Below are 1,153,433 nucleotides of genomic sequence, written 5' to 3' on the forward strand. Positions count from 1 at the left end.
ACTGTACAGCACACATACAAACATGGGAATGTATTAAACTAATTCTAAACGTAATATTTTGTACTGTAAAGACACCCTTCTAGTACAAAACCTGTGGTACACATCACACACATACACCCTTGCATCATGGTGCAAGGGTATGTACATGTGTGGGTGGTGGCAGGGGGCAAGGTGGCCAAAAGTGCACCAGCGCTGGGGAAGAAAGAAACCATTCTATATTTTAGAAAAATATGGGGCTGTTCTGATTTTTCTTCCATTGTCACAACACAGTGCAGCAGTGAGATCAGCTGGAAGTGAGCTTCTAGGTTCTCAAAGGTATATTGTCAATCGTGGTAGCCCGTGCATACATCTATTTGTCGCTTCTGAATATTGGAACAGAGTTTATTTAATATTATTAGTCTTTTTTTCTGGAAATCGCGTTTATCAAACTTTGGAATAAACCTTTTAGGAGGAAACTCATCGTTGACTTTCCAAAAAACAATAAAGTCTTGGGGACTTATTTACAAGCCTCTTGTGCCGCAGGTACGTTACTTTTTTCCCATACTAAAAGGGGCATCCTGCGGCGCAAGAGACTTGTAAATAAGCCCCCTGGAGTCAAAGGAAGGTGAACAATTGCGTAGTGAATGAGTTGGTGGAGAATTTCACAGCAGATACTTAAAAATTCTAGAAGTGTGAGCATTTTAATTTACCAAAAATGTAACATAGTTTTTTTTTGTTCATAGATCTGATGCCTTAGGCATATTGGTCATGGCCAAGATGAATGTTCTGACTGCTCTCTAGACCTTAGTTAGTTTAAATCTTCCATGTTCAAATTCTGAGGAAGCTTGTTTATAGGTTTACTCTCAGACACAAATGGAAGAAATATTTTAATGGTGGGAGATTTTATTGCAGCGCTCGATCAACACCTTGATTGCAGTGGCGATGAAAAATAATTTAGTATGAAAGAAAGAAATGATGCCTAGCATGCTAGTAAAATTCTTGGACCCATCTGACTTTTGGAGATTGTGTCACCTTTCCAACAGGCATTATACTTTTTACTCAGCAATCTACTCATACTCTCAAACTGACAAGATTTTTACAATTTCCCAATATTACCAAACTTTTCCTCAGTGCGTATTGATTCTATCAGACAATACTGAAAAACAATGTATTTTTTAAATAAACTCAATACATGAGAAATTCCACTTTTTATAATATAAGACATTGTTGTCTTTAAAGAAAAGGTAAGAGGTGAAAGTAAATATTTTCTGAAAACAACCTTGAATAGTTTTAATACATTAGATGAAATTGGGGGGTGGATTAAAAGTTTAAAAAATGATGTATAAAACCTTTTTATCACTGAGGGAACTCGGTTAAAAAATAACTTTGACAAGCTTAACATTTTGAGTAAGCATTTGAAGTGGGAAATCTCTGCGATGATTCAGTGTTACTCACCTGAGATCAGGTGATTTGTTATTGCAGTTAAATATGAAATTGTACTTGGAAAACAAACATATCTCGTTACTTATAAAACACAAATATTCGGAAGGTGGAATCTGATATCATAAGCTCCTAACACACAGACTCAAGCAACTAGACAAAAGCATCATAATTTATGCAATAATAGATAAAAAAAGACTAAAGTAACCCTGACATTAAACACATTAATGGTATATTCAGAAATGCCTTTTAGTTCTTGCTTGCTAGCAAATAGGTCCCTCTGGATAAGATCGGAGAATTCTTAGACATCATTTAAAACCCAACATCCATATGTCTACCTCAGAATAGGCAGTTAGCCATGTTATTGGATAAATAAAACCTGCACTATCTCCTGGACTTAATGGCTTACGTGCAGGTTTTATCATTATTTTTCAGAAGAGGTAATACCAATTCTGACAGAGGAATTTAACTCAGCTGTATTGAATTTAACTTTCCCCGGCCAATGAAAGAGTCTCAATTTATTCTCCTGAACAATCTTGTTAAAGAACCGGTGGCCTGTGATCACCATAACATATTACCTTACGTACCAGTCTTCTAGCTAAGATCTTGGCTGAAGGATTGGAGTCAATAACTAGTACCAAAATCAATCTGGTTTTACTAGGAAAGAAGCTGAGCCTACAACATCAGACACTATCTCAATTTTTTTCTTACTATCACCACCATGTAGGATTATTAAAAATAGACGCTGGAAAGGCTTTCAACAATGTTCACCTAAGTTATCTAAATAATGTCCTTCATCGAGGCCAATTGGATAATACTTTTTATTCATGTTCAGGAGTTCATGCAAATTCGAATGGTCTGCTTTTTCATGTACCAGATAGTGGCAAAAGTACTACATAACTCTGTCTTTTATAATTCGATGTAGCATTGAACCCTATGACCATAGCAATTAGAGAGAATCATAACAGAAAGGGGGGGGGGGTGATTAGATAGGTTAAAATACTTATGCGTAGAAAAACAATTTTTATGACTGTCAGAATTCCCTTAATTGTTTTGCATGCACTTATGGAAGTAGTCATAAAATGTAGTGCATTGTTAGGTTATTTGATTATTTTGACCAATCCAGTTTAATGCCTTTTTTCTAAAGAGGTAAATAAGTTAAATTACAGCCAGCTCCTGATATGTTGTGAGTCTGAAAAGAACAAATACTGAGGTTTAATATTGATTAAAATCAAAGGTAACTTCAGATAATTTAACAGAAAAAAATTACAGTCCCAACGTGTTCTAGATAAAGCTGGATTGCATAAAATAGCCTTAGTCTTTGGATGAGAATCTGTTGACCAGAATATTATACATATCACATGTGCTGGCCTCCTTAAATTTGCCTTGTAGCAAATTAGGGCCAGATTTATCGAGGCGTTACACTGGTGTAGTGTCACAAAATGTAGTGCAAATGTAATGCAAAGTTGATTCATGTCTTGAGTTGGGATTTACTTTCCAGGCGGTGTGACGTTTTGCGGAAAGGTTTCTTTTCTGAAAGCATTTCTAACTTTGCATGAGTGTTCTTTGTTTTTTGTAGAATAACTTCATTCTGTATCTTTTACAGATTGAAATTTTACAAAAGGATCAAGGATCATTTTTCTGAAGTATAGATCTAACTGACCTGAGGGGGCAGTTTGTTAGTAAGATCTTTTCACTGATTTTATTTCTGCATTGCTATATTATTGTTAATTATTCTATGTTTGTTTTCATTGTGCACATTGTCTTTGTTTTATTTCCAATTTATGATAGTACTCATCTAATTTATTTCACTTGTTAGTGTGCACCTTTTAATAATCATAGGAATCTATTTAAGTTATTGCAGAATTTCCTGGCTTATTCTCTCCAGTGTTTGTGTTAGTGTTTGCATTTTGTTTAGAAAAAGAAGACGAATATATACTGAAACACATATTTTAAAGATGACTCAAAATCAAGTTGAATGGGTATTATTGTACAGTGGGATACCAATGGGCAAGGTAAATAACTTCACAGTTAATATTTCTTGAATACACTTACTTTATTCACTTTGTATGCTTTCTTAAATACACTTACTTTATAGGGTGTATCTTTAATTTTTGAAGGGCCTCTTCATTGAGGCGTTGTTTATCATTCTTTTCTACAACAAGCCTGCCCACTTAGAGCCTCCATTGTGCTTCAAGACACATTGGGTTGAATGCACTGGCCAAAAGTAATGGGATGTGTAGACTATTTTACATGACAATAGCACCATAGCTTTTGTTTTTATAAAGTGATTTACTCTACAATTTTATCACTCTTATGTACTGCAAAAGCAAACATTACCTTTACTCTATTTCCTGGAATTGTTGGCACAGGAATGTCCCCTGTATTGCTCTGTGTAGTGTGCACCGCTTTCCTACATTCGCAATGGCATGCTTCTGTAACTTTCCACTTCAGTGCACAACTGAATGATATGTGTCCTCTATGGCCTGTGGCAATAGACTGAGACCCAAATTTGGACTATGTGGTGCAGAGTTGTCCTTGTTTGTTGGGAGTGACTATTGTCCTCTTGCCTGGTACAGAAATACTGACGATGGTGGCAACAATTAATTATGAACCTAGGAGAGGCCTTTTTGTTGCTACCTGCACAGGCAAAGTGGCATACTGGTCCTTTGCTCCATCCACGTAAAGCATGAATGGCACATCCATGTTTGCCCTGTGACTGTGGTGCAGTGAAGTTGAAACCTATTTCTTTTTTTTTTTAAAGAAACTATCCTCACATTGATCAATTATTAAAATAGTCTGCTGAATCTGAACCCGAGCTATTCTGTGATCATTCTTGGATTTCTTTCTTTAATAGCATTTAAGCTCTCAAAATCCTAATAGAGCCGACTAAAGAAGTGGCAAGCACAGTAAATCCATCAGATGCTGAATGATAGCCAAAGGGCAATTATGGCCTCCCAATATAAACCGTTTAAATGCTATGTGATAGAGAAAAGGAAACAAGAGGAACTGTTGAGGCAAAAGGTAAAGATACACTAATAAGCCTTCTGTACTTTAATAATCCTGGAATTCATGGTTCCTCAATATTTAAAGTATTTAGGCAATGTGGGATCAAAATGACCACTACTCCATCTAGCTTGGAGCTTGAGGATACTACAACAATGTATGATGACCCTGATATGCCCAACAGTAAAGTTGAAAAGATGTTGTTTGCTTACAACTTATCTCACCACAGTGTAAGCCTCTGCTCGGCAACTCTGCTTCATTGTGGGGAGTCTCTGCTGCCAGTATTTTGGCAGTGTCTTCCTTCATGGTAGGACAATATGTGACATTGTTCAAGTAGATGTTTAGAAGGGCAAGCCCCATCTATAAATAAATGAAAAAAACACAGTTGTAAAGTGGGAACTTTTCACCCCTGAGGGTATCCAGGTGCTGGGGAGCCATCGGGGAGAATAAATGAGCTACTGTAATTTGTAACTTGTAACTCGCATCTCCTCATGTAAAGCGCTCTGATACCTCCGGGTCGAGCCAGCGCTATATAAAACTCTTCAAATAAATAAATACTGCCCAGAGTCACACAATGCTGAGCTGCCGCCGGCGATCGAACCCTGAGCCCCTGAGAGTCAGAGGCTCTGGCCGCTGCGCCATTCTTCTCCCTTCTATCCCATCTCTCTTTCTATAAATATGCTTCCCTTTCTGAAACGTGACGTAATCTCTGATGTCTCGACACATGGCAAAGGTTTATTCTGAATAAAGAAAAAGTTGTAGGAGTGGATTGAGAACTTTCAGATGTGGAGCATCCATCGAAAGAGGGCAAAGTCCTGTCCACCCCATTTAGAATGCGTTGAGGTCTCTGCACACTAAATAGGAAGGAAGGGACATCTGCCAAAAATTGACAGATACCCTATCTTTCCTATTCAGAGCGGAGCATTTCAGTTGATGACCCACAATCTTCCAAACTCTAAATCAAGTCCCTAGTCTCTAGCAATCAATCAATCAAAAATAAAGTTTATTTAGACCATAGATCTCTAAACTACGTAAAACATTAATTTTTTTAATTCTACAAATTATTACAAAATCATCTCATTCCGTCATAAAATACTATTATTCGTAGCGTCCATCATAATTTGTTAAAAACATGTCCATACGAGGATTATAAACACAATATCAAATTTGTAATCCAAATATACTATTCTCTAAAGTGCAGCACTTATCCATGCTAGGTGCACTTGAGGATCGCCTAATTGAACTTTAACAAATGTATTCTCGTGACTATGTCAACACATATTTAAATTCTCTTCTGTATCTTCTTGGCATCTTTGTACACCAGTGGAAACAGCAAACAAATAAATGGTGAAAAGAAACACACTTGCAGCCAGTTCCTGTATAGCACAGATATGTGGCAGGGCCATACTGGTCATTTATTGGACATTTCCTGCTGGGGGCTGGAGCCTTTGGAGTCTGATTTTTGAAGCTCAGTGGCCACCGACTGAGTCATTCTCTCCAGCTGCCCATGGTTTATGGCAGAAGGCACACAGGGAGCATAAGGAAAGAGGGAGAAAGAAAGAGAGAGGATTTTGTAGTTTACCTTTAATAAAAGCGCCGGGACACTCTTTTTGAGTAGCCGTGCGCTCTATAAATACCACTATAACATAACATAACATAACATAGAGTTGGCGGGAGCAGGTCTTCACTCAATGTTTTTGCCAGGGCTTCTTTTGGTTCTCAGTCTAGCCCTACTACACTTTCAGGGATGGGAAGACTCTGGGTGTGTCATAAAGCACTTTCAGTTTTCTTTTGACATAACAGGAAAGACACCAGTTACCAATTAAAGAGAAGAAAAATAAGGCTTTTCATGAAGAAGCCACAGCAGTCTCAAGTGTGCTCTGAACTTTTTGAATTAAGACTCAGAGGGAAACTTATTCTTAGATTGTGTTGTGTTATTTGTTGCCTTCTTCTTACACAAAGTAGGAAGTACAGTAGACATCGGACGAAGAGAGACTATTTTGACAAAACCCAATGGCAATGGATGGGTGAATCATCTACAGTATCAAGTGGATGCCTGAATATGGTGCAAAACCATGACATTGTCAAGAACGTCTAGGCGTTCCTAGTCTCTTGGCTCAGAATCATGAAGGGGCATATCGTCAAGGACCGGCGATAATTTTCGCTAAGCGCACTTAGTGCTAGGATAATTATCGCCGGGTAACTTGGAATTTTATCGCCGAGATAGCGTGCTATTATGAACGTATATCTCAAAAGCAATAAAATTCCCAGTGCTAACTGCCAAATGTGAGTTTATCGCTGGAAATGCAGTGATAATTTACCAAAGTTTGGCGATAGCTTGATGATAGGGCAAGACATACTTAGCCATGATATCCACCTTACATAGGATATCATAGCTAAGTCAGTCTTGAAGCAGGTGTAAGGAAAGTAGCGATAACAGAGGTTATCGCTACTTGTCGCTCTGCAGGTTAGCGTGCCCATTGATAATTGGAGAAATGTTGCTTAGCGACATTTCTCCAGTTATGTCAGGGCAGGAACACCCACTTTGCATCTCATTAGAGATGCAAAGATGGGCGTTCAGTAAACAGGCGATAATGCAAGTATTCACGCGATAGCGTGACCTTGCAGATAAGGCGATAAAATTATCGCCACTTTTCGTCCGAAAACGGACGCAAAAGCGGCGATAATTTTATATCGCCTCCTTGATGATATGCCCCTTAGTTTTTTTTCCTGATGGACTACTGACTTAATTTTATGCGTAACCTTCAGGAATGACTGCTAGTTGGCACACATTTTTCAGCATATGTTGCCCTTGAGGAGGTGGAAATGTCAGTATACAGTTACAGGACAGATCAGGTCCATCAGAAATAGGGGTGGACACCACCGCACATATTTTTGGGGGTATAACTTTTTTTCTGTGAATTGCATAAAATTAGGCTTTCATGTTTTCAGTTTCTCTTTGTTCAAATTCTGTTGGGTTTATGTTTTAAAAAAATGTTAAAATCGGTGAATATCAGTGTTTACTCTTTTCTGCTCTGTAAAGAAAACCACAAGACTGGTGTTTTTCTAGTGCTTATGGATAATTTACTTGTATTTCCTTCCTCTCCTCATTCATTCCTATTCTCAAATCTACCTTCCTTCTATTCTGCCCTTGACTATCTTCTTTCTAGCCCTTCTTTGGCTACGGTCTTTCAAGTACTGTTTTGTTATTTCTCTCACCTTTTCCACTCATCTGTGTTTGTTCCTAACGTTTTACAGAGAACAGGGCCATCCGCACTTTTTACATTTCCGTGTCACTTATGCATATATAAAATCAATAAAATCAAAATATATATTCATTCCTATTAACTTTGGGCCCCTTTTTTTACTGGACACCATTTTGTGGATTTTGTTTTTTACTTCAAGGGTCTTTATAAGTGAATTGATTGACTAATCACAGCTGGTGCTGTATATTTTGAATACATATGGCTTCTGTTAGAAAATGAAATCATAGGAACACTTGCATTTTCCTGTCTGTATCTACCAGGTTTTTTGGATTTCAGGGATCCGGCTGGATTACTATCAATCATTTTGACAAGGAGGCAGTGTAAATTACTGCTGAACTTGTTGATATAGGGTCTGCAACATGAACATCACTCAGGCTCTGAGCAGGCCCATGCACTTGTTTCTACTGAAGCACACACACCAGGAAACAGAGTAGTGGCTCCCTATTTATGTTTCTATGGTACATTGTGAACAGCTCATACTTTTTCTAAATTAATGTATGTGATGTAGGTAACGAGTTTCAACAAAACCATCTTGGCCTGCGCATGGTCGCTGAATATGTTCATGATATGGCTTCTGATTTTTTTTGTAATGGTATGTGGCTCCTATAGGGGTGCTTTTCAGACCATCAGTAGGTAAAACTAAGAATAGGAAGCATTACGTCTCTTAGGGCTGTCTACTGGTTTAGACCCTCTAACCCAATAACAGAATAACTCAGTTCAGTGAGCTATATATGAGGAGTAGAGCTCTTGTTTACTGCAGACTTGCATCATGCCCCGTTTCACGGGGAAAAGATGTTCATTCTGGTAAATGATTCAGTCCTTCTGTGAGAAATTGGGGTGTTGGTTCACTGGGGTGTGAGCCCTGGTCAAGAAGCAACCACAATTCTTGTCAGGGTGAGGCTCACGCCAACACCAAATTAGCCTGTGCTCAACCCTCTGGTAGTTTGGCACAGAGCAATCAGTCTTAACTTAGGGGCAAATAGTAAAGTATATATGCAAAAGAAAATGCAAAAAAAAAGTATTGATGGACAGAATGCAGAACAATGTCATACATTCACCCCAGTACAGAGATCTGGGCCTAAATCCATAGTTTTTTTGCTCACCATGCCATTCCAGTTTGGACCCAGCCATATGCAAATCAGTCTTGACCCTGCGCCTAATGGGAACAGTCCAGCCCGAACTGCCAGGCCACAGGTCCTCCCTGGACTGGAAACAAGCATCCTAGGACCGGTTTCGGGGTTTCACCCCTCTTCAGCCAGGATAGCTTGATTCCAGTGGCATGGTGAGCACGGGACCCACGTCTGAGCATACCCGTCCCACTCGGGGTGACAAATGCAAAAAAACTATTGATGGACAGAATGCAGAACAATGTCATACATTCACCCCAGTACTGGGGGTGAATGTTTTGATTTGTTCTGCATTCCGTCCATCAATTGTGTGTCTTTTGTAAAGTATATATGCACCACACAGTAATAAAGTGAACACCACACAAAATGGATCCCACATCAAGTCAGAAAAATAGAGTACATTTTAATAAATAATTAAGGCCAAAGGGACAAAAATCTAATCAGTAGAATCTCTGAGATATGCAATGTTAAAGGTTTTAGCAAAAATAGTGCCAAAAGTTCTAATCACACTGGGCTGGGACAATGTCACAACTTCAGACCGAACACGGAGGAGTGTGGGCCAGCTACTGGGACCCAGTTATGTCCACTATACAAAGTACCTTAAATCTTGGTTTGCAGAGCATTGTGAGGATCCACATTAAATATGCGTTGTGTAGCCGAGGGGATGCATCGGTTCTGAGGCGTGGCGAGGCGAGGTCCTGCATCGTCACCGAAGATCCGGTCAACGGAGCTTGCATAGCAATGTTCAGCTTAGAGGATACTCCGCGGAGTCAAAGTTATGTGTTGGTTCCAAAGAGCTGTGAGGCTGCAATGCAGAGTGCATCACTGTCAATTAGACTGCCGTCCATGAGGAATATGAGGTCCTGTGTTGAGGATGCGTTGTGCAGTGGCAGTTCCAAAGGTGTTGCAGGTCTTTGTGAAAGGTCCAATCCATGCAGCAGCAAAGATCCGTTGGTTTTGCTCAGGGTTGTGCTGCGCAGCTGTGAAAATGCATCAGTTCCGCTGGATCCACAAAGGCTAGCAAGCACCTTAGGCCCACTTCCAAGTGTTCAGGACTGGGAGGGCACTACTTGGCAGGGTAGGACCACGGACCACAGGGTGGACCACAAGTGCAATGTTTTTGGAAGCTTGTGTCCCTGAGTCTTCAGATCAAGAGGCCAGCCACCTAGCCCTCTGAGTCACCCTGGGTTTTGAGTTCAAGAGATGCAGGTCCAGTCCATCTCATCCAGGCAAGAGGGCACCAGGTCATCACAGCAGGTCAGCAGTTAGTTCAGAGAAACAGTCCAGCAGAGTACAAGTCCTTTCCGTAGCGCAGCAGTCCGTCTTCCTGGCAGAGTATTCAGAAGTTCCAGAAGTGTACTGAAGAGTTGGTGTCTGAGGTCCAATATTTATAGGTCAAACAACAAAAGAGTGAATCCTGGATCCAAAAAATGGATTTAGCATAAAAGAAGGGGTGTTGTGCTCACTGTGTTTTAAAAGAACCCTCACTCACCAACCTGGTTGGTGACATGCTTCATCATTGGGTTCCCACCAGAGAGGCCGAGTGCCCCTCTGGTGTGCTGCGATGCCTGAATTACAGCGGAGCTGGATTTTTTGAGAAGACAGTGCAATAGTAGTGACATGTGTGAAGTGAGGTTAAAAAGGTGTCACAATTTTATCCAGAGAAGATTTTAATGGTGGAAAACTGGACACAGTTAAAAAGAGTGCGGGATGCGTAAAGACTGGTTATAATAGGCCAGTTGCATCCTAAATTTAGGTGAAAGGGGTCAACATGTTTCTGCTTCAAAAGGTTATTCACAAAGCATTCATCAGGACCTAGAGGGACTAACACGGCGGTATACGCACTCTAAGGCGCACCCTAACCTGTGTAGTCTAGGACCGCTTAAACTCACGGTTCTCGAATGGCAATCAAGATTTTTGAAAGCTTTATTCTCTGTTGAGACAAAGAAAAGGGACTGTCGAACATAATAATTCACAACACGTATGATGGTCAGAAGAGCATGCTCAAATTGTTGGTATGTACTTAACACTTCGCATGCAAACCATGAAAAGTGCTCTCAATTGAACAGTGGTACAATTATGCTTGGGTATAGTGATTTGCTGTTTCACTGCGTGAAGTTGTGCCAAAATTCAGCCACAAACACAACAGTAATACATCCTTACAACAATGAAATGAAGAGGTAACTATTGTGTTGGACAGAGGAACTCAAACGTAGTCTCTATCGGTTCGAGGTATTTTACAACATTTTTTGATTCAGAAGAGCCATCGACAAGAACTCAGAGATTGGGCTGAGTGGAGGAGGCGGAGGCAGACGTAGTGCAAGCAAAAAGGAAAACACAGGTCCATTCATACTTCAAATAAAGTGTGTTGATTTAAAAGGAGAAAGATGGAAAGCTTACGTGCAGCACAAGTGCAACTCACAACATGAGGTCTGGTGGGGGACGGAACTTGTAGTCACACACTAGGTACAGGGAAAAAAAGGAGAAATAAACAAGGCATTCTGCTTCAACAAAGTTACTGCTTCTGCAGTGGGAGTAATCGGTAAGAAGCAACTTACTTCGTCAAAGTCCACCGCCCGCCCGGAACCTGTCTGCACCCTCCAGAGACTCGTAGGATAGTAAGCTTCCGAAACGGAAGGAATAATAAAGGGACTGTACTGAGATGGCAATGGGAGGAGATACGTGCAGGCGCGATGACGTATGAGGCGCCGCGCCGCTCTAAAGGCTGAAAAACTAGAACGCTACAAAACCAAACAGCGTATGGGTCCAGGGGACGTGATGACGCAGTGAGGTCTCGACCCATATGTGATGTTGAAGTGAAAGTCAAAGGGGACGTTGGTATATTACTATTTGACTCGTAATAGCAATCTAAAAGATAAACATTATTCTGTAAACATGTGGATCACTGGCCCACACATAAACTAAAACGCTGTAGTATCCAGACTACGTAGTGTCGGAGAGAGCTAAAGTATTCCCGTCTCAGCCCGTGTGCATAGTATTTGAATATCGTTCTGAGCGGGCTGTGATATCATACTGATGGGTTATATGGGCATTAATGTGACACGAAATTGTATTTACCAATATGCACATTAAATGCAAAAAAAAAATTGAAAAAAAGTTAGACCGTGTATAATTCACATTATAGAAATTAAGGATTGAAGTTCAATTGTGCTCAAAGAAATGAGAAGTATTGGAAAAAAAGAGACGTGATTTGTTAAATTCACGTTTGGTATAACTCGTATCATATGTCATCTAACAGGCCGGAGAATGTGTAAAAAAAAGGAGGGGGCTGAAAACAGAAAATATAGTAAAATTACAAGCCCCGCATTCGCGGGACGGGCACTGGACTAAATGGAATTAGGTGGAATATGTCTAACGTCTAAGTATAGAACCCCATGGGATGTTGTCATTAAAACCCTGTATGTTAGTGGAAAGATGATAAATCCATCTTTGTTCTTTTTCAAACAGAACGCTTGCCGTCCTGTTCCCTGGAGTGATTTGTTTGATCACTGTCCAGTGAAGGTCATTAACCGTGTGATTCTTTTGGACGAAATGTTCAGTCAGTTTAGTTATATTCTTTCTGCAACGAATGTTGCTCCGATTTGATTTTACGGGTTGTCATTCCGATATATCTTGTGCCACAGGGGCAAGTTAGGAGGTAAACTAAATTGGACGAATTGCAGTTGGTGTGTGCACGTTGCGTCCAAATTTTACCAGGTTCCAGCTCTAGGGTCTTTGAGGAAATATGAATTTTATGGTCAATTGTGTCCCCTATCTAGACCCCATCGGCTCCATGTACATGCTACAAGTACATGTATGTTCCCTCCACTTCAAGCTATGAAGACGCAAATACAATTGTGTCCAACGTTAATATGTACTCTTTCATATCTGCCATGAATGGGCCAGATATTCCGTTCCTAAGTATGCCTTGCCACCGTCTTTATATGGTATACTTTTCACGTTTTCCAGCTCTGGCAAGGTAGGCCCTGAATTCTGCCATCGAGCCTTTTCCTGCCTCTGCCTCTGAATGCTCCAGCCTGGACCTGCATCTGTATCCATGAACTTTGTCTTACTTCCTGCGCGGCTAACGGTGCTTAGCCCGGCCTGTTGCCTGCCAAAACTGTATTCAGCCTTCGAGTTATCTGTTCCGCTCCTCAAGAAATGCATTCCTGTCTAAGTAGCTTAGGTAAACATCCCTCTAGCTGCAGAGCAAAGGGCCCGGCCTTACTGTCTCCGTGCAAGTAATTCATGACTCTCGTTACCATGGTAGGCCCATGCCCCCTCGCATCTCATATAGACACTTAGACGCCTGTACATGCACTAGCAGTCAGTATAGAATAGGATCTGTCCGAGAAGACCTTTCCTTCTAGATAATATAGTTCTTTAAACACAGGATATTAGATATGATTTAGGACTAGGTTGTCCTGACACCCCAGACTTCTGTCTCCACATGTAGGGCAAAATGTCAAGTTCCCTTCACCCTTTAGTTACACGTCAATCACACGTCATGCGACTGCGCGCGCATCTCTGCCATGTATTTTCGCTGACTTTGCAGGATTCTCTTATGGATCCACCCATTTGTGTCATCATCATAATGACGTTTTTAGTATACGCCTCTATGCACGCCTACTGCAATACCTCTCTATTACGTATGTGTATTCTTATCAGCTGTTACGCCTCCTGCATCTGTCTTTACTGTAATGCACTTCAATATAAATATGACAACTTGTCAATAATGTATTGCTGATCCCTTCCTGAACCTTCGTGGTGACGGAACTCGATTGCCTGGTTCGAACCATCATCATTCCTTTGTAAGGAATAAATACCCTATTATACCCTCGAATACCACGGATTCTGCCTCTTATTTTTGCTGAGTTATTCGTATTGTATTTTACCGCATAAATTAAGTCTAGGTAATTAAAATTTACCACATCTTAGAGGCTGAGGTTAGATGACACACACTGCAAGACCCACAGGGAAAATGCCCTGTTACTTTCGGAAGGCCCCATGCGAAGAGGACAGAGGGAGCATTGTCAATCATTGTAGGCCTGGGTCTTGTATGTACTAGGGCATCCTTGATGCTCCTGGCTTTTTTAAAAGAAAATAACGGTTTCACCCATTTCAAGCTGTTACTTTCCAAAATCCGCCAGTGCTTACGGATAGACTTCGTTACTGCGTTTGATGCAGTATTATACGTGGTGACACATGTAAGTGGAATCTCCTCTGTAGTTTTTGGTATTTCTTCGAGTAGAACTTCCCTCTGCTGGTTCCTCGCACTTTTGCAACTTTTTTTGAGAATCTTCTCAGGGTAGCCTCGTTTTTGAAGTTTCTCAGTTAGACCAGCTGCTTGTGAACGGAAATCTTCCAAATTGCTACTGTTACGTCTTAGGCGAAGGTACTGTCCAAAAGGGAGATTCTCTCTCAGAGGTCTTGGATGGAAACTGGAGAAAGCCAAGAGGTCGTTTTTTGCGGTCTAGGAAGATCATCTCATTTCTGTCAAAGGAATAGGTGAACTTAAGGTGGGGATCACAGTTGTTAATCCATTCAAATAAATCCAGGAGTTGAACTTCGGGTCCTTGCCAGATTACTAGGACGTCATCTATATACCTTTTCCAAAAGGATATATAGGACTCAAAAAGGTTGCTGGTAGTCACAATGTGTCTTTTTTCAAAATCATAGACATAGAGGCCCGCCACACTGGGAGCAAAGGTACTCCCCATTGAAGTACCTGTGGTTTGTAAAAAGAGACTTCCTTTGTACTCAAAAACGTTTCTCTTGAGGGCCAGAGCAGCACATTCAACAATGAATTGTCTTGGTGTCTGACAATCCCAAGGAATGGCTTCCAAAGACTCACTGATTACCCTAATGGTGTCGTCCTGGGGTATGCTTGTATACAAGCTCTCGATGTCTAGGGAGACAAGGATGGTGAGGTCCTGGTCCACCCTGATATCTTGGAGAAGTGTCAGAAGGCTCATAGTATCTTTCAAATAGGTGGAACTTGCCTGAATCAGAGCTTTCAGGAAAAAATCACAATATTTAGAAAGTGTTTCCAAAAGGGAACCTATACCAGAAACAATTGGGCGGCCTGGCGGGGGGGTTCTGTTCTTAGGGGTTTTGGGCAAAGTATAGAAGTAGGGGATGATGCCCTCAACCTTAGTCAGGAAATCTGCTTCATGTCTACTTATATGCCCATTAGCTTCAGCTTCCTCAACCAGAGTGATAATAGTTGATCACAGATCTAGGCTGGGGTCAGCTGGTAAAGGAGTGTAGTTTTTCCGGTTCTTACCGATTACTCCCACGGCAGAAGCAGTAACTTTGTTGAAGCAGAATGCCTTGTTTATTTCTCCTTTTTTTCCCGGTATCTAGTGTGTGACTACAAGTCCCGTCCCCCACCAGACCTCATGTTGTGAGTTGCACTTGTGCTGCACGTAAGCTTTCCATCTTTCTCCTTTTAAATCAACACACTTTATTTGAAGTATGAATGACCCTGTGTTTTCCTTTTTGCTTGCACTACGTCTGCCTCCGCCTCCTCCACTCAGCCCAATCTCTGAGTTCTTGTCAATGGCTCTTCTGAATCAAAACATTTTGTAAAATACCTCGAACCGATAGAGACTACGTTTGAGTTCCTCTGTCCAACACAATAGTTACCTCTTCATTTCATTCTTGTAAGGATGTATTACTGTTGTGTTTGTGGCTGAATTTTGCAAATCACTATACCCAAGCATAATTGTACCACTGTTCATTTGAGAGCACTTTTCATGGTTTGCATGCGAAGTGTTAAGTACACACCAACAATTGGAGCATGCTCTTCTGACCATCATACGTGTTATGAATTATTATGTTCGACTGTCTCTTTTCTTTGTCTCAACAGAGAATAAAGCTTTCAAAAATCTTGATTGCCATTCGAGAACCGTGAGTTTAAGCGGTCCTAGACTACACAGGTTAGGGTGCGCCTTAGCGTGCGTATACCGCCGTGTTAGTCCCTCTAGGTCCTGATGAATGCTTTGTGAATAACCTTTTGAAGCAGAAACATGTTGACCCCTTTCACCTAAATTTAGGATGCAACTGGCCTATTATAACCCATCTTTACGCATCCCGCACTCTTTTTAACTGTGTCCAGTTTTCCACCATTAAAATCTTTTCTGGATAAAATTGTGACACCTTTTTAACCTCACTTCACACATTGTCACTACTATTGCACAGTCTTCTCAAAAAATCCAGCTCCGCTGTAATTCAGGCATCGCAGCACACCAGAGGGGCACTCGGCCTCTCTGGTGGGAACCCAATGATGAAGCATGTCACCAACCAGGTTGGTGAGTGAGGGTTCTTTTAAAACACAGTGAGCACAACACCCCTTCTTTTATACTAAATCCATTTTTTGGATCCAGGATTCACTCTTTTGTTGTTTAACCTATATAATCCAGGGGGATTAAGAGTGGCTCCCATAGCTTCCCTCCCTCTCTTGTTGTTGATTTATATGTCTAATATTTATTCCCAGTTGTTCCTTTTGACGTGGCGAGAGGCTTCTAAAGGCATGACTTTGAAGTTTACAGGGTCCCTGACTGACTGACCCTGGGTCCAGACTAGCTACAGGGTGCATGCAGCCCTTTGTGTTGAGACAGGACACAGCCTATTCAAGTGTAAATAGAGCTAGGATTTGCTCTCCCCTTCATTCCTGCCAGTGATGACTCATCCAATCACACCTAAGCTCCCTATTGTGTGTGGCCATCTAGGAGGAATAAACGAAGCCCAACTGTCAACTACACCAAGTGATGTGACCTAGAGATGGCCTGCAGGCACCAAATGGCCAAGGCAAGAAAATGGCGACTTTCTAAAAGTGCCATTTTCAGACTTGTAATTTAAAATCCGACTTTACCATAAGTTAGGATCTTTCACTACAATTCCAGAGACACCAAACATGAATTGGGCACCTGTTCCCATTTGGAAATTACACTTCCAAATGCAATCATCTATAATCCCCCAAACTGTACAGCTGACTTTAGCACTCAACTCCTCGAACAAATCCTTCCATTCTGCCTTAATCATAAAAGTATTATAGTCATTGGAGACTTCAATGTTCATTTTGATCTAGCTGATAATTTCCTAACTAAACAACTTGCCACAGATATGGAAATCCTTCAACTATCACAGGTAATAGCTTGCCCCACACACAGAGCGGGGCACATGTTAGATCTCATATTTACAAATATATTGAAGACCAACATCACGAATATAACTCCTTTGACATGGACGGACCACCATAGGATAGATTTTACTTTAAACCTACCTTTAAAAACTAACAGATCACTAGCCCAGTCGGCTAACTCCACTAAATGTTGGAGCAAATTCTCCTTGGAAAAGTTCAAAGAAGATTTTTCCTTTTTTCCTAGTCCTGAAATGACATGCGAAGAAGAAATTTGCCTCCTACAAGAAAACTTAGAGATAGCACTTGCCCACTGTTCACGGACTCGCGTAACCAATCGAGTAAAATCAAAAACCTCTGAGAAATGGTATGGCCCAGACCTAAAAATTGAAAAAAGAAAATGCACCTCTCTGGAGCACAAATGGAGAACTAGTAGAAACATCGAAGATAGAACATCTTACAAACATCAGTTGAAAATATACCATACTGCCATACGCAAAGCAAAGAAAGACTACCTTTCTCAAAAAATTTTAGAGAATAAAAATTCGTCTAAGGAGCTTTTTAAAATTGTAAAAGATCTTTGTAATCCTCCTAGCCTTATATCCAACTTGACACCATCACAAGAGAACTGCACAAAAATCAGTGACTTTTTTTGTAATAAAATTGACAAAATATATGCCTCTTTCACAAACAACGCCCTGGCCTCTGTGGAGTATCGGACTGACCCGACTTTGCAAACCAGTTGCTCTACCTTTGGCCCATTTTCAGAAGACGAGGTCACTAAAGCCATGTCAGAAATTAAATCTGGCTCACCATGGGATGTGTGCCCACACTTTATTTTTTCTCAACTGACTCCCGCAATTGGCCCCGCAGTTACAAAAGTTCTTAACAAGTCTCTGGAGCAAGCTGTTTTTCCAGAAGTTTGGAAAAAATCAGCAGTAATTCCATTACTAAAAAAGGCGGGTGCGGATATAAATGACCCAACCAACTACCGCCCCATCTCACAGCTCCCCTTTCTATCGAAGGTTTTAGAAAGACTGGTAACAAAACAACTGTCAAGTTATTTAGAAACCAATAAACTCCTCGACACCTCCCAAACAGGTTTCAGATCTAATAACAGCACAGAAACAACGCTACTGGCTGTAATGGACGACATTCGTATGCAGGTTGATAAAGGCAAAACGGTTGCCCTGATACTTCTCGATTTATCAGCGGCATTCGATACCGTGTCCCATAAACTGCTAATTCACATACTTGCCGCAAAAGGTATTCAAGGTAAAGCCCTAAACTGGCTGGAGTCTTTTCTATCAAACAGATCCCAGTCTATCTGTTTAGGCAACTTTACCTCCACCCCCCGTAAGATTAAATACGGAGTCCCCCAAGGAGCCACATTGAGCCCAACATTGTTCAATGTATATGTCTCCTCTTTGGCGTCGATTGGCAAGAAATGGGGCATTAATATCTGCTCCTACGCTGATGATACTCAGCTGATGGTTACCCTAAATGGAGATAACGATGCCAAAAGCAGATTACACAACTGCCTGTCAGAGCTATCCAACTGGATGCAGGGCCACTATTTAAAATTGAACGCTGACAAATCAGAAATTCTACTCTTTGGTGGGGCCAAACAGCTCTGGGATAACACCTGGTGGCCAACTACTTTAGGTTCTCCACCAATCCCTACAGCATCTGCTAGAAATCTAGGAATTCAGATGGACACCACCTTATCAATGAAAAGCCATGTCTCCCTAATATGTGGCAAAGGATTTGCCATACTAAAAAGGTTGAAAAGAGTCTTCCCCTGGATCCCACTTGAATGTAGACAGATCCTAGTCCAGTCGCTACTAGTGAGCAGGCTGGATTATGGCAACTCACTATTTGTAGGTATGTCGGACTACTTATTTAAAAGACTACAGCTGGTCCAGAATGCCGCAGCAAAAGCTGTCTGCAATAAGAAAAAGTACGATTCAGCCACAAGTTGTCTGAGAGCCTTACACTGGCTGCCCATGAGACAAAGAGCCACGTTCAAAATGCTATGTATTGCCTATAAATCAATTCACAATACTGGCCCCTACATTTTACGAAATAGAATTAAGTTCTATGCCCCAGCGCGGAACTTACGTTCACAATCCTCAGCCAAAGCAGCCACCACTCGGATTAAGTTATCCAGAATGGGCGGAAGTGCTTTCTCTCACATTGCTGCGAAATGTTGGAATGAATTACCCATCAACCTCAGACTCGCGGATTCCTACCCCTCCTTCAAGAAAAAACTAAAAACCGCACTATTCCCCACATCAGATTAATCTATTGGCTTTCTGTCTACTGCCTGGGTTTCACTGTTATTCTTTCCAGCGCCGTGATATCCTTGCAGGATGAATGTTGCGCTCTAGAAATACCCTTAACAATAACAATAACAATAAGGTAATTCCATTGTTATCCTGTGGGAGAGGTAGGCATGCAATACTGAAAAACTGATTTATGAGTTATTGATTACCAGGCACATAAAACTTACTTTTTAAATATGTTACACCCTGCCTTCTAAGCTGTCCAGGGCCTTCCCTAGGAGTAATGTATATGTATTAAAAAGGAAGGTTTGGGCTGTGCAAAGGGTTTACTTTGCCAGGCCGAGATGGCAGTTTAAAGCTGCAAAGGCTCCAATGGCAGGCCTGGTACAAGTTTAAAATGCTACTTGAGTGAGTGGCATAATCAGCGCTGCACGCCCTTTAGTTGCATTTCATTTGAAGGCCAAGGGCACAGGACACAGGTAGTGCCACTTAATCAGGTAGTGACACTTTGCTAGGGACTTACAAGTAAATTAAATATGCTGATGGGGTATAGCCCAATCTAACATTTGTTTTTGATTTTAGTGTGTAGTGCCAGATGTGCAAGTGGGCAGTGTCAGTGAAGTAAGAGGGAGGCTCCTGCACTTATGCCTTTACAAATCAAGCAATGCCCAGGCCCTACAACTCTTCAGGGCTGGTACTCATGCTGTAACAGTTATTTATGAATTTTAAAGCAAATATTTAGGCCTCACCTACAGGCACATTTTCACAAATTGTTGTGGAAGAGCTAGGGCCGAATTTAATTATCTTTCATGCAACACAGTTCAGCAAGGTAACTTGCTGCACTGCCTTGTGTGAAAGAGAGAGAGCAGAAATGCACCATATCTACTAAGATATGGTGCACTCCTACTCTCTCATAGCACTGGCAAACTTCAAGCAGCTTAGGGCCAGTGTAGGCACACTTAGGCAATGGTGCTAACGTTTCTGCATTACAAGCAGGTATACCTTCCTGCACGCAAACAATCCATAGAGGCATTTTACTCTTTCTGTGTCCTGCAAAATGCACCAGATATAGAAGGAGGAATTCTTTTTTCTTCCTCGTTACACCATCCTATGGGAGTCGTAGCATTTTACCGAAATCCTAGGTTTACAAACCTGTATGAATCAATTACTTGGAAGCCATGAGTGGGTGCACGGGAAACGCCCATGCTCCATCCATGGAAGACCTACCAGAATGAAATGTAACGCAATGCAGTGCAAGGACCACTGTTGCATTACATTATTTCACAAAGCCATGCAAGGTGGCGCAAATCACTCACTGCGTAGCTTTGGAAATATGTCCCTGCATTTTTTATCATGGCTGTGCCACAAAAGTCGTACATCCATGATGCAAAATGTTAGTAAATATGGCCTACATTGTCTACAATATCAATACTTGGGTGAGCTTTGGGTCAGCCCATTGTTTTGTATTTGTTGGATTTATTGTCCATCTCAATTGCTTGCTTCTTATTTGATGGTCTGCCTTCCTCTCCTTGTGATTGTTGCTTCCCTGGAGCATATCTTATTTACCATCCTTTTGAGTGGATGACTTGTATCCTTCCAGAACTCACATTAGGGAACTACTTTTTAGCTACCATGAGTTTGTTTTAGGCTAATCAGCAAATATGGTTCAGTCATATAGACCTCCAAAGACCTGTAGCAAGCAAAAACTGAACCATCTTATCAAATAGAGCCAGGAAATCATGTGGACCTTAAGCCCTGAGCCTCTCACTACATACTTGAATCTGGTGTGTCTAGGGCAACAATCAATCTAGTCTGGCAAGACTACAGGATTGTTAGTTATTAGTTATTACTAGACCCTTGTTTTTCCTTGAAGGAACAGACAGACGCATATATTCGCACACACACGGTCGCCAGTAGGTAGTTATAGTTTGGACCATGTTTCCATAGGAAAAGGGTTTTTTGTTTTGTCAATAACTTTGGCTTCGCTTTACGAATCTTCACAACATTTTCAAAACTTTTGCTTTTGTTGGATCAGCTGCTGTTTTAAAAACTTCGGGGTTATCAATCAAGTTTTCCTATGCATTTTCCCATAGGAATTTTGAACAGCCCAAACCACTGAATGGAATTACATCAAATTTAGGAGAAAGCTAGATGTTGGTCCAGAAACTGTGCTTTTTGTGATTTGGTGTACATCTGGTTAGTAGTTTTCGAGATATTTAAGGTTAAAACATATATAGATATCCGGGACACAGATTCGTGCAGTGGATTTGTGGATCCTACTGAGATTTGACCGGCTGCCAAGACTTCAACCAAGAAGTGTTGGCAGCCATCTTGAAACTTGACTTGAAGCCAAGTCCCACAAAAAATATTTTTTTAAAAGAAAAGGGAGCATGGTAGTAATACCCTGACCCCCCAGATATGGTGGGTGGGCTCCAAGGGGATCCCACCGGGTATTAAAAGCATTTTCTGAATTCAATTTTGCCACAGATTTGCAGATGGATCTACGAATCCACAGCAAAATTGAACAAAAAGTGACACAGACTCCTGCATGTCATTTTCAGTGAGCCCAGGGTGGGCCAAATTCAAGGGGCATGTAAAAAATGAAGGAGGGGGCCCCCCTCCTTGGGTTTATAAAACCCCAGAGTTCACAACCTCCCCGGGGTATTACTGATAAATTATATGGGGCACATGGCCTCCCCCCAGCCCCGGGGACCGCCACCTCCCCAGCGTTAATGTGAAAGAAATTGGGTGGCCTCATGGACCACTCTGTCACCCAAGAAGCAACACCTCCCGGGGCCAAATTATTATTTTTTTAAATGTGAAGGGTACTGCGAGGCCCTCCTTCTAGGCCGTTCTCGGCCATAGGGTCCACCATCTCCCAAAGCCGGTCTCAGAAGAAGAAAGGAGAGGGGCTCAAGTCTCCCCTCCTGGAGCCGTACATGGCCCAGGGAAGAGCCAACCCCCCAGGGCCAGCTGCTGCTATGTCTTGGGGTACCCACACCCAGGACATAGCTGTTTGCTATGGCTTGGCGGGAGCTTTACTGCTCCCACAAAGCCATAGCAAACTGCGCTCCGCTTTGAGCAAGCTAGAACATTTTGCATGTTCAGCAGCTCCCTCTCTGTCATAGCAATGATGGCTCCTGCAGTAGGCGGGTCGTGGGCGGGGACCGCAGGGTCCTTCAGGTTCCCCCACAGTCCTCATCAGTGACAAGTGTGTGCCTTGGGGGGGACCTGGGCACCCACAAGTGAGGCCGGGCACCAAGGCATGGCGTCCCCGGGGCCGAAATAGGCCAGGGAGGGGGACCGCATAGCCCCCATCCCCTCAATTGTTTTCTAAAAAAAATAAAAAGGCCCAAGCTTGGGGAATGGGGTTCCCAGGGCCTAAATCGGCCCTGGAGGGGCCCTCTCTCTTTAATGTATGAAGAAATAAGAAGAAAAAAAGGCCGGGCTCTGGGGGATGGAGTGCACAGGGCCAACATTTGCCCAGGGAGGGGGGCACTGGGTTCTTCTCCCCTAATACATTTTTATAAATTTGGGATGGCAAGTCACTGGAGGCCCGCTCCTTTAATGACCACTCTGAAAACACACCAGCTGGTGCACTACTAATTGGGGGATGAAGTTCCCTTGGATGCTGAGGGTCTCTGGGGCCCAACAAGCACTCCTGTTACCTCCAGCAAGTCTCACAGAGTGTAATTGCTGAGAGGACTTCGGAGGCCACACACCCTTTCTCCACCAATCTGCAAATGCGCATCCTGGTGCACTCCTGGTTGGGAGATGAAGTCCCCTTGGCTCTAGAGTGTCCTTGGGGGCCAACAAGCCCTCCTGGTACCTCCAGTAAGTAACACAGAGAGTAATTTCTGAGAGGCCTTTGGAGGCCACGCCTACTTGTTTCACCACTTTGTAAATGCACCTCCTGGCACACTGATAGTTGTGTGACAAAGTCCTCTTGGATGCTGAGGATTCATTGGGACCCAGAAGCCCTCCTGTTACCTCCAGTAAGTCCGACACAGCAGGATTCCTGAGAGCTGGTTGGAGGCCTGCCCTTTTTCTCCACCATTCTGCAAACGCGACTAATAGTTAAAAAAACATTAATATTCACTTAAAAACCAAAGGCTACAAAGGCCATTATAGTTAGGAAATAGAATTTTTTTTAAAAACCTAGAAATTCACAGAAAAAAACAAAGGTTACAGGGACGTTATAGTTAAGCTCAGATTTCACTTGTCCAAAACCTGAGAAATTCAGCAGTTATAGTTACCTGAGGTAAGTATAACTTATGCCCCAGCAATGCACTGCTTATGACCTCACATATTACATCACACATGACATGGTCAGTGACATCACTCATGACATAACTAATGCCATCTCAAATGACATCACTGTTGATATCCCTAATGACATCATCTACAAAACCACTCACACACCCATACTACCTGTTGTATACCCACTAACACAACCACACAACTACTCACAACCCCATTCACAGACCTATACCAGTATTCACACACCTACTCATTTCTCCATCGAGCCACTCACAGACCCACTCTCTCACTTGTACAACCTCTCACACAACCATTTGCTCACTCATATAGTTACTCATGCAACCAGTCACTCAACCAACCACTGACACAGCCACACACTGAGCCATACAGCTACTCACACTCTCACTTATTTACCTATGCAGTCACTCACACACTCACTCACACAGCCCCTCAACACAGCCACTCACTCGCCCATACAAGCACTCACACACTTCCTCACACATCCACACAATCACTTACACACCCATTCACACATCCATACAGGCACTTACACATCTCCTTACTCACCCATACAGCCATTCACACAGACACTCACTCACCAATACAGCCACTCACACATCAACTCACTTAACCAAACACCCACTCAAAGAGCCACTCACTCACTCATAAAGCCATTCAGACACCCACTCACCCATACAGTCACTACACACCCAGTTACCCACCCATAGAGCCATATACACTGCCACTCACTAATCCATACAGCCACTCACACAGCATCTCACTTACCCACACAGCATCTCACACACCCATACACACAAGGACCCATACAGTCACACAGCCACTCCCATATTATATGTGAGATGTAACATTACTCAGTAGAAGTGCACCTAGTATACTAATTTACTTTTTGTAGTAGGGTAGTATATATGTTTAAATGTTTAACACTCATAAACTCTTTAAAACACTTACACTCACTTGATGATGTCATCATTGATGTCATTTAAGATGTCATCAGTGATGCCATCAGTGATATCACTGACCATGTCATGAGTGATGTAATATGTGAGGTCATAAGCAGTGCATTGCGGGGGCGTGAGTTACAGCTTAGGCAACTATAACTGCTGGACACTCGTTTTATACGAGTAAAATCTGAGCCTAACTACAATGTCCCAGTAAAGTTTTTTTTTCTGTGAATATCTATAATATATATATAAAACCTACTGGCAGTCGCCAGTAGGCTATTATAGTTAGAACGGAGTTTCTATCAAAAAGGTCCTTTTCAGTGGCCTATATCTTTCGCGCTAGTTGATGAATCTCTATGAAAGTTTCTCAAAATATTTGCCCAATACTTCAGACAGTGTCTGGAAAGTTTTGGGTGGTTCACCAAGAGGGGGCTGTTAATTCATATAGGACCTTTGAACAAGCCTACAGCCTGAACCATTGGACGGAATTACACCAAATTTGGCCGGAGGCTAGATGTTGGTACGCAGATCATGCTGAGCTGATAGTGCGGGACCCCACTGGGGGGTTAAAAAAAATTGGAGTCAATTTTGCCACAAATTCACAGGTGGATCCATGGCAAAATGTAAAAAAGAAGCGTGAACTTCTGCGCTTCTTTTCCAGGAAGTCCTTGCGTGGGCCAAATCCCAGGAGCATGAGGGGATTATAAATAAATAGGAGGAGGCACATGGGGCCCTCCTCCAAGGTTTTTGTACAAGCCCTTCGGACCGAAATCTCCCCAAGGGCCAGTCTTTTCAATTATGTGGGCGGTGCCAACCCAGCACCCCCGGTGCCCCAAGGGCAATTAATAAAGTTAATGCGTGGGAGGCCCATAAAGCCTCCACCACAGCCCCGGGGACCACCACCTCACTGGGGCTTTGTAACATTCAATGCGGGGAAGCCACACAGGCACCCCCCGCAGCCCTGGGCAACACCACCTCTCCAGGGCTTTGTAACCGTCAATGCATGGGCCATGAGCACCCTCTTGCAGCCCCAGGGACTGCCACCTCCCTAGACACTTTAAAATATGGATGGAGGTGGGACGATTGGCCTCCCCACGCCCCATGGACCACCACCTCCCCGGTGCAAAATCCAATAATGGCCTTGGGGACCGCCACTCCCCAGGGCTGCATCCTGCTCACCCCTGGGACACTGCTGTTTGATTTGACTTGGTGGGAGCCTTGCTGACTTGGTGGGAGCTTTGATAGCTCCTGCCAAGTCAGAGCAAACACTCTGCTGTCAGCAAGTGGGAACTGTAAACCGTTCCCCAGTATGTTCTATTAACCACCTGCCTCTAGTCCACGCTGTTACCTGCAATAGGCTTTTTAAATTGTGTTCTCAGTTTTTTGTGTGAATTTAGAAAAATAAACCATGCCATTTATGAAGATTGAAAATCTTTTTGAAGATGACATCTATCAGCTTTGTCAAAGCTTATTAATGGCTTATTAATGATGAGACTAAATTGATCCAGATGTTAGACGTGCTAAGTTTGCCTTTCTCTGGTGCACACATTTTCAAAAAGTTGAAATTAAGTCCTATGAGCTTCGCGTCTGTTTGCTCAGCTAGCACCACAAAATGATCTGACATGCCTTTGATGAATAAAATACCTGGTGGAGGGGCTTTGCTAGCATTGTTTATGCAAAAATACCACACATAAAAAAGCTGAGCACTGCACATAACCACACTCAGAAATTGTAGGCCACTTCTGTAGTGCTATCACAGTGTGTGCTCTCTTGGACTGGAAGCTAAACCAGCCATTTGGCCCTCATTTAACTTACTGGACCTGGCAAATATCAGGCACAATAAATAGTTTAAACAAAAGTGTTCCTCAAAATCCAATCAACAAATTCAGCAGCTTCCACTGTTATTCAAACACTTTGTCAGTAAGTAATATACAGCTAGACTGAGCAGCATGAAACAGAATGAAGGGAGGCATCACAAATCTCACACATCTAGACAGCAACATTAATTGTATCCTCTGATACGAATATGCATCATAACAACATTATATTTTTCTCCACAGGCATCTTGACAACATTTTTATATTCTCCAATAAGCATTTCAACAGCGTTAGTCATCTGTGGTGCATGCTTGTGTAGGAGGCAGACATGTTTGCAGGAAGAGCTCTGTCACCTAGAGGGTAAAAAGATGTATATACATTTCAGTTAGAGTTAATGAAATATCTAAAATAGTTTTATATTTCAATGTAACTTGAACCTTAAGCTAATCATCCACCAAACAGTAGTAGTGTTTCACGAACTGCATTGATCAATTAGAATATTCACATTTCAATACATACAAACCTATTAACGTTTGTGGCTAATTTTACTTTTAGTGCAAATCCTAGAGGTGGCTGCTCGGGATGCGAAGTGGTGAGGTGGGGGGGAGGGGCGTTTGGGAGGAGAGAAATACAAAAATAACCACAAACAGAAAAAAATCATAAAACTTTACTTACTGGTCACCGAGTTGCTCCTCTCACCATCCTCGACTCTAGGGCCGCTGGTGCACACTGTGCAGGCTCGCAGATTCCAATCCTGACGCTGCTCTCATGCTGAGTATGGTATTCCCAGCATAGTATTCCCAGCATGACAGAAGCGCTGGGATTGGTCTGAGCGACCTCTTTTTGACACTCAGACAGTGTTTGGGAACCTGTGGATTTTCTCCCCCCGGCTGTACAACACAGCCGGGTGGAGAAATGCTAAGTGTGCATCACCCCACCTCTTTACTATTGTCATGCATTGCATGCCCACCCAGCCCTATGGCCTCGCTGGCAGTCTGCAGATAAGAAGAAAAATAAAATGCTAAAAACATTGGTTTACTATCATTTTATTTTTCATCTGTTTTAATCTGCAGCCACCTAGTGGGGCGACGCTCCTCTGCCGCCATAACAGGGCTGGGAAGATTGGAGGAGACATCAATGTAGCGAGAGCAGATGGGTTACAGAATTTTGTCATGGAGCCATCTAGATTAGAGATTGGACACAAGTTACAAAGGAGGAGCAGTGGGGGTAAGAAATGAGGATTAATCTTAGACACCCATTGCTGAAGGACAACAACAGCATGCAGGTGAGCCCAAAACAATACTTCTAACTCTGGAGTCTCCCTTTGTTAAAGTATATGAAACATTAAAAAAAATATTTTACTCGAAAATAAATATAAAATAATGTTTATGTTACATATTAATGTAAATTCATTCCTGCTCTAAAGCTCTATCTCTGTAACCTAAAAACAGCTAACCTCAGCCAGTCCATCAATGTATGTCATCAACCATTTGTCTGAAAACACATAGCCCCCACTAATAATCACACCTAACTGGTATTAATTTTACTCTACCACAAAGAAACCCTGAGTTATAATAAGTGTGATATAAATGCAATTGCAATTACAATTGGCGTCCTACATCCTACAAGGATGTGTCTCTTTAAAGAATGATCTTTCAGAGCACTTATATTTGTTTCTAATTTATGTGAAAATTGAAGGTTTAAAATGCACTATTTCACTTACTTTTGTCAACAATTTAGGCCCATTATTGTATTTCAAAGATCATTTCAGCACCCTGATATAAGTGGCTTCTAAAACAGACACTTCTGTTTTGGTGTTATATTAATCATGCAGTTATAATGGTGTTTCAGCTATACCAATTATTGTTATGTCATCAGGGTTAAGGTCATGCAAGCACTTCCTGGGAATATTCAGTTTCAAAGGTCATATGATGTCACTTCCTTTGATGTCAGTAAGGCGAAGTGGTGTATGATGTCACTTCTGCTACCCCTGGCATTTTGGTGAATCAACATCCATGACACACACAGTACCAATGTGTCCCACTATGACAGCTCCCTTCATAAGGTCATCGGTGAAAAGCAGTATGAAAATAATGGATCAAAAGGTGGACTGAAAGCCCATGCTTAGACTGAGTTTCCAGCTTGTGTTTGGAACCTCTGGACAGTCAGTGTGAAAACACCCCAAGGAATCTGCGGCAGTCTGAAAAGATTTTTTTGTTTTTTGGCTGTGGAGGGTAGAAGTTCCTCACAACGAGTTTTTGGCACAAAGCCATGCCCTTCTATGACTCTGCTCCTTTCTCTCACAGAGTAGAAAATGTTTAGAAGTTGACATGTCTGTTGCTCCGGCCGGTACAAAAATTGGTAACATTGACAAAAGCCATGTTTTTTTTCCTCTTATCAGTACATAATTTAGGCAGTAAATACAGGACAAAAGGAGTTTAAAAAAAATGTATACTACAGCTGGCTTAATAATCCCTGACTGATAATTAAAGTGCACAAAGACAGAAAAGGCACGTTAAAAATGAGTATATGTGATTGTTTATAAAGTTATATTTAAGTACAATGTCGGGTCTTTGCAGAACCATAAAATGTGAACATATGCCCTGTATTCTTCTATGAGAAAGGTGGTAACCTTAGAAGCAAGTAAGGCAACAGAGGGTACTGCATGTCGCCAGAGTGGACGCCGGCAAGTAGAAGCGTTAGAGTCACTCCTGTGACTTCCAGTTCAGTATACTGGGCAGCACACCAGTGGGCAATGGGGAGATGAGACAGGGAGCATGCTTTCAGTATCACAAAGACGTCCCTTTTCCGCAGTCTGCAAGCAGGGAAGCACACACTCATAGCAATTGGTTGAAGCACACAATCTCATTTAATCTCCTCATTTTACAGACCAGTGTGACACCTGAGACCCCTAAAAGATTTTCCCTTTCCTTTTAATACATTTATATCCAAAAGCAGGCTGGGAAGAACAGAAATCAACAAAAATATACCTCCATATAAGTAATTAAATAGTATATTTATGGCCTAAGGGGGTGTCTCTTCTCTACCCACCACTGTGAAAAAGGTTCAACCACCTCCCTCATCCCTAAGAATTTTTTTTTTTAAGCATTTTTTAAGCAGCCGGGTCAAAGGAGACTGCACCACCAGAATCAGTCACTAGCAGTCTGCAATATTGTCCACCTCAAACGATCTGCTGCTTGTAGATTGTAAATAAATACTGAACAATTACTTGGATGAGAGGCAATATGATAACACAAGTAGTCAAAATAAACAATAGTGTTACGACATAAAACATTTCACGTAAAAGTATTTTGTTTCATCCTTTTCTTTATTTTCCTTGTCCCACTTCATAAAAACAGCCAGCCAACGCGTTTCGCCCCAACATGGGCTTCTTCAGGGCTGTAGTGGCATACAATATAAAACCAATTTTTAGAACAAACTTAGAAGGACAAGGAACACAAAATCTCATTCTCATCAAATGGCTATGCATTTGTAGTAGGGTGAGAGGAAAAAATTACTAAAAAACCCAAGATGTGTCAAAGCCAATAATTGTGTGACAGACCGCAATTCAAGAACAAAAGTGATATTAACAAAGACCATTTGTCTGAAATCTCACACCCGTGAGAGTACAGATACCTAAAAAGTGGAAGATAAAGATTAAAAAGAAGAAAAACGTGATAAAAACCAGGTAAAAGAAAAAGTGTGATGAAAAGTTAAATAACTTGGTAAAAAAGACATGTATGGAAGAAAAAGAAAAGAAAAAGATTTATATTTTGAAATAAGTGCCTCTAGGGTGCCCACAAATGTCTTCCTTCTCAAAAGGGCTGAATATTCTGTATGCAAGGAATCAAAACACAAACCTGATCTATATTGAGTGCCTCCTCAATATCTGTGTATTCAAGAACTGCTTCTCATGAAAATAAAAGAAAGACAACAAAGCCTGAATCGCGTGATTCAGGCACCTTAAAGAAATTTTTAAGATTGATGGTTTCACTGAATGGAAAGGAGAATAAAGAAAAATCAAACACTTTAAAAGTTTTTTTTAAATCACACTATTTTATGTATTGAATTCACTAAAAGTATCTGCAGTAAAACTATTATTTTTGTTTTGAAAATATGTGTATGCTCATTATTTTCCAAAGAATTAAGTAACAGTTAAAGGTCAATGGCAAAATATTTGTTAAATAATTCCCATCTAATGCATCCCTTTTCTTTGTCAATCACTAATTCAATGTAACCACTAAATAAATATAATGATAAACTTAAAGACCACAAATAGCAAGGACCCATGAAGCAAAATGTTGCAGTCCTGGGGAAAAATGCTGCAGCTGTCTTGAAGCCAGAAGGATGATGCAGTTCAAACAAGACATGACAAATTAACAAGAGGGGATGTGGCCCAGTAGACAGTAAACTGCTGTATGGGCCCAAGAAGTGTGGCTATGTTCCATTGAGCTGTCTAGAACAACGTTTCTTAACCTGGGGTTCATCGACTCCAGGGTTCCACGACACCTACCCACAGGATCCGTGACTGTTTAGAATATTAAATAATTTTAGCAAATTAATGAAGTATTTATAAATCTAAAAAAACACATATACAATTGAAAATTTGAAAAAGTTCCATAAATGTGAAGGAATTTGAAAATGAACGGTTAACAATTACAATGGTATCTTTAGTTTGATTCGTGAGAGTAGCACAAGCACAGCAAACAGAGTCTAGTATGGCCGATTGGTGGCCTCAATTGAACTACCGATTAGCTGCTAACAAAAACAGCACATTCATAAAGAGCAAAAGATATGCTAGAGTCTAAATTAATGCAGCATCTTTTAGAAATAAAACCACATTTTGAAAAACCTCCAAAGTCCATTAAAATATCCACTTTTGTATCTTTTTTGTGTTGGTATATAAAAGAAATGAAATATTTCATTATTGTGTATTTGTTTGATGCATACTTGTTTCTGATTTTTTATGTATTGTTGTGAGGTTCCAAGCATAGACACTGCTTCGACAGTGGTAATGATTCACTCGGGTTACCAAAAGTTAAACGGTTAAGAATCACTGGTCTAGAGCACTGGATGCATCCTTTGACCATAACTCTAGCTCAGTCCACTGGTGTTGGCAGTGTGCAGTTGGGCAGAAAATCAACGCGGAACAGACACAGCAAAAAAGCCTTGCGTTTGAACAGAATGCACAGGGCAGGTTCTTTGGAATGCTGCAGTTTAGTGTGCAGCTTTTCATCAGTGGCCGCAAGACAACACGAGGGGGCATTGACGAGCACTAGCATACCTGCCAACTTAAAAAACAATCTCACCGTGTGAGGAGAGAGTGTGCCGAGAAGTACCTACGAAGCACTTTCAAACCCCCCCAGCCCTCTCCTCCCATATAAAAAGGCTTGCTGAGGCTGGTGCCAATGTGCTGGGGTGTTTTCACACCCATTAATGGACGTCGCCAGTTCAAAGTCTTCCTGCAGAATTCTATCGTTGGTCAGGTGAACAAATAATTAACAGTCTCAATGCTGCTTTTCAGGAAGCAGACAGCAAAACCTCCCTAGGGTATATATATAATAAAGCGATACTTGCAGTTCTACATAAACCAGGAAAAGACCCATTGATTTGTAGCAGCTATCGTCCTATATCCCTTCTTAAATGTGATGTTAAAATCCTAGTCAGTATTCTCGCATCTCACCTTCGTAAAGTCTTGCCCTCTTTAATTCATCATACTCAAGTGGGATTCATACCTGGACATTCTTCTAGAAATCATTTGCGTACTTTGGCGCATACACTCCACTCCGCTAAATCCCTTCCGAATGATGCATTGGCGCTCTCACTTGATGCCGAAAAGGCATTTGACAGAGTGGAATGGTCTTATCTTTTTCACATTTTGGAGAAATTTGGTCTGGGATTCCAGTTTATAGAAAAAGTGAAATTGTTATACCAACACCCTCCTTTCCAATTTCTAGAGGAACACGTCAAGGCTGTCCCCTCTCCCTTCTTGCTTTAGAACCTTTAGGACTATGGTCCAAACTGCCTCTTATGAAAGAGTTATCTACAGTTTGCATGATCAGACACAATTATTTAATCAAATCTGGGCCCCCTTTTACAATTGAATGCTGACTCTGTGATAGACACCTCCACTCACTCCATACTGGATTCCACTGTATCATTACTCGTTCTCTCTTCTTATTTTTCTCTTGCTTCTGTTTTTCTTCTCTTTTTCCCTTTTCTCACCTTTACTACTATAGCTTTGCATACTAACACTGAGAACATGTATTAAACCTGCCCTTATCTCATTTCCTCCACTTTCTCTTACCTTTGGTTGATCTTCCTATATAATTTTCAATACTATACGTTCTTTCTTTTATATTTTATTCCATTGACATTTCTCCTTTATTATTTTTCACTTTACTTCTACTCACATTTTCTGTTGTTCTCCCACATAATCAATTGCAATTATATGCCTCACCTTGTATCACGTTCTTTATCTTTTGGCTTTAAATTTACTCTTTATTTTACCATTTGTCACTAGAGTTTTTCTATCAAATTACTTGTTGTTTTATTCACAACTGGGTTCCTTTATCCTTCTTGCATCCTATTATTGTATTCTAGTAAGTTAAGGTCTTCATTCTTCTGAATTCATATATTTCATTATTTATGCATTAATTCCAATGTAATTTATGTTACCATATTGCACATTTCTGTATTTTATTGTATTACATTTAATAAATGCTAATAAACAATTTTCACTCAAAGTCTTGCAAAACAAGCTGGAAAAACACTATTTACTGTGGTTTTTAGCCTGTTTTCCCTGTCACTGTGTGATATCGGCTCCTCACCAGAAGACCGTGTGATGGGGGCCCATATCGTGTGTCACAAGAGGGCACCGTGTGAATTGGCAGGTATGCAATAGCATTGGTCTTTGTTTTCAAGGTTCCAACAGTAACATACAGAGAAGAAGCACTAGTGTGTACTTGAGTACGATTGCTTTTCTATTTTTTTTAACGACCTGGCAAGGACTGTACTTCCATGTTACTCCATTATGGGTCACTAATTCATAAGGAAACCATAACAGGTGTATGTGTGTTCAGATGTTATTCTCCGCTATGCCCCATATACACAGCACCAGCTGCACCATATATACTATGCTACTGAAAAGGATAATAAAGGGATAGTGGAATGATCTACCCTTTCACTACCAACAGAGTATTAAGTTAAGATCAGAGCTGCTCACTGTGAAAGAGTCAGATTCTGCTGGTTTCATAAATATTTGGGGGCATGTTTAGGAGAGGCTTGCATCGAGTTTACACCACGCAACGTGGTACATGCGTGACACAAACCTCTAAGTCATATTTTTGGAGCTACACAAAGCCAACTTGCGTGGCTCTGAGTGGCTTCAACAATCTGGAGTAATGCAACACAGCGCAAATCCCTGTGTTGATTTACTCTGCCCAGGGAAGGCGTTCCATTGGCATTGGATGGGTGTTCCCATGCAACTCCCATGGATTTTGAAGTATCCCCAGATTTACAACAACTTGTAAACCTGAGAATGCCCCACAATCTTTCACCTCCCCAGGTGAGGCGTAAGGAGGAGAAATATCTATTCCTCCTAGTTTCTTCCTATTTCTATGTGTGCTTCATTCTGCAGGGCACATAGAAAGAGGAATATGCCTCCCAGGAGTGTTTTTGTGCAGGAAGGTGCCCCCTCCTATACAAAAACAATCCTGCATGCAAAACAAGCACCCTCGCACCATGGTGCAAGGGTGCCTGAGTTGGTGCTAAGCTGTCAGAAGGGCACCAGCACAAGGGAAAGGAAAGGAATGTGGCAGAGTGCCTAAATACAGGGCATTCCTGCTCTTTCCCTGTCATGCAGATCAGTGCAGCAAGGTGACTTACTGCGCTGTACTGCGTCACAATCTCATAAATAAGCCCCTGGATGTATTACTCTATATAATCATGATGAAACAAATTGGTGCATCATTTATTATTTATATGGAAAAGATCTTCATATTTGGTGGGTAGTTCATACATCACAATGCAAATTTCTGACAGAATAATTTAAGTGGCACTCTCAGTGTGGTTGTAGTAAAAGGGCCTTCCTTTTTAGAAATACTTTCTGCACACCTACAGAAACATTTGGCGGGTTATTCACAGAGTCACTATGTAATACATAATGCAGCACTTTTTTACGTACTCCTATGCACATTTATGAATTGACCCCAAAATATCTAAAATGGGAATATTCAAGGAATGTTCATATACAATGAATTCAAATAGAAAGTAATGAGCTTTTTGGCACTTTTACTAATAGGCAGTTAGCTGTTTCAGGCTGATTCACAAAGGCATGTATGAGTATGTGAAAGAATACAGCTGAGGTACCACTTCTCTTAAAAGCTTATGCGAACCTAGTGCAATACGCCATAAAGACAGATGTCTGGAACTTCTTTGTGCCTAAATAATCTTCTTAAATATGATCATCACAGCAAAATCCTCTTACTCTCAACAAGAGCAAAGCTAAACAAGCATTTGCAATGCAATAGGTCTCGCATTGTTTGGGGGGCCTTGTAATGGAAATGTTTTTTACTTATTTGTTTTGGAGTGGAGTGGAGTGGAGTGGAGTGGAGGTATGTGATGGCAATTGTATGCTTTGCAATACATTTTAAAGTTAGTGTGTTGAAGTTTGGATGTGGTGTATGGGGCATGTCATCCGATATGTGGGCCAGTGCAGCAATTAGACGTTCAAAACTGAGGTTGATAAATAAGTTATATTATTGTGTGTGAATAGTGCAATGTATTTATCAGAAGGAGGCCGATAATGAATGGAACTGTAATCTATACAAATGAGGTAATGTAGAAAAACATGAGCAGAAGAATGCAGCCTGACAAGATCGTGGGCTTAAGGGTCCCTGCAGAGAAACAAATGGTAATGGATTATTGGAGAAGGTAAACAAAGAAGATGCAATGTGAATTCCAGCACTGATTGGGTGCATACAGGAGGGTTCTGTATTATGGGATGCAACAAACCTGTGGAGTAAAGGATAGGGAGTAAGACAGAAAGAGATGTAGTTGCACGTGCTTGCCATTTTCTGTGCGGTTGGTGGATGACCGCAATCAAATAAAGGAACAATAAAATGTTGAAGACAAATGGGCTATATTTAATGAGGTCCAGTATACAAGCCCTGAAATAGTTAAACGGAAAGGGTATACAGTTCCTATATTTGTAAAGGAGAGTGTAGAGCACACTCTCCTTGGAATTAGACTAAGTGGGGGGTAATATTCAGTAAGCCTGAAGGGTATAGGACTGCGGTTGGTGGATGAGGCAACCCAGTGTTTTTGTACAATGCTGGTTGACTGAGAGTCCTAATGTTGGCTAAATACATACATGTTTTACTATTAATTCAATAATACAGAGTTTCAGCTTAGATCACTGGAACAGAGCAAAACACATCACATCAGAAGATGAGATACAAAACTGTGTTGTACTTACAATTTCCAGAATCATTAATATTCCAGCGGCAGACTTGACAAACCTAACATGGAGGGAGATACATTTCCAGGAGGGGGCTGTAGAGCTGGACCCACCCGGTGTGCTGATTTTGGAGGGGAAATCAGCCCTGATGTAAGGATTGCTGTATTTGGGGTTTCAAACAAGGCTGAAGTACCAAAGTGACCACAATGGGTGAAGCAAAGCCCCCTGTTTGTTTCCGAATGTTCGCTCTGACGTCACCCTGTTCAACTTTGAACTATGACACTCTTGTGTGCTATGCTCTCTCCCTGCTGCCTTCAAGAAAGCTGACATGAGCAGCCTAGCAGTCTCTTTTAAGCAGCACATCTGAGAACAACACTACTTTAACAGCGGAAGCGACCCCAGAGCAGCCAGCCGTGCATGCGCATGCCCTTCTTCAGAACCACCTTCCAGGTGCTGGTTTTGGTCACACGTTCCTCCCTCTCAAGCGTCTTCGTGGATCAGCCTGGCCGGGCTTGGTTGGGCCCAGCCTAAGTACACATTGGCAGAGAATGCAGGAACACATACTTCCTGCTGAAATGGCTGAGTGGTGTGTGGTGAATTTTGAAACAGGGGTGGAATGCTAAAGAATCATGAAGAGGAAACAAATAAGGCCCGACGCTCATTGCAATGGTTAAGGGCGCAACCTTATGAACTCATGTGAGTGAGGTGTGTCTGGTAACACATCAACTCGACTCAAAAATCTCCCCCTCTCTAGTTATAAAAGCCACAATAAGGCCAGCGCTGCATGTTTGGAGTGTGTCGTCACAGCGCCTGGAGTACTGGTGGTCTCAGGGCAGATGCAGTGGTGCATGTGGTTTTCAAAAAATATAGTTTAGTTTGTGATTTTGTTCGCATATTGCAATTGAGCCTCTCTCTGCTTACCTGCCATGCCATGCACCTGTGTAGTAACCATGGGATGGTTTAAGAACAATGTTGGCTTGTGTGCTTGGATTACCACAAACCTTCTTTTTTCGTGAGGATGTGAGCGCGTGGCCGCCTCTCGGAGTCAGCTGTCGGTGGCTGCACTTGTGTGATGGGGAGGGGCTGACCACTACTAAACCGTGAAATAACAAGGATCGGCACAGGTTATCCGCTGCCTCCTCTGAAGATCTGGCTGCAGGGGTATAAAGGGATTATGGGGGTATGGCCGTCCCAGAGCTCTCATTACTTTAGAAGCCCTAAAGAAGCAGGGTGTCTCAACCCTGATGCCGACGATGCGGAGGAGAAGAGGAAAAGCATTACATTCGGTCAAGCTATTTAGGTGGACAGTATACATGAGACTTTGATACCCAGGAACCGGGTTCGAGTCTTCGCGTGTCTTTCCTGTGTGTACTAAAAATATTGATCAGAACAAATCAAATTAAAACAACAATGGCGTGATTTAAATAAACAATGCGTGCATATTTGAATAAATGAAATACATAAAAAATCGAAATGGTCATTAAATTAAAAGGGAGGATGATTACGAAGAAACGACCAACAGGAAGAAGTAGTCCCACAGCGTAATGAAACTGCAATTGGCCGGAGCTCCCGAAGGAAAAACGGAAGTGAGGTGTGAGGAGCAACAACCAATAAGGAGCCACCAAAGAAGACCGACAAAGGAAAGAACCAATGGTAAGCCGCAGGCGGAATTTTCCTCCGTAGGGTAATTACACCAGGTCTTGCAGACAACGCATGAGCGCTGATGCTTCACCTAAAAATGGATGTTCGTATTTACTAGAGAAGTGGCAGAGCGTGGCGTTAGCCTCCTTGGCTTAACGCCATGCTCCACCACTTCTGAAACGAAGGGCTGCACTATATTTACAACAATATGGTGCAGCCCTGCGTTTCCCCCTGCGGTGGCACTAAATTTAGCAGACTAGCACCGACGCAGGCACCCTTGCACCATAGTGCAAGGGTGTCTGCGTTGAGGGGAAGATTGTTTATGTGCAGGAAGGTGTCCCTTCTTGCACATAAACAATCTTTAAATGGCATTTTGAAACTTCTATGTGTGCTGCTTAATGCAGCGCACATAGAAGTTTCAAAACGTCATTTTTTTATTGATTGTTTATGTGCAGGAAGGGACACCTTCCTGCACATAAACAATCAAATGCCTTTTGCTGTTTGTATGTGTGCTGCACAACGCAGCACATTTGGAAACAGCAAAAACGAGGAGAAATTAAAAATTTCTCCTCGTTGCAACTGTTTAAGACCAGGTTCTCCCTTGTCTTAATCTTGCCACTGCCCCATATTTACACTGCCCTTGTAAATATGGGGCAGCGTCAAAGTCAATGGGTGTTGCAGTGGAACGGCCACCGTAACACCCATTACCCACCCCTTTCACGAAATATCATGAAAGGGAGCCTTATTTACAAGGCAGCGTTAAGCCACGTTAAGTAGCTTAAGACTGCCTTCTAAATAAGGCAAAGCACATATCGCCACAGGAACATCACTGAAAGTGACGTTCCTGTGGCGATAGGGGTTTGTAAAAATGCCCCGGAGTTTCATAAATTAATATTGAATATGATCCCGGGGGGTTCTCAATAAATGAAAATACCTGGATGTAAAACTCCTCCAAAACACATCTAGAAATGTTAACCTTGAGAGACTCTTAGCGTTACAGACCTCTTGCAGTCACTAAAAGGATGAAATGTTAGGTTTTTGAAAGTCAGTTCAATAGTACACTAACTAGGATAGAATCATTCCTCACTTTTTGGCCGGCTTCTTCAAATTATGGCCTGAATCTTCAATGGCCCATATTCTTAGCACTGAGAGCCATTGTTGTAAGTTGCTTGGAAACAAGAAACTTTCTTTTATCTCACTACCTTTATCAGCCATAGGTATGTGCTATGGGAGTAAAGAAGGGATGGGTATTCAGTTATATTTTATTTGTTTACTCAGAAAGAGTCATTTTACGGGAATTGGTGTTTACTGTGAGCTATCACACTGTACACTTAATATTGCTTGCCCGTCATGCACTTGATGCTTGTCTCCCTGTACTATCAATAAAATACTTCAACCGAGGTGAGTTGAGTCTAGTGGAAATGCAGTGAAACAATATGCCTTTGCTAGTAGTAACCACACACAATTTAACTACCTCAGCAAAGATCCTAGGAATGTGGTGAGCAAGATAAGGAACTGACCAAACAGGAAAATCACCAGCTGCAGAAACCTGAAGAAAATAAACAATACAAAAGAGGTGTGTTTTTGCTGGATATCAGTAAATCTAGTGGAGTGCACGTGCAGGCTAAGTGCTACGTGTTCCCTGTCCATGAATTTATGGCATGCTTCTAGCATACCTTTAATTTATGGGCCGCGTTACAAGCGCCCTGTTAATCCATATGGGGCCGTTAATGAGCATTTTCATGCTGGGATTTCCTTACACATACTCATGCAGAGGTTCTTAGGGCCTGATTCACAAAGGTAAACTTACACTTTTGTGTAACTTTACACTTGATTTCATAACTTTTTCTACTTTTTGGTATTCACAAACTGGGGACCTAATTCACAAAGGTACACTTACACTTTTGTTTAAGTTTATGATTCTTTGCACTTCACAAAGGAATTTTATGACTAGTATCTTTTACAAATAACACTTGTACTTTGTGAATCCTAAAAGTATTAAAGTTACTACAGCAAAAAAGGTTACACTTAGTGTAGTAACTTTATTACTTTGGTATTCACAAACTACAAGTGTAATTTTACTACTATTAAACAAAAGGAGGTCAAGGAAAAGAGGGATTGCTTCACCGAAGGCACTTCATCTGGTGAGGGGTTTCCCGGGGAAAGAGAGGCAGTTAGGGACTCTTGCCTCACCACCCTACCACAGGGTGAATTTGCTATACATGACCTACTCAAAGATTGGAGTGCAACTAACAATGGCATATAGTTGAGGTCACGTCAGAAATAAAGGCCCGGGTCCTTAGTACTAAGGAGGTCTAACTAGTAACTCAGTGTGCTCAAGTGCATGTAAGGGGATTCCCTCTTAAGGACAGTTCCCCTCACACACCAGAGGTGTCATTCTTCATCATAGGGGTACCTCCTCGCATAAGAGACCTAGTCCACACGTGGGCTACAACCCTCTCGCTGCGAGGGAGGAGCTCAGGAATGTTTTTGTAGGAGGAGGACAGGTGTACTAAAACCCTATGTGAGCCTGGTGTGTAAAAGATGGTGCAGTGCTGTGATGTGAATGATTAAAACTGGCTACGGGGTTAGCTATGATGCAACTTTCATTCAGCTACCCGGTGTCAGGATCAAAAACAGAATTTAGCTCGTAATGCAGGTGCCATAATTCAAGGCCTCTGTGTTATTACAAGACCAACATGTTTCAGCCAATGACCTAGAATAGTGTCACGGCTTTCTTCAGGGTCAGTAATGTAGCTACTGCAATAATTAGGTGAGTGGTATGTGAAAAAACATGTGACAAACAAATTATATGATACTCAACCAGGGACATTTGGCTGTTCTGTATGTTCAACGCACAACCTATGAAGGAGATAAAGAACAACATATTACATTTGTGAAGGATGTAGCGCAAGTACAAAATTAGATCCTCCCATTAATTAATACATTGAGACACATTCCCATACTAGAGCAATGTGTAATACACTATTATGCGTGACTCACCGCTCTGGGTTTGTGAAGTTCACCACATCTGTCCCAGCTTCTTAGCCATTTGGTACGTACGCCACAACCTGTTAGAGAAGGTTCATAGCATTTTAAAACAGAAAAACGCAAGGGGGTCATGAGGAAAAATAGAACGCTTTGAACCAATGTTATTTTGGGGACTAAAAGACGTCCGCAGATTTAGAGTGTACTTGTCCGCTTAGTCAATGGCTGGGTAACTTATTAAGGGTTTGAGCCTAGATGAGCGTGCATGACAGGGGCCGCAAAGCGGGGCTGCAGCGCGACATCTCGAGGCGGCGGTGTGGCCTTTATGAGGATCCTTGCACGAGGAGGCGGAACTACCAAACACAACTCCTGTGAAGTGTATTGGAGAGGTGGTGGCTGCTAAGGGTATGAGTCCTGAAGTCAGTAGCTGAAGAGTAAAAAGGCTCAGGGTGTAGATGGAGATGTCAGAACCGACCTCATGCTGGGGGTCCAACCCGGGGAAGGCATCTCCCGGTTGCAGGGTGGTGACAACATGCCAGCTAAGTAAGGTGAGCAGTCGAGCGAAGGCCCTTGCCAGAACGAGGAGGAGACCAGAATAACCAATGGTGGCCCCCAAACCCCTGGAGCTTTCCCAGTTTCCCCTTCTTCGGACAAGGGCAACCAGGCCCATTGATGAATTTCCAACAAAATCCACCAACAGGTTATGGTTAACCCTTTTTTAGGGCAAGGCCGCGGCCGATCAAGAGGTCGCAGACGGCCCCAACAACAGGTACACTGGAGCTCCCCGGTCAACCAACGGAGCACGAGGAGCATGACGAAGACCCGGCAACAGGCGGGCCCGAGCAGGGAACCAGTTTGATAGTCAATATGAGTAAATGAGAATTGACGCCTGAGGAAACTGCAGTATTGAATCGGGGTCTAGGATTCGTACCTACCAACATCGGTGAACCATTCAAAATTCAACAAGAAGTTGGAGACGCTGTTATGGGTTGTGGTTGGGGGGGTAGGAGGGTATTTGGGTGAGAGAATGACTATTTGTGACACGTTGGTTGTTCTGTTTTGGTTGAAAATGCAAATAAAAATATTTTATAAAAAAAAAAAAATTCAACAAGAAGTACAGCAATTCTCTAGAAGTGGTATGGCAATTATTGATCCGCATATGACTCGAGATACTGGAAAGTCTGAATTTGTGTTCCTTTGGGAAGAGGTTAATGCCTGTGTTACTTATTATACTTTCTCCACTCCAGTCCCCCATGTTCTTCTTATATGCTTTTTGGTGCAAGAGCCAAGGTTCTCCGTTCTGTTTGTTAGTTTTATGCTTTTGCAGTAACCGGTACTTTGTCATATGGTTCATTGTGCCTAATAAATTCTTTTAACAAAAATATATATCAACATATAATTTTAAATTCCAAAAGTTTAACTTCAAAAAGAAGAAATGGGGCACTTGAGTACCCCATTTTAATGGCTTTATTGTGAAATGTGGGTAGCCCCTACCAAGGTGTTTCGACCTACATGCTGAATATTAACAAATTCTTTCTTGATTTCATAGTACCTCAGTGTCACTTCTCTGAAAATAGCACAGTAGTAAAGGTCATACTACTGTAAACTGAAACTTCATACGTGGTGAAGATGGTGGATGGGGAAGTGGAAACCACACTCATGCAAGAGAGGGGCTTCAATGGTTTTGCTAATTGCACGCAGTTCGAACCATTCTAGGAAGAACAGTATTCCAAATACAAACATCAGAGAAAGCTAAATTATTATCGAAAAGATTATTTTAGTCTTGGTGGGTCAGAAGGACCAAACAGGGCCATGCGGAGTGGAGCGTGGAGCCGTAAAAGGCTGCTCCTCATCAGGATGTAGGCCATGCTAACACTCCCAGGTCACAATGATTAGAGTCCTGTAAAGGCTCATGAGACTAAAGATGAGGTGTCTGGTAACAGCTGTTGTTTCAACTATCTCTCACTTTCCTATGAGTACACACCTGATCTTGCTTCTTCCTTTTTATTGTTTTACTCAACACCTGTAAATCTCTGTCCTTCCTCTTCATTCCCCTCATTGACCCAAATGGTACTTTCCTCCAGTACTGCTTTCTTTTGTAAATTATAGTGAATACCCTCCTGAGGTCCTGTTTCGCAACTTAGCATTCTCCTGAAGTGGTGGAGTTCCATCATCTTTGGTTCTCTAGCGAGTTTCCGGATTAACTGGAGCTAGTTACTGTGAGACTCCTAAAAAGGGATTTTTTTGACTGGTCGTTTTTGCAGTTACAATCTGCACCCCCAGGTTACTGGTGCAGGCCTGCAGTCCTGTTTACATTGTCATTGTAGTGGATAGCACAGTAGGTGCTACAGTCCACTTGTGACATTTATCTTCCAGGACGTGGGTACACATTGGTAGCATCTTTGAGGACTTGGGTACACCTTGGTAGCACATACTAGAGACTTATAGGTAAGTTAAATGTGCTCATCAGTTGTATATCAGTTTATTCATGTCAAAAGGAGGCGCAAAAGCATGTTACCCCTGGTTAACAGGGTTAAAGTGCATAGCGTTCTATAGGCAGCAAAAATAGGGTTCAGCAAAAGGTAAAAGCACTGGGGAAACCCTGCAGAAAGGGCAACATTTCCAACAGCTTGAAAATTATTGTAAAGAGTTACAGACCTGTACCATATAAAGAAATATGTCAATGGAATGCAGCCAAATAAAAATGTGTTTTGCAAAAATCTCAGGGTCTCCTGTCCAGACCACCTGCTTCTTCTACCTAGCCCATCCACAAGCCTGCAGAGCTGGGCAAAAGCAGACGCCTATGGCAGATGCACTGATTTCCATTGAAATAGAATATATTTTAATTGAAACAGAATTGCATCATGAATAACATAATTTTCTTATTAAATTATATACTGCGTTTGTCTTTCTCTCGTAAAATGTCTACAGCACTGATTCCATCTACATGTCTGATACTTGTGTAAAGTCACTTAACATCTAATGTTACAACCCAGAAATTGTCTCTATTTCTTGAACTTTAGTAAACATAAATCCCCACTATCCTTAAAACAGGATGGTAAAGAAAAAACAAAAGTAAACAAGAAATGAAGATATGTCTTGATATAGTCTCAAGTAAACTATCTCATGGAAAGACAAATAACCTACCAGTTGATATGAATGATCCTTATGCATTTTAAGTATTAGGCACAAAGCTGGTTCTAGGGATGATCACATTTAAAGAACCAAAATTACATAATGGCTCTGAATGTAAGCATTGTATTGCTCTTTAGAGGTAACTTCATACCACTGGGTTTCACCTACATGTCTAATTGCTTCTTGGAATGCGATTGACAGAATGTTTTATTTACTAAAAGTAATTATTTATGTGGGTTTCAGTTTGCATAACTAAGTCTTCAATTGGCATAACTCGGCCTTAAGAAATGTTTTTATTGTTCACATTTAAAAAGCCTGTAGTGTTGTTTTCCATTAACAGAAAAATAGGAGAAATATAGTCTATTCATAGGTGTTGTGTGGGAAAAAAATGTAATTTCTTTTGTAGGTGAAAGCTGTGTCCTCACTTTACTTGCTCTTAAAACAATTCAAGGACTTTTGCTCTCACTGTGGATGATTCTGAAGGGCCCAATGTATTGAATAAGTGCAAGGATGTAGTGTCATTCTCTTTGTTTTTAGAATAAGGGTTCACATTTATTATGCATTTTAAAGGCATCTCCAGCAGTTAATGTTTCATGAGTTTAGTAAAATAGGTTTGTTGTTGTCATCATTACCTCATTTCACACCATGGCACAAGTGTGTCTTTCACTTTCGGAATACTTTTCGGGATGGGTGCCAGACTCTTATTTGTTTCATTCTGAGCAGTGTCAATGTCAGAGTCTCATCTGACCTCATACTTAAAGCTTTTTGCCTATTTTCTAAAGTCACTCCAAGGCAGATCACCACCTTGAAGGGGTCAGGAGCTTGCATGTCTCTGAACTGGAGACCTATACTTGCAAGAGTCAAGGGTCACCCAAGGTGAACAGCTCAAAGAGTAGAGACCACACAAAGTGCCATCCACTGGTCCCCCAGGTTGGGGGGTTGGCCACAAGGTTAACAACCTTGTCCCACAAAGAGCATTTGTTATGGAAACGGTAGCAAGACCCACTAATTATTCTGGGCAAGAGGGGCTTCTATAATCTCTGCTTGAAACACGCATGATTGACAGTAGCCAAAGCCACAAGGAAACTACTGATAGGATGGCAGAAGTTCTGAGTGCCAAGTGCAAGACCAGAATCCTATTCTGGAACAAACGGTCTATGTATGAGACAGTAAGGTTGGCTCAGCTGACATCTGAGATGAGGCGCTACAACCTACACTTTGTAGGGGTCAGCAAATGTAGGCGGACTGGATCTGGCAGAATGAAAACCAGCATGTGAGAGACTGTACTGTTTTCGGACAGGGACGAGGACCAACATTCACGAAGGAGTAGCCTTCATCCTGAGCAAGTGGACAGAGAAAAGGCTAATTGAGTGGAAGTCAGTCAACAGCAGACTGATGACTGCCAGGTTAATAGCCAGACACATTAGTCCAACCATTATCTAGTGCTATTCTCCAACAAATGAAACAGACGAATCAGTGAAGGACATTCTACCAACAGATGGAAGCTGAGCATGAAGCTGTGCTGAACCACGACCTGAAGATTGTGATGCAAGGCTTAAATGCAAAAGTGGAAAAGAACACATGAAGCATGACAGAGCCATAGGAAAGGAAGGTTGTGAAACAATGAAGGACAAACGAGAAAGACATGGAATTATTCACCTCAAATGATCTGGCCATAGGAGGGTCTCTCTTCCCTCTCCATGATATTCACAAAATAACTTGGAGCTGACCCAATGACATAGACAGAAACCAGATTCATCACCTGATGATAAGCAGCACCTGAAGACGTTCACTGCAAGATGTCAGAATGAAGAGGGGAGCGTACACTGGCATTGCTCACCATCTAGGGACCGTTTTTGTGAAACTGAGGCTCAGAAAACAGAACTCAAAACATCAGGACGACAGCCATTCGATGTGGCCTTAAAACCGAATAACAGAAAGCTACAGTTCGGTCTGTCGGGTAAGAACATACATTTTGGCTTGTAGCAATTATGCTTATGTGGTTAATGTTATATTTTGTTTTATAGTCCTCCATGCCCTGTCCATACAATTCGAACTAAATCATGGGATTAGGGTTGCCCTTGAGTTGTGTCTAGCAGCCTGCAAAATATTAAAGTTCCTCCTCAGGGCATACTGATTACTACAGCAGCCCTACCCCCACAAGAATCAATATAATTAAATCTGATTTAACGGCTCTAACCCCCAGATTCATTTTGAGATTTTATACATGTTGGAGTCTTCCTGAATCCTTCAGAGTACCGGTCAGTCTCCGGCATCCTTTAAGGCAGCTATAGCATAATTGTCCCCATGAATGGCCTGTCTTCCCTTATCACCTTGTCCAGAAGAAGACCCGCCGTGACGCTTTCTTAAATAACGCTTACGCCAGGGCCGAAACGTTGACGTTCGTTTGTGGCTTAGTTCCATTAGGTCTTCTGGTTCTAAATTAGCAAGCAATTGTGCAATCTACCAGAGACACTTGATTCCTTGCTATACTGACCATTTTAATTCGCTCTTGTATAATTTGTACAAATATGATATGTTTGTCTCACCCATGTATAAATGATACTTATTTCACACATGTCACGAGCACTTTTTTCACTATATTTAATGTCACTCCAATCTTTAATTGAATTGTTGACAGCCTCATTGAAAAATGCATAAAAATACTACTCCTCAGAAAAAAACGTAAATACTTTCGACGCAGTGTAAAATTGTCTGTCTCTTGTGTTCCAGCTTAACCACTTAAGCATTATTGCTACATGTCAAAATGTATGTTTTATGTTTAAGCTCATGAACTTTGAAGAAATTGTTCTTACCCGACAGAACCAACTGTAGCTTTCTGTATAGATACCAAGGTTCTGAGGGACACAGGTTCACTCCATTGTTACTATGAATTAAAACCGAATTAGTCTTTCAAATCAAAAACAGCTTCCAACTCCTGGCAGACTTGGAAGATCTGAGCCACCTGCAGATTAAGCTAACAAGAAATGGAAATAGGTTTTTTCGAAACATGTGAAGAGCAGAGTGTCACATGCCTGGGAACAAAAACAAAGAAAAAGAAAGAATTGATAAGGTAAGTCGCATGGCACGGTATTGAAGACACTCATGGAGGCCATATCTGAGAGGCTGCAGGAGAAATAGAAGCAACAGTACATAGAATCAAACAGAGCAATCAAAAGAATGACAAGAGCAGACAAGAGGGTGTACATGGATAACTTTGCTAGCCAAGCAGAGGAGACAGCCAGTAGAGGAGCAAGGGGGAAGGTCTTCAAGATCAGAAAGATAGTCAGTGGTAAATCTAATGCAACATACAACACACCTATCATGGACAAGCAACACAGACCACTCACAACAAAGAAAGAGCAGAAAGCAAAGTGGACATTCAAAAAGCAAAGACAGACTTCGATCTGAACACCGTCCCTATCACATAAAGAAGAAATTGTCACTACCATCTGATCTCTCAAGAATAGAAAAGCTCCTGGCCAAAAAAATCCTATATGTAGAATTGTTCAAGGCAGGCCCTGAAACAACAGCCAAGATCCTCTAACCACTATTTACATTGATTAGGGAGAGAACGAAAGTACCAGATGACTGGAACTAAGGGATTATTGTCAAGTTGCCAAAGAAGGGAGCATTAGCCAACAGTAACAACTGGTGTGGAATCACCCTTCTATCAATCCTGAGTAAAATCCTGGCAAAAATCATTATACAGTGCATTTCTGATGCACTGGACAAGCAGTTAGGAAAAGAACAGGCTGGTTTCTGTAAGTGCAGAGGGTGTGTTGACCAGATCCTTACTCTATGAAACATCGTACACCAGTTCACAGAGTGGCAGAGACATCTATACAGCAAATTCATCAATTTCGGGACAACGTTTGACAGTGTCCACTGTGACAGTCTCAGGCGTATACTGACACCCTATGGCACACTTCAGCAGATAGTTCTTGTCATCAAGTGCTTCTATGATTGCTTTACCTGCAAAGTGGAAGATAGAGAGTATAGCTTCAAAACCAAGACTGATGCGAGACAGGGACGCATGATGTCAGCATTGCTCTTCAACTCAGTATCAGCTGGGTGATGTCATGCACAACTGTAGAACATGCCAGTGGTATAAGATAATACTAATTCATTACACTGGAGGGCCTTGACTATGAGGATGACCTCGCCTTGCTCTCTTAGACACTAGCATATGGAACAAAAGATGTCTTCCCTTAATATATAGGCACAGTAGGTGGACCAAGAAGATCAACATGAGCAAATCATGTCATGGCACCCAACATCCCAAAACCTTTACCAATCATGGTGAATGGAGGGGACCTAGCCATGACTGAAGAGTTCACCTACCTAGACAGGGCTATTATGCAGGATGGAGAGGCAGGCAGTGACATCAAGAGCAGACTGCACAAGGCCAGGAATGTGTTCATGTTGCTAAGCAATGTGTGGAGGTCATCTCAGTACAGCACCAACCTGAGGCTTTACCACGGCTGTGTTTGGTCTGCACTCTTGTATAGATCACAATGCTGGCAGATGAGAAAACATGACATCACCATACTCCCACACCTGTAACCTGAGCAAAATCTTGCACATTTTCTGCCCATGACCATTTCCAACCAGAAACTGCTTTCCAGATACAAGCAGAAGAGCCTAAACGCCATCCTTATGAGAAAGAGTTGGAGATGGATAGGACACACCATCAGAAGAGAACAAGACACTATCACAAGAATAGCTTTGCACATGACCCTATAGGGTAAATGGAAGAGAGGCAGGGCAAAGAACACCTGGAGTGGACTGTGGAAACAGAAATAAAGACCCTGAGTTGCAGCTGGGGCCCAGTACAGAAACTCGCCTAAGACACAGAGAAGTGTAGCTCCTTCATTGCAGCCCTACATGCCAGTTGGCTTAACAGGCAGTAAGTGATCCAGAGGCAGACTTTATGATAATCTGACATTTGACCTCAAACTCAGTCTTTTCTCTTGATTTATGAACTATACTGATGGTGAAATTTTGTCTGACTGACTAACTAAAGTTGGTTAAAATGGATTTGCTTAACAAATGGTAACCTGGATGATCTATTAAATCCATTTCATTAAGGCTTTTCCTTTGCCTATTCATGGTGATTTATAATAGATGTAAACATTCATTATTAGCATCTCGAAAGATCTGTTCTAAATAAGGTTTGGAAATGACACTTCAGTGGTGCAGCTCTTTTAATCCAATAAACATTTAATTAAAATGTGTCCCATCACAGGCAAGTATTCACAGCAAGTATTTAGTGTGTCCAGTTAGCTTGTGAACGTAGCAGTTTTCCCCTCCAAATGTCTCCTTTGCTCTGTGCTAAGACCGGTATGTTAAGCAGTGCACCCCCAACGACCGTTTTGTGTTAACAAGTAGGTGAAACAGCCCCCCCTTCCCCACTGAGACAGCAGTAATCTGCTGTAAGCTGTTAAAACTGTGTTTAATAGGGACTGAGCACTTCGTTTTTTGGCCAGGAAAAGGAGTAAAGCATTATACAAATAGTGTTGTTAGAGGACAAGTTTGTTAGGGCCTTCCCAAAGTGTGGATTGACCCTGTCTGTCTCCAAGGAGATCTGACTAGAGCAGCTCCCCAGTCCCAGTCCCACCCCCACCCCCAGGCCAGCAGACCTAGGACTGCAATTGGTTTTCCCCAGCTCCAAGCAAATCTGAGCCCTCCTCTCACACCTGCACAGTACCCTTAAGGCTTTGCTGGGTGCACCCCAAATCATTCTCCTCCATCATGTGAGTTGCAGCCTACCTGTGCACAGATTGCAGTGAGCAGAGGCCAGGAAGTGGTGAGGAGGCAGGCTAGTGCTGTCTCTTTCCTAAAAAAGTTTTAAAAAACGATTTTCCCTACCTGTGATTGCATCATTTTTTTTCTTTTTAAATTTCTTTACCTGTCTTTGCCTGTGGTTGTTACAGTTTAAAATTGTAGTTTTAACCTGCCAATGATTGCATAATTTATCCCTTGTTTTTGTGTTTAAACTTGTGGTTTTTCCTGCCCGTGACTGCTTCCATTTAACCTGTTGAATTGTGGGATTTGCAGTCCTAACTCTGTAGTTTTTCCCTCTCATTCCCCCTGACTATCAGTTTTTCCCTCCAAATGTCTCCTTTGCTCTGTGCTAAGACCTGTATGTAAAGCAGTGCACCCCCAGCGACCATTTTGTGTTAACAAGTCAGTGAAACAGCCCCCTCCTCCCCCCTGAGACAGCAGTAATCTGCTGTAAACTGTTTAAACTGTGTTTAATAGGGGCTGTGCACTTCGTTTTTTGGCCAGGAGAGGGAGAAAAGCTTTATACAAATAGTGTTGTTATAGAACAAGTTTGTTAGGGCCTTACCTGCAGAAGCCCAAAGTGTGGATTGAGCCTGTATGTCTCCTAGGAGATTTCTGAATAGAGGAGCAGCTTCCAACTCCCTGGCCAGCAAACCGTGTCTGAGCTACCTCATATACTGCCTCATGCATCAACCCAAAATCCAGTCGGTAAAATACCGATTCGGTAATAGCTCCCGGTATTAAGTAAAAAATACCCAATCCCAATGCATCAACCCAAAAGCAGAAATCGCTATTTAAGGAATCCTTAAATAGCGATTCTTTAAATAGGGATTCCTTAAATACCGATTCCTTAAATAGCGATTGCATTTAAGGAATCCCAAAGTGAGATTCCTTAAATGCAATGCATCAAAGTTAAAAAATTAGCGATTTCGCTAATAGGGGGAGCAAATTACCATGAAGATGAACTGCATGGTAATTTGCAAAAACTTTGAAAAATGCACTTTTGTGCATTTTTCAAAGTTTCATGTTGCGCACACACATGCCCTTAGAGCATGTGTGTGTGCAACATATGTGCACATATCATTTTCAGGGGTGCAACAGGGTGTCCTATTGACACCCTGGCACCCTTGAAAGTGCTCCCGCTATTAGCGATTCGGTAATACCGAATCGCTAATACAGACTGGCTTTACATTCATTCCTATGGGCCTCCAAGCCCATAGGAATGAATGGGTAGGTATTCCTTATTACCGATTCGGTATTACCGATTCGGTAATAAGGAATATTAAGGAATCGCTATTTGAATAGCGATTCCTACATGCATAGCATTTTGCTATTCCTTATTAGCGATTCCTTATTTTTCGCTAATAAGGAATCGCAAATGGCATTGTTGATGCATAGGCCCCATAGTCTGCTATTGTTTGGTACATGTGTACACTAATTGGTGGTTGTATCTGATGTTTCTATTGGATAAGGGTTAGTGTCCTCATTGGTTGAGTATTTGAGGGTTCTGATTGGTTTCTGGGTCTGTGATTCAATTAATGTAGGGTTGGGACCAGTGCTAGGGTTAGGATTTCTATTGGAAGTAGTGACTAGGGCTTCCTGTGTTATTGGTTGTTGGGACTAGGGTGGGACTGGGGCTAGGGTTAGGCCTTTAATTTGAAGTTGCGATTTGGGCTTCTGGTGTTATTGGTTGCTGGACTAGATGTGGGACTAAGAGTAGGGTTAGGCTTTCTATTGGAAGTAGGGACTAGGGCTTCCTGTGCCATTGGTTGCTTGGACTTGGGTTGGGACTACTGGTAGGGCTAGGGCCTCTATTGGACGTAGAGTTCATGGTTTTTTAAACTGATTGGGTGCTTGGACTCGGGCTAAGATTGGCTGTAAGGTCCTGGTCTCCTATTGGTTCTAGATTTTAGGGATAGTGTTGTGATTGGATAGTGTTAGGGCTAGGGTCCCCATTGGCTGAAGGGGTCACCTGACTACTAGGGCTATAAACGGCCAAGGCTTAGGGCGTCTCAGCCCGGGCGTCGAGGACAAGGGTGAGTGCCTGTTTGAGCTTGTTAAGGGTGGAGAGGACAAGGGTGAGTGCCCGTTTGAGCCTGTTAAGGGTGGAGAGGACAAGGGTGAGTGCCTGTTTGAGCCTGTTAAGGGTGGAGAGGACAAGGGTGAGTGCCTGTTTAAGCCTGTTCGAGACTGTTCGGGACCTAGGCCAGAAATGCTGCCCATTTTCCCATTCATAAATACCCACCCTATGTATGTGTCCCTCTGTATATAAGCATTTATTTTCACTATAGATATGTACCTATCTTTGTGTATTGCTTTGTATAAACATGTAAAATAATTATGTTATAAAAACAAAACAAAAAATCTTTGGTCTTCATGTACTTGCTTCCATTGTGCATCTATGTACCTCCATGTACTTGGATCTGTGTGTCTGTTACTTTTCTCCTGAAAAAGCATGTCCAATGCACTACCCTATTTCTCATCCTGTACCTCTATCAATATCTTTAATCTGCATATACTTACCTCCTTTATGCATCTATATACTTTCAATGTACTTATTGATCTATATATTTATCACTTTCTTCTAATTTAGCATTTCCAATGCACTACCCTATTTCTCAGCCTATACTTCTCTCAAAATATCTTGTAGCCCAACTTTCTGACTCATCTCAAACTTCTTTCTACTACTCTTTCCAAAGCATTCCTTTTCAATCAAAATAACAGACTAACATGTTCACTTCTCTAATTCCATATTCCACTATACTAATTCACCACTAATCCTTTATGGGTTCCAGAGAAGCGTGCTACTCGCCAACAAAGCATTTCAACACCTCATCAGGGTTAAAAACGCTATATAAATGCAAACCTTTTTCCCATTTTACCCTTCCCCAACCCTTCCACCACTCAAGCTACTTCATATTTCACTACACTAATTCTCAACACTAATCCTTTATGGGTTCTGGAGCTGCCCGCTACTCACCAGAAAAGCGCTTCAACACCTCATCAGGGGTAACAGGCGCTATATGAATGCAAGCCTTTCTTTACCTTCTATCCCTCCGCTATCCTTCTCACTCCAAATAACTGACTAATATCCACCACTCAAATTACTTTCATATTTCACCATACTAATTCACCACTAATCCTCCATGGGTTTCCAGAGTAGCGTGCTACTCACCAAAAAAAGGCGCTTCAACACCCCATCAGGGGTAAGAAGCGCTATATAAAAACAAACCTTTTTTTCCTCTTCTATCCTTCTGCTATCCTTCCGAATCCAAACAACTGACTAACATATCCACCACTTAAAATCTACTTGCATGTTTCACTATACTAATTCAACACTAATCCTCTATGGGTCCCGGAGTAGCGTGCTACTCGCCGAAAAGCGCTTCGACGCCTCGTCAGGGATAGTAAGCGCTATACAAATGCAATTACAATACAATACAAAACTACCTTTTTGCTGTGTGTAATGATTCTTAATTTTGAATAAGCCATCATGGTTTTGTCTTCACATATTATCCTCTGTAGTTTTTCTTTATTTGCTCTTGAGCCCCAGTTCTTTGAGCCCAATCCTGCATATCGGCTCCTTCAACCTACTTGTGAAAAGTGCTGACACATTTCATGTGGTAAAATTAACCATGTTACCTCAAATTCAAGAGGGTTTAATAATTGTCGTGGAGTCTTCCTTAAATTCCTTAAAGCTGTCTGCTCTGTCCATGAGACATTTTTATAGGACTTGAGCTTTTTGTTTTCCTTTTGAATTTCTCCTGTACCAATGTTGGGTGAAATGTAACCAAAGTAGCAGATTGAATTATGTGTAAAGATTTGGACTATGGTTTTAGCCACTATTACCACCCTCTGGACAAGGAAGGATCCAGCTACTTTGAATCTGTTCAATTCTCCACCACCTTCAAATTCTCTCAATGTCTGTAATGTTTCAATAGCTGCAATGGTTTTTTGGTTTCCTATTGCAAAATTTGAAGTAAGCATAGTTTACTATTTTCTGACATCCTAAGCCTTTTTCATGATTGCTAAGATACAAAGCCTGCCACGGTAATTAGAAAATCATCTATAAAGTATCTTTCTGCTGTACATCTTTAGATGATTTTGCCTCTCTCTCTTCAGCCATATCTATGTTGTAATTTGTGCCAGAGGCAGAGCCAGAAAACACATTGTCTCAGCTAGTTTGCTTCTGCTTTCAAATATTATTTTTTTCACTTAAGTCAAATAGTATAGTCTATTTTGACTCTGAGACATTTACATTCTTTTTTAATATTGAGCTTCTCCTCAAAATTTTCCAATGTATTATCCCTAGATTTTTTTTAATTCCAAATCGGTGTTTGATCAGTGTGTAGCACTAATTTAGTCAATAGTCCATTAATTTCTCACAATATTACAAAATAGTTTTATCATGAATCTTTAATTTAGATTTTAGAGCATTCCCTTTGAACATCCAGCCAAATTTGCTGCCCATTCCTCTGGCATTTGTAGATTAGGATTCTCTTAGGAAGCAATGTTATAGATCCTTAATAATCTTGGGACATGCCCCACTTATATATATTTTTGCATAGATGTTGCAACCCACCGTTCATTCAGTTCCTGCTGTTGTCATTTTGCCAATCATTGCAGTTTATTTAATAACATTTAACTAAGTAGACAGTTAGAGTAAATTATTCTGTGACTAAAAGCCCCGCAACTACTGTCTCCTACCTTTTCAACAGTCTGCGTGCTACCATTAATTAGTCATTTATATCAGAAATAGGCACCCTTGGTTAATTTGGCAAGAAAATGCCAAAAGAAACACCCTGCCTTTGCTACTGAGCAGGTCTGGTGCTAGGCATGGGCAGTGGGGGCAGCTGCCTATGGCCCTGCTCCTGCTCACAACCTCAGGGACCCAAATCACAGCACAGTCTTTTGTTACGAGTCCCAGGGAGTAGCTGTGAGGCAGTGCTGTTAGGCCCAAGGGGGGGGGGGGCAATTGGTTAAAAGGGCTTCAGAAATTGAATCAATGCATCTGCATGTTAACAGCGATTATATGGGTACTTGAAGTGCCCATAGGTGTAAAGTGATCTTGCCCCTGCACACAGTGTCATGTTAAGGAGTTTGGGGGCCCCAGGCAAGGTGTTTTTTTAGGGGCCCCTGTATGGACCAAATTTGAATTGTATTACCCATTTTCTGCTCATTCAAGCCGCATGATGCCAAACCATACTGAATTTTATGGTAAACTTTAACAAGATCACTAAATACCAGTTGAAATATGTCTCACATAGGGCCAGAAAAATCCTTAAAATGCACAGTGTAGAGAAAGAGGTACATGTAGACAGGGAGGGAGAGTGGTTTAGAGGAAGAAATAGACTAGCCAGAGATTTATTAGAGAGAAACTTCACTTTCCCAGGAGAGCCCTTGGAATGTGGGGTCCCTGGACAATTGGCAAAGCCTTACAATTTATGTGGAAATAAGAAAGACTACACAAGAAATTATAAAAGGCTAGAATGAATAAACATATATGTATAAACCCATTCCCAACTGATAGGTGCAAGTGAGCCATATGACACAGATGGTGATATCGCAGTCAGTGATATCACAACCAAAAAAGTAATTGCAGCTGAAACACTGGGATTAGCATTCATGCCATTAAGGCACTCATGTCCAAATGGTATATCCGCCGGCCTTGACTAAGGACTCCGGCACTCAATTTTCTGCATTGTTTCCAAGTCCAGATTCCTATTTTGTTTTCTACATTTAGGCACCTCAAGATCAGCTTATAAAGAAGCCCTACCTAGAAAGAGGGCATTTGATCAGTCAGTCAATTTTTTTTATCCATATCAAAGGAAGGGAATATGGGGAAAAATAAAAAGTATGCAACAAGCTGGGAAGATATGAAGATCAGGGCTTGATTAAAATGGACAAACAGAATATCACCATTAGCAATATGCATAAGGTCCGCAAGGCAATAACTGAAATCACAGGCTGGGCTGTATATTGAATATGTTCCTCAATGAGAGAAAACGAAGGAAGGCATAATTGTAGGTTGTGGTTAAAGGATCTTAATGCAAACCTAAAGTAGGAATCTGGCACGAAAAAACTCAAACCCATAAAATTATATGGGACGCTACACTTTCCACTAAATTCACTGTTCATGAAAAAGTTGACATGAAATTGACATTCTTTTCATATTTACAACTTGCCCTTTTTAGTCATCCCATTAAAAATTCGGCAAAAAAGATGATGACATTTTAAAGGAAAAGATGCATTATTTCCCTTTATCCCTGGCCTCTATGTAGAAATCTGTTATGTTGTTATGTTATGCTGATTTGTAGAGCCCACAATCACCAAGGAGGGTATCCTGATGCTGAACAGGTATGACCTAGCCAAGCTTTGCCGCCTAGTTGGACAGCTCGGAAAGTCAACCCTTCAGATTCGAGCAGAATGCAAGAAGTGAGGAGGCACTTATGTGCAATAGCAGGTTGTTCCATGCTTTAGGAGAGATGTAAGATAAGGACCAGATCTTGGTTCCTGGATGCTTGGAATGTGTGCAAGTATGAGTACAGATGAGTAGAGTTTCTGGCAGGATTGTGAAAGCAAATGCAATTTGGTTTTTTTTGTTTTGTAATACTTTATTGAAAAATTAAAGGCAAGCATATACATATAAGTACTGCACAACGTAATGGACTCACAGGAGTCAATTGACAATAAAGGTATAAGTGTGCTATTAAAGAGGAAAACTACATAAAATAGAAGGAAGGGAAGAAAAAGAAGGAGTCGTATAGAGGACGAAGAGTAAAGGGCAGAAGAAAAGGATACTGTGCATAGTATGTATAGTAACCCACACCCTTCATTGTTCATAGTCATGGGACGAATTAGACAGAGTGGATCATGGATGAGAGGAACAGAGTTGGACCGACAGAATATTGGATATGTAAGGGGGGATGGCCATTGAAGATGCTGGATGGTCTTGGATGAGTAAGGTTGCCGCCTCCTTAACCGGAAAAAGAAAGAACCAAAGGAAGGGGGAAATGGGGTAGGGGGAGAAAAGGAGGGATTGGGAGGGGGGAGGGTGGAAGGGGTCAAAGGGAGGTGAGGGGGAGGTAAGAGGGGGAGGGGAAAAGGAGGGAAAAGGCGCGTGCGCAATGAGAAAAAGAGAGGGCAATAAGGGATAGGGGAGAAAGAAAGGGAGAGGAAGAGAAGGAGATGGAAGAGGAGGGGTAAGAAGGAGGAAGGGGAAAATAGGGGGGGAGGCGGGGCAGAAAATATCCAGGAGTCTTGAAGGACTTGTTGGAACACTTCCTCCTGGTCTTGCAGTCAATATATTACACGTTCATGGGATGCTGTCTGGATCATTGCTACCATCCAATCCTCCTGCAATGGGGAGCTGGGCGATCTCCAGTGTCTTAAGATACAAATTTTGTCTGTAGAGAGCACAGTGTGCAAAAGGCGACGTTGTGGGCGTGTAATGTAAGGTGAATTCCCAAGATCATGCAGTAAGATGATGGGAGGGGTAAGGAGAGTCGAAGGGTAATTGTTTCACTCAGGATATCCCCATTGTGGGCGCAGAAACACTCAATAGAAGGACAGTCGCAAAGTATATGGGGAAGGTCACAGTTAATTCCTGAACATCTCCGGCACTTAGAGTGTGGCAGTAATCCTGCTCGTTGCAGTTTCAAAGGTGTCCAGTACCAGTCATGTAAAGTTTTGAAAAGACAGAATTTCAAACGCGCTTCCCAAGTACCCTTGTTCAGGGCTTCCAATATGTTCGGCCAGTCATCTTCTTCAATGGTAATGTGTAGGCGCAACTGCCATTTCTCGCTGACAACTTTAAGGAGTGGTTGTGAGTATAAGTGGTTAGTTAATGCACCAAACAGTCCCGACATCACTCCCTTGTGCCGTCCCCAAATATGGAGATAGTCCAATACCAGCGAGGGTTCTAACACCCAGGGATGAGGACCCAGGCATCACCTCAAGCAGTGCTGCAATTGCAAGTGTTGCAAAGCTTGATGCTCTCGTTACCCCAAAGTAGAGCTTTATAGTGCAAACGATGGGCAACTCCTAGAAGACGGTGTGCTCGATGCAATGCTTAATATGTAGCTTGTTTCACTACGTGCAGAGGGGATATTCATGGGTTACGGGTTACGTATAGATATTCAAGGCCGTCATCACGGGTAAGTAGTGAGTGTTCTGTTGTGACTCATTGTGTAGGGTCAGTTGTGCCTGGGAGGAGATAGGCTAATTGCGAGAGGTGCAGAGATAAAGAATAATGCTCCAGAGATGGTAAACCCAAACCAACATGGGAGGGGCGAGCCATTAGTTTGGCAGCAGCTAGACGAGGAAGCATGGATCCCCAGACAAAGGTCTGTATACGGGCATCTATGTGACATAGTGTGGACAGAGGTACTACAATCGGAAGCATTCCAAGAGCATAAGTGAAGCAAGGTAAAGTGACCATCCTTACAGCCTGTACTCTTCCCCACATAGAAAAACCCAGAAGAGACCATTTGGCAAAATCAGTTTCCATTTATGCTATGAGGTGTGACAGATTGTCCGAGACCATTCCTTCCAGGCCTCGATTAATTAAAATTCCCAGATATTTTAGTTGCGATGATTTCCAGCAAAAGGGGTAGCTATCAACTGATTCTTTTGTGGTGCCCAATGAGAGCGGAAGAGCCTCACTTTTGTCCCAGTTTACCTTATAACCGTAAAGGGCAGCAAACCCATCAATAATCTCAAGCTAGGCTGGCAAAGAATGAGGGAGATCCTTTAGAGTAAGGATGATGTCATCAGCATATGGGTAAAGCTTGGATACACCTCCTGTTTTAGGTATACCCTGAATCTTGGGTGAGTGGCGGTTAAGGGAAGCAAGGGGTTCCATCACCAGTAGGAATAGACGGGAGGAGAGGGGGCAGCCATGATGGGTGACCATACGGATTGGAAAAGAGTCTGAAATAAATCCTCCACAATTGACCTGGGCTACAGGATTGTCATATAGCAGGCGGGCCTTGGAGATAAACTGATCGCCTAGGCCAAAGAATTTCATGGTGACAAAGAGGTAACCCCAGGCAATGAGGTCAAATGCAATCCGTATTCCACTCGTGAGATAACTAACGACTGGACTGCTGACTGGAGGTCCTCGGGAGGCAGGAAGGGTTTGATTTTCATAAGAGTGTTGAGCTGATGATTGGCACTCTTAATGGTGGCACTGATGTGGCCTTGCATGTTTAGAAATTTGTCTAGAGTGACACCTAAAGAGCAAGCGGAGTCCACCATATGCGGGGTGCAGTTGAGTGCGGAGATTTGTTTGATCCAGTTTTGCATGGGGGCCTCATGGTTATGGGGGGTAATCAGGAGAAATTCTGTTTTGAGGGAGTTAAGTAACAAATGGTTATGTGTTAGCCATTGTTGAGTTTTTTGAAGCGCTCCATTAAGAGTTTTCATGTCATCTGGAGAAGAGATCTTCAGATACAGTTGAGGGTCATCCACGTACATGTGGTACTGAATGTTTGAATCATTCAGAATGGCAGTTAGAGGCTCCATGAATAGATTGAAGAGCGTGGGCGAGAGTGCAGATCCTTGAGGTACCCCAATAGAGACCGAGGTGCTGGCAGCCAAAGATTGGTTGAATTTGATTCTTTGTGTTCGGTTATGCAGGAAAGAGGAGAATCGATGTAGGACAGGACCAGATAGCCCCATCCTATATTGAAGAAGGTTGATCAAGTTATCATGCTTCATAGTGTCAAAAGCAGAGGACAAGTCCAAAAGAATTAGAAGACAGGGCGTATCTTGGTCAAGAACTCTCAAGGTGTCATCAACAATGTGAGTTAGAGCTGTTTCTGTGCTATGACCTGCGCTAAAGCCGGATTGGTGTGGATCTAGGAGCTGACATTTCTCGATATGGTTGCAGAGCTGAGTGTGAACGCATTTCTCGAGCAATTGCGCTAAAAACATGATGTTGGTGATTGGCCGGAAGTTATTGGGATGTGTTAGGTCTGCATTGGGCTTCTTGGGGATGGGGGTGACTTCTCCCATTTTAAGACAGTCGGGCATCCTCTCCTGAAAGAGAGATTGTTGGATGATCCTGGACCAGAGAGGCAGAATTGCCACGCTGAGTTCTTTGAGCAACTTGGCGGGGAGTGGATCCTTGAAATGGTTGGATGGTTTAAGAGAGGTCAGGGAATGGGACAGCTCGTCCAAATCCGGAAGCCGGAAGGTGTTCCAGCAGGCATTGTTTTTGGGTGTGTACTCTGTGGGGTAAAGCGGGGCACACACTATCATGGGTAGAGTAAAACCCAAAGAGTTCATAGACAACAGGTTAGCGGCGGCACGTTGCAGCTCACGCTCAATACTTCTAGACTTTTCAGAAAAGTGCGCTGAGAAGTCCTCCCCACTGGGTCCAGTGGATTTGATTGCAGGAATTTGATTAGCTTTTTATTGGATGATAACAGACAATTTCTTGGGCCTGTTTTTAGCGCTGCCAAGCTGAACTCTGAAATGATCTGCTTTAGCAAAGCGAATTAGTTTGTTATAAGCGCTTCTCATCTTCCTTAACTGTTTGAGACTAGAGATAGAGGGGGCATTTCTCCAACGTCTCTCAGAGAGCCTCTGTTTGCGATGTTCATCATTAAGGGCATCATTGAACCAAGGTTTGGATTGTTTGCAAGGAATCCTTTTGAGTTGCTTCGGAGCTGCAGAGTCAAGAATATTTTACCCTGATAACCCCTTACATTCACAGCTTTTATATCTCTATCCTACTTCCTTCCCTTGCTCTCCCCCATAATCTAACACCTCTCTTTGCTTCCATCAGCTATTCCTTAAAAAGAAAATAACAACAACTTTCGATTTCCAGCGCACACATGACAGCGAACATTTCCCCTTCCTCTCATCCACTGCGCATTATCTCATGGAATGTCAATGGTCTCACACATTACATTAAACATAAGAAAGTACTGTCTTATCTGCAAACAAAAAGAGCTGATATTGCGCTTTAACAAGAGATACACTTGGATGCTTTGGAATCATCCAAGCTACGACGAAAATGGATGGGAAAAGTCATTCACTGCAGATTGATGAAACAATCTCCCACCAAGGAGAGTCAGCCAAGGAAATGCGGAGTGGCTATCCTCTTATACAAATCCTTACCCGTCACAACCGTCAAGACATGGGTTGATCCAGACGGCAGATATGTCTTTGCTAAATTAAAAATAGGGGATAGGACCCCGTGTGTTGGCTCTGTATATGCTCCAAAGGGAGCTTAATGCTCTTATCTTCTCAGCCTGAATCGCTTATTAGTGGAAATTGGGGCACCCTATTATGTCATTGGTTGGGACTGAAATCTTACCCACGATGCAGTTTTAGATAGGACATGCCCCTTGGACAGGTGTAACCAGTGAAACAGAGCCTTATTGGGAGACATAACATCGGACCACAGACTGGTGGATCATTGGCACCTTTGTCACCCCACAGACCAGGAGTATCCCTTACTCTCCTCTGCTCATGGCACTCAGTCTAGGATAGACTTTTTTCTTATATCCAACTCAGCAGTGGCAATTACTAGTGAATCCCAAATACAATTCCTGAGCAGCAAGTGTTATTAGTTCCTTGAAAGTGTGGGTGAGGTGTTTGAATTGTGCTTGTTTGTGTCTGGGAAGCAAGTGGAGCTCTCCTAGGTGCGGTGTGATGTCAGTGCGACATGGGAGGTTGAGAATTATTCTGGCTGCTGATTGGTCTGCTGTCTTCTCTAGATCACAGCACAGAGAGTGTTCCTGTGGTCCAGCTTGCTTGTGGCCAGGGTGTGTTGATGGTTTTCTGGGTGCTGATTGGGAGCCATTTGAAAATCTTCCTCAGCATCTTCAGAGTATGGAAGCATGAGGTGATGATGGCATTAACTTGGGCGGTCATATCAAGTTTGCTATTATGATGATCCCGAGGTTCTTGGCGTGAGTGTTTGTCCTAACTCTATTGACCACCAGGTGGAGTCCCACAGTTAAGTGGTATTACCGAAAATCACAGTTTCAGTCTTGTCAGTGTTCAGCTTTTTTGATCATTATCCAGTGGGCGGCTTCAGTTATGCAGACATAGAACTTGATCTGGGTACATGGCATCTTGTCCATGATGGAGAAAATGAGTTGAGTGTTGTCAGTGTAGGAGAGCAAATTAATGTCATGAGAGTGGGTGATGCTGGGTAGAGGGATCATGTATGTGTTGAAGAGTGTCTGGCCCAGAGAGGATTCTTGTAGAGCACTGCAGATGAGGTTGTGGGCATTCAAGGTGTATGATGCCAGGCTAACTTGTTGCAGGGATTTTGTTCGGAAACAGAACTATGCCTTGGACAACAGGATGTCAGAATGTAGGGACTGAGTCACCATACCACATCAGTTCCTATGGGCCCAAATCTGACTCGCTCATAGTGCCTTACCTGCCCTCCTAACCTTCCCAAAGTGACAGATAAATTGGCACCCCAGAACACAATGCTATACTCCCCAGGGGAATCAGACCGTCACCTTTCATTTTCTCACTCGTGTATGTCCAAAATAAACACAAGATTGACACTAGGAAAGTTTACAATATTTATTGAAGCTATCGAGCTCCATCATGAATCAATTGTGCTGCAATTAGAAAACATATGCAACTTAGCAGAGTAATCAGCATTACGAGTAAACTGTATGCAATGAAAAGCCCTATCAATGTAAATGATATATCTGCCTAAGTCTATCCTCAGTATGTGAGCACAGTGATATATCAGAGATCTCTGGGATTATACCTGGCCTTCCATACCTGATATTTGTGGTTAGGTGGTCTGCATCTCAGGTTGCGCAAAGTTTGCGCAACACTCCCGGGACTTTTCTCCTCTGCAAGAATCCTCCTACCTGTTTTCAAAAGGCAAGTCTCTGTATATATGATAAGAGGTGCCTCACTTGAAAACAGCAGCTGTTCATCTGTGTTGTGTCTAAATGCCAACATATGTTGCTAACAGAAGACTGAATCCCAGAAAGGAGAACTGAATAATAAAAACATGTGCAGCGAATTTCTAAAATAATATTGTGGCACAATAATTCTGTGTAACATATGCAAAGAAAAGCAGCCTACAACGTGCAGTTAGACTAAAATAAGGGAGAACTAAGTGGGCCCTAAAAAGAACTCCACACATCCCTGTTTGGTTGGGTAAGTAACTTAGCGACTGACTGGATTATAAAAACGTAAAGCAAAAGCTAAGCAAATACTTTGCCCTGCTAACATGCATGTTATACAAATAAATTATAACGATAATAATGAAAAAAGCTTTACATGTCTATTTCTAAATGTGGCTAAATTAAGGTGTGTTGGAGATATCCATGATGCCTTCCATGAGTTCGATGGAAAGCGAATCCAGGATGAATTCCATCTCTGCAGACTATGACTCCACAATTGCCCAGTTTACATTATCAAGGAACCAGACATGATTCTCCTTATCAGCCAATGCTGAGGGAGCATGTGGCAACCTGTATCCGTGTTATTAGAGCCAAAGTTCAATGTGTCATGTGCCGAAGCACTCATCTTCCCTGAAGGAAGAAACTCGTACCTCGTATTGTGCAGTAGCTGCAAGCCAATGGGACAACTCCGAAAATAGATTGTTAGAGGACTCATTAACAGGTTCATGTCCACAGAAACTGGCAATTGCAGAGCCTGGCAAATATCTAGTGCCCATTTGAAGGGGCACCATTGGCAATGAAAAATAGGTTGGACGCAGGTAAACCAGACAGGTCAGATGTCAATGACCAGTTAGGGTCCAGTTCATGGAGCAATAAGATACTTAAGAACGTTGGCATGCACTTACGGCACAGCTGGACCTGTGGCTGTTCCAGAGGGCTTTGAAACGGAGCATCCATTGTGCAGAAATAAAAATAGAACCAAAATGCCGCAAATGAGGAATAATACCAATGGTATACCCCCGAACACACTGGAAAAAAGGGAATGGATAAAAAGCGGTATTACTTCAAAGAATTTTTGGAAGCAACTGACTAAGCCAGAACTGATAACTTTAAAAAAGTGAGCACAGCCAGCATTATTAGATGCATTAAAAATGCAATGAACTAATTCACCGAAATGAAATGGAAGATTGGTGTTTAACAAGGATCACAACTTCACTTGATAGATTTGTAACTTGCAATTCAAAAGTTTCCCGAGCAGATGTTAGCGCTACAGATTTTTTAAACAAAAGTGCTTTGAGTCTGTTTAGCTTGTTAAAGTCTACCCTCTAAGTTGGAATGGAAGGCCACAATGAGCTATCAAATCCGCTTTTAGTAGAAGGGAAGAGCAGTTGTTACAGTAAGTCACTAGTTGGGCAACCAATAAAAATATATGGGATCCCAGCTTTAATTCCACAACAATCCTGATCACTTAACACTAAATAGTTTCAGTTTCAAAGAACTTGAATAAGGGGGACAGTTGAAGGAGCTGGTATTCCTTTTACATGCGCCATGAATGGTAACTTGTTTATAAACAAATGAATGTCCGACAGAAGGGTCGCATTCCTTACCAGTAACAAAGACATTCTTTTTGTTACGTTCACAATGATATGAAAACGGGAGTGACCATAACTCATGAATGAAGCTGCCTCCTAGGGACTCATATCTACAGACAGGGAACTGTTTCATGCAAGATGGAAATGTTGAAATTGGCAACGATATTACACCAAGTATTAAGCAGACAGCAGAAGTTGTTTCTGCAATTGTGAATGGGAGCTGTTCTAACTTCTCAGGATGTAACATAGTGCAAGTGGCATCTTTCTTAGCTAAAAGTCATTGTTTATGTGTCGGATTGAAAGGCGTGAATAGCTGGCTAGAATTAAGGTAACGCCATGGGACGCTAACTTTCTTCAGTGTTTGAAGTATCCAGCTAAACTGACTTTGTCTGTGGTGCAATGTAGACATGTCACTTTGCATAATATCAGTTACAGATGATACAATGTTATTCAAATTATAAATGCGAGAAGACAACGTATTAACCACAGCAAACACTTTCTCTAAATGATCATGATCAATTCGTCTTAAATATGCAGTAGCTTCCATTTGTGACTATTTCCCAATTTCATTTTATGTGGCATACCATATCCTATATAACTTTATTTTCGATCACAGAGATCTTTAAAAGAGTGCACAGCAAAAGAAAAGTTAAAAACAGAATTTTAAAAAAGCATTAAAAAAAACACATAAATGCTATAAAATAGTTTAAAAAGTAGAAATGGTAGAATGGGGTCATTGATACAATACATTTAGCACGCTTAATCCATAGTGCATTCATAACTTTTTTACAATGCATGAACTTAGGATCCAACAAGAAATCAGATAGGTCCCTATCCTCCGATAGGAGAGAAAGATATTGTTTTACTGCAGACATTGTGTTATGATCCAACCACTGTTGACACAATTTCCCCACCGAATAGGTAGTGACAATACCTGAATACTGAGGTTGAGAGTAATAGGGGTTGACTGTGCTTGACTTAAACCCCAGTGTGGAATTAAAAAAACAAGCATAAAAACCATTTGTGTCTATACAATAACCACCCATGAGGACCTCAAAGTGTGACATTAAATGTACTATTCTGCAACATACTATTGAGTTGTTCCTCAGAGTAATTTGTTATATGTTGCTGATTATCAAATCAGACAATTGACCTCACTAGGGCTTAGCTGCAGAGGCTCTGTAAGGAGAGGGGACTAAATGCAGGAATGATGGCCACAAAGCTGGACCACCAGATACATTTCCATGCCTCTGAGGAGGTCAGGAGGATGCAGGCCACCCCAGAGGAGCAAGAGGATGGCAACTGTGAGGAGTTGAGACTAGATTTGGAGGAGGAGGACCTAGCTTTTGGTCTTGAGCCGCAGCTATCTGTGGAGTAGGACAACTTGTCTACAGGTGAGGAGTTCCTTGCTGGCACAAGGAGCACTGTGTCCTCCCACAGCCTGTCCCCTGGAGAATTGTCAGACAGGAGCCTGAAAGGGAATGTCAGGTTGCAGTTGGCCAAACTGAAATGGAGGCGAAACTGGCTCCGGAGGAAAAGAAGCCAGCCCTAGCGGAAAAGAGGCTAGCCATGGATGAGGGGAGGCTGGTTCACAAGAGAAGCCTGAGACAGCCGGACATCAGAACCAAACAAATGGAGTCAGTAACAATGGTGCCAGCAATACTCCAGTGGCAACTGGAGATGAGAGGGTCCACATTCCAAAGGATCTGGGGCCTAACTTTGCTGTGGGGGTCGACATAGATAAATAGTTTAAGGCCTTTGAGGTTGCCCTAGATATGCGCATGGTCTCTAAGGAGGAATGGGGACCTGTCTCTGGAGGCACATTTCCAATGAAGGTTGGGATGCTCTGTTAGCCTCAGGGAAAGTGGACAGGATGTGGTATTTGTGAGAAAGTGCCCTCTTTCTGCATGGTTGTCGCAACTTTTTGCTGAATTGCTGATGTACTTTGACTGAGTGTGCCCTGGGCTTCTGCTAATCAGGTACCAGGGCCTATGTTCTTTCCCTAAAACTGTATTGAAACCTAAACCCAATTGGCATCTCTGGCCACAGGTCAGTCCCTGGTAAATGGTACCACAGGTACCCAGGGAACTGTGACCAGAGAAGGCCACTAAGGGCTGCAGCACTTATTGTGCCACCCTTAGAGGTCCTACACCACTACACTCACACACTGCCTTTGCAGGCTGCGTGGTTTAATGCAGAACAAAGTGAAGAGTCGACATGGCATACATCTCTGTGTGCCATGCCTACAACCAGCTGCCCTAGCATAGGTCAGTTACCCCTCTTGCTGGGTGCACTATACCAGTTGTGAGGGTACAGGTGCATGAGCCCAGTACCCTTACAGTGTCTAAGTTCATTCTTAGACATTGAAAGTGCAGTGCTGCCATTAAGAGTATATGGTGCTGTGAGTTTGTCATTATGAACTCCACAGCACGATAATGGCTACACTGAAAACTGAGAATTTTGGTAACAAACTTCTCAGCACATTAAACCCACACTGATGCCAGTGTGGGATTTAATGGAAAATGCACACAGAGGGCATCTTAGAGATGCCCCCTGAAAAGTAACCTACCACTAGTGTCCAGGCCGAGTGGTTGCTTTCAGCTGCCACAACCAGACATGTTTCTGGACCCCTGGGTCGAGAGCCTGCTGCTCTCTGGTGCCTGAAACAATGCACATCCTGGGACGAGGTGCCAAGCCTCCTCCCCCAGGATGGGCAGGGTTCACGAAGGGGAAGCTTCAAAGGCTTGCCGCCTTTGTGAGCTTCCCCAGGCCACTTGCTGCTTTCAGCAACTGGTCCCCACTGGTTCTGACCCCCACTTTGGGCGGGAGAACCGGCGGGAAAAACCAGTGAGGAAGAGAGGTGTGCCCACTTCTGCCAACTTCACCCCTCAGGTGTGGGAGGCGAGGTGAAGCACAACTTTCAGTCCACGCCATCTTGAAGATGGGGGGGGGACTCAGCCAACCAGGGACAGGCACATGCCCCACTCCCCCCAGAGGGTGGCATTATAGGGGATGTACCCACCCCTGGGAAGGGACCCAATGGTCCCTGCATTTTACCTACCTGTAACGCCCCAAATCTAGTATTTAGGGGCACCCCTGAACCTTGCTTCCTCAGACAAGAACCTGCAAGAAGAAGAAGAAGAAGTAGGACCGAACAGCCGTGCAGCAGCTAACAAGAGGAAGACGCCCACTGACTTGGCCCCAGCCCTACCGGCCTGTCTCCCCCTCGAACCTGCTCCTGCAAAATCTCAGTGTGCCCTGCAGCCAGCAACCTCAAAAACCCCAGAGGACCCGCCTGCCTTTAAGCACAAAGACTTTGTCTCCCGTGAACACCGGGTTTGTTCCCCTGCAACATCTGGCTCCGGCCAGACACCATGAATCCGCCCCATTCTGCACCCGCCATCCATGGCCCGAGCTCCAGTGGGCAAACACCATAAGGAGTTCACCCTGGCGATCCTGGCCCAAAATCCGGTGACCCCTGACCTGCCTCAAGCCTCCAGCCGATGCCTTCAGCCTAAATCCAGAAGGCCCCCCTATCCGCGACCAGGAGCTGGTAAGAAGATCTGACCCCAAAAGGCACCCCTGCACCCGACACCCCACAGCCTTGTGTGCCCAAACCAACGGTGCCTAACCAACCTCGAACTTCCCAACTTACCTCTCGAAGTGGTGGTTGCACCCAGAAGACCTTCGTCCCCAAGCCTGCAGTGCCTTTGCAAACTAGAGATTCCCCTTTGAAACAAACAGGGCGCCCGACGTCGAAACAGCACCCTGCACCCGGCCGCCCTAGTGCCGCTGAGGGTGCACCTTTGGTGCTACTTTGTTTCCCGATTTGCCCTGAGCTAAAGTCCAGGAGCTTTGCTCCCACAACCCAGTGGCCTGCTTGCCAGCAGCCACCAACTGGAGGCCCCCAATCCCCTATTGGATAACATTGGGCCTCAGCACTCTGCACCCGGCTGCCCTAGTGCCGCTCAGGGTGTAACGAGAGTGCATCCATGACCCTGGGGGAGACCTTGTTCTAACCCCAGAAGCTGAACTCCAGAGACCGATTACTTACCTGGTGTAAGACCTGGGATCTCCAGGCCCTAAGGGGGTAACGTGACACGAGCGGCTGGGCACCCAAAGGCCTGTGTGTTAAGCGACCATACAACACACGCATCCTCTGAAGCAGTAAACGCACACAATAATGGATGCCACACAATAAGGTGAATGCAAATTAATCAGGTTTTATCTAATCAAAGGAGCACACACGGTGATCTTGGAGGGCAATGTATCTTAGCTTATACACATTCACATTTGCATTACAGTTTCTCATTACCTGTACACTTTAACATGTGCATTACAGAATCTCAGTACTGTTACCTCAGCAATCCCTGCAGTATGAACTTCCCTAGTGCTGCGGGCCGGGGCCTGCACACGTGGCGCTACTGGTGTCTACAAAGAAACAAAGGCACATGAGCATAATTTGCGGTCGTATAATGCCTGCCTAGCACCCTGAGCATAAGCGTTGTGGGTACAGTAAGCGCCTTGCACTTGGGACCTTCACTGGCGAAAGGAGCGCTTGTGGATGCAACACATGGGGTCAGTGCTCCTTAGACTTAGAACGCATTGAGGACTGGTGAATACACAGGAATGATTAGCGCTACTGAGACATAGAACGCATTGAGCACTGTTGAATACAATTGAACGATCAGCGCTACTCTAACATAGAACGCATTGAGCACTGGTAAATACACTTGGACGATCAGCGCTACTCTAACATAGAACGCATTGAGCACTGGTAAATACAATTGAACGATCAGCGCTACTCCCACATAGAACGCATTGAGCACTGTTAAATACAATGGAATGATCAGCGCTACTGGGACATAGAACGCATTGAGCACTGTTGAATACAATTGAACGATCAGCGCTACTCCAACATAGAACGCAGTGAGCACTGTTAAATACAATGGAATGATCAGCGCTACTGGGACATAGAGCGCATTGAGCACTGTTGAGTCCTGCGAACGGCAGTCCCCAGGAGAGGGTAATCCCACGGAGGGGAGACTCACAATTACGGCGGGAAATCCCACGGAGGGGGGAAAGTCACAGTTTCTGCATGCGATGTCGTTCCCACTTGGCAGGGGGCGCACCGGACCTTCCCACGACTCCCGGGGAGCAGGGGGGGGGGGAGTCTCAGGCCGCCACACGGCCGCGCTACCTCCCAGCCCCCGGGGGGTTACCTTGGTCTCGTCGCTCGGTTCCGCTCCGGGTCCTCCTTCCGATGCGCGCAACGGCGCGGGACACTCCCGGACACTCGCTCTTCCTTCTGACGCTGCGACGGCAGCGGCGGGGCCCCGGGCTTCTCTGCAGGCTCCGACTTGACACTGACACTTCCCTGAGGCCTTCGGGCCGCGGCGGTGATCGCGTTGCGGGTCCTGGCACCCGGGGGGGTCACAAATTAAGCGGGAGCTCGGCCAGCTCCGCGCTCGACAGCAGATCCGCACAGGGGGTCACAGGTCAGGTCTGGCAGCGCAGGAAACACAGCGCCAGCACCTGGTCGATCCCCAGCAGTCAGGCAATCAGTCGTTTCATGAAGTTACAATATTCAGCTTGGCATGAAGTTTCAGGATGTCACTTCTGCAGTTTCAGTATTCAGTCTTTGTGGCGCAGATGATACTGGCGCCCTTGGGGTTCTGTTCCTTGGGGGGTAGGGGATGAGTTGGCGACTAGGTCCTTCCTAGTCAGGCTGGGCAGAGGTTCCCTGGGTCCTCCTACTGCTGGGCAAGATCAGTGGGTTTCACAGGATCCCTCACTCACTTAAGAGGCAGCACCTAAGCCCTGTCACTCTCAGAGGCATAAGTCCCTGGCTAGGCCCTACCGCCTACACTCCTGCGTGGATTCTCCAGCTCTGCTTCACCCCACTGGCCAACTAACTAAAAAAAGTTCCCTCCCTCACTTATGTATCCCTAGGTCAGGTGACCTCTAGCCAAGGCGGCAAAAGTAAAAACCACACCTCCCTTCTAGAAGGTTCCAGCACATTCCAGGAGCTTCCCCATTCTACCTATGGGACAAAAAAGGCGGGCTGGTGTTGCAACATTGTTGTGGGGTTCCAGCCAGCTCCTGGCAGCTAGGGTGCTACTATGAAAGACCACTCTGCAGTAGCAGGGGTCTGTGGCAGCCATCTTGGGAGAAGGGAGCACCTGCACCTTAACACTGGTTGGCAATGAAAAGGCGCCCGGAGACCTAAGTCCAACATCAAAAATGAGGGTGGAAAAAATGAGGCACGATCAAAAATAGATGGGGAGACTACCCTAAGGCTGACAGGTCCAACACCTGGTAACCATTAACTTAATTTCTCTCCATAGGAATCCATTGACTGTTTTTCTCTGAAAAATGTTCTAAGAGTGGAGTTGATTTGTGTGGAAACCTCAAAAATAACAATTGTGCAAAACTGATTTTACTTACCTTTTCTCTAGGAAATGTCCCAGTGTGATATCCAGGCATATCACACTGAGTAGAAAAAGTAATCTCAAAAGTAACATAAAAGTAACTTACCTGTAATTTACATTGCAAAGTCGATACAAAGTATATGTACAGCATTTCACAGTATTGCATTACCAGTTATTCAAACTGTAACCATTTCAAAGTACATTTACAATTGCATTTCATGTATATTTACTGCAAAGTATTTATCAACTTACCTGTGCCAGGCTTGATTGGTTCTAGAAAATAAAATAACTAAAAGAATATTTTTAGATTAAAACAATTAGTCTGAAGTTCAGTCTTTGAGTGTGTGAATTCATTTGCTGACTGGGTGTGTACAACAAATGCTTAATACTGTTCTCTGATACTGCCTTACTGCTCAACCACACTACTACAAATAGAGAGTAAGATTCAAGCTAACTTTACCTCTTCCTACCTTTGGGGTTCCACTGGACTCTGTTCACATTATACCTCACTTTGGTATAGTATATACAGAGCCAGCTTCCTACAGTATTCCCTCATGAAGGACACTCTCACCAGGTGGTATGGGCTTAGCTCAGAGAAGTAAAGGCAGTAGTTGCCCCAACAGTCTTGGGTGGATTTTGTGGATCACTTTTGCAAGGCACTGGATGGTTAAGTGAAGGGCAGCGATGCACGTGATGACAAGGGGCTGTAAAATTAGTTTGCAAAGGAGCACTTGGTCCGTAACCGTCTTCCAGAGGTGCACCAAAACTTAGTTGATGGTAGGCTCTCAGAACCCAGGGAGCTTGCTAAGGAGGCAGAAAACTGTCTCAGCACAAGGGTCCACAAGAAGGTTCTAGAATTGACCACAAGAAGGATGGTTCATGCTCCCCCATTAGAGTGACAAGGAGGTCAAGAGAGACACAGACAAGTCCCAGAGTAAAGTGGGGGGAAAGGGTTCCCATGCCTCTTCTGAAAAACAATGGAAATGTTCTGGTGGGCGGTGGCCCCGGGCACCCCATTTCCAACCCCGCTGCTTTGAGTGTTTCCAGTTAGGACACAAGCAAGAAATACTTTGTATATCTTAAGAAACCACCCAGTGGTGAGATTTCTACACGGGTGGTCAATGTTGCCTTAGTGTAAGTAGTCCCTAGGGGCAGGTGGTAGAACAAGCCCTAATCTACCTTAGTTCCGAGGTAGACTCGGAGGGTTAGCTGGTAATCCCTGAGAGTGGAAGTCGTCACTTCCCCAGGTCAAAGTGAATGCGATCCCTTTCACTGCCCTGAGGAACATCGGGCCAGCAAGACCATGGTAGTGGAAAGACTTGTTTCCCCATAGCAGTACAATGGACGGGCAATGTGGAAAACTCAGGCCTAGGGGCCAGACTTTTTCCACCCCACTGTTCTGGTATCTCTGGAGTTTTATGCCCCCAACCAACAACCCAATTTCCCACACTAAGAGAAAAATATATATAATTTGAACATCATAAATGCCAACCTACAATTCCACATACAATTTAAAAAAATCAAATAGCATTTCTAAATATCATGGTCAATATTTTGAGACTGGTAATACACAGAAGTCTGTATAAGAAACCAACATACAAAAAAAGTGGACTACATTATCATAGTTTCCATCCAGAACGCTTAAAAAACCTTCCCTGCTCTCAGTTCATGAGAATAAAAAGAATTACATCAAGCAGAAGTGCATTTGTAAATATGCAGGAAGAATACAAAGAAACATTCCAAATTCATGGTTATCCAGCAAAGGCCATTTGTGTTTCCGATGCAGTTGATCGATTAAAAGCAAAAAGCCAGCACGTCAAATATGAAAGATAAAACAATGTTCACATTTGTATCTAGATTTTCCATTAAGAGCATCAAATTTAAGCAAATCATGGACAAATGTTGGGAACATTTACAAACAGAAAAGAATTGGGGATCTGTTCAAAGACAGACAATTACTTGCTTATCAACATTCTCACAATGTAATTGAAATCCTAACTTACAAAAAAAAGAAGAATTCGGGAATGAAGTATAAAGGAATTAAAGAATGTGAAAACTGTATGCATTATATATATTTTCGGGTAACGTTATAGAGCATCCACACCAAGTCCAGCCAATCACACTGGCAGGCTGTGACACGAAAAACAGCATCTACACTCTCAAATGTCCCCGTGGTTTGCTATGCATAGGTAAAACAGAATGATAAATCACATAAGATAAAAGCAACATTCTTAACAAATCTAAGACTTCCAGCATGGCATCTCATTGGCTCGAATTCCACAATAATATTTCTCAGTTAAGATCTCTGTTTCTTGCAGTGGTATTCATAAAACCAGGAATGAAAAACAAAAGGTCACTGTTGCAAAGAGAAATATATTGGATACAATTATTAAATACATTCCACCTGTTGGGGATGAATGATGGACTTGAAATGGCATGGTTTTTATAAATATTAACACATGTGAGCTGATGTTGATTTGTTATTTTTTTTTTAGAGGATCATTGTACACTATTCGATATTCTTGTGAATTTATGATGCACACTTATGATACATTTGATGAAGATTAGCTTAGGATTTTGTGATATCTCAAACTAAGCATTATTACAGAGAAAATGTGACTACTTCAACTTTTAGCACTTTATGACTGTTGTTCGTTAGTCTCAACTCTCAGCACTTGATGCAACCCATTCTTTACACCTGGTGGCTGTATGGTGCAGGATGAATCTGATTTAACTGTGTAAGTGATCATTAGGATTAAGTAGGATGATTTGGATGCTATTTTACCAGGTCCTATTCTCATTCACACACTTCTTCAATGACACTTTTGTGGCAAAGTATCAACACTAGACAAGGCTGATAGGTCAGAATCGCAATAATGCATACTATAAGCAGAGTTATAAGATGGCAACCGTTTGTGTAATTCCTTTTACGAGACCAGCGATACTGATGGTGGGGGTCATAGACATGGTTTAAATCACAGCTGGGACAGGGTGGTCCCTTTGAAGATTACATGCACCATACCACCCAGGGTTTAATACTATCTACCACGTCAGCAAACTGGAAAGTATCAGCAGTGGCATAACTGGGGGAGGCTGTTTTTGTGGGCGGAGGAGGTAGGCGAGTTGTGTCTGTCAACTACCACCATCCCCTCGCTCCCCCGAGAACAAGTTGTCTGTCGGCCACCAGCCCCCTTTCCCCCAGCCCCCTTCCCCCCCAACAAGTCACCCGTCAGCCAACCCTTCTCCACTCTTACTGGCACCGGGTGGCAGTAGGTCTACCTACACCACCCTCAATGGGTGAAGGGGTCGGACGCAGTACTGCAAGTTTATTTTCACAGTGGGTGATTTTCTAGAGATTATAAGACGTACAGGGCACTCTGTTATTGAACACCTTGCATGTGTAAAACAATGCATTTCATCATTTGGAGCACACCACAAAAAAAACTCTGCACCATTTCATGGTGACTTTCTAGTGGGTACAGACATGCATTATACTAATACACATATATGAGTGTATCAAATGGAGGGTCAACCTCATTGAGAGACATACCCACTATGGGATCCAACCGAGCACAGGTGAATGTTTGAGATCAATCTTTGGGTAAAGATCTAGAAGCTGAAGAGCGACTAGGTTGTATGTACATATAGTATGAGAATAGTTATTACAGTATTCGTTGTCCATGTGTTTCTAGGGAAGTGTGGTTTTTCTGATTAGTTCAGCTAACTATTTTAAAGGATGAACTTATGTTATTGAATTAGGATTTAGGGCCTCATGTAGGTAGCATACCAGTTACCACTTCTTAAATACCGAACGTTACCGAATAGGTATTTAAGAAGTGGTAACTCGTATGTAGGTAATGAGTCGGTAATTTTTACCGATTCGTTACAATTCGGTAATTACCGAATCGGTATTTACCGATTCGGTAATGAGGCATACCTTCCCATTGAGGGGAAGGTATGCCTCATTACCGAATCGGTAAATACCGATTCGGTAATGGTGGAGAACATGCAAGGGTGGCAGGGTGTCACATTGACACCCTGTTGCACCCCTGATTCGGCCATGTGTGCACATGTGGCACACATACATGCCCTAAGGGCATGTATGTCTGCCACATTGCACACTGCTAAGCGCTGAAAAATGCTTATACACATCCATTAATTATTTACCACCAACTATTAGTTGGTGGTAAATACCGACTCCTAAACACACCCACACACTCCCCCTACATCTCATTTTTGGATTCGGAATTTACCGAATCGGTAAAATTACCAAATCGGAAAAATTTCCGATTCGGTAACATTACCGATTCGGTAATTTTCCCGATTCGGTAATTTTACCGATTCGGTAAATTCCGAATCCAGAAATTGTCCCCCTACATACCAATAGCCAAAATACCGGTCGGTAACGGTATAATTACCGAAAATCGGCCGTTACCGACCGGTATTTGGCGACCTACATGAGGCCCTTAATGTTTTGTTCCAGTTATTCCCCCAGACAAAGTGCAAATGCGGCTGAAATGCACTGGGGCACGCTGCAATGAAAAGATTGTAAGGAATATTTCTAATAAGAATGCTGAAGTTTGGTTGTTTACTTCCACAATTTCGATGAATAATTGATCAATATGATGAATAATTTGATGATTTATGTTAAATTCAACAAATGTCCTGGAGTGATGAATAAGAAGGGGATTGTGAAAAATACAAAGAGTTAAAATGGAGAAATAACGTTTGGTTACAATTGTATTTATTTTTCTTAAAGCTTGGATAAGCTACAAAATGGTGTGCAGTGGGACTTCACCAAGCATGGGTTGAAGCTAATTAGAGTACTTGAACAGTGTGTCATAAGAAGAACTCTACCTACTGCTGCTCATCCATATTTGATATTTCTTTATTTAAACTTTGATTATTTTCTGAGTGTGTATCAGGAACTTTTCAGAGCACAGAGGTCCATTTTAAGACATTTCCAGAGAAAATCTATCTTGGCTTTAGATCTTAACTCAATGGGGGTTCTAGGGAAAGTTTGAGCCAATTCCGCGAATTGCTTAAATTTGGGTGTTTTGAGATATAGATTTTTGCTCCTTAAGCCTCTTAGATCTCCTGACATGGTTAGCAAGTTTGCCATATAAGGACATAAATTTAAGGGGATGTATGGCCTTGCCAACCCAGCCATTGAGCTCGCGATCAGATGGACGTAACTCTACGCACCCGGCTGCATGTGTGATTGACACTCAGCCCGCTTCTGAACCGAGGCGTACTCTCTCCTATATCCAAGGACGCCCGCCTTCGAACCGAGGCTTATCTTTCCTCATCCAAGGACGCCCGTAAAAGCCGCGCTCGGCCTTTACCCTAGGACCGCTTATCACAGCATTTCCAGCTCCTTAGGGAGCCCCCTTCAATTGCCGCCAATTTCTCGTAGCTCACACTGAGCCCCCACGCCTCTCAGCTCCAAGGCAGCGTATTACTTCAGGCTTGCATTTTTCCCGTCCTGATGATGATCCTAGCATATAGTCATGGATTGAAACGTCGTCGACTTGGTTAAACAGTATGCACGTTAAACCAATGTGTTAAAAGAAGTGCAATAACTGTTTACTTAAAAGCTTGCCCATATCATCTGTATTGGCCATAAACTACTTTTTGTTTTGCCTGAAATGTGTTTGTCCAACTGTAATTGTTTTGTGTTTTTGTACGATACAGGACTGTGTCCCACTCTATCTCTGTGCGTTTGATCGTTACAAATTGTTTTGATTCATTAAATCAGGTGTCCGGCTGGACATCGCTAATATAGTACTGATTCTAGTCTATATTTATCTTCCCTGAATTGTTTATTGGAAGGACCGTTTGTTCTCCGTAACTAATTGATACCCAGGGTCATTCCTACCTTGCGGGTTCCCTTGTTTGAATTAAATATATTGTAAGAGATGCAGCAGCCCTTTCCCTCTCTATAGAGCCAGACCAGTTCCCTACAGTTGTCCGAGATTGAGGTATGCCAGAGAGAAAGTCACTGCCAAAATAGATTTTAGAGATGACCGGCACATTAGCAGCTGTTTTCAAGTGTGCAGTAGATAGAAAGTTTTATTTTATTGATGCGAGAAATAAGAGACAGTGTAGGATCTATAGAGAAACCCAATGATCTAATACTGAGAGCAAAGGAGCAAAACCCAACTGAATTGGTTAATCAGTGTAGAGACAACTTTGCTTCTGTTTCTGTAAGATACGAGAAAGTATTCTGTTTCAGAATCAGAAGATCTGTCAGTAACAATGTGTTTGTAATCTAGATTTGGTGTTTTCAAACGGCGTGAATATCATGGGAGGATGATGCTTTGATGTATAATTGACTGCAATCCACTGTGGATGAAACAACCTCTATCTGAACACGAAACTCACAGGATCCAGTTGTACATTGAATAGGGTGGAGGCCAAAATGCAGCCATGGGGTACACCACAGAAGACTGGTGTGTCATCTGAGATGTGTTCACCAGTTTTGACCAGCTGATGACGATTGGCCAAAAAGTAAGTGAACCAACTGAAGACCTTGCCCCAGAACCCACGTGGTTCACCTAGGGTTTGTATTGGCCTACTTTGGTCATTTGTACCAAACAACAATGAAAGATGAATTGGCACAACTAGACAAGAGTTTATTTTATGTATCATAAGCCTACTCCACTGCACAAAAGTCTACATTACAATAATGTTGAAAACAGTCAGTATGACCACATTGATGCTTGGGTGTTGGGACTGTATGGTTTCATCTTATACATAGTTGATACAATGCTTGACAAATCAAAAATGCATGTTTGAAATACCTCTAAAACTGTATTTGAGATTCAGAAGTAGACATAAGTTGGAGACTCGTGACAGGGCCAAAAGCATCTTATTTTGCCCTTCGATGCACAACTCATCCTCCCATGTTGATTAGGTCCTGTTAGTAGCTAAGGCAAGGAGTTTAATCAAAAGTTGCTCCAGAGGATGCTCTCTGACTATTCACTAATAAATTTGGTGTTGGACATATCTATTCATGTGGAATGAAAATTCAATGAAAATTTAAGAAGAGTATGCAGTTAGATTTTTTTTAGAGCTGCAGTTGAAAACGCAATTCAGGGGACACCTTCAAGATAATCGGTGTAGGAAGGAGGAATATTATGTGGTGATACTGGTTAGTCTTCACCATGTAATAATATCACAAACTCCAAAGATGGTCCTTGGATTCACAATATTAAACCCTTAGCTCAGTCCTGGTAATGTGCCAAAGAGCAGTCAGGCTCTACTAGAGGAGCATGTGTTAAGCATTTCAGAGTACCAACATGGACGATAACTAATTTACACCACCCAAAAGAAATCTAACAAAATTTTAAAAATAACTTGTATTTTTATCTTAATTCGGACACCAAAATGAACTTAATCAGATACATATCAGAAGACTTATGGATCTTTGAAGCTATATAGAATCAGTGCAAAATAATACAGAGAAAACTTTATCATTGGGGTCAATGGGAAAAAAAACACTAGTGGCAATCGGCCACTTGCAGGTCGAGTTGTGTGGAGCCCTTGCAGGGCAAAGGTGATGAAGGTCCCAGCACCAAGCCATGACAGTCAGTTCAATTTTACGTGGCCTGTGAAGCCTGGGTTCAGAGTTGTTCTGGCTGCCTCTGGTGCTGAACATGATCCGTGGGAGAGCTGCATTTACTGCTGAAGCAGTGCTGCGGAAAGATGCCAAAAAACAACAATGAGGACACTGCTGATGTTGAATGAATGTTGTGGATGGAATTCCCTCTAGTCGGTTGCTGGACTGGTGACCAACAAACCTTGGCTGCGGTAACTGCAGTAAATGTATACTTTGACGTCTGGTGGTCCCAATGAATGGGGTAGCTGCCTGTAACATTGTGGAAGGCAGGACTACAGTTCCCACAATGGACTGGACCATCTGGATTTGGGCGATCCTTGAGAGGGCCTGATGGCAAGCGATTCTTTAAGTGCGGAGCCTTACTTTACCTAGAGTTTGCAGGGGACTAGTACCACTAGTACTGAGGAGTCTGAGGTTGTTTCTGGCTCTTTCAGGAGTCCCTCGATTTTGGGGAACCAACCGTTACCCTAGGATGAGTCTTGATAAACCAGTTCCAAGAGTTTTGCCACAGGTGCAGAGTTTTCCTCATTTGATTCGAGCAAATTCCTGTTGTCGTCTTTATGGGTCCCTTCTTTGCCCTCTTTGATGCAAGTTGGATCAGAACTGAGATTCTGGTGTCAGGGGTGTCCCTTAAATCCTTGATGTAGGGAAGTTAGGGTGTGGGAGCAAGTAGTCAATGGGCTGCTATTCCCTACACCTAATTCGCTTCTGAAGTGACCACATCCGGTGGACGTAAGTCACTTTTCTACCCAGAAACCACTATTTCTACCACTTTTAAAAATGGCTAAATTCTTCTTCAGCTTAAGAGACCACATAGCCCACCCTAGAGGTGTGGCTACCATTCTGGGGGTGTACGCCTCCCGACTATCTAATTTTGCCACCTACCCAAGTGTGAATGTGCCTGGGGGCAGGGGATGGCTTTCCTTCCATGGGAGGCAGCCTGGATGCATATCAGAAGCGATGTAGCCTTTGAAGCTCACGGCCTTGATGTGCCACTTCACTGGCCAGCTGGGAGGAGGAGGTGTGACCTACTTCCTGCCTAGACCTTTGTTCCTGACTCCTGGGAGTGTTCACACTGCCTGGCAGGAGGTCAGAATCCTGTCTTGGCGACAACAAGCGGGGGCTGTCAGCCAGAGCACAGGGAAGGCTGGGTCAACCAGGTGGGCAACCAACATGCCACCTGGGTGCATGCCACGTAGCTCCTGGCACGGGATTCGAGGCAGGGGTGAGAAAGCATGTTGTATGATACCGCACATGACATTTAGGTGGTACCATAATGTAACTGCCAACCTCGGGTTTGCTCAGGTCCTAGCCCATGTCATCCTATAGACCACCTATCACTTATAGTGTACTTTAATCGTAAATACCACTATAGGGATATATATGCTTGCAATTACATGCCCACACCTTTAGAGTCAGGCACCATGCCCCCTGGGCTCAGGAGGCCTTCCTTAGGAGTGACTGACATATACTGAAAGCAGTGCATTGTCTTTGCCACACCTGGTGAGGGGAGAGGATGTGGCCTTAAGGCCAGAACTGCTGACTTTGGAGCTGGGGAACCAGTTTTGAGCCTCGGCATCAGCTCAGCATCCTGTGATTCTGGGCAAATCACTTAATCTCCTCATGCCTGCCCAAAAAATTGTGTTGTTGTGTAACATAACTGGTGGTCATGTAAAGTGCTCCACTACCTTTGGGTCGAGTTTGCACTATATATAATGTGCAAAAAAAAAAGTCAAAATGGAGCAGCTTACACTGTTCCTGCAGTCAGCAATGGCAGGTCTGCTGTCAGTAGTATATTTGGTTTACTCAGGGTAGCACAAATAGTGCTGCAAGTCAGCTGACTTGTAGGTGAAGTTCACGAACAGGCCACCACAAGCTAGGGAATATAGCGGGATGGGGAGGCCGAAGAGATCGATATCCAGACTGGTGAACAGAGACAGGAGAGAACACTATACTTAATAAGTTTGAGCACGGCACGTGCCTTAAAGATCCAACACGTATTAATGAAGAATTAATTGCATTCTATTTTGATTTGTAGACCAGCAGTCATGTCTCAGACCAACCTGATATAAAGATTTACCAGTAACATAGACCTTACTACCCTGGACCTCTAGAGAAGGAGCGGTTTTGTATGTGCCGTCTTTGGTGCTGAGAAAGATGCAAAAATGGGGCAAGGTCTTTTGACAAGGCTGACTCACAGCTACCTTTATTGTGAAAGCATGGCTGTTCTAGCTTTAAAACTGATGTAGGTAAGTAACAGAAAGGCATCACTTCAAATACCTAAACCCTTCAAGGCGTGAGAATGGCATAACAGTCCCTTGAAACCAAGTATACCATGCAGCCACCAAGCACACATGGTTCCCACAGATTAATTTCAGCATAGATAGTTTTTTGTGAAAAGTATGTCCATATGCAATAAAGAAATGATCAGGCGGTATCTCATGTTTCAATATTTTTATTTGCATTCTGTCATTTTTGATAGCAACATTAAAGAGTAAAAGATAGAATACGAAATGAAACAAATGACAACGCATACACAGGCATGAAATAAATGGAAAGTCAGTGGCTTCTGCAGAGGGAAAAAAAAATGAAGCATGCAACAAAAGGGAAACTACACAGAGAGAGTTTGTCAAAACATAAATACTTCTTTATTTGATTCATTGTACAAAAGTGGCCAACTAGACCATCAATTTGCATCTTTAGTTTCTGGAAAGCCTCTATTGAGGTGGATACTGGGTAGGTACCATCGCCACTACCCAGGGAAGGGACCTCTCCCAGAAGTGATCCAATGGAGGCGGTTGTGTTATGGACTCATCATAGTGAGGGGATGGAGCAGGTCTATGCTTTTGATTTCCCTTCTTAGGGTTCTTGAGCAATTGAAACTGGGAAGTTAGGTGCCCTAAGCATTCTTCTCTTTCCCACATGGGAACTAGTTATTTTCTTTTTGAGTTAATACTGTCTGGAATTTGAAATCTGTGAAAGTATTGGGAAACTCAGGGCCTTTCTTCATTGGCTCATATTACCCAAATAGTCAGTTTCAGACAGACTTGTGGTTTTGCTGGCCCATCAGTTATTTACTAAAACCAATCTTTTGAGGACATTAGTCTCTTGATAATATCCAAAATGGCTTTGGAGACTTCTGCATCCTGGCCAGACAGAAACAAAGAGAATAGATCACGTGTTTCCTTTTATTCCAGCTTTCAAACTTTTCCCAGAAACTTGGCTTTCAGGAGGCTCCTCTTATGGGCCATAGGAACATGGTTTCAATTTGTCAGTTGCTGGACTGGCATCTGTTAGATGTGCTCTTATGTCTTTTTGTCTTACCTCGTAAATAGGAAACATGTCGAATCTCACTAGGGAGGACCCTCTTTCATCTTTGTTTCCTGTTGTGGTCAGGTAGCTTCATCGTGTTGGGAGTGTCTTCCAAGGCAGATATTTTGCCAGTGTTACTTTCCTTATTCTCTCAGTGATTCTGAGACTCTCATATTATTGATCCAGATACCATTGTAGCCAGGTCCTGAGGAAATGTTCTTCTCAAGGAAAATGGAGGTGATCAGCCAACTACTTTGGCTCCTTGCTAGTCCGATTTTCTGTGAGGAGAGTGCTTGGAAGAAAGCATTTCTGGCCCACATCTATCAATAAGTCAACCCCAGGCCTGGGTCTTCATTTTAAACCATCCCTGCTATATACCAGATCTCAATATTAATACCAAATGCATGATAACACGCATTATCGAATATAGACGTTCTTTGGTCTTAAAAGAATGAGAGACTGATCATTCTCCTCACTACTACACTAGTGAGGCCCTTTCAATGAACCAGAAAGTTCAGTTAAGATGTTGTCCTGATGACGTGACATATTCTGGGGTGTAGTTGACCATTTTGGGCTTTAGGGATGTAGCTGTAAATGTTGTTGAACTTGACATCAGCACCCCACAGTCCTTCATAAATCAGCTATTCGTTTCTTAGCGAAGGAATGATGTCATTACATTTAATTAAACTGTTCACATGCATTTGGATTTCACTTAATTGCACTTTCTTTTGTTTCTTTCAGCTCAAAAGTAATCTACTTTTCTCTACTATATGTACTTTTCCGCATGGTTGAAGGTTTAACTGCTCAGGCGTCGACCTCCTGAGCATGTTTTTGCCAGTTATATTCAGACAGAAGAGGTCGCGTTCGGATGCCCTTGCGGTTAATTTTATAGTGTTGAAGTGCATTCCTGGAGCTGTATTACACAAGTGCCCCAGGGGCGCTATGTGCGTTCATGCCCACTTTGTGTGCCCTCGGCGCACTTTGCTACAACAGAAAGAGTCAGAGACGCTTGAACGGACCTTTCTGTAATACAGATAGCGCTGGCACACATTTAGTGCCACTGCTATTTCATGAGAGCGTTCCCTCATGTACATGGGGGTTGGTTGAATGCAAATGAGGAAATCTCTTTACTTCTGTGCGCATTCCATATTATAGACATGGGTGCAAAGGCAAAGAAGCAGTCAGGAGGCGCACTGACAGTGTGTCACAAAAATGGGGGTTCATTGTCATTGCACCCCTTGATGGCAACCCTCTGGAGGGGGGCCAAGGGGAACCCATGGACCCCCCCAGACATTCCATTGCTGGCAGGTGCAGTCACGACATATTTCACTTAAATGCACTGCCCCCAGGGCAGCACAAGTTTGCTGGTGCCCTGAGGGCAGCGTATTCAACATAGTAGGGCGCACTTTCCCTGTTTGCCACGGCGCACCTATTTGAAGGTGCCCCATGGTGCGAAGAGGAAAAAATGTGCCCTGCCTCAGGTTGGGATAAAAAGAAGGTTTTGAGTGAATCCCTCTGTGTGTTCTCACTTCATGCCTCACATTTGCTACATTTCCGGTTCCGGACCAGAGCAGAGTACAGAGCGCACAGCACACCGGACGGCGGACAGTTGACGGCGCGAGCAGGGAGTGATGGAGAGCGGGGGAAGCGAAGTTGATCCCGGCTCCCGGCGGGTCCCGGCGGCCCCCTGTGGCCCTCTGCAGCTCTCAGTGGCTTTCCAGCTTCCTGTCCCGGTATCCAGCTGATACCGCAGTTTTCCAGTTAACCAACCTTTCCAGCCTTCCAGCTCTCCGGTCACCTGGTCATCCGGCCTCACGCAACGTCAGCGGTAACCCTCTTTCTCCCTTCTATTGGGTGGATCAAGGCTCCCCTTACTCGGCTGTGCAGGCAGCTGTAGCCCAGTTTAAACTGCAATTATTTAGTTCGAAAAAAACTCTTGCAGTCCCCCTTGTTGACGAGAGAGGGGTGGAGGACATCCCATTGCTTCAACGGGTTAAACGCACAACGTATCACATTGCATTGCCCCACTTACACTGTTGGAAATGGTTGGACCGGGGTAGTCCACAGAGCAGAGAGTGTGACTGCCCTAGTGGCGGTCACTCAGTGTTGAGCCCAGTTGACCGCGAAAGCGACCCTTCTAGGTTGGTGTGGCTAGCGGTCAGCTCGAGTGCCCTGCTCCTGCCTCTAAATCATTTTGAACAGTGCAGGCTTGGCGTGCAGAAGCAAAGGAAATACAAGACAATAGAAAGAGCAACAAAAAAAACAATTAAAAAAAGGGTGCACCTAAGCCACCCATCATGACATGAGATCCGGGAGAATAAGGTACGAAGCACAGCCGAAGAAAAAGTTTGCCTAACCAGCAAAAAGAATAGCAAAAGTGCTCCAATCTCACACGCAGAAGCATCACAATTAGATTCAAACTCAGAACTACCACCAACAGCATTACCAACGGAAAATTAAAACTTTGGAACCTCGCTTACCTGCTGGGGGAATCTCCTGCTGCCCCGCCATTTCAGCGTTGCTGTCGCTGTCCCTGGGCCTCCTCTTGCTGTGTGTCTCCCCCGCCACTGCACCTTGCGGCCGAGAGCGGGGGGAGACTACAGCCCCCAGGCTCCCCTGCGGCCGCTGACGCCGCCAACGCGCCCGGAGGCGCTTAAAAGATCGCGGCTCCCTCCGCGTCGCGGGACGCGCGCGGGCGGCGCCGGGCTAGGCCCGGGCAAAGGGCGGGCCATCTGTGGCCGTCCGAGGCTGGACAAGGCTGGGCTGGGCCCCCCCCCCGGAAATCGTGACTGTTGCCATCAGGTAGCCCATATAACTAGTTCCCCCTAGCTGTTCTAGGTTACTGCTAGGGGTTTTGTTTGTTTTTATTTTTGGGCTGGTCTTGTTGTAGCGATGTCAACTCGCTCAGGCAAAAGCCTGAGGAAAGGCGGGGGGGAGGGGAGGGGGATGGAGGGGGTATTGTTGGCACTATGGACAAGTTTATTACCCGTGTGGCCAATGTTATCGACAAAGAAATCGCCATGGCTGAGAGGCGGCTATCTCGAGGTCCCCCTGGCCATAGACGATCATCGTTGGGCCCGACAGCTTTGGTCCCCTCCCCAGAGCGAACACTGAACCCATCTGCCCCCGCCCCTTCCCCCCTGGACCACCCTCGTGTGGCCGCCCTAAGAGCTAGTATAGATGGGTTGGAAATTTTGACAGCCACGGCGCTCCATGCTGAAAACAATCTGGCCCCTGATCTAATGGCAAACAAGACAACTATCTCCTCGTTGCCTTTGGCTAATCCTCTTACTTACTCGATGTTGCCCCCACCTTCGGCCCTTGTGGTGCAGGCAGAAATACACTCAGTCCCAATTAAAAGGAAAAGAGTGCCTACCCCACGGAAAGGCAGACTGGTCAAAGACCATAAGAGACCTAGGTGGGTTGGCGTCAGGACGGGTGGCTTACGTAAGGCAGTAGGGCGGGATTCCAGCCCGCTACAGGGAGAGAAGGGGGAGGGTACATCTGGAGGGCCAGTGGCTAGTGTCTGTGAAGAACAGTCTGGTGGCCTTGCAGCGTCCTCGCCCCCAGAGTCTCTCCTAATTGAAAACATGGGGAAAATGATGAAATCCTTACTCCTTCCGGTGTTAGACAAAATCAGGGGGTTATCAGAGCGGGTGGATAAAATGGAGCAGGCAACCCTAGACAATTTTTTCTCCCTAAAATCATTTATTAAATTGCATTTAAGAATTAGGGAGGATGGGCTGGGGGGGGTAACTGACAGCAGGGAGACCCCCATAGTCCAACAAGGCATAGCTACTACAGCAGGCATTAAGCCAGCTGTATCTGAGGTGACTGATGGTAATTCACATCCTACCGTTATGGCTGTAGGGATAGCGAGGAAACCTGGGCTATCAGCACTAAAGCCTGTAGAGAAATCAAAGCCCCCCAAGGCCGCTATTAAAACCTTAGGTAAAGGGTCGGCATGCGCCACAGCTCCTGGCACCCCTGACAAAGTAAACCCTATCATCTCAGCCGCCATTCCAGTAGCCCCTTGTACATCTGAGACTTTAACACCCAAATCAGCCAATCCTGTAAAGACCTATGCACAGCAGACAGGTGAGGGTCTCAAGGGTGGGAGGGTCTACAATGTTAATCTCCCCCCTGACTGTCAGCCCTATGTAGCTGTGCTGACTGGGGTGCCTGTGCTTAGCCCGGGTAAGCGTGAGACATTTGCTGAACTGTACAACAAGACCCTATTTTGGCTTAAAGAAAATAGACCCTTGCACAAATTTTGGGAGGGACGGATCATCCATGTAAGGAGAGTTGGCTGGATTGGTACTAAGCAAAAAACCATAAGTGGGGATTGCATTATAGTAAATTTTGAGGATCCAAGGGTTGCTAGTTTTGTATGCAGTGGACCTGTGAGGGAGCATAGTCCAACAGGCAGTGGGGGACCAATTGGCATCCACGACCTTAGTTATTTTAATCCCCCTAATTTGTCAGCGAGGCAAGCTGGAACCCCTATGTGGGAGGATTGGGATGGCAGACAGATTTGTGGAAGCCTTTCCCAATTTAATCTGGTAATACCCCTTGTCAGCCGCATGGTCGTTTTTGGCAAGGCTATTGACATGCAATCTGTCCAATACAGGAGATGCATAACGTGGAACCCGGGGAGAGATTAGCTAGTAGTCTAATATTTGGAGAGGAGTTGGTGGGGTTACCTACTAGTACCCTTTTTCCACCAACTATTCCTAGGGGGCATTCACCGGTGGCTTCTTCCGAAGCACTCGCGCCATCACTGCTCAGCAGGGAGTCAGTTGAGGGGGATATTTTAATCCTGGATGCTGTGGCGTTGCCTATTATTGAGATGGCTACTGCCACTGCTAATGCCCCCCCTGTAAGTGAATCAGCAATGGGGCAGGGAGGGGCTGGCAGTGTGTCCCTGAAGGTAGCTAGTTGGAACATAGCGGGCCTTGCACGGAACATATGCATACCGGACTGGAATGTATTTATAGAACCGTTTGGGATCTGCTTGTTCCAGGAAACCTGGTGCTTGGAACCTCTACATAAGATGGGTTATACCACCTACTTTGTTCCTGCCATTCGACCAAGTGGAGGGAAGGGGCGCCCCCCGGGAGGGCTACTAATTTGGGTAAGCATCTTGAAATGATGAGAAGTCTTTGTTGATTAAATGTAGATTTATTCTTAGATGCAGAGAGCCATTCCTTATGCCACCAGGATCTAGATCACAACTGTCAGCTCAGAACATTCAATACAGAATCCTTCCAACACTCTGAATGTTCTACATGTGACCTAATAACATGACATCACCACACTTCCCCCCTTAAATAAAACAACTTTTTCTTTACATAATAAAAAAACCAATTATTGGCAATTATACAAAATCTTGTAAATTACGAGGTCTAGAACAAACTCTAGTGCTTCTCCTAACACCATCCCCTCTTGAAGCATTTTGATTGCATTTGCTAATACCAGAATAAAAGGATGGATCCTTCGCTATGCGAGAAGTGCTCCACCAATTACCATTTGATAATTTTACAGCATTTTTACGTACATCAACAATTTGTTGTGGCTCAAGAAATTTAGTAAATCCTTTTCTTACAGAAACTGGATTCTTGACTCTGACCCAATCTCCGATTGATAATCTATGAAATTCTTTTTTACTTGAAGATTGACAAAATTTTGATGAAGCTTCACATGAAGTCTTCCATGCAGACTCCCATAAACATTTCATATCACAACCCTGATGATAAGACTTGACCATCCAGAAAGGATACACTTGGCTAGATGCTTTTCTGCCTCGCATAAGTTCAAACGGTGAAAAATTTGTAGTAACGTGAGGTGATGTACGATACGACCAAACAAGATCTTTAACAGCTTGAAAAACACAACACTTAGATCTAAAGGCTGCCTGTACACACTCTACCACAACTCTATTTAATCTTTCTGTCTTGCCATTACTCTGTGGATGATATAAAGGAGTTCTAGTATGTTTTATGCCACAAGAATTTAAAAACGTGGTCATTTCATGTGATACAAACTGCACTCCATTGTCCGTAAGAATTTCTTCCGGACAGCCTTCTCTAGCAAAAATGTTATTCAAACAATTAATAACACTTTTTGAGTTTGGTGCAGAGATAGGTTCAACCTCAACACATCTAGATAGATGATCAATAATGACTAAGAAATACCTTGAAGAAGAAGGAAGAACATGAAATGGACCAAGAAAATCCATTCCAATTTTTTGCCACACTCTACCAGGAGGAACAACAGGAGACTCAACAGTACCTTCGAGTACTAACGCTTTATCACTGGTGTTGCATCGTGAACAATTTTTAACCAATGTATCTATTTGAACATCCATCCTGGGCCACCAGAAATCACCCCTGACCTTCCTTTTAGTAATAGTTGACCCAAGATGACCAGAGTGCGCAGCTAAAACAATTTTTTCACGATAAATACTAGGAGGTATGAGTTTGTCACCCCTAAGTATCTTACCACCTTCTACTGAAAGTTCACTACTGACTTTCCAAAACATTTGCAGTTCAGGCGACAAACACTTCTCTTTCGGCCATCCTTTTTCTATCAAAGATGCCACTTCTTTTAAAATCGGATCTTTATCAATCTGTACAATCCAATCTTTTTCAGCGAAAGATAAATTCTCTTGACCAATAAGAGCTACAAAACACTCCTCAACTTCATTTTCCCAATCTTGATCATCCGGCTCTGAAATGGGAAGTCTGGATAGTCAGCTCTACAATTTTTCCCTCCAGGAATGTATTCCACACTGAAAGTGTATTCAATGAGTTTTGTCGACAGTCGTGCTATGCGTGCAGTGGTACGTTTGACATTTTTACCAGAGAGAATGTCCACAAGGGGTTTATGATCAGTTTTTAAAATAAAAGATCTACCCCAAACATACTGTTTAAATTTTTCCACACTCCACACACAGGCCAAAAGCTCTTTTTCAATCACAGAGTACTTCCGTTCAACCGGACGAAGAGTCCTGGAAGCAAAACCAACTGTATATTCCTTCCCACAGGTATACTGTGAGAGAACCGCACCTAAACCATAATCAGAAGCATCAACAGTGATAACAGTTTGATTCCCTTCTTTAAATGCTTGCAAAGCAGGTGCTTTAACAATATGATCTTTGATAGCTTGAAAACCTTTTTGACATTCTTCAGACCATACATAATTTGCACCTTTCTTAAGTAATGCCCTAAAACACTCAGTAGTCTTCGCAAAATCTTTCATAAACTTGGAATAAAATTCACAGAGACCTAAAAATGACATTAGTTGTTCCTTGTTTTGGGGAGATGGAGCCTCAACTATACTTTTAATAAGGCCTGGTCTGGGTCTAATTCCTTGCTCAGAAATGACATGTCCTAAATACTCAATTTCTCTTACTTTAAAAACACATTTACTCTTTTGCAAAGTGACGCCTCTATTTAACAAAACATTGAACACTCTATCAATCACAACATCATGTTCAATCTCATTTTGCGAAAAAATAAGAATGTCATCTTGAAAAACCACTACATTGGGGTCATCACTAAACATTTCTGTCATTAATCTCTGAAATATTGCTGCAGCTTAGGCAAGACCAAAAGGAAGACGACAAAATTGAAATACCCCATCAGGAGTAACAAACGCTGTCAGATGTCGAGACTGAGGATGTAGTTCAACCTGATGGCAAGCAGCTTTGAGATCAAGTTTGGTAAACCATGACGAATTTCCTACCCTAGCGATAAGATCTTCAATACGCGGAAGAGGAAAACCATCAACCCAAATTGCTTCGTTGAGACTCCTCAAGTCAGTCAGTCAGTCAAAATTACTTTATTCGGCTCAAATCAAGAACCATAAAAGTGCAAAACATCACAATATATACAATAAATAACATTTAAAATAAGCATTTACACATGATTTTAAAACACTACTTAAAATAAGACTAGGTCGGGTTTAATCAAAGTTCACAATTAATTTTAAACAACACTATGTCCACTTGATTTTTTTCCTTAATCTCATCGCAATAGCCAAAAAATTTGCTATATTAAAAATCTCCCAAGTAGTACCTAGCAGCTGGAGATACAAAAGAGCAGGTTTGACTTGTCTGAATCCTTTGTTCTTAATAAGAGGGATGATGAACTTTTTGCGGAGAGGGGACAAATGTTTACAAAAGAAAATAAAGTGGGCAGTATCCTTGAGGGAGAATCTGTCGCAAGAACAGATCTCCAGGTCCCTGTCCTTCATCCAACCAACAGAATCAGTGAGCAAAAGATGGTATTTGTTCAGTCTAAACCTTGTCAATAAAAAGCGATGATTCATGTTATTCACTATGGTCAAGTAAGGTTCAATGCTGCCTGTAGTTATTAATAGCTGATGGGCCTTTACTGTGGGTTTTGTTAGCTCCTTTTCTTCTCTGGCTAAAGTAATTCTAAGCTTGTGTGTGTCTTTTACCCATTTAAAGTCTCCCTTTGATAAATTGTTGGGATTATCAAATATGTCTGGGCGACCTATTTCGTCACTTAGGTTCTTAACATAGCGCAGCCAAGGAATAGCCTTTCCGAACTCGAGCGATAAGCAATCTATTATAATTTCACGATTTAGCTCGAGTTCCGGATTTTGCCAGATTGATAACCATTTTAAAAGGGGGGCTAATGCTATCCGGTCAGTTAAATAACCAACCCCACATTCTTGATGTACAATGTAACCAGAGGTTGCCTGGGGAAGTGATAGAATGGTTTTTAGGAACTTGTCCTCTACCACCTGAAGTTCCTTCACATTTTTAAATCCCCACAGGTCCGCACCGTACATAGCTATAGAGATACATTTAGCTGCATAAATGTTCAATATAGCTTGCATGGGTTTCACCCCCAGTTTGCGAGCAAAGTCCAACACACCTATGATTGATCTGGCAAAGGCATTTCGTTTTGCAGCTAGTTGAGGGACCCAGGATGACTTATCATCAAAAATAACCCCCAAATATGGGAAACTGGTAATTCTAGATAGGACATGGCCCTCACAAAGCATAGTCTTGATTTTCTTGGGTTTACAACCTATAGTCATAACATGAGATTTGGCGAAATTCACGCTTAAGTCAAGTCTTTTCATAAAATCAGCAAATGTGTCTAAAAGACTTTGAAGCCCTACTGCTGTACGCGCTAACAGTGCAGCATCGTCTGCATATAATAATGCTGGAATTTGGTACTTCCCTGCCCTAGGAATATCCTTACAAGACTCAGTTAAGGCAGTGGCTAGGTCGTTGATATAAAGTGTAAAAAGCAGGGGGGCTAAAATACAGCCCTGCCTAACACCATTAGAGATTCCGATCTTGCCAGTGCAGTTGCCCAATCGGTCGAATCTAACTGTAGCAGAGAGATCTCTATGAAGATCTGCTAAAAAATAGACGAGGTTTTCGTCTACTCCCTGCTTGAGAAGAAGTTCCCACAGTTTCGACCGGTTCACTTGGTCAAAGGCCGAGGATAAGTCCATAAAGGCCAGGTATAACGTCCCTTTCTTAGCTATAGTGTATTTACCTATTAAAAGGTAAAGATTCAAGCTTTGGTCTATAGTGCCACGGCCCTTACGAAACCCATATTGTAGGCACGAAAGGGTGTTGGTATCCTCCAACCATTCTGTTAATTTACCCAAAACTACTCGCCCCAGGACTTTTACTGCGGAATCAATGAGTGAGATAGGGCGGTAACAACTAGGGTCCCCTCTATTACCCTTTTTAAAAATAGGAATGATCACGGACTCGGACCAGGTGTCCGGAATGCCTGCGACACAGACCCTGTTAAAAATATTCGTTAAAACTGTGGACCAAGTCTCAATGTCTGATTTAAAAAGGTCCGATGGGACGCCATCGGGTCCTGGAGCCTTATTGCTCGTCATCTTGCCGATGGCCTCAGCCACCTCGCCCTTGGTTACGAATAAAGTATATTGTTTCACAGTGGGAAGAGGAGGATTTGATACACCATTCATACCCACTTCGTAGACTGACTTGAAGTGAGAGTACCACTGGTGTACCCCGATACCGCAATCTAATTGATTATTACAGGGATCACGAAAGAAGGGTTTATTGACGACAGACCAGAACTTTGCACTATTGCGAAGGACGTCAACCGAAGAAAGTTCTTCCCACGCGTCCTCCCGGATCTCCTTTTTCCTGGTTGCCAAGGTTTTAATATATTCTTTCCTGAGTTGGGCTATGTTACACCGATTCAAAGGGTTGCTGCTCAAGGCCGCCCTCAGCTTTCTGTTGGCCAATGAACAGTTTTTGTCAAACCAACCTAACTCTGCCTTGTCCATTGTTTTAACTGGACACCGAAGATCTGCTGAGATCTGGGAGCAGATTGCGGAATACGCCCCTAGTACTTCCACATTCCCTGCTTCTGAGTCAAGGCACATGGTCAACTCAGGGCCAACCTTCTTTTTCAAATTGGCAAAAAAATCATCAGGAATAACTTTGTTCCATCTGATCCTGCGATCCTGATCTGTGGGGCGAATATGAGATTTGTCCGTTCTATCAGGGGCCGTAACAGGTTGTGAAAAGAGATCAGACAAAATGAGGACCACAGGATTATGATCGCTGAAATATGTCCAGGCTGCTGAATATTCCATAGTCCTGTTCCTCAATACTGAACTGGTGAAAATATAATCAATCACAGAGTATTTGCCGTTCCCTTTGAATGTTGGGATATTCTCATCCACCATGGCAGGGAGTAGCAAGCAATGATCAGCAAGGATTATTTCCAAAAGAGCACCCTGAGGTGAGTGCTCAAAATGGGCCTCCCGTGATTCTATTGGGCCTAAGGGATCCGTCAGAGGACATTTCTCTGGGCATCTGTGAATGTTAAAATCGCCCATGATAATGATGGGACAAATAATCTCAGTTGCCTCCTTAAATTTAACCAAAAAACAATTTAATGCGGTGAGATGATCAACCGTGGTGTCTCTATGATAAGAGTTATAAAAATTTACAATTAAGAAATTACTGCCCCCGTTGAGGGAAATTTGAACTGCCAAACAATTACATGAGCCAGTGTCAAGTTGAGTCAGCGAGCCAGAAATGCTAGCTGAAATCAAGGTTACCAACCCCCCCTTAGCCCTCCCCATATTAGACGGTACAGCAGACGCAAAGAAGCTTTTATATCCATCTATACACAAAGTGTTGTCCGTATCCCAAATCTCTTGGAGACAGATTACTTCGCCTGAGCAGATAAGATCTCTCCAGGCTGGGTCATCTGTCTTATTTCTCAGCCCAGCTATGTTCCAGGTAACCAATTTAGTTAAAGGACCCATGGGTCCATGGCTAGGGCCATTGACTATCAAAGGCACTATATCTGGGACTGCAGGCTGAGTTTCAGGCGCTATAGTTAGTTCTTGCAGCCCCAGTCACTCATTGTCATCCAAGGTGGATAGGGCAGAGTATCTATTAGAGATAGGAACAGCATAATCAAGGGGGGCACAACTCTTTGGGAAGTTATTGGTCGTCCTTATGTCAAAAGCTGGGGGATAGAAAAAACCCAAAGGGAGGACATTAACATAATCATGATGAATAGTAGCAGAACCTGCCTGCCTCAAAATGTCCTCAACCAACCTGGGGGATCTAAAACTTATGACAATGCAGTCACCATCTAAACACTTGTTAATCTTACCCACCCAAGGAACTCGTCTTATCATCAAAAAATTACTATGTAAGTGTTGCCCCAAAACAGTTTTATTCGATAAGTAGTGGAGGGCTTTATTTTTTAATGAAGACCAGTGTTCCCTATTCCCATCCACAAGCTTTGGGACATTGGCTAAAATAATAGAGTAGGGGCAGGCCTCTGGAGGTAAGTGTAATATCGAATCCCTCCCTAGGGGCCGATCCGAAGAAGAGATCCTCCCTCTTGGGTTCTGCTTGTGTGTTTCCCTACCATGAGCAATTTCTGCAGCAATTGGAGGTCGGGATAAGATAGTAGAACCTATAACCGGGGTAGTGCAGGGAAGTGTTGGTTGTTGATGTATTGTAATCATAGAATCCAACATATTATCAACTCTAGCTGTACACATAATTAGAGAATCAACTGCCGCGGAGCTTGGCTCAACGTTTAAAACCTTAGTTTGAAGGTGTAACTCGATTTTAGTGATACGATCCTCTATTCGTTTCAATGTAGCCATTAGCGGTACAGTTAGTAACTTAAGACGGGCATCGATAATTGTCGCTATTTCTAGCCCTATACTTTTATTACCAATGTCGGGGCCCTGAGTTGTACAGTTATTAATTTCCCCACAGGTTGACTCACCAGCTAATTGGGAAACACTAAGATTAACCTGAGCCAACCCCTGAGCGAAGTTGCTCTTTCTGGGGATTTTTGCCTGTTTCCGTGCTCCCATGGAGTTATTTGCCTTTCTTTTACCTGCCATGATTTTGCCCCCGTTTGAAGGCTGATTAGAAATGCCTCTTGATTGTCTTGTTCTAACAGCCACAGGAGAGGGGGCAGGACTCAGATTGGGTACCAAGGCAGGTGTAACTATAGAAGTCTCCACGGTTCCTGACCCATTTTGGTACATGCAAGAGTTGGCAACAACGGGGGGTCCATCAACAGCAGTGGTCATGGGAGGAGTACGAGACGCAGCTAACCTAGGTGGTTCAAGTGATAATCTACGTTCCACTGACGCAATTTCTTTAACAATTGCAGATTCAGCATGTTTCAGGTAGCTGTCAAGAGTCCCCAAACCCACGGTCCTTTTGCATGTTTTAGAGTTCATTTTCTACTATGATGGTGTACAAATTACGAGCCGTGGGAAACACCACCAGCCCCCTGAAAACACCACTTCAATAATAACGAAAATACTAGCACAGCATTACCCACTTCGTGCAGTCCGTTCTCAAATAAAAGCTGGTGTCCCAAAGTCACGCGCCGTAGAGAAGGGTCCCAGCCCAGCCTCCCTCGGCCTCTGAGGGCCTAAGAGGGCCCGCCCTTGTCCCGGGCTTCTCCCGGCGCCCGCCCGCGCGCGTCCCGCGACGCGGGGGAAGCAGCGATCTTTTATGCGCCTCCGGGCGCTTCGATGTCGTCAGGGAGCGCCGGGGCACCTGGGAGTTGCAGTTTTCCCCGCTCCGGTCAGCGCGACGAAGCGGCAGCCCACAGCCAGCGAGGGAGCACCAACAGAGCACCAACAACGCCAGCGGCGCAACAGGGAGGGCAAGGACGGCACCCCCGCCGAGGAGCAGGAGCAGGACAGTCCGGTAGGGTTTTCAATTTCGCGCTTTTCCCCCGTTTAGTAAATGCCCGGTGTATTAGTTTCTTCGAAGCAGGGTAGACAAGTAGTATTGCACTATGCAGCTCCCACGTAGTCTACCATTTTGGAAGAGGTGTGCCACTGTCAATTTTTGCAGAGTTGCCCTAAACTTAAAGATTTTAGTTTATTTTGAAGAGTTTCGATTTGTTTTGTTTAAAAGAAGACACTGGTGATTGCAGAAAAATGAACTGCAGCCACAGAGTTGTAGTCTTCTTCACTCCTGCCGCTCTTAGCAGTTTTCCCTCTGAGATCGGCTCCAGGCTGTCTCTTTTAACGATGGACCTCGCTGTGTCCGCTACTCTGTCAGGGGCCGGTCAATCTAAAATGTTCTCCCAATATGGCCGCCGTTCTGGGTGTTCGCTACAGTCCAGCCTTCATGTGTGTGCAGCGGGGGCCGTTGGGGAAGCTTGATTTAGCCTCACAGAAATTCATTCACCATCGCGGGGTCCCATTTTTTGCCAGCCTCGGCTACTTCGGCAGCGGGCACTCTCAACTCTGCACCTCCGCCTCTGCAGGCCGGGCTTCACTGGAAGTGCCTCAGCCGGGTTGCAACACACACCTGGCCAATCTTGTCTTCTCCTGATCCGGGGTCTTCCCTGCCCCCACGGGGCCCGGTACCCAGTCCCGATTGATCACCACCGGTAAGGCTTTCAGTGCGTGCTCTTCCGAGGCTGTGAGGGTCGGATAGGGCTACGGATGTTGGATTGAGGGCAAGTCAACACACATCCTCAGTTCTCCAGATCTCTTTTTAGCCAAAACTATGGGAGAAAGCCAAAGTGTGGACTCAACCTTCTCTATTATACCTTGCTCGCATAAAGTTTGCAAATGCTTTGAAAGATCACTCCTAATACTTAAAGGTACATTGCGAAGTTTATGTTTGATTGGTGAGGTACCATCTTTGACTTTGATAAAATGTTGGAAATCTGTAATTTTGCCTAAACGATCCTCAAAAACCTTTGCATACTTTTCCCCCCAGGAGGTATTTAATTGAGAGTCAACAGTCAAACTAACACTTTTAAGAGGTCTGTGGTGACTTTGATTGTCAATGAAAACTGGATTTGGTAGACCAGGTTTGATGGTAAGACCAAACTCTGCTTGATGTACAAGGCCAAGAACATTGATGCCCCGTTTGGCTACATAAACTTTCCCATTGATAGTTACATGAAAAACACTAATACTTGCCCAAAAATAACCAAGAAGGTCAATTTTACTACCCTCAAAGGCTACCGTGAGTATATCAGGAGGTAGTAGATTGTTATTGATCCAATGCACTGTGTATTTGTCTTGTGACACTATGGTGATACGAGCACCAGTGTCAACAAGAAGTTGAATATGACTGCCGTCAATGACAACATCAACCTCTGGATCAGGAATATTTTGTGTAACACAGTTGTTTGCACTAGTTTTAACAACCACAAGAAATTCTTGATTAGTGACTTCGTCACAGAGTTGACTATCAAAATCATTACTTACATCTTCAGAATCGTTAATTACACATCTCACATTGCCTCTCCTACCCCCCATGCAAACATTCGCAAAATGTCCTAGTTTCCCACATTTAGTACACTGACGATTGAGTGCGGGACAATTCTTGAAAGACGATACATGCATGGATGACCCACATCTGTAACAACTCATGTTATGGTTATATTGTCTGTTAGGTGTGAATGTTCTTCCTGCTCTGTTTGGTGTAAAACCTCTTCCACCTCTAAAAGAAATAGGTCTTCTTTGAGCATTCCATGAAGTAGGACCAGAAATTGAAGGTTTTGAGTTGACTGCTCCAGAAATAGTGGTATTTGATAGGGCCGACTCAAGTTGTTTTGTGTCGTCCATGGACCTTTCAATGCTTTTAGCGATATCTACTGCTTCATCAAGAGTGGGATCTTTACACGTGAGTAATTTTTGTTGTACTTTTTTACAATAGCATCTAGCAACAAGTTGATCCCTTATCAACTGCGAAGTGAAATTGTCAAACTCACATTTTGCAGCAAGAACTTTCAGCGCTGTAATAAAAGTGTTCAAGCTTTCGTTGGGTTTTTGTGCTCTAGTGAAAAAGTTGTATCTATGAACCACTATGTTTTTTGTTTTTGCAAAATACTTATCCAATTACATGACTGCTGCATCAAACTCATCAGGATCTTCTCCTTCAGGTGCCTCCAAGCCAGGTAGATGATCAAAAACATTCTGACCTTCAACACCCAAATGATAGTACATTAAATTTTTCTTTCTCTCCGGTCTGTATCTTTGACCATCAATAGCACCAAGATAAGCTTTAAAAGACCTAATCCATAGGTTCCATTCGAGTGGAGGCTCACCTGGTTCCTGTAAAAATGGAGCAGGAGGAGTAACACTTTGCATGTTACAAGGTGTGATAAGCCAATGCAAAAGAAAGTAATTAATACAAATTAATTTTAAAAAAATGAATGTGCAGAACGAAGAAATGACAACAAAAAACAATTCTATAGATGATAATGTGATGTATTAATATACATTACCACCAGATGGCAGTACCCTCTTTGTAGTATTTGAATACTAATTAATTACAATCCTATATTAACAAACTGGACATATACATCTGCACATAAAACTTATGTTTTTAACAAAATCAATGAAAGCTGTGCGCGTCAGCGCGATGCAAAATAAATTCTCCTCTTTTTTTTTAAAATGAAATCACAACGTGTTTGCTGTGCGCATCAGCGCAATATGAAGATTGTAGTCCAGTTTTCCAGCTCTGAAAATATGCGGAGTTGTATTTAATATGCGCATCAGCGCAATACTGGGTTTGTGATCCACTTTGATGCACTCGTACAAACACAACAAAGAACTGGCTCAGCTGTTATGCAAAGTGCGTACGATGAAATTGACGCGCCTTCGCTGTGCGCATCAGCGTGAAGCTTCCTCATTGACGACAATCATGCTGCGTTCCACCCCACTGCTGCGTCAAGGCGTTCCTACGGAAGAACTTCAAGAGTGCAGAGTTCGGGGGAAGGAGAATGACGTTCCGAAGGAAAAGACTGGTGAGTCGCGCGAAATCTTTCAAATGAAGCTCGAGCAAGGCAAAGCGCGACACTCAATTGTAAATATGCTTGTTTGAAGACACTTTTTCCTGTAATCAAATTATCCTTTGAACTCTCTCCCATATATTGCGCGCTTCAGATAAAGTTCCAACTCGGCGTAAAGTTAATTAAAAAAAAGGGAACGGCTCTCTGTTTGAGCTCGGGCTCTTTATTTCAGTTTCTAAGCTAAATTGTCCAATATTTAAAACATGCCGAGTAAACGAGATGATGGAGAGAGAAAAAAAAAACTTACTCACTGCAGAAGATTGAAGTCAAAGATCGAGTTCGGTACGTCAGGATAGGCTATACCTGAACACCAGGAAATCTGAGTTGGCATCTTGTAGTACAATAATGGCTTGTGATCCGAAATCCCATCCTCTGTCGCCAATGAAATGATGAGAAGTCTTTGTTGATTAAATGTAGATTTATTCTTAGATGCAGAGAGCCGTCCCTTATGCCACCAGGATCTAGATCACAACTGTCAGCTCAGAACATTCAATACAGAATTCTTCCAACACTCTGAATGTTCTACATGTGACCTAATAACATGACATCACCACACATCTCCCTGCGGTACTCCGCTAAAAGCATAGCTACTAAGTCCCCTGACCTTCAGAGGCTAACAGTGAGAGGGCTATGTGGAGGAAGAGTGCTTGAAATCTTTAATATTTATGTCAGAGGCACACGGGGCGGCTCGTCCACCCTGTCCTCAACTGGCATCGATGAGGAACTCAGAAACTGCAGCGCTGATTCCCTCGTCATGCTAGCGGGCGACTTCAACTGCACATTTGAACCCCTTACTGCGGACGATGTGCTAGGCACCAGAGACGATGATGCAAGGAGAGGTATTCCACCGCTACAGATTACGCCAATTAGAAGATGGCCCCAAAGTGCCATTGACCTTAATGCCCTTTGTTTGGAGCATGGCCTTAGAGCAGCTAATGGCAGATCGAATTCAGATCAATTGGGGGCCCATACGTTCAACAGAGTAGGGCATTCCTCGCGGATTGACTACATTCTGCTGAACTATCGTTTGTGGGCTTACCTGATAGATATGGTGGTCTTGCCGCCCATCGACAGTGACCACAATCTTTTGTCTCGGTCTCTGTCTCTGTCCCCTCTGTGGATGGAATGCTCCCTACCCCCAATCCCCCACGTGTGGAGAACAACACATGAAGTGTGTCCCTCCAACGATGGTAGGCGCCTGAAATGGAAGAACATTGCTGGCAATGAGGGAAAGATTTTGGAGGTAAAATCCATAATGGCTAATATTATCCCCCGATTAGATTCCCCCCTAATTAGTATCTAATTTATTGGCGCCACTTGTAGTATGAAATGTATGTTTATTTTTCTACGTATTGGCCCCTTTTATTCTTTTATTGTTCATTAGTCTATGTACTGCTTTTTAAGATATTCTTATATCGAAATAAAGCTGATTGATTGATTGATTGATAAAAAGAAGCCCAGGCAAAACGCAAAAAAATGGCCCACATGCAAGGAGCGCAGTCTTTCAAAAAACATTGCATGGTTAATATCAGGAATCTATTTTTGGGAGAAATGTGGGGTAAATTAAGCATTTTAAAGCTTGTAGGGTCAGGACTGGAAATTCTGGAGATGTAAACACTGAATACTCATAGCAGTTTGAGCACTTGTACAGCGTAGTGAGATGCCCACTCCCAATCAACTGTGCCTTTGACCCATATTATCATATAAATCACAAATTGAACACCAAGTCAAGGGCAAAAGGGGCTAGGTCAGGATCTCTGGGAAAAGAACCTACAATGACAAAATGAAGCAACTTTGAAATTCCTCCTCTTGATGGTGCAATACAGATGGGTTCCAGAGAATAAATGCTCCAATTTTCAGTGGCAGATCTGCGTTGTTTCTGCCTCATTTTCAGGTCTCACCTGACACATTGCATGCACTGTCGCTTGCAAGGCATTTTGTTAACACAGGCTTAGAGCCTCCCCATCGCTTACCTTTCATTGGCTTCATCGTCATTCTGATTTCCTTGCTTCTCTTTGGTCAGCACTTACCAGTTTTCTTTACTATTTGTTTGTTTATCCCTACCCTAAAGCATGACCAAGTACTTGCGTCCATTCACTGCTTGTGTTTTTGGAGCACTTTTTACTTTTTTGTTGAAGCACTTCATAAGAGTGCATGTCTTTGAAGGCAATCTCTGTTCTGTCCTTCTCTCCACCCTTCCTTAACTGTGTGCCTTTGACCGTCTTGCTGTTGTTGTGCCACCACCCACTGTCCATGTTGTTGCTTGCCACTACCTGCTGGCCATGTTGTTGCCCGCTCCCTTTCACCCTCCATGTTGCTGCTTGCCTTCAGTTGTTCCCTATGCTGTTGCTTGTGCCTCTCTTCCTCCAGATTGTATCTTGCCCCTCCACCCGGTGTCATTCCTCCTGGCCTCCTTCCATTGTCCATGTTCCCTCTTACTCACCCGGCGTAACAAAAAAAAGTGCTGGCTGCATTATAGAGATTTTTTTTTAAAACATTCATCAATCCCTTCCTCCATCCCTCCTGCTGTTGTTGCTTTTCCCATCCCCATGGTCACTGCTTTCCCCCACCCACACCCACCTACTGTTACACAAAAGGCCTGTGACGGAAACACTACTGGCTGCGTCATAGTGATTTTTTTCAATTTTTAGCCATGCAACACAGAGCAGCGTTGTTGTGCAATGTCACTAAAAGATTTTCAAAGCCAATAACTCGCGTAGCTGAGATCTATTAGCTTTGCCAATGCTTGATTTTAATACTAACAGTAGTGTATAATAGCCTTTTATTCACTACTAAGACTTTACAACACCCAAAGAACCCATTTTAGCAACCTTAGACTAAAGAAAATTAAGAAAAAAATACTACGGTTCTATTCCTATGCCTTGCAGTTGCATGTTGCGACTTGATGCTAATTCATAGCTCTCTGTGCTACAGTGGAAGGGTTGTAAGCCATGAACTTCAAGTAACAAAAGGATCTCTGTGACAAAACCAGTAACCCACTGACCAATTAATATAAAATACAAATCTGCGATCAGCACGTTACAATGTTGTGTTTTGCAGCAAGCACATAAACCTTCTGTGCTAACAGATGATGAGTCAAAACTGGGATTAGATAAAGCACAGATCTTTTCGGCAAGTACTTTTGTTACTGTTTGAAAAAGGGGACATGTGCAAGTAGGTTATTGAAACTGGGGCTGGCTGGGTCAAGGTTAAACTGTCCCAATAGCAACAACACCTCACCTGGCCTCCCAGCGAGGCCTCTGAGTCTTTGCACACTCGCCCCATTGCCTGAATGGGATGGCCTGGTAGAGAGGTCAGCTGAAAAGCACTGCTTCTGCACTGGGCTAGCCCCTTAGGGCTGAAGTGAAAATGGCCCATACCATAGAGCAAAACATGGCCTCTCAGCAAGGCCTCCGCGGTCCGTGCAGGTAACAGCGGTGGGCCGTCGGGCCGTGTAAGGGGGGATCCCGAGGGACAATGCAGAGGGAAAATTAATTCTTTATTTAATTTTCCCTCTGCATTGTCCCTCGGAATCCCCCCTTACACGGCACCACCGCTGTTACCTGCACGGACCGCGGCTGCCTCTGACTACTACCTGCACGCCCCCGCCTACCATGGGATGAATGCGAAGCCCAGCAAGGGAGGGAGCATGGGAAAATACAAATTTTAGGCTGCCTGGCAGCCCTGGGTGAAATGGCCCAATGGCCACAACCCCTGACCTGGCCTCCGAGTGTGGCCTCTCAGCCTCTTCACACTCCCTTCTCCCCTGCCCACCATGGCCTCAGTGTGTTTGCCTGGCAGAGGAGTTCAGCAAAGACACAGATTTTGTGCTGAGCTGTCACACTTGCTAGCCCCCCATCCCGCAGGGGCCGAGTTGTGAATGGCCTAAACAACATCAGAGCAACTCCTGCTCCACCCCGCGACCCCCCCCCCATATCATGTCTCAGAGTGACCGAATGACTGGAAGGAATGTGGGAAAGCACATGACCTCACACTCGTCGCAACCCCCCGCCTCGAAGCGCAGCACTTTATGCGGCAGCGCGCCTACCCATTCCGTAGTAGCCTAGTCAGCAAGACAGTGGGGGCTGTAGGATATTGTGGGTGGTTGCCCTCCATGAAACCGGCCACAGGTTGCACTTAGGCACCAACCCACCGGCCGGCGGCTGACTGCCCGCTTTGCCAATCCAAGGGCCCCTGATGCGCATTTTTAAGCACTCCATTAATGTACGCCAGGATACCCTCCTGGGTGAACTATACACATACACATAACACACCATGTTGATGTATTATTAAAACACAGCGCAATTAGTTTGACGTTCCCAAAATTGGTTTAATTCAAATCTGCACATTTATCTCTGTCAAAGTTAACTACAGCGTCTTAGATTATTTCTGAAAACAGTACATGCGTAGGGTGCAGCTGTTCCCCTTTCTAGCTTTCTTTTGGTAAGACCCGTTCTATTTTTTTTCGCAGTTTAAGAAATCAGCTGGTATCTTGTAAAATCAATTGAAAAAAATTTGCAACCTTAACTCACAATTTGATTGGTGCAGATGCAATCCTCCCTTGTTCACCCTGTCCCCCATATCCGGTGTACCACCACTGTAACGCTGCAACAGTGCATGAGGTCCTGCTGGGTAATCTCATTGCCAGTGAAGAAATCACTCCAAAAGAGATGGAAGGAGTAGGTGTATTCCTGATAAGATAAGTAGCAAAGTAGATGACCGACAGTGGACAGTGTAACTTCTACAGGTCTCTCTTTTCATAAGAAAATATTCTTCTTTTGAACTGAGCCATGAACAGTTCTCCCCTTCGTTTCTAAATCAAAAGGACAAGAGTTCCCATTTGACTAAAAAATATGTCATTTGCAGCTTGGGTATGAGTTCCACAGAGGGCCTGAATGTTGCTATGGCTTTTCAAGAGTATCCCATACATATATTTGGGGGAGAGGGTAAAGGTAGAATGGTCTCAAATCTGCCTAGGCTGGTCCAGAGGAAGAAGTAGTCTATAAAGCTGGCAGCAACTTGTTATGGCATTCTTAGGATGCTGGGTAAAGTCTTACCTCTACTTCCAGTCATGGCGAGGAGACTTATGATCCAGGCTCTGATTCTCTCTCGCTGGGATTACAGAAACTCACTTTACCTAGGTGCCCCTAAGTCAACCACAAGAAATTGCAGGTGGGACAGAACTGTGCAGCTCGGATGCTGCTCAGCGTTCCCAAAAAGCAGTCCGTCAAACCGCACTAAATTCCTTACACTGGCTACCATTTACTGAGAGAATACAGTTTAAATCCCTGTGTTCAGCTTGCTGGAGCAAGGACTCGTATAAAAGAGACTTGGTTGGATGTAATCCTCTCAAAATAACTTATAATACCGTAATAAATTATGTTTGTAAGTACTAACATGCACTACAGTTCATACATTTAAGTTTAGGGGAAGCTTGCCTATGTGTCGCACTAACAAGTAACCCGAGTGTGACTTAAAATGGCTGCTAATGGAGGATTCTGTACTGCACATGCGTCAACTACATCTATGTAGTAATGACAAGCCCTTGCTTGGAGGGAATTTCTTGCAGCTGAGCAAAAGTAATCAAAATGGCCGCTTGAAACTCACATGTAAAGCACTTGCTTCGTCTTGAACTAAAACATGAAAATTCACTTAAATGCTAATGCGAAAGATTTTTATAAGTAAATGGGATTAGAGTAGAGATAGGTGGTATACAGTGAAATCATTTTATTTTGAATTTACTATGTCTCTTTCTGACCTCTCTACTAGTTCGTATTTGGGCCTCTGAGGGTGACCAATGTCCATACACCACGTGATTATCGCGCAAGCCCAATCGTAACCCGCCAGGAACCATGATGATACACTTGAATCTCAGCCAAGGCCACGTTCGCACCATGTCCTGGGAAAGTAATGGACATCCTGAAGGATGAATAAGAAAACTGTTAAATGTATTCTTTTTATTGATAAAGATGTGTAATGCGGGTGGGAAATAAAGCTTGGGAAAATAAATTAAGGGGCGGGAACACTGAACAATAGACTAAAGAGAAATTATTCAAACTTAGCATGGTGCGATGATCATCCCCCTTGCTTGTCCATTCAGAATTAAGAGTTTCATAAATTTCAATCATATAGGGGTGGTGTTTACCGTTAGAGGAGCATAATTGGGGTAGTTAGTTAGTGAAGCTCGTGTTGCTGAGATGCTGAGAGACCGGGATGCTGTCTGAGAGCTGAGCAAATATTGAAGAAGAATTGAATAGCCGACTTATGAGCCTAAACCTAATAAATCAGAAGGAGATCGCGGAAGAATCGAGGAGGGAAATAAGGTAAAGACTTAGAAGAAGATTGCGGAAGAATCGAGGAGGAAGATAGTGTCAGAGAGGGGTGCGACGCAGGCGTCAGATCTAGAAGAATTCATCTATCCTGTCTCTGAATCCTGTCCTGAACCTTTGTCACCTGAGCTGTCCCAGGGGACCCATCCAGCTCCTTGGCCAAGGGGTTGGTTGTCACACCATCCTAGGTAACTATAACTCTATGTGGTATGTCATTGTACTCTCTCTTTATTTTTCCTCTCCCGGTACTGTCATCATAATAACATTTCTTGGATGAATTATTTGACATTATTTTGATAGATTAATTTCTTCCTCTAGAGAAACGGTGTATGAATTGTATTGGTTTTTGGCTCGCATGAATGTAACTAGATAAACTTTTAAAATTCTCCTGAGTCTGTGGTTATTTAAAGATATTTTATTCTATGTCATTTCGCCTACAATAGTTAACTAAAAGGTCCATTAACCAGAGGAAACTACATTCGGACAGAAAAGGTTTGGTAAGAAATGATAGGGTAAATTCATCTTACAGGTATTATCACAATAAATTGACCCCAGCTGTACTTTACTAGCTTATGTGAATGTGTGTTTATGGGCCCAGGTGAGTATGTGGATTGTGAGTATCTCTAGCTGGTAATCCGCTGGATCAAGCTCACAAGACACTTTGGGGGAAAGGGCCCCCGATCAATAATTCTCTCATCTCCTTCTATCGTCCCGGTAACAATCTGCGCTCCGCCAATCTATTCTTGGCCTCAGTTCCTAGAATTAAAAATGAAAGATGTGGAGGCCACTCCTTTTCCTATAATGCCGCTAGGTTATGGAACAACCTCCCTCTTCATCTTCGTTCAGTGACTCAACATCTTCCCTTCCGAAAGCTTCTTAAACCCTAGCTGTTCCAAAATCTGCACCATAAGCCACCATTTTGCTGTCTGTGTGATACTGCTAGCGCTGGGAAGCCTTCGGGTAGCCATGAGCTCTAAAAATGTTTGTAACAATATTAATAATATATTTATGACTGTAGGTGGAATGGATATTTAATTTATGCCAGATCATCAATGGCTGATTGTTATTTTCCCGGGTAGTGACATTTCAATTGGCTGCAGTTGCCCTTCATTCACTATAATATTTAGACAGGATGCAATACACCACAATAGAAAAATTTAATATAAACCCTAGCTGATCCTTTCATTGAAACTGTGAGGACAGGACCTGGGTAATTTAATTAATTTGGTTTTGTGCTGCCAAAACCCATAAACATTTTGACAACAAATCATTATATGTGCCAAGATCTGCACAGAAGGGAATCCATCCTGACATCTCCAGACCTTATGCGCTTACTTGATACTGCAGTGCTGACACAAGAGGAGATACAAGGAACATTGCAAAGAACATTTTATTCATACTTGTCCAAAGAAGAATCAGTATCATTGTTATAACTGCCCATTGGGGTTTGCACTTCATTGGCACCATTGTCAAGTCACAGGTCAACAAGAGCAATACCCGAGACTTCGGTACTGCTATCATCGAACAACAATGCCCACTGAATGCAAATGTCTGGCTAGTTGCGACATGAGAGAGATCAACAGCACTTCCCTTGCCAGAAGGAAATCTCACTGGCTCCCAAGAGAGTTCAGAGTTAATGTTGAGGTCTTAAGCCTCATTTACAAGTGTCTTTATGCGAGCACACCGGAGTATCTTAGGGACATATGCAGTGGTGGGGCGGGGTGGGGAAATGGGTGGTGGTTAGTTGTGGACTATTGTGCCACAAATAAAATAATAAAAATCCACTTACCTTCAACGTACAACCCCTCCTGCTTACTGCACGTCCTCCTCCTGCTCCAGTCTGGTGTTATGCCGGGATCCCAGCCAACTCCCTTAACAATCCTGGCGCTGCTCTCATGCTGTTAACTAGCATGAGAGAAGTGCCAGGATTGGAGGGAGCAGCCTTTTTCAGAGCTCCAAATGGCACTGGAGGCCTGTGTTTGGTCTAACCCAGCTATCTTAAGACAGCTGTGTTAGAGAGGTTTTAAAGTGCGCATGTCTGTCTGGCTGTTGCAAGTTGGCCAGCCAAAGGGACATGCGCACTTTGAACTGAAGTGCCCAGGCAGCCCATCCTCCTCCCTGCTGATGCCCCTCAGCAAGCCTCGCCCTCTCCTGACATTCGGTTCAGGATGGGTGGATGAAAAATAAAATAGCAATACATTTACTTTATTACCATTTTGTTTTTCATCTCTGGGGCTTTTGGGGGCACTTTAGTTGGCGAGGCGACGCTCCTCCGCTCTAACGCAGGGGCTGCCCCTCGACATACGGGCAGGTGTGCTAAGTGATTTATCAGTTGCAAATCCTGGGATTAGCTAAATTATTTTTTTATGTGTACAAAAACTGTTCACTTCAAATTGCAATTCAGAATGATATGTTTAAATGGTTTACAACCTTGATCTGTTACTGCCTCCCACGTTGGTGTGGTAACTGATTCTCAAATGGAAAGAATTTCCCTTTGAACCCCTTTCCCTCTGAGAATCGGGTGGCAGCTTTATGGGGGAGTAAGCAGGATTCGGGAGACAGGACATTCTTATTTAAAAAAAAAAAAAGCAGCCCCGATTCCTTTAAGGAAAAAATAAAAGTTGTCAGTTTTGGAATACAATCACATGAATGGTTGTCTGCTGTCCTTTGAAGGCCACCATCCTTGTGACTGCAACAAGATTAAAGGGGGGGGGGGTTGTATATTGTGACCGACCTAATGAATATTTTAATGTGTAATTTTGTGAATAAACCTATTAGTGGATATGTGGATTTGCAATATAAAATACTAGTCGCAAAAAGTCGGTAAGCAATTTGCAACCTCTTTTTATAAACAATTTGTTAGTACATTTGGCTCAGAGTTGCTAGGTATGTCTTTGGGAGGAGTGCTCATCTTTGAAATGCACTAGCAAATATGCTCTGAGCAGAGGCATACTTTTCTCAATTTAAAGGTGAACCAAAATGTGTTTTAAATCTGCAAGCTGTCTTGTGCAGACTAGCACCATGAGTCATGGTTGGCTCTTAACTGTCCTATGAAAATTCTATAACGAACTATGAGAACTGATTATGTCATATGATTTCTTATAATGGCACTGAAGATACTTTGTGTGGGTTTGAGACCAACAATTGAGAACTAGATATTTGGTTGGGGTTTCATTATAATGTATCTGAGATGATGGGCAATAAAGCTTCGGGTAGTGCGGACAGCACGCTGATCATGAACTGATTTGGGGTGTAGGACTTGAGCTTGCTGTACGTATAGACAGCTTGATATTATCTGTACTATAGCTACCTTGCATGGGGATGCTTCTCAGTGATAGTCGGACGCGTCCTATGTACTGCAATTATGTACTGTTCCCATATTTTTGTTATTGTATATTTCTTAAATGTTAAAGTTGGAGAAAAGGACAGTATTAAGGCTAGAATAACTGGAATGAGGTGACTATATTTACGTATACAAGTATGTATGTATGTATGCATGTGGTGTTTGTATAAAGTGGATCTAGCCAAAAGGGAGTGAAGCACTGTACAGGGTCAGATGCAAGTCAATATGTGATTGGCAGGGTAGCGGGAGAGTGCTTGTGGACTGTTACTGTATCTTTTAAAGAGGTCTTTTTTCAGTCCATTCCTAAATTGGAGCAGTTGAAATGGGCACAGGATTTCATTTAGAATGATGATTTTTTAATTGAAATGAATAGAGAAACAAGATTTCATTAAAGACATGGAGGATAACATTAAGCATACTATCTTTTAATTCCACTCGTTTAAAGAACATCCAACAATAATCAATCTAGAGTTAGAGCACGACAGTCTTCTCAGAATACTTTTCCTCCATAAATGCAGCAAAAAACACACTTTTCCAACGAAACTTCCTTATCCATTATCTACCGACTTCTCATCTTCTTAATTTTTCTCTATTAAGTTTCTACAAAGAACATCAAATATGTCCCTAGTGCAAACTCTATTGACTAGCTAATCCTACTCCAACATTTATACACCTCATATTTAAGAAACAGATCCAAATAATACCTTGAATACATACATTTACTTAAATATCTTTAAAAGATGTTTTAACACTCCAAATACAACTTATACTCCTGATTAACTTTCTTCTTTTTTTTACCTTATTATCTTTTATTCCAGGGTTGTGGAAGGCGGGATAATGTTAGCCTCTGTGTCTTTAATGAAATCTTGATTCTCTATATATTTCCTTTGGAGAATCGCCAATTCATTTCAAGATCGGAGGGCACCATTATGCATGTTAAAAACCCTCCAGCACCACATTTGATACACGCTTTATTTTTCTAAAATAATGTCTTGCAAATGTTCCTGTATTCGACCAATCAGCCGCCTTAAGAATCTCTTCCAAGCGCTGCCCACCAGACATATACAACTTACTTGCCATTGAACATCTCAGTAAATGTGGTTTACATTTTTCCACATCAATACTTGATTGCCTCATAATGTCTTTTACCCATCTAGCAATTGTAGTCATACTCACCGCCTTTTGTGGCTTAACATATGAAATCAATAATTGATCTTCTCCATGCCTCCTATGTTCCATCATTCTTCCCTCATACTCATGCAAACCGTCTACCACACATTTAGTTCTCTCTGGAAATCTCAGGTAAAAAAACGATTCTGACATGGTCTTAGCTCTCTTCCATATTTCAAAATGCACTCCCTCCGGACCATAAATTATACTACCTACCTCCAACGTTTTTACATCTGAAGTGAAGCTAACTTTCCTGAAAGTTGTTTTAAACTCAAAAGTCTAATCATAGGTCATTCCTGAAATAATGTTAAAACCATGCTCCCGTCCCACAAAACATTATATTGTGTCCTGGCAGTCTCCTCAGCCTCATACTTTTCACAACCCTACATACCTGCAAATTCCTACTAATTGACCTACCATCCTCTTGAGTATGTCCTGCTGAAATTGCTGATCTGTAGCAATTCATAGTCCTGTAATTCAAACCTTTTTCATACTGTTTCACTAAACAATTTGTCACTTCCACGGCATGAGCTTCTACGGGATCCAAACTCCTCTCCAAGCACCAACAATCCCATATTCTTCAAATACCTTTATATCATCTTCTGGTCCCTGGAGAACAAGACTCCTCCAATAGCTCTGCAGCCCTGCTCAAAAGTCCCTGCAGACAACCAGATCTCCTGACATCCTCCAAACAAGAATGTTCAACACTCCATCTTGAACCAACGGATGCTCCTCTCTGTTTCTCAAAAGGCCATCTCCTAACTGGTATCACAAATGTTACTACACATGCCAACTCCATCAAAGTCAGAAACCAAACCTGCGACACCAAAATATGTGTCACCAAAACTATCTGACATCTCTCCTCTCTTACCTTCAACAGCACACTCTGAAACATTGCGAAAGGAGGAAACGCATAAGCTCTCTTCCTTTTCCTTATCTGTTGAAATGCATCCACTGCACTCGCCTCTACGTCTGGCATCCAACTGTGATAAGTCAACCTGCTCGCAAACAGATCCACCTTCAACGGTCCTCAAATCTGGTTTATTTTGCAAAAACAACTGCAATTCAATTGCAAATCTATGTAATCCCTCAAATGTCTTGAATTCCAATCTGCTGACATATTCATTTCTCCAGGTAAATACTCCACTCTCACTGAAACCTTTTGCTCTAGACAAATATTCCAGAAATCCTTTGCTAACTCTGGCAACCCCTGGGACCTGCTCCTTCCTGATCTGTTGATATACACAACTGCTGACACATTGTCCATCTTCATCAACACTGTCTGTCCCTTCAAAACTTATTTTAAACTTTTCAACGCAAAAAGCCCTGCCATCAACTCCAGGTAATTTATAAATGCATATGTCTTATTCTCTCCTCCTGTGTCCAAACTCCTCCTGAGCTCCCAACCAAGGTCCCTATCCTCTCTGGCTTGCATCTGTTTCTAACACAAAACCCAGGGCACAGCCAAAAATGGCCCTGCCATACAAGTCTTGCATATTGTTCAACCATCATATTAACTCCTTCTTTGCCTCTGAACTGAAGGTTGTCCTGTCTCCATACCAAAGCATTTTCCTTAAATCATCTCTCTTCAACCTCTGTAAAGCACGATAATGTAGAGGTCCTGGAAAAATTGCTTGGATCGCTGAAGCTAACAATCCTATTACCCGTGGCAGATCTCTTATTGATAAAAACTCCTTCTTTAACACCTGCAAAATCTCCATCATTATCATCTTATCTTCCTTTCTGGGAGCTGTAAAATCACGTCTTTGGTATCCATTAACAAACCTAAAAGCTCCAACCTCTCTGTTGGCTCCAAAATGAATTTCTCTCTGTTTACAATAAATCCTAACCCTTCCAACATGCACATCATCTGCACAAAATCTGTCTTCAGTTTGTTCATGTCATGGGACATAATCAAGATGTCATCCAAATACACAATCATTCATATTCCTCTCTCCTGCAAATATGCCATATGTATTCTCGTGATTTTTATAAAACACCATGGCGTTAATGAGGGCCAAAATGGAAGACAATGAAATTGGTACAATAATCTTCTCCAATGGAACTGTAGACACTTCTGACTATCCCCTCTCATGGGAATTGTAAAGTACGCATCATTTGGATCCAGTTTCACCAACCAATCGCCTACTAACAGATCTCTCATGCAATGGATTTCCTCCATTTTGAAATGCCTGTATACCAATGATTTACTCAACTCCCTGAGAGTGATCACTGGTCTCCATCTCTTGTCCTTTTTCCTGACCAAAACAATGTACTTACAAAGCACTTTGCTGTTTCCTCCATGCAAACCACTGCACCTTTCTATAATACAGACGATCAAAAAGTTCACTATCTTCCTTAATTCTTCGTTCAATGCCAACTCTCTTGGCACTTTCCTCTGATGCAGCAACTCCAGGAATTCCATTCCATAACCTTCAACTGTCTCCAATACCCAGGGGTCTTGTGTTAAATTCTCCCACTCTTTTAAAAACTCTCTCAATCGACCCCCTACTCTTTCTTGGGGAGAGCCAAAAGTAATCCCCGTACTTGTCTTGATTTCTGGTTGAACTTTGTCCTCATGTGCAAGAAAATCTTCCCCTTCCAGATCCTCCTGCTCTCCCACGATTAGGGTAGAAGCCAGTTGAGGCTTGAAATCCTCTGATTCTATATTGATTATAGAATTGGGACCTTTGCATGACTCGGCCAGCAGTGGTTCCCCTTCTATTGAGCCTTTCAAAAATACCGTTTCCAAACACCTTCGGGTTTTTTCTGAGCTTTATACAGGGCTATAAATGTAGCCACATATTTACCTATGCTCTTGCCCAGCCCTTCAACAAATAACAGACCCCTAGCATCTTTGCTAGGTTCTGTTTGTGCCATGTCCCCCAACTTGGGACTAATTTTCATAAGAATCACCTTCCTTCTCTCTGTCAGCAATCCTGCATTCACATTGCCCAACAGTACTACTGCTTTCTGGCTCTGACCCCTGAGCAACTCCACATCAACTGGAACATTATTAGCATGTGCCTCTTCAGCCATATCCATAATCCTGGCAACTGGCCCCATAAGATCTAATACTTTATCCTGACAGATCTTCAACGACCTTTCAAGACCCTTCCTTGCGCCGCTGCCCAATCTGACAAAAACGTGTTAACTCAGGGTCCAAATTAGGAGTACTCCACACCTTCTCCTCTATGACTAGCCTTGAGCACTCTGCCCTCAACACGTCTCACCTCCTTATCCAAAGGCTTGTGAATCCACACCTTAATACTAACATGCTTCATGGGCCACCAGTCATCGCTTCTTGGGTGTCTTATATTGAAGGGAGAAAACATCTCCTCTCCCAAAGGATCCCTAAGCACCTCCGTAAATGCCACATTCTCTAAATTATCAAATTCATTATCAAACCCCTCATCTTGTTGCAAGTCCAAAATATACTCATCCCACTCTTTACCATCCTCAGGTATAAAACTCCTATCATCTTTTCTGTTTCCATCACCTTGCATGCCACGAAGGACACCTTTTCTTTGTGTGTCGCTGTGGCCAGCAATTCTTTGTGTGCCACAAAGGAACCCTCTCTTTCTGATGGAATTCAGACCATTCTTCCCTTTTTTAGACAAATAAATGTCTTCCACATCCTTAGTTTTTTTCAACCCTTTTCCTCCAATTCCTACCAAATTCTCGACAGGGAAAAAAAATCCTCACCAGACTCCCAATCTTTCCTTCTTTTATTCCCTAGTATATTTGCCATGGGTTCCTGAACTTTACTTTTTATTTCCTGTTGAATTATTTTTTTCACCAACTCTTCATCTATCAAAGATCCATCTGCACCAACACGGTCTCCTTTGTTCTGACTCCATATATTTTTTTTCTAACAATTTTTTATACCTATTTACTCTGTTACAATATCCAATATTTCTCCACAAATTGCCTTTTCCTAAAAATGTTTTCCCCTATTGATCTACAATATAACTAATTATTAACTGCCTAACTAGTCTTTAGGGCAATAGAAAATACCGTATGTAAACTTAAGGGCGTAAATGCCAATATCATTTGGATGGGCGATTTTAACATACACCCATGCGATCACAAAACACTCCCTGTTTGCGGACTGGAGGATGTGGAGGGTAATTCTATGTATTATTTATCACATAATGAGTATGGCAACTCCTTAAATAGGCTATTAGCCTCCCTAAATATGGAAGTACTTTGTGACATAGATCTTGTCCCAAAAAACTCAAGAGGCACTTTTTACAGAAATGGGCAGGAGTCAACGATTGATTATATACTTTTAACGACCCCCCTCAGGTCAAGAGTTTCCAGGGTAGGTTTTACAAGTTTTAGCGATCACTCTATTTTATATATGGAGATGAAAGTGTCCACATGGGATATACATGACTGTAAGCAAGTTGGTACTCCTATAGTGGCAAGGAAAAATGGCATACAATTAAAATGGGCAAACATTGACAGTCTAAAGATGAGCTCAGATGTTATAACAAATACAGTAGATAATATATTACTGTGTTTAGACCCAGATGCTGCTGCAGGGGAAATGGTGCTGGCTTTCTGTGACATTTTATTAAAGGTAAAAATGGCCCTTACCTGCACAAAAAAGTAGACGAGGAATGGAAAGGATAGGGGGGTGGTTTGACGCAATGAAGTCCCTGACCCTAGCACTGAAAACTAGGTCTAGAATCCCAGATGAGATAAAAACACTACGGGCCAGATACAAAATGGCACGGAAAAACAGAGAAAGGCCATTAAGGAGGACCTATGGGAAGATCTTGACAAGGCGGCCAGCACAGGAAATAGCAAGGATTTTTGGAAGCTTGTGAATGCACCTCATTTCAAAAGCAATAGTGACCCCACAACAGACATAAATGTGGATGAGGAATAATGGGTCTCTCATTTCGAAAACATCTTTGCTTCAAAACATAATCCTCCAATCCCTTCTATGATAGCTGAGCAAAAGTCTTTTGCCCCTCTTGTATTCTCACACAATGAAGTCAAGGAAGGACTTGAATCTTGTAGTAAGGGAAGGGCTCCAGGACCAGACGGAGTTCCCATTGATTTTTTTCAAGGAAATCAAGACCTATGGGTACTACTTTTGACAAACATAATGAATAGCATAGTTCTGGCGGGCCCCCCCTTCATGGTCGACAGGTGTGATTGTACCAATCCATACAACAAAGGGAATAGGGATAATCCAAAGAACTATAGACCGATTTCCCTATTGGATACAACATCTAAACTGATGGGCCCCCTACTCCTCTCTAGGTTAGAGGGGTGGGCTAAGAAACAGGACATCTTGATTCAGGCCCAGTACGGATTTCAGCAGGGAAAAAGTACTGTGGATCAGTGCTTAATTTAGCACTGACCATAGAAAAATATACTAGAATGAACGGTGAAAGGATTTACATGGCTTTCATGGACCTGACGGCCGCATTCGACTGTGTGGTCCATGTTAAGCTATGGAACATAATGGAGGAGATAGGGGTCGATCAACCCATTCTAGACTTCATTAGACAATCTTATTTAAATGCTGAGGCAACAGTCCGTTATACTAAGGACGGAGACTGTACACGCCCTTTTAAAATTGCTAGGGGAGTAAGGCAGGGCTGCGTCCTCGCCCCATTCCTCTTTTCCCTATATACCAATGGAGTCGAGAAAGCGCTCACCACGGCTTCCCAAGACGTCCTGTGTTTTGACTCTCAATCTTTACCAATACTGGCTAACACGGATGAAACGGTGTTAATAGCTAGAACGGGACTAGGCTTACAACGTTTAATAAACGCATATGTCTCCTTCATGGATTCACTCCAGTTGAGGGTGAATCAAACCAAGTCCTTTGTAATAATAGCGGGGGCAAAAAAGAGACAAAACACCGTACCTGCAAGCGGAGGGCCAAAGAATTGAGGTGGTGGATTCCATCCCTTACCTGGGGGTCCTGTTTGACAAAGATCTTTCATGGACAAAGTTGATAAAAGGAAGGAAGCTGGTTATGGACAGAGGTATTGCTGCTTTCAAATCCTTTGCCCAGAAACTAGGTGCTAAACCCTTTTTACCAATGAAAAACATCTATCAGGCCAAGGTAAAGGCAGCAGCGACCTATGGGGCGAGTGTGTGGGGTATGGCATCATCCACAGTACTCCAGTCCACTGAAAACATTTTCCTCAAATCCTTAATATGACTTCCTCCCTCAATCTCAAACTACATCTTACACTTGGAATTGGCCTTATCACACATTTCTGATTCTACTTTGGCACTCAATCTGGCGGAGAGAGACAGTGACACTCACCCAAACGATAGTGAAGAGTTGCTTGGGCATGGACAAGTGGAAGATGTCTAGATGGCTTAGTTGTGTGGAATGCCCTTTAAAGGAAACCGGCCTCCCCGAATTGTTTTATAACCCACTGGCCTGCCAAAAGGTCTCCAAACAAAAGGTCGCAAACATGTCTTTATTGTGGTCTGAGTTCAAGCGAAAGGAACACCATAAAGAAAAACAATCAGTCTGTTTATACCATCAAAATCCCACACTATCAGAGGAGGGGTTTTTATATTTAGTAAATGTCTCCTGGCCACAACACAGATTTATATTGTTGAGGTTCCGCTTGAACATGAGCCCCCTGATGTTAGGGTACCCGGAAAAAACATTTAATCACTCAGACTTAAGTACATGTCCTTGTGACAATCATTCACCACAGACAGAGGTGCACTTAGTCCTTTTTTGCAGGCTCCACAAAAAAGAAAGGAACGATTACCTCACCCCAATTTTAAAACAAAGGAATTTTAAATAGTGTAGGGTGGCACTATATTTCTTGAAATCATTATCTGATCCGTTGATTTGCTATTTGGTAGCGACTTTCCTATGGGCTTGCATGAGAAAGAGGAAGGGTGATGTGCCAAGCACCGTGAGTTGATTTTACGTCAATCCAATTGTATAGTATTCCCATTGATGAAATAATTTTAACTTAGAACTTATAATGAATTAGAGGGGGGAATATGTTTTTACCTGCTTTTTGAAGAAATTGTGTTTTTCTTTCATGTCAACCGAAAGTATAGTACTCCCAGCTGATGAAATAAGCTTATTGCACTGTGCTTTTCCATCTTAGAACTTACAATGAATTTGAGGGGGGGAAATGTTAGTGCTTCTTTTAAGAAATTGTGTTTTTAACCTGTGCTTTTATGATCAAATGTATTTGATGGAATAAAGATTTGGAATGAATGAACTGCCTAACTAAAAAATAAACTCAACCAATAAACACTTTTTGCCAATCCATTCCATTTATCTCAAATACAGCTCTCTCTGGGTGAAACAACCGATCGGATAAATCTCTTCATTCATTTTTTTTTTTTTAACTTGTGCCAACATTCTGAGATACGCACTTGGTATCCTGATTTACTTCCATGTATTTTTGCCCAATTCAAGATGATGCTTAAATCTCGCAAGATCCTCTCACATGTCTAGCCCTTCTTCTATTTCGCTTTTTCAAGACCATAAGCAAATGCGTCTCTAGAGTGCAAGAAGCTCGAGCGTGGACGCTGCATCCACCACACCAGAAAGACCTGCACACATCCCTCGCGCAATAAAAACGCTTCCACTCTATAAAACCTAGACCTACAGTCCTCCACTTCAAATGCTCGGCCGTGCTAACACCTTCCTCATTTTTGTGTCTACACAGCGTTCTGGTTGTCTGAAAAAAAATACACCAAACCTTCAAACAACCCAGTTTCTAAATAATGTGCTTCTGAAAATTAGAAGTGTTATGAAATTTACCCAAAGTACTCAACCTGTACACATCTTAATTTACTACATGCTTAATTTCATGTAAAACACAAAATATTTCTATTTGAATAAATAACATCTGCAAACAATAAAGGTACTGGCATGTACTGGTAGAGTAGCATTTAAAAGGGGAAGAGTGTGCTGAGATGGGGATACTTATGGACTGTAATGCTCTAACTAGATTGTTTATTGTTAGATGTTCTTTAAAGGAGTGGCATTAAAAGATAATATGCCTAATGGCAGCCTCCGGTCTTGAAATGAATTCCTGGATGCATAGATGAAGTCAGCCTGTTGCTTTGGTTTCTTTTATTTTGTTGCACCTTTTTGTCTTTGGTTTGATGGTGTCTCAGACACAGGTGTGCTGAGTGGGACCAGAAACAGTGAGTGTGCTACCCAAATATGCAGTGGGCATTGCTTGTAATGTCTTTGTAGGTGATGCAACTGATATTGAAGATGGTGATGGCCTAAAGTGGAAGCCAATGGAGTTGGAACAGGATAGAGGTGAGAAAAAGGCTAAAATGTACCATTTGTCCGACCATGTAATTAATATTTGTGAGACCAGATTGAATCTAGCCTAAGCTTAGCAGACTGCTTCATGCTACTGACAATATTAAACTCATTAACACACCCTAATAAACAGTGTGCATAGCCAGTTGCTACCTTGAAGGTCTAGCATGAATTTCACCTTCATCCACTTCCCTTAGCCCCTTGGCCCAACTTAGGACAACCCAGGTTTAGTCCATTTAAATCAATGATGTGAACTGAGACTACAGCTCCCACAATACTTAGGCCTTGATTCAGGGTTTGCCAGAATTCAGCTGCTTTTATAGAACTATTCTGAGGTATGTTATTTATCAGTTATGATAAATGCACCTATTTCAAGTTTCTGAGGAATAAAATGTATTTTGGTGCTTAATGCACCAAAATCAACTTAGTACAGTAAAGGCTGTCTTCCTGTTGGCCTGTTAAGTTCCGTCAGGTTTGACCTGCTGAAATTTTACAAAGGGTGATGTATTCAACACACCCAGCAATTACCAGATGCAGTAAATACCACCCAACTCATAATTCCAGGCCCTGAGCAAACAGGGATTTACGGAGGGGTCAGAAAGAACCGACCAAGTCATAATCCGGACCTTAGAGTGTCAAATGAAAGCCCAGGACTAATTAGTCCCTCACAATTTTTATGGTCTGTCTTGACAGCGCAGCTGTCGCCAGACAGTTATGTGAGAATCTCAAAAAGAGGGGCTTTTTCTCCACCCACAGGTTGGGACCCAGAAGTACATGTTTTAGTGAGGCAGAAGTTGTGTACGTCCACAAAAAGAATTTGCCCTCCACACAGCTGTGGTCATTTGTTTTTAATGTATCCAGCAGACTGAGCTTGAACTTTCAGGGGTACACATATGACATTGTAATGGTGTTAACGTGTCTTAGCAAACTAGTTTATGGTGTTTTCTGTTTCACCAGTACAAACAGGAGGCGAACAGTCATTAACCCACATGGATTTGTGCCTGGCTTGACAGTGCACATGTCACCTAACCTTGCAACCTGCACCAATATTATTCTACAATTCTTTGCATCGCACAAATACACATCCAACCCAGTGCTATTTTCTTGCGATTTAAACCTTGCAAAAGGGTCTCTGGTGGGTCCCAGATTATGGAATGTATCCTGCAGGCGAGATTAACATGTATGGCACATTCTTTTGACTTTCTAGGGTTAAGTTAATGAGTGCAAGTCCAGAAAGGGATCTGAACCCTTTCCCTGAGAATAAATAAAACATTACGGATTTAAAAACGCATTAACCAACACCCCGGCAGGCACACTGCTTAGACCAACCTGAACACTATTGTCACTTCTTGATTAGCTGGAAGAGCCATGCATTCTCAAGGTTTCTCTTTCTTTTTCTTGTGAAAGAGGCCTGAGCATAGACACAAGATGCGGGCCACACAAATTTAACCTTGAGTCACACAAATGTAACCTTCAGTCTTTTGAACGGGAATGCTACATTCATACTGGCAGCAATTCTGATGAGCTGCCGTGCGCTGCATTTTTGTTCTTGAGGCCTACCGCGTCTCTTTCATTTGCCAATATTGCCATCCAGTGGTGTACGAGAGATATGCAGTTAGGAAACAAAATTTAGCTCGTGTGCTACAGTACCATAGAGCTTTCTGTGCAGGCGGGGAACATTTAAAGACATTGTAAGATCCAACGAGTTTTTTTAGCATAATAAATGCTCCACTCCAGATGAGAGATTCAGAGCCCTACTCTTTAAACAACAACTCCTCGTTTTTTAAGTGAGAAGTGTCCAGAATCTGCTGAAGAGTGCACCCTGAACAATTTACTCCAGCTCACCACCCTGGTACACCTCCCGCTTTGCATTTAGCCAGTGTGGCTCATTTTCCTTTGTACCCTGCTCATTTTCTTTTATACCCTGCCCATTTTATCTTTGTACCCTGCCCACCCTTTCTTTAAGCCCTTGAAGATTTATTTTCCAGCCGCAACTCCCCCGCGTCCCCTGTCCGCCATGCACCGTCTGTCCCCACCTCTCCCACGCCCTTCTTTGTAGTGGTTCCCACAAGCAAAGCATCCTCTACTAATTTCCACTGTTTTACACCATAACCTACTCCTCAAAATGGCTTTCATAAAGCGCATAGCTACCCATAGGCATTCCAGCGCTAACTAAAGCGACACAAGCTGAAACTGGAGTCTCTAAAATACTAAAGATGACGGTTTTTAATCATTTGTGAAAGGCCAGTTCATTTTTGGTTGTTCGCAGTGACAAGGAGGGGGGAGGGGTTCAGTCAGAGTTTAGGAGTGCAGTAGTAAAACAGAGTGCAAAGAATAGGGGGGGGGGGGGCACTGTCCAACAGTGCCCTATAGACTATGCATAGAGCCTTGAATTTGATCTTCTGTTCAACTGGAAGCCAATGAAGGCACAGCAGAGCTTGTCACGTGGAGTTATGCCTGGAGATGTTCAGCAGAAGGCAGGCAGTCGAGTTCTGTAGCACCTGCAGTATTTTGGTAACCATGTCTGGGGCTGTCAGCAGAGAATTTTCATAGTCCAGACGGGAGAGAACGAGTGCCTGGACTACCAATCTTCTGGAGAGCAACAGGAGGAGGTGCAGGAGTTGTTGAAGCATTCAGAGAATGCCGAAGCAGCTGGCTGAGAGCTTGGTGACCTGTGTTTCCATTGCCAGAGATTTATCGAGCCAAACTCCTAGACTTTTAATGGTTGTCTTGGGGGTAGGAAGGGGCCCAAGGATTCAGGCCATCCCAGGCGGAGGTGCGGGTTAAGGTTGTTTCCTAATTCCATCAGATCGGTTTTATCCCCACTGAACTTGAGGCAGATTTATTCATCCAACTGGCAAATCTATCCAAAGAGGGGTCAAGAGAGGAAGTCTGGAGATTCTGCTTGGAAGATAGAGAGATGACCAGTTGGGTGTCATCAGCGTATGAGACTATGGAGATACCAAATGGCAATACAATGTCAGTCAGCTGGCACGTGTATAAATAAAATAGCGTAGGGCTAAGCGATGAGCCCTGCAGTACTCCACAGCTCAAGGGGAAGGTGTCAGAAGAGCAAGGTCCCACAAATATCTGAAAGGTCCTATCTCGGATGAATGAACGGAGCCATTTAAAGGCCAATCCTGAGTCTCTGACTTTGGAAGCCCTTTCAATCAAAATATCCTAATTTAGAGTGTTGAAAGCAGCACTTAAATCAAGAAGGATGATTGCAGTGGAGTCCCCTTGGTCCATCAGCATCCTACATCTTTCGACCACAACCAAAAGGACGGTTTCTGTACTGTGGCAGGGTCAAAAGCCTGTTTGAGTCATTGAAAGCCTATTGTTCCATCCCAAAAATTCTGAAAGGGTCTGGTTCACGGGTTTGCAATATTTTGCGCAGACAAGGGAGCAGAGAAATAGGTCTGTAGTTTCCAAGACTGGTGATTATCTAAGGATGTTTTTTTCAGTATGGCGTTTACCATAGCATATTTCCAGGCCGGTGGAACAATTCCTTTAATTAGTGAAGGGTTAAGAACTTCCATCAGACTCGGAGAGATAGCTTCAGCTACTTTAGTGAGAATGCGAGGAGAAGTGGATTTGAGTGGTGAGCCCGATTCAATTTGAGGGAAAAGATTTGTAATGTGATCTAAAGTGAGGATCAGGGAGGCTGTTAAGCTAGTCATGGCTGCCTCCTGTAAGCTTTCATTGGAGGGAGGATAGTCTCTTTAACAGGTTCTTGAAAAGATATATATCAGCAATTGTTTTAGAGAAGTATCTGGCCAGGTCATTGCATCTGGAGACAGAGGGCTCCGGCATGGGGCCACTAGAAAAGGGCTCTATTAAGGCCTTCAAAGCCTGAAATATTTCCCTTGGAGATTTCGATTCTTCATTGATTTGAGCATCAAAATAAGCAATTTGCGCACTTTTAATTTCAGCATGACATTTCTGTATTAAGATACGGTAATTAGATTTGTTAGTTTCCCTGACATCTCGCCTCCATCTCCTCTCTGTCCTATCACAATCTTGTTTAAGTGCTCTTAGTTGTGGTTGTACCAGGGAACCGATTTTGTTTAAGCGCAAGAGTTCTGGAGAGTCGTGGGGATGCAGATGTCGAGTAATTGGGTAATCCAATGGGCTACCTTGGAATTCGCCACTGAGGGGTGAGGGCCCAGGTAGGGGCTTGTAGTGATAAGAAGCTGTTTCCAGCTATGGATGTCTAATTTAGCCCATTTACGTTCTCTCCTGGTATAGAGAGTGGGGGCTGAGAAGGGCTATGGTTTTTGAGGATCATGGCAATCAACAAATTATCCGACCAAATATACAAATTCACACAGTAACATTACACAAATCAGAATCATGAGTTCAGAAAGTTCTTTAAAACTACATTATAATTGGGAGACATACATTTAGAATGATCATTTTGATATTTATTTTCCCAGGGCCTTCACTCGAAAGCCCTACAATGGTTCAATTCCTTTCTATGCAATAGAACACAGAGAATCCAAACGGTCCCCTTTTCCTCCAACTCAAAAAATATGAATTATGGGGTCCCACAGGGAGCCTCTCTGAGCCCCACCCTCTTTAATGCCTTTGTCTCCTCTCTAGCCACGATTTGCAGGAAATGGGGCTTCAACATCTGCTCCTTCGCTGATGATACTCGGCTGCTAATCACCTTCGAAGGAAGGCATGAGGGCACTAGGAACAACTTAACCAACTGTCTGTCAGAAAGAGCAACTTAGATGACAGAACACCGTCTGAAACTGACTGCTGAGAAATCCGAAATTCTATTTTTTGGAGGAGCCCACCTAATCTCGGATGATACCTGGTGGCCTCGGACACTAGGGATAGCCCCGGAACCGAAACGGGTCGTAAAAACCCTGGGCATCCTTATTTACAATGGACTAACCATGCAGGACCAAATCCGAGCGCTGGGCAGAAAAACCTTTGCCAAGCTAAATCTTTTAAGAAGACTTTTTTCATGGATCCCTTGAATTGTAGAAAGATTATCACTCAGTCTCTAATCTCCAGTAAACTGGATTATGGGAACGCGCTCTATGTGGGCATGCCAGACTACTTCTTCTTCCGACTGCAGGTGATTCAGAACACAGCTGCCAAGCTCGCTTGCAATAAAAACAAGTACAGCTTGGCATCAGAATGTCTGAGAGAACTCCACTCGCTGCCTGTGCGCCAAAGAGCCAAGTTCAAACTCGTGCTATGCACACAGAGCACTACACAAGCTTGGCCCTCGAATTTTGCAGGATAAAATTGAATTTTACACTCCCACATGACAACTGAGGTCTTGCAATCACGCTCTCGCCAAAATCAAACGTATCAAGAAAACCAGAGTAGGAGGCCGCTCCTTCTCTATTCTGGTGGCCGTTCATTGAAATGAACTCCCCTTAGACCTTCCCCTCATGGACGATTATATGGCATTTAGAAAGAAGCTGAAAATTACATTGTTCCCTAGGCTGTAATCGATGACACTTGCAGCTTTTGCCTTACTCCCCTACTCTTAGTTATCCGGGTTGTTAATCACTTTCATACCAGGATATAGCTTTCCAGCGCCATGATATCCCTCGGGATGACTGTTGTGCTCAACAAATACAAATATGTTTCGCTGTGTACAAACATAGACCTAGTTTTTTGGTTTTCAGTTGGGAGACTTTATCTAAACTGTATAATCCACTCCACTCTATATAGTATAGCCCTTATTACACCCCATCCAAATCATTATTTAAGCAAAAGTCAGACTATGCTATCAAAGCTGAAGTAACTCTTACTTTTTAGGTGTGTTTCACCATACAATTACTTTTTTCTTCCAAAATAGGATTATGTCCTTAAAAAAGAGCCTTCTGATTGGCGGTGGGCAACACAGTGCATTTTGTTTCCCAGAAATCCCTTCTACATAATAAAAATAGAATCTTCCTTATTTATCGAGATATAATTGGGTGTAAATTGAGCAAGAACCATGTCTTGAACTCTTCTGGATGGGGTGATGAGGAAGGGATTTCATCACCGTGCAAGAATTGCAACGGCAATAAATTTACAAAGATTTATTTTGCACATCTTTCTCCCAAAGTGCCCTGTGGTTTTAATAAGTTCATCTTTCTCGCTTTTGTTTTTTTTGCCAGACCATTATATTGCACATCCCTATGGTGCTAATTAGATGTTCATGATATTTAGCCCTAGCATGCCTCAATCAACGCTTTTACTTCAATCTTGGCAAGATTGCTGAAATGACCAAAAATGTCTCAGAGGAGAGGGTTTCTCACAATACCACCTTGCTCACTAGAGCATTGAAAAACAGATAGTGCTACTTACATAGGATTTTCCGGCACCGCTACCCACCCCAGCTGCATCCTTCAGTAGAGGGACCCCTTTACCATGCAAGCTAATAACACCTTTCGAAGTGCGAAGGATTCTTACCCTCACATTGGCCAACAGCAACATGGTGAAGGCAACCATCAATACCATCACCAGGTCATAACAATGTCAACTACCAGAATCAGCAGCAGCACAAATTCCACAATGCCCTCCATGGATGTCACTGAGAGCAGTCTGATCACACGGCAGCAACATCAACACACTCATTAGCTATGCTCCACTTCCGACAACCAACCACAAAGGTTCATGATCTTTTCAACGTGTCCTTGTTAAGTGTCAGAAGCAAGTCCTAAACAGATCCAGTCTCTTGGTTTTAACTGCCGTGTCTTAAGCTTGATGGCAAAGCGTGCATTTAGAAGGAAACACAACAACCTGTTAGAAATGAGGTGGGAAGTGGTTGGTCCCTGCTAAGAGATTTAGGTTGTGCAGGATGGGCCTGCAGAGGAAAGTTTCTTACACGGGTCCAGGCAAGTGCTTCATCGTTGTCAGAGTATTGGCTGCTGGGGGTCTATCGTTCACTTTTTTTGGGGTATTGTCCTGCCTGAACTGTGTGCGTTCTTCTTTGCGTTTGCTGTTAGTTTCATAGCAGTTTAAGAAGACAGCAAGCTTCATAAAGACTTCAAGTTAGCACCCAACAACCAGCTGATAGCGGTTGCGGGCGTTATTGATACTGGTAATCTATCTATTTTTTTAAGGATTTGATCCCAGGAAGGAATGTCAAGTGAGTAGCAAAGGCCATTGATTGGAGTACCTTTGACGGACAGAACTCGTTGTCTATGGGTGGTGTAAGGACGAATATCATAGACTTTTTCATCCTCTTCTAAGCAGGAGTACAGATAGCTTTAGCTGCCTGGCAAACCTACTGCTGGCAGTGCTTTAATATATGCGCAGAGTGAGTTTTGAAATCACTTTCTCACCTCATGTAAGTGGCGGTTTAGTGTATTTTCCGACCTTTATTGCAGCAATGGGGGACTATTTTACATCTTCAAAGTACACTCAATCATCACACATTCAATTCTTTATCTCATGCTTGCACACTAAACCCAAATCAGTTTTTTTTTTTTTTTTTACTTCTGCGGCTTTAGGCATGTTTTTATTATTTTTTTCATCGCTCAAAGTATGGGACTGACCATAAGATGTCCACCTAATTTGTTTACATGAGAATGGCTTAACACCAAGATTTCCACCAAAACTTTTGCAAGAGTGAAAGCAAAAGCTGAAATCTCGCAATACTTCAGGACAGCCATCTTGGGGCCAGGCTGCCTTGATCTCACAATCCCAAAATGTTGCTACTCCACAGTTTCCAACTCTCTCTCACGTGGTATAAGAGGATTTCCAAGTTTTCGTATAAATTGCTTTCTTCACTACCCAGGAGAAATACTATACAATTTATTTATTTTATTTGCGTGATTATACCGCGCTGGAATCGCCTCCAAAGGAGTATCTCCGCACCCTTTAGCACCATCAATAAACAAACAAATACTAGCCGTGTACATTTATAACATTAAGATGGTATCTTAATCTTGAAAAAGAAAGGTTTTTAATTGTTTCCTAAAAGGAAGATGTTCTCTATACAATCTGATAGCTATGGGGAGGCTGTTCCACAACATGGGACCTGCCACAGATAAAGCTCTGGACCCCTGTCTTGCTTTCCTAGCTCTGGGGACACATAGCAAAGCCCGATCACCAGATCTAAGGGAGCGTGTGGGAACATATGGAATGAACTTGTTGGCCAGGTTGGCTGGGCCTCTCCCAGTCAGGCATTTGTGTATGATACAACATATTTTAAACTTCACCCTCTGTTTCACTGGTAACCAGTGCAGTTTAACCAGCAGAGGTTTGGAGGGTGTTCGAGGGGGTGCATTTAGTACAAGGCGGGCAGCAGTGTTCTGTACCACCTGCAATCTTGAGATGACTCCTTCGTTTGCCCATAGTAACAGGCCGTCACAATAATCTAGTCTGCTCAACACTAACGCTTGCACCAAGGTCTTTCTTGTGGTGTCTGGAAGTAAAGGAAACACTTTACGAAGCAGCCCAATGATGTGAAAGCATGAGCCCACCACTTGATTACCATGTTGTTTTAAGGAACGCTCCTGGTCCAGCCTAATACCCAAGTACTTCACTACCAGTTTAGGCTCAGGGACTGGCCCAAGATCTTGGGGCCACCAGTCCGGGGTCCACAGGAGTTTAGCCTCGCCAAATAGCATCACATCAATTAACATGAAGTGCACGGTCTTATCTTAGCCGTGTTTGCCCCACTATTATTGCAATGTTGTCACTGGCGCGATGGTGTTCACATAACCGGTCATCTACGCAGGACTTTACAAATGGTCATTAACTAGAAATACGTATTTGTATAATTCACTTTACCTGTACACGAAACCAATCATTCAACAAAAGGTGAGGCGTGATTAAATGCTCTGGTGCTCAGCTTGAGTTTCTACATCCTTACCATCTCCAACGACCAATCACAGCCCCAGATCCAACAGCATTCTCGCTTTGTTCCTTGAATCACAGTGGGCACATGATGGACGCCCACATCTGGACCTAAGCCCGTATTTGGGAATCTGGTGCACTCAATGGCCACTGGGCACGCCCTCCTCCCTGATCCCTCACTGTTCCTGATGCTGCCATCTGTTCAATCTCTTACAGTCAGTAACGTATTCCAGTCAGATAATAAGTTCGCATTGAGATCACTTCACTGACTACCGGTGGAACAGAAAATCAAGTTCAAGGTTCCCTGCATGCATACAGGAAGAGCCCTGGGTACATGCAGAGTCTGTGCAACACAAAAACATGATGGCTGGAATGCTGAACATTGTCAAACATTCACCCCTAGTCACAGTTCTGTGGTTAATCCATCTTTATTTTGCTTGCCACGCCATGCCAGTTTGAGACCCAGCCATATGCGAATCAGTTTTGACCCTGCTCCCCATGGGTACAGTTCAGCCCGAACTGCCAGGCCCTTCCTAAGCCGGAAAACAAGCATCCTGCTGTGGTGTGGTGAGCAAAAAAACTATGGATTTAACCCAGATCTGTGACTAGGGGTGAATGTTTGACAATGTCCTGCATTGTGTCCATCATCCTTTTGTGTTGCTACATGCAGATTCTGGCCACTCGCTACATCCTACCAGGGATCTGTGGTCAGTGACAGATCACCAAATCGGCGGCAGAGCCATCAACAGTGCAAAAGGAAAGTCCAATCGGACTATGAGGAACGAATGCAGGATCCTAACCTTCTCAAACAGCTGCAATATGTTACTGGGAATTGGTGAAAGCAAACGACACGAATAAGGTGATTCTGGAGCACACATGCAATGGATACTTGTCCACGCCAGAGCAAAGAAGCTCACGGAAAGTATCTTGGAGTCTTCTTTACACAAATGTAAAATCTGCTGCACTAAAGAGAAATCACTTCTACACTCTGACCAGGATCTGCTAGAGGCCGAAGAAGCTGTTGCAAATAGTCCAGAAGAATGTTCCAAGATGTCGGAGATGTGGGGAAGACAGTGCCAATTACATCTATATGCTCATAAGCTGCCAGAATTATTGAAGGCATAAAGTGATGCAATATCCCAAATCCTAAAGATACGCTTTTATCTAGTTCTCTACAGCAGCAGTCGCCAACTAGATAAGCTCATACCAGCTAATTTGAGACATCTAGTGTTCTACTTAATGCTCATCACCAGAAGAGACATTTGTATAAAGTCAATCAATCAATCAGTCATTTGTAAAACGCACTACATACCCGCAAGGGTCTCAAGGCGCTACTGATCGAACAGCCAGGTCTTGAGCATCCTCCTGAAGGTCAGCAGGTCTTGGGTCTGTCGTAGGCTCAGTGGGGTAAAGTGATTAACATGTAATTCTCCTACGGTCAATAAATGGTTGACTTTGGTTGGTAAAATCTATAAGTTGGACAGAGAAAGCAGCCCAAATAAGAAAGTAAAGGAGTTGTGCATTGGATATTGGAAGTGGAGGGGAAAATGTCCAAAGATTAATCTGTACAGGCTGGCACAGCCCTGGCGTGCTTTTGAATGTGGAACGAAAAGCGCCAATTGCAATTTTAGGAACCAGGTCATATTGCTTTCCCTTCCAGTTTTCCATCTCGGGAAGGGAGAGCCCTGCATGATAACAGCTGCAATCAATACATTTACTATGGGCAAATTAAGAAGTGAGGTCCACAACTGAGCACGTGACAATTTTAGCAAAAATAAAGACTGCAAAAAAAACCCCAATAATAAATAAATTAGAAACAGCTGCCGTTTGAGCCGAAACTACTTAGAGACATGGACATTTTATCATGCAAAATATCTAAATTAAGGACAGCTAGGTTAGGTATCTTCCATTAGTTTTCTATTCAATTCACAAAAAAGTCAATAAAGTAATTAGAGTAATGTCTAGGGTGCTTCCAATTAAATGTGCACAATTTCGCCTGGGATAACCTTGCGTACACTGCTATACGCTTTTGTATACCTTGTTAAAAAACCAATAAACTATTTGGGGAAAAAAAATACACACTTTCTCAACAATGTCCATAATTTCCATACATATGCTTCAAAACCCCGCAAAATAGGGTTTGCCATACATTTTGCATTGAAGCTAAGCTTGTTCCATTAGACAAATTAATACACTACCTTCTTTCAAAGTATTTGCTAAAAAAAAACCTGAATAAGCTCTGAGAGTGCTTTGAAATTTGCTTTGAAATTTGCGCACATGCCCTCTTTTATGGAAGTTCACTCTTTTCAATATGTTAAAATAGAACTGGGCTGAAAGGTTAGAATATCTGAGCCTGCTCACACAAATAAGACAGGCCAGGACTTCCAGGAAAGCTTACAAAAGCCATTCTGAATGACAAAATATATTTCTTTTAAGGAGAAGGCTGGCGCCTTTGCGCAATTCCAAGAAAGCGGATTCACGGTACTTCAGGAAAGGCTAATTTTCTGAAATAGCATAAGCAGACACTGATGAGCAGCGTGATACATAAAAAAAATAATATATATATATCTTTTGAGACGAAAATCAGAAAATATATTGGCTGTCCTACATCCAATATTGGGTTATTGCTATGTCCTGTGATCAGATCAATGTGTGCTTCCTATGTTTATCTACAACTGCTTTACAACTGAAGAAACTGTTGGCCTGGTCTTAAACCTAAACAGCTCATCACTGCCAAAATACCACCACCTGCTCTTTAAGATCAAGAAGTACGGGCCAGACTTGTTCCTTCCCTTCATCAGCAGATTTCATTAATATCTGGTCACATATCGCATGGGCTTCCAGTGCATGGAGGATGTGTCTACCCAAAAGGTCCATTACACCATCAACTTTGAATTCATGATCAATGCACAATAAATGTCCCACTCCTTGGACCAGGGTGGATGTCTTCAATTGAAAGCCTTCATTGAGAAGGTCAGGATTCTGTAACTGCTCATTTGGCGGAGAAGAGCAACAAACTTAATGAAGTGCAAGATAAAATGCTTAAGTGCACGCTGGCCTTTATTTCCCTGCTGTTTTTTTTACCTCCATCAACAGGCTTTCTGAATTAATTGGATATTCATTAGAGCTGTGGCTGGTTTCATTTACAGCTCATAGACACTTAAGGGTCTGCCTAGGTGACAATTTATCAACATTCACGATTTATTATCACGTTGATTGCAAATATATAATAAAAGAGGATTGCAAGTACTCTGTATCACTCCTAAAGGAGGTTCACATCAAAGCTGTATGCATCCCTAAGGCATTTAATAACTTTAAAAAAAAAAAAAAATCAATAAACAGTTTAAATAAAATTTAAACAAGCATTGGCATAGCCAATAGGTCTCGCCTTTGGGACCTTATAAGTGTTTAGCCATGCAACAGTTGCATAACTAAACACTTAAAAGGTCCCAAAAGCGAGACCTATTGGCTATGCCAATGCTTGTTTTAACTGCTGCAATCTATTGAAGCCTCACGGAGAACATCAAAGCGGTCGTGCGGCCGTGAAAGTGAAAGTAATTGCAGTAAAGCGCGACGCGCGCGCCCGCGCACATGCACTGTAGCTCTAGGCTGGCCTGGTAGCACTTTTTGGAGCCCTCACAAAATGTCTTGCCAGACAAGCGCATGCGCTGGGTCAGGCGAGACCTAAAAACGATTCAGTAGACATGTCTAGTGTTAAGGCAGACCATGGTGATGGTCCCTTCAAAGGGAAACCTTTTTGGGATGGTGTGCGGTTGACACGATTACAGAGCTTGCTTCAGCTGCAGTGTTATTTGAACTGGGTTGAGCCATGAATCTGTGACTTGAATCAATTGAGCGTCCAATATATTCTGTTAGAGATGCATGAAGAGAGAAGCGACAAGGAATCAGAAGGATGCAGGTGGACATGGTTCCTAGCTGGGACGGACTTGTAGATTGTGGAGGTGGAACACTTTGGAAAGATGTGGCGTAGACTTATTCTTTGGTATTTACTTTTGAATGGGAAGGGCTCCGCCTCAATGATGGGTCTAGAAGCGCTCCCAGAAATGCGGAGTAGACAGAAGACTAACCAATTGGCTTGTTTCCTTCTGTGATCTGCCACCAGTGCTAGACAGTTTGTGAACACTTTGGGGCAAATCTGAGGTCGAAGGGGCAGAATCTGAACTGATAGTGTTGACCAGCTCGCCATATGAAGCTATGAAAGGAAAGGGTTACTCGTCTGTAACAATAGTTATGAGCTTAAAAACTTTTCTGTATTTGACATATGTGCATTACTCGCCATCTAATGGTTAGGAATAGTCCCTAGACTCTCGACCCCCCACCCCCCCTTCTCATTTTGGGAAGTGCTACCTCCCTAGTGTGCTGGAGGCAAGCCTAAATTGCCAACTTTAGTTTTTTTCTTTCTAGTTTTGGAGACCTCTTCTCTTTCTTCTGGGCTAATTGTATGTAAGGTAGACTATTTTAACTCCTTTTTGTCTAGCCATACCACTTGGTCAGGGAGGTGGGTGTGTCGCATGAGTGTCAAGAAAATTCTTCAAGCTTCAAAACTATTGTTGCAGGTGAAGTAGGCTTTTTTCTTTTGCAGCTTGAATCTTTTGTGCATTTGCTCGCTACGCATGGATTATGTGGCAGAATTGGATCTCTGCAACAGGCTGGGTTATAGTGTTTGTGTGGTTGCAAAAAGGTGCCTCAAGACTTTCTGTCCCACTGGGGCCTTCCCTTCTTATCTGCATAAGTGTTCATGCAGTAGTGTTTTGTGAAGGTGTGGATTAAGGACTATCTAGCAACCATGCAGGTCATTTATGGAGACCTTTCCAATAAAGGCTAGTGTGGCCACCTTTTTGTGTGTAGTGTGGGCCTTTTATTGCTCTGTAATCCACTCATCCCTGTTAAGGTGCAGCATTTGTCACTAGTCAGTCGATCTTTATTCGATGATTAAAAAACATCATAAAAGCACATATATACAAACAGTTAAAAATACAATTAAATAACTACCAAGATCCTGACTGTTACTCCATATATAATAAAAGGAAAGCTAGATAAAACATTTCAATTGAGATGATCACGATCAAAATATCTCTGTAGTTGCCCTTAATCGCACCGCAACTCTAATAAAGTTCATAATACTACATAGTGTCAGAGGGTCAGCAGCTTTTTGCAAAAAAATTAGTGCATCTTTGGCATGTGCTAATTTGGCACGCTTTAAAATTTCTACCAGAAATCTGCGCCTGGGCATTGAATAGAAAGGACACAGAAGTACAAAATGAAGGGTGTCCTGCGGAGACCTATTGTCGCAGCCGCAGGCACCCTTCTGCTCAATCGGAAATATAAAACCTGGTGGATCAGCCAGTAATTAAGGTAAAAGATTGAGCCTAAAACGGGACAGTAAAAATCTATCCTGGGCGTTGTGCATGAGATAGAGATACGGCTCCATTCCCTCCAAGTTTTTTACCAAACTATAGCCTCTCATGGTACTTTTAATCCCTTCAGCCTCTGCTCTGCGTGTAATTCTCTGGGCCAAAAATGATCTCTTAATCAACAACTTATCTTGTACTACAATCGTTGTTGGCTTTAAGAATAGATCCTTACGGCCAAGGTTTTCTAAGCTGATCGATACATATTTCAGCCATGGTATACTCATGCTTTTATCCCTTCCCATGCAATCACTAATAATTTGTCTTCCTAAAGTCGCCTCAGGATTTAACCAAATTTTCAGCCATGCCAGAATGGGTCTAAGTTTAACCAAGTCTTCTAAATATGGCCTCCCTAGTTCGCTATGGGCTATTACGGCTGGGGTACTCTGTGGAATCTTCAGAATTGAGCGTAAAATTTTACTTTCCTCCCGCTGTAATTGCTGGATGTTTACAAAGCCCCACACTTCTGCCCCATAGGTGGCCATAGAGCAGCAAATGGAGCCATAAAGATTCATTATTTGTTCAGGGGACCAACGACCCACTCTCCGGCCATAGCCTGCGATAGCACCCTTGGAGGATACCAATTTACAACAACGTTCCTCCACCAAGGGCTTAAATTGTAAAGAGCCATCAAATAGTAGACCCAGGTACGAGAAAGACTGTACCTTTTCTAGTGTATGGCTTCCTATTTTATAAGAGAAGTTGGTACAGGGTTTATTGCCAGCTAGCATCACGTATGATTTGCCCAGGTTATCTGACAGGTCTAAGGTATCCATAAACTCTACAAATCCATCTATTAGGAGCTGTAAACTCTTGGGGGTACGTGCAAGTAGGACCGCGTCATCCGCGTATAAAAGTACCGGGGTAGGACGCGATCCTACGCTTGGGCAATCAGTTTTTAAATTGATCAAGAACTTCTCCAGATTATTAATATAGAGTGAGAATAAAAATGGGGCCAAGATACAACCTTGCCTCACCTCACTGGTACATGGAAAAGATTCAGTCAGCCCCCCCTCCATATTATAACGTACCATTGCAGAGGTGTCCCTATGCAATTCCCTCAGAATATTAATCCAGCCCAAATCTATCCCCAAATGTATCATCATAGCCCAGAGTTTGTCCCTGTTCACATGATCGAAAGCGGCTGCCAAGTCCATGAACCCCAGATAGATAACTTCATTGCTGGCTTTAGTGTATTTCGCTACCAGCATGTACAGGTTCAGGCATTGGTCACTTGTAGATCTTCCTATTCTGAAGCCGTACTGGGTGTCCGAGATGATATTATTCTCCTCAGTCCACTCAGTAAGGCGATTCAGAATTACCCGACCCAAGATCTTGGCTGACACATCGATCAATGAAATTGGTCGGTAACATTGTGGGTTGTCCCTATTCCCCTTTTTAAAAATCGGGACAATTATGGCCGTGGACCAAGTTCGAGGAAGGCCAAACCTACAGGCAGCATTTATCACTCTAGTGAGTATTGGGGCCCATAGCTCGACATTACTCAGGAACAGGTCCGGTGGTGTCCCGTCAGGGCCGGGGGCCTTGTTTTTTGTCAGACCCTCGATTCCCACAGTGATTTCTTTTAGAGTAAAATCTATTTCCTGCCCCTGCTTTCCTATCCCCCCCCCTCCTCTGGAACAAGTACTGTTTTATAATTATATAGACCCTTAAAGTGTGTGAGCCACTGATCCGGGAGAATGTTTGTCCCAATCTCTGGTACATTACTGTCCTGGAAACAAGGTTTGTTAATGCAGCATTTATGGATTGTTGGTACTGTCCATCTTGCAATGGCACCCTTATTTATCAGTCTACTCTATTTTCCAGTTCATACAATAAAATTTAAAAAACTGCTCTTTTGCAGGTAAATACATTACTGCTCTTTTTTTTTAATTTCATTTTTTTATACATCTAGTGTGCATAGTGTCCTTTCTATCTGCATTTTGACACGTTGAAAAGAGACTGGTAATCGTATCGAATGATGTACACAAAATTGTGATACTACAGGGAAATAAAGCATGGGTTACTCCTCGTTGCTACCCTCTACATGGGTATCTGTAGATATGGCTTGTTAGAAATAGGGGTCTCTAGTTGGTAGAGGTATGCACCCGGTACAAGCAGGGACCACCATTCTAGTGAGGGAAAGGTAGATACAGACTAACAGATAATGTATACTCAATCTCTGGTAGCTTGGCACAGAGCAGTCAGGCTTATGTAAAGAGGCAATGTGTAAAGAATTTGTGCAACACCGTAACACAATGAAAAGACCACAAAGACTCCACACAGGTTTAGAAAAATCGACAAGAATGTAATCAACAAATAAAGACCACAACAACAAAAATCTAATAAGTAGTAGTCAAGTTATGAATTTTTAAAGAATAAAAGAATTCTAGAACTTAAAAGCAATCAGTGCCATTGGAGGTTATCTGGGCATGCGTGACCGGGGCAAAGTCAATAGTTTGGGCCGACTGCGATGGAGTGCAGGCCAGCTATAGAACCCACACAGGCCCCGGTGAACAAAGTACCTTATCCTGGTCACAACAGAGAGATGGGGGGCACAGTCTGGCAATGGGTCAATGTCATTCACGCAGTGGTGGAGATGCATCGGTTCCGTAGCCGAGATGAGTCGGTTTCGAGTACGATGCGCCAGCTTCCTCCACGCAGTCAAAGCATGCGTCGATCTCTGTAGAATGCTGCGGTGGCAATTCGCAGTTCCGGCTGATGTGTTTCTGCAGGCAAAGCGGCGGTTCCAATGCAATGCGCCGGGTTCTGCTCCTGCCACAGGGACTGTGTGTCGATTTCTACTCATGCAGTCAGCAGATGCATCGGTTCTGAAGCAAGTATCTAGGTCCACTTCCAGTGCACCAGGCACAAGAGCATGGGTACAGACTTTGATTTCCCCAAGACTCAACATCAGGAGATAAGCCAACAAATCAATCATTGAGGGGTTTATAAGGCGCTGTGGAGGGGTGCAGCTCCGGGTCAGCCGAAGAGCCGGTTCTTGATTCTCTTCCTGAAGGTGTCAGAGTGTGGGAGCATCTGATGTTGACTAGGAGCTCGTTCCCGGTCTTTGCTGCGACGTAGAAGGCTCTTCCGCCTGCTCTGGTTCTGCGTATGCGTGGGGTCTCTGCCAGGGTGAGGTCGGTGGAGCGGAGGTTCCTCTTTGGTACGTGGAAGGAGACTCTTTCATTGAGGTATTTGGGTCCGATGTTGCGGAGGGATTTGTAAGTGTGGGTGAGTAGCTTGAAGGTTACACTCTTGTCGATGGGGAGCCAGTGGAGTTCTCGAAGGTGCGAGGTCATGTGCTCGTGTCGTGGGGTTCCGAGGATGAGTCTGGCTGCGGTGTTCTGGATGGTTTGGAGCTTGTGTAGCAGGGTTTTGTTGATTCCGGCGTAGAGGGTGTTACCGTAGTCCAGTCTGCTTGTTACGAGTGCGTGGGTAACAGTCTTTCTGTATTCGTGGGGAATCCACTTGAAGGTCTTTCGGAGGATGCGGAGGGAGTTGAAGCAGGTTGAGGCAACAGCGTTGATCTGGCGGGTCATGGTGAGGGAGGAGTCTAAGATAATGCAGAGGTTCCGGGCGTGGTCCGTCGGCGTGGGTGGGTTTCCGAGAGCAGGGGGTCACCAGGAGCTGTCCCATGCCGTGGGGGAGGGTCCAAGGACGAGGACCTCGGTCTTCTCGGAGTTCAGCTTTAGGCAGCTGTCGCTCATCCAGGCTGCAACGTCTTTTATTCCTTCTTGGAAGCTGAGTCTGGTATCTTCGGGGTTCTTCGTAAGAGAGAGGATGAGCTGAGTGTCATCAGCATAAGATACTATGCTGCGCCCATGCTGTCTGACGAGGGCGGCGAGGGGGGCCATATAGATGTTGAAAAGCGTGGGGCTGAGCGAGGATCCTTGGGGTACTCCACAGTTGATCTCCATAGGTTCGGAGAGGAAGGGAGGGAGGGAGTCTGATCCTTTGAGTTCTGCCGGAGAGAAAGGAGCGGATCCAGTCGAGGGCGGTTCCTCGTATTCCGGCGTCGTGGAGTCTGGCTGCGAGACTATCAAAGGCTGCGGAGAAATCTAGTAGGATGAGGGCCGCCAAGTGGCCCTGGTCGAGTAGCATGCGGATGTCATCGGTGGCGGCAAAGAGGGCGGTCTCGGTGCTGTGGTTGCTGTGAAATCCGGACTTGGATTAGTCAAGGATGCTCTCTTAGGTGAAGGTGGTCAGCTGGGTGTTGATCGATCTCTCTGTGACTTTGGCTGGGAAGGAGAACAAACCCTTGGAGAACACTCTGGGGCCCAATGCTCTCCCTCAGCAGGGTCAGAGAGCACCAAGGCTGCACAGCAGAAAAGCAAGCCTTCCAGTTCAGCAGTCCAGCAGTGTCAGTCCTTGATGCAGCACAGCAATTCCTCTGACAGAGTCCAGTTGTAGGGCCAGAAGTGTCCGATTTGGTGGGGTTAGAGCCCCAGTACTTCTACCCAATTGCGCCTTTGAAGTGGGGGTGACTTCAAAGAAGGGTCTTTAAACTGCACAGAAGTCCTTTCTTCCCAGCCCTCGCTCCAGACTATCAGTAGGGGGTAATCAACTCTTTGTGTGGAGACAGGGCACTGCCTATTTAAGTGTAAATGTCAGCCCCTCCCTCCTTTCTGCCCAGGAGTGGCCATTAGAATGCAGACGAGTACTTAGACACACCTAACCTTTCTGTGTTAGTGTCAATCTAGAGGTAATGCACAAAGTGTATCTGTCACCCACTCCAGACGTGTATTAGAGAGAGGTTGCAGGCACACAGCTGTAATATCAGAGAAATGTCCACTTTCTATAAGTGTCATTTCTAAAATAGTAATGTTAAAACCAACTTTACCAGTAAACAGGATTTATCATTAGCGTTCTAAAGATATAAACCATGACACAGCTACTCCTTTCTAATCATGAATAACAGCTTACAAAATATTAAGGAATTTCCAATGTTAACCTATGAGAGGGGCAGGCCTCACAGCAGTGGAAAACTAATTGAGGTTTTTCACTACCAGGACATGGAAAACTTAAAAGTAAATGCCCTACTTTTTACTTACAAAGCACCCTGTCCTTTGGGCTACCTAGCGCCTACCCTAGGAATGATGCATGTGTAATAAAAGGGGAGTTAAAGGCTTGGCAAAGGGTTTAAAATGTCAAGTTGAAGTGGCAGTAAAACTGCACACACAGGCTGTGCAGTGGCAGGCCTGAGTCATGTTTAAAGGGCTACTTGTGTGGGTGGCACAGTCAGTGCTGTAGACCCACTAGTAGCATTTTTATTTACAGGCCCTGGGTGCATGGCATACCACTTTACAAGGGACTTACAAGTAAATTAAATTAAATGCGTCACTTATGTATACACCAAAGTTACAAATTTTAAGGGAGAACACATGCACTTTAGCACATGTCAGCATTAGTAAAGTGCTCAGAGTCCTAAGGCCAATATAAAGAATCAGCAAAAAGAGGAGGTAAGCTGGCAAACAGCTTGGGGGAAGACCACCCTAAGGCTGACGGTTCTAATAACGCTCTTTCAATTTCAGAGCTTGAAACTTGCTCACTCTGCCAAAGGCTGTAATCAGAACAAGTAAGGCTGTCTCCATTGTCAGGACCTGAAGTCCTGTTCTGTGCAGTAGATCAAATGGAGACGTCATGGGTTGCGCTAGCACTAGGTTTAGGTTCCACATAGATGAGCCTTGTTGGTGCAGTTCTATTCACTCCCTCCAAGAATCTTCTGGTCACAAGCATGGAATACATGAATGACAGAGTGTTAGCCCACTTTCCCATTGTGGAAATTATGATGGGAGTATATTGTTGCATGATTTCTTATATAGCTAAGGTCCTGATTAGATGGAATATATGTATTTCCTCCACCTTAGTGTGATTGCTTTGGTGAAGGTGGTGCTTTAAATGGAATGCTGGGGTCATGATAATACCTTTTTAGATCTTGCGCCAAGCGTTGCAGTGCGCAGAACTGCTCGCGCAGCGAGAGCTCTTGTAGGGGGGTTTAAAAACTGCCCTAGGAATCGCACACGCACGAGCGTGTGTTTTTCCTTTTGGGCCACGCTATTGGCCTTTGAGTGCGTCTTTTTCACAAAGACAGCACGCAACTGGCCAAAGGCAGGCGCATTGCTCCGCCCATGGCCTATTGGTGTCTGTTACGCGCAGTAGCAGCATAGGTTTCCAATTATCATGCCCAGACATCGGCGCGATAATTGGAAACATATGCTGCTGCTTGGAAACATATGCTGCTGCTCGCAACCGCGCGCGCGCACACACACCAGCAGCTCCCACATCTCGCGCGCACCATTCACTGGCTTGTTGAACAAGTTTTGGGATCTCTCCCTGTTGAAAATTGTGTAGCTTCAAGTCCTTGCAAAAGGACGTTAGCCGGTCATGTTCCTTGTTTAAACGCGGTTTGCATCCTATAAAGTGCTTTCAGAAAATGAGGAAACCGCGCGCACGGCGAACTGTAGTCTGCAAACAACCAAGAATGCTTCCGTTGCAGCCATGAGCCGGACCTTGCCCCTCAACCTTATAATTATCTACTGTGCAGGGGCAGGCAAGGAGCCGTTTGTGCAGGTAGGCCTGGCACATATTTGCGTTGCTTGATGAGTTTCCTGTAGCAAATCTAAAGCTTACTTTTAAGGCGTGTTTCAGCCAGGGCACCGTTGCATTTGTACGGGCAGTATTCGACAGCACGTGGCAGCGCATAGTGTCATTTGGTTGAAACTCATCAGTCACATTTGCAGATACTAAATAGGAGGCGGTTGTGAGCACTGTTTTATTAACATCAGTAAATGTTAGTTCTTTCTGAAATGCCCACTGTTGTAAGATGGTTTCTAAATGTAATGCCTAAAGTTGGTGGCTGAGGCTGCTTTTGTCCGGTCGGTGCGGTCAGGCGTCTCACTTTTTACACTACTTTAAGAAGCACATATGTTTTTATTTCAAGCGCTGGACGTTTTAATGCAGTGTCTCGCGGCAAGCGGCATCCGTCAGGGTCCCACTGAGTATGGACTGGCAAAGGGTGTTCTAGGAGTTTATCATAAGGATGTCAAACATTCACTCTTCAGCGCCAGATCTAGAATGGCGCACGTTTTCCCCCTCAGCTGCATCATTGAAATGGATCACGGAATAGGCTATGAACAGGGCCACTGGAATTATGCGGCACAGGAAGGCCAAATGAGGCGGCAAGGTTGACTAAATTATGCAGCATGCCTGTCAGAAATCATGCTGTAGAAGCAATAGGCCTCGCATATGCAAGCTTGAGCTCTTGGCATGGTCAATGACAATGCCTTATGTTTACGTTTTAAATAACAAAACATAAATAAAAGGTATTATTTCCAATGCCACTAGATCAAGCTTTAGTAAATGCGAGACCTGTCATAGATAACGAGTGGCATCAAGCTGGGTAATCTGCCATGTCCTCGCCGCAGTGGGACGGTCCACGCTGGAGTCAGAATGGTTACAAAAATGAGCTCTCATCCTTGGCTCGTCACCCATCCATGCCGAACAAAACTGCTCGGTTGTGTAACGCTGCTTGGGCATAAAAACTCCTGTTCTGCAGCTCTCAGATGTACGGACTTGAAATTCAATATTCCATGTTTACATTGAGAGTGGATGCGGGACGGATTAAAAAGCTTGGAGCCATATGGAGGAATGTATGGCTTTGAAGTCTTGTGGTGTTTGAGCTGTTCCACAACACGATAATTGGGAGTGACACTGGCCCTGACCACTTCCATATTGCAGAACCTCGCCGTTTTCTGCCTCTTTACTATTATTTGTTTATGTGTCTATACCTTGTCGCTCTCGGTTTATTGTTTGTGTCTTGTATCTGCCGGTACTCTTTCTTTAGTTTGTTGCTCACTGACTGCATTGTCTCCCTTTAGATTGGTTACGTCCTCAAATCTCTGTTAGTCAAGCTCCCTTGGCTTTCTCTCTGTTTGTCTACGTGTTTAAGTTTCGTGTGTAATCATATGAACTTAGTAACAAATCCTTTACAAACTTGGCATACATTTCACCTCTGCCTTTGGCAGGAGGCCCAGAAACGTCTTCAGCATTTGCAGTGTAAACGACCAGAGCATGCACAAACCTTTACCGAAGCCCCATTTCCCTTCTCAAAGGTGGTCCAGATATCAATACCCACACAAATGCCCTTTAATTTTTCCCCCCTCTTCCATATGCTTATTTTGATCTTTTTAGCATACAATAGCACCTTACTATCTTATATACCCATACACAACTTTTTACACCTTTTTTCTTTTTTTTAATTGTTCCCCATGTATTTTTTAGCTCTACTATATCTTAAATAGGCTGCCCCAAGGCCCCCCTATCACACTACAAACACTCCCGTTTTACCAGGGGGCTGGCAATAACCTTATACTGTACACATTATTACACAACAGTTTTTGCTTGCGCAACATTGCTTACTAACTTTTTGCCTTTTATGCGCCTTTATACACATCAAATGTTATAAACCGCTATCTTTCCAACTAAATTACCAGCTTTTTGCATGCAGTACAAAGTTTCCCTATTATTTCTGCTTACAGAAAAGAAAACAAGTTACTTACCTGTAACTTTGGTTCCCCAGTATTGGTAACTTTCATAGATTCTCATGCTTTGTATCATTCCTCGTCGTCGGAATGGGAGCCTCGGTAAATAAAAAAATATATCCTAACCATAGAAACAAAAGAGAAAATAGGCCTAGGCCTCATCTCATTTTGTAGTATATCACCCTCTGTGTAAAAGAGCCCAAACTTTTGCCAGGACCAATCAGCACAGCCTCACCCCTTGGAACCTTCCTGAGAGAGCTCAGAACCTCAGATTTTCGTAGCCGTTGTGCAAACAGCCACTACCTCAGTAAACCGGCAGAGCTTTCCCAGGGGAGGTGGGTGGGCGCATGAGAATCTATGAAAGTTACCAATACTGGGGAACCAAAGTTACAGGTAAGTAACTTGTTTTCTTACCCCAGTATTGGAACTTTCATAGATTCTCATGCTTTGTATCAGAATAGCTAGCAGTAAATCACAAAAGCACATTTTGGTAGACACCTGGCCCTACATAACCATCTCAGTCTACAGTTACAACTAGTACATGGTAACCAAGAGAAAACAACAGTACTGAACCAAATGTGCTTACCAGGATGGAGGGATTGTAGGGAAAGCTCACCTCTCAATGAAAAAGATTCCTGAGGACTGCTTGACCAACAGCAGCGTCATCTCTTCCCACCGACTCCAGGCAGTAGTGTTTCGTGAAGGTGTGTACACTGCTCCACGTTGCTGCCCTGCAAATGTCCTGGATAGCAACTCCAGCAAAAAGAGCCACTGAAGATGCCATCGCTCGTGTAGAATGAGCACGGGCCTTTCTGTCCAAAGGTTTGCCCGCAGCCTGATGACAATTGAATTGCACTGGAGATCCAGCGGAAATGCCACTCTTAGCGAGAGGCAACCCCTTCCGAGGTGCACTGTAGGCAATAAATAGCTGTGTAGACTTCCTGAAAGAGCGTGTGCGCTCAAGATAGAATTTCAGACATCTCTGGACATCCAAAGAATGCAATGTTCATTCCGCCTGGGTCGAAGGACGTGGAAAAAAAGAATTCAAAATCAAGGGTTCATTCAGATGAAAATCCGAAGGCACCTTCGGGATGAATTTCGGGTTGGTTCTCAATATTAGCACATCCTTTTTGAACTGCAGAAAAGGCTCCACTATGGACAGAGCCTGGAGTTCACTAACCCTCCTAGCCGATGTCAACGCTAAGAGGAGGGCTAGCTTCCAAGAGAGGAACTTCAAGTCCGCCCTGTGAATCGGCTCAAAGAGAGCTTTCATGAGCTGAGCCAGTACTAGGTTGAGCTGCCAGATCGGTGGAGGTGCTCTGACCGGAGGATACATCCGAAACAACCCTTTAAGGAACTGTTTAACAATCCTTGCGGACCATAGAGATGGCCCCGATGTCTTGCGTCGAAAACGGGATATGGCAGCCAGATGTACCTTGACAGAAGAGTGCGCCAAACCTGATTTTACCAGTGACAGGATGTAAGGCAAAACTTGATGTGGCAGGGATTTATAAGGATGGAGTTTATTCCTCTGGCACCACAGACAAAATCTCTTCCATTTTGCCCTGTATGTCTTATTAGTGCTTGGCGCCCGCACCTGAGACAAAACTTCCCTGCACTCCTTGGAGAGATTCAGATGACGGAATTCTCTGTATTCAGGAGCCACGCTGTCAAGTGTAGTGACTTCGGGTCCGGATGGAGCACCTGTCCCTGATCCCGCGACAACAGAGATGGAATCAGCGGCAAGCGAATTGGGTGATCCTGGGAGAGAAGCAGGAGTTCCGTGAACCAGAACTGCCGGGCCCACGCTGTAGCAATGAGAATCATCTTGCACGGTTCCGCCCTGACCTTCCTGAGAACTCGAGGAATGGGAGGAAAAGCGTAGCAAAATGCGCTGAACCAAGCAATCGAAAGGGCATTCCCCAGCGATCCTCGATGGGGAACCTTGCTTGCGTAAAACCGACATTTGGCGTTCTCCAGGGACGCAAAGAGGTCTATGGTCGGAGTACCTCATCTCTCGAACACTCCCTCCAGCGTGGCTTGGTCTAATTCCCACTCGTGAGTCACTTCCGTCTGACGACTCAGCGCATCCGCCGTGATGTTGAGGCACCATGCTAGGTGCTCGGCTTGCAGGGTGATCTTGTGAGAAATCGCAAAATCCCAAATCGTCTGAGCTTCCTTGGACAGAGTCCGCGATCTTGTTCCCCCTTGCTTGTTGATATAGTGCATGGCCGTCGTGTTGTCTGTCCGGACCAGCACTGCACGATTCTGAAGTCTGAGAAGGAACGCCAGCAAGGCTAAGCGAATAGCCATCAGCTCCAAGAGGTTGATGTGGTGTAGGCTCTGCGCTGGACACCAGTGACCGCTGATTTGAAGCTCCTGGAATACCGCTCCCCAGCCCTCTAAGGAGGCATCTGTGGTCACCACCATAGGAGAAGGAGGGTTCCGGAATGTTAATCCTACTGCGATGTTCTCCTTTACCAGCCACCACTCGCAGGCCTTGCGCATAGCTGGTGTTACCCACACCTTGTCGTTGAACGACCCTTCTGCCTGGCGCCATTGTTTGTCTAACTCCTCCTGCAGAGGACGCATATGAAGCCTGCAATGCGGTATTAATGGTATGCAGGATGATATTGATCCGAGCAAGGACTTGTACCTGCGAACCGATACCTTTTTCCTCTGCAGCACTTGACGAGCGGAGGTGATCAGCTTGCGTTGACGCTCCTCCGACGGACGAGCGGTGCATAATGTCGTATCCAGAATAGCTCCAAGGAACCTTTGGGACCTGGAAGGTACCAGCACCGACTTGGATCTGTTGAGCTGAAGACCCAAGTGGGCGAACAATTGAATGCAAGTTGACACGGCTTGAGAAGTTGCCTTGAGCGATGGAGCCTTGACGAGCCAGTCGTCCAAGTATGGGAACACTTCTAAGGATTGCTTTCTGAGAAAAGCCGCGACTGGTGCCAACATCTTCGTGAATATTCGAGGTGCAGACCGAAGGCCAAACGGAAGCACCTTGAACTGGAAATGGCTCTTGCCTACTGTGAAGCGTAGATATTGCCTGTGAGCTGGGTGGATTGGAACGTGGAAGTACGCATCCTCTAAATCCAGGGACGCCCAAAAATCGCCCGGATTCAGTAGACGGAGAATATCCTGGAGAGTGACCATCCTGAAGGAGAGCTTGATGAGATAGGTGTTGAGCTCCCTTAGGTCTAATATAGGACGCCACGTATCTTCCGTCTTCCGAACCAGGAAGAACCTGGAATAGAAACCCTTGCCCCTCTGCGAAAGAGGTACTGGTTCTATCGCCCCCCTTGATGAATAGTTGGTGGGCTTCGAGATGTAACAGTCGGAGATGTTTTGAGGGACGGGCGTCCGGAGCTCTCGTTGGAGGAAGATCTTGGAATTCCCAACGTATGGCCACTCTGAACAATATTCAAAACCCACCGGTCCGATGTTATAAGGACCCAGCTGTCCAGACAATAGGAGATCCTGTCCCCAACCGGTGTCCTTGGTAGGGGAGGAACAGTAGTCAGAGCCAGGAGGCCGCTATTGCCTCTTGGCATTGTCTCGTCCCTGACGATTCTGACGTCCTCTCTGGGACTGACGAGAGAAAGACGCCGATTGACTTTGGCGTTGGTTTGAGTACTGATTCTTATATGACTGTCCTGACTGTGTCGAATACTGACGTTGGTTTCCTCTATAAGTAGAGAACCCACGTCCCCGTGCACCTCTGAATGGAACCTTGCGATAATTTAAGGATCCTAAGGACTTTGCTGTGTCCGTGTCCTTTTTTATGCTTTGCAGGGCCTCATCGACATGCTTACCAAAAAGCATTTCTCCGTCAAAGGGAAGGTCCAGGATCTTATTTTGGACCTCCTGACGGAACCAGGTTGCTTTTAACCAGCCTTGACGGCGCAAGACCGCTGACCCTGCCAAAGCCCTGAAAGCAGTAGAGGCTATGTCCAAAGCACAGTCAATAACTTCAGAAGAACATCTCTCTCCTTCCATGAGAATCTGCCTGGCCTCCTCCTGACTCGAATCTGGCAGTAGGTCCATAAACGGCTCCATGTCACACCACATCTGGCGGTCGTACCTGCCTAGAATGGCTAATGAATTAGCCGCTCGAACCAACACACTGGCCATGGTGGAAAATCTCTTTCCTACATTGTCCAGCCGCCTGCCATCCTTATCCGGAGGCGTAGTTAAAGGTGTTGACGGATTCTTGGACTTGCTTTGTGCGGCCTGAGATATTACAGAGTCAGGCTTTGGTTGTCCTAGAAGACATGCAGGACTGCCCTCAGGGGCCTTGTATTTCTTCTCCAGCCGGGGAAGAACCGGGATGACCGTAGCTGGGTTCTGCATAATCTTAATTCCCTCATCCCAGACATGTTCAATGATGGGAATTGATCTGACCGACTTTTTATACTGCGCCTTAAAGTCATACAGAAAACAGTCCGACTGTTCCACCGTAAGAGGCAGACCAAGCCTCTTGGATGCACGCTCCATAAGATTATGGAACCCCCCAATATCTGCCGGAGGAGACACGTTCGTCTCCCGGCCTGCAGCATCTAGATCTTGCATTCCAGTGTCATCAGGATCCACATCCGGGTCCCCTGGATCGGTTAGCGGGTCCACGTGCCCCTCATCATCCTCATCCGTATCCACATATTGTATATCTTCATTGGCCGGTTCCTGATATGAAGTCTGAGGAACCACTACTGGTACCACCATTGGTGAGGTACAGGGTACGTCTTTAGGAAGAGGTGGCAAGTCCACTGCCGTCCCTCGCGGAACCACCGATGTAGATGGGTGCACTGGAGGAACGTCCGGGCGCGATGGAAAACGAGCTCTGTAGTCCTGCAACATCATCTGCAAGTCCGTAACCAGAGCAACTGGTAAAGCTATCATATCCTGCCTCAAAGTGCGAGGATGTACCTCCTGTTGACCATATTGTTGCTCCTCCTGCCCCTCTTGGCCATAATACTCCTCAGTGTCAGTCTCTTGCTGCTTTACATGCAGATCTGAAGGACTGTAGGCATCCCCATACTGCTCACCCTCATTCTCGTCCTCCGACTCATCTAGAAGCATAGATGGTGGTAAAGGCGTAACCCGCCTAGGTGAAGTCATGTCCGGTGTAATTTTCAGCCTTTGTATTGAAACTCCTGAATTTTTCAGTCGTCGTCGACGGAATCCCAAGCGTCGACGAAATCGACGACGTAATCGGCACGGTTGACTTCGTCGACGGAGTGTGAACCGTCGTCGACAAGGAGGTAGTCGACGATGCCTGAATCGTCGTCGACAGTAGGATCGTCGACGGAGCCTTCTTCTTCGTCGACGGCAAGCTTGTCGACTGAGCTTTCTTCATAGTCGACGGGACAACTATCGATGGTCTCGTCGACGAACTCGTCGTCATCAGCATCGACGACGACGACGCAGTCGTTATCGTCGTCGTGGTCTTAGTCGTCGACACCGCCGTCGAAGACGAGAATGAAGCCGTCGTAGACGATGAAGCAGACATCGTCGACGGTCCCGTCGACGATACCAAGGAGACAGTCTTCACTATGGAAATCGTCGTCGACGTACCTGCTTTAGTCAGCGTCGACGGACGCTGTTTCTTCACCGGAACCATCTGTGGAGTTCCTGCAGAGTGTTTCTTCGCAGGCTTTTCCTTTTGGGACGGAGGAGAAGATATGTAAACCTCCTTTTTGTCCCTAGAGGCTGTGTCCACACCAGCAGCCTGTCCCTGCCTCTCCTTTTCACTTCCGTGAGGAGATTTCATGGGACCAGCCTCCTCAGACCTTTCAGAGATCCCATGAGGGGCTTTGACAGGGGGTTCTGCAGAGATGGAGGGAGATGACCTACCCCTCTTCTTTGATCTCCTGGAGGAGGTGCCAGAAATCGAATCCTCCTCATCTGAAGAGAGAACCTCCTTACTGGTCTTCAGCTTTTGCAGCCATGTCAGCAAACGACCTTCTCTGTCCCGCAAAGTCTTGGTAGAGAAGGTCCGACAAATCTTGCAGTCTGTGGCCTTGTGTTCCGGGTATAAGCAGTAAATACAGTTCTCATGCTTATCCTCAAAGAAAAGTCTCTTCTTTCCACAAGAAGCACAGGATCTGAATAAGGCTTTCTTTTCCTTTTCTGACATAATGTCACTATAGATGGTAGAATGTAGATTTCTAACAGAAAATTTGTGAAAAACTGAGCAGAGCTCAGTGGAGACTCCCTAGCACAACGTGCGGTAGAATAATCAGAGGTTCTGAGCTCTCTCAGGAAGGTTCCAAGGGGTGAGGCTGTGCTGATTGGTCCTGGCAAAAGTTTGGGCTCTTTTACACAAAGAGGGTGATATACTACAAAATGAGATGAGGCCTAGGCCTATTTTCTCTTTTGTTTCTATGGTTAGGATATATTTTTTATTTACCGAGGCTCCCATTCCGACGACGGGGAATGATACAAAGCATGAGAATCTATGAAAGTTCCAATACTGGGGTAATTCCTTATTATACTCTTTTTTTTATTTGCACTGCTCAAAGCCTAAACAGGCAACTAAACAAGCAGTTCCAAGTAAAGTCACCTTGCAAAACAAAACACATTATAAATAAATGGGTACCACAAATGTAGTACCCCCAACCTATATTTCTCATACGTTCATTCCTACAAAATATTACTATATTTTATCATAATACAAGCACACACAATCCCACTCTATAAACTATACTCAACACCACTCCACGCTAAACTACTCAACTCCACTACACTCTATAATAATTTCCTCTACTCTATACTACACCACTTCACTGTACCACACTACACTCTATAGGTCTACATTAACAAAATTCGAGCTAGTAATGTTGCATTAATATTTGCTACGCCAAAAACTCAAACTTTTACTAATGCGAGACCTATTGCATTGCAAATGCTCGTTTTTTAAAAAAAATTCTGACTTAGATGTGTTTCCAGCAGGAGATGCGTCTTTGCTTGTTACTCCTCCAGTAGAACCCCATATGCCCCATCTCTGTGAGAACCGTATCCTGTTATCTTACCATTTTGGGGCACTGCCAAAAGTAGATGTAGCAAAGTGCCTGTTGCTCCACATACCCTCCAAAGTCAACTGACTTTGATTTATTCCACACTTCTATTCGAACGGGGGCACATGCCAATGCTTCAAAAGCTTTCAGCGCATTTTCCGCATCATAGTATCTTGGGCTGAAATACAAACCCTGTTGTATAGTCTCTCCCATTCCTTTTGTGTGAAATGGAAATGTTATGCTTTCTAGATGGTTTCTGAAATATCTCCTTGAAATAGAAAGTCAGTCCTTCTGTTAAGGCTGCTCTTTTATTTCTTCACTCAAATCGGAGTTTTTTTGTGACCTTTTTCGGAAGTTGAAGAAGAGGGAGCACTATCAGACTGGTCAATAGAAGAGGCAATATTCTTGAGAAGTTGCCTCCCTACGGGCAAAAAGCTGCTGTACTTCCCCCTTCTTCAATGGTATTTGCAGTAAACACATTATATTTCTTCCAGTTCTAAGGTTTTTAGTGCAACCTGTACAAAAAAAAAAAAAACTTGCATGGACTGATACCCGGAGTAACCCAGAGTAATTTCCAGTGGCTAATTTTAAACCAAGGACTCCATCTTTGAATTGTTGTGCCGTCTACCTGCAAGCAGACTAGGCAGTCTTTTTGTGGGCGATTTCAATACATCTTCTCGAGGGCAAGGGTACTACTTGGCATGAAATGATTAGCGAATGTATCTAAAAACATGACTCCATGCACCAAAATCCCAGAAACAAACTTTTTTAGTAAAAATAAGTGCTTCAGGATGTGGTCGATGACTGCCAATGAAATGTTCAGGATAACAACTTTAGAAAAGAGTTTAAGAGGAGAGATCGGCAAGGACTTCCTGACCCACAAAGAGAGCGAGACATTTAAGCTAAGGTGGCCTCTATGGAAAGCGGGGTCCCCGGCACACTCCCATCATTGGCTGAAATGTGGGCGGTTCTCATTGATGTAAATCAGATATTAGCTAAACAAGATTATGTGCATGAAAGCATTTTAATACGGTTTACTGGTGTACATATAAAATTACAGAGAACTCTCATCCTTATGACAGGGATTGATTCAAACAACTTAATCTATTAAAGATCCAGTGTTATGGAAACACGTTGTTCCCCGGGTCAAAAGAATTAAATAATACTAGCAGTGGAATGCATTTTGGACCATGAAGTAGCAGATATACAGTAAAAACATTTTTTAAAGTAATATCTTTTGTACAGTAAGTCATAAAGTAAACAAAATGTTGAGAATGTTAAAAATGTGGCAGCATGAAAAGCCAATGCCTTTAGAAGAGAAAAACTAGAATTAATTAAAACCTCATTTTGTAAATGTTTAATAAATGACTCGTGACCAACTTAATGGAGCAGTAGTTGAATATATTTAGGATTTCAATGTCGAAGTAAATACAGACAAATGGAAGCTGTACAGTTTGACTTTGGTTCAAACTAGATGTCAGAATAATAGAAATTCATTTAATTGACCATAAAATCATTTCAGTCTTATATTCCAAATCTCACAATCATGGCGCACTTGATTGATTATCTTCAGTTAGACATTTCATTCTGTAAACATGTCTGCTCCTTCACCACCAGTAGCATCTTGGGAGATATGCAGATCTTCTATCATCTCAGCAAGACTAATTCGAGGTGCACCCTCTTCATCAGTGTCACTTTCAACAAGGATGTCTGTCTCTAAGAAAGGCAATGGAAAAGGAGAATAGTTTGTCAGTTTCTGAGGTCAGATAGATCAAGGCCTATTTCTGTGAAGACGTAGACTTTGATCACTAGGATTACAAGGTTTCATGGTGACCTAGAATGTACGTACAGCTTAGGGAGTCCATTTTGTTTTTACCCAGTAAATGTATACAATGTTGTTAGATTAACACAGGTTTTGCCATGTGTAAATCTGCTACACACAAAGAATTTGCTGTACAGACTTTGTATAACAAGACAAGGAAATAATGTTTCCCTTCAATATCAAACTAAACAAATCTAAAACGAATTTAAAACTTTGAGATTAAATTATCTTGGGCTGGTGACCTTTCACAGGTTAAGAATGTTGGATGTTTGTGGACATCAATTCACCCACTGTGTCTGTCCTTGTCCAACATGGCCACAATTCTATTTTTCTAAGGCACTGGGCTGTCTTATTACCTTCGAGGCTTGGCTCAACTCGGACTCGCATTTGGTAACTGTTAATCTATTACAGCTGAAATATTTAAATTAGTTTGAGAGTCACAGAAAGGGGAGAGAGGTAGATGGGAAAGTAAAAGACAGAACTCTAGAAATTAAAACCCTGGTTGACTACTAGAGACTGTCAAATAGTGTACTAATCAGCGTACAGCATTGCCAACTAATACGTAATGTGCTAATGGCATTAAGACACTAAAAGGATGTAAATAATTAGGGCTATATGCAGTTCAGGTTTATGATGGAAATACAAAAATAACAGTCTTGATAGAATCAAGTGAGGGTACACAGCTCCAATTCCACCAGATAATGTTTAGTGCCATTTTCTAGGGTAACCTTCTGAATCAATGATGCATTTTTAAGTTGGATTGTTTTAGTATGAACGGGTGAGATGAACTGAAAGTACTCAACAGAATTACATAAAATGACCCTTGCCTCCTAAGTGCATGCTTGGAAGTCTGGAAAGAGGCACCATTATGAATACGGACAGCATCATTTTGGTGAGTTGGCAAAGCATTTCTCACAAAGACTCGTTTCATAATGAGGATCACATGTGTGTTGTTGAGAAAATGGAGAACTAGACATTGCGCAAAAAAAAAAAAAAAATTCTAAACTAAAACTCTAAAACCAGTCACATTAGCCATGCGTTCCGTTATCATTTACTGTGGGCAAAACAAAGGGAGCAAAAAAACAGCACAAATAAACATATGTAGATGTGAAGTCAATCAATGTGCAACAGGGCTAAAATTAAAAGCATAGCCCAAAGACAAAGTACTGTCTGACACAAGTCCAATGTTAAACAAAGCAGACCAGAAGTGAACCATGAAGAGGATTAATCAAGACGAGTTCCTCGCCAAGTTCCCCTCAAAGTTATGTACAAATGTAAGTATATTTATTATATCCCTAATAAACAGCATTTAACACCAAAAAATAGAAACTTCATATATAGGAAAAACGTATCAAAGGCAGAAATAGTTAGACACCTACTTTTGTAAATGTTGATATTTTTTCTTATGGTTTCATCTTCTTCAAGATCGTCAAGAAAATCCTGATATTGCCTGTAAATGTAAAAGATGTACACAGAGTCCAAAATTAAGAGCTAGTTCACAGTAAACAAAACACGGCAATTATATCACAGAAATAAAATGGAAGCAAATGATCAATATACCGTGCATTACAGAGCTTTACGTGTGAATTCCTGCCATGTAATAAAGCAATGCTTTCACCTGTACACCTGAAAACAGTGCAGGAAGGGCATACCTCAGAGCACTAGCACCAGATAAAAGACAAAAACAGAAGTGAGAGAAGCATAAAGACTCTGAATGAAGATGAAAGCTGAAGTGAAGTGCTGCTTTAACAAGAGTAAGAAGATAAGACGTGTTGCGGTTGCATTTATTGTTCTCATGGTACAATAGCAAACAATTCAAAAGCTATGGTGGGTAAAAGTGCACGAAAGCTTCTGTGGTAAAGTGATGTAAGAACAAAGCATTCCCATGATCATTCAGTTCTTGCCCAGAAGTGAATGCTTAAAAAGAAGCAATTCCTGAAACACTGCAAGCATTACACTGTTGGCCTGGATTCTGGAGTGAATGCCCTTTGCGGAGGACTAGCAGTGTGGAGGGTAATGGTTGGGTCTGGATTTTTATGGTTTTTTTTTTTTAAAATCAACAAGGGGGTTTTAAAGAAGTTTTTAAAGAGGTTACCAGCACAGTGGAGCTTTGGTTTTTACCCCTGAATGTAAACAAATATAATAATACGGCAAATGTTTGGTCAACATTAATACTAATGAAAGATTAACTGTAGATCTCCTGTATTCAGTTCCTTGGTTATTTCCCCCTTATCTTCTAACCAATACCCCACAAACTCATTTTCCGCACAGCGGATGGCTTGGCAGACTGATGGGGGTGATTTATCAGAATGGGAGTGGGTAACGCCCTTATGTCCCCTACAACAAGCATCAATACATGCACAATTCTATTCAAATACCTCAACAGATGTACTATACATGAGCACAGCTCCACAGAATGAGTGGGATTCTTCAGAACTGTCTGAGGTGTCATGACGCGCAGAATACTTTTCTCCTTAGCTACTAGGGGAGTTCCATTACCCAGTTTTTCTGGAAAGAATTCCTTGACAGTTTAACAGGGGTAGCTAGTTAGCGGTGCCATTTACTATCTCCTGCAGGGGAACAGCTGGAACAACGTGGGCAGAGCAACGCGTGCCGGAACACCGCAAGCGTAACCACGCTTGCCTGAACAAAGCATCTCCCTTAACCATGCATATGCGTGGTTAAAGCAGATAGCGCTATAGTGTTCAGGATGGGCAGGGAAGAGTCAGAACAGGAAGCTCCGGAGGCAGACAGGTAAGTGGGGCCGGGGCCGGGTTTTGGGGGGGGGGGGGGGGGTCAGTGTGGGGGGAGTGTTTATGTCTCAGGGTGGGGGGAAATCGGAGTCATTTTTTGAACTGGGGCAGGGTTTTAGGCCTCGGGGCAGTGGAAGGGGTTGGTGTTGTTAGGAAAAGTGAGGTTTTTGTTAGGGCTGGGGGAGGGGTAGTTTTAAGGACTGGATTTGTGGGGGAAGCTTTTAAGGGTGGGTGGCGGTTTTAGGGCTCAAGACGGGGTTTTAGGCCTCAGGGCAGTAGAAGGGGCTGGGGTACTTTTAGGGACTGTTCATGGGGGCGGGGTAGTATATGATAGCGGCTTTAGGCCTCAGGGCAGGGGAAGGGGTAGTTTCATGGACAGGTTTCGGGCCTCCAGGCGGGGGGGTGCAGAGTTGGTGGGTTCGAATTTTAGGGCTTAGGTCGGGGGAGTCGAAGTAGTGGTGCCCTTAGCCATGCATACCACCTTACCATTTATGCCTTCACAACGAAAAGGTGCGCAAAAGGCTTGAGTGGTAAAAGAATGCGCGGTTAAGACGCAGTCATGGTTCGGGCTGCGTGGTAGAGGCATGCATGGTTTAAGCCATGCGTGCCTCTGTCATACAACTCTTCCTGCATATCGCTACAATAGATTTTACAGAAACGGTCCCTTCTGCTTGATGCTCTGGATTATTTTTTTCTTTTTTTTTTAACAGACTGAATTTACTTACCTTTTTAACTATTACCACTGTTATTCAGCCACCAACTGCATGTGCTCTGACCCGACACATGGGGAAACCTCGGGTAACCCCAACTGGTATAGTTCCATTTTAATGTAGATCACCATGATATGCCTCACAAATCACAGCCATGACATAAAAGTTAAACACCACAAGGGTCACAATGTACATGCACACCACCCACAAGACACATTTTAAGAGCATGTCTACAGGTCTACGTATGTCACAGGGATGGCGGCAATCTCAAAACCTACAGCAGCAAGTCACAATAAATTGGTTTGGGGATGTAGAAAACGAATATGCTACTTACCAGTATGCATCTGTTCTTGGCATGTAGGGCTGCTGACATTCATATCTGTGCATAGATCGCCGCCTAGTGTTGGGTCCGGATGATTGCACATTGTTGTCCTGGAAGAGTCTTCGAAGTATCACGAGATAGGTGGCTCCTCCCCTGGACTACAGTGCGCATGGGCATCCTCTCCATCCTCAGATTGTTTTTCGCCATTGTGGCAGTGATGGAGTAGATACAGTAAGTGATGACCATGCTATACAGAAAGTCTGAGTGCTGCAGCCGCTACAGGCGCCGGGGAGGAGGGTGGGCGATATGAATGTCAGCAGCCCTACATGCCAAGAACAGATGCATACTGGTAAGTAGCATATTCGGTTCGAGGCATGTGGGCTGCTGAATTCATATCTGTGCATAGATTATATAGCAGTCCCTCTATTAGCGGCGGCTGCCTGTGTCAGCTGCAGCAGTCTGAAAAAGGGTCTTGAGAACAGCCTGTCCTACAGCTGCCTGCTGTTTTGAATGTACATCTACACAGTAGTGTTTAGTAAATGTATGTATAGTGGACCATGTGGCTGCTCTACATATTTCCTCTAAAGGAATGTTACCTAGGAAAGCCATGGACGCCCCTAACTTTCGTGTTGAGTGGGCTCTGGGGGGAATCGTTAATGTGCGTTTAGCTTTTTCATAGCAAATTTGAATACATTTAACGATCCATCTGGCTATCCCTGCTTTGGAAATGGCGTTGCCCTTGTGTTGTGGAGAAAAGGCAACGAACAGTTGTTTTGTTTTCCTAAAATCCTTTGTTCTGTCTATATAGCCCATGAGGGCCCTCTTTACATCTAGTGTATGGAGCATTCTCTCTGCGACATTTTCTGGATTTGGAAAGAAAACAGGCAGTTCAATAGTCTGATTCATGTGGAACTGCGATATCACTTTAGGTATGAATGTGGGGTTGGTACGTAGTACAACTCTGTTTGCGTGAACCTGTATGAATGGCTCTTGAATGGTTAGTGCCTGGAGTTCACTAACTCTTCTCAACTAAGTGATTGCCACTAAGAAAGCTACTTTCCAGGTGAGGAATTGAATCTCACATGAATGTAGAGGTTCAAAAGGTGGACCCATCAATCTGGTGAGGACCACATTCAGGTTCCACACCGGTGCCGGTGGGTGTGTCGGAGGAATCACTCTTTTGAGTCCCTCTAAGAAGGCTTTGATGGCAGGCACTCCGAATAAAGAGAGGTGCTGCCTGTTCTGAAGATAGGCTGCTATTGCGGTTAGGTGTATACGGATGGAGCTGTATGCCAGATTGCATCGGTATAAGTGTAACAGGTAACAGATGATGTTCTGAATGGATGCATCCAGTGGATTAATGTCATTGTTTTTACAGTAAATTACAAACCTTTTCCATTTAGCCGCATAGCAAGCTCTGGACGTGGGTCTCCTGGCCTCCTTGATGATATTCATACATTCTGGAGGCAGGTTCAGGTAGCCGAACTCTAAGACTTCAGGAGCCAGGTTCAGCTGTTGCGGATCTGGGTGCTGAATTTCGCCATGGTTCTGTGTTAAAAGTTTGGGCGTTAGCCGCAGTCTTTGATGCGGTACCACGGAAAGTTCTAGAAACGTGGTGTACCATGGCTGGCGTGCCCACGTTGGAGCAACCAGGATGAGTGTAATCGAGTGTTGCCTTAGTTTGCGTGCCACTAGCGGTATTAATGGCACTGGGGGAAAAGCGTACGCAAATCTGCCTGACCAGTTCATCCATATCGCAGTGCCCTGCGACTGTGGATGGGGGAACCTGGCGGCAAAGCTTTGGCATTTTGCGTTCTCCCTTGTGGCGAATAGGTCTATCTCTGGATGACCCCACTGCTGGAAGTATGGTTGGAGTACTGACGGATGTAGCTCCCACTCGTGCATTTGGTGGCTGTGTCTGCTGAGCAGATCCGCCATCTGGTTGTCCTTGCCCGGGAGGTGTTCCGCCATGAGGAATATGTTCCTCTGAATGGCCCACTTCCACATGCTCTGAGCCAGATGAGACAACTGTGGAGAGTGTGTTCCTCCCTGCTTCTGTATGTAGTACATGGCAGTCATGTTGTCCGTCCGGATCAACACGACTTTGTTGCACAAGTGTACTTTGAATGCCTTCATTGCCAGGAAGATTGCCATCAGTTCCAGAAGGTTGATGTGCATCTTCTTTTGCTGTGTTGTCCATAGTCCCTGCACTGTGTAATTGAGTACATGAGCTCCCCATCCCTGGAGAGACGCGTCCGCTGTCAGTATTATTTGTGGAACAGGCTCTTGGAACGGTCGGCCCTTGCAAAGGTTTTGTGGATTCCACCAATGCAGAGAGTTGTATGCCCGACCGCTCACCAACACTAGGTCTTTTAACTGTCCTTGAGTCTGATTCCATTGACGTGCCAAGCACTCCTGAAGCGGGCGCATATGTAGTCTCGTGTTCGGGACTATGAAGATGCAGGAGGCCATCATGCCTATCAACTGCATGAACACTTGCGCTGGAAGGGAGTGTTGAGGTCTGAGCTTCTTTATCAGCAGTTGCATGCTGTTGATCCTCACCAAGTTTGGCTGAGCTTTGGCTGCCAGGGTGTTTATGGTCGCGCCCAGGTACTGCCGTACGTGGGCGGGTTGAAGATGTGACTTTGGATAATTTAGTGAGAATCCCAGAAGGTGAATGGTGTGGGATATGTGGCTGGCACACTGCTGGGCTGACTTTGCCTGAACAAGCCAGTCGTCCAGGTAAGGGAAGACGTGAATGTGCTGTCTTCTTAAGTGTGCAGCCACTGTCGCTAGGCATTTGGTAAAGACTCTGGGCGCCGTCGTTACTCCGAAAGAGAGTACTTTGAACTGATAATGCTGATCCTGAAGAGTGAACCTGAGATATTTCTTGTGTGATGGGTGTATGGGTATGTGGAAATACGCATCCTTCAAATCCAGTGTTGCTAGGAAGTCTCCCTGACTGAGGAGCGGTAGAACCTGCTGGAGGGTGAGCATATGAAAATGCTCTGACAGAATGTATTGGTTGAGAGGTCTTAGGTCCAGTATAGGTCTCAGAGACCCGTCCTTTTTTGGGATCAAGAAGTACAGAGAGTACACCCCTGACCCTCGTTGTTCTACAGGCACGAGCTCTATGGCTCCTTTCTGCAGCATACTTAGTACTTCCTGCCGCAATAATGTCAAGTGCTCTGCGGACATAGGACTGTGTCTTGGTGGTATGTTGGGTGGATTGGATGTTAATTCCAGACAATAACCGTACTGGACAATTTCTCTGACCCACCTGTCTGTGGTGATGGATCTCCAGACTGGCAAGAACTGTTGGAGTCTGCCTCCGACCGGTGTTATGTGGTCGGGGGGCAGTGACAAGACGTCACTGTTTGTTATTGGCGGAGGACCTGGTGTTGTTGTGTCCTCGTCCTCTGCCTTTGGTGCTGGATCCACGATATTCACCCCTATTGTTTTTATTATAGGTACTCTGGGTACCTCCTTTATTGTACTGCTGCTGGGACCCCTGACCTCTAGCTGCTCCTCTATTCCCGGGGCGACGAAAGGAGCCACTCCGAAACTGCTGCGACTGTAGAGCCCCCATAGATTTCACAGTTTCAGTGTCCTTTTTAATCTTTTCTAGGGTAGTGTCAACCTCGGGGCCAAATAAAAAGTCTGGGTTAACTGGTTGATTTAAGATATTGTTTTGAATTTCAGGTTTGAAACCTGATATTCTCAACCATGCGTGCCTCCGCAACATCACACTAGTGTTGATTGCCCTTGCTGCAGTGTCCGCTGCATCTAGTGCGCATTTGATGGACGCATTTGTAATGAGTTGTCCCTCTCTGATGAGGAGCTCCGCTCCATCTTTGTATTTATCTGGTAGGTGTTCTAGCAGTGTTTCTAGGGTATCGTAGTGTGACCTGTCGTATCTGGCCAGGAGTGCTTGAGTGTTGGCAATGCGCCAGATGTTTGCTGCTTGTGCTGCTATCCGTTTCCCTGATGTTTCTAACACTTTGGACTCCTTGTCCGGAGGAGGAGCATCCCCGGTAGTTTGTGAGTTAGCTCTCTTGCGAGCATTCGAAACTACCATGGAGTCCAACAGCAATTGACCCTTAATGTACATGGGGTCTCCTGGGGCAGGTTTGTATTTTTTCTCAATTCTCGGGTTCAATACCCGTGCTCTGGTTGTCTCCTTAAAGATGTCCTTAGCATGTTTAATAACCCCTTTTAACATTGGTAGAGTCTTGACCGTTCTTTCTGAGGTGGAGAACGTGTCCACCAAGAAATCCTCCTCCACAGAGTCAGAATGAAGTTCCACTCCGTGATTGGCAGCCGCTCTTTCAATGAGTGCGTTAAAAGCAGCAGTATCTTCAGTGGGAGATGGTTTTACATTATTAAGATGAGTGTCAGGAGCATCTTGTGGGTCTCCTGGGTCATTAGGGTCTCCCCATACCCGATCCTGGTCTTGCCGTTGGTCATCAGGGTCAGTATCCACAGGATAAGTGGTATCCTCAGTATAGCCCTCTCCTGCATCCGCCTCCGAGTGTGTGGGAGAAAGGGATGGTGGGTCCTGATCATATGTGTGGTAATGTTCTACCAGCACTGGTGTCGAACCTGAAGCCAGTTTCCTTTTGAGTGGAATTTTGTATGAGTCCAAAGGCTTTTCTGTTATAATTCTCCGCTTGCGGAACAACAGTCTACCAGTGTCGACGTCGATAAACTGGTCCTGTGAGTCTTCGACATCAGTTCTTTCTGTGGACACTGTTCTTGGTTGTGCGATACTTTTCTGAAGTTCGAACATCTTAGGTGCCCCCGGTGGTGGCAATCCAAACTTGCTCAGTGCCGGCGCCGAGTGAGTCTTGGCGGCCTTGTTCGGTTCGGGACCCGTTTTCGGTTCGAGAGTGACCCGGTCCCTGATGCGATTCAGGGACTCAGACACCTGTTGTAACGTGAATGCAGACGGTGCTTTTGATCCGACAGGCTCTTTGGAAGCAGGCCTCGACGCGGTCTCCGGTGTCTTGCCAGTCTTCGGGGCTTCGGTCCGAAGTTTGGGATCGACGCCTTGCCGATCCGGAATTTTGGCAGTATCAGCACTCCTCGGTGTTGATGTAGTCGGATCGACCGCCTTGACCTTGGCCGGTGGTGCTCCAACCTTCGGTGCCATAGGCCTCTGCGTCTTCTCGGGACCGAGGGCCTTCTTCTGTTTCTCGGTGCCGAGGTCCTGTTTTGGTTGCTCGGTACCGAAGTCCTTCTTCGTGTGTTCGGCTCCGATGACCTTCTTTTGTGCCGACGGATTGGAAGGTTGACGCCTTCGATCCGACCTGAACCAGTTGCACTTTCGGTTTCGATTTGACCGGTGCAGGTTTTGGTTTCGATTTCACGGAATCGACTCCAGTCTTTTTTGATAATTCTGGCTCTTTTGAAATGTTCGAAGCCGGGCCTTTAGGCGGGGCTGTAGAACGATACGACCGATCTTGGGTAAGGCCCGCAGGCGATCCCTCGACCTGAGCCTTATCAAGACTATCTGTCACGGCCTCCGCATCGACGGGTTGGCCTAGCTCCTCGCCTGAGCTATCTTCCTCGGCCCCAAGTGCCTCATCGTCGTCTCCTACCACGTCGACGACGTCTTCGTCCTCGAGGATCTCCTCATCATCGTCGTCGTATTGGGATTCCTGCTCCGAAGCAGGGCCCGAGTCTACCTCTTCGACGCTCTCGACTTCTTCATCCCCGGTGCCGAATATGTTAACCGGGGTAGGCGCCGATTGTTTGGCCTCCAATCTAGCCGCTCGTCTATTCCGAAGGGTCTTCTTTGACCGGAACCGGGCGCAGGCCATACACCTGGTCTCATCATGATCCGGTGATAAACATTTGTTGCACACCGGATGGACATCGATGTGTGGATATTTAGCGCGATATAGAGGACATCTCTTGAAGGGAGTCCTCGATTCCATCTTCGAACGTCGATCGCTGGTCGGACCGAAACTCGGTCCGAGAAGGGTGAATAAGTTTGAGTAACAAGTCTAAGAAGGTATCGATACCGAACGCAAACATTACCGTCGATACCTAAAGGCTGTCTGCCTTGAATAAAGTTTTCCTAACTTGAGCTAAGATAAGCACATCCGAACCCAATGGCGGAAAAAAACAATCTGAGGATGGAGAGGATGCCCATGCGCACTGTAGTCCAGGGGAGGAGCCACCTATCTCGTGATACTTCGAAGACTCTTCCAGGACAACAATGTGCAATCATCCGGACCCAACACTAGGCGGCGATCTATGCACAGATATGAATTCAGCAGCCCACATGCCTCGAACGCCTACTTCTAAGACCATCTAAGTCACCTTTAATAAAGCCTTCGAGCCCACACGCGCGGAGTGCAGAATTTGTACAACTCCTATGTAGACACTACGATATTGGAATGTGCCTTTAATGAACATAGCAACAATAGAATTTCACCCATATAGTAAGCTGTAGGTTTTCATTATTGAAAAGGACCTCCTTTGGTTTAAAAGGACTAGCAATTATGAAGCAGAGGAGTTGGTCTCCACCTGGGAACCGCTAGCCAGTGACCCTCTCCCCTAAAACCCCTAGACACCCCTCCCTGGAAAATCTGAAGACTCGAAGCATTCCAGCCTATGTGAGGGCACAAGCAGTGTACTCTGCTGCTGGAAGCTGGATTTCATTGTTGAGCCAACAGTGACCTCCAGTGGCTTCGTGTGTTAATGTGTACAGACTCATATTTAAACTGTGCAGTTCCAATGGGATTTTGGCCAGAAAAAAAAAAATTCCTATCTCTGTTCTATTAATACTAGTTAAATAATGTGTGTGTGCTCTTAATACCACTTTTTCTTTTAACCAAACTGCTTAGGCTAATTTACTGTGCGTTTTTTTTCTTCTTTTATAATGTTTTGGTGCTAAAACTAACAAATCCCTTGTAGAATGGCTTTGTGCCATTCTACAAGGGATTACATTAAGGCCCTCCTTTTTAGGTCTCGCCTGACCCAGCGCATGCGCTGGTCTGGCGAGACATTTTGTGAGGGCTCCAAAAAGTGCTACCAGGCCAGCCTAGTGCTACAGTGCATGTGCGCGGGCGCGCGCGCTTGATCGGGATTACTTTCACTTTCGCGGCCGCTTTGATGGTCTCCGTGAGGCTTCAATAGATTGCAGCAGTTAAAACAAGCATTGGCATAGCCAATAGGTCTCGCTTTTGGGACCTTATAAGTGTTTAGTTATGCAACTGATGCATGGCTAAACACTTATAAGGTCCCAAAGGCGAGACCAAATGGCTATGCTAATGCTTGTTTTTCTTCAGTTATATACAGCAGGAGCTTGACCCGAAGGTATCAGGTATCGAAGCGCTTTACATGAGCACCAGTTGCGTTACACAAAGACACATTCATTTTTACTAGGCACGGGAGGATTACGCGATTTGCCCAGAAACACAGGATGTTGAGCGTCAGTGCCGAGACTCGAACCCGGTTTCCGAGATTTGGGATCGACCGCTCTAGCCGTTAGACCACATCCTCTCCCAATCGCACTGTTTTTCATAGCTTGACGAGTAGTCCTTGAAACCCAGTATCTAGGTTCTCATTCTTGCTTGAATATAAATAGGTCTCAGGGTGCGCACAATCTTTTGTATGCTTTTAGGGTCCTAAAAGCTTATATCGTCAAACATCGTTCGGACTCCAAGCTATTCCACAAATCAATAGTTAGACGTAGAGCAACCACTGCACCTTTCATCGTCCGTGTCCATTCCCTCTTTGTCTTTATCCATCTCTTTAAGTTTCCAGTTTCTGCGACGCTGTCGTTTGTTGCGGTCATAGCACTTCTTGATCAACACCTTTGGAATAAAACAAACATGAGAGGGACTTTAACCACTGCAGCGGTGCCATTTAAAAAAAAAAATACATGTTTGGTGTTTTTTCATGATGGCAAATCATAAGTGTTTGCTTTGTTATTTTAAACGATGTACATGAATCGCAAATAGAAAATAAAATGCACTTCTATCATCTGGTTTATAAAATAAAGCATCAGACTGAAAGCACATTTAGAAAATAGACTTTATACTGCTATTTGAGCAGCTTCCATCACCTTGATATTCCAAGTCACAGAGCAAAAAATTCTATCACATACACCTTGAGAAACCCTTGAAAAAGGTCGATATAGAAGAAAAAAAAATACGAAGTTCCCCAGTTAGATAATTTGCTAGATAAAGATGCTGGAGAAACTCGAATAAATCATTATTTAACATTCTGATCCAAATTCAGGAAAAAAAATAAAAAGAGCTACGTGGTCACAAAAAAGCACAGTGGTTTCCAAGCACTTAAGTAGACAGCAAATCATTACTGGCGAGCTAACAATGCAGCATCTTATAAACATTAATATCAGCAAAAATGAACACCATATCACATCCTTTTTTGGTTGAATGCAAAACAGTGTTATACAGATAAAATTATTAATACTGATATCTCAGAAAAGGAATGTTTCTGCAAGAGCTTACCAATCGTTCAACCGCTATTGATAACCTGGTTGAACCATCTCGGGCTATTTTTGATCAATTGTTTTGGTCTATGAAAACCAATCACAAAAATCCACCAACATCAAAGCAAAATTACCCTTGAACATTGAAGTTACCCAGTGCTTAATTTGTAAAACAATGAATGCCAGGGCACAAGACATTTCCTAGGATGCTGCTGCTGTTCATGCCACTTTAGGTCCATGTTAGCGCTGCCAAATACAAGCAGAAATGACACCTACTTGCCATTACAGTGCTATAAAGGTTACAATTTGGGCTGTACTAGCTGACCCATTTATATAAGAATGGCCTGGTTTTATTTTTAATCCTATATTTAATAGTTTCAATACTTTGCTCATGTGTTTTTTTTCTCTGCTAAAACAGACCAACAGCGTCACCAAGTGGTGGACCACCATAAATATGTGCCAGTTTTCATAAAATAAGTGCCGGTGCAGAGCACCGGAAAACACTGGCACTAATTATGCACTTAAGTTACCAAAAATGCAACAACTTAGGCCTATAAACGGTCTCTGAAAGTATTTAGTTTTAACACCTTATCCTTCTTCCCCACACCCACTACTGATCACATCCTTTTCCGATTAAAAACTGTTTAAGACTTAAGGTGATACAACTACACTACACTTCACAGGTAAGTTCTAGGAAGAGAACGTCAGTTCCGCACTGATCGGCGTAAAGAAACAAGCATTTGGAAAGGCAAGAGATCGCACTTTTTGGACCAATTCACTTTGCAAATGATTTTTGATGATGCTGTGCATCAGGAAAAAGAAATGCCTGGTCATTCCCTCAGCGTGTGCATACGTGATGCACATATGTATTTCCAAACATTCTCAAGCCACGGACTGTCACGCACCATTGGATAAGTCAACTAAAAAAAATGATAGATAGAAATAGATAGACAGAGATCCACCGATCGATATCAACCGATCGATCGATCTAGATAGATAGAGAGATGGATAGCGAGATAGATAGAGAGATAGAGAGATAGATAGCGAGATAGCGAGATAGATAGATAGATAGCGAGATAGATAGAGAGATAGATAGAGAGATAGATAGAGAGATAGATAGATAGAGATAGATAGAGATAGATAGAGATAGATAGAGATAGATAGAGAGATAGATAGAGATAGAGAGATAGAGAGATAGGTAGAGAGAGATAGAGATAGATAGAGAGAGATAGCAAGAGATAGATAGCGAGATAGATAGAGAGATAGAGAGATAGATAGAGAGAGATAGATAGAGAGATAGATAGCGAGATAGAGAGATAGATAGAGAGATAGATAGCGAGATAGAGAGATAGATAGCGAGATAGATAGCGAGATAGAGAGATAGATAGCGAGATAGATAGCGAGATAGAGAGATAGATAGCGAGATAGCGAGAGATAGAGAGAGATAGAGAGAGAGATAGGTAGAGAGAGATAGAGATAGATAGAGAGAGATAGATAGAGAGAGATAGATAGCGAGAGATAGATAGCGAGAGATAGATAGAGAGAGAGAGATAGATAGAGAGAGATAGATAGAGAGAGATAGATAGAGAGATAGGTAGAGAGAGATAGAGAGAGATAGAGAGATAGATAGCGAGATAGAGAGATAGATAGCGAGATAGATAGCGAGATAGCGAGATAGATAGCGAGATAGCGAGATAGATAGCGAGATAGAGAGATAGATAGAGAGATAGATAGAGAGATAGAGAGAGATAGATAGCGAGAGATAGAGAGCGAGATAGATAGAGAGATAGAGAGAGAGATAGAGAGAGATAGATAGAGAGATAGGTAGAGAGAGATAGAGAGAGATAGAGAGATAGATAGCGAGATAGAGAGATAGATAGCGAGATAGATAGCGAGATAGCGAGATAGATAGCGAGATAGCGAGATAGATAGCGAGATAGATAGCGAGATAGATAGCGAGATAGATAGCGAGATAGATAGCGAGATAGATAGCGAGATAGATAGCGAGATAGATAGCGAGATAGATAGCGAGATAGATAGCGAGATAGATAGCGAGATAGATAGCGAGATAGAGAGATAGAAAGCGAGATAGATAGAGAGAGATAGAGAGAGAGATAGAGAGAGATAGAGAGAGAGATAGAGAGATAGGTAGAGAGAGATAGAGATAGATAGAGAGATAGATAGCGAGATAGATAGAGAGATAGAGAGATAGATAGAGAGAGATAGATAGAGAGATAGGTAGAGAGAGATAGAGATAGAGAGATAGATAGCGAGATAGAGAGATAGATAGCGAGATAGAGAGATAGATAGCGAGATAGATAGCGAGATAGAGAGATAGATAGCGAGAGATAGAGAGAGATAGAGATAGAGATAGATAGCGAGATAGAGAGATAGGTAGAGAGAGATAGAGATAGATAGCGAGAGATAGATAGCGAGAGATAGATAGCGAGATAGATAGAGAGATAGAGAGATAGATAGAGATAGATAGAGAGATAGGTAGAGAGAGATAGAGATAGATAGAGAGATAGATAGCGAGATAGCGAGATAGATAGCGAGATAGCGAGATAGATAGCGAGATAGAGAGATAGAAAGCGAGATAGAAAGCGAGATAGAGAGATAGATAGCGAGAGATAGATAGAGAGAGATAGATAGAGAGAGAGAGATAGATAGAGAGAGAGAGATAGAGAGAGATAGAGAGATAGATAGCGAGATAGAGAGATAGATAGCGAGATAGATAGCGAGATAGCGAGATAGATAGCGAGATAGCGAGATAGATAGCGAGATAGAGAGATAGATAGAGAGATAGAGAGAGATAGATAGCGAGAGATAGAGAGCGAGATAGATAGAGAGAGATAGATAGAGAGATAGGTAGAGAGAGATAGAGAGAGATAGAGAGATAGATAGCGAGATAGAGAGATAGATAGCGAGATAGATAGCGAGATAGCGAGATAGATAGCGAGATAGCGAGATAGATAGCGAGATAGATAGCGAGATAGATAGCGAGATAGATAGCGAGATAGATAGCGAGGTAGAGAGATAGAAAGCGAGATAGATAGAGAGAGATAGAGAGAGAGATAGAGAGAGATAGAGAGAGAGATAGAGAGAGAGATAGAGAGATAGGTAGAGAGAGATAGAGATAGATAGAGAGATAGATAGCGAGATAGAGAGATAGATAGCGAGATAGAGAGATAGATAGCGAGATAGATAGCGAGATAGAGAGATAGATAGCGAGAGATAGAGAGAGATAGAGATAGAGATAGATAGCGAGATAGAGAGATAGGTAGAGAGAGATAGAGATAGATAGCGAGAGATAGATAGCGAGATAGATAGAGAGATAGAGAGATAGATAGAGATAGATAGAGAGATAGGTAGAGAGAGATAGAGATAGATAGAGAGATAGATAGCGAGATAGCGAGATAGATAGCGAGATAGCGAGATAGATAGCGAGATAGATAGCGAGATAGAGAGATAGAAAGCGAGATAGAAAGCGAGATAGAGAGAGATAGAGAGAGAGATAGAGAGAGAGATAGAGAGATAGGTAGAGAGAGATAGAGATAGATAGAGAGAGATAGATAGCGAGAGATAGATAGCGAGATAGATAGAGAGATAGAGAGATAGATAGAGAGAGATAGATAGAGAGATAGGTAGAGAGAGATAGAGAGAGATAGGTAGAGAGATAGATAGCGAGATAGAGAGATAGATAGCGAGATAGATAGCGAGATAGCGAGATAGATAGCGAGATAGAGAGAGAGAGAGAGAGATAGAGAGATAGAGAGAGAGATAGAGAGAGAGATAGAGAGAGATAGAGAGAGATAGAGAGAGATAGAGAGATAGAGAGAGATAGATAGATAGAGATAGATAGAGAGATAGAGAGATAGATAGAGAGATAGATAGAGAGATAGATAGAGAGATAGATAGACAGACAGACAGACAGACAGACAGAAAAAGGAATCGCAGCATACTCTGTAGTACTTTCCAACATGGTTTATTAAAAAAACCACCATAAAACTGACAGATGCGTTTCGGTCTCACGGGCCTTTGTCAGTGTCTTTGTTGTCATCCCTTTCCGGCAGCATGGGTATAATAGCCTCAAAGGACTATTATATCTTATTATAGCCTCTACATATGCCAATGGCGCGTCCATTTTAACAAAGTAATTCTCGTCTTGTTTAGTACTTTACACATTCAATAATTCTTACTTCCTATTTTGGTACTTCTAAATGCTTTATCCAGGTTCCTTTGATTAGGCCGGACTGCTCTGTGCCACAGCTACCCAGGACTGAGCTAAGGGTTTTCTTAAATAAACTTAACTGGACCCGACGACAGAGATTGTGACATTATTATATGGTGAGGTCACCCGACCAAATCTCATAATAATCTTAGAGCAAATAATACATTTGTTTGGATACAAATGTAAGTAGGGTGCATTTATGTCACTTAATTGCTAGGAAAGCTTCTAAATATTAACAAATAAAACATGGTAAATAACAAGCGGAGAAAGACAAAAATGATTTAAGAGATTCACAAGCAAGTGGCTGGCAGGGTTAAAAAAAAAAAATAAGGAAAATATAAACATGTTAAGAAACAGTTCCAACGAACACTTAAAGAAGGGGTAAATCATTTGGGTTCTATTTAACCTGTGAGTTGTAAAATACTTACCACATCAGGGACATGTTGAGGGTTCATCTTGTTCACAAACTCGTCATTCAGATTGCAATTGGCCAAATCAAACCTAATGAGAGTTATAGAAATTATGACAACTTCCTCCAATGAAAAAATAAATAAGGTTTCACTTTGCATTCAGTCATATCAAATTAGAGACACTATAAGCAGCTTATGGTAATTTATAAAGTTTGAGGACGTCTTTAACTGTGGAAACTGTCATAAATTGATTTTGCAATAGCCCTAAGCCATATCTTCACTGCAAAGTCTGAATATACACATGTTCTCTGCCTTATCTAAGTACTACTATTTGCAAACATTGACAATAATTGCCAACGAAAAAGATTCCCCAGAAAATACTACCGCAGACATCTCATAGCTGTGTGAAGGCGTCATAACCTGGAGCTCATGAGGGGATGTGTGTACTATGGAAAACGCCTGGCTCGGAAGGCCTTCCAGCCGAGTTTAATGCAGCATGGGACTCTGGTCCCACAGCTGGGAAAACTATATGCGGACTCCTTGCGAATCGGTACACTCCCTTGAGTCCACCAAAGATGCAGTTGTTATCTCCCTCACTAAAATAAAGACACAGGGAGCCCGAGTAACTGAGTTCCGAGACCTCTCAATGCTGGATTTGGACTTCAAAATCCTCTTTAGGGTGCTGGCTCTCCGGCTGCCCACCACACATTTCTGGCATGGATTCATGGGGCCCAGAGCAGCTTCACCCCGGCTCGTAACACCTCTCTGAATCTTAGGAGGTTGTATCATGTAATGTTTCACCCTGAGACTCGAGCTTGCAGGGGATGCCGTGCTAATGTTTGTAGACCTCGAAAAAGCGTTTGACACAGTGTGATGGGACTTCTTGTTCGAGGCAATGCTGCAGATGGGCCTAGAGGAGAGATAGGTCCAATGGGTTAAACTGTCCTACACAGCTCTCAACGGCTCGGGTTAAGACCGGTGCCACATTCTCCCCACAATATAAGGTATCTAGAGGCACAAGGCAGGGGTGTTCGCGGTCGCCCCCTCTATTTGCCCTGGCTATTGAGTCTCTTGAAGGGCTCTTTAGACAGGAGGGCAGGTAATCCAGTATAGAAGTTGAAGGAACATCTCATTGCACTCTATGCAGAGGATATCCTCCTCTATCTAAGGGGCGGAACATCGGGCATTGCAAAGGCATTCGAAATTCCACAGGATTTCGAGGAAGTGTCGGACTACTGGGGCAATGAGGCCAAGATGCATATATTCCAGTTGCCCTTGTGCGAATGCGCGCGGAGTCTCCCTCTGGACTTGGCATGGTCACCCACCTCCTTTTGATACTTGGGGATCCAGATTTTCTATTCGCTGGGAGGACCCAAGACAGGGTAAATTGGGGCAGGCTCTCCAATCCTTAATGTCCTGGGTTCCTTTTTGGCATGCTCTCAAATTAGATCTCAGTGCCTAAGATGGTCATGCTCCAAAACCTACTCTATATTTTTTGCTAACCTACCGGTAGAGGTAATCCAGTCTCATGGTTTAAACAACTAGACACTGATGTGGGACTTGCATAGAGGTAGTCATCGGATGTCACTGGCCACCCCAAAAAAGGGAGGTTGAGTGCTCTGGATTTTGAATTTTATTTGTTGGCTTATCAACCTAAATGATTCACATTATGGCTCAACGGAGCTAATCAAGAAGAGCTGTGGCGACAGGACAGTCTGAGCACCTGGGAACCTTACTTGCAAAACTCCTTTGCTTGGCGGGGACAATCCCACCTGGGGGTACTCCTGTCCGTGGCTCTGAAATGCTGGTGCAGATGTGTCTTGAGAACTGGTGGGAGGGGGGTATGGGGTGGGGGTTTCTTTATGCACCTGCGCTCCCATTAGGGGGATTTTCCCCATGATGAACGCCTTTCCTTTTTCACAGCCATTCAACTATCGGCCTGGGCAGATGCCGGGCTGGTGATAGTTGGGGGACTGTTGTCTGCTGGGTCCGTTACGATCATTGACAGACTTGATCGCTCAGTATGACTTGCCGCTGGGCCAATTTATTATGCATGAGGCACTGACTCGGGCATTTCGGGTCGAAACCACGACTCATGCAGTCCTGCAATTATTGGTCTCATTGGGCGACACCAAACACCTAGTCACCTGGTTCTACTGATTCCTCGCAGCAATGGTCCGTAGCCCTTTATCCACTCTACGGGATAGATGGTAAAAGACCATACAAAGCGATATTATGGACCCTGAATGATAAATATATTGACTATTCCCAAAACAATTGTAGGAACAAAAGGTTAAAATATACCCAAATTAATTATTTTCACATGACCTATATGACACAGCATAAAATCCAGGTGCTTTATGGGGGTGAATCTCACCCTTGTCCAAAATACAGAGAAGTTTGGTATTGTTCCAGTTTGCATCCATTTGGACGCTTAAGCGCTCCCTTCCCCGTTCATTGGAGACCTGTATTTTAGGGTTATTCCAGAGGGCTAAAACACAAAACGTGGGCATGCTTTTGTAGATCTGGCCCTGGCGTTAGCCAAACGGCCCATAGCCATGGCCTGAAAATCAATGACTGGCCCTGTGGTGGAGATTTGGAGCTCTGATATGACCCAGTGAGCAAGAGAAGAGGGCACTGGTTAGAGAGGGGACTAGGGCTGTGAAGAGGTGCCCTATAGATGACTTATGGACCGAAGGGTTAGTGGCTTGGGAGCATCTAGACTGACTTTGGGGGGGGGACCGGGGAGGAACTCAAAGGCTACTAATGGTTCACTCGAGGGAGGGGTGGTGGATACAGTGGGAGACTTGGCAGGAGAGATAAATGAACCCTAGACCGGGGAGGATAGGGGGGTGTCTTGGTCGCTATTACCCCCAACACACCATCCTAGTGCTACAGTAGTTTGAGAGCGGATCCCTCCAGCTTTTTGTGGGGGACTGGAGATGAGAATTTGGCTGATGTGACCACCTATTGCTGTGCCGGAGAAGGGCAGCGGGGGGGGGTACGCTCCCAATTCACCCCCCATCCGCCCACTTAAAGACCTGTATTTTCCATTTGTATGTGTTGCTGACTAGCAGCGTTGGCACAGTTGGGTGACCCAGTTGTGCTTGTTAGGCTTGTTTATTTGCATCTCCGAATCTTTGTTTGTTATAATATTGGCCCCCCTCTATGATCTACGCATCTCCTTACATTGCACTACCCACTGAAATCCCCTTCATAAAAGCAATGGGATACCCCCTATAAGCAACATTCAAATAGACTTATTGTTACATTAGACATGACTGTCTATGATTGATTATCCTTGGGGGTATTTCTTTACAGTGAGTTGAACAGTCTGACGACTCCTGGAAGATGTAATCTCTATCTCTTTAAGCACCTGTGGTTGTCTTTTCTAGATACCAATTAACAAATGTTTAATTAAAATAAAAACATAAAAATAAATAAAAGAACTATATATTACCCTAGAGAACTCAAGATTGACACTGTCAATATGGAAGAGGCTCGCTAGTTATTCACACTTGGTCAATGGTCAGAAAACGACAAATTTGAGCTCCGTAAACTCAGATTTAGGAATATATAGAGTGTATCTTGTTGACAATAACTAATATTTTTCCAACCTTAAGTTCACTCAGATCACATAGGAGGTCCTACTATCTTCAAGGTAAAGACGTATACGTCCCAAACCCTAAGCGGATCACTAGCATTAAACAATAGATATGTCATGCGCAACACGTTGAAGCACTCTTAAATAATAACACTATAATAGTATGGCAAACAATGTATTCAAGAAGGTTTCAAATTGAAAGATGCTCTGATGTGGGTAGTCACAAGGTTTGCGCTTAATAAAACCACTGATAATGAATCTGCATATGTCAGCAATCAGAACCTCTAGAATAATTGTACATCTTTTCACATATAGTCCCTTTTTTAGATGACGACAGGGTAAGAGTTATTCAGCCACACTGAAAAAGCACATCACACACTGAAATAGCATCCTAGAACTAGTAATACAAACCCTAAGGCTAGGTCTCCAGGATTTAGAAGGTGTCCCAGATGAGTGCGGCAGTGATACTGCTGACTTGTATTCATCTCAGAGGTTTTTTGCACCCAAACCTCAGCCAGCGTGTGCTAAATAAAAAAAATGTAAAGAAAAGCAAACTGTCAATAACATTTTTAGTATAACAAAAAAGTAGCTGTGGACAGCTAAAATGCCAACGATTTCAAAGTATTCCCTTTGACAGAATGTAAAAATAAGGTATGCCCTCTGTTTTTCCTTTATGTGAACAGAGCATTCAAAGCATATCGTCTCTGCACAACTGTTATATAGACCGCTCGCAGTTCAACTGGCCAGTGTTCATCATGTGTGAAACCCTATAGATGAGGGAAGATAGAGCTACATTTACCGCCTACTAGCAACAGGGCAGCAGTAAAAAAACAGGCACAGTAAAACGAAAATTGTAACTTGGCTGCAAAATCCAAACTTAAACCCAGTTACTAATTGTTAAGAATGCAAAATCCATAAAAGCAAGAATAGTTGTAAGTCATATTCACTTATCCACTTTTCACAGTTAATAAGTTCACAACTGTAGGAAGCTGGCTCTTTATATAGTGGACCAAAAAGAGGTATACTTTGGTAAAGAGTCTAGGCAAACCCCAGTTGGTCTACAGAGGCACAAATAACCCAAATGTTCTTTTTGTGGTAGCGTGGGCGAGCAGTTAGGCATATCAGCGGGTAGTGCCAAGCACTTATTGCACACACACAAAAGCAGTAAGTGAGCACATACTCAATGAAGAACTCCAAAACCAATTTATAAAAATAATACTTATTTTTATATGAATTTAGATACCCAGAGCATTGGGTTCAGGTAGGTGCTTTTCGAGATCTGAATTTACACAGGTTTCAAAAGTTGTCAGCTCAATTTCTGGAGTCATAATATTTTATGGGGGAAAACATGTACTGCATTCGGGCACTTGTCAGCGAATTAGAGGGTTGTTCTCCTGGACTTAAGGTGAGTAGGGGGAAAGGTCCAAGTCAACACCAACAAGTCACCTCAGTGGCTCTGGGGCGGCCGGGTGCAGGGGTGTGTTTCGGTGTTGGGTGCCCCTTTCACTTCAATGAGAAACGTTCCGGCTGAAAAGAGGCTGCAAGCTCGGACTGGGGGGCAAGTCCGGGGGGCACTGGGGGGGCTCAGTCTTCGAGATGCTTGGGCATGTAGGGACACTGTTGGTCCACTTCTCAGACTGCGGGGCTGGGGTGCACCTGGCCTGACAGTTCGGCTAGACTGCTCCCATGAGGAACAGGGTCAAGACTGATTTGCATATGGCTGAGTCTAACCTGGGGTGGCGAAGTGAGCTAAAGAACTATGATGGATTCAACCCAGATCTGTGATTGGGGGTGAGTGTCTGAGAAGTTTCGGCGCTCCATCTATCATCTCCTTGTGTTTGCCTGGTTAATTTACCCGCCTGTCCTAGTGCCAGATGGGCCATATATCAAAGGTGGAAGAGGCCTTTGAAGATCTGCTGATTTACTAGCCTTCCTGGAGGAGGCGGTGTAAACACCTCCCACTAGAGCAGACATGGTTTCTGACCTCAGAGTATTGCTCTCACCTCCTAGGGGGTCAGAAACTAGTCTGTGGTGGCAGGCTGGAAAGGGCCAGTCAGCCAGCATACTAGAGGGCCAATTGGGTTCAGGGAGTACCTCTAAGGTTAATAATACCAAACATAACAGGTTTCAGCGAAGCCATTAAGTAGCTGGGAAACTCGTTCTGACCAGACCCTAATACATACCTTAAGATAGCTTTCTTGTTCAGTTGTAATATATATTAATGGAACTAAACATTACAGGGTCATATCTGCTCATGCAGATATGCCCTCGCATGCAATATAATGCACCCTGCCTTAGGGGTGTAATGCTTGCTGTATGCGTGACTTACAAATATTACGGGCAGTGTTAGGGGACAAGGCACACAAGTGTGTGCCATGTCATATTTTCACTTTTTAGGGAACCTTGTCACATAGCCTGCAGTGGGAGTCTGTAGGAGTTTGGTGCTGGTCCCTTAGAGTGGCACAAGATATGCTGCAGCTCTTAGGGACCCTTTTTAGTATATATGTCCTAGGTACCATTTACTAGGTACCTAAAGAGGTGATAAAGGCCTGACAATTAGGGGATGAATTGACCAACTCTTGTTTTGGGGAAGGAACACTGGCATTGGGGACCTGGTTAGCAGGAACCCAATGTGCTTCAGTCAAAGTTGCATCAAATACCAGGCAAAAAGTGGGGGACTACTGCAACAAAACTAACCCTGGGCGTAGTTCGCGAAGTAGCACTTCGCGAAGTTACGCAAAGTGCAGTTCGCACTACGCGAGCTACGCGTAGCACTTCTCGAACTGCGTAGTACCATGTTCGCACTGTGCCAGATGTCGTTTTCAATGATTGCACACTGCGGACAAGCAACCGGCACTGTGCAATCATTGAAAATGGCATCTTGCACAGTGCGAGCTGTAGTTTTCTGCTGCTCGAGTAGATTTTTACTCGAGCGGCAGTTTTCTCAACGTGAACTAGAAGCTTCTCATCGCGAGCGGTCGCGAGCATACTCGACCACTCGCAATGAGAAACCTGACCTCCTCGCGTTGGGAATCTCGCCGGGAGGTTTATTTTCCATGCTCGCGATCGCCAACTAGATGTTGCTGATCGCGAACAAGGAAAAAGTCTCGCCAGGATGTCGTTTTGCTTGCTCGCGGTCGCCAACTTGACGTTGAGGACCGCGAGCAAGCAAAAAATGACCGCAACACGACGCTATGCGTGTTCGCACTGTGCTACGTGCAGTTCGCGTAGTGCGAAGTAGCGCGAACTTCGCAAACTACGCAAGCGTAGTGTAGTGCTTTGCCCAGGCTTAAACAAAACCCAGTTTCTTTCACAGCCCCCTACATGCTAATGTGAATGGAGTCTAGTCTAGATCTAGTGGTTACTATGTTTAGTATATTTCTATGGCTTGCACTGAATTAATTTTAGTGATTAAATAAAAGAAATGTGTTGATTAAGAAGACGGAAAGAGAGGTCTATGGTTCATGTTGTTTACTTCAATATGTTCCCTCGTAATTAAACGAGATTAAAATAAAGCATCAGTATTGGTATTGTTGTTATTTGGTTCAATGGAGGCTTGGCCTTACTGATCTGAGCCCAAACCCAGTCTTGGAATTGGTTTATTTAGCAGAGACCTATCTGTGAGGTTTTGTTAGTGCTGTAACTAGTCCACAGAGGTGGTCAAGTAGGAAGGTGATTTTTTCCCCTGATTTATATAAAAGAGAGGAGAATTTTTTGAGGTTTGAGTTGAGAAAGTTGATAAAGACGTTTTTACAGTGTGACAGAGAGAATGACAGAGAGAGATACTTTTGCATACAGTGAGGAACATATAAAAAAATTACTAGATGCCCCGCCTCTTTTTGCTTCGGCCTCTAAGTGCTTCGGCAAAAAATCAAAATGAGTCTGATAAACTTCTGAGACTAAAGAAAAAACAAATAAGAACAGTTTTACATGGACATTTCTTGATCCAACATTTGAAGGCAGGTACTATCCCGGGAGGTCTGCAAATCAAAAATATTCCAGTAGTTTTTACAGAGGATTCGCTATACAAGAAAGGGTATAGCTTCATTGAGACAAAATGTAGCAGAGACCTAATGGTCCTGACAGTGGAAACTGCACAACGAATTTCCAAACAACAACTTGAGGAAATAGAGATTCTTGAATCAGAGATCAAAGCAAATCAGATGATCACAGATTCTAAGGCACTATTAGAAAAAGTCAAGAAAGAAATATCTGAATTTAAAGACTACACTGTAAATCAAAAAGGCAACAAATTTGAAAAAGACAAAAGAAACTTTGCATTAGAAAAAGTGTATCCATACTTACAGTCGGATTTTTATTTAAGAGTGGATTCACACAGATACCTTCCAGAATTCCAAGGAAGAGCTTCAAACAATTTTATAACATTCTCGGAAACATCATCCTTCACAAGTGGGAGTGAGGGAGAAACAAAGGGCGTAGAAATCCTAATAGAAGAAGAAATTTTCAACAACAACAAACCCCTTTTTTAGAGAGGTCAACGAAAAACACGGGGAAGGATAAGATTCAACGATCAACCTTGGGAGATGTCCACCCGCCGACAGAATTACAAAAACTAGAGGTATCATCGATATACAATCTATCAAAGAAAACCTTAACTAAAGATGAACAAAGCCTATTAAAAAAAAGGTTTAACATTTGTTCCTTCAAAAAACACAGGATTTTGTGAGACTAAAAACAGAAGCCATAGAATTCTGTCGGAAAATTAGGCTAAAAACCTTTTTTGCAGAAAACCCATATACGGAGACGATGGAAAACAACGGTTTAAAGAAAAAAATAGTCGTTCTGCCCACCGGCTAATAAAATTCCAAAAGAAGTGGTAATTTTTTAGAAGACCATCTTGTCAGCAATTACAGACATGGAAAAGAAAAAAAGATGGGTTAAATACAATACATCTAGATCTCAAATGGAAGCTCTATCAAATCTTCAAAAGGACAATTCAATTATAATCAAGCAGGCTGATAAAGGCGGCTTTATTGTTGTATGGGATACATCTGAGTACACATCGGAAGTGATGAGACAGCTAGGAGATAACGAATGCGGTAGAAAGATCAATAAGGATCCAACATGTGATTTGCAAAACCAACTTTTTACAATTTTGGAAAAAGGGTATCAACAAGGATTTCTGGGTAAAAAAAAAGAATGAGTACTTGCGAAATAAGAATCCCAGAATTCCTTTATTTTATGTCCTTCCAAAAGTACACAAAAGTGAAACTTCACCACCTGGTAGACCCATTGTATCAGGCTGTGAATCATTAATGGAGCCAATCTCCAAATTTGTGGATAATTTTTTTAAACCATTCATGCCTGAAGTTTCATCTTTCTTGCGAGATACAACTGATTTAATCAACAAACTAGTCCCAGTAGAATTCGAAAAGGAAATACATTATCTAGTGACATTAGATGTGGTATCTTTATATACACAGATACCCCAGGATGAAGGCATGGCAGTAATTCTTTCTTTTTTGGAAAGTAGAGCAACACCAACAAGGGTTCCAAAAGAGTTCATTATGGAGGTAGCAAGCTTTGCGCTAAAGAAAAACCACTTTAATTTCAATGGTGATTTTTACTACCAAGTGAAAGGAGTAGCAATGGGGTGTCCCTTCGCCCCAGAGCTAGCAGTTTTGTTCATGGCAAAATATGAGGAGAAGTTAGTCTATAACGACAATCCATTCTTCCAATTCATCGGAAATTGGACTCGTTATATAGACGATATATTCATGGTACGGACAGGCAATGAAGAAAATCTCTGTAAGTTCCATGAATGGCTGAATAACAGAACAGAAGACATAAAATTCAGTATGAACCATTCAAGAACAAAGATGGCTTTTTTAGACGTGGAGGTATATCCAGCTGAAGAGGGTTTGGTGACCACATTATTCAAAAAAGCAACTTTCCAAAATAAAGTATTACATTTTTCAAGTAATCACCCTAGGAATTTAAAAGAGAACCTGCCCAATGGGCAATTCCTTAGAGTGAGACGAAATTGCTTCTACGAAGATGAATACATGCTCCACGCAACGAAACTGCTAGAAAATTTAAAACTAAGAGGCTACCCAAAAAAACTGTTAAAGAAGGCCATGAAAAGGGCATGGTGGACCCCTCGAGAAGTTTACCTTGAAAAAAAGAAAAAACCAGCACTGGAAAGAATAGTTTGTGTCTCAACATTCTGTCCAAATTCTAACGTTTTAAAGAAAGTGATCAATCAGAATTGGCATCTGGTAAAAAATCTAGACCATTCTTTAAACACCAATCCGCTTTTAAAAAAGATCGCAGCATTGCTAATCAAATAGTACGAGCAGCGATGCCACCAACAAAACAGATTTCTGTAAGGGATTATGTAGGCCTCCCGCCAGTATCTGGCCATCATAAATGTGGAACTTGCATCTGTTGTGCTTCCACAGAAGAAGGTGTGTTTACACACAATTCAATTCATTGGAAACACGAGTCGTTCACTAACAGTAAAAGCAAAAACGTGATTTACGGGATACGGTGCCCATGTAATTTGCTTTACATAGGCAAAACGAACCAAGAGGTCAGAATAAGAATTTCTCAACACAAATCTAGAATCAACAAAAACGTCCAAACTGCACCATTAGTCAATCATTGGAAATTGAACAACCATACTGCAAAAGATTTGAAATGGACGGTAATTTCCAAAGTGGAACAATGTTTGAGAGGTGGCAATCTAGAGATAAAACTATCAAGGAGGGAAGCAATGCTGATAGTGAAATTCAATACAGCGATAAATGGGCTAAATGAATTATCAGAAATCTATAAACTGGGATAAGTTGACCTTTCAACTCAATACAGTAAGTGTTCTCGCAAGGATCGCGATTTGTAGTTCATCTGTTAAACTTGTCACAATATCTGGATAGAAGAAGTGGTGATGCCACTCTGGTCTTTTTTCAAATAAACTATGTATTTAACCCCTTCGATGCTGCGCAGATTCCGCCGCTGTGCTGACGGAATCTTGCGCGGGCGTGGTCATGACGGAATGGTTCCGTCATGAGCACAGCTCAACCGTGGGTCATGACGGAACCATTCCGTCATGAGCACCGAAGGGGTTAATAAAGCTTCATTTGTTTTGCTGGTGATAGCTCGCCATTAACACTTATATAAGATACATCCCAAAAGCGCTGATTCGACCCACTTTTTAATTATTTATAGAGGATTCCTGCTTTTTTCCGTCAAAAGAAATGAATGGACTTGTGTTGGTTATTTCATTTAGACGAACAAAATGAAAGAAACTACAATTTTCCCACAAACTACATTTCCCATGAACATGCGAGACTAGGAAACCGAAATTACCGATACTACAGCCTGCGGTAACGAGACCGCCAAATGAGAGTAAGTGGACTGCGGCGCGTGCAAGACCCGTTACACATGGAGACCAGGTACGACGGTATACAAGCAAAATGAGAGAAAAATAAAGCGTTAATCTCTTATCTTTTTAAATCAGCCCAAGCTCAACTTCATTTCATTGTTACAGCTGGTGAAACAAAATATTAACGTTTCCTCAAAAAACGCCTTCTCAAAAAAAACGATGCAGGACGAGCAGAGACCACACCCATGATGTCCCAAGTGAGTTATCTGTCTCTTTTCATGCATTTTAATTTAAAGGTGGAAATCAGTTTGTGAATGGGGCAATAATAACAAGTCGCTTTTGGTGTTTTAGGAATTGGAACACTGGAGATATCATTTAACCAAAAAAGAAAAAGACATACAACTTACAATGTAAGCGAGATGTGAGTGTGTCGCTTAAATGTCTGTTGGTGACTCGACTATGAATTGGTATAGACTTTGGCCCATTTTTGATTGTTGTCTCCCGTTATAGATTTGTTCTTTTCAATCTTCTAGATCGGCTGATCTAGTTCATGACTGAGGTAAGCCAAATTCGAGATTAGTGGCGTAGTATGCAAAAAGAGTCTGCTGGACATTCAGTTTCACTGAAAGAGTTCTTTTTCTGTTTCTAGCTTACAGGTCCTGCTGAGAACCCCGGGATTGGAGGGGGGTTTGAAACACGTAGACCTATTCTTTTTGAGCCATAAGAATTGTGAACTAACTGAATTGTTAGATCTAGTGGTTACTATGTTTAGTATATTTCTATGGCTTGCATTGAATTAATTTTAGTGATTGCAAAAAAAAATGTCATTCATATGTGAGAGGATTTGTGATTGAGCTTTTTGGATGATGTGGTGAATTAATCGGAATAGTGAATGAGAATGTATGGAGATGTATGAGGAGGGTGATATGGGTGTGAAAAGAGTGGCAGATCATGCTATTAAAGTAGGAGGTAGTAGTAGTGTTGTGTACAGGTTCTTTTCTAAAAATTAAAAAATATTGGTGATGGACTATGTGAAATAAATAAAAGAAATGTGTTGATTAAGTAGACTGAAAGAGAGGTCTATGGTTCATGTTGTTTACTTCAATATGTTCCCTCGTAGTTAAACGAGATTTTAAAAAAGCATCAGTATTGGTATTGTTGTTGTTATTTGATGAATAAAAAGCAAGCAAAGGAGAGTGAAGATCAAACAAACCCACGACTAAGTGTGCACGACACACATTGAGTGCATCACGGAGTCCGAGAGAGAGCACAGGACACTCTCCTTTAATCTCAGCAGCATGTTAAGCCACAGACCACGCTGTACACGCAGAGTAAACTTTCCAGTCAATAAGTGACACACCCCAATAACCAATGTGTCATATGGGGAGCCTGTGCCTGTGGAGCAGCCAGTCATTCGCGGCACCTGCATGCAGCGAAGATGCCAGTGTCAAACAGTGCAACAGCTGTCAGAAAGGGGGTTGTGGGACAAAGCTTCTTCATCTAGCCCACGAACCAATAAGCCTTGAATCCAGGAGCACCTAGGTTTGTCTCCGCTCACCACAGTTTCCACAGAGCCAGAGGTTACTCCTATGGGGGAAAACAAGACGAAGTCCAATCATTTCACGATGTGTCCTTTCTGTGACATGGTCATTTCATGGAAAGGTGTCTTTAGTGGCCAAAGTTTAAGATTGGAGAGATCTGGAAACAGCAATTATTCTCAGATTTGTACAGGGGCTGCTGTCAGGCTGAGAAAGTAAATACACTCATGACCCCACTCATATGGATACCTTCATTCTTCGGTACTCCCTCCCCTACTTACTCTCCAACTCAGAAGATTTGAAAACAAATGAGTTTCTCCTGTACCCTCATATATGGTCTGCCACGTCTGTTTGGATGGTTAATTGCGCAGAGACCAACACCTGTCACTTCTAGGGACTACGGTGACATTCAATTAGTTAATTATCAACCTTGGAAACATGATGGTCCGATTTGACTGGAGATTCGAACCCCGTCCACAGATAGCAGCAGATACCGATTAACCAAATAAGCCAGTTTCCAGCTCAAAACACGCGTTGGGTTGTTGCTTTCATCCACTCCACACAAAAAAATATAAACAAATACACGTACGTTTCACCCCTCTGGTTTTAAATTTTTCCCATCATAATGCCAAACTTTCAGAATCTAGGATTTTCCAGCAAGGAATAGCTGTCGAGAATCACGCAGGCCTGCGCATATTTTGTGTTTAATCACCCACTGTATATTATGCTTGATGCAGCGTTTTAAAAAAAATACAGAAAACATAAAAATTATAATAATGGTATATATTAGCACGGGGTATTTTAGTTCCAGTCTTTGCAATGACGTCACGCCCATTCCCTTTTGCAAAGGGACACCTGGGCCCAGCATGACCCATCTGAAAGTGTAAAAGCCGCCGCGTCGCAGTCCATTCGCTACTTCGACCGCATTTGACTAAGTATGTATATTTTCTAAAAGTCGGAGAAGGTAACTCCGCCGGTACGGTCGCCTTTGTCTTGACCGAACTGTAGCGCTAATTGAATATGCTACTTACCAGTATGCATCTGTTCTGGGCATGTAGGGCTGCTGACATTCATATCTGTGCATAGATCGCCGCCTAGTGTTGGGTCCGGATGTTTGCACGTTGTTGTCCTGGAAGAGTCTTCGAAGTATCCTGAGATAGGTGACTCCTCCCCTGGACCACAGTGCGCATGGGCATCCTCTCCATCCTTAGATTGTTTTTCGCCATTGTGGCAGTGATGGAGTAGATGCAGTAAGAGATGACCATGCTATACAGTAATTCTGAGAGCTGCAGCTGCTACAGGCGCCGGGGAGGAGGGTGGGCGATATGAATGTCAGCAGCCCTACATGCCAAGAACAGATGCATACTGGTAAGTAGCATATTCAGTTCGAGGCATGTGGGCTGCTGAATTCATATCTGTGCATAGAATACATAGCAGTACCTCCTATTAGCGGCGGCTACCCGTGCCAGCTGCAGCAGTCTGAAAAAGAGTTTTGAGAACAGCCTGTCCTACAGCCGCCTGCTGTTTTGAGTGTACATCTACACAGTAGTGTTTGGTAAATGTATGTACAGTGGACCATGTGGCTGCTCTACATATTTCCTATAAAGGAATGTTCCCCAGGAAAGCCATGGACGCCCCTAACTTTCGTGTGGAGTGGGCTCGTGGGGGAATCGTTAATGTGCGTTTAGCTTTGTGATAGCAAATTTGAATACATTTAACGATCCATCTGGCTATTCCCGCTTTGGAAATGGCGTTGCCCTTGTGTTGTGGAGAAAAGGCAACAAAAAGTTGTTTTGTCTTTCTAAAGTCCTTAGTTCTGTCTATATAGTACATAAGGGCCCTCTTTACATCTAGTGTATGGAGCATTCTCTCAGCGACATTTTGTGGATTTTGAAAGAAAACGGGCAGTTCAATAGTTTAATTCATGTGGAACTGCGATATTACTTTAGGCATGAATTTTGGGTTGGTACGTAGTACGACCCTGTTTGCGTGAACCTGTATGAATGGCTCTTGAATGGTCAGTGCCTGGAGTTCACTAACTCTTCTTAACGAAAGTAATTGCTACTAGGAAAGCTACTTTCCAGGTGAGGATTTGAATCTCACATGAATGGAGAGGTTCGAAGGGTGGACCCATCAGTCTGGTGAGGACCAAATTGAGGTTCCACACCGGTGCTGGTGGGTGTCTTGGGGGAATTACTCGTTTGAGTCCCTCCAAGAAGGCTTTGATGGCAGGCACTCTGAATAAAGAGAGGTGCTGCCTGTTTTGGAGATAGGCTGCTATTGCGGTTAAATGGATACGTATTGAGGTGTATGCCAGATTGCATCGGTATAGGTGTAAGAGGTAACAGATGATGTTTTGAATGGATGCGTCTAGCGGGTTAATGTGATTGCTGGTACAATAAATGACAAACCTCTTCCATTTAGCCGCATAGCAAGCTCTAGTAGTGGGTCTCCTGGCCTCCTTGATGATATTCATACAGTCAGGTGGCAGGTTTAGGTAGCCAAACTCTAAGACTTCAGGAGCCAGATTGCCAGGTTCAGCTGTCGCGGATCTGGGTGCTGAATTTCGCCATGGTTCTGCGTTAAAAGTGCGAGTTTGATCCGCAGCCTCTGATGCGGCACCACGGAAAGTTCTAGAAAGGTGGTATACCATGGTTGGCGCGCCCATGTGGGAGCAACTAGGATGAGTGTCAGAGTGTGTTGTCGCAGTTTGCGTGCCACCAGCGGTATCAATGGCGCTGGGGGAAAAGCGTACGCAAATCTGCCGGACCAGTTCATCCATATCGCATTGCCCTGTGACTGAGGATGTGGGAACCTGGCGGCAAAGCTTTGGCATTTTGCGTTTTCGTTTGTGGCGAATAGGTCTATCTCTGGATGACCCCACCGTCGGAAGTACGGTTGGAGTACTGATGGATGTAGCTCCCACTCGTGCATCTGGTGGCTGTGTCTGCTGAGCAGATCCGCCATCTGGTTGTCCTTGCCGGGGAGGTGTTCTGCCATGAGGAATATGTTCCATGAGGAATATGTTCCTCTGAATGGCCCACTTCCACATGCTCTGAGCCAGATGAGACAACTGTGGAGAGTGTGTTCCTCCCGACTTCTGTATGTAGTACATGGCAGTCATGTTGTCCGTCCGGATCAACACGACTTTGTTGCACAAGTGTACTTTGAATGCCTTCATGGCTAGGAAGATTGCCATCAGTTCCAGAACGTTGATGTGCATCTTCTTTTGTTGTGTCGTCCATAGTCCCTGCACTGTGAAAGTGAGTACATGAGCTCCCCAACCCTGGAGAGAGGCGTCCACTGTCAGTATTATTTGTGGAACAGGCTCCTGGAACGGTCGGCCCTTGCAAAGGTTTTGCGGATTCCACCAATGCAGAGAGTTGTATGCCCGACCGCTCACCAACACTAGGTCTTTTAATTGCCCGTGAGCCTGGTTCCATTGACGTGCTAAGCACTCCTGAAGCGGGCGCATATGTAGTCTTGCGTGCGGGACTATGAAGATGCAGGAGGCCATCATGCCTATCAACTGCATGAACACTCGCGCAGGAAGGGAGTGTTGAGGTTTGAACTTTGAGATCAGCAGTTGCATGCTGTTGATCCTCACTAAATTTGGTTGAGCTGTGGCTGCCAGAGTGTTTATGGTCGCGCCCAGGTACTGGCGTACGTGTGCGGGTTGGAGATGTGATTTTGGGTAAGTTAGTAAGAATCCCAGACTGTGAAGAAGGTGAATGGTGAGGGACATGTGGCTGGCACATTGCTGGGCTGACTTTGCCTGAACAAGCCAGTCGTCCAGATATGGGTAGACGTGAATTTGTTGTCTCCGCAGATGTGCAGCCACCGTAGCGAGGCACTTGGTGAAAACCCTGGGTGCTGTTGTTACCCCGAAGGGGAGAACCTTGAATTGATAGTGCTGTTCCTGAATGGTGAACCTGAGATATTTCCTGTGTGATGGGTGTATGGGTATGTGGAAATACGCATCTTTGAGGTCTAGTGTTGCAAGGAAGTCTCCCTGGCTGAGCAGCGGGAGAACCTGCTGTAGGGTGAGCATATGGAAATGCTCCGAGAGAATGTAGTGGTTGAGGGGTCTCAGGTCTAGTATAGGTCTGAGTGACCCGTCCTTCTTTGGTATTAAGAAGTACAGAGAGTACACCCCTGTCCCCTGCTGGTTGACGGGCACGACCTCTATTGCACCTTTTTGCAGCATACTTAGCACTTCCTGCTGCAATAATGCTAAGTGCTCTACGGACATAGGACGGTGCTTTGGCGGTATGTTGGGTGGAGTGGAGGTTAATTCGAGACAGTAACCGTGTTGGATAATGTCCCTGACCCACCTGTCTGTGGTGATGGCTTTCCACGTGGACAGGAACCGCTGGAGTCTCCCCCCCCCCCCCCGACAGGTGTTATGTGGTCGGGGGGCAGGGAGAGGGCGTCACTGTTTGTTTTTGGGGGAGGACCTAGTGTTGCCGTAACCACGTCCTCTGCCCTTGGTGCTGGAGCCACGATATCCACCTCTGTTGGTTTTATCGTAGGAACTCTGTGTGCCCCCTTTAGTGTATTGCTGCTGTGACCCCTGGCCTCTAGTTGCTCCTCTATTCCCGGGGCGACGAAAGGAGCCACTACGAAATTGCTGCGTCTGCAGAGCCCCCATTGATTTCGCAGTGTCAGTGTCTTTTTTAATTTTTGAGGGTAGTGTCAACCTCAGGGCCGAATAAGTAGTCGGGGTTGACTGGCTGATTTAGGATGTTGTTTTGAATCTCTGGCTTGAATCCTGAGATTCTCAACCATGTGTGTCGTCGTAACATGACGCTGGTGTTGATTGCCCTTGCTGCTGTGTCGGCGGCATCGAGGGCGCACTTGATGGATGCATTGGTGAGGAGTTGTCCCTCTCTGATGAGGAGCTCCGCTGCCTCTTTGTATTCATCTGGCAAATGCTGGAGTAGTGATTCTAGCGTGTCGTAGTGTGAACGATCATAACGGGCCAGGAGTGCCTGTGTGTTGGCAATGCGCCAGATGTTTGCGGCCTGCGCTGCAATTCTTTTGCCCGATGTCTCCAGCACTTTGGACTCCTTGTCTGGGGGAGGAGCATCACCTGATGTCTGCGAATGGGCTCGTTTGCGAGCGTTAGCAACCACCATGGAGTCCAGAGGTAACTGACCCCTAATGTACATAGGGTCTCCGGGTGCAGGCTTGTATTTTTTTTCAATCCTGGGGTTTAGCACCCGTGCCCTAGTTGTTTCTTTGAAAATGTCCCTTGCAGGTTTGAGAACACCTTTTAACATGGGCAGAGTTTTGACAGTTCTTTCTGAAGAGGCGAAAGTGTCCACTAAGAAGTCTTTTTCAACAGTGTCAGAATGGAGTTCTACTCCATGATTTGCGGCAGCCCGTTCTATGAGGGCATTGAAGGCAGCAGTGTCCTCTGTGGGAGACGTCTTGGCGCTGTAGAGCTGCGTGTCCTGGGTATCTGGCGCGGTACCCTGGTCTGTAGGGTCATCCCATGCCTGATCTGGGTCCTGCAGATGCTCATCAGGATCGACATCCCCAGGGTAGGTGGTATCATCTCCCATGTAGTCCTCTACTGCGTCCGTCTCCAAAGGCGTAGGAGAAAAGGACTGAGGATCCTGATAGGAGGTTTGTAAGCGTTCATACAGAACTGGTTCCGACCCCGCTGGCAATTTGTGCTAGAGAGGTATTCTGTAGGAGTCCAGTCCTGTCTCTGGTGTGATTTTCCGCTTGCGGAGCATCAGTTTACCAGTTTCGGCGTCGATGAATTGTGGCTGTGGAGGCTCAGAGTCTGTGTGTCCAGTAGATGGGGACTGTGTCTGGCGGACACGTGTTCGGATCTCGAACATCTTCGGCGCCGTGGGCGGCGGCAAGCCAAAAGTGATGCTGGTTGGCGCCACGGGTGCTTTTGGGGCCTTGTGTGTGTCGGGGCCCGACGTAGATCGGAGGGCTGCCCGTTCCCTAATGCGTTGCAACGAGGCCGCGACTTGTTGCACCGAGAACGCAGAAGGCTCTTTGGAGCCGGTCGGCACCGTGGAGGTAGGCGCCGACTGCTTTGTAGCCATGGGGTCATCGATCCGAAGATAGGTATCGACGGTCGATGGAGTCGACGACTTGGCGTGTGCCTCTGTCTTCGATGTGGACGCAGATGGAGCGGCCATTTTGACTTTGGTGGTCGGGGCCGACGGCTTCGGAGCCGGAGGCCGAGGCGCTTTGGGGGGGACAGAGGGCCTTTTTCTTCGGGTCGGTGCCGATATCCGCTGCAGTGAGTTCGGAGCCGAAATCCCGTTTACTTTGTTCGGGGCAGACGGCCTTTGCTGGCGTCGGAGTGGAGGGCTTCGAGCCGATTGCAGTTAGTTTCACTTTCGGTGGAACTGGTGCGACGATTGGTTTCGGTTTCGTTGAAGGGAATCCAGTCGTCTTTGTTAATAATGGCTCGAGCGGGATGTTCGAGGCCGGGCCCGAAGAACTTTGAGAGTGATCTCGGGTAAGGCCAGGAGGCGATCCCTCGACCTGAGCCTTAGAATGACGCACTTTAACGGCCTCCGTATCGACGGGTGGGCCGGGCTCCTCGCTGGAGCTATCTTCTTCGGCCCCAAAGGCCTCATCGTAGTCTCCTACCTCGTCGATGACTTCTTCCCTTTGAAAAAGCACTTCATCGTCGTCTTCCGATCGGGAATCGTGTTCGGAAGCGGGGCTGGAGTTAACTTCTTCCACGCTCTCTGCGTCCTCGTCCTCGGTGCTGAAGATGTTGGCCGGGGCAGGCGCCGATTGCTGCGCTTCTAATCTCGCCGCCCGTCGATTCCGGAGGGTCTTCTTCGATTGGAATCGGGCACAGGCCATACATTTCGACTCATCGTGATCCGGTGAGAGACATTTGTTGCATACCGGGTGGACGTCGATGTGAGGGTATTTTGCGTGGCATAAAGGACACCGTTTGAATGGAGTCCTCGATTCCATCGTCGATGTAAGTTCGATGTTCGGTCCAAACGGATCCGAAAGGCTGGAAGAAGGGTCTAAACTAGTAAAGAAAGTAGTCGATACCGAACGGGAACAGTACCGACGAAAACTAAAGGCCTTTTGGCCTTAAACCGAATTTTCCTAACTTGAGCTAAGATAAGAACATCCGAACCCAATGGCGGAAAAAAACAATCTAGGGATGGAGAGGATGCCCATGCGCACTGTGGTCCAGGGGAGGAGTCACCTATCTCGTGATACTTCGAAGACTCTTCCAGGACAACAACGTGCAAACATCCGGACCCAACACTAGGCGGCGATCTATGCACAGATATGAATTCAGCAGCCCACATGCCTCGAACAAGGTTTTTTTTCTTTCCTAAAGGCTTTTTCGCAGCTGGTATACGTCGTGCGTTGGTCACAGGAGTTCGTAAATACAAGGCTCTAGGGGCCCAGGCAGGCGATTTGTACGTTATGGATAAATGTTAATACACATTGTATATTGTAAATAAACAAGCATATATTAAATAGTGTATAGCCAAAAGACACTCTCCCTTAATTGAGGGCAGGTAAGTAAACCCTCTCAAGGGGGCCAATTCTGGCTGTTATTCCTCGAAAACTTTGATAACAAAACGCTCGCCACTTTAACGTCTTGTTACCACTCGACTTTAAAAATTTCCCCGCACAACCTTCCTTTTGCATTCAGAGGTTGAAGACGGGTGCGCCAATGGGGGAGGGTACACACCCTCGAGGCTGCCCCTGGGGAAAGGGAGTGTAATGAAGGCTATGGACTGGTTTTAGCCCAGGGAGGGACATTACAGGCGGGGCAGGTGGGGCGAAGTAAAGCAATCTAGAAGGTTGTTCTTAACGGAACTGAGAACTGAGAGCTGCAAGGGGTCGTGTGCGACTCGTACAGTAACGTGGGCATGGAATGCCAACCTTCGCAGTGCCAGGCTCATTCTTTCCTGGTGGCGCTGCGCCTACTTTCAAAAGAGAGTTTAGGAACGGGGCTGAAGAAAGTACCTTAGCAGCAGCATGCACAAGAGATGTGCACACAATGCAACTTACGCTTCAGTGCAAGACCCTTGCAGGCAGGAGACGCACCAGGGCACCTTCCATGGCCGTGAAACTAGATTCAGGAGACACGGATGTTATTCATACCGAGTAACCTCCTGCGGGGTGGTAACCTTCCTCTTGCACCACGGCATTTAAGTGCGGGTGAGGGCACTTGTGCAAAGCACATGGGGGCCATTTGCGTTAATCTTTGGTGCAACACCTTGGTGCACGCCAAGGGGCCTCCTGTAGGGAGCCAGCCTTTTTACGGGAGAGAAGCCTCTTGCACCAGGACACCTCAGTGCGAGTGAGGTCACTCATTCAAGGCACCTCGGTGCACGCAGAGGGCTCTCCTGCAGGGAGCTAGCCTTCCTACCGACGATGAGCCTTTTGGGATGAGGACCCTCCAGGGAGCACCTTGTTGCCCCCCCTTTTGCGGTGCTAATCCCCGCGCCAGGGAGCTCTCTTGCAGGAATAAATGCCTGTGCATACAGGCTGCGCCCCCTTGCCTCCTGCATTCCTCCATTTTTCGTCTCCTGTTGGCCACTTTGTGCAATTTGTGCAGTTCTAAGACGAGAAGCCTCACAAGGAGGCACACTCCTACCTCCCAGAAGCCTCACTTGCGGCACCTTCCCTCCAGTCATGTTCTAGGCTCATTGAAGGCACCTTCCTAGGGGCAAGAAGACCGATTCTAGGCACGCTGAAGGAGCCGGGGGTGGTATATCTATTGAAGGCACACTGAAGGTACCTTCCCGGGCAAGAAGGCCTATTACTCTAGGCACATTCATGGTACCTTCCCGGCGGCGAGAAGACCTATTGGAGGCGCATCACCGCTGGCGACGAGGCACATTCACGGTACCTTCCTGGCGGCTAGAAGTCGTACAATTCACATCAATCAAGCTACATTACATCCCATAGGAGACGCATGTTAAAAACAAGGCAGCGCTTGATCGCCTTGCAATTCTCATCCAGACCCACATCTACCTTGAACCAAAGCACATCAGGAAAATCGCAACAATTAAAACCAGTGGTGCGCATGCACCACAGAGGAGCAGGGGCAAGGGAGCTTGTCTGTGCCGCGCTGATGCATGTGCTAGACACCGGCGGGAATGGGCGGAGCAAAGGTGGGACATGCGCCCACCTTTGCCCAATTGCGTGCTGCATTTAAAAAAAAAAAAAAAAAACACGTGAAAGCCAATGGCAGACGGGGACAGCAAAACCACAAGCACGAGTGTGTGGTCAGCTTTCAGAACCCCGTACAAGAGGTCTCGCGCTGCGTGAGCAGTGCTATGCACTGCAACGCTAGGCGCGAGACCTTAAAACTATTGCCACATCTTGACGGTGGGACTGGAACAAGATCTCAGAAGCATCCTTGTCTTCCGAACTCCTACACCACCAGCCACGACAACAACCACCACCAACTTCAATGCCTGGATCACTGCCTACAAAGTTACAGTGGCTCCTCTCCAAGACATCAAAGACATGAGAACCAGACCGCAAGTACGTTTGTACACAAAAGAGTTCAGCCTCACCAAACGCCTCTGCAAGCAACTTGAACAGTGATGGACACTAATTCAGAGCAACACCAAGAAGAGCACTTACATATCCGCACTCAGACACCATCATCAGTGAATTTGAGTAAACAATCACTTCGCGCTCACTGAGGACATCAAAAGCAGCACTGAGCACCACGGAAATCTTTTGCCATAGTTAAAGATTTCACCTCTACGGCAGCGAGATCAACCAGGGCACCCCCCCCCCCCCCACTCAAACACTGCACCAAGCCTAGAACAACCTGTAGATCAGAGCCTCCTCCTCAGTTCTTGACTTATGCAAGACAATTAAGACCTGGCACTTCACCTAGCCACGACCCTGGTTCGGCAGATACAGCTTCAAAACCAAGATACCCTGCCGGATGAGTTGTGCGCTATACAAATGAACATACTATAACCTGCAAGACTGGGTGCTATCCAGCAATGGAGGAGCTTTAACTTCTTAAAGCGTATCCCAACAAAATGGAGACCCTGCTCTTGGGTAGAAACAAACAGGAACTACTGCTTGTGACCTTCTACTATAGGTAACCTACCTATCCTTGTAGCCAAGTTATAACCTTTGGCGATGTTCTTGGCTGATAACCAGGATTCTGACCACCATACTGCCTTAATACGAAACATATGATTTGGCCTACTAAAGGTTCTTACAAAAATGATACCTTTCCTGTCGGGATTATGTCTAGGCTCGACAACTGCAATGCTTTACTTTGGGCTTTCCACTGGCTCAATTTCTGATCCTCCTAAGTTCCCTGAACTACACTGTTAACCTGGTATATAAATTAGAGATACACGTCTGGGGTGCGGCTGCAATAACATTCTCCAGTGTCTGCCTGTAGCTCAAAGGATCACGTTTAAAACACTGACTCTCAAAAGATTTTTTCTTTGGATGCAGTCTGCCATCTTAAGAACTAGTGTCCTCGAAGATCATTTGATCCTCAAGTCAACTCTTCTTGCAGATTTCCTGAATAACCCAATTATACAGTGAAGGGGCGAGGTGAAGACAGTCCCTCTGCTATCAAGCTTCCAAGATGTTGAACAACCATCCAATTTCTCAGAGGCAAATTCCAAACAACCTTACCTTTAGAAAATCAGTCAAAATCATTCTGTTTAAATAATGGAGTCGCTGATCGCCTCGCCTGACTTTGTTCTTGCGCTCCATGCAGAAAGACGTTTCTTTGAAGGTTTTAGCACAAAGAAGCCACTTGGGTGGTGTATGCTATGCTTCATAAGTAAATCCATAAATCAAAAATGTCTGAATAAAAATGTGGAATTACTTAGGGATCTTCTGTTATATTTCCCAACTGCATATGGGTTTTCTCCTCATTTGTAATCAATACAGTAGGTTTGATTTTCCATTTCCAAACCTTGGGAGCCCTTCTCTTTCAAATGAATTGGTGATCTAGCATCGACATACCCCCATGCAAAAAAAGAATTACCTCAGCAGCTGGGATGGCTGTGTCCAGTTACTGCTAATGACATGTCCATCTCCAGTGGCTCCCTTTACTTTTCTACTTACATTTGTACATTTTTTCTGGTGTCTTGCCCATTGTTATAGACCTCAAAGTTTTGTTTGAGGATTAGGTTTAAGAAATTTCAACAATTAGTGTATTCGGATTGTTGCCCCTTTTACTCTGACTCCTGCCATTCCCATCCTCTGCAGGTTCTGAAGGAAAAGTCTTGGGAGAAAAAAGGTACGAAGAGGGGATATGTACAATATGCTAGAGCGCAGTGCTGAGAATGGTTCATGTAATCATACATACAGCACCCCATCTTAAGCATGAAATCGGTCATGCGGAAATCTTGCCATGTGCTGGTTTAGGGGATTCTAATTAGTTTAACAGACTGATATATTGAGACGGTTAACCGATGTCAAACTCCCTTTTATTTGTCTCCCTCCCCACACAACAAGATGATACTTACTTCGTCTTGGTGCAGAGCATAAACTCCAAGGGTAAAATGAGAATGATCAACGTGTCTTCCAAGGTTAGCTAAAATAACTGATTCTTTGGAAGTCCTAATCACCTGTATCACCATTAATGCCAATCAAAGAGATTATGCACCACAGATCTCTTGGTAACCAGCCTAAATCTTGGCAGGAGCTCGAGAATTCTTACAAATGTTTCACAAACCAACGCAGTGTGTGTCTGTTGTCAGGCATCTCCTATGGTTTTCCACAGACTGGCCGGCAGCAAGCTGCTATGGTCTGCTAATGTGTACAACTTAGGAGCAGCATGCTCGTGCCAGTTGCTTCTAGCCCTCTAGAGGTCCTCAAGACACATTGTAATGCCCATCTGGAATGAATTGGCCTCCACCACTCCTTCCCCCTCCAACCCAGAGTTCACATTAAAGAACACTGGAGGTGAAAACAATAGTCTAAAGATGACAACTAAGTAGAAGATTATATATGAAAAGAAATGTTTACACCCATTTCCTGACTTCAATATGGTATGATGGTGAGAAAGGGGGTTTCAACGAAGCATTGGGAAGGCCATGTTGTGCTGAGAATGGTGGCTTTAGACTGCAAACTGTCAAAGGAAGAGATGGATGCAGATTTGATGTTCTCAGGCAAGCAAACACCAACGAGACAGATGAGGACGAGAAAGAGGCCCATCTTTGTTCAAAACAGTTCTATGGGCTTGGGGATGTTATGTATAGTTTACAGGAGGTCAAGGTACACTTTAACGTTTGCAGCCTGGTGTTCTCTAGATGCCAGACTGCAAAGTGTATTGGCTACTCTTCCCACTATGTGGTTTTAGATTACTGTGGCTTTTTTTTTATACTTATCTTTATTTTGGAGTTCCAAAGGTAGACAATGCGTGGGGTGGTGCCACTGAGACTGGAGAATTAGGTGTGTGCCTCGATTACTGAATACAGCAGAAGAGTTCACTGCTCATACTGTTGTAAAATAATCAACTTATTAATACAAGGTTATGCTACTGACACGAAGAACACCCACTTACTTTGTTTGACTTCATTCCTGCCCCTGCAACTTGCTTTCTATCACGGACAATGTCGATATCCATTATAATAAACTCCTCCATCTGTTTTGGGTGGAACAAACTATTGAAAGGATGACGCCAATATGTGTTTCCATCAACTTCACAAACTGCAATATAACGTACTGCTTTAGAAAAAAATACACTTCTCCCACAATGTAAACTGCATTCAACATTTTTGTAACAGAGTAGAAATTTACATTACAAAATCAGGAATTTTGTATGTGACATTTTGTTATCACTGCAGAGATTATTGGCATTCCTGTACTGAAATAATCAGATCTACCAATAAAATTAAAAATTAAAAAAAGGCGGAAAATTAAGTGCTGCAGTTGTCTATGTATTTCGCCCACATCAAAAAGCATTTTTGGTTTTAAACATTTCCATAATAAGTGTCATGTTTTAAAGCAAATTAGCATACTGTAGGAAATTGGCTTTTTCATCCAAGAGGGTTTTAACGCTTCTCAAGCAGCAATCACAATCCCAGTCAGGGTGAACCACAAAAATTCACAAAATTAACCTGTGCTTAACCCTCTGGCAGCTTTGCAAAAAAACACTCAGGGTAAACTTAGAGGCAACGTGAAAGGTATTTATCCAGTACTCAAAAAGGAATAAAGTGAAAAATCACACCCTAATTAGCAAAAATAGAAAAATTTCAAAAAATTAAATGACAAAACGACTTAAATTCCATCCGTAGAACTGGAGTTATGAATGTTTACTGAAGACTAGCAGCAAAAAGACAGCGGACATCGTTATGGTCAACGGTGATGGAGAGAGGTCCACGTACATGAAGTGGATTGGGCTGGTCTCAGCTTACCTTAAGACTTAGAAGAAATTTCAAAGAAAACTGTCTAAGATGGTAAAGTTCAGCAGGGAAAGGCAGCCAGGGGTGTCCAACGAGGAAGCGTCATCAGGAGCCACTGTACAAAGTCAAGGTGAAGATTTCTACTTTCAGGCTGTCACTTTTTTAAAGTCGAAAATCTTCAGCCAGGCGAAGCTGCAGGCAGTAGCAGACTAAGGATCCATGAGCTAAGATACTAAGGATGTGACAAATGGCATGCACCTTGGGCAATTTGGCGAGCAGGTAGTTCCCGATCTTCTGTCGGTTTGCAGTTTTGGTCTTTGGCTGGTTGGGCACCTTTAACACCACTTCTAAAGGTTCAGGGTGTCATGGATACCAATTGGAGGGCAGGACTCACTTCAGGCACTGTCCAGGTGAAGGTTCATGGTTGTCGCAGCTTTGAGTGTCTGTGTGGCTAAGAACAGGAGGCCAGCCAATTGGCTTTTGGAGTCACTCTGGTATCCCTGGAATCAAGAAGCAAGGAAGTCCTCGGAGGGTAGAAGGTAGGCTTCAAGCAGCAGGGCAGTCCATTGGAAGCAACAGGCAGTCCTCTGAGGTACAAGCAGGCCTCAAGTAGCAGGGACGTCCTCTGAAGTACAAGGCAGCCATACTGGGGTCCTGCAAAGGTCCAAATGTGAACTGAACTGTTAGTCTGAGGGTCCAATATTTATACTTGGTGCCAGCCTATGAAGTGGGAGAAACTTCTAGACCCAAATCCCACTCCCCTCCCGCCCAATCTGGTTCAGCAAATTACCTTTCACCTCTGCCCAGGCACCATAAGTCTAGGGTGAAAATAGGCTGTCAAGTTCTTTGTAAGTGTGCTGGAGGCGCCCCTTTGAAATGTAAGTGGGGCAGGGAACAGCTCCGTCGCTCTTTTCCTGGCAGGATGGTCCATCCTGCCAACACCAGTCCCACTGTCTGGGAGGAACACACAAATGCCAACTAATCACAGTCATGTGACCCAGGCTGCAGGCATCAAATGGTTAGGAGAAGAAAATGCCAACTTTCTAAAAGAGGTGTTTTCAGACCTGTGATTTAAAATCAACCTTTATCATTAAAGAGAATTCTAAAATTACAAGCATAACATTTCTACTGGTTCCTAATCAAATTAGGACTTATTAAATGTAATAAGGTAACCCAATGTTATCCTAGGTAGACCTTACAGTGGTGCAAAATAAACTGAGGAGGAAATTTAAAACTCAAAAGCACATGTCCAATTTTTTTAAATACCCTGCCCTATGGGCTGTTTTTAGGGCCTAGCTTAGTGGTCATTTTTTTATTATGTAAACAGATTTTATTGAATTTTCAGTAATAATTAAAGTACGCATCAAACCTCATGGGTATCTTTAGGACAGCATGAATGCTTACTTACTGATCAGTACATTCAGTCATCATTAAGGGCCTACCATAGGGGTGATATATGTATTAAAAAGATAATTTTAGGTGTTTCAAAAGATTATTTTGCCAGGTCGAATAGCCAGTTTAAACTGCACACAGGTTGCAGTGGCAGGCCTGAGACATGGTTTAAAGGCTACTTAAGTGGGTTGCACAATCAGTGATGCAGGTCCAATAATAGCATTTAATTTATAGGCCCTTGGTACACACAGTACCACTTTACTAGGGACTTACAAGTAAATTAAATATGAAAATTGGCTTACATCCAATTGCTACATGTTTAGAGGAGAGAGCACAACCACGTTATTTGTGGTAAAGTGCGCAGAGTCCTACGGCCACCAAAAATTAATTTCAGCAAACAGGAGGAGAGAAGGCAAAAAGATTGGGGAAGACAGCAACACAGGCGGTCAGGGCGAACACATACAATAGGATGAAGGGCACTTCCATTTCTCTGTGAGTGGGGTGTTGGACACACAAGTTCAATCTATGGCAAGGCAATATTTTTCTTTATTTATTAACTTAAGCAATATTTGAAAACAAGGCACCCTTTCTACATAAAGATGAAAAGGGCATGAGTTGCCAATAGTGAATCTGCTATTTGCTCATTAATTCTACACTGCCATACTACATGGGAGACTCTTCAACAACAGCATAGCATAGCGGTAAGGCATTTCCACAGGTTACAGGCAAATATTTTATCAACCATAATTACACTTAAAAGGCCTTAATGACCCACCAAGTGCAATTCAATCCAATGGTTTAAATCCGGTTAGGATTTCAATCCTCTAAACATATTTAAAAGGAGTACAAGTGGGTTGGGTAACACTCATTATTTAGTCATCGAAGCACAATTCAGTATGTGGGGAGTCTATAAAAAAAACATGTGTTAAGGCACCAGGCTCTAAAAATAGACTTTTCACACTATGCCAAGGCGTTGTCTCCCTGGCCGCTACATAGGTGTTTTGCAGCTACAAGGAGATCAGGGAGTACCTTTCTGGGTGCTATTTGGATACAATTCTTAAACCACGCAGGATCTCGGACAAAACAAGCCATTAAACTGCAGTTTTATATCTTTAATCAAAAGCGAATGTAAGATTTTCACCAAACGCTTAGATGCTAGACTCAAGGCAGTTTTCAAAGATGCTCCATCCAGTCTAAATAGGTTGAGCCAATCTTTCCTGGGTAGAGTTATGGTGGCACAGTTTGCATACAGAAATTATAAACCGGATTAAACCCATGCACCAGGGGCCAAGAGCGCCAAGATAAGGCACTTATTAGTCTTATTCTCTGCTGACCGAAAATCATTTAAACAAATACACGTGGAACCACATCAAGTGAAAATGCCACAATCTTCTGATAGCCTGGACCACCGTATTCAAGGAAGTACACCAAAATCTGTGAGAGGCCAAGATTCTGATTTTATATCAGTTTTGTTGTACATGCAAACTGAAACAAACAATGCATGTAAAATTGAGAGTCATGCATAACTGCCTTAATCACTATATGAAGTGGCTTCCTCAAATGCAAGATGGAAAGCAAGTATTTCTCACAGACAAGGAGCAACAGGCCACTAAGTGACAGGAATCAAAAATGCAGATACAAGAGGTTCCATTGGGGAAAGCAACTCTCTCAGAATTTCAATTAGCAGTGGTCTACTTCATCAGCTCCGAAAAGCAAATAAATGGTCACAGTGAAGGGTGAAAATAAGGATCTGAAATCTAACAACTTCACATGTGGCCTTAAAACATTACCACTAAGCACCTGTTACGGAAAACTCGCTCTCAAATTCCTTCAAGTAAAAAATTGTAAAGATACAGCATCAACAGTGATAGTGGATACTGAAGCATGTCGTTTGAGAAAACACTACATGAATTTTTGTAAAAAGCTTGCAAGGTTATTTTCTAACCTAAGATAATTAGGTAGCGCCAAGCTCAGTGTTCTACTCCGAAATTTTGATAACTTCCATTTTGGCAGGTGGACTTTTCAGTATGAGAGACACACATAAATCTGACTGGTCGCTGAAGATTTAAGGTTTATCTAGTATTCTAGGGCTTTTTCATTTTCTCAGTGTTGAATTGGATATTTCAGGCTCATGCGAGCCAACCGATTCCTCATGGCAGACACATGGGCAGTGACTGACCTAACTAAGTGCGGCAGCACCTACACAATTTGGTGTAGATTTTTTTGTCTAGCATGGTGATGTTTTGGCGCTGGCCAGGCACAAGCCATTTGGTCTTAACAATTCTGTGACAGGGAAAAAGGCAGTCAGGCATTAGGTTTGCTTCTTTGGAATTACTTAGACCAACAAGCATCTTCTCTTCCAGACCAACAGTCACTGCTTAAGTCAAACTTTTGGATCCAAAGTTTCTACCAGCCTCTAGATTCACCATACATGTTAGTACATCATCTTTCTGCAGCACAGACAGAGCCTAATGGCAAAGTAAACAAGCCTTAAAACACTAGAATTGGCGGATTGGGGGGGGGGGGGGCGCAAAATCGCAGAATGCAGCACCGAAAATCTAGTCAAGACAAAACGTTCCAACCAATAATGAAAATGATATTTAAAGCTTTGGCAGAAATTCAAGAAAACCCTCACTTAACTATACAGAACATGCATGCCAAAGTGGTACCTAGGTGCAAGGCATCAAGGTGTTCTCTCAATGTTATCTAAAAGCATTATAAACATTTCCCTTAATTATTTTGAAAGGCTAATAAATTTGATTTTGGTTTGACAAGTGTTCTAGTGCTATGGGGCCCTTGAACCAGAGAATTTGAAGCATGTTGCTCTAGACAAGATCCTACGCTGAGGAAAACTTCAAAGGATAAAACCAAAAGTATTTTATGTGCAAAGGTTGAAAACATATAATAGTTGTGGTCAATACGTTAAGAAGCACAAACATATGGGAATGACAGACTTTACCTTGCAACGTGTTGGGGTCAATGAGGTGGATGGTGCTTGTCACACGAGCACATATGCAAATCTGACCCATATTGCCAAGACTCTGAGCCAATCTTGGAGAAAGACAAACTAAATTGTCCTGTGGAAATAAGGAAACAAAGCTCGTAAAATAAAGTCTGTGTACAAGTGGTACTTCTTCCATAATCTATAGCAATCCTTTTTATGATTTAGCGTACAACCTTGGGAACCAAATCTTAATTCCTTTGCATTTAATACTCTCAAAAAGTACCTGTAAGAAATTGGGCTATTGGTTCAGGGGGGTTGGAAGTCCTACACAAACAAAAACCACAATCCTCGTCAGAGTGAACCACAAAAAGTCACAAAATTTACCCGTTCTTGCCCTTCTGGTATCTTGGCATAAAAGCAGTAAGGCTTAACTTGAAAGCAATGTGTAAAGTGTTTAAACAACACCCAAATAAAGAAAAAACAAAAGAAAAGAAAATCCCAACCAATTTAGAAAACTAGAGTTAATGTTAGTAAATTATACCAGAATGACATAAACCCAATCAGTAGAACTAGAAATATTAATTTCTTAAGCTTTAGGTAAATATAGCTTCTAAAAGCACAAAGCACAATTTGCAATTATCTGGTCATGCAAGAACGGAGGAAAGTCACAAGTTCAGGTCTACAGCAATGGAGCGAGAGCTGTATACAGGGACCAGGTTTGTTCTACCTAAAAAGTTACTTTAATAAAGACAAGCACGAATAGTTCTGTTCATGGTGGAGGAGGCTGTGAAGAGCAGGGAGAGGGTCATTGCTGTAACACAAAGAGCAGGACTAACATTGGTTTTGATCCTCGCTGTAGTGCGAAGATCTCTCCAGCGTCACAGTCAATGCTGGAGCCTCGTGTTGACGGTCACTACAGGTTGTTGCTGTAGCCCAAAGTGCAGATTTTGTATTGCCAGTAGTCACTGTACTGTGAAGGGTGGGGTTCACTGGATCCATTGCGTGATGCAGTCTCAGCATGAATAGGTCAGTTCGCAGTCGCAAGTGCCGAATACATCAGGTTTTTACTATTCTTCTCGGGAAGAATGCCAGTTAAGGGTCCAGGACCTGGGGAGGCTCCTACTGGAGGAATCGGGAAATCACTCCAGCAAAGAGCAGCAGAGGCCAGGTAGGTCCAGTTGCAGGTCCAGTGAAGCAGGTAATCACAGAGTCATTCAGGTTAGCCTAGGATGAAAGGAGCAGGTCCAATCTTCCTTTTCAGAGAGCAAGGTAGTCTTCAAGCAGCGTAACAGTCCTCTGGGGGGCAAGGCAGTGCTTCTGTAATGTCAGTAGGTCCAGGGGTTTGACTCTGATGTCCAATATTTATACAAGGTGCCAGCCTTTGATGTGTGGGGATTCGTATACTAACGCCACATCTGGTTCTGAAAGTTCTTCCCTTCCCCTGTCAAGGCTCCAAGGAGTCCAGGACTCCATCATTTTGCTTAATAAGTTATTAAATATTTTGGTACTGCTAGATTTACACATTTTCTTCTTAAGTTACACCCATTTGGTCTGTTCATAGCTACAGCGGGTTGAGCTAAGGACTTCATTACTTAAAACCTTTGACTAGACCTAACAGATTAGGGACTTAATTACGTATGGTGGACTACCATCTACCCCAATTAATAATTCACTTTTGTACAGTAGTGAACTGAGCACCATAACTGTGATAAGCTAAAGTGAGATGCCATTCTCTGGGCCAGGGGAAAGCCTTTAGGCAATTCGCCCGATTCAACATGGATGCCACAAGTTTGCAACAAAGGTGAATGGCACAGATGACCAGCAGAGACTGAGAGGTAGTGGCCAGGATAGATATGACAGTGAAGGAGATGATAAATTTGGTACTATCCTTTACGCCGTCACTGCAACCAGAGATGCATGAGAGAATAAAATCCACACATTGGTGGTTGAAATGAGTCTACTTCGAGATTATCACCAGATAATGCCAAAATGTTTCTCGAAAACGGAGAACATCTTGGCAGATCTCGAACCAGCTACTGACGACCTCAAAGTACACATGAAAGATTGAAGAAAATTTCGTACTTTCAACAGAGGATTGTGGACTCAGAGGAGCGAGCACGTCATAATAATACAACTGTGAGCCTGCCAGAACACAATGAGATTAAAAGCATGGGCAAATATCTAGAAAAGTGGCTCAGGCAAGTGGTTGACCTATGGGAGAAGGTCAGTTTCCCCAGATCCATGGTGGGCAGATTCTTCCACTTCAGGGACAGTAATTATATTTTGCAGCAGGCGCGAGAGAAGGGCAATATCAGCATTGGAAATAATACGATAATGATTTTCCAGGACTTCTGTTGCTGTGCAATAGCAGAGAGGCTCCTTTACTGAAGTGAAATATAAGTACCACGGAAAGGTGGTTCAACAGACCCTTATACTAGATTATCTTCTGACCAGCAAGAAGTTTGAGACTGGACTGAGGGGAAACTGAATGGAGGTGGTTCAGATGACAGGGATGTAGAATTCAAGGTACCATTCTGTCAGATTAATTTGAAATACTCATGGGGGAAAACAAAAAAAACAAAAAAATTACACCTTGCTTTTAGTAGTCTCCATCCAAGAGCTTGACTCAGGAAGTACACACCATGTGGCCCTGCGGAGCAATCTGTGGCCACAGAAGTGGGAGGGGAAGCCATGGGACTGCGACAAGGAGAGGTCATGGGAGCCTTACCTCTAACAAGAATCGCTTAAGTAAAGCAGGCATCTCCGGAAACCAAACATGGGCTGTCTGAAGAGGGAAATAAAGGCATTTTTGCTCAGAAAATATCTTCCACCCACTCTTCGGAATGGGCTACAGTGACATAAGTAGCCAGATATGTCCGAAAAAGGATTTACAAACCACTGGAGAAGAAAGTCAGCGGGCATCCAAAGGCAGAATGTCCTTAGTAATCCTTGGACAAAAAAAGTGATTTGCACCCAAAAATGTGAGGTGAAAATGGAAGCTTTTCTGAGAAAATTATAGATCCACATAAAGGCATTACCTGCTCCTGCAATCATTCTCATGATACATTTGACATAGTTGGGACATCATTGAAGATTCTGGAAATGGCAGAGGATGCAAGGCCTTGAGATAGCCCAACCGCCAATGTTTTGTCTGACAGAGCCCACGGGGTATTTTGTTTTCCCTGGAACAGCAACTGTGTAATGTCTACCGAGAGGAGGCAGTCCCTGCTGATCTATGTGGACACCAAGTTGGAAGGCTGGGCCTCAGAGGAGGAGGATCCAGTAGCTTGCACTTTGGGAAACCTTTTGTTCTTTAGTTAGGGAAGTTTTTAGCTACATTAACCTACCCCAAAAAGACTTGATTATTCTTGATGGGCAAATTGGTGGGCACTTAGTCTGGCAGTGCATGCTTCCAGGACTCCCAGAAGGCTCGGGGCTGCAAACGCAATAACCAGTGGCCATATTCACACCATTTTGGCGGCTTCTTTCTTACCAGGAGAGTGCCAGAGGTCTGAGGATTGAGGAACTATAAGACACAAGGCTCTCAAGTTGAGCATCAGCCTTTCGCCTCTAAAACTACGGGTTTGATTAAGCCGGTTCCTTTCCAAGTGGGAGGAACTTACCAGGGATGCATCTATTCTTCAGAAGGTGCATTGTTTCTGCAGGTTATGGTATGCAGATTTGTAGAGTGCACTATCACCTGGGAGGGTATCTTAAAGCTGAGCAGGCAGCATAGAATTCTGTAAGATAGAAGAGGAGACCTCAACCCCTTTGCCTTTCCATAGAAAAGCAAAACATGAATGACTAGTATATTATATGTTTGAAACACAAGGGAGCCATTGTAAAAACACACCACCCCAGGGTATCATTTCCTCAGCTTCCTGGTGATTCAACCAACTACTGAAGCCAATGCAGAATTCCTAAGGTCTAGAGGAGTGATACAAATCTATCTCCATGACATCTTAATTATGAAACAGGATCCTACATGGCTGAGGAACCGCTACTAGATATCAAGAGGTCTGCTACAGAGATTGGGGTTCATCATCATTATGGAGAAATCTGTGGTCCAAGCAACCTGGACCATAAACATTTTAGTTATTGGAGTGGATTCTGTATACCCAATGTTAAGACTGTCAATGCATCTACTCGTACATTATCTTAATCTGTAGAGAGGCCCAGCTGGAGGCGATATGGCAAGTGGAGCATATGGGGGCCTCCAACCACAGCCCGCCCCTGGACTTGGTGATCAGGGTCTGATGACAGCAGGTTGTGATGGGCCCCCACTGTGGGGATATTGTCAAGAAGGAAGGTGATCATACCAGGAACAAGACTTCCATATAAATTGCCATATGCTTCACATCTGTGTCTTTAATTCACATTATTTAAGAATGTGTAGAGACAGAAAAGCACCACCAGCCACTAAAAAGTAAATGGATTTTATATTAAACTAAGAAGTTAAGACAGGAAGATTGGAAACAAGTGATGAATACAGGTTTACAAATACTTGATTCATCCATACAATTAAATTAAATGGGATTCAGAAAAATTACTGGTCTCCGGTAACGAACTAGAAGCTTGGTCTACATGTTAACACATTGTAGGACTGCTTCACAGCTTATGCTACATGGTCAGATACACATGAAAGAATAAGTCTCATTTTACCAGGTATGTCTTCATTCTCATCCCTCCCATACAAACTCCCGGATCCTGATCAGGTTTCGGACTGAAAGAATACTTTTGAGGTACTGGAAATCCAACCATATGCCTACCACATCAGAATGCATAGGAGATGTGTAAATTGATTAACTATATACATCAGTATTGTCAGGTCATCAGGTTTGATATAAACTGGACTTGGGATACACATGCAACAAGTTATATGCCCAATAATATTTAGTCTATATAACGAGCTTGAAAACATTTATTGCATCTGCAAGAATAAATCTGCAGTCGTCCTAATAGTTTTCCATAAAATAACCGCATGTAGTGATCCAATGCTTTCCCACGGCAAACATATGAATCATGGTTACATCCCACGGATGAAGGAATGGTATCAGGCATTTTTCTTTGTAGTGAGTAATGGATCTGACAAAAGAATGCTGCTTTGTTAGCCAATGCACAAAACATTTCTGGATAATTCCACATTCGGAGTAATGTCCAAATCAATAGCAAACCAAGGCAAAAGGGAACAATGTATGTATAGTACACAGTTGCATTGTCGAATACATGCACTGAACAGCTTTCTTTTAGAAGGATTACCTTGCATATTGGAACAATTTCCAGGGAGAAAGTGCTTTTGTAATTGAAGGTATTGCTATGAATGTCATGAGAAATTAACCGTTGTGAGGTCTTGTACCTAGGAAAAACAAAATAATTACAACACAATTTTATAAAAGAAAAACATTATTTCCACTTATATTGGGTCAATCGGTTGCTAAGCCCTCTACTTTTTAACAAGGAGGCTCTTAGCAATTAGTTGTTGCAGGAAAGTGCCACTTTTTGACATGGTCACAACCATTTTTAAGTTGAGCATGGCCAGCGCATGCTCTGCTCTACGAGCCAAGCTGTATTGGAGTATGGAATAGAAGCCTTGCCCACATTTGTCATTGTACGGTAAATGCTGGCTTCTGATTGGTTAATAGGCTGGTTAGTCCCTCCTTAGTACCGCCTTGTCTTCATTCGTAACCTCCCATGAGGACTGGCCCTTTTACTTCGTTTGTTACACAGTGAGTCTTTTTTAGTCTGTAAGCACTATTTTCTTTAATGCATTTCTCCTACTGCAGGCATGACATACTTTCCTGTAACTTTCAGCGCGCCATGCAAACTTTCACTTTCTAAGCAGGCCGCGACAATAGTGGCCACCTTTGCTATTTGAGGCACCCTTTCACTTTTTTCACTCACAGGATGCCAATTCGGCAATGGCGGCCTCCATTATACCATTAAGGTTCCCCAATATCATCATTTATTTCCTGAAACTCAATGGGGCACTGTAGAGGTGGAAATATAAATGGAATGAGATTTGAGGGTGATACAAAGTGTTGAAATAAAAGTAATATTTGCAGATGGAGACGAGGTTTCGTGAATTAATCACGTGGCTTTCTTGAGTTAACTGCGGACACGAGAAGTACAGGAGTCATTAAGGCGCCAGGTGATGCTCTGTATCCGCATTGAACACATTTTCATTATTTCGCTCATAAGACTTAAACATGTGTTCATAAAAAACACCCAAACTCCCTGAAAGAAATCACTGGTAGAGGGAAGTGATGGAGACAATTTTCAGGGGGAAAAAATGCTAGGATTCACTGCATGTGGTTAAGATCTTTATCCATAACGCTCTGCAGTGCAGTAATGTCACAGATCACTGGTGACATCCCAAATCGCATTATTGACGACCTCACTATGAATTCATAAGTCTTTATCTGCTCGTGTGATAGGACGTACAGAAGTTGTGTTAGCATTTATCCATTGCGGTCACGGATCACTTCACCCTCAGCGAGTACCCCAGGAGGGCCCAAGGACCGGAACAGGATCTCAAACCTGCATCACTTCCTTCAATTCAGGCTGAAAGGCAGAGTTGGCATTTTAACTCCATTCCATACAGCGATGACAGCTTCTAGGCTCATGGCATCTCGTTACGGCAGAGCTCGGGAGATTTAATGACTGCGCCCACCCATACTGTGGTTTGTAGTCTCCATGTCATGATGTACCTGATGTGTGTCGTCAATGGTGAGGTCATATGTGATCTCAGCGGTTATGTCAATGTAATCTGGGGAGTGTGAGATGTGCACTGAGGCAGAGTTACGATTGTAAATTAACCATACCCGACACTGAAAAAAGTATCCCGGTCTTGAATAGAAGTGTGTTTTTATGAAGTATATATGGGCTGCGACGTGTAATCTACAACTTATCATTGAGTGTAGGGCGGAGCCACGACTCACCAGAAGCAAAGTCTTGACTGGGGATCCACTCACCACCCCCCACCCCCCCAACGATAGTAATAAACAGTTTATTAAACTCTGCACATCTGCATGTATGACGCACAGTTCTTTCACTCGCAGTAGTTATAAACATGCGCCTAGAGGCAGAGGCAACTTGCTATTTCAGGTCTGGTGGTAAGCTGCGCAGGTCACGGAGGAGTTTATTTGATAATACTGTGCTAATAATTTGTGCTTTGCACTGTAGTAATATGTGTCTGAATCTCTGTGCATTGCAAGGCTAGCCTCATACTCAGGTTGTATTAGGACCGAAGTGCACTTGCAAATATGCTTAACTATAGATCTATGTTAGTATGGATTTAAATGTATGTATATAAAGTGTGAGTTTATATAAGCAGGGGCACAACCAACTACCCTTCTTACTTTGGGCTAAAACTGGAGGCAATTACATCATGTAAGAGCAGCATGACCTGGGGACATAAACCCTCTACATCAGCAAAAATGCAATATTTGCTACATGGCTGCCTGCAGTACTCATCCTCCAGCACTGAGAAGCCCCCACACTTACAGGAGGCACTTGAAAAAAACAGTGAAACTGCCCGAGGACAATACACTCCCCGCGCAATTAATACAAAATAAACCCCCCGGGATGAAACACAAATGACAACTGGACAGTTATGTTACATTTTAATCTCTTATTACCTCAGGGAGGGACCTCGAGTCATATACATCTGTGATGCACGGAAGAGATCGTGACATGGCACATGGACACATATCTCTCATACCTTGCACATATTACTGCGGCTCAGACAAGGACACTGAAAAGCACATTTGGAAACTATAACTGATCCGGCCAGAGTTGTTGATTTGGGAAAAAGGGGGTGGTGATGGACAGAGTTTCTGAATGATGCAGAATACTCTTACCAAGTCAAGAGATCATGGTTTAAATCCATCACCATTTTTTAGCTCACTGCACCATCCCAGCTCAGAACCTGGCTACATGCAAATTAGTCTGTACCTGTCCCAGTGCATGATGGGAACAGGGCAAACCAAACTACCAAGCCAATTCTTATACTGGGAAGGAAACAAGCTTCCCAGAATTCCTGATCTGCGAGACAGACAACCATAAAGGACCGTGATGCACAATCCCAGCCGACCAAACCACTCTGCACCGGAGCACCCTAGCCGGGGTTCCCGACAAATGACTGTGCTTCCCTGCCCCCAAGGCCCTCACAAACCGAGCCCAGTGTTTGGAGCTACAGGACTTGTCCCCGCTCTGCAGTCTGTTTCTAGGTGTGTCAACCTCTCTTTCATGTAGCATACAAAGTTACCAACTTGACCAGCAGCTCTGAACCAGGACCCTCTAGGGCAGGTAAAGACAGACTGCTGGTGGTTCTTTGAACCTTGACCCCCCTACCACCATAAATCCTGAAGGAAACCCCGGAAACCTATTGCAATTAACTGTATATAGTATATCCCTTTCCCCACCTTATGAGAGCATTGCAGTGTAAAGCCGCATTCAAGTGAACATTTTACTTACCAGTAAAAATCAATCTTGATAAGTAATTACTTGATTCCAAAGTTCTTGGTGTTAAAATGTATGTAGATAAGCGTGTTCTTTTTCTACATTGGTCTTGGATTTATTCTCGAGTGTGTGTCTTATTCATTGCCTCTTGGAGTACAACAAATGCTTAGTACTACACCCTCTGATGAGCCTAAATTGCTCGCCCACACTATCACAAATGAGAGAATTTGGGGTTGCTACTTGTGCCTTTGTAAACAAATAGGTTGCCTGGACTCTCTGCACAGTGTACCTAGTTTAGGTACACTATCTAGAGAGTCAGCTTCCTACAGTTGTGATGACATTTAGAGATTATATCCTATTTGAAGTGTCAAAAAATAAAACAGCAGATCACTATCAAAATAAGGTTAGGTGTGCCAAGCGCTATAGCTGAATAGTAGGAAGAAGGCCATTGTAACATTTCGGGAGTAAATTAAAGAGACTTATGGCTGCCATGACAAATACTTAACAAAATCCAAAAATTCAATCCAAAAGAGATGGTACAAACACAAACCTGCAAGGAACTGTGCATTGAAGAAACTCCACCATCTTCTGAGCATGTTGTTTTGAAGCATAGTAAAAATCAAGGCCCTCTGAAAATAATCAAAAACATTGTTAAAACAAAAATAATATTACATTTAAAAAAAAGCACATTGTGTTTTTTAATTTTGATAACACATTCATCATAAAGATATCAACCTTTCGCAAAATAATTGGGATATACATGTAGATGTACCAAGATAAGTATATCAACACTGTTCGGATGAAGCATATGTTGTACGTCATGCAGTTTTTAAATGTGTAGACCCTATGAACAAAGGCTTTCAGCCAAAACCAAAGCACCAGAACTTAAATTCGAGGGCCCAGTGGTTTTCCTCTGTAAAGTGAATTAAAATGAAATATGCAAAGCAGTAAGCGGCGATTGCTCCAATTAGATTGGCTGTATCAGAAAACATGATGTCTGTCCAAAGCACTGTGGAAATACTGGTTTGAACTGCAGTTTAATGACACTCCTGATCTGAAAAGCATGTTGCATTGAGCCATATTTTTTTACTGTCAAATATGCAGATTATGATAACCGGTCTAATAAACTACAAGTTTAGGGCGGGGAACCATGATAATGGGGGCATTCTAGGCTACAGTCTGCAGAGTACATTCTTTGCAGAGGAGTCATAAATGCTAAAACCTCAGGTTTATTGCAGGTATTCAGTCATAAGAATGCAACTTACAGAATTATGAACTTCTTGGTCACCGTATATTGCAGACTTCTAGTATTGCGTTTCTTAGCTTGAATCTCTAACTCACAATGGTGAGCAATGTTTGTGATGCCTGTCTAGCTGTGACACTGCGGTACACTACAATGGTTACTTTTTAGTGGTGCCCATACAACCCAGAATCTCTTTGGCATGCTACATTGAGCTCTTTGTAGTTTCTATCTTACCTTGAAATTCTATGTAAAGTATGATTATCCCATTTATTTGTGTAGATCTTAATCTGTTTTGCACACTAGGAAGAGCACTTTCAGCGGAGCATTTCCTACCCTGAATCTTTGGCAGGGTTTGATGAGTTTTTGAAGTGGAGCACTTCTCATTCTCAATCTCTTTAGTACACTAAGATGAGCACTTTTACTGGGGCACTTCTTACCTCAACTCTTGCCAAACTATAATGGCTGCTTGAGAGTTGTATTTCTAGCCTTGCACACCTTTAGCTTTCTGATACACGTTAGAACATCGTAGTCACTTTGACATTAACGCTTACAACAGTGCCCTCCTTACCATGAATTTCTTTAATCCGCAGAGTATTCTGATGAAGTCTATGCTTCAAAATTATCTGCTCTAGGTAATAGAAGGTCTTCTTATGTGGAACCTAAAATAGAAATCAAAACAGGTTTTTTTTTTACAAGATGAACTAAAATGGAATATGATGGCAACACCCTTTTCACCTCCACAACAATCTCAAATGTTCACACGAGTTTAAACGAAAGTGCTCTCTGGGGCGACATGCAATACATTCATATAGCCTCAAAACCAGAGAAATGTTGTATCTTTTCAAAATGAACATGAACACCCCTTTAAAGCAGTACTACTAAACACAGTCTCAGTCCTGCATGGCTCCAAGTACTGATATATATACCTTGCTTTCCCCAAAAATTTGGTCTCATCCCACAAGAGAATAAAATCTAATTGATTTAGAGAACTCCTCACATCTGCTGACTTCCACCATAGCAGATCTGGACACAGCAAGGAACGGAGAAAAGAGACAAGCACATTATTGAATGTGGAATTCTAGTCAGAAGCAAATACATGCACAAAATTATAAGGCACAAAAGTACTCTAACCAAAATGTAACCTTCTGTAATAACGAGCAAAGAAAAAATAAGATTAAATGAAAACAAAAACCATAGGCCGTTATTTTGTTTGTATAACAAGGCTGAATTTAACTGACTGACTTCTCTGTCAAGATTCACAGGTTGGTGAAAAAAGTAGCTTGAGATCCTGTAAAAGAATCTTTGCAAGACAGTTTTTCCTCCAAAGGTTTATGAGACGTCTCCTACTACGAGTGTTTTATGGGGAAAGAACTGTCCCAGCAAAAAAAAAAAATAATAATTTTAGCATAAATTCAAACCTGCTTTTATTTATTTTTCAAACCTTTCTGATGCTCACAGGAACTTCAAAGTTTCAAAAAACAAGGTTACCAAGTTGCAGAGGAAAAGCCTTTGCCATTTCGCACAGATAGTGAGAAAATATGCACGTCATACTAAGAAATACGATCATAAATAATGAACACCAGTTGAATAGTTCATTCACTCCAAGAAAAAGTACAGTTAAAGTATACAAATTAAGATTGGACTTGGCTATCCGAAGGTCTAAAATTTGAATGAGCTGGGGATCCTCTCAATTGAAATCAATTATGAGTAAGGTTTGAACTCACAAATCAAAGCAGTATAATTCGACATATATACAATTTACAATACACAAATAAACTGATTGGCTCTCTTTGTTGTTTCTTCTGGCTTGAAGGTAGTTACAAAACAACAAATTGTGTGACCAACCAAATAATGAGCAAAATGGCGGTTGGCCAACTCTAAGTGTACAGATGGATGAGATATACTGTGCTTAAGATTACTGAACCAGAGAAAACCTTTTTCTAACAAAACTTACCTTCTGCCTGATTTGCACAACAGCTTTCCAGAAATCCTTTGCTTCCACTCTGTGGCAGTCATCACACATCTGAGACTGAACCACATACTCCACCACGAAGACTTGCTGCAGGATTGCTCCATTAAGGACCTGAAAAACATTATTTCGCTTCCGGTCAGGATTTGCTTCCATTAGCAATTAACTATTTTGTAAACAAACAAACTTTCTAATTATAGCATACATGCCAACGTTAAGAGCATGAATAAATTCATGGATCTCAAAGAACATTAACACGGGACTGCCTCAAGTCTAATAACATTTGCAGTACTGCTGTGAATTTTACGACAATAAGACATCAAATGGAGAATAGGACAACCTCTAATGTACATAACAATTTATAAAACTTTAGTGAAAACCTCTTAATATTACCACAACTTACACAAAGGCTTTAAATATTTCACTCATCTCCAATTTCTGTATTGTAGAAACTCCTGTTAATCGGTCTCAGTCATCCACAATCCTGCTCTATATGACCAATAAGACCCTTCTGAAGTATACTGTAAATAATGATTCATAAGAAGGGGCCTCAAGTGGAAACATACGTAAAAGCTATAGTGATTAAGTCATGTCACTTTACTTACCTCTTTTTGAATAGTTAATTTGACTTTGAGTCTCTTGGAGTGAGGTTCAGTCCAAACAAAGCCTGCATCTATGAGCCGCACCTTCAAGCGGAATAAATAGAAATGGAAAATAAGGTAAAGGACCATGCCTAGTTCTGGATAGTAAAATGCATTATTTATCATTACAAACAAAAAGTGAACAATAAATACGCGCATGAAAGCTAGTGGTAAGAGTCCAGGAATACAGACTGTAGCACTGTCTTGACGAATGTGGCGGGTTTGACTCCATAACAAATTTAAATATAAGACAAAAAGTGAAACATACCCTTTCTGCAAACAGTCTTATCCAGGCATTTACAGTCAAGACAGGTACCTGCCCTCTCACTCACTGTCTTTCTTAAAACAAATTATGACAAAATCCATACACAGACGCAGACGTTTGTAACCACAAAAATATCAACTAAGTGGTGATATTCCACCTAAGGGGATTTATAATGGTTTACAAATAAATAAAAAGGTGTGGGCCATATAAAATTTGTGTACGCAAACTTGACAAGGCTTGCACTTTGTGAAGTTTTGCAATTGGTCAAAAACTTAGCTTGAGACATGCCGTAAAATAATATTTGCAAGTCGGTTTTCCTTCCAAATGTTTAAGAGAATTCTCTTGTTTCGAGTGTTTTATGGGGGGGGGGCGGGGGGGGGGGGGACACAGGTTTTACTTTTGAATTTTAAACACCACGTCTCGGGATGCTGAGGTTTTCACATGGAATTATTTCAAACATAAGCAGTTGAATAAAGGAAATGTGTCTAACAACACAATATATTTATGGAGGGGCAGCATTCGTGAACATATATTCAGTGTCATCAAATAGACCCTACCACCGCTCAACACCTCAGTTCTGAGCAATGCCTCAATTCCTGCAGCCTTCAAAGAAGTACAACTAAGATACTCAAGTACTTAATATTTCCCAGAATGGAAACACTGTGCAGTTTCAAGCCATGCCACCACACTTGTGTAAACTACAGCAAGAGCATCACATTGATAAGGAGATGATGGAGAAAATTGTAAGTCACCAGCAAATGAAGTAATCAGAGGTACATAATTGAACAGAAAAACTGTTAGGGGTGGAGAGGTAGAATTAATGCCTAATTTGTAACTGTGGTTCATCAAACATTTCGCCAAAAAGAAGATAATCCCACCTCTAGCTCTTTCATACAGAAAGAAATTTGCCTCTGCATTCCAGATCCAATTCTGCCAGAGTCTTCCCCAAATATCTGGCAGCTACTCCTCATGGGATGCAGGGATTGTGGACAGACACAGAGACGGACACAGACTAGGTGGGGGCGCAATGGAGTGGAGGATAGAGGGAGCAACAACATAAAAATTAAGCTGTATGAGAGCAGGGGAAGCATCAGCACATGAGGAACAGCAACTTGGAGGGTGGGGGTGAAGCACACAAATACAGTAACACAGAGGTCGATTTGAAAAGTAAACGGGAGTGAGAGTAAGATAAGCACACAAGAAAAAGAGCGAGTAGCACACGAGAGAGAGAGACAGCCAACAAAAATGATAGTAAAGATGCCATGCTCCAGGAGAGAGACAAACGAAGAGGAAGTCAAGTCAATGCAAGAAATAGAAGCTTTTGAACATAAATAAGGCTCCTTGTGTTCAGTTTTTTACAGATAAATACAGACAGAAAACCATTCATTTTCTTGTCTGTATTTATTTTTAAATGTGGGTAAAAATGGAATTGCGATGCTTTTTGAAGAATTCTAAATACAATGTGCCATGACTGCCAGGCCAATACCTGTGTGGATTGATAGGTAAGGGGGGGGTTAAAAAAAGAAAGGAATTTTAGTAAAGAGGCTTAAAAAGCAGTAGCTATGCACAAGGCTGATACTGAACTGTGCATATTTTCATATCAATGCACTGATTTATCTTCTGCAGGTGTTCATATCACTGAAACCAGGCAGGCATTTAAGCACGACTGCAAATTTATTGGTTAAATAGATGTGGAAATATACCAGTTACAGCTTTACTTTTTTCCCCAAACCCATAATAAATATGGATAAATACAGATGGAAATAACAAAAAAAAACACACCATAAAACCGGGAGCCTTAAACATAAAGCAGGCTTAAAGAGGAACTAGAGCAAGTCACCAATGATTGGTATGATCTGGTTTTTCAGTCCTCTGCTAAATCTGTGGAAGTGTGGAGAGTTCCCTTCAAATGTTCTTTTGTTGAGACAGATGACTTTTATTCAAAATAGGAGTGGGTGTTGTTTCAGTGCTACGTCATGACCCAAAGTTGGACTAGTAGTTAGACAGGGCATGATTCTTGCAGAGGTGATCAACCAGCTGAACGGAAACAGCCTTTCCATGTATCTTTCACTGAAACGGCAAAGTGTTAAGGATGAGTAACTGGTCAGGTTGGTGGAATCTAGGGTTGCTTTCATCAGAAGTAGGGGGATCTGTCCAGTTTTTAGGTCTCGCGCCTAGCGTTGCATTGCGCAGCACTGCTCGCGCAGCGAGAGACCTCTTGTAGGGGGTTGAAAACAGACCTTGGAATCGCACATCCTCGTGCGTGTGCTTTTCCGTTTGGGCCACGCTATTGGCCTTTGCGTGCATCTTTTTATAAAAGACAACATGCAATTGGCCAAAGGCGGGCGCATTGCTCCGCCCATGGCCTATTGGTGTCTGTTACGCGCACCGCTGCCATGTGGTTTCAATTATCGCGCCCAAACACGGGCACGAGAAGTGAAACCACATGTCTCGCTGTGGCGCGCGCACCATTCGCGGGCTTGTTACGTTGGTCTTCCCTCTTCTGTGTCAATATCACCTTTGTTTCGTGCATTTACATGTTTCCGCTACCTCCTTACATATATAAAGTGCAGGATGTTTTTGTCTGATGTACAATTGTATGGTGTGGCTTCATCAGGGGTGGCGGATGGAAAAACTGCCCGATGCCGATCACTCATGTTACTGCACCTCCTGCACATACAGCATGCTGCGAAATGGCATCTCCTTCCCTTTTTTCCTGTATGGTGCAGGCGGTGGGTGTAGTACCGCTTACAACGGATCTCCCTTTAGCACCATCTTTAGTCTGCATATTTTCACATTTCTTTTCACCACTTTTATTTATCTAACAAATATATGAATCATAAATAAAAAAGGGTTTTGATTGTCTGATTTTTTAACGCCGTATCTGATGTTAACTTTAACAAACACCAAGTTCAGTTTGACAGTAGGTGCCATAAAGCTGCGGAGTCCAATGTCCGCTTTGGGTCTTGGCCCCCGTACACAGGTTGGGGCGTGGTGGCAGCTGCCCAGGTACTCGGCTGTCACATTGCGCTGTCAGTAGCAGACTTTCACGGTGTCGCCAGGAGATGACATTGTGTCTATACTGCTGCTGGTGCCAGTGGGCAGTCACACCCAAGTGTTCTGCCGAAAGTCACTACTGGCCTGGTCCCCTATGTGTGGCGTACAGTTCTCTCCGGGCAGCTAACTTCTTGCCCAGCAGTCCTGGAAACGGAAATATTTAGTTTAGGAACCCACTGTGGCGTGTGGCAAGAGGTGCAGGAGTAGGTCGTATGTCACCATGCCAGGTATGTAATACCCAACCGAAAACACACTTTAAAAAGGCCCTTTGCCGCCAGATCCAAGCACACCTCAGTGCAGCAGCCCTGCTTCAAATGTAATTAACAACGCTAACGCTATTGAGACGGTCCGATGCACTTGTAAAGGCAGTAGCAGTACCTGAAGTTACCGAAGGAGCTCTTACTCTGGGGCTGAAGGGACATTTACGGTCGGGCTCCAAGTCATTACAGGCGTCGTTTCTGGTACGAGTACTGTTCAGTTTCAAACTATTGTTTTATAAAAAAAAAAAAGATAAATCGATTTTTAAACAAACACCAGGTGTTTAACAGCACACCTACAAACATATCTTCATTAGAGTGGATACACATGTGTACTAGTATTTAAATGCACTTCTACAGCGTCGCCTCTTCTGGGTGGTCTGAAAAAAATTGCGCAACGCCAATCACTCATGTTACTGCACTTAAAACACGCTGCGAAAAGGCGGGGGGGCAGTTAAAAATGTTTTGCAGTGAAGGACTATTACTGGGGACAAGAAGGCTAATGCAAAGAAGATAGCGTGGGCATGATGCATGTTTCTATGCCTTATTCTGCGAGCCTACATTGCACGACCTATTTGATAATTAACCTACCCTTTCACTTGTGTTAGAAAAAAACATTATTTATAGTTATTTCAGATTATAGGCAATTAAATATTAAATGCCTGCTACGTTTAAAACGATGCTATGGATTCGCGCAGTTTTAGTCCTACTTCCGTTACACTTTTACTACTGACTAACTTCCTGTTTGATTCAGTACTTTACAACACTCTTGGAGCTCAAAATAAAGTTCGTTATAATTTTCTGTCGAAAAACCATACCAGGAGGCGCATTATTTGTTTTCATCATCCCTTGAAATACTTTTAGTTTCAAAAAGATCAACATTACAGAGTTATATTATCCATTCATGCCGGCATATTACAAGCATTTGCAATGCAATAGGTCTCGCATTACTGAAAGTTTGAGCTATTGACGTTGCTTTATTACTTGCAAAACGAATAGCTCAAACTTTCAGTAATGCGAGACCTATTGCATTGCAAATGCTTGTTACTTGAATCAGAAAGATACTTGAAATGACACTTACTATCCTGAGGAGGAGTTCAGATGCTTCTCCTAAAAGTAACTGGTCTGTGATTGAACAGGACTTGAAGGTTATTCACTTGTGAAATGTGCATGGTGGGATGGAAGCATGATGAAGGTTTTTTTATTGGTGCGAATATGAAGCCTGATACTATTGATCTACTCTGTCAAGAAGCAGTTCACCTATTTATCCTACAAATGTTGTACTAGCGTAACAGGAAGAGGTTTGATATAGTGTTCTACATCAAACGTCATTGTGATTTTACTGGATGCTCCCAACATAGTTGCTTTTTTGTGGGTTACTTCATCTGTGTCTCAGCAGATGGAGCTCAGAGTCTTAAATTTTGTTGATTAATCTTCTGACTCGATCAGGACCAGAAAATCTAAATGGATTGCTCCAGAAAAAACAAACAGCCTTGGAAATCTGAATGCCAATTCTGGGATCTGCTCATTTGGCATTTTTTTGCTTAAGAGAATATATATATTTTTTTTTGTTAAAGCGCCAACCTTGGAGTATAGCAATGGCAACATCTCCATTTAGAACCAGAATTGTGTTCTTCCCAAAGCTGGTCTGTGTGTTCAATGCAATATTCAGTTCCACCTGTTGGATGCATCGTCCCCCGGGATAATCCTTTATTCTCAGATCAACAGGACAGTGTCAGTTTCTGGAAAGAGGGTGGAATTTTGTTTCTTGACACAATTCGTTATGGTTGGTTTTTTCTTTCCACAGCATCCAAACCGACTTGTTTTGTATCCTCAGCTGCAATACCAGCAAATGAACTACACAGTATGGCCTACTGGAAAGCAAAACCCTTGATGGCATCCACTGCCCTGAAGTATGCATCAGATATGATGGTTGCCATTGTATCCTCTTCCTGGAAGAGCACACCTTTCACAAACTTTTTCCCGACACACTGCCAGCCTAGAAAGTCTACACCTTATCAAGTCATATGCCACATGTCCTGGAGCAATCACAAAGATGTGAATGCCAGGATTCTTCTGTGGAGCCTGGCATTCAAAATTAGAAAAATGCATGAGACCACAACACAGAACATCAATGGCACTCTTCTGTACATACAAACACAAACTTCTTGAGAATTAAATATTACCATATTTTCCCTGAAAGAAATGCTTTCCCATGTATCTGGAATACTGCTCTATTTGAGGGGAATCAGGAAAGGTTTCCTCCTATTTATGGGCCACCCTAAACACTACAGAAAAATGAACATGATCAATGGATTTGTTTTTGTAAGTGCCTTGACCTGATCAGCCAGTTAGCCAGGTTTGGAGAGATAATCCCTGAATCCGAAGAAGAGAACTTGTCAGATATTTGGAGAATGTGAATGATGATTTTTTAGCACTGGAGGCACTTGTGGTGGCGTGCCAGGTCATCAAACTGAGCCGTGTTTCCATTCTGGAGAATATCAAGCACTCAAGTATCTGAGCTGTACTTCTTCGAAAGCTGCAGGAATTGAGGCAATGCTCTGAACAGAGGTGTTTGGAAGGTGGGAGGGTCTCTTCAAAGACACTAAATATATGCTTGGGAATGCTGCCTCCCCATAAATATATTGTGCGTTTAGACATATTTCCTACTATTGAAAAGGGCAAACAACTGTTTTGGGAAAATACTGTTTATATGAGCTCATCAAGGATAGAAACTGGATAGAGGACTATCCCTTTCTGAACCCAGAGATTTCAATTCAATCTTCATAAGTATGCCTTCAAGTGCTTGAGCTCCAAAAAGGTTACAGTCCAACAAAAGATGGTCTATAAACTTCTCTCACGCTTCAGGATGAGGAAGATGAAGGTACAAAAAAACTAAGAAACTCAGTGGAGTTCTGCACTGGAAGCATGATCTGGGAAATGTCCGTTTAACGTGTTCCAACATGGATTCTTTGGTGCACCATCTAGGGCTGGAAGTGAAGTGGGTTTTGACAGCACAAGCCCTTCTGAACGGGCCATCTGCCAGTTGGACCTGGCAATCAGCAAGGGAGCTGTAGGCCAAACTAGCAGCTATAGCGCTGGAGGAGAAGAAACTTGCACTGGAAGAAAACAGTTGGGCTTTTGAGGTCCGAAGAAGATGGTGGCAGCAATGGTTAAAATAATTTATGTTCATGCAATGTCCAGTACACATTTTGATTGCATCAATTTAACACTTACAGGACTATGGTCTGGTACATAGTTAGTAAAGTCGCAGGAAACCTACTGACACCAGTTTATTCCTTTTCAGGTAAATTGCAATGCCTTGCTGGTTAATGGCCCTATGCTTACAGTAAGGTTAAAGGTTATGTTTGACAGACTAGTCCTACTATACTATACCAAATAAGATATCCTCGGTCAGCAAAGAACAATCTATAGGTTAATTTATGTCATATGTTTTAGACGGAAGACACAGGAAGCAAACTTGCCCGAAAGGACCCAGTTTGCTCTTTTCATTTAGATCTGTGTGACAAATTCAAGGAGAAACTGGTCAAGGTAGCATGACCTGCCACAGTGCAAAAACTGATGGATATTAATATACAGAGTACAGATTGGAGAACACAGAAAGAGGGTCTCTTGTGCTCTTTCCTACATCAGGGACAGTTGAACAAGGAAGCACAGGAGGATCACCTTTAGTCAATACCTGGTTCTCTGCTCATTACAAATTTGAAAAGACAGGTTTTCAAGTCTCGCCCTCTTTGCACAAACAAGGACATTAGACAACTTACTTCTGATTAGCATCATCATCTGTCAGTTATTCCATTAGCACTTACCTGGACTTGTGACCAAACAATCAAGGCAATAGATAACGCTGACTACTGGGCTAACAGTTTCCTCTTTGGCGAAATCATCGAATAAGTACAATAAGATACAAATGGCAAGTCTTGTGCAAGGGCCTGTAGAAAGTATTCCTTTTAAGGCGATATATATCTCTGTACATCTATATCTTTTTATATATTTTCTCATCTTACCCCACTCATCTTTTTACCTGCCAATATTTACCCGTGACATTTCGCCCCATGCAAAATATAGATTAGAACTCCAGCTCCAATACCAGACTTTATCCTTACCAATTATATCTGCATACAACCCAATTACGTGACTAAATAACTGAAAACCTGGAGGGTTCCTCTAGTTTCTTTTGATTTTTTGGTGAAATGTGCTACCGTTCTGTTTAGCATAGAAAAAAAATAAAAACTGTCCCGGCGGTTCATTGGGAAGTGAGCATCATAAAGGAGCCTGCTTTCAGGCACACACACCCACGGCTGGTACGTAAATGTTTACCTTTAGAGAGAGAAAACAAAACTAGGAACTCTGGCCCCTCCCACTCAATGGCAGATGATGCACAAGCTGTGATTCTACAATAGAATTATGCTGAAAAACAGTTGTGACTGACGCATCCAAAGGTCAGGTGTGTGTCAATTTGGAACATTAATAACCTTTCTTTGTTGGCATATTTCTATTAATCCAACAAAGCTGCTGCTCTTGTGTTGTATGGCAAATGATCCAAAGAGATTAAAACATCCTCTGAAACAAATACAAACCTTTGACAATGATGCTTTCAATTTTTTCAGACATAATGTCAGAAGTTCCCTGGATTCTAAGGCACACTGTACCCACGTTCCTGGTGGCTGCAAATATCTGTGAGAAAGAAGAGCAAAGACTAAGTGTACTTACACCAACACAGAACAATCTCTACAAAAGGACATTCATATATGCCCCGGCGCTCCAAAAATAAACCTGTATAGCAAACACACTCTTACATAGCTGACACGCCTGCACACTAGTGGCATCTGCACACTATAAAAGACCACCTTAACATAACAAAGGAATATCAGACGTCAGCATACCAGTTGCTGGCATCTACACCTCCACAAACCAAATATGCAATTTGAGCTTCAGTGCTTTAACACCATTCAAGAAATCGTAACAAAGACTGTTCAATATTACAACAAAAGGAACAGTTGTATGGTCCAAAATTGCATGCATATTAAAAGTAACAGTAAATGAGTGGAGGTAATTCAAGAGAATATACCACCATGAAAACATTTTGAGCACAGAGGGACAAAAAAAGAAGAAAAAAAAAAAAAAGATTAAATTGATGTACACATTAAAAATTAAACAAAACATCAGTTTTAGTATCATCTTACTGATACTATGAGCTTACCAGGTATGACTGGATTATTAATGTTGAAAATGCAATAATGCAAGAGATACCCTTTCTTCAACGAATCTGGTAACCTGCTGCAAATTGGTAGGTGGACTGAAGGCTAATGCTGATAGCATTTACATTGATGCAGACATTAAGGTGATCAGAGAGCTACTTCATTCAACAGTCACGTTTAAAAGAATATCTATGGATAAGGCGAGATGAAGGAAGCTGCCTCTCTATATGATATACCACTAAATGGTTATATTGTGCAAAGAGTCCAGAGATTCCCCCAGCAGTGTACAGGGCTCAATGTAAATCTATTCTCTATTTGTGGTAGTGTGGTCGAGCAGCCTTAGGCCTAACACAGAGGAGTGCAAGACATTTGTTATGCATACATGGACTCATAAATGACACATGAATCAAACAGGAGATCCACACCAATTTTAGAAAAATAAGCTTCTTTCAAGATTAATTTACGTAAAAAGGCAAGTATGTTTTTCATAGGAAATACTTTTCACTTTTAAAAAGAGGAAATTTAGTGCAGTTTTCAGTTCAGCAATGTTTACCTATGGGAGGAAAGTGGTTTTGCAGTAAAGTATCCAACTTACAGCCTTGGTTTTCAGGATGAAAAATCTACACCAGGCAAGGTTCAGGTACGTAGCAAATCTGCACCTCCAGCGGCACAGGGGCAGTTGGGTGCAGGGTTCAATTTCAGAATCTGCCGCCAATGTTATCCAATGGAGAAAGGGGTGTAATCGAAGAGATGCTGCACACAGGTGAGTAACATGGTTTGGTAACCCAGTCTCTGGGGGATTATGGCAAGCACAGGAGGGGCCATAAAGCAGAACCAAACTTACACCCTCAGCTGTACAGGATTGGCCAGGTGCAGAATGCCAACACAGTGTCAGGCACCCCAATGCAAACCAATAGGGGACATCGGTTTTGAAGAAAGGCTGCAGGCTCAGGTGAGGAGGCTAGATGAAGAAAACCCACAGCTGTCGAGGTAAATAGAGATACTAGGGGATATAGGGACAACGTTGGTCATGCTCCCCAGGGCCAAGGGGCTTAAGGTGCAGGAGTGTCCTTAAGCGTCTGAGAAGTCTTACCAGGCAGGTCGCGGTCATCGGGAGTCTTCGAGCTGAGGCTGCAGACATCAAGGTGGAGTCCGGCATGGGTCAGCCCAGGGTAGACTCTTGCTCAGAAGCACTGGGAAACCTTCACAGGACTGGTGGGACGCATGAACTCGGGTCGTTGGGTGCAGAGGTGGGTCCAGCGGTGATTTTGCAGTTCTTCAGGGAAGAGGTCTTTGTTCTTTAAAGTTGGTTTCTACTGGACAGGTCCACGGTTCACGTGAGATCTTGGTCTTTGTCTTAGACAGGCAGTCGTGCGCGGTATGCACACTGAAGGCAAGCGATACTCAGTTTATGCTTACATAAAGCGCCAGAAGGCGCAGATCGCGTTATTACAGGAGACTCACCTAACCGCGGGGGAAGTGGCGAAGCTGCAAAAGCGCTGGCGTGGTGTCCTGTGTGCTACCACATACTCAGTCTACGCGCGGGGGACTCTTATTTGGATCCGCCCAGGGATTCCATTCCAGGAGCAGTCTAGAACGATTGACCCAGATGGGCGTTACGCCCTTTTGCAGGTGCTTCTAGATGGCCAGCCGGTGGTCTTGGGCAGCATATATGCGCCTAATGTAGACCAGAGTAAATTTTGGGACGCGCTTTCCTTACCACTTAGCTCTTATACTCAAGCGTCTTGGATCTTGGGAGGGTATTAGAATTGTGTGCAAAACACGTCACTGGACAGGTCTTACCCGCCGCATCCCCGGTAGTAGTGGAAGCCGAAAGCTTTGCAGCGTGGCCACTCCACTTGTCATTGACGGATGCCCGGCGCTCAAAATATCCAACCGAACGGCTCTACTCATTTCATTCCATACCACACGATCTCAAAGTCTGGCTTGACAGCTTCCTGTGACCCCCCCCCATCCTCCCCACCATCTTAAGAGGCTGATTATCTGGGAAGGGTCTTGACCGATCAGGACGCCCATGCTATTAATCTTGCATGGTGCCCTCCCTGACCACCAGTGCCTACTTGGCGATTACCCAGGGACTGCCTATAGGACCCGATCTTCCGTCAGGCACAGGCAGAGCACATACAGCACTATTTCCGAAAAGAACACGCGCACAGCCACCACCTGAGCCATGGAATGGAACTCATTTAAAGTGGTCATTAGGGGCACCTGCATTTAACACATCACGGGGCGTGCCATGTCCTGGAGCGCCACATACACGAAACAGAGCTTGCGTTGGCCACACTAACACGCGCAGCTGACACCAATGTCCAAGTGGCGAAAGCTAAAACCGCATATGCTGAAGCATTAGCTGATCTCCGCCGCTATAATTTTAGGGCATTATGCAGCACGGGTACACAGAGCAGGTGATCGAGCGGGCGCTTTGCTGGCGTGGTTAGTGAAGCCGGACACGACACTCCAACCGATCACAATGATCCGCACTTAGGGGGATACCCTAATACATGCGCATGCTTCTATCCTAAATGCATTACGGTGGCATTACACACATTTATATGCAGCCCCACCCCCAGTGGACGAGGAGCGCCTCGCTCACTTCCTGACCAAATCCCCTTTGTCCCGCATTGCGCGCAGTGACAGAGCAGATCTAGACGAGCCCATAGCAGCAGCTGAGATTTAACAGGCGCTCCAAGTGTTAGCTACCTGTAAGGCTCCGGGGCTAGACAGTCTCCCGTTGGAATTTTACCGGACATTTGCAACACAGCTAGTCCCACAATTGGTAGCACAGTTTCAGGCGGTGGTAGATGTAGGCCAGATGCCACAATCCATGTGTGAATCGGTTATAGTCTCCCTCCTCAAGCCGGAGAGAGACCTGCAACAAATGGGCTCCTATCGGCCCATCACCCTCCTACCGGCTGACTACTACCACACAACCCCCCCCACTCAACCACCACACAACCCCCCCACCCACCCCCCCAAATCACCACCCTTCTCCTCCTTGCCTACACAAAACTAATTTACTCTACACCGACCTCTAGAGTGAGGTTTGGGCCCCTTATATCGCCGTGATTTACTGTACTCAGGGGCACACGCCAGGGCTGCCCGCTCTCTCCATTGCTCTTCGCCATGGTGATGAAGCCGCTGGCAGTCCACCTTCGCAGGGAGAGAGGACGCTGGGGTGTCCCCATCGCGGACACCGCTCATGCGGTTTCGCTAGATGCTGATGATGTGCTCATGTATATCCGCAATGTAGAGTCAAATCTCACCCCCCATCATTCACCTACTACTAGAATTTGAAGCAGTGGCGGTCTTAAAGTGAATTGGTCTAAATCAACGGTGTATTCTCTCGTGGACACTCTCCCTCCTCATTCGTTACGATTAGGTGGCATCAATGTTTCATGGAGCCCTCAAGCAGTACAGTACTTGGGTATTCGGTTATACCACACACCGCCAGACCTTTATGAAGGGAACTATCGCAGGGTAATGGCTGGTATCAGGGCTTCCGTCCATTTTTGGAAAGATCTTCCCCTTGCCGTCATTGGAAAAATCGCAGTGGCCAAAATGATATTGGATCCGCGCCTGCTCTACTATTTCACTAACCTTTCTGTGGTCCCTCCGCACGCCTTCTTCCGTGAACTGGAAGCCCTCCTTGGCACGCTGATCTGGGGCTCGGGCCGTAGAATTGCCCTTGCTAAGCTCCAGTTGCCCCTGAGTCAGGGGGCTGGGCACCCCCTCCTTTGAGGCCCATTTTCTGGGCGAAACAGTCTCAACCACTGGGCCCACTCCAACCCCAACCATACTTCGTATGATGCTACCTGGGGCAGAGCCATTACGTGACCGGTCCCTCCAGATGACGGTGGTACGAGCCTGTCTGACACAAATACATCAACTGAATCGCGAGGCGCCCATGTACTCTCCCGTCCTGCCGCTGGTGGGGTTCCCTTGAGGCCGAACACATTACACTGCGCGAATGCTTCACGATAGGACAGCGCACAAAGTTACGGAGGTAGGCAGTCTCTATTCAAATGGAGAACTGCAGACATTTGCGGAATTGGCAGCAGACTTGGAGATTCCCAGGGGACAAATTCTATTGCATCGGCAATTGCTAGCAGACTGTTGTATTATGTGGCACACAATAGACACAGAGCCCCCCATACACCCAGTGATACACACGTTGCTACAGATGGGCCCGGGCGTCACCTGGTCACTTGGATCTACAAAGCGGTGCAGGTTCTGAAACTAATCACCCTCACACCCCTTCAGGAAAAATGAGAAGCTGAATTCCAGAGGCCCCCACAGGGAATTGGACCGGGCATTAGAATTCCCCAAAAAAATGTCCCGTAACTATCGTTTTAAAAGCATACAACTTCACATACTACATCGCACCTATTTGACACCCGAGAAGCTCTAACAGTAATACCTGGATACGGCCTTTACGTGCCCCAGATGCCCCATGTCCGCTGCATCTTTTCTTCACATGTTCTGGGACTGCCCAGCACTCTGCGCTTATTGAACCAGAGTCCATTCCACCCTTCTCACAGTCACGGGACTCACTGATATTCACACATGGGAGGCCTGCGCACTAGGCATACACAAGCGCCGCAAGTCGATGAAAGTAGAGAAGCGATTCGCGTCTTTGGCGCTGTTAGCTAAACTCTGCATAACAATGCACTGGAGGGTGCCGGGGGGACCCCCGATAGCAGCTTGGAGGGGGCAGTCAACAAATGGGGTGCTGCAAAGGAGGAGGTGCTACGTTCTGAAGAGCTTAAAGGTACCCGCAAGCATCCCATATCTATGGCATGGGCTATCATATTACACTCCTTTAAACCGGAGGCGGCGGAGGAGACCCCCGTCCCAGAGAGCTGGTTCTCCCACGGTACATGCACATACCGTTGTATCTACAGCAGTCCCCCTGTAGAATAGGCACTTAATGGGCCGGGGACAGTGGCATGGGCATACGATTCATATACCACTCCCGATCTGGAGGTCCTTGCTCCCTTTCACAGCACCACGCACCCAGCAGCTAAACCCGAAGTGTTCACCCGCTGGCCCGGATTATACGATACCATTCTGGACACAGTGTACCCCTGTTCTACTCCCCAGTTTGAAGAGTTCTGATCGTTATCTGCAAGTATAACAACAATTCACCCACGGGGCTGGCGTTGAGAATTCACGTTCAGTCTTCAGTACAGACCACAGACCATCTCTCATGGACACATGCTTTATTCCCATGTACCTCTTCACTTCAGCGGGGCTACTTACCGGACTGACAGATGAGATATGCACTATGACATGGCTATAACGGACACCATGATCTGTAAACAGCATGATGTTTATTACCTATGATATCTGATACATATGTACTGTATTATACAATGAAATGCAAATAAAAACGATTTTTCAACAAAAAAAAAATCATTGGATGTGGGACTTCTGAAACCCTACAACTGTGTCCCTAACCAGACACCAGGCACAGTACATGGGAACACCACTAGCTATACTACCAGATTATCAAGGGAGAAAATAAACCTTACTGCGGAATGAGTGATGGGTTTTTGGAATACATCATTTTTTGAGGTAACACCTTTTATTTTTGCCTTGAATACAAACTCAGCTACTGGCTACTGTGGTGCACAGGGCAGTTCTGGGACCACAATTTCCACATCAGGAACCCCAGCAGACCCTCTCCCTCCGCCCACCACCACCCTCCATGTGTTAGAAGAAAGCTCTTGCAAAAGAATGCTACCCAGACTGTTTTAAGCGATCCCGTGTTAAACCAAGTCAAATTTAATAGGATAACACTAGCCATGGGAATTTAAAAAATTTTAAAGAAAACTTGTGCTGCGTTAACTACAATAACGTTTAGGCTTATTTTCTTCCCCAGAAGGTGCTGACACAATTTGATCTTCTTTGCCTGTATAAAGAAATTATCTATGTACCTGGTAATCATTAAAAGACTTTTATTTCTAGACATTGGTGTAATGGACTGTTATTGGCGGTGCCATCGTGTATCTGAGGTTCTACCTTCGAGTAAATCTTGACCACTAATCCTCTAAATCGTAAAGAGAATCAAGTGTCTAAAAGGACTGACCGGGTCATCAAATTTGGAGTGCATTAGCACTGTGGACCTGGGCACCTCTGTAAACATTATGCATAGAGAATATAGCACTATACCCAGTGACTGCCACAAGCCCCAACAAAAAAGCACACATAAAACCCTTTATCGCATTTTATACTCACATATATTTATCAGTTGTGAATGTGCAATATAGCTGAGAAAAACCAAATGAAGACAAATAGAATTGAAAACTGAGAAACATTTTACCTTTCACACTGCTTGCAGAAATGAACAGAGACCTGTTTTGGTATGCCTTCACTGATATCGACTTGGGTTCTTAAACAGTCCACGCACATGTTCGCTGGATTTGGTGGAATTGGGATACCACACTGACAGCAAAGACTAGAAGAAACAAAGAGTCAAAATGAAGCCAGTTTTGTGAATAAATAACCTTTTAATGCTATTCGTGACCTCAGGTTCCATGAAGTAGTTCTCATGCACAACTCTACAACTGGGTACAAGTGCCTCAATTCACTTTAAATCTAGTACATAAATCAGTGCAAATACTGTACAGTGGTTAATCTTATGACCATCTGACTTCCTGACGTATATTTGGTAAAAGCTTTTACACTGGTTGAGTGGTATAAGAGCTGTTAAATGTGGTAAAGAACTTCACAAGTACATTAAACATTATAATTACATAATCTTTTTCAGGAAGATGGACGCTTGGGGTGACATAAGGATTATAACCTGATCATCTCCAGTTGCCAAAGGCCCAGCAGGCCATTCGTCTGCCGCAAGAGGTATTTTTATGAAGCATTTAATCTAACTTAAAGAAATCAGTTGTCCAGTATTGGGCATAGACCAAATATAGGAAAGAATAGGCTACACTGTGTTATTGAGTGTCTTATACAAATGAGAGATAAACGTTGTAAGAATGGAAAGCCAACTACAACTCTTAAAGTTGTTTAAGTGACCAGTTTAGTTTACTTATTAATCTGTATACTTATCGTTTTAATCATCAGGCACAATTACACTTGCAATTAGAGGTAATATGTACCTGCTAATACACTATTGGGTGCACTTCAGACATGTTTACAATTGCTAAAATGACATGGCGTCTGCAAGAACCTGTGGCTTCTGGACAAAGAAGAGGAAGCCCTGTTTGAAGCACACGTTGAAATGCATTCTTTCAAGTATTCCAGCACACAATCTGGAGCATTAAGCTCATTGAAGAAGTTATATGCCCTGGAGAGTAGCAACAGAATTCGACTAATATAGGCCAAATTTAATTTCAATATTTAACAGCAAAGCAGTTGACATACATGTTTCCTTGGCTGCTAGTGGGAGGTCCGGTCATGTACTCCATCTTGACTCCAATGGCCTGAAGAATAAAAGCAACAACAAAAAAATATATATATAGAAAGACTGAGGCTACATATTTCAATTTACTTCACAGGTTTATCTGACACGTATGTGGATTTTAACATAATGCCTCAAAGTCACTTCAGTTTTTAGTCTGCAAAATAGCTTGGCTAGCTTAATACTCCCTGCTGCTCTCTGTTCTTCATATACGTCATTCCAACAGGGTAAAACTGTTAACTTATCCGACCATCATTCTACCGGTAATACCAAACTGTGTTCTGTATGAGAATAAGAACTCCTTTGAATTAGAGAGCTGTAAAACTACTAAGTGCTATATAAAAAAAAGTTATCCTTATAACAATTTTTTTTTTAAATGATACAAAAACTGATGCAACTCTGGACCAAAGTACCAAAACTCAAGGAAAATAAAAAGGTGTTCAGTGTATTAATTTTGCATGTTGGTAAACATTTACAAATACTTCAGCTGAAATTCATCTCACAACTCTGCATAGAAACGACATGCATATTTTAAATGAATTTTGAATGTTGAAGTTATTTACTTATAATATAAATATTATTTTGAAGTTTCCAGACAGATCTAATTACAGGAGAAAACACCTATAATACCACAGAATCTTCTTTCCACAAACAACCTGACCGCAGTGCTTAACCCTTTCGATGCGCATGACGGAGCGGTTCCGTCATGCGCATCGGTTGCGCTGTGCGGATGACGGAACCGCTCCGTCACGGCCCCGCCCGCGCAACGAACCTTCAGCACGGCGCGGTAATCCGCGCCGCGCTGAAGGGGTTAATTTGAGCGGGTTGTTTATAGTGCTCGGCACCGGCACTTAATTGCCAGCACCAGAGCATATGACATTCTGCCACATGGTAGCGCTGTCTGACTAATTTCGGTATGAGCACAACAACAACTGTTTATTAATTCAATTTACAATTACAATGGCTTATACCTGCCTCCCAAGCCCTTCTTATAGCGTTGGGGCCTAGAATAGTAGGAATTGTCACGCTTGTAAGAGCGTGATGTTTAGTTGTTGTGTTGGCACTGTCATTGGCAACATTGGTAGTGGCAACAGATGTGTGCAAGCTGTAGTGTCCTCCTGTAAAGGGCCCTGGCACAAATGTTTTTACAAATTAAGCACTGTCTGCACAGCCGTATCCTTCCTGTGATGAGTGCTGACCCACAGCCTCTACCCTATCTAATAACTTATTAATAGCTTGTCCCAGTCTTCCAATCTTTTGGGCAAACTTTAATCAATAACACCATTGATGGATTTTTGTCATATTCAATGAGAAGCAATTCAAACAAACATTTCCTACTGCCCAAATTATGGTCAAGAGACGAGGAGTTAAGGGGAGGCGCCAAACGATCAACAGAAACGTGGGGATCCACCCTCCTTGCCAAATACTAAGTCCAATCAACAGCCAGTAAGCAATGACAGCTGAGAACAACTGAAACAGGCCTAGGAGGATGAGGGATAATATAGCCACATCCTTACTGTCAATAATCTGGGAGAATGCGGTGGTGGGAGGGTTTGTCTGGGCAGGTGGACCATGGAAGTGAAGTACCAGTAAAGGGGAGTTGGGGTAATTGAGGCCTGCCACTCTTCTCCTTCCTGGAGTGAGTTCCTTCACTCTTGACCCAATCAATAGCGAGGAACCAAGAGTGGGTGGTGTAAAACAGAGCTTCCAATGGCTCAAGAGGTCTGGAGGTGGAGCAGTGGGAGCCTTTTGTAGTACTGTCAATATTTAGTGTTTTAAAATTAAACAAATTCATCTGAAAAAAATTTAAATAAAGGGGTTCTTTCCAAAATGGAGCAACACACTCTCTCACAGAAGAGCATTAAATATTATTGATTGCTAATCCAAGGAAATACCCATAACCGCACAAAAACATTTATGTAGTGTGCGCTGCAGGCAACTACACGCTGTCCTTCAGATTTTTATACAAGCGTCCCCACTAGAGTTTTCAGTTTGCCAGTCATTATGAATAAGGATAATGGCAATATAGTAAAATTGAGTATACAAAGTCGCTACTCTATTTTAACAGCAATATTTTTTTTTAATTAACCACCGTAGAAGGTAAACCAAAAACACGGAAACATGAGCTGCTTCATGGTGTAGCGGATGTGCGCATGTCATTATTTCTTCACACGGAATACAATTAAATTATGTAACACTGCATGTAGTCACTATGGTAAATCGTAAAAAAATACATTAACACCACGTTAAATAGGCACACATTTAAAAAGAAAGAAAACATTTTCCAGTAGCACACTATCTTTCACTGACTGGACCATATGCAGGCCTCAAAAATATAAAGATGTTAGGGAAAAACCTATGGAAGAATGAGTGGGTGTATAAGTGTGTGAATGGATGATTTAGTAGGTGCGTGACTGACTCTATAAGTGAGTCATTAAACGTATCTTACTGCAGACTAGTGACTAAACTGTGCGAATGTCTGGATCTGTCTGTCTGTTGGTGTATAAGCGGCTGCATGGTTTTGTGAATAGCTATATGTGTGTCTATATGGATTATTGATTGGTTGTCTGAGTATCTGTACGGGTGCCTGAGTGTTTGTGTGGGTAGGGTGTGTATGACTGTGCATAGATGTGCGAGTGGGTGATTCTATGGGTGCATGGTTTTAAGAGTGCATCTGTGAAGGACTGCATGGGTGGGTGAGTGTGTGTATGGTTGTGTTAGTGATTGAATGTATATCTCAGTGGTACATGTATCAGTAACTACATATGTGAAACGCAGTGTATATGCGTGTAAGAGTATATAACTAACTATATGTGAGTGTGTGTGATTGCGGGAGTGGCTGTATGGATGAGTGTGTGCTTGTATAAGAGCGTCAGAATTTGTTAGTATTTTTATGAGTAAGTGAACTGGAGTGTGTTTAACTGTATAGGTGAGTAAATTGGACTGTGTTTAATTATTTGAACGACTGACTAGGTGTGTCAGTACCTCAATGGACGATTGGCGGTGTGTGAGTGTCTATATAGGTGTATAAATGCATATGATAGTCTTGTACGGAGTGACTGTAAGTATGAGTGACTGTACAGGTGAGTGAGTGGAGCTGTATGTAGACCTAAGAGTTAATGAGTGGGTATGTAGTTATTGGTATTGGAGTATCTATGGTTTTCAAAATGGCCGTCTGAAATTTTGAGTCGGTGTATCAAAGGTTATATTAGGGTGTGAGAAGATGCACTAATTTATCACATGGTTGACGTCAGTGATGTCATCAGTGACGTCTCTGACCATGTCATGAGTGATGTAATATGTGACGTCTTCAGCAGTGCATTGCGGGGGCGCGATTTATAGTTAGTTCAGCTAACTAGAACAGGGGAATTTCTAGGGTTTTGTACGAGGGAAGTGTCCAGCTAACTAGAACGCCCCTGAAACCTATGGTTTTTTCAGTGAATTTCTAAGGTTTTTTAAATGCCAATTCCTAACTATAACACCCCTGAAACCTTTGGTTTTTTCAGTGAATTTCAAAGGTTTTTTAAATGCCAATTCCTAACTATAACGTGCATGAAACCTATGGTTTTTTCAGTGAATTTCGAAGGTTTTTTAAATGCTAATTCCTATCTATAACTTATCTCTAAAGATATCATGTTTAATGATTTTGATTGGATTTCTATATTTTTCAAATTCAGTGTGTCAATTTAATTAATTATGTTTTTTTAAATACTTTATCACCATTTTTTTAACTTATTTTTTCAATTAATTCTTTCAAAAAGTAAAAAATATTATTTGAATTTAATGGGTTTTTCAAACTTTTTTTATATTTTTCAAAATATTTTTTTAACTATATGTTCAAATCTTTATTTTATATATTTATTTTCCATGTTTTTGGATCCGCGCACCCAACGCGAGAGAATCCGTGCACCCAGCGCGTTAGGATGCGCGCATTTTGGCGTTTTAAAAAAAGAAAGGGGGCCCCAGGGGTTCCTTCTGGGACCCCCTAAGCACCTCTAGAGGGTCACAGTATTTCCACTCTGCCCCCTTTATATGTTTTACACACTTACTCCCCTTGCTTCTTCAGCCTCGATTCTAACGAGGCAGAAAATGGCTGCCAACAGTTCCTGGTTTTGAACGTAGATAGACACTCGACAGCCAATTAGCATTCAGCGCGCGATCGGGAGGGTGCGCGCTCGGTTCGGGGAGGGTGCGCGGATCCTCCCCGGCCATAGATATATATGTACTGTTAACTTTTATTTTCTCAGGAACTACTGAACAGATTCACACCATTTATGCAAAAGGCACGAGTCTGAACTGAGGACTACCTCTTTGCCAAATTTGGTGTCATTCCGTTCAGCGGTTTGGGCTGTAGCTGCGACAACAGATCCTATGGGAAATTGCATGGGGAAAACGCGTTTTGGGACCCTCCTTTTTTCTCGGCCCCGCTTGACGAATCACCACGAAACTTTCAGGGTAGGAGCGGAGCAGAGCTGGAGCTGGCCAAAAGTTTGGAAAATTTTGCGAAGATTCGTCAACCGGCGCCAAAGTTATTCCCAATAGAATGTTGCGGATTTCCTATGGAAAATAGGTCCTAACTATAACTATCCACTGGCGACCGCCAGTAGATAATATATATATATATACACACACACTGAAAAAAATAGGTTTCAGGCATGTTGTAGTTAGAAATTGGCATTTAAAAAACGTTAGAAATTCACTGAAAAAACCATAGGTTTTAGGGAAAGTTATAGTTAGTTGGACATTTCACTCGTACAAAACCATAGAAATTCCCCCGTTATAGTTAGTTCAGCTAACTATAACTCGCGTCCCCGCAATGCACTGCTGATGATGTCACATATTACATCACTCATGACATGGTCAGTGACATCACTGATGACATCACCGCACCCTCCCATTACCACTGCGCAGAGGCGCCCTGTGGCACGTTTTAAGTTGGGGGATTAAGTCCCCGTGAATCCTGAGAGTCCCTGGGTCCAACTAGTCCACCACGTACCTCCAGTAAGCACCACAGAGCTGCGTTGCAGAGAGGTGGTCCAAGGCCATGCCCCATTTTACACCTCTTTGCAATGCAACTCTGTGGCACTTACTACACGTACCTGGTGGGTTAGTTGGCCCCCAGGAACCCTCAGGATTCAAGGGGAATAAATTCTCCAACTTACAACTCACCAGGGGGCGCGTTTGCACAGTGGTGAAGGAAGGGGTCGGGACCCGAGGTGACGTGTGCAAGCACGCCTTGTGGCGCTTTTTAAGTTGGGGAATTAATTCCTCTTCAATCCTGAGGGTCCCTGGGGGCCAACTAGCCCACCAGGTACCTCCCGTATGCACCAGGGAGCTGCGTCGCAGAGGTGTTCAGAGGCCACGCCCTTTTTTACACCTCTCTACAACGCAGCTCTGGGCCATTAGTTTTGAAAATTTCGCGAAGATTCGGCAACCGGCGGCAAAGTTATTGGGAATAGAATGTTACAATTTTCCTATGGATAATAGGTCCTAACTATAACTACCTACTGGCGACTGCCAGTAGGATATACATTTCATTCATTGGCTGGAGAGAAAACAAAACAGGTTACAAGGACGTTATATTAAGCCTCACATTTCACTCGTACAAAACCAGTGAAATTCTGCAGTTACAGTTACCTGAGCCAACTGTAACTTGCGCCCCCTGCGATGTACTGCTTATGACCTCATATTTTACATCACTTTGGGAAATCCTAGAATTTGTTTTGTAGGTTTATGTAATATAGTACAATTAGAATGGGATTTCTTATGTGTTATGTATGCTTAAAAAAAGCATACAAATGTACATATTGTAAGACATGTATACATTTTTTTAAAGAAAGAAATATTGTTTGTATTAAAGTTTTTCGAATAAGTTTTGAATTTATATACAGAAAAAAATGATTGATGATTTCTGTGTTTAACAGCCCTTAAGAAGTGCTAGTGAGCGTCAAACACGTGTTAGCTGTAGTGCTTAGCCGTACTGCTGTATTCACTGACTCATCGAAAGAATACAAATAAAGAAAGACACAAGGAATCAGTACAAGATTTTTTATCATTGTTGATAAATTTCTCAGTAAAGTTATTCATGTATTATAATAACTATACTGGTGAGGACCAGTAACTGAGATTGTAGCACCGGGCAATATTCCTATTAATCAGATGTGTGTGTATATTGTATACACATACATACAAACACATACTTACACATACTTTTTTTGTACTGTATATATAATTATGCACTGATATATACTGTTATGCCTTTTTTAAATTTGGAAAGGGCATATGATTTTAATGGCCATGGCTGTAACATTTATGTTTTGTATTAATGGCCATTAGTTATTGCACATTTTGTAGTGTTTCTTCTATGTCCACACAATTTCTATTGCACTTTCACTTTAAAAAGCGAGAAAAGTTGCCGATGAGTTGTCATGTGATCAAGGGCGGGATCGCCCGAAACGCGTAATGGCGGATTTGGCAGAATAAAATAATGCACAAGATATTTGGGTCCACACTCCTTTGTTCTTGAGGAGGAGAAAGTTGAAGACGAGTTGGGGCAATTGGTGCCGGATTGACTTCCTCCGGCTCGTGGACCCCCTTCCCGGATGTGGCTCCGTGTGCGGCACGTCTAGTCCTAGAGTATCCGTCTACAGGCACCGCGGGCTTGTGGTGTTCGTTGGCGGGGACCCCTGGGGCACTCAGTTGAAGTTTTCCGAGAACGGAAGAAACGGAGCCCCCTGCTAGCCGAAATTGAAGGGTGTACGACACGGAAGACGACAATAGACTGGGGAGGTTTGCCCTGTAACCGGTGGAGCTCGGAGGAGGATACATCGGTAGAAGGAGTAAACACGGCAGGACAGCGTCGAAATCTGAATAAGGTACGACACCAAAAACAGTAGCGGCAATTCACAGGTGGGAAGGTGTGCAAAGCGGTAGAAGCATCTCTGGGTATTTACCGACAGAGAATCGCCTACTGCAATATAGTATTGGCTTGGCCAAATATGTCCGCAGACATACTTAAGGAACGCAAACTAGCGGCCGAGGGGATGTTTGCAGATTCCCCGGAGGATACACAAGGGACCAGTAAGGTGACGAGTGATGAACCCAGTAAGAAGGGTAAAGGGCTCAGGGACAGTTTTCGTGTGCTTGAAACATTGAAACGCCAGTAGCAAGCAAAATGGTGGGAGGCAAGGTCTCTTCAGAAATACCTGGACATGGGGAGGCCTCCGTATTATGATTACCCCTAGCTATGAGACTCCGAACCCACTCATGATGGCAGAGTGGGACGAGTGCAATTTAGAATCATCGCGACGACTTGTGCAAATATTGGTCAAATATGCTGATATAGATACAAGTGCGCTTCAAGAAAAAATAGAGCTTTTAGAAAAATAAATTGAGCCACAAGGGGATCCACAGTTCAAACAAAAAAATGGTGGAGGAGATTACTGTCCATCTTAATAAGGAGGAGGAAAAAATTAAAAATCGGAAAACGTATACGTTTATGCGGGACCGTGATGACAACGTGAACGGGCAGATCTTTACGTTCGCAAAAAGATATGACTCAATGTGAGTGGCCACTGCAAACAAACGTATGGACAATGTGAATGATAATGGGGGAAGCCGGAAACCGATTGAATCCCCCACAGCCTCAGACTGGAGTTCCACAGAGGAAAGCGGCTCGGAATCAGATAATTTGGGAGTAAGATCAGTGGCCAGCAACATCAAATTAACTTTGGGGGAAGAGTTGGAAATTTTAAAACGCAGACGAAGGGAGACATTAAGGCTGCGCAACAAAGTGCTCATCAGAACAGGGCAACTCGGAGAAGAAGGGGGCGCCGGCAGGCAAGGAGAAGGTGCCAGGAAGCGCGGGCGATGCAGGCCCCGCAAACAGAGGTTGATATGCGGGATATGAGGAACACTGATTCTAATGCCAGTTCCTTGGAAAGCAATACAATTATCAATCTAGCGGGTATTGATCTCACCACTGCGGAAAAGCAACTCCTTTCACTTGGACTGTCGTATTTTCCAGAGTCTAACTTCAATTATACTCAGACTAGGGCGGATATATACAGGTTCATACGGAAATTGAAATTTAAAAAGTTCCATTACCAACGTGGCAAGCAGAGTGGACCGGATGGGGCGGAAACAACTTTGCAGGCCCCTGGGCTGTCAGGGCTGGTGGGCTCCGATTATGAGGAGTTCTAGGACTTACAGAGTCTAGAAAGAGGAGAAGCATTATCAGCTGATGCCTCTACCAACCCACATGAGGGAAATGAAACAGTAGGCCAAAGTTTGCAGCAGTCTCAAATACATGGGACTAATGTTAAGCCACGGACTCCTTTCAAAATGAAATCCAAATTTGTACCTATCATGGCCAGAGATTCCATAGATGTTTTTAATGAACAAGTGGTTGAATAAATAGAGAGACTGAACATCACCATCGGTAATGCCAAAAGGAAATTTACCAATCATGAGAGAAAATATCGTCAACTTGTAAATAAGCTTAAGGATAACCATCAAATTATAAAACGTAATTCCGACAAAGGGGGGAATTTAGTATTATGGCCCTTAAAGGACTATTTGGAGGAAGCGCACAGCCAATTGAACAATATTGAATGTTATAGAAAGGTTTCTTCTATGAAATTTAAGGACATACAGGAGCTATTGTTTTCCCAATTATTAGCTTGGAAAAGCATGGGCCTGCTTAGTTGGGAGGAGTTTAAATACCTTAAGAAGGAGCATGCTACTATCCCGGTATTTTATACCTAAAGTACATAAAAATATTAACAAACCACCGGGCCGGCCTATTATAGCAGCATGTGATGGCCTTTTGGAGAACCTTTCTGGTTACATTGATTTCTTCTTGCAGGACTTTGTTAAAAGTCTCAAATCATTTGTACAGGATACATTTGAATTTTTCTCAGAAAGTCACAACATCACATGGGTGCCCACATTTCTGCTGATAGCGCTCGATGTGTCAGGCTTATACACATGTATTAAGAACAAGGACGGTATGAGGGCAGTTGAATATTTTTTTATGAATAGCCCAATTGTATTTTCAACACACTACTATGCTGCTTAAGATATTATTCTGCTTGGAAAACAACTTTTTTGTTTGATGGCAAAATGTATCAGCAGACTCGGCGTTGCTATGGGGGCCAGCTTCTCCCCAAGCTATGCCTGTTTGTTCATGGGATGGTGGGAGGAGCTGGTCCTCATGCAACAACATGAGCAGATTTTTAATAAGAGTGTGGTAACGTGGATACACTATATTGATGATTTATTTATAGTGTGGGATGGGGGATGTGGAAAGTGCAACTGCTTTTATAGAGTTATTAAACAACAATACAGTCAACCTACATTTTACTTCAGCCATTAGCAAGGATATGGTCACATTCTTGGATGTGAGTGTCCAGGTTATTAACAACAGGTTATTCACTAACCTTTTTAGAAAACCTACAGCAGGGAACACACTCCTGCATGCCTCCAGCGCGCATCCGCCCCATCTTATTAAGAGCATTCCCTATGGGGAGATGCTGCGCATCAGACAGATATGCAGTGAGGAGGCCGACTGTAACCTTAAGCAGGGGGAAAGTCAGAACAGGTTTCTAGCCAGGGGGTACGGCCAGATGTTATTGATTCAGCAATTACCAAATCTAAATCTTTGACAAGACAGGACTTATTAAAGTATAAGGAAAAACATGCCAGCAATGTTACAGGAGATGAACCCACAAGGTTGATTCTAGGTTTTTCGCGATAGGAAAAACAGATAAGGGTGATTGTGAAGGAAAATTGGCCCATTGTAAAGGACGACCCAGTGATTGGAAGGCTGCTACCGCACAATCCAGCAGTAACCTTTAAAAAGACCAACAGTATGGGTATGGAACTTGTTAGAAGCAACCTTGAAGTACGAGGGAAGGGTTCATGGCTCATGGCACGGAAAGGGTTTTATAAATGCTCGATATGTAAGGCCTGTATATATGAGGTTAACACTACAACATACACAACTGCATTTAGTTCCAGAACTTGTAATATAGGCCAACATCTCACATGCAAGACAAAATTTGCGGTTTATGTGTTAACATGCAGTTGCAATATGAAGTACATAGGCAGTACGAAATTGCCAGTGCAGAAAAGGATCCTTCAGCACATCAGGGCAATTCTCAACATTGATGAGAGTTATCCGGTTGAAAGGCATTTCAAGATTAGCCATAATAGTGACCCAAAACACCTTAAATACTATGCTATAGAGGCCATAATACCCCAAAGAGATGGGGACAGGGAATCAAAATTGAGGAGGTTGGAAACAACTTATATCCTGTAATTTGACTCCAAGTACCCCAAGGGGATCAATGCTAGGGAGGGCTTGTATACGTTTTTATGAGGATGTAGGTTGATGGAAAAATGATAAGAACCATATGGAAATAAGTAGGCATGAGGATTTGACAATGAGAGAAATATATACCCGCTAATTTGACGAATATTGATTGGTGCCACCTAACAAGAATTTTTTATTGCAGATTTTAGGGTAATTTATATATTTATGATATTTAAGGTTGGATTTTGAAAAAATCATTTTAGTAAAGTGTATTTTTATACTTCCATTTATATATTGTGATTTTCTGAGGGATCTACCTAATGTATTTATCAATAATATGAATTGCTGTCCTTAAAATATTTGCACTTTAAAGATTGATGTGGTTTGCACAAATATTATCCGTTTAGATTGGATGTTGTTTTTGCAGCAAGCATTGTCTAAAACTGAAACTTGAATTGTTTAGCTGAAAAATGTGGGCCCTTTGGGGAAAATTCAACATCAGAGAGGTCACTTTCCTGGTACCAGGAACTATAGAGTGTTTTTTTTTTGATTTTTTAAGGGATTCACGTTGAATGTTATTATTTTATTAATATTTTCAATGCACTATATATAGTTTCACTGGTTGGACATAGTGAAGAACTGGAAATAGCTTATGCATTTATGCTATAATTGTACTGTATATATTATTATGCACTGATATATACTGTTAAGCCTTTTTTAAATTTGGAAAGGGCATATGATTTTAATGGCCATGGCTGTAACATTTATGTTTTGTATTAATGGCCATTAGTTATTGCAAATTTTGTAGTGTTTCTTCTATGTCCACACAATTGCTATTGCACTTGCACAAAGCGAGCAAAGTTGCTGATGAGTTGTCAGGTGATCAAGGGCGGGATCGCCCGAAACGCGTAATGGCGGATTTGGCAGAATAAAATAATGCACAAGATATTTGGGTCCACGCTTGTTTGTTCTTGAGGAGGAGAAAGTTGAAGACCAGCTGGGGTAATTGGTGCCGGATTGATTTCCTCCGGCTCGTGAACCCCCTTCCCGGATGTACACACACATAAAAAAAAATTCTCCACGTTTGTCCAAAAAAGAAAGCGCACTCCACAGCAGATAACTCGACGAGTTTATTAATTGCAGGAGCAAAACTGGCCATTCGTGTTCAGAAATAATTAACGGGTTTCGGGCCTCCTGGCCCTTGTTCACAGGCTTACATGACAAACAGAGCACCAACGTATCCCGGCCTTTTTCTTCCCTCCGGTGGGGCCTCACAGGCGAGTTAACTTGTCTCCGTGCATTATGGGACTTGTAATGCCTCAATACAAAATATTACCCTCTAGTGGGTGTGCTCCGCTTTTATCAATTTCGTAATCATTTTTCTTTGAAACCGCTATTTAAATGTTGTGAGTTAAAAAAAGAAATTGCCATCCTACAGCCTTTCATTTCACATTCCCTATATCCCAGTATAATTGTCAGACAGTTCACTTCACAAAATCCTCTAACTTTGCAGCAAAAGAAAAGTTCACACCAATCTACAAGATAAAATTTGCAACCATCTGTAAGAAGACAAACTGACATTTGAACCGCCTCTGAACACAGAGCAAACATAACAAGACTTCAAGGCATCTTTACTGCTTAATCACTTTCTGAATGAACAGAACACCTGCTTGTGCCTGCTCAAGCTCTCTCGTCAGAACAGTCCAGTAGACCTAGAAAATAGCTCGCCCTGAGTAAAATTTGAATAACCATTACGAGTCGTAGAGGCCTGATATGGGAACGAAATAATATGGGAATGAAAAAATAGTATAAACATTGGTAGTGCTAGGACTTATTTAGTATAGTATCAGGGAAGCACTGGTTAATAGTGCAGACCAGCCCTACTAGACTAGCAAGAAGGGGAATCACCTCTGTTCCCCTTAGGCCAGAAAGCCCGTCATGGGCAGAGATGCGGTCTAGCGTATAGCTTGGCGATAATGGATAACCTAGGTTCAATTGTAAATAAAGCTTGTGTTCGTAGTCTTATTTATGTATGGGCACAATAGGGAGCAGTATGCTTATTTCGATTCAATCCCTACTGACAGCAGTCTGTTAAACACTACATTTCACAGAACTCCATAACTGCCATTGGCAAAGCTAGTGGGTCTGACTTTAGCATTTTGGTGTGATGGAGGATTTTTTTTTATGCCTGCAATAACATTGTTACTGTAACAAAATTGTTGTTGCATATTATTTTAATAAAACGATACAAATGCTTCATAACAGGTAGGAGCACTTAGAACAGGTTAGAGAACATTTTTAGTTTTAATGCTCATCAAGAAAAAAACATGATTTTTAGTATTGAAAAGAAAAACGTAATATTGGCTCTGCATTGCAGTAACCTGAAGACCGTTTAAACACACAAAGATGAAAAAATCCGACTGAAGGAATAAAAAATGTTTGGGTAAAGAAATTGCACACAAACCCTGTGCGCTCGTGATTGGCTCGGTGTACGCTCCCAACGAGGGGCAGAATAAGTTCCTTCATCACGCACTCACTGAAGCGACGGCTAACTCGGAGCGGCGCCTGTTACTTGGGGGTGCCCTGAATCTAGTGTTTGACAACGTTGTTGACGGCTCGTGCCAGCGCAATAGTCAGGTGGGGGCCCTCTCTCGGTCCGGTTTGACGCATATTCGTGACCTGGGCTTGGTGGATCTGTGGCGACACTTCCACCCTTCGAGCCGCACATACACTTTTTATTCAGGGGCTCATAAGACCTAAGCAAGACTCGATTATTTTTTGTGCTCCACCCCTCTGCAGACAATAGCTACAGAGGTGGAGATTCTCCCTGCGGCTTTATCGGATCATTTGCCGGTCATGGCTTCCTTCTCGCTCCCCCACACGCACTTATCACTGCGGCACTGGCGTCTTCGGGACTCCTTGCTCCACCTCGCCTCCACGGTGGATCAGATTAAGGTAGCCATCGCGAACTACTTAGTCACTAATGCTAACGCGGACACCTCGCTCGCGACTCAATGGACTGCCCTCTAAGCGGTCCTCCGCTGAGAATTCATAGCAATTTCCACTGTGGATAACAGGGAGCGTAGCCGGAAATGGGCCAAACTCACACAAAGGGTGGCGGAGTTGGAGCAGATGCACCAACGCACCGGTGCCGCTCGGGCTTGGCGCCAGCTCTGTACGGAACGGAAACAGCTGGCGGCGCTGGCCCTTCGCCATTCTTACTATACCGGGGGTGACAGGTGTGGCCGGGTTCTGGCGCACAAACTCAGAGGTGAGGCAGCGGCAAGGGGTGCAGGCCATCCGTCAGCCGGGAGGTGGGCTCACCTCAGATGATAGCGCTATCGCAGAGACCTTCCGCGAGTTTTATGCTACGCTGTATTCGGGAGACTCCCTCGATATGTCGCATAGCCTTAATTATTTAGAAGCGGCCCAGATACCTGCTCTGACTGTGGACCAGGCCGCTCACCTGGACAGAGATATTGGCCTGGAGGAGGTGGTCGCGGCCATCTCCCGTCTCCGCCTCGGCAAATCGCCTGGCCCAGACGGCAACTCTGCTGCCTTTTATAAAGCCTTTTGCTACCAGGTAGCCCCTTTGCTGCGTGATCTTTTTAACACATTTGCACAGGCGGGGGCGATGTCGGAAGAAATGCTGGAGGCCCCGGTGATTGTTCTACCGAAGCGCGGTAAGGACTTTACAAGTTGCGGCGCGTATAGACCGACTTCTTTGTTAAACATTGATATTAAATTATACACTAGCATCTTGGCGACACGTCTTGCCCCATACATGGCTCAACTGGTGGAGCCAGACCAAGCCGGCTTTATCTCGCAGCGGCAAACCAGCGATAACACGAAGAGGGTACTCCATCTTATTGAAAAAGCATCTTGCACGCAGGGGGGAGTATATGCTAATGGCGATTGACGCTGAAAAAGCCTTTGGCAGGGTTCATTGGCCCTACTTAGAGCAAGTCCTGCACCGGTTAGGCTTTGGGGACAAGTTGCGCACCCTGATATTGAATTGCTACCACATGCCCCGGGCAACGGTCCCGGTAAATGGACAGACGTCCTCCCGTTTCCCCATCGAGAGGGGCACCCGACAGGGATGCCCCCTCTCGCCTATCCTTTTTGCGCTCTACATGGAGCCTTTGGCGCGGAGAATTAGACAACACCCTCTTATAGCAGGGATCAAATTTGGGGGAGATATACGCAAGATCAGCTTGTATGCGGACGACATTCTGCTTTCCCTCACTGACCCAGTCCAGTCGCTGCGGGCCCTTTTCATTGAGCTCCATAACTTCGCCCTAGCCTCGGGCTTTAAGATTAATGTGGATAAATCAACAGCCTTAAACATCTCACTGTCCACGCCCACATTAGCCCGAATACAGGAAGAGCACCCGCTCCAATGGTCCGACACTACGGTCCCTTACCTGGGGGTGCAGTTGGGCCCAACGATCCCAGCCACCATCACGGCCAATTACGACATGCTTCGCGCTCATGTCCGCAGGGAACTAGGCAAATGGAAACACTACCCTCTCTCTTGGCTCGGCAGAATCGCGGCTGTCAAGATGACCATACTCCCCCCAAATTCTTTATATTTTCCAAACTCTTCCGTTGCGCCCTCCCGCAGGTTGGATTCAACAAACCCAGTCCGACCTCGCACATTTTATATGGCAGGGGCGCAAACCTCGGTTTAAGCAGGAGATTGCGGTTCTTCCCCCGGAACAGGGAGGGGTGGGCATACCATCCTTGCAGCTCTACTTTTATGCGGCACAGCTCCGCTATCTAGTCGAGTGGAGCCGCTTAGAATCCGAAAAGCATTGGCTTTTTCAGGACCAGGCGGTTGCGGCAAAGCCTCTACAGGGTATCCCCTTTCTCCGGAAGCGGCATAGGCCGGCCAACCTTTACGCCTCTTAGATCACGAGCACTATTTTAGAGGCCTGGGACCGCACGGCCACCTCACATGGGCTAACCACATTTCCCTCCCCCATGACCCCGTTGTTTCACAATCCGGATTTCACCCCTGGATTGGATCCTAGGGCATTTTCAAGCTGGTGACTTACCTCTTGCCAGTCCTTGTTTGATCTAGAGGGCATACTATCCTTCCCACAAGTCAAGACACACCATGGCGTTCCGGGGTCTGATCGGCTACAATATTTACAACTCGGACACTGGGCACTTCAGCCACAAATTAAAGCCGGGGCTCAGCGCTTCTTAACCCCATATGAGATGTGGCTGTTTACGCAGTCTTCCGATAAAAAACTCATCTCGGATCTATATAAACACTTGCTTGTAGCTACTACCCTCACCTATAACGCCGGGCAGGCAAGATGGGAGCTGGGGAGGACTCTTTCTCACAAAGAATGGGACAGCATATACTATAGAGCTCGACACTCGGAGTATCATGCCGGATTAACAGAGACGCTGACCAAGGTCGCCACCTACTGGTATCATACACTGGAACGACTCCACCGCTTTGACTCTCGCGTTAGTGATTGGTGCTGGAGGGGCTGCGGGGAGGTGGGCACTCTGGAGCATATTTTGTGGAGTTGTGATCGCATCCAGTCCTACTGGGCAACAATTTTGGATGAAGTAGATGCTCACTTCGATACGCAGCTTCCTCGCTTTCCAGCCTATGTGCTCCTTGGCCTACCCAACCCGCTAACATATCCCCTGAAATCCCGGAGAGGCCGCCTCTTTGCCATTGCCCTAGGGGCAGCCACTCAGAATATAGTAGCACATTGGCGCTCCCCACAGGCTCCTCCGCACTCGGGCTCGTTACAGCGACAGTGGAGGATTTTGGGCATGGAGAAACTGTCCCTCACTCTTGCGGGCAAGGGGGGGAGGAATTCCCGGAGCTCTGGCGGCCCTTCCTGTCTCTGCTTACAACGGAGTTCCGGGAGTTAACATGCCCCCGGTACCTCAGGCTTCTCCGCCTCGCGGATACTGAACTCCCTGCGAAACGCAAGCCTCGAAGGCCACGCTGAATTGTGGGTATCAGGGACCTTCCTGTTTTTCCTTTCTTTATTTTATTCATAGGCTGTGGACAAGAGGGGAGGTGGGGGGGAGGGGGGGTTAGTGGGGAGTTTTGATTTTGGGGTTTTGCGTTGGCTGTTGAGGGCCCTTGTTGTTGACCCGCTCCTCGCATCTTACTTAGTAATACTACTATAGCCAACACTAAGTGTTTGCACTGCGCTGTCTTTCAGGAGTATGAGGTCCTGTTTGTTTTTTGTCTCTTTCAAAAATCAATAAAACAGATTTAAACCATAATTAATTATCAATATGGGCACGATGAATGCAAGAGTATGCACAGCAGCTATCTTGGAAGTATTTTTTCTTAAGGTCTTAATATCCATTCCTAAATGGTTGCCACGTACGTATGCGCAGACTGCCATCTTGGAATGGCTTTTTATAGAAAAATTATTTTAAGATGGCCTCTGAGCTTCTGTGAGCTGACATGAAGGCAGCGACCAGTGAATTAAAGTTAAGCCAATAGATTTTACCAGTGACTTTGCCAATGCTTCATACTGGAGATGCATGGCTTTATTTTACATATACTGTTTTACACCACATCTGCACCAAAAGATGTACAAATACTTATTTCAATGGCAGATCATAGTTTACAAACTCATAAGAGTGTCAGTACTTGGCAAACATATGTGCATCCAAATATTCTGGTATTAGAAATCAGATAACATAAGCCTGTTTTCTTTGGAAAAAGATGAACTGTGTTCAGGATTCTTCTCCTCTCCACAGCCTTTTCAGTAGGGAGAACCTATTTGCTACCTCTAAGCGCAGATGGAAGCTTCATGCGCCCCGGTAGATTTCTTTTATTTGCTGTAATCATGCATGCAGCATGTTTAGATAAGTGATATTACTGGGAGGGCTGGTGGGTGTGAAGTTAGAAGGAATGAGTCATTAGCACGGTTTCCACTCTTCTGAAATATCTACAGGCTACTAAGGGTCAGGTATCTTTTTGTAACATTAGCAGTCATGACTAAAGTTCACAATCCCATATGCTTTTTAGCATATGTGGCAGTGGGAAGGTAGAGAATAGGAGGGCAGTCTTAACAGTGTCAAACAATATCCTTCTAGGTCAACATTTACTTCTAGGCTAAAATCTCCATTTCCTTCGGTAGCCCACCTTGCTTCACTCCCCTTTTCTCTTTCTTTGAAGGACGTGCATTATAATTTAGTGTGATACCATACACACAAACCGGATTTCGGGCAGGGATGGGCACCCTTTTTAACATCTCTGCAGTTACCCTCCTATCCAATCAAGCCTTTGCAAAATCTAGGCCCTTATATGCATGCTTCATCGATCTCAAAGCGGCCTTCGATACATTTTCGAGAGCTAAGTTACGGGGAGAAATGCAAGGCTGGGGGCACCAACCAAACTCCTGGAGGCCATAATTAATCTCTACTCTCACACGTGGGTCCAAATTAAACAAGCATTTGCAATGCAATAGGTCTCGCATTATAAAAGTGTGAGCAGTTGGCATTGCTAATAATAATGCAACACTAGCTATTGGCATTTTAAATGATAATGGCATTTATTTATGTGTTTGTTTTATAAAATAGATAAAAAAGGCATTGTCATGAACAATGCAAATAGCTTAAACTTTTGTAAATGCGAGACCTATTGCATTTACGCAAGCTTGAGCTATTACCATTGCAAATAACAATGCCTTTTATTTTTGTTTTAAAAACTTAAATAAAGGGCATTGTCATTTACAATACCAATAGCTTAAACTTAAGTAACTGCGAGCCCTGCAGGCCTTTGAGAGGCATCAACCAGCCTGCCCAACAATCTGCTAGTTCCCCCACAGGGCCTGCACGCACCACTGACTGGCACCGCGTGAGCGCGCGCGTGATTGGTTCACATAGTTATTTTTCATGGGACATCGGACCAGAAAAAAGAAAGAAGCTGTGTTGGAGTGATATATTAAAGCTAAAGCAAAATTACAGTCTGTAAACTTTACAGAGTAAAGTATCGCTAAGTGGCGTGTTTTCAGAAGATTCATAGGTAGGATTTTACAGGATTACTTCAAATGGGATTAGAATAGAACAGTGATGTATATTAGGGAAGAAATCGCCATATTCCTGTACTTCTACCCATATCAGTGCATACTTTAGACAGTAAATGTAAGCAGAAACACTAAAACAAGCTCTGCAGCTGCCCGATGACCCCTGACTGAGAAAGTACACAAAAACAAAAAAGCATTTGCAATGCATTAGGTCTCGCATTTACGCGAGTTTGAGCTATTGACATTGCAAAATGTAGATAGCACTCTGAGAGCAATTGGCGTTGTCAATGTCTTTAGCCATGTTTTATTGAGTAGAGTGGATGTATGTGGGGTGGAGATGAAATATGTGCAGTGTAAATATGTGGCATGGTGTGGAGTGGAATTATATGGAGCGTAATTATATTGCATGATGTGGATTTACGTGGAGTGGCATTGTTTGGTGTGGAGTGGCATGTAGTGAAGTTGAATTATGTGGCATGATGTTGAGTTATATTGTGTGGGTTGCAATTATGTGGTGTGAAATGATGTGGGTTGGAGTGGTATTGTTTGTTTTGGAATTGTGTGGCATTGAGTGGAGTTCTGTGAGGTGGATTTATGTGGTATGGTGTGCAATAGAATTATGTGGATATTAATTATGCAGTATTAAGTTTCGTGGGCTTATGTCTAGTGGTATTGAGTGTCGTAAAGTGCCATGTATTGAGTGGAATTATGTAGTATGTTGTAGAATTATGTGGCATGATGTGGATTCTGATGTGTGGGTTGGATGTATGTGGTATCTAGTTGAATTATGTGTTGTGGAGTAGAATTTTGTGTCGTGGAATGGAATTGTGTGGAGTTGAATTGTGTTGTGTGGAATTGTGTGGCACTGAGTGAAATTATGTTGAGCGAAATCATGTGGCATGGTGTGAAGTGTATTTATGTGGAGTGTTGCTATGTGGCATGGAGTAGATTATGTGGAGTGTAATTGTGTGGTATGGAATAGAGTGTTATTATTCTGTGTGGTATGGAATTGTGTTGCATTGAATTGTGTGGCGTGGCATTGTGTGGTATGGTGTGGAATTATGTGGAGTGTAAATACAGGGCATGCTGAAGTTGAATTTTGTTGAGTGTAATGTGTTTTGGAGCTGAGTGTATATATATGGAGTGTAATTATGTGGTGTGAAGTGTAAGTATGTAGGTTGAAGTGGAACTATGTGGAGTGGAATTATCTGGAGTTGAATTGTGTTGCGTGGAGTGTAATGGAATTATTTTGCATGGAGTGGTGTTATGTGAAGTGTAATTATGTGGCATGGAGCAGAGTGGAAATGTGTGGAGTTGAATTTGATGGATTGTATTTATGTGGCATTTCGAATGATGTGGAGTTGAATTGTGTTGATTTGTGTTGTGTGAAATTATGCGATGGTCAATAGTTGAATTTTGTGGTGTGCATTTGTGTGTTGTGCCCTAGAGATAGTGCTCTGGCAGTTGGGGAGGGAAAGAAAGGATAACATGAGGTCGAGGAGGAGGGATGGGGAAGGGGTGGGGGCAGAGAAAAATAGGGGGCCTCAGAAGAGGAATGACACCAATAAGCTCTCTGCCACAGAGCAGAAGGGAGAGAGTAGAGACGCTGGCATGGGCATGCAAGAAAAAACAATGGGGAGCTTATGTTTGACGGCAGGGAAGATCAGCCAACGAGGGCGTTAGAGGAGGACGTGGAAAGTGAGAAAGGCATGGAAGGGGGTGTCCCCCGGTGTCACTAGCGGCAGGGGGTTGGTTGGAGAGGGCCCCACAAGCAATGAGGGACAGGTGGAATGAAGACGGGTGGATGGTCCTACAGGCACCCAAAGACCACCCAGTGCAGCGGGGGGAGGGGCGAAGGGATGAGAAGAACAGAGCGCGGGCCCACATGGAAGGCCCAGCGTTTAGGCCGATAGCAGCAGCACTAGAGTGGAGTTTGGGGGAGGGTGAAAGGGAGGGGAGGTTTGCGGAATGGGAAAGGATAATTAGTAGTGTGAGGCCCCTGGCAGGAGGAGGGAGGGGCGGGACGGCGGAGCAGTTCACGGCAGGGAGGCAGGGGCATCCGGGCAAGGGGAGGTGGGAGCAGGGTGCATTACCCAGGGGAGGTTGTGTTTGGGTGCTGGAGCAGGACGAAGGGGGGCATTCCCATTTAAAGAAACTTGCAGAGAGATTGCTACCTACAGGGGGCAGAATCCAAAGTTGCCAGATCTGAAAAGCAAGAACTAGCTAGACATCTGAGACCCTAAACCATTTACGTAAGATCTCACACTGTATATACGAACATTAACAGGCGACTCGAATGGCACCCCACTCCCACACTTAGGGCCCGGCGCTGGTCTTTAGTTCCATAAACCAGTGCATTTTGAGACCTGTAGTACGATCATCACATGTGAACCGCTAGAATAAAAGATACACGCCTGACAACAATGTGTCAAAGTAAATGTATGTATTTATGAATTGCATTTAGCCTGGACATTGTCCCAAGGCTTTAAAGCACTTTACTGAAGTCCCAAAAAGTTGTGCCTGTACAAGGAGGCTTACGGTAGCTTTACCTCGCAATAAAGCACTGCCAGAGGAAATCTGCCGATTGTGGTGCTCAATGTGGCTGGGTCTTAAAAAATTTATCGACATAGATCTATCTCCTTGCGCGTAAAATACATATCAGGGTCGCTCTCAAAAGCATCTGACCGCACGGCACCGGCAGCCCGGCATGTGTAAGCTTCTCCACAGCCCTTGTTTACAGCAACAACGAACAAGGATGACGGTTCTGCAAAATGGCGAACTCGCGGATCATTGATACTAGGTTGCGCCAAAAACGCAAGACAGCGTAAAATGCTCATTTTACGGTATTTTTCTTTGCTGTTACGTGCACAGTTTATTCCGTGTTTTGTTTAGGAGAAAGCAGGCTGCATGATTTTTGCTGCGTCACTGGATGTCTTCTTTATACAAAATGGCCGATAGAATTCACTTGTAACGCAGTCGCCAAGTGATCCTATTGTAGGGCCTGTGGGTGCTTCGGAAGAGACAGCGGGTCATCTTTCATGGCCAACTCAGCCAGGCCTGAACACCCATTAGTTTAGAAGGAGGATCTTCCTAAACACCTTGCACGTTTCCTGCCAAGATTTTGCTGATGGCTATCAACTTGTTCTAAAGAAAACGCCGAAGATTGCCAATGGATGTGCACCAATTTGTCATCTGATATGTACTTAAACCGTGCCTGAATTTCTGTCACAGGACACGTTACATCTAATGTGGTAGATACAAGAGGAACTGCAGGGTACCGGAAACCGCTGATATTGTAAAAATGCCGATATAGTGAATGCTAAGAAATAACGACCTGTTCACACAAGAGTTTTTCAAGGAACACGAACAGTCTTAACAGAGACCCTAAGGACACCAGCAATTCAGAGTGCGCTTTGGAACACCGTAATTAAAAGAGTTGGACGAAAATATGACATCTAATCAGAGCACTAAGGATTGTTCAAACGTTACAAGACAACCAAAATGCATGAAACTAGAGCGATGGCCGGGGATGGGGTCACGATGTGCTTTACGACGCGTGGATTCTGCTGCGAATGTGAAAGTGATCGCGAACACGATAAAACATCAAAGCGGCCGAGCGGCAGCGGAAGTGAAAGACAACGAGTGCTTTCAGGCTGCCAAATGGTGCGCGCGCCCGGCACACATGCACAGTAGTTGGCGGCCTGAAAGCACTCGTTTGCACTTCCAAAAGTGCTTACTATAAGTCTCGCCAGAGCAGCGCTAAAGCGCTGTCTCAGGCGAGACCTAAAAAGGAGATGGGCGCAGTTTAACCAACAAGATCCCTACACTCAATGAGCTAAACACGGTTGTGTGTTAGCGCCCTGCCTATTTAACATCTACATTTCAGATCTTGATAAGCACTTTCGGTCAATTCAAGCCGATCCACCAAAATTGGGCAAAACACCGACACCGTATCTCCAATATGTGGACAAAATTGTTTTGCTAGCACAAACTCCTGTAGGCCTGCAGAGACTGATAACGGAATTCGGAGCTTACACCTCCCTGGCACAATTAACTATCAATCATCAAAAAACAAAGGTGAAGCGTTTCTTCATACACAATAAACCAACGAAAAAAATTTACATTTTCTTGGAAATTACACAAGCAACCGCTAAACCAGGTAGTTTAGTACAAATACCTAGGTTTTCAAATAGACTGCATACTCAACTTTAAGATACATCTGGACCAAGGATGCACGAAAGCAAAATAATTGCTGTTTGCATTTAAGATTTAAAAAAAAAAAAAAAAAAAACCTGTTCTACAGGTCACTTGCTAAAAGTGATTGCAGCAAAGTTCCTTCCCTCGATTTCATATGGCTCAGAAATCCTGAATATTAAAGATGCCACAGTTCTAAATACAGCACAAACCACATTGTTCAAGAGATTGTTTTTAATTCCATAACATATCTCCCAGGCACAAATCCACCTTGAATACGGACTAAAAAAACAAATCCCGGCCAGATAAGGTGTATTTGTAAAGTATTACTGGAGGATGAGGGAAGCAGAAGACAATACCTTGGCTGACCACTGTTGGGTGGAGATTGAAAATCAAGCAAAGCTAGTCAACTCAATCACGACAGTCTTGAAGGAATCCCTTTCGGCATTACAGCTAGAGGAGGCCTGGTTTACCCTTACAACATACCCCGGATTTAAATTGGTTGTGAATAATGCCATCAAGCAGATATTGTTATTGACGGATAAAACTACCTTCTCAAAAAAATACCACTTATGGCCAGTGATACATACCTACCATACTCTGAAACCACGACCGTACCTGTCAGAACACTTTTCTCACGAGAAAAGGCACTATCTGACGCTACTGCGAATGGGATCTTTTCCCTCGAAGGACCTGACCCCGAAATGGAAACACACATGGCCATCCAAGGAATGCCGCCTTTGCAGACAAGGGGACAAGTCTTTATTACACCTATTATGCATTTTCCACTCACTATTAGAAACTCGAAAAACTGTCCTTCGGGAGCCCTTTAGGAAGGAACAAATAAGAACATGTAGATCCATAGTCATCAAGTGTCTAGGAGGGCCATTGATTCCCCTGTCTTGCAGAGTCATCAAATCTTGGAAAATTGCGGCAAAAGAATTGGACAAAAAAAGTAATCCAATCTAAGTAGCCCAAAAATAATCTGTAAATATACCATCCCCAACCGCATTGATATAACAGTTAATACCTTTACTAAATCAGTTGCCTCCTGTCAGTGGCTATGACCTTGTGGTCTTTTTAACAATATAGCCTTATAGCCCGCCGTAGCGGGCTATACCGGCTATTAAAGGCCCGCTGCAGCGTTAAAGGACCGAGCCGAAGGCGAGGGACTTTAACAAAAGCAGCGGGACTTTATTAGCGGTATAGCCCAGCTACGAAGGGCTATAAGGCTATTAGAACATTCTGCCACTAGAGGGCAGAATGTTCTTACAAATTAAACAAAGGCTTCTCGAAGCTCGAGGGGATTTAAATCCCCTCGAACTTCTAGAGGCTTATGTAAAACATTGGAATGTTGCTCTGCGGGCCTTTACCGGCCCGTAGAAGCACGGAGCACTCAATTGTCTACAATGGAGTGCTCCACATTCCAATGTTCTAATATGTTTTTTAAATGTATTCTTAAAGTATCATGTGCCATGGTGGTTCTCCCACCCTTTTATGATTTTTAACAAAATCAAATAAAAGTATATTTGACTTGACTTAGTGTGGGATGTTAGACCAGGCCTCTAATATAGTATTGTTGTGGCAAATCCAAAACATCTTATCACCATGATCGTCTCTTGATAATTTTTGGGTATGACTAGTGATGACATTACATTAGTACAAATCCAAAAGTTGGACTGCTTTGGCAATAATAAAATATATATAAAAACACTTTCACGACCTTTGTTTATTTTAGAATAAAACGACACAAGGCAAAAAGGAACGAGTCATCCAACTATCTGATTTATAGTCTACACCCAAATACTATGCAATGTGATAGATCGGACAAACGAAGGTGCAGAATGTCTGTGTATACGACTGGAACAGAAACTAGGCACATAACTAGACTACATTTAATCGATCTCTAGTCCTCCATGAAAGAAATTACCAAACACAGGGCAAAAGTATGTTTTGCTGGACATCCAAGTAGCACAGGGTCTTTATATTAACTTGTTGCTTGAGAATTTTTATAAAGGTTTTTTTCAGCACCAAAGGAATGCAAAAGGTTGTGACCGGTCTGAAGATTTTAGATGAGGAAAGCAGGGTTCCTCATGAATTAAATCATAACAAGATCGATAGGAGTTAGCAGTGAAAAAAGAGAGTATCAGGGTCTGCGTTAAAAGTCAGCAAAAAGTGATCGCAATTTTGGCAAACGAGGGAACTCTGGTATGAAGAGAAATAAACTAATCTGTCAAAAATGACCCAACGTTGTCATGTGGAGATACTGGCAGCGTAACTGACGCCACATTGTTTCTGAACTGAAGCACTGGACCAAAAGTACACTATCATTTCGTTAAAATTAACACTAAGGAAAAAAAACTGCGCTCAACAGTAAACAGGTCTCCTGTGTTGAAACACAAAATCGCAAAAGGTAAAAAAAAAACATCGAAAATCTACTGTACAACTAGAAAACGAGTATATTCAGCGACTTACTATAATTCGTACTCTGACTTAATAGGAAAAACGCTAGCATTATCAAATGTTGACATAAACAAGGTTCTTGCCTGAGCAAAGAATATTAACAACGTACCACGGGTGCCGTAAGAACGATGACCACCTGTTTATGACACGGCCAGCCAGTCACTTCTACTCCATGTGCACAGGTCTTCCTCCGTGGCTAATCTTCGAAAGGATGTCATTTTCAACTTAGAACTTCCGGATCACTTAACAGCCTATCACAAGGTAGAACACATGCTAAGAGTCAGCTGGGAGTGAGCAGTAAGTTCGCTGGTCTACGATTGGAGAATCGGTTTAAGCCCAGCCAATCTAGTGAGCCTTGAAGATTTTCGAAGTTCTTGATTGGCTGAGGTCGTTAAAATAGGTTCTTGTCCTTCTCTGCCCATTTTGAGTCGGTTCAGGACACAGAGAGGTCGTTGTGAACGCGGTATTACGGAGACTTGCCGACATGTTGTCCAGGGCGGCTCTCTGTTCGGGTGAGTGAGGGGGATACCTTAGGTCTTGTGAATGTTTAGCGTGAGCTGGCCTCACGATCGGTTAAAGCAGCGTTCAAATAAGTAGTTCGAAGGGCCCTAGTGGGTAGCACTTAAAGGAGTATAGTAATGACAGTTTAGCGTTGTGCGGTCCGGGGAAGGCAGGTGTGAGGGAAACGCCTGGGATAAAGTTCAGAGCTCAAAATAGAGACGGTTTAATGTGTCTGTAAGAACAGAACGTTTTGGAATTCCTTAACTGTAGTAGGCCACATGTGGTTCAGTGCTCAGAGTATTCCGAGGCGTACAGTTCGGCAGAGAAGTATTGCAAGACTTTAATCAGCAGGCTAATGACATGGGCGTCCGCAGAAATTTTTCCAGGGGGGGCTAACCTGGCAAATGAAGGGGCGTGGCTAATGTTAATCAATAGGGGCGGGGCTAAAATTGCAGACAATCAGGATCGGGTAATGCTCAGGCCAAGCTGAGAAAAAAAGTAGTGAATTCTGCATTTGAAACTGGGCAAAAATTAGAGCACACATGAACCCTAAAATTACCCCCTGGCCTCTTAAAACTCATACATTCCCTGATCCCTAAAATTGTCCCCCTGGCTCCCAAAACCCATACCCGCCTTGAACCCTAAAATGTCCCCCCCCTTGCACCCCAAAAGCCATACCCACCCTGAACCCTAAAATTACCCCCCCCCCCGGCACTCCAAAACCCATACCTGCCCTGAATCCTAAAATGTCCCCCCCTTGCATCCCAAAACCCATACCCCCACTGAACCCTAAAATTACACCCCTGGTACCCCAATACCCACACTGCACCCTAAAATTACCCCCTGGCACACCAACACCCATACCCGCCTGGAACCCTAAAATTACCCCCTGCCACCCCAAAACCCATACCCACCCGGAACCCTAAAATGACCCCCTGGCACCCCAATCCCACCCTGAACCCTAAAATTACTCCCTGGCACCCTAAAACACACACCCAACCTAAATCCTTAAGTTACCACCTGGCACCCCAAAAGCTGAACACTACGAGCTTACACTACATTTGCATATTCGGAGGGGACTGTCCTCCTTGACGTTTCCATGCATGTAAGTCTAGAACACCGTTCACTTAGAGTAACCTAGAGATGCAGTCAGTAGGTAATTCTGATGCTGTAGAATGCATTAAAGTTACTGGAACCTACTTAAAAACTGCTGCCTGCTCTTCTGATACTATTCAGTGGAGTCGGGCTGATCAGCAGCACTGTCGTCCTGGCATCCAGCCCCTCCAGAAGGTCTCACTGTGTAGATAGATGTAGGTCAAATGTCTCCTGGTTTCTCCTTGCCTGGGCCTCCTCTACTTCTTCGTTGGTGCCCTTGGATGCAAAAAGAGACAGATCCATGGCCCTGTTTATCATTTATCTGGTGAGCAGCGCCGTGGATGTGTATTCCATACAAGTGCACAGACAGCATGGGGAAAGGGATGGCAGTGCAGGTGACGCTTTTCCTTTGTAAAGTAATTCCTGCTGGCGTCATAGCCCAGGGTTTGCTGTCTGTGCACTTGTATGGAATACACATCTATACAAGTGCACAGACAGCAAACCCTGGGCTATGACACCAGCAGAAATTCCTATACAAAAGAAAAGCGTCACCTGCACTGGCCATCCCTTTCCCCCTGCTGTGCACATCTTCCCACTCCCACCCCATGCTCACATTCACAACACATCAAGTGCTTAGGTGAAATCCCTGCCTTCAGGCAAGAATATCACCTCGGGGGCACCAGTCTAAAAGAAATCAAAGGGTGGGGGCAGGGAGGGTCGCTGAAACCGTTCAGAGGTGGGCTGGCTCGGGCTGGTTCTGGGCCTCTCAGAAGGGGTCATACAAATCACATTCTCGGATGCTTAGCATTCAACCATGGCTAGTTCTTTGCACCTGGTGGTGGCTCAGATCAAAGTAGGCGCTTTACAAGCGTAATATGCTACATGGAAATAATACAGAAACACAACATCTGGGAAATGCTTAACGCTCTAAGGGAATGAAATATTAAGTAAAACGTCAAACACCAACAGGAACTAAATCGCTTACATGGATTGCCTTTTTACATTCATTATTTAGAAATCGATCAGTGTTTATGTCAGAATAAAGGGCATGGCGTTAGAGCCCGATAAGGACCCGTTGCAACGTCCTCTGCGACCCGGGGGACCCGGCCAATCTAAAGCCCTGGCTGAGGGGTCACTTCAATGTGAGATGAAGATTGGCGACAAAAGGGCCCCCACATGCAGAAGATTTCTTGAGAAATCCCTGTTCTGGAATGGGACTGAGCAGGACGTTTGTGGCGGGGAAGGAGGCTCATGGTTCCCGCTTGTAGCGTGTCTTGTCCCTGCTAGTGGAGGTGCGTGCTTCAGTCAAGCTTCTGGGCTTCAGTCCTGTCCAGATCTGCGCATCCCAGCGTTTCACACTGTAAGTACCATGGATGCGTTGGTGAATGCTTTGCAGACACGTTTGGGTGAACTCTGTACTTTTGGTGACGTCATGTGTGAACGCTGCGCCCGAAGTGAACTCACCAGTTAATGTAGGCTGACCAACTGACGTGGCTGCAAATTCAGGATGGTAAGTGTAAAAATTCAGGATAAAGGGTCAAAATTCTGGACGAAAATTCAGGACAAAAGGTACGTTTTACAGAAACATCAGAGGAAGTTGCGCGATAGTATAAAAGTAAGTAAATAGACAACCACTTAAATACAAGTCAAAATAAGTTTATATCAAGTTGAGGCAATCGTGCACTTCACGTTTTTTTGGTATGCGCACAGCTTTGAGCAACTGTGCAGGTCTTTTTGAGGTATTTCATATGATAATAATCTATTTATATGGTTACTGCACTGGGTTAGCCAGTCTGATGTTTTGTTTACAACTCATGGTCTTGAGCAGACATGTATGGTGCGAGAAGTGCTGAGGAAGATCTGCTCGGATAGACTTTGTTACCAGCATCTCTTACCTGAGTGCCATTGTGAGATGTAAAGCGGCAAGCATAGGTGATTTAAAGGGAGGATTGCTGGGATGAACCCACTGTAGGGAACGCATTATGGGTGTTTCAGCAAGTGGAACTTAAAATATGGAATCTGACTTTGCTTATGGGGGCTTCGCAGAGAGTTGCACTAGCTGACGGAAGTCACAAAGGTGCTTTTCCCTGCAGCTTTCTTAAAGAAGGCACTGTCAATACACTATCACATAGTTTATTTTTGACACCTTGCCTATTGTTACAAACACAATATACATCTCAAGCACAGCTTATGGCACTATGAGGCTCTCCCTAAAACCTTTCACCTAAAACAAAGCATGCACACATTTACAATTACTAGTGTAACATTCAAGTAGTAGTTGGGTGTCACTCAAAATGTCGTATGGATCCCACACATAAGTACACAGCAAATACAGAATAGTAATACATAGGCAAGGGAATAGCCAGAAAATTGAAATACCTCCCACTTTGAACTAAAGCTCTTATGGCACCAAGAAAGCAAAGTAAGTCATCATAACCCTCCCCAGAAGGGGTATATTGTCCAGGGATCTAGTCATTCATCCTTCCATCAAACCCCTGACAGCTACCATTTCAAATGTACTTTCTGTTATCTATTAGTGTTTTCATCTACCATTCAGTCTTTCACCATTCATTCTGTTCTTCCAACTGTGTTCCCATCCATATCCAAACCTTTTCAACCATTTGCAAACCTATCCAACGTCTATTTGTCCATCCATCATTTCACTCATCCATTTACCCTTTCACCCAATCCATCCTTTCACTCATCCATCCACTCTTCCACCAATCCATCCATTCACTCACTAATCCATCCAACCATTTACCCTTTCACCTAAGCCATCTTTTCACTCATCCATCCACTCGTCCACCCATCCATCCACTCCTCCATCCAACCACTTGCCCTTTCACCACTCCAGCCACCATTTCACTTATCCAACCATCCACCCTTTCACCCAATCAATCCTTTCACTCATCCATCACCCATCCACCCTTTCACCCGATCCATCCTCTCACTCATCCACCCACTCATCCATCCAGCCATTTACCTTTTCACCCAAGCCACCCTTTCACTCATTCATCCAGTCTTTCACCCATCCATCCAGTCATCCATCCATCCATCCATTCATTCACCCTTTCACTTATTAATTCATCAATCCATCCATCATTTCTCTCATCCATCCACCCATTCACTCGCCCATCATCCACCCTTTCACTCATCAATCCATCCTTTTACTGATCTATCTTTCATAGTTGGTGGTGTGAAGGGTGGGAAACCCCGTCGACAGCGCACACATGCACACTACTGTTCTTTCACATCCCCTACTGCTCACCTTTCCAATCCCAATCCAGGTGAAGAGAGCACAGAACATGAGGCGCTGCACAATACAGTGAAGACCGCTCGTGTTGCGTCTCATAAAATCAAGGGCTTCAGCTGTATTGAACGTGCCACAATCACCCTCTGGGCCCATAGCACTCCCGGTACCTTGGAGATGAGATTGGCAGTGTTTCTCAGGGACTCTGGTGCTCGACTGCGGTATTGTAATGCAGCCTTCCGAGGTTGCAGGACGGCAGTGGAGATAGCGCTGCTCCTCCTTCATGGCCCGAGTTTCGGCGCTCAAACACCAGTATTGTGAGTGCAGGAGTGCGAGCTTTCAAGCCTCGTCACGATCGGCTGGATCGGCCACACACTTAGACATAGAGCAGGTTGTTAGCAAGGCAGCTTCGTTTACGAGCGGCCTTGCAAGGGGGGGTTCTTTAGTGGCTGATGGCAATTTTGCATACAGAGGGATGGTGCCTCCAAGTGTCACTCAACTCTAGGACTGTTTAATGCTGTGGCTCCCCTGACTGGGGGGCGCACTGAAGGATACACACACTGCCATTCCGTTTAAAGGGGGGGGACACTGTCTGCTAACTTGAAATCAGGTTCTCCCAAGCAAAGCGCTCCACACACTGTGAAAAATAACAACTAGTTGAAGACGCATTCGCGCCCCCCTGGGAATGCAGCCATGGACTCCCAGGGGGGCGCGCCCCACTGTTTGAATACCTCTGTTTTAAGCTAAGGGCTATAGAGGTTCCAGGGTGGGAAGTATGCCTTAGCAGCCCAAACTGGCCATTGTCATTCTGTATGTGATAATGAGCCACAGACAGAATGACAATGGGCAGGAGGGGCTGCGAGGAGGAGTGCGAGGCGCCGCGTCAGGGAGTTGAGGCCTCTGGCAGAGAACAGCTCTGCTCCCTGCAGGGCCCTGTCACATAATGTAATTAATGTAGCTGCTTACTTCCTTCTCTCTGCACTGACATTAGATAGTATCTTCAGCTCCCACTGCTCTCTGCAGAGAAGAGACATCCCCTCTGGCTTGTCCAGCACCTACACACACCCGAATCCACTTCCTGTGCACCAATAGTAACTTGCACTCATTGTTACCTGCAGTTCGTTTTCTCCCAGTGTCGCCTGCAATACGTCCACACCCAGCAGCACCTGCACTGGATCTATACTAGGTGGCCCAGGTCCTGGAAGTGGGGAAAATGGGCCTGGTGGAACTGTGAAGGCTTTGAGAGAGGTGTGACTCTGAGGTCAAAGAAATGAATAATGTGGTGCTGTATATGTCCACTAATTCAGAGACTGGGAGACAGAATGACCTGCTTTGAGAATGGGAGATGCACACTGTTAGCAAAATATTCCCCATCCCTGCAGGAACTAACACCAAGTCCATTCCGTTGGCAAACGTGTGCTATAAAGATATAAAGTAGCATAATATACCACTCTCTAACTGTCTTTGAAGTCTGTAATTGCTTACTCTGCTAGTCCTGTATCAACTTTGTAATTTTCCTTTCTGACTTAATAGAAGATGTCACACTTTTGTTTTAACTAAGTGAGATCAACTGTTATTTTGCCCAAATGTTCTTGTTGGAGTTCATGGGGTGACGATTTTATCAACAAAGAACCACTCAACATAAATCATGTTCCTTACGCCTAGTGTCGATTTTGAAAATATGAACTTGCAAATTGAAACAGTCTACCGATGACATCCAGTTCTGAATGTTGTTTCTTCTGTTGCAGCTTCTGCCTTAAAACTCTCTGGGCCCCTCAGTGTCGGGTAAGTGCAAACCTTTATTTTTCTTACACTGCTGACTACATTGCCAGATGCACACTTCGTAATTTTTCTTTGAACCTAGGTGTTTGACTTTGGCAGTACAAAAGCTTATTATCTCCTATTTTGAAACTAGTCAATGAAACTGTAAGCCTGTTAGTATAATGTAATCATGCTACCACTCATTATGGGTGACCGCCATGTTACATGCCTTCTGGCAAGATTACAGTTTTTCCTGTATTTACTGTAAGGTACCTCACATAGGCATGATTAATCTATGTAAAAAAAATATTTTGTTCGACAGACCAGTGTGACTTTAAGTTGTTAATGTAAAAAATGCTCTGCCACAGCCTTCAGTGACTACTTTTTGACATTTTTGAAGTATTTTCGAGAAGTTATTCTTTAGTAATGTTGCATCTTAGCTGATCTCTAGCGAGTTTAGGAACCAGATGTATTAAGAACAAGACATGAGTTGAACCACAAATTTTTACAGTCAAACTTCTTCTCACTTCCTTGTCCTTCCTTACCCTTTTATTTGAACAGAACTTATGAACTATTAAAACAAGCATTGGCATAGCCAATAGGTCTCGCTTTTGGGACCTTATAAGTGTTTAGTTATCCAGCACAATATCCTTGGTGCAACAACATAAACTGTTGCATGGCTAAACACTTGTAAGGTCCCAAAGGCGAGACCTATTGGCTATGCCAATGCTTGTTTTAAAGTGCAAGATGGGCTACTGATTCACGACACTCATCTTGCAATCTGCACTATTTCGTTTGAAATTGCGACAGACAAGCACAGGTCCCATACTTTAAAAAAAATGCATATTTGAAAAAGCAGATATACTCCTTTCTTCACATTTTACGGAGCAAGGGAACAGGGTGTGACATCGCGCCTATGACCTTATAAAATATTCAAATCAACCTAGCGTTTGACATAATTTGAGAACTGGCGTCGAGGGAATAGTGCGGCGTTATGCAAAATTGTAGTTCCATTAAACAAAAAAAACACCTGATAATGCCTACATGAACAAGCTCTTGGAGCTAATTGCCCACAACCATGGTAATAAAAAACACACGCTTTTAATGGTGGTAAGAGGAAAGTATAGAACAGATGCAGCCTTTAATAGCAATATTGCGGCAAGGAAAAGCATACTATGTGTTGCCAGAAACTTATGACGTTACTCTATACAGCCACCAGTGAAATCGTGGCCTTTGAGGGATGGACCTTGGTAGACGAAGCATGCAGAGCGACCCTAGCGGCATGCCTTAATGTTTTCCATGTTCTCACTGCAGACATTACAATAACCCCCATGAGACCTCGAACCACCAGCTCACAGGAGACGACTGCGCGAGGAAGCGGAATCCAAAGCCTGGCGGAACCCTCCCCAAGGGCTGTGACCGCTGCCAGAGCGACAGGTTGAGGGGTGCGGGTGCAGGCAGCTTCAACTCCTGCTACAGAAAACGAACGGCTGTTCGTGATTAATTAATGATGCATGTCCATCATTAATGGGCGGAAGCCGCCGTCGGTAGGAGGGTGGGATCGGATGAAGGCTTTTTGGGGCCTGCAGCCAATTAACAGTTCGGAATTCTGTGGTGCGCTAGGATTGGTTACGGAAAGAAATAGAAAAAAAATCTATTTCTCTTTTAGTTATAATCGCGGCACCCGCACTTCACTTTTAATGTTAAAAGTAAAGCGCGATGCTGCGATTATAGCAAAAGTAAAGAAATAGATGGGGTTTTTTTTCTAGTTCTTCACTTTCTGCTATAATCGCGGCACCCCTGCTTTACTTTTAATGTGCAACGGCCTGTACCTCACTTCGCTGATGTCAGGATAAACAATCGCGCAAAAAGAAAAAGGGAAAAAAAGACGAGAGTAGTGCACGCGCGCAACGGCAAAATCAGGCTGGCGATGTGCGCGCACCATAACGAGAGAGGAAAGCCGTATGGCACCTCTGCTCGTCATTGTGCACGTAACCGCACGCTCGAGGCCAGCCAGCTTTTGGTAGGACTTTTAAAAGCCCGTTTACAAAATGTCTCGCCACAGCGCATGCGCTGGCTCAGGCGAGACCTAAAAAGTAGAAGCAACCATCTGAGTTATAGTCCACACCGGTTGACACAAACATGCAATCAATACTGAAAAATGTTTGTCGATTTTTATCTTCACAATAATAGAAATCCATACAACTAACAAATTATTATTTGCAATCTATGTAGAGTTTTGCATGCCTCAAGACCGCTTCACATTGGCCAGCAACGTTTGGCTCCGTTGCCACCACTTCCGGAGAAAGGAGGCAAAGTCCGCCATGGACTGATTCCAGAAGAATTTTTTCAGTTCCTGTATCCCAAAACAGGAGTTACAGGTTTGTTGGCCCTTCATTTCTTTTTTTATTATGTTCATATAGCAAAGCTAGGTCATTTAAAAAATACAATGCACAATTGTACACATTGAATGTTTGCAGTGAGAGAAAGAAAAGCTTCTGCTTAAAGAATAGCAAATCTGCATTTGCCCTGTCTTGTGCCTTATGAAAATTTACTTGTAAAAAGGGAAATAGATGTGTTATATAACAGCATGTTTAAGTGGGTTGTACTTTAAGATCTTCACTTTTCTCAGGATAAATGTGGTGGGTATTTAATCTATGGATTTGGATTCAACCTTTTAGTGTGTATTGTGTATTTTGTTCTTATGAAATTGGTTGGGCAATGCGCCTATCAGCCTATATTGCTCTCAGCAAGTGTTGCCAAATATAGGGGATTTACTGACCATCTACCCTTAAGTTATCTGAAATGTAGTCCTCCCATGGAAACATGCATGTCAGCTTGCCAAACATTTACTTGAACATTGTAGCACTAGGCATGTCACTTGGTGCAAATTATGAATGTGACACTTTTCTAAAATATACAATAGTTATTCATAAGACAATCAACATACATGTGGAACAGACTTTTAGATTGTATTGCCCACCCCCAATAACCACATGTTACTGAACCACTGTGTGCTATGTTCCTCTATGCTTCACACATACTGAAAGGCATGCAAGAAACAGAATTATTGTTTTCAGTTCAACTTAGCAACACTACAACATGAAGCATGAAAACTGGTCACGTCAATAGAAAGGATACGAGGAGGGAGGTGAGGATTATGGTTCTCTTTCTTTACTGGCATATAAACGGCAGCCAATCATATATTTAATAAAGAACATTAACAAACTACAAATCCCATAAAACAATATTACCACACCACCCCTAAATATGTCCACCAATCATAGTAACCTTACACCATCAAAACTGAGAGATGCCATCCTTCTGCCCCTTTGCTGTTAAACAAGAGTCCAGACGTTCAACAGTTCCGATCATTAAGCTCCAGTCATTCACTGTTGCCATCTGAACGATGATGGCTAGCCTCCAAAATATCCAAGTCTGCTGGGCCTCCTTTCACTCCTGTTTCTGCTCAGTACCTGAAAAGGCAATAAGAGGAATAAATACTCTCCAGTAATAACCAGGGACGGAAAACAATCAATGCATTATACATGATTGTCAGGAAGGCATAAATCCAATCCATGGACATTAAAGCAGATAGAAAGTTAAAATTAGAGACCTATAACTGAAGACTTATAAGTCCTATCTGGGTAGGATAATCCTTGCCTCAGTGTCCTTAATAAAATCTAAAATTTTTGTCTTGAAAGCTAGAAATGTTTTTATTCTATGTCCGAACCGGAGACTTTGATAAGCTTATTCGAAGCTTGTCTGCCACTGTTCTAGCCACATGCACAAGAACCTTATAGGATTGTTTAAATGTAGAATCGGAGAACCAATCTGCAGCTTTTAAGATATCTTCTAATCTGGAACCCAACATGTAGGAGACTGGCTTAGTATATGGTGCACACTTATGTAAGTGTAGCACTCTGCGCTAATCCAGACATCCCTTATGGTGATTTTTAGTGGTCTTAGACAACCATAGAAAGCTCTCTAAGTGGTAGCTGTGGAGAGCAGCCTCCAGGCTTAGTCCAGGAGTGTAAAGCAGCTTGTTTACCAGTACTTAATCTTATAGTGTAGGTTAAGTGAAAAAGCACCACACAGTGTAGTTATGAAAATATGTATGTATTATAACCACTCACTAACACTACCCGGAGATATATCCACAAACACACAATACTTGGCTAATAGAACACGTAAGTAGCACAAATACACAGTGGCCTCCAGGGGGAGACCAAACCATATACTAAAATAGTGGAATGCGAACCACAACCTAAGTCGAGACTGGGCCCAGAAGACGTAGAGGAGTCGGGGAGCCAAGGAACCACCCAAGGTGAGTATCAAGAAACTCCACGGAGGCCGTGTGCAGAGTGGGAACACGACCGCGTGCTCAATACAAGTCAATGAGTAAGTCCTGGTTGCAGTTTTAAAGAAAGAGGACCCTTCGCAACAGACTCTGAAGACACCCTGTGGAAGATGGAAGGTTGGAGATTCACCCCACCCATTGATACCCCCAGGAACCAGGATCCCTATCCCAGAGAACCCGGGTGCAAAGTGACGCCGGAAACCACCGTAGACCACAATGGAGGACCTCAGAAAAGATGCCGCTGGCGAAGAAGATGGAAGAGTCTGGAAAGGATGCGGGACAGGCGAAGATCTTGGCTGCAGGAGATGCTTGAGGCTGGATCTTCTTAGAGCACGAAGATCTCTGGTGAAGTCAACAAGTCGACGCAGTGCACAGGGGTACTTCTCCAGCTGTTCCGACGAAGGATACTGGCTTCAAACTTGCTAATAAGACAGTGCAGGCCTTGAGGGAGTTGCAGAACCACCACCTGTGTTGTTGAACCTTTCGGAATCCGCAGGAGCTCGGGGACAGCAGACCGGTCAGCTTTGTTGCAGTGCCTGCAGATGCAGGGGAGAGACTCCTTCACTCCAAGGTAGTTTCCTTCAGGTGTCTTGGATATCCTCAGGCCTGATGAAGAACCTGTATGGAGCATGGACACAGATGTTGCAGAAGACCAGCAGGACGACAAGATAAGGAGCAGCAGGAATCTTCCCCGGTGCAGTCTCTGTTCCCAAAGCGAAGTCCAGACTGTCGCAGTTGAAGTGGTATGTGATCTGAATCTTGTCCCACGACGAATTTAGGGACCCAACCACAGGTAAACCCTTAAGTACTCTAAGGAAATGGTTGGGACGATTTAGGGTTCCCTCCCAGAGGAGGGACTGGACAGTGGGGAGGTTACTCTCATGTCCTTTGTCCAGCTTTGCACCAGAGCGGGAGGTAACCGCTCCCTGAACTGGTTTGGACTGGAGTATGCAAGGAGGGCACCAAACGTACCCTTCATAGCAGTCTAGTGGCGCTGGCAAGCACCCCCACCCTGTCCCAATACACGAAGTCCTGTCTAGGAGGTGCAGGGGTGTGGAATTTAATAAAATATCTACTTGTCCATGGGGCAGGTTGCTTCATAAATCTACTTGTCCTGTAACAAAACCCACTTGTCCCTTTTGGTTCCATTTAATGCGGTGACCAATTATGGAAGCAATCTCATTATATAAGAGCTCTGATTATAGCCTCTCTGATTATGCCAGGGCTCATACCACAGTAGTGTGAATACTTGCAATCCCCTTATGTTGCCATGTTTGCAATCCCCTTATGTTGCCATGTTTCCGCAGATCTACATACTGGGGCTGAAGGTAGTGGTAAGCAATAGTTCCAGGGTTAGAATGCCCTTTTGAGTCGGAGCAAACCTACTAACTTGCATGTTTTAAGGGTTTTCAACAACTCTTCTCTAATCTTTTCCCACACTGAGAAAAGTTGGAAATTTAATCCCGATAATGGCAGACGTAAACCTTCTTCCAGTGTTGGTAAAAAAGTAGTTGTAGGGAAAGTGAACTTGCAAACACTCAGATTTTCGCATGGGCAAATCTACACCTGCATATTTGCTCATGCTACAATGCAGTTCACAAATATTTTCTAGGAGTACTATTTCTTGCCCTACGTCTGTAAATTCTTGGGAATTCACAAAAGCCGTATAGCCACACTTAATGCAAGGACACATACCATGGCTGCAATTTTGAGACTTTCTTTAATAATTGGGCCCCTAATTTAGTCTGGTGTTGACCGTGACCTTTTGTGTTTATTAAAATTCTGTTTCTCTCTCTCTGTATCAGCTGGCTTCACTGTGACAGCATTCTGCTCTTTCACAAGGAGCATATCCGCACACAAAGTAGTTTTGTTCAGTGTTAGTAACTACTGTGGCAGTGTATGCTTTTTAAGACCAAAAAACAATTTTTATTTTGCCAATGTTTGTTATAATGATGAGTGCCCATCAGCACCCACGCCAATAAGCTTTTACAAAAACCATGCCAAAACAAGTCACACATTGACCATACGACAAAGCTGACCACCAATTTCAGACCTACTGGCTTTGCCAATGCTTCTTAATTTTTGTTTCCCATAAATGGTGACACTGATTTTTCATTTAGAATGTTTTTGGTAAATAGTAGCATGATCCAACACATTTTACTAAATGATGCTGCAAAGAAATGGTTCCTGAAATTTTACCGTAGTTTAGCGAATTGTTTTTTTTCCTGCTTTCATTTTTTTAATGAACATTTTATTTTGAAAGTAAAAAATCATTCATCTTGCTTTCAAGCTTCTGCAAATATTTGCATCAAATCGGAGAGCATTCTGGGAGCTTTATACATAGCCTCATATTGCTAAACTGTACGCATTTTTATACTGAAACCACTGTCAGTAGTGCAGTCAGAGCTTAAAACATTTACTTAAAGGCGCTCACCCTAATAATAAAGGCTTTCTATTATTGAACCATAAATACAAGTTTAACATATGGACAAAAATATTACCTTAACTGCAGACAGTGCCCTTCCCTGATCCAGAATGTGGTACTGCAAACTGGCAGCCAGAGGGTTTGTGCTGCAGGGGGTTGGGCCTTCTTGTCCCAAGGACAAAATACACATGAAAACTTGTTGCCCTTGACCCCAAACAATATGTCCTCGGTGTCGGGCTATAGGAATTCCACATCCCTGGAGGTGGTCACACCTCCCTGTGACAGGAAACCTATTGTCCTGCTTTCCCCTGATCAAGCTAGGCTCAGCAGCAGGAGGGAAGAAACATGTCTGTGGTCAGCAGCAGCCATAGTTTGCTGTCTGGGTCCAGAAGACTGGTACTGGAAGCACTGAGGGCCTCCCGGAGGAGTTTTACAGTGCTGGGAATCATACCTCCAACACAGTTTACGGTTTTGGGTATGATTCCAAAATGTTTGATACCAAACACGACAGGGTTCGTTACAGCCAGTTTACAGTTAGCCATCGGGTAATGACTTCTGGCCACTCTATATATTGTAATGGGTGATGCACTTACAACTCGGGAGAATGGACTGCGTGGATTGTAGGGGAGTCCTGCTCTTTCAGGGGCACCCTCACACTTAAAACGAGCACCCTACCGTCTGGATTGAAAGGCCTGCCTTAGGGGTGACTTATAGGTTTAAGTGCAGTGACCTCCGACATAAGGAGACTTATTTCTGTTGTAAGTAATGCTAGCACCAGCTTACACAGGCTGCAATTTGAGTGGTCTCCCGTGGGTGGCATAGTAAACCATGTGGGACCCCTGGTGTACTTATGCCCTGGGTACCTTAGTACTATATATTAGGAACTCATCGGGGTACACCAGTAGCCAATTTGGAGTGTACCCAAGTACTCACCATGTCCAATTTAGGGAGAAAGCGCAGAGACTGGGGTCCTGGTTAGCAGGATCCCAGTCTGACTAGTCAAACACCTAATGGCACCAACAAAAAGTGGGGGTGACCATGAAAGCAGGTCCTACTTTCCTACAGCCATGTTTTAGCAGAATAGACTCAAAAGGCCAAAAGACCAATCGGGGGGGGGGGGGGGGGGGGGGATGAAAAATCCCATTTAGCGCTGACAGACAAAAATGTTGCCGATCAGGAGGAATAGTTATGAATTGGTCTAAGTACAGAGGTGCAGTGAAGACTGAATTATTATATGGTACTGTAAAACACAAGTTCTATCCTCACCACTGATCACCAATGTTAGAAATGGATTGGCTAGGGTGAGTTTATCCTGCCAAGCCCGCCAGGCTTGGTCATTGCCCTCCTTGTGGTCTTTAACATACGGAGGTCTACGTTGGCGTGTCCACCGTTCTGCCATGGAGGTCCGGCCAGGGACCTTTGGATCTTAATGTATTTCTCACCTCTTCATCAAAGCTTTTGCACAGGCGAAATTGCACATATTCTGGCTCTACTGGGACAGAGGGCCAATCCGAAGATCTTTGTGGAACAATTTCTTCTCGGTCAAAAGCCAAAGGATTAGGAGCCAACGAGGGGAGGCAATCGCCAGAGGGAGGATGCCACATGTTCTATTACGTTTTACAGCTCTTTGGCTTGACTTGATCAGTGCAGGAAAAGATGGATTGAGAACTGGTATAGCAATCTGTTTGAGGGGTCATTTGCTGTGAGGGACCTCGTACACTGTGGTCTCCCAGTACATTTTGAGAGCTTGGCGAGGGTCACGTCATGAGGTCGCTCATTCAACGTGGATTTTACTTTTTTAACTGGGCACCATCTGACTGAGAGGTTGCAGATGTCAAGGGTAGATTTCTTTTTTCGCTTGGCATACTTCTCAAGGTGGTCTGTTTATAGGTTTTAATGAAATCCCCAGGAGCATTATTGACTGATTGTTGCACCAACTGTTCTAGGGCCTCACCCAGTCCATCCTCAAAATAATACCCAGATTCATAAGGCCCTTTAATAGTCGGGGTCAAAAAGGTCAGTGTCTGTCATGGTGACACCGTATGAAAAGTTTTCCAAAATTCTTGCATTTTAAAGGTACCAAGTCTCATTAGAAGGGACAGATAAGGTAGGAGCGACCCAGGGACCACCACAAGTATGGCTCAAGCCAGCTCCTCAGGCAAGCCTGTATATCAATTATTGAAGCTTTGAAAGACCCTGTTAGACAGTGCTTGGGAATGGAGCATAAACTGATATTCCACTGTTCAGGGCTTTGTAAATATGGCAATCTGTCTAGGAAGAGCAGATCACTCGGCCCTTGTCATTGCATCCCAGAGAGATGTCTCTCTCCCCTCTCTCCCCTCTCACCCTCCCTTATGCCTACTCCCCTACTGTGGTCAACCAAGTGCGTTCAGAGAATCGACGGCTACATGGAGATCAAAAGTGGACTACACATGTGTTGTCCAGTTGGGCTACACGTGCACCTCACTCCCAAAAGAACTGATGGGTTTGTCAATGAAACTTAGATTTTGAGAAAAGGATGCAATCCCGCTCAAAAATGGGTTTGAATGCACACACAGGTGGTAGGGGATGAGCACAGTCTGCGTGACCCGAGCGGGATACAGATTAGTAAACTCAAAAAAAATAATGCTCCTAAGATTAATGCGCACAATCCTTAAATTAGTGTTGGTAGCAAAACCATCAAATACCGACAGATTAAATACAACAAAAGTGAGAGGCCCTTAACTTGACTGCTGAGGCAGAAAGATGGGGTCTCAGTTTTGATGGTTCAAGGTTACCCTGATTGGTGGACCTATTGAGGGGGTGTGCTCATATGGTTTCATGGGATTTGAAGTTTGTTACAGTTCTTTATTAAATATTTGATTGGCTGCTGTTTATATGCCAGTACAGAAATAGAAGCATAATCTGCACCTCCTTTCCCGACATAGAATTACTTTCTCTCAGTTAAGTTTTCTTCAAAATAAAAACATCCTAATGCTTTGCTGTAGACCAGAAATGTCAACCAGGGCTTGAGTTAGTAAGATTCAACAGTTCTTTTTCACAAATCAGGATTTTGAATGTATATTAACACTCTGCTTTCAACCTTTAGCAGTGTAAAGATAATTATGACTCCTTGAGATTCTTTTCGACTGATTTAAATTCGTATAATAGTACTCACATGTTCACATTTGTAGCACTTTCTCTTGCACATCTGCCTTCTGAAATTGCACAGCGTAAATACTCCCAGAATGTTTGGATTTCACTGTAATGGGTGTTGGATGTGTGACAGTTTTTGCATCTGAAAGAACTTAAAAATGTAAAGTGGCAGCACAGAAGCAACAACACTATTTTTGGGGCCTCAGGAATTGTGATTTTGCGGCTCCAGCGATTTTCCGCTTATAGATTTGGCATATCTGCCACATAATCCATCCTCTGCATAATCTGCAGATTTTACCCAAAAAATATTTTGTTTCGATCTCAAATGCTTTAAAAATTACAAAATATGCAACAAATGTGTTGCTGCACGGTGGAAACCCCTTTCCAAAACTGGACTGGTCACCTTTTATGTTGCTTAATGATATATTTGGGTGTTAAACTGGTACTATAAAGTGCAAAAACTGCCCAGAGAGCGTTACCAAGTTTAAAAATGAAGTAATACTATTACAAAATGTGCCGCATTATGCCACATCATTTTTGTTTTTTCTTCCTGCATAATTTACTCAACCCTTTCGCATGATTTGGCCTTCTCCTGCGAAATAATTCCAGTGGCCCTGACTGTAGTTGCCTAATTGATTCTGTAGAGATGTTCATCGCTAACACTACACAAGCAGAATCAGTCGAGATGCTGAGTCCTGTGGAAAAGCTTAGCATATGCCCTCTGGAATTCTAGAACCATGCCGGCTTACTGGCTCTTCTCCTGTTATCTCTCATCTCACTCCAACTGCTGTCATCCACGAACTGCTCCAAACTGCCTGAACTCCTCCAACTGCCCTGTCTTCTGTTTCCATCTCCTTTCCTAATGGAACGTGGATTTTCTTTGCCACACTTGGCAGTGTTGGTTCAAAGCTCAACTGCACAATATCCCTGCATTCATTTAGAAACCTACTTGCGACCTTGAGGAGTTGTTTCCCATCGTCCTTCTATGTCCGTCATTACCACAGTAGTTAGGACTTTCAAGACCCCATAAGTTGGTAGTCCAAGATCTCTGCTACATGCCCGAAATCCCGAGTCTCCATGTAGAGCAACTACTTTCTTGCATTTCATTTTCTGGTGCAGCGAGGACTTGTGCCTTACCATTCTCCACCATGGTAAGGAATATTGCACTTGACCAGCTCAACTACAGCTTCTGCGTGTAGAGATTGATACAATTTGCACAGTATGGACACCCGCCCCGAGGCCCCTCTCTACACCTGGTGTACTTTATAATTACAGAACATGTGCTACAACGCACAAATTGTAATGCTTTATATTTGATAATGTTATACTGCTCATTTGTGTAGTTTTTCTCTACAAAATAAATACTACATACCTTGGCTATAATGCACCCTTCCTAAATGAGCACGCATTGCTGAGTATTTGAGTTTAGATGAAAACAAACGACCTTTGTGCTTATAAAGAGAAACGGGTTAGTTGTATTTCTCCTGTACTCCTAAACTACTTCAAAACTAACAAAGTTAAACCATTGCACATTTCTACTTGGCATAAGTCAAATGTCCTTCTCGGTAGCATAGTCTCTGAGACGGTTTTCTTGTGGGCTGAGCCAAGGAATCCCTGGACACTGCTGTCTAATCAAAGGACCTCTAGGCTGGAATTCGTTCTCTCTCCCTTTGCCTTTGTTTTGTTTTTTGTCCTCCTTTACCATATTTTGATGAATGCTGACTTATGTCTTATCTTTTGCTGAGAACAGTTTCTCACTTTTTGCTAAGCTGTCTAGACTGTCTTCTTCCTTCAGTAATTATGTTGGCTGTTTTCAGCAAATGTTCATCCTGTGGTTGGAAAATGTCCAGAAGGGGGCGGTTCCTCCTCTAAGGCGGAGGAGCTTCGCCCCACTGCCTTGAAAAAGGAAAAAATAAAATGACGATAACATAATGTTATTGTCGTTTTATCTTGTTGCGGCAGCTTTAAGTTACAGGGCAGGGCTTCAGAGCAGGGGAGGAGCGGTATATCCCTTAAGTGTGCAGTGACTGTTTGGTTTGCCCTCTTGGGCCGTCCAAAACAGTTATGCGCACTGCCCCTGTTCTCCATGCAGGCTCCATTACAGCCTGCGTGGAGAACATGCCCACCCCTCCAGTCCCTAGATAAGGGCCGTGTCACGGCTCTCAGACCAATCACAACGCTGCATTGCAGCGTTGTGATTGGTCCGAAGAGCCTGGCTCTGCTTCCGTCCAAGACGGAGGAGAGCAGGAGTGGAGTCATGAGACCTAGTGTGTATTTTAAAAAAAAATTATATTATGATATCCCCTCCCTACTCCCCGCCATCCACGAGCCGTGCCGGCCACCACTGGTCGCAATGTGTGCGTTGTGCTTTTGTCGGAATATTTCCTGCTGAAGGACAGAGTGGAGGTCTGCCCTGGAGTGCTACAGTGGGAAATCGGAAGCACCATGCAAACCTTCTATCTTGTACGTTACAGAATCTCCACCCTGGAGCCTCTACTTCACTACTGTAGCATGAGCAAAGCTACCTCCTCAGAAGTACAGGTCACTCCTTAAAACCCTTTTATTAGGTTGCTAGGGAAATGTTTAACTGGTATCTTATACCAGGGCACCTGTTGATGCATTGATTCGAGTACTTTGCAATTGTTCTCAATAACTCAATTTTACTAGCCTGCAGTAAAACATTTGTAATGAAAGTCATCGTGTTTTTAGTGAAGTAAAGTTTCACATGTTCCTTTTTAGGTATGTGGCTGTTTGGGTGCATTAATACAGAACAGAACTACAAATCACCCTTTCAACTTGGCAACTTGAAGGATTTATTATTTCTTAGAAAGACGGAGTTTTCTAAAAGAGTATCTAGTTAACTGAGTCCTACAGTAGAAGGTAGAACAGACATGAACCCTTCATTATTCTACACTGATTTAAGTTGGAGATAAAATATTAGCTTTAGGAAGTTTCTTATTTTGTGGTGCTGCTCATCGGTAGCCAAATGTGCAACACATTTTTAAAGTGATCTTCCTTAATAAATTAGTGGAATGTTTTACAATTTGCATGTTTCTTCCAGTTGAAGATGTAAAATCAATATTTAGGATGGAATTGATTCCTTTGGTTGCCATAGCCCCATTTCATTAAGATGTGACCATATATTCATAAACGTCTTTTTTTTATTTTTTATTTATTGTTTTGGTGCGCAAAAATATAAAAATGAAAAGATTTTAGGTTCATTTAAACATGTTTACATTCTTATGTCAATAGGTCCCTATATGCTGGGCTCTGGGCTTTTGCTATACCTGCTTTCTAAAGAAATCTATGTAATTAACCATGAAACCATTGCTGCTGCATCAATCGGTATTGCCATCATTTATGGAATTAAGAAATTTGGACCCAGCGTAGCAACTTTTGCTGATAAATTGAACGAGGTAAGATCAGTGTGCCTGAAAATTAATCAATATCACTTGCGCAAACCTTGCAGAGTTTTTCTGCTTATGCTAACATGACTGCAATGCAGGCTGTACACGTGTGCTGCACTAACATTTTTCATAATCCATATTTTACAATTTTAGGTAAAGCCAGCAAGTCTGGTTGTGGCAAGCTGGTGCGACGGTGTTTAATTTTTTTATTATTGAAAGCCACAAAAATAAGAAGACAGGAAAACTACTTGTTGCAGTCTTAAAATGGTGGCCTTATGCTGACAATAAAACATGTAAATAAAAAACCAAAAACGCAAATCATCTTAAAAGGAAACTTAATACAGCAATGAAACCATTTTTAACTAAAATGCATGTCACGACTTAGTTTTTGCAGCATGAAATATCTTCTAGATTCACAAGCTTTACACAATTCTGCCTTTTAAGGGTTGGATCCGGAAGTGTTTCTGTTGTAAGATGTTTCTTAGTGAGTGAGCATCAACACGGGCAGAGTGTTACCTTAACCCCACAGTGCCTATGTGCGTGCCCAGCAGCTTAAGTTGGCAAGGAGGTCTCATCGAGAAAGATCCTAATCATTTTGTCAGAGTTGTGCATACCTCGCGAAAAAAACTTGATAGCGCTCAAGAGAAGTAATTGAGACTGACACTAGAGAGTTTTTTTGGGGGGGGGGGGGGATCCCCCATGCCATTTTAGAGTATGCAAACGCTTAGAAATTTTTTAGCTTGAACTGCCTCAGGAAGTTTGCCCTAAAGGAGCAGCATACAGACAGACTGCATGTTCTGCTTTCCAAGAGTAAGGGGGAGGATCGTTTTCTGTACTTTTTTTTTTTTTTTTTTTTTTTTTTTTTTTTTCTTCTTCTTAATGCGCATTGGGGCACTACAAACATGGCTTGGCTGTCAAAGCTAGAGAAGCAAAAACGGGGGTGCCCCATAGATGGGTTTCTTTGACATAGAGGATGGCTGAGGAAGCTGAGACACAGACCTCAAGGATATTTCAGATGAGTTTGGGTAACACCATGACAAGACCCTACACCGCCACATGCTGGAAAGGCCTTCTAGGTGTCGCAGGCAAGACCTCCAGGTCAACACCTAATACACCACACCACTAGTCTTTGAGTGAAACTGTAGAGTCACAGAAGATCAAGCCCTTAATGCAGGAGAATCTTGTAATCAGGCGTGCGCAGGATAATTTCCTTCCTAATGGGTGAGGGGGAAAAGCACCAACAAGAATCTGTCGATGGGAGTAGCCTTGACTTCTGAGGAAGAAAGTGCAAAGGGGAAGGAGGGAAAGCCACTAAGGAAAGACCCAGGGCAACCGTAAAACCTCCAACATTGGTGAAGAAGCTAACTGCTTCGGAGTGGAAATGGAGGTAGAGAAAGAAGGAAACGTTTAGCCCAGTGTACTGAAGAAAGCAATTCTTTCCCATGCTACCGAATATTCTCCAACAGGGTAAAAAAGTGTTCTTAAAACCAGCAACTTTTAAAGCAGTGACCTTTTTTTTTTAATAGAAATAAATTTAGATCATGCACTCAGAACCCTAAATATATCCAGGGACTTGTTGAGGTAGACTTACAGATAGTAACCAATGTGAGGAAGAGGGTCATGTCACCAGCATCTACAGGGACTTTTCTAGACAGGGAAAGAAAAAAGTTGAAGGCAGGAGAATGTAAAGACCAGCTGCCACACAGTGGTGTGTAGCATTATTTTATGCCCTGCTAAATAGACCTGCACAACAGTACTGGGAGGATGTATATCCCAGAGGAATACCAGAAGAGAACTAAAAGTCCGGTTGAAGAAGGCAAAAACATTATTAACTCCTACTTTAAGTCTGCCTTGGACCCTGCTGACACAGCGTTAAGGCTGCTCGCAACCGGCACATTTCCGAGGAGGCATGTGTGGTGTTTATCTCTGGATTCATGCCAGAGATCCAGTCAACTATCATTGGCATGCCCCTCACGGGAAACAACTTTTTGGCCCATGGATGAATCTGACTATGGAGGCAATGAAGTAACATGAGACCGTAGTGGGAGCCGTATAAGTGTTTACTTCAAAAGGGGAATCCCTCCATCTGTACTGTGGAAAAAGGTTCACAACATGCTGGCACAAAGACAGAGAAAAGACCATCCGGTTTCTCAGTCTACAGAGTGGCAGCAATCAAAGACCCGTTTGGGGCGGTAACTCCTGAGGATCTGTCTCTAGTTAATCACAGTGACCTGCACACAGTGCCTATTGGGCACAAAACACCGGTGGGCGAGTTGGGGTGGGATGAAGGACTTCTTAAACAACTAGTAGTCCATTACCACAGATAAGTGCGTTCTAAACATTATAAGACACGGCTATTGCAGAGACTTTGAACAAAAACCTCCAAAGCCCCCAATGTACCAGGGGTACAAAAAGTAACAATTAGAAATCTTACAAGTAGAAGTACAAGAACTGCTGCAGAAAGATGCTATATGGTTCTGCACTAGAAAATAAACCCAGGTGTGTACTCTGTTTTCTTTATAGACCCTAAGCAAGACTTAACTGTATGGCCTAGTCTGTACCTAAGATTTGTAACATTTATAAAAATACAGCGGTTCAAACTGATAACCTTGCAAGATGTTTCTCAGCATAAATTATTTTCTTGAGTCACGTGCATTATTTCCGCCATCTAGTATTTAAGTCAATCGTTCTAGGTTGTTTTTTTTTTTATTGTGGGTGTCAGCGAGCACCATTTAGTGGTACGTCCATCCTCTGTGACGTCAGATGGTGCCCCTGAAGTTCCTGTATGTAGTTGCATCTTCAGATTCTTTTGTCGGCTGTTAGGTCTGGTAGCACGACGGAGCAGCTCTGAAGACATTTTGAGAAAATCAAAAAAGTAAGGAAATAAACAAAATCGGCAAAGGCTGCGAGAGGAGCAACAAACACAGAAGGGGATTCGATGGGAGACCATGCTGCTCTTCCCACTTGGATGGAAAAAAGAAGGGATAGGCAGGTAAGGGTCATGGAAAACACCCTTTTTAAGTTGGGGCCCAACTGCCACCAGAAGTTTGCACAGAGACCTCCACGGAAGTCGGGAACCTTTGTCTCCTGAAAAACTAATCAATCAATCGGGAGAATTGTAAGCGCGCTACTCACCCGTGAGGGTCTCAAGGCGCTGGGGAGGGACTTGGGGGACTCATTTGTACAGAAGACTCTCATGGTACGTCGACAAAGGCTAGAGCACTAAACAATGGCCAGCACTAAGAAGAGGTAGGTATCGCTCAAGGACCTCGACTTATCCAGTGACGAGGAGAACGTCAAGGAGGTAGACACAGCTCGTGGAGCGGAGTCTGACATAAAGATCTACGCTGCCGACGCATGCGTCGGAAAAGGAGGTGAGAGACACAGAAAAGAAATCCATGGTTAACTGAAGTGACGAAGTGAGCTAAAGAATGATGATGGTTTCAACCCAGATCTGTAACTGAGAGTGAGTGTCTGAAAAGTTTCAGCGCTCCTTCCATCATCTCCTTGTGTTTGCTTTTTTGGAGGCACGGCAGGAGAACAACTTATAAACACCTCCGACAGACTCACAGTAGTGGGAATCCTCAATGCATCCCACATTTGAATTGTATGCATCCTTGAATTTGTTGAGTCCTCAACAATTTGGCAGCATTTGAGAAGAGTGATTGCATATCTGCACTTTCATAAGTGCAGCAGGTGTAGTGCAAATGAGCTATCTATCACCTGTGTATAAAGACAGCATCAGGAATTAAGAAAAAAAAAAACTCAAGTGGCAACTTCGGGATAAATCTGTACAGTTGGGTGATATAGCTTATTTAGTTTGTCAAAGAGCCTTTGACTCTGAGCTTTGGATGAAAAGGAAAATTCATAAAAAGCATGTCTTGCATTCCATAGCCATGGTCCATAGACTGTATGATTCTTATGCCCTTTTGTGATGGAGACCTCAGGGGACCTTGAGGTCTGCTTGGGTTTGAGCAGGGAGCAGAAAATTATGTACTGTTGCATTTTGTAAAGTGGTCAGGAAAATGCAAATAAACAGGGGTATCAAAGAGTGGACTGCAAAAAGAAGAGAGAAAACCAGAAGAGTAACTTGCTCCATCTAGGCTCCCAGGTTTTGGACCAACATCCCCAACATCAGAACTGTTCCAATTCTGCTACAGCACAGAAAGGATCTGAAAATCTACCCCTTCAGTAAATCTAGTCTTTGCTACCCTTGAACATCATGTTTTTTTTTTTTTTTTTAAACAATAGATTTTATTCGTCAACAAGCACATAAAATGCAGGCTCCTGATGTCCCAGAGGTACCTGCCAAAGCATTGCAATCATGATATTATTGACCTTTTACATTAATAGAATACTTAAAGATGCACTACATTTGAAAAACAAATCCCCCAACCCTCACCCCCCCCCCCCCCCCCCCCCCCCCCCACCACCCAACCGCACTATACCATGACCAATAAACAGCAACCTGTAGGAGCATAAGCTAGACAGTTCCGACCCCGGGCCCAGAGTAAGCCCTCCCGCCCCATGGGAACTAAAGGGAACTCTCCTCCGGGAGTGGCTCCAGGAGGATACCCCTGTAGTCTGCCCAACGCTTCCATATCTTGTAATGTTTACGGGGACACCCCCTGGCGGCGAATATGGGGAGCTCCAATCCCATGCTAAAGTCCAGACCCCTCTTCCACACGTCCAGAGACTGAGCCACCGGAGCCTTCCATGCTCGGGCGATATCCCTCTTGGCCAGCGTAAGGCCCAACAGTAGCAAGTGTCTCTTATATATGTTTCCACCAATATCGTCCATGACGTGCAGAAGTGTCAACTTAGGGTCTGCGGGGAGATCCCAACCCAGCACTCCGGATAGACAGGACAACACCCCTCTCCAAAAACGAGACAATGACACACAGCCATACCGTGTGATAGAAGGAGCCCTCCTCCCGCCCACATCGGAGGCACTCCGGGGACGTGATCAGGCCAGCCTCCTACGGGTAAAATAAGCCCTGTGCAAGTATTTAAATTGAATGAGGCGTAGTCGAATAGCTATTGCTACCCCCCGGGGCGAGGCTAGCGCCTCCATCCAGTCCGACTCGTCGAGGGGGCCCAACATCACCCTCTCACTTCCCCTTTAGATACTGGAGCGAGGGGGAACTGTGAATGACGAGTGTTCTATATATCTTGGAAATTTTCCGCTCTAGGAGGTCCCCCATGAAGAGCTTCGCTTCCACTGGGCTAAACTTGGCTATGGAATCTAAGCCCGCTAGGCTAGGGGATAGTGCATGACGGAATTGAAGTTACCTGTAGAACTCTGTCCGGGGCATGCTGATTTTTTGTTGTAGATCCTGGAAGGACTTCAGGGCACAGTCCCGTACCACATCACCTATTGTGGAGATGCCTATCCGATCCCACCCCTCAAACCCGGACAGGGCCGCCATCTGTGGTAATCGCCCATTGTGCCACAAGGGGGTTTCCCCGCGTGAGCACGTTCCACCACCCAGTTCGTGTCAGCGCCTGGCGCCAAATCTGAAAGACTACCTGCGTTGCCGAGGGCAAGCGTGACCGGGGCGGAGTATAACAGGGTGTGTATCGTGTATGGAACCAGGAGTCGCCACTCCACCGCGTCGGCCGGATCCCCCTGTCCCCATACCACCACTCATTCAGAACTAGCAGGTGGGAGGCCTGATAGTAGGAAAGCATATCCGACGTAGCCAGTCCCCCTTCATACGTTGAAAGGAAACACGTCCGCAGGGCCACCCGAGCCGCCCCACCCTCATACAGGAACTGACCCAAGGTCGAGTTCACCCGACGGAACCAGCCTTGTGGAATCGTATACGGATGATGCAGCAGCTGGCATAGAAGACGGGGAAGGGCCACCATCTGAAAAATTGCAGACCGACCGAATATAGTGAGCGGCATACGGGCCCACAATTTGATGTCTTGGCAAATGCGCTCCCAGACAGGCACCACATTACGCTCCCACTAAACCGCTGGGGTAGTTGATAAGAACACCCCTAGATACTTGAGTCCCCCCGCCGCCATCCACACCGTGGAGGCCCACTCCCGCAACTGAGTCGGACCCCCCAATACCTACAGGGTAGACTTCCGGGGATTCATGAAGAGACCCGAAGTCTCACCGAAGATCTGCATGATACGAAGTATCCGGGGCCCCATGCGGTCAAGGTCCGTCAGAAAAAAAAAGGACATCATCCGCATAAAGAGCAATGCGATCGACCAGTCCATTCTCCCACTCAAAACCGGAAATTTGTGCGTCTATCCGCACCCAGGCCGCCAAGGGCTCCATAGCCAGAGCAAACAGATATGGGGACAGGGGGCACCCCTGGCGTGTTCCACGTCGTACAGGGAAAGTCGTTGAAGTCGCCCCCGCTACCCTGACTGAGGCCGTAAGCTCCGTATATAGAAGCCGCACGTAGGATATGAACCGCGGACCAAAGTTCAAGCGTTGCAGCAGCAGGAACAGATATCGCCAGCTGAGGGAGTCGAATTCCCGATCCATATCCGCCAGCAACAGGTCTGCTGGAACCCCCAACCGCTGTACCTCAGTAATCGCAACATGGGCCCGCCGAATATTATGCTGCGTAGCGCGGGATGGCATAAACCCCGCCTGATCCGGGTGAACCAACGAGGTAATGTATGGTAAGAGACTGTTGGCCAGGGCTTTCGCCAGGATTTTTGCCTCCACGTTGAGGAGGGAGATCGGACGATACGAGGCGTGCTCCTCCGGGGGTCTGCCTGGTTTGTGGAACACCACAATTTCAGCGTGCCTCCAGTCCAGAGGTAACAATCCAGTCTCGAGCCTCCTCCACCACCGCCATGTAATGTGGACTCAATTGGAGGAAGTGCTGCTTGAAAAACTCACTCTAGAACCCATTTGGGCCCGGGGCTTTTCCCGGGTTGAGGCCACCCAACGCCTCCCCAAATTCCTCCACTGTAAGCGGGAGATCCAATTTAGTCCTAGCCGCCTCCGATAAGGCCGTGATAGGGTGATCACGTAGGAACCGCTCTTCTTCCGTTTCCGTGAGACATTCACGGGGACTATATAGGCCTGCATAGTATGTAGCAAAGCTATTAGCGAGCGCACCTGGGTCTGCAAGAGGCGTGCCCTCCGGGTCTACTATCCACGGGAGATCCTGGGTATGATGCACAGCCTGTGTAGCATTGCGCCTGATTTATCCCCCCCCATTGGTATACCTGACACCTGGTGGCCAGCCAAGCCTGGCGTGCCTCGTCCAGCAAGAAAGAGCCATACGTCTGCTGTGCGTAGAGTAGCCGCCGGCGGGACACCTCCTCCCCGTCCTCCCGGCCCCTATGCTCCAATTCCGCGACCTCCGCTTGAACCAGTGCCGCTCGCGGCGGGCCGCCGCGCAGTATGAAATATCCACCCCGTAGGCTTCAGCGCCTCCCACAACATATCTGCCCCGGACACGGAACCCACATTCAGTATAAAGTATTGATCTAATGCCTTAGTCATGTGAGCCCTATAGTCGTTTTGTTGCAGGTGCCACACCGAGAGCCGCCAACGAAACGGCCGCCCCGCGCCCCCCATCCGTAGGACCGCCGACACTGGGGAATGATCCGAGAGCCCTCGCGGAAAAATCTCCGCTTCCTCCAGACGGGACTCCGCGGCCCCCGAAAGGAAAATTTAGTCGAGGAGGGAGAAGGAACCATGTACCGCCGACAGGTATGTATATTCACGAGCAGTGCTATGGCAGCGCCACCAGGCATCCACCCATACTAGGCCCCCGACCAGCGCATTGAGTTTCGTCGGCCCACCCTCCCCTAGCCCTCGACCCCCCCCCCCCCCCCCCGACTGTCGGTCTCTGGGGAGATCCATCACGTCGTTCCAGTCTCCCCCCTATAATCCCCAGAGCCTCTGGGATGTCCGCCCAGCGCGCCATGAGTTGTTCAGCAAATGTCCAGGTACGCTACCAAAAACTACCTGTTCCGCCCCTACCTGCCCCAGAGCAAAGATGTATCTCCCATGTGTCTGCCCAAGTCCGGTGATGCGTATAGGGGACCCGCTTATGTACCAATATGCCTACACCCCTGAACAAACCCCGAATGAAATACTTGTGTGTAGCCATAGCGCTGGAGGCATAGGACTTTCGTCCCCAACAGGTGCGTCTACTGTAGGAGCAGTACATCCACCGCGGCCCTCTTCGCATATTGCAGGATAGCCCCTCTCGATTTTGTCTAGGGCACCCCGGACATTCCAACTCAACACTTTAATGGTGGCTACTCGCTCACTAGTCCCCCGGGAATCTGCCGCCATGGGAGGAATGACAATGGTATGATAGCAACAAAGAGACCCCGGCGTCTGTCTCTGCCCATGCCCAACTCTGTACAAAAGTGCGGTCAACACCCAACCCAAAACCCCCACTACCCAACACACCCCTCAACCCCGCCTCCCCCACCCCATACCTCACCAACGCTTAAGTACCTGTCGCGGTGAGAAGCATCCCAAGGCCCCAACCGTAAGCCGCTGGAGTCCCCAACCAATGGATCCCCAACTTGCCCCCCACAACTAAAACACAGAAACCCCACCCGCAACCTGCTACGGTGGTATCTGCCCTTCACATCATTCTCCAGGGCTGAGGCCACCCCGCGCACCAGGAAAGTGAAGCAGCCTGCGGCCAGCCCACGAGGCAAGGGCAAACAGAACTCGAGCCCATGGAGCTCCCGAACCCTCAGGGACCAGACGGCGGATGACCAGTCTCCGAGTCAGCCCTACGCCGGGCCCCCCCGGGCTTATTGCGACTGCGGGATCTGGAACGCCATTGTCTTTGCATTGGTTCCTGCCGCCTCATTCTGGGACGAGTCAGATTCCCTATCCGGGGGTGTATGAGGACGCAGCTTTACTGTCTCATCCGTCCATTTGAATACATCCTCCGGCGAGTCAAAGAACAATGTACGAGACTCGTAGACAACCATCAGGCGAGCAGGATAGAGAAGAGCGTAGGATAGATGAAGCTCTCGCAGCCGAGCCTTAGCCGCCAGGAAAGACTGACGCTGCTGTTGGACCAGGCACGTGTAATCCTGGAAGATAAGGATACAAGAGTTTTCAAAGTGAAGGGGCTCCTTCTCTCTGGCCTGGCGGAGAATAACGTCCCTGTCGTGGTTGTTAAGGATTCTGGCAATGACTGGCCGCGGGCGGGCCCCCACCGGCGGCTTCTGGATGAGTGCGCGGTGCGCCCGCTCCACAACGAAGCAGCGGGACAGCAAGTCAGGCGGGAGCCAGCCCTCCAGCCACTGGGAAAGAAAGCGCTCCATGCTACTCCCCTCGCAGCCTTCCGGAAAACCCACAAAGCGCAAGTTGTTTCGGCGGGCCCGCCCTTCTGCGTCCTCGACCCTGCCCGCCAGACCTCGCTGGGTCGACTCCAAGGCCGCCACCTGCTTCCTCAGCGTCGCTACCTCATCTTCCACTTCCGACACCCTGGTTTCAGTCTCTGTGATGCGGGCAACCGCGTTGCGTAGATCCTGGCGCAGCAACATCACATCCGAGCCAACTGCCCCAACCTTGGTGTCCAACATATCCCGGGACTGCGTAATAGCTGCTAGGAGGGCAGCGTTGTCCGGTGGCGCCGCCGAGGAGCCCCCCGCGGCCCTTGTTTCGCCGCGTCGCCGCCATGTTTGTCCTTGGTCATTGTCGCAGACCCCACTCCTAGGCCACGGCCGCTCAAGACCCAGCAGACCCGAGGGCAGGTCGCCTACGATGCCGCCTCCGGGATGTTGCCCCTGCGAAGAGTCTTAGGCGCCAAATGTCTGGTGAGAGCCGTAGGGATCAGGGTCCTGACCACCCCGCCCCAGGCACCCAGTCGCAGTCGCCTGGTCCACGGGTCCCCGGCCTATTCCAGGCTAGGCCCGATCACCGCCAGAAGGTTCTGGCCGCCACCTCTCAAATAAGGCCCCGGGGAAGGGCGCGACGTCCGCACCCACCCAGCCGGCCAACCGAGGCAGGTCCCTCTGTCTCGGGGGTCCAGGAAGCTGCAGCCCGCCCTGACCGGGCCGGATTACTGTCCGTCCGACCATGCCGCCCCCAACAGGTCTCCTCACCCCCCTGCGGCCCGACTCGGCCGCCGAACCCCCGAATCTCTGGTGCAATGGGGGGTGCGGGGGGGAGCGCGGTGCCCGGAAGGCCGGGGGGGCCACACTGGTGCAAGGCCCACTGCCCGGCCTGAACACTCACCGCACCTCTCCACCACTCGCACTACTCCAGGCCAGGACACCCCAGGAATCCTCCGCAGGTCCCCTCCAGGCCAGGCTGAGTCGTCTCCACCCAGGGCTCTGGCCACCGCTGGGCTCGATGTGGGTCTTCACTGCGGCTCAGCGCGCGAAGGCCAGGCCCCACCTCTCCACATACTGGAGACCGCGGCTCACAGCGCCACGCTAGGCCTGAGGGCGCCGCTCGGGTGTCTGGCGGCTCGCATGGGACTCCAGCCCTCAAGTCTCTCTGGCTTCCGCCGCTGTCCACTGCACCCCACCGCCGTCGCGCAGGGCACCCCAGCCCCGGGCAATCAGGAGAATTGCAGGATATCTGTCACGGGAGGGCGGGAGCCTACTCGGAGCCCGTCCACCATCTTGGCTCACCAAGCCACGCCCCCCCTCGAACATTGTTTGACTGTAAACAATCCAGAATCTTTACTCAGGACTCCCACTCTTAACTCAAAACTCCATTGCACTGTAGCTAGCTTTGCGCTTTATGTATACCTATGCATACCCATGCAAAACTCGAGAAGAATAAAGATACATTTCTAACTGAAAGGTATTTATCTTCATTTTATGCATGAAGCAAGTGGCATGGGCCATTGGTCTCTCAATTCAGATATGGCTTTAACACCCCTCTCCCCTTTATTTTAAGGCATTATTACCTTATCAACTTAACCAATCCTTCGATTTTGGCATTTTACACACAGCTGGTCCTCGATTGGAGACACTGTTTCTCTATCTGCATCCCGGTGGAACCACCACTTCTACCACCAGCTGCAGAAAACATGTTGCATGGTTACCAAAGGCGAGACCGATTGCATTGGAAAATTTTTTTTTTTTTTTTTTTTTTTTTTGTTTTTTTAGGTCTCTGCTGTAGACGGTGAACACGCTGTCTTGAAGAGAAATGCTGTATCTACTTTGAGCTACAGCCCGCCCATAAGCTTTTCATTTGCTGGCTCTGTCATCGCTCCATTCTTCGTTCTCCCTATTTGTCCATGGCATGCATGCGTCGTGCCTCTTCCAGATTTAGCCCTTCCCAAGAGCAGCAACCAACTGCTACTAAACCTTTTCAGCTGCAATTTTAAGGCATTTTTTCTGCACTACTTTTTTATTTCTTTAAGTGCGCTTTTCACGAGCACCCATTACGGCTGAGCTTGGGACCGCCCGCCTCACTAGGGTTGCACCATATTGTGCAGAAAAGTTAAAATCTTGTTACGGTTACCCTTATTGTAGCTTGCTACATGGTTATCTGTAACAAAGTTTGGCCACAAGTAGTCCGTAAAGTGCTTTTCGTTTTCGTGCTCCCTCCTGTCACGCGTTCGGACTGCTGAATGTCTGGAGGGAATGCGAGACGAGCCTCTTGGATTCACCCTTTCCAGCCTCAGAAGAAGCGGGGGGTTCAATGACCCCCCTAAAGGGTTTCTGTGCCCACCCCATACACTCCACTGTTCTGCTAACTTATACGTGTGGGTTTTTACTGCTTTTATTGACTTACTCGTGTAGGTGTGACACTGATGGCACATGCAACAATCAGAATTTGCACATGTCTTCAATGGTGTGTTTCAAAGCCCTGAAAGCACAAATGCGAATTGTGTGAAATGTGCCTCGAAACATGGAGATTCCAATTACATTGCAAATACAAGCAAAACGGCTCTACCAATTGAACGCTCATCTCTAATATATGCCGTGAGTGACCCAGCCTCCTGTACTGTTTAATAGTAACAAAAACTGCCATTTTAAACCGATCACAGCACCTGGAGGTACTATATAGTAAAGCGCGAGGAACTATATAATTGGTTAATGTTTTAGATTCACACCAACATCAAGAGTCGTGTTCCTTTTTCAACCTTTTGCTCTTTATACTAGTGAGTGATGACAACCACGCAAACACTAGAATCGTTCTTTATTTTCCCAACTAAAATCCAACTTGTTTTAAAGCTAATACCAAACAGTTGTGTCCGAATAATTGCCAACCTTTGCCTTTACTTTTCTAGGTCTCGGAGCCATTTAACACCATAGGATAGTGCTTCATGTTTAATTTTTGAGAAGCAAAATCTATACACTGTGTGAAGTAAAGTCTCCCATTACGCCATAAATCAGGCTGACCCAAGAAGTCCTTATAGAAACGAGTATTTGCAATGCAATCGGTCTCGCGTTTGCGGTAGTTGGAGCTATTGGGGTTGTAGGTAACAATGTCTTTTACCCATGTGTTTAGGTTTGGAGTGGAATAATGTGGGTTGAATTGGAATTGTGTGGGGTGGAATTGTGTGGTGTGTATTGTATTTGTGTAGTGGGATTGTGTGGCATGGTGAATAGATGGGGGTTAGAGCTGCACAAAATAGAAAGGAAGATAGATAGGTAGTTTGTGCATAAAGTGGTGAGTGAACTCCAGACAGGGGAGCAGAAAGAGTACGTGAGAAAGAAGGGGACAGCAGACCACAGACTCATAAGGGGGCTGCGTCTGTGTATGCAGAATACACCCCAAGAAGAGGAGGAGAGCGTAGGTTTGAGATGGAAATCTTAAAAAGGTACAGGAAATAAACTGTGCTCGAAGATAGGAAGAGAACAAATATATGAGAGGCGGGAAGAATGCGTCGGAGCGGGAGGGACAATTGGGAGGAGCCTGGGGGAGGCAAGAGGTGGACCATTGCACACCATTAGGATGTACAGTAAGGTAGAATGTGAGAGAAGGCAGTATAGTGAGAAGACTGGGAGGGACAATAGGGTGCAGTTGAAGGGGCAGTGCAATTGCGAGATGAGGGGGTAGTGGGAGTGTGAGACAGATGAAAAGGGCAGTGGGTGTGTGGGGGAGAGATGACGGGGTTAATGGAAGCGCAAAGTAGAAATGGGTTGTATTGAAACTGTTTGTTGTGAATTGTGGTGTGGAGTTGTGTAGTGGAAATGTGCGTCATGGTTTTGTGGAATTATGTGGATAGTAATTAAATGGTATTAACTGTAGTGGAATTACGTCGAGTGAGATTGTGTGTTATGGCGTGAATTATGTGGAATGGTATCTGGTGTTGAATTGTTGCGTGATACCAAATAGCACCACAGTTAACGTACTATGACATTAGTGATCCTCAAATCACCAAGGTTATAATATGGAGATTTATGGGAAGAAAGTCATGGACTTCTAAGTTTTGATAGTTAAACGTGTGGCAATGTTTCATCTTCAGAACAGTCGATTTGTTTTAAAAGTAACAATCGAAATTATAAGCAACAATATCTGCTACTGCAGATAAATAGTAAACTTGTAGGATGCCTTGCTGATGCCAGTATGTTAAAAACTTGGCCAAAGTACAGCAGTTTGACAGTGCTCGACACAACCTTTTGAAACGTTTTTCTTAATTTTCGCGTATGAAAGCACTTCCAGATATAGAAGTTCAGTCTACCAGTTGTACAAAAATAATACTTTAAATAAGTACTTCTCAGTGTAGTGCTATAATGTGCCTACTGGAGTCAAAGCTTTTCTGTTAAAGAAATACACTTTGGTTAGTATGATTATTTCGTTAATTACTCTTCCATGGCACACTATAGATTGAAAAGAGCGCCTTTAGGTTCTGTCTAGGCACTGTATATGGTAAAATCTGGTTAATTTATTGAACATAAACAAAAATTAAAGTAAGGGTGCTTATACTACAAAGAATAAGACAAATTAATCCTGCATTTGCTTGCACATTTCAGAAAGAAGCTGCAAAAATAATCAAGTAACATGCATAATGTCACTCCTGTCATTAATCAATATAGGTTTGTTTTGATTGCATCACCGACTGGTGCAGTTAGTGAACGCATGGGTGCTCAGACACTTGAATGGATGTCATTTATTGGGCTAGCAAACCGGCACTTTCAAAGCAAAAAGACAAACCGTCCCAGATCAGAATGGAAGACACAACAGAAATACAGAGCAGACAGACTGCACTTACTTGCAGGCCAGGCATATGCTTATTAATGTAGTCACACCGGGTGTCTGTGCAGACCTGCAGTTCACACCACGTGCAGCATAAGTGGTGCAGGCATATAGTCACAAAAAAGAAACGGTCTTCTTGGACTCTCGCTGAGAAAGCAGACCATTTAGACACACACAAAATTCATTAGGTAGGCAGATAGACCTAGTCATCTGTCAGTCGATCCTCCCAACCGATTATCCACCTATATACTCCTATTTATCCTTCCATTCACTTACATCTACCGATACATAAGCATCTATCCGCACGTTCCCATGTGTTGATCATGCACCCTCAAACAAGCATTCTTCATCTATCCACACTTTCTTCCATCCAGCTATGCATCCTACTGGTTGTTTGCACTCGCAGCTGTACACCCAGACAATCATGCTTTTTTATAGCCACAGTCATAAGTCGATCCATGAATCCAGTCAACCAACATCTCCCACTGTATCTGTGTTCTCTGACTGCATGTCTGTTTGCGCGTTGTCTTTCTATGTGCATCTGGGTATTGTCTGTGTGCATATGAATTACTGTATTTTTTTTTCCTTGTGATCCAAAAATATCACGTCTTATAGCATTGACAAAAGCACACATGCCCATTAAACAAGCCAGATCTATTGGCTTTGCCAATACTTGTTAATAAGAGATAAGCAAACCGTGTGTGACGTTGGATAATCAGAATTAGTATGTCATTGGCTATGTATTAAATTCGTATTATTAAAATGTTCTGTGTTCGCACACAAATGTGTACAGTTTTAAGTTTATGAATGTATTTAACCTACCAGTGACAGTGCTAGGATTTATGCTTATCCCTGTTGAGATCGTAAAATGGCCTCATTTGGAAGTTATTCTTAAACATATTTCTTTTCTTTTTGATCCATTTAGGAGAAAGTTGCTAAAGCCCAAGAGGTGAAAGATTGTGCAATTGAGGCCCTCGAACAGGCAATTGCAGATGAGAACAAAGAACAGTGGCGTGTTGAGGGGCGCCATTTCCTTTTTGATGCGAAGAGAGTAAGTTTAATCCTTCTGTTGAGAAAAGGAAGGTTCTCAATCAATGTTGTTGTAAAGTGCTGTAACTGGCTAATAGCTCTGTTCTAAGTACTTGATCTTGAAAGCATGCTGGATTCCCTTGCCCTCTAATATCCACAGCCATGTAACTGCTGCAAACAATCACATCTGCAAATATAACAATCTTAAGCTGAGGTTGAGCACCATAGGTATGGGAGAAAGTCGTACATGTATATTTGAATTCTAGTTTCTTCTATATGTTTTGTTTAAGGTTTGCGCATGACAAGTGACCGTTTGCAATTGTGTATAGAATTAAACAGAAAGCAATTGGCTATATAGTGCCCTGGCACGTGGTGCATGTAGAAAGACATTCCGTCCTACCACTGAATTTATACATTTGCCCTACTCAACTCTTAGACATTTAATTCTGTATATTTATCCATTCACCCAAATGCTCTACTGCTGAATTTACATATTTCATCCTCCGTTTTTGCAGTAGGCAGGGCCAGATTTGATCTGACTTTTTGTCTCTGCGGACTATCCATATGACTGTAGGTGTTTTCCGTTTGTATTCCAATGACACATTTTCTTTATTGTGTAGAACAACGTTGTCATGCTACTCGAATCAAATTATCGGGAAAGACTACTCACAGTTTACAATGAGGTGAAGAAACGCTTAGACTATCAAGTCAACATGCAGCACGTTAAGTTCCGCCGGGAGCAAGACCACATGGTGAAATGGGTAGAGAAGAATGTTATTCAGAGTATCACTGCACAACAGGTATTGTACATTTGATGTCTCTGAAATTTATTGTATGAATTCAGCAATGCAATTAAATCCCCATGCCCTTTTTTCAGAGAAAATGCTGGTCAGAGAATTAAAATGCTAACTGATGTATTGCTATCATAGCAAACTTTTATTAACACAGGTACTTTAATGTTATTGTTTTGGTGCATATAGAACATCACATGCTCTTAACAGTGTTTTCTTGTGTAAACATTGTTGAAATGTTGTTTGACAATGTTTATTGAGCTTATATAGCTGTGACTGTTGGAGCACTCCTCAAAGCTTCATATCGAACTTTCCTCTTTCATGACTTAAAATCCTATGTTCAAGGCATGTGAGCTGTAGATCACATGCTTTGCATACTCATGCCATCTAGTGTTGGGTCCGGATGTTTGCAAGTTGTTTTTCTTCATAGAAGTCTTTCCAGTCACAAGTTAAGGCGGCGACTCCTTTCGGTGGTAGTGCGCATGGGCATCGACTCCATTGTTTGTTTTTTTCCGCCATCTGGTTCGGAAGTGTATTGCTGCTCTCCGTTTTGGAATCGGTCCTCCGGTTCCCCTCGGTGCGCAATCCACTCTACATTCGACGGTATTGTTTTACATCAAATTCCCTTTTGTTCGCGGTTCGACTCAACATCAACAAATCTCCAATTTTGATTGCGGTTTTCGCGGGTGGCCTGCCGCAGGGACAAGGGGATGCGAGTATGGAAGACCCTCTTCTCCTAACCCCTCCCTCCCCCCCCTCCTCCCCCCCCCCCCCCTCCCTCACCCTAGAAAATCTAAGGCTTTGGCCCAAAACCCACTTCAGCGCCGAAACCTCTGGGATTTAAACATAAAATGGGCTCTGAGCCAAACCCTTCGACACCGAAACCTAAGAACGGCACCCAAAGGACATTGCAGATCGGCACCAGAAATGAAACCGCTGCCAGTACTGCGGTCGGATCCAAGCATGAACAGTGTGCCACCCAAATCTGATCCGAAAAAGAAAACTCTATATTAATCCGGATACTGGACATATCCACGCTAAACCGCCATCCAAACACAAGCTTCCGGATGACAACCGCTCTAAGATTCCATTGATGAAGAATCATGTGGGGCCTAGTCCTTTCCACACCCTACCTTCTCCTCATCCACCCTCTCCGCCACAATTTGATCCCTTGCACATTACACCTATGCAGTCTCCTCTACCTGAACTTGATCATGACACTGATGATGATACACACTCGCCAATAGATCCTTGGACGGATTACACCATTGATCCTCCACAGGATACAGACCCAGACCTTTACCCTGCCGGATCATTTCCACCCGATGACAATCTATCATATCAGGAGCTCATTGCTAGAGCTCCACATTACCATGGGGTAGAGCTCCATAAAGAGTCCTTAGAGGATGATTTTCTCTTTGAAACTCTAGCAACACATAAATCCAGTCAGACACTGCCTATGCTTAAAGGTATGTTACGGCACACAGACGACATCTTTAAAGACCCTGTACTTGCTAGGATCCTCACTCCTAGAGTCGATAAGAAATATAAACCTACCCCTACAGACCCTATTTTTATTAAGGGTCAGTTAGCACTGGACTCTTTAGTGGTATCCAATGCTAGAAAGCAAGCTAATTCTCAAGCATCTGGGGTTGCTCCTTCCACAGATAATCAAAACTAATCGATGCTTCTGGCAAACGTGTAGCTGCGCAAGCAACTAATCATTGGTGTATTGCTAACACCCAAGGTCTCCTTGCAAGATATGATGGAGCCCAGATGAGCATAAGGCCACAGCACAAGACTTAGTGCAGGAAGGTAAACTGATTTCCAACACCTCCCATTTAGATGCGTTCTAGATGCGGCCGATACTGCAGCTAGAGGGATAAATACTAGCATCGTACTCCGCAGACATGCCTGGCTACGTGTCTCGGGGTTTAAACCTGAAGTACAGCAATCCATTCTAAACATACCCTTCAACAAAAAACATATTTTTGGCCCGAAGGCTGATCAACCGCTCGAAAAAATTAAAGATACAGATGTAGCGAAATCCATGGGAGCGCTTCAGTCTCCATCTAACAGGGATTCCTTTCAGTGCTCTTTTTACAGGGAAGGGTCCAAATCCACAGGGACAGACCAAAGCACTGTCTTACAAAAACACTTCTCGATCATCCTTTACAAGAGGATTTTTCAGGGGGGAGTTACAGGGGAAACAGTCCAAGGCGCAGCCCGCAATTCCCATACTGCAAACAAGCAGTGACTTCCCCACATATACCTCCGACTATTCCACACCTGTCAGAGGAAAACTTCAAGACGTTCTCCCCATTTGGGAATCAATAAGAACCGACAAATGGGTGATTGGAATTATCCAACATGGTTATTGCTTGGACCTACATGGTTATTGCTTGGAGCTTACCAACAACCCTTCAAACATTCCACCTCGATATCACAAATTGTCAACAGACCACCAGCACTTGCTTCAACAGGAAGTGCAATCTCTATTACTCACAGGAGCTATAGAACCAGTTCCACTTCAGTGCCAAGGGTCAGGGGTTTATTCCCTTTACTTTCTGATTCCCAAAAAGGACGGTTCTTTAAGACCTATTCTTGATCTCAGAGTTAAACAAATACATACGGTCAGAGCACTTTCACATGGTGACTCTGCAACAGGTACTTCCTCTTTTACAGCAAGGCGACTTTTTCTACTCTGGATCTAAAAGACGCTTGCTTAAACATTCCAATTCAAGAGTGTTCACCAAATGTCTCGCAGTAGTAGCCGCTCATCTCAGAAGACAATGTATCCATGTCTTTCCTTACCTAGACGACTGGCTTATCAAAGCGTGCACCTATTTCAACTGTATACTACACACTCGGGCAACAGTACACCTACTTCATCAGGGTTCACAATCCATGCACAGAAATCATATCTGTGCCCTGCATAGGTGCAATCTTATGTAGGAGCTACCCTCAACACTCTCAAAGCTCTAGCCTCTCCCAATGTAGCCAAAAGTCACAATATTCAGGCCGCAATACTACAATTTCAATCCAATCGAACATTACCAGCCAGAGGTTTTAAGCAACTGCTGAGAATGATGGCAGCCTGCATTGCAATCGTGTGTCATGCAACCTCTACAGGAATGTCTAGCGCGTCAGTGGAATCAATTGCAGGGTCAATTAACCTATCGAGTGTTGGTAGTTTGAGTTTGAGGGCAGCCCTTCATAGACCAGATTCCACAGACTCCTCTTTAACAGGTTGGGGTGCTCATCTCCAACATCACACAGTACAAGGGCTGTGGGCAGACAATCAAAGTCTCCACATCAACTACCTGGAACTAGCAGCGTTTCTAGCACTCAAAGCTTTCCACACTCACCTTCTACGCAAGACTGTCTTCGTCCGCACAGGCAACATGACAGCGATGCATTTTATTATTTGCAGAAACAAGGAGGGACACCCACTTCAGCTGTCGCGCCTAGCACAAAACATTTGGAATTGGGCAATTCATCACAACATTTATCTCCTAGCAGAATATCTTCCAGGGGTGGACAATCAAATTGCCGATCTGCTCAGCAGACACAGGCAACAAGTTCACGAGTGGGAACTTCATCCCGAAGTTCTTCTTCCCTACTTTCAACAATGGGGTTTTCCATGGATAGATCTGTTTGCTACAGTCCACAACGCAAAATGCCCTAACTTTGCACCCAGATTCCCACACCGTCTATCCAAAGGCAATGCTCTATGGATGAATTGGTCAGGAATATTTGCATACACTTTTCCACCTCTCACACTAATTCCATTACTGGTTTGGAAGCTCAAACAAACATCCCTCACATTGATATTATTAGCCCCCACATGGGCTCGTCAACCTTGGTACACCACCCTGTTAGAACTGTCATTGGTGCCATATCAAAAGCTACATCTCCCACCCAGTCTTCTCACTCTGAGCCATTTACCACCAGACTGTATGAATATTCTTAAAGAGGCTAGAAAGCCTATTACTAGATCATGTCATGCAGCAACATGGAAACGGTTTGTTATCTATTGTTATAACAGCATATAATCCACTTGATGCCTCTGTACAAAACCTCATGCGTTACCTGTTGCATTTACAGCAGTCTGGATTGGCTTACACATCCATTCAGTTACACCTAGCAGCAGTAGCTGCATACCTGCAAAATAGACAACACTTATCTCTATTCAGAGTACCTGTGATCAAAGCTTTCATGGAAGGATTAAAAAGGGTGATACCACCAAGGGTTCCCCCTGCACCAGAAGGGAACCTAAACATAGTCCTTACAAGGCTAATGGGTCCATCTTTTGAACCAATGCACAAATGTCAGTTACGATTCCTCTCATGGAAGGTTGCTTTCCTTATAGCAATAACCTCACTAAGGAGAGTTGGTGAACTTCAGGCATGAACTATACAAGAGCCTTTCTTTCAGCTTCACAAAGATAGGTTGGTTCTTCAAACCAATCCTAACTTTCTTCCTAAGGTAGTTTCTGCCTTTCATATCAATCAGTTGAGTTGCCCCTGTTCTTTCCTCATCCTGATTCTGTAGCAGAGAGCTCTACACACACTTGATGTTAGACAAGCTATACTAGATTATGTAGAAAGAACCAAAGAATTTCGAAAAACACTTTGTTGCTTTTTCTCCACCACACAAAGGCAATCCCATAACCAAGTCAGGTATTGCAAGATGGATTGTAAAATGTATACAAATGTGTTCTGCTAAAGCAAAAAGAACTCTAATAATACCCCCTAAAGCACATTCCACTCGCTGAGTAGGGGCTACTATGGATTTCTTAGGTTATATTCCCCCTACCGACATCTGTAAGGCAGCAACATGGTCTACGCTGCACACATTCACCAAACACTATTGTGTAGATGTGTTTCCGAGACAACAAGCAAATTTAGGCCAGGCAGTACCCAAAACACTGTATCAAACAGCTACAACCACTACAGATTAGCCACCGCTTTGGGAGTATACTGCTATATAGTCTATGCAAAGCATGTGGTCTACAGCTCACATGCCTCGAATGGATAATGTTACTTATCCAGTAAGAATCTGTTCTTGGCATGTAGAGCTGTAGATTCACGTGCCCACCCGCCTCCCCGTGCTCCTGTAGTTGTTGTAGTTCTTTATTTACATTTATACGCATGGACATCTCTTTTCTACACTTACTAACTCCATTCTCGCCCTCTGCGGAAAAACAATCTGACAATGGAGTAGATTCCCATGAGCACTATCACTGAAAGGAGTCGCCGCCTCGTGACTGGAAAGACTTCTTTGAAGAAAAACTTGCAAACATCCGGAGCCAACACTAGATGGCAGGATTATGCAAAGCATGTGAATCTACAGGTTCGAGGCATGTGGGCTGCTGAATTCATCTGTGCATAGATCGCCGCCTAGTGTTGGGTCTGGATGATTGCACATTGTTGTCCTGGAAGAGTCTTCGAAGTATCACGAGATGGGTGGCTCCTCCCCTGGACTACAGTGCGCATGGGCATCCTCTCCATCCTCAGATTTGTTTTTTTCCGCCATTGTGTTCGGATGTGCTTATCTTAGCTCAAGTTAGGAAAACTTTATTTAAGGCCAAAAGCCTTTAGGTATTGTCGGTATTGTTTGCGTTCGGTATCGACAAACTATTATCCTTGTTCTTGGATTTATTCACACTTCTCGGACCTAGTTTCGGTCCGAACATCGATCGAGGATGGAATCGAGGACTCCCTTCAAGAGATGTCTTTTATGTCATGTGAAATATCCACACATCGATGTCCATCCGGTGTGTAACAAATGTTTATCACCGGATCATGATTAGTCAAGGTGTATGGCCTGCGCCCGGTTCCGGTCAAAGAAGACACTTCGGAATCGACGGGCGGCTAGATTGGAGGCCAAACAATCGGCGCCTAACCCGGTAAACCTTTTCAGCACCGAGGATGAAGAAGTCGAGAGCGTTTAAGAGATGGACTCGAGCCATGCTTCGGAGCATGAATCCCAATCTGACGACGATGATGAGGTGATCTTCGAGGACTAAGACGTCGCCGAGGAGGTAGGAGACGACGATGAGGCCCTTGGGGCCGAGGAAGATAGCTCGGACGAGGAGCTAGGCCAATCCGTCGATGCGTAGGCCGAAGGAGACAGTCTTGATAAGGTTCAGGTCGAGGGATCGCCTGCGGGCCTTACCCAAGATCAGTCGGATCGTTCTACAGCCCCGCCTGAAGGCCCGGCTTCGAACATTTCAAAAGAGCCAACAATATCAAAAAAGACTGGATTCGATTCAGTGAAATCGAAACCAAAACCAGCACCGGTCAAACCGAAAGTGCAACTGGTTCAGGTCGGATCGAAGGCATCGAAGCCCTCCAATCCGTCGACACAGAAAAAGGACATCGGAGCCGACCAAAGAAAGAAGGACTTCGGTACCGAGAAACCAAAAAAGGGCTTTGGCACCGAGACACATAAGAAGGCCCTCGGTCCCGAGAAGATGCAACGGCCTATGGCACCGAAGGTTGGGGCACCAACCACCAAGGTCACGGTGGTTGATCCGACTACGTCAACACCGAAGAGTGCGGCGACTGCCAAAATATCGGATCAACAGGGCGTCTATCCCAAACTTCGGATCGAAAACCCGAAGGCTGGGAAGAAACCGGAGACCGCGTCGAGGCCTGTCTCCAAAGAGCCTATCGGTTCCAAAGCACCGTCTGCATTCACGTTGCAACAGGTGTCGGAGTCCCTAAAGCGCATCAGGGAACGGGCAACCCTCGAACCAAAAACGGGTCCCGGACCACACAAGGTCGCCAAAGCTCACTCTGCGCCGGCACCGATCAAGTTTGGATTGCCGCCACCAGGGGCACCGAAGATGTTCGAACTTAGGAGGAGTGTCGAACAACCACGAACAGTGTCCACGGAAAGAACCGATGTCGAGGACTCGCAGGACCAGTTTATCGACGCCGACACTGGTAGGCTGTTGTTCCGCAAGCGGAGAATTGTTCCAGAGAAGGCTTTGGACTCGTACAAGATTCCACTAAAAAGGAAACTGGCATCCGGTTGGACGCCAGTGCTTGTTGAAACATTCCAAACCCATCATCAGGAACCACCATCCTTTTCTCCTACACACTCGGAGGCGGATGCAGGAGACGGCTATATTGGGGATGATACCACTTATCCTGTGGATAATGACCCTGATGACCAACAGCAAGACCAAGATCAAGCATGGGGAGACCCTACTGACTAAGGTGACCCACAAGATGCTCCTGACGCTCATCTTTATAATGTCAAACCATCTCCCACTGAAGATACTGCTGCTTTTAGCGCCCTCATTGAAAGGGCAGCTGCCAATCACGGAGTGGAACTCCATTCTGACTCTGTGGAGGAGGATTTCTTAGTGGACACGTTCTCCACATCAGAAAGAACGGTCAAGACTCTACCAATGTTAAAAGGGGTTCTTAAACATGCTAAGGACATCTTTAAGCAAACGACCAGGGCACAGGTATTGAACCCGAGAATAGAGAAGAAATACAAACCAGCACCCGGAGACCCAATGTACATTAAGGGTCAATTGCCGTTGGACTCCATGGTAGTTTCTAATGCTCGCAAGAGCGCTAACTCGCAGACTACAGGTTATGCTCCTCCTCCAGACAAGGAGTCCAAAGTCCTAGAAACATCAGGCAAAAGGGTAGCAGCACAAGCAGCAAACATCTGGCGCATTGCCAACACTCAGGCACTCCTGGCCCGATACGACAGGTCACACTACGATATACCAGATGAATACAAAGATGGAGCGGAGCTCCTCATCAGAGAGGGACAACTCATTACAAATGCGTCCATCAAATGCGCACTAGATGCAGCTGACACTGCAGCAAGGGCCATCAACACTAGTGTGATGTTGAGGAGGCACGCATGGCTGAGAATATCAGGCTTCAAACCTGAGATTCAAAATAATATCTTGAATCAACCCAGACTTTTTATTTGGCCCCGAGGTTGACACTACACTGGAAAAGATTAAAAAGGACACTGAAACTGCAAAATCTATGGGGGCATTACAGTCGCAGCAGTTTCGGAGTGGCTCCTTTCGTCGCCCCGGGAATAGAGGAGCAGCTAGAGGTCAGGGGTCCCAGCAGCAGTACAGTAAAGGAGGTACCCAGAGTACCTATAATAAAAACAATAGGAATGGATATCGTGGATCCAGCACCAAAGGCAGAGGACGAGGACACAACACCAGGTCCTCCGCCAATAACAAACAGTGAAGTCTTGTCGCTGCCCCCCGCCCACATAACACCGGTCGGGGGGAGACTCCAACAGTTCCTGCCAGTCTGGAGATCCATCACCACAGACAGGTGGGTCAGAGAAATTGTCCAGTACGGTTATTGTCTGGAATTATCATCCAATCCACCCAACATACCACCAAGACACCGTCCTATGTCCGCAGAGCACTTGACATTATTGCGGCAAGAAGTACTAAGTATGCTGCAAAAAGGAGCCATAGAGCTCGTGCCTATGGAACAGCGGGGGTCAGGGGTGTACTCTCTGTACTTCTTAATCCCATACTAGACCTCCGCCCTCTCAACCAATACATTCTGTCAGAGCATTTTCATATGCTCACCCTCCAGCAGGTTCTGCCGTTACTCAGTCAGGGAGACTTCCTAGCAACACTAGATTTAAAGGATGCGTATTTCCACATACCCATACACCCATCACACAAAAAATATCTCCGTTTCACTCTTCAGGATCAGCATTGTCAGTTCAAAGTACTCCCTTTCGGAGTAACAACAGCGCCCAGAGTCTTTACCAAGTGCCTAGCGACAGTGGCTGCACACTTAAGCACATTCACGTCTTCCCTTACCTGGACGACAGGCCTGTTCAGGCAAAGTCAGCCCAGCAGTGTGCCAGCCACATATCCCACACCATTCACCTTCTTCACAGTCTGGGATTCTCACTGAATTATCCAAAGTCACATCTCCAACCCGCCCACGTACGGCAGTACCTGGGCGCGACTATAGACACTCTGGCTGCCAAAGCTCAGCCAAATTTAGCGAGAATCAACAGCATGCAACTGCTGATAAGAAAGTTCAGACCACAACACTCCCTTCCAGCGCGAGTGTTCATGCAGTTGATAGGCATGATGGCCTCCTGCATCGTCATAGTCCCGCACGCGAGACTACATATGCGCCCGCTTCAGGAGTGCTTGGCACGTCAATGGAATCAGACTAAAGGACAGTTGAAAGACCTAGTGTTGGTGAGCGGTCGGGCATACAACTCTCTGCATTGGTGGAATCCACACAACCTTTGCAAGGGCCGACCGTTCCAAGAGCCTGTTCCACAAATAATACTGACGGCGGACGCGTCTCTCCAGGGATGGGGAGCTCATGTACTCAATTACACAGTGCAGGGACTATGGACGACACAGCAACAGAAGATGCACATCAACCTTCTGGAACTGAGAGGAGCCTAGCGCGCACCCAAGATGGCCGCGTAGGTGCGAGGCTCCCGAGGACCTCCGCGACCTCCTGCATAAATCCTGCCCGAATCCTGTCCTAGATGAGGGGACTGTGTTTGTGAACCAGAGTTGAGGTGACGCCCGTTTTCCGTTTTCAATTCGGACCTCGGACACCGGCGGGAGCACCGATTAAGGTTTGCGGCCTTCTCCACGCCGGCCCCCCGTACTGGAGTTGTGGGGCGATCCGGCGACAAAGTGAATAACAGCGGCGGGCAAGGCTGGGCGACTCGCGCACCCCGCACTTTCACTTTCGCTTTTGCGCCCTCCTTGCTGCCAGGCGAGGTAGGGTCGCGAAGCGGTGTGCGGTGGTGTGGCCTCGTTGGGGTGCCCTGCCGGCCCGCCGGCTGCGGTCCGTCCTGCGGAGCGGTGGTCGCCCCCCCCCGGAGCCCTTGAACGGGATTGTCTACCCCCTTTTTGAGGAGATTGGCTCGATTTGGGACCGCGACCATGGCCACAAAACAAGATGGCGACCGGGCTAAGGTGAAGTCGACCCGTCGTGGCGCGGCCCATCAATCCAACAATATGGACCGCTACACCCTCCAGAAGGGATCTCCAGAGGCGCTGCGTAGATCCCCCTACGGGCCCGACTGACGCTCCTGCTCTGCCCACGGACCTGACCCTCAGACGTCATGGGCGCCATCGCCGAGATGAAGGCCTCGGTGGACCAGCGCTTTGACACTCTGGCGCAGAAGATCGACTCGGTCCTCGTGGACGTGGGCTTCGTGAGAGCCGATCTCTCAAAAACAAATGACCGGGTCGATTCTTTGGCCCACTCTACCTCGGGCCTCACGTCCGACGTGGCGGCCCTCCAACAGGAGGTGCGCAGGCTCGGCCAGGCGAGCGCCCTGATGCATCGTCGACTGGAGGATTCCGAGGGTCGGGCCCGGAGGAATAACGTCCGCATTATCGGGGTGCCGGAGGGACGCGAGGCAGAGGCAGCGGATCTGTTTGTGGAGGACTTGGTCCTCACCCATCTCCAGCCTCGGGGGCTGAGTAAATTCTTTGCAGTGGAACGTGCCCACAGGGTCCCCGGGGGTAGGCCTAAGACCGGAGCCTCTCCGAGGCCTCTCATCGCCCGGATTTTCAACTTTCGGGACAGGGACGCTATCCTGCAGACCTCCAGGCTACAAGGGCCGGTCAGACTTGACAATATGGATATCAATTTCTATCCTGACTTTACTCCGGCGGTCCAAAAGCAGCGACTGAGTTTTCTCGGTGTCAAACGTCGCCTACGGGACCTGAATCTCAAATATGCGATGCTTTTTCCGGCTAAGCTGAGGGTGGAGGTGGATGGCCGCACGCACTTTTTTGATCGTCCCGAGGCGGCCGGGGACTGGCTGGACACTCTGCCCGGAGATCGGGGCCGGGGGGGTGGGGGGGGGCGGTTGGTGGGGAGGGCCCGCCGGATCAGGACTGAGGGACTAATGGTAGGCCTTGCTCCGGACTGTGTTATTGTCACCATTGACTGTTAGGGTAAGTTCCCCTCCTGCGGAGGTCGTGTGGGGTCTCTTGGGGGATCTCCCTCCTCCTCTGGGGGACTAGTTAGTTTTCTTTCCATGGGGCGACAGGCACACTGCACTTTGGGGGGGCTGTTCGGGCTCATGCAGGGGTGCAGGGTGGGGGGAGTTCTGTTGGGATGGGTGGGTTGGGGTGGGGTGTGGTTCGTTTCTACCGCAAGGCAAACCCTTTATTGTATTGATTTTTTTGAGATGCTCTCGGGGGGACAAATGATGGCTTCTGTATGTGATGGGGGGTAGGGACCTGACGTTGTTGTCCTGGAACGTCAACGGACTGGGTGATAGGATTAAGCGGGGTGTGGTCCTGCAATATCTGAAACGGATTTCGCCTGATGTGGTCTTTTTGCAGGAGACACACCTCATTGGTAACTCCTATTGTGCCATGAACCGACGTGGTTATCGTTTGGTGGCCCACTCGGGCTTCACATCAGGCTCACGAGGGTTGGGCATTATGGTCAAGACCTCGCTCCTGCTAGAAATAGACGAGGTGCGCCATGATGAGAGGGGACGCTACACTGTCTTGGTGGGGAGAATGGAGGGCAAGGTAGTCGTCTTTGTCTCAGTGTACGTCCCACCGGGGTTACAGTCCACCACCTTTGCGGACCTGGGACGCCTCCTGCTTGACCTTCCGGGGGGGCTTCTGGTGGTTGGGGGGGACTTCAATGCGGTGGCTTCTGGGACTCTGGATCGCTATCCCCCTAGGGACCTCCCCCGGGCACAAGCGTGGCTGTCTGGCCTTTTGGACACGCTGGGATTGGTGGACTGTTGGCGTCTGAAGCATCCCACTCAGCTGCAGTACACCTTCCATTCGGGGGCCCATGGTAGCCTTTCGCGGCTTGATTATGTCCTTGTCCCTGCGGCCTATGCCGGGAGAGTGGGGGAGGTGCGCCATCTGGCGCGGGGTATCTCAGATCATTCCCCACTCCTGTTGCACTTTGATGTCTTCCCGAGGGGGGAGGGCAGGGTAGCTCCAATCAATGCCTGGTACCTGCGCGACCCCACTATTCGTGCTGACTTGATTAAATCCTTGCAACGGTATTTTGAGGAGAATGTGGGGTCTGTCCCGTCTGCCATTTCCCTGTGGGAGGCTTTCAAGACTGTGCTTAGAGGGGAGGCCCTCTCCTTTATTTCCCATGCCCGGAGGCGCGCACAGGAGGAGGTGACCCGGGTGGAGGCCGAAGTCACTGAACTGGAGGGTGATCTGGGGAGTGGGGTGACTGACGCTGCGCTGCACGTTCTACACCTTAAGCAGGCGGCCTATAGGTCCCTCGTCACGGAGGCGGCCAGGGGCCTCAGCAGGGAGCAACAGGGGCGATTGTATGATGTGGGTGATAAGGCTGGTAAGTTGATTGCGTGGTTGGATAGGAAGGAGAGAGCTAATCGTGTGGTCCCGCTGATTGAAAGAATGGATGGTGTACGTGTCACTGAGCCGGAAGGCATTGTCTCTTGCTTCGCGGATTATTTCCGCGAGGTATATTCCCCGGTTTCTCCCTGCCCGGAGGAGGATTCCCATGCCCTGCTGCGTGACATCGCGCTGCCCTCCCTCTCAATGGAGGACAGGGAATTGATGGATGCCGCCCCCACCTCGGACGAAATTGCCCTCGCCATCCGCTCGGTCGCTTCTGACAAGTCCATGGGCCCGAACGGCATTCCCATCGAGTTGTATAAATTGCGACCGGACGTACTAGCACCCCACCTCCGCGCTATGTTCCTTGCGGCTCACTCGCGGGGCTCCCTCCCGCCGGACCAGCGTCTGGCTACCATCGTGGTTATCCACAAGGCGGGCAGACCGCGAGACCGGGTTACATCCTACCGGCCTATCTCGCTTTTGAACGCGGAGCCTAAAATCCTCGCCAAGGTGCTCGCTAACCGGCTGGTCGGCGTGGTGGGCGATTTGGTCCACCAAGACCAGTCCGGCTTCATTCCCCATCGCAATACGGCCCTTAATCTGCAGCGCTTGCACGGGGTGCTCGCGCGTGTTCCGTTCGTGCGGGAGCCGGCCATCTTGGCGTCCCTGGACGCCACCATGGCGTTCGACACGCTCGAGTGGCCCTACATCTGGGCGATGTTGGCGAAATTTGGATTTGGCCCGGGATTCATCAGTTGGGTCAAATTGTTGTACTCGGACCCATTGGCACAGGTGGTGGTGAATGGTCGAGTCTCGGCTCCATTCGTGCTGGGACGGGGCACGCGACAGGGTTGTCCCCTGTCGCCGCTCCTTTTTGCATTGGCCCTGGAACCCCTGGCGGAGTGGCTGCGGTGGCACCCTTCCATCCGAGGTCTCCGTTGGACCCCCGAGTATGAGGACCGCGTGTCCCTCTACGCTGACGATATCCTTTTGTACTTAGCCTCCCCGCGCAAATCACTGATTGTCCTGGTCGATGTTCTGCGCTCCTTTGGCCGTAATTCAGGCCTTGTCATTAACTGGGCTAAATCCTGTGTCTATGTGCTTTCCGGGGAGGCTCCTGTCCTCCCTCAGGGCTGTCCGATCCAGATTGCCTCGCAGGGATTGCGATACCTGGGGGTCTATATTACGCTGGACCCGGTGGCCCGCTACGAGCGAAACTTGCTTCCCCCCCTCCAGCGCTTGAAGGAGGACGTCGCGCGCTGGCGGCGCTTGCCGCTTTCGCCACTCGGCCGGGCGGCATTGTTCAAGATGATGTCATTGCCGCGCTTTTTGTATGCTCTCCAGAACACTATGGACTTGGTCCCGGCGCGCTATTTCCGTGAGGTGGAAAGCTTACAGCGCCGTCTGTTTTGGGACGGGAGGCCGCGTATAGCCCTGGCAAAATTGACGCTCCCGTGGTACGACGGAGGGATTGCCCTCCCGGATATTAAGCGGTATTACTGGGCCTCCCAGTTAGCTGCAATTAATCACGGCTTCTATGGGCCCGCCCTAAACCCGGCATTTGAAATGGACAAAATGCTCCTACCCGGTGGCGACTACAATCGAGCGCTCTACACTAGCGTGCCCGATTCCCGCTTGACGGGACCCACGCGTGTCATGGTGCGAGTATGGCACGCGGCTAATGCAGCTATGGGATGGAAGGACCGCTTGACCCGGGCGTCACCGTTGTATGCGTCGGAGAGGCTTGGCTCTTTGTGGACCTCGAAGGGCTTCGAGAGGTGGGACATGATAGGCATCAGTACAGTGGGAGATCTCTGGACGAGGGGAGGATTCAAGACATTCGAGACGCTGCAGGCGGAGTTTCAGCTGCAGGGCAGTGAATACTTTCGCTACCTGCAGGTCCGTCACGCACTGGGTTCCGTCTTCCCAGACGTGGCCTCCATCCCGGAGTCCTCCCCCCCTGGAGGATAGAGTGCTAGATGGCCACGTTCCGGACAGCACGATCTCCCTCATTTATAAGAAATTGATAAATGACCGCTCGGGCTTACTGACTGGCCTCCGCGAGGCTTGGGTTGCCGATGGGCTGGAGTTGGACGACGAGGACTGGATTTCCGCGGTGGCCTCTCCGAAGGAGGTGGCCATCCCGGCTCGCCTTCGCTTCGTCCAGCTTAAGATACTCCACCGGGTGTATATGACGGGGCCAAGGCTTCAGTGTATGGGCTATGCCGAGGATGGATTGTGTAAGCGTGGGTGTGGTGCTTTGGCGACTTTTTTACACATTCTGTGGGAATGTCCGAAGGTGGAGCGATTCTGGCGTGGTGTGCATGAGGTCCTGCGAGCGGTTACACATGTCGCGCTGTTGCCTGAAGCGAGGAGATGCCTGCTGAATGTGTGGGAACCGACTGATTACTCGGTTCCGCAGACGCGATGGGTGACTCTGGGATATATGATAGCTAAACGTGACATTGCTCAGCTGTGGGGATCTAAGAGACCCCAGGCGGTGTCGGCTTGGAAAGAACATATGGATTGGTGCATGTTCCGAGAAAAGGTGGTATATGTGGCGCGGGGTAAGCCTGGGGCATGGGTGAAGATATGGGGCCCCTGGAACGCTTACCGCGGGGGTATTTGCGAGCCGCCGTTGTTGCCTCCCGCTTCACCAGCTCCATCCCCATAGTTGACCCCCTCCCTCAGCCCTGGGCACATTGTTCTCCCAGTCCCGGATCAGTTTCCCTCCCCCTCTCTGGATTTCTTTGGACGGTTGGGGTTCCCCACTTGAGGAGCACGTGTCGTCATTTTCGATAGTGGGTTGCCTTGCGGGTGTGGTTTTATGTTGTTGTGTTGTATAAAACGAAACCGTATTGTGGGTTCAGAGTTATGTGGCCCACGTTGTTGATACCTCCTGCTTTATCGTCTATGCAAAGCCAAGTGCCTTATTGTATGTATGTCATTTGCTTTTGTCAATTTAGCGGCCGGCCGGAAGGTTGTAGGCCCATACTTGTATATATTTGAGATTGCAATAAACGGTTTCAAAAAAAAAAAAAAAAAAAAAAACCCTTCTGGAACTGATGGCTATCTTCCTGGCAATGAAGGCATTCAAAGTACATTTGTGCAACAAAGTCGTGTTGATCCGGACAGACAACATGACTGCCATGTACTACATACAGAAGCAGGGAGGAACACATTCTCCACAGTTGTCTCATCTGGCTCAGAGCATGTGGAAGTGGGCCATTCAGAGGAACATGTTCCTCATGGCGGAACACCTCCCGGGCAAGGACAACCAGATGGTGGATCTGCTCAGCAGACACAGCCACCAAATGCACGAGTGGGAGCTACATCCATCAGTACTCCAACCGTACTTCCAGCAGTGGGGTCATCCAGAGATAGACCTATTCGCCACAAGGGAAAACGCAAAATGCCAAAGCTTTGCCGCCAGGTTTCCGCATCCACAGTCGCAGGGCAATGCGATATGGATGAACTGGTCAGGCATATTTGTGTACGCTTTTCCCCCAGCGCCATTAATACCGCTAGTGGCACGCAAACTAAGGCAACACTCAATGACACTCATCCTGGTTGCTCCAATGTGGGCACGCCAGCCATGGTACACCACGTTACTAGAACTGTCCGTGGTGCCGCCCCAAAGACTGCGGCTAAAACACACAAACTTTTAACACAGAACCATGGCGAAATTCAACACCCAGATCCGCAACCTCTGAACCTGGCGATCTGGCTCCTGAAGTCTTAGAGTTTGGCTACCTGAACCTGCCTCCAGAATGTATGAATATCATCAAGGAGGCCAGGAGACCCACGACTAGAGCTTGCTATGCGGCTAAATGGAAAAGATTTGTCATTTACTGTAAAAACAATGACATTAATCCGCTGGATGCATCCATTCAGAACATCATCTGTTACCTGTTACACTCATACTGATGCAATCTGGCATACAACTCCATCCGTATACATCTAACCGCAATAGCGGCCTATCTTCAGAACAGGCAGCACCTCTTTATTCAAAGTGCCTGCCATCAAAGCCTTCTTAGAGGGATTCAAAAGAGTGATTCCTCCAACTCGCCCACCGGCACCGGTCTGGAACCTGAATGTGGTCCTCACCAGATTGATGGGTCCACCTTTTGAACCTCTACATTCATGTGCGATTCAATTCCTCACCTGGAAAGTAGCCTTCTTAGTGGCAATCACTTAATTGAGAAGAGTTAGTGAACTCCAGGCACTAACCATTCAAGAGCCATTCATACAGGTTCACGCAAACAGAGTTGTACTACGTACTAACCCCACTTTCATGCCTAAAGTGATATCGCAGTTCCACATGAATCAAACTATTGAACTGCCTGTTTTCTTTCCAAATCCAGAAAATGTCGCGGAGAGAATGCTCCATACACTAGATGTAAAGAGGGCCCTCATGTACTATATAGATAGAACAAAGGATTTTAGGAAAACAAAACAACTGTTCGTTGCCTTTTCTCCACAACACAAGGGCAACGCCATTTCCAAAGCAGGGATAGCCAGATGGATCGTTAAATGTATTCAAATTTGCTATGAAAAAGCTAAACGCACATTAACGATTCCTCCCAGAGCCCACTCAACACGCAAGTTAGGGGCGTCCATGGCTTTCCTAGGGAATATTCCTTTAGAGGAAATATGTAGAGCAGCCACATGGTCCACTATACATACATTTACAAAACACTACTGTGTAGATGTACATTCCAAACAGCAGGCAGCTGTAGGACAGGCTGTTCTCAAGACCCTTTTTCAGACTGCTGCAGCTGGCACGGGCAGCCGCCGCTAATGGAGGGACTGCTATATAATCTATGCACAGATATGAATTCAGCAGCCCACATGCCTCGAACTGAATATGCTACTTACCAGTATGCATCTGTTCTTGGCATGTAGGGCTGCTGACATTCATATCGCCCACCCTCCTCCCCGGCGCCTGTAGCGGCTGCAGCACTCAGAATTACTGTATAGCATGTTAATCACTTTCGGTATCTACTCCATCACTGCCACAATGGCGAAAAACAATCTGAGGATGGAGAGGATGCCCATGCGCACTGTAGTCCAGGGGAGGAGCCACCTATCTAGTGATACTTTGCACATTGTTGTCCTGGAAGAGTCTTCAATCATCCGGACCCAACACTAGGCGACGATCTATGCACAGATATGAATGTCAGCAGCCCTACATGCCATGAACAGATGAACACTGGTAAGTAGCATATTCACTCTACGTGCCAAGTACAGATGCTTACTGGGTAAGTAACATTATCCTTTTGGTATTCTTCTATGATGGCAACAAATTGAGATCACCGATTACTCATTTTCTATCTTTGTCAAAAAGTGTGGCATCCTGGTCGAAAAGTAATGTTTTTGCACAATTTGTCAATACCAGTTGGAATCAAACTGGAATCTTGATAGAATAAAAAAGCAGTTCAGATTTTTTTTTTTCTCTACGGAAGTTAACTGTCCACCCCAGAGATATCTAATCATTCTTTGTACACCTTGATGCCGTCCTTGAATTCCAATGACTTGCTACCTCACTTCTTATTCTTAAGCTGTCTCAACTGTCCACAAACCTGTTAGCCCAATCTCTTTCTGATCTATCTCTGAAGAACACTCCTGTGTCCTCACCCTTTGCACCCACGTCCATTAATGTACTCACTCCTTCATTCTCCACTCCTCTTTATGTGGATAATGCCAAAACCTTCTCTTTTCCTATGTCCAACCCTTGACACCTAAAGCCACAGATATCAGACTGCTTTGCAGCCTTCAGCCACTAGATTGCGTTATGCTTACACTCCTTAATGCTGAACTCGTCCTAAACATGAACAACTAACTGTCCTACTGCCTCTGCCCCTGCCTCTGTTCCAAACAGTAGCCATTCTACTCCTGACACTGCCTATAAAAGCTGTGTTCCCTATGTGTATAGAATATTTGAAAACGTGCACACTACTTGGCTTAGAGTACTAAACATTGTCTGAATTTGCCCAAGCTTTCCCTTCCACACAGCAAAAGCTTTTATCTCTGCACTAGTCTGCAACCCCCAGCCCCACTCATTATCCCTACTTATGCAGAAGTTAGGCTCATGTGACCCATAACAACCTTTCCAAGCAGACATTTATTGGATTGTCACCACCAGGCTTCTTTTTGGCCACCAGCTAAAGAACTTTGTAAAAGTTGTTGATCCTAATATAGCCAAACATTTCATTAATAAACTACCACTGGTTCCTTAATAAACTGTCTCCTGAAATCCTACTTTGTTACATCTGTGCTCAGCTAGATCTCCTAGTGATACATTGTCCTTCTCAGTTTATTGGCAACCCTCCACTGTTCCTTCTGACCTGTGTTCAACCGTAATCATTCACCATTTTTCTCCACTTGTGTTTGTGGTTTGTTTTTCTAAAACCTTCAAACCAACAATGGAAGGACTAGTTAAGAAGTCAAACCAGCCTATTTGTCAGCTTAGCATTCCAACCTATGTCAGAAAGCATTTCCACAACATCAATTCAGGTAAACTTCCTGCTGTACATTTTTTTTCTCAAATGTTTTTTTATTCAAGAATTTCAAAAGCCAATAAGCGGCCAGACACACCCCTGTAAATCCTATTGTCCATGTACAGCTTTCACAAATAGTAAAGCATATTTGACCTTAAGCGCTACCAACTATCCCCTCCAGTTCTCCCCTCGACTCATTCAAATTTACTTAAACTTGACCATGTCATTACAACTGGAGTAGATTCAAAGCCATACCAGAGAGCACACAAGTGTCTTGAATAAATACATTATTGCTATTATAAGTAGCAGCAGGGATTTAGTGGTGGCACAGTAGATTTTGTAAGAATACTCGCATAAACAGACCCTAGACTCGAAGTCTAGTCGAACAAGATGTTTAAATCCACTCATATCAATCAATCCACTCATAAGTAGCTTTTTACTGGTTTTTAAGTTGTAAACTTTTGTCTGTTTCCAAATTGTAAATTAGTCTTTCAATGACCAGAGTATTCTACAGATAAACCAGTGGGTTGGGTTTGATTTTCCTCTCCATGAAGTGCTCTGAACAATTTAGACACCTAAAGGCAGTGCCAGGTTAGAATTCAATCAGCCCTTAATAGGAAGTCCATCTATGTGGCCCCCAATCCCTACAGTAAAACCTATGGGTTCTTTTGGATGGGGCAGCGAACTATGGCCTTTAACGATGTTGAGAACTTTTGAGAACCTCCACAAAATTTGCATGGTGCTCTAAATAAACCATCCTTCTCAAGCTAAACAGCTTGCCTACGGATACATTAATTGAAGTTTATCTGTGGTGTAATACCAGTCACACAGTGCCTTGGAATGTGCCGCCTTTGTCGTAGAACTAATTGTATGCCTAGAATTTCATTCCTAAGACAGCCCCACTGTGAACTTCAATCAACCTCTCATTGCATTTTTTTATGTATTTGTGCCCATAGATCATTAGTTGCAGGTGATAAGGGTAACACTGGAGCCTGGATTTGTTTTAATCTTCTCAAATCTCATTTTACAATGGCTTAATGCACCAGTGGATACATGACCCAGAGTTTAACATGTTCTGCGCAGAACCTCACTGACCCGTCAACTACAAAGTTCTATTTATGCTGGGCACATTTTTTTATCACCATCTTCTTAAACAGATCAGAACTGCCCCATACAACCTCCACCCTCCTGGGTACAAGGGTTCCAGGGTCATTGATGCTATGATGCCGGATTGATTTTATCCGGTGCAAATATATGATCTTGGCAGTAAGTTCCCACTGGATATCATTGGGATGCCCAAAGGCAACTCACAAATAGCTGCCGTGTCCGTACACCAAGTTTATCAGGCTTATTTCTAGATACTAAAACTGTTGTGACCAGCAAGAAGATTTTAACCTTGAAAATTAAATCAGTAGTTAAAAATGAACTTAATTCTTTGTATGGTTTTCTTAGGCATAAAGGACCATATTCCCAATTCCTAACCATTCTAATTTTACTTGGAGAGATTCAGTTAAATGTGGATGTGGAGGACAGGAGTTTTAGCATCACTGTTAAATATGCAGTACAGGACACATACAGGTAGACCGACATTAATGTATGTACTGCTGTGCAATAAACGATTGTGTATCTCAAAAGTCCATCCCCGGTCAAAGGTGGTTGGATGTACTGGGATATGAAATGCTGAATGATTATCCATGTGTACATTTACAATGTGCTGTGTTTTTTTCCATAATAGGAGAAAGAAAGTATTGCAAAGTGTATCTCGGACTTGAAGACGTTATCCAAGACTGCACAAGCCAGTTTGTAAATGCAAGATTTTACTACTTCATGTCACAGAGCATCTGGACTAGAGCTGTTCGAATACCGTGCCCTGTAATCTAAATAAAGTTGTTTCTTAACTATATCTGGGTGTGGTTATGATTGTAGCTGGAAAAGAAATTACAAAGTGTTCTTTTGTATTGGAGTATTTTGTGTTTTAGAAATATGATGGTCCAGTCATTGAATGCCAGTGAAAGTAAATCTAGGGGACAAACACAGGATTATGGGATTCTAGTACGGTGCTTTTTCACTTTCTAGTCTGTGTGATGGTTTAAGAGAAAAAAGTGTGAAAAAAGAACACCGCATTTTGGCTAGTTTGAGTCAAATTACAGACGAGAAGTTGCAGTGAAATGACATAACTACCTGAAGTTAAATCGAACATAACGCCTTAGTTGGATTCAAGGTAACCGTGCAACAACTCGTTTTAAGTAGCTCCAAGAAACGATCTCTAGTGTTGGATAACGCACACTTGAAGATAACCCTAGTCTCCCAAGTTGCGCCATATAAATAGTGAAAAGAAAAATAACCTACCCCAAGAAGAACAAACCTTTGGACCCTCCTATACTTCAGGGAAGAGAACTTGACTTGGAGGATGGTTATGATACTGATGGAAGACATTGCTGTGCTCTAAACCAGTTCTGGTCAGTTCCTCTATCCCCACTTTGTTGGGTGCCAGTCTGACTAGAGAGAACAAGGGAAGGTGTTGAGATTAATCTGCTAGTTTCAAGGTAGGCATATTTTGAAGCTCAGGAAGGGGGTTGGACACAGCCCCCCGCCCCCACCGGCAATCCCATCAAGGAAGGAGTACCAATCCCCCCCACCCACCCCCCCACAGAGCCTTTTGTCCAATGTCTGAGAGTAGTACACATCTCACCACAGGGAAGCCACCTGGCATTGGCATGAAAGCTCTTTGGTTTTAGGTAAGGAAATGACAACTTCCTAAATGTGTAATTTCCAAAATAGTAATATAAAATCAGACTTGACCATTGGGTTGAGTTTTAACTTACTATTAAATCGAGTCCCTGAACCACTTTTCTAGCTACTCCCAAACTAAATTTAGCACTTGGGTGAGCCATCCTTGCCAGAGATGAAAAAAATACAACTTTGTAGGGTTTTCACTGCCAGGACATGTAAAAACATATACATATTGTTCTTTTTAAATACCATGCACCCTGCCTTATGGGTATTATTTGTGTAAAAAAAAAAAAAAAAAAAAAAAGGTTTAGGCCTGGCAAAAGTTTTATTTTGCCAGTTCAATACGGCAGTTTAAAACTACGCACCAGACTGCAGTGGCAGGCTTGGCGACCTGTTTTACAATGCTACGTTGGTGTGTGGCATGAGTGCTACAGTCCACTGCTGGCATTTAATTTACATGCTTTTCAAACGACTCTTCCTATCCATTACCGGCGTGTCCGCGCTGATCGTGGCGAAGCCCAGCACTTGTATGTGTGCCATTCTTATTAGATAATTCAGCGTTTCAACTGTTATCGAGGGCAAACATTGATAATGTTGCAGAATCATTTTAACTCCTGTCTCTTCATCTCTTCCTCTGCCTGGCTCACCAGGTTTTCCTTCTGCACCAGTCTTGAACTCAGTCTGTTTACTTGATTTCTCCATCCCAGATAGCTTACTTTTCATCGGAATCAAGCGAGTTTCCACTGCTGCCACCGCCTCTTCTACAGCATCAATCTTTTATAGTATTTTGTTTAGGATTGCCATCACATTGCTTTGACGGGCCTTCTCTGGCTCCAATTTCCTGCCTTTCACCTTTCTCTTGCCTCAGTCTGATTTAGGGCACAAAGAAGTAATTGTTCACTCTTTTCTGAGTTTATTTGCCATTTTTGGATATCCATAGTATGCTTTGGTTGTCACAGTCTGAAAGTTGTTCTCTCCTCGGGCTACTTAGCTTCTGTCATGCTCTCTGGGGATGCTTCCCACAGTGAGGCTTTCATCTGACCGAGTATATAGTGAGGGTCGTGATTCTGCCTGCATACTCCAGGAGCCACTGGGATCAAGCCACTTTTTGTGGCTTAAAGCCAGCTTGTAAATACGGCCCTTTACACGCATCACTTAGCGTAAAAGCAGCTTGCAATGGATGTTGCTGTGGGCGTTCCACCAAAACACCCATTGGGTTTTGACGCTGCCCCAGATTTACAAGGATGTGTAAATGTCAGACTGCGCCAAAAACTAACGCCATGCAAGAGCACGCTTTAGAATGGTGAAAAGAGGAGAAATGCTTTTATTTCTCCCGTTTCTGCTTTTTCTATGTGTGCTGCATTGTGCAGCACGCACAGAATTAACAAAATACCATGAATTATTGTTTATGTGCAGGAAGGTGTACCATTAAATAATGACAATTTGTTACTACTATGTGTGCTGCATTCTGTAGCACACATAGAAGCAACAAATTGCCATTATGGATTGTTTATGTGCAGGAAGGGACACCTTCCTGCACATAATCATTCTCTGCAGCACAGGCACCCTTGCACTCTGGTGCACAGGTGACTGCGTTGGCTCTAGGCAGCTACTTTTAGCGCTAGGGCAGAAACAAGGGTGCACTGTATTATTGTAAATGCGGCGCATCCCTGCATTTTGGAAATGGAGCGCGGCCCTTTCAAATTTGGCGCAGCTCCGTGCGCCAAAATTTCATTGTAAAAATGCCCCCAAGTGTGTCCCTTTTTATTTTAGCCCCTGAGCCGTAATTATTTCAATGTTCACCGGCTCACCTCAATGCTCCTTAATGTAAACTCCTTTTCAGTGGGGTCCTGACTGCCTTGAAGCCAAAACACTGAACTTAAAATGGGAGCATCAATCACCAACTACCCCCCCACCCCCTGCCCCCAAATCTTGCTTTTGATATGTCTTTAGATGAAGCAAATGAAATGGGAATGTCGTACTTCTTATTTGACAACGTTCCATTTAATAATATCCACCATGTTCATTCAATCACAAGGCAAAGGCTCGCTGTTTCACGTCAATCTAGCAGGGGAGAAGTTACTGCAGAAAGCATCCCTAATCAAGTAACTGAAGCTCTTCTGGCTGGTGGGATTCGGATTTTGTAGGTTTATGCACAAATCGGGGAGGGTCAAAGTAGTGGTTCTGTCTTCGATCATGCACTAATGAGAAATGAAGCACTGGGTAACACCGCAGACGTGCTCTGACCAGCTGCACCTCTATGGATGACATGCAGAGAGGCCAAAACGTTGTCTATGCCTCTGTTTTCACCTGTTCATATTGCAGAGAAATGTTAAAATGCAAAGCTTGATGCTCCACACATGGCTGTTCTGTGGGTTGTTTCAAAATGTTAGTAGCACTGATAGAGCCAATAACATAAGGTGATGCAGTCACTGTCCATCTGTGCACGCTGTGCTGTGGAGGCTGATGCAAAATGTGAAAAACTAAAGCAAGCAGCGCTGCAGGGGGATGACCCACAGTCCCTGTATATATACTTTATGCATTGTGTTAGACTTGGGGGTCTCTAGTTGGCACAGGCAAGCACTTGTGACAAATAGGGACCCTCTCCTCTAGTCAGGGTAAGGGGGTACACTCCTAAAATAACCCCTGCTCACCCCCTTGGTAGCTTGGCACGAGCAGATAGGCTTATCTTAGAGGCAGTGTGTAAAGCATTTGTGAACACATACGGTAACCAAGTGACAACACTACAAATGGACACCACAAAGGCTTTATATAAAAAATAAGTATTCTTTATATAGATTTACCACAAGACCATTAAACGACAAACACACAATACTGTTACTTTAGATGGTAGGATTTTGCTTAGTTCTCTTAAGTTCTTAAATGCGACACTTTAAGTCGATGTACCTTTTAGATGCGACACGCAGGGGAACGAAAGTGTTGCAACGATGTTGATGCGATTAAGTTTTTGGTGCAAAGAAATAAAGACTTGAAGATCTTCTAGATGCGATACGCTTCTCCGATGTTGCGAGAAGACTCATCTCTGCTTCAGCGGCGTCACCCTTTACGCGATGCGACGACAGCGGCCTTGGCAGCGACACTCTTCGATGTTTGCGAGACGCTTCCGCTCGATGCGATGTTGCATCAGCGACACCCCTTTACGCGATGCGACAACAGCAGCTCCGACGGCGGCACGCTTCTCCGTGGATGCGAGGCGCTTTTCTTGATGCGGTGCAATGCGACAACTACGATGGCTGCGATGGCGACACGCTGCTTCCTCGATGCGAGACTCTTCTCTAGATGTGGTGCAATGCATCAGCAACGATGGCTGCGATGACGACACGCTTCGGCGTTGCGACACACTTCCTGGATGATGCGAGACGCTTCCGCTCGATGCGATGCTGCAGCGGCGACATTTTACGAGATGCAACGACAACAGCTCTGACGGCGGCACGCTTCTCCTTCTTGAGTCGCGCTTCCAGCTCCTTGCTTCACGCAGTCCCTCAGAAGGCCCAACAACAGCAGCAGGCACTTCCAAAGAACTCTGGGGAGCTGGGGGGTGAAGTCTGTTGTTCCTGAGACTTCAGCAGGAAGCAAGCTCTTTTCCAAGCCCTTGGAGATCCTTCACAAGTTGAGCAAAAGTACACACAAAGTTCCTTTCTCCTCTCTTTGGCAGTAAGGCAACCACTGCAGGCCAATCCCCCAGGTTCAGGGATAGTTTCCTCCTCAGCTTCTTCTGGTTCCTCCCTCAGCAGAGGTTCTTCTTGTTTTCCCAAAGTGATCTAAATTCTTGGGATCAGGGTCCCAATATTTATACCCAGAAATCCTTTGAGGGCAGAGGGGCCTTTGCACAGTCCAAACCAGTTCTGGAACACTCTGTTTACATGACTCCTTCTTTCCTTTCACAGTGCAGGGCAGAAACATCAGACGCCCCACAGGAGGTGGAGCCAGCATTGTGGAGGGAAAGCACAGCCCTGGAGCACTTTGTTGACATGATTCCTTCTCTCCTTTCACAGTGCAGGGCAGAGACATCAGACGCACCACAGGGGGTGGAGCCAGCACTGTGGGGGGCAGGCACTATCCTATTCAGGTCCCAGGTGCAACTCCTCCCACCCATCTACATGGAGATGTCTCTATTCAGCCCTGTGCTGACTCACCCTCTCGCTGGGAATTTCCCAGCCCCTGTCACTCAAACTCCAGACAGGGAATACACAGCCTAGCAGAGACAGGTTTGAATGGTTAGACTAGAAAATACCTACTTTCTAAAAGTGGCATTTTTAAACACAGAATGTTAAAACCAACTTCACTAAAATATGTATTTTATCATCCTGAGTTCAGGCATACTAAATTCGAATTTCTACCGTGTTCCCTGAGACAGTTAGGATTATAAGATGTAAAAATCAAACTGCCCATTCTTGCCTATGGAGAACGGGTAGCTTGCAATAGTGAATACGAAAATGGCTGTAATTCACTATTAGAACATGCCACACACACCCGGGCATGTTCTACCTTATACTTACAATGCACTCTGCCCTTGGGCCTACCATAGGGGTGTCTGATATGAAGGGAAGGTTTAGGGACTGGCAAGTGGGTACACTTGCCCAGTCAGCATGACCATACCAGACTGCACGAAGGCTCTGCAATGGCAGGCCTTAGACACATTTTTACAGGCTGCTTCTGTGGGTGGCACAACCAGTGCTGCAAGCCCACAGCAGTATTTGGATTTACAAGCCCTGGGCACTCCTGGTGCACTATATTAGGGTCTGACAAGTAAACCAAACCAACCAATCATGGAATCACAAATCCTACATTAATTTACAATAGGGAGAGCATATGCACTTTAGCACTGATCAGCAGTGGTAAAGTGCCCAGAGTCATAAAACAGCCAACAACAGGTCAGAAAAAATATAGGAGGAAGGCAAAAAGTTCAGGGATGACCCTGCAAAAAGGGCCAAGTCCAACACATTGTTTATGCATTTGTTAATTACACCAGTGGGGAGATAGCCATCTGTCTCCAGCCCAGACCTCAGAAGAAAGGACAGAGGAGCCGTTTCCTTGATGCCTCCAAATTCCACCTTGGTCTTCTCTTAACAAATAACTCTTAGATTTGCTGGCTCTTATCACTCAAAGCTGACAGAAACCAGCCAAATACATTGTGTACAACTCTAAATAAGATGCAAATTTAAATGCTACAGTCTAGTTTATCCCAAACTGTGGCGAGATCAAGCAGCACAAAAGCTGTTGTCTTTTCCATTGGCACAATCCTAGATTGAAATCATTAAAACACATTTGACATGTTTTTAAGTAACTCCTTTCTCATATAATCTGGAGTAGATTCGCTGTGGCCTGCTGGAATATGAGAGTTCACACCAGAGGTGGTATCGTACACAAGGCACATTTTCTTGTTTTGTTTGCAGTTTAATATATCGCAAACTTGGCCCAAAGGTATTGAAGTGTTTTACATGAGCATCAGTTAAATTACAAAAAGAAGCATTTATTTTTAGGTCTCGCGTAAACAGTAGGGGTGGGCAGAATTTGCGTAGTCGCGCTACGCAAAGCTCCGCGAAATGGTACAAATTCTCCGTGAGCACACAACTTCAGCGAACACGCGGAATTGCTTGTTCTGCCAATGCTTTTTTCCTGTTCGCGAACACGGTTTGCGTGCTTGGGGAGAAATATCTCCCGAACACGGATTGCGGAATTTGGCAATTCAGAGTTCTCCGCGGAACGCAAAATTACCCAAATTCCGCGAACGAAACGGGATTTACCACCCAGGCCTAGTCAAAAGCGCATGCGCTGTTTCTTCGAGACATTTTGTTTGCTGTTAGTTGGCTTGGAACCCTCCCATTGTCAGTGCTTCCTTGTTCCCCCTCCCATTGCCATTCCCCCACCCTTGTTTATTTAGCTTTCACCAATGTTTGCAGCTGGCTCTCATCCACATCCTTAATGAGTTTTTTTTTTTATTTAAACCATTTTAATTTGCCTGAATTTGTGTTTAAGGCTTGACTGGGGGGACCTTGCATGTAAGTTTTTGTTTATTCTGATCTCAATACCACATTATCACACAAGGGGAACTGCTTGCTTGTAGTAAACACGGTCACATTCCATTTTATTGGACATAAGAAAATGTACTTCCATCGCTCTCTTCACTTGGAATGCTACTGGGAAATTTCTCATTCAACTTTTTTTACAGGACTTTTATGGGTTCCCCAGCTTCAAAGGCCGCTGATCTGCATATAACAAGACCCCACATTGCTATGTGTTTTGTTATGTGTAGAACTGTGGCCTTCGAATCTGGGGAACACCATTCGAGTCCCAGCAGTGCCACAACTTCTTGTGATTGTGGTGCAAATTAGCTAATGTTGACATGTAAAAAAACTGAATAATCCAGCCCCCGCCCCTTAACATTGCTAGTGAAAGCAGTATTGGAAGCACATTTTCTTTTCTCAAATGAAAGGGACTTTGCCTGTGAGGACATGTTTATTTACCTTTATTCTACTTCAGACAATGCAGCCTTTCATTTGGGAAGTTAGACCGCTTTAAGCAATATTTGCGACTACATCTCTACTACAACTTTATTTGCCTAGAACAATGCTGCATTTTAGGTCGGGCCTAGCGTAGCGCGCATGCGATGCTCTGGTGAGACTCGTAGTAAGGTGGCTTCAAAAAGCTCACCACACGCTCGTGCGTGTGGCCTATTGCTTGCGGTTACCATCTGTTTTGGATTATCGTGCCCAGACGGTGCGCGATGATGCAAAACAGATGGCCTGGTGCTCAATCGCGGGACGCTGCATTCCTTTTTTTTTTTTTTTTTCGTTTTTTTAGCTTTCAGCGCGAGGCGCGTGCGCAAAGATTGAAAAAAAAAAACTTGCTGAAGTACACACGCATTTCGAAATTCAAAGTGTACCTCGTGTATAAATGATTTTAGTCCTAAAATTGCAGTTAGGAGGTCGAGTATAAAGGGGTGGGATACCTCCACTTCTGGGTCACCTCTGTGGCACGCACCCCTCCCCTGCTAAATAGTACATTCCAGTAGTTGCACCGGGGCACTCTGCCATCCTGCTGTTCAGTAAAGACTTGGGAACCCTTTTATGGTGCTTGGTTCATCGTAGCCGCGACATTTCACATTGGACTGATGAGGCGGCCGAGGCCCGGGTATCGGGGCTGGAGCCCGTGAGTCTCATTATCTGTAGTAATACAGGCGAGCCTTCGTGGCATTCACAATGACAGGAACCCATACGGAGTGAGGACTTTCAGAGCGCAGGCTGCAGATACCGAGATGGGTTCCTTCCTCGCCTCAAGGCAGGGTTAACCCAATCGTTTTTAGGACAAACAGGGGGCCTTCGGACCTCCCGGGCCATCATCTGCACTGGACTGCGCGCCTTCGGACAGCCTCATTATATTTAGCATGTTTACTTCAAAGTCTGCAGGAAGAGAAAGCAGCTTTGCTGCAGTCTTCCCAACAAGCCCTAGGAGCTCAAGGAAAAATTGTAACCCATTTCACATCATTTCCGTAGCTAATGTTTCAGCACTGAGGCTTAACGACCCCGCACACAGGGAAGTTAGCTTTTTATTGTAACAAATGGAGTGCGCGTAGAGGAGGGCTATCCCTGTTTAGATGAGTGTCCAGAAAACAACTCCGTTAGCATTTTTTTTTGTAAACTTTCTTCTTCTCCTTTCTACTCTACCGCTCCCTCTCGGACCTCCACGCGCTCTCTGCATCCCTCCACTCCTCACCCGTCTCAAAGTGGTATTTATTTTTTGCAGTTTTATATAGCACGAACTTGGCCCAGAGGTATTGGAGCGATTTAGATGAGCAGAGCAGCAGTTACATCACAACATATTTGTTTGACACGGGCACATTAAGTGATTTGCCCCGAAACACAGGATGTTGAACCGAAGCCCGAGACTCAAGCCCGTTTTCACAGCTACCAAGTCTGCAGCGCTGGCCGTTAGACCACATACTCTCCCCTTAAGGGGCGGGGGCCGGGCTTGATAAGAGTATGCATGAACCCTTCACCAGAGGCATGGTACTTACATGACCGCGTGGTGCGCCTGGTACATGTCAAGTGCTATTGTGTGCTTGACCAATCACAAAATGACCTTTTTGGGCAAAGAAAACTTCATGTAGCTGGCAACAAGATACTTTTAAACAGTTGACATTGCCCCGTGTCCTGCACCGTAATAAATAAAACACTTTACAGGGTACACTTAAAAGTAAGCTTCTTCCTATCGCGACCTTGGAGTTATGGCACAGTTGTTCCATTGTAATTTATTTATTTTGTGTATTTTATATAGCGCGCAGCTACCCCAACGGGGTGTCCCGGCGCTTCTGAGTGAAAGCAGAGTGATAGTCCTGGGGGGGGGTTAACAAAAGAGAAAAGTTTTTAGTGCCTTACGGAAGGGTAATTCTTCCTGGATCATCCTAATTGCGATCGGGAGTTCGTTCCAGAGAGTTGTGGCACAGACCTGGAAGGTTTTACCTCCAGAACGTGCTTTCCTGAATCTTGGTATGGAAAGCAGATGTTGGAACAGAGGTTCCCAGAGTTACAGTAAGGACGGATACTAACAGAGAGGTAGGCCGATCCCCTACCCCTAGTTGCTCGATGGGCTAAGGTCATGGCTTTGAATGCAGCTCTTTGATGGATTGGTAGCCAATGTAATGCTCTGCGATGAGGCGAAATATGGGTGCGTAGGGAAACCCCGCAGACCAGCCGAACAGCCGCATTCTGGACTGTCTGGAGCCGATGTAGGAGGCCCGCGGGCAACCCTAAATACAGGCTGTTCGCATAGTCCAGGTGAGATGTAATCAATGCCTGGACTATAGTTTTCCTGGTGTCACTAGGGAGATAGGTGATGAATTTCCTAATCATCCTGATCTTGGAAAAACAAGCGGCTGAAACGGTCTGTATTTGGTTGCTAAAAGAAAGATTTGAGTCCCACTTGACCCCTAGATTTTTTTACAGAGCCCGTAGGGACAGGGGGAAGGCTAAGTTCCTGTGGCCACCAGAGAGTTGCATCAAGAGGGGAGGGTTGATGGAAAAAGAGAACCTCCGTTTTCGCCGCATTCATGCAGAGGCAGTTATGGTCCATCCATTTTGAAATGTCCCGCAGACAATCCTTCAGAGGATCAAAAGTAGTCTGCGTGGCACTCTCATAGGAGAAAAGCAGCTGAATATCATCTGCATAGGAAGTAGCTATGATGCCCGACCTAGCAATGAGTTCAGCCAGAGGAGAAAAATAGACATTGAACAATAGTGGGCTCAAAGCCGAGCCTTGAGGGACACCCCATTTCAGGGTACGGCTAACAGAGGTAAAAGGGTGAGTATAGACTGCCTGGGTGCGATTAGACAAAGAGGTCAGCCACTCCAGGGCCTTTCCCTGAATGCCCTTCGACCGAAGACGGTCAATCAGGATGGGGTGAGAGACTGTGTCGAATGCTGCCGACAAGTCGAGCAGCACCAGCACCGCTCTGGAACCCCCATCCAGTTTCCACCGCACAGTCGTCCATTTCTATAAGGGCAGACTCAGTGCTATGGCACTTTCTAAAACCATGTTGGGATTCATGAAGTAGGCCGTGGGATTCAAGAAAACCTGCCAGTTGTTGCTGAGCTAGCTTTTCAAGGACCTTGGCAGGGGCTGGGAGCAGAGAAATGGGTCGATAGTTCACCGGCTCATTAGGATCTGTATTAGCTTTCTTTAAAATCGGGACCAGTTGGGCAGGTTTCCAAGACTCCGGGAAAATTCTGGTTTTGAGCGAGTCATTCCAGATGTAGTTGAGGAAGGGATTAAGAAAAGAGGCCAATAATTTATATTGCTTGGCTGGCCAAGGGTCAGTGGTGAGCCGGAGTGGCATCTAGACAGTTCCATCAGTGAGTGTTCCAGTGAGATTGCCTCAAAGTCTGAAAAGGTGGAAGAAGACTTGATGCGGTCAGGTAAAGGCGTATCACTCCCTAGATCATTATTCTTGGGGAAGGTGTCATAGATCTTCGCGATCTTGTCTTCAAAGAAGTCAGAGAGGCGGGAGCAAAGGGCCTGAGAGACTGGAAGACACTAAGAGCCAAGGGATCTGTGAAAGTCTTCACTGTTAAAAATTTCCCTGGCCGAGCCATGCGCTGTATTAATTTTCTCCTCCAGGTAACGTTTTTTATGCTCAATTATTTTCCTACGGTATTCTTTGAGGGCCAGTTTATATTTAAGTTTTGTGTCGATAGAATAGGATGACCGGCGCTCCAACAGCTTACAAGAAGATTTATATTTCCGAAGCTCGTCGGAGTACCATGGGGCGGAGGGAGCTGCTCGAAAGGTTTTAATCGGTCGCATAGGAGCGAGCGAGTCAATAGCAGAGGTGACCCAGCAGTTGAGGTTAGTCAGGCGTGAATCTAAATCAGGGGCGTCTTTGGGAGTGCTATTTACAAGATGTAGGGCTACACTGTCAGGGGAGATGTTACTCCAATTACGTCCTACCGCCTTAGGGGGAATTCTAGGTCTCACATGCTGGCAAAGATGAATAGCAAAAGGGATAAAGTGGTCCGACCAAATCACCGGATAGGGATCCTCAATCAGGATGTTTGAGAAATTCGAGCAAACAAGATCAAGAGTATGACCAGCTTTGTGCGTAGGTTGAGAAACCAATTGGCTTAATCCAGCATCTTTTAAAGTAGAAAGAAAGTTAAGGCAAAGCTGGTCAGAAGAGTCCTCTGTGTGTAAATTTAGGTCTCCTAGTAAAGTAAAATTGGCATAGCGTAGGCTAGCCTGAAGGACATAGTCCAAAAATTTAGCCAAGTAGGAAGCCTTAGATTTAGGAGGGCGATAGACCAGTAGCTCTGTCAGTGTGGTGTGTTCAGCTAATTTAATACAAAAGGGAAGGGCTTTGTTGGAAGGCGGACCCCAAGGAGTCGGTGAGACCACCAAGGGGGGGCCCTCTCACTGCACGAAGTAGCCGAGCTCTGCCGAGAAGTCTCCTGAGAGATCCTTCTCCTATCACGTACTAGCACAGTAACACCACCACACAGGACTCAAGGAGGTTGTCTGGTGACAAGCAATTCTTTATCAGCAATAAAAAGGTTACGAGGTCAATATTTACACGAAGGGATCGAGGGATCCACCAAAAGTCTCAGTGTCTCTTTGGAAGGGTAGGGGTAGCGGGACAGTCTTTGGCAGGAGTGCGGTACGAGGGTACCTGGGGCCAAGTTCTTATCCTCAAGCTGGAGGACCTCCGGATCTCGGATGGGTCGAGCCGCGACGGCGTCAGCAGGGCTCTGGCATACAGTTCGTGGAGAGCCGCGATTCAATCAGCAGGGCTCTCAAGATGGTTTCTGCTCAGCTCGAGCCGCGACGTCGTCAGCAGGGCTCCGAGGAAGGTTTCAGCGAGGTTGGGCCGCGACAGCGTCAGCAGGGCTCCGATGTTCCAGGTGGTTCAGAAAGGGTTCACAAGAAAGAGCCGCGACGCAGTCAGCAGGGCTCGTGATGGTTCCGACAAGAGTTCTTCTCCGTAGGGTCAGCCGCGATTCAATCAGCAGGGCTCTCGACTCCGGGATACAACTGCCGAGCTGTGGTGGGGTCGCCCCAGATATAGGTCTGGAGCCCTTTGATGTCCGGACCTATGCGCCCGAGGGGGCGGAGTGGCCGGGTGGAGGTGGCCAGACGCCCAGCAGGAGAGGCGCCAGGCCCATGGGAGTTGCAGGGCGATCCCACCTCGAGAGGGGAGGACAGTTGGGGGTCCCATCGATACTGTCCTCCGCCGGGGGCGATGAATGGTTCCTGCGGCACCCCCTGGCTAGTTCGTGGTGCCTCTATGTCGGGGCTTCGCTGGGGTCGAGGCCGGGTTGAGCGGGGTCGCGCCGGCTGGTGCACGGTGTGACGTGGATGCCAACAAGATGGCGGAGCCACGAGGAGTATGCGACCACGTGCAGCTCCGGGTGAAGGGCCTTGGTGCAGTTCAGACGGGTGGCCCGTGACGGCCGGGGCGGGGAACGGGCACAATCCAGGGGGTTAAGGACCACGCCACGAGGCCGGGTCCAACAGGCGTCCCCCCCAGCCGAAGGCATGGAGAGTCACCCATCTCCTTGGGGATTCTCCTCGTCAAGGCGGAAGAAGCGGGACAGGCCGTCGGCGTTGGCGTGGTCATTGCCGGGCCGGTGTTCGACGTCAAAGTCCATCCCTTGTAGCGAGATGGACCATCGCAGCAGCTTGGGGTTCTCGCCCCGCATTCGCATTAACCATTGCAAGGGCCGGTGGTCGGTCTGGACCCGGAAGTGGGCGCCAAAGAGGTAGGGCCGGAGCTTCTTGAGGGCCCACACCACAGCGAAGGCCTCGCGCTCAATAGTGCTCCAGCGTTGCTCTCGGGGCAGTAGTCGTCGGCTGATGAAGGCCACTGGTCGGTCGAGCCCCTTTTCGTCGGCTTGGGATAGGACGGCCCCGATCCCATACTCTGAGGCGTCCGTCTGTACCACGAACTCCTTCTGGTAGTCCGGGGCCTGCAGTACACATGGCTGTTTTTAGGGTGTCGAAGGCTGTTTGGCAGCGGGGTGTCCAGTGTACCTTCTTGGGCTGCTTTTTGGACGTTAACTCTGTGAGGTGGCCAACAATGCTCCCATAGTCCCGGATAAACCGCCGGTAGTATCCGGTGAGGCCCGGACAGCGGTCTGGGTAGTGGGGGGTTCCCAGGTCTGGATGGCATCTATCTTCGCTTGGAGGGGGGCCACCTGCCCGCTCCCCACTTGATGGCCCAGGTAGGTCACGGATCCGTGGCCGATTTGACATTTGCTGGCCTTGATTGTGAGCCCGGCCTGCTGGAGGGCGGCCAGGACGGCCTTCAGGTGGAGGAGGTGCTCGGCCCAGTGGTTGCTGTACACGGCAATGTCATCTAAGTAGGCCGCGCTGAAGGCCTCAAGCCCGGCCAAAACCTTGTTCACCAGTCTTTGGAAGGTGGCCGGGGCGTTCTTCATTCCGAAGGGCATCACCCGAAAGTGGTAATGCCCATCCGGAGTCGAAAAGGCGGATCTTTCTTGGGCGCCGGGGGTGAGCTGGATTTGCCAGTACCCGGCGGTGACGTCCAGCGTGCTCAAGTAGCGAGCGGCCCCTAGGCGGTCGATGAGTTCGTCGGCCCGGGGTATCGGGTGTGCGTCTGTCTTGGTTACTGCATTCAGGGCTCGGTAGTCCACGCAGAATCGCAACTCCGGGGGGTGACCGGGAGCTGCGGCCTTGGGCACCAGGACGACAGGGCTGGCCCACGGGCTGTCGGAAGGCTCGATGACCCCCAGGGCCAGCATCTTCGCTACTTCGGCCTGGATGCAGGCCCGCACTCGGTCAGGCACCCGGTAGGCTCTGTGTCGTATGGGGGGGGCTCTCCCCGGTGTCGACGTCGTGGACGCACCAGTGGGTCACCCCCGGGGTGAGAGAGAAGAGGGCTGCGTAGTCCCGCAGTAATTGCTGGTAGTCGTTGCGCTGTTCCGGGGTCAGGGACGAGGCGAGTTGGACCCCTTCGATCGATCCATCGTGAATGTCGGATTGCAAGAGGTCGGGCAAGGGCTCGGAGTCGTCCTCGCCCCCCTCGTCGGTCGCCAGCAGCAGGCTCAGTTCGGTCCGGGCGAAGTGGGGTTTTAGCCTGTTAGCATGTAGGACCCGGAGGGGGTTCCGGGGGGACTCCAGATCGACCAGGTAGGTGACGGGACTTTTCTTCTCCACCACCTTGAAGGGCCCGGTCCACTTGTCCTGGAGGGCGCCGGGTTCGACCGGGGCCATGACCCATACTTTCTGACCTGGCTCGAATTCTACAGTAGGGGTGTTGCGATCGTACCACCGCTTCATGTCCTCCTGGCTGGCCTCGAGGTTGGCTTCGGCCATGGCTCGGAACTTGCGGGTCTGGGTTCGGAGGGTCAGGAGGTATCGGTAGACGTCAGGAGGGGCGCCTCGGGGCTTCATCTCCCAGCCCTCCTTGACCAGGCTGAGCGGTCCGCGGACCGGGTGTCCATACAATAGTGCAAACGGGCTGAACCCCAGGGACTTCTGCGGGACCTCCCGATAGGCAAACAGGAGGCAGGGCAGCAGGACATCCCATTTCCGCCTGAGGGGTTCTTCCAGGCCCTGGATCATCCCTTTTAATGTTCGGTTGAACCGCTCAACCAGTCCGTTCCCCTGAGGGTGATAGGGGGTCGTGAACTTGTACGTGACCCCGCACTGTTGCCACAGGGACCGCATGTACCTGGAGATAAAGTTCGTGCCGCGGTCGCTCACCACTTCGCTGGGGAATCCCACTCGGGAGAAGATCCCCATCAAGGCCCGGCCTACCACAGGGGCCGTTATAGTTCTTAGCGGGACCGCCTCCGGGTACCTGGTGGCGTGGTCCACGAGGACCAGGATGAAGCGGTGGCCCAGGGCGGTTTGGGGGTCCAGGGGTCCCACAATATCGATTCCGACCCGTTCGAACGGGGTGCTGATGGCGGGAAAGGGCTGGAGGGGGGCCTTGACCCGACCCCCCTGTCTTTCCGCTGGCTTGGCAGGTCTGGCAGGACCGGCAGTGGTTGTCCACATCTCTCCGCATCCGGGGCCAGTAGAAGTGGGTCACCAGACGACTGTACGTTTTGTCTTGCCCCAAGTGTCCGGCGAGGGGCACATCATGGGTCAGGTTGAGAAGGAACTCCCGGAAGCGGAGGGGGACCACCAACACGCGGCTGGCCCCGAGTTTTGCTACTTTCTGTTCACTGTACAACAGGCCCTCGGCCCAGTAGATCCAGTGGGTGCCGGTCTGGTCACCGTTGGCTTGCGCGGTCGCCTGTTGTCGGACCCCTTCGAGAGAGGGACAGGACTGTTGCTCTTGCTGGAACTGCTCTCGGGTGGGGCCCCCTTCGTGTTGCCATTGCGTCAGCTCTGGTAGAGCGCTCGGAGAAGCCATCTCTTCGGGGGAGGATTCGCTGGGCCCAGGGTCGGTGTCCGCCTCCTCCTCGCTGCTGGTGGGAGGGGGTGTGAGCCCCTCGGGTTGGGCGGTCCCGGAGGTCGAGGATGAGCGGGGGGCCTGGACGGTCATGGACCGGGTGATGGCGCAGGCCCAATCAGCCAGTCCCAACATTCGGAGGTGCTCTCGTCGCTCTACTTGAGCCCAGGGGGAACTTTCCAAGTCGTTCCCCAGGAGGCAGTCGACCGGGGCGTCGGCGCGCACTGTCACCTTCAGCAGGCCCGTCACCCCTCCCCACTCGAAGGGGACCAGGGCCATCTGGCATAGGCTTTCACTGTTGTCGGCCGTCCGTACGGGGCACAGCACATTCGGTAGAATCTGTTCAGGGGTCACCAGGTGGCAGCGGACAGCGGTGATACTGGCGCCTGTGTCGCGAAGGGCTTCGGTCCGTTGTCCGTTGACCGTGACCTGCTGCCGGTACTTCTGGGTGTTGGTTGGGATGGGGGTGCAGGGTACCATCTCTCGGCTACCCAGGCAGACCAGGGACATGGCTGCCGGCTCCCACTCAGTGTTCTCTCGGTCGAGGGCCTCCTCTTCCTCTTCTCCTCCCCCCAAGGCGGCGGCTGTCAGCTGCCGGGGCGGGGGCCCGCCGGCCCCGTTTCTTCGGTTCAGAGGGCAGGCCGGATCGCTGGCAAAGCGTCCGGTTTGTTGGCAGCCATAGCAGGTCACTGGTGGCCGTGGTCCGGGATCGGGCCGGGCCCACCCTTCGAGCTAGGCTCGGGGAGAGATGTGGCTGCGGTGGCCCTCGAGGGGGGCTCCTGGGGGCCCCGGCGGGAGGGTCTCTGTTCCTGTTCGGCCCTCCCCCCCCACCGCGGTGGCGTGGGGGTCCGTTGGGGTTCCTCTGGTACTCCCCCATTGAGCTCCGGGGGACCCGGGAGTTGACCCATCGATCGGCCTCGACGGCAAGTTTTCGCGGGTCGGTCATTTTGCTGTCGAGGAGGTGCTGTCTCAGTTCCACGAAGCAATTGTTGGAAAGATGTTCCCACACGATGAGGTCGACCAGCTGCCCGTAGGTGGTTACTTTGCTTCCTTTGATCCACCCTTCTCGGGCCCGACTGAAAAAGTCCACATATTCCACCCATGTGGTACCCGGGATTTTCTTGCAGTCTCTGAACCGCTGGCGGTACATTTCCGCTGTTAGCCCGTAGCGGGTGAGCAGGGCCTCCTTCATGTGATGTGATCGTAGGAGGTCATCACCTCCTCCGGTAGCTGGAGCAGCGTGTCCCGCCCTTCACTCAGGAATCGCCCCCACAGGCCTGCGCCCCAGTCTTTTCGGGGCACCCGATGGGAGGTCATGGCCACCTCGTAGGCCTTAAACCATTGTTGGATGTCGTCATTCTTGTAATACTCCTTGACGACCTCTTTCGGGATATGTACCTTGGCCTCGGAAGGCGGTAGAGTGTCTCTAGTACTGGGGGTGTCGGTCCCTCCGTTCTTGGCCTTGATCTCGAGCTCCTTGAGACTGCGCTCGTGCTCAAGAGTTAGTTTCTTTTCCTCCAACTCCCGGTGTCGTCTCTTCTCTTCTATCTCTTCTTGAAGGCGTAGCTGCTCGAGGGCCAGTTTCTTTTCTGCCAGCTGGAGTTCGCCGTCCAGCCGCAGTCGGGCGAGCTCTAGCTCGTGGCTCCGGACCTTTTCCCGCTCTCGTATTTCTTCTTCGGAGAGGCCGGTTTCTAGGCTCTTTCTTCCTCCGGTTGCCGGAGTCAGTGCGGTTGCTGTGGTCTCCGTCAGGGGCAAGGGCCCTTCTTCCTGGGAGGGGCCTGCCCCGGCCTCCAACCATGCCCTCAGAGCTTTCTGCATCTCTTCTTTGGTACCTAGGCTGGTGGTTGCAATGCCTTTGTCTTTGCAGAACTGTTTTAATTCTTTGTGCGTGTATTCTTCCAGCCGTTCGGGCTGGAACTCCATTGTCGCGTTGTTTTCCTGGCTGCTCATGATGCTATTCGTTTGGATGGGTAGCTAGTGGGTACTGGCTGGTACGTACTGCGTTCGGCTCGGATCCCACCGCTGCCACCAAATGTTGGAAGGCGGACCCCGAGGAGTCGGTGAGACCACCAAGGGGGGGCCCTCTCACTGCACGAAGTAGCCGAGCGCTGCCGAGAAGTCTCCTGAGAGATCCTTCTCCTATCACGTACTAGCACAGTAACACCACCACACAGGACTCAAGGAGGTTGTCTGGTGACAAGCAATTCTTTATCAGCAATAAAAAGGTTACGAGGTCAATATTTACACGAAGGGATCGAGGGATCCACCAAAAGTCTGTGTCTCTTTGGAAGGGTAGGGGTAGCGGGACAGTCTTTGGCAGGAGTGCGGTACGAGGGTACCTGGGGCCCAGTTCTTATCCTCAAGCTGGAGGACCTCCGGATCTCGGATGGGTCGAGCCGTGACGGCGTCAGCAGGGCTCTGGCATACAGTTCGTGGAGAGCCGCGATTCAATCAGCAGGGCTCTCAAGATGGTTTCTGCTCAGCTCGAGCCGCGACGTCGTCAGCAGGGCTCCGAGGAAGGTTTCAGCGAGGTTGGGCCGCGACAGCGTCAGCAGGGCTCCGATGTTCCAGGTGGTTCAGAAAGGGTTCACAAGAAGGAGCCGCGACGCAGTCAGCAGGGCTCGTGATGGTTCCGACAAGAGTTCTTCTCCGTAGGATCAGCCGCGATTCAATCAGCAGGGCTCTCGACTCCGGGATACAACTGCCGAGCTGTGGTGGGGTCGCCCCAGATATAGGTCTGGAGCCCTTTGATGTCCGGACCTATGCGCCCGAGGGGGCGGAGTGGCCGGGTGGAGGTGGCCAGACGCCCAGCAGGAGAGGCGCCAGGCCCATGGGAGTTGCAGGGCGATCACACCTCGAGAGGGGAGGACAGTTGGGGGTCCCATCGATACTGTCCTCCGCCGGGGGCGATGAATGGTTCCTGCGGCACCCCCTGGCTAGTTCGTGGTGCCTCTATGTCGGGGCTTCGCTGGGGTCGAGGCCGGGTTGAGCGGGGTCGCGCCGGCTGGTGCACGGTGTGACGTGGATGCCAACAAGATGGCGGAGCCACGAGGAGTATGCGACCACGTGCAGCTCCGGGTGAAGGGCCTTGGTGCAGTTCAGACGGGTGGCCCGTGACGGCTGGGGCGGGGAACGGGCACAATCCAGGGGGTTAAGGACCACGCCACGAGGCCGGGTCCAACAGGCTTCAATCAGTTCAATTTGTGTGTAAGGGAAGGAAGAGATCTCCATTGGGATCTATAAATAATAGCTACCCCACCTCCCCGATTGCGACCCGCTCTATTGGCGCATAGGATATTATATTCCGGGGGAATGGCCAGGCATAAAGACTGATTAGATTCATCCTCCAGCCATGTTTCCGTAAGAAAAAGTAAATCCCAGTTATTGTCCATCAGAGACTGGGCGATATCCAGAGAATGTTTAGGCAGGGAGCGACAATTGATTAGGCCAGCCTTCATAGAGAAATTGCTGGTGTCTTTAGGGGCCTGAGACGGCGGCTGATCAAAGGGGCACAGGACCAATGTGTCATTCAGCGTATTGCAAGGTATGCCCAACTCTGGATATAGGGCTAAGTCCCTTTGAAGAGAAACAGTGAGAGCACAGCATTTGTGTTGTATCGAAAAAAGAGACTCCTTACTATATGATTTGAAGCAAGATGTTGGGGTTTCCACAGAGTACCTGGCAATGAAATAGTATCTCAGGTACTGGGACACCAATTTTAAACCGTATTATGCACACATATTATTCTGAAACAAGCTACTGCCTCTTACTCCGGAGGGGCGGCCCCTGCAACAGTGAGTGCCTAGAAACCAGCACAGCGCTTACTTCAGGTAGTGATTCATGGGCATGATAGTCACCCACATAAACAAGCATTGGCATAGCCAATAGGTCTTGCCATTGAGACCGTATAAGTATTTAGTTATGCAGCACAATATCCTTGGTGCAACAACATCAACTGTTGCATGGCTAAACACTTATACGGTCCCAAAGGTGAGACCTATTGGCTATGCCAATGCTTCTTGATTCTTTTGTTAGACAGCTTTAAGCAATAGCTGTGACTGCAAATACACAGGATGTGTGCAAGGTACACGCAAAAATGTTTCTCTTCACTTCTTTTATCTTATGGGTGTCCAAAATGCAACCAAGAAGCAAGATTTTCATTCAGCTTTAAAAATACCATAATTCTTCCTTGGACAACGCTTCATTTCTTTTGTTAAGTTAGACCGCTTTAACCCCTTGTGTGCCCCGCCCTTTCCCCGCCCGGTGCCGGGCGTTGAATTAGCGGGCGGGGTTCATGACGAGATAGTCTCGTCATGGGCACAGCGCAACCGCGGCCCATGACGAGACCATCTCATCATGGGCACTCAAGGGGTTAAATAATACTTGCGACTGCACCTCAACCCCAAACTAGGTTTTATTCCCCTGGAACAATGCAGCCTATCCATTCTTTTGTTAGCTTTATACAATAGTTGACTTATTTTAGCTTACGGGTGTCCAAAAAGCAACCAAGAGAGCAACATTTACATTTGGCTTTAAATTTACCATTATTCCACCTTGGACAAGGCTGCCTTTCATTTGTTAAGTTAGGCAGCTTTAAACAATATTTGCAACTGCACCTCAACTACAAAGTAACTTTTATTCCTGTCGAACAATGCTGTCTTTCAATTGTTTTTTTATGTTGAAACAATATTTGTGGCTGCAAAAACATAGGATGTGTGCAAGGTACACGGGAAAATGTTACCCTTCGTCACGGGCAGGAAATTGGCGGGGGGGTTTAAGAACCCAGGGGCAAGGCCGAACCCCCTCTTTGTCCTCTCTCCTCGTGGTCGGCGACATCGAGGCGTCGCGACGTTACCCACCCATCCCTAAGCTTAGAGTTTGGTTAGACGGGGTCCGGGACAAGAGACATGTCAGGGACTCCGGTTGGCGGTGGCTGCTTGGCCCCAGAACAGGGCACGCAGCCTATTGTGGGCTCCGGGCTGGCGGGAGAGGGGGCTGACCTGCTGGTGGCCCTGGACTCTCTGGTCCTACCCAGGAAGCTGGTGCTAGTTATCAGCAGTGATGAAAATACCTGCGGCTCTGTTGGCCGGTGTGCGGTCAGCACTAAAGAGAGCAGGGTATCTTGGTTGGGGCCTGCTGGCACAACCTGCGGCAAACGCCCCGTGGAGAGTCAAATGTAAATATAAATGTGGAGATGAAAATATATAACCCGATATCTTATTGGCGTGCTGTGGTGTACCGAATAAAGCAATAATAAAGTGTTGAAGAGATTAACATTGAGTGGAAAAAGTTAAACTGGTGGTAGCTTGTCAAAATTAATAAAGACTACGCTGAGAAGACCAAATACAGTCTGACGTGTTTTAAATGGGGATATTCCACATGACAAGGGTGGGGGAAGGACGAAGGTGAGGTGAATTGCACATTGTCTGCCAACTATTAGGTCTTGATTCCACTTTGGCCAATGCTGCCTTTCATTTAAGTTAGAGAGATTCAAACAATATTTGCGACTGCACCTCACCCACAACCTAAGGTTTTTTAATGAACTTTACTGAGCCAATAAACGAGCTTCAAGGACACACTTTTGCTGCACGTCTAAAAACAAATAGCATTCATTCTTAGCTCAAGCACACATTTATCACATTTAGGGAGCTGCTTGCCTATATCATATATATTCTCTCCTGCATTCTGTTTCCTTTAAGATAGGAACACATGCTTCCCACCTTTCTTCACTTGCAATGTTACTGGGGAAATTTCATTCATCTTTTTTACATGTGTATGTTAATTAATTTGCACCATTTCCAGTCATTTAAATTATTTCATAAACTGTCCTTTCAACCAAACATGAGTATTTACTATCACACTTGCCATTATCCACCTTACTTATTACCACTCCCATCCCATTCTCTATATTAAGCACTGACAACCGCCCATAAAAAGTGCAGTGTTCACTATATCATAATACTTTTTTAAGGCCGCCATTGTTTGTGTTGCTGCTTCCCTTCCATTTCACATTTTAATTCAAAGCTCATGCCATTCCCTCATGCATTAATAAATCACAAAAGAATGGTGGCTGTTTCATACCTATTTAGATAAGTTTATACATACTGTATAACAGTGCTACACAACACAGCTAAAACAAATTAAACCAATAGTTCTCACAGGCAAGACCTATTGGCTTTGTCAATGCTTATTTAGTTGTGCACGGGGAGATTAAGTGTTTTGTCCAGAATCACATGATCTAGTTGAGTCGACGCCGGGGCTCAGAGTGACTACTTTGCTGTGTCTGCTCTTAGTGCCTTTGTTTTTGTAAAATAATATGTATTAGTGCACATTTGTGCACAGGGCCTGCGTGGCATTTGAAGGTAGGGGAGCGAGAATGTGACTGCCCCGAGTGGTCTAAAAGAGGAAGCCGGAATTTGCAAACTTCTGAGTAGATTAGTAGACAAGACCTGTTGTGTTTTGCATAAAAGGGTAGGGAAGGTGTTTTGCAAATGTAGTTCCCATCTGTTATCATGTTAGCTAGGCTGATTTGATGTAGAAGTGCAACGTGAGCAATTTGTGGTTTGGTTGGTGCGTGTTTGACCGGGGTCCCTGGTTAGACACACCCGTGACATTTACATCCTAAACTAAGCGGTTATCAGAAAGTCTTTTGTCCCCAGTGGTTAGACAAACCATTTTTAGATTTACAGGTTCTCTACGGTTTCATTACTGTATTGTGCTGTTACATCACACTCCCCTAAGTATCAAAGGTTACAAACTTTGGTCACCGTACGTGCGATTTTGCAGTCTGTTCATCTTTGACTGCCATGTTTACTTGACCACACAATTTCCGTAAAAATCGTGCCGTGTGGAAGAAAAAGGGAAGTGGTCATGCCATGACCTTTGAAAAAGGCCAGCATTGGTCTGGGAAGGGGGCGGACGCTAACAGTTTGCAACCGTCCTTTCTCGAGCTCGGAGGAGACGCATGCCTGGAGGAAACTCGCATCGACCTCACGCCCTCGCCCTCTACTCTCTGTGTGTGCCCCCTTTCCACCCGACCGTCGCCGATTAATGAAAACGGGCACAAGATAAACAGCCCCCTCCAGAGAGAGGACATTCTAGCAGGGTCCACCACACATGCTAGTAGGACACAACAAGGTCAACACGTGCTCGAGGCGCAGATCTTGAGGCGTGGGTGCAGAGGTTTGTGCTTTACATTGATTTGCAGAGGAGGCCGCTGCTATGGGTGGGGTTTGCTTTTTGGTAAGGGTGGTGTCGTGTTTGCAGTGGCAGTTGGGGATGCTCGAGAGGAATATTAATACTACTGCTACTACTAATAACATTTCCATAACAATACAACGTTTTGTGTTTTTCTTTTGGTTATCGTTAGCAATGCTATAACGGTTGTCACTACTTTGGCCTTAGTCCCTTTCTTCGAAAGATGCATGACTGAGGTAGAGCCCTAGACCACAGCCGCTGTTCCTATTGAATCTCAGATTGCTCTAAATTGTTGCGGTGCGGGATGGCCGTTCTGGTGGTTCCAAAGAGGTCCCAGCCTCACTCCAAACTGAACATGCATTGCTTGGGATCTGGTGAGCTCGGCTGCACTCCATACATTGAAGATATCTGCAATGCATCTGTTGTGCAATTGGGCAATGCCAAGGACCTGGTTACCTCTCAGGGAACATTGAAGAAAAGATCCAAGGGAGGCTGCTTTTAGATGATCTTTAAGCCTTGATAAATGACACACATTTACTTCCATTTTATAAGACCGGGTTTGGTACGCTAGTGCAACAAGGAATATTTTAACGGTATTCCGTCCAACCTTTCATTCTGTCCACATCATTGGTGCATGCTGCAACCTGCTTCATAGATTCCAGTACTGCTAGTGCTGTTAGGGCTCCGCTCTGGACAAAACTCCACAAATGGAGCATAGAGAGCGCGTTGCTGAAAGCCATCCAGACTCTCTTGATGCAACTTGGGTGCGGAGGAGAAGTGAAACCGAGGTCTGGATTTTTGATAAGAAGCAAACCTCAGGTTAGCTGAAGATGAGGCACTGGGAGTTTAGAGAGTGTAATAACTTTAAGCATATGTTTAAATGATCTTGGGTCTCTAAGAAATACTATTTGCTAAACTAAAAACAGTGCCTTCTAGATTTTTGTTCTTGGTTGGCTATTTGTGAAACTCTGTATCCCAGCTGCTTTACTCATTGTAATGATAATCCAATTGAAGTATTTGTCAATACTAGTATCTGAGTTGGAAGACATTACAGTCGAGTGGAATAAATGGTCAAACCATGACAAAATATTTATGAATGTGTTGCACCTTCCAGCGGCACATAGCCAACTTCAATTGCTATTCGGTCCTCTTGCCAGCTTCCCCGGTGACAGTTCTCCTGTCCAGCTCGCCCACAGTCCTCTACCGCCTGTCTACCTGCTGTCCTCTGTTTGTGCCTCCTCTGCTCTATTCTTGCTCTGTTTTGCCTTTTCTGCTTGTTTTTCTGCCCTCTGTTTCACCCTTTTCTGCCCTCTGTTTAGCCTTTTCTGATAGTTTGTCTGCCCTCTTTTTGCCTTTTTTGCTCGTTATTCTACCCTCTGTTTTGCCCTCTTCTGTTTTGCCTTTTCTGTCCTCTTTTTTTTGCCTTTTCTGCCCTCTGTATAGCCTTTTTTCTGCTCGCTTATTCTCTCTTCCAGCTGTTTCCTCAAGACCTGGCTTTTCAACGGAGACCTCACACCCCAGCACCCAGATACCCACAGGGAAGACCGGACTGTGTTTTACAAATGCTGATTGATTTGAATTAGAGTTCCGTAGCATATGTTTCTGGCTTCCTATGTCTGATTATGCAATCCGATGAGAAATGCTGCCAACAACTCGTTACAACCACTAAAGGGGCATTATAGGAATTACTAATGGTCAGTGGTAGCTCTAAAAATGCATGGTTCAGCAACTTAGAACGTGACAAAAGTTACTGGAGGTAAGTGGTGCTTGGAACAGCACATATACTTCGACTGCTCTGTTTTCAGTGTTTGTTTTTTGTGGATTTGATTTGTGTTTTCTCAGTGTTTTCCAAAATTTTGGAATCCAGTGCTTATCAGTGTTTATAATGTTGTCTAGTCCACCAAATGGACAAAAATGTGTATTTCCAGTGTTGAAAAAATATGTTTCTTGCAGTGGTTGTTATAAAGCACGAAAATAATGTTAAGGATAGGCAATGCAGGGTGTGTTGTGTCTTGCCATTTGCAGTCTGTCAAATGAGCTTATGTTAGACTGACGAATAGAAAGTCTGTGCACTTAACTCTCATGCACATCTCATTACCCTCTCTCACATCTCATTACCCCTCACACTCACTCTGTTAGGGATCTCTGGTTAACAGGGCTAACGGATAAAAAAATGTGAGAGTGCTATACTCAAATATTTTAAGACACAAATTCATGGACACAGGGGTCATTCACCGAAGTCTTACTGAATATTATGACATTATATGGTTGGTCAACCGTGCAAACAGCATAGTGTCTTGTGAATCCTTTAAAATGTTGAATTAGACTAGTTTAATTTGTAGGTCTGCATAATAAGGAACTTGAAATAAATGTCATGCTTTAAAAGCATGATCACAACTGTTCTCTCACACTCTATTTCTGACTATATTAAGATGGTGCTGCTGTTGTGTGTACCTTCATAGCTCCCAAGAGTCCCCATGGCAAATGTCTCATTACAGAGTAATCAACTTCCATCCTAAAGCGGTAATAGGATCATCCAGGAATAATCCACAATCATCCTTAAATTGTCTGGAGCCCATCCTGGAGTAATTCACACTCATCCCAAAGTTGTCAATTAGTATTCGTGGAGTTGTAAAAGGTCATCACTCCCTGCCAGTGGAAGTCATCAGAACACCATCCTAGAGTAGTTTTTGTGATTACAGTAAGAGTCATCCCATTTAAATATTTCCCCCTATAGGCATACTGCAGGATGGTTTGGGATGATGTCCCCAGATAATTGCAGGAATAGCCTGGCTGAAGGCATCGAATGACTTCAGAATGGCTCTAGGGTGATCTTCCTTTTTGACCAGGGGTGGCATGGTTGAGGGAAAAAACGATAATGAACTGCAACGTTTGTGGCTTATCAAAGAAAGCAGGAACACATAAAACATTTACTGCGACTCATGCTCTATGGAGTTCATCAGGCGAACTTGGGCTGTCTTTGCGGGGTGCAACAAATGTGGTAGTTTGACTCTCCACCTACCTTTAAAGGAGTCCAGATAAATGCATTCAAGTGCTTTCAGCTAGCTGCGCTGTTTCTCCCGGAAGTTGGTCGTGGTCGGTTGCCTCTGTGCATGGGACACTAGGCAGGCGGTTGTGGAGCCCGGCAGCTACACACAGAGAGTGACTGGGATGCAAGCTGGCAGCATAGAAGAAGCAGGCACATGGCCACTCTGACATCGATTGTGGCATGATCAGTGGCCTCTGCCTGACTCTCTCACACACAGCACCTTTCAGGGACATCGACTGATGTTCTCGGCAAACTAAAGGGTCTGCACTGAAGTCCGGCCACACGGTGACCCACCAGGCCCTACGCAGGAGGCAGCGGAAAACTTGCAACGCTCCCTTGGCAATTAAGTGTGTGGGGGGGTCACGGCCTGAAGCCGAGCAGTTTTTCAGAACTCCCCGCAAAGAGGACGCTATTCACGAGCCCCCACCCCTCCTATGAACTTTATACTAAGCCCACTCTGTAATAAAGTGCCTCTCGCACAGCATCAAAGCACCGTGCAAGCCTTTCACGCCAGTGCCATAAAACTTCTGGGACTGTCCCATTAACAGCACTACAAGCCGCCGTAAACAAAAACAAGGGCATGCTGTGGGAAATAACTGGGGAAGGGCAGTGCACGGCCCACCATAGTTAAATATGAACAGTGGAGGGGGGGGCTGCGGGGGAAGGTGGCTCACAGGGGTTGGGGGGGGGGGGAGGTTGCTCACGGGATGCTGCAAGGGAAAGGGTGAGAGCAGCGGACTCAGCAAAGCGAGTTTCCCACGGTGCCTGCCCGTAGGTGGGAGAGTTTTCAGAATACTTGTTCATTCAGTTCTCTCTCTACAGGGAGCAATGGCCTTGTATAATGATAATTGTGATTCCACGCGAAGGAGGCATCATCTCTCATTCTGATATCACAATGTAAGCACATTTGCGTGAATAGCCCATACAGGTATAAAAATAGTCACCATTTTACATTGTTTTTATACTGTTTAAGTTTTACTAGATACCCCAGAATGCCTCGTTATTGGCAGGACGGTTTGGTTGTATATAAGAAGTAACAGAGAAAGGTCTTGCGTATTGTGACAAAGACCATTTTGAGGTCGAAAAGCGGCAGTGCGAGGAGGCTTTAAAATAAACATTGGAGTTTGGAAAGGTTTACGGAGTGCAGCGGAATTTATTGGTGTTTCAAGTAATTAAAACATCACCAAGCCTGCACCACTGCGGAGTGCACCAATATTGCGGGACCGCATTAGTAGGGGCTGTTTTGACATAGCGCCCGAGTCTGTGTTTCACTTTACATACCTCTGCTGTGAAAAGCAGGAACGGAGCTTCAGTGTAACAAGTGTGGATTCATTGAGAGCCCGTTTCACAATCCCCTGCAGCTGATAACATCACCACTCGCCACATCCTCCCAGTTTTGAGATTTATGCAACAGGTGGCGGCGTTGTGAAAGAAATATGGAGAATTCGCTCACTTTCTAACAAGTTAGTTTTCAATATGATTATTGTAGAAAGCAGGTAGAACAAGAGAAACAAAAAGTATCAAAGAACATAACTAATTACATGTTTTACAAAGTATTTGAAATGAAGAAACAAATTAGAACCTAAAACAACAGGAGAAGCCCTAGAAAACTGCACAGCAAGTTCTATGCAAGCAATGAGAGCCGGTGTAAGGGTTTACGGTGTCAACCAATGCACCCCACGATGCGTAGACAGAGAGACATGGTTATAAGGTGGGAGACACATGAAACGGGCAGTTATATCATCAAATGTGCGATACAACAAAAACGATAGAACTTGAGGGAAAATGCTGACCTCAACAAACGCAGTTCATAAAAGTTGGAAGGTGAAAAACAACGCAGCTTGCATACCGTTTTCCCTCTGGGCATTTCAAACTAAACATGCATTTTCACTACAATACCCTGGTGTTGTGGCCGATGGCTTTAGCTAAATGGATTAACAACTTTTCTTTGTTTAAACAAGGAAGTTCTTCGTTTCGTTTTGGAAGTGTCGAGGGGCGATCAGCAGGACCGTGCTGTGCCACATACAACAAGTTAACTAGATGTGCACTTGATGGCCCAATGAACAAGTATTTTGAAATTTATTTTTATTCATTCAATACTCGGTCTCCAGCCCAAGAAGGCCAAAAGACATAGCCTTTGGCTCTGCCCGGTGAGCCTTTGTATGCATAGTCATGCCAATAAAGTATTATTGTATTTTATTTGAATGCACTGTATGTTCCTATGTAAGCTGCAAAAAGGGCCAATATCACAGACTGTTACTTGGTTTCACCATGGAGCCAGGACAAAAGTGGTGAACCATAGGCTGCTGACTCCACTTCGATATATAGTTAAAACCTGTGGTATTGTACTTTGAGGATTCTACAGGGACCTCTACCATTGTCACATAGGTTATTAGTAGGTGTTCCAGTAGAGACAGATTCAAGGGTGTATGCCACAGAGACTTCTTGGATATCACTGTGGAGTTATTTGTTTTGTACTCTTTATGGAAAGCCACACCCTGCTAATTTTTTCAATGCCCCCACTTGGCTGAAGTATGAGTCAGCTTTTCGCTTGACTGTGTGGGAATGGCTGTTCCACAGAAGCATTTTTCCTCCTGTGTTTTTTGGAAGCCTTTGAGAGTGGTCATCTTACTCCATCCCGCTCCTGCGAGTGTAGTTATGGGTGAAGGGGCATGGTGAAAACAGCTGAATATCCGTTTACCCCAGTGCCTTTGAGCTGTTCTCAGACCTTGATCACAAAGGGAGGCATGGAGCTTCTAAATAGTATCAGGATATTAGGATCTCATTCTAGCCTTGGTCTTCACTTGGATGGTGAGTGAGTGTCAGAAATGTCCCGTGCATGGCTCTGGAGAACATGCACCCGTGGTCTGTGTTAGACTGCTAGAAAAGTCATGTTGTATCACTGCAGTTTCCTGATCTTCACCTTAGTGATAATCATGTATCTTCAGTGATGGCCTCCAGTGCAATGGTGTTAGACCTCAGGAGCATGGCTATGAATTCAGCAAGGCCAAAAAAAGTGCACCCCATTAGAGAAGGACTACTCTCCTCTCCTCTCCCAGAGCTAAGAGGGGCTGTCAGTGAGGGCTGCAAATGATTATCGGAGGGATAGGCCCTTTTTACCGATTACCTTTACAGAACAGATGCATAATGGTCTCTCCTAGTGAAAGATCTGCCCCGCCTTCTTCAAATGACCTGAGTACTTGGCTTCATCTGCGTGGGACATGGATGGACAGTGCATGTTTAGGCTGCATTAAATGATAAAGGATGTATGAAATCTGTGTGTGGTACTTGTCTGTGTGAGGAATCCATCTTGGGACTCCTATATGTGGATCACTCTGTAGATGGGAGACCGAAGGTGAGCCTGCTTAGGCTCTGACAAGGCATTTGAAAGCAATAGTGATGTTCAGGGAGCATGCCAGGCACCTGATCAGAAGCAAGGAAAGGGGACAGGAAGAATTGGGAATGTCAATGTATGAGTGATATATGTAAGCGAAAGGTGGCACATCTTTTTGTTAACCAGGTTAAGTGACCACCTAAGGAAGAAGTGCTCAGCGGCGCTCAATCAGAACTTATTTGAAAAGCTGGAGATTGTGGCAAAGTCACTATCCATATGGGTAGAGAAGGGCTTAGTGGCAAAAAATAAATAGGAAAAGTGTATCACTGGACTGGTTGTGGAGAATAACTCCTAACAGAGTTGCTCTAAATGATCGGGATAGAACCAGACTGCAGAGTAGCTCCAAACCACAGGGCTGAAACCACAACAGTTCTAAGGGCTCTCAGTGAAGAGGGACCACCAAGAAAGTGGTTTAATGAGTGAGTCCCTCTTCACCACCTTGCTTTTCTCCCTCAGAGTTGTCGAGTACAGCCAGTGTCAGGAAAGGCGCTATCAGAAGGACAGTGTTTGAGGTACACTATTGTGTGTTGAGCGCTCAACTTTGAGGGAGTGTGCCAGTGAGGAAAAAGGTGAGCTCAACCTGGTTGGAGATTAGACTCAGACGTCCTTAGACACTGTCATCCCAGTGTTGGAAGTTGAGTGCTTGAAGTGTACACAAATGGCTGTAAGGTTCCCAACATAAGAAATAATGCCACCTTCAGAACCTTGGTGAAATAACCCTACATAGAGCCCAATAAAAGCATCCATGCCATTAGTTTGTGACCATTGCTGGAAAGAACCTACTACCTCCTTGCCAGAAGATTCATTACAGGACTGCCATAATGGAAGTCAGGGTTTGAGAATAGCCAGGAGTGTGGTGTGATTTGGGGAACGACATGACCTAACCCGGTTTGGTACCTCAGCCCAAATCATACATACTGCACATGAAGGGCAATATTACTTGACCGAGTACAAACTTTCTGGTATTCTACTAGTGCGGTGGAGTTTCAGTGCCCAGTGGGTTCCACTTCAGATAGAGTGGAGTTGATCACCTGGAGGGAAAATAAATACAGAAGTCTTGGTCGCCTCCAGAACTGAGGATTTCTATTTGCTGCTACCTGGGAAGGAGTCTGCCAGGCATATCAAATATCCTGCACACTTAGGGGCCTAAAAGACTGGCAGAGGATCAATCTTCAGAAGGAGTGACTGGGAGAAAGGCACTGGTTGGACCTTTCCCTGAGTACTCTACAGGGGGCAGAGTTGCCTGGCTTGGACAGGGAGGGGTCCTGGCTGGTGGTGCAACTCCCAGTGCTTTCCTTAGTGGGCCATGCAGAACTACCGGTAAGGTCAGTGACTATGGGCCCAGGGCAGTTTAAGCTCTGTCAAGCTCATTTAACAGAGATCAGAGCACGAGAAGGTCAAACTAGGATTCAACAGCAGAGTCTGGAAAGGCGCTGGCCAGCCTTGGCATCCATGACTCCTGCAACTGGAGGAGTGGAACACAAACACCCACAAACAGACCAGTTTCAGAGTCAAGTTTGCAGCCAGAACAGCAGAAACTGCTGGCTGCTATACCCATCCCAGGAGAAGATTGGCAAGTGCAAGCAGGTGGCCATTCTCTTGTGAAAATCATGAAGGGTGCACAGGAAAAGGTGTCCTCTGGAGCCGTAGAAGATGCTGAGGGCTCAGTCCATCCTAGTGTGCAGGAGTGTCTTGTATCCAGATGGCAGGGTCCAGCACCAGGGAAGAAGAAGCTTGCCTCAACACCTCTGAAAGATCTGTGGTGGCAGTCAAGTGTCCCATCTCATAGAGAGTCTCCCTCAGAGGGATTATGTGTGTAGCGTGGTAGGTGATCTGGAGTTAGTTGCCCAGGATTACACCCCAGAGAGTGCATGCCTTTTCTGCAGAGTCATACTGGAGAGTAATTTGATGATCTCTCTCCCCCTGAACAATGAATTAGAAAGTGATTGTGAACAATAGGAATTTCTTTTATGAGGGGTTGCTCCTCATCATTGAAGGACTGTGAGGGGCTCAATCAAGGTCAAGAATGACAGCAGGTCCATTGGAATTTTTTCTTTGTTTCCTGGAAAGGACTAGCTGGGAACACTTTTCAGAAGGGGGGGATGGACTGTGTTTCTTCACTGCCTGACCCTTATTTTCACAAGAGTGACCGGGTCAGTTCTGAGGAGCTGAGTGATTGGCTGATTATGGATTGCCCCCTTGGGGTGAGCATATGAACGTGACCTATGGACCACAAATCTCCAGATGCTAGTGGAGGATCATTGCACTGGTTCTGGAGTGTGGGTTATATTGGCTCAAGGGTCCGAATCCAAAGGTTAGGGATTCAGTTCCCTGGCTGTACACTGTCCTAGGGAAGGGCCTCTTTTGACCTGGTTAGCCCCCACGTTTTACTTGATGCGATTCCGTGCACTGGGTCCCTGTTAACCAGGTTCCCAGTGCCAGATGTCTTTCCCTAAACTGTATTATGATTGTCACAGCTTCAGCCACCCTTGTAAGTCCCTAGTAAATGATACCACTGGTACCTATGTCATGGATACTGAAGAGGGTCCACTGGAGCTGCAGCATGAATTTTGCCACTCCAGCAACCACTTACCAAGATCATTCGAACTGTCGCTGTGTGTCTTGGTGCAGAAAAAAACGGAAGTGTCGACATGGCACACAGCTCTGTGTGCCAAGCCCTCCCAAACTGCATGAGATATAGGTGTCCCCCCTACTGCAGGCCTTACAGCCCTAAGGCAGGGTGCACTATATCCCATGTGTGGACATATCTGCATGTGTGCCTGCCTGACGCCTGTTTCCAGCACTCTGAGGGAGAAGCCTGTGCACTGCTTGGGAGACTACAACTCCCATTAGCCCCTGCGACTGCCATCGCGCATAAAAGCGCGCCACAGTCTCGCAGTGTTTGTACCCACCTGACGCCTGTTTCCAGCACTCTGGGGGAGAAGGCTGTGCACCGCTTGGAAGACTACAACTCCCATTAGCCCCTGCTACTGCCATCGTGCATTAAAAGCGCGCCACGGTCCCGTGGTGTTTGTACCTGCCTGACGCCTGTTTCCAGCACTAAGGGGGAGAAGCCTGTGCACCGCTGGGGAGACTACAACTCACATTAACCCCTGCTACTGCCATCGCGCATAAAAGCGTGCCACTGTTTCGTGACGTGGGGCGCGCGGGGATGCTCCCAGGCCATGCCTGGGCAAAGCCCGGGCCAATGGCGGGCCCATCCACGCACGTCATCGCTCGAAAGCGGCTGGGCTGGGCCCCCTCCAAGCTGTGTTTCTTTGGGAGAGTTCACGACGCGGCCCAGCAAAGAACGTCTTTACTTACAATGGGTAAGCGTAAGGTGACAAGCCAACAAACGTGGGGGGAAATAGTCAATACCCTTGACTCCTTCCTGAGAAAGGCTGCACATGTTCTATCACAGAGCACCGCCTCTCATTGGAGGAAGGCAGGAAAGGTGCGACCTTGTTAGAAGCTGGCTCTGAGGTTCAGCCTGCAATGAATGGGAGGGAGGGTCCCAGCGTAACTTTAAATTCCCCCTCAAACTTTGTTGGAATCTGGGTCTCATGTATCTGCAGACTCAATAATAGAGCTGGCGGTTAAGAGGAAAAGAGAAGCTAAAGTCTCTGAAGGTCCTGAGAACGAATAAAACTACTCTAGAGACAAAAACATTGGACCTGTCACCGTCGCTGCCTGATAATGACTCTCTGGCGGTGAAAAACAAGGACTTATGTACTAGATAACAAAACATGGTCTCCTTGCTGCTTCAGCCGGTGAGCCAGAGATTGGTGAGGATTGAAGAAAGATTAGAAAGCCTCATCAATGGTGGGACAACACGTAAAAGGAATTTAAGCATTCCTGACATCCAGCTTCATGGAGAGTCCCACAGGTCCAAAGGTATTCTACAAGGGAGGGGTTTGGACCAGACTTATCTAATTTACACGATCCACAGCTGCTACCAGACTGCACTATCCTAACCCCGGGCCCCTTCTTGTCCCTAGAATCTTCCTAAACAAGCATTGGCATAGCCAATAGGTCTCGCTTTTGGGACCTTCTAAGTATTTAGTTATGCAGCACAATATCCTTGGTGCAACCACATCAACTGTTGTGTGGCTAAACACTTATAAGGTCCCAAAGGCGAGACCTATTGGCTATGCCAATGCCTGGTGTGGTTGTGTGTGTGTGTGTGGTTGTGTATGTGTGTGGTTGTGGGTGCGGTTGTGTGTATGGTTGTGTGTGGTTGTGTGTGTGGTTGGTTGTGTGTGTGGTTATGTGTGGGTGTGTGTGGGTAGTTGTGTGTGTGTGTAGTTGTGTGTGTGGGTAGTTGTGTGTGTGGTTGTGTGTGTGGTTTTATGTGTAGTTGTGTGTGTGTGTGATGGTGGGTGTGGATGTGGGTAGGTGTGTGGATGTGTGGTTGTGAGGATACGTGGTTGTGTGTTTAGTTGTGTGTGTGGTTGCGTGTGGTTGTGTGTGTGTGTGGTTGTGTGTGTGGCTGCTGGTGTGTGTGGTTGTGTGTGTGGTTGTGTGTGGGTGTGTGGTTCTGTGTGTTTATGGTTGTGTGTGTGGTTGTGAGTGGGATTGTGTGTGGGATTGTGTGTGTGTAGTTGTGTGTGTGGTTGTGGCAGTGTGTGTGTGGTTGTGGTTGTGTGGTTGTTTGTGTGGTTGTGTGTGTGAGGCAGACGTTTGAAAGCCACCCTTGGCAGTGAACCGGCAGAGAGCGATAGATGTAATGTTTGCTTTCCTCTCACTATGCCCAGCCTGTGCCCTGTCACATGAGAAAGGCTCCTGTGAGCGACCTCCATCGAGAGAAGCGCTCTCGCCTCAATCCGCGGAACGATATTACCAGAAGTAAAAGCACGAAAACAGGAACAGGCCTGGGACCCAGCGCGCGCTTCCAGGAAAGTCTAAAAGAAGCAAACAATCCAAGCAGACGCATTGGATCTGTCAAAATCTCCGATAGCCCAAGGCAAGAAGCAGAACAGGAAACAAAGAGATAGGATGAAAATGAGAGGGCGCTGTGGGAATATTTCTTTCCTAACCGCCTTCCAACATACACTTATTTCATCATAAGAGCGAGGGTGTCGGGCACGTCAAGAGTGTATTTATTGTCCAGGTAGCAAAGGCATAAGGTCCACAAAGGCAAAAGGGGCTACATGCCATTTTATACATCTTAGACAGGCAACAGCATATTACATGCTGTGCCTCTTAAAGCAAAAGCCCAAGCTTGTAAAATATAAACTACAAGTCCCAGAATGCAAAGTGCTTTTCACTAAATAGTCATGGCTGGATGAAAGCGGTACACATGACAAGCAGCCACTTGAGCAACTGTGCATCTACATCAAGTACCCACGTTAAGTCCCCCAATCTTAATATGAGAGTTGCCAAAAACCTAACCCATTGTGGCAATCTCGACAATGGAACATGTACATGCCACCAGAAAAGAATGAGACATTTTAACTGCAGGTAATACAAAAAACGACCCCCGGGATACCATGTTCCACGTAAATCTTCATTTAACACCTGAATTAATTTTGGGAGTTGTAGTGACTAACCACCCCTACGAGTACGAATTGAGCTATATAATTTAGATTCTCCACAACAAATAAGTACGCGAAAACCGCGTCACCACGAGAGTAGCGAGCAGCAACTGTGTGGGAAGAGAGTGCGGTGTATTGTATTAGCTTAGCATTTAGGTAGCGCTTTCTGCCCTTGATGAGACGCAAGAGCGCTCTGCCGACATACAGCGTGAAGGCGAAAAGCCATAAGGTGAAAGGGAGCTGGAACAGGTGAATACTCGAATGAGAGAACAGCTCTAAAACTTCGAAAGGCTCGTTGAAATAAACTGTAGGCCACCCCTACCCAAAATGAACCGGAAGGGACTATTAAAAGGGACATATGTTTGAAATCAAGCACAATCGAGTGGTCTCGTCAGTGAAAAGCCAGCGTCTGTATAACTGTCTAAACAAACAAGGAAGACAAAAGTAGCGTGTGTCTTCCCGTGGGCTCGAGCTCCCCGTGCGCTGCTGTACGTCACTCTCGCGCCCAGATTGAAGTATCACTTTAATCTTGCTAAATGCGGGCTTTGAAGTGGCAAGGGGCGGGGGAGCGCATTCCAGGCGGGGGAGCGGACCCTTTGAAGTAGGTGCACGCGCCAGTGGGCTGAAGCGCTTCCCAAAAGTGGATTGCATGGCGGCACGATGCACGTGATTGTGCGCGTGCTCGCCATGCAATCCACTTTTGGGAGCACTTTTAGGAGCCCCTTACTAGAGTCTCGCATAGCGATTGCTACGCAATAGCTAGGCGAGACCTAAAAACCGTCTCAGGGGATAATATAAAGGAGTCATGGAGTGCACTCACATGTTAATGCGGGTGGAAATGTAAATAGCGGGGACAGGAAAGGGAAGCGGTTTCAAGCATAGACCCGGGAGCTGCAGGGCAAAGCAGAAAACAGTTGCAAACATTAGATCCCCCTTCCCCCCCCCAACTGCCTTACCTTTTTGTTTTGGTGCTGGTAAATGTCCCGGAGCTGAGAGAAGGACAAAGGGAGCTGACCGAACAGCTTATGGCTGAAGTTCTTTATCGGTTCTCTACCCATGCAAGATGTTATGTAACTAGGGGCAATAGCTTGGATAGGCATATTATTATGGCAAGGAGGGTGGGTTGGGTGGGCCACTCTGCAAATGAGGTAACAGGGGATTGTGTAGTTGTTAATTTTAATAACCACTATGTGGCAAGGAATTTGCGAAGGGCACTTTCAAAAGTCTCTCTAACCAGTACCCAGATCAATGTCCCCACTGGATTATTTTTACAGACCATTTTTAGCTCCATCTTCTGAATCTGTGAGTAGTCTTACAGGGTTGGCTTGTTTTACTCCTTTTGCCAGTCAAGGCCCTGGTTTATCTCTTAGTACAGGAAAGAGGGCAGAGAATTGCTTAGCCCCTTTGACTGACTTAGAATCTTGCGATTGACTTAGAATTGCTTTGCCCCTTTGACTGACTTAGAATCTTGCGATTGACTACCCCCTGGTCCACTAACCTATAATTTAGCTGATGATAATGAAGTAAAAAACCAAAGAGGAGTAATGTATCTATAGGGGAATGTAATCTAGGGATAAAAATAGCAACCTGGATTGTGGTGGGCCTTGGCTTAAAGCTGGGTAATGCTGAGTGTATGTCCATTTGGCAGGAACTGGAAATATTATGTTTTCAGGAGACATGGGCAATAGACCATATATTTGTAGGTGGGCATTGATCGTACCAAATGGAAGCAATCCCATCCCCGTTGGGTAGAGCTAATGGTGGTCTATTGACCTTAATATCGAATACATTTGCCATTAAACTTAAAAAGGCTGAATACCCATCGCCCTATTTCCATTTCTTGCTATTTGATGGAGAAAGTGATCGGGACTTGCTCCTGTGAAACTTTTATAATCATAACTTTGGTGGGAATATGTAATCAGTGATATCTGCACTCGAAAAAGAGATTAATAAAACCAGTGGAGCAGTGCCAAACAAATGCATTAATATTTGCTGGGTAGGTGATTTTAATGTCCAGCTATGTAAACACGCGACGGACACGGTTTGTGGTGTAGTGGATAGTGGACCTGGAGGGTGACACAATTTACCATTTTACACATCATGAATATGGTAACACTTTAAATCGGATATTATCCATCAGGAGCCTGGAAGTACTGAATAGGGTAGATCCAGACACAGGAACATTTCTAAAAACTTCTCCGTAGTGAATATGAGTCACAATCGATTTTATAATAGCTTCTGACTCCCTCCGTGGAATTATTTCCGATACAGACACTAAATTGTCCAACTTTAGAAACCATGGAAACCTCTTCTTTATGATGTTCGGGCGGATGTTAGTTCCTTGCCAGCAGTAAAGGTACGGAATCCAAATAGAAAGAATGGTTACCAATTAAAATAAATTAATTAATATCGACAAGGTGAGAGCAGATCCACAAATTTGATCTAGCATGCTGGATTCAGTTTTTTTTATTATTCCACGGTAAAAAAAAAACAAAAATACATACAATGTGTTCATAAATTCATATGATCACAAAATACCCCCCAAATACACATTCCAATCTTGCGTTTCCTTGCACCTTTTGCGGAATACAAACTCATTTCTATATTAAATAAATTATACATTTTGGCACGCCATCGTGCAAAAGGAGGGGGTTCAGATTGAAGCCAATCAGCAGCAATACACAGTCGAGCCACAACCATTGCAATGAAAATTAAATAGCGGTCCTGATGTATGCCTGGATTCAGTGCCTCAGATGTTCTTGGAATTACTCGGGTAAATCAAACTTGCCCTGACTCGGACTAAACCTCTTAGTGAGGCTCCAGTAAAACAGTGGTTTGATGAGGCTGTGCCATATCCTCCAAAGATTTGCACAGGGCTCTCAAAGGGCACCCTAGAGATCCAGGTCCTGATTAAGACACTACACAAGGCATATAAGTCAGCCTGGAAAAATAGCGAAAGTGAATTGAGGGAAGCTGCCTGGGAAAATCTGGCACAGGCAGCGTCCACTAAGAACAGTGGGGATTTCTGGAAGGTGATAGACACACCTTTTTTTAAAAAAAACAACACAGAGATTACACTAGATACTCATGTTAGTGAGGATGCCTGTGTGGCCCATATTGAGCAGATTTGTGGGACTACAGATCTATCACTGAATGACCCAAATAGTGCAGCCCCTGTACAAATGGAGTACTTGCTATTACATTTGGAAAAAGTTAGTAATGGCCTGAGTAAATGGAGAAGGGAGTCCCTATTGATTTTTTTTCCTAGAGCACCAAGATCTGTGAGCACCACTTATAACCAATGTATTTAACGCCATATCCAAGACTGGTCCTTTGCCCTCTTGGAAAACCAGTATAATTGTCCCAATTTATAAAAAGGGAGACAAAGCAAAACCTCATAATTATAGACCCATCTCCCTCTTAGATAGCACCGCTAATTTTATGGGCTGTATTCTGTTGATTGGGCTGGAAGAATGGCTGAGGGAGAAAAAAACAAGAGAGTCAAATAAAAGTGCACTACCTGTCGATTTTCAAGAAAAAGCAATTAAGTCGTCAAATATAATTTTCCCGCTATACCATGTGCTCAAGCCAAGAGAAAAAGAATAATAGTTTATTCAAAACATTTTATTTTGGCTTTGTTATTATCATCGTAAAATATATACAACAAAATTGCAAATGAAAGTGCAGATTCCCTTGGACCACCTTACATACCATTCATTCATGCATACAACCACTCACATATCCCATTCTGACTGTAAAAAATGTATAAACAATCAAACATAGTGTCCGAAATTGATATCAATTCCCTATACAAAAACAATATAGCAAAGATTTTTGAAATATATCAGTATATGTTCTTTTGTGAATCACATACATTTCAAATTCAGGATCCACCATTGGTGTATGTTAACATCAAAGGTGACAAGAGGACTAGAATCAATGGATGAATAGAGGAATAATCAAGATAATTTGGACATATGATACTTGATTAAAACAATAAGATGCATGGGGACCAAGGGTAATTGTTTCCCAGAGACACGCCGACGCGCGTTTCGGTGTAACCTCCCACTGAGGGCGGGGTATCACCTTCTTCGGGGCGTAACTGTGGAATCAAAGCAGGAGTCCATGGGGGGGGGGGGTCTATAAAATAGTGAAAAGATACAGATTAACAGGATTTAATGTAATCCAAATAATTGTTTTTTAACAATAGTTTCTCATTTGAATTACAATTTAATAAATATTGACATGGCACATGGTCTACCTAGTGAGGGAGAAATGATATCAAAAACAATGATGTCAATACAGATGACTAAGCACACATGAATTAATAAAGAAATTACAAAGAGATTATAAAATGAATAAAAAGTAGAATGAAATCCTCCACCAGAGCGTGAGAATAATGAAAATAACAAAGTTGATTAAAATTAACAAAGACACTCTAAAGAAAAGAGTTGGCTGCAAGTCAAGTATCATAAGAGTCAGTAACTCTTCATCTGAAGATCTGGTGAAGCAATGACTGTGGTTACTTGCCTGGCAAACTATAGAAGGATGAACAAGGCAAATGAATCTACTGGGGAAATGGAAACTATATAAAACGTTCAATGAAGAAATCTACAAAAGAATAGAAGAAGAAAAATCCATATATCAGCCTAAACATGAATACTGTCTAATAAAGTATAGACTAGGAGCAGGGACTAGCCTAGTAATTACTTGCCTGTATAATGATGATAATATGCAGAGTATTAGAAGCCAGCAGTAATCAAAAAGACACTAATTAATTAATCCACCAGATGGCGGCCTCAACCTAGGAAGGAAAACGAATACATGGATCGAACTCGAGTGTGGAAAAAACCTAAACAAGTGAGGTTTAATACATGCATGGTTAATGAAATAGACAAAGACTGTTATTTAAAAATCTGTTTTACATAAAACATGAAGGCACTGTTGAGAAAAAATATATACATCAGCGATGTTTGCCAAACTTAACATGACTTATGATCCTAAGGCTGGCTGGACCATGAATCATAACTTAAAATGCAAAACCTGGCCGTTATATGGGCGTAAAGATATGCAAATAAAGCAGCGCTTAAATGAGTGATGGAAGACGAATAAAAAACATAACAATCTACCTGGCAGGGAGCGGCCTTCCCGATAAATGGTCGACGTGATGCATACATGCCAACACTCCCGATTCAGGCGTGAGACTACCGATTTGAAGGCTAGTCTCCCGCCTCCCGATTCCTGCAAGCAAAAACCCGATTCCTCGGGGGTTTCAGCTGACAGGGCTTGGTAATGTGTAACGTGCTAATTCTTCCAGCAATAGTCACAATGGCGATGCAGGGGCTCTAGAAGGGGTGAAAAACCAACAAAGCCCCATTAACAACCGAATGGTCTTTTAAACACCTGTGAAGTACTGAGGGGGGGGGGGGGGGGGGGGGGCGGCTGTGTGGGTGCCCGGAAGCTGTTTCAGCCCGGGCTGACGGGGGAGGGAGGGGGGGGGGGTGTATGCACTGACCGCAACCTGCCAGGCCAGTGCACAACTCTTGCATCCCCCTCTTTCTCTGCCTGCCATTAACCCGATTGAAGGCCCCATTCTCCCGATTTTTTTTTTTTTTTTTTTAAATATCCCACTTTGCTCTTCTGAAATGTTGGCATGTATGGTGATGCAAGAACGTAACAGAAAGGAGTTGACCTGGCTGGCGTCTGTTGTTACGCGAAGGTCTAAAATGATATAGTATGAAGGGACTAACCAAAGAGTATAAACAATCTGAAGAGCTAAGTCAAGTGCTTCTAAAAGAGACAGAGAACTACATTAGAATATACGTTCTATAGACAAAGGACCAATAAGGAAAGCAAAGGTCTGTTTAGTAAACTCACCGCGAAGTCCGGATAGTAAATATCAGTGCATGGGTCGGCGGCCAGTGATAATCCGCGGACGCCCGCAATAAATTAATGGATGAAAAACGCGGGAAAAGCCGATGGTTTAAATGTAGTTTGCTGAGGGGTCCCCGGTAATTGGACGAATCAGCATGGGGTTCAGAGGCGGAAGCTCGGCTCTGCCCAGTAAACAGAAACACTTAAAGGTCTAGTGTTTCACTAATGGTCACAACGTAAAAATGGCCATAGTGACCGTAATACAATAAACCCCAAGGATGTGGGACAAACAAAAATATACCTAAAGATTTTTAAAGAAACAATCGTGGGGGGGGGTTTAAACAGGGCCATAGGTTTGAAATGCTGGATCCTAACCTATGGTCGAATTTAACAAAAATTCCTGGAGTACCAGGTGGTGTCAGTGAAAAGAATGAGAGAGGGGAAGACAAGACCGGATGATAGGCAAAAATAAATACAAGCCAAACAATACTTCCACTGGTATTTTACAGAGGGTGAATAAAGAGTCTAAGAATGTCTGCTCTCTGGAACAGAGGTTATAACATCATGAATGATCCATGCGAAATGGCAGAATTTACATTATGAGGATGCAAAAAGTGCGTAATTGACGCACAAGATTGGCGCACTGCTGTGAATGGGACCTTTTCCCTTTCCAATCCATTACGTTCATTCATGTTTCGTCCAAAACTTGACCATTTAATCACCGTTTTAATCTGTTTCTTGCTTGTAAATATCACAGAGACAACGAAGTTCCATTTAAATGTTTATTGAACATTTTCAAATGCAGCTGCTTTCCATTCCAGGCTTCCTACAGCGGCACGTGTAATTTAATAAACACCAATTTCAGCCCTGTATCTGTAACCCTATGCATTTCGAGCCGTAGGCTCTTCGTCAGGGGTTTCTGCAAAATACAACACAATCAGCTATAACCACTGCATCAAACGAATCTATAATTTAAACATAAATAAAAGAGAAAAGCAAAGAAAAACCCTTTACGCTCACAATCCCCTGGTGATATCCTAATGAAAACGTAAACTATTCAAATCACGCTCACCCCTACTACAGTCAACCACCAGTTGCCAGCCCACGATTATCCCTCACTCCATCCCAAGTAAAATGAACACTTCCCTGATCATTCCCGCTTTTTACCTGTAAAGCACAAGCCTCTCAACCAGTGTTCTCCTCTCTGAACTCTCGCAAAGACTGCTCTCGCAATCACCCTCCCACTCGAACCGACATAAAGAATAATACTTCCGTTCAGGTGCCATCCATCAGCCTAAACTCTCCAACCACGTGATTCAATACCTGCACCCCTCATACTACAACACCCATAATGCACTCACTTAACCAAAAGGAAAAATCATCCTAACACTTTAACCCTCTAGATCACACACCACATTCAAAACCCACTCAACCCCCAATCGAAAACATAAGATTAACTCACAACCTCCCTCACCCTTCACCATGACCAACGAGACTTATATCCCAAACAGACACAAAAAAATCGGCGCAAACCACACTGCTCACTCAACACAATTGCAAACCTCTCTCATCTATCCCACAAATATTTCCCCACAACATAACTGAAAAAACCTGCCTGCTCACCCACATAAATATCCCACTAGTGAACTACGAATAATCACATCAACAAATGACTAATGAAACAAAATACATTGTAAAACAATTAAAATGCGGCAATCATATGTTGTACAAGATGTAACGTCTTTATATGATCAAGGCGCTCTCTGATGTGAGTTTTTCCGGTGTCTCCGCTACCGAATCCTTAGTCTTTAGAATCAACCATTAAACTCTGGGGTGCACTCTTCGTTGGGACGGATATATTGTAAACATGGATTACGCGAAAGGGAAGGAGTGCACTCTAATTTAAGGTACTTTTGTTGTTTAGAATTTACATTATGGCATTTTCCCATTGAAGGGATTCATTGAGGCCGTTTTCCTTTGAGTCCACGAAAAAGATCCAAAACACCTCGCGTTTTTTTCGGATGTTATTGCTATCTGACCCCTTTTGTGTACGGATTTTTTCCAATACGGACCAACGAAGTTCGTTTTCAGTGTGGTTGGCCTCCTTCCAGTGTGTTACCAATGGGGCAGTAAGGTTGCCACGTCTGATGTTAGATTTATGTTCCCCTATGCGGATCCTGCCTTCTCTAGCAGTTTCACCAACGTAGGGGATATTGCATGGGCAAATGATCACATAGACACAGTTGGAGGTTCTACAATTTGTCATCTCGTGAAGATCAATTGTTCGATTGTTAATCTGAAGATTTTCACTCACTATAGCGTTGGGGCATGCATGGCATGTCCCACATTTATAATGCCCACGTATCGGGAGGTTCCCAGTGATTGATCTTTGGACCAAACTGGTTTGTTTTGCTAGGCTGGCCCTAACCAATAGGTTGCTCATATTTTTGTTTCTTCTGAAAGCAAACAGAGGTTTAGGGATCCTGGGTGTTTGGTTATCAAGATTTAGTAAGTGCCACTGTGAGTTCACTATTTGGCGAATTTCATGGTCAATGGAACTGTGTTTAGTGACACAAACCAGTTGTTCAGTTTGTTTTCTTTCTTTGGGTGTGAAAAGGGTGTTACGATTATAGAAACAGGCTCTTTTCAGGGCATGTCTGACAAGTATATTAGGATAACCTCTCTGAATAAATTTTTGTTTCATTATTTCAGAGTGAAATAGGTAATCCATAATAGATGTACAATTTCTACGAAGTCGTAAAAATTGACTAAAGGGGATGCTGTCCTTTTGACTGGTGGGATGAAAACTGTCGAAGTGTAAAAGGGTATTCCTGGATGTGGGTTTCGTAAAAAGAGAGACTTTTAACTGGACATCTTGGTGTTCCACAATAACATCCAGAAATTCAAGTTGGAGAACACTTTTTTTGAGTTGTAAATCTTAAGTTAGAGTCTGCTAAGTTGATCCACGAGATAAATTCATTGAGCGTATCTTGATCACCCCTCCAAACGAAGAAGATATCGACAATAAAACGAGACCAATGAAAGATGTTTTCGTAAAATGGGGCCAGTTCATTGTAGATGTTGCATTCTTCAAAGTTTCCAATGTACAAACAAGCAACACTGGGTGCCCAGGCGGCACCCATGCTGACTCCCTGTACTTGATGATAAAAATTGCCATCAAATTCAAAGAAATTCTCCTCCAGTACGATTTCTAGACAGTGGATCAAGAACGTGTTGTTATGTAATGATGTCTCATTCTCAATTATGTCCTTCACCACTCTAAGGGCCTCTCTTTGTGGTATGTTCGAATGGAGGGATTCAATATCCATGGTGACCAAGATCTCTTGGTTTTGGTTGAATTGAAGTCCTTCAACTTTGGATATGAAATGTTCTGTATCTTTCACATATGACTTCAGTGTGGTAACCAGGGGTTGTAAAAACCTGTCAAGATATTTTGAGAGGGGTTCGGTAGCTGATCCGATCGTTGAAACGATAGGTCTCATGGGAGGATCATTTTGATTTTTGTGTGTTTTGGGTACCCCGTAAATGATGGGAAACCGGGTGTACATAGGTTTAAGGTATTCCGCCTCCTTATGGCAAATTTCTCCCCTCTCAATTGCTGTCTCCACTATATGGTGGATTCTGTGTTTAAGTCTGGGTTCTGGATTGGTAATGATCTTAGTATAATGTTCTGAAGACCCTAAGAGTACTTCCATCCTATTTTTGTAGTCACTGGTATTGAAAATAACAATACCTCCCCCTTTATCGTATGGTTTTACTGTAAGATCTTTATTGTCTTTGAGGATTGTCAAAGCTGTTTTTTCTTCCCTGAGGGAGAAAAAACATCTTGATCCCAGCCCAGTATGGCTTTCAAAGTGGCAAAGGAACGATAGACTAGTGTTTGAACCTGAACCTGAGCCTGACCATCGCTAAATATACCTTAGCCAAGAGAGGTCAGAACTTTATGGCTTTTATGGATTTAACTGCCGCATTTAACTGTTTGAGCCATTCTAAACTGTGGAACATAATGGAAGGTATGGGTATCGAAGCACCATTAATTAATTTTATTCGCCAGATGTATTCTCAAACTACGGCACATGTCCATTATGGTAAGAATGGGGAATGAACACGAACCTTCCAGATTATGAGGGGCGTTAGACAAGGCTACGTCCTTGCCCCCTTTTTATTTTCGATCTACACAAATGGAGTGGAACATGCTCTTGCAGGCTCCACATTGGACGTTCCCTCTTTTAATGCCCTTACACGTCCGATTCTGCAATATGTGGACGATGCAGTCCTAATAGCTAGGACTGGGGTGGCACTACAACGCCTTATAGAGGCTTATGTGAGCTTTATTAGATCACTGAATCTGAGGGTAAACAAGTCCAAATCCTTTGTTTTAGTAACAGGGCTAGTGCCCAATAAAATAATTCCATCCTTCTACTTTGGAAGCCAAAAATTGGATGTGGTGGATACCTTTTCTTATCTAGAGGTATTGTTTGACAAAAAACAATCTTGTTCAAATATGGTGGAAAGCAGGGCCCTAACAATGGAGTGAAGCATGGCAGCAATTTTTAGCTTTATTAAAAAATTGGGCTCAAAACCAATTGTCCCCATGAAAAAAGGTTTATAGTGTTAAAACCATCTCTGCAGCGATGTATGGGGCAGGTGTTTGGGGCACAGCCCCAATACATTCCCTCCAAAATTTAGGGTTGTGGCCCTCCTCGGTTCTTTTTCTAATTATGTTTGCCATTTAGAATTTGGCTTACCTTATGTGATTGACACCATAAGACTTGCCCCTATTTTGTTATGGCACTCAATCTGGAGAAGGAACACGTTCAACCTAACACAGACTATAATAAAAGACTGCGTGATATTGGATAATGTACACAAAATCATTTGGTTTCAGTATGTAAGGACCACGCTGACGTCGATAGGCTTAGCTGATTTATTTACGAACTGGAGCTCCTGCTCAAAAATTCTGAAAAAGAGATTAAAAGCCTTATTTCTAGGCTAGGCAGACTATGAACAAAAGGAAAAAACTAAGCAAAATACTTTGTAATGTTATGTCAATTGACCTCGCCCTTCATGGAGGGAGAGTATTCGTACTTAGAAAACGTAACAAACTCCCAGCATAGATTCATTCTGTTGAGGCTTCGGATTAATTTTATTCCTCTGATGCTGGGTTTTCCTGTGAAGAGTTATAGTTTTAAAGAACTGACACCCTGTCCATGTGATAATATCTCTGAGCAATCTGACCTTCATTTATTTTTCTTCTGTGGCCTCTATAAGGAACAAAGATCAAGATATATCTTACCTCTTTTAGGACGTTATACCTTTAATCAATTCCGCCCTGCCTTGTAATTTTATTTTAAAACGTAATGATTCATTTGTTTGTTTTTCTGTAGCTCTATTTCTTTGGGCTTGTGCGAGAAGGCGGAAACTGTGTTTAACAGTGATCCCTCAGAAACCCAAAGAGTTTATCTGACCTACATCATTTTATTATTCAGAACTTTGTGGAGATAATAAAAGGGATTCTTGTGGGGGTAATTGCCAAAATGTGACTGTTTTTTATAAGGTACCTTGTCCCAATTTTAGAGATTTTTTCAAGTGTTTATGTATTGTTAATTTATATACTGTACTGCACTTGTATGATCTATGTTTTTTACTTGGATCGAATAAAGTTATTTGATTTATTGATTGACCCTAATATATCTGAGCCATCCTTGGTTATTGTAAGTGCATAGGCAAGCCATAAAAAGTGCAGGGGCTGGATACTTGTCATTACGAGTTTCCTAGCTCCATGATGACTTCACTGTACCCTAAAATGTTTAGTACCAAACATCTTGTCTTAATAAATCCTCACTGATGCCAGTGAGAGATATACTAATAAATGCACACAGGAGACCCTTTAGAAGGGTACCCTGAGGACCTGCCAAGCACTGGTGTGGTTTCTGACTAATCATAGTCAGTCTGCCACCACCAGACACGTTTCTGACCTCATGGGGTGACAGCCTGCACTCTCAGAGGCCAGAAACATAGCTTGCTCTGGGTGGAGGTGCTTCACATCTCTTTCAGGCTGGAATGACCTTCAAGAGCGGGAAGCTTCAAAACATTGCCATCTTTGAAGTTCAGCCCAGATTTCCCCAGATCGTGGGGGATGCCTACCCCTGTGTCCTGCTCCACATTTGGCTGGAGGAAAGGTGGGTAAATTAGTTAGATGAGGAGGAGGGTCCACTCTGAACCAGCAACTCCCCTACTGTGGGGCAGGTGATGGAAACCCCTATCCTGAAAATCCACCATCTTGGGATGGTGGAGAAACAACCTATAAGCGGCAAGGGTATTCCCACAGGTGTAGTCACCCTAAGGATAGGTAGCTCATTGGCTACTGCCTCTGTCCCTTGTAACATCCCTAAATTCAATATTTAGGTGGCATCCCTAGAACTGGAGCTTAGATTCAATGGACAAGAAGACCAGGACAAAGAAGACTCGATGCCCGAGAACTAAAGCCCTGCTGCAGAAGAAAATTGGTGCCAAACCCTGCCTGCTGCCTCTAGGACTTCCACATTTGTGCTGTGTTGTCCTGAACCTGCGCAGACTCCAAGAACCCCAGAGCTCCTATAGCCTTCACAAAATTGCCAAGAACCTCAATTGGAGTGAAGGTATCACTCCCCTGCATAACGCAGGAACCAATCCTACTGAGTCCAGTTTGTTGCTGTGCTGCTCCCTGATGACTTCGACGCAGCACCCACACCACAAGAGGTACAACAACTCCGGAGGGTCAGATCTGTCTCCCCCACCAGGTTGGAAACACCAGGGCCTACTGGAGCTGCACCATATCAATACCCGGAGTACCGACCCCCAACAGCAAACAGCGAGACAAGGAGTCTTGATGCACGATGTCCACCTGAACTATCTGCACTGTATCCGGCACCAGTAACGATGAACCAGCTGCGCTCCCATGGTCCTGCAATGCTTGCAACCTCCTCCCTCCAGTAGGACCCCTCGGACTTACCTCTAAATCCTCCTGTGCAGTGTCTCTCCAGGTGGCCCCCTTCGTCGTAGCGCACCAGCTAGCAACACCTTCAGCACCCTGCTCCCGGCCAAATCCATGACACTCTCAAAATTCTCCTGCTGGAACTTTTGACCTGGTCCTGCTATCAACCTAAAAAGTGAAGGTGAACTTCGTGAAAGCATTGCCTGATTTTATATGCATTTTTGTGCTTTTCTCCATTGACTTCAATGGTATGTAAAAGCGCACAAAAGTGATATATTTTCTGAACTCTTACAAATTGTAACTTCTAAAGTACTTACTGTTGAACAAACTTCTTGGTCTTATAATATACATACAAATCGATACTATTTTTGTAAATTGGTCCCAAATTTATTCTCGAGTGTGTACCTCATTTATTTCCTCTGTGAGTACAACAAATGCTTAGCACTACCCTCTGATAAGCATAACTGCTCGCCCACACTACCACAAAAGAGCATTAGTATTATCTACTTCAGCCTCTGTTTACCATTAAGGGTTCCACTGGACTCTGCACAGTGTACTTTGCTTTAGTACACTATATAGAGAGACCGCTTCCTACACCTAGTATACAAGCCTAGGCAGCTGGAGTTTAGAGTGCCCATCCACAATGCCTATGCTCTAGAGTGTTTGCCCTGTGGGGCAATCTGCAGAATGTGGAAGTGGTCGATTTTCCTGCTGTGACTAGACTCCTACTGTGAGGAATGAGATAGCAGCGTCATATAGACAGGCACATGGCCCCTTTATCAATCTGACAATCGTACTTCTTCAATATAGAGGCAATAGCCTCCCATATCAGTGAGGGGGGGGGAAATATTGGGATGCTAGATCTTGGCCCAAATTTGCGCTTTTTGTGATTTGGTGTAAATCTCTTCAGTTGTTTTAGAAAAATTAAGGTTCTAATATTTTTATATTTAACACAGTGAAGGAGCTGACAGATCTAAAGATACAATTTTATTGGATGTCATAACAACAACAAAGGTGTGGCAGCAGTCATTTTAGGACTTGGATACTCAGTCTCCTTTCCTGTAAAAATGTTTTTTTTAAAAACATATAGTGGACAGAATTGGGATTGGGAACCACTAGGCCTGGTGCACTTCTAATTACCTCCCAAATTATCTCACTCATGACATGTTCTATGACATCATTGATAACATCCCTGCAGCATCTAAAATTGCATCATTGATGACAGCAATGTACATTGCGGGGGTGCGAGTTATTGTTACTTTAGAAAATGGCCGCCGAGTAGGAGCCTCCCACAGGAGCTCCCGGTTTTTGGGATTACCTTCGGGTAGATATCCCTGCATAAACCGTGCCACCGGCCCGCCAACTGCCTACACCTGGTTCGTGCCGCACATCTCTACGGAAGCACACCTAGTTACGATGCAATGGACATTAATCTGACCTAAGGGCTTGTCTTCCACGACGACCCAGGTCCGCAGCGACATTGCTTGGACTGTCCGGACACCAGCACTGCTAGCAGTCTGCCCATCACTGCGCTCCTAGGGCTCCATGAATCGGCTCCATCGGTGTCGGAGCGCTATAGGGACTGGACGCTTGCTCCTGGGAGGCGGATGTGCCCAGTAATAGATGCCGACAATCGCCAGCAGTTATCGGACTACAGGGATCACCAGCAGCGCAGAACTTCAGAGGTGGCAGCCGACAGGCACTGGAGCTGACACTCGCCCCGGGCAATGTTGTGATCGTGGAACTGCGATCATTGTGCTCAATCCCCTTTGGTGTGCCAGCCGCGGATCCCCGAACACCATCCACAGAGAAGGAGCATTGCGCACGCTGCAATCTGGACCTGGAGGCCCGCTGCGCATCACCCCGAACCTGCATTGAGTTCTGGCTAGTGACTGGAGCAACCGGGGGCGGGTCGCACGCTCCGCCCATCCACTGCAGAGGCCCGATTGGGGAGCTTGGATAGCACGCGTGAGTTGAGCACCTCCGGTGGTTGCAAGGGTCGGGCAGATCTCAGTAATATCTTATATTCCGCTTCCCGGGCCCAACATATGAGGCAATGAGAATCAGCAAAGATCTTTGAAGACAGGCGCCTGACCCTAAAATGGCGCCCGGTGGAGACGCTACCTAAAGTAAATAATAAAATCGAAGGCAGCAACACCCGACCTTTGCCTAAATTGAGGAATAAACAGGGAAACAAGACTACACCTAGTCTTGGAAAAGCGAAGGAAAGCGAAAATGGACTACATACAGCAAAGACAGGTCTGGGAGGATGATACTTATGGGAAAGGAAATGAACAGTGAAATAGGACTACACAATAGGAGGCCCACTCAAAGGAAAGCGAAAGTGGACTACACACAGCAGAGACAGGTCTAGGATGAAGTTACTTAATGAACAGTGAAAATGGACTACACACAGGGAGGTCAACTCAACGGAAAGCGAAAGTAGATTACACACAGCAGAGACAGGTCTAGGACGAAGATTTTAACATAAAGGAAAAAAATAAAAAAAAGGATCACTCTGCAGAGATAGTGTGAGGGAGTATACAGAGTGACCATATCGTTCTTATTCATATTGAAGGGCTGACACCCCTATCTACTCATTCAACATACACAAGGATGGGTTCAGCAATGTAGGATATCAAATAAATCGGTAGATCAAAGCCTAACTAATCTGAAAGTTAAAACTACCCACATCGGACAGGGAAGGTAGGAAATGAAGAGAAAAAAAAATGATGGATGAAGACCTTGAACCTTCAGGCCACAATGCCTTCACTATTCTCTACCCACCCAACCTCTCAAAAAATGCTACAAAGACGTTCAAGCACAGGCTAATGATAAAGCACCCTGAGACTCTCATTTTAGACCCATACTTCTGCATTAACAAAGGCATAATATCCAACGACCTTATCTTCCACACAAAAACGTGCCCAATGGAGAAATATTTTCTACGCACTGCTCCGAATCTCCAAAGCGAAAAAAACCCTGCATGCCCTCAAGCGGTCGGTAACCGCTTCAGACCTATGCCCTGCGAATGCCACCAGTACTTTCTACAACAATGGTAATATTCTTATACACGCCTCCAACGCTAATCTAGATACCATAGACAGGATCTTCCCTACTCTCAAGAAAGCAATAAACAGTAAGAATAGCACACTCACCGCATCCCCTCATCCTCAGGATCATGATGCCACCCTAACTCCTCCTCACAATATCGCATCAAACTCTTCCGAACTGATAAATGCTGACACCCGCATCGTGCCCATTCCCCCAGACACATCAGATCCAAATACACATGGGCCACTTGGCCCAGATGAGACAGGGTTGCACTTAGCCACCAACTTCAGCAGTGCAGCAACCCCCAGTAATCCCTACCCCCCGAGGCCTATTGGTCGCTGACACACCTGGATCCTTCAGCCCAGAAGAGAATGGGTTAGGTTTAGCTACTGTTCTCTTCATGACCGGCGAACCACCATTATCCCTGACTTACGAGTGTGATGGCACCAAACGGGATACCACCCACACCAACCTCTTCTCTACCCTTTCATCCAAAGCAGACTGCAAAGATCCCCCTCACTCACTGTCCTCCTCGACATCTGAGAGGACCATAACACCCGCTACACTCATCCCACCCATCCGATCACAGCGCACAATGACCATTCCCCAACCACATGTGGCAGCCCCTATCCAGCTGCCTCGCTTATATACCACACCACTCCCTGACGGGGACCCCACAACAAACCTTCCAGTTTAGCTTCTCACATCAACCATGCAAAAAGACCTTACAGGTAGATCTCCCGACATAACCGATCATACACGCACACCTAATAAAAGTATCCACAAGCAACTGGAGAACGTGATCATGCAAACAGACCATACCGGCGGATCGCCTTCCATAACCGATCATACACCCACACTTACTAGCTACTTTCCCAACTCCTCAACTCAAGGAGCTAGCAACAGGTCTATCCCATCTCAAGGGCGAAATGCATATACTATCGACTATCACTAAAGAACTTCTAAACATACACAGAGCCACCAATGACAAGGTGAACCAAATCAGTCTCCAAACGAGAAATTACATCCCCACGAATTCACACCCCGAGATCACTATTCAGAATAACCAAATCAGCGATCAACCTAGGGGACACATACCCAAGTTCTTACGCCCCGAAAACACCAATCTGGGGAATTTACCCTCTCCATCTTGGCCTAGGAGGGCAAGTGATGAACTATCTGACAGAGACATAGACGACCTCCTCACTTCTTATGACCGGGCAAATGATAACATTAAGTCGCAATGTGGCACTATCCAATCCTTTGTAAAACAATCCCCTCAGAGAACCATCAGATCAGTAAATAGAGATAACCTCACAAATATCAACATAGAGCAGATTAGCCTAACCCACTCTATTAACAAGATGAAGTGTGGGCTCATTAATTGCAGATCCGCTAGCAAACATGCTCCTGACATATTCAACCTCATTCTAGAGAATGATTTAGATATTATTGTCCTAACCAAAACATGGCTAAATAGTTCCTCCTCTCCAATCCTTGACCTACTGGTTCCTCCTACCCACGACCTAATCCGCCTTGACAGAAACAGGAAACTCGGGAGAGGGGTAGCCTGCATTTATTGTAACTCAATCTCAGTCAAGCAAACAGACTCCATCGGACTATCCTCCTGCGTTTATCTCTGTATTGATATCTCTGACGCTAAGCGCACCGCCAGCAATCTTCACATATTCTACCACCCCCCGGGTGATAACTTGACTTTTATCGATGAACTAATGGAGGTCATTGCATCCAACGTCAACTCACAAGTACCTCAAATTTTCTTGGGTGACTTTAATCTCCACTGGAACAATGCAAATGATCATGGAGTAGGTTGTCTTAAAGAGTTTTTGTCAGAACAGGAGCTATCTCAATTCTGCGACAGCCCTACTCACAATAAGGGAGAGACACTGGACCTCATTATTGCAAAAACTAACATTGTCCTACTAGAATCCATCACCCCATGTGACTGGACTGATCATCACTGCATCCTCTTCTCCATCAATATCGAAGTAACTCAAAAAAGGGGCCAACCCTCAAAAACAAAACAATGGAAAAGGAACTTACGAAATATCAACCCCATCACCTTGGTAAACCGATGCAACTCCGCACCTGACCCACATGACAGACATGACTGATGTACATGACCTCACAACCTTTTACAATTCCACTTTGCTTGAAATCCTGGACTCTACAGCGCCCCTCCAAGAAAAAAACATCTCCTCCAAAATGTCCAAACCTTGGTTCAATGAGACCCTGAACTCGGAGCGACGCCAGCTTAGAGTTGCGGCGCAACTATGGAAATCAGCACCCACCACTGATAACCTTGATCACCTTAGAAGATTAAGGAACTCATATAACAGGAAGATTCATAAGGCAAAGGCAGGTTTTTTCAGAACCCAGCTGAACCAAGCAAGCAACCGTCCAAAAAAAACTCTTTGAAATCGTCAAACAACAAGCATGCAACACGACTAACCCTAGGGAACTAAACGACCTGGCTACACCTACCTGTGATGTGCTGGCCAATTTCTTCGGCGAAAAGACTAAGGCTATTGAGCTCGACATCCAATCCAAGAAGGCTCTCCCAAAATTTATGGACCAAGATACTAATTGTGGCGCAAGACTCAAAGTCCATTTTAATATTCCAGGGGAACTCTAAAAAAATAATGCCTCATGGCACACCTTCTTGCCAATCTCGCAACAAATAATCGATAACACTCTTCAAGCAATCTACCCCTCCAATCACTTCTCTGACCCCCTGCCTCCTGCCCTATTCAAAATGCTAAAAACAACTATTCTACCGCTATGGGCTGAAATTGTAAACACCTCTCTAAGACAAGGCGCCATTCCGGACTGTCTTAAAATAGGGCAGGTCACACCTATACCAAAGAAAGATGACATCTCCCTGTCTGATCTCAACAACTACCGCCCTATATCCAACATCTCCACTTTGGCGAAACTGTTGGAGAAATGTGTACAAATTTAATTATGCAACCATATTGAGAAGTACAATCACCAATCTGGCTTCCGTCAAGGTCACAGCACTGAATCTGCACTCACTCACATTATGGACGATATACTAAAAATGCTTGACCGCAACGAGTCATGCCTAATGATACTTCTTGACTTATCCCCCGCCTTCGATACGGTCAAGCATGACAACCTTTTGTCCCTACTGGAACGAAGGATGGGCCTCACGGGCACAGTGTTGCAATGGTTCTCCTCCTTCCTAAATAACAGAACACAAAGAATCGAGATGAAGAACTCACTCTCGCAACCCTCCGGTGTCACCCTGGGTGTCCCTCAGGGATCAGCCTTATCTCCCATTCTTTTCAACCTACTAATGGAACCTTTGGCGACCGCGCACTGAAATCAGCGAACATTCTGTATCACCTGTATGAGGACGACACCCAGCTGTATTTGAAAATCTCCCTCAATGCTATTCTATTGAACATGTAAAGTTGGCTCACTAACAACCACCTCATGCTGAATACCTAAAAAAAAAAGGGAATTAGTTCTCATCTCTCCACCGAATCACACACCTAAGATAGACCTTTGGTTAAAACACCTAACCTCCTTTGACTGTGTTCCCCTCATCATTGACTCAGCAAAATCCCTAGGAATCACGATAGACAAACACCTGAATATGCAGTCGCACATTTCTAATGCCACCAAGGGAGCTAATCGCAAGTTGATTATACTAAGGAAACTCAAACCCTTCCTCCCTCAGGCTGACCTAAAAATGGCAGTGCAAGCCCTAGTGCTACCAAGACTAGACTATGGAAGCACCACTCTTTGCAGTCTCCCCAAATACAAGCTGCCTCCGCTGAGGGCATCACTTAATGCTGCGGCTAGACTGGTATCAGGAACAAAAAGAAACAGCCACATCTCTCCGACCCTGAAAACCCTGAACTGGCTGCCTTACGAGGCTAGAATACACCTAAAGGTTGCCTGCATGACCCATAAATCTCTACATAACAATACACCCAGTTACTTAGCTCTAAAGCTAGAAAGGTCGGGAGGTTCCAGACAACTTCGTAGTGCGAGTACTTTACTTCTGAAACCACAATCCTTCCATAAGAAGAGAACTGGTTGCAGAGCTTTCTCAGGGATTGCACCAAAGATTTGGAACTCCTTACCTCCGGCGGTGCGTGGAATCTCTTCCTTTACCGCATTCAAAAAAGAAGTAAAAATACTACTAATGAACAAATTCACCTCCTAAGTCTAATTCTAGGCTGACACCGAGTCACCTATAAGAGCCGCATATCATTGCCTTCCTCCGGTGGAATGAATGAGATTTTTATATGTATGATTATTATCACCGCCACTTAATGCTCAATAACTGTATTTAGCATAAAGCTTAGTTGGCCTCGGATCTACTATATTATCCATATTCTTCATACCCATGGTGCATCGAAGGAGTATGTTATATGTATGTTTATTCGCACATCCACCTAATGCCCAATACCCATTTATTGTACAATATCCTGCTGATTACGGGTCACCTATGTTTGTTATCTATATATTATATTTCTGTATTGTACGTATTGACAGATTTCAATTACTTGTATACTACATCATCCACTTATGTTTTAAACTATATACTGTAAAGCGCTCTGATACCCTCGTGGGTCACGTTCACGCTATATAAAACTTTATAATTAAATAAAAATAAAATAAATAAGTATAACTGGTGAATTTCAGTGGATTTGTTAGTTTCGAATGGTGTTTCAACTGACTTATTCACCTAACTATAATGTCCTTGTAACCGTTGTTTTTGCAGGTAAAAATAAATCTATCTATATATATATTCACTGAAAAAACCATAGGTTTGAGGGGTGTTATAGTTAGCTGGACTTTTCACTTGTACAAAACCATTGAAATTCCCCCGTTATAGTTAGTTCAGCTAACTATAACTCGCGCGCCTGCAATGCACTGCTGATGACGTCACATATTACATCACTCATGACATGGTCAGTGACATCACTCATGACATCACTGATGACATCTCAAATGACATCACTGATGACATCATCCAGTGAATGTGTGTTTTTCTGAAAATTAAATATGTTTTATACATGTATATCTCAAGGTCGATGGAAGAATAAATGGGTATATAAGTGTCTAAATGGATGATTTGTTTTTGAAAAATTGATTGTGTAACTGACTGATTAAGTGTATCATAGTGAATACATGGCTTAGTGAGTAATGTTTAAGTATGTAAATATCTGTATCAGTCTCTCACTTTGTGTATAAGTGGCTGCATGGGTTGGTGAGTAGCTACATGGGTGTCTATATAGGTTATTAGTTGGTTTTTTGAGTATCAGTCTGAGTGTCTGCATGGTTCGGTGGGGGGTATTACGTAGTGCATAGGTGCATGAATGCGTGACTCACTGTTTGTATGTGTTGAAGACAGCATGTGTGCAGGACTGTATGGGTGGATGAGTGTGTGTAAGGGTGTGTTAGTGAGTGAATGACTGTCTCAATAGTGTCTTTATGAGTAACTACATATGTTTTAAACTAGTATATGTGACTATTGGTGTATATAAGTGAGTATATGTGAGAGTGAGAGATTGAAAGAGTTCCTGTATGAATAAGTATGTGTTTCTATAAGTGATTGTTTAAAAGACTAAGTATGTGTAAGTTTCCGTAGAAGTAAGTGTGGTGGTGTGTGTATAACTGTATATGCAAGTAAATGTATGTTTGATTCTTTATTAGCATGAGTGATCATGTGTGTGAGTAACTCTATGGATGAGTGGCATTGTGTAACAGGATGTATAGGTGTATGAGTACATATGATGAGTGAGTACATGTATGAGTGACTGTATAGGACTGTTGGTGAATGAGTGGATGTGTATGTGGATCTTAGAATTGCTGAAGAGGTTGTTGTAACTGGTATTGGTATGTCCATTGTTTTGAAAATTTTAGTCTCTATTTTTGAATGTGTGTATCAAAGGTTATATTAGGGTGAGAGGAGGTCTGCCACTCTATCACAAGGATGATGTCATCAGTGATGTCATCAGTGATGTCATTTGAGATGTCATCAGTGATGTCATGAGTGATGTCACTGACCATGTCATGAGTGATGGAATATGTGATGTCATCAGCAGTGCATTGCGGGCGCGCGAGTTATAGTTAGCTGAACTAACTATAACGGGGGAATTTCAATGGTTTTGTACAAGTGAAAAGTCCAGCTAACTATAACACCCCTGAAACCTATGGTTCTTTCAGTGAATTTCTGAGGTTTTTTAAATGCTAATTCCTAACTATAACGTGCCTGAAACCTATGTTTTTTTCTGTGAATTTCAAAGGTTTTTTAAATGCTAATTTCTAACTATGCCTACAGAGATAGGACATGTGAAGAAAGAAGAAAAAATGCACAGAAAGAAAAAAAAGAAGTGCAGAAAGAAGCAACAGAAGTCCTCAAAGGCGAAGAAAAGTGCAGGAAGAAGGATAACGTGCAGAAAGAACAAAAAGAAGAGCAGAAAGAAGCCTTGTTGCAAAATCATCCTGTACCCTCAACTTTTTCAGACGGATACTGGTGGTAACTGAGTCTGACTAACCAGTCCTAGAGCCAGTGCTATTTTAAAAGACACTTAGAATACAGTGAAAACACCTACATACACTAGGGAACATTATGCGTTGGGGTCCCCCTGTGATTAGCATGATCTCCTCTGTAAGCCCCTAGTATATAATAGGGCAGGGGGATTAAAACTACCTCTTAAAACAGGCCACAGGGCGTTTTTGCACACGTTAACTCAGGCCCCGTCCCCTCCCTTCACCACTGTGTAAACACGCCCTGTGTCCGTTTTTAGTTGGGAGATTAAGTTCATTTGAATCCTGATGGTCCCTAGGGTCCAACTAGCCCACTAGGTACCTCCAGTAAGTCCCACAGAGCTGCGTTGCAGAGAGGTGTAAAAAGTGCCACGGCCTGGACCACCTCTCTGCAATGCAGCTCAGTGGTGCTTACTGGAAGCACTTGGTGGGCTAGTTAGCCCCCAGGGGCCCTCAGTATTGAAGGGAAATTATATCCCCAATTTAAAACGTGCCATAGTGCGTGTTTGCACACGTCACCTCAGGCCCCGTCCCCTCCCTTCACCACTGTGTAAACGCGCCCTGTGGCTGTTCTAAGTTGAGAGATTAAGTCCCCTTGAATCCTAAGGGTCCCTAGGGTCAAACTAGACCACTAGGTACCTCCAGTAAGCGCCACAGAGCTGCGTTGCAGAGATGTGTAAAAAGGGGCTTGGCCTCAGAACACCTGTCTGCAGCGCAGCTCCCTGGCGCATACTGGAGATGCCTGTTGGGCTAGTTGGCCCTCAGGGACCCTCAGTATTGAAGAGGAATTAATTCCCCAACTTACAACTCTCCAGGGAGCGCGTTTGCAGAGTGCTGCAAGGAGGGGGCGTGGCCTCCGGCGCGATGCCAGTCTTTTATTTATTTTAATTTTTTAAGAAGGTGGGCTGTGTGGTTCCCCTTCTTGTTCTAATTTATTGGCCCTGATGACCCCACCCCCCAGGGCCTGTCTCCTAATTATATTTTTTTGACCCCAATCCCCAGGGCCGGCCACTGTTTTTTATTATTTTAAAAAAATATATATTTATAGACACACCTAGGACATGCTGGACAAACCATACGTACCTATCACCATGACGATTTGCGTGATATTTATTAAAAGGCGACTATGCATACAATGAATCCACGTGGAATGTATTTACACCACTAGTGAAGCTCTGACATGTCTGATGCCCTACCGTGCCTAATCCCGGTAGACACCCTTGTCGTTTATTTATACAAACATGGGTAGCTATTGACGGGCACATTTAATACACATGCACACCAAGCCATTCAAAGGGGATTCGACAAAAATTCGACCAAAACTATGCAAGAAACCCCCCTCACGGTTAATAAAACACACATCCACTGCCGGATGTGTAATACTTTTTATTTTACTCTCGGGAAAGGGGACGAACATCACTTGAGAGTCACAGCGCGCTCCTGGCAGAGCCAAATGCTGTGTTACACCCACCATTGCCTTCTGAGTGCCACACACCTCTGTGTTGTATTCCACTAGCTAGTGCATATGCTATGACACTCTCTAGCCCATGTGCACTGTAACACCAACCCGTGAATATGTCATGCCACACTTGTCTTCGCACGGGTTATATTGCCCCATCTAACGTGCCTTCCTCGATGCCTATGTTATAACGCACAGTGCTATGCCATACATATTATAATCTGGGATCCATATCTTTGTCACAGTGCATATGCAACGTTACACTCCCCAGCACATATTTTATATTACAACTTTAGAGACTAGTTAGGTTACACAACACTGCCCTGTGCATATTACACTCCAAGGCGCATATCGCATAGCACGCGCTAGTGCCTGTGCTATCTCGCGCTCTCCAATGAATCTGTCATTGCGCACAATGTATTGCATTTTATATTTCACGCCCGGTTCATCTTATATCACACTTTTTGGTGCATAGTTTATACCATACACTATATCTAGTTTTCATTTTCAATCGTGCTCTCAGGACTATGTTCTATATAACACTGTGTTCACCTACCCTTTTCACGGGCATTACATTTTGCGATAGGGGGTGGAGGGTCAGGGGGTGTTTCTGACAAGTGAGCCCGGAGTCACAGTCACAAACGTCCTCTTCTTCCTGAATAAAAGTGAGATTATGCTGCATACTTGTTCATATTTTAAGTAGTTCGCACAGACACACGTTTTAAAAACAATAAAGTTCCTAATACCCGCCTTCTCTGAACAGTTAGCTTGCTGCCCCATCCCCCTCCTCCCTATCCTCTGTTGTGTGAATCCATGGACTAGCCTCCTCCCTCCTGCCATGCATGGTCTGATGTGCTGCCACTGCCCTCAATTTAGTATGATGTACCAGTCCACTCCTCCTGCCCTCCATTACCCAATTCTATGCCCCATCATTGACCTCCTGCTTAAACTCTGTGCTTAGCTTGCTGCCCCTATTCTCCTTCCCCCTGCCCTCCGATGTCTTTGTGCATGTCCCTGCTCCATCCTTTTTGCCCACCATGTTCCATGGACCTGCCACTCCTATCTACTCTGAGTGTTCTGTTGAGCTGCCACTCCCCTCCCACCTGCCTAGCATTGTCAGATGACTGTAACCTGTCCCTGCCACCTCCACCCTGCCTGTCCACATGCCATGCCCCTATCCTCTTCCTCCTGTCCTACATGGTCCATTGTACTGCCACACCCTTCTGCCCTCCCTGGTCTGTTGTGCTGCAACTGCTCCTCCTGCCTGACCCGTGCGGTCTGTTGTGAGGCCCCTTCCCCTGAACTTTCTTGTCTGTGCACAGGTCCTGACCCTCCCTTCTATCCTCCATCGTCCTTTGTGCATGCCCCTGCACCCTCCTTCTTGCCCATCATAGCCATTGTGCAGCCACTAACCCTCCCACTTGCCATGCATGGTCTTCTGTGCTGCCATGGCCCCTCCCACCTTCCCTGTGTGGTCAGTTAGCTGCCCCTGACCCCCTCCCACCTTCCCTCCATGGTCTGTGTGTATGCCATCACAGTCTCACTGTGGCTCTTCATGGTGTGTCTTGCTTCTAGTGCCCATCCTGCCTGACCTCCATGGCTATCTTGCTGCTCCTGCCCTGCCCCCTTGCCCCCAGCCCTCTGTTTACATGTGCAGACCCCTACTCCCTCCCTCCTGGCTTGTCTGTTCCATTGTAATGCCCCTGATCCGTCCCCCCTGCCCTTTATGGTCTGTTATGCTGCAGCTTTCTCTCCTGTTTGTCCATTATGGTCAGCTAGCTACCATTGCCTCTTGCCCCTCTGGTTTCTGTTGTCCATGTGCATGGTCCTGTCTCCTCCCTCTTGCTTTCTATGGATTGTTGTGCTGCACTCCCGTCCCGCATGCCCTGTGTGGTGTATTGTGCTGCTGCAAACCCTGATGCCTGCCCTGCAGGGTCAGTTTGGTGCACCTCTCCATGTCCCTCCTGTCCTCTGTTATCCAAGTCCATGTCCCTACCCCATTTCCTTCCATGATCCAATGTTCCATACTTGCGAACATTTTGAACTCGGTACTCCTACCCTGAAAGTCTCGGGGGGATTCGTCAAGCGGGGGCTGAGATAAAAGGGGGGTCCCAAAACGCGTTTTTCCCATGCATTTTTCCATAGGACCTTTAGACAGGGCTACAGCCCGAACGGCTGAACAGTCCTCAGGTCAAGGAAGTGCCTTTTGTAGGTTTGGTGTAAATCTGTTCAGTAGATTCTGAGAAAATAGCCTTTAAATCAATATATATATCTGAGCCAGCTTACGGTACGCTTACCGTAAGCTTACCGTACGCGTACGGTGGCGTGCGCGAGCGCGATCCTGATTGGCTGTTAGATCTTAGTAAACATTCGAATCGGCCGAAACCAGGAAGCGGCGGCCGCCATTTTCTCTCTCGCACTCTGAGGGGGGGCTGTAAACAAAGGCAAAAAACATATAAAGGGGCTGTTTAGACAGCGCCCATGCACATAGCCATGTTAGTTGAGTCCTCAAAGATCCCCCAAGGCCAAAAACGGTAAATTTTTATTTTTTGAAAATTTCGCCGATTACGCTTACTGTACGCGTACGGTGCGCTTACGCTAAAAATTTTAATTAAAAAAAAAAACACTCTCTGTGCATGGCATATTATTGTCATCACTTACAAATTAAATTTAACAGATTACCTATCACAAGGAAGCGCATAATATGTCCTCCATGTGCGCACGGTGTGTAACGTGGGCACGCGGTGCGCGTAGCGCACTGCGTGCCCACCTTGCGTGTACGGCGTGTACGGCACTAACTGCGTAAATTGGGCGCACCGTGCGCGCACGGAACGAACTGCGTTAAGTGGGCGTGCACGCCACGAATGGCATAAAGTAACTTAGCATTTAAAAAACCGTACAAATTCACTGAAAAAACCATAGGTTTCACACACGTTATAGTTAGGAATTAGCATTTAAAAAACCTTGCTAATTCAATGAAAAAACGATAGGTTTCACACATGTTATAGTTAGCTGGAAATTTTACTGATAAAAAACCAATGAAATTCCCCCGTTATAGTTACTGTAGGCAACTATAACTCACGCGACCGTAATCCTCTGGTGATGACATATGTGTCTTTATGAAAAAAAAAAATTTGTAAAATATGTATAGCTAAAATTTAATGGAAGAAGACATGGGCAAATAAGTGTCTAAATACAGTATTAGCATCAGCAGAGGATTGCGGTCGCGTGAGTTATAGTTGCCTACAGTAACTATAACGGGGGAATTTCATTGGTTTTTTATCAGTAAAATTTCCAGCTAACTATAACATGTGTGAAACCTATGGTTTTTTCATTGAATATATATACATATACATATATATATATATATATATATATATATATATATATATATATATATATATATATATATAGTACAGAGTGGAGGTAGCTACTCTGTAGCTGTAGTTATAGTTAAGATTTCCAGGTATATGAATCCCTCTGATTTTTGCTTGCTAATAACTTGCCCCCTGTTTGACGAATATCCATAAAAATGTAGCTTTTTCTACATTGGCTGATGAAGTCTTGTGGTGATTCGTCAAGGGCACACAAAGAAAAAAGGGGGGCCCAAACGTGTTTTTCTCCCAATACATTTTCTATAGACTTTTGTATTGGACGTTGCGGCAAAAGGCCTGAACAGACTTCCATGAAATTTGTCAGGATTATAGATTATGGTGTGAACTTGGTAGCCATACTACATTAACTATAACTCCCACTTTCTCCATGTACTGCTTATACCCTTTCATATTAGATCACTTAGACCATCTGAAAGTATAGCATTCATAACAACACTTATGACATCCCAAATAACATTATTTGTCACAGCACAGTGTATCGTAGAATGCTGAGTTGTAATTAATGTAGTGTGGTTTCTGAGTTCACTACACTCTATATGGAGGTGCGCAAATTATAAAAATTTTATGTTGGTACAGACATTATCAATTTTAGGTATAAGTTTAGAATTTCTAATGTTTCGGTGCTTTAAGTTTGGTTGTATAGAAAGAATGAATAAAGTTGTCCTCATTATAACAAAGGTTTAGGCTTTATTTTTTCAGTGATGTGTGTGTGTGTATTCACGGAAACAACATTAATGATTCATGGGATAGAAAATGTTTTTGAACGATTCTTGTCATAAAATATTAATATGTTTTAAAATCTCATATTTATTGAAAAAGTACAGTTAACGTTAAGTTGTGTATATAGATCAAAACAAAGACAATTGGAGAACTATGGTTACCTATGCCAACCACTGCTTGTGCCCTTACTCTGCAGTGCTCATGACTTAACAACTGTCTTCACTGATGTCATTGTAAATGACCACTGCTGACATCACCAATGACATACTCAGTTTATGCACGTCAAGAAGGCAGAACAAATTATGTAAATCCACACTTTAGAAATCATTGAAAGATAACATAACACTGTACATCCAATATGGGAGAGAGGTGTTGACACCTGAGCCGACTCAACATTTTCAGTGCATGGAAAACGAGGACTGAGTCAAAATAGATTTTCTGTGACCCGGGTACAGGGCGTGGTTGACTCCAGGGGATGGATATCTTTGCCATCATCTATCGACTCATAATATACGGTGAAAAGTGTACGATCTTAGAGTAACATTATAGGCCACACATACAAATGTGTGCCCAATGTGTAGGGACGTAGTGAAAAGGATCAGGAGGTATTTTAAAACACACATATATTACACAACATTTAGAGACTCATTTAAAGACCTTTAGCCATATGCTGTTATAGGCAGTGTCTAGTGCCTGGTCCGATAAATCTGGCGTGTATGTTTTACCTGTCAAAGTATGGACAATGTTTTATGTCAGAGGTTACATAAACATACAGTTTCACTGGTGACCACTAGGCCTGGGCTAAATTTCCGTTCCGCTCGCGGAAATTGCGATAATTTGACATTTTCGCATTCCGCGGAGAGCGCGAAAATGTCAAAATTTCCACATTCCGCAGCTTAGCGATAATTTGTTTCTTGCTCGCGCTGTAAAATAATACATTCTCGCGCGCGCGCGATCGCCTTACCTGAATCCCTGCGTTCGCCGACAAGTTTTCCCGATCCGGTCGTGTTGTCCACGAGATGTTGGATTGTTGGTAGCCATTTGCGCTGTCTTGCGACAGTTCGTGCCCGCAGTAATGTCATTGGTCGCGCGATCACGTCTTTCTTCTCGCGATCATGCACCGCGAGAAGAGTGAAAACAAGATGGCCGCGCCCGTGAGCAACCGCATGGGTAAGTTGGCGGGCCGCGACCACGCAGAAGATACCGCGAACGGGCGGGAAAAAAACTTCCGCATCTTCGCGATATTTCCGCGTGTTTGCGGAGATTTTTAAAATTTTCGCGATAATTTGCGAAAGTCACTTTCGCAAATTCCGCCCACCCCAAGTGACCACAAGCTGAGTGTTGTGTCCACTGGCAGTTACTCTGTCCTCTAAGCAGTAAGCAAAATAGAATTACAGCTCTGGCTTTACCTTATCCTAATTGGTATCCAGAGTATGGAAATCAGTGCAAGACATTCTCAGAGGGTATTGTGTAAGCTAGGATGGGTGTGGGCAAAAGTGAAGGGAAGGCAGACCCTGAAAGTACTAAACTGTTGTGCACATACCAACATAATTTGCTTATACGGTGGTCTAGTGGGTGCAATGTATTAAACTTCCTGGTATCCTGATATCATTGAAAAATGTCTGCAACAATTTTGTCATTCATGTAGTTATACATCATGCCATCAGTAACATCAACAATTATGTCATTTGAGATGCCGCCAATGTCATCAGTGTTGTAATTTAGGTGTTAAATGTGATATCATGAGTTGTGAGTGGTGGGGGCATGATTTATGCTTTGTATAGCTAAACATACCTGGACAGTTTCAGGGCTTTTTTGGCTTGGATTCATAACCATAGCTCTACGTTAACTATGCCTTATGAACTTCTGAAGAATTTTTAATCAGGAGAAGAAACCATAACTTAATATTAACAGAGTTGAGTTCTGCTGTGCACAATAAGGATGGGTGGAAGGGCTTGCACCCTATCACCATGCAAAGGCCCTGCACACATTCCCCTCAGCTATGGCTACAGTCTATTGCTAACAATGAAGTCCGGCCCTCAACCCGCTGGGCGTACATCCCCGCTGCACACGGCCTTTGGCTCTGCGAAGAGGGTCTTAGCTAAATTTCCCTGCCCAAGGCTCATCCTTGTATCCAAACTCTCATGCTGTCACCCCTCAATGTGGATACCACACAACACTTACTATTTATTGTTTTTGGAGACAATTTATAGGTCTGCAGCACTGAAGTATGGTTGTCAAACCAAACTATCTGCCCTAGAGTTTGCAGCTCTTGTGCTTGTACTTGGGATCTCAAATGCTGTTCTGTAGCCGTAAACCACCCCAGTGCAAAAAAAAAATAATAGTTTTTTAAAGTGAAAGCACTAGTTTTCACTTTAAGTGTCACCCACACTGGTGCGATTGTAAGGAGTTCCTCCCACTAACTTTGTTCGTGCTCTTTTTTATAATGGGTCGCAGGCACAGCCGCAGCCCGTGCAGCTAAGAGCGGCGGGGTGGTGGGCGGTGGTTTTGACAGACAACGAGGGAAAATCAATTATTTATTTAATTTTCACTCCTCTCTTTCCTGCATGGGCGGACGGCTGCACAGGCATCCAGCATCACTTGTGTGATTGTGTCCAAAACAGTTTTTTTCCTGCAGAATTTTTGGATCTGAGACACTGGGGTCATGAATTCATAGTGGACAAAGGGACAAAATGCTCTCTCAGCCAGTGGGATCCATGAACTGTCGAGGATCTCTGACTGCGAATAACGCACAGATTTGTGATTCAGATATACAATTATCTATTAAAAGTCCACCTGATATATTATTGTAATGCAACTATTCCCAAAAGTCATACACATATTTACATCAAAACAAGAATAGACACACTAGGTTTGGTGTAATTCTATTCAGTGTTTTTTTTTTACTGCAGTGTAGAGCAAATTTCCCTACATGAGTTTAAATAAGGAAACACAACTTTTTGACGCCCTTTACCTTTTCCTTTTATGGAAATAGATGCACAAATCCTTACATGTGGAGACTTCACCACATATACTACTCACGTGGATGTCATTTGGGGGTTGCAGCTGTGACCTCTGGCTTGCTCCTTGCGACCCCTGGCACTGCCCATGCGACCCCTGGCCTCAGAGGTCACAAAGGCAGTGTCAGGAACAGCAGGTAAACGCTCCCATGAGCCATGTTTACTTTCTGTTATTCTAGCAGAAATGGGTGGGATGTTTTAATTCACTTGCTTGTTTCCCACTTCAAATGTTTTTATTTTGCAAATAGATGACATTCTGAAGCACATGCAATGTACACTCAAATGAGTTAAAAAGTTGCTTTCCTGCAGGCTTAGTAAAAAGGCCCCCTTTGATTTCAATGGTGCCAACAGCAGTTGTTAAACTTTAGATGTGCCTTTTCAGGACCTCTCCTCCCAGGAGAAAAAAGAGGAAAAAAGAACAAATCACTGGGGGTGACCTGGCAGGTTAGGCTTGTATCACATTTGCTTATGGTCAGCCCTTTGGTTGACTACCTGTATACTGCTGCGTGATACATACTTGGGCCCAGATTTACAGAGAATTCATGCAACGCAGCACAGAAACTTTCTCTGTTGCATTCTGTAAACAGAAAAAAGCAAAACAGCGCCATATTTACCAAGATGTTCTGCTCTCTCCCTGCGCTGATCTCTTTTGGCTACCATGCACCCATGTTGTCACCTTTGCACCATTGTGCAAGGGTGTCTGCTTTGTGTGAAGCATAGATTTTGTGCTGTAAGGGGTCCCATCCAGAACAAAAACTATGGTTTACGGTGGTTCTCACTTTATATGTGTATTGTAGAATGCAGCACACATTCAATCAGTCAAAGTGCTAGGTCTCCGCTGTCGGTGACAAGATCACAGATTCAAGGTCCAGAAAGGTGAGCCGGATAGGGGAGGACGGTGGGGGAAATGCACGAGGTCTGGTTGATGACCACTCCACGTGCTGTCGTATTTGTACCCTCTGTGTGGCATGGCCATCGTCCATCACTGCTCCTCTTTCCTGAAAACCTGAAGCTGATGTCTCCCCCTTGGAGAACGGGCTCGTTGATTTGCTGGGGCTTGAATTAATTCAATCCTTTAGACCCCCCTTGGGATCGCTGGTGGATGATTTCCGCTCCCCCTCCCACCGCCTCTGAAGAGCGACTGCTGTTTAACTCGGGGGACGTTGCAGGTCGTGCTCGAGTGTCTCACTCTCTCCAGCCTCAGCCACACCATAAATGAGCAGTGCGGCGAAATCACCCCTGAGGGGTCAGCCGACATGAAGAAGTGAAGGCCGAGGGGTGGGGGCGTTGGATTGCAGATTGGAACTGGACAGTGGCATCACGGAGCATTACGTAGTTGGAGTTGTCGGTTATTATTGTTCAAAACGGGTGCCATGTTGGAGTCAGGCAACCTGCTCCAGTGGGGTTTCTTTCTGTGGGACATGCAGGGTTAGAGGTGCCATGTTTTGTTGGCTAATGTCACCACCTCCTTGCCACTTTTCGTCTGGGACAGTGATGCTGCTCCCCGTGGCGCGCCCAAGCCCCCGTCACTCACCTAGGCGAAGGTTGAGGCGTTCACCGTATCCCGCCGAACGGCCGCCATCTTAAGGTCAGCCTGCATCAAATAATATCCCTCGTAACTTCATTCCAGGATGTTGGCATTTCGTCGCGGCAGCAAAAGGTCGATTGCCACACGGTCCGGAGTAGTTTCCCGGGGGCCTGCTCCCGATGTCACGGCCCCCGCTCAGCTACCATCAAGCGCGAGTCCGATCAATACCAAGTGCCATCTTGAGGCGCGATCGCTTGGATAGAATAAAGCCGAAATAACGGCAATGCAGCAGCCAGGTGGAACGGCGATCACGGCGGCAGAAGCTCCCAGTCTTCCGATGTTGGGAATTATCCCTTTCAGCTGGTTTTGTGGGGATTGAAGCACTGCGCTAGTTTGTTGAGCGCGAGGCTTCCCCTGAGCTTAAGCTCCGAGCAGCCAACATGCCTGGAGCAGTGTGACATCATAATGTTAGGAGTAAAAGGAAGCCAGAGCAAATCAGATTTAATTTTCTGAGAGAGCATTAACGAAGAGACAGTAGAGATTCTATGTTCATTACAAATAAGATTCCACCATGTTAAAATACAAATTTTGGAATTATCTTTCCAACAAGTTAAAATAACTTTAAAAGCAAGAGCAATGAAAAGGTCAAACAATTTTAGCTTAGAGGAGTTGTTAGAAAATTCATCAAAAAATGGAACCAAGGAAGACATTTGAAATTGATAGTGGAATACAGCATTGAAATATCTTAGAAGTTACAGACCAAATGGAGTGCCAAAATTTGAAAACATTAGGGCAGTGATACATTAAATGCAATAGTGTGCCATCAGAGGAAAGACAAGACCAGCAAAGGGGAGAGGAAGAGGGATTAATTTTATGAATAAAAACGGGTGTACGAACTACTCTATTGTATAGAAATAATAAGGATTGAGTAATATTAGCAGCTTTAGAGGTGGTAAAGATTTTGTGCCATAACTTATCCAATCTTTGTTATGTTATGTTAAAATAGATTTATAGAGCGCACAGCTACTCAGTAGAGTATCCCGGCGCTAAGACAGAAAAAAACAGATGCAAGGGGGGGAAGAGAGAAAAAGAAACCCAAAGAAGAAGAGACGGTTATATTGTTTGTTGGAACAACCAGGTTTTCAGTTGTTTCCTGAAGGCAAGCAAGTTAGTGATTTGTCTAAGTGGAAGAGGCAGCTTATTCCAAAGTCCAGCCACTTGGGCTTGAAAAGAGCGACCGCCTTTGCGGGCCCTGAGATACTTAGGGGTGACCATAAGATGTTGATGAGCAGATCTAAGAGATCTGCCAGGTCTCTTCTGCAGATGTACTTTGCTCCCATACCATGCAGAGCCTTGAAAGCCAGGGCCAGAGCTTTGAAGCGAATTCTGCTGTGGACAGGTAACCAGTGCAGATTCTTAAGATGGTGGGAGGTCTGATCTCTGGGCCCAAGACTCAGAACAGCCATGGCTGCCGCGTTCTGCACCACCTGCTGTCTGCTGAGTAAGAAATCAGTGAGGCCCAGATAAAGGACGTTGGCATAATCTGGAGATGATAAGGGCCTGAATGACTGTTTTTCTATGCGAGGTCTGTAGTAAAAATAGAAACCTCCGGAGCATCTTTAGGAGACCGAAACAAGTCCCAGCTGCCGACTGAACCTGACATACCATAGAGAGGGCGTCATCCATTTTTACTCCCAGGTTCTTTACAGTCCTGACTGCAGCCTGTGGAAGAGACATGTCTTGAGGCCACCATTGTTTCCAAGCATCCAACGGGGGGAGCCGAAGAAAATGATTTCTGACTTGTCTGTGTTACATTTCAGATGGTTATGTTTGAACCAGGCAAAAGTTTCTTTCAGGCACTTGTTGATCTTCTCCCCGTTGAACTCCTCTCCCTTCCTACAGGTGAACAGCAGTTGAGTGTCATCGGCATACAATATTATTGTGACCTCGTTCTCTACATCCAGGGTAGCCAGGGGGGCCATGTACAGATTGAAAAGTACCGGGCTCAGGATAGAGCCCTGTGGCACACCCACATTCAAAGGGGGCATATCGGCCGAGAAAGGAGGTGATCACTTCAACACCGTGCCCTCCAACCCACACTCCCTCAGCCTCTGCAGGAGGTGGCCGTGGGGCACGGTGTCAAAAGCCACAGAGAGGTCTAAGAGGACCAGGACCGCTTTGCCGCCTATGTCCAAGGTCTCTTTGATGGATTCAGATACCTCCAGCAGTGCCGTCTCTGTACTAAGATTCTGCCTGAAGCCAGACTGACTGGAATGAAACAGGTTGTTAGCCTCTGCAAAACTGCTGATCACGGTGTGAACTTATTTCTCAACTGTTTTTGCAAACAAAGGCAAAAGACAAATGGGTCTATAGTTAGTTAAGACCATCAGCCGTAGGTTTTTTAATAAAGGAATTATTTTCGCACTCTTCCAGCATACTGGGACCAGGCCGTTTCGGAGGGACGTGTTCAAAACACAGTTTACAATAAGATTGAATCGAGAGAGTGAGTGATAGGTTTTGTTCCCATGCCAGTTCAACAGGGGATTTTTGTCTTTCAAGTATAGTGGTAACAAGCATTTTATAGATAATTGAAGCTTTGGGGAAGGATTCAGAGGAAATATTGTATAAAGGGGTCAGAGGGATGAATGGAGTAGAATCATCAGGGAAATGTTTGGATATTAGGAAGAATTGAAGTTCCTGATTCTGAGTATTGGGATACATATGATGAGGGCAGGTTATAAAGTTCTTGTAATGTAGTAAAGGGTATGACAGAGTTGTGTGATATCAGTTGGTGAACATAAAAAATATCCTTTTCTTTCCAGTGTTTAAAGTAGAAAGATTTGTAGCGAAACGTAATGAATTTGTTGTACCAGATGGAGGAGGCTAGGAAGACCTGATAACAATTATAGCCAATAGCCATCAGTAAATAAGGAATGTAATAAGTCTTGACAATATTTTAAAATGGGATATTTAGAAATGAAAGTACAGTTGGACATAAAGCAGATATCATTAAAAGAGAATTCATTTAGCAAGAAGCGTTCAAAAGTAACCCAGCGAGGTATCGGCGAATCCTCGTCTTGGCGATTTAGAGAGTAAAATTGTCTGATCAAAAAGGCAGTGTGATATAATTTAAAATTAGGGAATCGTACCCCTCCTTCATTTTTTGGTTTAAGTAATCTAGATAAAGCAATATGTGCAAGTTTATTACACCATAACAATTTAGTGCATAGAGAATTAATTTGGTTAAAATAATAAGTTGGGATGTGAAAAGGTAGCATAGAAAGCAAGAAAAGAATAAGAGGAACAATCATCATTTTGATAGTATCCAATCTGCCCCACCAAGATAGAAAAAAAGGAGACCATGAAGTAAGATTTTGAATTTTAATTTTTAAGGTACTAAAATTATGGGAGAGAGTATGAGAGATGGTAGGTGAAACCCAAATACCCATATAAAGTTTGAATTAGAGATCATATGCTAGTAACATAAGGAATTTAAAGGCAAAACTTCCGTTTTAGAGAAGTTTAACTTGTATCCAGAAATTATTGAATTTGGACACAAACATATTTGAATATAGATCAATCTCCTGCAGGAAGGGGGGTATAGAGGTAAATCAAAATATCATCTGCATAGGAAGATAATTTGATTTCATGGGAATTGTATTGAAAACCTGCTATAAGGGGATTGTGACAAATGCGTTCAAGAAAAGGTTTCAGGCATAAAAGAAATAAAAGAGGGGAGAGGGGACAACCTTGTCTAGTACCTCTGTGCAAACTAAAATACGGGGATAAAATACCATTGACAGAAATACAGGCATGAGGTTCTGAGTATAATAATTTAATGACTGAAATAAATTTGGGTCCAAATCCGAACCAATTGACAGATTTGAACATAAAATGCCAATTTATATGGTCAAATGCTTTTTCAGCATCTAGGGACAATGCAGCAAGAGGGTCTGGATATTTCTTCCCTAGTGTAAGAATATTAGAGAACATTCTAGCATTATCCGAAGTTAGCCTACCTTTAATAAAGCCAGATTGATCAGGTTTAATTAGCAAAGTTATAACGTCAACAAGTCGAGAGGCAAGAATTTTTGCAAAAATTTTACAGTCATAATTAACCAATAAAATTGGCCGATAATTTTGACATAAAGTATGATCTTTATCAGGTTTAGGGATAAGTACAATGAGAACATCCAGAAAGGAACCTTCAGATTTAGAGTTTGAAATGAATGAGGAGAAAAGTTCAAGTAAGTGAGGGTCAAATGTAGAAGAGAGAGAGGAGATAAGCTCTATAGAAAAATAATCAGGGCCAGGAGCCTGAGCTCTTTTTAGGGATTTAATGGCAAGCAAGATCTCTTGCAGCGAGATATCCTTTTCAAGAAGATTCATAACTTCTGGTATAGAGGGAGGAGGCGGGAGATCAGCAAAAAATGATAGGATATCATTTTTCCGCAAGGATGTGTATTATCTGTATATAATGAATTGTAATTGGACTGGAAAGCATTTACAATGTCTGAATCAGAGTGCAATAAATTATTAGTAAGGCTATTACGAAGAGGATCAATGGATTTCTTTTCCTTTACACTTTTAAGTAATTAGCTAACATTCTACCCGCCTTGTTTTGGCCCCCATGATACTTGGACTTTATTTTAAGTGAAATATTACATGCATCGTTAGTAGCTAGTTTGTTTAAATCTGATTTTGCCTTAATAAGGTCCTGAAGGTGAGTAGGGCAGTTGGATGTAAAGTAGGCATGTTCAAGCGTTTTGATATGTTGGAGACTAGATAAGTATTGGGAGTTTAGTGATTTATTTCTTCCTGGCAGTGTAGGCAATAGTAAAGGCACGGAAGGAGGCTTTAAAAGCATCCCAAGTATTATGGACAGAACTGTCATCAGATTTATTGAACTTAAAAAATTCATTAATAAAGGAGCAGGCCTCAGGGATAAAGTTTTGGTCAGATAATAGGGAATTATTAATAAATCTCCATCGAGCACGTTTGGAAGTAGTGAAGGACAAATCAAGTGAGGCAGAGACAGGAGCATGGTCAGAGATACAAATAGAGCCAATCTCAGAAAATTGGATCGAGGGGAGTAAGGATTTTGAAACCAAAATGTAATCAATGTGTGACATGGTGTGATGTACATTGGAGAACAATGTAAACTCATATTTATCAGGATTACTTGTCTTCCATACATCATAGAGTGGACGAGAGGCAATAGCAGATTGAAATGCCTTATGGGATTTATCAGGTTTAAATTTGATTTCCTCTCGGAGAAAGAGTCTAGCCAATTCTTAAAATCTCCAGCGACGATGATGTTAGGATTAGTAATAGAGGACAACTTTAGCTTAATCATTTGCCAAAAATCCGGATCAGATTTGACCCGTCCATATATGTTAAAGAAAGTGACTTGTTTGTTATATACCTTGGCATTAAGTATTACCCATTGTCCACTTGTATCACACTCAGTAGATAAAACTTGAAGCTTTAAGGATTTATGACATAGAATGGCAGCACCTCCCTTGCGATTAAGAGCAGGGGAAAAACAACTTTTCCCACCCATTAACGTTTAAGTTTGAGAGATTCAATGTCAGTACAATGAGTTTCTTGTAAAAAAGCAACTTGACATTTAAGTTTCGAGAAATGAGACAGTACCTTTTGACGTTTAACAGGATGACCTAGGCCACGAACATTCCACGATACGATATTGAACATGGTGTAGACTAAAGACAAGGGTACAGGAACATTGAAGGCACACTGTAAAAACATACATGAAAATGTTAAGCCCTCATTTGTGAGAAATGAAGTAATGTAGAAGGGTTACGAAAAACATAGAAAGGGAAAAAAGGAAATAAAAAGGGAAAAACAGGAATAGGAAGGGTAGGAAATAGCAAGGAAGAATGAGAAGAAAATAAGGGAGATAAGAAAAAGAAGAGACAGATCAAGAACCATAAGCCAGATCTGAGAGAAAAAAAGAGTGAGAAGAGAAACAGGCATGTAAGCATCCGAAAACAAGAAGCAACATCAGAGAGAAATAGAAGGTAATATATTAAGAACATTTTGAACCACGTAATCAAAAATTAGAGAACATAACTAAAGAACCAAATTAGAAACCTAAAAAGTAGTAATCGCATTGAAATAACATGAGAACAGTGTATATTAGACATTAGTGTCCATAGATGACCTGGTGATAGATTGCAGGAATAATTTTAAGTTGGTCGGATCTTCAAAAGAGCGGGAAACACCCTTGTGAGTATCTTTGCAGAGGCAGGGATGTAGTATACCATAGTGAATATTCAAAGATCTCATTTGAGGACGTAGTGCCAAAAATTCCTTACGTTGCACATTGGTCGCATTAGAAAGATCTTGGGAAATAAAGATGTTATGACCAGACCAGACAAGACTGCGTTTCTCTCTAGCACATGTCAGTACTCGCATTAGTTCTAGGAAGAGTAATATGATACCATGCGGTCTGGTAGAATGAGGTTGAAGGCAACCAAGCCAATGTGCTCTTTGAATGTTTAAAGGTGCAGAAGACTGAAGATTCAAGAGTTCAGGTAAAAATTTCTTCAGGAAGGAAAGGAGGTCAGGGCACTCAATATTGTCTGGCAGACCATAAATATGTAAATTGTTCCTTCTGTTGCGATTTTCAAGGTCCTCGGTGTGAAGCTTAAGCTTTTGGATTTCTTGTTCCAATATAGGAATCTTGGTTGTCAAGTCCTGAATGTGGCCCACACTTTGTTCCATTTCGGTGATTTTACCTTCCATGCTGATCCATCTATCTTCAATCAACTGCAGTTTCTCGTTGGTACCCCTCATGAAGGGTTAAAGTGCACGTAGTTCGTCCAGAATTGTATCCAGGACCGGATTTGAGGATGACTGAATCGGAGAAGGCGAGTCATTCTTGACTCTTTTAGGTTTGGTGCCAGAGGAGGAAGCCTTAGAGAGGCTAAGTGATTCAGTAGTCATTTTAAAAATGCATGTCTGACGTTGAAGAGGCTTTTTAGTAGGAGAAATTCTGCCCATCAAAGAGGGTGTAATGAAGGAATCGTAAGAAAACAGCACACTGCAAATGTATATACGCTAATACCTTAAAAACATACACAAATGAAATTGGAGGTGTAAATAATCACATTACAATTCATGTTACTGAGAAATATGAAGAGCATGTAGGAGTAAATGCAGTCACTAATAAACTAGTTCTGAAGTAATTTGTGCAGTAAGCACCAAAAGGACGCAAATTCCATTGACAGGTGCTTAATACAATAAACTAGAGCATTGTAATGTGGCATTAATGTGAGAGCCGTAGGATGAAGGAGAGTTGCAGACCTGAAGAGAGCCAAAAAGCCAAAGTCACATGTGGACTCTGTGGAGGAAATACAGCTCGAGCGTTGGAATGCAAAAAATGGCGGCTGCTTGGTACTTCAAAGAGCCCAGCCTGCGCATTTTCAAGATAAAATCCCAGTCCTGACAGTCGCAAACAAAAAGTGAACCAAAACAGAAATGGAATCTTACTTTCTGTAACAAATAGACCCAGGAATAATCGTGCTGTTGAAGAAAAGTCAGAGGTTTGTTGGAAATGCCACTTGTTAAATGATTGTAGAACCGCAGTACTTTATAATTTCATAAGAGAGCAGACAAAGACCGTTTTTAGGATCTTTCACATTTGCACAGAAGTTCATTGTCTTTGATTTCAAAGTATAACACGACTCGTTTTCCCTGCCCTGCGCTTTTGTGAAACTGCATTTTATCATGAAATAAAACCTCCATGCAGTCTGTAATTAGGTTTGTAAACGGTGCGAGATGCCCAGCATATGCACTACAAAAAGAGAAAAATATCAGATAGAGGAAAAGCAGCGCGAGCGCCGGAATGCATAAAATGGCGGCCGCTCCGTACCTCAGGGAGAGTTGCGCATTGTGTTGAAATGTGATAAAAAGCGGGTGTAATTTCAGCTGTGAGGGCTCACTTTTTCCATACCAGTGTTAAACGTAATGGAAGTTCACAAAATTGATTTTACCAATGAGAGAACTGGGGTTCTTCAGGAACTGGCATGTCTCAAGGTGATCTGATATGGCAAGACGTATGTCTGTAAAGAGTTGACAGAGGCGAAGGAGTTGATTACATGGAGGTCAAGGAAATCTCAATTCAAGGGAGAAACCTGCTTGCGTGTTAGCCAGATTCAAGTGACCACCAAGGCTAATGAGACTCTTGGGATTGCTGACTGTGCTTCCAAATCTTAGGGAATTAGTCTTGGGAATAACTGAGTGTATGGTCAGCTGGGGGCTCCTTGAACATTATACATTGTGTTATGTACTGAAGCATGGGTGGGGAAAATGAGATGTAGGAAAGGCGAAAGCTGAAAGAGGCAGAGTAGTTCTTTATCTTATTAGTAAGTGGTGGTTAATTTCACTCCGTAGGGGTTTCCTTCCTCACTCTTCATTATGATATTGATGTTGTTGTTTCTGATGGGGGGGTTGGTTTAATTATTTCTTAAGGTACTCTACTGATTGGGTGTTTTTCTTTCTTGCTTCAGTGATGGGGGGTCTCCTCTCCGGTCGGTGAGAAGTGGGGTATGCCCATGATTTCATGAATGCTAGGGGTGAGGTGATTTCCCCTGGGGTGGGTCCTCTCAGGGTGGGCCCAGAGTGGCGTATTGGGGAGTGAGAAGTCAGGCGGGGGTGGATGTAAATTGAATATGAATAAAACACAAATCATTGTTAACTATCCTACCACATGACTCTTTGGTGACTTCTTCAGAAATTTAAATTGGCATGCAATATACAAGATGTCTTTGAGCTTAACTATGAGGCTGTGCTCTCTAAATGCTTTGCATTATTGAAGCTTTGGCATCAGCTGCCCAGTTCCATCATTGGGAGATGTAACATCATTACCTTGATGTGCTCCTGAAGTTTCTTTACTTGTTCGTGCCATCCCACTTCGAGTTGCTAATTCTTTCTTTAAGCGGCTCCGCTGATGGTAGCTTCTTGTGGGGATAACAGAAAGCGCGACAATCCATTAAATGGTTGAAAGCATCACAGGAAAAGTGCAGATTGGCCCTAGTGGATTTCCAACAGTATTTTTGGGCTGCCTTTGGTGAACATATTCGCTGCTTGGTTTCAGTGTGATGGGAAATGCTTTACATTTATGAAATAAACATAGGGACAGAAACAAGGACCTGCTTTTCCAGAGTCAGACCCAATTATTTTGATTTAAGATGGTGCAAGAGATACCTGGTGGATTTGGATGGATTGGGGCAAAAAATCTAATTTTGGGCAAATTCATCCTTAACCAAAAGTTCATAAAAATAGTCTCATTAGGAGCTGCTCCCTGTGGGCTGAAGCAATGCCTGCTCTCCCTGTAGCTCTCAGCAATACTATGGTGGGTGCCCTGGGTTTGCACCAAGGCACCCACCTTTATGTTTGAGGGCTATGAGGTATGGGGATCCACAGTGCCAAAATCAGCCTGTGGAGGGGGGCCCGCATGCCCCCTCCTCCAAACAAAATGTCACCGGGCCCAGGGGGATTGGGTCCACGGGGCTGAAATTGGCCCGAGGAGGGAGGGTAGTCACATGCCCCCTTCCCCTAGAAAATGCCACCGGGCCCTGGGTGTGGGGTCCCCAGGGCCAAAATTGGCCCGGGGAGGGGGGGTGTGCCCTGCTCCCCCAAAAATCTATGCTAGGCCTCGGGGGGATGGAGTCCCTGGGCCAAAAATCGTCTCGGGAAGGGAGGCCGTGGCCCTGTCCCCCTAATATTGATGCTGGGCCAAGGAGTTCTTGGGGCTGAAGTTGGCCCGGGGGAGGGGGGAAACGTGTCCCGCACTCCATGACAGTTGCCCAGGCCTCTGGGGATGGGGTCCCCGGGACTGAAATTGGTCCTGGGCCACATGCTCCCCTCTCCAATAAAAATGATGCTCGGATGGAGTTTGTTCCCAAGATTGCTCTCCTGTACCACCAGATTTCACACATTTAATTGGCACAGGGCAATATCTCTATCCTGAGTAATCTTAGTCATCCCATGCAATATACAAGGTTATGTGTCCTATTTCAAACCAGCAATTCCTGGATCCTCTGGGAGGGCCAAGGATGGCTTGTTAACTCTTATATCAACTACCTTTCCTGGACGAATTAATAAAGTGGTATAAAGCGACAACAATTTCCAATTTTTATGGATGGAATATTGGACAAAGGAGCTCTTAATTATTAATTATTACAATAATTGCTTTAATACAAATAATTGTGTAGTTAGCAATACTTTGAGAGAGTTAGAGAGCTCTTTATTAGGATCCGGGGTCTACCCTTCCATTATATGGATGGATGATTTTAACATACACTGTTGTAATCGAGGCAACACAGCGGCTTGTGGTTTAAGTGATACAGTGATCCAATGATGCATTTTTCACACAACCCTTATGGGAGGTACTTAATGAGCTAAATATCAATTGCACTTTACCTTTGTTTCAACTGTTGAGCGTCGTGTTCTTAAAGCAATGTTCACTGGCAGAGATTGCTATAGTAATATTGATTTTATGCTCTTTAGTGATGACTTGTTGAAACTCATTACAGGGTATGATGTTGAGGCTAATGTGTTCAGTGATCGTAATACATTTGAAGTGTTTCTCTTCATCTGTACTCGCCCCATGAATTACTGCAAGGTAGTCATTCCCTCAGCTGTCACTAAGAATAAAGGTGTCCTACAGAAATGGGCCAAACTAGACATAGTTCAGCTGTTTATTAACCTTGTGAAGAATAACAGAGATGCATTGTTGTTATGTTTTGATATTAATGGGGCACCTTCTGACATCGTAATATGTTTTGAGACACTCTGTACTTCAGTTAAGGAGCTACTGACTATTTAGGCCAGGAATTTCCCGCAGAAACCATTCAGGTGGTTCGATTCCAATTGCTTAAAGTACAAAGTAAAGTACAAACAGCCTTATTACAGGCAACAAAAATGGTCCCTTAAGACACTATTCTTGTTAGGTCATGCCTAGAAGAGCGGCGGGGCGTGGTTTCGACAGACCACGAGGGAAAATTAATTATTTATTTCATGTTCCCACCTCTCTTTCCTGCACGGGCTGCGGCTGTACAGGCATCCAGCACCACTTGTGTGATGGTGTCCAAAACTGTATTTTTCATGTAATCAGAATTTTTAGGTCTTGCCTAGCGTTGCAGCGCATTCCCTGCTCGCTCGGCGAGACCTATAGTGAGAGAGGAGATTTCAGAAGGGTACTTGAAGCCCTGCCCATCATTTTCATTGGGTCGCGTCAGCGTTTATGCTAAACACTGGCTTCCCATTGAAAATGATGCTTTTTTGGCCACTGCCCTTTCACCCTTTCGTCCGGCCCATCCGTACTGGCTCATCTGCTTCAACTGTAGTGAAGTACTTTCTTATCTTTAGGGGGGGGCATCTGTTTCTAATTAGCATGGCCTTAGTGCAGCCATGCTAATTAGAAACAGATACCCCCCCCCCAAAGATAAGAAAGTCTGCAGGCACTACCCTGCACACTGAGGTCTCCTCACTTTAGCGTCCCCCCCTCCCTTGGAGCACACGTCCGCTCAGGGAGCCTCTCCTCGAATTTAGCCCCTAACCCCCCGCCTCGGAGCACATGTAACTTGTTTTTCCGAGGGAACTGAGTGAGTTGAAAAGCCACCCACCCCCGCCCGCTCCCTTCTTAAACCACCCCTGCCCTATGCTATCGTTCTTGATGTTTGCCATATTTTTGAGGCGTTGACTTTGAAAGATCGTATTAATCTTCTGCTTTTCTATATATAGACCTTTAAGGACATACCCTGGATTTTAATTATAATTCAGATTGCTTGTAATGGTGAAGTGTAGTGCACATTAGGACAGGAAAGGGGGCGGGCACGTGTGTGTCAGTTTCTGCTTCGGCTCTCCAAGACAAGCGCTCTTGTACAGCGCTGAAGTGCTTTGTTTGCTTTAATACAATGTAGCAGCATTATCCACCCACCCCTTGTGCCCTGGTGGCATTGAATGCACTGTGCAGCACGCGCCTGCACCAGGAACTATAAATACTGTACTGGGGCCATGATTCAGGCTCCTCAGAAGAAGTGAGGCCTGCCCCTCCCCCTCCCTGTGCACCCCACCAGCACCCCTACTCTCAAACATTACTGCCCTCCTTCCTTCATCTCCCAACACCCACCGTTCAAACCTTTCTCTCTCGATTCCTCCATCTATCTCCCTCTCTCTCGCTCTCCTGCTCCCTTCTCTCTCTCTCCCCCATCACCACGATTCCATAGTTCCTCCTTTCTCTTGCTCTCTCCCATTATCTCTGCAGCCCTTCTCCCACCGCCCTTCTCTTTCTCTCTCTCCCTGTCTCTCTCTTTGACTCTATAGCGCCCCTCTCTGCATCTGTCCCACTCCCTCCCCCCTCTCGCTCTCATACCTACCTCCCTGTTTCTCTCACCTCAATAGTCTACTCTCTCGCTCCTCAATGTCTCTCTCTCCATTTATCGCTCTCTCTGCTGTCTTCCACTCTTTCTCCCTGTCCCCTGTATCCTACCACTTTTCTCTGACTCTCTTCCTTCTCATGCTCTACCTCTCTCGCTCCTCAAGCTCGCTCCCTCCTTCACATGCTAGCCATTCTCATGCCTCGTGCGCTCTCCCCGTTTCCTCTCTCCACTCCCCTTTCCTGTCTCTCGCCTAGCTCCCCTTTCCTTTCTGTGCTCTTGCTCCCCCTTTTTTCTCTCCCCTCCTCTCTCCTTTGCTTCTCTCTTGATCTCTCTCCCTCTGCACCTTTCCCTTCTCTCTTAACCCATTTTCTCCTTTCTCCTCTCACTCTCTCATCCATTCGCTCTCTCTCTTTTCCACTCCTGTCTTTGTCCCCCTGTCTTTCCTTCCCACTCCCTTTTCTCCTCTCCGCCCGTTCCTTTTCTTTATTCTTCCGACATATCTCCGGATACTCAGCTGCTGCCGCGTTTCCATGGCAACAGAAGTCCCTGTTTGGGTACCACAATATGATGCACAGTGGACATGCTCGGGTACGGTGTAATTGAGAATGTGGGAGAAGGGCTGGCATGTGGCGGGGCGTCTCTTTTACACACCCGTCCGTTCTTTCCTTCATGGGCGATCTGAAAAGCCTGATGCTTGGGCGCACACGAAGCCTTCCCTGCACCCCGCCCCCAGCACCGTGTTCGCACATTTTGCATCCTAAATTACATCATGCCTTACGCTATTGGCACCGGACAGTGGCAGTACTACCGAGATGGGGTGCTACCTTTTAATGGTACAGTACCAGCAATACAAAACCAAAAGGGATAATGGACGGAGTGTTGAACAATGCAAGCACTCACCCCCAGTCAACTGATATGGGTTTAATCCATCATCATTCTTTAGCTCACTCCGCCACCCCAGTTCAGACATGGCTATATGCAAATCAGTCTGACCCTGTGCCTCATGGGAACAGTCCAGCCCGAACTGCAAAGCCATGTCTTCCCTGGACCGGAAACAAGCATTCTGGGACCGGTTTCTGGCTAATCAGCCGTCATCAGCCAGGTTAGCTTGAATCCAGTGGCAAAGTGAGCAAGGGACCCACGTCTGGGCATACCCTACCAACTTAGGGCGAACAAAGCAAAACCAAAGGGGATGATGGACGGAGTGTTGAACAATGCAAGCACTCACCCCCAGTCAACTGATCTGGGTTTAATCCATCATCATTCTTTAGCTCACTCCGCCACCCCAGTTCAGACATGGCCATATGCAAATCAGTCTGACCCTGTGCCTCATGGGAACAGTCCAGCCCGAACTGCCAAGCCATGTCTTCCCTGGACCGGAAACAAGCATCCTGGGACCGGTTTCTGGCTAATCAGCCGTCATCAGCCAGGCTAGCTGGAATCCAGTGGCAAAGTGAGCAAGGGACCCACGTCTGGGCATACAGTACCAGCAATGCCCAGCAGGGGTGGCAACCTATTTAAATGGAGCCGTACTATTAATTCTACAGCATCAGCCCCCCTCCCCCAGAAGACAAATATGTGCCTTAATGAGTCAACACCGGCACTCCACAGGAGTTTTGTTGTAATCGTGATGCGACAGTGCAAGCAGTGCTCAGCAGTGGAAATGACCAGTGTTGGCAGTGCCCAGGAGGGCAGATATATGTTTAATGAAATAGGAATAGCCTACCCAGCTGAGGTGGTACACAGATCATGGGTACAGTGCCACTGCTATCCTGCAGTGCAGATATACGTTTACTAAGACAGGGCTAGTACTGCCGGGCAGTGGAGATGCATGTTTGATGATACAGCGATAGAACTGCCCAGCAAGGATGCTACACTTGAACCGGGTCACTGCAAGTGCCATCCGGCAGTGGAGATAGACATTAATGAGCAGGGCTGCTAGACGTGGAATGGGACAATGCACCACTACCAAGCATCAGTTACACGACTCTCCGCATGTCACAACCCTGTCAATTCTCATTTGTTAGCCGCTGTCAGCATCTTCATTGACCTTACTTTTTGTGTGCAGTTTGACCATGATCCAGCCCAATGTTATTCACCTTTCTCCCTCCACCTCCTTTAGTCATGTAGCAAGAGGGCCATGGGCCCTAATTCAAGGGGTAAATACCTCCTTCACCCTGGGTTGGGTAGTAATGATTGGGGCTTAATGGGCTTCTTACACCCTTTCACCCTGCTGCACCAACGATACTCCATCCCTACCATTGGTGTCTCTATTTATTAGTGTGTCTGTCTCACGGGGTGCGTGTATTTCTCAGCGTGTGCATGCATGTGTGCCCGTTTGTAGTGCAGTTTGTATGTATGTCTGTCTGCGGGGGTCAACAGGGGTAACAGACATTATCATTTACAACGCCATAACTTGATTAATGCTTCACAAAGTGGAAAAAAAAATAAAAAATTCAATGCCAATAGTTCAAAACAATGTCATTGCGAGACCTATTGTCTCTGAGACACTGGGGTCATAAATTCATTGTGGACAAAGGGAGAAAATGCTCTCTCAGCCAGTGGGATTTGGTTATTTAAAAAAATTTGATCCATGAACTGTCTAGGATCTCTCATTGCGAATAATGCACAGATTTGTGATCCACATATACAATTATTATCCATTCAAAGTCCACCCGATATATTTGTGTATTGCAACTATTCCCTAATAGACAAACATATTTACATCAAAACAAGAATAGACACACTAGGTTTGGTGTAATTCTATTCAGTGTGTTTTTTACTGCAGTGTAGAGCAAATTTCCTTACATGAGTTTAAATAAGGAAGCACAACTTTTTGACGTCCTTTACCTTTTCCTTTTATGGAAATAGATGCTTAAATCCTTATTTGTGGAGACTTTGCCACATATACTACTGATGTACCATAAAAATAAACTAAAGGACTATACCTACTAATAGTCCCAATACCATTACCAAATAATCAGTCAGTTGGCAGTGAAGAAGGTCAATCGTTTATTAAACAAAACACTCTATAGAGGAGCCTCTCCAAACCTCACCCATCAGGTGCGCCGAGAAGACTGTGGGCTCGTATTCAAACATGAGGTTATATACTTTTCGGTTCAACACATACAATCACTGTAAATGGAAAAACACCAGTTGGCCCTCGAGCTCCAGGAAAGGACCATATATGGCACACATCAGACCAGTACAAAGGCTTGACTATCTGTTACTGATGAGGTCAGGAGGGCTGACTCCCTTTCATCTTGGTGCCTGGGAGTGTAGACACAGCGCCTCCAGGAATGCGCTTATCACCCCCAAAGCCAGATGCGACCTTGAGTCTTAGAACAGAGGAGTGAACAGCCTACCTTCAGCTGCTACCAGTAACTCAGATGAGCTGGTGCCTGACAACTGCACGTGATCAACGCGTGATCACGGCCTGTGCTCGAGCAAATGAAAAGAAGATGGCGTCTGTATGGTTCTCGGCCTACTCTTTTAGCAATAGATATACAAGGAGGAAATAAACAAGTTTCCTCCAAGCAAAATATATCAAACAGGTAGTGTATGTATAGATGCATCATGCTAACATAATATAGGTCCGATACTCCTTATATACGGGAAATCTACCTTTTTATCCCTCAGAGCGGCCCTTTTAGCATGATGTAGCTACCTAAAACAGTTCAATCTTCAAATATTACCTCATCAATCTGCATTAGGTCTTTGAGCTCCTGCTGAACTAGCTGAGCTTTTACCGCTATTGGGGATGGACCAGACACAGAGGAAGTGAGTTTTTTCGCACAATAAGAGCAACATGCAGGTCCACATTGTACATAAACACAACACATGAATATGATACCGGCTATACATGCCAGCACCATCAATATTTTCCATCCCCAAGTAGACAGCAAACCCCAGAACCACCCAGAGAGAGACCACGTACCAGTCTCTACATGTAACTCGGAAGCTAAACGATGTAGCTTCTGTATAGCCAAATGAACGGAGGGGGCGGAGTCAGGAATATAAACACAGCAAGAGCTGCCGATAACACGGCATGCTCCTCCTCGATCAGCCAAGATAACGTCCAAAACCATACGGTTTTGAAGCGAAATGAGTCTGGTCGCCTGTAGCTCTACTGTTATATTGGTCAGTATTCCTGCAGTAGTCTTAATTACCCCTTCAACTACTCTAGACAAACGTCGTACTTCTTGGCTAGTAATCACAGGCCCCCAAAAGGGTAACACCCCCTTCATAATGTTGGTGAAATACTGCAGTGGAGTATCGGTCTGATTTATATCAGTGGTATCTATCATTCTTTTATTTCTCCCAATAAGCACGCTACGTTTATCTAGTCGGTGATCCTTGTGATAAGTAGAAGGGGCAATATAGACTGGAGGGTACAGGAAGGACAGGTAACAACGTCCAGTCCAACCTCGTGGAAGCCAAGTATAGGCACTTCCTCCGCAGACAAAATATACATTAGGAGGGGTTAATAACGCAGGGCTGCTAAAAGTACACAATCGATAAGTGTAATTACATCGTCTTTCTCCTACTGATATGTGCCCTGCCCCTTGAACACAAAACGTAGAGGTATTGTTTAATACAGGCACTGGCATAGCCCTATCTTCAGTAACATTACGGTTCTGAAAGTGTCGAAAATATTGAGTGAAATTGAATTCAACAAAGTCCAAAATTTCATTTTTCAACCAAGTGGTATTTTCGTTCGTTATATACATATTCATACAGGCATTCGGATCTAAGGTTCCCTCTCCATTATTCCCATCGGGGTTGAATCCTTGATGAACCTCAATATATGCTAAAATCATTTCATAATCTTTCTCTGAAAACCTTTGAGCGTCCACAGTGTTATGCATATACATGATAGAAAGCAATTTAAACCAAGCCTCACAACTTCCCAGATGAGACAAAGGCAGGGATATAAATAAGTTGTGCTTGTGCATAACAGATGGTAAAAGACCACAAACCCAACAACTCGTAGTATTGGTGGTACTGTGTGCTTGATGAAGCATTTCAATGAATGCGTTTTTCACATAGGTCTGACGATGCCTTTCCTTATGAGGGGCTAAAGTATGAAACACATGTTCCGGAAGTGGGGTAGATGTTCCTAAAACAGTATGCATAGGGTGGCGAAATTCTAAATATATGAATACTCCCAGTAATATAATTAGCAATATTGCTATAGTAGCTATAAATGCAATTTTAACACGATTGGTCCAACTAGAAAAAACAGGCATATATGTAGGAAAATAGCGTGGTACAAAAGGACGTTCCTCTTCAGGAACAAAAGGAGCAAAGGGATACATGCTAACTAAAAGTCTGACAATAAACTAGGGCAACGCAGTCCAACCTGCCAGAGGGTGCTTCTTTCCTGTGTCCATTTAGAGCCTCACAGGCAGGCTCCTATCGTTCATCACAGATAATACCAAAACAAAGTTCTCACATTGGAGTTATGTTCTCACACAACCCGTGAAGAAAACACAAACTGGCTCCCTTTGAACATGAAATTCAGTCTTTCTTTCTGAACAGAGCGAACAAATGTTCAAGGCTCTCAGCGCGTTCAGTCCAGTGTCTCGCTCAGTACACCAGAAGCGTATCTAACAGACATTCATAGCACAGGTCTGTACCCTATCACTCAAGTCTCTCCCTATCTCCTACCATGTTCACCTGGTGTACCGTGCTGTTTTCTGGGCCGCAGGTTGTATCGAGTATGGCCGGGCACTTCTTGATCAGAGAACAAAACAGAGGATGACGAATCCGGTGAAACAGGGGTACTGCGAGCCTCTGGGTTAGCTGTAGGAACAACAGAATCTGGGGCGATCAATTGTGCTGATGACAGAGCCCCTTCCGAGCCTGGTGCACCTTCTCCTTGCCCTTCTCCAATTACCTGGGCGTCAGAAAAAGGGATGAATCGAGGAACTCACTCACCTTCCCGAGTCAGAACCCCGTCTTGGATTCGCTGATCATGTGGAAGTGGGAGGGGTAGTTTTTTCAAATGTGACACATGAATACAGTGTCGCTTGCCGTTCACCTTTACCGCCGTCCGCGTGGCCAACAAGACTTGAAATGATTCAGATCAACGAGGATCCAAACTGGATTTCCGCTGATAGTTATGGACCAGAACCCACTGGCCTGGTTCCAGGCGATGTCCAGGACCCTTCGGCAGGGGCTGCAAAACTGCTGAGACCTGTTGATGAATGGAACGAAGATCTTTAGTCAAAGCATACAAATAGTCTGTCAGCATAGGATACGCTATATCACGAAATGGTCTGGGTCTCGGGATGCCCCAAACATTAGCAGGGCACCCAAAAATGACCTCATACGGAGATAAACCAGAACGAGAATGTGGGGTAACTCGTATTGACATTAATGCCAGCGGCAGAGCATCCGGCCACCTTAATCCAGTACTTTCTTGAATTTTGGCTAATTTGAGCTTTAATATCCCGTTATACTTCTCGACCAGCCCAGCGGACTGGGGGTGTCGAGCCAATATGGAATTTCTGTTTCAGCCACCCACCTAGCAGAGCTAGTCACAAACATTGAGGTTAATTTGGATTTCGCAGTTTCCTTAGCCACTTGATCGGCAAAGGCATTACCCTCCCCCACTGCATCAACCACTGCCTTGTGTGCACTACATTTGACTACAGCCACTATTTCTGGCAACGGCAATTCTGTCAGTAATTTCAAAATCAAGGGGCCATGCTGTATTCGCTGACCATGAGAGGTAACAAAACCTCTTTCTGCCCAAAGTCGGCCAAAACTATGAGCCACGCCGAAGGCGTACTGGCTGTCGGTGTAAATATTTACTCTCAGTCCTTCACTTAACTCACAGGCCCGAAACAATGCCACTAATTCAGCCGCCTGTGCTGACTGATAGGGTACTCGAGAAGCCTCAAGTATAGTGTGAAGAGTAGTTATCGCATATGCAGCAGTTGTCGTGCCATCTGGTAACTTGAAACAAGAGCCATCGATATACAACTCCCCTTGAGGGTCAGATAGAGGAGTGTCAGTCGGGTCTACTCGTCCCTTCGTTTCTTCCTCAGTCCGAAATATACAATCATGAACATCATTGTTCTTTTCATTCGAAGGGAGGGGTAGTAACGTAGCAGGGTTCAGAGTAGCACATCGTTTAATCGTAATGTGTGGAGCAAACAAAGTCAATTCGTATCCGGTAAGACGCACACTTGTAAGGTGCTGGGTCTTTGTTTTGTTCACTAATGTATCCACAGCGTGCGGTACCATCACTGTGTGGTCAGTGTTCAGAACAAGCCCTTCCGACTGTCGATTAGCCACCGCGACCGCAGCAGTGGCTCTTAAACAGCTAGGGAGTGCTCTGGTGACGTTATCCAACACCGCCGGGAAATAGGCACAAGGTCTTTGCTTACCACCAAATCCTTGTGTTAACACAGAAAGCGAGCAACCTTCCACCTCGTGTCCGTAAAGCACAAAAGATTTCCGGTAGTCAGGAGTACCAAGAACAGGTGCAGAACAAAGCGCAGATTTCAAAGAGTCAAAAGCATCTTGACAAGCATCAGTCCACGGTAAAGGTTCATGCACATCTTTAGTGGTTAAGTACAGAAGAGGTTTAGTAAGAAGGGAAAAATAAGGGATCCATTGGCGACAGTAAGAAGTTATGCCGAGACATGCACGAACATCACGCTGAGTACGAGGTACAGACATATTAAAAATGGTAGTCACACACTCAAGGGTTAGTCTCCTCCCCTCCTTTGACAGTAGATGACCGAGATAGGTCACCTCCTGTCGACAATATTGAAATTTAGAAAGGGATACTTTATTGCCATTAGCAGCCAAATGAGACAATAATTGTACTGTGGCCTTCTTACAACCTTCCTCGGTATCAGAGGCCACTAACAAATCATCTACGTATTGTAAAAGCACATTCCCAGGGGGCAAGACAAAATCATCCAATAATGTTTTCAAAGCTTGACTATAAATACTAGGACTCTCTGTGTACCCCTGGGGAGCACGGCAGAACCGGAAGCTGCGACCAGATAAGGAGAAGCCAAAAATATGGTAGGCTATCAGGATGAATCGGAATGCTAAAGAAAGCATTTTTTAAATCAATCACAGAGAAATATTTAGCAGTAGGAGGAATCATAGTGATGTCTGAAACTACAGGGTAGTGGGGCACCACTATTTTATTAATTTCGCGCAAATCAATCACAAAACGATAGGTATCAGCATAGTCAGGATTGCTACCAACAGGGGCTCTCTTTAAGATAGGCAAAATGGGGCACACATTAGCAGCTGTCTCTTCCACCACACCCCTTTTTACCAAATCTTGTATGATGGAGAGCAAAGCCTTCTCGCCAGCCGGGGAAATTTTGTACTGAGGTATACGAGGAAGCCGGGCATTTTGCTTCAAGGTAATAGAAACAGGCGGAATCTTTAATAATCCTACATCTGAAAGAAACACGTTAGTTAGATTCCTCACTTTAGAATATCCCCAGGCGTCAGGCTGGATCCGGAAAGATTTTTCATCAGCAATACCCTTGCGCGTCGCTAGGCGTCATCTGCGGCTCCGCGTCCGTCGTCGGTGTCGTGATCACCGAGATGACGTCGTCGGAGTACTTAGACGCCGCCCTCGCGCGCGGACGTCAGTTCTTCTTTTTTCCGAGCCAGACAGCGCCGATCCGGGAAGAGCATACCCTTTTAGTCATTTTTTGACTAAACTTTTTGGACTCTTTTGGTCTAATCTCGTCGACTTGACTCTGGTGCCTGTAGGATGCCTGGTTTTAAACCTTGTGACTCCTGTCACCGACTGATGTCAGTTACGGACCACCACTGCCGGTGCCTTTACTGTCTTGGGGCCGACCACGATGCCGAGTCATGCCTCGACTACCGGGCCTTGACTTCGAAGGCTAGGCGGTCCCGCAAACTCCTCGAGCTCCGGCAGTCGGCTCCGCGCCGTTCACTGTCCCGGTCGAGGAGGAGGTCAAGGGACCGGTCGCGGAGCCGCAGCCATCACCACTCGTCTGGTTCCAAGTTTTCGGGTAAGTCAAAGCATAGTAAGAAGTCCAAGCGGCAACATCGCTCTTCGGGCTCCCCTCGCCGGTCGCGCGACTCGTCTGAGGGTCCGGGTGGTACCACCCGCGAGGCTCCGTCAGAGCCGCAGGAGCCGCGTCCGTCCCCATACCCGCCGGTCCCTGAGACTGAAGCAACTCCGGCGGAGATCAGTGCCTTCCTCTCGGCCATGAGGGGCCTGGCTCTGCCGTCGACGCCTGCCGGTGCGACTTCGGGCCCTGCGGGCTCGACTGGGAGGCCTAGCGAGCCGGCGGCTCCGGCCCTGGTGCCGTCGTCGACTTGAGGAAGTATGAATTTTTATGATCGATTGTGTCCCCTATCTTAGACCCCAACGGCTCCATGTGCATGCTACAAGTACATGTATGTTCCCTCCACTTCAAGCTATGAAGACGCAAATACAATTGTGTCCAACGTTAACATGTCCTCTTTCAGATCCACCATGAATGGGTCGAATATTCCGTTCCTAAGTATGCCTTGCCACCGTCTTTATATGGTATACTTTTCACGTTTTTCAGCTCTGGCAAGGTAGGCCCTGAATTCTGCCATCGAGCTTTTCCTGCCTTCTGCCTCTGAATGCTCCAGCCTGGACCTGCATCTGTATCCATGACCTTTGTCTTACTTCCTGCGCGGCTAACGGTGCCTGGCCCGGCCTGTTGCCTGCCAAAACTGTATTCAGCCTTCAAGTTATCTGCTCCGCTCCTCGAGAAATGCATTCCTGTCTAGTAGTTTAGGTAAACATCCTTCCAGCTACAGAGCAAAGGGCCCGGCCTTACTGTCTCCGTGCAAGTAATTCATGGATAATGTTGCCATGGTAGGCCCATGCCCCCTCGCATCTCATGTAGACACATAGACGCTTATACACGCACTAGAAGTTAGTATAGGATAGCCTCTGCCTGAGAGACCTTTCCTTCCAGATAATACAGTTCCTTAAACACAAGATATTAGATACGATTTGGGATTAGGTTGTTCTGACATCCCAGACTTCTGTCTCCTCATGTAGGGCTAAATGTCAAGTCCCCTTCACCCTCCAGTATATGCGTCAATCACACGTCATGCTACTGTGCGCGCATATTTGGCATGTATTTCTGCTGATTTAGCAGGATTCTCTTATGGATCCACCCACTTGTGTCATCATCATAATGACGTTTCTAGTACATGCCCTCATGCACGCCTATTGTAACGCCTTTATTCATTACGTATGTGTATTCTTATCTCTCTTCTCAGCTGTCACGCCTTCTGCATATGTCTTCACTGTAATGCATTTACTATATATATGATAACCTGTCAATAAAGTATGGCTCTATCCCTTCCCGAACCTTAGTGGTGACGGAATACGATTGCCTGGTTCGAACCAATTCCTTTGTAAGGAATAAATCCCATTTTAAAACCTCAAATACCACGGATTCTGCCTCTTATTTTTACTGAGTTATTCTTATTGAATTTTACCGCATAAATTAAGTCTAGGTAATTAAATTTACCACATAATTGGCGCCCGAATAGGGACACCTCTCACACCCCACGCGCCGGAGGTGCGTTGCAGACCCGGTCTCCTGCCACAGCCGGACGGACAACTACGCGTACCCGCAGGATTTCCTGTATCTCCCTCAGGCCAACGGGGGTGACTGAGGCTGCGATCAACACCCAGACGAGGCGGTGAGGAGTGCGGAGGATCCCGACCAGAGCCTAGCTGAGAGAGCAAGATCCGAGGTATACAGAGGCCCACCAGATTCCGAAGTTCCGAAGTATCTAAGTCACGAGTCGAGTCCAGTCCAGTTTGGTCTAGTCCAGTCCAGACTTCCGAGGCCTTCTGTTCCGTTCCGTGCTTCCCGGTGAGTACCGTTGCTGGGGACGCATCTAGACGTGCACATTGGTTTGTGCCGGTCAAGACGGGTTTGGGTACACAGACCTGGTCTGCACTGTTTCAGCAGTGTATCTGTACTGTTTAGCAGTACATCTAGTATTATGCAGTTAACTAGTTTTATTCTAATTATTATTATTCGTTCTAAAATGTTTTAATATGTTTTAAATGTCGTGGTATGAGTGATTGTTCGACCTTCATTACTGTGTTTATTGTATTAATTGTGTTCAAGTCCGAGTAAGAACCAAGTAGCAAGGTTCAAGATGCCGTTATTCTCGAAATTAAGACAGATAAAAACTAGAAAAGGGATACTCGAGGAAGCTGTTCCCATTCCACCTAGGGACACTCCAGGGTACTTTATGTACCATAAGCATGGCCTAGATGCCGTATTATATCTCGAATTGTGGGTAGACTACACCAAGGATTTAGCAGAGAATCAGAGATGGCCCGTTGCTGGGACATGGGATGCAGATTGCATCATGAGAGTAGAAGAAGCATTATGGAAAAAGAAAGCCAGACAGTCACAGAAAGATGCCATTGAATTATGGCGTAAAGAATCGCATAGACGCACAGAGAAAGCGCTCAGAAAAGAAGAGAAAAGTAGGGAGGATTCAGACAAAGCCCGAGAAAATGTATTAATTGAGGAAGGTATCCGAGCAAAAGCCGAACAAGTAGACAGACAACGAAACACTCTTATGAATGGTATGTATCCTCTTCTGGCCGAGGGTTTACCTAAGGCCACCCTGGAAGTACCGAAAGATCTGCCACCTCCAATGCTTCCGACTAAAGTGCACCCCAAGACCGCAAAGGACATTTTCCTTTCTTCCTATTTAGACGATGTAGCCCCCGAATATGTTAATACTCCGCCGCCACGCACACCACCTGCTAATGACGCTCGACCCCGAGATAATCCACCCCCACTTCTGCAGCAACATACTACTCCGTCCGTTCCAAACCTTCCGCCCGTTCCTTCACTTCTTCCTGCACCTATTCTTCCTACCTTACACCCAACGAATCCTTTTGGACCTAGCACCTCAAGAGGTGCGACAGGAAGTTTTCATACGCCGCCATCAGTGCGTCGATTGACTTATAGGGATCTAGCACACCAACGTACCCCGCAAACAGCGAATTATGACATACTTAAAGAGCCTCTTACAGACTGTAGATATGATCCAGTACCAGGTAAAGACGACAGAATGATGCTATCATCAGTACGTCTCCGACGAGTTGCGAACTATTTAATGATGCTACCAGGAATGATTGAACATCTAGATAAAATATATCACTTTGTCCAAACAGGGCAAGGTCCTGAAAGTATTGGCGAGGCCATGGCATACCAGAAAGTGGACACGCAAAAACTGTTGTTACGCTTCTTTATAAACTGCCTGATAAGACACAGAGATAGGCCAGGTGTAGACGCGGAAGAAATGAGAGCCCTTAACAAATGGGGCCAGAATATAGCAGACGGAAAACATGATAAACAGAATAGTATAGAAAGTATGTACCGAAGGATCAGGAAAAAAGTAGAACAAATATGTGAAAAAGAACAGCCTGAAAGAGAAACAGATGCAGATAAAACTGAGTCCTCAGGTGATGAGGAACAGCTAGAAATGACAACAGGACAATTACAATTATCAGCTAGAGAAACGATAGCTTATGTAGGTAAAGGAAGATCCTTCAATGATCCAATACGTCCGATACGTCCAGAAAGTAAGAGAATTTTTCAAGCAGCTATGTCAAACCCAAAGACCCCTGAACATTTGTTCCAGGCTACTGATAAAATACTTCAAGAACGAATGGGGTACCATGTACTCGATTCTATGGATGAACAAGAATTAGCCAGGTCAGCAGTACAATGGGCTGACAGTTCTGATAAATATAGTGATGACGCCCTAGTACATACGTTTTTGAATCTTTCACCAGACGAACAGCGTTTAGCTGGTATATACATGATACAACACCTCCTTATATTATATAAAGGCCAACACTCCGATCCTGGTCCCCTACCTGATATACTGATAGAACTACTCATGAATAAATGGAGAGGTCTAGGTACCGATCTAATTAAAGTAATTCTAGAATATCGACACAGATACAGTGCCTTTTTGTGTCCAGAACATGATCCAGCTCCCTCCATGGAAAGAAAGACGTATTACATAGACAGACAGAATCCCTTACGCGAAGTACATCCTGTTAGAAATGATGAAAATAGAACTATTGGAAATGAAAACATTAGTGCCCAGTCATGACAGAGATCCAGCAGGTTTCCACCGTGAAATAAAGGACATGTTACTCATGGGTGATTATACCTATCCTGACATTATGAAAATATTGAAAGTATTATTGCCTGCCGGTATTTACGAGAAACTCAAAGAAAAAGAATGGGAGGTGGGAGAACAAAAGATTGATTGGACAGCATTAGAAAACGAAGAAAATGCCCGAACTGCAGGCGTAGGGCTTGGAGACAAAACTAAAGCATTACCAGGATTATTAGTACAAGTATTGCCACGTTTATTAACTACGAAAAAGGAAGACTGGGGAGCAATCTCAGCTTGCAAACAGAAACCCGATGAAGACACTAGTGATTTTTATTCCCGATTTGAAAAATGTTTTGGTATTAATAGCGGCCTGAAAGCAAGTAGCGATTCATATCCACATCTTTTTGTAACAAAATTAGTCGAAAATTCCTTGCCTCAGGTTAAGAACAGAGTATTGAAAGTAGAGAGCTCTTGGCAAGCTAATACCCCGTCACAAATGTTACAAATGTTACAGTACCACCAGAATAGAATTAGAGAAGAACAAGAACACGAACAAAGACGTATGAAAGACACGAAAATGAAAATGCTCGTCGCCCAGTCAGTTCCAGCTGACAGTCATAAAAAGGGTGCGACACAGTCCAACAATTCAGCGGTTCCTGTTAAAGGGACATGCAACTATTGTAAACAGCCAGGTCATTATATAAACGATTGCGCAGTTCTGAAACATAATATCTCTACGGGTAAAACCAAGGAGAGACCACGTCCGCCTAGACAGGATCAGATCCAACAACAAGTACCTCAGAATGTACAGCCTATGCAAGCTGCACAACAGACCGTAGCGGTACCACAGTCACAGCCTATTGCCGCAACACAAAACACGACACAACAGATGTACCAGTATGCACAAAATGACTATCCCGATTATCAGCGATACACATGAAATAGCCTAGAGAGGGAAGTTGGCTTACCCCTTATTGAGGTTCCCGTAGATCAAGAGGGTCCTTATGTACATAGTCAAGTATTAGGGAAAGACAGAAAGTTTTTAATTGATACAGGGGCAAGCAGAACAACTATAAGTCACGACGAGGTTCCAGGGGCACCCCTCTCAGGCTCACAGAATATTTCCCTTGGATTTTCAGGAAAGCCTATTGTTAACGAAGTATCGCAACCTCTTCCTCTTGCAGTTGGACCATTGACACGGACTACAGATCTATTGCTTACAAAATCATGCCCAGAAAACTTGTTAGGTATAAAGACACTGAAAGCTCTAGGAGCTGTAATATGTTGTTCCCCGGAGGGGGTACGACTATTTTTGCGTGACTTTAAAGGTCACTATGTATTTAGAGACATGGATCACCGGTTACAGAATGTCCCTGCACATTTATGGGCACAAGGCCCTACTGATGTAGGTTGTATGCACATTACACCATATCGAGTCACACTCAAAGAAGGAGTGGTATTACCACGAATTCGACAATACAAGTTACCTCCAGATGCTGTAGTGGCTTTGCTGCAAATAATTGACGAGCTCATTGCACAAGGAGTGGTTGTGGAAACCGACTCCAATGTGTGTAATTCTCCTATAATTCCGGTTCTTAAAAGGACTGATCCAAAAGCACCCCCAGTTTATCGATTGATTATTGATCTGCGCGAATTGAATAAATGCATTGTACCACAATATCCCGTGGTTCCAGATATCTCTTCATTGTTGACAGCTATTGATTCAGAAGCAACGTTCTTTACTGTAATTGACATCAAGAACGCCTTCTTTAGCGTCCCAATTGATCCGGAAAGCCAATATTTGTTCGGATTTAGTTTAAATGGACGAAGCTTCAAATTTGCACGCGCACCTCAAGGATTCACAGAAAGCCCCAGCATCTACAGCCAAGCACTGAAAAGACAACTTGACAGTATCCACATGCCTGTTAACACTGCCCTGCTTCAGTATGTCGATGATCTGCTGATCACCGCCCGAAGCGAACCCGAATGTGAAAAAGCATCACTGACGGTTTTACATTTTCTGGCCGACAAGGGGCACAAGGTGTCCCCTTCGAAGCTGCAATTCTGTGTTCAGCAAGTTGTGTACCTTGGGCACTTGCTGTCCAAGGGGGGAAGACAGCTCACACCTGACCGCATCCAGTTAGTTGTAAACATGCCACCACCCAAGACACAAAAGGAGGTGCGGGCCTTCATAGGTCTCACTTCATACTGTAGACAATGGATTCCCCAATATGCATTTCTAGTAAAGCCACTCATTCAGTTGACAACCCAGGAGGCAGCGACTTCGACTGTCCTCCCTTGGACTCAGGCAAATACACAAGCTTTTGAAGACTTAAAGAAAACCTTATGTCAAGCACCTGTTTTAGCGACACCATGTTACAGTAAGCCTTTTACACTTTTTGTTACAGAACGCGAAGGTACTGCCTTGTCAGTACTCACTCAGGAACAAGCAGGTTCACACAAGCCGTGTGCTTACTTTTCTAGCACATTAGATCCAGTAGCTCAGGCTCTGCCTACGTGCCTGAAATCAGTCGCAGCAACAGCTTTAGCGATCAGACAAAGCGATTCCATAGTATTAGGACATCAATTGACAGTGCAAGTTCCACACTCCGTGGAAGTTCTTTTAAACCGAACTCAGACTCAGCACTTGACTATAGCACGACTGACAGGTTACGAATTAACATTGTTTCAGCCACACATAGAAATCAGACGTTGTAGTACATTAAATCCTGCCACACTTTTGCCATTAAGTGGAACAGACCCATTGGCACATGATTGTATTGAAGTCATTACTATTACGACAAAACCCAGACAAGACTTGACAGATGTTCCATTACCAGATCCAGACCTGACACTTTATGTGGATGGTTCATGCATGAGAACAAGTACAGGAGAATTAGTGGCCGCTTACGCAGTCACGACAGACACCGAAGTTATTGAAACTAATTGTATTGACACATTGTCAGCTCAAGCAGCAGAGCTCATCGCTCTGACACAAGCCTGTATTCAAGCCAAAAATAAGAGAGTCAACATATACACAGATTCACGTTATGCATTCGGAGTTGTACACGACTTCGGAGTCCTTTGGCGAGAGAGAGGTTATTTGACTTCTCACGGTGCCAACATTCAACACGGTCCCCTTATTCAAGCTCTGTTAGATGCAATACATCTGCCTACTTCGATATCTATCATGAAGTTCAAGGCCCATACAAAAGTCACCGATGTCATTTCCCAGGGTAACGACCTAGCAGACCGAACAGCTAAGCAAACAGCACAGAATCGAACTCATGCAACTGACTTGACAAAGACAATAGTTCCGACACCGACACACTGCATGACAGTTAGGGATCCCGCCCTTGATGTAATTGACATACAGACACATGCTACGCCAGAGGAAATCAAGAAATGGACTGAACTAGGAGGGATCCAAACAGATCAGGGATGGATGACGAAGGGAAAATCTACATGGTTTCTCCCCGACTCAATGGTTCAAGTTATCATTAACACAATACATAGTCCAGCACATCTAGGAGATAAAGCTATGTTAGACAGTATTCAAAACATTTGGTTTAATAAACACTTACGAGCTGCAGCCAAACAGAAAGTCCGTACTTGTATGATTTGTTGTCAGTTCAACCCAGGTAAAGGTGTACCTGTAGAGCAAGGTGGATTTCAACCTCCTGATCACCCTTTTGAAGTCCTCCAGATGGATTATATCCAGATGGAACGATGTCGAGGATTCAAATATGTCCTCGTAGTTGTATGCGCTCTTTCCCGTTGGACAGAAGCATATCCAGTCTCAGATTACACTGCCCCGACCACTGCCAAGCAGCTGGTTCGTGAATTCTTCCCACGGTATGGTTTGCCCCGTATCGTGTACTCAGATAATGGCCAACCGTTCTCATCCGAGCTAATGAAACACATTTCACTCCTGTTAGGCTATCAATGGAAATTCCACTGTGTCCGGCATCCCGAGGCAGCAGGTCTCGTGGAACGTCATAACCAGACTCTGAAAATTCGACTTTCTAAAATCTGTAGAGAGAAAGGCGTCGACTGGATAGTAGCCTTACCAGTTGCACTCTTTTACATGAGAATGATAGCACATTCTCGCACAGGGCTATCCCCGTACGAGGTGGTCTTCGGTAGGCCACCAAATATGTGGGGGACGCCTATACCTCGTAAAATCACTGATGTTGATTGTAATATGCTGACAGATTACCTTGCTTCCTTGATGTCTGCACTACAATCTTGCCGTTCACAGGTAGCTGCAGCCTTTCCCGACAACACCGAGGTGAAGCCCCATGAAGTGGTTCCCGGAGATTTTGTTTTCATAAGAAACTTCGACAGGAGGAGCCCGTTGGAGCCTCGCTGGCAAACGCCGAAATTAGTACTTCTGACCACGAGGACAGCAGTGAAGGTCGAGGGTCGCAAGGGTTGGCTACACTCGAGCCATATCAAGAAATTTCATGGACTACCTTCTGATTTGAACTCTCAGCCCTGCCCCCCTCCACAGACTGATTCAAAACTCCCCCTGGTCGAGAACACTGCTGCCCAAAACTATAAACTGAAACTAAGGTCTAGCAAGTCAGACAATTTGATTGTTTAAGTCCTCTCCTAGGTGAATCGGTTAAATTAGTCTCTGACATGTATCCTCTAGACCGAAACCGAGAGAGAGATAGACAGAAACAGCTCAAGAAACGTGCATATTGTAAATCACTTCATAGTCACTGTATAGTGACATTGTTGATTATGTTTTTTCTAAATCTTTTGATTATTGCTGCAAGTATACTGTTGCACATATACTATCCTATTTTCAAACGTGCTCATTCTGCTTACAATGTTACTGCCGAACATTCTTTTAGCGAATTACCCCCACATGAATTGCCCTATAGACTTGCGCTGCGCAACAACACATTCATTAGTATGTTACATCACTCCCATCAGGCCAACAACGCTACAAATTGTTGGATATGTGGCCGACTCCCTCCCTATCAGAAATACAAGGGAGTTCTGCCTCTCTTTCCGTATCCATTCACACACAATGGTTCCTGTGGCGCATGGTTTAGTTTGATTAATTCTTTAGATTCGAATACTGTAGTTTACCAGAGCAACTGGGTATGGGGAAACCTGAACCTAGTTTTGCTTAAAGCCTGTTACCCTAACAAGGAGTGACTTCCCAAAAGGACAGGAACTGACCTAGAAAATGAAGTATATGGATTAGGTAACTTTACACTTAACCTCATGATTCTGAATGTTGAATCCGAAGCTGCACTAGTCTTGCCTGCTATGTCCGTATTACCAGTCAAAGGTGAATTATGTGTAAGAAAGAATGGTTCAGTACACCTGGGTCATAGTAAATGTACTACTGTGATCGAATTCAGTGATAAAGGCAAGTCTACATTTAGAGCTTCCCGTCATTCCTACTTCATTTGTGGTCATACCGCAATATACGCTTACCTCTAGATTGGGATGGTACCTGTTACATTGCATTCCTTCTGCCACCTGTTTTCCTAGCCCCTCCTGATTATCATAGAAACACCCATCTAGTACACAATAGACCCCAGAGAGATCTCCCGATTGTCGACTACACTGAAACAGCATGGGAACAATATACAGACTTCAATAAAGGTCTCTTTCCCTACATAGGAGTTGTCTCTAATAGTAAACTGATACGCAGATTAACCAGAACCCTTGAAGCAGTAGTGAATGAAACTACCTCTGCCCTAGGCAACTTAACAGAGGAGCAGTCTGCGATGCGGATTGTTGTTCTCCAAAATCGTCTTGTCCTTGACGTCATCCTGGCCGATAGGGGCGGAGCCTGTAGAGTCATCGGATCAAGTTGTTGTGTTTTCATTCCAGAAAACGCGCCATCCGTATATAAAGCCATAACACGTCTTCATAAGATTGCAAGCCAGATACATCAGAATCCAGGCACCTGGACATGGTCCGGTTGGTTCTGGAGCGTGTTGTCAGCCTGGGGATGGAAAGTCCTATCCTTCCTAGGTATTGGCCTTCTCATAGTATTCAGTTGCTGCCTGTGTCTACAATGTGGACCAGCGATTTGCGGCCTGTGTGCCACATCATGTATTCCACGTTCAAGTTCTCATTCAAAATCCCGGAAGAAGAAAGAAGAGCAAATGATGTTACATGAACAGATTGATGGATTCCTGAGGATCGATATCTCATGAAGGGTCCGTAGGGGACAAGGAGGGAATGAGGAAATATGAATTTTTATGATCGATTGTGTCCCCTATCTTAGACCCCAACGGCTCCATGTGCATGCTACAAGTACATGTATGTTCCCTCCACTTCAAGCTATGAAGACGCAAATACAATTGTGTCCAACGTTAACATGTCCTCTTTCAGATCCACCATGAATGGGTCGAATATTCCGTTCCTAAGTATGCCTTGCCACCGTCTTTATATGGTATACTTTTCACGTTTTTCAGCTCTGGCAAGGTAGGCCCTGAATTCTGCCATCGAGCTTTTCCTGCCTTCTGCCTCTGAATGCTCCAGCCTGGACCTGCATCTGTATCCATGACCTTTGTCTTACTTCCTGCGCGGCTAACGGTGCCTGGCCCGGCCTGTTGCCTGCCAAAACTGTATTCAGCCTTCAAGTTATCTGCTCCGCTCCTCGAGAAATGCATTCCTGTCTAATAGTTTAGGTAAACATCCTTCCAGCTACAGAGCAAAGGGCCCGGCCTTACTGTCTCCGTGCAAGTAATTCATGGCTTCTATTGCCATGGTAGGCCCATGCCCCCTCGCATCTCATGTAGACACATAGACGCTTATACACGCACTAGAAGTTAGTATAGGATAGCCTCTGCCTGAGAGACCTTTCCTTCCAGATAATACAGTTCCTTAAACACAAGATATTAGATACGATTTGGGATTAGGTTGTTCTGACATCCCAGACTTCTGTCTCCTCATGTAGGGCTAAATGTCAAGTCCCCTTCACCCTCCAGTATATGCGTCAATCACACGTCATGCTACTGTGCGCGCATATTTGGCATGTATTTCTGCTGATTTAGCAGGATTCTCTTATGGATCCACCCACTTGTGTCATCATCATAATGACGTTTCTAGTACATGCCCTCATGCACGCCTATTGTAACGCCTTTATTCATTACGTATGTGTATTCTTATCTCTCTTCTCAGCTGTCACGCCTTCTGCATATGTCTTCACTGTAATGCATTTACTATATATATGATAACCTGTCAATAAAGTATGGCTCTATCCCTTCCCGAACCTTAGTGGTGACGGAATACGATTGCCTGGTTCGAACCAATTCCTTTGTAAGGAATAAATCCCATTTTAAAACCTCAAATACCACGGATTCTGCCTCTTATTTTTACTGAGTTATTCTTATTGAATTTTACCGCATAAATTAAGTCTAGGTAATTAAATTTACCACAGACTCCGGTCCCGACACCGCAGGTCCCCACGGGATCCAGGCCCGTCCACCTCACGACCCCTGTGCCGGCGGCGACTCAGGTGCCACCCCAAGCGGCGCCACAACGCCGATGGGTGTCCATTTCATCTTCCGCCCGGCTCCGATCATTCCACCTGTATACCAGGAATCGGATGACGGTGACGACTGGGAGGGGTCTGATGACCCTCTGGCCTGCCAGGGCCAGTTATCACAGGACTGGGCAGACGAGCTGGGGGGTGCCAGTGGCCTCGACACCTCCCCTGACACTGGCTTCATCTCTCCTCCAACCATGGCTTCGGAGGAAGGTGCTACCTTTTCTGTGGCGCTGCATAAGGCGGCCGAAGCCCTGGGGCTGGAGCTACCTACTGTGGCCGTGAGGACTAACCTCCTCACTGAAGTGCTACAACCGTCAGCAAGTTCCTCGGAGCCTCTGCTGCAGTTTAATGAAGCACTGATGGACGTTCTGAAGGGCACCTGGTCCAAGCCCTCCACAGTATCTCCTATGGACCGGAACGTGACTCGGCGCCACCGCCCTGCACCGTGCGACCCCAGTTTTCTGTCCATGCACCCCATGCCCGAGAGCCTGGTTATCCAGGCCTCTACTTCCCAGACCTCCTTTCCATCCGCTCCTCCTGATCAGGAATCCAAGAGACTAGAACAGTTTGGTAAGAAGCAGTTCTCCTCCCTTAGTTTGGGACTGCGGTCTATTAACACCGCTTGTCTCTTGGACCGTTACTCCCACTCCCTGTGGGATACGGTGGAGGACGTGCTGCCCCAGTGTCCGGAGGAGGCCCGGACACGGCTCGCCCAGGCTCTTGCCGAGGGGCGGGATGCAGCGCGATATGCCATCCCATGTGGATTGGACACTACGGACTCGCTGGGTAGGGCAATGTCGACCTCGGTGGCGCTTCGTTGCCACGCCTGGCTGCGGTCCACAAGTTTTTCTGGGGATGTCCAGAGCACCCTTATGGACATGCCCTTCGATGGCAGTCGCCTTTTTGGCGACAAAGCGGATAGTGAGCTACCGCCAAGTCCTTGGGCCTCTCGGCCCGCGTCTGCAAACTTCCGCTTTTCGCCCCTTTCGTGGCCAAGGAAGGGGCACCCCCTCACATCCACCTAGCCACAGGCCGCAAAACCAACCTTCACGCGGTCGTGGACGTGGATTCCGCTGAGGCGGTACAGGGGGACAACGTGCCGGTCCGTCCACATCTACCCCAGCAGCATCCGCCTCAAAGCCCTCCTAGTCCGTGCTTTCAGGCCCATTCCACGCCAGTGGGAGGCAGAGTTCGCCATCACCTGCTCCACTGGCGTTTCATTACGTCAGACAGGTGGGTATCTCGAGCTACTCAGTCTGTCGACCGACCCCCCGAAACGGCTTCCTCTTCGGGAGGACCTTCTGTCGCAGCAGCAGGGGACGGTCCTCCACCCGAACCTGTCTAGTCTCCACCTCCATGCGTGGAGATTGAGCTGCGACAGTTGATGCCATTTGACTTGCCTCCTGAAGTCTGTGATGTGATTCTGGCAGCCAGGCGTCTCTCCACAAAATCGGTATACACCTGTAGGTGGAACAAATTTGTGCCATGGTGCACAGCAAAGGCTGTGGATCCCCTTTCCGCCCCTCTTTCTGAGGTTCTCCTCTTTCTTCTTTCCATGGCCCAACAGGGCTCTGCTCTGGGTACTCTTAAAGGTTATCTTTCAGCTATCTCTGCTTTCTTACGGCTTCCTGATCAGCCTTCTCTTATCAAATCCCCTGTTGTTTCTCGCTTCTTCAAGGGCATTACTCACATGTTTCCTCCTGTCCCTTTCGTAATACCTCAGTGGGATTTGAATCTGGTCTTGACGTTTCTGATGTGCGCTCCCTTTGAGCCACTTCATAATTGTTCCCTTCGTCTCTTGACGCTTAAGACTGCTTTCCTGGTAGCCATCACCTCTGCTAGAAGGGTGAGTGAGCTCCAGGCTCTCTCTTCTAAGCCTCCTTTTCTTTCTGTCCATCCGGACAAAGTGGTTCTCCGGACTCGCCCTTCCTTTCTCCCTAAGGTGGTCACTGCCTTTCACATCGGGCAGTCTGTTACGTTACCCACCTTCTTTCTGCCTCCGCATCCTTCGAAAGAGGAAGAGAGGCTCCACCGTCTGGACCCAAAACGAGCGCTGTCCTTTTATTTGGACCGCACCAAGCAGCTCCGGGTGGACGACCAATTCTTTGTTGGCTACGTGGGCGCTAAGAAGGGACGAGCGGTGCACAAACGGACCATCTCTCGGTGGGTCGTTTGGTGTATCAAAGCTTGTTACTCCTTGGCTAAAAAGGAATCTCCTGTAGGGCTGAGGGCCCATTCCACTCGGGCCACAGCGCGACAACTGCCCTGGGCCGGGGAGTCCCCTTGCAGGACATCTGTCAGGCAGCAACGTGGGCCTCGCTGCACACGTTTGCTAAACATTATTGCCTGGACAGCCAAGTCCGGAGAGATGGCTTCTTTGGCCGTTCTGTTCTCCAGGACTTTCTGGTGTGATCTTGGTTCCCAGACCCACCACCGGGGTTGGTATTGCTGGGGTATCTATTCTAAGGTGAGGAATCTAACTAACGTGTTTCTTTCAGATTAACAAGTTACTTACCTTCGGTAACGATATATCTGTAAGAAACATTAGTTAGTTAGATTCCTCACCGCCCCACCCATTCTCCCCGTTCTGCGAACCAATATCTAGGGTTAAGGTCATCCCTTTCAGGGCCCTAGACTTTTTTGGCACCAGTGTCGGTCTCTTGCATGACTCTGCGTTCCTGGCGCGGAAAGCTATGTACAAGAACTGACGTCAGCGTGCCAGGGCGGCGTCTAAGTACTCCAACGACGTCATCCCGGTGATCACGACGCCGACGACAGACATGGACCCGCAGACGACGCCTAGCGACGCGCAAGGGTATTGCTGACGAAAAATCTTTCCAGATCCAGCCTGACGCCTGGGGATATTCTAAGGTGAGGAATCCAACTAACTAATGTTTCTTACAGATATATCGTTACCGAAGGTAAGTAACTTGTTCATCTGTGTCACCAGTGGCCCACAATGTTGCCGGAATAGCAGCAAACTCAGGAAGGAGGGGTTCATTTTTAGTGAAACACTGCAAAGTATGCTTCCAAAGGAATTAATAGTCAGGTAAACACCATCCGGTGAACAATGAATCTTAGCATGTAATTTCTTTAACAAATCCAAGTCCAACAAATTTTCGCCACAATGGGAAGTCAAAAGAAACGGGGAGTCTATCGTAACAGGACCAATTGTAAAAGGAATGGGTTTCGAGATGGGGCGCACCACCGGAATTCCTGAGAATCCTATCGAAACATTATTGTGCCAGGACAGTGCATCACCTGGGACTAGGGAAAGAGAAATAGAACTATTCATTGCAGCCGTATCAACTAAAAACTTTTCAGATGCCCCCATCAAATGCACCTCTACATAAGGTCCTTGCTGATCAACGGGTACTGACACCTGGCCCTCACTCTGTCCATGGCTATCCTATGAATAAGCATACCCTTCGATTGCGTCCATTGCACACTCCTCATTATAATACTGCCTACCTCTTGGATTATCAAAATAATTCTTTTCTTGTCCAACTTGCGTTGCCTCTTCTCGTCGCATATCACTGCGATCCACACTTACCCGACCTCCTCCTCTACCTCTCATAGCCCCGTTCTGGGTCAGCAACAACGGACACTGAAATCGCCAATGCCCTTCCTCCTTACAATAAGCACACTGATTGATTCCCAAAACGACAGCTGGCCCTCTGCCTCCTCCAGTTCCCGCCCCCCTCGGGACAAACCCTCTACCGCCTCTCTCTCTGCCTCGTCCTCGAACAACTTGTTGCAACAACACCCGTGTTTTAAGATCCTTCATTTTTTTTTTCCATCTTATCCTTACTCTCATTTTCTCTATGCTCGTAATATTGGGCCATACTCAATATTATCGAGGGCGTTGAAGTGATCCAGGTACTTTCAGCGGCTTGTAGCCGTGCAGAGACTTCTGGTAACAAATTGGTCACAAAACGATTAACAAATAACCGTATACCGCCTTCCAATGATAAATCCTGTCCACTAAAATCAATGAATACACCCTCAAATCTAGTGAAAAAAATCAGAAACACTTTCATCTTTCTTTTGTTTACATGCGGTCAGTTTGTCCCAATCCACCTTACGAGGCGGAATTAAGGAATGCATGTAAGTGATAATACGGCCAGGTAATGCCAAGAGTTCAGGTTTCGCTTATCTCCAGGCTTACGATCCTTGTCCCAATCTTTTATCTGCTCCCATGTTCCGCCTAATTCTTGAGCATGATCCTGATCATGCACCTGACGCCATACGTCAACGGGAACTAACAATGCAAAAAATAGTTCTATGTCAGCTAAGGTCATGACGGCCGAAGAGGCCGCTTCTGTGAGTTCTTTATAATAAGCCGTGGGATTCTTACGCGGGTCGGGTAGTTGTGATTTTAGTGAGAGGACTTCACTCCTCTTCCAGGGGGTGTAAACCCATTGCTCCTGCACTCGAGCCTTTACACGAGGTCTAGTCACCATGCCCTGGTCATTCTTTAGCTCCTGTAATTCAGGATGAAAGATAGGATGAACCTCTCGCATAGGATGCTGAGTGTCCCACAAGGGACACTTTTGATGCAACCGTCCACGATAATTTAATAAAACCTCCACATTTTTATACACTTCATCTGGGCTAAGTTCAGACTTATGAGCCCTGTTCCGGATGTCATACATCACTTGGGGGGCCAGCCCTCCTGGAAAACACTGTTCCCAGAGAGTAATGATATGTGCAGCCATGTGTTGGTTCACGGCATGTTGCTGCATAACAGGCTCATAGTCTCGAAGCGTGTTCCATATATCAGTCATAGTGTAAATAGGCTGTCGCATCCACTGGGACGACTGATGCTCAATCATCTGTTTCTCATTCTCTCCTACAGCCGAACGTGTAAACAACTTCCGTGTGTCAAAATTCCCCGGAGCACGAACTGGAGTCGAAACAGCTGGATATGGGGTCGTGCTCGCAGAAAGGGAAGCCCTCACAGAGGTGGGGGAGACAAAACAGCTGTGGACATAACGGAAGACGGCAATGTAACAGGCCATAAAGTAGCCGTCTCAGACACTTAGGGAGACAAAACAGAGGATGTTTCCGGAGAGGCAAGGGAAGAGGAATCAACAGGGGCGGAAGCTGAAGGGACCTGTACTAGAGTCGGGGGAACAACGGGATATATACGCTGTGGGGCATAAGGTGGAGGTGGATGAGTAACCAATAAATCCTCTATCTCATCTTCCGCTTCAGTCCTAGCCACATAGGTCTTATCCACTTGCAATCTAAATTGTCTGTCTGCACGATCAATCCCTTGTTCAGTTCGTGCTTTATCATAAGCTATAGCTTTCTGCATAATCGTCTCATTTCCTTTCATCCTACATACTTTCTCCTCCCGCATACGTCTACGCTTTGCTTCCTTCTGCCACAGGTTTAGGGAGTCAAACATTGACTGTCGACTACGTTTAGAAAATAATCGATCCTGCAGAAAATTTATCTTTTTCTCATCAAAAGACCCGGTTAAGGGCCATTGTAATTCCACGTTATCTTTAGTATATTTATGCCATAGTGTATTAAACAAAAGAGGTGTAATACCATGCTTTACATACATATTATAACTTGGGCTGCCCTCAGGCGGGGCAGGTTGACTTTCAGCCAAACGCGTATCATTAGGGCGGCACAACATCCAAAACAACTCAATTTGTTGAAACACGGCATGGTTATTGTCGTCACGCGTTACTCATTCGATCATACAAATAAACTTTCAAACATGGCCATGTTCAGACATTCACAAAACATACAACCTCACACTCATTCAAACATACACAAGACAACAATATATATATATACATACAAAAAAATATTCAAAAATGACGTCTTTTCAAACAAAGACCAGAGCCCGTCGACTCCTGTTCATGGAGAATCAATCAAATTCAGATTCCAAGACCGACAAATACCAAAACCAAGCAGTCCAAAGACTACCAAGAGACCGTCAGACAGGTATAACCACAGACCGACCTACAGACCATCCCGCAGCCTTCCTGGTTCACTCTTGGGACTATTCTGACTAAGCCTGCTTCATTAGCACCGCTTCAGATGTGTTCCCAAGGCTACCCAGGTACAGCCACAGGCCTTTCCGAGAGCTGTCCGGCCGGGCGTGCACCACACGTGCCACACCGGGCGTCCGATCGGCATCTCTATTATTCACAAAAGGTCTGTGGAGCATCTACACGTGCAGCCACCACAATGCTGCCCCGTCAGACCCCCGAAATTCTCTGTGGTACACTGACCACCAAATACTTACACAGTTAACTGCTTCAAAAGCACTGCTCAACAGTGCATGCCAAGAACATCAAAACAATTCCACTCACCTGGTGCACACAGGTACAATAGCGTGTTCTCCACTGCCAACTCCTGAAGACCAACACGGTCAGCTCGTGGGTTACGCCCCTAGGACTCCGGTGAAGGGTCACTAGCAACTGGGGATACTCTGATCGTGAGAGCGGAGTAAGTTCATACCAAAGATGTCTAATTTTCAAAGGATCCTTTTTCCGTCCACCCGCTCGACCAGAATTACCCCTTGTCCTTACCACCCGTTTACGAGGGAGGACGACCCAATCATGGAGTCCCGGCGGAGTCGCCAACTGATGTACCACAAAAATAAACTAAAGGACTATACCTACCAATAGTCCCAATACCATTACCAAATAATCAGTCAGTTGGCAGTGAAGAAGGTTCAATCGTTTATTAAACAAAACACTCTATAGAGGAGCCTCTCCAAACCTCACCCATCAGGTGCGCCGAGAAGGCTCGTCTTCAAACATGAGGTTATATACTTTTCGGTTCAATAAATACAATCACTGTAAATGGAAAAACACCAGTTGGCCCTCGAGCTCCAGGAAAGGACCATATATGGCACACATCAGACCAGTACAAAGGCTTGACTATCTATTACTGATGAGGTCAGGAGGGGTGACTTCCTTTCGTCTTGGTGCCTGGGAGTGTAGACACGGCACCTCCAGGAATGCGCTTATCACCCCCAAAGCCAGATGCGACCTTGAGTCTTAGAACAGAGGAGTGAACAGCCTACCTTCAGCTGCTACCAGTAACTCAGATGAGCTGGGGCCTGACAACTGCACGTGATCAACGCGTGATCATGGCCTGTGCTCGAGCAAATGAAAAGAAGATGGCGTCTGTATGGTTCTCGGCCTACTCTTTTACCAATAGATATACAAGGAGGAAATAAACGAGTTTCCTCCAAGCAAAAGTATATATATCAAACAGAGAGTGTATGCATCATGCTAACATAATATAGGTCCGATACTCCTTATATACGGGAAATCTACCTTTTTATCCCTCACTACTCACATTGACGTAATTTGGGGGTTGCAGCTGTGACCTCTGGCTTGCTCGGTGCGACCCCTGGCAATGCCCATGCGGCCCCTAGCGTCCGAGATCACAAAGGCAGTGTCTGGAACAGCAGGAAAACAGCGCTTCCGTGAGCAATGTTTACTTTCTGTTATTTGAGCAGAAATGGGTCGGACGTTTTAATTCACTTGAGTTTGTTTCCCACTTCAGATTGTTTTTATTTTGCAAACAGATAACATTCTGAAGCACATGCAATGTACACTCAAATGAGTCAAAAAGTTGCTTTCCTGCAGCCTAAGTAACAAGCATTTGCAATGCAACAGGTCTCGCATTTACGCGAGTTTGAGCTACTGGCATTGTAAATGACAATGCCTTTTATTTATGTTTTGGGTTTTGAAACATAAATAAAACGTATTGTCATTTACAACGCCAATAGCTTAAACTCGCGTAAATGCAAGACCTATTGCTTTGCAAATTCTTGTGTAAAGTCTGACATGGTTTCGGTCCTCCAGGACCTGCCTAGGACATTCCTTATTTAAATGAACAAGAGTGAACAGAGGGGAGGTGAGAGAATTCTAGCTCTGACCTTTCAGGCAAAGAACACCAGTGAGAGAACATGAGACAGGGAGAAAAAGATGCAGAAATCGGCAAGGGGTTGATGATGGGCGAGATAAAGAGGGCGGGAGAGCAAGACGCACCAAAAAGGGGACTAGGGAGAGAAAAAAACAGGGGTGAACAATAAGACGCGAGGGTGTAACGATACAAAAGAACGAGCAAGAGGTAGTACACAGGGATGCTGGGCAACACTGAAGGGTGCAACAGAGAACAGTGCAAAAGAGATCATGAAAGGGGAAGGCCTGATATTGGAGAAGAGCACATGAAAGCCTGCACATCCATTACCACAAGAGAAAGGATTAACAAGTGACAGTAGACAGGAAGGAGGAAATGTAACCGGTAGCAAAAGACAGGGAAGAGAAAAAGAGAGAGAATTTAAGTAGTCAGAGAAGAAAAAAGAAGAGCAAAGACAAAGAAAGAAAGAGTATGTGGATATTTTGAGAACTACAGTATAAATAAGTTCCGTCTGAAAGTGGAAATAAGCAATGGCCGATTTTCTATACATGCATGCACTGCGCTGCACTCAACGTTTAATAGATACAGAAGAGATAACAAACAGAAAAGTGCATGGAAATGTGTGAAAAAAGTAGTGTTTCTTGGCCTGCCCACACGTGTCCGACACCGCTTATGTCTGCGTGGAAAGAGTTAGCGACCCTGCTTTCATATATTGTTTCTTTCGGCAGTTTAGCTTCCAAGCAGTCTGCGCTTGTGAAGACAGGAGAAATCAAACAGCTTAGTTGACAGCCTCTGATAGAGAAGACCCGAACTAAGCGCTCTCTTGTGAAAGACAGGGCCTCTCATGCACACACACAGAGCTAGCACTTAGAGTGGCCAGAAGGCAGCGTTAAGTGTCTAGACTTTCCAACAATAGTAATAAAATTAAGACTATTAAAGGAGAAGAAAAACAAGAACATCAACAGTGGACACTCTTATGTAGAGCTTTCTGCCACTGCTGTGTTCTTTTAGTACCTAAATAAACTGTACTTATATTACCGACCTCGGAAGGATGAAAGGCTGAGTAAAGAGCTGGATTCCAACACGCGAGATGAAGGCTTCATGTGGATCCGTCTCTTGGTCACCAGACAGTCCGCCCTCTTACTACAAGTGTCTCTAGAGCTCCCCCAATGATATTCTAGTGCTCGCATAATTTTTAAGGAACACTGGCCCCCAGTGTGAGAGCGATAAAAGAGACACTGTCAGCTGAGGACACCAGATACTTCTCCCCTCCCCCCTGGCACTTCTTCAGGATACTCGAAGAAGCACTGAGCGCCCTGTGAGGGGTTCAAAGAGGGTGGGCAGCAGTGCACAAACCTGCAGGATGCTCCTCGCCAGCTTCCCGCAAGGGCTGAAACAAAATGCAACAAACTCATATCCAAACTGAGTGTTTGGGGGATTGCCTCAAAGCCTCCTGCATCACGACTATAAGAAGGATAATGAATTGCTCCCCTTACGCTGAAAGGATAACTCTATAATCCGGGGATAGGAGGGGGTACCGTGGGAATCAGCTGCAGCTCAGAGGGAAGAAAGGGGGTCCGCACTGCTGCGGGACAATAAGGCCAGCCTGGAGGGAAACGAGGCCTTACTCAGAAATGTTGCAGGGATTCTGCTCATGCACAGAACTATGCGCAGGAAACCAGGACCTCAGTGAATTGCGGTGTACCAAAAACTCACCTCAGTACCCAGAACCCCTATCCGACTAGCATCAGTGTCTCATTCACTCTTCGTATCATCTCGAACCTACCAATGATTAGACAACCCAGAACATGCGACTTAGAGTCATCTCAGGAATGGTGGGAATTAGAAATACCTGTTCGTTATTATTCTCATATCAGTCCACAACAAGAGTAATCAGAGACACAGTAAAGTTTAAAATGTTTATTTTATAAACTACGTGTCCTAAGATGCAGTACTTTGGCTAACATAAGCAGACAAATGATTACAAATAAAACCATCAGCATTGTTACAATACCATAGAAAATGAAGGGAGAAATCATATTACAAATGATAGTGGAATACAACCACCCTCCCTTCGCTAGTAAGCTAGTATTATTAGACTAATAAAAGGTCTCTAGGTTTGAATGGGGAACCCCATACCGTAAATATCAGCTTAGGTGAATCACATCACAGGATCAGCTTTGCTCTGTGCCTGGAAAAGTTCTTCTCCAGAATGTGTGTCTAATGCATGCAAACTGCAATATTAAAGGCGCTCGAGTTTCAGATATTTGCAGCTGTGTGCATGTTATGGCTAGAGCGTGGGCCGATCAACCTGAATTCAAAAGCATACATTGTTTGTTGGCCCTGACTGTTTCTGCACACAATGTTCAGACCAAGGTCGCGGTGCACGTCTAGGGATGTTAACAACAGACCGTTCTCATGTGAAGGAAAGGCAGGCAAGCAGTTTTCATATAATAACTTCGATCTGCAGTGTTGTGTGCAAAAGCAGCAAAAGTGTCAAGATGGCGTTTCTAACTTATGCTAACATAGCAATGTGTGCATCTAAAACTCCGTCTCCACAACAGAAACACCGCCACCGTGTTCTGCTGAAAGCATCAACATGTTTTTAAATAGCGCTTCATATCGCACTAATGTTATTTCTAAGCAGTGTAGGTAGCGTGATAATGTTAGAAGTTTTAAAGATGCTAATTTTACTAACTTCAACATAAAAACCTGACCTCTCTGTTCCCCCCAACTGCGCTGCGGTGCTATGGGGACGGCAGAAATAAAAAATAAAAAACACACAGCAAAATAAACACTCATGACGGGAAGTTACTGTGCTCGGATACTTGAAAGGTGCCGCATCGGTACTTACAGAGGCGCTGGCACCGCAATTATGAGTCCGCAGGACGAGGGCAGGCTATCTCCGAGCCCCCCGCCATTGGTGCAGAGTTGAGTACCTGGCCACAACCAGAGCCCAAGGGAGGGTGCATACCGGGAGCCATTCCGGTACACGAGGGTAGCAGCAGGTGGTAGTGACACACAGGAAGTCCAGAAACAGAGGGCCCATTGCGCGAATAGAAAAAAAGTGCTTATCCAGTAATTGAAGGGGACACTAAAACGCCGCAAGTAAACGATCCAGTCCGGGTGGGCGGCACCAAAAGGAGACAGGGCGGTAACTAGGAGGGACTAAAAAGCCTCACTTACAATGGAAAGCCAGTGTTTAGCATGGACGATGACGCAAGCCAATGAAAAGAAGGGGCGGAGCCTACACTCGACTTCTAAAATAAAATCGATTACTAGAAGCCTCGCAGAGCATGTGCGCTGCAACACTAGGTAAGACCTAAAAAGGCCCTTTGATTTCAATGGTACCGACAGCAGTTGCTAAACTTTAGATGTGCCTTTTCAGGACCTCTCCTACCAGGAGAAAAGAAAGGAAAAAAGAACAAATCGCTGGGATGACATGGCAGGTTACGCTTGTATCACATTTGCTTATGGTCAGCCATTTGGTTGACTACCTCTGTCCAGCTGCGTGATACATACTTGGGCCCAGATGTACAGAGAATTAATGCAACGCAGAGCAGCACGGAAAGTTTCTCTGTTGCATTCTGCAAACAGATAAGAGCAAAACAGCGCCATATGTACCAAGATGTTCTGCTCTCACCCTGCGCTGATCTCTTTTGGCTACCAATCGAGCCACATTTACACCATAGTGCAAGGGTGTCTGCTTTGTGTGAAGACTAGATTTTGTGCTGGAAGGGGTCCCATCCAGTACAACAAGCATATGCAATGCAATTGGTCTCGCATTTGTCAGAGTCAGAGCTATTTGCGTTGTAAATGACAATGTCTTATCTATGTGTTTTGGTTTGGAGTGTAGTGGTTGTATGAGCAGAGACACAGCTGCAGCACTGCCTAGAGGACTTAGAATGAGGAATTATCGACTAGACCAGAGAAGTAGGTAGCAGCACTGTCTAGAGGACTTAGAATGAGGAATTACCGACTGTACTAACAAGCAGCTAGCAGCACTGCCTAGAGGACTAAGAATGAGGAATTACCGACAGGACCAGAGAAGCAGCTAGCAACTCTGCTTAGAGGACTAAGAATGAGGAATTACCACTGTGACCAGAGACACAGCTGCAGCACTGCCTAGAGGATTTAGAATAGGGGAGTTACTGATGGGACCAGAGAAGCAGCTAGTAGCACTGTCTAAAGGACTAAGAATAAGGAATTACCACTGGCAACAGAGACACAGCTGCAGCACTACCTAGAGGACTTGAAATGTGGGAATTTCCGATGGGACCAGAGTAGGGGTGGGCAGAATTTGCATAGTCGCGCTACGCAAAGCTCCGCGAAATGGAAATAAATCTCCGCGAGCACGCAAAAGTTCCACGAACACGCAGAATTGCTTCTTCCGCTCGTTCGCGATGCTTTTTTCCTGTTCGCGAACGCTGTTTGCGTGCTTGGGGAGAAATATATTGCGAACACGCATTTTGAAAGCGTGAACAAGCAAAAAATTCCGCAAAGTCACGGATCGCGAAAATTTTGGCAATTCCGTGTTCTCCGCGGAATGCGAAATTACTCAAATACCGCAAATTCCGCAGCCAAACGGAATTTGCCGCCCAGGCCTAGACCAGAGTAGCAGCTAGCAGCACTGTCTGGAAGACTTAGAAGGAGGAATTACAGATGGGACCAGAGTAGCAGCTAGCAGCGCCTCATCTAGAGGACTTAGAATGAGAAATTGCTGATGGGACCAGAGAAGTAGCTAGCAACATTGCCTAGAGTACTAAGAATGAGGAATTACCACTGGGACCAGAGAAGCAACTAGCAGCACTCCCTAGAGGACTTAGAATGAAGGAGATACCGACTGGAAAAGAGAAGCAGCTTGCAGGACTGTTTAGATGACTTAGAATGAGGAATTACCAATGGGAACAGAAACACAGCGGCAGCACTGCCTAGGGGACTCAGAATGAGTAATTTTACCACTGTGACCAGAAACACAGCTGCAGCACTGCCTAGAGGACTTAGAATGAAGAATTACTGACAGGACGAGAGTAGGAGCTAGCAGCCCTGCCTAGAGGACTAAGAATGAGGAATTGCCACGGGTACTGGAGAAGCGGCTGCAGCACTGTCTAGAGGACTTAGAATGAGGAATTACCACTGGGACCAGAGAAACAGCTGCAGCACTGTCCAAAGGACTAAGAATGAGGAATTACCACTGGAAACAAAGATACAGCTGCAGCATTGTCTAGAGGACTTAGAATGAGGAATTACTGACAGGACCATAGAAGCAGCTGCAGCACTGTCTATAGGACTAAGAATGAGGGATTTCCACTGGGACCAGAAAAGCAGCTAGCAGCAGTGGCTAGAGGACTAAGAATGAGGAATTACCACTGGAACTAGAGGCACATCTGCAGCACTGTCTAGAGGACTTAGAATGATGAATTACCACTGGGACCAGAGAAGCAGCTAGCAGCACTGGCTAGAGGACTAAGAATGAGAAATTACCACTGTGAACAGAGACACAGCTGCAACACTGCCTAGAAGACTAAGAATGAGGAACTACCACTGGAACTAGAGGCACACCTGCAGCACTGTCTAGAGGACTTAGAATGACGAATTACCACTGGGACTAGAGAAGCAGCTAGCAGCACTGGCTAGCGGACTAAGAATGAGGAATTACCACTGTTAACAGAGACGCAGCTGCAGCACTGCCTAGAGGACTAATAAAGGGTAACTTCTGGCAACATAGGCACAGCTGTCATATTTGTGACCAGATAAAGAACAAGATTTACAGACCTGTTCACAGAAACGGAGCAGAGAGTTAATGCTAAAAAGGAAATTGTGTGTGAAAGAGAGCTACCAAGTAAAGTAACATTCTAGCTTTGTGACTGCTCAACTCGATCTTCAGTGACCCAGACTCTGTAGATCATAAGTGAAAGCTAAGGTGCGAAGGTAGCGGCGTAGCTAGACCTTTTGCTGCCAGTTGGGGCCAGGGCATTTGCTGCCTCGCGACGGACACATGTGAGAAGGGGGTGGCGATGGTCCCCGAGTCTGCTGCCCCACGATTGCCGCAAGTACGAGTGGTGGGGGAGTCTGCCACCCCCAAAACTCGGGCCGCCTCCCTGCCCCCTCTGCTACGCCACTGTGCGAAGGGGGGAACACACGGAGAAATGGTGGGTGGGAGGGGAAAGCAGTAACACTGGTCAGCCGCTCACTTTGTAACATTTTCAGAACACGAGGCAGGCAAGAGGAAAAAATTGTGTGTGAAAAAAACTAAAATGGACAGAAGCTAAATGAACACTGTAATGGGGCCAGTGTATGGGAGAGAATGACAGACCAAAAAGGGAGACAAATGGCCACGATTTACCATTCAAAAGTAAGGAATTTAGAAAGGGCCCTGGAACAACAAATGACAAGAGATGGGCCAGCTTGGAGCCCAAGTACTGAATACACCATCCCTCGCAGAGCAGCGCATACGCGCTGCTAGGCTCAACCTAAAAAATGTTATATGCAGATATTGTCATTGTAGAGAACATGCTGCATTCCTCGGGACAACTATCTAGAGGCCCCCCGACATCTTTTGCAAAGGATGAAGCTATCCCAATGAAAAAGCATCCAATTTGTGGCTAGGATACTACCCCTTGTCAGCTGCGGGCGTTTGTTCAATGGTTTGCAATTACAACTGTGATCTAAAACCACTGACACATGGTCTTCCTAAGTAAAAAGAGAGGAGCAAAACCCCTTTCAAGTCCTCTCCTCTCTGGGATCCATAAGGGGCTGCAAAAGGTACTTTGCAGGTTGGAGAGCCTTTTCTGACTCACAAAGAGCCTTGAGTGCCCAGAGGCTCCTGGTTTTGTGGTTCCAAAGCCTCTGATTTTGCAACCACAAAGTCAGCGTGCGCATCGGGCCCATAGTTTTAAGGTGCTCTTATTAGTATCTAGAGAGCAGCTCAGAGCAACCCTGGGTTTTTAGAGCAGATGTCTGAGCATATCTGTTTATACTCCAGAGTAGAATTGTGAGGGATTTATCAAGAACAGAGATGAGGTAAGCAATGTTATGAAGAGAAGAGCATTACGTGCTGATGACAATTTCTGGAGAGCTGAGTGACTTGTGATTTTTAAAGCAGAGTTTTAAATCAGTCAGAATATTTTTGTTACATTACATATATGATATGATACAACTGTATGCACCTTCGGTTGCCATGAGAATGTTATGCTTCAGTTAGTAGGAATGTAATCAGACATGTTGATGATATTTATTTATTTATAAAGTTTTATATAGCGCGAACAAGATCCCAGGGGATATCAGAGCGCTTTACAGTCAAACTAGAACAGGAAACAACCACAGGAAAAAAAAACACAAATGAACCATAAAGTGAACGAAAGTTCACATTGAAGTTAAGTTAAACAAAGTACAGTGTAAGGACAGCAGAACAAAGAATGACACAAAAAAAAAAAAGTATAGTAATAAATGTTGACACAATGGAGGAAGGAACAATGTCAATGGGCCAAGGTGAGTAGTCCAATTACTGAGGGATTTTGTTCATCAGGAATCTTTTGACTTCCAGTTTGATGATATGATGTAATAATTGGATTGCCTGACGGCCGGTGGTATTTTATTTTGTTGTGGGTATGTCAGTCAATTTTTTACCTTTTATCATTACTGCAGCAAATTTTAATCAATGGATTTTGCTATTTGAATCATGATCTTTGTACATATGCTCTTATGCACTGTATCGAAATGTTCAATGATTTTTACTTTGTTTTTATGATTATCATTTTTGGCTGTGACTGGTCAAAAATAAAGATTTATATATCAGTCAGTCAGAGTATTATCAAGAGCAGAGCTGTAAGTGAGTCTGTTTTTTAGCTCTGAGTGGTTCTGAGTTTTTAGATCAGAGTTCTAGGTGTGCCCAGAGTAGTACTCAAAGCTACCCTACTAAGAACAGCTCTAAGAGACATATTATCAAGAAACAGCGTTAAGATTATCGCCGCTTTAGCAGCGGAAAACTGCCGCTAAAGCGGCGATAATGAGCTTGATAATATGCCCTTGAGAATTCCAATAGATGCCCATGTTTTGGTGTGAACATGGGCTTCTATTGGAATTCTCTGCGGCATATTATCGAGCCCATTATCGCCGCTTTAGCGGCAGTTTTCTGCCACTAAAGCGGCGATAATTTTAACGCCATGCTTGTTAATATGCCCCTAAGTGTTTAGGATTGTATAGTAGGGCTAAGACTGACACCAAGATAGTATAAGAGTTTCGAATACCTATCTCTATTACCATGAACAGCCCTGGTGGAAGTAAAAAAAAAAAACATTTGAAAGCGTAAAATCCCACCAACCTTGATTCAGTGAATCAGGATTGCATTATGCCACTGCAATGATGTATCCGCATGCCTAAACTGAATTTAATTGTGCAAATACCTCTACGAGCAGGACCGCCTGCCACCATTTGTTTGTATGATCTGTTTGTCGGCATCCTGGGAGACTGCATTTCTCAATCTCTGGCCATATATCAATCTGCAAGCTGGCTGCAAGGAAGTCTAAAAAGGTTCAAGATTATTACAGAAACAATTCCTTTACATAAACTCAGTGGCGTCACTAGGGTTGGTGTCACCCGGTGCGGGTAACTCATGGTGTCACCCCCTCACGAATTACCGCATGGACCTCCTCCGCTCCGAGTCTGCCAGTGGACATAGTTGGCAAATAACGGGACCATACAGAATTCTTAGTAACGTTTGTAAATGTAGGTCCTATATGTACAAAATGTGCCTGTTAACAACAGTGTGATAATGACTCATTAATCAGGTTGTACAGTGGGCTACCTGCTAGTCAACAGTTTATTGGAATTTATAATATCATAGGTATGGTACTTTTTACTGGTGTGGTGTTCCCACTATCCAGCAACACGATATATCAGTGGTCGAAGTGGGGGAAAAAAAGTAGGGGAACTGTGGGCGGAGAATCAGAGGGCGGGAATAACCCAAGGATTGGATCAGTGGGCAGAGGCGTGGCCAGAATACGCAAACATCCCAATTTTTTATATTTGTTTGGTTTCACTGCCCAGTTTTTTCAACCAATGGATACACATGATTATTTAAGGTTATAATGAGTTATTGACAGTAAAATGTGTTCACAAAGTGGGATATGCTTCTAATCACAGAATGTTCCCAAATACGATAAAATGTGGAAGCACAAGCCATTTGTCTCCGATCCATGGAGTTTCTGTCATCAGCACTTCTCCCTTTTCCAAAACAGCAGTTCAAACATGAATGGTTAAAAATCCTAGTTTGCAAATGTTTTCTAAATAATAATGGCTCTGCCATATTTGACTCATAATGCAAGATCTGCAGCATGATCTGACCATTTCAACTAATAAATTGCTTGTAGCTCAAACGTATCAAAAGTTAATAAAAAATGTGACTTGTGTTGCTGCGGAGTAGATGACAGTTAATAGCTCACTGTTCTATGTTAGGATTTTAACTTATAAAATGCAAGTAACAAAAGGATCTCTCTGACAAAAGCAGTAGCCCACTGGCCTATTTACATTATGTGCACTTTGTGATCTGCATGGTACATGTTCTTTGCAGCAGGTACATTAACCCTCTGAGCTACCTTTCCATGAGTCAAATCTTCCATTAGACAAAATTCCGATCTCTCACTAGGAAGAACATTAATCATCAGTCATCATGACATTTTTATTGTTACCGAAAATTACTGGAGGCCAGGAAGGAGGCAGCAAGTGCTTTTAAAACCATAATATACTTGCAAAAATGATGCCTCCACCTAAAGTCAGCACCTGGTGCGGTCACACCGGTTGCACCGCCCTAGAGCTGGCCCTTCTCAAGGGCCCTGTGATCTCAGTGACAGGGTCACTGTTGTTCTAGGGTGTACTGCTTCATAGGCCTGCCCGCAAGACTGGAGGTGAACTTCAGTATGAATAGTGGTGGACAAGCCTTGAAGGTTAACCTACACTTGTCATGCTAGGGTCCACCTGCTGGTGCTACGACACCGGGGCTTCTAATGTCTTGCGAAGCCTTCTAAGATCTAACATGAGATAGTGCTCTCTCAGGAGAGTGGTCTGGCGGACTGGTTATTAAGGCTGAACCTGGTTCCCCAGTTCCAAATTCAGCAGCTCTGGCCATAGTGCCACATCCTCTCCCCCACTGAACACCATACTGCCCCACTGAGAAAAACTCAGACTGCCTTCAACTACAACCCAATTGTTGCCGGCTATAAACACCTGGATGCTGAGGAAATATGAATTTTTATGATCGATTGTGTCCCCTATCTTAGACCCCAACGGCTCCATGTACATGCTACAAGTACATGTATGTTCCCTCCACTTCAAGCTATGAAGACGCAAATACATATGCGTCCAACGTTAACATGTCCTCTTTCAGATCCGCCATGAATGGGTCGAATATTCCGTTCCTAAGTATGCCTTGCCACCGTCTTTATATGGTATACTTTTCACGTTCTTCAGCTCTGGCAAGGTAGGCCCTGAATTCTGCCATCGAGCTTTTCCTGCCTTCTGCCTCTGAATGCTCCAGCCTGTACCTGTATCTGTATCCATGACCTTTGTCTTACTTCCTGCGCGGCTAACGGTGCCTGGCCCGGCCTGTTGCCTGCCAAAACTGTATTCAGCCTTCAAGTTATCTGCTCCGCTCCTCGAGAAATGCATTCCTGTCTAGTAGTTTAGGTAAACATCCTTCCAGCTACAGAGCAAAGGGCCCGGCCTTACTGTCTCCGTGCAAGTAATTCATGGCTTCTGTTGCCATGGTAGGCCCATGCCCCCTCGCATCTCATGTAGATACATAGACGCTTATACACGCACTAGAAGTTAGTATAGGATAGCCTCTGCCTGAGAGACCTTTCCTTCCAGATAATACAGTTCCTTAAACACAAGATATTAGATACGATTTGGGATTAGGTTGTTCTGACATCCCAGACTTCTGTCTCCTCATGTAGGGCTAAATGTCAAGTCCCCTTCACCCTCCAGTTACACGTCAATCACACGTCATGCTGCCGTGCGCACATCTCTGCCAAGTATTTCTGCTGACTTTGCAGGATTCTCTTATGGATCCACCCACCTGTGTCATCATCAGAATGACGTATCTGGTACACGCCCTCATGCACGCCTATTGTAACGCCTTTTTCATTACGTATGTGTATTCTTATCTCTCTTCTCAGCTGTCACGCCTTCTGCATATGTCTTTACTGTAATGCATTTACTATATATATAATAACCTGTCAATAAAGTATTGCTCTATCCCTTCCCGAACCTTCGTGGTGACGGAACCCGATTGCCTGGTTCGAACCAATTCCTTTGTAAGGAATAAACCCATTTTAAAACCTCAAATACCACGGATTCTGCCTCTTATTTTTACTGAATTATTCTTATTGAATTTTACCGCATAAATTAAGTCTAGGTAATTAAATTTACCACATAATTGGCGCCCGAACAGGGACACCTTCCCCACCTCACGCGCCGGAGGTGCGTTGCAGACCCGGTCTCCTGCCACACCCGGACGGACAACTACGCGTACCCGCAGGATTTCCTGTATCTCCCTCAGGCCAACGGGGGTGACTGAGGCTGCGATCAACACCCAGACGAGGCGGTGAGGAGTGCGGAGGATCCCGACCAGAGCCTAGCTGAGAGAGCAAGATCCGAGGTATACAGAGGCCCACCAGATTCCGAAGTCCGAAGTATCTAAGTCACGAGTCGAGTCCAGTCCAGTTTGGTCTAGTCCAGTCCAGACTTCCGAGGCCTTCTGTTCCGTTCCGTGCTTCCCGGTGAGTACCGTTGCTGGGGACGCATCTAGACGTGCGCATTGGTTTGTGCCGGTCAAGACGGGTTTGGGTACACAGACCTGGTCTGCACTGTTTCAGCAGTGAATCTGTGCTGTTTAGCAGTACATCTAGTATTATGCAGTTAACTAGTTTTATTCTAATTATCATTGTTCGTTCTAAAATGTTTTAATGTGTTTTAAATGTCGTGGTATGAGTGATTGTTCGATCTTCATTACTGTGTTTATTGTATTAATTGTGTTCAAGCCCGAGTAAGAACCAAGTAGCAAGGTTTAAGATGCCGTTATTCTCGAAATTAAGACAGATAAAAACTAGAAAAGGGATACTCGAGGAAGCCGTTCCCATTCCACCTAGGGACACTCCAGGGTACTTTATGTACCATAAACATGGCCTAGATGCCGTATTATATCTCGAATTGTGGGTAGACTACACCAAGGATTTAGCAGAGAATCAGAAATGGCCCGTTGCTGGGACATGGGATGCAGATTGCATCATGAGAGTAGAAGAAGCATTATGGAAAAGGAAAGCCAGACAGTCACAGAAAGATGCCATTGAATTATGGCGTAAAGAATCGCATAGACGCACAGAGAAAGCGCTCAGAAAAGAAGAGAAAAGTAGGGAGGATTCAGAAAAAGCCCGAGAAAATGTATTAATTGAGGAAGGTATCCGAGTAAAAGCAGAACAAGTAGACAGACAACGAAACACTCTTATGAATGGTATGTATCCTCTTCTGGCAGAGGGCTTACCTAAGGCCACCCTGGAAGTACCAAAAGATCTGCCACCTCCATTGCTTCCGACTAAATTACACCCCAAGACCGCAAAGGACATTTTCCTTTCTTCCTATTTAGACGATGTAGCCCCCGAATATGTTAATGCTCCGCCGCCACGCACACCACCTGCTAATGACGCTCGACCCCGAGATAATCCGCCCCCACTTCCGCAGCAACATACTACTCCGTCCGTTCAAAATCTTCCACCCGTTCCTCCACTTCTTCCTGCACCTATTCTTCCTACCTTACACCCAACGAATCCTTTTGGACCTAGCACCTCAGGAGGTGCGACAGGAAGCTTTCATACGCCGCCATCAGTGCGTCGATTGACTTATAGGGATCTAGCACACCAACGTACACCTCAAACAGCGAATTATGATATATTTAAAGAGCCTCTTACAGATTGTAGATATGATCCAGTACCAGGAAAAGACGACAGAATGATGCTATCATCAGTACGTCTACGACGAGTTGCGAACTATTTAATGATACTACCAGGAATGATTGAACATCTAGACAAAATATATCACTTTGTCCAAACAGGGCAAGGTCCTGAAAGTATTGGCGAGGCCATGGCATACCAAAAAGTGGACACGCAAAAACTGTTGTTACGCTTCTTTATAAACTGCCTGATAAGACACAGAGATAGGCCAGGTGTAGACGCGGAAGAAATGAAAACACTCAACAAATGGGGCCAGAATATAGCAGACGGAAAACATGATAAACAGAATAGTATAGAAAGTATGTACCAAAGGATCAGAAAAAAAGTAGAACAAATATGTGAAAAAGAACAGCCTGAAAGAGAAACAGATGCAGATAAAACTGAGTCCTCGGGGGAGGAGGAACACCTAGAAATGACAACAGGACAATTACAATTACCAGCTAGAGAAACGATAGCTTATGTAGGTAAGGGAAGATCCTTCAATAATTCAATACGTCCGATACGTCCAGAAAATAAGAGAATTTTCCAAGCAGCTATGTCAAACCCAAGGACCCCTGAACATTTGTTTCAGGCTACTGATAAAATACTTCAAGAACGAATGGGGTACCATGTACTCGATTCTATGGATGAACAAGAATTAGCCAGGTCAGCAGTACAATGGGCTGACAGTTCTGATAAATATAGTGATGACGCGCTAGTACATACGTTTTTGAATCTTTCACCAGACGAACAGCGTTTAGCTGGTATATACATGATACAACATCTCCTAATATTGTACAAAGGCCAACACTCCGATCCTGGTCCCCTACCTGATATACTGATAGAACTACTCATGAATAAATGGAGAGGTCTAGGTACCGATCTAATTAAAGTAATTCTAGAATATCGACACAGATATAGTGCCTTTCTGTGTCCAGAACATGATCCAGCTCCCTCCATGGAAAGAAAGACGTATTGCATAGACATTCAGAATCCCTTACGCGAAGTGCACCCAGTTAGAAATGATGATAATACTTTTAGACGCGTGTTCGTGTACACGCCTATAACTAAAATAGAACTATTGGAAATGAAAAAATTAGTGCCCAGCCATGACAAAGATCCAGCAGGTTTTCACCGTGAAATAAAAGACATGTTACTCATGGGTGATTATACCTATCCTGACATTATGAAAATATTGAAAGTATTATTGCCTGCCGGTATTTACGAGAAACTCAAAGAAAAAGAGTGGGAGGTGGGAGAACAAAAGATTGATTGGACAGCATTAGAAAACGAAGAAAATGCCCGAACTGCAGGCGTAGGGCTTGGAGACAAAACTAAAGCATTACCAGGATTATTAGTACAAGTATTGCCACGTTTATTAACTACGAAAAAGGAAGACTGGGGAGCAATCTCAGCTTGCAAACAGAAACCCGATGAAGACACTAGTGATTTTTATTCACGATTTGAAAAATGTTTTGGTATTAATAGCGGTCTGAAAGCAAGTAGTGATTCATATCCACATCTTTTTGTAACAAAATTAGTTGAGAATTCCTTGCCTCAGGTTAAGAACAGAGTATTGAAAGTAGAGAGCTCTTGGCAAGCAAATACCCCGTCACAAATGTTACAAATGTTACAGTACCACCAGAATGGAATTAGAGAAGAACAAGAACACGAACAAAGACGTATGAAAGACACGAAAATGAAAATGCTCATCGCCCAGTCAGTTCCAGCTGACAGTCATAAAAAGGGTGCGACACAGTCCAGTAATTCAGCGGTTCCTGTTAAAGGGACATGCAACTATTGTAAACAGCCAGGTCATTATATAAACGATTGTGCAGTTCTGAAACATAATATCTCTACGGGTAAAACCAAGGAGAGACCACGTCCACCTAGACAGGATCAGATCCAACAACAAGTTCCCCAGAATGTACAGCCTATGCAAGCTGCACAACAGACCGTAGCGGTACCACAGTCACAGCCTATTGCCGCAACACAGAACACGACACAACAGATGTACCAGTATGCACAAAATAACTATCCCGATTATCAGCGATACACATGAAACAGCCTAGAGAGGGAAGTTGGCTTACCCCTTATTGAGGTTCCCGTAGATCAAGAGGGTCCTTATGTACATAGTCAAGTATTAGGGAAAGACAGAAAGTTTTTGATAGATACAGGGGCAAGCAGAACAACCATAAGTCACGACGAGGTTCCAGGGGCACCCCTCTCAGGCTCACAGAATATTTCCCTTGGATTTTCAGGAAAGCCTATTGTTAACGAAGTATCGCAACCTCTACCTCTTGCAGTTGGACCATTGACACGGACTACAGATCTATTGCTTACAAAATCATGCCCAGAAAACTTGTTAGGTATAAAGACACTGAAAGCTCTAGGAGCTGTAATATGTTGTTCCCCGGAGGGGGTACGACTATTTTTGCGTGACTTTAAAGGTCACTATGTATTTAGAGACATGGATCACAGGTTACAGAATGTCCCTGCACATTTATGGGCACAAGGCCCCACTGATGTAGGTTGTATGCATATTACACCATATCGAGTCACACTCAAAGCAGGAGTGGTATTACCACGAATTCGACAATACAAGTTGCCTCCAGATGCTGTAGTGGCTTTGCTGCAAATCATTGACGAGCTCATTGCACAAGGAGTGGTTGTGGAAACCGACTCCAATGTGTGTAATTCTCCTATAATTCCGGTTCTTAAACGAACTGATCCAAATGCACCTCCAGTTTATCGATTAATTATTGATCTGCGCGAATTGAATAAATGCATTGTACCACAATATCCCGTGGTTCCAGATATCTCTTCACTACTGACAGCTATTGATTCAGAAGCAACGTTCTTTACTGTAATTGACCTCAAGAACGCCTTCTTTAGCGTCCCAATCGATCCGGAAAGCCAATATTTGTTCGGATTTAGTTTAAATGGACGAAGCTTCAAATTTGCATGCGCACCTCAAGGATTCACAGAAAGCCCCAGCATCTATAGCCAAGCATTGAAAAGACAACTTGACAGTATCCACATGCCTGTTAACACAGCACTGCTTCAGTATGTCGATGATCTGCTGATCACCGCCCGAAGCGAGCCCGAATGTGAAAAAGCATCACTGACGGTTTTACATTTTCTGGCCGACAAGGGGCACAAGGTGTCCCCTTCGAAGCTGCAATTCTGTGTTCAGCAAGTTGTGTACCTTGGGCACTTGCTGTCCAAGGGGGGGAGACAGCTCACACCTGATCGCATCCAGTTAATTGTAAACATGCCACCACCCAAGACACAAAAGGAGGTGCGGGCCTTCATAGGTCTCACTTCGTACTGTAGACAATGGATTCCCCAATATGCATTTTTAGTAAAGCCACTCATTCAGTTGACAACCCAGGAGGCAGCGACTTCGACTGTCCTCCCTTGGACTCAGGCACATACACAAGCTTTTGAAGACTTAAAGAAAGCCTTATGTCAAGCACCTGTTTTAGCGACACCATGTTACAGTAAGCCTTTTACACTCTTTGTTACAGAACGCGAAGGTACTGCCTTGTCAGTACTCACTCAGGAACAAGCAGGTTCACACAAGCCGTGTGCTTACTTTTCTAGCACATTAGATCCAGTAGCTCAGGCTCTGCCTACGTGCCTGAAATCAGTCGCAGCGACAGCTTTAGCGATCAGACAAAGCGATTCCATAGTATTAGGACATCAATTGACAGTGCAAGTTCCACATTCCGTGGAAGTTCTTTTAAACCGAACTCAGACTCAGCACTTGACTATAGCACGACTGACAGGTTACGAATTAACATTGTTTCAGCCACACATAGAAATCAGACGCTGCAGTACATTAAATCCTGCCACACTTTTGCCATTAAGTGGAACAGACCCACTGGCACTTGATTGTATTGAAGTCATTACTATTACGACAAAACCCAGACAAGACTTGACAGATATTCCATTACCAGATCCAGACCTGACACTTTATGTGGATGGTTCATGCATGAGAACAAGTACAGGAGAGTTAGTGGCCGCCTATGCAGTCACGACAGACACCGAAGTTATTGAAACAAATTGTGTTGACACATTATCAGCTCAAGCAGCAGAGCTCATCGCTCTGACACAAGCCTGTATTCAAGCCAAAAATAAAAGAGTCAACATATACACAGATTCACGTTATGCATTCGGAGTTGTACACGACTTCGGAGTCCTTTGGCGAGAGAGAGGTTATTTGACTTCTCACGGTGCCAACATTCAACACGGTCCCCTCATTCAAGCTCTGTTAGATGCAATACATCTGCCTACTTCGATATCTATCATGAAGTGCAAGGCTCATACAAAAGTCACCGATATCATTTCCCAGGGTAACGACCTAGCAGACCGAACAGCTAAGCAAACAGCACAGAATCGGATTCATGCAACTGACTTGACAAAGCCAATAGTTCCGACATCGACACATTGTATGACAGTTAAGGATCCCGCCCTTGATGTAATTGACATACAGACACATGCTACACCAGAGGAAATCAAGAAATGGACTGAACTAGGAGGGATCCAAACAGATCAGGGATGGATGACGAAGGGAAAATCTACATGGTTTCTCCCCGACTCAATGGTTCAAGTTGTCATTACCACAATACATAGTCCAGCACATCTAGGAGAGAAAGCTATGTTAGACAGTATTCAAAACATTTGGTTTAATAAACACTTACGAGCTGCAGCCAAACAGAAAGTCCGTACTTGTATGATTTGTTGTCAGTTCAACCCAGGTAAAGGTGTACCTGTAGGGCAAGGTGGATTTCAACCTCCTGATCACCCTTTTGAAGTCCTCCAGATGGATTATATCCAGATGGAACGATGTCGAGGATTCAAATATGTCCTCGTAGTTGTATGCGCTCTTTCCCGTTGGACAGAAGCATATCCAGTCTCAGATTACACTGCCCCGACCACTGCCAAGCAGCTGGTTCGTGAATTCTTCCCACGGTATGGTTTGCCCCGTATCGTGTACTCAGATAATGGCCAACCGTTCTCATCCGAGCTGATGAAACACATTTCACTCCTGTTAGGCTATCAATGGAAATTCCACTGTGTCCGGCATCCCGAGGCAGCAGGTCTCGTGGAACGTCACAACCAGACTCTGAAAATTCGACTTTCTAAAATCTGTAGAGAGAAAGGCGTCGACTGGATAGTAGCCTTACCAGTTGCACTATTTTACATGAGAATGATAGCACATTCTCGAACAGGGCTATCCCCGTACGAGGTGGTCTTTGGTAGGCCACCAAATATGTGGGGGACGCCTATACCTCGTAAAATCACTGATGTTGATTGTAATATGCTGACAGATTACCTTGCTTCCTTGATGTCTGCACTACAATCTTGCCGTTCACAGGTAGCTGCAGCCTTTCCCGACAACACCGAGGTGAAGCCCCATGAAGTGGTTCCCGGAGATTTTGTTTTCATAAGAAATTTCGACAGGAGGAGCCCGCTGGAGCCTCGCTGGCAAACGCCGAAATTAGTACTCCTGACCACGAGGACAGCAGTAAAGGTCGAGGGTCGCAAGGGTTGGCTACACTCGAGCCACATCAAGAAATTTCATGGACTGCCTTCTGATTTGAACTCTCAGCCCTGCCCCCCTCCACAGACTGATTCAAAACTCCCCCTGGTCGAGAAAACTGCTTCCCAAAACTATAAACTGAAACTAAGGTCTAGCAAGTCAGACAATTTGATTGTTTAAGTCCTCTCCTAGGTGAATCGGTTAAATTAGTCTCTGACATGTATCCTCTAGACCAAAATCGAGAGAGAGATAGACAGAAACAGCTCAAGAAACGTGCATATTGTAAATCACTTCATAGTCACTGTATAGTGACATTATTGATTATGTTTTTTCTAAATCTTCTGATTATTGCTGCAAGTATATTGTTGCACATATACTATCCTATTTTCAAGCGTGCTCATTCTGCTTACAATGTCACTGCCGAACATTCTTTTAGCGAATTACCTTCACATGAGTTGCCCTATAGACTTGCGCTGCGCAACAACACATTCATTAGTATGTTACATCACTCCCATCAGGCCAACAACGCTACTAATTGTTGGATATGTGGCCGACTCCCTCCCTATCAGAAATACAAGGGAGTTCTGCCTCTCTTTCCGTATCCATTCACACACAATGGTTCCTGTGGCGCATGGTTTAGTTTGATTAATTCTTTAGATTCAAATACCATAGTTTACCAGAGCAACTGGGTATGGGGAAACCTGAACTTAGTTTTGCTTAAAGCCTGCTACCCTAACAAGGAGGGACTTCCCAAAAGGACAGGAACTGACCTAGAAAATGAAGTATATGGATTAGGTAACTTTACACTTAACCTCATGATTCTAAATGTCGAATCTGAAACTGCACCAGTCTTGCCTGCTATGTCCGTATTACCAGTCAAAGGTGAATTATGTGTAAGAAAGAATGGTTCAGTACACCTGGGTCATAGTAAATGTACTACTGTGATCGAATTCAGTGATAAAGGCAAGTCTACATTTAGAGCTTCCCGTCATTCCTACTTCATTTGTGGTCATACCGCATATATACGTTTACCTCTAGATTGGGATGGTACCTGTTACATTGCATTCCTTCTGCCACCTGTTTTCCTAGCCCCTCCTGATTATCATAGAAACACCCATCTAGTACACAATAGACCCCAGAGAGATCTCCCGATTGTCGACTACACTGAAACAGCATGGGAACAATATACAGACTTCAATAAAGGTCTCTTTCCCTACATAGGTGTTGTCTCTAATAGTAAACTGATACGTAGATTAACCAGAACCCTTGAAGCAGTAGTGAATGAAACTACCTCTGCCCTAGGCAACTTAACAGAGGAGCAGTCTGCGATGCGGATTGTTGTTCTCCAAAATCGTCTTGTCCTTGACGTCATCCTGGCCGATAGGGGCGGAGCCTGTAGAGTCATCGGATCAAGTTGTTGTGTTTTCATTCCAGAAAACGCGCCATCCGTATACAAAGCCATAACCCGTCTTCACAAGATTGCAAGCCAGATACATCAGAATCCAGGCACCTGGACATGGTCCGGTTGGTTCTGGAGCGTGTTGTCAGCCTGGGGATGGAAAGTCCTATCCTTCCTAGGTATTGGCCTTCTCATAGTATTCAGTTGCTGCCTGTGTCTACAATGTGGACCAGCGATTTGCGGCCTGTGTGCCACATCATGTATTCCACGTTCAAGTTCTCATTCAAAATCCCGGAAGAATAAAGAAGAGCAAATGATGTTACATGAACAGATTGATGGATTCCTGAGGATCGATATCTCATGAAGGGTCCGTAGGGGACAAGGAGGGAATGAGGAAATATGAATTTTTATGATCGATTGTGTCCCCTATCTTAGACCCCAACGGCTCCATGTACATGCTACAAGTACATGTATGTTCCCTCCACTTCAAGCTATGAAGACGCAAATACATATGCGTCCAACGTTAACATGTCCTCTTTCAGATCCGCCATGAATGGGTCGAATATTCCGTTCCTAAGTATGCCTTGCCACCGTCTTTATATGGTATACTTTTCACGTTCTTCAGCTCTGGCAAGGTAGGCCCTGAATTCTGCCATCAAGCTTTTCCTGCCTTCTGCCTCTGAATGCTCCAGCCTGGACCTGTATCTGTATCCATGACCTTTGTCTTACTTCCTGCGCGGCTAACGGTGCCTGGCCCGGCCTGTTGCCTGCCAAAACTGTATTCAGCCTTCAAGTTATCTGCTCCGCTTCTCGAGAAATGCATTCCTGTCTAGTAGTTTAGGTAAACATCCTTCCAGCTACAGAGCAAAGGGCCCGGCCTTACTGTCTCCGTGCAAGTAATTCATGGCTTCTGTTGCCATGGTAGGCCCATGCCCCCTCGCATCTCATGTAGATACATAGACGCTTATACACGCACTAGAAGTTAGTATAGGATAGCCTCTGCCTGAGAGACCTTTCCTTCCAGATAATACAGTTCCTTAAACACAAGATATTAGATACGATTTGGGATTAGGTTGTTCTGACATCCCAGACTTCTGTCTCCTCATGTAGGGCTAAATGTCAAGTCCCCTTCACCCTCCAGTTACACGTCAATCACACGTCATGCTGCCGTGCGCACATCTCTGCCAAGTATTTCTGCTGACTTTGCAGGATTCTCTTATGGATCCACCCACCTGTGTCATCATCAGAATGACGTATCTGGTACACGCCCTCATGCACGCCTATTGTAACGCCTTTTTCATTACGTATGTGTATTCTTATCTCTCTTCTCAGCTGTCACGCCTTCTGCATATGTCTTTACTGTAATGCATTTACTATATATATAATAACCTGTCAATAAAGTATTGCTCTATCCCTTCCCGAACCTTCGTGGTGACGGAACCCAATTGCCTGGTTCGAACCAATTCCTTTGTAAGGAATAAACCCATTTTAAAACCTCAAATACCACGGATTCTGCCTCTTATTTTTACTGAGTTATTCTTATTGAATTTTACCGCATAAATGAAGTCTAGATAATTAAATTTACGCACTGGGCAAGAGCAATATGTGGCCTACAAAAAAAAAGTGACAGCATCCTGGAAATAGTAAACACTCATAGGGAATGCAACATTTTGCAAACCATGTGAAATGTAAGCAGGAACAACATGGTTACCTTAATGCTTTTACACTCACTGTTCAGAAATCAGTGAGTGCTTTTGCCTGAAAAGTTAAGGGCATGACAACAGGGCCCTGAATGGACCCATTCCAATGGCCATTGCTTATATCCTTACAAAACGCAACAAGTATGGTAAAACAAGCATTTACAATGCAATGGTCTCGGCATTGTTAAAGTTAGAGCTATTGGCATTGCTATTGACATTATTTTTGTTTATGTTTTTGTTTTTAAAACATTGAAAGAAACGGCATTGTTATTTACAATGTCAATAGCTTAATCTCTCTCAAATGTGAGACCTATTGCATTTGCACCCACACCCAGAGCCACACACACAAAGCCATCCACACACAAAGAGCCACCCACACACACAGAGCCACCCACACAGAGCTATTCACTTAGAGCAACCCACACACAAATAGAGCCACCCACACAGAGCCACCTACACACACACAGATTTACCCACACAGAGACAGAGCCACCACGCATAGAGGCACCTACAAAAAAAGCCACCCACACAGAGCCATACACACAGAGGCACACACATACCCATACACATACACACACACACACACACACACAGAGCCTCCCACACACACACACAGAGACACCTACACACACACACAAAGCCACACACACAGAGCCACACATACACAGAGCCACATACACACACAGCCACACACAGAGAGCCATACACACACATACCGAACCACACAGACACACACAGATCTAGACACATACACATTGATCTTGGGAGCCAACGCAGAAGTGGCACGCACTTCACCTCCAGTTGTAAGAATTATTTTAGTGAGTAGTATTTATTGATAGTAGTAGTTAGTGAGAAGAGAGTAGTATAGTGTGGGTAGTATAGTGATTTGTAACTATTATAGAGTAGTATCACACCCAGAGGAACTAACTATGGCATCCTTTAAATGCAGCATCCTCTCACAATTAGTCTTCTGAGAAGATACTATTTGAGTTTATAAACCACATTGTAGAATGTGCACTTGAAACTTTTAATAAACAGCTGAAGTAGACCACCGCCCGGCACTGTCAATACCGAGATGAGATGGCACGTGCCCCCTTTCATAATACGGCTCAAGTTGGGGACTCCTTGCAGATGAAACTATTGAAGATATGAAAGTCTTTCTCAGCTGGCAATGTCTGACTCCAATGTGGAACAAGCAGCCTCCCATCACCTTTGGTTTGTTTCATGTGCCTAGGATGTAGCCAACTACAGCTTGCATTCTGGACCCTACATTTCACAGTTAATACGATAAAAGTTAAACTATAGGTAAAAATATGCAATTTTCTTGTATCTGAAAAGCCAGGGCTCACGTGGCCTGGAGCTGCCCGTGAAGGGCGAGGCGCTTGATGAGCAGTGGAAAGGGCGTTGCTGGAAGGATTCCAGTGCATCATTGGCCCTTTAAGTAAACAACCGTATGTCAGGCCTGGGAGAAGCGGGAAGGTCCTTTCCACGTCCTGATATCTTGTCACAAAGGTGATAGCACTCTCCGAGGCCAAGAAGGAAGCTGCGACTCAGGTACAGAACGCGGAAAATAAACTTTATCACCCCGCGTGGACTGCTGTTTCTCCCCCCCCCCCGTGTTCCTATTCTGCGCTTAATCTATGTCTAACTTTGGCGGGTCTTCCTTTTGCAATACACATATTTTATTTTGTTTACCGTGCTGGAACAAAGCAATTATTGTAACACACAACTGCTGCGTAATCTCCATGCAGTGTGCGGCAAGACTCCGTTATCCTCTTCAGCGCTTGAGCGAGAGAACTTTGCATTCTGGGACATGTAGTTTCACGATTCTCAGAATACGATTGAGGTGGCAAGTTGGAATACACAAACTGAAATCTGGCTACAGAGAGCCAGGGATACCTGAAATGGTCACGTGACGTGGGTGGGTCACATGTCAGCCACAAATAAGCGAGTAATCCCGAGTCAAGTAAGTGGCGTTTTAGCATTGCAAAGGTCAGAAAGAAAGGATAACAGACGCGGACAGCTGTCCCCACTTCCTATTTTTCGACACACTTGTTGTTGCCTTGTTGTGGACAATTCCCAGGCCCGATCCACCACCCCGAATACTCGTAAGTGCTTCAAGGCGATCGAGTGGGCGCTAAAAGTATACCCGAGTCCATTCTGTTTCATAGCGTAGAGCGTGACGATTCTACCAGACGGAAACGTGTTAGTAGGACACCTGTCAAGCATACATGCCTAGGAGATCCTTTGAGGGCAGGGACATACGCCATGAATAGAGTGTACCAACTCCTGGGGGGGGGGGGCGTGATGCCATAGCTCAGCCCACAGCCAGGAGTCTCTGCAAGCTTCGAAATTTTTATCGCCACAGTGTAAGATGCAGTCACCAATTCCAATGCTATTATCGACTCTTCGGGACCTCCTGCAGCCGTCAGGCCTTCTTTGTTTATTCCTTTGTCGGTTTCGGGTTTTTACAAGTCTCGCTCAGCTGCTGACGGGGCCCACAGAGACAGCCCAGGTGTGCCTTCCACTCTGTGCGCGCACGGAGGCCCAGCGACTTTACTGGTTATAAACTAGAAGTGGACGGGGGATGGGGGAGGGACAGACGGACACCGCTTGCACAAAGGGGGCATTGAGGGCCAAAACCGTCGCACTCCGGGAGAGTGCACAAAGCACAGAGGCGCACACCCGGGTCCCAGCTGGGTAACATGTGGCAGTTAACTTTCGGACTCGGTCCCGTAAAAAGTGATTTGTAGAGAGCAGGGACATGTCCGCTTCACTGAACAGCCAAAGACAGACGATACTCTACCGTGCTCGTCTTGCTGGCAGCGCGACCCTGCCCAAGCACCGGGTGATGTTTACCACATAAGTGTCCTTGACAGGGTTGTTTGTCAGCTATTGTTCCGGTACCTCAGATAGCGGAGTCTTTGTAAAAATATTAACCCGCCCCCCCAACAGTCTCGACATCCGTGCAATAGACAGGTGCAACGAAAGGTCTCGTGACTGCGCAGGCTACGAGTCACAACACTCCTGTGGTGGAAGGTGATGTGATGGCGCCACTTGCGAAGTGCAGAACCGCTCCTGGGAAACAGTAACAAGCACACCACTGCCTTTCTCCGAGGCGAAGCAGAAATGCCTCGGAGAAAGGCAGCGGCGTTTCCAGATTCGGGGGCGTATTTTTCTTTTCTCTCCTCTTGCCATTGGCTGGAGGACATAATCAGAAAAGTAGCAAAAAACACGCCCCCACAAAAGGACAGGGCCTGTTCGGAGAGACAAACCTCTTCTCCAATGGCTGGCCAGCATTCAAGAGGCCAGCCAATGGAGAAGAGGGGAGAAGAGGGGCGGGTTCAAGCCCCTCTTCTCCAAGTCATTAAATCTCGGGAGCGAGACTGCGCAAGCGCAGCCTTCGCTAGCCGAGACCTAAAAAGACAACATCCCTAGATGCAGAGCAGCAGTACAAATTTTGTTTTTCAATCCTCACATTGCAGTACCTCCAGGATTGGTGCACTAGTTCCAAGCCCAGGGAAAACAAAGCCAAGACAACAAAAATAACGCTTCACCGGCAAACTCTGTAAAGGTGGCGCTAATGTGTTTGGGTGTGAATAAAATCAATCTGGCCAGTTTGCTACCACTCTGTCTTACTTTATTTAGTTATTTATTTTTCAAATTTTTAAACTTGTATTCGCGATGCTGCACTTTGGAATTAAATGTCAGAAAAATACAACATTGATTTCTGGCAAATAGTGACGCTGCTGCATTAACTTCATAAAGTTAATGGAGCCGTCATATATTAAGGCAGGTCATGGTTGCGCATTGATGTGGCTGCACATTGTGCATCCAGGCTAAAGTAAACAAGCACTTTGAAGTTCATAAAACTTCACATTAGACCCATACAGTAGGCACACTAGTTTACAATATTATTAGTAGCTTTTTACGAGGACTTTCCTACTGTTCAGCTTTGCTGTAAAAGAAAAACAAGCATTGGCACAGCTAATAGGTCTCGCCTTTGGGACCTTATAAGTGTTTAGCCATGCAACAGTTGCATAACTAAATACTTATAAGGTCCCAAAAGCGAGACCTATTGGCTATGCCAAGCGGCCGTGCGGCCACGAAAGTGAAAGTAATCGCGGTAAAAGCGGCGCGCGTGCCCGCGCACATGCACTGTGGCTCTAGGCTGGCCTGGTAGCACTTTTTGGAGCCCTCTCAATAAGTCTCGCCAGACCAGCGCATGCGCTGGGTCAGGCGAGACCTAAACAGTGCGGCGTAGAGGTAGCAATAAAAATGAAAACCAAGGTAATGTGATGGCGCTTTTTAAGCCTCTATTAAGGGACACAATACATGTAAATCCAGTTCTTGTAAAGCGCAAACAGTTACCCGAAGTTATCCCGGCGCTGTTGGTCAGATTAAGAAAGTTATATCCCTGAGTCAAATGGTACTGGGCCCTGAGCCCCAGATTCCAACGTCAGTCGCCCTGGCCGTGGCGCCACACCTCTTTTCGTCTGATGCATGTTTAGTAACTAAGTAGAGCTTCTTTATTTTGTTTGATTTTTTTTGTACAAGAACAAATTGCATACAGCTAATTTCCGTGTACAAGTGCAATCTGCCCGGCAAGGTCTTCAAATTGGCTGCCTGCGGAAATTAATATGACGCTATGAGAGGCCAGGCACTTTTTAGCAAGGCTAGTGAATATCAATTACTTGACATGTGTCGATTAACTGCAGGCAGGCTGCGAAGTTAGAGCGAAAAAAAGCCTATGAAAAGCATTACACATTATTCAAAAACTTCCAAAACATTCAACTTTCATACCTGCCAAGGTTTCACATTGCTGTGTGTGACATTTTCATAATTTCAGTGTAATTATGAGTGACATTTCAACGACTATGAGTGACACTATCTCCGTCACCACTGTCCAGTCACCCGACCATCACCGGCGACCCAAATATAGCTGCCATGTTTTCAGTACTCAAATGAGTGAACTTTCTCTGTTTTCAAGGCACCTATGAGTGACAATCATGTCTCCTGTGTAACACCTTCAGTCACACTTTATCACGAGCAGTGCATGAAGAAAATGTATGGTACAAAACGAAAATATTGTTTTAATAAATGCAGTGCAGTACCTGGATTAAATAAATCACTTACACCTGACATGGGGTACTTTGTGATTTGTGAAGTTGCCCTGCACCCTTTCCTACAATAATCATACCTTTCCGAAATATTTTTAAGTAGCATTAAATGAAATCTACCTTGTAATCTATACCAAATAAATAACAACTGTCTTTTCCTCAGGGTCCGCCTGAATATACCCTTTGATCTATAAGTTAGAAAGTAATGTTGTAGTAAAAAAAAATATATGTTACACTAGTTTGATATTTCAAAGTGTTGTAATTGATACACATTACCCAAATTAATGACCACAGTTTTCCGATCTCTGCTAAACCGCTCGCTGCCAAATTGTTGCTGCCGGCTGGTCGCATCCTCACACTGGCCTGGGCTGCGCGGTCTCCCAGGCTCTACAGGGCAGCCAGCTTTCTTCTGTCTGGGAGGATGGGGCCTGCGTTGACTAGAGTTGCTGAAAGTCGGGGACTAACTGTGCGGGTCTGGTTTTTCCATGTGAAATTCTGCATGTACTTTCCAGTTCCTTACGGATTAATCCTCTCACTTAACAGCGCTGAGCATGTGGTAAATGAGAGCACTGGCCAGTGGGGACAGAGATTGACAAGGTAAGTGGAAGATGTGACCTGGCAAGGGGGGGATTTGCTTGGTCCTCTGTTCCGTTGAAGATGGTTGGGTGTGTCCCCAAGCTGCACTTGCAGTCCAACCCCAAGGCAATTTAACTGGATAGATTTTACTAGCAGTAAAACCGAGTCCCGTGTTTGCACACTCGGGAATTCCGTGTGCTGGAACACTGGGTTAGTTAATAATGGGTGAAGCAGTATCCCACCCAGCATTACCTCTCCGCTCAACCTAGAATTGGAGCCTAAGTCTATGCAATACATACCATGGAGAACCCGGCGTCAGTGTGCTAACCTTACCTCTCTTCTCTTTGTTTTCAGTCATAGGGAGAAGAAGCAATGGGAGCTGGCGGTTCAAGTAAGTACTGCAGAAATGTAGTGCTTAGCATGAATGTTGAACAAATCCAGTCTCAAGAAACCCCTGACAGCCACGACTGACATCTGTGTCCAGGTTGCCTAAGCATTGTTTCCTATAAGTCGCCTACATCTCTAAACTTTGAGGGTCTAATTCAGCCATGAAGACTATCATGCTATCCACCTGAGGTAGCTGTACACGAAGAGCTATAGAGCAAGCCTAGATTTCTGAATTGAACTCCACACATAACTACCACTGATGTAAATTATATTCATGCAAATGTTTCAATCTGTGCTTATTTTGTAAAGAAATAAATGCCAGGTCTCTTATCAGGAGACCACTCCAGCTTGAACCATGCATTGCCCCTGCTTAGCTGTCAAATATACAACTCAACTACTGACCATCACACTCCTACAAGTGGGACAATTTGGACTATTTGAGGTCCCCAAAGCTATATGATTGGCTTGGGCAGCAGGTAACAGGCATTTTTAATCTATATTGAATTAATAATTCATTGTTATTGTGGTCATCTCTAAATTAGCCAGACAGTGCCACCTTGTGGCAGACTGTCATAAGCGCCAGTGTTGACAATTAAGTGCCGGTGCCGAGCACCAGAGACCTTCATCTCAAATTAAGCACTGGTTTAAATGGTTTACTGACCATCACACTCCTACAAGTGGGACAATTTGGACTATTTGAGGTCCCCAAAGCTATATGATTGGCTTGGGCAGTAGGTAACAGGCATTTTTAATCTATATTGAATTAATAATTAATTGTTATTGTGGTTATCTCTAAATTAGCCAGACAGTGCCACCTTGTGGCAGACTGTCATAAGCGCCAGTGTTGACAATTAAGTGCCGGTGCCGAACCCCAGAGACCTCCATCTTAAATTAAGCACTGGTTTAAATGTTCTGCCAAAATAGTCTGGAGGGATGACTGACTGCCCCCGAGCTGCATGCTGTACTGCCACGCTAGCGAGAAAGTGAAACTCTGCTCCACAGCTCTCAAGCCTCCGATTCGTAGGAGCCAAGGAGAACTCCTGACCCCGGCACAAGCTGGTACTGGGGTGCTCGACCTCCATTGCTTGTAGGCCCCCCCCTCCCCCTCCCCTTCCCCTTTTTCGCTGCATCCAAACAGCGTCTATCCTTGGAGTCGCAAGAAACCCAATCACTGGACTCCTATAGGACTTCCCAAACGATACACCCAGTCCTTTGCACAAACATGTGTTTACCCTGATGAAGACCTTCCACAACAAGTGCCACATAGAAGGTCGAAACGCGTTGGTTTCTAGAGGAGGCAAGCCGTATTAAGAACTCCAAGGAACAAGATTGACGTCAAGTCCCTATAAAAAACACTTGCCCGACACCCAAGTACAGTGTCATAAACCTGTTCCCTACTGTCTGGAGGCTTCCTCCTATTGGCACTCAAAAAATACTGTTAGTCTGTGAGGACTAAAAGAATAGGTCCCAGGTATCTTATATGAAATGTGTAGGATTCCCTTTGCTTGTTGATTATTTCACATTCCGTTATTCAAAAAGTATCATTTAGAACTGTCTTTGTCTTTCCATGTAAATATTGTTGTTGCACATGATTGTCCAATTGTCGATTTGGTCTTAATTGTTAAGTGTTTCTAAATGTTTTTTGTAATCTGATTTAAAGTTGTACAGCACTGAACAGACCTTGATGAAAAAGATAAAACTTAGCCCATGAATATTACATGTACAAGGTGGAAAATAAAAATCCACTTTAAGAAATCGACCCCTTGATTTATGGTGACAGAGGTATCATGTGTTGTTATTAAAATAGCCTGGTGAAAGCACGAGTCTAAACAGATGTTTTTGGTGATACTATACATATAAAGGCAGGATGACTGCCTCAGAGTATGGATATTTATTCAGTTCGATTGAATTGAACTTGGTATTTGTAAAGTGCATGGCTACCTTGACAAAGCTTCCCAACGCTACTTCAGACCAAGACAGCACAAGTGACCTATCTAAAGAAGGTATGTTTTCAATAGTTTACTGAACTTTACTTCTGACTGGTCCAATTTCAGGGATATTGGTAAGTCATTCCACACTTTCGGTACACAATAGGAAAAAGAGCGGCCCCAGAATCTTGCTCTCCTTATCACAGGGACCTTCAAAAATTCATAAGAAGGTGACAGAAGAGCATCGTGTGGGGGCATGAGGAGAGATCAACTTTGAAATAATTGGAGGGCTGTTGCCATGAAATATCTTGTAGGCTATACACAGGGCCTTGAATTGAATCTTCTTTTTTACAGACAGCCAGTGTAAGGCTGCCAATGCCTGGCTCGCTGAATGGTATTTGGATATTTTACATAAAACTTCAGCGGCTGCATTCCGGATTACCTGTTGTCTTTTAATAACATGCTTAGGACTTCCAATGTACATAGTCTAGCCTTGAGCAGACCCTACTCGGCACCACCACTCTCTTCCTAGATGGTGGAAGCCATGTGATTCATTTCTTCAAGGATCTGAAGATACCAAAGCAAGTTCCTGAGAGTTTGCGGGCCTGAGTTTCCATATTAAGCCTGTCATCAATCCAGTATCCCCGATTCTTTAAAGCCTGCTTTGGTTTGGGACAATCACCCAGTTGCTCTGGCCAGTTGGTATCTAACCATTTTGAGGGATTATTTCCCATAGTCATGACTTCAGTCTTTCCGCCATTCAGTTTAAGTGAATTAGCGGCCATCTATTCAGTGACCTTTGTTAAGCATTGGCCGAGCTGGGGCTGTGTATGGTTAGAGATGAAATTGATTGCCATAATAATTTGCGTGTCTTCCGCATATGATATTAGGTCTAGGCTGAATGGCTGTATGATCTCGGCCAAGGGGCGACATAAATATTGAAAAGTGCGGGGCTCAGGGAAGATCCCTTAGGCATCCTGCAGATAAGAGGAAATACATCAGAAGAGAAGACTTCCTCACATAACATAAAACGTCTGTCAGCCAAAAGGGCTGTAAGCCAATTTAAGGCTCAGTCCTCTATTCCCACTTCTTTTAACCTCTGTATGAGAGTGGTGTGAGAGATGCTATCAAATGGCACACTAAGATCTAGCATGAGCAAGGTGGCCGTGCCACCCCTGTCCAGAATCCTCCTTAACTCTTCAGTGGCCGCAAATAGAGCAGTTCAGTACTGCTCCCCTGTCTAAAATCCATTTGTGTGGGTTCAAAGATGTTGTGGGTTTCTAGATAGGCAGATAGATATTTATTAACATGCATCTCAAGGACTTTTCTGGCTGTTGGGAGAAGAGAAATAGGTCTGTAGTTTTCTAGTGAAGCTCGGTTGGCCATAGATTTTTTTAAAATGAGGTTTGACTATTGCCTGCTTCCAGGCTATCAGAATGTTACCGCTCTCCAACGAGAGGTTCAAAACAACCATTAACATGGTCATAAAGGGAAGGTATTAGAAATACCAGATCAGTGGAACCCTCTATACACCAGCACCTAAGTTGCTATCCCTTCCATATTCATTTCCCTATACAGTTGCTAAGGGTGAGTGTGCACACTGAGTCGCACCCACTGACACAATGCCAGTCCAAAAGGACCTAACAGTTTCAAACAAAAAGCAAAGGTGCACCACACTTTAAGGAGGAGGGGAAGATACTAATATAATTCATTCCCGACATCAAGATTATTCAAAAAGGGTCATTTTTTATTCACAAAATTTACAATAGTTCTCAATTAAAACAATATGCTATAAATACAGTCTGTTCTGGACAACACAGCCGACGCGTTTCGTCCTTGAAGCGGACTTCTTCAGGGCATATATTTTAGGCGCACTAGTTGTTCAATTTTAGTCAGCAATAACAGAAGTAGTGGCAGTCCAAATGTAGCAATGATGGGATTCCCCAGATTCTTGTATATGCCGAAACTATATATGGGCATATAAGTCTTATAAAATCGTTTTTTTGATTTTATTATTATAAGGAGAAAGGAGGATGATCATGGTACATCATTCCAAGTTCCTTCAGGTGTACTCTTGTAATATAAGAGGTCTTCACCTTTCCTGTTGCCTGTCAGCCGTTACCAGCGAGACCGCCGGGAGTCCGTCATGTCCGTACTCGGACTATGAGGACCTTTCTTTCTCTTATATTACAAGAGTACACCTGAAGGAACTTGGAATGATGTACCATGATCATCCTCCTTACAAGAATCTGGGGAATCCCATCATTGCTACAAGGACGAAACGCGTCGGCTGTGTTGTCCAGAACAGACTGTATTTATAGCATATTGTTTTAATTGAGAACTATTGTAAATTTTGTGAATTTTGTGAATAAAAAATGACCCTTTTTGAATAATCTTGATGTCGGGAATGAATTATATTAGTATCTTCCCCTCCTCCTTAAAGTGTGGTGCACCTTTGCTTTTTGTTTGAAACCATTAACATGGTATTAGGTATGGTTCCACCTTTTAAAAGCACATCTGGAGGAAAGGGTCTACTAGCGACCCAGACTTAATGGATTTAAGAATTGCCTCCATAGATTCAGTCTCCAATGCTTAGAGCATTCTTTACACAGTGATTTATTTTACACCCTGGTATTACCCTCAGATACTATGGTCTCTCCCAACTGAGCTGAAAGATGTTCAACAAGTCTAAGGGGGTCATGTGGGGTGGAGGAGTTTCTCTCCCCCCTGTGAGGGAGCACATGGGATGTTCTGTGGCTTAGAGGGATGGTTCTACTATCTGTGGCTATGCCCTTAGGGGCCTTATTTTGCCAGCATGGGAGGTGGGGGGTTGTGACCTCCCAGGCCCCAGTGGAAACACACCAAATCAAACACGGGCCAGGAGTGGCAGGACAAAGTCCTGTTGGCGGGGGAGGGGGCACACAGTTCGACTCCCTTTTCCTTTGTACCTGTGGACCATGGCAACTTTTATGTGGGTATTTATGTGGGTATTTTAGTTGCTGGAAAGTTTGCAGGCCTAGCTCTGGGATGCAGAGACTATCAAACTGTGATGTCCTTCCTTTTATTGTAGCAGCTCTATAAGGGTTGGAGCCAGCATTTGTGCTGCTGACCTTCTGTGCCAGTGGCATAGGTGGGAATGGTGCATAGCATGTCTTGCCATGCTATGCACTAGCACGGCTAAAACACCCTGGATTTGGTCTCTACTGAGCACATTTATTTGTATCCTTGGTCACCTCTGACATCAGGTTCCCTACCAATATCAACACGTCCTTGTAGTGGCTGTATGGCACACTAAATGTTTTTCCTTCTTGGATTGTGATAGGACCCAACAGAGTCAACAAGAATAATTACAAGTGTCCATTCAATCACCAGAAATAGTCTCTGAGTTTCTGGCTTTGCATCGCATATGGCCAGAGTTGTGTCTCTGGCTTCCTTATGGCTCAGTATTCCCATCTGCACTATGGGTTTTGGGTGCTGTCTGAACATGCTTCTCCTGCTGGGGTGTTGGCTCTGATCTCTTGATGGTAACAGTGAGACGGGAGAGGAGTTGGCCTAACGGCTAGGGTGGTCGACCTCGAATCTGGGGAACCGGGTTCGAGTCTCAGCAATGACACTGAACATCCTGTGATTTGGGGCAAATCACTTTAATCTCCCCGTGCCTAACAAAAATGAATGTGTCCTTATGCAACACAACTGGTGCTATGTAAAGCGCTCTGATACCTGATACCTTCACATCAAGTTTGCGCTATATAAAAATAAATAAATATATATTTTAAAAAAGGTGGTGGTGTCAAATACCCTACCCCCCAGACCCCAAACAAGTTCTCCATTCTGGGATTTCTCTTTTCTAGGTTGGGGGAATTTCATAAAGCCAGGTATCCTTCATCCTTTTGAATACCAAAACCTTTTGCCTTACTAGGTCCAATTCTCTGTGGGTGGTGGTAATCTTGCTACCCTTCACTACAGTGACTGCCCAGTGTAGTCCATGGTGTTCAGGCCACCAAATGTATTGATTCCAATAAGGACTATAATCCTAATTTGGATAACTGGTGGGGTAGCTCTTCTCCATTGGCTGGTGCGATTGTTCGTGTTCGCCCTCCTTTATTGATATGCCTTTGATTTGCATACAGTGGCTTAGATGTCCATTGATGTGCTGACGAGATGGTATCCCTGACCAATCTTCAAAATGCCAACATAGGTGGATGCATTTATCAATGGAATGAAGTGTGTGTGTGTGTGTGTACACTCCGAGAATGTTGTGTATTGACCACTCCATGTCTTTGCATTGTTCTAGTCCAATACACAGTGCTTTGCTTAGAATTATCACAAACTTCTCCACTTTCCTGTTGGCATGAGGCCATTAGGGTATGGTTTGTTTTTTCAATTAAACTTTCCTTAGTGGGCCAACATGGATAATGTGGCCTCAAGAGCTGCTAGTACAACTATCTCATTTCCTCTCAGTGCTAATGCTGCACCTCAGCCATGGTGCTCACTTCTGTGAGTTTTGCAATTGGTTCATAAGTAGGCGTGAAGTTCTGCTACGCGGAACTCAGCAAAGTGACCAAAAAACTCTGCCACGCTACGCCAAGTTCCACAAGCGGTGGGGTGCGTTACGTTGTGCCATTGTTGCTAATGCTTGGCACCGGGTGTTGGTCCTGTGCTGTAAAATCAGCTCCAAATGCACCATGCACAGCGCAAGAGGGTGCTGCTTCTTTCTGCTGCTCAAGTAGATATTTTACTCGAAATGCAGCTTCCTCAACGCTAACGGATTTTTCTCAACATGAGCGGTAGCAACCATCTGCGACTGCCCACATTGAGAAATCTCAGCAGTATGTTGTCTGGAGTACGTTTTCCCTCGCTTGCACTTAATGTTGGCACGTGCAAGCAAGGTAAAAACTCTGCTCTGCTGAGTTTTTCGGAACACAGCACGCTGTGCGGAGTGCGGAGTGGGAAAAACTCTGCAAACACCATGAGCTGAGCAGAATTTCATGCCCAGGCCTATTCATTAGGAGAACGAGTTTGGTGTGCAGGATGTTTTCCACACCTCCTGACTAACTTTAAAACATTGTACATTCCTCCTATAGATATATAACTCTTGATGGTTTCCACAAAAAGGCATGCCACTTTCGTCTGGGAAATGTTTAAAACATAGATTGTTATGATGTGAAAGTGGTAACCCTACTCTCACCCAAACGTACTTCTTTAAATAAGATCTAAGTTCATCCAGTGCATGTTCTGTGTTCCCTGGCTACTTTATCACCATCATAAGACTTTAGTTAAATTGAGAAAATGGGGCAAAGAGAGGACATTTATTTTGCACTCCAGTAGAATGGTAAGGAGCTGTGGGATCCTTCAACCATGGGGCAGACTTGGTTCCTCTGAACATCAGCTGAAAATTGGAGCATTCAAACGAACATGTCTTTACTTCTGCGAGGCCATCTTCAAATTATTCAGACTTAACCATCAGGATTTGGCCTCCTCCCTCTACTCCCAACAGATCAAAGGTAGTACATTTGCTTTGCTTGAGCAAATAAGGAATATCTATTTATCTATTATCATTGAATCCTAAAACAACTATAACCCTGCCGGATTTATCCAGAAAGAAATCAGCAAGTATACTGGATGGGAAGAATGCTCATGAATTGTGAGGAAAGAACATTGACTTCTTATGTAGGGGCTCTATTCTGGTACATTCAGGTGCTGACTGTTCACAGTATTTATTTAGGTGATCCACTCTAACCGAACTCCACTCTAAATACTCCTATCTCACCCTCTATTGTACATTTACATATCACGATTGGTAATGCTATCTAATATCTGCTTTCTTTAGAACCAGCATCTCCAGCATCAACAACCACTACAACAACAACTACACCAACAACTACCCCAACAACTACAACAACTACAGAGCCACCTACTACTGCAATGGTTTTACCTGAAACACCTCTAACAACATCGGCAAATACATTGGACACTGTCAAAGTCATTTGCAGGTATGTAGAGTTATACACTATCACACGTTGTTTACGTTTCACAATAACAGGAGGCAGAGAAACTAATGGTACTCCAGATGTACATAGTATGAGTGCTGATGCTCACGTTGTGCCTTAGTAATGAGAAGATCCAATATGCACAGCAGCGGCACATGGCCAAAAGGGCTCAGTGCAGCCTGAAATACACGAGTATACAGAAGGGGGAAGAGTACACAACTTTTTCATCTCTGTGGTTTAGATCAAGTTATCCAGTTGTTTGCAGAACAAGAGGAATGCCAGAAAGAGTTCATTTGCACAATTAAAATCACATTTCCCACAATATTGAAAACGCTCCCTTCATCTTGGCCAGTTACGAGCCACCAGCTCATAGCCACTGTCCCAATCCTTGTGATAATCATCCATGATCAGTCTGCATAGAGCATTACTTTATTCACACTTTCCCCCAATGGCAATCACTTGCAGTCGCAGGCTATCTCCCCTGCCCAACTTATTCTGATGCCTTCCTCTTAGCCTCAGGCTCAACCAAAGCAAGGTCCCTCATCCAGCCACTTCCTGTCTCTCCCAGTTTGATGCCTCGGACCGTCAAGTGCTTGTGGTTTGAAGCTTGTCTTCCATTCCCACATCTGTCAGATGAGGAAGTGACTTCTTATCCAGCCACTGGTCAAAAGAGTATAGCATCTCTATTTATCAGGCCACTGGCCAACTAGCACATCATCTCTGCTATTAGCTGAAAACAGCACTATTATTCCAGCTGCTGCATAAATAGGACAGATTATACATTATTTGGACTGACGACTGGATAGTATGAATGAGGTCTTTATTTACCCGGACCGCCATATTCCATGAACAATTATCAAAGTTGAAAAGGGAATCCAGGCAATACGAAGGAGTTAACTAATCATAGAGGTGTGTCTGACATATTAAACTAAGTCCATATGCAAGTCCACGAATCAAACTAAGTTGGTCACAGATCAAAAAAATAACATCAATTTGAAATAAATAAATTTTTCAGTATGAATTTGAAATACGAAATACAGATATCTGTGTCTGCAAACTTGCTTTAGAACACATACAAAAATACTTGACTGCAAACTGCTACTTCTGGAGCTTCTGTATACACCTCTTTTGTCCTACAGTCTTGGTGTTTGGTTGTCTGCACATTGCTCATTTGAGATCTGAAAAGGGTTATCTATGAGTATGTTTTTTAGTATATGATAAGTATTTTTTCTTTACTTTTTGGAATAATTTTAAAAAAATGTTTATAGTCTTCCTTAAAAGGTTTTTTCATGATTTTTGAAGATTGGGCTCATTTTGTTGTCATTCCGTTCAGCGGTTCGGGCTGTTGCTGCGACAACAGATCCTATGGGAAATGTCATGAATGATGTAATATGTGACGTCATCAGCAGTGCATTGCGGGGGCACGAGTTATAGTTAGCTGAACTAACTATAACGGTGGAATTTCTATGGGTTTGTAGGAGTGAAATGTCCAACTAACTATAACGTCCCTGAAACCTATGGTTTTTTCAGTGCGTTTATCAGGTTTTTTAAATACTAATTTCTAACAATAACGACCCTGAAACCTATGGTTTTTTCAGTGAATTTCAAAGGTTTTTTAAATGCTAATTTCTGTCTATAACGTACCTGAAACCTTTGTTTTTTTCAGTGAATTTCAAAGGTTTTTTAAATGATCTTTTGTAACTTTTATTTGTTAAAAATATTTTTAAATTAGTTTTTATTTGTTGTAAAATAATGTAATCTTGTTGCTTTAAAAAAAAAATAAAATATATATATATTGTTAAAAAATGTGGAGTCGCGTACCGATCGTGTACCTACCTCGGTGTGTGCACGGATTCAAGGCGCCATATTGGTAAAGTCGTGGAGGTTGTGCGTTTGATATGCGATGGGTGTGTGGTGTCCAGCCGCTCGTAACTTCACGCACGTATGAGATAGTGACGGGTGCGCAACTTCCGTAAAATATTATTATTTTAAAAGTATGTATATATAACTTTAATATGTGTTTTAAATCAAGAGATTATATAAACTCATTTGAAGAAGCATATATTAATAATTTTTTAAAGGTATATTAGTGTTAAGTACATTTTTAGATCTTTGCGATTGATGCACGTGTGGTATGCGACGGGTGCGTGGTGTCTGACCCCGCATATCATCACGTACATATGTGGTCGCGCCGGGTGCGTGGCTTCCATAAAATGTTTATGTTTTAAAAGTATATGTATATAACTTTAGAGAGATTACTGAACTGTATATGTAGTGCTCAAGGGATTGTAGAAGTGCACGAGTTAGTGCCTGGGTCATTGCATGAGTACACTAAGCATACATGCAACTGTATAAATAGTATCTGAACACATAGATAACTCATTACATACTATCTACTTAAGTACAGAAGTGCATTATGCCGCAAAAGGTAATATATGGTGGTTTATTTTTGAGTTACATCTTGACCATTCAATCTACAAATATGCGACATCATTAAACTATACCTCACAACAGACTTAAGAAAGAAGAGCAATTAACACATTTAATGATCATTTTTAAAACCATATATATCTTCAGTTTTGTATCTAAAATTATGTGGCATTATTCAACTATACCTTTGCTTAGACTACAAAAAGAAACCTAGTTAACAGCACCTTATTTCACCATTCTATCTTTAATTATAAGCCAGGATTTAAATTTACCTTCTGTACAAAATAATAACAGAAACCTAATTAATAACACCACAATTGTACTGCATCTTTACCAAAGTATCTATAATTATGCAGTAACATTCAACTATACCTTTGTAGAGAGAAGAAAAAATGAAGCCTAATAAACTACACCTTATATGAACATCTTTCAAAATACACATTTATACTGCATCTTCAACCAACTATCTAAAAATATGAGGCATCATTCAGCTATACCTTTGAACAGACTTAAAAATATACATATTAATGTACAGACTGTTTTTTAAACAAACTTCAAGTACAATGAAACTAATTACAATATACATCTCTACATTTAATAATATATTTCAAACACAGTTTTAGAAAAATGTCAAATCTTTTTTAAATAAACCTAAAAAATATATAACTCACCTTGCAAATAAATCTGTTGAATGAACAATCTCAGACAGGATTTTCTTTTACACACAGTCAATATAAATCACCAGACTCTGCAAGTTGAAACCAGAAATGGCAAGGTTTCCCTGCCTTTTTCCATACAAATACACATAAGCAACACATGACATTGCTTTCCAGAGATTTTCAAATTGTAAAACACATTTCCATTGGTCACAGATAATAACCCTTTTCAACTGACTTCTTCACCCCTTCTCCTTAATATTAGTTTCCTTAGCAACAGGTCATGCAACATTCAACTTAATTGACAGGTCACAAGTTCACCACACAATGTTGCAAATGACAACAGCAGGTGTGGTTGGCTTTGCCAAACATGACCTTATCCTTTCTGCTGTACCTTCCAAACACTTTTTACTAACCAATAAGAAACTTGCTTTTTAAACAAAGTAAAATGCACCCTATTTTTAAATGTACAATGTTCTTTAACAGCCCTTCAAATCTCTACTTTTTTTAAAGCACCATCTTGTCCACCATTTTAGATATCTCTCATTCTACCAACTGACTACCTCAGCTACAGACATCTTTTCATTACCTACAGTCATCACTTCAAGATGCTTTCAGTGTGGTTTGTTGTGCACAGCTATGTTTTCTGGTGCAAAAGGTATGCTGAACTCAGAGTTATTGACAAAGACCTAGCTTTGCAAAATGTAGACATTAAATGGATTGGACAGAGAGGATTAAAGTGGTACCAATTGATCCCTTTGGTTAAAACCTTTTTGCATCTCCAAGCCCCTGACCTCAGAATTGTGCACTGTGGAGGCAATGACCTAGGCACATTGACTGGGGTCTGGAAATGCTAATGAAGGACACCTTTGCAGTATGGATGTTGTTTTTCCCCCAAACTGTATTTATATACTCTAACATATGCCAAAGACAGAAATGGAAGTGGTCCAATCAATTTTGTCCTCAGATTGAGAAAGCTAGAAAAAATGTCAATAACGCTGTTTCTGCTTACCTGAGAGACCATAGGAGGGGCTCTATCTATAACAACAATATTCGTTTCAATATGGATGGCATCTACAGAAGTGATGGAGTACACTTCACTGATGAAGGCAACAGAGTGTTTCTTACCAACCTGAAGCTCTGCATCCGCACTTACATGTAGCTACAACAATCTCCCAATGAAAACAAGGGCTCTTTTTAGAGCTTTTCAATAACCCAACTTATAACCTAGGTTTATATGAAAAAAATTATTTTTTTGTTGCTTGGAATCACACACCCAGCACTACTACGGGAGCCGCGCACTCCTTGCGTTCACACCATGGGGCCACGCTGGGAGCTGTGCACCCCTTGCGTTCACACCAGGGGGGCGTTCTGGGAGCGTGCACCCCTCGTGTTCACACAAGGGGGCCGCGCTGTGAGCTGCGCACCCCTCACATTCGCACTAGGGGCCGCGCTGGGAGCCACACACCCCTCGCATTCACACTAGGGGCCGCACTGGGAGCCGTGCACCCCTTGCGTTCACACTAGGGGCCACGCTGGGAGCCGCGCACCCCTCGCGTTCACACTAGTGACTCCAAACTGCGACTCCAATCTTTGGCAAAAAAACCCTGTCTACTATTATTAATTTATATTCGCCCTGGGGGCCCCCATCCCCTAGGACATGCCAAATTATTATTATTTTTTTTTTTTTAAAGGAAGGGGGACAGCATGGCCCCCTCCAAGGCAATTTTTGGCCTCGGGACCCCATCCCCCGGGGCATAGCCTCACACATGGTCCTCCTGCGGGAGCCGGCATTGCTTTTTCACAAGGGGAGCTGCTGACATGCAGCTCCCCTTGTGGAAAAGCAATCCTGCTTTGCTTCATAGAAGCAAGAGCAGGTTTCTGGGTGGGACCAAGCCCACCCGGGGGCTTTTGAAAATAACAGTAAACGCTTCTTTTTTTGTTTTCTCGGCAGGGGTCGCGACGCCAACGCGACGTCTGCCATTTTTTTAATAAAAAAATATATGTTTCTCCCTGGGGGTCCTTGTGGGACCCCCTAAGCAACCCTAAGGGGTCAGGGTGTTTCTACCTTGCCCCCTTTTCTTCATTTTACACTTTGTTTTACTGTTTTCTTGTGACTCGATTTTACCGAGTCACAAGATGGCTGCCATCAGTTCCTGGTTTGGAGTGTTGGCAGCCAATTAGAATGAAGCTCGAGGACGGGAGGGTTCGCGAACCCACCACGTCCCTAGATATTTTTTCTTTTTCTAATTTCTCAGGAACTACTGAACAGATTTACTCCATTTAACAAAAAGCACTCTTTCTGAACCAAGGGCTACATTTTTGCCAAAATTGGTGTAATTCCGTTCAGCAGCTCGGGCTGTAGCCTTGTCTAAAGTTCCCTATGGAAATTAACATGGGGAAAATGCATATTGGGTCCCCCCTTTTTCCCAGCCCCCACTTGAGGAATCACCCCGAAACTTTCAAGACAGGAGCTGACTGGAGCGCCCCACTAGTTTTCAAAATTTCACGAAGATTCGTCAAGCGGCGCCAAAGTTTTTGAGAAAATAAAAAACGCTTTTCCTATGGAAACTAAGTTTATATATATATATATATATATTCACAGAAAAAACCACAGGTTTCAGGCACGTTATAGTTAGGAATTAGCATTTAAAAAACCTCAGAAATTCACTGAAAAAACCATATGTTTCAGGGGTGTTATAGTTAGCTGGACTTTTCACTTGTACAAAACCATTGAAATTCCCCCGTTATAGTTAGTTCAGCTAACTATAACTCGCGCGCCCGCAATGCACTGCTGATGACGTCACATATTACATCACTCATGACATGGTCAGTGACATCACTCATGACATCACTGATGACATCTCAAATGACATCACTGATGACATCATCCAGTGAATGTCTGTTTTTCTGAAAATTAAATATGTTTTATATATGTATATCTCAAGGTTGATGGAAGAATAAATGGGTATATAAGTGTCTAAATGGATGATTTGTTTTTGAAAAATTGATTGTGTAACTGACTGATTAAGTGTATCATAGTGAAGACATGGCTTAGTGAGTAATGTTTAAATATGTAAATATCTGTATCAGTCTCTCACTTTGTGTATAAGTGGCTGCATGGGTTGGTGAGTAGCTACATGGGTGTCTATATAGGTTATTAGTCGTTTTTTTGAGTATCAGTCTGAGTGTCTGCATGGTTCGGTGGGGGGTATTACGTAGTGCATAGGAGCATGAATGAGTGACTCAATGTTTGTATGTGTTGAAGACAGCATGTGTGCAGGACTGTATGGGTGGATGAGTGTGTGTATGGGTGTGTTAGTGAGTGAATGACTGTCTCAATAGTGTCTTTATGAGTAACTACATATGTTTTAAACTAGTATATGTGACTATTGGTGTATATAAGTGAGTATATGTGAGAGTGAGAGATTGAAAGAGTTCCTGTATGAATAAGTATGTGTTTCTATAAGTGATTGTTTAAAAGACTAAGTATGTGTAAGTTTCCGTAGAAGTAAGTGTGGTGGTGTGTGTATAACTGTATATGCATGTAAATGTATGTTTGATTCTTTATTAGCATGAGTGACTATGTGTGTGAGTAACTCTATGGATGAGTGGCATTGTGTAACAGGATTTATAGGTGTATGAGTACATATGATGAGTGAGTACATGTATGAGTGACTGTATAGGACTGTTGGTGAATGAGTGGATGTGTATGTGGATCTTAGAATTACTGAAGAGGTTGTTGTAACTGGTATTGGTATGTCCATTGTTTTGAAAATTTTAGTCTCTATTTTTGAATGTGTGTATCAAAGGTCATATTAGGGTGAGAGGAGGTCTGCCACTCTATTACAAGGATGATGTCATCAGTGATGTCATCAGTGATGTCATTTGAGATGTCATCAGTGATGTCATGAGTGATGTCACTGACCATGTCATGAGTGATTTAATATGTGACGTCATCAGCAGTGCATTGCGGGCGCGCGAGTTATAGTTAGCTGAACTAACTATAACGGGGGAATTTCAATGGTTTTGTACAAGTGAAAAGTCCAGCTAACTATAACACTCCTGAAACCTATGGTTTTTTCAGTGAATTTCTGAAGTTTTTTAAATGCTAATTCCTAACTATAACGTGCCTGAAACCTATGGTTTTTTCTGTGAATTTCAAAGGTTTTTTAAATGCTAATTTCTAACTATGCCTACAGAGATAGGACATGTGAAGAAAGAAGAAAAAATGCACAGAAAGAAAAAAAAGAAGTGCAGAAAGAAGCAACAGAAGTCCTCAAAGACGAAGAAAAGTGCAGGAAGAAGGATAACGTGCAGAAAGAACAAAAAGAAGAGCAGAAAGAATCCTTGTTGCAAAATCATCCTGTACCCTCAACTTTTTCAGACGGATACTGGTGGTAACTGAGTCTGACTAACCAGTCCTAGAGCCAGTGCTATGTTAAAAGACACTTAGAATACAGTGAAAACACCTACATACACTAGGGAACATTATGCGTTGGGGTCCCCCTGTGATTAGCATGACCTCCTCTGTAAGCCCCTAGTATATAATAGGGCAAGGGGATTAAAACTACCTCTTAAAACAGGCCACAGGGCGTTTTTGCACACGTTAACTCAGGCCCCGTCCCCTCCCTTCACCACTGTGTAAACACGCCCTGTGTCTGTTTTTAGTTGGGAGATTAAGTTCATTTGAATCTTGAGGGTCCCTAGGGTCCAACTAGCCCACTAGGTACCTCCAGTAAGTGCCACAGAGCTGCGTTGCAGAGAAGTGTAAAAAGTGTCACAGCCTGGACCACCTCTCTGCAATGCAGCTCAGTGGCGCTTACTGGAAGCACTTGGTGGGCTAGTTAGCCCCCAGGGGCCCTCAGTATTGAAGGGAAATTATATCCCCAATTTAAAATGTGCCATAGTGCGTGTTTGCACACGTCACCTCAGGCCCCGTCCCCTCCCTTCATCACTGTGTAAACGCGCCCTGTGGCTGTTCTAAGTTGAGAGATTAAGTCTCCTTGAATCCTAAGGGTCCCTAGGGTCAAACTAGACCACTAGGTACCTCCAGTAAGCGCCACAGAGCTGCGTTGCAGAGAGGTGTAAAAAGGGGCTTGGCCTCAGAACACCTGTCTGCAGCGCAGCTCCCTGGCGCATACTGGAGATGCCTGATGGGCTAGTTGGCCCTCAGGGACCCTCAGTATTGAAGAGGAATTAATTCCCCAACTTACAACTCGCCAGGGGGCGCGTTTGCAGAGTGCTGCAAGGAGGGGGCGTGGCCTCCGGCACGATGCCAGTCTTTTATTTATTTTAATTTTTTAAGAAGGGGGGCTGTGTGGTTCCCCTTCTTATTCTAATTTATTGGCCCTGATGACCCCATCCCCCAGGGCCTGTCTCCTAATTATAATTTTTTGACCCCAATCCCCAGGGCCGGCCACTGTTTTTTATTATTTTTAAAAAAGATGTATTTATAGACACACCTAGGACATGCTGGTCAAACCATACGTACCTATCACCATGACGATTTGAGTGATATTCATTAAAAGGGGACTATGCATACAATGAATCCACGTGGAATGTATTTACACCACTAGTGAAGCTCTGACATGTCTGATGCCCTACCGTGCCTAATCCCGGTAGACACCCTTGTCGTTTATTTATACAAACATGGGTAGCTATTGACGGGCACAACATGCACACCAAGCCATTCAAAGGGGATTCGACAAAAATTCGACCAAAACTATGTAAGAAACCCCCCTCATGGTTAATATAACACACATCCACTGCCAGATGTGTAATACTTTTTAGTTTACTCTCTGGAAAGGGGACGAACATCACTTGAGAGTCACAGCGCGCTCCTGGCAGAGCCCAATGCTGTGTTACACCCACCATTGCCTGCCGAGTGCCACACACCTCTGTGTTGTATTCCACCAGCTAGTGCATATACTATGACACTCTCTAGCCCATGTGCACTGTACCACCCCGTGAATATGTCATGCCACACTTGTCTTCGCACGGGTTATATTAACCCATCTAACGTGCCTTCCTCGATGCCTATGTTATAACGCACAGTGCTATGCCATACATATTACAATCTGGGATCCATATCTTTGTCACAGTGCATATGCAACGTTACACTCCCCAGCACATATTTTATATTACAACTTTAGAGACTAGTTAGGTTACACAACACTGTCCTGTGCATATTACACTCCAAGGCGCACATCGCATAGCACGCGCTAGTGCCTGTGCTATCTCGCGCTCTCCAATGAATCTGTCATTGCGCACAATGTATTGCATATTATATTTCACGCCCTGTTCATCTTATATCACACTTTTTGGTGCATAGTTTATACCATGCACTATATCTAGTTTTCCTTTTCAATCGTGCTCTCAGGACTATGTTCTATATAACACTGTGTTCACCTACCATTTTCACGGGCATTACATTTTGCGATAGGGGGTGGAGGGTCAGGGGGTGTTTCTGCCAAGTGAGCCCGGAGCCACAGTCACAAACGTCCTCTTCTTCCTGAATAAAAGTGAGATTATGCTGCATACTTGTTCATATTTTAAGTAGTTCGCACAGACACACGTTTTAAAAACAATAAAGTTCCTAATACCCGCCTTCTCTGAACAGTTAACTTGCTGCCCCATCCCCCTCCTCCCTATCCTCTGTTGTGTGAATCCATGGACTAGTCTCCTCCCTCCTGCCATGCATGGTCTGATGTGCTGCCACTGCCCTCAATTTAGTATGATGTACCAGTCCCCTCCTCCTGCCCTCCATTGCCCAATTCTATGCCCCATCATTGACCTCGTGCTTAAACTCTGTGCTTAGCTTGCTGCCCCTATTCTCCTTCCCCCTGCCCTCTGATGTCTTTGTGCATGCCACTGCTCCATCCTTTTTGCCCACCATGTTCCATGGACCTGCCACTCCTATCTACTCTGAGTGTTCTGTTGAGCTGCCACTCCCCTCCCACCTGCCTAGCATTGTCAGATGACTGTAACCTGTCCCTGCCACCTCCACCCTGCCTGTCCACATGCCATGCCCCTATCTTCTCCCTCCTGTCCTACATGGTCCATTGTACTGCCACACCCTTCTGCCCTCCCTGGTCTGTTGTGCTGCAACTGCTCCTCCTGCCTGCCCCGTGCGGTCTGTTGTGAGGCCCCTTCCCCTAAACTTTCTTGTCTGTGCACAGGTCCTGACCCTCCCTTCTATCCTCCATCGTCCTTTGTGCATGCCCCTGCACTCTCCTTCTTGCCCATCATAGCCATTGTGCTGCCACTAACCCTCCTACTTGCTATGCATGGTCTTCTGTGCTGCCTTGGCCCCTCTCACCTTCCCTGTGTGGTCAGTTATCTGCCCCTGACCCCCTCCCACCTTCCCTCCATGGTCTATGTGTATGCCATCACAGTCTCACTGTTGCTCTTCATGGTGTGTCTTGCTTCTAGTGCCCATCCTGCCTGACCTCCATGGCTATCTTGCTGCTCCTGCCCTGCCCCCTTGCCCCCAGCCCTCTGTTTACATGTGCAGACCCCTACTCCCTCCCTCCTGGCTTGTCTGTTCCATTGTAATGCCCCTGATCCTTCCCTCCTGCCCTTTATGGTCTGTTATGCTGCAGCTTTCTCTCCTGTCTGTCCATTATGGTCAGCTAGCTACCATTGCCTCTTGCCCCTCTGTTCTCTGTTGTCCATGTGCATGGTCTTGTCCCCTCCCTCTTGCTTTCTATGGATTGTTGTGCTGCACTCCCGTCCCGCATGCCCTGTGTGGTGTATTGTGCTGCTGCAAACCCTGATGCCTGCCCTGCAGGGTCAGTTTGGTGCACCTCTCCATGTCCCTCCTGTCCTCTGTTATCCAAGTCCATGTCCCTACCCCATTTCCTTCCATGATCCAATGTACCATACTTGCGAACATTTTGAACTTGGTAAGAGGGAGATTTTGAAAAAAAACTGGGGTATTGATTTTCCCCTTTGAGTTACATTGAAAAAGAGGAGATTGTAGACAGGAGACAGATCAAATAAAGCCCATTTGAGCTTAAAAACATTGGACGTTTCCTGGCTGAATCGGGTCTGTTGGCATGTATGGTTGTACTACCATTGCCTCTTCCTTCTGCCCACAATGGTCTATTACATTGCCACAGCCTCTCTTGCAAGTCCTGTATTGTTGGTTTGTTGCCCCTGCCCCCCTTTCCACTGCCCTCTATAGTCTGTTGTGCTGCCACGGCCCTTCCTGCCTGCTCAGTGTGGTTAAATTGTTGCCTTTGCACCCTCCTACCTGCCTTCAATTTTCAGAGTCCGTGCCCCTGGCCTCTGCCTCTCAACAGTATCCTAATGAACAACTAGATTGCTAACATTCTATATTTATTACAAAAGTGTGGAACGCCTGACGTCATCTTGATGTAATCAAAACTGTAATACCTAGAGCATTTCCTTTAGAAATTACATATATGAGAGGGTCTTATTGGCATCAAAATTATGGTTAGTGCTCTAAAAGACTAAAATAAGGACATATTTTCTCTGAGTTTTCAAATAGCGACAAAGCACTTTTAAATTATTTGTTATCTTTATGTTTTTTTATCCAGTTGACCACTTGATTAAATGTTGCACTTAGGGGAGAGGATGTGGTGTGACTTCCAGAACTGCCGACTTTGCAACTGGGGAACCAGGTTAGAGTTTCTGCTTCAGCTCGACATTCTGTGATTCTGGTCAAATCACTTAGTCTCCCCATGTCTACAACCAAAATGAATTTGTTCTTGTGTGATGTAACCAATGCTCATGTAAAGCACTCCAATACCTGACAAGTCTGCACTATATAACACTGCAAAAACACAAAATAATAAGTGTTTTGCACACTTCTGTCATTGGGCTATATTTGGGCTACATCTGGGTGATTTTGGGCTACATTTGGGCTCTTTTGTCTCCGGTGGCCATCTTGGGAGATTTATTTGTTATGAAGTTTCCTAATTTCCTCATGTACTGCAGTCTCCTCAGTAGGAAATGCTTTCAGTTTTTTACTTTGATTCCATCATGAAGGTATTCAGATATGTCACACATTTGCCATAAATTCTGAAAGTTAGCACTCTAGTTGCTCATTAGATCACTGTAGTAAAACTACTGTTCACCATGGAAGTCTGCTCCTGGTATTAAAAGTGCATGTTTCAGTCTGCATGTCAGAATTTTTTAATGAAATAGAAGAGGATTTGAGAAGTCACTCAAAATGTGCCCTCATTTTCTTTCTTCAGCATTAATCATTATTTCTATGGCAAAATGAACCCCCTCATTGTGTTCCTTTTTAAATTAAATGTTTTAAGTGTTACCAGTTTATTCCAATCAAGATGGCTTCAGGTGTGCCATACTTTTGTCATAATGAAGACAGTAAGCGCTCTAGTTGTTTTTAAGAACACTCTGGGACATTCTGTCATTGGGCTATACTTGGGCTACATCTGGGTGATATTTGGGCTACATTTGGGCTCTTTTGTCTCTGGTGGCCATCTTGGGAGACTTATTTGTTATGAAGTTTCCTAATTTCCTCATTTACTGCAGTCTCCTCAGTAGGAAATACTTTCAGTTTTTTACTTTGATTCCATCAAGAAGGCATTCAGATGGGTCACACATTTGCCATAAATTCAGAATGTTAGCACTCTTTTTGCTCATTAGATCACTGTAGTAAAGCTACTGCTCACCAGGGAAAACTGCGGCTGGTATTGAAAGTGCATGTTTCAGTCTGCATGTCAGAATTTTTTAATGAAATAAAAGAGGATTTCAGAAGTCAAAATGTGCCCTAGTTTTTCTTTCTGCAGCACTAATCATACTTGTTATGGAAAAATGACCCCCTCATTTTGTTCCTTTTTAAATTAAATGTTTTAAGAGTTACCACTTTAATCCAAGCAAGATGGCTTCAGGTGTGCCATACGTTTATCATAAGTAGGACTGTTAGCGCTCTAGTTGTTCTTTGGAACACTCTGGGAAGCTGCAGTAGAACACAAAGGAATCAACTGACAGTCTCTGCCCTTGTTGGATGTACATGTTTTACTGAGAATGTCAGACTTCATTCTCACATGACTGAAAAAGATAATGTGAATTTACAGAAAATAAGCTCTCAGTTTAGCTTATAGATCACCTTTCAAACCTCTGTGGGAAAAGCATGAGAAAATATTTTTCTCTCAATCATGATATCCCAGCAGAAGGCTTTTTCACATGGTGAAATCACCTTAGAACATACCACAATTCCTAAAATGAGTATGGTACCATCAACAAATGATTTATAATGTAACTAAAGTCTTAAAACCTTCTATTAACTGCAATGCTTTTTAATGAGGTGCTATTGCTGCAGATCAGGGCATACAAATTCTCCCTACTTCCACGGATAGAGTAATTTCACAGATACACGCACATGCACTCATCACACGCTTGGGCCCATTTCACTAACACACACTCGATTACTCTATTAGCACTGGGCATGAGAGAAACTCCTGAATCACCCTGTATCTACAGTAAGGTCAATGCGATCAAATTGTCATTGTCCTGAGTCATGATTTAAACAGCAATAATCACAATGGAATATTCAATAAACGACAAGAAATAACCACCAACACTGTATTTGAAATAATGATACTTTATCTAAAATTAGTTTTAAAGAAAGTCAATTCAAAAGCAAAATCATTATTCTCATAATTACCTATTCTAGCTAAATGTCATAAATGGGTCAGGACAAGTCTCTCAGTAAAGTCTCCCGAGTCGTCGTCCTCACAGCATCGATCCTCACCAACGCAGGTTTGGGAAGAAGTGGCCTAAAACCCTCTCTAGCCTAACAATATTTATAACAAATCTTACAAACTAAAGCAACATAAAATGTTCTGAATATCCGTTAAACCACTGAGCAGAGCGAGCAGGAAAGGAAAATCTCCGCTCAGAAAAATCACAAAAATAAAAAGACGGAAGAAGGAAACTCGAGTTTGCAAATGTTACTTTTGTAAATGCTCTTCCTCGGAACCATAGCGAAACCACCGCTGTAATCACAAAGTTCATTGTGGCTTTCTTTCCCTCCAAGGTTATTTGGATGCTTGCCTGGAGTCGCTGTCATCACGGAAACTTTCAAAACTCCAGCAGAAGCCATGGTCAGGTGACTGTCAACCATGTTCAGCAAGGCCCTCTCATCAAAATTCGATCACTCGAGTGCAGGCTGTAAAAGGCAGCCATCTTTTCCTTAGGCCAAAACAGACCATCTTAATTAAAAGAGACAAAAACAACGTTACCACAGCATAATGATTAAACAGTGTTAACCCCACTAATACCCTTATGTGTATGTAATTATCTAGCCTTTTGCAACACAATAAAGCATTAGTACACGTTATTTCAAAAGCGTTTTGTGCTTTAAAACAAACAGCACTTAGCAACATTCATTTAATTAAACCTGCACATTATTATTAAGCAACATATATGCATTCCCACGTGTAATTTCTCTTGTTAGTTGTGTTGGTTAATCAAAGTTTTCACACAAAACCAATAATTATCGATTATAGATTAATAATTTTAATCACGACTTATAGACAAAACTGGAGCTTAAAACCCGATACATTTTCAACAGAAAACCCTGCTCCAGCACTATCATGTATATTGGTCCCAAGATGGCTGCCAACACTTCTTGGATGAAGTGCTGACAGCCAATCAGATCTCAGGATGAAATGTGTGGTTAGGCTCCGCCCACATATATATATGATTTTACTTTTGATTTTCTCAGGAACTACTGAACAGATTGACACCAGACCTGCAAAAGGCACTTCCCTGAGCTGAGGACTATCTGTCTGCCAAATTTCAAGTAATTCTGTTCAGCCGTTCGGGCTGTACCTTGGACTAAAGGTCCCTATGGAAAATTGCATGGGGAAAACGTGTTTTGGGACTCCCCTTTTTTCTCAGCCCCCGCTTGACGAATCCCCCCGAGACTTTCAGGGTAGGAGCGGAGCGCCGTACCTATTTTGAAAATTTCCCGAGGATTCGTCAACCGGCGCCAAAGTTATTCCAAATAGAATGTTGCGGAATTCCTATGGAAACACAGTCCTAACTATAACTATCTACTGGTGACCGCCAGTAGATAATATGTATATGTATACGTGATGTCATTTGAGATGTCATCAGTGATGTCACTGACCATGTCATGAGTGATGTAATATGTGACGTCATCACCAGTGCATTGCGGGCGCGCGAGTTATAGTTAGCTCAACTAACTATAACGGGCGAATTTCTCTGGTTTTATATGAGTCAAAAGTCCAACTAACTATAACGTCCCTGAAACCTATGGTTTTTTCAGTGAATTTCTAAGGTTTTTTAAATGTTAATTTCATATTTTAATATTTAAAAAATCAATATTTTTTTAATTTTTTTGGGTAATATTTTGGAACTCTATAAACCTTTTTTGTTTTTAATTTGAAAAATATTTAATGTTTTATATCTTAAAAAAAGTATGTATATCATATATCTCATACCAGTGGTGTACCAAGCTCCATCAGCACGCCAATCCTATCCGCCATATTGCTAAACTCGCAAAGGATGCGCATTTCGTATCCGACGGGTTCGTGGCACCGCGTCCCACGTAACATCATATACGTATGTGGTCACGCCAGCTGCTACTTTGATATGCGACGGGTGCGCAGTACCAAGCCACGCCTTACGTCATGTACGTATGGGGTCATGCCGTGCTGCGCGTTGCGTATGTGACGAGTGCACGCTGCCAGGCCCTGTGTTACATCATAAACGTATGGAGTCATGCCGGGAATGCAATTCCCTCATTTTTTTTTGTCTCAAAACTATATCTAAATCAGTTTAAAGTGTATATGAGAACAAGCGATAATCTAAAATATTTTAAACATTTATATATTTCTAACTGTCATAAACTTATATTATGGTAATATTTTCTCAAAATCACGTCGGGTGCGGCCTCATTGCGCACTCGCTGCGCGATTGCCATGTGACCTTAAATAAAAGCATTTGATTGGTTCAGAACATTTCCCATTGTAACAGTTGGAGGACCCTACCCATTTTCTCCATTCCCTCTACAGTGTTTGATGAGAGACTCCTCTTCTCCTTACAGAGCTTTTTTGAAAACTTTTTGCTATGTACACATATCTGACAGTACACACAACATGCAACCATCATCTTCATCAATATTCATGCTCTGTAAAGTAGCCTTCCACCTGTGATAGCCATGCATCTAAAAGCTACATAACAGAACTTTTCCCCACTGCCAGAGGTAACATGGTTGCATACGCTGTCCACAGCACAATGTAATGTGGTACGGCGCAGAGGCAGTATCATACATACATAATGAACACACAGACACAGATAGATAGTGGAAGTGGGTACGGGCACGTGCGCTCGACTCCTTTTTATTACCAGGATTACATATCCAGTGACGTCTGTGCTGGATGCGTGTGGGGTGAGTGTAAAGCAGCCCTCAGGGAATGGTTGCCGCTTGCATCAACTACAACAGTAATCATTGGATCACACACAGAGATTCAATAGTTTGTGCTGCAGTAAGGAAGGGACACTAGATGTGAAATAATACAGAAAATATTCTATCGTAAAACAACCATAACTTGTGGTATACTAAGTTACAGGCAGTGGATCAAAAAGATTGAATCATAAAGGGTCCATCAGGTCTAGTGCACTTAGATAGCCACATAAAAAGCATTCAGCATGTGCACATCAAGCGATGATGCGTGCTGCTGGCGGGCCCTACTAGGAGCAATGTCTGTTGCCTACAACACTACCTCATCAGCAATAGCGACTCGATCTGAATTGTAAACACTGCTGTCTGCACTGTAGGCCAGAGAGCGGTCAGCAAGGGCCCACAGCCATGTGGCGTTGACTTGAGCTGTTCTGTTTGCCGTACGCGAAGCAACAAAAACCGTGTGCGGTCCTGTGATGATGTGTATGCATGGTGCGGACAGAGCGCACTGGAGCAATGTCTTTTGCCTACAGGAATGCGTCATCTACAATAGCGGCTTGATCTGAATTGTGAACACTGCTGTCTGCAGTGTAAATTGAAGGCAGTAGTGAGCACAGTCTTCCATGAATACTTTTTCTCACTTCCTCTTCACAAAATACAACAACATAAATTACACAAAACTCTGCAATAAATAAATCAAAACAATTCGAATTGCGATCTCTGCTGTCCACTGTGTCCACTGTTATTCAGTGTTCTTTACCACTACCAAGAAGAATTTGGTCATTGTACTAGACCTATAAGTCATCTTAAAAATCTTCTTCAAGCAAGTATACTAAAAGGCTATTGTGTATATTTCAATAGACGTTGTAGTTAGTTGCCTAATGGATTCTGTAATTAAACGATCACCACTCCATCTGAATTGTGAGCCCTGCTGACCGCACTGTAGGCCAGAGCCAGTTGTCATTAACGCCTCACAGCCACGTGCAGTTGGATTCGGAAGCACGCAGTTGGTTGTACCTGATCGGAGTGGGTACACAGAAATCATCACAAACTTTAACTTCTGACATCCTCAATCACAGAATCAACACCCCGTTTCACTGTTCCCACCTGCTGTACCACGGTGTACTCCACTGACTGCAGTCAACCAAGCCCAATAATCATGTGCAGCAGTTAGCTATGGAAGCACAGAGTCTGATGCACCTCAACGGAGGGAGTACTGTCAAAACCAAGCAGCAAGTAACATCGGACATCAACCATTTTGGGATCAAGACACTGTTCCACTGTTGGGACCTAGAGTTGCTTGCACCTGGTCGAAGGGAGTACCTTCATCTCCACTCTCAGATACAGTTCAAACATCATCCATTGTGGGATCAAGACCCCGTTCCACTGTTCAGACCTAGAGTTGGTTACAGCTGATCGAAAGGAGTACCTTCATCTGCAAACTCAGATGCAGTTCTAACATCGTCCATTGTGGGATCAAGACACCGTTCCACTGTTGGTACCTTTTCGACTACTGTGTTAGTAGTAAACAGAGCACTTCACGGTGCTGGGCCTCAGGCTGGGCGCTGTCTGTCTGTGTCGCGGTAGCCAGCGTTGATCTCAGGAGCTTTCCCAGCTCGCAGACCTCGGCCCAAAAGCTTCCGCTGGCACGTAGTAGACCCTCTTTCACATACGACGGTGTCGAAAGGTGAACTGTGGGGCATATGTGCATCGCAGCGGCCATGACGGTTTCTGGGTAGCAGCAGGCTGAGAGCATTATTCCCTCGCTCACGGTGTCAGCCTCGTGGCGGTGTAAGCTGCACAGACCTGACAGACATTTCCGCCATTCCGGAAGAGAACCACACCCAGAGAAACATGCCTTTTATTCTTACCCCTACGCTAGCCTTGCGTACGCCGAGCCAGCCCACTACGCTAAAGATTTTGGGGGGGGATGTTTTCGTAATCTTCCCCACTGACTGTACTATCATGGTTGCGTCCACTGTCGACTTCACTCAATAGACCATCAGTGTATGTTGACATGTAAATGTCAGTGCTCTGCATACTCAAGTTTCTCCGGCACATCCCCTCAACACTTTGCATTGTATACTTTTATAATCGAGAATCACTTGCCACCTTTGCACATACTTTGCTCCCATTTCTCCCCGCATTCTGGATTGTGTGGCAGAGGTGCCATGCCATGTTTGGTTTGTGTACATGGCTAGCCACGGTTCCCACAGTACGTAGTGTCGTTGTGTCTGCTAGTTGTACATGTTGTTTGTCATGTTGTATATGATTATATAAGGTAGCGCGTTTATTCATAAGCAGTGGTTTCTCCCATTTACATATCGCTGTCTTAAAGAGGATACAGAGGTTTATCTCACAGGTGAAAAGTGCGACCCCAATGGCAGTCGTTCATTACTATGCAAGAATGTCCAACTGCACGATGCTTCTAAGCTGACAGCCCCCAATCTTGCGTGCTTTCTTAAAAGCACGCCAACTCCCACAATCAGACCAACATTCACACAGCTTTCTAACGGCAGTTATCTGCTTCTTAATAACATGGACTGCTACGCAATGTGAGCTGGCATACCGTATGTCCTTACTGTTTCAAACCGGATAACTTCCTCTGGCAATCTCTATTGACACCCACACAAAGTAACTCCCAAAGTTCAACTTGGCCTTCAATACCTACTTTGAAAACAGATTTTATTAAATGGAGCAAACTGAAAGCGCTTTTGTTTCAAACAGAAGTGTCCCTCACTTCTCCAAAAGTAATTTATCGACTGCAGATAGCATGAACTTCAAATAATATACACTCCCTTTTAAATACGAACCTCCCATTACACTTTGCGAATTGTTACACAATTTTCAACACATCTGACATTTAAGGTCTGGCACACTTTTTTAACATTGTCTCCTCCGGCCTTCTCACAGGTTTTCAAACTGTTTTTAGTCTAATACCAGACTTCATTCATTCGATCATCTCTGGAATAACAGCAACAGTGCCCATAATTCTCGCTCTGTTTGCGGCCATCCTACTACTACTTTAGCTTGTTAAAACTGGCTACGCTCCCTGTGGTAACAAGCATGTCCGACAGAATACGCCTCTACGTGAAGCTACATCAATACTGTGAAAAAATGGAACAACTTTTCGGCTTCCTGCCTCTATATATTATCGGACCCAGCTACAACATGATATTTATTTACACATATACAATCTGTGTGCAACCATCTTTTTATTGCAAAACTTGCCCAATCGACTGGCGAATGGATCTATGCCTTGCCAACATCCCAGCAAACGCTCTCGATATCCAGCAGGTAATGGAGTATCTTGAAAACAATGAACTTGATTGTTCGGGCAGTGGAGCAATGCCGGATGCAACGCAAAAAGGTATCCTGGCGAAATGGGATTTCTGCGCACCCGCGAAAGATCTCCTGCAACGTGCAACCTTTGACAATATCGCAGATTGCCTGCCAATTCAAATTGCTGCTCCAACATTCGAAGAACATTACTGTCCCTTTGAGGATATGGATTGGATCGCTTCGCTTTCTCACACAATGGCAACAATCGCCTCTTGGAACATTACGCATATCTAGCCGCGGAAGAACTTCCGGACTGCAATCTCCAAGACTTGTAAGAAATTCACTTCATTCTTGGATTGATTTTTTCCAACTTTTTTGACTTTTTCCTAGTACATTTTTTAATACACTTCAATTGAACTATTTTCATATAATACATTTCTAAGTATGCTTAGCCATTTGAACTCTGTTTTCATTATTGGCCCTTACCTCTCCACACTAACCAGGAATGGATGATGTATGGCCTATGCAAATATGCTATTTACTTGCTAAATTAGCCTAACCCCGACATCCATTTTGAAACCATATCTATTCTTTGTACACACGTCTCTCTGCCTGCCTCTTATCCACGAAGCCCTTTCATACAAGTTATCTCTTGCTCAGCCTCTGCTCACGAACTGGCGATCAAGATAAAAAAACGCGGCATTGTTTAGGAACTGGTTGGCACAGTGTGGTAATCATATCCTACCTTTATTTTCATTCTACAATTTACAGTCATTCATATCTAATAGGTATTGTTTATGTCACAGGGAACTGTAACATGTAATGTGGAATTGACTGATGCAGGAGCTTACGTTTGACTACAACAGAAGCGGTTGGAGTTTGCCTCAGCTGGATGCCTTAGCTCTTGCACCAGTGGTTCCATTTATGCCACTTACATAAAGACACCTTTTATATAACTTGCAGACTCCATCACTTTATCCCACACAACCACTTTCTTCAACACAACTGATTTCACCATTTGTCTTCTGTGGCATTGCAACATTCTGCATTATATTCTTCACAAATATTTGTTTATTCCTGCTTGCTAAAACACTCCATTTGAGTCTTCAGACGGGTAGGGGTGAGTAGTTTGCTTCCCACTCCTGCTATAGTCTAAATCCATACTAACACCACTTGCACAGCTATGCTACAGCGGCCAGTATGCTGCAGCGCCCAGAGCACATCAGTTTACAGCAATCAGCTCACGGTTTCATCCCCGAGTGTACCGGCACCTCACCTCAGCACCATCTCACTCTGGGCAAAACAGCACTTTCACACCAGTAGGGGTGAATACATCGCTTCACACTTCCTGTGTAGCACACCCTAACCACCCCACAGACCTCACAGCGCTCCAACCCTCCTCTTTCCTACTCTTTTTGCCCTTTTTTCCCCTTACTCGCTTCAACAGAATCACAAAATGGCGGCCAACACATCCTAGTTGCAACCGCTCGCAACGCTCACAACCAATAAGCAGCAAGCTCGTGCTCGTAACGCCTCAGCCAATCAGATGGCAGAATTCCCAAATATCGATATCTGTGTCGATATTTCTAAAAAATTACTGAATGGATTTACACCAAATAAACAAAAGCGTGCTTTCAGGACCAAGACGCTTCTTCCTGCCAAATTTGGGGTAATTCCGTTCACCCGTTCGACCTGTAGCCTTGTCTAAAGTTACCTATGGAAATTCACCTGGAGAAAACATGTTTTGGGACCCCCTTTTTTCTCGGCCCCCCCTTGACGAATCACCCCCAAACTTCCCACATAGGAGCTGATATGAAAAAATAATTAGTTTGGAGAATTTCATGAAGATTCATCAAACAACGCCAAAGTTATAAGCAAAACAATAATGCTCTTCCTATGGAAACTTGGTCCTAACTATAACCACCTACTTGCGACCGCCCCTCTATGTAATATATATATATATATATATATATATATATATATATATATATATCGCCAGTAGGTAGTTATAGTTAGGACCTATTATCCATAGGAAATCCGCAACATTCTATTTGGAAAAACTTTGGCGCTGGTTGATGAATCTTTGTGAAATTTTCAAAACTGGTGTGGCGCTCCGGTCCGCTCCTATCCTGAAAGTCTCAGGGTGATTCGTCAAGTGGGGGCTGAGAAAAAAGGGGGGTCCCAAAATGTGTGTTCCCCATGCAACTTTTCTTAGGAACCGTTAATCGCAGCTGCAGCTCGAACAGCTGAATGGAATTACACTAAATTTGGCAAAGAGGTAGCCCTTGGTTCACACTCGTACCTTTTGGTTAAATGGTGTAAATCTGTTCTGTAGTTGCTGAGAAAATCAAAAGTAAAATCATGGATATATCTGGGCGGAGCCTAACCACACATCTTATCGTGAGATCTGATTGACTGTTAGCACTTCATCCAAGAAGTGTTGGCAGCCATCTTGGCACCAATATACATGATAGCACCTCATTAAAAAGCATTTCAGTTAATAGAAGGTTTTAAGACTTTAGTTACATTATAAATCATTTGTTGATGGTACCATACTCATTTTAGGAATTGTGGTGTGTTCTAAGGTGATTTTACCATGTGAAAAAGCCTTCTGCAGGGATATCATGAATCATGTTTGAGAGAAAACTATTTTCTCATGCTTTTCCCACAGAGGTTTGGAAGGTGATCTATAAGCTAAACTGAGAGCATATTTTCTGTAAATTCACATTATCTTTCTCAGTCATGTGAGAATGAAGTCTGACATTCTCAGTAAAACATGTACATCCAACAAGGGCAAAGACTGTCAGTTGATTCCTTTGTGTTGTACTGCAGCTTCCCAGAGTGTTCTAAAGAACAACTAGAGCGCTAACAGTCCTACTTATGACACACGTATGGCACACCTGAAGCCATCTTGATTGGAATAGAGTGGTAACTCTTAAAACATTTAATTTAAAAAGGAACAAACTGAGGGGGTTCATTTTGCCATAGAAAGTATGATTAGTGCTGCAGAAAGAAAAATTAGGGCACATTTTGAGTGACTTCTCAAATCCTCTTCTATTTCATTAAAACATTCTGACATGCAGACTGAAACATGCACTTTCAATACTAGCAGCAGACTTCCCTGGTGAGCAGTAGCTTTACTACAGTGATCTAATGAGCAACTAGAGTGCTAACATTCTGAATTTATGGCAAATGTGTGACACATCGGAATGCCTTCTTGATGGAATCAAAGTAAAAAAACTGAAAGTATTTCCTACTGAGGAGACAGTAGTAAATGAGGAAATTAGGAAACTTCATAACAAATTAGGCTCCCAAGATGGCCACCAGAGACAAAAGAGCCCAAATGTAGCACAAATATCACCCAGATGTAGCCCAAGTATAGCCCAATGACAGAATGTCCCAGAGTGTTCTAAAGAACAACTAGAGCGCTAACAGTCTTACTTATGACAAAAGTATGGCACACCTGAAGCCATCTTGATTGGAATAAAGTGGTAACACTTAAAACATTTAATTTGCAAAGGAACACAATGAGGGGGTTCATTTTGTCATAGAAATTATGATTAGTGCTGCAGAAAGTGAAATTAGGGCACATTTTGACTTCTCAAATCCTCTTCTATTTCATTAAACAATTCTGACATGCAGACTGAAACATGCACTTTGAATACCAGCAGCAGACTTCCCTGGTGAACAGTAGCTTTACTGCAGTGATCTAATGAGCAACTAGAGTGCTAACATTCAGAATTTATGGCAAATGTGTGACACATCTGAATGCATTCTTGATGGAACCAAAGTAAACAAGCATTGAAAATGCAATAGGTCTTGCCCTCGCTTAAGTTAAAGCAATTCTGTTTGTAATTAGGTGGCTTTTTAGCTTTGCTTTTCTTAGTGTTTTTCAAACTTTCATGTACATAACATGCATATATGTATATGTATGCATGCATTTATATTTGTATTTATATAGATATGCAGATTATATATATGTTAATATGTGTATGTATATATATATATACACGTACATATATAAATGCATATGCATATACATATGCATATATATATATGTGCATATGTGTGCGTGTAGAGAGAGGTAGAGGTGTAGAGGTGTAGAGGTAGAGGTAGAGGTGTAGTGGTAGAGAGGTAGAGGTAGAGAGATAGAGGTAGAGAGGTAGAGAGTAGTAGAGAGAGAGGTAGAGAGAGGTAGAGAGGTAGAGAGTAGAGGATGAGTAATAAAGAGTAGAGAGCGAGTAGTAGAGAGTAGTAGAGAGTAGTAGAAAGAGTAGCAGAGAGTGAGTAGTAGAGAGTAGTAGAGAGTAGTAGAATGAGTAGAGTGAGTAGTAGAGAGTGAGTAGCAGAGAGTAGTAAAGAGTGGGTAGTAGAGAGTGAGTAGTAGAGAGTAGTAGAGAGTAGTAGAGAGTGAGTAGTAGAGAGTGAGTAGTAGAGAGTAGTAGAGAGTGAGTAGTAGAGAGTCAGTAGCAGAGAGAGAGTAGTAGAGAGTAGTAGAGAGTGAGTAGTAGAGAGTGAGTAGTAGAGAGTGAGTAGTAAAGAGAGTAGTAGAGTGAGTAGTAGAGTGAGTAGTAGAGAGTAGTAGAGAGTAGTAGAGAGAGAGTAGTAGAGAGTGAGTAGTAGAGAGTGAGTAGTAAAGAGAGTAGTATAGTGAGTAGTAGAGTGAGTAGTAGAGAGTAGTAGAGAGTAGTATAGAGAGAGTAGTAGAGAGTGAGTAGTAGAGAGTAGTAGAGAGTGAGTAGTAAAGAGAGAGTAGTAGAGAGTGAGTAGTAGAGAGCAGTAGAGAGTGAGTAGTAGACAGTGAGTGGTAGAGAGAATAGTAGGGAGTAGTAGAGTAGTAGAGAGTGATTAGTAGAGAGTAGTGGAGTAGTAGAGAGTGAGTAGTAGAGAGTGAGTAGTAGGGAGTAGTAGAGAGTGAGTAGTAGAGTGAGTACTAGAGAGTAGTAGAGAGCGAGTAGTAGAGATCAAGTAGTAGATAGTGTGCAGTAGAGAGTGAGTAGTAGAGAGTAGTAGAGAGTGAGTAGTAGAGAGAGTAGTAGAGTAGTAGAAAGTGAGTAGTAGAGTGAGTAGTAGAGAGTAGTAGAGAGCGAGTAGTACAGAGTGAGTAGTGGAGAGTGAGTAGTAGAGAGTAGTAGAGAGTGAGTAGTAGAGAGTGAGTAGTAGAGAGAGCGTATTAGAGAGTAGTAGAGAGCGAGTAGTGGAGAGTGAGTAGTGGAGAGTGAGTATTAGAGAACAGTAGAGAGCGAGTAGTAGAGAGTGAGAAGTAGAGAGTGAGTAGTAGAGAGTGAGTAGTAGAGAGAGAGTAGTAGAGAGAGAGTAGTAGAGAGTGAATAGTAGAGAGTAGTAGAGTGAGTAGTAGAGAGGGATTAGTAGAGAGGGAGTAGTAGAGAGAGAGTAGTAGAGAGAGTAGTAGAGTGAGTAGTAGAGTAGTAGAGAGTGAGTGGTAGAGAGTAGTAGAGTGAGTAGTAGAGAGTGAGGAGTAGAGAGTGCGTAGTAGAGAGTAGCAGCAAGTGAGTAGTAGAGAGTGAGTAGTTTAATTTAAAAGGAACACAGTGAGGGGGTTCATTTTGCCATAGAAATTATGATTAGTGCTGAAAAAAGAAAAAATAGGGCACATTTTGAGTGACTTCTCAAATCCTCTTCTATTTCAATAAAAAATTCTGACATGCAGACTGAAACATGCACTTTCAATACCAGCAGCAGACTTCCCTGGTGAGCAGTAGCTTTACTACAGTGATCTAATAAGCAACTAGAGTGCTAACTTTCCGAATTTATGGCAAATGTGTGACATATCTGAATGCCTTCTTGATGGAATCAAAGTAAAAAACTGAAAGTATTTCCTACTGAGGAGACTGTAGTAAATGAGGAAATTAGGAAACTTCATAACAAATACGTCTCCCAAGATGGTCACCAGAGACAAAAGAGCCCAAATGTAGCACAGATATCACCCAGATGTATCCCAAGTATAGCCCAATGACAGAATGTCCCAGAGTGTTCTTAAGAACAACTAGAGTGCTAACAGTCTTACTTGTGACAAAAGTATGGCACACCTGAAGCCATCTTGATTGGAATAAAGTGGTAACACTTAAAACATTTAATTTGCAAAGGAACAACATGAGGGGGTTCATTTTGCTATAGAGATTATGATTAGTGCTGCAGAAAGAAAAATTAGGGCACATTTTAACTTCTCAAATCCCCTTTCGTTTCATTAAATTCTGACATGCAGACTGAAACATGCACTTTGAATACCAGCAGCAGACTTCCCTGGTGAGCAGTAGCTTTACTACAGTGATCTAATGAGCAACTAGAGTGCTAACATTCAGAATTTATGGCAAATGTGTGACATATCTGAATGCCTTCTTGATGGAACCAAAGTAAACAAGCATTGAAAATGCAATAGGTCTTGCCCTCGTTTAAGTTAAAGCAATTCTGTTTGTAATTAGGTGGCTTTTTAGCTTTGCTTTTATTATTGTTTTTCAAACTTTCCTGTACATAACATGCATATGTATTCATATATGTATATGTATATGTATGCATGCATTTATATTTGTATTTATATAGATATGCAGATTATATATATGTTTATATATGTATGTATATATATATATATACACATACATATATATAAAAGCATATGCGTATATATATGCATATATATATATGTGTGCGTGTAGAGAGAGGTAGAGAGAGGTAGAGAGGTAGAGGTGCAGAGGTAGAGGTGTAGAGGTAGAGAGGTGGAGGTGTAGAGAGGTAGAGAGTAGTAGAGAGAAAGGTAGAGAGAGGTAGAGAGGTAGAGAGTAGAGAGTGAGTAGTAGAGAGTAGTAGAGAGTAGTAGAGAGAGTAGCAGAGAGTGATTAGTAGAGAGTAGTAGAGTGAGTAGTAGAGATTGAGTAGCAGAGAGTGAGTAGTAGAGAGTGAGTAGTAGAGAGTGAGTAGTAGAGAGTGAGTAGTAGAGTGAGTAGTAGAAAGTGAGTAGTAGAGAGTGAGTAGTAGAGAGAGAGTAGTAGAGAGTAGTAGAGTAGTAGAGAATGAGTAGTAGATAGTGAGTAGTAGAGAGTAGTGTAGTAGTAGAGAGTGAGTAGTAGAGTGAGTAGTAGAGAGTGAGTAGTAGAGTGAGTAGGCGAGAGCGAGTAGTAGAGAGAGAGTAGTAGAGAGTGAGTAGTAGAGTGAGTAGTTGAGAGCGAGTAGTAGAGAGAGAGTAGCAGAGAGTGAGTAGTAAAGTGGTAGAGAGTGAGTGGTGGAGAGAAATAGTGAGTAGTAGAGAGTAGTAGAGAGTGAGTAGTAGAGAGAGTAGTAGAGAGAGTGGTAGAGAGTAGTAGAGTAGTAGAGAGTGAGTAGTAGAGTGAGTAGTAGAGAGTAGTTGAGAGCGAGTAGTCGAGAGTGAGTAGTGGAGAGTGAGTAGTAGAGAGTAGTAGAGAGCGAGTAGTAAAGAGTGAGTAGTAGAGAGTGAGTAGTAGAGAGTGAATAGTAGAGAGTGAAAAGTAGAGAGAGTAGTAGAGAGTAGTAGAGTAGTAGAAAGTGAGTAGTAGAGAGTAGTTGAGAGCGAGTAGTAGAGAGAGAGTAGTAGAGAGTGAGTAGTAGAGTGATAGAGGGTGAGTGGTAGAGAGAAATAGAGAGTAGTAGAGTGAGTATTAGAGAGTAGTAGAGAGAGTAGTAGAGAGTATTAGAGATTGAGTAGTAGAGTGAGTAGTAGAGAGTAGTTGAGAGCGAGTAGTAGAGAGAGAGTAGTAGAGAGTGAGTAGTAGAGTGGTAGAGAGTGAGTGGTAGAGAGAAATAGAGAGTAGTAGAGTGAGTAGTAGAGAGTATTAGAGAGTGAGTAGTAGAGAGTAGTAGAGAGAGTAGTAGAGAGTAGTAGAGAGTGAGTAGTAGAGAGTAGTAGAGTAGTAGAGAGTGAGTAGTAGAGGGTGAGTGGTAGAGAGTAGTAGAGAGTAGTAGAGAGCGAGTAGTAGAGAGAGAGTAGTGGAGAGTGAGTAGTAGAGAGTAGTGGAGAGTGAGTAGTAGAGAGTAGTAGAGAGCGAGTAGTAGAGAGTGAGTAGTAGAGAGTGAATAGTAGAGTGAGTAGTAGAGAGAGAGTAGTAGAGAGTGATTAGTAGAGAGTAGTAAAGAGTGAGTAGTAGAGAGAGTAGTAGAGAGTAGTAGAGTAGTAGAGAGTGAGTGGAAGAGAGTAGTAGAGATCAGTAGAGATCGAGTAGTAGAGAGTGAGTAGTAGAGAGAGAGTAGTAGAGAGTGAGTAGTATAGAGTGAATAGTACAGAGTAGTAGAGAGTGAGTAGTACAGAGTGAGTAGTAGAGAGTAGTAGAGAGTAGTAGAGCTCTGCTGACCTAGTTCTTAGGCTTTAGAGCAGCTCTGCTGACCTGGTTCTCTGGCTCTAAAGCAGCTCTGCTGACCTGGTTCTCTGGCTCTAAAGCAGCTCTGCTGACCTGGTTCTCTGGCTCTAGAGCAGCTCTGCTGACCTGGTTCTCTGCCTCTAGAGCAGCTCTGCTGACCTGGTCCTCTGGCTCTAAATCAGCTCTGCTGACCTGGTTCTATGGCTCTAGAGCAGCGCTCTGCTGACCTGGTTCTCTGGCTCTAAAGCAGCTCTGCTGACCTGGTTCTCTCCCTCTAAAGAGCTCTGCTTACCTGGTTCTCTGGCTCTAAAGCAGTTCTGCTGACCTGGTTCTCTGCCTCTAGAGCAGCTCTGCTGACCTGGTTCTATGGCTCTAAAGCAGCTCTGCTGACCTGGTTCTCTGGCTCTAGAGCAGCTCTGCTGACCTGGTTCTCTGGCTCTAAAGCAGTTCTGCTGACCTGGTTCTCTCCCTCTAAAGCAGCTCTGCTGACCTGGTTTCTCTGGCTCTACAGCAGCTCTGCTGACCTGGTTCTCGGCCTCTAGAGCAGCTTTGCTGACCTGGGTCTCTGGTTGTAGAGCAGTTCTGCTGACCTGCTTCTTAGGCTCTAGAGCAGCTCTGCTGACCTCTTTCTCTGGCTCTAAAGCAGTTCTGCTGACCTGGTTCTCTCCCTCTAAAGCAGCTCTGCTGACCTGGTTTCTCTGGCTCTACAGCAGCTCTGCTGACCTGGTTCTCGGCCTCTAGAGCAGCTCTGCTGACCTGGGTCTCTGGTTGTAGAGCAGCTCTGCTGACCTGCTTCTTAGGCTCTAGAGACACTCTGCTGACCTGGTTCTCTGGCTCTACAATGGCTCTGCTGACCTGGTTTCTCTGGCTCTACAGCAGCTCTGCTGACATGGTTCTTTGCACTCACGATGCACGCACCAGACTTGGAAAAAATATATCTAAAAATAATATAAGTTTATTATAACTACAAATATATTATTTTTATGAATATCTTAGATAATCTCTTGCCCTAATATGTATATACATACATATCATTTTGGAACATACATTTTTTTGGCTCTGCTGACGGTTCTCTGGCTCTAAATCAGCTCTGCTGACCTGGTTCTATGGCTGTAGAGCAGCTCTGCTGACCTGGTTCTCTGGCTCTGAAGCAGCTCTGCTGACCTGGTTCTCTCCCTCTAAAGAGCTCTGCTGACCTGGTTCTCTGGCTCTAAAGCAGTTCTGCTGACCTGGTTCTCTGCCTCTAGAGCAGCTCTGCTGACCTGGTTCTATGGCTCTAAAGCAGCTCTGCTGAACTGGTTCTCTGGCTCTAGAGCAGCTCTGCTGACCTGGTTCTCTGGCTCTAAAGCAGTTCTGCTGACCTGGTTCTCTCCCTCTAAAGCAGCTCTGCTGACCTGGTTTCTCTGGCTCTACAGCAGCTCTGCTGACCTGGTTCTCGGCCTCTAGAGCAGCTCAGCTGACCTGGGTCTCTGGTTGTAGAGCAGCTCTGCTGACCTGCTTCTTAGGCTCTAGAGACACTCTGCTGACCTGGTTCTCTGGCTCTACAACGGCTCTGCTGACCTGGTTTCTCTGGCTCTACAGCAGCTCTGCTGACATGGTTCTTTGCGCTCACGATGCATGCACCAGACTTGGAAAAAATATATCTAAAAATAATATAAGTTTATTATAACTACAAATATATTATTTTTATGAATATCTTAGATAATCTCTTGCCCTAATATGTATATACATACATATCATTTTGGAACATACTTTTTTTGGCTCTGCTGACCTGGTTCTCTGGCTCTAAATGAGCTCTGCTGACCTGGTTCTATGGCTGTAGAGCAGCTCTGCTGACCTGGTTCTCTGGCTCTAAAGCAGCTCTGCTGACCTGGTTCTCTCCCTCTAAAGAGCTCTGCTGACCTGGTTCTCTGGCTCTAAAGCAGTTCTGCTGACCTGGTTCTCTGCCTCTAGAGCAGCTCTGCTGACCTGGTTCTATGGCTCTAAAGCAGCTCTGCTGACCTGGTTCTATGGCTCTAGAGCAGCTCTGCTGACCTGGTTCTCTGGCTCTAAAGCAGTTCTGCTGACCTGGTTCTCTCCCTCTAAAGCAGCTCTGCTGACCTGGTTTCTCTGGCTCTACAGCAGCTCTGCTGACCTGGTTCTCGGCCTCTAGAGCAGCTTTGCTGACCTGGGTCTCTGGTTGTAGAGCAGCTCTGCTGACCTGCTTCTTAGGCTCTAGAGCAGCTCTGCTGACCTGGTTCTCTGGCTCTAAAGCAGTTCTGCTGACCTGGTTCTCTCCCTCTAAAGCAGCTCTGCTGACCTGGTTTCTCTGGCTCTACAGCAGCTCTGCTGACCTGGTTCTCGGCCTCTATAGCAGCTCTGCTGACCTGGGTCTCTGGTTGTAGAGCAGCTCTGCTGACCTGCTTCTTAGGCTCTAGAGACACTCTGCTGACCTGGTTCTCTGGCTCTACAATGGCTCTGCTGACCTAGTTTCTCTGGCTCTACAGCAGCTCTGCTGACATGGTTCTTTGCGCTCACGATGCACGCACCAGACTTGGAAAAATATATCTAAAAATAATATAAGTTTATTATAACTACAAATATATTATTTTTATGAATATCTTAGATAATCTCTTGCCCTAATATGTATATACATACATATTATTTTGAAACATACATTTTTTTGGTGGGAGTCGCGCACCCAGCGCGCCCCTGCATGTATATGACGTCACGTGGGACCCGCCACCGCGCAAGCATCTCGTACCGTAATGCGCATGTGTCGCAAATGCAAGGGAGCCGGTGTCGCGGACTGGTCGCATACCAATCGCGCACATCACGTAATATTAAATGTATATGATGTAACTGAAAAATACTCAGCCGTCGCACACCGTATGCGGATCCTTCACAACTTTCCCAAAATGGCGGCTAGAATCCGCGCACCCACCGTTATGTGTACGCTTTGAGTGCGCGAAAATTGGAAACATTTTTTTAAAGAAAATAATATACATATATTAAAATAAAAATAAAATAAAAATATGTATCCATATTTCAGTTTGAATGTTTTTTTTTTTTTGCAATTTTCAGAAAAATATATAATGTTATTTAATGAATAAAATATTTATAAATAAACAGTTAAAATCTGTAGAGAATCAGTACAAAAAAATAGGTATAACTACTATCACACTTAAAAATTAGCATTTAAAAAAGCTTTGAAATTCACTGAAAAAAACCATAGGTTTCAGAGACGTTATAGTTAGAAATTAGCATTTAAAAAAGCTTTGAAATTCACTGAAAAAACCATAGGTTTCAGAGACGTTATAGTAAGAAATAGCATTTAAAAAACCTTAGAAATTCACAGAAGAAACCATAGGTTTCAGGGGTGTTATAGTTAGCTGGTCATTTCACTCGTACAAAACCATAGATATTCCTCTATTATAGTTATTTCTGCTAACTATAACTCGCGCGCCCGCAATGCACTGCTGATGATGTCACATATTGCATCATTCATGACATGGTCAGTGACATCACTGATGACATCTCAAATGACATCACTGATGACATCATCCACGTGACAATCTGATACACCTCATCTTAGACTAGTATAACCTTTCATCACTCACTGTAAAATACAGAGAACCATATTTGAAACAATTGACACACCAATACCAGTTACTACATACCCACTCACTGATTCCTAAGTCTACACACACAACTCCCCAATCAACAACAGAATCATTTATACATGCAGTCACTAATTAATAGAACACTATCAAATGCACTTATACACATATATAGACATTGAAACATGAGCAGTCATATTAGCCGGTAAGGCAGTCATCCTACTCACTCATGAAAAAAATTAATAACACTTACATTTACTCACTTACACAATTATCCAAAAACACCTTATTTATTTAAACACATTGTAACTCATAGTGAATATGTTAACAAATCACCATTACAATTATACACTCATTCATATAGTTACTCTCACAATCACTTACACATACTTATGTATATACACCAACTCTCAACTACAATGCCTTTTCTTTTTTTACTTTGTTGAAGATGTACAACTAAAACATATATTCGCTCACCAACACACAAATAAATATACTTAGTCACCCAAACAACTGTTTCCACATGCACTCTTAACCCCTTCAGTGCCCATGACGAGCTGGACTCGTCATGGGCCGCGGTGGCGCTGTGCCCATGACGAGTCCAGCTCGTCATAGACCCCGCCCGCTAATGCAACGGCCGGCACTGGGCGGGGAAAGGGGCGGGCACTGAAGGGGTTAAACCTATACACCTAGTCAATCAACCATTCACACATCTATGCATAGAGTTACACACACCCCATCCAACCACACACAAACTCAGTGTCCCATATAAATACTCACCCAACTAATCAATGACTAATATACACACTCATGTAGTTAGTGAACAACTGATGCAGCATGTTATACAACAACAGAGACAGTGATGCACACATTCACATAGTTTAGTTACTAATCCATGTATTAAGTGAGACACTTTTAATTACTCACTTAAACAGACAGTCAGACAGCTACTAAATCCTCCATCCAGACCGTTATATATCCACTCAATCTTCAATACAGATTGGTATATATATAATACATATTTAAATTTCAAACTAAACCACATTCACTGGATGATGTCATCAGTGATGTCATTTGAGATGTCATCATTGATGTTATCAGTGATGTCACTGACCATGTCATGAATGATGCAATATGTGACATCATCAGCAGTGCATTGCGGGCGCGCGAGTTATAGTTAGCAGAACTAACTATAACGGAGGAATTTCTATGGTTTTGTACGAGTGAAATGGCCAGCTAACTATAACAACCCTGAAACCTATGTTTTTTTTGTTAATATAAATATATATATATATATATTACCTACTGGCGGTCGCCAGTAGGTAGTTATAGTTAGGACCACGTTTCCATAGGAAATCCGCAACATTCTATTTTGAATAACTTTGGCGCCGGTCGACGAATCCTTGCGAATTTTTCAAAATAGGTGGGGCGCTACGCTCCGCTCCTACCCTGAAAGTCTCGGGGGGATTCGTGAAGCGGGGGCTGAGATAAAAGGGGGGTCCCAAAACGTGTTTTTCCCATGCATTTTTCCATAGGACCTTTAGACACAGCTACAGCCCGAACGGCTGAACAGAATTACTTGAAATTTGGCAGAGAGGTAGTCCTCAGGTCAAGGAAGTGCCTTTTGTAGGTTTGGTGTAAATCTGTTCAGTAGATTCTGAGAAAATAGCCTTTAAATCAATATATATATCTGAGCCAGCTTACGGTGCGCTTACGGTGCGCTTACCGTACGCGTACGGTGGCGTGCGCGAGCGCGATTTTGATTGGCTCTTAGCTCTTAGTAAACATTCGAATCGGTCGAAACCAGGAAGTGGCGGCCGCCATTTTCTCTCTCGCTCCCTGAGTTGGGCAGCAAAAAAGAACCCCAAAAATGTGTAAAGAGGCAGTTTCATGAGATCCTAACCACCCAGCATTGATACAGGGGTCCCCAAACCACCCCCAAGCCCAAAAAAAAATTTTTTTTTTTCGGAAAATCGCCGATTACGCTTACCGTACGCGTACGGTAAAAATTTATAAAAAAGAAAATTAGCCACATTCTCCCCACCCCGTGTGCAAGCATGGCATAGTACAGCTATGAATTTAACAAAGAATACATTTCACAAAGATGCGCATAATATGTCCCCCATGTGCGCACGGTGCGCGAAGCGCATCGTGCGTACATGGCCCATCCCGCTTAACGTGGGCACGCGGTGCGCGCAGCGCACCGCGTGACCACCGTGCGTGCACGGCACTAACTGCGTAAAGTGGGTGCGCGGTGCGCGAAGCACACAGCGTGCTCACTGTGCGCACCGTGCGCGCACGGAACGAACTGCGTTAACTGGGCGCGCACGCCACGAATGGCGTAAAGTAACTTAGCATTTAAAAAACCGTACAAATTCACTGAAAAAACCATAGGTTTCACACACGTTATAGTTAGGAATTAGCATTTAAAAAACCTTGCAAATTCACTGAAAAAACCATAGGTTTCACACATGTTATAGTTAGCTGTACATTTCACTCGTAAAAAAACAATGAAATTCCCGCGTTATAGTTAGTGCAGGCAACTATAACTCACGCGACCGCAATCTTCTGCTGATGACATATGTGTCTTTAGGAAAAAAAAATATTTGTAATATATGTATAGCTAAAATTTAATGGAAGAAGACATGGGTAAATAAGTGTCTAAATACAGTATTAGCATCAGCAGAGGATTGCGGTCGCGTGAGTTATAGTTGCCTGCACTAACTATAACGCGGGAATTTCATTGGTTTTTTACGAGTGAAATGTACAGCTAACTATAACATGTGTGAAACCTATGGTTTTTTCAGTGAATATATATATATATATATATATATATATATATATATATCGAGCCACACTCTCAGAAGTTACCGGGACGCTTATACCGCGGTGTCATCTCAGGGTCCGAGAATCCCTGTCTTAGATTAAGTTCCACAATGCAACAACGCATCCGATGCACTCCTTCCCAATGAAAGTCCAAACACAGTCTTGCGGCTTCACGGTGGTTTATTCATCAAAATCAAGCCACTTTTACCCAACGCGTTTCGGCATAACCGCCTTGATCACGGGTAGTTACACGCTTAGTGCTTAACAGATTTTAAACAAAAACGTGACGAAAATAATAAAAACAGAAATAGGACGTATACATAGGAACTTCAAATACATAGTTCCTGAATTGTCAGCCATCTTGAAGAGGTGCAATTTACATACAAAGAACTGCAAAATTATAATAGTTCTTCTATTAATGACCCTTATAAACATTCATCCATGTATAAATACAATAATTTGAAGACCTGCGCATAACATCAGTAATTGTCGTCACCTTAGATCGTAAACATATAATATGTACTAAGCTCGCACGTGTTATGAACTAAATACTTGTATTTTATAATCAAGTCTCAGAGATGTCTTGAGCATAATTTAATTATGTGTGAGAGTACTATCAGCTGCGCTACGATAAGTATCGGTTTTGGGTCTTTCAACACAACTTTATTACTTATTTCTTGTAGTAACAAACAGTAAGCGCTGCCTATGAATAAAACATAGTTAAGTTTCTACTGAAGAAAGAGGAAGAGAGAGAAATCTAGGTAAATCCCTACTCTCTAAGTACTGGCCTCTAATCAAATGCAAGCATATCGTGAATAACGGACATCACTTTAGTAGGTATTGCAAATACGAAAATGTCACAGGAGAGCTATAGTAAACATTCCTGAAACGCTAGGTACAAATTTCTGGCTTATACTGAAATTCACGAGAATACTTTAAAATATCATAATATCAAAGTAAACGCTTTCGAAATGCTGCAAATGACAAAGCAGAAATTACTGCAGAGATAAAGCATCATTATACTCCACCATATATTGATAAGCATATCTCATTAAGAGTATATGTAAAAATATAATAATTCCATAAAACCCCAGTGGGTGAAAATAAGTATATGAAGAAATATTAAATAAGAGTTTTTCATATGTGTAGAGGTATGCCAACTAGATGAAAACCCCAGTGGGTAAGCATTAAGAAATTAAGCAAAAAAGAAACATTCATATGCTTATCAATTTGTGCAATGTGTTCAGATAAATTCTAAATTTTGTAATTTTTTAGTTTATAAATGCATTATATAACCCCAGTGGGTTATTGAATTCCTTTGCATAAACATCATGTCAGCATTAAAGACAAGAATGTGAACGGTGTAACTTCACAATAAAACCCCAGTGGGTGAATATTAAGTGATTAAGCAAATTTGTAACATACATATGCTTATCCATTTTTTCAATATACTCGAATTTATGTTTTTTGATTTTTAAATGCATTATATAACCCCAGTGGGTTATTGGACTCCTTAGCATGAACATCATACCAGATTTAAGGCAAACATTTATATTGAGTCTGATTAAGCAGTAAACCTTCATATGTCTGCACCATCTAGAAGAGTAAACAAAAATAGGATACAATTATAAATTAGGCCAATTACAAATTGATTGAGAAAAACTGTTAAAAACATGGATGTCTTTGTAGAAGTGTTAAAAGTCAAAATCCACATAATGTTCACATAATGTACATATTGCAAACAACCTAATTGAGAAGTTGGCTATTCACCAAGAAACCAGGCTAATTCTTCTTCAGAATTCAAACCCCATGGAATCTTGGTGTTGAGTTCTAAGATATAATGGGATTCAAGTTGTCGTAGCTTGCGAATTCTATCTCCCCCCCTGATGGTTGCCGGTATTCGGTCAATTACAAAGAATTTCAACAAATTGCGGTTGCTTTTGTGGAATTCCTCATAATGTCGTGCTATTGGGGAGAGTTTGTCCTTATTCTGAATCGCCCTCATGTGTTCCAAGATTCGTTTCTTGGCAGCAAACATAGTACTTCCTACGTATCTCTTGGCACAAGGGCAATTCAGTACATATATGCAGTAGTCAGATAGACAAGTTAAATGTTTCTCAATAAGTCTATCTTCATCTGTGATAGGGTAATAAACTCTTTTCACATTTGAACTGAATTTGCAAGCTTTACACACCATACAGGTGTAGAAACCCTGAATGTCTGTAGTTACTGTTCTTGCACTGCTCACTTCATTTTTACATAATTTGTTTCGCAGGGAATTAGCCTTCCTATAAGTTACACTCGGTGCATCCTTGACAACTTCATCTAATGTCGGTTCGGTTTTTAAGATGTCCCAGTGTTTCTTAAGACATCTTTTGACATCATATGATCCTGAATTATAAGTTGTTATGTACCTGACAACTTGGTTGGTACCATCATCTTGGTTATCTTTGGGGACCAGCAGGTCTGCATGTTTGAAATCATTGGCTTTCAAGCGTGCTTGCGTGATATCATGTAGTTTGTATCCCCTCTCCAGAAATCTTTCTTGCATTACATTGCATTCCTGTTCAAAATCAGAGTCAGAGCTGCAGTTCCTCCGAGCCCGGAGGAGCTCACCAAACGGAATACTCTTAATAAGGGCCTTAGGGTGTCCACTTTCGGCGTGTAGTAGCGTATTCCCTGATGTTTTTTTGCGATACAGTTTGGAGATCAGTGTATCATTGACTACCTGAATCTGTAAATCTAAAAACTCAATACTAGACCTACTTAAAGTCCCTTCAAATTTCAAATTGACCTCATTGTTATTGAGATCATCAATGAACTCTTTGGCAAGATCTTCACTACCCTCCCAGATGATGAAAAGATCATCTATATATCGTAGCCATGTTTTTACATGGCCACGATAAAGGTTGTGCAGTTTTGGCACCTGCTGCTCCCAGTACCCCATAAAAAGGTTAGCATAACTAGGAGCAAAGCAGGTGCCCATGGCAGTATCCTGGGTTTGTCTGTAGAAGACATCGTTGAAGACAAAAAAGTTGTTCTCCAAACAATACCTGATCATCTCCAACACCATGTCTGTATGCTGCAGGAATGAGATGGAACGTGACATAAGGAAATGTTTACATGCTAGTATTCCATCTGAGTGTTTGATGGCCGTGTAGAGACTACACACATCCAATGTAATCAGCAAGTAGTTCTCCTGCCAGGTCACTTTCTTAATCTTATTGAGAAAGTCCCGGCTATCTTTCAAATAGGAAGGTAAACTTTCTACATATACTCGTAAGACGTAATCAATATATTTGGATGTTTTCTCCAACAGGGAGCCTATGGATGACACAATAGGTCTCCCTGGAGGGTTTGACATATCCTTATGCAATTTGGGCAAAAGATATAATAAAGCCACTTTAGGTGCACGGTTAAGTAGAAAGGAATATTCATTCCATTCCAAGATCCCTTGTGTGTACCATGTTATAGTTAGCTGGACATTTCACTCGTGAAAAACCATTGAAATTCCCCCGTTATAGTTAGTGCAGGCAACTATAACTCACGCGACCGCAATCCTCTGCTGATGACGTCAGATATTACATCACTGTATTTAGACACTTATTTACCCATGTCTTCTTCCATTAATTTTTAGCTATACATATATTACAAATATATTTTTTTCAGAAAGACACATTTGTCCTCAGTGATGTAATATCTGACGTCATCAGCAGAGGATTGCGGTCGCGTGAGTTATAGTTGCCTGCACTAATTATAACGGGGGAATTTCAATGGTTTTTCACGAGTGAAATGTCCAGCTAACTATAACATGTGTGAAACCTATGGTTTTTTAAGTGAATTTGCAAGGTTTTTTAAATGCTAATTCCTAACTATAACGTGTGTGAAACCTATGGTTTTTTCAGTGAATTTGTACATTTTTTTAAATGCTAAGTTATGTATTTATTTTTCATTTTTTTAAGGTTTTTCACCGTGCGCGTACCGGAATTTTTCCGTTTCTACCGTACGCGCACGCTACGCGTACTCCGCGATTTTTCACAAAAAAATTAAAGGAAATTGTGGCCCTTGGGGGTCCTTCTGGGTCCCCCTGACTAAGGCTAGGGGGTCAGGAACTGTCCACCCTGCCCCCTTTTCACGTTCTCCACCTTTGTTTTTCACCCCCTCAGACTGCGAGAGACAAAATGGCGGCCGACACTTCCTGGTGTCGACCGATTCGAATGTTTACTAAGATCTAACAACCAATCAGAATCGCGCTCGCGCACGGCAGCGTGCGCGTATGGTAAGTTTTACCGTACGTGCACGGAGCGCGCTTACAGATATATATATGCTTTTAAATGCTATTTTCTCAGGAAATACTGAACAGATTTACACCAGACCTGCAAAAGGCACATCCCTGACCTGAGGACTACCTCTCTGCCAAACTTCAAGTAATTCTGTTCAGCCGTTCGGGCTGTAGCTTGGACTAAAGGTCCTATGGAAAAATGCATGGGGAAAACGTGTTTTGGGACCCCCCCTTTTTCTCAGCCCCCGCTTGACGAATCCCCCCGAGACTTTTAGGGAAGGAGCGGAGCGCCCCACCTATTTTGAAAATTTCGCGAGGATTCGTCAATCGGCGCCAAAGTTATTCCAAATAGAATGTTGCGGATTTCCTATGGAAACACGGTCCTAACTATAACTATCTACTGGCGACCGCCAGTAGATAATATATATATATATATATATATATATATATATATATATATATATATATATATATATATATATATATATATATCCTCACCATGTTGTTTCAGGTCGGACGAGTGGTGCTCTCAATATCAACAGTGCGTTTTTCTTCTCTGGCAGAACCACGCCAGTAATAATTTCCAAAATCTGGCGCCAATACACCAGAAAGGAGCGCACTCACCAGGAAATTGCTGATGACTTTATTTCGCACAGTAGGTAAAATCCAACGCATTTCGGTCTCCTCACAGACCTTGATTACGGGATGACTTAAACAATATCCTGTGTTACACTTATTTTGACTTCAGATGTCGTCACTTCCTATTCTGCACTGCCTGATGGTACATGTAGTTTCAGACATTTTTATAGATTTACAGTGTTTAGAGTGACTAAGTGCAGTTTGTGCAAATGCTTGTTTTAAAGTGCCTTTAAGTGACAAAAGTGCAACCGTGCAACATTCAGTTTGTATACACTCATAGTTATTTTTTAAAATATCGTTTTTTATAGTACAACCTAATTAAGATACCTATAAAATCTCTTTGCTGTTGTCCAACTTTTATTTTAATTTATGTTAACATTTATATCCACTGCAAATCTCAAGTCAGAAATATGGCAATCCACCTCCACTCTCAGAAGAAAAGTACTCAAAATGTCTACCCTTCCTACTGTGCTCTCACCCACAGTCCTGTACTTAGCAAATCACAGACTTCCTTTCATGTTTTATTTCTGGTATACCACTTCTAAATGGTCATTATTTTTTTAGCCCTTTCCAGGTTTCTTGTAAAGCAGCCTAGTTTGGTCCCCCCCCCCCATGTGGTACGTGGACCCACTTGAAAGCCTTTAAAAGCATTCATCAATCTGTTGTTTTTTTTTTTTTTGTTTTTTTTTTTGAAACCGTTTATTACAAATCTCAAGAATATACAAGTATGGGCCCACAACCTTCCGGCCGGCCGCTAGGAATGGCAGAAACATATGGCATACGTTCATAGAACACTTGGCGTTACAAAGGAGCATAAGCAGGAGTCATCAACATCATGGGCCACAGCCATAATACGTCACAGTACGGTTTCATTTTATACAAACAACAAGAAAACAACACCCACAAGGCTACCCTACAGTAGAAAGTAGCAGCACGTGTTCCCCAATGGGGAACCCCAACTATCAGAGGAGTCCAAGGAGGGGAAGGGAAACAGAGCGAGGACTGGGGGAACCCTGTGCCCGGGGCTAGGGGAAGGGGTCAGCTAAGGGGACGGGGCTGGTGAGGCAGCAGGCAGCAATGGTGGCGCGCAAATACTCCCACGGTAGGCGTTCCAGGGGCCCCACACTTTCACCCATGTCCCAGGCCTACCCCTCGCCACATACACCACCTTTTCTCGAAACATGCACCAGTCCATGTGCTCTTTCCAGGCCGACACCGTCGGGGGGTTCTGGGATCCCCACAGTTGCGCAATGTCACGCTTAGCAATCATATATCCCAGAGTCACCCACCACGTTTGCGGAGCCGAGTAGTCAGTTGGTTCCCACACATTCAACAGTCATCTCCTCGCTTCCGGCAGCAGCGCAACACGCGTAACCACTCGCAGGACCTCGTGCACACCGCGCCAGAATCGCTCCACCTTCGGGCATTCCCATAAGATATGCAAAAAGGTCGCCACAGCACCACAATCACGCTTACACAATCCATCCACAGTATAGCCCATGCGCTGAAGCCTTGGCCCCGTCATGTAGACCCGGTGGAGTATCTTGAGCTGGACGAAGCGAAGGCGAGCCGGTATAGCCACCTCCTTCGGAGAGGCCACCGCGGAGATCCAGTCCTCATCGTCCAATTCCAGACCGTCGGCAACCCAAGCCTCGCGAAGGCCAATCAGCAAGCCCGATCGATCATTAATCAGTTTTTTATAAATAAGGGAGATCGTACTGTCTGGGACGTGGCCATCTAGCACTCTATCCTCCAGGGGGGAAGACTCCGGGATGGAGGCGACATCTGGGAAGACGGAGCCCAGTGCATGACGGATCTGCAGGTATCGAAAGTATTCACTGCCCTGCAACTGAAACTCCGTCTGCAGCATCTCGAATGTTTTAAATCTTCCCCTCAACCAGAGATCCCCCACTTTACTGATGCCTATCATGTCCCATTTCGCGAAGCCCTTCGAGGTCCAGAGAGAGCCCAACTTCTCAGACGCATACAGCGGTGACGCCCGGGTCAAACGGTCCTTCCACCCCATAGCTGCATTAGCCGCATGCCATACTCTGACCATGACACGCGTAGGTCCCGTCAAGCGAGCGTCGGGCGCGCCAGAGTAGAGCGCTCGATTGTAGTCGCCACCGGGCAGTAGCATCTTGTCCATCTCAAACGCCGGGTTCAAGGCGGGCCCATAGAGGCCATGGTTAATTGCAGCTAGCTGGGAGGCCCAGTAATACCGTTTAATGTCCGGGAGGGCAATCCCCCCGTCATACCATGGGAGCGTCAACTTCGCCAGGGCAATGCGCGGCCTCCCGTCCCAGAACAGGCAGCGCTGTAAACTCTCCACCTCACTGAAGTAGCGTGCCGGGACTGGGTCCATAGTGTTCTGGAGAGCGTATAAGAAACGTGGCAACGACATCATCTTAAACAACGCCGCCCGGCCGAGCGGCGAAAGCGGCAGACGCCGCCAGCGCACGACGTCCTCCTTCAAGCGCTGGAGAGGGGGAAGCAAGTTCCGCTCGTAGCGAGCCTCTGGGTCCAGAGTAATGTAGACACCCAGGTATCGAAACCCCTGAGAGGCAATCTGAATCGGACAACCCCGCGGAAGGACAGGAGCCTCCCCAGAGAGCACATACACGCATGATTTAGCCCAGTTGATGACAAGGCCTGAGTTCCGGCCGAATGAACGTAAAACATCAACCAGGACTATGAGTGACTTACGTGGGGAGGCTAGGTACAAAAGGATGTCGTCAGCGTATAGGGACACACGGTCCTCATATTCGGGGGTCCAACGGAGTCCACGGATGGAGGGGTGCCACCGCAGCCACTCCGCCAGGGGCTCCAAGGCCAGCGCAAACAGGAGCGGCGACAAGGGGCAGCCCTGTCGCGTGCCCCGGCCCAGCTCGAATGGGGCCGAAACTCTTCCATTCACCACCACCTGCGCCAATGGGCCCGAGTACAACAATTTGACCCAACTGATGAAGCCCGGGCCGAATCCAAACTTCGCCAGCATCGCCCAAATGTTTGGCCACTCAAGCGTGTCAAACGCCATAGTGGCGTCTAAGGACGCCAAAATGGCCGGCTCCCGCACGAATGGGACACGTGCGAGCACCCCGTGCAAGCGCCGCAGATTAAGGGCTGTATTGCGATGGGGGATAAAGCCGGACTGGTCTTGGTGAACCAGGTCGCCCACCACGCCGACCAGCCGATTGGCCAGCACCTTGGCGAGAATTTTGGGCTCCGCATTCAAAAGCGAGATAGGCCGATAGGATGTGACCCGGTCCCGAGGCCTCCCCTCCTTGTGGATCACCACGATAGTAGCCAGACGCTGGTCCGGCGGGAGGGAGCCCAGCGAGTGGGCCGCCAGGAACATCGCGCGGAGGTGGGGCGCCAGTACATCCGGTCGCAACTTATATAACTCGATAGTGATGCCATTTGGGCCCATGGCCTTGCCAGAGGCAACCGAACGTATGGCGAGGGCAATTTCGTCGGATGTAGGAGCGGCATCCAGCGACACCCTGTCCTCCTCCGAGAGGGAGGGCAGCGCGATATCCCTAAGCAGGGAATGGGAGTCCTCCTCCGAGCAAGGAGAGACCGGAGAATACACCTCGCAGAAATAATCAGCGAAACAGGAGACAATTTCTTCTGGCTCGGTGACACTCACACCATCCGTCCTCTCAATCAGCGGGACCACACGATTCACTCTCTCCTTTTTATCCAACCACGCTATCAGTTTGCCCGCCTTATCACCCACATCATACAGTCGCCCCTGCTGCTCCCTACTGAGGCCCCTGGCCGCCTCCGTAACGAGAGCCCTGTAGGCCGCCTGCTTAAGTTGTAGGACATGCAGTGCAGCATCCGTCACTCCGCCCTCTAAATCACCCTCCAATTCAGCAATTTCGGCCTCCACCCGGGTAACCTCCTCCCGCTCGCGCCTCCGGGCATGGGAAATGAGGGACAGGGCCTCTCCTCTGAGAACTGTCTTGAAGGCTTCCCACAAGGAGATAGCCGAAAGGACGGACCCCACATTCTCCTCAAAGTATCGCTGCAGGGATTTAATCACAGCAGCGCGAATGGTGGGGTCGCGCAGGTACCAGGCATTGATGGGAACTACCCTGCCCTCACCCCTCGGAAGGACATCAAAATGGAACAGGAGCGGGGAATGATCTGAGATACTCCGCGCCAGATGGCGCACCTCCCCCACACTCCCAGCATAGGCCGCCGGGACAAGGACATGATCAAGCCGTGAGAGGCTACCATGTGCCCCCGAGTGGAAAGTGTACTGCTGCTGCGTGGGATGTTTTAAGCGCCAGCAGTCCACCAATCCCAGTGTATCCAAGAGGCCAGATAGCCACGCCTGGGCCCGGGGGAGGTCCCTAGGGGGGTGACGATCCAGAGTCCCAGAAACCACCGCATTGAATTCCCCCCCAACCATTAGGAGCCCCCCCCGGAAGGCCCAGGAGGAGGTGCCCCAAGTCTGCAAAAGTGGTCGCCTGTAACCCCGGTGGGACGTATACCAATACAAAAACCACTACTTTGCCGTCCATTCTCCCCACTAAAACAGCATAGCGTCCCCTATCATCATGGCGCACCTCATCAATTTCCAACGGGAGCGAGTTCTTCACCATAATGCCCACACCCCGTGAGCCCGATGTGAAGCCCGAGTGGGCCACCAAACGATAGCCACGCCGATTCATGGCACAAAAAGAGTTTCCAATAAGGTGTGTCTCCTGCAGGGAGACTACATCGGGTGAGATTCGTTTCAAATACTGCAGGACCACACCTCGTTTGATCCTATCCCCCAGTCCATTAACGTTCCAAGACAACAAAGTCAACTCCCTACCCCCCATCACACACAGGAGCCATCAATCGTCCCCCGGAGAGCACCTTAAAAACAATACAGAAAAGGGTTTGCCTTGTGGTAAAAACGAACAACAACACCCCACCCCAACTCCCCCCCCCCAACAGAACTCCCCCCTCCCTGCACCCCTGCATGAGCCCAAACAGCCCCCCCAAAGTGCAGTGTGCCTGTCGCCCCATAGATGGTGAAACTAACTAAACCCCCAGAGGAGGAGGGAGAACCCCCAAGAGACCCCACACGACCTCCACAGGAGGAGACTTACTCGAACAGGCGAACAGTCAAAAGTGACATCAATTTTGTCCAGAGCGAGGCATAATATTAGTCCCTCAGTCCTGATCCGGCGGGCCCTCTCCCCCCACCGCTCCCCCCCCACCCCCCCGATCCCGATCCCCAGGCAAGGTATCTAACCAGTCCCCGGCTGCTTCGGGACGATCAAAGAAGTGCGTACGGCCATCCAACTCCACCCGCAGCTTAGCCGGGAAAAGCATAGCGTACTTGAGATTTAGGTCCCGTAGACGACGTTTGACTCCGAGAAAGCTTAGTCTCTGCTTTTGGACCGCTGGGGTGAAGTCAGGATAAAAATTTATGTCCATATTGTCGAGTCTGACCGGCCCCTGTAGTCTGGAGGATTGCAGGATAGCGTCCCTGTCCCGAAAGTTGAAAATCCGGGCAATGAGAGGCCTCGGGGGGGCTCCGGCCTTGGGCCTTCCCCCGGGAACCCTGTGGGCCCGCTCCACCGCGAAGAATTTACTCAGTCCCTGGGGCTGGAGGTGGGTGAGAATCAAGTCCTCCACGAATAGATCCGCCGCCGCCTCCTCCCGTCCCTCAGGCACCCCGAGAATACGGACATTGTTCCTCCGGGCCCGACCCTCAGAATCCTCCAGGCGACGATCCATCAGCGCGCTCGCCTGGCCAAGCCGGCGCACCTCCTTTTGGAGGGCTGCCACATCCGTCGTGAGGCCCGATGTGGTGTGGGCCAACGAATCGACCCGGTCATTAGTCTTGGATAAGTCAGCCCTTACCAGGCCAACATCCACAAGGACCGAGTCAATTTTCTGCGCCAGTGTATCAAAACGCTGGTCCACCGAGGCCTTCATCTCAGCGATGGCGCCCATCACGTCTCGCAGGGTCAGGTCCGCGGGCAGAGCAGGAGCATCAGTCGGGCCCTCAGGGGACCTACGCGGCACCTCGGGAGATCCCTTCTGGAGGGTATAGCGGTCCATGCTGTTATACTGGTGGACTGCGCCACGTCGGGTCGATTTCACCTTTGCCCGATCTCCATCTTGCTTTGTGGACATGGTTCCAGTCCCACGGCCGTGCCAGGCACGTCGTAAAGGGCGGGCAAGCCGGTTCACAGGATCCGGGGGGGGTCACCACTGGGCCACGGGGCAAGTCACAGCCGGCGGGCCGGCAGGGCACCCCAACGGGGCCACACTACCTCACAGTGCCCCGCGACCCAACCTCGCCGAGACAGCAAGGAGGGTGCAAAAGCGAAAGTGAAAGTGCGGGGTACGCGAGCCGCCGCGCCCAGCCCGCCGCTGTTGTTGACTCTGCCTCCAGATCCCCCCACAACTCCAATCCGGGGTCCGGCGTGGAGAAGGCCGGAAATCTCAATCGGTGCTACCGCCGGAGTCCGAGGTCCAATTTGGAAGCGGAAAGCGGGTGCCACCTCAGCTCGGGCTCACCAACACAGTCCCCTCATCTAGGACAGGATATTGTCAGGATATATGTAGGAGGTCGCGGAGGTCCTCGGGAGCCTCGCACCTACGCGGCCATCTTGGTTGCGCGCTAGGCTCCTCCCCCCATCAATCTGTTGTTAATACTTTTAATTTATCTGATTTTGTAAAATATGATCAGTTACAAGACGTACACTCCCTACTGAGCAACTTTTGTATACTAGCCTGCTTTTCAGTTTCACACTGCAGTCTCTTTTGTCCCCTTCTCCCACACTCTTTTAGCTCTGTTTCCATAGTAACCATGTTTCCAGTAGTCTCTGCCTACTAGTAGGTCAAAAGTTCACAAAACCTTCTCTCAACATACTATATTCCCATTAAGGTGCCGATTCTGATCTGGTAAAAAGGCCCTACGAATCGTCGTACGGAGCGTTTTCTCCGTACGACGCGTACCCGGTAAAACTGACATTACAACCCAGGAAGTACGATTCGTACAGAAAGGCGATTTCCGTATGAATCGTAGAAAAGACCGTATGGGGGAAATTACCTTACGAATCATCTCCGGAACAGCCTGTGCGTGCCGTCCATACGAATGTAAGCAGCGTTTTACAGACCAGCAAGTACGATCCGTCCCTACGGCACTCCGTAGGGCTCTTTTTTTATGTGAGCCAAAAACAGCCGTAAAAGCTGATTTCCCAGGGGTACGAGTCGTACAGGCCCCCCCACCCCACCCATGCATGTTCGCGCCGTACCCCCCACCCCACCCGCACGTGTTCGCGCCGTACCCTCCACCCCAGCCCCGTATGTACGTGCCGTACCCCCCACCCCAGCCCCCGCGTATGAACGCGCCATACCCCCCACCTCAGCACCCTCGTACGTACGCGGCGTACCCCCACCCCAGCACCCGCGTATGTACACGCCGTACCCCCCAACCCCAGCCCCGTATGTACGCTCCGTACCCCCAGCGCACACACTAAACACTAAGGTTTTTTTCAGAGCCGACCCTTTTCCCTAACAATGGTTCTTTTTGGTTTCAATATATTTTTTTATTTCTTATCTGGGTTCACGGATCAAATAAAGATTCTGCTGGCTATGATGTGGGTGGATCCACGATGGATCCGCGGACCCATTCCCAACAAAATGCACAAGTTAAATACAAAGCAACAGCACATTTAATACAAACATATCCTATTGCAATTTATACAACTGCATCACTGCCTGTGCATGAGTAGCTGTATAAGTAACTGTGTAAGTGTGTGAGGGGCTATATGAGTGGGTGTGTTAGTTGCTGTGTGGGCCTATAAATGGAATGGAGTTACTGGGTTTGTGAGTGGGTGTGTCAGTGGTTTTGCTGTGTGGGTCTATGGCTGGGTATGTAAGTAGCTGCATGGCTGTGTAAATAGGTTTGTGAGTGCATGTGTGTGTCTGTGAGTGCATATCTGAGTGGTTCTCTGGGTCTGTGAGTGGATGTATCAGTGAATATATAGTTGTGTGAGTGACTGTATCGGTGTGTGAGTGGGTGTATGGATATGTGAGTGGCTGTGTTGGTGTGAGAGCAGTTCTCTGGGTCTCTGAGTGGAAGTAGCAGTGACTGTATGGTTGAGTGGGTGACTGTATGGGAGTGCGAATGGGCGTATGGATGTATCAGTAGGTGTATGAGTGGTTGTGTGGTCCTGTGTGTGGGTTTGTGAGTGGTTCTCTGCATCCGTGAGTGGATGTATTACTGACAGTATGGGTGTGTGAGTGAGTATATGTATTTGTGAGTGGGTGTGTGAGTGGTTGTGTGTGGTGTGAGAGTGTCTGAGTAGGTCTGTGAGTGGGTGTGTGAGTCATTCTCTGGGGCTCTTAGTGGATATATCAGTGAATGTATGGGTGTATGGGTGTGTGAGTGTGTGAGTGAGTGTGTGGGTGAGTGAGTGTGTGAGTGGGTGTATGGATATGTGAGTGGGTGTGTAAGTGATTGTGTGGGCCTGTGAGTAGGTGTGTGAGTGGTTCTCTGGTCTCTAAGTGGATGTATCAGGGACTATATGAGTGTGAAAGTGACTGTGTGGGTGTATGAGTTTGTAGATATGTAAGAGAGTAAGTGAGAGGGTTTGTGAGTGGGTGTATATTTTTTGAATTGGGGTCTGGATCTTCAGGTCCTTGGGGAGTCACATGAGTGTCCCCGCTGAGCACCACAATGGATCTGTGGATCCTCATGTGCCCCAAAGAAAATTTTTTGGTCAATTTCTTTACCATGAGGGGTTCCTCTCAGGCCCCTCCATCAGTCCCAGGAGGTACCTTTACCCTGGCCCCTTCTATCAGTTTTAACTTTATTTATCCTACCCAGGAGCTGAGTCCTGATGTAGAAAATCGCCACCGCAACTTTCCTCTCAGGTTGCGCCCAGCCAATCATGGGGTTGTTATTGGAGCATAGATCCGCAGCTCCACAGCAGTGGATCTGCGTGTCTAGATATACATACATTTGTTTTTCCTGTAATATCTCAAAAAGAACTAAACAGATTCACACCACATTACAAAAAACACTCTTTCTGGACCAAGATCTACCTATCTGCTAAATTTGGTGTAATTCCTTTCATCAGTTTGGGCTGTAGTGGTGGCTAAAACCCAGATGAAAATTTGCATTGGGAAAACATTTTTGGGGAATACCTTTATCTCTCTTCCCACTTGATGAATCACCCGAACACTTTCCAGATAGCAAATGAAGTGAGTTGCAAACTAGTTTTGAAAATTTTTGAATATGTTTGAATAAGTGTACATATATTATGTACTGGTGGTTCCCAGAACGTAGTTATAGTTAGGCAAACACGTTTTTGTTTTGCTAATAACTTTGGTGCCATTTGACAAATCTTCACAAATTTTTCAAAACTAGTTTGCCACTCCAGCTGCTATCTGGAAGGTGGTGGGCTGTTTGTCAATACTCCAAGTCAAAAAGAACAGATAGACACAGTAATAATAGAGGTATCAAGCAGTGAACCCGCTCTCACAGTCATATTGATCGAGAAAGGAGTTCATAACGGAGCTCCAAAAGGAAAGAAGTCATTTTTTTGAAACAAGGTACGCCTCACACTCCAACAGCAGCACCGGGAAAAGAGCAGAGAAACACCAAGAAGAAGGAGAAAAGGATGGCAAGAGGAGTAAAACAAGAAGGGGGAAGAGAGGAAAAACAACTATATAAATATGATTTCCCACAAGAGGAAACTTGAAACTAATAATGGATACTAATAAATTTGGAAAAATCAGCTAATAAACAAGACATATTTAATCTGGAGGAGGTAATAAATCCCCTACCATAAGCGGAAAACCCCCCAATAATATTCGTATTCGAATCTACCACCTGGTAATAAGATTGACCTCTTCCATGAAGCTATAGTACATGATCTATACAGTGTTCATAAAAGAAAACCTAAAGACAATCTATCAAAGAATGACAGAGAAGCTCTAAGGGAACTACAACAAGATGAAACCATTGAATTAAGTCCGCTGACAAGGGTGGGAACATTATAATCCTAGATAGGAGTGATAACATCAAAGAAGCAAACTGTCAACTCTCAGACAAAAACTGTTATATTGCCATTGACTGAATTTGTGCTTATTGCACTTTTTGTACTAAAGAGCACTTTGAAAAGACTACTAATCCCAAATTGGAGAAAGAGGGAGTAGTCTTAGTAAAAAATTGAAAATAAGGGATATTTACAGTGAAGTAGGACTGCAACATTAAGGGGGAACGAAATGTATTGGGCATTTGTTTGCTACTGCGTGACTTAATAAATTAAATGAAGAATTAATCCTGATATGGAGAGTGTGACTCGTTTTTTGGTTTCAAACAGCAACAGAATTGATAAGATATTTTAGTTGCACTGTCCAGCCACAGGAGACTTACACCACTGGGGAAGGAAGAGCAACAAAGCCCCAAAACACAGTGGACCAGTTGGGGCATTTATGTATGTATATTTATGTGTGTATATATATATATTCACTTAAAAAACCATAGGTTTCACACACGTTATAGTTAGGAATTAGCATTTAAAAAACCTTGCAAATTCACTTAAAAAAACCATAGGTTTCCCACATGTTATAGTTAGCTGGACATTTCACTCGTAAAAAACCATTGAAATTCCACCGTTATAGTTAGTTCAGATAACTATAACTCGTGCGCCCGCAATCCACTGCTGATGACGTCACATATTACATCACTCATGACATGGTCAGTGGCATCACTCATGACATCACTGATGACATCATCCTTGTGATAGAGTGGCGGTCGCGCGAGTTATAGTTATCTGAACTAACTATAACGGTGGAATTTCAATGGTTTTTTACGAGTGAAATGTCCAGCTAACTATAACATGTGTAAAACCTATGGTTTTTTAAGTGAATTTGCAAGGTTTTTTAAATGCTAATTCCTAACTATAACGTGTGTGATACCTATGGTTTTTTAAGTGAATTTGTAAGGTTTTTTAAATGCTAAGTTATGTATGTTTTATTATATTTTTTATATATTTATTTTACACTCGTTTAAAATGTTTTTTTCTTTTTTTAAGGTTTTTCACCGTGCCCCCTGACAAAGGCTAGGGGGTCAGGAACGCTCTACCCTGCCCCTTTTCACGTTCTCCACCTTTCTTTTTCCCTGTCACACACACAATACACAAAATGGCGGCCGACACTTCCTGATTTCGACCGATTCGAACGTTGACTGACATGTAACCACCAATCAGAATTACGCTCGCGCACGTTAAGGTTACGCATGGTGCGCGCTTATAGATATTTATGTGCTTTTAACTGCAATTTTCTCAGGAACTACTGAACAGATTGACACCATATATGCAAAAGGCACATGCCTGACCTGAGCACTACCTCTTTGCCAAATTTCAAGTAATTCTGTTCACCCGTTCGGGCTGTACTTTCGACTAAAGGTCCTATGGGAAAATGCATGGGGAAAACGCGTTTTGGGACCCCCTATTTTCTCAGCCCCCGCTTGACGAATCACCCCGAGACTTTCAGGGTAGGAGCTGAGCGGAGCGCCCCATTAGTTTGGAAAGTTTTGTGAGGATTTTTCAACCGGCGCCAAAGTTATTCAAAATAGAATTTTCAGATTTCCTATGGAAACACGGTCCTAACTATAACTATCTAATGGTATTTACGTTTGCCTCATGTCAGTGCCGACCACAATTGAGAAAGGCGGTAGCCGAAACGCGCTTTGTCGTGTTTTTGTCCCACTAAGGATTGAGGACAACTGTTCCCGAGAGTGCTGGTATTTTATTGTACCGCGAGAATGATGTTTACACGCGGTGTCCGTCACCGCGTTTCAATGCACCCGACCGCGAGTGAAGGGGTGAAGACAGAAACTGGAGTGCGAGAAAGCGATCACTGCAACATTGTATCACCGGAGAATCTGAAGAGTGTCAGGAACTATAGCGAAGCGTGGACAAGTCCGGCGCAGCTAAGCGGTGCAAAGAACACTCCCCGTATCCGGTAAGGAAAGCCATTAAAAGCATGAATATGGTTGAACATGCACAAGAGAACTAAGCAAGTGACAGGTCAAGGGAACAGAAGAACACGTTTGGATTGAGTGATAGATTGCTCCAAGGGAAATGTTTAATGAGGAGGCACGACCAGAGGCAGCAACGGAAATATTTAAAAAACAAGGTGATTCCCGGGCTAGTGGCAGTAGCAGCGGCAGTGGCCAAATTGCAGTTAAAGGCACTAATCTACTTAAAGAACAGTTCACAAAGTTAGAGAGGCTCTATGAGCGGGAAGTCCGCAAATGGTGGGAGGCCACCTCACTCCAGCATTACATTGATGTCCAGAGGGTCCCGCAAGGGCTACGAATCTACACTGTCCCCGCGTATGAAAATCCTAACCCTTTGCTATTGGAGGAATGGGCGGAACACACTGCGGCATCGTCCAAAGGCATGCTGGTCATTTTAATAAAATTTGCCTGGAGTGGCAGAGATAAAACGCTGCAGGATATTAGTGAATTGGAGAAAGAAATCGCTAAAGACTGCGATAAAAATAAGCAAGACGAACTCAAAGAGGCCATGAAAAAAAAACTCACAACGTATGAGCAACTAATTAAACAAAGAAAACAAGATAAACTCAAACGCGACGAAAGACATTATGAGCAAGGTTGTGTTCTAACTTTTGCGAAGAGATATGATCTACCAAGAAAACAACTGTTAAGTAACAAGAATAGAGTCACAGTAGAGCAAAGGGATACTTCAGAGTCCGACGTCACAGATGTGGATCAGAGCGGTGACGAGAGAGAGTCAAGATCCACAGTAACTGAGACCCCTACTCCTTTTCACAAGGAGTTTCGGATTATCAGAGAGACATGGGGCAGAGGTGGAAGAGGGAAACCACCAGAACAAAAGAAAAGAGCAAACGTCGGATGAGGAGAGGTGGCTGGAGTAAGCGACACCAGCGCCTCACCGCGAGTAACCCGGAGCAAGCGGGGGACCAGACGATAACCCCACAAACTCTCACGATTGTTAACTTGACACCGAGAGTATTGAATGCAGTGGAAAAGGAAGTTTACAACTTGGATTAAGTTTTTGTCCATCTAAAAAATCAGAATACACACAAACCAAGATTGATTTGTTCAAATTTTCCAGAAAAATGAAACTGTTCAAGTATTTTAAAGGCAAGAAACAGATACAACATGGGAAAAGAAAGGCCACAGATGTAGATGCGGACAGCCTTATGGCTGGTAACTTAGAAACATTGGCGGTGTTGGAAGATCTTGAGAATGAAGGCAATCCAAGAGAATTGATTCCGAGAATGAAGGATTAAATGGGGATTGCACAAGTAAATCCGGGCAGTCCTTTTAAACCTATATCAAGATTTGTTCCCTTAATGCCGATGAATTCCATCGATGTTTTCACAGAAGTAGTGACCAAGGAATTGGTCAAACTCCGTATTACCAATAGTAAAAGGAGAATAGGTGGAAACATCATGGAGGAACAAAGAAGGGCGATCATGGATTTGCAAGAAGACAAGACCATTATTTGCAAACTATCAGACAAAGGCGGTAATATCGTGTTGGTGACCATGGATTACTATAGGAATGAAGCCTTAAAGCAGCTCAACGACGAGTTGAGCTACATGAAGGTAACACGTAAGGAGTTTGAAAACAGCATTACATCTTATCGGATGCTCCTTAATAAATGGTACCATAAAGGCTTACTGTCAAAAGAGGAAAATGCCTTTTTGGAATGTAAATATCCACGATTACCTACATTCTATCACCTTCCAAAACTGCATAAGAATGCAACCTGCCCCCCTGGTCGCCCGATAGTGTCATCTTTGGGAAGTTTGACGGAACATATGTCCAGGTTTGTGGAATATTTTCTGTTTGAATTTGTGACACAATTGGTCTCTTACATTAAAGACACTAAAGATTTTTTAAACCGGGTGGAGAACTTGATCTGGGAGGACGATCTAGTAATGATGACACCTGACATTTAAAGTCTGTACACAAGCATTGATCATATGCAAGGAATTGAAGCAATTAAGTACTTTTTAGGAAATCGTTCGATGACCCTGGCAGAGCACAACAATATGCTGATTGACTTTGTGAACTTTTGTCTACGTAACAATATTTTTTTGTTTCAAGATCATCTATTCAGACAGATACGTGGTACTGCTGTGGTAAATAAAATATCACGCTGTCATAATTTTTCAGATATCAATAAGATCATGCATAAAGCAAGAGGCTGAGTCTGTGGTATCAGATTCATAAAGGGCTTTATTCCAATAACTCGAGTCAAAGGGAGAATATCTCCATCACCAAAAAAGGATCTGGACGGGGCTGAAAAGTATTCTCAATATTCTCCCAACATTATTCACAGAGTACAGTATATATACATTTCTCAATTGTACGTAAGCAAGAGAGCAAGAGAGAATGAGATAAGAGCATGTGGGCGTGTAAGTAGGCGTGAAGGTGGGCGTCCATGTGGGCGTCCACTTGATGATAATGGGTAAATTGTCATGTGTGGGTGGATACCTGGAGATGATTTCGCAATGTCAGCAGAAATACTTGGCAGAGATGCGCGCGCAGCAGCATGACGTGTGATTGACGCGCAACTAGAGGGTGAAGGGGACTTGACATTTAGCTCTACATGTGGAGACAAAAGTCTGGGGTTATGTCAACCTAATCCCAAATCATATCTAATATCCTATGTTTAAAGAACTATGTTATCCACAAGGGAAGGGCTCTCGGACAGAATCTATTCTATACTGACTGTGTGTGCGTGTACAAGCGTCTAAGTGTCTACACTAAATGCGAGGGGGTAGGAATATTCCATGGTAACAGGGCTATGAATTACTTGCATGAGGACAGAGAAGCCGGGCCTTTTGCTTGGTAACTGGAAGAATGTTTACTTAAACTACTAGGCAGGAATGCATCGGCTGAGGGGGAAGCAGATAATTCGAAGGTGAAATACAGTTCTTGGCAGAGAATAGGCTGATGTCAGGCTTCGTGAGCCGCGCAGAGAATGAGACAAAGTTCATGGTCACAGATGCAGGCTCAGACTGGAGCTTTCAGAGGCAGAAGGCAAGAGGAGTTTCGATGGCAGAATCAGGGCCTACTTGCCTGGACTGTAAAAATGGCATAAGTGAACCATATAAAGCCGGTGGCCTTTCATATTTAGGAATGGAATATCCGGCCTGTTCATGGCGGATCTGACAGAGGACATGTTGACGGTGGACGCACATGTATTTGTGTCTTCATAACTGGAACTGGAGGGAAACATACATGTACTTGTGACATGCACATAGAACCGTTGGGGTCCAAGATAGGGGACATAACTGACCAGGAAAATCCACATTTCCACATTCCCTCCTTGTCCCCTACTTGCCCTTCAAGAGATATCAATCTTCATCAATTCATTGATCTGTTCATATAGCATCATTTGTTCTTCTTTCTTCTTCCGTGATCTTGAATGAAATCTTGGTGGTGGAATACACGATGTGGCACACAGACCACAGATCGCTGGTCCACATTGTAGACATAGACAGCAACTGAATAGTATGAGAAGGCCAATACCTAGGAAGGATAGGACCCTCCATCCAAAGGTAGATAATACACTCCAAAACCAACCGGACCAAGTCCAGGTGCCTGGATTCTGGTGTATCTGGCTTACAATCTTATGAAGGCGAGTTATGGCTTTATATACAGATGGCGAATTTTCTGGTATGAAAAATGCAATAGCTTGATCCGATGACCCTACAAGCTCCGCCCCTATCGGCCAGGATAACGTCAAGGACAAGACTATTTTGAAGCACAACAATCCGCATAGCAGACTGCTCTTCTGTTAAATTGCCTAAGGCGGAAATAGTTTCGTTCACTACTGCTTCAAGGGTTCTGGTTAATCTACGTATCAGCTTACTATTGGTAACTGTACCTATATAGGGAAAGAAACCTTTATTGAAATCTGTGTATTTTTCCCATGCTGCTTCAGTGTAATCGACAATTGGGAGATCTCTCTGCTGTCTATTGTGTACTAAATGAGTATTTTTATGATAATCAGGAGGAGCTAGGAAAACAGGTGGTAGGAGGAATGCTATGTAACAGGTACCATCCCAATCTAGAGGTAGGCGTATATATGCGGTCTGGCCACATATAAAGTAGGAATGACGAGAAGCTCTAAATGTAGACTTGCCTTGATCACTGAATTTTATTACAGTGGTGCATTTACTATGGCCCATGTGTATGGAGCCATTCTTTCTTATACATAATTCCCCTTTTACTGGGAATACGGACATGGCGGGCAATATAGGTGTAGCTTCACATTCAACGTTCAGGATCATGAGGTTAAGTGTAAAATTACCTAATCCATATACTTCATTTCTTAGATCAGTTCCTGTTCTTTTTGGAAAGTCCCTCCTTGTTAGGGTAGCAGACTTTAAGCAAAACTAAGTTCAGGTTTCCCCATACCCAGTTGTCTTGATAAACTGCGGAATTCGAATCTAGGGAATTAATCAAACTAAACCATGCTCCACAGGAGCCATTGTGTGTGAACGGATAGAGAAAAAGGGGCAAAACTCCCTTATAGTTCTGATAGGGGGGGAGTCGGCCACAGACCCAGCAGTCTGTAGCATTGCTAGTCTAATGTGAATGGTGCAGCATCTGAATAAAGGTATTGTTGCGTAAGGCAAGTCGATATGATAGCTCATAGGATGGCAGATCACTAAATGTGTGCTTTATGGTGTGCTTTATGGTATCATTAGTGGAGGAGTGTAAAAGTGAGGCAATAGGAGGAAAAATAGCATGTAGTATTAAGCTGATACATATTATCGTGATGTACATAAGAGATTGAAAAATTACAGTCACTATACATCTATTTGCTTCTTATCTAGCTCTCTTATTTTTGCTTTATGTTATTGTCCAAGATCTTATGCGAGCCAGAATACATGTTCAACCGCTTCACCACCTAGTGGACTTAATTGATCAAACGGGTTCTGACTTTTTGAATCAAGGTTTAGCTTTGTGGAAACTTCTGGGCATTCTCCTCTAGAAAATGTTGTTCAAAATCCAAAATCCAAGTTCAAAGTCTTTTTCCTTTGTAAAAGAGTGGTGAAGGTGCACTTTGACTTTAACGGCCGTCCCCGTGGTCCAGAGCACTGACTTTGGCGCCTTTCATCCAGGAGCGATGGAGTATTCTTTGACCTGGGTGTTGTCAGGGAAGGCGGCAGCAACCTGCGAACAACAAGAGAGTAGTGCAGACATCAAGGAAGCCAGGTAATCTGTCAGCATGTTACTGTCAACATAAGTAATCTTTTAGGCATTGTAGTGCCCACATATTTTGGTGGTCTACCAAAGACCACTTCATAGGGAGATAAGCCTGTTCTAGAATGAGCTACAATTCGGATGTAAAAGAGGGCAACCGGTAGGGCTACCATCCAGTCTATACCTTTGTCTGCGCAAATTTTTAATGTCTGATTATGTCTTTCTACAAGGCCTGCTGCTTCAGGATGTCGCACACAATGGAATTTCCAGGTATACCCTAACAGAAGGGACACCTGCTTCATTAGTACCAGGACATATTTGTAACCTCTACATCTGTTTATTTGGATATAATCCATTTGGAGCACTTCAAAAGGGTGGTCAGGTGGATGGAATCCACCTTGTTCCATCGGAATGCCTTTACCTGCATTGAATTGGCAACAGATCATACATGTTCTGACCTTTTGTTTCGCTGCTGCACGCAGGTGCTTGTTGAACCATATATTCTGTAAGCTATCTATCATTGCTTTCTCTCCTAAGTGTGCAGGACTATGTGCGGTATTTATAATCACTTGTACCATGGTATCAGGAAGAAACCATGTGGATTTGCCCTTTGTCATCCAACCTTGATCAGTCAGTACCCCTCCTTGTTCCGATCATTTCTTTAATTCGTCTACAGTAGCATGTGTCTGTATGTCTTGTACATCCTTGGAAGGATCCCTAACTGTCATGGCTTTGGACACTTATTGAACCTGTAACTTTGTCATGTCTAGTGGGGTCTGAGCTGTCTGTTTAGCAGTTCGGTCTGCCAGATCATTGCCTTGGGAAATGGTATCTGTGGCTCTAGTATGTGCTTTACATTTTAGGATAGCTATGGCTGTTAGTAAATGTATCGCTTCCAGAAGGGCTTGAATATGGGGGCCATGCTGTATCTTGGCCCCATGAGAGGTCAAGAAACCTCTTTCTCGCCAGAAAATCGGTGTAAATGTTTACTCTCAGGTGCTTAGCTCTTATGCACGCTTGTGTCAGGGCGATGAGCTCTGCTGCTTGTGCTGACAATATGTCTATTCTTTTAGTCTCTATTATTACAGTATCAGCAGTCACTGCATATGCTGCCACTAATTCTCCCGCCCCTGTCCTCATGCATGAGCCGTCAACTTATAGTGTTAGGTCGGGGTCTGGGAGTGCAACGTCTGTCAAGTCTTGTCTTGGCTTAGTCACGGTATGTATTACTTCAACATAGTCATGTGGTGAAACGCTTTCTGTACTGGAGGGCAAAAGGGTAGCAGGATTCAGTATGTTGCATCGTCTGATCTCTATGTGTGGTTGAAATAACGTTGGCTCATAATCCGTCAGTCTAGCTACAGTCAGGTGTTGTGTTTGTGTCCGGTTCAAGAGAACCTCTACTGCGTGTGGTACTTGTACTGTCAGAGGGTGGCCCAGCACTATCGAGTCACTTTGTCTTATGGCTAAGGCCGTTACTGCAACTGATTTAGGCACGCAGGCAAAGCCTGTGCTACTGGGTCTAATGTACTAGAAAGATAAGCACAGGGCTCGTGTTTTCCTGCATGATCTTGTGTTAGGACAGATAGTGCTGTTCCATCCCGCTCTGTCACAAAAAACATAAACGATTTGTTGTAATCAGGGTTTGCTAAAACTGGTGCTTGGCATAAAACTCTCTTTAATTCTTCAAATGCCACAGTGTGTTCTTGAGGACTTTAGTCTTTTTGTGTCTTGGGCTGTGAAAAACCAGAAATCAATTGAATACGTTCCGGTGCCCACAACTAATTCCCCTGAAAGATCACAATAAAACATGAGAAAAAGGGGAAAGCACCATACCTATTTCCTCGGCTTAATTTCTAAGGGGGCTAATTTCTTAAGGGGCTAGCGGGAAGCGAACCTCCTCAGGGGCCAGCAGAAAACCAATATTCTCCTCCTTCCCCCCCTTTTTGACAGGAGGAAATCTGAAACAGATTTCACTGCTGTCAAACACTATCAAACCCTGTGTCTTGTCAACACTATTAATCCCTGTGTGTAGCTACTGGGCGTAAGCAAAATTATAGGAGATACACAGCGTATTTGAAACGGCGAGAAATCCTTCAAATTAATGTACAAACCTCATTGTGTTCGCTCATAAGCTGGCCAAATGACATCTCATATGCAAATGTCCCTATTACATGAACCTACACCAACCTGAAGTCAATATTAATGCTAGGAGGCCCTAATAGGAATGCTAAATTACCTAAATATTCGGAAAACCAAGTTTAAGAACAGTTGTTAATGTTGATAATTAATAATTTATCTGCTAAAGAAATCAGTCATTGTGCAATAATTTCCACCTATACAATAAATAGCCTAATTCAAAAACAAGTCAACCTTTGGGGCCACCACTCACAAGAATGAGCTTACTAAAGCAAACTTTAAAAAGGAAATTCTGTCAGATATTTTCTCATTACCCTAAATACCGGGCCTCATTTGTCACTCTGTGGTGGCAGTCCTTATTTAAAACAGGCCTTCAAGAGTTAAGATGCAAGTGCACAGATCATAATTGTTCCTTAATGTCCAATCTGGAAACATATGACCGAGGCTGCCTGTCTATAAGAGAAAGGCAGTTATGTGAAAAATATTTTAGTCTTGCATAGCCTTTTTCTTTTGTTTCATTCATCTCCAACACCAATTAGACATACACTGATAACGTGTTGTCTGCTATTTTGACAGCATGATAATGGTAATATCATGTCTGTGAAATTTAGTAATTGTGCCAAGCCATCAGTATACCGGGCACAGAAAGCATAGATAATTACACTAACATATATAAATGAGCAGCGATGCGTAATTACAGTACCTACAGCTCAGATGCGAACATTCTGGCCTGCTTAATTTGTCAGGCTTATAATCAATAACCTGCCCTATACAACCCCATCTGGCAGTGGGTCATCCCAATGATGACCGCGTCAAGTCTGACACACAGGATCAGCAACAATAATCAAAAAATGACGAACACACGAACCTGTCTCTTTTTTTTTTTTTTTTTTTTTTTTTTTTTTATAAAAATGTGCTATGCTTCTTTGTACACAATGTACCCTCATGTCCTAGTCGAAGATGCATCTCACATCTTTCCTCACAGACCCGTAACCACTGGATCATTTATCCAATGCAACTGGTGGCAGCTTGTGGCCACAATTCAAAAATGTCTGAATTTGAAAATCGTTTTTATATAGGCACATAGCCCTTAAAATTCCAAACAAGAGCAACATTTTACTTTCTGACCAGAAGCAATATAACAATTGCTAAAAAATAAAACAAATCTTCTCCATAGACATTTCCTCGGGGCACTTGTTTTGCACAGAATAGAACAAGGGAATCTTTCTCGACTTACATTTCTCAGCTGCCCTGTCTTATCAGAGAAGTTAAAAATAGCCCCTCAGCGCGGCCTGAGCCTGGGCTGCCAGCCATCTTTTTTTTGTTTTTCCTACTCCTGGCCCCAAGGCTCTCCAGCTGCAGGCATTACACAGATGCGATGTCAGAGAAGCCTTCTAAGCAGTGCCCTGTTCTGCTCCTCTCATCGGCCCCCACCTACACTGGCTACAAGGTCAGAATCTGTCTCCGATTTCTGTATCACATTCTGCTCTACACGGCCCCCACCTTCTCCTCACTCTGAAGCTGTCAAAGACAAAAAGACTACTCAATTCCATAAAAACTGCAATAATTCGCTCAATTGAAAAATTATTTTTACATACAATTTGCACTCAGGGGGTCATAATCTTACCGACTTGACCCAGCACATTGGCTCACTGGACCATCAAGAACACAAACCTGTATTCATGAAAAATTTGCAAATTCGAAATACCCACAATTCTTTTTCCAAGCTAAACTTGTCACTAATTATTTTTCGTTAATACTTTGTACATTAGGGGTTTCATCAAATCACAGGAGTTGCTCCTTCTCTAGCTGCACCCCTCTCAATTTCCTATTGACAACGTAGTCAAATGTTGGACCATGTAAACACCAGCTATGCGCTGTTCATTTGGTGGGGGGCTCAAGAACCTTTGGGCTACTATGTAATTAATATATGTATTATAACTGGTCTTTTTACTGGGGCCACTCTTGCTAGGTCCTCTGAAAGGACGGGATAAATACCAGCAACGTCAGTATTTCTTTTTCTGTCAGCCTGCGCTCATTTTACCAGCTCAAATTCCTCCTGTAACATCTCATCCTTGGCTTTTCCAGACTCCAGTCCACTTCTCTCTGCTTCGTGAAACACTTACTCTGTCCTTCTATGTCACTCCTTGCGCCAAAAACTCAATGGCATCCTTCCAAGCTGGTCTACATTTCCTCTTTCATAAGAGTGTTTCGTTGTCTGTCTACTTGTTCTGCTTTTACTCAGATACCTTCCTCAACTAACACGTTTTCTCGGGCTTTGTCTGAATCCTCCCTACTTTTCTCTTCTTTTCTGAGCGCTTACTCTGTGCGTCTATGCTATTCTTTACGCCATAATTCAACAGCGTCTTTCTGTGACTGTCTAGCTTTCCTCTTCCACAACTCTTCTTCGACTTTCATGATACATTCGGCATCCCAGGTCCCAGCTACGGGCCATCTCTGACTTTCTGGTAACTCTTTGGTGTAGTCCACCCATAGATCAAGGAATAATATGGCGTCTAAGCCATGCTTGTGATACATAAAGTGCCCTGGAGTGTCCCTAGGAGGAATAGGAACTGCTTCTTCAAGCACCCCTTTTCTAGTAGTAATCTGTCTTAACTTCGAAAAGAGCGGCATATTGACAACTGATCTGACACCTGGTCTTGAACACACTTAATACAAAAAGCACAATAATGAACAATCATTCATACCACAATATGCAGGACATTTTAACACATTAAACATTAAACATTAAACATTTTAACCTTTAAAAATGACCAACAATGATGACAGTCTGCATAACTAATCACCAAGCAGAATTCTTGACAATAACTAGATACTTCGGAATACTTGATATACTGCTAAACAGTACATATACACTGCTAAACAGTGCAGACCGGATTTGTGTACCCAAATCCGTCTTGACCGGCACAACCTATGTGCGCGTCAACACGCCTCCCCGGCGATGGTACTCACCGGGTAGCTCCTTGAAACGGAAGGCCTCGGAGAATGGACTGGACTCGACGACTGCGGACATCGGACCCTCTGGACATCGGGACTTCGAAAACCTGGTGGGCCTCTGTATACCTCGGACACAGCTCTCTCGCAGGTGGGCTCTGGGTAGACAATCTGCGTTCCTCACCGCCTCGTATGGATGCCTGGTCGCAGTCTGTCCCCTTCATTGGCCTGAGGGAGTTGGCGGGAAAACCCGCGACGTGCGCACTTGAAGTCCATCACGGCCATGGAAGTGGGCAAAACTGGACCTTCATCTCCGGCGTGTGGGGAAAGAGATTAAACTGTTCGGGCGCCATTCTGTGGTAAATAAAATATCACGCTGTCATAATTTTTCAGATATCAATAAGATCATGCATAAAGCAAGAGGCTGAGTCTGTGGTATCAGATTCATAAAGGGCTTTATTCCAATAACTCGAGTCAAAGGGAGAATATTGAGAATACTTTTCAGCCCCGTCCAGATCCAATTTTGGTGATGGAAATATTCTCCCTTTGACTCGAGTTATTGGAATAAAGCCCTTTATGAATCTGATACCACAGACTCAGCCTCTTGCTTTATGCATGATCTTATTGATATCTGAAAAATTATGACAGCGTGATATTTTATTTACCACACTGCGATGGGCACCTACTTCGCCCCCAGTTATGCAAATTTATTCGTTGGCTGGTGGGAGAAGCAGGTGGCCTGGGCAGAGACCAATAAGAACTGGACTGAAAGGGTTTTGAGTTGGAACAGATACATAGACGATTTGTTCATTGTTTTTAGAGGTACAGAGCAATTAGCAAGTGAATATTTAAAGGTGGGGAAAAGAAATGATCTTAATCTCAAGTTCACAGGGGAAATAAGTAAAAAATCTGTGAACTTTCTTGATCTTACGGTCTTTCCCGCGGAGGGCAGACTGTGCACTTCTTTGCACAGGAAACCTACCGCGGGCAATTCCGTGTTGCATGCAAGAAGTTGCCATCGAGGAAAAACCATAACAAGCATTCCGTATGGCGAACTTCTTAGAATGAAGAGGAACTGCACACACGATTGTGATTATCAAGCTGCAGCCAAATAGAGCATAATGAGATTTAAGATAAGGGGTTATCCTAAAGAAATCCTAGAAGAAGCTATGAGAAAAGTAGACAGGAAGTCAAGACTTGAACTGCTAAGTCAGAAAATTCCAGATACAAAAATGAAAAACGAAACCAACAACAATTTTAGGATGATCACGGAGTACTCTAATGATGCTCCGGACATCAGAAATGTATTCAGGAAGAACTGGCACATTTTAAAATCAGACCCTATAATAGGGAAAGATCTACCAAAAGCCCCGCTTATGACATTTAGGAGAGCAAGAACACTGCGTGATAGTTTAGTTCAGAGTCACTGCAGTCAGGAAAATAGATCACTAGCTTTTGGCAGAGTTGCTGGTTTCTATCCATGTCTTAAATGCAGGGCATGTAAGAATAGTAAGAAAGTTGTGAACTATACCGTGCCCAGTTTAGACCAACCAAGAAAAATCAAAAAACTAATGAATTGCAATACATGCTATACGGTGTACTGTTTGATTTGCTCATGTGTGTTTGCGCTACATAGGAAGTACCATACACCTCACCAAAGTGCGTATATTAGGACATCAAAGAGCCATCAATATTAGAGATGTAACCTATCCGGTGGCACGGCACTTTGAGGCATTCCATCAGAGCAACAGGAATCTGTTGAAATTTTTCTGTTTGGACCATGTACCATCAAATGTGAGAGGGGGTGACAGGCAGCTGCATCTCCGAAGATTAGAGTCGAGACACATTATCGATAATCAAACGAGGATGCCCTTTGGCTTGAACAGCGGGGATGAAATGGCTGTTCACATGTAGATAGAGTAATGTTTCGAGATAATAAGAATAGGCTCAGGTAATCTGTATTTTAAGAACAACATCGATCAAGAAAGATACATTGGTTGCTTTGCAGCACAGTAACTGGAACGTGGAAATTCATTCACGATGTAAATAGTTCTGTGTAACTGTTACCCATTCAGGGTATGGTATTTATTAACAGAGCTAAATATGCAACTTTGAAAGTCCAGATATTAGGAAATAGAAACCCTGGTAGGGTGCTATTTCTGTGGGAGGACTGCCCCATTCAGGGCATGATGTGAATATATAGCTCAAAGAATGTTAATATTATTTTGAGGAATTCCCATTTAGGGAGACAACGTAAAACAACAAAATGTGTATGACTAAAACTATGAAAATACACGTTTAGTAATGGCTGCCATTGTGGGACTAGAGTAAGTCCTATGTTGATGTTGTCTGTATGGTATTTACGTTTGCCTCATGTCGGTGCCGACCACAATTGAGAAAGGCGGTAGTTGAAACGCGTTTTGTCGTGTTTTTGTCCCCATAAAGATTGAGGACAACTGTTCCCGAGAGTGCTGGTATTTTATTGTACCGCGAGCTTGATATATATATATATGTATGTATGTATATAAAGTCACTGAAGAAACAGGGACGTTATAGTTAGGCTCAGATTTCACTTGTACACAACCAGTGAAATTCAGCAGTAATAGTTACCTCAGTTAATAGTAACATACAACCCCACAATGCACTGCAAAGTGAGCAAGGGACCCATGTCTGGTGTCTGAAAAGTTTCAGGGCTCTGTCCATCAACTTCTTGTGTCTGCTTTATTCACCCTAAGTTGGCTGGGTATGCCCAGATATGGGCCCCTTGCTCACTTTACCACTGGATTCAAGGTAGCCTAGCTGATGAGGGGTGTTACCCTGAAACCAGTCCCAGGATGCTTGTTTCCGGTCCAGGGAAGAGCTGGCATGGCAGTTCAGGCCACACTGTTCCCACGAGGAACAGGGTCAGGACTGATTTGCAGATGACTAGGTCTGAACTGGGGTGGTGAAGTGAGCTAAAGAACGATGATAGATTCAACACAGATCTGATAGTGACGGGGGTGAGTGTCTGAAATGTTTCAGCGCTCCGTCCATCATTTCCTTGTGTTTGCCAAGAATACTTTATAGACAGTAATATAAAGCACGTTTACAACCATAAGGTCAATGCTTTGAATAAAAGGGTGAATAGAGTTATCAAGGAAGCTATTCAGTTGACTACAGCAAACAATAAGCCAGGAATCAAACTGGTCAATCAAATGGTGTGGCCTTATAGAACCATTAAAAACTAGGGCATTGTACGTTTGGCTATTGAATTGCTGAGAGGTAGAAAACCTATGCTGGATTTTCAATAGGAGTTTCTGAGAAAGTTGTTGAACCTAACCATGTGCAAATTGGAAGTAAGATAAGAAATAAGCAAATTGAAATCAAAATGTATTATGATCAACGTTGGAGGACAAAGGTATTGGAAGTAGAAGAAGAGTAAGTTATGAAGATTAGACTTCCGTAGAGTGTACGCAAGAGTACGTCAGGTTATTCTGTCCCACTAAAATAGAGTAGGAAGGAAGTATGTTGTAGTGAATGACAGATCAGTATGGAATAAAAACTGGGTCTTTCAACACAACTTTATTACTTATTTCTTGTAGTAACAAACAGTAAGCGCTGCCTATGAATAAAACATAGTTAAGTTTCTACTGAAGAAAGAGGAAGAGAGAGAAATCTAGGTAAATCCCTACTCTCTAAGTACTGGCCTCTAATCAAATGCAAGCATATCGTGAATAACGGACATCACTTTAGTAGGTATTGCAAATACGAAAATGTCACAGGAGAGCTATAGTAAACATTCCTGAAACGCTAGGTACAAATTTCTGGCTTATACTGAAATTCACGAGAATACTTTAAAATATCATAATATCAAAGTAAACGCTTTCGAAATGCTGCAAATGACAAAGCAGAAATTACTGCAGAGATAAAGCATCATTATACTCCACCATATATTGATAAGCATATCTCATTAAGAGTATATGTAAAAATATAATAATTCCATAAAACCCCAGTGGGTGAAAATAAGTATATGAAGAAATATTAAATAAGAGTTTTTCATATGTGTAGAGGTATGCCAACTAGATGAAAACCCCAGTGGGTAAGCATTAAGAAATTAAGCAAAAAAGAAACATTCATATGCTTATCAATTTGTGCAATGTGTTCAGATAAATTCTAAATTTTGTAATTTTTTAGTTTATAAATGCATTATATAACCCCAGTGGGTTATTGAATTCCTTTGCATAAACATCATGTCAGCATTAAAGACAAGAATGTGAACGGTGTAACTTCACAATAAAACCCCAGTGGGTGAATATTAAGTGATTAAGCAAATTTGTAACATACATATGCTTATCCATTTTTTCAATATACTCAAATTTATGTTTTTTGATTTTTAAATGCATTATATAACCCCAGTGGGTTATTGGACTCCTTAGCATGAACATCATACCAGATTTAAGGCAAACATTTATATTGAGTCTGATTAAGCAGTAAACCTTCATATGTCTGCACCATCTAGAAGAGTAAACAAAAATAGGATACAATTATAAATTAGGCCAATTACAAATTGATTGAGAAAAACTGTTAAAAACATGGATGTCTTTGTAGAAGTGTTAAAAGTCAAAATCCACATAATGTTCACATAATGTACATATTGCAAACAACCTAATTGAGAAGTTGGCTATTCACCAAGAAACCAGGCTAATTCTTCTTCAGAATTCAAACCCCATGGAATCTTGGTGTTGAGTTCTAAGATATAATGGGATTCAAGTTGTCGTAGCTTGCGAATTCTATCTCCCCCCCTGATGGTTGCCGGTATTCGGTCAATTACAAAGAATTTCAACAAATTGCGGTTGCTTTTGTGGAATTCCTCATAATGTCGTGCTATTGGGGAGAGTTTGTCCTTATTCTGAATCGCCCTCATGTGTTCCAAGATTCGTTTCTTGGCAGCAAACATAGTACTTCCTACGTATCTCTTGGCACAAGGGCAATTCAGTACATATATGCAGTAGTCAGATAGACAAGTTAAATGTTTCTCAATAATTCTATCTTCATCTGTGATAGGGTAATAAACTCTTTTCACATTTGAACTGAATTTGCAAGCTTTACACACCATACAGGTGTAGAAACCCTGAATGTCTGTAGTTACTGTTCTTGCACTGCTCACTTCATTTTTACATAATTTGTTTTGCAGGGAATTAGCCTTCCTAAAAGTTACACTCGGTGCATCCTTGACAACTTCATCTAATGTCGGTTCGGTTTTTAAGATGTCCCAGTGTTTCTTAAGACATCTTTTGACATCATATGATCCTGAATTATAAGTTGTTATGTACCTGACAACTTGGTTGGTACCATCATCTTGGTTATCTTTGGGGACCAGCAGGTCTGCATGTTTGAAATCATTGGCTTTCAGGCGTGCTTGCGTGATATCATGTAGTTTGTATCCCCTCTCCAGAAATCTTTCTTGCATTACATTGCATTCCTGTTCAAAATCAGAGTCAGAGCTGCAGTTCCTCCGAGCCCGGAGGAGCTCACCAAACGGAATACTCTTAATAAGGGCCTTAGGGTGTCCACTTTCGGCGTGTAGTAGCGTATTCCCTGATGTTTTTTTGCGATACAGTTTGGAGATCAGTGTATCATTGACTACCTGAATCTGTAAATCTAAAAACTCAATACTAGACCTACTTAAAGTCCCTTCAAATTTCAAATTGACCTCATTGTTATTGAGATCATCAATGAACTCTTTGGCAAGATCTTCACTACCCTCCCAGATGATGAAAAGATCATCTATATATCGTAGCCATGTTTTTACATGGCCACGATAAAGGTTGTGCAGTTTTGGCACCTGCTGCTCCCAGTACCCCATAAAAAGGTTAGCATAACTAGGAGCAAAGCAGGTGCCCATGGCAGTATCCTGGGTTTGTCTGTAGAAGACATCGTTGAAGACAAAAAAGTTGTTCTCCAAACAATACCTGATCATCTCCAACACCATGTCTGTATGCTGCAGGAATGAGATGGAACGTGACATAAGGAAATGTTTACATGCTAGTATTCCATCTGAGTGTTTGATGGCCGTGTAGAGACTACACACATCCAATGTAATCAGCAAGTAGTTCTCCTGCCAGGTCACTTTCTTAATCTTATTGAGAAAGTCCCGGCTATCTTTCAACTAGGAAGGTAAACTTTCTACATATACTCGTAAGACGTAATCAATATATTTGGATGTTTTCTCCAACAGGGAGCCTATGGATGACACAATAGGTCTCCCTGGAGGGTTTGACATATCCTTATGCAATTTGGGCAAAAGATATAATAAAGCCACTTTAGGTGCACGGTTAAGTAGAAAGGAATATTCATTCCATTCCAAGATCCCTTGTGTGTACCATGTTATAGTTAGCTGGACATTTCACTCGTGAAAAACCATTGAAATTCCCCCGTTATAGTTAGTGCAGGCAACTATAACTCACGCGACCGCAATCCTCTGCTGATGACGTCAGATATTACATCACTGTATTTAGACACTTATTTACCCATGTCTTCTTCCATTAATTTTTAGCTATACATATATTACAAATATATTTTTTTCAGAAAGACACATATGTCCTCAGTGATGTAATATCTGACGTCATCAGCAGAGGATTGCGGTCGCGTGAGTTATAGTTGCCTGCACTAATTATAACGGGGGAATTTCAATGGTTTTTCACGAGTGAAATGTCCAGCTAACTATAACATGTGTGAAACCTATGGTTTTTTAAGTGAATTTGCAAGGTTTTTTAAATGCTAATTCCTAACTATAACGTGTGTGAAACCTATGGTTTTTTCAGTGAATTTGTACATTTTTTTAAATGCTAAGTTATGTATTTATTTTTCATTTTTTTTAAGGTTTTTCACCGTGCGCGTACCGGAATTTTTCCGTTCCTACCGTACGCGCACGCTACGCGTACTCCGCGATTTTTCACAAAAAAATTAAAGGAAATTGTGGCCCTTGGGGGTCCTTCTGGGTCCCCCTGACTAAGGCTAGGGGGTCAGGAACTGTCCACCCTGCCCCCTTTTCACGTTCTCCACCTTTGTTTTTCACCCCCTCAGACTGCGAGAGACAAAATGGCGGCCGACACTTCCTGGTGTCGACCGATTCGAATGTTTACTAAGATCTAACAACCAATCAGAATCGCGCTCGCGCACGGCAGCGTGCGCGTATGGTAAGTTTTACCGTACGTGCACGGAGCGCGCTTACAGATATATATATGCTTTTAAATGCTATTTTCTCAGGAAATACTGAACAGATTTACACCAGACCTGCAAAAGGCACATCCCTGACCTGAGGACTACCTCTCTGCCAAACTTCAAGTAATTCTGTTCAGCCGTTCGGGCTGTAGCTTGGACTAAAGGTCCTATGGAAAAATGCATGGGGAAAACGTGTTTTGGGACCCCCCCTTTTTCTCAGCCCCCGCTTGACGAATCCCCCCGAGACTTTTAGGGAAGGAGCGGAGCGCCCCACCTATTTTGAAAATTTCGCGAGGATTCGTCAATCGGCGCCAAAGTTATTCCAAATAGAATGTTGCGGATTTCCTATGGAAACACGGTCCTAACTATAACTATCTACTGGCGACCGCCAGTAGATAATATATATATATATATATATATATATATATATATATATATATATATATATATATATATATATATATATATCCTCACCATGTTGTTTCAGGTCGGACGAGTGGTGCTCTCAATATCAACAGTGCGTTTTTCTTCTCTGGCAGAACCACGCCAGTAATAATTTCCAAAATCTGGCTCCAATACACCAGAAAGGAGCGCACTCACCAGGAAATTGCTGATGACTTTATTTCGCACAGTAGGTAAAATCCAACGCATTTCGGTCTCCTCACGGACCTTGATTACGGGATGACTTAAACAATATCCTGTGTTACACTTATTTTTACTTCAGATGTCGTCACTTCCTATTCTGCACTGCCTGATGGTACATGTAGTTTCAGACATTTTTATAGATTTACAGTGTTTAGAGTGACTAAGTGCAGTTTGTGCAAATGCTTGTTTTAAAGTGCCTTTAAGTGACAAAAGTGCAACCGTGCAACATTCAGTTTGTATACACTCATAGTTATTTTTTAAAATATCGTTTTTTATAGTACAACCTAATTAAGATACCTATAAAATCTCTTTGCTGTTGTCCAACTTTTATTTTAATTTATGTTAACATTTATATCCACTGCAAATCTCAAGTCAGAAATATGGCAATCCACCTCCACTCTCAGAAGAAAAGTACTCAAAATGTCTACCCTTCCTACTGTGCTCTCACCCACAGTCCTGTACTTAGCAAATCACAGACTTCCTTTCATGTTTTATTTCTGGTATACCACTTCTAAATGGTCATTATTTTTTTAGCCCTTTCCAGGTTTCTTGTAAAGCAGCCTAGTTTGGTCCCCCCCCCATGTGGTACGTGGACCCACTTGAAAGCCTTTAAAAGCATTCATCAATCTGTTGTTAATACTTTTAATTTATCTGATTTTGTAAAATATGATCAGTTACAAGACGTACACTCCCTACTGAGCAACTTTTGTATACTAGCCTGCTTTTCAGTTTCACACTGCAGTCTCTTTTGTCCCCTTCTCCCACACTCTTTTAGCTCTGTTTCCATAGTAACCATGTTTCCAGTAGTCTCTGCCTACTAGTAGGTCAAAAGTTCACAAAACCTTCTCTCAACATACTATATTCCCATTAAGGTGCCGATTCTGATCTGGTAAAAAGGCCCTACGAATCGTCGTACGGAGCGTTTTCTCCGTACGACGCGTACCCGGTAAAACTGACATTACAACCCAGGAAGTACGATTCGTACAGAAAGGCGATTTCCGTATGAATCGTAGAAAAGACCGTATGGGGGAAATTACCTTACGAATCATCTCCGGAACAGCCTGTGCGTGCCGTCCATACGAATGCAAGCAGCGTTTTACAGACCAGCAAGTACGATCCGTCCCTACGGCACTCCGTAGGGCTCTTTTTTTATGTGAGCCAAAAACAGCCGTAAAAGCTGATTTCCCAGGGGTACGAGTCGTACAGGCCCCCCCACCCCACCCATGCATGTTCGCGCTGTACCCCCCACCCCACCCGCACGTGTTTGCGCCGTACCCTCCACCCCAGCCCCGTATGTACGTGCCGTACCCCCCACCCCAGCCCCCGCGTATGAACGCGCCATACCCCCCACCTCAGCACCCTCGTACGTACGCGCCGTACCCCCACCCCAGCACCCGCGTATGTACACGCCGTACCCCCCAACCCCAGCCCCGTATGTACGTGCCGTACCCCCAGCGCACACACTAAACACTAAGGTTTTTTTCAGAGCCGACCCTTTTCCCTAACAATGGTTCTTTTTGGTTTCAATATATTTTTTTATTTCTTATCTGGGTTCACGGATCAAATAAAGATTCTGCTGGCTATGATGTGGGTGGATCCACGATGGATCCGCGGACCCATTCCCAACAAAATGCACAAGTTAAATACAAAGCAACAGCACATTTAATACAAACATATCCTATTGCAATTTATACAACTGCATCACTGCCTGTGCATGAGTAGCTGTATAAGTAACTGTGTAAGTGTGTGAGGGGCTATATGAGTGGGTGTGTTAGTTGCTGTGTGGGCCTATAAATGGAATGGAGTTACTGGGTTTGTGAGTGGGTGTGTCAGTGGTTTTGCTGTGTGGGTCTATGGCTGGGTATGTAAGTAGCTGCATGGCTGTGTAAATAGGTTTGTGAGTGCATGTGTGTGTCTGTGAGTGCATATCTGAGTGGTTCTCTGGGTCTGTGAGTGGATGTATCAGTGAATATATAGTTGTGTGAGTGACTGTATCGGTGTGTGAGTGGGTGTATGGATATGTGAGTGGCTGTGTTGGTGTGAGAGCAGTTCTCTGGGTCTCTGAGTGGAAGTAGCAGTGACTGTATGGTTGAGTGGGTGACTGTATGGGAGTGCGAATGGGCGTATGGATGTATCAGTAGGTGTATGAGTGGTTGTGTGGTCCTGTGTGTGGGTTTGTGAGTGGTTCTCTGCATCCGTGAGTGGATGTATTACTGACAGTATGGGTGTGTGAGTGAGTATATGTATTTGTGAGTGGGTGTGTGAGTGGTTGTGTGTGGTGTGAGAGTGTCTGAGTAGGTCTGTGAGTGGGTGTGTGAGTCATTCTCTGGGGCTCTTAGTGGATATATCAGTGAATGTATGGGTGTATGGGTGTGTGAGTGTGTGAGTGAGTGTGTGGGTGAGTGAGTGTGTGAGTGGGTGTATGGATATGTGAGTGGGTGTGTAAGTGATTGTGTGGGCCTGTGAGTAGGTGTGTGAGTGGTTCTCTGGTCTCTAAGTGGATGTATCAGTGACTATATGAGTGTGAAAGTGACTGTGTGGGTGTATGAGTTTGTAGATATGTAAGAGAGTAAGTGAGAGGGTTTGTGAGTGGGTGTATATTTTTTGAATTGGGGTCTGGATCTTCAGATCCTTGGGGAGTCACATGAGTGTCCCCGCTGAGCACCACAATGGATCTGTGGATCCTCATGTGCCCCAAAGAAAAAGTTTTGGTCAATTTCTTTACCATGAGGGGTTCCTCTCAGGCCCCTCCATCGGTCCCAGGAGGTACCTTTACCCTGGCCCCTTCTATCAGTTTTAACTTTATTTATCCTACCCAGGAGCTGAGTCCTGATGTAGAAAATGGCCACCGCAACTTTCCTCTCAGGTTGCGCCCAGCCAATCATGGGGTTGTTATTGGAGCATAGATCCGCAGCTCCACAGCAGTGGATCTGCGTGTCTAGATATACATACATTTGTTTTTCCTGTAATATCTCAAAAAGAACTAAACAGATTCACACCACATTACAAAAAACACTCTTTCTGGACCAAGATCTACCTATCTGCTAAATTTGGTGTAATTCCTTTTATCAGTTTGGGCTGTAGTGGTGGCTAAAACCCAGATGAAAATTTGCATTGGGAAAACATTTTTGGGGAATACCTTTATCTCTCCCCCCACTTGATGAATCACCCGAACACTTTCCAGATAGCAAATGAAGTGAGTTGCAAACTAGTTTTGAAAATTTTTGAATATGTTTGAATAAGTGTACATATATTATGTACTGGTGGTTCCCAGAACGTAGTTATAGTTAGGCAAACACGTTTTTGTTTTGCTAATAACTTTGGTGCCATTTGACAAATCTTCACAAATTTTTCAAAACTAGTTTGCCACTCCAGCTGCTATCTGGAAGGTGGTGGGCTGTTTGTCAATACTCCAAGTCAAAAAGAACAGATATACACAGTAATAATAGAGGTATCAAGCAGTGAACCCGCTCTCACAGACATATTGATCGAGAAAGGAGTTCATAACGGAGCTCCAAAAGGAAAGAAGTCATTTTTTTGAAACAAGGTACGCCTCACACTCCAACAGCAGCACCGGGAAAAGAGCAGAGAAACACCAAGAAGAAGGAGAAAAGGATGGCAAGAGGAGTAAAACAAGAAGGGGGAAGAGAGGAAAAACAACTATATAAATATGATTTCCCACAAGAGGAAACTTGAAACTAATAATGGATACGAAAGCCAAGAGATAAATGTCATCAACCTCTCAAAAAGGGCCATGACAGATTCAGAGACAACCCTTTTGAAGAAACAAAAATAGATTTTTACAAGTATGTATGAAATATTAAAATGGTGAAAATGTTTGCAGAATCAAAACAAAAAACAGGAAATGTTACTCCACTGGAAAAACTAAATATTGATCTTATGTTGGAGGACAGACTTGGGCTGATCACTCTAATAAATTTGGAAAAATCAGCTAATAAACAAGACATATTTAATCTGGAGGAGGTAATAAATCCCCTACCATAAGCGGAAAACCCCCCAATAATATTCGTATTCGAATCTACCACCTGGTAATAAGATTGACCTCTTCCATGAAGCTATAGTACATGATCTATACAGTGTTCATAAAAGAAAACCTAAAGACAATCTATCAAAGAATGACAGAGAAGCTCTAAGGGAACTACAACAAGATGAAACCATTGAATTAAGTCCGCTGACAAGGGTGGGAACATTATAATCCTAGATAGGAGTGATAACATCAAAGAAGCAAACTGTCAACTCTCAGACAAAAACTGTTATATTGCCATTGACTGAATTTGTGCTTATTGCACTTTTTGTACTAAAGAGCACTTTGAAAAGACTACTAATCCCAAATTGGAGAAAGAGGGAGTAGTCTTAGTAAAAAATTTAAAATAAGGGATATTTACAGTGAAGTAGGACTGCAACATTAAGGGGGAACGAAATGTATTGGGCATTTGTTTGCTACTGCGTGACTTAATAAATTAAATGAAGAATTAATCCTGATATGGAGAGTGTGACTCGTTTTTTGGTTTCAAACAGCAACAGAATTGATAAGATATTTTAGTTGCACTGTCCAGCCACAGGAGACTTACACCACTGGGGAAGGAAGAGCTACAAAGCCCCAAAACACAGTGGACCAGTTGGGGCATTTATGTATGTATATTTATGTGTGTATATATATATATTCACTTAAAAAACCATAGGTTTCACACACGTTATAGTTAGGAATTAGCATTTAAAAAACCTTGCAAATTCACTTAAAAAAACCATAGGTTTCCCACATGTTATAGTTAGCTGGACATTTCACTCGTAAAAAACCATTGAAATTCCACCGTTATAGTTAGTTCAGATAACTATAACTCGTGCGCCCGCAATCCACTGCTGATGACGTCACATATTACATCACTCATGACATGGTCAGTGGCATCACTCATGACATCACTGATGACATCATCCTTGTGATAGAGTGGCGGTCGCGCGAGTTATAGTTATCTGAACTAACTATAACGGTGGAATTTCAATGGTTTTTTACGAGTGAAATGTCCAGCTAACTATAACATGTGTAAAACCTATGGTTTTTTAAGTGAATTTGCAAGGTTTTTTAAATGCTAATTCCTAACTATAACGTGTGTGATACCTATGGTTTTTTAAGTGAATTTGTAAGGTTTTTTAAATGCTAAGTTATGTATGTTTTATTATATTTTTTATATATTTATTTTACACTCATTTAAAATGTTTTTTTCTTTTTTTAAGGTTTTTCACCGTGCCCCCTGACAAAGGCTAGGGGGTCAGGAACGCTCTACCCTGCCCCTTTTCACGTTCTCCACCTTTCTTTTTCCCTGTCACACACACAATACACAAAATGGCGGCCGACACTTCCTGATTTCGACCGATTCGAACGTTGACTGACATGTAACCACCAATCAGAATTACGCTCGCGCACGTTAAGGTTACGCATGGTGCGCGCTTATAGATATTTATGTGCTTTTAACTGCAATTTTCTCAGGAACTACTGAACAGATTGACACCATATATGCAAAAGGCACATGCCTGACCTGAGCACTACCTCTTTGCCAAATTTCAAGTAATTCTGTTCACCCGTTCGGGCTGTACTTTCGACTAAAGGTCCTATGGGAAAATGCATGGGGAAAACGCGTTTTGGGACCCCCCTATTTTCTCAGCCCCCGCTTGACGAATCACCCCGAGACTTTCAGGGTAGGAGCTGAGCGGAGCGCCCCATTAGTTTGGAAAGTTTTGTGAGGATTTTTCAACCGGCGCCAAAGTTATTCAAAATAGAATTTTCAGATTTCCTATGGAAACACGGTCCTAACTATAACTATCTAATGGTATTTACGTTTGCCTCATGTCAGTGCCGACCACAATTGAGAAAGGCGGTAGCCGAAACGCGCTTTGTCGTGTTTTTGTCCCACTAAGGATTGAGGACAACTGTTCCCGAGAGTGCTGGTATTTTATTGTACCGCGAGAATGATGTTTACACGCGGTGTCCGTCACCGCGTTTCAAAGCACCCGACCGCGAGTGAAGGGGTGAAGACAGAAACTGGAGTGCGAGAAAGCGATCACTGCAACATTGTATCACCGGAGAATCTGAAGAGTGTCAGGAACTATAGCGAAGCGTGGACAAGTCCGGCGCAGCTAAGCGGTGCAAAGAACACTCCCCGTATCCGGTAAGGAAAGCCATTAAAAGCATGAATATGGTTGAACATGCACAAGAGAACTAAGCAAGTGGCAGGTCAAGGGAACAGAAGAACACGTTTGGATTGAGTGATAGATTGCTCCAAGGGAAATGTTTAATGAGGAGGCACGACCAGAGGCAGCAACGGAAATATTTAAAAAACAAGGTGATTCCCGGGCTAGTGGCAGTAGCAGCGGCAGTGGCCAAATTGCAGTTAAAGGCACTAATCTACTTAAAGAACAGTTCACAAAGTTAGAGAGGCTCTATGAGCGGGAAGTCCGCAAATGGTGGGAGGCCACCTCACTCCAGCATTACATTGATGTCCAGAGGGTCCCGCAAGGGCTACGAATCTACACTGTCCCCGCGTATGAAAATCCTAACCCTTTGCTATTGGAGGAATGGGCGGAACACACTGCGGCATCGTCCAAAGGCATGCTGGTCATTTTAATAAAATTTGCCTGGAGTGGCAGAGATAAAACGCTGCAGGATATTAGTGAATTGGAGAAAGAAATCGCTAAAGACTGCGATAAAATAAGCAAGACGAACTCAAAGAGGCCATGAAAAAAAAACTCACAACGTATGAGCAACTAATTAAACAAAGAAAACAAGATAAACTCAAACGCGACGAAAGACATTATGAGCAAGGTTGTGTTCTAACTTTTGCGAAGAGATATGATCTACCAAGAAAACAACTGTTAAGTAACAAGAATAGAGTCACAGTAGAGCAAAGGGATACTTCAGAGTCCGACGTCACAGATGTGGATCAGAGCGGTGACGAGAGAGAGTCAAGATCCACAGTAACTGAGACCCCTACTCCTTTTCACAAGGAGTTTCGGATTATCAGAGAGACATGGGGCAGAGGTGGAAGAGGGAAACCACCAGAACAAAAGAAAAGAGCAAACGTCGGATGAGGAGAGGTGGCTGGAGTAAGCGACACCAGCGCCTCACCGCGAGTAACCCGGAGCAAGCGGGGGACCAGACGATAACCCCACAAACTCTCACGATTGTTAACTTGACACCGAGAGTATTGAATGCAGTGGAAAAGGAAGTTTACAACTTGGATTAAGTTTTTGTCCATCTAAAAAATCAGAATACACACAAACCAAGATTGATTTGTTCAAATTTTCCAGAAAAATGAAACTGTTCAAGTATTTTAAAGGCAAGAAACAGATACAACATGGGAAAAGAAAGGCCACAGATGTAGATGCGGACAGCCTTATGGCTGGTAACTTAGAAACATTGGCGGTGTTGGAAGATCTTGAGAATGAAGGCAATCCAAGAGAATTGATTCCGAGAATGAAGGATTAACTGGGGATTGCACAAGTAAATCCGGGCAGTCCTTTTAAACCTATATCAAGATTTGTTCCCTTAATGCCGATGAATTCCATCGATGTTTTCACAGAAGTAGTGACCAAGGAATTGGTCAAACTCCGTATTACCAATAGTAAAAGGAGAATAGGTGGAAACATCATGGAGGAACAAAGAAGGGCGATCATGGATTTGCAAGAAGACAAGACCATTATTTGCAAACTATCAGACAAAGGCGGTAATATCGTGTTGGTGACCATGGATTACTATAGGAATGAAGCCTTAAAGCAGCTCAACGACGAGTTGAGCTACATGAAGGTAACACGTAAGGAGTTTGAAAACAGCATTACATCTTATCGGATGCTCCTTAATAAATGGTACCATAAAGGCTTACTATCAAAAGAGGAAAATGCCTTTTTGGAATGTAAATATCCACGATTACCTACATTCTATCACCTTCCAAAACTGCATAAGAATGCAACCTGCCCCCCTGGTCGCCCGATAGTGTCATCTTTGGGAAGTTTGACGGAACATATGTCCAGGTTTGTGGATTATTTTCTGTTTGAATTTGTGACACAATTGGTCTCTTACATTAAAGACACTAAAGATTTTTTAAACCGGGTGGAGAACTTGATCTGGGAGGACGATCTAGTAATGATGACACCTGACATTTAAAGTCTGTACACAAGCATTGATCATATGCAAGGAATTGAAGCAATTAAGTACTTTTTAGGAAATCGTTCGATGACCCTGGCAGAGCACAACAATATGCTGATTGACTTTGTGAACTTTTGTCTATGTAACAATATTTTTTTGTTTCAAGATCATCTATTCAGACAGATACGTGGTACTGCGATGGGCACCTACTTCGCCCCCAGTTATGCAAATTTATTCGTTGGCTGGTGGGAGAAGCAGGTGGCCTGGGCAGAGACCAATAAGAACTGGACTGAAAGGGTTGTGAGTTGGAACAGATACATAGACGATTTGTTCATTGTTTTTAGAGGTACAGAGCAATTAGCAAGTGAATATTTAAAGGTGGGGAAAAGAAATGATCTTAATCTCAAGTTCACAGGGGAAATAAGTAAAAAATCTGTGAACTTTCTTGATCTTACGGTCTTTCCCGCAGAGGGCAGACTGTGCACTTCTTTGCACAGGAAACCTACCGCGGGCAATTCCGTGTTGCATGCAAGAAGTTGCCATCGAGGAAAAACCATAACAAGCATTCCGTATGGCAAACTTCTTAGAATGAAGAGGAACTGCACACACGATTGTGATTATCAAGCTGCAGCCAAATAGAGCATAATGAGATTTAAGATAAGGGGTTATCCTAAAGAAATCCTAGAAGAAGCTATGAGAAAAGTAGACAGGAAGTCAAGACTTGAACTGCTAAGTCAGAAAATTCCAGATACAAAAATGAAAAACGAAACCAACAACAATTTTAGGATGATCACGGAGTACTCTAATGATGCTCCGGACATCAGAAATGTATTCAGGAAGAACTGGCACATTTTAAAATCAGACCCTATAATAGGGAAAGATCTACCAAAAGCCCCGCTTATGACATTTAGGAGAGCAAGAACACTGCGTGATAGTTTAGTTCAGAGTCACTGCAGTCAGGAAAATAGATCACTAGCTTTTGGCAGAGTTGCTGGTTTCTATCCATGTCTTAAATGCAGGGCATGTAAGAATAGTAAGAAAGTTGTGAACTATACCGTGCCCAGTTTAGACCAACCAAGAAAAATCAAAAAACTAATGAATTGCAATACATGCTATACGGTGTACTGTTTGATTTGCTCATGTGTGTTTGCGCTACATAGGAAGTACCATACACCTCACCAAAGTGCGTATATTAGGACATCAGAGAGCCATCAATATTAGAGATGTAACCTATCCGGTGGCACGGCACTTTGAGGCATTCCATCAGAGCAACAGGAATCTGTTGAAATTTTTCTGTTTGGACCATGTACCATCAAATGTGAGAGGGGGTGACAGGCAGCTGCATCTCCGAAGATTAGAGTCGAGACACATTATCGATAATCAAACGAGGATGCCCTTTGGCTTGAACAGCGGGGATGAAATGGCTGTTCACATGTAGATAGAGTAATGTTTCGAGATAATAAGAATAGGCTCAGGTAATCTGTATTTTAAGAACAACATCGATCAAGAAAGATACATTGGTTGCTTTGCAGCACAGTAACTGGAACGTGGAAATTCATTCACGATGTAAATAGTTCTGTGTAACTGTTACCCATTCAGGGTATGGTATTTATTAACAGAGCTAAATATGCAACTTTGAAAGTCCAGATATTAGGAAATAGAAACCCTGGTAGGGTGCTATTTCTGTGGGAGGACTGCCCCATTCAGGGCATGATGTGAATATATAGCTCAAAGAATGTTAATATTATTTTGAGGAATTCCCATTTAGGGAGACAACGTAAAACAACAAAATGTGTATGACTAAAACTATGAAAATACACGTTTAGTAATGGCTGCCATTGTGGGACTAGAGTAAGTCCTATGTTGATGTTGTCTGTATGGTATTTACGTTTGCCTCATGTCGGTGCCGACCACAATTGAGAAAGGCGGTAGCTGAAACGCGTTTTGTCGTGTTTTTGTCCCCATAAAGATTGAGGACAACTGTTCCCGAGAGTGCTGGTATTTTATTGTACCGCGAGTTTGATATATATATATATGTATGTATGTATATAAAGTCACTGAAGAAACAGGGACGTTATAGTTAGGCTCAGATTTCACTTGTACACAACCAGTGAAATTCAGCAGTAATAGTTACCTCAGTTAATAGTAACATACAACCCCACAATGCACTGCAAAGTGAGCAAGGGACCCATGTCTGGTGTCTGAAAAGTTTCAGGGCTCTGTCCATCAACTTCTTGTGTCTGCTTTATTCACCCTAAGTTGGCTGGGTATGCCCAGATATGGGCCCCTTGCTCACTTTACCACTGGATTCAAGGTAGCCTAGCTGATGAGGGGTGTTACCCTGAAACCAGTCCCAGGATGCTTGTTTCCGGTCCAGGGAAGAGCTGGCATGGCAGTTCAGGCCACACTGTTCCCACGAGGAACAGGGTCAGGACTGATTTGCAGATGACTAGGTCTGAACTGGGGTGGTGAAGTGAGCTAAAGAACGATGATAGATTCAACACAGATCTGATAGTGACGGGGGTGAGTGTCTGAAATGTTTCAGCGCTCCGTCCATCATTTCCTTGTGTTTGCCAAGAATACTTTATAGACAGTAATATAAAGCACGTTTACAACCATAAGGTCAATGCTTTGAATAAAAGGGTGAATAGAGTTATCAAGGAAGCTATTCAGTTGACTACAGAAAACAATAAGCCAGGAATCAAACTGGTCAATCAAATGGTGTGGCCTTATAGAACCATTAAAAACTAGGGCATTGTACGTTTGGCTATTGAATTGCTGAGAGGTAGAAAACCTATGCTGGATTTTCAATAGGAGTTTCTGAGAAAGTTGTTGAACCTAACCATGTGCAAATTGGAAGTAAGATAAGAAATAAGCAAATTGAAATCAAAATGTATTATGATCAATGTTGGAGGACAAAGGTATTGGAAGTAGAAGAAGAGTAAGTTATGAAGATTAGACTTCCGTAGAGTGTACGCAAGAGTACGTCAGGTTATTCTGTCCCACTAAAATAGAGTAGGAAGGAAGTATGTTGTAGTGAATGACAGATCAGTATGGAATAAAAACAGGGCACTGGTTGATGATGGTTCCTCAATTGATAAAGAGGTACATGTTAATGAAAAGTTTAAAAGAAAAAAATCATGAAGACTAAAATATGGTACACCAATACCAAATAAGGTGTATAAACCAGATGTAAAAAAATTGATAAAACCTAAAATAGAGATAAAGGAATGTAGCAGATTTCATGATTTTAAATTGTATTGATATCAAATCAATCTTAGAAGGAAAATCAGTTGCTCAAAGTGCTGGTCTGGGGGTCCTAGCTTTAATCTATGTGTCAGAATCATATTTCAATGCTGGAGCGTCAAAGAATGCCTTTATCAGAATCCTTATCAAATTCCTATATGTTCAATAATGTGAATTAGACATGGACTTTCCAAAGCTGTTTGTTTCTGTTGCCGTACCCCAGACAGCCATCATGCAAGATCGTCAGCCTTCATATACCATCCCAATGTTTTGTAGTCCTCTTTATGGCATACCTCAGATCACCTATTCAATTTTTATCATTTTTTAATTCTGACAGCAGAGCTAAAATTAACACAAACATTTTAGGTACATACACGCATTTGCAGTTAAGCCCTGCAAGGCACAAACCTTGTGAAACCGCTGCATTATAGAACACCTTAAGGACATAAACTTGTTAACCAGCTAAACATATGAATTAAAAGTGCTCTGTTCAAATGCAATAAAACCTAATTTTCAGACAAGTTCTCACAAAGTATGATTTAACTTCAAGGAAAAGGCATTTGATATTGTACATCTCCAGCATTTTTTCTTAAAATGAAATCTTGTGGTGTTGGCTTTGTATGTGAATCAGTACACAGTGTGTGTGTGTATTTATATCCACATTCCTGTGTTTGTGTCAGTGGAAAATAAAACCATTGCCACAGCACAGAAAAACCAACTTTTAATCTGTTCCATGGACTAGTGGCATAAGATTCCATACTAAGCTAAAACAATTGTTCTGCTTGAGCTGCTGCCCTTTTGACTTTCCCAATACTTTTTATGTTTTTGAAATTTTTATTGTATGAAGTTGTGTATTTATTGAAAACAAAATTAGATGCATCTCTACATTGCATAAGTAGTCCCTGGCACTGATTGGGACTACTTTTCACGCAGCTAGACACTACAGCAGTCCCATGGATGAAGAGAGCTAATTGAAAACACTAGTAAATAAGTGTGCATAGTATATCTATATTTTCCTTTAAAAAAGAAAGTCTTTGATAATGCCACACCTAATTAGAGCCCCCCTTTACCCACCTTACAACTTTAGTGTTCCATCAAACTGGACGACTTACAGAAAAAGCAGGTACTAGCACCAAAGACAGTTGGAAGGGCCACACTTTAATTGAGCCAGTGCCAGTAGTGCAAGAGGGTGGCTGTAACGGTCTGGAAGAAAGGAGGCTTCGCAGGAAAGATGAGTTGAGGTAAGTCAGTTTATTCATCCCAAGAGGAAGTTGTTGCAGCACTCTGCACCTCCCAACCTGTGCTTATTAGCCCGCCTAGAATGCCATCACCTCACAGCCCCCCTACATTCTATGATGCAAGATGCCACACACCTCCCTTCCCACAAACTATACAATGAATAAACAGAGAATGCAACAATACAAATAAACCTATAAAATAAAAGGAAATACCCCCCATAAAACAAACATATCAACTTCATGTAAAATCTTAAATAACATAACATGGAGGAAACATATGCTAGCTCTACCCCATGGACCTGTCAAACAGTATAAACCATGCAAAAAACACCAAAATCTAGATTCAATACATATTGTAGTCCCTAACCCATTCAGGTGCCCTCAGGAACCTTCCTTGCCTAGCTTGCCCAGGAAACGCATTGGTCTGCACACCATTCCTTGCTTCCCCAGGCACATTGTTAATGGAATCAGCCAGCTTAACAACTTTTTTTACATTCCATACATGTATGTCACTCAGGTAAATGGTATGTGCATTTACCTTTTTCTCATGTAACAGACTTGAGAACTTGGACATTCCCTACTTTCCTTTAATTCCACAAAGCAGGTGCACCCAATCACCAATCTCAGTGCTTTGGAAATTTGTGCCTACCATGCTATATTCTCTGACAACAATCTTTCCCTCATTCCGCCTCTCCACTCCAACAGCCAACAACATCCTTGCCTTTCAAAAGGTGATTTCCCAGTGGCACCATTGGGTGTGGTGCGATACTCCCTTATCAACATCCACACAGCCTTGGTCCACAAACCACCCTGACCCAAAGCCAGTTGTAAGACTTCATTCAGTGTTCTGTTCCACCACTCTACCAATACAATCCCTTGAGGATAATAGACCGAGTAACAGATATGCCCCACACCCCATTGCTCAATAAATTCTCTCATGACACAACCTGCACTCCATTATCTGTCACAATCACCTCCAGGGCCCCTTTTCTGTTCCATAGCTCTTCCATAAACACAGTCACCTCTTGTGTATTGACCTGATTAGTAAACTCCACTTCTAGCCGCCTGGAATGGTAATCCACGGCCAACAGAGCATATACAGACCAAGCACCTAAACCTCCACAAGGTACAGAAATGTCCAAAGCTGTTTTCTTCCACTGGTGCTTCTTTCCTTCAGTGTTCTGTTCCACCACTCTAACAATCCATTCCCTCGGAGATAATATACCGAGGAATGGACATGATCCACACCCAATTTCTCAAACAAATCTCTCATCTCACATGCCTCACACCACTCAAACTTGGCATTCTTTGTCATAACTTTCCTCATATTCACTGTCCTGTCCACAATATTTGGTATACATCTTGAATAACATTGTGGAGGCAAAACATGCTAGCTCTACCCAATGGACCTGTCAAACAGTATAAAGCATGCAAAAATCCATCCCCATCGCCACTATAATGGCCTGGAAGAAAGGAGCCTTCGCAGGAAGGATGAGTTGAGGTAAGTGGGTGTATTCATCCCAACAGGAAGCTGTTGCAACACCCTGCACCTCCAGCCTGCTCTTAACGGCCCACCTAGAATGCCATTACCTCAAAGCCACCTTACATTCATTGACACAGGATGCCACGCTGGCCCTTGCAGTAGCAGTTGGTGGAGCCCTCTTAAGTAAATTATTTTTTATTAACGAATTTTAATATCTGCTACTTTGAATTCTGTTATGTCCTGTATTCCCTTTTTTCTTTTTTTGTAAGGGGAAAAAATGACCTAAATGTGGAATAGCTGGAGGTTGTATGGAATACTGCTGGGGATTAGGAGGAAGGCAGTCAGCTTGCGCGAGATTGCAGTGCCGCAGCCTTTGCAGCCATTTCTTTTTAGTTTCGACTAAATAAACATGTTTATTAAATCAAAAGAGTGTTTTCGTATGACACTTACTTTTCTAAACATTTTAGGCTGTATTTGTGTTCTACCTTTTTAATTTAGAGCATTCTTCCCTCATTGAATAGAATGTTCTAATAGTCTTATAGCCCTTCTGCCTTGGGCTATATACATTGCTAAAGACCGGCTCGACCGTTAAAGCCCCTCGCTTGCAGCTCGGGAACCGGACCTTTAACAACTCTCATTCTTAAAGACCACTTTAGAAATGCTGTAGATATTTGGAAAGTGGCTGCTTTAAACGTTGCTGTGTAAGAACCGTGAACAAACACTTGTGTTGAGTACTTGCTTCCATCCACTTAATTTGCTATACGTATTCAGCTATCTTTTAATGCACCATTCTCTTTTCCTTACCACAATAGAATTGAAGTTTTACATCTAGTCCTTGCCTTCCTTGCTGGAGTGCTATTGTCTACCCTGCTGTTTGTCCTCATCTTCTATATCAGGAAAAAGATTGGTAAGTAACTTCAAAAGCAACTCTCGACCCCACTGCCAACTTTAATAGATGTTGCTGGGTTAGACACCTTAATTGCATTTCTGCATTATCTTTGATTTGTAAGGAATGTATTAATTGGATTAGAACACATACAGGAAACTGATAAATTGTTAGACATAGAATTACCAACAATACGCTGGTCCATCCTGTGCTCCTTTACAGTTGGTAGACTCAATAATGTTATATTGTTTTTTATTACTATTTTACAAAGAGTGTAGCCTTTTCTCAAAAGTATTATGGTGCAGGGCAGTAGTAACTTGCCCTGAGTAGAGGCGGGAAAGTCAGCAAATGTATGGAGCGAGGTGCGCCGAGCCAGAGACAGACCAGGGTTCTGGCTTCACTGTAAGAGCCAAGATATATAGAGCTATCTGAGTGATGTATTTGTAGCCCCCATCTAGAATGGCATAATTTAATTACTTCACAGTGCTCTCAAATCAGTCTTTTAAGGAAAATGAGACTGAAATTCAAAGATCTACCTGAGGATTAGACACTTTAGTCAAGTGAGCAAGCTGAGTTTTGAGCTCATTTTTTCTTAGCATACAATGCTCAATTTAGCCTCTGAATGGATGTCTCCTTCAGTCTCCCATTTAACAACAAAGGGCAAGGTTTCGTGTTCAGTTCTATCATAAACCAATTTGACATTACTTTTTGTGGTGTACTTTTTTCTTTATTCATTTCATATATTCTGATTAGATGAGAATGTATGTTAGTAGAACCTGGTTTATAACATTGTGTTCAATTAAAGATGTATTTTGAAGAAGGCAGCTTGGAGGATTGAGTGGTACTGGCTGGCGGCTGTTCAGGACAGACCAAGGGGCCAATTCTGATTCCGGCCGTAAAACGTACCGACCGTCACGGACCCGGAACGGAGACCCACTGACACAGACCGGCGCCGGACGACCCGTGCAGTATGATGCAACGCGTGTGAATTACAACTGACACGTACGGAATACAAGCCGTACGACCGAACCGTAGGGAAACCAGTGATTCGCCCGGAAACGGGATGCGATTCGCACCGACCGACACGTACCATGAGTGAACCCGACCGACACGTACGCGCGATGTCTGACCCGCGCAGTACGATGCAATGCGTGTAAAACCAGACCGACTCGCATGGAGTCCAAGCCGCATGACCGACACGCACAGAAAACAGGGACCTGAAGCAATAGAGATCTCCGTGACCGACGCGTATGAAACACAGAAGAAAGTCAGCGTGAAAGACCCGGAGAAGCCCACACCAGCCAACATCAGTATCCGTCTCGGCGAGAACGTCTCCGTCATGCCTAAAAAACCCAAAGGAAAAATTACAAAAAAAAGGACCAAACAAACAATGACAAAGTCAATAAATATATTTATAAAAAACAAAGACACACCCACAACTCCACCCATATAAAGGCCACAGATCACTACCATTATCCTTTGCAAATTCAAGAGAACAGCCAGCAGAGAACACCATCAGACAGCAACCACAAACACACTCACAACTCACCCATCACACAACCTTCACACCATTAGCACCTCTCCAAAAGCACTCACACATACACCTAGCAAAACTGACACTCACCCACCCTCACTTGCACCCTCACACATACATCCCTCACCACCACCACCCATCACCATGTCCCCAAAGAAGAATCCAAAGTTCACAGATAATGAGGTAGAAGTCCTGGTAGATGAAATCATCAGAGTAGAGCCACATTTGTTTGGTACATTGGTCCAAAGGACACCCATGTCACAGAAACAAAGATGTGGGCGAGGATTGTGGACAAGGTCAATGCACAAGCACCAATGTGGTGCACAAAGGATGACATCCAGAACAGGTGGTACGATGTGCGCAGGAGGGTCAAGAAGCTCATCGAGAAGAATCACGCCTTGAGCCAGCGCACTGGTGGTGGCCCACCTGCCAAACCAGTATACTTCAGGTCCTGGAAGGGGAAGGTGTGGGACATCCTACCACCAGAGAGCGTCCATGGTCTATCAGACATACCAGAGCCTGGTGAGTACACAACCAATATACTCAATATTGTGTGGCAATACACACACATCACTGTCAAGGGGACAGTGGAACCATGCACCGTTAGCAAAGCCACAGTAAACAATAGATAATCATCCCAAGATGTGTATGCCAGTCAGACAAACACAATACCTGCCATCTCATAGTGACTTGTAACTGTGTCATGACATGTACAAACCTACCAACAAATAGAGCAAGGCAGTGGCACAAATCTAAATAAACACTGTCAGACATTTTGCCACCACAAACACACTACCTCACAGTGAAGCTGACTGACAGGAAGGAATAGTGGGTATGCTGGTTAAGTGAGTGTATCCAAAAGCATGATGGGGTTTGTAGTCGTAGATAATGCTCCCCCTCCCAATTGGCCCATCAAGACCTCTCTGAACCATGCTCACATCACAGGGAGTGGAAAATAACTGACAAGATGGCCAACACTGGGTCCTGCTGTGGGGAGCGCAAGGCCCTGGTAGGGGTTGTGCTCAAATAAGAAGCAGGACACCACTGCCTGACATCCTGAAAGTCAACGTGCACGCCCTGCAACGTAAGCACGTTTCATGGTGGGATGTCTGGCCAAGTGGGAAGGAGGACTGACAGCTCTGACCATATTACCAGCATGTTGCGACACACACACCCCTCAACACAAACTCCACACAACTCACCTGGGATAATGCATTGACTCACACTGTATTGAAATATCACCCAAAGATACACCACACTGGGTTCTGCTGTGTGAAGCATAGGGGCTCTTTTTGGACTTGTAGCCAAACAAACACCAGGACTGCACTGTCAGCCATCTTGCCATTGCTGCCACACTCCCTCACAGGGAAGCAGAGTCAAAAGGAAGGAAGTATGGACATGCTGGGAAGGGGGGTGTAGCCAAGTGCATGATGGGAGTTGCAGTCACAGACAATCCCCACCCACCTAAATGGCCCAGCAAGCTCACACTGAACCATGCTCACCTCACAGGGAGTGGAAATGGACTGACAAGATGTCTGACACTGGGGTCTGTTGTGGGGAGCACAAGGACCTGCTGGGAACTGTGCACCAACAAACACCAGGACTGCACTGACTGACATCCTGAAAGTTAACCTGCACTCACTGCAATGGTGGCACGCTTCATGATGGGATAACTGGCCTGGGGGAGAAGGAGGTCCTGACTTGAAAATAAGTAACACCGATGCTGGCCATACACAAACATTCTCTGCTAAAACACATTGCACATGTGGTACCAGTCACTCACAAAGTAAATGCCCGGGCAAGATGGCTTACACATGGGCCTGATAAATGATGTGTCTGCAAATCACACATATGCACTGGCCAAGCCAAACACATTTGTACACACAGCCATTGCAACCGTATTTTCAAACTCATTGTCTGGGGATGCAGTGTCCAGGGGTGCCCCCTGGCCTGGCTGTGGAGTTGTGTCTTGCAGATGACAAGTGTGGAGATTCATATATAGTACATTGCACAAAACACACAGGAACTAACATATACATCATTGACAGGGGACATCTGACAGTGAATGTAATGGACACACCAATATAACTGACACCGTAGCATGGTCTCATTCACACTAGGTGCTGTTGTGAGCTGCATTCCACTCCTACATCGTTCTGCAACATATGCATCCTTCACACAACACACCACTCACTGTCATAGACACTGTAGACACAAGGTCTAACCTGGACTGCATTGGAGGAGACATGCTACTCACAGCAGCAAAACCGCAACACACACAACACTGGCTATCACTGTCATGAGCATGGAAAAGCCAGAGAGCTGCCTTGCTCAATCCATATCACCATGGAGAACATTGACAAGTTAAATCACATATGCACGTACAAAACTCAGCACCAGCCTCATTAGCTACTGTGACATCATCACTTGTATGAAATGAGATGGGAACTAGGAACACAGGAAAAAAAAAACTTTCTCCCAAGAGATCACAGGCATACCGCACTGTGACCATGTCGTACCAACACACCAATGTGACGCACAAAGACTAGCAAAAACGGCTACCACACATGCCCCAATCTTGCAATATATCCTAAGTGGAATTGCACGTATGTCCTCGTTAAAGGTCAAATGTGGACAGGGATGACACACCTGTGTCAGCCACGTAATGGCCCTTGAGTAGCAATGGCCATGTATAGTCAAATCTATACATGAGCTTGTTATGCACACACTTCACCATGCACATTGAAATGCTTCATGTTGGCTGGATAATGTGCTACAACAATATCAATCTCTGTCCGTGACAACTTTGGACAATGCAGTGTACAGGCACGCATCCTGACGTACAGTTGCAAATGTCATGTATGTGAACCATTGATGCCTGTAGAAACATAACTTACATTGTGTGTCTCTTCCAAACACAGGTGGTGCTGGGGCCACAGCAGCAAACGAAGAGGAGTCCCTGTCCCAGACTCTGGTGGACCCTCAGCTCTCTGGTGTGGATCAGTCTCTGTCCTCTTCGGATGACGAAGAGCAACCTGGCACCTACGATGTGAGTCATCATGCAGCACCAGCAGTACTAACATCTGAACCCCCTGCACCCATGCATCCAACATCTGGCAACAGACAGAGCACCCCCGCCAACACAGACAGACTAAGGACACAGAATTCCGACAGCACAGGGACACAGGCCACCCAGGAAGCTATGGACAACACCACCAGTAACAACACCCAAGGTGGCCCAGGGTCACCTGTGCGTGCCACCGCAGGTCCTGCCCGTGTGGCTAGGGGTGGTGGGAGGGGTGGTAGGCAGAGGTCACGGCTTGCAGAGGGGTCTGGACTGCATGATGACCCCCAACTGGCACGCATCATAGATGCGTACCAGGATAGCACCAGAGGATTCGGCCAGGTAGTGGGGATCCTCAAGGACATACAACAGGAGCAGGCTGCCCATCATGCTCGCATGGAGTCCAAGTGGGATGCACTTACTGCAGTGCATAGGGACATACTGACATGCCTCCGCCAGATAAGCACCAACATGTCCACACCTCCCTGTGTGCCCACAACATCTGTTGCAGCTAGATCTGCTAATGCCACAGGGAGGGAGGATGACTCTGGTGGAGAGTCCTCTGCTCCGCAGACGCCTGCACCTGAGGATCCCCCCCAGACGAAGAGGGGTCGTCCGAAGAAGGACACGTGGGATGCAGATGGCCATGCACATCCCCCAGGGACACAAAACCTGTTCTGGAAAATGTTCTTTGTGTGCAAACCGTTCACCTTGTCGTATATAACCCAACTCGCCAACATGACATGGAGGGTTTATGTTGGTCTAATGTAGCAGATGACTGTGGACTTTACTCTGGACATTTCAGCTACCAACACTTCCAACTCTTCTGTGAACTTTGGATTCAAAACCCAATGTACAGCACCCACCATCCTGTGCACTATCCTCACACATGCTTGTAAATAAACTCACCATTACACTATACTTGCCTCTGTTGTGATTCCAACTTGGTATGTGTCATGGAGATGATGATCTACTAAAGAACACAGTGCATGCTAACTATTACAGCAATGTGATCACCGTTATGTGAGTCATGGTGATGTGACACATGTGAGGGAGACACACCACTAGGGCACCACAACACATACTCACCATGGCCATGTAACTCATTGCCTACAATGATGTTGACCAGAAATACAGTGGAATGCACAGACACCACACCTATCCACAGTCAGTGGTAACAAGCCCACAGGTGAGGTAAGCAAGTTTCAGTCAGATGTAGGAAGACAGACAACGCACATAACAAAGTGTAGCACAGGTTCATTACACATCAGCAACATGTTTATCCCACAACAGTTGCAAGGTAATTCTACGTGACAGTGGAGACACGGTCACCAAGTGTCAAAGAATTGAAGTCCAGGGGTGTGTTGTACATCACTTGATGGGAATCGACAAATTCCACCCTGGGTTTGGATTCTGGGTGTTGGGGGTCAGACTTGACCAAACAACAGGCAAAGTACCCTGGGAAGGACAGACATAAGACACAGTCAAAAGCACAGCAGAACAGGATAGAAATGCAATACACATGCACAAAACATGTCACAAGAAACCCACACAGAAACGAGTTAGCGTGTCGACACTATTGTGGAGTACAGACTACCTGAAAGGACACATCACTGCATGCATCCAGTCAAGTAGCACACAGACACACTCAAACAGCAACAGAGCAGCCCCAACACATTTCAGGCTAACTCAATACATTGACATAACAACCTTGTAAACTCACATTCAGGTGAAGAAGTTTTTGATGAGCTGTTTGCGGACGTCACCCTCATCATCATCATCACTGGCATCGTGGCCTAGGCCTGGATCCTCCACAGGTGGCGGATGTAGGTCATTGTCATCCTGGATGAGAGGCAACTTCTTCCGCACTGCCATGTTGCGTAGCATGCAGCATACAATTATAATTTTGCACACCTTTGCAGGGTCATATGGGAGGGCCCCTCCGGTCTTGTCCAGGCAGCGGAAGCGGCTTTTCAGGAGACCAAATGTCCGCTCGATCATCCTCCTGGTCCGACCATGTGCCTCATTGTAGCGCATCTCGGCTGGTGTCACAGGGTTCCTGAGGGGTGTCAGCAACCACGGCATGTTGGGGTATCCGGAGTCACCTACATACAAACAATTGAACAATTAGCTGAGTTTTGAAAGAGGGTGGAATACAACATTGCCAAACACACACAATGATAAACATTCAGTACACACCGACAAGCCAGGCACGCTGGTTTGGCATCTGTGACATCATCGTTGCAATGCGACTACTCCTCATGATGTAGGCATCATGTGCAGAACCGGGGAAACGTGCACACACATGTGTGATACACATGTCCGCTAGACATACCACCAGAGCATTGATGAAGTGGAAATGTTTCCTGTTCCGGTATGTCTGCTCATGTGCCCGTGGTGGTACCAGGGCCACATGTGTACCATCAATAGATCCGATGACGTTCGGCATCCTCCCCAGTGTATAAAAAGCAGCCTTTATGTCAGTGAGTTGACCTGGGCTAGGAAACTTAATGTACAGGTCAAGGAAATGCAACATCCCCTCCAAGACATCGCGTAGCACACGACTGAACATAGTTTGCGACATACCACCAGCAGTAGCCACAGTGTACTGGAAGGTACCGGTAGCAAAGAAGTGCAGGGCTGCCATCATCTTCACCTCTGGGGTCAGTACTGTAGGGTATGTCCGGCTAGGTAGCAGATGTGGCGCCAACTGCTCTGCCAACTCCTCAATCAGTGGCCTGGTGAAGCGGTACTGTTGGATGCAGTCGTGTTCCAGCATGGTTTTTAAGGTCTGGGAACGGTCTATGGACAGCTGGTGCCCTGCAGTACAGAGATGAACAAAGGAAAATGATATTTTGAAGCAAAATATCACATGATACATCATGACAATACACATTGTACTGATGTGTGTGCATTTGGGTATGGACACACATGTTACCTACATGCCCATCATCTCACATCTCAAGTCCACATGTCTACATAAGTTCCATGTAGTGCAATGGCCAATCATTATGCTGTGTCACAGTACCTATGTACTGCTGTCACGTTCCACAGTGACAAGTGAGGACTGATGTCTCCCAGGCATCACAGCTCTTTGACAGGCAGTTACCCAGGGTCCCTGTATTGCCACATGGACACTGGCATGACATGGCGTATCATGTACACGCCACAACCATGAGTCCCAAAGGTAGTGGCCCCTGTTGTTTCTGCAGGCCATACATGGACATCTCTGAGACACACACACAACATCAATGTTGATGCACAAACCACATGGATGTGGAGACTGTCTCCCATTGGGCACATGGGATCAGACACATCTGAGACACAACATGCACACAGACTGTGGGTGTACATAAGAATTGTGGCTATGGGTCTCACTGTGACGTACATACCATCCCACCCAGGACTCAGGGTGTATGTGACATGTACTAAACATATCTAACCTGCAACTGTGTCCATGACTCATGCCCATAACTGTACAGCTGCACATCACAGTGGTAATGTGCACAACACACAAAGGATTCTGTCCCCATGAACACGTGCATGGCAAGAATCCGTTAACAAGTCACACCAACGTCAACCGACGCGGGTGACTTCTACAGAGACGCATCGCACAGTTGTGGACCGAGCTGTGCGCACGCCTTGGCCTTTGACTGCAATGTGAACCGATGCGTGTGACTTTTATGCATACGCATAGTGCAGGCATGGACCGAGCCGTGCGCACGCCTTGGTCATTGACTGCAATGTGAACCGATGAGGGTGACTTTTATGCATACGTGTCGTGCAGGCATGGACCGGGCCGTGCGCACGCCTTGGCCAGTGACTGCAATGTGAACCGATGCGGATGACTTTTATGCATATGCGTGATGCAGGCATGGACCAAACCGTGCGCACACCTTGGCCATTGACTGCAATGTGAACCGATGCGGGTGACTTTTATGCATACGCGTCATGCAGGCTTGGACCGAGCCGTGCGCTCGCATAGCCCATTGAATCGTATGGAGACGGGTGCGTGTGGATTTTCAAACTACGCGTTGTACAGTTAGTTGACCGAGCCGTGCGCACTCCTTGGCTATGGACTGTCATGGAGACGGATGCGGATTCAAAACTTGTACGAGTCGTGCGCTGGAAATCCAGTTGGCTGCCTACAACAATGTTGCAATTTCTAGGGTGTCATGAAGGTGAAATTTTGAACGATGCTGAAGACGTGTACGAATCGTACAATTCCATGGATTGGCCAGATTCATAGGATGCAACCGTGTTGGACCTATCACTTAGGACACATGGCACAGATTCTGCCTCTGCAGCACTGATATAAGGCTGGCTGGCCCCCAGGGAGCTCACTTGCCTGTACTACATGTTACTGAACCACATCTCTGCTACCACTGCTGCTGTCTCTGCATCCTCTGGCTACTGCTATGGCACGTACTCTGGAAGGAGCCCCAGCCTTCACTGAGGAGGAAAACTAGGCCTTGCTGGACGGGCTCCTTCCACAGTACTGCAAGCTGTATGGGAAACCAGGGGAGAAGGTGAGTGTGCAGTCCACTGCCTTCCTAATTGTGCATGTTGTCTGACTAGCAGTACTAGCAGTGTGTACACCAGTGGCAAGCGTACTCACTGAATACTTTCAACCCCCAAAGTGTGTAGGTACATGTGAAGAACAGGTGTTCTGCAGCAAAAGTGCATTTGTGCAAGCTTTAACTTCCCAGGCAATGTTAACATGTCAGACATGCAGGGCAATTGTCCATTTTCATGGGTGCACTACCTGTGCACCTCATTTACCTTTGTGATGACTACATGTATATCCAACTGTGTGCAGCATAAATATGTGGCATGTGTGGTAATGGCCTTTTCACTTTGTCATCCTCACAGGTTGCTGCCCACCAGAAGCACGAGATCTGGCTGACCATCGCCCGGGCAGTTAGATCAGTGGGGGTCTACAAGCGCCGGATCTGCAACTGCCAGAAGAGGTGGCAGGACCTTTGGGGCTGGACCCGGAGGATCGCAAGGGTCCAGCTGAAGCTGTCGCCTCCTCGCAGGAGGGGCGGACACCGGACCCTGACCCCCCACATGCTCAGGATTCTGGTGGTGGTCTTCCCGGACCTGGATGGGCAGCTGAAGGCCAGACAGCAGCAAGGAGGGGGTAAGTCCATGCCTAATCTGTGAACTATATCTGACATGCTATTTGCAGTCTTTTGGCCTGGTTACACTTCCACATTACGTCGGTCTTGTAGTCCAGGACTCATGTCCCTCAATTGTGTAATGCACCCTTCTCATCTGATCTACAGGTGTGGCCCCTACAGTCTGTGACTTGTTTCACTAGGGCACGGTGTCCCTGCAGTCAGCTATGCTTAAGGTTCCGGACAGCATCTGTTACCGGGACTCTGTTGTGTGCTTCGTGGGTGGGTCAATTGTTTACACAATGCCTGAGATCTGACATGTGATCTGTGTGTGCCCTTGATATGTGTTCCAATTGCTGGTCTGACTCGCCACATGTGCCTGGGGTATTTCAAACACACCCATGCAGCAGGTGACTCCAAATTTAGGGCCTCAGGAGTATGTATATCAAGTGTGTCACACTTGCTTAGCCACCTGCCTACTGTTCAGGGCTATACACTGTTTCACGTAGCCCTGGGCAGTCATGCCTACTCCAGGGCATTTAAAAACACTTTGTACTCCCACTCCTGTGTATCAACTTACAGATTGTGCTTAGTGACATGTGCCTTCAGGTGTCTGCCTCTGTGTCATTGTGGTGTGGCTTCCTTTTCAGGACAACTGGGATGTTCATGAGTTTGAGGGTCGGCAGGACATCTGAGATGCGACTATAGGAGACGAGACCTGTGTGACATATAGGTGTGTGATCACTTGACAGTGCACAATGGTGTATGCAACTGTGAAGTTCAGGCAGCTGTGTTTCATGCACAGCAGACTGTGAGGTGCTCGTGTTCAGGGAGCTGTGTTCGCAGTCACTCATATGTCTGATTTGTATGATGTGGGGTCATCAGAGTCCGGAATATGTTGTTTGCAGGGGATGGATAAGTGCACTTGTCAGCTGCAGAGTTTGCTTTACCCATGACCTATGATTGTGACACAGTGCATACTGTTGCTGTCTGGATGCCCTGCTCCTGTGACAGGAGACAGTGATGACTGACTTTCCAGGCATGCCTGTGCCATGGCATTTAACTTGCTATGAGGGATCCTGCATTGGAGTCAAATGTGCTCCATGCACCCCATTGTGGCATTGACTATCAGGACATGAGAACATCATTGTGTGTGTTGCTGGTATGTATCACAAGCATGTGAAATGAGACTCTGGCCATCCCTTCTTCCTGACACCTGTACTGAGTCAGTGGCAAGAGATGTGATGTGTGTATAGTGACAAACTTCTACATGTTCACTTGCATGTCCAACAACTGTGTAGGTGGTGCATGTCTGCACATTGGGGTATTAGCATCCAACATGCAAGAGACATATGGGTGCAAGTCCAGGAGGGATATGAGTGCCATGGTTGATGGTCAGACTGACAATTGGCTTATTCAAAACAGTGTGAGCACTTTGAGCAGTGTTCAGATGATGCCAGGGCTTGCCCTGTGATGTGCTGTACTCACTGTGGTGTGTGCGGTCAGTGCAGGTGACCCAGTGGCACGGAGGGCGAGTGGAGCCACACCGAGGAGTCCTCAGCACCATCCACCCCAGCTGAGGACCACAGCAGCTTGGAGGAGGACTCCCTTGTGGAGGCAGCTGTCAGCAGCCAACAAACCCCAGCTAGTGAGGCTGTCCCCGCCACCACCATCACCATCACCACCCTCCCATCGGCTCCCATCCCAGAGGTCCGTGGAGGCTCCTGTGTTTGGGAGCATGTTTCCTTTGTGCCAGGCACTGCACCTCCTGCCCCTGTGTCCCCTGCTGCCCTGAGTGTGGAGTATGTGGACTTGCTTCAACAGATCTATGTAGGGCAGACATCAATGCTGAGTGTCCTCCATGCACACACCAGTCTGTTGACATAACTGGTGTCATTCATGGAGGGCATGTCATTGGGCATGTCTGTCCTACAGAGGACCAATCAGTCCATGGCCTCCTCCCTGACGGCAGCAGTGTCCCTCCTCCAACAGTCCCTCACACCTCCTACCCCTGCCCCATCCACAATTCCCAGCACCCTACCTGTCCCAAGCACACACACACCAGCACATTCACCCAAAACCACAGACACGGGCAGCACACAAACACCCAAACCAATGTCTAGACGTGCACGCAAGCAACCTCAGGGGACTGATACCACACTCACAGGGGATGGTTTGCAAACACACACACAGGCATCCACAACCACTCCGCAGTCCTCCGATACCTCTCCCTCCAAGACCCCTTCCCTTGCCTCACGTGCAACCCCATCTCCCAAGAAGCTCTTCCTCTGTGACCTTGGCCTCTTCCCCACCAATCCAGCAGATCCAGCGTATAAGGGGAAGAGGAAGTCCCCACACACAGAGGGGAGTGCCCCTCATACCTGGACACCCTCCCCCAAGTGCAGGCAGACTGAGGCCCCCACCCGCAAGTCCCCCCAGACCCAGAAGAGCAAGACCCCACCCCCGCCCTCGCCCCGCAGCTCCACGACACAGTCTCCGTCCTCCATCCCCAGGCCACCACTCCACAGGTTCCCCCACCACACCCTGCCCTAGGTTCCCCCACCCACAGATACACCATCCCCAAAATGCTCAGGCCCTCCCCCCTACCACTTGCTCTTCCACCCCCACCCCCCCGGTCAGCCTGTTTGTGCCACTGGTGTGGGGACCACGGGCCCCCCTCTGTCCTGTCGACGACCACCCCGTCTGACGTGGGCACTGCAGTGGGGACCCAGTCCACTTCATCTGACCTGCCCACTGCAGTTGTGTCGGCACCACTGTTCCCAATAATGTGAGCGTGCGCGCACCATGCTCACCCGGAGCGCGCAGTGTCCTGTATTTAGCGCGCACACTGCCCCTGAGAGACCATTCGCGCCGCCGGTTTTAAAACGCGAGCGGTGCGAAATACGGTCATTTCCTGGTTGCGGGTGGCAGGAAGAGACAATGGTGACACGGCGGAGCGGCAGGTAAGTGTCTCCCTTACCGCCTGTGGGGTTAGGGAGGGCTGGCATTCACTTGCTGCATTCATTTTCCTAATGGTGCGCGGCTGTGGGGCTGATGTGGGTCTTTGAGATAGTATTCGTGTTAATTGCAGCGCCCGTGTGCGCTGCAATTAACATGAATACTATCTCAAAGGCCCACATCAGCCCCACAGCCGCGCACCATTAGGAAAATTAATGCAGCAAATCTAAAGCACGACGTGTGTTTTCAGGATTCTGGAAACACACGTAGTGTTGATTAACTTTCTGCATTTCTTTTCTTAAGAGTGCCCTGTGGCGGGGCTGATGTGGACCTTTGAAATAGTATTCATGTTAATTGCAGAGCACAATGGCGCTGCAATTAACATGAATACTATCTCAAAAGCCCACATCAGCCCCACAGCCGAGCACCATTAGGAACATTAATGCAGAAAGTAAACCAACACGACGTGTGTTTTCAGAATCGTGAAAGTACACGTTTTGCTTGTTGACTTTCTGCATTTCTTTTCTTAAGAGTGTTCTTAAGAGTGTGCTGTTGCGGGGCTGATGTGGGCCGTTGAGATAGTATTCATGTTAATTGCAGAGCACACGGGCGCTGCAATTAACATGAATACTATTTGAAAGGCTCACATCAGCCTCGCAGCCCTGCACTATTAGGAAAAGCAATGCAGAAAGTCAACAAGCACGACAGTCCAACAACTGGGAAGGAGCCTACGAATTTAGTCCTAAACTTATGGGACTGCTCATAATTTAGGCCTTTGAAATCGAAAAATATATTAAGAATAAAACACTCTGTGCGCTGCTCTTAAGTACTGGTAATGCCTCAATCCTTTGCTTGCGCGTGGCAACCGGAAATATGCCCATAAGGATGAGGAGACGTAACACAATGACCAATGAAGACAATGATGTGCTCGAATAAGATGGGTCCCTCCCTCCCATTCATGTATCCATTGTATAATACATGCTCTGATCTTTCTATTCAGTGGGAAAGCAGAATGCTACTGGTAGACTGGCACACATACCCGGTTTGTATCATTACAGCGCCAATACGGAAAACTTTAAAAAACAATCATCGCTTAAATGTGCACAGGTTTATTCCAAGTCCTTGGTTTTAAGCTTTTACTTTCAGTGCAATGAGTATTTGCAAGGGAGGAATCCTTTGTATATGTGCAAAAAAGAAAAAAAATACCACGCCACCCTCTGCGAAGTTTTCAATATGTATTAATTTTTCTCTATAGTGAAACCTAATAAGAAAAACTAAAGCCATAGACTCGAAATTTGACTTGGTAAGATTCTTTTTTTAGGAGTTTTATACAGCGCAATTCCTACCCGTAGCTATAGGAGCGCTTTACACGTGCACCGGTTTCATTACACATTCATTTGTGGTAGTATGGTACATCTTGGTGCATTTGGTGAGGATATTAGCTCTCTTTCGTAACGTCATTGCTTGTTTACAATAAAATACATCTCTCCCTTGCACCTTCACCAACTCAATCATCTCTCCCTCACACTCCCAATACCCCTCTCATCTCTCCGTCCCAATCCCCCCATCTCTCCATCACAATCCCCCCATCTTTCCCTCCCACTACCCCTCTTATCTCTGCCTCACACTCACACTACCCCTCTCTCTCCCACTTCCCCATCTATCCCTGCCACTCCCCCCTCATCTCTCCCTCCCACTGCCCCTCTGATCTCTGCCTCCCACTCTCATCTCTCCCTCCCACTCCCCCCTCATCTCTCCCTCCCACTCCCAATAACTCCCTCATCTCTCCCTCCCACTCCCCCCTCATCTCTCCCTCCCACTACCCCTCTTATCTCTCCCTCACACTCCTCCTCCTCTCATCTCTCCCTGCCACGCCCCCCTCATTTCTCCCTCCACTCCCCCTCTCAACTCTCTCATGCAAAGTTTCTTTCACGTACCTTTTCAACATTTCCGTCTCTCAAACCCACGCTCTCCTCCTCTTTTTGGGGTGTCTCTTGCATTCACAAGTGCACCCTCTTTATACGTCTGTCACCTGCTCTCCACTTCTTTCTGTCTTTCTCACTCACTCCTTCTGCTCCTCTGTCCAGAGTTCATTCACCACTTCCTGCACAAACGACTTATCCCTCGCTATCTTCCTTTCTATCTAGTCTGTAAAGCTCTCACCCCTATCTATTAACCATGCCACATAATTCCACTACACAAATACACTGTCCAACACACAATTCAACATCACACAATTCCACAACGAAAAATTCCACAACTAACAATTCCAATACTACCCACATAATTCCACTCCACACCACATGCATCCACTCCACTCTAAACCAAAAAACATGGGTAAAGGCATTGTCATTTACAATGCCCATATCTCTAACTGTCGCAAAAGGTCAGAAGAATCATAACAAGCATTGGCATAGCCAATAGGTCTCGCCTTTGGGACCTTATAAGTGTTTAGCGAGACCTATTGGCTATGCCAATGCTGGTCTGTTTGGCCCTAAATCCTGTGCAGCTGGTGGTTTGGATCATGGCTTGTGCCAACCGCTATACTTTCATAAAGGGGTTGAATGCTGAGGCCAGAACTCATACCTCAAAGTTCTAACCTGATACTCAGTTAGAGCCCTAACAGAAGGCAACATACTGTGTTGCTAGTGCTTAATTTGAGCCAGTGGTTGCAGGAGAAGTCTAGGGGTTAAAACGTACTGGAGTGGTTAGGGTTGTCTTTACTAATAAGAAAGTATTTCCACCCAAACCAACCCTTTTTACCAGCATTAGTGTAGTGAAAGATAAGGAAAAAAACATAACTTTAACATATACCATGCAGATTGCAAGCAGCTCTTTCACACGTCATACACATTTTTGAAACAGCCATAATAACCATCTGTTCTACTTTATGATGAATCAAAACTGCAACTAGGCAAACAACTCTCTCCAGCAGAAATATTAATCACAGGAAACCCCCTTTACCTCGCAGTGTCAACAAATCTAGCCTTTGCAAAGCATTCACTACCCCGACTGTGACTTTACCACAAGTTACTTTAACTCAGAAGTTGTTACGATGACTTGCTGTAGGGGGGCTCGTTTTTGGACTGGTGACAAACTATCTCTGACGGGAAAGCCAGACATTACTCCGTCGCTTGCACATCAAATTGTAAATATGTTATGTAATTGTGTATATATGTGATCTTGTATAGGCTCCCCACCCTATGAACAGAGCTCGAGTTGAGGATCTTTAGTAAAATCGTATTACGGTACCACCATTGGAGTCCTGTGCTTTTCTAAACCCAAAGTGTACTTGCCTGTGTAACCAATCCATGTCATTGCGTGTATTTCTAAATTGAAAACCTGCTTTAAGACACTTCATATGGCGCTACATGTGTAAATGCACTCTCTTTTCACTTTTTTAAGTAAAAGTTTGGAGTGATATTTGGCGCTACACCCACACGCGCGGTCTGGTTCTCAGCGAACATAGCCTTAGTTGCAGCGCACAGAGACCTTATACTGCCGCACACAGAGGAAAACAATTAGAGGGAACCTTGGTCGGCACCCACACCATCTGACTTGTGCCCCACAGTTGTGACGGAACCCACTATGTCAGACACCTCCACTGCAGTTGCCAGTGACTCTCCTGTACCCACCACCCCTTCACTGACTCCTTCTGCTGAGCCCTGATCTTGTCCCTGCGGTGCCTGGCCTGCCCCCATGCATGCCCCTCTGAGTGAATGTCCCCTGTCCATAGCAGTGCAGGCAAGCAACGTGTGACAGTTGTCACTCACACCCTATTTGGACTTTGCATATGGACTGGCCAATGGCCTTTGTTTTGCATGGACTTTGCATTTGAATTTCAAATTTGCTGAATAAAGCATTTGTAGTTATCCTTGTGAATTTGATTTAGCTGTACATTATGTTGATGATGTTTACCATGACCTCCTGTTATAATGCTGAATTTTTAATGTTGAATACTGAGGTGTTGATGTAATGTACTCCATGTGGTCCATGAGATATGTATCCTATTCTGGTCGGTATCCATGTCATCCTTTGCACCAAACTGGGTGTGTCATGATTAACAATTTTTGCACATAGATGTAAACATTTCATTTGCATGGTCACATCTGTGGCTTGCACCCATGCACATATGATGTGCTTCCCATTGTCCAATTTGTCTATTTCCCTGACTGTGGGCACATCTCCACTGGACATGCAGGTGTGGGCATCATTGATGTAGGAGCAACTGGGTCCTCTGTGCAACTTGCTAGACATTTGTATTGAGTATGAGCAGATGACTTAAGGGACACTCCCGTACCCAGGCTGATGTGACCAGAGCCTTCATTGGGTGGTAACTGATGGCTGACTGATCAAGTGTTCTGCTGACATGACTGAGACCTGCTGGGACTATGTTTGGCACAGCTAAGCTTCCACAGGAGTTGAGTCCCCTCAAGTACGTGTGTTGTACCATGACATTGCCTGGGCCCATGGTGTGTGTTGTGTGAGCATGTGTGTGTGTGTCCACATCCCTTTTTCTACACAGACTGTGTTCCTTTGATATGTTCCTGTTGTTGATGCCTGCTGAGTTGTCCTGTGTTCATCTCACATCTTTGTCCTGGGCTACCAGATATGTGGGTGCATGACACACTACTGTTCATTAGTGTGTCATCATTGGGATTTATCAGTTCTGAGTGGTGATGATGTGGTCAGACGCAGATGGGACACAGTCAGGGGTCCCCATGGCACTTGTTTGTTCGCAATATCATGTAGTTGTCCCTAGGTGGTACCTTTCAGTGATTGAGACATGTGTATGTGTGTGTGACTGCTCCCACTCGTCAGGTTCAGAGGTGCAATGTTGGGAGGTGTCAGCATGTGTGCCTTGTGGTTCTCCTTGGCTTCTGCATTGTCCTGGGACTGTGGCAGGGATTCCGAAGGTTATGGGAGTTTTGACGTCATGACCATGTACCGCATACTGTGCAGTATGTCTGTCATTCACCAGGGTTGTAGACTGTCCTTGTGTGATGAGTCTGTGCACCTTAGATCCTCACAACATTACTGTGTTTGTCATGGGTGCATGTGCAATGTCACATGTCCATGTGGGCTTCACTGATGCACATTGGTGCAGTTCAGGGTGTGTGGTGTTGAGGGTGGACAGATGTGAATGTTTGCATGGCTCAGCCACTACCTCACATTTGTCCCTGGATGACGGGCCATGCTGAGTGATTTGTGTTTGTGTAGATGTGATGTACGTTTGTGGCACAGGACACATGTCTGAGTTTCACAGTTTATACGATGTCTACCTTTGTCATCACAATGGACGTATCATGCAGGCTTGTGTCACCCCAATGTATGGTCCCTGGGGGTAGTGCTGTTGTGTGTCAGTCTCTTGCTGTTTTAGTTGCTGTTCATTCCAGCTTGTGTCACATGTGTCTGTTGGGATTCCTCTCATCTCACAATGCCTGATTGCCCACTAAGGGGTGCCCAATTAATGGGTTACTTTTGTATGGCACTGTGTCCACATCTGTGTCATTGTGGTTTAGCCCCCCTCATGTGTTGTGTAGTTGCCTGGGGATACTGAGGCACACACACACATGTTGTGTCAGATGTGCTGTGTGAGGTTGCCTGTTTGTGTTTGTGCATCTGCACCAGTGCATTGGTATTGCTGTTGTGGGCCCTTGGCTGGATGTTGTTTGGGTTATTTTCCCTGCTGTCCCTGTGAGTCATATCTCATCATTCTGCATATTCATCCTGGTTGTTAGGTCCCATTGCTGCCATGGAATGGGAGTTTGTGACCTGACACCTACAGTCTACACAGGATGTATTGATTTGTGTGTCTATTTTCAAGATGTGTGTATGCATTATGATGGTCACTTCTGCTTTTGTGTCATTGTACACTGTATGCAATGTCAGCCCCCATGGGTGGTGCTTGTCTGCACATGGCCGAGAGTATGTTTGATTTTCACAGCACTGTTTGACACACCACATTTCTGTGGGTATGGGACACAACCACTGCTTTGCCACAAAAGTGTTTCATGTGTTGGGACCAGGATCATACATGATGTTTGGCATTTGCAGCTTTTACCATGATGACACTTACCTTTTGGTCACTGTGATGATGGTGGGTTTAGACCCCATTACCACAATGCTCACCATTTGCTGCAGTTTGGAACCCCACACTTAATTTTTGTTCTACACAGTGAGGGGGGGTTAGTGCACATTGACACAGTGCTATTGTGATGCTTGACTTGTGTAGGCCACACATGTGATGGGAGTTACATTGTATGTTCAAAGTCATATTCACTGTTGTGGGCATTTGTCATAGACTACACACTGTTGTCATGATGTTAGGGGGATGTATTTTGCTGAGATACCTAATGATGGTATATGATGGATGTGTGGCACATCACCCATCCTATGGGTGTGGGTGTTGATATTGATAGTCACACAGCACCCTATGAGTGGAGGTGGCAATAGTGATAGGCAACATACCCCCGATGAGTGGAGGTGGCAGTAGTGATAGACAACAGGTCCCCTCTGAGTGGGGGTGGTAGTGGTGATGGGCAACAGGTCCCCTATGAGTGGGGGTGGCAGTAGTGATAGGCAACAAGTCCCCATGAGTGGGGGTGGCAGTAGTGATGGGCAACAGGTCCCCTATGAGTGGGGGTGGCAGTAGTGATAGGCAACATACCCCCTATAAGTGGGGGTGGCAGTAGTGATGGGCAACAGGTCGCCTATGAGTGGGGGTGGCAGTAGTGATAGGCAACATACCCCCTATGAGTGGGGGTGGCAGTAGTGATAGGCAACATACCCCCTATGAGTAGAAGTGGCAGTAGTGATAGGCACAAGGTCCCCTATGACTGGGGGTGGCAGTAGTGATGGGCAACAGGACCCTATGAGTGGGGGTGGCAGTAGTGATAGGCAACACACCCCCTATGAGTGGGGGTGGCAGTAGTGATAGGCAACATACCCCCTATGAGTGGAGGTGGCAGTAGTGATAGGCAACAGGTCCCCTAAGAGTGGGGGTAGTAGTGGTGATGGGCAACAGGTCCCCTATGAGTGGGGGTGGCAGTAGTGATAGGCATCAAGTCCCCTATGAGTGGGGGTGGCAGTAGTGATGGGCAACAGGTCCCCTAGGAAGGGGTTGGCAGTAGTGATAGGCAACATACCCCTATGAATGGGGGTGGCAGTAGTGATAGGCAACATGCCCCATGAGTGGAGGTGGCAGTAGTGATGGGCAACAGGTCCCCTATGAGTGGGGGTGGCAGTAGTGATAGGCAACATATCCCCTATGAGTGGGGGTGGCAGTGGTGATGGGCAACAGGTCCCCTATGAGTGGGGGTGGTAGTAGTGATAGGCAACAAGTCTCCTATGAGTGGGGGTGGCAGTAGTGATGGGCAACAGGTCCCCTTTGAGTGGGGGTAGCAGTAGTGATAGGCAACATACCCCTTGTGAGTGGGGGTGGCAGTAGTGAAAGGCAACATACCCCCTATGAGTGGAGGTGGCAGTAGTGATAGGCAACAGGTCCCCTATGAGTGGGGGTGGCAGTGGTGATGGGCAACAGGTCCCCTATGAGTGGGGGTGGCAGTAGTGATAGGCAACAATTCCCTTATGAGTGGGGGTGGCAGTAGTGATGGGCAACAGGTCCCCTATGAGTGGGGGTGGCAGTAGTGATAGGTAACAAGTCCCCTGTGAATGGGGGTGGCAGTAGTGATGGGCAACAGGTCCCCTATGAGTGGGGGTGGCAGTAGTGATAGGCAACATACCCCCTATGAGTGGGGGTAGCAGTAGTGATAGGTAACATACCCCCTATGAGTGGAGGTGGCAGTAGTGATAGGCAACAGGTCCCCTATGAGTGGGGTGGCAGTGGTGATGGGCAACAGGTCCCCTATAAGTGGGGGTGGCAGTAGTGATGGGCAACAAGTCCCCTATGATTGGGGGTGGCAGTAGTGATGGGCAACAAGTCCCCTATGAGTGGGGGTAGCAGTAGTGATAGGTAACATACCCCCTATGATTGGGGGTGGCAGTAGTGATGGACAACAAGTCCCCTATGAGTGGGGGTGTCAGTAGTGATGGACAACAGGTCCCCTATGAGTGGGGGTGGCAGTAGTGATAGGCAACATACCCCCTATGAGTGGAGGTGGCAGTAGTGATAGGCAACATGTCCCCTATGAGTGGGGGTGGCAGTGGTGATGGGCAACAGGTCCCCTATGAGTGGGGGTGCTAGTGGTGATGGCGATGCTACCCCTATGGTGGCCTGTTGCTAGTGGACAGGATATGGATCCCCTGGGTGGGTGTGACATTTTGCGGGTACGTGTCGTTTGTTTGTGTGGTGGGTGTCTGACTTACCGTCTGTGCCGTCCGTGTCTGTCTCTAATCTGGTCATAAATGCACAGTACTGGTATGACTTGCGTGATGGGATTCATGATGTGTTAGTCTCGTACACGCTGCTTGTTGCTCCGTCTCGTACCCGTTGCTAGTTGGTCCGCCTTGTAGCCGTGGATTGTGTTCTAGCGCGAATCGTACCTGATATGCTGCTTTTCCGGATGCTGTGACGTGCTGTACGTGGTGACCCGTCCGGCGCGTATGATTTGCGCATCGTACTTGTCCGGCCGGAAACTGCTGTGGGGACTGCTTCCGGGCAACTCGAATCGGCGATCGGAGGTATGGCTCGAACGGGAAATGCTGCTGGAATCGCAACCTATGTGTCGGTCGGAATTGTGTCAGTTATGTGCATCGAACTTCCTTGCCCGGACGCACCGGCTCACGGAACGTGTTGGTTGCAAGGTAAGGCTACGAACAGCTCTCCAAGAGCTGTCCGACCCAGATCGGATGCCACCCCTAAGTAGTTTATTTACCTGCATGTCTTATGACTGACTCAACAGGTTTGTAAAAAAATACATATATATATTTACAGAAAAAAAGGATTTTAAGCATACCAGATGGCAGTGCAATTTATTTTATGTTCAAACCTCTAGATTTACCTGCCTTAATAAACAAGGTTGGCAAAGACAATAGTTCTTGCTTTGTTGACTGCGTGTCCTTGCCAATGCTTGTTGTTGGTTTTTTGCAGCAAAAAATCACAGGGGCTTATTTACAAGTCCTTTGCACCACCCGTACGTCACTTTTCCCATGTTAAAAATGAAGCAAAAGTGGCGAAAAGGACTTGTAAATAAGCCCCACAGTCTTTAGCGCAGAAAGCCTTTTGATTTTAAATTTTCACTGGAAGAGGGTGTTTATTTGGTGAAAAGTTTGTACATGTACAGAAGACAGCTTTGGCTGGCCAACTTATACCATTCTCCCAGGAGCTTATTTCATAAGCAACAGCGTATCACAAGCAATATTACATTTCTTGATTTGTCACATTTACTCTGGAGAGATTATAGGCAGAGGGGAACCCTTAAGTAGAAAGAAAGTGCTATGTAGCAGACTGAAGCTTGATGGTAGCGAGGATGTGATTAGAAATCCAGGTACATGTATAGGCCCCAATGTCCGTCATGGATCACTGACAGAATATCAACGGACAGAATATCGAGCTACAGGAATATCGAGTCTACAATATCGATGGACAGAATATTGACAGCCTATCTCTACAATGGTAGGTACAAAAATATTGAAACCAAAATATCATTGTTTAAAATATCGTTGTTTAAAATATTGTTTTTTTTTTAATGTCTTAAAAATAATATAAAAATCATTAAATAATAAATATAATTAATAAAAACATAGGGGTCCATTAGGATGTAGGGCGGTGGGACCACTGTTGCGCCGGCGGTGCAGAAAAATGCCTTTTTCCGCCATCTACCAGCGGACATCACGCCCGCCATATTAGTGTGGTCAAACATAGGCCAATATTCGACCGCCGCGGTTCGACGCACACCGCCATCAAAGTGAGCCCGCCACCGCGGCGGTGGGAGTCAATGGAGACCCTCTGCCGTGCAGAATGACGTCCGCCCGCTCCACAAATTAGGATGACTCAAGCAAGCAAGCGCACCGCAGCGGAGACACTACCCAACCAGAGACGGCGGAAACTCGACAGCGGAGCGCGAAACCAGAGTTCCGGTCCCCACCACCCGGACACGACCGCAATGGACCCAGCTCTACATGTCTTTCCGGTGCTGTACCTGCTACATCACCAGGAACTCATGGACCGCCGCGGACGCCGCTGCAGGTACGCAATAACACAACACACAACCCATGGCCTGACACAGGGTCCAAATCCACATCAGACACCCTAGGGGGGACAGGGACACATCCACAAGGGCACCCACACATCACCCACCTGCCACAAAGTCACCCTGCTGCATCCTGGACACACAGCTACTGCCACCATGCAGCAATGTCCCGGTCACGTCACCGCAGTGGCGAACACAAGCAAATACATGTGCACAATGCAGAAGGCAGGGCCAGTGCCAGGCATGGGCTGGGCACAAAGACCACAGGAACACACCCACTCCCACCACACTCTAGCACACCCCATGAAGGCACATGCCATGTGCCCCCACTGTGCATCCCATGCACAGCAACAAGCCAGGGCAATACATACCCTACACCACACAACAAACAATCATGGAGACACACAATGTAGGAGTGGCTGCACAGGAACACACAACACACAGCACAGTAGCACAGGGCCAGGGAAACACACACTACACCACACTCAGGGAAAAAGCTATGAGGACAAGCAACAAATGAACACACACAAGGAATCAACATCCAAATGGACACACCGCCTGCACAGTCACACATACATATCACAGACTGACACACACACACATACACACCCCACATGCCAACAGCAATGGAGCACAACAAATAGGGAAACCAAAGTGGGCTGCACACAATTGGAAGGCCATGGAGACACACAACAAGCATGTGTACATCACATCAACACAAGGAACAGAGCACAATACCCTCACACCATCAAAGCACACATGGCTGGCACAGTCAGTGAAATCAAACCACAGACAGCTCAGTGCACAAACACAGGGAGACAGCAAGTCAAACCATGTATAGGCACAAGGATGAAAGGATGATTGGAAGGCCCTGAATTCAAACTGGGAACAGCCACACATCCATACAACTACTTCACAGGAGTACACCAGCAGCACTACACACAGGGACCATCTACATACCTCAGGACTGACAAACCCCAGTAAGAATCTACACACATACCCCCTCACACCAGCAGCACACAACACCAGTGCCAAACACACTGAAGGCTAACAATACTTGACATGCAATACACACACAAACAACCACACACCCTGTGCTCAGCCACAAACATCACACACACACACACACAGGGATGGCACCACACACGTGGAAACAAATACAACAGACAAACACATAACCCAACAGAAACACACACAGACACAACAACAACAGACATGCCCTGTGCAGCAAAACTGTGGAAAGGCAATGTGAGCACAGACACAACAGGAGTGCACAACCTCATCAGTCAGGAACAATGCACAGACAACATACCACAACACACACAAGAAGTGCACCATCACAGAAAAACAGAGCCACAGCAAACAAACAACAGATGCACAGGCAGAACAATCACATAGCAAACATAGCACGACATCAGGGGATGCACACCAGGCAATCACAAGGCAACATACACACACAGCACTGCATGCACAACAAGCTGTGTGTGCACACCAAGCATACCAGACACACACAGACATCAGTGACAGAATAGCAACCCACACAACAACATACAGCACAGCACAAAGACAACAGCACACCCAGGACGTGAAGCAATAACACAAACAACACACATACATCCAACACAACACCCAATAGATGCACATGTCTGGGACACCAAGGTGGAAACAACTTGACCACAGGACTGGGCAGCACACACAGTTGAACTGCATAGCAGCAACCATGACTGACAAACAGCACCAGAACATCACACATGACTCATTGGGGAAATGCACTGAGTGACACATTGATCCTGGACAAAGAACTGCACCACAAAGCACAGTGGCACAAATGAAGACATGGGAAGGTACACACACATACAAACCAAGGGGACAGCTCACACCAAAGTGAAGTGTACTGCATGTCAGTAGGGGACACAAAGAGAGGGAGTGCAGAACCACCATGGGTAGGCAGCTGAAGCACAGATAGGGGATGGCATGACAACACACACAGCATGCCACACTGAAGGCAAGAAGGTACCATGGGACAGCAAGTCATGAGAAAACACAACCACTATAGCTGTGTGGAGCAGCCGGTCTGCAAAGACCCCACAAACAGCCACCAGACACATGGATGTGCAACAAAACACAACACTGAATTGCCAGTAACACCCTCTGCATACTCACAAGTGACAAAAACAACAAGTAGGAGTCAGACAGAACTGCAAGTACACACCAACACACCGCACAGTGCACAACATACAACTCACACATGGGCATACAACCACATCCACAAGGATGAACAATCAAAACAACAGGCACACAACTCCTGGGTGACATGTGTGTAGTTGACATTGCATAGGCATGCACACATCAACACTCCCCACACACTCACCCCCTTCACACTACACACTACCTGGCCATCCAAGAGCACACATGGAAAGTAAGCCATGGGACTAGGGTGACTGGCCATCACAAGATGAACACACACATACACCACTGGGCACACATATAGGAAGAACACACACATGATGACCCTGGACAGCTTTCCTGCAATACTGTGAGCTGAAACCCACCCTGTGCTGACAGTGCCCCCCAACCTGACATGTGTACAATAGAGCCAACATGAACTAATCAAGTAAATGACAACTGCAAACCATTTGAAATTGACACAGTTGCCACCACAAGCATCTGTGCCAAGAAGAACTGAAGACCCTGTCACCCCTGAAAAAAGAGAGCAAGTGAGCCCAAACGTTGACCATGTTGAAGTGCCACACAGACCATGTGGCACAGTAAACCATTTACACACAGCAAAATAATTTTATTCAGTAAGGAGACTGACAAAAGAGACAACTGGAGCAACTGTCTTTATTCACAAATTGCACAAATAGTCACCATGAGAAGAAAAGAGTAAGGCACAACATGCAGAGCATGTCCATGAGAAGCTGCACAGGCAAGGGCAAAACAGCAGTGAACAACAAGGCCAGCGGCCAGGGCAGAGTGCAGAGCACATCCATGAGAAGCTGCACAGGCAAGGGCAAAACAGCAGTGAACAACAAGGCCAGTGGCCAGGGCAGAGTGCCGAGCATGTCCATGAGAAACTGCACAGGCAATGGCAAAACAACAAGGCCAGTGGCCAGGGCAGAGTGCAGAGCATGCCCATCAGAAGCTGCACAGGCAAGGGCAAAACAGCAGTGAACAACAAGGCTAGTGGCCAGGGCAGAGTGCAGAGCATGTCCATGAGAAGCTGCACAGGCAAGGGCAAAACAACAAGGCCAGTGCCCAGGGCAGAGTGCAGAGCATGTCCATGAGAAGCTGCACAGGCAAGGGCAAAACAGCAGTGAACAACAAGGCCAGTGGCCAGGGCAGAGTGCAGAGAATGTCCATGAGAAGCTGCACAGGCAAGGGCAAAACAACAAGGCCAGTGGCCAGGGCAGAGTGCAGAGCATGTCCATGAGAAGCTGCACAGGCAAGGGGGCAAAACAGCAGTGAACAACAAGGCCAGTGCCCAGGGCAGACTGCAGAGCATGTCCACGAGAAGCTGCACAGGCAAGGGCAAAACAGCAGTGAACAACAAGGCCAGCGGCCAGGGCAGAGTGCAGAGCATGTCCATGAGAAGCTGCACAGGCAAGGGCAAAACAACAAGGCCAGTGGTCAGGGCAGAGTGCATAGCACGTCCATGAGACGCTGCAGAGGCAAGGGGGCAAAACAGCAGTGAACAAGAAGGCCAGAGGCCAGGGCAGAGTGCAGAGCATGTCCATGAGAAGCTGCACAGGCAAGGGCAAAACAGCAGTGAACGATAATGCCAGTGGCCAGGGCAGAGTGCAGAGCATGTCCATGAGAAGCTGCACAGGCAAGGGCAAAACAGCAGTGAACAACAAGGCCAGTGGCCAGGGCAGAGTGCGGAGCATGTCCATGGGAAGCTGCACAGGCAAGGGCAAAACAACAAGGCCAGTGGCCAGGGCAGAGTGCAGAGCATGTCCATGAGAAGCTGCACAGGCAAAGGGGCAAAACAGCAGTGAACAACAAGGCCAGCGGCCAGGGCAGAGTGCAGAGCATGTCCATGAGAAGCTGCACAGGCAAGGGCAAAACAACAAGGCCAGTGGCCAGGGCAGAGTGCAGAGCATGTCCATGAGAAGCTGCACAGGCAAGGGCAAAACAGCAGTGAACAAAAAGGCCAGGGCCAGGGCAGAGTGCAGAGCATGACCATGAGAAGCTGCACAGGGAAGGGTCTAACACAGCAGTGAACGGCAAGGCCAGTGGACATGACAAACTGCAGACTGAGTCCATGAGAAGCTGCACAGGGAATGTGTGTGACTGTACCTTTCCATGGTCAGCAACACAGCCAGGGGGCAACAATGTGGAGTACAGGCGGATGTATGACGTAACAACGCGAGTCATTACAACGCGTGCAGTTACATCGCGGTCGTTACAACGACTGCGATGTTACTACGCTATGCCATTACAACACAAGTCTTTACATCCACTTGCGCTAGATGGCGTGCTAACATTAGAAAAGCGTAATTTACTATTCCAACTCCGGTCCACTTAACAGTAGGGAAGGTGTTGGGATAGTAAACTACACTATTTGTAATGTTAGCACGCCATCTAGCGCAAGTCGATGTAAAGACTTGCGTTGTAATGGCATGCGTTGTAAATCCACTTGCGTTGTAAAAGTTTCGTTATAATGGTAGTGCATTGTAAAAATTGCGTTGTAAAGGTTGTTTACCGTACAGGCCCACCTGTGTGAGACACAAGTGTGTGAGGGTGACTAACACTCAGACTTGGCTGTCAGGCGGACTGGGAGCTGGCTGTGTCTCGGGGACTGTCAGGGCACTTAAAGGGGGAGAGAGCGGAACAGCTAAGGTAGAGCTATCAGTGGCTTGGTAAGCTGGAGGGCTGTTTGGACCAGGTGGTGTAGTGGCACGTGGAGGTGGAGTCATGCAGACGGGAGTCACGGTGTGGCTGGGATATTGTGGAGGGGTGTCCTTCCACTTCTTGGGGATCCTAAATGGCTTACCTGACTTGGGATCAGTGGGAATTGGTGTGGGCACAACAGGAACACACACCACCACTGTTGCAGCAGGTGTAGGCGCTGGCAGCCCCTCTGGTGATGTGCTGGACCCAGCAGAACGCTTTGCCTTGCTTCGCCTCTGCCCCCCTTCCCCTGTTTACTAGGTGTTACCCCTACAGTGCCCTCCGGCCCCTGCTTCACTGGGCTTGGAATGGGAGTCGAGGTGGTTGGTGAAACTGCCTTTGAGCCCTTCCTAGGTGTACCCTTGGCATGCACCACCTCCTTGGTGGGCACAGACATTGTATGATTATCTTTGCGCAATGCGTTAGGGGCAGGAGATGCCACTGAGGCATGTGTGCCTGAGGTCTGCTGCTTTGCTAATCGTCCACTGGTGTCGCCTGACGGGCTTTTCTCCCTGCGCTCTGGGGTGCCTTTGGTCTACTGTGGGGATGGTGTCTGCGCACGGGACCGCTTGGGTTGCTGCTGCTGTGTGCTCCGTGTACTGTATCGTGACTTTGATGTATGTGGACCGTGGTCACTATTGTCAGACGCGGCCACTGCCCGGGGGGGGCAAAGGGACTGGAGCTGGACTGTGAGAATGTGCCTGTTGCAGGGCAGACGTCACTGTTGATGACAAAGCCTGGACTGTCCGCTGCAGCCCACCCACGTCGGAATGTATTCCCTCCATGAAAGCAACCACCTGGGCCAATTTCTTGTTGTGGTCAATAAAGGGATTGAGGAGAGCTGTCTGGCCTACACACAGCTGGCGCAAAAGGTCCACAGACTCAGCACTGATGGCAGCAGAGGGGACAGGGGCAGGGGTAGCGGTGCCAGGGGTGAAGGACACTCTTCTCCTCTTACTGAGGCGGACATGGGCAGCACCAGAGGAAGTGGCTGGGAGGGTGGGCAATGGCCGCTGTGTGGTGTAAGTCGATGCAGAGTTCCCGTTCCCTGTGCCCTCCAACATGGACGCATCCCCGCTGGCATCGAATGATGTGGTGCTTTGCTTCTCAGGCTGGGACTCCTCCAGCAGACTCCTATCCCCCTCTGATGCGCTCATGACATCTGTGTCACTGGGCTCCTGGGCAGCTTTGGTGCTAGTTTCACCCCCAGTGGTGTCCGTCTCCTGTCCCTCCGTAACCACAGGTGATGCTGCATGGGAGAGAGAGATGTAGGGTCAGGTCAGTCGTAAAAACAGATCAAACATATGCAAGCAATGCATGACAAAAGTAGAGCAAATCTACATTTTGCACACCACCCTGTGCAATCACATCGTGCCAACTCACTACATAGACTCAAGCAGTGAGTGGAAACTGGAAACTCAGGCATGAGTGAGCCAAATGACGACCACACAGCACAACACCCTGCTTGTGGCTCTGTTCAAACAGACACACAACTAGTTCTGAGCACATCTAGGGACATGATGGGGGCACAGTACTTGTTGCCAATGACAGAACTGGATGGAACAGGAGGGGACAACACAGACTACAATATGACAGTCCACAATGGACGTTAGCCCATGCCACCCACCATGTCGTACCTTTGGGACAATAGAATGCAGCACATTGCTGTAAGATGTCTAGCTCTCCCCAATATGGGTGCATGCAATGGACGCATTGATATACACACAGTCAGATTAGGCACACTGCCGTTCCCTCCCATGGGATTCCCAAGACTACACCAATGCAGAAGAAACCTGAAGAGCACAACTCAGAATGTAATGTGAAGGCACAGCATCCAAATCTACTTTGCAAGTACAGGTAGGGCAAATGCATGCCACAGACACCCGGGCCAGCAGCCACTTACATGCCACAGCATCACACTACCAACATCACAGAGGCCAGCGCTGGCACACGCTCTGTACACATGCAGCCAATCCCATCCAAAGTCAGACTCCCCAAATGCTCACCCCAGGCTTGCTGCTGATGCTCCTTCAAACGTCCATCCAGCTCAGGCTGTGTCACCGCCAAGATGCGCCCCATTAGTGGTGTCATGCTGTGCCGTGCCAGATGTCCAGTGTGAGGAAGCAGCCCCAGGGTCATCACCGCCACATTCTTTGCCAGCCGGCTGATGTCGTCCCATCTCTTGTGGCAGTGGGTGCGCCGTTGGTTTGAGACCCCCAGGGCTCGCACCTTCACACGGCCTTACGCTGGTGTACCTTGAGCTGCAGGCATGAGAGACAAGAGTGAGAAATGATTAGGGACACGGTGACATGTACCAACATCTATCAGTATGGCAGCAAGATACAACATCATCACATATCCAACGATAGGTCAATCAGAGACTATAGTTCAGCCCACATGGGACCCCTGCATGGGAAAAGCTGATGTTAAAGCATGCAGGTGTGAGGGGGAACACAGTCCCTGCACATCTCACACACATGCAGGATGCCATCTCTGAAACACCCATATAACCTGCCCACATCTTCAGTCCATTGTTTGCTTGAGCAACACATACATCACATGTTAATCTGTGTTTGTGGGTGGACTCACTGTGTCCAAGACTGGCAGCCATCAATGTCCCTGTCTTGTGAATATTTGATTGTGTCATGGTGGTCACATGGATGGACATGAGATCACAAGTCCAATATGTCAATCACAAGGGCAGTTGTGTGCAAACCACAGTGCTGAGATGGACCATAGCTGGAGTGATATGTGACAAGACTGATGTCATACTCTGTAAGTTGAGTGATTTGTCCTAGTCTTTGTAGGCGGGGACTGTGCAGGCCAGCTGGGCTCACACTGAGATGGACTACAGGGGCACACACAGACATCCAGCCAAGCAATCACTGTCCTGACTACAGCATGAACAACCTTCTGTGTCACTGTATGGCTGACAAGAAGGGGTGTGGTGAAAAGCGCACTCAGTTTTGCAACTTAGTGAGTGTATAGTGGTATGCGTGCTCGATTGCTACTATGCCTACGGAGCATATGTTTAATACACAAAATAAGTGGCCTGGACCCGTCTAGGTGTCTAGGACTGCAATCTGCACAGCTTATAGAGTTTCTTACATTCAATTCAATTCAATTTATTAATCACGAATACACAGTATTATATAAACATTGTAATCATTGTACACATTTATATATTTTGAAAATAAACTTCCGGTGGGAAAACAATTATACAATATTTGTGCGTTGTTCACATTATATATTTATGTGCCACAAAATTATTGTGGCGCTCAAACCCAATGCATTTCGGGACACTGAGTCCCTTCATCAGGGGTATTCTGAAAGAAAAGAAGGAGACTGGATTCAGATGAATGCACGTTGGATGTCAAGTTGACTGAGTGAAGTTAATCTAGTGTGTGCCCGTCATGCACCCTTCACCTTAGTGGTCTCATTCAACAAGATACCTGACTCTTCAAACCCTTACTTACTGAACTCCACAAAGTTTTGCCCTCTGTATACGAAAAGACAAAGAGAAAACCAAATTCTAATTCGTATAAACCGCCTGGTAGAGAAATAACCAAAGCATCTGTTAGATCATGTCATGTACCTGGGAAATATGCGAATTTCAAGATCAGTATGTCCGTGTCAGACCCACGTAGGTAAACACCTGGAGAGATACAAAATACCATGCTAGTAGCTCAACACTTGCAAGGGTCGCGATGTTGAAAAACCATGAAAGGTCTAAAAATGCTGAACTCACCTCCCGAAGTAGATATGTAAGGAGGTGAGACGACCGTTCGTGAAAGAGGTTCTGGCTGGCGTCAGGCCGTATAAGGAGAATGCGAGTGCAAAGCGGCACCTGTGAAATGTATAATGACGGTTACAATGGACTCCCGGTATACGGGTTCGCAATGTGAACGAAATCTAAAGCATCGACAAAAGCTTACCGGAAAGCCTCGAAAATCTGGCGAACAACCGAAACGCAACTTCTTTGGTCAAAGAGGGGTGATACTGCTTGGTGTAGGGAGCTGGCGCGAAAGGGGATTTGAAGGAAATTGCGAAGAAACTGAAAGAGGACTGAACGCAAGTATCGGGGATGGAGCATGCGCACTCCATGAACACTATGGCGTGAGCCGGGTCGGCAAACATAGAAGTTGGACTAAGCTTAATATCATCACCTGAATGTATGGTGAAACCTACGTATCGAAGCTTTAAAAAAATGAACACAATCTGACGGTATCATGAAAAGTACACCAATTCCAACAGGGCAGATCACAAGCTGCTAAATTCATGTGACTACGTACTTAAACGTTATACAGTTAGTACCGGGGTGCATGGTCATGCAAAATTGTGTGTGATTAGTGAGGTAAGATGGTGACCGTCTGTATGCTTTAGGAAAGCTAATGTTGAGACTTATGGAAATTGGATGAGAGCATGAAATACACAGAGTGGCAATGTGTAAATGACTAATCAGAATGAACAGTCAATGCACACTAAAAATGGTTATACAAACATTTACATTAACCCCTTCGCTGCTAGGCCTTTTCCCCTCCTGTGCTAAGCCCTTTTTGGGCTATTTGAGGTAGTGCGCGCTTAGGCCCCTGTAACTTTTTGACCACATTAGGTATCCACGCCAAATTTGCGTCCTTTTCTTCCAACATCTTGGGGATTCTAAAGGTACCCAGGGTTTGTGGATTCTCCTAGAGGGGTCACAGAAATTAGTCAAAATACAGCAATTTTTTTTTTTTTTTGTGAAAAATGTGAAAAACGGGCTGCAAATGAAAGCTTCTGGGTTTTTCTCTGCAAATGGTATCAAAAAAGGGTTTGTGGGGCTGAAATCACAATTTCTCCAGCTTTTAGGGAATGACAGACTTTTGTTAGAAAACCAACATTTTTTACACAGTTTTGGCATTTTTCTGGGACATACCCTATTTTTGCTATTTTTTGTGCTTTCAACCTCCTTCCAGTTAACGGTAGAAAAGGGTAACAAAACAATAATGGATCCTGGAAAGCTATACATTTTTGAAAAGTAGACAAAATTCTGAATTCAGCAAGGGGTCATTTGCGTAGATCCATCAAGGTTTCTTTATAGAAATTTACAGGCAAATATAGGAGAAATTAAAAATTTGTTGAAAAAAGCAGCCTCTTGAGTCAACGTTTTTACCTGTAACTTCTTCGAATTATGACATCTCTTTGAAAGCAATGTACTGTTACATCCGGTAGACTTTCCTGGTTGTGTGGACATATAGGACTTGTAGGTTCATCAAGAGCCCAACGAACCCAGAGTAGAAAAATGAGCAGCATTTTGTAATGTTTTTTTTTTTTGGTCCGGGTATATAGCAATTATTGTGGGAAAATGTATACTTGGAAAAATCGGTATGAAAGTCACCTATGTATTTCTGAAATGGGAACAAATTACAGAGTTCAGAAACAGTGCATATTTGCACATTTTCGAAATTGGGAATACTCATATTTGCATGACAATTATTGGTCATTTTTCAAAATGACTTTTTTTTTACACAATGTCTTTCATTTGGAAGGGAGAAATGCATCAAAAATCAACAGGTAATAACAGTAGCTTTACAAATTTGAACTACCCTAAGTCTCCCGAGAAAAATGGTACCTCACTTGTGTGGGTAGGCATAGTGCCCACGACAGGAAGTGGCTCAAAACCTAAGGTGAACACACCACATTTTCACACTGAAAATTTACACTTTTTTTGCAAAGAGTCTAGCTGTAGTTTTTGAACCCTAGCCCTGCCGGCACCTAGGGAAACCTAGCAAACCTATACATTTTTGAAAACTAGACACCCAGGGGAATCCAGGATGGGGTGACTTGACTGCCTCCCACCATGGTCTGTTACCCAGAATCCCTTGCAAACGTAAAAAATTGAAAAAAAAACACATTTTCCCCACATTTCTGTGATGCAAAGTTCTGGAATCTGCGTGGATCCACAAATTTCCACCCACCCCGCGTTCCCCAAAGTCCTACGAGAAAAATGGTACCTCACTTGTGCGGGTCGGCCTAGTGCCCGCGACAGGAAACGGCGCAAAACGCAACGTGGTTTTGGAGTGAAAAATGACCCTTTTTTTGGCAAAGTGACTAGCTGTAGATTTTGTACCCTAGCCCTGCCGGCACCTAGGGAAACCTAGCAAACCTATACATTTCTGAAAACTAGACACCCAGGGGAATCCAGGATGGGGTGACTTGACTGCCTCCCACCATGGTCTGTTACCCAGAATCCCTTGCAAACGTAAAAAATTGAAAAAAAAACCACATTTTCCCCACATTTCTGTGATGCAAAGTTCTGGAATCTGCGTGGATCCACAAATTTCCACCCACCCCGCGTTCCCCAAAGTCCTACGAGAAAAATGGTACCTCACTTGTGCGGGTCGGCCTAGTGCCCGCGACAGGAAACGGCGCAAAACGCAACGTGGTTTTGGAGTGAAAAATGACCCTTTTTTTGGCAAAGTGACTAGCTGTAGATTTTGTACCCTAGCCCTGCCGGCACCTAGGGAAACCTAGCAAACCTATACATTTCTGAAAACTAGACACCCAGGGGAATCCAGGATGGGGTGACTTGACTGCCTCCCACCATGGTCTGTTACCCAGAATCCCTTGCAAACGTAAAAAATTGAAAAAAAAAACACATTTTCCCCACATTTCTGTGATGCAAAGTTCTGGAATCTGCGTGGATCCACAAATTTCCACCCACCCCGCGTTCCCCAAAGTCCTACGAGAAAAATGGTACCTCACTTGTGCGGGTCGGCCTAGTGCCCGCGACAGGAAACGGCGCAAAACGCAACGTGGTTTTGGAGTGAAAAATGACCCTTTTTTTGGCAAAGTGACTAGCTGTAGATTTTGTACCCTAGCCCTGCCGGCACCTAGGGAAACCTAGCAAACCTATACATTTCTGAAAACTAGACACCCAGGGGAATCCAGGATGGGGTGACTTGACTGCCTCCCACCATGGTCTGTTACCCAGAATCCCTTGCAAACGTAAAAAATTGACAAAAAAAACACATTTTCCCCACATTTCTGTGATGGAAAGTTCTGGAATCTGCGTGGATCCACAAATTTCCACCCACCCCGCGTTCCCCAAAGTCCTACGAGAAAAATGGTACCTCACTTGTGCGGGTCGGCCTAGTGCCCGCGACAGGAAACGGCGCAAAACGCAACATGGTTTTGGAGTGAAAAATGACCCTTTTTTTGGCAAAGTGACTAGCTGTAGATTTTGTACCCTAGCCCTGCCGGCACCTAGGGAAACCTAGCAAACCTATACATTTCTGAAAACTAGACACCCAGGGGAATCCAGGATGGGGTGACTTGACTGCCTCCCACCATGGTCTGTTACCCAGAATCCCTTGCAAACGTAAAAAATTGACAAAATTAACACATTTTCCCCACATTTCTGTGATGGAAAGTTCTGGAATCTGCGTGGATCCACAAATTTCCACCCACCCTGCGTTCCCCAAAGTCCTACGAGAAAAATGGTACCTCACTTGTGCGGGTCGGCCTAGTGCCCGCGACAGGAAACGGCGCAAAACGCAACGTGGTTTTGGAGTGAAAAATGACCCTTTTTTTGGCAAAGTGACTAGCTGTAGATTTTGTACCCTAGCCCTGCCGGCACCTAGGGAAACCTAGCAAACCTATACATTTCTGAAAACTAGACACCCAGGGGAATCCAGGATGGGGTGACTTGACTGCCTCCCACCATGGTCTGTTACCCAGAATCCCTTGCAAATGTAAAAAATTGACAAAAAAAACACATTTTCCCCACATTTCTGTGATGGAAAGTTCTGGAATCTGCGTGGATCCACAAATTTCCACCCACCCCGCATTCCCCAAAGTCCTACGAGAAAAATGGTACCTCACTTGTGCGGGTCGGCCTAGTGCCCGCGACAGGAAACGGCGCAAAACGCAACGTGGTTTTGGAGTGAAAAATGACCCTTTTTTTGGCAAAGTGACTAGCTGTAGATTTTGTACCCTAGCCCTGCCGGCACCTAGGGAAACCTAGCAAACCTATACATTTCTGAAAACTAGACACCCAGGGGAATCCAGGATGGGGTGACTTGACTGCCTCCCACCATGGTCTGTTACCCAGAATCCCTTGCAAACGTAAAAAATTGACAAAAAAAACACATTTTCCCCACATTTCTGTGATGGAAAGTTCTGGAATCTGCGTGGATCCACAAATTTCCACCCACCCCGCGTTCCCCAAAGTCCTACGAGAAAAATGGTACCTCACTTGTGCGGGTCGGCCTAGTGCCCGCGACAGGAAACGGCGCAAAACGCAACATGGTTTTGGAGTGAAAAATGACCCTTTTTTTGGCAAAGTGACTAGCTGTAGATTTTGTACCCTAGCCCTGCCGGCACCTAGGGAAACCTAGCAAACCTATACATTTCTGAAAACTAGACACCCAGGGGAATCCAGGATGGGGTGACTTGACTGCCTCCCACCATGGTCTGTTACCCAGAATCCCTTGCAAACATAAAAAATTGACAAAAAAAACACATTTTCCCCACATTTCTGTGATGGAAAGTTCTGGAATCTGCGTGGATCCACAAATTTCCACCCACCCCGCGTTCCCCAAAGTCCTACGAGAAAAATGGTACCTCACTTGTGCGGGTCGGCCTAGTGCCCGCGACAGGAAACGGCGCAAAACGCAACATGGTTTTGGAGTGAAAAATGACCCTTTTTTTGGCAAAGTGACTAGCTGTAGATTTTGTACCCTAGCCCTGCCGGCACCTAGGGAAACCTAGCAAACCTATACATTTCTGAAAACTAGACACCCAGGGGAATCCAGGATGGGGTGACTTGACTGCCTCCCACCATGGTCTGTTACCCAGAATCCCTTGCAAACGTAAAAAATTGACAAAAAAAACACATTTTCCCCACATTTCTGTGATGGAAAGTTCTGGAATCTGCGTGGATCCACAAATTTCCACCCACCCCGCGTTCCCCAAAGTCCTACGAGAAAAATGGTACCTCACTTGTGCGGGTCGGCCTAGTGCCCGCGACAGGAAACGGCGCAAAACGCAACGTGGGTTTGGAGTGAAAAATGACCCTTTTTTTGGCAAAGTGACTAGCTGTAGATTTTGTACCCTAGCCCTGCCGGCACCTAGGGAAACCTAGCAAACCTATACATTTCTGAAAACTAGACACCCAGGGGAATCCAGGATGGGGTGACTTGACTGCCTCCCACCATGGTCTGTTACCCAGAATCCCTTGCAAACGTAAAAAATTGACAAAAAAAACACATTTTCCCCACATTTCTGTGATGGAAAGTTCTGGAATCTGCGTGGATCCACAAATTTCCACCCACCCCGCGTTCCCCAAAGTCCTACGAGAAAAATGGTACCTCACTTGTGCGGGTCGGCCTAGTGCCCGCGACAGGAAACGGCGCAAAACGCAACGTGGTTTTGGAGTGAAAAATGACCCTTTTTTTGGCAAAGTGACTAGCTGTAGATTTTGTACCCTAGCCCTGCCGGCACCTAGGGAAACCTAGCAAACCTATACATTTCTGAAAACTAGACACCCAGGGGAATCCAGGATGGGGTGACTTGACTGCCTCCCACCATGGTCTGTTACCCAGAATCCCTTGCAAACGTAAAAAATTGACAAAAAAAACACATTTTCCCCACATTTCTGTGATGGAAAGTTCTGGAATCTGCGTGGATCCACAAATTTCCACCCACCCCGCGTTCCCCAAAGTCCTACGAGAAAAATGGAACCTCACTTGTGCGGGTCGGCCTAGTGCCCGCGACAGGAAACGGCGCAAAACGCAACGTGGTTTTGGAGTGAAAAATGACCCTTTTTTTGGCAAAGTGACTAGCTGTAGATTTTGTACCCTAGCCCTGCCGGCACCTAGGGAAACCTAGCAAACCTATACATTTCTGAAAACTAGACACCCAGGGGAATCCAGGATGGGGTGACTTGACTGCCTCCCACCATGGTCTGTTACCCAGAATCCCTTGCAAACGTAAAAAATTGACAAAAAAAACACATTTTCCCCACATTTCTGTGATGGAAAGTTCTGGAATCTGCGTGGATCCACATATTTCCACCCACCCCGCGTTCCCCAAAGTCCTACGAGAAAAATGGTACCTCACTTGTGCGGGTCGGCCTAGTGCCCGCGACAGGAAACGGCGCAAAACGCAACATGGTTTTGGAGTGAAAAATGACCCTTTTTTTGGCAAAGTGACTAGCTGTAGATTTTGTACCCTAGCCCTGCCGGCACCTAGGGAAACCTAGCAAACCTATACATTTCTGAAAACTAGACACCCAGGGGAATCCAGGATGGGGTGACTTGACTGCCTCCCACCATGGTCTGTTACCCAGAATCCCTTGCAAACGTAAAAAATTGACAAAAAAAACACATTTTCCCCACATTTCTGTGATGGAAAGTTCTGGAATCTGCGTGGATCCACAAATTTCCACCCACCCCGCGTTCCCCAAAGTCCTACGAGAAAAATGGTACCTCACTTGTGCGGGTCGGCCTAGTGCCCGCGACAGGAAACGGCGCAAAACGCAACATGGTTTTGGAGTGAAAAATGACCCTTTTTTTGGCAAAGTGACTAGCTGTAGATTTTGTACCCTAGCCCTGCCGGCACCTAGGGAAACCTACCAAACCTATACATTTCTGAAAACTAGACACCCGGCGGTTTCCAGGGAGGTATGGCTTGCGTGGATCCCCCAACGTTTCCTTACCCAGAATCCCCTGCAAACCTCAATTTTTGCTCAAAAAATCACTTTTTTCACACATTTTGGGGTGGGAAAGTAGTGGCATCACCGGGCTCACACAAATTTACCACCACCCAGCGTTCCCCCAGGTCTCCCGGTAAAAATGGTGCCTCACTTGTGTGGGAGGCCCAAGTACCCTCGGCAGGCAAGGGCCCCAAAGGTAGTGAGGCCACCTCAAGATGGCCTATCGCCAAACCACCTGGTTTTGCAAGGGGGGTCACTTTGGTTTTTGGCCCGGTGCGCGGCGGCCATCTAGGGAAACCTACCAAACCCAGGCATTTTTGAAAACTAGACACCCGGCGGCTTCCAGGGAGGTATGGCTTGCGTGGATCCCCCAACGTTTCCTTACCCAGAATCCCCTGCAAACCTCAATTTTTGCTCAAAAAATCACTTTTTTCACACATTTTGGGGTGGGAAAGTAGTGGCATCACCGGGCTCACACAAATTTACCACCACCCAGCGTTCCCCCAGGTCTCCCGGTAAAAATGGTGCCTCACTTGTGTGGGAGGCCCAAGTACCCGCGGCAGGCAAGGGCCCCAAACGTAGTGAGGCCACCTCAAGATGGCCTATCGCCAAACCACCTGGTTTTGCAAGGGGGGTCACTTTGGTTTTTGGCCCGGTGCGCGGCGGCCATCTAGGGAAACCTACCAAACCCAGGCATTTTTGAAAACTAGACACCCGGCGGCTTCCAGGGAGGTATGGCTTGCGTGGATCCCCCAACGTTTCCTTACCCAGAATCCCCTGCAAACCTCAATTTTTGCTCAAAAAATCACTTTTTTCACACATTTTGGGGTGGGAAAGTAGTGGCATCACCGGGCTCACACAAATTTACCACCACCCAGCGTTCCCCCAGGTCTCCCGGTAAAAATGGTGCCTCACTTGTGTGGGAGGCCCAAGTACCCGCGGCAGGCAAGGGCCCCAAACGTAGTGAGGCCACCTCAAGATGGCCTATCGCCAAACCACCTGGTTTTGCAAGGGGGGTCACTTTGGTTTTTGGCCCGGTGCGCGGCGGCCATCTAGGGAAACCTACCAAACCCAGGCATTTTTGAAAACTAGACACCCGGCGGCTTCCAGGGAGGTATGGCTTGCGTGGATCCCCCAACGTTTCCTTACCCAGAATCCCCTGCAAACCTCAATTTTTGCTCAAAAAATCACTTTTTTCACACATTTTGGGGTGGGAAAGTAGTGGCATCACCGGGCTCACACAAATTTACCACCACCCAGCGTTCCCCCAGGTCTCCCGGTAAAAATGGTGCCTCACTTGTGTGGGAGGCCCAAGTACCCGCGGCAGGCAAGGGCCCCAAACGTAGTGAGGCCACCTCAAGATGGCCTATCGCCAAACCACCTGGTTTTGCAAGGGGGGTCACTTTGGTTTTTGGCCCGGTGCGCGGCGGCCATCTAGGGAAACCTACCAAACCCAGGCATTTTTGAAAACTAGACACCCGGCGGCTTCCAGGGAGGTATGGCTTGCGTGGATCCCCCAACGTTTCCTTACCCAGAATCCCCTGCAAACCTCAATTTTTGCTCAAAAAATCACTTTTTTCACACATTTTGGGGTGGGAAAGTAGTGGCATCACCGGGCTCACACAAATTTACCACCACCCAGCGTTCCCCCAGGTCTCCCGGTAAAAATGGTGCCTCACTTGTGTGGGAGGCCCAAGTACCCGCGGCAGGCAAGGGCCCCAAACGTAGTGAGGCCACCTCAAGATGGCCTATCGCCAAACCACCTGGTTTTGCAAGGGGGGTCACTTTGGTTTTTGGCCCGGTGCGCGGCGGCCATCTAGGGAAACCTACCAAACCCAGGCATTTTTGAAAACTAGACACCCGGCGGCTTCCAGGGAGGTATGGCTTGCGTGGATCCCCCAACGTTTCCTTACCCAGAATACCCTGCAAACCTCAATTTTTGCTCAAAAAATCACTTTTTTCACACATTTTGGGGTGGGAAAGTAGTGGCATCACCGGGCTCACACAAATTTACCACCACCCAGCGTTCCCCCAGGTCTCCCGGTAAAAATGGTGCCTCACTTGTGTGGGAGGCCCAAGTACCCGCGGCAGGCAAGGGCCCCAAAGGTAGTGAGGCCACCTCAAGATGGCCTATCGCCAAACCACCTGGTTTTGCAAGGGGGGTCACTTTGGTTTTTGGCCCGGTGCGCGGCGGCCATCTAGGGAAACCTACCAAACCCAGGCATTTTTGAAAACTAGACACCCGGCGGCTTCCAGGGAGGTATGGCTTGCGTGGATCCCCCAACGTTTCCTTACCCAGAATCCCCTGCAAACCTCAATTTTTGCTCAAAAAATCACTTTTTTCACACATTTTGGGGTGGGAAAGTAGTGGCATCACCGGGCTCACACAAATTTACCACCACCCAGCGTTCCCCCAGGTCTCCCGGTAAAAATGGTGCCTCACTTGTGTGGGAGGCCCAAGTACCCGCGGCAGGCAAGGGCCCCAAAGGTAGTGAGGCCACCTCAAGATGGCCTATCGCCAAACCACCTGGTTTTGCAAGGGGGGTCACTTTGGTTTTTGGCCCGGTGCGCGGCGGCCATCTAGGGAAACCTACCAAACCCAGGCATTTTTGAAAACTAGACACCCGGCGGCTTCCAGGGAGGTATGGCTTGCGTGGATCCCCCAACGTTTCCTTACCCAGAATCCCCTGCAAACCTCAATTTTTGCTCAAAAAATCACTTTTTTCACACATTTTGGGGTGGGAAAGTAGTGGCATCACCGGGCTCACACAAATTTACCACCACCCAGCGTTCCCCCAGGTCTCCCGGTAAAAATGGTGCCTCACTTGTGTGGGAGGCCCAAGTACCCGCGGCAGGCCAGGACAACAAACGTAGTGAGGCGACCTTTGGGATAGGCAATGTTGATGTTGCCTCACTACGTTTGGGGCCCTTGCCTGCCGCGGGTACTTGGGCCTCCCACACAAGTGAGGCACCATTTTTACCGGGAGACCTGGGGGAACGCTGGGTGGTGGTAAATTTGTGTGAGCCCGGTGATGCCACTACTTTCCCACCCCAAAATGTGTGAAAAAAGTGATTTTTTGAGCAAAAATTGAGGTTTGCAGGGGATTCTGGGTAAGGAAACGTTGGGGGATCCACGCAAGCCATACCTCCCTGGCAGCCGCCGGGTGTCTAGTTTTCAAAAATGCCTGGGTTTGGTAGGTTTCCCTAGATGGCCGCCGCGCACCGGGCCAAAAACCAAAGTGACCCCCCTTGCAAAACCAGGTGGTTTGGCGATAGGCCATCTTGAGGTGGCCTCACTACGTTTGGGGCCCTTGCCTGCCGCGGGTACTTGGGCCTCCCACACAAGTGAGGCACCATTTTTACTGGGAGACCTGGGGGAACGCTGGGTGGTGGTAAATTTGTGTGAGCCCGGTGATGCCACTTCTTTCCCACCCCAAAATGTGTGAAAAAAGTGATTTTTTGAGCAAAAATTGAGGTTTGCAGGGGATTCTGGGTAAGGAAACGTTGGGGGATCCACGCAAGCCATACCTCCCTGGAAGCCGCCGGGTGTCTAGTTTTCAAAAATGCCTGGGTTTGGTAGGTTTCCCTAGATGGCCGCCGCGCACCGGGCCAAAAACCAAAGTGACCCCCCTTGCAAAACCAGGTGGTTTGGCGATAGGCCATCTTGAGGTCGCCTCACTACGTTTGGGGCCCTTGCCTGCCGCGGGTACTTGGGCCTCCCACACAAGTGAGGCACCATTTTTACCGGGAGACCTGGGGGAACGCTGGGTGGTGGTAAATTTGTGTGAGCCCGGTGATGCCACTACTTTCCCACCCCAAAATGTGTGAAAAAAGTGATTTTTTGAGCAAAAATTGAGGTTTGCAGGGGATTCTGGGTAAGGAAACGTTGGGGGATCCACGCAAGCCATACCTCCCTGGAAGCCGCCGGGTGTCTAGTTTTCAAAAATGCCTGGGTTTGGTAGGTTTCCCTAGATGGCCGCCGCGCACCGGGCCAAAAACCAAAGTGACCCCCCTTGCAAAACCAGGTGGTTTGGCGATAGGCCATCTTGAGGTGGCCTCACTACCTTTGGGGCCCTTGCCTGCCGCGGGTACTTGGGCCTCCCACACAAGTGAGGCACCATTTTTACCGGGAGACCTGGGGGAACGCTGGGTGGTGGTAAATTTGTGTGAGCCCGGTGATGCCACTACTTTCCCACCCCAAAATGTGTGAAAAAAGTGATTTTTTGAGCAAAAATTGAGGTTTGCAGGGGATTCTGGGTAAGGAAACGTTGGGGGATCCACGCAAGCCATACCTCCCTGGAAGCCGCCGGGTGTCTAGTTTTCAAAAATGCCTGGGTTTGGTAGGTTTCCCTAGATGGCCGCCGCGCACCGGGCCAAAAACCAAAGTGACCCCCCTTGCAAAACCAGGTGGTTTGGCGATAGGCCATCTTGAGGTGGCCTCACTACGTTTGGGGCCCTTGCCTGCCGCGGGTACTTGGGCCTCCCACACAAGTGAGGCACCATTTTTACCGGGAGACCTGGGGGAACGCTGGGTGGTGGTAAATTTGTGTGAGCCCGGTGATGCCACTACTTTCCCACCCCAAAATGTGTGAAAAAAGTGATTTTTTGAGCAAAAATTGAGGTTTGCAGGGGATTCTGGGTAAGGAAACGTTGGGGGATCCACGCAAGCCATACCTCCCTGGAAGCCACCGGGTGTCTAGTTTTCAAAAATGCCTGGGTTTGGTAGGTTTCCCTAGATGGCCGCCGCGCACCGGGCCAAAAACCAAAGTGACCCCCCTTGCAAAACCAGGTGGTTTGGCGATAGGCCATCTTGAGGTGGCCTCACTACGTTTGGGGCCCTTGCCTGCCGCGGGTACTTGGGCCTCCCACACAAGTGAGGCACCATTTTTACCGGGAGACCTGGGGGAACGCTGGGTGGTGGTAAATTTGTGTGAGCCCGGTGATGCCACTACTTTCCCACCCCAAAATGTGTGAAAAAAGTGATTTTTTGAGCAAAAATTGAGGTTTGCAGGGGATTCTGGGTAAGGAAACGTTGGGGGATCCACGCAAGCCATACCTCCCTGGAAGCCGCCGGGTGTCTAGTTTTCAAAAATGCCTGGGTTTGGTAGGTTTCCCTAGATGGCCGCCGCGCACCGGGCCAAAAACCAAAGTGACCCCCCTTGCAAAACCAGGTGGTTTGGCGATAGGCCATCTTGAGGTGGCCTCACTACCTTTGGGGCCCTTGCCTGCCGCGGGTACTTGGGCCTCCCACACAAGTGAGGCACCATTTTTACCGGGAGACCTGGGGGAACGCTGGGTGGTGGTAAATTTGTGTGAGCCCGGTGATGCCACTACTTTCCCACCCCAAAATGTGTGAAAAAAGTGATTTTTTGAGCAAAAATTGAGGTTTGCAGGGGATTCTGGGTAAGGAAACGTTGGGGGATCCACGCAAGCCATACCTCCCTGGAAGCCGCCGGGTGTCTAGTTTTCAAAAATGCCTGGGTTTGGTAGGTTTCCCTAGATGGCCGCCGCGCACCGGGCCAAAAACCAAAGTGACCCCCCTTGCAAAACCAGGTGGTTTGGCGATAGGCCATCTTGAGGTGGCCTCACTACCTTTGGGGCCCTTGCCTGCCGCGGGTACTTGGGCCTCCCACACAAGTGAGGCACCATTTTTACCGGGAGACCTGGGGGAACGCTGGGTGGTGGTAAATTTGTGTGAGCCCGGTGATGCCACTACTTTCCCACCCCAAAATGTGTGAAAAAAGTGATTTTTTGGGCAAAAATTGAGGTTTGCAGGGGATTCTGGGTAAGGAAACGTTGGGGGATCCACGCAAGCCATACCTCCCTGGAAGCCGCCGGGTGTCTAGTTTTCAAAAATGCCTGGGTTTGGTAGGTTTCCCTAGATGGCCGCCGAGCCCTGGGCAAAAAACAAAAGTAACCCCCCTTGCATAACCAGATTACCTATTGTTACTACAGCGTGAGAATTTAGGAATAATACTGCAAAGAAAATGTGGCAGACAATTTGAGGTTTACAGGACAATGGGGATAAAAAATATTTTTCAAATCACTAGAGAGACATCACCATGAACTCCCAAAGGTTTTCGACAATATCTACAGTTGGTGGGTTATTCTTACATGGAAAGTGTACCTTGGCAGAGAAACAAAAAAAAAAGATTCCTGCACAACCATCTATTCCTCAAACACACACACATACTGGTTGGATTTGGCACGAGGGCAAGTCATGGTTCAGTGTATTAAATTTTATTAACAAGAGATTTCACAAATATGAAATGCACTGTCAATAATTAAATTCACAAAAAACCAAACCAATGACTTGCAGCTCGTGAGCTGTAAAGCCACGTCAAGGCACCAACCGCTTTACAGGCCATTCACACACCTTTCATACGTGATACAAACAAGACCATTCGCACCACCAGGTACAAAAGCAACACAGTACAAAAATCACCAAAAAGGGACAAGGTACACCCTGCTTCAAAAAAACAAATATTACTGCACAGTCATCTAACCCGCAAGCACACGCACATACTGGTTGGATTTGGCACGAGGGTGAGTGATGGTTCAGTAGATAAAATTGTATTACCAAGTGATTTCACAAAAAATGAAATGCACTGGTAATAATTGAAAGGGCAAGAAACTGAACCATTGACTCACAGCTCGTGAGCTGTAAAGCCACGACAAGGCACCAACCTCTTTACAGGCCATTCATACACCTTTCATACGTGTGAGACATACAAAACCATTCACACCGCCAGCCGCGGGCCCATCACATAACAAAACTCACACCGGCACACAGCGCCATTCAAGGGCCCATCACTTTCACACGCCCACAATCCAGACACAGCAACTACACAGGCAGAAGGATTGCGTGGAGTGGCACTCAGCTAGCAGTGTGTGTAGTGACCAGCAGAAAGTCACTACTCACACACAGCCAGCCAAGCACCGGTCGACACACACCGCTAGCCAAACGCCAGTCCACGCACACCGCTAGCCAAGCGCCAGTCCAGGCACACCACCATCCAATCGCCAGTCCAGGCACACCGGCAGCCAATCGCCAATCCACCTACACCGCCAGCCAAGCTCCAGTCCACGGACACCACCAGACAAGCACCATTCCACACACACCGCCAGCCAAGCTCCAGTCCACACACACCACCAGACAAGCTCCAGTCCACGGACACCACCAGCCAAGCTCCAGTCCACGGACACCACCAGCCAAACACCAGTCCGCACACACCACCAGTCCACACACACTGCCAGCCAAGAACCAGTCCACGCACAGCGCCAGCCAAGCACCATTCCACGCACACCACCAGCCAAGCACCATTCCACGCACACCGCCAGCCAAGCACCATTCCACGCACACCACCAGCCACGCACACCACCAGCCACGCACCAGTCCACGCACACCGCCAGTCCATGCACACCGCCAGTCCACGCACACCGTCAGCCAAGCACCATTCCACGCACACCACCAACCAAGTGCCAGTCCACACACACCAACAGCCAAGCGCAAGCCTACACACACCGCCATCACATTTTGGATTTTTTTAGAAAAAAATAAAAACACAAACAAATCGCAAATAGATACAAATTTTCTAACAGAAAATCAGCAACTAAATACATTGCACTAACACCAACCTTGAAACAGAATCAAATTATCCAAAGAATACAGACCAGCCAGTTCACTTTACCACTCAAGAATCCTCCCAAAAATTTTTTCGCGTGTGGTACGCTCTAAAACAAGCAGAGAGACACAGTGCAGGATGAGAGGGACAATCGGGGCAGTACATACGACACTCCTTCCGCGTACCTCTTCGCCAACAGACTCTACATCTCCTACTGGGAAAATCTTTTGCGGGTGTGGGAGGAATGTGATCTGGAAAGTGGCGTTCTTTCAATCTAGCAACATCCTCCACCAGTCCAACTCTAGGAACACTTGCCTGTTCCACTACAACAAGGCTGCCTATTACAGACTCCTGAAACTTAACAAAAGTCATCGTTGACTCAGGGCAAGAATCCTGGAACACAACAAAAGCATTAAACATTGCCAAGTGGAAAAGATGGATAGCCAACTTCTTGTACCAAATGTAAGCCTTACGAAGAGCAGTGTAAGGTTCCAACCTCTGATCTACTCTGTCAACACCACCCATGTACCTATTATAGTCTAAAACACATACAGGTTTGCGCGCTTCAGCGACCTGACCCCAAACAGTCACAGGTGCAGTGCTTTCATCATGGATGGAAGTCAGCATGTAGACATCTCTCCTGTCTGTAAACTTCACAGCAAGAAGCTCCTGGCAACGCAACGCACTGCACTGTCCCCGCACAAGCTTTTGACAAACAAGTTCTTTCGGAAAACCTTTACGGTTACAGCGGACTGTGCCACAAGCAAAAGTGTCCACTTTGGCCAATTCCCTGAACAACCGTACACCAGTGTAGAAGTTATCTACATATAAATGGTGGCCTTTGTTAAAAAATCCTCTTCCAAGTTCCCAAACAATTTTCTCAGTCACTCCAAAAGTGGACGGACAACCAGGGAGGTTAAACCTAGATTCCTTACCGGTGTACACCCTGAAATTAGAGACATATCCAGTCCTACTGTCACACAGCATATACAGCTTTATTCCATAGCGTGCCCTCTTACTAGGAATGTATTGCCTAAAAACCAAGCGGCCCTTGAACAACACCAAAGACTCATCCACTGCAATTTCTCTACCAGGGGCATAAATCTCAGAAAATCGATCAACAAAGTGATCAAGGACAGGCCTAATCTTAAAAAGACGGTCACAATCAGGGTGATCTCGTGGCAACGCTAAACCATTATCTACAAAGTGCATCATCCGAAGCAGAAGCAAATACCTGTCACGACTCATGACTGCCGGAAAAATAGACGTTGCCATCAAGGGACTGCTAGACCAATATGAAGCCAATGATGGCTTCCTTAGCAAGCCCATCAAAAAAGTTAAACCCAAGAACTTCTTCATCTCTTCAACATTTGTGGGAGTCCACCGGGTAGCTCTAGAGTGTGGCTTAAGACTGGCACTGTTGTCCCTCAAAAACTGTTCGGCATACAAATTAGTCTGCTCAACAATCTCTGCCAAAAACACATCGTCCATAAACAACTGAAAAAAATTTACAGGCAAAAAGTTCTCGGTATTCACTCTAGACCCTGGAACACCAGTAAACTCAGGAAATTCCGGCTGCACCATGCCAGGGGCAACCCAGAGGTCATCACTTTCAACGGGAAGACTTGCAGCCCCAGCCTGCAGCCCAGATGTCTCTTGCCGCACTACACCAACGGAAAGGCTTGCAGCCCCAGCCTGCAGCCCAGATGCCTCTTGCCGCACTACACCAACGGGAAGCCTTGCAGTCCCAGCCTGCAGCCCAGATGTCTCTTGCCGCACTACACCAACGGGAAGCCTTGCAGGCGCAGGCTGCAGCCCAGATGCCTCTTGCCGCACTATCGGCACATCAGTCTCCTCCTCTAACACAGGCACTTCATCCGCGCTAAGAGTATCTTCATCATCCGATGACCCCATACGGAGAGAAAACTCACTGCCAGAATCGTCCCCTGCCCCCTCTCCCTCAGAAGCAGAGTCAGTCTCTGACCCAATATCAGAGGAAGACTCAAACAGCAAACCAACAACCTGCTGAGCAGTCATCCTGCGGCTAGCCATTATACCTACTAAGATGGAAGACTGCACAAACAAGTCAACAACAACCAACAATGTGCAAACCAAGTAAGTAAAGAAATGTGTACCTTATATCAATAAGATCAATGTACTCAAAAACTATACAATCCAAAATCAAAAGAGACAGCTACACTCACCAGAAACAAACTCTGCAGTGACACAGCAAAGACCAACGATATCAAACTAGAAAGAAGAAAAAAAAACAAATTACTCACAAGACAACAAAATACACATCATGCACCAATGCAAAAAGTTTTTGAAACTCAAAAACCAAACATACTGCTATTATTACACCATTTGCAAAAAAAAACAGGCAGAGAAATCAAACACATTTGCATTGTACAAAAAAACAGTCTCTTACCAAACTACACAAACAGCAAAACCACCAGAACCAAAATGTCACCGTGAACAGAAGAAAAGCCTTCACCTAGAACAAAAAAGTAAACAAAAAAAACATTACAATTGGAAATCACAAAACATATAACAATAAACATTATAACATGCCATGTCACTACCCAAATGGTCAATCGGTTTGTGTGCCAGGTCAGGCAGAAAACAGCAGGAAAAAAAAGGCTATTCAGTCCCGGGGCAGGTGACCCAAATACATATAACAAATTGCACCCTGGAAGCGAGGGGTCACTTCTATTTCTAATTGAACTAATTCCCTGGTGTCTAGTGGGCTTTTCTGCCTCCAATGGGAGCAGAAACGGCAAAAAAATAAAACCGATCTGCCCACAGAGGGGGCAGAAAAGTCTTCAAAACATTTAGGGGCCCAAGGAAGCGACCCTTGCCCAAGGGGTCGCTTCCTACAATAATATTTATATCCCTGGTGTCTAGTGGGCTTTTCTGCCCCCCCCCCAAAGAGCAGAAACGGACAGAAAGACGACCAATCTGCCCCCAGGGGGGGGCAGAAAAGTATTCTAAAAAATTAGGCCACAAAGGAAGCGACCCTTGCCCAAGGGGTCGCTTCCTACATAAAGAAAAAGACATCCCTGGTGTCTAGTGGGCTTTTCTGCCCCCCCTGGGGGCAGAAACGGGCAGAAAGACGACCGATCTGCCCCCAGGGGGGGCAGAAAAGTCTCCTAATCACTTTACCACCCTAGGAAGCGACCCTTGCCCAAGGGGTCGCTTCCTACATAACGAAATAGACATCCCTGGTGTCTAGTGGGCTTTTCTGCCCCCCCTAGGGGGAGAAACGGGCAGAAAGAAGACCGATCTGCCCCCAGGGGGGGCAGAAAAGACTTCAAATTATTTGGCCCCCAAAGGAAGCGACCCTTGCCTAAGGGGTCGCTTCCTACATAGCATAACCAATATCCCTGGTGTCTAGTGGGCTTTTCTGCCCCCCCCGGGGGCAGAAACGCGCAGAAAGCGGACCGATCTGCCCCCAGGGGGGGCAGAAAAGACTTCAACAAAATTTGCCCCCAAGGAAGCGACCCTTGCCCAAGGGGTCGCTTCCTACATAGTAGGAACAGCATCCCTGGTGACTAGTGGGCTTTTCTGCCCCCCCCGGGGGCAGAAACGCGCAGAAAGCGGGCCGATCTGCCCCCAGGGGGGGCAGAAAAGACTTTGCAAAATTTTCGTCCCCAAGGAAGCGACCCTTGCCTAAGGGGTCGCTTCCCAAATCCAAATAAACAAATCCCTGGTGTCTAGTGGGGCATCCCTACTCCACGATCGCGACGCTGTGCGCGATCGTGGAGCAGGAATGCCCTGTATTGAGACATCGGGGGAGAGGAAATACTCTTTCCTCTCCCCCGATGCCTCAATACAAAAGAAATCACCCCCGCGGCCCCCACCGGACAACGGAACCTACCTCTTGCTGCCTTGGACGCGCTGGAAGAAATGGATTCCAGCGCGTCCAACGCTTCCTGATGACGCCGGCGCGCGCTGTGCGCGCTGACGTCATCAGAAAGCGTGGGGGGGCTCGGGGGGGGTCGGGGGTGGCAGCGGAAGCTCTTCCGCTGCCACCCCCGTAAAGGGGGCCAAGATCGAGGGACAAGGGGGGGAGCGCCAGCGCTTCCCCCGGGGGCTGTCCTCATGACGGAACGGTTCCGTCATGAGCACAGCCCAACCGATGCTCATGACGGAACCGTTCCGTCATGAGCATCGAAGGGGTTAAAAAGAACATCAAGCGGTTAGATCTTACGACAATGAATTAACAATATCTAGAGAAGTACATCGCTAGGAAGGTGTTGGTCGTGTATGAAGTGTCAGTAATCGTGGTGAGTGTGCCAGTAAGTGTGTGCAGATGGAATGTCTCACAATGTACCGTGTGTGGAGCCCATTGTGATTCTATAGATAGTTGACGTATAAATTTAGAGGAAGCAAGCCATCTCGAATTTGTCATTAAGTCCATACGGTGTTATAGTTTGTAATTTCTTTATCCAGAAAGCTTCTCTCTGTAAGAGATATTTTGAATTATATCTATAGGAGGTTTTGGGAACTTCTTCTATAATTTGAAATTTTAATTGGGCAATTTGGTGATGTTGTTCTTCCCAATGAACTGCTAGACTTGATGTAGTATTTTTCGTACGGATTTTGCTTTTGTGTTCTGTTAGTCGCATTTTCATTTTCCTTCCAGTTTTGCCTATGTATGGCAGTCCGCAAGGACATTTACTCACGTAAACTATGTTTTCAGAATTACATGTCGTCCTACTGCGAATTGGGATCTTAGCTCCAGTGTGAGGATGAAACAAAATGTCACCAAGAATTGCATTATTGCAGTGGATACAGTTCCAACACTTATGTGTGCCGTTCTTGCTGGTTGCAGGTCCCGTGGTGAATATAGGTTTATTCTTTTTTGATAGCATTTCTCTCAAGTTCTGTGCTCGAGTGTATGCAAACAACGGTTTCTCCAAAAATTGAGAAACAGGTACATTTTTGATTAGGGACGGTGGATGAAAACTATTGAATAGCAGCGCATTCTTTTTATCTGTAGGTTTTTTTAACACACTGGTGTTAATTTCCCTTGATTCGATGTTAATCCAAACGTCCAAAAAAGAAAGTGCCTTTTTACTGATGTATGAGTGAATTGTATTCTGGAGTCAATTAGATTGAGAGTACGAATGTTGTTAATCAGTGCTGTCTCTGATTTGTTCCAAATGAGGAATATGTCATCAATGTATCATCTAAAGAATACCAAACCTTCTTGCCATGTAGGGTCTGAGAAAATAAAATCATTTTCGAATTTGGCCATGAATATATTGGCATAGGCTGGTGCTCCTGGAAAGCCCATAGAAGTTCCGTTGAGCTGTATGTAAAAGTTTTCTTTCCAGTGAAAATAGCTGTTCTGTAAACAAAACTCGGCACATCCAGGAAGGAGGCCCGGGGTAGCGACGGATAGAGCGTTGCCTCACGCCCTGAGTTGTGACCAGGAGTGTGGGACGTTCCCCGATCTCTTGACGGGTCAACAATAATTTCATTTTGAACAGAGACCATTCTGCCTTTTAACAGGTGACCTGAATACTCCCAGATGGTGCCGTAGATCAATGACAAGCAGGTACCACTGTTGGTTGTATCGTTCCTTTTTTACTCCTTTGCACACTTTATCACATTGCAGTAGTGTATTACTTTGGTCCTGAAGAAAGCCACGGTCATCTCTCAGAGACGCTAGTTGGCTGAAACATGTAGACCTACACTCAGAGTACGTGTTCCGTATTGTTTGGTGTACACGCTTTACTCTATTATTTCTGCGTTTTTTTATTGTTGATATCACTGGATATTTAATAAAACAGTTTTCCCGTGGTAATCAATTTTAAATTCACATTTTTCACACACTGCACTTCATTTCACTACACCATAGGCAGCTTCCTTCTATTTTGGTAGTGTTTTCCCCCCCTGTTGGATAGTTAAAAACATCCCTGAGCTCCTCCTTTTTTAAGTAATTAAAGGAGTAGTAGCTCTTTAACCACACCAGGTGTGGTTAACGGGAGGTCCCAGATGATGAAGCATGCCACCTCGGTGGGTGATGGGACTTGGTCCTTGTAGATAGGATCCTCTACTGGGGTATGCAAACTGGTTTCTAGGTTTCATCGTTAGGTAGATCTCCTCAGACCCACGGGCTCTTTTGTTGTTCTAGTTCTGGTATTTGGGGATTTGCCCGTGCTGGTCTTTAAATTCCCTTAGACCCTCCATCCATTGTGTGTTTACCTGTAAACAAAACTCCAGCAATTGGAGAATGAAGCTTTTTGGTGCATTCAAGTCTTCTTGGCTTAGTAAGGCCCATTCAACTGCCTCGAGTCCGTTAACATGTGGTATGGAGGTATAGAGTGCTACGACGTCGATGGTGCATAGAATCCATGTTTCATTAGGTTCCTCTTGGATAGTCTTTAAGCTGCGTAAAAAGTCCGTAGTATCTTCTATGTAGGTTTTCCAATTTTGAACAAACGGTTGAAGGTAAGTGTCAATGAATCGCCCTGGTTTTTCAAAGATCGATTCGCATCCAGAGACGATAGGTCGAAACGGAGGGTCAACCAGACTTTTATGTAGTTTGGGGAGTAAATAAATTTGAGGTCTCCGTGGGAATTGATTGCAGAGGTATTTTCTGGTAACTGAATCAATCCAGTGTAATTCCTCTGCTTTTTCTAGGATTTGGTTCAATGCTTTGGTGATTTCCATGGTGGGATCTTCTGGTAAATATCCATAGATTGCCTCATTGTTGACGTGTTCTAAAAAAAAATTCTCGTAGTAATCTGTATCCATCATTACGAGACCGCCACCTTTGTCTGCTTTTTGGAACGTGATGCTGGGGTTTCTGGCTAGTGCTAACAGGGCACTATGTTCTGCTCGACTCAAGTTCTTGGATTTTTTGGAGTATTGAATGGTTTTCAGATCTTTTTTAACAAGTAACTCGAAAGTATCCAAGGTTTTATGGGATACTGGTGCCATGAATGTACTCTTAGGTTTAAAGATGGGTTATGGTGCATCTTCGTTGGATTCTTTAGGACAGATGTTAGTGAAAATGTTCCGTAGTCTAAGTAATCTCATGAATTTGTAAAATGCAATTTCTGTTTCAAGTTCAGTGGTATCGTAGGTACTCAGGAATGATGTACCTTTGTTCAATGTTTTTTCTTCAAATTTTGAAAGTCGGACTGTGGAGATGTTGATTATGAGGCTTTGGTCTGGCTCCGTAAACCTTTCTTGCTCTTTTCTTTTTCTTTGTCCTACCGAGCCGCTGTTGTTTTGTTTAAGTTTTTCTCTTGGATTCGGTCTGGTGGTCGATCTTGATCCTTGTCTCTCTCTAAAAAAGAAGAAGAGGCACTGGAGGTGGTAGCAGATGTGCATTCTTCAGATGGTTTAGCGGCCTCCTTCCTCGCGAAAGGTGTTCTAGCTGTATTAATTTCAGATTCAGAAACAACGCTTTCTTCTGAGGATGCTTGGGTGTGCTTTTTTGTGAATCGTCGTTGTGCATAAACATCTGCCCATGTATAGGTCTCATTTAGCTTGTAGTCTATAGTGTCTCTTTTGAATTTTCGTAATTTCGTTTCTTGTAGTTCTTTACCGCATTTGTCAAGTTTATGATTAAGGTCTTCAAGAAATTTACCCCATGGTTCTTCTTCCATTCTGAGAGATAGATAATTTTTCAAAGTTAGTATTTCTTCTTCTAGATCGTGTATAGTTTTAGACAATTCCTCAATTATTAACAAAATCAGGTCCAGCGAACATTTATTTAAGATAGAGTACCATTTTTCCATAAACTGTTGAATGTTCTGTAGTCTGAAAAACATTGGTCGTATGGCTAGTCTAAGACCACAAGGGATCCTTTTCACGCGGTGATATTGGATTAATGTTGACGCGTGTAACCGTTGGTTGAGCTCTCTCCTGCTGGGTGATTGATCCGCTTTGTGCATCAAATGATTTTGTCTCCTTGATTAAATTGTATATTTCATTGGCTTCCTCAGTTGTATAAACTTTAGTAGATGCGCGGTTTTCCGTTATATTTGCTATAGATTCGAAAGACATGTTTACTCAAAGGTGCTGCTCTCCACTTGCGTAGAAGTAAATCAAGAAGGGGTGTGGTGAAAGCGCACTCAGTTTTGCAATTTAGTGAGTGTATAGTGGTATGCGTGCTGTATGGCTGACAACACAACACATGTCACTCATACATACATGTGCAGGGAGGGAAAGCTGTGTCATTGGGTACACACACCCTCCCATTGGAGACAGCATGTCAGGCAGTGCATGACACTACCCCTCACTCCCAGGCACATACTGCATCAGTCCACGACATGTGTACCCCCCTGGCCTTCCACACCACTGTTGAAGATTTACCACAACATTTGGGGCACCATATAGCCTTGGGTAATGTGTGAGCACCTCGTCGACAAGGACCTCCAGCTCCTCGCTCGTGAATGGACTGGCACAGATCTTCTCTGTCCTTGCCATCACTGTGGACGTGAGACAACAGCAGGGGATTTTGGTGGCAAGGGTTCCCAGGCAGCAGTCCCTGGAGGCAGCAGAAGGTGAGGGGTCTCAGGCAGCAGTCCCTGGAGGCAGAAGCAGGTGAGGGGTCTCAGGCAGCAGTCCCTGGAGGCAGCAGCAGGTGAGGGGTCTCAGGCAGCAGGCTCTGTGAACAGTGGCAATGTGAGTCTCACTCCCACATATATAGCCCCCTGGGGTCGTTTCAAAGGTGCCAAGCTGCAGTAATTGGTGGTCCAGGTCTGCCTCTTTCAAATGCATCTAATGACCGCCTCCGCGGTGGCGGAGCATGCCTATCGCAATCTTCAAAATTGCATTATGTCACCACAATCATGGCTCCCATTGGCTGTAAGGGCATGCTCCATGGCGGTGATACAACGCTGGGGCCCGGGGTGCACTACCGCGATGGTGCATCTTCAAATGCAGCCAATGACCGCCTCCCGCGATCTTCAAAATTGCATCATGCCACCGCTATCGAGGTTCGCATTGGCTCTAGGGTGAACTCCATGGCGGTGTAACACCGCAGGGCCCCGGTGTGCGCTACCGCAATTTTAGTGGCGGGGCATGCCAACCGCCATTTCTACCTGTCTCCATGCCTATGACTACCGCACTTGTGTGAATGGGGGTGCTGGTGACACACCGCCGGTGCCAAGCGGTAGCTACCGCGATATGGATGCCATGCATTGAGACGAGGCACCGCCGTTCTGGCGGAGGAGCATGCCAACCGCCATTTCCACATGTCTCTATGCCTATGACTACCGCACTTGTGTGAATGGGGGTGCTGGTGACACACCGCCGGTGCCAGGTGGTAGCTACCACGATATGGGTTCCATACAATGGCGATGGCCATCTGTCAAACATCAACAGTGCACAGTGCCAATATGTGCCAGTGCACAGTGCCAATATGTTCAATGTGCGGCGGTCGGAGACGGTGGTACATACCGCAGAACCGTTGGGGATATACTAATTTCCAGGGAGGTGTATCCGCTATACTTGCGGCGGGTTGTTCTTTTTCCGCCGCGATTCCGACCGCCACGGACAGATTTTGCCCATCTCTGCCCACTACGGGCGGTTATTCTGGGCCTCGTACCGCCGCGGTCAGATTTTTGGGGCGGTTGATACTAATTTGGCCGCCGGTTTTCCAACGGGGCCGGCGGGCGTTTTTTTTTTTTACGCTTCCATGGCGGTCGGGGTGTTTTTCCGCCCTACATCCTAATGGACCTCTAAGTTAGAATTATTTAAAAATGTTAAAAATTGATAAATGATAAATGTAATTTAAAAGAAAATTAAACATGCATATTAAATATTTTTTATATATATTAACTTAATAATACTAATAAATAACGAATTCATTTAATTATAAAATGTTAGAAACATAAGAAAAGTTATAAATACATATAAGTTTATAATATTTACAAATGGTAGTGGTGGTCTTATTGGTAGCACATCACTCTCTATGTGCATTAGATATTGGTTCACAGTATTGGTGCCCCTCAAGGTTAAAGATTTACACCCCACTACCTAAGGTGTTATCCACTGTGGCTCAAAAGAACCCAGTAGTAATGTCAAAGACTATAGAGAAACCTCGGCACTCAAGTCAGTTCAAACAAACAATACGTCTCATGGAACAATTCAAAGTACCAGCAAATCAAAAGTTTTTGTTACTTGCTGTTCAATAAAGTAAACACATCAAGCAAACACATTTGGGGGAACTACTTTCGTTCTGGAAAGAAATACCTTTTCCAATAGGACTAAATATTTTCGCTGGAAGAGCTGAATTTTATGTGGAACACTTTGAGAAGTCATCTATTATTTTCTGAAGCCTTGAAAAAGTTTCTTTTGAAACGAAACACTTGTCGGCTGCCGGCCCAATGCTATGTGGAGGGATCACTATATGAAGCTTTCCATTGTTGAAACATAATGTTATCTGCTTCCAAACATATGGTCTAAATGTGTTTGCTTGATGTGTTTACTTTATTGAACAGAAAGTAACAAAAACTTTTGATTTGATGGTACTTTGAATTGTTCCATGAGACTTATTGTTTGTTGGTACTTTAAATAAAAAAACCTTTTTGTTCCCTGAGGTCCCCGACTGTTTCGGCCTGGAAGGAAAATATGGACTGGTGCATGTTTCGGGAAAAGGTGGTGTATGTAGCGAGAGGTAAGCCTGGGACATGGGTGAAAGTATGGGGCCCCTGGAACGCCTACCGCGGGGGAATCTGTGCCCCGCCGTTATTGCCTGATCCATCTCCTGCCCCGTCCCCTTAGCCGGTTTAGCACTCCGGTACCGGGCACGGAGTCCACCCAGTCCCTGTCCTGACCTTCTCCCCCCCTTGATACTCCTATGGATCGGTAGGGTCCCCCTTCTAGGGGAGCACATGCTGCTGTTTTCGATTGTGGGTTGCCTTGTGGTTTGATTTTTTTTTTGTTGTTGTTATTTATGTTAAAAAGAAACCGTTATGTGGGGTCCGGATGGTGTGGCCATCAACGCGGCTAACTCCTGTACGTTTCCCTTTGCCGCAGCATGCGTTCTACTGTGTGTATCATATGCTCCTCTTGTTTGCTAGCGGCCGGCCTGAAGGTTGTAGGCCCATCTTTGTATATTCTTTGAACTTTGTAATAAACGGTTTCAAAAAAAAAAAAAAATCTTTTTGTATGAATCAAAATTGAACTGACGTGAGTGCCGAGGTTTATCTATAGTCTTTGACATATAAGTTTATATATATATATATATTCAGTGAAAAAACCATAGGTTTCACACATGTTATAGTTAGCTGGACATTTCACTCGTAAAAAAACAATGAAGTTCCCCCGTTATAGTTAGTGCAGGCAACTATAACTCACGTGACCGCAATCCTCTGCTGATGACATATGTGTCTTTATGAAAAAAAAATATTTGTAATATATGTATAGCTAAAATTTAATGGAAGAAGACATGGGCAAATAAGTGTCTAAATACAGTATTAGCATCAGCAGAGGATTGCGGTCACGTGAGTTATAGTTGCCTGCACTAACTATAACGGGGGAATTTCATTGGTTTTTTACGAGTGAAATGTCCAGCTAACTATAACATGTGTGAAACCTATGGTTTTTTCACTGAATTTGCAAGGTTTTTTAAATGCTAATTCCTAACTATAACGTGTGTGAAACCTATGGTTTTTTCAGTGAATTTGTACGTTTTTTTAAATGCTAAGTTACTTTACGCCATTCGTGGCGTGCGCGCCCACTTAACGCAGTTCGTTCCGTGCGTGCTTTGTGCACCGCGCGCCCACTTTACGCAGTTAGTGCCGTGGATGGGCCATGTACGCACGATGCGCTTCGCGCACCGTGCACACATGGAGGACATATTATGCGCTTCGCTGTGAAAGGTAAGCTTTTACGTTTTCAAAATAGATAATATGCCATGCATAAATGGTGCTCTGCAGGCACAATTTGCACACGGGGTGGGGAAAGTGGGGATAATATATATATTTTTTTTATTTTTTTTACCGTACGCGTAAGCGTAATCGGCGATTTTTCGAAAAAATAAAAAATGGATTTTTGCCCATTGGGGGAACTGTGGGGACCCATTAATCAAGGCTAGGTGGTAAGGAGCTGTCTAAACAGTCCCGTTACATGTTTTTTGCCTTTGTTTTTCCTCATCCCTTAAGAGTGCGAGAGAGAAAATGGCGGCCGCCGCTTCCTGGTTTCGAACGATTCGAATGTTTACTAAGATCTAACAGCCAATCAGAATCGCGCTCGCGCACGTCACCGTACGCGTACGGTAAGCTTACCGTAAGCGCACCGTAAGCTGGCTCAGATATATATATTGATTTAAAGGCTATTTTCTCAGAATCTACTGAACTGATTTACATCAAACCTACAAAAGGCACTTCCTTGACCTGTAGACTACCTCTCTGCCAAATTTCAAGGAACTCTGTTCAGCCGTTCGGGCTGTAGCTGTGTCTAAAGGTCCTATGGAAAAATGCATGGGAAAAACGCGTTTTGGGACCCCCCTTTTATCTCAGCCCCCGCTTGACGAATCCCCCCGAGACTTTCAGGGTAGGAGCGGAGCGTAGCGCCCCATTAGTTTTGAAAATTTCGCGAGGATTCGTCAACCGGCGCCAAAGTTATTCAAAATAGAATGTTGCGGTTTTCCTATGGAAACAGGGTCCTAACTATAACTACCGACTGGCGACCGCCAGTAGGTAATATATATATATATATATATATATATATATATATATATATATATATATATATATATGTTACCTACTGGCGGTAGTTATAGTTAGGACCTATTATCCATAGGAAATCCGCAACATTCTATTTGGAATAACTTTGGCGCCGGTTGATGAATCTTCACGAAATATTCAAAACTGGTGGGGCGCTCTGGTCCGCTCCTACCCTAAAATTCTCAGGGTGATTCGTCAAGCGGGGGCCGAGAAAAAAGGGGGGTCCCAAAACATGTTTTCCCCATGCAATTTTCCATAGGAACCGTTAATCGCAGCTGCAGCCCGAACTGCTGAATGGAATTACACGAAATTTGGCAAAGAGGTAGCCCTTGGTTCACACTCGTGCCTTTTGGTTAAATGGTGTAAATCCGTTCAGTAGTTGCTGAGAAAATCAAAAGTTAAATCATAGATATACCTGGGCAGAGCCTAACCACACATCTTATCGTGAGATCTGATTGGCTGTCAGCACTTCATCCAAGAAGTGTTGGCAGCCATCTTGGGACCAATATACATGATAGCACCTCATTAAAAAGCATTTCAGTTAATAGAAGGTTTTAAGACTTTAGTTACATTATAAATCATTTGTTGATGGTACCATACTCATTTTAGGAATTGTGGTGTGTTCTAAGGTGATTTTACCATGTGAAAAAGCCTTCTGCTGTGATATAATGAATCATGTTTGAGAGAAAACTATTTTCTCATGCTTTTCCCACAGAGGTTTGGAAGGTGATCTATAAGCTAAACTGAGAGCATATTTTCTGTAAATTCACATTATCTTTCTCAGTCATGTGAGAATGAAGTCTGACATTCTCAGTAAAACATGTACATCCAACAAGGGCAGAGACTGTCAGTTGATTCCTTTGTGTTCTACTGCAACTTCCCAGAGTGTTCTACAGAACAACTAGAGCGCTAACAGACTTACATATGACAAACGTATGGCACACCTGAAGCCATCTTGATTGGAATAAAGTGGTAACTCTTAAAACATTTAATTTGAAAAGGAACACGAGGGGGCTCATTTTGCCATAGAAAGTATGATTAGTGCTGGAAAAAGAAAAATTAGGGCACATTTTGAGTGACTTCTCAAATCCTCTTCTATTTCATTAAAATATTCTGACATGCAGACTGAAACATGCACTTTCAATACCAGCAGCAGACTTCCCTGGTGAGCAGTAGCTTTACTACAGTGATCTAATGAGCAACTAGAGTGCTCCTTAGATCACTGTAGTAAAGCTACTGATCATGAGCAACTAGAGTGCTAACATTCAGAATTTATGGCAAATGTGTGACACATCTGAATGTCTTCTTGATGGAACCAAAGTAAAAAACTGAAAGTATTTCCTACTGAGGAGACTGCAGTAAATGAGGAAATTAGGAAACTTCATAAATAATATATCTCCCAAGATGGCCACCAGAGACAAAAGAGTCCAAATGTAGCCCAAATATCACCCAGATGTAGCCCAAGTATAGCCCAATGACAGAATGTCCCAGAGTGTTCTTAAGAACAACTAGAGTGCTTACTGTCTTACTTATGACAAAAGTATGGCACACCTAAAGCCATCTTGATTGGAATAAACTGGTAGCACTTAAAACATTTAATTGAAAAAGGAACACAATGAGGGGGGTTCAAATTATGATTAGTGCTGAAGAAAGAAAAATTAGGACACATTTTGAGTGACTTCTCAAATCCTCTTCTATTTCATTAAAAAATTCTGATATGCAGACTAAAACATGCACTTTTAATACCAGCAGCAGACTTCCGTGGTGAGCAGTAGCTTTACTACAGTGATCTAATGAGCAACTAGAGTGCTAACATTCAGAATTTATGGCAAATGTGTGACATGACTGAATACCTTCTTGATGGAATCAAAGTAAAAAACTGAAAGCATTTCCTACTGAGGAGACTGCAGTAAATGAGGAAATTAGGAAACTTCATAACAAATAAATCTCCCAACATGGCCACCAGAGACAAAAGAGCCCAAATGCAGCACAAATATCACCCAGATGTAGCCCACATGTAGCCCAATGACAGAAGTGTGCAAAACACTTATTTTTTGTGTATTTGCAGTTTTATATAGTGCAGACTTGTCAGGTATTGGAGTGCTTTACATGAGCATTGGTTACATCACACAAGATCAAATTCATTTTGGTTGTAGACATGGGGAGATTAACTGATTTGACCAGAATCACAGAATGTTGAGCTGAAGCAGAAACTCCAACCTGGTTCCCTAGTTGCAAAATCTGCAGCTCTGGAAGTAACACCACATCCTCTCCCCTAAGTGCAACATTTAATCAAGTGGTCAACTGGATAAAAAAACATAAAGATTACAAATAATTTAAAAGTTCTTTGTCGCTATTTGAAAACCCAGAAAATATGTCCTCATTTTAGTTTTTTAGAGCACTAACCATAGTTTTGATGCAAATAAGACCCTCTCATATATGTAATTTCTAAAGGAAATGCTCTAGGTATTACAGTTTTGATTACATCAAGATGAGGTCAGGCGTTCCACACTTTTGTAATAAATATAGAATGTTAGCAATCTAGTTGTTCATTGGGATACTGTTGAGAGGCAGAGGCCAGGGGCACGGACTCTGAAAATTGAAGGCAGGTAGGAGATTGCAGAGGCAACAATTTGACCACACTGGGCAGGCAGGAAGGGCAGTGGCAGCACAACAGACTATGGGGGGCAGTGGAAAGGGGGGCAGGGGCAACAAACCAACAATACAGGACAGGCAAGAGAGGCTGTGGCAATATAATAGACAATTGTGGGCAGAAGGAAGAGGCAGTGGTAGTACAACCATACATGCCAACAGACCTGTTTCAGCCAGGAAACGTCCAATGTTTTTAAGCTCAAATGGGCTTTATTTGATCTGTCTCCTGTCTACAATCTCCTCTTTTTCAATGTAACTCAAAGGGGAAAATCAATACCCCAGTTTTCTTTCAAAATCTCCCTCTTTCCAAGTTAAAAATGTTCGCAAGTATGGTACATTGGATCATGGTAGGCAGGAGGAATTGGGGTAGGGACATGGACTCGGATAACAGAGGACAGAAGAGACATGGAGAGGTGCACCAAACTGACCCTACAGGGCAGGCATCAGGGTTTGCAGCAGCACAATCTACCACACAGGGCATGCGGGACGGGAGTGCAGCACAACAATCCATAGAAAGCAATAGGGAGGGGACAGGACCATGCACATGGACAACAGAGAACAGAGGGGAAAGAGGCAATGGTAGCTAGCTGACCATACTGGACAGACAGGAGAGAAAGCTGCAGCATAACAGACAATAAAGGGCAGGAGGGACGGATCAGGGGCATTACAATGGAACAGACAAGCCAGGAGTGAGGGAATAGGGGTCTGCACATGGAAACAGAGGGCTGGGGGCAAGGGGGTAGGGCAGAAGCAGCAAGATGACCATGGAGGTCAGGCAGGATGGGCACTAGAAACAAGACACACCATGGAGAGCAACAGTGAGACTATGATGGCATACATACAGACCATGGAGGGAAGGTGGGAGGGGGTCAGGGGCAGCTAGCTGACCACACAGGGAAGGTGGGAGGGGCCATGACAGCACAGAAGACCATGCATGGCAAGCGGGAGGGTTAGTGGCCGCACAATGGCTATGATGGGCAAGAAGGAGGGTGCAGGGGCATGCACAAAGGACCATGGAGGATCAGGACCTGGACACAGACAAGAGAGTTCAGGGGAAGGGGCAGGCAGGAGGAGCAGTTGCAGCACAACAGACCAGGGAGGGCAGAAGGGTGTGGCAGTAAAATGGACCATGGAGGACAGGAGAAAGGGGATAGGGGCATGGCATGTGGACAGGCAGGGTGGAGGTGGCAGGGACAGGTTACAGTCATCTGACAATGCTAGGCAGGTGGGAGGGGAGTGGCAGCTCAACAGAACACTCAGAGTAGATAGGAGTGGCAGGTCCATGGAACATGGTGGGCAAGAAGGATGGAGCAAGGGCATGCACAAAGACATCGGAGAGCAGGGGGAAGGAGAATAGGGGCAGCAAGCTAAGCACAGAGGCTAAGCAGGAGGTCAATGATGGGCCATAGAATTGGGCAATGGAGGGCAGGAGGAGTGGACTGGTACATCATGCTAAATGGAGGGCAGTGGCAGCACATCAGACCATGCATGGCAGGAGGGAGGAGGCTAGTCCATGGATTCAGACAACAGAGGATAGGGAGGAGGTGGATGGGGCAGCAAGCTAACTGTTCAGATAAGGTGGGTAATAGGAACTTTATTGTTTTTAAAATGTGTGTCTGTGCGAAATACTTAAAATATGAACAAGTATGCAGCATAATCTCACTTTTATTCAGGAAGAGGAGGACGTTTTTGACTGTGACTCCGGGCTCACTTGGCAGAAACACCCCCTGACCCTGCACCTCCCATCGCAAAATGTAATGCCCGTGAAAAGGGTAGGTGGACGCAGGGTTATATAGAACATAGTCCTGTGAGCATGATTGAAAATGAAAGCTAGATATAGTATATGGTATACACTATGCACCAAAAAGTGTGATATAAGATGAACCGGGGCGTGAAATATAATATGCAATACATTGTGCGCAATGACAGATTCATTGGAGAGCGCGAGATAGCACAGGCACTAGCGCGTGCTATGCGATATGCGCCTTGGAGTGTAATATGCACAGGGCAGTCTTGTGTAACCTAACTAGTCTCTAAAGTTGTAATATAAAATATGTGCTGGGGAGTGTAACGTTGCATATGCACTGTGACAAAGATATGGATCCCAGATTGTAATATGTATGGCATAGCGCTGTGCGTTATAACATAGGCATCGAGGAAGGCACGTTAGATGGGGCAATATAACCCGTGCGAAGGCAAGTGTGGCATGACATATTCACGGGGTGGTGTTACAGTGCACATGGGCTAGAGAGTGTCATAGCATACGCACTAGCTGGTGGAATACAACACAGAGGTGTGTGGCACTCGGCGGGCACTGGTGGGTGTAACACAGCATTGGGCTCAGCCAGGAGCACTCTGTGACTCTCAAGTGAGGTTCGTCTCCTTTCCAGAGAGTAAAATAAAAAGTATTAAACATCCGGCAGTGGATGTGTGTTTTATTAACCGTGAGGGGGGTTTCTTGCATAGTTTGGTCGAATTTTTGTCGAATCCCCTTTGAATGGCTTGGTGTGCGTGTGTATTAAATGTGCCTGTCAATAGCTATCCATGATTGTATAAATAAATGACAAGGGTGTCTACTTGGAGAGTACCCACCGGCGGGGGCGCCGGGATTAGGCACGGTAGGGCGTCAGACATGTCAGAGCTTCACTAGCGGTGTAAATACATTCCACGTGGATTCATTGTATGCATAGTCACCTTTTAATGAATATCACGCAAATTGTCATGGTGATAGGTACATACGGTTTGTCCAGCATGTCCTAGGTGTTTCTATAAATATATATTTTTTAAAAATAATAAAAAACAAAGGCTGGCCCCGGGGGATGGGGTCTGTGGGGCCATAAGTGGCCTGAGGAGGGGGGCAACGCAGCCCCCCTCCTAAAGAATAAAAAAAAATAAAAAGGCCATGACCCGGGGTTTGGGGTCCCCGGGGCCGATTAAGGCCTTGGGAGGGGGGCCACATGGCCCCCTTCCAAATTTTTTTTTTTTTACAAAAATAATTAAGGTGCAGGCCCTGGGGGATGGGGTACCCAGGGCCAATAAATTAGAAAAAGAAGGGGGGCCAGACAGCCCTCCTTCTTAAAAAAATAAAATAAATGAAAGACCGGCATCGCGCCGGAGGCCACGCACCCTCCTTGCAGCACTCTGCAAACGCGCCCCCTGGCCAGTTGTAAGTTGGGGATTTAATTCCCCTTCAATACTGAGGGTCCCTGACGGCCAACTAGCCCAACAGGTATCTCCATTATGCGCCAGGGAGCTGCGTTGCAGACAGGTGTTCTGAGGCCACGCCCCTTTTTACACCTCTATGCAACGCAGCTCTGTGGTGCTTACTGGAGGTACCTAGTGGGCTAGTTTGACCCTAGGGGCCCTTAGGATTCAAGGGGACTTAATCTCTCAACTTAGAACGGCCACAGTGCGCGTTTACCCAGTGGTGAAGGGAGGGGATGGGGCCTGAGGTTACGTGTGCAAACACTCCCTGTGGCGCGTTTTCAGTTGGGGAAATAATTCCCTTTCAATCCTGAGGGACCCTGGGGGCCAACTAGCCCACCAGGTGCTTCCAGTAAGTGCCACTGCTCTGCGTTTTAGAGAGGTGGTGCAGGCCGTGCTCTTTTTACACCTCTCTGCAATGGCGCTTACTGGACGTACCTAGTGGGCTATTTTGCCCCTAGGGACCCTCGGGATTCAAGGGGACTTAATCTCCCAACTTAAAACGGCCACAGGGCGTGTTTACACAGTGGGGAAGGGAGGGGACGGGGCCTGAGGTGACGTGTGCAAACACGCCCTATGGCGCGTTTTAAGTTGGGGAAATAATTCCCCATCAATCCTGAGGGCCCCTGGGGGCTAACTAGCCCACCAGGTGCTTCCAGTAAGCGCCACTGAGCTGCGTTGCAGGGAGGTGGTCCAGGCCGTGCCACTTTTTACACCTCTCTGCAACGCAGCTCTGTGGCGCTTACTGGAGGTACCTAGTGGTCTAGTTGGACCCTAGGGACCCACAGGATTCAAATGAACTTAATCTCCCAACTAAAAACGGCCACAGGGCGTATTTACACAGTGGTGAAGGGAGGGCCTGAGTTAACGTGTGCAAACACGCCCTATGGCGCGTTTTAAGTTGGGGAAATAATTCCCCATCAATCCTGAGGGCCCCTGGGGGCTAAATAGCCCACCAGGTGCTTCCAGTAAGCGCCACTGAGCTGCGTTGCAGAGAGGTGGTCCAGGCCGTGCCCCTTTTTACATCTCTCTGCAACACAGCTCTGTGGCGCTTACTGTAGGTACCTTGTGGACTAGTTGGACCCTAGGGACCCTCAGGATTCAAGGGGACTTAATCTCCCAACTTAAAACGGCCACAGGGCTTGTTTACACAGTGGGGAAGGGAGGGGACGGGGCCTGAGGTGACGTGTGCAAACACGCCCTGTGGCGCGTTTTAAGAGGTAGTTTTAATCCCCTGCCCTATTATATACTAGGGGCTTACAGAGGAGGTCATGCTAATCACAGGGGGACCCCAACGCATAGTGTTCCCTAGTGTATGTAGGTGTTTTCACTGTATTCTGAGTGTCTTTTAACATAGCACTGGCTCTAGGACTGGTTAGTCAGACTCAGTTACCACCAGTATCCGTCTGAAAAAGTTGAGGGTACAGGATGATTTTGCAACAAGGCTTCTTTCTGCTCTTCTGTTTGTTCTTTCTGCACGTTATCCTTCTTCCTGCACTTTTCTTCGTCTTTGAGGACTTCTGTTGCTTCTTTCTGCATTTCTTTTTTTTCTTTCTGTGTGTTTTTTCATCTTTCTTCACATGTCCTATCTCTGTAGGCATAGTTAGAAATTAGCATTTAAAAAACCTTTCAAATTCACTGAAAAAACCATAGGTTTCAGGCACGTTATAGTTAGGAATTAGCATTTAAAAAACCTTAAAAATTCACTGAAAAACCATAGGTTTCAGGGGCGTTATAGTTAGCTGGACTTTTCACTCGTGCAAAACCATTGAAATTCCCCCGTTATAGTTAGTTCAGCTAACTATAACACACGCGCCCGCAATGCACTGCTGATGACGTCACATATTACATCACTCATGACATGGTCAGTGACATCACTCATGACATCACTCATGACATCTCAAATGACATCACTGATGACATCACTGATGAAATCATCCTTGTGATAGAGTGGCAGACCTCCTCTCCCCCTAATATAACCTTTGATACACACATTCAAAAATAGAAACTACAATTTTCAAAACAATGGACATACCAATACCAGTTACAACAACCTATTCAGTAATTTTAAGATCCACATACACATCCACTCATTCACCAACAGTCCTATACAGTCACTCATACATGTACTCACTCATCATATTTACTCATACACCTATACACCCTGTTACACAACGCCACTCATTCATAGAGTTACTCACACACATAGTCACTCATGCTAATAAAGAATCAAACATCCATTTACTTGCATATACAGTTATACACACACCACCCCACTTACTTCTACAGAAACTTACACATACTTAGTCTTTTAAACAATCACTTATAGAAACACATACTTATTCATACAGGAACTCTTCCAATATCTCACTCTCACATATACTCACTTATATACACCAATAGTCACATATACTAGTTTAAAACATATGTAGTTACTCATAAAGACACTATTGAGACAGTTATTCACTCACTAAAACACCCATGCACACACTCATCCACCCATACAGTCCTGCACACATGCTGTCTTAAACACATACAAACAGTGAGTCACTCATTCATGCACCTATGCACTACGTAATACCCCCCACCGTACCATACAGACAGTCAGACACTCATACTTATACTCAAAAAACAACTAATAACCTATATAGACACTCATGTAGCTACTCACCAACCCATGCAGCCACTTATACACAAAGTGAGAGACTGATACAGATATTTACATATTTAAACATTACTCACTAAGCCATGTATTCACTAAGATACTCTTAATCAGTCAGTTATACAATCAATTTTTCAAAAACAAATCATCCATTTAGACACTTATATACCCATTTATTCTTCCATCGACCTTGAGATATACATATATAAAACATATGTAATTTTCAGAAAAACACACATTCACTGGATGATGTCATCAGTGATGTCATCAGTGATGTCATTTGAGATGTCATCAGTGATGTCATGAGTGATGTCACTGACCATGTCCTAAGTGATGTAATATGTGACGTCATCAGCAGTGCATTGCGGGCGCGCGAGTTATAGTTAGCTGAACTAACTATAACGGGGGAATTTCAATGGTTTTGTACGAGTGAAAAGTCCAGCTAACTATAACGCCCCTGAAACCTATGGTTTTTTCAGTGAATATATATATATATATACCTGTAATATAAATATACAAATACAATTTATATAAGACTTTTAAATATTAAAATGAATATATATATTTTTTTTTAAAACACTACATTAACTATAAAAGTAGGGAAATGTTGGATAGCATAGGGGATAAAATTACTATTCACACTACAGAAAGTCCAACAGTAGGGAAAGTGTTTGATGGCGGAGGGTAATAATTTACTATTCCCACTCCAGTGAGTGCAACAGTAGGGAAAGTGTTGGATAGCGGCTGGGTAAAAATTACTATTCCCACTCCAGTGAATGCAACAGTAGGGAGTGTTGGATAGCGGGTGGGTAAAAATTACTATTCCCACTCCAGCGAGTGTAACAGTAGGGAAAGTGTTGGATAGAGGGGGTTAAATTTACCATTCCCACTCCACTGAGTGCAACAGAAGGGAAAGTGTTGGATAGCGGGTAGATAAAAATTTGTATTACCGCTCCAGCGAGTGCAACAGTAGGGAAATTGTTGGATAGCGGGTATGTTAAAATTACTATTCCCACTTCAGTGAGTGTAACAATAGAGAAAGTGTTGGAATAGCGGGTATATAAAAATTACTATTCCCACTCCAGCTAGTGCAACAGTAGGGAAAGTGTTGGATAGCGGGTATGTAAAAATTACTATTCCCACTCCAGGGAGTGCAACAGTAGGGAAAGTGTTGGATAGCGGGTATGTAAAAATTACTATTCCCACTCCAGCGAGTGCAACAGTAGGGAAAGTGTTAGATAGCTGGTATGTATAAATTACTATTCCTACTCCAGCGAGTGCAACAGTAGGGAAAGTGTTGGATAGCGGGTATGTAAAAATTACTATTCCCACTCCAGCGAGTGCAACAGTAGGGAAAGTGTTGAATAGCGGGTGGGAATAATTTACTATTCCCACTCCACCAAGTGTAACAGTAGGGAAAGTGTTGGATAGCAGAGGGGAATAATTTAGTATTCCCACTCTTGCAAAATAATTAACATTAACTAACAAAAAATTTTTAAAAAAAAATAATTTACCTCCCACTATATTCCCCTATAAACGTCACCACCAATATTGTAAATTATTACACAATTAACATAATTATTTAACAATTAATTAATTAACTAATAAGAATTAACAAATTAAAAACAATGAAAAAAAAAATAGTTTACGCAATTAACACAATAAAATAACTTTAAATACATATTAGATATTAAAAAAACTTTTATTAAAATTAAATTACTTCCCACCCTACTCCCCTAATAACCCACAACCAACTCATAAAAAAATTACACAATTAACATATTTACCAATTCTTTATTAATAATTATTATCCAATTAATAACCAAGTAATAACATGTTAACACAATTAACAATATAAAATATTAATTACATAAATATTAAATATTAACATTATTAATAATTAATTATAAATAAATTACTTCCCACCCTACTCCCCTATAAAACCACAACCAACTCTCAAAACAATAACACAATTAACATATTTACCAATTAATTATTAATAATGAATATCCAATTAATTACCAATGAATAACATTTTTAACACAATTGACAATATAAAATATTAATTATATAAATATTAATTAATACAATTAATAATTAATTAATTAAAATTAATTTACTTCTCACCCTATTCCACGATAAACCCACAACCCGCTACGGAAGTAAAATACGCAAAAATGTATTAACATAAAATTAATTACTTGTAAAAAATTCAAACATACATTACAAAAATAAGCTATACTTTTAAAACATACACTAACAGACAAAACACAAAAAAAATCGATATTATTAACAACGATATTTTTACTAACGATATTACTAACATCGATATTAATTAAAACAATATTTCTTACCTGCATGTCGATATTCTGGTTGACGATATTCTTGATGGTCAATATTCTGTCATATCGATATTTAAACATCGATATAATGGTATATCGATATTCAGACATCGATATTATGTCTGCATACTGTCCATCATCATTTCATATGCAGACATTCCTTCTGCAAGTAATTTCTGACCCTCAGTAGAAGGTATAATAGAAACCTTAGAGTCTTTCAACACAGCACACAATATTTTAATACAAAAATTATCTAACAATCACACAAAATAAACTAGGAGACAACAACCAATCCCAGTACAGCTATACCAAAGGTCAACCAATCACAGCGTAGCTCTGTCAGCAACCAACTAATGACAGCGAGACTTTGTGGTGATGTCTCACCAATCCCAGTGCAGCTCTTCGGCTGACTATCTAATCACAGTACAGTCTCTGTGAATTAAGAAAACAATTAAAAAGCCTTTCTCATTGAATTCACACTATAGAATAAAAATGAAACGTGTCTGCTTAACCTAAACAGGAAATATATCAACTAGTTAAAATAAGGCAATTCTTACAACCAATAGAAACAAGAACAGCACATTTTTGGCACTGGCTAAACCCAATTCACCCCAGGTAGAACCCCGTTCAGCGGCAGTACACCCCTGACTAATATACTTACTGCTGTGCACTTTAAGAGCAAAGGACACCAGCCCAGATTAAACACACGCTTCATAGAAGGGAAAACACATTATTCAGAAAATCTTATCTGTGTGTATGCGGCGCCTTACAAAATGCACAACTTTATGGTGACAAGTAAATCATATTATCTTGAGATCTTGAATTTCTATGAATCTGAAAACCAAACCAACCAATAGTAAGCAAAAATCGTTTTCAAATAAAAATCACAAATAGGAATTGTATATCAGAACAACCTCCAAATGAACCCAAAATTAACATTGCATAGCAAAACACCTTGCACATAGAATACCAATCCTTCTCTCAAACTTAAAACCTCAATGACACTCTAAACATCAGAAACACTCTGAATCATTGAGATCAACCTTCCCTGTTCATACATACAATCCAAATCATTCAGGAACAGCACTGCAAGTCAGGTTTCTCCGCAAAATCCTCTCGATAATCCATACAGGAATATTCACTGTCCCTATGGACTGGGAAAAAGGTAATTCTCTAAAGCAAAAAGGAGGCGCTCTTTAATGTGCAACCACCCTCTGCTACCAAACTTGTGGGAGCAAAATGGTACCCAAAAAGTGTGACACCCCAATATTTACCTCAATCAGATTTAGCACATTTCACTGGACTGGAGATGGTGTTATACCTCAATTTCATGAGACAATGTGTCCCCGCAAAACCTCAAAATCAGCAATACAATTTATTAGTTAAATGAATAATAATAAATTATACTGATTAAGTTGGCCCACTCAGCCACTCAGTTCTAGAGCAATGAAAAGTGACAGGGTTTTATTACAGAATTCCAAAAAAGTGGTAGAGCCATAAAGGCTTTCAAGTGCAATGTTCTACAGAGTATGTAAAATCAATCAATCAATCAATCAATCAGTAGATTTGTAGAGTGCTTCTTGACACCTGTGAGGCTATCCAGGTGCTGGCAGGGTCAAAATGAATAGCCAGGTATTCAGGGACTTTTGGAACTCTGCAAGTGATGGGGAGGTCCGTAGATGGAAGGGTAGAATAGGGAAATAGCTAATCGAGCAGAATAGCATAACAGTGGAAATAAACCATTACATCATAGCTTGACCGGGTGCTGCAGAGTTTACGAGGAGAGAAGGTGGGTGAGGGGCATAGTACAATGAGTGACAGAGAGGACTACTGAAAGAGCCAGGCTCATAAGTTCTGGACCGATTCTAGAGTCACAATGTGATGGTTCCTTTTCGCAGCATGAAGGCGTAGAGGGGAGAAATGTTGTTAATTTATCCAATTAATTGAACAATAATCCTCGTGAACACATAGTAACCACAGACAACTATGCAAGATTAGTTTGTTTTGTTACAGAGCCCAAAATAACTAAACATAAAGACACCTCAATACGAGAGTATAGAAATACATCAGAATTAGCATAAAGCCAAATCTGCATATCCAATTAAGATGATGTAGCATAAGTAAAACAATTTGTTCAAGAAACAGAAGGCAGAGGATCAAAAAGCATTAATCTATCCCAATACTAACACTAAAGTGACATCCCTACTTAAGCATCCTCAGGAAGAAGGGTAAAAGGTGTCAGCATGTGGAGCCTTCCTAAGAAGTCCCTCCACCATCAATGGGTAGTCCCTCCACCATCAATGGGTCATGTAGCATAAAGCTACTAGGACAGAGCTTGCTATACAAGACTATCTCCCCATCTATGAGTAGCAATGACTGAGTTGCGTTAATCATCAACTTATCCACAATGGTCGACAACTTCCTGAACTTGATTTCGTTCAGCACCACACCCAAACTAAGGGCCCCATTACGATGGCGGGCGGACACCGTAATGGAAAACGGGACCGAACGCCAGCAGTGCAGTGGTCCCGCAAGGCTAATTAGGATGCCCCCGCCACACTGGCGGGTGCATTCTGGCCTTTGACATTGTGGCGGGCGGTGTTGTAAGCAGCACCCGCTGCAATGTAAAATAGGCATGTTGTGCATTGCCATGCGCAATGTGACCAGCACGCGCGGTGCCTGCCACCTTGTGAATGGTAATGTAGGGGGGTACCATAGGTACCCCCCCAAGGGCAGCCCCTCAATGGGGGCCCGTAAATGGGCCCCCAAAGCAATTTCCACCGGCCTTTCCATGGCGGCATCACCGCCATGGAAAGGCCCTGAGAAATGCTCATCATAATATGGATGGCGGTGCCTGCTCGCCACCGCCACCATATTGTGCCCCAGATCCGCACAGATCGTTACGATTGCCTGCCGGCAGAAAAGCGGCAGACGGTCTTTCCGTCCGCCGCGGTACCCCCCGCCATACGGGGGTAAATCAGGTACGGATGGCGGGCGGATCGCCACCGCCAGGCCGGCAGTGGTGATCCGCCCAGCATCATAATAGGCCCCCTAAGTATCATCGCTCCAAATATGTCTCCCTCAACTTCACTTGCACTCAGTCCAAGTTTTTCTTTATGATTCTATTTTCCTTTCAAACTCTCCAGATCTTCCACGTGGTATATCTTTGGAAACACAACTGCCACATAACAAGTACCATACCAATTGTTCAGAAACCGAACATCCCACATACAAAATATACTTCTGGCACCACTTGCACTGCTTGTTGCAAAAAACATCTTCCAAGGACGATCGATTAGAAAAATATGGTCACACACGCTATGTCCCACAAATATAGTTTCATAACCACTCAGAACTTATCATATGTAAAGCGTGCCTTGTTGTTCCCAATCTAAAGCAATAGGACCAAATCTCCCTTTAGCCATGTGAGTTAAATCCTCCTTGGTCCATTCAAAACTTCTGTCCCGATTCTTAAGCTTAACAATTAGTCACCTATGTCTATCTTCTACTTGATCTAACAATTTATTTTCGATTTCTGTTAGTATGCAGGTTTGGTTATGTCTATGTGCGTAAGCAGTGTCTAATGTTACTGCGGGTGCGAAATATTTTCCCATTCTCTCTTCCTGATTATAATAGTCATATTTGTTCAAATGCTTATAAACAGGTATCTGTGAGAGTACCACATCATAATTTGATAAGTAATACTCGTAATGACCTTTTCCATAAAACATGCTAATGAGCAGACTACAACTTATGCCATACATCAAGGGTAAGTGAAGGTATTTAATCCCTTCCTTGACAGAAGCAGGCAATCAGATGCAAACATGTGGCCATTAGGATGCCATCGCCACTGTGGTGGTGGCATTCCCCATCCACAACATTGTGGCGGGCGGTGCTCACAGCACTGCCTGCCGCAAGGCTGTGGATGCACGTTGTGCATTGGCATGCACAAGGTGACAAGCACCTGCCACCTTGTCCACGCCAATGTAGGGGGGTACCATAGATACCTCCCATGTGCACCCCCCACCCCCCCCAACACTCTGGGGGTCCGCAACGGGCCCCCAACAGCAAAAACCTCATGCCTTTCCATGGCGGCAATGCCGCCATGGAAAGGCATGAGGTCATTCAGGTTCGAATGGCGGGTGGATCGCCCCCGTCGGGCCAGTGGTGGCTATTGCCGGCCCGGTGGGGGTGAGCCGCCCGCCATCCTAATAGACCCCCAAGTCTCTTTTCTCTGCCTCTTATTCACGTGCAACAAAAGTCTTTAGAGAAACCTTTACTTGGGTCTTGGAAAATCCTTGTAACAATCCTTTGCACAATATTTACACAGCTTGGAAGACTTCCCTAGCCCTCTTTCTTCTTCTAGATGGAAAGTACCTAATTTATTCTTCTTCCACTCTGGCCTAGGTTATCTTCTCTCAAGCAACTTATTTACAGTTCAAAGTTCAATTCACATCCCATATGAGATCAGAGGCAATCTCCTCAATGACTCGTTGTAACAGTTCAGCTCTCAATTCTGCGATCTCTTGAGGAGACTGTGGAGCTCCTAAGCTAGTCTTCCAGAATCAGAGTCCGTAAACCGCTCAACCTTGGCTTAAAAGGCACAGTCAAAGACAGAATTGCATTAGCCTCAGTTCCAGAAACTCTCAGCAAGATCTTGAAAATCAGTATTGAAACCTCGGACCTCACATTTGTAACCAGATGAGTCCACTCTGGAGAGTAATATCTTCAACATGGCACTCTTGCCCACCTGGACCTCCTTGCACTTCCTGTGGCTTGCTCAGACTCGCTCAAATCAGACTCCGAAGATTTACTTATTGGTGCAAGATCTCTTTCAGATGCAAGTCTCAGATTCCTTCTTTTGTGTCTCACAGGCCTTGTTTCATCTGCAGAATCTTTCTTCCTTAACTGCAAACAATCAATGTCCACACCATTCTCTTCTGGTGAGTCAGACTCTATACCACTCACAATAGTACCATCTCCCTCAGAGTCTATGCCAAGGTCTTGTGCAGCTTGACCCCCCTTTGCCTGATCTGGTGGGTATCCAGCTCCTTCGGGAACCTCTACAGCTTGGCTTGCCCTCTCCTGTGATCCCTTGGTCATGGCTGGAACTACTTCTGGGTGAGGAGCTGTTTCATCGGAGGGACCTGTGACTTGTCAGGTAAGGGAAGTGTGGACCCAGTTCGGCAGCCCTTCACACTTCACAGCAGTGTTCTTCACCAATATCACCTAATATGGTCCACGCCACTGAGAATCAAGACAGGTTTTTCTTACATGCTTTCGGACAAGCACCCAATCACCTGGGCTCAGGTTGTAGTAGAGGTCCTTTGAGGTCTGTGCAGTTGCTGCTTCAACCTGATGAGACACCGAACAAACCAAATCAGCCAGTCCTTTACAGTAGTCAAGGATCAAGTCATCTGTGATATTAATCAATGCAGTGGCAGGCACAGCAGGCAAATGAATTGCTCTTCCCATCAAGATGTGGTGATAACTCAGTTCTCCTATCAGAAATGCTGTGCAAGCTTATTAGACCCAAAGGCAACACATCGGGCCATTTCAAAGATGTAGAGCACATGCTTTAGCCAGTCACGCCTTTAAGGTCCCATTGATCTGCTCCACTGGGCCGTACACCCTCTGCCTGTAACTATAGTGCAGCCTTTTATCCACACTCAGAGTGGTATACAACAGTCTCATAACTTCATTGTGAAAATGATTTCCTCTATCCGACTCCAAGATAGTTGGAAATACGAATCTAGGAATGTGTTCCCTCAGCAATAGCTTGGCTACTGTGACACTATCGCACCTTCTAGTTGGATAAGCTTCCACCCATTGAGAAAAGATGCACGCAACAACCAAAATGTATCTCAATCCATTACACACAGGCATCTCAACAAAGTTCATATATATCTGATTGAAGGGACCCCCTGACCTGCCAATGTGTTTCAAGGCAACAACAGTCTTTTTCCCATCATTCATCTGTTGGCACATCACACACCAATAACATACAGCTTCTGCAATCACGCAAAACCTCGGATTGAACCAAGTTTGCCTGAACAATCTCACCATTGCATCCATTCCTATGTGAGCTGCTCAATGAATTTGCCTTGCCTTTAGGTTTAACAAACATTTAGGCAACAGTGCCCTACCATCAACTGAGACCCACACGTCAGTCTCTCCCTTCTCACAACCTGCTTTGATCTGACCCGCTTGTTCCTGATCTGTGGATTCCATTGCAAACGCCTGACTTCATCCCATGTGTCTGCAACAACTAGCATCATGTTGAGTTCGGTCTTCTCTGTACTCTCATCAACATATTCCCCATTGAAAATACAGGCGTATGTAGCGCAAAAGCGAGCAACTTCGTCTGCATATCGGTTCCCTGACGTAACAAAGTGTTCTCCCCTCCCATGGGCTGCGCACTTACCAACAACCACTTCTTTTGGTAATTGCAGTGATTCCAACAGTTGTCCCACATGTTCCACGTCCCTAATGGGAGAGCCTGATGACGTTAGGAACCCTCTCTGCGACCATAGCTGTCCAAAGTCATAAAGCACACCAAAATTGTACTGGCTATCAGTATAGATGGTGACTGGATCTGCTCAGAAACAAGACATGCACGGGTAAAAACATTGATTTCGGTTACTTGTGTGGAGTGTACTCCCTGCAAACAAGCAGCTTCCACCACTCCAGAGATGGTACAGATAGCAAGGGCTGTTCTCAGATTGCCTTCATTGTCTCCTAGACATGAACCATCAAAAAAGAGTACTTGGTCAGGATCGGACAATGGCTGATCGAAAAGGTCAGGTCTTGGCTTGGTCCAAAGCTCAGTAACATCCAGACAGTCGTGGTCTTCACAATATTCCCCATCAGCATTTGGAACAGGTAACAAGATAGCAGGACTTAACACAGAACAGCGCTTGTCCCATTCTCCGCAGTGAGCAAAACCTGCTCATATTTTGTCAAGCTGCTCATATTTTGTCAAGCTGTTATTTGTCAAATGCTGCATTTTGGTTCTCACCACCAGGAGCTCAACTGAATGTGGTACACATTCAGTAAGTGAATGTCCCACCTCAATAATGACACCTGTTGCAGCAAAGGATTTGAGACATCCGGGCAATGCTGAAGCTACAGATCTAATGTAGTTGAGAAATAGGCCACTGGTCTCGGTTTCTGCACTCCCATGATGAGAGAATTGGACTGCCTTTCCATGATCTCCTTTGGAATAACCTGCGCAAACATGAACTCAATTGCAGTGTAATCCCTGCCACCGTTTCTGGGGTCAGGATGTATTGAGGTGTTTTGGGGATTTTTGCATTAGGCTTGATATGTATGCGGACTGGCTCGACTCCTTAAATCAGTCTGATCTCCTCTCCTGAAAAGTCCCATACCAATGGAGAGATGGTGTCTCTCAAATCCATCGGCAGGTCTTTCACTATCAGTAAAGGAAACATGGCTACATAATGATTTTGATTAGCCAACTTGAAAGCAATATCTTCATCATTAGTCTGCAATTCAATTCTCTTCAGTGTACAATAGATGGTACAAATCAATTTGCAGAAGATGTCATGCCCTAGTAAACAGACTGGACTCAAATCACACACCATGAACTGATGGTGATCCTGAAAACTTCAGATTTTCCCTGATACCTCTTCCGTCAAAGGGCTTGTCATTCTTTTGTTAGTGACTCCTACAACTTGGATCATATTTCTCAAGAGGGGCAGGTTTGGGACTACTGCAGATCTCACAGTAGAACTGGTAGAACCAATATAAATCAAGAATGTAATGGGATGACCATCTACGTCTGCTTCTATGTATGATCCACTGTGGCCTACCTCTAAGACTGCGCCAAGTGCACAGTCTTCCTGCCCCCCCTGAGGCACCGTCATAAGGACGGGTCCTGATAAAATCCATTCAAAGCTTCCATTAGGGGCATCTGATGATAGGTTTGATTACCCTGCAAGATTCTCGGAGGTTTGGGCACTTGCACTAACTGTGATCGTGGGCACCCGGAGCTTAAATGAGTTTTAGCGATGCTGTGTGCGTGTGCCCTGTTGCAGTCTGAGACCTTCGTCATTGCCATCGGCCCGGACCAGCATCCCCAGAGGAGCTGTGCCGCCGGCCCGAGCCTGCCTTTGCCAAAGAGGAACCTCGAACCATCCCCGTCTGGGGGAGCCCGTGTTCCACTTCCCAAGATCAACGAAGTGGCATCGGAGGCACAAGCCGCGAGGAGAGGAGAGTGAGATCGTACACCCCAGGTAACTCTCAGCGGGCGTGTGTGTGTCACACCTGGGGCGGGGTGCGGGCTACGAGATAAACACTCTCGGCCTTTCCCCACTTTGCAGCGCAAGCCTCCGCTGAAGTCCGTCTTGCGGCACGTACTTGCCGAGGAGTGGCAGTACAGGGGCCGGAGTGTGGAGCTACACTTTGTTTTCCATCATAAACCGTGTTGGGGGCATATGTGGCAGTAGCTGACCCAGAGTCAGTAAGAGTGGCATAGAGACCATTCAGAGCACCATGATCAGTGCCAGAGTACATTACTTTGGCATTACGAACTGCCTGATTGTTGCATTACGCATTGCATTATTTCTGCACAATGAACTGCCTGATTGTTGCATTACGAATTGCATTCTTTTTGCATTACGAACTGCCTGATTGTTGCATTACGCATTGCATTATTTTTGCATAACGAACTGCCTGATTGTTGCATTACGAATTGCATTCTTTTTGCATTACGAACTGCCTGATTGTTGCATTACGCATTGCATTATTTTTGCATAACAAACTGCCTTATACTGCAAGAACCTACAAGGGCTTGCTGGCCTAATAAGCGGGCAGGTGAAATATTAAAAATACGCATATGTTGGATTTTTATCATGTGGTCTCATCGTATATCTTTTTATATAAACATGTAATTGTTTTTTTATGAAACTCGTTTGTAGTTCATTTGTGGTGTTATCATTGGGTTACTGAGAGTGTGGTTGCAAATACTTTACACATTTGCCTTGGTGATAAGCCTGGCTGGTCCTGCCAAGCTACCGAGGGGGTGAGCAGGGGCTATCTGAGAAGGTGTCCTTCCTTTCTCTAACTTAGAAGCAAGGGTCCCTATTTGGCCTAAGGTACCTACCTCAGCCAACTAGAGACCCCCAGTTCCAACACCAACCAATTCCAGCGAGACGTTACAGCAACTGACCTATCACAGAGCAACACTCTGATGTCACCCTCACTCCTCACAGTGGCAGACCCCCTTCACAATTTCTCCATACACATTCTTTTAGAAAAAAAATGTATGTTTGTTTATTGGCATTTACAAAGGGTACATAAAATCAATGTACACATATATGTTGCCGAATGTCGAATTGAAGGCAACGGTTATAACAAAACAAGTACAAAAAAAACAAAAAAGAAGCAGTACAGCTTGATCATGTGTTTCAGTTAAATATCATATCACATGCAAGTAGAACAGGGCATTAGTGTGCAGATACATACTACATATTATTGTATAACATGAAGACCTTATGTGAAAAATAGCACAGCTCTGCGACAGTGAACATGCCATAGGGTACTAAATTGACCATTAGTCGCTACTTTGATTTATCTCGTGAGTGGGTGCAGCAGCTTGGTCTTGGGCTAAATTGAAAACAGTCAACCAGGCCAGGAAGGGTACCCAAATGTCTTTGGGTCTTGATGCTAGTGGCAGTAATTTCCAATACGGGTTTAGTTGTGCTTCACAAAATGTATTGTCTAGAATCCATGTCTTGATGTCGGGGGAAGTGCACTTGCCCCAATTCATCGCAACTCTGCACATGGCTAGCAGTAGGAGCATAGCGAATAACCTGCGATGTGCAATTGGGACCTCCTTAACATATCCCAAAAGGCCTACCTTAGGTAATGTAGTCAAATTAGTCTCCAGTATCTCACTTATTGTGTTAAATACCTCCCTCCAAAATTTCTCCATTACAGGGCAACTCCAGGCTATGTGAAGAAACGAAGCATTGGGAGCCCTGCATCTCCAGCAAGATGCATCAGGGTGGAGACCCATGCATTTAAGTTGTAGAGGGGTTCTATAGATGTGGTGCAAGTATTTAAAATGTACGAGACGTAATTTGTAGTTGGGTGAAAGCATCTCAGGTTGTCCACAGCAGAACTGCCATTGGTCATCCGAAACGGGGTCCTCTAGCTCTGCATTCCAACCCACCAAGGACTTTGGCTTTGTGACGGAGATGAATGTTGCATGGAGTTGTAAAGCCTAGTGATAAGTTTATTAGGTGATGGGTTGGTGAGCATTGATTCTAGGACCAGGAGAGGGACTGTGGGGGGAAGGAAATGTGTCATATAGTTTGCAGCATGTACCTCTAATACTGTAATATAACAATAAATCGGAGAATGTGGAATTCCCTCCAGGCTCTGCTGTAGGAGGGTCTATGAAGTTATCATTCGGGTATCGATCGGCGAATGTGTCCAATCCCAGGTTGTGTGCACGCGTGGAGTTTCCCTTGTCTTCCAGTATTGGCAGCTGTGGATTTTGGGCGAGTGCAATAGATGGTGCATATAGTGTTGAATGTCCCTCGTGGCTGCGTAGCCTGTCCCAGGCCCAACGTAGTGTTTCTGCAGTGTTTAAGATAGCATGCTGTCGTTTATAGTATAGAATTGACATAGAGCTACCGTTAGTGGTAACGGGCCTTTGCTGTCAGCTTCAACTGCCACATGGGTTAAAAGGGAGTGGGGAAGATGATGTTGGATTTGCGCCTGTGCACAGTAAGCATATAGGGCTAAGTCAGGTGTGCCCAATCCACCCCGAGCCAATGGGAACGTTAGCACCTACCACGATATACGTGGCTATTTCCATGCCCAGGCCAGTGAGATCATTAATGACCCAAGTGGCAAGTTGATGAATAAATATGAGAGTTTAGACAATACTATCATCCTGGCAATCGCAATGCGACCGGCCAGAGAAATAGGGAGCTTTGACCCGATGACCGCTTTCTCCTCCAACCATGTAAGTGTGCAACCAAAGTTCATGCCCCAAAGATCTTGTATATTAATACTCAACCATATCCCCAGATAGCGGACTGGTCCCGTAGCCCATTGGATGGGATAGTCTGGCTCAAAGGGGATCGTCATGTGTGTGAGTCGGAGTAAGGTGGATTTGGCCCTGTTTTACACCTGAGAGGCCACCGAATTTGGTAAGTTCCAGAAGGACTGGATTCAGGTTTTCTAATGGGTCTCGGAGATATAGTGTGATGTCATTGTCGTATAAGGATAACATTGAGTCTCTGGCCGAGAAGTCGAGTCTGCGCGTTTTATGATGCTGCCTGATCCTTGCGGCAAGGGGTTCCATAGAAATGGCAAACAGAAGGGGTGACACGGGGCACCCTGTCTGGTGCCTCGTGTGATGTCAAATGGAGCTGAGATCAACACGTTCGCTCGCAGTCTTGCGGTTGGTTTGGAGTACAATAGCCTGATTTGTCTAAGAAAGAGGGTGCTTAATCCTAGTCTGGACAGGATGGTAAAGAGATATGGCCATTCAAGTGAATCAAAAGCCTTGCTGGCATCAAGGAACGCCCCCAAGGCTGGGGTCTGGGGGTCAGGTTGATGCAGTACAGAGATAAAGATTCTCAAATTGTGCGATGTGGAGCGCCCTGGTATAAACCCGGATTGATCGGGTTGAGCGATAAGTGGTAGCAGAGGTTGCAGTCTATGTGCCAGAAGTTTTGCATCATTTTTATTCTCGATATTTATTAGGGAAAGGGGTCTGTACGAATCACATCTGTTCGGGGCTTTGCCTGGCTTGAGTAGCGTTGAAATGAAAACTGATCATGCGTAAGAGAAAGACACCCTGCCCCGGGAATAAAGCAAAAAGACCTCCCACAAGTCACCAGACTCTTCTTAGCACACCGCCTCTTCTATTCGTGTCCCTCTAGAGTCTAGAATGAGTAGCACAAAGACATGTGTAGCACATCAAGTGGTGGATGATGTCAGGTTTCAGATTACGCACAGCGTAGTATAGATATGTGAACAGGGGAGCGCCTCATGATCCTATGATCTAATGGCAGGGGTGTAGCTTTCTATTGGTGTAGCTGGTGTAATGGTACCCGGGCCCAGAGGCTTGAGGAGCCCACCAAATCCTGAATATTGCTGTATTTCATAATTCAAGCAGCAGCCAGGGGGCCCATTTCCTTCTTTTCAGTAGGGCCCATGACACACTGGCTACACCATTGTATAATGGCCATAAATGGTAGAACATTTCATGCTCCAAAGGTATCAATTACTATCTGATGATCAGAAGGGAGTAAATAGTAGAACAAATCATAGACTGAATTGAATGCTGGTAGACAACAGAGTGATGAAGGGAGAATTCACCCATGGCAGAATGTTTCTGTGATGTATGATAAGGAAGTTTTAACTTGGCCTGTGAGCTTTAATAACAGTTCTGACATTAATATCTGATTAATAACTTTTATCGTAGGCGGCCCTGACGTCATCAAGGTATCCAAGGCACTGAAATCACCTGACGTTTCTCAAACAATGGTAATACTTTTGCTCTTTTTAAGTGTCTATTATCATGGGATGTAACTCCAGATGTGTGACTTTTTCCAGCACACAAAATAAAAGGAAGTGTCATTGTCGGCCAATAGTACATAATCTCTTCTGTTTGGATAGCAGCTGGCAAAATAGTGCACAATCTTTGCTATTTAGCCAGCAGCCTGCTACATTTGTTAAACATCAGTATTTTTTTGGCTGCAGGAAAACAGTAGTGATCATATTCTATTTGATCAGCGTCTGGATAAACAGTGTATAGGAGATATTTATATAGCCGGATAGGAAGACAAGCATTTGCAATGCAATAGGTCTTGCATTTCCTCGAGTTTGAGCTATTGGCATTGTACATGACAATGCCTTTTATTTATGTTTTGGTTTTTAAAACATAAATAAAAGGGATTGTCATTTACATTGCCAGTAGCTTAAACTCGTGTAAATGCGAGATCTATTTTGTAATTTTTTTTGCAGAGTTTTATATAGCGCAAACTTGACCCGAATCCAATCAGGTATCAGAGCGCTTTACATAGCACCAGTTACGTTACATGAGGACACACATTCAATTATTTATATATATTTTTTTTTTGTTAGGCACTGGGAGATTAAGTGATTTGCCCAGAATCACAGGATGTTTTAGCGTTGTTACCGAGACTCGAACCCAGTTCCCCCAGGTCTGAGGTCGAGCGCCCTAACTGTTAGGCCAAGTCCTCTCCCATCTATTGCATTGCAAGTGCTTGTTTTTCAGAATCACTGCCTGTACATCATGGAGCGCACAAAATCTTGCTACATTTATTAAACACAACATGCTTTAATGCGCTGACTATGCTACAGCATCTGTTCCCTCCTTTACTCATTGAGCTAGCTCCGCACATAACCATAGAGACACCTGCATGGACTACAGCTCTCTATGGTAATACAAACAACTTCCGGCCACCAAGCTGAGGCCTGAGGAAAGTAGCACCGTACTTCCTGTTTCTAACAATGAAGTGTCATATGGATGATGACTGACCAAATAAGATCACGATCCTAAATCTTCACTCCATGTTCGGAACATCAGAAAACAAGCATTTGCAATGCAATAGGACTCGCATTTTCGGGAGACCTATTGCATTGCAAACGGGAGTGTGGGTGGGCTGTTGGCAGGAGAGTGAGAAGGCACGAACAACGGGAGTGTGGGCATGTGGGGAGGGGCAGAAGGCATGGGAAGAAAATAGTGCTCACAATCTGAATAACTCATACCATGCAACACTCGAAGTAAAGGGGCCAGTAGTCATGGAAGGATACAAATGACGACATGGCTGTCATAAGGAGGAACTTACAGCCTATAAACCAATCGGAAGGCAGCATTTATGAAGGACAAAGACACAAGCCAATGAAAAAGATGGGTGGGGGAGTGGGAGGAGCTTCCACTTCATACTCCATTACTGCATGCCTCGCAGAGTGAGCAGCGCATGCACGCTACCGCTATAGGCTTGACCTAAAAAAAAAAGGAACTCCAAGTAATGGCAGGGTGGTGGCCATCTTGTAATGGGGGAACAAGAAAAAGTGTAAAGCGTTTGAAAGTAATTGCATATGCATTTGCATATACAAATATACAAATGCATGAATTAAGCTACGTTTTTTTACGGATGAATAAAGAGTAAAACCAATTTTCAATAAATACACTTATGACTAATATAACATTGAAACTTCTGTTTCAGGAGCATCAACATATGACACATAGGGCCTGATTTAGATCTTGGCGGACGGGATATCTATCACCGTTGTGGCAGAGTAGCCCACCTGCTAAGATTTAAATCAGGCTCATAGATATTTTGTGCTACCGTCTACGAGTATTTCTCTGTGAAGAATAATGAAGATTTGAATGCATGATACACAAATGTTTTCCTCACTCATGAGCAATGCTTTATTTGTAAAAGAATAAGTGTTGTGGCCCAGGATTTAAAAGAGAAGCCTACAGCCGAAGCTGTTGATTGTCAGGTGTACAGAATATCATAGCTGTATGGTCTTGATTCCACCTAATACCTCTTAAATAAACCACCAGACACTCCCTGCCCCTTTATCTCACTCTTGCAGGTTCTTTTTCGTCTCCATTTGTGACAGTTTTTTGTCTTTCTCTTCCTCCTCTTCTTTCTATCTTGCTTGCTTGTTTTTCTCTCCTTTGCTCTTGTTTAAAGTAACCCAGTGGACTAGGACCAAAAGGAAGAGAAGGGCTAAGGGTTGGAGGAGCTGATGGCCCTTTATAAGCATGTCATGGAGACCAAGGGGGCATAAGCAGAAGGACCAGGATCAGTAAGACAACAACTGGGAAGGAGCACATCTAGCAGGCCAAGAAGCCCTATATCAGCAGCACTAGGATAATTATAAAGGACAAGGAAGTGCAGGCCCAGTAGGACCCCAATCAAAAGGTACACAAGGGTCTAGGAAGACCAGAGTCAGGGGGGACAAGTAAGACCAAACCCTGAAGGACCCCTATTAGGAGGACCATGGCAGAGATAATCAGGGTAACATGCACAAGAACAAGGTGGAACAGGCAAACAAAGATACCTAGAAGGCCTAGGTTGGGTTAGAGAACCAAGGGACTAGGAGGGTGAGAGAAACTATGGTCAGTGGGGCCATCACTGGAAGACTAGATACAGAAAAAAATGAAAAAAGAGCACCAGAACTAAAAAAGACTAGGGGACATATATACGAGCCCCGTTGCGTCACTGTTGCACCATGCAATGTGGAGCAAGAGTGACACAACTCGAAAATAAAATTTATTACGCCACACAAGGCCACCTTGTGCGGTCCTGAGTTGCTTTATGAATCTTGAAGAAAGAGATGCAGTCGAATTGCTGCATTGCCTTACTCTGCGCCAGGGAGGCCTTTAATGCGTTTTGTAGGAGTGTTCCCTCACCACAGCCATTGATGTTGATGCATTACCAGATGTGGTACACCTGGGGATGCACCAAAAACCTATTCCTCCCCAGGTAAGGCGTAATGAGGAGTAATGTGTTTGTTTCTCCTCGTTTTTTTCCTTTTTCTATGTTTGCTGCATTCTGCAGCACATATAGAAAAAGGAAAATGCCTCAGAGGACTGTTTTTGTGCAGGTAGGTAACCCCTTTCTGCATAAAACCAATCCACCTCACAACACAGGTACCCTTGTTCCATGGTGCAAGGGTGCCTGCATTGGTGCTAGGCAGCCAAATTGGTGCAGGTTAAAAGGCAGTAATGCACCATGTTGTTTCTAATTATGGCCCTTCCTCTTGCTGTGCTGCACTGTGCTGAACTGTGTGACAATCTCATAAATCTGGCCGCAGGACTCCATGGACCAGGGTGGCCAAAATCAGAAGGGTCAGGGACAGGTAAACCAGGAGGGAATAGATAAACCAGATGAGCAGCACTGGGAGGACTGAGGGACAAGAATTAGGGTGAGGAGGCTTAAAAGGGCCAGGATTGGGAACATGTGAAACAGGGGAACCAGGATCCAGTGGATCAGGGGCAGGAGTCCCTGGGAATGATGGAATGATGGAACAGGACCTTTAAGTTCTAAGTCTAGCATGATCAGGAGGTCCTGGGCACTCAGAAATGGAAAAGGCTATGATGATCAGTGATGGACACAATATTGCGGAACCATGAGGGCAAGGATCAGGAGGATTAGGGGAAATGGGGCTAGGAGGATCATGAGCAGATTGAGGAGCACTGTGAAGACCATGACTAGGAGGACAATGAGCAGTAGGACCAGAGGACCAGTACAGGGGGCACAAGGAGGACCAGACAAGATGGATTAAAAGGATCTTGACCAGGAGGATCTTAAACAGGCCATGAGAATCAGGGCTAAAATGACCAGCCTCAGAAGGACCCAAACAAAGAGAACCGACACCATGAGGATTAGGCCCTGTGTGAGCAGTGCCAGGAGGGCAAGACACAGGGCCAAGAGTACCAGGACAGTACAAGCCAGGAGGGCAAAGACTAAGCGGGCCAGGTTGCGAGAGGCAAGGTAGACCAGAGGGACCAGGAGCTGGTTTAGCAGAAATTGGATAAACTGGGTGAAGTAGATCAGAAAAACCATGTCAAAGGAATGAGGATCACGCAGACTTGGAAGGAACAGAAAGGGCTATGAGACGGGGCCTATAAAGACCAGGATGGCCAGTAGGATGTGGTAAATATTTCATTACCGGTACTATTTTTTATGCGGTAAAGTCTATTAAGAATAACTCAGTAAAATGAGAGGCAGAATCCGTGGTATTAGAGGTTTAAAAAGGCTTTATTCCTATACAAAGGAATACAATTCGAATTGTTGGCGTTCTATTCGATCACCACGAAAGTTCAGGAAGGAAGGGCATATATTATTGACAGGTAATCATTTTTATAGAAAAGGCATTACAGTAAAACAGATGCAGTAGGCGTATCAACTGATAAGACAGAATAAACTATGTATGCGTAACTAGAATAGGCGTAACTAGACAACGTCATTATACATGATGTCATAAGTGGGTGGATCCATAAGAGAATCCTGCAATGTCAGCAGAAATATTTGGCAGAGATGCGTGCGCAGCCGCATGACGTGTGATTGACGTGCAACTAGAGGGAGAAAGGGACTTGACATTTAGCTCTACATGTGGAGACAGAAGTCTGGGGTTATGTCAACCTAATCCCAAATCATATCTAATATCCTATGTTTAAAGAACAGTGTTATCCAAAAAGAGAGGTCTCTTAGGATAGAATCTTATTCTATACTGACTATACTGACTGTTAGTGCGTGTACAAGCGTCTAAGTGTCTACACTAGATGCAAGGGGGTAGGAATATTCCATGGTAACAGGGCTATGAATTACTTGCATGAGGACAACGAGGCCTGGCCCTTTGCACGGTAGCTGGAGGAATGTTTACCTAAACTACTAGACAGGAATGCATCGGATGAGGGGCGGAGGAGATAATCTTGAAGGTGAAATACAGTTTTTGGCAGGCGATGGGCTGGATCAGGCACCGTTAGCCGCGCAGGGAGTAAGACAAAGTTCATGGTCACAGATGCAGGCTCAGACTGGAGCTTTCAGAGGCAGAAGGCAGGAAAAGGCTTGATGACAGAATTCGGGCCTACTCGCCTGAATCTGTAAAATGTGGAAAGTGAACCACATAAAGTCGGTGGCCTTTCATACTTAGAAAAGGAATATCTGACCCATTCATGGTGGATCTGAAAGACGACATGTTGACGGTGGACGCACATATATTTGCGTCTTCAAAACTGGAGCAGGAGGGAACATACATGTACGTATAGCATGTACATGGAGCCGTTGGGGTCTACGATAGGGGACATAACTGATCACAAAATTCATATTTCCTCATTCCCTCCTTGTCCCCTTCGGACCCTTAGGAGATATCGATCTTCATCAATCCATCGATCTGTTCATATAGCATCATTTGCTCCTCTTTCTTCTTCCGGGATCTCGAACGAAAACTTGGATGTGGGATACACGAGGTGGCACACAGACCACAAATCGCTGGCCCACATTGTAGACATAAGCAGCAACTGAATAGTATGAGAAAGCCAATACCTAGGAAGGAGAGCATTCTCCATCATCAGGCTGACAACACGCCCCAGAACCAACCGGACCAAGTCCAGGTGCCTGGATTCTGGTGTATCTGGCTTACAATCTTATGAAGGCGGGTTATGGCTTTATATACTGACGGCGAATTTTCTGGTATGAAAATACAACAACTTGATCCGATGACCCTACAAGCTCCGCCCCTATCGGCCAGGATGACGTCAAGGACAAGACGATTTTGAAGCACAACAATCCGCATAGCAGACTGCTCTTCTGTTAAATTGCCTAAGGCGGAAATAGTTTCGTTCACTACTGCTTCAAGGGTTCTGGTTAATCTACGTATCAGCTTACTATTAGTGACTGTACCTATATAGGGAAAGAAACCTTTATTGAAATCTGTGTATTTTTCCCATGCTGTTTCAGTGTAATCAACAATTGGGAGATCTCTCTGCTGTCTATTGTGTACTAAATGAGTATTTCTATGATAATCAGAAGGAGCTAGGAAAACAGGTGGTAGGAGGAATGCTATGTAACAGGTACCATCCCAATCTAAAGGTAGGCGTATATATGCGGTCTGGCCACATATAAAGTAGGAATGACGAGAAGCTCTAAACGTAGACTTGCCTTGATCACTGAATTTTATTACAGTGGTACATTTACTATGGCCCATGTGTATGGAACCATTCTTTTTTATACATAGTTCCCCTTTTACTGGGAATACTGACATGGCGGGCAAGATTGGTGTAGCTTCAGATTCAACGTTCAGGATCATGAGGTTAAGCGTAAAATTACCTAATCCATATACTTCATTTTCTAGATCAGTTCCTGTTCTTTTGGGAAGTCCCTCCTTGTTAGGGTAGCAGACTTTAAGCAAAACTAAGTTCAGGTTTCCCCATACCCAGTTGTCTTGATAAACTGCGGAATTTGAATCTAGGGAATTAATCAAACTAAACCATGCTCCACAGGAGCCATTGTGTGTGAACGGATAGGGAAAGAGGGGCAAAACTCCCTTATAGTTCTGATAGGGAGGGAGCCGGCCACATATCCAACAATTTGTGGCATTGCTGGTTTGATGGGAATGATGTAGCATACTAATGAAAGTGTTATTGCGCAGCGCAAATCTATAGGACAATTCATGTGGAGGTAATTCACTAAAAGAATGTTCTGCAGTTATATTATAAGCACGCTTAGGAATAGGGTAATACATGTGCAATAGGATGCTGACAATGATGATCAGAAGACTTAGAAAAAACAAAATTAATAATGTTACTGTACAATGACTGCGAAATGATTTACAATACGCATGCTTTTTGAGCAGCAGTTGATTATTTCTTTCTCTATTCCGGTCCAGAGGATACATGTCAGAGACAAATTCAACCGATTCACCTTGGAGAGGACTTAAACAATCAAATTGTCTGACTTACTGGACCTCAATTTTAGTTTATACAGTTCTGGTTTCGTTAATTCAGCCAAAGGGAGCTTTGAGTCTGTTTGTGAGGGAATACAGGGTTGAGTCTCTACGCTGGATGGTAGTCCATAAAATTTCTTGATATGACTCGAGTGCAACCACCCTTTCCTTCCCTCGATTTTCACAGCTGTCCTTGTGGTAAGTAAAACCAACTTCGGTGACTTCCACCTCGGATCCAGTTGGGTCTTTCGATCGAAATTCCTGACCAAAACCAGGTCACCAGGAACCACGTCATGGGGCTTCACCTCAGTATTGTCGGGAAAAGCTGCGGATACCTGTGAACGACAAGATTGTAGTGCAGACATCAAGGAAGCCAGGTAATCTGTCAGCATATTACAGTCAACATCAGTGATTTTACGAGGTATAGGCGTCCCCCACATATTTGGTGGTCTACCGAAGATCACCTCATACGGGGATAGCCCTGTTCGAGAATGTGCTACCATTCTCATGTAAAAGAGCGCAACTGGTAAGGCTACTATCCAATCGACTCCTTTCTCTCTACATATTTTGGACAATCTAATTTTCAGAGTTTGATTATGGCGTTCCACGAGACCTGCCGCTTCGGGATGTCGGACACAGTGGAATTTCCATTGGTATCCTAATAGAAGGGAAACGTGTTTCATTAATTCGGATGAGAACGGCTGGCCGTTATCTGAGTAGAAAACACGTGGTAAACCGTACCGTGGGAAGAATTCTCGAACTAACTGTTTGGCAGTAGTCGGGGCAGTGTAATCTGAAACCGGGTATGCTTCTGTCCAACGGGAAAGAGCACAGACAACTACGAGAACATATTTGAATCCTCGACATCGTTCCATCTGGATATAATCCATCTGGAGGACTTCAAAAGGGTGATCAGGAGGCTGAAATCCACCCTGTTCTACGGGAATGCTTTTACCTGGATTAAACTGACAACATATCATACAGGTACGAACTTTTTGTTTCGCTGCGGCTCGTAAGTGTTTGTTGAACCAAATGTGTTGAATGCTGTCTAGCATAGCTTTTTCTCCTAGGTGCGCTGGACTATGTATAGTGTTAATGATGACTTGGACCATTGAGTCGGGAAGAAACCATATAGATTTTTCCTTCGTCATCCATCCTTGATCTGTTTGGATCCCTCCTAATTCAGTCCATTTCTTTATTTCTTCTGGTGTCGCATGTGTCTGTATGTCAATTACATCAAGGGCGGGATCCTTAACTGTCATGCAATGGGTTGGTGTCAGGACTATTGTCTTTGTCATGTCAGTTGTGTGAGTCTGATTCTGAGCAGTCTGTTTAGCTGTTCTGTCAGCTAGGTCATTACCCTGAGAAATGATATCGGTAACTTTTGTGTGGGCTTTGCATTTCATAATCGATATTGCAGTAGGTAAATGAATGGCGTCTAATAGGGCTTGAATGAGGGGTCCGTGTTGGATGTGGGCACCGTGAGAAGTTAAATAACCTCTCTCTCGCCACAGTACGCCGAAGTCATGGATGACTCCGAATGCATAACGTGAATCTGTGTATATGTTGACTTTTTTATTTGTGGCTTGAATACAGGCTTGTGTCAGAGCGATGAGCTCTGCTGCTTGAGCTGACAAAGTGTTAATACAATTTGTTTCAATGACTTCAGTGTCTGTTGTGACTGCGTAAGCGGCCACTAACTCTCCTGTACTTGTTCTCATACATGACCCATCTACATATAATGTTAAGTCTGGATCTGTCAAAGGGATATCTGTCAAGTCTTGTCTGGGTTTCGTCGTGATAGTAATGACTTCGACACAATCATGTGCCAATGGATCTGTTCCGCCTACTGGTAACAGTGTGGCAGGATTTAACGTATTACAACGTCTGATTTCTATGTGTGGCTGAAACAATGTTAATTCGTAACCGGTGAGTCTTGCTATAGTCAAATGTTGTGTTTGTGTGCGGTTCAAGAGAACCTCTACTGCGTGTGGTACTTGTACTGTCAATTGATGTCCTAACACTATGGTATCGCTTTGTCTGATTGCTAAAGCTGTTGCTGCCACTGATTTCAGGCACGCTGGAAGTGCCTGCGCTACTGGATCTAATGTACTAGAGAAATAAGCACATGGTTTGTGTGATCCTGCTTGTTCCTGAGTGAGTACTGACAAAGCAGTACCTTCGCGTTCTGTAACAAAGAGTGTAAACTGTTTACTGTAACATGGTGTTGCTAGGACAGGTGCTTGACATAAAGCTTTCTTTAAGCTTTCAAAGGCATGTGTATGTTCTGGAGTCCAAGGGAGGACAGTCGATGTGGCTGCCTCCTGTGTTGTCAACTGGATGAGTGGTTTTGCTAGAAATGCATATTGAGGGATCCACTGCCTACAGTATGAAGTGAGGCCTATAAAAGCCCGCACCTCCTTTTGTGTCTTGGGTGGTGGCATGTTAGCAATTAACTGGATGCGATCGGGTGTAAGCTGCCTTCCCTCCTTGGACAGCGAGTGCCCAAGGTAAACAACTCGCTGGACACAGAATTGCAGCTTGGAAGGGGACACCTTGTGCCCCTTGTCGGCCAGAAATTTTAAAACCGTCAGTGACGCTTTTTCACATTCAGGTTCGCTTCGGGCAGTGATCAGGAGATCATCGACATATTGAAGCAAGGCAGTGTTAACTGGCATGTGGATACTGTCAAGTTCTCGTTTCAGTGCTTGGCTATAGATGCTGGGGCTTTCTGTAAATCCTTGAGGTGCGCGTGTGAATTTAAAACTTCGTCCATTTAAACTAAAACCAAATAAATATTGACTTTCTGGATCAATTGGGACACTAAAGAAAGCATTCTTGAGATCAATTACAGTGAAAAACGTTGCTTCTGAGTCAATAGCTGTGAGTAATGAAGAGATATCTGGGACCACAGGGTATTGTGGTACAATGCATTTATTTAATTCGCGCAGATCAATAACTAATCGGTATACTGGCGGAGCTTTTGGATCCGTTCTTTTAAGAATCGGAATTATCGGGGAATTACATACATTGGAGTCGGTTTCGACAACCACTCCTTGTGCAATGAGCTCGTCAATGATTTGCAGTAAAGCCGTTACAGCATCTGGTGGTAACTTGTATTGTCGCATTCGTGGTAGTACCACTCCTGTCTTTAGTGTGACTTGATATGGTGTAATGTTCATGCAACCAACATCAGTGGGGCCTTGTGCCCATAAATGTGTAGGTAAATTCTGCAGGCGGTGATCCATGTCTCTGGATACGTAGTGACCTTTAAAGTCACGTAAAAATAGTCGTACTCCTTCCGGAGAGCAACATATTATGGCTCCTAGAGCTTTCAATGTTTTTATACCTAACAAGTTTTCTGGACATGATTTAGTAAGCAATAAATCTGTAGTACGTGTTAATGGACCGACTGTAAGTGGAAGAGGTTGTGTTACGTCATTTATTATAGGTTTTCCTGAGAATCCAAGGGAAATATTTTGTGAGCCTGAGAGGGGTGCCCCTGGAACTTCACTGCGTCTTATAGTTGTTCTGCTTGCCCCTGTATCAAGTAAAAACTTTCTGTCTTCCCCTAATAGTTCACTATGTACATAAGGTCCCTCTTGGTCTACAGGAACCTCAATAAGGGGTAAGCCAACTTCCCTCTCTAGGCTATCTCATGAGTATCGTTGATAATCGGGATAATCTGTTTGTGCGTACTGATACATCTGTTGTGTTGTTGCTTGAGTTGCAGCGACAGGCTGCGCTTGTGGTGGTGCTACGATCTGTTGTGGAGCTGCCTGTTGCGGAGCTAATTGTTGCAGAGCTAATTGTTGCGGAGCTAACCTAGGTTGTGCATTCTGAGGGATTTGTTGTTGATTCTGATCCTGTCTAGGTGGACGTGGTCTCTCATGTGTTCTACCTGTGGCAATATTATGTTTCAGGACTGGACAATCGTGTATATAATGACCTGGTTGTTTACAATAGTTGCATGTTCCTTTCGCAGGACTGGCGGAATCACCCTTTTGATGACTATCGGCTGGAACTGACTGTGCAACAAGCATTTTCATTTTAGTATCTTTCATACGTCTTTGTTCGTGTTCTTGTTCTTCTCTAATTCTATTGTGGTGATATTGTAACATCTGTAGCATCTGTGATGGGGTATTACCTTGCCAGGTACTTTCGAATTTCAATACTCTATTCTTGACTTGTAGCAGAGAATTTTCAACTAATTTTGTCACAAACAGATGTGGATATGACTCACTACTGGCTTTTATGCCACTATTTATACTAAAACATTTTTCAAATCGGGAATAGAAATCACTAGTGTCTTCATCTGGTTTTTGTTTACAGGCTGAGATTGCTCCCCAGTCTTCCTTTTTAGTAGTTAATAAACGTGGCAGTACCTGTATTAGTAATCCTGCTAGTGCTGTAGTCTTTTCCCCAAGCCCTGCTCCTGCAGCTCGGGCCTTTTCTTCGTTTTCTAATGCTGTCCAATCTATCTTTTGGTCTCCCACTTCCCATTCCTTTTCTTTGAGTTTCTCATAAACACCGGCGGGTAATAGGACTTTCAATATTTTCATAATGTCGGGGTAGGTATACTCTCCCATGAGTAACATGTCTTTTATCTCACGGTGGAAACCTGCTGGGTCCTTGTCATGGCTGGGTACTACTTTCTTCATTTCTAATAATTCCAGTTTAGTTATAGGCGTGTATACAAACACGCGTGTAAAATTATCACCGGCACCTCTAATTGGGTGCACTTCGCGTAACGGATTCTGTCTATCTATGTGATACATTTTTCTTCCCATAATGGGAACTGGAACGTGTTCTGGGCATACGAAATTTAAATATTGGTTTCGGGATTCTAGAATTTCCTTAATCAAATCAGTACCTGATCCTCTCCATATATTCGTGAGTAGTTCTGTCAATATGTCAGGTAAGGGTCCTGGATCGGAGTGTTGGTTTTTATATAATATAAGGAGGTGTTGAATCATGTATATACTAGCTAAACGCTGTTCATATGGGTCTAGATTCAGAAACGTGTGTGCAAGTACATCGTCATTGTATTCGCCGGGACTGTCAGCCCATTGTACTGCTGACCTGGCTAATTCTTGTTCGTCCATGGAATCAAGCACGTGGTACCCCCTTCGATCTCGGAGTAATTTATCAGCGGCTTGGAATAAGTGTTCAGGGGATTTCGTATTTAGCATAGGGTTTGGAAGATGTCTATTACATTCTGGACGTATTGGACGTATTGGGTCGTTAAAACCTCTGGTATTATTATGGGATCTTCCTCTACCTACATAAGCTATTGTATCTACTTGGTCTGATTCTTGCTCCTCCTCCTCTCTGTTTAGGTCAGCGGCGTCTATCTCTAATCTTTCTTCGTGTATTCGTTCTACTTCTTTGCGGATCTTTCGGTACATAGCTACTATACATAACTGTTTATCATGTCTCCCATCTGATATATTCTGGCCCCAAGTGACAAGTTTTTGCATTTCTTCCGGATTTACCCCAGGCCGGTCTTGATTTCTGATCACACAGTTTATGAGGAAACGTAACAGTTGTCCCTGTACCTCCGCTTTCTGGTACTCCATGGCTCTGCTAATACTTTCAGGACCTCGTCCTGACTGGACAAAGTGATATATATTTTCTAAATGTGTAGCCATTCCTGGTAGCTTCGTTAAATATATTGCAGCTCGTCGAATACGTAATGATGACAGCAGCATTTCGTCCCGTTTACCGGGCACAGGATCATATCTACAATCTACTAGAAGTTCCTTGAGCATGTCGGGGGTTGCTAATTTGGGCGTACGTTGGTGTTCTAATTCTCTAAGGGAAAATTTATTTCCTCTGGGTGGCGTAGAAAAAATGTCTGTCGTACCTCCTGTAGCACCGTCTAGGGTGCTGGACGTGAAAGGATTTGTTGAAGGCGAGACAGCAACCGTCGTTGCGGGAAAAGCTGTAGAAACAGATGTGCTTGTCGGAATGTGTGTCAGAGCTTGTTGTTGTGGAGGTACAGACGGAGAATCTTGGCGATGAGCATCATCGGCAAGCGGTCTATGTGGTGCGGTATTAGCATACTCGGGAGCTGCGTCATCTAAATAAGAGGAAAGGAAAACATCTTCTGCGGTTCTGGGATGCCCCTTGGGATGTGCTTTTATCGGAAACAATGGAGGTGGCAAGTCTTTTGGTATTTCCGGAGTAGCCTTAGGTAGCCCTTCGGCCAGAAGTGGATACATACCATTCATAAGGGCGTTTCTTTGTCTGTCTACTTGTTCTGATTTTACTCGGGCACCTTCCTCAAGTAATAGATTTTCTCTGGTTTTATTTGAATTCTCCCTACCTTTCTCTTCCTGTCTGAGTGCTTTTTCTGTACGTCTATACGATTCTTTACGCCATAATTCAATGGCATCTTTCTGCGACTGTCTGGCTTTCTTTTTCCATAATTCTTCTTCTACTCTCATGATGCAATCTGCATCCCAGGTCCCCGCTGCGGGCCATCTCTGACTCTCTGGTAATTCTTTGGTGTAGTCTACCCATAAATCAAGAAATAATACGGCATCTAGGCCATGCTTATGATACATAAAGTACCCTGGAGTGTCCCTAGGTGGGATGGGAACAGCTTCTTCAAGTACACCTTTTCTAGTTTTGATCTGTCTTAGTTTCGAGAAGAGCGGCATTTTTAGACCTTATTACTAGAACACACTTTATACAAGAAAACACAATAATGAACAGTCATTCACACCACAGTATATAGAACGTATTTAAAACATTTAACACTTAACAGTTTTACGAACAATGATAACTAATAGAAAACTAGTTACTGACATTATACTGACACTAGATAATACTTATTTATATTTATTTATATGCAAAACATACTATATATACTGCTAAACAGTACAGATACACTGCTAAAACAGTGCAGACCGGATTTGTGTACCCAAACCCGTCTTGACCGGCACAGACTATGTGCACGTTATATGCCTCCCCGGTAATGGTACTCACCGGGTAGCTCGGAACGGAAGGCCTCGGAACGGAACTGAAACTGGACTGGACTGGACTGGACTCGGAACTTCGGAACCTGGCGGGTCTCTGTATACCTCGGATCTTGCTCTCTCAGCTAGGCTCTGGTCGGGATACTTCGCACTTCTCACCGCCTCGTCTGGGTGTTGATCGCAGCCTCAGTCGTCCCCGCTTGGCCGGAGGGAGATACAGGAAATCCTGCAGATACGCGTTTTTGTCCGTTCAGCTGTGGCAGGAGACCAGGCCTGCAACGCACCGCCGGCGCGTGAGATGAGAAAGTGTCCCTATTCGGGCGCCAATTTATGTGGTAAATATTTCGTTACCGGTACTATTTTTTATGCGGTAAAGTCTATTAAGAATAACTCAGTAAAATGAGAGGCAGAATCCGTGGTATTAGAGGTTTAAAAAGGCTTTATTCCTATACAAAGGAATACAATTCGAATTGTTGGCGTTCTATTCCATCACCACGAAAGTTCAGGAAGGAAGGGCATATATTATTGACAGGTAATCATTTTTATAGAAAAGGCATTACAGTAAAACAGATGCAGTAGGCGTATCAACTGATAAGACAGAATAAACTATGCATGCGTAACTAGAATAGGCGTAACTAGACAACGTCATTATACATGATGTCATAAGTGGGTGGATCCATAAGAGAATCCTGCAATGTCAGCAGAAATATTTGGCAGAGATGCGTGCGCAGCCGCATGACGTGTGATTGACGTGCAACTAGAGGGAGAAAGGGACTTGACATTTAGCTCTACATGTGGAGACAGAAGTCTGGGGTTATGTCAACCTAATCCCAAATCATATCTAATATCCTATGTTTAAAGAACAGTGTTATCCAAAAAGAGAGGTCTCTTAGGATAGAATCTTATTCTATACTGACTATACTGACTGTTAGTGCGTGTACAAGCGTCTAAGTGTCTACACTAGATGCAAGGGGGTAGGAATATTCCATGGTAACAGGGCTATGAATTACTTGCATGAGGACAACGAGGCCTGGCCCTTTGCACGGTAGCTGGAGGAATGTTTACCTAAACTACTAGACAGGAATGCATCGGATGAGGGGCGGAGGAGATAATCTTGAAGGTGAAATACAGTTTTTGGCAGGCGATGGGCTGGATCAGGCACCGTTAGCCGCGCAGGGAGTAAGACAAAGTTCATGGTCACAGATGCAGGCTCAGACTGGAGCTTTCAGAGGCAGAAGGCAGGAAAAGGCTTGATGACAGAATTCGGGCCTACTCGCCTGAATCTGTAAAATGTGGAAAGTGAACCACATAAAGTCGGTGGCCTTTCATACTTAGAAAAGGAATATCTGACCCATTCATGGTGGATCTGAAAGACGACATGTTGACGGTGGACGCACATATATTTGCGTCTTCAAAACTGGAGCAGGAGGGAACATACATGTACGTATAGCATGTACATGGAGCCGTTGGGGTCTACGATAGGGGACATAACTGATCACAAAATTCATATTTCCTCAAGGACCAGGAGTAAGAGGAACCCATCTGTTGCCCATTGATGATCATAGTACCCCTATATGGCTCTTGCAACCTCATATTGTATTCAGAAAATCTTGTTTGGCCGTCTGATTTTCCTACTTGTTCTTAAAGTCCATCTGCCAGGCCAGCTCATAGATTCGTTCAGTATGATCTCCATAGGCCTCACAGCTCTTTCCATCCTTCCTTCAGCCTAAAAACCCCACCATCCATCTTCAAATTCCTCTGACAACCAAGAGTTTCAGACTACTCTACCGCTTTGCCGCCTTGCTGACCTTCCAAACACTTCTGACACATACATACCTACACCACCCTTCAACATGCACTCTTCATTTCACACACCACTCATCTGACACTGAACCTACCACTGCTAGCCTTCGTTCTAAGTGCTACACAGCTGGCAATCAGAGCCCTTTGTAAATCCGATTCCCTCTGTGGGCCATCTGAGCTTATCTATCTGCAGCCTCCCTGGCCCCCTGTTCATCTCATCAGAGCTTTCTTATGATCCTGAGCTCCCCTTTGCTGCTTTGCTATAGCTCTTTAAACCTCTTTGTTAGCCCTTCACCATTTTGTTGACTTTAGCCCTTTGAGTTTTTCATACACTTTAGGCCATCATTTGCACACCACAACCCATTTCACCAATTCACCTTTAGACTCCTCTGCCAAGATTCAGTCTCTCTGCCCTCTAATTGATGCTCAGGCCACTGTGCTAGCCATCAGACAGTGCCTGCTATTTTTCAGAGTTCAGATTGTAAAAATCCTGGCTCCTCTTTTCTTGAGTTCCGTAAAAAGCTAAAGACCAGTGTCATAGCATTACTAGGCCCATTCAATTTGAGTTTACTTGTTTTTCCCCTGCCAATGATACATACCTCGCTCTCTCTTGGCACTCCGATGGATCTTGTTTAGTGCGGAGAGGGGTTGGATAGCAAGGGTCTCAACAGTCATCCAATGAGGACTAGGAATTGGATAACTGAGTTACAAACTAGTGATCAGACTCATGTAGATTACTCTCAAAACAATACTGTAAAGGTAAAGGATTATCCCAGAAAGCCCAAATCTCCTGAAGAAATGTAGGCGAGCCAAAATCATACACACTAAGAGTTCAGTTAAAGCAATGCAGAATAATAGAATTCGTATTTGATGCTCTGAGATCTCTCTAAAATGACCTCCTCTAGTCATCAGTAACCCTAAATTAGGAATGCACATTGACTTCAATGGAAACAATCATGATAGCTGAGTCAATATTACATTTTAGTACATTTATCAAAAGTTAAGGTAAACAAGTGCATTAGTAAATCACGTTATAAGATAATTTAGTCAAATTCTAAAGAGTCATTTGAGACAAGAAAACAAAGCTTAAGAGTTCAGGAATGGACATGGAACATGCCAGTCCAATCAGTCTCCCAAAAAAGGAAGAGACCACTTCGCACATATCACCTATGTGTCAGTTTGGAAAGGAAGCCAGGTGAGTCTGCTTCAGACAAGTCAAAGTTACCAAGGAAAGTATTGCAAAGAATTCTAGAAGTAAGGAAATACCTGGCAGCCCATCCATCACCATGTGAGCTCGCTAATCATCCAATGAACCTTCAGAGAGAGCTCCCTTTCGGTTAAATCGGGCAATATTATATTCTTGATACCTCCTTGAATCACCTCATTGGGTCGGACCACTTAGTTCATTGGTCAGTTCGTATAGGTTGGGTGTCAGGCGACAAAAAGATGACACAAAATGTTGAGAAATAGGTGAGACAATTGCACAGTCGTCAAGCAATCCAGTATGTGAAACGTTAGAACAATACTCCTTTAGCAAGAGGACAGTTTCCCAGGCAGCTGGTCAGGATTGTATCAGAACTTGTAGCAAAGTATCTTCTACAATACATGAGAACTCATGAAAGAGAACACTATTTCACGTTATTAGTTATACTGTGGAATTCTCTCACGAACAGTAGATCCAGCAACTCAAGAAACTTCACATATGCAGTCAGGCCTACATTAAATTGAGGTAATATAACATAAAATATATAGAATTATTAGGCATACATTCATAGAAAATAAAAAGATTGTCATGATTCTAGTATAATTCTGATGCACTTGTAATCATTTAGTATTGTTACAAATAATACATGTCAGTATGATATATTACTATTTTTAAAATGTACTAATGTGTAAATATTTTCTACAACACTTTTTTATAATATCGATTTTAGTGTATACTCTTAGTACATGTCTGAAATACGATCTATGAAAGCTTCATGAAGGCATCAATAATTAAGAATGTGCAACACCTATTTTTCTTTAGTCATTTCAGTGCACACGTTTATCCATGAAAGATACATTTATTTTGACTGTGTCTTCATATTCAGGTTACATCTTAGTAATGAACTAATTCCCATTATTTATACACACATATAAATGATAATGAAAAATGTCCCAGTAGCCATGACAGAAAGTTTCAATTCTATTAAGGACACCGAGACGAGGATTATGCTCAAACTTCTTTTAACCCTTTTCCAGCAGATTCAACTTAAACAAACAAAAAACTTTGTTTCCTATGGTGCACATGGTAAAGTTCATCAACAATCCACCAATAGTTAGTCCGCGTTATCCACAAAGGCATATTCTTCCTGAGTGACTTCCTCTTTTTTGACTGCGACCATATTATCCGCTAATCCTGTCAGTCTGTTTTGGAACTCTCAGAACCTGAACGAAGTCAAAGGAAACGCAATGAATCAGAACTCAAATAATTCCAAGCAAAAAAGAGTCACTAAAAACAATGGTTTAAGCATGCAAAGCACTATGGCAAACAGAGGAAATTGAATACATTAGTAACTCAAAAAATGAGGCTCAATATAGAAGAAAAAATACAACACCAAGAAATACAAATACTTATACCATACGAAGGAGCGTATCCTTGATGGCCCTGCATCATTGTTTTCCCAGGTTTGGACCAAGTATCATGAAGCCTTGGGCGGGAATAATCCTCGCCTCGGTGTCCTTAATAGAATTAAAACTTTCCTAGTTGGAAATTTTTTATTCTGTGTCAGGAGCAGAGGCGAGGATTATGCTCGTTCAAAGCTTATCCGCCACCAATGACACAATATCCACGACTGGTTTAAAGTAGAACCTCTTAAACATAGAGTCTGATGACCAGTCTGCAGTGTTTATAATATCCTCTAGCCGGACACCTAGGATGAAAGCTTTAGAAGCCATCGCTCCCCTCACTGAATGGGCTCCAAATTGTGAGACTTCTATACCCACTTTTGCATAACCCATCTGATCCAGCAGGCTATAGTTGGTGGTGTAACTGCTTTGAAAGGTTTCTGTGGGGAAATCACTAACTGGCATTCCCCTGGTTGACGGATTTCTTCTGTCATACTCTCGTATTCTTTGAGGCAGCGGACTACACACAATTTAAGAGATCTATCGAACGCCGGATAGGACACCACCCTGGAATCAGATTTGGTTCTACGAACAATGTGGAAGGTGACTCCCTGAGGAGTGAAAACCCTTCTTGAAATATCCAGAACCCGAACTTCCAACATTCTCCGACATGACACCAGGCACAGCAGCATGGCCAGGTTGGCTGACAACTCATTCCATGACAGGTATTTGTTGGATTGCAAAGACTGAAATAAATTAACGTCCCACAAGGATGAATACCTGTGTTCTGGTGGTAGCGTAAGAGGAATCCCCTGTGTTAATTTACAGGTCATCTGATGTTCCCCTACTGGGCCCCTTGAACCGGGATGTGTCCGGCTGAAATAGCTGATCTATAGGAATTGATTGTGCGAGAAGCTAAGCCCTGAGACGCTAAGGATGCCAGGAAATTCATAATGGCTACCACTTTGCACCCCATGGGATCCTGGTTGTTCCCTACACACCAATCAACCTACCTGGTCCATGCTGATCTGTAGCATTTGCTTGTGCTGTCAGCCCATGCTGGTCCCAGTAATCATTCAGCATCGTCGGATAGGCCTGAGATTCTCCAGCGATGCTTGAAATCTGCCAAGCCACTAGGGGCATTCACCCTTTCTGGCCTTGGGGATCCCGCAGAATAGATGTATCTAGGGGTAGACAGATTGGAGAATCCCATTAAAGTTCCAGAAGAACTGGAAACCACACTTGAGACCTCCAATAAGGCGTGATCAGCACCATTTTCGCCTGTTGTCTGCAAATTTGCACCGTGAGTCTCATTATCGTTGCAAGTGGGGGAAAAGCGTACCCCGTCTCCCGTGAACAATCTTGCAGGAAGGCATCAGTCACCGTAGCGAGCGGATCTGGCTTCCAACTGAAGAATCTTTGTAACTGGTGATCCAGTCGAGCAGCGAAAAGATCTACCGAGAATGAACCCCAAAGGATGTGGAGTCTCTGAAAGAGCGGCAAATGTCCGACCACCTCCTGGAGCACCAATCCGCTATCACAGTGGGACTCCTGGGAAGTATGTTGCTGTCACCGAGACGTTGTGGGAGAGACAGAACATCCAAAAGTCTTTGGCGTCCCCTGCCAGCTCCAGGATCTTTGTATCAGGGCCGGGGATGTCTAGCACTTATCTTGGCATGATTTTCAAGACCTATCAATTCCCTTTTTAGGGTCTGTTATATACTTCTGGAGGAATGTAGAAATGTTTGGGTCAATTTCTGGAGTTATAGCCCTCTTACCTGGTAGGGGTGGGCGAGGGCATTCTGCCAGGAGACAAGCTTGTACCTCCTTCTCTAGAGGGTTGCGCAGGTGCCTGCGACAATTGTTAGGTCTGCGGGGGCGTCGCTACAGGACGCCATGGCTTGGAGGGACCAGCCTCGTCAGTGGACTCTCTCTTGGAGTGCTCCCCGTCCTCATCCAGGCCCTGCAGACTGGTCACCGCAGGGACATCCGAAAGGATATCCTGCTAACTTGCATCTGAGCGGGCTAAGAAGGCTCTCTTCAAGCCCCCAAAAGCCCCCATATCAATGCCTGAGGTGCCTTGGCCCTTAGGAGCGTGCTGGGAATGGTTTCCCTGGAAGGCTTAGGCCATCTGCTTGATGTGATGGTCAAAGGGCCCCGTGGCCGTTGCCACTGCCTGGTGGATGGAAGTGTCCACCACCTCACAAAACTCGTCTTCAAGGTGGCGGACTTGCAGAGACTCCTCCTCTGTACAGTCCTCTTCCATGATGCTGAGAACCAGGTGACACCCTAGGTAATTATAGGGGATAGACTGCTTGAAAGGCCCAAAGCGAATCTTCCCTAGGGAATGGCCCGGAGTCAGCAGCTGGCAGAAAGCAATCGCGCTGAGCGAATGTGAAATTTTGGCAGCCTAAGGCTAATAATGGCATAACTAAAGTTACCAGACTTTTGGGCACGTTGAGCGTGCTGAGCAGAATTGAGAACTCTGCCATGGGGCGACTCACCCTTGACTTTTAATGGGTGTCAGTAATGTCTGGGCCTGCCCTTGTCAGCCTCACAGAAATGCACGTCTACGCCTCTTCCGCATTCTGTCTACAGACCCGCTCGCAGGCGTCAGGCTGAGCGTCTCACATACAGACCCATAGCCGAGTATGGGCATCCAGCTTCCAGGTGGTTTGAGCAGCATTGATACTGCGGACACTGTGGCTGGGCACTCGTTGCTCCCGATTCTGACAAGCGATCAATGCAGACCAATGAGACGCGCAGAGACACGCGCCCCTACAAGCCTCCAGTGCACCCAGCACCACTGCTCGAGGCTTTCAGCGGGAGGGGCCGTGAGTGGAGCGATGACACCGCTCCCGCAGACCCGTCAAACTACATGCAGTGTATCCTGCAGATCAAACTTTACAAACGGATAAAAACATAAATTACATTATTACACGCTATAAACAGGTGAAACATATGTTATATATTCTCCCCTTAAACTCAACATGCGAGAGGGAGGGAAAGAGTACTGATCTTGTTGGAAGCTGGAAAAGACAAGCATTTACAATGCAATGGTCTCGGCATTGTTAAAGTTAGAGCTATTGGCATTGCTCATGACATTATTTTTGTTTATGTTTTTGTTTTTAAAACATTTAAAGAAACGGCATTGTAATTTACAATGTCAATAGCTTAATCACTCTCAAATGCGAGACCTATTGCATTTGCACCCACACACAGAGCCACACACACAAAGCCACCCACACACACAGAGCCACCCACACAGAGCCACTCACATAGAGCAACCCACACACAAATAGAGCCACCCACAGAGCCACCTACACACACACACACACCAAGGTAGTTATATGGAGACACAGAGCAAAGTTAATCATTGCCTAAATGCCAACTTTGATTAATGCTTTAATGCTACCTGCCCCAATGCCTTAGGCCTCTAATAAAGATCAGGATTTTGGTCCTGTTGATTAGCCACCAAAATGCTGTATTACAGACATCTAACTTTGGGACTCAAAGTAAGCCAACATGAGTGTGATCAATTATTACCCATTAGCCAAATCTATTTCTTGACAAACAAGCGTTTGCAATGCAATAGGTCTCGCAGTTGCGAGAGTTTAAGGCATTAGCATTGTAATTGACAATGCATCTTATTTATGCGTTTAAAAAAAAGATAAATAAAAAGCATTGTTATTTACAATATCAATAGGTTAAGCCCTCGCAAATGCAAGACATATTGCCTTGCTTCCTGTTGCAGCACAAGAGAAGGAGCAAACTAAGATATCAGCTGCAGTGAGCAGCACCGATTAAAAGAAAGGCGCAGCTCGCCGAAGTCTGTTTTTTCAATATTGTAAGATTTTGGTAAGCAGCGCGCCGCCTGTGGCACGCTGCCTAATAAAAGCTTACAATATTGAAAAAATAGACTTCGGCGAGCCGCGGCAAAGAAAAAGAAAATGCGTGGCTCACCGAAGTCTATGTTTCAATATTGTACGATTTTGGTAAGCAGGGATGCAGTCGCTGCAGCTTGAGTGGCCTCATTTGGCGCTGGATCGGGACTTGCTGCGAGAACCGGGCCTGGGGATCCACTGTCGCTTTTTCTATCACACGTCTCCTCTTGCCCCACAGTACTGCTCGGGGGACCCACAGGCTCCGGGGTCACTTGCGTGCGCTAGGCCGCGGGCTCCCCACCGCCTCCGCCAGGCATTTCGCCAGCGGCGGGAACGGGGGAGCCGCTGCTGGAGTCAATGGCTGCGGTCGGGATGTTGGCGGCGGTGCAGGACAAATCCTGAAAGAAACAAGCTTTGGCGCAGCGTGCGCCGAGTCGCAGCAATCCCCAGGCCGCCAGTCACCACAGCTGCGCATGCGTGCCTTCTCCCCTCAAGCTCACAGGCCGCCGCAACAAGATTCGAAACAGGATGGAGTAGGGAGGTCGAGACTCTGAATACGGAAGCACTGCATTGTCCTACTTCCGTGTTCACAGAGTAATCCGAGCTCCATTTTGGTTTATGTATCTTTTGCTTGTCCTTTTAGGTTAGCGCTCTAGTTGCTCATTGAAACCAGTTTATAACAATCGTCAAAACTATTCCGTACTAATTTTTTTTTTACTTTAAACTATATTGGAACAAGACACACATCCTTCAAAATTCCAGGGAGGAGGTGTGTACGACGATATCTAGCGCTGAGGTCGGACACAGGAGCACTGAGGGAGCCGAGAGCAGGGGGAGGGGACGAGCACCAGCCGGGCCGTGTGGACGGGGATGACGCCATGAACACCACCATCTTTCTCCGAGGTCAAGCAGAAATGCCTCGGAGAAACGCAGCGTCATTTTCTGATTCGGGGGCGTGTTTTTCTTTCTCTCATCTTCCCATTGGCTGGAATGTTTACATTCCAGAGGAGAGAAAGAAACTAAAAAACACGCCCCCGAATCCGAAAAAGACGGGGCTTAAATGGACAGACGCCCCTCTCCTCCAATGGCTGGCCTACGTTTAGAAGCCAGCCAATGGAGAAGAGGGGCGGGTTCAAGCCCCATACTAAACGTTAAATCTCGCCAAGCGAGACTGCGCAAGCGCAGCCTACGCAGGCCGAGACCTAAAAAAGGAAGTCCCTCAGGAAGGATACGCCTTTGTGGATAACGTGGACTGACTATTGGTGGACTGTTGATGACCTTTACCATGTGCCCCAAGGGAAAGAAAGATTTTTGTTTGTTTAAATTGAATCTCCTGGAAAAGGATCAAAGAAAGTTTTAGCATAATCCTCGCCTCCAGTCCTGACATAGAATAAAGTATGATTAGAGTTAAACTCCATAACGTGAGAGTTCATCATTTACACATTTCTAGCATCCGTTAATGAAATATAATTATTTTGTCAATTAGTAAACCACAGTTTATATTATTCACACAAACAAATCATCTAGACTCTACCTTTTTTTTCTTTTTAGCTTCACCAACACTCTCTTTATTGACTGAACATCAAATGTAATTATTTATTTTTTTAAAGATATTTTTATTGGTTTGAAAAACATATACATCACAAATCATTTGAATGCATATATCGCAGCCCATTTACAACCCATTAGCCCCTGCATCATTTCCAGTATTCTTTGTCATTTCCATTTCTTTGGTAAATAAATAATAATAAAATAAAAACATATTTGTAAAGCGTGAACTACTCACCCTTACGGGACTCAAGGCACTGGGGGCCATTTTGGAAATTAAGTGAGCTATTGCCCAGAGTCACATGGTACTGAGCTGAGCTGCTGCCGAAGCCGGGGATCGAACCGTGCACCCTGTGCTCTGAAGTCAGCTGCCCTGGCCGCTGCACCACACCTCTCCACGTGGTAAGCAAGGTACATAATTCACCTCGGTACATATTCCATTTGCCCCATTTTTTTCCATTTCTTAAGACATCCTCTGGACTTGAACACCTCTTTTTCTACTAACCTACATTTATCTAATTCCTGTGCCCACCTTTTCGACGCTGGCTCCTTCCCAGCCCCCACTTCATTGCAATTGCTCGTTTCACTAGTGTATAACCCACTGTGGTCATTTGTTGCTCCACCTCCGTTAGGTCTGTAGCCCCCATATATTAAGGAGCCCTAAGTGTGATGTTATGGCACTCTCTTTACCTAGTGCCCTCTGCATGTGCCTCGTGGCTTTCTCCCATAGGACATTTCCATATAATGTAGTAAAAGGTTGCCTCTTGCTGGCATCGACGGAGACACACCATATCCGGTCTATTCCCTATTTTTGTTAGTGTGACCCTGATGGGATAGGTTCTATGTAGGATTTTTAACTGAATCAAGCGAAGACCAAGAGGAATGGCTGCTTCTTTCAGGGACATTAGCGCTATCTGCCCGTCATCATCTTCAATTTGCCCGATATCAGTTTGCCACCGTTCTCGAAGAGTATGAAACGGATCCGGCATGTTATTACATAATTTCTTGTATGTCAGCGATACGGCTTTCTCTGACATTGGTTCAGAGAGCAAACGGTCCTCTAGAGTTGAAGATTCTGGTATATTTGCTAGGTCTGGGAGTGCTGCCTTAAGGGCGTGACTGATCTGCAGGTATCAGAAAATCTCCCCCCCCCCCCGAGCTAATTCATATTGTTCCCCTAGTTCCCCAAATATTAATATTTTCCCCTTTTTAATGGGTGGCCTATTGTTGAGATACCGATAGTATCACATCTATCAAAACCGGGCTGGTGACATAGGGATCCTAGTTGGTGGGTGGCGCTTAATTTGTAAAATATGAAGTGCAGGTGCTCAAATCTTTGTTGGAGGCCACACCTACTTTTCTCTGGCTCCACCCACTTCCTCCATTGGCTCCGCCCATTTCCACTATTAGCTCCACCCACATCGTCAACTGGCACTGCGAAAAGACAGATGAATTTCAGAAAGGGAGCCTTCCTCATAGTAAGGTTTAGATAGGAGGTTTCCCTGCTCTGTGAAATTTTTGAAGAAGATTCAATCAAAAGTGCGTTTAAAGCACAAGTTTGGAATAAATTAGCTGAGATCACTAATGCATTGAAAAGGGACAATTCCAGTGCTCTATGTGCTGATTTGGGGAAAGGACAATACTGGGGTAGGGTATGCCCTTTTTAATAGCGAGTCTATGCAGTGACTGAGTGAGTCTAAGAGTTCAAAAAGATGCAACTTTTACATAGCTTATGTGACAAAATAAACCAAAATGTTGTGAAAACACAAGTCTAAACAGATAAGCGGAATACAATCATGAAATACACTTGAATGAGTCACTTCCAGTGGCCCAAGGGGTTTGGGATTTCTAAATAGCAGAGTTAGTATTCTGTTACAGCAATTACTTTTAGAGAAACAATTAAAAAAGATGATTAACAATTGGGCATGTTACTATAATTTACTCCCTGGCATGGAGCTACATGTGCATTTATTAGACATTCAGAATAGTAAAAAAGATGAAACTTAACTGGCGTTTCCAAATGTAGTTCCGTAGCACACAGACAAGAGAGATGAGTAAAGAGGCATTTATTCAAAATATTACTTTTTATTTAAAGATTTGTATCTTAACAAAGCACAGAAAAATGTAATTGACCCCAAAAAGTCCTATAGGTAAACAAGCCAAAAGAATAGGTAATTGCTGGCTGGGCAGTGTCTCAAGTCATACCTATTAGTGCAAAATGACTATCGTGCCATACAAATAATAAATAAAGACAAAATAACTAAAACTAAATTGTCTTATAAAAACAAAATAAATAACATATATAAATAGAACAATAAATATAACATCCAAACAAGGAAGAGACATAAATATATCAAAATATTAAATAAACTGACACTGTCAACAAAGAGTTATAAATGCAAATAAATAAACTATATAAAATAGAACAATAATTAAATATCCAAACACAGTAAAGCCTAACTTTTTCAAAACATTGCAATGACCCGTTTTGTCAGTTGGAATTGGCTAGCATCTATTTTTCTAGAAAAGCCCACAAACAGTCCAAATTGCATGTGCATTCCAAGTCTTCCTCTTTCCTTGCTTTACTAGTGTCATCAGCTGCCCTTCGTCCTTTTGCAAGCCATGACTGAACATAGGGGATGGGGTTGAATCTGTTCAACGGTGGGCCAACAAGATTTAAAAACATTAAAGAACATGTTGTTTCAGTCAGCAACGATGCTCTTGTAGATGTGCAAATGAGATTCATTTGAGAAAAGCCCCGCTCACATTCTGCAGTACTGATAGCAATAGTGTGTAAGGCCATCAAAAGCTCCTTAAACTGCCTTTTAATTTCTTTTCCTCTAGATTCCTTAAACTCTCTGTAAGCACGTATGGTTTCTCGACTGGCAATGTTGAATCTTTTACACAGAGACTCAATTTCACTTTCACAATAAAGAACGGGTAGCTCATCAAGCCAGTACTGTTTGTATAAAACTTTCACTTCGCTAATCAGTGTATCATACTCAGCCTTTTTCTCAGTAGAATTAGTACCTCCTGTAGACAACAAACGATTTCTTAGATTTTCTGCAAGGCTACAAATAAACTGTTCAATGATTTTGTCAGTGGTCTTTCCTTTGTGCAGCATCACACCTTGGAATATATTTTCTTCTATGCCCTTTTTACACTTTGAGAAGTGGTTCCCTTGCCTGTCTACCATTGCCTCAAACACTGCAATTTGCCGACAAATAGCTCGATGAGCATCAATGATTGTAGAGTCACGCTTCTGTAACTCGAGTGATAACTCAGATAACTCCTGAAGAGCATCATACATGAGGCCAAGATTAGCAACAAACTGTATAGATGATAACCGCCTTCCTAGGCCTGTGTACATATTTCGTGTGGAACTGTCACGGGAACCATCATCAGCTGCTCTAGTAAAGTGCTTGTAGAGAGCAGGATAAGCGTTCCAAACAGCCTCTACTGTTCTGAAGCTTGATGCAACCCAATGAGTATCTAACACTCTACCTATTCTGCAAAGCTGAATGTCAAGAGCTTCTGCACACTCTTTTAGTTCCAAACGTTTTTTTACAGATGTGGCAAACAGAGAATAGAGCTTATCAAGTAAGTTTTTGAAATGATTTGTAGCGCCAATATCTTTCATGCCATCATGAACGGCAAGTTCCAGGCGATGTGCTGAGCAGTGCCAGGCTACAATATTGGGAGAGATTTTTTCTTGCAACCTCTTTACAACACCACTGTGGCGGCCAAACATCACTGAAGCTCCATCACAGGCAACTGAAACCAGGCATTTGGAGAGAAAGTCCTCACTGATGTTAACTGTTTCTTTTTTTAGTGCAGATAGTAAACTGTTTACTATGCCATTAGCTGACAAATCACTCAGCTCAATGAGGTCATGTACACAATTAAGGAACTTTTCCTATTTAATGCAGTGGCTTCATCTAGTAAAATACTTACTTTTGGGGAAAGTTCAATAATTTTGGTAAATATCTTCCTCTTCATTTCTGAGGATATGTGGCGCAGTATGTTTGAGCAAGCTACATTGGAGTGCAAAATTCGTCCCATATCAAGTCCATTCAACTGGTGGCAGTCTATCTCGGTTTCAAAACCATACGCTGGTCTGTTCCGCTTTGCTTCCTTATAAGCTACTCGGAATATTCTGGCTGTGGCTGACATTTGTAAAGATTGCGCTTTTGCAGTTACTTGCAATAAAGGATCTTTTTTTGATTTGTTTAAGAATTTTAAAGTTGCAACATGAGCCTTGCTTTGTGCATGTTCTCCAATCTTTTTCCTCAATGATTTCTGCTGCTGTTCTATATTGGTGCCATATGCCTTTACAGTAGACTCAGTCCATTCTTTGGACAATTTCATTCCCCTGGATTTTTCAGCACCAAGATCACTGACTTGGCGACACACAGAACAGCCAAGGTTAGGTCCCTTAACAATTAGCCACGGATGCTTGCGTTGGAAATACATTTTTTGGTCATGTTTCCAACCTTTAGGGAGAATGCCTTTCCTAAAAACTCTGTCTGAATGTGGCTTAAGTGATCTGTCAAACTGTTTGCTAGTGCTTGGTGTTTCCTCTGTGTCTGTACCAATCTCTTTCATAAACAACGAAAGAGTGACAACGGGTAAAAACAACAGCGTGGGCAAAACCAAAAGGATTTTTTAGAACCCTCACTCACTAACCTAGTTGGTGACCTGCTTCATCATCGGGTTCCCACCAAGGAGGCCAAGTGCCTCCCTGGTGTGCTGCAACGCCTGAGTTACAGCGGAGCTGGTTCTTGAGGGGTAAGTGGATGTGAATTTAAAAGGTAAATGGTTTTAACCAAAAGAATTTTTAATCAAGATAAACCAAGGACCGTTAAAATCAAGTGAGACGGACTACAACTGGTAGGTTAAGATAACCAAAGAACGTCCGGTTTAAATTAGTGAAAGGGGGGTGGTCGACATGTTTCTGCTTTAAATGCCAATTTAAGCTAAGCATTCTTCAGGACCAGGTGACATTCCACGGCGGTATGCGCACGCTAAGGCGCACCCTAACCTGTGGAATGGAAACGGTAAAACTCACGGTTCTACCGAAAAGCCTCCTTGTTGGATGTATGACATTACAACGCGGGTTTTTACCACGTGTGCTGTTACATCGCATGCGTTACAACGCATGCGATGTTACAACGCTATGCCATTCCAACGCAAGTCTTTACATCGACTTGTGCTAGATGGCGTGCTAACATTAAAAAAGTGTAATTTACTATTCCAACTCCAGTCCACTTAACAGTAGGGAAGGTGTTGGGATAGTAAACTACACTATTTGTAATGTTAGCACGCCATCTAGCGCAAGTCGATGTTCAGACTTGCGTTGTAATGGCATAGCGTTGTAACATCGCATGCGTTGTAAAGCATGTGATGTAACTGCACTTCGTGGTAAAAACCGCGTTGTAATGGCTGTTCCCCCTCCTTGTTATTCCAGGGCTAATAATTTTCGTAAACGATGTACAACATACATCATGGGTCCGAGAGGGGGGTAGTGAGCTATAGTATTTCCATGCTCGCACACTCCCGCAGTCAACCTGTCTCAGTCCTGCTCGGCCCGAATGTTGTACCAATCTCCACAGCATGATGCTGCTCATCTCTAAGAGGACTAGCTTGTGTCTTTCCTTCTGTAGGGATTATAACGCTGCTACTAGTAGTGGTGTCACTCTCATCTAGTGCCTTCGCTCGCACTTCATCATCTTCCTTGTTCCGTTCATCCATTGGAAGTACATGATCTATTCTACCAAGTTTGCTAGCAGGCTCCTCATCATCTTTGGGCTTGACTTTTGTGAAGTAGCTTAAAATCTTCTTCTGTCCAGTATGTGACATTCTAGGGAAGCAAAGTGAAAGAAAACACGCTAGACATGTGCGAAGTGTGATGTCAATTCATCTAGGTAACAGGCACAATTAATATTTATTTCCAGTTTGCAACAAAGACATTTATCTCTGCATCTGTACAGCTATTACCATGACTGATTATAAGAACAACCCAAATGGATCCTACTTTGACTACCCAAATTCAGGCTTTTTCCAACTCACACATACCCCTGCCTGCCCTGCAGCGCTCACCAAAAGACATACAAAGTCTGTAAAGTTTGCCTCACTTTTAATTTTTGGCCTCTGGTGGTATTACTACAAAAGCAGGGTGAGGTGGCAGTGTGCAGAGTTAGTTACACACTGTGATTCACAAAAAAGATTGATTAATCAACTCTCAGGGATAGACTGGGAACCCAAAGCAGCCCTGGCAAATTTTGTTAGACCACCAGCGGGGTGCAGCAAGAAAGGGCAGCGAGCTTAAAGACTGCTAGAGATGTTTGGAAGAGAATTCTACCTTCAATAACATTTTGTAAAAAGAAAGACAAAAATTGCGCACAACACATTTTACAGTACATATTTCGCTGTATTAAGTTTCAAAGCATAGTAACTTGCAAATGATGACCTAACAACCACCCAGGCCAGAAAGCATAGAAATGTCACACAAGCACCCAGGCCATAAACCGTGGAAATGTCACACATAAGCACCCAGGCCATAAACCATGGAAATTTCACCCATAAGTACCCAGGAAGCATGGAAACGTCACGCAAAGGAACCCAGGCCGCACCGCATGAAAATGGCAAATAAAGGCACCCAAGCCAGTGACGCTGGAACAATTTTCTGAGTGTTGATGCTGCTGAAAAGTCCAATCATCATCACACTAAGTAAGGACAACATAGCAAATGAGCCTGGCCCATTTCCGCGGAAGTGGTGAGACTGAGTGTGTGGTATGTTGCAGTGGAGCATTTTGAAGCCCACTAATTGTTGTGGTGTTGAACTGTATGAACCAAATCTTTCCACAATCCTAAACTCACTAACCCCACGTGCCTCAACTTCCTGCTCTATCCACTCCAGTGCTGTGGTAGGTAGAATTCCAGCATATTGGCTGATGCTTTGGACAGTTGAGTAGCTACCAGACATCGCTAGTTATTATTTGTTAATGATATATGTGTAGGCATAGGCTAGCTCTATGAAACAGTGGTAACGATTCAAGATGGCTCGACAAGGGTCTCTGAACTTGCAAAGTGAGTCCTGTGAGGAAGACAGGTTGTATAGGGACCCTACTCCTGCTGTCACATTCGGTATGGACATGGTACTTATAGGCAGTGCTGCTCTAGTCACTGCCTCTCTTCTCCTTCAGACCCCCTGGAGCCTGCTGCAGTGCTCGCTACCAGAAGTTTGAGGCGAACCTCTTTGCCCAGGGCAGGTGCCAGCAGTGCTTCCATGGCCTTCCGCAGCCACCTGCGCCTGAGGTACCACCAGCTGGGCCATGGGGCTCAGCCTGGTAAGGGCTGGCCTCAGCCCGATATGAATATTTCAGCAGGAGCAGACAGGGCCGTTACTATCTCTTTCACTGGGCAAAAGTAAATACATTAAAAAAAAAGTGTGCGTCGTGCGAGCAATTATATATGCCGCCGCTCAGTTCATTGAATTATACATTTATTTTTACCCAAGCTAAAGATGGACTCCATAACACCCTAGTATCACCCCACCACATGACTCAGAATCCGGTCTGTAATAATGCAAACCTTGCAAATGAGGGCAGGCAACTGCAATGGCCCAGGCTTACAGAGCATTAACTTCATACCATCAACAGGCGCTCGGCTGTGCACTCTGCAGATGTCAACAGCTACATAACATAAGAACAATGAATGATGAGCACTAAACCAGCGAGAATCTATTTAAAAAGTAATAGATTGCATTGCATCACACCTGTTGCAACAACAACGCCACACCACCACACCCGAAAAAGAAAGTGAAACCATTACCAGCATCGGGATCGGCTGCGCGCACCAGCCGCCCTGTTTGGACAAGTAGTAAGCAAGCGGCTGGGCAGGTAGGCTAGGGCAGCAGCCTGGACCTAGTTAGTTTTATCTCTTAACCCGGGCCGCAGCCAGTACAGTACTGCGGGCCACGGCGCCAGCACGACTATATACCGCTACGGCCGGTGGGCCTGTCCTTCAGTGATTTGAATTGCAGAATTTTGTTAATCAGTAGTATTGGAGCTGCCTTCCCCCCCCACCCCATGCCGGTGATCTTACAACCGGACGGTCTGAGAGCTGTATTTCGGCTCTCAGATAGGGACTGAGGGGGCTGGGCATGTTCTCCACCCAAGTTGTAAAGCAGCCTGGGTGGAGAACATGCTAAATGCGCATGACTGTTTGGCCCGGCCCAAGACGGCCTACCAAAGCGTCATACACACTTCAGTGTGCCCACCACTTCCTTGCCCTGCTCTGTGAGGAAAGCAGCCCCGCTCAGCTCCCATGCTGCCACAGCAGGAGCAAATAAAATAATAATAGCATAATAATCCACATTTGTAAAGCTCGAACAATCACCCGTAAGGGTCTCTAGGCGCTGGGGGCCGTTGGGAAGATTAAGCAAGCTATTGCCCAGAGTCACATTGTGCTGGGCTAATCTGCCGATCAAACCGTGCTCGGTGATCCCCAGATTCCGGAGTCAGTCGCCCTGGCCGCGGCGCCACACCTCTTCCTCGTTCATTCATTTTACTTTTCCTTTCCTTCAATGCTTCAACGCAGTGGGGGGAACGCTCCTTCACCTTAGCAGAGGAAGCGCCACTGCTACATTTCAAAAATAGGGTCAGCACCTCCTAGGGGGTCTTCTGCTCCACTACTAAAGCTCCATTTTAATTCTAACTGCTACTTACGGCTAGTCGCAAAACAGCTGTCTAGCGATTCGACTGCAGTAAGTCTGCACATAGGGGCCCACAAATGTAATCCATGAAATTATCCTCTGCTTAAAATCTATGATATAATTTCAAATTAAAATTTTGACAACAATGGAAACGGGGAGAACAAGTGCAGTCCTCAATAAAATGAAAGGCATTTACCTAAAGTGTAAGGCCTCTTCACATATTTCCTGCAGTTAGCTCCTGTCTGGCCAACTAATCTCAAGCTCTTCCAATCACAATCCAAAGCCACCTCTTTCTACTGGCCCATGACAGAGTGCAAAGCATGATTAGAAAAAAGAAATCAACAAACAAAGGGCCTCTCTTATGAAATACACCAAGGCGAAGACCGACCGGTCGCTCCTATGCTCAAACAGGCTCATATTAAAAGGGAGAAAACAATATGAGAATATTTCATCCCCCACAATAAAAATCAGGCACCCCAGAATATCCTAGTGGGACATTTGAAAGATCCAAGTGGAGATCAACTAGCCATGAGATCTTTAAGCAATACCGTAATTACGTTGGGTATGGAAATAGACAATATTTCTTTCTGTCTCGACTTCAATGAACTTACCGGATCTATATCTATATTTCATCAAGGACGTCAGTATAATTGAGCACACCCCCTTTCCGTGCTCCCAAAAATGAAGTTACCCACTGTCCACTGAAATCAAGTTAAGAAAGTATCCGGGGCAGAGGTGCGACATCTGTACATTATCTGGCCAAAGTCATATAGATTCATTGCAAAAAATATAACCCCAGGCAGACCAACAAAATGAATCATTGATATGCGCAGAAGGCTCTTTTTTCACAGATCATCCTCTGCCTGACAGCATAACACAGGATCAAGCGGGGGCTGTACTCCCTGCTCAAGACCTAGCCCAAGTCTCAGAGCAAGAAAAGGCACAGATTATTGTAAAAAGACAGGAGAGGGGGCAAGTTGCAGACCGAAGATACTCCAGTCATCTCAGTCAGGGAATCAAAGAACGCACGAATGCTGGAGGATCACACATAAAAGTACGATTTCTGATGGGTAAAGCGAGTTTGGAACACAGAACAAGAAAGAACACGTGAACGTTGATGGGTTAGATTGGAATAGGTTTTATAGAACATTGTCTGCAATAATGACCCCAACTATCATGAACTTTGACAATTTGGACATAAAGATAACAGTCCTACAAACACTGGTGTCATACACAATGTCAATTGGCACCAAAATGGAAAGAGTCCTGGATAACAAGAGCTCAAACCCCTGTAGGGGGTTGAGTAGAGTCTTGCAGCTATAGCCCAGTAACTGAAAAACTAGCTGTATTATCAGACATTATGGAACACATGATAGAGGAAATACAGCAGGCAGTATCACTTCATGAAAATCAGAAACCAAAATCAAATGCCTGGGGCACTTCGCAAGCAAAGGAATCTGATTTTAAAAGTACAAATCAATCATTTAGTCTAACACAGGGCCTGTAGGCTGTAGCCCGCCACCCCAAGAGCTACTACTGCAGCCACAAGCAGAACAAAAAATAACTCAATCAAGACCAGCCCTTAACACCACAGGTAATCCAACTTGAAATGAGTCAATTGTACATTCAATAGAAAGCGGCTTAGGAAAAGCCACATTCTCGTCAGCTCTGAGAGCCCGTTCCAACCTGTTCTCTCAAGAAAAAAAAAAAAAGGCTGAGAAAACTCAACCAAAAACAAGCCTGGGGTGTTGGGACGACCAATAATCTATCCACTCTACAAACGCGTTCCAAATATTAAAGCTGGTGGGAAGAACCTGGAGCAAACAAACAGAGACAACAACGAAGTACAAATGAATGTCATAGGTAATGGAGCAATTGTGCATGAAATTTCACTACAATCCATGGCCTGTGAGCAGTGCATCACAGGACCTTGTGAGCTTGCAGGATACCTTTGATCTGGACCTGTATGATAAAGTAATTAACACACCAAAATGGGCTTAAAGATCAAAGTGAAGACCAACCTGCCATGGCATGCAAGGAGTGCGCACATAAACTATAGGACTATATGGGCACTGGGCAGGCAAATGCCTAGCCAGTCCCATCCTCCCCAGACGGCGGTACACTTGGTGACACTGCGCACCACCCGTGTAGGAGGTGAGGTGTGAGACAATAGGCAAAGTTGAAAAGCTAGCTGACTCATAGCAGCATATTAACCGGCGGACCATCACTTGACTCAAGTCACACACACACTACCAAATAAAAATACAGCGTGCGTTGTTTTTTTTTTGCACGCACACACGGTATTCAGTAGTAGGCAAAACAATGCCCAGCCAGTCCCATCCTCCCCAGACAGCGGGCAGCGGCACACTTGCTGACGCACCAGTGCCACCCGACAGCAATGCACCATATTTCATAAGTAAGGTGCATTCCTGCCCTTTCACATTGGCGTAGGGCAACGCAGAAAGAAAACGTGCAGCACTGCCCTACGCCAATGCCTCATAAATTAGGCTTGTTGTTTTTGACCAGACCCCCACGCTCACTGACCTTTGGTTTGCTAAACACGGTTTAATTTATTTCCTCAATGTAAAACTGATTTGCTGTGGGAATTGGGGGCCTTTATGGTTTTCAATTGCTGGCAAAGATGAGGAGGACGAAGTTCTAGAAATTTGTGTCAGGAGGGGTCTTTACGCCTACTTTACGTCTCGACATCAAAAAGTTTAAATACCTCTGGCCTACAGAGAGCATGTAAGACTTATTTGCTCTCCAGTTCGCTGCCCACCAGCATGTATTTCACTTCATAAACAAATAGCAAACCCTTGTGTTTTAATTGTGGAAGCTCTTCTGGGCACATTCGTTTCCTCGCCAGACTTATTATCCATTCAGGGCAAGCAAAACGACATCGGCCTATCAGGTTTCATGTTAACAAAAGTTAAATGTCAATATGAAAGTGCTTTGGACTTTCTCAAGCTCTGAAACCATTTAAGATAAGTAGATCGATACATTTATCAGTGAAACGGTCAAAGGAGTGTGAATTTACTAATTATGACCACCGGTATAGTACACAATAAAACACACTGCGCTATGCTACATAAAAGGCAACTATGTGATTTACCTTACACGCAACCCTCTGCAGCAGGTACATTAACCTTCTAAGCTTCTTATGACTATTCAAACGTGTGACCAGAGATTACAAAGAAAGAGCTGCAGGGATGCATTCACTACCTAAACCATCGTAGCTACATTACACCGAGACTTGCTGGATACACATACATTTCTTTATTATATCATTTGCCTAAGCTATATTAAACTGCATCCGGTTAGTGGCAAAGTAACCTAGAACAACATTACTGACTTTTTTCCTTGTCTAATTCTTTGGACGGCGGAGTTTGTAAAAATAATGCATATGCACCGGAAGGCCATATTATTCTGCTTCTGCTCATGACACTGACTTCATAATGGCTAAGCAAAGCCTCCCCATTTCCCCACCTCTTTGCGGTCAATCTACTTCCAAAAAGGAGGTTACCGGAGTCCATTTGTTCCATTCCCAGCACTACTATCATTAATACCAATGCTTTTAAATGGGCATGCATTATCTGGTACGGAGTACTTTAACTTTTTCTTAATTGGAAACAAAAAAGTAAATGAACTTTTGATCAAGGGTGCAAAACTTTGACTTGGAGAGTACCAGCACTTCTCAGTAGCAGACAGGAGGTACGCTGGGAAGGGGAGTAACTGCACTTACTTTTCTCATTCCAAACACTGTTTAACACACCCTTTGATGTACGCCACGGTCTTATACTAATATGTATGCCATGATATTATACTAATCACATGTCAGCATCTCGTTCTTCGCCTAATCTCCTTTACAGCGAGCATGACCGCGTTCCCCTTTCGATTACACCAAACTCGGTTGTCACCCCACGCTAGGCATCCATGACGTGATGAATTCATACAATTCAAATCACTCAAGTGAACCTTCCAAGAACGACACTGACATCTGTCACGAAAGTGAATCCCCGTAATTAATCCAAGCGGTGACTTCCTCGGCCCATTGCTGTAAGCGAGCATCTCATACATACTTGACCTCTCACTACCATCGGGCCCGGCTGTCAGAGACTTTTATGATGTCTGGGGTTAAAATATTTGATGCGGCCCCACAATCAATTTTACACAGCGGATAGTGTGCGTTCCTTAATTCTTTAGAATCATTTTATTATTATACATTGTTTTCCTTCCCCGACCATCCTTTCCATGCACACCCCCTTTCCGTACCCCTGTATCTCTCCCCTTCAACACGGTCCCTCTGCACTTCTGTCTTTACCAGTACACCCTATCCAGCTCTGCCTGTCCTCTCCCATAGAGCCTTTCCAACTTCCTTGCACATTTCCCCCGCCTTTACGTCGTTGTTCTGCTCTACACCCCTCACATGTGACCTGACCATCGCCATGCAACTGTCCACACCTGTCCCCTTGGCACCCCTATGTCTCTCCCTATCCAGGATGGAGCATAAATTAGCCACAGTCAGCAGCAGCCAGAGCCACCTTTAGCTCCACTGCACTGTATTTAAGCGTGGTCCCCACCCGAGTAGGAGGCGTGACCGTGTGAGACAATAGTGAATAGGCAGCCACGAACGCAGGCCGCACGGACACGGTATCACAGTAGTACTGTAGTAGGCAACAAAATGCCCAGCAACTTGCAGTACCTTCAATCTTACCGCGTTACTCGTGGTGGGCCGTGGGCAGTCCGGCTCAGTCAGTGGAACAATAACTGATTATTTTAGGCGGCCGCGGCCTGGTGCACTGAACCGCAGTGTCCCGGACTGGTTAGCAGTGGGCTGCAGTTGTTATGCTGGGGCGTGGCGGCGGTGGTGCACGTGGTCATGTGACAAAAAGCTGCCACGCGCTGCGCGTACAGCGGCCCCTACCCCCCTATGAGAACAGTCAACTCAACGTCTCAGAGTCAGAACCGAGTCCGACCCAAATCCAGCCCGCCCCTGGCCTGGCGCCCCAATAAATCAGTGTGACGCGCACGCACAGTCAACTGTGTTAGTGCACGCACGCCGCACGGCCCACTGAGCCCACCCCACTCACTGACTATGTAAATAACAAACCGAAACCGTTACCAGGCTGCGGCCTCTGCCGCCATGATCGATCACACTACGCCACCAATAATTTATTCTCTTTCGCACCGTGCGCGGCAGGCAGGCAGCAGCTAAAATAATTGTGTTGTGAGAATGATTGTAGTGTGAGTTAGTCTGTCGATGATGATCTCACACACACAGCCGCAACTTAACTGCTCCTGTGACCTGCAGGCTCTGCCAGGCTGCATGATTGAACACGCTGAGACTGAGACAGAGTACAGTGAGTACTTTACAGTAAATCTAAATTTGAAAAAACATCAATGACGCACGGCACGGGCGAGATGCGTAGACCCGGACCTGTCAATTAAGTACCGGTGCTAATCACCGGCAAGCACCGGCACAAATTAAGCCCTGGGTGGACCATAATGGAGCGGCTTGGGTCAGTCTGTTCGACCATATGAGGCGTCGTTTAGCTTGGCGCCAGATCTCCCCGGTATGGGCTGTGGGCCCCAGATATCGATCTCTCCGGACTTTAGAGTAGAGGGCTCCAAGGTAGCCCTCCCTGCCCAATTGGTGCTTGTCCAGCAAATATGCCGGGTCCATTGGTGAACGATATAGCCAATGATTCACCACTTTTAATTGTGAAGCCCAATAATATAATCGCATATCGGGATGTATGATACCTCCATCGTACCAACCCTTAGTTAATTTATGTAATGCTATGCGGGGCGCTTTGCCATCCCATAACAAGTTCTAACCTCACTCTCTATATTCCCAAAATAGGAATCGGGGACCTTATGCAGACAGTTTTGAAGGATATATAAAAATCGTGGAAGCGCAAACATCTTGAATAGGGCAGCACGTCCCAGTAAGGAGAGGGGAAGCGACCTCCAATATGTAACATCACGACGCAGTCTCACCAAGGGGACGGCCAGGTTGTTGTTGTAAAAAATCTGAAGATCTGGAGTTATATAAATTCCAAGGTACCGGAATCGCACGGTCACTATTTCAACCTGACTATACCTTTTCTGCATTCTTTTACAATGCAGTAACTACATTTCACTTATTTTGTCATGTTTTCGTGAACATGTAGTTGGAACATCTTTATATATTTTCTCTCAGAAATTGTCGTAATCGGGTTCTCAGGTCATTAAAAGTTTAAAGGCATTTTCCCTCTCCAACATCTGGCTTTTCGATTACACCCCTGACCCTAGGTAAGACTATGCACACATGCCTGCTCAGCACCAGGATACCCTCACATGTGTTAGTGTGTTCTACAAATACACATAACATAACATAACAACATAAATCCAGTCAATCAATTACTATGCCAATACTTCACATGAGGGACTGTAGACAGCAGGAGAGCTTGTAGAGATGGGAAAGGGTGCCATAGAGGGTATTGTTCTTCCCTGAGATTTGTAGATGACCTCACAACCTGTAAAATATTCCTATTTGAACTGTGCAGCATTTATTTTTCTGTGAGATTAAATAATTTGTTTTTACTAAAATAAGAACATGATTGGACAATACGTTATTGTAACAGTTGTGTCGGAGCTCTGACCTCTAAAGGTTTTCTCTTGGATGTAAATGAGGCTGGTGTATAATATCTATAAAATTTAAACATGAATATGTTTTCTTTATAATTCTATAAACTGGGTATATCAAAACTGTTTTTGTTTGTGATTATACTATTAATCACAATAAAAGACACATATTTTAAAAATATTTAGAAAGTATTGGCTCTAACATTTGAAGATTATCTGTCTGAGAACTGGTGATGATATAGATGAATATATGAATCCCACATCAACTATCAGATTATTTCCAAAGTTCTCCCCCAAGAAGTCCAGTTTAGTATACTGGAAAAAGATGAATATAACATCTGTCTTTCTAAGAAAGCTCTTTCAGTGTTTATTACCTAATACTGACTTCCATAATAAAGGAAAAGTAATTGGTAAATGGGGGAGCGGCTGATCCAATCACTGTGAGATGTGCAATCAATTAGTCAATCAATCTATCAATCAGCAATTTGTAGAGCGCAGCACTGTCTTCCCTGGGGTATCTGGGTGCTGGGGTGCGAGGTCTCTGTCGTGCCAGCTCCCCCTGTGACAAGTCATGTGGAAACACCAGGAAAAGGGAAGAAACCAGCAAAAAAAGACAAAACACAGAGCAAGAAACGAGCAGAGGAGGCACAAACAGAGGGCAGCAGGTAGACAGGCAGCATAGGACCGCGGGCAAGCTGGACAGGAGAAACGTCACAGGAGGAACAGGCACGAGGACCTGCTCCTTGTTCCTGAAAGTAATGTAATTGTTTGAGAGCATGGCTACTTTGCCATCCATCACATTCTTTGTATGTGTATATTGTGCCCAAGTCCTTGCGAGGGTATTGTTGGTCAGGTAGTGCCACTTCGTTCTGCTGTTGATAGCTCCCCGTTTTATAGCTACATTTAAGGAATATGGATTAATGCAGCGTAAAGCCACCATTTTTGTGGGAGGGTTTATCACTGATGTTCCTACACAGATGATCATACATAAGTCAGATGAAAAGATGATGGTATGTATCCATAGGTTTGGCTAAGCAGTTCTGACTCTACGTTACACTTTACTGTCACACTCCATACATAAGCGCACCTTCAAGAATGTTGTCACACAATCACAGTATTCCCATGAACCTTCTTTGTAATTCCTAATACTATTCATGTAAGCCAGACTGCAAACCTACAACCTAGGAACCAAGAACGCCTACCAAGAAGATGATTTCTATCTGAAAATACAACGCTAGCACTTGAACACTCAGCAACCTTCATCCTTTAGTACAACTACACGTTTTGTATGAAATGATTAGAGCACATTTCGAACCCTCACACAATACCCAGTACTTCCCATACAGCCCACTCAATGTCAACCAGGCACAACAAGCAGGGTTGCTTTTTAACTAAAGACCCAGAAGTGCTTTAGGGCAGTACCGGGAGTAAGAAGCATTATATGAGTCTTGCAATGCAGTGCAATCCTGGAGAAGTGGTTCTTCCTTTTGAAGTGTACATTTTTCTGGATTCTGCAGTCAGACCAGCAAGGACTTCTAAGGTTTTTTCTTTATTCCAAGCCAGAAATCCCTCTCCATCTCTAAACTTTGCCTTGGAGACTTTAAGTAACATAGGAAGGGGGAGATAAGTGACTTTCACTAGAGAAAAAGGAATACTTATGTGACAAAGGAAATATATTGGCAGCCTTCCCCTCATCCATCAACTACAGCTAATTTCTGTGAGGTGGGCTGAAGAAGCAATCTGTGCAGACTAACATGCACACGACTGGCTAAAACAGCCAGCTGTGGTAGGGCCACATACTTGTGTATCGCACACGCAGGCTGAAATATACTATACTATTCACCCAGTATTAGTAGACCACACACACTGAGCTTCCATGCATGGTGAAGGGAAGAGACCAGCATTTGGGGATTTAGACAGCCAATGCCCAGCTCCCAACAGCATCATAGGTTATAGAATTCTGCCAATCCAATAATATTCTGCTACTCTATGACCTGTCAACGTATAGTTTGGGTTGATGAACCTTTAACCAATCTCACTCAGAATGGCTACAGTTTAGGTGTCAACCTATCATCAGAGCCCTGCTAAACAAAAAAAGCAAAATAATGGAGTACTTGCAGAAGAAACACATGATTGTTTAGTTCACTGGAGGCATGGCTTGGCAGTTCGGGCTGGACTGTTCCCATGAGGCACAGGGTCAGACTGATTTGCATATGGCCATGTCTGAACTGGGGTGGCAGAGTGGGCTAAAGAACGGTGATGGATTAAACCCAGATCAGTTGACTGGGGGTGAGTGTTTGATTGGTTCTGATGCTCCGTCCATCACCACCCCCTTTTGTACCGCTTTGTTCACCATAAGTTGGCAGGGTATGCTCAGACGTGAGTCCCTTGCTCACTTTGCCACTGGATTCAAGCAAGCCTGGCTGAAGACGGCTGAAATGCCAGAAACCGGTCCTAGGAAGCTTGTTTCCGGTCCAGGGAAGGCATGGCTTGGCAGTTCGGGCTGGGCTCTTCCCATGAGGCACAGGGTCAGACTGATTTGCATATGGCCATGTCTGAACTGGGGTGGCAGAGTGGGCTAAAGAACAGTGATGGATCAAACCCAGATCTGTTGACTGGGGGTGAGTGTTTGATTGGTTCTGATGCTCCGTCCATCACCACGCCCTTTTGTACCGCTTAGTTCACTGGAGAGGCACACAGGGATAGCTCGAATAGCTGACAGTGTAGGATGGTGTTTCAATTTCCAAGCCAGCCAGACGACTTTCATCCCATCAATTGATTTACACATTTCTGATCTTTGGAGTGCAATGATATATCCACACTCGTTTACTTTCTCACTCCCTTAGCCTGAGCCTCTCCTGATGATTAGTCTTCGGATATTTGGAATGTTTCTATGAATTTCCCCAATACATTCTTTGTTGATATGACAAGTATCACAACATCGGTGTAGAAATGGAAGAATCATTTCATTGTAGATATATGGGACACAGAAAATGGCCTATTGAAAGACTGCATGCATCTTATTTACATGCAGAGTACTGGTGGTAGGAAATCAGTCTAGACTATTTGTTAAAAAAATTATAAAGTAACTAACAAGAGGATATTCAATACCCATGAGTATGGAACATCAACTGCGTCAAAAAGGCCTATAAAGGCAATCCGGAGAGGCTGACATTTAGGAATCGCCTATTTGGAAATCGTATTGTATAATACATCCTTGCCCTACAGCTCGTGACACTTCTTTCGAAAGTGATGATGATGTGATTACCAACCACGCAGTCATTTTAGTCATATTTAATACTTACTCGCTGGACATAGGTACAAAGGCATCTGACAAAAACTTGACTGACATCTGGCTAAGCAAAAAAGATTCGATTTTTTGTAGGATATCCTGAGCTGCAGCCTCACACAGTACATTCTACATTCCGATGACATAGTACTATGATGGAATGGATGCGAGATCACCACAGATATGTAATTTTTCTTCTTTCTCCCATGAGATTTGAATTAAGCCTCTTATACTCCCGTGGTGACTTGCATAATTGCCATAAGCAATTAATATCGGATGGCATCAAGTCACTGAGATACAACTTTTCGAGTTCTGGCCATGGTTTTCAGGTGTTTAAGTATGATTTGTATAATTCAACTGAACAGTAATTAATAATTCCTGAATGCACTGATTGGTAGCATGAAAACCCAAAGTAAGAAAAACATGTGCTGTGGTAGTTCTCTATGTTGCTGTGCTACATTCTCCCGACTTTGTGAGTAAGAAGGAGTACATAGCTGTAGAAGAGTAAACAGCAAGGAAATTAATCATTTCTATCATTAGCCACTTCCTAAGGTAAACCTAAAGGAGCAGAAACATTCTTGGAGTATGTGACAGGTTCCTAATGGGCCTATCTAGTCGCTAAGATCTGGCCCTTGGTATAAGTGACATTCTAAGGCAGATCTCTGGAATTAACATAGAAACATCAAGCATTCTCTTCATGGCTGTTTAGACCTTAGACCTATCTGTTATTGCTGTTCAGGTTTAGCACTTGCTTGCAGAGGGAAATAGGTGATAACTGTGTTCAATACTTGTTTGCAGTTCTACCTGTGGGTACGTGCCTTTTGAATCTGTGCTAGAAATAATAAAGCGTAATTGCAGCTGTTTAGACAGCAGCTGTATAAATAGTGACGCTTCCTTGCTATTTACACATCCATTGGGCAAACAGTGCTGAATCTCTAATATTTATCGAGCCGCCGGGAAAATAGTGAAGTTTCTCTGATACTTGCATGGACGCCAGCCAAACAGTGCAGAATCTCTACTATTTGGCCAGCAGCCAAGTAAATAGTGTCATGTATCTACTATTTACAAGCCCACCAGCCAAATAGTAAATAATCTCTATAATTTGCCAGCATCTGTGTGAATAAAAGAAAATAATTCATTATTTACTCGGTGGCCGGTTAAATAGCCGCCATCAAAATAACATGCCCACGCCGTGAAACATATTTGATGAGTTTTTTTAGGACAATCTGATCCGGTTATTTGGCTTTGGTTCAAGGCAAATCCTTTTTTTGCACAAAGGTTATTATTGCCAGCATATCATTTTCCTTATGGAATGTCATCTTCACAGAGCTTCTATGATGCTAGGAAGCTCTACTTCAGCCTAAAAGAATGGTAACGGGGCTCTGTAATAGGGCAACATATTGACTACCTTTCACACATATAATTGATCACCAAAAAAGTCAGATGTGGGGCAAGGGGAACTTGATTATCCTTTATCTTAAAAGTGAAATGCACGTATGTATTTGTTTAAGTCCACAGGGCTTCGGTACCAAAGACATTCATAAACGTGCATCCATAGGTTTGCCACCTGGCATGACACCAATTCAGAACTGGTGGAATTCAAAAAACTTTCTAGGTTATAGCTGGAAAACAGCACTTGCCACTTTCATGGCATAATCCTGGAAGGATTTTCTGAATTCCTTTTTTACAGGTGAAAATATACAATGCCTATTATGACATGAGACAAATAAGAATCTCCTTTTCCCATGAGCCCCTCCAAATATGGGTTGTGGTGTTCATTTTTCAGCCACTTTCCAACCTTGGAAGGCTCTTTACTCCTACACTTGACAGAAGTAAATCTTCCATGTAATAATTCTAAGGGTGCAAAGGGTCTGTAAATGGTTTGTGAACATACAAACAATTAGTGGCAGATTTACAAGCCCCTTGCACCACCCGTACGTCACTTTTCCCATGTCAAAAATGACGCAAAAGTGGCGCAAGGGGCTTGTAAATAAGCCCCTTAGAGTTCAGTGTGTTCTCAAACTTCCAAGGCACTCCTGCCATGGAACACCCATGCCCTCTCACACAAGGAAATTGACTCTCACAGTAATATGAGTGAGTATATTCTTTTAGAAGTGCAATTCTGGCTATTTTGAATTAGAAAAGTGGCGTGCACTCATGAAAAACACTACTTGCACATTTAAGTTGAACTTGGAAGTGCTTGGTTGTCTGTAATTTTTCCTGTTGTGTGTATTATTTTCCTGTCTCAGTTGTGCCCTTTTATCTTCTCTGCTGCTGGTTCCTCCACACCTTTCCTCGCTCCAGGTGCCACTGTAGGTCCTACCCCCGGCTGCTTCTCACCCCTTCTCGTGTTCAGGGCCGGCCTTCTTTTGCCCCTGGTTATGCACGCATGTGTTTGTGCCTTTGCAGACCTTGAAACTATTTGGAAATGTAGGATCAGACAACTCCTCATGCTATTGTCCGAGCTGAACAATATTGGAGCAGAACAAGTCTCCTTTCACCACATGTCTCTCTTTACCCTGAAATTTCATTCTTTGCTAATAAAGAGAGTAGAAGTTGCCTGGAGGGACATTTTTAAAGGGTAGTGCTCCGGCCCATTTTAGTATCTCGCAATTATCTACTGGAACCCACTCTGGTCAGATGGAACTTTTTACTTGCCCAATAGCGTGGAGGGAAAGACACAATTATCAAAATTACTGTCCACGATTTGCCATAATCAAGGACTCGAGACTTAATCTCTTGGCTCTCTGGTTTTTATTATCAGCATAAAGATTTGCAGATACAAAGTCCTCAATACGAGGCACAACAAGTACATAGGCACTAACACAAAAGCTACTCTACGGAGAATCCGCATACGGCTAAAAATAACTAAAAGTACAATCTCTAAAAGCATGAGGTAGAACACCACCAAGCAAATGTCGATACTAGGGACACTGAACCATACCATCTCTGTCCCTACTCTGCACTAGATGACATCCCTACTTAGCAATCCCTCGAGACCCTCATCGAGTAAAAGGTGTCAGAGTGAAACTTCATAAGAAGTCTTCACTTAGAGAGCTTGGTCTAAGTTGCCCCCTCTATCTCTTCGCCTAGCCTTCCTCTGCCCTGGGCTGCTCTGAACTGCCTCCACCCTCGGGGCGCTGTCCCTAATACAGAACCCCAAATCCCAGAACACGCCCTTTGCGCCTCCTCTTCTGCGGGGTCGTCTTTCAGTAAATTTCCACAGAGCGCTGTCCAGTTCCATCGTCCATCGCTTGGCCTTGAGTCCCAGACGCCATCCGCACTAGGAGTTACGATTGGCACATTCCAATACACTCCCATGTCTGGCTTTTACTACATAAGTCAATTTGTGAACAAAGAGCTTCTCTACTAACGAGCAACTGTCCTTGCACCTGGGGTGAGATCATGCAAAGCAGACATTCTTCACATCTTTTAAGTTGCAATTTACTACAGCCTAAAACCTCTACTGGAATAAATCCTTTTTGGCCTATTGCCCTTGGCTAACATAAGAAAATACCAGGCCTTTCGCCTCAACGATATATGCGAATTCTGGCCACTACTTCGGTTACACAAGCAGGTTTAAATCACAGTATTGACATTTACGTCTTTCTTTCATGTGTGGTCAAACTAAACAGTCTACAGACACGAATTCTAATCTACACGTTTTAACATCACATTGTTCAAAAAGGACTAAGCTCTATGCATTGCTTCAATATATACATAAGATGCTTGTACATAGCTAACACTTCTATTAAAATCGATATAGGTTATACAATTCGTAATACATTGCACACAAAATACCTGAGCACACATTTGATTATATGCGGGTGCCAACTAACAGTGAATATAACGCACCCCTACAATTTTCAAACTTTTAAGCGCTACATCAGTTCCCCCCTTTGATGACATCCGTCATCACACCATTACATTTCTCTTCTTTAGAACTGATTTAGACCGCGCTAGTCATAACTTTGCCATGTCGAACTCCCTCCAGTCTCTTAAGACTCTCATATTGCTGCTCCTGGAGCTTCGCCATCCTTTTCTCGTTTGCCTTAAGAGCCCTTTCAACCTTGCCTCCTTGATACCACTTCCATGCCTTCACGCATCCCACAAACAAATCACGCAAACCACAGCAATGATAATCGGCTTCAACACTGATCCCAGAAATCCTCTTCCCAAATTCGCAAACCAAGTTCCCACTCTTCCAAATCCTAATCCAATCTTCTCCCACACATTCTCCTCCGTCAAATCCATAATCTCCTTGTGAATAGTCGTGATGTTGTCTATGTACTTCCCTATCTCCTTCGTATTGTCTGGAATATATGTGCAGCATTCCTGAACCTTCAATAATTTGCAGACTCCGCCTTCTTTTGCTAATAATACGTCTAAAGCAAGGCGATTCTGCATAACCATATTCCGTATCGACAACATCTCTCCAGCCACCAACAACAAAGATCTCGCAGTGTTCATAGACAACTCATCAACCACAGTCGCCAACCTCCTGATCTTCACATCATTCAACACCACACCCATACTAGGTATCATTGCTCCGTATATGTCCCCAATCACGGCACCGGCGTTTGTAGCCCTACGTTTCCTAGACTGTCGCTTCATCTCCAACAACTCCAAGTCCTCGGTGTGATAAATCTTCGGGAATATAATAGCCAAATAGCATATGCCATACCAATTCGCAGGTAGCCTGACATAAGCATTCTTCCCACATACATAATATACTGTCGGAATTACCTCTACTGGACCTACCATAAAATTCTTAGCAGAAGCTTCCACTGTGAAGGTCTGAGAACAAGTGCTATGTCCTACTGCGACCTTATCCGTATCGGATTGAGGCCGTCCAATACACAAATTCCCTCTCTGTACCTCATCTAACGCTATTGGTCCATAACTTCCCTTGGATCTGTGAGCTCTCTCCTCGTCCGTCCAATCTACTGGGCTATCTCCGGTGTGTCGTGTCTGGGTCATCTTTCTATACCTGTCCTCTACTTGGTCTATGAATTTCTTCTCTATCTCAGATAACGCACATGTCAGGTTATTCCTGTGAGCATGCGCCGTATCCAACTTCATAGTCGGTCTAAAATACTTCAGGAGTCTGTCCTCTTTCTTGTTAGAATCATATTTGTTCAAATGCTTGATTGCTGGAACTTCAGGAAGTACCGTGTCAAAATTTGAAAAGAAATACTCGAACTGTCTCCTGTCATAAAATAAACTGAGCAATAAACTACAAGAAATCCCATATGTCAATGGGAGATGATGGTACTTGATACCCTCATCCACTGAAGCAGGCAACTGCATGCACACATAGCAATCCTTCACATCCATCGCATCAACATACTCATACAGCAACCTTGCATACGCGTTAAGCTTAAAATCACCCTTTGACAAATCCATGTGGAGTCTGCGAACATCTCTCAACTCCGATGATTCCTGTTCTCTAATACTGACACCACTCTGCCCTGGGGTAATAGGTGTGGGTGCTCCCTGAACCTTCCCCTCTTGCCTGTGAGCCACCATGTATGAACTTATCACTACCGCAAATATGGTGACTATCACAACTCCTACCAATGTGCCTATTATCAATTTAGCCCTACGATGTGGGTTTGCAGGATCTGCCATCTTCGGAATATACTCAGTGTCCAATACAGTCTCTGAAAGGGTAAGTCTCTTTCTCATCAATGTCTCTTTCGTGAACTTAGGCAAACCTCCCTAACTTTTCTTCGTTCTATAACGGAAAAATCCCTAATTTTGTTCTTCTTCCGCTCGGATCTAGGTTATCTTCTTCTCTGCTTGCAACCTTCTCAAATCAATCTAACATAAGCGCTGGTCCCAACAGTTCCAAGACTCCTTGCAATATTTCGAGCTTAAGAATGATCAGTTCCTGTGGGTCTGGCACAGTCGTGAACGTCGGGAACTCCAAATTGTCCAAGATCATACCTCGAATGACACTCAGGAATGGCGGACTCGGAATATGAATCGTCAAAATTCCTTCGATCTCCAATCCCGGAACCTTCAGCAACACTTCCACCCTCTGGAGCGGGACACTGTTGACCAATGTCATCGACCTCAACCTTCCCGTGCTCGGTAACCCTGGCATCAGTCACTTGATATGCCCACTCTGGTGAAGCGTACTTCCGACTTGGCACTCGAGTTCTCTTGGACCTTCTCACACCACCTTGAGGATTCTCCTCGTCTCCTGATTCTTCTTCTGGTTCCTCCGAAACTGGTGCAAGGTCTGTGTCCGGAGCCAACCTCAGGTTTACCCGGTTCTGTCTTGCGGGCCAAACCCTTTCTGCTTCGGTAACACCTCCGGTCTTCTCTTCAATACCCGGTGCACTGACCTCCTCTTCTTCGGCAGAACTTGATTCTGTACTACCCACTGCACCTCTTGCTCCTTCGCCGGTTTCTGGGTCAGTACTTCTTTCACGCTCTTCCCCAACTCGATTCAGTGCACCATCAGCCACTTCAGCAACCCTTACATCTTGACTGGCCCTCTCAGGAGGCTCGGTCGGCTCTCTGGGATCTTTGTTCTCGAGAGGGGCTGTATCTTCCAAGGGTGCTGGAACTCTACGGGCATGAGAAGCATGCACCCAGTTCGGTAAACCTCCACACTTGACGGCTGTGTTCGTGACAAGGATCACTTGGAAAGGGCCGCGCCACCTAGCATCCAAACAACTCTTCCTCACGTGCTTTCGGACTAGGACCCAATCGCCTGGGTCCAAGTCGTGGCACCGGTCACTCGCAGCTGGAACCGTTGCTGTCTGCACCTGCTGAGACACAGAACGGACCACGTCAGCAAGGCCTTTACAATAGTCCAGGATCATATCATCAGTGATATTTATCAGAGCAGTAGCAGGTATTGCAGGCAAACGCATCGCTCTTCCCATGAGGATTTCATGGGGAGACAACCCAGTCCTTCTATCAGGCACACTTCGGAGGCTCATAAGGACCAAAGGTAATGCATCAGGCCATTTCAGAGACGTAGACGAACACACTTTCGCCATCCGAGCCTTCAGAGTTCCATTCACCTGCTCCACTATCCCTGAAGCTTCTGGTCTATAGCTACAGTGTAACTTCTGGTCTATATTCAAAGCAGCACAAAGCAACTTCATAACTTCGCTGTGGAAATGAGTTCCTCTGTCCGATTCAAAGGACGTCGGGAACCCGTACCTTGGAATGAGTTCTCTCAATAGTAGTTTTGCTACCGTGAGCGTGTCACATCTACGTGTAGGGTATGCCTCCACCCACCTGGAAAAGACACATACTATCACTAATATGTACCTCAACCCATTACACTTCGGCATTTCGACAAAATCCAACTGCATCCTATTGAAAGGTCCCCCTGACCTCCCTATGTGGCTCAACGTCACAGCGGTTCTTTTCCCCACATTCATCTGTTGACAAGTGACACACCTCTGGCACACAGTTTCAGCCACTGCACGAAACTTCGGGTTGTACCAAGTCTGACGAAACACTCTCATCATGGCATCCCTACCCAGATGTACAGCACCATGTATCAACCTCGCCATGGGATTCAACAAACTTTCCGGCAACACCGCTCGTCCATCATTCGAAACCCATATATCCACATCTCCCTTCTCACATCCCGCTCGTATCCAGCTGTCACGTTCCTGATCCGAGACCCCTTCCTGAAGCTGTTTCAGTTCCTCCCATGAGTCTGCCATAGCTAACATCTGACCATACACCCTCTCCTCCCCAGTTTCCTCAATGTAGGTCTCAGTGAAGTTGCATCCCTGTTCTGCACAAAATCGGGCTACTTCATCAGCGTAGTTATTTCCCAACGAGACGAAATCATTTCCCTTTGTGTGGGCAGCACATTTAACAACAGCAATTTCATCTGGACCTTGCAATGCTTTTAACAGTTTCCATACATGTTCATCATTTCTTATAGGAGAACCTGAAGACGTCAGAAACCCTCTCTGGGACCATAGCTGTCCGAAGTCATGAACCACACCAAACCCATACTGGCTGTCCGTGTAAATAGTTACACGGATCTTGTCGGCTGCCAAACAGGCACGAGTCAAGGCAATGAGCTCAGCTACCTGCGCGGAGTGTACTCCTTCTAAACAAGCGGCTTCAACCACACCCGTGATGGTGCATACAGCAAACGCTGCTCTCAATCGACCGACACTGTCTCTTAAACATGAACCGTCCACAAAGAAAATCTCATCTGACACTGGGAGCGGTTCATCGACAATGTCAGGTCTCGGTTTGGTGCATAGTTCAGTCACATCGAGACAATCATGGTCCTCACAATCTTCATTATCATCTATAATTGGAACAGGTAACAATGTAGCAGGATTTAAAACAGCACACCTCTTCAATGTCACATTATCGGCTGCAAGGATAACTTGCTCATAACGAGTCAGCCTATTATTCGTGAGGTGCTGCGTTTTAGTCCTAGTCATCAACAATTCAACAGAGTGTGGCACATGTACAGTAAGAGGATGACCCATCACAATGCTCTCACATCTCTCGATGCTGACACCTGTTGCCGCAACGGATCTGAGACATCCGGGCAACGCAGAAGCTACTGGATCTAAAGTAGCTGAGAAATAGGCAACTGGTCTACGGACGCCTCCATGATTCTGGGTTAACACTGCTAATGCGCAACCTTCTCTTTCGCAGCAGAACAATGCAAATGCCTTGTTATAATCCGGCATTCCCAACGCAGGAGCGCTACATAAGGCTTCTCTCAGCCTCAGAAATGATTTCAAACAGTCGTCGTCCCATGGTACCGGATCACTTACATCCTTTCGCGTCAGCCGCTGTAAAGGCTTCGCTTCAAAGGAAAAGTTTGGGATCCACTGGCGGCAATAACCCACCATTCCCAAAAACATTCTAACTTCCCTCTGCGTTGAGGGAACTGGCATTCTCAGAATCGCATCAATGCGATCTGGAGACACTTTCCTTTTACCCTTTTCAATTCTGTGCCCCAAATACTGGACCTCAGGTAAACAGTATTGCAGCTTGTTTGGAGACACCTTGTGACCGTTCTCTCCCAGGAAATTCAACAACGCAATGGTATCGACCCTGCAAGCATCTTCTGTCTCTGACGCGACAAGCAGGTCGTCAATGTATTGCACCAAAACAGAGTTTTTCGGCAACACAAGGCCTTCAAGATTCTTCTTTAAGAGCTGATTAAAAATTGACGGGCTCTCCGTATACCCCTGTGGGATACGACACCATGTTAATATCCGATTCTCTAGCCTAAATGCAAAAAGAAATCTACTCTCTTCATGTAGGGGAATCGAAAAGAATGCCTGACATAAGTCAATCACTGTGAACCATCCAGCTTCGCATGGGATCTGGAACAGTATCACAGATGGATTCGGTACCACTGGACAACATGGAACAACTATGTCGTTTATTTTCCGCAGGTCTTGCACTATCCTGAACTTCCCACTTGGTTTCTGCAATCCCATAATGGGTGAATTACATGGACTGCCCATGATCTCCACCAGTATTCCCTGCCTAATCATAGACTCAATCACAGGTTTAATCCCTGCAACTGTTTCAGGCGATAGTTTATACTGAGGTGTTCTCGGGAATTCTGCATTCGGTTTAACCTGTATTTTCACTGGTTCCACTCCCCTGACTAAACCGATCTCCTCTCCGCTTAAATCCCACACGTCAGACGACACTGACTCCCTCAAATCCTGTGGAAGCTCCTCCACTGTCAAAGCTGGGTACATTTCCACACACACCCGCTGATTTGCAACCTTAAAGGTCGCGTCATCATCCCTCGTCTGTACCTCTACTCCCTTCGGGGTACAGTAGATTGTGCAATTGAGCTTACACAACAAGTCTCTTCCCAACAAACAAACAGGACTAGAATCGCACACCACGAACTGATGTCGATCCCTAAAGTTTCCTATCCTGACTGGAATCGGTTCCGTTAAGGGGCTCACTAGCCTCTTGTTCGCCACTCCAACCACTTGTATGCATTCCCCCGAAAGGGCTACCCCCGGAATTACTGCTGATCTTATAGTTGACCTGGTAGCCCCCGTATCTACCAAAAAGGTAGTAGGGTGTCCATCGAGTTCTGCTTCCACAAAGGGTCCTCTCTGATCTACCTCTAGAATAGCCCTAAGTATGCAATCATCATCCTGACCTAAACTTAGCTGCGCCAGCAAATCTGCATCCCTCTGCTCTCCCACTTCGAACATGGGCATCTGCAAATAAGTCCGAGCTCCCTGCTGTATGTTCTGCATCCTGGGTGGCTGGGGAACCTGCACCTGCGAGACGCCGGTCCCCCCTTGCATCATTCTCGGTACAGTCACCGTCTGTACCTGTTCTGCCCCAGGGACCTGACCCATTCCTCCCTCCATCTGCGGCTGATTATAGGGGTTCAAGGGACACTCGCGCCTCCAATGTCCCACCTGGTGACACTGGTGACAAGCAGTCGTCTTCTTCAAGATCGCTACATCTATGCCTGTCCTAGGGTCAACGGGCCTCGGCCTTCCCTGACCCTGCATATTCTGATTCCCTGTCTGATAGTTTCCCTGTCTCCGCACCACCGGACCCCCATTCGGCGGTCCCTGAGCAGCTTGCATCTGAATGAGCAATAGGTTATCCTTCATCTTCTTGTGCTTTGACTCAATCTCATCCGTGCAGTACCTAGCATACCGCAAGATCTCATCTACAGGCTTATTCTGCCAACAAATCAAATGCTGCTGTATCATGAGACTGACTTCGGGCTTCAAACCCAGCACAAACTTAGACACAAACTGTCCCATGTCCTTCGTTTCCAGCTCATCTAGGCCACTGTACTGCTTAAAAGCCTTCAAAAGTCTCTCATAAAATTCATGTACTGTCTCCTTTGGCTCCTGCACTGTCCTGTCTATCTTCACCCAATCGATGTCTTGGGGTGAAACCTTCGATTTCAACCAGGTAATTACCTTATCGTACAGCCTCATTACCACGGGCGACGGACCATTTGTAACCATGTTCCTATCAGGCTCATAGTCCGGCCAATCAACAGCAATTTTACATGCGTTCCACAGATCTCCCGGAACCACGATATCGAATAAGGTGTTCAGATCTATCCACAACACCTTCGAAATTTTAACGAAACGCTCAACTTGCTTGTACCACTCTGCAGGCTTCTCCCTGAGCCTGGGAAAATCATTCGTAAATGATGCCAAATCCCCCCTGCTCCATGGTACATGCACATATCCTCCATTTGCCACCTCTCTCAAGGGAAGGATCTTTACCTCCTGCAAATCTCCTTCAGAGCTCCCTCCTTTCGCTCCCCTAGAATTCTTTTTCCTAGCCCATTTCTCTTGCCATTTGTCAAGCATCAGCCATATTCTCATAGCTACAATCAGTTCCTTAGTATGTGACCTTAGACCAACAACTCTTTTCTCTTCCAATTCCCGCTCAGTACAATGCATCCTATGGTTCCCTTGTAATGCTCTAGTCTTGGACAGATCCACCCCATATTCTCTAGCCAAACCCGCCAGTTTCTCATGTGCCGCTCGTGCTTTACGAGTCACATCTTTTGCTACAAAAAGCAATTCATCTGGAGTATATGTCACTACTCTCTCAAGAGGTAGATTCCCATATATTATTTCATCCGCCTCTGCTTTAAGTCTTACTACATCTATCATTCCTGCCTTCAAGGCCCCTTTCAACACCTGACAACTTGCTCCACGTCCCTCATCATACTCGCATTCCGGTTCCTGCTCTCTCCTTTCTTCTGGTGGTTCTATGGGAGCAGAATGGCTCGTAAAGGCAACTGGGGTTGTCCCCGCTTTGCCCATATTCCAGCTCATTTGCTTCTTTGGCGGTACCCATGACCCTAAATCTGATCTCGACTCCATCAGAGTCCTCGGCCTCACCGGTCTCTCGTCCTCTTCGCCCCTAGATGTGTCTGACACCGCTGCTAATGGTGTACTCCATTGTACAGGGCTTGGAGGTCGGGCCGTTGCCCCTTCCAACTCACTTTCTCCGCTTTCTCTCCTCGTTCTTTCTGTCACTCGTTCTGACCTCTCTCTTTCCTCTGATTCCGGACTGTATATCGACACAATCGGTCCAATGGTGACCGGTACCCTCAAGGCATCCGGTAACCTCATCTCTCTTTCAATCCTCCCACTAGCCTCAGACTGACCCTGTGAACTCGCGGTTTCAAACGAAACCAACCCTTCCACTCGGGACTCAGGCTGGATTGTTACCCTCCTAGTTTCTCCCCTCTCACCCCACCTATCATCCGCTTCATCTGGATTATAAGGGGGTGGTCTCTCATCTAGCAATCTTTGCAATACCCCATCATCGGAATCACTATCTTCCTCTTGTGCCTTCTCCTGTGCTTTCACATGGCGTATCCCTGTCGAATCTATTATCACGGGATACAGTTTCGCTTCCTCAATTGTCTGCACTCTCCATCTTTTCTCCGCTGCGTCCCACTTGGCATCCTGAAATGCCCTAATCGACTTCCTCATCCTCTCCTGACTTCTTCCCTTTTCCTTATCATGCGCTGCTCTAATCCACGCATGTAATGCTCCGAACTGTGCTGGTCTTGGCAAAGGTCTTAAGGACCCCATCACCGTCTTCAGTTGGTACAGCACCGCTAATCTAAATGAGCCATACCTCGGGAAAGCTAATTCCCCTTCACCTTGTGTCATCTTGTGCCAATTCTCAATCCAAACTATAGTATGTAACCCCACATTCTGTGCCATGTAATGTGCCGGGGTATCCTCGGGAGGGGCTTCTTCTCCCCCACGAACAACCACATGCTTATCGCCTCTACACAACTCTCGCAGAGCCCTAAGGCACTTCATGATGAGCAAATTCGATCTCGCGCTCTATTTACTTCTTGTTCTCGAATCCTCCAATAACAGCGCGACTCACACCAACCGGCCTATCACAGCGCGACACTCTCTGACGTCACCTTCCTTCGTTCGCAGCAGTTCCCTTCTCCAAAACTCGTTTCACGCTTACTCACGTCCCATTCATACACTGAAATAACCAATTAAGTTACTTCTCTGGCTGTCCGTCCACAGCCTCTGACTGTTCGTCCACAGTCTCTCGACCTTGTTGACCTCAATTGGCGCCCGTCTGCCCCCGTCCGGCCAGACAGATCGCCTCTGATAGGTTACTAACACTCCGATCTGCACACCACAACCCACGACCAGCGTTAAGTTGCCATACACACACGCATTCGTTCCCCCTATCTCGGTCCAGGTGATCGATGGTACCTCACGATCTCCTTTGGGTGGTCAACAAAATCTATCTCAGGTGTCTTCTACACCACAATTCCCGGGCTGCGCGCGCTCACAGCCTGATCTCACAATCACACGACATACACAACAACTCCGCAAGACATCACACAACAAATCAACACCGCAATCTACAACATCTCATTTTCATACTCACTCCTGGAACTGCTGCTTTCGGCCGTGCTGCTACTCGCCGTCGATGCTCATCTGCTGCCGTCTGCTGCTCGCCATCTGATGATTCAGCATCACTTATCGTCTCTTGGGCCTCAAGGGTCACTTATCCTTATCTAATCTTCCCTCGCTATCAGAAAGAAACCATCCTCGTTTGCTACCAACTGCTCCGGCCCATTTTAGTATCTCGCAATTATCTACTGGAACCCACTCTGGTCAGATGGAACTTTTTACTTGCCCAATAGCGTGGAGGGAAAGACACAATTATCAAAATTACTGTCCACGATTTGCCATAATCAAGGACTCGAGACTTAATCTCTTGGCTCTCTGGTTTTTATTATCAGCATAAAGATTTGCAGATACAAAGTCCTCAATACGAGGCACAACAAGTACATAGGCACTAACACAAAAGCTACTCTACGGAGAATCCGCATACGGCTAAAAATAACTAAAAGTACAATCTCTAAAAGCATGAGGTAGAACACCACCAAGCAAATGTCGATACTAGGGACACTGAACCATACCATATCTGTCCCTACTCTGCACTAGATGACATCCCTACTTAGCAACCCCTCGAGACCCTCATCGAGTAAAAGGTGTCAGAGTGAAACTTCATAAGAAGTCTTCACTTAGAGAGCTTGGTCTAAGTTGCCCCCTCTATCTCTTCGCCTAGCCTTCCTCTGCCCTGGGCTGCTCTGAACTGCCTCCACCCTCGGGGCGCTGTCCCTAATACAGAACCCCAAATCCCAGAACACGCCCTTTGCGCCTCCTCTTCTGCGGGGTCGTCTTTCAGTAAATTTCCACAGAGCGCTGTCCAGTTCCATCGTCCATCGCTTGGCCTTGAGTCCCAGACGCCATCCGCACTAGGAGTTACGATTGGCACATTCCAATACACTCCCATGTCTGGCTTTTACTACATAAGTCAATTTGTGAACAAAGAGCTTCTCTACTAACGAGCAACTGTCCTTGCACCTGGGGTGAGATCATGCAAAGCAGACATTCTTCACATCTTTTAACCCCTTCAGTGCCCATGACGAGCTGGACTCGTCATGGGCCGCGGTGGCGCTGTGCCCATGACGAGTCCAGCTCGTCATAGACCCCGCCCGCTAATGCAACGGCCGGCACTGGGCAGGGAAAGGGGCGGGCACTGAAGGGGTTAAGTTGCAATTTACTACAGCCTAAAACCTCTACTGGAATAAATCCTTTTTGGCCTATTGCCCTTGGCTAACATAAGAAAATACCAGGCCTTTCGCCTCAACGATATATGCGAATTCTGGCCACTACTTCGGTTACACAAGCACGTTTAAATCACAGTATTGACATTTACGTCTTTCTTTCATGTGTGGTCAAACTAAACAGTCTACAGACACGAATTCTAATCTACACGTTTTAACATCACATTGTTCAAAAAGGACTAAGCTCTATGCATTGCTTCAATATATACATAAGATGCTTGTACATAGCTAACACTTCTATTAAAATCGATATAGGTTATACAATTCGTAATACATTGCACACAAAATACCTGAGCACACATTTGATTATATGCGGGTGCCAACTAACAGTGAATATAACGCACCCCTACAATTTTCAAACTTTTAAGCGCTACATCAGTAGTAACATGTCTCTTCATGTAAAACAAGAAATAGCAAGGGGCAGATATACAATAACTGGCGCATCCCTGCATATCAGCAGGGATGCGCCAGTTATTTTGCGTCACGTCTCCGCCACCATGGATGCGCCGCATTTACAATGCGGCGCACCATGGGGCAAAAACGGGAAGATGCGTGACGCATCTGTGCCGTAAAGGCGGCACTTTGCTGGAGTTGCGTTGCAAGCACAACGCAGCTCCAGCAAGGCTCTGGGGTGCCCTATCTCCACAATGCTGCGTCAATCCTTATGCCTGCTTCAAGCAGGCGCAGGGCTTTGACGCAGCATGGGCTCAAAAGTGACTGAGTGAAATCTTGTAGATTTCACTCAGCCACTTTTAGGAGGCGTTCCTGCGCCGGAACGCCCCCCTCGCACAGGAACGCCTACTTCTGGCGCAGGGCTTTACAACGTGACGCATCTCCCAGATGCGTCACGTTGTAAATACCCTGCAGCCTGGCGCTGGCTCTGCGCTGCTGCTGTGTCACAAAAGTGACGCAACGGCGGCGTAAAAGTGGCGCACGGCGCTTATAAATCTGCCCCCAAGTGTCTCTAGAAAATGGCGTTCCGCTCGCATGGAGGATGGGAGGGTAACATTAGTGGGCTGATTCCTCCATGTGCTTTCAGGGCAGAAACCTACCAAGGCCTTTGTCTCTCGCTAGGATCGCCACCTTTCCCAGAGAGAAATACCGGTCATCTGGTCACGTTTTAAGCTTCTGCAAAGGCACAGAAGCAATTCTTGAGTTGAACTTAGGAAATGAAGGTAATGCCGTAAGCAGTTTCAATAGACTTTGGAGGATTGTGTGGTTACCTCTTTCCTCAAGGTCCGCAAACTTCTCAAACCCAAGGGGGGAGTTGCACCTTGAAGGGGGTGATATCACAGCGAGAAAAGTAACTATAGGGATGGAAGGCATAACACGCTGTACAGTCGGTTTTCTGACCATGCTTTGCGTTTGTTGCCTGACCTTTTTGGATTTGGTGATGTTTTGGGCATTCCCTAGCCACCAGTCACCCTTGAAACCAAAATCAAGACGGTTGCCATCAGGGTTAAAGCATAGGGTCGCTATTTGTGGGGAGACTCTAATTCGTCTCCTGCTCCTGGTCTTAAGGGCTTCTTCCTCTTCCCACTTCAGACTGAGCCCTGGAGTTGCAGCTGATTCCTAATTTTGGAGTGCCTAGTCGTAAAAAGGACAGTCAATGTATCCATATAAATTAACCTCCAGATACCTTTTCGTGTCTTTGTATTTTTTAAATTAAATATAATGGTAAACATTATGGAGCTAGTTCACAAACTGCATTTCATAGTAAGTAAAGTAGTGCTACAGTGCTACTAACCCCATACAACAAAATGCTATTCACAAACCCATGGCCAGAGACCGCTGCCTTGCCTATCTTTTCCATATAGGGCTCTCTGCTAAGGTGTCAAGTTTTCCCACACATAGGTATATATTTCTATAGTAAATATGGAAGGCACAAGGGAGACTGGTTGCAAAATGGGGAATTCGTACTGCTAAATGGAAAGGGTTTGGGGAAATTTGTTGATTAGTTTACGGAGGGACATACAATGCAAACTCACACCAATTAAACGGTAAGCCCACTGCTATTGGCAAACTACACTATAAAGTTGCTATTGTCTCAAAGGTGTCAAAACAGGTTCAAATGTACTAGCCCAGCAATGAAGTAAGTTAAGTATTGGAGGTAGGAAATTAAAATAACACCCTACAGGAGAATATATATATATTCACTAAAAAACATTTAAGTAACATTATAGTGAGCTGAAATGTTTAGTAACAACATACAGGCACATGCATCAACGTAGGCTTTTGCAATTCCCTAATTGCGATTATTAAGGAATCGCAATTAAGGAATTGCAAACGCCTATGCATGTAGGAATCGCTAAAGAAATAGCGATTCCTACACATTCCTTAATTGCGACTCGCAAATTGCGAGTCGCAATTAAGGAATGCCATCCCATTCATTCCTATAGGCCTCCAGGCCCATAGGAATGAATTGGAGATTGCATGAGCAATTTGCGAGTACCAGTAGGTACTCGCAAATTGCTCATGCAATTTCAAGGGTGCAAGGGTATCAAAATGACACCCTATTGCACCCCTGAAATTGATCTGTGCACATATGTTGCACACACACATGCCCTAAGGGCATGTGTGTGCGCAACATGAAACTTTGAAAAATGCACAAAAGTGCATTTTTCAAAGTTTTTGCAAATTACCATGAAGTCCAACTTCATGGTAATTTGCTCCCCTTATTAGCGAAATCGCAAATTATTTTTACTTTAATGCATTGCATTTAAGGAATCTCAATTTGTGATTCCTTAAATGCAATCGCAATTTAAGTAATCGCAATTTAGAGATTCCTTAAATTGCGATTTTTGCATTTGGGATGATGCATCCCAAATGCAAAAATACCGGTCGCAAAGGGGCAGATTCTGAGAATCTGCCCGTTTGCGACCGGTTTTTCCTTTGATGCATGTGCCTGACAATGTTTTGAACTCTAAACACAACAGAAATGTACATGTTATAGTTTTCTCAAGTAACTATAACTTGTACTGTAAGGCAACAATAACCTGCGCCTCCGCCATGCGCAGTTTGTCCTTCAATGATTTCACTGCAAATGTTGCAGTGATATTATCAATGAAGTTAACAAAAATGTCACGAGTGATGTAATATGTTGGGTAATTAGCACCGCATAGCGAGGGGGCAAGTTATAGTTACCTTAGAGCAGGAGTTATAGTTACTTGAGATAACTATATCTATAACTGAATTTCTGTGGTTTATACTGTTTAAAACATCACGTTGGTACTGAACATTTCACCTAACTATAGCATTACTTAACCTTTGTTTTTTTCAGTGAATTTCTAGGGTCTTTTTAACATAAAGCAATATTTAATTACCATACATAAATCCAACGCCAGCCACAGTGGATGATTGCCCTCAAAGTCAGACAACCCCACACTGCGCAGGGCCTTTGGTTGTGCACAGCGGGGGCTTGGCCACAGGACCTGGCCTCTTGCCAGGCCCTGCGGCCAACCTCCCACATGCAGCCAACCCCATGCTTCACTCGGCACAGTAGTGGTTGGCCACAGGGCCTGATGCTGAGGACCTTTGGACCAGGGCTTGTCCTAAAGGGAAGGGGGGCCATATGGCCCCGCTCATCTAACCTATTATCGCCCTCTGGGCCCATCTCTCAGAGCCATATATATTTTAAAGGGAAAAAGGACAGAGTGGTCTACCCCCAATCCTCATTAGACCCTGGGGACCCCATCCCCCAGGGCTGTGTTTTTTTGCGGCATGTGGCCCTCCTCCCTGAGCCTTTTGAGACCATGGGACCCATCCCCAGGACCTTTTTAATGAAAGGGGAGGGAAGACACTTGGCCCTCCCTCTCCAAGCCTTAGTAGGCCCTGGGGACCCCATTGCCCAGGTCTTTTGTTAAATAAAAGGGAGAGAGGGCCCCGTGCCCCCCTCCCAGAATCTTATATGGCTCTGGGGCCTTATTTTTTTTTAAATAAAGCGGAGGGTGACAATGTGGCCCTCTTCCCTGAGCCTTGTAAGGCCCTGGGGACCCCATCCCCCAGGGTCAATCCAAAAAATAAAGAGGTGGGGGCTTTAGCCCTGGACACCCCATTCCCAAAGGTTGCACATATAGGTACAAAAAGGGGAGGGTGCCATGTGGCCCCCATACCAGAGTCTCTTTAGGCACCCAGGGCCTCTTTTGGCCCCTAGGGCCCATGTTAAAAGTGGAGGAGGGCCGCACAGCCCCCCTCATTGAGCAGTTATCAGCACGGGTGACCCCATTCCCCTGGGCCCATTCTATTAAAGGAGGGTGCCCTGGTGCCCAGCCATTGCACCCACCATACATTTGTTGGGGGCCATAGGGGGAAGTCAAATGCCCCGCAGCCCCAGCCGGCTACTCGCATGCAGTGGGAGCTGGCATTGCTCCTTACTGGGAGCAGCCACTAATGCTCCCTGAGGCAGAAGCAATATTTTGATCTGTTTCCTTGCCTGCATCAGTGCAAGCAGGAAAAACAGATCAAAAGTCTTGCCCCAGCTGGCAGGAGCATTTTTACAGCTCCTGCCCACTGGGAAGGGACTTACCATTTGCTCTTGCTCGGTGGAAGATCAAAAAATGCTCCCATCATGGGAGGGGGCCGCATGCCCCTGCCCCAACTAAACTAATTTCTCCCCTTGGCCTCTGGAGGCTCAGGGAGGTGGGCCGTGCATTCTTCCTATATAGACTAATTTCAGCCTAGGGGGTGAGCTCCCATTGGCCTTTAGTGGCTCGTGTAGGGGGGACCACACAGCCCCACTCATATGAATGCAGCCCTGGGGGTGGGCTCCCCAGGGGCATAAACATAATAAATGTGACCCCAGTGGCATTTTTCTTTTTATCCCTTGGGAGTCCCGTGAGATTGCAGCATGTTTTACATTTTGTAAAAATATTTTTGCCTTGGGGGGCAGGGTCCCTCTGGTTTTCCCCCATGGGGCCTAGGGGGGATGGTGGTCGGGTTATCCATACCCTGCCTCCTTATACTATTTTTCTTGTTTTACTTCAGGACAGGGGACTAAGTTCCCTAGTTCCGTAATGGCTCTCAGCAAAGTTTCTCATGTTTCTGGCAGACAATCATAGTGCTAGCTCTCATGGGATTCTGACTCCTGCAGGAGTGACAGCCTATGGGAAATAAAGCTCCCTGGGCTAATCAGAATGTTCCATTTTTAAATTGGCCCTCCAGCGAAAGTCTCTTGAGCCTTGCGCAGACCGAGCCGTCCAGATATACAATTGTTTTTCACCCTAAATTCCTCAAAAATGACTGAACAGATTTACACCAGATCACAAAAGCACAATCTGCGGACCAAGATCTAGCTTCCTGCTAAATTTAGTGTAATTCTGTTCAGTTTTTGTGTACCCTGGAAATGCATGGGGATTTTGTGTTTTGGGTGCCCCCCTTTTTCACTCAGTCATGCTTGACGGATCACTCCAAAATTTTCCAACCACAAACTAGACAAAGAGTAACACCTTTTTGGAAAGTTTTGTGGTGATTTGTTGAATGGTGCCAAAGTTGTTAGCAACACAGAAAATGCTTTTCCTATGGAAGAGCTAGGTATTGTATATATACACACAGCGTGGACAGCTTGCAGTTGTTATTCCTTTGGGGGTTGAGTGTGAGGATGGCAGCAGAATCGTAGCGGTGGTTGGTCGGAAAAGCAGTGTCCCTGGCGCTGGTCTGGTCGCAGACGGGCTTGCCTTTGGCATGCCAGTGGCGCGCCCGCTGCACATGGCTGCCGTTAAATAGGGAAGTGGGAGGGAGGCACAGCGGGAGCGGGAATCCGGCAATGGAGGGGCTGCAGGGGCAGCAGCGGTGGAAAAGTAGGGCACAACAGGAAAAACAGGGAGAGGGAAGACAGGCAAAGAGGCACAAAAAACAGAAGGCACAATAACCAGCACAGAGGCACAGATCTAAGGCACAATAACAGAGGCACTGGATAGAAGTAATTAGAGACATAACAGACAGCAAAAAGCGGCACAATACCAGGGCACAGAATAAGAGAAATTACAGAGCTTAACAGACAGCAAAAGATCACAAAATAACAGGGCACAGAATAACAGAAAGTAGAACGTGCACCAGCAGAGAGGCAGACAGACGCCTCAAACCTACTGGCAGGGGTGATGCTGGGTCGGCGGTGGTGGCACACCAGCGGGGCTGCTGTGGGAGAGAGCAGGACCCTGGCCGGGAGGTCAGGGGTCTTGCTCGTGCGCCCTTGCAGTGGGCGCCATTAAATAGGGAAGGGGGAGGAAGGCGCAGCTGGGAGGCGGGAGCGGGAAACCGGCAGGGGGGAGGGGCCGCAGGGGCAGCAGTGATGGGAAAGACGGTAACAACAGGAAAAACAGGGAGAAGGAAAACGGGCAAAGAGGCACAGATCAGAGGTACAATTACAGAGGCACAGGATAACAGTAATTAGAGAAATAACAGAAAGCAAAAAGTGGGACAGTAACATGGCACAGAGAAATTACAGAGCATAACAGACAGCAAAAGACGGCACAATACCAGGGCACAGAATAACACAGTAGAACGGGCACAAGATGGTATTTCTCATATCGCTGAAACTTCAATATAATGTTCTAAAAGTTATTTTGGAGCTGGTTGCTGTGCAGACAATTAAGATCTCCAAACACACCATTGCCCTGTATCCTTCTCATGCATGAAGTGGTGCATGTGAGTAGTTGAGAACAGCACATTTAAAATGAATGGGATTCCACACCCTCCTCCTCAGACCATCGGGAATACCATCATCTTTCACTGCAAAATGCAACCGTAGTCATTCAACCATCTAGCCATTATCTAAAAGTTCATATTACATTGTGCATATTAATATACAAACAAAGGAAAAGCAAAATAAAGACTCTAAATTCCTGGTACAAGCATTAAAATGTAACAATAGGCATTGATGCCTGTAGATTATGTGCAAAAAAATTATAAAATCAGTTTATATTGAATATCAGTGTAGTGCACCATCAATGTTTTGTTGCAGATAAGGATCAAATGGCAATAGCAAAGTATTTTGGGACTTGAAACTGACCTATTTTGCTTTTAGTGATGTTCATAAGAGCACTAACAATTTTCAGGCTCAAAAAAATCTAAATTCAGCAGCTTCATGTAAACAAAGTTTTATTTTAATAAATAGAGAAAAGGTTAATATTCATGAAAAATATTTGGATAAACACAAGTTATAAAGCTTTTCCTTTCAAATGTCTGGCCTTCTGGCTGATAGTGGGTTTTTCTGGTGAGCAAAGTGTGTTTAAATGCAAAGTGTGTTTAAGACCGCAGTACCGCCTCCTGCCTACAGGGGCAGAGCTGAGCAGAAATATAAACACACTTGATGAAACACAGGTCCCCACAAGGTCATTTTTTTAAAAGTTGTAAAAATTGGCACAGATGTTGTTCAAGTCATTTTTTATCATTTAGAAGACATTGCCTTGTGGGGACTTGGGTTCAAGTCCCCACAGTGCAATCAAGTCACCACAGCGTGAGTGTGTTATCACACTCAAGTCCCCACAAGGATAGTAACACAAACCCACACACACATGCGCGCACACACACACACACACGCCCGCACGCATGCGCACACACACACACACACACACTAGTCTATGGCAAAATACGTTGTCCCTTTCTATTTCGGCGTGGATGGCATTGTGCTAATCCTACGCTTAAAGATTTTCTATATTGGAGTTGCTTTCCACCTAAACTTGAGAATTACCCAGACTTCTCTGCTTCCTTTTTTGTGTCACTCTATGCCAGAAAGGGTTTTGTTTTGACATGTAGGCATATTGTAGATAGCATTGTTGATTTACAATGAGAACAGATCATCTCGTGATCAGCTTCTTTTACTAATTTGGAAAATGGTACAGATTTGCAGTCAGGTATTGTCAAATATAGAAATCGTTCTCTGTCAACTATAGTGCTTGAAGTTAATGAACACTGTTCACATTTATGTTTCCATTTGTAACTGAGTCCAAATAAACTCTCAATCGGAATTCCTTCATCTGGTAGTACTCCAAGCATAACCATCAGAAATTCTTGTGCATCTTGTTGTATATTAGCAATGAACGTTAAAGATCCAGTACATGTATCCAACAGTTGGCGAATACCAGAAGCAGAATGAATCAGTTTTCAATTCTTGAAATAAAGTATAAAGTGCCGAACATAATCTTTTTTCCTGACTTTCCATAATGTCACCATAAACATTTTCAAGATAAAATATAACATTTAGAATAACATTACAATAGCAGTTGACACCAGAAGCATTTTCTAATTGGTATCCGACAACATCATCACTTGCTTGTATTTTCTGTTTCTTTACATCTTTTTTTCTCTTGATTTTGCTTCTGCTTTCCAACCATAGTTGATTCTTCAACATGTTTGCGTTTTGAACACACAACACGTTTCTCATAAATAGGATATTCACCTAACCTTGGAGCATAAAGCCTTCTCAAACGATTATATTCTCTTACACAATTAACATCAGCACTAACCTTGTTCTCATCAAAATCAATTAAATACAAACCAGACAACGTTATAACTCGAGATAATGCAACATATACCATTCCCTCTTTAAACACAGTTCTTCCTACATTTACCAAAGCATTAGCTACACTTAAACCTTGAGATTTATGAATAGTTTTTGCATATGCTAAACAGAAGGGAAACTGTTTTCTACGAACATACAAGTCTTTTACAAGCAAATAACGTACAGCACAACGCACAATCTGTTTTACCGCTGTAATCTGATCAAATTTAACTTTCAAGAATTCAATTTCATTTCTATTTTGATATTTCACAAAATCAACAATTAACCCCATTGCTCCATTCACTAAACCTTCTTCTACGTTCAGATTACGCCTCAAAATTGCCCAACAGTTTAAACATACATCTAAAAAATGTTCTAAGCCAGCAGTTTTTGATACAGACTTTTCCAGAGAATCCAATTTAGTCTGTAGTTTTTCTGAAAGAAGAATTGTTATTCCTTGATGCTCGATTTTATCAATAGCTTCAATGTGAACTATTTCTTGATTTTCTAATTTTATAAACTCTCTATTAAATGTATAACACTCTTTCACTGTAGGCGTTAAGCAAACTACAGACTTCTTTTCTTTCATTTTCTTGTACATTACTTCTGCTGGTGTGTTTTCATTTGTAAACAAGTTCTTTAGTAGACAACTTTGAAAAGCTTCTTTACCATATTTGCTTAGAACACCAATTCTTACATCTTTTAGAATATTTGCATAATCTTCATCTCTTGCTTGTCGCATATTCTGAGTGAGTTTTTTATATTCAAAATTTAACCACAGATTCACATTTCCAATACCTCCCAGAGATTTCTTTGTGTCTTCATGTAGGAGAGTTTTAAACACTGGTTCTCCTTTTACAGGGGTTAGTTGTAGTAGATCTCCAAATACAATTAAATGTTTTCCTCCAAAGAGAATGTTGTAATCTGTTTTTAATACCTGTTGCAATCTTAAGTGTAAAGCATTAAGTTTGAGACCATGCTCACCTCATCAATAATAATAGTTTCATTTTCTTCAGCACTCTTGACACTTCATGAGAAGCTTCTCCAGACAACTTCAGATATTGTAATTTATTATCATGCTCAACTGGTAACATCAGTAATCTATGCAAAGTAACTCCTTTAACATTGTGTGCAGCTAATCCAGTCGGAGCTGTTACCACAGAACATAATTGTGAACCAGTCGTTTTTTGAAGATAACTGGTCAAAACTGTAATTAAAAAACTTGTACCTGTCCCAGCTTGACCACTGATGTACATCAGAAGAGGTGAACACACACATTATTTTTTTTTGCAACAAACCATGTTCTATCTGTTCTCTCACTTGTACAGATATTTCTTTCGGATGTATGACTTTACAACGCGAGTCATTACAACGCGTGCAGTTACATCGCATGCGTTACAACGCATGCGATGTTACAACGCTATGCCATTACAACGCAAGTCTTTACATCGACTTGCGCTAGATGGCGTGCTAACATTAGAAAAGTGTAATTTACTATTCCAACTCCAGTCCACTTAACAGTAGGGAAGGTGTTGGGATAGTAAACTACACTATTTGTAATGTTAGCACGCCATCTAGCGCAAGTCGATGTAAAGACTTGCGTTGTAATGGCATAGCGTTGTAACATCGCATGCGTTGTAACGCATGCGATGTAATGGCTACGCGTGGCAAAAACCGCGTTGTAATGGCTGTTCCCCATTTCTTTCTGTTCAACATTTAGTTGTTATTATAAGTTTTCCAATGTAATATTCTCCTCGTGTGCTTGTTGCATTGCAATTTCGACTTCATGCATAGCAATCGCTGCTTCATTTTCCAGTATTGGTTGTCCAAGAGGATCTTGACTACATTGACCACTACTTTGACTATCTTGAGAACTTTCCTTAGCTATTTCAGCTGTAATAGTCTTTTCCTGTTCAAATTCATCATTCAACATTTTTAAATATGTAGGGTAAATTGTACATGCAATGCTATCTTTACATGCATTAAAAGAATCATCGTAGCCGTCAAAGTCTCCAAGTAATTCACTTTAGCTACGCCATGGTTTAAAGGGTTGGAGAAGTGCTAAATATGTAAAATTCTTGCTTATCTGGAGTTTCACAACTGAGTTTCTTGTGGTTTATAAGATTACCCTTTGCATGTTTTACTAGACAACCATGACATCCAACTACTGCATATTTTCCTTCTTTTAAATTCTGTTTAACATTTCTTTTGAAGCTGTAATGTTGAAGTACTTCATACAGACATAGCTGTTCCAGATGTTGACTCCTTTTCGGATAGTATGTGTCCAACATATTAGTTTTAAGAATGGCTGTACTGTCTGGTTCATTTGCTGCTAAGTATTCAATTTCTTCTGATGATTTCAACACTCTATTCCGTGAGCAGGCAAGACCTAAACTTACCCAAATGATTCCTTGTTACTTTGAATATAAACTTGAAGAGCACAAGCGGTCTGAACATTCATAGGATCCAATTTCTCGGTGGGAAAGCATTTTCAAAGTAAAGCTGTACAATTATTTGCTAAGGCTTTTCTCTTGTGCAATTTCTTCCTACATTTGTTTCATCTCTGTTTTTTCTGATTTTGTTATGTACGATGTAACATAACGTGCAACAGCAATTGAGTTATCTGCAACATACTGGATGTCCATGTTCGCATTCCACATTTAAAAAAAAACTGGATTGTAGTCATTGATATACTTTGACACTTCTGTTCTTTTTAAGTTGTAGGTATTCTTTGGAGCTTTCCGAGTTATTGTGTGCCTTACAGAAGAAACTTTACTCTTCCTTTACAAATGACTGGACATGGAAAACCAAACCGACATTTGGTATAAAATTTTCCTTTAGACTTGTATTTTCGTCTGCAGTACTTTCCACAGCGGTGACTGTGGAAACGTAAAACTTGCTGTCTCAAGCTTCTATCTCCTTCTTCTCTCGGAATCTCACATGTCACATACTGTTCGATGAAAGACAATGCTGTTTCATCAGAATCAGTTCCAAATTTAGGTGCATCCTTCACCCATAGTAGCATATGTATATGAGGTGCACCTCTTGCTTGGTACTCCTTTCTCCAAAAGAAATCGGTAACTTCTCCAAGAGGTGGATTCTTTTTATTGAAGATAAAAGGCATCATAGATTTAAACCTATGATTAAAATATCTGCACACATTTACAGGATCCAATAAACACAGTTCACCAGGAGTCTTTATTTCAACATTTTTTATATTGGAATTCACTTCTCTTGGAAACTCAAGCAAATCTTCCCAGTCTGCACAGCTAAGTGTGACAAACCATGTTAGTGTACCTAAGTTCCGTAACATACACTTGAGTTCTCCATGACGACGATACCAATACTCATTTGTACCACGTTGACATGCCATCAAATTGATTAACTGTGCTTCTAAATTTTCATCTGTTTCTTGAACTTTCTCCACAAATTCTTTCACAGAAAGAAGTGATTGATGAACTCCAGTTTTAAGTATGTGGTTCACTGCATACAACAGAGAAGATAGATCACTTTCAAACAAAAGGCGAAATATGTATGGAATGCACTGTCGAAATCTAGGATCTTCAGAATATAATCTTGTTGACCGATATTCTGAAGCTGGAATCCGTACAGGTCGGTCATCATATCGTCCACCTTCTCCAGTAGGAAACATACACTCATTGGAGTTCCCTGTGCTTTTTTCATTGGAAATAACTCAATGCTGCTTCCTATTACTTCTTTTGAATGCAAAGGACATATTGTGTAATGTTCATAAATCTCTTCAGTCCTTGACTTGTCCACTTTCTCTATTTGACCACTTGAAATTTCACATTCATCTTCTAAACTTATCACCTGTTCATCCACATTTACAGTTTTGTAATAAATATTTTTCTCTATAAGATATAAGGTAGCCTTTTCAACTTTATTAACATCCACAAATTCTTGCCATATTTTCCAACTCTTTGTTGGTACACCATTTACTAGAATGACTACTGCCTCATTTTCCTCTTTCTCTCCAGCAATAGTTTCAATATTTTTCTTAAAATCCAAAGGTAAGTACACCACTCTTCTTTTCAGCCCTCTTTGCAAGTCTGTTGGTGGCAGTTTACCTGTTTTAGGCTCCATCTGAATTATAGTTTGAAAAGGATGAACAGATTGAATTAGAACCGACTCATATGTATTCAATTCTGCCAGTTCCTCCGGAATAGCTGCTAATTCTAAGTTATTATGTAGTGCTCTAGCAGGCATTTTGTTCTCTTCTAATTTGTTATAACAATATGTCCATATACGTTGATCACTGCCTAACTCAAATCGACCTCCCACCAACAAGTAAGTTGCAAATTCTTCCCACCTACTATTGTTATCCTTTTCACTTTTCAAATACAAATCAACATTCCTAGTTTGACTTTTATAATGAGTACGTAGACAACAAACACAAACATAGTTTGGCATTTCAGAGCACACTGCATTAAACTTTCCAATTTCTTCTTCAAACTGATCAGTGCTAATCACTTTCCCATCTCCTTCAACATCTGTAATTGTCAAACTTTCACTTTCTATGGACTACTCTTCTGAACCAAAATATCGCATTTCAATATCATCACACTTTTTTTGAACATCTGATAAAGAACCATGTAAAAGAGCTGTATTCAGTTCACTTAAACATAATGCAGGACTTTTTACATAGTACAGTTTCCTTACAAACTTCCGCATTTCTAAATGGTGTACTGCTAACATCCTCAAGTGATGAAAAACACTTTTACACAGTTTTCTTGAAAGACAAGCCAGAGAATGCCCATGCTTCTCAGTATATTTTCTTACATTACATGGATCTAGTCCTTGCAAGAACTTAATCTTCTGTTTAATACTTTTCTGTGTATATTCTTGTAGCAATTTTCGCATTATATCAATAGATTCCTGTTGAATACTACAAATACTGCTAGAACACCACTTACACAGGAGCTTGTGTACGTTTCCCTTGCACTTCTTCAGCTATTAACTCTTCTGCACTTTTACCAACCAATTCCTCTTTTGGAAGGGGAGAACCATCCTGAACTTTGTAGCAACGACCGCCAGTATCAACTGCAAATGGTAAACTATTTTCCTGGAAGTAACTTTCCTCATTAAAAAAAGGCTAGAAGAGTGTTTCCAATATCCACTAAAGATTTTGCAAAAGGTGGTTCTGTTCACAAGTCTTTTTCTTCTACTTTTCTCTTTCAACACTTTGATTACTTTATCCAACACTTTGATCCTCTTCAAAATCACAATGAATAACTTCTGTTTTAAAGTGAAAGCAGTATCCACTATACTTTCAATACGCTGCTTCTGTTTGAATTGCAGCACTTTCTTTTTATATTTGCTGCATGTTTTTATTAAATTCTGAATCACTCTAGTTCGAAAAAGTCTCTGACGAATTCCCTGAAATAGTTTTTGTCTCCGGGTAACAGATACTGTTTCTTTATCATGTTTTCTTTTCCTGGTATTTGAAATTGAAGTCTCCTTCTCCTTACTTGAAAAATTCTTCTTTTTCCTTTGTGTGATGTTATTTTCATTAAGTGTTCGTAATATTTTTTTCAGAAATTGTCTAGTGTTTTCACCAGAAGAAACTGTTTGTGTAGTACTCTCATTTTTTTCTAATTGAAAATGTTTGCTTTTCTTTAAATATATATTTTTTTCTCTTGTCTTTTTTTTCAGTTCTTCTAGGCATTTTCAAATTTTAATCCAAACGAAATAATTTTCTGAAAAAAAAAAATAGATTGAATTATTTTTTACATCAGTTGAATATATTAATATAATAACATACAATTACATAAGTTCTACTGACGGCTTCCAGAGGCAGTGCTGCAACGTGATGGAGCAGGGGAGCAGTAGGATGACGGGTAGTGCCATAGAACATACAGCAAGTATTTATTCAATTACTTACATACACCTTTACAATTTACATGTAACTGCACTACCTCGTACTTTTCACCTCTCCACCGCACCCCACCACCCCACAGCACTCCCTCTGCAACCCACCGTAGACAACTTTATGTATAGTATTTTTAAAAATTGTAATCTATGTGCTTAGGATGATAGTATCAACCAAACGGCACACAGAAAAATTACCATTATTAGCCTAACAATTTTATCTACAACTTCGCAAGCATAGCACTGCACCCAAAGCTTTAAGTGTGGGGGGGGGGCATCTGTGGGGGTCTGAGCACCGGCAGTTTATTTTTGGGGGCCTTGAAACAGATCTCTATGGGGCTCTATTTTCGGGCCTCGCAAAGGTAGTCCGTTGTTTTTGTTTTTTTATTGGACTGTAGTGAGACAGTGAGAACATGCACATTGCTCACTACTGAGAAGTGGAGACATCATGCCAGGTGAGTCGCGTTGTAGGAGAAAAGAAATCCTTTAAAGAAAGCCATTTTCTCTCACAATTTCCCTTCTCTTTTTGCAGTGCAGGAGCAACATCATCGTGGCGTGATTAGCAGAGAGACCACCAGGCGCGCAACGCCCATTTCCCTGGACTCCCCGAGACAGCTTCCCAATCGCACACACAGAGCCGCACCCGAGTACTTCACAGGTCTTCAAAAGACCATTTGCTTGTAAATGAGGCTCTGTCTATTTCACCCCTTTTTAGAGCCCCTACATCCCCACTCTGCCTATTGCTGAAAGAATTAGCCCCCCCCCGAAATTTCGCTCTGGTTGCGCTTTTGGAGATGACCACACACAGCCAATTCCAGCACAACCCTTCTCTCACCTTTCACAGTGTCTTGTTGTAGTGCTACGAAAACACACGCTTTGCCTGGCTCACTTAGGGGCATATTATCAAGAACGGCGTTAAAATTATCGCCGCTTTAGCGGCAGGAAACTGCCGCTAAAGCGGCGATAATGAGCTTGATAATATGCCCTTGTGAATTCCCATAGAAGCCCAGCTTCACACCAGAACCTGGGCTGCTTTGGGAATTCACAAGGGCATATTATCAAGCATATTATCAAGCCCATTATCATCGCGGCAATAATTTTAACGCCGTTCTTGATAATATGCCCCGTTATGTTTCTAAATTAACGTCTTACACTGAAAAGCTGCTTTACATTTCTTTCACTGGATCAACCTTTGTTTAAAACACCACCAGAGAAGGGTGGTGAACTATGGTCCACAAAGAGCAACTCAAAGCTTTCTTGTTCTTTATCAGAAACATCTGCCTGTCAATAATTATCGCCAGCCTTTTCGGCCCCTTAAGAGGCTGGGTGGATGAGTATAATACGCGGTATTTAGGATCGGGGCAGAGGGTGCACGGAAATAAGGACGGATAGTTGAATAAAGTGCGAGTGGGTGGATGGCCAGATGGGTGAATGGATAGCTAGATGGATGGATGTATGAATGGATGGAAGGATGAATGGATGCATGGACCTGTACTTAGTATAGACGGGTGGGCTGATAGATGCGTAGGATTGGTTCTGGGGCAGATGTATGTATGGATATATGGGCATATGACTGGATGGATGGCACAGTGCTTGCCATAGGCGAGTGGGCTGATAGATGCTTAGGATAAGTGCAGGGACAGATGTATGTATGTATGTAGGTAGGAATGTATGGATGAATTGAAAGATGGTTGGATGGCGCAGTGCTTAGGATGGATGGATACAGGGCTTTAAGTGGGCCGGGTCTGAGCACCGGCAGTTATTTTCAGGAGGCCTCAAAACGGGTCTCTATCAAGCTCTATTTTCGGCCTTCACAAAGGTAGTCAATTTTCTTTTTTTTTTTTATTGGACTGCAGTGAGAGCATGCACATCGATGTGCGCATGCTCATTTTGCTCACTACTGAGAAGTGGAGACATCATGCTAGCTGAGCCACGTTGTAGGAGGAAGGGAAATCCTTAAAGAGTGTGTTTTCCGAACGTAGGATAATTGGAGGGGATTTTCTTAAGCACACAATGCTAGTTATCTTGATGTAGACCACTCCCCTACTTGGATAGCCCACACCCCTTTAACAGATTTGCCCCGCCCCTTTTAGAGCAACCCCAGTTTTTTTCCCACTTAAAGCGGTGACTGCACCATAGTAACAAAGAAATGGTCCAAGCTTTCATTTAAATGTACAATGCCACCAACTTTCATAATTTGCCATCAACGCTAGCATCCTTCTACCACAGTGCAAGGGTGTCTATCAGCACGAAGATTTGTTATCCACAGAAATGTTGTGTGATTTGCCTAGCTGTCTGCTGGAACACTCATCACCAAAAGGTATTTAAACATGCAAATTTGTGAGTAAAACATATGCCATACCATAAAGCGGTTCATAAATGGGCCCAGCGCCACTACACCACCCTCATCCCCTTTCTTGCTTAACCTTATGAAATCAAAGAAAGAGCCCCAGCAAACCTGGTAGAGCCACTATACCAATACAGGGACTTAATTTCAACAAGTGTCTGCCAGAACGCTCAGCAACAAAAGGTATTAAAACATGCAAATTTCCGGATAAAACACATACCATGCCATAGAGCGCTTTATAAATGGACCCAGTGGCTACACCTGTGCACGTTACAAATATCCGTGTTATAATCAGCAACATACCCACCTCTTCCACCCCCACCCCTGCCCTTGCTTAAACTAATGAAATCAAACAACGAGCCCCAGCACTCCCGTTAGCGCCACTATAGCCATACGTACAGGTGTCGGCCGGAACGCTCATCAGCAAAAGGTATTGAAACCTGCAATTTTGCAAGTAAAACATACACCATACCATAAGGCGGTTTATAAATACTCCCAGTACCACTACACCACACCCACACCCGCCCTTGCTTAACTTTACCCAATAAAACAAAGATCCCCAGCAAACCTGGAAGCTCCACTATAGCCATACAGAGGCTTAATTTCAACAGATGTCTCCCGAAACACTTATCAGCAAAACATATTAAAACATGCAAATTTGCGGGTAAAACATATACCATGCCATAGTGCGCTTTATAAATGGTCCCAGTGGTACTACATCACCTTTAGTAGCTAGACATCTGCACGTTACTAAAGTCTGTGTTTTAATCACCAACATGCCCACCTCCCCCACCCCCGCCCTTGCTTAACCGTACGAAATCAAACAGCAACCCCCACCATTCCTAGTAGCCCCACTATACCCATACACAGGGTTAATTTTAATAGGTGTCTTCCGGAACGCTTATCAGCAAAAAGTATTCAAACATGCAAATTGGCGGGTAAAACATAAACCATCCCATAGCACGGTTTATAAATGGGCCCAGGGGCACTACACCACCTTTACTAGCTAGACATCTGTATGTTAATAAAGTCCTTTAAACACTCTGTAGAGTGTATAGCAGAGGATGGGGAGAGTAAACAAAGTTCTAATTCCCAAACTTTTGATATACCGTCCCATTACTGTATGCAGGGTCGAACTGGGAACCAAAACCGGCCCTGACAAAGTGCTCGGCCAGCCCCCCCGGGTGGGTGGGGGTGCGGCCGAGCTCTTTGCCAGGGCCAGTTTTCGGCCGATTTTGTTACAGGGCAGATTTTGCAGCTATGCTGCAAAAATGGCCTTGGAACAAAAACGGCCCCCAGAGGCCCAAAACCAGCCCCCACCCGTGCGGCGCACTGGCGGATTGCCCGGTGCCCGCTACGGCCAGTCCGGCCCTGACTGTCTGCATATTAAGGACATTAAATAGAATGAAAAAATTGACGAGTGTCTCAAAAGGGATAGTGAAGCTGAGCACCGGTAAAACCCGGTCTACTTAAACACCTACGTATATTCAGCACAGGGACATAGCCTGACAATTAGTATCACTTATAATCACATGTAGTTTACCAATGTCAAGAAAGTCATACAGAAAATATACCGAACATTTTCTTTTTTTATATCTCACACATTTATAAAACATCTCTTCTAAAGAAACACTCCCCAACCACTTCTACTTCATAAAAACAGACAATCATTAATACGTTTACTACCATATCTTTTGTATATCTACCTTTTTATTATTCACTAGTCACAAACTACTAAAACTATTAACTATACCCAAATGCAAACCAGAAACCATGTTCATATTATATCTCAACCTATGATCAAATGATTCAAACTATGCGTACATATAAAAGGAACGTATCACTTTTACTATCTTCATCTCTTCTCCATGTAATCTCCAAATACTGTAGACGGCCTCACAGTACAACAACCTACCTAGACTTATATTCAAATCTACCTCTCACTGTCAAAAGTGAGACCACAACCTGTCCACATAACAATTCTGGGTTTGGTTTTATCGTTTTTAACTTAATAACACATACATCTCCTACCCTCCCCCCCTTCCCCACTACTTCCACAAAAAGTATCATTTGCAAACGTGGGACATTTTGTTTATCTCGCCTGAATACATTATTAGCAAACCCAAATTAACCCTGTACCTCATTTTCAAAGCCATACAGTCCTTTAAAGATGACAAACTACATTTATTCTTTGTTAAAAATTCCTAAACATATATAAAGTACTTATTTAACAATAGGTCAAAGTTTATGCATATTTTATACCCAATATGAAACACCACACTTTACTAACAGTATATTATTTTGAAATAAAAAATGATTCCCACTTAAAAATATCACCTCAAATACTTAATCACTACTACTGAACACATAACACACCTTGTTCATTTCTACCTCACCTTTGTAGTTGGTATGCAGATTTCAAATATCACACACGCATGCAGTTCTTTCTTTGTCCCACAGTACATGTAATGCACCGCTTTCATCAAGAATGGAACCAGTAATACCACAATTTCTCTGTCGCTCCACATATAAATACATGTAAAGAACAAATCAGAATACTTCATTCCTTCATCGACATTCCAAAACTTATCTCCATTGGTTATTTTTGAATTTTCCATCTGAAAAGATACGGAATATTCCGCGCCACATACAGGTCAGAAGTTCAACCTATTTTATCACCACACTTTCTGGAACATTCTACGACACCTGCAGGTTAAAAGTTCATGATTTTTTTAAACGTAACAGTTTTTTTTTCAGCATATTCTCGAACATTTAACAGCACCTATGGGTTAAAAGTTCACCATTGTTTTAAGTTCCAAATGTACCTTCCAAATGCAAGTAGCACGTCTGGTTGAGCTGAGCACATTTCATCCTATCGTATGGACTCCACGTTTAGACTGCTCTTTATTAACCAATGATAAACATGCTTTTTCACGCAACTAATATGCACCCTAGTTTTTAGTGCCCAATGCTTCTTATCTTCCAATCAATTATTGTTTTCTGTGGAAAAATAAAAGATTTTTCCCCATGTTTAAACATATCTCTTCCTCTACGAAGGAACTGCATGAGCTACAGACATCTTTCCATACCTTCCAGCCATACCTTCAAATGCTAGTGTGGATCGTAGGACATAGCTGTTTTCTGGTGCAAGAGGTATGCAGAACAGAGACGTATTGACTTAGACCTATGTTTACAAAATGTGGACATTAAATGATTTGCACAGAGAGGATTGAAGTGGCACCAATTGTTGCCTTTGGTTAAAACCTGTTTGCATCTCCAACACCCTGACCTCATGATTGGGCATTGTGGTGGAAACAACCTAGGCACATTGACTGGGGTAGGTTTGGAAATGCTAATGAAGGACACCGACTTTAGCGACAGCTCAGGATAGCACCATGTGACTCTGAGCAATAGCTCACTTAATTTCCACGCCAGCCCCCAGCGCCTCCAGACCCGTACGAGTGAGTAGTTTGCACTTTACAAATACCGCATTGATTGGAAACGGCAGAATTGAACTTCACACTCCCTCTGTAGCACCCCCCAATCACCCTTCAGATGTCACACTGTTTAAAAAAAAACGTCCTCCTAGTACGTATGCACACATGCTAACACTGCTTAGACAGGTGTGCCGCATCGGCCAGAAAACATGAGTTCAGAGCACAGGCCTCACGGTTTAATCCCCTGCTCCGGCAGCAGCTCAGCTCAGTACCATGTGACTCAATAACTCACATAATTTCCACGCCGTCCTCCAGGGCCTTCAAACCCATAGCGGTGAGTGGTTTGCACTTTACAAACACCGTATTGATTTACCTTCGCACTCCCTGTATAACACCACCTAAGCACCATATACAAATTACCGTGTTCCAGACAAAACTTCCTCCTACTACATATAAAATATTACTGACACTACTTGGACAGGTGTGGCACAGCGCCCAGAGCACATGACTTCACAGCATAGGACACACAGTTTGGGCTCACGGTTTCATCCCCGAGTTCAGTAGCAGCTCAATTTAGCAGCATAACACTCTAGGCAATACCTCACTTATTTTCCGTACCCCGCACTTTCAGACCGGTAGGGGTCAGTAGTTCAGCGCCTTTATCCCCGAGTCCGGCAGCAGCTCAGCTTATGCCCCCAGCGCCATCAGACCGGTACGAGTGAGTAGTTTGCACTTTCCAAATAAATTGATTAGATACGCGCAAATTTACCTTCGCACTCACTGTATAACACCCCCTAAACACCATATACAACTTACAATATTGAAAACAAAAGTTCCTCCGAGTAGGTATAACTACATGATGACACTACTTGCACAGATGTGGCACAGCGGCCAGAGCACATGACTTCACAGCATAGGACACACAGTTTGGACTCACGCTTTCATCCCCGAGTCTGGCAGCAGCTCAGCTTAGCAGCACGAGACTCTAGACAAAACCTCACATATTTTCCATACCCCAGCACTTTCAGACCAGTAGAGGTCAGTAGTTCGTCCTAGTAGGTATAAACACATGCTGACACTACTTCCACAGGTGTGGTGCAACGGAGAGGGCACCTGACTTCACAACATAAGACACACAGTTTGGGCTCACAATATAATCCCCGAGTCCCGCAGCAGCTCGCTTTAGCAGCATCAGACTCTACGCAATACCTCACTTAATTTCCGTAAACAGCACTTTCAGACCGGTAGGGATGAGTAGTTCGCTTCGCACCCCCTCTATAGCACACCCTAAACACCCCACAGAGGTTACAGTGCTCCTACCCTCCTCTTTCCTAATTTTTTGCCCTTTTTTCCCCTTACTTGCTTCGACAGAATCACAAAATGGCGGCCAACACTTCCTAGTTGCAACCGCTCGCAGCCCTCACATCCAATAAGCAGCAAGCGCGTGCTCGTAACGCCTCAGCCAATCAGATGGTAGAATTCCCAAATATTGATATCTGTAAATTTAGATATTTCTCAAAAACTACTGAACGGATTTACACCAAATAAACAAAAGCGTGCTTTCTAGACCCTTCTCCCTGCCAAATTTGGGGTAATTCCATTCACCCGTTCGACCTGTAGCCTTGTCTAAAGTTATCTATAGAAATTAACATGGAGAAAGCACGTTTTGGGAACCCCTTTTTTCTCTGCCCCCCTTGAGGAATCACCCCCAAGCTTTCGACATAGGAGCTGATATGAACAAATAATTAGTTTGGAAACTTTCATGAAGATTTATCAAACGACACCAAAGTTATAAGCAAAACAAAAAATGCTCTTCCTATGGAAACTTGGTCCTAACTATAACTACCTACTGGCGACCGCCAGTAGGTTATATATATATATATATATATATATATATATATATATATATATCCTCCGTATTCCTTTCTTTCCACGGTTCAATCTTCGGAACCAAAAAAGGCACGGACTCCAGTTTATCGGTGCGATTCTTTAGTTTATTTTTGAGTGCATAGCCGCCATGACGCGTTTCAAACCTCCAAAGTTTCTTGATCACATGACACACTACGTTGTTTTTCCCCGTTTTTAAAGTGACAAGTGCATTTTTTCTTTCTTTCTCAATCATAGTGAAACTGGAAAACAGACTACCCATTTGTTTTCCACATCTGCCTTTACAATTTTCACCTATATTTCCAATTAATCACTCTGTTTACAACATATAAATATGCATAAATGCAGATCATTATATAAACATTGACATTGTTATTTTGATACTAGTATTAATACTGTGTACTGCTTAGTACCATTTTGAGCTTTATACGTTGCTACTGCATAGAGCTTATTAAAATTTGCGCATAATACTTAAAAATCATGATTAAAAAGTCAAACATCAACAACCTTGTATAAAATTGACACTTAGGTGCCAATTCCAATCCTGTAAAAAAAATTCCCGTACGATTCGTATCCGTAATTTTTTTACGTACGAATCGTACAAGTACCGTCCCACCGGTAAAGTACGATTCGTACGTGAAAAATACATACGAATCGTATCGGGGAAAGTTCTACGAGACGTACCCGGACTGTTTTATATACAAATCGTAAAACTGAAGTCCGACCGTACAAGTACGATCCGTACCGCCCTTCCCAATACACAAGCGTATGTAAAAAGTCCCGTACGTAGCGAACTCCGTACCACTCGTATCCTGGGTAAACCAGTGCCCGGGATACGAGTCGTACAGCCCCCCCTCTGCCCGTATATGTCTGCACGTACCCCAGTATGTCTGCACCGTACCCCCCATGTCTGCACCGTACCCCAGCCCCGTACTTGGACGCACTGTACCCCAGCAATGTACCCCAGCCCCGTACTTGTACGCACCATACCCCAGCACCGTACACCAGCCCCGTACTTGTACGCACCGTACACCAGCCCCGTACTTGGACGCACCGTACCCCAGCACCGTACCCCAGAGGCCCAAACTCGCAACCACCTCTTATAACACACCCACCAAAAATTCAACTCAGGCACACCCACAAATGGACCAATAAAAAGGGCCCTCATACACAAACCATGAGCCTTTGCAACAGACTCACTGATGCTACAGACCACATACAAACTACTGCACCCATACATATACACCTTCACACACACTCCTTCACACATACCCCCTCTTCACATTCAGACCCACACCTTCACATTCACACCCACACACCCACAACCATCCACACCCTCACCCCACACCATGCCCACAGACAAGAATCCAAAGTTCACAAGGGAGGAGCTGGACATCCTTGTCAATGAAGTCATCAGAGTCGAGCCACAGCTGTTTGGAGCGTTGGTCAGACAGACCAGCATAGCCGAAAAAACACGCCTGTGGCAGAGGATCGTCGATCGGGTGAATGCTGTTGCGCCCATCAGAAGGACCAGGAATGAATGCCAAGCCAGGTGGTACGATCTGCGGAGGGCAGTCAAGCGCAAAATTAACGAGGACTACGCCCAGAGCAACATCACGGGAGGTGGGCTGCCCCGCAGACCGGTACATTTCCATCCCTGGGAGGAGAAGGTGATGGCCCTGCTTCCGCCGGTGGGAGTACACGGAGTCGAAGGAGTTGCCGAGCCTGGTGAGTACACAAACAACTTATGTAACATGGGGGTAATGGCATCCACACCCCAACTACACTAAATGCACGCAACTACCCCCAAGCCCTCACCGCACACAACCACACTCAAAAACAATGCCCATGCCACCAACATGTGTATGCCCCATTCACAAAGCAAGGCCATGCCATGTCCCAGGCTACACGAACCACAAACACAAGCCTGGATGTCCAGGATGCTGGGAGGGGAGGGCTCACAAAACGCATTGTTCAACTCTGAATCAGACAACATTGCCCTCAGCCCATATAGCCCAGGTACATACCCATGCACCATGCTCAATGCACAGGGACTGGCTAAGTACTCATAAGGTAGCTGACACTTGGCCCTGCTGTAGGCAGCACAAGGCCCACCTGTGACCACTGTAACCACAAACACCAACACCACAAGCTCAGATATCTAGGACAGGAACTCACACTCACTGTCATGGCAGCATGCTCCATGAGGGGACAGATACATCACCTGGGAGACCCACTGCCAAATCACACTACACCCACCAGCAGGCCCTGTCACACACACCCCTTACACAAGCACACACACCCGGGGCAGCCAATGGATTTACCCACTCTCACAATGGACATGTGACACAACAAGATCAATCCATAGCCAAAGAAGCATCAAAGCCAAAAATAGACATGTCAAACACTCTGGAGAACATTTCAATCTGTCCCCTGCAACATACCCATCCACAAGTGAACATTGAGGGGAATGCTAGGCACATACAACTACCTGGAGAAACTGTGCCAACTTGAATATGTATGAAACATGGATGTCGCATGAAGCAGCATTAACATTGTCTCTCTCTCACACACAGGGCAACGTCATGGATCTCCCCCCAACAATGTGGGGGAAGAATCACAGTCCCAGGCTCGGGAGGAACCTGATCCCACCGGCAGCGATGCCTCTCAACCCACCTGGACCCTCTGGTGTCCATGCCCCTCCAGCACCTGCTTCAGGTACATCTGTGCTAACCACCACCCTCATTCCTGCCATATCCCAGGAGACACCCAGGTGCCCTGCCCGCACTGAACAACTGAGCCAGTCTGACCTGGAGGGACAAGGTTCGCCGGGCACCCAGGAGGAGGCAGACAACACCGCAACTGCCATCCCTCAAGAGTCCCGTAGACCCGATGTGCCCACAACGGCAGGCCAGGCTCGTGTGGGCAGAGGTGGTGGGAGTGGAGGCAGGCGGAGGCGAGAACCTGACCAGCCAGCTGAAGGGACCGTTATGTCACACGTACGCAACATCATGGAGGCATACCGGCGTGACACCAGGGCCATCAGTCAGGTAGTGGCGACTCTCACAGACATTAAGAACCAGCAGGCCGAGCAACACGCCAGTCAACAACACCAAGGACAGATGGAGGCAAGACTGGCTGAGCTCCTGGCGGTGCAAACGGACATAAGCAGTTCACTCCGTCGGATCGCCGACAACATGGGCAACCCTCCCTGTGCCACCAGGCGAAGACCACCACCAGCCACAGGGAGAGAGGAGGAGGAGGATTCGTCCGACGGAGCGTCACAAACATCGTCAAGGCCTGCATATGAGGGTCCCGCGAGGAAGGTGGGTCGTCCACGGAAAAGACCGTGAGAGGCAGCGCACCATCCACATCTCCCAGTTCACCTGGCCTGGCACCTGGCCTTCATGCGCAACAGCAGCACCTCATTCACTGACATTCTCTGCCACATGCACTTGCTGGTAACAGTCTGACCAATGATGACCAACACTGTGGTCTGGACTCTGATGACTTCAAATGCCAAGGACCCCATCTTCCCCTGTGAACAAAACACGCACCCCACCGAGAATAAAACTAAATCTCTTTAATTAGATGTTGCAGTCATTTTGCATTAGTCCACAACATACGTGTGGGGATATGTCAAACTATGCCTGAGTGTTGAACTAACTACAGCCATCCATACCCTGGGATCTGAGTCCGGTACAGGACACACATGGGTCACAATGTATCATCCAATACAGACTGGGAGCACAATACTCACCCGTGATGGCCGCAAGCTGCTGAGGGGGGGCTTGCAATACTGTGCGGACAGACCAATTAGGAAGAGGATCATTAAGGCGTAGAGGTCATGGGTCATGTGGAGTTTCCCGGGGAGGGAGTACCAGGTATGTTTGGCCAGGTGGGAGAACAATCTCCTTCATGCTGGAGTTTGCTGGATGTGAAGAATGTTGGCCAGGGCATGTTTGGATGCATAGAGTTTTCCCAACGGGGTCTTGGATGACAGACGTCCAAGGTTGTTTTGGGGTCTGGGGTTGTGGACTGCCTCCTGAGTGTGGGTGAGGAGTCTGAAGGTCATCCTGCAGCACACAGTGATCCGTTGCAGCTATCTCAGGTGGACGTTGATGTGGCTGGTGCATGGGATGTTGAAGCTGAGGTGTGCAGATGCACCCTGGATGTGAACAAGTTTGCCGGGAGTTTGGCTGTACTTGCCCTGTAGGGCGCGGGGCTGTAGTTGCCACAGCTGGTGTCGTGGACCTGGGGGACGGTCTGTCTTGCCTTGGAGTGGATCTCTCTGTGGATCATGTGCATCATGCGGAGGGTGTTGCAGCATGAGGTACAGATGCTGGTGAGTTGCATGGCAATTGTGAGCGACGAGTCCAGGATGCACACCATCTTGTGTGTGTATCCACTGGGTGCTGGTGCAGTGCCCTGGCGGGAGGTACACAAGGAGTTGGCCCAGCTGTAAGGGGACAATCCTCAGATGATTACCTCAGTCCTGGCAAAGTCCCGCCTCATGTGGCTGATGCTCACCCATTCATCAACGGACCTCATGCCTTCTTGAAGGTTGGAACCGGCAATGGCTGTGTCTTTGGTGAGGGTGAGGAGCAGCTGGCTGGCAATGGCATACCAGATGATGATGAGGTTGTGTGCGCATGTGATGGTGGAGAGGGGGTTCATGGACACATTGAAGATTGACATGCTGAGAGATGATCCTTTGGCCATGTGCCAGATGACGCCACTGTACTACATGCTTAAGGCTTGAGTCCCACTCCCATGGCCTTGCTGGTGAGCTACTAGGTGATTCCATCCGGGTCCATACCCGGGATACCATTGTTGGAGATGTGTGAGCTGACAGTGTGTGAGCACATCGTGTATAATGCTGTGGAGAGGTCAAGGGGGGTGGCCTCACCATTGTTGAGCAGGGCAAAGTTGTCGATGTTGGTGGTAATGATGACGGTTGCAGTGGGGTGATTACTGTGGAAGATGGCCTTGTGCAGGTTGCCTGGAGCTCTTTGCGTGGAGGAAGTCTGTCAGTCGCTTGTCGCCTGTCTTCCTAATGACATGTGCTGGCTAGGGAAGCACGGTGATGTCCCTTGAGAGCATGCGTTCCTGCCGTCCGTTGTCAAAGAAGGGCCTGGGTCACTGCATGCCTCCATCTACCATGGAATGTGGCTCACTCCAATGATACATACATGAAGTGCTGGACGGGGGCTACAAGGATGGGGAATGACGTGGTTGAGATGTTGTGTGGGAAGGGGCCTGATGGAGATCCCCAGTGGATGTTGCACATGAGCCGGGTGTTGTATCTCTTGATGATGGAAGGGCTAAACCTGAGGGGGCTTGCTCCCACGTATAATAGTGCGTTCTGCCTCTGTGTTCCGAGGCTTGCGTGTATGTCCATGAGCTTGCAGTGGTAGAAAGTACAAAGGGATTGGCTCAGCCTTGCAACGGTGGTCTGTCTTTTGGATGAAGAGATGATGTCAGTGCACTCACAATGCTGAAGAGCTCCTTGATGTCGTGCGCTGTGTTTTCCTCTGCACCTTCTGAAGGATCTCCAATTGTCCTTGCTAATGACATGGTGATGGCTGTGTGTGCCGTTTTCCCAGCTTGTAAGGCCACTGATGGTTATTTGTGTTGCAAGCTGTGCACAATAGTCCTGCTAGACGTGTATGGATCCACTAGCTGTGCCTTGTCCCAGGTGGCGTAATTGTTGATGTGCGTCTCAGGAAAGTCCGTCAACGTGGCTAGATTGTTGGATCAGTTGCTGATCCAGTGTGTGAGGTTGCAGGGTGTGGCGGTGGTGTTGGTTCCAGTGTCCCACACAGCATGTCTGTGTTGACTTAAATCAAGCATCTTTGGTGATTTGATAGCGGGGTATGTGGCAGTGTGTTGCTTGTCAGAAAAGTGGATGCTAATGTGGATGGACCAATGATCGATGCTGATGTGGTTCTCATCCAGCCAGAAGTTCCGGGCACACAGCCACATGTATCCTGTGGATGTGAGGGTGTGCGTGAAGGTGGATGTGTTGATGGCTTTGTAGAATTGTGGATGTAGGCCTGGAGATCTGTAGATGAGTGTTACTCTGAGGCTTTGCAGGGGGTTTGCGCCAAACCCGATTAGTGACCCTGTGTGCGTACTTGGGAATAGATATCAATTCATCCCCCGGGATTGTTAGTGCCGTCCCTGCGGGTGCTCTTGTATCCGTCTGAGATGGCAATGAAGAAGTTGTGTGCTGCGGATGCTTTTATCCACGTCACTGTCATGAAGGTGATGTGTGGGCCTGTTGTGTTGAGGAGGTAACAGAGTCCAATGGTGTGCTGTTGGACGGAGCCGGTGTGGAGTAGGAGGGACATGACCTGGTTGGTGTGACAGGGCCTGGAAGGCGGGGCAGCGCTGTGTAGGCAGTTGGAGTTGCACACTCAGCATGCGATGTGTCGTGTGTGCGCTTAGGGTATGCCTGAGAGCATGCAGTTGATTTTCGGTCGGACATTGCTTGGAGGGTGGCTGCAACATGAGACTGTTGTGTGATGTGGGTCATGCAAGGACATGAGGGTTGTGCAATGTGCAGGTTGCATGTCCTGTCTTGGGCACCGCGTGGCCGCAACAGTGGCACACACAAGCTGATGACAGCCTAATGAATGGGTGGAGGGAGGAAGGGAGGAGCATCTTGGAGGCATGTGGGTTGCAGAATCCGGGAACTTGGTGGGCCCTTGCCGTCAGGCCTGCCGCAGCAGGCGGCATGTACTGGAAACTAGGCCGAAAGTAGCACACAAAGACAAGGAGGTCAGAAAGGACAACTGCAACAGGCGTATGTAAAGGAAGGAGTGTCAGGTAACTCATGGCTCACACAGAGAAAATGGATGAAAAATCACCAATGATGACTGACACAGGATCAGGAAACAGAAGGCTGAGCTGCGCACAGGAGACACACCCTCAGCAGGTGTGGACGGCCCGTTGGGGGGAGCAACCTGGCCAAAAACATACACACCCATGGACCTCATGCACAATAGAGATCATTATCCATGAAGAACTGCATGCATGTTGACGAACTACACACACACTCCTATGCACAATCTTTGACAACTATGCCAGAGCTGACGCATGCAAAGTGGCAAGAGACCTGCATTGACAGAGATGAGGCACTTATGAGGGTGAGGAACACCTTTATTACTCAAACTCACACTAAGGGAAATGCATCTATGTGAACAGACTCACAGGTCAATTGACTGAACATGTGGGACCTACGCTGGACACCCCCTTCACAACACGGATGTTGTAAATCCAAATGAACTGGCACACAAGTTAAGGGGATGAGCCAAACACCTCCTGCTGCACACGGAGAGGCTGCAATTCCCCATTGAGCCTGTTATGGGGATGTCCCACACTATGTCCACCCGTAGCATCCCGTATGTTTCAGAGGAAAGTTTTACACACATTGATGCCTTCACCTGAATCCAAAACACATTACAGATGACTGTCACGAAGGGTGACTATCAATTCATGGGAGTCATGCTACATGTTATGTGCCCCATGGTGAGTCGACATGTATGCATGTGAACACAACATGCACAGGAGCAGTCCCCACACATTCCAAACACGTCCCACCCCCAAAAAGCCTTGCTGCAATCCTTACCCAAAATGACATTTCCTCATGTCCGTGCATGGAACGCTGATTCACCACACGTTGCAATACTCATGAGGAATAGCAGGAGGACAACGATGACACGAGCAGACAACATGCGCAAGTACCTGGGAATGACAGACACACAAGAAGTCAGCGCAAAGATTTTTCTACGCATACATGGTCATTTACTAAACATGAACAATGTTGTCCCCATGCTAATTTAAGAGAAAGTGTCTCTGCGAAAATGTGTGGAATGACATCCTCACTCGAGTGACACATCAGAACACACATCTAAGTCACTTAGCATACAGTCAGCTGGACACACACATTGCAACACATGCCACCCAAGGATACAAGCGTGCACACTCAGACTCAGTGACTCACCATTATGAGAAGAAGTTGCGTATGAGCTGACTCCAGATATCCTCCTCCTCCTCCTCGTCACTTGCCTCCTGACCAAGCCCTTCATCCTCCACGGGTGGATGTTCCTGCTCATCCGGATCCAGGATGAGTGGCACTGCCTTCTCCACTGCCATGTTGTGCAGCATGCAGCACACAAGGAAGATATTGCAGACCTTCACCGGTGCATATGGGAGGGACCCGCCTGTCTTGTGAAGGCACCGGAATCGGCTCTTTAGGAGGCCAAACATCCTCTCAATCACTCGCCTGGTCTGCCCGTGTGCATTGTTGTAACAGTGATCTGCAGCTGATCTTGGGTTGCGGAGAGGTGTCATCAGCCATGGCATATCCTGAGTCCCCTACATGGAAACATCATGTAAATAAGTGGGTCAGGAGATGCCGTAAGAGACAAAGATACCGCAACACACAGGACTAACAGAGTATACCCACCAACAAGACATGCTCGTTCGTTGTGCAACCGCAGCCGCAGCATCATTTGTGTCACCCTGATACGACTCATGATGTAGGCATCGTGTGCTGACCCTGGAAAACGTGCACAGACATGGAAAATCAGCATGTTAGCAAGACACACCATAAGGGCATTAATAGAGTGGTAATGTTTACGGTTGCGATAGGCTACCTCCTGTGCCTGTGGTGGTACGAAAGCTACATGTGTCCCATCAATGGACCCAATGACATGGGGCATCCCTCCCAGGACATAGAAATCACCCTTGACACCTGTCAACTTCTCATGAGTAGGGAAATGGATGAATTCATCAAGGTGCACCAATATGGCTGCCAAAACATCACGCAGAACACGGCTGAACATTGTCTGGGACATGCCACCAACATCAGCTACGGTGAATTGAAACGTACCGGTGGCAAGAAAATGTAGGGCTGCCATCACCTTCATCTTGGGGGTCAGCGCAGTAGGATACCTGTGTCACGGTTGGAGGTGTGGTGCCAGCTTGGCGGTCAGGTCCTCAATCAACTGTGGAGTGAATCGGTAACGTCAGATGCAGTCACGTTCCCTCATGGCACCCAAGTCTGGCATTGGTCGGGGGACAGGTGGTGCCCTGCAGAAAATGGTATTGAATAAAGAAGATTTAGAGCATGACATCATCAATGTCAATGAACAGAGCACATGCTAAACTGCTACTACACATCAGATGAATACAGAGTCTGGTCTGTGCAATACATCCAGGACACGTATGCCAGCTTGGTGATACTCCTACAAAAAGCAAGATACATCCGTTGATTGTCAAGTCTACATGACATGCCCTGAAACAACCTGGGGGCCAGTCTGAGTGAACATCCAGAGACATCACAGGAGTGACATACATCCACATAGCTGCATTTAAAGGATGACATCTCATACAGACAGCTGACGGCAAGCTAGACGCACAGGTCACATGGAATGTCAAATGTACAGATCAAAAACATTGCAATGAAGGGGTACACGTGAAAACAGAAAACACAGACATTGAGACGACGCAGATATGTCCTCATGTGAAAATGTCATGCCCGATGCATACAGACCCTGCTTACGTGGGAATCCACATGTGGCATGGTGTGCGCAGATGTGTGCCATGCCCATCTCCACACAGACACATGTTGGATGCAGCAACAGCAGATGTAGGTGACCGAACACTAACAGCAAGCTCATGGGAACACATGACACACACATGACATAGTCACATCGGGGCACGCTGATCGTTAAATGTCAGTTGTTAGTGTCCCTGGCCCTGGCATCAGGGGACAGTTGCGGGTGGTGGTGACTGTGCCATGCCAGTGATGCTGTGCTTGACACGTTTGGACTACAGGCACACATGTGCAAATTGTGAAAGGGAAGTGTGCCACATAGTGCCCCATCACACATGACATGTGTACACCAGGGTACTCCTGTAAATGAAGCCCCCCAGCAAGACAAATATAAGTCAGCCAGAACCCATGAGAGGGCACTTGCCTGCACAACTTTCCTGTCGACCACACTGCTGCTGTCTGTGCTTCCTCTGGCACCATGTCAAGGACTGTGGAGAGGGCCCAGCCATACACCCAGGAGGAGAATGAGGCCTTACTGGATGTGCTCCTCCCACAGTACCCCAGCCTGTATGGGAGACCAGGGGAACAGGTGAATGCTGACTCCAGTAGCTTTGACTATGCAGCTTTTTTGTGACTGTCACTTCTGGCATTGTGTCCAGGTGTGACAGACATGCAATGTTGTTTAGAGTGGGTCCCAGGAGGGGAAAGGCTTATGTAGTTCATGTGTGCACTCCTCACTTGCATTGTGCTTACTGTGACATTCACTGCATAGTGCATGACACATTCAGCCAGGCAAATCCTTTGTGGCATTTTTGGTCTTTTGTCCTGAGGTGATTCAGTGGTCCCCCCGGTGTGACAGGTGACTGTACCCACAGATGTGTGTAAGTTGAGTGGAGCAGTGGTGAGAGTGTCCAAGTGATGTGTACGCCCCCTGGACATTGATGTGTGTGAATGTTCCTTGTCATGTGGGTGAGTGTCTATGTGAAGTGCTGCACCACAGCTGCATGGAGGAGGCAACAGCTCCACCCATCTGATGTGAGAAGTAAGCCGTGCTGTGTGTCTGACTTGCTGAGCTAGCCCGACACCTGTGACACCCCACAGGCAAGTGGCACATGTGCAGAGTGATGTTTGTATCCGCTGTTGGCAATGGCAGGTGATTGATCTGTGCTGTGTGTGTCTGTGTACTCTGCTGAGGTTGCGTCAGTGGCCTAGGGCATGTAACTGCTTAGAGGTGATGTCCATCAGCCTGGTGTTGCATGTGATGCACAGTGTGTGCCATGATCAGGGAGTGTGTCGCACCCCTCCTGCCACCTGTGTACTTTCAATGGCATGTAGTGCATTGGGGCTTCCACAGAGGCCAATATCCATATGATGAATATGCAATTCCTTGGCAGCATCCTATGCCATGTCCAACATATCAAAGATGTTCAAATGTGTGTCTCTGTGACATGGAGCATGTGTAGTGATGTTGTCTCACTTTGTCATCCTCACAGGTAACTGCCTACGAGAAGGGTGTCATCTGGAAGAGGATCGTCAGGGCCGTGAGATCGGCGGGAGATCGCAGTCGGCGCCTAGCCCAAGTCAGAAAACGGTGGCAGGACATCTGGTGCTCTCACCTCCACGCCCCAACAGCGGGCGCTGACGCCTGACCCCCCACATGACGCGTGTCCTGGCGGTGGTCTTCCCTGACCTGGATAGGCAGTTACAGGAGAGACAGCAGCAAGGAGGGGGTAGGTACATGTGTGTTTGTTGTGTTGCGTGTCACCAGCCTTTCAAAGTGCTCTTTCGCCTGGATACACTGCCAGGGTTTATATGTGCAGTGCATATTCTGTTCCCCAACGTCAAATGGTGCTCTTATTCATCCCCTCCCCTCCTTGACATGTGTACCCTGGTCTGTGTGTAATGACTATTGCACATGGTCATCTAGGCTGCCAGTTAATCCAAGTGCACATTGCTTTCTGCATCATGTGTGAGGGTGGTCTGTGACATGTGTTGGTATCTTGCCTGTGCCCTGTCCTCTGCACTCAGTTGGGGGTCCATATTTGTTGGCACTGATGATGAGTCTCACCATAGGAGGGTGAGGTTTCCAGTGAACACTATTGCAGCATGCATGACTGATGTTGTGGCCTCAGACATGATGTGCATGAGTGGGAGATATGCATGGTGCCAGGACGGTTGCTCATGTTACAGTCAGATCATTCCAGGAACAAGGAGCAGTGTGCCCACTACAGTCCCCTGAGACACCCTTGCCTCGTACTCATGTGTGTCATCCAACACTGTGCCCATTCTCTGTGTGTTCAGCATTGGTTTGCCTCTGTGGCATTGTTCCCTGGCCTCATTTGTCTTTATCCAAAGTGTGCTATATGTGTCCACTGGACAGGGAGACCCCATTTGGCTTGTGCATACTCACACTGGGCAGTGCCTGTGTGTCTATTCACAACTATCTGTTGATGGTTGGTTGTCACAAATCTGTGTTTCCAGCCTCACAAGGTGATGTGGTGTACATTTGGGAATCTTATGTGCACATTTTAGTAAACCCTGATTAAGAGGTGTCACTTCTTTTTTTTTTTTTTGTTTGTTTTATAGTCCTCATACGCCACTTCCCACCATTTCTCTCTCTATGGCGCCCTAGGGTGATTTTCGTCTCATATATGAGAACTTATTGCTTACTTGGAGGCGGAGCGGGTACCATGTCGTGACCAAGCCTACCAAAGCAAATTTCCTCCAAGAGATTTTGAAGCAGCTTAATCATAGGACCTTTCTTTTTCTCTTTTCAATGAGCCACGGTTTAAACATCTTATATCCCTGCCCTTCACCCATAGTGTTTCAAAAACAAAGTCCAAAATCTGTACTTCTTTTTATATTGACCCGCCATGTCCAATTTACCTATACCTCTCATAGCTCTAATCCAGGTCAAATCTGTCGGAGGATCTGGCGAAACCCACATTCTGCAAATTTCTCTTCGGGCCAACAAAATAGCATAGAACAGCAACTTAATTTTATCATCAAGGCCCTTACCTTGTAGGTCCAGTCTTCCTGTAATAATAATTTCGGGGCTTACCTTGATGCTTTGCTCCAACACCACTGATAAGCAATTACTCACAGCGTCCCAAAAATCCTTGATCGCCGGGCATGTGATAAACATGTGAATATCATCCTCATTTGGGCTATTGCATTTAGGGCACATCACGTTTCCACCATCCTTAAATTTGGCCAACCTCTTTGGAGTCAAATACGCCCTGTGGAGAGTGAACAGATGGTTCCTTCTTAAATTCGCAGACTTTACCACCTTATATAGAATCAACATAGTTACTTGCCATTGTTCTTCTGTAGCAATCCTCGGCAAGCACTCTCCCCACAGGGCCTCCGGTAGTAGAAAAGGGCCATCCTCCATCTCCACAATAGCCCAATACCACATCGCCACTTCTTTTTTAATACGAAAATCCTATACCAGCTTATCTTCAAAGTCATTATGCCGCCCGATGAGATGTTCTTTCCCGGCTACCCAGCTTTGAATCTGAACATATTTGAATTTAGAAAACTTACGACCCCAGTGCAACTCACAGACAGACCATGGCAATAAACTTCCGTCTACAAATAACTCGCCCCATTTCTGAGGACCTTCTGTTTTTAATGCCTTTGCCAATGCATCTTCCGTCCAACTTGGGGCGCCCGGGGTTTCCCAGATTGGTGCTCCAGCACTAAAATATGGGATGTTTGTGGCCCTCCTGACCCGATACCAGACCATAGCCAAATCTCTTAGGACCTTCAATCTTACTTTTTTTAAATACTTTGGGTCCGAAAATTTATACATAAAGCCAGCCTGTTTGATCTTCTCAACTCTCAACAAAGCAGAAAGTAATTCCCCTATAACCGAGTTGCCTGGAGTACCCAGAAGCATTCTACAATTCTTAAGCAGAAAGGCCCAGGAGTATATCTGGAAATCCGGGGCTGCCAGACCTCCCTTCAGACACTTTCTCCTAATTTTTTTCCATGATAATCGAGATCCCTTAGATGACCAGATAAATGACCCAATCTCACTCTGCAATTTTGCCAACCCCTCTTTCTCAAACTTAAGAGGAATAGAATCAAATAAAAAGGTTATCTTCGGCAACACCATCATCTTAACCAAGTTAACGCGACCGAAGTTGGTTAATGGAAGATGGCTCCAGCCCCTCATTAGCATGGAAATTTCCTTCCTGGCTTTAGCAAAATTAATTGTGGCGAGATGCTTTATATCCTGAGTAATTTGGACCCCCAAATATCTGATCTGCTTTTTAGAAGTTACAGTCTCCATTGCCAGGTTCCAGGACATGATTTCAGTTTTATCAATATTTAAGCAATACCCTGAGACTTCGCCAAAGTTCTTTGTAATGGTGTCTATTGTGGCCAATGTTTGTTTCAAATCAGACGTTAAGATAACTATATCGTCCGCATAAAGGCCGATCTTTCTAGCCCATCCCTGAAACTTAAAAGGAGGGATACTATCCGCCTCCCTGATCTTACAAGCCAGCGGTTCAATATAAAGATCAAACAAAAGAGGGGATAGGGGACATCCCTGCCTAGTACCACTAATTACTTTTATGGGCTTTGTTAATACATCATTGACTAATATTCTAGAGGTAGGTGACTGATAGAGACGTACTAAAGCTTGACCAAAATTTTCCCCCAACCGTAGGTGCATTATTAAGGCCTTCAAAAAGACCCAATTTACGCGGTCGAAAGCCTTGGCGGCATCAAGAGCAACAACCGCCAAGGGAAGCTTCTGTTCGACAGCAACGTCAATGCTTCCTATCAGAGAAAACGTTAGTTCCTTTAAATACCTACCCTTGATAAACCCCTTTTGATCTTCATGAATAATATATGGAATCACCTTACCCAGCCTATCTGCCATGATCTTTGCAAACAATTTATAGTCACTATTTAAAAGTGAGATAGGCCTGTAAGACTCCATATTTTTGGGTAATTTCCCAGGTTTTAGAATAACAATTATGTTTGCCTGATTCCAAGATGCGGGAAGCTCTGTACTACCAAGAAAAACCTCGTTGAACACCTTTGTTAATAGCGGTATCAAACTTCCAGATAGACTCTTATAGACTTCTGCCGGAAGGCCATCTGGGCCAGGTGCCTTGCCTTTCTTAGCTTGTCTAATGGCCTCCTCTACTTCTCCCTGACTTATCTCCTGGTTCAAAAAATTCTGGAAATCTTCAGTTAAGGGCTTTAAAACTGTTACCCTGTCCTCTATCCGCTGCCTGTCCGGAATCAAATCTTCCCTATACACCTGATCAAAATATTTATAAAAAGCCTCTACGATATCCTTTATTTCTGTAGCCATATCCCCAGCTTAACCTACTTTCACTTCTTTAATCATATTCCTTATCCGGTCTTTCCTAGCTTTCCAAGCTAATAATTTACTTGTGACCTCTCCATATTCGAAATGAGCCAGTCTGCTGGCCTCCCATTTTTCTTTTACCCTGTTATTCACCACAGTAGCTAGTTCCTCTTTCAGTTCTACCAGCTTTTGAACAATCTCTTCCTTCGGGGCTCTCCCCCTATTTACAATAACTGCTTCACCCTGCCGGATTTCAGATTCCAGGCGTTCTACTTCATAGAAATAAGCTCTTCTTCTACTTGCCCCCATAGCACCCAACCTACCCCGAAGAAAAGCCTTAGCCGTCTCCCATACACTGTCTATCCTAGCCGAGCCCACATTATATTCAATAAATACTTCAACTTCCTGCTGAAGGCTCTGCATTGCCCCCTGGTCATACAAAACTGTACGATCCAACCTCCAGACTGAATCCAAATTGCGAGTCCCTATCGCAAGTTCTAAAGTAACCGCTGAATGATCAGATAGGTGTACTCCTACATGCATGATTTGTTTTACCCTATCCACTAATCTTGCATCTATTAGAAAATAGTCAATCCTAGATCTGTGGCTATACATTTTATTATAAAAGGTGTAGCCAACATTCTCCCCTGCCCTCTGTCTCCAAACATCACACAGTCCAAACTGATCAATCAAGCCCCTAATCTAGATGCCATTTTACTATTTGCCTGGGCTCTACTATTCGCCGATCTATCTAGCTTAGCATCCAACACTGTATTAAAATCCTCAGCAAAAATTATAAAGCCTGTAAGGCCCATCATCTCTTTAGCTAATTCCTCTAGCGGACCGACATCGTCTTGATTTGGGCCGTAATATCCTATAACATTATACATAAGGCCACCTATCTTCAAGTTGACTATCAGCCACCTACCTTTAATATCTGCCATCTTACCCTCAACCTGGCAATCCAATCCATTTCTAACCAGCAAAGCAATACCTTTAGTTACCGCGGTCTGTGGCGTGTAAAAAGCATGTTTTAACCACCGAAGTGAGCCCATAAATTTCTTGCTCTCTTCCTCTGTTAAATGGGACTCTTGAAGAATCATAATATTTGCTGGGACATCTCTCAAATATTTCATAATCCTATCCCTCCTGGCTTTAACCCTTAGGCCATTTACATTCCATGACATCCAAGTCACCGCCGCTATCCTACCCTCCACCATCACACACCCACTTCCATCTCTTTAACACCCAGGTGAAAAGTAGCTCATGAGAACTTTTTAATTTTTTTTTTCCCCACCAACCCCCCCCCGACCCCCCCCCCTCCCTTTCCTACCACTCTGCCCCTCATCCCCCCTCCCGGGAAAACCCAACCGATATACTTAGGCCCAACCTAGGCCTTTTGAGTGCCGGTTTCAATGGACGTGTTAATCCCACCACTATATTTTTTACCCTCCGCGACCCGTGATGACACCATAGTTATGAACCTCCGCCCTGACAATACTCCCAAAAATTATCAACATCTTCCACAAATCTAAAGGTGTGCATTTTATTATTCCACATTACTTTTAAAAAAGCAGGGAATTTCAGCTGTACGGCAGCTCCCAACCTCCCCTGTTTTGCTGGGGAAAACATGGCGGCCAGCTAGGGAGTCTGGTCGTGAGTGCCAGGAAAGGTGGCGTGTTGCAAAGTTGAATAGACCCGTGTAAGGCGAGAAAAAGGAAACTCGGAGTACCTGACCGCACGCGTTGTGGACGTGGTGTGCGTTCTTCGTCTTTCGGTTTCAGCCGTTAACGGGGTTATTGCGGCGGTGTATGGCGGCGGAGGATGCGGAGAAAATTTCACTGCAGAAGGCGGCGGCGGAGGAGGGGCCTCCAGAGGCGCCGCCGGAGGAGCTCATCGCAGCGGCAGGAACGGACCGTTGGGGCCGGGCTGCAGCAGAGCGAGGTAGAGGGAGGCGGGCGGTTGCTAGGATTCAGTACTGTGCGGGAGGGGTGGTGGGGAGGGGAATCGCCAGCAAGAAAGGCAGTAAACCTGAGACAGGAGGAATCTTTCTCCCTAAAATCGAAGTGGCTCCACAGATTTGTGGTTACATCTCTGCAGGTTGTTTGGAGGCAAAGGGTAGAGAGGTGGACTCCCGCCCCAAAACAAAAGCCAAAACATACCAAAGAATAAATACAGGATATGCACTGAGAAGTACAGGGAAGGCAGCGGGGGAGGAAATTATAAATATACAACAGAGGAGCAAAACCCACACAGGAATTTCTCTTAAGAGTAATCTAAAAATACAGACGAGGCAAACTAACAGGACGGGAATACTAGGAAAGAAATTCACTGTCAACCCTTCTTTAAACGCATATTTTAAACCAGTCCCTAAGACACTTATACTCTCAAGAGGTCGTGGTCCAACAGATATATTGCTGGGTGAAGCAGGGGAAAGAGGGCTAAAGTCAGCTGACCTGACAACTGGGCATAACAGTAGCTGGGTAGACTGGGCCGATCATTTGAGTCCAAATAGGTACAAGGTTTTAGAGATGGAAGAAGAAAATCAAGAGGGGCTGGAGGCAGATGAAGTATTGGGTAATCCACTGGGTAGTCCAGGAGGGGGGGGGTCCCTCCATCACGGCAGAGCCACTAAGGTCCGAGGGAGTCCTAGAGAGTAAAGGGAGCGAAAGTTTGTCGGGAGAGGTCCATTCGGATAGTGTGGTTATCGCCCTGTTAAAGAAGTTGGATCTGGACATGCATAGGGGGTTTGAGGAGTCTAAAGCAAAGCAAGATGGGATCAGGGAGGCAGTGGGGTTATTGGAAGCCAAATTTGATGAGCTAAATCTGCGCACAGAAGCGCTTGAGCTGGAGGTCAAGGAGATTCATGGCAAGGTTGATGAGAATAGTAAGGAGCTAGAGGAGGCTAGATTTAGAGAGAGGGCCTATGAGGAACGCTTGGAAAAGTTGGAAAACATGCAGCGAAGGAATAACTTAAAACTTTTGAAGCTTCCAGAGGGAAAAGAAGGAGATGATATAAAAGGCTTCATTGTCCATTTATTAAAAACCTAAGTTACAGTTAGAAGAAACAGAAGAGGAGATTTCTTTAGATATTCAGAGGATACACCGAGACCCTTTCAGACTGAATCCAAATCGCTCAAAACCCAGAAGGATCTTGATAAACTTCTTAACGTATGGTTTAAAAGAGAAGATCCTAGCGGTTGCGCTGAAGAAGGGCTCATTAACTGTTGGGGAAGCAAAAATAGAGGTTAGGTCAGATCTCTCTGTGGTAACTGCAAACAGACAGTGGGAGTTGGGTAAGAGAATCGAACCTCTGAGGTGTCACTTCTTGATCTGTCTCAATCACATTGTCTCAGGTATGGGGGGTTTGTGCGGGCGAGGCCAACATGGCCAAACCTTATGTCTCCTTGCCAGGTCTGACCTGAGTGCAACAATTGGCTTGACAGAGACTCAACGTGCAGTGACCCAGTCATGTTGTGCAGGATTTAATGTTTGTGCGTTGCAGCATGTGTCAATAGTTTAAATACATGATTCATGCTCATACATTTTTGGCACCAGTGTGTGGTCCAGATGCTACGTAGTATTGTCTTTGTGTGCTGACATCTGTGTGGACATTCTGGCTTGCCATGAGGGTGTCTCCTCAGTGCAGGTGTGCCTTTTAACGACACAATTGCAGGCCCATCAGCTTATGCATTGTCCTGTGTTTGGACATGTGTGCCACTCCACATGACAGGCAGTGGGTCATATGTGTTGCCAACTGTGTCATCAGGGAATGGATGGCCATGTGACAACTGACATAATTCAAGTTGTTAGTCAAAAAGTCTTGTACCTTGGCACTCACTACACTTGTCAACATGTCTTCCTGTTTTAAATGCTTTAGTTTGATGTTTTGGTGTGAAGAACAATAATGTGCCTGCATGACAGATGTCTCCCAAGGAAGTGCACAACAAACCACCTTTACACTTTCAGGGAACACGCTGGCACTTTTTAAAAGAAGCCACTGTTCTTATAAGACAGGTTTGCAGATTATACATATACATGTTTCCAGGGTGTTGTGGAATTTGGGTAAGTCCTTGGTTGTTGGTGATACCAACTTACGAGTGTCAAGTCATCAAGACCTCCGTGGGCCCATGTATATGTACTTTCTGCAACACCATTTCTTTTGGACAGTGGTCTTGTCGATAAGGCTGCCAGCTTCTTCTATGACTGGGTAAATGTAGTTTTGTGTGCACCTCCTTGGGAGACATCTTTTATACAGGCACATGTGTGTTCTGTACACAAAATGGCACATTCCCACATTCTAAACATGTCGATAGTGTGAAGTATTGTAATTCCCAAGGGACTAAAGTTTTTTGGGTTAGTGTTCCAAAGTACTTACAAGGCTCTGAGTGTGGGGACACCTTTAGTATTGAGCTCTGTTAGTTTTCCTTGGGTGCACCACTCCTGTTTCTTTCAGGGTAAACAAGAGGTGGCATGACTTCATTGTATTGCTGTGCTAACCTGTTCACAATCACTAGCTTCTCAGTATATTTCTCAGTCAATATTTGGGCTGGTGTGTCCTATTTTTTCTTGTGTCCAAGTGGCATGGTGGGTCTACCAACTGGGGAGTACAGGGCTTACATATGTGCGGAGTAATCTAGCTGTTACTCATGAAGCATTGCCTGATATGCACTGTGACCTATTGTTTTGGTACTCATGTGTCAGATGTATACAGGTGACTGATGTTTTTCTGTATCTTCACCTTGCCCACAGCATCATCATCGGAAGTCGAGGGAGACACCTGCACAGACCTAGAGGAGGGACCCAGCACCAGTGCCACCAGTGCTGGCGAGTCTGCGGGAGCAAGTGGCATGGAAGTCGAGGGTAGTCAGTCGGAGGACCTGTTTGGTGGCGACACCAACTACGACGCAGACGGGTCCGAGGCTGACCTCATCAAGGGGGCGGAGGCTGCTACAACACCTTGTAGCAGCCCAACATCTGGCCCCACCTCTTCCATTCCCATCACCGCCCTCCCAGTTGCTCCGGTCCCTTCTGTCCGTGCAGACCACCACCATGTCTCCTTCATGCCAGGCACCGCACCCCCTGCCCCTGTCACCCCTGATGCCCTCAGCGCTGAGTCTGTGGACATCCAGTGGCAGTTGCAGGTTAGGCAGGCATCGATGCTGCATTTCCTCCATGGCCACACCACACTGCTGACACAGATGGTGTCGTTCATGGAGGGCATGTCAGCATCGATGTCTGACCAACATCGATTTCTGAAGTCCATGGACTCTTCACTGACAGCAGCAGTGTCTCTCCTGCAGTGCTACGTCCCCCCTACCACAGTCCCATCCACACTTCCCTCTCCCATACCTGTCCCATGCACACACAGACCTTCCCAAGCACGCACCACAACAGACACAGCCAGCACACCACCAAGAAAGGGCAAGCGCACACATCCTGGCACGCACACTCAGGGGGAGATAGGCACACCCACTTGGTCTGGGGCACAAAGCCATACACGCAGCCACATGAGTCCGCATGCCTCACAACCCAGTCCCTCCACCAGCACTCCCCTTGGCTCCCCTGCCCTCACTGTGACACCACCCCGCAAGCGGTCAAGGAAGTCCCCGGGCAGGGGAGTTGAGTCCACCCCATGTCCATACCCTCCCCCAGGAGCACTGCACCCCATCCCTCCGCCCCCCCCTCCGTTGTCCCTGGGGTTTCTTCTGGTGCAGGGGTTACTCTGGACGCCCTTGCAGAAGTGTGCAGCGCCGAGCTCACCACCACCTTTGGCGCTGCCCCACCCCCTGTGGTGGACACGTCCACCCCTGCACCCACCCCACCTACCCTTCCCCCTCCTGTCACTGTGGTGCCTGGTCCTTCCACACATGATGCCCCCCCCGGTCGACGAACCTGAGGGTTCCACTGTGCAGGCAAGCTAGGGGAGACGTGTGCGCATGTGTCCCCCCAAGGACTCATATCATGGACTGGCCATTGGCCTTTGTATATAGTGTTGTTTATTCTTTTTGTTTAATGCTGAATAAAGCATTTTATTTTTCATTTGAACACTATTGCATTTCAGGTATTGATGTTGGTGCTGAGGCTACAGGAGTTGGTGTTGTGGTAATATGTTATTGTTCTGAGAAATGTTCGAGTCTGATGGTGATGAGGTTGACCATGGTATCTGCGTGCCATCACAAGGTCTCTGCCAAGAATCATTGGTAGTGTGTGTTATGGTTTTGAGACATTGTCCCAAGGAGTGTTCCTTCCTCTGTGGCACCTGACATCTTCCCTGCAAAGAGTTGTCCAATTGTTGTGCAGACCTATGTCTACATTTCCTTTGTTGGTGACGGATCCCTTCAACTATGGCCATGCCTGCTCAGCAATGTCTCCGGCTGCATCGTCAGTGCCATCCTTGCTAGTCACTGTACTTGTGTATTGAGAATGTTGAAATGCCTTCATGGAGAAATTCTGCCTTTTCAGCACTATGCATGTGTGTAATCCCGGCCCAGCACACATCTGGTACTTGTTCTGCAGGGTATTTGGGCACGTGCCTCACAATTGTGGGCAATGTATCTGTGGGAACTCCACCCTATTCCTTCCATGAGAGACAACATCTTGGTGGCTGGCCCAGCACCTGTACATTCCTATCATTCCTGGGATGTGCGTGACAATGTGTGTTCCCTTTAGCTCTCTTACTTTAGTAGGCAGTGACATTACTATACAGTCTTGTGGCATGAGCTCAGTGTGTGTATTGTGCTGCATCCGCCAGGGGTGGGTATGCATGTGTCATTTGTCCTCACACCCACATGTGGTGTGTCATGCAGTGGGGGAAAGACAGCCATCCTCCTGGGAGTGTGACACTGCTGTCAGTGATGTGTTGTTATGGCACTATCATCATAGTCAAAACTCAGGGATGCGTACATACACCCATGGAGTTGTGGGCATCTGATAATGATGTACACACCCCCATGTCTATGTCCACTGCTGGGAGTCCTCTGCACCCACCCCTCACATGTCTGTCCACTGCTGGGAGTCCTCTGCACCCACCCCTCACATGTCTGTCCACTGCTGGGAGTCCTCTGCACCCACCCCTCATATTGCAGGCCAGTGCTGGGAGTCCTCTGCACCGACCCCCATATGTCTGTCCACTGCTGGGAGTCCTCTGCACCCACCCCCATATGTCTGTCCACTGCTGGGAGTCCTCTGCACCCACCCCTCACACGTCTGTCCACTGCTGGGAGTCCTCTGCACCCACTCCTCATATTGCAGGCCACTACTGGGAGTCCTCTGCACCCACCCCTCATATGTCTGTCCACTGCTGGGAGTCCTCTGCACCCACCCCCATATGTCTGTCCACTGCTGGGAGTCCTCTGCACCCACCCCTCATATTGCAGGCCACTGCTGGGAGTCCTCTGCACCCACCCCATATGTCTGGCCACTGCTGGGAGTCCTCTGCACCCACCCCACATATGTCTGTCCACTGCTGTGAGTCCTCTGCACCCACCCCCATATTGCAGGCCACTGCTGGGAGTCCTCTGCACCCACCCCTCACATGTCTGTCCACTGCTGGGAGTCCTCTGCACCCACCCCTCATATTGGAGGCCAGTGCTGGGAGTCCTCTGCACCCACCCCCATATGTCTGTCCACTGCTGGGAGTCCTCTGCACCCACCCCTCACATGTCTGTCTACTGCTGGGAGTGATATGCACCCACCCATATATGTCTGTCCACTGCTGGGAGTCCTCTACACCCACCCCTCACATGTCTGTCCACTGCTGGGAGTGATATGCACCCACCCATATATGTCTGTCCACTGCTGGGAGTCCTCTGCACCCACCCCTCACATGTCTGTCCACTGCTGGGAGTGATATGCACCCACCCCCATGTCTCTGTCCACTGCTGGTATTCCTGTGCACCCACCCCCATGTCTGTGTCCACTGCTGGGATTACTCTGCACCCACCCCTCAAATGTCTGTCCACTGCTGGGAGTCCTCTGCATCCACCCCTCATATAGCAGCCCACAGCTGGGAGTCATATACACCCACCCCTCACATGGCTGTCCACAGCTGGGAGTGATGTGCACCCACCCCCATGTCTCTGTCCACTGCTGGGAATCCTATGCAGCCATACACCCACCCACCCACCCCCTTGGTGCAGTACACTGCTGTCCTTGGCCTCCACACACACCAATATAATGGTGATATGCTGCACCAGGCCATACGCCACCATTCGTGGCGTGTGTACGCCTTGTATCCCAAGTGTACTGGTGCCGTAGGGGTACGTGTGATACAAACCGTACACCCGCATTCAGAGGGTGTGTACGGCCCGTAACACGTGTACCCCTACAGCCCCAATCCAATAGTGGTACGGGCTTCACAGACGCTCTGACAGCGTGTGTACGGCCCCTACCACTATAGCGGTGGTGCCGTAGGAGTACGCGTGGTACGGGCCGTACACAGCGGTGGTGCTGTTGGAGTACGCGTGGTACGGGCCGTACACACGCTCTCAGAACGTGTGTACGGCCCGTACCACTATAGCGGTGGTGCCGTAGGAGTATGCGTGGTAGGGTGTACGGTCCGTAACACGCGTACCCCTACGGCCCCAATCCAATAGTGGTACAGGCCGTACACTCGCCCTCAGAGCGGGTGTACGGTCGGTAACATGTGTACCCCTACGGCCCCAATCCAATAGTGGTACGGGCCGTACACACGCCCTCAGAGCGGGTGTACGGTCCGTAACACGCGTACCCCTACGGCCCCAATCCAATAGTGGTACGGGCCGTACACACGCCCTCAGAGCGGGTGTACGGTCCGTAACACGCGTCCTCCTACGGCCCCCATCCAATAGTGGTACGGGCCGTACACACGCTCTGAGAGCGTGTGTACGGCCCGTACCACGCGTACTCCTACAGCCCCACTACAATAGTGATAAGGACCGTACCCACGCTATGGATGTGTGAGTACGGTGCGTATCAATAATCTAGTGTTGCCGTAGGGTTACGCGTCCACATCCACTTCCGTTATTGCGGGACGCAGGGATTGGTGGACACGCCCCCCCAAAGTGACCAGACCCTGGAGGTAATGTATGTCCTGGATATTGTAGGTTTTAATTTGGGTGGGGGTATGTTTCCTGCCCCTCACTCCCCCTTGGCCCCTGGGTGTTGTTCTGACCTTCTGCGGCGTGGGCGGCGGTTTCGGTGCACCAGGTCGTAGGCTAAGAGGGCCGGGATGACACGTAGGATGGGGTCAATGGCTGTCCGTCGCGTACCGGGGCTCCGTTTTCGCGTCAAATTCAATTTCCCGGGAGTTTTTAGCCGCCGTATAAAAAAAGCCGTGCGGAGTGACGTAGGGACGAATCATACTTGCTGGTCTGTAAAACGCTGCCTGACTCCGTACGGACGTCGCGTACGCGCTGGCCCGGATCAGACTCATTGGTATTTTTTCGCCGTATGGTGTTTTGTACGATTCGTACGGAAATGGTATTTCTGTACGAATCGTACTTGCTGGATTGTAAGGTGGATTTCCCGGGTACGAGTCGTATGGAGAATACGCTCCGTACGACGATTCGTACCCGGGTTTTACAGGATTGGAATCGGCACCTTAGTTGTTAAAATGGTATAAATACTTATTTTTTTTTTTAAATTGACGGGCTTTCAATATATCAATAATTCATGATTTCATTATCAATGTGCAAAATACGCTATTATATGTAAACATTTCCAATTTCTGTAAACAGTCGATTTCATTTAGTAGTCAAATATCATATATGTGCAAAATGTAAGAAAAGTGCCAGTGCATTTATCTCCACCCTTAACTTGTGCTTATGTGTAACTTGTCGAAAGTGTGTTGTTCACATGAGCCCATGTTTTACAACAACACTTAAAAAAATTGAAATGAGTCAAGGGGGATTTCTGAGGTTCAGCTTATTAAAATCATAGTGATTAAAAGATGAGGTTCTATGTGTTTCATTTAAGTACCTATTTACATTTTTAATTACCATCAACTGTCAGTATTGTGATTAAAGCCAAGTATGTAAGTCCTCCGTCGCATTAAGTCCATAAGGGCTTTTACTATCCAGTTCTAAAATGTATTTTGTTTCAAGTTGCCTTAACATGGCCTCCCTGTTCCCTCCTCTTCTTGGGGGAGGCACACTATCTGTTGCATAATACTTTAAGTGGTCCTACTAGAGTGGACCTCCTCAAAGTGGCGGGCCACCGGATAGGTGATATCTTTGTTAGTGATGGCCCGCATGTGCTGGAGTATTCTCTTGTGGACCTGCAATTTTGTGCTTCCCATATACCGCAGTCCGCAAGAGCATTCCAGCACACACACGGCGAACTCTGATTTGCAGGTCAGAATGATCTACATGCTACACAGTGGACAAACCCTTTTCGGTTAGCCAGCCAATTGGTACTCATGGTAACCTCTGGACTGCTGCTAACTAAATAGTCTCCTGTGCTTTGTGCCTTCCTGTATGTTATCAGGGGAGTAGCTGGCATTTGATCACCTATAATTGGATCACTTTGTACTAAATGCCAGTTCTCATTGACTATTTTTCTCAGGCTGTCCTTCTGTTTATTATATGTAAGTATTAAACGAGGGCTGCTTTCTGTGGTTGAGCTTTTCATTCGTTTGATCTTACTAGCTGATGGGTTGAAGAGTAAATCTTCCCGTGTTTTGGCCCTAGTTTGTCTTATAGCATCATCAACCATTTTCTCTTTGTAGCCTCTTGCTAGGACACAAGTTTTACACTCATGCTGCGCCTTACTTAAATCAAACTCGTTACTGCATATTCTGCGAATTCTTAGCATCTCCCCGTAGGGAATGCTAAGAATTGTATGCTTTGGGTGGAAACTACTTGAGTGCAATATAGTATTGCCAGATGTTGGCTTTCGATGCAGTCGAGTTTCCAAGATTTTATACGAAATGTACACCGCTACATCCAGAAAACAAATTGTGCTTTCACTGATGGTATAAGTGAGCTGGATGTTGACATTGTTGTTATTTAAACATCTTATGAATTCCTCAGCACTTTGTTTGTCCCTCCGCCAGATCAGAAACAGATCGTCTATGAACCTAATCCATTTGATTACATTTTTTGACCATATCTCTGCATATTCTTTTTTCACTACCACTTCCTCCCACCACCCCATGTGGAGGCAGGCGTAGCTGGGTGAAAAACTCGCACCCATTGCTACGCCTCTTACTTGATGGTAGACCTGTTGCTGAAATATAAAGTAATTGTTATGCAAACAAAACTTAGTCAGGTCCAATAGCATTCTATTGTGGGTGTGGAATTCAATAGGTCTCTTTCCCAGAAAGTGTTCCAAAGCTTTCATTCCATCTTGATGATGGATAGACGTGTAGAGGTTACTAAGATCCATGGAGATCAGTAAGAAATCTTGTTGCCACTGAAATCCATGTATTTGCCTCAAGAAATCAGTTGTATCCTGTATAAATGATGGCAGCAGTTTCACCTGTTCCTGTAGGAATGAGTCAATGTATATCAAAACATTTTCTGTCAAACTTTGAATAGCAGTGATTATTGGTCAGCCGGGTGGGTTAGTACTGTCTGTATGTATTTTCGGAATACAATACATTACCGGCAATGTTGGGTAATCATTTTGTTAAAATCTCAGTTCGTCTTGGTTGATTAGGCCACTACTTTTCCATGCTAGCAACTTCGTATGTAGTTCATTTTGCGCTGTTCTAATTGTCGATTTATTGCTGATCTTATAGCAGCTGCAATCTCCTAGCTGTTTTGATGCTTCTTCCATATATTGGGTCTTTGGCCAAACAAACACGTTACCACCTTTATCTGAGTTGCGCACTACCACATTTTCATTTTCATGCAATTTTTTGATTAGTTGTTGGTATTTTAGTTGGTACGCATTTTGTTTTCTCCTCACTGCTTGTGTTTTGAAATTTAGAGTTCTTACTTCCCTTGTTAAAATGTCACTGAAAGTATCAATGGAGTCTCTTGTTGAGATTGGAATGAACTTCGATTTAGGTTTAAATTTAGTTATCGGTGCCGCATTGATATTGAATCCTTGATATGCCATTGATTGTTGAGTGGAATCTGGATTCAAGGAATCACTGTTTTCCATTTGTAATTCCTGGAGATCACGTAGCAGGTTCACATCTGAGGCCGTTAGGGATCCCTCAGCATCATTCATTGATTCCATAGCCGTGCGGGTGATGGGCCCGATTCACAGAACTAACTTAAGACAAAATCCTAAACTTACTACCATTTTCGTATTCACAGAAGGCACTTACTCATTTTGGAATTCACAGAAGACACTTACTCACTTCGGTATTCACAGAAGTTAGGAGTCCTAACTTTAGGACTCCTAAATGCCTTCTGTGAATACCGAAAGTCTTAAAATTAGGATTTTTCTCAGTTTAGGAGTCCTAAAGTTAGGACTCCTAACTTTACTGCTACTAAACTGAGAAAAATCCTAATTTTAAGGCTTTCGGTATTCACAGAAGGCATTTAGGAGTCCTAAAGTTAGGAGTCCTAACTTTATTACTACTAAATTGAGAAAAATCCTTATTTTAAGACTTTCGGTATTCACAGAAGGCATTTAGGAGTCCTAAAGTTAGGAGTCCTAACTATACTACTACTAAACTGAGAAAAATCCTAATTTTAAGGCATTCGGTATTCACAGAAGGCATTTAGGAGTCCTAAAGTTAGGAGTCCTAACTATACTACTACTAAACTGAGAAAAATCCTAATTTTAAGACTTTCGGTATTCACAGAAGGCATTTAGGAGTCCTAAAGTTAGGACTCCTAACTTCTGTAAATACTGAAGTGGGTAAGTGTCTTCTGTGAATACCAAAATGAGTAAGTGCCTTCTGTGAATACTAAAATGGTAGTAAGTTTAGGATTTTGTCTTAAGTTAGTTCTGTGAATCGGGCCCGATGTTTTTATTCTGCCTGAGCCGGTGATACTTTTGTAACTTTAATTTTCTGATGAATTTGTGGATAATCAAAGTTACTCCCAGAGCAATATGTGAGACCTAACGCCAACAGTTGTTGCTCTGCTGCATCCAAATTCACCATAGACAAATTGATAACTGTATTGGCATTTTCACTTACTGGGGTATTGGCAGTGCCAACCCCTGTTGTTATTTTTTTGGTTGTTTTCATTTTGACGCCTCCATCTCCTTCTCTCTCTTCGTTTTGTGTTCCTCCTTTGTCTGTTCTGGATTTTTCTTTCCGAGGACGTAGGGTCTGTCGTCTTGCTTCCCTTAAAAAATTCAATTCTTCTCCTATTGTACGTTTGGGAATATGCTGATTTGCCCCTTTAGTTGATCTTATGTTAAGCTCTGTCTCTGACTCCGTTTCCACAGAGGAGCTCAAATCCGATACAGAAGGTGTCGTTGGCAGATGCCTGCTTGATGCTGCTGATGAGGCTGGAACCTTTCTCCTTGGGTCACCTTTTTGTACTGACCTTGCTTCGTCATACTTGCGAGAGAAGGTGAATGTCTGACCTAGGTCATAGTCAATTTTATCCCTCTGAAATTTGTAAGTTTTCCTCCTTTTGATGACTTCCTCTTCTTTTTTTAAACGTGCCAAAATTTCACCTCGCATTTTTGCAGTTGAGCCATTTATCTCCACCTGGTTTATTTGTTGGTGCAGCTCGTCAATTTGTATCAATAAATCACTCCTATCTATGTCAGCGTATTTCACAAAAATTCCATCCAGTCTTCGTGAGGACTCTAAATTGCATTCGCCCCACTCGCGTAGCATATTTGGGTTGGGACTGTCATAACTGGGGGCAAGCATAATGCGCAAACCGCGGGGGATCCTGCCTACCTCCAGATTCTTGTATAAGTCCTTTATATTAGTATTGCTTCTCCCGTTCCTGCCACCATTCCCGCTAGCCTGAGACTGCAATGGAGCACACGCTGTGTCGGAAAACATCTCATCTGCTGCCTCCTCCCTTCCGCGTAGTACGTCTGCAGCCATTATCCTTAGCACTTAATTACTGTTTAACGATATGTCTGCTCTTACTTCGCCAGACGCTCGTTCTCGCATACCTCTCACCAGAATTTCTTGGGAATGTTGTTCCTCCTCCGGGACCTCCGCTTGTGTTCTCGGCGTCCTCCGTCACCAGTCCACCGCTCAGCCACAGTTGGGAAGTTGTTTTTCTCTTTCCGGGGGCTCGTTAGGCTTTCTCCTCCAGGAGAAATCAAGTATTCCAGCATACACCGGATCCGGCTTCCTGCCATGCAGCCCAGAAGGAGAGGGGGTTTGTGAACTCCAAAGAAGCCACCTTTGGACAAAATCCTCCGTATTCCTTTCTTTCCACGGTTCAATCCTCGGAACCAAAAAAGGCACGAACTCCAGTTTATCGGTGCAATTCTTTAGTTTATTTTTGAGTGCTTAGCCGCCATGACGTGTTTCAAACCTTCAAGGGTTCTTGATCACATGACACACCACATTGTTTTTCCCCGTTTTGAAAGTGACAAGTGCATTTTTTCTTTTCTTCTCAATCATAGTGAAACTGGAAAACGGACTACCCATTTGTTTTCCACATCTGACTTTACAATTTTCTCCTATATTTCCAATTAATCACTCTGTTTACAACATATAAATATGCATAAATGCAGATCATTATATAAACATTGACATTGTTATTTTGATACTAGTATTAATATAGATATATATATATATATATATATATATACACTATTTAAACATTTAACATTATTGATTAAAAACATGTAGAAAGCTTTTCAAATTTTATTATCAAATTTAAATTAATTCTAATCATAACGTTTAACAATATTTACTACATAGTAAAGCATAATAATGTGAATGATGGTGGGATTTTGTTTGTCCCTTATGGTTTACAAATTATTTATAAACTATATTGTGATACTTAAATTGTATGAATTATTTAGTGCACCTTTAATTTGATGTGTGAATATGCTGTAACATTTCATTGTATTAAATTTAGGTTAATAATAAATATTTTAAACTAATTTACTTTTCTATTATATAGTAACATAATTTTACAATTTTCTTAAAGAACAATAAACTTTAATAATGTTCCCTATACTTTCCTACAGATCAATTCAATTTTCAATTTCAAAAACTTTATTTCGGACAAAATGTCCTAAAAAGTACATCACAGAGCAAACATTTTAAATCTAAAATTCCGTCATATTGTCAGTCATAGTAAAAAAATCATAAAAAGCAATGATAATTATACATGCAATTTCAGATTAAAAATACATTACATTTTGGGATATAGGATTTGGAAAAAAGGTAACACAATTAGATTGGAAAGTGCATGGTGCAATAATACATAAATTAGCTAAAAATAGAACCTCTGTATAAAAGGAAACAAAAAGTTCCTATATGTAAAACTATACATGAAGCGGAAAAACAGGAAATGGATTTACACATTTGCTACCGTGCAATCAATTCATTATTGTGAGATCTCAAATAAGCCCTTCTAGTGCACCACATTGAAAACAAAAAACCAGCCACCGAGTATACTATTGGAATTCCTGAGTCAGATTTCAGTATCCTAAAAGCTTCAAGGCAGCACCTACTGCCAAGATTCCTGCAAATCTGAGCCAACCAGCGTCTCCTTGCCTTCTGATAGCCAGAACAACTAAAGAAGACATGGAGCTCTGTTTCCTCGGGGTGGTCACAAACCGGGCACTGGGTCATTTGTTGGTCTCTCCACTTGGATGTAAAACAGCGGAGTGGGAGTACCCCATATCTAAATTGTAAATAGAGCTTCTTAGCCGCTGGTGGAGTAATGAGATCTATTGCCGGTTCAAAGCATGGAGAATCTTTTATTTCTAAAAAAGCACTAGTACATTTCCCGATTCCAGAAAAGGTATTGAGTTGGGTTAGTCTGTAATCTTTGTAGCATGCCTTCATACGACCCTTAGATATTAACGGGCAGGCTGACTCAGGATCAAGCCAGCAATCCCCTAAGCCCATGCTGTATAAGAGGAATTTTATATGGTCAAGCCACGGAATTTTTACAGCACCCCGTGACCTCAATACCTCTGATAACTCCTCCCTATAGGGTATGAGTTCGGGGAAGGTCCATAGGCGACGCCAATACATTATGGGCTTGAGGCTCGCTACTTCAGTTATTGGTATTATACCTGTGTCCAAACGTAACGGAACCAAAGGGGTACTACGAGGTAATCTAAATAACTGTCTTAAAAATTGATTCTCCACCTGCGATAATTTTGTCAAATTTTGGTGGCCCCATAACTCTGCGCCATATAAAGCCCCGCCTCTTGCTTGAGCCCTATAAATTTCAATTGCTGGACTAACAATTCTTTTACTGGACTTATTAAAAACCTTCATGATGCCTCCTGAAGATTGTGCTAGTCTTAGCATAGATTTTGTAATGTGTGCCCCCCATTCCATGGACTCAGTGATTGTAAAACCTAAATACACAAAAGATGACACTCTTTCAAGGGGTTTACCATTTAGAGATGGGTTGGGACGTGTACTTTTTGGACAATTAAATGCCATAAATTTGGTTTTTTGTAGGTTAATTTCTAAACCTCTGTCTCTACAAAACAACTCAAATTTGTCCAAAACCCTTTGTATCCCCATTGGTAATTTGGCAACCAATAGGGTATCATCGGCAAACATCATAGCCGAGATTCTACGGGAAGCTAGCTTGGGGGCATCCAGATCTTTTTCTGCTAGCAGGACATCAATCAGGCCATTAATATAAAGGCTAAATAAAGTTGCCGCGAGCACGCACCCCTGGCGAACACCACGATTGATTGGTATAGGGGCTGTAAGATTACCATCCTTCCCATACCTTATTTGCGCATAGTTGCATTCATGCAGGCGTTTAAAAAGTCGAATTAAATAAACTGGGACCCCCATCTCGACCAAAACCAACCATAATTTCTCCCTTGGTACTAGATCAAATGCTGATCTTAAATCTACAAAAATTAAAAAGAGACTACCCCCCTGCAGACATACAGTTTTCCAATACAATAGTTGTAATCTTAGGACTTGGTCCAGGGTCGACAATTTTTCCCTGAACCCGGCCTGTAAAGCAGACAAAATTTTCCTCTCTTCCATCCATGACTGCAGTCTGAGGAGGAGAACTCTCGCAAAGATTTTTTGGGAAATATCTATTAGACTTATAGGTCTATAGTTGGTCGGGAGGAGTGGGCAGCCCTTCTTAAAAATCGGAATTATTTCCGCGCCAAGCCAGCTAAGGGGAATCTTCATACCTTGCATAATTGAATTAAAAAGCATCCAGAGATATGGAGCCCAGATAGCAGGTTCACTTTTGAAAAGGTCTCCAGGTATCTTGTCCAAACCTGGAGCTTTGCCCGGAGCTATTCTTGCCAGTGCGACCTTTATTTCTTTTATGGTTATACTCAAGCCCGAGTCACCATCAGACGGGGGCTTTGAATCCTCAATACCCTCAGGACAAGGAACTGTTGGTTCACAACCAGGAATAAGATCATCACCGGACTCCTTAGCGTAAAGGGTTTCAAAATGGGCCCGCCAAATCTGTTCGTCTAAATTTGGCTCAACCGCACTTCGAAGAGTGGTTGTGCCAGAATTAGCAATTCCCCAGAATGTCCTCATATCTCTATCTCCTAAAGCAGTTTTCATGATGGCCCAATTTTCGAATTCCCAGCTTTGCTTTGCCTCATGTATAACTGCTTTGTAGTTTGCTCTTGCCGACCGTATTGAAAGGCGGTCTTTGGTTTTAATAGTTGTTACCAAAGCCTTTTTAGCCTGACGGCAAGAGATGTTATACCAAGGGTGGGTAGGCAACTTATCTTTTTTCAGATTTTTTGTTGGGAAAAAGAAATCATAGGTAATTTTTCCTAATTTGTCATAATTTGATTGGGCCTGCTGGAGGTCTATGCCCTCTTTAATCGGGCTAGACAAATTAGACGCATCTATAAAAACCGGGAGCAAGGCATCATATAGGCTGGCCATTCTTACTTCTGATTGGCTAAAATTAGACCATTTCACTCTCTTCCTACAATGCGTGACCACGAGCCTAGAGTCAGAAGGGTTATCTGTATCCAACAGACTCCCCTTATTCAGTGCTTTAAGTTCCACCACTAGAGCAGAGTGGTCACTGTCTAAACGAGGAATTATCTTAAAATCCAACATCCTATCCCAAAAATGTGAATCCATAAAAATATAGTCTAATATAGACCCCCTATTTTTGCTATGGAACGTGTAGCTATTCGATGTCTCTGATAGAGATCTCCCATTGCAAGCTCGAAGAGAATGCCTCATAGTGAGACAACTCATCTGAATCACCAGTGGGGACCATATTTTGACTCTAGGACATCCTGACTCTGGAATTTTTAAAAAGTGATCCTCATCATACAGACCATCAAGTGATAGTCCTTCTAGCGGTTCGAACTGACAATTAAAATCCCCACCTATTATGATCAGCTGGTTCGTGTCAATAGTGCCTAGGAAGGTAGTTAACTCTTCCACAGTGTTAGATTCATTACCTTTTGGGGAGGGTCGTGAATATACTTTTATTAAGACTACAGGAGGCTTTGTGGGGAACCGTAACGAAACACATAAAATGTCACTAGAGCCTGTGTCAATTTGACCCGCAGAACACCCCAAATGGGATCGCACCCAAATTATAAGGCCCCCGGAAGGTCTCCCTTTCCCCCCCCCCCGAAGATGCCAGGATGTTGAAACTGGCATAACCTAATTTGGAAACCTATCTTCTTGCCCAGGTTTCTTGGAACATGCAGATTTCAAAACAATCGATGAAAATTCCTCATTCGGGGTCATCTAGTTTACTGTTTAATCCCGCGATATTCCAAGATAAAACCCTTGTTGCATCGGGATTTGATGGGGTCTTATGTGGGGTCGCAACTGTTATTTGGTTTAGAGAAACATTTATTGGTTCAACACCATCCGTCGGCCTTGAAGCTGAATGCAACAAGTGTTTAGGGTTTTCAGAATGGTCGAACCGCGAGAGAGGGGGACTTATATTTCGGGAGCCAATCAGGCTACCTCTGTCTGGTTCATCCTCAGGCTTGGAATTTGTCCCTATGTGGCTACCCTGGTTCTCTAAATCTAGTGATATCGGAGCTATTCCCACTTTATTAATAGTATTTAACCCCCCCTGTCAGTCCACTCCCTCAAGGGGACTGTACCTGTTACCAGTTGGAATATTAAAAATTGGGTAATTATAAAACAACTGGCCTGGATTTGGGGGTACCGCTCTTCTGGGGGGAAATCTCATTTTCAGCTGATGTAGATGATCTTGATGGTGAGGCCTTATTGGGGGATAGAAATACCCTAGGGGAAGTAGAATAATAGTCCCCCTATTCCTCCCGTGTTCTGTCGCTAAAATTTGCTCAATGATACTTGGATTTCTAAAATTAATTATTACACAATCCCCTTGTATATCCTTGTAGTGTTTCCCAATCCAACCTACCCTTCTTGTGGTTATTATCTCATGGGTATTCTCATAGCCAAAATCACTATGGTTTGCTAACCAATGGATGGTTTTGTGTTTTAGCTCTTGGTGTGTTTCTGTTAATCCCTTTCTCAGTTCTGGGGCTCCTGCAAGAATCAGTACATATGGTGCAGACTCGGGTGGTAAATTTATACTTGGGGGACAGTATGTTTGAATTTTTGAATCTAGCTCATTACAGACCTGATTTGAAGAGCTGTCGACCAACTCCCGCCTAGGGGTGTCCTCCAATGTCGTTCTTCCTGGCAACCGGGGGCGGTCCTGATGCACCAGATTAGTTGGTGCTGAGCAGCGTCCCGCATTGGTAACATTTTCCCCCCTGTCATATGAAGTTTTTCCCTGTAGAGTCGAATTGCAAGAATCTTTGGTAACTGTGGAAGGCCCGGCTTGCATATTGCTCATAGGGGCCTGGGAACTTGGCGTACTTGCTTTGTTGGTTATATCTATGGGCGGCTCTTTATTTTGTACCCATACATTCCGCTTGGCTAACAGCCTATCCAACATTGACATTACAGGGATTAATTCTTCTTTAATAATAGATCTTATTTGCTGTTGAAGATTCGTCATAAGCAATGAAACCCACACGGGCTGATCGTTTGTGGTTTCAGAACTAACCTCGTTTTGGGACCCGCCTTGCTTTCCCTTTTCCTTGACCGCTTCCTGCCCCTTTCTCTTTCTTATAGGTGGTCTCACAATATGTTTGGTTTTTTCTTTGCATTTTCGACCGGGGCAGCGAGGGGCGTCCTCTCTAAGAGGATCCAGGGTCTGAATCACCTCGATTATGGATTGGTCTTTGGCGAGCTCTGGGTCTAGTGCCTGTATGTTAATTGAAGGGTCAGAAGCTTGCGAATGTAGCTCTAGATTTGGGGTAAAAGAAAGGCGCCGTTCTGTGCGCTCTATTTCTGTAGCCACTGCTCCTAATGCTTTCTCTAGCATTCTATCAATAGATGTAGGTTTAGGCATACTAGTTGAAGGAGCAGGGTTATGTTGCCTCACAGTACAGGCCCGCTTCCCCATCTTAAGCACGAATTTGCTAAGGTGTAGAGGATGAACGATAATTAAATAAGTACAGTTTTAATCCCGGGATTTCACACAGTCACAGGATTAACAAAATATATAAACGATTATGATGCTAGCATGGAAATTTAACAATGCATCAATTGATATGTGTGTTCAGTTACTGCAAGCAATCCACAATGCCACCTTGACCACTCACGGAAATCAAACGGAAGAAATAGGGCCCAGCCCAGCCTCTTTTGGCCTCTGACGGCCACGGACGGCCCGCCCTTTGCCCGGGCTTTGCCCGGCGCCGCCCGCGCGCGTCCCGCGACGCGGAGGAAGCCTCTGCCTTTTGAGCGCCTCCGGGCGCGCTGGTGGGCGGAAGTGCTCAGGTGCTGCTAGGGATCCTGGGAGCTGTAGTCTCCCCCGACTGATGTCCTTCGGCGGCAGGGGAGACTAACAGCGTTGCCGCCCCGTTGTCAAGAGTCTAAAGCCAGGTAAGACAGGGTTCTGGTTTCCGTGTCTGTCAGCGTTTGGATGTTGCCCCCCTATGCTTTCCTACAGATCGATCTTTAGTGACAGAGGTGGAGATGGCCATCTACATGTTCAAAGTGACTATCAGTAATTTTCGGACTTTGGTTGTAGGGGGCTGCACCCTTTTATTTTAGTAGGTGGAAACATGTAAATCTGTTCCTTAATGTAAATCCATACTGGGAAATGGTAAAGAGCAAAAATATACATACATAAATACATATATGTGACTAAACATACACATGTATATTAACTTTGTGATTCAGAGTGTTTAATCGCTCAAAAAAAGTAGGCGATAAGAGGACAGCCATATAGAAATTGGATCCTGTCTAAAAAAAGTGCATTGGCTACCAGAATACTAAAATGATCAATTTGATTAAAAAACATATCATGAATACTCCAAAAACATTCAAAATCGAAAAGGGGCACACACAAAAACAATGAGAAACCAAGAGTACTCTGAAAAACAAATAAGTAGGTGAGATTGAAAAATACATTAAAAGAAGGAGATAACTCTAAGAGAAAACCAAAGCCATGCAAATAGACTTTATTTCTGATTTCAAAATGTGTTTAATTGCAGGCATCCAATGAAATTGAAGAAGGTTTAACATATGCCAGGCTGAACTTTCAGCAGAACTCCGAGTCTCAAAAACATGCATCTGACCGAAGAAGGCAACTTGAAATTGACGCTCCTAGCAAGCCTAATGAAGATACATATGCAAGTGTTTCAATAAAAAATTGAATCTGAGTCCATTTGACATGTATTTTGAGTATTAAATAATTTGATATGATTTCCAAGTGTCCAGGTTTCTAAGCGCACGGAAAGAATAATTTATATGACAATTATAAAGGCTGCCATTAGGAGCACACCATTGAATGGACTGTACAAACTAAAGACAACCTCCAGGAGGTCTTTCCTAGAAGGTACAGAGCATTTTTTTGGTTGCAAATGCTCTAATTAGGAGTTTGCTATCGAAAAACTGCTGTCAGCAATGTACTATACCCATTTTAGGAACTTGTAACTTTTTATCAACTCCTAAAATGTGTTTAGAAATGTATAAGAAATCACTATTTGGAAGGGCGTGTCATAGGCATCCCTTAAAACACAGCATTTTCTATCCATATGTATTAATAGTTTAGGACCGGAATAGAGATCATAAATCATTGAAAAGTTACCGATCACCAAGTTGGGGTCGTAAGCCACTGACAAAAGCGACCCCTTCCGCATTGGGAATGTAAAAAAATTGGAAGTAGTTAGTGGTTAACTGGACCACTGCAAACTCTCATACAAATAGAAATAAAAGCAAACATTTATTTTCAAACACAGCCTAGTTTCATTACAGACATGGTGGTTTGCTGACCCAGATAGGCCACTATCCCTATGATGGTATCTAATCGTAGTGAGTTGTAATTTGCAACCAACTAATTAATATTCATGAGGTAGGTTAGATTCCAAATCACCATGCTCCGGATTATTGAAAACTGACCAATTTGAGCATAGGTCGGTTCTTGTGGGCTGCAGGCAGTTTGTGACCAGTAATTTGTGGCTAGATACTTCTACATCGGACCCCTTAGTTTTCAAAGAGTTAAAGACAAGAAAGTAGAAGTTTCTCTGAATTTCTGTCATATCATATTCCATATCCCAGCCAAAAGTACTGCAAGGGATTAGCGCTTAGCCGTTTAGCATATTTGTTGGGGGGGGCAGGTGCTTATTCTATTTTGAAAAAGAACTTCTATTTATAAAAGATGTATAAACTACCCTATATATTTTTAAACATAATAGTGTTTCCCCAATGAGAGATGTTTGATTCCGCAAGGGTGTTTATGTGGTCACATTCTCACTGTGGTAACCAGTGTTGCTTCTCCAAGACTGTAGTCTTTCTGTTAAATCTCTGACTAGAAGAAATGAGGTCAATTGAATTACTTGGACAGATTTGTACATTTTCTTCAGAAAAGGCCCTCTTGTAGCATATTATAATGATTCTGCCTTGATGGCTACATATTCATTTTAACCTCAACACATGATATTCTAATATTCAGTATATCAGGTTCTTAGATGTCTGGGAAGAAAAGTACCAGAAGAAAACAATGTATTGGCAGGCAGATTCCTGGGTATCCAAAGCCATTCTTGTATTATTTTATTTGGAAGTCTCCAAACCAAAGAGTAAAAGATCATCATTTATGCAATCTTGTATTCCATTTATAAGCCAACCATGTATAAAATGTAACATAACTATAATATTTTAGAATGGGATTTCCTCAGGAACTGCAGTGTGTCAATTGATTATGTGTAATATTCTACCCTTGAAGATATTATCATACCACACAGTGACTCTAGTAATGTTTCAAATAATACTAGAGAGAAAAACTGATCTCAGTGGTACCCTACATTTCTTTAACTTGGGTACTAAATAAATGGCCTCCTTGTATACTCTGAGTGTGCTTAAAAGCATAAAATTATTAAAACTAATTGATCATGCAGTACAAGGCTGTGGTCACTCTTGCTAAAAACTGCAGTAAAATGTTGTGTCCTAGTGTATTGAACACTGCAAAAAGGTCCTTCAAAGCAAACCAGGAGCATCTATCACCGGTCACTATTTCTAGAAACTCATTGTTCACTTTTATTCATATTGAGTATACACCATATACAGGACCAATTTGGCAAAGTTTTATGTTTTAGATAATGAATGGTAATTGCTGAATTGTTTTAAACAGATGTCGCTTTGGGATTATTCCTTTTATCATTTATGAGCTAAAGTGTCCCATGATGCACATTACAAGGCTATTGGAGGTCTGTGACCATATTTAGAAATGAGGCGGACGTCCAAATTCCTTTATAAAGACATTGAACTCCTAGGTGACTAGCAATATCATTTTAACACCAAGCAGATGGGTATGTATTCCTTTTAACACATGGTCACACCATTATCCTCCCCACTAACCACTTAAATCCCTGGTATCTTGCTCTTTTATATGACAGAGCTAGTGTGGTTGCAGATGTCAAGAATAAAAGCCAAATCGTTAGTATTACATTAAACACACCAAAAAGTAGTCATTTGATGAACATATATTAAAGTCAGATTAATGTAAGCCAAATTTAAGAAATGTTGTAGCTCAGAATGTGTAGAGTCATGCAGAGTCTTTGGGCCTTATGTAGGTAGCATTCAATTTACCACTTCATAAATACCGAATGTTACCGATTCGGTATTTAAGAAGTGGTAAATTGTATGTAGGTAATAATTCGGTAAATATTACCGATTCGGAGAAATTCGGTAATTACCGAATCGGTATTTACCGATTCGGTAATGGGGCATACTTCCCATTGATTCCTATGGGCTGGAAGGCCCATAGGTATCAATGGGAAGCCAGTCACCATTACCGATTCGGTAAATACCGATTCGGTAATGGGGGGAGAAAATACAAGGGTGGCAGGGTGTCACATTGACACCCTGTTGCACCCCTGATTCTAGCATGTGTGCACATGTGGCGCACATACATGCCCTAAGGGCATGTATGTCTGGCACATTGCACTCTAATGTCAGCAAAATATTGCTTTTTGCAATGTATTCGGTATTTAACACCAACCTCTTATTGGTGGTAAATACCGAATTTTAAATAGTACTTTTCACTCTTGAGAGTGCTCCCTACATTCAGGATTCGGTAATTTTACCGAATCGGTAAATTTACCATTCGGTATTTTTACTGATTCGGTAATTTTACCGATTCGGTAAATACCGAATCCTGACAAATGCCCCCTACATCTCAACTATCTAAATACCGGTCGGTAACGGGGTTTTTACCGAATTTCGGCCGTTACCGACCGGTATTTAGCTTCCTACATATGGCCCTTTGTCTTTACTGAAACGACCCATAGCTTGCACATAAGCATTCTGCCATAAATATTTCCCTTCTGCTGATCATATTTCATTTTCTTAAAAGGCCAATAGAATGCAAAGCCAGTTTTCGTTTTTACTTTTTAAAATGCAGATGTAATTATGCCCTGCTGTTTACTGTCACAATGTTTTTTTAAACAATGTTTTATTTGATGAAATTGTTTGGTTTTATGTATAACTTTTATTCCTACCAACGTAAAGAAATAAAATGATGATACAATTATAAATGTCACCCTGTAACAAATATATATTTTTCACTGAATCCTATCATTTTGGAAATGCAGTGTTTGATCCTAAAGATACGTTTAGTTTCTAATAAAGTTTAATTTTTCAAATTTATGCTACAAGTTTATGTCGCTAATGTTTACATAGTGTTGTTTCTGAAGCTTATTAATAAAAAGAATGGAACCAAGTATGTGTTAAAATTGATTAAGCATCATATAGTAGAGAGTGATTCCGCCACTCACTTTAACAAAGGTCAATGTTCTGCAAATTCAAAAGCTATATATATTCATCGGAATATAACAAGTTTGCTAGTTTTCTCCAAAGTAGTGATGGAGATGGAATAATCATTTTTTTCTTACTTTCACGTAAGTTCTGTGTGCCATGTTGGATTATTGTTTCATTTGAATTTTTAAATGTTCTATTTCATTGTAATTGTAGTACACACAATGTTATGCATGTATTAAATCTGGGTACTTATGACTGATGTTTTATCAAATAAACAGTTTCTGACATTTAGAGGCGGTCCCTAAAGCAGGAAGAAATGCCCTGAAGCCTGATTCCTGTTTGCAGTATGTACGTCCTCCTTATTTAGACTTCAGATCAAAAGTTGAGGAAGAGGGTATAAGGTGACTCCGTTACAGTGTTTTCATTTTTTTTTGTACACTGACAGTAATGCCCTATTACTTGCAGATAATCTTCATTACTCCTGGTCCAGTTGTTCTCGTCCCATTCCTTACAAAGTGGAGATGACCATCTCCATGACAGAAAAAAAGAACAAGAGAATGCTGGGACACCTAACCCCACTCAATCCAAGTTGTACCTAACCAGCATTCTGCCTGAACTACCAAGCCAACAACAGGAAGGCTGGCTGGGAGGAAGGGAGGGGCGTACGGAAATAGGATGAGGACAGCGAATAATGAAGATTACCGCTGAGTAATAGGGCATTACGTCCTGGTCCCTCCTGCCCTCGTCCCATTCCTTACAAAGTGGAGCATACCAAGGCCAGAAACCCGGCCTTCCAAACTCCCACGAACACCAGGGACACCACACCGAAAGCAGCATTCCAAAAGAAGCAAACAGGAGAACCACAGGAAAGAAACACAGGCAGGATCGCACAACCCCTCATGCCCCTAACCAAACAACTGGGTCGAATCCCCCAAAACAAGCAGGCGATGACCAATAAGAGCAAAACAAGGAGCCAAAACAAGGAGCCAAACCATGAAGCCGCCACCCAAAGGGCAGACTACGCACACAGTGAACACCTCCGAACCAACCACAGAGGAGGAGAACCCAACAACAAAGGACCAGAGACCGACCCCACCAGAAGGACAGCGACAAGACCACTGATAGAAGAAGACCCAAGGCAACGGACACAGCAAGAAGCCAGGGCCACACCAAAATGGATACATGACCCCCAGCCACGGCCAGAAAGGAGGAAAAGCACAGAGACCCACGCCCAAAGGGAACCCCCGGAAGGGCCGAACCAACCAGGACCCCCCAAAACAACCAGCAGAAGAGGGCCCGAAGAAGCAGAAGGACCCACATGGCAAAATAAATACGGAAGGGCCCCCGACTCGCAAGAAGGCTGCCAAGGTCAGGAACACCACACAGCACCTAGAACCAGCAGCAGTAACAACAGAGAGCGACCCCCCGCAGACAAGGGAAGAACACCCCACACCACCAAAAGGAACCCCCAACTACCCCTCCAGAAAGCAGAGGGGAGCATCAAGAGACTGAATGAGGGGTGGGGCCGGCGATCAACATGGCTGTCTAACCTGAAAGCTCCGGAGCCGCCGAGCGCAAAATGTCATCTGCCGGCTAAAACCACTCCTGAAGCAAGCCGCCGACATCATCAAATAGCAGTTGAAGGGATCAAGAATGCCCCGGTATGAACAATAACGCTCGGGGATACTGGCAAGATGACGATCTACTCGCGGCGATCCTGAGCCCGGCGCGGCCCTCGGAGTCCCCGAGTCGACAGGGGACTCGGGTGAGTCTGAGGGCGGGGCCACAATCATGCGGTTTCTGCCAGGTATCCCCCCCGGAATAACCCAAAGCGTGGTGCTGTAGAAGCGGATCACAGCAAGCCTCGGTTCAACTGCCTGCACCGCTGACCTAAATGGACCGGATCCGATGTGCAGCGCAGCGATCCAGATGACGCCTTGTTCTCCGATCCCGGGGCCCGGTAGGAGCCTGCTTGGGCTGGAGCAATCGCGACGCCCCATTGTATGCGCTAGGAAAGTACACCAGTAGCTGCTCTGCTACAAGTTGAATCGCAGAGGCACACCCGGTCGCACATCTGTTTTTTCAAAGGGCTCTTGACCATGTGGAGCTGGAAAGAGTTTAAAAGTAAACTAGGATATTACAGTGACTTTAAAGCTATCTGCAACTTGTGCAATTTTAAATCCTTACCAAGCTGATGTAGAGGAGACGCTAAGAATGTGCCCCGCATTGCTGCAGGATTCTGGGACACACAGCCACTCGCATTCATTTCTAACTTGGTCCAGGCTGCTAAATAAAGCATAGCTACACAGCATTGGGCCATATTCGCAAGGAGCTATCACTGAATTAACGGCACTTTATCACAGCCATAGTCGTGATAAACTTACCTCCCCATTCACAAGCTGGGGCTAACAGCCCACAGCACCAGTTTACCCGCTATAGCAGCCGCAAAAAAACACCACAGAGGATCCCCGCAACTATCGCTAATGTGATGCAGAGTAGGCGTTCCCGTGCCGCGACATCACCACCCCTCAACATTCTCAACGACCTGCCCGATAGGCGATAAGAACACAAAACCGGCGATAAGGTGCGTCAGCACCAGGAAATCTACAACTGCTCTGACCTGGTGTTAATGCGGCGGCGATCGATGGTCCCTGAGCGCTGAATCGGGAGCGCGGACTGCCCTGCGTGTGCCCTTGCATAGGCGCAACGCTTTAGGTGGGGCGGCCATGATTTCATAGGGAGTGGAGCTGCTGAGGAGTGGCAGGCGGCCGATTCCTGAGTCGCCCCCCCCCCCGACGAGGCGAGGAGGACTTCCTGCTACGCGAGGGGCGCAGTAAATGAGCAGCGGCTGGAGGCGAGTGAAATACGCATTGGACAACAAAGGAAGACCCACACGCTTACAGGAGTTTCCTGAAGTCCTGCCAGGAGAGCTGGGGCTCACGTCTGACTTTGCTGCCTGCACTGTTGACCTGGTGGTGGTGAGCGAGAGGACGGCTCGCTGCTGATTCGGCTCTGCCTCTTCCAAATCCTCATGTACCAAGGGCAGGCTTGGTCTGTGCTCATGTAGAGTTTCCTAAACAGATTTAGGACTGCGCGTGTGAGCTGACCTAAGGAAAAGATTGTGAGCTGAAGTCAAGCTGCTGAAATAAAGCTTGATGAGATTTTGAGCAGCAGCGTGTAAGAAAGAGATGTCTGGCCTTGAAACGCAGCTTGACAGGAGAAAATGAGCTTCGCCCATGGCTTAGAGTGCCCTTCGGGTGAGCAGTCGCTCTGTCTCGCTAGTACAGGAAGGTATGAACCAGCTGCGAACAATCACAGATTGTGTTCACTGAAAGGTTGAGTCTCCCGATCGCAGTATGACCCCCTTCGCATATTCACTTTGTAGACATAAAGCACTGAGTAGCCAGAGTCGGACATATTGTTGGCAATGGTTGTTAAATCGCAAAAGGTGAGCAGAGGGGCCGACTGGACATCAGACATTGTTTTCCTCCTCATCTTGTTTTTCTATGCTTATTAAATGGTTGGGCCCCGGAGGTTTGGGATCGCCATCGGCGTAAATCCTGAGTAAACCCTGGAATTCGAGCCTATCAAAGCAAGCTACTTGCTTCATATTGCTAAATATGATATAATATTATAATATTAATATAATGTAATTGCTCCCCCACAGACTATTGTTTTTGGATTTTATCTTTTGCTTTTTGAGGTTTGTGTTTGTTTACCTATTTAATTTGCTCCAACTTTACGATGTAATCTGTTTTGCTACCTAATCTGCTCTTGATTTTTAATTCCTCCCTTGGTCATCCTACTCCCATATTTTATCGTGCTTGTTTAACTACTTTATGTGATCCATATTTTCACTGGAATCTGCTTTTACTATCTTATCTGCGCCTCACTGTATTTCCTCGCCTATTTGCCCCCTTGCTTGATTCATCACATCTACCGTGCTTGTTTTACCTTTTCTACCCAACTGAACATCAATGATGTAATTCTGTTTTGCCCTCAAATCTGCTCCTGATGTTATTCCTCTCTCGCTTAACACTACCTCCTTATCTTGCCCCCGATTTTTCGACCCCACACTCTCTTTTCTCTGTCTCCCTCTCACGTCCACCCAAAATGCCCCTTCACAGTACTGACCATCACCCTCAGGAACATACCCTCTCTAAACACGGCCCCAACTCCTGGACCATTCTCTACCCCCCAAATCTCTCCAAACAAGCAAGGAAAAATTTCAAACATAAACTCCTCATCCGCAACCCTGAAACACTCATTGTCGATAACTACCTCAGCCTCACCTCCCCCATTATGACCAACTACATCTTCTACTCCAAACGCCCTTCCAAATGGAAGAGCATCTTCCTCCAACACCTCCCTATCTCTAAATCAATCAATATCCCATATGGATTTAAAATATCCACCGCTCCCTCCCCAGCCTTTCAGGGTGATATTGATATCTCCATCTTCAAAAGAGGTAATATCCTTATACAAGCCTCGCCTTCCCACCTCTCTATCTTTGAACTCCACTTTAGCACTATGTCTCTCCTCCTTAACCATTCAGCGCCTAACACTCCTCCTCCCCAAGCGAACAGAACCCCTCAAACCTCTTCCTCCCCCCTCCCCCCACTCTACTTTCACTCTCAACCTCCAAAAAATGACCTTACCATCTCCCTGTCTTTACCCCCCTATTGATAATGACTACCCCAATCCCCAGTTACCTACTTCTCATTCCCCACGTATCTCTCTCTCTCCCCCTAACCCCCTTAACATTTACTCCTCGGACCCCTCCTTGAATAACGGTAGCCCCAAACTCCTGTCACCTTCTTATCATTCCCTTCCCATGACCCTCCCTCCCCCTGACCTAACCACTCACTCCACCGTCTTTTCCCCGCAATCACCTATCACAACTCCTCACCCCCCTACCCCTACCAATCCCATACACTCTCTGCTCCTCCCCTTACCCTCTACCCACCCCCCTCAGGCTCTACCTACCCAACCCCCCAACCCCCAATAAACACCCATCTTCCTCACACCCCCTCTCCCCAACCCTCAATAATCACACATCCCCATCACACCAATATATTTGTTTCTCACTCGCTTCATGCCCTTTTATCCTCTCTGACCACATCACCTGCAGATTTCTGCCCCCTGTTTAATGTAAATGTAAATGTGAAGTATTTGTATAGCGCACAGCTACCCTGAGGCATCCCGGCGCTTGTACTCATACCGCAGTGGAACCCTTCCTGGTATTTCCTGTGAGATGTCCACTCCTGGGCACCCCAAGGTGAAAGCCAGGCATCCTTAGTGCTGTGGGGGCCGTTGTGAAGATTAAGCAAGCTATTGCCCAGAGTTGCAGCGTGGAACCCACGATTAGAATAGGCACCAAGGAGAGAATTATCAGGTCCGATAGAATTGAATCCAATACCCGCCCAGGCGGGGGATTGAACCCTGGTCCCGGGCCAGAACTCTGCATCAGGGTCTGCCTGCTCTAACCATTGAGCCACACTTCTCCACTTTAAGCTAACCCCTCCACTCTCACTTAACAGATCTGCCAGCCATCACTCCATACCTACTACCCTATCTCCCCCCTCATACAGTAGGCCTCCACCCGCAACTAATCAAGACCACTCCCTATCCCCAGACCATTCTCCTCCCACCTCCCACGCCCCTTCATCACTTCCCTGTACCCGGACTACCCCAAGCCTACACAACACTGTACTCGTCCTATCTACTTTAACTTCCGAACCCCTCACTCCTCCCAGCCCCATCACCGCTCACCCCACACCATCTACCACATCTCCCCCCTCTCACATTAGTCCACCCTCTGCAAATAACTCAGACCACGCACTCCCGATACCTCCCCTCTCCTCAATTGCCCAGATCCTACACAACATTGAATGTGACCTATCTAATTTAACTACGGAATTTGCCCAACTCAGAAAAGACTTCTTTGTCCACAGCACCAGAACCCTCCCTCACCATAAAACCACCATCCTCCCTCCCTCAAACATCCCCAATAACAAACACAACCTTTGAAGATCACTCCCTCTCCGATGCCGTAAGTATAGACCTCTCCGCACCTCGAACCATCTCTCCCCATCCGACCTCGCCGACCTATGTAACTCCTATCTTACTAATCTGCCAACCACCAACCCTCCACTCCCTTATGCCCCCATCCCTGTTATCATAGGGACAAATAGAACCCTCTCATCCCCCGCTTCCCCCAGACCACCACCTCAACTTTCGCTGATCCACTCTTGCCCACCCTCCATACCCAACCCCACACCACTGAAATGCATGCTAGTTAGCTGTCGCTCTGTGGTCCTACCTGCCACGGAAATCTCGGAAACCATCCTGAGTGAATCCATTGATATTGCATTCCTCACTGAAACCTGGCTAAATGACCACTCAAGGAGCATACTTGACCTTCCCCCCCCCCCCGGCATACTCTATTCTTAGAAAAGACAGACCTAACAGAGTTGGGGAAGGGCTAGCCATTATCTTCAAAAAGGAACTTCAGATTTCCCTTATCACTAACCCAGGCTACGCCTCATGCGAATACCTGGAAGCAGAACTATTAACTCAAAACTCCCGCCCAATTCATCTACACAACATCTATCGTCCCCCGGGACCACCACAGCCCTTCATTGAGGACTTATCTGATCTACTGGCGCAATCAGCATTATCCAACTCAAAAATTCTCTTTCTTGGGGATCTTAACCTCCATTGGAATGATACCAATGACCCCACCATCTCCCTCCTCACTACACTTCTTGAAATCAACGAACTCAAACAACTCTGCCAATCTCCAACTCACACTAAAGGATCCATACTTGACGTCATTCTGACTTCCGTTACCAATATCATCTCCACTGACTGGTCCGACCATCACCTTATACTCTTCACCATTGCTACCTCAGCAATCCTCCCTGCACCTAAAACTACCAGACCTAAGAAATTGACCAGAAACCTAAAAGGCATCCCCCAGGAGTTCTACAATCGAAACTCCAAGCTCAACTTCTTCTCATTCCCCCATCCCAAAATGTGAATGAGCTCACTGAACTATTTAACAACACTGTTACAGATATTCTTGACCAACTAGCCCCGCCTAAACTCAAAAACCAAAGAAACACCCCCTCAAACTCTTCGTTTAATACAGAGATAAATAATGAGAGACGGGCACTCAGACTGTCTGAAAGAACCTGGAGACACCATCCCTCTCCCTCCCATCTTGCACTTCTCAGACAAGCCAGATCCACTTACAAAAAACACATCCTCAAGGAAAAAGCATCCTTCTTCCGCACTCAACTTTACTGTGCCAAAAACAGACCCAGGGAACTCTTCAAAATCATCAGTAACCAAACTTCACCCGCACCTCCAAATATGACAGCCTCATCAGACAGATGTGAAGAAATTGCCCACTTCTTCTCGGAAAAATTGCCAAAATTGACCAATCCTTCCTTCCCACACAACTATCCTCCAACTCCCAATCCAATCCTGTCCTCACCTCTAATACCTACTCCACATCCCCCCTTCCAGACGACACACACTCTCCTCTGCCCTCTATCCTACCGCTCCCCAGCGAGCCTCCTCACCCGCCCATTTCCATACCCCCCCACCACTCCACAGACCTCTCACCTTCTACATCTCCAGTAACCAACTCCCCTAAATCTCAATTTAAGAACAATGCCTCCTTGCTCAACTTTCTCCTCGTCACTAAGCTTGAAGTCCTCAATATAATTGGCAATCTAAAACCGTCCTCCCACACAAAAGACCCAATACCCTCCAACCTTGTCCCTGCCCTTAAGCACATCATCACCCCATTGTGGACCAAAATCATCAACACCTCTCTCTCCACGGGCTGTGTCCCCTCCTCCCTTCAGCTTGGTCAAATCTCGCCCATAATCAAAATCCCCAATGCTGACCCCAATGACCTAAATAATCTCCGCCCCATCACTAACCTCCCCCTTCTCTCAAAGGTACTTGAAAAATGTGTCCTACTACAACTAGACAAACACATAGAAAATGTCAACCTTCTCGACCCCTTTCAATCTGGCTTCAGAAAAGGCTGCAGCACCGAAACAGCAATGCTCAATGTCATAGATGACATTCATCAATCACTTGACAATCGCGAGACCTGCCTTCTTATCCTTCTTGATCTCTCCGCAGCATTCCATACAGTCAACCATTCAGCCCTACTTAATGTGCTTAGGAACCGTTTCGGCCTTAATGGCACCGCCTACAAATGGTTCATTTCTTATCTACAACACCCTACTCAGCAAATCAAAATTCAAAACTGTCTCTCTACCCCCACTCCTGTCTCCCTTGGAGTCCCCCAAGGATCTATTCTCTCTCCCTCCCTCTTTAACCTCTTTATGGAACCCCTCACCCTCCTTCTTAACCAAGCAGGCATAAATTACCACCTCTACGCCAATGACACCCAAATCTATTACAAGATTAAAACTCATGCTGACATCTTACACCTGAAAAACACCCTTACCAAGATCCAAACCTGGTTCCATTCCAATCATCTCAAACTCAACCCTAACAAAACCGAAATCATTCTCTTCTCCCCCAAAAATAACCCTCTACCCGTTCAATCATGGATCCCTGACCTCAATGCACTCAATTGCTCACTCACCCTGTCCAACTCCGTCAAATCTCTTGGCATCACTATCGACAACACCCTAACCCTTAATGTTCACATCAAAAACTCTGCCAAAGGAGCCCTCTTCACTCTCCGTCACCTCAAGAAAATTAAACCATTCATACCCACCGATGATTTCAAACTCGTAGTTCAGTCGCTTGTTCTGTCACGTATTGATTATGGTAATGCCATCCTTAATGTGATCCCCAAAGTACACCTAGCTCCAATCAAAGCTGTGCTCAACCTTGCTGCCAGGCTCATCACGGACTGCAAACGCTTCGATCATATATCACCGGCTCTCAAATCTCTTAAATGGCTCCCTATCGAAGGCAGATCTGCCTACAAAACCGCCTGCATTACTCATAAAGTCCTCCACAAAAACACTCCACATTACCTCTCAAAGAAACTCCACACTGCGGGCTCCACTCGACCTCTGAGAAGCACCAACACCCTACTCCTAATCCCACCACTGCATAAAAAGAAAGCTACACAATCTCGCTCCTTCTCTGGCAATGTCCCTATTATCTGGAATGCCCTCCCAAAAAAACCTGCGCTGTAATCCCTCCTATTCTAGTTTAAAAAAAGAACTCAAAACCCACCTCCTCAATTATTATTGGGGTTCCTAACCTCTGTCCTACTCCTGATTTCTTATCTATCACACAATATTTGTTCAGTAATTTTATACCCTGTTCTCCTGTTTCACCATTTACCTAATTACTTAAATGTATAGCTCCTGCCCCTGTTTTATTTATCTGGTTTTGTATAATGCTCATGTTGTCTGTACTTTGTAAATTTTTGTTGCACTACCTTTCATGTGATTTTATACCCTATGTGCCTTATACTATCCTTATCTTGTAAAGCGCTCTGATACCTCTGGGTCTAGCCAGCGCTATATAAAACCTTCAAAATAAATAAATAAATAAATAAATAAAGACTCAACAGGCCCCAACCAAAGCAGTAGACAAAGGATCAACATGACCAAGCACAGGACCAACCCCAACACACTAGGGGAGGCCCCCAGCAGACCAGCCCAGACAAAAGAGGACAAGGCCTGCCGAAAGAACCAAGACACTGACCCAGAGGACCAACCAAGGACAGGCCCAGATAGATCAAACCAGGAAGAGAGGGAGCAGGGTTAAAGAGCAAGCTCACCCCCAACCTGACAGCCCCGGCCATCAGAGAGCCCAGAGGACACCACCATAGAAACCTCCAGAGGTGGACTAGGCCATGGGGCAGGAATGTCCAGCACCAACCACCAGTGGAGACACTGGACCACAGCCCAAAACCACCAGAGAAGGACCCTGGGCACAAGGACAGGCCAACAGGCCAGGATCGAGACAACCACCCCAAAAGCAGGGGAAACCGAGACAGAAGCCCGGCCCCCCGCCGAAGTAGGCATGGAAGAGGCCAGAATCACAACCCCCCACCAAAACGAGGCCAACAGGAACCCGCCCAAGGAAAAGCAAGGGACTGACCCCAGCAGACCCCGAACCAGACCAGGGCAGAATACCAAGAGCCGGGCGAGGCAAAACCCCCAAGGCCACCGAGACCAAGGGAACCCAAAAACGAAACAGGGCCTCCAGGGAAGAAGCTGCCACAAACAACTCCCACCAAGGGTGATACCCACAACCAGAAACCCAGGGGTCGACCACAGAAGAGAAACACAGGATTGGGTCATAACAAGCCACTGGGCACTGTAGAAGAACCCGAAACAGGGAAGGGGGGATCCCCATCCAAATCAACAGCTGACCAACCTGCCAGGACGGCAAAGAATTACACCAAGGAACCACCCTAGGTGAGACCCAAGAGCAGCTGCAGAAGGGTAAAAACATGAGAGAAAAAACAGAACAGCCCACAGCCCAAGCCCGCAGATGCCCCCACAAATACCCAAGAAGCCAGCAGATGGAACAACAGACACGCCAGCAAGACACAAGGCCACCAACACGGTGCCCCCACCCCCGGGAGGAGCGGCACAGGGCTTCAGACCAGAAACCCCAAACAATTGAGGGTACACAGAAAGGCACAGGATCCAGCCACAGCCACCCCACACAGGGAACTCAAAGTGGCAGGAAGACAAGGAGGGATCCAAGCAGCTCACACCTGCATGCCAACGCCCAGGCACAGAGTATAGGCCAAATGAAAGGGAAAGAAGGCCGGCCCGGTCCTCAGCAACACCAGGCACAGGATCGCTGACTGCGAGAGGCCCGAAAGACCCACACCCAAACCAGGCGAGAAAGTGCAGCACACCATTATACAACTGCTCTCGCTATTCTGCAAAACGGTATGAAAGTGTGTAATTGAAGTTTAAAATATGGTCAAGTAAAAAAAAAAAAAAACTGCGACAGTAGGGAATTCCAGTAACAAGAGTACAAGATTTGGGCACAGATGGTCAATTTATGGAATGTATAGCCTTTTTAAATGTTTTTTCAACTCCAAATAATTTCACTTTTCTCAATACCACATGAATACACCCCACATAAATCCACTCTCTGCCACATAGCAAAAATCTACATAAATACACTCCACACCATGCCACATAAATCCCCTCAACATATTTTCCCTCAGTACCACCCAGTTCCACTCCACACAATTCAACTCTAAATAGATACATCCCACACCACATAATTCCACAACAAAACACATAATTCCACTTCACAACAAAATTCACTACACACCACATACATCTAATCCACACCACATAATTCCACTCCACTACATACCATTCCACAGCACACAATACCACACCACATAATTACACTCCGTGACACAAAATACCACTCAACATAATTCCAGTACACTCAATACTACTTAATTACTATCTACATATTTCCACTCTGCACCATGCCACATAATTCCACTACACATACCTCCTCTCAGCACCACACAATTCCACATGACACAATTCTACAACAAACAATTCCATTCCAACCTACAAAATTCCACTCCATGCCACATACATTCACTCCACTCCGTAACACATAGCTAAAAAGCGTTGTCATTGACAACACCATTAGCTTTCGGATTGTCGAGATCTATTGGCTTTCCCATTGATTGTTATTAGTTCAGAGGCTGCTAATGAGTGCAGTGGGGCTCATGTAATATGTGCCCTCTGCATGAGGAGGTGAGCAGCTATTAAAGAGCCAACCCCTTAGGCTGCTATGAAAACCCGGTGGGAACTCCTGGAATCAGATGTTCCCTTTAGCAGTGTGTTGCAGAGTGGAACTTGTCCCAAGGACTGACTCAGTGTCAGAATAGTTCCACCAATCACCGTGTCTTTCAGTTGATACAAGAGATGTGATGGTTGCCAGTGTCGCAGTTCACTGAGAGAACTAATAACACAAGGGTCTAAGTCTAGGACCTGTCAGTGTAATGTCATCAGTAGGAGCTATTGATTCAAAGTAGGAGTACAGTGTCAGTTTCCTCCAGTGCCTGAGTTACTGGTGGCATTTTTTTACTGATAGCAATATCGGTCATCTACGGGGATTCCTCAGGAATAGTTGCACACTTTAAGCCCTGCATAACTTGCATTGTATCCAAGCTATATAACTTCACTGGACTAGTGTATGACAATGCCTCTAATACTGCACTTGTGTACTATTAGGCAGACTTATTATAGGTGCAGGCTCTTAGCCTCATCTGCAGCTCTTGGGGGTCCCTTTTTCTTCCTGACTTCCTGGTCTCCTCTCTTACCAGATGCTGGAATTGGCCCTTTTTGCAGGGATGTCCCCAAACTGTTTGCTTCTTCCTCCTATTTTTCCTGACCTGTTTTTGTTGGGCATTGGACTCTGGGCACTTTACCACGGCTGATTGGTGCTAAAGTGCATATGCTGTTTATCCATGCTTGGCATATTTTTTTTACTTGTAATTTACTAGTGAAGTGCACCGAGTGTGCCATGGCCTGTAAAACAAATGCTACTACTGGGCTTGCAGCACTGGATGTGCCACCCACATGAGCAGCCCTGTAAATGTGTCTCAGACCTGCCACAGCAGTGTCTGCGCACGCAGTTACCAACTGCCATTTTGAGTGCACCCACTTGCCAGGCCCTAACCTTCCCTTTTCTTACAAATAAGACACCCGTACAGTAGGCCCAAGGTACCCCCATGGGCAGGGTGCATTGTATGTGAAAGGTAGGACGTGCTGGTGTGTATTACATGGCCTGATAGTGAAATACTGTATATTTAGTTTTTCACTATTGCGATGCCATCTGTCCCATAGGTTAACATGGGAGCTGCACTGTAACATTTTACAAGTGTAACTTTCCATTGGGACAAGGTGTGGAAATGGAGTTTAGGCTGTCTGAACTCAGAATTCAATATCATGCCTTTGAATAAAGGTGTTTTTTTAATTGAGTGTTTGCAAATGCCACTATAATAAAGTGGACATTTTCTTGCTTTACATGTCTGTGTACCTTTGACTGATTGTGTATTGAGCGTCTGGTTTTGGAGTGACAGGAGTGGAGATGTGCATTCATTCAAGACAGTCCCAGGGGTGGGGGTGGGGCTGAGGTATACCCTGCCCTTCCTGTGTGACTCATAGCTGAGCTGAATAGACCTGGTCTGCATTTAGAGTTGTGGGAGAAATTTCACTAGCACCTGAATAGGCTGGGACAAAGAGAAAATGGGGTATAAATATTTTGATCTCAATCCCCAGCGAATTAGATCACTTCTGGACTGCAGAGGAACCTTTGCCAAGGAGAAGAGCTGGAAACTGTAAGGAGTAATACTACCCCTTTGCTATGGGTGCTTTGGTGGGTTGGCTTGCTGTTGATGCTACTGCCAAAGAGAGCATAAAGACTGAAACTTTGCTGTGAACCTGCTTGAAGAAGAATCTACAAGGGCTTGTGTGTGCTTGCCTCCTGTTGTGAAGAACTCAGGGCCACAAAGACTTCACCTGCAACCCACTGACCAGCACTTGGACTCCTCTGGGGACTCCTGTATTCAAAAGGGCACCAATTCCAGTTCCTGGGCCCTGAGAATTGAGCGTTTGGAGCTGCACAGCAAGGAAATCAACTCCAATGCAGTCAGTAATGCCACCAGTGACGCAGCCACCGGCGCCGAGGACACGGGCACAGCTTGTGAAGTGCATGACGCACCGCCCCACCTGCACCCCAGCTCCAATGCCTGCAGTTATCGGCCTTCCCGACGCCAGTACTTGCACCAACATCGTCACCGCCAGCATCATGTTATCGCAGAGCCGATAACCGACAAGGGTGAGTCCACGAACTCTTCGATGTCGCACCGCCTCACTAGAATCAACGCCTCATCGCCAGCGCTGCCTAACTTCCCCTGTCCTGGATTCAATGCCTCGCCTCCACACAGACTCAATGCCTCACCTCCCCTGTGGCAGAAAGGAACCAGCTTCACCTCGGTACTGACGCCTCACCTCCACGACGCCATGCATCGTCTGTTGACTTTGTTACCAAGGTACTGTTGTTTGTGGGCCCGTGTGACTGAGTGCCCGCCCTGCACACCTCGCGGTTGGCGCAGTACTTTGGATTTGTGCCTGTCACGATGTCGTATTGGCCCCAGGTGGAGCTATTTGTTTCTACAAGTTCTATTTTTGAAGTAACCATTTTAAAAGTGATATCTTGATGCATGTATGTTTAATTTTTGTAGTTTTGGTCTTGTCTGGTTCAGCTGAAGATATCCTATTTTTCTAAACTGTTGTGTTGTCCATTTGTGGTGTTTTCACTGTGTTACTGTGTGTTTTGAGTACAAATACTTTACACATTGCCTTTGGGATAAGCCTGTCTGCACATGCCTAGCTACCAAGGGGGTGAGCAGGGGTTATTTGAAGAGTGTAATCCCCTTACCTTGACTAAAAGGCAGGGTCCCTACTTGCCAACCCCCTTTTCTAACACCAGATCTTTAGGCTTCCTGGCATGCAAAGCTCCAACATGCCGGACATCAACAGCAAGCAGAGTACCCCCCCCTTCATATGGGTAGATCACAAAGCTGGCTCCGCTAGCTGGTAAGCACGTTCAGTCCAGATAAGCATATTTGTGTAAGAGAAAACAGCTAGCATCTGCCTCTTGCTCCAGTTGGTGATCTAGAACTATTCTTTTCATTATTGGGTCTAGTTTGGCATTTTAGGATAGCTAAACATCTTATAGATATCAGCTAGCCTTCAAGGAGCCACTCTGAATTCTACTCAATACTGGTGAACCACATGGTGTTTCATTTCAAATCCTGAGAGAGTTTAATGAGCGCTTCCAAGCTCATGCCTCACACTCCCTTACAATTCTAAATCCAAAGAGGCTATAGCTTACTGTCAGGAGGCTGATCGCCCCTTTCTCCACTTCTTCTTCCAGTTAAAAACCATCAGTTATTTACAGCAGGATGACCACCAAACGCATTCAGGATTGGGGTCCCACTAATCACTCTGAGGAGAATAGTCATGTTTTAGGGGCACACTGCCAGGGGCACACTGCCAGCGTGATGGGTCTTCCAGAGTGTAAATATTCTCCCATAACGTTTCTAGATGATTCCAATAATATGTAGGGGTCTCTCTTCAGGAGTGTTCAAGTCACGTGACTGAACTGATGTATCAATATTTAGCTTTTGATAACACTATAACTTAGAAGTACTATCTCCGATAAATGAGTTTCATATGTAATTTCATATACCATTGAGTTGCAGCATCTGTTGCTGCCATCTCTATGTAAAACTGGAAATATACTTTAATCCTATTTAAGGGACTGACAAATACACAGGGCTGTAGGCACCTAAATGGCCAGGTGCAGGTAGTGCTGGAGCGGGTTTTATTGTAAAAATTTGTATACCCTCTCCATTTTGCATGCTTATATTAATAAGAATAATTAACTAATAGTAATTGTACTAATTGGTTTGCTGTAGAAACTTACCAACCTTATTAATAAGTGAAATACACGTGGGAATCGCATTTGCATGGCCTAATTAATACGGAAACTAAATCCCATATTAATCATAGATAATAAGAATATTGCAAGATTATATGTTGCTTCTGTGATGTAATTGTCATTTGTGCTTTATAATGTAAGTATAACCTGCAATGAGTGTTGCTTTTGCTAGATAAATACACACACATATGGGGTATTAGTAAAGGAATAACATTTAAGTAGTCAATTCCATGTGTTTCTTTGCTTAAGTTGACCATTTGGAGTGGCCACAAAATGGCTGACATCCCTATCTGACGAATTGACTCCATTACGAAAGTCTCTGGGTGAAGTGCGCATGCATCACCGCTAGCAACAGTGGCCTCTACGCGACGCTAACTCGACTGTGCCCCTCAAGGACGCTCTGGGCAGCAAGCCAGCTTCCCTGAAAGAAACAATAAAAAGATACTTTGGACCGGAAAAATTATGAACTACATCTAAAGAGACATTTACCGTGTGAGAACCCTGATGAACAGATTTGACTGACCAATCAGAGACATTCAATATTAATATTCGATACTTGTGGAATGTGATTTTACTATAAAACCCCATAGAATAGAGAGGTTGGTACCGATTTTTCGACTTCCTGACGTTATGCTGACGGAGAGGACGGTGACACTGCAGGACAGCTGTTTCCCTGAATCTTTGACAGACTGAACTGATGATCAAAACTCTGACTTAGAAGACGACATTTAGCTAGAATAGGTAAATATGATGGTCAGCTGCTTGATTAATCAATGACTTTATTTTCATTATTTAGATAAAATTTAAATGAATTATTATAGAATTGCTTCGAGTATTTTATTTCAATTAAATGTATTGATGTAAAGTAATTATAGAATTAGAAGTTACTCAAACCTGCAACTAGCAGATCCATGGCCTATCCATGGAAGGAATACTAAAGGTGATGTTCAGGTCTTAATGAGGGAAAGAAGGTTAGGTGGATCTATCGCTCATTGAAGACAAACAGGTATTTCCTTCTAATACAGCGAATTATTATTATTATCATTTCTTGCCTCTCATAATCACAAATTGTCTCGGAAGAAATTGCAATTTTGTAGATCGCAGGTTACCTATGTAGGTCACCTCCTGTCTAAGGAGGGACATGCACTCACACCAGATCGCATTCAGACCATTTTAGATACTCCTGTGCCCCGTACTCAGAAGGACGTCCGTGCATTGATTGGCCTTACTTCCTTCTGTAGACAGTGGATCCCTAGCTTTTCGTACATTAAACCCTTGTTGGCTGTTTTGACTAAAGACACACCAATGCCTCTCCCATGGACTACTGAATGCCAGAATGCCTTCCAACAGCTACGTTAAGCTCTTTGTTCTGCACCAGTATTAGGAACTCCAGACTACACTAAGACTTTCACACTCTATGTACATGAGAGGGAAGGTTGTGCCCTCTCGGTTTTAACACAGACACACGGTGATAAACACCGTCCTTGTGCATATTTTTCGGCTGTCCTTGATCCAGTTGCCCGTGCGCTGCCTGGTTGTTTCCGAGCGGTGGCGGCAGCGGCTGCATCTATACGTCAGTGTGAGGGAATAGTCTTGTCACTTAGATTCTTTGTGTTAGTACCGCATTCTGTCGATGCCTTGTTAAATCAAACAAAGACACAGCATCTGACAAGTGCCCGCTTGACAGGATATGAATTGACACTTTTGGCCCCTTATATCACGTTGAAAAGATGTTTGACTTTGAATCCTGCTACATTATTGCCACTTCCAGCTACTCAGTCTTAGTCACAAGAGTTACATGACTGTATATCTCTTACTGAAGAACACATAAAGAGTCATGTTGACCTACAAGATACACCTCTTTCTAGTGTTGATGGAGTATTGTGGGCCCTGCTTGAAGTTGCCTGATGGCACGACATCTGCTGCTTATGCAATTACAAAACTTCAGACAGTAGTTGAGACAGCTAGCATCCCACAGAAGTCAGCTCAAGCAGCCGAGTTGATAGCACTGACAAGAGCATGTGAGCTTAGTACAGATTTGCTTGTTAACATTTACACTGATGGCCAATACGCCTTCGGCGTGGCGCATAACTTCTGGCAGCTTTGGAAAGAAAGAGGATTTCTCACTTCACATGGGACGGAAATAGTGCATGGGGAATTAGTACATAATCTCCTTACTGCCTTGACCTATCCTAAGAAAGTGGCAATTGTTAAATGTCGCGCACACAAGAAAGTGACCGATAAAATAGGAGCAGGCAATACCTTTGCAGATTACACAGCTCGGAAGACTGCAACGCAGCGAAGTACCACATCTATGTATGTAGTTAAATCACAGGTTGAACGTTGGCATGATGCCATGCAAGAGGTGCTGGACATGCAACAATCTGCCTCTGTTGATCAATTAGACCAATGGTCCAAGGAGGGAGCATTGGATGATGAGGGCTGTTGGAGGAATAAAGAAATGACAAAATTGAAGTTACCCACAGCCTATTTACATCCTATGATTCACATGGGCTGGCACATGTTGGAGCATCCTCAATAGTAAAGCAACTTATGCAAGTTTGGGATCATGCAGATATTGTTGGTACGGCTAAGAAAATAGTCCAGTCTTGTTTAATCTGTCTCCATTATAATTTTGGATAGGGAACACGAACTCCAATAGGAGGGTTTGCAATATCCACCGCACCTTTTGAGGTCCTGTAAATAGACTACATACAGTTTGAGCGTTGTAACAACCTAAAGTATATCTTGGTAGTGGTTTGTGCCTTTAGTAAATGGGTGGAGGCATACGCTACGGAAGACAATACAGCTTTTACTACAGCAAAAATGCTCCCAAAGAAGTTTTTTCCCCGATTCGGCATTTGTCGAGTTTTGTGGAGTGACAACGGACCCCATTTTATTGGGCAAGTTGTTGAGTATCTCATGAAAGGGTTGGGAACTAAGCAGAAGTTTCATGCTGCTTTTCACCCACAATCAGCAGGACTAGTGGAACGTTACAGTTCTACCCTGAAATTGAAATTGGCTAAAATACAGGCTTCCACATCTTTGAAATGGCCTGATGCACTGCCTCTAGCATTGTTGTCTATTAGATTGATACCACATACACAATCTGGCCTCACACCGTATGAGGTGGTTTTTGGAATTAATATTTGGGGGATTCCTAAGCCACGCCCTATACATGATGTACCCTATGTATTGATGAATGACTATTTGTCTCAGTTGACTGACAGTTTGTCTTCTATTTATCAACAGGTTCGGAACACTCTTCCAGACTGGTCGCAAGGTGAGGGCCATTGTTTGCGCCCTGGTGACTTTGTGGTGATTAAATCCTTTCAGAGGACCAGCTCCGTAGCACCGAGATGGCGAGGCCCTGAGCAAGTGCTGCTGGCTACCAGGTCTGCAGTTCAAGTGACGAACCTGAAAAACTGAGTCCATGCGACACACTGCAGAAAAGTGTTGCAAGACCTTGTGAGCACAGCTGTGTTGGCAGATCACCGCGATATCCTGGTCACAGAGAAAGGACAAACTGTGTCACCTGAAGGACCTGAGGAAGTCTTCCCGGACCACACGATTCCTGGTACATCTTGATATCAGCTGCGACCCAGGATGAAAGACACTTTGTTGCTGAAAAAGACTATTTGAGCCACTGTCCTGGATGGTTAAAGACTAACTTCAAAGGGGGGTAGCCTTTTAGTGACTATTCGTCTCAATGTTAGTGAAGAAATCAACGTCTGCCCAGGACCTTAGGGCACCATCTGTTTTGTTGTTTGTCGACAAAATGAATATGCCTAAGGAAAATAAACCGACTGTTTCAAGAGTTTGTAGCAAAAGAACAATGATTGTTACTGGACTCACCTTGACTGTTGTTATTGTTGCTATAATAACATGGGTTTTAGATGAAGTAGCTCCTGTCCGAAATCTACTGACTGCTACTACTCCTGTCCCCATTGAACACCATTACTTCACTCTTCCTTATCATGAACAGAAGCACAGAATGTCCTACCTCAATAACACTTTCATTCAGATGTTGCACCATACACACAATGCTACGAACATTATCAACTGCTGGGTATGTGGAATGATACCAGCTCATCAGAAAAAGGGAGAAACACCTTTTTATTCCTTTGCCGTTTTCACATAATTCCTCCTGCAGAGCCTGGTTCGCACTGTTGTGGGCTTATGAAGTTGTTAATATCACTTATGATGATGTAGGAAGACTAAACGCTCAGTTGAATAAAGTTTGTTACCCTGATGAGGAAGGAGATCCACAAGCTAAAGGAACTGTATGGGAAATGGAGGAGTATCCTCGAGGAAATTTTCCCTAACACTCGAACAACCAAGGGAAATGGGCCTCCTATTATCGCTGTTACTAGAGCTCGAGCGGATCTCTGTGTGGACAGTATTGGCAATATTCCTGTGGGAAAAAGTGACTGTACTTCAGTGTTGAACATTACTGGAATGAACAATAGCAGTTTTTTGTCCCCACACAACACCTATTTCATTTGCGGAAGTAAAGGTTATTACCACGTACCTACTGAGTGGTCTGGAAGTTGCTACGTGTCCTTTTTGCTTCCACCTGTGTTTTTGGCACCTGCATCCTACCATAAAGACTATAAACTGTATAATGCCATTTCTAAGAGCAGAATCAAAAGAACAATAAATAATGATGAGATGGATCAAACTGATACTGCACTACAGCAGTATATTGACTTTAATTTGGGACTCTTCTTCTTTGTTGGTGCGGCCTTAAACAGTAGAAAGATCAGACGCTTAACACGTGTTGTAGAGGCTGTAACCAATCAGACAGCAATGACGCTTGGAAATATCACAGAAGAACTACAAATTGCGAGAATTGTGGCGCTACAAAATAGAATGGTCCTTGACGTCATCTTGGCTGACCGTGGTGAAGCATGTCGCATCATCGGGAGCAGCTGCTGTGTATACACTCCTGACTACGCCCCTTTTGTTTTTGATGCAATTTCCAAGATGCATAGAATAGCCACTGAAATCCATCAGGATTCAGGAACATGGACTTTGACTGGATGGCTATGGAACATGTTTACTGTATGGGGCTGGAAACTATTGTCAGCCCTATGTATATTTCTTGCTATTCTTTTCACTTGTTGCCTATGTATTCAATACGGCCCAATGCTTTGTTCCCTTTGTGTTTCTACTTGTACCTCGTGTATACCGACTAAATAGAATGTTAAGAATGTAAATGCCTGACTAGCAGGTGATCAAGAAATTATTGAAATGATGCAGATCGATGTCCATGATATTTTTTGTATTCCTTCGAAAGCATAAGAAAATGTCTTCAGCATATGCAAAAAAGGGTCGTCTGTGGAAATCTGAATTAATTCCCGTTAGCATAAGCTGAAGCCATCTTGTTTGTGGCATCCATTTTGTTAGCTATGCAATTCTTCCGTCTTCATTGTTGCTTGCTCTTCTATTCTGCTTGTGTCATCAGCTTTAGTTAACTCCTTCTGTACTGAGCCAAAGCAATGTACGTGCAGAGAAAGGGCCTGTAACTGCTAAAATGCACCTGGTTAAAGATGTAACTGTCAACTATTTTCTGATGTTGTAAACAGTTCTGTTCCCCCTCCCACTTTGCTGAATAAGTGATCACCCATCTGCCCATGTTTGTCGGTAACTATTTTTGCGTAGACCTGTACCTTTTATTTGTATCTACACGCTTACTCTGCAACAAAGTGTGTATAAAAGCCCCATGGTCTGTGTACTCAATGTACTACCTCCTGCAACACTTGAAGGTGTTGTATGGATGTGGTCCCACTCATGAGTGATTAATAAACTTGTTATTTGAATTCCAGCTTCAGTGCCAATCTTTATTTTGTTGGTTTACGGACCCGTGGACAGAGAAGGGTGATCCCTGCAACGGTGTGCTCATTAAAAGGCACATTTCCACAATGAGGACGGGGTTGACGGTCTACATGTTTTAAGGCTTCTGAGAAAGTGGCTGTGTCAATGGCGGTGTTGAGAATCGAGGTGAGGGCTTTGCTGATGTGGTTGAGCCTTTGTTGAAGGCGTGGTGGGGTAAAGGAACAGACGGAAGCCCTGAGTGGATAGTCTTTACGATTGCTGTTGTTTCCTCTATGGTGAAAGGGTTCCATGTTGTAAGGGTGTTGCCTTTTTTCAGTACTGACACACTTATTGCAAGGTTGATTGAGTCTGGTTGAGGGTCAAAATTGGTCTATATGACTGTTATTTTGTTGCAAAAGAAGCCAGACATGTCTTTATGCAGTTCTTGAGTAGAGTTGATGTTGTTGCAAATGTGGTGAAGTCCTTGATGATCATCAAAATTGCCCTGCTACTGTTGGAGCTATTTTGTTTACACGCTCGGCTAGGGCCTTCCTTTCTTTTCTTTGGATATGCTGGTGGTAGCTTCTATGGGCAGATTTGAATGCTTCCTTGTGCGCTTTTTCCTTAGCCCACCCTTCACCTCGGATCAGTTGCTTGCAGTGCCATTTGATCATTCTGAGTTCTTCCATGTACCAGCTGGCCTGCATTCTCGTTCTTATTATTTGTTTTTTTCCAGAGGAAACATAAAAAGCTTATGGACGGAATGCTGAACATTGTCAAACATTCACCCTCAGTACAGAGATATGGGCCTAAATCTATAGTTTTTTGCTGACCAGGCCATTCCAGTTTCGACCCAGCCATATGCAAATCAGTCTTGACCCTGCTCCCCATGGGAACAGTCCAGCCCAAACTGCCTGGCCAGTGCCTGACCAAGTCCTCCCTGAACCCGAAACAAGCATCCTGGAACCAATTTCGGGGTATCATCCCTCATCAGCCAAGCTAGCTTGAATAAGTGGCATAGTGAGCACAGAACAAACGTATGCGAATACCCTTCTCACTTAGGGCGATCCATGTGTTAAAGTTGTTGATGTCGCTGGGTAGGTGGCCTGTGTGCACTTGTTGCTTTTTGTGGAGGGTGGAAGTACAATTCACCTCCGATATGTTGTTCCAATATCGACTGTCTGGCCCTGTTGTGGTAGTTCTTCTATGGTAGGGAATGTTGATTGAGAAGCTGACAATGATGTGGTCTGTCCTGGTGACTGGAGTGAGTGCGTTGATCACTATACCACTTTAGTAGGTAAAGATGGAATCCAAGAAGTGTCCGGTGGCGTGGCTAGGGTCCAGTGGGCACCGGGCATTTCCTCGGTGGGCCAAAGGGGAGGGGTTGATTTCCGCTAGCACACCTACCCCAACCTCCGGCAGCAATTGCCAGGGCTGGTTGCTGTTTTCTGTCCTGTCCTGCTTTAGAGTAATTAGAGTAATTACATATCTTTATTATGTAAACAACGAAATTAGCAAAAATAAATTTTGTTTAGCTTATCTAAATCCTATAACCATACAACTCTATTTTTAGGACTCCTCTACCTTTTCATACACCTTGTACTGGACACCATTTTCTTCCTGGACTTCAGCCTAAACACTTGGATACTCTGCAAGAAGTTTGTAATTTTCTAAATCAATTTCCAGTAGAAATGCATCACATTCAAACACTTTCAAGATCCTAGGAACAAAAAGTAGCTGATGATGCAATTTCGCCATTAGCTCCTTATAGAGTGAGTTTCCTCCAATGATCCAGAGCATGTCTACTTTTTCTGCCAGTTCTGGCGATTATATAAGCTCTAAGGCCCCATCCAAGCTGTGTGCAAGATAGTGAGCCCCTTCTGGCGGTTCTGTAAGTTCTCTGCTGAACACTATGTGAATTCTGCCTTTTAAGGGTTGATTCTTCTCTGGAATAGACAACCAAGTCTTTCTCCCCATGATCATGGCATTTTGTTTACCTTCTTTTGTACATGTCATTGTCATCCTCTGAAAATACTTGAATTCATTCCGTAGTATAGGCCAGGGTAGACTGCTATCATTCCTGATACCCATGCCCAGGCACACGGCAACGATGGCGTTCAGAACCCGGCCCATTCTGTCCTCTCCACATCGCAGCCGCTCAAAAATGAGCGCCAGGTGGTCAGAGTCCAGACAGCAGCCTGTCTGAGATGTGTTGGATAAGTCTGAGGTTTTCAAAGTTTTCCAAGAGTGTGGTAGAGTTGGGGTCAGTGGAGTCTTTTAGGTGAAAATGAAGGTGCGGGTGTCGATCAGTGGGCCGATGAATTCTGGGAGGTTGCTGTTGAAGTTTGCTCAGGGTGCTGTGGTCGGTAGACAAAGGTGCCACCAAGGGGAAAGTTGGCTGTGATTTGCAGTTTGAAATTGAGGTGTTACATGCAGGGCTTTAAGTGGGATGAAAAAACTAGGGGGGTCTCTCAAAGGGGCGTGGCCAATGCAATTAAGGGCGTGGCTTAAAAACACGTAAGCTAAAAGTCTGTGCTTCGCATAGTGTGCCGCCCGTCTTGTAGTTTGCTGGTTCTGTCATTGCATCCAGATATATGATACAACAAGTAACATTATACCTCCAACAAGTCAGGACATATTGGCTTTGTCAATGGTTTTTAGTTGCATAAGATAAATGTGCAGCAACTTTTGCATGTATATAATATTAAAAAAGCTTCCACTTGAAGCCCTGGTGACACCACGACAATATTGCTGCTCCCGAGTTTCAAAAAGAGAAGGGAAATCCAGAGAGAAAATGACTCTCTTTAAAGGATTTCCCTTCCCCTACAACACTCACCTGGCATGACGTCATGCTGTAACTTTTCCAATTGTGAGAAGAGAGCAGTGTGAGCAGCGCACATCGATGTGCCTGCTGTCACTGCAGTCCGGGAAAAAACGGACCGCCTGTGCCAGGGCACAGAACAGAGCCCGAGGGAGACCTGTTTCAATGCCCCCTTTAAATAACTGCCGGTGCTCAGCACTGGTGAGCCCCGGCCCACTTAAAGCCCTGGTTACATGTAGTCTGGTCCTGTTTCCATGCTTGTGGTGGGGCAGCTGATGAAGTCCTTGAATACGATGCGGATTCCTCCTCAGGGTCTGTGTTGAAATCCTTGACAACTTGCAAAGGGGCACTCAGTTACAGGTATTGTGTATTTCCACAGATATTTCTTTTTGTTAGAGGCGAAACGGTGCGGTATCATCCACCTTCTTGTGGTGGAAGCTGAGCTTTCTGGGTTCCCCCGAAAACCTCACACCAAGGTAGGTCTCAATAAACCTGCTATGCCCTTCATTCACACCAAACAGAATTAGACCAGTTATTCCTTCCTAATCCTGACAAATGTCGCTTGTTTGAGTTTTCTGGAGTTGACGTTAATGTTAAAATCATGTGTGTCAGTATTTCATTTTTACTAAATTTACCACTTACTAATTATTAATTTTATTACAGGCATCGCCTTCAAATATCACAACAAAAACATTGATTACAGAGATAAGAATACAAATAAGGGTTATGTAAAACTTAGTCAAATCCTGAAATTCAAAACAAAACACAACATTAGGGCTCATTAGAAATGCAATCACAGTAAGACATGCTTATGAAAACCTGGGACAGTGGTTGGGTCCTTCAATTTTTTCATCACAATTTACATAGCAATATGTCAGCCATGGTTTCTTCATGAGGGCAGAGGAGCAAAAATAAAGTGTTAAAAATAAAAATGGGAATGAAATGATTTAATTGCCATTTTATTTTGAACACTTAGCCCAGCTCACAGCAGCCACCAGACTGCCTACGACCCAGGAGAAATGGGGGCGTGTCCTCTGCTGCCGATTGGATAGAGGACTGGCCAGACACTGCAAAGTACGCATGTCAGTTTGGCCGGCGGCCTTATTCCGGCCAAAGCGATATGCGCACTTTGCAGCTGTCCACTCAGCTTTCTTATTCAGCTGGATGGGAGCAAGCAGAGGCCTCCAGGACCTAAAGTAGCGTCGGTGCAACCCGCTTCAACGAATCCAGGCGCTCCTCTCATGCTGGTTAACAGGTTGAGAGCAGAATCTGAATAGTTAAGAGAGCTCTTCCTGCCACAGACTGCAGAAGAACACCAAGGAGGACGCGTCGAAGCCTGTGGGGAAGTACAATTGTCTTTTATTTTGTATATATTAAATGTGCAATGCATGTAATTAGTTTGTTTAATTTGGGGGTTTTGGAGGGAAAGGTTCTTTTTATTTGGGCTTTTGTAGGGAGGTTTGTCTAATTTTGTTTTTTTGGAAGCGGTGGTGGGTCACTTAAATACCGCCTTATCCCTTAAGGGAAATAGTAATCGGGCCTTTTGCTGTATTTCCCTGACAGATTTCAGCAGCTCAAACCTACCAAAATGTATCCGAGGAAAAGACCCAGAAATAAGGAAAACTTGTGGCGTAAGTGCTTTTAATAGCGACGCTGCATGATACTGCTCATTTCCAAGTGGAAATCTTGTAAAAAGAGGTGTGTACCGCGCCTGGTAAGTGCCTCACTGAGGAGTAATAGTTTTCTGTAGGTGTGGTAAATACTTCCTACCCAAAAGGATAACTTAAAATCGAGTCCTAAGAGACACTACGGATAAAACGGAATAATTTTAATAAATTGAGGGTGAGCCACAGGTCTGATGCCAGCTTTCTGACATGAGATAATGTATGGGTGCACATTGTCTTACACGCCCATCAAAGTCTTATTTTATGTTCACATTTCATGCTCTGCTTTCTTTAATTTTCAGAAATATAACAGCATGACGTGCTTAATGCTGTAATTGCTTTGCTCCTTTCCTCCCCTCAGACAGAACATATTTAATTGGTTACATTGGTAAATGAGGTTATCTCATTGTTCTGAAGGGTGATGTCCACAGTGTGTGTGTGTGGAGCTCTAATAGGCAGATTGTTAATGTGGATATTATCGGTCATCAGTACTGGCTAAAACTTCATATTCAAAAAGAGTTTAACTCCTGAGAAACCATATTGCTTAAATTGCCAATTTTCTTCAGAGGTATGGCAGAAGCTCATTTGTATTAAAAAGAAAATCGCAGAATATTAATTATTTGTTTTGGAATAATCAATTGTAGGCGTCCTTTTCACCAAAAGCATGCCAGTTTCCCTGCAACATGACTAAACGCCTTCAGGTAAATTCTAGGGGCCTGATTCACAGAAATAACTTAAGACAAAATCCTAAACTTACTACTTTTGGTATTCACAGAAGTTAGGATTTTGTCTTAAGTTTGTCTTAAGACAAACTTAAGACAGACTTAAGACAGACTTAAGACAAACTTAAGACAAACTTAAGACAGACTTAAGTTAGGATTTTGTCTTAAGTTTGTCTTAAGACAAACTTAAGACAGACTTAAGACAGACTTAAGACAAACTTAAGACAAAATCCTAACTTAAGTCTGTCTTAAGTCTGTCTTGTCTGTCTTAAGTTTGTCTTGAGTCTGTCTTAAGTCTGTCTTAAGTCTGTCTTAAGTTTGTTTTAAGTCTGTCTTAAGTCTGCCTTAAGTCTGTCTTAAGTTTGTCTTAAGACAAACTTTAAACAAAATCCTAACTTCTGTGAATACCAAAAGTAGTAAGTTTAGTATTTTGTCTTAAGTTAGTTCTGTGAATCGGGCCCTAGGTATACATCTGAAGAGGGCTCTTTTCAAGCGCCAAATTTAAATTGAATAATAGTCTTGCCCAATTTTACCCAGGCTGAAATGATGAGTGAATGGTCGGTAAATAATTTGGCACAAAGACTGAATATTTAAGTGGCCAGCGAATCATAATTGGATATCTGTGCCAGCTCATTGCCCTCCTTTCAGCAACATGTGCAAAACCTTCCAATAAAACATTGGGCACACTCCAGATCATTATGCGGTTTTCTGGCAAATGTTATAGAGGGAGTAAAAATAAACATTTTAGTAGAGTTTCCTTTAGCGAAACCTATAAGGAAGCTGTTGGCAGCAATAGTCCAAAACAGGTGTAAGGTTCAATGCCAAGTGTAAGCATGCATCTAGAGCATGACCCAAGGAAGGGTCTGTTTGGCATTAGTTAGTGATAGACATGAGTAGTAGCTGCTCCTGGATTGGTTTTGGTGCCACTGGGCAGCCCTCTTTAACCTTGGGAGGGGCGGGGCAAGAAGGCAGCAGCAGGAAGTGAAAGAAAACAGTGCTTTAAAGAGTCCTGTCTACTTTCTGTGTTCTCCTTGTCCTTGCCACACCCCTCAGCACAAATAGGAAACGGCTGAGAGACAGAGGATGTAACAAAAGGTCAAGCCTGGTTGCCTGATCTAACTGCATGCAGCATAAAGGAAATGCCTATATAAAATAGTCTCAGGTTAAAAGGGGTATGGTAGGAATACCATAGCCATAGGGCAAGGTAATGGATGTAAATGTGCATCTTACAAAGGATTTATGGGTAGAAAATTTCAATTTAAATCTAAAAGTGGCATGAACACAAAGGTACACAGCTGTAGAAAAGTGAAGGTTGGAAAACCAGTTTCGGTTGCAACATTCATACATTAAGTTGAGTTTTGTAGACCAATGTGGCAAAATATTCAATGATGCAGGGAGCAACAGCGTGCATACAGAAAACTCTAGAGGGCTAGGATACTGGTTCCTATCTATCACTCACCCCACAGCTTTCCAGAGTCAGAGACTGAGCACCTAAGAATGTTCATGAAGTGGATCCACGTTGGATCTGCAGGTCCTAGTGAAGGCCATACCCTGTTTGTAGTTTGTACACAGCATGGGCACAGGCCTAGTCTTTGCGCTGAATATACATACTTAACACTGGGCAGGCCAATCTCCTCTAGGTGGTGGTCAGATGTTGGATGTAGAGTTAATTTTTCCACCTTTCACAAAGCTCTCTAAAATAAGGGTGACCACTTTATGAAGCTACAATTTCTGCCTTGAAAGCAGTATGGGTTACAGCAGGCTGATTTCTGGAAACTTGTGCCATGAACACCAAAAGGAAAATATTCATGCACAGACAAGCGTTGATATTGCAGGATCAGTACCTGTAACGGTATCGTCAGGGCTGGAGTGGTCAAAATTGAGGCTTTAGCATGGTGGAGGCAACAGAAATTGAGAATCAGCTATGGAGATAGAAAGAAGACTCAAGCAAAATCGCTTAAGGATCAAGGGGCTTGGCAGAAAAGTTGCAACATGAAGCAAACCTTCCACAGAGCCTACGTACTGCTTTAATAGGAAGCACATGATTGCAAGAGACAGGGCTTTGGCACAGCTTAAAGTATTGGCAAACAAACATGTTGGAATAGTATACCAGTGGGGACTGCTAATTGGTAGAATCATCAAGAATCATAGCTTCGTTGGCTACCCATCCACAATCTCACAATGCCCTTTAGGAATATGGCAGAGCTCTGGGAACATCTTGCAGTGAGTGTGAGCAGGAATAGGTGAGCCATCAAGAGCTTCCGTCAGCCCAAAGCAGAAGGTTGAGTCCCCAATGGTCCAGAGTGCAGTACAGAAGTATCAGCGAGCACAGTGGATCGATTAAAGATTTCCACCAAACCTAAAATTGCCACACCGTCAGAGAGAGGGATAACTGGCTATGGCACACAACAAGAATAAAGGTGATTGCAACAAAATTCTACCCGGCACTCTAAATGTTATGTCCCTTTAAGTTTAAAACCTTGATAAGTTGATTTCACAGAACTGAATCACCAATGTATCACAGGCAAACAACAGAGATGAGTTTGTAGAAAAAGCTTTCTTTTCTTTAATTTGTGCAGATATTTTTAAAACATGACAATTTCAGTCAAAACTGTGTATACCCCTATTTTTAGACCAATACACACAGGGAGATATTGTTAGAAGAACTTAATTTTTCACAGTCTTGATCAGGGTGCATAAGAACAGCCGACACGTGTTTCATCACATCCAGTGACTTCCTCAAGGCTTTCTAGAATAGATTTGCTACTCGTAATAACGACCGACCCTGCTTCTTCATAGGCTGTGCAGGACGCGACTAAGACGTAAATTCCAACAGTGTTTTTCGTATATTTTCCAAAGACTATTTCAACCTGTTCGACAAGATGAGGTTCAGGAGATCAAGCTCAGGTGCTATCTCTGATACTTTTGTTGTAGGTCCTAAGTAAATCCGAGTATAAGATGCAATATATTAGGCAGTTGTCCAGAGCGTATTGATAGTTGGAAGCCCAAAACAATCTCAGGGGTATTTTGGTCCCAGTGCGATAGTCGTACTATGAACTACGCGTTGGCTATGTACCCCTAATTTTAGGGACCCGCTAATATAAGACATGAGGAGTTGGAGCGCCCATAAAACTTGATGGGTGCTCCAACCCTTCACATATTTAAAAAGCTCAGTACCACCAAAGCACCCGAATCCTTATAGCCAAAACATTCTGCATTAGGAGTAAGTAAACCATGTTTATTCCTCAAAGAACAAGAGACTAGTATGTGAGGAGGAGAAGTGCGGAGCACACCGAAAATGCACAGCGGAGAGTGCCCACTCGCTGCACAGACCAGATGAGGTGAGAGGTCTAGTGTCGGCAGGAGAAAACCAGGAAGACCACCTGACTTCATCTGTGGAGGACGAGAGAAAAGACACAGAGACGGAACCCGGCGCGGCGAGAGCTGACACAGAGAAGGCGAGGAGAGAACCGAGGAGTAAGAAGGACGGTCCAGAGGACGGTCAAGAGGACGGAGAGAGGGCGTAGACCCAGGAGAGAGCAGTATATACCGCGATCAAGCCCGGTGGCTCATGGAGGAGAGAGGGCGCCCCGGGTCCCTATAACACTGTCCTGGACTCGGGCCGTGGTCCAAGGCGAGTACCATTAGGAGGGCCGTATTGGTGGGGGTGGTGGGGAGGCACGGGGAACCAGGTCACGTGAGTGTCCTTCTTTAATCTGCACCACGCCAGCTTTCCCTCACGTCCTTCCCTCACTGCCTGTTTTACTTGTTACGGTGACGGTAGCACAGAAAAAGGGAGAGACCTGTGTCTTAACGGTAATCCCTGGTTTGTTTGTTTTTGTTTTCTTTCGCTAACTGACAATACCTGGAACCGTGGAAGAGACTGGGTGGAACCAGAAGCCACGATACCTGAGGGGCTGAAGAGAAGACCAGGAGAGATCGTGTACCATTCTGTTTTGGGACACCTTCCCTGTTACAAAGACTTTTGGGGGATTCTTTTGTCCTTAGTTGTTGTTTTACCAAGTCCCTGCCTAAAGTTACCCCAAAGAAGAGAAAAACACAAAGAGGCAGAAAACACCTCCTTTGAACTTACCAGGCGTGTTCCATGGTCCCTCTGTCACGCCCCAACATTGTATTGACTAATTGCCAGAGCTGCCAAGTATAGAAAGAGCAGGACTTTAACTCTCCCATGTCAAACCTACAGACACCTTTGATTCACCTTTTTTGAAAAAATATTTTATATTTGTCACCTGCCAATATGACCTACAGTCTTTCACTTTAATAGTAATGTAAATCAGAACTGTCATTACTCCCCCATTCAGGCGCTTGCATTATCCACCACAGAAGACTGAATCAAGCTAAGTTGTACACTCTATAAATCTGCTAATATTTAATTTTCTAAACACTTACAGGCCACCCTAGAAGGCGTCACAAACTCTCAGGGGTCCATGGGCAACAGATGAAGAACCACGGCAATAGAGTATGTGGAAGGTATATGGCCTGGAAAACTAGAGATGAATATAATAGCTAAGAAAGTGCGACTGACATTAGTCATGCTAACAAGAATGCAGAAAAGAGAAAAAGTTCTATTCCGCAGTTTAGGAAGTTATGAGCACTAGGCGACATTGCATGGTCGTCTGGCTGAGCACAGAACTATTGTAGAAGAAAGCATGTTTTGATACAATTGACTGCCTTTCGGATATGTCTCTAAGTGAGGCTTTGTTCATGCATTGGTAATGCAGCAATATAAATGTAAGAAACTGAATATACAACTCGTTCTCCTCTCAAGAAAGTATCATAGGTATAAAGAGAGCTGAGAATTAGGGAGGGGCATATACGAAAACTGGTTGCTTGGGGTTAATGCCAAAGAGCTGATATCTGACTGCAAAGCTTCATGGAGGTATGAAGGGAAAATACATGACTTGGCCTTATATAGAAACAGATGGTGGTAACAATTCAGCCAAACCATGGTTGGGAGTTTGACAATAATACAGGAATAAAATAGGTAGGGTTTAGATTATTTACTATAGACATTACATTAGCTAATTACACAATGATTCTGAAGGCTCCGTTCATCTCTTTAGATGCCACCTGGGGTGGCAGAAGTTTTTATCTGGGAACTTTAACAATGTGGAATATTCCCCCGCTATCCATTTGAACTGCCACCTCCCTCCTCAATTTTAGGCGGCAGCTGAAAACCTGGCTTTTCAGCATATCAGACTTTTGGTAAAGATTCCTGTTTTCCGGTCTGAACATCAGGTCAGCGCCAGGACACCGTTTGTTAACAGAGAGCTTTATAAGTCTTCTACATTAAGAGTAACCTTAACCTCCTTGACATATCTTTAGATCTTTTCTGTAGGAAAGTAGGATCTGCTTCTTATGGTTACTCCCACTTTTTGCTTGATGTGATGCTGTTTCTGACTAATCTGACTGTGATCCTGCTAATCAGGTCCCCAGTCTATCTGTTTTCTCCTTAAACTGCTGTGTTATGTACTTAGGTACACCCCAGATTGGATACTGGGGTACCCTTTTCAGTCCCTAGTATATGGTACCCATGTACTCAGGGCATAGTTACCACAGAGGTCTCTCATGGGCTGCAGCATGTATTATTCCACCCATGAGAGACTGTTCAAACTGTAACTACAGGCCTGCCATTGCAGTCTGTGTAAGTTGGTGCTTGCACCACTTACTAAAGATACAGGTTTTACTATATCTAAGGGTCACTGCACTTAAAACATATAAGTCACCCTTATAGCAGGCCTTTCCAATCCTGAGGGCAGGGTGCTTGGTTCTAAGTGAGAAGGTGCCCCTGCATGAACAGGACACCCCTGCAGCCTACAGAGTCCATTCTACCGGGTTGTCAGTGAAGCAGCCATATACTATATAGAGGGGCACTGTGTAATCACACGATGACCATCTCAAAAATGGCTGCAACAAACCCTATCCTGTTTGGTATCAATGTTATGATTCTAAGCACTGGAAGAGCCCTCTGTTAGGCTCTCAGTGTTCCCGGTACCAGCGTTCTCGTACCGGACAGCACAAAATGGTTGCTGGCGACCAGAAACACCTTTCTGCCCTCCTGCTGCGCAGCCAGTCTCGAGCAGGGGAAGGCAGAACAATATGCATCCTGTCCTAGGGAGGTGTGACCACCTCCCAGACAGGAGTTAGTGTATTAGGGCTGGGTGGGTACGCTTGCCAGTGCCTGAAAGTCTGTATGAGCACATTTGGTGTCCCTGTGCATAGTCCAGTTCAAACCAGTCCTCGGAGCTGTTGGCTCCCGCTCTGGCGTGAAACTGGACAAGGACTTGGGAGTAACCTCCCCCCCTGTCCAGACCCTCTCCTGTGAAGGGCCCCTGAATCCTTCCAACCCTTTCCCTAGGGTACTTAAGGGCTTACCTGGGTGTAGGTCCCTAGATTTGTTGTGGGATAAGATTCACAACTGAAACCACTGCACTTCTACTGTCTGGGCACTCTGGACTTCGTTTGGGTCTGACTTCATCTCCCTTCCAGTCTGCTGCATTATCTGTGCCTGTGCTTCTTGCAGGAACCTTTCAAGGCCTGTGAAGCATAAAGGACAACCAAAGTTACCTCCCTTGGAGTGAAGGAGTCACTCCCCTGCATTCGCAGGCACCGCAACTAAGTTTACCAGTCTGCAGAACCTGAGCTCCTCTGGACTCCTTGGGCTCTCCAACACAGGTGCTGATTGTCCTCGGCTCCCAAGGCCTGTTCTACTCTCTTACCAAGTTTAAGGCCAGTAGTCCTTCTGGGGGTTGTAATAACCAAACCCCTGGGTACCGCGTCCACTTTGCAGTTGCAAAGGCTTTTTGACATCTTTGCAAGAAGATCTTCGGGGTCGAAGTAGCCCCAACCTTGAACACCACCAGTGACCAGAATCTTCGGCCACACCGTATCGTGTGCATCGTGGCCTGCATCTTTTGGTGAGTTGTTTGAGGTCCTCTCACAGCTCCTGTGCCTCCAGCCAGTGGGTCCATTTGAGGGTCACCTTTGTTTTCCTTTGGCTCCCCTGATTGCTTGGGGCCTGCCCTGACTCCCTTGCTTGTGGTGAGTCTCCTGGGCCTTGCTGGTCCCCACCTAGTACCTTCTTGACTTCCTGCGAGGGTTGCATTTGCCAAGGCTTGTTGATGCTCCCGCCAGACACCGACCCCCCCCAGCACTCAACATCCTTCGTGCGACAGCTCGTATCTGGGTCCTGGTGGTCCTCAGCGTCACCTGGTCCTCACTTCTGCAGAGTCAAGGTCACCTTCATCTTACGTGAAGCACCTGACATCGAAGGGCATCCGACTTCCAAGTCTCCTGGTCACACCTGAGTGACATAGACACTGTCCCCTCTGCTTTCAGGTACTCCTCTTGGAGAATCCACAGTTGGATTCCTCCGGACACTTTCTCCTCTTCCAGCAGTGCTACTTTCCTGAAGTCCTCCACTGGGTTCGACGTCTGTTTCCGACGCCACTTCACACCTATGCACCCGGCTCCCCTGGGATAGGTAACTTGGGTACCACGGTATCCACAGGTGGGTTGGCTCTCCAACCTTCCATCTTCCACGGGGTTTCTTCAGGGTCCACTGGGAAGGGTCCCTAATCTTTGAAAATCCAACTTCAACTTGCACATAGTCTTGTACGGGGCACGCGGCCTTGTTCACACACTGCACACCGTGGGGTCCCTATCTACTTACCTTGGGTGATGCTGTGGGTCCCCAGCAATTCTACGTCCGCTCGACATTGTCTTGCCGCGAGTCGTGGTTCTTCTACCACTTTCTTAGTATATGGTTTGGTCCCTCCCCCCGGGCCCACTCTGTATTAGTGCTATTAACTTTGATTTCTTTGCCTTAGTATTGTGTCTATCTCCGTCTGGTAGATACTGTAACGTACTAGATAGTGTTGTATAATAAATACATATTTTTTATAAATACTATGTGTGGTTCTCTTTTCATTTAATCTATACTATAAGATTGCAGTCTGGTAAAACAAGCTGCTTTACACTTCTTCAAGACTAAGCCTGAAGGCTGCTCTCCATAGCTACCACTTGGACAGCTTTCTAAGGTTGTCTGAGATCTCCTAATCACCATAAAGGTTGTCCGGACTGGTGCAAGGTGCCCACTTACATTAGTGGACATCGTATACCAGGCCAGGTTCTCACATTTGCCAACTGGCCTTTTATCTATTCAGTGTTTCGAAAAGGCCTGTCTTGGGGCCTGAGGATTCTCCAACATGACAGCCGAAGCCAGGAACAACCTTCCTTTGGCCATAAGAGCAGCTTCAGGAAATACATTTCATCAACCATTTGTTGTCTACCTCTGCCCATGTCCTATTTTGTCTGAATCTGCCCACACCCTTCAGGACAGCTCTCATTAACACCAAGACACCCCCATTCCGGATTGCAGCAGTGGCGTCACTAGGGGGGTGCGGGGGGTGCGGACCGCACCGGGTGACACCAGCACACGGGGGTGACACCAACCTCGTTACACTGTGTTGGCTGCTGGCCAAACTTTGCAGCCTCACCTCTGCCTCCAGTCCTTTCAATATCACCTTCTGGGTCGCTCCAATGTGGACGGGGAACAACCTTTACAACGCAACTTTTACAACGCACTACACTTACAACGCATTTTTTACAACGCACAATCCATTACAACGCATGACATTACAACGCAGGACACTACAACGCATTTTTAAAAACTACCTTTACAACGCATTCCATTACAACGCATACTACCATTACAACGCATACCATTACAACGCATAATATAGTAATTTTTACCCCTATACTATCCAACACTTACCCTACTGTTGCACCCCCTGGAGTTAGAATAGTAATTTGTACCCCTATACTATCCAACACTTACCCTACTGTTGCACCCCCTGGAGTTAGAATAGTAATTTTTACCCCTATACTATCCAACACTTACCCTACTGTTGCACCCCCTGGAGTTAGAATAGTAATTGTTACCCCTATACTATCCAACACTTACCCTACTGTTGCACCCCCTGGAGTTAGAATAGTAATTTTTACCCCTATACTATCCAACACTTACTCTACTGTTGCACCCCCTGGAGTTAGAATAGTAATTTTTACCCATATACTATCCAACACTTACCCTACTGTTGCACCCCCTGGAGTTAGATTAGTAATTTTTACCCCTATACTATCCAACACTTACCCTACTGTTGCACCCCCTGGAGTTAGAATAGTAATTTTTAACCCTATACTATCCAACACTTACCCTACTGTTGCACCCCCTGGAGTTAGAATAGTAATTTTTACCCCTATACTATCCAACACTTACCCTACTGTTGCACCCCCTGGAGTTAGATTAGTAATTTTTACCCCTATACTATCCAACACTTTCCCTACTGTTGCACCCCCTGGAGTTAGAATAGTAATTTTTACCCCTATACTATCCAACATTTACCCTACTGTTGCACCCCCTGGAGTTAGAATACTAATTTTTACCCCTATACTATCTAATACTTACCTTAAATGCAATTTAATATTATGCGTTGTAATGGTATGCGTTGTAAAGGTAGTATGCGTTGTAATGGAAATGCGTTGTAAAGGTAGTTTTTAAAAATGCGTTGTAGTGTTCTGCGTTGTAATGTCATGCGTTGTAATGGATTGTGCGTTGTAAAAAATGTGTTGTAAGTGCATGCGTTGTAAAAGTGTGCGTTGTAACGACATACATCCATGTGGACTTCCTCTCTCATGCTCCGGTGGACTCTTGGCCTGGTAGGGGAGTACTGTAAGCCAGAAAAAGGCCTTGGGGGCTTGTGGCGGGAGCCCCTGGGGCACCAAGGAGTCCTGCTTCCTGGTCTCTTCCTCTGTTGCCGGTGTAATACTTTCGGTGCAAGGGGGAGGAGGGACTTTAAATTTCGATGGCGCGGAACTGCGGAGTGGAACTCGGCTGTAAGCAATAGTGCAGAGGAGGACAACACGGAGGACACGGTAGCGGACGCTACGGAGGAGAAAGCGGTGGGAGAGCAACCAGCGCGACCAGAGGCCGGCGGATCCAGAAGGGACACCCTGACCAAGGACGTGGATGAACGGGAGGTTTGCAGGAGCCAGGATGACCACCGGGAAGGCGTGCCGGACGAGGTGACCTTGGCTCTGTCACAGAGGAGGTCCATGGGGTAAGTCGTGAGAGGGGTGACACCATGAGTTACCCGCACTGGGTGACACCAACCCTAGTGACGCCCCTGGATTGCAGTAACACACTACAAATATCATAAATAAATATTCCAGTACTTTCATTGTATTCCAAGCAGGGCAGAGCATTGCCAGGGAGGTTGGAAGTTCACCCACCCAAAGACAATTCTGAGATTTGGTGTCGCAATGCTGCATTTTTCAGCTCCATTTCATGTAACATTACATAACACTTTTATGCTATCTATTTCTTCAACCCCATCCTGTTCCTGCCACGTAGATTCACGGTTATGCGTTTTGACTGAGAATTTTCCAAGATGCAGCAGGGTGAAATAAAAAAATAAACACACCTCACAAACCAATGCTATAGACAGCAGAACTACAGTACCGGTTACAGTAATCATACAGTACAACCACAGCACCATAATGTGTGTGTGTGTGTGTGTGTGTATATATATATATCTCCAAAGATGTACAGTTATTCACACTCATGTATTTTCTTCTTATAAGACATTAATATTTACTTTGAAAAACTATTTTCCATTAAAACCACAGTTAAATGTATCTAAAGGTTATTAAAACTGAAAACACACTATCTTCAGCTTGGTATGGTTATAATATGTGTATATAATATATTAATGCCCTACAGTTGAAACTAAATGTGACCCAGTAGCATATTATTTAGAATAAGTATACTAATAGACACAGGCTCACACATTTATTGCCACAAGTGTATTACTACAAGTGCAAATGTCAAACTGCCTTATCACCATATTATAGTGCAATTTACAATTCTTGAATCACACTGTTGTAGATAACAGCTCAGCAGAACACAGAGGGTCTAGTTTTTTGTGGTTTCACTGCATAGATTTAACCTTTTATTCTCTATTCATTGCTAAATTCCTTTCTTTAGAACAACTGCAGATGACAAATCAATATGGCATAATCCACGTATGCAGATGTGCACAGTTTATTATGCTGTTTACCAGCCCTGTAGCCAGAAGTATATTTTCAGGGGGGCACGTCCCTTAGCTATTACCAAGTTGTGAACTGTAGGTGTATTCGTTCCTAAATATTTGTATGGGAAAAGGTACAGTATGCAAGTTTTAAAGCACACAGTGCTTTTTGATGATTTGTTTCAATGCTGGTGTAAAGCTATCTGAAGGAATACATGGACTTTTCTTAGGGTGCATATGAAACCAAACTCGATCCACTTTTCATAATCGCACTTTAAATCCTATCAATTAAATGAGATTTACAGTAGAGGGGTGTAAAGTTGACTGGCTGGCAACGTTGTGTATTTTTTAAGCTGTTCAAGCTTTGTGAAATGCAAAACTTGTGAAGTTCTGTATTTTGGAAAAAATAAGCTTGCCCCCGCTCCGAGCTTGCGACTGATTTTAAAATAATTTTTGAGAAAGCTTGGAGCATATCAATCACTGGCATTTTAGGAAATCTGTGGTGAACAGCGTGTTTTAAACATTTTAGGGCTGCAACAATGGTGACAATGTTATTTCGCTGGGGAAGATGGGAAGCTCCCAGAATGAATTTCACTACAAGGTTGTGTCAAAAGATGGATGGTTAAATTACATTTGATCAAAAGCACAAGTCAAAACTGCAGGGATTTGAAACAGGATCCGACATTAGTGTACACCGCGCATAGTTCGATTCACATTGTGTGAAAGGCAGCTGCAAATCGAAACTTGAGGGCAGCTCCCTGCAAAGTACAAGGAGGCCCCCTCCCCCAACCTATTCAGGAGTTCCCAGGCCATGCGATCAGTGGTGGGGTGCCCATGGAGCTCAAGGCCCCCCTGCACTGCAGGGGCTAATGTTACACCACTGGTGAAAGGTGCTGTTCAGAAGGAGACCTTTGTTGAACATCCACCAGCAAGACAGGTAGGCATGGTAAAGGCTATGTGATTGTGTGAGCCTGGGATGAGCCTATGTATGGCCCGAGGCCCGGCAGAGGACAGTATTTCCATCTTCAGTTAGCAGAGCCATACATGGGTAGGCAGCAGCACTGCCTCTAGGGCTCTGAGTGGTGATTGCATGGTTTGCATCTAGGATCCTTCTCAGTGATAACCTCTCTCTTTGATGGTACTTGCCTGGCACTTCCCATTTGGATGCTACAGAGTCCTCCATTTCCGGAATTATAACCATTCTCCTCTCTTTCACATGCAATCGACTCGTTAAATAGAATTCTAAAGGTGGCACCCTCTATGTACCCAACATAGCTTGGACAAGCATGTATTTTTCTGATTGGTAAATGTATAAAGCATGGAAGCCTTCCTTGTGCCATATTGAAATGTACACTAAAAAGTCAAATCACCTCCATAATAGAACTTGGACTTCTCAGCAAGTATGTTGCACGTTACAGCAAGCATACCAGGAAATGTATACATTGCTGGTATGCATTAAAAGAGAAGGCAATGGCACTTCTCACCAATAGCATGTAGTAATAAGAAATTGGGAAGGGGCCTTTTAAAGCAATCTGCATGGAGTTGGTTGGTTCTAACCACTTTGGGGCGAGGAAACCCATTAGCGTTCTAAGACAATACCTTCACAGTACAGTGGACTTCAATGAGTCATCCACAGTACTGAACAAAGTGTGCCTACACTTCTCTTTATAACAATAGTTTTGCACTTGTAAGACTAGGGTATCGCCCATGAAAGGAAAGGCTCCAAACACAAGATAAAATGTAGATTTTCATAAGCCTTGATGGACAGAAATCTGGATTTTATTAAAGACACGGAGGCTAATATTATGCAATCCTCTTTATTGCGCCACCCACAGCAGCATCATCAAAGAACATAGAACAACAAAGATCTTAGAACACAAACAAAGAGCCGGAACCTCCATGACTCTTCCTTCTTTTGCGCTGCATAGATAGACTCAAATCAATATAATCCTTTAAAAAGTCCATGAAACATATAATCTCAATTCGGATTAGATCCTTCTTCCTGAATCATTGTTGTCCACGACATGAAAAATAACACATAAACATTACCAACAAGGGTAGGGAGAGGAGGGATAATATTAGCCTCCGTGTCTTTAATAAAATCCAGATTTTCTGTCCATCAAGGCTTATGAAAATCTACATTTTATAGCAAGACCGGAGGCTAATATTATGCAAGTTCAAAGCCTCTCTAACAACAAAGAACTTGCATTTAAAACCGGTTTAAAATAAAATTTCCTGAAAACAGAGTAATTTGACCAATCAGCACATCTCAGAATATCATTTAATGCACCCCCTAGCATAAATGCTTTAGATGCAGAAGCACCCCTCACAGAATGTGCCCCGAATCAACTCACATCCACACCAGCATTCCTCTTCACTTCTTTCACCCATCTTGCTAAAGTAGGGCTTGAAACTGCTTTGTGAGGTTTCCTATAAGAAATCAACAACTGCTTCTCATTTGCATGACGAACACCTGAAGTTCTCATTTCATACTCCTTCAAACATCGAACAACACACAAACGCTCATGATAATAAAAATAAGGATAAAAAATGCTATCCGAATTTGTCTTAGTTCTTCTGCACAAATAAACATAAACACCCTCTGGATTAAAAATCCTTGCTCCTACATCTAACGCTTTAACATCTGAAACTCTCCTGTACGACAGTAAACATAAAAGCATAGTCAATTTTCCACTTAAAACCCTTAAATCCAGACCACTGTTACTCCCTAAACTTTCTAAATACTCAAGAACTTTTGAAACATCACACACAGATGAATATCTCTCCACAGGGGGTTTTGCAACCCTCACACTCCTCATCAATCTTTTAACCAAAACACTTTGACCAACTGAAACTCCATTAACCATATTATGCCCAGCAGCAATAGCTGATCTATGCAAATTGATAGTCCTATACGCCAAACCTGATGCAAATAAAGATGCCAAGTAATTCACCACCAAATCTACACCCACTGAAACGGGATCGTAATCCCTCTCCAAACACCAGCGAAACCATTTCTGCCATGCCAGTCTATACATCTTCCGTGTTCCCGGAGCCCATGATTCTCTAATAAGATTTGAAGCCTCATTCTAAAGTCCAGGCACTTCCCAGACTCTCCTGAAATTCTCCATGCCATCAGTCTCAGCTGACCCGTCATTACCAACTCGTGAAATTCCCCTGACGCATCTCTCAAAATCCCTGGAAAAATTGGAAGTAAGATTGGACAATCTATCGACATCTCCAGAAGGATGGGATACCAGACTTGAGACTTCCAAAAAGGAGTTATCAAAACCACCGTCTCCTTCAACTTGCGAACTATCAAAGTCACCCTGGATATCATCACAAATGGTGGGAAAGCATAACCTCGAAGATTCCTCCAATCTTGCCTGAAAGCATCTATCCCAGCCGATTCCGGATCCGCCGGCCTACTGAAAAACTTCTCCAACTGAGTGTTCCATCTGTTCACAAACAGATCCACATAACATGGGCCCCACAACTCCATTATCCTCCAAAATACACACGTGTCGATCATCCAATCGCTCAAATCCGTCTGATTCCTCGAGTACCAATCTGCTTGAACATTCTTCTGACCAGGAATATACTCCGCCTGAACCAAAATATTCTGATTCAAACAATAATTCCAAAAAACTCTCGCATGATCCGCTAGATCCCTTGATCTCGGTCCCCTTAGTTTGTTCACATATCTCACCGCTGAGACATTGTCGATCCTCAACAAGACTGAGCATCTGGCTTTGTCCTTCATGAAACTCTTTATAGCAAATGAACCTGCCAACAGTTCCAGACAATTTATATGCATTTGACTCTCCTCTACAGTCCACAAACCTCCTGTCGAAACTGCACCACAACGTGCACCCCAACCAGTTAAACTTGCATCTGACTCTATTGTCAATTCCGGATTTACTCCGAAAATTGCTCTCCCATTCCAAGCCTCCATATTCTTCAGCCACCATATGAGTTCTGATCTTGCCTCTCCAGAAAGAGAAATCTCCTGAGAATACTTCATACCACGTCTTAAGTGACTGCCCTTCAATCTCTGAAGAGCACGATAATTCAATGGTCCTGGAAAAATAGCCTGAATTGTTGAAGACAACAGACCCATAATCCTTGCCAACATTCTTAAAGATATTACGTCCAGAGACAAAACCCTTCTGATTTCCTTCCGTATTTTCTTTATCTTGTCCAAGGGTAATCTCAACTGGCCCTGAATGGTGTTTGTCACAATACCTAAAAACTGAATTTCTTGACATGGTATTAAACAAGACTTTTCCTTGTTGACGACAAAACCTAGACTCTCCAATAGATCCACTGCTAGCTTTGTATGATCCTCCACCCTCCCTTTCTCTTGATCCATGATCAAAATGTCGTCTAGATAAATTATTACACGAATTCCCCTTTCTCTCAAAAAGGTAACAACCGGACAAAGCATTTTCGTAAAGCACCACGGGCCGAGGATACCCTGAAGGGGAGACAAACAAACTTCCACATTTTTCCACCCCATCTGAACCTGAGAAATCTCTGGTGTTCCAACCATATTGGAATAGTCAGATATGCATCCTTCAGATCCAGACGAGTCAACCAATCCCCTGTCTGAAGCACATCCCTCAACATATGCATTCCTTTCATTTTGAAATGATGGTACACTACCCAATCGTTCAAACCTTTCAGGTTTATCACAGGTCTCATTCCTTTCCCTTTCTTTTCTACTAAGAAAATGTTGCTTACAAAACCGGCACACATATCCAACTCTTCTACAATCGCTCCTTTCATAACCAACTCTCTTACTTCTTTTTCGACCATCTCTGTCAACTCTGCATTGAACCTTATTATTTGAGGCCTCCGAACCTGAATCGGTTCTTACTTGAAATCTATACGATATCCCAAGACTGTCTGCAGAACCCATGGATCTCCCGTTAACATACACCAACTCTATTGTGAAACTGGGCAAGTCTGCCCCCCAACTTTACATGGGTAACAAAATGGCCTTCTCTTACCTGACCTTCTTGAACGTCTACTTCCTCTAGAATTTCCTCTTTCCTTCTGTGGATAGAAATTCCCTGGTTGATAACCGTACTGCTGTTGGTAATTGTAATTGTAGGGTCTAAACCCTCTCGCAAATGAGGTCCTTGATTTTCCTTGACCTCGGCTGGAAAATCGACCTCTACCTCTCCCGGCCCCTACAAAAACACGCCTGTCAAATACTTTCTTGATCTCCCTCTGAGATTTTTGTAATGAACTAAATGCACCCACATATTTGCTCATATCCTTTATGAATGCTTCTCCAAAAAGCATACCATTTGCCTCTGATCCTCCTTCATTATGTGCGAGTTCCGCAAGTTTTGGATCAATTTTTAGCAATATACTCTTCCTCCTTTCTACAGAAATTGCGGTGTTAGCATTGCCCAGCAAGCATACCGCTCTTTGAACCCATTTTCTGAGTTCTTCTATATCCAAATGTTTCTTTTCAAGATATGCTTCTTCAGCCATATCAAATATTTTTGTAAGTGGCCCAGTCAAATCCAGCAGTCTGTCCTGACACATTCTTAACCCTTTATCCAATCCTTTTTTCGGGTCTCTTCCCCCTTTCCCAGTAAACGCAATAATTTTTGCGTCCAATTCTGGCGTCATAGCAATCTTATTCGTTAAACTTGGTCTAGGACACTCAGAACGGAGCCTCAACCTCACCTCCTTCGGTATCTGCTTTCTTAGCCACATCTGGACATACTCAGCAACATGAGGAACCGGGCTCCATTCTGGAGATAATGGGTGCTTTAGCAACATAGGGTCAAACATTGACTCCCCCAACGGGTCTTTAACCCCTCCATCTTCCTCAGATCTTTCTTTGCTTTTATCTTCATTTTTTGACTCTTTATCCACCAATTCATCATCCGAGTCAAACTCCGATGAACAACTCAACTCTATTTCTGCACTACCCGAAGACTCGTCACATAAAACGGTAGTATGTCTTTTACTACCTTCACCTCTTTCTAGGTCACCTTGTGTGTCCTCGACACTCGCTTGTTTCGCACGATCGTGAAATAAACCAGAGCTTGGATAGGCAGTCTTTGCTTTTTTGCACCTCATACCTTCATACTCAACATTCTTCCTCTTCCTGCTCGCCTTTCCACCCTTTTTTTCCAACACCGGACCCTCACCAGCGGACCAAAAACGCTCTTCCTGACATACATTGCCACCTCTTTTAAATTCCTCCAATTTCCTATCCATCTTCGTATCCAGATCATTCGCAAACTTATTTAACATGAGGGTTATCCTCTCTTCCAAACTTAAGTTTGCCTGTGTGATAGCAATTCCTTCTGGCATTTTTTTTTTTTATGCCTCCAAAACAATATTTTTCCTTAATATTTTACTTTGCCAAGCTTAAAATCCCTTCAAAATTAAATAGCCCAAAGGCAAAGATCCTCCTAATTCTTAAAAATCAACAGACCAAATTCTCCCAACTAGGTAAATACTTTCCTACTTGACCAGCTAAAACTCCTCAATAATTCTGAATGCTTCTCGATTCTTTTAAATATAAATTGACTTTGTTTTCTCTGCTTACTGCTACAAATAGCTCATACACGCTCGTTGTGAATGAGTAACGCGATCGCCTGACAGCTCCTAACGTGATCGCCTGTCAGTTCCTCTCAGGGAATGACACGCGACCCGTGCATGCGTCAATAATGACGTCCGTGGGGGAGGAGCCTAGCGCGCATCCAAGATGGTCGCGTGAGCACAGGGCTCCCCGGACCCTTTCTGCTCCTCGGAATATATCCTGAGACTATCCTGATTTGGTTTATGGAATCTGGGAGATGAAGACCAGCTGATCATATATCCCTTTTCAAAACTCTAATCGGACCTGGGAATCCTGAGTTGTCGTCGTCGGAACTTTTGGGACCCACCCGACGGAGGTGGCCGGGGTGAAGGTGACCCGTGGGGCCGGGCTGCAATTGAACAACAGCGGCCTCAGCGCGGTGCCAGTTGCCGATTCAGCACTTTCGGTTTCGGTTTTGGCCTTCAGGAGATCAGCTGGCGTGCGTGCTCAAGGTGGCGAGGTGCCTCCTGGGCCTCTGCCCGAGGCTTGCTTCCATCTGCTACTGGTGGGCCTAACGCCTCCGACCCCTACACCGACAGTTTGTGGTCCTTTCGCTGGCGCCCGGCACACCTCTTGATCGGAGGTCCCATTGAGAGACTGCGCTCACATGGCGGGCAAAGGAGGTCCGGAGGGGCGCAAGACCAAGGCTTCACTGCGCGGGGGAGCGGTCCAGAGCAACAACATGGACCGCTATACCCAGGGCAGGGGGTCCCCTGGCGCTGCTGGCCTCTCCCCGGATGCTGCAGGGGGAGGCACGACCGTCTCTGCGGAACCTTCCCTACAGGACATTATGGGCGCCATCGAGGGCATCAGGGAAACCATCGCGACGCAATATGAGGCCCTGGCCCGTAAGATCGACACTGTCGCGATCGACGTCACCCTGATTCGGGCCGACCTCTCTAAAACCAACGAGAGGGTCCAGGCCCTTGATACACGGACCTCCACCCTGGGTGCGGAGGTGTCGGATCTGAGGGCCGCGCTTGGGGACATTAGAGTGGTCAACGACCATATGGCCCGGCGGCTTGAGGACTTCGAGGGACGGGCCCGACGCAACAATATCCGCATCATTGGGGTACCGGAGTCCTCCGACAGCCGCCCGGTGGACCTCGTGGTCGAGGAACTTATCCTGCAACAGCTGTCCCCGGTTGGCCTAAGCAAATTCTTCGCTGTGGAGCGAGCCCATCGAGTTCCGGGCGGCCGGCCGCGGCCGGGGGCCCCCCCGAGGCCTATCGTGGCTAAACTGTTCCACTACAGGGACCGCGATGCTATTCTGCAGGCTTCACGGACCCGTGGCCCGGTCCGCTACGAGAACTCGACCATCAACTTTTATCCGGACTTCACGCAACTGGTCCAGAAACAGCGGATGGGATTCCAAGGGGTGAAGCGCCGTCTCCGCGAGCTAGGCCTGAAGTATTCGATGATCTACCCGGCGAAACTTCGAGTGGAGCATGGAGAGCGGACAGCCTTTTTTGACTCTCCTGCGGCCGCAAGTGACTGGCTGGACTCGCTGCCGGACGGGGGTGGCCGGCCCGGGCCCTCTGGGGGCACCGCAGGTGACGGGTCCCCTTAGACTGACCTTTGGTCCTTGCTTCTGCGGTTTTGCACTGTACAGTTGGGTCTTACTTCTTTTGCATACTGTGTCTTACCAGGACCCGTGAGGGGCGCGGGCGGGTTCGGGTCCCTTTCCTCCTCCGGGGTCTTTTTGTAGAATGGGGTTAGTGGGGCGACAGGCACACTGCAAGTTGGGGGGGGTCTTTGGCCCGCAGGGGTGCAGGGTGGGGGGCGTTGGACTTGGGGGGGGGTCGGGGGGGGAAGAGGGGTTGTTTTGTTGTGTGTTTTTTGTTTACAGGGCGAGGTATTGATTTTCATCCATATTTGGGAACAGTGCTGCGGGCTGGGGGCCTCTTGATCTATTGGAGGGGATGGGGGGAGACGGGTTGAGGCTTATGTCGTGGAACGTCAATGGGTTGGGGGACCGTATTAAGCGGGGTGTTGTACTGCAATATTTGCGTCGTTTGACTCCTGATGTGGTGTTTCTCCAGGAGACGCATTTGGTCGGCAATGTCTGCCATGCGATGAACAGGGGGGGATACCGCCTCGTAGCCCATTCTGGTTTCACAACTGGCTCCAGGGGGGTGGGCATTCTCCTGCGAACCTCCCTTCCGGTGGAGATCACGAGGATAGTCTCGGATGACAGAGGGCGCTATGTGTGTTTGATTGGGAGGTGGGAGGGGCGGCCCCTTACCCTGGTTTCAGTCTACGTCCCCCCGGGCCTCCAGAACTCCACCTTTACTGACTTGGGTCGAATGCTGCTTGACCTTCCGGACGGCCTCCTGCTCATGGGCGGGGACTTTAATTCTGTTGTTTCGGGTGAACTGGATCGTCACCCACCGAGGACCCTCCCCGCTGCCCAGTCATGGCTGGGTGGGATGTTGGAGACCTTCGGCTTGGTGGATAGTTGGAGACTAATGCATCCGACCCAGTGTCAGTTCACCTTTCATTCGGGGGCGCATGGGAGTCTCTCCAGGTTAGACTACTTCCTTATGCCCGCGGCGCAGACTGGTCGGATTCGAGAGGTCAGACACCTGGCGCGTGGTATCTCCGACCATTCTCCGCTGTGGCTTCTCTTTGACACCGGGTCGCGGTCCGCAGGGCGGATAGCTCCCATTAACCCCTGGTACCTGCGGGACCCTGTGACTCGTGACAGCCTGGTTAAGGCCATGGACCAATACTTCAGTGAAAACGAGGGGTCGGTGTCGTCTGCGTTGTCCCTTTGGGAAGCCTTTAAAACTGTGATACGCGGACACGCCCTCGCCCAGATAGTGGTGGCCAAGAAGGTTAGGAGCGAGGCGGTGGTGAAGCTGGAGACTGACATCTCGGGGCTGGAGTCGGCCTTGGAGGCGAATGTTACTCCGGACGGGCTACATGCCCTTAGCCTGAAACAGTTCGAATATAGGTCCCTGGTCACTGACGCGGCCAAAACTATGTATAGGGAGCAGCAGGGCCGATTGTATGACGCGGGGGACAAGGCGGGAAAGTTGATTGCGTGGCTGGACAAAAAGGAGAGAGTGAATCGTGTGGTCCCCGAGTTGCGTGCTGCGGATGGTGTGTGTGTGACTGAGCCGGATGAGATTGTGGAATGCTTCGCTGACCACCTCCGGGCGGTGTACTCCCCGGTGACTGACAGGGACGAGGATGACTCTCGCCTCCTACTGAGAGATATTGCTTTGCCCGGCCTGTCCGTTGAGGACCGGGAGCGGCTGGACGCCCCCTTATCGTCGGATGAAATAGCGACCGCGATTCGTTCCCTTCGCTCGGGCAAGGCTATGGGTCCTAACGGTCTGCCCATTGAACTATACAAATTGCGTCCTGATAAGCTTGCTCCCTTCCTCAGCCGCATGTTCCGCGACTCTCTTGCGGCGGGTTCCCTTCCGGCCGACCAGCGCTTGGCCACTATAGTCGTTATCCCCAAGGAGGGCAAGCCGCGTGACCGCTGTACTTCTTACCGGCCTATTTCACTGCTCAATGCGGAGCCTAAAATCCTGGCGAAAGTCCTGGCCAATCGATTGTTGAGTGTCGTGTGCGACCTTATTCATCCGGACCAATGCGGCTTTATCCCGCACCGCAACACCGCTCTTAACTTGCGGCGTCTGCACGGTGCCCTTGCCAGGGCGGAGTTCCTCTCCGAACCGGCCGTGCTGGTTTCTTTGGATGCCACGATGGCATTTGACACTATTGAGTGGCCATTCCTCTGGGCCGTTTTGGATAAATTCGGCTTTGGAGAGGGATTTATTGGCTGGGTGAGGCTCCTTTACACGGGACCCATGGCTCAAGTTGTGGTGAATGGGCGGGTCTCTCGGCCCTTTGCCCTTGGCAGGGGCACGAGGCAGGGGTGCCCGTTGTCCCCGTTGCTTTTTGCTCTCGCCCTGGAGCCACTCGCTGCCTGGCTCCGTTGGGAGCCCTCGCTGAGGGGGATCCGGTGGGGCCCGGGCTTCGAAGATCGAGTCTCGCTTTATGCGGACGACATTCTCCTGTATCTCACCTCACCGCGGCAGTCACTCAATGTCCTCTTTGACGTTCTGACCTCCTTTGGGAACAATTCGGGTCTCACGATCAATTGGTCTAAATCCTGCGTTTATCCCATCTCTGGTGGTCTTCCTCTCCTGCCGCCTCGGCTCCCGATTCAAATATCTCTGAGCGGCTTTAAGTACCTGGGGATATACGTTTCGCTGGACCCGGTGGCTCGCTATGAGCAGAATCTCCTGCGTCCACTTCGGCGACTGCGGGAGGACACGGCCCGGTGGTGCAGGCTGCCCCTGTCCCCGCTGGGTCGGGCCGCACTGTTTAAAATGATGTCCCTTCCCAGGTTCCTCTATGCCCTCCAGAACTCCTTCGACGTTATCCCAGTGGCCTACTTTCGGGAGGTGGAGAGCCTGCAGAGGAGACTGGTGTGGAACGGGCGGGCGCGTATTGCTCTTGCCAAGCTCACTCTCCCCTGGTATGACGGGGGCATCGCGCTTCCTGACATTCGCAGGTACTATTGGGCATCGCAGCTATCTGCCATTAACCACGCCACTTATGCGCCCGGCTTGAATCCGGCGTATGAGATGGACAAGTTCCTGCTTCCCGGCGGGAACTACAACAGGGCACTTTATTCCCGCCTGGCTGGCCGGACCCTTACGGGTCCTACTAAGATTGCTGTGCGGACCTGGAGGGCTGCCACTGCGGCCATGGGCTGGAGTGAGCGATTAACATGTGCTACTCCCTTGTTTGCCTCCGACCGCCTGGGCAGCTTGTGGACCACCAAGGGGTTTGACCAGTGGGACACGATTGGTATCAGCAAAGTGGGAGACCTGTGGCACAAGGGCGCGGTCAAGACTTTCGCGGTGCTCCAGGCCGAATACGAGCTGACCGACAGGGAGTTCTTCCGCTACGCCCAGGTTCGACACGCCCTGCTCTCGGTCTTCGGGGAGGGGACCAAGATCCCTGTTTCTTCGTCCCTCGAGGACCGCATACTTGACGGACATGTCCCTGATAGTACTATTTCTTTAATTTATAAAAAATTGATTAATCACCGGGCGGACCTCCTGGTGCGCCTTCGGGAGGCTTGGACTGGGGATGGGGTCGAATTGGACGACGAAGATTGGCAGTTTGCACTGTCGTCCCCCAAGGAGGTTGCCATTCCGGCTCGTCTCCGGTTGGTACAGCTCAAGATTCTCCACCGGGTGTATGTGACGGGTCCGCGCTTGGTCTCTATGGGATTCTCCGACGACGGGCTCTGTAAGCGAGGCTGTGGGCTCAGCGCCACCTTTCTTCATATCCTTTGGGAGTGCCGCGAGGTGGCGGACTACTGGCGCCGGGTCCACACGGTTATGGGACAGGTCACTGGGGTTGTGCTGCTGCCGGAGGTGCGTCGCTGTGTCCTGAATGTGTGGGAGCCCAATGACTACAGCGCGGCTCAGACTCGGTGGGCGGCCCTAGGGAACATGATTGCCAAAAGGGATATAGCGCAACTTTGGGGCGCTCAACGGCCGCCCACCGTGTCAGTATGGAAGGAGAATATGGACTGGTGTATGTTTAGGGAGAAGACAGTGTATGTGGCCCGTGGCAAGCCGGGGGCATGGGGTAGAATTTGGGGGCAATGGAACGCATATCGCGGAGGCATCTGTACGCCCCCCCTGGTAGACACTGATATCGCCATGTCCCCCTGACCCTAGATGGTTCCTGGCGCTTTTTGTAGCAACTACATTTGGACGTTCATCTCCCTTGACCCCCTTCCCCCCCCCCCTTCGTCCCCGGCCTCCCGGTACTCCTCTCTTTAGCGGATTGCTCAATTGTCCTGACTGGAGTCTCCCGGGGGGAGCCTGACCCGCACTGGTTTCCCTCATAACTCGCCTTTTTGTTTTTATTGTTTTTCCTTTTGTTTTTGTTATTGTTGGACTGACGCTTGCTGTTCTTTGAGAACTATCTTGAGCCACTGCGGGGCAGTGCCCTGGGAACTGATTGTAGCCTTGATGTGTGTTTATTTCCTTATGTACCTAGCGGCCGGCCCGGGTGGTTGTAGGCCCATACTTGTAACCGAATTATTGTTCAATAAAAACTTTTTAAAAAAAAAAAAAAAAAAAATAATGACGTCCGTGCATGCGCGATCCGACACTTCCTCAATTACGTCGTCCGCGCATGCACGATCCGACACTTCCTGCCTGTCCATGTCACAACATGCTGCCTGGTTATAAATGGCCGCCCGCAGCTCGTGCACAACGGTAAGCCAACCGTCTTTCGATTTCCGACTAATAACGATCCTCATTCGTTTAAATTTTTTTCCTCAATTTCACAATGTTCCACACATAAACTCCCAATTCCTTGCCTCCTTATGAACCGCCGTTGAATTTAAATCGCGAAATCTTCCCTTTGACCAAAGGTATCGTCAGAGCTCAACACTGAATCCTTTCAGGCAAACAAAACCTTCCTACCCTGGATCCTTCAAACATAGAAAGCAACACTCCTTTCCTTCTATTTCCCTCGAAAAACATACAAGACTTTCCCCTATTAAAATATTTCTCTACATTTACACACCTCTCCTCTGAATCCAGCTCCCCACAGTCAACCAACGCTATAAAGGCAATAAATCAAATCACATATTTTCCCAAACATGCCATTTCCAATACATAATCAAATGTCAAGAGCAAAACAAATTTTGTACTTATCTCAAGGGCAGCAGCAAAAAAGAAGGAAGAGTCATGGAGGTTCCGGCTCTTTGTTTGTGTTCTAAGATCTTTGTTGTTCTATGTTCTTTGATGATGCTGCTGTGGGTGGCGCAATAAAGAGGATTGCATAATATTAGCCTCCGGTCTTGCCATAAAATCAAGATTTTGCCTTGCCAATTGATCTATTCTGGCCATGTGGTATTTAGGCCAGAGCTCTGTCAGGACCCTTGGAAAACTGCCACACACAGACATTTCTGAAAACAAGGCGCCTAGGGTAGTCCTGGGTGGTGTGACTCGCGTGGAACCCACTACCTTTTCTTACCCATAATGCTCTGCAAACATCAAACTTTGGCTAAATCACAGATGTTCCTCATATTTCTGTGAAGGAACATTCAGTAGTCTGTGAGGATCCATAAAATTTGTACCAACCAGAGATCACCTCTTCCAATAAAAACATACCCAAAGTGTTCAAGAAGTATTCCACATTTAGTAGATTAATTACATATGACCTCATCATAGCAATTTACTTCCTATAACCATAAATTAGTTAAAGCAGAATTCCACAGGAGTCAATAAATTCATTTCAGAAAGCAGATTCCTACTACACAGATCTTAGATTACAATATATTGAAATCAGAAAAGGTTGATCAAAGCTGTGCAGAGGTTTCATGAGAGATCAATTATAATACTTTTGCTTTAGCCTCAGTGGCCCTGATTATGGTTTACATAACATTTGGATCAAGGAGATGACTCTTCAACGTGTTGACCTTGGCAGGTTATCTCAATAGTAAACCATTTTTGAAAGATAAATAGTTAATTATAGCAGCTCCTTGTAGCATGGCAGGCTCTATTGGGTCATTTCAGATTTGTAACACTGCTAGTTAGCTTATTTCTAGCTCTTTGCTGCAGGCACATTAACTTAACAAACTATCTGGTCCCTGAAAACAAATTAATGATTATAGAGCAGATACAGGTCAGTGTCCTAGAAATGCTGTAGGCTGGCTGGAACAATGTCAGTCAAATGCAAGTAATACCTGATACATCTACCCCAACGTTATAGGCTACCCAAAGCCCTATCCCAAATTGGAATCTGGAGGTTTTCTGATTGGACATTGCCTCTGAATATCTGGTAGATTTAGGTAGTGACAACCAATTGTATATCAGGAATACAAAAGGTCATGCATGTTGCTAGAATAAGAGCAACATGACTCAATGTCCTGTGCAGTTGGGCAATCTTTTCACACAGCAAATTATTGTTTGGCATACCATAACTGAAAGGCGAGAAGGGAGTTAGGCTAATGCCATTGAATTCTTGTTCTCTCAGATGTGACTGTAAACTAGTGTTTGTATCGTGTCATTCAAAAGTATGAGAACCCTTTGGGAATCAATATTAAAAAAAATTGAAGCCCTGCTAGAAAAAAGTCTGCTAAGAAATCGTGCTACCGTCCTTACTGAGAAGTACTAATTCTGAACCGTTAAACTGTAGCTGTCTGGCGTAGAAGTATTGGTGATGTACCCAAACTTTTATCAGCCCTCTTGGAAGTACTGGTAATTTCTTCTTTAAAACATAGTATGTAGCAGCCTTGTTTAAAAGTGCTCTTATCTTTCTCTCTAGCCATCAGTGTAACTTAACATATTCAGAAATGTAAATTGGGGCGGGTGGTGAGAGTGATGCCATAATCATAAAACCCTTGGCCTCTGATCAGTTATCCATTGAGTGTGCTGTATCACCCTGTTCATAGGATTGGCCTGATTCTCAAAGCTGTTTGTGCATTTAAGTTCAACTTACATGTATGTGTGTATGCGGCATCTCTATGGTGCAAACCTAGCCACAAGGCAGTGCAGCGCTGGAGAGGGTCATGGACAAGCATAAAGGCAATCAGCTTTTAGGACAGGTAAATGGCTTGTGGACTTATAAAGTATTATGGTGTTGTGTTCCTTAAAGAGGTGGGTCTTCAACTCTTTTCTAAATTGGAGCAGTGATGGGGTGGTCCTGAAATATACAGAGGTATTGTTCCAGATCCGGGGTGCAGATATAGAAAATGTTTGCTCCTTTGTTTTTGTTTAAACTTCTTATTCTGCAATCTGATGACATCCTGGCTGCATACATTCCTAGAACCACCAGCGATGGTGAGCTTGTATACAATATGAAGTGGGGTTGCTAGTTGTGATGGCTATGTAAATGATTCACCTGGTTTTGAAGATGGTGCGGGTCAGCAAGGGGTGCCAGTGGGGTTCCATCAGTATGGGGTTGATGTGATTATATTTCTTTACTTCCTGGATAAGACATGTTGCAGCTTAGAGAATGCCCTTTTATGGGTGCCAGTCTGGAGTCTGGGTGGCCATGGAGCAGGGTATTACCACCATTCGGATGCAAAAGTATTAAGGCTTGAGCAGCAGTTCAGAAGTCGCTGTCTAGGAGTACCAGGCAACCTTTGTGTGTTGTCTTTGTGTTCCTGCTGTTCAGGGTGAATACAAGTGACTTGGCATTCAGTCAAAGTTGGGGTTTGAAGCCATCAAGGTTCATGTCAGTGAGCCTCATTTGCACCGTTTGTATTGTTTGTTGTTCTTTCCAAGCAATTGCCATTCTGTTTTAATTAGGGAGAATCCAAGTGACGCACTAAGAGCAAGAGTACCAAATGGGCAGCACCCATTTAGCAGAAGATTGGTACAGGCGTGGTCATTTGGTGGTGGTGCATTTTGTAGCACGTGTTTGCAAATATATTATCAAAGCATGGTGTGGTAGTGCACTGTCATTTAGAGACAGCACATTTTCTGTTGAAACTTGCAAATTAATTTGCATCAGGCATACAGTATTACTGTTAAAACTATATAGCACACAAACAATATGTATAGATCAGATGTCAGCGAACGTTTATCACTTGTGCATTATCAAGATCTGTTTTGATCCTATTAATATATGTTTCCATCACACATCAGTACTTCAAAATAAAATGTGCTTCAATTGTGCTTTCATGGCTGCTGACATATTTTGGTATATGTGCAGTGTATTTACAGAGTATTTAAAGGTATTTACAAAGCCCCCCCCCCCCTGCTGTGGCCATACTGTTTATTACCATTATTGGAGGAGCATCAAAACTCACCGTTGGCTTTTCTTTTTGTAAGTCACGGTCCTTCCCCATTGTAGGAAGCTGGCTCTTTATGTAATATATAAAAAATCTGATATACCGTGTAAAGAGCACAGGGGTTCCCTTACTAGTATATAGGGACTTGCTATGCCTTAGGCTTAACACATAGGAGTGCAAGACATTTGCAAATACACACAATGATTAATAAATGACACACACGACTCAAGAAGGAGATCCACACTAATTTATAAAAATAGCAAGTATCTTTCTATACGTTTAGGCATCAGAGAAAAATCGTTCAGGTAAATTTGTTTTCAAATATACATACTTTTCAATTTAAAAAGTGGACACAGTACAATTTCTGAGTTCTGCAATGTTATCCTATGGAAGGAAGAGCTAGTTCTGCAAATGGGTATAGTACAGCGGCTTACAAGACCAATCTCCAGGACTTAAGGTGAGTGGTGGGTAAGGTCCAAGCCCGCCCCAGCAGTACACCACCAGCAGCACGGGGGCGACCGGGTACAGGGTGTAAAACAGCGTCAGGGGCCCAGTGTATTTTAATGGAGATCAATCACTACAGAAAGAGGCTTCAGGCCCTGGCCAGGAGGCCAATCGGGGTGAAACAGGTGGGTTCAAGACTTACGATGCTCCGCTGTCTAGGGACACCTGGGGTCCTCTTCTTCACAGCCCAGACTGACGAATACAGAGCTGTCTTTAGGCATCTAGTTTTTGTACCGGAAGCAGACGCGGTCGAGGGAGCCTGTGTGCAGAGGCTGCAGGCGATATCGGGGGATCCACAAGGGGTGAAACCACAATGGTCTCAATCTCTGGAGGGCTGGGGGACCTTGTTGACACCGGTGGCCCACTTCAACTCGGGCCAGAGGGTTGCAATTCATGACAATTGTTCCCCATAAGCAATGCTTATGACCTCACAATATTTATACCAATAAATAATAGACCTTAACTACACAAAATCACTAAATAACAAGACCTATCTAAAGCAAATATTAATACTGTAACCATGAAAATGTCATTGACAACGTCCCTTTCAGGGCAATATTTCACGTCTGCAGGCCACGGGCATTTCATTTGGGGTGAAAATGATGGTGTACATTGCAGAAGTGCAAATGATGGTTTGCCAATTTTGGACGTCCGTAAAAGCGAGTAGAGCTTGGATGCGGTGCATTGCAATGCTTTGTGTGACCGTTCCCAGTCATCACTCGGTGCACCCCATATATTGCTTCTCGCTGATATTCTGTATCGTAGTCTGCTGTTGTGCCTTCTTTCTGTATTTTGTTGGATTCTTGCTTATGTTGTTTGTGTGTTTTGTTAAGAGATTTTTTCTAACTTTGTTGTTTTCCTTTGTAGGTGCCAACCTCATCTTGTTGTACTTGGGGTGGTTGTGTGCTCTTTTTGTTACCTAGCTCTTCTACATGCTGCCAGCCACCTGCATCAGAGGAACAGCAAGGTGGAGTCTGGGAAAGGTCACCCTGATCATTCCTTTGAACTAAGAAGGCTGCTTGCAAGGCTCCCTCCAGACTGCAGTGGGACACTATCAGTTGTTGACCTGGGTTGGGGCACCTACAGCAAAGATCTAAGTGTTATCTAACAATGTGCAAGGTGTAAGGTAGCACAGGGAGTGAATGCCCTTGCTGCAGAAAGATATGTGTAATCAGTTGGGCTTAGACTTGAATTGCCGTAGCTTATTTTGTTAGATCTGCGCGTCTGCTGCAGAACACTTTGTATAACCAACAGCTCACATGTTAGAATCCTAATAAGTGAAGTGTGGTTCAGCATTTTTTTTAGACATCTTTGTGTTATTTTCTACAAGTTCCTGGTATGGTAAATTGTTCAGTTTGCTATGCACCTGCATTTAATCAGCAAGTCATAAATGTGAACCTTTTTTGTGGGCTAAATCAAACTTTAGAAATTCTGAGATCAAAAACAGGAGACCCACTGAGGTAGGTGGTAATTAACACCTGGTATGCTCCATATATGAATAAATATGTTTTGTGAGCTATGTAAATGGTCATATTTTGTATATTTATACACACAGATACAAGTAGACCCTGGGAAAGGGGAATTGGATAAGAGTTGCATGCATACAATACATTGCGTATAATTTGTGTTGAATAAGCATGCATGTTTCCATGTTTGTATTGAAAACAAGATGCAACATGTCTTCCAGCAAACAACTACTACTGTCTCTCGTTTTTATTCGTAAATCATCCAACACATTTTCATTCATTTTTTTAGAGAAACTGGAGAGCTGAATCTCGGAGTTGGGGGGTGGCTGGGTGGGGGGGGGAGTTGGCGGGATGTCTCTGACAACTACTTCAGGTCTGAACTTTGACAAAAGGTATTACAGATAGTTCTGGGAGAACTGTGGCTCTGCGTTAATTTGTTTTGCTAATTATGGGTCTGTTTTGCAGGAAAAACGTTTTCCAAATTCCACATGGCATTTGGCAAGCTAGGCATAAAAGCTGAAGTCCTGTATTTAGCACATTAAATATAGTCACTCTGGTCTAAATCATGATAGTTGGCAACTCTAACATGCCAAGCCTGTGTAAACAATTAGGCCACATGCCCTTAAATCTAATAGACATTTCCCCAGCTAGTCACTGATGAATGCACTGTACAAACGTATTGCTCAACGTCTGAATTCCCAATGCTCTGCTAGACAGCACATTATAAAACAAGCATTGGCAGACCCAATAAGTCTTGACTGTGAAACCTTTTGGGTTTGCAAATGTTTTTTGTTAGCTACCAGATGGACACAGCTGCTTGGTGCTCTACTCACAGATAACAGCTTCATGATTCACCAATAAACCAATGATACAGAACTCTACATTAAGTTCTCCTCTGCTTCAGGCATCCAATCCTTGAAAACTGCTTGCAGAAACGTCAGACCTGGATATTCAGTGCCTACCTGAAGCTCAACCCAACCAAGACAGAATTTCTTTTTTTTCTTTAAAGAACAGGAAACTAGAAACAGTGTAAACCTGGCTCAATGACATCAGTCTTGATGGCTTCACACCCTAACTTTCACTGAATGCCAAGCCACTTTGATTCACCCTGGACACCAACTTCACACTCATGGAACACATTGCCTAAAAAACTAAAGCAAAGATGCACAGGTACCGGCTCACTCATCTAATGAAAGTTAACCCTTTTCTTTCAGAAAGTGACTTCAGAACTGATTTTCAAGCATCATACTCTTACATCTGGATTTTGGTACACACTGCTCCACGGTTTGCAGGACTCCACATTGACGCCCCTTAAGGGCATCCTACACACTGCAGCACACCTCACCTTGGACCTGAAGAAATATGATCATACCACCCCCATGTGGCTGGCTCTCCATTGGCTCATCTTGCTTGCTCACATCATCTACAAAGCGATCACGAGCAGTACCCCCTCTTCTCTTCCAGACAAGCTCAATATTTCTGGTGGTTCTGGGCACAATTGCAGCCAGGGCACCATCAAACTGCAGACTAAGAAGTGAAAGAAAAGATAAAACAAGGCAGCAGGTTTTTTCTATCTGTGCACCCAGGATTTGGAACTACATTTCTTTATTTCAGGACTGCACCAACACAACTCCAACTTTTAGGAAAGAGTTGAAAATAGACCTCTGTAAAGAACACTCCATCAAAATGTATACATGTATTAATATTCCACAAACTAGCTACCTCTCTTAGGGCCTCATGTACGTAGCCGAATACCGGTCGGTAACGGCCGATTTTCGGTAATTATACCGTTACCGACCGGTATTTAGGCTTGTGACATGTAGGGGGCTCATTTCTGTGTTCGGTAATTTACCGAATCGGTAAAATTACCGAATCGGTAATTTTACCGATTCGGTAAATTCCGAATACAGAAATGAGATGTAGGGGGAGTGTGTGGGTGTTGTTTGGAGTCGGTATTTACCACCAACTAATAGTTGGTGGTAAATAAAGTATGGATGTGTAAACGCATGTAATAGCGCTTAGAAGTGTGCAATGTGGCAGACATACATGCCCTTAGGGCATGTATGTGTGCCACATGTGCACACATGTCCGAATCAGGGGTGCAACAGGGTGTCAATGTGACACCCTGCCACCCTTGCATGTGCTCCCCCATTACCGAATCGGTATTTACCGATTCGGTAATGAGGCATACCTTCCCATCAATGGGAAGGTATGCCTCATTACCGAATCGGTAAATACCGATTCGGTAATTACCGACTCACTCCGATTCGGTAACATTTACCGAATTTTTACCTACATACACTTTACCGATTCTTAAATACCGAATCGGTATGATTCGGTATTTTGGAATCGGTAAAGTGTATGCCACCTACATGAGGCCCCAGATCATTTGTTAATTTTATTCTTGTCTTTGAAGTGTTACTCAGCATGCTCTGCTAGCTTTAGGCTAGGTTTGTATTATAGAAATTACACATACATACTTAGATATACAGTGAATAAACACACATTCAAGGTTGCCGTCTTTGAATGGCATTATAGAAAAATAAAAGAAAACTCATTCAAGACAGCCACAGCAGGTGTGCATGCATCCACGGTTGCCATCTTTGAAAGCAATGTATTTTATTTTTACACATTTGATGGAAAGATTACCTACGTGGATGCATATGTATAGATGTGGGACATCTCAAATGTGATTTGTAAAAATAAAAAAGCCAAAGGATGACGCTTGTCACACATGTACACACTTGCAACCATTAGACAAGGATTAAAAAATGGTTAAGCGCAGAGGGAGGTAAAAAATTGGTGAGGATGGGGGTCAAGAGGACACTGGATAGAGGTGTGGAAAAGGGAAGAGGGTTACAATTGAGAGGGAAGTGGTGAATAGAGAGAGGGGAGCAGGGAAAGAGAAGGAGGGAGAAATAAAACACCTTCGCGTGCAATGCAAGATCTAATGGTAGCTGTAAAAGGAAAAATGTACCAATCAGACATGCTCCTGGATGTGACAAACAGTAGTAGGAAGAAAATGCATTGAATCAGAAGCAGGGAAGTCATATGGACAACAAGGTTGTCTCATCATGATTTGACTAAGGGGCAAACCAAAAGCCCACTCAATGTATATGTGATATATTGGAAACAGTAGATCTCCAACAGACACATAAAGGGTCTGTAACCTGGAAAATAATGAGTAAGAAAGGTTTATTTAATTTAAAAGTATATGCTTATTTATTTTAAAGCTTATGTGCTCATAGTATCAAAAAGCAATTGGTGTGAAATACATACTTGAGATCACTGTGCAGAGCTGTTATATTCGGCACTGTTTAAAAATGTATCTAAATTCATGGTTCAGAAACCCTTATGGCAACATGAAATTTGTGTGTCGGATGTACTTCCCTAAGTAGAAAGGGCATGCCCTGGCATGGGTCCCGTGCTCACTGTGCCCCTGAATCCAAGCTACACCTGACTGGAGAGTGATAATCAGGGTGAAACCGGTCTTGATTGCTTGTGTTCATGTTCATTGCCTGGCAGTTCGGGTTAAACTGTTCCTATCGGGGCCGGACTGGGAACCGAAACAGGCCCTGGCAAACTGCCCGGCCGGCCCTGGGGGAGGGGGTGTGCGGCAGGGGATAGGGGGTGCGGCCGAACTGTCTACTAGGGCCAGTTTCGGCAGATTTTGTTACAGAGGTCCAATATTGCCAGCCCCCAGTAACAAAATCGGCCCCCAGGGGCCCAAAACCAGCCCCCACTCCCTATTGGAGCAGGGTCAAGACTGATTCGCATATACCTCGGTCGAAACTAAGATGGCATGGTGGGCAAAAGATTTGTAGATTGGGATGTCAACCCGAGCAATTGCCAGTGGTTAGACAAATAGCATTTGTTCCTCCCTTCACCTTTTGTGTGTTATTGTCACGAAATAGCATTCAGGGCGCCTTCAGGATCCAGGATATATGTATGTACACATATGTTTTACATGTATTTCTTTTCTTTCATTGTTAAGGCCGTTTAGAACTGTATTTCTATGTTTCCCATGCCTCAATGATCTGCAGCTGTGGGTGGGCCTGAAGATAAGTGCTCCTGCACGTTGGCTGGCGTGTGTAGTTAACGTTCCTGTTTCGTTGAGGCTGATGGTTTGTGGCCGGAAGCGCGTATTGTGGGGTTCGGAGTGGATTTTCTTTCCTGCTTGTATTCATTGCCAGAGCCCCTGGGAGAAGCATAGTGGGGTGCTTCTATGTAGTGCTGATTGCCATCATGACTGCTCCCAGGTAGGGAAACTCTCCGTCATTTTGATCGCCACCTCTACTGCGCTAAGTTGTCCCTTGCATTTCTTTTGAAGCTCGATGGATGAAGGGCTTCAAGTTTTCACAGCGCATGCATGCACGCAACTTGTTATCCAGGTCAGCGTTCAGATGAGCGTTTATCATTGTCGTTTTGCCTTCATTTAAAGCCTGCAAACATTTTGGGCTCCAACAATGTAAAGGCTTTGCATGTGCCACATTCTCTTGGTTACCAGACTCTCCTGATCCACAGTGAGGATTACTTGGTGCTCACTTTCGCTTCATTAAGAAAGGGTTTCTACCCTCTTAGAAAAATGTACTTGGATCTAAAAGAAAAGCTCTTGGATTTACAAAGTGTTACTCAGCATCTGGTCTAGCTCTGACCTCAATGGGTTTTTTTGGGCAAAAACAATATACACCTTACTTATTGTTTGAGACTGAGTATTTCTGTCAACCAACATTTAGAGAGAATATTATCCTTTATTTTTCGTGTAAGAAGTAGATGATTTATTTTTGTGGTATGTATGTCAGTTCCAGTATGCCTGGCCAGAAAATGTATTTGAGTCATGAGAAGAATGTCTGTTGGGTGACTCACGTTTTTTGTTATTTAGTTCAGGTTTACAGCCATGTGAGGGAGATCCTTTGCCTAAATATTGTAAAATTAGGAAACTCCCTAAAGCCCATCTATTTTAATTCCACCCCTCTCGCTGATACTTATGATCCGCTACAGCACCAAGATGGCCCTGGGTGAGTCGTGCGCTCTATTAAATTTGAATATCGTAACATGTATCACACAGGTGGTCGTCCACTACACCTCAGAAAGTGTACTGCATGGTGAGAGGTATTGGTCATAGTCACTACATATATCAGATTGCAAAAGATTTAGGATTACTGTGTTTATAATTATTATTATTTTCTTGCAGATCTCTCTCATTGCTGTCGTTTTGCATATACCTTTTACCTCCCTTGATCACCCTAAAACTCCGAACCTTTATGGTATGCGTAATTGGAGATGTCAAGAGGTGGACCATATTTTGCATCGCACTGATCCTGAGGAGCCATCTCGCAGGAGTCAGCCCGGACAGTCATATGTAATAGTACATTAACGTAGAATTATATTAGAAGTCAGGTATATGTTCTAAATTGAAATTTCATCTAGAGGTTTGGTATTTTAAAAACTACAAAAAAGCATAAAATCTAAATTAATGTTCAAAAACGATTAATACCTTGTGCCTTCACTTATTGAAAAGTGCATTAAATCAACCCTGATACAATATTCAATGAATTTAACATGTTTATAAATAAATCAGTTTTCATGGAAATATAGCACCCCTCAAAAATAGTCAGATTACAATGTGTGGGAAAGTTTGAGAAGAATTCAATTAACAGTAAATGTACTATATGTACTAAGATACCACTCACATGTACTAAGATACCACTCACAAATGTAAATGTAGTGCATTTATATAGCGCTCCGCACACCCCCGAAATGGTCTCTCAGGCGCTGTGGAACCCTTCCTGGCCTTTCCCTGTGAAGTGCCCACTCCTGGGCAACCCCAAGCTGAAGCCAGGCATCCTAGCGCTGTTGGGGCCGTTGTGGAGATAAAGCAAGCTATTGCCCAGAGTTGCAGAGTGGGACCCATGATTAGAATAGGCACCGAGGCGAGAATTATCAGGTCGGGGGAAATTGAGCCCCTGACCCGCCGAGGCGGGAATTGAACCCTGGTCCCGGCCAGACCACTGCATCAGGGTCTGCCGCTCTAACCATTGAGCCACACTTCTCCAAACTGTTACTCTACTTTACTTTTTGCAACCAGTATCTTTTTTGCGAACTGACCTCAAAACGTATTTTTAAAGTAGCTCACTTTCCCTGAAAGAAAGGGGACTACTTTAAAATAAGTTGTCATTTTTGAAAAAGTTCAGTGAGAGTTGGCAGTGGTGAGAAAGTAAGGCTGTTTTCGCAAGCCATTTATGTTGTATTGTTTTAATAATATGGAAGTTGACTTAGTAATAAATGTGTGAATCTGTGTTTATTAGTACACTTGCTCTAAAAACTTATTATTGGACCACACTTCTTTGCACGGGCATGGCATAAATAAATACATAATAAATCACAGAAAAACGCCCTAGAAAGAGAACAGCCTGTGTTTAGGTAGATACCCTATAATAAGAAACTGTCCTTACCACAGTGCTTAATTTGAGCAGGTGGTTTCCCATGCTCGGCACCAGCACTTATTTGTCAACACCCGCACTTATAACAGTTTGCCACATCACGGCACCATTTGTCTTCTTTTCATAGGGGCACAACAATAGTTGATTAAAAATTCAAAATACATTAAACGTGATTAATACCTGCCACTCAATCCATTCTTATAGTTTTGGGCGGCCTGCAATATTCTGAGGTGTCTCTTTTGTAGGAATTTGATGGTTAGTAATTCTGTTAGTACTGTCACTGGCAGGGGCAATGAGTGGTGCAAGCTGCAGTGGCCCCCTGACGAGGGCTCTGATACTTATTGTTTTACAAATTAAGCACTTCCGGACCATATTAATTTAAAATCTCCAGCAAACATTCTGCCCAGTGGCAGGACCAGCTCAGCATAAGCTTTCCTTCCTGGTACCAGACTTAGGATGCAGGCTTCCTTCCCCCTTCATCGACCTCATTCAGTAAGTGCATAATCTTATTCCGTTTCTCCCTGCTAGACCTGCACAGTGGTCTCACCAATATACTACGCGGTGTCTCACAGAAATCAATCCCTGAGTGACCATTCTTAATGAATAACCACTAATGTGTCTCAGGAAACTTGCACATCTTCTTAATGGAACCTCTGTGGTGTTGATGGATCAGCATCACTCTCGTATTTCATCAGTAAGTCTTGGTCTTCTGCTTGGTCGCCCAGACCGGGAGCGACAGCAAGGTTCGCATTACATGAATAAATAGGGAAGGACCCCCTTGTTTCCATCACTGCAAACTACAACTGATATCAACAGCCATCCAAGACTTATCAGGCATTAGCCAGTGTATTGGTCCATAGACAGGTGAGACCATGTGCCTCTTTGTCATGGTTTACTATCCACACTTCCTACTTGCTTCTATGTCCGGGAACAAGTGCCACCAGCTTTCTGCCTGTTTTGTTTTCTCAATCCATGATTTGGGGTGCTATTTTCTCTTTGGTGTTACTAACTGCTTCCCTGCACTGCACTGGTTTGTCAGCAGCCACACACTGCCTATCAGTTTGTAAAAAACAATCGAGAGGGGGTGAGGGGTATTTTGCTGTCTTGGTCCTTGAAATCAATTAAGTCAGATGTAAAATACTGACTGTCTGCTACCAACAAGGACTCTAAAACCGACGTACCCTGTTTTTTTTTTTTAATCTGCCGGCAAAATAAATGTCACACATTTCTATTCATACATGGATTGTACAAAGGTACAAAGTTATTATGCACAAAATATCCTGTCGTTAATGTACTCAAGTATATTATAAAATGCAAATAAAGAAATTTTAAAAAATGGATTGTGCAAAGGAATTTCAACTTCGCCCTCTATGGATTTTTGCAAAATGAAGGGTAAATAATTCTTGCACTAGTTTATTCCTTGAGAATCTGAAATAGAAACCAGGTATTTCACTTATTTCATAAATCTGCGCTAAACTTTTTCTTGAAGTCATGGCAAATTACAGAACTTTTGTGAATAATCTTCCATTGAGTAAGCTTTCAAATCTCAGGATTAAGTGAGATTCCTAGGGGTGGCCGAAGATGAGTTCCTGGAGTTTTGCCCACTCGTGCGAAGTGCAGAGTTTGATAAAACTCCGCGAAGTGATGCAGAGCGGAGTTTTTTCTCTCAAGCAGCTCACCAATGTTAAGTTGGCAAGCTATCCCAAAACAAAATTGCATGCTAGACCTCGTCCTAGCGAGATGTCTAACGCGGTCAGTCACGACAGGTTGCGTCCTCTCACGTTGAAAACTCAGCCGCTGATGTTGAGGAAGTTGCCACTCGAGTAGAATGTCTACTTTAGCCGCAGAACACAGCAGCGCCATCTGACACGATGCATAGTGCCGTTTGCTCTGATTTTAGAGCGCAGGACAAACTTTCAACGCTAAAAATCAGTGCAAGCAGTGTGACTTAGCAGACTCTGCCGCTGGCGGAACTCCCCGGATCGCGAGTGACGTTTTTCCGGCACTTTGCAGAGGTCTGCAGAATAGAACTCTGCGCAGTCCAAAGCAATCCTTGTCAAAGCCGATAAGTCTAGCTTTAATGTGCTAATTTGTATATTTTTTGTTTGTTTGCAGTTTTATACAGCACTAACTCCGCCCAATGGCATTGGATAACTTTACACGAGCACCAGTTACATTACACAAGTTCAAATTCTTTTCTTCTTTCCGGGACAGGATTTTTAAGTGATTTGCTGAATCACAGGATACTAGGCCAACGCCGAAACTAAAACCTGGCTCCCAGTTCCTAAATTGGCAGCTCTGGCAGTAACGCCATTGGCATGCACAACTACAGGTTGGTTGCATTATCACATTAAAACAAGACTTGTTGGCTTTGCCAGTTCTGCTCTCACTACTCTCTATAGGGTTTGGGGTGCTCTTATTTAGGACATATGTGTGGGGTGTCCTCATTGGCATTGTCTGTATGTGAAGGTGGTCTTCTCATCTATCTGTGTGCTATACTGAATATATGTTTAATTAAATAACGCTCATTACCTATGTTTCAAGTTTCATGTTGACTAAATATGGTAGATACAGAACACACAGGGCCAAATTTACAAACTATTCTATTGTAGAACATAAAGTAGTACTACTTACTACAAAATGCAATTCACAAACCTGTAAGTCTAGATCTACATCTCCACCTCCAACTCTCCTATCTTTTTGTAGTAATTTATGTTTGTAGTAACCTGTGAGGTACAGGCTTGTTCCTCCCCTTGTATTAAGAGCTAATTTAGTCAAATGTGCTCACGAGGGCGGACGACACCCAAATCTACCTTAAAGTGGCCTCCACTCACGATCTCTCCATCCTAAGCGCTACTCTCGACTCCATTCAAAACTAGATGTTAACTCATCAACTTATTCTGAATCCCTCCAAAACTGAATTCCTCCTCCTCTCCTCCTCACTTTCTCCTCCCCCAGTTCAATCATGGATGGATCAGATGAATCTACTTAACAATAAACCCATCATTGTCAACAGCGCAAAATCCCTTGGTGTCCTACTCGACAAAAAACTCAATCTAATCTCCCACATTAATTCCATTGCAAAGTCTGCTCGATACCAACTGCGCCTTCTTTGGGGGATTTGTCGCTTCTTCCCGGAGCAAGACCTTAAAACCCTGGTCCAATCGCTGGTTCTCTTTAGATTGGACTACTGCAATTCTCTGCTTACTGGCCTCCCCAAATCCCACCTGTCCCCCCTTAAATCTGTTCTCCATTCAGCAGCTCGTTTCATATATGGGGCCAAAGGAAGCGACCACATCACACCCATTTTATCCACCCTCCGTTGCCTTCCCATCGAGGTAAGATCTATCTACAAGCCTGCCTGTATCACACACAAAGCCTTGCACTCCTCCTCTCCTCGCTACCTGGCGAATAAACTGAAACTCTCTGGAGGCTCTAGACCATCACGTAAAGCGGAAAATGTATTGCTTGAACCTCCCACTTTCAAGAAGGAAAGATCGATGGCCCAATCCTTTTCAGGCAACGCGGTGAGAATCTGGAACTCACTTCCGCCTCAGCTCCGGACCACCACCTCTTCCCAGGCCTTCAAAACTGACCTCAAAGTTCTCCTCCTTCAAAAACACTTACAAATTGAATTCACGTCCTATCTATTATCTGAAGGAAGTCCTTCCACTATAGGAAATTCTGTTCTCCAGGACTATAGAAGTGCCTTCCCAGTGTGTTCTTGTGGTTTGAGTGTCTGCCATTTATTGCAGCATTATACTTCTACTTGTATTTTGTACTCTTTTGTAACATGCACACATGTCACTTTTTCCTCATGTAACTTATCGTTTGCTACCTCTTGTATTTTGTTTACTCTTGATACATGCACAATTGTCACTATTGCCTCATGTAACGTAACGTTTGCTTTTGTAACATGCTCACTTGTAATTTTCTCCTCATGTATCATTACTGTTCCAATTGTGAAGCGCTCTGACACCTTCGGGTAAAGTCCGCGCTATATAAAAACGCATAAAATAAAATAAAAAAAATAAATAAAAAATAACTGCACATTAAAATCCTCCGGAATAGAGGCAAGGCAACAAATCAGAATATGGCATTGTCAACACATATGTTAAACTATATTGAGATTTCTTTACATGCCTTTTTCCTCCTTTCTTTCTATTCCCCCTCTCTTCTGCCAATGCAATAAAGAGCTTACTATAAATAAAGTTCTCTTTCTTCCTTGTTTTCAACTCCACCCCTTTCACTCTACTAATTTTTCTGGCCATCTTTTATTCTATTTTAGCCTTCTGTCTGAGAATGAACTTCCATTTTGTGTCCATGTCCAATCTCCACTATTTGAATCCCTGTCTCAACTATGCCGCTGACCGCGGCCCCCGCAGGGGGCCACTCGGCGGTCGGCGCCTTAGTGGCCCCGGGGCCCCGGTCACCCCTCCCCACTCCCTCCTTCGCAATGCGCGTCACTTCCGGGCCCAGGTGTGAGGGGGAGGCTATTTAGCCTTCCCCCACCCTCACTGGCGACCTCTTTTGTCGCCCACCTCGCCTTTTCCCTCCCTACCGCTTACCCGGCGTAGGCGTGGTTGGGGGGGGGGGGGTTTCTGAGCGTTGTAATGTTTTCCTTTTCGTTGCAGGCGGAGTTACAGGGCGATCTGGAAGCAGGCCGGTACAAAGGGTACCTCTGCGCGGCACCACGTGGTGCCTGAGCCAAAACGAGGAGCCTCCAGAGAGGTCCCGGAAGCCGGTCGGCGCCCCGCTAGGCCTGCGGGCGGTTGTGGGCCTGAACAACCGGGGGCTTGCTATGCGACGCTCCGCCCCGAGAGGGGGGGTGTGAGTAGAATTTCAACGGCACGTGATCGTAAAAAAGAATCACTTGGGGGGCAGCACTTGCGGGTCGTTCCCGTGCTGCCCGGCTCATCAGGCAGGCAGGTGAAGTAGATGGCCACCTGCCCTTGGATCGCCCGTAAGATAACCCACCTATTACATATACTGGAATTATGTAATAAACCTGCAGCATTTGTTACCCACTTACAACTGTTTCTTGTGTTTTCATTGGGTAACCTAATTTGGGGGAGGGGGGAAAGCGGGGTGCCCCTGGGGGTACTATGAAATTACTAAATTTTATTGCACTTCGTTCTCCCTGCTTCACTTTTCCTCTCTAGCGCTTCTTGAGTATGTCTTAGAAACCGTGTTCTATTATGCCGTTATCTTATCATGGTGTTCTTTTACGCGGTTACAAGTGTAGCGCTCCAGTCGCACGTGCTCATTGCGAAAAGTGCAGGGACGTGAGGGTTGTCTAAACTAGGTATCCAGGGTAAGTGATAAATAAACCGTCAGTGACGCATGCGCAAACTGCCCGGCTAGGTGTCGGTGTTGCTGTCCAAGATCAGGACACTGCGCGTGCGCGGAACAGACTTCACTGAATTGCGCGGCAGATGGTGCGCTCCAAGGGCTCCCCTCGCTCGATGCCGGGATGGTATGCCCCCAAGTAGACGCAGAAAGGACGCGGCTCTGTGACAGCTGTGCCCGGCACTGACAGCGAGAGCAGAGGCGGCCGCGGCTCCGCGTGAGCGATCATTGCAGCAGCTTCGCCTCCTTGATTGCCAGCCCCGCAGCTGCGGCAGCCGTTAGCACGCGCCAGCTTTGTGCTGACCCGGAGCCCTCTGCCTGCACGCGGACTCCCCTGCACTGCGAGAGAGAAGTGCAGCAGCGGCGTGCTCTGCCCGTGACTCCCGCGGCTGCTTGTGTACTCACTGTAGAAGAGGGTGCACGGGTCCCTGACCCCCGAGCCTGTCGGTGCACTCACGCCAGAGTCTGCGCCGGTGACTCCTGCGGCTGCATGCAGACGGGCCGGCTCCCGCTGGTAGCGGTCTCGGAGCACATCACCCCCTGAGTGACTGCCTGCCTGCTATATTCGCAGAGTCCAGATTGACCAACGACCCCCAGTCGGTGCACAACAGCCTGCGTGTGGATCATTTACTAACTGCACAGCCCGTGCCTGGCAATCTTTGTGCCCAGACTTCAATTCTCTTTATTGGTGCACGGCAGTACAGTGTTCCTTTTCTTTGGAAAACAGGCTTACTGACCCAGCTGCAAGGCTTGCTTATACTCACGCACTCAAATATACCTTGTATTGATGATACCAGCCTTGTCCTATTTCATTCTCTACCCTCCCTACTAGTGACTCAGTTAAGGTTCCCCATCACTCAAGTACTCTTGACCAAGCTTCAGCACCTGTTCCTCTCTCCCTAACTCTGTCTTGTGTGCACTCAGCTCCTTGGCATCTCTTCGAGGGCTACAGCACAGGTTATATGGTACCTGGATAATGAACTGACCCCAGCAGGTCTTCTGTCTCCGCCCCCACCCCGCTAGCGCTTAGTTATAAATGATAGAGGATACCATGACCCTGCTGTCCCTCCTTGGCCGCATCATGCGCTACTTCCTGCTGAGGCCGGAGACGCTCTTCCTTTTGTGCATCAGCCTGGCCCTCTGGAGCTACTTCTTCCACACAGATGAGGTCAAGACCATTGTGCAGTCCAGCCGAGATGCTGTTCAGATGGTCAAGGGCAAGGTGGCTGAGATCATGCAGAACGACCGGCTCGGAGGCATGGATGTGTTGGATGCCGAGTTCTCCAAGACTTGGGAATTCAAGAGCAACAACGTGGCCGTCTACTCTATCCAGGGTAGGCGGGACCACATGGAAGATCGCTTCCAGGTCATCACCGACCTGGTCAACAAAAGCCATCCGTCCATCTTTGGTATTTTCGATGGGCATGGTGGAGAGGTAGGATGCTTTGCTTGTGCTACAGTTTGTGGTTTAGCGCTTAAGACTCTACATAGGAACATCAGAGCAAGCTGTTTGCGAGCATTGTCATCTTTGTGCAGGGCCGCTTCACATTTTAAATCCTTCCCTTTTCTATCCCTCAACCATCCTTTTCAATCCAAATTACAGACTAACATGTCTACCACTCGTTTCATACTTCCCTATACTAATTCAGCACTGATCCTTTATGGGTTCCGGAGTAGCGTGCTACTCGCCAAAAAGTGTTTCAACACCATGGCGGGGATAGCAAGCGCTATATAAATGCAAACCTTTTTCCCTCTTCTATCCCTCCACTATCTTTCTCAATCCAAATTACTGACTAACATATCCACCACTCAAATTACTTTCATATTTCACTATACTAATTTCACCACTAACCCTTTATTGGATCGGGAGTGGCGTGCTACCTGCCAAAATCGCATTTTGACGCCTCGTCAGGGGTAGTAGGTGCTATATAAATGCAACTGCAACGCAATACAATTCAATTCAATTTGAAATGTCTTGTAGCTTAAGTTTTCTATTTAGAAACCGCTTAATGTGGTCCTCAATTAACTTTGCAGCATTGTGTAGTAGATGTTCTTCTACAAATGATATTCAAGCTTTTTAAACCCCCTCCCTTTGTATATTTATTTCATTGGGCCACCAAAAAACATACTTTCTCCCAAATATTCTATCAAATGGTAAATACTGTAACAAGCTCAAGAATTTTAGTGGGGCTTGAGGGCGCACCATCTCGCAAATATGCACAAAACCAATTTTCAGTGGTGTTTTTCAAGTTCTCATGCTAAATATATTCAATGTGAAATATACCAATAACGCCAAAAATGTTATGTCGGGTCACAGGGCAGGTTGCCATATTAAAATAACTGCCCAGTAGCAATGTTCCATCTAATTTTATTTTTTTTCCCCGAATAAAAACCATAAGTCAAATTAAAAATACATTGTTAACAAAGTAGTTAAAAAGTGAAAGGGACTTAAGAAAGCATCAAAGAAATGTAGACATAAATTAGTGGCGGTTCTTGCTATTTACTATGCCACATTATTATATATAGCTGCCAATTTGCTCCATATCATGATTGGCGCCCTCTGCCAGTCTTGGCACACTTTGCATGCTGGAATGTTTGAGCATGTACTTACAATGTTAAAAGTAAAACTGTCAGTTCTTGCTTTTTAGTGTGCCAGATTAGAATATGTAGCTGGCAATATGCCCCATATCATGATATGCACCCTCTGCCAGTCTTGGCATACTTTGCATGCTGGAATCTTTGGGCATGTACTTACAATGATGAAAGTAAAACTACAAGTCTAATTGTGCAATGTGCTGTTGGCTAAAATACCAGGATTGGCTGGAAGACTTGGGACTTTTGCCACTTCTGAACAAATGTAACATTATCCCTTTGAAAACCTTACTCATTTATCATTGCCGACACGCTATTGGTGTACCTGCCACAGCTTGTCTCCACAGGGTCATCCTTTATCCGAAATGAGGCATGAGACTTTAAGGGGTGTTTAGAGGCCTCCCTTTGACTCCTGCGCTCTTCCAGGGCATTAATGACAAAGGGCATTACTGATGGCCCATAAGAGTGCCTATTTCCACTTTGTTTTCTTTTATTAAAGTTGCAGTACTTGGCGTGACATTTTTCCTCCAGGTTCATACAAAGTGTTCGACTTCCCACCCACAGTTTGCAGACCACTGTTCTAGATTTTGACTTGTGACGGGCAGAGGTCCACAGACTTAGCAATACTTAAGAGCAGGTGGGGAGAGTGGAACGCAGGTTGACTTATGACCATAGTAGATCAGTGGTTGTGCAAGTCAGAAACCGCCAATGCTGGAACAACAATTTCCAGTGCTTCATTTGAGCCGGTGGTTTACCGTGCTCAGCACCGGCACTTAATCATCAATACCTGCGCTTTTCATGAGCTTCAGTTAAGGACACATTTATTTATGGGGAGATTAAGTGATTTGCATAGAATCACAGGATATTGAGCCAACCCCGTGACCCAGCTCTGAAGTCGGCTGCTCCGGCCATTATGCCACATTCTCCCACTTTTATGGTTAGTAGTTGGTTCTGTTTTAGGCGGTGGTAACGAGAGAAATGGGCTGGTGCAAGTTGCCTCCTGACGAGAGCCCTAGCACTTAATTTGTTTTTACAAATCAACCACTGACGATGTCCCTAAATATAGGTGCAGCAAATCGTCATCTGTGTAGATCAAATGTTTACTCATTCGATAACTTCCATCAGCCGACTTTTCCCATATTCACACCTACCATCCGAAAGCCAATGGCCTTCTTTTGAAGGGCACACCAGAGCAGTGCTTTACTATGGTTGGTACACTGAAGAGCAGAGTTTTGCTATGTTAAAAGCATTGAGAGCAGATGTTAGTGAACATATGAAAATTTCAGAGCAGAGAATTCTCCAATTAAGAACACCTGACAGCAGAAGTTCTGCTACGAGCAGCATTTAGATCACAGGTGCCAAGCAGCGCTGGATTAAAGCCTGTGGAGGCACCTAGGCAGCCGACCTTACGCCCCTTGCGCAAATTATATTCTAACATCAATGCACTGGATTTTTTTTAACAAACTGCCAGCTGCCAGAAGATGAGCTTTTAAGAGACAAACTGTTAAGTGAATCTGATGTCTCTGGTTTATGTATTTTAAGTTGTTAACGAGTACATTTACATTAATACAGTATTTTCTCTGTGGAGTCTTTAATGTAAAGTTTTCGTTTCTTTGAGTTCATTTCTTTTTTTTCTATCTTTTGGAACCAACATTTAAGAAAGCTTGATTGTAATTTTCTTACAAGATCAAATCAATATTATTTTGATCCGTTGTCACCGGGCCCCTAAAACGATTGGGGCCCCTAGGCCGGTGCTTACTTTGCCTTTTTGGTAATGCGGAACTGCTACCAAGAGGAAGAAATATACCAGACCTCACAGTCAACAAAACTGTCTTAATTACAGTCCATTGTCTTCAATGTCAGATTATTAAACTAAGGAACGTTCTATTACCGATGATGTCAAAAGCTGAATTATTCTACGAGTTGGTCCCACTGTATCCGCTCCTTAGAGCAACTGATCGATAGTCTCTGAAATGTGAGGGAGCACTCCCTAATCTAGAGACAAACTAGAGAAAAGATTTTCCAGTTTAAGACTCTCTTAACATTGTCTTGGTAGGTCTAGTTTCTGAAGTTTGGTGGAGTTGTAGACCAATTGGAGTAACACATCTGAAAACAGTGATTTGCAAAATTACAGCCCACAACTGGATCCTTGTGTCCCGATGAAATGTTGTCATCTGGCCATTGTAAAGGTTAGAGTAGAGTTTGCACTGCATGTTGCTGGTCAGGAATGCAGGAGGATTCAATTCCCACTATTCTTTTACAGTCCAATTACAGAAAGTGAAAAAACTGTGTAATCTTACTATGACTGTATGTTGCACAAGATCAAACAAGTGGTCACAGGCAATGTAATTATTTTTAATGTTCAGGCTGCATGTTGAACTTCACAATGGGAAATGAGCACATGGGGAGTCAGCTGACCTGTGTTTACCAAGAACACGATTAATGTCAGATCCAAGAGAAAAGCAAACATCCGTTCGTTCCAGTGCTTTACCGCATAATTTCAATTTTTTCACTGAAGTTTTTCTGGCTTCTTGCTTGAGTCTTTGACGCAGTTCGGTTCGAGGACCCCCAATATTTATAGTTAAGGGCCGGGTTCCTGCTGTCTCCTCTCTGAATTTAAGATGCAGTGTGTGTTGTCCTCGGGCCCAGGGCCCCAGCCCGGAGACCTGTCAGGCCCAAGTTACTCCATCCGTCTCCATCCGAGGAAGATGAACATACAGGGCCTTGTTTTCATTTCCTCTGGCGCCCTTGTGTCATGCGGGGTTTGCATTCCCTACAGCTGCCCCGACAGATCAATCACACGTGGTGTCATGGTTGAAAAATAGGTGCGCTGTGCAGAGAGCAGCGCGGCTCACGGGGCGACTGTTCCGCAGAGCCCGGGGCCTAAGAGAGCGCGTTCCAGGCTTTGCAGTGTTGCAGTATTTAGGACAGCTATCGTCCAATGCAGTAAAATAACATTATTAACAACAACAATAATACTGTAAGGTTTTTATGAGGTAGGGTCGTTTGAGCAGAAGAGTTTGCCTTATTTTTGCATCCAGTTCTTGAACCTTCTACAGCGGCATGTTGTTACCCAGATTGCGACATTTTTCCTCTTCTTTCTTTGTTTATTTGTTCATGGAATACAAGTCTCGGGCTCGCCCCAATTTAATTTATGTTTACAGACACTTGAGGCTCATTCGCGCCTTCCAGAGCCTTGACAGCCTTCCCGGAGACACCCATGCCCTTCTGTGTAACCTGCTGCGCAGGTTCAATCAGTAATTGTCAATCCTTAATTTTATGTAGCGCGACTACTCATCCGTGAGGGTCTCAAGGTGCTAGGTTGTCATACCACATCCCACTAGGCCCGTTGCGCAACATACTAACGCTGTAATTGCGCACCCCTGTATTTGTGCTGCGCCATGCGGTCGAGCTTTGTTCTCCATTCTGATGAAAGTCTATTCTCTTGGATGCATTTTGGTTGTGTGCCCATCATGAGTATTAGTGATGTGGTGAGGAGAGTCACAGTGATCTAGAGTGGTTCAAGGGGCCTGGCACTGACAAAGTTGTGTTGTGTGCAGAGGAAGGCACGACATCAAAGCATGCAGGCTGGCCATCCAGTACAAGTCTGTGTAGGTGTTTTGCAGTTCTTTTAGAGAAGTCGTAACATCTGAAACTTAATGCGGTGATTAACTTCTTGTGAGTCTGGGACCTGCTAGGTCATCTCACTGGTGAAATGACTTATTGCTTCCTTCCTCCCCCTCATGATTTGGATCCCCATACTGTGGCCGGTCCAGGCAGTCTGCCCCGTCCCCTAACACACACATATCCCCTCCCTATGGAATCCCACACAAATGTATTTGAAAAGTGCATGCATACATTTGACGTGCATGATTGATAATTGCCGTCCAGTTCATATGACACAAATCTCTCAAGGAAAATGTAATAGTTGCTTACAAATTTACCCTTTTAGTTTCAAATGGGGACTTATTTTGGCATTCGATTTAAAAAAAAAAAAAAAAAAAAAAAAAAAATGCAAAACTGCGACAGGAGAAAGGGGACAACCTTTGCTATAAAAGCCAAAAAATAACGAGCAAACAAAAGTAGATTAAGATCACTGAATAATAGGTGAAAAAAAACCTCTGTCTTAAGATGGTTTTTATATGGTTTTGTTTACAGGCCTGCACATGGTCTGATATATTCTGAAGTGTAATCAATTTACCATCTGTGTGTGCTGAGGATGCCTTCTTAGTATTAATAATACAACTTGAATACACCAATTGTGCAGTGTTCATAAATTGACAGCATATAGTGCTTTGTTCCAAGCTTGTTCAAGGGAGGGATTTGACTGGTGTGAAAGTGAAACTTTGTGCTTGAGCATATTTCTCCAATTCAGAACTGGCTTGGAGCGCTGCATGAGGAAAATGAAAATGTTTGGTATGATATATATATTTTTTTATGTTTGTTTGTAAAAAAATTGTTAATATCTGCTACTTACACAGAGGGAGTCAATTATGAGTTCTCATTAGTCCAATAAAGGGTGGTCATGTGAAGGTTGACAGAAGTGGAAAATGTATCCCCCCCAAAAATATGGGGGAAAAAGGCTATTTTGATAGTTATGATTGCCGGTTACTTTCTTAAAAAGCAAAAATAGAAACAATTGTGTAAAACATTGTCCAATGATTCTCAAGGCACGTTGGCACTAAAGGAGAGGTTTGGCTTTGTTTGCTGTGGTTCAGTCCCAGAGTTTTGAGTCAGAACTTACTCTGTGCACATGGCTCTGAGATGTCGAACTTGTGTATGACGTGATACCGGCATTGCTCAGACATGAAACTTCGACCAGGTGTAGGGGTTCCCTTGCGGCAGTACGTGATCCAGTTTCAGGAGCTTATATTTGGAAATGGTCCAGGTAAAGGTAGTTTTATCCAAGCCCAATCAAGGTGCAATTGTTCAGGGCTCAGTTATCAATATTTGGATATTCCCCTTTAACACCCTAGTGCTGTAACAGACATGTAGTCAAGCCTGGCTTGCTGTAATAGGAGGGGTCTCTGGTAGACAAAGGCATGCAGTTGTGACAGAGCTCAATGTGTGGGTCCTCTTTGGCAATTCTTCGCCTACACCTGAGGTTCAAAATCCTGACTTCCAATTGAAAAACAACGAGGGCACCTCTGCAAAGGGAGGTGGAAATCCTTCACATTTTGTAGGTTGTGCTGCCATCAATGGCAGAACGAACACCCAACTGAAAGCTGGCGCAGTGCTTTAAAAGAGCACATTTGTTCCCTTTTTATCACTGCATCGACCTGTAAATGAGGTTTGAGGAAGGAATTGCTGTTCGATTGCTATCCCATCTATTTTAGCAGAGGTTGTACGGAATGTTAGCTACCTTAAGCAAATTCTAAAAAAAAACTGAATCTGATACAGCTCAGTCTGGTTTCGGGCCAGGTGTGAGCGAGCGCAGCATGGTTAAATGTCCAAGATGAATTCCTGAATTTCGTGGATGAGATTCAATTCACCATTCCATTTCTTGGCGAACTTTCAGCCACTCTCGACGGTGGATCATTCCGTAAGTTGATAAACACTAGTTGCGATTGCCAGCATCTCCGCTTACACATTATGTTGGTTCAGATTGGGCCTTGGGAAACCACCAGAAGGGAGATGACCAAAGGCTTTTTTTGTGTTTTATTTTCTTCTTTGCCCATTAAACTTCCACAGGGTGTGCCCTTCTCACCACTGCTTCTGAACATTGGCATTAATGTTGTTCTGAACATTGTGTGGAAAGAAGGCTTAGGTTTGCATCCGTATGCTGATGACGCATAGGAGCTCCACGGTGAAATCCGTGTAGGTCTTAGTATCTCACCTGGCAGATAGGGTGCCACTTCCTAATGGAATGGATTAAAGACCAAATGCCGAATCCTAAGGCAGAAGCTCCCAGTTTCTTAATCTTGCATTCTCCTGTGGGCCCCTCAATGACCTTCTACTGAATCTTCAAGAAACCTTGGTGTTATCATTGCTGCTGAACTTGCTCTGAGCAGTCTTATTGGTTATGGGGCTCTCTGAGGATTTGAAGCATTTACTATTACTTATTTACTATTGGAACTGGTCCAAGGCAGGAATTTAAGTCTGTTGCATCACCAATAGCTTCTTTGAGTTATATTTTCATTTTCTATATTAGAACATTGGAATGTTGGGAGCTCCATTGAAAACAATGGAGTGCTCCGGGCTTATAATGGCTGGTATAGGCCCGGAGCTCCAACATTCCAATGTGTCTTTGTTCACAGCTCTGGCTGTGAACAAAGGCTTCAGGGAGCCTGAGGGGATTTCAATGAAGGCTTTATTTGTTAGAACATTCTGCCCTCTAGTGGCAGAATGTTCTAATAGCCTTATAGCCCTTCGTAGCAGGGCTATACCGGCAATTAAAGTCCCGCTGCTTTTGTTAAAGTCCCTCGCCTTCGGCTCGGGCCTTTAACGCTGCAGCGGGCCTTTAATAGCCGGTATAGCCCGCTGCGGCGGGCTATAAGGCTATATTAAACGTCCTCATAAATCCCTTTCTCACCTGCATAGGCAGGTGGAGGTAGAGAATATCAAGTAGGAAACATCATCCTAACATAACATTGCAGGTAAAATATCAACCGTGCTAGTCTATATAACGATAGGTTTACTATCCTGAAGTCCAGATATGTGTACATATATACAAGGTATGTAGATGCAGAGTTAAAAGTATTAAATATATACGTACCTATACTTGAATGCTTTTTCAACATTTTGATCCTCAATATTTTTCCTACAATATTATGTGAGAACTAGAGTACCTACTCTTTATTCCGGACTACAGCTGCCGACATAGATTGTAAAACATAGGTGTTGAGCAAACTAAAGCCACAAGACTATATTACACAGATTCGGAGTACCCGATGGTCCTTGCCACTCTGTCATTGGTCCATTTCGTTAAGGGCAAATGTCTTTGTAGCCAATGACCTGAGTGTCGGTTTAGAAAGCTTTTAGATTATATCCCTATGCACGATCCATGTTCTGCAGCCCAAGCTATGGCAGTCAAATCAAATCACACATCTCCAACAGACAGAATAGCAGCTTTTCTGTAGCTCCCAGTTATGGACTGCCCCATGCCTCACTAAATGTACTCTAATGACAGTTTTCCTGGAGGGAAGTTGGGGGAGGGGGGGGTAATCTTTCCTCAGTGAGAAATATTTGAAACACATGGACTCTGATTGTGTACTTTAAAGCACAATATTCACAAACATTGCCTAAAAAGCCATAGGGTATGAAAAACATTAATATTCAAGCCCTTTCTTGATGTGACAAGCCAGTAAAACTTAACAGTCTGCATCGGTTAAGGCTTAAAACGGATGTTCTAAGGGTGCCCCCATGTGCCACCCACATATATCAAAATTGCCACCATTGCCAGGGCCTGCATTTTGTCATGGGTGCCCCTTTAGCCCAAATGTTATACATTATGTTCGTGCCGGACGTTTACTATTACTGCTGCCCAAAGACTATGGGTGAGCCTTATGACAAACGTTACATCTAGTATGACAGCATTTTGTCATGAATGCCCCCCTGAAATATGCCATAGTGGGCCTACCTCATACCACAAATTTACTCTAGTATGCCAGTATTTTCCCACAGGTGTCCCATGCTAATATTTACTTCCAGTGTGCCAGCACTTTGCTGTGGGTATTCCATATGCACGTATTTCCTCCAGTATATAAGTGCCAGCATTTTTCCATGCATGCCTCTGTAAGCCAAGAAGTATACCAGGTCCAGTTGCAGACACATAAACCTAACACAATCTCACTCACATTCAATGACTCACTCTCATACTCTTTCGTTCACCTGACTCTTGCTCACTCATTCGTACTTGCAGTCATACATTTTCACTCACTGTCCAGCACTCACATTTAATCTCACTCGTTCATACGTTCTTACAATGACTTGCACTTATTCTCAATTATTCTCATTCACTTTCACTCTGGGTCTTATGCTCAACCAGTTACGCTCACTGTCACTCATACTCATTCTCACTCACGCTCAGTATTTTCCGTTCTCACCCACTCTTACTCACCCTTCTCTAATTCACTCATTATCACTCACTGGTTCTGACACTCACTGTAATTCATTCTCATTAACTACTGTTAGAAATGGGGGTCTCTAGTTGGCAATGGCTGGCGCCAATGTCCAAATAGGGACCCTTCTTCCTAAGGCAGGGCAAATGGGCTACCCCCTTTGATAACCCCTGCTCAACTCTGTGGTAACGTAGCACGAGCAGTTAGATCTATCTCAGAGGCAGAGTGTGAAGCATTTATGACCATGCACAATAAGGCAGTAACGACACCACAAAAGGACACAACTCAAGTAGGTATAGAAAAATAGTATCTTTATCTAAGGTTTAACACAAGACTCTCAAAGCGTTTTAACAAGCCACAATGCACGTAAATCAGTATGGACTTAAAAATGCAATAACGTATTCACCAGAACGTGGCACTGACTGAGTTCAAGGCCTGGGTCTACGTGGCCCGTTGCGCACCAGATACCTGTGGTTGGAAGGGGACACAGCACGCAGCTTCTCGAAGAAGCGGAGACGGTGACAGGCGGATTCCCAGCGACCACAACTCTTACCGCAGTGGTCTGCAGCGTGCGTGCGACCCGGGCTGGTGGTGGCGATGACTCTCGTCGTGCAGGTCTGTGGTGGGCTCACAGCAGCAGCTCTTAGCTGTGGCGGCCCACAGGACGACTCACGATGATGCAAAGTTGGCAAAGGTGCGGGCACTCAGCGGCAGCAGCTCTCTCTTAGCCACGGCGGCACACAGGACAAATTACGATGATGCAAAGTTGGCAACAGTGCGGGCACTCAGCGGCAGCAGCTCTCTGAGCTGCGGCGGCCCACAGGACAAATCACGATGATGCAAAGTTGGCAAAGGTGCGGGCACTCAGCGGCAGCAGCTCTCTCTGAGCTGCGGCGGCCCACAGGACAAATCACGATGATGCAAAGTTGGCTACTGTGAGGGCACTCGGCGGCAGCAGCTCTCTCTTAGCTGCGGCGGCCCACAGGACAAATCACGATGATGCAAAGTTGGCAAAGGTGAGGGCACTCAGCGGCAGCAGCTCTCTCTGGGCTGCAGCGGCACACAGGACAAATCACGATGATGCAAAGTTGGCTACTGTGAGGGCACTCGGCGGCAGCAGCTCTGTCTCAGCTGCGGCGGCCCACAGGACAAGTCACGATGAGGCACAGCTGACACAAGTGCGGGCACTCAGCGGCAGCAGCTCTCTTAGCTGCGGCGGCCCACAGGACAAAGGATGATCTCGACCAGGCTGGAACAACGGCAGGCACTCAGCGGCTACAGCTCTCTCTTAACTGCGGTGGTCTACAGGACAAAGGATGATCTCGACCATGCTGGCACAACGGTGGGCACTCAGCGGCTACAGCTCTCTCTTTACTGCGGCGGCCCACACAAATTCAGCGAAGGTTCTGAAGGTCCAAATTAAGGCGGGCTCTCAGCAGCGGCAGCTTTCTCTTAGCTGCGGCGGCCCACACCGAGTTAACAAGGGTTACCAGTCCGCGTTCCTCACAGTAGAACTAGAGGCTCCGGATAACTCGACGGAGGCCTCACCTGCAAGTAGAATCCCTCGCACAGGAATTCAGACGGCTGACTGGGTGAAGTCTAATGTCCCTGAGACTTCAGCACGAGGTGCTCTCAATTCAGGCCCTCGGGTAGTTTCTTCAGCAAGCTTGGTGAAAGTTTCAAAGTCCTTTCTTCTGTTCACTCGGACAGAGTTTCGTCTTGACATCCAGAAGGGACACACTTGAAAGAGGTTTCAGCGCAGCGTTTTATACCTAAAATGTCTTTGTTCTCTGAAGTCACAAATCACTGAATCCAGCCAGAACCAGTTTGGTGGGGTCGGGGAGCACTTGGTTAACGAGGCGACATCCTGCCCTTTGAGAATCAGGGGGTCTGCTATCAGAAGTCCAGTGGGAGGTGGAGCCATCATTCACCTTGCCATGCACGGCCCTGCTCAGATCAAAGTCACCCCTCCCCATGCTCTGAATGCAAAACCAGACGGCCAATACACATTCTAGCAAAGCCTACAGGAAAGCTTAGGCAAGAAAATACCTTGTTTCTAGAAGAGGCATTTCCGAACACGGGATATACAAATGATCCTTACTAAAAGATGTATCTCAATGTCCTGAGCTTAAAGATATCAAATTCGAATTTCCTATCAGGCTCCTGGGGGCAGGTAGGATTATGGAATGTAATACTCCGCCTGCCCATTCTGGCCTATGAGAATGGATAGCCTCACAATAGTAAACCGTGAAATGGAAGGTAACTCGCTATTAGGACATGCTACACAGACCTAGGCATGTTCTTCCTGTCACAGACAATGCACCCTGCCATAGGGGTGTCTTACAAGGTGCGAAGGGAAGGTGCAGGGACTGGGAAGTGGGTGCACCTCACATTTACAAAGGCAGTCTGGACTGCCGGTAGACTCTACAATGGCAGGTCTGAAACATACTTTAAAAGCTGCTTTTGTGGGTAGCGCAAATCTGCGCTGCAGGCCGACCAGCAGTATTTGGTCTACCAGCCCTGGGCACACACAGTGCACTTATACTAGGGACTGACAGGTAAACCAAACCAGCCAATTATGGTTATCCCAATTCATACAGTCATCTTTACACAGGGAGAATTCACGCTGTGGCACTGATTAGCAGTGGCACAGCGCCCAGAGCATCTAAATCCAGCCAACATAAAAGATAGGAAGCGAAAAGAGGAAGGGAGACCCACGCCAATGATGCCAGGTCTAACAACTACCTATCACACACACACACTCCCTTATTTTCACACACACACACATTCGCTTCCACATACAAACATGGCTGCACATACACATGCCCTCTCGCACAAAGACAATCTCACCCGCATACATTTAAAAGCATTTCATTTTACTTACTTATGATCCTATTCCAGATCCTGTTGCTCAATATTTTTATTGGCCTGTAATTCACTATTCTTGCAATAAAAATTATCAATAAACACTGAGGAATGAGTCCGCCCTTAAGAGTGAGCCCCAGCTGCCCCACTGTGTTCTTGCCACTAATTTTGCCACCTCTGAGTCTAGGAGTTGCAAGGGACAAGCCGATATTTTTCTTTTGATTGACAGTCCTGGCATCTTAGTAAATCGTTCTGGCTCATATAATTGCTAATGAGCTAAGGTGTCATTCCCTTGATATAATAAGTGTTCTCCCATCATAAATCATAAAGTGTCTCATAAATTGGATGGCAAACCATAGACGTGATGGTGGGTCACAACCAGCCATTGACCCATGGCCTGGGTCCAATGGAAGGGAATGTGGTGTATCAAGAGGCGGGCGCCTCATAGGCAGTGCTTAATTTGTCAAATATTAAGTGCCAGGGCTCTGACCAGGAGGCCACTGCAGCTTGCATCACCTATCACCCTTGTCATCGCTGCCAAAACAACTACTAACCATCTCTCTCGCATGTAAATGCAGAAGTTCAGATCATTCCAGGTCTCAAAGCTAAAGGAATGGCTGGGGAGGCAGGTATGAGCACTATTTTAATGTATATTGTATTAATAAACAACCGTTGTTCTGCTCACGCCACCATGTGGTAGGTTGTTCTAAGTATGGTGTTGACAATTAGGTGCCGAGCACCAGAAATCACCAGCTCAAATAAGCACTGCGTGTAGGGAAAAAAACTAAATGTCAACCTCCAGCATGAACTTCACCCTGACTCTTTCCCTGTAGGTACCAGCTGTACCGGGAAGTAGTATGAAACTTGAATTAAAGATAGAGTTAACGGTTTGCCACTAGTAAAGTCTGTGCTGAAAGCTTGCATGTCTTCTTGAGCAGAATCTTGCAACAGTGTTGCACCCCTGAAGTGCTAAAATGTTATACATGTAGCTGCTCAGAACAGTGGATACTTCTGTAACTTATAATACGTCTCTCCAAACAAACACATAGCCTTTACATTCTCTTACAGACATACTGGCCTACATACTCAGTGACCGTGAAAAGGCTACCAGCCCTGTGGATGCAAAAACTCTGCCTTATGTGCAGAAGATTATGGGGGCTTGTATGAAATTTAGGATACCAGTCTTGAATATAAGTTCATATTTTTGTATAATTTCGCCTTTGCTTACGAGAAGCTGCACTCCTTTTCTGATCTGCATTTGGTTACACTAAAGAGCTGTCTTGTTGTATTTTCTTTATATATTCTTTGCAAACCCGTTGTGTTTTTGTTGGACACTAGTCTTAGTGAAGGGGTTTGTCCTCTAGTAACAGCTCAGAGTATTGCACAGTTTGCTCCTCTGAGGCTGTCTCATGTTTCTGCACAATGCAGAATGTGAATAGTGCGCAGAATGCAAAGGGCGGTGTGTAAAAATGCTTCAAACTAGCCAATGATTATTACTCCTGGTGTTAATGATGCATGCATTGATGTCTGGAAAACCTACATAGACACTAACAAATAATGCCCGTTTTATACAACGGGAATAACTTATTGAGATTTACTTCAAAAATACAATTGAAGGCTCATGCTGATTGTTTGTAGTGTAACATTTTTCCTCGCCTATGCATGGACGTCGATTCACCAAAATGGTAGAGGAAGTGACATCATAGATGCTTTGACCTTCATGATGTTACAGGAAGTGACATCATTTGGCCTTAAATCTTCCTAGGCAGTGATGTCACATAACCTTGATCCAGAGAGAGAGAGAGGGGAGGAAGGATGGATTGGAAGATTGTCGGGTATAGATGCTTTTGGGGACGGGCAGGTGATGTATGGTATAAGAGTTATGTACGGAGGGGAAGCGGGTGTCTTCTTCCTCTCGGCGGTTATTATTCTTATTATGGTGTATCACACTTGTGCAGAAAAAAATCAATAAATATATTGTTTAAAAAAACAATGATGAACATTGGTGAAGTTCCATAATAATTGCATGATTAATATAACACAAACTAATGTCTATTTTGGGATATTATTTATGTGAAGGTGTGAATATGCTATGGAAAGGGACCAGTTACCTGAATTGTAGTAAGCATGGAAAGTGAGTGATGTCTTATCATGGAGATTACAGGGTGGGGGCCTCTCTCCCCTGGGAAATCTTTGAAAAACCAATGGGCTATTTCTATTCTTTTCATGATGTGCCAAGCTGTTGAAATATGTCCGTCCCAATGAGTTGACGCAATTATGTTTTAATGTCCATGTGTTCCCATATGTCAGAAATCGCCTCCAGTCACTAGTGCCAGCATGTTGCTATGGGTTCCCCTTTTTCTGAAGCATTACACTATGCCAGTGCAAGAACTTTGCTAATACTGCTGTCCATGTACTATGGGGGCCCATAAGTAAAATGGTACGTCTAGTATGTCATGGAACACATTTTGTCATAGAAGGCCCCCTGAGAAATGCCACGTTGTCCTCTGATGCCAAGAATTTCCTTCAGTGTGCCAGAGCTGACCTTTTCCCGTGAGTGTCTCGTGACAATATTGACCTATAGTGTGACCTATGCCAGCATTTTATCATGGGTATTCCATGTGCAAGTATTGTCAAATGTATACCAGTGCCAGCATTTTGCCAATGGTGCTTTTATAAGCCAAGAAGCATGCCAGGTCCAACATCAGACGTGCAAGCAGAACACATTCTCACTTACACTCACTTACACTCATTCATCCACACTCCGTCTTGCTCACTCAATAGCGCTCAATTGCACTCCATTTTCACTCCGTCTCTTGCGCTCATTCTTACCCTGACTCACTCACTTGCATTCTCTCGCTCACTTATATTTATTCACAAGCACACACATACACACAAACCCACATACAAACATAAATGCTCAGATATACACACTCTGTCAGACAAATTCACTCTCACCCACCTACACGCACACAACATACATGTAAAGTCATATTTTCTACTTACCTTAAATGCTGGGAAAGGTTCACTCCGGATCTTGTTGCTCCACGTTTTAATACACTAATAGTGAGTAATAGACTATTATTCACTATTAGTGTAATAAAAATGAGCATAAAACGAGGTTGTAGTCAGACGCTGAAAATTGCGAGATATCCCCCTACTCTTGACACAGATTTTTTTCCCTCTGAGGCCAGAGGTCGCAAAGAGAGTGCCAGGGGTCGCCAGGGGCATGCCCCTGGCGATCCCTAAATGACGTCCATACTCTTATGGGACAACGTATGTGATAAATAGATGCCTATATTAATTTTACCTACATCTTATCTCTTGGTGGATAGTTTCTTTTTAAACTGGAATGAGATTTTGTCTATTACTGTCTAAAAGTGCTTTACGATATTCCAGTTGACTCTACACCCCCCCCCCCCCCCAAATCATTAAGTAAGATTCTGAAACCTCGTAAGTATATATTCTTTATTTTGTTTTATCAGTGCTACTATCCTGGCTGTTTGTCCCAAATGGTCCTTGCACAAGAACTTCCTACAGCACTTTTTTTTTTTTTCTTAAACAAATTTATTGGGGTTTTTCCCCTTTTTAGAGGGCAAAACCGAATATCGGAGCGAAATGAAGTATGCACTTCATATTCAGGATATGTCCAATAATATAATTAGTCCTCATTTCCCCCTATATATATTCTGAACGTACAGCACTTTTAAAGTGCCTTTTTAATCCTTTCATGTTTACCATTGTTATTGGCTCAATATGCTTCAACAAGTACATTTCCTTTTTGGAAGATCCTTCAAACAACCCAGAGAAGTGTACTTTCACCATAACTGGACCAGTGCACTTCCATGAATCCTGTATACAGATACATTTAGGAACAACACTGTGGTCGCTAACCCTCGGCCGTTCGTCACTCCCTCCCCTCCTTGTGTTTAAAGTAGTCCCAGATGGTGTAAGTTTTGTGTTCTTGTTTATTTACGGGTTCGAGAAATTAGTCAATAGGTAGTCAAGAGTGCGTGACAACAACACAGGTGTGGGGTCCTCCACGTCAGACTCCTCGTCTCTCTCTTGCTCTGCTCCCAGCTCCGTTTCGTGATAGGCGAGCGTGGACCCAAAAATAAAACAAAGAGAACAATACTGGGTTTAGGCTTCTATAATTCTGAAGCAAAATATACCGGGGGGGGCAAGTGTACCGTCACCAGTCCCTAGTGTTTGTGCCTAACGTGTGGGGGAGAAACGAGTGGTGACCTTTAGTGACGTCCCCTTAGACGAGCCCACAGTCCCTGAACAAGCCCCGAGTGTGCTGTTGGTACTTGCCTCCTTCCACGACCCTCCTGGGCCGTGGTGTTGGGAGACCAAGCCTCCTTCTCGTCAGGGAGTGCAGTGGTCCCGGGGGCAGTGCTCCTGGAGCTGTTTTCCCTCGTTGTCTCCCTGGTGCTTGGCTCCTGGTTGGCTCCTCCAGCGCCCAGCTCCTCTGCTTCTTCCTCCGTTCTCCTCGTGGTCGGGTTCCTCAGTTCCTCCTGTCCTGCTCCGGTCGCGTCCTCCTCCCGCTCCGATCCTCCTGGACCCCCTTTCACCCACGTCTTGAGACTCTTAACCGTATCATTCGCGCGGTCTCGTCCAGACGCTAGAGCGTCCACTCCGCTTCCGGTTTGCGCTTCGGCGGCGGCCATCTTGGAATGGTTGGCGCCGTTTTCGAGGGGGACCTCGTCACAAACGCATGGTTTCCTGAGAAGCCATCTGTTATTATAACAGGTTTTTTGACTGGGAGGGGAGGTGGAATTGGCAAAGGCCAGCAGTCCATTCAGCTCTTTGGTCTAACAGCAGAGCATACTTTGTGTTTCCCCAGGCTACACTAATTATCGCTAGGATTGGGAAAGGCGTTGTCTTTTTGAGTGGGGCCACACTCGTCCACCTCCACTCTCTCTCTTCCATTATTTCACACAGTGTTCTGTAATTTCACTGACAAAGGATGCCACTATTGCAAACATACGGGGGCATCTAGTGAATGATGCCTCAAAAGGTTTATAACCCATTCAGACCTTATCAAAGTGGACATTATTGAACTCCTAGTGTTGTAATTGTTGAGGGTGAAATAATAGGTAAGTGGACTTTTTTTTTTACATTTCACTGGATGGCCTCCTTTAAGCAGACCTGTCAATCCCCAGGAACGTTGTCTTGGCTTGTTCGGCATAGTTTGTGTGAGCTGAGACTTGCATCTGCTTCCCATTTAAACTATGCCATTGTACACCGGTGTAGAGATAGGTTTATGCAGTTATGCTCTCTGGATCCCAGAAGTGTTCACCCCGTTTATAAAGCATAGTCTCACCACCTGCGTTTGTCTGACTACAGCCTCACTGTGCCTTATTTTTCATCCTAGCCGATGTATCTTTTGACACTTTTGCCGATCTTTTAACTGTCTCGCTTTTGACCCAAGTCTGTCTTGTAAGAGTCCTATTGAGCCTAGTACTAATGGTATTGGTCATAAAAATGTTTGTTTTTGGGTGTGTTGTGTTTGTCGCACCCCTAGTAGAAGCATCAGGGCTCTTGGCAGACAATTGCAGGCATGACTGAGCGGGTGCACAAGGAGCATCATGTGTTGTCTATGTCTGATGGCTTGAGCAATGCAAAGAATCAAACCAGTGTTAAAGTAGCTATAAGAAGAGTTTATTGTTCCTCCAAACCACCCAGGAGCCTCCTTTTGTAATAAGAGATAAGTCTTGATGAAATGAGTCGTGCTCATGTGTATCCCAGCCAAGCAACTTATCTGGAAGAGGAGTATGTATGTAAATGTCTAGATATGCATAATGATTACCAGGCTGGATAAATAGTACACCTGTGGTTAAATATATTAATATCTTGTGTGATTATAGTTTGAATAATTATGATAATTGTGAATCTTGGAAATAAATGTACATGTAAACCACTGTTTTTGTAATGATATTTGATGCGGTGAAAGTCTGTACACTTTCCTTCATGATTCCCGGAGGAAAGGGTGACCTCTTACAGAAACCACAGTGTCAGCCTGCACAGTATTATACCCATTATAAGTATTGGGCGTCACTGTAAGAGAGTTCCAGCTTGGAGGAAAAAAAGGTAAACAGTTTTCTTGGCAATCTGGCAATACTTGCTTGAAGATGGAGAATTGTGTTGCAGTAGATAAGCCAAGTACCAAACTCTCCCAGACATCAGGAATAGCCTCACTAAAGAATCCAGACAAAGAATCCAAGATTAATCGAGCTGTAAAAGCCAAGACATTTGAGGCAAAAAAATTGGACAGGTGTATATTGAACATAAAAAAAATGGAAAATCGGTTATGATGCAGCTTCCCGTCATGCTTGCCTTTCTTACATACGAGTGAAGCAGGAACTGAAATCATGGGGAAAAAACTCATACTTCCTGTTGGATAAAGAACTTCCAATCATTTCCTCTGGACAATCTACCATTTGGGGAGAATAGTTTGTATGCCTCTTTCTTCAGAATCACGGCGTTGGCTGAAAGCGCAAAGAAGACATCTTATTCCCGCCGCAGGATTCCAAAGCCCCATCGTTGCCTGTGCTGTCGTATTCCTTCCACTGATAGTGGAACATTCCTCAGGGTGACCACACTCGTGGAATCGTCTGTGCGTTGTATAACATTATTATTTTCTTATATATATGAAAAACCAACTTGTTTCGGTTTTATGTTTATTTTTTTTTTGGTAATGAGACCTTAAACTTAAGTTTTAATACTAGACACACCAAAAATAACATTAATGCATCCTCCCACCCTCACTAATTGCCTATGAAGTTGCTTCTTTATAGGTTACATTTACATAACTTGCAGTTTCCCCACTCAAGATACAGTATTATTCAAATTAAGTAAATGAAAGAGTCATGGAAAACAAGTTACATAAAAAGAAGGTTTGCTAATAATGCACAGACATATTATATGTACAGTATATTACGATTTCGAAGAAGCTAGTTCAGTCCGCTAAAACACCTATCCAGTGACCTGCAAGTAGGTTACAAGTATGTCATAGACTCAAATATGGGGAGTGTCAATACTGGCTTTAATGTTTTAATGAGATCAGTACTATTGGGTTTGGCAAGAATAACAGCTGTTTTTCAAGTGTCTAGAGACCATGCCATTTGTGGTGAGCGCTACATAAAGTCATCATTCTTGTTATTTTTGTTTAGTTTCTCTAAAGGTGTGCTTATCATAGCCACATATTTCTAGGGGTGGGTGATAAATTCTGCTCTGCCGACTGAGTTGGCAGAGTTTTGGCCACTCCATGTTACACATGTAATGCAAAATTCCATCAGCTGTCGCGTGGCGGAGATTTTTCTCTGGCGCGGTTTGCCACTGGTTAGATCGCTCGTGAGTATTGGTGTCCCTTAGTGGGATTTTCGGGTCCTAGGGGGGCACCCGGCAAGATTTTCCCACCACTCTCAGTCACAGTGAGAGAACTGCAGCTCGAGTAGAAAATCTACTCGAGGTGTAGCAAAACCACCTCGCGAAGCAGCGTCCTCTTACCCTAATAATCAGCATGACCTGCCGATTTCCTCCTATTCGTGGAACTCTGCAAAATATTTCAGAGTTTTCATGTAACTCCGTGAAATTTTATGGAGTGAAACTCTGCGAGTTCCGACCACCCCTACATATTTCCACCTGTTCCAAAATGACTGATCATAGATAGACTGAACATTTCCCTTTAGACATAAACTTGTTTCTTCTGTCCAGATAGCAGGACAATGAAAGCTGTTTGAGAGTAAATCACATAAAAAGATTTTCAACCCCGTAATGTTAACAATATTTACTCCTGTGTCAGTCACACTTTGAACATCTGCCCCCAAAAGATAGAGACCCATTTCATTTGTCAAGGATCTGCATGTGCTTCCGTTCTAGGTAAAATTGGGTGAAGGTGTTAATCTAAAGTAAAGGAAAATTATAGGATTTGTTTTGTTTTTACAAAACCTATATGGCATTGTAAAGGCATAATATATGGGTTCTGTTTGTTGTTATTTGTTTTGGGGGAACTGAACTACATTTATCATTCACATTACTCTACTTTACCGTATGTCTTTTTTTTGTCAAATTGTGATTATATTAAATACAGAATATGGTATCAAGTATGTATTTGAGTAATGTATATACGTGGTTAGAGAACATATCTGATAACAAATATTGCATGTCTTTCTTGTTGCCTTTATGTTGAGAAGTTTCACTTTTGTCAAAAAGTCACATGGCCATATCTCAAAATATAGATCGAAAACTCTGTGGGATAAACCAGGAATACTTTTGTTTCGCTTATTTGTCGCTGAATAACTCTTTCCCCACTCTCTATAATATTCAGTTTATTTTATCATTTTACCTTCAGGTTCACTTTAACCTGACCGACCTATTTTAGACTCCTTTGCAAACCCTTTTATGAAGAGTTCTAAGACATGAGCTTTTATCAGACCAAGAGAGTAAACTTTCTTAACGGCTTTAAAACAATTGGAAAGCTCTCTGCATCTTCAGAACGTATGTAGGAAGGTGGATATCTGACTATGGTTACCCCCAATTTTTTGCCTAGTGTCTAGCTGGTTTTTCGACTTAGGCTGAGATCCTGAATGGCAGGATCTCAGGCCAACTGTCTGCTCTCTCTTTAAAATGGACTCCATGTACCCTAGGTACATGCCCAATTGGTTGGATCACCCTGTGAGCCCCTGTACCAGTGTACACTAGGTACCCAGGGCATTGGTGTATCTAAGGCCTACCAGGGGCTGAAGCATGTATTGTGTCACCCCTGGCCTGGCCTAACAAATTTGACACAACTGGCTGATCACTCAGCTGGGGTAAGTTGGTGTAACCACCTCTTACTTAGGTGTAGTATACCTATACCTAACCTTAAATGGAACACATGGTAACCTATCAGCCACTCCTACAGCAGGCCTTGACAATCCTGAAGGCAGAGTGCTTGGTTCCATGTGAGATGGTGCTCTGGCATGAGCTGAGCCTGTCTGCAGTGGTCGGAACCCCTTCCTTCTACTGTTTCCAGATATCGTCATACCATATACTCTTAAGTGCATTATGAACCTCGCGGTTAAATGCTATCTTTGGTTTGGCTTTATCAAAACATGTCGAGTAAGGTGTCATACGAATTGGAATACTAACCCCTTGCCAATTCTGGCGACGGGGTTAGCATTCCACCCTTCTAGAGGGACACGACATGTACAGTACCTGAAACCCGGGTAAAATCAGACATAGCCTCAGCTCCACAAAATGGATGCTGCCCCCACAGACACAAGTCTGCCCTCCTGCTGCTGGGAGTCCTTCCAGCTTGGGAGGTGTGGACAAAGGGTTTCCTGCCAGGGGAGGTGCGTGCACCACCCCAGACAGGATTTTGTGTATTGGTCAGGTAGGGCTTGAATAGAATGAGACCTGCCTGAGGCTCACAAGGAGCCTCGGTGCATATGCCAGTTCAAACCGGTCCTGGGGCACACCAGCCCTGGACCTGGGGCGAGCTGGACAAAGGATTGGGGGTGTAACCACCCCCCTTCCTGGTCCCACCCATAGGGAGGGACCTAGCAGGTAGTCCGGCCCCTTGAATCCGCTTAAAGGTAGGAGCTGTGTCCTAAGACTTCAGACATCCTGGAATCAACTTAAAACTAAGAAGAAGACGGGAACTTCGATGCTCTGCCGCACAGAGGACTGAAGCCAATCTCCCCTGTGGTCAGGGAGTGACCACCTTGCTAACGCAAGCACCATCCAGCGAATCAACGTCTGCTTTGCCGCCGCCTCCCGCCGGAGCCCGAGCCCAGAGACTGACAAGACCTGGACCTCCAGACCTCTCACCGCCCGATCCACAGTCCCTGAAAAGAAGAGACCCGTGGAGGCACCGAGACACGTGGAGCCAGCCATCTTGAAACGACCACGACAAGCTGCAAGCGCGACAACCGAGGCTCCCTCCAAGTTGTGCTTTGGGATCTGAGAAGCCCAACATCCGAGCAGCATCTGCACCAAAGGTGAGCCCTCCAGCATCTCCACGATCTGCGTGGGGCCCTTCTGCATTTTGCCACTCGACGCGCCTAACCGGTTGCTGGCCCGCTGGCTAGTGGCCATCTTGGCGATGAACTTCAAGAAATACACCACTGGTCTGGTTGCTCCAGACTGGCCCTTGCTCCCCTCCAAAGGAGCAGTCCCTCTGACCTGGCCGGTCAGAACCATCAGCTTATTTCGTTTTCCACAACAATTGCTTTTGCCAAGGCTTGTTTGCTTTGATCAAGTCGCCGACACCGCCAACAGCGAGAGCCTGCATGGGACAGCTCGTGAACAGACTCCTGGACGTCGTCGACCTTCAGGGACCACGTGGCTGCAGAGACAAGCTACACCTTTCTTCCTGTTTGCACCCGACATCGCCTGGTACCCACCTGGTGCCACGCTGGTCACTGGCTAGTGACTGTGAACACTGTCCCCTCTGCTTACAGGTCTTCTACAACTCCGATCCACTCTGGGATCCACCGCATCTCTTCCGGACCGACCGCCTGCAGCATCTTTGTCTTCAGGCTCCATTGAACAGATAGAAGAAACCCGACGCACTTCGAGACCTATGCACCCGCTTCCTGTGGGTGAGGTAAAGCTGGCACTCCAGTGCCCAAGTGTAGAGAATCATCTCTAGTGTCTGTGTTTCCAATCTTGAGTTCATAGTCCATCCGGAAGATCCTTTTTGCAGTAACTTTGTAACTTTTACGCACCCATTGAAAACCTATGGGAGCACGCGTGTGACTATTTGCTCTGCACACGCCACCCGTGGACCTCCTGGTCACTAACTAAAGTTAGCTCCTTGTAGGCCCAGCGATTCTAGAGGCCCTAGGCCTTTTCCCTTTCCTGTTCGTGGTACTTATACCACTATTTTAGTATATGGTTTGAGCGGCCACCAGGGCCTATCCATATAAAGTGCAACTTCTGTGTATTCTAACGTATTCTTGTTTAACGATTTGTGCTCCTGTGCTCATAAAGAGACTAGGGGTTACTTTGAGAAATAAATACATATATATTTTGAATATATATCTGTGTGGTGTCCTTTCATTGGTATAAAAGGGGGTTACATTTGGTAAAACAGCTGGCTTAACACGCTTCACGAGTTTAGCCTCAAAGACTGCTTAGCCTACACTACCACTAGGCCAGCTGGTCCGAAAAGGTTGACTTACAACCACACCATAAGGGTTGCTTGGCATGGTACAAGGTGGTCACTTTAACTAGTGAACATCATATACCAGGCCAACTTCTCACAATGTATAACCTATGTCTATTGTGACTCTCCACTGGAGGATGCATTGCACCCCTTGTGGTAAAATTTCCCTGGTGTTGACTGTGCCCCCCCAAGATCAGTATCTCAAATGAGTAGAGTTACTGGGCAAAACTTCAGGGCAGTCAGAAACGGCTGAACGTGGTAAGCTTTTTTAGGTATCTGACCACAAACCAACAAATGAGAACATGTAATTGTATTTGCTTTGCCAGTTGCTATGGTTTATCCCTTTGTTCCCTCCCCCGTTTTGTTCCAGCTAGGCTGGGGTGTCGCAGTTGAGGGCTGAGTCCGCCCCTGCTAGCCATGCACCTATGGAGACCTAAGAGCGCATTCAGACCCTGCCGGGCTCAGGGGCCTGAAACCTGGCCCAAGGCTGACCCATCAAGATGCTACTCTCGAAGCCAAGCTTTTCAAGTACTCTACGTACACCCTTCGCGCCTTGGACAAACTGGATACTGAGCTGCCACTCCATGCAGCCAGCCTACTGAAAATCCAGAATCTCTTCTCTTCTACCTTAACACCCCACAAACCTTTCTCTCAACTATAACTACCCATCCAACTTTGAAAACGGGTCTGGTTGATGCCTGTTCACCCCCTAAGCATTCTGTAGCAATCTGTGAGCTTGTTTTAGGCCTTAATGTAGATATTCTGTGCATAACAGAAACTCTGATGAAGGAATTGTCCCAGGCTGCCACAAGCTGTCTGGCTAATTTAGAGATGACCACAACAACAGTTAATTATTAATTCAATATTCTTTTTTAATATATATATATATATATATATATATATATATATTCACTGAAAAAACCATAGGTTTCACACACGTTATAGTTAGGAATTAGCATTTAAAAAACCTTGCAAATTCAGTGAAAAAACCATAGGTTTCACACATGTTGTAGTTAGCTGGACATTTTACTGATAAAAAACCATTGAAATTCCCCCGTTATAGTTAGTGCAGGCAACTATAACTCACGCGACCGCAATCCTCTGCTGATGCTAATACTGTATTTAGACACTTATTTGCCCATGTCTTCTTCCATTAAATTTTAGCTATACATATATTACAATTTTTTTTTTCATAAAGACACATATGTCATCAGCAGAGGATTGCGGTCGCGTGAGTTATAGTTGCCTGCACTAACTATAACGGGGGACCGCGGATAACTATAACCGCGTGCCCACGTTACGCTAGATGGGCCATGTACGCACGATGCGCTTCGCGCACCGTGCGCACATGGAGGACATATTATGCGCTTTGTTGTGAAAGGTAATCTTTTAATTTTTCGTTTGGATGTTAAGCCATGCATAAATGGTGCCCTTCGGGCAGCTTTTGCACACGGGGTGGAGAGAGTATGGATGATTTTTTTTTTTTTGGATTTTTTTTAATTAATACCGTACGCGTACGGTAAGCGTAATCGGCGAATTTTTCTAAAAAATTTAAATTGCCTTTTTGGCCTTGGGGGATCTTTGGGGACTCCTTCATCATGGCTAGGTGCTTAGGAGCTGTCTAAACAGCACCTTTACATGTTTTTGGCCTTTGTTTTTCAACCCCCCCTCAGAGTGCGAGAGAGAAAATGGCGGCCGCCGCTTCCTGGTTTCGACCGCTTCGAATGTTTACTAAGATCTAACAGCCAATCAGATTCGCGCTCGCGCACGGCACCGTACGCGTACGGTAAGCTTACCGTAAGCGCACGGTAAGCGCACCGTAAGCTGGCTCAGATATATATATATATATTGATTTAAATGCTATTTTCTCAGGAACTACTGAACAGATTTACACCAGACCTACAAAAGGCACTTCCTTGACCTGAGGACTACCTCTCTGCCAAATTTCAAGTAACTCTGTTCAGCCGTTCGGGCTGTAGCTGTGTCTAAAGGTCCTATGGAAAGATGCATGGGAAAAACGCGTTTTGGGACCCCCCTTTTTTCTCAGCCCCCGCTTGACGAATCCCCCCCCCCCCCCGAGACTTTCAGGGTAGGAGCGGAGCGTAGCGCCCCACCTATTTTGAAAATTTCGCGAGGATTCGTCGACCGGCGCCAAAGTTATTCCAAATAGAATGTTGCGGTTTTCCTATGGAAACAGGGTCCTAACTATAACTACCTACTGGCGACCGCCAGTAGGTTATATATATATATATATATATATATATATATATATATATATATATATATATATATATATATATATATATATATATATATATATATATATATATATATATATATATATATATATATATATATATATATATATATAATTTTTTTTTTTTTTTTTTTTTTTTTTTTTTACAGAGTTTTATATGGCGCAAACTTGATCAGGTATCAGAGCGCTTTACATTGCACTAGTTGCATTACATGAGGACACATTCATCTTTATTAGGCACAGGGAGATTAACTGATGCGCCCAGAATCACAGGATGTTCAACGACATTTCGGAGACTCCAGCCTGGTTCCCCAGATTCGAGGTCCACTGCCCTAGCTCTTAGGCCAACTCCTCTTCCCTTTATTAAAAATGATTACTACCTGCTGCCCAAGCCGTTCTTACAGCTCTGGGGGCCTAGAATAGTCTGGATTGTCACACTTCTAGGAATTAGATGGTTGGTAGTTCTGTTGTTACTATCTTTGGCAGCATGGCAGGGACAATGTTTGGTGCAAGCTGCAGTGACCTCCTGATGAAAGCCTTAGCGCTTATTTATTTTTTTATTTTACAAATTAACCTCTTGAAATGTAGGATGATCCCACAGTGTCAACGCTGGAAATGGGCCAGGCATGGCTAGGGCTATTGTGAAGCAATTCAGGCTGTGGTATGCACAGCAAACACAATATGATGGACAGAGTGCTGAAACTTTTCAAATACCCACCCCCAGTCTAGAGATCTGGGTTAAATCCATTGTTCTTTTGCTCACTACTGCACCCCAGTTTGGACCCAGGCAGATGCAAATCAGTCTCAACCCCGCCCCTCATGGGAACAGTCCAGCCCGAGCTGCCAGGCCAGGTCCTCCCTGGACCAGAAACAAGTATCCTTGGGAGTATCACTCCTCACCAGCCAGGCGAGCTTGAATCCAGTAGTGTATGCCCAGGAGCGCCAATTTCCAGTATCTGTTTTATACTGGTGCTAGGCTAAGTCACCTGTTCTGCAGACATTTGTAAACGGCAGGTCCTATTCTGGCTCGAGGCCACCTAAAAAGAAACCTTTGGAAATTACCACCACACACGCTTGTTGTTCGGTTTAGAACCGTTTGCAAGAATCGTAGGATTAACAGAAATCGCTCTAAAATATTTCAGAACAATATCTTTATTTAGTTCAGCGCAGCTGGATGTGGCAAAAATGTCCCCATCTTGGAGCATTTGCCCTAAAGTATTTTGGGGGACAATCGCTCATATCCAAAGTGATTTATTTGCTGCGTTGGGGCTTTGTGGCTCTGTTCTCATGCCCTGACCTACCAGCGCAAACATGACGGGAGGAAACGTGTTAAGAATTCTTTTCATTGTGTCAGCTCTCCCGGGATACCCCCGTCATAGAAATAGGATGCGGAAGGTTTCCCAAGAGCCCCGAGCTATAGAAATGGTAGACGGACTAGTCTAGGCCCCAAGCACATGAGCGATTAGACATACACAGAAATTGGGCATGAGCAACTCCGAAAGGATCGCATTTATTCCACAGAAATAGAACTGGCAGGTCAGCTCCAGCCCGCGGCCGCAGCAAGAGAGACAGGAATGTGTAAACAGGTCACGAGGAGCCCACTCCAGTGGCCGTAAAAAAGAACTTCCGTCGGCAGATGCCCAGGAGCGTCTAGCAAAATACTCCGGCACCGGGGACAGCAGTATTGATTTTCTCATCACTTGCGTTTTCCATACCTTTGATAGACCTTCCTTATATGATGTTATCGGATAACGTTTCTTTTTTTTTCTTTCTTCGGAAATGAATACGGGCCTTGCTGAAACGACTTGTGGGCCACAGAAAATCAAGCAAGATTATGATGGTAGATTTGTGAGAGGAATACTGTAGGAAATATAAATACACGGATCTTGTATGTATTGGGCGTAGTTGTGCAAATTTTGTAATTGCATGCAAAGTGTTTATTTTATGAACTCTACAGTAAATTCCACAGTGTGTTGTTGCATCACGGCTTGTTCCCATATCACCAGGACTGCACAAACCAGGCAAAGAGTAGGAAGGGTTTTGTAGCTGTCAAAATGGTGGCGCGAGGGCCTCTCTGAGAGGACTCGCTGTGCCTGAAGCCAGGCGGTTCTGTTGTTTAGTGACTCTTCACGGGGTTAAGAAACTTCCAGAACATCGGATAGGCCTGCAGTGCCTTGGATCAACAAACATGGTCTTTCGCGCCCCTAGAGTATCTCTTCCACTGTGATTCTGATACTACTTTCTCTACTGCGGAGTAATAATGGGTGGCACTGTCGTGCACGGATGGGTGAAACTTTTGGTGTGCAATCTTGTGAAAAGTGGATGTGTGCTATGGTGGAGCGCACACATTTTCCTTCGTGGCCTAGGTGTTCCTTAACACAAGCCTTTCTGCATTTGATCCTAGGCTTTTGAAAGAGGATTCCCAAGGGAGATCATTTGAGGAAACGTATTTGAGCACTGCTACTTTTAGCACCAGCTACATGGAGCTAAATTATTCATGTAAATATAATGATGGGACCTCCATTATCGCCTCATTGCACTGATGTCTCGGAAACATCAAAGCCTGCAATGTTAGTTTAAGAATGAACACCTAGGCTCATCCTGGGGTCTAATTATATAAGATAAAATATATTTTTTGAGTGGTACATTTTTTACAGGTGTATTAGACACAAATACCTTTTCAAAAAGTGGCAAAAACAAACTGCGTGCATCAAACACACAAAAATAGTTGACAGCTACACATTTTAGGCTTGCTGTCCCCTAGTTCAGAATCTATTTGTTTTCAGCAACTTGTGTTATCATCAATTGAACTGTTGACATTCAGTCCAAAAGGCAAGAACGCAGAGGACCATCGCAATGATTGTGAAGAACTGTGTCCAGATCCACTCACCTTTTCAGACAGTGCAAGAAATCCTATATAAATGAATTCGGGGTTTCCATAGAACTATTTAAGTTATTCAAATCATTTAAATCCTACGTTACAATCGAAAAAAGGAGATGTAGAACCTAATTAACCACATAATCATGTGTCTGGAGGGGATGGGCACAACCAACCTACTGCCCTCTTCAGTGGGGCAAAGTAGGCATTTTAATGCCTGACTCTGGTAGGTCAAAACACATTTCGAATTCGGCATTTATCTGTTGAATTTTTTACTAAAGCAAACTGTAGATCCTTCCTTCAGGTTGCATTTTTACGGAGCACAACAAAGCCCTCTTTGTTCTTCGTTAGAATGCTGTTTTAATTTATTCTGCGCAGCTGCTGCTGTCGATCTTTGGCACTTGCGGGTACAATCATTTTCCTGCTTGGACTGCCTGTAGTTTAACTTGCAGTCATCAGTGGCGGCCGGCCACATTGAAATATGATGGAGCACAATGCCCAAAAAACTCACCATATATGTTGCACTTGCTGGCACGCAGGCTGTGGTCGCTCTCTTCGTCCTCGCGCTCTCCTCTGTTGTGACTCGGGCGGAAAGGGAAGGACCTCCTCCCTTGTGCAACGCACAATCAACCAATGCTGGAGCTGCTTTTTAGGTCTCGCCTGACCCAGCGCATTCGCTGGTCTGGCGAGACTTATTGAGAGGGCTCTAATAAGTGCTACCAGGCCAGCCAAGAGCTACAGTGCATGTGCACTGGTGCACGCGCCGCGCTTGACCGTAATTACTTTCACATTCGCGGCTGCTTTGATGTTTGATCGCGATCAAGATCACTTTCGCTTGGCATAGACAATAGGTCTCGCTTTTAGGACCTTATAAGTATTTAGTTATGCAACTGTTGCATGGCTAAACACTTATAAGGTCCCAATAGGCGAGACCTATTGGCGATGCCAATGCATGTTGTTTTTCCAAAAGAGGCAGAGGGAGGAGTGGGGGGGCAACTAAGACTAAAAAATAAAACTCACCTGCTGCCGTCCAGCATCGGGTCGTGCTCTTCCGCTCCGCTGTTGCAGGCAGGCACGGGCTCCCAGCCTGCCCTGCAGCCAATGCCGCAGCTGCTCTCATCTGAGAGCGGCTGCAGGATTGCCCTGCAGCCAATGATGTGCGCTCCAGGACAGACTAGGAGTCTGTGCCTGCTTTCTCCAGCCCCAGCAATGCACCTGGGGTTGGAGAGGGTTCACTGCGCATGTGGTTTTTGGCCGGCCTGAGACTGCCGGCCAAAAACCACATGTGCAGTGTAGGTAGAGCCCACCACTCCCCCTCCAGTCTGTCATAAACCGGGCCCCGCCCCAAGCCCGGCACAAGCTTAATAAAACGATAATGAAACTAGTTTTAAACCTGTTTTATTTTAAAAACATGTAAAGTGCTGGAGGGGGCGATGCTGCTCTACCATAGCGGAGGAGCCAACACTGCTCCAATAAACGAGAAACATTCTAAGGACTACAAGACATAATTAGTAGCCATGCATGTACGGTATCAGCCTACTTCTACACCCTCTTCCCCAAGCAAAGTAAATGGCATTGTTCTAATGGTGGAAGTAGGATATTTACCTGCTTCTACCATTAGAACACGTAAATATCCTGTCTTGGGATGTATAGGAAAATACTCTTGTTCTGCAGATTGTGCCGGTCACATAAGGATGGATGTTTATTTCTGATGGACTCCAAAGCTGCCTTGCCATCCTGTGGAGCCTGTGGAGTCTCCAAAGCAGCCTTTACCACTCAAGCAGTTCATGAAGCTTCTACAAGCCTCTCGAGATACAGCCTCCCAATCCTTGCAGCTTCCACCTTCTTGTTTCCTGTTCTGATTAATCTCTCTGATTTTCTAATCTCTTGCTGGTTCCACAAGAACTTCCATTCAGGCCCATGATCAACATAACTGCAGAGCTCTTCCCATGCCTGCCGAAGAGAAAGGCTAAGGTATGGATCCAGAAATGGAATAAAGGAGAGGCAGAGAAAGATGGAAAGTCTGATTGGCGGAAACATGCCGTGGTAATGAGAGATATTAGCAGAATGGAAACGAGAGTTAAGTGAGCAGAGCTCGACCACTCTGAACCCCCTTTCCTCTCTGTAACTCATCTGCCATCCTGAATGTAGCATTCTGAGTTGCACAAGGAAAAGTTAAATGCCTATGGTCCCTTTATAAATGCGTTTCTCTAATTTCTTAATAACCGGAGACTTGTGACGCACCAAGTTGCAGATTATAAAGCAAAGATGCAAGAACTCAACTTTAATAAATTAATCTAGTCGAGCTCTGCCGTCAATCTGTATGCTGCCAGAGCCAGTAGCTGAGGTGAAACGAAGGTCAGTGGAGCAGCTGTTTAAAGCAACGAAAATTAAATGTTGCTTTTCTTTCTTCTGCTCTATATTTCTAGCTTACAGTGACTAGAAGGAATAACAAGTTTGTTTTTATCATTTCTTAGAAAAGTTAGCATCTTTGGAAATGTTTCTACACATTCTAGCCTACTGCAGCTTTTTGTTTGTAAAAAAAACTGACTTGTATTGAACTGTTTCTTAATCTTTTTTCAACAAATATTTACCAGTTTTTGATGGGTTTAATTTTGTACTAGAGATTCTATTTTTAGTCTTCATGTTTACAAACAAGCTTTCTCTTTCAAATGAAAGAGCTACACACCAGGGTTTTAAGTGACTTTTAGGAAATATGATGGTGTGACCATGTATTATATGGCATAAAGTACTCCTGCTGTACATGATAAGGATATTGCAAGGCACCTTGGAGTTTCATACACTTCTAAAGGAACTAGACCTTGTTCTTCTATGTGGTTATAGGACACCACTGTGACTTGCAATATCCTTATAATATGGCAGGGGGTACTTTATCCCTTATAGCTTTTCCATGCCACACTGTGAGTGATTCACCAGAATATATTCCAAGCATTGTAGCTCATGTAGCATTTTCCACGTGTAGCAGAGCAAACCAAGCCTTCCTGTTTCACCTGATTATTCAACTGTACCAGACTGAAACACGAGTCCTGCTTACCCCCATCAGACCGAGATAGCAGTGTCCCTCCTTACTCCTCACTTGCCACTCCTCTGAACAATGTTACTTGTCAGTGCCCTCTACTTCTCCAGCCTTCTTAAATTAAATATAGAACTCTTTGTACCGATCCACCAGTTCTGTGCCCTAATGCCCCTCGCACCACTACAGACAGGCATGCTCCGAGAAGCTCCTCAGATAAGATTTAGTCTCGGCCCCAATCACTCTCCTTCATTGTACATCGCCACATAGCGCTCCCTAATACTCCAAGCTACAAGCGCATTAAGATACAATATGCACTGGTGATGGAATCAAAATGCCTGTCATACTTTTATGTTTAAAACGTTTTATTGAAACAAAACAAACCATGGGGGAGGGGGATAGGAGGTTAGGGTACATATAATACAATCAAAGAAAAAAGGTGCAACTCAAGAGGGTTGGCGATGGATAGCTCGATGGGCCAGGGGAAAAGCACAGTAAATGAAAGGCTAGAAATGCAAACTGTGGAATCCCTGCGTGCATATCCAACACCCCAAATCTGAGCAATGAATACCAGCAGTAACTCGACAAAGCACAATCCACCCCCCCCAACCCCCATCCCCCCAGTAAAGAAAGGAAGGAAGAAAAAACAATACCCCACCCCCCCCGTCCTATGGTCCCGCGTCAGATTAGTCCTCACCAAGAAGCCCCGCACCCCCCCCCCCCGAGGCCCCCGTCTCACATGTGATCTAGTCCGCCGGGATCACCGGCGGCGTCAACCTGAGAAGCCTAAGATACCTCGGACAGGTGAGCTCCCGGAATTCGGTGGACAGCAGCGCTAGAAAGGGTTGCCACAGCTCTTCAAATTGGTCTATTTCCCCCGCCACCGTGAGCGACAGCTTCTCCATTCCCAGCACATGCCAAAGCCTATGCAACCAACCCGTGATGGAGGGGACAGTGGTGGTGCGCCAGTGGATAAGGATGTTCTGGACCGCAGACCCCAGCGCAATCGCGATCTGCCTGCTCCTGCGGGACTTCAGTGGGTACATTAGGTCATTGGGGAGGCCCAGCAGGACATACGCCGGGAAGCGCGGCAGCTCTATCCCAAAGTGCTTATCCACCTCGTCCAAAACTTCCTTCCAGTAAGCGGTCAGCACGGGGCAATCCCAAAGGATGTGTGAGAGGGTATCGTCCTGCCCGCAGCCCCGCCAGCACCCCTTGTCAGTGTGTTTATGCATTTCATACAGTCTCTCCGGGGTGTAGTACCAATAAGTGGACACCTTAGTAAAGGTCTCCGTAAGGCCCGTGTGATATGCAGAGTGCCGCGCCCGATACGCAATTTTGTCCCATTCCTTGTGGCTGAGTGTCCTACCCAATTCCCTGTGCCAGCGCTCCCTCCCCGGGTTGTAATAGTGAAACGGCGGGGGTTGTAGGTACTTGTACAGGTCGGTAATTAGCTTAGCGTCGGAGGTCCGGGTAGCCAGCCACCTCTCATACGGTGTAATTTGACGAGCAGCGGTGTCACGCACCTGGGGCTGGAGGGCCCAATGCCGAACCTGAATGTAGCGCAATCTGTCCAGATCCAGCAGGCCAAACTCCTGGCGGAGTTGCTGAAACGGAATCACTCCCTCCGGGCATAGATCTGGAAGAGCGCCCTGCAGCCCGCCTGCACCCAATGGGAGAAAACTCCCGGCTCCATCCCTGGGGAGAAATCCGGGTTGCCCACTATGGGTGTGAACGGCGAAGGGAAGGTGGTGAGGCCCCGAGCCTCACAGACTGCGTCCCACACCCGCAGGGGGACCCTTGTAACAAAAGAAGCGTAAAGGTTAGGGGGGCGGTGCGCGCGGCGCAAGAATGGAACCTCTTGTAAAGTGCGGCCCGCCACTGCCTGGTCTTGAAAGAGCCAGTGTTTGTCGGACTCCCACCTGCTCCACTCCACCAAATATCACAGCTGTGCCGCCTGAAAGTACTTACGGAGGTCCGGAATACCGAGACCCCCCGCCTCCGGAGCAAGCGTGGAGAGGACCCTCTTCATTCGTGGCTTGCGACCCTGCCAGACAAAGCGGGAGATGTCAGCCTGCATTTGTCGTATCCAGCCCGCCGGGGGCTGGAGAGGGAGGGCCCGGAAAAGATACAGTATCTGGGGCAACACCGTCATCTTAACCGCCGCGATTCGCCCCAGCCAGGACAGTAGGCCCTTGCTCCAGCGACCAAGCTCCTCCTTGATCTTCCTGCTGAGGGAGGCATAATTGGCCGTAACCATCTCCGGTAATGTGGGCGCCAGCAGAATCCCCAGGTATGGCACCGTGGACGAGGACCACTGCATGGGGAAGAGTCGCTGAAGGTCCCTCCTGGTGTCCGCAGCCAGGGACACGTCTAACGCCACCGACTTGCTCATATTCATTTTGAAGCCGGCCACACAGGCAAAGGCGTCTAGTTCCTGGAGGCAAGCAGGCAGCGACCTCCTAGGGTCGTCCAAGGTCAACAGGACATCGTCCGCGTAGAGGCTGACAGTGTGGACATACTGGCCCATCCGGACCCCAACAGCATCCGGGTTATCGCGAATCCTCTGAGCAAACGGCTCCATGTAGAGGGCAAACAAGAGCGGCGAGAGGGGGCAGCCCTGCCTCGTGCCGCGTTCGATAGCAAATCCACCGGAGCTACACCCGTTGACCCGCACAGACGCTGAAGGATGCTTATAACAGTTGAATACTATGGTGCGGAACTTATCCCCGATTCCCAATTTCTTGAGAACCAGCTCGAGATACGGCCAGTGAACTCTGTCGAAGGCCTTCTCCGCATCAACGGACAGCAACATCCGCTCCCCCGGGATCCGCGAGGCCTTCTCCAGAACATGCGCCACCCGCTTGGTATTGTCAACCGTCTGTCTGCCGGGTACAAACCAGCCTGGTCCGCCTCCACCAATCCGGGGAGGTGTGGACCCAGCCTGGACGCTAGAATCCCTGTATACAACTTGAGGTCGACATTTAAGAGCGAGATGGGTCGATACGAACCGCAGAGGGCCCGGTCCTTCCCAGGTTTCGGAATTACCGCGACCGTCGCCCTCAGGAGATCCGGTGGGATGGCTCCCGGTTCGGAAAAGGAATTAAATGGCCGAGTAAGGACAGGGGCCACAGCCGTGCAAAAAGTCTTATAAAACAAAGACGTGTACCCGTCCGGGCCCGGGGCCTTACCATGCTTCAGCCGCGCGATAGCGGAAATCACCTCCTCAACATGGATATCCCGTTCCAGGTGGTCCGCCTGAGCCGGATCCAGCACCGGAAGGGTCACCGACTCCAAATAGCCTTCGGCATCCCGTGGCGAGGAGGGCTCCTCAGCATACAGCGCCTCGTAGAAGCCGCGGAAAGATTCCGCTACCTCTGCCTCCCCGGAGACGACCACCCCGTTCTTGCCCACCAGTTCCCTCACGACGCCACGCTGCTGCGTGACCCGGAGCCGGTGTGCTAGGAGCTTGCCACATTTGTCCCCCCCAGTGTAGAAGGCATGTTTCAAGCGCAAGGCGGCATACTCCGCCCTATCAAGATCCAATGCCGACAGGAGCTTCCTCGCAGCCTTCAACTGCCTCCACACCCTTGGCGCCCCCGTGCGGCGGTGGACCTGCTCAAGCTCCCGGACCTGAACGGTCAGCTCGTCCCTCTTCCGTTGCCGCTCCCTATTGTCGGCTGCGGAGATAGAGATAAATTCCCCCCGGAGGACTGCCTTCAATGCCGCCCACTGTGTCGCCTGCGAAGTGTCGGTGTTGCTATTGTGAGTTAGGTAGTCCTGTATGACCTCCCCGATGCGCTGCACTACAGACTTTTTGTGTAAAAGGGTATCCCGGAGGCGCCACACCCCCCGAGAGGGGGAGGCCGCCGGCCACTGGAAAACGCCGGTGACTGGTGAATGGTCAGACAAGGTCAGGACCCCGATGTCCGCCGCCGTGGCAGCGGCATGCATCGGTCCACTCACCAGGAGGTAGTCCAGCCGCGAGTAGGTTCGGTGTGCGTGTGAAAAGTAAGAGTAGTCCCTATCCGTGGGGGCATGGAGCGCCAAAGGTCGTGTAAGTCCATCTCCGCAATCCGGGCCTTCCCAGCCTGGGACAGTTCCCCCGTCTGCGGGAAGCGCTGCGCCGATCTGTCCATCACCGAATCGAAGACCATATTAAGGTCTCCCCCCAAAATGACGTGGCGGTCGGGGGAAGCAGTGACATCCACCAACACGGAGTCTAGGAAACGTTCTTGGTGGTCGTTTGGGCTATAAACGGAGCCGACCGTAAACGCTGTGCCTCCTAAGCGCATGCGATACGCAAGAAGCCTCCCCTTCTGTTCAGCACACTTATACAAAACCTCACCCCTAAAGGAGCTCGCTAGAAGAATGGCTACCCCCGCCATCTTGTTCGCTGCCGAGGAGAAGAACTGGGTAGGGAACTTAGCAGAGTGCAGCCTATGGCAATCCCGGGACAGTAAGTGGGTCTCCTGCAAAAGGCAAATGTCCGCCTGCATCCCCTCCAGCAAAGATAAGATCGCTCTGCGCTTCACGGGGTTATTCAGACCCTGAACATTAAGGGTCACTACCTTTAGGGTCGACATTCCTCTCGGGGATCGGGTGCGCCGTGCAATGGGCAGGGGATCAGCGGGTGGGGAGCGCGGGGCAGCCGCGCAGGACAAGCCAAAACAGACCAAGCGTGGGCATGGACAACATCGGACGGGACCTCCCCAACCCCAGAACAACCCCTACACCCACCCAAAACACAACCCTGGCAACTAGCCAAACGCAAACTCAAACACCCCATTGTCCCAGTCAAGCCCCAAAACGGGCAAGTCCGTAGAAAAGAACGAAGTGGACGTCCAGCCACTCACCTCCATCCGCTCCCCCCCCCCCCCCGACCCCCCCGCCCCGTGCCCAGCATTTAAAGAAGCTAAAGGCATCTCCCCCCGGAGTGAGTATTAGGCCGTCAAGGCCATGCCGGTGGAGCCGGCCGAGTCCCTGGCCGCCGCCCTCAAAGCATCGGCCATGTCCGCCCTGATGGTAGGGGAATCAGGACGCCCTGCGCTGGCCGCTGATCGTCGCCTCGCCGACCTCCGCCGGCTCCGTCTCTCCGAGGGCCTCCACGACGGTGTAGCTCCTTCCTCCTCCGCCGCCGTAAGCCCCAGGACTCCACAAATGTCCTGCAAGGAGCGTAGCTGGTGTAGCACCCCGTTCCATCGGAAGATCAGGCGGAAGGGATGACCCCAAGAGTACGGCGTCTCGTGTTCGCGCAGAAAGTCAGTGGCAATCCTGAAGGACCTGCGCTTCTGCAGCGTTATGGCGGAGAGGTCCTGGTAAAGCGCCACCGGCCGCTCCCGGAAAGTCAGGGGCTGTTTCCTGCGGGCCTCAGTCATGATGCGTTCCTTCAGCGGGAAGTCGGGCAGGAAGGCCAAAATGTCCGGTGGAGGTGCCGATGATTGGCGCTGCCGGCCAACCCTATGTGCCCTATCAATGCTAATGGGGAAGTCCGCAGCTTCCCCCAGGATCTCTCGGAACAGGTCCCGCAGGTAGCTCCCCAGATCGGACCCCTCGTCTGCAGTCGGCACACCACGCACTCGAATGTTGTTCCTCCGTGATCTGTTCTCAAGGTCCTCAGAGTGGGCCTGGAGCTCAACACACTGCTCCCGGAGGCGGAGAACGTCCTGTTGAAGATGGACTATCTCCTCCTCCCGGCGTTGGGCCTCCGTCTCCACCGTTTCAACGCGCTCGCCAAGGCCCTCCACTTCCCTGCGCACTTCCCGGACCTCGCTGGCCACCTCCCGCTTCAGTGTCTGGAAGTCCTCCCTGAGGGAGCTAAACAGTTCCTCCATAAAGGTCCTCGTGACGGGTGACTCCCCCCCCCCCAGTCACGTCCGCCGAGGCCCGGGAGGACCCCGGTGAAGGCTGTGTTCTGTCCCGCAGTTGCTGGGCCCTGCCAAGCATGTCCGGCAGGGTGCGGTCCCCCTTCTTCGAGCCTCCTCTTCCAGACATCGCAAACACTGCGGTCGGGCACTGGTCCAGCCGCCCCAGGGATGCCCAGCTGCTGGCAAGCACTCGACGTGGGTGTCCCCCCACAAGCAGAGTCGCTGCGTCACAGGTGACAAAATGGCGGTCCAGCCCGGTCACCGCCAGCTGCGGGTGCCCATCCGAGACAGCAATGGGAGCTACAGTGGGGGGCTCCTCATCAGCACATCCCCCAAAGAGTCAGCCCGGCAGCAGCGGCGGTCACATACATCCGCCAGCAAGGGCTCCGGTGAAGGCCAACACCACTGATCCCACGGGGACAAGATGGCGGCAGGGCGGGGCAGGGCAGAACGACCAGGCCCGGCGACACCACCGGGGTCCCCAAAACGCACAGCAATCAAATAGGTTCCACCGCCGGTTTCAGGCTGTCGCACGCAGGGGCCCAGATGGTCCGACCCCAACAGAGAGTCCGCCGTACTTCGGCCAAGGGACAGGGGCCTACACAGTGCGAAGTGTCGCCGGCACAGGTCTGAGTGCCAAAGCACCCGTCCTAAGTCTTCCGCACCGTCGGGTCCCCTCCCGCAGGGCTCCTTCACCCTCCGTCGAGCGACGGGCCAGATTCCCTCCAGATCGCAACTTTCAGCACCAGGCCCAGCCGAGGCGCTCGGACAGCACTCCAATGCGCTCCGCCTCTCAGGCCCTCCGTCGCTCCTCGAGCTCGATCGGACCTTTTGGGGGCTTCCCCCGAGGCGATCAGAACCAAAACGGCAACAACGTGTGCACCAGGTGCTCCGCCACACTCCTCTTCCACGCTGAGCCTCAGCGGGGGGAGAAAAGCATAAGAAAAGGGCTCAAGCTTGGCCGGGCTGGAGGAGCTACGGGAGGAAGCGTCCGCTCACCCCGCCATCTTGGCCACGCCCCCCTGTCATACTTTTAAACAATAAATATTAGACACAACGTCTAAAAAGGTTCCTTTAAATGCTCATTGTAGACCATGTCAACTCGATGACCAGATACCACCAGAACAGATCCGTTCGCCTTCATTCCATTTTTCTCCAATCACCAGGAAACCTTCCATGACACTACTATAATACAAGGTCAAAACCGTAGCTCTCATACATCTGGCTTACAACACATATGTTTGGATTCATAATGTAAGATATTCACAAAAGGTTACCTTGGACTAGCACATCCGTATGTCCCCACATAACCTTACATGATGACAGCATAATATTACGAAGTAGTAAATCCGTAGTCACAGGTAGGGAGTGAGCAGTTTGAGGTGTGATGCACTTTGAAAGTTTGAGATACCCATGTAAGTTTCAGGTTATGGCAGTGCTTAATTTGTAAAAAAAAAAAAAAAAAAAAGTGCCTGGGCTCTTATCAGGAGGCCAACGCAGCTTACACCACACGTTGCCCTGCTACGCTGCCAGTGATTGTAACACAACTACCAACCCTCACACTTCTACATGTGTGACAAGTCGGACTATTTTAGCCCTCCAAAACTATAAGAATGGGGTAGGCAGCAGGTAATACTTGTGTTTAATGTCTCTTAAATTAATAATTACCTGTTATTGTGGTCATCTCTAAATTAGACAGACAGCGCCACCTTGTGGCAGACTGTCACAAGCCCCGGTGTCGACAATTAGGTGCCGACCACCGGAAACCACTGGCTCAAATTAAGCACGGAGTTCTGAGCATTCACTTCCCTCCAACCCTTTACCCAACCTACAAATTGTTTAATTTTCTTGTGCCAGTGGCAGCTGGAGTATATTTCTTTTCAGGGTAGGTTGGAAATTGAACAACTCCCAAACTCTGTGGTAAGGGGTTTCTATATGGGTGATAATCCCCATTGAGGAAAAACCATATTTGTGATTACACAGAGGTGCTGGTTCCCTGTATGTGGAATTGTATAATGTGTACAACGCATATTGAAGTTGTGTGTCTTTCCCAGGAGTACGAGAGGAAAGGAGAGGCTGGCTCTGCTCTCCACACACACCCCTGAAGAGATCTATATAGCTTAAACCTTGCTGTCCTCACTCCTCAAGCTGTCACCAAAGCTGACCGATTCAAGTGTCAAACATACACAAAGTCCATACTCAAAGACCATTCAGAAGCGAGCAAAAGGCCCCTTCAAGATGTTAAACTACTCAGGTGATTCCAAGCAGCAGCAAAAATTACTGCAGTCAAAAACACTTCATTATCATGCCCCAAATGGACTTCCTTGTGCTTCTAATCCCCCAATTTAAATACTAAGTACCTTCATTTATTATGCCCACCAGAAGCACATTCCCAAGTCGTGCAACAATACACTCTAAAATGAACACGAGCGAATGCACCTGGTCCATACCAGAGGAAACCAATCGGGACAAAGCAAGAACCGACTCCAATCCAGCTACAATATCACCTTTGCTGGCGATGCCCCAATTGGTAAACACTGACCCCATCTCCCTTTCTCTAGTTCACAATCCAGTACATGCACCTACGCCGTTCAAATCACATGCAACTAAAACCAATCAGACTAAAAAGATCAACATATCGGCTCTCCTTCCCAGATGGTGTAACATTGATATCATCCCCTTAACCAAACAAAAACACAAATGAACATGCGCCACTAAATATCCCAGGTGTCACCACTATATATCTCTGGTCCGTTGTGAACCATTTACCCTCAAACATTCCCTCAACATAGAAAAGACATAGAGTAGTGTTCCACCTAAACGCATAATGCACGCATATAATGACCTACTATATCCCAAAGCAGTTGAGGAGTGATGGAGCATTACTCCAGACCTCTTCCTGCATCAGTATTCCAAGACATTAAAGAACAACAGGTTTCACAACCCGTAAGCACCATGCAAGATCTACTAGATTAGGGTTCTCATATCTTTGCCATAAAATGAAATGCCCTTAGTTCTTAAGTGGCAGACCTCACCGCCACTATCAAGTCCTCCAAATAGAAACTAAATAACCCCATAGACGCCACGGCATCTGCCAGCTGTGAGCTTCCAGCCACTTGGAGTTCCTTTATTCTCGCGCCCGCTACACAGCATGACAAGAAGGTGAAACCAAGCGCATCAGTGCCTTGAAGGACCTGCTTTTTAAATACACCCTGCACTCCACACAAAGAGAGAAGATACATTTCCCTCAATGTAGCAAGAAAATGAAGGATGATGTGTGAGGGTATGAACCCATCTCTGGCCACTAGGCTGCAGTGAAATGTTTGTGCCTCCATTTATCAACTAGGAAAAGCACTCCATTAAAAACCCATAGGCTGGATTCACAATAAAAAGATGCCCGTCCTCTCACACCCCCAAGGTACCAACCACTTCCACCCGAAGTGCCAGAGCATTGAAACGATTGACACCGCGTCCCTCTAACACTTAAACGACTCCAAACTATCCCGTCCTAAACACATAGCGGCTGACAGAGCCCACCCTCCACTCCCTCTACTCTCACCACATGTCCACCATCATGTACCTAGATTAAACGATCACAGGGGCCCCTACAGGTAACAGAAAATATGAGCTATCTATATCTCTAGTTAGGTGAAGGCTTCAGGTTGGTGCCTGGCCTTTTTGATCATTAACTTAAGGGAAAGGTAGTAGAGCTTACTGGTATGAGAGATCTTATGAATGATCCAATAACTTTGGAACAAAAGTAGGGAGAGAAGCTGCAGTTGGGACTAATCCATCCACTGCAGATATTTACATTTGATGTCACGGCCACAGGTTTAAATCCCAGCAGGTGTCTTTCAGCCTTCTGAGGTCGATAAAGAGTACTATTGAGTTGGGTAGCAGTAAACATCTGTTATTTCAGAGCCAAGCTACCCTTCTGGGTTAACGTGTGCTTTAAATTTATTGGGAAGTTGGGAGCTTTCTAAATACATTTGTTTTAATTCTAGAAGATGATGCAATATGCTAAACTCTAGCATGTCACTGTCTTTTTGCTCCTAATGCACACTCTCTCTTTATGGCTGCGATTCATTGAGGCCACCCACTGTCCATTCTAAATTGTGCTTGCTTGCACCTGTGCGGTTCAACAAATTAAGCCAAGGATACCAACGATTTTGTTATCTTCAATTCCTTCATATTTACAGAACGTATTAAAAAACTTCTACTTTGCAGTTTTTCTTTATTTATATACACTTTATTAATCTTCTGATATTATTAAATTTTCTGTACAGTGACAGAAACCCTGAGAAAGCATTGTGGACCCCAGTGTGTCCGCTGACTGCAGGTTAAGAACCACTGGTCTAGAATAAACCAGCTAAAAAGCAACTTAATAAATGGGAGCAGGTGCATTCTGGATGTTTTGAGTGACATACCATGAAAATTGTCTAATGAAATGAAGGTGCATTCGAGTGAAAGCGCACGCTGAGACGGCGCGAGGGAAGCGGAGTCAGGTGGCGAATACATGTTTGAAAGTCCATTAACTGATTGAAAGCAAAATTGTTAAGCGCTAAACCAAGTGACTTGATGACCGATGCGCTGAGGTACGTCAAAAGACTTTAGGGATAAAATTCTGAAAGATTTTCAACAGTGATGAAAATTGGAGAAAAAAAAAATCACACTTATAGGGAACGCTGCATAGAATATGTTGAACGCAGACTGATTTGATACGGGTAGATCCAGGAGGCAAAACTGTAATTTGCATGCTAAACTGAAATCTAGAGTAGCAAAACAATACTGCTGTGCATCAGTCTCCTCTAATAATAAGATATGGAGGAAATTTCTGTGATGTGATCCATGAGCACTCTTTTGTCATACGCAGTCATAGGGAGAAGCTGGTTTTGCTTGCTGTCGGTGTACTTCTGGTAAGCAATAAAACTTCGAAGCGTGGCTAGGTTTAAATCTTGCGCAAAACCAATAAATTTTGTGTGAAATACGGACAAATATCTAAGAGGTGCTCGAGGGAACAGAAAGGAAACGGCCACCTACGTCCCAGTAATCCTCCGTTACTGCAGGTACGCAGAGGATAGGCACTAAAACAGAATATCCTTCCAGAGCAAAAAACAAGTATTCAAACATATAATATTAAAGCATCAATCCAAAGAGATTTCAGTCCATATAATCCGGAGATATTCTTCTTTATTTTCTTATTTCTCAAAATTTCTCCTTATGATCATTACACATTAGTTCATGGTAACATAGATGTTATAGTCAATTTGTACCACTTCTGGTAAGCAGCAAGGCTAAAATTGGTGAATGATTTTTCACACGCCGGAAGTACGGGTGAGCCGTCAACCTAAATTGACTTGCCGTGCATGTCCTTTGAATTTGTGTAGTAGTAGTAGAAGTAAATGTTGCTCGGTGAGTCCACATGTAAAAGTTGGCAATGCCTGAAGCTTGCACTTTGTGGCTGCTCGCTAACGGTTTGCAAGTAGTTCCACACCTTATAAATGATCTTAAATTTGCTGATGTCAAAGGCAGCAATGCTGTCTTCCAGGACAGGAATGAGGAAGACCATCAGAATAATGAGGTTGTAGAGGACTATTTCTCTCAAAGAGAAAATGTTTACCTCATGCAGAACCCAAATGCGCAAGTGCGCATTTGTTTTACAGGCACGTTACACCTGATACAAATTCTGCATGCATAAATGTTGTACATGAAAGAAGTCCCAGCCTGCAAACTGCATCTGGCACACTTTTCCTGGATTGCTGTTCTTTGAGAAATCAGAGGACTGAACTTTGCCCAAAATATAATGCTGGGGTGCGTGGCCAGCAACCACCGAAGATGGCCGCAGCTTAGAAGAGCTCCGTGCCGCAACTCTGCCCGCCGCACAATCCTGTCGATTATCCGCTCCAGCCTGAGAGTCCCGATCGGCGGGGACGCCCTGAGAGACTGCGGTGCCGACCTTGGTGCCTTATCTGCCCCGGGCGGGCTTCCGGACGCGGCGGAGCGGGACCTGCGGGCTCCGGCCTTGTGGCCTCGTGGAAGCCGGGGCCTTGAGTTTCAATCCTCCGGAGGCGTGGCCTGACGGCGGCCGGCCGGGGACGCAGCAGCGGCCTGGCTGGCCTGGAGGCACCGGAATCTGTGTAAAGAGAGCCGGGGCGAGGTGAGGAGCGCGGCGGCCCCCCCCCGGGTGTCCAAGGGACTGGAGGAGTGACGGCCGGTGCCTGGCGGCGGTGAGGAGACGGCGCACTGAGCTCATGTGCGCGTGCCGGAGGAAGACCGCTCACCAGTGGGCCTGCGGCTCCCCCTACGGAGGCGCAACGAGGGTGGGGCAGGCCCCGGTGAGGGGGTGGTGAACTGCCCAGAGCATTGGTTGGCGGCCTCTTGCCGGACCACGCAGCGGACGCCGCCTGGAGCGCCTGCGGGGGACTACCTGCCGCGCCACCCGGCCACCCAGCAAGATGTGGATATAGGAGTATAAGGTGCTTGAGAGGCCCCGGGGAGATCTGGAGAGGCGCAGCGCTGGGGAAACAAAAGGCATCACGGCGCAGCATCGCGGCGCGTGGACGCCATAGAGCCGGCCCCTGAAATTGCTGGCGGGAGCAAGCGGACGACACAAGTGGACGCTGGCAGCATACCAGAAGACACGCGAAGGGCTGGAGGGGCCCCACATAAGCTTGCCCACTAAGGACCGGTGAAACCGACAGGCCGCGCGTGGGCACTCCCCCGTGGCGGGCGGCGACAGCCGGGTCTCAGCCGTATCGAGGACTCCAAGAGGGGTAAGACCTCGCCACCGCCCCTGGACAAGATGGGGAGCAAGGGACAACGTTCTTCATCCCACAACAAGCTGTAAAAGTTTGCGTACCACATAGGGGGTGCGGGGACGTCTCCGCCGGGTGCGGCGGGGCCGGTCACCGGAGACGCCGCCAGAGATTACCCTAAAGGATGTGATGGCGGCGCTAACGCAGATGAATGGCACTATGGGGACGATCTCGACGGATGTGGGGCTGCTTCGTGCGGACTTCTCCAAAATGACCCAGTCAAGGAGGTGGAAGCCACCACAGAGACTTTGACCAAAGATGCTGCAGCCTTCAGGAGTCAGATACAAGTGTTGGAAAAGATGCAGAAGGAACTGCGTGACAAGCTGGAGAATCAGGAGGGCGGTCGAGGCGGAACAACATACGCCTAGTGGGTGTGCCGGAGACCGTGCGGGGCCCGGCTCTGGACCTCTTCGTCAAGAAGCTGATCCTGGATCAACTGCAGCCTCGCGGACTCTCCAATTTCTTTTCAGTGGAGCGGGCTCATCGAGTGCCTGGGGGCAGGCCCCGGCCGGGCGCCCCGCCGAGACCGATCCTGGCCAGAATATTTAACTTCAGGGACCGAGACGCTATCCTACAGCGGGCGCGCACCGCCCCCCCCTTAAGGCTTGAGAACAGTACCATCACGCTATATCCAGACTACATGGCAGCGGTGACCAAACGGCGTCGGGACTTCATGTCTGTGAAAAAGGAGCTGGGCAGCCGTGACCTTAAATATGCAATGCTCTATCCCGCAAAACTGCGCGTGGAAGCGGAGGGGAAGACGTGGTTCTTTAGCACGCCCGAGGAGGCCTCTGACTGGTTAGAGGGCTGGAGACCAGCACGCGACATCCGGCGTGCAGGTTCGGCACGCGTGTCGCGGCCCCAGACGTCGCAGTCCACAGGTGGCAACAGTCCGGAACCGGAGGACGCGGCGCAGACGAGGGACGTCCACACGGCGGAATGATGGGGTGTGGCGGGCGCGTGGGCGCAGGCTGTGACTGCTGCCGCAACTGGACCTATCTGTGACCCGGCGTATGCTGGGTGGTCCCAGACTCATGTATTTTCTTGAACTCTCAGGCTCCTGCCAAGACTCATGCTACAAATCGGCGATGGCAGTGTGGCACGCAGTGACTCTTTCCCCCCTACGCAAGTATACAGTTATGGGAATCAAGCACTCTGCTGAGTTGGGGTGGCGGGTAGTTCGAAATCCGCCGGGCAGGGGAGCAGGGAGGGGGATGCAGGGGGGGACACAGTTTCTAAAAGTTACTATTAGTTTGCTTGGAAGTCTTGTTGTGACGCATAGGATCCTAATAGACGACACCCACAGCGCGGCAGCGACTGGGGCCACAATCACCTCGGGAGGGTTTTACAGGGAGATGTGGGGCAGACAGGTTGCGAGAGCAGACCCCAATGGCTGAACGGGTAGGACATGAACAGACCCCCTGCGCGCCCGCCTCACGACTCACAGTGCTCTCCTGGAATGTCAATGGGTTGGGCGATAAAATTAAGCGGGGACTGGTGTTGCAATATATCAAGCGTAGAGGTCCGGCAGTTGCACTGCTCCAGGAATCGCATTTGACGGGCTCCACCAGTAAGGCCCTAGATAGATGGGGCTACAAAATGATGATACACTCTGACTTTACCACGGGTTCGCGGGGAGTGGGAATATTGGTAAATAAGCGCTTCCCGCTGATAGTCACAGACTCCCGGAAAGATGACCAGGGGTGCTTTGCGGCGGTAACCTGCCAATGGGAAGGGCAGACGTACAACATAGTGACGGTCTACATCCCCCCCACGCTGCATCAAACCACTCTGCGTGCGCTGGGGGAGTTTCTCTTATCCCTTTCACGTGGCGACATAATAATTGGGGGAGACTTTAACGCTACCATGGACACGTCCCTAGATAGACAGCCCTCCCGGGGGACTAACGCTGCCAGTACTAAACTGCTTGAATTCACGGAGGCTCTAGGGCTCGTGGATGTGTGGAGACTTCACCACCCCACTCTAAGACAGTACACATTCCATTCCGGGGTACACAACAGCCTTTCCAGACTAGACTATATTTTCACACTGGCGACCGGGACGAGGGGGTTTACGGAAGTGACGCACCTCCCTAGAGGCATTTCTGATCATTCTCCAGTCCTAATCACTTACACAGCACCGGGCCCCCGGAGGGGAAGGGTCTTCCCGCTGTCTCCTGGGTATCTCAAAGTCTCGAATCGCCAAGGGACTTCTATTGACTACGAAATGCTACTTTGTGGAGAATAAAAGCACGGTTCAGTCCCCGACGATCTTGTGGGAGGCCTATAAAACAGTACTCCGGGGGGAGGCTATCTCGCTGGTGGCAGATCACAAAGCATCCCAGAAAAAGGAGGTCGAGGGGCTGGAACAAAGGGTGTCCCGGGCTGAAGCGGCACATGCGCTACAGGTAGATGAGCATACGACACACCAGTTGCACCTGGCGCAGCAGGAATACAAAGCATATGTCTGGGGGCTGGCGACTGCGAGGCTCACGGAGACTCGACACACAGTGTATGAAATGGGTGATAAGGCGGGAAAGATGTTGGCGTGGCTAGACCGCAGGGACCGGGCCAATAGATGGGTTGCGAGAATTCAATTGGCCGACGGCACGTCTACGACAGAGCTGCAGCAGATAGCAGAGGCGTTTGCGCTGCATTATCGCAGAATCTATACTCTGAAAGCCGCGAATACCGTGGACGACAACCTGGCCTTCCTCCGTGATATCCGCATGCCGGCTCTGGCCCCTTCGGCAGTGGCCACCCTAGAAGCCGACCTGACTCCCGAGGAGCTTACGGCGGCGATTGCCGGGGAAGGCGCTGGAACCTAACGGTCTGCCTGTAGAATTTTATAAACGGGCTTAGGTCCAAAGTTCTGTGCTTGGGTCCAATTACTTTACTCACACCCTCTAGCTCAGATCGTAGTGAACGGCCATGTGTCCTCCACTTTCCCGCTGGGACGGGGAACGCGACAAGGATGCCCCCTCTGGCCGCTTCTTTTTGCGCTGGAGCCGCTGGCGGCCTGGATTCGGCAGGACCCGGTTATCCGGGGTCTACAATGGGCAAGAGGATGGGAGGACCGCATATCCCTATATGCGGATGATATCCTGCTCTACCTGGCGTCACCGGCGCGCTCCATTAATTGTCTCCTAGACATATGCACGTCCTATGGCCGAGTATCCGGGCATACTATTAATTGGGAGAAATCGTGTCTCTATGTGCTCCGGGGCCCCCCGCCTCGGCTTCCGCAAGGATGCGGGATGCAGATAACGGAGGAGGGTTTCAAATATCTGTGAATATATGTCACCGCCGACAAGGCGCACTTCGTCGCGAAGAACCTCTTAGAGCCCCTTATGCGGCTTCGTCGTGATGTCAAGCATTGGCGCTCCTTGCCGCTGACACTGTTGGGGAGAGCGGCTCTCTTCAAAATGATGGCCCTCCCCCGTTTCTTGTATATACTGCAAAATACGCTGTTTCCGGTTTCCCCCAAGTATTTTGCATCGATAAATGCTGAGGTTACCAGCTTATTATGGGAGGGGAAGGCACCACGAATAGCGATGCGCAAATTGATAAAAGGTTGCTACGATGGAGGCATTGCCCTCCCAGATATCAAAATCTACTACTGGGCATCGCAACTTGCGGTTGTTAACCAATGGCTCCACGCGCCAGGAGATGAGCCAGCGTACCGCATGGACAGGATGCTGCTAGGAGAGGGAGGCATCATGGGGGCATTGTATAACAAAAATAAGAGACATATTCTTACGGTCCCGATGGCGCACACGGTTCAGGTGTGGCATGCGGCTCAGAAGGACCTGGGCTGGGACGGAAAAATAACACAGGCTATGCCGCTGTGGGACGTGCGTAGGCTGGGTAGTCTGCGTAATACCAAAGGTTTTCAGCAGTGGGACCTGATAGGGATCTCGCGTGTGGGGGACCTCTGGAGGAAGGGAGGGGTGATAACATTTGTGCAGCTGCAGACTGAGTATGACATGGCCGCTGCCGAAAGATTCCGATACATCCAGGTCCGACATGCGCTTATGGCTCAGATCGCGCCGGGTACAAAGTTGGCGAAGGCATCGCCCTTGGAGGACAGACTCCTCACGGACCACCTTACTAAGCGAGCCATATCTCAGACGTACCGCAAGATCATAAACAATCAGCCAGACCCTTTGGTGGCCCTAAAAGCGAGGTGGGAGGAAGAGCTTGGTGACTTTGAGACGGAGTGGCAGGAGGGCATTGCCTCCCCTAGGGAGGTAGCGATACCATCCACATTCAAACTCGTACAGCTCAAAATTCTACACCGCACATATTACACACGGACTCTCCTCTATAGGCTCGGCCGGACTGACTCTCCCCTCTGTCTTCGGCGATGCGGGAAGGATGGGACCCTCTTTCATACCCTGTGGACATGCCCCGGAGTTTGCCAATACTGGAGGGCGGTCATGCGTACACTATCACAGGCGACACATATCACGCTGCTTCCGTAACCCAGGAGGTGTCTCCTCAATATATGGGAGCCCACCGACCTCAACCGCGCAACGCAAACGTGGGCAACAATAGGCATGCTGGTGGCGAAACGAAATATAGCGCAGAAGTGGGGGTCCGGTCAATCCCCTACCCTCCCCCAGTGGTGTAGGGACATGGACTCCATCATGGTTGCTGAAAAGGCAGTGTATATACATAGGGGGAGCCCCAAGAAATGGACACCGATATGGGGGAAATGGAACAGTTACCGAGGAGACATCTGTGAGCCCCCAAGGGAGAACTCTGATCAAGAGCTTAGTGATTAGGCATTCTGGGGGACGGGCGGAGGGGTGGGCGGATGCAGCTGGGTTCTTAGCCAGCACAATCTTACCTGTGTTTGCTCTACAGTACCTGATAATGTTTGTGCTGTCGTTTTTGATGTGTAATGACACTACAGTTACGGAGGTACTGTTTCTCGAGGTATGCAATGTCACATATTTTACTGTATGTTCTGAGAAAACCAATAAAAAGTTATTACAAAATATAATTCTGTAAACCGCCACCTTTCTTTCTTGCCTTTTCTGATTTGAACCGTTAATTGTTTTAATGATATAATGAAAAGTGCATCATCGACATTCATCAATCCTGCCCAGCTGTTCTATAAAGACTATGCTAGCCTGTAGAAAGGTAAAGTGTGCACCAAGGGGCATTTAAAAAAAATCAACCCACTCTGTCAACACACTGTACTCAATGATTGTCAGGATGAGGACCAAGCCTTTGTTGTCATCTAAGATCATTTTAGAACAGTGAACCTATATGTTGCTGATCCAAAGATAACCCATTCAATGGCTGCCTGCACAGTTTTCCCTAAGACTTCTATACTCCATAGGTATGCTGAAGTTTCTCAGATAACCTGTGGCCCATACCTCTTACTGGTCTGTGACCACTGCTGTTGCTGCTTTGAAATGATCTGTGTGGGTTTCGTAGATATTATATGCTGTTTTGGGCTTGTAGAGGCCATGTTGCTAGTTTAGTCAAGTTACACATTTCTCAGAAAAGTAAAATAAGAAAGGGCCTATTTTTGCATGCATCCATCTTTTTTTCTGACTGCTATTGCTTGTTTTGTAACTTTCTGCAGTGAGGCGGTGTTGTCCAGGCCCTAGTATACATGCTCTGACCCTTAAAACATGGTAAAATTGGCCAATTTGTAATTGGCCTACTTAACTTTCGAGTAAGGCCATAATCTATAAATCGGGTAGTAAAATACGCCATTGGCATGGAAAAGTTCAATGTCACGTGGACTGCATCACATGATATGCCATCCAGTAGGCTGGCAAATAAAACATGGCTTCAGTACTACATGGGTATCCCGATTCCTGCTGATTTTAATCCTGCAGGTAATCCTTTCAAAATATCCCTTTTTAATGTGAAAGAACCCTACTTTTAAATATTAAATAGCAACTATAAGTAGGCCTCATAGCCTAACAGTGTCTACCTCAAAAACTATTTTCACTGTGAAGGACTGCAATTGTTCTATAGGAAAAACTTAAGTTCAGAATAAAATCATAACATTGCTTACCTTGGGTTGAGAGAAGCGACCAGAATATTTCAACCACTAATTTGTAGTGTTTATTTAAACTCCAATTCAGTGGTGCAGTTTGATTTTTAATGAATATTTAGTCAAAGTGACTTTTAAAAAGTTAGAATTTGTCTGTGTGAACCTCCAGACCATTACCATTAGCCTGTCTGCAGCTGACTTGTCAGTGCTTCCACTTAATGAGGTGTGAAAACTGCTCCCAGAGCAGAAACCATTACTTAGACCTTTGACAGGAACACTTGGGTGAGGGGTATGTGACCCATATTCGCTCAGGAAGGGCAGCTGTAGCGGATTCAGGAATTTGATTAAACTGAAATGGACTAGGGCGAGGCTTGCGCATTCATAGTTTAGTAGAAAGGGAAGCGAAGCCTTTATTTTGGGTGCCCTCTGTAGAGAGCATGATTCCAACACAGTGGCAGGGGTAGCTCCACTTTGATTTAGCTGAGGAGGAGGGCACCTCCTTTTTCACTATTACCCCCCCCCCCCCCCAGTGGCACACAAGCAGCTTCAAGGGGCAGAAAAGTAGTCCCATTTTGGATTTTACTTGGATTAGTTTACTATGGTTTGGTTTGCAGTAGGACAAACAGGATGTTTGCCCTTGGTTACTGTTTCCTCATTGGTTAGGGATTGTCTGGGAGCCACACCCACACTCTGACTAATGAATGATACAAAAGCACCAACTCACCCATAGTTCAGCAGAACACATCTGGTCTGTGGAACAACAGAAGAGGATGGGACCTGCTGTCTGTGACCTGTTTGAAGGCCTTGGGGGCGGGATGCTTGCACCCAGGACTAAAAAGTGGGTTTCTAGGGTCAGTTGGCTGACCTCCTATGAGGCTACCCGGAAATAACAAACTTCAAGAGGCCTTTTTCCTGAAGTGTCCAGCTGACCAGTAGCAACTGGACCTGGACTTGACCATGCTAGTGACATCTGCTTGAGTGAATCCAAGCCCTCAAGTGCTGTCCCTGTGGTCCATGAAGCCTTAGATATGACAAGAAAAGCTGGTCCAAGAACTCTAATTAATATATATATATATATATATATATATATATATATATATATATATATATATATATATATAATTTTTTTTTTTTTTTTTTTTTCCAAAGACCCAGGAGGTTTGAAGGCGCACTCGACAGTACTTGCGAAGCCGTGAGGCTTGTAAACATGGAAAGTCAGCATTTTCAGGCGAGGTTAAAAGTTCTTGTCCGACGCGTTTCAAGGCAGCAGCCTCTTCCTCATGGACAGGTAGAAGTTCTGCACAGATGACTCCAATCGCTTTTAAAGGTGCATGCTAAGACCCGCAGTGGATCGTGGTAAGTGCGTTAGTTTAGTACAGTGCATGCTGGGATCGGAGGGAATTAATGACCTTAGTAGGTTCCGTGTAGTCTTCATTAAAAACCATTAATTTGCATTTCAGTATGCCCCCATCTGTCATGCTGGCTGATTAACTTGCAAATTCTGTGCTGGTCGCGGTAGCGGCATAGTTCCTATCCCGCGCAGCCTTTCCTGACATTGACGGAAATGGTGCAGCCTTCCACGGCCGGGCAGCCGTGTTGTCATATTTTTCCCTAACATGCAAAGGCAGGTCTTCCGTTTGTAATTGCCTAAAAGGTTACTTCTGCTGGGAGTGCGACGTCGAATGCTTTCGGGCCATTGCTGAAATATTTAAAAATCACGGCTGCCCTGCCGTGCGAGGTCGCACCATCTCTGGAAGGTGAGAGGCTGCGCAAAACAGAACTATGTCGAATTTGCGATCAGCACAGCGAAGTGGAAACTAATTAAACCTGTCTAGCATTGTGGGGCCCACTGGAGGGTTTCTGAACATATGCAAAGCTAAAGGAATTTAAATGTTGGCGCAGAACCCACTGAGGGTGATTAATTGAGTCTTCTGGACTACAAGTCCCTGCAAGCATTACAAAAGGAGCACAATGCAGTGCGGCCCACTGGGGGCAGTACAAATGACGTGCATGCAAAGAGGAACTCTGTGCCACATTTTCACAGCTGCCCAAGAAGAAGAGGCTGCCTGCCTCGAAACGCGTTGGCAATAAAGCAATTTTTCCCTAACATGCAAAGGCAGGTCTTCCGTTTGTAATTGCCTAAAAGGTTACTTCTGCTGGGAGTGCGACGTCGAATGCTTTCGGGCCATTGCTGAATATATATATATATATATATATATATATATATATATATATATATATATACATATAATTTTAAGTCCCACTTTTTCAATTTAAATACAGCCGGACCTTAAGCCTGACCTCACAGCAACAGTAGCCGATTTAGTCCGATACGGGAACCAGGCTTGCCTCACTGGAGGATTTTGTACTCCATAAAAAGCTGGAATACAAGGGTAGAAGTCATCTAAGCTGGGAGAAGGTGTGAAATGTATCCACCTACACAAGGACTTTACCAGCGACAGAATTAGAATTTCTTCTGCTCTGCGCTTTTCCAACGAAAACCAACCGCTTTAGTGGAACCTAATCTACGGGCTGTCAAACTTTGAGAGGATTTTGGCAGGTAAAGGCTACAACCTTGACTTCTAAGGAATTTTGCCTTCCATTTCAGAGACTAAGTCAGAAAGTCAAATCTGTGATCTGGATGCACATGCCTGGTCTATCCGACCTGCTCTCAGCAAGAAATTGGGCTTTATGTCCCAGTCCACCACAAAAAGTGATTACTGTTTGGTGCTTTACTTTTTCTTTGTGCTTTTTACCTTAAATCTTTAAAAGTGACCATCTCTGGTTTCCCTTTTTGTATTTAGGTTGGTTTATTACATGTTTCTCTATTAAACTGATTGTGGAATTTTTATTCTGTTGTGTTTTGCCTTTTTAGCTGTTCTGTTACTGCTAAATACTTTACAAATTATCCTATTATCCTGTGCCATAACTACCAGGGGATAGAGCCCAGGTCTAAATGATTGAAACTATGTTTTACCCTGATAATTCTGTTTTCCGATTCTTTGTCGTGGACTCATGTCCACCCCTCATTAATAACCTCTTTCTTACTACTTTTTAGGTCTCGCCTACGCAGCGTGCATGCGTTGCATAGTAGAGACCGAATGCCATCTGCACAACTTTGGAGACAAAAACTTGCACGCGTTGCATCGCTTGCAATGGCAACGCGTGCACGTCTGGCGATTTCCTTGCGGGAGCGCGCTGCGCCATATGGTGGCGCCATATGGTCGCACGCTCCCACAAGGGAATCTCGCAGACCCCCCTCCCCTGCGCTAAAAGTAAACCAGCATTGGCATAGCCAATAGGTCTTGCTTTGGGACCTTATTAGTATGTTTACTTTTGCTATAATTGCGGCACGTAAAGCGCGGGTGCCGCGATTATAGCAAAAGTAAAGAAATAGATTTTTTTTTCTATTTCTTTACTTTTGCTATAATCGCGGCACCCGCGCTTTACGTGCCGCGATTTATAGCAAAAGTAAATATACTTATAAGGTCCCAAAAGCGAGACCTATTGGCTTTGCCAATGCTTGTTTGTTTTTTTTGTTCTTTAACTGTGCCTTCCACTCTTTCAAATGGCTTGGTCTGAATATTATTATGAAAACATTTGTTATCCTCTAGTGCTCTTTTGTCTTTATGATGAATCATGGATCCTTTTGAGTTAGCCTCAAGTTGTAGGTCAGTCACTTGGAAGGAGTGAAAAGGATCAATGTCTGCAATGAGTATTGCAATATTCTGAAATATTCTTTTCATCCAGTAGCCAGGAAGAACCCCTCCATCTCTTACGCATGGTAAAGGTGATAGCCATCCAGTTATTGAATAAGATTTTGCAAGCTCTTGAGAATACTTGGCTTTTGAATTGGGGACCCACCTGCATTTCGGGGGCGATCTGTTTAAGACAACGCCAAAGCAGTGATTGCGTCCACTGCCATATTTGCTTCAACATACTTCTTTGCCCCCACTTTCTCAAATCTTTTAATAGATTGCATTGTAGTAGAACATTCTCTGATTTCAACCAAGGCATGTTTCCATCAAAGGTCTGCTGTTGTACTCAACCTTACAAAGTTTTCAAGTGCTCTAAATTAAAATCGCTGAATTTTCTGTTGGTAGCAAATCACACTGTAGATTAAGGTGAGAAAAGCACTGGGTTTATTTGTTAGTAATTGAAACACGTCGTTTATCATTACTTTTACATGTGTTAGGAAAAGGTACAGTTCCTACAAATTTGATTTGTTTATTCACTGTTGACTTGTTAAAACGTACCATGTTTATTTTAACTGACTGTCATTCACAGAACAAGGTCATATTATCTTGCAAACAAACCAAATGTGTTTCATTGCCCCAAAGAAGTAAATGGCTCTCTGACACATTATGAGAAGGCTTACGCAAACAACATGTCGCCAATTTCTTATGCTAGAGGAAGACCTTTGTTTATGCAATACATTAATCAGTGCTTCGTTTGTTTTTATATGCATAGGTTTGCTAAATCCTGATTGAATTACTGTTTGTTTAATGATTGGTGCTGTAACTCTGATCTTAATATTTTTGGAATCTGAAACCGGGCAGATTTTGTTCTTCCTAATTTAAGAAGAAGCGGGAAGGCTGAGTTTTAGTGTGTTCATTTGTGGAAATGTGGATTTTCCTGATCAGTTATGTCCCCTATCTTGGACCCCAACGGTTCTATATGCATGTTACAAGTACATGTATGTTCCCTCCAGTTCCAGTTTCTAAGACGCAAACATATGTGTGTCTACCGTCGACATGTTCTCTGTCAGATCCGCCATCAATGGGCTGGATATTCGATTCCTAAATATGAAAGGCCACCGACTTTATATGGCTAAGTTACTCCATTTTTACAGTTCAGGCAAGTAGGCCCGATTCTGTCCTCAAAGCCTTTCCCTGCTCTCTGTCTCTGACAGCTTCAGCTTGAGCTCGCATCTGTATCCATGAACTTTGTCCTACTCCCTGTGCAGCTAACGGTGTCTGCCTCGGCCAGTTTTCGCATGCCTGCCAAGAAGCTGTATTTCACCTTCGAATTATCTATTTTGCTCTTCAGCCGATGCATTCCTGTCAAGTGATTTAGGTAAACATTTCCTTTAGCTCACAAGCAAGGACTCAGCCTTTCCGTCCTCCTGCAAGTGATTCATAGCCCTGCTGCCATGGAAAGTTTTCTGCCCCTCGCATCTCATATAGACACTTAGACGCTTGTACACGCACACACAGTTAGTATAGAATAGATTCTGTCCGAGAGTCCTTCCTTGTGGATAACATAGTTCTCCAAACATAGGATGGTAGATATGATTTGGGATTAGGTTGACTTGACCCCCCAGACTTCTCGTCTCCACATGTAGAGCTAAATGTCAAGTCCCCTTCACCCCCTAGTTGCACGTCAATTACACGTCATGCTGCTGCGCGCGCATCTATGCCAAGTATTATCTTATAGATCCACCTATGTCTGATAATACAAACCAATCATGTTTCTTTTATTCCTTGTTACGCCTAGTTTCGATTATGTCACTGTCACGTCATTTTTCTTATCAAATGTTACGCCTTTTACATTCGTTTCATTGTAATGCACTTATTATAAAAATACATGTCTGTCAATAAATTATTGTACTTCACTTCCTGAACCCTCGTGGTGACGGAACCTGAAGGCCGCGACTCGAGTCGGCCATTTTGAATGGAATAAAGCCCATTTAGAAAACCTCTTATACCACGGATTCTGCCTCTTGTTATTTTGAGCTATTTTACTTTATTTTAGGATTCCGTATGAAATTCAGTCCGGTATTTTATTTACCACAGAATGGCGCCCGAACAGGGACACTTTCTCATCTCACGCGCCGGCGGTGCGTTGCAGGCCCGGTCTCCTGCCACAGCTGGACGGACCATAAACGCGTACCAGCAGGATTTCCTGTAAGCTCCCTCCGGTCAAGCGGGGGCGACTGAGGCTGCGATCAACCCAGACGAGGCGGTGAGAAGTGCGAAGTATCCCGACCAGAGCCTAGCTGAGAGAGCAAGATCCGAGGTATACAGAGGCCCACCAGGTTTTCCGAAATCCCGATGTCCAGAGGGTCCGCTGTCCGCAGTCATCGAGTCCTGTCCATTCTCTGAGGCCTTCCGTTTCAAGGAGCTACTCGGTGAGTACCATCGCCGGGGAGGCGTGTTGACGCGCACATAGGTTGTGCCGGTCAAGACGGATTTGGGTACACAAATCCGGTCTGCACTGTTTAGCAGTGTATATGTACTGTTTAGCAGTATATCAAGTATTCCGAAGTATTCAGTTATTGTCAAGAATTCAGCGTGGTGATTAGTTAGGCAGACTGTCATCATTGTCGATCATTGTTAAAATGTTTAATGTTTAATGTTTAAAGTATTCAGAAATGTCTTGCATATTGTGGTATGAATGACTGTTCATTGTTCACTGTTCATTTATTGTGTTTTTCGTATTAAGAAAATTCAAGAGTAAGTATCAGATCAGTTGTAAATATGCCGCTCTTCTCGAAGTTAAGACAGATTACTACCAGAAAAGGGGTGCTTGAAGAAGCAGTTCCTATTCCTCCTAGGGACACTCCAGGGCATTTTATGTACCATAAACATGGCTTAGATGCCATATTGTTTCTTGATCTATGGGTAGATTATACCAAGGGATTACCGGAAAGTCAAAGGTGGCCCATAGCGGGAACCTGGGATGCAGAGTGCATCATGAAAGTGGAGGAAGAGTTATGGAAAAGAAAGGTCAGACAGTCACAGAAAGACGCTGTTGAGTTATGGCGTAAAGAATCTCATAGACGAACAGAAAAAGCACGTAGACAAGAAGAGAGGAGTAAAGAAAGTTCAAATAAAGTTCAAGAAAATCTATTAATTGAGGAAGGTATCCGAGTGAGATCAGAACAAGTAAATAGACAAAGAAATGCTCTTATGAATGGTATGTATCCCCTACTAGCCGAAGGATTACCTAAGGCTGCTCCAGAGATACCAAAAGACTTGCCACCCCCATTATTTCCAATTAAGGTACATCCAAAGGGGCTTCCCAGAACCGCAGAAGATGTTTTTCTTTCCTCATATCTAGATGACGCAGCTCCCGAGTATGCTAACGCCGCACCACATAGACCGTCTGCCGGAGGGGTTCAACGTCAGGATCAGGTATCTGTCCCCGTGCAACAGCAAGTTCCGACACAAGCGTCGGCAAGCACATCTGTTTCCGCATCTGTCTCCGCAGTCGACTCTACAGAGGTATCGACACCCATAGTTGCTGTGTCACGTTCAACGAACCCATTCACACCCGACGCCCCAGATAGGGCCACGGGAGGTGCTAGCAGTACTTTTACACCACCTAGAATAAATAAACTTGTCTTTCAAGAGTCAGCACATTCACGTACACCTAAATTCGTAAGTGAACGTACGCTTAAGGAACTCCTTGTAAATTGTAGATATGACCCGGTGGTTGGTAAAGAGGACGAAATGGTCCTGGCATCATTACGTATCAGGCGAGCCGCAGAGTATTTAGCGAGGTTACCAGGGATGACTACGCATCTAGACAACATATATCATTTTGTTCAAACAGGACGAGATCCAGGATGTATTAACAGAGCTATGGAATTCCAGAAAGTAGAGATACAGGGGGAACTGTTACGTTTCCTCATAAACTGTGTAATCAGAAATCAAGATCGTCCGGGGGTAGACCCGAATACAATGCTTATTCTTACAAGATGGAGTCAGAATATATCAGAAGGGAGACACGATAAGCAAAATTGTATAATAGCCATGTGCCGAAAAATACGTAAAGAAATAGAGCGTATTCATGAAGAAAGATTGGGAACAGACGAGTTTGAGCAAGATGAAGTGTCCGAATCAGGGAATTCCGCAAGACAGTCAGAGACCATAGCCTATGTAGGCAGAGGAAGATCCTGTGAAAATACTAGATGTTTTCCTGATCCAATACATTCTGTATGCCCAAAAAACAGCAGAACGTATCCGACGCCTGTAATAAATCTGAAGTCTCCTGAACATTCGTTTCAAGCCGCAGATAAGATACTACGAGAACGAAGGGGTTACCACCTCCTCGATTCCATGGATGAGCAAGAATTAGCCAGATCAGCCGTTCACTGGATTGACAGTCCTGAAAAATACGGTGATGAGACCGTAGCACACACGTTTCTCAATCTCAGTACAGATGAACAACGCTTAGCTGGAATCTATATGATTCAGCAACTCCTCATATTATATAAGTGCCAACATGCTGACCCTGGTCCTTTACCTGATATATTAACGGAACTACTCACAAACAGATGGAGAGGTTCTAGTAACAAGCTAATTAAAGAGATATTAGTGTCACGTAAACAGTATGTCCTTTTTGTAAGTCCGGATTCTCTCTCGCTGCCCCACAGAGAAAGAACGCCGTACTATATGGATAGACAAAATCCTTTACGAGAAGTGCACCCAATAAAAGGCGAAGACAATGAGTTTCACCGTGTATTTGTTTACACACCCATATCAAAAATGGAATTATTAGAAATGAAGAAAGTAGTACCTAGTCATGACAAAGACCCAGCGGGTTTCCACCGAGAAATTAAAGACATGTTACTGATGGGAGAGTACACCTTTCCTGATATTATGACGATATTAAAGGTGCTTTTGCCTGCTGGCATTTATGAAAAACTGAAAGAAAAAGAGTGGGAAGTAGGAGACCAAAAGATAGACTGGACAGCATTAGCAGAGGAAGAAAGGAGCCGAACTGCAGGTTCGGGGCTCGGGGATAAAGTTAAACTGTTACCAGGTTTACTAGTACAGGTACTGCCACGTTTATTAACTACAAAAAAGGAAGATTGGGGTGCAATCACAGCCTGCAAACAAAAGCAAGATGAAGACACAAGCGATTATTATGCTCGATTTGAAAAATGTTTTGGTATAAATAGTGGTATAAAAGCAAGTAGTGACTCATATCCACATTTATTTGTGACAAAATTGGTGGAAAATGCATTGCCTCCAGTGAAGAATAGAATATTGAAATTCGAGAGTACCTGGCAAAGTAACACTCCGTCGCAAATGCTACAAATGTTACAGTATCATCACAATAGAATTAGGGATGAACAAGAACACGAGCATAGACGCATGAAGGATACAAAAATGAAAATGCTAGTTTCTCAGACAGTACCAGCAGATGGTCACAAAAAGGGTGTGACACATTCTGGTGATTCTGCAGTTCCTGTAAAAGGAACCTGCAATTACTGTAAACAACTAGGCCATTATGTACACGATTGTCCAGTCCTGAAACGTAATATAGCTACGGGTATTGCAAAAGAGAGACCACGATTAGTTAGACAAGATCAGAATGAACAAGGAGCTATGCAGCATGGACAGTCCATGCCAGTTCAGCAACAGTCCATGCCAGCCTCACAGCAACCCATACAGTTTGTGCCAGCTGCACCACCGTTGCCTGCTACTGCCACACAAACCACAACACGACAAATGTATCAGACTGCACAGTATGAATACCCTGAATATCAGCGCTACGCATGAACCAGCCTAGAGAGGGAAGTCGACTTACCGCTTATCGAGATTCCTGTAGATCAAGAAGGACCTTATGTACATAGTGAATTATTAGGTCAAGATAGAAAATTCTTACTCGATACAGGGGCAAGTCGAACAACTATAAAACGTAGTGAAGTTCCAGGGGCACCCCTCTCAGGCTCTCAAAATGTTTCCCTTGGTTTTTCGGGAAAACCTATTGTTAATGAAGTATCACAGCCTCTACCACTTACGATAGGACCTTTGACACGAACTACAGATTTATTGCTTACTAAATCATGCCCAGAAAATCTGTTAGGAATTAAAACTCTGAAAGCACTAGGAGCCATAATATGTTGTTCTCCAGAAGGAGTAAGGTTGTTTTTACGTGATTTTAAAGGTCACTATGTGTCTAGAGACATGGATCCCCGACTACAGACTTTACCAGTACATCTATGGGCACAAGGCCCTACGGATGTTGGCTGCATGAACATTACACCCTATCGAGTTACATTGAAAGCAGGAGTGGTACTACCACGAATGCGACAATACAAGTTACCGCATGATGCTGTAGTGGCTTTGCTGAAAATCATTGATGAGCTGATTGCCCAGGGAGTAGTTATAGAAACAGACTCCAATATATGTAATTCACCGATAATTCCGATTCTTAAACGAACTGACCCTACTGCCCCACCAGTATACCGATTGGTTATTGATTTGCGTGAACTAAACAAGTGTATTGTACCACAATTCCCTGTGGTCCCTGATATATCATCATTGTTGACAGCAATTGATTCCGAAGCAACATTCTTTACTGTAATCGATCTCAAGAATGCCTTTTTCAGCGTCCCAATAGATCCGGAAAGCCAATACTTGTTCGGATTCAGTTTAAATGGGCGCAGCTTTAAATTCTCACGCGCTCCCCAAGGATTCACAGAAAGCCCCAGCATCTATAGCCAAGCACTGAAACGAGAACTTGACAGTATCCACATGCCAGTCAATACTGCACTGCTTCAATATGTCGATGATCTGCTGATCACCGCAAGAAGCGAGCCAGAATGTGAAAAGGCTTCTCTGACGGTTTTACATTTCCTAGCCGACAAGGGGCACAAGGTGTCCCCTTCTAAGCTGCAATTCTGTGTTCAGCGAGTTATTTATCTTGGTCACTCGCTGTCCAAGGAGGGAAGGCAGCTTACACCAGATCGCATCCAGTTAATTGCTAACATGTCAATACCCCAGACACAGAAGGAGGTGCGGGCTTTCATAGGCCTCACTTCATATTGTAGGCAGTGGATCCCTCAGTACGCATTTCTAGCAAAACCACTCATTCAGTTAACCACACAGGAGGCAGCCACATCGACTGTTCTCCCTTGGACTCAGGAACATACACAAGCTTTTGAAAGCCTAAAGGAAGCTTTATGTCAAGCACCTGTTTTAGCAACGCCATGTTATAGCAAACATTTTACACTCTTTGTTACAGAACGCGAAGGTACTGCCTTGTCAGTACTCACTCAGGATCAAGCAGGATCACGCAAGCCATGTGCTTATTTTTTCCAGTACATTAGATCCCGTAGCTCAGGCTTTGCCTGCATGCCTGAAATCAGTGGCAGCGACAGCTTTAGCAATCAGACAAAGCGATGCCATAGTATTAGGACACCCATTGACAGTACAAGTACCACATGCAGTAGAGGTTCTTGTGAACCGAACACAAACACAACACTTGACCATAGCAAGACTTACCGGTTATGAACTGACATTGTTTCAACCACACATAGAGATCCGACGGTGTAATACATTGAATCCTGCTACACTATTACCTGTAATTGGAACAGACCCACTAGCTCATGATTGTGTTGAAATCATTGAAATAAAGACGAAACCTAGACAAGACTTGACAGACGTTCCATTGTTAGATCCAGACCTGACGTTGTATGTAGACGGATCGTGCATGAGAACAAGTACAGGAGATTTAGTGGCCGCGTATGCAGTCACAACAGACACTGAAGTTATTGAAACAAATTGTATAGATACTTTGTCAGCCCAAGCAGCAGAACTTATTGCTCTAACACAAGCCTGTATTCAAGCCACAAATAAGAAAGTTAATGTATACACTGACTCACGTTATGCATTCGGAGTTGTACACGACTTCGGCGTGCTGTGGCGAGAGAGAGGTTATTTAACGTCCCATGGTGCCCACATTCAGCACGGACCCCTCATTCATGCTTTGTTAGACGCAATACATCTACCCACTGCTATATCGATTATGAAATGTAAAGCACACACGAAGGTTACTGATACCATTTCTCAAGGCAATGATTTAGCTGACAAAACAGCTAAACAGACTGCTCAGAATCGCACATTAGACATGACAAAGCCAATAGTTCAGACACCAACACAGTGTATGACAATTAAGGATCCCGCACTTGACGTAATTGACATACAGACACATGCCACAGCAGAAGAAATAAAGAAGTGGACTGAACTAGGAGGGATCCAGACAGATCAAGGATGGATGACGAAGGAGAAATCTGTATGGTTTCTCCCTGATTCCATGGTTCAAGCCATTATAGCTACAGTTCACAGTCCAGCACATTTAGGAGAGAAGGCTATGCTAGACAGCATTCAGCACATTTGGTTCAACAAACATTTACGAGCAGCAGCTAAACAAAAAGTTCGTACCTGTATGATATGTTGTCAGTTTAATCCAGGAAAGAGTGTTTCCGTAGAGCAGGGTGGATTTCAGCCTCCTGACCATCCTTTTGAAGTCCTCCAGATGGATTATATTCAGATGGAACGTTGTCGAGGATTCAAATATGTTCTCGTAGTTGTCTGCGCTCTCTCCCGTTGGACAGAGGCGTATCCCGTATCAGATTACACTGCCTCGACTACTGCCAAGCAGCTAGTTCGAGAATTCTTCCCACGGTACGGTTTACCACGTGTTGTATATTCAGATAACGGTCAGCCTTTCTCATCCGAATTAATGAAACATGTCTCACTCTTGTTGGGATATCAGTGGAAATTCCACTGTGTCCGACACCCCGAGGCAGCAGGTCTCGTGGAACGACATAATCAACTTTTAAAAATCAGATTGTCTAAAATATGTCAGGAAAAGGGTGTGGACTGGATAGTAGCCTTACCAGTTGCGCTATTTTACATGAGGATGGTAGCACACTCTCGAACAGGGCTATCCCCTTATGAGGTGATCTTTGGTAGACCACCGAATATGTGGGGGACGCCTATACCCCGTAAAATAACTGATGTTGACTGTAATATGCTGACAGATTACCTGGCTTCCTTGATGTCTGCACTACAATCTTGTCGTTCACAGGTAGTCGCAGCTTTTCCTGACAACACCGAGGTGAAACCTCATGATGTAATTCCCGGTGATTATGTTCTCGTCAGGAATTTTGATCGGAAAACCCAACTGGAGCCAAGGTGGAGGCTTCCTAAGTTGGTCCTGCTGACGACCAGAACAGCTGTGAAGATCGAAGGAAGAAAAGGATGGGTGCATTCCACCCATATAAAAAAATTTAATGGACTTCCTCCTGACACAGACAGTACTTCCCGTGTGTCTTCCCCCATTGACTCAAAGCTACCTTTGGCTGAGGCCAGTAGCACCGAACTCTATAAACAGAAACTCAGGTCCAGATCTAAACTGTCGGACGATTTGATTGTTTAAGTCCTCTCCAAGGTGAAGCGGTTGAATCTGTCCCGACATGTATCCCTTAGGTCTGAATCATGTAGAGTCCAGAATCATAATGAAACGACATGCTTATTGTAAATCACTGCGTAGCCACTGTATTGTGACTTTATTAATTTTGTTTTTCTTGAGTTTTTTAATAGTTACTGCAAGTATATTGTTGCATATGTATTATCCTGTTTCTAAACTTGCTTTCAATATAACTGATGAACATTCTTTTAGTGACCTACCGCCACATGAGTTGTCCTATAGACTTGCGCTGCGTAATAACACATTCATTAGTATGTTACATCATTTCCATCAGACTAGTAATGCCACCAATTGTTGGGTGTGTGGCCGACTTCCTCCCTATCAGAATAACAAAGGAGTTCTGCCTTTCTTTCCACATCCGTTCACACACAATGGCTCCTGTGGAGCATGGTTTAGTTTATTAAATTCCATAGACCCAGACACAGCAGTTTATCAACAACATTGGATATGGGGAAATCTGAATCTAGTTTTATTCAAAGTCTGTCACCCTAATAAGGAGGGTCACCCCAGTAGAACAGGAACTGATTTAGAAAATGAAGTGTATAAATTAGGTAATTTTACGCCTAATCTTATGATTTTGAATGTCAAATCCGAAGTTGAACTAATTCTGCCCACTATGTCAGTATTTCCAGTTAAGGGTGAATTATGTGTGAGAAAAGTTGGTTCCATACATATGGGCCATAGCCAATGCGTTACTATAGTAGAATATAGTGATCAAGGTAAATCTTCATTTAGAGCTTCTCGCCATTCTTACTTCATATGTGGCCAGACGGCATATATGCGTCTGCCTCTAGATTGGGATGGTACCTGTTACATAGCATTCCTTTTGCCACCTGTTTTCCTAGCTCCCCCTGATTATTATCGAAATGTTCATTTAGTACACAATAGAGAGCGAAGAGATCTCCCAGTTGTCGATTATACTGAGACAGCATGGTACAAATATGTAGATTTCAATAAAGGTATCTTTCCCTATATAGGTACTATATCAAATAGTAAGCTGATACGCAGACTCACCAAGACTCTTGAAGCTGTAGTAAACGAGACTATAGCCGCCCTAGGCAATCTGACAGAGGAACAATCAGTGATGAGAATTGTTGTTCTCCAGAATCGTCTTGTCCTTGACGTCATCCTGGCCGATAGGGGCGGAGCTTGCAGGGTCATCGGATCCAGCTGCTGCATATTCATACCAGAAAATTCGCCATCTGTATATAAAGCTATAACACGCCTTCATAAGATTGTAAGCCAGATACACGAGAATCCAGGCACTTGGACGTGGTCCGGGTGGTTTTGGAGTGTGATATCAGCCTGGGGATGGAGAGTTCTATCCTTCCTAGGTATTGGCCTTCTTATGCTCTTCAGTTGTTGTCTATGCCTGCAATGTGGACCAGCGATTTGTGGTCTGTGTGCCACATCGTGCATTCCATATCACAGTTCTCGTTCAGAATGCCGGAAGAAGAAGGAAGAAGAAATGATGCTCCATGAGCAAATCGATGGAATGATGAAGATTGATATCTCTTGAAGGGCAAGAAGGGGACAAGGAGGGAATGTGGAAATGTGGATTTTCCTGATCAGTTATGTCCCCTATCTTGGACCCCAACGGTTCTATATGCATGTTACAAGTACATGTATGTTCCCTCCAGTTCCAGTTTCTAAGACGCAAACATATGTGTGTCTACCGTCGACATGTTCTCTGTCAGATCCGCCATCAATGGGCTGGATATTCGATTCCTAAATATGAAAGGCCACCGACTTTATATGGCTAAGTTACTCCATTTTTACAGTTCAGGCAAGTAGGCCCGATTCTGTCCTCAAAGCCTTTCCCTGCTCTCTGTCTCTGACAGCTTCAGCTTGAGCTCGCATCTGTATCCATGAACTTTGTCCTACTCCCTGTGCAGCTAACGGTGTCTGCCTCGGCCAGTTTTCGCATGCCTGCCAAGAAGCTGTATTTCACCTTCGAATTATCTATTTTGCTCTTCAGCCGATGCATTCCTGTCAAGTGATTTAGGTAAACATTTCCTTTAGCTCACAAGCAAGGACTCAGCCTTTCCGTCCTCCTGCAAGTGATTCATAGCCCTGCTGCCATGGAAAGTTTTCTGCCCCTCGCATCTCATATAGACACTTAGACGCTTGTACACGCACACACAGTTAGTATAGAATAGATTCTGTCCGAGAGTCCTTCCTTGTGGATAACATAGTTCTCCAAACATAGGATGGTAGATATGATTTGGGATTAGGTTGACTTGACCCCCCAGACTTCTCGTCTCCACATGTAGAGCTAAATGTCAAGTCCCCTTCACCCCCTAGTTGCACGTCAATTACACGTCATGCTGCTGCGCGCGCATCTATGCCAAGTATTATCTTATAGATCCACCTATGTCTGATAATACAAACCAATCATGTTTCTTTTATTCCTTGTTACGCCTAGTTTCGATTATGTCACTGTCACGTCATTTTTCTTATCAAATGTTACGCCTTTTACATTCGTTTCATTGTAATGCACTTATTATAAAAATACATGTCTGTCAATAAATTATTGTACTTCACTTCCTGAACCCTCGTGGTGACGGAACCTGAAGGCCGCGACTCGAGTCGGCCATTTTGAATGGAATAAAGCCCATTTAGAAAACCTCTTATACCACGGATTCTGCCTCTTGTTATTTTGAGCTATTTTACTTTATTTTAGGATTCCGTATGAAATTCAGTCCGGTATTTTATTTACCACACATTTGTGCCAGTAGGATTGAGTGTTTTGACGGACTGATGATGGCCATCTGACAAATAGACTGAATATCCCTATGTGACCCTAGAACAACTTCCGACGGGGGTGTCATGGGCCTGTTCCGCAGCGCGGGGACACACTAGCCTAGTGTAACCATGCGCTCTATAAATTTGCTTATTATTATTATTTAGTTACAGACTACTGTTCCCAAGGGATGTTGAATCATCTCCCATTAGGTGTGGCGTGCTTCATCATCGGGTTCCTCACCTATAATCCTGATACAGGGGCAAAGTCCTGTTTGCACCTGAGTTGGGATCTCTGGCGTGATCACAATGGGGTCTTCATAGTTGAATATTAAACCAAGGAAGCAACTGATTTACATATTAAAACTAATGCAGAGTTTCCTTTTCCCCAGAAACATGCAAAACCAGTTCTCCATGACTTGTAAATCTGATCAATATCACATAAAAATGTTGACTGTGTTTTGGAGTTCCCTTTAAATTGTTGTCCCATCTATAGCAGCAAGAACAAAACCACCCCAATGGGCATCTTCCCATTATTTAAATGACTTTATCGGTCTCTGAATGGCTTTTTAGGTCTCGCCTGACCCAGCGCATGAGCTGGTCTGGCGAGACTTATTGAGAGGGCTCCAAAAAGTGCTACCAGGCCAGCCTAGAGCTACAGTGCATGGGCGCGCGCGCGCCGCGATTACTTTCACTTTCGCGGTCGCATGGCCGCTTTGATGTGTGATCACGATCGCGATCATTTTCACTTTAGTGGCCGCACGTCCGCTTGGCATAGCCAATAGGTCTCGCTTTTGGGACCTTATAAGTATTTAGTTATGTAACTGTTGCATGACTAAACACTCATAAGGTCCCAAAGGCGAGACCTATTGGCTATGCCAATGCTTGTTTGTGACCTGCCTTCAGCACACATCAACTGCTTAAGTGAGGAAGTTAAATTGTATCTATGCCCCAAACACATTAACCACTACCTTGACTGCTTTTATCTTGTCACACCCACACACATCTGCCAGCTCAGAGTGCCACTCTGTGTCAGCTGATATTAGCACTCTTCAGAATGTTTCTCTTGGTGAATTCTAAGATGCGCTGGAAACCCTTAAACAGGAGGGAGCAGGTTGTGTGTAGGGGGGTGGTTGTGTGTGTGTTTTCATTTCGGGTTTTGCACATTGGAGGTTGCCTCACATGCTTTTGTTTGTACTGTTGGAGAGGGTGGGTGTTCTGCGTAACTGTTCAGGCACTCCATTCACTCCAAAACCATGCAGCCAGCGCCTCATTCATCCTAAACCTCTCTTAGACTCTGCTCGAGGCTCACATGGTGGAAATTATCCTATGGTTGCAGGTCTGCACACCTCCAATACAATTAATTAATCAATTTGTAGTTACTCTTCAAAGACCGCTACTGCAACACCATCTTACTTTTGAGGTTTTTGCCTCATTTTGGTCTCCTAGTTCTAGTCATTGAGTCTACTTTTTCCGCCTGCCCTTTCTTTTTTTTTTACAATTCAATTGCAGACTAAGTTAATTGTATAAATAGTATTGCATAGCGAGGTAATTTAAGATAATTGTCAAGCAGGAGGCAATGGGAGGGCCTTAACCACAATCCGTCTTTAGAGAGAGGCACTTATGGCAACCATGTAAAAGTAGTGGTACCGGCATACTGGTGGATGGCCATGGCATATAGGGGGCAGGGAGCAAAATGCTGTTGACATACAGAGGGTCAGCCACAGCAAAAATGATAAACCTGTTACATTGGAGATAATGCTTGGCATAAGGGGGGCATTATGTGGCACAGTGACGGCAGCCCTGTTAAAATGCAGGCACCTAGCAATTGGTGGTAATTCCTAGCTTAAGTGGGGGAACTCACAGCATCTGCGGGGCATCCATTGAAAAAGCTTGCGATGTATACTGGAGTTCTTACGGTACACCCATGGTATTTTGGGTGCATGCATGGCAAATGCTGTTCCAGGCATAGTGAGGAGAGTTCTTACAATTCAGAGGCACTCACAGCAAAAAAATGCTAGGCCTGCATTTTAAGTAATAGTGGACTTCAAGGAAATGCGGTTGTGTTAAAAAAATGTTTTATTATTTAAATGCAATCATAGTCCTGGTGTTCTGTTGACCCATGCAGGCCACCATCTGTGATTGCATCCAATGGGTGTGAATCACAATTTGCCACCTAGTTTCAGAAAGAAGCTAAAAACCTGGCTATTCCCTAGGGTTTAGTCTAACCATGCTGCAGCTATGACCATCTGGCTGTATGACAATGTACCACACATAGCGTCTACTGAGTAATCTGAAGCACCAGGATACCCGTGGGATGACCGTGCATTATAGAAGTCCCACATACAATACAATACCTATCAAATGAATATTAATTAGGCAGGCTGGATTGTGACTCTCTCCCAGTCAGAATTTTACAAACTGACCTATTAGTACATAGATTGGTTCACAAAATGCACAACCAGTTTTTGCAACCAATATGATACATCTGGCCCATAGTCTCTGTTGTTGTTTCAGTTCTGACCCTCTTTTAGTCCAATACCAGATTTTCACCGGACCCTGAAACCAGTCTATGCGCATGACAGAAGCAAGGTCACTGCTGTTCTTTACTGGCAGACGTACCAATGGCAGGGCGAGTCCAGAAGTGGTTCCTACTTGGACTGGTGGCGTGTGAGAGGACATGAGAATACTGATTACCATGGTTCTGCAATTCCTTCTTTCACTAGATGGAACCTTTTTAAAGAAAGCACCTCCCTTTTCATACAGGTTGAATCAGCCCGGCTGGCAGGGCGTTGACTCACCTCTACCACATACCCTGAATTTAGGGAGCTGGGGTTGGCTCTCCTCTACCACATACCCTGAGCTAAGCATAGGAAATACAGGCTGCATACATTGGTTTTTTGCGATTTTCCTTTTAATTTTGTTGCTGAAAACGCAAACCCATGATTTCCAGTGTATTTTTCACTCGCTCTTGGGTTTTGAAACCTGCTTCGAGTGCGGAAGGAGCCTGAGGAATTTATAATTTATGATTGCACATTTATATGGGGAAATATATGTGCTCCGACTACCCCGGGGGTCTATATTAACGTGGCTGTAAGCACATCTGTCCAGGGTTTACTATTAACATTCAAGAGTAATTTTATGGCATTAGCTTTCATTTAGAGTATGGTTTTAAATGCTGTACTTGGCTATCACTCTATTAGAGGATCGTCAGGGAAAATATTGACCTTTGACACCAATGCTTTGATCTTAAATCTCTTTTACTTTTATGTGTTCTTTTGATATCTGGTGCAATCAAAATCTGCGACAGAGCAAGGCAAAAACAGCTGTATTTCGATAATGATGGCATTCCCGCTGGATGGCCGACAGAGGAGAGCGGCTGCTGAACGGTTCCATCTGCTTCTCTAGCACAAGCAAGGCTTGACAGGTAGGCAGGGGCGTAATGCGGGCCCCTGCAGACCCTGCGGTGCAGGGGGGCCCAACCCTTCAAAGGGCCCCATTCCACCCAAGGCCAATGAATATCTGTGAGGTATGTGAGACTCAGGAGCCCCTCACCACATTCTGCTGGGGTGGCGGTGGGGGGCATCACTTTCCGTTACACCACTCCAGGGAGGTGAAGGCAATCCTACACCGAGCGAGTGAACATTTCATAGTGTTTAATTTGTGCAGGTGGTGGGTACCTACCTTGGCTTGTGGGGTAACAAACGCAATTTTTCAGCAAATCAGACTTTGCCCCATAGCATGAGGGAGAAAACGGAGAAAGAAGTCGGAAGAGAAAAAGAGGAAAACGGTGGCAAAGAGAAAGAAGAACAGTACAGATGATAAAGTTATTGCAAGAGTGAGGTAAAGAGACAGGAACAGTAGGGTGTTGGAAGAACAATGCACGAGGTGGAATCAAGACTAGCCTCTGCAACCCCGGCATTCAAAGCTTTAGCAGCAGACTCCTATGAAAAGCCTTGAGTCCCTGCACAAATTCATTTTTTTGTTTGTTTGAATTTTTACAAATGAAGAACTGGTTTGACACCGTACAGTAAGATTTGTAGGGTTCTGCTATCAGTATTTAAAAAAATCAAAGTAATGAAATTAATTTTACCACACAATTTTCCAATTATATCGGTTTAAAAAACTGAGGTGGAACTCCCAATAAAATTCAGGGCTTCCTGGTTTGATAAAGTGGCTAAGGATATCTCAGGCCTGCGTTCATGGCTGCATTGGCTGAGGTCCCGGAGACATCCAGCCAAGCGAGCAGTCCATTGTCTCCAAACCCGCCAGGTGTCTCTTGTAAAGTCACTTCAGTTATAGGTATTAGACCGGTCTGAAGTAAAAAGTGATGAGTTGATTTTGTAACAATGACTGCTTAAAGTATTTCCTTCCATCCCATTTCCAGCAATGGAGTCTTACTAAGTAAGATATGTGCTCATCCTTGGTTCCTGAACTTTCAATTCTGAATGGACATGGAAAAGAATGGCTGGCTTCACTACTGCTCTTGTCATGGAAGCAAAACTGACATACATGTCTGTTCACTTCTGTAATGGCATAGACGAAACGCCAAACAATGGGTGGCATGCTCCCCCAGAGAAATGTCCTGTTATTAAGTATTCCCTGACATTAAAATAGTTTAAATAATTCTATCCATCACCTTTTTAGATCTGTCCTAGGGACCTGTAACCATTTCACTAGCTGTATGTAAGCAAAATATTTTTCAAAAATACAAATCTATACATACATAGAGGTATTTGGGTGTCAGTCTTCATCGATTGGTCTGTTGAGCTGTCTTTCTACATTCGCCACAACCACATATAGCATGGACCAATGCCTAAGGCCACTTCTGCCACTGGATATATTGCCTCATTGATAGTGTTTAGCCTGATCACACTCACATAAAAAGCACTCTTTTTAGATTGAGCCTGTGCAGCGCATGCGCTGCTCTGCGAGCCATGCTGTATTGGAGTATGTACTTGCCATCTTAAATCATTCCATGTTTCCCAGTCAGACACTTAGGAAATATGAAATACTGTTCCACAAAGTTGCTTATTAAATGGAAAAGATGCTTCAAGGGCCCATTATGTGAACACAAAATAAAGTCATAAGAGAGAGACACTATTTATGCGGGCTTGATTTCTAGTAAGAGCGACATTTGTAGGTTTTATAAGGTAAATTCTTAATAAAGTGATGCTCCTGCGCTGCCACGAATGTCAAAATCATGATTTGTTAGAGAATAGAGTTTTCAACACGATCTGGTATGTGAGTATACTTTTCGTTCTTATGAAACCTTTGTATTTTACATAATGGTGGAATGGGTTTTAAAATGACAAAATAGCAAGAGAACACTGCCTTAGAATGTACCTCACAATGCCTTATAATTTGTCTGTGTTTGTCCACGTTGTGTTCAACTTTGTGTAGTTTGATCTCCTACGTCCCCTATTTCCAGACCGCCTCATTATAACTGGCTGTGTGCAGTGGATTAGTGATGTCACAAACAGCACGTGCAGAATAAACATTGAGAAGAGAGGGCATTATTTAGGATATCGCTTCCGACCTATAATGAGTGCCATAGGCTATAATGCTCTTGTAATACAGCAGGCAGGGTATCCACTGTGTTTGTGATAGAGTATCCTGTCCCCCAGACTCTAACTAAGGCCGTGTGTTTGGTGAATGTAGTGGCAGAGTTACACTTTGTGTGCTTTGAGCTTATGCTATGTAAAAGGGCAGAGAGCCTTGTCTCCTACTATTACCTTAAAAAGTAGATGTAATTGTTTGCTCAGCTGAGCAAGCTTGTCGTCCACAAAGCCCTACTGGCTGTTGCATTTCTGCTATAGACCACCTTGAATATCCAGAGTTGAATCCACTCCATTAATAGACTCAATAAAGGTACTTCTACAACTGGACGTAATTAGCAGCTATAGTAAGTGGCTGCCGACCACGCTGATGTAACAGATCCTGGCAGTGCCAGGATACTCTTGTGGGTGATTGTGCGCTTTACAACTACACATAACATAACCTTATTTATCCGATATTGGGCTCAAGGCTCCTTCCTGAAATGCTGCCTGTACTCACCTGGGATTAAGGTTTTGAGTCTTCAATGATGGATTTGTGCAAACTAAGGTAGAAAGTCTGAATTGTCCTTAACTTCATGAATATTCCCTTCAGCTATGATCTTCTTTCTAATAGAAAACACTAGCAACACATCTTGTAGCATGCATGCCTGAGTCCTGGTACCAATGTGTTTATATTAGCAGCACCTATGTATTTGTATTGTAGAATAGGTGATATGGCAGTACACCTGGTATGATATTACCGAACTTTCATCGGCCCCTGATGAAAAAGAGGCTCAAAACGCACACCTTCATCCAACTCAACCCGGCTGGCATTGTAATGTAAGGTGGATTTGTAGAACGCTGCTAGTCACCTGTGAGGGCATCATGCAGTGGCGGCTCTCCGCAATAGCGGAGCAGCGTCGCCCCACTGCCTGGCTCAGAGACAGTAAATGAAAAATAAAACAATGTCATTGTTTTATTTTTCATTTTTGGGCTCTGAGCCAGCTTGCGAAGGGAGGGGTGGGGCATTGGGAGGAGGAGCGCGCTCTGCACTCCACTCCCTAAGTGCGCATATGTGTTTTGGCTGGTCGTCTCAGGCCGACCAAAAACCACATGCACACTTAGGTTTCCTCCAGCCCAGCTGCATTGAGCAGCCAGGCTGGAGAAACCCCACAAACTCCCTGGTCTGAGCGGGTGTATTTCCTGCCCGCTCAGACCAATCCCCATGCTCCTGTCACGTGAGAGCAGCGCGGTAATTGCAGGGAGTCTGTGACGTGGTCCTAGTGCTTGCTGGAACCTGGAAGGGCTATGCCGAGTGTGATCGGGGAGGCAGCTCTAGTTAAGTTTCAAAATTTCTTTTATTATAAACCCCCAGTCCCCGGCGCCCCCTCCACCCGCTCTACCAAATTTTTATTTTGGCAGCCGCAACTGGTATCATGTTAACATATGATGCGCTGGCCACACACAGGTGTTGTCAGTGAATATTTAACACAATTTGCTGGCGGTACAAGAGTGTCCTTTTTTTAACTATCCAAAATTCATATATATATATGCAAACCAAATAGGAAGACTACAGTTAACATGATGGTAAAATTGAGTGAAAACTGAAATGAAATTTACTTAAATTAATTAATATACACATCAATAAATGCAATGCAAATTGCTTGAAAAATAATGAGGGGAGTACTTAAATTAATAGGACGTAATGTGGGACAATTCTATTCACCTTTTTTAATAAGACTGTAACTGCCTCGGGAAATAATATTTTACGAAATATTCCTTTAACTTTGTTTTGCAGGTCAATTATAAATCTTGAGGGAAAAGTTATCCAATTCTCTAACTTGTTCTGACTGCCTTCCATTAAAATGTACCTTGATTAAAGAAAAACAAACCTAAAGCGCTCTGATAAATTGCAAGCTGTTTCTACAGAAACTGTCCTCATGCAAAATACTGCCTCATTCCTGTGAAAATAGCTTGGTTGCCAAGTGGTAACCAGGGGTTTGTGGAGGGTTTATTTTTTATTAATGGTATTTAAATAGCACATATCTCGCAAGGGACAGTTGAGCGCTCTACATCACAAGAATGCTGTTAGTAACAGACATTTTCAGAAATGGAAGGAGGTATGGTTTTCTCAGATGCAGTGAGTTGGGTGGAGAAGAGAGCGGTCTTAATCACTTGGTGGAAGTCTAATGGAGTACATCTAGTCGCCTTGGGCCTTAAGAATTCTGAGTATGTGTTTGTGCCTCATCAGTTGCTACTCGGATTTCCAGTGAAACAGTGCATCCTTTTTAACATTCTCTGCTCCACTGTGGTAAAGTGCCTCTTTTTGTGTGTCCTACCACATTTTTATGGGGACTGGTATTGCTGTTTTTTTTTTTTTTTAACTCTGTGCTCTGAGTGTAAGAAATTGGGTTGCTGGATGAGTGGGATGAAACCCTACTCAAGCAGGAACCACAATCCCCGTCGAAAGTCACAAGCAAACCCCAAATTAACCTGTGCTCAACTCTCTGGTAGCTTGGCACAGAGCAGTCGGGCTTAACTTAGAGGAAAAGGTGCGAAGTATTTGTGCATCACTTCAAACAATAATGAAGCGAAAACACAACAAAGAAGAATCCCCCAACGGACTAGGAAAATAGAGCACATTTTTATACCTACAACAAGACCAAATGCCAAAAATCAAATAAGTAGAACTGGAGATATGCAATTTTAAAGATTTCAGTGAATATAGGGCCAAAATAAGCACAAAGTGCCAACTGTGATAATCCATTTGTGCCAGACCGGGATAAAGCCACGAGTTTAGGCTGACTGCAATAGGCCGCGGGCTAGTTACAGGGATCCAGTTAAGCCCGCTGAACAAGAGTACCTAGAGTCCTCGTTGCAAGGTCAAGCATCGAGGATGCGTCAGACAGCCGAGGCGATGCGAGTTACGGGTCGCAGATGCACTGTGCAGAGTCTGTTCCGAGGAGCCACGGGGCTGCGATGCAATGTCCTGCTTCATCGTCAAGGAGGCAATCGATGAGGGGGCTTGTCATGTGGAATCCTTACACCGAGGACGCATTGTGCACGGCTGGTTCCAAAGACACGGCGGGGCTTGCAATGCGAAGTCCTGCTTCATAGTTGAGGCTGCCGCCATAGAGCGGCTTGCAATGCTAAGGCCGTCGGGGTTGTGTTGCACATGAGTGGTTCCAATGAAGGCGGTGCAAAGTCCTTGTGCTGGGAGAGTCCTCGCAGATTAGATGTGTAGTTTCTGCATGTGGTGGCACCACAAAGCAGAGGTCTGTTCTGCTGGGTCCACAGATGGGCTTGCAGAGCACCTTCAGGCCCACTTCCAAGGGTCCAGAACTGGTGTGGCACCACTTGGCAGGGGCTACAAGAGACTAGTCCTTGGAGGCACTCTTGTGGTCCTAGATACCGGTGACGGGTCCAGTCCTTCTCACCCAGGCAAGAGGGCAGCAGGTCGGCACAGCAGGGCAGCACAGCAGGGCAGCAATCCTTTCAGCAGCACAGCAAACCTTTTTCTTGGCAACCTCTTCCACAGGTCCAGAAGTGTACTGAAGAATATTTATACCTGGTGCCCACATTGAAGTAGGAGAAACTTGTAGACGTTTTCACCTCCAGAGGTGCTTGGAATTTCCTGACTCCCTGTGCTGGCCCCAGATTGACTGAGGGTCACAAAACACTAGAGTCTATTCCCTTTGTGAGAATGCTCAGGCAGGGCCTTGGTGATGTAAATGTGGTAGGCGACCGCTCCTGGACAAGAAAATGCCAACTATCTAAAAGTGGCAATTTCAGAATTGTGATTTAAAAATACAACTTTTCGCTTCTTGGGCTTTGCGGTGGCTAAACGAGACATTGAGGCAGCTTGGTCTCAGGCCAGACCCCCTACTGTGCGTAAATGGCGACGAGGAGTAGATTGGTGTGCGGCCCAAGAGGAACTCCTCTTTGAGGCTAGGAGATGTCCCGAGAAGTTTGAAAAGGTGTGGGGCAAGTGGCTAAATTTGTTGTTCCGATTAATATGCAAGTTTCTTTCTAATTGTGCTATATCCATGAGGTGGCCCCTCCGGGGTCCTTGTTCCTAGGTCCGATGTACTGCTGTCTACTGTCGATGTACTTTGATACAGTGTATAAGTTAATGCTGTCTTTGTATGCTTTGTTTACTATAAATGCCAATAAACTTGATTATCAAAAAAAAATACTTTTCCAAGAGTGTTTTTAATTACAATACTTTAGACATCAAACTTGAACTGTCTACCTACTCCCACTTGGAATTCACAGCTTACTAAATGTATTAAGGTAACTCCAGTCTTATCCTATGTACTCCTAAATTCATTTTTCACTATCGCAAGGCCTACCTATCGGGCCTTGTGATAGTGAAAAACTAATTTACGACTTTTTCACTACTAGGACTTGTAAAAGTTAAAAGTACATGCCCTACTTTTAAAGTGCATTGCACCCTGCCCCATGAGCTGTTTAGGCCTACCCTAGGTGTGACATATATGTTAAAAAAGAAGGGTTCAGCCTAGCGAAAGCTTTATTTTGCAAGGTCGACATGGCACTTTTAGAAAACTGCACAACAGGCTACAATAGCAGGCTTGAGACATGCTAAAATGACTACCTAAGTGTGTAACACAATCAGATCTTCAGGCCCACTAGTAGCATTTAATTTACAGGCCCTGGGCACATATCGAACCACTTTGCTAGGGACTTAGAAGTAAGTTAAATGTGCCAATTGTGTATAAGCCAATATTGCCATGTTATAAGTTGTGAGCAAACGCACTTTAGCACGGGTTAGCAATGGTAAAGTGCACAGAGCTCTAAGACCCAACAAAAACGAGTTCAGAAAACAGGAGGGTGAAGGCCAGGGCAGGACTGGCCGTAGTGGGCACCGGGCGTTTACCCGGTGGGCCGAAGGGGTGGGAGCGGTTTTCTTACAGGGTGCCGGTTTTGCAGCAGTGCTCCAAAATCGGTCCTCTGTAAGAAAAGCATGAGCAGTGCTTAGCGGCTAACCACCCCCCTCCCCTCCCAGGGCCGGTGGAGAAGCAACCTTCCAGGGCTGGTTGATGTTCCCAGTCCGGCCCAGGTGAAGGCAAAACATCTGGGGATGACCCTGCAGAATGGGCCAAGTCCAACACTGAGGCATTGCTGTCGAGTCCTTAGCATGTGTTCACTGATTCCTAAAACATTGTAAAAATGTCTCCTTATTGGCATATTTACATTTCCAGTAACCCCATAGTATAAAGTGCAAGAATACATCAGTGGCATGGAAAAGTTAAGTCAACTGTGGACTGTAGCACTTGTTGAGCCATCCACTAGGCGGACGGGCAACCTTGCTTAAAGTTTCCTGTTGCTCCTGCAGCTTTTAAACCTGCAGGCAAATCTGTCAAAATGTCCCATATTGACAGCAAGGAACCCTACTTTTAAATACTAAATAAGTTACTCCTATGTGGGCCTTGCAGCCAACAAGGTAAGATACCTAGTACCCACATTGCCTAGTCCCCAAAAGCTATTTTAACTGTGAATGGCCGAATCTGTCCTATTAGCAAAACTAGAGTTCAGAGTAAAATCCTAACCCTGCTATCTTTGATTTGGGACAAGGTACTAGAACAATATAAACACTATTTGTTATGATATTTAATAATATTTAGAGAAAATGACTTTAAAAAGATACATTTTATACTTTAACTTGACTGATCCTGGGTAAGGCCTGCCCATTCATAGTTAAGTGTAAAGGGAGACAAGGGAAAAGGAGCCTTTTGTTCCCTAGGCTCTCTGTAACAAGTATGGGACTAGCCTAGTGGGAAGGGGAACTAGTCCCATAACCAGCAGGTTAGTGTAACTCTGGAGGAAGGGGCAACTTATTTCTCTGCACAGATCTCTTGCTGGCACACAAGCCACCCCCAAGGGCAGAAGGGGGCTGTGCCATCTTGGACTTTACCTAGAATAGGGCACTGTGGAATAGTTTACCATAAGACTACTAGGATGTGCTGCAAAGTAGAAACATTTGCACTTTTTCTTCATTGGTTAATGAGTGTTGAGGAGTCGCCCACTGGCTAGTAAATCCTACAAAAGTGACCCCTCACTTACAGGTCATCAGAACACCCTCTGTACCTGTGAAGAACAGAAGAGGATGGACCTGCTGTTTGAGATGTATGTGGAGATCTGAAGGGCTGGACCTGCTCCCACTTACACCCAAGACTAAGAAGTGGACTCCAAGGTCAGTTGGCTGACTTTGTGTGGCTACTGGAACACAACTGACTGCAAGAGCCCTTTTTCCTGAAGGGCTCTGCTGACCAGTAGTAACTAGAACTGCATGGACCCCCCTGGCGGCCTGTGGTGGAGTAGGGCCTGGCCCCAAAGTGCTGTCTATGAGATCCTAGGAGCCTTAGAACTGACCAATAGGAGCTGCCCCAGAAACTCTGTTAATGTGAAACTTTCAAATCCTTTAGACTTCCAAGACCTCAGGAGCTTAGGTGGATTATCAGAGCTTCAGTTGATTATTTAGAGAGGACTTTGTCAGATACCGCTCCAGGCTTGCTCCGCTGGAGGATTTTGAGCTCCATTTATTAAATAAAAAAATAGTCAGAAGGTGGAAATCTTGAGTGGCCGAACGTGTAAAAAGTATCCACCCCACGAAAGGTCTTCGTATGCCATGAAATTGAATTTCTCCTGCTAAAACCAACCGCTACAGTGGGACCTCATCCATCTGACTTCGAGGATTTCACCTTCCATTTCAGAGACTAAGGGGTCTATTAGGATGGCGGTCGGATGGTCGCCGCCGGTGGCAACCGCCAGGCCGGTGGCAGTCATCCACCCGCGATCGCAACCCAGAAAACCGCCGGTCACATTAGCATGGCGGTGATGACCGTGGCAGTGAGATTTAACCGCCCGCCACTTTTCCGCCGGTAGCAGTCCGCACGCTTGCCTGGCGGGCGGAGCTGGACCGCTAAAATGAGTCGGAGCAGAGTCAGGCTCCGCCAGAATGATTATGATGCCGGCGATAGCCAGCCTTTCCGTGGCGGTGGAACCGCTATGGAAAGGCATGCGAAGAATGTCTCTTGGGGCCCATTGCGGGCCCCCAATGTGTTAGGGGGGTTTGGGTGTAGTCGGGTGGTACCCATGGTACCCCCCTACATCTCCGTGTACCAGGTGGCAGGCACTGTGCAGTGCCTACCATGCAGTGCAGGGATATGCTGGACATGCTTTTTTGAACATCACGGCGGTGCTGCTGGCAGCAGCAACCGCCGCAATGTTAAATGCCGCAATCGTACTGCCGCAGTCGGATTTCGACTCCGGACCATACTAATTGGACCAGCGGTTATGCCGCGGTCCTAGCGGGCGGTGTTTTCCTGCTACCATGGCGGTCAGAGTGATTTTTGACCGCAATCCTAATAGACCCCTAAGTCAGAAGATAAAATCTTTAACCTGGATGAACGCGCTTGGTGTGTCCGACCCATGCTGCATCGAGGTGGACTTGAAATTGCGCATTGTGCCCCGTGAGCCACAACCAAGACTACTGATTGGCTCTTTACATTTTCTTGGCATTTTTGGCTAAATCTTTAAAAATTCATATCTCCGGTTTCCTTTATTGGTTGTTTGTAGTTTTAATGTCATTTTACTCATGACACTTTCCTCTATTTGTCTAAATTGGTTGTAAACTATTTTGTTGCTTTAAAATATTTTACATGTTGTATGTCAATGCTACCAGGTAGTTGAGCCCACGATTAATTTATTGAAGCTGTGTTTTACCCTAACACGTTTGTGGCATTTTTCCTTATGGTGAAGTGTCATCCACCCCAATTAATAATTCAATTTCTGTCATCACCCATCATGCTTTCTATCACACTAATCCGCACTTCCTGACTGACTTTCAAGTGCCTCAACTTCCAACCACACACCTATTCTTTTTCAACCATGTTCTTCTTGTAAACTTAACATGATGTGCTAGATAATCCTTTTGGTTCCTTAACCCTAAGCTCAGGAATAACTTACCCATAAACCTGTGCCTTAAGGACTTCCTACATTTCAAAAGGGCTCCTAAACCCATCTATTCTTCTAAAGCCTTACTTTCTCTGTGGCACTCTAACTTTTAATATTCCAAGCCCCAGGGTGTTATTTCCATTGCAAAAAAGCCTTGTAAGTAGTTAAATAGATAACATTGATTCTCTCACTTTTTACTAAGTAAATCCTAGTCAAATCTGTCCTAAATCAACTATAATATCTTATGATGTATTAAAAAATATTTTATTAGTACATAAATTAACAGTAACCAGTAGTAAATTCAAGTTTGTGAGTCAGAGGTGTATTAAAATAACAGTAAAAAAACAATTCTACAAGGACTACATTTCTCCTCTGTGGCCCATCCATTGCGGACATGCCCAATCATAACAAGCCCAAGTCTAATTCGCTGGGGATTTGTATTCTATATTCTTAAAATGTAAACCCTCTCTGAGTCCAGCTTAGATACCATTGGGAAAAACAAGCTGTTCATTTGCTCCCATAGGGTTACTCTTAGATTTGAAACAAAGTTCTACATTTTCTGGAATTTGCAAGGAATTCAGGGGTACTAATGCAAATCTGTTCAACTAATACTCCAATATGTGTATTTCCAGTCACATAATTGAACCAGTGTACAATTCCAGTCACATAATTTAACCAGCGTACAATTCTGCTTTTACAAGTTGAAGGCAAATCTTTATTTGCTTGTGTAACCTTATTTTTGTTTCTTTTTTTAGTCCATGGAGTACTTTTTTCCTTTACAGCATTTTTGTTGTCTGCTAGGTTGAAAAACTGGAAAATAAGTCAATGCTTTTTATGGCCCAAGGCTAGTTTTTCTGCTAATTCAATGATTTCCAGTGAGCACGTTAACGGAAAAATGTTTTTTTTTTTTTTTGCTTTGCTTGACTTTCAAAATGCTTTGCAAACAGCAATACCTTTACCCAGACAACCTCAATATCCCAATATTCTTTTACATTTTGGTTTCTGTTTTAAACCACCATTAAAGAGAAGTCAACTATGAATTATTCAATGTTTAGAACTCTGATAACATTTAGTCTTCTTACACTATACAATACAACGTCTGGTCTATGTTGATTGGATTCATGTCTAATTTATAATTGAAATTCCATATTTAAATATCAGTGAATTATTGTTTCTATTGCTTCCAAGTCATTTTAATTAGGGATTTTAATCCATCCCCAACACTAGTCTATCTAGGACAGCCCCCTTCAAGTATGGTCTTTTAGTGGCTCAGGTTTGCCTATGCTTTCCAATCTGACTACAGTATATATTTTCAAAAATAAATCATCACCAATTCCTACTGTTACAATTAATGACTTTACATTTTGTGCAATCATTTACTTCGTGTTGGAAAGGGCCATTTCTGTATGGTTGCCCCTAACTTTATTGCCAAATACCTGTTGCAATTTTACTGAGTGTGCCCTTGGTCCCTGCCAATCCGGTTCCAAGGGCCAGCGTTCTTTCTCTAAAACTGTACAATTGTTTCCACGATGGGCACAACTTTGGCCTACCTATAAGTTCTTTTTTAAGGGGCGTCTATGGTACCAAGGGCGTGGTAGCCAGGGAAAGGCCTCTGAAGGCTGCAGCATGTTTTATGCCACCCTCTGAGTCCTTTCACTACAAACATGCACCACTGCCATTTCAGCGTGTGTGCCATGCCTGCCCAGCACTGCATGAGGCCCAGGTAAGTCACCATAAATGTAGGCTGCACTATGTCTCATTTGAAGACCTATCTGCAGGAGCAGGCAGGCCCCTATAGATCTATGGCCATTCTTAGAAATTATAAGTGCTCACTAAAGCCACCCTGAGTATATGGTCTGGAAACTGGTCATTATGATTTTCCTAGCACCATGATGGCTTTACTGAATCCTGGGATATTTGGTATCAAATATCTCAGAATAATAAACCTGCACTTATTCCAGTGTCAGATTTGTTATTCCCTGCCCTCCGGGTCCCTTATAGAGGGCACCCCTGAACCAAACCAGCCTCTGGTGGGTTTCTGAATGGTGACCACCAGTGTTCCACCACAAAACAAGTTTCTGGACCCCTGGTGTGGGAGCCTTCGCTCCCGAGCCCAGAAACAAAACCTTTCCTGGGCGGAGGTGGTCACACCTCCCTCAGGTCAGAAAGAGCCATCTGTGGCATGGGAGCTTCAAAGGCCTTGCCGCCTTTGCAAAGCGATCCCCAGCCTCACCTGCTATCGGAAGCAGGCACCCTTCCTGTCTCACCCCCTTTTCGGCAGAAAGACAGGCGGGAAAAAGTAGACCAGCCCAGAAGGTGTGTGCCCACCACTGCCAACCCCACCTCTTAGATGGCAGAGGCAAGGTGAAACTCACTCTTCAGTGCCTGCCAGCTTCAGATTCCAGATCCACCTGGAACAGCGAGTCCTCCCCACTCTGCACCCGACGCCCACGGCCCGAGTCCGATTGGCCCAACACCCCAGCAAGGTTCCATCGGCGATCCTGACCTGGGATCCAGTGTTGGATGACCTCAACCGACATTTTACTTGCCACCTGCAGCCTCATCCTGATGGGTCCCCATCGACCTTGACTGGAAACTGTGGGAATTACCCGACACCCCTGCATCCACAGCCCCTGAGCTGTGAGGTGCCTGACTGACAGTGTCCAGGTGTCCAGCAACTCTCCAACTTCATCCTCTAGTTGTTGTTTTCGTTCTTCCAGTCTTCTGGCTCCAGCCTGCAACCCTTTTTCTCGACCAGCAACTTCTATAGGAAAGCAATGGGCTCCCAACACCTCCTAATCGCCATGCATCCAGCCGTCCCTGCACTGCTAGTGGTGTGGACATGATGCTGACCTGAGGCCCTTTGCCGTTCTCTTAACTCCAGGAGCTTGCCTCCCAAGACCGAGTGACCCTCCTGTGAGCAGCCCCCTACCGAGGTGCCCCCTAGCCCCAATGCATTCTGCACACAGCCGCCCTAGTGCCGCTGGTGGTACACCTTGAGTGCCAACCTTAACCTGGGGGAACCTTTGTTCTATTCCCCAAAACTCAGTTCCAAACCTGTTTACTTGCCTGAAAAACTAACACTGTTTTTCTCTATAGGTGTGCATGGTGGGTTTTATCTGAAAAATATTGTGTTGAACTGTCTTGTACTGCAACAAAAGTAACTACGTGTCTTTACAGGAGTTAACCTGCTAACTGCTGTACTGTAATGCTTAAACTGTGTTAGGAGTTTCTTTCATGCCAATCTAGAAAAGTAACTACAAAGTAACTAAAAAGTAATTACAAGTATTCTACAACCTATTTCTTCAATTGCAAAGTAACTTTTATGCTTCTACAAAGCCAGCACACACTGTATCTTGCAAGAGTATCATTGTATTGAAAGTATTATTTACCTGCTACTAAGTAAATCCTATTTCGAGAAATAACAATAACAAAGTAACAACTTTTCATACAAACAATTGGTCTGGATTCAGTCTTTCAGTGTGTGGCATCATTTCTTGCCTGAGTGTGTACAACAAATGCTTAACACTACCGTCTGATAAGCCTGGCTGTTCAACCACACTACCACAAAAGAGGACAAGGTATTCTCTACTTTAGCCTCTGCTATACCTCTAGGAATCCACTGCACTCTGTGCACACTGTACCTTACTTTGGTATTGTATATACTGAGCCAGCTTCCTACACTTGTGTTTTACCTAATGTCCCAAAATCCTTTGTTTCCTTCCTTTTGAACAACGCAGCATTCCTATATACTCTTATTGTACATATATTTCCAGTAAACTAAAACCATTTCAGTTGTCTTAAATTTCAACTCTGGATTGAGCACCAGATGCAGAAAAGTATCTTTTTCTTTCTTGCACACGAATGGATTCTTACCTTTTTTTTACACCTCCATGATATACTTTGTTAGCCAAATAACCTTCCCCCACATAGACAAAAAGATTCTCATGTTTGTATGTCCTTTACATATATTTTCATGCCTCGCACAGACTTGCATGACGTTTGCTCTACCCTGAATGCTTAACATATATCTTGTTCCCAGCATTAGGATGAATGTTCTGACTTGGCCTCCAGTGTTGTCAGTGTAATATCACTATCCCCAAACACTCCAAAACATCAGGTTTTTTTAGGCGAAATTTTTAATTTTCTATATGCAGAATTGCTTAAGTGTAATAATTTGTTATTTCAAGAAATGTGTGCAATTTTCAATCACAGGAGAATGGTTCGCACAGAAAAGGTCCTTATTTTCTGCTTGAGGCAATCTTACTACCGATCCAAAGTTTTTTATGCAAGATGTGCCAACATGAGAAAAGTGCTAATAGATAACGAAAATACACATTTTGCTCTTAAAGCAAAAAATTACATTTTCACACACCCCTAAAATATCATGATCAGTATGTTAATGTTTATGGTGCAGAGAATAATTAATTCGGATATTGGTAAAAGGGGACAACCTTGGCTGGTGTGGTGATTATCAGAAATGGCAATGGTGCATTAAACTTATATAACGTACTTTTAAAAAGGCAGAGTTAAAGGCAGGAAGAGCCACAGCAGCATAGTTCAACCAAACTAATCAAAACAGTGGAAGAGATGGAGTTTCCTGTCAAATATAGGCATAGGTTACAATTTCTTACTGATGTGAGGTAAATGGAGAGAAGAAAAAAAAAGAACTGCACACTGAATTCATTTTAAGAAGATGGCAATACTTTAAGCCTCATTTAAAAAAACAAAAAACATGTTGGCGGAAAAAATGGAAAAACACTTTTTTTTTAATTTATAAAAAAAAAAGGATGGAGTGTAAATGTAGATGCCAAGTGTGAGTATGGATGCCGGGCATGAGTTTTGAGAGTGGATGTGGGGGTATGAGAGGTTACAGGCAGTGCTTAATTTGAGCCAGTGGTTTCCGGTGCACCTAATCATTACCTACGTTTTTCATGAATACCAGCTAGCACACATTCATTTATGGGGAGATTAAGTGATTTGTCCAGAATCACAGAATGTTGAGCCGACGCAGAGACTTGAACCTGGTTCCCGAACTCTGAAGTCGGCAGCTCTGGCCAGTACGCCACATCCTCTCCCAACTTTTATGGTTAGTAGTTGGTTCTGCTTTAGGCGACGCTGACAAGAGAAATCAGCGGTGCACGTGAGGAGGAGAGCCCCTGCACTTGTTTTTTGTTTTTTTTTTCTAACAAATTAACCTTAATAGCGCATGAGGTGAGAGTGGCGAGAAGCAAAAGTGTGAGGATAGAGCAAGTGTGTGGATGAAGTGAGAAAGTGGAGGATGGAATTTCATTTAAAGTTTGGCAGAGTGGAAGCACCACTGTAAATCATCTCCTGCCTGGTGAAATGTACAGTTCCCCTGCTCTGTGTAGAGTCTGGAGCAGTTCTGTCTTTACACCAGAAGATCCTCGGCTTGGTCCTGCTGTGTAAAACTCTGACCTGGTAGCCCATCTGCAAGAGGGTCGTCTCCTCACAGCCATGCTTGTCCCATTCTGGAGAAGGTAGTGGCGGGGGTGCCTCTAAATAGGGCAGATTGTCTTCCTACAGGATCTCCACCATGACACCCCACCCCTGAATCAACTGGTGGGCCATTCGCCAGAGGCTAAATGACCCCATTTCGCTCCAGAATCCTGTGCCGGCAAATTAATGGTTTAAAGGTAAATTCATAACTTTTTTTTTTTTTTTTATTTTTTTTTTTTGCCCTTATTTAAAACTAATGGCTGATTGGTGTCTGAAATTTTTCAATTGGGAGCCATTGGCTCCTTTAGCAAAATGTTTGTCAGGAACTCTGATTTATTTTAATAGGAAATATTGATTCTTTGGTTGGTGATAGCACCATTGACATTTTTATCGTACTTCAAACCACAGTCTTTACTTTTCCTCAAATGTCAGAAGCATGTTTGCCCTAAATTAGTGTTTGCCTAACTAGGGCACAGTGCCCTGGAAGGCTCAAAGTCCAGAAGACAACAGAAAGGCATCTGACCACGAATGTGAATTCTCCTTTACAACAACAGAAAACTCGAGTTCTAAAATCATTCTCGCAGAACAATTTTTGTAGTGTGCAGTGTTTTGTTTAAAAGGCTCAAGCCAAATGCCATGGTTGTTATGTCAAAGGCAAACATAGAAAATTAATTGTAGTTAAAATATGAGCTAGCAACTACATGTGCTGTGCAGGAAATAACCTTGCTGTATATTTTGGTGCGACACATACAGGCAGACATGACCTATCAAGGTAATTATGTGCATTTTAATGGAAGTAATGTGTAAGTCTAAATTCAGTTAGTCACCTGAAATTCGGACACAATTTTTTTTTCTAAAGATTTATTTATATTTAATTTGAACTCTTAGTGCTGCGCTTTACAAATGCTGACAGACAATCACCCCTAAGGGTATCTGGGCACTGAGCGTGCCATGGCTCAGTCGAAAAGCCGGTTCTTGAGCTTCTTTCTGAAGTCTGCCAGGGAGGGTACTCTTCGAAGGGGAGTGGCAGGCTGCTCCAGGTCTTGGCTGCGATGTAGGAGATAGAGTGGCCTCAGCTGCAGCCGTGCTCAATGCGGGTGTGTGCGAGGGCAAGTGAGGTTGACCGCAGGTGTCTTGAGGGCATATGGAAGTTCAGTCGGTGGTTGATGTAGGTTGGTCCTTGGTCGTGAGCGAGGATCTTGAACTGGCATCTCTTCTGGATGGGGAACCAGTGGAGGTTTCTGAGGTGTGAAGTGATGTTGGTCTGTTTGGGGAGGTCCAGGATGAGTCTGGCTGCAGCGTTCTGTAAGGTCTGGAGTCTTCTGAGGAGCTGGGTGGAGTTTCCGGCATAGAGAGCGTTGCTGTAGTCTAGGCGGCTGGTGACAAGGGCCTGCATGACCGTCTTTGTAATGTTATTTGGGATCTATCTGAAGATTCTGTGGAGCATGCAAAGGGTGTGGAGGAAGGGAGAGGCGACTGCGTTGATTTGACCTTTCCTGCTCAGTTGGCTGTCGAGGATGATACTAGGTTGCGTGCATGGTCGGTTGGTGTGGGTGTAGGTCCGAGTTCTGCTGGCAATCAGCTGTGGTCCCATACAGATGTGTTCTTCCCAAAGATCAGTACTTCTGTTTTGTTGGAGTTGAGTTTGAGGCAGCTGTCTCATCTATTTGGCTACGTTGGTCATGGCGCTGCAGAAGTTAGTTTTGGCTTTGGAGGGGTCCTCAGTGAGTGAGTGGATTAGTCCAGTATCGTCTGCATAGGAGATTGAGTCTGTGGGATCTGACGATTTCTGAGAGGGGTTCATGTCGATATTGAACAGAGTGGGGCTGAGAGATGATGCTTGTGGTACGCTGCATATGATATCCTTGGGTAAAGGGAGGAAGTTGGATGCTCTGTGTGTGTCCCATAAGGAAGGAGATAATCCATTTGAGGGCGTTTTGCTGTATGCTGATGTTATAGTCTGTCGATGAGGGTGTGGTGGGAGACGTTGTTGAACACAGCAGAGAGGTTGAGGAGAATCCGGGCCACAGTTTCTCCATGGTCGTGTTTAGTTCTGATGTCATATGTTGCAATGATCAGCATGGTCTCCGTGCTGTGGTGGGCACGGAATCCTGATTGTGAAGCCTCGAGGAGGTGGTTGTGTTCCCGGTATCCAGTGAGCTGTTGGTTGATGGCCTTCTCAAGCACTTTGACTGGGTAGGGGAGCAGGTAGATTGTCTGTTAGTTTTTGAGGTCACGGGGTCCGGCAAATGGCTTTTTCAGGAGGGGTCTGACCTCTGCGAGTTTCCATCTTTCTGCGAAGGTTGCTGTGCATCCGGAGGTGTTGAGGATCCTGGTGAGCTCCGTGCTGATTGGGTTGGTTCTGAGGTTAAAAAGGTGGTATGGGTGGGACCGGTGGGCGACCAGTAGTGTAAGGACAACATGATGACTATTGTGGTCTGAGTGGTTAGTGGAGACCAGGTGGTGATCTTTCCATTGGTGTTCGCTGGGAGGTTGAGGTTGTCAAGGCTGAGAGTGGTGGGTTGGGGGTCAAAGTTGTTGTAGATGGTGGCGATTTTGCTGTGGAAGTAGTCCGAGAGGGTGTTGCAAAGTTCTTGAGGGATGGAGACCAATGATTAAATTAATAACAAACCATTTTGCTGAAACATGAACATTCAAATCAAGTAACTAAGAAGACAGATAGTATAACTGTATGCTCAGTTGTTGGGCATGAAATGGTATAAACCTGTCAATCATGCAGTAAGATGGTTATGTTGGAATATAATGTGCACTTAAGTTAAAAATAAACTGAATTCCAGGCAGAGTGGCGCCCTCCATTTTTTATAGTGGTTTTATTAAGTCTGGCATTAGCCGAGACCGTATGTGTTCCAAAAATCATTAAAAATATATACATGCATAAGCTTTGAATTGGTTCTCCAGTCCTTTTCGTCCATTCGTCTTTTATATTGTCAATGACATTTTGCATCCCCCCTCTGCAACTTTCAGCATTAGTCCGTGGATAAACTCACTTCAGCCTCCCGCTTCTCTCACTTAGTGATGGCTGTTTACCTGCACACATTGTGCACATATGCCTCAAAAGTAGACATGATAAGTGCCAATGTCGGTGGGCCAGTTTGTCCTCTTTTGTGGAAAACACACTGTTCTGTTTTGAAAACTGTCATTTTTATGCCTCTGCATAACCCAGCGGCTCCCCAAACATTGCAACCAGGCCTTAACTACCACTTGAAGTGCGCTGATTGTCCACACATCAATGCTAGCAATGGCCATGTTTAAATAGAGTTTAAAATCTTTTCATGATGGCCACTGGTACAGGCACATCCATTGTAGGCTATCTTTATATTGTTTTATTTTAGAGCAAAACCAATTCCAAGATGGTGTTAGCTGCATACACATGCTTCAGAATATGTGCTCCCACATGGGTGACCATCTCAGAATAATCTTGATAAGATGACCACCCATGTGTCTGCATGTATGCACATTTGGCCGTCTTTGAACATTTTACTTTTTGTTTCACTTACTAAGAGCATTGCCAAAATCAATACCTTAGTAGTTGAAGTCAGACCTATTGGCTTTGCCAATGCATGTTTTTGGACAGTTCATAGCCCTCCTGATGTCAAGATACTGGTAGCAGAACATACCCAGCAAGGGAAATGTCCGTGACTAAAATAGCTGAGTCTTAAAATTGGCATGTATGATTTGGGTTATTCATGTCTGTAAACCTTTTTACAAGAAGAATGTCCCCCTATGTTGGCACCCAAAAGGAATCTAGCATGTACTTTTGGCTTGAGAGTATGCGAAAATGTAAGATATTAGTTAAACTGATTTTAAGGGGTTCTCTAATTGATAATTTATGTGATTAAAATAAGCAAAAAACCTACCTCCGCAACCTGTATTGGCCTGTCCGCAAACTCTGATGTGGAGTAAAAGGTAATTTCAGCACTCCACTATGGACAGCATTACCCACACACTTCCAAAAATGTAACATGGCAACATGACTATTTACCAGCCTCTTTTGCGGCTAGGAAACTAAGAGGCATGTTGACAGGGTGTTTCCTGTCGTGGTGCGCCGCACTGCATCATTTAGAAAGTTTGGTGTTGATGGCTTCAGTACTAAGGTGAGAGGTGTGGCGTAGCAGCCAGAGAGGCTGACTCCGGAGCTTGGGGCTCGCGGTTCGATCCCCGGTGGCAGCTCAGCTCAGCATGTTTTGACTCTGGGCAATAGGTCACTTAATCTCCCCTATGGCCCCCAACGCCTGGATACCCTTTAGGGGTGATAAGTCACGCTTTACAAATCTGGAATTATTAGTACTAAAGCGCTTTGAGCGTAGAACCTAGCCCGAATAAGGTCACATAGGTAGGAACATTTTCCATTCTTGAAACAAAAGACCAGTGTAGAGTTCCAGCTTAGGTGTTACCTATCATGAAGACCTATCATTTGGATATGGATGTGGTTGTAAGGAAGCAACATCTCAACATCAGAATGCTGTATATTGTCTACTGGGCATCAGATTGGCTGACCTTGAACCGAAAACTCAGTAAATGTTTCTTAGAAAGCTAAATGTTTGATGTATTTGCTTAAAATTATGATGTATACCATTGGCATATTTCTTGGTTGTACAACAATGCATGCGCATGTGTTTAGCGGTTTTCTTTGCTGTGGAATGATTCATTGAGAGATCCCTTTCAAGACATTTTGATTGGTGGATGGCTTTCTAAGCAAGCATTGGGTGATCTGAGTACCGTAACTGGTTTTGGTGTGATGGAGTCATCCACCAGATAATCACACATGATTCAGGAACCAAGTTGAAGAATGCACCTTACCTGTGTTGATGCAGATAGACTGGCCACAAATGATTTGGATTAGGGACTTATATCTTTAAGTGTATACCGGCACAACATCTCTCTCTGGGGCAAGACTTTCTAACCATACATCATGGCCAATTTCTAAACAGTAAAAGTTGCAGTTAAGAGCCAAGTACAAATATGTGCACAGTAGACTCTCAACAAGCCCGAACACACAAGCCGACTACATGTTGTGGTATTATCTAGTTGTGCAAACCCATACAGTCTCTGGTAGGCCTAATTTTATCTCGCATTTCTTTGTCTGCTCGAGTAGCTCCTGAGGGGTGTGCTGGTATTGTGTCCATAAAGGACATGGGTCCTCCTTTCTCAAAAAAGGGTGTCCTTTGTCTCATGAATCATCAAAGGGGCTCCCTGTACTGGGCTTCTATGGTGCACTCCATATATTACTTTGAGTCTGCAGCCAATGAGCCAAACATACAAGACGATGGGTCTAACACCCCGCATCGCTTACTACAGATACAGATGTTCTTCAGATTGCTGAACACTGCATTTTTTTCTGCATATTATGAATTCATATTACCCATGATTTCAAGAACCCCTCCACCCAACAGCCAGATTCTTATAAAAACATTTTACTGGCCTGACTGACTTATCCTGATGGGCCACAGGGGTATGCTTATCAACATCTTCCTTACAAAATGTTGCTTAAATAAATATGAGCCTTTGGCTGGAAATCCCCCATGTCATAACTTAATATGTAAATCCCCTGAATGCATCTTTTCATAGAAATAAATTCCTATTTCACAGTGCAGGCAAAATTGTATGTAGTTCACCTGCCCTGAAGAAGGTGTACATCAAAACAATAGACCGCCACAATTGCCAACTCCCTGTATATCTCTAACTGGAGCTCAGTTTATCGCTGTGCTTGAACTATGATTTATTTTGTTGTAGTGTCATTTAGTTATTTGTGAATTCTTGATACCTGCCGCCTACAGGCAGAATTATTGTGCCTGAACCAAATAATTTGTTCCAGACAGCTAACCGTGCTCAGCAAGAGGCTAATTGCTTGTTTGTTTGTTATTGATCAATTGTTATTGTGCTAATTCTTTATTGCATTTTATAGAGTCCTTTTATCCAAAGTTACTGCATCCTACATCAGCCTTTTAATTGTCTTAACCAATAAAGTCGTAACAAGTATTGATTTCTTGAAAAGGCGCCTTTTAACATTTGAGAAACGTGTTTTATTGAACTTTGTTATGGAAGTGATGACTCGGAAAAATATCTGAAACATATATGCAGTTTGATACAATCAAATTCTGACTAGAACCTCAAATAATGGGTATTTCCTCAGTGCCACACTGTCCAACGTGAGTGGAACAGTGGGCCTGACTGGAACTTGTACGATAGACTAATTTACTGGGATGCCCCAAATACATTTGTGCGCCCCATTAATTCTCCGTGTATACTATAGACTTAGAGTTCAACGTAGCAGGCACTACTGACCATTAAAGGCCCTCCCCAGCGTTAAAGGCCCGATCCGAAGGCGAGGTTCTTTAACAAGGAAGCGGGCCTTTAATGGCTGGTAGAGCCCATTATGTAAGTCTCTAACGCTATTAGAGTATTCCACCCCTAGAGGGTAAAATGTTCTTATTTGTAAAAGCATAGGCTTCTCAGACTGAGGGAGTTTAAATCCCCTCGGGCCCCGAGAGGGCTTTGTTCACAGCAACAGCAAATGTTGCTCTCTGGGCTTCTAGTGGCTAGTAGAAGCCCGGAGCACTCAATTGTCTTCAAAGTAGCGTTTAACATTCCAATGTTCTAATTCTGGTTAGGCCCTGTGTCATTGTGAACCAACCACTTCAGCAGCTACAGCCACGAACCCCACAGCCCTGCAGGCTGTCTTACACTAACATTCTAATCAGTGCTTTATAGGACCCTTCTGTTTGCAGTTCTGCAGACAGAATCTCACAAATAGTTCCCAGGAATGCTGTGATCGACCTGAGAGGGTGGGACCGAGGGTAGCGAAGGACCCAGTTACAGCCAAGGAGGGTGATAGGTAAAACAAATTATGAAAGCTAAAACTGGTAAGAATGAAGAGATAGAGGGGCATTAAAAAAAGAAAGCGAGGGAGAGAAGGAAGTGAAAGAAGGAAACAGTAAGGAGTAGAGAAAAAAGTGTGGCAGAAAGAAGGAAGAACATATAGAAATGCTATACAAACAGGGTAACTTAAATGGGGACAAAAAAGAAGGGAGGAAAGAAAGAATTGCAAAAACTGAAGAAAGGACACAAAGCAAGCATATGAGCAAGAATAAGGGGATAAGGGGGGGGTGAGGGCAGGGATAGTGATCCTTCCAACACCCCAGGGGAAGTTCAGCCTCAATATCAGGCAGTATTTATTTCTATATTGAGTTTTGCATAGCGCAAACTAGACCCAAAGGTATCAGAGTGCTTCACAGACCATGCATAGCAGCAATTACAGGAGTTAGATTTGGAGCAAATGTAAATAGATCGTGAAAGTCTGTAAACAAAGTTTACGGGAGACATCAGTATATGTTCAGGTAGATACATTATACGTTTATATGGCACTGTACAAAGTTAACAAGCCAGTAAGTGCACGAACTACATGTGGAGTAAATAACATTATAGATATGAGTTAGATATGGTATATAAATATAGGACGGCATTTGTGGTAGCTGTGGTGTGTGTATGTGTGTGTATGTATGTGTGTGTGTATGTATGTGTGTGTGTGTGTATGTGTGTGTGTGTATATATATATATATATATATATATATATATATTATTTTTTTTATCTGTGAATATCGGCAATTGCAGTGAGCTTTTACAGATATGAGATTTTTTTTACAAATGCAACTGTATTAATAAGTAGAATGTTATTGTATCATTTATGTACATATGAGTTGATTTGTACATTGTGCGCTAATATCAGTACCAACAAGAATAATGCCTTTTAACTTATGGAACATAGCTTTGTGAGATGAACTGTGGGTAGTTTCTCGGCAACCTTAAGTATCCATAAGTCTGTTTTCTATTGCCATCCACAATGTAGTCACTTCTTCACAGTAGATAGTGCACCTTTTTTGTATTTAGTACTTCCTGTCTCACAGCGTGTCATGTGATCAAGCTCACGGAGGCGAGCGAAACGCGTCAGAGTGGCGGGCATTATGTCCGAGCAGTCTTTGGATTTAATGTGCTGATAATAAATTATGCACTTTGCACTTTATCCTGGTGTGTTCCTGATTCTATTCTGAATGGATGTTCGCCAAGAGGTCCTTGCCAGATGATCCCCGTTCGATTGTGTTTAAAGCGGGGCTGAAACTGTCTTTGCATATATATCTATATAACTATATATAGCGCTATACAGAGTCAGCACAGCAGCATGTGCCAATTGGGTGGAAACCAAGTTTAAATGAGTGAGGTCAAGCACTTTAGCACTGGTTGGCCGTGATAAAGTGCACACACACAGTCCTAGTGCCAACAAACTAATTTCAGAGAACAGGAGGGAAGAAGGCAAAAGGTTTGGAGGAACACCAAATCAAGGATCACAGGTCTAGCTCTTATGTGTTTGGATTATTTCATGTGTGCCCCTTCAGAAATAATTAGATGAAATGTCGTTTTTGTGGAGAATTATTTAAAAAACCTGAGCTATTCAAATGTTATCAGGGTTTTTAACTCGCCCGAAGCACTCCCCTCTAGAACAATTCTAAGACTGTTGTTCCTGGTTGCGTTGCTCACTTGGTGACATAGAAGTGTGGTCAAGGTGGGGAGTATTTCTAATTTCTCAGCTAATTCCATGGTCACAAATGATATCTAATTACTCAGTCCATGCCCCTGTGTTGACAGATTACAGTGGTCCCGGTAACCATTATCATAGCATTGTTTTCTAAGCAGAATTAAGGTTTCCAAATGGAGAGGGCAGAATTAACAATAGCTTAAGTTGAAGATGTACCATATGTAGTGAAAGAGACACGCACATATCAATCAGTCAAAGTTATCAAACTTATTTATGGACTGTGTTTAGCACTCTTGAAAATATTTTTATATGCCCCGAACATTGCAGTGGAGGCAAGGACGAAGTTAAAAATTGTCAATCCTTTAAATTGTCCTCAAACAAACCTGGTCTTGGCATGCGGGTTGGGCGTCTGAAATCAGATGCCTATAGACTTTACATTTGAAGGCAGAGCAGTCTTTGTGTCCACTGCAGTGTATGTAAGTGTACCTTCGTTTCCTCACTTATTGGGGAAAGAATGTGCAGCACCTTTTCTCAGCTGGCACAGTGATGAAGGAGTTGAGCTGTCAAAAGAATTGTAAAGGTTGTGTTGAGGCTCCACAGCAGCAGCAAGAATGTGTTGTCCAATCACGTGCCCAGCAGAGCGTACAGTTTAGAATCTGGTATGGAAATTGACAGTGAGCAGCCACCTGGGAGCCATTAATTATCATCAGTTTGTGTTTGCATTTCATCCATTTATAGGACAATTAATTTAATCGAATCATATTTAATGGACAGCAAGTGAGAGGTCGTGAAAGTAAAAACTGACTCCTTGTGACATATATATTACACAGTCCCCTGTGACTGACTTCATCAAGTCACTTCTGTCAACACAGTGGCGGCGGCCGCCAATCTAAAGTGGGGGGTGTTAGGGGAATAATACTTTAGTTTTTTTAAAAGACTTACCTGCTGATGCCGGCCGCCTTGGTGCTCCGCTTTAGCTCTCCGCTCTCCTCCCGGCAGTTCATGGGCCACAGCACAGGCTCCCCACCCAATCCAGATGCTGTTCTCATGCTATACCTTGTATAAGAGAAGTGCCTGGATTAGCCTGAGCGGGCTAGTCTGACACTCGCTCAGGCACAGGAAGCCTGTGGCTTTCTCTAATCCAGCTGTGCAACACAGCTGAGTTGGAGAAGTATAAGTGTTCTTGTCTGTTTGGCCGGTCTTAGACAGCCGGCCAAACTGTCATGCGCACTTATAAGTGCCCACCATTCCTCCTCTCTGCCATGGCCCGTCCCAGCCCCACCCAAGACTTCATGACTCAGTCAATGATTAATAAAATGTTAATAAAATTGTTTTATTAGTTATTTTTCATCGACTGACAGTGTGGCAACGCTCCTCTGCTATTACAGAGGAGCTGCGCCTGCGCTAACAGGGAAATCAGATCATGAAAATGTAATTCCTCAAGTACCGGTTTGCTGCTAGGCTTCTCTTTCTTCATACCTTCGGAGTTAAATCTCTAAAACGTGTTCTTCAAATAATTCGATCTGCACACAATAAGTGCCATTTGAATTAGCCTATGTATTTAAAGGTTCCCGCTGAAGTCCCTTTAAGATGTATTAGAACATTGGAATGTGGAGCACTCCATTGTAGACAATGGAGTGCTCCATGCTTCTTCGGGCCGGTAAAGGCCCGCAGAGCAACATTCCAATGTTTTACAAAAGCCTCTCGAAGCTCGAGGGGATTTAAATCTCCTCGAGCTTCGAGAAGCCTTTATTTAATTTGTTAGAACATTCTGCCCTCTAGTGGCAGTATGTTCTAATAGCCTTATAGCCCTTCGTAGCAGGGCTATACCGTTATTAAAGTCCCGCTGCTTTTGTTAAAGTCCATCGCCTTCGGCTCGGGCCTTTAACGCTGCAGTGGGCCTTTAATAGCCGGTATAGCCCACTACGGCGGGCTATAAGGCTATATTAGAACATTGGAATGTTGGAAGCTCCATTGAAAACAATGGAGTGCTCCGGGCTTATAATGGCTGATATAAGCCCGGAGCTCCAACATTCCAATGTGTGAAAGGCTTCAGGGAGCCTGAGGTGATTTCAATCCCCTTGCGCTCCCTGAAGGCTTCGTTTTATTTGTTAGAACATTCTGCCCTCTAGTGGTAGAAGGTCTAATAGCCTTATAGCCCTTTGCAGCAGGGCTATACCGGCTTTTAAAGTCCCTCTGCTTTGTTAAAGTCCCTCGCCTTCGGCTCGGGTCTTTAATAACCGATATAGCCCGCTACAGCGGGCTATAATGCTGTATTCTGGATGATGCTCTTTACCTCAAAACTAAAATTGTTTCCCTTGGCTTGTTCTCATGTAAAACCTTCTGATACCTTTTCACTTTGTTAGCGCCCTACAAACGCCAAATAAATACAAATACCCTTTTTCAGTTGAGCTCCATGTATGTAGCAGATGACAGAGTATCTGAAAGCTGTGTCCCTAAAGCCCAGAGATCAGGGCCATGTGCTTCTGTGGCCAAGACTATGAAGTGAAGGTGTTTTTATCTATCAGTACTCTTGTGATTTTTCTGTGAAATTGACAAATTCATCTTGGTGGCTAAATAAGTAAGGTAAATGATATTCACTGTCTACCAATTATGTCATTACCCACCAGCAAAATTTGGTGTTCTGCGAGTTTCTTGCTAAAATGCACATTGAGCGAATTGCTAGCTGGTTTTTCAATTCCTAATTCTTTAAGCTCCTGCTTTTTCACCCTTGCTAAGAGATTTCGATCTAGTTTAATTAATGTTTTGGCTAGTCATTTAAGCCTGAGGTACACCTCTGATTAAATGTTGGGATTAGTTACAGATTAACTGATTGAAGAAAACAAGAGATTAATCCTAGGATGCCGTACAGAGCTCCAGTCGCTCACTCAAATGCCCTGAGCCTTTAATAAGATAGTCGGCTGTAATAGGGTAATATAGTGTTTTGTGGAGAGGTTAACTGTAATGCTTTAATGAACTTATTGAGAGTCCCATAGCTGCAACAAGGACCAATTGTATCGCTGACACCAAGAATTGATGATGGGACTGAGACGTCGCTGGTGAGCGCATCATCTTCGACCTTGTCGGGTCCACAGCTGCGCGAGCAGCTGACGTCTCCGCCAGACAATCATAATACGTGTCTTAACTGCTAAACCGCGATGCAATTATCATAAGCACATCATTGTGGCCATGCTCAAAGCTCCCCTGGAGGAATAAACATTTTATCTGCATTTACTTTGAAAATACAAAGTTTCTGTTCTGCTGATTTCTTGCAAGCGCTCAAGTCATCAGAAATATTGGCGGATGAGAAGGAAAACCCTTGGGCAGAAAATCTTAAGTTTATTATATTTTGACTCTGATTGTAATGCAGAAGACTCTCCAGCCAGGTACTTTCAACCAATAGAATTGTGAAGGCAACACTTCTTTCCACTTTTGAGTCTGCCCAAGTTATGAAACCGCTGAGGGGCAGAGTGTGTTTCTTCTGATAACTGCGTACCCTGCAAGATGGTCCTTTCATCTGCCACAACCTTGAGGATGCTGCAATTTGCAATTAAACGAGCATGTCATTGCCTTTGCAGGTTATGAGCAAAAGCCTCAAATATAGTCAGGCAATGCAAGTCTCACTTTTTGCTTTTCTAATCAATCATGTCTATACAAGACACTTCATAGGCTACGTATTAATGAATGACTGTATCTATATAATGTTAACATTAGCCAGGTTTCCAATATCTTAAATAATCATTTAGCATGAGAGAGTTTGGTTTCAGATTTATAATTCACAACAAAGTAAATTGAACAGATGTGAATAAAAAATAAATCGAGGTAAAGTTCATTAAGTTGAAGAATAGGAAAGGTGCAGCTAAAGAAATAATTCTGTTGGAAAGTGAAGACTGTTTCCAAGTGTAACCGTCATAATAGAGACTGTTTTTATTTAAAGGTGAAATGACACCGGAATGACTAAAACAAATAAATGAGAGGGCAACAACAAAGTAACTACAGTAAAGATAAATATGGAAGCATAGGAAATGCAACTAAATAAAATATATACTGGATTGTAACCAGGGCCGGACTGGCCATAGTGGGCAACGGGTGTTTCCCCGGTGGGCTGCCAGGGTGGGGGCCGGTTTTAGACCCCTGGTGGAGCTTTCCACTAGCAACCCCCCCCCCCCCCCCCCCCCCGGCCTGCGGAGTTCTTTGCCAGGGCCGGTTTCAGTTCCCAGTCCAGCCCTGATTGCAACATTCAACACGTATAAGTACTTTGTACACCGGTGCAGAAGAAAGTTAGTGAAGTTAATGAAAATACTATTCAACATTTGAATAACGTCCAAAACTAAGTAAAAGTGGATCATCATCCTGGTAGGGTGGTAGTCCTCTGTAGCGGCTCCCCCACTAAGGCGCAGGAGCGTCCCCACACTGCTTTTCAGCCGTGGAAGGAAAAATAAAATGACAACTCAATGTTATTATCCTTTTCTTTTTTTTTTTTTGCGGGCGCACCAGCTTTGCGCGGCGGGGCTGCTCTGCTGACAGGGGAAGGGAGGAGTGGTTTTCATTTTGTAAGTGCGCATGAATGTTTGGCCAGCCGTCTCGGGCCGGCCAAACATTCATGCGTACTTAGCATGTTCTCCATCCAGGCTGCACTATAGCCTGGGTGAAGAACCTGCACAAGTGCCCAGTCCCAGTCTCAGTGCTGAACCAGGGCACTCAACACAACGCTGCACGGCAGCATTGTGATTGGCTCAGGGGAACCTGAGTGCTTCCTAATCTGGCTGGAGGGAGAGGTGGAGAGACGCGGCAAGGAGGACGCGGTGAGGAGATTCATTCAATTACATTTTGTATTTACCTCCTTCCCCTGCCCCGCCACCCCCATCCGTGCCTGCCACAACTGGTAGTCCTGCGACTAACGAAATGATGAGGTAAACCTAACAAAACAATATCCAGGGTGTGCTGTTACTGGTACAGTTCACCCTCGTCTGAACCACTGGCGAGGGAGGCCACATCTCTACAGTGGAAAGTGGGACTCTTAGAAAAAGAACAACCAACAAAGAATTAGCCTAAATATACTCTGCTCAGTGGTAAGAGGGTTTGTCCCAAATGAAGCCTCCGGCTCTTCTAAGAACCACATGTTCTGGGAACATGCTGCGTTAGATCCTGTAATCATAATTCATAAATGTATGAATAATTTGGGTTTGAGAGAAGAGCACTTACAGTGCGCTTTATAAATGTTCATACAATACAATATACTTGTAGAGAGTGCAATGTTCAAGCCGGACAACATTGCACCACCACAGCTGTGAGCAAAACTGAGGGGACTTTAATTTACCTTGGGGTCCTTGAAGCCACACAGTCCTGGTGAGTCTCCCAAGCAGTAAAGGGCAGGGGGACATGTGGCTCCTCTTAAACAGGTGGCATCTTCAGTCCCTACTGTTTCAATCTGAGCAGAGATTCACACAGTCCCCAAGGTCCTAGCTCAGTATCACTGTCCCATTTTATTCCCAGGGTGTTGCACCCATGTAATCTTGGCCTCTGATGTTGAAAACCCCACAAGGACATGGGTAGTTAGTTGTACCAGTTTTAGGTGGTGCACCCCGAGTCCAGGAAAATGCATGATCAGAAGTGGGAGCCAGGGAAACCTCCTACCTGCATCTAAATGAAGCACGCCATTAGGGGAGCCGGGAAAGATGTTCACATGTTATTTGCTCCCTCACTGGTGCATGCATGAGATGGATTCTACTAGCAGCCAGTGTTGCCTAGCATACCATTAACATTAGGCCCCAGTCAGAGCCGGCTTTATGGCAGTGCGACTGGTGCCGTTCTCGGGGGGAAGGGGGTGCTCTGTTTATCAATAAGTTGGCCTAACAGCTAGGGCGCTTGACCTGGGGAACTGGGTTCGAGTCTCGGTAATGATGCTGAACATCCTGTGATTCTGGGCAAATCACTTAATCTCCCCGTGCCTAACAAAGAATGAATGTGTGTCCTCATGTAAGTAACTGGTGCTATGTAAAGCACTCTGATACCCGATTGGATTCGGGTCATGTTCGCGCTATATAAAACTCTGCAAAAAAAAACAATGATTGGCGAGATGAGGGGCACTTATGCAGGGGGTAATGAGAGAATCCGGGAAGGCAGTCATGTTGTCTGGGGGCCGCCAAAAATGATTGCCGCCACTGGTGCCACCAGCGCTACAGCCGGACCTGGCCCCAGTGGATCTAGAATTGAGAAAGCGGCCCGACTACGTTTATGGAAATTGGTGGGACCTACCAGCCACTGCTTTGATGAATACCTGAAGCGGATGTTTCGATTTACATCATACAGAACATATCACGATTTACCCTGAGCACTTTTGTCATATCATTGTTGCTTACAAAATAAATAATGTTATTTCCAAGCCTAACCTAGCATTAACATAGTACTCGTGGGAGCAGATCATTTAACAATACAGGGCGAAGAAATTAATTAATTGATTATCAAAAGAAATATCCCTCATAAACCTTGAACCTATTCTAGACCTTGCAGAAGACAGTGCGGCAACCCAGCCTTAAACTCCAACAAAACACGAAGAGAAACTAGCCTAGAGATTATTTTAACAAGAATTTCTTTGTCCCACCTATTAATTAATGTGTGATGGCCTATCAAATGTGCTTCATCATGTATAGTTGGTAGAAGCGAGAAGATGGTTGACTACTTATCTGGTGCAAATTAGTTTCCTGTAAGTTTAGATTCAACTAGCCTCTCTTTGTTTGCTTTGAGTGGATCACATTATTATTGTTTTAATTCATTCTCCCACGCCTATAAACGGTACTAAACTTGTTAAGTCGACTAACTTTCAAGAAATTAAATTTCTTTATTTTTCACTACTACATTGTGATAATATCACATTACCACAAGAAAGAGTTTCGGCGGTTCTAATTTTCTTTTTACTAATATGAAAAAATGCAAAACAAAAGTGAGCATTTTGTTAACTTCCCCCACTGTGTGTAGAGTATGAATTGGCCCTTTCATGACACCGCCCTTTAATAGCCTTGCAGGTATGTGAAGTATCGGAACAAACAAGTTAGCATGTGCTGTTTTGCATCCAGACAATAGCAAGTGAAGGAGCACACAACACTTTGGCACTTATTATGAGTAGGCCGACAAACTACCAATATAACTGGTATCTGCTGTTACTACACGTAGTGAAAATAGGAATTTTGAATCTGTTATCAATAAAAAAAACGCATACACACTGCGCTTAATTTGAGCAGGAGGTTTTCGAAGCTAAGCACTGGCACTTTAATTGCCGGTGAGCACCAGAAATCAATTAATTGCCTATTCCGCACTTATGACAATCTGCCACATGGTGGTGCTGCTCCTCTAATTTAGAGAGGAGCAGAAATCAATTAATTGCCTATTCCGCACTTATGACAATCTGCCACATGGTGGTGCTGCTCCTCTAATTTAGAGAGGAGCAGAATAACGGTTGTTTGAGTATAATATACATTAAAAAAATTACGATTACTTGCCTCCCCAGCTGTTCCTTTAGTTTTGGGGACCTGGAATAATCTGAAATGTTGCACTTGCAGGAGAGAGAGATGGTTAGTAGTTGTTTTGTCAAAAAATGGCAGTGGCAATGGGTGGTCCAAGTTGTAGTGGCCTCCTGGTCAGGGCCCTGTCACTTATTATTTTACAAATTAAGCACTGCATACACAGGTCAAACCTGCATGAATTTGAAGGGGAAAAATACCCAGTAATTACCAGATCAAGTGGGTTTTGGTGCAGTGAGCACCAAAATCTGATGTTATGCCCCATTTGATGGCCAAAACTTGTAATAGACAATAATTATCGTATCTGATAAATTCCGAACACCTCCATGTCTGAACTTATTAATGCGATTATTATTACCTCAAAAACTGGGCCTCTTGTTGTGAGGTACTTTGCAGCCTTTAAAAATGTAAAAAGGTATAATATTATGAACTCTAATGGAGTAAATCAAAAATGTATATGAATGGAAAAATTAAAAAAAGAATGAGACACAAAAATGGTCAAATATCCCTAACCATGTTAAAAGGGTAAAACTAGTAGCTAAAAGCAAAGCCACTCAAAAGAAATAAAGAGACAAAAAAGCACACGCATCTAGAGGTCTAGGGATTTTGGGCGACCAAAAGGAAAGCACACCATCCCAAACTCTGAAAATATAAATGAGTAATGAGAGAATACAATTTAAAAAAAAAATAAGAAAAATAATTTTAAAGGTAAATGAAACATTAAAACATATACAAGGGAAAGAAAAGTTACCTAAACAGGAAAGACTCGGGGCTCAAGCAACATACTCCATGGAACAGGTGAACAAGACAACAGATCTTTACAAATGAAAATGGCAATGTGACGTGAAATACAAAAACAGAATTCAATAATTAATTATAACTCTGTGTCAACATAAACGTATATACTCCGCCTGAAAGAAAGAATATATTAGAGATAAAGAACTGTAATGCAATTTAGCTGATAAGGAAGAAAGGAAAAACATTCAGAACATTATATAGCAGCATGTGCACCAAAGTCCATTTGATCTACTCTGTTGTTGGATAAAATCTTTTAATTCATTAGGGTCAGTGTACGGAGTAGTGTTTTCCTTGTAAGTAACTATGAAGAAGCAAGGATGCACAAGACCATATCTTGTATCCTTGGCCTAAAGTTGAGGCCATAGTGCCAGAAGCTGTTTTCTAGTGTGTGCAGTTGGACTTGAGGCATCCTGTCAAACATAGACAGCGCTGCCTTCCGCACTGCTACAGCAAGGGCAATGGAGCCGTGATGGACCATCACAGGAATGCCACCATCTTCAGCGGTGTCCAGGCCACGCCCCCACTTTCTCCTGTTAGCCATCTAGGAGATTACAGATCACTTAGGGTTCTGCAAGTCAGTGTAAACTTGAGTTATTTATGCATTTACTGACTCGGCAGTATAGCCAGAAAGTGCAAAGTTTTCGTCACAAAGCAGTTGTTTTTTGCATCTGTTTTGCGACTACACATTTTTTACTGTGATTCAGTGGCTACTGGTACTGAACGATAGGGGAGGGGAGGGGAGGTGAAAGGAAAAAAAAAAAAAACACTTGCACCACCGCCGTCTCTCCTCCCGGAAGCCAGAGTCACAGAGGCTTCCCATAGCCAATCGTGAGGCTGCTGTCATCAGCATGACAGCAGTGTCGTGATTGGCCTGAGTGCTGTGGCCCAGACAGGGACTGGGAGCCTGTGCATGCTCTCCATCGAGGCTGTGCAATACAGCCTGGTGGAGAACATACTAAGTGCACATGACTGTTTGGCCAGCACAAGACTGCCGGCCAAACCATCATTCGCACTTAAGTGAATCAACCACTCCTCCCCCTGCTGGCTGTGATGACCGCTAACTGCAACTGATGTAATTTCGTCTATATTGTGCATTAAACAATATTGCTTATACTAAAGGGGTCCCTATGCAATTTTGTAGGCCATATGCACATTTGTGATGACATGAAAGCAAGGTGTCCAAAATAGGTTCCAGTGGGTGGGATCCATGACAAATTTTCATAATGTTCACATAATATGAATTCACATACACCACATCTAAATGGAAACCATTTACCGAGTCAGTTACCATTCACATTTTGCATCCATGAGTTTGATATAAAGGAAATTAGGAATCCTCATGTTCTCGTCCGCTGTCCTGATCATAAGAGGTTGGTGCCAGAACTAAGTTGGCAGCATTTCTGATCTTCTATTCATCTGGTGCTGAGTTGGGTGGTGATCTCTTGCCCAAGTTCTTCCAGAGCAGAAGGCAAATGCTAATTGTTGGTCATGTAAACATTAAGTATATTTGTTCACAAAACTTAAACATGAACCCCCTAGGTTGACCTCTTATTGAAGCATGAAGTTAAAAATATTGAGTCTGGCCTACATGCTCTGTAATTGTACGCCTTCATCTCTTTCCATTCTCTACACCGTGTCCTCCATCATAAGTGGTCCGGAGTGGTATTCCGCGAAACAATAGTGCCCTGTCCAATTTGAGCTGTGTGGGAATGCACACCCATGCCCCCCTCTGTTTCTTCAAAGCATTCCTTTAACTACCAGCAGGAGCAATCTGAGCATGGAATGTGTCCAAAATTGAAATAAAGATATAGGAATGAGCCCAGTAAATCGGAGTCCTGCATGTTGTTGTCCATTCCTGGTAGTAAAATTCAGAATAGCATTGTACAAAGGAGAAATTACCAGCTGTAATAAGTGATTCTGACCCCTGTAACTACAGCTTCCATGCACTGTGGTACTTGTTATTGGCCCCTGTGCAGCCTTTATGTGTCTCTGGGATGCCGCTGAATAAAGGGAAACAGGCTGATTAAACCTGACGTCGAGTACTACACAAAAGTAAAATGGATGGGAATGTATTGGTGCCAGCACTTGACATCCCACAGTTCATACTTCTGTAGGATTGTACCCTGAAGTTCTTTTGCCTACACTAGTGGCTCACAGTTATGTATTGTTAGTTCTCCCAAGAGTGAAATTGTGCATCTTTGCGAGAGGGTCAAGTCTTCTATGATGCTAGTCTTTCTTTTGCCCAAATCTTAATGGCATCTGTATGGGTTGATGTTTGCAGTGCCCAAGCGTAGCTGAGGAGGAGTCTGCACGGGGCATTAAAAGTGCCGGACTGGCCGTAGCATGCATCTGGCATTTCCCTGGGAGGCTGGAAGGGGCAGTTTTGTTCCTGGGGGCCAGTTTTACAACGGTGCTGCAATATCTGGCCCCCAGTAACAAAAGTAGCAGTGCTTCACACTTGCAAACCCGGAAGGCTGGTCTGACAAAATGTCTAGGGCTGCTTTGGGTTCCCAGTCCAGTTCCGGGCATTAAGGGCACAGAGAAGGTGTCCTGCCAGGGCGGGGAATGATATTGGGTTGTTTACGTTTGTAAAGGTGGAGAAAGGGAATTGATGTTAGCAGGTCAAGCTGGAGGTGAGTGAGTCTTTATTGATGGTTTCTTAGTTGCTCCTTGATGAGGTTCGTCTGTAGATCATTTTTGAATTGCAACAGTGAGATGGTGCAAGCGTGGTGAGTGGTATTTAAAAAAACAAACTTGGACCACACTTGTGTTCTTAATGCAAACCTTTACTTCATCTAACGCTAGGGCTTGTTTTGCTAGTGTGAGCCACTGTATAAGTTCATTTAGATCTTTCAAATGAGTAGCCCAGTTCAGTCCATGTGTGGGGGTTCACCGTGGTGAGACAAACTGAGGCCGGTCATGAAAGTTGATATGTGGTTTTAGCAGATAGTTTAGCAGCAGTGTCATTTTAAATATGGTGGGTTGTTGTGTGTGCGTAAGGGTCTACTGTATACTGCATTCCACAGTAGTCCAAAGTAGAATCCATCGTCTCCAGCACACAGTCTGTCACAGGGATCTCTGCTCCTATACGCTTCAAGATAAAGTCTCTTAGGTCAGACCCTTTTTGATTTACAGTTTCTTCCATATTGGTTCTTGGGTTGTACCTTTAATTGTTAATCACCCACTTCCACCTTGACCTTGATAGGTCAGTTTAAATCTAGCCCCTTTCTGTGATATGCCCTGATCCTTACGTCTCTTACGTCTTTGTATAGGGTCTCTTGCTTCTTAGACCCGCCCTGTCTTTCCAACTTCAAAGACTAGGACATCTGGCTCACTATTGGCTTCTCCTTTTTGAAAGCCTCCTTAGGAGCAAACACCATCCTCTAGCCCCCTGAGGCCGCTTCACCCTATGAAGAAATCATGACTGCTGGCTACCACTTCACAGCCCCATACCAAAGCTCCACCGGATGAGGCACTCCATGTGGCTGCTGGCTGTGGAGTGCCTGTTGCCACCAGAGAACCATACCTGACCCCTACTTTGACCACATACGTTTAGGACATCCTCTCTGTGCTAGAACCATATGTGGAGGGTTCCACCTAGTCTGCAGCAAAATTACTCCAGGTGCCTGCCTGTATGCTAGCAAGCAATTGTGGGGGTTTGATAGTGTGCGTTTGTGGTCAGCATTTGTGGGCGGAGTGCGGGTTGTACCTGACACCGACTTAATTTTTTTGTTATGTTGTTGTGTGAAGTTGAACCTTGACCGGGAAAAGTGCACCAAATAAAACGCGTATGGATCCTCCCCCTGCTCCCTTTTATGGCCAGAAGAATACTGGTACAGGCACTTATCCTGTCTAGGTTGGATTATTCAAATGCCATTTACCTTGGAGCCCCGCTGTCTACTACTAAAGTCTTTCAGACCGTACAAAATTGTGCAGCTCGACTTTTGCTGAATATTCCTAAACGTCTATCAGCTAGATCGGCACTCTCCTCATTACACTGGCTTCCCATTCAAGATAGGATTACATTTACAGCTATGTGTATTATACAAAAATCTTTGACTGGGAAAGGTTCCACCTTGACTGAGGACATGATACACTTTTATCAACCACGAAGAACTCTAAGATCAGAGGGCAAATATTTGTTGACAGTTCCTAGAGTAAAACGCACCAGATGTGGAGGCCGTAGGTTCTCCTACTGTGGGGCGAAACTCTGGAACATCGCCCCTCTGCATATTCGGTCCCAAAGCAACCATGCTCTTTTTCGTGAACAGTTAAAAACCTTACTTTTCCCTTGAATTACTATTGATGATCAGAGTGTCCGCTAGCGCGGGGATGCCTTCGGGTAACCAGGCGCTTTACAAATGCTACTTCAATCAATTCAATCAATCCCAGTCAACAATGCAGATTTGGACAGTACAAGTTATCCCTCTAACATTTGTAAAGTGCATGTTCACTGCAAAGGGGTATCTTGGCGCTGAATAACAGATGTTTATTGTTACCCAACTCGATGGTACTCATTTTATCGGCCTCAGAAAGGATGAAAGGCTGAGGGGACCCGCCAGGATTTGAACCTGTGACCAGGAGAGCACAGGCCCCTGCAGTGGAGGCATTAGTCCATTAAGCCACCAGACCCAGCCACTCAATTAAGAAAGATGAATATATTGAGTGTCTGCAACCTTTTTTGGGGTTTATCAATACAGTGCAAATCTCAGTAGCACAATCAATTTCCAGTCCATTAGCTAAATCAATGACTTAATAATATAAGAAGTAAAATGTGTGCTGAACTCACTTAATTTGCCCAGGAACAGATGGAAGGCCATCTGCTTAAATTCCATTTGCGCTGAATCGGTAAACATTACACCAGTGAAAGAAGTCAATTATTTTATCACACGCAGGAAAAAAATATGATTCTGCTTAATGTGGAGTGTAATAAAGCTCTGTACGAATTTATCTTCAATTTTCTCGGAAGTAATCATTTTCTATAGTTTGTGTTAACATCTGTAACTTCACAAATGCATGTTCCCTATTTAAAAAAAAGTTATAATTACATATAATGCTTCATTGAAATCCTTTGTAATTTCTTCTACCACAGTAAGGTAATTACACAAAACATAGAATATAGAAGTGCCTAATTAAAAGCGTCACAATGAGTAGAGGCGCATGCTGAAACAAAGAGTGATAATTCTGTGCCCTAGGTTGCCTTAAATACATTATTTAAAGTGGAATGAAGCCGTAGCAACTGGATTAAGTAATTTGCACGTTAATTAAACAGTAATTGGGAAGCAAAGCCATCCTATTGCCAAAGAAGAACAGAGTCTGAACGAGAAAAAGCAATACAGAAAAAATGAAAATGTGTCCGTCTGTAATGCAACTGGTGCTCATGTAAAGCACTCTGATACCTTCGGGTCTAGTTCGCACTATATCAAACTCCTTCCCCCCCCCCCCCCCCCCAATAAAAAATACAGCTTTCCCGCCATAATTTTCCTTCATGAAACATTGCTTTGAGATTGATTGCTTAGTACAGGTCGTTGCAGGTGGTGGTAACTGGCACTCCTTTCAGGGACCAGAACTTACATTTCATCATCAGACTTCTACCCAGCTCTAGGGAGAGAAAGGCAGCAAAAGGTACTAGCCTTGTCAAAGCCAATAGGTCTCTCCTTGATGACCTACTTTCTCTGCAATGCTTAAAATGCTTTTTGCCGATGCAGTGCATCAGAAATAAGAAAAAAATATATATATATAAACGACATTATGACATGACCAATTAAAGTGTTTATTTGTTTTTAGCCTATTATAATCTTTATTTTCATCACACTTTAATTTGCTTCCCTCTTGCATTCCTAACTGATATATTTTTACAATTCATTTACAGGTGCTTAAATGTTGTTGTGTGTTACAGACAAACTGAGATCCTAAGACATTTCCTCTCACACCAGCAAGATTGTCAGTTACTTCATCATAAAAAAATCAACTAAATTTACAGTCCGAGAAAGAAAAGTAAACACCAATCTACATGTTAAAGGAATAAGCAGCAATTTGAGGGAAGACATAACTTGATATTTGATCCTTGTCTTTGAACTAGCAAGTGTGACCAGATAAGACAACATTTAAAGGCATCTTTGTTGCTCGTGCACCTTCTGAACTCCAGCACGTTTATGTTGGGGGTGCTAGGGATCCCCCTCCCCAGGGTGGAGTCGGGAATCTTCCAATGAGCGCGTGCCATTTGTTTGTACCACTGCCATGCCTACGCTCAGTAGATCCCAAGCCGCGATTGTATTTTTAGGAGCGGCGAACGTGATGCCAGAAGCAATCTAAAATGATTGCAAAACCATGGATCATATTCTTTGCGCCAGTGGTTTGTAAATAATGTCTATAATACAGTTTTATGATGCTGCTTTACTACAACACGCTTAACATTCCATGTGCCTTATGGAAACGATTTGTGTAATCTGTACAATATACACGTCCATAATAAAATATTTAAATAATCAGTCCCTCCACATGTTCCACCGGATTAAATGCTTCAGAAATCTCATTCGTTGGAAATGCATTTAAAATAATGTGATTTTAATTTGCAGTGAAAAAGATTAGGTGCGAAATAACATCCTAGGAATGGACATATTTGGAACTGATGTAGCCAATTGTTAGCCTGAAATGTTGAGTGGACTTCACTGGGAATCAAACCTGGTGTGGAAACACTGAGCCATAAGACCTGGTTTAAGCATCACCCAACCATTACTACCTATTCCATTGTTCCATGGTGTTTCAGGGCCCATTTGTTCTGGTTTACGTTTCTTTGCCCTTAATAGCAATATGTAATCATGGACTAAAATCTGGTGATATTGGAGAAGGAGTAGACTCATCATCATCAACTGCAGGCTTGGTTAAGGAGATGCTCTGTGAAGTGTAGAGCAATGGCGCAAGTAACAAGGCCGTAGTTTAAGAGCAAAACGTTTAGTCTTTTCGACCAAAAGAGAAAAATACATAAAATAAATTGAACATTTATTGATCTTGGTGCCTAGAATTTGGGTTTTAAATTATTTAAATAGCGTTCATTGAGAATTCTTATTTGCTCTAATTCTTGAATTGATCGGCCATTTTCTGCCTTGTGACGTGGACATATTTGGAACTAGGCTGTTGAATGCATAGAAACGCACGTTTATCTTTAATTAGAGCATACTTATTTTTTTTTTAAAGCAGCAGAGGAAGGGAAGCCTGTTAGTTTTCTTTTATGTGATATCTTTGTTTTTAGGGTGTTTTAAGCAGTTTCTGGCATGCTACCCCTATTCGACCTAGGAATTCCTGCTTTCTATAGCGATATGCTCTGTTCACTTTTTCTATTACAAGCTAATTTTAGGCAGTACAGAAGGTACTGGTGCCAGCACTTGTCTCTTGTTTAACCAGAGTTCAGAAGACAGTCCCCAAATGTTAAAGTTAAAGGGCTAGTAAAGAGATGAATACATCGGAACGTCTGCTTGTAACATGAATCAGAAGAAACATCACCCAAGTACAGGAGATTATTTTGAATGATGGTTGAGTGAATTATGCCCCCAGTTTAAAGGGGTCATTACCAAATGTAGAATTTCCTTATATTGGATAATCTCTTGAAACGACATTCTCTGGCAGGCCCCTCAGAACGTCACACCTAGACGGCGGCACTGTTCTGCTGTCTCCGGAGCACCACATTGGCTCACCCAAAAGGCATTGACACCTCTAATCTAAGTCTTAAGGTAGCTCAAGCGTATCTCCTTAACTGAGCTAGAACTACACTGGCTGCCCCCAAAGCACCCATTATCTTCAATATAAGCTGCTTCGCATGCAAAGCCCATCAGAAATGTTAACTCTTATACCTGGCAGAGAAATGCACTTGGACAGCACCACACTAGAGTAGAGGACATCACAAGCCTGGAAGCAAAAAACTGCACATATGAACAATCCAGAAGACCAGTCATCTCCATATCTCCCAGGGGCTGTAATAATGTCCCCATCAATATCAGAGCTGCCTCAAAAATTCTGCAATTCGGAAAGGATCTAAAGCCCAACCTTCGTAGTGAACACCTTATCACCACACAATAGTTTTCACCACCCACAAAAATCCTACTTCATTGTAACTGATCCTGAATCATAACTCTAGGCCTCTGCTACTGTTGAGTACTGGCTAGCTAGGTTTGCTTTCTACAAATAGACATAAATATAGATCTATAAGCATGCAAGACGCAAATGCTGAAGGATTGTGTAATTATTTGATCAACTGATTTCATCACTAAGTAAGTTAGCAAACTTGCTGAGTTCTACTGCCTCTTTTAACTAGGCAAGATCTTAGATGATTTCTGTAAAGGCAATTTGGTTTGCAATTCAACTTTGGTTGCAATTCAACTTCACAGTGGACATGAATATAAATTTACAGTATTCATATTTGAATCCCAAAGTAAGTAATCACAAATTGTACAACTAGGTCTCTCAAAATGATGAGGCCAGCATTTGCTGCTGTACATTAAATTGCTAAACCGAGCACACAAAAGCCATCTTATGCAGACTTTTTGTAAAAGTAATTTACTTTTAGAATTGTACTGTATGTAACAAGACTTCCAAAGTTAATTCATCTGCTGTGCCAGCCTAATCAATCACAAAACACTTCACACTCTTACTGTATTGTGATGTGGTTCCTGCTCAGAGATTGTGCTTTGTGACACCAACATACTCACAGATTCATTTGGATATTAAAATTTAACATGGCAGACGCAGGCTTTATGGATAATGAGCTCTCTCGCTTCACCTCCAACTCTGCGCACTACTTCAGTCCAGTCCACTGCAGAGGCGTTCCAGTATCTTTTACTGGCTCTTTGTTGGGATGTCCGACAACATTAAAGGCAAAGAGTTCCCTTGTTTCCTTTTGCATCTTGCTTGATACATTGGAACAGAATAAACTCCTGATTGTTTTCCTGCTGAAGGTTAGTCCTTGTGAGCTAGACACATTCCTACATTTTTAGGATGTCAAGTGCCTATGCAAGTGATTCATCTTTAGATTAATTGTATGTAAATTTATCACATGTAGATCCATTGGAAATCTGCACAGATCCCTCTCTTGTATGACCTTACTGATTTGTAGCTCCGCATCCCGAATTTGAAATGGATAAATGTAAATGCACCTTTCCAAACAGTGCAGTCATGAGGGCAATCCGAAAACTATGAATCTTTCCATATTCGGCTCTTCTCCCCAATATTTCAGTGGTTGAAGAGGGCAAATCTTTTCAAGCAAATCCACTTCCTCTGCTTTAGTCCTCATTCTGGAGTTGAGATAACATCAGTGTTGGGTTGTTGGAAAGCCCATGGTCTGCTGCTAGGAGAAGGCGGAGCATTGCATACCAGCTCATTTTGTTGTGCAGGAACACATTTCTACTACTACCCTAAGAGAGGATTGACATGGTTTGCACAGGGTAGCCTTACATCTTGCTACCTAAATATGCATTTTGGCTTCATTCTTGTAGTCTTTCATGGATGACAATCCAGGACCAGGATGCCTGTCCTCGGTCTAATCCCTCACCTTCCTCCCAATATTCCGTCATTCTTATTTTCCATGTTTATATCTATAAGAGTGCAATATGTAGTAATAGGTACTCTCTGTATAGTTTTTTTTTTTTTGATTTTCTGATTGCGTAGCGGCATCGGAGGATAATAATTTACGAGGAACCACCCGTACCTTAGTTACAGGGAGACCAGAACAATCCAGTCTCTTCTAGGAACGCATTCCCTTAGGCATGTTTTGCGACCAAGTTTAAAGAGGGAGTGTACAAGAGGATAAGAGACTTGAAAGAAGGCGTCATTTTCTGAGTATAAATACATACATATCAAGATTTTATAAGGAGCCTTCTCACTCCACCTATTTGATGTGAGCTTCTGATGTTGTTGAACACGGAATTCCCTCCAATTCGAGTGGTGAAGTTACTGTTGAATTCGCACTCCGATTTATCAGATGTCTAGAAGAGCCTTAAAGAAATAAAAAAAAATTTTACAGACAACATTCTCTGCTTCCTTAGATTCGCCTCTTAAGGCACACATGTCTATTTGCTACTCTTCAAAAAGAGACAATTATTACGAGAAGTCCTGATGAAGGTGGTGCTATATTTGTGTGCACACCAAAACGCGTCAACGCCTTTGTGATATTAAATTCGAGGAACTATTGCGTCAAAAAAATTCATATGAAATTACTGCGATATAGATTCAATCGAATTAATGTTTTACTGATGATTTTATAACTTGTCACTTGCTTTTTGTCTCTTTTGGCTTTGATTTTCTATTAGCATTGTTTTTATGTATTAGGGACAGTTTTTGCCTGCTTTTTAAACATATACATTGTTGACTGTTAATGATGTATATTGAATAAATGTATGTGTTTTTATAATTTACGGTGTGGCTTATAATTGCAGATTGGGTTTTGTAGGTATTCATTTTTAGGTCGAGGGACCGTCTGGTCTGCCAAAGGCAGAACCAGAAGTCCGAAGATCTTATGTTTCTTTGAGTGGCTATTTAGCCCGCCTCTCTTTTTGCCTCTCCTCCATTGGCTGGCTTCCTAAACGGAGGCCAGCCATTGGAGGAGAGAGCCGTCCCTCCAAATAGGCTCCGTCTTTTTCAGATTCGGGGGCGTGTTCCGTGCTCTTCTTTCCACTTTTTAGCCACGCCCCTTTTTAGGCGTGTTTTTCTCTCCTCCAGCCAATGGCAAGAGGAGAGAAAAAGAAACACGCCCCCGAATCTGAAACCGCCGCTGCGTTTCTCCGAGGCATTTCTGCTTCGCCTCGGAGAAAGGCGGCGGTTTGGCAAAGCTGCCTGCCCCTTCCAAATATTACTTTTTATTTTCTTCCATCAGCCGTGAGTGCGGGCACGGTGGGGGCAGCTGAACGATGGCCGGGAGTTTGGTGTCCTCCGCTGGGATAGCTGCTCATACGTTGGGACCGGTGCAGCGCTTGGTCTCTCGGAGAGAACAGAATGAAATGTTTGCAAATGCTATCGGCGCCATGTTTGTGCCTACGACCTCTTGAACAAGCGTTTTTGAAGTTTGATCTTGAAGGTATGCCCAACGCTGAATATCACACCGCACAAGGACGATAGTATTTAGGATTATTAATTTGAAACCAGCTCTTGCAGAATTGAAAAGTGGAACTATTAAAGTATCGTGGCTTAATTCGCTCCATGAGATGGACTAGTTAAGAGGAGCACTACTTTTAAGTGTGTACGTGTATATTCCTAGGCATTCACTGGTCTTCTTCAGATTATTAAACGCGTGTTATCCCCACAGCCTTCTTTATCTTTCTTTTCTGTTGGATGTTTCTGGCAGGTTCTTCATACACCTCTTTAAATGTGAAACTTCCGAATGAAGGGCTGGTCCAGTTTCTTTTCATCCTGAGCGTTGTTTCTTCCAGGTGTGATTTATATAAATTGGTGTAAGAAATTTCTTTACGAGTTTTCCTTTTCCCACTTTTTTAATGAGAACAGCGAGTGCCGCCAATTCCTCTTTGTTTCGTTTCAAAACCGAGTGAAGAGGATGCAGCTGTGTGCTGGACATTCCGTGAGCCATATTCGGTCTGGAGAGAGTCACTTTTCAGACTAGTATTCCGCGGTAAGCATGCGCAGTGCAGCAGCGTGATCATTGTTTTTGTGCTCTTTCCAACACCGATAAGTGCACCCCCCCCTTCTGAATCCAGGTAGGATTTTGTTGTGCTCTTTATTACACCGATGAGTGCACCCCCCCCCCCCATCTAAATCCAGGCAACTGAATTTGTGAGTTACCTCTAGGATTCCACATTGTATGCGCCATTTCGCTGTGTTCGGGACAGAGCAGTGTTTACAAGCCCCTTGCGCCACTTTTGCGTCATTTTTACCATGGGAAAAGTGACGCAAAAGTGGCGCAGGGGTCTTGTAAATCTGCCCCGTAGTCAATCCTCGTTAAAAGAAACGCCCCCTTCACATACTTTTGGTTTTAAGCAAAGCTGTATTATGCTTCATATGAACACCTGTATCGTAGAGCTATTACTGCTGCTAAAGAAACTCTTTCATTTTAGGCATTAAGTTGTAAGAGATTCACTAGTTGCGAACTATTATACTTTATTCGTTTTCCGTTCATTTGTTCCGGTTATGGGCAGTGCAAGAAAAATTAATTAAACAAAAATGTACTCCAGTATTTGAGAAACCACCATTTTTTGTGGGGACAGGTACAGGGAGCGGCACCACGCGCAAACTGGGAAGGGGGGCGGTCACGGGTTGCCAGTCACGAAGGGCTGTGTATGATGAGTCGGAACACGGCATTGAAAACCAGTCTATTGCCTGCCGTTACCCATGGGTTCTTTTTTTTGAAACTGCACCCCTAAAAGAATTAATAAGAAGGAAAAAGTAAAGCTGTTCTGATTTTACTAAATTAGTTACTAGCTGAATTAATTTAATAATAGTTTAGGGGTAAAGCATCTACTCGGAGAAAGTTTGGTCTACAACACATGTAAAATATTAGTTTAATGGGCTTGCTGAAGAGATCTCTGTAATCTCCGGGCAAAGGCTTGGCGCAATGTGAAGTAGTTTAGAGAATTAATATGCCTGCTACTTTGCTGAGCATCTCGTGTAATCTTCCCAAATAGGAAAAAGCTCAGTCCCAAATAATTACAAAGTGCCCAGGAAGTGAGGCCGTTGCAGCCCTGTTGTGCTGGAGAGTGACATCAACCCCCTTACCCTGCGGCATTCTACTCCGAATGGACTGGCACCACTGCATTGGTCCCAGTGTTGACGCACTAAACTGTGACACGATTTGCTGTGGCCAGTCTGATATTATTTGAACTTGTTGGGTTCATGCCGCGGGCAGTGCCTGTGCAGAATGCCTGTGTCTAGTTGCTTTTTAGGTCGAGGGACCGTCCGGTCTCTTTCTGTCCCCTCCGTTTCCCCCAGTTACCCTTTCCCTGGCCTGCAGACTTCCAGTAGCTGCCCCGGTGTCTACCCCATGGGGATGTCGTTCATTTGTTCACCTCTCTTGTGCGCTGCGAGGGCGCCCCTCCAAGTTGTGGGGTACTGGATGCCATTATACCCATCTGATAAAAAAAATAATGAGCAATACCAATAGCTCTACCTATAATATTGCCGAGACCATTGCATTGTAAATGTTTGTTATACAATGTGTGGTTGATTGTTATGCATTGGTTAGCAGTTGGGTCCAAGGGAATATAGTTTTTTTCTTTGTTATACACTCTCTGTATAGGCCCTCCAAAAGAGCCAAGCCTAGCCCAGTCTTCTCTTTTTCTGCTGAGACAATCCTGCTATTCCACTCCTTGAGACTATTGTTACTATCTCAATTGTGGGGCACATAAGGAACAAGGCAGGGGTGAAGAGGATCATCATGCCTTTTTTGGCCTGATTATGTTAACTGCTGTGCAATACGGTGTTTTTCTACTCGTGGCAATTGAGTGCACATTGCGCTTGGAGAGCCCATGTTATTGCAGTTTAGTAGTGTATTCTCTCTTTCAAAGGCTGCCTCGCCGGTCACCTTCTTGACGTATGTACATTTAGTAATATTAAACAGCCGGGGCCCATGCTGGTAAGAGAGGTGGGGCGGTGGGTCCAGGTGAGGGAGGAATTCGACAGACGATAACGAGGGAAAATTAAATAAATATTTCCTTGTCCGTCGAAATCCCCCCACCACTCTTACCTGCACGAACCGGTGCTGAAATTAAATAATAGAAACTAATTTCTGAGAACCCAAATGGTAAAACAAAAGTGTGGAAAACAACGGTGGTAAGGTGGGTACGGGAGGGAAGCCCTTTCAGCAAATTGAAAAATAAGGTGAAAAGCCACTCCGCGATAGGACGTGTCGAAGGAAACCCAGGGCTTAATTTGTGCCGGTGCTTAGCACCGGCATTTATTTGACAGGGCCGGGTCTACAGTACGCATCGGCTGCGCAAGTCACATTTATTTTTTAATTTAACTTACTACTGTACTCTCGTGCAGCCGCTGCGTGTTTTTCACATCTGCTGAGTGGGTCACAACGCCGGTGGTTAAAAGTGTTGCTGTGGGACTTAGACACTTAGCCTGCTGCAGAGGAAATTCATTATTCAGATACATTAAAATATCTAACTGTTTTGATGGCGGCACACTGCGCGCCAGGGCGGTCTTAGCCACGTGCCTGTGGGCGGGCCGCAGCGCCGGAGGACACGGATTTGGGCTGGATTTTGGTTATATGTGCGTCAATGTGCACAGATTTCTTTCACATTGCCCCGCCCCAGCATAACCACCGCAGCGCGCAGCAGCTCACCAAGAGTCATCTCGTTCCAGTCGGCCCGACGACCGTGGCGTTGCGGGCATCGATCAGCTAGTAAGTAGCAGTGCTGTGTCTGGTAGTAGTAAGCAGCTCAAGACCTAGACTGAGACTGCTTTGTGGGGAAAAAATGAATAAATTAAGCATGCTATGTAAAGCGCTCCAATACCTTCGGGTCGAGTTCGCGCTATGTAAATATGCAACCAAAGAGGGATTTACGGGAGAGCGTGTTCTCTGGCACGTGCACTTTCAAATTTCTATTGTTGGGCCTCACGAAAAACCTTGCAAAAGTTTTGGGTAGTTCGCCAAAACTCTGGCAGGCTGCGGCCACAAATATGAAAACTGTACGAAGAAGCCTTCACTGAGTGGAAAGAGTTGCCGGGATCGGGTTACGAGTCTCTGGGTCGACTATCCTGTGCTTCTGGGCAAATCAGTTAATCTCCCCGTGCCTTCCAAAAAATGAATCTTTTCTGGTGAAATGTAACTGGTGCTAATGTAAAGCACATACCTTCGGGTCGAGTTCGCGCTATGTAAATATGCAACCAAAGAGGGATTTACGGGAGAGCGTGTTCTCTGGCACGTGCACTTTCAAATTTCTATTGTTGGGCCTCACGAAAAACCTTGCAAAAGTTTTGGGTAGTTCGCCAAAACTCTGGCAGGCTGCGGCCACAAATATGAAAACTGTACGAAGAAGCCTTCACTGAGTGGAAAGAGTTGCCGGGATCGGGTTACGAGTCTCTGGGTCGACTATCCTGTGCTTCTGGGCAAATCAGTTAATCTCCCCGTGCCTTCCAAAAAATGAATCTTTTCTGGTGAAATGTAACTGGTGCTAATGTAAAGCACATACCTTCGGGTCGAGTTTGCGCTATGTAAATATGCAACCAAAGAGGGATTTACGGGAGAGAGTGTTCCCTCTGGCACGTGCGCTTTCAAATCTCTATTGTTGGGCCTCCCGAAAAACCTTGCAAGCGTTTTGGGTAGTTCGCAAAAACTCTGGCAGGCTGCGGCCACAAATGTGAAAACTGTACGAAGAAGCTTTCACTGAGTGGAAAGAGTTGCCGGGATCGGGTTACGAGTCTCGGGGTCGACTATCCTGTGATTCTGGGCAAATCACTTAATCTCCCCTCGCCTTCCAAAAAATGAATCTTTTCAAGTGAATTGTAACTGGCGCTAATGTAAAGCACTACAATAACTTTGGGGCAAGTTTGCACTATACAAAACCGCAAAAAAAGGGCCACTTGGCCACACGAGTCTGAGAGCATCCAGCAGTAGTCTATGGGTTTTCAAATTTAGCACCCCAACGAAATATAGAGCAAAACCAAACCTATATGTGCCTTGACAGGAGAAAAAAGTTTTTATCCAAACTGGGCCATCTTACGTCTGCAGAAAAAAGTGAACAAATATACATAGAGAGATATCATGGCGGATATAGAAGAGGGTGGTGGGAAGCTACGCATTTCTACTGATGGTGGTAAACTCTGCTTGCCCATATATGGGCAAGGGAAGCTATGCATTTCTATTGGTGGTGGCAAGCTCGGCGTTGGTGTTCTTGCTCATGTATGGGTAAGGGAATTTCAGGTGTCACCAGAGTTACCTTGGATCAATAATTGTAGTTCCTGCTAGACTGGTGAATGTTACTAGAATATGTTAGCTTGGGTTTGGTTCTTGGGTGTCCCACCCAACTCCCCTTCTAGGGTGAATATTGCAAGAATTAATTCCGGAATATTTCCTTCTATCACTTCTTCTGTTGATCTCTTTTTGAGAACACAAGGTGACTGAAAGTCTCTTCGGTGTATTGGGGAGCGTAGGTATGTATGGACGTTTTTGGGAGAAACTTTGAAGGAGCTATAGACATGCCCTGATGTCTTTACATTTGGTTAAAGGATGTTTTTGTCGAGGCACGACAAACTCTCAAAATCAAATCCTCTGACCCATAGCCCTACACAATAATATTATCCCAAAGTAATAAACAAATGCATCAATCTCTTTCTTATCTCCACATCCTGAAACACATCAGCCGCCCGGACCTCTCCTGATTCTAATGCTCCCTCTCCTGTCCAGCAACACATCTCATGCACCTTCACACACCTCTGGACCATCCTGCTCCTGACAGTCTCCTGGCCTTGTATCTCTTCACTGCCCTTGTCAGTGTTCACCCTCCTTGGCTAACCAGCCTGCGACCACACGTGAGACCACACGTGACTTCTGAAAGGACAGGGCTGTTTTCCGATCTACTGGTCTATACCTCCTGAACCTCCATGTAACTCTATTTAGCCTGAGGGTTTAAAACCGGCTGCAGCGGTATTGGTGCTTTTGAGTTAATTCCTTGTGTTTGAGATGGAAGGCATGTTGGATGTGAGTGAAGTTAGCTGTGCAGAGCTGGTACAGTGCTATGTGGCCCAGCTTCCCTGGATGGCAACGAGGTGCCATCACAGTAGGGCCTTCAGGGCAGTGAAACCTGGCTCCCTATGAGGGGGCCTTGAGGTTTGAAGTGGATGGAGTAGAATGACTAGTTCTACTGTCCCATCTGAGGTCTGCACAAGGCTCCTACCTTCAGGAAAATGACAGGGTAGTTCCTGTTTTAACCCTCAACTCCCCATCCCCCCACTCCCTCTGAAGGCACCCATGCTCATGGGGTTGAGTAGGACCCGGTTGAGCCCTCTGCTTACGGCTGCAAATTGTTGCTGGCTTGAGTGAGCTGCCAGGACCTTTCTATGCTCTAGAGTTGTAAAGGCCCCCTGTTGACTGGCTGCAGGCAGGGTATTTAAATGTAGGGTGCCTGGAACCTTAGTGCCAGTGCTTAATTTGAGCTGGTTGTTTCCAGTGCTCAGCACTGCAGTTAATCACCAGCACCGGCACTTTTCCTGAGCACCAGTCAATTCTGAAGTCGGTAGCCCTGGCCAATGTGCCACATCCTCTCCCCACTTTCATGGTTAGCAGTTGAATCTGTTTTTAGCGGCGCTAACAGGAGAAATGAGCTGGAGCAAGCTGCCTCCTAATGCCCCTGCATTATGGAGTTAAGTTGTTTACAAATTAACCCCTGATTACATCTGACTTTTAGCAGTGCCAGTTGAGGATGTGGGAGGAGCTAATAGAGTGGGTGGAGCCGGTGGAGGAAATGGGTGGAGCCGAAGAAAAGTAGGTGTGGCCTCCCAAAAACATTTGAGCACCTGTACTTCATATTTTAAAAAGCACTGAGGAAACCTGATCCATTCAAACAATATAGAAAATCAACAAAACGGACCCATTTTCAAGCTTCATGACACTTCCTACTCAAAAACAACATGTAAGAGCCAACTCGAAACAAAGTCTAAGAATAGCTTTCTACCAAATGGAAAATCCTGTTCATCGTAAAAAAAAATACAGGTGAAACCGTTTAAATGTAATGGTTTCTCAGAAAAGGTATTCTGTGAAATAATTTTTCTGTGAAATCGTGAACGTGCCTTCTAGCAGGTTAGCTTTAGAACGCTGACAACGTGCATTTAGGGACAATTTTTCTAAGGAAAGACCAATTCCTTGAATGTAGCATTCCTTGTTTGTGCATGCACACAATCTGTGCATTGCCCAGTCACTGATCTGGCACCCCATTTACGCATAAGTGTAATCACAAAATATGCACTTCCTTAATTAACCCATTTCTTTATCTTTCTATCTCACTCATTCGGTTTAGGGAGATGGGTTTCTGAGAGAGGAGGTTCATATGCAATATTGGAGTGAATACCAAGATCAAAATCTGTGTTAAAACATAACTTTGTGCAAGGTCTGATATTTTTTTGAGGTTGTGGCCTAACCAGCTAGGAGGTGGATCTCCATTCTGGGGACCGGGGTTCGAGTCTCGGCAGTGACTCTCAACATCCTGTGATTCTGAGCAAATCACTTAATCTCCCCCTGCCTAACAAAAATGAATGTATTCCTGTGTAAAGTAACTGGTGCTCATGTAAAGCGCTCTGATACCTGATACCTTCGGGTCTAGTTCGCGCTATATAAAACTCTGGAGAATTGTTTTTAAATAATCCTTCCTAGTTTTCCGATGAACATTTTCTACAACATTTGTGCTAGTCTGATGCTTGTAGAGTTTGAATATCTGGAATATTTGCAAAATGCTTAGTACCCACTTTGTATTCTAAAAACTATTATTTCTGGATTAAAACTATAATGGAATGTGGGTATGTCTCAAGAATATGAATTGTGTGTTGGTTTCAAATGGGGAGTTATGGTACAATGCATGGTAATGATGTTACACGAGAACTATTGTATTTCCTTTGAGGCTTGAAGATTCATCCGAGTGAGCATGCCTTCTCAGGCTGAAAGTCAATTTAATAAGAAATGTCATTCATTAGTATTTAACACAATGCAATTCAGCCCGAACAAGAACAGATATTGTATGAGTGCGCGTCCAAGTTGAGTGCTTCTTTATTCTCTGCCCATTCATCATGTATATTCATTTGATTAATTCCCAAGGAGATGAAGAATTCATACCCTCTTCAGTTATGAAAACTGATAACTGGGTATTTCTTCTTTTCAATAACAATGTATTTTTTTAAATAAAGTAAGACATGATCTGTGTAATAAAGTGGTAAGTTATTGATTCCCTGTTGTCTCTCCTTAATAGACATATCATGATTAAATTTATTTAAAACGGTGTGTAAAGCGATGTGTTGCTTCACAGCTATTTCGAAGCTCTGATCAGATTGAAATGGAAAAGCTGGAGCCCTATCGCCTGTTGGGTAGGATCAGTGTCCGATTTCCCTATATTGATGCCAGGGGTGACTCCTCCATGAGGGCGGAGGAGCATCGCCCGAATGCTTTCTCACAGTGCGAGAAGCAGAAATATAAAATGGTGTTTTAAATCCCATTTTATGTTTCTGCTTCTCGCGCTGCGAGAAAGCAGAAGGGTATGCCTGGTTGGGGACGGGCAGGTGTTTGGTCGGGGAGGAGTGGCTTGCCCAATGGTGTGAGCCCTGACTGTTTGGTCGGCCCTCTGGGGCCGACCAAACCAGTCATCTGCACGCTGCATTTTCTCTATGTAGGCTGCATGTAGAGAAAATGGCCTCCCTACAGGTGCCTGGCAGGGCCCTGTCCACACCAATCACAACGCTGCCATTGCAAGTCATAGTTGTGTCGATAGTAAATGTGCACAATACAGCAATCAAGAAAGTCGTTCTGTGTTGTCAGAGGTAGTTTCATGGGAGAAAGCAGTGTAGTCGTCCTCCCAGGAAGGTGTAATTCCTTTGAGGTGGTGTCACCAAGCCTGATGTGCTCAAGTCTACGTCAGTCAGTATGCAGTGCTTTCAATAAGTGTTCTAGTGCCTCCCAGGCCCTTGCCAGCTCCAACGCCCTATCGCTTTTCGTGCGGGCTGCCAGCTGGAGCCTCGTGATTCCCTCACATTCCGCCCATTTAACAAATTCAGTTCGCCATCTCTGAAAACTAGGGCCCTTCTTGGCCTTCCAGTGGGTTGTAATCTCCCTCTTTGCCAACAGAAGCCCCAAGTCTATAAAAGTACTTGTTTTCTTATTCCGAGAGGTATTGGGGAACCAGTGCAGCAAACCGAGACCTATAGTGGAATCTATGTCCCTGTCCGCAACAACATGCAAATTATACACCACTTCATTGGGCCTTGAATTCTAGACCCTTATTTGCTAAAGGCTGGCCCTGCTATTATGCTCTTAAGTCAAATTTACTAAGCCATGCAAAGCCACCTTGTGCATCTAGAGTAATGCAAAGTAGTGCAAGTCGCTGCCTTGTGTTACTCTGCGTGGTGAGACGTTCCATGGGAGGAGTTTGGGATGTTCCCACGCATCCACCCATGAATTTTGGCACATTATCAGATTTAATAAGAATAGTAAACCTAGGAATGCATCAAAATCCTATGCCATCCCAAAAGAGCTGGAAGGAGGAGAAATATGTGTATTTCTCCTCGGTATTTCCTGCGGCACACATCGAAAGAGGAAAATGCCTCTGAGGATAGTTTTTGTGTAGGAAGGTGCACAAAACCCATCCTGCCTGTCACACGGGCACCCTTGCTTTGGCACTAGGCAGCACAATACACCGATGCATTGAGAGAGCAGGAACGTACCATATACAGTTCAGCAAGTTGTCTTACTGTGTTGTGTTGCACCAAAGGTTAGTAAATCTGAGCCAAGGCATTTTAGTCTCTTGAACATTTGTTGGGTGATTCAATATGAGGTGTCTGGGTGAAAAGTATTCTTCATGGGGATGTAGTGGAGTGCTTCCTTGTGGATGTACCCTAGTCTTTGCCAGTATACTTTGTTTATTGTACATGAACATTTTAAAATTGATGCTCCCTTCCACCAATGAAGCGTTTTCAATACTAGCCTTACATGATCATATTTTTGCAGGTTTAGCATCATGGATTTTTTGCATTATCATTTGTATACTACATTACAGTATTGAAATTACCAGGTAGTTTCTTGTTTCTACCCTACATGTGCAATGAAGCAGCTGTAGGGGTTTATGAAACCAAGATAGCTGAGAAAAGACCTTCTTTCTATGTAGGAGACATACACATCATATCTACTTATTCTCTATATTCAATAACTAGTCAATCCGCGATCGAGGTATCGTGTGTGCACTTTATTCAGATGCTCTTGTTTTTTTGTCTTTTTTCTGCAACGCTGTGGCATTATTACCACAGCTTTTTTCATACAAAGAAATACAAGTGTATGGTGTGTACATTTCTCTTTTTGAAACCCTACTCTAAAAATGGCCAGCCTTTTGTAATGGGAAAGCCATAAAATAAATGATTTATCTGAGATCAATATGTCCGGGCAGAATGACAAAGTAAATTGTGTTAGTTTACACATCAGTTTTATTTTATTTTCGATGGCTCAGAGAGCCTGGAGGACAATCTGTAGTTTTCTGTTTTACCTCAAGAAATGTGATTGATGTACTTGCTCCAGTGTGGAAAGATACCCTGCTGTACACTGTTATTAGGTCAGTGTTGCATTTGTTCGCCCTTGTTCTCTCCTCCTTTACTCCCCTCCTGTGATCATTGTTTTACTGGGATATTCTACATCGGCAGCAATTGCACAGACCGAGAGTTCGAGTATTCCAGTGGAAGCCGGCATCTGCGTTAAAAAAAAGCGCATGCGCAAAGAATATATCAAATCACCCACTTACCTCACAGAACACGACGTCCTCCAGTCTGGACCTCCTCTTTCACTGCAACTTGATGCAGCAACTCCCTTGGACAATCCTGGCGCTGCTCCCACCAGCATGTGAGTAGCGCTAGGATTGGTAGGAGCGGCCTCACTCGGCGCTCCATAGTGCTCTGGAAGTTTTGGCTTGCTCTAACCTAGCTGTCTTAAGACAGCTGGGTTACAGCGGTTTGAAGTGCGCATGTGTGGTTGGCCGTTGCAAGACTGCCGGCCAAAAAGACATGCGCACGTTAAACAGTGCACAGCCAGCCGACCGTCCTCCCAGATGCTGTCACTCAGCTGTGGCCCTGCCCCCCATCCTGACGCCCTGTTCTGGATGGGGCATAACAATTAAAATGGTAATAAATTACCATTTTATTTTCATCTGTGGGGCTTTAGGGGGCTATTAAGTGGGGCGACACACCTCCACTCCAACGGAGGAGCCACCCCTGGACTATTCCTGTATCTACCTGGATATGAGGCAGTCAAACATGGAAGCAAAAAGTGAGATGAAAATAAAGCATCCACTCTCAATGTGAGTTTCCTCGCAGAGGGACTCATCTAAAATGGTTTACCAAATCCAAGAGGGTAACTGCACCTGTGCACTACAGTCTGCATAAAAAGATGCCCTATCACCAACAGGGACCCCTTTGGCTTTCATACAATAGTTGCAACTATCCCAAATCTTTAACACTGGATAACAGCATTGTATTGTGGAATATTCTTACTGGTCAGCCTTCCCAAGCAGGAGGAAAAAGAGCACAGTCAAAAAAGCTCCACGGCTTTGAAATTGCCCTAGCCATTGTCTTGACATAGCCCAACTCATTTATGCAGGGGAAGAATCTTGTCCATCTCTACAAGATGATATCCCTGGACCGACTTTAGTAGTCCAAGCTTTGTATTGTTGCCCTTACAGAAATTAAAAATCCCAAAACCCAGGTCGTCTTCAGGGCCTGATGAAATCTTGACCAACTTAATGAATGAAGCATCAGTGTGGCGGGTGGACTTCTTGGGCAAGTGCATACGTCATCACAAGTCCCTGATATAATCCGTCTTTTTAAAAAAGTGAAACAGAAAATTCCTCTAGTTGTAGATTTGTATCACACTTGAATGCCCAGGGAAGATTACTGTCATGCTTTTATAGAATTATAAGGAAGAAAGAAGGGAGTCTGCTAATGATACACCATTAATGGAGGATAGCTTTAACACCACCCATCAATGCATTTGTTTATTGTCTGGCCTGCAGGGCCACCAGCTGCCTCACCCTTGGGTATTTTGATGATTTGTTGTTGTCAGAGCAAAATGTAATCAAGTGGCTAGTAAAGCCAACTCCAAGGGGTGCCCCTCAGTACAGTACTCTGGCTGGAGAGCTACTGATTGAGACTGGAGGAGACCCCTTCACGTACGTTGCAGGGGTCCCCCTCAAGTGTTGTTAATTCAGTGCATTGGGTACGCTCCTATGGGCCCTTACTCGTGTCTGGTATATCTAATTTCAGTTGATTGTCGATGTGGTGGGCTAAAGCCGTGAAGTTGGACTGATGCGTTTCTTTGACTTGTTAGCTGTTCCTTTAAAGACACCATCCAGTGTAGAGGAGAAAACCAGTTCTCTTTATCCAGTCCTACATGACCTACAATCCTAAAGAACAGGCACACTAGAGCGTTGCATTCTTTCATGATATGATGTCCGCTTGGGTTGTGAAACCTATTGTGACATCGTTCACCGGATGGCCCCGTTTGCGTTCCATTGAAACATGAGTGTTTAATAGGTTCCAGCGAGCTGGGTACCAGCCAGATTTTAAAGATATCCAATGTGTCAATGAGATCCACTGTACTATTATGCTATGTGGATAGTGTGAAAATGTGGCGTGGATCCGGCCCCATTTAATCCGTGTTGGACAACTGAGCATTAAAGGATAGAGCCTAAAAAGGACTAGTTTCTGCAACTGTTTCTGCAAAATGCAATAGGATGTATTGCAGAGCTAGACAGCTAACACTCTGGAGCTTTACATTACAGTCCTTGATCATTGTTATTTTAGGAGCACTGTACTGCACATTAGTCTACATGGAAAATTCATGATAAATTGATGAGTCTATAATGGCCCATAGCAATCAATCAGCACATCCTCTGGCGTAGAACAGGCAGCTTGGCTCACATGTGTCTGTGAAGTATGAAATGTAATGCAATATTCATTGCTTTGCATAAATCAGACTGACATCTACAGTATACTGCTAAGAACAAACTAAATATTTTAGTTTATGCTGTACATACTGCATTTGAAAAGTTGGGAAATGTTTCAGTAAGTGTTCTAAACATTTCAAGCCAGGTTTCTGAACTGCTGCTGGTGAGCACAGATGCTGGGCGCAGTTCTTGTGCAGAGCATTTCAAGGACAGTAACCTCTTTTCCTAGCAATCACGCCACCAGTCCTTGAATTTTTTCCATTTAGGGGCTGTTTCTCCGCCTTGCCTTAGGAAGGTGTGTCTATCGAGCTGTGTCTGTGTATCGGTATATCTGTCTGTAAGCTCTATCTATCCATCCCATTGGTAGTCACCACTGGGTAGTTATAGTTATGTTAGCGTTTCCATAGACCAGGCATTTTTTTTTGGTTTGTTAATAACTTTGGCATAGGTTGAAGAATCTTCATGTACCTTTCCAACAGAAAGCAAATTCACCTCTGCTCCTTCCTGGAAAGTCTTGGTTCTGTCAACCGGGGCTGAGAAAAAAAGAGGGGTCCCAAAAGTAAATTTACCCATGCATTTTCGATAGACTTCTTTTAGCAGCGCTACTGCAAAAATAGCTGAACAAAATTACACCTCATCTGACACAAAATTTGGCAGGAAGCTAGATTTTGCTCCAAGATTTTGATTTCTGGGATTTGTTGTAAATCTTTTCAGTAGTTTTTGAGAAATGAAGGTTAAAACATATTTGACGGTTGGGCCTGCAAGAGTCTAGCCAGTGCACCAGTTCAAATATAGAGCCTTGTTATTGGCCTAGAGAGCTTTATTTCCAATAGGCCAATTTGCTCCTGTGGAAGTCAGACTCTCGCTGTATCGAGCGCTCTTGCTACCAGCAACACCAGAAAAATGTTGCTAGCAGCCGTTACAGGAGTTGAGCGCTTAGTCCCCTATGTTGAAGTCTTTTTTTTTTTTTTAAATTATATAAAGAGGCAGGGTATAGATACTATGGCCCTGTGGGGGAGGATTGGGTTAGAGGAACCCCCACCAGGCCAGCAAAATAAAAGACTTGAGCAAACATGCCTTCATTGACTGCAGGAGTGCAGGCAGGGGAGGCAAGTCTGTCTCCACCTGGCAGGAGATTTAAAGATTATCCCTCTTGCTGGGAGAAGGCTTCTGTTCTGTTTCCCTGCCTGCCCTCCTGGAGACAGGGAAACAGATCAGATATTGTACCATGCGAGAAGCCGGCTAAGGCTGTGGGGACCCTGTGACTTCTCCCATGGCCCCAACGTGTGACTTGTGGGTGCCCGGGTGGGCACCCTAGCTCTGAACTCTGACCACAAGGTTGGGGTCCTCGGTGTCCAAGTAGGGGGGGCTCTGTGTCCCTTCTCTGCTCAGTTATGGAATTTGGCCCTGCGATTGGGTCCACTGGGCCTAATAAGCCTCAGTGAGGTCGGCAGAACATCCCCCTCCTCTTTTTCATTGTTGTTGGCCCCAGGGGAAGGGTTATCTGGGGCCTAAGGCTCGGAGTGGTGCGTGCCCCCCTCTTTAGAATTTTTTCCTGAGCGTTGGGGTCCCCGCAGCCTAATAAGGCTTAGGGAGGGGAGCACGCGGCTCCCGCCCCTTTTTTTTGCTCAATTCGGCCCCAAGGAATAGGTTCCCCATGCTTAATGAGGCTTGGGCAGGGGAGCTGAATGGCCCAACCCCTTAATATATAGATTTTGGCCCTGGGTATGGAGGCCCCCGAGTCACTATTGGTTAGGGGAGGGGGTTGAGCACCCCTTTGCCTTTAAGGCCCCAGGGGTGGGGTCCCTGGGACCCCTTTTGGCACATAGTTGGGGCCATGTGGCCCCTCCTCTTTACAAATAATATTTGGCCTCAGGGGATGGGTTCCCCTGGGCCCAAAGTGGCTTGAGCCAACATGCCCCCCCCCCCCACCCCTCCCCTTTAAAAAGAAAATATGCCACAGGGAATGGGATCCCAGCAGCTCGCAAAGCTACCTTTTAGGATAAATAACGTGTTTTTTATTCTTTTCAATCCACTCTACCAAGTAATACACCACATCTTGCCTCCAATAGGTATTGTCCAATTAGGAAAAGAATTATAACTTTTATGTGCCATTGTCAACCACACTGAGCCATGAATTCCACTATGATGGGTATTTTTTTGGGGACGCCAAAAGCTCTGTCTGCTTTTGTTCACTGCTGCCCTCCACTTCAAAGAAAAACCAATTGGTGAGTCTAAGCAGCGGTAGGCGCTACGGGTTGGCCTTTGAGCCAGCAGGGCCAATCTGGCCCCTGTGAAGCCATGAAACACAGGATCCAGTGCTTGTGCAACTATTTAGTGATGAATGGCTCATCTTGGGTCCAGCCAAAGTGAGAATTCATTGGTGGAACCATTTTACCTCACAATTTTTTTTAAGCTCAGTTTCGGTCAAAGCCTTTAAAACCATTAATAAATAAATAATTAACATAACAATAAAAAATTATTATACAAACAAAACGTAGCTACAGCCGACAAAACAAAATTTATTGAGATAAAAAGTAAAAGGTAAATTCAACTTTTTTTCAGAAGTGAAAGATAAAAATGCATCCCTGATAAGGTGTGTTTCATGATCCTTAATGCATCTCGGGTTCTGCTGGCACGGTCTCTCTGCCTACTTTTTTATTATCACGGACCAAAATAGTAACTGGTACATATCCTTCCCCAAACCACTCTGCACAGCTTCACGAGTCCATTGTTTAATCCTAATTCAATTCCTGTTTTATAGGCAGCACGTTGTAGGAACCATAGTTCAGCGCAATGAAGATCCCATATACCTATTGCGGCATGTGCTGTATGTATGAACTGCTCCTTTCTTTCATTCTTAATTGTATTTTACTATGTATGTTTTTCCAGCTTTTATGACACGAGTTGTTGAAATAAAGCTTAATGACTGACTGATGGTCCATTGTTTATTCATAATTCAATTTATGAAAATTAAACAAAACCTTAACATTTTAATTCATATTCCAGAGATTGCGCGCTTGACACTCATTGGCTGTTTGTTTTGTTCTCGGAGACAAGCTCATACTTGATTCAGGTACTTTAGGTTAATGCTCTCATCAAAAGAAATTTCCCTGGAGCCTTCAGACAAATGACAGGTTCAATGACTGTGCGCCAGTCAAATTCTCCTTTATATCCTAAGCATGTCCATTCTCTAAAGTGGTTCATTTCTTGCAGTATCTCAGTTTTAGCAGCATTGCCACTGTCCTTTCTCTTTTTCGGGCAGGTATTTTTCCAATATCTTATTCTTTTTCTAAAATTACATGTACAATATACTAACTTGTTGGGGCGTTCAGCCATCCCTAAGATATGGACTGTGGACTTCCCCCTTGTTCGTCACCTACCCAGCCGGACTGTGGGCAGACCCTCCTTCGTCTCTCCATTCTATCCAATCTCCTACCCCTTTACCCCACCCCCTTACCCTTCTAAACTCCATTTATTTAGTCTTCTACACTCTTGAAATGTTTTTCTAGTAACTGATGTAACGTTTAACTGAAGTAATTTTATAATATCTGTGGAACCTTATGTAAAGCGCTCTGATACCTCCGGGTCTAGCCAGCGCTATATAAAACTTTTCAAATAAATCACTCTTCATCCCTTCATCCATTGGTCTGTTGTGTCTTTCACATTTTCTTCCACCCACTATTGCATGGGGCAACAGGTCTTCCCACTTCATCCTTGGCTAACTCACTGTGAATCACAGTATTCTGCCTTTTCACATAGAGCACAACCACCCACAAAGTAGTTCCCTTTAGTGCTTGAGGCTACCATGGCAATATGTGCCGAGACCAAAAAATAGGTTTGTTGCCAGTCACTTTTTTTTTTTTTTTTTGCTGCTGACGCCCAACAATACTCCTGCAAAATCCATGACAAAAGAAACAAGCCTTGACAAAGCCAAAAGTCTGGCAGTCCATGCCAGACCTATTTGTTTTGACAATGCTTGTTCTGTATGTCATTCGAGATAAAACAAGTTTAGGTTGATGTGAAAATAATTTGTTGGCAGCACATTAATGTATATGCATGAGCAACTGGTGCATTGTTTGGAGAATTTATTAAGAATATTCATTCTAATGTGAAGTGTTCAAAAAGAAAGTCCTGTTCTGAGTCTAAAGGCAAAAACAACGCAGTCAGATAAGTAAATGTCATGGAACATTTCTTCTCTTTTAATATATTACATGCTTTCTAGACTAAGCATACATTTGGCCATTACAATGTTGCCACCTGATATAGTTTGTCTCTGTTCAATCGTGTTCCCTATCTTATGGCACTGCATATTCAATACAAATGTTTTATGTATTAGGCTTTTCACTGGAGATTTGAAGAGTCCCGTGCACTGTCCGGCGCCCACTGAGTAAGAACTGCTGAACCATATTGAAAGTGATGACTTGATGCAGCCCGCCTGAGAAATATAAGCAACCCGTGTCTGTTTAGGTTACAGCTAGTGCTTGACGTTAGTGGTTTCTGTCGGGGAAGGATTTATTTCAGCCACTTCCACTGATGCAGAGTTTTTTTTTATATAGCGCAAACTTGACCTGAATCCAATCCGGTATCAGGGCGTTTTACATAGCACCCGTTACGTTACATGAGGACACACATTCATTATTGTTAGGCACGGGCAGATTAAGTGATTTGCCCAGAATCACAGGATGTTTAGCGTCATTACCGAGACTCGAACCCAGTTCCCCAGGTCTGAGGTCGAGCGCCCTAGCCGTTAGGCCAACTCCTCTCCCTGATGAAAACTACAGATGCCACATGTGCACAGGAAGTGCTAAACTCCACTCCTGAAGCATACCCCTTGAATAACTGTCTCGGCAGGAATGATTGCCGTTAGTCACATTCTTAAAGGCAAACCAAAATAGGAGATGTTAGGTTGTGTTTCTATCAGATATCAATTTCCAGAGCGCAACTGTACAGTCTTAGATTGTTGCAGGTTATTAGTATTACACGGGTCAGCCTTAGGGTGGTCTTCCCCCATATTTTTTGCCTTCCTCCTCAATTTTTGCTGATCTCATTTTGCTGGCCTTCAGATTCTGCACACTTTACCACTGCTGACCATTTCTAATGTGCATGTGCTCACTCCTTAATGCATGGTATCACTGGCTTATCCCCAATTGCCATATTTAATACTTGTAAGTCCATAGTAAATGTGTACTACATGTAGCCAGGGCCTGTAAATTAAATGCTACTAGTGGGCCTGCAGCACTGATTGTGCTACCCACTCAAGCAGCCTGTGGGTGCGGCTTTAACCTGCCATTTTTACTTGGCAATATAAACCTTTTGTCAGGCCCAAACCTTCTTTTTTGATACACATATGTCACACTTAGAGTAGGCCTTGGACAGCACAGAGAGCAGGGTGTAGTGAATATAAAAAGTAGGACAAACACTTTTAAGCTTTCTATGTCCTGTTGGTGAAAAAACTCTTACATTTGTTTTTCACTACTGCTAAGGCTAACTCTCCCATAGGATAACATTGGAATGTTTTATTACATTTAATAAGCTGTAATTTCCAAATGAGAGCAGATAACCAGTTCATGTTTGTTGTCTTTGGAAGTGTAATGAAAAATCATAACTCGTTGTAAAGTCAGTTTTTTAAATTACCCTTTTGAAATGCCACTTTTTGAAAGTTGCCATTATCCAGCCTTTGCCATGTATTGCCTGTAGCTTTTCTTGGGTCACAGGACTTGGTGTAGCTGACAGTTGGATTTTGTGTATTCCCCCTAGACAACCACACACAGTAGAGAGCGTAGGTGTGCCTGGGCGGTCTATCACTGGCAGGGTGAGAGGGCTGAGCTGGACCCAGCCATACCTACACTTGGATAGACTGTGTCCTGCCTCCACACAAAGGGCTGCATACCCCCTGTAGTTAGTCTAGAGTCAGGACAGGAAAGGCCGGATGCCTGTAGACTGCAAATAGAATTTCTAGAAGCTTCTCCCACCTTCCAGAGAAAGGGTACCAGGTAAAAATTGTGTCCTCAGACACCACCTCTTTAGTACACTTCTGGACCTGTGGATACATTACCTGGACAAAGAACTGTTGTGCTGCTGAAGGGCTGCCACTCTGCTGGACTGCTGCCTGGTTGTCCTGACCTGCTGCCTTCTTGCCTGGGTGAGAAGGACTGGACCGACATCCTTGAACCAAGCACCTGGACTTGGCCATCTGTGAGTCTACCTTGCCAAGTGGTCCAACCCCAGTCCTGGACCCTTGGAAGTGGGCCTAAGGTGTGTTATACCAGCCTCTGTGGTGCCATCGGAACCAACGCATCTCCTCTGCTGCATGATGCTACCCAGAGCCGAACCAACACATTGCTGCTGCTCCATGGGTTGTACCGGTTGCCAAAGACTTGCATCGCCTTTGCAGCCCCTTTGGAACCACCGCTGCATGACACATCCTCCGCTCAGGCCCCAACAGACCTTGTCGACGGCAGCCTTGATGAAGATGGCGGACTTCGCATTGCAGCCTGGCATCTCCTCTGAACCGACACATCACTCGGACTGCATTTCGCATCACAAGCCCACGTCGACTGGATCCTCAATAGTGAAGCAGGACCACGCATCGCAGCCTTGCCACACCTTAGAACCAAAGCATCCCTTCAGCTGTGCATCGCATCTTCGATGCAGATCCTCCCACCGCTCCTCAAGCCAGGATTGAATGTACTTTGTTCAACGGACCTAACATAGTCCCTGTAGCTGGCCCACGCTCCATTGTGGTCAGCCTAAACTTGTGACTTTGTCATGGTCCGGTACGACCAAATATCCAGGTTTGGCGCTTTGTGTTAATTGTCACTATTTTCACTAAAGTCTGTAAAATGGGATATCTCCGGTTCTACTGATAGGATTTTTGCCGTATTGGTTTTGTTTATTAAAAAGTACTCTATTTTTCTAAATCTGTTGTGGGATCCATTCGTGGTTTGTTTTCACCGTTACTGTTTGGGATGATACACAAATACTTTACACATTGCCTCTGAGTTTAGCCTGGCTGCTCTGTGCCAAGCTACCCGATGGTTGAGCACAGGTTCATTTAGGGTGTGCTTGTGACTTCACCCTGAGAAGATTTGTGGTTACTATTCAAGAAGAGCTTCACCTCCTCAACCTGTAACCCAATTTTATTACATTTAGGTAGAATGATCGAATCGTTGTTCGAATTTGCCAACGTGGAAGTCCGATTTAAAAATGGACTTTTTACTGCTGAAGAGCAAGAAACATCCATTTTTAAGAATTCAGATATAGAGATCTGGGTTCACTTAAAAAATAGGCACTTGGCATTCAGCCATCAACTTTCTAAAGGGAAAAGAATGAAAGTTGTAGTCCCATACGAGTGTTCCTCATAAGTATACAAAGGTAACTGTTTGTCACAAGAATGTCTATGGGAAGAGAACAAAAGAGTAACAAGAGAAGGACAGTAGTGCCATCATTTCCTTAAGTCTGAGAAGAAGAAAACTAAAGCTTTTACATCGGAATTCAAATTACATAGATATAGGTGTGCCTCCAGAAATACGCAATATAATTCAAATAATGCATCAGTAAAATAGTCACACAAAATAAATGTTTCATGTAAATGTTTACTGTTAACTATGACCTACTGCCACATTCAAAGTCTATATATGGCAGCTATAAGTTAACATATAGATAAGAAATTTGTTTTCAGAAATGTAGGTTACTAGGGTTATAAAAAACATGTGTGCGAGGTTTTACATTTCTATTTCTTAATTTGACAGATTTGCGCCATTATTACAAACAGTCAGTGGTGTAGTACAATAGGAGTGAAAGAATAGGCTTTGGGCGTTTGCACGTTAGTATGTGGTTATGTGTTTTCACACATTAATCAAAAGAAAGCCTTATAATGCATTAATACAATAATACTTGATTGCTTTCATAAATGCAGAAAATATATTCTTGTGCGTTATTCGTTTAAATAAATTCAAGCTTATATGAATATGTACTGTTAGGATGTGAGGCTCACTCTTGTTTACTCCATTTATAAATTAAAGCACACTTTTACGGTGCTTGTACTGCAAGTTTCTTTGTGTTTTCATGAATTCTTTTCAAAATCCTGCAAAGTGCATATGTGTCTAAAGTAGATTTTCTTCGTCACATCCAAGATATATGTCATGAAAGGAAAAAATAAGCGTTTACGCTGCATCACTCAGTAGATTCAAGGTTCAAAGACACTTTATTCGGATAACATAGTATCCATAAAAGCACAGCAAGAAAACAAATGTAAAAATATACAAGTAAGAGAGTCTTAATAAAATCCATTAGCAACATACAATATACAATAGTCTGTCGCATTCGTACAAAAATTCATATATAAATAATGTGAAGGCTCAAGGGTTAGACCTCATCTGACGTGCTCGAACAGCAATTCTCAAAGTGCCTGTGCGAAAACCAGCTCTTCGCCATCCAGAGTAAGCAACCTCAGGTAAGCATTTTCCAGACTGATGTGCGTAAACTTTTTAAAATACGGGGTTAGAAGCCACTTAGTATACTTTTAAATAATTTTTATAAAAAAACAGAAAATGTAAAACGGGCAGGGTAAGTGGTTGAGGTTAGAGTGGTGACCGAGGGGAAAACATAATACAAATTTATAAGTGCATGCCCTTAGGCGAAATAAAAGGCTCCTCTCCCAATTGCTCATAGAATGGGTAAGGTAGTTAGCCAGTGGATGCATGGGATGTTCAATGGCCATATAGCTAAGGACGAGGGATTTTTTTGGATTCCTTTTCAATCCTTTCCGTTCTGTATAACGAATAAAGCACACTCCTAAGCTAATTTTTATGCATAGTCACTGCTGTGTTAGGATTTAAGAAGATACTTCCCTTGTTAACGCTACACAAACTCTGATACACCCCTGAGAACCAAGGGATATCCTTCCCTTTCTCACATCCAATACAATTGCCAATGATCTCTCTCGTTAAAGATGGGGCCAGGTTTTTCCAGATGGATAACCAGAACAGGGCGGGCGGGCCCTAATAGAATCTTCTATAAAATGTAGGTAGAGTTCCCTATGGCAGATATATTGAGATGTGGAGATTGGGACGCCTAATAGCTTCCTGCAGAATCTGCTCTCTTCCTGTTGGATACATGGACTCTTGGCGATGCCCCAGACCTCAGCGCCATATGTGGCTGTTGGCACGGATTGCGATTTAAATTTTTTTTAAATAGCTAAAATAGCGCCTGTTCCCTTTGCCGTTCGCAGCGAAGGCCATCCCAAAATAATGAAAAGTGCTAGTGCTAGTCAACTTCTGATTACCCACAGATATAAAACTAAGTTGGCGTTTCCGAGGACCACACAACATTATAAGATACTTTTTAAAGTTAGTGCACAAGTCCAAACTGTCCATGTGGTTAACAAAACCCTGCACTAAAATGCGTAAGGAATTCGGAGTGCGGCCCATAAGGACCTCATCATCTTCATAAAGTAGTACGGGGAGTGTTTTTCCATTGATTTTTAGGATGTCTTGAGTCATTGATTTTAATGTTTTATGCAGTCCGTTAATCTAGATGATAAAAAGGAGGGGGGCTAGAACACAACCCTGTCTAACCCCCAAGCCTACCTTAATAGCTTCGATGCCCTCGCCCCCGCAACTGATCCTTACCCGGGCCTTAAGGTCTTTATGAAGGTGTGCCAAAAAATGCACCAGGAGCTCATCCAATCCATAGGCCAAGAGGATAAACCAGAGCTTTGACCTATTGACAAGGTCGAAAGCAGTGGTCAAATCAATAAAGGCCAATTGATTGGCGAAGCCCGCGCAATGGTGTATTTGCCCATGATTAGATTAAGATTTAGGCATTGTTCATTGGTGTCGACCTTGCTTCGAAAACCCAATTGACAGAGCTCTAAATTACCGTTTTCCTCAGACCACTCTAATATCTTATTACATAGGACTCTTGGGGGAGGAGTTGGCCTAACGGCTAGGGCGTCCGTCCTTGAACCTGGGGAGCTGGGTTCGGGTCTCGGCAATGACGCTAAACATCCTGTGATTCTCAGCAAATCACTTAATCTCCCTCTGCCTAACAAAAAATGTCATCATGTAATGCAACTGGTGCTATGTAAAGCGCTCCGATACACGATTTGGGTCATGTTCGCACTATATAAAAGTCTGTAAAATAAAAATACCTAAAATTTTCAAGGTATTATCAAGTAGGGAGATGGGCATATAACAATTGGATTGGGAACGATCCCCCCTTTTTAAAAATCGGGACAATAATGCTCGAGGACCAGGAACTGGGTAGCGGAACGTACATTAAATTGTTCAAACGTTTAAAAGAAGAGGCGCCCAAAAGTCTGGTTTGCATTTAATAAGGTCAATGGGTAGCCCATCTGGGATAGGAGTTAGAAGCTTCCCCATGGATCGCACATCCCTCACAGCTGTCCAGAATGTATCTCCCTTTTTTATATTTGCGGCTTTGGCTAGTGCTTCCCAGCGATTTATTTTTACATTTCCCCGTTCCGATTAGAAATCGCAGTATTATACCTCAGGCTGGCCAATTTCACTTCTAGATTACACCTTGGATTAGATAATAGGGCACTGCGCAATTGTCTGTTTGCTTCAGAGCACTCATGATTGAACCATCTAGGGCCTTGTTTCACAAGAGAGATGGGTTTTGTCAAGAGGGTTTTAATTGCTACGCAGAGTTTAATAAAATCATGGACAGCCTCAGGGTATGGATCTTTGGCTGATAAACATGAATTTATGAGGTGCATATTGGCCTTCACCACTGTCTGAAACAAATCATTATTATCAATACCCCTCCATATCAGTCTTAAATTGTCGGTGGAGGGCGTTAAATTCCTGGCCTCGCATTCAGAAGTAAACATGGGCCGGGGGGCTAATCTCAACACTATTTTGATTGGTTTATGGTCCCCTTGACTCATATCGATAACTTCTACTTCCATTTGGTGATCTAGGAGGAGGGGGAAAAATAAAGACAAAATCCATAGTGGAGGAACACACCCTTCCTCTGAATGTTGGCACAGGATAGTTATTTGCGTGTGATGCGCCCACAGTGTCCATGGCATTGGTGAGGTTATGCATACTCAGGAACATAGCCAACTCTGCGCCTCTGCGACAGGTAGGCCTGGAATTATGCGACCCTGTGTTATGTGGTGTATCTGTTAATTTTGCATTAAAGTCACCACTCAAAAGGATACCAATAGTTTTAGCTGATTCTAGCTGGCAATCTAGATTAGAAATAAAATCAAAGAGCTTAATGAAATTCCCATTAGGGATGGAGTAGAAATCATTATTACAAAAATGTATCCAATAAAAAGAGACTCTCCCTTTATTCAGTAAAACTTGGAAGTTGCGGCTGTTGGTTGGTAGAGCCTTGATGCCGCCGCCACCAGCAGCAATGTTAATCCCAATAAATAACCCCCCCCGAGGGGCGACCAAATTTAGGAGTAGGGGCTACAAAGATATAGCAATGAAACCCATGAATATGTAATTCTTGGGTAGCCCAAGTCTCTTGGAACATAACTATGTCCTATTCCTTTATTAAACATAGCCAGTCCGGGTCACCAAATCTCGACTGGAGGCCTGCTACATTCCAGCTCAAAATACTCAAATCTGTATCAACCTTGGCCTTAAATACGGCTTGCTGGTCATCTAACATATCAGTGAGAGGGGGATACAAAAACCTGAGAATTTTCCGAGGGGTGTGGTCGATATTCCGGTAAGGATGGTTGTCAATCCTGTGTGTCCAGATCTGATAAGACCTGAAACCTATTGGATACAGGGAGGGGGGCAGACATATTTTCAGTGAGCCTAAATTGCGGTTTATAAAAATAACCCATGGGGAGCGCACAAATACTGGAGCTTTGGATAAATGTTTGCTCACAGAATCTTAATATGCAGCGAACCATGTGGGGCCTGTGATAGTTGATAACAATACAGTCACCATCAATGTTTTTAGGGGATTGACCAACCCGCCCAACTCTGTGGACCATGAGGATCTCATTCATGTCGGATGGGTGAAACCTTTTTGTGCTTTTTTAACCAATCCACAGGCTTATTGCGTAGGTCATCCCAAGACACTCTCTGGTCCCCTATAAGAGTGGGAACACCGGCCAGAACTAATACACAAGGACAGGTGACTGGAGGTAGGCCCAAAACATCACTGTTGGATCTCAGGCAGTTACTCCTGGTGTTGTCTATTGTGCTCCTGCTCGGGTCACTTTATGTGGCGCCAGAATCTAAGCGTTCAGGGTGACGGCTACATGGATCCAAGGTCTTCGTGTTAAGTTCCCGAGATTTAGCACAAGAGGTTCTTTTGATTTGCGGCATGGTATACAAAAATTAGCAGATAAGGACTCTTTATGCAAGGTGGAGCTTGGAATTAGTCAATTAGATCATAATTTAGCATCTACTGGCATTAGCGAGCCCTCCCCCCGCATTGGTGTCAGGATATGAAATCGCTTTACTACCATTACCTCTTAAATTGTCCATAGCAGTGTTCTAACTTTTCCCAAAGAAGGGTAGAATTCCTGTCGATCAGTTCTTTAATGTGGGCTAGTGCGGTTTCCAGAGCAGTCTCCCCAGCAGTGGCAAGAGCAGCATCCCCAATGGCATCATTCCTTGCGGATGGAAAAACGACATCGGTCTGTGTGCTAACAGAATTAGTTAGTGTTGTTACATGATTAGTTACATGGTTAGCGGATCGGGACCCTTTATGCCTTTAGTTTTTTTTAATGCCAACGCCCTGCTTCCATTTAGCCGGTGGTACTCTCACCTTGTTCTCGTATCGGGGTTTAGCGACCTGTGCTCTGGTGATTAACCTAGACCCCGTTAGAGGTGACCATGGAGGGTGCATCCAGAGTTGACAAGGGGGAGTTCGGAGACATATTTTGGTGCGTAATGGACAAGTGCATTTGTGGGGTGCCACCTGGATTGGGGATACTTAGTGACGGGCGACTCTGTAGTGTAGAAGGGTCTAAGGAGAGTCGTCGCTCTGTTATTTCAATCTCATGGGTCAGCAACGATTCCGCCCTAACGATAAATGCATCTAGGGTCCCCGCTACTCCTTTGCGCTTACTCATGAGTCCGCAAATTGTATGCAGTCAATGGCCAGATACAATAATACAAATGCAAGGCTAATACTGATAGCAAGGGTGGTAATATGCGCAACAGTACCTGAGGGCGGAGAGGTGTGATCTTGTGCAGGTAACCGGGTGTCAGAGGGGGGGCCCAGCCCTGCCTCTTCCTGGCTCTGACGGGCCCGCCCTTGGTCCGGACGCAGCCAGGGCACGCCCGCGTGCGTCCCGTGCTGTGGGAGCCCCGGCCGCCTCTTATGCGCCTCCTGGCACTTAGGAAGTGCGTTGGCACCTACCCGGCGCGTTGGACTATGGGGGTTGCATTCCCCATCACGGAATGCGGGCTGGCGATGTGGCAGGCGATGTGGCAACAATCACTCAGTATTCCTTTGCCCATCATTTGATGAAACCTTCACAAAATTAACCATAATAGTCCAGTTTAATGAGACGTTTTTACCCCTTACCGTAGAACAGGATGGTCTAAAAAAAGAGTGCGCAGCAAGGGCTGTTTGCCCTACGCTCCGCCCTTTCAGGCCCTGCTATGTCACTAATAAACGTATTTATATACTTACTAGAAGTGTTTCCTATGTTATGTATTCATCAGGTAGCAGGTAACATCAGCAGCCGCTGTATGGCGCCAAAAGCAGAAGTTGCCCCGAACATTGGTTTTCTTTCTGCTCTGATTGATTGATTGATTGATGTGTTACCTGAAAACCAGGGCCCCACCAGCCCCACAAACGCCGGTGACGGATCAGCCAAGCCACTGGCATCTTCCAGTCATGAAGCCTGCCGACGCCAGCCATAGACCCCTCCCGCTCTCGAGTACTTGCTTAAATAGTTCGGAAGTAAAACAAATCTATCACAATTGGAGAAAGAGTCGCTGGCCTCGGATTAGCCTTGTAGTGAGTCCACAGTGAGATACAGGGTAATGTCGCCCTGTGTGGTCTCCTCTCCGCTGAAGCGCTTTCTTAGGTGCGAAATGCATGCGGTTGAGTTTCCGCCTCAGTACCGGAAGCTGCGGCTGACGACAAAGATTGTAATTTATGCTCGGGTTGTTAAATGATGGTTCAGATGCTCGTCGCTATGTTTAGCTTCAGCTGATCACTCACTGGCTTTTAATTAGTACTTTTGTTTACTTTCAAGCTAATAACGCAGCAGAGCCTTTGTTGAGGAATTGATAATTGGCTGTTATTCAGGCTAAAGTAATAAAAAAACATATTTGAAGCTGAGCTCCTGGGAGGGCTTCTGCCTGCAGACTGCTTCAGCAAGTGAATGTATGCGGCATACTGTACAAGCATATGGTGTCAATGCAAACCAGTAGACCTATCTAAGCCCAACTGTTCTACATGTTTAATGTTGTATGTCAGCCATGGGATTGGTGCTGGTGAGTGGCCCAGGCTCCCTGCACCACCCAGGGACATTGCACCCTGGTTTTCTTGTTCCACTGTGGTGCTATTGGGCTTACATGTTGTGCCATATCTTCCTTAGGGTTCAGTGAGTTATGTTTCACATTGTGTGAATTTTTCCAGTATTTGACGAGGGATTGAAGGTGCATAAGGTGTCTGTCTACTGAATCGTTTACCGTATGCTAGTCAGAGATGCGTGGCCTGTGTTGAGTCAGAAGACCGGATAGCTTATCAAAAATGTGCGATGTCGATGAAAATTTGTTCTGATGCAGTACACTGGGCCAACAGTTTTTTGGAACTGAAACGGCTCTGTACATAGACCTGCTGATCAAAGGATGATTGACGCAAGACGATCCACACATGGTCTTCTAAAATTGGATGTCCAGAGATGCCCTTCTACACATTGTGAACTAAAGGAAGGTCTAATCCAGGTTTATGTCTGCTAGTGTCCCACCACTCCAGCACTTATTGGACGGCCAGCAGGAAGTTTAGAAATGTCAAAAACCATGCAGAGCCAACAGAGAGGCATCGGGGAATAGCAACCAAACGAATGCAGGTTCTGGTGCCACTTTACAGGGCATTATCATGGAATAAAGGCTTTTGTGGCGTTGTGTACATTGAGCACAAAAAAACAGTAGAAAACGAAAAGTCTGCTATGGGACTGATTTCAGATCTTTGTATTTATTTATTTATTACATTTATATGGCGTGCAGCTACCCGGAGGTTTCCCGGCGCCTACGGACACGCAAAACAAGGAGAGAGGGCCTGAAGCTCTACTGATTAAAGCACTGCTGATTAAAAAAGCCAAGTTTTAAAATCTTTGAGAAATTTTAGGTAGTGCGTTTCGAATCGTAAATGAAGTGGAAGAGAGTTCCACAGGGAAGGAGCCGGATAGGCAAAAGAGCGTCCACCCAATCTGGCTCGTTTTCATCCTGGGAACCTGGAATTTCAATTGACTAGTGGATCGTAGTATGCGTGAGGGGCGGTAATGGTGCACCAGAGCACTTGGATAATGGGGAGCTGAGCCCCTGTTTATTCTGTGCATATAACAGAGGGCTTTAAATTTAGCGCGATTGTCAATTCTCAGCCAGTGTAGTGCGCGAAGTGAACCTGAAGTGGAGGCCATTCTGGGGAGTCTGGCCGCGTAGTTTTGGACTACTTGCAGCTTGCAAAGCACTTCCTTACTAGCCCTCAGATAAAGCACGTTTCCGTAATCCAATCTGGACACGATCAAGGCCTGGATGACAGTTTTTTGCATAGAGGATGGAAGCATCCAGAGTATTTTTCTGAGCCACTATAGAATAACACCAGAGTCCTTCCTTATTTGGTTTTGCTTTTCTTTCCAGAATGTCTTCTTTCCCTCTCCATCTAGTCCCCCACTATCCTCCATCCATCCATCCATCCCAGCTGGTACTGTTCATGACCTTTAGTGAGGGGAGAAACACAAGGTACTTGTATTACTATAGATTCATTCCTATGCATCGGCAGCATACATGTAGAGTATACCATTACTGTCTTTTCTGTGCTATTCCATTAAATCAGATTTACTGACAATGTCATATTAATTAATACATAAACCCACAGGCATTTTGTTTAGTTGAATGCACCAGTATAACTTATTAACAAGCACAGTTATTTAGCGATATCCGGGTTGACAGGTTTTCACAGGTGTCAACAGTATTTAGCCTGCTTGTAACCATGGCCTAAGGAGGAAGTGGCCACAATGGGTTCTATTGTAACTTAGTCAAGGCACAACAAAAAGTACCTTGACTCACTGTTGTCAGTGAAGAGGAGACAAAAACACAGCTGTGCTTGAAAAGGACTACCCTAACTTTTTGTTGAAAGGCATTCAGTAGCTGTCAAAGTGTTAGCGAGGTTTGGCAAGAGGCTTGGTCAGTCAAGGAACAATTGTGAAACACACATACACCAGTGAAGCTGAAGAGGATGAAATTGAATCATTCCTTAGAAAAGGTCTTTTTTATTACAGAGATCAGGTACTCTGCGGATTCAGCTTCTGCAGATTTGGCCCTTGTAGCAGCTGTTAGACTTTGCAGAGTCAGCGGCGTGGCCATTTTGCGATGTATAATATTGTGAACCCGGCACAAAGAATGGCGGAAGGAACACTATAGCTAGAGCAGGATGGTGTGATCTGAACCATTAGCGCAGTTGGGACATGGCAGCAAGGGCGGCACACTCCTCATAGCACACCACAAACTGGGAGGAACCTCCACCACAGGGAGGAGAAAGATGGCCTCTGGCTTCTTGACGCTTCTCTCTCTCTCCGCTGTTGAATACAATGTGGGGCCAGTCCTCTCTCAGGGAAACTTGGAGAAGTTAGAGAGCTCCTCTCCGGATGCCTGTGATCTTGGGTTGTGTTGGGCATTGATGCCTGTGATCTTGGGTTGTGTTGGGCATCGATTCCTGTGATCTTTGGTTGTGTTGGGCATTGATGCCTGTGATCTTGGGTTGTGTTGGGCATTGATGCCTGTGATCTTGGGTTGTGTTGGGCATTGATGCCTGTGATCTTGGGTTGTGTTGGGCATCGATTCCTGTGATCTTTGGTTGTGTTGGGCGTCGATGCCTGTGATCTTGGGTTGTGTTGGGCATTGATGCCTGTGATCTTGGGTTGTGTTGGGCATTGATGCCTGTGATCTTGGGTTGTGTTGGGCATTGATGCCTGTGATCTTGGGTTGTGTTGGGCATCGATTCCTGTGATCTTTGGTTGTGTTGGGCGTCGATGCCTGTGATCTTGGATTGTGTTGGGCGTCGATGCCTATGTTGTGCGTCGATGCCTGTGATCGTGGGTTGTGTTTGGCATCGATGCCTGTGATCTTGGATTGTGTTTGGGGTTGATGCCTGTGATCTTGGGTTGTGTTGGGCGTCGATGCCTGTGATCTTGGGTTGTGTTGGGCAACTGTGCCTGTGATCTTGGGTTGTTTTGTGCGCAACAACGGGTCCCCCTCAATGGCAACATTTTGCTGTCAAACATCCTCATAGAAGCACATTGAATAGCTGGGTCTGTACTTCTAGCCTGTTGAGAAGCCATCCTACTCGAGCCCAGGAGTCTACCACCTTCAGATCTCAGCAACTTCAGGCACTTTCCTAAAACCTGTGGCAAGTTCACTGCCCCTTGAAGAGGAACTGAATCTGGCCAAGCAGGCTTCCACCAATCTGGGTCTTGCTGAGCTCAGCTCTCCTTGTCAGAGCTGGACCCAGGATCTGGGGAACAGGCAGGAAGCCCACCTCTTCTGTGAATCTATTGTGCAGTGTCCATGCCGTGGGCCCCATTATAAGTGCTGGTGATTCCTCCCTCAGCTCTCAGGGTCACCGCGGCATCTGGTTGCTCAGGGAAAGCGTACACTAAGGAGTCGTACTGCTCCATTACAGAGGATCAGATTTCATACTTGATGCCTACTGCCTGGCTTACAATGCCCACTGCAAGGAGGAGGAAATTGCATAGAGCACTGCAGGGGTCATGCCGGAGAGAGGAAAAGGAATTATTTTTGGCTACCACTTTCCAAAAGGAGCAGCCTCAGTTTTAGAGTTTATTCTTTCGGCGGCCTCCTTCTTGTGTCCAAGCAATACTCGCACTCCTCCTGCAGTCAGATAGACCGATGGGGCTCAGTTATGCGAGACTGCCCAGATATCCGGGTGAGCTAGATGACATTCTCCCTGCTCTGCCCTTCTGCCCCGGGGTAGGTTTCTGTACTCTCTCAGTACCCTGCAACTATAGATCAGCTGCCACCCACCATTATTAGCATCACGGCTTGTTCGGGGGGGGTAGTCATCCATTTTAAAATGAGTACCATTTTGGGTGGACTCCTACATTGCAGCAGAGTCCAGAGGCCTGTGGCTGATCCACACAAAAACCACCTCTAGCAGGGGAATTGTGGCACAAGTCACATTAGCAGCAAGCACACAAGGTCTGCAAAGCAATGCATCAAGGAGCAGCAAGGCACAGCCCTGCTGCGGCTGAGACTTTTGACTCTACAGAGTATATATGCTCTTTTATGCTGGCATAGCTGTCTCAATGTTACTTTAATATATGACTGCAAAATAAGCGCTGCTTCACATAATTTATTGCAGGTACGACTATCTAGGTAAGCACTCATAATTCACTCCCTATCCTGTGTTCAGAGCCAATGTGAATGCTTCTGGCCTGAGCTTTCCTGCACCTCCAAGTTTTAACATTAGTGTATGTTTCTTATCATTTCTGCTCTTTCTACATCTTGTTAAGCCTTCCTGCTTTTATTTTCACGTTGGATCCCCTCCAACAGCCCTCATCTCATTTTTATGCGCAAAAAAGGCTGCAGTGCAAGGAGGCCTATAAATTCCAGCATGCTTTACTGCTCCCATGGTTTCTCATTAGGTCACCCCTGCAGAATGATCAGCTGCAAGGAGCCATCTAATTTGATGAAGAGGTGGTGGGGATGCAGGTAATTGAACGAATATATCACTGTTCCCAAAGCAAGGTCGAAGAAAGTGGAATATGGAGAGTGTGTAAACAATGAGAACCTCGGCTAAATGCAGGGCAGAGGCGAATGTTACCGTCAAACTTTAAAACTTTGTCCATTTCTGTTGAAATCTGCTTGTCTGCATAAGAAAAAAACAGATTTTTAGATCTGGATTCAGGCCTTGAATGCAACAAGGGTTAGCCAAAGGCAAGAAAGGCAGTTTTTTTTGGAACACTGAATGATTGCCCCCATGGTTCACCAGGAAGATGAGGTTGCGGTTCTTGATAATGTTGCCCGTACTGCAAAAGTGAGGATTCAAATTAGACCACTGAACCCCCAAGGCTGGAAGATATTGGTCATTAATGCCCAGCTTCTGCCAAGCAGAGGTATGTGGACCCGGCGGTTCATTAGTGCTGATATTGCTGCTCTAAGCTGCTTTGGCATGGAATGCTCTACCTCGGACTCTACGCAGTATTCATGATTCTTTGATCTTTAAAAATAAAAGCTAAAAACCTTCCTGTTTGAATAGTGCTCTGGTCAGTGGCTCCTTTCCTTGAGTTTGCGCCGGGACACTCTGCTGAGTATCTGTGCGCGGTACAAATGGATTTAACATAACCTAACATATCTCATAAAGCGTTCCGTGAGACAATGCAGGCCATGAGAGCAAGGACGCTCAAAGCTGGAACTGTCCTGGTTGAGTTGGGGACCACCCATAGAGTCTGAAGCGGTCACCCGCACAGCTTCCTAAAGCAGAGACCTAAAATTCTAAGCATAAAAAATGAAAATAAAGATCCTAATATTAAAAATTGTCTTTTGCAGATGGGATATGAGGCCTCGCGCTGGTTGCCCACTAAACTCTGGGAGGCCTTCATCAACAAAGTTCACACCTTTGATGACCACCCCCCACCCTCCTTCCCCCTGCAATCAGTACACAATGTTCTGAACAGTGAGGGATTGATCTTCCAAGGTGTAGGGATCGAAACGGCTACTAACATTGGACTAATGTTTCCAGACCTACCAACTCACACGGTGCCACTGCGTAACACACAATATCGGCTCCATTCACACGATCACACACTGAGGAACCAATATCACTCGGTGGCAGTGAAAACAAGCTGCAAACCACTGTAAACAGTGGATTACCAGCTCATTTTTTGAGGCTTTTCTTTTTGGGAGGGAGGGGTTAGGGAGTGGAATTGGGGGCAAATTGCCTCAGAGGGAACTTCTCGGCACAAGGCCTCACCCCCCTCCTCACACTGACATTTTTGGTTTAGTTGTCAGGTCTGTGATTGTTTAAGCTGCAAGATGTCAATTTGTGGTTTGGGGGGTGTGTGTTTGGCACACACCCAAGGAACTTCTAGCTTGTGCTTGTGTTTTACCTTTTTGTTTTGCTCCCTTTATTTTCTCCCTCACTTTGCCCTGTGGTGGATGTTTTGTAGTAAGACCTCAATAGGGCTGTTGTTGCTATAGTTATAATAAGGATCCGTGCTGCACCAATCAATCCTCTTTAAACTAGATCCGTTAATGCCAACGTCCCAATAAACATGATTTATAGCTAGTTTGGTATACCTGTTGTCACTATGGCATTCGGGCAGGTGGCATTACTAGATGAATATCCCAAATCCAATACCCCTGAAACTGTCCCCATAGACCGCAGTGGTGCGGGATGGGCTGTGGTGTTTTAGTTTGATAGAGAAATAACTACCGTTCCCCTGAAAAGCCGAGAGTCAGGAACTCTGCTGGTAAGCCCCTGCCAAGGAGCCCATGATCCAGGTCATTGGAACAAGAAGATTATACTGAGTCTCCCACAAAGATGAAATGAGGAGTACGATGGCACGGGATTTGAAACCTTAATGTTAAATTGATGTAAAAGCAGTGTTCTGGTCTCTGGCACGAAAGAGTAGATGAAACACAGCACAGCCTGTGCAAAAGTCCTAAATATGTGCATTTGTTGAAAGGACACTCCCCAATTGTGATGAGCGCATATATTCTCCAAGGATTATACAACAAATCAAAGTTAACAAATACTAATTTGACTCAATGTAGTCTAGATCCAATGTAAATTTTAAGTGAGCTTATGAGGTCAATTCAGGAAGATGCCTTATCAATGTCCCCGGCAGATTTCAGGATTGGGAGAACTTAGGCTGCAACCCACCCGAGCCCCTAAACTGACCCTACTGCAAAAAATAACTTCAAAGCAGAGGTGTCAGTCATTGGTGCATGAGAATCAGAGCTATGCCAAATTTTCAGGATAGATGCAGCTCCCGTGGACCAATATTTTAAACCCCTACTTTAAAGTCCTTCTGAGGCAAGGTCTTCTTTTTTTCTCCTGATTAACTGAATCGGTGCTACCAAGATAAGTAGGGTTCCAGTTTCTAAACATACATCCCTAACTTACCTTTAAGCTCAGTGGTACTCAGTGTTACTGGTTGGATCTTTTAATACTCCTTGTGATGAAAGAATCCACTCGGCATCAACATGTCAAACCTTACAATAGATGAGGACTGGAAGGTGCAGCATGTGCTCTAAACACCACTCCGGGCTGGAAGTCGACAGCCTGGTTAAACAGTTTTGGTAATTCAAAGGACGGGACTGAATTGAAATACCCACTCTGGATGAGGGTTTTCTGTCAGCCAGATGATACATCTGGATCGGTTTGTCGCACAAATGTGTCCACCTCTCGATCGCCTCAATTCTGCTTGCTGTTAAAGCTCAGAATATTGAAATGATCAAGCGAGGGAAAGATGGGAACAGCAGGGAAGGTGATCTAAAATGAAACCGCATCATTAATGATAATGATTACCTCTGAAATACATGTACGCACCATTCCTCCATATGCAAATACCTGTAACAAAAAATAAAAAGATGTCATCAGTGACTTCTTTGGGTATGTAGGACATGAAAGTCGGTCCCAACCAAATACTGATTATGGCTGCTCTGTGAAAGAGGAGATTCATAAAAGATAGTCAGTACTCGCATCCTTTTCTCTCTCTTAATCCCCCCCCTTCTGAAAAAGTACCATATTTACATATCACCAGGATTGGTACACACCATTAGAATGCACACACCAGGCTTCACAGGGGAAAAGAATAAATGCTCACTCTATGATGCATCACCTGTTTAAATGGCAACATATAAACAAATTATGATTGTCAGTTTTCGAGGACGCGTACTTTCAACTGAACGGGGATCAACTCGTTATTTCGAGCCCTGAGCATCAAATTTTCCTGCCAACACTAATCTACTGTATACACAGCGACTTGATTTGCCGCAGATATTGGGAGGGATTGCCATCCCTTACTACAAACCACTTGCATCTGTGGCCGTTCTACATATCGGATTGAGATATACCCAGGAGAACTGGATTTACTGACCTCCTATGCTGCTTTACTCTAGGCAGGAGGTTTGACCATTGAAACGTTTCAACAGACCAGCCCTGACGAAGGCGTAGGGATATCTCCTAGAAACGACGAAACGCGATGGCTAAAGGAAGGTCACCTGAAGAAAATTAATACAACTATTGAAGACAAGAAACAAAATCTCTTTCACTCATTACCATTTAACTGTTTTTCAACAAAATTGTAATTGATTTGTATAGTGTGTGCTTCATACAGTTAATCACTGTTTATCAATCTCAGGATTGTACCAGGGTGTATTTTCCCGTCATTGAATGCACAGTGGGCGAAAACCCTGTTCTATAATACATACATACAATGTAATATATGAATGAGCGTTTGATACCTCACAACACCCAGTTCTGACACTAATGAAAATAAATTATTTCTTCTCTTTGTAGAAGGCTCTCTATAGTCCTCTTAGTATAGCGCATAACCATATATTTATAGTGAATGTACTTTAGTATTGGTCAACGCTATTTCACTCCACATAGCTTGAATAGATATACACAAGTAACTTCATATGTCTTTAGAAATTTTTTTGAGCGTCTTACAACTGATACACATGCTCAGCACGAACACCACAGTTTGATCTTCCAATAGCACTGCAAGAACGCGCTGTTAAAACAACACAGCGTTGAGCCCCAAATCCATGTGTCTGCCAGCTTCTGTAGACTAAGCCAGTGCTTCTTCCCCAATGGAATCTCCAGTCAAGTAACAGTCAAGGGCAAACCTGCCCGTAGCCCACAGCAGAATCTCTCAGTACGTCTCAGCCGAGGCGCCGATGCAGCCCACTGTAATTTTCCACTGAGAGATACAAAGTCAAAGTAAATGAGAGCCACGAGGAACACCAACCAAGTAATTCCCTCAAATGCACCAACTTGTGAATCAGAAAAGAAACCAAAGATGCTGGGACACCGTTACCACACCGCAAACATCTCACAGAAAATCTCAGCTGAGTCTCGTGCTGAATCGAGGAGTAATCGGCAATGCTAGCAGAAGCACTACTTATAGTCCCGCCTATTCCAATTACCAACACTCGCACAGCCTCATGGCACGTGCAGTACCTAACAGTCGTCTAGGAGATCGCTCGCTTTCTTGTTATGAACCTCCTGATAGGGTGACCAACTGGCATGGGTGCAAATTCTGGACAAAGGGTCGAAATTCAGGACAAAAATTCAGGACAGAAGGTCAAAATTCAGGACAAAACTTCGGGACAAAAGGTAAGTTTCTAAAGACACATCCGTGCCATCGTGAGATGTAAAGTAGCACGCATAGGATGTAGGTAATTGGGACCTGCAGTGCTGGACTAGAGTGCAGTCCTCGGAGCAGCCAGCTTTATGTGTCAGATCGCTTCAGGTATTCCATGTCTGTTCAGCTGGTGATAAGTGGTATAGGGGCTGGTACAGTCCTGAGTGATGGATAAGACCTGTAGCAGACGGGTCTTGGTTGAGAGTGAGAGCATGAAGCATAAATGGCTGATATTTCTGAGTGTAATGGCATTATTGTGGTTAGAACGGTTAGATAGGAGTTGGCATTACTATATAAGGCCCCGGCTAGCCATATATCAGCCCGCCTTATTTTACCTGTATATGGGAAATAGTACACTGCTTGTACTACATTTCTGTGAGCTGTAAACTGCAGATTCTCATTGATGTGTGCTACAGACTAGAAACTGTATACGTTGTTGAGGCATTATTGTAGGTCAGAAGGAGGCACTGTCTTTTACATACAGAAAATGTTCTATTGAATGGAAGCAAAATGCCAACATACAGTTTTACTAATAAAACTATAGTGTATAGAAAATGTTACATAAGGAAACGGGGATTTCAAGTTGTACGTCACCCATACTGGTAGGCATTTTGTAACAGTGCTTGGTTGAAGAAGCACAAACTCAGGATCCAGAACATAACACAGTAGCGCATTGACTTTATTGATAAGAATTTATTTCTACCCAAACATACCCTTTTTAGCCACATCAGGATAATGACAAACTGGGAAGAAAACATAACTTTGTAACCTTAACCATGCTGCTTGTATGCAGCTCTTTGATGGCAGTTCATAGCTCACTGTGCTAGATTACGTATGTAACTTATGAATTGCACAGTAACAAAAGCATCTCAGTGACAAAAGCAGTAACCCACTGACCTCTGCACATAAAATATTGTTCTTTGATATGCATGGTGCACATTCTTTGCAGCAGGCATATTAACCCTCTGTGCTACCTTGGATGATTCAAAACGGCCACTAAACAAAACTCCCATCCCTCTCCAGTGGCTACATTAGTCACCAGAGTTATCGTGATAATTTTATTGTTTCCTGAAACTGCTGGATATACAAGGAACTTTACAGTGCCGGACCCCAATAACAAAACTGCCCCCCACCCACCCTTCCCGCCTCCCAGGGAAACGCCTGACGCCAGGTACGGCCAGTCCAGCCTTGCTACCACCCTCCAATGGTGCCCCTCATCTTCACATAGACCCTCTCTCATGTATTTATTTTCTTTTATAGTGCTACTCATCTGAAGTATGTATGGCAGGGTGTCATAGTGTGTTATATCAAACACATTATATAGCGACAATGACTCATAAATGTGAAAGTCAATGTATAGGAAATGTTACTTAATACAATGAGAGCTACAAGGTGGAAGAGTCAGATGTCGTCCATACTTGTAGGCAGTGGCGTAGCGTGGGCGGGGCCACAGGTACTGTTGCCCCGGGCGCAATATTCTTAGGGGTTCAAAATCCTTAAAGAAAAAAAATTGTGGTGGAAGGGACTCGAGTCATTTGGTGCAGTTGTCTGCAAGTGCAGGTTATGTTGTTTTTCCTGCCTATCCCCGCAGAAGCGCTGCTTGGAGCCGTGTCCTCGTTTATCTCTCATTGCCTCAGGGCAGGTGGAGGGCTGCTCGCACTGCTTCCCAGTGTCATGGGATCAGAGTCGCCCAGCGGCACATCAGCAGAACGTCTCTTGTGGCATCACAGCGCCGTACAAGGAATTTGTTTCGGGTTTCTGGCAGGCAGAAGGCGCATTTTAAACCCGAGTTTCACACTTGCTCCCTGATGTCATGTGTCGGTTTGGGATGGCGGGTTGAGTCACTCTGGGTGTGGCATCCATTCATTCTTTCATCCATCATTCATTCTTTCATCCATCATTCAGTTTTTCACCATTCATTCTGTCCTTCCATCTGTGTGCCCATCCATATCCAAACCTATTCAACCATTTCCAAACCTATCCATCATCTATCCTTCCATCCACCCTTTCACCCATCCATCCATCCTTTCACTCATCCATCCACACTTCCACTCACCCAGTCACTCATCCATCCATCCTTTCCACCAGTTTTTCACCATCCCTTTCACTCATCTATGCATTGTTTCAATAATCCATCCTTACAACCTTCTTTTCACTCATGAATACAATGATTCACCCATTCATCCTGTCAATCATCCATACATATTTTCACTCATCCATCCTACCTTTCTCTTTCCATCCCCCTTTCACTTAGCCATCCCTTCACCCATCTATCCACCCACCCATCCATCAACTCATGAATCCATCAATAGACCCTATCGCTCATCCATCCTTTCGCTCATCCATCCTTTTGCCCACCTACCTTTCCTTTCACTCACACATCCATCCTTGCATCCACCCTTTCACACATCCGTCGATCCATTCACACTTTCACTTATCAGTTCATTAATCCATCCATCATTACACTCATCCATCCACCCATTCACTAGCTCATATCCACTCTTTCACTCACCCATCAATCCTTTCACTCATCCATCCACCCTTTTACCCATTTGTTCACCCTTTTACCTATACATTCACCATTCCACCAATACATCTATTTATTTACCCTTTCTCTCATCCATCCATCCACTCACTCATCCATCCTTTCTCTGATTATTAACCCATTCACCCTTTCACTCATCCATTTATCCTTTCACTAATCCATACAGCCATTCACCCATTCCTTCACTTACTCACCCACCTTTTCACATACATTATGTTGCAGACAGAAGAGGCCCATCAGGAACTTCACCCCTGCTGTAGTTCCTAAAGCCAGGGGTCGGGTGGGATGGGGAGTGTTCACTATGCCTCTGCACATAGGCAAACTGAAAACTTGGAAGTCATGAGTCTTGCATGATGCACAGTGCCAGGGCTTGAGGTGACTGTGGCATGGTCTTGTTTCCAGGGCTTCAAGTGGGTTGAAAAAACTTCGGGGTCTCTCCAAAGGGCGTGTCCGATGTAATTAAGGGCGTGGCTTAAAACACGTTAGCTAAAATTCTGTGCTTGGCATAGTGTGCTGCCCGACTGGTATTCTGCTACTTCTGTTATTGCATCCAGATATATAATGCATTACACCTCCAACTAGCCAGGACTATTGGCTTTGCCAATGGTTGTTAGTTACATAGGATAAATAAGCAAAAACTATGGTTTCGATTGTATACAATATTGAAAATGCTTCAGTTCTAAAATGATGAGACTGTGAAAGAACTATGACCCCTTCTTTTTAACTTCTTTTGCTGGCTTATTTCCATGAACTGGAATCTGTACATTTATTCCATCTGCTGAGGTGCAACGTTTTTCTTTATGTGCTGTTAAAATAGAATGCCCTGCCCTAGACTGAGGCTTGAGGAGGCTCACCACATACTGTAACAGCCCAGAATGGCCCATTGTCATTCTGTATGTGACTATCAGCCGCATACATAATGACAATGGGCGGGGTGGGCCCAACAGGGAGTAGAGCCTGCTTGCAGGGGAATAGTGCTGCTCCCTGCAATGCCAAAAATTATTGACAAAATGTGTCCGTAAAAGGTATCATCACGTACAACGGACGTGAGATCCAAATCGCTGACAGTCCATGAAATTTACGGACGGTTGGTCATCCTACCTCCTGACCACCACTCCCATAGCGTACATGGTGCTGTGGCACACTTCTGCTTGACGAGGTCTGCCGGGCCTTGTATTCTTGATTTTGTGCTCTACGGGCCCATGGCCGCGTTCAAAGCATGGATCGCGTTGGAGGTAATAGATGGTTGGTGTTTTACAGACTTTCATTCATTTACACAACTACAGCTAGAATAATTGTGCAACAAATATCAGATATTTAAATACTTACACCTTAAATACATATTTTGAGGGAATGCTTTGGAGAAAGGCACAGTTCTTCACGATGAGTCGCCATTAGAGGGTAAGGCTCTTGGAGTCAAGAATGGTTAAGAAGCTAGACTTTTTGATATGCAGTGCATTAATGAATAATACTCGTAGAGAATTGGAGAATATAAATTAATACTGGGAAACTGACTTGGGAACCCTGGAGGTATGGGACCAGTCCTTAATGCACCCTAGAGAGGTCTCAGTAAGGTCGGGATTTTGTCTACCCTAGTAAATGATATCAGATGGGACATATTTCACTAGGGTTTATTTGCAAGGATTTAAGTTTATCGCTAGTGATGCTTGCTTGCGAGGGTGTGGCTTTTAGGGCATCATGAGACACACACGGGACCTTCAGGGCACGCGTTCTGAAAGAGTTATACTAGAACGTGGAACTGATCCTGCGACCGAGCCACCTACAATGTTATGGAAAACATGAGGAGACCAGTCTATGGCCAGATACCAATAACTGTTTGTTATTCTAAGCTTCGTAGAGGACAAAAGCGAAATAGCGCCACACTGGGATAACCCTTGAACGACGACAATTTGAGAATGGAAGTGCAGCATGGATTGCTGCACACCCCTTCAAAGAGTGTCACGCACTGCCAGGAGTTGTGCAAGTAAGTTCTACAAAATATAGGGTGCCTGGATAGACCGTCACATCTTGACTTATAAGAGAGACAGGATTTGGGAAATCAGCTTAAAACATGCATCCTGAACCACCAACAATGTGTCTTCAGTGCGTGGCTTAGTACAATCGGCTTGTACCAGCTCTTGTACCATCTCGTGGTGCCCAGCTGTCGGTTCTGATTCCCTGTCAGTTGAGATGTCAGGCGAGAGTCTCGCCTGACATATCAACTGACGGGGCACCAGAACTGACAGCTGGGCACCACGAGATGGTACAAGAGCTTGGAGAGTGCACGTGATTATATTGCACATTAGTATACGAATCCCTCTGAAAGCAAGAGGGACGTTGAACGACTGGCCACACAGTTTCGGTGGTGGCTTGTATATTCAATTTCTCTTTTTCACTTTTACCACTTTTTGCAGAGTGACTTTAAACCTTCGGTCCTGATGAATGCCTTTGTATCCCTTTAGGGGACCCACGGATGGCAGAAACATGTTGACCTTATGAACTAGGGTATATCTGTTGAATCCCTAATCCTCTTGCTTTTTAACTATGTCACTGTGACCACCTAATAAACTTTCAGTGGACTCAGGCATTTAAACCACACCTTACCACCCTTTTCTGCACTCTGCCGCTCATTCAGCTGTACTTCCTATGCTACTCTTGTGAGAAAACACCTCTGCTCCTCCCCTTGGGGAGTTGTAGCCCACACTGCGGTGTGAGTAGGGAACCCATATGATGAAGCATGTTACTAACGGTGAGTGAGGGTTCTTGCCCTGAGGGAATTCTCCCCTCTTTTTCTACATAGTACTCGGTCTTCATTCTTTCTCCTCTCTCCTCTTCTCCTGGCACACAGCCAGACGGACTTCTATGTGAATAGAATTCGAATATAAAACCCACACTTCATGCCCATTGCTTTTGACCAAACTCCTTTATAGTATTGGCGTAGCAAGGGTGCCATTGACTGTAGTGCAAGCAAGGAAAACTGCCCCATGTCACCACTTAACTAGTGAATTGCTGCTGCAATTTGGGTGCTCGGGCCCCACGCACTTGTGGACCCCGCATTTCCTGCACTATTAACAGCTATGCCACTGACTTTCAGTTCGTCTATGGATCCTTCCATATCCCTCCTGGATATCTTTACCATTTTTTGGCAAAAGAAAGATACCAAATTCACTTTTCATGTTTGTAAATATTGACTAGAGTCAGAGGCCACCTGCTTACCCTTAAAGTGCTCAGTCATGTTGCCCTACAAAACTACTACCTGAAATATCCAGGGAATGTAAAGCTTTGCACCAAGTGAAGCCTGATCAGTCATGGTTAACATCCCTCTGAACCCCCACTATGCACCAACTCTTCTGTCTGCAGTTCTTTTCCTCTCTAGTCCCCCTTTCTATCAAATGCGATAATCCAGTTACTATATTGGCGTTACTTGCTGTGAAAGACCTTTTCTTTCACAGTCTGTTTTTTACCTGTTCTTGGTCTTGTCATGGGACTCTACTCGATAGACCCAACTTCAACCATAAGCTGGCCATGATCACTCACGGCTGTATCTACCAAGATCATAAGTATAACCTAGTGACTTTGTATCCCTCACACTCCTCTTGTCCCCTCAATGCGTATGCAGACTGCCCATTACATGCTTGAAGCACTCGGACACAGTGGCAGCCGCTACGGAACGGGGGTGGCGGGGCAGAGTGGGGGTAGGTGGTATGAAGAAAAAAAAACGCACTTACCTCTGTACGGCTACCGCCTCTCCTCCGTCTTCTTCGACTCCCAGAAGCACACAGGCTCCCAGACTCCCCTAGCTAATCCTGATGCTGCTGTCAGCAGCAGCGTCGTGATTGGTCTGAGCAGCCTGGTATGGTGCTCAGACAGGGACTGGGACCCTGTTCATGTTCTCCACCCAGGCTGTGCAATACCAGCACGTGGCAAACATGCTAAGTGCGCATGACTGTTTGGCCGGATGGTGCACCAACCACTCCTTCCCCTGCTAGCTGTGACGACAGCCATGCCCTGCCCCAAAACTGGCTCAGTACGGAAAAAAATACAAAATAATAAGGTTGTTTTATTATCATTTTATTTTTCCTTTTTTGCACTGCTCAGAGAGCAGTGGGTCGATACTCCTCCTCCTTAGTGGAGGAGCCGCCGCTGCTCCAAGACTCCAGGTGATTCTCCACACACACACTCTTCCAGTCATTCATGCCAGCTAAGGCTTACAATAAACCAGACAACATAGACCATGCCATACATGCAACAAGCTAAATAAGTCATGCATGCTCCAGCTTTCAACTAACTGCATAAGCTTACAGTCCTGCAAGACTACACTAATTCTAGAGGCATACTCTATAAATAACAAGTATCAATAACAAAAATGCTGGGCTACAATATATTTAAACAGACTTCAAGGGTGCATGCTTCAGCAATACCATGCTGACCAGAGTACTGCTTGCTTTTTACTGCACCTGAATGTAATACAGATTTAATTATTTGCTCTTCATCTTTGCCCTGTAGTTGCCTAAGGTACTGGATCCAAGACCCTAGGTGCAGTTTGAAATGCATTTTTGGAAACTGTAGGTGCCTAGTGTCTGAAACAAAAAGCTTAAAAAGTAGCCTTGGTTGAGCAGATAGATTGGATCTCAAGAAATCTGTGATCAATGAAGTGAATATCAAGGTCACTCATAATCTAGGAGATCTGTGAATCTGATAAAGAGGCAGTTCAGCTTTAAGATTTTTTTAATGAAGTTGCACATGTAACATCTTAGGAAGATTATTAACGATGGAATAAAAAAAAAAAAATACACTTGCATAATCCAATTCTTTGTTTTCCTTCATACGAGGGAGTAATAAGAAGGTGGAAATCAATCCATTATTTAATGTCCAGGCAAACAGTCAATACTCATTAGCAGCACATACAGTTCATCACAAGAATACATTACACCGAGGGAAGGGGGTGGACATCACAGCTGTTTTGCTGACTTTTTGTTAAATGGAAACCGATGTGTTGCATCCACTGATGGGACAGACTCAGAGGAATGTACTGGTCTCATCTGCTTACCCTGGGAAATGCCCTTAGGATCCATGAAGGGTTTCATCTATTTTGACCCAGCGGCCAAAATGAAGTTGTCTTCAGCACTGGCAAAAAACATGAAGACACTGGATACAGCTTTACATTCAGCACCTCATACTAGAAGAAGTCTTTTGAAATGTAGGTTTTGTGTTTATTAAAGGGAATGTGTTAATGTTGTTTGTGGTTGCTAGTTGAGTGATGAAACGTAACATCAGGACAGTGATGCACTTAAATCCCACAAAAGTTAGAAATCTGATTGAGTGGTTGGACTGACCCAACTGGATACATTTCCAACTTTATTTCAAGACCTTACTGAATAAACCATTAACATAGTGGGAAAGCTGATCGTTAACTCGAAAACAAGACTTCTCTCCATATTAAACTGTCTGGCGATTGTCTGTTTATCGTTGAATTTTGTTTGAGTCCTTCTGATCTTGGGTTATTTTGTGTTAGATTGTTTTAAGCTGTCAGCATTTCTATACAGCACGGTCTGCCATTGGTTTGGCCTTGTAGGTCTTCATCAGTCCAGTGACTCGATATATTGCTACCCAGCCGGACATCGGACATTGCTTTTCACGGTTTTATCGGTCTGCTTTGTTCCCCCTGGAGTACTTTCGCCCTTCAGATCTACCTGACTCTGTCTGCTTTCCTCTCCCCTGTTTACCTTTCCTCCACTACCTTCCATTCCCCATATGACGAGTGTCTTGGATATGCTACGTGCTAATATCTTACATTATTGTGTAAGCTCACGTTTTTCTCCTAAGCATATACTGTCAACTGCAAATGAAACAATGTTCTGAAACTATGTCCTATCTCATGTAAAGCGCTCTGATACCTCCGGGTCTAGCCAGCGCTATATAAAACTTTTCAAATAAATAAATTGTTCCGAGGGTTCTCTTGCAGATGGAACTTTCATTCACCTTTTAATGCTGGGTTTCAAGAAGTGTGTTCATGTCCTATTTTTGGCTAGGTGGTATCTTACTTATCGAATTGTGTGTATGATTTAGGGTTCCACGACTGGCGTTCTTAATCAGTTACTTACACATCTTTAGCATATGTCTAGCAGCTGGTGGAGCGAGACGCATGTGTGCCATTTTCTTTTTGGGAAATGTTACTCTGTAAATAATAGTCAATATATAGTAAACTCTGTCCTATTTTGAGTGTATGCAAGAACCAGTATTTTGTGTTCTTGTGAATGTTTGTATGTAACATATATTTCAGTCTGCTTTCGAGAGTCACATGATAGCCAACTACATGGCATTCTAGACCTGTTTTGGGTGTATGTAAAGTGTGTTTTCTGGTGTGTTCTCTTTGATGTTTATGTTGGTTCTTAAAGATATGCGCTGTTGGGAGCTATGCGATAGCCAAATGTAGGCGTTTTCTAGGCTGCGATGGATGGATGTGAGATGATGTTGCATGAAAGGGCAGAAGATGAGGCACTGGGGCTCTTTTCTGGTAAACATTTTACTGGGGGTCTTACTGGGGGTCTTGCGAGACTCAACACTGCACTGACAAACCCTGCACCAACTTGTTAAGGTACTACTCAAAATATGTTGGCCATGCAGCAGGTTTTACAATGCAGTGGCGTTCATTGTGTCACGCACTCCTATGAATCGGCGAAGAGAAACTAATGTGGAGGGTCCTTGGTATTCTAGAGCCAGGGCGTTCCGAATAAGATTATTTCATTTTTTTCCTTTTACATTCATTGCATGCAAATTTGTCTTATGTGGGTACCTTGAAAATTTGGGATGGAGCCAGTTCTAATGGCTTTTGTGCCTTTTTTAAAGTTTCGTGATTTGGGACACTGGCTTAAAAGTGGTGACTGTCCGAGCCACCTTGTTTCGAGTGTATGGGGCTTCACTTCACTCAAAATAGAATGATTGGAATCTCTGCTGCTCTTTGGTGATTGGTCCGCATTTGCCAATCTCTAAATATGGCCTTTAGTTTAGAAATATATGTTTTAGAGCGTGTGAATGTTGAGGCTCTCAAATAGATGTGTAGGTGTGGAGAAGTGTCAAGCTGTAGGAGAGTCACACCGGTAATCCGAGCTGCAAGAGCTCGCATCCAGTTGGATGAAATAACCCCTTATTCAGGGCAAGTTTGATAAATATTTTATGCTGCTGAAAGAGCTCACCGGGTTAATACCACTTCTGTGAACACCTATGTGCCTTAGGTTTACATTCATATGTAGCCATTTATTCCACCTACACAGGCGTGACTAGATAGGTAACGCTGAGTTAATAACTTTAGTGTTTGGAAGCATGCTACACACTGTGCATCTACTGTGCTGGGCTCTCATCATGGGCCCCATCAGGCTTATTGCTGTCCACTAAGAATGCTTTACCTGCACATGTGTGCTCTGGAGACCCTGGTACTCCGTGTGAGAGGGGTGGTCTTCATGTCTTCTCTCCATCTGCTGGAGGATCCCCAGAATGCTCTTCCTCTCGCAAGGGCCCTTTTGCTCCAACTCATAGTCCGGATAATGCGCCCTGGTGTGGGTACAGACACTGGTCTACAACTGTGACTTTTTGTGTCCTCAGCCTGCGTTGGTGGAGGGAGAAGATGGGTGGGACCTCTCAGTGAGCTCTCTTCCACCCCAGGCCTTCCACCCGATATTATGTGAGAACTTTTTGTCTCTTCATCCCCCACCAAATGATTGCTCCCCCTGCACATGTTTTATATTGTCTGTATTGGTAGCGACTGATTTTTAATTATTCATTTTTTTATACCCTACGTCAAAACCCTTGACGGGGTAGCAAAGCGCTTTCAAGTGTGAGTAACCTCATTCGGTTAGAAGCAGGTATTAACAGTTAATAAATATCCAAGTAACAGACAAATGCTGCAAGCATAGCGCCATAAAAGTGTGTAAACAGAACGTGAAGATTTGGTAAGATGCCCTTAAAAGGTTTAGCGCAAGGGTCTAACCAAAACATAACCGGCTAAACACATCAATATTGACAGGCTACAAGCACTGATTTTCATAATCGAGAGGGAATCTTTATCACACTGTAATCACTTGTCGTCGGTAGAAAGTACACGGGTCTTTAGGTTCTACTTAAATTCTTTCATGGCGGTTGCACGTTGAAACGCAAGTTGGAACCGTTCCAGATTGTTGGGGTGTTTCCAATAATCGAGCGCTACAAGATGGCACCAGCTTTACTGAGCTTGTGTATCTCGAGGACGAGGAGAGATGTACTTCTAGCTGGCCTGCGTCTTCCAGAAAGGGTACTCCTGAGTAAGAGGTCTTGTGTAGTGCCTAAGAGCAGTGCCTTGTAGGTGGTCCTCTTTGAGCTGGAGCCTCCAGTGGTACCATGTGCAGAATTGGTCGCTCCTGAAATGTAATAAGTAACAGAAAATACAGAAACATTACAATAAAATTCCAAAAGTGCATGGTCCGAATATAAGCACGTGCCACCTCTTTAAAGGTAACAAATGCATGTAAGATCGGTATTGTGTGGATGACTGCAGGCTTTGAGTATCAAAGTAACAATTATGCCTCAAAGCTAGTTTGGTGACTATTATACTGTCCTAATCCAAGCCCCACTGGTATTTTGTCGGCATTTCATATCTCCGGTATCCACGTGTTCACCTTTAATTAGTTTATGAATTTCCCTTTCGAGTATCATTAATCCTCAGAAAACAGTTATAATTTTTTTCTGTTTATCATTTATAAGTTTCCAATAATTGTACAGTGTATTGAAAACCTCCGCGTCTGTTACCCAACCCCCAGCGATTCATTTATTTAAATGCACTCGTTTTATGGGGACATTTCTGCCATGATGTGTCTGCCAGGGATTTGACTGTTCTTCGCACAGCCCTTGTCAGTTCGGGGTCGTGAACAGGTGGTCGCCATGTGGCGGAGTCACACCTCATTAGAGAGGAGATGGCTCCTCTCTGTGGGGCGGGAGGCTCTCCGACTGCTTGAGTGGCTTCGCCGAAAACACCCTTGTCTGGAGATAAATGGACAACGGGCATCAATTCGGAGCTCCTCTGAGCATTCGACTTAAATTAGCTTCATTTCTAAATGGAAATACTGCGTCGAAATTGCTTAATAACCATGGGTAATCAAACAAATGATAGAAAATGTACCGAGTTGTTTCAATTTGCTCATGAAATCCCCTCAATATAAGGGGGAAGGAGGAAAGCTATGACCTTGCCTATGACCTTGACTTGATGGCTTTTCTCACAGGCTGTGGAGCACACCTGTCATCAGCTGCTTCACTTCGGCAATTGGCACGAGACCCCACTGAGTCTGAAAGCTAGGACATTAACCCTCTGTACCGCCATCATGACATGCTTTTGCACCACGCTCTACGCCTCTCTTTTGTCTTTGCTAAGCGCTGTAAGTACCAGATATTATTTGCCACTGTAATGGTATTCAAGCACCACGGTCAGAAGCAAGGAACCCCTAGGGCTTGATGGCAAGTGGCCAATCTGAGTCCTCGGGATGAACATGAGCTAATTGGCATAGAAACACTGATTCCCATAGGTTATTCCCCCCAAAAACTTGTGATCTGTTATTTCTCCTCCCTGGAATTACTAGGACCTATGACAATGCTGATTCTGGTGCAGGGAAATTGTGGGCATGTTTTTGCAGGGCTCCTAATCTAGCCTAATTTGGTTTTGTTAGAATTCAAATTTGTGACCAGGAAATCATGGCAGCCGGGATAAATCAGCCGATGCTTCATGTGTGCCTACCCAATTCACCTTTCTGTATGTGCATGGATATGTTTTATTTTATGTGTTGCGTGTTGTGTTCTGGGGGGTGTGTAGTGGTGGCAAGAAGTCTTCCTAGATAACTAAAGTTGTCTGCAGCAAGTCCTAAAAACTATTAGTTGCACACATATGTAAGAACATTAAACATTAGGTCAGCGCTATGCCTTCTCATCCAGTCACTTTTCTACCATTTAGTGATTGAAATGTGTTTCCTACATAGCTTCTTTTGACAGTCTTCAGGCAGCCCGTGTTCCGCAAATGGAATAGACGTGCACTGGTCATGGTTTTTAGAAGCCTGAGAGCAGACTTTCCTTGGGAATGGATTTTTTGGAGTGAAAGTTTCTCTAGCATGATCCTTCTTCACTTCCCGAGACCCTCATCAAGGCTCAGTAGAGGTAATCTTGTTTTCCAGTGTCACACCTTCTACATTTGTGTAGAAACTATTTCAGTTTAATAAACTGAACATAATAAACCCCTGTTCCCTCCACTAGCCCCTGAGTGACTTCGGTGAGGAACTCTGAAACTGGTAATGGTAACCCTTGGGTGTTCAGTCTGTGCAGTATGACAGCCAGGACCTATTTTACTAGTCATACAGATGGACTGTTCCTTTCCTAGGTGTGAATATTTCTCTGCAGTCACTTTCTATGTAATTTAGACAGCATTCCGTCCATCATCTGTTCTTTTTCTTTTGTTACCCTAAGTGGGAAGGGTATGCCCAGACGTGGGTCCCATGCTCACTGTGTCACTGGATTCAAGCTAGCTTGGCTGATGAGGCGCAATACCCCGAAACTGGTCCTGGCATGCTTGTTTCTGATCAATCAATCAGGGGTTTCCTAAAGTGCATCTACTCTCCCGTGAGGGTCTCAATGCGCAGGGAGGGGGGCTGATGATCCGTCTGGGCGTGGTGGTTCAGCAGAACAGCTAGGTCTTGAGATCCTTCCTGAATTGGGTCAGCAACGGGGAATGCCTGAGGTGGAGGGGAAGGGTATTCCAGGTCTTGGCTAGGCCAGCAAAGACCTGGCCTAGCAGTTAGGGCTGGACTGTTCCCAGGAGGAGCAGAGTCCAGACTGATTTGCATATGGTTCGGTCCAAAACAGGGTTGGCGTGGTGAGAAAAAAACGATGAATTAAACTCCGATCTGTGACTAGGGGTAAATATTTGCATTGTACATCTTTCCGTCCATCTCTTTTTTTGCTTTTGTGCAATATGACAGCCAGGGTCTATTGTACTAGTCAAACAGATGGACTTCTCCTTGCTTAGGTGTTCATGAATTTTCTCTGCAGTCGCTTTCTATGTAGTTTTTAATTGGTGACCATATAGGTAAGAAATCCTCTTTGTCTAGAACTAATTTGGCTTGCCAACCTTTCTGTGGTCACGGTGTCCCATATTTTATGATGCTATGTGGTTAAATTAGGCAATGTCTGTTTTTTTCCTTAATTGTTTTTGCAGTAACCAGTAGTAGGAAGAAAAATTACTTGTGCCTTTAACGTAGACCATCCCATGAATTGGGAGTAGGACCCAAAACTAAGATCCAGGATTGCTGTTGATATCATCTTACTGAGTGCAGCTATTTTAAGACATTCCCATCGAGTGTGAATGGGAGTACCTTCTCCCTCACATTCCCTCTAATGTAGATCAAAGAATGGGGAACCATTTTCTTAAGTCTTTAATGGGTAACATACCAACACATCATTATCTTAACATTTGATTCCCTGTATTAGACTGATTTGTTATTGACTGACATTTCTTCTTTGACTTTCCTTCTCGCTATCTGATATAGTCCTGTGTAATATTGTACCCTACTTTTCCATATATTTTAATCTTAACTATGTTCTTGGATTGGACAGTAAATTGTATAAACTCTACACTACCCCTCTAGTACCTTCTAGAGAAATTACTCGTTTTCAAAATTGGTGAACTCCTGTTTTGTTGCCCGTTCATTTGTTGGGTGCATGGCCCAGTGATGGAGTTGCTGGTACCTAAATCTTTCTGTCTCTGCTACTCCGAATTCCCTTTTACATCCTTCAAAGGATTTTTGCTGGTAATTTCGCACCCTGGTAGAAAATCTTTGTAATAATTAGGCCTGGGCTAAATTTCCGTTCCGCTTGCGGAAATTGCGATAATTTGACATTTTCGCGTTCCGCAGAGTGCGAAAATTTAAAAATTTCCGCATTCCGCAGTTTAGCGATAATTTGGTTCTTGCTCGCGCTGTAAAATAATACATTCTCTCGCGCGCGATCGCCTTACCTGAATCCCCGCGTTCGCCGACAAGTTTTCCCGATCCGGTCGCGTTCTCCACAAGATGTTGGATTGTTGGTAGCCATTTGCGCTGTCTCGCGACAGTTCGCGCCCGCAGTAATGTCATTGGTCGCGCGATCACGTCTTTCTTCTCGCGATCATGCACCGCGAGAAGAGTGAAAACAAGATGGCCGCGTCCGCAAGCAACCGCATGGGTAAGTTGGTGAGCCGCAACCATGCAGAAAATACCGCGAACGGGCGGGAAAAAAACTTCCGCATCTTCGCGATATTTACGCGTGTTTGCGGAAATTTGTAACATTTTCGCGATAATTTGCGAAAGTCACTTTCGCAAATTCCGCCCACCCCTAGTAATAATGTATTGGTGTTACCATAGATGGATAGGTCATGTATATTTCAGTTAAAGTAATAACTTCCGATAGCTCACATTATTTGAGTATGGTATAACCTCTTCCGTCTGGATTCTCTAGGGAACCAAATTACATCCCAGAGAATCCTCCCAGCCATTGCCTTATCTATATGTACCTAATGTCTACACGATTCTCTCTCAGGCCATTCACCCAGAATGCACAGCTGTGATGATCTGCGATAGATTTTGATGTATGGCAGCCCAATCCTCCTTTAGTTTTTAGATGCTTTATGGATTTCCGGAGTGTTCTTGTAGGTTCCAAAATCTAACAGAGATTTTCTATCGCTTGAACAGTCACACTTTCAATCCTTATTGGAAGTGCCTGTAATGTATAGTGCAGCCTTAAGATCATTTCTACCACCGCTTGTCTTCTTATGGATGAGAAGTACAAGGCCTGGCAGTTACACAGTTCCACTTTAATACTACGTACCATCGGAGTCCTATTAGTCTTAAACAAATTGAATATTCATGGTGTCATGTAAACCCTTAAATATTTCCCAGAACTACCAGCTTTAAAACGGGTTACTGTTTAGAGTTCTTTTTTGCTCTTCTGTACTCCGTTGACTGGGCAAGAGTTCACGTTTTGTCTGATTTTATTTTCTATCCCCCATACCCTACTGGATTGCTCCAGAAGGTCCAACAGAGAAGGGATTGACCTCTTTGGCTCTGTCACGGATAATAAAACATCATCCGCAAAAAGCAATATTTTATGGACTATTTTCCTAAATTCTAGTCCATTGAATCACTGGCTGTTTAATTGCCATTGCCAGGGACTCAATGGCCATCGCAAAAAGGTGGGGTGTCATGGGGAACCACTGCAGTGATCTTGTCTGTTATCTGTTAGAAAATATGTTGTTACCCGAGATTCTAGTCCTCAACCTAGTGTAGGGAGCCATAATCATCTTCATCACTCTCTTCGAAAAGGTCCAACTCACCCCGTTAAAAGCCTTTTCGGCATCCAGGGCTAACAACACAAATAGTATGGTACTTTGTGTGTATGTATATGTGTAGGAATGTAGTAATTGTAAAGCACAATCCTACCCAAAAGGCAGCCGAGCGCTGTACAGGTCAAAGATAAGCGTAAAGTCAATGACTGATGCTAGAGGTAGCTGATTTGTAGACTGTTCATGCTTTGGGATGTAGAGTCTTTAAAGGTGAGTATTTTTTTCTTACATTGTATAACCATTGGGGTGGTCCTGATGGGCACAGGGATTTTATTCCAGATCCTCGGTGCAAAGATGGAAAAACTCTGCTACTTTGTGTTTTTTACTTTTTCACGCTTCTTAGTCTGCAGTCTGATGGTGTTGTGGCAACGAATGTGCTGAGAACCTGCTGAGAACCACCAGAAATGGTAAGCTTGTATGGAGGGCAAGGGAGTGGAGGTTTTGGTTGTGACAACTTTGTAAATGGTGCTGCTGGTTTTCATGATGGCGCGTATAAGAGAAGCCAAAGGACTTCCGTCATGATGAGGGTGATGTGATCATATTTCTTCAGTCCCTGGATGAGACATGCTGCATTGTGTAGGATGTCCTTAATGAGTGCAAGTGTGAAGTCTGTGTGAGGGGACACAGAGCGAGGGCATAACCACATTCCAGATGTGAGGGTTTGTACAGCAGCTCAATGTCACTTTTTGAAAGAAATTGTCTCACTTTCATTAGAAGAGGGAGCCAGTACCAGGCCATGCTGGTTGTTTTGGCAATGTATTCCTTGAGTGTGAGGTTGGAGTTCAGAGAAAATCCTAGTGACCTGTCATTTAATGAAAGTCGGGAGTCAAAGTCTTCGGCTTCATATCATTGAGCCAGGTTTGTTCTGTTTCCTGTTCTTGGTAAATAACAGGAATCCTGTCTTGTTGGGATTAGCTCTGGTAGGCACTAGACATGCAGGTCTGGATGATGGGCAGCATTGTTTGATGCATTAGATACCTGAAGCAGAGTAGACTTTTCTTGTTAGCAAACTGGGCTTTCTTTCTAATGTTATTCAATGTCTTTCTTTCTCTGATAAAGCCAAATTGGTCCTCGTGAATGAAGTCCTGTTTGACAAAGGCAAGTCCTGCAGTCAAGTATTTTCATGCACAGATTATGTTATTTGTACAAATAGTTTTAATAGCTGCCAGTGGATGAGCGACATTGTTCCATTGACACTGGGCACTCACCAGTAAACCATTTTCTTTCACATGGAATAAAGTAAAGGCTCGCACTCAAACTCTTCAAATCTCTCCACAAAGGCCCTCAATGGGGCCTTGCTCTACAGATGTGTATCCCTTCCATTGGAGTAAGGAAGAGCCAAACATAAATTAAATACTGCACCTATGTCATGCGACAGAGTACTCCTTAATGCAAGTGTGCGTATGGACAACGCAGTTCATTGGATATTACCCTGGGTACTCGGGATTTCAATAATAAAGTTAATAAATGTTTTATAAAGACATCCAGTTACAGTCATTTTGTTGTTTTGCCGGTTTCCTTCCAACCTATGAAAATGCATCACTTTTAAGAGCTCGCCCACTGTTCAGTACTGTGTTGCTCTCAAGGTAGGTGGGGGCTCTACAAATACCACACACAGTCATGCCTGTATACTTTACAGAATCCGGCCCTACTACCAAAATGTTTCCTTGATTTTATTTTTTTGTCTTCCTAATATCAAAGTAATCAATCCATGGGAACAACAAAGAAGGTCCTTGTCTGCAGATTATTGTTCGGTTCACATCATCTCGCCCCATTACAGAGTACTCGCGTGTACATAGACTTGTGTGTACATATAGAAGCCGCCCTCAAAACCCCACAATACAGCTAGAGAAAGTTCAGCATGCTCTAGCCTGTCTGATTGTGCCATGGTGTCACTGGAAGGTGTGGGCTGGCATGCTCAAGGCATAGAAACTTTTAATTGAATAGTTTTGTATGATGCATGCTCCCACCTGCATTAGTCATTTAGAGCTCTTAAAGAAGGCGCGCTGCTGAGAAACCTTTACGGGTTCCATTTAGCCATGAGTGTTCCTTGAGAAAGCTGCATGGTTTTCGCTAGGCTATTGTTTCCGAACTAAAGCTATATGAAAATTAATATTTGGATTCTTTTTTCTATAAGTGATAGCATTGTAGAGTCATGTGGACTGTACTTTTACTTCGGTTATGATTATTTGTTCAGATTTAGAGACTGACGCGCACATTGCACCGCGTTTGTCAAAAGAAGCGTTTTTCAAGATGGCTCAGTGAGTGATCAACTTGCTGCTGAAATCTGACGTGATATTATTGTTGTGGATAATAATATATACAATTATAGATGGATAACGGTGAATAACGACGACGTTTTTCTCAGAGCGGTTTTCCACGACATCCGATAGACAGCAAGAGCAAAGCTCTTGTTGCCTTTGATTCCACTCAAAACCCTAAGTTGAAAAATATCTCCATCATTCCCTTTTTATCCATCTATAGTTTTATGTTCTCTGTTGCCACCAAAGCCATCTGCTTGTACACAAAGCGATTGACGAGGAACAAAAACTGGTCACGTCCTTCTCACTTATAAAATAATCACGCTACAAGTGGCCAGGTCAAAGAACTTTTATCTAGGGTGAAATCTACCAGGATAAAAAAATGATTTTTGGACATATTGCCTCACACACAACTCATGGTGGCATGCTTCATCATAGACCATATTCCACACCATGGTGGGTGAATGCCATTGTGGCGGACTCAGCCATTGCTGGTAGTTCTTAGATAAATGGGTATTGGATAATTGCAGAAATCCAATTTAGAAGCACAATATCTTGAGATCTACCCAGTGGCTCCACCTTTATTATGGGTATCTCGGATATGATTATAAAAAAAAAAAAAGTTATTGATATCTGGTAAGATATGATGCCTCATCCATCCATGTAGCAACGCCAACATGTTTAGGCCATTCAAAAAGCCCATTCAGGTCTCCCGCCTACATCACGGCCACTAAAATCCCTGTCTAATTACACATGTATTCCATGCAGTTAAATGAGGCCTAATGCTCTCACCTTTAACCGATCTATTCTATAGGAGATTAACCCAAAACTCACGGTGGTCTGAACTAATCCTGGTCAGCGACCAGCAGACAGAAAATAACATAGGTGTGCACGCCAGTACATCTCCTTGACGAATGTGTGACCACAAGGGAGTGCCAGTCTGTTCTGATCTAAATGAGGTGGGCGGAATGACCGGTCAGCCTCGGACGGTACTTACTCCGCAGGGCTGTCAGAGAAATGTGGCCACGTCATAGACAGAGTAGTCTTCACCGTCGCCAAATGTAAGGTTCACCCACATATGAAACTAGTGGGTGGACCCCTATGTTGGCGGGGAGGGAAGTAATGGGGTTTCCTTCTCACCAACAATTAGGACCCGAAATTGTTTCATCTCACACATCTGCTGCTGTGACGAGCCTTAAGATTAAATCAACTTCTAATGTTTGGTGTATAGTTAAAATAATTATCTCCATTCCACTCTCCAAACGCGCCTGGTAATATTACATGGTACTTTTTGTAATGAATATTTTACTAAACAATTATTAGCTGCTGCGCTCGCTGAGCCTAGCTTGAATTTGGATTAGAAGTACAATGTAGAAAATGTCAAATTCATATGCTTTGGTACACTAATATAATTAAAATTAATTTATTGCAATCTCTTTCCATCGGCTTTGTATGGCAACTAGAGATATTTTAAGGGCTTAATTTGTAAAATATTAAGTGCCAGGGCTCTGTCCAGTAGGCCACTGCAGCTTGCACCACCCATCGCCCTTGCCATCGCTGCCAAAACAACTGCTAACCATCTCTCTCGCATGTAAATGCAACAGTTCAGATTATTCCAGGATCCCCAAAGCTAAAGGAATGGCTAGGGAAGCAGGTATTAGCACTATTTTAATGTATATCGAATTCCTAAACTACTACTGTTCTACTCATCACTAAATTAGATGAGCAACACCACCATGTGGTGGACTGTTTTAAGTATGGTGTTGACAATTAGGTGCTGGTGCCGAGCACCGGAAACCAATTAAGTTTCGGTGCTTAGCACCGGAAAGCCCCGGCTCAAGTTAAGCACTGGACATTTTGAAATGTTTTCTACCAGCTTGAAGTAGGCTTCTTTCGGTTAATGCCTAAGAGTTGGAACATGCCTATCTCTTGCTAGCTCTCAGAATAGGGATGCAACTGTGTTAATATGTCATGTTTTGAATCAATCTGGAATATGTTTTGGATTTACATAATTGCTGCAGTGCTGTCAACCTTCTCAAATAAGTCTCATCCCCAAAGCTCGGGTATTTGTGATCTTTCTCTCAGTGCCTATTAGAGGAAGGTTTCCCTTCTCACTGTTCTTTTCAAAGTCATCCGTTTTAAAAAATAGATTAACAATGTAAAAAAATATTTCTATAGTTAAAAAAAAAAAAGTATACATTCAGTTGATTGTTTTTATAAGTACAGAGGTCCTTATGAATATTTTACTGGCCTACTTCAAAGGTCCCAAGATCCCTTTTTTTTTTTTTAGCAGAAGATGCCTATGGAAAGACCACTTTCTGCTGTTTGACTGCTCTTCATGCCTCTGAATCTGAAGCCTGTGCGTCACAAAAATAAATAATGCCATAGTAAGAAAAATGCTTACAAAAGGTTTAAACTAAGATTGGTGAGTCACAAATCTTGGGTAGCAAAACTTGGAAATCTACTCTGTAGGCTTACTCTAATACTTGTTGTAAATTTTGGACTTTTATAAGATTGACAAAGAAACTAAGTAAAATGCTTACAGGCACATACATCAATGGTTTTTGCGAGCGCAAACTGTGCGATTCGCAAATCAGCAGTTTGCGCCCGCAAAACAGCCTATTGCAATGCATTAATGTGTTTATTGCGATTTCTTAAATTGAAATTGCATTTAAGGAATTGCAATTTGCGATTCCTTAAATGCAATGCATGTACCCATTAGAAATAGCGAATTAGCTATTTGGGCCGCTAAATACAGAGAAATTACTCCGGTCTGTATTTTGCAGAACCCTTGAAAAATGCACTAAAGTGCATTTTTCAAGGTTTCAGGTTACACGCACACATGCCCTTGGGGCATGTGTGTGCGCAACATGGGTGCACATCACACTTTCAGGGGTGCAATAGGGTGTCATTTTGACACCTTTGCACCCTTGAAATTGCATGCGTAATTTGCGAGTTACTATTAGTACTCGCAAATTGCGCATGCAATTTCCCATTCATTCCTATGGGCCTGTAGGCCCATAGGACTGAATTAGAAGCCATTCCTTAATTGCGACTTGCAATTTTCGAGTCGTAATTAAGGAATGTTTAGAAATCGTTATTTTAATAGCGATTTCTACATGCATAGGCTTTTGAGAGTCTCTAATTGCGATTCCTTAATAATCGCAATTAAGGACTCGGAAAAGCATACTTTGATGCATGTGCCCCTCTGATTTCAGGGAGTATTTCAGTGCACCAAATGTATTCATACAGCATTGCCTCTTCGAGGAAACCGCCATGTGAATGGGAATCTGCAAATCTAGCTTGTTTTGGTTTGTTCAGCAGCCGCCATTTGCTGCCGGGATGCCCCGTTTTACAAAGCACTTTTGCACATGTTTAAATTAATTTGTTGTAGTTTAACCATGTCCATAATCGAATAACAGCGGCATAAAAAAAATGGCTGTTGCGTCATACCCTGGGGTCGTCCTTACTTAATGCATGAATAACATTAACATTAACATTGTACGCCTTTTTAGGTCTCGCCTGACCCAGCGCATGCGCTGGTCTGGCGAGACTTATTGAGGGGGCTCCAAAAAGTGCTACCAGGCCAGCCTAGAGCTACAGTGCATGTGCGTGGGCGCGCGCGCCGCGCTTTACCGCAATTACTTTCACTTTCGCAGCCGCCCGGCCGCTTTGATGTTTGATCACTTTCGCGGCCGCAGGGCCGCTTGGCATAGCCAATAGGTCTCACTTTTGGGACCTTATAAGTATTTAGTTATGCAACTGTTGCTTGGCTAAACACTTATAAGGTCCCAATAGGCGAGACCTATTGGCTATGCCAATGCTTGTTCTTTTTCCCTCAATGCTATGCAGTATCACCTAAAAGTATTGTCAAAGTCAGTACATAAACACGAATGAGAACTACAGGCTTTGGCGGTAAGAAGCTACCTACAAATAGTCAGTGATTACTAGCAAAGCTACAATTGTGTGGGTGTAGATTACAGCATGCACTCGCCTAACCCCGGGACTCCCTCACACCTGCACCTAAACCTATGAATGAGGTCATTACATCCTGCTACAGAATTTAGGCATATGTAAGTTCCCTTTGCAAAAGTAGAAATTCACCATACCTGACCCTGCAAACAAAATTGGAACTGAAAAAGTTTTTATTTTTTATGAACCACTGTGGAGTACAACTTCTGTGACTCAGGCTCTTTATTTTTAACGAGCAGCTGTCTCTTCTGCTGTTGAACCTCTAGCTTTGATGGTTAGATCATTCAGTCTTCCTACATTTATTTTCTCATGGACTTGAACATTCACTGCTGAGAAATGTGGTGATCTAAAGGTCAATAGTTTGACAAGACCCAGAACCAGACCCAGCCTTCAATTCTTCCGAGGTGGTTAAACTCGGCCCCCCAGCTGAGTAATAATGCATCCTCTTATTTACAACTCTGAGTAATGGCGGACGTGATGCATGACGCGTTCGGTGCATCGTGTCTATTTTTAAAATCGAAAATGATGCTGCCTGAGTAACTTAAAAGACTTAACCTAATAGTATTATTGTACACTGGTGGTTTGAAATGACATCCGTACAAAAGAAATGTTGGGTTTCTGATATCACATTGTATCCTTAAAATTGTGGGAATCGTGTTAAAAATATTTAATTCCAAGTTAGTATTTACATGTATAGACATAAAGATTTGCTGTGGGTTTGATTATACTGCGTTGCAGGCACTTCTACTGTCTTATTTTACGAAAGTAAAATATTCTTGAGGTTTTCATCATCTTCGAGGTATTTTAAACCCATTATAAATGTATACACTGTGGAACTCTCCTGGCAATTTCCACTATGTGTTCAATTTTCTATTTTTCCTTTAAATTATCTGCTGCAGTAGCAGGCCTCTCTGACAGGTCTCGAAAGGCAGTCTATGACACATATAGCAGCGCTCACACGAGTAATCCCTTTATATTGTAATGTATACGTGCTTTATTTATAGCGCTGACGTCTGTCTCCCCTGGGTCTATGATTGCTTTAAAGAATGGTGTGCACATGCTGAGAAGATCCGAGCCAACCCGGAGAAGGAGCGCGCAGTGTAGGAGCCCCCTAGAGCTGGCCAATCAGAAATGCTCATTAAAGAAGTCCTTCCAATCCAGAGTCAGTTAAAAACCGCTGTCAGAGCAATGATCTGCAGGTCACAGGTCCGAATCCTAGCAACAAGTCTGGCTCCGCCTTCCTCTCGCCCCACGGCCATGATGACCATTAAACTAGGCAATAGGAATAACTGTTATCTACTGCTGTTCAAATGACCAGGGACCGCAACTATCATGATGCGATGCGCTGTGCTGGTTCTGTGCAGAGCCATGCGCTTGTGTGCCTGCAGTCTGCAAAGTGAATTCATTTAACCCAATTTTCCACGAGTCAGCACAACCCATCATGATCTGGTCCCTGAGGTGAAGCCCTGTATAAAAAAAATCAATAAGTTATTATATTTAGCATCTTGTGGGGTCTTGTGGCAACCTTGAAGATAGTTGAGTTCCCTTTCTTCTTGTGTCTTTAGTGAGAAATGGCAAAACATGTCGACATTCTGTGTTTTGGAAGGGCGCTGAGGATTTCAGCGGAGGGCCCTTGTTGGTGTAGGGAGCTTTGTGATGGATCCATGTCAGTTTAACTGTGGTTGGAAGGTTAGGACATCTTTTTTTGGGGGGTGTAAAAGTAATTCTCATAGTGTGGTTTGTTGCACAGTCCAGTAGAAGTATACATTATTCTGGTTCATTTCTGATGACGTCGGTGGGTTGAGGCAGATCGTGTGCCTCAAGATGCATTCCTGTGCCCTCACTAGTTCTCTCTCTTTACTGCTTCTTTTGGTGATGTTATCTTCTCGAAACTGTACTCATCCTTTCACCAGGACATGCAACTCTTCTCGTTTGCAACATTCACACACTAGTTTCAGTCCCAAATTTCCAACTTTCTCATGACTGTCAGGCGCTGGATTGCTCACTGCTCTGTCATACCAAACTCTCCAAAGTAAGTTTCTGACTTTCATGCCCTCTCTGTCCCCCGCACTGACCTGAATCATCTCATATTTCCTTCTTACCACCATAGCACCAGCCCCAACTACCAGAAAATTACTTTTATTCAACTCCGGCGTGGGGTTGCTATCATTCCTCACTTCACTAATAAGGCTGCCAATATCCAGACGGTCAGCATCAGAAAACTCCCCCAATATCTTGCATTGAAGAGGCAGGTACCCTAATCAATGCAACCACTTTTATCAAAACCGGAATATTGAAATAGCATACCCTAATATACTGTTGCTTTGTACAGCAAAATCAGGGGCATAGATTGAGTGGGTGTTTAGAGAGGGACATCCCCCAAATAAATGCCTCATTGGTCTTAGAGTGGGGACTGGGGGCCCAGAGTCGGGTCTCCTACACCTTTGTTGGCTTTTCTCTTCGCCCAATTTGACAAAAATCTTTTAATTTGTGGGTTTTTTTTTAAAATCAGCAACCTAGATAGAGGCTCATCTAATACAAATCAATATTGAACCTGTTCCTCGTGGAAACAGAGTATCTCAGGCCTTGGTCATGTCCACCCTTCACCCATTGGCATATTGTTTTTTAGTTGGGGAAATTTGCGGTTCACATCCTTCGAATCTCACTGACTTTGCAACCGAGCAAAAGTATACATTTTCTGACATGTATTTTGTTTAACCTCCCTTGAAGATCTCAGACCGCATGCCGGGTGGTTATCACCCAAGCACAGGGCACATTAGAAGTTTCTTGTTCACTACACCATTGATGCAACAACTCCTATCTCTGCCTGATCTCAGCGGACAGCCAATCAACCAGCGTTTTCTCATTGTGCAGAAACCCCCATTTGTACCAGTGCTCTACTCCCTGCTTCTGAGACCGACCCAACCACTTAGATGGATGAATGTATCTCGAGTAGATATTTTGTGAATGCTGCTGTGATTCATTGTATGTGAAAGTAGCATTAAATGGCTGTAGCTGTAATGTCTATCCCTATAAAGGCCTCACCACGCATGCTTATATAATCAACCCATCTCTATTGTTTCACTTGCCTGTAATCAAACTTCTGAACTGATTTGAGAACAACCGTGTACACCACTTCTTTAGAATGATTAACTCTCAATTTACAAATGCAATACATGTATGCATACCTGCATCGATGCATTGGTGGACTGAGACAGCAAAGCTGTTGCATATGTTGCCTGTGGGTTTAGTGTAAATGTTGGACCTCATGTCTGATGCTATGGGAACGATTATGAGTCAGGAAGAGTGTTATCTGCATGAAGAATTCCACCCCCCAATTTGAGTTGATCAGTTCTGGACTTGCACCACATATTTCGGCTAAACACTCAGTCGCCCTAAAACAGCCAGGAATCAGGACAGAATATGTGAGAAAGGGCCCAAGCCTTCAGTGACCAGGGACAGGTATACTCACGAAAAAATGTGTAATTCCAGCTCTGGTGTTCTTGCACCACGTAGCCTAGACTGAGGCCCTTTGTAAGCAGCACCCTGGAGAATCCTTGTTACTGTGACATTATATTTCCAGTCGGGGATAGTCATTATGGTCTGGCTTGGTAGCACAGCTGTCGCCAGACAATTATGTGAGCATTACCAGAGAGGGGCTTTAGCTCCGCCCACATGATGGGAGTCCGGAGCACATGTTTTGATTGGGCAGACGTTGTGTTTGTCTACAACAATGTGCTTGCCCTCCACACAGCTGTGATCGTTTTGTTCATCCAGTATCCTGAGCTTGAACTTTCAGAGATGCACACATGACATTGTAATGCTATTAAAGTGTCTTAAATAACAAGATCATTTATGTTGTTTTTCTCAGGCAGGAGCACAGATGGGGAGGAGGGCAGACATTAACCTACCTGGATGTTTAGGTCTGGGTTAGCATTGCAACTCTTACCCGACCTTTTAACCTACACTAACCTTATTCTGCAGTTCTTTGCTTCCACACAAATACATATTCATTCCAACGCTGCTTACTAGTAATCCTTTACATTGCCATACAACATCCTTTTAAAACCAGACCTTTCTGCGTTTCCAGTGCCTGTGTAACAAGTCCATCCTGGGAGGTGCAGTGTTGGTCCATTTCTGATGAACTAACTAGAGTAATGCACCAGATGGGAAATATGTGTAAAATAAATGTCCAGAACTCGAAGAGCTGACATGAAGCCTTTTTTACCACTCTGTAAATGGAATCCTACAGCCAGACAGAGAAGAGATCCTTTTTGTTTCAAATAAGTAATGCAACACAAAGACATAATATGGCGCTGAGATCCCAGCCACTGCTTCCTTCCCTAGTCAGACACTCTAGAAGTATTTTTATTTATAAATGCCACAGACAGAACCCATCGGTTGGCTTCCTGGAGTGTCACAATTCAAAGAACGATGAAAAAAGCAATTACCTTTTAATTACAGACAGAAATCTCCATTATTTTACCAGCCGTCGTGACAGGAAATCCCTGCAGTGCTTTTGTGTCATACATGACAGATGGTTTTGAAGCACAGTGTACCATGTCTTTATATGGGCGCAGTCTCTTGGTGTTTGCTAGAGGCACTGAAAACGCCACACATTTCAAAGATTGCCTGTGTGTTTATTTCTGATTTAGGAAAAAAATTGTTTGCAAGTGTAGCATTGGGGGGCACTGAGCTAATATTTTCAGATGCATTCAGCAACAAGCCTTTACAATGCAATGGTCTCGGCATTGTTGAAGTTAGAGCTATTGGCATTGCACATGACATTATTTTTGTTTGTTTTTGTTTTTAAAACATTTAAAGAAACAGCATTGTTATTTACAATGTCAATAGCTTAATCACTCTCAAATGCGAGACCTATTGCATTTGCACCCACACACAGCCACACACACAAATAGAGCCACCCACACACACAGAGCCACCCACAGAGAGCCACTCACATAGAGCAACCCACACACAAATAGAGCCACCCACAGAGCCACCTACACACAAACACACAGAGTTATTAAAAGGGGTTTATGATGGCGTGACAATCGTCTGCTCTAAATACACAAACACAACCGGTATAGCCATTCGCCGCAAAGCACGCATATACACACACATCCTTACGAACACACTAATCTGCATAGATGAGTGCCCACACAAACACAATGCCCACACTCTGGAAACGCATACGAATGAAGAGGCACACACAAACACGCACACGCGAGTGAATAGGCACACACACGCACACAGACATGAATAGGCATGAACACATACACACATCCGTACAAACACACTAATCTGTATAGATGAGTGCCCACACAGACACAATGCAAACACACACGAAGAGGCGCACACACACACACACGAATGAAGAGGCACACACAAACACGGATATGCGAGTAAATAGGCACACACACCAACACAGACATGAATAGGCACGAACACATACACACACATCTGTACAAACACACTATTATGTATAGATTAGTACCCACACACAAACACAATGCACACTCTGGCAAACACACACAAAGAGGCGCAAAAACACGTACAGGCGAGTGAATAGGCGCGCACACCACACAAACACACAGCCCACAGACATGAAGAGGCACAAACACACGCTTACAGACATCTAGCTGTAAAGATAGAACCAGCTCTCTTCCCCGGGCAGGGCTGCCCCAAAAGCAGAGGATGTGGTAAAATTGACCCCTGTGCAAATCATGCCTCAGCCTTAGCTCTTAGAACGTGGCCGGGCACTGCGTGGCGAGCTGATTGCCTATATGTTGCCACTGCGAAAGGAAAGCATACAACGTCCAGGCGCTGCTGAACGTCTCCCTGTATCTGAAAATTACACCAGGACAAGTTCAGCTTTTTTCTGTAGGGCCCAAATTCCTGTCACGGTAGACGGTGTCCACTCTGTGTAAATAGTGGGTGGACGCCGTGCACCCGCGTGTACCTCCGACTTGTGCCCTGAAAACTTAGATACAGCACTGAACAACAGCGGTTGTGCAGGGGACAGTAAAATACCCTTTACATTAATAAACCTTTACATTAATACACCTTTAATTAATTGTACAGTGATATTGCAGTTCACATATTTGCAATGCCATTACCTGTGTATTTACAATTTGACACAGAGAGGTTAAGTAATTTACCGGGAGTCCCACTAATTCACTCACTAGTGTTAAATTAGAATGACGCTATCATCTACTCCCATTTCTGAAATAAAGATCTATTCCTCTTACCTCTTCCAGGGAAAAGGGGAGTTTCTCGGTAAGAAAACATTGCGATATGAACGAGTGGCGTTAATTACCACTGTGCATCACATCCGGGATCCCTTACAGAGGCACTGATCACCCTGGAACCAGCTCTATTGCTGTAGCTATTTAGTATGCGATTGCAACATCAACCGCGTGAATATTGCGGGAGTGAAATAAAATAATTAAATAACCAGAAATGAAAGTTGTTTAGCAACAACCAATAAAATCATGTTTCCAGATGGCTCCGTGCCACTAGGAACTCCGTTTTCTAGTCCTGTTCTTTTCTTTGTTTTGCAATTTGGTGCATTCTGGGACTTGTAGTCTTTGTTCGTCTGGACCAACTGAGCTAAAATAGGGGACTTCTTAGAGGAAAGCCCCATGCTGGAGCATGTTACGCCTGGTAAACTTATATTAACAGTTTATAAGATGCTCGCATTTGCATTACTTTGTGGAAATATCCATAGAATTTGTTTTAAAACGAGGTGCTAAGTAGTGCTCGGGTAAAGGGACTTCCGGAAATTGTGTTTACAGTGACCTGCAGTTAAAGCGCGACCATAGAGACTCCAGAGCAAGCTCGAGCCCCGCTTCGCAGGTTGTGAAGTCAGGCTCTCCTATAGCACCATAAATAGACAGGCTTAGTGAGGGCGGGCCATTAGCTAATCAGTAAACATTCCTTTTCATGTTTTTGCTTGTAAGAACTCCAGCCTGCACAAGGGCTCAAGGGAGGGTGCGGGCGGCTGAAGGCGCACAGGTAAGAAAACTTCACTTCAGACTAAAAGACTTTTGGGCGAGATTTCAAATATTTCAGTGACCGAATGAAAAAATTGGTGCATTCATTTCTAAAGACTACTTTTCTATTAGTAAAGTTATGTGGCAGTGTGCTGCTTGGGCAGGAGTCGCAGCGCGTGATGTGCTTGTGGGAGCGACTGCGTAGGTGTGTGTGCCCCCCAGGGTAATCGGAGATGTGCCACAATTTCGTCTGCTTTTATACCAGTGATTATATTATGTACAAAAATTATGCACCGAGGGAGCCGAGAGCAGGGGGAGTGGTGGACGGGGATGACGCCATGAACACCACCGCCTTTCTCCGAGGTCAAGCAGAAATGCCTCGGAGAAACGCAGCGGCGTTTTCGGATTGGGGGGCGTGTTTTTCTTTCTCTCCTCTTTCCATTGGCTGGAATGTTTACATTCCAGAGGAGAGAAAGAAAGTAAAAAACACGCCCCCGAATCCGAAAAAGACGGGGCTTACATGGACAGACGCCCCTCTACTTCAATGGCTGGCCTCCTTTTAGGAAGCCAGCCAATGGAGAAGAGGGGCGGGTTCAAGCCCCGTACTAAAAAACATCTCGCGAGCGAGACTGCGCAAGCGCAGCCTTCGCTAGCCGAGACCTAAAAAGCACATGTGGGTTTGTGGCAAAAGGCGCACATGGGTGTACGGAAAAAGGCGCACATGGGTGTACGGAAAAAGGCGCACACGGGTGTACGGAAAAAGGCGCACACAGGGTGTACAGCAAAAGGAGGCCCTGGGTGTACAGCAAAAGGAGGCCCCGGGTGTACAGCAAAATGAGGCCCTGGATGTACCACAAAAGGAGTGCCTGAGTATACCACAAAAGGAGCGCCTGAGAATACAGCAAAAGAGGCAGCTGAGTATACAGCAAAAGGAGCGCCTGAGTATACAGCAAAAGGAGCGCCTGAGAATACAGCAAAAGGAGCGCCTGAGAATACAGCAAAAGGAGCGCCTGAGTATACCGCAAAAGGAGCGCCTGAGTGTACCGCAAAAGGAGCGCCTGAGTGTACCGCAAAAGGAGCGCCTGAGTGTACCGCAAAAGGAGCGCCTGAGTGTACCGCAAAAGGAGCGCCTGAGTGTACCGCAAAAGGAGCGCCTGAGTGTACCGCAAAAGGAGCGCCTGAGTGTACCGCAAAAGGAGCGCCTGAGTGTACCGCAAAAGGAGCGCCTGAGTGTACCGCAAAAGGAGCGCCTGAGTGTACCGCAAAAGGAGCGCCTGAGTGTACCGCAAAAGGAGCGCCTGAGTATACAGCAAAAGGAGCGCCTGAGTATACAGCAAAAGGTACACATTGGTGTATGGCAAAAGGCGCACCTGGGTGTACGGAAAAAGGTGCACCTAAGTGTATGGCAAAAGGCACACATGAGTGTACAGCAAAAGGCGCACCTGGGACTACGGAAAAAGGCACACCTGTGTGTACAGGAAAAGGCACACCTGGGTGTACAGGAAAAGGCACAAATGGGTGTACGGCAAAAAGCACCCCTAGGTGTACAGCAAAATGCACACCTGGGTGTCCAGCAAAATGCCCACCTGGGTGTCCAGAAAAATGCCCACCACACCTGGGTGTACAGCAAAAGGCGAACCTGGGTGTACAGCAAAAGGCGAACCTGGGTGTACAGCAAAAGGCGAACCTGGGTGTACAGCAAAAGGCGAACCTGGGTGTACAGCAAAAGGTGAACCTGGGTGTACAGCAAAAGGTGAACCTGGGTGTACAGCAAAAGGTGAACCTGGGTGTACAGCAAAAGGTGAACCTGGGTGTACAGCAAAAGGTGAACCTGGGTGTACAGCAAAAGGTGAACCTGGGTGTACAGCAAAAGGTGAACCTGGGTGTACAGCAAAATGCCACCTGGGGATACAGCAAAAGGTGCCCCTGGATGTAAAGCAAAACGCTTCTAGGAATATAGCAAAAGGCAAGCCTAGGTGTGCAGCAAAAGGCACACCTAGGTGTGCAGCAAAAGGCACACCTAGGTGTGCAGCAAAATGCACCCCTGGGAGTACAGCGAAAGGCACACCTAGGTGTACTGCAAATGGCACACCTACATGTACAGCAGAAGGTGCCCCTGGCTGCCCAGCAAAAGGCACTCCTCAGTGGACCACTAAAGGTGCACCTTGTGGACAGGAAACGGCACCCCCGGGTGTACAGCAACAGGCACTCTTAGGTGTACTGCAAAAGTCCCCCCTAGGTGTACAGCCAAATTTTCCCCTGATGCTTGAGTGCACAGCAAAAGGTACTCCTCAGTGGACCGCTAAAGGTGCACCTCGTGGACAGGAATAGACACCCTCGGGTGTACAGCGACAGGCACACCTAGGTGTACTGCAAAAGGCATTCCTGGGTGTATTGCAAAAGGCCCCACTGGATGTACTGCAAAAGTCGCCCTGGGTGCACAGTAAAAAGCGTCCCTGGGTGTACAGGAAAAGGCGTTCAAGGGTCTATTGCAAAAGGCACCCCTAGGTGTACAGCAAAAGGTGCCCCTGGCTGCCCAGCAAAAGGCACTCCTCAGTGGACCGCTAAAGGTGCACCTCGTGGACAGGAAAAGGCATTCCCGAGTGTACTGCAAAAGGCATTCCTGGGTGTACTGCAAAAGACATTCCTGGGTGTACTGCAAAAGGCCCCCCTGGGTGTACTGCAAAAGGCCCCCCTGGATGTACTGCAAAAGTCGCCCTGGGTGCACAGTAAAAAGCATCCCTGGGTGTACAGCAAAAGGTGTTCAAGGGTCTACTGCAAAAGGCACCCCTAGGTGTACAGCAAAAGGTGCCCCTGGCTGTCCAGCAAAAGGCACTCCTCAGTGGACCGCTAAAGGTGCACCTCGTGGACAGGAATAGGCACCCTCGGGTGTACAGCGACAGGCACACCTTGATGTACTGCAAAAGGCATTCCTGGGTGTAGTGCAGAAGTCGCCCAGGGTGCACAGTAAAAGGCGCCCGGGGTGTACTGCAAAAGGCATCCCTGGGGTACAGCAAAAGGCGTTCAAGGATGTATTGCAAAAGATGCCCCTGGGTGCACAGCAAATGGTGCACCTGGGTGCGTGCTTTTTCTTATGGTTGTTCCAGGCTTGGTGTAAACTTTTGTATTACTGCTACCCTACACATGTTCATGGCTCACACTGAAAACTAGTTCCTGAAGATTATTAGTTTAGCAGAAAAATATGACAAAAATTAGTCCTCCGAAAAATGTCCTCTCCTCTGAGATTCTGAACATGAATTGATGCAAAGGTGATGGGCAGATAAAACATTGAGAGCAAAAGACTCAGCATCTACCCTCAACACCTGCATTTGTTTCATTCTGTATTTTGGGCTTCTACGACAATGTCGCGCCTGTGTTTAGGCAAAACGACTCATAGTATTAAGAGTAGGACTTGGTTTAAGAATGACATCTGACTGCATGGGTATTCAACATACAATACTGCATATGGGTTATTAAATTAAAGAACTGAGAAGATGGTCTCAAATCCTTGCAGTGACCTTCCACTGAAGTGCCCTGAATGTGGCAAGATATGGTAGAATAGGACTTTTGAAGGTGTAAAGGGCAGCGGTTTTTATTGGCTCTATGAAGCTCACTCTCCAAATGATCCACCCTAAAGTTTAAACACAGTCCATATTTGCGGTGATCTTTTTCTTCACTCCACTGGCTTTTTGGTGGTGGATTCTTCTTTGTGCTTTCTCTCTATAGTCGTCTGATAACAAGTTAATAGTTCTTATTGGCCATTTATAGAAATGTGTTTGATATTTTATTGCATTCTCAATAAATTGGCAAAATGCTGTATCCGGAATGCCAGATAAGATTTTTTAGTTGGGGCAGGGCCGGACTGGCTGTAGCGGGCATCAGGCGTTTCCCCGAGAGGCTTGAAGGTTGGGGACTGGTTTTGCAGTGGTGGGGAATGCTTTTGTTACTTGGGGGCGCATTTGGAGCAGTGTTGCAATATCAGAGCCCAGTAACAAAAGCAGCAGTGCTTCACATCTGCACAACTCCCTCCTCTCAGGGGCTGGTCCAACACAATTGTCAGGGCTGCTTTGGGTTTCCAGTCCAGCCCTGAGTAGGTGTATTTTATTCCCGGGGCTTGAACCGTCTTAAACCCTGATCCATACATATATTCAAGAACATTGCTTCCACTTAATCTTCCCTCCAGCGCACAGGGGGCTATGTTTTACCGGAGTTTTATATAGTGTTGAATTTGACCCGAAGGTATCAGAGTGCTTTATATGAGCACCAGTTCTGGTACAGATGGACACATTCCTTTTTTTGTTAGGCCCAGGGAGAGTAAGGGATTTGCCCAGAATCACAGCATGTTGAGCGTCGTTGCCAAGACTCAACCCAGTTCCCCAGATTCGAGGTCAACCGCCCTAGCCGTTAGGCCACATCCTCTCCCCAACAGGATTCAACAGAGGTCAAAGTGGGCAGGATCTATTGGGGACAACTCACTCAAGCGTTTTTAATGTTACCAAAACAGTTTCCATAATGTTTGTTAAAAGCTACAACCGTTCCTGCACAGTTAATACTGCCCTTGAGTTGTCGCTGCCTGAAGGTGAAGGATGGGGGTGTCTTCTGCACCATGAAGTGATAGAAAGCACAAAAAGAAACACGCCCTCAGAATCACATCCTTAAATTGTTTGGAGTTCTGGCAACAAAGAATGGCCCATCTCAAGGGTCGCTAGAATAGCCTTAAATTACAAGCTTTTGCATTAATGTATGGCCTAAAATAATTGCACCTGAACTTACACCCCTCCTTGGCAAAACCACTGATTCCCATTTTTAAGTCCTTGCATAGCCCCAATTTAATGTAGGGTCCTATTGTGTTTAGGGAAAGGTTAGGCAAGTGGTTAGATAAAGCTCTTGCCCTGTGTTTCCGCACAGTATCCCCCCTCAGTCACGGCGTTGTAGGCAATGTGCATCCAATACGGCTTTTGAGTCAGAAGTGCACATATGGGTATCCTAAACTATTACAGCTGGAAGGACATATTGTCACATGAGCCTGGGTTTAATTATCTTAGTAGGGAAATTTGATAAAAGCTTTACATAATCTTTTAGGGCGCGGATTCCCAATGGGTGTACATTACGTTTAAATCTCCTTTGTCACAGATTTGATGCACTAATAATGGTGTAGGCAAGCTGGGAATTACGGGAATATATACTTCTTTGCAGCCACATTTTTATGCTAGTCAGGAACTGGCTAAAACTACTAGACAAAATGTCTACGGTTTTTGCTTCTATCACTAGCAGAAATTCGCGTCAAGAAGGAAGGGGAGATTTCAGTGACTATCTTTGGGATGCCAGATGCATGTTTATCTTTTAAAAAAAAAAAGATTTTTTGATTAATTTCTGCAAGTTTCACAAATACAGGTATTGCAATAGTATTGTCATCTCGAAACATTTATCTTTCTTAATGCTATGTTTTATACCTCACATTTACATGAACAGGTTTGTAAAGAATTATCCTACTGCTTTTAACCTTTCACACCTTGAATTTAGAAATAGAAAGAACATAACTTCAGTGGCAATTATAATATCCAGGCATAAGGCTATGAGTATAGACCGAAAGTTAACATCAACCTGCCCTCATGAGGGGGAGGTTTTTATTTCATCGACCCTTAAGTTATTCAGCTCCCCCATTATATTTCCCGAACTCTTTTTTTTTTTCTGGTGTGACTTGCCTTGCCAAAGCTGTCTCTCCATGTTCGCTCCCTTGTTCTTTAAGTAGAACATACCACATTAAACCATTGACCTGAGTCCTGAATTTGTTATCGATGCAGCTAAACATTCCACACCAAAATAAATCCCCTAATGCAGCCTCTTTCGGTGTCGGTAGGAATGCCTATACTTAAGAAATTATTTTTTTAAGTTAAATAGCTTTATTAAGTCAAAAATACAGTGTGCCACATACAGAAATTGCATAATGCAATACAGTGTGCCACATACAGAAATTGCATAATGCAAGCAAGAAGTATAAGTATTAAACCATGCAAAAGTGAGCTATTCTTATGGAGGAAATATCAATATTCACGATGATGTACCTGAAAAACATTTGAGTTACCTAAGATATTTGACGCTACATGGTGCTCAATCCGCAAACATACCGAGTTAAGAGGGTTGTCATTTTGTCTCTTCTTTTTTATTTGGAAGAACCTCTAAATACTTTTTTCTACTTTGTAGCCGATGTGTAGGTCATAATGTAGAGTGTCAGGTTGTACACTGCTAATTGCATATGTGTTCATGCATGTGTGAGGCAGATTGGGCCGTAGAAATAATCTTTTATGGAAATGTCAGTGATGATTACAAAGCAATCAGACAAACACTATGTGATAGCTAAGGTTTTATAGTATGCATCTTCCTTGTTTCTCTGCTTCTGCTGCTCAGCCAGTGTAAATGTGTTGGGCAGAATGTTGGTGTGGAGGGTGATGTCGTAGGAATGTGTGGATTGCTGTAAGGTGGAGTGTCAGGTGGATTCTGGGCTGAGTAGCAGGGAGGCTGCTCCTCGTGGGGCCTTATTTACATCTTTACTGGAAAACCTACTTGACATCTAAGAACAATAAACGTATTCATCTGTAACCTAACCACGTCTACTGGACCTCCTTACTACGACACAACCACAAATTATCCTGCCACCACTTCCTGGTGCCATACTCCACGCCTTAATTATGGCTGTGGAAAGATGGCAAGAATAATGTATCCAAACTCTTCGTTGTGACTAGAGCAGCGGTAACCAATCCATTTAGTTATTGCTATTAAAGTGTTTAGTCCTTGGTCCATCAGTCACGTATATACAGTACACGTACGTAAATGTCAAGCACTTCCCTACCAGCTAATGTTTTTCTAACTTTTTCAAGCCAAGGAATCCACTTGACTTGTTTAAAACTACCAGATATATGTTTACTCTTCTTCAGTCTCTAAAACCCTTCCACAGATTATATTTGTTTTAAGATGAGGTAATTTGCCATTACTGTGTTTACCATTTTTCAAAGATTTCCTTAATTTATTAAGTTTCTAATAATATTGACATAACTGAAGGAATTCTCATTGAAACCACCCAACGTTATGTCGTTCTGACTTTGAATGGATGCTTTTGCCTCCGCGTGAAAAACAGTCAATCACTATGTGGTGGTGTTTACTTAAAGAAAGATGGAGATGTCTCTAAAAACTGTGAGGCTAGTCCCAGTCAGACTTGGATAAACAGCCAGTGAAACCAAACGCAAGCCAAGAGTGAGCGGCAAAATGTACAAGCATTGGCAAAACCAGTGGATCAGACCTTGGGAAAGTGGAGCCATAGTTACATTTGTTTTTATTTTTCACTGCACATATGTGTGACAAAAATTAAAAAGAACAAAATAAGATGCTTCCTGAAGTAGGAGGCCATAAGCGTGCAGGAACATATTTACATAAAAAACATAACCATCCCATATCATTTTACCAGTATGGGTGCTTATTATTATTTTTTTAAGTTTATTGAGAAAAAGTTGATTAAACATAAGAAAACTTCATATACAATATAACATAATAAACATATAATCTTTAGCAAAATGGGTGCTTATTATTTTAACAGTATGAGTGCTACCAAAATGAAGAGGCCTAGAACTCCTTTTTAGTTTTAATGCACATCACATGAAAATATGATTCTTATTGGTACAAAGAATAGGCACTATTGTCCCCCTATTTATGGTAATCTGAACACATTTTAAATCCACAAGAATGACTAAAAATATACAAAAGGATAACGAAGGAAAGAAAACAACGTTGTATTATCCCACCAGGTTTGGCTCTGAAGTGCTCTTCATTTTAGGCGATTTGGACATGTGATCGGGCAAAAATGATGTCACTCGATGGCTGAAGTCGGCTGACCCATTGCCGAATGCTGTATGCTTCCGCGATCAAAAGTAATCCGTCAACAGTAACTTAACAGATAAAGTATGCAGACCCAACATCCCTCTACTTGTGTATATATTTTCAATTATGAATTATTTTCATTACATGAGGCCAGTGAGACAGTTACAGCTGCCTCTAGGCCAGGCCTAAACAAAAATAATTTCCTGCCATGTCCAGTTAAGTCTCCTGCTCACAACACTCACCATCTCCAGCACTCCATATGACTTTCAGACAGGTGCATGACTAGCAATTACTTTGAATTTTTTTTTTATCATTAGTACAGCTCTGATCGTGGTGGCTCTTTTCATACATGACGCCTTCTTGCATCTCAATAAGATTGTCAGCACGTGTACCTAGATTCTCTACGGCAAGCAAGATGTAGGTGAAGTGTTCTTTGTGCCTAACTGCTGAATAAAGGCAGAGCTTAATTTTTTTTCTTTTAAAGTCTAGAGGCCCAAAATCTTTCTCAGGGGCAGGGCACCGGCAGGTCCAAGTGCCACACTTGCCTAACACCAAGGCTGCCTAGTCTCGATTATACCTCATGTCTCTTTCTTCCACCACTCTGCACTTCTTGTCTCTTTATCTCTCTCTTGATGGTTCTTTTTCATCCCTACCTTCTCCCTCTTTGTCGATGTTTTCCTATCTTCTCTCACCCCTTTTCTCCCATTTGTACCTTTTACTATCATGGTTGGTCTGATATTGAAAAAGTAGTCCCAAAAATGAGTGCCAGTGCCCTCCACCTACAACAACCAGCACAAATTAAGCAATACAGTGTCGCACCCTTTAACCCCCTACGTGTCTTTTAGGCCCTTTTTTTTTTTTTTACACCCATCCACATTTGAAGACTCTATCCCTGAGCTGTAGGCTTCGACTTAAAGGCTTTTGAACTTTTACTGTTTGGACCAAAACTGTAACGGCAGAGGGTTTGAACTCAGCTAGGCTGAACAAAGTGCTAAAGTTAATTGGCAAAATATAGCAAGCTAAGTAAACATTTCCAAAGATAGAGAAACGAAGATCTCTTCTTTATTACAGCTGTATTATCTTACACTTGGAACATAAAGTTTCCACTCAATTGTGCACATTACAAGTCTCAATTGTGGTACATTTCCTAACTAGGTAGTAAAAAAATCTTTTTATGTAACGTTTGCAGTTTTAACAATTAAAGAGTTCTAGTCCTGCCATCTTTTGCGCGTCAATAGAGATGCAAAACACCAGCGCCTCTAAGTCCTGACTTTTACAAGGCACCCACCCTTTACTGCGTTTCCCTCTAATAGTTCTCAGTCTCAAAGAAAGCAGCCGCTTTGTAAGTTGTAAATTACTTAAGATGTTTATGGCATTTAGAGTTAGAAGGAATCCTTACCATAATTGACGATGGGGAATTGTGTGTTTTTTATCAAGATGGATCACTGTGTTTTTTGTCGTCAATTGAAAAGAAAGCCATTGGATCCATACACATGTATTTTATATAATTTTATGCATGGTATAGGGGTTTCCACAAAGGATCCGAGTGCAGAAATAACGTGAAAAAGTAAATAGAGCACACTTATTTTGTAGTTACAGGGGAGAGGATGAGGTCTAACCCTAGGGCGGTCAACCTCAAACATGTGGAACCAGGTTCCGGTAAATCATGAGATCTCCCCGTGCCTAACAAAAATGAATGTGTCCTTGTGTAATGCAATTGGTGCTCATGTAAAGCGCTCTGATACCTTCGGGTCAGGTTCCCGCTATATAAAACTCCGGGAAAAAAAATATATATGAGAATGGAGTCTGCTTAAAAAAAAAATGTGTCCTATCACTTGCATATGAAAAGTGAGAAAAATATGTTCTCCTTTCCTTAGCATAAAAGCGTGGCATGAGTAGATTGAACTGAGGTTCTTACCTGTTTTGCCCCAGCGTGAACATTTATTTTGCCATCCATGTGCCTTGTATGCAAATGGTAAACCAGCTCAATTGACTTGGCTCTATTCATAAACGGATCAGCAGAAAATCTAATTGTCTCCATCCTTGTGGACTAAAGAACAAATAATCTTCATGTACTGTCCAAATATCATTTCAAAAGCCCTTTTTTTCGGTAAGAATGAATTAAAGTATAATAATGTACCATCAAAGTTGGTATATTATGCAATATAAATGGGACAGGGGGTTAAGTAAATGACTTAATAGAGATCAAAAGGTACATTTTAAGCAAAGGAAGAAAGGTAAGAATATTTTTAAATCTAGGAAGTCTTACAATCCGAAAAGATAATTGGAACCTGCACAGGTCTAGACTCCTCACACATTTCTCTTAAATCTTGGTGCCTCAAGGGGAAAACACGTAAATAAATAATATCTGGAGGGACGTCCCCAGCGGGCCTTAAACTGGATGAGCACTTGTGTGTAGTGTATCCTTTGTTGCCTCTGTGCGATGACTCTGGGTCTACATGTCTGATGATCCGGCCGCGACCTTCATGGACATCCTTCTGAGTCAGTGTCTTAGTTCATACTTGACATATTTCAGATGTGTCCCGCTACATAAAGCCCTGTACCTGTAACCCCTGTCACCGACCCAGTCACTTTTCCACTTTCCTACTCGTGACCGTTTATCTTTTGCACCCTCTCTCTTGCACTAGCTTACTTACTCTCTCCCTATCACTACCATACACCTCTGTTTAGGACCATCACTACTATTTTTGTAGCCACAAAAGACATTGAAGTATAGAAAACTGTACTGCAAGGCCTTGAGTACTACGTCTTTTTAGAATTAAACTGCCCAAACAGTTACCCCAAAATCAGGCCTATATCATCTGTTAGTGGACTTAAAGTGGTCCAATGACCCTAGAGAAAACCTCAATGAAAGCATCTCCATGCCTCATGAATCTAGGTGAAGATGAGTTCACGCTTTAGCAAAGGGAAACAGTCGGAACACTACGGTCTTAACTACGAGTGTTCTGACTCCGCAAACATAACCATGCTTGTCTTAACCAGGCATATGCCTTAACCACGCATATGTGGGGTTAAGGCACTAAGCGGTCTAACTGCTGGATGCTGAGTACGGAAGCAGGAAGAGATCTGTGGTGAGGTAAGTGGGGCTGGGCTGTAGTTTTCTGAGCTTGGGGTGGTTTTCTGGGCTAGGGGGGTCGGGCATAATTTTCTGGGCTGGGGGATTGGGGGTAGTTTTCTGGGCTGAGTGGGTCGGGGGTAGTTTTGGTGGCTGTGGGGTGGTTTCAGGGCTGGGGGGTCGGAGATTTCAGGGCTGGGGGGTCGGGGTAATTTTCTGGGCTGGGGGTTTGGTGCTTGTTTTCAGGGCTGGGCCGTTGGAGGTAGTTTTCAGGGCTCGGGGGTTTGGGGCTAGTTTTCAGGGCTGGTGGGTCAGGGGTAGTTTTTAAGGCTGTAGAAGGGTCGGGGTAGTTTTTTTAAATTAAGGGTTAGGGTATTAGGCCTCATGGGGAGGGGAATGGATTGTCGGGATAGTGCTTAGTGGATAGCGAGGTAGTTTTTAGGGTGGGGTCGGGGCTGGGCTAGGCTCAGATTAAGAGACAAGGTTTTGGGCCACAGCTGGAGAGGAATGGGTAGTCGGAATAGTGTTTAGGGCTTAGGGCAGGGCGAGGTCATTTTTAGGGCTGGGTCAGGGCTGGGCTAGGGTCAGATTAAGGGACAGGGTTTTAGGCCTCAGGGGAAGGGAAATGGGTAGTCAGGGTAGTTTTTAGGGCTTTAGGGGAGGGTGGGTAGGTTTTAGGGCTGGGGTAAGATAGTTTTTTTAAAATAGGAATTTGTCTAAGGGCAGTGGAAAGGGTTGGGGTAGTTGTAGGGATAGCGCGAGTGGGTGGGAGGGGGTCGAGTTAGTGTTTAAGGGTTAGGGACAGCGTGGGGGTTGGGAGAGGTAGGGATATTTGGACCTCAGGGCGGGGAGGGGGGAGATTGTAGCTTAGGGTGGGGGGAGGGAAGGTCTCGACCTTAGCCACTCATGCGTTTACCACAAAATTATATGGTAAAGGCATGCGTGGTAAAGGAATGCATGGTTAAGACGCATTCGTAGTTTGGGCTGCGTGATACACGCACACATGGTTAATCCAGTCATGCCTCTATCATACAACCTTTAATACCCACACTAGTGATGATCCCCTGTAAACTGTATTGGTAGGGTCATATAGTACTCTTTGACCCTCCAGTTCTCCAATAAACTTCAGCTCAGGCACTAGGTTCTCTTAAACACTTCTGAACATTTTCTCTGTCCAGTGTGCTTCATCACCAGAGCATTCTTTCCAAAGGCCCATGTGGTAACTTGTTACTAGTCCCCAGAAGTACTCTCAGACCAGGAGTTTACATCCCACTGGCTACTTGGCTCTTCTTCAGGGTATCCCAGATTTGGTAGTCCCTGCCACCCTTCTAAGGCTATGTGGAGGGGGCGCTATCAACAATTGCTGTTCATCGACGATTCCTACATCATATTACGTAGAATGAAAAGATATTGGTTTCTCATGACTCAGTTGGATTGGCAAAAAGCAACAGTATTCAGGGCACCGTCAAAATGCACATAACCATGTACAAAGCAATACTAATGTCCTATTTTATTTTAATTGCGCATTGCCTGCACTTACTGTGCTCACAAATGCTTTTTGTTTCTAAGACACCATCCCAAATACTCCCACTGTTATGCCAATTTGTTGAGTTGCAGCTCTATGGTTATTCTTTAATGTTGGAAAATATCTTGCCTTTAGCGGCAACTGCATCCGTCTACATTTTCATCTAGAAGTTATGTCGCTCCAGTTTATATGGGGCACATTTGCCCTTTAGTTGTTGCTTTAATGCTATTACTCGCTGACATATGTGTCTGCGGTTGCGGAATTGGCCATGGAGAATCATCCGTCAATATTGTGTGTTCTGATGTTCTGACTGCGGAGATTTTTATTAAAAAACAAAACCCCCATTAAACACTCTCCATCCTCTGAAGAGTTTATTCCCAAAAATGAAATGTCCCTTTCCAAGGGTAGGCTTTTGAGAACAAGAGCTGCAGTGTTGAATCAAAGAGTTCTTCTTGTATATGGCGTAGGGTTGAGTAGGGATTTAAGTTAAATTGTGCCAACATGGAATATTTGCTGCAGATAAATCCATCAAACTGGATTAGGTGTTGAAATCACTGCAATTAAATCTGCCACATATGTCGGGCCTTGGCCTGCCCACCGAAAGCGGACATATTGGGTTCTTTCATGGGATCAGCGGCGGCTCAAACCAGCCCTCCAGGCTTCAGTCACCGGACTCGTCCTCTTCAATCAGGATTTCTTTACTGAAAGCCATTCAGCTTCTCCTGCTGAGTTTGTGACATTTCCCGCTTACCATCAAATGCTCTGATAAAGCAGATCGACCCATGAAACTCAAATGTAGCTCTACAGTAAGGTCAAATCCAGAGCGCCTTGGAAAAGTACAGCCTCTGGGCTCTGCCAGCAATTAGCTGACTTTGTGTCTTGTTAATGCATCTAATAATAGAGGTCTGCCTATAAAGGCTTCTTGTTTAATGGAGGAAAACAGTAAACAAAATAGCATTTAATGTTGATCTGAAGTCCTCAACAAGCCGAATTTGGAGGGGATCAGTAAATAAGTGAAGGTAAGGGGTCATCAAAGTGGTCCGCTTAGAAAATGCAACTATTGGACTATGCTTGTTTTGAGTTACACAAGCGTCTACTTAAAGCTTATTTTATGTTTTTATTTTTCTGTTGAGAAACGTTATCTGTTCAGAGTCCAGCTGTGACTTCAAGGGCTTCAAATAAAATAACCTCTCTCCTCCAAACCCGTTTAAGTGCCTTTTATTGTAGACCACAAAATAAAGTACAGCTTTGGAGCCTGGTTCCTAGGATATGGAAAACCTGCCCGCCGAACCCAGATACTGCAGCGTGCGCTTTCACGGAACTTCAGTTACAGTCAATTATTAAGTGTTATTGCATGCACACCTGAGGTTTAATAATGGCTGTTAATTACCCACAGTTGTTTTCTCCGTAAGCAAAGGGAGGAAATATTGCAACATTGTGCTATTTCAAAGGGTGAGCTGCTTTTGTGGATTTTTTTTCACCAGCCGTATTGAGAGACCAAGCGAGTGCTGCACCACACAGAACAGAAGCAGCTCTCCATTAGCATTGTGAAACGAATCCACCGCTCGCGTCTGGTAAGGTGAAAAATAATAATGTGGTAGCACATCAGGCTGGCGGTGAAGAGGGCACCAGCACACAGGAGGGTCCGGGAGCTGAGAGCCGTGGAATGATTTCTGAGTGGACCTATAGCAGTCAGACATTTTGTTCGTCCTCCAGCTCCCACCATCCCACTTCAGGTGTTAATGGGTTTTTCAGCCGATGGTTGCTATTATTTCCTTACTTTACTTTCTGTAAGGGAGCTCTGTCTTTACTAACTTTTGATGGTGGTCTTCATTGTATTCCTGGTGAGCTTATCCCAACAGCCTCTAGTGATTCCTAGTTCTAGAGCCACCCCTTCACTTAATCATATTTAACTATATATTTGTATTTATACCACAAACCTATCTGTCAGTCATGTCTACTCTATTCAAAGAGGTGTGCTGCATAGTCCCCTCTCCCGTATTGTAATTTCTATTGCAGTCCAGCCATCATTGTGATGAGCCCCCTCTGAGCAGGGTTTAAACGCAATCGGAAGACACAGCCGTCAGGAAGGTAGCTGAGATGTCCACTGTATCTCAGTAGGTATGTTTGGTATTTCTTAGACGCTGACCTAGCTTGAAAGCAATAGAGTGCTGAGCGGGACATGGCCCTTGAAGTTATATTCATTAGGTGAAGGTCAAGCATAGACCATCAGGTCAGGGGTAGGGGTCCTTGAGGCAATGTGACTTCAGCTTGTTTCAGAATTGTAGGAGTTGGTACTGATCTGACATCGATGGGGAAGCTGTCGGACGGGGGCTGATGGCCCTTCTCCATGGGGGTTGAGATAATTTACCCATGACTTCTCGGCATCCATCCTAATTTGGCACTGCAAACTGGGCCAAGTGCAAATCCTTTTACCACTTGAATCTCAGTGTAAGTGATGGCTAGGGATGTGGGGGTGCTCTGTCTCGGAACTCAACAATCACCCAGCAACGCAACAACTGATTGTCCAAACCAGTTCTTTACTATATAAAAGAAAAGTACTTTCTCACACACAAAAACTATATACTATGCAAGTGATCGAGAACAGACACAATGTAGAGAGCAGGGTGCTAGGGCTTCTGCACCTCGATCTGCGATGTACTCCTCTCGTTCCCAAGGCTCTTCTGTCCTATGGGTAGAATGTCGAATCAAGGTTCACATGTAGACTTCCCCCATCTAGTATGTTTAGTGCACTGAGTTTTTAACAGTTCTCATTACTATTTACACACAATGTATGCCTTTGAAGTGCAAGGCCTTTACCTGCAGCCAACTAGCAACAGCGTGCTAGCTCTACCCAACTTTCAGGAGATAGCACACTTCCCAATCGGACATGTGATCTTCCTGCTTTAGTGCGATTGCGTGTGGATCAGCGACAGGAACTACATCAGTCTCTTGGTCACAGTGGCACAGGACGAGCTGTTGTTGCACTTTTCTGGTTAGAGCGGCATAGGATCAGCCATAGTCGCACTTCCCTGGTCACAGTGGCACAGATTGTGCCAGTTTGACAATTCTTGGTCACAGCAACATGAACAGTCACATTTCTGAATGGAACTGCCACTCTGAGTCTGATCCCAACCAGCACCTAGGGGAGCGTAGATTGCTGTATTCCACCCTGTTTTCTCCGGCAGACCCCAGCAGCACTGGGGTCTCGCAGCTTCTGACCATTCCTGGACAATTATATCTCCTGCAGAGTTGGACAGCTCCTTCCCTCTCTCAGCAGGCAGGTTGTCTTGTAGGCACCCAAGTACAGGTGAACAACTAATTTCATCAAGGCAAGAGTTTGGGGGATGTCCCCTCACTCATGGAAAGAAGACCACACCTCTGGTTGCATATCAGTCTTTGGGGTTCTCTGTAGAGCACTCCGTTTCTTGGCTGTAGGGAACTTGGAACTGGAACAAGTAGGTCAGTGACTCACACTTTTATGCGTACACACAAACTGGTGGCCATCTTTGAATACTTTTGAAGTACCTATCACTGTTGATGACCAATACATTGGAAGTGCATTGGACATCTTGAAACAATGAAAAATTCCAGGTGGCCACCTGTCCATATACATGCTAACTTTGAATGATGGCAGGGATGGTCATTTTGAAAGATGTTTTGTCATACTTTGGCAAAAAACACTCAAAGATGGCCACCCAGTCATGTGCACACATCTACAAGCATGGGTGAATGTGTTTTTTTTCTCATTCGTTATATGTTCCCTTATAACCAACCCAAAGCAGAGTAGTTTTTAGGGCAACCCAAAGCAGAGAACACATTGGCCATCTTGGATGGTAAAAAATTAAGAATGAAAACACATTCAAAGATGGCTGCCATAACAGTGTGCACTTAGGATGTTTGAACTGCGGGCTGCAGAGAGTAGCCCAATTGCAGTGTGTGGGAAGTATCCAGGTCCTGGTAAAAAAAAAAAAATGTTAAAAAAATAAGTGAAGGGGACTGCTTTCATGGTGGATGCCCACATTGTGTACAGACAAAATGCAGTCTATCCCAGAAAGCTGTGAGACAATAGCTGAAGTGGGTTGACCCATTGTCCTTGCTGTGTGTTTGATAGATGAAGCCCGCTGACTACAAATCTATATATTTATGTAAATTATGTACATTTAAAAACAACACTAATCTGGTCACCAAAGTTGTCTCAAACGCCTGACCTAAAAATTATATCTCTATAGCGGTTTTCCCTTCTTTCAAGCATTGTAAATATTTTCTGTGGCTTATAATTGGTTAATGTGTGTTAAAAATCTTTACTTGGACACTCGGGACCATTAAAGTGGCAAGTACAGGAAACAAGGAATTGTGCAATCCTAAATAAGATAAAATTACAACTGTGCAAATAAACAGCGTCTCTTTGTGAGATTCAATCGATTCTTCTAGAGCATAAAACACAAAAGCTCATAATGTGCTTTGTTTAAAATACGACGAGCTGTTGCAGTGGATTTTTAATGGTGAGGTTACTCTGAATGCTAAGATCATGGTTAGACCATATCGTGTTCCTTCAAAGCAGGTCTGTTTGCTGTGATTTAAAAAAAAAAAATCGAATTCTGAGGAAAAAGATAATGGCATTTCATTATAGTTAATGCATCTGCATGATAAACAAAGTCAAGACCCTAGGGCTGTTGCTAAAGTGCAACATTGTACAGTGCTGGTAGCTATAAATATATACAAATACTGAATGTCCATTAGAGAGGCAGTGAAGACTGTGTCACAAATTGTCTCTAAGCTGCATGTTTCTAATTTGACAGGATAAGTAATGGTTCGTCAGAATCCAGTAATAATGCACACTGTTAAAGTGAGATTAACTTGAGAGGAGTGTTGTTTGATATTTGAAGCATCTGGAACGTGCAAACCTCACCATATACAATGAACAATTAAGTCTCAGTCACTGCAGATAAACACAACTTCCTGTGGATTGCACAGGTAGCCAGATATTCACCCAGGAGAAGCAACTGTACAAACAGTGCAGTGGTTTCCCTCTTTGAATTGAGGTGAATTTGACATGGTCCCTCTCTGCACACTTTACCAAATCGAGGGTTTAGTGGGTCTGACTGATCGATGCAGGGAATGTGTCAAAGGAAAGTGCTTCGCCTTCTCGTTTACTCCGTACTCATAAATTATGTAGGATAGCTCAGTGGGTTTGCACTGGCTATAGATTTCTCTTTGATCACTTGCCACTCATCTCTAATGGTGCCACCACTGTTGTTTCTGTGCAGGCCCACAGATAGGATGCTTTGTGGGAAAACGTTGATCCCAAACATACTTTAAGGTTCGTTGTGCTTTCAAATGTTGTTAGTTGGTGTAACTATGTTATTGACGTAAGTGATGTGTCTCTGGCAAGTGTGACTGTTGATAAACAAAAATGTGTCAATTTGCACTGTTAGTCTGTAACTGTGGCATGCTCCCACTCTCCTTAATACAGTTCCCTGAATGCCAAACTGTTTTCATGAGAGTCCCTCGCCATTTAAGGGACAGGGTCTGCTTCCAAAGCAAGTGAGAGAGCGTCACTGGTGTTAAGATTTGTAGGGGTGCACCATATTCACTGTTAGTCAGCACCTGTATATAATCCAAGAGTGTTTAGAATTATCATAGAAATATATTCGTCGATATAGAAATGTAGAAATGTAATCAGGCCTTGAGAGAAATAAAGGCCATCAGTTATTAGGAAATGTATTTGTATTACGTTTAATGTTTTAGTTCCGTAATGATGTGATGTATTAAGTAACTGTAGGTTATGTTAAAAAGCTAGAACGTAGGTTGTTTATGTGTAATAAGAAGCTCATGTTGAAATATTGACTGTAATGTGTTTAGTTCGCAAGGCCTAATCGTCCATGTAAAAGAGAAGGCCTAGTCGTTCCTTATTTTAGCTGTGCTTATTAGGCTGACAGACCATTAACGATAATGGGGCAACCCAGTAACCCTCAGAACCTGGGCGTAATAGTGTATGCAAGAACAATGGTTCTGTCGGAGAATGAACGAAATAACTTAATATGTGCTGAATACACTTTTTCAATTATCAAGGACACACACAAAACCAAAGAAACAGGACAGAATCCAAGTCACTTGATAGAATGGTATTAATTAATGTATCTAGAGCACCAAAATATTTACAGGGTAAACCAACCAAAAAACACATTCATAGTGAAACAATTGGTGAAACAGTGATAATTTGCACAAAACACATCACATATAACAAATATGTACAATGGACAATACATAAACATAATCAACAAACAGGGTCCTATTAACAATGCATAAGCCACTTTAGGGTTCAATTTTCTTGCTGCATAAGTGGATTTGCATGAGACACATAGGACATGTAACGTCGACGTTTCGACCCAAAGAAAGTGTGCCAATTAGTACGCATCAAAGAGGGTCTTCATCAGGACAAGCGAGGTTGGGGACCTGTAAGCGCAAAGAGTTTGGTGTCAGGGCAGTGTGTGCGTCACATGTAAAGGGAATAATTAATTTCCCAAATACGGTCAATCAGCTCACCTGGGGAACCGACTTAATTATGAGGAAAAAGATTCCTGTTGTCTCTAATGCAGATGGCCAACATCAAATGTGAGAAAAATATTTAACTCCTGCAAGAAATTAAAGAGGAGGAGCTGTAGTAAGGACTCGACAGGCTGCGTGTGGAGATATTTAGAACATACCTGTTTGCAAGCAAGAAGCACGTACCTGTGAGGCGGTGATATATGATTTAGAAGGGAAAGTGGTGCTGTCTCTACAATCGCCACGTACTGTGAACATAAAGGATAGGGGCGTTGTTGAGAAATTGAACAAGGTAATCATCACATAACAAGATGCCTTTGTATGCATCAACTTAATATAGAGAAAAGTGTTACTAAAATATAAGGCAATCAAAAGCCCGTTGTCCTTAAATAAGATCTTGCCAACCGCAAGGCATATTAACCATCCAATGCACGGAGATATAAATTACTGGTTGTGCCGGGCGCGAAAGCGCGACATTAAACATATATGGTATTGCCGCATATTAGTGTCACTACGTTCTAGTAGACCAAAAAACCATATGCGAGTGAAATCAATTTGATTAAGGGTATCGTGTATTGTTATCATAACGTTCAAGGGGACCAAATGCGAGTAAAATCAATTTGATTAAAGGTATTGCCGTGTATTGTTATCTTAACGTTCAAATGCGAGTAGAGTGACATTAATAGCAAGTCTTGTTTCGGTTACGGCTACTAAGGTTCAAGCGGTGAACGTGACGGCGGGACGCCGACTTACTTCAAGTCCGTGAATGGACAACTTGTTCCGTCAAAGGCTCAGCTGCAACTGACAGCGAGCGAACGCCAGAGCTGACTATATGACGTAGTGGAGCAGCCGTGGACGTGCGGCAGCCGGAATGAATCAGCAAATAAGGGGGGAAGACCTGGGATGGATTTTTGAGAGGGCTCGCACGGAATACTTAAGAACAGAGAGAATCTGTGTGTTTTAAAGGAATAACAGAGGTATTATACACGCGAACATGTTCGATACGATTGCGGTGAATGCGGATGTGCTTCCAAAAACCCGGCTTGGCAGATATAGGAATTTACATGTTTCAGTGTTCACAAACATTGGCAGATATAGGAATTTACATGTTTCAGTGTTCACAAACATTTCATATATTACGAGCTAGGTGTGCAGACATTATGAATGGCATTAACCAACATAACATGACAATGATCATGGCATACGGCATATTGAGCCCTATATGTATAATAAGGTGGAAAACAAATTTTTTTTTAAAAAAACCTACAGAACACTAAAGTTACAGATATTATACACATAAATATCACAATTAAAGCCAAATCCACATCTCACGTAAATAATGCTGGCATAAGGCACAAATGTTTACGCTGAAAAAAGGGGAAACATACTCAGGACAAGATTACTAGATGAATACCCAGTAATACATCTACTAGAGAATCTTCAAACAGATCAACAATGAAGTTTAGAGTTTGCTCATTTGTAAGTAAGTCTCCTCATGCTCATTCAAACCGGAGCAAACTCTAAACTTCATTGTTGATCTGTTTGAAGATTCTCTAGTAGATGTATTACTGGGTATTCATCTAGTAATCTTGTCCTGAGTATGTTTCCCCTTTTTTCAGCGTAAACATTTGTGCCTTATGCCAGCATTATTTACGTGAGATGTGGATTTGGCTTTAATTGTGATATTTATGTGTATAATATCTGTAACTTTAGTGTTCTGTAGGTTTTTTTTAAAAAAAATTTGTTTTCCACCTTATTATACATATAGGGCTCAATATGCCGTATGCCATGATCATTGTCATGTTATGTTGGTTAATGCCATTCATAATGTCTGCACACCTAGCTCGTAATATATGAAATGTTTGTGAACACTGAAACATGTAAATTCCTATATCTGCCAATGTTTGTGAACACTGAAACATGTAAATTCCTATATCTGCCAAGCCGGGTTTTTGGAAGCACATCCGCATTCACCGCAATCGTATCGAACATGTTCGCGTGTATAATACCTCTGTTATTCCTTTAAAACACACAGATTCTCTCTGTTCTTAAGTATTCCGTGCGAGCCCTCTCAAAAATCCATCCCAGGTCTTCCCCCCCTTATTTGCTGATTCATTCCGGCTGCCGCACGTCCACGGCTGCTCCACTACGTCATATAGTCAGCTCTGGCGTTCGCTCGCTGTCAGTTGCAGCTGAGCCTTTTACGGAACAAGTTGTCCATTCACGGACTTGAAGTAAGTCGGCGTCCCGCCGTCACGTTCACCGCTTGAACCTTAGTACCCGTAACCGAAACAAGACTTGCTATTAATGTCACTCTACTCGCATTTGAACGTTAAGATAACAATACACGGCAATACCTTTAATCAAATTGATTTTACTCGCATTTGGTCCCCTTGAACGTTATGATAACAATACACGATACCCTTAATCAAATTGATTTCACTCGCATATGGTTTTTTGGTCTACTAGAACGTAGTGACACTAATATGCGGCAATACCATATATGTTTAATGTCGCGCTTTCGCGCCCGGCACAACCAGTAATTTATATCTCCGTGCATTGGATGGTTAATATGCCTTGCGGTTGGCAAGATCTTATTTAAGGACAACGGGCCTTTGATTGCCTTATATTTTAGTAACACTTTTCTCTATATTAAGTTGATGCATACAAAGGCATCTTGTTATGTGATGATTACCTTGTTCAATTTCTCAACAACGCCCCTATCCTTTATGTTCACAGTACGTGGCGATTGTAGAGACAGCACCACTTTCCCTTCTAAATCATATATCACCGCCTCACAGGTACGTGCTTCTTGCTTGCAAACAGGTATGTTCTAAATATCTCCACACGCAGCCTGTCGAGTCCTTACTACAGCTCCTCCTCTTTAATTTCTTGCAGGAGTTAAATATTTTTCTCACATTTGATGTTGGCCATCTGCATTAGAGACAACAGGAATCTTTTTCCTCATAATTAAGTCGGTTCCCCAGGTGAGCTGATTGACCGTATTTGGGAAATTAATTATTCCCTTTACATGTGACGCACACACTGCCCTGACACCAAACTCTTTGCGCTTACAGGTCCCCAACCTCGCTTGTCCTGATGAAGACCCTCTTTGATGCGTACTAATTGGCACACTTTCTTTGGGTCGAAACGTCGACGTTACATGTCCTATGTGTCTCATGCAAATCCACTTATGCAGCAAGAAAATTGAACCCTAAAGTGGCTTATGCATTGTTAATAGGACCCTGTTTGTTGATTATGTTTATGTATTGTCCATTGTACATATTCGTTATATGTGATGTGTTTTGTGCAAATTATCACTGTTTCACCAATTGTTTAACTATGAATGTGTTTTTTGGTTGGTTTACCCTGTAAATATTTTGGTGCTCTAGATACATTAATTAATACCATTCTATCAAGTGACTTGGATTCTGTCCTGTTTCTTTGGTTTTGTGTGTGTCCTTGATAATTGAAAAAGTGTATTCAGCACATATTAAGTTATTAGGCTGACAGGGCCTTTAGTAAAGCTTAAATTGCAGTGAAATGTAAAACTTCATGTGTGGGTTTTTTCCGTTCCCTGTTTCTGTTGCAGGTGCAAGGACATTTAGCTCGTTAGTTAGAATAAGTCTTTGTTGTAGGAGTTGAGACAGAAGGAGTAGACTGGAGGGGAGTGAATTGGAATGTGAAATCGCAACTCCTAGTACGGAAGGAGCCTGGGACCCAAGGTCGAATTAATGAACAAAGGTAGATGAAAAATTCTGGATGGAAATTTACAGAAGGAAGACCTGCCTGAAGGGGTGTGCTGAAGGGCGTGTACAGGGATTTTGGGGTTTCGTATTAGGGACAGTGCCCCGTGGGTTGAGCAGACGAGACTTAGGAGGGAGGCTAGAAGGAGCACCATAGATCGAGCTCTCATTAAGTGAAGACTTCTTAGCAAGTTTCACTGCTGACACCTTTTAGGCTTTTCTCACCTGGAAGGTAATGTTATGTAGGGATGTCACTTTAGAATAGAGTAGGGATAGAAATGCTTTGATTAATGACTTTGAAATTTGACATCACGATAGCCATTTTGTGACTGATGCTTTTAGAAGCTGTAATCCTTTTTTTTTTTTTAGTCGAATGCGGATACTTCGTAGAGTAGCATTTGTGTTAGTTCCCATTTATCTTCTGTGCCTTGTATTGAGGTGCCTTTATATTCAGATGTTTTTGCTGATAAAGGGTCAACTTCCCAGACTTTGAGTCATCCTTTACGAAGAATGTCAAATTGCGGTAAATACACGCTGATAATTGTGTTTCTTCCCTCTACGCTATTAAGCAAGTAAAAAGATCCTGGCGACCTGAGTGGGTTCTTGTAGATAATTGGGTAGAGACAAGAATCCGGCTTTCTCACAAGCATTGGCAATGCCAATCCCTCTTGCTTACTTTCAAATACAAGGGAGACCAGTTGACCTTGCCAATACTTGTGTATATTAGTCTGTCAAGAATGATGTTGAATTGTCTCACTTCTGATGCCTTTTTTCTAATGACCTCTAGGTGGCACTTAAAGGTAGCAAACTGTTGTTCAGCTGTTGAGCTGGAAGAATGAAAAATGTACCAATGGTGAAACCAAAAAGCTCCTGTGGGCAAGTCACACACACAAAAAGGGAAAGCAACAAATGGGAGCAAGGCCACTGAGATTGACGAGAAGACCATCCTGCATTGAACATGGTTTGGTGCTGTTGAGAATGGGATACAAATCTGTTCTCTCAACAGACAGCTGGGACAGTCTTTAGTGAGACCACAAAATTGTAATGAGAAAATAGATTCAAGGTCCTTTGTTTCTCTCTTTCGCAAATGAATAGGTTTTGAATGAGTCCTCCTTCATGAAGGCATCTATGCACTGTGTTTAGACCCTGGGACTGATTTACAGAGTCTTAATCTGGACATGGGCTCCATGAGTCAGCAAATTGCTGATCATGCTGTGTAAATTGATTGTGACCGGGTCCAGTTCATTCATAAAGGATACTAAACTATGAAAAATCACACATTATGGCAGGTGGGCCAGGTAACAAACCTATGATGAAATAAATGGCTAGGGGGAACCCATTGGAAATTGTAAATGTTCTTAATTACTCGAGGGTCACTTTTAGTAGCACGGGGTCCTGGCACTCGCACTTCTTGCCTGAAGCTTTGTAGAGCAGCAGGTGCTTCATTTAACTTGCCTCAGGCCACTGGAAGGGGCACAGTATCTCCCATTCTGAATGTCTACAATCCTCAGTGTGTTTCCGCGGCTCTCTGTGGTGCGGGGTTTGGGGATATCAAGACATTAATACCCAGAATGAAGAAAAACATATTTGTAGGTGGATCCTGCATTGACTCCCCATGAGCTCCCATTTCATTTCACCTTAGGGGCTTAGTCTCAGATATATTACAGATAAGGCCAAGCTTGCAGCGCTTTTATCATGGGTCAGCGTGTGGGCCAATACCGAGGCTAACGTGAACAGGGAAATCATTTTGGATTGCATGTAGTTAGATAAGGGCTTTCAACCTCCTGGTCGGCTTATGTACGTAAAACTTGCGAAGCATCAAATTTACCGGATATGTTGGACTCCCCGCTTGAAATAAGGAATTCCGATAAGAAGATGGTGAGGTTACTGTTTTTCGAATTGTGACATTCCCAGAGATTTGAATATGAATGAAGCAAAAGGACTGTAAAAGAGATTCATGTGTTTCCTGTACCTGAGGATTCTGTGCTGTATCTTACAATACCTCTTCAGCGTTGGTAGCGATCTTTACTCTTTCGCCTCAGGGCTGCCACTGTGGTCTGGCTTTTGAACATTCCAGGAACAAGTGCTCATACGGGGACGCCAGAGGCGGCTTGTCCTTGTAGTGGTTACTCAAGGAGGTAGTGATGCACTTTATATTTTTCTGCACCTTTTTCCTATCCTAATTTAAATTATTTATACGAACCATTTTAAAACCTATGAGGTTTAGGAGATGTATGGATGCATTGTTTGATCTTCAACTTTTAAGCACTCGTGATGTTTGCTAAGGTGTGTGTTCTTTTCTAAAAGCAGTGGTGAGATCCAGGAGAACGATGGAGGGCTAAGCACAGTAAATGATTTTACTTTTGGGGTTTTGGATAAATGGACTGATGGCATTGGTCACAGAAGGTGCTATGATTGGGCTGCCGCCCGTGATAAATGTGTGGGCGTTGCATTTGGAACTTGTTATTCGCATGTACCTTGTGTATGTATTATTGATGTTTCATTGACGTATGTATCTTTTATGGTTATTTATGTGCCGGATAAAGTATTGACAATGAGATGATTGGCAGATTTAAATTTCTTTTGGCTTGTGCCTCAGGGACCAGGGCCGGACTGGGAACCAAAACCGGCCCTGAAAAACTGCTAGGCTGGCCTTCCTGGGGGGATTGGGATCCGGGGGTGTGGCCAAGCTGTTTGCTAGGGCCGATTTTGTTACAGGGGGCTGATATTGCCGGTCCCGGGAACAAAAACGGCCCCCCAGGGCCACAAACCGGCCCACACCCGGGCGTAGCACCGGGGAAACGCCTGGTGCCTGCTACGGCCAGTCCGGCCCTGTCGGGGACCTTTGTTACATCAAGGGCTATTTTTACAAAACCTGTCTGTATTCCGGGAATGTGAATGCAGTAATGGAGCTCTGCTGTCCCTTGCCAGCCTCCGTCTGCGCATTGATTTCCGTTCAAAGGAGATCACAAAGGGACTACTACCTCATACACACCAATGAGGCAGACATTTTGCAATCTCCTGCTAATAGGTATTCCCCTCTTGAACAGATAAGTATATAAAATGCAGCGCAGAAAGAAGATATGGTCACAAACCAGTCGATTTAAAAAAAAAAAAAAAAAAAAAAAAAAAAAAAAATCCAATTAGACTGTAACCTGTCCATAGAAGGTCTTGTCTACATTTTAATTTACAACTATATAAAGACATATTTTTTCTTAGAGGTAATCCACTGTCCTGAGCTTTGCTGAGACACCTTTCATTTTTTAAAGGAAGGCAGCGTTCAGTGGGTCCACTGCCTGCTCGTGAAAAATATTTTCGCTGCCAAACACAAAGGCAGGAGACCCCTTCCCGTTTGCGACTGGCTTACCACCAATTTGAAATTGGTGGTAAATGCTATTGTTTTGCAACCGCATTTGCAGTTGCTAAACAATCGTAAATCCCCCTGCGACTTGCTATTACAAGGGAACGTCTTAAGCATGCCCCTTCCTAATAGTCCTAGAATCCTTAATCGGTTACCAACTCACAAAATAGGGTTTATACATGCTACAACCCTTATTAGTGGTCGCAAACTGCCCGATTTTCCGTTTGCAACAGCTAAAAAAGCCGTACATCTGGCCCCTAAAAAGTTCAACACCAGCGTACACTTCCAGCACTAACCTGAAGTCGGGGGAAAAAAGCAAAACTGATTGCCCACCCCTTGGGAGCAGAGTTATCTGTGACATGGGTTCTCTCTAGCGTGGTGTGTCGAGAGCATTTGTGCAGAATGAACCGAGGCTAGAAGCCTTCAAAACAAATCTCAAGAGACTCTTGAAAAGGCTTTCACCTCACACTTCAATGTGATTGGAAAATGGCCTTCCTTCCAGATGTGAGCGCATCCCGCAAGCGTATCTTTGCCTTTTACTTAAGGTCTGTAATGAAGCTCCACGGGAGATGCCTTCCAGTTGTTGCTCTTCATCATCCACCGTGTTTGTTGGGGAGCCCTTACAAGGGTCCCCATACTAGTAATCTGCTAGTGCTTGTTGGTGGCAAAAAGGTAGAAGCTAGGACTATTTAAATAATTAAATAAGATGCTATTGGTCCTTTACCTTACTGCTTGGCTCATTGTAGTCTAGCAGGTTGGCAGAAAAGGAAGGGTTGGAAATGAGAGGTGGTTTTGAAGGATCACGGGATGTAGATAAGTACATAAACTGAAACTTCTGTATGTTGAAAATTAGAGGGAAGGCCGCTCCAAAGCTTTTAATATAATGCACCCTATCCGGCGTAAGCCTGACTGAGTGATTGTCAGTTCGCTCCAGAATGTAGCTGAACATTACTGTGTGTCCATAATGTGTGTCCTGAACACGCAGGACCAATTGGGTGGGTGCACGTCACCACAGCACTTCAGGTGAGCAGCTACTGTTGGTGCGGGCGGTGCAGTCGCACCGGGGCCAGAGATCTGAGGCTCTTGACCTTTGGAGGGAATCACAGTTCAAACAGCGGCTATGGGGAACATTTCCTCCCTTGCTCTAGGGCCCATGAGACACTAGCTAAGCCACTGCAGCTCTCTGCATCCAGCCCACATTGGGGTCACTGTGGTTGACACTTGGCATTAGCTGTTGTTTACAGGTTCACATCAGCAAGGGAAGGGCAGCGGAATTGCAACATTGCCTGAAGTAAACAGGATTTCTGGCAGCCTCAGCTATTCTTGTTCTCCGCCGACAGCTGGTATGTTTGAGCAAGTGCTGACTTTCCAGAGTTCCAACAGCTTTTCACACCTCTCTGTTACCATCCACAGGGGACCTTTTTTTCCAGTGCAAAGCTATTGTCTGTGATTTGTAGACTTTCCCACAGCTTGTCTGTACCATAAAGTTATATTTTACTGAAACACAAACTGCCTATGTCACTAACAGCATGGTGGAAATGGAAGATGCACAATCATCTCTTAATCTGCAATCGTTGGGCTTGGAAATGTAACTGTTTCTACATGTTTGCAACTAAACCCAGCGGCAGCTCGTCCTCCAAGGCGGAGGATCGTCGCCCCTCTGCTTTTCAGCAGTGTAAAGAAGGAAAAATAAAATAACACGGTGTTATTATCATTTTATTTTTCCCTGCTGGGACACTTTTGAGGGGCGGGGCTGAGCTGCTCACAGAGCAGGGGGTGGAGTGGTTGGAGCACTTTCTAAGTGTGCATGACGGTTTGACCCGACCGTCTTGGGATGGTCAAACAGTCATGCGCACTTGGCTTGTTCTCCAGCCGACTGTAAAGCACAGGCTCCCAGTCCCTGTCTGAGTGCCGAACCATGACGCTCAGACCAATCATTACACTGCTGTCATGCTGGTGACGGCAGCTTCATGATTGGCTTAGGGGAGCCCTTGTGCTTCCTGCTTCTGTTCCTGGACTTATCGGGAAGAGATGCAGAGAGACAACAGAGGAGAGACGCAGCTGTAAAGGGGTAAATGTATTTATTTTTTTATAAACCCCCCCCCCCCCCCCCTCAATTCGTGCAGCCCCCACTGACTAAAACTCATCCCACACAAAAGCTTTTTATCATATGTGAGTCTGGCATGCGCGCAGAAACGGTTTCAACTATATGTGCAGTGCTTTTTCTGATTCACAAAGGTTGGATAAAAGTCTTTTTTCACACACATCTGTCACTTATGAATTCAAAGACTCTGCAAGGCATGCAGATGTTTCCACGGTCATAGCTGCCAACTCATACGGGGCCACCATGTGTCAAACTATAAAGGCGTGCTTCACATGAGTTCCTGGTGAACAGTCCATATCACACAGTATGCAGACAAGGAGCTGGAAACTTCTGCAGAGAGCAGGTTCCAGTTCATTGTGTGGCGCTCTGCACCACCGACCTCTATCAGGGGTTCAAAACCTCCACAGGACTTCGGCGGCATCCGCACCGCCTTTGTAATTTCTTTTTGGTGGAGAATGGATGGATGTATTCAAGCGGCCTTCCACCAATGAATCACTCAATCAGGGGTTTTATAGAGCGCACTACTCAGCAGTGAGGGTCTCAAGGCGCTGGGGGGGAGGGGGTGGGCAGCTCTGGCTCTGTCGAAGAGCAAGGTCTTGAGGTCCTTCCTGAGGGCGTGCAGGTTAGGGGAGCGTCTGATGCTGACTGGGAGCTCGTTCCAGGTCTTGGCTGCGATGTAGGAGAAGGCCCATGTTTGGCCAGGTGGTAATGGAGACAAAACCTCTGCCTTCTACTCAAATAGTGAAACTAATGTCAAAGTTGCCAGATCTGCACATTTAAAGTGAAACGTAGCCATTCCTATGGGAGTATCAGAAGGCTGGTCTCACAAATGCAGTGTAGTTGGGCGTTACCAGACGTCCCTGATTTTCCCAGACTGCCCCAGTTTTTAAAGGACTATCCCGGAGCCCGAAACATTTTGTTTATATAAATACATATACTGGTTTTAATAAGAAGGTTGGGGGAGGACGCGCATTAATTAGTGTTACAAAAACAAAAAATGGGTGTCAAGGGAAAGAACGCGCAACCAGCAAAATTTCACACCATCAGTAGTATTGATACACAATTATCCTAGTGCGGTGCTTTCAACTTGAGGATAGGCACCCTAATCCTCAGAACAACAATCAAATTGATTCATGTATTTTCTCGTGTTGAAGCACTCACAAATTAACCAACAACGTTTCCTGTTACTGTCACAAAACTAAATACACATTAAAGTGGGCTTCTCTTCTTCTTTTATTTTCATATGAATCTCCAAACTTCTTTTATTCGTAACATTCCTCCACTCCCAACGCGTTTCGTCGATAGGGAATAACCCATGCGACTTCCTCAGGGCTGGAAGCAATAAATAATAAACATTGGAGTATAGAAACTCACTTGTTTCATATTCCATAGCCCACATTATTGCATGTGCAAAGGAAAAACATGCTGTGTGACATACCATCAATATAATCACATCTACATGAATAATTATTACATTAAGGAAATCGACCCACCAATTTGAAAATTCAATCTAAAAAGATTTCAATCTAAAAAATTAATTAATCACCATTGTAGCAGTGAAACACTATAAACAATCGTGATGGCACCATTCTCCCAACAGTGAACCACACCAATTAATCATGCCTTAAATAAAGCCAAATGGTACCTTGATCTTGTGTAACTGTCTCCTAAGTTCAAAAAAGTATAAACACCTAGTCAAACACACTGCGGTATACATGAGGCAAGGATGGCGAGGGTAAACACCAAATATTAATTCTTGAAAACACATACCTTAAAGCAATTTGAATTAAATAATATCCGTATCACCTTCCTAATGGTCGTTTTGTTATCCAACAACACCTACAATACAAATTAAACTGTAAGTAACCCTGCACTAAAGATATTATGTCAGTCATGCCACATGTCTTAACAGACTGAAATATAGTCTCACCTGATATCACTGAACACTGTACGTGACCATTAGCGCAATTGTTTAGGCAGTAATCCTCAAATTTGTATTCCAAGTCTCTGAAGTACGGAGACCTATAAATCAATACGAACACCAAATTTTAATATATGTCCTAACAATACTACATGGCATCCCCCAATAATCTTTTGTAACTCTCCCATTTTACTTACTTTTAGCAATAGCAAGCGTCCCCAGATACGGAACCGTCTTCGTGTCTAAACGCGTCGCGTTTACTAACCCTCTTTATCACTACAGTCAACATAAACGAGGTGACTATTCCGTCGTTTAATGAGCGCCATTTTGGATAGGTTTAGGGAGACCACGAACATAATTCTCGGGCGCCATTTACAAAATATTACGAAATACTGCACATCGAATCAGAACTATCTTTTAATTAGAAAATATGGCGATCCACGAAAGTAATCGAGGCCATAATTATTATAAGTTATACCCCGCCATACCTATGATTATAGTTTACAAATTCCCCATAAAAGCGTTCCATATTAATTTCTGAGAAATAATGCCATTCTTAATAGGGCAACCTTAACGCCTTGCCGCAGTAGATCATTTCTGTTGTTATGGCAACAGATAGATAAACACAATCTCCAAGTACTAAATTAAATCAATCCATTATACCAAGCTATTAAACAAAAAGTAACAAATCCACCGTCATCACTGATTAATAGAACCTGCACATCTTTATTTATTTAATTCTTTGCTAATACAGTATAACATGGAATAAGTACCTATGCAGAAAATACTAAGAACTGCACGAAACATACAGCTAGAAAATAGCTACCAACTAAAAGCAACATCGCAACTCCAACAAGCCAACACTAGATCTACTTATTGATCACTCTTTTGCTCAACCTGCCCAGTCCATTACGTTCTCATTCCCCTAGGAAATACTGTAACTCACGGTCATAGTTAAGACCATCCTCCACGGCCCTCAAGCGCATGATCCATCTTGCCTCATGCCTCCGCAGTGCGAGTTCTCTGTTACCTCCACGCGCTTCCCTCTTAACATGCTCAATGCCACAAAATTGAAATGATTTATGTAAACCTTGCGAAGTGCAGTTATGTATGTGTTCCGCAATTGGATACCTTTGATCATTATTCTTTACAGCTCTCCAATGTTCAGCAATCCTATCTTTAAGAGCCCTTATTGTGCTTCCCACATATATTTGCTCACACATACAATTTATTACATATACAACATATTTAGTACTGCAATTAATGTTAGTCACAATATCATATACTTGTTTACCATTGTACTGAAATTGTTTAGTTTTGTCTTTCGCATGTTTACACATCCCACAGTGGCCACATTTAAAAAAACCTTTACTCATTTGGGTAAGCCATTGTTCTTTCTCAACCTCTCTCGGGTAACTTGGACTCAATATTGTACCCAATGTTCTCCCTCTTCTGTATGTAATTTGTGGTTTGTCTGGCAGAAATTCCTGTAGCGTCCTATCCGCCTTCAGGATATGCCAGTGCTTATGCATGCTCTTATAGAGAATTGAATTTATAGGATTAAAATCTGTTATCATCCTAATCAAAGTAGACTTATTTTTAGTTTTTTTGGGGGTTAAGGTGGATGCGCGTTTTATCTTGAAAGCCCTCTGTGTTGCCACCATAAGATCTCTTTTATCATAGCCCCTTTGGGTGAACCTCCTTTCCATGTCCTTAATACATTCTCTGAATTGGTTGTCCTCACTACAGTTACGTCGCGCCCGTAACATTTCTCCATAGGGAATTGCCCTAATCTGATGTTTGGGATGCGCACTGCCCGCATGTAAAATAGCATTGCAGGACGTAGGCTTACGATACATCCTACTACAGATTTTATCATTGTCTATAAACAGTTCCACATCTAAAAAGACCAAATTAGTCGAACTGACACAAGAAGTAAATTTGATATTCATAGTATTGTTATTCATGTAATCAATAAATCCACTTAGCTTTTCTTCTGTTCCTGTCCATATTAAAAGACAGTCATCTATATATCGTCCCCAATATAAGTCACAATATCATATACTTGTTATGATCATGAGGTTTACTCCCAATTAAATAAAGTGGAGAACTATCAAAAAGTTTCATATAATCCCATGTTCTCTCTGATCACTAAAATTAATGGATTGTTACAGGACTGGCACTATCAGGGTCTATTAGATGAAGATGAATTACTGTATTTAAAAGTGAATCGTCCACGTTATCCCTGCTTATATACTTTGCCAAAGATTCATAAGGACCTCCCTTTTCCACCAGGGAGGCCCATTGTGGCAGGGATAGGTGGTCCTACAGAACGAATTTCACAGTATGTAGACGTGTTCCTACAGCCGATGGTAGTGAATCTGCCGTCATATATTAGGGACACGAAGCATATTTTAAATATATTGAGTGATATTACTTGGGAATCAGGAATGAAATTAGTGTCGTTGGATGTTGTATCACTGTATACGAGTATACCCAACGATCTAGGTCTGAAAGCTATTGAACATTTCATGATGAAGAAACCAGCGAGCCAATGGGGACATACTCAAATGTTATTAACAATGACTGATCTTATTTTGTCAAATAATTATTTTCTATTTAATGGGGAATGGTTTAGGCAAACCCAGGGAGTGGCTATGGGTTCAAGATTTTCACCTGCTTTCGCGAATCTATTCATGGGCTGGATGGAAGAATCAGTGATATGGGGCCCAGCGGGTAGTAACTGGAATGATGACATCTTATATTGGGGACGATATATAGATGACTGTCTTTTAATATGGACAGGAACAGAAGAAAAGCTAAGTGGATTTATTGATTACATGAATAACAATACTATGAATATCAAATTTACTTCTTGTGTCAGTTCGACTAATTTGGTCTTTTTAGATGTGGAACTGTTTATAGACAATGATAAAATCTGTAGTAGGATGTATCGTAAGCCTACGTCCTGCAATGCTATTTTACATGCGGGCAGTGCGCATCCCAAACATCAGATTAGGGCAATTCCCTATGGAGAAATGTTACGGGCGCGACGTAACTGTAGTGAGGACAACCAATTCAGAGAATGTATTAAGGACATGGAAAGGAGGTTCACCCAAAGGGGCTATGATAAAAGAGATCTTATGGTGGCAACACAGAGGGCTTTCAAGATAAAACGCGCATCCACCTTAACCCCCAAAAAAACTAAAAATAAGTCTACTTTGATTAGGATGATAACAGATTTTAATCCTATAAATTCAATTCTCTATAAGAGCATGCATAAGCACTGGCATATCCTGAAGGCGGATAGGACGCTACAGGAATTTCTGCCAGACAAACCACAAATTACATACAGAAGAGGGAGAACATTGGGTACAATATTGAGTCCAAGTTACCCGAGAGAGGTTGAGAAAGAACAATGGCTTACCCAAATGAGTAAAGGTTTTTTTAAATGTGGCCACTGTGGGATGTGTAAACATGCGAAAGACAAAACTAAACAATTTCAGTACAATGGTAAACAAGTATATGATATTGTGACTAACATTAATTGCAGTACTAAATATGTTGTATATGTAATAAATTGTATGTGTGAGCAAATATATGTGGGAAGCACAATAAGGGCTCTTAAAGATAGGATTGCTGAACATTGGAGAGCTGTAAAGAATAATGATCAAAGGTATCCAATTGCGGAACACATACATAACTGCACTTCGCAAGGTTTACATAAATCATTTCAATTTTGTGGCATTGAGCATGTTAAGAGGGAAGCGCGTGGAGGTAACAGAGAACTCGCACTGCGGAGGCATGAGGCAAGATGGATCATGCGCTTGAGGGCCGTGGAGGATGGTCTTAACTATGACCGTGAGTTACAGTATTTCCTAGGGGAATGAGAACGTAATGGACTGGGCAGGTTGAGCAAAAGAGTGATCAATAAGTAGATCTAGTGTTGGCTTGTTGGAGTTGCGATGTTGCTTTTAGTTGGTAGCTATTTTCTAGCTGTATGTTTCGTGCAGTTCTTAGTATTTTCTGCATAGGTACTTATTCCATGTTATACTGTATTAGCAAAGAATTAAATAAATAAAGATGTGCAGGTTCTATTAATCAGTGATGACGGTGGATTTGTTACTTTTTGTTTAATAGCTTGGTATAATGGATTGATTTAATTTAGTACTTGGAGATTGTGTTTATCTATCTGTTGCCATAACAACAGAAATGATCTACTGCGGCAAGGCGTTAAGGTTGCCCTATTAAGAATGGCATTATTTCTCAGAAATTAATATGGAACGCTTTTATGGGGAATTTGTAAACTATAATCATAGGTATGGCGGGGTATAACTTATAATAATTATGGCCTCGATTACTTTCGTGGATCGCCATATTTTCTAATTAAAAGATAGTTCTGATTCGATGTGCAGTATTTCGTAATATTTTGTAAATGGCGCCCGAGAATTATGTTCGTGGTCTCCCTAAACCTATCCAAAATGGCGCTCATTAAACGACGGAATAGTCACCTCGTTTATGTTGACTGTAGTGATAAAGAGGGTTAGTAAACGCGACGCGTTTAGACACGAAGACGGTTCCGTATCTGGGGACGCTTGCTATTGCTAAAAGTAAGTAAAATGGGAGAGTTACAAAAGATTATTGGGGGATGCCATGTAGTATTGTTAGGACATATATTAAAATTTGGTGTTCGTATTGATTTATAGGTCTCCGTACTTCAGAGACTTGGAATACAAATTTGAGGATTACTGCCTAAACAATTGCGCTAATGGTCACGTACAGTGTTCAGTGATATCAGGTGAGACTATATTTCAGTCTGTTAAGACATGTGGCATGACTGACATAATATCTTTAGTGCAGGGTTACTTACAGTTTAATTTGTATTGTAGGTGTTGTTGGATAACAAAACGACCATTAGGAAGGTGATACGGATATTATTTAATTCAAATTGCTTTAAGGTATGTGTTTTCAAGAATTAATATTTGGTGTTTACCCTCGCCATCCTTGCCTCATGTATACCGCAGTGTGTTTGACTAGGTGTTTATACTTTTTTGAACTTAGGAGACAGTTACACAAGATCAAGGTACCATTTGGCTTTATTTAAGGCATGATTAATTGGTGTGGTTCACTGTTGGGAGAATGGTGCCATCACGATTGTTTATAGTGTTTCACTGCTACAATGGTGATTAATTAATTTTTTAGATTGAAATCTTTTTAGATTGAATTTTCAAATTGGTGGGTCGATTTCCTTAATGTAATAATTATTCATGTAGATGTGATTATATTGATGGTATGTCACACAGCATGTTTTTCCTTTGCACATGCAATAATGTGGGCTATGGAATATGAAACAAGTGAGTTTCTATACTCCAATGTTTATTATTTATTGCTTCCAGCCCTGAGGAAGTCGCATGGGTTATTCCCTATCGACGAAACGCGTTGGGAGTGGAGGAATGTTATGAATAAAAGAAGTTTGGAGATTCATATGAAAATAAAAGAAGAAGAGAAGCCCACTTTAATGTGTATTTAGTTTTGTGACAGTAACAGGAAACGTTGTTGGTTAATTTGTGAGTGCTTCAACACGAGAAAATACATTAATTAGTGTTGTACAGTTACACGCTTACTCCTGCCCCCTCGACAAACCAGGGACAAAAGTTCACTTGGTTTGAGACGCCGGCTTTGCTGCCTCACCTCGTTCATGCAGCACAGCGGGATTCCATGTGGAGTGAATCCGCTTTTAAGGATCCCATTGCCAAACGCCTGCAGCGGCGCTGCCCCGGAGGCTCATCAACCCAGCATTTGGGGGAGGGTTACTATTTAATTTAACTCCAGCTAAAAATATATATAGGAAAAGAGGTCCTGAACTAGTCCTTCAGCAACCATTATTGGGGCCAATATTTAGTCCTTTTCTTTTTTTCTGTGACTGTCCTGGTTTTTGACTCAGAAAATATGGTCCCCCTGGTGCAGTTAAGGTCATGGGTACTCACAAACCTATTCCCTGGAGCCTAAAAGTATTGTCTGTGGGATGCTTGAGGGCTGCATTGTTGTCAGTACAGGGGGATTGGGTCGTTTGGGGTGCAGGAGTGTGGTGTAAGGTGGGCATAAGGTAAGTGAAGCAAGTACATGGTGTGGACAGTGAATTATGGAGTTATTTCAAGTTTTTCGCCCATACTGCCTTCTAAATTAAGCCCCTAGTCTCTAGAGGAGTCCTAGATTGGACAAAACAGTGTAATGCTGTTTCTTAATCAATATCCCTGTACTGCACCTTGGAGTAAGTTTTCTCAGCTTGCTAGCACTCCCTTTGGAGTGCCAAGTGTAAAAAGAAAGTAACTTGATTATTGAATTGGAATGAAACGGAATTGTAAAATGTGAAACCATAAACACTGGCGTCAACTTCCCCACTTGACCAAATTGTGTGATCTTACGCGATTGTGTTATTTTACTTTGTCTCCTTTTACTTCATTATCACGTACAAGCTTGCCTTGAAATAGAGGAGTTCAGGATGTGCACTGTACAAAACCATCTATTGTGTTTTATTGAATAAACTATAATATAGTCCATGTATAATAATTAGGCCTGGGCTAAAATTCAGTTCCGCTCGCGGAAATTGCGATAATTTGACATTTTCGCGTTCCGCGGAGAGCGCGAAAATGTCAAAATTTCCGCAATCCGCATTTTACCGGAAATTTTTTGCTTGCTCGTGCTGTAAAATAATACATTCTCGTGTGCGCGCGATCGCCTTACCTGAATCCCCGCGTTCGCCAGCAAGTTTTTCCGATCCGGTCGCGTTCTCCACGAGATGTTGGATTGTTGGTAGCCATTTGCGTTGTCTCGCGACGGTTCGCGCCCGCAGTAACGTCATTCGTCGCGCGATCACGTCTTTCTTCTCGCGATCATGCACCGCGAGACAAGTGAAAACAAGATGGCTGCGCCCGCGAGCAACCGAATGGGTAAGTTGGCGAGCCGCGACCACGCAGAAAATACCGCGAACAGGCGGGAAAAACTTTTCCGCATCTTCGATATTTCCGCATGTTTGCGGAGATTTTTAACATTTTCGCGATAATTTGCGAAAGTGAATTTCGCAAATTCTGCCCACCCCTAATAATAACCCAGGGCACCCAGAGTAGTGCATTTGACAACTTACTTGCCTCTTGATTCTCTATTGGCATTGGTCTCCGGGTAAGAGGGGGGGGGGGGGAATTTTCTACGTTCAATTTTTAAATGATCACGGATATAATCTGATGTACTAAGATGATATGATTCTGCCTGTTAATGAAATACACTATTTTGAATTTTGATGAGACTTTTCCATACTTTTACATGTGTTTTGTGCAAGATGGCTTTAAAAATGAATGTGTTCCTTAAGTGTAGTGGTGCAGGACACCTTATTTGCTTCTTTTCTTTTATTTAACTTAGCATGTAATTAATTGCTTGCCAATTTATTCAACATCTTTCTGAATGTTAGTGCTCTCTCAAGTAAACAACATCCCAGTGCTGATGAGCACCAGGGGGCTGCATGAGAAGGGCAGTGCCCCTGGGCTTTACTTGGACTATCACTGAGTTGAGGTGAACACTGACAGAGTTGTGTGCTTTCACACACATTTTTCAATGTCTTTGCCACACGTAAAGGTCATTCTAAAATGAGTGACTACTTGTTAGTTGTGCAAATAGTGAGAACGGAGTATGTAAACCTCACAATTTACTCTAGGGAAATTAGGTGAATAGAAGACTTGAATTAGGAAAATGTCTTTGTTTCAAGTCAAATTAAACATTTTAATTATCGCCAATTCCCAGTCATTCACAGGTGGGTGTAATTTCTACAGTGTTCCAATTCCAGGCATAGTGTTTTTGAAAAACAGGGGTCCGTGTGAAATATTAATATATGGAACAATTGCAAATGTAAATTTTGAAAGTCACGGCAATGCTTTCATACACCTAGGATTCAGTGGCGGCTGCTCCTGGAAAGCAGCAGTGGGGCGAGAGGGGGGAGGAAGGGGTGTTTAAAAAAAATTCACTTACCTCCTGATAGGCCGGCTGTCCGGCCGCCGCCTCTCCTCCGTCCTCTTCCTGGCTTCTTCTGTGCAAACGGGAAGCAGAAAGCGCCGGGCTCCCAGGCTCCCCATAGCCAATCACAACCCTGCAATGCAGTGTTGTGATCGGTCTGATCACCGTAGTTTAGCGCTCAACCAGGGAATGAGAGCCTGGGCAGGTTCTCAGCCTGGGTGGAGAACATGCAAAGTGCGCATGACTCTTTCCGGCCAATGAGTAATTGCACACTCAGAGTGCCCACCACTCCTCCCCCCTGCTCTGAAAGCAGAGCTGATCGGCCCCGCCAAGACGCTGCAGGAACAAATAAAATCATAATGACATCAAGTTATTATGATTTTTATTTTTCCTTTTTTTACACTGAGAAAAGCAGTGGGGCGCGCTCCTCTTTCTTAGCGGAGGAGCCGCCACTGCTAAGATTTCCGGGACTCATGAAAGTCGTGCTTTCAGTAAGTTTACACTGCAGTTTGTGAGTGAGTCTAGGGTCAGCACTGGGCCAGTTTTCTACCGACACCAATTGTATTTTAATGTGCCGACCAGTACAAAATTAAGCAGTCACCTAATGCCGTATTTTTAGCCCTCATCTGTACATACGTCAAACAGCAAATATAAACTGAAAGCACTTCTAAATGTGTTCTAGAGCAGTGTTAACGGTCCCGGACATGTAATTAAAATAAACAAAGGCAGAAAAGTCGTGTTGGAAATGAATACATATGCTTTTGTTTAAAGTTTTATTTAGTATCAGGTTGAGGCCTTTGCAGACTCTTAAAACAACAATTGGCTGGTATTTTTCTCTTAGACAGGTGGGCAGCCCTATTTGTAACTGGTGCCTAATATGTTTTAAAATATCAGTTCTCCTTCCAATAATTTATAGTTGGCTGCGCATGTGCATCTATGTGTGGCTGTGTGTGTGCATGTGTGTATTTTGAGGGGTGAGGAGGTCTTGTTGTGCCCGTCTACAGGTATGTCAGAACCTTCATCTGGCTTCCTACGCACCGAGGTTGGCAAATGGAATATAATGTGTGTCCTCTGCCAAATATCAGTGCCGTATTAACGCATGGGCACGCTGGCCGGTTGCCCGGAGGGGGGCGGGGGTCCCACGAGCATAAGGGCCCCCTGCAGACCAGAATTTAACACTAATTTTCCGTTAAACATTTTTATTCCTGTGAGTGGTTGTGTTGGCAGCGCCCAGTGCAATGCTTTCGCCAGGGGGCATATAATGCTGTTAAGGTGGCCCTGCCAAGTATAAATTGATTCCGCACAGCATCAGTCGACTGGGAGTTAAGTTGCATTAGCAGAGTCCAGGGAACCACTTCACTTAAATGTAAGTGGGAGTCAACAGAGTCGAAGCCTTACAATTAAACAGTATTTCCCCATAAACCGGCCTGAACTCCTCCAGGCTCGCACTCCTCCTCTTCACGCAGCCGGGTCATTAAAATGGTAGCCCTTCTAATGTTCAGTAAAGCCGGAGGCCGGTCGGACCCTTCATTAATATAAATTACATTCTGCTCTGTAGTTGTAGCCTTGAGTGCTCTGAAAGGTAATGTAGCATAGATTCTGAAAACTGACAAACTGTGTGTTGATTGGATTATGTGATAAATATATATTTCAGCCTTCAGGAATACCTTGGAACTTTGAATGAAAGTCATCAATTCTTTCTTTGCAGCCTAGCGCTTTTTAATCTTTATGTTGAATACTGCAATGTTTTAACTCTTTATTTATTTTAAATACTGCAATGTTTTTACTGTTTATTTATCTTAAATACTCAATTTTATTTGCTTTGTTTTGCAGCACTACTGAACTTTATCCTTATTTCCACTCATATCCATATTTAACTACTGCTGAGCAAAATATATATATATATATATATATATATATATATATATATATATATATATATATATATATATATATTTTATTTTTACAAAAATAATTAGAGTGGAAACTGGAGCATAACGGTGGGTAGCCTACTTTATCCAGACTTGGGTAAGGCTTATCCTTCTGTATGAGGGAAGCGGCTGTGACTGAATGCTTCAGAAAGGTCCTCCCTAGACCATAAAAAAGAAAAAGGAAAAATGTCCTTTGCATTCCAGGGGTTGAGGGGTGTGAGATATTTGCACCTTATATGGGTGAGAATTACCCTTTAAAAAAGGGAGGGATGTCCAAAGGTTGATCTTGTTTCACTAGATCAACTGTAGAAGCAGCCCATCCTTCTGTTTTTTGGGTGAAATGTAGGAAATACTCCGCTTCCAGATGTCTCATTTCAGGTAACAAAACACAGACTTGATAAGTGGTGGGGAAGGTCCTTTTAGATTCAGGGTTCTAAAATGTGATCTCCCTCCATCCAGTCTGAAGCAATCCTCTTAAATTTAGGAAACTCCTCACAATCTGGTTTCTCTCTAAACCCTAAGTTCTGATGCATCAAAAGACTTTGTGCTATGAGTGTGCGCCATGAGAACCCGTAAGTAAATAAATCAGTGCCATCAAGTATCTGTAACAATCTATGACCAGTAATTGTGTGATTTGATCGATTTCTTATACTATAACGTTACTGCACTGTTGGACAAAAGGCCTTGTATACTAGTTCTTTATTTTTTATTTTTTACATTTTATTAAATCAAATCACAGAGTCATTATTGCAGATCAAAGTACATATCCATTAGAAGGTACAGTATTTAACACGCACATGTTGCATATCATAGCCACCAAGAGTTTCACTGTTCTGCTCTTCTGTGCATTGCCATATCTTCTGTCGGTGACGTGCAAATCTCGCCCCTGAACATGTTCCAACCCTTCCATTTTCGATCCCATTTCTTAGGGCAACCTCGCTTTTTATAGACCTCTTTCTCTGCTATCATGCAGCGATCTATTTCCGCCACCCAACCAACCGTTAATGGCCATGTGTTGGAACCCCAAGACATTGCAATAGCTCTCTTTACTAATAGGTACCCCAGTGCCACCCTTTGTTGTTCTATTTTAGTCAGATCAGTGGCCTCCCATATGTTCAGGATCCCCAACTCGGGCGTCAGATCGATTTGTTTTCCTAACGTGTCCCACATTTTTTTGGATGCATTGTCCCATAGAGGGCGTATCTCAGGGCAGTTCCAGAGGACGTGGTAAAAGGTGCCATCCTGACCACATCCTCTGAGGCATAGTGTGTCTGTCCTGCAGCCTATCTTTGCGAGAAGTACCCACTGAAGGGTAGGAGCGATATAGGATTTTTAGTTGGATAAGACGAAAGCGATGATTTATCGCCGTTTCCCTAGGGGACATTAATGCCATCTGCCAATCTTCATCATTTATGGGCCCTACGTCTACCTGCCATTGGTTCCGGAGGGTCTGGAATGAGTCAGGTAAGTTATTGCAGAGCTTGCGGTATGTGCAGGATACAGCCTTTGTTAGGAGCGGTTCTGAAAGTAGGCGGTCCTCTAAAGGAGAAGAGTCTGGTATGGAGGACAAGTCAGGGATATTTGTCTGAAGTGCATGCCGAATTTGCAAATATCGAAAAATTTCTCCTGAAGCAAGGTTGCGTTTAGTTTGCAGCTCTTTAAAGGTGAGGAGTTTCCCCCTGTGTATCAGGTCGCCAATACTTGTTATACCGATAGTGTCCCATTTATCGAAGCCCACGTGGTGGCAGAGTAGCCCCAATTTCTGAATGGACCAAAGCGGTGTGGATTTTGTGAGTGTATCAGCCCATCCTAAACGTTTAGTTGCTTGGTGCCAGATGGCCACTGTCCGCGATATAGGTCCAAGGTATCGGCCCTTCTGGACCTTACTATAGAGGGCTCCCAAATAGCCCTCCCTCCCCATTTGGTACCTCTCTAGTTGAAAGGCAGGATTCGATGGGGAACCATGAATCCAGTGGTTCGTAGCCACCAACTGTGTGGCCCAGTAGTACAAGCGGAGGTCAGGCAGTGCCATTCCCCCATCATACCACCCTCTCGTCCGCTTGCGGAGGGCAACGTCAGGTGCCTTGCTGTCCCATAATTGAGTCCGGATCTCACCCTCTATAGCAGTGAAGTATGCATCAGCAATGGGGAATGGGCAGTTCTGGAGGACATATGAAAATCTAGGGAGTGCAAGCATTTTAAATAAGGCTGCTCTTCCCAGGAGGGACAAGGGCAGTGTTCTCCAATGTTGGACATCATCTTGTAGTCGTCGGAGGGGGCCAAGAAGATTCCGATCGTAGAATATTTTGGGGTCAGAAGTAGTATAAATCCCTAAGTATTTAAAACCTTCGGTGGTCACATCAATTTCATATCCACGGGTAATTTGGGTGGGGGGACATGCAGGACATACAATACCGACTTTGACCAGTTAATAGTATATCCTGTGTATTTACCAAAGTTGGTGATGACATTAAGTAGACTATTACGTGAGGCTCGTGGGGATGCCAGATAAATCAAAATATCGTCTGCATATAGCAATATTTTATCCACTATATCTTCACTTCATCGCATGCCACGTATTGAAATATCGCATCTGATCCATTGCGCAAGTGGCTCCAGAGTTAACGCAAACAGGAGGGGGGGACAATGTATACTGGTTCTGGATGTTTGGTACCATCCCCTACACATATAAGGCACATACACTTTTTTTTTTTTTTTTTTTTGTAATGGGATGTGATCGTGGAGAGAAACTCTTTTACACCTTCCATTGTGGCCGGGGTGGACTTATTCCTGCAGTTCTTATATCTATATCGAATAAAGCTGTTCTTTGACTTTATCTATATCTGAAGTTCTTTGACAATATCCTTAAAGGTCCATAAACTTTCCAATAAGGGCTCTAAAACTGCAATATAATAGTAAATTGTTAAGGTTTTTCTTCATAGCTGGAATTTAACTTCCTGGGTGCTATTTTGCAACACCATATACTTGGAATATGTAGGCAAGTTAAATGTGTCAATCAGGGATAAGCCAAATTAACCACATTTAAAGGGGGAGTATAGGCACTTTGCTCTAGTTTAGCAAGGGTAGAGTGCACAGAGTTTGAAATCTAGTAGGGACCTGAAAAGACACAAATCTAGGGGCGGGGCAGGAAGAAAAGGTGGATTTGCTGCACCAACTGCGAAAGGGCGTACCTTGAAACTGATGATAAGAAATTCATTGTGACTGTCCATGGCCTAGCCAAGTCAGGCCTGCTTTGGGTATGTGTAGATGCTCATCATTGCTACCACATGAACATGAATCCTTTCCTTAACATCTGTACCAGCATCAGGCCACTCGGGCACAAATTTTATTTAGGATCTTTTTATAAGCTTACATTGGCCAAATCTCTAAATCGATACTTTCCCTATATGCATATACCTTTCGATATTTTTGTCCTATGCACTTTTACTCCTATAGTAAGGTATAACGATATTCCCTACTCGATATTCCAGATTATGGTCGATTTTATTTCAGCACAGGAGACCCGCGCAGCGGCAGGATTGCACTGGATCATCAGCACTGAAGCAAGACCCGCCTCCTCGCATTCCAAGCAAGAACATTTTTAGAAAGGTCACTCAGTGGAAACAAAAATAAACACAGAATAAGATTCCGAATCAAGCTTATGCACAAGGTAGAAGGATGTTGAGTATAAATCTTAAAGAGGAAGCCATGTTTTTGTGAGTGCTTTCAAATATGTTAGTCAACCAAAAGAAGAGCATTTTTTGGCTTCAAAGTGATATTCCCACCACATATTTATCTTCTAAATCCACCATGCAGGCTATATTTGAGCTGGCTGCTGGCACATGAAGCTCTGTAGAAGTGGGAGTTTTCATAGAGATAATGTAACATTGTGCAGACTCCTAAACAGTGGCTGAATATTCAGTAGACAGCAAACACTAATCTCTGTAAAACCATTTAGAAAAATTCTCCTTACACCCACACAAGACACATTCCACAGTACAAGTTCTCTGAGAGTAAAGAAGCATTTCAGCCAGTTATTGTTGTCACCATTGTGAAAGGAAAAACACTGCATCACGACCTGAAACATCCTCCTTGTTAAATGTTCTAAATTACAGTTTTTCATTGTGGTGATGTGCTGGGTCTGGTGAATAATGCATCCACTGCAGGGGCCTGTGTTCGACCTCATGGTCACAGGTTCAATTCCTGGCGGGTTCACTCAGCCTTGCATCCTTTCTGAGGTCGATAAAATGAGTACTGTTGAGTTGGGTAACAATAAACATCTGTTATTCAGCACAAAGACGCCCCTTTGGGGGTGAACATGTGCAGTTATGTATTTGTGTATGCAATTCAACATTTGAGGCTGCTTGTTTCATTTACTGTGTTTTTCCGGACAGAGTCTAGTCATGAAATCAAGAGGTTTGGGACAGGGGCTGGATTTAAGCCGCCCTACTACTTTTTCACCTCACCTGGTGACAAATCCCATTTGGTGGCTTCTTATAGTTGATGGATTCACAGTTTTTGCACACCTGCCTTGTTGTCATGGAGACAAAATGAGATTGTTATTTCACTTACATTTTGCAAATGGTTAGTGGTGCTTAATGGTGCTTTTTGGTGGTAGTTATTAATTCTATTTATTCCCTTAATTCTCCTTTAGACGTATATACACGAATGTAAAAAAACTAACATGTCACACCTTAACGCAGCAACAAAAAAAATATTTGTAAAAGGTAAGCTGGAATTTCCATCTGGTTTGTCATCTCTCTCTCAATCACTCTCTCTGTTTCTCTCCCTCTCCGCTGTCTTAGTTTCTCTTATTAGTTTCTACCATCTTCTCCATGTTTAATATTGCCAGTTAAAACCCAAATACTTGTTCTACACCTTAATGTTAAGAAGATATTGTTTCCTTGGATGCTTTTTTACTTAATATAACTGGCATTTTCGTTTCTCAGTGTGTGTGTGCTTTCATATTGGTTTTGTCGGGTATCAAAGGTATTTTCTTCCCTTGATACAAAGAAGTGTGTGTTTACATGCTTAGCGTTGCTGCCTCTTCAAGGATCGGGCCTACTAGCTCTGGAGTGGTGAAAACTTCCAAAGCATTTGACTTTTCAGTTTGATCTGTTGTAGACACTTCTCTGAAATGTGTGTCTAATTACTACTTATCCCATGTAAATTATGGTGCACACACCCACGCTCAGGGCCTGAGTACAAGTTTGGCGGTGTGGCGCCGGGTCCGCCCCACTGCTGCACCACCAGATTACGAGTTCCTCGTGTCTGGTGGGCTTTTACTTTTTTTTTTTTTAATGCTGCCACAGCGGTGTCTCAGGAAATGGGCACCCCAATGGGAACTCCAAAAACAATTACTGCAATGCATGGACTTTAAAGTGCATGTCGTGCAGGAATTGGGGTGGATGCACATAGGGGGGCATATGCCGTGCCCCCCTGCATGCACCCGATGGTCCTGAGGCACAAGGGGGCCCTGTAGAGCCCCCTTTGTTTCCTCTCCGGCACGGTTTTCATCGAGTAGGAAACACCATGAAAACCATGTTGGAGAGGAAACTCATAATATGCTTGGCAGAACCACAGCGGTTCCTCCAAGCATATAACAGCCTCAAGACTGCCGCAACACCACCAATGAAACAGCCGCTCCCTGGCAGGTGCGGCCGGGCATTGGCAGAAGACCGCCTCCACGAGTCTGGCGGTCCGTGGACCGCCAGACATGTAACCGAGCCCTCTGTGTCTAATGCTTATGAAGGAAAGACATTGGGGAGTCACAGATGTTTCAACTATAATGTGTTTTGCACAGCCTCAGCTACCTTGCTCTTGGTAGTGGAATCTGCCAATACTTCAGAACTGCATTATTGATTACTTCCTGTTTTTGCTTGGTGAATAGTCAAGAGGTGCCAATATACTGTCCTCCATGCTTCTTGTGTATTCTGTGATTCAGGTTTTACAGCTATAGTGTTTTACTGTGAAGCCTCAGCGTGCTTGTGAAGTGCCAATAATGCTGGTGGGTGTGAATCTTTTTGACTTTGTCTCATTTCGATCAATGAAGAAGCTTTCTTTCCAAGAGGCAGATTATTTGTGCCCCAGATAATTTGGAATTAATTCTATATATCTTGATGTCATTCGCCCTGCTGTAGACCTCATCCGTCTTAAAAGAAAATGCTAGACTTTTTTCCAGCCTAATAATATTGAGCTTAGAAGTAAGAGTGATTATTGGGAGAGTAAAGTGCAAGAGATGAGAAGTGTGGCCGATGAAGGGAAAAAAAAGTATTTTGTTTTGAAAATCTAACACTCGCCCTTCCTTCCTAAGCACACTTATTTAAAAGATGCACAGTCAAAGAAGAAGTATTTCTTGTTTTTATCTGTTTCTAAATAATGTTATCAGGCTTGGTTGTTTTGCTTGTGTGTGTTATTAAAACTATGTCACTTCCCATACAGACATCTTGGAAACAATGGAAGCCAACGCCAAAATGTATTGAATGCTCTTCAAGGTCCTTTGCCCATCATGGCCAACTTCTTTCCTTCTGAGCTGCCTTCCATAGTGCATAGCTTCTGACTGTTGATAGGTTGTAGTTTTGTACTTCATTCATGGCATTGATGCTTGGCGATCCCTATAGTAATTACTTGGTTTCTCGTTGTCTGTCCAGGTTGGACTGATTTAGTTTCTTCATGCCTATACTAGGTAGGCCGCATGTCCTGGAAATGTTATCTTTATTGATTTGCACAGACAAAGATTTATTCGTGTGCAGGAACAGTGGAATGCGTTCTCCTCTGCTTTTTGTGCAAGTGAAAGATTAAACATTTCAGAAACTAAAGACTGCCTCATAGACTGTTTGTTTTCCCAGGAAAGAAGAAACCGGAGCAGGCATTCACCTCTGGGAGTCTAAAATTCTAGATAGTGCTCTATGGTCTTAAATAATTCTCCATATTTGTTCACTGACATAGTTTCTCCTTATGAGTCTAAAGTACCCTGGTTTCAAAGTAATAGGGTCACGTATAAAACAACCCTGGCTTTATTGGTGTGTTCATGTACAAATTAAAGTCATTTGTCAATGCCAGCATTATATAGAAGATGGGGCACTCTTGTCCTTCCTCCCTGAAGGCACATAACTTTGTGGGAGTGTGGCTTGTAGTATTTTGTGTACGGAAGCTATAGGTCTCATTTTTTTTTTTTTTAGCTCTCGCCTATGCAGCGCGCATGCGCTGCATAGGAGGACCTTTAGCCGTCGCTGTGCTATTTTTGGAAGCACATACTCCTGCTTGTGGCGGCATCCTCCTTGCGGGAGCGAGAAGGGGCGCGCCACACGCATGAGTATGTGTTTCCAAAAAGAGCAGACTGCGCTCGCGCGCACGCACCACTGCCGGGCTTGTTGTTCCTATGACTAATTAGCGCTTTCGCCGGCCGCTAGATGGCAGATGCTGCATGTAGAAGACACCTCGTGCTTGAGGTGAGGAAATGTTTGCATTAAAATCACGGATCAATCGCACTTGAGGAAATACCAACATTGGTTGTATGACAGTTTTTGCTATACTATTAAGAATACCATTACTTGTCCTGGTACTTTCCTTTATCGCTGCATCAATAGGTAAGGGGTTTCCCATTTCTAAGGACAAGTGACATCAGAATCATCCTCCTTTATACACAGGAAGGTAAAATAACTGGATCCAGCACCCTTCGAATGTCTTCATAACTTGTGGAATGCTCCTGCTGTTTAGGTTTGCAAAACATTATTGTGCCTAGCAAGAGTTTGGACTATATAAGAAGACCAATTTATGCAAGGCAGATGCCACATTACAGACCCTCAAACTACAGCAGGATGACCAATGTGATAAGCAGCAAAGAGGCTTGTTGGCAATTAAAAATGTGTCTGTACAGTTAGTTGCAAGCTCGTTCGGACATACACACCAGCCATGAGCCCAACCCGTAAGCGTTCGCTCCTCCTTTTAAGAAGATGATGCTGCCAAGCAGATCGGTTGCAGGCAACACATCCAGAATGTGAACCCCTATCCCTCGTCTGGGGAGAAATGCTCTCTCTTTCCCGTCTTGGCAGATACTCTTTGCTGCCTTTCTAATTGAGTCTCTTGTAGATGACATGCAACCGACTTTCTGCATCAACATGCTATGCAACACAATCTAAAACTGGAAGGGTGGAACCCCTCCCTGACCGGCAAAGGCCACTACTCCCTAACTGTCCATCTTAAATGACTAATGGCTCCCTGATTCTGTGTACGTGTTCTACAGCATAGCCCAATCAACATATTAACTCCTTTGTATGAGAAACAATGTGACTTCATGCTATCAGTCATTAGAATATAAGAAATGTGCGGCTGCAAGTGGGACACGTCAACTAAAACAGACTGAGGGTGTTCTTTCTCACTCCAAGGTTTCAAGCTGTGGAACTCCCTATCCAATAAATAAGGTCAGTAGAAAACCACTTTGCTGTTCGAAAGGTAGTAAAAACTTGCCTCTTACAATTTTTGTCCCCCAAGTGATACCCAAAAAAAACCTCCAAGAAAACACCCATCGACCACAAAACTAGTGATCTACAATGGAAAACAGGGCAACACTTACAGATGAACTCAACTACTTTTCAGGTAAAATGCAGCTACATGATGACCTCTCTCTCTCATGTGTCTTTAAATATGATCACACAAACTAGCTGCGTTCGCCGTGACACGACCAGATCTAGTGTCTGGATGCCACTCATTTTACTCAACTTTTCCCAGATAGTCCGTAATCAGTGCCACTGGAATTATGCGGCTGTGTCGTTTTTTTACATAATCAGATTTGCTGCATAATCCATCATCTGCTGCATAATATGCAGGTTTTATTTTAAAAATTAGTTTTTAACTCAAAGGGTTCAAAACTTACAAAAAATGCAGCGTCTCTTCCTGCCGCATTGTGGAAGGGCATTTGCAATGGCTGAATGGTCACCTTTCTGTTGCCTATTGCTATATTTGGGTGTTAAACTGGTACTGAGGTGCAACCAATGCCCAGTGTAAAAATGACAAAATACTGAATATTATCACAAAATGGTGGCATCAAACAGTACTTGCTCTGGGCAGAGTACCATGATACCTTAATAGTGCCAGTTGTACTCCATAGTAGTAACATATAATATGTCCCAAATGAGCCTACATCATATTTTTTCCTCAACTTGCTGCCCAAGTCAAGACTTAAAGACTGGTATTTCAGAATTATACAGACAGCATGTCAATATTTTAAAAGCCCCAATCAGCATATTTCTGTTGATTCAGGGACATTATCAAATAGTCAAGCTACCCGAAACAATAAAATTAAAACATTCTCAGCATCCTACAAAATGAAAACAATACCAACATTCTAATATTGTCTTTAGCTTGACCAAGGTAATGAGCCTCAGCAAAACGGCATCCTCCTGAGAAACAGACTCTTAGCCCGCTGTAAAAAAAAACAATTTTTAAACGCACTTCGAAAGAACAGGAGAACCCTTGATACCGATCCCACAGACATACGCAGGGAATATACTACTGCTATATATATATATATACACACATACATATACGCACACACACGCACACAGTTAAACAAGCATTGGCATAGCCAATAGGTCTCGCCTTTGGGACCTTATAAGTATTTATTTATGCAGAACAATATCCTTGGTGCAACAACATCAACTGTTGCGTGGCTAAACACTTATAAGGTCCCAAAGGCGAGACCTATTGGCTATGCCAGTGCTTGTTTTTTAAAGAGTTTTATATAGCGTAAACTAGACCCGAAGATATCGGGTATCAGAGCGCTTTACATGAGCACCCGTTTAGTTACAGATGGACACATTAATTTTTGTTAGGCACGGGGAGATTAAGTGATTTGCCTAGAATCGCAGGATGTTGAGCGTCGTTGTCAAGACTCTAACCCGGTACCCCAGCTTCGAGGTCGATTGCTCTAGTCATTAGGCTACATCCTTGTCCCAATAATGACTTCACAATGGGGGAGGTCCTACCTTGTAGAACTAGAATTCTGGCATTAACAATTCATAGTTTTCAAACAGGTTCTTCCTCTTAATATCATTCTTTGATAGAAATACAGAATATTAAAGATAATGGATAGATGTCAGTTTTATATTGTTCTCTCACGATTTGCCATTTTCTTCTACCTAACCATTGTTCTTTTCAATCCCCCCACCTCCCTTCCCAATCTCACCTGCTGGTATGCTCCACAGAATGTTGGCGAGTCTATGATGCGTTCCGGAAGGATCTTGTCAGTTGGTTCTTACAGTTGACCTGTTAATAGTCACCATCCTACAGATTAATTTTGTTCATTACAACAGGCGTCTTTTTGTGGATGTAGACTGCCACTGGCATGAGAGGAAGCTTGGCTGCCGGGAGTTCTCACCTTCTAGCTCTACCCCATTGTTGCTCACTTCATGGTGTCTTTGTTTGTTGGAAGATGTGTGGTCTGTCCGGATCACTTGCCGCTCTCCCTCATAGGGTGGCAGAGTACCAATTCAGCAGTATGCCACAGTATAAAAATATGCGGTTGTATGATACAACCACGTATGCCTAAACCATGCATGCCTTAACCACGCGGCCTTACAACGACTGTGTCTTTACCACATATGCCTTTACAAAAACTTTCGTTATAAAGGCATGATTGGTAAAGGTATATCTGTGGTAAAGATCCCACCCCAGCATCCCTGCCCTGAGCCCTAAAATTCAACCCTCTCGCATTGTAATCTACCTTCCCCAGCACAATTAATTACCCCAACCCACCTACCAGGCCCCATAGCCCCCAAAAAACGACCCGGCCTCCTAAACCCTAAAACCAGCCCCCACACGTAAAACCTACCCCTACCTTCACCCAGCCCAACATTACCAAGCCGCGTCCTGGTCCTTCTTCCTGTCACGATCCTGCCGGTTCCTCTCCCCACCCATCTGCTCAACTGCCTTTACCACGCATATGTGTGTTTAAGGCAAGCGTTGTTCCGCTTGCGGGGAAATGCCACGCGTTAAGGCCGCGTTGTAAAGGCTGTTTCCTAAAGTATACAGCCAAAAATGTTTAAGTCTAGCTCATTTGCCATGTATCAATTGAATTCACTCAAGTTTCCAGAATTGGTTATTGTAGTCGGTATTCTCCAGATGCTGCTCTGAGTCAAGGGCTGCCTATCGCAGAAGCTATGGTCACGTTTATGTCTATGTCCGTGTGTGTTCAGAGCCCATGTGTGCCGACTATGGGCTTAACAGAAAGCAAAACATTCTACTGGGAGACTGGTCGAATGGAGAATTGTAAACTCAAGGACCACTTTAACCAAAGGTAATTGAAGGAATGACGTAAGGAAGGGCTGCTTCTCCGAATTCTCTCTGAGGGGAAACATCTGTGAAATGTGAAGTGCCCCGACTGTAAGTGTGCACGTACAGGAAACCGGCTGGATTGCGGCCTGGCTGTGTATCTTTGAAAAGGGACATCGTTAAAACTCTTCTAAACAATAAGTGCTGCAGCAGACATGATATTGTTTGATTTCCCTAGCACACAAATCAATTGACATTTTGAATGCCTTCGTCATGGACTCTCAAACGTTTTCCACAACCATTTATAGAAGCCATATTGTTATTTTTCAATAGCTTTGCTCATACCTGTCAGAAGCCTTTGTGGGGCCATTCAGCACTGGCCTGGCCATTTTGTGCATCGGGCAGAACCCTAGGGGACTGAAGAGAGCTCGGTTTGTGTGAGGTCAAGGGCCTTTATGTAGCCCCTGGGATTTTTTTTTAACGAAGCAGAACAACGGCTGAGCCTTGCTGTGTTTGCACGGCTCCCGCTACATAACACAGCACAGCCAGTGTAAGGACAGGGAAGTGCAGCCCTGAAAATCTCCCTGGGCCCCAGTCGCGGCTGGCATGACTCGTGGGTGGGGAGGGGGGCTCGGGGGTTCGCGCGGGTATTGGGTCGAGTGGGGATTGGGTCCCGTGGGGAGGGGGGGTTAATTTAAATTAAAAAATATATATATATATATATATATATATATATATATATATATATATATATATATATATATATATATATATATATATATATATATATATATAACTTACCCTACTCTGCCTGATCAGGTCCCGCGTCGTCTCTGCTTCTCTGCTCCTCAAAGGAAGCAGGCAGTCTCCCTCCCCTCCCCTAAGCCAATCACAACACTGCAATGGCAGCGTTGCGATTGGTGTGATGGCGCCCAGCCAGGTGCCTATGGAGAGGCCATTTTCTCCATGTAGGCTGCCTGCAGCCTACATGGAGAAAATGGCAGAGTGCGCATGACTGGTTTGTTCGGCCCCAGTGGGCCAACCAAACAGTCAGGGCCCGCAACATTGGGCTATCCACTCCTCCCCTGCCCTGTTGCAGGACCGCCCACCCGCCTGCCCCCAACCAAACCCTTCTGCGTTCTTGCAGTGCGAGAATCAGTAACATAAAATGGTATTTATACCATTTTATGTTACTGCTTCTCGCGCTGCGAGAAAGCAGTGGGGCGACGCTCCTCGGCCCACATGGATGAGCCGCCCCTGCTGAGCCCTGTTATCCCCATGACCTCTCTGCCAGAAAAATACTGGGGCATGAGTCTCATGGAGCGCCTGGCCCCTTGCCCTTCAATAGTGACTGTGCTATTTATTCCTTTCTCATTGTTCGCAGGTTAGTTGGATTGTCTGCCTTGCTGCCGCTTCCTGTCTTCACCATGTGATGTGGTGCAGCCAGGTTCATTCATTAAGAAAAACTAGAACAGGCCCTTAAAGTGGTAGCGTAGCACCTTGTTGGTTGGTGGGCCGCTGGGTGGGGGGGGGGGGGGGGGGAGGTTATACACTGTGGCAGGTTCAGACTGGGAAAGAAAATAGGCCCGGGCACCAAAATTAAATGAGGCCCAAGTAAGTTAGTGAATTGGATATCTAAAAAAGTGGCCCATGTTTGCAATTAGGGCACTGAAAGTGTTTTGCAAGGTATGGGAGACTGCATGGATGGGAGGGAACCGTTTGTGGGTGAGTAAATTAGGTAAGGGAAAGGATGGAGAGACACATGGTGGCAGATAGGATGAGTTGCGTAACAAAGGGCCCTGCAACCCCTGCTGTGCAGTGGGACCACCAACCCTTCAGGGGTCACATATCAGCTCAAAGCCAATACATATCTGGGAGATCTGAAAGAATTTTGGACTCCTCATCACGTTCTGCAGGAGGGTCCATCATTTTGCATTAAGGGACTGGTTCCATTGAGAGTGGGACAGAGAAACATGTGGTGGGAACCAAGACTCCCTCGGAGATGATTCGCATTAAGAGACAGAACAACACAGTCTGAGTCAGAGATGCAGCAATGAGAGTGTAGCGAGAACTGGTGAGACTGAGAGCCATATGGAGGCAGAAAAGCAAGAGGCAGTGAGAATGTGAGTGACTGAGGGCAAAGAGAGCGAGACGAGTAGAGAGAGAGTGAAATGCAGAGAGGTGAAGACAAAGCAAGTGACCGAGACATCCAGAGATACTGAAAGAGGAAGTGACTGGCAGCAAGTCCAGCAGCAGGACAGCAATAAATCTGTTGACACTGAGTGAGGAAGAAGCAGGCTGTGGGCACGGATATGTACCCCCAGACTGCAGTCGCGACCACAATGACTCGCGGGTGGAGGGAAGGGTTGGGAATTCGCGTGGGGGGTAAATTAAAAAAATATTATAAACTTCCCTCCCCGGGCCCAGCGCTGTCTCAGCTCCTGGCCCAGTCTCGCAGAACAGGAAGCAGGCAGCCTCCCTCCCCTCCCCTAAGCCAATGGCAGTGTTGCGATTGGTGGGGACGCCGACCAGTCAGGCATGCAGCCTACATGGGGAAAAGGGAGAGAGGGCTGACCAAACAGTCAGGGCCCGCAGCATTGGGCAAGCCTCTCTCCTCTGCCCTCGAGCACACCCGCCCGCCCGCCTGCCCACCCGCCCGCCTGCCCCTAACCAAACACTACCAATGGTAGTTTTACCATTTTATGTTTCTGCTTCTCGCAGTGCGAGAAAACAGTGGGACGACACGCCAACGCCATAATGGCGTATTTATAAGACCTTTCAGACGGATGTATTTCACTTTCAGGTTCTACTGTGTCCTACATATTTTTGACGAGTCACTTCAGCTATGGGGCAGTGATGGTTGGGAGGAAGGGTTGTTATAAAAGGTTTGTTACTACTGGAGAGGTACACTTGCTGGATCCGGCCGCAGTCGCAGGAAGTAGAGGTGCTGCTGCACCACTAAAATAATCACGCTGGAGTTCAGAAGGTGAATGCGCAATAAAGATGCCTTTAAATGTGTTTTTTTTTGTCACATTTGCTGTGAGTTCAAAGACTGAAGTAAATATCAGGTTATATCTTCTAACTAATTGATGCTTATTCTTTTAACATTGAGATTGGTGTTTACTCTTCTTTCTCTGACTGCAAAGTTAGAGGATTCAAAGTTAGAGGATTCTCTAAAGTGAACTATCTGACAGTCCTGCTGGGGTACAGGGAGTATGGAAGGAAAGGATGTTGGATGTCAGTTATTTCTAACACACAATAACATTTTAATACCTGTAAATTAACTTTATAAATCTTTCAAAATAGATCAGCAGTTAGGAAAGCCCAAATAAAGCATATTCTTTGTAATTCTGAAGTGTGGTGAAAACAAAGATTTTGATAGATTCAAAAGAAACTACGAAACTTTATGTGGTAATGGGAAAACGATAAATATTTGCTGAAACTCTGCTTCCACTCATTATTTGTGAGCTAAATACTTTTGACAGGAAAACTGCATGTCAGTGCGAATTTTTGGCCATTTCAATAGAAAATGATCTGTCTGTAAATATCGGGGTGCTGCCATGCCATGCTGTAGTGATCTATTTGCGACGGGGTCCTCCAAAATGCACCACCGTCCACATACCACACCCGTACCGCTGTCCAGTTAATTGGGCGTGGATCATTTGCTAGAGTTTTAGTGATACTTAGATCTTTCACAACCCTGATGACTTCAGTGATGTAGCATTGATGCCAGCAACCATACTCTGAAAATGGTTGCGGTGCTAATAAGCGGAGTACAGAAGTGTGATCGGGGAGGAGCCATCTGTCCTCCACCTCCTCTGTGGTAACTCATGAGGTCACTGGTGGATGGCATTGCTGATTCCAGGCTGAGGTTGCTCTCCATCAGACTTGTTCACAGGTCTGAATCTCTGGGGCTTCTTGTTACTTGTGTTAAAGTAGATCAAGAATAGGCTCAGGATTTGGGCACATGCACTGCCAGTGTGCCTGTAACCACCACTGCGGGCAGTGGCGTAGCTAGCCCACGTGCTGCCTCTGGCGGTCCTTGTGTTTACCGCATCATGTAAGAGCTGGCAGGAGGGGTGACAACCGCAGGTAAGAGTGGGGGAAGGTGTCGGGGTGCTGGCGATTCCTGTGACGGCCACAGGTAAAGGGGGAGGCCACCGCCCCCAAAACTGAGGCTGCCCGGGGCGCACTGCCCCCCCCCCCCCCTTGCTATGCCACTGACTGCGGGAACCTCAACTACTGTCCTGACGACTGCACCCGCTCCCTTCGTCAGGGCCGGCTCTAGAGCGGAGCGATCGGTGCCATCGCACCGGGCGCTGGCATGGGGTGGGGGCACCATGTTTATTGTTTTAGAAGCAGCTGGTGCTGCTTTCCTAGTTCCAGCATTAAAAATGTCAAGATAACTTATCTGATTAATGTTCTTCCTGGAGAGAGACAGGAGCTTTGTCTAAGAAACGGTGACTCGTAGTGCAGAGGGTTAATATCTCTGCTGCAAATAAATTGTCCCATTCTTATCACAAAGTGCATAAAATATAAAGTGGTCAATGGGTTACCGCTTTTGTCAGAGAGATCCTGTTGTTACTTGTATAAGTTAAAATTCTAATATATTAACTGTCATCAAAGAGCTGCATGCATACTCAAGGAATGTGTTAGAGCTACGTGTGTTTTTTTGCCAGTCTTTTGTTATCCTAATATTGCAAAAAGGGTTCATTTAAGTGGAAATCAATTCTTAATAACGAAAACCCCTAACATTGGTGTACATTTTAAATTCTGAATTTGTGATTTTTCAATCCAAGGACTCTCACACTATACTGCCTATCGGAATGGATGACATTTTACTCCTACACCTTGTAGGCCTTAGTCTTATGTAACATTTCCTTTAGACTCATTTACACATGTATGATTGTTTCTGTGCAATGTGTGTGTGATGTAAAGTGTTCTGACATCTTAAATTGGTATCAGTCGCGCTATAAAACTAAATTAATCTAAGAGCCAGTGGTTATTGAGACTTGGGGGGCACTATCAAATGGTGGTAGTGAGGGTATCCGTAGCGAGGTGGTCATTGGGGGGGGCACCAACACACATTGTCGCACAGGGCGCCACCAGTGCTAAAGCCGGTCCTGCCCTTCGTCCACTCACTGCACCAGCTTCTTTCCACTGCACCATGTGCCTCCTTGCACACTCCACCTGGATCATGCTCTCTGCCGACTACCACGCACCATGCACAGGACACCCACACCTTGTCTGCTCCTTGCATACTGCACCCGCTACAGCACCCTGCATCGCCTCCATGTGCACAGCACCCACGTAGTGCACCGTACCCTTCACTCTGGATCCACTCCCAGCATTCAGAGCCTGCTCCCCTTTGTCAGTGCCAAGCCACATCATAAAAGATGAACTATGCAACCAGTGCAGCCCCAACTCTGTGTGCTTCAGACTCTTAAAGATGGGTCCTTCACCTTTCTGCGACTCCCTCTGTATGCAGATCCTACTCTTGCTCTGCCTGTCGATAGTCCACTGATCTGAGCCAGGTGGAGTCAACTCCGTGTGTGCCTACGTGTAAACTCTACTCTGTATTTGACTCTTTGTGTGACCTGAGGCAAGCCCGTCTCCTCTGCATGGGCGTCATTTTAAGAGGAGAGCGAGTCGGTTGTCCCCTTCAACTCTGAAATTCTATCTCTTTATACACTGACGAACGCACCTCATCTCCCCCCCCCCCCCCCCCCTTCCTTGAAAAGCTCGTTTCCATATCAAATGTGTTTTGCCTTCTGCAGGAAGGACAGAATGGAAGGATTTCTGCTTTGTGTTGGTTTCCCATTCTGACTGCCTATTTAAGATTCCTGCTTTTGAAAGTACACCCAGAGCATGCTGACTTATTTACATGTTATTTATCAGAGCTGATGGTTTGAGGAAAGCGCGTGTGACTGCCCTACAGACCCACCACCCTCTCTGAGCCACAGGTATGGCATACAGCTCGTTCAGCCTTTGCAGTGCCAACCTTTCAGAGGCACAAGTGTGCTACTCCCCAGACATATCCAACAACACTGGCCTTTGAAGGGGCACTGGGCGAACATTGGGCTGGCTCTATTGTACTACTCCTTCTCAATGTCTGGGGAGCATCCAGAGTCCCTGTTTCCTATCTGTTAGACCCTACATGTGATTGAAAATGACATTTATATAGTGCTTACTACCACTGACAAGGCGTTGAAGCGCTTTGCTGTGAGTAGCATGCTACTCTGGAGCCCAGCTTCGCCGTTTCTCGCTGAAGTGCAGATCGCATAGGCACTGCCTGCGCTGTAATTTGCCTGTGATCCTAAGAGGAAATTGGAGAGAGAGACAGAAGAAAGGGAAAAATGGAGACAGGGAGAGAAAGGGGAGAGGAGACAAAGTAGATATAGTGAGAAAGACATTAGAAGAGAGGGAATGGTATAAATGAGAGAGAGAGAAGGGAAGGCTGGGGAAAAAAGGGGTCGCGAGTGGTAGGAGGAGGACAGATGAGATTGAAGGGAAGACAGAGGCGTAGCTAGAGCTTGTGGCGCCCGGGGCTATCTCTCAGATTGCCGCCCCTGGGGAGGGGGGGTTGCTGGGGAAAAAAGACGGCGACCACTTGAAACGCCAGTGAGAAAAGAGGAAACCTGATTGCACAGTTTAAGAAAGTAGGGTGGCAAGTGAGAGGAGCAAAGAAAAACAGTGAGAGAGGAGTGAGGGGTAATGAAAGAAGGCAGAATTAAGGATGAGGGGGGAAGGGCGAGTGATGGGAAGAAAGAGAGCAGAAGATGGGGGAGGGAAGGCAAAGGTCGTAGGGGTAGTGTGGCTAGAAATGGACACAAGGAATGATAGAGCAGATGAAAGGAAGAGCAGGGAGGAGACAGTATGTTGAGAAAACTTTGCACCATTTTTTCCACAAATGTCTTGGAGGAGAACCCCCCTCAAATCCTCCATGCAGTAGTGAGGGGCAGGGTCTGCCTTCCTCTCCCTCTTGTGCGATCTGCTCTCGGGAGGGGACGACGAGGGGGTTCAGCAACATTTGTAAGGCGCACTGGTGGGCCACCCTCTTGGGTTTTATGGCAGAATGACCACCTCATTCAAATTACGGTCAATGTTGGGGTTTTCATTTGGGACTTAAGTATATGGCGCACTCTAGTGGCGGCTGCTATTACTTGCCTCATCATGAATGTATGATTGAGAAACAGACTTGTGTGATGCAACAATACCCTTTACAGCAGCAGGGTGCCCTGCTACGCCGCTTGTAACATCCATGGATTGCCATTGATGAATGTTGAAGCTTTGGAAGCAACAGAGTTTGTTAGAGAGAGTGGCTTTTGGCAATTTCCATGCGCGTCCTTCAGTAAATACATTTTGTTGTGGAAAATGGTGCACTGGCATTACCAAGTGAATGCAGGCACCAGCGGCGGGTGCTCCTCTATTGCGGAGGAGCATTGCTCCCCCGAAAATAGCAGGAAGGGAAAAATAAAACGATAATAAACACTTGTTTTAGTCTCCCTTTCCTGCCGAGTCTTGGGGGTGGGGGTTGGGGGGTGACAGTTACTGAAGGGAGAGGTAGGAACACTCTCTACACTGCGCATGACAGTTTGACCGGCTGTCCCAAACTATCTTGCGCAGTGAAAACTCTCTCCAACTTAGCAACGCAGCTGGGTTGGAGAGAGCATGCACAGACTCCCAGTCTGTCCTGGAGCGCAAATTGAGGGCTCTGAAACCAATCGTGAAGCTGCTCTCATGCGTGAGAGCAGCTTCAGGATTGGCCGCAGGGCATTCTGGAAGCCTGTGCCTCCTGGAGAAGAGGAGTGCGAAGTGACCGGCTGCAGGCACTTTTTTCCCTCCCAAACGTGACCCCTATGACCCCCCTCCCTCCCGCGCCCACTTCACCGCTCTTCCAGCACACCAGCTGCGACGGGCAGGCACATAATGCATTGCACAGCCTGGGTGGAGAACATGCCCAGGCTCCCACTCCCTGTCTGAGCGCCCAACCAGGGCGCTCAGACCAATCCCAATGCTGCTGTCATGCTGGTAACAGCAGCATCGTGATTGGCTGGTGGAGTCGGGGAGCCTGTGTGCATCCTGCTTCGTAGATAGAAGAACGATGAAGGAGTGGCAGAGGAAGGTAAGTCAATTGTTTTTTCTCTAATCCACCTTTTTCGCCCCCCCCCCCCGCCCTTCACCAGTACTATTCATTAGCAACCGCCACTGTGTGTCAGAAGAATATTTGTGCATATTTAAACATGCAGACTGCATTCGTGGCACAGGAATACCACAACACCATATTACAATACTACACCACAATAACATCACTTCTACACACAGGAAAAAAAAAATCAGTAACACAACAAATGTGCATGCCGACTGTATTTGTGGCACACCAACACTACAACACCATGTTGCAATTACCCACCACAATAGCATCACAACTACACACACACACAAAATAAACAACTGAACAAAACAATATACAACACAATACACTAATAAAATCCCACAAATACAACAACTCAATGACATAAAAACACAGATAAACAATACCACAGAGAAATGTAACCGCACAACAGCACAACACACCACATCACAAATTTTCCCTTTGCTAGGTTGTGCTGGGTTTTTGTGTTCTTGTGTTGCGGTAGTATTGTGATGTGTTGTTGTTTTGCTTATGTTCTATGTTCTATTTTGATGAGTTTTGTTCTGCAGTTACATCTTTTGTGTGTTGCTTTGCTCTATATTATGGGATCGTGTTCAGTTACACTCTGTAGCTACTTTGGGGATATAAGGAAATGCTGCTACATTTCCAGTCAAACCCCGCATATTCCTTTAACCTTCCAGTGTCCGCAACCATTTACAACTGTGTAAGATGCTAATGTACCTCTGCTCCAGCTTTTCCACCATTTTGGAGACAGTCAGCCCTAAAACTGTGGCAGAGACCACACCTTAAATCAGAACTTGCCGTCCTTCCCCCTTTGCGATTGGTCCCCATCGAGAAAGCGTTCCCTGACTTTTACCTGTCGTCTGTCTTTTCTGAGTTTGCATTTCTTCCGCGTGCTCGTTTTGACTGTGATCAGTGCCCACCAGCCCCAGTGCTATCACTGACTCCTGCAAACCCTTATTGACTCCATTGTACAATAAGGTGTGAGTGATGTCAGCTCGCCGACTCTGGTAGCTTAGCGGACTAATGTGTCCACTGTACAGGCCTGTTATTGCCCTCATGGTCACAGATTCAAATCCCGGCAAGTCCACTCAGCCTTTCATTCTTCTGAGGTTGGTAAAATGAGTACCATTGACTTGGGTAACAATAAACATCTGTTATTCAGTTCCAGGATGCCCTTCTCGGTGAACATGTGCTTTACAAATACATGTTATGTTATGTTATGTTAGTAGTGGGCTTCGGTTAGGGTAGAATGTGCATTGTAGACTGCTGGAAAATAGTGATCGCCATGTTACTCAAATCAAATGATAAAGTATACATTGTTACGATGGTTATAATTCTGAGTATTTTCCTTCCAACAGAGGTGAATTTCTTCATTTCCTACACCTGTGCTCGATGGTCTTTTAGGTGGCGGTAGACAGTGCACTAACAGTGATTCATGTTCAGCGTGCAAGCTTTGAAGTTTGTAAAAATTGACTTTTTAGAAGGTAAATTTACCACAGTTTGTCAGAGAAGACCATGGTAACTAGATCCCCAAGCCTAGATGCAGATAACTATTTGATTACAGCTGCAGCCTTAATAAACCCCAATTGGTGCTAAAACAGCAGAACAAAGCTCTGTGTGCCTTCTTGCCTCCCACCTCCACGGCACCTCCTGAAACACATCCGCTGGCTCCTGGTGAGACTTACACAAATCTAGTAACAAACATTGGCAAAGCCAATAGGTCTTGCCTATGAGAGCTATTGGCCCTGGCAATGTCTTGTAGCTATGCTATACAGCAGCGCAAATGCTTGCAGTGCAGCTAAAAGTAATTTTTAAATGCGCTATGATACAACCAGGGCTAAAGCACTTTATTTTATTATTAAAGTGCATTGACGCTGAATGCATCATATTCCTTTATTATCATTTGAAACCATGTTGCATAGCAGCCATGCTACTATACAGCTTGACTACAAATCACTGCCAAAGTCAGCAATGTCCATGTTGTAGAGCATGAACAAAAGGCAATGGCAAAGCCAATACTTTCAAAGGCGGGACCTATTGGCTTTGCCATGGATTGTTAGGTCTCGACACAACACTGCTGTGATTCTGAGCAAACCAGTACATTTCCACATGCCTGAAAAAGAAAAAAATATGACATTTGGCAAAACATCCTCTCACATAAACAAAGCAATACCGCCCCTGTCCATTTGGACGTAGATAACATCTGTTGATACAATAGCAGAAGATCATCTGTAGTCACAATAAATATCCATTTCAAAGCAGAAAAGGGCTGCTTTGAAGTGTGTGTGGCATAGTAAAACATAGCTACAAATTGCAAAAGTGTCAACAAAGATGAGAGAAGATGAAAAAATAAAAGTAGTACCTAAATCACAGCATGATCAGCGGGAGGACAGAATTCAAGCTGAAGCAATCGGTACTTGGTCTATGCTCCAGCCAAAATAAGAGAAAGTTGAAGCTGGCACACGTTTATCAATTAAAAGGGAACAAATAAGAGTGACAATGAAGCCAACTAATACTAAGCAATGGGCAGGCTGCAAGCCACTTGTTGTATACAATCTCTCTTGCAAGCGATAGTGCATGCAGTGCATGCACTGTCGCAGGTGAGACCTTACAATACAATAAATTTAATAATACAAATGACACCAGATTGAGAATTTGGTAAAGGAAATCCAAAATAAAAAATAAATGTAAATAAAGAGCAAAACCTTTCCTCAGAGCACAATGGATATGTGAAATAAAAAGCCAATGTTGCTGCGGTGACTGAGACACTTTCAAGGCTGACCGCAATCGAGCATGGGTGCATTATGGCTAGAGGTTTGATCTTTATACACTGGTATTTTATTGTTTGGAGGAGAAGGAGCCCCACTGTTAAACTGAATGGCTCCCACTTTGTCAAATTCAATATACTTTTTTTTTTTTACACAATTTAACACCTACCGTCCCTGCTGCCAAATGCCAGACTCATCACACTACATATGTAACAATTTAGATTATTTGCGGCCACCCACCACTATACAAATGGTCAGGAGCTAGTATTTATTATAATTTTTTGTGCGTATTACATTTTTAAACTGATGTGTTCAGATCAAAAGTAGACAGACTGTGCCACCATGTGTGAGACTGTCATAAATAATTGCCAGTGTTCAGAATTAAGTGCCAATGTCAAACACCAGCACAAATTAGGCTCTGGGCACATTTATCCTTCATCCTCCGCAAAGGCCTCTGCAACACCAGTGGACATGCAGGCCACCCATCAATATTTAAAAAAGCCCCCACAAGGCCGGATAGGTTGTATTTGGTGATACAGCTGAAACCTTTGGTTTTGGCACCCATTAGCTCAAAGGTCAAAGTAGGCAAACTTGCATTGTTTAGCTGCTGAGGTTGCTTCGCCACTGGGGTCACTCTGCTGACCTTTTTCCATTGCCTTGTGTACTTTGGGACTTATTCACTTTTTAGAGCTCAGTCATCTTCAGAGGGGCAAAGCAAAGACCCAAATCAGGGCAATGCTTCTAGAGGTTGGATTCCTGGTTTCTGCAGTCTTACAGGACCTTTGAACTCGGCTGCAAAAATTTCCGAGCAGGGTGAACCAGGAAATCTAGCCCTCAGTGGATGAGCTTTTGTCATGTAGCTTCAGAACCTTGCCACAACATTAAAAAAAAGAAAGAGGACAGCTAAAAGTCTGGGAAATGGGGCGCTAGAGGGCGCCTGGCAAGATGGCTGCATCCTGATGTAGCTCTGCCCGGCTGAGCTGCTATCCACCTAAAATCCACCTTATAATCCCTGCATCATAGTTGGGAAAACGTACGCTCTGCAAAGCGAGTCACTCCGGAACTCTTCGGCGGCACTACGGTGGTCTAAGCTCTTATAATTGAGGTGTTGGCAGTGGGACAACCGACTGGTGTGACAACAACATAGCGGCCACCTGCATCGGCGCTTGAATGGCGGCGCGGTCCGGTGGGCTGCGGAGTGAGTGCACTGGGTCCCGGCTGGGTGCAGAACGCCTCGGTCGCTACTGGAAACTGCCCGTTCTGACCCACGACGTACAGCTGCCTAAGGAGTCCCAGGGGCGGCGGGGCCATCATGTCCCTCACCTGCAGACCCAACACAGCCGCGGCCCGAGTCTGGGCGCAGAGTGCGGAGCAGAGTCGCCGCCCAGCGCAGGCGATAGTGCCGGAGAGTATCTGCTGTAACCTGGAGGCACTGGGGAGAGCTGTGCGGCGCTGGCAGCAGACTGCAGTGAGTGGGATGCGGCCCGGCCTAGGTCCGCAACTGCGGCAGCGGGTGTGGGCCTAGGCGCAGGGCTGCGGCCCGCGGAGCTGCGGTTGCGTGCATTAACGTATCGTGAGGGATCTACCCCGGCCTGAAGACTTCTGGGCGCCCTGCGGGGTCCTACATGTTGGGCCCACTTAACATCGTCGAGTGGCTGGTGTGGTCTCCTGCCTGTAGTCTCTGCTTCGTGGTCTGGTGCCCTCATCACTTGCCTTGCCAGCTCCAGTCACGGGCTGCAGTGGAAATATATGTTTGTGGTGCTGCTGCGCATGGGCCTGCCACCATTCTTTCTCAAATGGATCCAGCTCCTCTACGCAGCGCCGGTGGCGCGTATTCTTGTGAATGGCTGGGTGTCTGACGCATTTCCAATACACAGAGGTACACGGCAGGGCTGCCTTCTGTCGCCGATACTTTTTGCGCTGGCCCTAGAGCCACTGGCTTGTAAGTTGCACCGGCGCTGCGGTTTCGTCAGTGGCCGCTGGTGATTTCGCTGTATGCTGATGACATGCTGTTGTATGTCCGTGAGCCAGCTAAGTATTTACCGGAATTGCTCTGTGAATATATAAAGTTCGAACGTTACTCTGGTCTGAGCATCAATTGGACAAAATCGACGGTGTTCCCTGAGAAATAGATCTGGACTTCTTTTTGATGTGGTCCACGGACCCAGTCAAATATCTAGGTATTTGGTTGCACAAGAATCCTGAGGTGGTGATCTCCTCAAATTATCGAAAGATTAGGTAAGATGTGCTAACAAAGGATTTTATTCAAAAAAGCTGATTTCTCGTCAATTGTCTTTGCGATAATTCTTTGATAGTTCACTGTTAGTAAAATCATGAACCAACAATCAAATAAATTGATTAAGTTGTGCAATGAATGCGCAGAGAGTTAAAGCAACAGAATAAACACGGGAATATCTTGTAATCAATTTATGAATATATTTTCATTTGTAAATCAAATTTAGCAGGGTACAGTCAGAAGTAAAATTAAATCAATGCATACACATAAATGGTACAGCACAATTCGACCTATGCTTCATGGGTAAAAACATCCATTCCTTATTCGATTACAAAAGTGACAAGAATCCTGATAGATAAGACAGTCACTTAGAATACATGAATTATTGCGGAATTGGACAGTACAGTCGACGTTTCGGACTTCTGTGATGTAAATCTCTCAGACCATCTTCAGGACAAAGGAAACTGCATATAGCAATGACCACTAAAAGAACATAATGTATATCATTACATGTATGTCATTCTAAATCAAATTAAAATCAAATCAAAGATAACCCGTGTAACAATAATTAGCATTTATGCATGGAGATTATTATTCTTCCACTAACATTTTACTATATCGACATCAAGCTTGCAGTTTCTTAGTGAATAATCAATCCAATATAGGGCTTTCATCCTATCAGTTTTTGAACAAATAAGTTAAAATCAGAGTGCTTACTTTTGATAAAAAAGCCAGTCTTCAATGACTTTTACAAAAATGGTTCACTTATCTGGACACTCAATGGTGATTCTTTCCTCGCTCTGAAAATGAGAAATATAGATTATCCCACAATTCCTTTTTCTTGATATTTGTGTAATTTAGCCCATTTACAAACAATGTATATAGTATACCTGTTGTATTGGATGACGGAGGAGTATTGTCGATTTCGTATGAATTAATCTGGTCATTCAGGATTTGTCTACCAATCTGAAAAAGTGACCGTATACTAGAAAGTCCCTCCTATACCAAATGGCATGCAGAACTTGGGGTCTCATTTACACTGGATGTCTGGAAGTTTTTCTGCACACTGACTAGTCGCTTGACGGCGAACTGCAACCTCCGCATTATCCACTTTAAATACTTACACCATTTACACTACACGCCTCTCCAGCTGCGCAACTTTAGTCTGCGGGAGAATGCTCGCTGTGTGAGATGCGGACAGTATGATGTGGATTTTCTGAATTTAGCAAGACTGCACTGGTCAATATGCATTTTGGAACCGGGTTACCGGGTTTCTCTCGGATGTTGTGCTGGAGGCTGTGGTGTGTGAGACGGAAGTCTACCTACTAGGCTGGGTGATTTACTTGAAACCATGCAATCGCAGCCTGGTATTTGTCTCTCTTCTAATGGCTAAGCGCACGGTTGCACTATGTTGGGGCACCAAAGCTATTCCGACAGTAAAGAGGTGGATCAGTGAGTTGCTGTACTGCAGGGAACAATTGGAGACGTATGCTGAGGAGATACCAGAGGCTTCACGACCTAAGGACTTCTGGGCTCCGCTCACAGGGTACCTGCTTGGTCATCCAGATTTGCAATAGTTACTGTAAACAAGCTACTGGATTGCTTGGGGTGCCGTGACAATGACCACTTTCCTAGAGTATTTGTGTCTAGATTGTCTGAGACATTGGGTTCCAGGACAACTTATTAGTGCCGAGGTTCAGAGGTGGGGAGGGTGGTGAGGTTGTTCTTCTTGGGAATTGTTGTTTGATGATAAATCACACAAAGAAATGCTTGTATTGCCTATTGCTGCAGTCAAGTTACTTGTCCCCGGCTTCCGGGCTTTGTACTATTCTGTTGCAAGCGGATCAATAAAGAAATTTAAAAAAAAAAAAAAGTCTGGGAATATTTTCAGAAAAAGGGCTAAATCACATAACATGAGCTTCATGTTAGATCTACAGCTTCCAAACGTCCATGAAGAGATCCAAGGACATCGGACACCGGCATCCGTGGTATACGAGCTCAACTACTCTGTTTAGCAGGTTTTGTGCTTAAGGCCAGTCCCACTGGCCATGCTGGTTCTTCTACCAAGATGTCCTCTTATCCTTTATCGCCCTCTGTCCTTCATTGGTGTGTCTCCAGAAAAGGAGAGGGGAGAGTGGGTATTGGAAGAAGGCGGTCCTTCCATAAATGGCAGAAGTATGCCCCCGCCAGTGCATTTCCCAGAAATAATGGTGAATTCCCACTACCTGAAATCCACGTCTGCAAGATTCTACTACTGCAAAAAAGGACATTTCAAGAGTTAATATTAGAGTTACTTATTTAACTCTAATTAATTCATGATTAAGGTAACAGAGTTGTATCATTGTAATTTAATTTAATTCGTTTTAAGTTAATTGAACATGAGTTTTTGAGTTAATACAGTTGGTTTAAGGTATTTCTTATTTAAAGTAATTCTATCTAAATTAATTTACGCTTAGAATAACATTAGGGTTTGGTTAAAATGAATAATTTAATTTAAGATTGTGGATAAGGTTGGCACTGGGGTTACTTAAAGGATATACAATAATGTAATTAAAATAAATCATTTTTAGGGATAGAGTCCACTAGAGTTTGGTTAAAATTGGCTATTAAATATGTTTATTTTAGTTGAGGTTAGGTTATGTTGACGCCAATTAGTTTACATTTATTTTATGTTTTAATTAATATAGGGGTGTGTTTAGTTTGCCATGAGATGTACACACATATTACTAATCAAATTACATTTAATTTAATTTAGGTTCAGGGTTAGGAGCACTGTTAGAACTGGGTTAAGGTTACTTATTTAATGAAGATAAAGATTATTTTGTTTATTCTAGGATTGTTAGGTTCAGTGTTGGGGCCCTGGTAGTGATAAACAGTCGCGGCCGGCATGACTCGCTGGTGGGGGTCGTGCGGGGAGGGGTTCGCACGGGGGTTTAGATTAATTTAACGTCATCTCTGCTTCTCAGGCTGCTCCACACAGGAAGCATGCAGCCTCCCACCCCTCCCCAAGCCAATCACAATGCTGCAATGGCAGAGTTGTGATTGGCCGGGACGCCGACCAATACAGGCGTCTATGGGATGGCCATTTTCTCCATGTAGGCTGCATGCATATGATTTTAGGTTTCTGCTTCTCGCACTGCGAGAAAGCAGTGGGGCGATGCTCCTCCGCCCTCATGGAGGAGCCGCCCCTGGGATAAATTATATTAAATACCTTTAATAGTAGCTGTGACTACGATGTAGTGTTCGGTCGAGGTGGTGAACCTATAAGTTGTAAAAGTAAACAGTTATTAACCATTTTAGACACCAGAACCTGTGCTGCTTGCCGGTATGATGTAACGTTGAACGGGGCGGGAGGGGGGAGAACCTGCATGTGCACCCTTCCTTGCCGGTTCACGATGTATTCTTTCCCTGACCAGAAAATGCAGATTTAATAGGCTTTCCGCGTGCTGCTATTCAGTTATTTGACCGTAGATGGTCATGCATTGTGCCAAGTCATATCCGTCTTCTTGGCTGCGCGCACAAGCCTGGAGTATTCAGCCATTGTCAATCACTAAAAACAAGCGCCGCGCTATTCACACAGCCCTTCAGAATCCGCTCTTTGTTTATCCTGTATCAAAGAGTCCTTTCAAAGGTACCTGTTGGAGCCCATTTGTCTGCAGTGGGAGAGCTCTGGAAATAGCTTGCTCCACACACAGCTGTGCCTTGAAAGCAACTCTGCACCGCTGCTCTCTGCAAGTTACCCACAGAAAACCGAGTTTAATAGCAACTGGCTCTTACCTGCTTCACACAGTCACAGGTCAATCTTCAAATGCCACCAGAACCTCCTGAAACTGGAGAGCATGTCTGGAGGGGGCAGAGCAGTCCCTGGCATGCTGACAGAGGGCTCTTCTTTTAGCATTTACTAGGAATGGGCAGGCACACTTGTGGTTAGGCAAAATAAGGGATGTCCCAGATGGTGTGTTGACTTTGTGCTGCGTTTTTTGTTTTCCCGACAGACATTTGGCCGCCTACACTTTAGCTACTAAGTTACACAGAGTAGTATTGCGACTCATACGCAAATGTCATGCAACAATATGCAGACATAAAGCCAGAGGTGTTCCCTTATTAGACACCCAGGGTGCCCCCCGGAAATGCTTCCCCTTTACCAGAGGGTTAATACGGCCACGGGAAGATGGCTTCTCAAATGGGAAACATGCTTTTTCAAAGCGGCACTTATCTTTTTAATCAACATGGCTGCTTTAAAAAAAATCCTGTTTGGAAATGCAAAGACGGAGGTCTGGTGCCCCTTTCAGGCCACCACGCCTGTATCCATGGCCAGTCTCAGGGGTGCCAGAAATTGCGACCTGCCTAAATAAAAATGGTCACTTAGCGGTTCCACCTCTTTGTATCACAAATTCAGTCCAAGTTTGCCAATCAGTTGGAAAGTAATGACTTCATACTGGTTTGTGAGGATAGTCGTACATTGGGCAAACGGCCTTCCCTGCGCTCCCTTTTAATTCAGTGTTTCTAATTTTAAAGAAAATTACAAAATCCTCTATATTGTGTAGGTGGTTCCAAGGTGGAATCCAAAATATCACATGGTCTCGATGAAATAAGTGATGTGATTGTATACATGGTAAATGGATATAGAACGCTCACGTTGTGTGTTGCATGAATGCATGTTTCTTTAGAACAAATTATCAAAAATTAACTATGTAAAGATCAATCACATGTTTTGTGAATGTTCTATATTCTATGTGGGGCTCCCTGTTTTTCTTTTTTACTGACTTTTACAGATAAAAACAGGCATAAAACATTGTTTTACGCTTCTATATTTATTTTTAAAAGCGGAAAACTACAGATAATTTTAATTATTTTGAGCAGCTCTCTAATCTTAGATTAAAGACTTTCGGGCCAATAGCTGTACATATTGGCAGCATGGCCAAGAGCTTTGCATATTGGCAGCATGGGGAGTTACAAATCTAAATGAAATTTGCTTAAATAACTGCATATCTCGACATGCATTTCTGCTATTATGCTATTTTTTTATGTGGATTTTTTCTTTTTTTCTTTTTGGCTGTATTATGAGCCAAAGCCTGACAGGCATCAAAGTATGTGCACACGTTTATCTGGCAAATAAATACGGAAATATACAGGTTATCACCTCATCTGTTCACAAAACACAACATAAATATGGATAAATACCAACAAGAGAGCCAGAAAATAAGTATGGATAAATACAGATGGACATGTTAAAAAAATAACTACCATAAAGCCAGGAGCCCTAATTAAATGTTATGTGTGTCCTTTTTTAAGAGCCTGTCTTGTACTGTGGGGTTGGGCCTCTGCTTGTGTGCTTCTCTTGTAATGAATGACACCTTCCTCCTTACTGTTGTCTCTCGAATAGTATAAATGTGACTCGGCCTAGCTATGTCTCCTGGCGCGTAGCTGGGATTATATTTTTTTTTAAATGAGCAGAATGGAGAGGACCACCAAGGTGTTTGCCCCACACTGGAGATACTCTGGGGCAATACATGCAGAGGCAACCATTGCGTGTAATGTAAGAACAAACTTGCTTAACTCTGCAGCTTGCAACATGACTACACTGTTAACTGCAGTGGGAAAGGCTTGGGGTAACATCCTATAACTAGTGTGGCTCAGGACATGGCATCCATGGTGGGATTCAGGCTAGGCTTGGATGAGTTGCCATGACGCCACTGGCAACCATCTAGGAAAGTCACCATCGCCCATTCTAGTTGCATCCTCCCGCAATGTGGGACTGCCTTTAACATAGCTAGGGCTGATTTTGGTTTCCAGTCCCACCCTGCCGTGACTCACTGGATATTGGCTTGGGCGAGGCCCGCGCAGTAGTGGCTGCTCTGAGGTGGTGCAGAGGGAGCATTTGCAGCCCTGGCAAAAAATTATCTATTCAGCCCTCATGTGCAGAGTGCTAATGCGCGCTAGAAACAAAGCAACTGTTTCAAGTTCCCGACGGGATTGCATAATGTGCACCACTACTCCTGAACGCCGAAACTGGCCTCCAAGTGTCAAACTGGCCCCCTGAGGTTCCAGCCTCCCGGGGGATTGCCCGCCTGCCCGGTTGGCCAGTCCGGCAATGTTTGCAGCTCCTGGCTCTACCTGGAAGATCCGCCTATCGTGCTGTGGTCAATGATCCGGAGACTCTGTTTTGGTGGTGGAGGTTTGTGCCAGTTGTAAAAAGGGGTACCCTATTCCAATTTGCCATCAGATCTCTCGCTTTCATGCAGCAGCTTTTACAGTAGTGAGAGATATTAAAGAGCTTTCTAGTTGAGGGGACGGTGCTAGATCAGTGTGAATGAAAAGAACCGGATAGGGAAATGCATTCATGACCGGGGGAAGAGAGGCCACAGACTTGATAAAAACTGTGGCTGAGGTCCCACAAATTTCAACAGCCTTGTGCCTAGAAAGTAAAAGCAGGTTTTTGTGGGGAATTCTGAGCTTACCATGTATAGCGTGCCTTCTCTTTGAAAAGTACATGTGTAGTATCTAGCAGCCACAAAATAATACAAAAGTGAGGGAATGAAACAGATTAAATGTCAATACCAGTTTAGTAAAGGAGAGTGAATATTAATGATAAAATAAAAAGCCGAAATGCCGTAATTTGGGTCAGGGCTTCAGGAGATATTAATTTTTGAACAAATCATAAAAATCATCCATGGGAAACCAAACAGATGGGAAAAAAAGTCAATGCTAGTCTCTGAGGCCTGGATGATTGGACTCTAATTTGCGCTATAGGCTGACCTTGATAGAGTGAAGGTTGGAAACATCTCAACAGCTGCATACAAGAGTCGATCCTCAACCTCGTATTGGGGGGGGGGGAGGTATGCGGGGACGCCAAAGACACAAAAAACTTACAAAGTTTGGGTTTCTGATTGTAGGGCATTTCTTGCAAGGCTGATGTTCTGGATCAGAGTAGAACTAGGACTTGTGCAGAGATGGAGCTGGCTGGCCTGTAACAGAGCTGGAGTTAGATTAAGACTGGAGACTTTGCTGAGTAAGACCGTGACTGGAGCAGAGTTGCAACTGGAATACCAGGAGCAGACCTGGAGTAAGATCAAGACTGGAGCAGGAGCTGGAACGGGCGGGCCGAGAGCAGAGCTGGAGTAAGACCAGTACTGTGGTATAGTCGAAGCTGCTGGGAAGCCTGGAGCAGAGGTGGGTTAAGACCAGGACTCGAGCAGAGCTGGAATTGGCAAGCCTGGAGTAAAAACAGGACTTGACCAGAGCAGGAGCAAAGAATCCAACAGCAGGAGTAAGCCTGTGGAGCTACCATGCAAAGGTACTCTGATCAGAGACTCTTTGCATGTTGTTCGGGGCATGGACCACCTGACAGGAAAAGATAGACTCAGAAAGGAGAACACATCACAATGGAATGAAATTGACATCTGGTGGCCATTTTAGAATGTAGTCCGTGTTTGGTGACCATCATGAAATAGTCTCACTAATAGTGAATTGGACTGTAGCTTCCCTCTTGCAGCCATCCCATATGCTGATCCAGAATTAAAACAGTATGATGTATAATCATGTAATAATATAATGTACTGTCTTGACGGCGCCAATGAACATTACTCTATTAGTATGTAAAGTACTTTTATTGTAAATCTTTCATGGGAGGTCACACTGCTCCAACCTGATCACTATATATCCCTCTCTACTTGACTCCTACCTTTCCGGTTCCCTGGCTTCTTCCCTTGCTCTGAATTCTCTTCACATGCGGGCTCCTAGTGCTATTATACTAATATATTACACCCACCATTTGTAGTTCTACATTTAACGGGAAATGGTCACAATCAGGAAATATAGGAACTAGTTGTAAATAGTTCAGATCAGATGACAGTCTGGATAGTTTTCTAACAAGATATCAGCCCATGGATGGGCTGTCGGAGACGCAAGAGGCAATCGGTCTATAAATTATGGCTTGGATCCTGACAGTCCAGGATTGGCTGTTCATGTATTTTGCAATCACTGCTTCCAGTACCAACATTATGGAATCAGAAAGGGCCTCAGTGAAATATTCAAACCACAAGTGTCCGTGCATCACATGAGCCCTATGTACAGGGTAATGTTGAGCTTTTATCTGGTAGTGGCCTATAGGAGCTCTGACTATGGGGGTACTAAGACCTCTATTGTTCCCTAGCCACCTTCAGCATACCTAAAGAAATGCTGGGAGAGACTTCTGAAGGCTTCGCCTGAGATATCCTATTAACCAGCCGACTAGCCTTAGTAAAACTTTGCCCAGAAGTTGAGGCTCTACCTTCAACTGGCTCAGAAGTATCATGCCCAGAAAATGATCTACCCTCTTCCTCTTTAGTAGATTCAGGCAGGGACCAGTAAACCGACGATGACCCACAATACTCGTAACAGACGCTGAATCTCATAACTATAGCCCCAAACAATACATGGGTTTCTGGCGTACAAGCAAATGGAATCCAAAAATCACAAGATGGTTCGAACTGGCAATCACATCAAATCAGACTATTTCCGTCTGGTCTCCAAAGCTTACACATGAGGACTTTGTTTGGAAATTTACAGGACCTGAAGCTGACATTGTCCCATCTACTGCCTGTTGCACATCTACTGTTTTATGTCTGACTTTTGACTGTTGTCTTCACCCAAGCTTGACCGATATACATGCCAATGGCTCCTGAGTCCAGAAGTGCTGGCTCTTGCAGGCAGCACCAAGAATCCACTTGAATAGACACTGAAATTCCATAGATGCACCAGTAACCTAGTTCTCGCTCATCATGCTCTCTAGATGATTGGAAAGGTCCTGCAGGACACGGAGGAATTTTATGTCCTTGCTGGACACAATAAAGACAAAGCCCTATGCAATGTCTTTGAGCGTGTTCTTCAACCCATGAGCTTCCCTAGCAGTTCCCATTGCCTTACGTCTTCATGTGACAAGGTAGGAAAATCAGGGACTTTGACTCGCCGGTTTCCAAGGATCAGGGTGGCCTGGGAAGGTGAAATATTGGCTCACTCTGTTTTTCTTGTGCTGTATCTGTAACATTATGTCAATCAATTCCGACAAGGAATCAGGACTGGGCTAATTCATGCGTGCTATCGTCTCAAAGGCCTCTTCTGAGAACTGTTATCTGGGTCCTTTAAGCCCAAACTGCCTCTCTGCCCATTTGCTCAAACTGATAAAAGAATCCGCATGTGAAATAACCATAGTAAAAAAAAAAACAATTGTAACCTGAGGATGCAACTTACTTTTTGAGGATCATGTGTGGGGCACAGAAAATGTGAGGTACACATTTTAAAAACTAACTTGGAGGACATACTTCTGCTTACTACATTAACAGAATCAATGGAATTGAAAAGAAGGGATGTAATTGATACAGCAAGAAACTAGAAATTGACAAAACCGATGTCATGGAAAATCATGTTAAGCGTAAGTGAATATTTACCCCTCCCTTACACCCTGGGAACAATTGACCTATTCTACATATCGGCTATGAATTATTTTTTTAACACTACTTTGACAAATACACCAAGAAAAAGAAATATCTCCCTCAACCGTGACACTAAAAGAAAAGAATACTATTATGAATGTGACCCACAACCCTGTTATTATTATAAAGGAGGCTGAAATATCTTTAAATAAGATTAAAATGCTAATGCATAAAAATAAGTTCACAAAGAGTGTCACCACTGTGTGGAGTAGAAATCTATGCCAGGCAGTGTGCTGGAGAACTTTGATACCAAGTGTCTTCTTACACCTCAGCCTGTCAAATAAACGCCACCCAACAGGGTATAATTTTCAGCCTGCGAAAAGAGCAATATTTTAATATCTCTATAGTGGTTGCTATGATTTGTAACATTTTTGGGACATACTGTTACAAATCACTCCAGTATAAATGGATATTTTTGATTTGTCCAAAAGCATGAAGAAGTTATAAATTGTAAGTTTGTCACCACGTCTGGCAAGTGGTCCCTCCCCTTTCATCTTACTGATAGCGGGAACTCTTGAGACCTATCAGAAAACAGTAGGTACCGAAAGGAAGTTAAGTAGGGGCCATGTTAGAATTCCCAGGAAGGGTGATATTTGTGCTCATCATCATGCCAAAACTCTCGGGGATTTTTGAAAATCTATACTGCCAAAAAAGGGTTTTTGGGCAATTCTTCAGATAACAGGTACTGAAAGGTAACAGTATATCCTGTGTCAACGTTGAATTGCTGGCTGTTATCAGTATGCATTCTGTGAGCATTAGCGTATTTCCAGTTGAATGGCAAAAAAATATATAAATTCTGTAGCCGTGATTTAGGGTCTTCTAAAGTGGAATCATTACCAGCAAAATATTTAGCAAATGTAAGAACACTAGATCTGTGGTATTCATGCTGCGAGGTAGTGCATCCGCTGTGGAAACATCTAGCTTCTGGGGCAGCCTTCTCAATGTTTAAACTGCTTGATTGTCTCCCACTCTGCGAAAGATCGGCCAAGGGCACCTGGCTATATCCCACCTTGATACGTAGCCAAGAGCCGCCACCCCGCTAATGATATGCGAGTGCGTCTCTCGCATGAAAGCGTTCATTGGACCACATGTCTCCACACCAGGCCTAAATATGTACAAGATTCACGTCTAGGTTATACTCCAGACTGCATGCGACGGCGTAGCAAATAGATACCGTTATTTCATGTTTGCATCTAAGTTGTATTCTAAATGGAAGGCTTTTGATGGATTTATCTGATACATTTGGCAGTTCTGTCAAAATCTAAGCTGCCAGATTTGTGACATTTGTAGGCAGCGCATGGCCTTGGGTGGAATAAGCCAAGCGGGGGATAAGAAGAGCTCCGCATTAAAAAACAATTATCTGCGTTCCATCTTCTGCTATCTTTCAACCTCAAGATATGTTGTGAGTGAGCAATTTATCACTGCGAAAGAGGTTAGCGATGAAAAATGTGCTCTCCCGGCATCTTTTTCAAAGCATTGTTAAATCTTACTGCGCTCACTAGAGTTATGCATCGAACAGAGAGTCCTTGCGGCTGGTGGGGAATCGTATGGTTTCTTCCTACTTGGACCAGTGCACAGAGAGCTGAGCTGACCCACATCCCCCACAAGCACGCCATTGGCTCCGTCAAACGTCTCCCTCCAAGTAGCCTCCTCTAGGCTCCTCCCCCGGCAAGCTGAGGCAGTACAGAGACCCCCCCCCCCCCCCCTTAACACCTGCTAGTTTGTGTTGGTCTGTCTAATGAGTGGTATCCCGGAACCTGACAGAGAATGTTTACATTGTTGACCTGGGCAAAAAAGTGCATGAGGGGAAGGTGGACAAACCTATATTTTATGTTCCCTAGTAAACTTCCATAGGGCGGCAAAGGTTTTATGATGTCATGTACTTCTTGTAGGAAAGCACAATGACTATTTCTTAAGAGCGGTCATTTTGAAATCTAGTGATTTCAGAAATTGGCATATAAATATCCTATTAGTTTCCTATTGTGTTTTGAGGTCTAAGGTATGCGCCCGGAGTGGTGTAAACTCCTTATTTCTTTTTCGGAGAATTGTTAAAGCACCGCATGGGTTCTAAGAGGAATCTCTTGCCACTAAAAGTGTGGAACCTGGCAAAGGATAGGGAAGCCTGGATAAACCGGGGCTGAACCCGTAAGGGGTTAAGTGAACAGCCAGATCTCTAACGCCTTCCTCAATTTTTGCAGGGGGAATAAGGAGGCAAAATAATATACACAAAAACCAAAACACTGCTGATTTACATAGACTCTTGATATATATTTTTTTTTATTTTTGCCCAGGCCCACTCCGCTTTCAAGAGCTCATAGGAGGGCAGGAGCCTTCTGGTGTAGGTGGCCAGAAGCTATCCCTTGCCGGGGCTTGTGCTCCTCTGGATTTGAAGTTTTAAGCTGGAATGAGCAAATGCTATATGTCTGGGCCTGTCCATCCACAAGCTCCATGCAGGGAGGGCAGAGAACTATCACCAGTTCAATTTTAGGCAGAAGGAAAGAGAGTTACTGTATCCCCTTCTAGGGTAACCACATTGGCTTCTGGAGAGGAAGCCCCTTGAACTGCCCTTTCCTTAAAATTCCAGAGTGTGAGTCGCTTCCTGCTTATCTAACAATTTTCTACATGAGCGTCCTTGACTAGGATTGGGGCTTGGGGGGTTTAGACGTCTGAAGACCGGTGCCTCTCTGAAATTCTGGTTAGTCATGGAACAAGTTTCCTCTTGAAACCAGGTCTTCCGCTCATCCTGTTTGAAGAGCCCTGTACATCCAGGTTCACTTGCCTGCACTGTAGTGATATATTTTCCTGTTCTTTACAGCTCAGAAGCAATTAAATGTGCAATAAAAATAAAATAAATCATGTGCAATAAAAATAAAAATAAATAATCCTTTTTGGTAGTACACAAATGACGACATTATAAATCTCTAGGAGTGCTTAAGCTGTCTTTTCGGGGGCTGCGTTAACATTTTTGCTATGGGGTTTTATTTTGAGTCCTACCTCCATTACTTTCTATTGGAGTGTGTTGCAGTACCAGTGGTTGGCCATGCGTAGTGCTTGGCTTACTACAAAAGCGTAAGTTACTACCAAAGCGTAAGTTACTACCAAAGCGTAAGTTACACAAGTAAGTTACTACAAAAGTGCAGTTTGTGAATAGCACTTTGTAACAAGTTTTGTAGTACTAGTATAGTACTACAAAATTTACGATAAAGTGCAGTTTGTGAATCAGGCCCTCGGTTGTGTTGCCTATTTATTGATTATAACCACTGAATTGTTCTGCTTCTGGTCTGAGAGATAATGCTGTTATTTGCTGGGGGGTGGATGTGCACGAGTATCACTCTAACGAATCTAAGAGGCTCTTAGTACATATAATTATTTGTTTTTTCAAGGTTATCGCTATCCAAGCGAAAAGGAATCTGGGGAAATTAGAGTTTGAATAGGAATATTCTTACTCTGCGGAATGTATGCAGGGGTTACAAAACCATGGAGTTGATTTACGTTACTTTACTCTTTTGCCATAATGAAGTGACAGGTGAGAGTAGCAACAAGCCTGTTGTATTGAGTCAGGGCCATTTAATTCTAAGAGCAGTTTCGAGTCACCTGAAAGGGATGACCTTTTTAAATAAACCAAGTAAAGATGTATAGAATTTACGGACTCCTAAATTTATATAATAGCAACACGGAGGACATTAGCGGCGCGACCTTGTAGACCACTACTGCGCAGGAATATGTCCGTAAAACAGATTTTCAAGATATTAATGAGTAGTTATGCAGATTTATTGTAAAAAAAATTATTTCGGCTTCTCCTGAGCCTGGCGATCTGAGAAGCACTAAGTTTAATGATAAAAGTGAGGTAATGGAACGGCACCCTTCGTTACAGGACACTGCTAGGAGCGGCCAAGATATGATGCTAGTGATGTGCATGGTGGGTCCACCTACCAACCCTACCACCAGGGGCGTAGCTTCAGGGCGGTATTTGGGCTGTTACACCACCTAATACATTTTTTTTTTTTTTTAGTTTTCTTTATTAGAGTTTTATATAGCGCGAACTTGACCCGAATCGGGTATCAGAGCTCTTTACATAGCACCAGTTGCATTACATGGGGGCACATTCATTTTTTTATTAGGCACGGGGAGATTAAGTGATTTGCCCAGAATCACAGTATGTTCAGCGTCATTGCCGAGACTCGAACCCAGATTCGAGGTCGACCGCCCTAGCCGTTAAGCCAACTCCTCTCCCCTAAAATGTTTTATTTAGTTAATAGTTGGGTATATGAGCTTTTAGTCGGGTATGGTAAGGTGTCTCTTGGATTTCACCTGGTATTTTTAAATACTCAGGCAATAACGCATGCAAACTCTTCTTTTTTGAAGGTCTTAAAACATGGCCATTTTACAAAATACTGTGTTTTAAATACCCCTCACAATCCACACTCCTTTCTCTTTCCACTGGTCCTAAACTCCCCTCATGCACTGCTTCTCATTTAATAGTTAACATGATATGCCTGTGTGTCAGAAAATCTGAAGCTCACCCCCCCCCCCCCTTTCCATCCCCGAGTCTTACTGACCAAGCTATACCCCTGCATACCAGCTCTTCTGGGCATGCCCACTGACATGTCTGCATTCTCTACGCCAGCACACCTTTAACCATGCACTTTCCCCAAATATTTGATGACCCAAGCGAGGACAGTCAATTCCTCTGTCCTTAAAAAAATTGATCATCTTCTCAGCCTCTCCCCCGATTTATAGGGCAACGTTAGAAATTCGCCTACTCACAAGTGGCTCAGATAGACAGAAGGGCTTCCTTGGTCGCCTCACAGGCAGCTGCTGGTGTTCATCCGTTTAAACTCCTCGCCTGTCCATGTCCTACAGCAGAGCAGGCCCTTCTTCAGATAGCACCCTGGATGGAAAGAAGTTTGGTGCCCTCACTGGCAAACTTCTCTGCACCTCCAACAACTCAACTTCATACACTTCTTCATCTCTTTCATGCTTGCGCCGCATTTGTTGCGGAGTTGGGGGAAGGTTGTTGTTGCGGTTAGGAGGGTCAAGAAGGAGGCTGATGGAGTGTTAAAAACAGCATCTGGAGTATGTTAAATAAAATAACTTCAAAATAAATCACTGAAGTCAGATGAGAGAGACCATGTTGTGTGCATAACCTCATTACAGAAGGCTAAATGAGCCCCTCCGAAGACTGGCGCCCTGGACCTACGACTGGCTTGTGCATGCTGAGGCTCTTGACGCATGCGCACTGGCAAAGCTGTCTTTCTACTCCTCCCATTTCCAAAAGTACAGCAAGGCCAAAAATGTTCCCCAAATATTCAAGTTCTGGTGCCACATTAGAATAATAAATCATTTTCCATCAGGGTCAGACTGGCCTATTGGGCAATCGGGCAGTACCTAATTGGCTGGCCTGGCAGATCAATGCGTGGGCCAGTTTTTAAGCAGTTTATGGGCCTGGTTTATGGCCAGGTGGGCTGGTTTTTACTAATGATTGTCCTGATATCACCACAGACATTCCTTCCGGCAAACACAAATGCATGCAGTCTCCCATACCTTTCATAGTACCCATACAGCGTGTCCTTACAAGCTCAAAACTGGCCTGATTTGCAAACGTGGGCCATTTTTGTGTGGTTTGGTTTGCTAGTCGGGCCACTTTTGTTTTGATGTCTGGGCCTATTTTCTGGCCCAGCCCGACCATGTCTTCCAGCAGGGCAGGACTGGGACCCAATACCGGCCCTGGCAAAGTGCTTGGCCAGCCCCCTAGAGGTTTGGGGGTGCGGGCGAGCTGTTTACCAGGGCTGGTGTCTGCCGATTTCGTTACTGTGGCCGATATTGCAACAAAATCACCCCCCAGGGGCCCAAAACCGTCCCCCCAACCCTGGCGGCCCACCAGGGAAATGCCTGGTGCCCGCTATGGCCAGTCCAACCCTGTCTTCCAGTAGAATTTTGTGGGGAATTTCTATCCCTCTCCTGTGAGTTTCAGGAGAAGCATCGAAATTCAACGACTATCGCGAGACATGGGCAGACGAGGGGAAGTGAGAGAGCGCGCACTCCGCACTGTAGCAATGGAGAGGGACTTCGCTGAAACTGATGTCACTAAAACAGACTAGTGCATGAAAACAGCACTTTGAAATATTTATGACTCTTTTACACGGGGTACGGCTCACCATAGCAGAGGCAATTGTGTGTTTTAACTGCGCCTGCTTAGAACTTAATCTGGCGCTTGGATAAACAATGACACTCTGGCTCATACGATGCAGCGCATAAATTCAGATAGTAACCACCATAAAAGCATCCACTCTGGGGCAGTTACCCAGGCTGTGTGTGCAAGATAACAGCAGATGAACGCTCTGAGAGCTCTCTTGAAGCCGGTGCCATATATTTAAGCAGTAAATCTGAGTGTGTGAGGTTGTTTATTAGCCAGATAAGAGCTATGAATGGCATTCGGTCCAAGAAGGGAAAGGTGCACTAACCTCCTTCGAGTGCTTATCGAGAATATAAGAGGCCTGTCTGTCAGGCGCAATGGCACTGGTAAGTCTGCCAAGGTATTTCACTGTGCTTGTGTTACCAGATAGTCTTGTTGAGGCCAAACTAGGTCAGCTGTGCAAAGTGCATTGTCCTTGCATCTGAGCCAAGCAGCCTGGAGGCTCTCGCTCCCTACCACTACTTGAGTCACACAGGCCTGTTTTAAATTCTCATTTCTTTATTTTAAGTGTATTCTATAGCGCTAGCATGTTGCCTTCTCGAAACTTCAGAGCGCTGCAGGATGCTAAGTTTGAAGTTCTTTACGCCAGCTTGGGCTTGTGGTGAAATGATGGATAAAGGACTAAGGGGCAGATGTATCCAGCATTTTTGCTGTCGCAAACGGCAGATTCGCAGACTGCCTTTCCGATGCAGCAAACCTAATTTTGCAAGTCGGTAACCTGCTACCGAATCGCAAAATGAGTTTGCGATTCGGTGTGAGGAGGGGGCGTGTTTAGGGTGTCACTCCCTAATACCGAATCGCATCAGTATGCATGAATGATTTGTGACCGCAATTGCGGTTGCAAAACATTCACATTTTACCCCCTACTTCAAGTAGGTGGTAACCCATTTGGAAATGGGAAGAGTTTGTAAAACCATTTTTAGGAGCAGGCAGTGGTTCCACTGACCACTGCCTGCCCTAAAAAATGAAAAGAAAACTTTTAATTTATCGTTTTGTAAAGCATCTGGTTTTCCTTTAAGGAAAACGGGCTGCTTTGCAAAAACAATAAGATTGCTTTATTAAAAAGCATTCACAGACATGGTGGTCTGCTGATCTCAGCAGGCCACCATCCCCCTGATTTTTGTAATGCCTAGGGGGTCGCAAATTGTGACCTACCTTATTAATATTCATGAGGTAGGTCATTTGCAACCCCCTAGGAATCGCAAAACGTGTACTATACACCTTCATACGTTGCATTTTGAGATTTCCTAATTCCAAATCCTTGTGATTCACAATTAGGGAATCGCAAAATGCTAGCTACATAGATCTGTCTCCTATATGAAAAGCGCTTGCACTGTATACACCAATTCAGCTTTTTCTGAAGTGCTCCCATTTTGAGGTTTGGTGTTAACCAAAACCTTGTGAGTTTACTAAAATTATATGTGTAATGTACTTACTTACAGGGGCTTTCAGCCAACCATCTTCATCCTTTGGTTTGTCTTTTGTCAGTATAACTTTTATTCCACCCACTAAAGAATACAGCAGTTGCCAATGTCAGCCCACTTCAGCCATTGGCTACTTCTATGTGAGTAAAAGCGATCTGCCCTTTCACAAGTTGCACGGTAAAGTAGCTCCCTTAAGTACCACTGAGTAATATGGTATATGTGCATTTAGAGATAAAAAATATACTTTTGCTTGTAGCTGTCTTTTTTTTTTTTTTTTAGCTTGATGATTGATTGCCCATCCACTTCATCACATATTACATTTTGTAAAAATCATAACAAAGAAGCATGGTGAAGCGAAAACCTGGCCAATGTTTGTTTAGGTCTGCACCAACACACCCAAAAAATACATATATATATATTTTCACTGAAAAAACCATAGGTTTCAGGCATGTTATAGTTCGAAATTGGCATTTAAAAAACCTTAGAAATTCACTGAAAAAAACATGGGTTTCAGGCATGTTATAGTTAGTTGGACATTTCACTCGTACAAAACCATAGAAATTCCCCCATTATAGTTAGTTCAGCTAACTATAACTCGCGCCCCCGCAATGCACTACTGATGACATCACATATTACATCATTCATGACATATCCAGTGACTGTGTGTTTCTCTAAAGTTTAAATATGTTTTATATATATGGCAAGGTGTATTGAAGAATGAGTGGGTGTACAAGTGTATGGATGAAGGATTTAGTAGGTGCGTGACTGACTGTATAAGTGAGTGATTAAATGTGTCTTACTGAATGCATGGGTTAGTGACTGTCTGAATGTGTGTATCAGTATGTCTGTTGTTGTGTAAGCTGCTGCATGTGTTGGTCAGTAGCTACATGAGTGTCTATATGGGTTATTGATTTGTTGCCTGAGTATTTGTATGGGAGACTTGGTGTGTATGTGGGTGGGTGGGAGGTGTGTGACTGTGCATAGATGTGTGAGTGGTTGATTCACTAGGGGTATTAGTTCAAGAGTGCATGTGGAAACAGCTGTATGGGCGGGTGATTGTGTGTATGGGTGTGTTGGTGAGAGATTGGATGTCTCAGTGGTACATGTCCAAGTAACTACATATGTAAAAGGCAGTGTATGTGAGAGTTGGAGTATATAAATGACTATACGTGAGAGTCGGTGATTGTGAGAGTGGCTGTATGTATGAGTGTATACTGGTATTAGTGATTGTATAAGAGAGTAAGTATGTGTTAGTATATGTTTGAATAAGTGAGGTGGTGTGTGTGTATAACTGCATAGGTGAGGAAATGGGGAGTGTGATTGATTCTTTGCATGACTGACTAGATGTGTAAGTAACTCCATGGATGAGTGGCGGTGGGTGAGTGTCTGTATAGGTGTATGACTGAATATGATAGTGTTGTATTGATGAGTGACTGTATGTATGAGTGATTGTATGGGTGAATGAGTGGATGTGTGTGTAGACCTAGGAATCAGTGAGTGCGTATGTAGTAACTGGTATTGGTGTGTCGATGGTTTCGAAAATGGTAGTCTGTATTTTACAGTGGGTGTATCAAAGGTTGTATTAGAGTGTGAGGAGGTGCATCAGATTTTTACGTGGATGATGTCATCAGTGATGTCACTGACCATGTCATGAGTGATGTAATATGTGACATCATCAGCAGTGCATTGCGGGGGCGCGAGTTATAGTTAGCTGAACTAACTATAACGGGGGAATTTCTCTGGTTTTGTACGAGTGAAATGTCCAACTAACTATAACTTTCCCTAAAACCTATTGTTTTTTTTGTGAATTTCTAAGGTTTTTTTTAAATGGTAATTTCTAACTATAACGTGCCTGAAACCTATGGTTTTTTAACCTCTTGAGTGCCCATGACGAGATGGTCTCGTCATGGGCCGCCGTTGCGCTGTGCCCATGACGAGACTATCTCGTCATGAGACCCGCCCGCTAATGAAACGCCAGGCACAGGGCGTGGAAAGGGCGGGGCACTCAAGGGGTTAAAGTGGATTTCTAAGGTTTTTTAAATGCTAGTTTCCAACTATGCCTACAGGGGTAGGACCTGTGCAGAAAGAAGAAAAAACGCACAGAAAGAAGCAAAAGAAATACAGAAAGAAGCAACAGAAGTCCACAAAGACGAAGGAAAGTGCAGGAAGAAGCAAGACATGTGCAGAAAGAACCAACAGAGGAGCAGAAATCATCCTGTGCTCACAACTTTTTCAGACGGGTACTGGTGGTAACTGACTCTGACTAACCAGGCCTAGAGCTAGTGCTATGCTAAAAGACACTTAGAATACAGTGAAAACACCTACATACACTAGGTAACACTATGCGTTAGGGTACCCCTGTGATTAGCATGACCTCCTCTGTAAGGCCCTAGTACAAAATAGGGCAGGGGGATTAAAACTACCTCTAAGTCAGAGGAGCAGAAATATGCTACTTTAACTAGTAGTCGCGTTTGGAGAGTGGTGGAGAAAGGGTGCTGGGCGTCCAACCAACGCTCAGGAATTCCGCTGCGTAGGCCTTGCAGGAGGGATTCTTGGCCCCCAAACTTCCTCAAGACTAAATTGGACTTCATCCCCCATCCCGTAGTCTGCCACGAGGCACGTTTGCAGAGTGGTAGAGAAAGGGGGCCATGGCCTCCGAAGACGTCTTAGCAGTCCACTGTGTGGGACTTACTGGAGGTAACAAGAGGGGTAGTTGGCCCCCAAGGACATCCTTGGGGGCCAACTTCCCAAACTATTACCTCCAGTCAGTCCCACACAGGAGCACTGGTAAGTGCTCGTACCAGGCCACTCCCACTTTGCCCACCACTCTACAAACACTCTCCCTGGCGCTCTCTTGGATGGGGATTGAAGTCCCCTTCACTGCTGGGGGTCCTTTAGGGGCCAACTAGCCTACCTTTTACCTCCAGTAAGCCCCACGCAGTGGGATTGGTGAGAGGTAGATAAAGGCCAAGCACCCTTTCTCCACCACTCTGCAAACGCGCCCCCTGGCGCGTTATAAGTTGGGGGATTAAGTCCCCTTGAATCCTGAGGGTCCCTGGGGACCAACTAGCCCGCCAGGTACCTCCAGTAAGCGCCACAGAGCTGCATTGCAGAGGTTCAAAAAGGGGCATGACCCGGACCACCTCTCTGCAACACAGCGCAGTGGTGCTTACTGGAAGCACCTGATGGCAAGTTGCCCCCCAGGAGCCCTCAGGATTGAAAGGGAATTAATTCCCCAACTTAAAAGGCGCCACAGGGTGTGTTTGCACACATGTCACCTCAGGTCCCGCCCCCTCCCTTCAACACGGTGCAAACGCCCCCGTGGCGCGTTTTAAGTTGGGGAATAAAGTCCTCTTGAATCCTGAGGGTCCCTGGGGTCCGACTAGCCCACGAGGTACCTCCAGTAAGCGCTACAGAGCAGCGTTGCAGAGAGGTGTAAAAAGGGGCGTGGCCTGGACCACCTCTCTGTAACGCAGGTCTGTGGCGCTTACTGGAGGTACCTGGTGGGCTAGTTGGCCCCCAGGGACCCTCGGGATTGAAGGGGAATTAATTCCCCAACTTAAAACGTGCCTCAGGGCACTTTTGCAGAGTGTTGCTGGGAGGAGGTAGAGCACGATGCCAGTCTTTTTTTTTTATTTCATTTTTTTTTAGAAGGGGGCTGTGTGGCCCCCCTTCTTTTTGCTTTTTTGGGGACCTGGGGACCCCATCCCCCAGGGCCAGACCCCTTTTGAAAAAAAAATCGGAACGGGTAGGGGAGGCCGCGTGACCACCCTCCTCAGGCCAATTATGGCCACGGGGACTCCATCCCCCAGGGCCGGCCTTTTTTTTTATTTTGTTTTTTAATTATTCGAAGGGGCGGGGGCCGCTTGGCCCCCCTCCTGGCCCTGAGGACCCCATCCCCCGGAGCCTGGCCACTTCGTTGGGGACCGTGGGTGGAGCCCCAATGTCCCCACGGTCCCTGCCTGCTCCCCACCTCCTGCGGGAGCCGGCATTGCTTTTCCACATGGGGAGCTGCTGACATGCAGCTCCCCGTGTAGAAAAGCAATCTAGTTTGATATTTGAAAGTGAGAGCAGGTTTCCCTGCTCTCGCTTTCAAAACCCAAACCACAGTTTGCTATGACAGGGCGGGAGCCGTATAGCTGCCAACACTTCCTGGTTTGGAGTGTTGACAGCCAATTAGAATAAAGCTCGTGGTCGGGAGGGTCCGCGGATCCTCCGTGCCTCTAAATATTGAAACTTTTATTTTTTGATTTTTCTCATCAACTACTGAACGGATTTACACCATTTAAAAAAGGGGCGCTTTCTGAACAAAGCACTACCATTTTGCCAAATTTGGTGTAATTCCGTTCAGCAGTTCGAGCTGTAGCCGTGTCTAAAGTTTCCGTTTCCTATGGGAAATTCATTTTTTGACCTTTATTTTAATTTCTCGGGAACTACTGAACGGATTTACACCATTTAAAAAAAAAAAAAAAAGGTCTCTAAAGTTTCCTATGGAAAGTAACGTGGAGTAAACACGTTTTGGGACTCTCCTTTTTTCTCGGCCCCCGCTTGGCAAATCACCCCGAAATTTCAGGATAGGAGCTGACCAGAGCGGGCCCCATGTTTTGAAAATTTCGCGAAGATTCGTCAACCGGCGCCAAAGTTATTGGGAAAAGAAAAAACGCTTTTCCTATGCAAACTAGGTCATAACTAGAATTATCTACTGGCATTAAATATTCTGAGAAGTGATAGGAATGGGTTTCATTTATTTTTAAATTTTGTACGTTGTCGTACATGTTCTTTTATAGAAGATGTTGCTAAATAGTTTAGTATATTGTCTTTATTTCTAAAGTTTAAATGGAGCTTCAAGATTGTGGATCATAGATTGAGAAAGGCAGTTGTACTGCCGAAACGTGTCTGTGTCCCTGCGCCTGGGGCAACCGGACTCAATAAACAGTCGGGGAAGTCAAGCATGTATATTGAGTCAGGTTGCTCCCCAGCGCAGGGACACAGACTCGTTTCGACAGTACAGCTGCCTTTCTCAATCTATAATCCACCATCTTGAAAGCTCCATTTAAATTTTAGAAACCATAAACAAAGACAATATACTAAACTGTTTAGCAGCATCTTTTATAAAAGAACAAGTACGACAATGTACAACATTTAAATCGTATCACTTCTCAGAATTTTCAACGTAAAACTCCTGAATGAGTCTCTTTTAAGTAGTCCAGTCAGTACACATGAGAGCTATTTCTGTGGTCACTTATATTGAAATGTTCTGCCACACATCAAAATAGTATACTCAAAACCTGGACTGGAGTGATTCAAGTCATCTGCTACTTTTCAAGTCGAGCTTTCAAAACAGACTCATAAAACCAGCAAAGTCGCTTTTTATATGTCAATAGACTCAGAATTAATTATTTGTTACTTCAAGGGAATAAATGCACCTCTTTATCCCAAGTATAATATCGAGTATTTACTCGCAGAGTTTCTTTGTTTTTATGTCCACCTGGAAATACTCACTGGAGCGGCTGCATGGGCATGGGAAAAACGCTTTTCGTGTTGCCAATAACTTTGGCGGCTTTTGACAAATCTTCATGAAATTTTCAAAACTAGTACGCACCTGAGTTCAGCTGCTGTCTGAAAAGTTTCAGGGTGATTTGTCAAGTGGGGGCTGAGAAAAAAGGTTGGCCCCAAAACACATTTTTCCTAACAGTTTCCCATAGGGATTTTGGACACGACTACAGCCCGAACTGGAGAATGGAATTACACCAAATTTGGCAGAAAAGTAGTTTTTGGTCAAGAAAGCGTGCTTTTTATGATTTAATGTAAATCCATTCAGTAGTTTTCAGATATTAAAAGTAAACCAAATTTGTATATCTAGGGACACGGACGCTACGTGGATCCAACCGATCTCGCATATAGATCTGATTGGCTGACAACTCTTCCACCAGGAAGTGTTGGGAGCCATTTTGGAACTCTGGCTCCACTGAGTCCCAAACAAGAAGCTAAAAAACAAAATACAAGGGTAGGAATACACTAACCCCCTAGGCCTCCGCTGATGCTAGGGTTCCCACCACACTATTTAATTCTTGGGTTTTCCTCTTAAATACCATTGTGATCTGGCCCTTTAAACCAACTTTTTAACTTTGTTGATGCAATCAGGAGTAACCCCTTATCCCATTCCCCCTCCCTCCCTCTCTCTTCCTCCCCCCCTCTCTCTTCCTTCCCCCCTCTCTCTTCCTTCCCCCTTCTCCCCCTCCCCAACCCATTTCCCCTCCACGTCGCATTAGTTTTATTAAATGAAAACCCTCGAAAGATGAAAACCTTGGGTGCAAGCGACCTGGAGCTGAATGACCAACAAAACAAGGCTTCTTTGTGTCCTTTGTTTAAACGATGATTCTGGGGATGGCTCCTGGGCCTGCACCCTCCAGACCAGGAGGCTCAGTGACAAGAGCATGGGCTTTTTTGCATATCCCACGAACATTTGCCTGTAGTGCTATGAGGCAGTAGACGAGGATTATAAATGCTATTCGACCACATCCCCCAAATAAACAAATTCTCAACCAGCTGCCTGTGTGCCGATTAAACAATATTATAGGAGACACATATGAGATTTATTTTCAGGAATTTTTTTAAGCCGCGTTAAGCCTAAAAAATAGGATTTTAAAGTTCAATATCTGTTCATGCTAAGAACCCATCACCATTAGGGATTTAGTTGAGCGCCGAAATGCACTCCCTCTTAACATTACAAATCAACATATTGAGACTAATTATTATTATTATGCCTGGCATAGAGATTACAGTTCCATTTTGCTTGAATTACTCTTAAATGTTGCTCACGTTTACATTTCTGCCAGTGTACAAAAGAATACTAGATCTGCCCATATGTGATCTATATATAGAATTTAAATAGTGACTCAAAAACTGCACAGTGTGGACACTTTAGCTATTAGTGTGAGCTGGTTTCATGTATCCACAGCTGGTAAGCGTTTTAAAGTGTGAGCTATCCTGCTCATAGAGAGCAGTGGGGTGGAGGGGACATTGGTGACGTAAGCAGAGCAGTGCATTTTGTAGGAAAGGAAAGAAAGTGGCAGCTGGTGAACGCAAGTGATCTTACAGGCTGCAGGCGCATAGTCCATCCGTCTAACAGCATAATTTATAATACCACTCGATGTGCCCATAGGGTACAGCAACAGAGCAAAAACAGCTTTAACTGGTAAATGCAAATTGTGCCCCGATGTGTATTCCATTTGTAGCGGACTTTGTCTTGGAGATATATTCAACTGCGCCAGGAACATTAAGCCTAGCTTGTTTTTTGTCTGTCATCGTTTAATGTTGTATTTCAGATATGAACTCCATAAAAAATATGGAGAACACCTACAAGGTTTTTAAATCCTTTCACAAAACCGCAAAAGATGCAGGGATGCACCAAGGTTTTAGAGGGATTAAATTTAGATTTGGATAGATCCAAATGAGGTTGTATTTGATAAGACATTTTTAAGAGATTAAAAGGACCCTTGAAATATCAGGATTGTAGTCTCCAAATAAATAAATATCTGACGCATGTAACTAACTTTGAAATGAGGACTCTTTATTGAAAATGAGTGCATGCGCACTCCATGTGTTCGTACAACGAAGGAAGCTTTTAGTCTATGTGCTAACTAAAATTCCACAGGTATTGCATGACGAGTAGCTAGATTTTAAAAAGATTGTATTTTTTTGACCTTTCATAAAATGTTGTTTTCTGTTCATTAGTTGAAGTTGTGAATTGCTTCCCAGTGGTGATTAACTTGTTTGAGTTTTTGTTCAGAGGATCCATTGGTGATTAGCAACATTCTTAGGCGGTGTGTGTTTTTACTGTTAATTTAGTTTTTAAAGAACACTTGTGAATGTGTGAGTTTATTTCCTAAAATGTGTTATTGGAAATAAAACAGTAAAGATCTAGGTTGTTTGAATGATGTACAGAACACAGAGTTATAAGATGTATCAAAAACGAATCTCAATAAAAACTAATGATTGCATCTGGCTTTAGAAATCTAACATCCTTACAAATGTTAAAAACATTGTGCCGTTAGTGTAAAGACCCCCATGCTTCTACCCCAGACTGCTCCTTCAAAATAAATCTCCGACTGAAGATACCAGCCGTAGGCAATTGTCAATTTAGAGCGACTCAAGGCGCGCTCAGTTCCTCTAATCATTGGATGTAGCTCACACAACCTTGTATAGGGGGCAAGTGAAATGATGGTCAGCAAGTTTCTTTAAAGGTAATTCAATCAGGACAACTATCTGATTTAGGTCGTCTGTTAATCTCCAAGAAGACAGAGCCCATATCTGGTGCCGCCATTACAGGAGTGCTGAAGGAGGCGGAACCCTTGTGCGGCAGCAGCTCAGTGTGACACGGGCTTCTGTGCATGCCCTTGTCTGTCCTTCACTGCCTTGATTATTAGGACCCTGTTAAAAAGAGGTGGGACACAGGGAGCTGGAAGAAGAGGCCGCAGCCCAAACATATATTTATTTACTTAGATATGATTTATATGGGGCCAGTGTCCCCCGAGGGGTGTCTATGCACTTTACAGAAAGCAAACCAAGAGAACAGAATATCCACAATACATAAGAACATTGTACATGTTATATCTTTGTGGCATGGAAATCCCTCTACAAATACTTCTACATGTATGTATAGGATGGGACACTCAAAACCATAGAAATTCACCAGGTACAGTTATCTCAAGGAACTATAACACGTGCCCTAAGGTAAGCGTAACTCGTGCCCCGCCATGAACAGTTTCCTCATCAATAATTTCATTGCAGATGTTGCAGTGACATTATAATTGATGTCATAGAAGATGTCTTGAGTGATGTAATATGTGGGGTAATTAGCAGTGCATGGCGAGGGCACGAGCTGGAGTCCAATTGGAGCGCGTGTTACACATACTCCAGATAACTGCAACTAGAACTGGTGAATTTCTGTCGTTTTTAGAGTTGAAAACTTTACTTTGTATCTCAACATTACATCTAAGTATAACATTACTTTAACTTTTGTTTTTTTCAGTGAACTTCTAGGGTTTTTTAACATAAAGTTATATGTGAATACCATACTTAAAGCCAGCCCCCCCCCTCCCCCAAGGTGCATGGCCTTTGGCCGCCCAACACCCTATGCATAAAGCAGATCTTTCATATCTCTCCAAAAATTACCAATAATTGTAATCAAATGTATATTTCAATAATAAACACCATGAAATGTTTATTATTATTGATTACTTAAATATTTACTAAGGTTTTATTAAACTACATGTCTGTGACTCTTTCTTTTTACATAGTTTTTATTATTACATATGTGGGTTGAAAACTGTGAAAAAAAGTAGTCAAAGATATGTTATTTTTTCTATAAGAAAAAAGTAGTATGTCTCTTAATCTACCTTTTAACATTTTACATCCCAAAAATGCAATCATAAAAATAATTCCAATAAGGCCTTGTATTTTATGTGATACATTTTCATGCCACATAATATACAACCTGTGCCTAGGTGGCACTCCAGTCCCAGCTGAAGTAGCAAACGCTCCAGCCTGGGAAATGCTTTTAATAAATATGGGAAGTTCTCCTTGGGTTTTGGTCTCAATGACCAAGGAGACTAATGCTTTGTTTTTCTAGTGTTGCTAGAGGGTTGCAGAACTCCCTGCCGCTTCCCACAACATACAAAATGTTGTTTATGTCCTTGTCCCTTCTAGGGACATCACTAAACAAAATGTATACATATAGCCCTCACAGGGCAGGACAGGGCGCTCCTTGAAGGAGAAGTGAATAATAAATGAGCATCTGTGGCCGCTCACTTATTATTCACTTTTTCATGAACTTTGCATTTCTTCCTGGGTGTCTCAGTCCCATCCAGGACACCCATACTTTTTTTTTCTATTGGGTGCCACGGGGGAACCTCAAGGCCCTCACCGGCTGCTCAGGAGCCAGCATTATTATTTTTTAATTCAAGGGGTGCTCCGGTGCCTACCCTGGCACACCAGACTTTTATTATTTGGGGGGGGGCTACAGGGGGAGCCCCAGGGCCCCCGCGACTGCACTGGCTCACTGCTCCTGCATATATATTTTTTTTTTTAAGATTAATGTGGCGTGCCCCTGTGCCCACCCGAGGCACGTCACGAGTCCCAGTCGAGGGCTGTGGGGGGGGGGGGGGGATGCACAGCCCTGCAGGCTCCCTTCTCTTGCAGGAGCTGGCATGTTTTTGTTTTAACTTTAGTGCCCACCCGGGGCACCCCACAGCACGTCCCTCATTGTGGGCTGCGAGGCGAGACCCAGGGCCCATGCAGCCCAGCTACTCCCCACCTTGCACCCATTGCGGGTGCAGTAGGAGCCAGAATTGCTCCAATGCTGCTGGAGCAGTTTTCTTTTGCTTCCGAGGGGTGGGAGCAATTCAAAAAAATGTCCTGCCCGAGAGTACGGCAGGGAAATGTTTTCTTCTCCCACTGTGAGGGAGCAGCTTTGCGCTCCCGCCCGGTGGGAAAAGAGTGGTACTTTTCCTGCCGGTGCCCGTGGGCAGGGAAATCGACAGTGTCCTGGGGTTTAGGTACACTATCGCAGAGTCAGCCCCGGAGCCATGTATGGCACAGGGGGAGGCTCTGCAGGCTTTACTATAGGTGCCCATCAATTTGGAAAAATAATTTGATTCAAAGTGGCACACAGTATCACACAAAGTATTTAAGACATGATCTCTGTTCCTGTTCTGGGATGACTAGGGCAGTATGACCTAAAGGGAGCCCTGCAAGTGCTAATTTAAGACAGTCTTTGCCCCAGTTTGGGGCTGACTTGGTTCTTAATTAGTTGAAGAGCTGGAACAGCTGTACTTTATCACCCCAGACAGGGGTATATCGTTAGTTGCCAGAGGAACTTTAAAGGCATGAACTGCTTTTGGCTGGAAATGTAGCAGCATTTGTTGACATTTTTAAACAAAACAGAATATAACTCAATAACATAACAATACAACTAAAACATAACGTGGCACAACAATACAGTCGAAACATAACACAACATAAAAACCTCTGTACAGCACAACAGTGCAATGCAATAGTGCAGCATAAAAACACAACAGCCCTTAAAACATATGGACTCATCACCATCACAACGAAATGCAACACAATAAAAGTGTGCAAATATTCTTGCCACACATTACCACCATCGCAAACCTACTTTCATGTTAAATTGATAAACATATTTGCACCAAGCACTGCCTCAGTTAACCACCAAGGACAAGTAATACCACCTGTCAAAAATGTATGAACAAGGAAGATAAGGGAGTGAAGGAAAGGCAGATACATCAAATAAGAGAAAGGAGGCATGGACAGAGGAAGTCGGAATGACCAGAGGGGAAGTTGTAGAGAAGTAGAGGAAAAAGAGGAAGATGTAAGAGGGGGAAATGGGGCAAGAGAGGAAGGAGTATAGATGCTGCACTTGGAGAAGATGAGGAGGTAAAGTTTGAAGAAGTGGAGGGAGACAATAGGAGATGCAGCTGGGACAGACAAACCAACTGAGTGAAAGAAAGGTTTAGGTAAAAAAACTGCAACAATCAGATGGGTATGCTTGGGAGCTTAACAATGAGGGGACAATGAGCAATCGCATGTAGTGCAAAGAAAGAATTAAAAAATGTAGATTCCTCATTGGGTTCTTGTGTATGCTGCATATATAAGTATGCAGTCTGCAATTGCCAATTTGAATTCTGCCAAGGCCAACGCCCCCTTTCATCCTTCTCAACCTCACAAATTGAAGTGGATATTAGGGACACCTGTAGTCAAGTTCCAGTAGACAATGCAATGATGTCCCTGAAGGAGAAGAAAGTTCCTTCTGAGTTGGACTGATCTGATTCAATGCTCCCCAAGTCCTTATTGCCCCTGATAGATCAAAACTCCCTTAGATTTCATGGATGAGAATCCAGTAAAAGGTGAAGTGGCTGGTGCCGCGTCAGTCTCACATGTGTCTGTGCATTCTTTCAGAAGCAGCATCCAGAGGTGTAAGAGGAAATCAGATGTCTCATGGACAGCATCTTTTCACCCAAAAACAATAAACACCAAGACTTCTGAGACTGGAAGAGAGACCGAGGAGGAGCATTACATGGGAAACAACACAAGCATGGAACCACGCCGGGCGAGACAATACACAGCCAAACATCTGCTTGTGTTTTGGAGGAGCTGGTGGTTAAACTCCATGATAAAGCACTGCAAAAGCATGGTGCAGAAGGGATGTGTCTGATTAATGACACACGTGTCCCTTAGCTTGTGTACTGCAGCAGCAAGAATAGGAGTCAGTAATCTGAGAAACTATTCCAGTCATCCAAATCCATTGGGCGGGCTGAGCGAACAACCTCCTGGCATGTATATAGCAACCCTGTCAATACATGCCATGCATTTACTCTCAAGGCACTTTGTCAGTTGCGCCAGAATGAAACAGGTGCTGCAAAGAGACTAACATTTGCATTCAAACACACTCAACATGACAACCCAAGAAGCATTGAGTCTGTGGTGGTACTACAGTTTCAGAACAAGAACTATTGGCAATACATACTATGGCTGTCTTATAATTGAAAGTGCTGCTTCAGTCACTGGTGAGTTTTGACACTCAATATGTCATTATAAGTGCTCTCTGCAAGCTTAGGCAATATAAATTTGAAGAATAAAAGTTGATAAAAGATAATATTTCATTGCCTACACAGATTGCGTTGCAATAAAAACACAAATAAACATAGCAGAGGGTGGCCATCTTGCTATGACATTGTGCCCAATGTATTATTGTTTTGAATAATAACATGGCTGTCATTTTGAGAAGCAACACGTTGGCCATTTTAAAACAAAAACCAATGGTGCACTGTGGCTAACACCATTTCAAGATGGCTGCCTGGTTTATAAGCAGTGGCCTGGCGGGATGATTATTATAGATATAGAAATGATTATAGAAAGGAATTAGGGAGCTACAAATAGAGAAAATGAAAAACCTAACAACTGACCCACCAGCCATGGTGTTGAAGTGCACCTATCTTTCAGGTGAGGTGCATATGTGATCTGGCAAAATTCCATCACTCGTACGGCAATAGAGCTGATGGTTGAAATGTCTGTCCCTTTGCTCCTTGCTGTATGGATGGAAGCAGAGTGAGAATGACACTCAAACTGATCAATGGCAGAAGATGGCTGATTCTAAACGTGTGTGTGTGTGTGTGTGTGTGTGTGCGCGTGTGTCTGTGTCTGTGTCTCTGTCTCTGTCTCTGTCTCTGTCTCTGTCTCTGTCTGTCTGTCATATCCCTAATTGTACCTATCGCTGTTGGTGCAGGGTTCATTGGTATGCATCCCATGTTGCCTGTTTTGCGAACGATTGTGCCCTATTTAGCTGCTCTTACAGCGATTGCTTTGTGTGACACACCGGGGAGGGGTAAGACGGTGGGGGGTTCAGGATCGTTTTGTTATCTTTTGTTGTGTGGCTACGTTATTGCTCTTATGCCTCTCATTGATTATTGATGCGTTGTTCCTTCATCATTCACTTGGTTGTCACCTGGTGCTATTATCTTAGGGACTGGCACGCATATCTGCTATCTGCGAATCTGTAAATTGCATTTGGTTGCGATCAAGAGACTGTTATTGACTAATGGGCTCCTGTTAGCCTTTGTATCCTGAGTATGTTTGGATGCGTCTGTTTAGAAATAATAAAAATGTATTTAGAAAAAATATATATATGTGTGTGTATGTGTGTAATTATATGGAAGGGAGTCTTTTTTTTTTATTGATTTGCTTTTATTACAAGAGCGTGGCTGATCACTAACGCTTTCAGGCCTTCCTAAAATGGTCTAGCAGGGGTTATCACATTGCAAATCTTCTAAAGGCCAGTTTTGTCAAAAGGGGTAATTGACCTACTACTAAACCTTGTCTACTAAGATACATTGGTGAGAATCTATGTAACAAAGCAGCTGTCTACGGGCATTAAGAGGGTTAATAACAATCCGCTGATAAGGCTTTTTTTTATTTTTTATTCTGTATTGATTTTTTTTTTATGATTGCTTACATCTCACACAAAGGTTTACAGAATAACTTAGTACACTAAGTTCCTTAGATGCATTGACTGCATACACGCATGAGAAACAAACTCAATATTTTCATACACCAATAGGTTAGAGCAAACTACATGCTCCTTATCCGTTGGGACAAGTCCACTCGCTCCACCTAATTTTCTGTAAAATACCGATGTGGTGGATGAGCCTAGTAAGCAAAGGTATAATGAAATCGGTGTCAGTTGCATGTTAATTGTAGTAAGAAGCTAATTGTGGTAACAACTGCTACAGGGCACCCAGTTATTATCCAGGGACAGGGGGCCTTCTCTAGTTTCTTGCCAACTTCTAACCAGTATCAAGAGGCATTTTCATCGCTCCGGGAGGAAGTGTCTGGTGCTTTTGTTTTGTCTTTTCATTAACAGCTAAGACCTCTGACTAACTTATCCCAATAAACCAATCTGATCTATAGCCTTTAGTACTGGCTTGTTAACCTGACCAACTCAGGTCTGCTGTATTGAATATACACTTTCCTGCAAAGCAACCCACCGACATACAGTCGTACACTTATAAATATGTACAAAATTGAAGTTGGCTAAACCATATTTAACACCTCACAGGGCCTTAACATGGATTCCAACAGTGCACATGTTCTACTCCCAAGGGTTGGTCAAAGGGGGCCACTAGAATCCTTATCTAGTATGATGATCTGTAATCCTACATGTAGTAAAATATGTGTTGAAGGCCTTTAACCCCTTGTGTGCCACGCCCTTTCCCCGCCCTGTGCCGGGCGTTGCATTAGCGGGCGGGGTTCATGACGAGCTGGACTCGTCATGGGCACAGCGCAACCGCGGCCCATGACGAGTCCAGCTCGTCATGGGCACAGAAGGGGTTAAAACAATATAAAACCAATTTACTCTAAAAGACCTATTGGCTTTAACAAATGCTTTTAACAATAAACAAGTCAGGCCTACTGCCTTTGTTATAATTTGTCCTAATAAACGTTCAGATCTATGGTATCTGACAAACATTTCCCAATGAAGCCTTTAGCCTTTATCATTGTCCTGTCACCATATATTGCTGAGGCCTACAGTATGGTACATAAAATGGCTACCAACACGAATCCCCCCCTCCCCCCCCCCCACCCCCCACCAAATGGCTGAACAAGGATTATAACATTGCAAATATTCAAATCCAGTGAACCAACTCTGGCCTTCAGCCTTTTTCATTGACTTGTTACCATACCCAATTCAGGCCCATTGTATTCAGCATAATCTTCCCACAGGCAACCAGGAGCCATACGTTCATGTAATTAAAAATATGTACAGACTTAAAGCTGTCAAAACAAAATAGAACTCATTCCAAGAGGGCTTACAAGGATTATCACAGACAAACTCCTTTACTCCTAGGGTTTGTTAGTGATGGTTGCCAACACTAAAACCTGTGTATAACTACAATAATCTGTGAGATTCCATGTAACAAAATACCTAGGGCCTGATTATGACTTTTGGCAGTGCGGGAGCGGGCGACACGCCAACGCCACACTCCTGCACCACCAAGAGTCATTGCCGCCCACCCGCCTGCCAGCCAGATTACAAGTACTTTTGTGGTTTGGCAGGTGTTGTGGCTGTCCCACAGTGGTGCTGTGTAAAGGCACTGCCATAGGACCACAAGTGCACGTTCCTGCACAGGAAGAAATGACCTATGTTGTGCATTCGTTCCCGTGCAGGAACAGGGGGTGCAAAACAGGGGGCATAACATATGCCCCCTGCATGCACCCCCGTGCTTGGCAGTGCCTCTGGGCACCGCCATGCATATTTCGGGCCTCGGACCACTGCAGGACCATCAGGGAACGCGGTTCCCTGGCGGTTGCGGCAGTTCAATGGCTGTCTCACTGCCAAAGTCGTAATAGGGTGGTCAGACTGCCAGTGGCTGGACCACCACCACCGCGCCCCTGTGACTACTGACAGACTCGTAATCAGCCCCTTAGCCTTTAATACAGTACAATAACAGTTCGCCCTAAAAGAGCTATTGAGTTTAACAAATAATTTTCAATATATATAAGCCAGGTCAACTGCCTTTGTAGAAAGAGGTAAAAAAGGGATCAGTGCGTTCTTTTTTGATACAGCAGATGTTTAGTACATTTGTGTTACAACAAATTGAATTTCCTCAAGGGTTACATGTAAAACAGTTAAACAAATCTGAGGTGAAGTGTGTTAAAGCAGGCTTTCTAACATGTAAAAGCTGTTCACAATTTATGGAGCTCAAATTTGCTCCAGGACACAGTGGCGTAGCAAGGGGCGGGAGGGGGCGTTCCGCCCGGGTGGTTCGAGTTTTGGGGGCGGTGGCCTCCCCCAGCTCTTACCTGCCGTTTTGGGGCAGCAATAGCCATCCCCCGCTCTTCAATACGCCCACCTCAGGGCGGCAAACGCTGAAAGCGCCCCGGCCAGTCTAAGGTCTAGCTACGCCACTGCCAGGACAGGACTTCTATAAATAGATGGGCGAACATGTCAGACCCTTCATGGAATCGGGGGCCTGATGTACAAAGCCCTTTTGCAATCTCAAATGCTGTAATTTACAAAATTACACTGTTCTCAACTGTAAATGGGCTTTTCATAATGGTCAAAGGCCTTTTTTATGAGTCCTAAATGTTGTTCTACTCGTAAGAAGGGCTTGTGCAATCCTGTCTGAATCACAAATAGAAGGGGGGAGTATAAAGGAGCACCCCCTCGCTACTTGCGCTTCGGGGAGGAATGAATCAATGGCTTGTGACAGCAGATGCGGTTCCAAACCATGGATCAGCTACAAAAAGTCTCAAAGGAGGTGGGAGCTAATCGCAAAGGGGAAACAGTCGTAATGTGACATCTTACCCTTTGTGAATTGTGACAGGGGGCGGGGCAGACCGTACTCTAGAGGAACACTGCCCATCTCCCCAGTGTGTTCCCAAATGGGAATCTTTTTTTTTTTTTTCTAACCAGCACTTGTCCCTTTAATAGGGCACTAGCTGATTTTAATATGTTCTTGTTTAGAAATTCAACTGCCGTAATGGAGGTTGCCATTTGCAAGTCCTCATACTTGCATTTGCAGTCAGTCACAGTGCTTAATTTGAGCCAGTGGTTTCTGGTGCTCAGCACCGACACTTAATCATCAACACTAGCGCTTTTCCTGAGCACCAGTTAAAGGCACATTGATTTACGGGGAGATTAATTGATTTGCCTAGAATCACAGGATGTTCAGCCAAGACTCGAACCTTGTTTCCCAGCTCTGAAGTCGGCAGCTCTGGCCATTATACCACATCCTCTCTCCACTTAAATGGTTCAGTTTTGGGCAACGCGAACAAGAGAAAGGGGTTGGTGCAAGCTGCCTCTTGACGAGAGCCCTGGCCCTTGTGTTTTTTAACAAATTAACCACTGGTCAGCGAAGATAGCAAACAGCGCCCTTCCTAAATTATAGTTATTAGGCTGGTCATTTAGCAACCCCTTAAAAATGTACAGTTTGCAATGCCACCTATTGGTTAATAGGTCGCATCGGATATTGCAATTTCGTTTGCAAACCAGTCGGTGAACACATTGCACATCCCTGGGTTGTGAATAGAAATAATACATCGGCCCTAAAGCCCTATGTGATTACTGCCACATACATGTTAGCATTGCTACTGTCCCTCCATCCTCACACGGTCTCTGCTCCTCTGTTGATGATTTATTTTTTGTGTTGCTCTGCAATAACAGCACATATTTTCAGTGGAAGTGATCTCACTGCAGCACAGGCTATTCCTTCCCATCTCCAGGACGACAAAACGAAAATTCAGAATCAATAACTGGAAAGTGCATTATCTTCAGGGCCGGACTGGGAACAGCAACCAGCTCTGGCAGATTGCTGCTCGACCGGCCCTGGGAACGGGGGTGCTAGTAAGCAGCACCGCTCCCGCTTTTGTTACTGGGGCCGATATTGCACCATTGCTGCAAAACCAGCCCCCAGTGACAAAACCAGCCCCCACAGCCACAAAACCGGCCCCCACCTCTCCGGCCCACCTGGGAAACGTCCGGTGCCCACTACTGCCAGTCTGGCCCTGATTATCCTCCAGCTGGATAATGGAAATGGAAATATGGTCTGCCCATCTTTGGCAGAGGCATTCTCAAATGCCTCTTAAGAAGTGTTGGGTGCCTCTGTGATATGGACTAAGAGAACGAAAGGATGGTAAGACAGACCGTGCTGTGCTTTTTTTCCTGTGTTGTCATCTTAAGGGCAAGCTTTTATTACTCAAGCATAGTCTCTTGTAGTTTATGGATTTGGCCCTCCTTGCAGTTCGCACGCCAGAATTAATCCAGAGTAATGAAATTAGAAACCCAGAACAATAATCAAAGTTAGACATTAGGAAAAACAAAATGATTACATTTGGCAGCATCTGCAGATGTGACTTAATTCGCAGGTCAGACTTATATTTTGATTTAATTGTCAACAAAGGTAAGCCTCAGCAGGTCTCGTTCATAGTGCTAGGGGAAGTGGTCTCTATCTGGTCACTTTGCCTGCCAGGAAGTGAAGCCAAATTGGCTAGAAAAAAAGCACACATCCTTAGCAGAAATGCAGGCATACCCCAGTGTCTTCTTAAGGATTTCAGGGGCCCCAAGCAAGACTTATTTTGGGGGCCCTATATAGAACAACTTTAGATTTTGCTACCCAATTTTCTCGTAATGCAAGCCCTATTCTGCCTAACAATATTGAGCTATATATTAAAGGCTGAGATACAGAAATACACAGAAGTGAGATGGAGAGAAATTTCACTTTCCTCTGGGAGCTTTGGAAGGTAGGAGCCTTGGGCAATTGCTCACTTTGCCTATGTCCTAAAATGTCTCTGCATACACCCTCCTTTTTAGCAGGATTGCTCACCCTAGTGCCCATCTCCTACCATGCACCTGAAATGAAAGTGGTGCAGAACTCAGACACCCACGGCAGGACCCAGCACTGCTGTTTTGTATTTTAACATCGGCCTCCTTCTGCAGCATGGCTAGGCAACTATAACCCTAGTATATGCTTCAAATGCAACCAGTGACAAAATGAAGAGGAGGCTGGAACTAGGGTCTCCATGTGGGAAGTATGGAAATGCTAAGTAGTATTGAGTTTGGTGAGCTATTTCTGCCACTACATTGTTCATACCTATTGTTTAGCTCTGAGAAGCCTCGCTTCTAGGTACTGTTAAAATGGCTGCAGAGCTAGGCCTTGGCATGCTTCTGCCATTTACTGGTTTATGAGGTTACAGTGCACTTTAGTAGGCCTGGGCGGAGATCGCAGAGTTCAGCTGCGCGGAACTCTACGAAGTGACAAAAAAACTCTGCCAATCTACACGGAGTTTCGCGAGTGGCGGAGCGCATTACCTAGCGTCATTGGCACTGATTTCTAGTGCCCGGTGTTTGTCCCACACTGTAAAATCCACACAAACTGCATTCTGCGCATCATGCGAGGGCGCTGCTTCTTTCTGTCGCTCAAGTAGAAGTTCTACTTGAACAGCAGCTTCCTCAATGTGAACGGAAGGTTTCTCAATGCGAGCAGTAGCATCCATCTGTGACCTCCCGCATTGATAAAATCTCGCTGGGAAGCAGTGTAGCGTTGGATTTTCCTCGCTCCTGCTCGCCACCTTACAGGTAAAACTTCACTAAGAGTAGCTGAGTTTTTATGAACTCCGCGAGCTGCGTGGAGTGCAGAGTGCGAAACACTCTGCAAACAGTATAAACTGAGCAGAGTATACCGCCCAGGCCTAAATTTTAGACGATTTCTATATATTAGAAGAAATGCCAATTACCCAGTGGCATCAAACAGACGGGTTATGCCCTAATCCCCCATGGAAACATCTGGGCAAAAACAAAATGAGAAGCACAAAAAATGATGTCCAGGGAAAAATATGCACAAGTAACTATAGCAGGAAATCAAAACAAATTTGTCTCGTGTGTGGGAGCCTAGTCCCCAAATATAACTTGTCAACTCTTTATAAACTCACAAGGACGTCCTCAGGTCTTTTACCATATCTTTCCTTTATTATAGATATGGGTATTTGCATAATTAATAAGTTCTCATAAAGCAAAAAACAAAACACAATATAATCATAAGTTGTTCAGAATCTTTTGTAGCACCCATCCATTTTGACCTGGTTGCACATAGATACACATATCACAGCAATCCAGGGGGAGGTAATCCTTTTCACACAATACCTGAACCAAGAGGGACCCCCTCTCTATTCAATCATTTGTATAGCATGCAACAAACATATTCAAAAAATCATATTTCAGTTTAGATGGACTCCTTCACTTCATACGTCGACACGTTTCAGCCCACTGGGTCGGGCCTCCACAGGACAAGGTTAACACAATTGAACACAAATGCTCCCTACAAAACAACATACAATTTAGAAACCTATACACTTTGTTATCATCATGCACCGATATGCCATGTATTACCCATGCATAGACTTCCACACATGAAGGGAAATAGACTCAAGCATGAAGTGACCACCACAGAAGGAACTACAATTAAAAGCCAAGTTGAAAAGATAATACATGCATTCCAACCCGTGTGCCTATACATCGTGATACCACTCAGGACCAGCATGCCTCTCCTATATAGTCCCTGTGCTAGGTATCAGTGCTCAGTATCAAGGAGTCTGATTGCAAAACTCGCCCACTTCCCACGTGGACACACCTCTAAATAGCACCTACTTCAATTGGGCCAAGACAGCTTCATAGTCGGAACCTTACGCCACAGTCTATCTGTTCCTGCTGAAGTAAAGTCATAACTAATTGTGAGATCCCCCAAACCCAGGAAAGACCCACAACTACTGTGCCCAATCCTATTCTATACAAGCCAGAACCAAGTTCAAAAACGACCGAGTCAGCCGAACAACGACCGCTTAATGTACTGGAAAATAAGCCAAAGAACAGCCCCATTAGTCAGGACTTCAGTGCTCCTACGAAAGGACACATTCACACGCCCCGGCAGCAAGTTAAAACATTTCAGCTCTTACCTCTCCAACAACGCTGCGTGGTCTCCTAGAGTACTTCCGAGACTCATGGGCCGCCGCGAGTAGACCGGCCTTTATGCCGCCACCTCCCTTGGGAAGGCACTACTCTCCCTAGTCAGCCTGACGTGGGTGTGGAAAGGCCACCCACGTATTACTACGTTCTGGCAACGCCAATACAAGCCCCCTTCCCCGGATTAAAGGGGATAGCATAAATTCTCACACCCAAGCAAATACATCAGGGAACATTAACAAAGTGAAAACAATATAAAACCTCACTTACCTGGCTGCCGCCTCTCCTCCATCCTCTTCTGCTCCTCCCGGACCAGAAGCGGGAAGCACACCGGCTTCCTTAAGCTAATCACAATGCTGCTGTCACCAGCATGACAGTAGCGTCGTGATTGGTCTGAGCGCCGTGGTTCGGCACTCAGACAGGGAATGGGAGCCTGTACATGTTCTCCACCCAGGCTGTGCATTACAGCTGGTGGAGACCATGCTAAGTGCGCATGACTGTTCAGCCAGCCCAGACAGCCGGCCAAACCGCCATGCGCACTTAAGTGCCCCAGCCATTTCTCCGCCTGCTGGCTCTGACGACAGCCCAGCCTGTCCCGTAAAACTGGCTCAGAAAAATAAAATTATGGTAACATTGTATTATTATTTTATTTTTCCATTTTCCGTTGCTCAAAGAGCAGTGGGGTGGCTATCCTCCGCCTTAGCGGAGGAACCGCCACTGGTTTTTCCTTTACGATGCGATCATTTACAGGTGCAAGCATTTCTTCGCCCAGAGAGGTGGCTAATAATTTCCCCACTAATGTGGTAGTCTTTTCTCACTGTCTTTAAAGAGTTCATTCTAGACATGGGGCAAATTTAAATTACGCCATGTAATTTCGGCAAATTTTGGAGCATTATGCCATGCCACCGTTCCCCAGCAAAACAATCCGATTAGGAGCGGCTTTTGTGTGAGGCAAACTACGCGAAATTCCGCACACTCCTAGTGGGTTCCATGACACCCCTCTAGCCATTCAACCCAGTGGGAAGCCTTAATTCGTATTTCTTATAATGTGCCACGCGCTGAGCTTTGTAATCAATTGTCCGGCTGAAGCTGCCTCGCACAAACCGCACACGCAGCAGTTTCTTTTCGTTTTTTTTCTGGTATGTACAAGTCCTTTAACTGGGGCGACCTGTGCTGACATTCTGAAGTCGGAAGCAAGGAATGAACTTTTCCGAAAGAACCATAATTGCTCTGAAATCAAGCTCGGCGAATCAACCAAGTCATTAACTTCACGGCATTTAATTATAATTTGCAAAGGGAAAATGTCACCGGGTCCAAATACCGTAGCGGGTATGAAGGAATTTATATTTAATAATGCGCGCTTAGTGGTTATTAGAAATGTCGGAGACCTCCGCTGGAAGGAGTTCTCGTTAGCAGAGCGGGACGGCGGGGGGCTTGGTTGCACCAGAGACAGTGCGGACTGTCTGTCGGGCCTTCTCAGCGCTCTGAACACGTGCGTTCGCTCCCTATCGCCCACTAAACATGCATTTACTCCCGGGGCGGTTCTTTCATTGGTGCAACAGGTGCAGTGACGCCGGAGTCAGAGGAGGAGGAGGAGCCCCCTGATTATTGTTGTATTTTATGGCTTAAACAGTAGCCCACTTATGTTATTGCACTATATGACCCACGATACCCTGGCTACTCTACTGACTTACTCCTTGCTTGAGGAAGTAAATCTAGGTATGTTTTCCAGAAAGGAAACCACCTGTGGTTCTGATGACAAGAGTGCGCCCTGGTGGAGAAGGGCAGGCCAGTTGCGTAGCAAAGGCACCCGCAACCCTTGGGGGAGGGGTGTCCCCTCAGCACAGTACCATGACCCGAGGGTTCCTGAGTAAGTCCGGAAGGGGGTCCCTCCATGTAGTCCGCAGGGGACCCGTTCAAGTTCGCTCCGATTGTAAGAATTGTTCATCCAGAAATTGCCACCAATTCAAAAAATAAAGGGGGGGGGGTGTAAACGGACCGGGAGCCTGTTGTTGGTCCAGTGCCCGTGCTCCACAAGGATTATATGTAAATCAAATAGGGGGCACTGTTCCAAGTTAAGTGTATACAATTAGTAAACACGTAGTCCTCACACTTAGGGGGACAAAAAAGAGAGAGACAAGGAAAGGGAGGAAAAGAGGTGTCAGGTCATGGGTTTGGAAGAAACATAACTTGTCTCTTGTAGCCCTCACACATCCCAGGGGATGTCATGCTTCATCATCGGGCAGTTGCTCCTCGTCGGGCCGGCGGTGCAATGCCCTAGGGGTCCCCCGAAGGGTCTCTTTGACAGATCTTTTAGAGAGCTGCCGATGGGTGCATGTGGGTGTGTGGGTAACAGGTAGGGTGTGAAGGGCAGTGAGTGCGTGCAGTGCGAGTAAAAATGCCTAAGGGTAGCCAAAAAGGTTTTTAATGAGGAGGTACCCTTGGCAGAGTAAAACAACCCGTAGGTTAGGGGTTACCAGCGTGGGCGCAATGTACCCTTGGTAACTGTGTTAAAGGTCGACATGTTTCACGCCTGAAAACGGTCAAACGATCCTTGGCGTTTCTTCAGGACCAAGAGTGTAGGTGGAGTGTAGTGAGTGCACGAAAATCTGTGTTAAAAGTGGGGTGAAAAATAGCCCACTTGAAGTCTCATTAGTGGGGGAAAGAGAGGCGGGGGAGAGACCTACAGCTACTAGTCAGTGGCCAATATAAATCCTAATAAGATTAGTGCCCCCTTCGAATATGACCTGTGGAAACATAAAAAGAAAAAACATATAACACATAGGGGTCAGAGTGCAAAGTGCTCTGTCCTCTGGTATGTAAGCCCTGCCAATAATTGTGCAGGGGAGGCAGTCGAAGGAACAAGAGTGTGACAATGAACACAAGTGATCTCTGCGAGATCTGAAAAAGTGTAAATAAACACCCGAGGGGTGGTGGTGTCACAAACCGAAACGGGGCGCAATGGAGGGGAGGCAATTCAAACCCCAGACCACGAAGCAAAGGAATCATGCCCGGGCTCAGAGGATGAAAAAACTTCCTCACAACATATGGATCGCCCCGGACCAGGTCGCGGCAGCAAAATAGAGAGCCCTTTTGGTTAAAGGACAAGAGGAGATACGCACCACCTGTACACAGCGCCTCGTGGCCACACTTGGTCAGGACCCGAAGTCGGAGTGTGGTATCAGAGGTACGGAGCACACCTGGTCAAGTCTCTCAACTAATTGTCTTGACCAGGAGCAAATACACACAAAACACGCTGAAGCTGAGCACAGAAGAAGTATAATGGTCCGCTTACCTAGATACAAAGAAAAAGTTTCTTCATGAGCTAATGGCGTGGCATGCCCGCACCTTCTTGGGCTAGGTAATCAGGAAAAATGCCGGGCGCATGGGTGGAGAGAGACAGGGCAAAAGACGTGAAGTAAGTCGTCTTGTAATAAACGTGGCATAATCGTGCAAGCGTACGCTGTAAAGTCACTCAAGGCAATGCATCTGTAATTTACTCACGGTTTTGCTCAGGTGTCGGCGTGACTCGCCTACCCCGTCCGGACGCCTGCTCGTAGGTAGAGAGCTGGGGGCATCTGCCGTTTCTTTTAGCTACGCTACGTGGAGTGGGTAGCCGCCCATTTCCAGGTTTGTCACGTGGTATCCTTGATGCGGAAGATGTCGACAGCGCATGTGCGTGTCATGATCCACTGAGGTGCGGAGGTGCGCATGCGTCTAGGCTAAATCTATGAAGTTCGAGTTTATAAAGAATTTGGAAGCGCTGTATATGGGCAGCGCTTATGCATCCAAGCATACCACACAATACTCGCTCATTACAACAAGCAACACGCACACCTAATAGAAGCGACATATATTGATTTTGTAAAGGCTCGTTTGATGATTCTCTTACTTTTTGTTTCAACACAAGAAAACTCGCCATATGTCTTAAAAGAATGTTCCTTTAAGAACAAAATTAGGAAGAAAAACAGAGACCTTGAAGATCTATTTTATATTTGCGTTCACAGAATTGTGAAATATTATAATACATCTTTTACATGATGGACATTTTTATCTGTTCAAATTTCTGTTAAAATGTTTGAATCAGCCTGACTCCCTTCATTTGGATGTAGAGCCCAACATGGCAGCCATATGTAATGCAAACTGCAAGTTGTGCAATGTAATAGTTCCTTTAAACTACTACACGTCACACCACCTCATACTTTGTGTATTTTCTCCCTGATACCTGTTGTTGAGCTAGGAGGATTTTGAAAACGAGCTTTGGCAAAGCCAATAGATGTAGGATTGTCTGCCAGCTTTTTAGGTCTCGTCTGAGACAGCGCTTTAGCGCTGCTCTGGCGAGACTTATAGTAAGCGAGTTTTGGAAGTGCAAACAGTGCTTTTCAGGCCTCCAAATACAGTGCATGTGCCCCGGGCGCGCGCACCATTTGGCAGCCTGAAAAGCACTGCCTGATCACTTGCTTTGATGTCCTCAGTGAGCCGCGCGGCCACTGAGGACATCAAAGTGCACACCATTTGCCACCCCCTTCCTGCTTGTTATTGTCTAGCTAGGTGTTAAAGCTCTGCCTCTGCTCTTTGCTTGCAAGTCTACGCTTTTCTTTGCAGCTAGTGGGGTGCTTTTGGTAGGTAAACAATAAAATATTACCTAAGAAACATCTTTGTTAGAAAGAAAAGGGAGAAGAGAGGAATTATAAACCGCCTAATGTTTGTTGTGCAGTTTGTTACATTTTGACTTGCGTTTTATCGTAGCAGACAGAACGAGAGATGACAAGTTGTAGCTGCGTGTCATTTTGTCTCACACGTTCTGACCGTGTATGATTGATCACTTATTTTTCGCCCATTTAAAATATGTTTTTGCAAATGGCCCAATCTCACGAGGGGAACTTTCAGACATCCCTTGTAAATGGCAGCTTCCCATCAGAGAACGCCATGTACAAATCTCTGTGCCAATGAGGGTGAACACATTCTGGCATACCTGGAATCAGGCGCGCAACACCCATTGGACTCACAGGGCTTCAGCCCCCCCCCCCTATGTGGCAGCCCGGGATGAGACAGCTTCCCAGTGCACACACAGCCGTGCCCGAGCACTTCACAGGTCTTTAAAAGACCATCTGCATGTTAATGAGGCTTCGCTGTTGTTTCACCCCTTCTAAGAGCCCCTGCAGCCGCCTAGATTCTGCCCCCCCACCCCCGAAATCAGCGCCACTCTGCCTACTGTTTAAAGATTCAGCCCCCCCCCCCCAAATTTTTGCTTAGCCCCCCCCCCCCCCCCCGAAATTTGGCTCTAGTTGCGCCTCTGCCTGGAATTTAATTTGGATTAAAAAGGAGAAATGAAACTTAAAGCACGTACTCAGTACATACATGCACTCGTCACCGCACAGCTATCTCACAAACATAATAACAGTACAAAGTGGCTCAGAGAGTTAAACATCGCGGCTGACTTGGGATGTTATAGGTGGACCATACTTATAAGGTGGGTAAATGTTACAGCTTTACAATGTGTAATGGCAACAGTTGCCGTTTCTATTTAAAGCACCTAGAGGTGACAGGAGCGGCGCTTTAAAAAAATGTTTTTCTTCTTAACCTTTGTCTGTTTGGGTGAGCTCCTTTCAGGCATTGGTTTGTCCGGTTGTCCGTTATGTTTCAGGGCCAGCCTAGAGGATTTTGCAGATGATTAGATTACCCAATTTACACTTTGAATTGGTGATGCGCTGGAAAAAGGTTCATGTTCGCATGCCCTTTGCCAAAGCCAGCTTTTACCTGCTTTCTGAACTAATTCTGACAAATCGACATCCCCTACCCATCTTGCACATCAGCCACACTCTCATACTTGCCAAAACACATATTCAGGCGGGAGATCCCGATTTTTAAAGCCAAAAGTTACTTTATTTTTGCTTTCTCCTAACTGAAATTACCTCCTCTTCAATGCACGTTAATGGGGAAATAAATTCTCCCATTTATTTATTCTTTTAATTTTAAATTTACATCTTTCGTGTCTACACATGTTGGCATGCATGCACTGTGTCTTGAGTATTATATTTTCTCTGCATGGCATTGAGAATGAGATGAAACGTGTCCTTGTAATGTCCACATATTTAGTTCAATACCTTAAGACATGATGACATACTTGCCCCCACATATATACTGTTTTTAGTTGCAATGTTGATGCACAGGCTCCAAAATGGCTGCATATATTTGTGGCTTTGTACATGAAAACTCTCAAGGTAATGGATACGGTTATTCGTATGAAAGCACATTTTTTTTTAATTAGGTATTATTTATGTATGCATTTGTTTAGATGAATACTGCCATGAAATGTCACCACAGATTGACTAGAATTAAGCCCAATCCCTTATCCATATAGTTGCACACCTTGTGACTAACATGTTTTCATCTGACTAGTGGTGCAGTCGCACACAGAATGTTATAGTACTGTTGACTTGCATCAGCGCACTTGTCTTATTTGGAATGTATCTATAAATGTTTCCTAAGCATGTTTTCTTGAAGTAGACTGCATGACCCAGTGTGTAGTAATTGTATATCTATTCAATCCCTGGCAGCACAGCACCCAGGCTAATGTGCTGCTTGGCTAAAAACTCTAACTATCCATTGGCTGAATTCAGCTCGATTGGGCTATCCCTGTGCTTAGAAATATCAAAAACAATCTACAGAAGAATCTACATCAATTCAAAATGTATTTATTATTTTCTTTTGCAAATTCTATCTGTCTTCTATTTTTTGGGAATTAGAAATACATTTTTTTAAGGTGGTAATAAAAGTCGCCATCATTTTCTCTGTGTCCATATATATAATACAAATAGTGCAAACATGAATACAGTACTATTAAATGTGCAGATTTGTGCAAGAAAAAACATACAATATAACAATATTAAATTTGTCCCCATATCAATATCTCATTAATACAAACCTCACATCCAGTCATAGCATACCACACATTCTCATTCACACAACACATTCATTGTTTTCCAGCTTAAAAATGGCTTGCTACAGAAAGAACTCATGGTGAAGATTCTTCTTTAGTACCATGGTAATGCCGCCAGCTGGAGAATGGAACAGGCTGACGCACGTTTCAGTGGATACCTGTCATTCAATCCACCTTCTTCAGGACCGCTTGCTTTCTTAAAGTTAATGCAGCGGAGGTTGATTAGGGGATCAATTGATATGTGTCAAGATGATTTCCTTGTTTAAATATTGTCTTGCTTCTTCTGAAGCTCTTATATCCCACTCTGCCAGGAGCAACAAGGTCAACAAGTCCTGATTTTATTTGCGTTATGGTATTTATAGTCTTGAGTTCATAACTGGGGAAACAAAACAAGCCCCAAATTACAAAGATACATTCAGGCAGTGCCCTGCCGTTCCCGCCCACTTCGACCACTGATTCAGAGAGATTTAGTGAGGGGCACAAGACCTTAGGAATGCGGTTTATGGCCAGTGCATGTGAGGCATTCAAGCGCGAAGCTGGCATCTGGCATCGGACTTGAAAGCAGCAGACTGCTTTCGCCAGTGCGCGCTCGGCCTCATTTCCAGCATCCCCTCTTACAACAATTAACTTTCGTTATAACTCACACCCCATATGCTCGTTCCCTCCCACCCTTCCTTTGATGTCCGCTTTTCTTGTTGTTTACAAACCACACCACACACTGCTGCACGCCGCACACTGCTGCACGCCGCACACTGCTGCACGCCGCACACTGCTGCACGCCGCACACTGCTGCACGCCGCACACTGCTGCACGCCGCACACTGCTGCACGACACACACTGCTGCACGCCACACACTGCTGCACGCTGCACACTGCTGCACACTGCTGCATTACTCACTGCTGCATGCTGTACGACACTGCTGCACGCCGCACACTGCTGCACGCCGCACACTGCTGCACGCCGCTGCACGCCACACAGTGCTGCATGCCTCACACTGCTACACGAAACACTGCTGCACGCCACACACTGCTGCATGCCTCACACTGCTACACGAAACACTGCTGCACGCCACACACTGCTGCACGCCACACACTGCTGCACGCCGCACACTGCTGCACGCCGCACACTGCTGCACGCCTCACACTGCTGCACGCCTCACACTGCTACACGCCTCACACTGCTGCACGCCACACACTGCCGCACACTGCTGCATGCCGCACACTGCTGCACTCCACACACTGCTTTTATGCGAGTTTATGCTACTGACATTGCAAATGACAATGCCTTTTATTTGTTTTACAACCAAAACATAAATAAAAGCCATTGTAATTTTACAATGCCAATAGCTGAAACTCTTATAAATACGAGACCTATTGCATTGCAAATGCTTGTTGACTTTGTCAGCCTCAGTTGTTGGGGCAACTGTTGAGTCCTTGCCAATATTAAAAAAATGGCCAAAAGAAAAGTATTTTTAGGCCTCAAAAAGCACATGTTGCCGTAGTAGTCCCTGGCAGTGATGGGAACTACTTTGAGTGAATATGCTCCTTGTGATACAGAAGAAGGCTGTCACTCCCATTGAAGCCAGTGAATGGTTGTAGTGGGATGAACCACTAACCCACACTGTATGCCACTGGTCTTCTTTTTAATGCTGTGCCCATCCAGTGGACAAAAAAAAAATCCCCCCCCCCCCTCAGAATTTTTCACAATTATTCTATAAAATTGGCAATGTTTAAATATGTCTAGATTTATTTTAACATTGCAGTGGAGTTCTCATAATGATTTAAAAATGCAATCAAATACATGATTGCCAAACATACCATTCTGGTCAGGCAGGCCTTCCGAGTGTGATTATTAGAAATGGGTGTGGGGTTTTGAAGAATATTTGGAGTCCTTTCCTTTTTGACATATAATCCCAGCTAGGATATAAATGACAAAAGATGTTAGTGATGGCTCATTACACAGCAGTTTGCTGCCACTTGCTTAAAACAAAACACTTTTATCAGAATAATGCTTCTTTTGGCCATAGCCTGGTGCCCCCTTGGGATCACCAGAGGCCTCCCTAGGGGGGCTATCCCCCATTTTGAAGACCCATGCTGCATGCTGTAGTGGGTGGAAGAACAAGCATTGGTAATACATAGGTTTCACCTATGTAATGAATAAAGACCTGTTTTCAATCATAGTCCGGGAGAAGGAAAGAGCTCCCTGGCAAATAACACAGGAGTGGGAAGGATGTGGAGCAGTGGCCAGTGATGCTGATTTGATTCCTGGGGATCCCCCTTCGATTCTCGGCAGCGCCGCACAACCTCCTGTAGTTCTATGCAAATCACTCAATCTCTCCAGGTGATAAATTGTTATATAAATATACTGCAAGAGTAAAAGGCAAAACTTTATAAAAATATAGGTTTACCAAAGTGGATGTTAACAGTATTTCGGCAGCTGGAAACTGATGAGAGAAGCAGACGAGGAACAAGCATTGGTAAATGCAGGAAAATATGCTACAGCCAACAGAAATGAAAGAAAGGTAGGTGGCACGCATAGGAACCAATGAGAAGCCAGGAAAGTGAGAAGGCAGGATGTCGGTCCCTTTTAAGTTTATATTGAAAGCAATAGATTTCTCAAGCACACCCCGAGCGCTGTGCAGTCGAAACCTAAAAATGTGAATGCTAGAATAGCAGACCAATGAATGAAGAGGGCCGGCTAAAATTCCTTTTAAGTAAGTATCTTATGTATATCATGTTAGTAAAATCAAAAGATCTTGCCTAGAAAAAGAAACCATCTGGCATTTTCTTTTTTGTGTAATCCTTTGGTGACACCATGAAGAAATGATGTCATTTAGCAAATTTCCTTCTGTTAGAATGAACCAGAACATCAATTTGAAACAAATCACACAATGGCAGATAAGACCGAGGCTGAGAGCTGCAGCCAGGGAGTCTTGGCATACAGCAACAGCTGGTCTTTTCTTTTCATTTCGACAACACCAGGCCTCGCTGGTCAGCCCATTACTGGGTGCATGTGGAGCAGCTGTGCTCGGCTGTAATTACAGATCCAATCTATCCTCGCCTACCTGCAGCCAGCATTCATTTTTTCTTTTCCCCCCGCTTTGGGATCCAGGCACAACCCTTGTTCAGCAGTTTTCCTTAGTCATAGAGAATGTGTAATGTTTTTCTGTACTACGATAGATACTTTCCTAATGCAACTAACAATTGATGTGAATTTCATACACAAATGAAATCCAGTGTTTTATATAATGTACCCCTGATGAAAAATTATCAGGTGTCTCGGGGGTCCTTTTATGTCCCTGGAATATTATTGGACATTATTACTTGCTGTGAAATATGCTTGTTTACCTAAAAAAATGTTGGAAACCTTTTAAACAAATAGGTTTGAGGCATAATTGTACTGGCACATTTGGCAGCTTCTAAAGGGCAGTTTATTAAGGTTGCAGGTGTTTACATGGTTATTAGTGAGTATAAAAGAAGCAAATGGGATCTTCACAGTTGCTGTATTTGCTTTTCTCACCATGGGAACATTTTATGTTTTGGGGCATTTGTATAAGCAGAAAATCCCACCTTAAAAAAATGCATGGTGCTACCGAAATTAATGGGTGACAAATGCAAAAAGAACAATTGATGGACAGAATGTTAAACAATGCCAAACATTCACACCAGTACAGATATCTGGGCCTGAATCAATCGTTTTTTTTCTCCCCATGCCATTCCAGTTTAAACCCTGCCATATGCAAATCAGTCTTTGACCCAGCTCCCCATGGGAACAGTCCAGTCCGAACGGTCAGGCCAGGTCTTCCCTGGGCCAGAAACAAGCATCCTGGGACAGGTTTCAGGGTATCACCCCTCATGAGCCAGGCTAGCCTGACTCTAGTGGCAAGGAGAAAACGGGACCAACGTCTGGGCATACCCGTCCCACTCATCCTCCATTTGCTGCCATAGCAATTAATGGAGCAGCATTATGGGTGTCAGAGGCCTTGCTAGATATCAAGTTGGGGTTTCAAGGCTCTGGGAAACTGAAGGTGGGTGACAATGCCATATAGTGGAGTGGTGGACTATTCTACAATTGAGCCGAAAAAAGTGTGCACTTATATTTGCAAGATGAAAAGAGGGTAATTTCAAAGGATTTTCAAAAGATTATCTCAACTTTTGGGAACACGACTGTGTCCTATATTTGTCGAGAAGAGGAGATTGTAGCTTAAAATGGTAGACCACTCGAGTCTTGAATGCGATTCCCTGGGAACCTGGCAACCAGAGCAGCTGGTCCAAGGCTGAAGTATATGATTGTTTCTCTTCATTTCTCACAGCAGTGAGCAGTAGCAGTCGACATGCAGTGGAGCGTATAGATTCCATATTCTATCACACTGAGACGCATTTTGCTTGCAGGTGTGCATATATGTAGGCTTTGATTACTCTGAACCTCTGAGGGAAAACAACTGGCAAGGAATTCTCCTTGGTTATAGAAGGTAAAAAAAACTAGTCTTGGATAATGCTAAACTACGATACGTCCGAGCGAGGCTCGGGTTAAAGTGAATGCAGAGGTGTCTTGTCGCTGATTTGCAGGTAGCAATGCTTCCCCAACGAGTTTGGATACCAGGTTGTCATTGCATAAGAACAATTTTCTATTTTTCTGGATTGAGATTTAAAAAAATTGAAGTCATCCCTTGGCAGAGACCAGCAAGGTGGCCAAAAATAGTGATCCCTTTTCTTCTCCTTTCAGAGCTGACTTATGATTTGCCTACTGTCTATGGCTAAGTGCCATGAAACACATACCTTAGTTGCTACACAAGAATTTGAGAGGAGGGGAGACATGGTGGCACCCTGGGAGCAACTGAGGGCTCAACGGTGGGAAAGAAACGCTTTGGACACAATCTACAACCAAATGCTCAACCCACTTAAGGACTGTGCCCAGAATGTCTGCTTTTTTGAGAAGCGGCAAGAGGACTGATAGATTATTTTGGAAGTAGCCAAAAGGCGAACGAACTGTGGGGGTGGTGGGGGGTGAGGGGTGAGAAGGAGTGGAGGTGTAAATTATTATAATAATAAATGAAACACCTACAGGCCGGCTACCCGGCCGGCCACTGCCTCCTCTACTTTGCTCCTGGGAAGCAGGAACCGGAAAGCACCCAGGCTCCTGAATCCCCTAGCCAATCTCAATGCTGCAACGCAGCGTTGTGATTGGTCTGAGTGCCTTGGTTCGGTGCTCAGATGGGGAATGGGGGCCTGGGCATGTTCTGCAGCTAGGCTGCAATGCAGCCTGCGTGCAGAATATGCAAAGTGCGCGTGACTGCTATGGTCGGTTCAGAGAGGGCTGGCCAAACAGTTGTGCACACTTTAGAGTGGGCAACCACTCCTCCTGGCCCCTACCCTGGCAGTTCAGCCGACCCACACCAGGAAACTGAAAACTAAAATGATAATAACGCTGGTTATTATCAATTTACTTTTCCCTTAACTACTGCTCACAGAGCAGTGGGGCAACACTCTTGCGAACGAAATAAGAACCCTGATGTTTCTATCATCCCCTCTTCCTGGAATCTTGCAACAGAAACAAAAGCATGTCCTGTGTATTGAGACCGGGCAGGGAGCTAGCTTGATAGTGTTCAGGATTGTTGTATGACTCAACATATTGTTGAAGTTGACTGGTTGCAGCCTTTTCAAACTGATTTTGACATGAAAGCACAATGCCAGAGCAAAGAGAGTAATTCACAAAGTGGCAGAGCACCAGACAAATGGCCAGGCCTTGTTCCTTTGTGAAAATGAAGAGTGCAAGGATCCTTGGGAGGGTGCCAGATTTTTTGTGGAAACCTTGGGTTTGGCAAGGTAGCCCCCAAAAGGGTTCAGAGTTTTTAAAAGAGGCAGGAGATTGCATCTTCGGAGAGCAATGCTAGGTTCAGAGGATGAAACAATTATTCTTTTACTCTATCTTGCCTAAAGGTAGTGACCTCGGCCTTTTAGTTAATCTACAAATGGTCTTTTCTTCCTGTTCAGGGCTGGGCCAGTTGTATCCAGGACTATTGCGTTCAGGAATCAGCTTTTAAAAATAGTCTGTAAAGAATCAAAGAGTATGTTTCAAGGAGAGTCTTTCTTTTGATCATTAGATTTCCACATGGATAAAAAAGCCAACCACTATATAATGCTTCTACGCATGAAATGGGAGTCACCACTCTAGATTCCTCACCATGTTGAACTGACCACAGCCTTGGTATTATGAACACTTGAGCATTGCAATATACTGTACACCAGGGCCTCCAAGAAAGATATTGCAAAATCTATAAAAAGAAGTTTCCAAGCTCTGCTGCCACTTAAATAAATTGAATCGCATGATTTAGCTTGCGTTGATATAAAATTCAAGCATCCCAGTAGAGTCTACAAAGCTTCGAAAGGTTCTGGCCCTACATGCATAAGGGTAATGGCCATCATTGACATCAAGAAAGGCAATTTATTTTGCATGAGCCAGATAGAAGTGCAAGAAACGTAGAGGAAGATCGACTTAGATGTTGGGTGCTCACCTCTGGGCCACATTGGGCACATATCTAAGGACTCTTCCTAGTCTGACTGCATCCAAGAAGAAACTGAACCATCATTTGATATATCTTCTTGAAGCTTCGTGGTCTACATCCCCCTTTGGGAACGGTACCCCAAAGAATGAGGACAGACCACCTATGAAGTCAGGAATTGAATAACCTCCATATTTTGAATGATTATTTATGCTAATTTGTCAAATGTGAGATTTCCAATGTTAATTGATTTGTTTTTATTCCAAAGGGAGAAGATGTGTTCTAAATATGTTCTTTTCTCTCAATATGGTTACCAACCTTCATTAATCTTTAGCCCTTCCTTTGTGTCCGTTCCTCACTGTCCCTTCAGGATACTTGTAGTGTTCCAAATGCATCTCTCCAAGCCAAGCTGCATTCCAGACCTGTCAGTTGGTGTCTGGTCAGCTGGTGAGGTGTACGCCAGTGGTTCCCAAACTTTTGACTCCTATGGACCCCCATTGAGTCACCACTGGAATCCGGGGACCCCCAAGCAATTTCTAGGATTTAAATTTCAAACATTAGAACAGTAATTCGAAAAAAATAAACAAACGTGTGCACACAAAACAAATACTTAAATTACTAAGGTTTTTAGGGGCATATTTACAAGTCCCCATCGCCATGGGAACGTCACTTTTTGCGATGTTCCTGTGGCAATAGGTGCTTTGCCTTATTTACAAGGCAGCGTAAAGCCACTTATTGTGGCTTAAAGCTGCCTTGTAAATAAGGACCCCTTTCACGCAATGCTTAGCGTGAAAAAGGTGGGCAGTGGGAGTTTCACTCCAACACTCATTGATTTTGACGCTGCCCTCTATTTACAAGGTCAGTTTAAATAGGAGACAGCACCAGAATTAAGACCATGGAAAACCTGGTCTTAACATGGCGAAACAGAAAAAGCAAAACACCTTTGATTGTTTATGTTCAGAATGGTGACCCTTCCTGCACATAAACAATCTTTAATAAAAATGACGTTTTGTAACTTCCATGTGTGCTGCATTAGGCAGCACACCTAGAAGTGACAATAAGACATTACAAAATTGTTCATGTGCAGGAAGTGGGAACATAGCAGCATCAGGATAATGATAGACTGGGAATAAACATATGTTGCTAACTTTTACCATGCAGTTTGCAAGCAGCTCTTTGACCGTTTATAGGACACTGTGCTAGATTACGATTGTCCCTTATGAATTGCACAGTGACAAAAGAATTTCTGGGACAAAATCAGTAGCCCACTGACCTATGCACATAAAATACTGTTTTTTAAAATGCATTGTACATGTTCTTTGCAGTAGGCATATTAACCCTCTGTGTCACATTAGATAAGTCAAAGCTGCCACTAGACAAAACTCTCATCTCTCTCCAGCAGGTACATTAATCACTGGCATTTTCTTGACACTTTTATAGTTGCTCAAACTGGTAATTTTACAAGGAACTTTGCAGTGCTTTTAAAACTGCTGCCTGCGGACCCCCTGGGAATGTACTACGGACCCCTGGGGGTCCTCGGACCCCAGTTTGGGAAACACAGGTGTACGCTTTGTCTGTGCTCTACCAATAAACCCTCTACTTACCGTGAAGAGGCACCAGCGTTGTTACTATAGGTACTTACATCATGAGCCCTGGTCCACCGCAGACCACGCCCCACCACCGCTGCCTTTATATCGCAACAGCTCTATGAAGGGGCTTCCATCATAAGCCTGCACCTACCAACTTTAATTTAATCAGATGGACCTCTTCATCTAGGGCGGATGAAATTGAGTGCACACTGCATGCTCAAATGAAGAGCATGTAGGAAGCGGATGGTAAATGTATTCACAGTAGCAGAGCAGGCAATCAACATTTTGTAAGAAATGTACATCAGTGGAAACAAAATGGTGGCCTTATTAAGTTTGTGTTGCTGTGAAAAGGGAAATCATAACCTCACTTCTTTAAATAACGGGAGAGCAGATTGAAGAGAGAGGGGTGTGTGGCTGTGGGCAACATCTGGATGTGAATCGGCGAGAAGGGCCTTCCTTTGGCACACATGGCAAGAAGGCCCACAGTATGGATATTGGGTAAAATGTTCAGCGCAGTGACCATTTAAATGCTTTTCTCTCTACACCTTAGAAAGCTAATAAGTGGCCAATAACATATAGCGCCATTTTGAAAAGAGAGCATATAATTACCATGTTCTGCTTTGCAGATAATTTATGTTGTTGGTCCTCCGCTATGCCTTGATTCGTACCCATAACACCTATAACATCAAGGCAAATGTTTTGCATTGCAGAAAAATGTAAGTTAGCAGGCTCAAGGCCTCTTCCATGAGTTACTATTTACATTTTTTTGCAATTGTTTTGTTTTCACGCTGACTTTATCCCTATCAAGTGCTTTGAAGCAAACTCTATGTTCGTTTGGGCACTATGCACATTTAAATCTCTCCCTGTTAAAGCTCCTCCTTAGCCATGTGTTTTGCTGCATTGCTTCCCATGTGGACAGAACCACGGCGGCTGCTGCCAATTCGAATTGGGGGGCGGGGGGCAACGGAGCAGCGTGAGATAAAATAAAAGTTGAAACACTTACCTTTCGTTGCCGGCCTGCGTTCTTCTGCTCCCTTGTCGGCCCACGCTCTTCTGCTCCCTTGTCCTGTCGCACCTCGCAGCTCCTGGCATTACAATCCCCAGGAGCACAGGCTCCCAGACCCCACCCAATCCCAGTGCTTCTCCCAGCATGAGAGAAGCGCTGAGATTGGGCGGAATGGGCCAGTTTAACACTCCGTGGGGACTGGGAGCCTTAGCACTGATGAGGAACAGCCTGGAAATATCAAAGTGCGCATGTAGGTTTGGGCCAGCCAAACCTACATGCCCCTTTCAGTGCCTACTACATCCCCCCCCTGCTGACGTTGAGACCTGGTCCTGCCCTGCCCCAGGATTGCGGTCGCGGACTAAAAGTGAAAAATAAAATGACAATAAAATAGTTTTATTGTCATTTTAAGTTTCTTCTGTGTGCTGGCATTTCGCCAGTGGGGCAACGTTCCTCCGCCATAGCCGAGGAGCCGCCCCTGGGACAGAAGACAGGACAGACTTTTAGGTGTTGGAAGTACAGTATTTAAGAAGATAAGGGGGTCCTTAAGGACGAAGGTAATTGTGGGGAACATGTTTACCTCTGAGTTTTAGAGGGAGAAGGAGCTCACGTGCTTAAATGCAGAGTTTGTGCTCTGGGAGAGGTAAAAGTCTGTATCTCCCTTTTGCCAGCTGGCTGCAGGTGTGCATGGCCGGCGTTGGCATTCATGGTGCCTGGTATGACCATCTTTTTTGGCGCCGCACCCCCCAAATGACCTCCTCCTCAGATTCCCTCACTTCCACCCAACAAAAGTGCCTCGCATCTCTCAATAGCCCTCTCTCAAATACATTTCATTTCTGTTCCAGCGCTGGTAAAGGCTGGCTTTACTAATCCATTCAGCTTTCCACATAAAATACAGATCTGTTCCTTCCAGTGGGCTTATTAACCCTCTGCGCTACTTAACTCCTATCCCTCTAGCAGGAACAGAAATCACAAGTTATCATGGCATTTGTGTTGCTGCTTGAAAGCTGGACATAAAAGTAACTCTGCAACAGGTGCCTTTAAATCGTACGTTATTGTTAAACACAGCACCTGTCTTGAGGTCATTAGTTCCCTCCAGGTCAGCGCCCAGTGCGTCTGCACCGGGCGACCCACCCTAAAGCTGGTCATGCAGGTGTGTTCCGAGGCTACGCACTATTTTCTATGTCTGTTTCAGAGGGAAAAAAATCCTGTTCAGCCCCACCATGAAGGGCCAGACCATTGTGAAGTCACTGCTGTCCTTTGATAAACTATTGCGAGCACTTAGGGATGTAATTGTCTAATTGTAGGCACATTCTGATTTTGGATGTGCGATACTGCCTTCATTTGCTTTTTCATAATTATGCGGAATTTGGGAGAAAAATTAGGCAAAGTTGCGTTCAATTGCACAAAATGTAAAATCACGTTTGGTGCTATATATATAGAACACATTCCACGCTAAAAAAAAAACAGAGCAGCCGCTTGCGCTGCGGTTGTTTTCATTGTTCCAATGTACTCAAGCTAATTTTTTGCCTCGTATTTATGCGCCGTGATATCAAAAAGTGGCAGTAGTAAGAAAATAAAGTGCAGGAGTTACTAAGCCTATATTGTTCTCTTGTATATGTTATGTAACAATAGCAACACGGTGCACAAAGATTACTAGGCAAAGATGTGACTCCAATATACAGCTTTTTGTACTGGAACATTTTGGGTTTATTGTTGTTTTCAGCTTGGATTCTGGAATGTAGTGAGTGTGAGTGCAAACTAAATGTCTCAGAATGCAGTATGTGCCAACTGGTATCGAGAAACCGATGAATCTGTCTGAGCACAAGGCTTTTAAAGCACTCACCTAATGTATCCTTCCCAGGGGCGCAACTAGAGCCATATTTCAGGGGGAGGGGCTAATACTTCCAGCAATGTGTCCTTGTAAAATGTAACTGGTGCTCATGCAAAAGAGCCTTAATACCTTCGGATGGAGTTTGAGCTGTATAAAACTGCAAAAAAAAACAAAGCCTAAGGTGAGTTTGAGCTGTATAAAACTGCAAAAAAAACAAAGCCTAAGGTGAGTTCGAGCCAGGGCCGGACTGGGAACCACATCCGGCCCTGGCAAAGTGCTCGGCGGCCCCCTCGGGAGCCGCCGAGCTCTGTGCCAGGACCGGTTTTCGGCCGATTTTGTTACAGGGCCGATTTTGCAGCTATGCTGCAAGAACGGCCCTGTAACAAAAACGGCCCCCAGGGGCCCAAAACCGGCCCCCACCTGTGCGGTGCACCGGGGGATTGCCCGGTGCCCGCTACGGCCAGTCCGGCCCTGGTTCGAGCTGTATAAAACTGCAAAAAAAAAGCCTAAGGTTACTTTTCAGGAAATGCATTCTCACACTGTGGCAGCAAAAGCAATTTGCAACTTTAAGGGGTAGGCAGAGTGGAGATGCAGGGGATCTAGGAACGGGTGGAAAAACAACAAAGCCTCGTTATCAAGTAAATTGTCTTTTAAAGACCTGTGAAATAATAGAGTGCGGCTGCGATAAGAGGCCAGGCCAGCCAGCCTATAGCAGCTCAAGAACTGCCTGTGTGTGCATGGGGAAGCTTACGCAGCCCTGGCTGTCACTCAACAGGAGGGGTGCTGAAGCCCTTTGAGCCCTATGGGCATTGCACGCCTTATTCTTCCCATGTTGACCTGTCTCCTCTTTGTAAAGCAGCCCCTTGGTCTCTGGCATCTTTCTCCTCTACCGGCTTCTCCCTAGTCCAGCTCCCAGGGATGGAGAGCAATCCTGCAACCCTCTCCGGTGCAGACCATTTACATATAGAACGGTTTGTGTTGTTTTATTACCAGGTGGAGAACCACTAATTGGGAAATAGAATGCAGTAAAAATTGAATGCTTTGCCCTTTAGTCTATTATGAAAGAAAAGCACAGCTTTTGTGGAAAGCCCTGTAAAATGAGTGACTTAGAGCCACTCCTTTGGGTTATAATGTTGCATATTTTTTTTTCCTTTTCCCATAATGCCCTGCTCTGACTTTATCAGTGCCCCCTTCCTCAGTGACTGAGGCAGTAATTGCCCTTAGCTTTCAATAGATTATTTATTTCCTTTGATTTGAAATTTCTTTTACTAGAGTGACTTTTTCCCAGAGAGGTCCTCATTTGTAGCTCACTTCAATCCAGCGCAATCCCTTGCGGTTTATGTTAAGCGTATATAGAGATGTACAGGTTTCGTGCTGAGTTGTCTACCTGCGTCAGGTAGCTTTTGGTCGTGCACAAGCACGGTTGTGATCGCTGCAGTGGCTTCCGGAGCCTGTAGTGCACATCAGTTTCTGTTCTAGTAGTAAGTAGTAGTAGTGGTAGTAAAAACGTTATTGTTCAGTTAATTACAACTTACAATGGATCACAATATAATTACCAAATAGAACATCATCAATAAGTAACATCATAAAATCCATCTTCAGTCAATTAGAATCCCCAAGGGTTATTTCATTAGGCCTCGAGTTAGACTACTATGAAATATAATCCAAATATCATTGCTCAATTAAAGGTTAGTAAGAAAGACTTCAATATTCAAATATTACAGAGAATGGGCCTTATTGCTCCATTTTAGGATTGTGTTTGGAGGGTTCGTACAAACGGTGTTTTAACTCTGAGTGACTAATTTATGCAAAGTAGTCGAAACAAAGTGCCACGTGCCTTTAGTAAGTCACCTATTTCATTTTAAAACTATCTTTTGACAACAGTAAAAAGACAACCTGATTAAAACCATTAAAATTCATACTGTTTAAGACCACTTTATATCATTATTGTTTTCTTTTTGCCTTATTTTCCCTTTTTTCCTGACACAATTTAAATAGGCCTTATGCACACTACAAATGCCACTAAAAATAACCATCCACTAACGATAACCACTTTCTGTTCTAAGTTCTCAGGACCCTTGTGCTTTGAGTCCAAATCAGAAAATGTTTCCTGTGCACCACAGACACACCACTGCAAATATTGTGTTACTATCAAGTGCCTACAGACTTGATTACGATGCCGGTTGGAACGCCACCGACATCCCGTCGGTGGCGGTCCCACTGCTATCGTAATGGTATTTTCCGCCATCCACATTAGGATGGCGGGCGGATGAATGGTGGTCAGAGAGACTGAACGCCTTGGATCCGACGGGCTCAAGAAGTCTGTTGTAGGTGAACTAATATCTACAATGGTGGAGGTGCCTGCCAGGCACTGCCGTAGGGATTACAATGTTCCTTTCTGCCGGCCCCTGGAAAGCGGGGTGCCAATGTAATTTCTGGTATTATAACTTCTAATTCTGTGCGCACTTCGGAAAAATACATCTGCTGTAGGATATAAAGTCTGGAGGAGGACTAGCAGAGGGTTCATGGTGGGCCTACTATGCTAAAAAGAAAGAAAGCAAAGAGAAATACTAAATCTGCTTACGAGTGTATTACAAATGTTTGATTTTACCCCAAGAATGCATTACAAAAATGAGAAATGCAAGCAAGTCTCCAAATATCTTTTCACAGAATAAAAGGTGAGGTTTCCTGGTTACAGTCTGTTCAAAAAGATTAGAGGAGCAAACAGTGCTTTTGAATAGAGAATTTGTTAATGTCAGGAATTCCAGGCACCCTTAGTAAGTCTTTTACTAATTGAATATTATAAATCATTGTTATCATTAGTAGAACATACATAATCTGACAAGATGGCTCGGTGAGTTGAACTTTCGCTGATGACAAAATGCAGTGTTCTGGAAGTTTCAGGTTTGAACACCAGCAGGGCAAACTCAGCCTTCCATCATTTAGAGGTCGTGAATTTAATAACAAAAATAGGGAGTTCGTACCATTAGAAATGGTACGCATTAAAAACAAAATATGAATACTATTTATTTAACATGTTTTTTTTAATTTTGCTAATTTACTAATTGGCATAGATTCCTAGCAGTGGAAATAATTACCTACTCCACAAAGTTCATTCACGCTTTTTGATGATTCCCTCCTTGATTAACTGTAAAGTGATTGATTCTGAGTAAAAAGCTAGTGTGAAGGTTTGCATTCGAGGGCGATTTAATGGCATTTCACCTCCGTGCAGAAAATTAGGCTGTTCTTTATGTTTTTAGTTAACCATGTGTTGTGCCCAGATTTCATTTACTTCGAATATGACCGCTGCTCTGCAGACTATCTGCTGACATTCTGTGACCAGAAAGAGGTATTAGATATTAGAACCAGATCTGAGGAAATGACACTGTTGCTTTTGGCCCTGAACTCATCATGAGAAATAAATGACTCCATAAAAAAGAGCACAGTTTTCAACAGAATAAAATGTATTCCCCCCCACCCCCCCTGCATTTATTTTTAAATGCAGAAAAAACTGAAAATCTGTCATTTTTTAAATGATTTTCAGGGTTGTGTATCATGGCGGCCAGACTAGTAGCTGTTCAGATTGATAGGCAGGGGTCTTATTGTACTAGAACTGTTAGACTTTCAAGCACAAGTGTATATTTATTTGCTAGATGTGGAAACCGAATAGTTGCACTTTTTACAAAAACACAAAATAATTATAAATGAATACAAATAAAAAGTGCAGCAAATAAATAGGATACATACACACTGAACCCCAAACAAAACAAGTTCCATAAAACTGGGATCACAAGTCATAAATGATTCACTTTTGAGAATATGTGACGATCTTTAAAATCACTAAGGGCCTGATTATAAGTTTGGCAGTGTGGGAGCGGGGCGGCATGCCACCGCCCCACTCACACACCGCCAAACTCCACCGCTGACTGCCCGCTGCATTAAAGTTGTAATCTGAGCTAGCGATCCTGTGGCGGCTGGCCCACAGCAATGCCTTTCAAAGGCTCATAGGAGAGCCATAGAAAGGCAGCACAGTGGGACCGCCAGCAGCACGTTTCAGCACGGCATGGACTCTAAAGCCCTGTAGGGCCCACTTAGCTTCCTCACCGCCACCCTTTTCATGGCGGGCTCACTCATAATAAGCTTGGCGGTGCGGCAGCTGCACCGCCAGTATATTTTGGCTTCAGACAGCTGCAAGATGGCCAGGGATTGCAGATCCCTGACAATAGCAGCGGTTCTATGGTGGTCCGACCACCAAAGTCATAATACAGAGGTCAGACCACCAGTGCGGTGGTTACCGCACCGCCACCGTGGGTCTGGTGGTCCATTGGACAGCCAAACTCATAATCGGGCCCTAACTCATTTCTTTACAGAACACATGCCAATGCAGTGTTGCCAGTCAGCACGGTCAGACATGCCTTTAAGGCAATCAGGCATAGACCTATTGATGAAAAAGTAAATGTGATGAAAAATAAATGGAAATAGTTATATACAAAAGGAAAGATGCCTTCCTCTGCACAATCCGCATTGCAGGCTATCGTGGCCAAAAGGATTTGATGCAACCTTGAGTTTTGTGCCAAGGTAAATTTGAGGCATGTTTCTTTATCTGTTGGTACATTTACCAGTGGACTCCTAGTATAGTAATACCACTCCAACCACTGGTGGTGTATATGACTATTTCCCTTTATTTTTCATTACATTTATTTTTTTAACACTTCTATTTCCACATACCTTGAAGTAGCTTCCTTAAGGTCCTGAAGAAGACCGCCACACCTCTGTTGAGGGTATTAGGCTGAAACATGTTAACATACTTTTCACTCTGTTATAGCTCTGTTTTTAATCTTGGCCCAAGGGCGCCCCAATAAAGTCTGTTGCATACCCTAGAGTTATTTTTTACTTCACACTCATTTTGCTCTGCACACCTCTTCACACCAAGCTCATCTAAGGGTATTTAGTATATCTATCTTTACCAAAACACATCCCTTAGTGCCTCCCCATCAGAGAGGGGGTTGTAGCCTGCATTATGACTAGGTTCATAATGCAAGGAGGTTACCCTATGATGAAGCATGCCACCTTCAGGTGGGTGAGGGAAACAGTCTTTTAAAAGGGACATTCCGGTAGCACTTTTCCGTTTATTAGACCCAGGGGAATCTTTTGTGTTGATGGTTTCTGACTGGGGGAGTTGATCCCTGCAGGCATTTAAACCTCCTCTGGCCATCTCTGTGTTTCGATTTGCATTTTAATTGCCAATATGATGAATGGCAACTACCTCCCCTTTCAAATCGGATTCCATTCTTTTGAAGGTATTTATGCTTTACTACTGTGATTTCCTCTCCTCCATGCAATTTATCACACGCGTACGCTGAAAATATGAAGTTCTTCCTGCAGGAACAGGATTCTTCACAAGATGAAAGTTGCACAAATGGAGGCGATTACTGGTTAAATGTCCAACTATCCTGGGCTCTAGGAGGGGCTTGTATAAAGCACTGTCCCTCAGCCAGCCATAACCTGGAGTGCAATCATATGTTTTTTAAGAGTATGAGATTTGGGTCAGGCTAGACTGGTGGAAAAGTGTATAATTGTGTTTATTCTGTAGTTAAACTTTTTGCTATTGTTTTAATGAATAACAAAGTCTTTGCAATGATTGAGTAGCTGTTTATGTAGTAACCACTACACATAGTGTTTAGAGCTTTTTGGGAAACATTAGTCTTACCAGGTCATTACTTTATTATTTTAAGAACAATTACTTCTATTGTATGTATTATTTGCATATCGCGGCTATCGCTCCAAGAGAGCATCTTGGCGCTGGGCAGAGATTTAGATAACGCTCAAAATTGTTGAGGTTTAATGCGAGAGATCATATAAGTGAGAGGCACAGGTAGTCCTGGGCTGGGACAATCCAGGTTTTCAGTAATTTCCTAAAGCAACGTACTCGTACTGTACAATTTTATCGCTGATTTATGGCATTGCCGAATAGTTTTACTCGACTTGAATAACAAAGTCAGATCAATGTTTCTAACTTCTCATATAAAGACGATGCAATTGCATCTTCTAAAAGAATCGATAGTGTCAGTGATTGGATCTACTGGAACAGAGCCTGGGTTGACTGATTACATTTTCTTTTGTGGACCTATCGGCAGCCTGGTAAATTATGTAATTACTACTGTCCTCGTCAAAGAGCTGTTCTGCTCCAGCATGAAGATGGTGCTTGTCTAGAAGATGCCTAGATAGCAAACCTCGTGGTTTTGCAGTGCATGGGTTACTAGTTAAATATTTTGGGTCTGAATGACCATGGGTACAGCCTCAAAACTGAATTATAATCGGTATTCAGTGTGGACAAGAGATCTTTCGAACTGATGATTAATATTTTGTAGAGAAGCACAGAGGACAAGCATTGGCAAAGCCTCCATACAGCTATCTGACAGCTGCATGCAATTGAGGATCATTTTTTTAAGTACTGCATGTGCGCAGAGATGTGTGCGTTATATGTACACATTCCCAGATGGATCATGCAAAGCCACACATGTAGATATTCACACAGAGCACTGAAATTCAAGCACCCAATGCATGCAGTCCAACACACATCGAGGCACCCGTGTCTCCCATTCACACACAACAGTACACGTACAAACACACACATATGGAAGTATGGATGGAGGACATATGTCCAGGAGTTCAAACAGGAGCTCATTTAGTGTAGCTCATTCACACAAGAATTAAGAGAATGTCCAACAGGTAAGATGGCTTCATGTCTAAAGAATCAAGCAGCAATATTCCCTTATGATATTCAACAAATGCCCTCCAGTGGATTGACCACCTGCGAGATTTCCATCAAGGAATAATGAATAAGATTAAAGAAACAAAGTTGAAAATAAAAAAAACACAAAAATAAAAATGTACTGACTTTGCAGGAACAGTTCAGCACTGTGGTAGCACTGCAGTATGAGCATGTAGTTTCTGTATAGCGCCTCGCTCTAATTCCTGCGATTGCAAGATCTCTATACCTCTCAGGGATTCTACTTCCAAGTAGTAATGTACACATGAAGAAAGATGCTGCCTATACTTTGAAAAATGAGGCTGCCTATACTTTGAAAAATGAGGCTATGTGAAACTGTGTGTCTAGATTTTTAGACACATTACTTTTGAGCCAATCTTAAGGGAAATGAGGCTGAAAGCTGCATAATGCCGCCAATACTTTGTCACACGTTTGTCAGTGAGAAAGATGCTCCAACACCACTGAGGCAGAAGAGGATTGCTTGGTGCATCTTAAACATATTAAAAGTATGGTAATATATTAGGAGTGCCCCTTCAGAGTCTGTGGTTTGTTGCAATGTAATTAGAATGTGGAGCTTTAAAATGTACCATGTGGTCCTGTTATTTCCAAAATGTTCTTGGGGGTCAACCCCTCACTAAATTCAACTGAGTTTAGTTGTGCCTACTTTGTGTAATTCGAGGGAAGATGTTTGTGCACCCCAACTTTGGAGGTTCGCTTGCTGCCGCTCGCTAAACCCCACCAATTGGTTAATGCAGTGACAATTGGTTAATGCATTGACAATTGGTTAATGTATTGCCACCAGTGCATGGACCCAATCTATGTGTTATGTCCCCAATCTATTCCTTATGTCCCCAATCTATTCGTTCCTTTAAAATAACTGGTATTTTATTTTGTGGAGCCGTGATAGTTCTTGACGGTTCTCTGGTCTCCAGATTTTTATAGTGAAAATCTGAGACATCTAGTGGTTCTTGATTAACACAAAAGCATGTTTTGTTTTTCAAAAGCAAATTAACATCAGGCGATATTTACTTCGCAAGCTCACAAAAAATCATATGATATCTCCCTCTTGTTTTACAAAAAGAATTGGCTCTAATTGGTTTACTTGTGCTATGTGACGTGTGCTTGGGAGGATTTTCACGTTGTAGCCCCCTTTGGTATAGGGCATTGGCTTTGGTTTTTTTTGTCTTTTAACAAAAAATTGTTTCTAAACAAACCCTCTAACATTGTGAAGATTATGCCATCCTATTTCAATCCTTATTGCAACTGGGCCAGTAATCTGGAGACTAGCACAAACTCCCAGTTTTACAGATTGAATGAAATTACAATACAGATCCGTTAGATATTCCCCAGATAAATTTACGGTGAAATGTAGGTGGGGATAAATACACCACTCTGTGTTCAATGCGTACTCCAACGCTCACCTCATTACAAGTGCATTAAGATGTAATGCACTTGTAATAAGGGGAATGGGATATTCACCGTAGGATATAAGGAACTTGTAATAAGGCGGACGGGATATTCACATAAGACTATAATGCACTTTTATTAGGGCAGACGGAATATTCACATAGGAATATAAGGAACTTGTAATAAGGCGGACGGGATATTCACATAAGGATATAATGCACTTGTAATAAGGCGGATGGGATATTCACCGTAGGATATAATGCACTTGTAATAAGGCGGACGGGATATTCACATAAGACTATAATGCACTTGTATTAGGGCAGACGGAATATTCACATTAGGATATAATGTACTTGTAATAAGGCGGATGGGATAATCACCGTAGGATATAATGCACTTGTAATAAGGCGGACGGGATATTCACATAAGAATATAAGGAACTTGTAATAAGGCGGACAGGATATTCACATCAGAATATAATGCACTTGTAATAAGGCGGACAGGATATTCACATAAGAATATAATGCACTTGTATTAGGGCGGACGGAATATTCACATTAGGATATAATGTACTTGTAATAAGTCGGACAGGATATTCACATAAAAATATAATGCACTTGTAATAAGATGGACGGGATATTCACATAAGAATATAATGCACTTGTAATAAGGCGGACGGGATATTCACATAAGAATATAAGGAACTTGTAATAAGGCAGACAGGATATTCACATAAGGATATAATGCACTTGTAATAAGGCGGATGGGATATTCACCGTAGGATATAATGCACTTGTAATAAGGCGGCCGGGATATTCACATAAGGATATAATGCACTTGTAATAAGGCGGATGGGATATTCACCGTAGGATATAATGCACTTGTAATAAGGCGGACGGGATATTCACATAAGACTATAATGCACTTGTATTAGGGCAGACGGAATATTCACATTAGGATATAATGTACTTGTAATAAGGCGGATGGGATATTCACCGTAGGATATAATGCACTTGTAATAAGGCGGACGGGATATTCACATAAGAATATAAGGAACTTGTAATAAGGCGGACAGGATATTCACATCAGAATATAATGCACTTGTAATAAGGCGGACAGGATATTCACATAAGAATATAAGGAACTTGTAATAAGGCGGATGGGATATTCACCGTAGGATATAATGCACTTGTAATAAGGCGGACGGGATATTCACATAAGACTATAATGCACTTGTATTGGGGCAGACGGAATATTCACATTAGGATATAATGTACTTGTAATAAGGCGGATGGGATATTCACCGTAGGATATAATGCACTTGTAATAAGGCGGACGGGATATTCACATAAGAATATAAGGAACTTGTAATAAGGCGGACAGGATATTCACATCAGAATATAATGCACTTGTAATAAGGCGGACAGGATATTCACATAAGAATATAATGCACTTGTATTAGGGCGGACGGAATATTCACATTAGGATATAATGTACTTGTAATAAGGCGGACAGGATATTCACATAAGAATATAATGCACTTGTAATAAGGCGGATGGGATATTCACATAAGAATATAATGCACTTGTAATAAGGTGGATGGGATATTCACCGTAGGATATAATGCACTTGTAATAAGGCGGATGGGATATTCACCGTAGGATATAATGCACTTGTAATAAGGCGGACGGGATATTCACATAAGAATATAAGGAACTTGTAATAAGGCGGCCGGGATATTCACATAAGGATATAATGCACTTGTAATAAGGCGGATGGGATATTCACCGTAGGATATAATGCACTTGTAATAAGGCGGGCGGGATATTCACATAAGACTATAATGCACTTGTATTAGGGCAGACGGAATATTCACATTAGGATATAATGCACTTGTAATAAGGCGGACAGGATATTCACATAAAAATATAATGCACTTGTAATAAGATGGACGGGATATTCACATAAGAATATAATGCACTTGTAATAAGGCGGACGGGATATTCACATAAGAATATAAGGAACTTGTAATAAGGCAGACAGGATATTCACATAAGGATATAATGCACTTGTAATAAGGCGGATGGGATATTCACCGTAGGATATAATGCACTTGTAATAAGGCGGACGGGATATTCACATAAGACTATAATGCACTTGTATTAGGGCAGACGGAATATTCACATTAGGATATAATGTACTTGTAATAAGGCGGATGGGATATTCACCGTAGGATATAATGCACTTGTAATAAGGCGGACGGGATATTCACATAAGAATATAAGGAACTTGTAATAAGGCGGACAGGATATTCACATCAGAATATAATGCACTTGTAATAAGGCGGACAGGATATTCACATAAGAATATAATGCACTTGTATTAGGGCGGACGGAATATTCACATTAGGATATAATGTACTTGTAATAAGGCGGACAGGATATTCACATAAGAATATAATGCACTTGTAATAAGGCGGATGGGATATTCACATAAGAATATAATGCACTTGTAATAAGGTGGATGGGATATTCACCGTAGGATATAATGCACTTGTAATAAGGCGGACGGAATATTCACATAAGACTATAATGCACTTGTAATAAGGCGGACAGGATATTCACATAAGAATATAATGCACTTGTAATAAGCCGGACGGGATATTCACATAAGAATATAATGCACTTGTATTGGGGCGGACGGAATATTCAGATTAGGATATAATGTACTTGTAATAAGGCGGACAGGATATTCACATAAGAATATAATGCACTTGTAATAAGGCGGACGGGATATTCACATAAGAATATAATGCACTTGTAATAAGGCGGACGGGATATTCTCATAAGACTATAATGCACTTGTAATAAGGCGGACAGGATATTCACTTAAGAATATAATGCACTTGTAATAAGGCGGATGGGATATTCACCATAGGATATAATGCACTTGTAATAAGGCGGACTGGATATTCACATAAGAATATAAGGAACTTGTAATAAGGCGGCCGGGATATTCACATAAGGATATAATGCACTTGTAATAAGGCGGATGGGATATTCACCATAGGATATAATGCACTTGTAATAAGGCGGACTGGATATTCACATAAGACTATAATGCACTTGTAATAAGGCGGACAGGATATTCACATAAGAATATAATGCACTTGTAATAAGGCGGATGAGATATTCACCGTAGGATATAATGCACTTGTAATAAGGCGGACTGGATATTCACATAAGAATATAATGCACTTGTAATAAGGCGGATGAGATATTCACCGTAGGATATAATGCACTTGTAATAAGGCGGACGGGATATTCACATAAGACTATAATGCACTTGTAATAAGGCGGACAGGATATTCACATAAGAATATAATGCACTTGTAATAAGGCGAACGGGATATTCACATAAGGATATAATGCACTTGTAATAAGGCGAACAGGATATCCATCCCATATGTGACATTGTATCCTTTGACAAACTCTGAATCAGGCCCTTAAAAGCAAATCCCCTCCATCATCTTACCAACCACTGACCCTCAACACTCAGGACTATGCTGTGGAGTTTTGGCAAATAAGCTGATCTCTACCTTTACAACCAAATAATGAATGCAGAGCACTATGAGGCAATACCAGAGGCAGATGTGCACGATAAAAGAACCACAGCCCATGAGACATATTTAGTTTGCCAATTTATTATTAGATAAATGCAAAACTATCAAATCGGTTCTTTTCCGTATGCCATTATTGCACGCTGGCATGTGACTGATTACAACAATAAAATGCTGTGCATGGGCAATGCTTGTATATTTTTAGAGCAGGAAATTAATGACATTGAGCGCTAATCATTTATCACAAAATCATATCTGTTGGGTTCTTCCCTTAAGGATTATTATTAATAACTTGTTTTTATATAGCACTTCATACCACAGTCTGCCTTTTCTAAGGACTGTAAATAATAATTCTTACTATTACCCACTTACGGTTCTCAATTTACCGACCTTTGGGAGGAAGGAAGGATAAGTCGCCTTGCCAGGATTCGAAATTTTAACCTGCCGTAATCATGCTTTTTGTCAGCGGTCAACATTCTGCATGTAGGTCTGTCCCTCTCGTTCGGTAGTAGCATTTTATGCAATTTGGTGCGATAATACTTAATAACATGTAAAAGGATTCTATAACACTAGTATTTTAAGTGCTTTCATTTGACTTTGAAATGATGAATTGATCTTACGGTAAAGTGATACAATTGAGCAAAAGAGCATTCCATAACTACGTGCTTGCTTGCTTTGTAGTCAGCAGCTGAGTATGTCAAGACCCACCTTCCAGAGGTCCTCAAGCATCATCTCCAAGACTATGAAAAGGACAAAGAAAACAGCGTCCTGTCCTACCAGAGCATCCTGGAACAGCAGATTTTGTCAATTGACCGTGAAATGTTGCAGAAACTCACAGGGTCCTATGATGAAGCAGGTAGGTTTATTTTATGAAGAATATGGATGACATCTTCATGCATTTGTCAATGTTTTATTTTACAACAATGTGGTTCTGAAATTCAGACTTCGGCCCTGATTTATAGTTTGGCAGATGGGTACTCCGTCACAAGCCGGATAGATATCCCGTCCACCTTATTACAATTGCTATAGTATATAATGCACTCGTAAGAAGGCGAATGGGCTACACATTACATTTGTGGCGGTTAACTCTTCTGCTAGACTCTACATCGGGTCCTTAGATTGGAGTAAGAACAATGAATGATATGAATATGAATTTACCAAAAATAATTGCAAGTGTAGAATAAGAGTTAAATTTGATCATCAGTAAAGAGGCATTGGGTTACAGAATGCCAGAAAAATAGTTTGGTTGATTCAAGTCACACACAGATGTCAAGGCTTGCAAAGTCAAAAGGTTGAACCCCCAGAGAGCCAACCCAACATTTCATTAGTCCAAGGGTGACAAAAAGAGTATTATTTACAACACCTATAAAGTGCAAGACTGTTTTGTTTAAGAGTTGAGGTATTTAAGAATAAATTCTTCTTTTTCTTCTTCTTTCCATTAAATATTACTATATCACAAATTAAAAGTTCCAGCCACCATCTTCCATCTATTGATGATATAGATTTATGTTAGGAGATTTAGTGGTGTAGCCTCTACACAGGCAGAAACCTCCTTTCTTTTTCAATTTTTAATATGGAATGTGTTCCAACATCTTGGCTCCACTATTACAGATTGCATCACCTAAGACAACTCCTTTATGGTGTGGAAGCTGCTCATTCTATCCATAGATAAAAATATGCAGAACTAGTGACTTTCATAGAAAAATTTGCGACCAATGAGATGGAGAGCAGTTTGCCATCCAATACAGATTTTACTGCTTTATCCACACATACGGGGATTTTCATTACAAACTAAATGTTAACGTTTAATCTGTGTAGGTTTCTAGATAAAGTTTTAAGCAAACTTCTTAGTTCCTTGATGTGTAATAGATGTGACTGCATTGTGTAACATTTTCTCTCTAGTGTTCCCATGTTATAATAAAATCCCTCTCTAATACACTACTTCCTGTTTATTGCCTGTGACAGGGCAGCTGGATGTAAGCCAATGCTGAAAGGTTTTAGCACTCTCTAACTGGCTACTAATACAGATCATTTGTTAGAGTATGGCCTTACCATTCAAGCAAGAGAAGTATCTCTATTCCTATTGGGCCAGATCATAAAATCACGTTGTGTGTGCAAAATTGACTTTTCATTACTAGAAAATGAATGTTTATCACAGAATAAAAGTACATTTTATTGGTGACAATGGCCTAAGCTGCCAGTCTGTAATTGACAATAATATCAAGGTCTCTGGAACATTAAAGTTGTTCCCTTCTTTGCCGCGTGCAGCCTCTTGCAGGAACATTTAGAACTAGGTTTTGTTGTGATGAAGGGAATATTTTACTAGGTACGCATTCACAGGAACTTCTTTCTTTAGCAGAAGGCCTATAAAATATTAAAATAACAGATTGTGAAAATGACATTTGTTTTTCCATCTTATGTTTTTTATGGGGTTATTAAAATTTTAACAAGATTGCTGAGCTTGTGGAATTCTAAAATGTAATAGTTCTATTCCTCTGTCAACCTCATTATTTATTATATTTTATTTATTAGAAGACGTTCTAAATGGAAACTCATGAAACATTTCGATACACGACAGTGCATGCATGTAAGTGCACATCAGAAAAAAGCTTGGCTGGTTTAAACAGCTGAAAAATGTTTGTGCCAAAAGAAAAAGTAGTGCCTGGCTGATACCAATCTGTGTGCCAGCAGAATAATGCCTTCACGATTTCCATGCCAAAAGACAAAATGGCATCAGAATTCCCGATGTTACGCTAGCCGAAACGTGTTGAGTTTCTGTCACAGCACAGTGTACCAACAAACTATGCACTTTGAAGCAGTGGCGTAACAAAACCTGAGGGCTCCGCTGAAAAGTATATGGAGGGCCCCCCCCTGATTCCAGTCAGGAGCTCTTAGGCCAGGGACCCAACACCATTGCAACGTGCCAGAGGGGAGCCCCTGGAGCTGGGTGGGCCCCACACCATGGGGGCTGCAGGGGCTAATGTTACGCCACTGCTTTGAAGTGCGCTGGCCCCTTTCTTTGACTCAGAAGAGAGTAGGAATTTGAGATACCTTCACGGCCAAGTGGACAAATAAGGACAATAGTAAATGCCCCTTTTGCGATAAGTGTGAAGAGTCTTATGCTCATGTTCTCTCTGTGTGCCCAGCATACACAGCTCCGCGCAAAGCGCGGCTGGCTCCATTATGCAGATTGCTGTCTACCAGAATATGTAGCACTGCAATGAGGATATTGCAAAATGAGACTCTCCCATGTATTGCAACAGCTCTAGCCAAGTATCTGAGCTGGATGTGGGCTATAGATCAAAATCTATTCTAACCAATTGATTAATCGATGTCTGGCATCTATGTCTGCAGCTTATCCTTTTTAATCATTGTGTATGCTTAATTACCTATTGTAATTTTAATTAGGACAATCCAATTTTTTATCTAATGCTTTATTCTAGATGTTTAATACGATTTTTAATCAAGTGTAAGATTGATGTGTATTTATTAACCCTCTTATTGTATTTTTAAAATTATTTGCACTGAAACTTTTTGTAACAAAAATGAGATTTATTAGATGTATTTCGCTTTTATGACATTTATTTGTCAAATAAAGCTTTTTGGATTGGAATTTGAGATATTATGGAGGGTGGCAATCCTCGGGGAAGCCGTGCCCTGCCACAAATGTATCCTGGCACGGATGATGCTACTGATGTGAGTAAAATAGATCAGTGCACTAACTGAATTTGCCTAGAGTTATTCTCAATGAGCCATCCTCTGTGGGCCGATACTGAAGTAATCGATGGATGCCCAGCGGGCAAAATTGTTTTAAAGATATGTGCCAGGAATGCTTCTTACTGTGCTAGGAAGGGATTGAAGGCTGCATCCAGGGGCTGCCCACAATACCAGGGGACTATTCTCTCACCTAAATTTTGCAATACAACCTATTATACTTCTGCGTAATTGTCTGCAGATTATCTGGTTTTCTAGAAAAAAACATAATTCAACTTTGACTTGCTGCATGCACATTGTTTTGCTTGAGATACTGATGCTGCCACAAGTACTGCTCATTGCACCAGTCTTGCTGCTCACTGGTGCCTCTCCACATGTTCCAGGGCAGCTTCCTCTGTCCTGAGGGGCTGATATTCATGTGACCGGGGATGATGCGTAACTTCCCGCTGGGCTTGCACTTGAGGGTTCTGGCGTCTAACTTTGGAGCTGGGGAAATGGGGTGGAGTCCTGGCATTGGCTCAACGTCCGAGCAAGGCCCATCTCTCAGCCACCTCACATCAATTGTCCAGGTCTTTTTTCAGTATATTTTCTTACTTTTGTTGAAATATATGTAGTAATCATTTGTTAGTAGTTTAGTTTTTGATTGTAAGACATTTGTGTTTATTTTGTAACCCACTGAAATGATGTTATATCAGAATCATATAATTACTTGTATATTATCATGTGCACGACCATCTTTTTTATTATAAACGAATACAAATAAATTTCTAAAATATTTTCAAGTAGTTTAAGTATTTTCGCACTGAGTTTTTTTTTACTATGTTGTTTGAGTTAATGAGTGTTTGAATTAGTCTACCTTATACTGCCTAGGAGTTTTGCCTTCTGCTGTATCAACGTCCAAGCAAATCATGTTACTTCCCAGTGCCTAAAAAGGAAAAAAAGATAAACCCGACCTCGTGTGATGTAATCTGGTGCTCATGTAAAGCGCTCAAAATCATTTCGGCCATTTTCACACTAGAGAAACTGCAAAAAAAATAGTAGTGTGTATTATAAATGTTATCTCAAGGTGCATGATACGTGGTAGGGTCTGTGCCTATTTACCTTGTTTGTTGCAGAGGATGGAAAGCATGCCATGCGTTGCTGCCAATGTGAATTTGGTGCTGCCGGAGACTGATTTCCATGTGCCAGGTCTGATGCCCCTTGTGTGCTTGAAAAAAGATTGCATTAGATTAAATGTCAGCCCATTGAACCCAGCCCCCATGGCCAGTCTATGCTGGGTGAGCCAAAGGATTTCTTGGTTTTATATACTGCATTTGTCTTGAATGATTCAGAAGATTGCTATTAAATAGGGCTGTAGTAAGGGCAATGCTCTCATTGTGTAATGCCTAATGTTTTTCTTATATGTTCTGCTATTCACCTCTCACTTCTGTTTCTGAGCTTGAAGATCTGACTGCTAAGCAGCTAGTGTTCAGAACCCTCCTGCCACATGCAACCCCTATGCAACCTTGAATTTTTCAAATATGTAAAGTATCAGCGGGTGTAGCCGTTCTGTGGAGAATTTAAAGCACAACGCCTTCTGTGAAGCTCTTTAGGAGGATCAGACAACAGAAATGATCTTTGGGTGTTTGAGGTAGGTCCTGTGAAGGAATGGTCACAGGAAAGTCAAGCTAGGTGAAGAAGACCTTCTTAAATAGGCTCTTGCTCTCTCTGAACAAAATGAGGCTAGTCAGGGCACAAAGTTGCGGATCTCATGGGAGAGCCTGTATAGCGCATTGCACTTTCATCGGCTCATCTTTGTGATTGATCCACCTGAATTGGGCCAAGCAGATTGTCTTAGTGCTGTTGAATGCAGTTTGACATTTTGCAGCATGGAGGGAAAACAACTTTTGTAGACCCGTGATCAATGGAAGGCTCCATTTTGATGCATCTGTAGATTTTTTTTAACTTGATGCTGTGCTTCTCCGGAACCCAGTACTGTATTCATCAACTTTTTTATATGAATGTTCTGTATCATATTAAGGGAGTTACCTTGCCTCATTTTGGATTCTTTCCTTTTTAGGATTCCCACATAGATCCTGTTCCTTTGGGTTAAAGGGAACAGCACCAGTACGCTTTTGAGTGCCACCCGGTGGTTGTCCAAGTGCAGTGGGTGGACATTTTTGAGTGTCAGAAGTTTGGAAGTTTGTTTTCTTGACAACGATATTCTTACTGTTTGCCAAATAAGAGAGCTTGATTTTAATACCATGGGCGTGTTCTTTACTTTTTTTGGTGGTGAATGGATTGCTCTCCGGGTTTAAGGAAAATCAAACATAAGGTTCCCCTGAGAGTATTGTCTCATCAGTACCTCTGTTTGTCTCTGTTCAGATACAGATAACTGATTGGTTTCCGTATGTAGATGCCCCTGGCATTTGGCGTATACCCAACTGTCACTAGAAAGGTACACTTCTCACAGGGTTTGGGAAACTTGAGGGATCATTTAGTCTGTGGCTTGTGAGCTCCACCATAAATTGGCAGGGCTCCCACTTTTCCAAACCTGCAGTTTCCACACCTCATTAAGAGGGGGGGGGGGGGCGCGACTACTGATTGATCACCTGTGGAGCCTCCTTACCAGCCGCCTTTCCTGCATGTGGCGGCAGTAGAAAACCAAAATCCCTTTATTAACCATGTGTCTTGAATACACACAATGGATCTTAAGTAGATTCATAATGATAGCACATCTCCTACACTCTTCTGTCATATCTTCATTTATGTTTTAGTCCACATGGCCTATACCTTTGTGTTGCCGAAGTCTACAGAATTAATGCACCATGCACTGTTTCAATGATTTGACTTTGGAGCACATTTGACAGGGTTCCGGTCTCATACAGCGTAACGTACACTAATACACTTTGTACTCCCGAAATCTGTGACTCATTTTCATCCCGTGGCTTTAGTCTGTCTACCTATGGGAGACATTGAACCTACAACTACATGCCTGAATGTCTGGAGCAGAACAACAGATGAGTCATGACATAGTTGTCATATGCCTGTGCCACATAAACATCCGCCAAAAAAGATCTCAAGCTACTACAGAGCAAAGTGTTCAGTCTGTCACAATTGACAACTGAGTAATGATAACTATTAGGATTACAACAAGAGATGATAGAGACATTACAATAAAACAAAGGAGGCACACGCCAGTATATGTCTTAGAGGGAGCTGTCTTTGGGCGGGAAGGGGGTGCTGACTTTGAATGTGGTGTTATGATGGGGGAAGGCTGGTTGAGAAGTTTAGTTGGGAGGATAGGAACCTTGGACCTTTCACTCTTTTTTTTTTTTTTCTCCAAATTTTATTCTCCTTGCAGCCATGGATGATTTCCCATTTTAAAAATCTCACTGGCCCCGGTAAGTCCACAAAGGGTCTTTCCTGATTTGGGGAGGGGTCATCATTTCCAAAAGGCAAGGTGAAAGTGTTTCTGATGCACTCCCACAGCATCACTCGAACTTATGGAACAAATGTCGGACTTTTTGGGAATTCGCAAAGAATCTATGGAGTGTGCCTGGGAAATTATGGCGATCATAGTTTGAGTACCATCAAGGGTAGCATTTCCAGAGATGGTTTTTTTCATATGGCAATGCAACACAAAAGTATATTAGTGCTTGTACTTGTTTCTACTTATTCACGTGGAAAATATTTTTTCCAAGGGAAAACACCTTTCCTTGGAGCCCATCCCGCAAAGGCGGTTTCTTCTATTAGCTGAGTGGGAAATTACCTGTAATTGTTGATGAATATCTACAAACTTGAAAGTTTGGGTGTTCACTAAAGTTTACATGTTGACCCACTGAGGAAAAAACACTGACCTGTCTGTACAACTAAATGTGGCAATACAGTGTTCCACCTTACTGGCAGAATTTACACATTTGCAAATACACTTTGCGTGGTTAAGTATACCAGTCCTGATTCGGAGAATCACAATTGGTAATTCCAGTGCACAAAGTGGACATTTTGTGCTCCCAAGGTCAGTATAGGCTGCTACGGGGCAGTAGTGATGGGGCGGGTTAGAAAACAAGAAGAGAAAATTCCCTTATCAGTCTGTCGCTGCCTCTCCTCCATCCTCTTCGGTCGACGCAGGAAACAGGAAGCACAACGGCTCCCAGAATCCCTTAAGCCATTCATGATGCTGCTGTCACCAGCATGACAGCAGCATTGTGATTGGTCTTAGTCGCCGTTTCGGCTCTCAGACAGGAAGTGGGAGGCTGTGCATGTTCTCCACCCGGCTGTGCAATGCAGCTGGGTGGAGAAATGCTAAGTGCGCATAACTATATTCGGTCGGTCCAAGACAGCCGGCCAAACCGTCACGTGCACTTGGAAAGTTCCCACCACTCCTCCCCCTGCTCTGTGGGAAGCCCAGTCCTGTCCCGCCCCACACCTAAACAGAACCAGTGCTGGAAAATGAAATAACATGGTGTTATTATCATTTTATTTTCCCTGTGGGGCGACGCTCCTCCGCCTTAGCGGTGTGTGACATGCTTTAGTGGTCAGGCCCGGGTGGCCAAGAATGAGACCGGGCCTGGCCAGGGCTCGGATGAAGTTGGAACGGGGAAAGCAGTTGAAATGACAAGTCATCATCAATTCATCTTTCTTCGGTTAAGATCTAGCCATAAAAGATGCATAAAACCTTTAAAAAGCAACATACCTATATATATATATATATATATATATTCACTGAAAAAACCATAGGTTTCACACATGTTATAGTTAGCGGAAATTTTACTGATAAAAAACCAATGAAATTCCCCCGTTATAGTTAGTGCAGGCAACTATAACTCACGCGCCCGCAATCTTCTGCTGATGACATATGTGTCTTTATGAAAAAAAAATATTTGTAATATATGTATAGCTAAAAATGTATGGAAGAAGACATGGGCAAATAAGTGTCTAAATACAGTATTAGCATCAGCAGAGGATTGCGGTCGCGTGAGTTATAGTTGCCTGCACTAACTATAACGGGGGAATTTCATTGGTTTTTTATCAGTAAAATTTCCGCTAACTATAACATGTGTGAAACCTATGGTTTTTTCAGTGAATATATATATGTATGTATATATATATATATATATATTCCCCCGTTATAGTTAGTGCAGGCAACTATAACTCACGCGACCGCAATCCTCTGCTGATGCTAATACTGTATTTAGACACTTATTTGCCCATGTCTTCTTCCATACATTTTTAGCTATACATATATTACAAATATTTTTTTTTCATAAAGACACATATGTCATCAGCAGAAGATTGCGGTCGCGTGAGTTATAGTTGCCTGCACTAACTATAACGGGGGAATTTCATTGGTTTTTTATCAGTAAAATTTCCGCTAACTATAACATGTGTGAAACCTATGGTTTTTTCAGTGAATTTGTACGGTTTTTTAAATGCTAAGTTACTTTACGCCATTAGTGGCGTGCGCGCCCACTTAACGCATTTCGTTCCGTGCGCGCACGGTGCGCTTCGCGCACCGTGCGCGCACAGTGAGCACGCGGTGCGCTTTGCGCACCGCGCGCCCACTTTGCGCACTTAGTGCCGTGCACGCACGCTGGGCACGCGGTGCGCTACGTGCACCGCGTGCCCACGTTACGCTAGATGGGCCATGTACGCACGATGCGCTTCGCGCACCGTGCGCACATGGAGGACATATGATGCACTTCGTTTTGAAAGGTAAGATTTTAATTTTTCGTATATTTTATTAAGCCATGCACAAATGGTGCCCTTCGGGCACCATTTGCACACGGGGTGGAGAGAGTGTGGATAATTTATTTTTTTATTATTTTTTTTAAAAATATTTTAGTTTATCTCCGGTGTAATAAGCCATGCTCAATTGGTGCTCTTCGGGCACCAATTGCACACGGGGTGGAGAGAGTGTGGAATTTTTTTTTTTTTTTTTAATTTTTTACCGTACGCGTACGGTAAGCGTAATCGGCGAAATTACCGAAAAAATAAAAATTCCGTTTTTGGCCTTGGGGGATCTTTGGGGACTCCCTCAACATGGCTATGTGTGTGGGAGCTGTCTAAACAGCCCCTTTACATGTTTTTGGGCTTTATATTTTAAAAATCACTCTCAGTGCGAGAGAGAAAATGGTGACCGCCGCTTCCTGGTTTCGGCCGATTCGAATGTTTACTTAGATCTAAGAGCCAATCAGAATCGCGCTCGCGCACGCCACCGTACGCGTACGGTAAGCGTACCGTAAGCGCACCGTAAGCTGGCTCAGATATATATATTGATTTAAAGGCTATTTTTTCTGAATCTACTGAACAGATTTACACCAAACCTACAAAAGGCACTTCCTTGACCTGAGGACTACCTCTCTGCCAAATTTCTAGTAATTCTGTTCAGCCGTTCGGGCTGTAGCCCTGTCTATGGAAAAATGCATGGGAAAAACGCGTTTTGGGACCCCCCTTTTATCTCAGCCCCCGCTTGACGAATCCCCCCGAGACTTTCAGGGTAGGAGCGGAGCGTAGCGCCCCACCTATTTTGAAAAATTCGCGAGGATTCGTCGACCGGCGCCAAAGTTATTCAAAATAGAATGTTGCGGATTTCCTATGGAAACGTGGTCCTAACTATAACTACCTACTGGCGACATATATATGTCATGTGATCAAGGGCTCTGGGTGGCCCGAAACGCGTAATGGCGGCAGAAGCAAGAAATAAATAATTATATGCACGAAACAAGTGGAGTCCGTTCCGTTCTTGTTTGCAAAACAACAGAAGGAGTATCGCAATATATATATATATATATATATATATATATATATATATATATATATATATATATATATATATATATATATATATATATATATATATATATATATATATCTACTGGCGGTCGCCAGTAGATAGTTATAGTTAGGACCGTGTTTCCATAGGAAATCCGCAACATTCTATTTGGAATAACTTTGGCGCCGGTTGATGAATCCTCGCGAAATTTTCAAAATAGGTGGGGCGCTCCGCTCCGCTCCTACCCTGAAAGTCTCGGGAGGGATTCGTCAAGGGGGGTCCCAAAACGTGTTTTCCCCATGCATTTTCCCATAGGACCTTTAGTCCGAGCTACAGCCCGAACGGCTGAACAGAATTACTTGAAATTTGGCAGAGAGGTAGTCCTCAGGTCAGAGATGTGCCTTTTGCAGGTCTGGTGTAAGTCTGTTCAGTAGGTCCTGAGAAAATAGCATTTAAATCAATATATATATCTGTAAGCGCGCTCCGTGCGCTTACGGTAAGCTTACCGTACGCGTACGGTCGAGCTCAATTCTGATTGGTGGTTACATGACTGTAAACATTCGAATCGGTCGAAATCAGAAAGTGTCGGCAGCCATTTTCTGTCTCTCGCACTGAAAAACAAAGGTGGATAACGTGAAAAGGGGGCAACGGAGAGAGTTGCAGACCCCCTAGCGTTTGTCAGGGGGTCCACGAAGGACCAAAAAGTACGAAAAATACATTTAATAATTTTTTTTTAAAAATCGCGGAGTGCGCGTACGGTAAGCTTACCGTACGCGCACGGCAAAAAAAAAAAAAAAAAAAAAACGAAATAACAATCACATTTATTAAATAAATTGAAGGACCCGCAAGGGAAAAAAAAAATTGTTACTGTGTAAAAAAAAGGCGAGGCGCGCACTGTATGAACTGCGCAACGTGGGCGCACGGTGCGTGAAGCGCACCATGCGCGCAGGGTGTGCGCACGGTGAAAAACCAGAAAAAAAAATAAAAAATAAATACATAACTTAGCATTTAAAAAACCGTACAAATTCACTGAAAAAACCATAGGTTTCACACACGTTATAGTTAGGAATTAGCATTTAAAAAACCTTGCAAATTCACTTAAAAAACAATAGGTTACAAACATGTTATAGTTAGCTGTACATTTCACTCGTAAAAAACCAATGAAATTCCACGTTATAGTTAGATCAGGTAACTATAACTTGCGCAACCGCAATCCACAATGTGTCATTTCAGATGTCATCATTGATGTGATGAGTGATGTCACTGACCATGTCATGAGTGATGTAATATGTGACGTCATCAGCAGTTTATTGTGGGCGCGCAAGTTATAGTTACCTGATCTAACTATAACGTGGAATTTCATTGGTTTTTTACGAGTGAAATGTACAGCTAACTATAACCTGTTTGTAACCTATGGTTTTTTCAGTGAATTTGCAAGGTTTTTTAAATGCTAATTCCTAACTATAACGTGTGTGAAACCTATGGTTTTTTCAGTGAAATATATATATATATATATATATATATATATATATATATATATATATACACAACCAATTAACAATTTATAAAAAAACATAAATGTGCAATTAAGGACAGAATAAAAACAATTCATATGTTCAAAAGAGAAGACCTGCTCGTTTCCTCATAAGAATAGAGTGCTTCTATGCTTCAGACAGTGCTGGGAGGAACGACCACTGCCAGGCAACCCAATGTGCTAAAAGGCAGCAGAACTTTCAGGTCTCACTCGCTTTATGACGTATTAGGTGGGTCTCTGGTTGTTTCCCCATAACCTGAAACGACTTGACCACTGCCTGCCAGCCAGTGATGCTTTGATAAAGAATACCCTTGGTATGGTAAATATCAGTGTGGCTTTATATCAATGATGGGGCTCCAGTTAATCAAAAGTACCACAGACTTGGATTTTCTTTATTTTTTTCGTTTAAAAAAAAACTCCTTCGAGCTCGCTTTATTTTTTGAGTGCTTTAAATTTCTGGTCTGACAATGAGCCCCGGTGAGACTTCTTATGCTCGTCCATCCATTATTAGTTTCATAATTGTGTTATAGGGCAGCCATGCTGCAAATTGTATTCAGAGTGCGTCCATTTCTGTTCTGCAGCCGCCATTTTGACAAGCCCGATCAATGAGATGCATATTAGACTGTCACCGCCTCATCCCCTGACAGGCCTTGAAGCCATCCTGATTAGATCGGAGATGGGCCTTGTCAGCCTGGATGCTACGTCACAGGAGGCTGTACAGTGAATCTTTTAGGGAACCATTGTCTCAGAGCATCAAGCATCAGCATTACCCTATCATGTCAAGAAGATTGTAGATGCATAAAAGCCAGGATACAAAAGATTTTATGCAACAAAATGTGGCAGCAGGCGCCATATACACTGGTAATAACACGTTGTATAGTTGATCAATTGTGTTATTGAAAACTACGACTGCTGAGATTTCGGACCGCTATAAAGCAATCCTGTCTGCTTGCAAGAGGAGGGATTCTGTCGAAAGTGATTAATTAATGGATTTTCTGCTGGAAACCTCTTGCATTATAAGGAAGTGGAACTGATGGGATTAGTTAATAGCTCACTGAAGAGAAAAAAAGCGCATAATATATTAAGATGAAGTTCTCTGTGCCACTGCCATCCTTTATTCATGCACATATTTTATTCGGAAAAATCCTTAATTGTTTGTACAACTACGACGACCTGGGAATAGAATTCTTTTAACACAAACAGATGCAACTGAGAGGAATTTACTGATTGATAAACAAATGACTCTGGTTACTATGTATAAAGTAATATATATAGGACGAAATGATTTGATGGGGATGCTTGTGCGTTTTTTTTTTAATTAGATGTGAATATTTTGAAATCAAACATACATGTTTCTTTAAGTTGTAAAGGGGAAAACATTTATTATTTTGAACTTTAATTAGTAGCTCGAATGGTGCTTAATTTGAGCCGGTGCTTTCCGGTGCTCAGCACCGGCACTTAATTGGTTTCCAGTGCTCGGCACTGGCACCTGATAGTCACCTGATTGTCAACACCAAACTTAAAACATTTTACCAAACGGTGGCGCTGCTCATCTAATTTAGAAATGAGCAGAATAAGGGTCTGGAATAATTTACATGCGAGATAGATGGTTAGTAGTTGTTTTGGCAGTGATGACCAGGGAAATGGGTGGTGCAAGCTGCAGTGGCCTCCTGGTCAGAGCCCTGGCACTTAATATTCAACAAATTAAGCTCGAGTTAAGTAATTATCCGTACTTTTGAAGAAATAAGTTTATTTTGTATACATTTTATTTGCAAATTCAATTTACATTGACACGAATATATCCCTTTGTAACCGAATACATAAAACAAATTACAAATAATAAAACTCAGTCAAGCAGGAGAAAAAATATCGATTTAAAGAATAATTTGGTTAGTTTATCACAATCAGCCCCAATCAAAGTGTGGCACTGCCCCCGCCCCACCACTCCCTAAAGGGTTGGACTTGTACCTGGGAGTAATTGGACATAGCGCTGGACAGTGTGGGCACCGGGTACATCTCCACCATATATTATATAATTTGAAAATTGTTCCTGTAGTTTAAGTTGTTAAACTCCCAATTTCACATATGCATCACAACACGTGCAGGCCACCTCTCACAGGATATCTGCACGTGATGGAAGCACCCAACATTTTAGGATATGGGGAGTTGTGCTAAATGTTTGGATGACTTATAAGGTTCTGTACTAAGATTCTATCTTCCTCGTCCCATTACTTAATAACCTAAGTTGAAGGTGTCCACTCAACTTCTGACCATCCCTACTCAAATGTCTTTTGATATCTAATTTCACCGACGAGCAACCCCATTTACTATAAAGAATACTCTCCACTCCCCTCTTCATGTTTTCTTAAATGCCCATAAAACAGATCGATGATGGGGGATCAAACAGGGAAGAAGGAGAGGAACATAAGGAATGGGACAAGGAACAAAGAATTGGAGTAACGGAAACTACAGATTCAAAACTGCCTCTGCATCTACTTCCTCATCCCATTCTTTACTAAACTGAGGATTTATCTATCTGGTGTGACCGTCACTGAGATCCATGATCACACATTGACCAGTATACCCACACACCAATAGAAGTCCTGCTAAAGAACCAAGAAACTTTGATAGGAACACCTGTAGACACAAAATATCACAGGTATTTATAAAGACCATTTCACAACTGTCTTACACCAAACCTGCTTTTGATATCACATTTAAGCCCAAAGACATTGTATCTCATTAGCCAGAGTCAATCTGTAATTGGAAATGAAAGTTGATGGGGAATTTCAAGTTGCTGGCCTTCAGATGTCAACCAATAAAATAGCAGCCCACTCCACCTAAGTGGCAGACATCGCTTTGTTTGATGGTGCTTGAACTGACTCCAGAAACTCCACCCCTTATTTCTGGTAAGATGTAGAAAGTACTGTTTTGATCCAGCATCTTGTTGTAGATGGATTACACTATTTCTTTGCGGAACCAATTTTTATAAACAGACTAAGACTGTCAATAATTAGAAGATCTATGGCGTTAGATCTGTACTGCTCTTCCCACATCTAAACAGTGCCATCTAGAGGCCTCTTTAGAATCTGCACTAGGGCAAAGAGCTGGAAACATTACCTTTTGATTCATATGAAGGGAGGAAATTTCTTTTGGAATAAAAGTTTAATCTAATCTCTACAAAATTCTGTACTCCAAAGGTCTTAGATAAGAATAGTGACATCGAAGAGAGCAAAGTTTGCATAGTTACCTAGCTGTTCCGGTTGGTGCTAAGAGAAAACATTTATAGTAAGAAACTTATAGTCGGCCAGATTTAAAGGCTCATAGGGGAGTATTCATAAGAGAGACCAACACCAAAGAAAGATCTCAAGGATCATAGACCTCCTCATCCTGTGGCTTCATTAATTCAAAACCTTTAAACAGACTTCCAAAAGAAAACCAAGGATCGTTACCCCGCTATTCTTGTAGACTCCCTGCTGGATGCTTGAATGGAGAAAGAAATGGGCACAAAGATCAGCGATGATTCATATGACTTGACTTCCCGTCCTCCAAAACTATAGTCCGGGACGATGATAGGCCTCCCATAGAAGAAGAGGTTGACGTAGAGGGAAAGGAGTCAAAGGAAGGAAGCATTCTTCTTCTATCATGGTGAGACTAAGGAGAGGAACCACTATCTGTTGGGCCAGTGAGGTACCACTATAATTACCTCTGCCCTGTCCATAGTGGCGGCAGCTAATTTTACCAGTGGGGGTACATACTCACACATACACCTCACTCACATCCATGCATGCACACACATGCACACACCCATTCTCAAGACTCACTAACAAATACACATACATTCATAAATACATGCACGAAACATAAAAAAACACATAAAACTTACCTTAACTGCAGCTCTCTGAGATGAAAGCCTCCGAAGTCCCAGGAGGGTTGGGACTGCTGCCTTCCCTCATTGGCTGATCCTAGGTCAGCCAATGATGGAAGGCAGCAGTCCTTACCTAGTCACAGAGTGGGATGAGGTCAGTCAAACTTCTGACCCCACACCACTCTCTGATGAGGTGACACTGACACTCGGCCGTGGGCACATCAGGGCTTAAAACTGAAGTGCCCATCAGCCTGCCGGAGGTCTCGCAGACTGAAAAAGTATTTCTAGACCAAGGGTTGACAGACAGTGAAGTGTTAAAAGCGATTCAAGACCTGACGTCAGGGAAGGCCTCCCTATAGAGCTCTATAAACTGACAGCTACAAAAATTACCCCTTATCTCCTACGAATATTCCTGGAGACCTGCAAATCCGGGATATTACCCAAAGACCAGAGGACAGTCCCCCGATTAGTCAAGGTGATACATTTACTGATCCACCCGCATCAGTCCGGCTTCAAGCAAAGGAAGGAACAGAGCGCTTCATCTCTGCTGCATGGGGTCTAAAGGGGGGTCGTTGCAATTCTGGGAGGACGTGCTAGTTTTGTCACTCGATGCACAGATAGCATTTGACAAAGTGGAATGTCCCTTTAGTACACAGCCTTGGAGAAACTGAGATTCAGTCTTGCTTTATGTCCTATCATTTATAAGGCCTTCTCTTTTGATAGAGTAATTAATACATTCACAATTTTCTGTCACTATGTTATGTTATAGATATTTTTAGAGCGCAGCGGTTACCCGAGGGTGTCCTGCTGCTAGTTACTTATCCTTTGAGCAATAAAACGGAAGAAAAGAGTTTTACTTATCAAAATGCAAGGTTTTTAGTCCCTTCCTGAATGCCAAAAAAACAGTGGCATTTCTCAGATGGAACAGAAGATCATTCCAAGCTTTTGCCGCACAGAAAGCACAACTTCTACCACCCCACATTACTTTTTTGTGGATGGCATTGTGACCAACTTGGCTCCCAATGAGCGAAGAGTTCTTTTCGGTGTATACCATTGGAACTGGCATTTTAAATGGTTGTGTCCTATACCTTGAAGAGCTTTAAAAATGGTGCAGAGGAATTTGAAACTCACTCGATTCCTAACCGGGAGCAAGTGCAATTTTTTAATTTCTTTGGAGATTGAGGAAAACTTGGGCGTACCAGTGAGTAATCTAGCGGGTGCATTTTACAGCAGCTGACGTTTGTTCATGAATCATTCTTGAATGTTTACATAGAGGCTGTTAGAATAATCCAGCTTTGACAAGACGAGTGCTGTAACCACTGTTTACAGTATTTTCTTGACTGTTCTGAGAACATGCCCTGTTGTCACTGCCACTGCGTTTACTTGGTCACCAAAGGTAAGTCTATCGTCCACTATTACTCCTAGGTTTTTGACTTTATTTGTAGGTGTAGCAAGGGTACCCATAGAGTCCAGCCACCAGTTTAGGGCCCAGAAGTTGGTATCATTCCCAAAGAGTATGACTTCTGGTGTTCCTGAATTAAGCTTTAGGCAATTTTCGGACATCCATCTCCCAACTGATTCCATACAGTCTTGGAAGCGTTTGTCCATTCCCACCTCCTTTCCGGGTAGCAGAGACACCACGATTTGGGTGTCATCTGCATATGAGGTGAGACCAAACCCAAAGGCGCTAATAAGAGGGCCCAGTGATGAGACATGCGCGTTAAAAAGTGGTTTGGAGTTGTATTCGCCTAAGGATACAATTTGTACTCTGTCTGTCAAAAAGGATTTTACAAGATCTTATGCTTTAGCCTAGATCCCACATGCCTTTAGACGATCCATCAAGAGGCCATGATGGACCGTATCAAAGGCCGCAGACAAATCCAGTAGGAGTATGAGGGATATTCCATTGATTGGAGCAAATCCTTGATCTATGTCCTTCATGGACCCGTTCCCTGCCCACCTGGCAAATGCAAGGCTCGGGTGGTCACAGGTGGTTTCCGCTATCTGGGGATATACATAACTAGGACCCAGAACCTTATTACGCACATAACCTTGAACTTCTGCTTTCACGCTTGAGTAGAGACATTCACAACTGGACAGCCTTCCCCTTTCTCAACTAGGAAATGCTGCCCTATTTAAAATGATGGCTCTCCTCAGTTTTTTGTATGCCATTTAAAGCACGCCCTCTCCAGTACTACAGTCTTATTTCCAGGCAATCGATAATGCAACCTGCACACTCCTCTAGGATGAAGGGCCCACTCACATTTTTTTTAAATAACAAATTTTATTGGGTTTGACAAATTGTAAAATATCATGTAGTTAAATATGCATATTGCGTAGAAGAGTATATTATATGACACTTGGCAACATCTCACAGTGCATTTTCAATCATAACAGTATACAGGTGGAGGTCCGCATCAAGTACAACGATAATATAACACCTACAGTTAACATGTCTGTTCCTTTGCTGTTGAGTCTAAGGGGTCCATTAGGATGGAGGGCTGATTCACTCCGCCGGGCGGGCGGTTGCAACCGCCGGACCGGCGGCGGACATCCGCCCGCCATCGAAGCCCTGAACACTGCCGGTCCGATTAGCATTGCGGTTGCGACCGCAGCGGTGTGATTTTCGGCCCGCTACTTTTCCGCCGGTTGCAGTCCGCCCACTTGCCTGGCGTGCGGAGCTGGACCGCCACAATTGTGGCGGATCAGGCCCAGCACCGCCGGCACGATTATGATGCCGGCGGTCGCCAGCTTTCCGCGGCGGTGGAACCGCCATGTAAAGGCATGTGGGGAATGTCTCCGGGGGTCCATTGTGGACCCCCAATGTGTTGGGGGGGTGTGGGTGCACTGGGGGGGTCCCCCCCTATAAGACCCTGTACCAGGTGACAGACACTGTGCAGTGCCTGCCACACAGTGCAGGGACATGCAGGATATGCTTGTTTGGACATCGCGGCGGTGCTGCTGGCAGCACCGCCCGCCACAATGTTAACCTCTGCGATCCGGCCGCCGCGGTCGGATTTCCACTGTGGAGCATAATAATCGGACCAGCGGTTTTCCCGCAGTCCTGGCGGGCGGTGTTTTCCCGCTACCATGGCGGTCGGGGTGCTTTTCTGCCCGCCATCCTAATGAACCTCTAAGTGTCCAACCATGTTTAATTAAGTAACATTTAAATGTAAAGACTAAACTCCTCTCCGCCCAATTGACAGGTGCAGCAAACCATCTTTGACTCATTAAGAGACCTGCTCTGGCGGTACAACACAATCACTGGGGGGGGGGGGGGTGCATGGACACCCATCTGATCATTGTTGGGAGGGTGTACCTTGTGATTATGTTATTATTCATCTGATCGAAACATCACGTGTATTAGCAATGATAGTGAAGGAGCATGTAGCTTAGGCACTCATAATTAACCCTATCCTTGCCTATTATAGCAAAAGGTCCTTCGAGAGCTAGTAGTGACGTGCTGTAGGGTTGTGAAAGTGTCCAAAGCTTTCAAGGACTTCAATGAAAGGGCCGAGCTCATTACAATGGGTCTTTTCCGTAATCCAGTGTCCTTCCCTGCAGAGAGCCACTCTCCGCTAGACCCCAGTACTTCACCTCCTTTTTCCATGCTAGTACTGTAGGTGGAGCTGCGGATTTCTACCTCTTGGTTATATTTCCTTTTGCCAAGATAAGCGCCTGGTCCGCAAACCTAGCCTGCACTCTGTGGCCTTTCTACCAATGGTAGAGACCTAGTAGGCAACTGTCAGCCATGTTGTACCCCCAACTACCTCATTCAGGGCTGTGGTGACTTGCCTCCAGTAGGCGAGTAAGGCAGGGCAGTCCTAGAGCATATGCAATAAACCGGTGACTTGCTTGGGACACCTCGGAAATGCAGCTGTGGTGTTGGCGAAAATTTAGTTTGTCCTATGCTGTGTTAGGTAAGCACGCTGCATTATCATGTATTGTATGAATTTAAATCGTGACTTATGGGATACCTGCCTGGGGTATTCTAATATAGTGTTCCATTCTTTGTCTAGTTGTGCTCTACCTATATCTCTTTCCCACTTACCACACAATGGCAACAGAGGCAAGAGTTGGTGTGTGCAAATTCCTCTGTATAATCAGAGGATCAAATGCCTGCCAGTGCCCAGCAAATATACTTAATGAACCAGTTCATTTGTGGTGGGTTTAGCCCCATCCGGTGTACCTTACAAGACCAGCTTATGTTATAAAGAGTGCCACTGTGAGACCCTGTTCATGTATAAAATCTGCATGATTAAATAGTGCTCCCACCTCCGTCACGCCTGCCTGTGCCACTGGGAAAGTATACATTGCGTCAGTGTGCCCGTGGAGGTGGGAAGGTCTAGAAGCAGCATATTTGGGACGTAAGCAGCGGTCTGTGTGGCGTATTTCAGGGTCATTTTCCAGTATCTAAGTGCCACTCAGAGTAGGTGTAAAGCCTGTGTTGGAACTGTCAACTCTGGGCACAACAGCCTATGAAATTTCCCCTGGGCAATCATTTGGGGTGTACCCCGCCGGCCAATAAGAGAGCCAGTGTACTCTCCCTGTCAGACAGTATGCTCAGAAGTCAGGATCCCCCCTACCCCCAGCATTCGACAGCAGCTGCAGTTTCATCAAGCTGATACGTCTACGACCTATACCCCATATTAAATCTACTAGGAGAGTGTTTAATGTTTCAAATATCTTCCTCAGCATCACTACTGGCAAATTAGTGAAAAAGTAGAGAATACACGGAAGCATTACCATTTTGGATATTGCAAGCCGCCCTGCTACTGAAAGAGGGAGCGACGTCCAGAAGGTGACTTGGGAGCTCAGAGAGCCTATTGCTCTCTGGAGGTACACATCCAATAGGACGCGCTGGTCCTTATATAATCTATATCCCCAAGTGCCTAAACGGTAGCCAGCCTGTATTCCTAGCTCAATGTGTCGAAGGCCTGACGGAGGTCCAATGATAGACACCCTACTCCAGTGAAAAATTCCGGGCTGGCGGCCATGACATGGTAAAGCCTGCGTATATTCAACAAAGTATTCCTTGTAGGAGCAAAGCCACATTGGTCTGTGTATATAAGTCTCGGTAGAGAGATGGAGACCAGCCAGTACTCAGAGGGATACCTCAGAGCTATCTGTGGGAGGAAACTCACTACACCGCTGCCCAGCCCCATGGCGGTCACTCTTGCCCTCTGGCCCCCAGCACTGAATGCTTTGAGCGGGCACAACAAGATCACACGTGCTATACCCCTTTGGGAGGCTGCACAGTTGGGCACCTTTAGCCTTACATGGGGGTTTTGACAAGTGGGATCTCATTGGTCTGTCTAGAGTGGGAGACCTGTGGAGGTGGCCCAGACTGAGACTTTCCGATACATATAGATTTGCCATGCCTTGCAGAAAGTGCTCCCCAGGGGTGTGGAACTGCCAGAGTCCTCCCCACTCAAAGACTGGCTGCTGAAATGAATACATTCCCAGGAAAGCAATCTCACTCACCTACCGTAAACTGTTAAACAATTACCCTAACACCTTGGCTCACCTGAGTGGCAGTTGGGAGGGAGAACTGGGTGACTTAGAGGACGATGAGTGACCAGAGGCATTGCCGTCCCCCAGGAAGGTAGCTATTAAATCCAGATTTCACCTGGTGAAGCCTAGGGTCCTTCACAGGTGTTACTATGCAGGACTGATGCCTGGTTAAAATAGGACTTACAGACTTGCACTCTGCCCCAAGAAATGTGGTCAGGAAGGGACGTTCTTCCACATGATATGGACTTGCCCCGCACTTCACACAGTTATTGGAGAGCAGTTTTGACTGTTAGTGGGTGTCCTATGGCACAAACAGCGAAATGGTGGGCTCTGAATATCTGGGATGAAACTGACTTTCTCTGTATGGACAGTCTTTGATTTATGTTGGGGTTGATGGTAGCCAAATGCAACATCGCACGAATGTGGGGAGCTGCACTGTCGCCGCAATTAGGTGATTGGAAGCTGGACATGGACAGGTGGATGCTGGCAGAGAGGGTGGTGTACAAGAGCAGGGCTGCCCGAACAAATGATGGTCTAAAATATGGGGAAAATGGAACGCATATCAAGGAGAGCTGGAGATGAATTAACCATTTAGTTCTCCTTGTTGCTTGTTGAAAGAATTCCCCTGCATCTGTCCTGGACAGTGTTCCCATGTAGTCCAGGCTTTGATTGGGCTGGTCTTTCAAATTGAATGATTGATTAGGAAGCTCAAATCTTCATCACACTTTCCAAGTCTCTAAGGCCTGGGCAAATGAGGATGACTGAATCAAACTATCATTCAAATATGGATAACTCATTGACCTTCTTGGGCAGAATCACCATTACTGAAGCCAGAATATTTGTGAAGACTCTTGTGTCCAAATGGCAGAACCTTGAACTGCCGGTGATGGTTCCCCACAGCAAATCTGAGAAACCTCTGATGTGAGACTCCGAGGGACAAGTAGATGTGCATCCTGCAAGTCTTTTTTGGGCAAGAGTTACTCTTTCACAGAGGAGTTAAATATTGAAGGGTATGTATTTTGAAAAGAGATGTTGTTATAACCTTGTAAACCATTTTCATGTTTGTGACCATCCTGTAGTCCCCTGGCGCTGTCCTCGCTAAGAAGACTATTTAATACCACTTCAGTCTCCTCTCTTGAAGCGGCACAGGGAGAATAACCTGCATCAGTACCAAGAGGCAATGATTTCTTCCAACACCTTGACCTTCATAGGATTTCTGGGACAAGGAGAGTATATGAAATGAGAACCTGAAGGAATGTCCATTGAGTACCCCTTTGAAACACTTTATGTTGCGACATTACGCTGATTAAATATCAAATGATTTCCAACTGGTACTGAACAAGTCACCATCTGACATAGTCTGGAACTCAGTTTCCTAATCCCCTTCTTGGTAGAGAGTGAGAGAGAGACGTCACCACCAGTGGTATTATTTCATTGAAAATGGTACCTGTTGAAGGTAAAGTCTTGTTTTCTGTGATGACCTTTCTTAAATGATTGTCTTCCCCTAGCAAATGATTTCTATTTTCATTCAAAGGGTTGAGTGTGTTTTTTGAATGATAAATAAACCACTGACTCTTCTCCAAAAATCTTCTGTCTGGGTCAGAGATCCAATGAAGACAGTTCTTCTGTGAGAACTCTGCTTTCCATCCTAAGATGCAAATTCCCCTAAGCTGCCTCAACACCCCTTAATGCTATGGTAACTACTCACTAATTATCAAAAGCAGTATCCAACAAAAGCTTAGCTTGGCCCTCCATGTGGGATAGGTGAGAATTCCCCCAGTTTGGATGCTTGAGGCTAAGAATTCAAAGTCATTGACCAGGACCTGCGATGCATAAACAAAGTAAATTTCTAATATCGTAAAAAAATGTAAACCTGCAAAAGCTCTTCTTAAGGCACCCTCCACTGGATCCAAAATTGCAATTCCATCTGTCATTAAGGCCATTAGTCCTGTTAAGTTTACCAAAAGTAGTCCATTTTTTAAGAAGCTCCACATCACCCTAAGCTGATGGGTAATGTCTTCCCATAGAAAGGTGAATAGTAGACCTTTCAGAATCCCTCAACTCTTTTGAAATCACCATAAATTGCCTGAATCACAGGAACTCTTGTAATCGACTGACTATGGGAATGTCAAAACCATTCTTGTTCCTCTACGTGTGATTGTAGATTTGAATATAAATAAGAGATCACTAATTGCAATTCTTCCTTAAGACTATATTTCACTCTGGGCGAAGAAAAAGCACCAGGGAAAACAAGATCATCATCATAATATGGAGATTGACCGGAAGAACACACGGAAGAATTACAGGAAATTAAAAAGAAAGAATGATCAGAATCCTTGATGAGGGGCAGAATCCTTGACCCTTCCCTAGTTGAATGCATCAGAGATGCTTCACTATGGTATTAAGAGATTTCTTTGAAAGTTCCGGAGAATAACTGGATCTGGGGTGACTACTCTTGGCCCCATGCTCATAGTCCCTTCCAGGAGAAGTGAGAGGTGAAGAATGATGGCTTTTATGGAAATGTTTCCTGATGTTCCTCATTGAAGCTTAAGGAGCAAAGTGCAGGACACCACAGAAGCACTCCAATTACATAAACGAGACCGGTCCTCCAAAGAGGTGACTTAAAATCAACCCCCCCCCCCCCCCCTCCACCCCCAAATGATTCTTTAACTCTCAAAATGTATAAATCAGTGCCTGAAAATTTCAATGGGGAAACCGTCTTGATATTGTTTGGAATTAACTGATGGAATATATTTACTTGAATAAAATTAGGAAACTGACAGGCAATAATTTATAGATACCCATACTCACTCATAATTTTTAAAAAAAATCCTTTGTGACGGTCCTAAAAACAATATGACGACTGTTTCAAAGGAGTAACATAACAAGCCAGTAATACTGACATATAATTTATTTTACCATTCTAGCTCTCCCTAAAAGTTTCTCAAGAAACAGGGATGTAGAAAATGTGGGCCACTGTACCACTGCTATGTCCCCCGCCAAACAAGATTTCATAAAAATGCTGGCCAATTGCATCACTATTTAAATGAAAATATAAGTGGGACAAGGCACAAAGGTACTTACCACCTCTGCAGTAAGTTTCTTGGAAATCAATGTGGGCAGATGGTCTGCTACACTCCACCAAGCTTAAGGAGGGAAGACCCAAGCACCAGTAAACACTTGCAGGTGGTAGTGCATTTTACATATACACCTAACATGACATAACCGCTGCCATCCATGATACTGGGCATCAAAAACAAGGTGATGGAGTGCTAGAATTAATCTTAGCCACTGGCAGTTGCTCTGAGTCACATCCAAATCCATCAATTTTTGACCACATGCCACCTTAGTGTGGACCCAGCCATATGCAAATCAGTCTTGACCCTGCTCCAGTGGGAACAGTCCAGCCCGAACTTTCATGCCTGGTCCTACCTGAACTGGAAAACAAGCAACTGGTGTTGCACTTAATTGTGTTCATCTGCAAGCTACAGCTTGGCTTCCATGGCATAGTGAGCACAGGATCCACATCTGAACATACCCGTCACACTTCAGCATCAAAAGCAAGGTGATCGACGGAATGCTAGAATTCATCTCGGCCCCTGGCCATTGCTCCGGCCGCATCCCAATTGTCTGTTTTTCCAGCCGCATCCCAATTGTCTGTTTTTCGTCCACCATTCTACCCAGCCATATGGTTGCTTGTGTTACGGTTCAGAGAGGACCTGGCCTAGTAGTTTAGGCTGGACTGTTACTATTGGAGAAGGGTCATGACTGATTTGTGTATGGCTGTGTCCAAACTAAGGTGGCATGGTGAGCAAAAAATGATGGATTGGGATGGGGTGCCAAGCAATTGCCAGTGGCTGAGATTCATTCTAGCATTCCATCCATCAGCTTGTTTTTGGCTGGGTCCAAACTGAGGAGGCATGGTGGACGAAAAACAGTGAGCTGGGATGCAGCCCTGAGTGATTGCCAGCGGCGGAGATTAATGCAAGCATTCCTTTCATCACCTTGTTGTTGTTTCAGTTGATGACCTAAGTGTGTCTGGCATGGCCAGACTTGGGTGTCGTGCTCACTGTGCCACTGTGACCCAGCTATACCCAAAGGATGAGTCTAAATCAGAGTGAACCTGGTCTTGGGCAGCTTGTGTTCTGGTTCAGGTAGTGGCCTGGCAGTTCGGCTGGACTCTTCTTATTGGAGCAGCGTCAAGATTGATTTGACCATGGCTGGGTTCAATCTGAGGTGGCATGTTGGGCAAAAAACAATGGACTGGGATGTGGACCAGAGCGATTGCCATAGATGAGATTAATTCAGACATTCAATCCATCACCTTGTTGTCCTGCAGCCATCCATGATTATGTAGAAATATTCGCACTGTGATGAACGAGTCCCTTTGGTCCAGTGGGGCTATGCGGCAGGCGGGCAGGGTTGGGTCAGCTAGCCCCATCTCTCGTCCTTTTGAAACAGCTGCACAGTTTTGAGTGAAAGTGAGCTCCAACTGGTTTCAATCGGTGCTTATTGTATGTGATGCTTAATGAGTGTTTATCTGCAATGTGCAGGGTTTCTATTTGATTCCTTACTTCAGAATGGAACTGATTCACATTTTATCGACTTTGAAAGGAGAAAATAAATGCGTCTGCTCAGCCAAGAGTTGATATGTCGACCTTGATCTGTGCACATGTTACATCTGCTGCTTTGCACAATTGAACCATCTTGAAAGGGGTTCCTTTTTTGTTTTGTATTATGGTCCATGACGATAAATGATTGTGATGGCTTATGTTAGCCACACAATGAGGTATGAATTGAAAGTATTCGCTATACTCCTGCGTACCTGGCGAGCACGCTGCAGCTTTCAAGGATCTCAGGAGTGAACACAATGGTATATGCCAAGTTATTTATAACATGCCTTATATTTTCTGCGAGGTGGCAGGCTTTTCAGAGAAATAAAAGCGCCTTTCCCTGAAGCGAAAAAAAAATCCTGAGTCGTTTTATTGTGGTCCTGGGCTGTTTCATGTGCATGGGAAATGTTACAAAGAAAAGTGCTCTTTACTGCGGTAGGGTGAATAAAGGTAGACCGACAACAATAGAGTGGCAGCCTACAATGGGACACCACAGCATAAAATGCACAGCGGCAGCTGGCACGGCATCTTTCTCCTGTGGTAATGAAGACCCACTCTCCAGGTGTCTCTAAAATCTCTGTGTAACCCATGGACAAAGATGGTGGTAGTTTTCTTAGAGATGGAGGAAGTATGCTTTCACTTTCATACATGGCTGCCAATTAGCCCCATATCAGGTGTCGCAGCTTCAGACAGTCCTGGCTTTTTAGGCAACAGCACGTTGCATGCTGGGATATTTGGGCTCAGGGAAGCCAGGAAACTCTGAATACAAGGATGCTGCAGTTCAGAGGAATTCTGGTTGAGCCTTAGATGGGAACAAAGTCCCATTGGAGGTGGAGCCTATTTCATATACAGCCTCTGTCCAATCCTGCCCCTGGGAGATTGTTGCACTAATGTAGTAGTTGGTTGCACTCGTCAGTAAATACAGCATAATCCTGTAATGTCTGGCACTTAAGAAATACTCTCCGAAGGGTACTGCAGAGGTTAAAAGTAGAGACTGAAAGTAGGTATTCGTGAAAAGAAAATCGAAGGAATGAGTCAAGCTGCCACAACTAAGCGCATATAGTGGGCATACCGCGTGCGATTCGCCCCCTGCAGATTAAACAAGCTAACCCTTTTTCTCTTCTTCCCCACCACAAACACACCAGGCAAGTGGTTAGTCTTCACTGCGTAGTCTTTATTAAACTTTCAGATACCGCAATCTTTATTTGTTGATTCACTCTCAACATTTGACCAACTTTATTATCCACCAAACCAACACACATTGTTATAAAAGAAGTAGGCTTGCGAAGTATACATTTGAGCCACAGTTTGAGATTGTATTTACAGTTCTGGATCTCCAGAGACACACTTGATGCATGTTGTGCCAGCAGGCTACAACCAATTGCCACTGCTCTCATCTATCTGGGGTAACCACCCGTCGTCTATCCTTCTAGACGCGGCCACCAGAACACTGCTTCGCGCCTAGCCCCCTACGGGGGTTCCGGCGCACAAGATGGCTTCTCCAAAATTGTTTACTACAAGCGCCAGCATCTCTGGTAGAGCCGGAGAGTCCAGGACACACAGCAGGTCAGCACCCTCTCCTGCCATCCCAGAGCCCCACATTGACTGCCCGACCTGTTCCAGGACCAGACAGTCCCTGCCGAAAAGGAGTCCCCGCCATTTCTCTTGCCTGGGACACCGCCACAGGGTGAGGAGCTTACTGGCGCTCTCGCCCTCCCCCCAATGCCGCTTGACCGTCCTGATCTAATGCCATGGCCCCTAAAATGGTCTGGATGAACAATTCTAGCCCTGTGTTGGACAGATGCCCTCCATCCGCCAAAAACAACTTTGTTTTTAAGGCCTGTATCAAGTTTTGCCTAATGGAACGTATGGGTGACCCTGCCAACAGTTTTGCCACTGTCTGATTTAATTTTTTTACCGGCCGACCTATTTACTGCACTTGATGGCGCATTGTTAGCCCAAACCTGACGTGGAATCACATCCGACCAGAATATAGTGGTGTCATGCAGGGCCCTCCTCACCCATGTGAATGTAGAAAAGAGTGCCTCTTTCACCCCCTCCGGCCCGCTGGGATCATGTCATTGCCACCTGACTGAATCACCAACACGTCCGGGATGGGCATGCCCTTATCTAGCGTGTTCTGTAAATGGTCCGTGAGATCCTTCAACCGCTGCCCTCCAATCCCTATCCAGTGGTGATCGATTCCTTTTACCCTCTGTGCTCTTTCCTCCCTGGAATTGGCGAAAAATGTCCCTGCTCTGCGTATAAAGGAGTGGCCACACCAGCATATCTGCGTTCGCTGCCTCGAGACCACTGTATGAAAGTTAAAGAATAGAAAGAAAAAGGCTGTGTTAGGCGAGAGGCACCGCATATGCCACTGTGACCCAGCAGCTGTCTAAACTAGCTGTGGTCTCGCATATCGCTCGAAACAGGATGACTTCTATCTGCCTACCCTCTTGATGGTTTCGGATGAGAGACCTAACGTGGCTGCTGTCGTGGCAGCCTCAATGCGGAATGAATGAGACGTAAAATGGGCCGTTTCGTCCCCCAGCAAAACCAGGGAGCGCCTGCATATTCGCGTGAACTTGAAATCTTGTGAGTGGGGTTCCGTCTGCATGTAGTAACAGCCTATAATCTCCCCCCAGGCTGCATTTGCATGAAGTTGCATCAGAGTCACGGGACAATAAACTGCCCCATGCACTGCTCTTAGCTGTACCCAATCTCCTTTCTCTAAAGGATCTGTCTTTGACCTCCTCACTCTAACTTGCAGCATGTCCTCTGATTTAATCGCATCTGCCATGGTGATTCCCCCCTCCCTATCCGTCTTTGAGGCCGGTAAGAGCTCAGATATTCGCAAAGCCCCAAACAATACGCTAATATCAACAACTGTGCCTCATAAAGGGATATGCAGACTTGCGGTAACACCTCCAACATACTTGATAGCCTACTGACGTCTATGGGTCTCCTGCAGTCTTTCACCCCTGGGGCCAACCACTCCCAACCCTTCACTGCTCGTCTGACACTAGGATCCTTGGTAGGGTCTGCCACCCCCTCCAATCCTGCAAAGAAAGCAATTGCTGACCGCTGTCTCCTAACCAGAGATAGCGATTTTCCACACTCTTTCTGTTATACTATGAATAGCAGTACCCCCTGTGGTGTACATTTTTCTGTACCCCCTGTTCCCTTTAAGGCTGCTAAGTATACCTGCCACGCCCTCTCATACATACTCGTAGTCTTGGGTGCAAGAGAAGCTGTTATCAATTTGGGGGCAATGGGGCACCAAGCTTCCATAGCTCTTCCGGGAATTTTGTCATCAGATTGTCTGCTTGCGGCCATCAAGCTCTGAATTCTGTTAACTTAAAGTGAGACAGGGCATCAGCTACTGTGTTTTCCACCCCTGGCACATGTTTGGCAATAAAATACACATTTCGCTTGTGCAACCCCGAACCAGTTCTTTAAGTAAGCGTAGAACCCATGGACATTTTGCCGTCTGGTTGTTGACTGCTATCACTGCAGACATACTGCCAGACCAGAATACAATGCGCTTATTTACCAGGAGGGTACCCCACAAATGTAGAGCCACAATGATGGGGAATACTTCTAAAAAAATTGATGTGAGTCAACCCCATCTTGATCCGTTCTGTCGGCCATTGCTTCATGCACTACCTTGACCCTAGCACTGCCCCGAACCCTGCGCTGCCAGCTGCGTCCGTGTAAAGCTCTTACTCTGCGTACGCTTGCATTGGTTATTGCCAAATCACCCCCCATTGAAGCCCACAAAAAATTCTTTCCATGTGCCCAAGTCGTCTTTCACCTCTAAAGATAGCCTAGTGTGGTGGTGTTTTGCCCTTAAGCCCGACATTGACCTGGCGATGTTCCTAGAAAATGCCCTGCCCATGGTTATCACCCAGAGCGCAAAATTCAGCTGCTTCACCAAGACCTGCAACTGGTGCAAGGTAACCTTACGTGCCGCTAGACATTCATCTATGGATGCTTCAAAGGCTCTTACTTTCTCCTGAGGGAGTCTGCATACTCCAGCTATGGTATCTGTTTCAATGCCTAAGCAGGTTAGGCAAGTCACTGGGCCTTTGGTTTTTTCTTCCGCCAGGGGTACCCCCAGTGCCTCTGCTCAGCCCAGCCCAGCAGGGCCTTCCCGCAAGCTGGCAAGCCAGGTGGACCCAGAAAAAGGAAATCATCCACATAATGCACCACATCGCGTGATGACACAAGGTCTTGAACTGCCCATTCCAAGAAACGACTGAATGTTTCAAAAACCGCACACGCAATGGAACACCCCATTGGCCTACATAGGTCCAAGAAAAACTTAGCAACCTAGTGTCTTCTGGGTGCACCGGAATGAGGCGGAAGGCAGCTTCTATGTCAGATTTGGCCATCAGAGCACCCTCCCCTAGTTTCTGTAGTTTCTGAATTGCCGTGTCAAAAGTGGTGTAACGCACTGCGCATAGTTCTGGATCCAACTTGTCATTGACTGACAACCCCGGTGGACTTGATAGGTTATGAATCAGGCGGTATTTTTCCGCCTCCTTCTTTGGTACCAGGTCCAGTGGTGAACACACTAAGTCTTGCCTTGGTAATTGCTGGAAAAGCCCAGCCACCCTCCCCAGTGCTACTTCTTTCATGATTTTTTCCTTAGCCACCTCCATATTTTGCAAAACTGAGCGCTGATTGCGTGGGGGAACTGCGGGAGGCAGAGCGCTAGATGGAATATGGAAGCCAAATTTAAAACCTTGATATAATAGCTGAGCCTCTTCCCTCCTCTCGTATCTACTGAGCAAGTGGGCCAGGACATGCAGGCGTATGGGACTGGGTGGTTTCTTATGATGACTCCGCATGACGGCCCCTGTTCTGAGTGTAGGCAGGGGTATGCTGTTCTTTAGGATTCCCAACTTTCTTGTAACACTTGTTCTCTGGGTGACCTTGTATTCTACAGAAGGAACATATATGCCTGAACTTGCATGCAGATCCCCTACTGCATTCATTCTTGTTAAACTGCCAGCAAGCTTGTTTCTTGTCCTCTGTCCCATTGTCCCCTCGAAAGGAATGAGCTGCCTTGGTAACTGGCGCTGCCGAGTAAAATTCAGCATGCCATTTGTTGATCTCTCTCTGATCCCATGCCACTTCTGGCAGCCAGGCCGTGCCCTGGAATTCTGAAGCTGCACCGTGGATCATTGACATGTAGCTAATCAACTGGGTCGCCAAAGCTGGGAACCGCTCTACCATGATTGCTGCGTAGATAGCAAAACCAGTAACCCAATTCTTGATTGACCCTTCCACCCACACTTTTGTCTGTTTAAATTCGCCCTCCTTGCCTACCCTGTTCTTCCCTGGCACCACTACTGCGTTGATAAGATCAAATACATCTATGAATTCTCCCCTGAAAATCTTTTCTCTGGTTTCCGCTGGCACGTGCCATGTAATACCTACCGATGGGGGCTACTGCGAGCGATGCAGAACCATAAAGCACCGGGCTCTGTGATAGGGGGGCCTGCACCGATACCACTGCCGCAGGGAGTCCCGACTGTGCTGTTGGGAGTGTTCCCAACCCTGGGAGTCCCGTATTATTGGTTGGTCCCTGTGATGTCGCGGCGACCACCACGGGAGATTGCACCTCCCCCCCCCCCCCCCGGACTGGACCCACACTTGAGCCACCCCGCTGCCTTGATGCGCTACTACTGGAGCGGGAGCCTGAGCGATAGGTGGTGTTGCTGTCGCTACCCCCGTGCTGTCAGGGTTTGAGGTGTATTTGCCACTACTGGCAGCAATACTATGGGGGCGCCGTGCACTGTGGAAGCCCCCCCCACTGGGAGAGACTCTATGTTCATCTGACCCTTCTGCACAGCTGCGCCAGAAGCCTGATTGTCTGTGCTCAACAGGGGCTGGCCCGCCGCCACAGCCTCATCTGAGGAGCTCACCTGCGATTCCTTGACTCTTTTGAGCTTGTCTTGCTGCGTGTCTTTGAAACGTTTGGGCGTCCACCTTGTGCGTTTGGATAACGGGGCCTCCTGCTGTGGGCTCACTCCGGCCCCCTGCGATAATGTCTGCAGTGCCCAATCGATACCTCCTTTCTTTGCGACCTCCCACAATGCCGACAACAACCGAAATTCTTCGAGGGTAGCTGGAGCTTCCTTGCCCCCCACCCCGTGCGTGCTTTGGTGGCATCTTGCCTACTAGATAAAACAAAAGATAGTTAAATGCCACTCTACCTTCGCCCACTTGACGGGCCTTGCGACTTGCGCCCCCAAACTTTTCGCCCCCTCATGTTCGCCTTGCACTCCAATTGCACCACCCCCCTCAGTTATACTCAGGTGACTCACTAGCCGAGTGCCCCAGGGCTTTTCATGCTTTAAAACACGCAGCAACATGCATTATAATCTCCCCCTGTAGGGGCGCTCGACCTACTCACTAGCCAAGCGCCCCGATTTCCATGCCTACAAACTTTGCCTCCGCCGGTCCATGCAATACCGGGTAGGCCCCCCCCCAACACCACTTGCCCTTCCTTTGTACATGCAGCGTGTGCCATGAACAGTGTTTGCACTTTTTCCAGCATTCTCACCTATGCGGGAAAACTCGCAAACGAAAAGAAACAATACAGATTTATTTTTTGTTTAAGCGCGGGGGTATACCTTTGTTAGTTCCTTTCCGCCATGCGTGAACTATCGCGCCAGTGCCCCTGACCGCCCTCACTTCATGCGCTTGTATTTATTCCCCACGCTTGCCTCTAAATGCCAGCCATGCGTTCCTATACGTGGGCCATGTTGCGTCCGTGCTCCCAGTTTGCTTCTTTAACTTGCACGTGCATTTCCCAAAACTTGCTTGCCTCCCAAGCACCGACCACACGTTTCTACTAGCGGGCCAAGCTGAACCCACGCTCCCCGTCCCCGCTTCACTCCCTTTAAAATAGAACGCGCTTGTATTACAACACACCCTCCATTCCCAACGCTGACCACGCAATTCCACACGCGGTCCGCTTCCCCCTGTTTGCCTTCTCATCACACCCCTGCCATTGCTCACAGGGCTCTCACACATCACAGAGCGTGCCGGCCGCCAACGCGCCTAATCAACATACAGTTCCCCGGCCTCCTATGCTACAGTACGATCCTCCAAACAGGATGTAGCTCGCTTTCTAATTATCAAAGCCGACCGTCTACAGCCAACATAAAACAACCCTTCCCCATTTATGCTATGTCTGTGAGGCCCTCTCACCAGGATGTGGAAACTTTTAAGTTGATGCGGCTCCGATCCGCTAGGCACCCACGATGAAAGGACAAAGAGGGCTTCCCCCTCTCGTCACTGGCTTTTATTCTTTTTTGGGGAGGCGTCACCTGCACACTTTAGTGACGCATCAAAAGGGACCTTCCATGTTTCCGGCCCCACCTGCTCCTACCTTCTTGACCAGAAGTGACCCGGGCTCCCGAACGCGATGACACTAATGGCACCACGCTCCTAGGTGTGGGTGGTGCCTACCAGGATGCAACAATCGAAAGCAATCACCAGCCCACCACAGTGTTGTATTGCATGACCAGTGCCGCCATCTTCTATGTACGATACAAGAGCTTCCTGCGAATGGAACAAGAGTTACAAACTTTTTTATACTATGCTGTACACTCGCCTGTTCTCCGTGAACCATGCCATTGGTGGATGTAAAGCGAGTATAAAGAGTGACGTTACAATCTTGCACAACTTTCAGTTTAAATTGTTTATTGAATAGTACATTGCCCTTTTTATGCAATTAATTAGCCTCAGACATCTCAACTACCAAGAACCTTTTGAAAATGTTGTTTACCCCCCCCCCCCCGTCCCCACGCCCCCCGAGAGGAGGATCATTCAGTGTTCTGCCCATGTTGAGGAGCATATTGCAGAAAAATTCGATGGCAGATGTCTCCTACCTAAGCCCACAATAACATCAGATAATGTTCCAGGAAGGTGAGAAGGAGATTCGCATGGTACAAAATACATGTAAGGTGAGGGTGCAGCATTAACTAAAGTTTGTGCACAACAGATCTTCAATTATAACAGGCTCTTTGAAGGTTTATAAACCTTGTATACCATTGCAGCACAGCACTTCAAACAGCATTGCCACGTCTGAATGACTGTGTCTTGCAATGACTACACAACAAAGGAAAATATAAGATAATAACAATATAACATCAACTAAGAAAGAACACTGGCATTAACAACCTCATCAGCCAACCACACACTGCAGCAGGCACTGTAAACACATGTCATAGTGTGTTACTTGCCTGCACATAGCCCTTCATGTCTTCACTCCAAATGTGTCCTCAAGTGTAAACTTACTACAAAGCTGTCTCTGGGTCTAAATGTGAACACGCTGCTCTCAGATTGTAACCAAAGTGTTCGCGTGAGGAGGGACTAGCCTTGATTTCTGAATTCGAAGGGCCCTGAGGTGCAGTTGTGAATTGGAACTAGGTATCCTGTTTTCTTATACACATTAACATGACAAAAAAACAAATAAATGCAGAGAATTGCTTAAAAAATGGTAAGGCCTCTCTATGCTTTTCCTCTTATACTTCTGGAGAAGCATGCTTCGTGTAATTTTGCCACCTATGGTGGACCACCTTTGATGCCGCCGTAGTTCTTTGAGCATTTTGTCAACACCACCAGTCGGATGGCAGTAGTCCTCCAGTTTTGATGTATGTTTGTCCCTTCGTCATCAAAGGGATATGTTCGCCTTTGGCATTCCTTTAGTGCCGTCCAATGCTGCCACTTGTGGCCCTTTTTGCGATATTCCCCGGTGAAGTCTGACACCTTGTCAAATAGAGACCATTTCTGTCCTCCAGAGTTCATGATTATAGATTCTTCCTAGCCTTCCCTGTGAGGTGCCTATATTTGCTGCCCTCTTTATTAGTTGTGCAGGCAGACCTAACCTTCACTGGGCTTTGGCAGACACATGCCATCTTCAATCAATCAATCAAAGCATTTGTATAGCGCACTACTCACCCGGAGGGTCTCAAGGCGCTAGGGGAGGGGGTCCGCTTCTGCTCGAACAGCCAGGTCTTGAGCTGTTTCCTGAAGGCGAGGTGGTCCTGGGTAAGGCGGAGGTGGGTCGGGAGGGAGTTCCAGGTCTTGGCGGCGAGGTAGGAGAAGGACCTTCCTCCTGTGGTGGCTCTTCGGATGCGGGGGACGGCGGCGAGGGCGTGGCTGGTCGATCGAAGCTGGCGTTTGGGAGCGTAGAAGTTGAGGCGGCTGTTGAGGTATCCTGGGCCTTGGTTGTGTAGGGCTTTGTGTGCGTGGGTGAGGAGACGGAAGGTGATTCTCTTGTTGACCGGGAGCCAGTGCAGGTCTCTCAGGTGTCCGGAGATGGGGTTGCGGCGGGGGATGTCCAGGATGAGACGTGCTGAGGCGTTCTGGATCCGCTGGAGTCTCTTCTGGAGTTTGGCGGTGGTTCCGGCGTAGAGGGAGTTGCCGTAGTCCAGACGGCTGGTGACGAGGGCCTGGGTGACCATTTTCCTGGTCTCGGTGGGGATCCACCGGAAGATCTTGCGTAGCATGCGCAGGATGTTGAAGCACGCAGAGGAGACGGCGTTGACTTGTCTGGTCTTGAACATACAAGGGCTTCTTTTTCTTCAACCTCTTTAGTGCTAAGTTAGTATGGTCCCCAACCCTGTAATAGTAGCAACATTATTATTGGTGGTAGTATTTGCAATAGCTGCCGTAGTTGTTTTTGTCATTGTGATCACTTTGGTAATTTCATGTGCAAGAGCAGAACAGTCAGTTACAATTTTCTACATGTGGTAGTAGTTTTACTCGTAGTGACAGCCGCCACAGGACTCTTGATGTATCTCCTATCAAAGACACGACCAGTAATAACAGAAGCATTCACTTGCATTCACTTGCTCAGCAATAGCAGTGATCATAGTAATAGTGGTAGTTCTTTTGGTGTCAGAATTGTGGTGATAGCGGGCCCAGCAGTGGAGGTCTGGGTGAGGATAATGTATCATCGCTTCCAGATGTAAGAAGCAAGTTAAACCTGCAAGAGAATGTCCAGCTTAGTGCCATAAGATATGGGGGCCCTGGAACAGTGATCTTAATTAAGGGAATCTAATAAATACATTTGTGTGTTATTATCTAGTGGGGGTTGTCACTAGGTAGTTATAGTTAGGTCTAGGTCTGCTTTTCCATAGATAGTGTTTTTTAGTTTGCTAATAACTTTTGTGCAACTTAACGAATCTTCACAAAACTTTCCATAAAAAAGTCCACCCACCTCAGCTTCTTCCTGGAAAGTTTTGTGGTCATCTGTCAAGTAAGGGCTGCGAAAAAAGAGGGGGGTCCCAAAACACAAAATCCCCATGCATTTTCCATAGACTTCTTTACGACGGGCTACCGCAAAAACTGCTGAACGGAATGACACCAAATTTGGCAGGAAGCTAGATCTTGGTCTTCAGATTTAGCTTTTTGTGATTTGGTGTAAAGTCATTCTGTAGTTTTTGTGAACGTCGGCTTAAAAAATAGTTGTATATTTTGGCAGTTGAGTCCGTGAGAGTCCTGCAAGAGCGCAAATTCAAAAATTGAGCCCTGTGATTGGTCAAGATGCTTGTTTTTTCCTTGAGCCTTCATGCACTCGTAAGAGCTTCCTGCAAGTCCCGTGAGAGTGAGCACTCTGATTGGCTGCCTGTTGGACTGTTGGAAATGAAATGGCAACCATTTCTGTTTACTGTGAACAACTGCAGCTGTTGTGGGAATTAAGTAAAAAAGTTATCTAAGGGGGCTGCAGAAAGGCATGTTGTCCCCCCTAAATTTAGAGAGGAGGTCTCTAAGACATAACTACTGTGATGAAAATATTTGTACAGTGTTTTAAAAAACATTCTACGATCTCACTCGACTCTCGAAGGATTGTGAATAGTAAAAAGGAGTAGGTGAGTTCTCAATACACTTCACTAGTAGAAATGCATATTGTGGACCTTGTTATTGAGAGGAAATGTGTAAGCCATTAGTACTGTGATCAGTAGAAGGTTAATTTTTTTTTTTAAATGTTCCGATCTCACAAAACTCTCGCAGAATTGTGAAAAATAGGAAGGATTAAGTGATCATTGAATTGGGAAGAGTTATGAGTACAGTTAAGGCTCTTCCAAACCTTTACTATGCACATCATTACATAGAGAGATCTCAGCAGTGAGGCCATGCCCTTCCGACTCCCTACTATGTACACCAGTCATCTTGGAGAGAGATCTTACAGGAGAGGTCAGTCCACCCCCACGCCCTACTATGCACATCCCTCATCTGAGAGAGAGGTCTGGAAGGAGAGGCCAGTCCCTCCCCACACCATACTATACACACCCGTCATCTGAGAGAGAGATCCCAAAGGAGAGGCTAGTCCCTCCTCACACCTACTACGCACACCCGGCATCTGAAGGAGAGGTCTCTTAAGAGAGATCAGTCCCTCTATACACCCTCCTATGCAAATCCATCATTTGAGAGGAAGGTCTCAAAGAAGAGCCAGTCCCTCCCCACACCCTTCTACACACATCTGTCATCTGAGAGAGAGGTCTGGAAGGAGATGCAGAGAATTGCTTAAATCATTGGAAGGCCTCTCTATGCTTTTCCTCTTATACTACTGGAGAAGCATGCTTCGTGTAATTTTGCCACTGCTCTACCATAACCTATGATGGACCACCTTTGATGCTGCCATAGTTCTTTGAACACTTTGTCAACACCACCAGTCGGATGGCAGT

At 44.6% G+C, this 1,153,433-nt stretch overlaps 4 protein-coding genes and 1 pseudogene across 4 annotated transcripts in view; 3 read left to right on the forward strand and 2 right to left on the reverse strand.

Moving 5' to 3' along the window:
* Positions 1 to 147,800: 147,800 nt before the first annotated feature.
* On the reverse strand, positions 147,801 to 249,151 carry NMD3 (NMD3 ribosome export adaptor). The gene is made up of 16 exons (XM_085635227.1): positions 249,018 to 249,151; positions 223,879 to 223,937; positions 222,821 to 222,955; positions 215,857 to 215,953; positions 207,641 to 207,721; positions 207,021 to 207,149; positions 205,635 to 205,725; positions 204,374 to 204,452; positions 200,623 to 200,719; positions 195,379 to 195,496; positions 190,187 to 190,332; positions 169,189 to 169,301; positions 165,192 to 165,264; positions 159,785 to 159,891; positions 149,660 to 149,730; positions 147,801 to 148,174 (listed from the first exon to the last, which is right to left on the reverse strand). The coding sequence occupies exons 2-16, from the start codon at positions 223,920 to 223,922 to the stop codon at positions 148,041 to 148,043; spliced, it is 1,515 nt and encodes a 504-aa protein (XP_085491353.1). The 5' UTR covers positions 223,923 to 223,937; positions 249,018 to 249,151; the 3' UTR covers positions 147,801 to 148,040.
* Positions 249,152 to 249,314: 163 nt separating this feature from the next.
* Positions 249,315 to 305,545, forward strand: ATP5PB (ATP synthase peripheral stalk-membrane subunit b). Its single transcript, XM_085635229.1, has 7 exons — positions 249,315 to 249,420; positions 255,503 to 255,539; positions 257,751 to 257,896; positions 268,688 to 268,851; positions 283,893 to 284,018; positions 284,617 to 284,796; positions 305,378 to 305,545. The coding sequence occupies exons 1-7, from the start codon at positions 249,393 to 249,395 to the stop codon at positions 305,447 to 305,449; spliced, it is 753 nt and encodes a 250-aa protein (XP_085491355.1). The 5' UTR covers positions 249,315 to 249,392; the 3' UTR covers positions 305,450 to 305,545.
* A 22,654-nt stretch (positions 305,546 to 328,199) lies between these two features.
* C11H1orf162 (chromosome 11 C1orf162 homolog) lies at positions 328,200 to 734,578 on the forward strand. The gene is made up of 6 exons (XM_085635230.1): positions 328,200 to 328,492; positions 441,777 to 441,813; positions 449,568 to 449,730; positions 534,322 to 534,416; positions 616,461 to 616,522; positions 732,111 to 734,578. The coding sequence occupies exons 2-6, from the start codon at positions 441,795 to 441,797 to the stop codon at positions 732,270 to 732,272; spliced, it is 501 nt and encodes a 166-aa protein (XP_085491356.1). The 5' UTR covers positions 328,200 to 328,492; positions 441,777 to 441,794; the 3' UTR covers positions 732,273 to 734,578.
* Positions 734,579 to 758,778: 24,200 nt separating this feature from the next.
* On the reverse strand, positions 758,779 to 759,342 carry LOC146785861 (dihydrofolate reductase pseudogene; annotated as a pseudogene).
* A 44,410-nt stretch (positions 759,343 to 803,752) lies between these two features.
* Positions 803,753 to 1,153,433, forward strand: part of PPM1L (protein phosphatase, Mg2+/Mn2+ dependent 1L) — a 562,116-nt gene continuing 212,435 nt past the window's right edge. The window contains exons 1-2 of the mRNA XM_085635226.1: positions 803,753 to 805,127; positions 1,116,407 to 1,116,581. Of these exons, the coding sequence (XP_085491352.1) occupies positions 804,729 to 805,127; positions 1,116,407 to 1,116,581 (574 nt within the window). The 5' untranslated portion in view covers positions 803,753 to 804,728. The remainder of the gene's footprint in view (positions 805,128 to 1,116,406; positions 1,116,582 to 1,153,433) is intronic.

Source organism: Triturus cristatus, chromosome 11 (genome assembly GCF_964204655.1).
Source record: "Triturus cristatus chromosome 11, aTriCri1.1, whole genome shotgun sequence".
Taxonomy (NCBI): Eukaryota; Metazoa; Chordata; class Amphibia; order Caudata; family Salamandridae; genus Triturus; species Triturus cristatus.

Excerpts from the sequence above, each read along its gene's own strand:
- NMD3 (XM_085635227.1), bottom strand. The coding sequence starts at position 223,922 with ATGGAGTACATGACCGGACCTCCCACTAGCAGCCAAGGAAACAT. Across the intron at positions 207,722-215,856 it reads TGAAAGCATCATTGTCAAAG|GTGCGGCTCATAGATGCAGG; the intron begins GTTTGTATTTGT and ends TTCCGCTTGAAG. Across the intron at positions 148,175-149,659 it reads AAATATCAACATTTACAAAA|AGACAGACATCCTTGTTGAA; the intron begins GTAGGTGTCTAA and ends TGCCTTTCTTAG.
- ATP5PB (XM_085635229.1), top strand. The coding sequence starts at position 249,393 with ATGTTGTCCAGGGCGGCTCTCTGTTCGG. Across the intron at positions 257,897-268,687 it reads TCCCAAAACAGGAGTTACAG|GTCCCTATATGCTGGGCTCT; the intron begins GTTTGTTGGCCC and ends TTATGTCAATAG. Across the intron at positions 284,019-284,616 it reads TCCTTTTTGATGCGAAGAGA|AACAACGTTGTCATGCTACT; the intron begins GTAAGTTTAATC and ends TTTATTGTGTAG.
- C11H1orf162 (XM_085635230.1), top strand. Across the intron at positions 449,731-534,321 it reads ACTGTCAAAGTCATTTGCAG|AATTGAAGTTTTACATCTAG; the intron begins GTATGTAGAGTT and ends TTACCACAATAG. Across the intron at positions 616,523-732,110 it reads CTGACGTTTCTCAAACAATG|GCATCCAATGAAATTGAAGA; the intron begins GTAATACTTTTG and ends GTTTAATTGCAG.